The 1,153,433-nt window shown below is 36.7% G+C and overlaps 2 protein-coding genes, 5 long non-coding RNA genes, 1 other non-coding gene and 7 pseudogenes across 22 annotated transcripts in view, besides 9 other annotated features; 7 read left to right on the top strand and 8 right to left on the bottom strand.

Moving 5' to 3' along the window:
* The window catches only part of PLXDC2 (plexin domain containing 2), a 473,425-nt gene extending 299,576 nt beyond the window's left edge, over positions 1-173,849 (bottom strand). For all 3 annotated transcript variants that reach the window (NM_032812.9, NM_001282736.2, XM_011519750.3), the window contains exon 1: positions 173,090-173,849. In NM_032812.9, coding sequence (NP_116201.7) covers positions 173,090-173,201 — 112 coding nt within the window. In that variant the 5' untranslated portion in view covers positions 173,202-173,849. The remainder of the gene's footprint in view (positions 1-173,089) is intronic.
* Positions 69,790-70,291: an enhancer, noted in NCBI's record as "H3K27ac hESC enhancer chr10:20208919-20209420 (GRCh37/hg19 assembly coordinates)". NCBI's record gives its function as "activates a minimal SCP1, AML or CMV promoter by ChIP-STARR-seq in primed H9 embryonic stem cells {active_cell/tissue: H9 hESC(primed)}" and the evidence as "EXISTENCE:reporter gene assay evidence [ECO:0000049][PMID:30033119]".
* A 203-nt stretch (positions 173,850-174,052) lies between the features above and the next one.
* On the top strand, positions 174,053-177,909 carry LOC124902388 (uncharacterized). The gene is made up of 2 exons (XR_007062078.1): positions 174,053-175,879; positions 177,438-177,909. It is a non-coding gene; the product is annotated as an uncharacterized LOC124902388 (long non-coding RNA).
* Positions 174,160-174,925: an enhancer, noted in NCBI's record as "H3K27ac hESC enhancer chr10:20104285-20105050 (GRCh37/hg19 assembly coordinates)". NCBI's record gives its function as "activates a minimal SCP1, AML or CMV promoter by ChIP-STARR-seq in naive and primed H9 embryonic stem cells {active_cell/tissue: H9 hESC(naive and primed)}" and the evidence as "EXISTENCE:reporter gene assay evidence [ECO:0000049][PMID:30033119]".
* Positions 197,180-197,283, top strand: RNU6-1212P (RNA, U6 small nuclear 1212, pseudogene; annotated as a pseudogene).
* Positions 241,492-242,459, bottom strand: MTND2P16 (MT-ND2 pseudogene 16; annotated as a pseudogene).
* On the top strand, positions 242,528-242,602 carry NMTRQ-CTG1-1 (nuclear-encoded mitochondrial tRNA-Gln (CTG) 1-1; annotated as a pseudogene).
* On the top strand, positions 242,846-243,109 carry MTND1P37 (MT-ND1 pseudogene 37; annotated as a pseudogene).
* MALRD1 (MAM and LDL receptor class A domain containing 1) lies at positions 255,803-943,354 on the bottom strand. 11 transcript variants are annotated; one of them, XM_011519453.3, is made up of 41 exons: positions 942,518-943,354; positions 941,144-941,322; positions 923,422-923,562; positions 902,347-902,441; positions 902,096-902,257; positions 886,206-886,302; positions 866,688-866,789; positions 865,611-865,757; positions 861,894-862,060; positions 856,333-856,425; positions 853,500-853,707; positions 843,937-844,083; positions 835,109-835,206; positions 824,471-824,644; positions 814,953-815,073; positions 786,401-786,553; positions 785,868-785,973; positions 785,016-785,383; positions 780,601-781,013; positions 732,510-732,597; positions 710,058-710,234; positions 707,100-707,262; positions 666,176-666,332; positions 662,608-662,718; positions 658,699-658,912; positions 642,263-642,510; positions 637,984-638,275; positions 602,508-602,753; positions 600,672-600,829; positions 539,791-539,974; positions 498,636-498,764; positions 491,635-491,796; positions 458,930-459,087; positions 422,578-422,779; positions 394,824-395,087; positions 382,379-382,504; positions 374,358-374,424; positions 297,920-297,999; positions 297,727-297,823; positions 259,500-259,575; positions 255,803-256,124 (listed from the first exon to the last, which is right to left on the bottom strand). In XM_011519453.3, exons 1-41 carry the CDS (start codon positions 942,595-942,597, stop codon positions 256,044-256,046), a joined length of 6,531 nt encoding a protein of 2,176 aa, XP_011517755.1. In that variant the 5' UTR covers positions 942,598-943,354; the 3' UTR covers positions 255,803-256,043. The 11 variants fall into 11 exon arrangements, with proteins under 11 accessions (XP_011517755.1, XP_011517756.1, XP_011517757.1 ...); XM_011519454.2 differs by having other exon boundaries at positions 943,299-943,354; XM_011519455.3 differs by lacking the exon at positions 824,471-824,644.
* Positions 261,731-279,946, top strand: MALRD1-AS1 (MALRD1 antisense RNA 1). The gene is made up of 5 exons (NR_120646.1): positions 261,731-261,876; positions 267,859-267,951; positions 268,056-268,167; positions 273,391-273,482; positions 278,993-279,946. It is a non-coding gene; the product is annotated as an MALRD1 antisense RNA 1 (long non-coding RNA).
* Positions 265,654-265,854: a silencer, noted in NCBI's record as "peak895 fragment used in MPRA reporter construct". NCBI's record gives its function as "represses an SCP1 promoter by STARR-seq MPRAs in K562 erythroleukemia cells {active_cell/tissue: K562}" and the evidence as "EXISTENCE:reporter gene assay evidence [ECO:0000049][PMID:32103011]".
* Positions 276,147-276,441: a silencer, noted in NCBI's record as "tiled region #1632; K562 Repressive non-DNase unmatched - State 13:Ctcf". NCBI's record gives its function as "represses a minimal TATA promoter and a strong SV40 promoter by Sharpr-MPRA in K562 cells {active_cell/tissue: K562}" and the evidence as "EXISTENCE:reporter gene assay evidence [ECO:0000049][PMID:27701403]".
* On the top strand, positions 356,469-356,598 carry RNA5SP303 (RNA, 5S ribosomal pseudogene 303; annotated as a pseudogene).
* On the bottom strand, positions 391,818-392,034 carry LOC124902595 (small nucleolar RNA U3). Its single transcript, XR_007062424.1, has one exon. It is a non-coding gene; the product is annotated as a small nucleolar RNA U3 (small nucleolar RNA).
* Positions 479,465-480,032: an enhancer, noted in NCBI's record as "OCT4-NANOG-H3K27ac-H3K4me1 hESC enhancer chr10:19799178-19799745 (GRCh37/hg19 assembly coordinates)". NCBI's record gives its function as "activates a minimal SCP1, AML or CMV promoter by ChIP-STARR-seq in primed H9 embryonic stem cells {active_cell/tissue: H9 hESC(primed)}" and the evidence as "EXISTENCE:reporter gene assay evidence [ECO:0000049][PMID:30033119]".
* Positions 500,584-501,283, bottom strand: HMGN1P20 (high mobility group nucleosome binding domain 1 pseudogene 20; annotated as a pseudogene).
* On the top strand, positions 530,989-550,788 carry LOC102724082 (uncharacterized). Of its 3 annotated transcripts, none has more exons than XR_007062079.1 (3): positions 530,989-531,070; positions 533,622-533,706; positions 550,751-550,788. It is a non-coding gene; the product is annotated as an uncharacterized LOC102724082 (long non-coding RNA). The 3 variants fall into 3 exon arrangements; XR_930726.3 differs by lacking the exon at positions 530,989-531,070 and adding an exon at positions 532,807-532,895; XR_001747682.2 differs by lacking the exons at positions 530,989-531,070; positions 550,751-550,788 and adding exons at positions 532,807-532,895; positions 550,161-550,236.
* Positions 573,644-574,393: an enhancer, noted in NCBI's record as "OCT4-NANOG hESC enhancer chr10:19704817-19705566 (GRCh37/hg19 assembly coordinates)". NCBI's record gives its function as "activates a minimal SCP1, AML or CMV promoter by ChIP-STARR-seq in primed H9 embryonic stem cells {active_cell/tissue: H9 hESC(primed)}" and the evidence as "EXISTENCE:reporter gene assay evidence [ECO:0000049][PMID:30033119]".
* On the bottom strand, positions 830,038-835,101 carry LOC105376441 (uncharacterized). Its single transcript, XR_930727.2, has 3 exons — positions 833,557-835,101; positions 831,991-832,043; positions 830,038-830,880 (listed from the first exon to the last, which is right to left on the bottom strand). It is a non-coding gene; the product is annotated as an uncharacterized LOC105376441 (long non-coding RNA).
* Positions 844,829-845,024: a silencer, noted in NCBI's record as "fragment chr10:19434186-19434381 (GRCh37/hg19 assembly coordinates)". NCBI's record gives its function as "represses an EF-1alpha promoter that drives an FKBP-Casp9 reporter gene in an ReSE screen in K562 erythroleukemia cells {active_cell/tissue: K562}" and the evidence as "EXISTENCE:reporter gene assay evidence [ECO:0000049][PMID:32094911]".
* Positions 870,592-871,233: an enhancer, noted in NCBI's record as "OCT4-NANOG hESC enhancer chr10:19407977-19408618 (GRCh37/hg19 assembly coordinates)". NCBI's record gives its function as "activates a minimal SCP1, AML or CMV promoter by ChIP-STARR-seq in naive and primed H9 embryonic stem cells {active_cell/tissue: H9 hESC(naive and primed)}" and the evidence as "EXISTENCE:reporter gene assay evidence [ECO:0000049][PMID:30033119]".
* Positions 896,014-896,593: an enhancer, noted in NCBI's record as "H3K27ac-H3K4me1 hESC enhancer chr10:19382617-19383196 (GRCh37/hg19 assembly coordinates)". NCBI's record gives its function as "activates a minimal SCP1, AML or CMV promoter by ChIP-STARR-seq in naive H9 embryonic stem cells {active_cell/tissue: H9 hESC(naive)}" and the evidence as "EXISTENCE:reporter gene assay evidence [ECO:0000049][PMID:30033119]".
* Positions 938,109-938,826, bottom strand: UBE2V2P1 (ubiquitin conjugating enzyme E2 V2 pseudogene 1; annotated as a pseudogene).
* Positions 943,355-1,059,579: 116,225 nt separating the features above from the next.
* LOC107984180 (uncharacterized) lies at positions 1,059,580-1,061,143 on the bottom strand. Its single transcript, XR_001747279.2, has 3 exons — positions 1,061,106-1,061,143; positions 1,060,046-1,060,103; positions 1,059,580-1,059,838 (listed from the first exon to the last, which is right to left on the bottom strand). It is a non-coding gene; the product is annotated as an uncharacterized LOC107984180 (long non-coding RNA).
* Between the last annotated feature and the right edge of the window lie 92,290 nt (positions 1,061,144-1,153,433).

The following is a 1,153,433-nucleotide window of genomic DNA, read 5'->3' as shown; positions in this document are numbered from 1 at the left end:
AAATTCTTGCCAGGATTTTGCTAAAAATTATGTTTGATATATAGTCACTAATGCTCAGGACAAAGTACTAAGACAGAAATCATGGTCTTTATTTTATAAATAAGCAACACCTGAAGAATATGGACTTAACGTGGTCCAGTTCAAAAAGTCATTAAGTGATGAATTTCATTGTATAAATAAAAAAAAAATCCTGGTGGTAAAGTAAGCATGACCTCATTCTAATTAAAAACACTGGCCAGGTGCGGTGGCTCACACCTGTAATCCCAGCACTTTGGGAGACTGAGTCGGGCGGATCAGGAGGTCAGGAGTTTGAGAACAGCCTGTCCAACATGGCAAAACCTCCTCACTACTAAAGATACAAAAATTAGCCGGGCATGGTGGCGAATGCTTGCAATCACAGCTACTCGTGAGGCTGAGGCAGGAGAATTGCTTAAACCCAGGGGATGGAGGTTGCAGTGAGTCAAGATCACACCACTGCACTCCAACCTGGGTGACAGAGCAAGACTCCATCTCAAAAAAAAAAAAAAAATTCACATAAGTAAAAAAATTGAAGGACTCTATAAAATTATTAAATTAAAATACTTTTTTAAAAATATAAAAAATAAATCATTAAAAAGGAAATAAGAAAACAATTAAAATATTATTCCATCCTGGGTGCAGGGCTCAGTTATCACCTTAATGAATATGCTTCCAGAATATTTCTCTGAAAGCCTGCACATGTCTTCAAATATACAGGTATGCATGTGTGTACATAAATATGTGTCCACATATGCGTATAACTTGATTTCAGCACCACATAATAAATATCTTTCCATGTTATTGGCTATATATTATATTTAATGGACAATTTGTGTCTACCATAAACTATTACTGAATTGTTAACATTTTAATTTGATACTAGAGGCTATATTTTTGTGAACAACTGCAATCATTTGCTCAGAAAAAATTTATGAGTAGAATCTGTATGCTAATGCACTCAGCCTGTATCAGTTTACACACTCACCAGCAGGTCATGATAGCATACCACATTTTATAAGGTAAGCTCCAAAACGTACTTTACAAACTTTTGCTTGTAAAAAACCATTTACATTTTGTTAAGCATCTCCCAGGTATTTTCTTCTTACTCAGGCTAAACCATAGAAAACTGGATTTGTATTGTTAGTCACCTAAATGTGGTATTAGGCCAGGTGCGGTGGCTCATGCCTGTAATCCCAGCACTTTGGGAGGCCAAGCCTGGTGGATCACCTGAGGTCAGGAGTTTGAGACCAGCCACACTGGGCAATATGGTGAAATTTCATCTCTACTAAAAGTACAAAATTTAGCCAGGTGTGGTGGCAGACACCTGTAATCCCAGCTACTTGGGAGGCTAAGGCAAGAGAATCTCCTGAACGGGGGAGGCGGAGGTTGCAGTGAGCAGAGATGGCGCCATTGCACTCCAGCCTGAGCAACCAAGTGAGACTCCATCTCAAAAAAAAAAAAAAAAAAAAAAAAAAAAAAAAAAAAAGTGGCATTATTAACTTAACCCTAACTTGAAATTTTGCCAATATAAATATTTTAGACCTTATCAAATGATGGAAAAATCTTGACCAGAAAATAACAATACTGAAAGCACTACAACATTTGATTTTATCCCTGTACAGTGAGAATATGAATATGTTTTATCTTTGCTAAACCATACAATTTTGGAGATAATATCATAACTAAATACTTCATTTTTAATATGTCTGTGGTATAGGTTGAAGTATGCTAGTCCTTGAATCCACTATTAAGTAAATATATATTTTTGAAACTTGAGACCTAATCTTAAATATTATCTATTTTCAGTCACTTCTCACAAATTATAGATAGTGATATTAAGAGGATTACTTAATTTTGAGAGTGAAGGTAAGATATAATTTCTCTAACCTACAAATGGTTAAGGAAAAAAAAGTATGAACTATAGCACAAAAAAATAGTAGGAAGTTGTCAGTTAACCCAAAAGAGGTTCCCAATTTTGAAATATTATTAGAATATCTTAATCTTTCCTGGAAGCTACACATATCAGGTATTTTCCAATTCTGTATTTCCTTAGTTATCAGTTAGGCTTGCAAAGGCTTTCAAAATCATTGAGCTTCTAAAATTCTAACGAAAGGATAGTAAGCTCATGTGACATTACCCCAACAATGGTGATTATGTAAATGATGAACCTCCAGCCAAACCAAGGACAAAAGCATTACATTTATTCATGACTAACAAAGGCTGGGAGAAGAAAAAGTGTAATTATTTGGTGGTAAGAGTCTAAATTTTAAACAAGATGGGTAGGGGAAAGGGAATAGGGTATGAAATGTAAGTTATATATAAAATGTAAGTTAGATTATGAACTTTTCCTCCTCTTTTCTGTTAACAAAAATGTAAAATAAAAACAAATAACATCGGCTGGGCGCGGTAGCTCACGCCTGTAATCCCAGCACTTTGGGAGGTCAAGGCGGGAGGATCACAAGGTCGGGAGATCGATCGAGACCATCCTGGCCAACAAGGTGAAACCCCATCTCTACTAAAAATACAAAAAAAAAATAGCCGGGGGTGGTGGCGGGCGCCTATAGTCCCAGCTACCGGGGAGGCTGAGGCAGGAGAATGGCGTGAACCCTGGAGGCTGAGCTTGCAGTGAGCCGAGATCGCGCCACTGCACTCCAGCCTGGGTGACAGAACGAGATTCCGCCGCAAAAAAAGAAAAAAAAACAAAACAAAACCAAATAACATCAACACTCAAAGAATCAACCTAGAGTAAAAAAAGGATGGCAAGTGTACCTTAATATTTAAATTTCAATCCATTTACATCCAGATTTGCATGCATGACACTCTGGACTAAAGAAAGAGTATTAAATCGGTAAAAAATTATGTTCTGGGACGGCGGGATGCACGTGACCATGAAAATCTAGACAAACTTTTAACAAACTAGGAAAAGGAAAAAAGAAAGCGACATTGTTTAGGTATTTAGAATGGTGGCAAAGTCACATAATAATAATTTTGGTAGTTGGTTAAAGCAGAGGGAACCTCTCTGGAAAAGGCTGATCGAACATGTGGTTATTCTATGAAGGCATCAACTGCTCCTAGCCTGGGTCAGGGGTCATCTCTCTAGGCTCTCCAGCCAAATGGGATTAACCTCACTTGTCTTTTCACTAAACGCTGAAACGTGGGTAATGGCTTTGCTCCATTTATGTTTCAATTAATACAAACAGTGGTAGTACTTGAGAAAATTGAGAAAGGGAGATATCAGTGAAATACATATCTTCCTTTCCCAATTAAATATATATCCCACAACCACTTCCCACTTCAAACATCTGTGATAACTAGCCTTGAGCACTTCCAGTGTTCATGCACAGAAATCACTATTTGCCTTGAACTCCAGTCCCACTCAAAAGTAATAATCCTGCATCTCTTCTAGAATAAATTAATGCACATTAACATGTTCCCATTCTACACAGATAATTTTCTTTCGCATTTCCCCAGAGGAAAAGCAAAATGCTCTGAGACACACTTTCAAGTATACTGCTTATAAGGAATGGCATGTGGATAAAGAGAGGAAAAGACATCACCGTGTTCTCACTTTAACTTTACATAATGTCTCACAACTCCCAAAACACTGCTCTGGAGTGAAGTGTTTTAACCTGCCTTTTGTTATGAATTACTTGGCTGGGTAACAGACAGGCAGCCTGGGATCATTTCTTTTTGTATGTCTTTTTCTTTTTCTTTGTTTTTTTTTTAAGCCATCAACATCTTTCAGTGCTATTTGGAATGCTGAGAGAATGCTTTGTTCCATTCCCATTTATCAATCGAATACTTCATGAAGTTTAATTAAAATTAAGTCAAAAATATTCTCTGTATTTGTATAAACCTTAAATTTGTTAACCTGTTATTGGATTTTCAAAAATACCTGTTTAGAAAACTGATTTAATTTTCTATTTATATGTAAATTCCAGTTTCTAAGCTTGGATTCAGGTCTGTTCTGAGAATGCTAATCCTAACTCGACTGTATTTAAACTCATTGTAAATACACTTAGAAAGACCTCTCACTAGTTCATAATACGTTTATCAATCACTGACATTTAAAACATTTCAGAGTGCTCTGCAAAATGCCTAAGTTCCTGTTTGTGAAAAAAAAAGAAGTGCTTTCTCCTCAATTCGATGTAAATTCATCCATTCATTCATTCATTCATTTCTTCTTAATCAAATCATGCCAGCTTCAAGCTTTCCAAAGGCTTCCCAGTGGTTTGCAGAAGCCCCAGCCAAAACATGGTGCCAGCAAGAATTAGCCTTCTACTGGAGGACTGGAAGGAGGACCAGTGTGACTGGAGTGGAGGAAGCATAGGCAAAGTGGTCTGACACAAGGAGGGAAGGTGAGAAGAAACCGTATCCCCCAGGGCCTTGCAGAAAGCAAGGAAGTTGGATTTTACTCTAAGGAGGTGGAAAGTCACTGGAAGGGTTTTAGCAAGAAAAGGCTTGATCCAACACATGACTTAACATGATCACCTCCGCTATTATTGACTTCAAAATAGATTGCTTGAGTATATGTTTTCACCACGTCAGGCTCACTTGATAAAAGCAAACAATGCTTTTATTCTGAAGATATCCGGCTATCACACATAAAGTCAGTAAAGGATTGACTAATTTGATGAGTTACTTGTTAGCATAAAGAGTGGACTCAGAGAAGAAAAGTAAGTACTTAATTAGGCTGACAGGTGAGTAAAAATTTTAATATCTAGGATTGTTAATTCCCCATTTCATGTATTTAATAAGACATATGAAATACCTGAGTTTTCCACATCATCAGCAACTTCTCTAAGTGGAAATAAGAAAACAACTGAACACTACTAAAATCCACTACAATAATCTCTACTATAGAAAAAGTGGATTTAAACTTCCTGCATCAAGGTGTGGCATGGAAGAGCAAAAATAACCTGATTTGTTCTATCCCCATTTTCCTCTGTTTAATATTTCAACAGGTAGAAAGGACAGCAGTTAATTTTAACAAATAAAATCAAAGACAGGAGAAGGGGAGGAGTCACCCTAAAATTTATGGTGGCTTATTGGCCATAAACAGAGACTGTGTCTGAGGTCCATATCTTACCAGAAATCTGACCAAAGCATCTCAGTTTGCAATGCATGTATCGCCCTGATAATGCAGGAATGCAAAGAGTAATGAAATTGGTTTCCTAAACAGAAAATAAGCCTTCGCAGCTGTAGAAGATGCTCAAGAAATCTTTGTTGAATGAATGAACAAATAACATTTCAGAAGAAAGAAAACAGAAATGCAATTTCCTTTTACAAGAGTAAGAATTAAAGAAAAAATTAGGGACAGCTGTTATACAACCGAAATTCCTACACGTTGAACATCAATAAAATCTCTACATTCTTCCTATCATTGATAATAAAAGTACACATAAACTAGTTTCTCAAACTTCAGAATGCACTAAAATCACATGGTGTTCCTGAAGATTCCTCAAACCTACACGCTTCACAAAGACCCCTGGGGATACTGAGGCAGCTAGATCAGAGAACTACACTTGAAGAAACACTGTTGTCAGTAAAACACTGAATAATTCTATTTCTCCTGTGTCTCTGAAGTTCAGGGTCATAAACTTATACTGTCTGAGGTCCCACCATCAGTCATGCGCAGAAATCACTATTTGCCTTGAACTCTAGTCCCACTCAAAAGTAATAATCCTGCATCCCTTCTAGAATAAATTAATGCACAATTAACATGTTTCTACCCTACACATGTAATTTTCTCTTACATTTCCCCAGAGGAAAAGCAAAATGCTCTGAGACAAATTTTCAAGTGTACTGTTTACAGAGAATGGCATGTGAATAAAGAAAGGAAAACACATCACCATGTCCTCACTTTGACTTTACACAATGTCTCACATCTCAGGCTGACACCTGAGCCTGGGTCTTCAGACCTCAGGTTCAGTTTCAGCTCCCACACAAAGTCCACCTGGGATGTTCAGTGGCATTATCCTGCCTCTTCCCCCCTTGCTTTCACTAGGACACACCTGCCCCAACACCAGACCTCTTACTGGAGTGGCCATCCAGAAATGGGGAACCCTGAGATAGGGGTACACGATGGAAGTGAGGGATACAGGGGACCTGAATTCTTTCTGGAACTTGAATTATACCCATATAGGAAATACATATGTGAAACTCAAAGTGGTAGCTTCTGCTTTTTCTTGCCTGACACTTCGACGACCCATGGGAATATGTCATCATATGGAAAACCGCTGGACCAAGTCTCAGTAACACATTTAAACTGACGTATCACCCTATAGTTTGGGCCTGCCTTTTATATTGTAAATATCAGGATTAATTATTGGAGTGATGAGCTGGGCAGGCCAGGTACTAAGGAAAATCTAGGAAAAGCTCCCACATGCCCAGGACTCACCTGAGGGAAGGTGAGGGACTGTTAAGAGTTAAAATGCAGATCTGACTCGGGAGGTCCAAGGTGGGCCTGCAGTCCTGCATTTCGGACGAGCCTCCTGGTGTTGCTGCTGCCACCCCTGGTCCATGGACCGTACTTTGAGCAGCAAGGTTATAGGAGGGACCTATTAAACCTGGGATTCCAGAAAATAATAGGAACAAAAGAAGAACCCAGATAGAGGAGGGAGGCAGAAGGAAATAAAGCTACATACATATTCTTATCTCACTGGGGCGTTAGTTTCTTTGGAGTTACCTAAAATTACTAAGTAAGAGCAGCTATTACACCAGAAGACTTAATGTCCTCACCCCCTCAGCAGTACATTGTTCTAGTCCAGCAGATAATTCCTCCACCTGACTTGACTTCCAAAAAAGTTAAGTAGGCATTTATCCTCCAAGAACAAAACAAACAATACAAAACCTTAGGAAGCCACATATATCAATGTAAGAACGCTTAGAAAAATGCTTAGTAAAGAAAAGTGTTTCTTTCCTTTCTTTTTCTTTTTCGCAAGATTAACAGTATGTCCTCTTTCCCAGTTTGGCTGGGTTAATTCAGAAAAAAGAATTAATTATAAAATAGAATTCACCAGTTACTCACTGCAGACCTGATTGCTATCAAATCTACTACCGATAATTAGAAGTATCAAGTGATTCGTTCAGTAAATACTAAAGATTTAGAATTTTCTCTTTAGTGATTAAGTGGAGGTTACCTACAGAGATATGCTGCTTAGAAGAGGATTTATATCATCAAATGTGATATAAGTAATTTTAGATTAAAAACAGTCTAAAGAACATATAAATGGTGTAAAAAGTATGTTAACATTGATAATAGATGATTATTTGGAGACTATGATGAAGTACTAAAATGAAATTTTAAAAATAATATACCTAAATTTTAGCAGATGTACTGTTTATAGAAATAAATGGACTTTCAGATCTACTGTTCTTTGTTCAATAAAGAGGCAATTGCATAATGATTCAATGTCCCCTCAGTAATACGAATGACCACCTGTGAAGAATGAAGGTTATTTAGTTTATTTCCTTATAATCCTATATTGTGTATCCACCAAAACTAATAAATAAGCTGATTTTTACAGATCATTTATTTTTAAAGATATAAAGGCATGTTTACTAGATGCTGGGTAGACATCTCAAAAAAGAACAACAAAAAAACTTACTGTCGTTGCTGTTGGGCATCAAAAATTTAGCTAGTGAGCATGTTTTCTATTTTTAAACGATGTAACAATCATATCACCTACCGATCCTGTATAAAAACATATATGTTAATTAATTTTACTGTCCTAACATTGAATTGAAGAAAACAAATAAGATTGTTAATATTATTGCTGGTATTTCTGGATTAGGCTGCAAAGAGCAGCCTGTACCACAACTGAAATAAACCTAGGAGTCTATGATATCCTAGAAGAAAGACTGTGAAGGTGTTTGACGGAGGATACTGCAATACTAGACTTGCAAATAGACAAAGACTCACAGAACGGAGGGATGGTTCTGAATGTATCTACCACCAATCAGTCACACGGGACCATTCAGGGACTCTAGGATTAAAATTAGTCATGTGACATGTTGTCGTTTCTTCCTCAAGGAAAAAGATTTTGAAATATTATTTCAAATGACTCCTTCATTGTCATAAGATTTTACAAAAATTCAGTTTTAGAAAAATGAATGCATTTACTCTTTGGGGAAAGTTTCTTGTCATTTGTACCAAAATGTGGAATTGCAGCAATCTGCAGAGGCAGGCATCATGAATACTATATATTCTGGACTAATGATAAGAGCACTGGAGATTCTCGTTTTACTCTGTCAAAGGGCTGTGGGTGTTTTCACATGCATTGCCTCACTGGACTGACCAGCTCAAAGAAAAGGGAGGTCAGGAGTTTCTGGATGGTTAGGGTTCACAAGAAAGCTTTACAATGAATCGGGACTAGCACTTCATCTTCAGAAAGGCCTGAAGGGCAATTTTGCTCGAACTCCACAGTGGGTCCTTACGATCAGTGCCATACTAATTTGAAATAATCCATTATTGTATGAAGTACATAATTTCAACTTTTTGTGTTTATATTGATCGATAAGATTTACAAAGAGTTGGCTGCAACCTAACAAAAAGGCGCATGCTGAATTAGCCACCACTAAAAAATAAGATTGTCACCCACCAGCCTGACTTTCAATCATTCCGTGAAACTCCATCTTGACCCATCATTTTGTGCAGAGATGCTTCCATGTTCTGAGTAAGCTTACTAAGAAAAGACAGGTCAGATGTCTGGGTGAGTCCCAGAGATCTCCTTCTGCTAAGATTCTGCTGCATCAGGTATAGAATAAATTCACCCATCATCTCCAACGGAATGAGGTTCAAGTCTCAATTGCACTTCAAACTACGTAAACTGACGAAAGACAAAAGCATGTACAACAAACCCATGTATCAAGACTTTAGTATCACTTCCCTCTGGGCCTCAGTTTCTTCATCTGTAAAAGTCTATGAAAACTATTTCATTTTCAAGGTCTAGGATGTGAAACAGAGATTGAGAGAGGCAAACACTAAATTGTTCAAATTGCTTTGTCTCTTCAATAAACTCAAAGAATTTCAAAGTAAATTTAAAACACAGAAACAGAGAGCAACTATTGAAATTCTTGAAGATTCAACTATCAAAGATTCAACTATTGAAGATTCAATGGCTGTCAGTAATTGTCAGTAACTACTCTTAATAATGGTTCAGCAAATGTCAAACAGCTGAGAAACAAAAATAACACAAGATTTTTTAAAAATCTTATACTTGTCACAAAAATCATTAAGCACCAATTCTCCCTATTGAAATAAAGAGGTAAAACTGATTTGGCATTTTTCTTGACAACTTTAAATGTAAACCTTAATGAATTAATCAAGACCAACTCAAAGTGAAAAATACAACAAAAGTTATAAAACCAGATGTTATGGACTGAATGTTTGCATCTCCCTAAGATTTGCATTTTGAAGCACTGACACCCAGTTTGGCTATATTTGGGGATGGGGCATCTATGGAATTAAGTAAAGTTAAATGAGGTTAGAAATTTGACACCCTGATCTCTGATCCTATAAGGTTAGTGCCTTTAGGAGAAGAAATACCAGATCGCACGTGTTCTCTCTCCCTGCTTATAATCTTGACTAACATTATTTACAAGTATTTTCTTATACGTATGTGTGTATACACATAGATGACTTGACTATGTTCTTGCTGTATCATTTCCATAGATGTCTGGCCCAAACCAAGGAAATGCCATGTGAGAACATAGCAAACAGAAGGCCAGCTACAAACCAGGAAGAGGTCCCTCACCAGAATCCAGATCTGCTGCCACCTTGATAATGGACTTGTTGCCTTCAGAACTGTACTGAAATACACGTCTGTTGTTTATGCCACCCAGTCTATGGTATTTTGTTAGAGCAGCCCTAACAGGCTGACACAAGACATCACAAACATAACTGATCCTTGACTATGTGTTTAGCAGTTAATTAGTTTCTGGGAGGGATACTGAAGAGTATAAGGTTCCTTCCTAAGTACAACTTGCAAAAATCTGTCAGTATACTGAACCCTTCAACTAGATATACCCACTACAAAGATCCATTCATTTAAGCATAAAAGAAATGTCAAACAAACAAGAACATCTTGCTATTAAAAAATGCAGTCACACCATCAAATAGACATTCACTCTCATCTTTTATATGTCTTGTATGTCAACAGTTTAGTAAAATATAATTGAAACACGAAGTCAGAGGCTCTATGAAAATCAAAGAGAATTTGAGTATCTCTTAAGATGCTTTTATATTACTTCAAATGGTACCCAGGATATACGACACTAACTAAGAAAAGGAAATTGTTTTTTAAGGAGACCTTTTCAATGATACACATTCAATTAGGAAAATGAACAGAATGCCAGGCTCCCAGATCAGTCTGAATTATCTGGGCTTAGTCATTTCTCCACTGTGGAAATGCCGAGGGGCAAGTTTATTTTAGGAAGTGGGAAGATGAAGCTCACATTACCACGTTTAGTCATGTAACTAACCCCTCATAGTAAGGCAAACTGGTCAAGTGGTACCTTTAGAGAGTCTAAAGCAGGAAGGAAAACAAAACCCCAAACAACTCAGGTGATAATTTGAAAAAGTTCCTTTAAAAAGGTGCGGGAGCTCACGCCTGTAATCCCAGCGCTTTGAGAGGCTGAGGCAGGTGGATTACTTGAGTTCAGGAGTTCAAGACCAGCCTGGCCAAAATGGCAAAACCCCACCTTGGCTAAAAATACAAAATTAGCCAGGCATGGTCGTGGGTGCCTGCAATCAATTGAGAGGGTGAGGCAGGAGAACCACTTGAACCTGGGAGGTGGAGCTTGCAGTGAGCAGAAATTGCACCACTGCACTCCAGCTTGGGCCACAAAGCAAGACTCAGTCTAAAAAAAAAAAAAAAATCTATCTATCTATCTATTGATAGACAGATGAAAGGAAGAAGTAAAGCTTATCTAAATTGGCTCAGATTATTTTGAAACTATTTATTGAATATTGTGCCAAGTACTGAACTAGGCTCAGGAGGCACAAAGTTAGTATCACGCAGAGGTATCACAAAATTGGCTTTAATCTCCCCCTTCCTTTTTTCTATGGGAGCATTTAAAGTCTTATGCAGAAGTGGGAGAAAAAGGTCCCATAGCAAATGAAGTTTATGAATGTTTGGTTAAAACAAGTTAAATATATTTTAAGGCTAAAGAACTACTGTGTCAACATGGACTGAGAATCTTCAACCTGGAGATCTTTTATCAAGAAACGTTTATTTTGTTTCCTGCTCCACAACATACACACTTTATATATACATGCATACATATAAGAAAATACTTGTAGGTAATAATAGTCAAGATTACTTTGTTCTTGTTCCATCATTTCCACAGATGTAAGAAATAATAATTATGAGAACTTACTCTTATCTTGTAATCAATACTTTGCAGAGTAATCAATAAACTATCATTGTAATAATGAGTTATTTGCCTCTCATGCCTCCAATTTACTAATCATCAAATAGCAGGTCCAATTGTAATCAAAACTAAAGTGCTGAGTTTTACGTGGAATTATGAATGATTGTTAGCACACTATTTAAAATCCAATTCAAATGCCAACTAATTACTGAGGGGTGAATCTAGAAATAAAACACACCTGCTATTGCTATATTTCTGAAACTCTAACAACCATTAGTAACACTGAATTCTGCTGGCCATAAGTTACTTTGACATCAGAACTGGGGTGAAATTAAATCTGAACATGAAAACTTTCTTCTCTACACCTGAAGATCTTCTTTTTCAAAAAAGATTGTATAGAATATTTCTATACAAGTAAATCCTTTTTAACACAACACTCTTTACTGCACATATGAATCAAGTATGAATGAAAGAGCTCAGGGTTTTATAAACAGTGGAATAAAAATAAACTATAAAGAAAAAAGTAAGAAAAAAATCCAAGTAACAAGATATATTTAGTCTATAGAGATAATAGAGAAATTGACATGTACAATTTGAGAGTCAGAAGAATCTTAAAGATTAATTAATCTACTTCAGGTTAAAGACTGTAAGCTGAATCTATGCATTTGTTTCTGCTATTACTATAAAACTCACTAAAATCCAGGTATAGGGACCTTTAAAAACCATAAACCCATAAAACAAATAAAATGGAAAAGAACAGAAGAGATACAAAGTCTAGCCTCCAGAAAAATAGAATGCTGATTTGCTCACAGGTTGGATATACCAGAAACATAGGGAAGGTAGGGTAGGAAATTTAGGAGGATTAAGAAGCAGCTAGACTACCAGATGATCTGCTCAATTTAGCAGAAAACTGGAGGCATATTATCTGGAAAGGGTAAAACAGAGAGACACCAGGTGCTATTAACTAAATGTTTACATTTTTCAAGATTTATATATTGAAGCCTAATCCCCAACTGGGTGATATTTGGAGGTGTGGCCTTTGGGAGGTGATTAGGCTCAGATTAGGTCGTAAGGGTGGGCCTCCCATGATGGAATTAGTGCCCTTATAAAAAAAAGAAAGACACATGAGATTTCCCCACCCCACCCCCTCTGCCATGTGAGGTTACAGCAAGAAGGCAGCCATCTGCAAACCCCGGAAAGAGTCCTCACCAGACATCAAATCTGCTGGCACCTGGATCTCGAATTTCCCAGCCTACAGAACTATGAGAAATAAATGTATATTGTTTAAGCCACCAATCATATGATACATCGTCACAGCTTCCTGGACTAACATACTGTGCAATGGTGAAAGCAGCCACACTGCCCTTATAATCAGGAGATTAGCTGAAAGATTATCATCAGAATGTGGAAACATTTGCCCTCTGCCCCCTCCCCCAGTGGCCTCCTAGAATGCTAATATCCAGGCTTAGGCCCTCCAAGCAGATGGATAGAAGATTGTTCTCCAGGGCAATGTTCCTATCCTGGGGATCTTGTGAAAGATTTTATCAGTAAGTTTGAGGTTAGGCCAGAGATTCTGCATCTAACAATCTTCTGGGTGATGTGGATACTGTTGGTCAGAGTCCATACATTTAGTGGGAGGTCCCAGAATCTCCCCAGCACAAAAGACCGATAAAAAGACCTGGTTGGATCCATCTAGAGTGAATGCCAATCGGCTTTCTAGCATCCCATTTCACAATACGAGCAAACAGCCAAGGACTTCACAACATCTGAAGAATGCCTCTAATATAAACAAGTGAGACTCAACTGACACAGGCAATTTGAAGGGAACAGATATTATGCCATGAGATGGACACTATCATTAATATCCTCAGAAAGATCAGAGAATACCTTTCATTCATGAAATAAGAACAGAATTTTATTTAAATAAAAAATAGGAGGAAATAACTCCTAGAAATTGAAATTTCAATATTAGGAATAAAAGAAGGATTAAAAGAGGACACTGAAAGAAAAAAATAAGGGGAAGAAACGGAAAAAATAAGGACAAGAAAATGAAAAAAAAAATAAAAGAGAGTCAGAAAATATTATTCCAGAAGGCCTCAGAACTCAATAATAGACCACCCACACACACACAAAAGGGAGAGAACAAGTAAAATATAGAGGGGGAGAAAATTAAAGAAATAATCCAAGTAAGTTTCCCAGCAATGATGAGTTTCCAGACTGATAGAACACATTGGGTGCTCTGCAATGAAAGAATTATACCCACATCTGGGCACATCATCATGAAATTTTTGTACGCTGATGGCAGCTAAAAATAGTTAAGAGACTGAGAAAGAGAGAAAGAAGAGATCTCACACCAAAGATTAAAATGACTTAGGGCCAGGCACAGTGGCTCACGCCTGTAATCCCAGCACTTTGGGAGGCCAAGGAGGGTGGATCACGCGGTCAGGAGTTCAAGACCAGCCTGGCCAACAGAGTGAAACCCTATCTCTACTAAAACTACAAAAAATTAGCCGGGTGTGGTGGCAGGCACCTGTAATTCCAGCTACTCGGGAGGCTGAGGCATGAGAATCACTTGAACCTCGGAGGCAGAGGTTGCAGTGAGCCAAGATCGCACCACTGTACTCCAGCCTGGGTGACAGAGTGAGACTCTGTCTCAAAAAAACAAAACAAAACAAAAAAACAAACAACAAAAAAATTACTTAGGATTTCTCAACAATAACACAGGAAAACTAGAAGACAAAAGAGCAATGCCTTCAAAATTGTGTGGAGAAACGAATTTCAACTTAAAATTCAATGTACAGCCAACTTTGCATGGGGATAGGCCACTTAGGGATGCAAAGGCTGAGATACTTATCTCCAACGTATTCTTTTTTATTTTTATTTTTAGAAGGAGTCTCGCTCTGTCATCAGGCTGGAGTGCAGTGGCATGATCTCAGCTCATTACAATCTCCCCCTCCCAGGTTCAAGCCATTCTCCTGCCTCAGCCTCCCAAGTAGCTGGGATTACAGGCGCATGCCACCATGCCCAGCTAATTTTTGTATTTTTAGTGGAGATGGGGTTTTACCATGTTGGCCAGGCTGGTCTCAAACTCCTGACCTCAAGTAATCCACCCATCTCAGTCCAAAATATTCTTTTCCAGGAAACTATTAGAGGACATATTATACCAAAATCAGACAGTAAATCAAGGAAAAGTAAAGACAAGAAATTTATGAAATAGGGAATCCAACTCAAAAGAGAGATGCAGGAATTCATAATATCTGAAACTTCTCAGCTCTAAATAGTGCTCTTATTAGTAAGATAGCTAACAATGTTAATATCGGAAAGTTGGGGGGATGGTGTGTGACAGGGGCTGGATTAAATTTAAAGAACTAAAATCTCATCTTCCTTTGTGTTTTATTTATTTATTTTTAATTATTTATTTATTTATTTGAGATGGAGTCTCGCTCTGTCTCCCAGGCTGGAGGGCAGAGGCGCGATCTCTGCTCACTGCAAGCTCTGCCTCCTGGGTTCACGTCATTCTCCTGCCTCGGCCTCCCGAGTAGCTGGGACTACAGGCACCTGCCACCATGCCCAGCTAATTTTTTGTATTTTTTTTTAGTAGAGACGGGGTTTCACCGTGTTAGCCAGGATGGTCTCAATCTCCTGACCTCGTGATCCGCCCGCCTCAGCCTCCCAAAGTGCTGGGATTACAGGCGTGAGCCACTGCGCCAGGCCTTCTGCTGTGTTTTAAGAGATAATTATTAAAGGTGAAAAACCAGAGCTAGCACTATTACCATATTATTTAGATATAAGTAGAAAAATACCATGAGAAAATAGCTAAAAAGAAGTGAAAACAGTTGCCTCTGGGAAGTGGGACATGACAGAGCCGATGATGGTTTACAACTCTTTAAACTATGTGTTCATATGATTTTTATGAAAATGGAATAATGATAACTTGTCTAACACACTCATTTTCATTATGAAGGTCAGAAGATGACCTTTTCCTGGGTCCTTCAACAAGCTGCCTTTGAGAATCAAGACCAGAGTGTTTCATTGTTTCAATATTTAAACTGGAATGATTCTGTTACTAAACAAAATTACAGTCCAAGTTTAGATATTTGTTCACTTATTTATTTAACTGAAATCTATTGAATGCCAACTAGGTTCTCCATGGGTATAGTGGTAAGCAAACCAGACCCGGTCCCTGCCCTTACAGCGTTTATAAGTGGCTAAGAGATAGTATAGGGCATTTACAGCTAACTGTGAGAAGACCACAGGATTTGGAAATTAAGTCCCCTAATTGTATACTCATCTGTTTCTTTCCTTCATTCCCCATGAAAGTTTTTCTCCCCACATACAAGATAATTCTTGACTTCACTTCCAGACACAGTAAACACCAGAGCAATTTATTTTTCCCTTCTTCCTCTGAGCTAAGAGTCCAGCCATCAGCCAGTGAAGTATGGCCTTTGAACGACTTCATATTTCCATGTTAATGTTGCTTTGTCACCAACATTTCAGCCCATAGACTGGCTGACAGCCCTCTCTGGGCCACAGAAACCACCAGCTGGTTGTGGAACTAACAATTTACATCTCATGGTCCAATGAGGATCCAGCAATAAGTTGATTTTGTTGAAGATTGTGGAACTACATGAGAAATTGGCCACTTACCTACTTCCTGATGCAAACATGACATAAGTAATCCTACTTAAAGGAACAGCCACATAATCTAGATAATTTGAGTCTTTCTCTAGCTTTTCAAAAAGAGCTTCAAAAGGCAAACTATTGATGATCTCTATCAAAGTTGCTTTCCACCCTTTTAGGCTCTCAAAAGTTGAGTATTGAAAATGTTTGGCACTTAAAACATGGTATACATAAAATATCCCAAGTCTTACTTTTTAGCGTAATCAAAGTAATTATCATGATTCTAGTTTCACCTATAAAACTCTCTTGAAAAAATGAGATGTTCTAATTTTAGCTCCTTATTCTTTACTCCAAATGAAGACTTTTTCAGTCTGTTTCAGGAAGAGTTTATACACTTCCATTCATTCTCTTACTGACAATTCTGAATGTCAAATGGAGGCAGAATGGCGCTCTCCCAGGGAGCTCAGTCCCCATAATGATGGGTGTTCAACCAAAGAGTGCTTATTAATGGTTGTTCTTGGGGGCTTTCAGGCTGGTGGGCCACCATTCCCCAACCACTTCCTCTCAGACTGGCAATTCATCATCACAGGGAAAATTCCAGTATTATAACTTTTTCCTGTACTGGCAAAACTGCTGTTTCTCTAAAGGTAAACCTAAAACGTATGTCTTTTGATTCTGTAGGGTCTACCAAAGCAATTTTTTGTGTGTGTTTCTACTTACAGATTTTAACTTCTAAATAGAAAGTAGAAATTCCAATTAGAAGTGGAAAGCCTAAAGTATCTTTGAACAAATATCCTTCTTTTCCTACCAAATTCCTTGACAATAATGAAGACAATAAAGTAATTAGTGCATTGCAAGAAGCACAATAGCAATGAGTATATATATTCACATATATATGTATACATATATATGTGAGTATACATATATACACATATATATGTATACATATATATGTGAGTATATATATATACATATATATGTATGTGTATACATATATCTGTGAGTATATATATACATATATATGTGTGTATATACATATATATACGCAGATCTTGAAGAAAGTTAATCAAAACACCTTCATCAATTGAAAATGACAACATTTTCACAAAGATATAGAAATTAACCATAGGCACAGCTTATTAAGAAAAAATATAATTAAAATTCAAAGCCAAAAACTCTTTTTAAATCTCATTAAGGACTCTAAGTTAAAAATCTGAATTTTAATCTGTGGATTGAAAGAATTATTGTATTGCTTCCACCATAGAAAAGTTATTAAAATCTTAATAGGTTTTTCCTTTAGCAAAAATACAAGTTAACATACAATTTTAGATATTTTTCTTAATTCTGATTATTCACTACATGTAGATAGGAAGTAGTGAGGTTTTAAATACATTTGTTTCATCAGTGCAGTAAAAAGCACCCTAAGGACACTAATTAGCTCAATTTTCTCCAACTGGTCAATTAAGTACCACTTCCTTCTTATTTCAAAATTACATAAAAGTTTAGGCTTTTTAAAAATAACTCTTCCCTATTTTAACAGCTCAACTGTGCCCCTGTATCCATTCTCTCCTTAATCAAGTCTCCCTTGGTCATGATTGCCAGATACATCATTTTTTTTCTTCCAACTTTTATCGTGGGAGATGTGTGTGCAGGTTTGTTTTTTTCTTCCAACTTTTATCGTGGGAGATGTGTGTGCACGTTTGTTACATGGGCAAATTGCATGTTGCTTGGATTTGCTGTACAAATTATTTCTTCACCCAGGTAGTGAACACAGTACTCGATACATAGGTTTCAATCTTCATTCTCCTCCCACCCTTCACCCTCAAGTAGACTCTGGTGTCTATTGTTTCTCTCTCAATGTCCACAAGTCCTCAGTGTTTAGCTCCCACTTTTGAGTGATAACGTGGGGTATTTGGTTTTCTGTTTCTGCATTAATTTGCTTAGGATAACAGTCTCCAGCTGCATTCATGTTGCTGCAAAGGACATGATTTCATTCTTTTTATGGCTACACGGAATTCCACAGTATAGATGTACCACATTTCCTTTATCCAGTCCAACACTGATAAGCAGCCAGATATATCTTGATAGTATCAGAAGTCCTGCTCAAAAATGTATACTGGCTCTAAATTGTCCACAGGATAAAGGCTGGGCATCTTAGTCTGATCTTCAAGTCCATTTCAAATGATATCTCAACTCACCCTTCAAAGCCTGTAGCTATAATGAACTGCTCTCCCATTCCCCAGGTAATTACTGGACCTTCCTCCCTCTATGCACAACGCATGCCACTCCCTGTTCCTAGGATCTCTCCCTCCATCTGCCCTGTGCTTTAGCCGCCCCTGCCCAATCAGATCCCCAGCGAGATTACACATTCACAAGAACTTTCTTCCTCTCGGCATGGCAATGAACATATGCTGACTTATATCACATGTAAACACATCTTCCATTCCTTCTTGGATGGGCTGAGTCGACTTGTTATAATCCCAGCTTGTTATGATCATAACAAGTTATGATCAGACACATTGCTTCATAAAAAAGGAGTTTAATAAATGTTTGTCGAGAGATGAATAAATGGAAAAAACACATGATAAGCAGAAAAGTCTAGAACAACACAGTTTCCTAATAAATATTAGAATGTAGAAAAGCCCAAAAGTATTTCTTTTGCCCAGAAGCTGCTCATTTGTCTTTATCCAAGAATTTCAAACCCCAACCTTTACATCCGGCCCCTATCCAGCCTTCTTACTCACCAGGGTACACAATGTACATCTCAGCCCTCTCATTTCAGCACTCTTATTGAATTCTTACCTCTGATTTCCGGTATAACAACTTCGATTGTTAAGGGGAAACAATAACTAGCCTGTAGTAATTTTTTGCTTACCCATGTTCATAAGGAACTGAGCTATGTGATAAACCCAAATATACAGTGAACTGGGAAGTTTAGTTTTGGCCAATGATTTTCACCTCTTGAAATAACTCACTCGTCATGTTATGATTAGTATATAAAAAACACAGGCACATTCACTCCTCTCATTCTCAAGAGCTTCTTGAAAAACAGAAATAACTAAAAGGTAAGCAACAAAATGTGAAGAGGAACAATGAGTCAGTAAGTCAGCTTCTTTAAAGTCTAAACAATAATCACCAACGGGCTGTATTATCAATTAACCATATATTATATTAAATCATATCTAAAATCAAAAGTCTTACTAAGACAAAGAGAATCAGGAGCAGAACTTGAAGTTTCTAGGAACAGCTGCGTGGTTTCATCTTTACCTACCCATGGGATTTTATGCTTTTTAGATCCAAGCCAACTTCAGCAAATCCTTCTGTGAGATTGGAACGAAGCTCAGAGAGAGACTCCCACGGAAGAACATGTTTAGTCTAGATTTCTTGGGACTGTTTTAGGACTACTCAGGGGCATCAGTGCAACACCAGGCTTGTTCTCTATTGCTTTTTCACTGCCCTAGTTCTTGAACCAATGGAGGTGCTGCCCGGATGTTGCATCCCACTCCCCAGAAATTCCTTCCTGAACCATGGCAGTATACCTGGGAGCTACAAAACCACAATTGAGGATTTGAGAATTTCATAGTCAAAAGCATCTAAAATATGTCTTTATGTTTACACAATGACATCAATAGGAAAATGCCATATCTATCTTCTCAATGAAAAAAATCGGAAGCCAAGATAATGTCTTCATTGGCTATAGAGGAGGCTACTACTTGTGCTTTGCAGTTAGCAACAGCTATGAAATCTGAAGGGTGATGTGTGTAATCCAACAGGGCTTTCATCATATATAGAAGGCTTAAGTTCACATGACAGTTATACACAGGAAGGCATTCACTGTCTATTGCTTGATTCCATTTCCCTCATATGAACTGTCTTGGAAATGTCATTGTAATCTGTCAAGGGGCTAACTGTTTTTAAACTTTAAAAACATTCAGCCTCCTGATTATGATGATGATGAGGCAGTTGATGCATACAAAGTACGAAGGCCATGATGACCAGAAAGTTTTTGTCAAACAATAAATCAGTCATTCATGACCGGAATAAACTAATAAAATACAAACCAAAGCCTTGACCAAAGCCAATAATGCAAAATGCTTTCTTCATTTTAGAGAAGAGAATAATGCCTAGTAGAAAACAATGCAGCAGATAAAGGTAAAATTTCTCCTGGTATAGGGAAGAGGCTGGGGGACAGAGGCAAGTTCAAGAACGTAGGCATGAGATTAAACTTCTTCCAATGCCCTCTATTGCTTCTTCATTTAGACTAAAAATGTAGCCACTTTATGTGGCTGACTTCCGCCTTAGAGTTCTCTGTGTCACTATGGAGAAAACGGAAAATGTGGAGGTGAGTGAACCTCTGGATTGTATGCAGTATGTTTTATTTGATTTCACATAGCATTTATTTTCCAAAAACAGGGCATTTTAAATCATTCTGCTGTTTTCTGTTACATTTCTATTCTGTTTTATGACCTGTCTCAATTGTTATAGATGCAGAAACTTACTGCTTCCATAAAGCAAATGCTTTTCTGACAAATTACTGAGTATAGTCAGAATAAGAATTATCTTACCATATTAACTGAAATACTGGCCAATAGCATTCATGAATATTCAGAGATCTTCCCATGGTATGTCCAAAGGACTCTAAGCTATTCGTTTTTCCCCAAATGGAGTAGCCTGGCTTTTCTACTAAATTCTCACTTTCCATCATACTTTCCAATGAAGCTTTGAAGTAGAAGACCCAAAGCTTTGAAAATATCGATTTTGGACAATGTTAGCAATTTATGTCTTTATCCATTGTCTTATATGTCAATTTCCCTATGAATAAACTTTAATTTACTTCCATCTCCATTGGGGAGGGGGAGGTTGGTGGAATATCATGTCAGAAAGGTTGGTAACATACTTTAAAAATGACTATTTTCAGTTCAAATCACAGTTTGGTTTTCGTGGGATTTAATTTCCACTGAACAGAAACCGAGTACATATGTATTTGATTTCCCCTTAAGGGTCGGTTATGGATGAATGGAGGAACGAGAGAAAATGCAACAGAGAAACCTTCTAGCAGTATAGACAGACAAGTCCATCTTGCCTTCCATCACATGTTTCTGATCTTTTGGTGTCGCCGAAATAAAATGTCTGGCTAGCATATTGTAACTTAGGCTAAAAAAGTAGAAGAGAATCAAACAATTGTCAAAGGTGATCAACTGCATGTATATTGTATATTAAAATTCTAATTAAATAAAGCTGTGAGGTTCTTCAGCTATTAAAAATGTCATCAGCAAAGAAGCTAATTTGTGTCTGACCAGGGCTTTTACAGTAACTGATTACTTACAGATGCCAGGTCCCCCAGGGAACTTTTGCCACCTGTTTTCAATTTGTGGATTGGAGGCCTTACCCTGATGAAACTTACTGGTCTGACACTGGGTTATGCCATCTGTTGCAATGATGTTGGTACTTAATCAATAGTTTTACAGGATACCATCTACATCACTGAAAGACATTTTATTTGAGTATTTCCTCTATATCCTGCTACTATTTACAATATATGAAAATAAAATGGCTTGGATGAATAGCACTGCTCAAATATCACAACCCTGCACAGTTGCTGAATAAGTTCAAAATGACACTCCGCCCCAAAACCAAACAGATTTTTAGAAATGGGCCGGGTGCGGTGGCTCATGCCTATATTCCCAGCACTTTGGGCGGCCAAGGCAGGTGTATCACTTGAGTCCAGGAGTTCGAGACCAGCTGGCCAACAAGGTGAGACCCCCATCTCTACTAAAAACAAAAAAATTAGCCAGGCATAGTGGTGTGCGCCTGTAGTCCCAGCGACTCAGGAGGCTGAGGCTGGAGAATCAGTTGAACCTGGGAGGCGGAGGTTGCAGGGAGCGGAGATCGTGCCACTGCACTCCAGCCTGGGAGACAGAGTGAGACCCTGTCTCAACAACAACAAAAAAGCAATGAAGGAGATCAGTGAGGTCATCGTATTTAATCACTCATCTAATACAAGAATTCCTTCCACCATAAACCTGAACAATTGACTTCACTTTCCATTTGAACAGGGTTCACTGTCTCAGAGCAGTTCATTTCCACTTTAATTAAACAGCTGGCAATTGTACAAAACCCATCTTAACGCTGAGTGGAGACCTGTTTACTTGTAACTTCAACTTACTGATTGTTCTATTGTCCAATGCAATGACATAAATGAAGCCTAAATCTGACAGCCTTTCAAATATTTGAACTAACTTATCTTTCTCCTCAAGTCTTTTCTAGGTTAAAATATTCCAAGTCCTTTCAGCTAATGCACATAATATTTGTTCCCTTTTCTTCATAATTTTAGTTGATAGAAATCAGATCTGTTTCATCAACATTAATGTAAGCCATGTTCTCTGAAAACACAATACCAAATAATAGTCTTAATTAGGATGCATCTTTGATTTTTCTGGAAAGCAAACTTCGGTCAATATAGCCTAATGCTACATTCACTTTTGATGCAGGATGATCTGATTTTTTACTGTTTTCTCTGCTTTAAAATGAGAAAGAAAGCAAGTCGTGCTGCTAAGGTGGACATGACATAGTATCTGCAATGTTTTTTCAGTATGCTGTAACATCGCTCATTTGTACCTGGAATCTTCAGCTGATTTTAAGTGGTAAGGTCTGATTTTAACATATTTTCACATATTTAATCTCCTCTTATGTTTATTATTATACTTATTATTATAATTGTTTTCTCTTAGTATGTTTATTCTATTTTTTCTAGTTCGAAGATTAGGTTTCATTACAGTAAGAAATGAAATAGTGTTTTTTCTGGGTTTAAGCCCAAATAACTAAATAATACTGTGTTTTGAGGCCATTTTGTTACTTTCTTTTGATTTGTCTTTTTCAATTCCCATTTCATCCAGATACAGTGCAGTTCCTATCCTTTCTTTTTACTTGTCTTTGATACTGTTACCATCTTTCTGTGTTCTAGGCATATCTTATAAAAATCTAGCCCAATATGAGAATGCTAATGAACTCACATTGGTTCCCTAAATTACTATTTTTTGCTAAACAAGTCCATTGGTGATTTTCTACACCCAAAAATTTAGATTGATGCAGCTAATACACTGTACCAAAGCATGTATGTTACACATTTTTGCTTTCTAGATAGAGATGGGGAATGTGATGGTGTCATTATAGTCACATTTTATACAAGGTTGGCTGCTCCAACTGAGTATAAAATCTGTGCCATAAAACAAGTCTCGCCATGAGGTTGCCATCTGTTAGCACTGACAGAGAGGGGCTGGGATTTACGTCTGGGCAGACCTTTCACAGCTCCGGAATGTGGCTGTGGAAACAGCGACCCAGCACCAGCTGTGATAATCACACTGCTAGGTCCTGGGAGCCCTCTCCCCAGTGTTTCCCCCTGGCCTCTGCATTGCAGGCCAGGATATGTGAGGGAAGCATGCTGGGGGAAAAAAAAAATGGTAACGCGAACCGTTCTCTTCCCAGGAGGCCTGTTCTCAAATTATGGGTCTCTCAGCACAGTGGGAATGTCTCAGGCCTAGTGTGGTGGGACTACAGTCTTGCTTAATGTTCAGTGGTATTAAGGAAGGTGAAGGGAAGGAAAAGGAAGAGAAAGACTAGTTCAATCACAAAATGCAAAACTGTGTGTTAAATTCATGAGACAAAATAATTTAATAAAATAAGCTCCTTTAATGACATTTCACTTGCTGCTTTACCCCATTTAAAAATGTGACCCAAATTATGATATGGATCTATTTCTATATCTATATCATACAGCTGCATTGGTCTACTCATCTATGTGTGTACATATACACACATGTTTTATATATATGTGCACATATATATTTTTTATATATGTGCACATATATATTTTATATATGTGCACATATATATTTTTTATATATGTGTATACATACATTTATTATATATGTGTACATATACATATATAAAATAAAATGGCTGATACACATATATGTGTATATATACACATATATGTGTACTTACACATACTATATACACATATCTAATTTTAAGTGTGTATATATGTATACGTAGTATATATATGTGCATGAGTACATATATACTATATATACACATGTATATGTGTGCGTGTTTATATATATACTATATATATAAAGAGAAAGAAAGAAATATGACTTTACTGTGTGTTTTTTAGTACCTGCAGTTCTATAGTTATATATTTCTCTAATTTGTAATACTGATGATTACAATGTGATTATAATAGCACTTCCTAGTCTTCCCTAATTCAGGAAAATTGCTGAAGGTCTACTTGTCCCACTTTACTGATACCTAAAAGAAGCATCTTCTAGAATTGAGACTGAGATCTTGTTAATAAGAAGGGCACTGTCAATCCATTGAGGACTACTGAGATATAATTAAATTAGGAACTTCATTCTAAAACCAGGGCATACAAGCCCAGTGTTAATAATGGCTGTTTGAGGCCATGCCAGAGTCTGAAGTTAATCATCTTGATTTCTGAGATTCATACATTAAGACACTTTCATTGAATTATGTAACCCCCCCCCCCAAAAAAAACTGTTTTCCAGAGAAATCTGCTGTGCTCCTGCAGACCGGGATGGTTCAAGTACATGCAACAATAAGCTTCCTGACTCACAGAAGCCAAGGTATGTGCTAGCACCACAAACACAGCTTTATTATTCCAGAAGCAGATGTCTGATTGTATTGGCAATGTGACACACAGAACAAGTGGGAATTGTTGGTACCCAGGAATCCCAGATGACATACTAAGGAATTCAGGTGATGTGAAAGTAAGTTATATTAAAAGGTGATTTCTTTGGCAAAAGCATAGCATTTGCCTTGGGACCAAAGGCACATATCCACCTGTTCAATGGCAGTACCTACCGCCACCAAAAAATGGCCAATAGTCCATGGCAATTATTCAAAATTATCCAGGATAAGACTTTATGATTATGGTAGAACTCCTTCTCAAAGTGTTTGCAGTCTGCCTTGAAACTCTGTCAATCACATTAATCACAGCTAAGTCAGCTGATTTCAGTGCCCAGTGATAGAAACATTTTTAGGAAGTCAAAGATTCTAATGGATCATCTAGTTTAATAGCACCCTCAAGCAAAGGGCCATTGGTTTCATGTGATACTCAATTTTGAATAATGCAAATTATTTCATGCTGTGAAATGCATTACTGTAGAAAAGTGGCCAAACGAATTTCCAAATTTCTCTGTGCAATATTCAAAATGTCATAAATTAAATATTGTCTCTGAAATGGGGACTTGCAAGCAGGATAACTGTTATGGAGCACTCTCAGGAACAATTCCTACCTACAAAGGCGTGAGGGAAGCTGGATTAAGCAAAGAGAAAATTTAATTGCAAAGTGGTTGCAACAGAAGCCTGGGTTGCTCCCAGAGGGAGATCTGGAGCTGGAAAGGCTCTTAGAGTTGCCCCCTATGGAGGCATAGAATGCAGGGAAAGAGCCTGTTATTAACCAGGCACTCTGCTAAGGTTAGGAGATAGTGAAGAAAAAAAAAACAAAAACAAATGGTGCCTGCCCTCAAGGAGCTCAGGCTCTGTCTACTGGGGCAGAGAGACACGAAAACAAATAAAAACACAGCAAGGGGACAAGTGCTGTGACAATAGTGTGTGATCCTGTGCCAGAGAAACTGCATAAGCAACCCACACCCAAGGCTCAGAGGCATTACTACATGAATATAGCTAGGATGATGTGTGCTTATTATATTTCCTATAGGGATTGTTTTTAACTCCTTTCAGTGTATTGCTCTTTTGAGTTTCTGAGTTATTTCTTCTGCAGTGATGAAAAATGGAAAGCTATTTAGTATATTATGCAGGAATGGGAAGCTGGAGATTGGAAAAGGGCCAATCCTGAAACTCCATTTTGCTCTCATAAAGGACTGAGGAACATCAGCCCAACCTCCCTTCCTTCTTATTGTTGTGCTTACCCAGTTGAAAACCAACCAACCGACAAAAGATAAAGTTGTAAGCCTCTAAGGGTAAGTTGGAGCCGGCTCCCCAGAATCAATGGTCTGCATCTCTCACCAAATCCATTTCAGTGTGGTCTGGCCAGTAACTTGACTTCAGTCTTCAGCCATGGTGGGAATAGCCAAAGAAATTGGCAGAGGCTACAAATCAGGGGCTTTTTCTTTCCTCAGAGAGTCTGTTGTTAAATGTTCACTGGCAGAACATTGCTTATAACCGATGATGCTGTTTTGGCAAAGTGTTCCTAGTTGCCATATTCTTTATATTTTTCCCAATAATGAATTTGCCATTATTGCACTTACACATTTTAGAATCACTGCATGTAGAAGGTGAAAAACTAATGCTACCTTCCCCAAGAAGCAGACTGCAAGCTCAATTTCTGACTTCAGGCAGGACCTAAAGCCTAAAGAAACAAAAGCTTGTTTTTTGTTTTTTTTTTTATTATACTTCAAGTTCTAGGGTACATGTGCACAATGTGCAGGTTTGTTACATATGTATACATGTGCCATGTTGGTGTGCTCCACCCATTAACTCGTCATTTAAATTAGGCATATCTCCTAATGCTGTCCCTCCCCTCTCGCCCCACCCCACAACAGGCCCCGGTGTGTGATGTTCCCCTTCCTGTGTCCATGTGTTCTCATTGTTCAATTCCCACCTATGAGTGAGAACATGCGGTGTTTGGTTTTTTGGCCTTGCGATAGTTTGCTGAGAATGATGGTTTCCAGTTTCATCCATGCCCCTACAAAGGACATGAATTCATCATTTTTTATGGCTGCATAGTATCCCATGGTATATATGTGACATGCACACATATGTTTATTGTGGCACTATTCACAATAGCAAAGACTTGGAACCAACCCAAATGTCCAACAATGATAGACTGGATTAAGAAAACAAACAGAAGCTTGGTTCTAATCAGTGCTCTCAGTGGACATTTTCTCTCTCTTTGGACATTTTCCATCATGCCCTCCCCAAAATCTGTACTCTTGGTTCAAATACATCAGATGTCAGATGAAAATAAAAGTAATGGAAAGTGTTCATACTCTAGTAGGAATTCAATGGAGTGTGTTACTTCTGATTTCAAGGGAAATGAATGTGTGAGGGATTCCCCTTCCTTTAATGTCTACTTCTGAAATATTGTAAACCTGATGTATAAAGTGAGCTACCAACAGAAAGAATCCAGACAAAGGAGTCTCTCCATAGATAGGGAAGGGAGGGCTCTGAGCTACAGCCTATTACACAATCAAGAAAGAGAAAAAAATAAACTTTTTTTTTTTTTTTTTTTTTGAGACGTAGTCTCGCTCTGTCGCCCAGGCTGGAGTACAGTTTCACGATCTCGGCTCACTGCAAGCTCTGCCTCCCAGGTTCACGCCATTCTCCCGCCTCAGCCTCCCGAGCAGCTGGGACTACAGGCACCAGCCACCAAGCCCGGCTAATTTTGTTTTTGTATTTTTAGTGGAGACGGGGTTTCACCGTGTTAGCCAGGATGGTCTCGATCTCCTGACCTCGTGATCCGCCCAGCCTCGGCCTCCCAAAGTGCTGGGATTACAGGCATGAGCCACTGCAATTTATAAGTAAAGATGGCTGAGCCGGGCGCGGTGGCTCTCGCCCCTAATCCCAGCACTTCGGGAGGCCGAGGCAGGCGGATCACGACGTCAGGAGATCGAGACCATATTGGCTAACACGGTGAAACACGTCTCTACTAAAAATACAAAAAAATTAGCCGGGCGTGGAGGCATGCGCCTGTAGTCCCACCTGCTGGGGAGGCTGAGGCGGGAGAATGGCGTGAAACCTCGAGGCGGAGCGTGCAGTGAGCCGAGATCGTGCCACTGCACTGCAGCCTGGTTCACAGAGCAAGACTCCATCTCAAAAAAAAAAAAAAAAAAAAAAAAGTAAAGATGGGTGCATGAGACTCCATCTCAAAAAAAAAAAAAAAAAAAAGAACCTCCTTTTCATCACATTTTATCATATTACTGTTGTAAGATAGAATCCTAGTTTCAAACAGAGGATCTGGGATGTATTTTCACTGTAAGCTCTCCTGGGAAAAATGACAAGACATAAAATCATCTAAGTGCTCTAAACTCAGTAAGATTTAACTTGCAACATTCATCCCTTTATTTCCTGAAACAAGTATCTCATATATAAGACTTTTTCCTAAATTTTAGCTTTATGGCAAGAAAAATCCCTGATTTATTTCTTTCCACATTTGAAACACAAATAAATATCGTCACTAAAAACACCTCATTTCCGCATGATAAAAGGCAATACATTCAGTATCATTTTCTTTCAAAAAAGGCATAGGAGATGTTATAATTGGAGCAAGCTCTCTGCTCACTTGGTATACTCCAATTGCCACAACAGAAAATGGATCCTTCAGATTTGTAAGCAAGTGCATGACACAGTAGAAAATGTGTCATCATTTTGAGGGCCCTCCTAGTATGGCAAAAGCATCACCCATGCAAAGCAATCAAGCTTCAATTCAGAAGTTGAGGCAAACCCTGATGAGGCTGAGCAAATTGACTCCTCTCATAGGTCACTGCGATGCTTCCTCAGAGCAAACATTTTTCCAAGACCTTTGTGCAATGTACCACCCAGTCATCAATGGCTGATGTGGGTATCAGTGCCATTTGACCCATTTAGGTGAACTACACACATTAACAGGATCAGCTTTGTCTCCCCTAACTTCCTGGAAAGTTAACCTAGCTCACTGCATGAATTCTAGAACTGATCATGTCATAAGACAACGATTCCTGCTGAACCCTCCTTACGCAATTTTTGTCACTTCTAGTGTATGAGATTTTGCTAACAATTTTTCTTTTCTTACAAGCTTTCTTTAATGTGACACTTGTGTCAGAAACTTAGTAGAATGCTAGGAACAAAAGGTTTTCAAGTTACACATACTCAGATGTGCTTAGAGCTCCACAGCGATCCAACTGTGGCCTCACATTGATCATCAGAGTACCACTATCTCATTTGGTTGGATTGTCATGATGCATGTTGATATATGCAGGGAGAATCAATGACTTCTATTTTGATCTTGAAAACAATGAGTTTGCACAGCGTACATCTCTGCCATGGGGTTACATCCATCTCCAGGAGAACAATGCAATAATTATTTCATTTGGGGTATTTTACCAGTAAGAAATCACAGAAGTACTGCCCCAAAACACCACAGAATTTTGTTATAAAAACACACAGGAAGCATCCTGCTAACAACAGCTAAGTAAATTCAAACAGCCCATGCCGTATGGTCTAACTAGTAGCTTTCAGAACTACCTAGCAACACAGAAATACAAGTCAAGGAAAGTAACTTACTGCTGCTCAGCTTCCTGAGGCGCTAAAACAACTGCTACACTTAAGCCTCCATTGATTTTATATTCTTAGTTTCCAGGGACAGCAAGCTATGTACACTGATGATTTGTATGCCAATTGATTATGCAAATAGCAACTGATTATGCAAATAGCAATATTGCTCAAGGTCTGTGTCGCTTTCATGTTTTAATATGAAATGTTTATTGTAATATGGAAGGAAAAAAATATGTAATCAGGCACCACAATTCCTTGGTCAAGGGATAAACAGGAACTGTCTTTGCTTGGAAAGATATTTTAATATGTGTTTGAACAGATGGTATGAGTGCAAGGTCATAGGACATTTGAAAAATTCAACTTTAGAGTATCTGGAGAGAAGTGTTCTACTTTCATAGAGGATAGAAGAATAAAAGAGGGTAGAGGACAGAATAGGAAGGAAAAAGAGAGGAGCTAGCAAAATCAAGAGGCCCCATCCTCACAAATGTAACAGGTTGGACTGCCCAAAAGACACTGCAAAGAGATAACCTCTGTTTCATTTGGCCAGTTTTTGTTTCTGTCATTTATTTTATTTTATTTTATTCTTCTTATTCATTTATTTATCTTACAGACAGGGTCTCACTCAGTCACCCAAGCTGGAGTGCAGTGGTGAGATCACAGTTTACTGTGACCTGGAACTCCAGGACTCAAGCAATACTCTCATCTTAGCCTCCCCAGTAGCTGGGAATACACGTGTGCACTACCACCCTGGCTAATTTTTTTTTTTTTTTTTTTTTTTTTGAGACGAGCTCTAGATATGTTGCCAGTCTGGTATCAAACTTTGAGGCTCAAGCAATCCTTCTACCTCAGCCCCCCAAAGCACTGAGATGTCAGGCATGAGCCGTCTTGCCTGGCCTTGTTACTGCAATTTAAACCCCTTCTCCAGATTTCCCTTTCCATAACAAGTATTTATGAAGTCATTACATTTTGTGTGAGTGATTGGGGAGGGACTCAAAGATGCTGTGGATTTTCACATCTGTGCCACATAGTACAGCACAGAAAAAATAGGTAGGTGACAGAACTCTGAAATAATAGACACAGAAAATGTCCTTAGAATTTTCAGAAATCCTGGCTGTGGCTCTGTATTTCTATAGGTCATAGAATTGGGGGTGAAAGTGTTGAACAAACTCTTCATAGAAGATCTTCAAAATCTGTGGGTCCCTAGGGTTTCATTTGGGTTCCTGGATGTTTTACATTCTAAATACATCTGGCACTCCCAGGAGAGGAGTTTATAAGTGATACATAGACCCCAGGTTTTAAATTGCTGATTTAAATAAAGACCTAAGCTATTTACTCTACACTGTGATATATCTCAGATACGAATATTTCTAAATTTAATTTAAGTAAGTATCAAGGAGACAAGCCATTTCAGGATTCTTAAATTAAGATATGAACTCTTAACACACAGTCAGCATACATTTAATAAAAACTTGGACAATGTCCTTGCTAAGAAAGGCACCAAATAAACTCACTGCTACAAAGACATCATTTTAATACTTGCTGTTTTCTTTTCAGTGATGAATTATTTTTTAGTAGCTTTTTATCAAAAGGTAAAGTTGGATGAGGCTTTGACCCCTTTATTTCTAGTAATAAGCTCTTTGATTTCATCTTCCTTTTTGGTTAGAAATGTGTTTCTCAGAAACACCAAGACAATCATTCCAGGTATCTTTATTATCCTTTCCTTAAAAATCATTCAACAGTTTTGTAAGATTTTAAGAAAAAGGGCTTATCAGATGGACAGTGGGATTTTTATGGAAGGGATGATAATCCTGGGTAAACTGCTCAACATCTCAGGATTAATGTCTTCATTTGTAAAATGAACATTTAAGGAAATGACAGTCCAAATTTAGCTTGATTTCTCCCTTCTATTCAGAAATCACAAAGAAGAGTAACAACTATGTTGCTTTCTGTTTCAACTTCTAATCAGAAGGCTGTCTGCCATAGGCCACAAAACCTGGTTAATGATCTGTTAGTGGCTGATCACTCAAGATTTCCTGTTAGCTACAAAATAATGTGCCTAGACAGCATTGGCAAACTGCTCCTCTTACTTCTCTGGAAACAAGGTCTAGTTGAGTTTCAGAACTTAATTTGAAAAACAAAACAAAACAAAACAAAAACTTACATACACTTTCTGATATATTTATTTGTATAGATTTAAACACAATTATTTGTGATGATCTGACCTTCCTTATACCTAATTTAAGATAAAATTTAAACAAAATCCCTTCCCCAGACAAATTCCGAACTGAGGGGGATAAAAGGCAGATAGCTTTGGAAGTAACTTCAAGTACTGAACTACGTTACAACCTCTGAGGTATTAATTCTAAATGCCCTGGAAAATCATATTTTACATGCAGTTCCAATTAAATGTAGAACAAGAGGAGATCTGGTTACAGAGATACTTGGCTTTATCAGACATTTCATTCATGGCCAAAGGGGATACGTCAGTTTTCCAGTTCAGATTTACATGTTTAGATGTCAAAGAACAGTAGAGCAAATAGGTTATAATTTATTTTAGGTCTGTAGGTTTTATTACATATTTACTCAAGCATATAGTGAGTGCTCAAGAAATTTCTCTCAGTTCAGAAAGGAATCTAAACGTTCACTTTCCACAATAGCATGAGACAGGTGTGAACAAAGCCATGGAATTAGTTATTTGTGTCTCTCTTAGAGAGTATACTGTATAACAGGTACCTCACTGCTATACAATCAGGCTTGATTTTGCCCTGAGGTGATAAAGAAGTAGGTTGTTATCCTCGTCTGCTCTTCTCTACGTGAAACACCAGCAATATACATAGAAACAACAATTTTCATTTAAGAAGAACAGGTGTTAATCCAAGAAGATACTAGATGCAATGAACAACAAGTTAAACTTGTAGCTGAAAGCTGAACTTAACAAGAATATGCAGATCTAAGTCAGACAATCTCAAAAGAATAATTTAACTATTTCACCTTGAGGAGATCACAATCAGAACAGTATTTATAGTTGTTAATCTTTCTGGTAGCACCTAATATATAGACTGCATAAAACTGAAACTCTAAAGAATAAATGTTACTGTCCCAGTAACTTTCATTGCAAAAACTAGATTTGTATTGCTAAGGAATGTGGAAGCAGAATGTAAATTGGTACAACTTCTTTGAAGACAGTTTAGCAACATGTATTAATAACTGCATAACCTTGACCCAGCAAGAACATATGGTCGAATTTTTACTAAAGGGCCCATCAAATCAGTGAACAAAAATGAATGCATGAGTCACTTCATCGCAGTGTTATTTGTATCAAAAACTGGAAAAGACTGACATGCCCATCATGAGGAGCCAGGTGACATATATTATGATGCATTAATTTAATGCAACATTATCCTGGCATAAACGTGGTAATTTCATGTGTTGATATGAGAAGAAGATATTTCCAGCGTATTATTAAGTTAAAAACCTTACAAAATTGACCTAATTTTTGTAAAATTCTATACATGTAATCCAAATGTGTGCATGACTAAAATGTTATCTGGAACTTTGTGTGTGAAAATACTTTAAGGGCTACTTTCGGGTATCAGAAACTCAGATCTTTTTATTTATATTAAACTTTCTGTATTTCACATATTCTTACAATGAGCATTTACAGTAAATCATTTATAGAGTCAACAAAGAACTACAAAGAGAGCAATATCCTTCTTAAAATGTGACACACATCAATAGTATACTCTCTGCTCAAAAACTAATTTCCACACAGTACCAGTTCAAAGACTAGAATGAGAGATGGAAGTAAGTTGGTACTAGTTTGCTTGTGAACTCTAAAAGCCCCAGTTTTCAAATAAAGCATATAAATCTTTTTTATGATTTATAAAATTTCCAAATTGTTGAATTTCATAAATTGAGTTGCCCTATATGAAGACAGGAACATTTGTGCTGATATTTCACAAATTATGCCAGTGCCCACAGAGTAGATACCTAAAACTGCCCTTTTATAATTAAACAGAATTGTTCCCAGTAGCACTTCTTAATTGCTAAGTTGTCTTAAGTTTTTACTATCTGCTCTATAAAATAGAAATGGTCATGTAACCTATGGGTGTAAAGCAAGGCATTAGTCATACACATTCCCGTATTGACATAGTTCAATACACTTGGACTAAGCCAATCAAAAGTTTTAGACAACGCTAGTATGTAAGACATGCATATAAGCACTTAACAGACACAGAATGTTCTAAATTCTAGGGACACATAAATATGTGAGACAGATACAGTCTGTGCCTTCATTGATCTTTTATTCCATCTCTCCTTTTGTCCTTCCATGTGTACATTTGCTCATTTATTCATTTACCTATTAATCTACATAATAAATCAGCTAGTGTCTATTATCAATCAGAGATTTGTAAATTCACAAGTCCAAAGGTTTCTTTGAGAGCTGATGTTTTTGCTGAGGAATGTTAATACTAAGATTCCAGAGCTGTACAATAGAAACGGAATGGGAGACACACATGTAATTGTACATTTTCTGAAAGGTAAATTTAAAGGTAAAATTAAGTTTAGTAATATATTCCAGTAAACCTGTCAGATCCAAAATGTTTTCATTTTAACATGCAGTCAATATAAAAAATGATTACTGAGATATGTTACATTGTTTTAAAAAATTTATTCAAGTGCTGAGACACCCCCCTGCACCTGAGAGTAGTTGCCATTCTTTCACTAATATTTCCAGTCAATTAAGACTCGTTTTCATGTAAAAGGGATTGTTTCAAAGCTGTGGAGATTACAGAAACAAATAAAGTATTTATAGTTTCAAGAATTTACAGCCTAATAGAGATGATATGTCCAATATCTACTCTAATAGAAAATTACGAGAATTTTTTTTTTAATGGAGTTTCACTCTTGTCACCCAAGCTGGAGTGCAATGCCGCAGTCTTGGCTCACTGCAATCTCAGCCTCTTGGATTCAAGCGATTCTCCTGTCTCAGCCTCCCAAGTAGCTGGGATTACAGGTGTCCGCCACCATGCCTGGCTAATTTTTGTATTTTTTGTAGAGATGGGGTTTCACCACGTTGACCAGGCTGGTCTCGAACTCCTGACTCAGGTGATCCACCCACCTCAGCCTCCCAAAGTGCTGAAATTACAGGCGTGAGCCACCACGCCCAGCCAAGAATGTTTCAAAATTTTAAATGAAGTGCCATGACAGGTCAAAGGAGGAGAGCTTCTTTCCAGTGTGGGAACAGAAAACAGTTATGAACAACTTCTTTTTTTTTTAAGCTGGGAATTTATTTTATTACAGAGCACCCAACGTATTCCAGGTATTGTGTATGTGTTTTACGTATTTTATCTTATTTGGTCCCTAAAACCATTGTATATTAAAAGTGCTGTATTACATTTACAGATAAGGAAACTCTGGCTAATAAAGCCACTTAACCTGAATGAAGGCAGCCCTTGGACCTGGGACCATGAGCTTTCTCTGCCTGACCTTGGATAGCACTGGTTAGAGAATATGGGTGCCATGTAGAAAGGTGATGAAAAGGGGAATCAAGACGAGGGTGCATTTCCCGGAAATGGGTTGGGGGATGTCATTTTTCTAGGAACATAGTTCAGTTTGGTACAAAATCCAGGAAAGAGGCTGGGTGCAGTGGCTCACATCTGTCATCTCAGCAGTTTGGGAGGCTATGCAGGAGGATCCCTTGAGGCCAGGAGTTTGAGGCCAGCTTGGGAAACACAGCAAGACCTTGTTTCTAAAAAAAAAAAAAAAATTGAAAAATGAGCTGGGCATAGTGGTGCATGCCGATAGTCCCAGCTACTCAGAAGACTGAGCAAGCACTCCAGCCTGGGCAACAGAACAAGACCCTGTCTCAGGAAAAAAAAAAAAAAAAAAAAAATCAGTGAAAGGCAGAAGGAGAAACAACTATAGGCAACAAGGAAGGCCCAACTAGAGCCCAATCTGGACTTCATTTAGTTGATAACAGAGAGTTAGGAATTTGTGAGAAAGAAGGTAATATAATCACCCATTTGCTTTAGGAAAAGGGTCCTGAAAGAAGTGTACAGATAGATACGACAGGGATGGGGGGGCAAGAGTGCCAGTTAAGGAATCACTTATGTGACCTCTCCTGTAAGTAGACCAAAAGGTGTTCTGATTATTTGCTGACTGCTTAAATTGTGACAGAAATATGTTTTTCCAACTTACATCCAATTCCATCTAACCAGTTTGAAACAATTTCATCATGCCTATTTGTTCTCTATATGAGCAATCTGTATTAAACATCAGTCTAAGTTAAAAATATCAATAAATGGAAATAGAACCCCAATATAATAGTTTTTTAGTCAGTCCGAAATAATTCATTTAAATTAAATTTAAAATAAGATACATGTAAATGAAGTGGTATTGTGAAAACAAAATTAACGCTCATGCCATGTTTTTGTTCTAAGTCCTATATAGACAATATAGACTACAAATGGATCATCAAAAATCAGATATCATGTGCAAATAATAAATTACTCCATTTTACAAAATGCAGATCATCTGCAATATCTGAATAAGCTGTAAGATGTTAGATGCTTACTCCTGGGTTTCTTCTCAAATAGCATTTACCAATTACGTTAGCTGCCAATTACACAAAATTGGCTTAGAGAGTAATTTTATTCAAAATGTCCATAAGGATAATAAAAGATTAATATACACCAAATTTTGTTTTCAGTAGATAATGTTAAATGGGCTGATAGAGAAAATCAGTCAATATACCAAAAGCTTATTATAGTTTTCATCAACTATCTACAAAGAAATTGCTTTAAAAGATAAGCCCACACATTTTGCTTAACTGAATCTACTGTTCTTTGATTATTATTCTCATAATCTCTGCCTATTCCAGTGTCTACCTCCTGAGTCCTCCTTCCATCAGATTCAGCTGGATTTATATCACTGCTGTAAATTACTAAGCTTCCAAAGACTCAAGCCAAGTTTTTAACATGATTTAAATGCACGATTTTATCACCCCGCCCACACTTCCAAAAATTATCAGCTGTCACTTTCATTTCCAGACTCTTTGAAATTAAAACAATCACCAAGGCTTGGAAGAACATCATTTCATCAAAACAGTACATTTGCTGTCATATTTAAAAGAAAAAAAAAACAGGCTGGTTTCTTTTCATTTCACATTAAGGAAACTTTGTAATAAAAATTTTAAAATCACTCTTAGAGATCACTTTGAGTATGATGATCATAAACTCCTTTCAGAAAAATAATTTTAGAGTTCAAGAAAGATAGAAGATTGGCAGCTCTGAAATTGAAAGTTGAAATGTCTTTTGACTTCTGATCTTTCCAGTCTTAGACAAATCCAGAAGAATGGATTTTAATGCTAATACTACTTCTAGACCTACTGGAAATTTGAACTTTTGATCAAACTGAAAACAGGATTGGTATTTTTGCTAGACCTGTTTCTGTTTTATTGTTCAAAACAAAAAGGTGTTACCCCGGATTTCTCCTACTGCTTCACCTCCCATTTCTGGGCACACTTTTTACCCTTAACAAACAAGCACGTGTGAACTTACACACTCACAGGTATATACATCCAGTGTTTCTGCAAGTTCTAATGGCTCTACCCCAAATACTTAAATCAAATGTCACTACTTCCCTTCCCCTTCATTCCACGTCCCTATTCTGAATCACAACCACCTAGCATGGTCACTCTGTTCTCACTGCGATCTCCCCACACTTCATTTGCTACACAGCAGTCTATACTAACTAGTTGTATAAATAAGGTCTGAAAACGATGGCTATAATATCAGAAATTTGTTTCTAAAAAAATGTACAGAAACTATAGAATTCCAAGTTTACACACCTAGGTGGGTGGGTCACCTGAGGTCAGGAGTTCGAGACCAGCCTGGCCAACATGGTCAAACCCTGTCTCTACTAATAAATACAAAAATTAGCTGGGCGTGGTGGCACATGCCTGTAATCCCAGCTACTTAGGAGGCTGAGGCAGGAGAATCGCCTGAATCCAGGATGTGGAAGTTGCAGTGAGCTGAGATCATCAAAACAAAAAAAAAGAAGAAAAAAATTAAAATTAAAATTACTTTTCCTTAGGTTGACTCCCTTCTGGCCAGACAAAAACAGGTAAACCTGTTTAAAATGTGCCCCTCATGACTAAGTCTTATTTCCTTCTGGAAAATCCGAAGCAAGTAACAACTAGCCTATTCTTCTACAGATCTCACTTACAGCTCAACGTATTTCCAAGATAAATGCTTTTTAAATAGGTACATATCCAAGCAGGTCCTCTTTACCCAAGCAATCATTTTAGAAATTCAGATACTCAACATTTCTCTGTATATTCTCTGAACAAAAGATGGAGGCAATGCTCTGAATAAGTCTGGCATGCTCTGGGGTTTTTGACTGCTAAATGGAATTTCCTGCATTTCAACTCCCATTAGTTTTATACAGCCAAAGATTGTTTAATTTCAGCTGAACAATTTTTGGTTTGCTTTTGAGATCCTGTGGGAGAATCCATACGGTATTTATTCAATTAAGGTTGAATGAATTTAGACGGTTGATTTTCATTACTTATTTGAGGATCTTAAGAAATCAATGTCATTTTTCAGAAAGTCAGCAGCCAGTCAGCTGGCAAAAAGGCTGACTTAATGAATAATTCACTTTATGGTTCAAACAACAGCTGCTGTTAAGTAGCCAAGCGGACGGAGAGATATCTCTTGGATACTCAAGGGAGGAAGGAAGAAAGGGAGAAGGGGAAGAAAATACCACTTTGTTTTTCTTTTTACATTTTAAAAAATGTATTTTTTAAAATAATTCCAACTTTTATTTTAGATTCAGGGAGTACATGTGCAGGATTGCTACAAGGGTATATGGCATGATGCTGCCATTTGGGGTATGACTGATTTTGTCACCCAAGTACTGAGCATAGTACCCAGTAGTTTGTCACCTCTGGCTCCCCTTCCTTCCCCCCTCACCGTGTAGTCTCCTGTGTCTACTGTTGCCATCTTTATGTCCGTGAGTACCCAATATTTAGCTTCCACTTATAAGTGAAAACATGTAGTATTTGGTTATCTGTTCCTGTATTCACTGGCTTAGGATTAGGGTCTCTAGCTGCATCCATGTTGCTGCAAAGGACATAATTTTGTTCTTTTTTATGGCTATGTAGTAGTCCATGGTGTTTATGTCTCACATTTTCTTTATCCAATCCCCCACTGATGGGCACCTGAATTGATTCCACATCTTTGCTATGAATAGTGCTGCAACGAACATACAAGTACAAGTGTCTCTTTGGTAGAACAATTTGTTTTCTTTTGGATATATACCCAGTAATGGGATTGCTGGGTAGAATGATAGTTCTGTTTTAAGTTCAAGAAATCTCTAAACTGCTTCCCACAATAGCTGAACTAACTTATATTCCCACCAACAGCGTATAAGCATTCCCTTTTCTCCACAGCCTTGCCACGACCTGTTGTTTTTTTGACTTTTAAATAATGTCCATTGTGAAAACTGGTGTGAGATAGTTAGTATCTTATTGCATTTCTCTAATGATTAGTGATAATGAGCATTTTTTTTCATATGTTTGTTGGCTACCTATGTGTGTGTATGTGTTTGTTTCTTTGTTTTGAGAAGTGTCTGCTTATGCCTTTTGCCTACTTTTTAATGGGGTTGCTTTGTTTGTTGAATTGTTTAAGTTTCTTATAGATTTTTGGATATTAGACATTTGTCAGATCATAGTTTATGAGTATTTTCTCCAATTTTGTAGGTTGTCTGGGTATTCTGTTGATAGCTTCTTTTCTTTGCCATGCAGAAGCTCTTTAATTAAGCCTAACTTATTGATTTTTTTGTTGCAATTGCTTCTGAGGACTTAGTCATAAATTCTTTCCCAAGGCTGATGTCCAGAATGGTGTTTCCTAGGTTTTCTTCTAGGATTCTTACAGTTTGAGGACTCACATTTAAATCTTTAATCCATCTTCAGTTAATTTTTATATATGGCAAAAAGTAGAGGTCCAGTTTCATTCTTCTGCATATGCCTAGCCAGTTGTCCCAGTACCATTTATTGAACAGTCCTTCTCCCCTTGCTTATTTCTGTCAACTCTGTCAACAATTAGATGGTTGTAGGTATGTGGCTTTATTTCTGAGTTCTCTAGTCTGTTGTATAGGTCTATGTGTCTGTTCTTGTACCAGTACCATGCTGTTTTGTTTACTGTAGCCGTATACTATGTTTGAAGTCAAGTAATGTGATGTTTCCAACTTTGTTCTTTTTGCTGAGGGTTGCTTTGGCTATTTGGGCTACTTTTTGGTTCCATATGAATTTTTGCATAGTTTTGTTCTAATTCTGTCAAAAATGTCATTGGTAGTTTCATAGGAATAGAGTTGAATCTGTAGATTGTTTGGGCAGTATTTGAAAATACTATTTATTCAAATCTATGAGCATGTAATGTTTCTCCCTTTGTCTGTGTTATCTGTGATTTCTTTCTGCAATATTTTTTAGTTCTCCTTGTAGAGATCTTTCACCTCCTTGGTTAGATGTATTCCTAGGGATACTGTATGTGTGGCTATTGTAGGTGAGATTTTGTTCTTGATTTGGCTCTCAGCTTGAACACATTGGTGTATAGAAATGCTAATGATTTTTGTACCTTGATTTTGTACCCCGAAACTTTACTGAAGTCATTTATCAGTTCTGGAACCTTTTGGTAGAGTCTTTAGGGTTTTCTAGGAATAGAATCATATTGTCAGTGAAGAAAAATAGTTTGACTTCTTTTTCTACTTGGATGCCTTTTATTTCTTTCTCTTGCCTGATTTCTCAGACTAGGACAATTAGTAATATCTTGAATATGAGTGCAGAGAGTGGGCATCCTTGTCTTGTTCCAGTTCTCAAGGGGAATGCTTCCAGCTTTTTCCCATTCAGTATGATATTAGGTGTGGATTTGTCATAAGTGGCTTTTATTATTTTAAAGCATGTTCCTTTGCTGTCTACTTTATTAAGGGAAAGTATCACTTTGAAAGACAGTCTTCCCATCAATAATTCACTTTGATCTCCAAAAGTTGGGCTATAATAATGTATCTGCCTATCATATATTGAGCATGGATAAAATGATCAGTACATCTTCTGTGACTCAATTAACATTCTTTAAACAATACTATTGTGTTATGGCCAACAGGACACACACATTACTAACTACACTTTCACTTAAGAAGTATCATGTAACTGGAGCAAGAAAATTCCTCTATTATCACATTGCTATTTTCTAGTCCCAGTGTACATGTAGACCCACTTACAGAAGTCTCTAATATCAAGATGAATTAACATTTTGTATTACATATTCACACAGCAAATCAGTATATATTAAGGAATGAATATTTCTTATACACTCTAACATAAGCTGCATTTACCAAGCACCATTCTTGTTATAATAGTACTCTAAAATGTTAATCTTGTTTATCACATTTCATTTGGGGTTAAAGGTGCATCTCTGATCTATCCCCTCCTATTCCTATTAGTAGTTTTAGTTTTTCACTGCATCCAGCCTCATGTATTCTCAGAAGATATTCAGAGCCCTCTGCTCTGACAAGCCTTGAAAAATGATCATGTCAGAGCAGCTGTTAATAAATTTCTGCACATCAGAATTTTTTTCCCAGTAGACTACTAATGGTCAAGTATTCAACTAGCCTTAGCCTTCAAACACCCAAGAATGAGTATTTTGATGTGTAGAATGCTTTGTCACAAATTTAGACCCTAGACTCTTCCAGAATGAATATCAGAGCATATGTTTTATACATTAAAATAGCTTTAAAATGTAAATATATAACGTATGTCTATTCTTTTTTTTTTTTTTTTTTTTTTTTGACAAAGTCTCGCTCTGTTGCCAGACTGGAGTGCAGTGGTGCAATCTTGGTTCACTGCAACCTCTGCCTCCTGGGTTCAAGCAATTCTGCCTCAGTCTCTCAAGTAGCTGGGACAACAGGTGCCCACTACCATGCCCAGATAATTTTTGTATTTTTAGTAAAGACAGGGTTTCACCATGTTGGCTAGGACGATCTCGATCGCTTGACCTCGTGATTTGCCCAAAGTGCTGGGATTACAGACGTGAGCCACCGCGCCCGGCCAATGTATGTCTATTCTAATGCACTTATTAAATAATAATGCAATGCTTTATTATTTAATGAAACATAATATGGGCAGCAGAGCGTCTGAAATAAAGTAACTACAATTTTTAAAGTCAAGTTCTTTTATTATCAACACCTTTCCACAAAGAAAAGAGAGGGTTGGAGAGGTTAACCATGGCTCAAAGGCATAGGAGCGCTAAATGACAAAACTGGAATCACATTAAGGTCTCTCTTCCTTCAGAGCTCAGAGCATTAAACGCCACACAGTCACACATTTTTCTGATCCCAGACATAGTTTTCCATTGAAACAATAAAGCATCATTTATAGAAAAAAACCATCCACCATCAATAGAGATGTGGAACTAGCAAACTGTTGGTCATTCTACTCTGAGTAAGAGTAGAATGGAAGATCAAAATCATTCTTAACTGAGAGCACTACACTCTTTCCATTATACCAAAAAAAAAAAAAAAAGAAAGAAAGAAAGAAAATCATTCTGCAAAACCATTCTCTACTTGCTTGCTGTTAATAGTCTTGTTTATTTTCCCCATTTCCCTTCATTGAAATTTGAGAAATGGCATCCTTAGAGAACTAGGCAATAGGAAGGAGAACACAGCTCTATTCATTTTTACCTTCTTCTGAGGCCCTAATAATAATATGCTGAATGTCTGGAGCCTCTACTACATAACACATGCCAAGGATACCTTTGGGTATTAATTTAATGAAGAATTGTAGTAGAAATGACAGTTGTGAATTTAAAAATCCATTTCACAGGAAGTCCTTAAAAAAGATTATTTAAGCATTTCATCCTTTAACTTTTCTAAAGTGCTTACTCACTGTACATGATGCCATTTAGTTATTAAAGTGAGTAACACAGTCTCAAACATAAAATATCTTATTGGACCCTTAATTTCACAAGACTCATGTCAATAGTTAAGTTCAATTTCAGAAGCTTTGAGGGACATCTGCAATAAGAAAGGGACTTTCCTAGACCCTGGAGGGAAGGAGGGACTCAAACACGAACGAAACCTATCCATCTCTTCAAGGAGTTATTAATATTAGTCATGACAGTAAAGCAAATATAATAATTAACTATAGTAAAAGTTATAACTTGTTAAACAGCAAAACACTAGAACTGTGCAAAAAAAAAAAAAAAAGAAAGAAAGAAAAGAAAAAAGGAGAGAGAGAAAGAGAGAGAGAGACATAAATCACCCTGAGGTGTATTACAGAATTTTTAGGGAAGATGTAATATTACTGCCAAATTCAATGAGACAGGTCAATTTTTTCCAAAAAGAAATGTGGATCTAATAATATTAGCAAACATGGGAGCAGTAAAGCACAAGATGTTTTTGGAGAAAGGAAATATTTTGTTATCAGAACATCAGTGAGCAGGAAAAGGAATCCAAGTCCTAGAAAATGTCAAGTAACTTGCCAGGGACACAGAGCTAGCATCGGGGTCAGGATTCAAACCTGATAGCCTGGGCTCTGAGTCTGTTTTTACAACTACTGCACTCAACAGTGGCGTGTTTCCCATTGCTGCTATAACAAGTTACCACTAACGCAGAGGCTGAAACAACTCTAGTCTCTTACCATACAGTTTTGGAGGTCAGAGGTTCAAAACTGGTCTCACTGAAATAAAATCAAAGTTTCCATAGGGCTGCATTTTTCTACAGGCTCTAGGGAATAATTCAATTTTTTGTTGTTGCTGTCTTTGCTTTTTTTAGCTTCTATAGGTCATTTGCATTCCTTGGCTTCCCCTATCTTCATCTCCAAAGCCAGCTGTCTAGAATCTTCAAATCTTTCTTTATTCTCTCTCTCAGTTCCGCTTTTTACTTATAAGGACCCTTGAGATCAGAGGCCCCCAACCCCAGGGCCATGGACCCGACAAGTATAGGTCCGTGGTTTGTTAGGGACCAGGCTGCACAGCAGGAGGTGAGTGGCAGGTGAGCTCCATCTGTATCTGCAGCTACTCCTCGTCACTCGTATTACCGCCTGAGCTCCACCTCCTGTCGGATCAGCGATGGCACTTGATTCTCACAGGAGCACAAAGCCTATTGTAAACTGCACATGGAGGGATCTAGGCTGCATGCTCCTTAGGAGAATCTAATGCCTGATGATCTGCCTCTGTCTCCCATCACCCACCGATGGGACTGTCTAGTTGAGATAAAGTGCACAATAAATGCAATGTGTTTGAATCATCCCCAAACCATCCCTCCCTCGCCCCGTCCACGGAAAAACTGTCTTTCACAAAATCGGTCTCTGGTGCCATAAAGGTTAGGGACCACTGCTGGAGATTACAGCAGGCCCACTAGATCAATCCAGGATAAACTGTCCATCTTAAAGGAACTGATAAGAAAATTTAATTCCTTCTGCAAACTTCCTTCCCCTTAGCCATGTAAGTAACAGAGTCACAGGTTCTGGGAAATAGGATGTGGACATCATCGGTCAGGGGGTCAGGGGAGGGAAAGGTTTCATTCTTCCTACTACAAACAACATATTTAATTTGGTTGGAGTGAAGAGATAGAGTGGAAGCTGAAGCCAGAAAGAAAAGTTATAGAGAGTATTGAATATTAATGTTTTTTTAATTTAAACAATGAGAGGCTTCCCCATCCCCTATTATTAAATCTACATTTTCGAAGATTACTCACTCAGGCAGTGACATCTAGAATTAGGTAGAGGAGGAGATGATTGGAGGCAGGGGATTCCATGAGGAATCAGCAGATTCAACTGAGCTGCTTTGAGAAAATTCTCTGTTATGCCACAACCAATTCATAATGATGTTAACAGTGATTTCAATATTGGAAGCATTCTGCTTGATCCATTGCTATCCTTAATCAACGGGCAAAGGGAATTTGAGCAGGATGCAGCATTGGGTCCAATTTGAATCCATGTTGTCTTGCATGGTCTTGTCCAAAATTATAACAGGGGATTTGGAAGCGGGTGTGAAAATATATTTCCAGTCCTCTGGAAACCTTTTTCAACTTAACAGAGAACAGCATAATATAAATCCTTCATATCTGATTGGAGTGAACTGGGGGCTTTGTCACACTGAATGAAAGTAGTTTGTTGGAGTTAGATACGGGCTCTTCTCACTCCACAAGACTCAGTTAATTCGCTGCTATCCAGAGGCAATTGAACTGACTCTAAGCATATGAGTGTACTTGGGAAGCACAGACAAGATAACATGGAAACACTGTGGAGTCCTCTGTGGATCTGATGAGCCCACAGACAATTCAGGTCACATAACAAACCACTCTCAGCCAAGGATTTCACTAGAACCACAAGGCTAAAAGCCATCCTCCATTCCATCTGGGCTGTACAAGGAAGAATAAAAAACCAAGGCCAAGAGAACTGAATTCAGGCCAGCCCGGCCTTGGCAAAGCAGATCCTCAGTGAGTGTTGCCAGGATGGTATCCAATTCCAAACAAATTGAAGGTTTGCAGGACAGGAAGAATACCTAATCACCAGCAGGACTGCATGACTTTGGTCTGCTACAAGCACGTCAAGATTTTTTAAATTGTCTCAAGGGACTCCCTTGTTAAACCACCTGAGACACTGACAAAAAGACAGACTCCTCAATGAGGAGCCACATTACAGTTACTAGGTCAGCAAAAGAAGCCTTTAAAGGGCCAAGAAATCTACAAGTGCTCTTGTATTTATCTGGGCAGAAATATGAACATGTTAAATTAAGTTTGGCATAAAGCTGACTCTTTACATATTTTAAAGGTTTCTTCATACATAATGAACTGTAACCTAACTGGATGTTTAAACAGACTGTAAGCTACTCTTGGGCCGGTCACTGAGTTTTGGCCAATCAAAGGTGGCCAACTGTTCAAACCAGCTTCAAACAAGGCAAACGGAAAGCAGTAACCAATGCTTCTGTTTCTTTTTTTGTTTTGTTTTGTTTTGTTTGAGATGGAGTTTCGCTCTTGTTGCCCCGGCTGGAGTGCAGTGGCGCAATTTCAGCTCACTGCAACCTCCGCCTTCCGGGTTCAAACACTTCTCCTGCCTCAGCCTCCCGAGTGGCTGGGATTACAGGTGCCCACCACCACACCTGGCTATTTTTTTGTATTTTTAGTAGAAACGGGGTTTCATCATGTTGGCCAGGCTGGTCTCGAACTCCTGACCTCAGGTGATCTGCCCTCCTTGGCCTCCCAAAGTGCTGGGATTACAGGCGTGAGCCACCATACCCGGCCACCAATGCTTCTATTTCTTTACCTTACTTCCGTTTTCTGTACGTCACTTTCCTTTCTCTGCCCATTAGTCTTCTTCAGTCACATGGTAGCCCTGGAGTTTCTGAAACCTATTCATTTTCAGGGACTGCCCAATTCACCAGTGGTTCTTTGTTCAATTAAACTCTGTCAATTTAATTTGCCTGAGGTTTTTCTTTTAACAAACATGAACTTCACTAAACCCTACAACAATATGAATGCAGACATCTTTTTTTTTTTTTGAAAAGTTACCAACCACACGAGTTAACAGACAAGGAAACATACATTCCAAATATATAATATCTGGCATATCCATGTGAATTCATATATACTCTGAAGATTTTCATGTCAGAAGTTGGAGGGAAAAAAAAGCAGATTCTTAATCTGCACCTTATTTGCATTTTTTAAATACAGAAGCCGATGGGATGGCTTCTCAGTGGGATTATACCTTTCACTTCTCTATTCTTCGGGAGAATATTTACTACCATCAGACTGCAAGAAAACTCGAGAAATTCTGCACCTACCGGAAAGCATACCAAAGTGATTTCAGGTTCATGAGAACATTGCAGTTATAATCTAAAATTCTTCAAATCGTTATGAAATTTGTGGCCGTTTCTGCATCATCGCTACGGGAAAGTAAAAATTAGCCCACGAGTTTTTAGAGGAAAGTAGTAAGAATTAATACCAAGCCATTTTAATGGTGCAAAGGCGACATTCTATCAAATATGGCAAGTGATGTTCCCAACAAACAATGCATAGCAAAAGTCCATTTCCTCCAAAATGAAACACAAATCACCTTTATTATTACCTGCTCATTCAAGTAGACAAGTCACTGAAATAGCCCATTTTCTTAGGATGGGTCAGTTTGATTTAATAGATCTAAAAGGACAAGATGAGACTGTTCCTACTTGAAGTATTTCTTTAGAAGGCTGTTCCTACTTCTTTAGAGACTGTTCCTACTTGAAGTATTTCTTTAGGGTACAAGGGAAAAGGGAAAAATATTCAGCAAAGTGTGTGAAGAAAGCCAGTGGCCCAGGGAGCTTCGTGTGGTCTAATGTTTTACAACGCACAGCAATTTTGTGCTTCAACAGGTCTTGACCAATAAATTAAAGCCATGCCATTAGTATATGGTTATGCTTATGTGCTAAAGCACTTTATGGGATGAATTTTACATAATGTCTTCTCAATTAAAGAATTTTCACTCTGCAAAGGTGTGGTCTTGTTTCTGGGAGAAATATAGTGAAGACATAAAACTCCTTACATTAGAAGCATAGAATATTCACCCAATACCTAAAGTAGATTATACAGAACATTACAGAAATGCTTAAATTTAGCATCTATTACTGTAAAGATACATGTGTATACTGAAAAAATCCTAATGTTACAGAACACTTATAAGAAAAAAAAAAAGTTCTATCAAATCAGCAAACAGCAAAAGTTGGCTAAATCTGGATTATTCAATAATCGTGGGTTAACTCCATACTTCAGCTCCAGAATCCTCCTCTGTGAAAATGTTCAGCCTACGTTTGATCTTCAGCCACTCTAATGGCAAGTGTATAAGGATGGAGAGGAAGCTGAACAAAATTATTATAACTTCTCTAAGTAAGTGCATGACAAAGAGACTTTTTAAAGTGGTGAGATTACAATTAGTGGCTAAAATGCTGCTTTTGAATTAACTGGAGGCATAATTATTCATAATATACATCTCCTTGTTATTACAAATAGCTGCTTGATTTTCCCCTACAAATATTTAAATGAACATTTCGTCAACTAAGGATAAAACGATATAATATACACCAGAAAGTAGATTTGACTTTTCTTTCGAGTATTTTTTGAAGAACCCAATTATTTGTTTCGGTTTTTTGGTTTTGTTTTCTTTTTTGTTTTGAGACAGGGTCTTGCTCTATCACTCAGGTTGGAGTACAGTGGTGCCATCTCCGCTCACTGCAACTACCTCCGCCTCCCAGGTTCAAGGGATTCTCCTGCTTCAGCCACCTGAATAGCTGGAATTACAGGCACACGCCACCATGCCCGGCTAATTATTTTGTATTTTTGGTCGAGACGGGTTTCACCGTGTTGGCCAAGGTGGTCTTGAACTCCTGACCTCAAGTGATCCACTTGCCTTGACCTCCCAAAGTGCTGGGATTATAGGAATGAGCCACCATGCCTGGCCCAATTAGATTTAATGAGAAATGTTTTGAGTCATGTAAGATAGTACATAGTAACTACAGAACTTGCCTATCATAAGAGAAATGTATGAAATTATTAAATGCAACCTCCATAAGATAGTGTACTTAAAATTATTAGGGGAAACAATAACCACAAAATACCAGACAGATAAATATCCTGTCTTTTTAGTATAGTAGAAGGGATTATGTTGCACTATTTAGCACACTATATGGTAGTCAACAGCTTTTACCATCTGGACAATCTTTTCTTTTCAACTGCATCTCTAATATTTTAGTTTAAGTCCATTTAATCTTACTGTGGTCTTTGGAAAAGATAGAGAATGACTGCAAAATTACCACTATCTTTACAAAATAGTCACTGTAGATAGTTAAATAAATCTTCCCCTTAGTTCAAGATAAATAATACTTGGGCTTTCTGCTTCTGTGTCCAACTCTTCAGTCATGTTAAAAAGCTCCACTCCAAAACCAAAGTTCTTTTTTTTTTTTTTTTCTCTAAATGTCAAAGGCTGGAAACAAACACAATACAAAACGGGTTTGATTAGGAAATAGGTGTACCTCATCTTATGAAAAAAATTAAAAAATACTGAATAGCTCGCTGAGATAAAATGAGAAGAGCTATGTGAAACAATCCACAGTACATAATGAGAACTCAACACGTTAGCAGAGTCAAAAGGTATGAAGTGAAGGGGGAGAAAAGAGAAAGAAGGAAAAGAAAACCTATGGCCATGTTCATTTCCATGAGTGAAGGGTAGTTCTTTGTACTTTCAGTAGTCACAAAAGGCATTCTTCTCCCTTCTGTAAAGATCTTCAAAAGGATAAACACGGATTAGGCATTATTTAAAGTGACAGACCCCCTTTGAACTGGCTTAAGAGAGAAAGAGAACAAAATGATGAATTCCTAAAAAAGGTTCAGTGGTGTGCTAAATAGTCAATACTGCTGGTTCCTGCAAGTGACTGCACCCAGACCTTGGAAGCCAGCAATGTGCCAACAAAATGCTCTGCCCATCATATCTTGCTGTGAAACGACCAGCTGCATCTCCTCCAAGAGCTACAGGATGCCACCAAGGACACCTGCATTCAGTGGGAAAGGACAGTCATATGACACTAACTTTCTGTCACAATTCCCAGGTCCAAGAGAGAGGGCTCTGATTGGCCCGTCTTGGTTCAGGGATCCATGTGTGGGAGGGTAGCATCATGATAAGAACACATTATCTCTACAAAGTGAAAATACATAGCAGACTCACACGGTACTGCCTTTTGCACATCCAGTTACTTGAAAATGTCTATTCTCTGGGAAGTGTCTTTGGAAGTTTCCATGACTAGGAATCAGAAGCATTTATCCTTGAGATAAAATGAAACAGAGGCATGGGAAATTCCACTAGGGATGAAGAATTCTTTCATGGCATAGCTGTGTAAATTTAATCAAATCCTATTTGAATTCTGCTTTTATTAGTTTATTTACTTACAAAATTAAAGAACTAATCTCTTCTCACCCTGAAATTCTTTAGGTCTGCAAGTAAATGATTCTAGCAGTCTACTTCCTGTGTGATGGCAGCTTCAGAAACCAAACAAGATAATTATTTAAATGTTAAACACACCCCACAGCTCAGAGATAGCTCAAATTAGGAATATCCAACATTTACAAGTACAATTAGAAGAATTATTAATAACTACTCTGACAGAATTCCTTCTCATGAAATATTTAATTCTACTGCTTCTCTGTCTCATAAATTCTTTTCAAATATCAAAAGTACCAAAATGTCTCAAATTCTTCTACTAAGAATTTGATAATAATAGGTGGTTGGCATGTATTCTTTTATTTCTTGTTATTCAAGGAGACAATGATGATTTATTTTCAGAAAGTTGTTTTAGAAATGGTTGAACATCCAAGAAAAATTGTTTGTTTTTTTTTTTTTGCACAATCAAATAAGCTTTAATAAGTAATGAGATGTGCTCAGACCTACCCAAGTAAAACATACAATGAAGGAATGACCTGTCTTAGGAAATTCAAATAATTCAAAAAAATACTTATTCCATTACTCTTCAATTAATTGTAGCCAAATTCAGATTTATTTTAAAGGTATAAATCATGCAAATGGTTTCTTTGATTCTATATATCATTCTGAATGTTAACGTGCATTTAAAACTTCCTAGCAGATTTAAAAAATTTTTTTTATTAGAGTATATATTTCCATGTTCTAGGCATCTTCGTACAAATCACATGACTATGTTCAAGGTTCTTCACTATATTTTAAATAAAGTAAATTCTCCCAGAATGTAGAATTAGTATGACATTAAATCACGTTATTTCTCTACCTTCCATTTCCAGCACATGAATTTGCCCAATGATAAGACCCTCTAGTCTTGAGATTCTTTCGCATGACTATATTAAATCACCTAAACTCTTTGAAATTACTAAAAATTTGAATTTATTCAAGCAACCAGCTTAAACATCCATGTAAATAGACATATTATATAAAAAGCCAACCATACCAATGGAATTCGTTCCCTTCTTTGACATCTCAACTCCAAATATAAACAACTTTCAGATTTTATAAGCTATATAGGTGGAAAATTAGAATTCTCTTCTGCTCATAATTCAAAAACATCCCTATTTTCTGTTATTTATGCCATATTTGTCACATGTCATCCAACAAAAGTCTGGAGTAGAACCCTACAAATAATGGCTCTTTTTCAGCCACTGTGTTCCATTTTCCTTTCCACACATCATTATATGAAGGAAGTTCTTTCCTTTAATGTATGCTTTCTTTGGATAGGTACAAATACATCATCACATGACATTTTTCCAAAGGGAGAAAAAGGAAGAGGGAAAAATTTTCAGCCCTTTTAAATCCTACTTTCTGTGAGCTTTCAGTTACAAAATCTTGCATATAACTTGGAAATGGAAGTTTAAACGTGTAGCTAGATAAATCCTAGAGCTGCTATACAGTTCTCTTTTTTTTTGGCATCTTGGAGAAATCATGTCCCTAAACCCTAATTTGATGTAATTTAACTATCATTGAGAAAACCCTAACCAGGGTTGTCCCTTATTGGCAGATATAACTCCCTGAGATTCTTTCTTTTAAAGCAATATTTTCTTTAGATTTTTCTCCATTTCCAGAGGGGGTGTAATCTGTTCCCCCAACTCAATCTGTAGCCAAGATCACTGCTAATGTTGCTTTACATTGTTAAAGTCCTATTGCATCTTAGCCTAGAAATGGCTGTTTCATTAATTTATGAAGCACAACACAGATATCCCAGAGGGGACATTCAGATGTGTTAATCGATTACTTTGTATTATTCAACAAATTTGCACCTGTTTATCCCTTATTTATCTTTATTTCATTTGAGCCTTCTCAGCCACTGGTGCATAAAACCTTGAAATATTTTTGGATTCCACTCTTTGATTACAGGATATTACTCCCTCATCGTTATATACAACTGGCTCTGAAGTTCAGAAAATTCTATCTCAGTTTTTTTTCATGCCCACTCTATCCTTGTCATCCATTCATTCTTACTGCCAGTTCTTCAGTTAGGAACATCATTACATTTTTTTCTGGACTACTGCAACAGACTACTTACAGATTGTTTGGTTTCTGTTTCTTCCTGCTCCAATTAATTTTGCACACAACTGCCAGTTTAATCTTCCTCTGACCCAACTCTAATTACAACACTGTTGATAATCAGCCTTCATGTACTGCTGATTGCTTACCCAGGAGAGCCCATCTCTGAAGTTACATTTCAAGACTATCCACAACTTGATCTCACTATCTGATATGGTTTGGATCTGTGCCTCTGCCCAAATCTCAAGTCAAATTGTAATACCCACATTGGAGGTAGGACCTGGTGGGAGGTGATTGGATCACAGGGACTGATTTCCCTGTTGGTGCTGTTCTCATGATGGTGAGTGAGTTCTAGTGAGATCTGGCTGTTCAAATTGTATAGCCCCCCGCCAAACTCTCTCTCAGTCCTGCTCCTGCCGTGTAAGATGTCTGCTCCCACTTTGCCTTCCACCATCAGTAAACCTCCCTGAGGCCTACCCAGAAACAAATACTGCCATGCTTCCTGTACAGCGTGGAGAACCATGAGTCAATGAAACCTCTTTTCTTTATAAATTAGCCAGTCTTAGGTATTTATAACAATATGAGAATGGCCTAATACACTACCTTTCCAATTTTATCTTCCTATGGTACCAGGTCACTGAAACTCTTGCTTGTGAGAGATCAGACTCCTGCCATGGTAACCACTGAATGCTTATGCTTGAGTTAGAGCCTCAAGCCTCCCCACTGTGCTAGGGGATTATGCAAATTATGCCAAGGTAAGATAACCAACATTTCCTGTATGTAATGTATACAATCTTGTGCCTATGGACATAGTGCTTGAAAATCAAGAGGGCTAGCGATGCCACCAAGCAAATAGAGGTTATGAGTTTTTATAACCACTGAGAAGTCAAATGCAGAAGCATCCAGGGCTGAAGGAAAATGTGTTAGCTATTGTTACCCTGTGCCTAAAGCCATGATTACCACTGATATCAGACAAAGTCAACACCAAGCCAACTAAGTGGGGTACGAGTTCTCCTAAAGGTGTTCTGAAGACAGGATAGTGACCAAGGACTGGACGTTGCCTCCTTCTCTGCCTCTTTCTCATATGTCCATCTGACCAGGAACCCTTCCTCATCTAGAAAGAAATTCTGTTTAGATGAACCTGCCCAGAGATGGCCCACCCTGCCACAGAGTGTGGCAAGAAACCTCCATTATCCCTGTCCTTGTGTTTCCTTGTTTTTCTGAGTTACATTCCAGCCATCTATTGGCACGCCAGAAAAGTTATGTTGGGACAATATTCTGATGAAAAATACAGCCTCTGTCCTCATAGAAGTTGCAAATATATATATATATATATATATATATATATATATATATACATTGACTATAATGTGATATGTATTCCAGTAACATTAAGTTCCTATAACCATGGGAACACAGATGAGGGAACAATTCATTCTGCTGTGGATGAAGTTGCCAGCAGGGGTTAGGAAAGAAGGAAGTGAAGAATGAAGAGGTATCTTGTAAACCAGCCCTTAAAATTGAGTACAGGTGACCCAGGAAGATGCTCTGCAGAGACCAAAACCCTGGCATATTCCGATTGAGGGCAGACCAAGCAAAGGTCTGGAAATGATCACAAAGATGTGGGACTAAGACCATCCATGACATGCGAAAGATGACTACATTTAATTTCTGGGCATCAGGAGCCATTAATTTGTCCCACATGCAGATTAATGTAACACTTTGAAAAACATAATCCTGGAGATCATTGTGGAGGATGAACTGAAGGAATGGAGGATCAAAGGAAATCAGGATAGTTTTAGGTAAGAAATGTTGAGGGTCGGGTCTAAGTCTCAATGTCATTGGAGAGCAAGGAACACATGCAAGAGACATTTACAAAGTCAATAGGAACATCAAACATCTAAATTGAAAAGATAAAAAGTGCTGAGATGAGCTCTCGATATCTGCCAATATCTGGAATATTTTAGAAGACCATCATTGTATCAGAATAGGATATTATGTAACAGCCATCTTGCTAAGCAGTTCATATATGAAGTATCTCTGGATGTTTCCATATCCTCAATGCAGATGAGGAAACAGAGGCTTGGAGATATCAAGTTAATTGCCATTGAGATCCAACCCTGTCACATTCTAAGGCAAATGATCGTGGTGGGAGGCACATAATTTGTGACATTTGACAATTTCCTTGGCGTAAATACTCCACCATGGACTATTTCAAGTTACCAACAATACATCACGGCATGAATAGTTGGGATGATATGTGCACAATGAGATCAGTTCTCATAAGCTGGTGTGAGCCCGCCCCAGTGCACCAGTAGATAAAGCTCACAAACATGTTGTCAGGCATTATATAAAGCAGAGGCTGGCAAATTATGATCCATGAGCCAACTCCAGCCATCACCTGTTTTTGTAAATAAAGCTTTATTGGAACACAGCCATGCCCATTTATTTTGCTATGGTCTGGTGCTACTTTTGCAGTGCAGTGTCAGATTTGACTAGTAGCAACAGAGTCTCTATAGCCTCTAAAGCCTAAAATATTTACCATCTGTCTCTTTACAGAAAACATTTGCCAACCCCTGACATAAAGCATAAAGCAGACAAAACCAATCTATCCTATTGGAATTCATGGTGATAGAGACCCTGAGAGAGGTGAGATGAGTGGGGAGTTTCCAGAGCAGAGTACACAGGACTTCTGGAGTCCCATTAAAATCCTGCTTCTTAAATCTGGGTTCTGGTTACCCAGTGAAAATATATCAAGCTTACAATTGGAATTTGTAATTTTTCTATATGCAAATTAGACTTCAATAAAAATTTTGTTAAAAAGAAATCAAGACACCCCATGAGCAAATTTATACATTTTGTTTCTCAACGATTTCAAATTTTTGTTTTAATATCAAAATAGCACTAAGAACTAAGACATGTTTGTCTGTTGGATTTACAACAGATGCTGATGAATTCTTTAGATATCTACTAGGAATAGCAGTAACAGGATCTAGCTATTGGATGGATGAGATTCTGGCCCACACTTTTCTTCTGATGGTTGTACTAGAATGTTCACTTCTTTAGTCTGCCGGCAAAGTTGTCATGGTTATAACTTCACTGTCCTAAAATGTGCTTTTGAATACTAATTCCTTTCAGTGGCATTTATGACTCTGTTTATGGGTTTGCTGCACTTCCTTGGGGAGGTGACACTTCATTGTCATTATTGTGAACAGGACTTTAAAACATAGGAGGCAGGTCAATGCATCAGTGTTAACATTCTCTTGGGTGACTGAGTTCTCTTGGATGCTGAGCCAAGCATCTCTTTGCCTCTTGCTAACCACTGATGGGAATAGCCAGATGTGTGCATTGCAGCCAAAGAGGAAGTGGTGGCACGTCCAGCCTGAGCTCCCAGGTGTGCTTCCTGGACATATGCACCTCCTCTGGCCAACTCTCACAGCCCATATTTCTCTCTAAGATGAAAGGTGAGGAGCTGGAGCTCATGCATCCTTGGGTTCTTCCATGGGCCAGGTTGCAGTATGGCAAATTTCCAGAGTGCAGATTATTTCCCTCACTCCAGGCCCACACCACCTGTCAGCTGTCAGGGCAATGCCTGGCTGTGCCTCTCTTGCAGCTGGCCAGCCTGTTACTCAAAGCCAGGCGCAGAAGCACGTGGCTGATGGTGGAGCATCTGAGGAGACTACTGGTCTTATCAAAGAGCATTAGGTCCCCACTGTCAGCCTCCACCACCCGTGAACTCCAAGGAAGGGCCAGACCAGGTTGTGTGTGCAGTAGTTGCAAAGAGGCTAAAAGCCCCCACAGATAAATGATCAATGATTTGATGAGCAGAACAATGAATTTCTGACTCTTCTACGAAATTTTCAAGGGGAGCATATGTCCTTTTTCTGGAAAAGGGGCAGCCCTGGGGCATTATCAAGGCCGGCATTGATGCTGAAATACTGTGGACCCTACAAGTCAACACATCTCCTGAGATACATGAGAGATATTTCTTTGAATATTTTTTTACTAAAAAGCCAGTGAAAGGGTCTGTTTCACCTTAGTGAAAGAAACACAAAAGGAACAGGTCTTGATGAAGACCCTATCATTATAGATGATTAGATGGCTCTTATACAAGCTCAGGGAACCCCTGAAGAAACAGTCTAGAACGCAAACTAGTTAGGCACTGCATTGGATAGGAAGCACTGCTAAACTAGAACACTGTGTTTATTTTAATCAACTATACCACAATATGGAAAAAGAAGTAGAAGCTATGCCCATAATCTTTCTTTCGCCACCAAAACACCTCAGCAAATTATAGGCGAATTTGATTAGGAGATTGAATGGAGTCGGGCCAAGACTATTAACAAGACTTACCATTGCTTGCCATCAAGGTGACCAATGTAATGATCGCAATAGGAAACCTCACACTGGTGCACTTACGTTGGGTCTGAAACTATCAACCTTATGCAGAAGGTGGCATCTCTCTTGTTGTTCTATTGTTCAAAGGTATGAATGTGGTCATTACACGGAAGTACCAAGATCTTGTTTTATATTAGCTTCTTCCTTTCCTTTGGTCTAAAAAAGGACCTGAGAAATCCTCAAAGTAATTTTAACTTTTCAACTCTTTACTTATCATTTCTTTCTCAAGAATGGTCATGAGCATTATGGAAGATTGCAATTTGCTAAATTAATAAAGGTATTAGAAATACAGATTCTAAATAACTTTAGGACCCATTGTGTAATGCAAGTAAATCAATGGAATATCTACCACGACAGACTACAGTGATTGTATAAGGTAATGAAGTGGTATCCCAATGATCACGCATTTTATCTAGCTCTTCTTTTCAGACTTAAAATTGGAAGAAAAAGTAAGGAATGAGAGAGATTAATAGGACTTTGCAATTATTATTTAATATTCTACAAAACAAGAAGAATTGACAAAAAGGAAAAAATGATTGCTCAAAGTAATTTCATTTGATATCTTCCTTCCTTCTGTCCTTCCTTCCTTTCTCTTTCCTTTCTTTCTCTTTCCTTCCTTTTTTCCCTCCCTCCCACCCTCCCTTTCCTTCCTTCCTTCCTCCCCTCCTTCCTTCCTTCCCTCCTTCCTTTTTTCCCTCCCTCCTGCCCTCCCTCTCCCCGCTTCCTTCCTTCCATACTTTATCTTCCTTTTCAGTGGAAAATGAAAGAACTTATCTTTTCCTTTCAAACATAATCCTCACCTTTGTGTGTGTGTGTGTGCACGCGTGTGTGTTTGTGTGTGTTTTGTTTGTTGTTTTTGTTTTTGTTTTTTGAGACTGAGTCTCACTCTGTCACCCAGACTGGAGGTCAGTGGCTCAATCTCGGCTCACTGCAACCTCTACCTCCAGGGTTCAAGCAATTCTCTGCCTCAGCCTGCCGAGTAGCTGGGATGATAGGTGCCCACCATCATGCCCAGCTAATTTTTGTATTTTTACGAGAGATGGGGTTTCACCATCTTGGCCAGGCTGGTCTCGAACTCCTGACCTCGTGATCCACCCACCTCAGCCTCCCAACGTGCTGGAATTACAGGCATGAGCCACCATGTGTATATGTGTTTTAACTGCTCTAATTGGTGATTTGGGTAGACCTAAAATAAAAAGCTGTAGTTGAAATTAACTTTTCTATTTCCACAGTAAATGATCTAGGCCAAAATTTAATATTACAAAAGATACTATAAAATGTCTTTAAGAAAAAGAGGAAACAGAAAAGAATAACGAATAATTTTGCTGACGTAGAACCTTTGCTTGACAGGAGTTAAGTAGTTTCCCAAAGATCTCCAAGTACCAAGTGAGTTACCCAGAAGTCTAACCCAGGCCTAACTAACAACACTTGCATGCTTGGTACCGTGCTTGTTTGTTTGACACTGATTTTCTTCTGTTGTCAAAATATTACCTAACCTCTCTTTGGCAAAGGGAAATTTTATGTGTGGCAGCAAGAGTGTCCTAGATAAAAGGACTAATACAAAAGGTAACTGAACATGCCAAATCCCGTCCCCTGTTCTCCAGATCCCTTTCTACTTGACCCAAAGTCATGAACTTCATTCTGTATATCTCAAAGGCGACATACTACCTAAATGGAGCACAACAAATTCAGAAGAACATTTGGTTTGGAAAGTGTCGTGTTCAAACATGCTCAGAAAGAATGTGGTTTTTTTAATTCCCATAACATTCTGACTTTAGCTTCTGCAACTAAAACCTCCAATATGAGATATGAGGATAATCGATCCAAAGATTATGATTTACTTAAAAGTCATTTTGCATGGAGAGCTATCTTTTGCTCTCCTTCCATTGCCAGTACATATGGTTGGTGTCTTGCTTTGCAGAAGAAAACATAATCCCAAAGTGAGAAAATCAAAAATAAAGAGAAATCATAAAACGCTGTATAGTGTGTGAAACAAATAAACATAAATGAAGGATGCTGAAGGCAGGTCTATGAAAGTGCATGTTTATTTTAATACGTGCTGAAAGATATTTCAAGCCTTGTCACCCTGATAACTCCAGTGGGCTGACTGAATGGTCCTGGTATATAGAAAGGAAAGGCTGGAAGGGAAGATAAGTTCAAGATCAGAAAAGCCACATGTGTGCCAAGAGAAAAGAAAGTGGAGGGATTGTGGAGAAGGATGAGAAAAAAATAAATAGAGGAGTGAAAAAAATAGACCCTTTGGAAGAATTGATAAATAAATTAGGAGTAGGAATAACACCAGCAATTGAGCTGGTTTCTGGTACTTTGTCAACATTTCGACAAAAATAGCGAACACTATGTCATCATGACTGCAACAATGCAGGAAGGGATGTTGACCTAGGACCTACTGGGACTGACAGGTTATTTGAACAGCATGTGATACACAGTATCAAAAAGCTGTTTATACAGTCATGCAAGTTCTTCAGGCAGGAAGTTTTTATAAGATTTCATTATTTAGCTTAAACACACACACACACACACACACACACACTTCCCAAATTAGAAGATATTTCCTGTTTTGAAATTCAACTTCATTAAGTATATTTCCTGAATTTTTCATCCTTGAAGCTCCAATAATATTTTTTATGTGACCATGTGATTCTTCATTCACAGAAAGAGGGAATGTGGAGACAAGCCTGAAACTGCTCTGTATGGCAGGGAGGGTGAGTCAGATAGAGGCACAGATGATCTGCCTTTTCCTCCTGCCAAACCAGCTGATGCTCCTGTGGGGCAGGAAGGCAGTGACAACATTGATAAACAAGCTGGTGAAGTTCAATCTGGAACTCTGCAGAGCGTAGCGGCCTGAAAATATATCTCACCCCACTTTAAATCTATCAAATATACATAAGGCCAAACCTAGGGGGCGGTGATCATTACTGGCATTAGAAGGAGAGTCTTCCCTTTCAAAAAAGATTTGCTGAAGGATTCCTTTAAATAGCGAGCCCACTGGAGCATTTAAAATACCTTTTCAAATGATTTACATGCACCTTTTAAATCATACACTCACAGTGAGCTAGTTGCTGAATCATGTGCACCTGTAAAACAGCTGTTGGGCTGAAGCTTAAGGACGGTCATTAAAAACAGCTTGGCTCACAGCCTGGGTCTTAGGCAGATCAGCGCCTCCACACAGCATTCAGAGGTGAGAGTGGAAAGAAGGAGTGCACACTGGAAGCTGAAAAGGAGAAAACTTGCCAAGCTGGCCCGTCCTCAGGACTTCTGAAGAGTCCAAGTTCAGCTCACAAAGGAAAACCGATCATGCCTTGAAAACCTTTTTCCTGCCATGCATTTGTACTCTTCATCTATCCAAAGTCATCTAACTAACCAGACAAGCTCTCCTTCCCATGGGTGTTTGCGGGTTGCAGAAGACAACACTGGCTGCTCTGAATCCCATCATTCAGCAAACAAAAGCACACCGTCTTTTCTTTCTTTCCATCTTTCTTTCTCTCCACTTTCTTTCTCTCTCTCTCTCTTTCTTTCTTTTCAGCGGAGTCTCTCTCTGTCGCCCAGGCTGGAGTGCAGTGGTGTGATCTTGGTTCACTGCAACCTCTGCCTTCTGGGTTCAAGTGATTCTCATGTCTCCAGCCTCCCGAGTAGCTGGGATTGCAAGCACCTGCAACCAGGCCTGGCTAATTTTTGTAGTTTTAGTAGAGATGGGATTTCACCTTGTTGGTCAGGCTGGCCTTGAACTCCCAACCTCAGGTGACCCACCCACCTCGGCCTCCCAAAGTGCTGGGATTTACAGGTGTGAGCCACCGTGCCAGCCTTTTTTTTATTTTTTATTTATTTATTTTTTAAACAGGCTCTGTTTTAGGTGGTTTAGCAATCTTCCAAATTGAGCTGACATATTTTCCAAAATCAGTATACCCTTCTGTTTATCACAGAGCAAGTATTATTGTTCTGGTCTTCCTATGTATGTAGAACAGGCCCAGTATGCCTGAAATAAAAATTCTGAGTACAAATATCAGCTTCATTGCATTTCATTGATAAGAGTCAACATATCCTTTAAGTCAGCAAATATTTCTCTTGACAACCATGAATTATGCTAAGATCACAAAGCTAAAGACCTTATTAGCGGTTTGCAGAGAGCTCAAGTGGAAAAAACCAACCCGGCTGTTTCTGGAAAAAAGGAAGTTTCTATCCTTCTATAAATCAATAAATGTTTGCTACTGAAGTTCTACTGTTTCCAACTGAGACATATCATCCTCATTTTTAAATTGATTTCGGTCAGTTTCTTAATGAAATAATCTCCTAAAATGGAATTTTAGAATTTGGGCCTAAGAAGAGTATAATGCCTGCTGTGTAAATGACATTAAGGGAATTTGGGCAACTTAAAATTTATCTGAAAACAGAAAAAAAGAAAAAATGTGGGCTGGAGCAATGAAATTCTAGGGAGGAAAAAAAAATGAATAAATGAGCATCTATGCTCTTCTGAGAGCACTAAAAGATGTTCAAATGACACATCCTCCAGGACGGAGGAGAAATTTTCCTTCTGGATTGTGCAAGCAGACCAAGGAAACTTAGCACCACAGTGCTTTCAGAATAACAGGCACTACCACAGTTCCACCTACAAAGTGATTTTCTGGAACTGAATATGGACAGTGTGAAATGAATGTGGGGAGCATTAACATAAAATTACAACAGAAACTATTCTCTTGTCCTTTACCTTGGGACATGCAACCAACAGGCAGTTTTTTTGTATCAGTGGTTATATTTCAGAGTGCCTGGATGGAAACGCAGCTTTGTTTTATTTTTTTCTTCCTGACTCATAGCTTTGTGCTAGTCATTGCTTAGACTCTGATCCTGTACAAGAGAGAAAAAATTGATCTCAATCCTGTGTGTGTTGGCACGTGTACAAATAGCTTCCAAGTCAGAAGGAAAGAGATCCAAGGGCACTTTAGAACATGATTTTTAAAAGATTTACTGTTAAAACATTTATTTGTCAGTCAGTTGTTAAAAGGTGTGGACAAATTTCCACAAAGAAATGGAGATTCTCTTGACAATCTATTTAACCTTTCACGTTGCTGAAACAGAACCTAATTACTCCACGTGCAGAAAGGAAATTTTGAAACCACTGGGGGCTTAGGCTGACTCTCCAAGATAGAAATCTGAGGGTTGGGTATGAATCAAGGGGTCTCTCTGGTCCCATTTGAGTTCCCCAGTAAAAAACTGCTACCCTCTAGAGAGTGGGTTCTTTTCGTTGTTGTTGTTATTTATTTTTTTTTTCTTTTAGTAGAGCAGGGTTTCACCACATTGGCCAGGCTGGTGTTGAACTCCTGACCTCATGCAATCCGCCCACCTCAGCCTCCCAAAGTGCTGGGATTAGAGGCGTGAGCCAACCACCATGCCCAGCCAAGAATGGGTTCTTTTTAGAATGATAAAAAGCCCTATCGTCTGGGCATGGTGGCTCACATCTGTAATCTCAGCACTTTGGGAGGCCGAAGTGGGCGAATCAGCTGAGGTCAGGAGTTCGAGACAAGCCTGGTCAACATGGTGAAACTCCATCTCTACTAAAAACACAAAAATTAGCTGGACATGGTGGCACACGCCTGTAATCCAAGCTATTTGGGAGGCTGAGGCAATAGAATCACTTGAACCCAGGAGGCCGAGGTTACAGTGAGCCAAGATTGGGCCACTGTACTCCAGCCTGAGCAACAGAGCAAGTCTCTGTTTCAAAAAAAAAAAAAAAAAAAAAAAGTCCTATCTTCCCTTCCATCACCGAAGACTCTCAATCTAGCACAGACAAGATCTCTACGATAAAATTAGTGAAACTCCAGTCTACTCTCCTTTCTCTCAAATGCAGCAAGGTCCTGAGAATTAAGCCCCGCCAAGGGGTGGCCTGGATCTCTGGCACACTTCATCACGGGATGGTCTCCCAAGTGCCCCCATATTATTAAAAGGATATAGGTCTCTTAATTTATTCTGCTTACTTACCCATTTTTCCAAATTTTGCAATAAACACAGATTATTTGCACTACAAAAAGGTATATTTGTAAAAGCCTTAATTAAATGAAGGCACTCAATTTACCCTAGTATCTAAAGCTAAAAACTCATAAAATGGTATATTGTGTCCATCATTAGTTTGTCCCAACTTTCTCCCCCAGACCTAAAGTCTTTCACAACCTACTACAAACTTAAGATTTGGTGGCATTGGAAAAGAAGTCACTATATCATAAAGACACTGGCACATGTATGTTTATTGCAGCACAATTCACAATTGCAAAGATATGGAATCAACCTAAGTGCCCATCAACCAATGAGTGGACAAAGAATATGTCATATATATACACTATGGAATACTATTCAGCCATAAAAAGGATAGAAATAATGTCTTTTGCAGCAAGTTGGATGGAACTGGAGGCCATTGTTCTAAATGAACTAACTTAGAAACTGAAAACCCAATATTGCATCTTCTCATAAATGGGAGCTAAGCTATGGGTGCACAAAAGCATACAGAGTGATATCATGGACCTGGAGACTCAGAATGGAGGAAGGTAGGGGAGGTGAGGGATGAAAAACTACCTATTGGGTACAATTTACACTACTCCACTTGACAGGTGCACTTTACCACTGTACGATTAATCTGTGAAACCAAAAACCACTTGTACCCCTAAAGCTATTGAAATAAAAAATGTATATAAAAGAAGTTAGTGACATTGAACTTCTCATTTTTCAAGGAGGATATTATACCCACCCATGATTCCTTGCTTTTTTTTTTTTTTTTTTTTTTTTTGCTTTTTTTCCTTGAGATGGAGTCTCACTCTGTCACCCAGGCTGGCGTGCAGTGGGCAATCTCGGCTCACTGCACCCTCCACCTCTCAGGTTCAAGCGATTCTCCTGCCTCAGCCTCCCGAGTAGCTGGGACTATAGCCATGCGCCACCACGCCCAGCTAATTTTTGTATTTTTTTAGTAGAGACGGGGTTTCACCATGTTGGCCAGGATGGTCTCCATCTCTTGACTTCTTGATCCGCCTGACTTGGCCTCCAAAAGTGCTGGGATTACAGGCATGAGCCACCGCGCCCAGCCAATTCCTTGCTTTTATAAATTTGTCTCTCTACCTGGATTTCCTTCATTCCTAATTCATAAGAAAAAATAATCTTATCCTTCAGAGTCCAAGTGAAATGTCAGCTTCCTCCGGGATCTCCTAGGTGTTGTCACTCCCTCTCCTGTGCTCCCAATGCCCGTGACTCATAACCTACCCTGTTTTACTGCAGTTCAGTGTCTTGTGTGTTACTTTCACAAGGTGGGGTTGATTTTTCTGCCCAATCTTTTTATTCCCAGAATTCTAACAGAGCACCTTGAATGTTTTAGCCACTCCAAACAAACTGAATGACTACTGAATAAATAAATGACTGAATGAATAAGTCAATTTTGTCAGCAACAACGACACCATAGTAAATCAGAGAGCAGATGGATAAGGTCAGCAAGAAGGGAGGCTGATGACTCTGGGGCTCAAACATTAGAAATGAAGATGAGGAAAGAGACAGAAAGACTTAGGACAACAATCATGATTCACATTGAGGAAAACTCCTAGGTTAGGAGCTACCTGTGAACTTCTAAAGTCTATCTTAATAAAAGATGCAATGATCAAAATGTCAAGGGCTCTCATTGGTCTTTACAGATACTCAAATAATTATCCCATCTCATTGCTACACCACATAGAGTGTCTTATTTCAGTAACTGAAACTACGTGCTTTCTCATTTCACAGTGAAGTCTTCTATACATTTCTCCAAGGCACCGTTGAAACTGGGGGAAGTGCATGCTTTTAACAAAACTGACACTGAGTCTACTCTCACAGCCAATGTCTCCCCACAATATGAGAACAATGGGAAAAAATGGAAAGGAATTCTGCATTTGGCCATTTTTTTTTCCACCTGAGATTCTTGAGAAAGTGATTCAATCAGCCCTTTCCGATAACTGGCTATTACATTTCTCAGGCAAGATGAACATAGTGCAGCAAGCCCGTGAATTTCCGCCTGCTGACGCCTCTATTAAGCAAATCAGCCCTTTCTCTTCTACTCCTTTAGGTGATTTTCTGACAATATAATACTGCAATACTGCAAACAATAAACACCTGCCACCCACCCTATGGCAGAACTGTAATTTCCATAAAACTAAGCTGCAACAGAGGCCCTGTCCATTCCAATGAGGATGTAATCTCACCTGGATCATTGGCCAAGCATGAATAAAAGTCATTATTTCTTGCCTTTATTTTATACCATGGGATGATAGAAAGTCACAGATTCATAACAGGCAGAGATTGCTGTGTGAGTAACTGGCAATTCTGCTTCTCTAAATTCATTTCTAGTTAAACCAGACCAGGTAGAACTGTATTTTGTGTCACCTCTTTTACTCTCCAAATTTTTTGTTTACTCCTATTTGTCCTATATTTAAAAAATAAAGAAAAATGTCAACTTCAGCTCCCCGAGGTTGCTGCCTAATGCCTCCATGTGGATACATTGAGCGTTCATATGTGGGAGCTCTCTAATGCCAGCGGATCAATATAATGAGCATAGAGTTTAGACGATCAACCCCGGTACAAAACAGCAACTGAGAAAAGCTCATCAGACTGCACGCATTCTCAGATTACTGTGTGGAAAACAGCAGGTAACCTCAACTCGGTGAATGCTATTCCTCACCTAAGTATTGTCCTACAGAGGCTGATAAAAGCCCGCCTTGGCATGGGCAGATTCTAAACAGAAAAGTCAACTCATCACTCTGTGACTTCAACTACTCTCTGTCACCCCATAGCAGTCCCTTACTCAAAGTCTGTGCAAAGCCCATGTTTGAGTCTACTCTCACAACCAATGTCTCCCCACAATATGAGAACAATAGGAAAAAATGGAAAGGAATTCTGCATTTGCCCATTTTATTTTCCATCTGAGATTCTTGAGAAAGTGATTCAATCAGCACAAAACTTAATGATTAAATACATAATCAGATAGTGGCCTTATTTTCAAAGATATGAATGCAAATGTTAATTGCTAAAAACATAAATTTTTAAAAAGCAGATCAAAAGCCTCTCCATGCTCTTCTGTCATTAACTATTCTGAAATGAGGGATTGCTCAACTCCCTCCTGACTATTCTCAGGTCTGTCATATGTCTTTCAAAACTGTCCACACAAGGCCCACTTACAGCAGAATTGCTTGGCTGCTACAGTGCATGCCAGGTGATAAATTCACTGGTGTGCAGAGGCCATGCAGGCTCTCCATGCCTTCTGCTGCCTCCTGGTTCCAGCTGAGCTGCAATAAGTTCGACGGACTTTCCTGCAGGACCTAGGTGACCTTCTCCGGCACTTTGATGTTAAATACAGTTCACTGGTGTCACGGCTGGAACTTAAGTGGGTTAACTGTGCTGTCTCAAGCAGGTTCACAAATTTATATTCTATACAGTCACAGTTTGCAGACCTTTAACTTCACCCCAATTTTGAATCCATTTACTGTCAACCTCCCAAAAAGCATGGCGAGGTAACCGATAAGAAATACAACTTCATTGAGATGTGGGACAGGCCATTATGATCTCTATAGATGGTAATAAAATGGGCACCAGGAAATTCCATTTTCCATCTGGGGAGTGAAGTACATTTTTCTAGCACTAACCTGTCACCTTTATTACAGGTGAACACACAGACACCAATATCTATTTTATAAATGTGGAAACTGCACCATCAAGAAGTTGAATGTCTTTACCAAAACCTGTTACTTACTAGAGACGAAGAAACATGGACACAAGGTATCTGTCATCTTTTCAGATCTCCTCCAAATGATTTACACAGACTGCCTAAGAGTTAAATACAGATCTGGGGATTTTATATCTATTTTTTAACTCTATCTGGAACCACACTACTCATGTTGTGGCTGGGAAAGATTGTTTTCCATTTAGGTTTCAATGTTTTCATCTGTGAATACATAAGGACATTTATTGGCCACTATTATATAACCTTGCCAAGGAATCAAGGCCTTCGCTCATCAGAAATGTCAATGTAATTGCTAGCCGTACATAAAATTCAAAGGAAATCGGTAAATTATATACATAACACACGGGGTATATATATAAAGGAGAGTGGGCTGTGAAGGTGCAAAGAAGGGTGGTAGAGGGGGTTGGGAATGGGAGGCTGCGAGAGACAACCTCTCTGCCAAGAAGCCTAGAGCCTGGTCCCAGGTTTTGGCACCAAATGTTAGGAAAACGTAAAGGAAGAGAGTGAGAGATGGGAGGCAACTCAATGGCCAAACAGGTTAATTCACAGGAATAAGCCCGTGAGGGGTCCCAGTCAGGAGTCTGACTGAGACCCTGATTGCTTACAAGCTGAGGCTTTTATAAGAAAGTTTTTTATTTGGGAGGAGAGGTTGGGTAAATGCTGGCCGGTTGGGACTTCCGGGAACTGTACAGACACAGAGTCTCATTCTGCTGCCCAAGCTGGAGTGAAGATCATGGCTCACTGCAACCTCCACCTCCCAGCTCAAGCAATCCTTCCCCTTCAGCCTCCCAAGGAGTGGGGACTACAGGCATGCACTCCAAATGAAGCTAATTTTTGTATTTTTTTGTAGCCACAGGGTCTCGCTATGATGCCCAAGCTGGTCTTGAACTCGTGGGCTCAAGCAATCCACCAGCCTTGGCCTCCCAAAGTGCTGGGATTACAGGCATGAGCCACTGACTGGCCAAATTATATACTGATAAATAGTAATGGAGGGAATCAGTTATAGATTATTAACTTTATTTTATACAAAATTTGGGCAGGATTTATATCCCTGTTTTTGCTAGAAAAACCAAATCAATCTTTTCACATGAAATCAAAGATAAGACTTGTTAGTTCCTTTTTCTCCCTCATTTTCTATTGACTGTCTTGAATTTTTTAAATTATCCTTAATTGCCTCAGTGTAGCAATTGGATAAAGCAATTTTTTCTGCCCATATCAAATGAAAAGTATTCAGTTTAATAAATATGTATAACAATGCCAAGCCCTCAGAATGACATTTTATTAGCATGAATAAAAATTATATAAATCCTTTGATTTTTACTCTTACATAACTCTTTGATAAACCCTGTGTTAATTCTAAATGTGCTTATGTTTCATCAAAATAATTTGGATTGTCATTGTTCTAACTAGGCAATACTTTATGTCTTTTGTTGTTGTTCTTTGTTTTTGTTTTGTTTTTCTTCAGGCGAGACTTTTCTAACAGTATATCTAAGAGAAATGATATTTTGGGGTGGATTGTCAATAAAGCAAATCTCAAAAATACATAAAACCTCATTCTTTTTCAATAAAACTAGCACTCAACAACACACCTTCTGCTTAATGCTGGCAATTTACAACTTCCTGGTCTAAAGAAATAAAGCCCTGAACAGCTTATAAAATGACTTAAGAGATTTTTTTTTTAAACATAAGCCAATCTTGGCCAAATAGCACTTGGATGAGTTAAGAATAAACAACATATAAAGAGATAGATAGATCAGATTTCCTTTGAAATCACAAAAGTCTCAAAATTAAGAATTTTAAAAAGCTTTGCATTTGAGAGGCTCAAAGGTTTTGGACAACAGTTCAGTTATTTTTTCAACCCTCAAAAATGCTTGGTACTATGTTATTAATAAGGAAATAGTTCAATGAGTCAGTGTCTGAGCTTTCATTGCCTTGAAGCCAGTCCAAAATGGGAATTTCTGGCACTGGAGACCAACTTTATAAGCTTTCAAAACATGTTTTAGTTTTTGAAACACTGAGCTGGATTTTGCCACTGAAATCACTAAGCTGAGTCTCATATATACTCTCCAAGGTGACAAGCGTTTATCCCTTCTTCTTGAGTTCCATACAACTAAGCCGTAAAGTAAATGTGGTAGCATCTATTCAAAACTGTACTGAGTGAAAACACACACAGTACTGGTCACAAATGAAGCCTCCAACAAACCCAACCCCAGGGACACTCCAAAAGGCTAAAGTCAAGTAAGTGGAATCATGACTCATAGAAGGAAGCCTCACCTCCAACACCATCTCCTTCCTCCTGATCCCAGAACCTGTGCTTTAAAAAAATAGCAAGTAAACAAAGCTTTCACTGATGTGTGTCTCACTGCCTCTCTACACCAACACACACACATAACCCTACCCTCCAGGGACAGCCCCATAAAGTACAAGTTACGATAAGCTTTTAACCACACTGGAACACTATCTCTCAATTCACAATGGGTAGGCAGAGGCATATGTCTAGCTCCAGAGCCTCTGCCAGCCTGTAGAGCATTTCTGTGGACATCAGAATTGGGTGTCCTCTGGGTAAAACATTTAGACACAGTTGTCCTGGCTGAGAACGGTGGCTCACGCCTGTAATCCCAGCACTTTGGGAGGCTGCGGCAGGCAGATCACTTGAGGTCAGGAGTTCGAGACCAGCCTTGCCAACAAGGTGAAACCTCGTCTCTACTAAAAATACAAAAATTAGTCGGGCATGGTGGTGCATGACTGTTAGTCCCACCTACTCGGGAGGCTGAGTCAGGAGAATCACTTGAACTCGGGAGACGGAGGTTACAATGAGCCAAGATCATGCCACTGCATTCCAGACTGAGACAGAGTGAGACGCTGTCTCAAAAAAATAAAAAAATTAAAAAAAATTGAACAATTAAAAAAAAGATAGACACAGTTGTCCCAACTGGCCCTAATACACTGGGCTTGGCACATGGAATGCAGGCTCTATTTCAGCCCCTTGCCTCACTAGGCCAGGGCCTATGTGCAGAGCACAGACCACACAACACAATTGTCCTGTAGCCCTGTGTAGCCTCACTGGCTCCATGAAAGCTAAAGCTGCAACCTTAAGGAAGAGGGAAATTGTAATCATAACAGAGTTTTCGATGGGGAAAAATGCAGCTAAGAGTAAAATTAACTTAGCATGCTTTGTTTTTGTCTGGTTACGTAATGATGCATGGTCTAAGTCAGTTAATCATCTGAGAGTCTGTGCTCTGTGAAAGCAAGAATCAAGTCTTCTTAGAATACTTGCCAAATCCCTAAGTGAATGTCATAGCTTTCCAGAAGAAGGGAGGTTCTCATTATTAGTTACGAGGAAGACGGCCAACAGGGATGAAACTGTCCCTCTGAAACATCTACAAAATCATATATCCTCTATGCTTTTGATTAATTGTCTCTTATTGATGTCCTGTGAACATACTTTCTCAAATTTAACACATAAAAATCAAGATGATTTTGTAGGTCACATTCTAAGTGATACTTTTAAAATTATGAAACCAAAGTCCTGCTTTTAAAATTCATATGCCCAGTGTTTTGGGAGGCCAAAGTGGGAGGATCACTTGATGTCAGAAGTTTGAGGCCACCCTGGGCGACAAAAAAAAAAAAAAAAGAAGAAGAAAAGAAAAAGAAAGCCAGACATGGTGGTGCACACCTATAGTCCTAGCTGCTTGGGAGGCTGAGGTGGGAAGACTGTTTGAGCCCAGGAGTTCAAGGCTTCAGTGAGCTATGATCATGCCACTGAACTCCAGCCTGGGAAACAGAGCTAGACCCTCTCTCTATAAAAAATAAAATAAAATAAAGTAATAAAAATAATAAAAATCATACAAACTGAAGTTAATTTAAATGTTCACTTAAACAGAATAAAGGCTGGGCATGGTAGCTCATGCCTATAATCTCAGCACTTAGGGAGGATTAGGCCAGCAGGTTGCTTGAGGCCAGGAGTTCAAAAACAGCCTGGGCAACAAGGCGAAACCCTGTCTCTACAAAAAATACAAAAATTATCTAGGTGTGATGGTGCATGCCTGTGGTCTCAGCTACTTTGGAGGCTGAGGTGGGAGGATTGTTTGAGTGGAGGTAGCTCTGAGCAGATGGGGGCAGCCAAAAGGGGGAATGGAGTGGGAGGGTTTTCCCCTGGAGTAGGGCCACTCAGTGGCCTGGCCTCTCCTCTGACTGCCCCAGCCAAACTCCCCCTCCTTCCACCAGTTCATGGCCTGGTGGCATGCCACATATGCCTGTGCATTCCTCTTGACATCCAGCCACCATCCATCCTCAGTGGAGGAACACATGCTCCTCTGGATGTCCAGCCATCTTTGTGTCTGCCTGCTATGGTCTCTGGGGTTTTTATAGGCACAGGATGGGGGTGTGGCAGGCCAGGTTGGTCTTGGGAAATGCAACATTTAGGGAGGAAATGCCTGTCCTCACCTAGGTCTGTGGGGGTGGAGCCCTAGCCAGGGACCACACCCTCCTCTGCTCAGCAGTTCCTTTCCCCCTACCCCACCACCCGTTATGTATCATTTAAAGGGACCATGCTCTTCCCTTCCCAGCACTGCCGTATCACACGCAACCATGACAGCCACAGGAGCTTGGCCTCACGGTTGGGAATTAGCAGGGGCAGAGGCAACAAGATATATTGCCCCATCTAAAAGTGGTAAAGTGATAGCAAATACCACCTCCAGCCACTGACTGCTGTGTGAGAATGTTGTTGTTATAAAATTACTTGAGTGTGTGTTTGGGGGTGGGTAAAGTTGTCATTTGTTTTCTTTTCTACTCCATTCCTCCTAAATCAACAACTCTGCAGTATCATAAATGTCTGACTTTTCAAACAGCCTTTCACACACTAGAAGGTAGTTCACACCTAGTGTTCGCCTAGCATTTTCTTCTGCAGACTAAACATAGTAACTTTTACAATCACCTTGTTGTGTTGTGTCTAGAATGGAATCGTCTAGATAGAGTTTGAACACACCATGACCAAAGGGCAAGATTTAATAATAAAAGGCACAAGAGAAAGGCAAAATAAACCAAAGGTCTGATGGGCCAAGAATTACCACTATCAGCTGCAGGTATATATCAAAAAGAAAATGTATTATATAATACCAAACATGTCCATAAGAAATAACTGTGAGGACAATACATATTGCTGTCTTTCTCTGAATTCATTTTGCTTCTTGTTTTTTAACTGGGTAGACTATCAGCTCAATTTGTTAATTTCTTTCCTTAAAACAATTAACTATTAATTATAGTCACTGTTATTAGCCATCTCCAATTCTTCCAAGCTGCAGATATTTTTACAGCAGGCTCCCAACAAGCTTGGCAGTTTAGAATATTCTCTGGCAGCAAGCTGCATTCCTGTTAGCAAGTGCCTACATGCAAGATAATGTCCTTTTTTAATAAGGTTTTTGTGCAAACCAAAATAAGAACAACACTGTAAAAGCACACCTAATATCGATTAAAACCAAAGTGTTTATAAGATGGATTTTTATTTTCACCCTTTTGGATAAGAATATGACATACTGTATTAATTGAAAAGCAGTTTTCAAAGAGCACACTATTAGGAATAATCAGACGCTATTTACAGAGTTAGACCCTGTATTTACATTTCTCCCTAGTTTATAGCCACAGTGCAATACAGGAAATACCCTATATTTACAATTGTACAAAATCCAAGTTTACATAATCAACACTGCGCTTCTCACAATCTGCCCTGACCCATCCCATGTGTCATTAACTATCCAGATTGTTTCCTGGGAGACAGACCTCACAGGATCCTCAGATGCAGGAATGCAGATTTATACTTAATACAGTCATGCTTATATGCCCTGCAACTCAACTTGCACTCCATACATGATGAAATAACTTCTTAACGATTGAGAAATGCTTAGCAATCTATTACTTGATACCGAAAGGGAAGCCATTCTCATCCATGTCCTTTTAAGAAAGTTTATTTGTTGTTTGAGGTAAGAAAATCTTCCATAATCAAGCTACTTATGTTCGTCAAGAGTCTCGATATTAAAGTATGGGAAAGTACTGCCTGTGTTAATATTTTACTTTTCTTTAATATGTTCTCTCACACAATTTCTAAGCCTCCCAAATCCAAAGTTAGAGGCCAGACCAAGCTTCTATTTTTGTTGTTTTAAAATACATCATAGTTGAACACTTTATTTCATTACAAAATAGTTGCATCGATTTGCTCAACTTGTGTTTAATGTACTTGATGTCAGAAAAGATCGGTCAGCTCATGATCCTCCATGCCCCTATGTGCTTTTCAATGTTTCCAAGGCCTTCCTTTCACAGCTTCCCTTAATGTAGAGAATGGACTGACTTTGAACTCTACCTGCCCTGTTCTTCTCGTCACTTAGGCTTATAGGAAGCTCCACCTGCTTTGCAAAGCATTTTCTCAACTACTGCAACCCAGGTTAATTACATTCTTTTGAAAAGAATGGGTGGAATTTCCTGACTCTTTCATGAACCAGCTACACATCTTAAACCACAGATCTCTTGGTCTCTCTCAAACAGTGGAGGACTAGATGAAATTGGCATGCCTGGGGTAACTCATCTAAACTAGGATATCTGACCTGCTCAGCTCTTCTGGCAAGAAGATAGTATCTATAGGGCTACCATACACAAATTATCCAATGGCTGAAATGGAGTGTGGGAACTTAGATCTCAGTCCAAAACTGCTGAATGCAGTGATGGGACACCAGCATAGAAAGGGTAAAAATATTCCAGTAGTTCATTCAAACCCGAGGAGAAATACAGTGGGTTCTTTTGGCATAACTCACCAGGAGAGTGTGTGCTGTGAACTTTGCAAATAGGTTCACTGCCTTAACATGAGGAAAAACTGATCATGATTGTGTGTTTTCTTTGTTGTCCAGTCCCCCAGTTTATGAGTTATTCACAGGCAGCTGAAGCAGAATATAGGCATTTAATTTATTTTATCGTAATGCATTCAGATGAGTAGGTTTTAAATACCCACTAAAAAGTTTACTCAGCTATTGACACATATCATGGACTTTTGGAGAATTAAAGGTCTCTAAGAGACCCATATTGTCTGAATCCCTTTCTTACTAATGTGAGAAAATACAAACAGCCTAAACTTAAAAGGACAGTTATTGAAATTCAGACTGAACATATGTGCTTAAAATCCAGAAACTGCATTCCCTTTCATTGCTGAAAAGGATTGAGGCTGAACTGAATCAGATATTTTCAAGAATTTCAAAACCATTTATGAGAATTTATGTCCACAATTCAAAGGAAAGTCATAGAATTTGAAGAGTATGAAGCATGCTTTAAGTTTTTGTGATACTTTTGATGCTCAATTTCAGGATGGATTTGAAGTATCATGGAAAATATATTTTTGTTTATAAGGTAGCCTGGCTGAGCTTAAAGCGAACTGTAGCCCACCAAGAACATAAAATATCCTTAATGTTGTTATAGCAGTACCAAAAAATTGAACACAGTTCTATCCTGCCTCTGTGCCCAGCCTTGGAGCAATGCTCAAGTCACCATGAAAATGTTCTTTCTCACACCGCACTGCCAGACTCAATGCTTATGACACTCTTAGCAACATAAAGCAAGAGTCAGACTCAAGAAAAGCCCTGACTAAATAAACTTCACAATTTTCTAGAAGAGTTGAGATATTGTCAATAGTGACTTTCCAACTTAGATGATGAAAATCAGTCAAAAGCCACACCTACCAGTGAGCCTTTTATAAAGAATGGTCTTCAAACTCTTTTCATAATACTTTCATTATTTTTAATCATCCCTCTTTTTGAATGACTAAAAAGTTATATTTAACCACTGTTGCTACAAAAATCTCTGCTCTGCATACACATGGAATTTTGCTCTAGAGACTCAATGTTGGGAAATCATGAGTATACCTGGATGACATGATTATTTAAATTACAGAAAATTATAACTATGACGATTACTCCAGTTTTCAAGCACTGAATAGGTGCCAGGTATTGTACATATTTATTTCTAATCCACAGATCTATGGGGAAAAGTTTGAGTTCACTGCAGCTCTACCACTGTGTAGCTCAGTGAGATTTGTCTCTGGACTTGAGTTGCTTGGTATGTTAAATGGTGATAATAATAATAATAAATAATCATTTCCTAAAGTGTGACAATTGTTTTATATAGTACATAGCTTAGCATAGTGCCTATAAATAATTGTTGGCTACCATTACCATTGTAATTTTTATTTGAGTATTTTTGAGACTTTGATTGCTTATGTATCCATATGTATTTTGAAAAAAGAAAAAAAGTCCCCTTCCAGGTTGGGCACGATGGCTCACACCTGTAATTCCAGCACTTTTGGAGGCTAAGGTGGGCGGATCACCTGAGGTCAGGAGTTCAAGACCAGTTTGGCCAACGTGGCGAAACCCCATCTCTACTAAAAAAAATACAAAAATGAGCCAGGCGTGGTGAGGTGCCCCTGTAATCCCAGCTACTCAGGAGGCTGAGGCAGGAGAATTGCTTGAATCTGGAGGCAGAAGTTGCAGTGAGCCATGATCCTGTCATGAGCCATGATCCTGTCACTGTACTCCAGCCTAGGTGACAGAGTGAGACTCCATTAAAAAAAAAAAACAAAACAAAACACAACTCCCTCCACATAATTTCCCCGTAAATATTTTATCTACGTTGATGCGGCTCACATTCTTACCCACAGAGCATTTCCAAGTCAGATGTACTTTGTACTTTCTAGGATGCAAGAGAGGTACACATGAAAGCACCACCTGGCTGTTAGGCTTGAGCTGAGATAGAGGGAAGGGAAAAATAAGCTCTCTATTCCTAAACAAGCTCTCAGCAAGTTGCAGAGGCTACAGCAGCTGTTTTTTTTCTTCTTCTTCTTCTTCTTCTTTTTTTTTGGTTTAACATGAATAAATTTTTAAAAGTATAGGGAGGACTTCCAGTTCCAGAAGGATGGGGCAAGCATATTTTGCCTTAGTCCACCCTCTTATCATACCTAAAACCTTGGATAAATCAAATGAACCAAGCAGCAGAAGATTCCAAAAGGTAGAGACGGAGAAGACAGAGTTTCTAGGGACCTCAAGATGGAAGAAACGACTTAGTGACCTGATTAAAAGAACTGTTAAAGGAAGTTCTTCAGAGAGAGAAAATTACAACAAAAGGAACTTGGAACATCAGTGCAAAGGAAGAACAATAGAGCAGGAAAATCTATGGGTAAAATACACTACTCATTTTCTCATGATTTTTTAAAATTAAATCTGATAATTGAAAGCAAAATTATATATTGTAATGTAGTTCTCAATGTATGTAAAGAAGACATTTAGGACAATGTGAGATGGCTAAAACATCTTAAATGACAGTAAGAGTCATACATTTCATTTGAAGTGCCAAAATATTGATATTAGTAGACTTTGATAAGTTTCAGATGTATTGCATCATCTCTAGAGTAACCACTAAAAATATACAAAAAGATATTCTCAGAAACACTATAGGTAGAGCAAAATGGAACACTAAAAATGTTCAAATCACTCACAGGAAAGCAGAAAGGGGAAGCAGATAAACAACAATAAAGGAAAACAAACAGAAAACAAATATTAAAATGGCAGAGTTGAGCCTTAACAAATTACCAATAATTTTATTAAGTGTAAATGTTCTAAATATACCAGTTAAAGGACAGAGATTGGTAGAGTAAATTTAAAAAAAATGACTCATCAATACAGTGTCTATGAGAAACTAACTTTAATTTTATTGATAGAGGTAGTATGAAAGTAAAGATGTGTCATACAAACACCAATCAAAAGAAATCTAGAGAGGCTACATTAGTAGCTAGAGTGGCTACATTAATACCACATAAAGTAGACTTCAGACCAATGAAAATTACCAGAGACAGAAAGGGATTGTCTTGATAAAACTGTCAATCCATCAAGAAGACATACAATTTTAATTCATGGTTTCAGGTCATAAAGGTGTGGGACTAGACTTTGACTATTGTACTTGTGTGACCCTGGGCTTCAGTTTTCTAAAAGTTTCTCTCAGATTCTGTCTTCCCATCCTAAAATAATGGGACTGATGGAGTCTATGCTATAGAATTGTTCAAAGGTATAAATTAGGTCATTACATGAAAGTACCAAGATCTTGTTTTATGTTCGCTTTTCTCTTTACTATGCTATAAATGCTTTGGCCTGAAAAAGAACCTAAGAAATCCTTGAAGTAACTTTAACGTTTCAACTCTTTACTTATCATTTATTTCTCGTGAATGGTCATGAGCATTATGGAAGATTGCAATTTGGTGAATTAATTAAGATATTAGAAATGCAGATTCTAAGTAACTTTAAAACCCACTCTGTAATGCAAGTAAATCAATGGAATATCTACTGAGACAGAATATAGTGATTGCATATGGTAATGAAGTGGAATCCCAATGATTACATACTTTACCTAGCTCTTCTTTTCAGAATTAAAATTGAAAGGAAAAGTAAGGAATGACAGAGATTAATAAGACCATGCAATTATAATTTAATATTCTACATAAAAGAAGAAATGAAAAAAAGAAAAATGATTCTCAAAGTAATTTCACTTGATGTATTCCTTCTTTCCTTCCTTCCTTCCTTCCTTCTTTCCTTCCTCCCTACCTCCCTACCTCCCTCCCTTCTTCCCTCCCTTCTTTCCTCCTTCCCTTCTCTCCCTCCCTCCTGCTCTCCCTCTGCCTGCTTCCTTCCTTCCCTTCTTTATTGTCATTTTCAGTAGAAAATGGAGGATCTTATCTTTTCCTTTCAAGCATAATACTTACCATTGTATGTGCTTGTGTCTGTGTGTTTGTCTGTGTGTGTGTCTGTGTTTTAACTACTCTGATGATTCGGGTAGAACTAAAATAAAAAGCTGTAGTTGAAATTAACTTTTCTATTTCCACAGTAAATGGTCTAGGTCAAAATGTAATATTACAAAAGATACAATAAACACTTTCTAAGAAAAAGAAACAGAAAATAATAATGAAAGTAATTCCCCACTCCCAGCATACTCTTTTATCACCTGCTATTGATAGCTGATGACACAGCCTCCTAAAGCTGGCAGGCACTATTATTTTCATCCATCATAATTGATCAAAACACTACAGTGAAGCGAGAGATTTACACATTCACCCTACATTTCGACTTAATTTTAAGAAACGACTTAAGTTACCAAATGAGTTACTAAACGAATAATTGTAAATAAAAGAGTTGAAATTTGAAACATCTAAGTTTGAAATCAGCAATGCACTAATAGGAATAAAACTGAGGGTATTAGTCCGGTATTACACTGCTATAAAAAATACCTAATACTGGGTAATTTATAAAGAAAAGAGGTTTAATTGGGTCATGGTTCCACAGGCTGTACAGGAAGCATAGCTGGGGAGGTCTCAGGAAACTTACAATCACGGTGGAAGGAAAGGGAGAGCAGGAGGAAAAGAGAGAAAGGGGAGGTGCTACACACCTTTAAACACCCGGATCTCTTGACACCTCTATCACAAGAACAGCAGCAAAGGGAGAAATCCACCCCCACGATCCAATCACCTCCCACCAGGCCCCACTTCCAACACTGAGGATTACAAATCGACTTGAGATTTGGGCAGGAACACAAATCCAAACCATGTCACTGATGTTCCTAGATTTCTTCTGGGGATTCAATTCATTGTGTATAGCTGCATTCAAAAACATTCAGATACTTTGACAACTTGTGAGATCTAGGACACTAGAACCTACTAAAGTCATGCTCTCGAGTCAAAGCTTAAGAAAACAGTCTTTCAGCTGTATTTTTCATAATTAAACTGCCTTAGGAAAGAGGTGCAGATTAACACAGCTCCAGTAGCTCCTGGTTTTCTGCACTATACAGTTAGGATAGCCAGTAATTTAAAAAATATAATGAGATCTTTGGATGATAATCAGAAGAAAAATCCACTGTCTAGCTAGAGAAAGAGCTAGTGAGGTCATAAATTTATTTTATCATATTTAATTGTTGTCATTTATCAATTTTTATGTTCATAGGCTTTATATAGTACTAACTTCTAAAAGGATTTGTGGCAGTTTTCAAAGTTATTCCTAATGTTAATTATTACCGTTTTTAAAGTAAGTAAAATAAGGATCTTTAAGGAAGAGTAAAGAAAATAGATGGCACCAATATCTCGTATCAACAGATGTTACCAATATCATTACTCCTGTTGTCCAGGACCGATAAATTTGATTCTGAAAAAAGTGATATCAAAGTCATATGTATCATAAGGTAATTAAGGCAGGATTTGCTAGCCTACATAAGAGATGTTTGATAACTAGCTTGTATATTCACCTCCCAAAGTCCCATTCTCTTCATGTTATAGCTAAGTTCTAGCTCATTTTGTTAAACAGTTTACCAGAATGTTCAAATGGGAAAGCTCAGATTGATTCCTCTTCATTTGATGAATTTTATTTCAAGATAAGCTTATAAAAGTCTGCATTCATAGACAAAGAATAAAACAAGTTTTTGTATTTCTTTTTAAAATATCAACTGGCTTATAGAAAAACAGGCAAAAAAAACCCACTAAGATAAAGCATTCAGCAGCTCAGCTCTAATAGCTCTGTACACTCAGACTAAATTCCCTTTAGAATACCAAAGAAGCAAAATGCTTCAGGGCTGTTCGTCCAAAGTCTTGAGATGCTGTGATTGAAAGTAACATGTGGAATCAGTTTGAGAAAAATAAACTAAGTCGAAAGAAAATGGCACAAGTAATAAGCCAAGATAGAGTGGAGCCTATATAGAGAAAAGAAATAGCTTCAGGGAAATATTTTGAGACACAGCAGACAGACATTTCAGAGAAAGAGAAACAATTTGCTTACATAGAACATACACTCTTAAATATGTATCGATCTATTCACTATCCATATTTGCACAGAATTAAATACTGATCTGTAACACAGAAAAATTGTAATATATTTTCATTGATAAAATAATTTTCTTTTTTAATGAACTAAAAATAGAAAAGACTGTATGTGTCTTGGCATGGTAGAAAAAGCTCTCAACTAGAGACAAGAGTACTGGGTTCTACCTGGCTCACTCACCAAAGGCTCTGGCTTCAATGGGGAGGTTATTTCATTTCTCTGGGTCTTCAGTTTTCACAACTATAAGGTGAAACGAGATGACTTCAAAGATCCCTTAAGTTCTGTCTGTGAATCCATAAGCCTAGCACCTCTCATGGCTTGGATGTTTGACAAAGGCTCTACTGAAGCTGATACCTACTTTTTTACCATCACAAGCAAATATAATGTAAGGTATATGGGAAATTTTATATGGCAAAACAGTAACCTTAGAGAACTTGAATGAGACAACTAAGGAGGTTTTATTTAAAATTATGCTAGAGCAAATTGGAACATGTTTACAGGAGGCATTCAGTATTTAAAGTTATGTGTAGGTAAAATATACCTAGAAGGGTAAACTTTAGATTTTTATCCCCTTCCACAGACACATTTCAGTTTTTAGCACTATCTCAGAATGATCAACACGCTCAATGATTCCTTTCATGTTTCTGGCCTAGTTTTTGAGCATACACACTAGATAATCTGTACTCACACTTTCAAATATTATATGGTCTTGGATCAAGGAAGGTTAACACCAGGTAATACCTGCAGCCCATTTCCTGGTGAGCAAGTCACACCCCCGAGAAGGTCCAAACTTTTGAGAACGAGATGAGGCATAAACTAAGCTATTCTTTTTTGTTTTGTTTTGTTTTTTGTTTTCTGAGACTCAGTCTCACACTGTCCCCTCAGCTGGAGTGCAGTGGCATGATCTCAGCTCACTGCAACCTTTGCCTCCCAGGTTCAAGCGATTCTCTGCCTCAGCCTCCCAAGTAACTGGGATTACAGGCACCTGCCACCACACCAGGCTAATTTTTTGTATTTTTAGTGAAGACAGGGTTTCACTATGTTCACTAGGCTGGTCCCGGATGCCTGACCTCATGATTCACCTGCCTCGGCCTCCCAAAGTGCTGGGATTACAGGTGTGAGCCACTGCACCCGGCCTGAACTAGGCTATTCTTAGATAGTGGCAGCTGGTGGGGATAGGCATGGAATGTTCTATCTTCCACCTTTGAAGCAGCTCTTCAACATTCCTGTGCCTCTTCTAATAAGAACTTCAAAAAAAAAAAAAAAAAAAAAAAGCAACCACTTAAAAAGTGATGTCTCTCCAAGTCTCAGGTGACCAAAAGGGAAAGGGTAGTTATCAGAGCTCTAGTGGAAGGACCCAGTCCTTTATTATTTCACAGAAGGCACCAGATCCGTAATCCCACAGTCTCTCAGTGACTCATTTTCCCCGCCCGGATAGTGATTATAATAGTAGTATCAACTTTATTGAGTTGTGAAGATTAAATGAGATAATCCATTTAAACTCCTTAGAAAAATGCGAGAAACACATACTACATGTCACAAAAATGTTGTTGTTCTTCTGATTATCATTATTATCGTACAGCAGCAGCATCCTGACTCCCTGGACAATGAACATTTAATTTCCAAAGATGAAAGAGGTTTACAAGTACAAATCCACTGAACTTGCAGACATATATATATATATATATATATATATAAAAGTGTACAATTTACTAGTCACTGTTACGTCCTGTCCCTGGGGTTCGTGGATGTCAATGATATTGCTGTTACACAATGGTGACTTCAAAAATTATAACATCACCCTGGACCACTCAGGCTTTGTAAAATGTATGTGAAAGATTAACACAGGCAAAACACGGATTTTTGATTTTATGTTCTGAACTAAATATTTCCCAAAATACGTGCAAGTAGAATTTTGGGGTCCCAAGTATGAACAGCACTAAAGATGACATCCTAATGAGTTCTCTAGAAATACATTGAACATACACTCATTTTATAGTACCTACAGCATTTGACATCTAGGGGCTCTTAGAACAGTGCCTGGCTTATAGTAAGTGTTACGAAAGCATCTGTTGCTGTTGTCATGATCATCATCATCATTTGTGTAATGACCTATGTACCTGTGTCTATTCTGTATAGGCATTAGACAACAAGCTTCTCCAAAGTAGGGATCATGTTTTATTCTTCTTGATATCCCTACTACACTGAATACTGCTTTAACCTCAAAAGCATTCACTAATAAATGAATCATTCAATACATAAATGAATGCAAGAATGAACAGTAAAATAATTGAGAGAGTAAATAAGAGCAAATAGATTGGTTGGTCCTTTTCTCTTCTGCTGTGGTCATCCGATCATTTCCTTAATCTCTTGCCAAGCTGTTGTCAAGTTTGATTTGTGACTTTGGTGAAATATATGCTGGCTTTTAAAAGCCTTATTAATCTCTTTCTTCTTGCTAACTTGCATTTGGATAATGCAATGCTGAGGTGGTATGTCTCCGGGATAAATTCTGGTTTTTCTACAAAATGAAAATAAAGTCTAGTTTGGGCTAGATAAATGTGAATCTAAACAAAGAAATGAGATTAGCTTCACGATCTCATCTGTGTGTGAGTGTGTGGTGTAAAATTGTCACACAATATTTACCAACATCCCTGAGGTTTTGATTCAGGGATTCTCAGCTTTTATGAGACTAGTCACCTTCTTTACAAGTCCACAGCTGCAGTTCTTACCCATAGAAACTTGGTTTCTGAGTAGTAACTCACACTATCTAAATTCATGAGAGGTTGATATACACACCAGAATGCTGACATTTTCATGAACACACATCATAGGAAACAGTCATAAGGACCACTTTGCTAGTGTATAAGTTCCTTGGACGGAACTTTATTTTGGTGGTCAAATTATAATCAAAGTTGTTTGGTGATCAAAAACTCAAAACTAAGGATAATTAGGTGGTCTTAATATAGCAATGCTCAGCAAAGAAAAGCAAGGTCGCCTTCTCATTGTAGGGACAGAGCTTTCTGGGGCCTCTCTTTAGAAACTCCCTTCCCTGGAAATACACAAAGACCCATGGACAGTATCCTGATGTAGTCTCAAGAACTGCTGTGTGATGTAGTCTCAAGAACTGCTGTGTGGAATAAATGAGGTAATATACATAGGGTATATTGTCAGGTAAGCCATAGCACCACTGAGAAATACAAACACAATCTTGATCCTAAACTTACATTCACTATGTCTTCTAACTGATCCCTGAGAATACCTTTGACTCGTCAGAATCTTAATATGTGCATTTTTTAGGAGTGTTAACATCTCCTGGGCTCCAAGCAAAGGACAATTCAACTCCTATGTTAGAAGAATGTTCTTAATCAGTGACCCTAACTTCCACCCCCATCCCTCTCTTTTAGATATAAACTTTCAGCAGTACATTATCTTTTATGTTTAATAACTGCTTATCAGAAAACAGAAAATACTTGTGATATTTTGATCAATTAGGTACTTCTAACAATTGTAATCCCAACTCACTCAATGTAGAGAAATAGATCAAAATATTGCAGATTACCGCCATAGAAAACTTCTTAAAATGTCCTATTTCAATTTATAAACATGTGTTTTATTTCAAAGAATGATAAGAAATTGATTAGTGAAAGATTTTTAAACTTAAAATAAATTATGTTGACAGAAATTTTGTGGTATAATAACAATGAAAACATAATTTTAATGATAAAAACATCCATCTAAAAATTCTTAAGATCTTTTTTACATATATATATTTAGTAAATAGTTGTGAATTATAAACTATTTTTTAATTGTTTCATTTTAAAGAGTGACATCCCGCTTTTATAGTCAGAAATTACTCTTTTGTAACACAGCGATTAAATCTTATAATGAAAGATTTTGAAGCATGAGATTCAGTAGCTGGTGCCCATGTGGTACCAGTGAGGGTCTGAAAACTGGTCAGATTCTGGGTCTGTTTTGCCGACAGACTTTCTGAAGATGAGAGGTGTGTGCGTGAGGTTCATGGCAATAAAGTTAGAGCCAAGGAGGGAACAGTCTGTTATTAGCCAGTCCGATACCCCTTTTATGTCAACTGTAAAATAACCGAGGAAATAGACAGGTTTCCACAATCTTTTAAGTGATGTACAAGAAAAGCATTTGAAGAGCACTGGAGTAAGTTGATTTCCTGTTTTCTGTTGAAGCATTTTCTACTAAAAATGTCAATGTTGCTGATTTAGCCACAGATTTAGGAAAGCTAATATAATAAGGTATGGTATGTTGCCATTGCTTTCATGTTCCATGACCTCCTTAATCATATTTAATGCTATTGCTTAGGTGTGGTTATTTTGCTGTTCTGCTTTGTTTTGCAGATCATGGACTGAGTCTGTCTTCAGTTTGCCTTTTCATAATGTTGATCCCAGAACACTATCCTTCGCTGTGTTCCTGTGCTAACTTGTTGATTTTCCTACATACTGTGAAGGTGGGGAGAGGGTGAGGACATCATAAACAAGGATGGAAACATCTTGGGACAAACAACAGAATAGTCAATGTTACTTCTGGATAATAAGACACAAGTGGTTAAACCTTAAGCTTTTTTAAAAGTGTTTATTGGAACGAGAAACAGCAAGATCCTTAAAGGAAATGATCATGGAGAGTCACCACTATCATCTTAAGGCTAGAATTTCAGGCTCTTAGCGCTCAAGAAAATAAAATTCTACTTCCTGAAAATCAAAGGGAAATTTAATGAACACATTTCCATGGAAAAAAATGATTACCATGCCACAATAAATCTTCCTAGGAGTTACACTGCCATCTCTTTGAAGCTGACCAACTTTAATTATTGATCAGTTGCATGCATGCTTCCTTGCTTGGGAAAAAAAATAGAAAAGAAAATATCAGAACCCTCTAATAGGTGACAGACAGGCTATCACACATGACTGTGCAGTCTGTTCACTGTCAAACATAGGGTGAAGAATGAGAGGCATAGACATTCGGGCTCCAGGCAGACAGAAGAGTAACGCTTAGGATTTTAGGGGAACAATAATGCCCAAATGTCATTTTATATGTGAAAATCTTCTCTGACCACCTCATTTAAAAGGGCAGCAACACACACACGTACACAGCATTAAGTATGTCTTTATTATCTGTATTTTTGGTGCTGGGGCCTTCTGACTCAGGAGAAACTGCCCCTTCCTGGATTAGTCCCTTCCTAGAGATAGTAAAAACCCCTGGCCTATGAGCACACCTGTGATATGCAAACCAACCAATCCATGACCCACACCCCTAACCACCTCCCCTATGGGGCTCTCACACAATCACTGTCCACCTGCCCTAATCTCCCCAGAGTCATGTAACAGGCAACTAAGGACAGTCCCTATGCCACAGAATCCACTAAAAGTATTCACACTAGCCAATCCAGAATCTGTTTCCCCTGCCTCACCTGTTTATTTCTGCATAAACCATAATACAAGCTCTTGTCCACATTTTCCTTTTGCTCATCTTCCTCCTGACTGACCCTGGTGCTTCCCCACGTGGCCCTGCGTACTGTGGCATGATATGTCTCCTTCTCCTGGGATCTGTGAGTAACAAACTATCACTCAGTGCCAATTGTTTCCTAATCCACTGGCCACCCTGTGCCTGAATAATAATAACACACATCTTACAACACACACGCATGTGCACATACACATGCACACACACACGTGAACACATATACACATGCACTCACACTTTAGTCCCTCTCTCTTCTTTATTTTGCTCCATACCACTCATTACTGTCTAACATGCCCTATCATTCACTTTAGTTTGTGTCTGTTTCACATCACTAGAATGTAAGGCCCATCAAGGCAGAGATTTGAGTTGTTTTTTTTTTTCCACTATTGTATCTCTTCAACACTAGAACAGGGCCCAGATATATAACAGATTCACAGTAAATCTTTGTTGTAAAAATGAATGAACTAGAAATAGCCTCAATAAATGGTTATTCCAACTTACCAACTACTGTCAGAAAGACTGTCTTAAAATCTTCTACTCAAAAACTAAAATCATGGTATTTTGCAGAGATGCCCTAAATTAATTTGGCTTATATCCAACGACACCAGGAAAAAAGTCTAATATTTTGTAACTTCAGGGTACCTTTTGCAATTAAAGAATTCATTCTAGGGTATTCAAAAGGAGCTAATTATTCTAAATCATAATATAATTGGGAGTGCAATTGAGAATTTTCTATGGCTGACTGGTTGAATTAGAAAAGCAAATCCAAAAAGCACTCAGTATAGGGACCCTCAATGTTTGCAAAATATCACCAGTCCTGCCACCTTTCCCCACACTCCATTGATTTTTAAGTATGTGAGTCTTCCCAAGATCACTTACTCAGAATGCCTCCTTTGGGTCTCTTACAAGAGAACCCCAAAACAACCTTTAATTGCTTATTTCCCAGAGTCTATCAAAAACCCAGTTAGGAGAAATAATATTTACAAAGAATGGCTTAAAAATATCAGTTTTGCCAAAAGTTTTACATCTCAGTAAACCCAGACCATCAGAGAGCTGGATGTTTGGACCATGTTTCTTTTGGCCTCTAGTTAAATTATGTCCACTGACTATCGTTTTGGATTCATGGCTATGGCTATGCCAAAATCATCCAAGAACCCATTCATACACCAATTAAAATAAACAAAGAGAAAAGTAAACTGTGCTCATCTATCAACAAGGAAAAAATTACAGTGAACCAATCAGAGCACACGAGGTTCTGTTTCCCATTAAGATTTAGGGTGTTACCTATGCCTACACCTTAAAATCAACCTGAAAGTGGTGAGCAGCACAGAGTATTTCTGTGCATATGCGGTGGGTCAAAGAGCACTCTGCAGGAATGATGTCCAATGACATAAAAGGCTAGCACACATTGTGGAGGGAGGGTGTTCCTATTCTACATGACACTAGGTGAAGTGGAGATTAAAGAGGGTCTCACTTCCCAAGAAGTAGTAGTTTATAGCTTTCAAAGATGGCATCTCAAATTTAGGATTCTTACTTATTAAAATCTTTTTCCTAATAACATACATCCTTGGCTTATGCTAAGAAACCCTAACACAGGAAGATGGAGGATAGAAGGCAGGACCACTTGCAGCTCCTGCTTGGACAGACAGAGCAGCATGTCAAAACTCATATCATGAACTTTTGCTCTAAGAACTACCACAGGAACATACCAAGAAATCCAAGAGAATCCTCAGACCCTTTGAAGGAACTGGATCACTGCTACAGCCTTCATGAGACACTGAAAAACTATGAGTCTGCTTGCTTTCTCAGCAGGGAGGCTTGTGGTCTGGGGAAGTTCTCAGCCCTGGTCACCAGTTGCCTGGAAACAGACTCAATGCTGTTGCTGGGGGTGGGCAGGGGTTGGGGCATGGTGGGAGTGAGACCAGCTTTTGGGACTGTGGGCTGTGTGGGAGTGGGGTGAGGCCTGAGACTGCTGGGGTTCCCTCACTTCCCTGGTGACCTGTATGACTCAGCAGAGGCAACCATAATCTAGTAGTAATTACTACTAGACCTGAGAAATGAGATAGACAGCAACACAATAATAGTGGGGGACGTAATGCTCCACTGACTGCACTAGACAGGTCATCAAGACAGAAAGTCAACAAAGAAACAAGGGACTTAAACTATACACTACAACAAATGGACTTAACAAATATTTACAGAACATTCTACCCGACAACTGCAGAATATGCATTAGATTCATCAGCACATGGAACATTCTCCAAGACAGACCATATGATAGGACACAAAACAAGCCTCAGTAAATTTAAGAAAATCAAAATTATATCAGGTACTCTCCCAGATCGTAGTGGAATAAAATTGGAAATCATCTCCAAAAGGAACCCTCAAAACCACACAAATAGATGGAAATTAAATAAACTGATCCTGAATGATCATTGGGTCAACAATGAAATTAAGACAAAAATTAAAAAAATATTTGAACTGAACGATAATAGTGACACATCCTATCAAAACCTCTGAGATACAGAAAAAGCAGTGCTAAAAGGAAAGTTCATAGCATTCATGCCTACATCAAAAAGTCTGAAAGAGCACAAATAGACAATCTTAAGCTCAAACCTCATGGAGCTGGAGAAACAAGAACAATCCAAACCTAAACCCACCAGAAAAAAAAAAAAAATAATGAAGATGAGAGCAGAACTAAATGAAAGTGAAACAAACAAACAAAAATATAAAAGATAAATGAAACAAAAGAAACTGGTTCATTGAAAAGATGAATAAAATTGATAGACCATTAGCAAGATTAACCAGCAAAAGAAAAAAAATCCAAATAAGCTCAATTAGAAACGAAATGGGGGATATTACAACTGATACCACAGAAATACAAAAGATTATTCAAGGGTACTGTGAGCACCTTTACGCACATAAACTAGAAAAACCTAGAGGAGATGGATAAATTCCTGGAAATATACAACCCTCCCAGATTAAACCAGGAAGATGTAGAAACTCTGAACAGACCAGTAACAAGTGAGATTGAAATGGTAATTAAAAAAAAAAAAGCCAACAAAAAAAGTCCAGGACCACACAGATTCACAGCTGAATTCTATGAGACATTCAAAGAAGAATTGGTACCAATGCTATTGACACTATTCCACAGGATAAAGAAAGAGGGAATCCTCCCTAAATCATTCGATGAAGCCAGTATCACCCTAATACCAAAACCAGAAAAGGACTTAACAAAAAAAAAGAACCTACAGACGAATATCCCTGATGAACACAGATGCAAAAATCCTCAACAAAATATTAGCTAACTCAATCCCACAGCATATCAAAAAGATAATCTGACATGATCAAGTGGGTTTCCTACCAGGGATGCAGGGATGGTTTAACATATGTAAGTCAATAAATGTGATACAGCACATAAACAGAATTAAAAATGATGTGATCATCTCAATAGATGTAGAAAAAAGCATTTGACAAAATCCAGCATTCTTTTATGATTAAAACCCTCAGCAAAATCAGCATAGAAGGGACATACCTTAAGGGAATAAAAAATATCTATGACAAATCCACAGCAAACATTGTACTGAACAGGGAAAAGTTGAAAGCATTCTCCCTGAGAACTAGAACAGACAAGGATGCCAACTTTCACCACTTCTTTTCAACACAGTACTAGAAGTCCTAGCCAGACAATCAGACAAGAGAAAGAAATCAAGGGCATCCCAATTGGTAAAGAGGAAGTCAAACTGTTGCTGTTTGCTGGTGATATGATCGTATACCTAGAAAACCCTAAAAGCTCTTCCAAAAAGCTCCTAGAACTGGTAAACGAATTCAGCAAAGTTTCAGGACACAAAATTAATGTATACAAATCAGTAGCTCTGCTATAAACCAACAGCAACCAAGCTGAGAATCAAATCAAGAACTCATTCCCTTTTACAATAGCTGCAATAAAATAAAATAAAATAAAATACTTAGGAATGTACCTTACCAAGGAGGTCAAAGACCTCTACAAGGAAAACTACAAAACACTGCAGAAAGAAATCATAGATGACACAAACAAATGCAAACACATCCCATGCTCATGGATGGTTAGAAACAATATTGTGAAAATGACCATACTGCCAAAAGCAATCTACAAATTTAATGCAATTCCCATCAAAATACTGCTATGATTTTTCACAGAACTAGAAAAAAAAATCCTAAAATTCATATAGAACCAGAAAAGAGACTGCATAGCCAAAGCAAGACTGAGCAAAAAGAACAAATCTGGAGGCATCACATTACTGAACTTCAAACTATAATATAAGGCCATAGTCTCCCAAACAGCATGGTACTGGTGTAAAAATAGGATAGGCCAATGGAACAGAATAGAGAACTCAGAAATAAAGCCAAATACTTATAGCCAACTGACTTCAACAAAGCAAACAAAAACATAAAGTGGGGAAAGGACAACCTATTCAACAAATGGTGCTGGGATAATTGGAAAGCCACATGTAGAAGAATGAAACTGGATCCTCATCTCTCACCTTATACAAAAATCAACTCAACGTGGATCAAAGACTTAAATCTAAGACGTGAAACTATAAAAATTCTAGATGATAACATCGAAAAACCCTTCAGACATTGGCTTAGGCAAAGACTTCACGACCAAGAACTCAAAAGCAAATGCAACAAAAACAAAATAAATAGGTGGGACTTAAATAAACTAAAAAGCTTCTGCACAGCAAAAGAAATAATCAGCAGAGTTAACCGACAACCCACAGAGTGAGAGAAAATCTTCACAATCTATACATCCGACAAAGGATTAATATCCAGAATCTACAAAGAACTCAAACAAATCAGCAAGAAAAAAACAAATGATCCCATCAAAAAGTAGGCTAAGGACACGAATAGACAATTCTCAAAAGAAGATATACAAATGGCAAACAAGCTTATGGAAAAATGCTCAACATCACCAATTATCAGGGAAATGCAAATCAAAACCACAAGGCAATACCACCTCACTCCTGCAAGAATGGCCATAATCAAAAAACCAAAAAATAAAAGATGTTGGCAGGGAGGTGGTAAAAAGGGAACACTTTTACACTGCTGGTGGGAATGTAAACTAGTATAACCACTATGGAAAACAGTGTAGAGATTCCTTGAAGAAATAAAAGTAGATCTACCATTTGATCCAGCAATCCCATTACTAGGTGTCTACCCAGAGGAAAAGAAGTCTTTATATGAAAAAGATACTGGCACACACATGTTTATAGCAGCACAATTTGCAATTGCAAAAATATAGAGCCAGCCCAAATGTCCATCAATTAATGAGTATATAAATAAATTGTTTTATATATATATGTGTATATATATATGTATGAATACACACACACACACACACACACACACACACACACATCACACATATATACCATGGGATACTACTCAGCCATAAAAAGGAATGAAATAATGGCATTTGCAGCAACCTGGATGGGATTGGAGACTATTATTCTAAATGAAGTAACTCAGGAATGGAAAACCAAACACCGTAGGCTCCCACTCATAAGTGGGAGCTAAGCTATGAGGAAACAAACGCATAAAAAGGATACAACGGACTTTGGGGGCTCTGGGCAAAGGGTAGGCGGGGGTGAGAGATAAAAACCTACACATTGGGTACAATGTACACTGCTTGGGTGATGGGTACACCAAAATCTCAGAAATCACCACTAAAGAACTTATGCATGTAACCAAATACCACCTACTCCCCCAAAACCTATTGAATAATAAATAAATAAATAAAAAAGAAACCTGAACACAGAAAACCATAAGGCACCCATTATTTCCAAAACTATGTGGATGTTGATAAAAACTTTGACCACTACACTTCATCCTGAAGAAATACTGCACAGTGTTTGCTTTTTTTCCTCACCTAAAGTTGAGGAAAAATTTTGTTCCTTTTAAAGAAATGGCATACATTTTCATAATGGACATTGAGAATCCTGTAACTGTTGGTTTCTCTTTTGCTTTAGTCTTCAAGAAGTTCAGAACCAAAATCTCAACTTGACTAACTGATTGTTTAAAAGAGGTGGCTCATAAGTTGTCATTCCAAATGCCACTTCCCACCATTCATCTCCCAGGCCCTCCTTGATCTTCTGTTCTCCATATTTTCTCTAATTCTCATATTGCATCTATTTGTACTTCAATCTTATTGTGTGCTTTTCAAAATCCTTTGTGGATTGATGAAAATAATCAGATAATTAAGTAGGCACATGAAATCTCACTGGCTATGTGCCTTTGGAAATAATCATTAAAGTTCCTTTAAGTGGGACATAGAAAAATAATGTGGCCAAATTGAAATTCCAAGAAGTGTGATAAATTTCCTATTTTTACGTCTATATCTTTTCTCATTTGTGATGTATCTTGAAGACTTTAAACATAATAATTCTCTAACCATCTAGGAAAATGTGGCAAAAAGTTAAATAACCAGATGCTCTTGACCCAAGAAATATCAAGATTTGAAGTTAACATAAAATTAGAACAGGTGAGCCAGATTAATAAAAAATACTCAAATTAACCCATTTCATATCATGAACACATAAAGGTGTTAAAGAAATCTAAAATACTTAACTAGTATTTATTGTATTAATATATACTGCTAATTTAGTATCCTATCATCTTTTCATATTTGGCTACTATATGAAGTTGAATGATTTATAGATTTTTACAACTTCACTTTTTCCCCATAAGAATTTAGTGATACTTTCAGACCAAATATATACTTAAAATTTACAATTACTAGCAAACTATTGATCCTTTTTATACTTGGTGGTGACTCAAGCTTCAAAGGTCCTTTCTGAGGCGTGATAAGATTCATGAGTATTTATTCTCATATAATACGTGCAATCAAAAAATCCTGCATTAATTTTGTAGAAATGATGTCTTAATTAGGCAACAGTTGGTAATTTAAATGCCAAAATGTTTAATTATCAGAACATCACCAGCTCTAGTAGCAGAAGAAGGGCAAGCAGGTTGTTTGATCTTCATAAACTACCTGGTTGGGAAAGAAATCGGACCTTATGATAACTTATTCTTATTCCTTAAGTGAATAGCATATCAATGAAGTGTGCACATTTTACATAAGTGTAATGCAAAATTATGAGAAGCAGCTTTAAGGGCAAAAGTCAGATAAACAACTGGTCTGAGAGGCCTCAATGGGACTGGAGGTGATTCTCTCAGATGAAAACGAAAACCACATGAGCCAGGGTGGAAGAGGAGGAGCAGGAGACAGGCAAAGAAAATGGTTACCTTCCCCTTCGCAAATCCTGAGTGAATTCTACATGTGGTTAATGGGTCATCTTTTGAGTTTCTGGGTTGTTTTTATTTTATAATGTATTCATTTCTATTTCTCTTTTTGTATTCTAGCATAGACAAAGTGTTAAGCAGTTGTAAAACTCCCAAGGGCAAGAACTCTGTATATGAAATCCAGCCCAGTGGCTATAAAGTAGCTTCCAAGTAAATATTTGTTTAATTCACCCACTGTAGCTTCCAAGTAAATATTTATTTAATTCACCCTTCAAGCTTTATTTTAATATATATTTCATGAATATCTGTTGCGTATAAGAAATTTTTCTAGGTCAAACACGTCTATGGGCAAGGAGTAACTAAGTACGCTGGATTTTGACAATTCCAATTATTTGACAGTGGGACAGGTCTCAACTTCCACTGATCCAGAAACTTCCTCATTTTCTGCTTCCCCGACAAATAGATATATAAGCCATAGGCATTAATCTCTAAATTAATGTCAGTTTTTTCATTGTGGTTAAAGTTTGCTGTTGCTGTTAATTTTCTACCAGCTAGGCTCACCAGACTAGATGAAAATTAGTTTTCGTTGTTGTAAAGTTAATTTTTGTTGTCACTGTTCATTTTCCACCAGTTGTGCTTGCAAGACATATGTGTACAATAAGACCTGTTTTAACGTTTCCAGACACTATATAGTGTAAAATTCGTAAGTGCAGCGCGAGAAAGAGAATTTACCTATATATAACCAAAACAAACCTGATGATTATTATATCTAAATTCCTTGATGTCAAGTTTAAACTGTCTTTCCTGGGATCATTTGCACTCTAAACCTTAACATCACACAATATACTCTAGTAACAAGCCTGCACATGTGCCACCTGAATCTAAAATAAAAGTTGAAACAAAACAAACCAAAAAATACAAATAAAAAATAAACTAGCTTCCCTCTTCTTTGTATTTATTGAGCGAATGATTCAAGGTTAAGCTTTAAATTGTCTGTCTACTTGGAAATAATATTATTTATTTTTCTTTTCAAAAAATCAATAATAAATAAACTTTCAAGTATGTGGTACTCAAGATAAAATAATTTCTTAATGAGTTTGATGTTACAGGGGAAACAGGTATTTTTTTCAGTTTCATTGATTACAGAAGAAGATAAACATGATAGAACTTTCATTTTCGCAAAAACAAATCTTGCAGCTAGTCCTTCTACTTAAAAATTTTTTAATTATATTACTAATAATGAATGTTATTACATCTGAAAATTATCATATATAATCCCACATATTCTCAAATTAGGGAGATGCAACATCTATTGCTAGCCCTGTAACTAACTGGCTCCAAGGTCTTGGACAAATCATTTAATTTCTCATGGTGTCAGCTTTTCACATGTAAAAGTGTTTATTTCACATGTGTAAGTGTTCATTTAAAAAAACCATATTTTATATATAGTCTTAAAAAAGCTTAAAAATTTAAACACAACACAGAAGCATGTACTTATGTTTTCTGTTCCCTAAACTGCTTTCCTAATTCCCTCTTGACTAAAGAAGGGAATTGGCCCGGCGTGGTGGCTCATGCCTGTAATCCCAGCACTTTGGGAGGCCGAGGCAGGTGGATCACCTGAGGTTGGGAGTTCGAGACCAGCCTGACTAACGTGGAGAAACCCCCTCTCTACTAAAAAAAACAATACAAAACTAGCCAGGCATGGTGGCATATGCCTATAATCCCAGCTACTGGGGAGGCTGAGGCAGGAGAATTGCTTGAACCTGGGAGGCGGAGGTTGCGGTGAGCCGAGATCGTGCCATTACACTCCAGCCTGGGCGACAAGAGCAAAACTCCGTCTCAAGAAAACAAAAAAAAACAAAAAAAAAAAGAGAAGGGAATCATGGAAGAGACATGGAGACATGGAGAAAAGAAACAGACTCATATCATTCTGAAATACAGAGGCTCTTTAAACAAGATGAGTCGTGTACTCACAGACAAAAAGAGCTTTGCTGATAAGAAAAGAGTGTAAAACTCCTGAGGGCAGAAACTTACGTGCAAGAAACTGTTCTAGGTGACAGGGGACTGCAGTAAAGAAATGGGTAAAATTTCCCATTTTTAGGGAAGTTATGTTTTAATAGGGAGTAAGACAATAATCAAGTAAATATGAAGAACCTCAGGTGGTACTAAGAGCTATGCAAAAAATTAAGCAGACAGATGGATACATTTTGGGATTTGTGAGACAGAGAGGCTACCATGTAACAAAATGCTCAGGAAAGACTTCACTGATAAATTGAGACTTGACCAAAGACCCAAATAAGTTGAGAGTCTGAGCCATGCAGACACCTTAAGGAAGAGTGTTCCTGATGCCATTTTATTTTACTGTAATGGCACTTGTAAATTTCTGCCCAAAATTATCTCTCTTCCTCAATCATAAGTGTTATTTACCAAAAGCCCACCATTGTGCAGAACTGCCATCCACGAAGCTCAAATATAAAAAAATCAAAGGTAGAAATCTGCCTAGCAAAGTGAGTGACAGGAGTTTCCATGTCACTTGTTATGACGATATTAATAACAAGCATTTATTGAGGACTTATTAATAACAAGCATTTATTGAGGACTTATTTATGTCTGGTACTTTATACTCATTCCTTCATTCAATCCCAAAAATAACCACGGTATCCAGAAAACCTAGTTAACAAACTGGTGTAAGGTTATACAGCTAGCAAAGCATCCAGCCAAAATGCAACCTAGCTCTGTGTTAGTATTCAAGCTCTGAACTGCAATTCTTGCAATTCTCTGCCTCTCTCTGGTGCCAGACTGAGCACCATGGTTTGCCAGAATGTGCCTTCCCTTCCATGTGTGTGCAAAGCTAAGGTTGTGTGTACAAAGCCAAGGCTGTGTTTGCAAGCTTAGGTTATACAGTCAGCTCATGGGCTGCTTTCTTGGACTCAGCCTGATTGGTGGCTGAGTCAGCTCTCAATGGCTGTGGAAGAACTAAGCCAAGATCATGGCAGATCAAGAGAAGAGGAGTTGGATACCTTTTGAACTGAAAGCCTGGAGTGAAGGAAAGTGAAAGACTGCAGGGTCAGCTAGGGCCCCCCGACCTTGACCTGCTCCAGGACCTTCCTGGAGTGGTACCATGATTCCAAAGTGGGCTTCCTTCTCAGACCTACTTTTCCTTTTTAAAATTTTTTTAGAGACAGAGTCTTGCTCTGTCACCCAGGCTGAAGTGCAATGTTATGATCATAGCTCACTGCACCCTCAAACTCCTGGCCTCAATCAATCCACCAGCCTCAGCCTCCTACAGTGCTGGGATTACAGGCACGAGCCACCATGCCCAGCCCTTAGCATGATTTTTCAAGGGCAGAAGATGATCTCACATGGTGGCTGGAAAGCTTCCTTCAGGGGCCTGACAAAAGGGAATTTCAGAACTGAGCTGTCTAAGGCGGTGGCCACTAGCCACGTGTGACTACTGAGTGGGTAAAATGGGGCAAGTCCAAAATGAGATGTGCTGTAAGTGCAAAATACACACTAGATTTCAGTGATTTCAAATGAAGAATCATGGAAAATGAATACCACACAAGTAATTTTTATATTTGTTACCCAAGGAAATGATAACATTTTTGATAGGTATAATGCCATATATTAAAATAAAATATATTTAAATTAAATCCATCCATTGCTTGGCTTTAAAAAAATATACGGCTACTGGGAAATTTAGAATTGCACAGGAAGCTCACTTTTGCGGTTTTCATCAAATTTCTATTGGACCATTTTGCTGGAGAATGTGGAAACATTTTGATACTGTTCACTTCTGTCCTCTTTACCTGTCTTGAAGGTGCCCAGCTCTACCATGCTGGGCTGGTTTGTCCCCTGGCCCCTGTGACACCTCCAGACCCATCATCATCCTCTTAGATACAATTATGACTTCCCTGTTTCAAGGCTTCCCCTAGTTGTTAAGAAAAGTAGTTCAGTTTCATCCATGTCCCTGCAAAGGACATGAACTCATCCTTTTTTATGGCTGCATAGTATTCCATGTTGTATATGTGCCACATTTTCTTTATCCAGTCTATCATTGATGGGCATTTGGGTTGGTTCCAAGACTTTACTACTGTGAACAGTGCCGCAATAAACATATGTGTGCATGTGTCTTTATAGTAGAACGATTTATAATCCTTTGGGTATACACCCAATAATGGGATGGCTGGGTCAAATGGTATTTCTAGTTCTAGATCTTTGAAGAATCGCCACACTATCTTCCACAATGGTTGAACTAATTTACACTCCCACCAACAGTGTAAAAGCGTTCCTATTTCTCCATATCCTCTCCATCATCTGTTTCCTGACTTTTTAATGATCTCCATTCTAACTGGCGTGAGATGGGATCTCATTGTGGTTTCGATTTGCATTTCTCTAATTACCAGTGATAATGTGCATTTGTATGCCAGAACTTTAAGTATAATAATAAAAAAACCTGATAGTGCTGATGTAACATTGTAGATAAAAATAAAAATACTTATGCCAGTTAAATTAGAAAATATTTGGGTATCCACTGTTTATAACTTAAAATTTCAAAATAAATATTTAAAAATTCAAGTAAAAAAGAAAAGTAGTTCAAATAAAAGGATCTACAAATAGATATGGCCAAATAAATGTCCTCCAACCTACTTTTGTCCCCTCAGGAATATATAAATTCCAATTGAAATTGAAAGTGGTTAAAATTCAAATGAATCTCTGATTCATGGCACCAGGGCATATAGGAGAATTTTACGGTATGTCATAGAAAAGTTTGGGAAACAAATTAAGTTCCTAGGATTGTGCTAATAAAAAAAAAAAAAGGAAAACATCAGTTTTTTGTTTTTGTTTTTGTTTGTTTTGTTTTGTTTTACGTTTCCAAGGGATTTCTGGGATCTTGAAGACTTCAGGGACACTGCAGAAATTTCTTTTCTCATTAAGGTGTACCTTTCTTTTTCCTTGGATGATTCAGAAGGTTTCTCACAGTTCTGCACTATAGCCTGTGGTGCTGTGTCCAGGCTAATTTCTCTTTCTACAGATTGGGCATTGACTTCCTCCTCTGGGTGCTTCTCTGAATTTACTCCATTCGTGGGAAGAGAATCACACCAAATCCAACTCTAGGGCAGTGAAGAGGGTTCAAGGGATTTGAGCTGTTAGCATGGTTGACCCCCTAACTGGTGAAGTCATTTACTAAACTCTACTCATGAATATACAGATTCCTTCTTCAAAGTTCACTTGTGAGGTTTCCAGAAAGGAAACAGTGCTGGGAAGAGCTGTGTAACTAGTTGAGGAGACATGAGTTGTCATTTCTGACATGACATGCTGATGAGAAAGTAAAAAGGCTGTAAAGGATTGTTTCACTTATGACAGAATTTCACTTACAATAACTTCTGCCTCCAAAATTATTTTCAATTATTTATTACATACACATCTAATGCATTCCCCTTAATTTCAGAAGTATTGCTTCTTGCAAAAGGAGCCATTATTATATTGGTCACATATCCATCTTTTTGCACAGAGCTTCCACCTGATTTAAATCAAGCCCCAAAGTTATCAGGTGGAGTTTATGACCAGGCTTATGCTAGGAAAACTTCTCTCAATGTATTTGTGTTAGATGACTTTCTAAAGACATTTACGACTGAGAATGACCATTACAAAAATGCACACACAGGAATTCACTACAAAATTTAAGCAGTCCACAGACTACTTTATTATAAGCGGTCAGCTATTTCAACCAATGAAATAACTGGATATGGTGCTTTTTTCTTCCAAATATTATTTAATGCTTCCTACAACAAACATCAAGAATATTAGACACTTCGAATGTGTATTCAGCCTTGGAAGTAAGTATACAGTGGGGCTTACAATTCAGCATTATGTTTTTATTCACACTAGACTCCTAGCTAAATGTGTGCTTGTCACAGCCACATCTGAATGAAAGCAATCCCCACACCTAGGCGTCCCCCAACCATAGCGTGCATAAGCCGATAAGATTACCTATGCTAACCCCCTTGAAACAGGATTATTACCCTTCTTTGATGAAGGTCAGAGCCACGCCCTAAGGATGTAATATAAAGTAAATCTAGATCTCTAAATATCTATGGAATTGAACTGCCTTGAGTGAATCTGATTGTGATGACAATGGCAAATTGTAACAGTGGCAAAAAAAAAAAAAAAAAGACCATTTCAACTAGGCCAACAGTAAGAAAGCCAGGCTCCTCCTGCTGTCTGATTGGGTCTTAGCTCGTACTGTATACTAAGGGTTTTATTTATAGATAAACAAAATCCTTATTGAGACTTATTGTTGTGCCGGCCCAGCAGAGAACATCAAAACATATTGCTGCAGAAAGTGACCATCAAATACGGGAATGGTTTGCAGGAGAAAGCAGAAGAAATCCGAAACTATAAGAAGTCTACCTTTATTTATAAAAGCTATCTTTCCTTTAAATACAATTCTACTATAGGATTGGGCTTTTATAGCCAAATATGAACTCATAGGAACTATCTGAGTTAAGAATTTACAGCAATCAATATGCCTAGACATGACTATGTACATAGCATTAAGCAATTTCAGCTGGAGTCCTAGTCGTAACTTTACATCTGAAGTCTTCCTGCATAGAATTATTTCAACAAGCATTTTTGGCATGTGATCCACAAGCAAGTTATTTATTTATCAGCACTGGGCGGGTAGTGTGGCATAGTGGTTAAGAGCGGATCTTGGAAGCCAGGCTGCTTGGGTTTGAATCCCAAGTCAACTTCTTACTAGCTGAATGACTTTGGACAAATTAGGTCCTTCAAGTCCACCATGCCACAGACATTCGCCTCTAACACAGAGATAATAATAGCACAGACCTCCTTAAGTGGTTGTAAGAATTCACTAAGAGCCCTTAGACAGTGGCTGGCACTTAGTCAAAGAAATATTTAAGTATTTATTAAGTATTATTGTTATATGTAAACATTTATTAAGTAGCTACTGAGTACCAGGTATATATGATTTTTACAGTAAATATTAATGTAACTTGACTATTTCTCCACACTGTCAATATTAATATTCTGTCATTCTAAAGTCCCTTGTTTTACTTTAATGAAAAGTAGTGTCTCTTTGCATAAGTTCTTTTTTCTATAAATAAGCAAATTAAGAGGGAATGATCTAATATGAGAATAAAGCTAGGCTATTCTTTGTTTCAGTAAGGATCCTTTAACCTATTCTGTAAAAACAAAAATCCAATTTTTTCAATCAAAGAAGCAATTTCACATGTAATATTATTTGGCTTTGGCTTTGTTGAGAATTTGAAGGTGAAACCAATTCTTTGGTTTATTAGACTTGGGTTTTACTTCAAAAACTAAGTTATAACAGCTAAACGAAATTAATCTACAAGCGAAAGAGAAGTTTCCTCAATCATGCCTAGCTTTATAATCGCTCCAGAGGTTACCGACCTCCCAAGGGCAGCTGGTCTAAAATTAGGCCTAATCTCTTTGTAGGGAAGACACAGGAAGCTTTTAAGGAGGAGGCAGAGGTGGAGACCCATGGCTTTCTTTTTCCAACGCCTGCAGTAGGTGCTTGAGGAGTTAAGGAGCACAGCTCAGAAAATAATATTTCCCATGTTAGACTCTGGGATAATGTCATTCAAAACTCTATAGCACAATCTAATAGATGTGAATGGTAATTACGGAAGATTGTGGAAGAAAAAAGGGAGAAAATAGAAAGAGGCAAAGGAAAGTGCAGGCGAAAGAAGGTAAAAAACCAGCTGTGTGTGGTACTTTAAATTGGGACACAGAAAAATGGAAAGCCAAGAAATCGTGTGCTTTTACCCACATGGAGTGACACACAAACCACTATAATATTGCATTTTGGTATTACTATCCAGAGAATAGAAATACTAAGTACCCAATACTTTTTTGTTGTTTTTAAGGACAATGCAGCATATTTTGCTTTATTCTAACTCCTCAACTGGGTACTTATATTTTTCAGGGGTGGGAGCGCTGGACAGAGAAAGACATAAAAGAGAAGCAATCACAGATGTCTTGCCATTGCATAGGAAGAAGACTGCATGGCAGATCAGCAAGAAAGAAATGAGGTCAGAAGTTAGACCCTACATGGGAAAGTCAGAAATGATGGAATCTCAAGGAAAGCAGCAAGGAGTGGGACAAGAATTTCCTGGAGCTGAATAGTTTCAAGTGGCTTTTATGTATTCTAGGCTTCTACAAGCAGGGAGCATATATATGCTGGGAATTATCAGTATCACTGAGAGAAATACATTAGTTATATACAGATGCATACACATCTAACTATATTGCACAAGTACAAGAAGTCTAAATGGTATTAAATAATTAAATAATTATTCTATGTACACATAGTTCAGTTTAAAATGTGGGGTTTAGCCGTTCTTGATTTAAAAAAAAAAAAAAAAAAAAAAAAAAAAAGCAGCCGGGCGCGGTGGCTCACGCCTGTAATCCCAGCACTTTGGGATGCTGAGGCGGGTGGATCACGAGGTCAGGAGATTGAGACCATCCTGGCTAACGCGGTGAAACCCTGTCTCTGCTCAAAAAAAAAAAAACCCCGTCTCAGAAAAAAAAAAGCAGTTCTCAGAAAACCAAATACTGCATATTATCACTTATAAATAGGAGCTAAACATCAGGAACTCATGGAAATACAGATGGCAACAATAGGCACTGAGGACCACTAGGGAGCGGAGGGAAGAAGAGGGGCAAGGGCTGAAAAACTAACTAGTGGGTACTATGCTCAGTACCTGGGTGATGGGATGATTCATACCCGAAACCTCAGCATCACACACAGTACATCCACATAACAAACCTGCACATATACCCACTGAATCTAAAATAGAAATTTAAAACAAAATTAAAATTTTTAAAAAATTAATTAACAAAATGAAAAAAGCAGTTCTCTATCATGACTATGGAGTTTAAAGGAATTAGAGGAAGCCCAGGGCTATCCCCCAAAGTTGACACAGTAGACTACCTGTCCTTCACTCACAGCAGGCTATCAAATTTGTCACAGAGCGGGCATTAATAATTGAAACTGGAATAAATACATGAACAAATGAATGAAGGAGAAAGGGCCCTGAAACGCGAGACTGCCTCTGTTAGGATCCCAGTTCTGCTACTTATTCTACCTGTCACTACTCTACGCCTCAGTGGCTTCCTCTGTAACATCCAGGCTAATCTATAAACCAACAACCCCGTAGTATTTTTGTGAGAACTCAGTGAGAAAATTCAGAGAAAGACTTAACCCAGTGCCTACACGATTAGCCCTCATTTTAATTATATGGGTTACCTGCTGGCACTATTTGGAGTTCATCTCAGAGTACAAAATGTCAAGGCCTCCCTTGATCTATGTTTTTCCTGCCTGTGGATGTCTAAAATTAAGGCCAAGAAACACACTATCTCTTAAAGTTGCAATATTCCAAGGTTTTTGTACTATTTTTACATATTTGTAGTTGGTGCCTCAGTAAGACATGTTGGAAAGGCCACAGATAGGGAAAGGAAAAGAAAGCAAATAAGAAAATAACACTCCATTTTATAACCCTAGCATACTTGTGGTCACTTAATAAGTTTTCTCTTTAAGAGTGCCTGAGTCATTAAACAGGGATACATTTTGAGGGCACTAGGACACTATTTAATTAAATGGCTCCAGCAAGTTATTAAATGAGACCCTAGTGGTTTGAAAACAATTAATGAGTCATTTAATGATTTGCATTCCAGTGTAGTTGGAGGGGCCCAAGTGGCTTGAATGAGTTAATTCACGGTCCCAAGAGCATGATTAATAGCAGGAGTGACATGGTCATTAAGAGAAATAAAAATAACCGGCAATGAAAAGAAGAGACAGAGCTTGTCATATGAATTTGAAGAAAAATAATTTTATATATATATATAAAATGGGATGTTGGGATGTACCGTGTCCCAAAATGATCAAGCACTTTAAGTCATAAACAAGGAGGAAATGAATACTAGTCCTGGATGATCTTTCCAACAAAGCAATGGGTCAAAATTTGGGCTCTATTATATTATCATAAAAAATGTTTCCCAGAGATAATGGTATTTTTTTTCTACTACCCTCTGCAAGATTAAGCCATGGGCTAAACTTGAAAAAAAATGTCTATCAAATTACTCCAAAGTATTTAATTAATGTTCATAAGAGTTGAAATTCCTTTGGAGGTAGTCACCAAAGAATACTGGTTGGCATTGTCAAAACTGTGACATTTCTGTTCTATATACTCAGATAATACATCTTGCCTGATTTCCAGCTCATCTCCCTTTTTAATGACATTTTTTAGTAACCGTGCTTTCCTTGATTTTACCAGCCTCACCCTACCCCTCTGCACATCTCATAGGGATGGCCAATCCCACCTCAAACCTCATCATTTGACAAACTTCTCGGATGTATGTCACTTGGTCACCTAGATCTGTGCAAGTACCATTTCTTCCAATGTTGTCCTTGTCTCTGTTTCATCTGCCTAACTTAAAATGTATCCCTCGCCTGCAAGTGAGCTTCCCTGATAATGACTGCTTCTCTGTGCCCTACAGCCATATTCTGGTTACAGTATTGTCCACTGACTTGCTTTTCTTCCCAACTCCTCAGGCCACCCCTCTCTCAACCTCTCTTAGAAAGTGATCTCATTGTAGGTCTAACTCTCTCTAGGCCACTGCACCCCGCTCTTGGTAATCCATTCCTGTTGAAATGGTTGCCAAAGAGTCTGTTGGAGATCAATAGCCAGAAGAAAAACTACTTGGCCTGAAAAATAAAATCTGGAATTTATGCCAAATCCTAGATACATTTGAATCATTTCCCAGTTGTTCTGTACACTCCAAGAATCAGGGAGTGAAATTTCTATCACCTTTGATCCACCCAGTTCAATAAATATTTGTTAAACAATAATTTCTTATCATTCTTTTGGCAAAGCAATAGCCCGGTCTGCTAGTTTGTTTTTTAAAATTAAAGGTAGGAAAGGAAAGCTCTTCAAAAAGGGAGTGCTTTAATTATAGCAAATTCATTAACAATTTCTCACAGCTGAACACCAAAGCATCTTGCATGTCAGAAGTGGAGTGATAGGCGTGTTCCTCCACAAGACCACACAGCAAACTGCAATTAAAAAATTATACATGACAGAATGTAGGCTGTGCAGAAGTAATTCAAAGTTGTGTTTTCTTCCTTCTTTTGGTTGGCTCAGCATTAATGTCATTTGTAAGTGACTTACATCCTGCTACAGTTGTCTATGTAATTATAAAAAGCTCTCTATTACTATTTCTAGAAAAAATCTATTTTACTCTTACTTATGTGTCAAGTGACCTGAATAAGTTTTAGCACTTTTACACCCAAGACAGAAGGAAATACTGTCTATGCCACTATCGATATTTTGAGTGATTTCTATTATTTCATTCTCTGTTGATCAACAGGAAATACATTTAGATTTTACATGTGTGACATACACTTGTGAACATGCATGCACTCACACTTTTTATTTATCCCAGGTACTCTTGAGGCAACATTTCACTCATATAAATTATTTTCCAAGTCTTCGGGGTTTTTTTTGTTTTTTGTTTGTTTTGTTTTTGTTTTTGAGATAAAGTCTCACTCTGTCGCCCAGGCTGGAGAGCAGTGGCGCGATCTCAGCTCACTGCAACCTCTGCCTCCTGGGTTCAAGCGATTCTCCTGCCTCAGCTTCCCAAGTAACTGAAGACTACAGGCACCTGCCACCACACCTCGCTAATTTTTGTATTTTTAGTAGAGACAGGGTTTTGCCATATTGGCCAGGATGGTCTCGAACTCCTAACCTCAAGTGATCCACCTGCCTCGGCCTCCCAAAGTGCTGAGATTACAGGCATGAGCCACTGTGCCTGGCCTATTTTCCAAGTTTCAGTCACTAGCTTCTCTACTATTATGTTTTAATGAATAACTGATCCATACTCTAGTGTACAGAAAATGTTATTGGCAACTACAAAAGACATAATTAGAAGATTTAAAAACACATACCAATATCCTAACTAGTGGTTTTCAAAGTAGGGTGTTCTGGGAACCTGTAGGTGTCCCTGAGATCCTTTCAGGGGAGCTATGAAGTCAAAAACTCTTTTCATAATAATACTGAGACACTATGTTTTTCATTCTCATTCTATCACAAGTATACAGTGAAATTGTCCAGAGGTTATATGACTTAGGATAGCATAAGAGACTGAATACAGAGGGAGATATGCAAATCTAGTCATTTTCTGTTGAGTTGAACGCTAACATAAATACATATTGTGACTCTTCTAAGTTTTTTCTTTTCAGAATTACAGAATTTTTTCTCATAAAAATCTTATTTATTGCCCTGGCCAGAACTTCCAACACTATGTTGAATAGGAGTGGTGAGAGAGGGCATCCCTGTCTTGTGCCAGTTTTCAAAGGGAATGCTTCCAGTTTTTGCCCATTCAGTATGATATTGGCTGTGGGTTTGTCATAGATAGCTCCTATTATTTTGAGATATGTCCCATCAATTCCTAATTTATTGAGAGTTTTTAGCATGAAGGTTGTTGAATTTTGTCAAAGGCCTTTTCTGCATCTATTGAAAAAATCATGTGGTTTTTGTCTTTGGTTCTGTTTATATGCTGGATTACATTTATTGACTTGTGTATATTGAATCAGCTTTGCATCCCAGGGATGAAGCCCACTTGATCATGGTGGATAAGCTTTTTGATGTGCTGCTGGATTTGGTTTGCCAGTATTTTATTGAGGATTTTTGCATCAATGTTCATGAAGGATAAAGGGTATTCAATCAGGAAAAGAGGAAGTCAAATTGTCCCTGTTTGCAGACGACATGATTGTATATCTAGAAAACCCCATTGTCTCAGCCCAAAATCTCCTTAAGCTGATAAGCAACTTCAGCGAAGTCTCAGGATACAAAATCAATGTACAAAAATCACAAGCATTCCTATACACCAATAACAGACACACAGAGAGCCAAATCATGAGTGAAATCCCATTCACAATTGCTTCAAAGAGAATAAAATACCTAGGAATCCACCTTACAAGGGATGTGAAGGACCTCTTCAAGGAGAGCTACAAACCAATCCTCAATGAAATAAAACAGGATACAAACAAATGGAAGAACATTCCATGCTCATGGGTAGGAAGAATCAATATCATGAAAATGGCCATACTGCCCAAGGTAATTTATAGATTCAATGCCATCCCCATCAAGCTACCAATGACTTTCTTCACAGAATTGGAAAAAACTACTTTAAAGTTCATATGGAACCAAAAAAGAGCCTGCATCGCCAAGTCAATCCTAAGCCAAAAGAACAAAGCTGGAGGCATCATGCTACCTGACTTCAAACTGTACTACAAGGCTACAGTAACCAAAACAGCATGGTACTGGTACCAAAACAGAGATATAGATCAATGGAACAGAACAGAGCCCTCAGAAATAACGCCGCATATCTACAACTATCTGATCTTTGACAAACCTGAGAAAAACAAGAAATGGGGAAAGGATTCCCTATTTAATAAACGGTGCTGGGAAAACTGGCTAGCCATATGTAGAAAGCTGAAACTGGATCCCTTCCTTACACCTTACACAAAAATCAATTCAAGATGGATTAAAGACTTAAACGTTAGACCTAAAACCATAAAAACCCTAGAAGAAAACTTAGGCATTATCATTCAGGACATAGGCACGGGCAAGGACTTCATGTCTAAAACACCAAAAGCAATGGCAACAAAAGCCAAAATTGACAAATGGGATCTAATTAAACTAAAGAGCTTCTGCACAGCAAAAGAAACTACCATCAGAGTGAACAGGCAACCTACAAAATGGGAGAAAATTTTCGCAACCTACTCATCTGACAAAGGGCTAATATCCAGAATCTACAATGAACTCCAACAAATTTACAAGAAAAAAACAAACAACCCCATCAAAAAGTGGGCAAAGGACATGAACAGGCACTTCTCAAAAGAAGACATTTATGCAGCCAAAAAACACATGAAAAAATGCTCATCATCACTGGCCATCAGAGAAATGCAAATCAAAACCACAATGAGATATCATCTCACACCAGTTACAATGGCAATCATTAAAAAGTCAGGAAACAACAGGTGCTGGAGAGGATGTGGAGAAATAGGAACACTTCTACACTGTTGGTGGGACTGTCAACTAGTTCAACCCTTGTGGAAGTCAGTGTGGCGACTCCTCAGGGATCTAGAACTAGAAATACCATTTGACCCAGCCATCCCATTACTGGGTATATACCCAAAGGACTATAAATCATGCTGCTATAAAGACACATGCACACATATATTTACTGCGGCACTATTCACAATAGCAAAGACTTGGAACCAACCCAAATGTCCAACAACGATAGACTTGATTAAGAAAATGTGGCACATATACACCATGGAATACTATGCAGCCATAAAAATGATGAGTTCATGTCCTTCGTAGGGACATGGATGAAATTGGAAATCATCATTCTCAGTAAACTATCGCAAGAACAAAAAACCAAACACTGTATATTCTCACTCATAGGTGGGAATTGAACAATGAGAACACATGGACACAGGAAGGGGAACATCACACTCTGGGGAATGTTGTGGGGTAGGGGGAGGGGGGAGGGATAGCATTGGGAGATATACCTAATGCTAGGTGACGAGTTAGTGGGTGCAGCGCACCAGCATGTCACATGTATACATATGTAACTAACCTGCACATTGTGCACATGCACCCTAAAACTCAAAGTATTATAAAAAAAAATCTCATTTATGTAAAGATGTAGAGGTTTATATTTTTAAAGAAGTTCTTGGGCAATTTTTTAAACTCTCATCTTTAATTTCTGACATAGCAAATATCAAGAGATATAACTCACAATAAACAAATTATTATTAATAAGTCCTCAATACTTTTGAAAAGTTTAGGCCGGGCACAGTGGTTCACACCTGTAATTCCAGCACTTTGGGAGGCTGAGTTGGGTGGATCACTTGAGCTCAGGAGTTTGAAACCAGCCTGGCCAACATGGCAAAACCCCATCTCTACAAAAAAAAAAATACAAAAATTAGCCAGGTGTGGTGGTGCACACCTGTAGCCCTGGCTACATGGAGGCTGAGAGGATCACCTGAGCCCAGGAAGTTGAGGCTGCAGTGAGCCGAGATCAATCACGCCACCACACTCCAGCCAGGGCAGGAGTCAGATCCTGTCTGCTAAAAAAAAAAAAAAAAAAAAAAAAAAAGTTTAAAGGGATCTGGAGACAGTAATATTTGCACATCACTGATCTAAACAGAGATGCCCTTCCGTAGCACTAACAAGTACGGAGGTGGGGGAACACTGGACGACTGAAAGGCACATAGAATTTAATACAAAATGCTTAAACTGAATTTTTCTTTTTATTACCCATTCTTCTCTCTGAATTTTTTTTTCAAGTCTGAAGAAAGCAGAAAGAAACAGCATGAAAAGAGCAGCCAAAAGATTGATCCTAGGAGACACTATTCAAACTATTTCAACATTCTAGAAAAGAAAAGGGGACGTAAGTTCTCAGGATTTTTTTGTGTGTGTTCCTTGTGACCAACCACTCATTTGAGGTCAACCATTATAAACTCATGTAGGAAGTAGAGCAACCTATACAGACATAAAATAGAGAGAGAATGATGATTTTCAGTTTTGAATTTCATGCTATGAATATTAAATCTGGACAAAATAATCTGCATAGTGAAAAGAAGAGGGTGGAGTTTTGATGGCAACTATCATGGCCACCAAGGCTACCTTATAGCTAACTAAACACCTCTCATGCTTTTCACTATTCCATATAAAATACGCACTTTTAACTTGCAATTTTGTTTCTTAAGAAATTTTAGTGGCCAGGCGGGGTGGCTCACGCCTGTAATCCCAGCACTTTGGGAGGCCAAGGCGGGCGGATCATGAGGTCAGGAGATCGAGACCATCCTGGCTAACACAGTGAAACCCCATCTCTACTAAAAATACAAAAACAAAAAATTAGCCGGGCGTGGTGGCGGGCGCCTGTAGTCCCAGCTACTCGGGAGGCTGAGGCAGGAGAACGGCGTGAACCCGGGAGGCGGAGCTTGTAGTGAGCCGAGATCGAGCCACTGCACTCCAGCCTGGGCGACAAAGTGAGACTCTGTCTCAAAAAAAAAAAAAGAAAGAAAGGAAAAAAAAAAAAAAAATTTTAATTGCCAAATTTTCCTTGGTAGTGTAGGAAAAACAAAAGCAAAAACAAAACCAAGACTCAAGCACAAGCAACCACTATATAATGGTGGTTTCATTTTATTTGTTCTTGATACTGTTCTGCTTTTAACATTGTTCAAGGCATAATCTTCGCTGGCCTTGTCAGAATGTTGGGCAATATTGAACTTACATTTAACAAATCTTTCTGACATATGCTACTGTTTATCTACATCTCATCTATTCGTTCAGAGTTGTTTCTTTGAATCCAAGTTCAGAACTTAACATTTGTCCCTCGAAACCTTTCATACTATTATATTTGATTCATCGATTTAGCTCTACCACATAGCTTCGTGACATCCATTTATGGAAGCAGGGCAGCAAGGCTGAAAAAGAAGTACCTGACTTTGGACTTAGACAGAACTGGATTTAAGTCCTGGGTCTACCAGTTGTTGGCCCGATTTTTTTCAAACTTCACTAACCTCTTCCTTTGCTTTTCCATTATTAACCTAAACATTTCCTCGGCTTCCTGATGATGTTGACCCTCTTCTGGGCTTCTTGTTTTCCTTAATTAGAGAATGGAAATTCCCTGACCCCTTTGTCTTTATTGGCATACTCAGGTTAACGTTGCTGCTCTAGAATAATGGATAATAATGCATTGATGTTTATTGTGTGGAGTAGTGGCAGAAATAAACATAAGTGAAATGTTTAAGATCTTAGGAGGAAAAACAAGCAGCTTTAACTTTGCATGAACCTGAATCTTATTTTAAACAGTCAAATTATTTCAGTATCAGCTGGAGTTCCATCATTTAGGAATCCATCATGAGAAACATCTACTAGTCACTTAACTAGGCACTTAGTAAGCACTCAATGTCAACATTACCAGAAACATGTCAAGTATTAACACATGAACTTGAGCTGGAACCAGCAGTCAAAACCTTTCCAAAATATCTAACAACGTAAGATGACTGCATGAAGAAGTAACTAGAAATTAAGATAAGCTAGGCATTCTTTCAGTTAGTTGAGAAGGACACTGAGAATTAGTACACTGTCAATATGGGCTTTGCATAGTAACAAGATGTATAAAATATATGAACTGTCATGACCCAATCATTTAAAATTGCTAATAAATTACCATGCCTTCTACAACAGGAAACTGGAGAAGTTATCAGAACTTTTTGGCAGTTTCAATAATTAGGAAATACATAAGCAAATTTTATTTAGTACTGTCATTATTGAAATTCTTTGACCCTTTTCATTTTCTCAATAATGTAACAAATCTTTAACATTTTTATTGTCACATCTTGTCCAAAAGTAGGAACTTTCCGTTAAAAATTCTGTTATCTGGCATCATATATATGATGTCCATCAGTAAATCTAGTAGATATTCCATTGAATTAGAAAGTGCTCACAGTTACTAATTAAGTCTTTGTAACTAGTCTTGCGTTAAGCATTGAAAGAGTCTCGGTGTAAAGGAGTCAATGGGGGAAAGTGAAAGGCTCCATTCTTAAAAGAAATTGGCGGCCAGGCGCAGTGGCTCATGCCTGTAATCTCAGCACTTTGGGAAGCCAAGGCAGGTGGATCACTTGAGGTCAGGAGTTCAAGACCAGCCAGACCAACATGGTGAAACCCTGTGTCTACCAAAAATACACAGATTAGCCAGGCATGGTGGCACATGTCTGTAATCCCAGCTACTCAGGAGGCTGAGGCAGGGGAATCTATTGAACCTGGGAGGCAGAGGTTGCAGTAGGTTGGGATCATGCCACTGCACACCAGCCTGGGTGACAGAGCAAGATTCCGTCTCAAAAAAAAGAAAAAAAAATCGCATCTTACACATAAATTTCAGAAACTGGAGAAATGGGAGGTAACTGGGATATTGGAAAAAACCCTCAACTCGTTCAAAGATGTAGGCAGGCTCAGAGCTCATTTGAGCACAACCTAATTTTAAATTACTCTTGTGTAATAATTGGAAAATAACATTCTGGATCTCAAAAGATTGTTAAGAAAATTAAAATGAGATAATTGATAAGAAAGGTTTTGCAAACTCCTAAGAATTAAAAACATGCAAAGTTATTTTTATGAATCATCTTTGCTGATTCCTATAGTATGTTAAATGGTTCTTGAAGATGCAGAAATTGAAATTAAACATTCTGGGGGTAATAACAGCATGATGTAAGGTAGAGGCCCTAAAAGAATAAGAAAATGGAAAAAGAATAATGAAAGTGAAGACAGATGATGTTGGGAGAATATAGGTAACTCATGGAAAGTACTGAATACTTTATTTCATAGAAAATTCCAAAATATCACTTCAGCAACATTTCTAACTTTAATACAGTAATCCCTTTTATCTCGAGTTTTGCTTTCCAAAGTCTCAGTTACCCACATTCAAACTCCTGTCTGAAAATAGATGAGGTCAGTACAATAAAATATCTTGAGAGAGAGAGAAAGAGAGAGATTGCACATTTATATAACTTTTACTACACTGTCCTGTTACAATTGCTCTATTTTATTATTAGTTATTGTTGTTAATCTCTTACAGTGCATAATTTATTTAAACTTCATCATAGGCATGTATGTACAGAAAAATTATAGTGCATATAGGATTTGGTTCTATCTGAGCTTTCAGGGATCCCCTGGGAGTCTTGGTACATATGCCCCATGGATTAGGGAGGACTACTGCAAGTATGTTTTTTAAGAAAAGTATAATAGGGTTTTTGTCTCACTGATTCTAAATAGAAAATGATTTTTAAGTATCACTATTCAACTCTGCCATGTAACAGATACCATCATATACCAAAAAAATTATTAGTAAATACACGTCAAAGAGTAGTCACCCAAGCATTAAAGGACTGATTATCATACATTGTGTTTTCAATGTTTTGAAATCCTCAAGTCATGGTCTAAAATGTTGTCTCATGTTGCAGTTTCTTACATGGAATGGTTTTGCTACTTCAAAATAACGTCAATCCACATGAGTCAAAACAACTAAAAGTCTGTTTCAAAACTCACCATAATATTTTTTCTCCTCCAATAACATAACAGAAGGAAAGAAAAGTCCCTAGATTAGGGGTTTCCAAACATTCAGAATGGCCAAGAGAACCCAATCAACTCACTGACCACAAAAATCAGATTGACCAGCCACAATCTTACACTACCTACTTGCCTCCTGAATTACCCACTGAGTTCCAAACTGGGGTCCCATCTTTACTTCCTTCACAGTTTCATTTGTCCTATAGGACACACCTAAATTAATCCTTCTAAAACATACTTTTACTGCATTTTCTTGTTCATGTGTGTGCAATGAATTCCCACTACCTGCCAAGTCAATACAACCGTCTCAGTCTGCAATGCAAGGCCTTCTTTTATGTACCTATGTCTAATATATAAATCACTAAACAAGGGTATTTGTCGAAATACAAGCACTTGGCAAAGTGTCTAGTACACAATGAGCGTTTAAAATTGAATAAATAATGGCACAATTTGATTTGCACCGTCACACATAGAGATATAAAGCTCACTGACTGCCAGAATTTAAATAAAACAGCATCCACATCATTCTAGATGAATAATATTTACCAAGAAATCAGCAAACCTTGGCTGAGTACATTCTATGTGCCCAGCACTCTGATACTCTCATAGTATTTTATAAATCATCAAATCTAACCAGAGCCTAAATATTTCTAATGTAATCAGGCTTACACTTCACATTTTCTTCTTTAGGGTATTTTGGAAGTTGTCGTTTTCAGGGTCTTAATTACCTATCCTATCATTGCTTTAGTCCCCTAAATGAAGGGATGTTATTTTTCCTCTAAATGCATGCTTAAGAAATTTTAATCCCTAGATTCTGCAATGATTCACTGGCTAATGATACAGGCAGAGACAAGACCACTTACTTAAAGACCAACCTGTGTAAGGCAGTGGCATCAATACAAACTAAGGAAGCTTGGGATTAGACTAAGCTAAAAAGGAAATATTCTATACCTTTGTGGAGGAGAAACCCTCTGCTTCTTCTTAATTCCCCATGGTATGACTCAAGTTTACTGCTGAAAATCAAAATGGCTAACGAAAGCCATTTTAAAATACTATGACACCCAGAAAAAGCCACAGTTCGTTTTATATATCTTCTCTAATATGTGGGAGATGACAGGGCAATTTGAAGCTGAAAAGTGTTAGTGGAAAAAAGACACAAAATGATTTATTTTGGCAATAAAAACAAATTAAGTTGTGAAAACTATGCAATGCAACCAATACAACAGAAATACCTTAAACCATATGAGCTTCAATTAACTGTCGGGGGTAAGGATAGCTTATTGATGGATTAAATAATCCAAATGCCAATGAGCACATTATACATTAAAGGAGTTTGCCTAGAATTGACTACTATAGTTATCCAAAGACTTTCTTTGGGAATTCTATCATTCACAGAAAAAAATTATTTTACTTCAGCTAGACTCAAGATCGTATTTACTAATGGAATTTGCAACCTTAATGTTTCTTTAAATGTTTATGCTCTTTTCCAAGAAAATACATTTTTTAAATCCACGAGATGGCAATAAGCTTTTATTTTATTTTATTTTTGTATACTGGTACATGGTTGTAGTTCAGATACTTAGGAGGCTGAGACAGGAGGATCACTTGGGCCCAGGAGTTTGAGGCTGCAATGAGCTACAATGGCATAATCTCATGCCAGCCTGGGTGACAGAGTGAGACTCTATCTCTTTAAAAAAAAAAATCAAGAGTCTGATAAAAAAAAATATGTGATGCCCATATGATATTTTCCAAATATTTATATTCCACATATGTTATAGCCAATAATTTGTAAAAAGTACATTTATAGCTTATAGAACAGTCATTCTTACTTATTTTCAATGACTTGACAAATTCTTTCTTGCTCAAGCCCAGTCTAAATGTCTTTACTATGCATATTCTCAAAATTCATCAGGGTTGATCATTATGGGACATATTGTGGCAATGCTGCTGGAAGCTGCTTAAAGCCTCACCAAGGCACTTACTTTCTGGCATTTTGTTAAGTAGGACATGCTACTCCATTGATGCAAAACCCATGTTGAGGACCAAATAAGAGGGAAGGAAAACTCATTAAAGCTTTAAAGAATATACTTCAAGCACTGAAATAATTAAGGGACAGACTAAGCTATTATAAAAAGGCCCCGAATAGTGGCTCAATGAAGTTACAAGTTTATTTTTCTCTCCAGAGGCAGGCAGGCGGCCAGGCCGAGAGAGTAGTTTTGCTCCATTAGGTCATTCGGGAACGCCGGTGCCATCTACTTCATCGATCCACTAGGGCATGGCCCTTGGATACATACTTGAGGCTGGGTTATCAGGTCCACATTCCAGCCCACACGGAAAGGAAGCAATCTTTTACTTTTTAAAGTAAAAGTAAGAGAGATTTTGCACACATCATTTCTACTCATAATGGGCAAAAACTTAGTCACATAGTCATATCTAGATGCATGGGTGTATGAGAAAATACTTCATAAGCTAATAAGCCATGTGCCCAACTAAGAATTGTATTACCCTGGAAGAAAGGGAGACTGAGTTATGGGGGCGAAGAACAATCTATGGAGTTGGATTTGAATACAAACTAATAGAAATAATGTTGACCTAGAAAAACTTTGTCAAGTCCCAGTTTGCTACAGTTATATCATCTAATTCTCTCTCTCCCTCTCTCCCCTCCCTCTCTCTCTTTCTCATTCTATCTCCCTTCAACTCCCCTCCCTCTCTCTCCTCATTCTATCTCACTTCACTTTCCCTCCCTTATTTTACTGATCTAAAAAATAAATAGCTTTTATCAGAATATCACTAGTGTTATTTTACCACCACAGAATTCAGTGATCAATTTATATTCGGTGAAATGCAAACAACTTATTGAGGTCATCTTCAAATCTTTAATTGAATTTTCATTTTAGATAGAATCACATATTTTCTAACCTTCTTTCAATGTGGGCAATCTATGGCTAATATTAATTACCAGAAGATCAGATACGTTTTTGTACGAGTTTTTTTAAGTACCTGCAATGTAATTTGTAATAACACCTATGAAACATCTGAGTTTAACAACTTTAAGCTAGCCAAAAGATAATATTTAACCTGACAACAGTTACAGTTGTTAGAAACAGAAATGCTTTTATCTGCTATGCAACATTGTCATAACTCAAAAATCTATGAAACACTGTGAAATTAAATTGAAAAACACTGATATACAGAGTTCCTATCACTAGACACATACAGGAGTGATTCTGTCATAACTACTCAGATGTAGTGATACTTTGTTTCTCTCTCTCTCTCTCTCTCTTTTTTTTTTTTTTTTTTTTTTTTGAGATGGAATCTCACTCTGTTGTCCAGGCTGGAATGCAGTGGCACAATCTCAGCTCACTGTAACCTCTGCCTCCAGGGTTCAAGTGATTCTCCTGCCTCAGCCTCCTGAGTAGCTGGGACTACAGGCATGCACCACCACGCCCGGCTAATTGCTTTGTTTCCTCTCTAAAAATTGGCTTTTAAAATCTTTTCCTTTCTTAGAGGAAGATATACATGCAGCATAATGTGGGTTGAGAAACCAAAATCACATCTTTGTATACATTTCACCACAATCAAGCTGAGAAAAAGATCCAGTTTCTGCAAAGGTTTTGAAATGTTGAAGCATAATTTTCTCTTACTGGTTTCAAATCAATTTCAAAGATAGCAAAACTCATTTTACCACAATAGAAACGATCTCTTACTCTGCAATCCCAAATCCTTCCTCCTGACCTATTTTTTTTCCTTCTGGTTCCTTTATTACTCTCCCAGACCCATAGTGTAAACAGGACTTGAAAATAAGAAATGGGGAAGGATAAACTAGGAACCAGTGTTTGAACTCATAATCCCCACCACTGATTGTCCTCAAATTTTGTGGAGTCCGTCTGAAGAAAATGCTCCAGAAAAATGCTGCTAAGGTTATTTTTTTTCAAGAAAAATGTTACAAAAATTTCAGAAATAAATTTGCATAGACTGCTTTTGCACACATCAAAAAAATCAACATGTCAAGCTATTCTCTCTTAATCAAAATGTCCCATATTTTACATGACATTGAACTAGAGAGAGAGGACAAAAATCTCTCATCTCTCTGATTCTCAAATGCTCGTATTTTATTTTATTTTGAAAGGAAAATAGACAGTTGAAGGAAACAAATTTTGCTGTTGATGTCTTAGAAAATTTGAATTAATCACATTTTGGATTTCCATTTCTGCTATAAAACAGAAATTCACAATAAGAACTCTAAATCCTATTTATGTTCAGCTGAGCATTCTGGGAAGAGATTGAACATTGACTAGTGCACACGTGTGCACACACACACCATACAGCACCTTTATTTCCATCTTACTTATCTTTTATTTTCTAGCTAAGTTTTGGACCTTTTACTACCTCTATGACTGTTAATTATCAAGGTCGTTAGCTGGCATAATCCTAACTAGGTTATTCAAAAATTCTACTTAAAAATATTTCTAAAAATGAACTTTATTCCATTTTATCTTTTTAACCTCTTGGATTGTTATTCTTGAATAAAAACCATAGCATTCTATTACATCCATGATGCTCATTACAACCTTCAGTTACCTACTTTTTGTGACACAGTCAATGAGTAAAACTGAGAAAGAGCCGCTAACTCCATCCAGCATTTCTTTCCTGTTTATTTTCTACTGCTGCCATATTATTGAACATTAACCGAAAAACTAAATGGCATACAATTCTGCCTTCTGCACCACTTCCTACATCGGATCCTAAGTAAGCATTATAAGGCTAACCACATACTATGGAGCACCTACGAACTGCTTTGCATGCATGATTTAATTTTTGCACCTTCATTCTGAGAAAAATATGATTGGCTTAAGGAGTGATGCTGTTAGAGGGTGCCAGAGAAGTCATTTCGATGAATCATCTGCCCCATGACGAGGTTTCCTCTACAACAATTCTGACAGTTGCTTCTCCCAGGTCATAAGTAGGTTACATTCCTTAGCCTTGCACAAGAACCTCGAAGAACAGGTGCCAATGAACCTTCCCATCCTCGTCTCTGAAAAATCCCCCAACTTCCCTGACAGTCGGGCCAGATATCCCCCGGGTCCCCTAGACAAGCACTCAGCTTTTCCGGCCTTCTGATCCCTTTAACTGAAATGCTTTCTGCCTCTAACTGTACCTACTAACATCACATATACTCTTTAAAGTTCAATTCAAATGTTATTTCTTTCAAGAAGCCTTGTCTAATAATACCCCAGCTCCTAGAAAGAAAATTCGCTTGTCTGCATCCAACGCATTCAGTCCTTTAGCAATATGATCCTGTTCTCAAGCATATGACACCTTATATTCTAAGTGCTTTTGTGTTTTACTTATTCTTCTCTTAGACCTACAGTCCACTGAGGGCAGGGATCCTACTTTTGCAATTCCTACACATTACAATGTCTTTTACAACGAACAAGATTGAGAGTCAATGACCAGCCGAGGTTGAGCAAAGTAGGAAAGAGCAGCTGATGTGCCCTATGGAACTTAGGAAGACTCTATTTCTAGAAAGTGAGTTGCTCCCCTCAGTACTAACCAGTAAGAGGAGATCCATGGTTTAAAAGAAAATTGTTCCATGTCTGCCTAATAGAAATTGTTTCCAAACAGAAAAAAGGCTTTATCTCAAATGCTCTGCAGGTCTACTGCATGTCGTTTTCCTGAAGTTAGACCTGCACTCTAAATTAAATCATAAATACAAGCTCATTAATAGTCCTACACTTGCTGCTGATTTCATTGGCAGGAGTAACAGAGACAATCCACTGTGATCGTAAGTGTTGCTGAACTTTGCTAGAAAACTGTGTATTGGGTTAAGCCTAATTTAGTGAGAAGAGTTTCATACATCTATTGACAACCTTGCTGAACTGGCTCTGTCCTTCTCTGCCTTCTTTGGCCACCCAGATCCACACCTGAAGTTTTAAGAGTATGGAAATCTGGCCTCAACATAAAGAAAAAAACCTCACAAATCATTTATGGTAAGTCCTCACAAGAACTAAAAAATTGGTTCCCAGAAGTTACTCTCAAACCTCATTTTGATGCCAGACCATTTTAGGGAGTACCAAATACTGCATGCCACCAAACACCCCTAATCTTACTTTGCAGTGGAAATAGATCTTTGTGATACCAAATAAATGAAATGGAATTTCTTATCATGTACATTTTCTAGTAAAAAGTAAACTTTATATAACGTTTTATAAGATATTTTACAAATGTTTTTGTCAAGTCCAGATTTGCTAAAACTACACTTCTGGTTCAATGTGCAAAGGATCATACTTTGACAAACACTGGATTAAAGAAATGGTAACTCTAGCTGGGAACTGTGGTGCACACCTGTAGTCCCAGCTACTCCAAAGGTAGAGGAGAGAGAATGGAGAGAATGGCTTGAACCCAGGAGTTTGAGGCTGCATTGAGCCATGATTGTGCCACTGCACTACAGCCTGGGTAAGGGAGCAAGGTCTCAGTTCAAAAAAAAAAAAAAAAAAAAAAGACGAAGAAGAATGTTAATCCCAACATTCCAGTAGTGGAAAGCTGGATTAGATACACACTCCCTTTAAATCTAAAACCATAATCCACAAAACAAAACAAACAGACCCACAAACTACTCTGTTGAGTGTGCCATCCAATAAGCATGGAATCAGCCAGCATCCCATAGAAGAGTTTTGTTTTGTTTTGTTTCTTTATCATTTCTAAGGCATCTCTAGGCTCCCTCCACCCGAAATCTCTGCCACAAAGCACTCTGGGAACTCCATGGACAAACATCGGTCGTGAACTTCAGTGCACTTTGGAGCACATGATAAAAACACAGCATGAACACCCTTGTTTTGAACCTGTACCGACCGTTTTGCTGTATTAGGAGATTTCCTGTCAAAACAATTCTTTGGTGCCAATAGTCAAACTGTTCTGTTAGGAGTTTTGTAATCATTTGAATCAGCATAAAGATTAGATATGTGGAAAACGGGAGTGAACCAAACAGTCCAGACTCTTTCCCGCACACTGGTGACCTTCAAGGAGACCCAGAGAAAATTTAAAAGCGTGTCCCAGGGTGCAACAAATGGTGTGTTTTTTTTACATTTGGGTTGACTTGTCCCAGGGAACAAGTATGTCCCATGATCATAGCCCTCTTTGCCAGAGAACAGCCTGGAGGGAACTCATGGATGCCGACCCAAGCCCAATCACCCCCACCCTGTCTCTAACTCTGCCCAGTTCCCCTGAGCCCCACCCGGTTTCTTAACTCCACAGCTAACACCCCTCTCCCTCTGGAACATCCCAAACTCCGAACCACATTTGTCTAGGTGTGGCTGAAATGCTTTTACCCTTAGTTAAGCTAAGCCAAAGTCAAAATTATTCAGGGAACTTTACTAAGCACTTAAGGGTAAAACTACAGAAACATTTCAAGTACATAGTGACCTTAGGACAAAATAATTAATGACTGACACCAGCTCTGCTGGGCTGATTCTCCTTATGAGGCCACTGACTTCCAGTCCCGATTTTCATTCTTGCTACATTTGCCAATTTTGACCTATCATGGCTTCTAATAGAGCTGTCACCACTGTCAAGGTGAGTGAGATTTCCTTGACTTTTCAATCCTGCTTTGAGGTGCTCGCCATTATGGGGCTGAACGTCACCTCAGGGATGAAATGGCCTGGGCTGTCTTCTACAATTTCTCTCCTACTTGACCTGCGTTGCCTTTGCAGATGTCTTCGTTCATGTCCTGGACTATTTCATGGCTAATGGTCCCTGAAATTTCTTCTTTAACCTGTTGGATTTTCTGAAGAAAAGTAACTCACCCATTGCTCCAAACCAGCATTGCAGCCTACTCACCCTGAAAAGGTGCCTTTCATTCATTCAATAATGACTTATTAAGTGCCTAACATGCCAGGTACCCATCCAGGTTCTGGAAAGATAAAAGTAAATAAAAAAGACAGAAATGCTTGCCTTTATAGGGTTACACTTAAGGAAATGGGCATATGGTAAACAATGTAAGTTTTTTGTGTTTTTTTTTTTTTTTTTGACAGTTTCACTCTTGTTGCCCAGGCTGGAGTGCGGTGGCGTGATCTTGGCTCACTGCAACCTCCGCCTCCCGGGTTCAAGTGATTCTCCTGCCTCAGCCTTCAGAGTAGCTGGGATTACAGGCACCCACCACCACACCAGGCGGATTTTTTGTATTTTTAGTAGAGACAGGGTTTCACCAGTAGAGACTGGCCAGGCTAGTCTCGTACTCCTGACCTCACGTGATCCACTTGCCTCAGCCTCCCAAAGTGCTGGGATTATGCATCTGGCCCAATATAAGTCATTTCTATGATACACTAGAGGAAAAGACTCATGGGAGCCAAATAGACAAGAAACGGATATTGGATGATCAATCTGCACAATTAAATGGGAAATATCAGGATGGTCCTCACTGATAAGATTATATTTGGAAAGGACTTTTAGCTCAAAGAATTTAAAAAAGGAAACCTTATAATAAAATTTCTCACTGTGATACAATTTGGCACTAACATGATGCTATGGTCTGTCTTCTATGTTTTGACAGCTCTTTTATTTATCTTCTAATTATTAAAGGGTTCATGACGGAATGTCCCCAAGTCAACACAATGTGGTTAAAAGAATGACAAGGTCCTCATCAATTCCTTTGCCGTATATGTGAACAGTTCTCTTCATGAGGTCCTAATTCTTTAGGAAGAAAAAATGGTGCTGTTCTTTAGGAAGAAAAATGGTGTTACCTCTTGCTTTGCTGTTCTTCTCTTCTTGGGACACTAAATACTATAATGTTCCAGCTTCCAAGAGGATCTAGACCTGCCTTCTGTCCCTGACAATCCCTTGTGATGAGAAAGCATTAAATCAGTTCCTAATGGCTCCTAGCAACCAAACTGTCCAGAGGTCAAATCCCAGCTCTGGTCTTGGACAATTCATTCAATCTAAATCTCAGCTTATTCATCTGTATAAAGGAGATAATCGCAGAATCTACCTGATGGAACCTGCTTTGCTGTATGTATTACATGAGATCATGCATGTAAGCACATAACACAGAATCCAGTGCACAGCAAGCAGTAATTAAGTTACATATGACAGATTTTCTCTCCTCATCTGAGCCTGACACCAAACAGGTGTTACATAGAAACAAATGTAACATAATAGTAATAGTTGAAGTACAAATAGTAGTAGTAGGCTGGGTGTGCTGGCTCACACCTGTAATCCCAGCACTTTGGGAGGCCAAGGCAGGCAGATCACTTCAGGTCAGGAGTTCAAGACCAGCCTGGCCAACATGGTGAAACCCCATCTCTACTAAAAATACAAAAATTAGCCAGGTGTGGTGGCAGGCACCTGTAATCCTAGCTACTTGGGAGGCTGAGGCAGGAAAATCACTTGAACCCGGGAGGCAGAGATTGCAGTGAGGTGAGATTGTGCCACTGAACTCCAACCTGGACAACAGAGCAAGACTCTGTCTCAAAAAATAAAAAAAAAAGTAATAGTAATTATAGCTAAGCTTCATTTAGTACTTACTAATGCCTGGAAACGATAAAAGCATTTGCATTTTTCATACATTATTTCAGTTAATTCATCACCTTTAACTATATTCAGAGGTGAAGAACAGATGTCACATTTTCCACTTTGAATTTTGCTGAACTACCCTAGTTGATTTGACCTTTTCCCTTTGATGTGCATTTCTCCTCCTCCCTGTCTATCTTTACTTAATTTGGGTTTTACGCTGCAGTATCTCTTCATTTCAATCATTTTATAATAGTCACTTGAATAAGACCCCAAGTTTGTTCCCTTTGTCGCATTTGTGCAAAACATTACAAAGAAATCCTTACTTTCTCTTAGGGATCATCCTGCTTTCCTCTCCAAGACTATGTGAGTCTCACCAGAAATTACCTTTATCTTGTTCCTTCAAGAGAATGTCCAAACCCCCATAGAGTGCTTTTATAAAACAACATCAAAGGATAAGCTCATAATGACTTATTAAAGGCTTTAATGACCATTGCATTATTGCATATTCCTCCATAATGAATCCTAAATTATATTTGCACTTGTTTTCTAACCAATAACGTAAGGCGAGCTGGCAGTGGCGGGGGAGTGGGTGGTGGGGGAGTTAAAAAAAATTAAAAAGATAATAATAACTAACAAAGCTATAGCTATGGTTCTAGCATTGTTATTACGTTAAATAAGATAAAAATAAAACACTTCAGATAATTAAATACAAATAAATACTATTCAATATATTAAATATTAATTAAATGTTTAAATGTAACATTAAAAGTAATATAATAACTAACCACATTGTGCTTATTCTTTAATTTAATCCTCACAAGATTCCTATGATATAGTTATTAATATGTTGTACAAATGAGAAAAAATGTTGGCTTAGAGAAATTTAATGTACTGGTCTCCCTCCCTCCCTCCCACCCTCTCCCCCCCCCCCCTTTCTCTCTCTCTCTTTCTCTCTTTCTCTCTTTCTTTCTTTCTTTCTGGTAGAGTCTTGCTCTGTTGCCCAGGCTGGAGTGCAGTGGCAGCATTTCAGCTCATTGCAACCTCTGCCTCCCAGGCTCCAGCCATCCTCCCACCTCAGCCTCCCAAGTAGCTGGGACCACAGGTGCACGCCACCACACCTGGTTAATTTTTGTACTTTTTGTTGAGATGGCGTATTTTCATACTTTTTGTGAGACGAGGTTTCTCCATGTGGCCCAAGCTGGTCTCAAACTCCTGAGCTCAAGTGATCCACCCACCTTGGCCTCCCAAAGTGCTGGGATTACAGTCATGAGCCACCGCACAAAGCCCCTTTTCACAGTTATTAAAGGTTGAAAAGTATAGAGCCAAATCTTGAACCCTGAGTTCTCTAACTCTAAAGCCTATGACAAGTCACTCTAATATGCCCATAATAATCTGTGGGATAGGGCAGAAGGTGCTAGCATATTTTTAACAAAAAAATTATCACCGAGGGTATAATCAAATGTCAACAAAAAACTTACAAGAAATAAAAATATCTTACATATTTTAACTTAAGGTTTGCAGTTTCTCATTAAAAGTTTTGAATTAACCACAAATATGCTTCATCTTGGTAATTTCTATATACTTGGTATGTTTTGAAATAATATTTAAAGAAGAATAAAGTGTCAAGGTCAAAAAGTATATGCTGATAGAGTAAATACACTAAAACAGTTTTCAAGGAAAACAAATGTATTTTATTAAACAGAGGGTAAATTTTTTGAAAATAAATCAACAGAATATACACTAGTAGTGGTCTCTACCTACTGACTGGGTAATTATGTAACTAAATATGAATTTAAAAATAAGGGTCATATTTTTTGTTTCAATGGCATAGAGTTAACATTTTCTTTTCAAGCTAATTTTATAGAGTCAGAAAATGAATAAACTACATTACATTTTGATCAGGTGCAGACATTGCAAGACATTGGTTGCTATTTCCGAGAATGTGCCAATAGTTTGCTAAACGTTGGCAGAACTCCTGGGCACATGGACTCCCTTATTTTAATGCACATGAAGATGACTAGACTAAGCTTCCAAATCTCATATAAAACTACCTATTAAGCTAAATATTGAGAAGAAATGGTCACAAAGAAGGGAATGACAGACACTGGAGACTATTGAGGGTGGCGGGTGGGAGGAGAGAGAGGATCAAAAAAACTACCTATCGGGTATTATGCCTATTACCTCGGTGACAAAATAATCTCTACACAAATTCCCCGTGAAACACAATCTGTCTATGTAACAAACCTCCACATGTACCCCCAAACCCAAAATAAAGGTTAAAAAAGAGCTTTTTCAATTCAATTCAAAAAATATAAAATAAATAAAAACATTACAAAGCCACGTATCACATTGAAACGGGTTCTACAGCCCCCAGATAACAGTTTTAATTTCTAAATAGGCATTGACAAATGACTTGTTTAAACCTAGTTGAAACTTTCTAATATTTTTAATGCTGATATTTTACAGACATTTTATTACAATGTATTTATTAATGTTGACAACAAATAACCAAATTTCAGAGAGGCTCTCCTTCTGATTTTTCAAGGGTACATTTATACATACACACTATATTTTTTTCTGCAGTTTCCAAGGATGAAACTTTACCTCCACCAGATCTTTCTTCGCACATTGAGAATACCCCGAGACTGGTGAGTGAGAGAGGAATTTGAAGATGTGATGCTGTTGGTCTGAATATGGAAGAAGGCCATGAGCCCCAGTTTGTGAGTGGCCTCTAGAAGCCTGCCACACGCCTCCCCACAAGCATGGAAATAAAGGAAAAATTGTGAGTCCCTTCAAGAGAAATTGCAGGTACTTAGTTAGCCTTGAGGAGTCAGGGAGCAACCTGAGAAGTAAGAAGGTAATAATAGCTTAAAAAATAGCCCCCAAGTAAGTTAAAGTTACCCGATGTTTGGCTCCTTATAGAAACTGAACATACCCCTTGACCTATGTCCCTGAGACGTTCTACAGAAATACAGATCTCCACCAGTTGGAAAATGCTGAGCCCTGTCACATAGGCCTCAGACAAGAGGGAACGGAGGCCAGGAGTGGTGGCTTATGCCTATAATCCCAGCACTTTGGGAGGCTGAGGCTGGTGGATCACCTGAGGTCAGGAGTTTGAAACCAGGCTGACCAACAGAGTAAAACCCCATCTCCACCAAAAATACAAAATTAGCTGGGCGTGGTGGTGGATACCTATAATCCCAGATACTCAAGAGGCTGAGGCAGGAGAATTGCTTGTACTCAGGAGGTGGATATTGCAGTGAGCCAAGATCGCAACATTGCACTCCAGCCTGGGCAACAAGATGGAAACTCTGTCAAAAAAAAAAAAAAAAAAAAGAGGGAAAGGAGGACCGAATTCCAATTGTCATTCTTCTTTGTTCTAAATTTCTTCCTGAGGGTCACCTGGATAGAGGAAAACCCACAGGCCAAACTATCATATTCTTTTCTGCTGACCCCAACTTTTTAGACAAAGCCTTGCTTCCTTGACCAATTGCAAATCAAAGAATCTCTAAACTTACCAATGACCTGTAAGACCCCACTTGAAGATATCCCACCCTGCTGGGCCAAACCAATGTATAACCTCCATGTATTGATGTACAATTTTGCCTGTAAGTTCTTCTTTTCTAAAATGTACCCCTGCCTTTCAATTCTTTGCCTCTTGGCCATCTGGAAGTTCAGGTCTTAAGCAGTAGCAGCCTATTCTCCTTGCTTGGGACCATGCAATAATTAGTTCACTTTCTCTTGCTGCAAATCCTGGTGTCAGTATTGTCTTGTTCTGTGCACTGGGTGAATGAACCCCGTATCAGTTTGGGAACAGAATGGGAAATTCTAGGTGGAAATTGCAGATGGAATTAAAGTTACTCATCAATTGACTTTAAGATAGGGAGACTATCCTCAATTATCCATGTGGGCCTAGTGTAATCACAAGGTTCCTTTTAAGTGTGAGAAAGAGGCAGAACAGGAGATTTAGCCAGCGGTGTCCCACGGAAGAAAGATCAGAGAAATGCAACTTTGCCGGCTTAGAATAAGGAAGATGGGGCCACAGGCCAAGGGATGTAGATGAGCTCTAGAAGCTGCAAAAGGGAAGGAAACAAATTCTTTCCTAGAGCTTCCAGAAGGAATACAGCATTTCAACAACTTGATTTGAGGACTTGTGACCTCCAGAAATGCAGGACAATAAATTTGTGTTGTTTAAGCCACTAAACAAATAAAGAATACCCTAAGACTACATAAATCAATTATATTGCTATTCAGTTCCACCTCCCAAAAAATACATCTAATTTCCTTTGTTTTCAATCATTCTAAAGAGCCAAGAAAACTACAAATTACCTACAAGATAATTTTTTTGCAATGTATCCATTCCAGTAATTTATTTTTTTCATTGGCAATGAAGTATAAATGAGGGGGGAAAGTGTGAATTTGTGAAGCCAGCAGAAGCATATAAGAATCTTTGAGATGGCTGAAATAATAATCAGGAATGTGGCAATGGTAGCCATGTGCTTGTTAGGAAATTGAGGGAGGATTTAAGGGCATCATATTGTAGGTGTTCATCATGTGTCAGGCAGCTGGAAGTTAAGACTGTGTATTTCCAGAAAGAGAGCTTACAGAAATCTGTTACACAACTGTGAAAACCAACTTTATGCTTACTACTACATTAATGGTTTGTTCTTTCTAAATTTTCCATTTTTAAGGTCTCAGTTCTTTATGAAGCTTCCAAAGATGATCAAGGGCTGAAACAGAAAGTAACAACCTTCAATTAGAACTTTCACAGGAATATTCAGATGCTTGGAGGTACTTTCGACGTTTTTTTACTACCCATTATACCCTGAGAGGCTAAATGGCAGAGAAGTAGCAAAGTAGATGATAATGACGTAGGAAAGACATAAAAACACAAAACCAAAGAGGCTATCTTTGCATCCATTCATACCAGTAATGAGAGGGCAGAACCTCGAGTACAGTAAAGCTTTTTCACTGTTTGCAAAATGAAGCACAGCCCAACTCTACCATTGTCATGTAGAAAAATACATTTCTGAAAAATAACAAAGAGCCAAGTTTTTTCCATCAGTGTTCTGAACTCTTAAGCTCAATATGAAAGCAAAAGATTTTAACCCAAAGTGAAACAGCAGATCACCCAGGAGAGAAGCCACTTGTGCAGGTTTAACTTTGGCTACAGGTGAAGAGTCACTGAGATGTCCCAGCTTTCAGAAAATCCGTGGTCTTACACAAATCTACTTTCCTCCTCCACTGCCTTCATCACTGGGTCTATGCAGAGACAACCTAACAACTACAACTTTGCTGTTAAAACAACTAAAGAAGAACAATGTCCACTTGTCTTTTCTCTCTCCTGTAACCTCCTCCAGCCACATTGAACTGTGGTCCTTTTCCTAAGACATCATCCTCTCTGTCTTCTGTGAACACTGATGAAGTTCACCCTTAAAGGCAAGAATGCCTCTCTTCCTGGCTTTCTCTGGCTTTTCCAACTCTCACTTACCCTCCCAAACTCAGGGGAGGAAGCCCCGTTTGACTCACCCTTTAAACTTACAGTAGGTGTCTCTCAATTCCAACTACAGCCCGACGTGAATTCCTTCCTGAGTTGTTTTCCTACTCCCCTGAGAAAGTCTCTTTACTTGTTTGCCCAGTCCACTTACCTGTGCTCTCTTTGAAGGATCTGCCTCTTATTCATCATTGCATCTTCATTGCCTAGCACAACGCTTATCATAGCTGCTTCATGAATAACAGTAGCACATATAATAAAATGAATTAGCAAATTCTCATCTAGGGTCCATCTTCTCCCATTTTGCCAAATATCAGCATCTCATCAGCACTTCCCCTGAAGCTTTAGTATTAGCAGAAAGATAATATTTTTGATAAAAAAAATTTAAATTGTTCCATTTTTGATTTTCAAATTGTTTAGACTTTATATATTTTCACAAAGAATTTGAGACGAAAATCAAAATCAGGAGACAAAATAGGCTTTCCAAGTGATAGTTTCAGAATTCATCTAAGAAGTGTGCCAGATAGATGCCTATTTTAGCCTAACATAAATATGATTAATCAGCTGAAATCATTCTTTCTTATATTCAAATTTCAAAATCTTGGCAGGGCAAGGTGATTCATTCATAATCCCAGCTCTTTGGGAGGCCAAGGCTGGAGGATTGCTGGAGGCCAAGAGTTCCAGATCAGCCTGGATGACATAGTGAGAACCCTATCTCTACAAAAAAATTAAAAAGTTAATTAACTACATGTGGTGCACCTGCCTGTAGTGCCAGCTACTCAGGAGGCAGAGGTGGGAGAAACATTTGAGGTTACAGCAAGCCATGATCACATCACTGCACTCCAGCCTGAGCAACAGAGTGAGACCCTGTCTCAAAAAAACTTTTTTTAATCTTCCCAGGTTTAATAAAAATAGCGTTTTGCTTCAATTTATGCATTTTGCTCCCTCACCTAAGAAAACAGTATGTTGTATTATACATAGATAATTAGCTTTAATTAGAGACCAACATATATTTCATTAATTATTGTATCTAAATCACACACTTATCAAGTCTAATACTCTTTCCCTCTGATATTAAAAAATTTTTGAATAGTATCTTTGGACTACAACTTCCAAGAAAAAAAGAAAACGGTTTTTACTCTCTCTCATCCAACATACAGCTTATTTATTACTTTGAACTGACATAAAAAAATGCTTGTTAATTTTTAATAAACAAGCTACAAAATATATTAAAATGATATGAAATTAAGCCACGGCATGCATGTCATGTTTCTTTCGGGTACTAAGTCATTAACTTATTCAAGCAAAAATTCCATCCTTGGAGTTATGTGTACAACAAAGCTTACACATGAGGAAGTGCTGCGTGTCACACTTGCCTTTCTGCAGGGCTGTTTGAAGTGGGCAGTGATGCTCCCTGTATTCTAGGATGTTCTGTCTAATATACAATATCTCACAACATCAAATATAATTTCTTTGCAGCCCAGCTATCAGTTTATAAGAGTCAAATGCAAAATGCTCTGTGCAACGTACCAGCCCTGCAAGCACTTCTAGAACATAATGTCAGCCGGCAGCTGTTTCTGAACAATTCCCAGAACTAAATATTGTTTTGAACTGGGATCTGCACAGATGTCTTTGTCAATACAACTTTTGCACAAACATCTACCCAAGATCCAAGATTCATCTAAACAAAACCCGGAGGGAAAAGGGCCCCAAAACATAATAGCACAATATTCACATCCTTAGTTTCTCCGATGCCATTAAAAATTGAAATATGACATGAAGATTCAACGATGAGTGAGGTGGTTCATTTTACATGGTAAAGATTAAAATCACCTCCTCTTACCCTCTAAAAATAATAGCACAAAAGGAAGGTCCCCATATGTTCTTGTCATTTAAAAAGAAAACCAGAACAGGGTTGATAAAAGACAGACACACGCTACTTCCATGTATTATACGAAGCTCTTCACAACCTGCTTCTGCTATTCCTCAGAGCAGATTTACATAGAGTTGCAGCCCCACAGAACTCACCTCCACACTTCTATATTCTGAAAGAATAAGAGATCAGGGCTCTGGGGACTCACGGCAATGAAAAGAAACATATGCAAAACTACAATAAGTTTAAGAAGGCTGGGTATCTGTTGGCAGGGTGTAAATAGATCCTACACCATTTACTTCCATTTTTCCGTGATTGGGAAGTTTCATGTTGAAAAGAAAAGAAAAATGAGTAGCTGTTGCATACTTGTTGTGTAGTGTAGGTAATATAAATGTCTTTACTAGCTATACATAAACCCAGTAAACTTTCTCATTTATGATTCATGAGCTGATTCAAATTCTTAAACTTGAAGAAAACACAAATTAAGAGAAGAGAACCTTCACCCTCTTTGTTCTTCCTTTCCACAATTCTGTTATCTTATTGTAACGCTTCGCTATCTTTACTGCAAATCTTTAGATAACTACTGAAATTCCACTGCCTGAAAGAGTGCCTTGAAAATAGTGAGCACTTAATAAATTTTTTAATGAATAAACAAGTATTGGCTACATAAAATTGTTACTCCTTGGTTCAATGGGACTAATTCCATCACATTTTACATAAAAACACCGTATCTGAGGAACTGGGCACATAAGTGATTGATATAAACCTAGTCACAAGAACCATAAGCTTTTTAGAGAATGTAACTGATTCAAGATGCTAGTTGGATTGCAACACTTTAGTTTAAATAATTTTGGCGGGTTATGCATCAATTACGGCTATACATATAATTCATAATTTTTAATTATTATATTCTTTTGATATATAACTTGCCACTATAAGTTCTACCAAAAAAGTAGATGTTAAGAACATCTTTCCTTATCTCCTATGTGAAGAATTGTTTATCTTTAAATATCACCATTCAACATATCTCCTATATTTAGAGTTTAGGAAAATGAGCTGGCTTTTCCCTAGGTGGTTGAAATCAATCCTACTTGTTAATCAATGTGAGTAGCCCACAAATAACACCTTCTCCGAGTGAAAGACCAGGATCTTGATGTAGCTGCAGGTTACTAAGGAAGAGTTCCAGCCATCAACTTCAGAGTCCAATGGAGATATTAGCATGAAGCCAATTATCTTAGCATTCAGAGGGTTATAAAAGATGTGCTCCAACTCTAGCTGAGGTGGAGCTAGAGGTCAGAGGAGCTGCAGAAAAGGTCAAAAAGACTGGACATTTGAATTGAGGTTTGAAAGATGAGAAAGAAATTGCAAGGCAAAGAATCAGGGTCAGAAGGGAACCATGAATGAAAAGAATAGGAATATATATGAGAGAGGATAGTACCTTAGGTGAACTCAACTCATTTAGGGGAAGCTGAGAATGGAGAGGCATAAATTGAGGCTGAAAAGGTTACTGGAATGTTGTGCTAATTAAAGGGTTCAGACAATCTCATGGTGGCTAGGGAGACATTAAACTTTTAAGCAAGGAGGGTGGCAAAGTGAGGTTTTATTTTTGGAAAGACCAATCAGGCAAGAAGAGGAAGGAAGGAGACACTGACTGGAAGTGTCTGGCCAAGAGGTTACTGCAAAAGAAAAGTATCCAGCACGCTGGGCTCGGTGGCTCATGCCCGTAATCCCAGCACTTTGGGAGGCAGAGGTGGGCGGGTCACCTGAGGTCAGGAGTCCTAGACCAGCCTGGCCAACATGGTGAAACCCCATCTCTACAAAAAATACAAAAATTAGCCAGGCGTGGTGGTGGGTGTCCATAACCTCAGCTACTTGGGAGGCTGAGGCAGGAGAATCACTTGAACCCGGGAGGCAGAGGTTGCAGTGAGCCGAGATCATGCCACTGTACTCCAGCCTGAGAGACAGAGCAAGACTCCACCTCAAAAAAAAGAAAAGACAGAAAGTAAAAAGAAAAAAAAAAAAAATCACCCAGCAAAGCAATACAAGAGTCCTGCAGTAATTAAGTGTCTTGGGGCTAGGAAGATGGGACAAATTTAAGAGATGTTGAGAAAGTAAAATTACCAGACCTTGACAAGCCTTTAGTTGCACAGAGTAGGAGTAAAGAAGATTAGATAAACCTGGCTCCCAGATTTTCTCTGGTACTGAAGACTATGTACATACCTTTAACCAAATGCTTGCAACGCAAAAGAGAATGAGCTTAGTTCCACCTGCTGAGTTGAGAGTTGTACAGATGGAAAGATCCATAAACAGTACATTCAACACATATTTAGTGAGGATCTGGTCTGTTCAGGTGGTGCTGGGCCCTGGGTATAGTAGATATTTATTGATGATGAACAAAACAGACATGTCTTCTATTCTCATGGAAGTTTAGATTTCTCACAGTGCAAAGGCAGATCTCGAGTAGAGAAAAGGGTGCCTTCAGAGAATGAATTCATTCTCCATTGGTTCATTTCCCCCAAAACTATTTTCCAAAACAGCCAGAACATTGCACACTTAGATACTCTTGTGATGTCTAGTTCAGTGTTCTTTCATTGATTTCTTTCGCTCATTCATCAACAGGTATTTATGAAGTGCACTAGGCACAATATTGGACCCTATGCCAGGCATTCTTGCTGCTGGAAAATCTTAGTACCATGGCAAGCACACTGGACTGGGGAGCAGACTTTGTTTGCTCTTAACTCATTCTGCCAAGCTTGCAAAAGTCACTGGATTTACTTTACCAGTGAACAAACATAATTGTTCAGATCAATGATTGCAAACTGCACCCTGCATGACAAAGCCAAGGTCTAATTAGAGGCCAGACCCCCTTGGGGAAAAAAGAGAGAAGAGGGAAAGAGGGTCCTGTTAGTAGTGTGATTATACTCACCCTCAGATAAGCTTTGCTTTTATCTGTATGACACATTTCACCTAAAGTAGGATTTTCTTTGAATACAAATAGGTTTCTGGCAGGGCACAGTGGCTCACGTCTGTAATCCCAGCACTTTGGGAAGCTGAGGTGGGTGGATCACTTGAGATCAGGAGTTTGAGCAGCCTGCACAACATGGTGAAACCTCGTTTCCACTAAAAATACAAAAATTAGCTGGGCACGGTGGAGCGCACCTGTAATCCCAGCTACTTGGGAGACTGAGGCACGAGAATCGCTTGAACCCAGGAGAGGAAGTTTGCAGTAAGCTGAGATCGCACCACTGCACTCTAGCTTGGGCGATGCAGAGAGACTCCATCTCAAATAAAATAAAATATAATAAGTAAAAATAAAAGTAGGACTCTGAATCTTAAAAAGTTAAAAATCCATTGAGTTGGATGATTTCTAAGATTCCTTAAAATTCTAAAATGCTATACTGTGCATTTTCCACATGGAAAGGCTTTAACAAATGGGGATAGGTCCCCAGGTCAACACACTACAGCTTACTTGACCTATAATATGTCTGAAATTAATATGTAATTTCAATTACATATTATTTGCATATTACATATTAATTGCATATTACATATCAATATGCAATTTCAATATGTAATATGAAAATAATATGTAGCACCAAAAGGTACAGTCTGAAAAAAGAGTGTTGGAAACAAGAAAAATTGTAGCAAGGAAAGGATGTAAAGCATTTAATGCCGTCTCTGGGGCATTAGAGAGTTTGTGGTTTTACAGCGTTGCTTTGGCATCTGCTATTGTGTGAATATGGTTTGTTTTTTGTTTTTTGTTATTTTTGTCTGTTTGTTTGTTTGTTTTTTGCCCTGTGGAATCTCATGGTGAAATCTGGTCCCCAATGTTGGAGGTGGGGCCTGGTGGGAGGTGTTTGGATCCTGAGGTCAGATCCCTCATGGATGCCTTAGTGCCATTCTCATGGGAGTAAGTGAATTATCACTCTTGTTCCCTGAGAACTTTTTGTTGAAGAAAGCCTGGCACCTCCTCCTCTCTCCCTCGCTCTCTCTCTCTCTCTCTCTCTCTCTCTCGCTGCTTTTCTCATCATGGGTTCCCTGCTTCCCTTCACCTTCCACCATGAGTGGAAGCTTCCTGAAGCCTTCATCAGATGTAGATGTTGGCGCCATGCTTTTTTGATAGCCTGCAGAATCATGAACCAAATAAGCCTCTTTTCTGTATAAATTACCCAGCCTTAAGTATTTCTTTATAGCAACAGAAATGGACTAAGACAGCATTTTCAGCCTTCTCTTTACCAGTCTCTCTTACCTTCCTAATGACTTCTAGTGCCATTATGAAACCTTTTACCTCCCGTCTTCCTGCCCACTGGACCACTCTACAATGCAAATACTCACTATCCCCAACACTGCTTACTTTCTTCTCCCAGACTCTCCCCTGCACCTTGCACCCTCAATTAAACTTATGTTTCTTCAATGCAGCTAATTTCATTTAGATGTTAAGAAGACAGAAATCTAAACTAATTCATTTCTATTAACCTGAGAGTTTCTGACTCTACTGAAGGTACTTATATTTTTACAAAGTAATATTAGCTAATTCAATGAATGCCTAATTTGGTGTAAGTTCACTGCAATCTTTAAGCAAAAGGGAGAATGATTTCAAGAATTCTTCCCTTCATTTATTCAACAAGTATTCGTTGAACACTACTTTGTTCTTGAAACTGCACCAAACACTGCAGATTTCGGTTTGAAAAAGGAGTAGATAGTACACCTCAGGAGCCCACAGTTAAGCGGGAGACAGCAGGTTAGCTGCATGGTGCAGGTTCCTGGCAGATAAATGAGCATAGAAAGAATGAGTGATGAAGGAGGGTAATTTGGGGGACTACAGCCACCCGAGGGAGATTTTTGCTTGAAAATTTGTCCCCAGAAATCAGCAACTCTAAACTGTTCTTGCTATTCATATCTTCTGTCCTTTTTCCACTGCTGGTTCTGTTCCTCCAAGAGGCCAGATGAGCGTTTGGCCAACCTAGCTGCATGTTGCTCCCAAACAACAGTAATAAAAGCAAACAGATGAACGGGAAGTCATTTATAATTTCAAGAACATATTTATGTAAGTCAAACAACAGGCAAGTCCAATTTTTAAAAGTCTCCCAACAAATATATTTAAAATGCCAAAACCACCAATTCTTAGAGAAAATAAATAGTATTTTAAATATTTTGATGATGAATCAATTGCCCATGGATTTGTTGATTCATTATAAATTGGGTAAATAAGATTTCTTTACATCTACTCCTATGGATATTATTCTACTCCCACAAATAATACTTCAGAACCCAAGCGTGTCCAGCCACTGAAGGGAATGGAGAACAGGCATATATTTTAGCACATCTCTAATGTCTTTGTTAGTTTCCTATTTGAACTCTGCGCCATGATGCAATTTGCTTCTTCAAACTGTGCAGCCCATACCAATACATGGATACAAACTTTACAAATTGGAAAAAGAAAGGTCTGACAATGAACCCTTCAGACAATTGCCACTAACTAGAAAAATTGTTCATCTATACCTTTTCTAGATATCTTCTAAATTGATGAGAAGAATATTTAAGTATATGAATAATTCTTGGTTAAAAAAGTACACAAATATAAATGATTCATTTCTATCTGAAGTTCTAATTAGGAGTACAAATGATCTTATCCCTCAGTTGATTGGGTTCAGTTTGCAATTTTAATATTAATACAGCTTTAAGAAGTGTGTCGGTTGCAGATGTAGAGGACAGCGAGAGAGGATTTAGTTCTAGGCCATTTTGGTTTTCTCCTGTCATTGAAATCTAAAAAGTGAATAGTGTTAATTATATTGTGGGAAGCTGAAATAAATAATAAAATGACTTCCTATTTAGTGAGGGTCTTGACTAGCTCTGTAACTTGCTAGCTGTAGAACTTTAGGCAAGTAACTTAATTTTGTACACCTTAGCTCCCTCAGTTGTAAACTAGGTAACTTGTTGCTTCTTGTGAAAGTTTAATAAAATAGTCTACTTAAAGGGCATGGCTGAACATCTGCCATACAAGTGTTTAATAAATTATGACTATTATTATTTGTCACTTTAAAAATAAAAGAGCCACAGCAGAAACTCAGTTTGCATGATTCTAATTATTTTGTACATATCTATCTTCCCTGATGATTTCCAGTAAGGAAATGATTTCAGCAATGATTGATTTCTTTATCCCTGTAACCACGGTATGATGTATCTTCAAGGATGCAATTAAAAAAGATATTTAAGAACGCTTGTGAAATAAGAAGTAATGGAAAATAAATAAAAAGTCTTCAGAACTCTCAAATTTTTAGTACAAGTTGTTTTGATTTCCCCCATTTATTCATGTCTGGAAACAGTTTATTTTCGGTATGGAGAAAGCAGATGAAATGTGTGAAATGCCAGTGTTGAGCTGTCAGGGCCAGGAAAGACAGGGATGTAAAAAGACGAAATGAGCATCAAAACTCTGAACAAAGCCTGAATCCTTGCTGCGCTTACAGTGATTGACTAATGCTTCTCAAACTCAACGTGAACTTTTTGGAGAAAGTTCTCAATGCCCATCTCTGGGTCCAAGTTCATCACAGACCATCAAACTGGCAGATGATGATGTCTGGCAAACCAAGTTTATTATAAGGAGAGCTGACATTGTGTGAGTGTGTGTGTGTGTGTGTGTGTGTGTGTGTGTGTCTGTGTGTGTGTGTTTGTGTGTGTATAAAGCTTCCACTGTGAGTTATCTTTAATAAAAATCACTTTTATTAGTATAATGTTATCATGCCAAAGCCTAAAAGCAAAAAAATAGAAAAAGACAAAGATCGAGAAAAGCATATATATGTAAACAATAAATAGTTCACAAAACATTCTACACTATTAGTAAATATATGAATTGACAAAATACCTCTGATTTATAAAATCTGACATACCCAGTTTTTAAATAGCACCCAATTTATTTTTGTTTTTGTTTTTTTATTTTTGGAGACAGAGTCTTACTCTATCACCCAGCCTGGAGTGCAGTGGCACGATCTTGGCTCACTGCAACCTCCACCTCCCAGGTTCAAGCAATTCTCCTGCCTCAGCCTCCCAAGTAGCTGGGATTACAGGCACCTGCCACCAGGCCTGGCTAATTTTTTATATATGTATATTTTTTTAGTACAGATGGGATTTCACCATGTTAGCCAGGATGGTCTTGATCTCCTGACTTCATGATCTGCCTGCCTTGGCCTCCCAAAGTGCTGGGATTACAGGCGTGAGCCACCGAGCCCGGCCTAATGGCACACAATTTTTGAATACTTGCTTTGTTGTAGGCACTAAACTATGCCCATTATATTAGTTTATTTAATATAGATTGAGCATTCCAAATTTGAAAATCCCAAATCCAAAATACTCCAAAATCCAAAACTTTCTGAGGGCTGACATGATGCTCAAAGGAAATGTCCATTGGAGAATTTTAGATTTCAGATATTTAGGTTAGGGATGCTGAACCTCTAAGTATAATGCAAATATTCCAAAATCTGAAAAATATGAAACCAGAAACACTTCTACTCCCAAGAATTTCAGATAAAGAACATTCAATCTGTACTAAAAGTTTTACAAAAGAAGAAGTGAAGGTTTAGACAGTTCAAATAAATTGCCTGAAGGTACACAGAAATAAGAGGTAGACCTAGGACTCAAATCCAGTTCTGTTTGATTCCATAAATAAAAATATCTAAGGGGGGAAAAGTGAAAAAACCTCCATTTCAAGGACTTCAAAAGCCAACCATTGACGATAATTTGAAATGACACCAGCCTTTGATGGGCCTGGTACCTCTGATATATTAACACAGAACAACAACAACAACAACAAAATCGTATTTGAGTTTTAATTACTTGTGTATTTATACAGTTCTCTCATAAAAACTCATTTCTACTACTAAGTCTCCAAAATTATATTCAACAAACATGTGTTGTATGAACCAGGCACAATTCTAGGCTTGTTGGATATATTTATAAATAAAACAAAGATCCCTGCCCTGAAGTAATTTACATTTTAGTCCCATCACAGTTGAATCTATTCATAGTAATAACAAAAGTGATTTTAAGAACTGTGGGAGATTTCTTCAAATTGAGATATATAAAAATATTTTAAATGAATGCTGAGCTGATTCTAACAACTGTACACATGTTTCCAATATAACACATTTTTCTCGCAGTGGAAAACTGTTATAAAAATGGTGGCCAGGCTCACAGATGTGTGTCTACTCCATAAACTATCAGGACTGGGGTGACTATGTGAAATTTGCCCCTGGCACTCTCCAACACCTCCCCTGGAGTTCCTGGGACTCCTCTTTCCCAGGGGCACCAATTACCCAAAGACACTGGCGTTTCTGGAAGGCCAGGCTAGGCTGGAATTGCAACTAAAAGACAGGAACTGAGGTTTTTTTTAACTTCGCTTGCCAAATAAAATATTAAATTAACCTTATAATGTAAAAAAAAATCTAGGTCTTGCGTCTACATGAACATTTCTCAACCAAGATATTTTGGGTTGGATAATTGTTGTAGGGCACTGTCCTGTGTATAGCAGCTGGTCTAGTAGAATCTCTGGCCTCTACTCACTAGACACCAGTAGCACCCCTCAAGTTGTGACCACCTCAAATGTCTCCAGCCATTGCCATATGGCCCCTGGGAGGCAAAATTGCCTTGGGTTGATAGCCACTGATTTATATTAAAAACAACATATCTAGGACTTTTGTCTGCTATAGTTTAGGCTAGTCTGGTTGTTGTGGAAAGACAAATGGGTGTTTTCTTTTAAGATGCTATCATTTCAGGCAATTATGTAGAGACTGTCCTAAACACAGTTTATATGATGTCCCGATCTGCTCAGGCCACTTGCCTCCCAGGCCTCATCCACTCGCCCTGCTGCAGGGGAGAGCAGCCCCCAGAAATTCCAGCCAGTCTGATAGCACATGTAAGACACCCAGTTGTGGCTGTGATAGCCTTGTCTCCTGTCACTACGGTAAATGCAGTCTCCCCGGGGGGTCAAGGGCCAGCATTCTGTGCTGATTCCATGGCACCCACCACAGTGGGAGTCACAACACCTCCGGTGCCCAGGTCTGACTCAACCAGAATCAGGGAAATGCTGGTTTCTGCAGAGCCTGTGCAGAGGGCCAGAGTAAATAAAGGGGAGTCAAAGCCTTCTGGGGTAAATTTGGACCAAAGAGACACAAAAGATGGGAGAAGCCAGAAAAGAAATTGATCCACATAAAGATATATTCCAAGATTTGTTCATTTCCAACAACCTGGCAGGAGACACAACCTGTGGAACCAAGCACCCAGCTATATTTCCTTATGAAACCGTGGCCTTTCATTTACTGTGTCTCTTCACCCCTCATTTTCACTCTGTCTTCACTCTAGTTTTCGAGAAATTGCAACCCCCCCCCCACCCAAAGCAGCATTGGAAAGTTAACTCAAGTTCAGTGTTCTAGAGATCCTGAATGAGATAGAAACTCGAAGGGGAAAGAGAAGAGGAATAAGGAGAGGCTGGGGGTGGTGCCCCACACTTGTAATCCCAACACTTTGAGAGGGCGAGGCAGGCAGATCCCTTGAGACCAGGAGTTCAATATCAGCCTTGGCAACATAGCGAGACCTCATCTATACAAAAATAAATAAATAAATAAAAATTAAAATTAAAAAATAAAAATAAAGGAGGAGAAACAGAAGGAAGAAATTTGTTATAGCAAAGTGGTAAAATCTAATTACAACACATGCACTCTTCAGCAAAGAGAAAATAATGTTCACATTCTTTGCAGTTCTTATTCAATAAGCAATATAAGAATAATCAGTATTGCTTCTAATGAACTGTGATACTTAATGTAAGAACAAAACAAAGGCATTACTCACTTTAAGTCCTACAGTTTCAGATAATAAATGGTTCCACATTAGATACCTTGTCCCTTCCTTCAGCCTTTTAAAACTGTACTCTATTTTCTGTATTATCTTTATCTGTAACCTTTATTGAGCAACTGAAAGAATGAATCTCAAAGTAGTTAAATAAATGGCTTTCTTGAATTGTGTCCAAGATTCAAATTACCTTGATTAGTTTGTGTCTGCAAAATTAGTAAAAAGTATTTTCACTTAGCCTGGTGATGATTATATTGCCTATTTTATTGTGCCAGACTAAGAACATGATTGAGTTAGAACTATCAGTACAATTTGAAGAGATCAAAAAATATTTTTACACAATCAGATTCCTTTACTTAATAATTGACTTGTGGTAACGTTCTCACCTCAGAAGCGTCTTGCAATGGGCACTATTCTGTAGACTAGACAAAATAATAAACTCCATCATAAAAACACAGATTTTTTATTAACTAAATGGCACAAAGTCCACGATATCATCCATTTGGCTGAATATGTGTTTTGATGTGATTATCCATCATTTGCATATTATATAATTATCTATAGTCAACAAACTTTGTGGAATATGAGGTGGAACAGTATCACCATGGCTGAAAAACTTTGTTTTCTAGAATCCATTTGTATTTCTCATTTTTCAGTGATTTGAAATCTTTTCCACTGAACTTAGAACAATCCTCAAGGTTTAATATGCAAAGGAGCCTATTGAAAACTTTTTTTTTTTTTTTTTTTTTTTTTTTTTTTTTTTTTTTTGAGACAGGGTCTTGCTCTGTCACCCAGACTGGAGTGCAGTGATGCAATGTGGGCTCACTGCAGCCTCAATCTCCTGGGCTTAAGGGATCCTCCTACCTGGTACCACAACCTCCTAGGCTCAAGGGATCCTCCTAGCTGGCACCACAGGCATGAGCCAGCATGCCTGGCTAATTTTTTAATTTGTTGTAGAGATGGGGTCTCACCGTGTAGCCCAGGCTGGTCTCGAAATCCTGGTCTCAAGTATCCTCTTGCCTCAGGCTCCCAAAATGCTGGGATTACATGTGTGAGCCACCATGCCCAGCCTTGATAAATGGTTTACAATGCAGATCCTCGTTCAGTAGGTCTGCAGAGATTCTGCCTTTCTCAGTAACTCCCAAGTGAAACTGATGTTGCTATGGACCACACTTTGAACAAGATCCTAGATTACCTTTCTGTGGCCTGATCCAGTATTTTCTCTTATCCCTGAATGTCAATGTCAGGCTCTTTATTGATTAAAATCACTGCTCCTTACTATCACCATCTGCTGGTTTTCACTCAGGTCTGACTACCTTGGCTTCTTCAAAGAATAAGAGAAAAGATGCCAGGTGCAGTGGCTCATGCCTGTAATCCCAGCACTTTGGGAGGCCAAGGAGGGTGGATTGCTTGAGGCCAGGAGTTTGTGACCAGCCTGGCCAACACCGTCAAACCAGGTTTTTACCAAAAATACAAAAAAATTAGCTGGGTATGGTGGTGCATGCCTGTAATTCCAGCTACTGGGGAGGCTGAGACATGAGAATCACTTGAACCCAGGAGGTGGAGGTTGCAGTGAGCCAAGATTGTGCCACTGCACTCCAGCCTGGGTAACAGAGCGAGACTCTGTCTCAAAAACATAAAAATAAAAATAAATGAGAGAAAAGAGCTGAAGGAAAGTGTGGGTTACCCCAGCTCTCTTGATTGGTCATATGCCCCGTCAAAGACAGCTTCTCAGAGTCATAAATGGTTACTGACAAGAGAGGTACTAAAACATGTGAGGAGGGGTAAGTTGCAGGCAAGAAATCTTTGTCAAATCTACGAATTGTTAAGTGTAACTACTGCTTAAAAAACAACAACAACAAAAACCCTAAATATTTTAAGAACTAGAAATGCTACAATTCAGGTCAAATGAACAAATATGTCTTGAGAGGTTATTATAGGAAAGGCCCTAATCTATGTTACTTTATTCCTTTGGATGATGACAATGGAGCAAGAGAAAAGCAATCTTCCTGAGATTTGACCTTCCTTGGAAAGAATAATTGTTCCCCATCTATGTCCAAAACCATAGCACTGTGAAGACATCACTATTTATTACCCTTATCAATGTCATAAAATACTTTGTTTTTATATCTAGTTTTGCCCATTTATCATAAAATCCTTTATTTTGAACACTTCAAAAGCAAGAAGTAGGTCTTGTGATTCCTTAAATCTTCTGGGGTTACATACCTGAATGCTTGGCATGTTGTAAGCATTCAACAAAATGTTTGTGAAAGCAAATTGAATGACATGCAGAGTCTGCTATTTTTGAAGCAGAGAGCCCTCTGAGTTCCAACAGCACAGGACTCTGGGCTTTATGGCTGAATCCATTTTTTACTTAGCTCCAGGTCTGGGGTTGCCATTTGAGAACACTGAGTAAGCCCTGATTTGCTTTCTTATCTGCTACTTGGAAATGCATTAAAATTCATGTCTTTCCTAAAGTGCAGTGTACAGGATATTTTATTTAAAATGCATATTTTGGTGGCGCTTATAAAGAATTTAACAGATAGTAATTTAAATGCAGGTTGTTTGCTTTAGAGTCTCTTAGTATGGGTGTGTAAGTGGTGGACATGGAGGAACCAATTAGACGATTAGTTGGGTCTCTCGTGATGAAACGTTCATGAGATACTAATCTTTTTAGCAAATTTGCTTTGCATTTTGCCTTTTAATTATAATGCCCAATAAAAGGAGTACAGGTTCAAAAGTTTTAAGAACATCGTCTATAAACAACTCAGCTAACTTCTCGCTGAATATTATGAAGTACGGAGACTTTTACTAAAGGAAGTATTATTATTAGGTACTGAAAATTACTGCTGGGGAAAATACATATTTAATTTTTCCTTATTCAAAATGTGTGTGTATCTAAAAAAAAAAAAAAACCTATCAGTTAGGCAGGTGCAGTTTTCTCCTAGGTTAGATAAGGGATATTTCTAATTTAACTACACAGGACAAGGAAATTGACATGTAAAGCAATTATGTCAGTGAAGTCAGGCAGTGTGGTTAGCATTAAATAGCATCACCCACCCTCCTGACCATTGCTCTCTTTAGAGGGTGCAAAGTATATTGATGAATGTTGCTAAGGTGAGTGACAGTTACTGACTACCACCTTAGGTCAATCAAATTACCTTAATATAATTTAGGGAGTAAGGAAATGTAACATAGAGAACTACATTTAATGCTGCTAGAGATGGCCGTACTTGGACCATCCTCAAAGCCCACACCACAGGTGAAGCAGACCTCCCTTTAGGAAGAACTTTGGAAAATCTCTACTGCAATTTATTTTCTCCTACACTTTCTCCTACCACTAAGTGCCTATGTCTTTTTATAGTCCTTTAACTTCAAAATAACCCATCCCATCCATTCAAATAGGATAACAGATATAATATGTACTGTATTAGTCTGTTCTCACACTGCTATAAGAACATAATGGAGACTGAGTAATTTATCAAAGAAAGAGGTTTAATTGACTCATGGTTGTGCAGGGTTAGGGAGGCCTCAGGAAACTTACAATCATGGTGGAAGGGGAAGCAAACATGTCCTTCTTCACACGGCAGTGGCAAGGAGAAGCGCCAAGCAAAAGGGGGAAAGGCCCACTATAAAGCCATCAGATCACTATCATGGGATAGTGAATGAGTTCACATGAAGAACTGCCCCCATAATCTAATATCCTCTGACAAGGTCCCTCCCAAGACACGTGGGGATTATGGGAACTACGATTCAAGATGAGATTCGGGTGGGGCCACAGCCAAACTATATCATGTATCATATTATATTAGATTTCATTTTGTAGAATTAAGTTTTCATTAAAAAATTTGGTGACTTGTGTGTGTATGTGTGAGAGAGAGAGCGAGACAGAATACTTGTCTACATATACAGATCGTAGTTTATAATATACATCAATAAATTCACCACATGGAAAAGAAACATGCATTTGAATTATGTTATTGTTATTTATTTTTTATTTCCATTATCTACAATAAACTTGTTTCTTTTGTAATAAAAATACTATTCTTCACTTTTAAAACTATGTACATGTGTGGGTTGCAAAACTACTTGTATAAATTCCACAAATCCCTATGATTAAATAAAAAACAAGGGCATTGAAGGGTCATAAAGGAATTTAAAATTTCCTAAATATATGTGACACAAAATATTAATAGGATATTAATAGGACATTAACAGGGATTCCTTCGTCACATAATCAAATCTTCTCACTTAAAGTGAAAAACTTTTTTGTATCATTGCTCAATGTTGTAGCAATGAAGTGAAATCGTCTTTTCTGAAAGCTTCTTTTCATGAGATGAAGAGTGAGTTCATTAAAAAAACCTGCCATCCTCCCCTTCCAAAACCCTTACAGGCAAACAGCATCACTTCATGAAATTCAAGTGCAGCCAAAAAGAACAGCCTGTGGGTACAACACAGCCACAGGAAGGAGGATTGAAATCCTAGTGGGTACTTCGTGGAAATATTTGAAATTCTCTACTAACCTACATGGAAGATGTTTGGAAATTCAAGTTAACAACAATGACAACAGTTATTTCTTCTTTTGGTACTTTTGGTAAGTATTTTGAATGTATTTTAGCCATTTCCCTCCAATGCTTCAGGTGGTTCCCTCCCTCACCTAACCTGGATTTGTATTCGCATGGAAGAGGTTTTACAAACATCCTTAAGATTCAAGAACCCTCACTGGATGCCTCCTGCGTCAAGAAACCTGCTGGGGAACTGGTAGAAGTCACCAACAGATAGAGTCCCTCTCTTTTAAGAATTTGCAATGCATCTGCAGGGAGTAGAGGTAAGAGACACACACAGTGAAAACCACCAAACTGCAGAAACAGATGACAACAAAAACTGAGGCAAAGTGTCTAAAGAAAGGATCCATTCCATAAGGAAAAGCAGAGAACGCTTCCAGAAATAGGTACGTCTTGTGTCTCATTTTCATAGCGGCCATCTTCTAGGTGAAATGGCTTGCACTGAAAAAGCCAGGGAACACAACTGTTTCTTTTTTTTAATTAAAAAGAAATTTTATAGAGATGGGGTCTCAAAGTCCTGGGCTCAAGTGATCCTCCTGCCTCAGCCTCCTAAAATACTGGGATTACAGGCATGAGCCACCGCACCAGACTTCAATTTCTAATGTATGAAAATGGGATTCCATTGGGTAGGGGACTATTTTGTTCTAACACTGGCATCTAACTGCCTAGCAATCGGTAGGTATATACAATGAATAGTTCTATGGTTAGGCACACAGATTTAGGAGTTAAACACTGTGGATCCCAGTCCTTGCTGTTTACTAATTGTGTAATCCCAGTACAGTATATCACTGTAACCATCAGTTACCCATCTTTAAAATAAAGCCAAAATATAGACTCTATGTGATAGTGGTGTTACAAGAACATAATCATGCACGTAAATTGCCTAGAATAGTCCACAACACCATTTAGAACAGAATGTATGTTAGCTATGACAAGTATTGGGCTGAAATACATTGAGGTTGGGATTATTAGAAAATGAGAGCGGGGGCAGTAAAGTGATCTTCAAACTTAAATGTGTATGGAATTTCCCGGAGGCTTGTTAAGGTTCAGTTTGCTGGGCTCCACCCCCAGAGTTTGTGACTTAGCAAATCTGACTTGAAGCCCAGAGTTCTTCTTATACATTCCTAGGTAATGCTGAATCTCCACACTTGGGCAACCGCTGAGTTAACAGCTACATGCCAGGCAGCCTTTTCCACCACAGATAATGACTTATGCCAGTAGTTCTTAAAACGTGCTCTGCAGACCTGCACAAACCAAAGTGACTCCTTCTGAGTTCCCAGAAGCAGTTCTCAGATCATTCATTTTGCCACACATGAAAATCCACTGTTTGGAATCATCTGGACTTTTCTCTACCCTCTAAACAAATATAGAAAGCATGCACATTCAAACACTTTATACAAAAGCCTATGAAATGCTGTATTATCTTCAGGAAGAACTTCAAGTAAAATAGAACACAATGACCAATAAATTCTTTTTTGGGGGAAGTGTTGTGGTTTGACTCTGTGTCCCCTCCCAAATCTCAGCTTGAATTGTAATAATACCCAAGTGTTGTGGGAGGGACCCGGGGGGAGGTAACTGAAGCATGGGGGCGAGTTTTTCCCATGCTGTTCTCTGACAGTGAATAAGTCTCAAAAGATCTGCTGGTTTTATTAAGGGAACTCCACCTGCACACGCTCTCTCTTGCCCGCTGCCGTGTAAGACGTGCCTTTTCCCTTCTGCCATGATTGTGACACCTCCTCAGCCATATGGAACTGTGAGTCCATTAAACCTCTGTTTCTTTATAAATTACCCAGTCTCTGGTGTATCTCTCTTAGCAGTGTGAAAACAGACAAATACAGGAAGCTTGTCACACGTCTGAGATGGCCACTTGATGCCAGATCAACTATGTGACTTGTGGTCTTGGCCCACGAGACTGTCCTTCCATGTTTCCCTCTTCCCACACTGCATATCTTGACATTGGCTCCCAAAGGAGTTACTGATATCAGACCCCCCAAAAAAGTTTGGTGAGGTAAAGTAAGTCTTCCATGCAGGGTTTATTATGGACAAATCTAAAAACCAATTTTATTGTAATGGACCAAAAAAGTTTATAGTAGGAGTTATTCTTTATAATGAAAGAGAGGTATGATATATGAAAAAAGATAAATGGAAGGTATCACATCAATAACGCAGTCCCTTTGAAAACCAAAGGGTCATTCATTCATAACCCATCAGTAAGACTTGACTTTCTTTTTCCCTCCTCGAGATTTAATCACTTCATAAAGCCCCCATTTTCTCTTTCCAATCTTATCTTCTGTGGTAAAAATATCAAATCACAGGGGATTAATGGAGAAAAATAATGCTCTTTTCCTTTTATTTTATTTTATCCTCCTTCTCCTCCCCTAAAAACAGCTTTCCTGCCACTAACAGATCCAAATTACTCACCTTTGGCACAGGCATCAGGTTTATATTTATTCTTTAGGGTGGTTGCCATGACTACACTTGAGTTACCAAAGGAAGAAGTGAAAGGTTGGACTCAAGCAATCTTTGAGTGCAGCTTTGTAAATTTTTGACCTGGGCAGGCTATTCTGGAAATAAAGAGGATTGACCTGAAGGAATTAAATAAATAGCCTCCATAGATAGAGACCTACTGAGGTAGGAGGTGGGATTCAACTCCAGGGCCAGGGCTCAGACACTGGACCAGATTGAAGACTAACTAAAACGGGACCAAGGAGGAAACAGCTTTAAATCAGGCCCACTAGTATGGCATGCCAATTTACCATTACTATGGTAACACCTGGGAGTTACTGCCCCTTTTCCATGGCAATGACCCAATGACCCAAAAGCTACTACCCCTTCTTAGGAAATTTCTGCATGAACTGCCTCCTGATTTGCATGTAATTAAAAGTGGTATAAATAGAACTGCAAAACTGCCCTGAGCTGCTTCTCTCTGCTGAGGGGTTGGCCCTACTCTGCAGGAGCAGTCAAGGAGCTGCAACATCACCAGGGCTATAACACTGCCTCTTTCATAAAGCTGTTTTCTTCTACCTCTAGCTTGCCCTTGAATTATTTTCTGGGGAAAGCTAAGAACTCTCATGGGGTAAGCTCCACTTTGGGGGTCACCTGCCCTGCATCACTACTAATTTGGTCACTCCTGACATGGCATGACTTACTGGGGAGAAGGGTTTCCCGCTAGGGCCTTGCTCTATCATTAACACTCAGAAGAAGAGTTTTCAAAGATCCCAAGGAACACCTCATGGCACAGGCTTAACGTGACACTTCCCCTCCTGCTTGCGATAAATTACCCTTACTCTCTACAGTTCAGTTTAACATTTCATCTGGCAAGAAGTCACCATAATTGTCTCTCCAAAGCTGCAGCAAAAAACAAATCCTACACGTTTATTACAATTTATGAGCACACTGGTGGAACCTTTGTGTTATGGCACACGTGGTGAGAATTTCAGACTTGGTGCAAGGGCCTTCTTCTATAGACAGGGAACGTGGAGAGCAGAGAAGGGAAGTGACCTGCCCCACAGGTTGGGGGTGGGCAACTCCCTATGAAAACCACATCTGGAAGCAGACAGCCTGCTAAGGAAGAACCTGTGTCATGTCCCAGTGGGTTCCTACCACACATAACAAGTGAATAACCAAAGCAAGATATTTTCTTGTACAATTAGATCCTGAACCAAAACTGGGGCTATATTCCTGGTTCCAATGTCCAGTACCCTGTGAATTTTGGCCATCATAAGTGACATTTTTGGACAGGTGTATTGGCTCTTGCCTGTAATCCCAGCACTTTGGGAGGCCAAGGCCAGAGCTCAGGAGTTCAAGACCAGCCTGGACAACATAGCAAGACCTCACCTCTACAAAAAGTTAAAAAAATGAAAATATTAGCCAGGTGTAGTGATGCGCGCCTGTAGTCCCAGCTACTCAGGAGGCTGAGGTGGGAGGATCACTTGAGCCCAGAAGGCAGAGGTTGCAGTGAGACATGGTCACACCACTGCACTCCAGCCCAGACGACAGAGCCCTACCTCAAAAAGAAAAAAGAAAAAAAAATATTGAAAAATAAAAATAAAAATAAACGGAGGAAAGAAAAGAAAAGACAGTGACCTTTTATAGGACCTCAACATCGCATTAGAAAATCCCTCATTCCTGTAGCCTTTGAAAAGCAAGACCCTCCTCTATTTGTGAGTGTCCGGTGGTTTGTAATACATCACTTTTGACTAAGTCACTACATTTCTACCCATTCAGGCACAGACTTCAGTGAGCATCCAGGAAAATGTCCAGCTTCATTCAGCTTTTTGGTTACTTAGTCATTTTGACTGAAACTCTGTACCCGCTGGGATAGGAACCATTCGTTCAAAAACAAATTTACAAAATAAACTATGATCCTAATCCAGTTTCTCCACTAAAAATCCGACTAATTTTTCAACAAATCATACTTTCGCTCTTCACAGTCACGTCAAAAAACGTTCTGCAAGAGAGAAATTGAGGTAATTGACGTTGAGAACACCGCTCACTACAGATACAATTTTCCTGTGTGTCTGTCTTATCTGTTCTTTAATTTTTTTCCATTTTTATTTATTTAGATACATAATATTTTACGTATTTGCAGAATACATGCCATATTTTGTCACATGTGTAGAATATATAACCATCAGTCAGGGCATTTGGGGCACCCATCACCTTCACTGTTTATCATTTTTATGTATTGGGAACACTTCAAGTCCTCTCTTCCAGCTATTTGAAATACACAATACAGTTTTGCTAACTACAGTCACCCTCCTCTGCTACAGAATGTCGGGGCTTATTTGTTCTATCAAACTGTATGTTTATACCCACTAACCAACCTCTCTTTATCCCCCTTTACCACCCACACACTCTTCCCAGGCTCTGATATCAGTCATTCTATTCTTTAGCTCCAGGAGATCACATTTTTTTAGCTCCCACATATGAATGAGAAACATGTGGGATCTTTCTTTCTGTTCCTGCCTTATTTCCCCTAATATAATGACCTCCAGTTCTATTCATGTTGTTGCAAATGACAGGATTTCATTCTTTCAGATAACTATTGTGTATATACACCACATTTAGTTATTTACTTATTTTTCCTGTACATTTCTCACTTCTCTTATTTTCTAATGTTTATTTTTCTGTCTCTGATTTTCTTCTTCACTAGAAAATATCTTAATGCAGCCAGAAGCTCTCAGTGGTACCCGTGGATGGTGTCCTTATGGAGGAATCCTACGATAACAGGGGTAGACTCTTTGGAAACCCAGAAAAACTTTACAAATAAAGAACATGAGAATAAATCGATATTGGATAAATTGACATTGAATAATTATCAAATTAATACCTTAGCTTTAAATTGTGAAACAAAAAAATAAGTATTCCATTGCATTTATCTTTTAAAATGCAGCAATGAAAAGCATGTTTACCACATAAACACTGTTTTCAAACAGTATTCATAAATAAGTCAATTGAGCTAAATGTGATTTAAAACTACCTTGGTGGGAAACCAAAATGCTGTAGATACAGTGGCAGATCGTTGTAAAGACATTAGGGGTCCGGTAAATTTTATAGAAAAAAAAATATGACATAAGTTAAAAGCATTACTAAGAAGGAGGATATGTAATAAAGGATAAAAATATATTTTTAAATTGAAGCTATGTGGGGAAAACATATCAGCCAATAAACACTGAATACATTTAGCTGTGCACTGCTTTTTTTAGTTACTCCTGTCAGATTTGTTTACATCATATCAGATAATATAAACATGACGTCAAAAGATAAGAAGGCTTTATAGAGCAAAAAAGAAAGCTCCATTTATGGCCTATATTAATAAGAATTCACAAGAGAGAGAAGGATATTCATTAACCCATATACGAGGAAAAGTCTATCCACAAGTTAAGACCTACATCCTTCTTCTAAATTTGCAATGTGTTTAGCTGCCTTCAAATTCACCTTCTCCGAGCAAGATAAAAGCTTCTTACTGGCTTAGGTTTTGCAGATAATCTTCTGGCCTATGAGTTGAAGTCAGCATGAGTGTTACTTATAAAGATGTTCATTATGCTGTGACTCAAACCAGTGGGAAAATAAGGTGGTTAAATGATCAAGGTTTCAGTGGGTAATACATGGGAGAAATCAACAGAGAGCAAGGACATTGGGAGCTGCAGTTGTCAGGACACTTCTTATGAAAGGACAGGGGTGGGAAATGTATACATTTAGCTGAACCCTAAAAAGTAATCCCAGCATTGAAGCCCATTACTGTACACCGGTGAGTATTATATGCCTCAACGCATGCTAAGAGGTCCTGGAATCATATCTCCATTCAGTGAAGAGACATAGATAACACTAGAGTACCAGGTTATCAAAATGACTCCAGTATCCTACTCCAAATCTGAAACCTCAATGTAAATACAGGGATCTGAAGCTACCTGTAAATATTATCATTTATTCTCCTTGTCAATTCTCAGCCTCCAGAGTAGCTGAGATCACAGGCATGCACCACCATGCCTGGCTAGTTTTTTAAATTTTTTGTAGAGATGAGGATTTTGGGATGTTGCTCTACCTGGTCTTGAACTCCTGGCCTCAAATGATCCTCCCACCTTGGCCTCCCTAAATGCTAGTATTATAGGCACCGGCCACTGTGCCTGGCCTCAAGTGGTTTTTAATGTGGGGCATGACAGACTATCCATTGGGGTGTTTGTTTCTTTTCATTTCTATTTTTTTGTATGTTATAATGTACATAATACTACTTACATTATAAACATACTGCTATGTACGTATATACTACTATGTTTGCTATAAAATACAAACAGAAATGAAAAGATGTACAGGCACATTAGATATAAATGAGCAATGCTGAATAAAAATCATCAGCACTTACTGAAAGTTTCCTATGTCTGGCATTCTGTTAGTCACTTTACCTGAATTAACTAATTTAATCCTCAAAGTCACGAATGAGGTAGAGGTTCTTATTATTCTCATTTTACAAATGAAGAAAGAAAGGCACAGAAGTCTATCTGTCTAAGGTCACAGCTAGTGACCAAAATAGATGGGGAAAAGATGATAGATAGACAGATAGGCAACACTTAAAAAAAAAAAAAAAAAAACCCTGAAACACACCATATTCTAACAATGGTCATTTATGATCACTAGATGATAAACAAGATTTTTCTTCTATATACTGTTTTGTATCTTCTAAAATATCTATAATGAACAGAATTGCCTTCATAACTTGAAAGAAATATGAAATAAGGAAAAGCATTAAGTTTTAAAATGGAAACACTGAAATTTAGTGAAAAAGGTAGAAAACCAAAAGACACACTGAAGAACAAGGTAGAAACTTACATTACTTGAGAAATAAAGAATGGGCATGGGCTGATTTTTTAATCATAATGTGCACATTTCAAAGTGTGATGATGGTCAAATGAATAAAAACAAATCTAAGAAACAAGCCTCCATCTGTGAAAATAAGCTTCAACAAGAAATGAAATCACTTTGAAAACGATGTAAGATTTGAAGAGAAGGATTCGAACACTGATGTTCCATGGTTCGGCTAATCAAAAATGCTCAAATGTTTTAGATTGTGATGGGTAAAGGACACAGAGCAATGCCTATTCTAGACAGCTGAGGAAAATTACTTGCTTCATAAGGATTCTAGGCAGGTTTCTGGAATTAAATTGGTGGCAGTAATCATGTTGTTATTAGTGTAATTGCTTTCTGACATCTGTTTCACTGTCATAATCAGTTCTCTGATAATAGCAAATGACATGAATAGTATATATCTAATCAGTAATATTCAATGCTTCACCAAAATAAAATTGAAATTATATACCAATTATATACACTCCTTACCAAATTCTCTTCAATCACGTAATATCACACATATGATATTTACTGCAATAATGAGGATAGGCCAGTCCTTACTGTCCTTTCCTAGTAATTTGTTTTCAATAATTTTTATGAGGTCATATAAATTAGAAGTTCCTTGATGAAATAAGAATGTATACATTGTGGCTGAAGGCATGAGGATGTGTAATTTTTAAACAAAATGTGTTTTTATTACATTTTTATTACCAAAGCTTACTATTCAATGTACTCTGTCTTGGAACTGTGAGCTTACTTAGTTTTTAATGATAAATTTAATATTAATAACAGTAAGATTGAAAGAGTATTTTAAGGCTGAGCCTGCCACCACAACTATGGTTATGACCTTCAAAAATAATATAAACTTCCTGGGTTATATTTGTAAAATGAAGAGATTGGACCAGATAGCCCCTAAATCCTCCATCTAGGAAAGTTTTGTAATCTTATTTGAAAGCTGCATACTTATCTAAAGCTTAAACACTTGAGTTTTTAGTTAATGTTAATCTTCTCCCTTCTCTGTAGCCAAATGAATAAAACTTTTATTTTAGTTTTAATCCTAAGAGATTCCTTTCCTGAAAAAAAAATAGCATTTCACAACTATATATAGATATTAACTGTCAATCCAAAACACATTGCTGACCACTGGCATTTCCAAGATAGATTTTAGTGAAGAAAAAGAATCTACAGGACATCAGTGCATCAGAAAATGACAGGAGAGTGGTGAACAAACCCTTTGGGTTCCAGTAACATTACACAGGAAATTAGTTAACATTTAGTTTTTGTCTTCAATTATTCCTCCTTATCAAGAAGTGATTTAAAAAATTCTACTGCCAACCTATTCAAACGATGAAATTTTAGATTGTTTGAAGATCTAAATGGCTATTTAGAATGAAAGCAAGTTAATTTTCCTTCAACCTTTGTTATCATAAGATGTTAATACATATGTAACCTTAACAGGAAGCAAGAAAGTAAATGGATGTATGCCCAAAATCTACATTCTAAAGAGTCTGCCGTTACACATTAATCTCTGTCGAGTATCTCTAGTATCTGTTTAACAAAAAAGTAACAGTTACCATTGGTGAACGCCCCAGATCAGGTACTAAGAATTCTCTGTTTCATATTTTAATCATCACAAAAAAAAAAAACACCAACATGTGAGGTGGGCATTATCATTTGATTTTACAGAAGACAAAACCAAAGAATTAAGGGTGAAGCAATTTCCCAAGTACACAGAATTAATAATTCATGAAACTTGGAATCAAACCCAGGCCAGTTCTTTAAGGCCCCTGTGAGCTGAGTCTAGTTCAGTGGTGTCCAATCTTTTGGCTTCCCTGGGCCACATTGGAAGAATTGTCCTGGGACACACGTAAAGCTCACTAACACTGAAGATAGCTGATAAGCTTAAAAAGAAATTGCAAAAAAATCTCATAATGTTTTAAGAATGTTTACGAATTTGTGTTGGGCTGCATTCAAAGCTGTCCTGGGCCACATGCCCAGGGCACATGGGCCATGGGTTGGACAAGCTTTCTAGACCTTTCTCTGTTGTTTCTTAGCTGAAGGTAGCAGAGCAGTAACTTTTTTTTTTTTTTTTTTTGAGACTGAGTTTCGCTCTTGTCTCTCAGGCTGGAGTGCAATGGTGGGATCTCTGCTCACTGCAGCCCCTGCTTCCCAAGTTCAAGGGATTCTCCTGCCTCAGTGTCCTGAGTAGCTGGCATTACAGGCACCCACCACCGTGCCTGGAAGATTTTTGTATTTTTATTACAGACGGGGTTTCACCATGTTGGCCAGGCTGGTCTTGAACTCCTGGCCTTAGGTGATCCACTGGCCTCGGCCTCACAAAATGCTGGAATTATAGGCATGAGCCACCACACCTGGCCCCAGAGCAGTAATCTTAAGCGATGCTTATAAGGAGCCGAAGCTTAAACTTGTAACACCTAGAGTCATCAGAATTCACTGGTGAGCACCACAATCCAGTTTGCATGTGTCACCACTTTTCTAATCAACCAGCACATTGTTAAAATTAGCAATTATATCACACTTATTTATCTTTATTCCCAATTATGAAATAACCATGAAAATAAATTCAATTAAGCATAATTCAGATGGAACTGTTTGAACAGGCTGCGGTTGTGTACACTGTCACACTCAATTTCCAAAACAGGCTTTTATAGCAAACATTTCTATCTTTGTTCTATAAGACTGAATAATTGACTTCAGTTCATCTGAGCTCACACTTTTCAAAAGCATTTCAACACCTTCATAAATTTAAGGAGACTATAGCAAAGTGACTTGTCTGTTTTACTTGGACTTAAATTGCTCTGATTACAGATTTCCAATGTTGTATTTATTATCATGGGCTAGGAAACAACAGAGTAAAGTTAACAAATAGTATAGAAAATACTAAAAGCTTGAGTTGTTTTCAGTCTTTTATACGTAAATGAATAATTCCATAATCTATTCTAGCAATACAAGTGAATATTTAGAAACTGGAAGTTTAAATTTTTTAAAGTTATATATTAGCCGGGCATGGTGGTTCACACCTGTAATCCAAGCACTTTGGGAGGCCTAGGTGAGAGGACTGCTAGAGCCCAAAAGTTTGAGACCAGCCTGGGCAACATAGCAAGACCCTGTCTTTACAAAAAAACTTAAAAATATTGGGAGTCTGGGGTGGAAAGACGGTTTGAGCCCCAGGAGTTGGAGCCTGCAGTGAGTCATGATCGTACCACTGCACTCCAGTCTGGGCAATAGAATGAGACCCTGTCTCAAAAATAAATAAATCAATAAATATATAAATTTATTGAATTGTAACTATTTTTTCCTTCTTGTTTCACCAAAATGCAAGTAATGGACAGAGGAAATGGTTTTACGTTAGTCACTTTTTGCTAATATCTTGTCAGGTTAAGAGTCTTACATGAACAAGAAATAAACTAAACCAAAACAAAAAGGACAGGCCTCGGTTGCTGATTTATGTGGAAGCATGTGACAAAGCAATTTACATAGGCAAACAATGATAAATGACCTAACAAGTTCAGTTACAAACTGAACGATCACTGCAGACTGATGCACATTTATATTCTATGTTTGCATTTCTGCATGTCTTATAAAACAAATTGCAAAATCCATTAATTTTGCATTTTGGTGTTTTTGTGTTTGCAACTCATTACAAAGTTAAACTAGGTCGGATCATTTCAGCAAGCACAAACTATGTAACCACCTTAGCATTCACCCATAAATATTGTAAAATTATCAGAACCTGACCTAAGCCACCCATTTATCATCTTTTACTTTCTTTCCAACTCATTTATTTGTCTCTGCCTGCCCACCAACACACACATACACACACACACACACACACACACACACACACACACTCTCTCTCTCTCTCTCTCTCTCTCACTTACTCAATGAGAAAACAGAGCAATGTTGCAATTACTAAGAGAAACAACCGTATGATCTATCCTGAAAGATAACCTACTGATAAGAAGGGCTTATGTGTTTTAACTTTTGTTCTTGTTTGTAATTTCAAACTTGCATAAGCTTGATATTTCACTTCATTTCTTTTTTTTACTTCAACCTGGTGAGGAATGTCTTGCTGGGTAACATGTTACAGGTGATTACAATCAGCCCTTTTAGTCCTCAAACAATCTTATAAAACAACTGTTGATAAAAAAAAAACCTTCAATTCACCTCGCAAGCAATACTTGGAGAAAATAAATAATGTCTCTTTTATAAGACTTTACAGTTTCTTAGTGAGAAGAGAGTTCCAAAAATTTCTTGAAAGGCAATTTTGAACTTATTCCCTGATTCCTTAAACACAAATAAAGGCTAGAAAGTCCCTATTTCACAAATGCTTACTGAGTACCTAATATGTGCAAGGGACTATTTTAATCACCACAAAAATTCATCTTCGCAAGAGCCATAAAATTAATTACAGTGAGGAAAAACAACATTCTTTCTTCTATTTATTATTGTAATTCCCGATCTCCTTATTGGCGAAAGAACAATGGAGTCAGGATTGCCTTTCTTTCAGGGTGTAAAATTGACTTTAAAAAGTGGCTGAAACTAAACAAATTATTTTACATATCCTGGTCTTGAATGCAGCTGTTATTTCTTTATGCTGTTAGAACCATTTCGTAGCCCCAGACTTCACTGATAAAATAAAATGGAACTTACTCATTTTTCCTGCTGCCACTTCTTAAGATGAGATTCTCTTTCCAACAAACTTGATTCTATTTGAGTGATTTCATGGATTTAAGGACTTCAGGTTACATAAAACGTGATATCATCTAAGCCTTAATTAAATTTTTATTAGGTGTCACAGCAATATTCTTGCAAGTGATAAAAGAAAGCCTTTTTAAAGTCAAGTTGCATTTTTGGAAGGCTGTGATCATTTTTGTTGAGACAGTGATCCTAACATGGTTTCCTGTATTGCTAGTATAGATTCTCAACTCACTTATGCACCTACTGATTGTCTTCCCCCATGCCTATAAATGAGCTCAAATCTCCTTTGCCGGCAAAAAACCCTCTCTTCTCTTATGTTCCCCTCTGGCCACTCCCTCTCTGTCATTTACTTCCCAACCATACTCTTTTTTTTGTTTTCTTTTCAGACAGGGTCTCACTCTGTTGCCCAGGCTGGAGTGCGGTGGACCAATCTTGGCTCACTGCAGCCTCAACCTCTTGGGCTCAAGAAATCCTTCCACCTCAGCTTCCAGTGTAGCTGGGACCACAGATGTGCACCACCACATCCTGCTAATTTTTTTATTTTTATTTTTGTAGAGATGGGGTCTCACTTTGTTGCCCAGGCTGGTCTCAAACTGCTGGGCTCAAGCGATCCTCCCATGTCAGCCCCCCAAAGTGCTGAAATTATGGCTGTGAGCCACCACACCCAGATCCCAGCCATGCTTTTTAAAAGGCTGGCACGTCATCCACCTTACTGCATCCTTCTCTGATCTTCATCACTACCCTACCACAATCTGCCACCAGCTAGCCACCATTCCTCCACCAAAACCACTCTTATTGAATTCCCTGATCTGTCCTAGTGATGCTTTTCCTAATCTGCCTCTCACTCTAGGTGGCTCCTCCTATATCTCCCGCCTGGGGGCCCATTCCTCAGTTTCCCCTTCCCAGACCAGCTCTCTAGGACTCTGACCTTGACCCTCTGCTCTTCTCTGATTATTCCTGCTCACTGGCTGGTTCCCATCACCACCAGATACACCTCGATGATTTGACATCCTGAACTCATCTGAGCCCTCCCTGCTGAGCCCCAGTCCTGGGAGAGTTGCTGTCTTCACTGGTATGTCCCATGAGCACCTCAGTACTCGCCAAGTCTAAGGTTGAGCTCATGTTTCTATTCCCTAAAGCACCTGGAAAACATGAGAATTATCTTAGCTATCCTCCTCTTATCTGAAGCCTGCATCACATTCCATCTTTATTGATCCAGTAGTGCTGAATTTGGTCTATCTCTAGACCTGCCCTTCCTAGCTGCTCTCCACACTAGAGAGACCCTTTGAAGAGCCCATCTGAGTTTGTCACTCAGCTGATAAAAAACCTGTCTGGGTGCGGTGGCTCAAGTCTGAAATTTCAGCACTTTGGGCCAACTGTCAACTTCATGGGAGAATTCAACACCCGGCTAGGTGTGCAAGGCCCTTCCTAATCTTGTGCCTGCTCTTGCCCAACAGGCAAGGGCAGTTCCCTGAAGATTTCACAGTTCTCTGCCCCAGGATTGTTCTCTCTGTTCAGGATGCCTTTCCATCATCTCTGCCCTCCTGCCACTCACACTTCAAATGCAGACCCAGACATACCTCCCTAGGAAGCCTTCCCTGACTCTCTAGGCTAAGACCTATGCTCCCATTTCTCAATGCCATAGTGAATGCACCCACTCTCTCTCTCACACACATATATACACACATCACATTTTCTTACAATTGTCCTTTTTACTTCATGGTAACCTCTACCTGGCAAAGGCTGTATTTTGTATCCCTTCACATCACAATGCTAGGCGCATAGGATACATCTAGCAAATGTTTGTATAGTGAATAAATAATTCTTCTCAGAGCTAAACCTCACTATCAACCCCAACCTAACAGCATATTAATGTCACTTTAATTCAGTCATCTCAGTCCTTTCGAAACAATTACATCTTGAGCCAATTTTGTTTAGTTTATAGGCTAATCCAATTAGATAATTTGGGAAGCTTGAAAAGTTACTAATGTCTGATAATATTAACAAACAGTCTATTGCCAGATGTGTATTGAAATGGTGGCATAGGTGGTATACAGATAGTGTAGCAAATGGGATATTGATTCGGTCCTCAGAGACCCCAACCTCTTTCTTGAGCAGTTTTCTCTCAGCCCCTTTTTGGTATATCTGTCCCTTTGCCTTTGTTAACCCCTGTCTCTTCACAGACACACACAGACACACACACACTCTCTCTCTCTCTCTCTCTCTCTCTACCTCTCTCTTTCTCTGTGATTTTGTGCTGTTCTTGATCTAACCAGGGGCCTTGCCAAAGGCTTCCTTTCCCAGTCCATTGAAACCTGGACACTATACCTGTCTTTTTAGCACACCTGTTCTAGGTTTCAAATGCAGAAGATATGGATGACCATTCCTCCTCCTTGCAATATTTCACATTTTCCAAGATATATTAACTAAACCCAAATAAATGACTCTGTAAGTTAATGACAACCTGCAAGTTCATGCAGGAACAAGGACTGGTTCCATTGCTTTCAAATAACACCATGAAGACGTCCACTTCTATTGCCCATATGTTTAGGGCTAGACTCAACCAAAACACTAAAGGCCTCCATACAGTTCTGGAGAAAAAAAAAAAAAAAGCAAAATATGAAATGCCCAGGAAACTCTGAACTCTGAATGCTTTTTAAAGATTTGTATGCATTTTTTATTTTGACATTTCTTATCTTCTATTCATTGATGCAATCTTAGAACAGGTGTCTTTTTCTTACACATAGATTGCTTACCTTTTCGATTAATTCACTAACACACAGGTAGCATTTTGGATTCCTTTATACACAGAGCATCATTATCCAAAAAAAGTTAACTTATCATCCAAGGGAATTGTGTAATCTCCTAAGGTGGTTTATTTATCCCTAGAAACAAGTACATTAATAAGGTCAAAGTATTTTCTTGCTTCAAAGTAGATGACGCGGCAGAATTTCGCTTAGTGTCCTCAGCCCATGCCAAGAAAAGAAAACTGTTTCTGAGACCCTCATCTCATTTTACACAACATGAGTTTGTTAAAAAATAAACTCCTTGAGTGTTCTTTTAACGCACCTTTTATTGGAATAATGTTTTCCACATCCAGATCTGGCCCTAGGCTATCAATGAGTGAGTGGGAGGGTTGTGAATAAGAGAAAAGCTTTGCATTCCAGCAGGCAGCCATGCAAGTCTGAGCCTGCTGGAGGTGCAGTCGGCACTTCTAGTTAATTGCAGCACTGCTGCAATTTACTGTTCCCACGGCCATCAAAGGCTCTCATTGGCCTGAATTTTTCCCAGACCTGCAACAGTAGCACTGCACTTGACTATCATTAGACCGAAGGTGATATGGTTTTATGTCTGGTACTTTGAAATATAGATTCATCAATAACCAACACTTAATGAGATTAAGTAAAGTTTTCAGAGAAAATTCCATGCCTTGCCCTGCCCTTTTTTGTCTCTGCCTCTGACATCCTTAACTTCCCACTTCCAACTTCCTTATTTTTTCTACTGAAACCCACCAAACATTCAGAGAACAGACATTTTTGACAACAGTTATTATGACTAGAGAGATGAGTAATTTTACTGCTGTGTTACAGATGAAGAAATGGAGGTTCGAGAGTTAATATTTTTTCCCAAGGTCAAAATGGCAACGAGGAAATTTCAGAGCCAAGATTTGGACTCAAGCCCATCTGGCGTCAAAAGCGTCCTTTTAGCAACCACAAGACAATCGAATGTTGTCTTCCCTGGAGAACTTTCCCACCACACACACCTCCGCGGGACTCTTCCCCGGCTCCCTTGTGCAACCACAAGTATTGGTTTGTCCCTCGCACTGTATCCATGTTATACACATGCACATAGCCTCTTGTAAATCACACCCCTTATATATAGAAACCATGTCTTTTTCTATCTCACACAGTGAATTAAAAAATTCGATTGACAGTAGAAACATCTTCCAACTGAAGTTACCCTGGTGGAGGAAAAGGTTAACTAATATAAAAATTATGCAAATTGAACTTTACAAAGATATTTCAAATTATATCATGAAATGTCATATGTTTTAAGCACACATCACACAGACATGTGTAACATGTATCATCTCCAACTTATGTATAAAGAATATGAGATATAATGGCTAGGTTTTCAATTAACCTACAACAGTCTATTTTATTTCTAATAAGTGCATTCATGCATTCCTCCGTGTTTCTTTTTAATTACTGATGAGTTATTGAGTAAATGAATGGAAAGATAAATGAGTCAATGCATTTATTAGATGCAAGATAGACCTTTGTGGGCTATTCAATAAGTCAGTCAACAATTTTTAAATTAAGAGCCTACTACATGCTAGGTGCTATGTCTGAAGCATAGTTATACTATTTTTGTTTTGTTTTTAAATTTTTTAAATTCTGGAGAACCCCAATAAACAAAAGTATTAAATAAACAACATCAATAAGCATTGGCTATGGAGCACTTATGAATAAATGAAAAATAATAAATGAATAAACGAAAAACCCATTTGTTTGATGGGTTTTTGCCTCTTATTTCTGGGTGCAGATTATTGGACTAACAAAAACTATGATATGTCATCCATGAAAGAGTTAAAGCTCTGGGTGTATATGCAGTAAAGGGATTGCTGGGTCAAAAACATAAATCATTCTACCATAAAGACACATGCATGCAGACATGCATTGCAGTACTATTTACAATAGCAAAGATGTGGAATCAACCTAAATGTACATCAGTGATGGACTGAATGAAGAAAATATGATACCTATACACTAGGGAATATTATGCAGCCACAAAAAAGAATGAGATCATATCCTTTGCAGGAAAAGGGATGGAGGACATTATCCTTAGCAAAGTAATGCACGAACAGAAAACCAAATATCACATGTTCTTACTTATAAGTGGGAGCTAAACGATGAGAACACATGGGCACAAAGAGAACAACAGACACTGGGGTCTATCTGAGGGCGGAGAGTGGGAGGAGTGAGAGGAGCAGAAAAAATAACTATTGGGTACTAAGCTTACTACCTGGGTGACAAAATAATCTGTACAGCAAACCCCTGTGGCACAAGCTTACCTAAATAACAAACCTTCACATGTACCCCTCAGCCTAAAATAAAAGTTAAAAAAACAAAAAAGAGTTAAAGCCTTCCCTTTCATGGTTTCCCACTGCCTAGAAAGTTCATCTATACCCATAGGAAAAATAAAATGAGGACAGGAACTGCTAGCCAAATAAAGGAAGACAGTAAGTGAAACACCAAGAAAGATGAGAAAAATAAGACCCAGGTACAAGAATTGAATATGTAATATCAGAATGGGATAAAAAAATCACCCAAGAAAACCAACAGAGAAGAAAGAATATATCACAGTCACAGCTTATGACTTATCTGATGAATGCCACTGGACATCTGAGATTTGAATCATTTTAATGGTCATTGATAATATGCCCTATCAAATGAAAATTATGCAGAAAAGTTCATTAAGTATTTATTAATTGCCTTCTATATACCAAGCACTATGAAAGGTGCCAAGAAAACAAACAAGCAAAAAAACAAACAAAAAAAAAAAGGAAACAAACCTGGTTCCTACCCTCATAGAGCTTACAATTTAGTGGGAAGAAGAGTCCTCAATTGAATACTTACACAAATAGCAATATAATTAAACACTTTGATGGATTTCTCAAGACTCTTTCAGCAGCAAGTAACAAATCCCAGCTCAAAATCAGAATTTCCTGCTTTATCACATTGGGCAGTCCAAGATTGCCTATGGATGGCTCTAGACTTTTATCTTCCCAATGCAACAACTCCCAGGAAAAAAAAAAACCTTCTCTTTTCCGGAGCATAGTTAGAGAAAGACCAGTTAGCCTGAGGTCCAGGGGTGAAGATACACTCTGCATGGCCACTTTTGAGACACAAGCTGATCACAGGAAATATGCCACTATTAAAAGAAACCCAGGAGAACAACATAGAGTGGGGAGAGGACATTCCTAAATAATGGGAGGGTGCTGTTACCAAAGGATGGGGGAAAGAGATACTGAGGAGATAGAAATATCAGATGTTCACACCATACCATGAGTATGGAAGAGAGGAAGAACTCTGGAGAATGTTTCAAGAAAAACAGTAAAAGCCAAGGTAAGAAAAAAATGTGCTCTGAGTATAAGAGAAACAAACTGTTGATTACATGGTAGATGCTGACCTGAACGGATTAAAACGTCAGCAAGTGGATCACATTAAGACTGTGAAAAGAGTTAACTCAAGTCCCTGAGTGTGGTACTAAGAGATTGTATTGATTCTTTTGTTGAAAAATATTTAAAAGGCTACCAAGTGATCTGTATCTGAAAAATCTCTTAAATATCTATTTCCCAGGGGGTGTTTCCCAGTTGGACTCCTTTGCCTTGAGATAGGTGGAAAGCTATTTATGCAAATTTCATGGCTCTATCTCTAATTTCTATTTCACTCATTGTTTACCCATATATCATTTTTAACTATGGAATTCTCTCCAGAGAAGCAAATTAACAGATTTTAATATTTTATCAGACAATTCAAGTTGTGGGTTACAAATTAGAGAGGATTAAAATCTTGTCCTTTCACAGCCTTTGAAATGTTATTCAGATTTACAAAGCTCAGAAATTTAAAACTACTCTTGATAACACCGATTAAAGTATCCCTTTCTCTGTTCTTGCTAGCTTAGTATATGACTGGACAATTTGTAAATCATCCTTTGTAAATGAGTTCTCAGTTCTTCACAAATATATATGACAAATTATCTTACTTTGCAGTCACTCCATCTCTACCTTCTCTGTACATTTTGACTTTTTTTTTAAATTTTTACTTTTGATATGGAGTCTCACTCTGTTGCCTAGGCTGGAGTGCAGTGGCATGATCTCGGCTCACTGCAACCTCCACCTTTTGGGTTCCAGTGATTCTCATGCCACAGCCTCCGAGTAGCTGGGACTACAGGTGCCCGCCACCACGTCTGGCTAATTTTTTGTATTTTTAGTAGAGGCCTTCCAAAGTGCTGAGATTATAGGCATGAGCCCCCGTGCCTGGCCTGTCGTTGATACTTTAACCCAGGACATCACATTACAGAAATTGTAACTTAGAAATTTTGCTCAAAGAAACATGTGGTAAGAAAGTATCAACAAAACTCTTTGCATGAGTGATAAACCTGAACAAACACAGCACCATTTATAAAAGTGGAACGCTAACAAGCATCCTACAGCAAATTTTCAGAGAGCTTCCTATGCTTGGAGCTAGGGAGGCACTGGAGAATGAGTCACAGAAGGCAGTTTATAGTCAAATGCAGGCACAAGTAATTACTATTGATGATCAGTGAAACGATAAAGACATCAAGGCTAAGTGGAGATCTGAAGGACAAAAAGCCAAAAAAAAAAAAAAAAAAAAAAAAAGAGGAAAGCGTGCACCAAAAAGAGGTAAAAGCACGTGCACAATTTCAGAACAGAGACAATGTACGGGGATCCTGGGGAAGGACAGAAAGTGCTGAACTTGAACCTGAAGAGGTCAAACAGGACCAGATACCTTCAGCATGAGAGCAACGGAAAGGCACAGGAGTGGTTCCAACAGAGGAGGGACACAGTCAGATTTGCATTTTAGAAAGATCTTTCTGGCTGTGGAATGAAGAATGGGTTCCAGCAGGGCAACTTTGGAGGTAAGGTGGGAAGCCTTTGCAGTCAGCCAGGCTAGAAAGGCCAGGCCTGTTGAAGACAGAACAATAGAACTGGGGGCTGGAGAAAAGCCATCTGAAGTCAAACAAAAGTCCTTGGCTTAAAAAAAAAATCAGCTTCTTATTGGCCATGCCTATTTTCAAACACCTCTTCTAAAAACAGCTTGACAAAACTGAGATTGCACCAATCTGGCTTCCTGCATGGAGCTGTTTTGCAATGTCCAGACAATGAGACTGTCATGTGCAGAATGACTTTAAATCTTGCTTGTTTTTAAAAATATCTGAAATGAACAACAGATGTTAAAAAGATAAAGAAGGCTAAACAACCAAGAAATAAAACAAGCTGCCTGGCTTTTCCATGTACTCCTGATTAAAAAATACTCAGATCACCAAGCCTGACTTCAGAGCCGTAGCCAGTCATGGACTGTGCTGAGCTGGAGGTGGAGTTCACATTTTCAAATCAAACAACAAAATTGTACCCCTCTCCTTTGCAAATGCCTGTAGTCTAAATAAAATAATAAATTCTATTGTCTATGGAGGGGTAGCAACTTGCAAACTGTACTCTCATTCAAAGTAAATCTCCAATGGGATCGAAATGAATCAGCTAGTGAGCCATTGTTAAGGAGGATCCTAAAGCTTGGAGATTTTACCTTTCTTTCCAAAGCTGTTTCTTAGGATGCAGCAAACTTAAGACAAAGTCTTGATTGGAGCGTTGCTGGTCCAGAGATAAGATGCGAAGAGGCACATTGCGAAAATATCATCATGTCCATGTGTTATTTGAGTTGAGCTCACTCCTCCATCGTGATAGTTCCTAAGAAGCCAGGTATTAACATTTCCTTCCCTTAACTGAGTTGTTCATTTTAATTAAACTATCATTCCCCATTTGTTTCCTAGGAAACAATTAGATGTATGGTTAGTCTGATGATGTGATAAGAAAACCTCCCCAGCTCTCCATCTGGAAATTTCATTTCAACTAAAAAAGGTCACAGTCAAATAGTCACTATTAACAATTTGTTATGATGGCTGGGCGCGGTGGCTCATGTCTGTAATCCCAGCACTTTGGGAGGCCAAAATGGGTGGATCACTTGAGGTCAGGAGTTGGAGACCAGCTTGGCCAACATGGTGAAACCCCATCTCTACTAAAAATACACAAATTAGCCGGGTGTGGTGGCGCGCCTGTAGTTGCAGCTATTTGGGAGACTGAGGCAGGAAAATCACTTGAACCCGGGAGGTGGAGGTTGCAGTGAGCCAAGATCGTGCCACTGCACTCCAGCCTGGGCAACAAAGTGAGACTCTGTCTTAAAAAAAAAAAAAAGAAAAAGAAAAAGAAAATTGTTATGAAGCCCTGTGGTACTTGTTCTGGCCATTGGATGTTGTAGAAAAGAAATTACGTAGTCTCCCAGTTGTTTAGAAATTGAATTATTTACAAAATGACCCAGAGACTTCATAAGATTGCAATCAAAAGCCCAAGAGTTTGTAGCAAAATCTGAAATGTTTATTCTAAAATGGCTCTGGAAAAGGAAAGAACCTCCTGAAATAGCCAGCTTCTGAAGAGCAAGAACAAGGAGGACCGGTTTGTCCCATCAGATATAAAGACTTATTATAAAGCTACAGTAATTAAGACTGTGTATCAGTACAAGGATAATTATGGGTTCCCCCACCCCCTTTATCTTCAAAGTGGATTATCTCAGCAGGGCTTATTTCAGGATTTATCTTTTTGGAGTAGCCCTTTCACAAACCCAATAACCCAGAAATTCTAGCTCTAAATATAAGCCAAGCATCTCCTGCATGTAAACAGGAAAAGACGTTTGCAAGGATGTTCCTACCCTCACATTCACAAGAGCACTAATTATCCATGGATGGAAAACTGAATAAATCAGTTGTGGACCAGCAGATTACAATTAAGACCAACACAAGTAGATGCAGTTGCTAAAAACAAAACAGCAAGTGATGTGATTTATTACACAACTCAGTCTCCACCAAAATTGTTTCACAACATACCCATCAGTATTTTGCAAGTCTTTCCATATTAACAAACGCGACCACAAGATTCTGATACAGGAGCTATATTTACTCACACTTCACGTAAAACAAAAGGTTTTCATAAAATTCATTCAGTTTGAACAAAAAAACCACCTTTTTTAAAGCTACATAAAAACTTTAAAGCCAAGTTATGAATCAAAGTAGGTACAACTGTACATTATACAAGATATATAATATCCTATGCTAGTTTAACAAAACCAGCATATGAAAATAAAGCACTGAGCAATATCTTTGTAATATAGCAAGAATGCTCTCAAACTAAAATGTGAAATAAAATTTGTTTTAACCTCACAAGTCAACTTGATTTTCACAGGGCATCCACAGTTTTCAAAGTATTAAAATATTCTTCAAATTTTTCTTGTATGACAAAAAAACTAAAATGACCCTCCTGTTTCTGCTCCAAACAAGCACCAAGAAAAAAAGTGCAAAGACACAGTGGTATGTCTCTTAGTTCAATTTTTGTTTCCTGGAATTAGCAAATTAAAGGGCTAAATGACAACAACAAAAAATTCAAAGGTGTATATTCCCAGGACCTATATAAATAGTAAATAGAATTAAAATGGCTAATATCAGAAGCAATAATTCTTGAAAGAATTATGGACAGGCAGTACATTTTGGGCAATCTTAAACATAAAACTACGGACTGGCAAAATAATTAGGAGGTTGAATGTTTTTAAATTAAAAGTTCAGGACAGCATTCCTTGAAATCACAGGAACCCATATCCACTAAGAACATGACTCAGTTTGCCAAAAATTATTTCATATATACTTTTCATTGGGATATTTTGCAATGCAGATTGCATTTATGTAATTTATATATAGACATTTTTCAATGAATTGAAGAGAAAAGATAGCAAAAGGAGAAGGAGAAGAGAAAGCCAAAAGGAGAAGTCAGCTGAAATACCAGACTTGCTCCCGCCAGCTATGCCCACAGGAAGGTGAGTGGGCCCTTTTGACCAGACAAATGAACAAAAAGACAGCATATAAATAACCAGGTTCATTAGGTCAGCGGTAGCTACAGTCTAAGTTTGTATGTTGGAAAGAATTCAGCAAATAGATATAATAGATTCAGCATGAGCAGTACCTGAAATGTACCTTAAATACTTTCCCATCTTAAAACTCATCATTATTGGTACATTTCATGCTCTAAATGATAAATTCTGCCTGTCCTACTTCCCTTTTAGGCTTTAGGGAAATAAATATTTTATTGGATGTTCATATAATGGTTTCAGACAGAAAATGGTAGGAGTTACTACTGTAAGCAGTTGCTACTGTAAGCAGATATCTGTAACTACTACCCAAAAAACATTATCGAATGTTCAATGTTCCATATTCCAGCTGGACCCAAGAATACAGTATCCTAAGCAAAATGAACCAGAGTGTACTTACCAAGCATCATACTCAAAGAGAATATATCAGTTTTATTTAGACTTTTTGTATCACTGAACACTCCAAGGAATACATAGAGAATTGACTTTCAAATATTCGGATTCCTATGCAGTTTTTCCATAGGGCAAACTCTTAACATTCTCTCCATATTCTCAAAGCCTCAATGAGCTACACACCTTACCTACAGGACGAGACCTCGAACAACATGGATTCTAAGGAAAATGTCCAATTATTGAGTAAAAAATAATTGAGGAACTGAGTAATAAGATTCCAGACAAGTAAAAAGGAAGTCAGTCTGCATCTTGGCCTGTGACCCTCTCTTGACAAAATTCACAGACCACTAACTATGATAAGGCCTCAAGCAGAAAGAGTGAGGACAGCCTATTTTAATTTGAAGGGTAAGGTAAAGGTACCAGCGCTTAGATCTGGTTTGATGGCCTCTGACAGAAGAGATTTAAAAGTCTGGATATCCAGTAACGTCACTTAGTGTCTGACCCCATGTTCAGATCTGTAATCCTTAACAGGCTAATTCCAAACAGGCCCCTGACAAGACCTCTAATTCTATTTAAATATACAAATCTATACCATCATTCCACAGCTTACCACCTTTTTAATTAAAAAGAGGAAAATAAAACCAAACAATAAATATGAAATGAGTTCACTGTCTGGTTATAAACACATGTGGAATATTTTATATTCTCATCTTTTGTCAGCTATTATCCTGTTAATGTATAACACAATAAATAGTGGAAGAAACTTTCTTAATAAAAGCATCACTACTTAGCCTGTCATTCTCTAGTAACTTCCTCAGCTTAACAGAATCATTGTGTGGGAGGCAGTGAGGGAAGATATCCTGTGTGAACTCAGTGAAGAAAGACCTCTCAGAATGGAGTACTCTACAGAGATAATTACAGCTTTGGGAAAATGTGCTCAGAATAAAGCCAAAGGGCTGGAATTCATCAGATTAAGAGAAAGTGGAAAGCAACTTAGTGATACACAACCTTATGTATTATGGCGATTCAATTTTATTTGCTTTTTTCCCATCTCCAAAACAAATACCAAACAAGATTTTAAGTGAGAAAAGGTAGAAAAGGTAAGATGAAGACATAGGTAAGCTAGCACACAAATGTAGGCCAGAAGGTTTATATGCTTGTTGGAGGTGGGCCACAAATCTTGCACTGAGATTTCAAGAAACCAAAAGTTAAATGGTAAAACTCCTAGGTACTATTTATAATGTCCAGAAGACACAAACAAGTTCAAAAGAACTATGTCTGTTATTGAAACATAAGGTCTCTCACCCTGTCTCTGTCTCTTTCTCTTTCTCATTTTCTCATGGCATAATATCTTGGGGAGCAGACACCGTGAAATGTATTGCAGAATATCCTCATCTGCTTCCCTGTAACAGCTCCCACAGCAAGATTTTTTATTATTTTACTTTTTGAGACAGGGTCACACTCTGTTGGCCAGGCTGGAATGCAGTGGTGTAATCACAGCTCATTGCAGCCCTGACCTCCTGGGTTCAAGTGATCCTCCCACCTCAGCCTACCAAGTAGCTGGGACTACAGGTGTGCACCACCATGAACAGCTAATTAAAAACAAAACAAAACAAAACAAAAAAACTGTAGAGATGAGGTCTCTTCCCTATGTTGCCCAGGCTGGTCTCCAAATCGTGGACTCAAGCAATCCCCCTGTCTCGGCCTCCCAAAGTGTTGGGATTACAGGTGTGAGCCACTGAACCTCACCTCAAAACAAGTTTTATGAGAATTTTTTTTTTTTTGAGATGAAGTCTTGCTCTGTCGCCCAGCTGGAGTGCAGTGGCGCAATCTCAACCTCCACCTCCCGGGTCAAGCGATTCTCCTGCCTCAGCCTCCTGAGTAGCTGGGACTACAGGTGCATGCCACCATGCCTGGCTAATTTTTTTTATTTTTAGGGAAGACGGGGTTTCACCATGTTGGCCAGGATGGTCTTGATCTCCTGACCTCTTGATCTACCCACCTCCACCTCCCAAAAAAGTGCTGGGATCACAGGTGTGAGCCACCACGCCCAGCCGAGACAATATTTTTACAGCCTCCTTCATTATAGTTTAGTGACATGAGGCCTAAAACAGTTTAATTCAAAAAGAATCCCACAAAGAACCAAAATTATTTAATAGTCTTCATCTTCAGTGAAATGAAACACCACCACCACCATATATGTATGCATATGTACATATATATGTATATCATATTTTAAGATATTAAATTAAAAGCATAAGTAAACATCCCAGCACTTTGGGAGGCTGAGGTGGGTTGATCACGAGGTCAGGAGATCGAGACCATCCTGGCTAACACAGTGAAACCCCGTCTCTACTAAAAAATACAAAAAATTAGCTGGGCGTGGTGGCGGGTGCCTGTAGTCCCAGCTACTTGGGAAGCTGAGGCAGGAGAATGGCGTGAACCTGGGAGGCGGTGCTTGCAGTGAGCTGAGATCGCGCCACTGCACTCCAGACTGGGAGAAACAGCGAGACTCTGTCTCAAAAAAAAAAAGTAAGTAAACATCCAGAAAGAAACTAGCAGTATAGGAAAATAGTGGAATAAACTTTTTGAAAGTCCTATCTATCAACAGAAGGCTTAATGTAAATAACTGATATTAAAATAGGCAAAGTGCCTAAAAAAGACATTTCTCCAAAGAAGACAAAAAAAATGGCCAACAGGCATATGACATGGTCCTCAACATCACTAATCATTAGGGAAATACAAATCAAAATCACAATAAGGTATCATCTCACACCTACTAATATTAAGATGGCTATTGTCAAAAAGACAATAGATAGTAAGTGTGGGTGAGGATGTGGAGAAAAGGCAACCCTTATACACTGTTGGTGGGAATGTAAATTGGTAGAGCCATAAAAAGAACAATATGAAGTTGCTTCAAAAAATCAAAAATAAAACCACCATATGAGCTAGCAACCTCTCTTCTGTATATATACCTGAAGAAAATAAAACCAGAGCCTTTAAGAGGTATCTTCACTCCCATGTTAATTGAAGCATTATTCACAATAGCCAAGATATGACAACAACCTGAGTGTCCATTGATGAATAACTGGATATATATTCCACATACATTGCATATGTAGTGCATATACATTCCATATATAGTGCATATATATTATATATATTGCATATATAGTGCATATATTATATATATTGCATATATAGGGCATTTATATTATATATTGCATATGTAGTGCATATATATTATATATAGTGCATATATACTATATAGTGCATATATAGTGTATATACATTATATATTGCATATATAGTGCATATATATGCACAATGGAATATTATTTAGCTTTAAAAAAGAAGATCTTGCTATTTGTGATAGCATGGATGAATCTGGGGGACATTGTGCTAAGTAAAATAATTCAGACACGGAAATACAAATGCAATTTGCTTTCTCTTATACATAGAATAAGAAAATAAACAAGCATCATGTTGCACAGCTTAAATACATATTATTAAAAATGAAAACAAAGAATTTTTTTTAAAGGAATGTATAAAAGAAAAAAGATATGAGATTAAGAACATGAGTGAACATTCACTCAGAAACCAGCAGGATAGAAGAATGGTCGAATGAATTTTTTGAAAGTCCCACCTAATAGTAGAAGGATAGTTTAGCAGACTTCTGGATCTTATGCTTTGGTTTCAACAGTTACTCTCCAAAGTTCGTTTTAAATTTATTTCTATCCTAGGGATGGACAAAGTCTTAGCATGGGAATTATTTAAAAAGTCTCCCAACGTGGCATTCAAATTAATAATTCAGCTTGAACTATAGTTCTAGTCAGTTCAGTTCAGTCCAACAACCATTTATTGCAACTATTTATTGGTTGTTGCCACAGCAGATTCAGAAATAAATGACAACAGACCCTGACCTCAGGAATGTATGGTCTAGTCTAATAGAATACATGAGAGAGAGGTAGAAATGGAAAGAAAAGGAAACCCTACAATATCAAGCAAGTGCCTTTGAAGAAGGCATAAAGTGCACTGAGAATTCTAAGACAACACGTCCTTTTGTGGAGAGTGTCACTTGAGATAAATCTGCAGGAAAAATTGGAAAATGGATGGATGGAGACGCACTTAGAGAAGGAAGAGCAGGAGGAATGGCAGAAGTGGTAATGCATGGTACACACTCAGGGAACTTCAGCAGCTCATCTGGTGAGAGCTTTCAAGAACAGGCAGGGGAGAGAGGGTGGGAAAGTGCTTGAGGCCACAGGCAATGGCCTTGAAGACCATGGAGAAGAGACTGTATTAATGTGAGGAGAAAGTAGCTGAAGACTTCATTTATTTATTTGTTTGTTTACTTATTTTTATTTTTATTTTGAGGCAGGGTCTCCCTTTGTCGCCCATCCAGGCTGGAGTGCAATGGTGCAATCTCGGCTCGCTGCTATCTCCGCCTCCTGGGTTCAAGTGATTCTCCTGCCTCATCCTCCCAAGTATAGCCAGGATTATAGGGGTCTACCACCACACACGGCTAATTTTTGTATTTTTAGTAGAGGCGGGGTTTCACCATGCTGGCCAGGCTGGTCTGGAACTCCTCACCTCAGGTGATCCGCCCACCTCGGCCTCCCAAAGTGCTGGGATTACAGGCATGAGCTGCCGTGCCCAGCCTGCAGCTGAAGACTTTAGATCCCATGATCAAGGCTGTTGATCAACTCATTCCTCTTTAAAAACATAATGTTTCTGCAATAGGAGATAGCTTTTAGGAAAAAATGACAAAACTAATTGATAAGGACACATATTTTCTTTTCTTTTTTTTTTTTTTTGAGACGGAGTCTCGCTCTGTCGCCCAGGCCGGACTGCGGACTGCAGTGGCGCAATCTCGGCTCACTGCAAGCTCCGCTTCCCGGGTTCCCGCCATTCTCCTGCCTCAGCCTCCCGAGTAGCTGGGACTACAGGCGCCCGCCACCGCGCCCGGCTAATTTTTTTTTGTATTTTTAGTAGAGACGGGGTCTCACCTTGTTAGCCAGGATGGTCTCGATCTCCTGACCTCATGATCCACCCGCCTCGGCCTCCCAAAGTGCTGGGATTACAGGCGTGAGCCACCGCGCCCGGCCGGACACATATTTTCTACATACTCTGTGAGTATCTGATGCTTACAGTGAAGAAACCTGTCTGGAGCAAAATTATTATCTTTCATTATTAAGTTTTATTCAAATACATTCTCCCTGACAAGAGTTTATTTCTGAAGATCACACTGAAATGTGCAAATTCTCCTGATTATAATAATTCCAAACCTCTAGGCAGACATCCATGAACAACAACAACAAAAATTACCTTTGATATAAATGTTCTACACTACAATTATGTCTCAGTCCAAACTTACCCAACCTCAAGCTCCAAAACTTGTATCTGTTCTCTAAAGGAAAAAGAAACTCATATTTCATATTTTTAAAATTTTGCAGGTAGCCTCAAGTCATTGATTGATAAAATAATCAACCTGTCTTTTGTCCAACAATATGACAGATGTCCATTTTACAATAAATGTTCACTTGAATTAACCCCTCTATTATATCACTGTGCTCTAGGTTTATATGTAAACAGAAACTTTAGTGATTATGTCTCAACAGCAACACTCTCATAACAAACTCTACAAATGAGTAATATTTCAAAGTAAATTGTTTAACTCCAACAAAAGCAGGAAATAACAGAAAAATATTCAACCAGAGAAGAACAACTAAAATAAGTGTAAATTATATGATAAACATAAACTACTTCCCTCTAAAACAGAAAAGGGAATAATAGAGGAAATTAGCAGTTTATCTGCCCTCTGGTGGCAATGAAATCAACTGCAGCATTTACTAAAGTAACGCATAATAAAATGTCCCTGTTATGAAATCAGATGTTGTTCCTGTGCCAACATGTCTGTAATAAAGATCCTGATTGTTGCATGACAAACGTCAAGACTGCTGGACTTTTCCCCCCATACTGAATTTTTATATAGACTATTTTACAAATAAAGTTGTATACTTTTTTCTGTTTCACCTTGCTTTTTTTATATATTCAGTAAGCTAACCATTTAATTACAATATTTTTTTCATAAAACTACATGTAAATGATGTCCAGGAAAGAAGCTACTTCTGTTTATAAAAGTCTTCGAAAATTTGGCAAGGAATTTAAAACCATTCTTTTAAAAATCAATCCTATCAATATATGGGTTTCTAGAGTATATTTCCCATCAGAAATATTCAACTAGCTTAAAATACCAGTACACTGATGTTGAACATTTTAAGTATTTTATATTTCCCACAGCAAGGGCTTTTAATTATATGGCCAATCTTACTTTGGGATGAATTTCATCCTCAATTTCTGAACTTCTTGGCATAGCAAATGTGTGTGTATTGTGTGTGTGTGTGTGTGTGTGTGTGTGTGTGTATACATATATTCTTTTTTCAGTAACGTTACTGGAACAGGTTTATAAAAAGATAAACATTTGCTGGCATTTATTTTTTTTTCCTTTACTGCAAATGCATTATTTATTCCTAGTGCCAAAGAAGTTTTTAAATAAACAACTTGGGATGCACATTGGCACACACATCCTTTTAACCTCGTTTGTGGTGGAGTTAATTGTTTTTATTAAGCATCTATTCATACCGTGAATAAGTACATGAAAATTACTGTTGCAATTTTTAAATAACTGTGTCCTTTCCTGGAAGGCTAAAAGTGTTATTTTTTCGGACCAATGAAACGTATCAGAGAAATAAACAAAAGGCATAGTCTACTGTCATAAATCATACACAGTCAAGAACAACCTATGTCCATTAATGCAGAACAATTAAATGTGACAAAGACAAGTCAACACCCAAGAAATCTGCATTTTGTTCTCAGCTTTAAAAGTGTTGTCATCCTATTGCCTCCCTGCACATACACCCCAACACACACACCCCTTCAACCATAAATAAGAGCGCAGAGTCAGTATCTGTGCTTTATCTAGAACAGTTTACACCAGGGACAGGCGAAGTGTTGTGACTGTCTTCTAAGTCGCGGCTTGGTAAATTTCACTCAAGGGTTTCCTTCAAGATCTTCAAGATTCACCTTGCCTGGAATCCCCAGGTGTCCCCCAACCTTCCATCTGTGACTCTCTAGTTGACTGTTGAGGACGCATGCATACTTTCCGGGCAATCATTTAAATTACACACACACACACACACACACACACACACACACACACACACACACCAGAAAAGAACAAATTGACAAATTGATTATCCTAGGGAGAAAGTTTTCGTTTTCTTTTCTTTTCCCTCCAAGTTTTTTCTTTTTTCTTTTTCTCTCGTTTCACCTCCTCTCGAAGTCCACCCTAGTTCACCAATTTCTGCCAAGATCTCTTTCTGCCTGTGTCTTCACTTTCTTCACTGAAAGGCAGAAATGGGGAGTAGGCACCCAGTTCGCGGTGGGCAGGGTTCCAGGAGGCAGCTCCCGCTCGGCGATAGCCCCCGGGGCGCAACTCCCCGCAGGACGCGCACCTGCCAGGACAGCCACTAAGAGGATGCGGAGGTTGGGGGCCCTCTCGGGGACAAAATCAGGGCACTCCAAGGAACTCTCTGCGCGTTCAGGCCTGTCTGTGAAGCTGGCAGGCGGAGGACAATGGGAGCAGGGGTAGGTCTCCAGAGGCGAGCCCGCCTCCACCTTTCCCACCTGCTCCCCACCTCTGCGCCGGCCGCATTTACCCCGCCCCCCTTCCAGCGCCCGCTTGGCCCAGGTCACTAGACGGAGCTAGTGGGGATCGCCAGGGGAAGGAAGGTGCTGCCACAGGGAATTTTCTCGTGCAGAGGGGAGACCTGCAATCCCTGGCTTTCACAACGTCCCCCACCCACCCCATACCACACACGCTTAGTTTAACCAGCAGCGAGGAAGGAGGAGGAGCCGGAGAGCACACAGCCTGGAGATGCCAGGTCCTAGGAGATGTATCCACGGAAGAAGCTTTGCTCTCACACTGAAGCCCTCCCTGGGCTACTTTGGGGAGACAGTACCACCCCCTGCCGCCCAGGTGAAGTAAGCCCGAAAGCCTCAAGAAAACCCCTAGTCCCCGGCGTCCTTCTCTTGATAACCCTCTTTCCCCATTTGGGAAGCCTAAGTTTAGCCGAAAAGCAACTGCAATAAGTTTCCCAAGGGCAGATAGGTGATGTTGGGGGGAGAGGGTAGGGAGCACGAGAGTGCCAGAGAGGTCTTCAGCTGCGCACAAAATCAGCAAGCTAAAGTGCATCTTACTTACCAAGGATTTGGTCTCCGGGTTTCCCATCGGCGAACTGAAACTGGTCCGTGAAGAAGTGGCAAAGTAACATAACTCCTGCAGCGGCCAGGTCGGCCTTCGGGAACCTCGCCATGCCGCCGCCGCCACCTCCCTACCCCACCCGCCAGTCCTTCGCCGGTGCTCGGGGGCTCCCGATGCAATAGGCACGACCGGGCCAAACGCTGCGGATCGGTCTCGGTAGGACCCGGAGGCCTTTGTAAATGTCGCTGCGATTTCACAGTAGGGAACCGAGAAGAGGAAGAAGCGAACGCGAGTAGGAGCGCAGCGCTCTTCGGACCTCTGAGGCTCTCTTTGCAACTTGCCACACTCGCAGCCCTCACCCGACACTGAACAACAACCGCGGGGAGGAGAGGCCACTTGCAGCCGAGGCTCGCAAACTGTCGGTTCCACTCGGGCAGCGCCAACCCGGTGCCCGCGGACGGTGACTTCCGAGCCCCAGCGATGCGCTCCACTGGGTTCAAAACAGATCTAATTCCACAGCCAGCGCCGCTGCCTGCCCCAGATCCACTAGGGCTGGTCGGCTCTGCAGGAACTTTCCTCTGTCTAGGGATGGCCCCGGCAGGAGGTTTAGGTTTGCGGGAAGGAGGTTGATGACGAAACCCTCCCGACAAGTTTTGCTTCTTTTCTTCGCCCGACGCAGGGCGCGCGTCCTTTCTCGCAGCCGGAGGAATGGGCAGCTCCAAAGAGCTGAGCCCTGGGAAGGTTAGGGCTGCAGCAGTCTGAGGTCCGAAGCCAGGAAAAAAATGTGTTTAAAAAAAAAAAAAAAAAAGAGGAAGAAGAAAGGAAAAGGGTGGAGTGGGAGGGAGTCACGCTGGAACCTATCGGGAGAGGGTTCCTCCGGGCTCAGGAGGAGGTGGCCCCAAGCCCCCGCGGAGCCCCAGGAGTTTGGTGGCGGAGGAGGCGCTGCCGTCGCCACGCTCCCCCGCGCTCCTTCTCCACACTTTGAGGAGGGAAGGCAGCTCGCAATTTGCCAGATCTGCCGCCGCACCCTCCTCCCTCCTCCCTCCGCCCTCCCCTTCGCTCCTCCAGGCTTCTCCCACCTTCCTCCCTGAAACCGGCAGCCCGCACAGACCTGTCCAATGGCTGCACTTTCCTCGGGGCTGGCTGAGGAGTCGCGGCCAACAGATTAAGCCGGGGGAGCCTAGCGAAGGGGAGGGAGAGGGCCACTCCAGCCCCGTGCGCCCCAGGCAGCCGGCTGCCCCAGAGCGCGGGGAGAGGGGACAGGCCGGGGAGCTATCGGGGGAGCGCGGGGCGGTACCTCCGCGCCGCCGGGGCGCCATCCTCGCAGCCTGCTCGCACGCCCTGGGCAGCTCCGCCAACTGCGCCCCACACCCACCTGGCTCCCGGGCCGCCTTCGCGCCCGACTGCGGGGGGCGATCGCGCCCCGCCCCGACCCTGGCGGGGTCTCCCTGGGCACGAAAGGGTTAACCACAGCTCGCCCCTTCGCGGAGGCTGGTTCTGGTAGTGGCTAGGGAGTGGAGAAAGCAAACCAGAGCCGGTTCGGTTACCGACTCTGCGAAGCCCCCTCGACCCCAGCCCAGCGCGGGAGGGTGGCGGAAGGTGGTGCACCGCAGCGTGGTCCCCGCCGCTGCCGCCGCGGCTTTGCAAAGTGTCAGCGGGGGCGAAAGCGAGAGTTTAAAGGAACAGGAGGCCCATTGAATTTCCTACCGGAGCTTTCAGGGGCTCTGGCTCCCCAGTTTGTTTTTGTTTTTTCAGCTCGGGGATCTGTTTCCGCGTTAACCCTTGCCGGCCCTCTCGTTAGTTGATATCTTATTTTGCATACAGTTAATCATTTTTGAAAGGGATAAATACAAGGAAAAGAAGCAAAGCGCTATTGGTTAAAAGTACAGGATCTAGAGCCCGGACAGCCTGGGCTGGAATTTCACCTCCCCCGCAATGAGCAGTTTATCTCCTAGCCTCAGTTATCCATCCATCAAATGGAGAGAATTAGAGTAACGCCCTTATAAGGTGGTTGCAATGGATTGGATGAGTTAACTGTATATTTAATAAATATAGAACATTGCCTACCGCAAAGTACATGGCTTTGTTTAAGTGTTTACTGAAGCAAAAGTGAGAGAAGACGACTTCAATCACATAATAAATGTGCATGTGTTCTAAGTTCAAGGTCCTTTCCACTCCAAGCTCTGAAGAGTCTATGGATGCTGTCAATAGATGTCTCGGCTTGCCACAAAACCCACTGGAAGTGGATCCGGATAATCAATCTACCTTTGCAAATGTGATGCTCAAAGGACGGCTCTCTCATGGGAAACAAGAAAGGTTTCCCTTAATCCAATACTCAATTTGCTCTTTATTTCCAAACAACAGATATACACGTATAAACACAAACATATATCATGCCTATACTCTTTATTATGCCAGGACCCTGGCTCTTTCCTGAGCTTTCCTCCCATAGGTTGATTTCTACTTAGGTAACTGGGTTTTTCTATTTCTGCTTAACTAGGAGTGTTTAAGTTCTATGTAATATTACATCCGAATTTGAGTACCCGGATATATACCTGCTTAAAATCAAGTTTGAAAACTGAGTCTTCTCATCAAAACCTGATTGTGCGGTTGACCCTTGAACAACAGGGGTTTGAACTGCGAGGATCCGCTTTTGCATGGATTTTCTTCCTCCTCTGCCACCCCTAACAGAGCAAGACTAACCCCTCCTCTTCCTCCGCTTCAGCCCACTCAATGTGAAGACGATGAGGATGAAAGCCTTTCTGATGATCCACTTCCACTTAATAAACAGTAAGTATATTTATCTTCCTTATGATTTTCTTAACATTTTCTTTTCTCTAGCTTACTTTATTTTAAGAATACAGTATGTAATATGTAGAACATACCAAATATGTGTTAATCAACTGTTTTTATATTATCAGTAATGCTTCTAATCAACAGTAGGGTATTAGCAGTTAAGTTTATGAGGAGTCGAAATTATACATTAATTTTCTACTGTGTGGGGGTCCGTCCCCCTGACCCCCATACTGTTCAAGGGTCAACTATAGTTTAATTGATGCCGATTCTTTTTGAGGATCATAAATCCATGCGGAAAGCGTCCCAAAATATTCTGCACAACTCCAGCTCCCATCATATCTAAAATAATGGGGAATCCAGCGGAAACCATTTCAAGAAAGCACCTCTTTTTTCAGACCGAGTTATTTCTCCTTCTTTCACAGTAGAAAAATAGGTGTTTCCTCCTCTGAGAACAAGCAAATCTCCACCTCTCCTTGCTATCATTTTCTTTCTTTTTTCCTTTATTATTTTATGTGCGTATTCGCAGGGTTCATTTTTCTTGTTACTTGCGGTCATCAATGCTTTGACCACCTGATTGAAACTATATACTTTTTGTAAGTAGAAATTTGATGTCAAAATTTGAAAGGGGGTAAATGGTCATTCAGGGTCAGTCAGGAAGGACTTTTATATGTTTGGTTATGTCACTGATGCTGCTGAATTGTATTGGTTTACTCCTATCTTAATTTTATTCTGAAGAGCTATACACATAGTAAATGCGGAAGTAAGGGAGAAGATACAAGTAAGCAAAACTCAATCATGCTTGATGAGATTTGCTGTTCAGAAATAAAGAAGAAAGAGCAACATTGTATAACAATAAACTCAAGCTCTGATCATTTGCCTTAAATGTTGATGAATGATTATTTTTTTAAAGTATATTCTGCCTTTACACTGTAGCAAGGAACGAATAAATAAAATGTATGTAGGACAGTATGTTCAGAGTGAAATGGAAAAAGTAGATTACTCATAATTCTGGCTAAACTAGGGTATTTTGTGGCCTAAATTATTTGGGTTTGCCATACACATTTCACCACAGTAGAAGTGTCTCTTTCCATTTTGTAGTAACAAAGTAAGTATTTGTGGAAGATGTTACATCTTCCATCTGACATGAGGGAGAGACGTAGTAACGGCTGTTTGTATTCACTATAGACATAGGAAAGGAATTGGTGGTTCTTTCACCTACTCTTAATTTTAGCTAATCTCTCAAGGAACAAATGAATCAGGAACCACAAATGAATAGCACTTAGATTCTTTGTCCATGACAAAGATCTGGAATTCATACGACACTCTCTCCTTTAAAATAATATATCAGAATCATTCTCAACAACATAGAACTTTGGGCAAAGATTAGCATGTGAGCTATCACTGTGTGGATTTCAAACCTGTTTACAACCCTTATCTCTACCAATCTTCAGAGAGATTTTTACACACTCCAAGTGCAATACTATCTATAGAAATGTACTTACAATTAATCACCTCGTATCATCTCTGTCTTTAACAATGTTGTGTTTCCTAGGACCTGTCCAAAATTGGAACTTGGCTAACAGGATGCTGAAGAAAACAGCATGCTCACTTGGAAATGAGATTCTATACATGCTGTAGAATACTTGGCATTTATTATAATCTTTTCTTAACTATTCAGGAAATAGTTTTTGTCCATTTTAACAGGATTTGTTAAAACTTTCTACAATTGCTGTCAGATAAAGGGAAATTGCTATTAGTGAAATGCTTTTATTCAGTCCAAATATTATGACCTTTCCTCTAGGTCTCAGCATTTCCTCTCCCTCCTCATTTGGTAAGGCTAATTTTTTGACCTCTGGTATGCAATTACAAGACTCATTTGTTCGTCTTGGCTGATCTGCTCTCAGAATAAACTGTAATTCTATTGTACTGTTGATGGATATTCCAGCTTTTTGTTCTTTATAGTTTTAAGGTGAAAATTTTATCAATTATGTGTTTGAATTGAATAAACATCTTTTTAAAACTCACTTAACAGCTAACATAACTCTTTTTAACTGGAGCATTTAACATACAAGAATACTTTATGCCTTTTAGCCTCATATCAATACTACATGTACTATCTAGATGAAATTAACAATATAGGCACATTCATAATGAAACAATATCCTGCATTAAAATGGCATACATCTTTATAGCCTCCTTTCTGAATCTTAATGAGCTAAAGTGGTTTTGACCAGTAAATAGCAAAGCATAAAAATGTGTAACTCAAAATGTAGAAAAGATATTAATAAGATGGAACACTATATTATCAAAAGGGGGTAGGAGCATTATGTTACATTTATTTTTAAATGGCAACATTGTATCATAGAAACTTAGACCATATTCCTAAATTGTACTCAAAGATAGGTTAAATTCCTGCATTTTGCAAATAAAGGAAAATGGGCAAGTGCTCAGCAAGCACTTAGTGAATTGAAAAATGAAATAAATGTGTTAAAGAATATGCTGTACAATGCAGAGTGATGGGGCACATGGAAAAGTTCTCAAGCGATTATTGCTTTGGACACAGTTGTCAGCCTTATAGCCTATCCACATTTTGCTGGTGGAAATATCTAAACTGCAGGAAATTTGACTCTCAAATATCAGCCCCAGGAGAAATTGTGTTTCTGCAGAGCCCCTAGTGGAGGCTGTTACTCCTGGCACAGGCTTCTTGTGTTGGAGGCAGGACTGCTCTGATTCACATAGGCACCACCACTGCCAGTGTCCACCAAAATGACTTGTACTGAATTTCCTTTCCTCATCTTGCATTCATCCTGTTTTCATTTGCCCTAAATTTCCAGTCTTTTTATTTCCATCTCTACAAAATTTTTATTGAGATATAATTTATGTAGCTTAAGATTCACCTTTTTAAAGTGTACATAATTCAGTGGTTTTTAATATGCCCACAAGATGGTAAAATCAAGACTACCATCTAATTCCAGAACATGTCATCACTCCAAAAAGAAACCCCATACCCATTAACAATCACTGCCCATTCCCCTTTCTCCTCAGCCCCTGGCAAACACTAATCTACTTTCTGTCTCTGGGAATTTGTTCCTCCTGGAGAGCTCACATAAATGGAATCATACAGTATACGGCCTTTTGTGGCTGATTTCTTTTGCTTAGCATAATGTTTTCAAATTCACCCATGCTGTTGACTGTATCTGTACTTCGTTCCTTTTTATTTCCAATATTCCATTGAATTATATTATGGATAAAAGATTAAGTCCATCAGTTATTGGACATTTGGGTTGTTCCCACTTTTTGCCTATTATGAATAACGTGACTTTAAAAATCTATGCACAATTTGTGTGAACATATGAGCAGTATGGTGACACTATAATTAACTTTGTGAGAAAATGACAAACTGTTTTCCACAGTGGTTGCACCTTTTTACTTTCCTAACAATGCATGAGGGTTCAAATTTCTCCTCATCTTTGCAAATACTTGTTTTTCATTGAAAAAAAAACTACAGTGATCCCAGTTGGTGTGAAGTGGTATGACATTCTGGTTTTTATTTGCATTTCCCTGACGACTATTGATGGTAAGCATCTTTTCTTGGGCTTATTGAGCATTCATGTATCTTCTCTGGAAAAGATTCTCTCTAAACCCTTTCTCATTTTTAATTCGACTGTGTTTTTATTGTTGAGTTGTATGAATTCTCAACATAGTCTGGATGTTGGGCTCTTAAAGTATGTAGGATTTGCAAACATTTTCTGAAAGAAATGACATAATATGGGTTGTCTTTTCGCTTTCTTGATAGTGTTCTTTGATGCACGTTGTTTTTTATTTTGATAAAGCAAGATGTATATATTTTTCTTTGGTTACTTCTACTATAGGTGTCATGTATAAGAAACTCATGCCTAATCCAAGGTTGATTTATGCCTATATTTTCTCCTAAGAATTTTATAGTTTCATTTTCATATTTAGTTCTTTGGTCCATTTATGTAAATTTTTGTATAAAATGTGAGGAAGGGGACAAAAATTATTCTTTTGCATATGGACATACAATTGTCTCAGCCACTTGTTGAAAAGATTGTTACTGCATTGAATGATCTTGACATCATTGTTGAAAATCAGTTGGCCATAGACATATAGGTTTATTTCTGGACTCCCAATTCTATCCCATTAATATATATGTCTCTCCTTATACTACACTGTTTTGGTTACTGTAGCTTTTTGGTAAGAGTTGAAATAAGGAAGTGTGAGTCCTCTTGCTATGTTCTGTTTATCAAGATTGATTTAGCTAGTCTGAATCCTTTGCATTTTCATATAAAGTTTAGAATTCGCTTGTCCATTTCTCCAAAAGAGGCTGTTGGAATTTTGATTGGGATTTAATTGAACCTCTAGATTAATTTTGGGACTGTTGCCATCTTGACAATATGAAGTCTTCCAATCCATGAATGTGAGATGTCTTTCTATTAATTTTCCTCTTCTTTAATTTATTTCAATATTGTTATGTAGTTTTGTAGCTTCAATGTACTAGCATTGCACTTGTTTTGTTATATTTATTTCTAAGTATTTTATTCTTTTTGATGCTGTTATAAATGAAATCGTTTTCTTAATTACATTTGTAGATTTCGAATGGTTCTCATATTAGTTTGCTAGGGCTGCCACGACAAAACACCACTGACTGAGTGGTGTAAACACTCACATTTCTGGAGGCTAAGAGTCCCAGATCAGGGTGCCAGCAGTTTTGGTTTCTTCAGAGGCCTTACTTCTTGGCTTGTAAATGCTCATGTTCTCACATGATCATTTCTCTGTGTACACATCTTCCTTTTTATTCAAATTTTCTTTTACCATAAGGTCAGCAGTGAGATTGGATTAGGAACCACCATAATGGCCTCATTTTAACTTGAACACCTCTTTTAATGCTCAATTCCCAATTACAGGCACATTTTCGGGTTCTGAGAGTTAGGCCTTTAACATATGAGTTTGGAGGGGCACAAAATCCAGCATATACCAGTTAATAGATAGGAGTACAACTTATTTTTTGTTTATTAATCTTGCAAACTTGCCAATTGATTGGGATTTAATTGAACCTCTAGATTAATTTTGGGACTGTTGCCATCTTGACAATATGAAGTCTTCCAATCCATGAATGTGAGATATCCCCACATTCCCAATGCATTTATTATATCTAATAGTTTTTTACAGGTGTGAGAATTTCTTAGGGGTTTTTTTTAGGTATAAGATCTTCAAATATCTTTTTCTTTTGTCTTCCTTTCCCATATAGATAGATGCCTTTTGTTATATTTTCTTACCAAATTACCCTGGTTAGAACCTCTGGTACAATGTTAAATGGAAGTGTTGACAGTAGTTGTCTTGTTCTTGATGCTATAGGGAAAGCTTTAACTCTTTCACCATTAAACATGACATTAGCTGTGGAGTTTTCACTGATGCCCTTTATCAGGTTGAGCAAGATTCCTCCCATTCCTAGTTTATGAGTATATTTATCATGAGTGGGTGTTGGATTTTGCCAATTTTTTTTTCTGCATCAACTAATAAGATTGTGCATTTGTTTCTTTTATTCTATTGGTATGGCATATTACTTGGATAGATTTTGATGTGTTGAACCAATCTTATATACTCAAGAGAAATTCTACTTGGTCATGGGATATGGTCCTTTTTCTCAGATACTAAATTCAGCTTTCTAGCATTTTAAAAAAATTCTGCATCCATATATGTAAGGGGCATTAGTTTTTATTTGTCTTTTCTTGTGAGGTCTTTGCCAGGTTTTGGTATCAGGGTAATACTACCCTCATTAGAATGAGTTAGGAAGTGTTCCTTCTTCTTTACCTTTTGGAAACATTTGGAAAATATGTGTTAATTTATCTTTAATCTTTTAGTAGAATTCACCAGTGAAGCCATCTGGGTATGATTTTTTGTGTGTGTGGAAATTTTTTCTTTATTAATCTACTGTTTCTCTTTTTTATCAGTCTTGTCAGATTTTCTATTACTGTTTGAGCCTGTTTCGATATTTTCTTTGTCAGGAATTTTCCATTTGTTATCTAATTTATTAGTATACAATTGTGTATAATATTCTCATATAACAATTTTTATTTCTGTATGGTTGGTAGTAATGTCCACTTTTTCGTTTCTGATAACTTGGGTGTTCTGTCTTTTTTCTTGGTAAATTGAAGTAAAGCTTTGTCAATGTTGTTGATCAAAAACGAAGAGTTTTGTTGACATTCTTGATTGTTTTTCTATTCTCATTCTCTATTTCTTTTATTTCCACAATAATCTTTCTTGTTTACCGCCTATTTGCTTTAGGTTAGCTTACGTTTTTTTCTAGTTTCTTAAGGTGGAAAGTCAGGTCATTAATTTTAGATCTATTCTTTTTAAATGTAGGCATTTGTAGCTATAATTTTCTCTCTGAATACTGTTTTTGCTGCATCCCAAGTTTTGATATATTGTGTTTTTATTTCACTAATCTCAAAATATTTTCTAATTTCCCTTGTGATTTCTTCTTTTATCCATCAGTCATTTAGGAATGTGTTGTTTAATATCTATGCATCAGAGAATATCCCAAATTTTCTATATTATTGATTTCTAACTTTATTTCATTTTGGTCTGAGAACATATTTTGTAAGATGTCAAACCTTTTACATTTATTGAGACTTGCTGTATTGACTAATACATAGTCTCTTTTGGAGAACATTCAGTGAGCACTTGAGAAGAATATATTCTGTTGTTTCACAGATGTTCTACAGAAGTCCACAGACATAGAGAATGTTCTGCAGATGTCTCTGGTCTAGACGGTTTATAGGTTTGCACAAGTCTTCAGCAGTATGTTTAATTTTGTGTTTACTTGTTCTAACCACTATTTAATGTCTTCAACTATTATTTTTAACTGTCTTTTTATCTTTTCAATTCTTTCAGTTTGTCTTTATGTCTTTTATGCTCCATTGTTAACTGCATATATGTTTATAATTGTTATATCTTCTCAGAAGATTGACTCATAATTATAAAAAGTTCTTTTGATCTCTGGTAACAAGTTTTGTTTTAAAATCTTTTATTGTCAAATATTAGTATGGACTCTCCAGCTCTCTTGGTTACTCTTTAGATGGTATATGTTTTCCTATTCTTTTAATTTTTTTTGTGTGTCATTGAATCTAAATTTTGTCTCTTAGAGTTAGCATATAGATAAACTTTGTTTTAAAAAAATATATTATGCAATATCTTCCTGTTAATTGGAAAGTTTAATCCATTTAAATGTAATATAATTACTGATAAGGTAAGTATCATATTTGCAATTTTGTTATTGTTTTCTTTTTTTGTTGTTGTTTTTTGATGGAGTCTTTCACTCTATCACCCAGGCTGGAGTGCAGTGGCACCATCTTGGCTCACTGCAACCTCCATCTTCCAGGTTCAAGTGATCTCCTGCCTCTGCCTCCCAAGTAGCTGTGATTACAGATGTATGCCACCACACCCAGATGATTTTTGTGTTTTTAGTAGAGACAGGGTTTCACCATGTTGGCCAGGCTGGTCTTGAACTCCTGAACTCAGGTGATCCACCCGCCTCAGCGTCCCAAAGTGCTGGGATTACAGGTGTGAGCCATCATGCCCGACCAATTTTCTGTATGTATTTTTCCCCATTATTTCTGACTTATTTTGTGTTTAACAGATATATCTTCTAGCATACCATTTTAATTCTTGTGTTATTTCTTTTCTTTTATATTTTATTTTCCTAGCAGTTGTCCTGTGGATTATAATTAGTATCTTAATTTATAATGATCTAATTTTAATTAATACAAAATTAATTTCAATAGCATACAAAAATGTTGCTCCTATGTAGCTTTGTTATCCCCCCCATACTGTTTTTAGCATAAATTACATGTTTATACATTGTGCACCCATCAACATAGATTTATAATATTGCTTTACACAGTTGTCTTTTAAAGTCAGCAGAAAAAATTACAAAAAAATAAACTTATACTGTCTTTTATGTTTATGTATGTAGTTGTTTTTACTGGTGCTTTTTAGAAAAAAAAAGAAAATTCATGTGAATTAGCATTACTATCTAGTATTCTTTCATTTTAGCCTGAGAACTTCTTTTAGTATTTCTTGTTGGGCAGGTTTTCCAATGATGAACTCCTTTGGTTTTTGTTTCTCTGGGAATGTTTTATCTTCACCTTTATTTTTGAAAAGTAGTTTTGCCTGCTATAGAATTCTTGGTTGATGAAGTTTTGTTTCGTTTCGTTTTCTAGCACTTTGAAAATATCATTTCAATGCCTTCTGGTCTCCAAGATTTCTGATGAGAAATTAAATATCAGTCTTATCGAGAATTCTGTTTATGTGATGAACCATTTCTCTCTTGGTACTTTCAAGATTCTTTCTTTTCCTTCAACAGCTTATTATGATATATCTAGATGTGGATTTCTTTGATTTTTTTTCGTGGTTGGAGTTTGTTGAGTTTCTTGGATATGTAACTTAATCATTTTCATCAAATATAATAAATTTTTCCAACTACTCCCTCAGATTTTTTTTCTGCCTCTTCTTTTGTCCTCTCATTCTGGAATTCTATTTTGCATCCATCGGTGCACTCAATGTCGTCCCACCATTCTCTGACAGCTGTTCATTTTTCCTTAATTTTTTCTTCTTTTTATCTCTCAGACAAAATAATCTCAGTTGACTGTATTGAAGTTTACTGATTCTTTCTTCTGACTGTTCAGATATTCTGGTGAACCCCTCTAGTAAATTTTTCATTTCAGTTATTATATTTTTCAACCCAGAATTTCTTTTTGGTTCATTTTTATAATTCCATTTATGAGCATGAATTCTCATGCTTTAAAAAAACTTATTTATGCATGGTTTATTGCAGGTTTTTGAAAATATTTGAAATAGTTTGTTTAAATTTTTGTCTAGTGAAACCAACATGAGCTTCTTCAGAGATAGTCTCTATTGACTGAATTTTTCCCTGTGCATGAGCCAAATATTCTTACTTTTTTTTTTGCATGTCTCATAATTTTTTGTTGGAAACTGGACATTTTAAACAATACAGTGTGACAACTTTATAAATCAGATTCTCTCCCCTCACCAGGTTTCATTGTTATGGCTGCTTGATATGGCCACTGTTGTTTACCTAGTAAATTTTCTGAACCAGTTTCATGAAGTCTGTATTCTTTGTTACATGTGGTCTCCTAAGTCTCTATTTGGTTAGCCAAGGGGTCAGCTAATGGTTACACAGAAGTTTCCACACACACACAAAAAAAATGGATTGAAAAATTATTTCAGTCTATTGCAAAGGGCTCTGTGTGCTTGTTGGGGTTAGCCTTTAACACTCAGCCTGGCAGTCCACAAATCTGCTTTAAGCCTTCACTTTCTGTTGACAGTCAGCCAGAAGTGAGTCCTTACAGCCTTATAAGGTCTTTCTGTAGCCTTATGCATGCATGTGGCCTTCTACAGTCCAGAAATACATTGTAGCTTCTCAAAACTCACCTAGGTATCTCATTCTTCAGTTTCTCCTTTTAAGCTTTTTGGTTAGTCTATTATTTGCCCCATCAATTATCAATCTCCATAGGCAGCCACAAAGGTAAAACTCTTGCTTATAATTGTTTCTGACAAATGCCCCCACACTCACCTGCCATATGGCTTTTAGTACTGGGAACGTGCCAAGTTACCTTGTAAGTGGGTCTTTCTGGAATCCTTCAGGCAGGTCAAATAAGGACAGATATTCAGGAATGACTCTTTGAAATGGCTCCAGCTCTGTTTGCTAATTCCAATAGCTACCAAGGTGCACCAGGAATGCAGACTGTTATTTTTTATGGTTGCCACTGAGCTGAAGAGTAAGACATAGAACTAGAGCATGATAAAATTCCACAAAACTCCCAGGTTTTTGTTGAGTATCTATTTTTTCTTGAATAAACACTTTCTGGGTTCTTTCAAGCATTTGGTTAATTTCTAGAATCCTGAAAAGGATGATTCTGTTACCTTTGCCAGTTGCTTTTCCAGAGGAGAAAATTTTTGAGATCCTTATTCTAACATTTTTACTGATGTCACTCCTGCACCGTTTTAAATAGTCTGAAAACTTTAGAGATTAAGGACATTTATAAAAAAATAAATTTGAAATAATTAAAGTATAACAAGAAGAAGATACAGTACGTGAAGTTATAATATCTAGTTTAACTTTAACATTAAAGTAAGTTAAGTCCTTCAAAATATGTGGGGATAGAATAGCATCACATTTGTACATTCTTTTGATTTAAGAATATTTGTTAAGAGATTTAAAAAATACACTAGTTCCCCCCTACCTTTTTATGCATTTTGGTTTGAAAATGTTAACATATGTCATAATAGAAAATATTTATATCTTTAAACTCATTAACCTATACTGCCTGCTCCTACACAATGCAGCACTGCAAACTACTGCTCGGCATCCCTTTGAATAATTTTTAACTAAATAAGTATTAACTTTTAATCTGTAAGATAAAAATGAGTTACATCAGGCCAGGCACAGTGACTCATGCCTGTGATCCCATCACTTTGGGAGGCAGGTGGGAGGATCACTGAGTCCAAGAGGTCTAGACCAGCCTGAGCAACATGGCAAGACCCCGCCTCTACAAAAGTAAAAGAATTAGCCAGGCTAATTCTCTGTGTGGTGGCACATACTTTAAGTCCAGCTTGAGCATGGGAGGCTGAGGCTGCAGTGAGCCATGATTGTGCCACTGCATTCCAGCCTGAGTGGCAGAGTGAGATCCTGTCTCAAAAAAAAAAAAAAAAAAGAAAAGAAAAGAGTTGCATAGATGAAAGTTGACTTCTGAGTTATTAGAAATCTTAGCAAATAGTTCAAAATAGTTCAAATAAATATATTGATTTATTTTCTCACTTGACTTCTTATCGATGTATTCTTGTAAAACATTAAAATCTTTTATTAATCAGTCCAGTCTCAACAAGTAAACAGATGTAGAGCATGTTATCATATTTTGAACATTTCTTAAAAGAGGTAGATTCACCTTAAACACATTTCTTTATACATAGATGTTCACTAAAATGAATCATTAAAGTGATTTATTTTAATAGCTCTTTTATCACTAATGGATGTTGACCTCAGCCCATTATTTTGTGCTTCTCCATACTCTTTCTGGTTGGATTTTAGCATGTTTCCGAAGTGATCCTAAGATCTTAAATGGGCTAAAGATGTTTCAAGTTCTCTAACATCCTTTTATTGTGATAAAATATGCATAACATAACATTTAGCATCCTAACCATTTTTAAGTGTAGAATTTAAGTGGCAATAAGAACTTTCGCATTGGGCCAGGTGCAGTGGCTCACACCTGTAATCCCAGCAATTTGGGAGGCCAAGATGGGCAGATCGCTTGAGGTCAGGAGTTCGAGACCAGCCTGGCCAACATGGTAAGACCCTGTCCCTGCTAAAAATAGAAAAGTTAGCCAGTTGTGCTGGTGTGCACCTGTAGTCGCAGCTACTCAGGAGGCTGAGGCAAGAGAATAGCTTGAGCCTGGGAGATGGAGGTTGCAGTGAGCCAAGATCATGCCACTGCATTGCAGCCTGAGTGAAAGAGCAAGACTCCATCTCAGAAAAAAAGGACTTTCTCAGCGTTGTGCAACCAACATCATCCTCTGACTTCAAAACTTTTTCATTATCCCAAAGTGAAATTCTGTGTTCATTACACAATAATTCCCCATTCCACATTCCCCCATCCCTTAATAACCACTATTACTTTTCTTCTTTATGAATTTGACTAGTCTAGGTACCTCATATAAATGGACTCATATAATATTTGTTCTTTGGGGTCTGGCTTATTTCACTTAGTATAATGTCCTCAACATTCACCCATGTTGTGCCATGTATCAAATTTCATTCCTTTTTAAGACTGAATAATATTCCATTGTATGTACATAACACATTTTGTTTATCCATTCATCCATCGAAAGACATTTGTCTAACCTCCTTTCTTGATATGATTTTAACAAAACAATGGCATACAATTAGTCCATATGTTCAATCCAAAACTAACTTGGAAAAGAAAATTATGCTAGCAAGTGAAGAATAAAACGCATTCCGTATAAATCCCTTAGGCCACATTCATATTTCAAGATACCATATCTACATGACTAGAATGCAGATACACTTGAGATTTTGTTTACCTGCATATGAACCATTCAATACTGACTGCTGGCTGAAAATTAACTTTTACTTGCTCTTTTATTTCATGTAATAAACTTGGTGTAAAAATCTCTATTCTCAATATTAAGATTTGTAAAACATATACACCAAAAGTCTTAAATACTACTTAATAATATATTCTTTATAGCAATGGTTTTGCAATATACCAATTTTAATTTTTTAAAAGACTAATTAATCCTGTTTGTTTGCTTTTTAGTCTCGTTACTCTGGTTTCATTCTTGCTCTAACCTACTCTTCTACTGTCACTTTCTTCAGAATTTTCCTGGCAATCTGTTTTTTCCCCTAAAGCTCTCCTTTGCATCCTCAAATATTACTACTTTGTTTCTTAAGATATTGCACTTCCATTTCTATTCTATTTTTCTTTTATCCTCAACTAAGACAATACCACAGAATTAGTTTGCTATAAACATATTACTGCAAGGAAGGAAATTTAATATCAATGTGATTGCAGATATGAACCATTTCAATGTGAGAAATGTTACTGGATTATCACAACATATCCACTTTTATTAAGGAATGAAGGCTAAATGTCACATGGGACATGGATAATTAAAATCAACATATACAAGAGTCAAGATTGCTCATGTAATGTGATGTGAAAGCTTCAGAAGGCAAGAAAAGGCTGTGGTGAAAACTCTTTCTGCTGTGTATGCAGCCAATTGAAACTCGATGGCTTCAGCAAGTTCCTGCACAGTCACATCAACAGGCTAATATCAACCCAATCATCTCAGGGATTCTTCACTGTGCCTCTTTTATGGCCGGGATGAAAAGAAAAACCTATTTTTTTTTTTTTTTTTTTTTTGAGGCAGGGTCTCACTCTGTCGCCCAGCCTGGAAAGCAGTGGCGTGATCTTGGTTCACTGCTGCCTTGACCTTCTGGGCTCAAGCAATCCTCCCACCTCAGCCCCTAGGTAGCTGGGACCACAGCACACACCACTACACCCAGCAAATTTTTGTATTTGTTGTAGAGACAGGGTTTCACTATGTTGCCCAGGCTCGTAAACCCAGAATTTTATAGGAAATCATATTTACTTCACATGTGATGCTTAGCAGATCTGAACGTATATTTCTAAATTTAAAAACAATATAATGTTCCTCCTTGTTCTGATAAATAAATAAATAATTTAATGTATTAAATAATTAGATAAACAGTGTTATACTAGGAGAGAATTCGTAGACAAATATTTGGGAGATCAGCTTAGAATAAGCTAATAAACAACCCCTCATTTTAATGGAACAAGTTGAAAATATCTTTCAGATTGAGTTGATGCAGATGGCACAGGCAAGTCAGGCAGAAGACTTCTTTTCACAGTTTATGAAACCAAATAGAACTAAGTAGCATCTTTCAAAAGAGAAATATACAAAATCTTGGCTCAGAAGGCATTATGCTCCAAAGGTCCATGTCTGTCATTTTTAATTTTTAACCTGCAACCTATATTCCCATTAGCAAATATGTTGTGATAAATGTTATGAAGTATGTCAACACCAAAGTAAGTTGCCAGGACAGTCTAAAATATGTTTTTGGCTCATAATAGTACTGAAATTGTACTTATAGCAGAAAAAAATTGACAAAACTAAAACATATAACCATTAGTTATATACATGGTTATATATGTATAACGATATAACATACATACTTAATAATATCCTACAAGTTAACTACAAAAAAAAGGATGGGAGATATTTCAGAGAAATACATATGATAATATTACATTGATCTAATAATAATATGATGAAAAGCCATGAGAGCAAAAAAGTAATATGTAACTTTCAAGTAATATGTTATTGTACACTTTGAACTTTCCTATAGCTTCGTATTGAGTTTGTCAGGGCCAAGTACTTAAGAAGTCACGGAATTTGGCCACCAATGCATTTTTCCAGTAGAAATAAGTATTATTTAATCATGACTAATTCACTGAAATATGTATGCACTATTTATTGAAATCCTGCAAAAGATGAAGGAACAGTGAAACTCAGGTATTCTCTGATCTACTTAAAATGACAGACAAATCACAGCGTAATTTGTGTATTAAAAGGCAAATGAAAGCTTTAGAATCTCTTAAGAGCATCCGAAAAATTTTAATGAATGCTAATGTGCTATTGTTAATGAATGTCTTTTGCACATAACTGGAAAAGTCTATTAGTTTCTTTTAATACTTGGAGGATTCCATTTATTATTAAAGAATTCAATACTCCCATTTTTTTCTAGTTCTACAGAATGTGGTCTGACATATTTCACTACCTGTGTGTGTTCTCTCTTTCTGGTTTAATTTTAGTTGCCCTGACTAAATCATCCATCATTTTTAGGATGATTTTTCTCCTTATTGGTTTTTGGGACTGCCTCACTAGCTTTAGCTATTTGCAAGTTTCTTTTTCTGATATGTCACTTTGAAAATAGTTCAGTGACTTTCTTACCGAAAATTTTTCTAATAGCATTTTAGTTTCAGTTCATTTTTCTATTTATTATTCTTTATGCTTTTCCTGTCTTTTCATTAGTCAGTATGACTTAGGTTTTGAAATTTTGAATTTCTATCTCGATTTGGGGGCTTCAATAAAATAAACAGATCCCCCAAATAAAAAACATTATCTCTATATTTTCATTGTACATCTTGTAAATATTCCATAACCTCTAAATCCTGTGGTAATGAGAGGGAAGAGCTTTTTAATGTATTGGATTAAGATGATCATGTTAGTTACTTACTTTATTTTAGGGACTGGAGAGTTGATATGGTTTGGCTCTGTGTCCCCACTCAAATCTCATCTCTAACTGTAACCCCCACGTGTCAGAGGAGGGCCCTGGTGGGAGGTGATTGGTTCATGGGATCAGATTTCCTCCTTGCTGTTTTTGTGATAGTGAGTGAGTTCTCATGAGATCTCATGGTTTAAAAGTGTGGCACTTCCCCCTTCACTCTCTCTTTCCTGATGCCATGTAAAACATGCTTCCTCTTTGTCTTCTGCCATGATTGTAAGTTTCCTAAAATCTTTCCAGCCATGCAGAACTGTGAATCAATTAAACCCCTTTTTTTCCTAAATCAACCAGTCTCAGGTTGTTCTTTAACAGCAGTGTGAAAATGGACTACTACAAGAGTGTTTTGTATTAATCCCCTTAGACCATTCAAACTTTCTATTTTGTGTGGAAGGGAAAGCAAACAGATATATTGCTTAGGGACCTGAGAATTCACTTTTAAATTTACTTGATGAAGGCCAACCAAGATCAAAGTCTAGACAAGAAATGCTTGCACTACAGTACAGAGTGCATACACTATCCTTGGTAGTATCTGAACATGAAGATAGAGGATGTGTAAGAGGAGTAGGAGCAAACAACTCCATGCTTGAGTGGGAGGAAGTTCATTGAAAGATAAAAATCAAGAGGTAACATTTCAAAGACTCTGAAGATCTATGAGAAGCTATAACAACTGAGCATACTCTGGATAGATATATATATTAGCAAAAGATGGATCAGAGATAACTGACGTGTAGTTCTGGAGACAGCACCAAAGAATGATTCCAGATACAGGACAGGGAGAGATACAGACATAATATGATCAGAGGATAGACATAGAGTTACAACCACATAATGATCCCTCTCTTGGTTTCAAGTGATACCCAAGAGTCCTCACATCATTAACTAACCTCAAGACTTGTGTAGCCAATTTTATAAACTCTAAAATTAGATCCAAGATTAATAATGGCCACTTGACTCGGTATCTGCATTTTTATTTGATGCACATTGGTATCTGAATTTTATTTACTTATTTTTGAGATAGGGTGTCACTCTGTCACCCCGGCTGGATTACAATGGCACTATCATGGTTCACTGCAACCTTGACCTCCCAGGCTCAAGCGATCTTCCCACCTTAGCCTCCCAAGTAGTTGGGACCACAAGTGTGTGCCACCATGCCTGGCTAATTTTTGTTTATTTTTATTTTTTGTAGAGGCAGGATTTCACTATGTTGCCCAGGCTAGTCTTGAACTCCTGGGCTCAAGTGATCCTCTTCCCTCAGCCTCCCAAAGTGCTGGGATTATAGGTGTGAGCCACCATGCCTGGCCCTGAGGTTTTTACATAAATGTGATTCTCAACAGGATGAACTTGTCATTATTTCCTGCAAATCTGAGGATATTTTAGGAAAAGCACTCTGATCATCTGAGTGTTCTTCCTGCCCACTGCACAAATGAAAAGCATCCACTGAGACCACAGCATTACAGTAGAGAAAGAGTTTAACTGATGTGAGGCTGGCCCCTGAGGGAGAACTGGAGTTACCACTCAAATCAGTCTCCCCAAAGGCTTAGAGGTTAGAGTTTTTATGGATAATTTGGTGGGTAGGGAGCTAGGGAATAGGTGCTGCTGATTGGTTGGGGATGGATTCATAGGGGTGTGGAAAACAGTCCTTGTGCACTGAGTCTGCCTCTGGGTGGGACCACAGGATCAGTCCAGTCATGAGTCAGGAGTCCTGGTGGGGTCAGTCTGAAAGATATCTCTGAAAACCAATCTTAGGTTCTACAATAGTGATGTTCTCTATATGACCAACTGGGAAACTCACATATCTTGTGACCTTTGGCCACAGAAGCCCTGAGCAATAAAAGATTATAGAAACTATGTATATCTTATCATAATTCAGGTACCTCTCATAATCCTATTCTTGTGGCCTTTTATTAGTCTTCCAAAGGTGGTTTTGGGCCCCTGAACAAGGAGGGGATTAGTTTTAGGGAGGGACCATTATCATCTTTGCTTTCAAGTTAAACTATAAACTAGATTTCTCCCAAAGTTAGCTTGGCCCATGCCCAGGAATGACCAAGGACAGCTTGGAGGTCAGAAGCAAGATGGAGTCAACCATGTCAGATTTCTCTGTCATAATTTTGCAAAGGTAGTTTCAATTATATGTAGATAGAAAAAGAAATGATGTTATAGTTTTGCTTTTGGGAAACAAAAGAAGTCTATTTTTAAAAACACAAACTCCAAAATAAAATCTCAATTAATGGGAATATTAAAAAGATAGTTATTCCTTTTTGTTTGTTTTGTTTTGAGGCCATGTCTTACTCTGGAGACCAGGCTGGAGTGCAGTGGCACAATCATAGCTCACTGCAACTTTGACCTCCTGGACTCAAGCAATTCTCCCTCCTCAGTCTCCCAAGTAGCTGGACTATGGGTGTGGACCAACACACTTGGCTTTTATATATATATATATATATATATATGTATGTATGTATATATACACACACACACACACATATATATATATTTATTTTTTATTTATTTATTTTTTTGGGAAGTTGGGAGTCTTACCCAACTATCATGGCTCATGGCAACCTTGACCTCCCAGGCTCAAGTGATCTTCCCACCTTAGCCTCCCAAGTAGTTAGGACCACAAGCGTGTGCCAGCATGCCTGGCTAATTTTTATTTATCTTTATTTTTTGTAGAGCCAAGATTTCACTATGTTGCCCAGGCTGGTCTCGAACTCCTGGACTCAAGTGATCCTCCTTCCCTGGCCTCCCAAAGTGCTAGGATTACAGGCATGAGCCACCATGCCTTGCCAAAAAAGATAGTTATTCTTAATGGGGCTGTGGTGTAGCTGCCATACCCTGGAAGTGGGGTGTATGAGAAAGGAATTAGATTTTTATGCTTATTAAAAGAGAACATTAAATAGCACACAAAATATCAATCATGTATAATGGCTAATCAGTGCTGTTACACAACTGCTTGCAGGAGTCAGCATTTAAGTAGCTTTGAATGGCTTAGTATCAAATTGGGGATAGGACTAATTTAGTGACTCCATAAGGACTGCCACTGTGGGCAGTTCCATTCCTTGTCAATCATTATTTTAAAAAGAAGCCTCATGGACCAGGCACAGTGGCTCACCCCTGTAATCCCAGCACTTTGGGAGGCCGAGGCGGGTGGATCGCCTGAGGTCAGGAGTTCAGGACCAGCTTGGCCAACATAGTGAAACCCCGTCTCTACTAAAAATACAAAAAATTAGCTGGGCGTGGCGGGGAGCGCCTGTAATCCCAGCTACTGGGAGGCTGAGGCAGTAGAATCGCTTGAACTCAGGAGGCAGAGATTGCAGAGAGCTGAGATTGTGCCATTGCACTCCAGCCTAGGCAATAAGAGCGAAACTCCATCAAAACAAAACAAAACAAAAAAACCTTACAAAATACACAATAGAGATCCTCTGGTATTACACTGAAATGTACTATAAGGGAGCTTTATAGAGCAAACCTTAGATAAATCTGACATCAGCCCCTAAAGCAATGCTGCTTGGAGGTCCCTCCTTCCACTGCCTCTACCAGTATCACCAGATAGTCTTGTTTCAGATGCAGACTTCTGAACCACACCCGGCCTGGTGATTCTGATTCTGATTCAGTGAGTCTGACTCTGGGCGGAACGTGGGTAAGTACTTTTTTAACAAGCGTTTTAGGTGATTAAATGATGCAAGTCATCCTAACACAACACATCCAAAACAACCCTAGGTTAAAGACATCACAATAAATTTCCATTATACACGTGTATCTGAATGAATTTTTTATACTCTCTCCCGAATGTTAATGATGAATGAGGATAACCTTAAAAGAAAATGTACCTCTATAAAATAATAATGCACAATATTTATTATTTTTATTGTTTGTAGAGATGGGATTGCCCAGGCTGGTCTTGAAGTCCTGGCCTCAAGTTTTCTTTCTACCTCAACCTCTCCAGTAGCTAGGATTATAGGAGCAAACCACCGTGTCTAGCTAATGAATGATTTTTTTTTTTTTTTACACTTCTCTAGTGTCTACATTTTTTGTTTTGTTTTGTTTTGTTTTGAGACAGAGTCTCGCTCTGTTGCCCAGGCTGGAGTGCAGTGGTGTGATCTCGGCTTACTGCAACCTCTGCTTCCTGGGTTCAAGCCATTTTCCTGCCTCAGTCTCCCAAGTAGCTGGGACTACAGGCGTGCACCACCACACTCGGCTAATTTTTTGTATTTTTAGTAGTGACAGGGTTTCACCATGTTGGCCAGCCTTGTCTTGAACTCCTGACCTCAGGTGATCTGCTGGCCTCGGCCTCCCAAAGTGCTGGGATTACAGGCATGAGCCACTGCGCCTGGCATCAGTGTCTATATTTCTGAAGTGTGTTTTATTTGGATTAGAAAGTAAGAAGCATACATTAAAAATTAAATATGAAGCACATTCCTCTAAGATGAAATCCGTTTATATAATGAGTTGTTACTCAGAATTTAGGAAGGACAGTAACAGGTAAGTTGAAGACCAGCCCATCTTATTAAATGGCTCCTCCTTGATTATGTTTATATGTTACCAGTCAAAGCTTAAATCCTTTTGATTCTAAAACAATAGTTTCTCCTATAGGATTTTTTAGAGGTATTTAGGGAAACTTTCTTCTTCCTTGCTTCATTTATCAGAATAAGTAAAACATACCTACAGAAGGCGGTGCATTATTCATATTGTAACTATTTTAAACAGGGATATAATTGGTGTCTTGGAAAACTAGCCCTTTAATTACACATAAAATCTCTCATTGCTTATACATACATATAATGACATCTATTATTTGATTATTTATTTTAGCTTTAAACAACTTTTTAAATTATTGAAAGCAATGAAAAAACACATTATTCATGGCTTTATCTGAGAAAATAGTACAGACTGTAAGAAATAAATACTTTGTGTTTTAAGGGTTCACTGTTACCCAAATACTAATTTTTAGCTTTGTGATGTATGCTTTTGGTTATGTAAAATACTTCATAGGAATTAATTCAAATGCATCATTTAAATAGCAGTAAATTTATATCTTGTTTTTATATAAACTACATTATCTAAAACTTGTGTTAGAATATGTATTTATTTATTTATTTATTTATTTTGAGATGGAGTCTTGGTCTGTTACCCAGGCTAGAGTGCAGTGGTACAATCTCAGCTCACTGCAATCTCTACCTCCCGGGTTCAAGCAATTCTGCCTCAGCCTCCTAAGTAGCTGGGATTACAGCTGCGTGCCACCATGTCTGGCAAAAAAATTTTTTTTTTTTTTTAGTAGAGGCGGGGTTTCACCATGCTGGCTAGGCTGGTCTCGAACTCCTGAACTCAGGATCCACGTGCCTCGGCCTCCCAAAGTGCTGGGATTACAGGAGTGAGCCACCACGCCCAGCCTATTTATTTATTTTTTGAGGCAGGGTCTCATTCTGTCACCCAGGCAGGAGTGCAGTGCCATGATCTTGGCTCACTGCAACTTCCACCCCTTGGGCTCCAGTGATCCCCCAACCTCAGCCTCCCTAGTAGCTTCGACTACAGGTGCACACCACACACCTGGCTAATTTTTGTATTTTTTTTGTTGTTGTCGTTGTTGTTTTAGTAGAGACAGGGTTTCACCATGTTGCCAAGGCTGGAGAATATTTAGATCGACGAGGGTCTGATACTTGTTCTTCCAAATGAATCAAAGTAGTTGTTCAATAGAAACTGATACTGTCATATACACAGTTTGGAATGTAAAACTTATTAAAAAGTTACAGACCTTGAGAATATCTTATATTTTAGATGTTCTTTAATTTGGGGATTCCGATAGGTCACCCTCTAGTTTTGTGATATTCTACAGCTGGAATGAATCCTGATCCTCATAACAGAGCTGGGTTCTGCATAAGTAGAGAGTTCATCCAAATTATGATCAAGCTTGACAGAACCTCTTCTCAAATCAGATTGTGAAGTGGCCACAATGACACTTGAATAAAACAGTGGAGTTACAGTAAAGGGAACAATATCCTTTTTATTGCCTTTTCTTCACAGCTCAGAACAGAGACCAGTCTGGCTAATTTGGGAACGGTGACAAAATTAGTAACGGTTTGTAAATGCATAATTAGATGATTTTTAAAATTTTAACTTTTCATACTTTAAATGTAAGGTAAAATCAACAGTGAAAATGAAATGCCTATCTAGAAAAAATAGCTCCAATTAGCTCATTATTCAATTCTGCCCTTCTCTTTCTCATTCTTCCTTCTTTTAATGCCTGCATTTGCCTTTTCTTGTCTATGAAGATATTTTGGAGTCTAAAAGATTATTGTCATAAAGAAGCTATAATGTATAACCTTGGCTAGTTTCTTCAAGGGTGTTTTTAAGAATAAAATGAAACCTTGGTGCTTGCTTCATTAATATATATACTAAAACTGGAACAGCACAGAGATCAATATCGTCCATGTGCAAGGGTGGTTCACACATTTGTGAATCATTCCACATTTTTCAATCTTTGTGTTGGAAGAGACGAGAGTATGGAGGGAGGATGGAAAAGGGGATTAAAGGGTACTTCATCTCTATCACTAATATTTTACTTCTTATATTAATAAAAGTTCATCTTCACGTATGAATCTAAGTGTTAGTTGTATCTTTACTGATTTTTGTGTTTAAATATTTTTTAAAATATTACAGCAGTCATTTCATTTCCAAGTTCTTATTTCTTCCAATTTTATTTATTTTTTTATCTATTTAGAGACAGGGTCTCAGTCTGTTGCCCAGGCTGGAGTGCAGTGGCCCGATTACAACTCACCACAGCCTTAGCTTCCCAGGCTCAAGTGATCATCCCACCTCAGCCTCCTGAGAAGCTGGACCACAGATGTGTGCCACCACACACAGCTAATTTTTGTAATTTTGGTAGAGACGGGGTTTCACCGTGTTGCCTAGGCTGGTCTCAAACTCCTGGGCTCAAGCAAGTCTGCCTGCCTCATCCTCCCAAAGTCCTGGGATTACAGGTGTGAGCCACTGCTCCAAGCCATTTCCAGTTTTTTAATCTAAAGAAAATAAATCAGAAGTGTATGCCAAGATTTATACATAAGGATATTCACTTCAGCACTATTTATAATAGAAAAAAATGGAAACAAGCTAAAAGTTGAACAATACAGAAATGGTTAAGATAATTATAGCAAAGTTATGTGATTATTATACATTTATTTGGAAATCTTACTTTCAGTATGTTTCCTATTGCTGCTGTAATATATTACCACAGGTCTGGCAGGGTGGCTCACACCTGTATTCCCAGTTCTTTGGGAGGCCGAGGCAGAAGGATTGCTTGAAGCTGGGGAACTGGAGTCCGGCCTGAGTAACATAGCAAAAGCCTATCTCTACGATAATAATAATAATAATAATAATAATAATAGTAATAATAATAATAACACAAATAAAAAGCTAGCTGGGCATGGTGGCATGAGCCTGTAGTCCTAGCTACTAGAAAGCCTAACGTAGGAAGATGGCTTGAGCCCAGGAGTTCGAGATTGCAATGAGCTATGAGTGTGCTACCGCACTCCAACGTGCAGGACAGAGCGAGAGCCTGTCTCTAAAATAAATAAATAAACACAAACTTTGTGTCTTAAAACAACATGAATTTATTACCTTACTAGTCTGGTGGGAGGTCAGAAGTCCAAAATGGGTCTCCAGGGAAAAAGCAAGATATTGGCAGGGCTGCATTTCTTCTCTGGGGGAATACATTTTCCTTACTTTTCTCAGCTTCTGGAGGCTTCCTGCATCCATTGGCTCGTGGCCTGAACCTTGCATAGCTCCAGGCTTTTGCTCTCATTGTTACACTTTCTTCTACTGACTCTGATTCTCCTCCCTCTCTCTTGTGATTATATCATGCCTATCCAAATAATCCAGAATCATCCATCTCAAGGTGCTTAAATTAATGTCTACAAAGTCCCTTCTACCATGTAAAGTAAGATATTCATAGGTTCTGGGAATAAAGATGTGGTCAACAAACCAGTGGGAAATTAGGATATCTCTTCAACTTTTATAACATTTATAAACACATATATAAACTATTATGTACATATTTGGATGGAATTGACTACAAAGCAAATTAGCCCTTCTCAAAAGTTGTTTTCTTATTAACTATTATTTTTAAGCTGTGTAAAGTATAAGCCTGTGTTTGAAGTGCATCCTTCAGTGTGTAACATGAATTCTTGACCCAGTTATCAGGTGACTTCAGTCTCACATGTACATATCATGCAGGCTGGGATTTTTCCATTCATTTTGTTGGACAACACCCAGATACCTACTTTTAGAAATTAAGCAAGCACGGAAATGAATCATTTGTAAGTAAAGGTCTTAATCTGCCTGATTGGCACTTTCTTCTCTTTTCTATGTATCAAGGACACTTAAGTGTTAGAAGGAACAATCCGATGCTGTATCATTCCAGATATCTTTTAAGTCAGAGTATATGTAGTACACACCAAATGACTGACATGCAACTTTCTGGTCTCAACCATGAGATTAACAAAGACTGGATGAGATGAACAGAGACTGGAGAATTTATCATTTACTCTTCCATTTCACTTGATTTTCTTTTTTTTTCTTTAGTTATGCTACATGTTTATTCTTCTTCTATTACAGAAAATAGTCTATTGAAATTAACAAGTGTAACTATTAACACTATAATTTAAAGATTCATTAAAAAGCAAAATTTAGAGAAATTCAACCACATGAGTATAATAATCAATCATGCCCTTTTGGTGGTTTAAAATGCTATTAGAGTCTTTCCCTTCACATTTTGTGAGAAAATACAAGTCCTAATTTCTCCTCAAATACTAATGAGATATATGAAAACAATGTAATCTTTCAAAAGGCAGCCATTATTTTATGTATTTGTGCTCTGTGAGAACCTATTAATCTTTTAAAAAATTATTTGGTGGACATTTTAAAAATAAAATTTGGAAAGCCATCTGAATTTTGGAAAGGTGGGTAAAGACTGTCTCATTCTATCATCAACTATAATTTTATTACTTTCAGATATAATTTCCAATTATAATCCCAAGCCAATAACATGAGAATTATTAAAGCACAATTAACGATACATCAGATAAATTATCTTTTATTTTTTACTTACTCTATAGTGTCATATGGAAGCTGTGTATTGACTTTGAAACCAGAAATGTTAAATTCCATATTTTTAAATCCCAAATCACTGACACCTCTAAATAACTGTTAAATTGTTGTGACTTCTGTTGTTGTTTCCTATGTTTCTAGTTTCAATTGAAAGACCCGAGATCTAGATTTTACTTATTACCTGTGTCCTGGAGCTTGTCAGCCACACCCTCTGAGCATCACATTTCTCCTCTGTAAAGCAAAAATAACAATTCCTTCCTTAGTTCAGAAGGTGGTTGTAAAAATGAAATAATATAGAACCACATGGTAAACTCTACTGCAACTAGAAATGCAGTATTATTTTATATCAGAAATACTAAGTGCTTAGATAAGCATCCCAAATTTATTATTTCAGGCACTTGAAATCTCAGGCTTGGAATGTTACAATGAGTAAGTTATACCTCTTCCTACCATCCTTTCTCCATTTTGTCGCCAAAATTATTTTCTCCGAGATGTTATGCTCTTCACTAGAGTTCAGCCTCCTTAGACTGTCTTTCAAAGCAGGTTTCGGTACTGCCCACATTTCGTGGATCTTCTCCAGTAGCCCTGAAACTTGATGACCTGCCTTTAACCCAAGTCATCAAGTTTAAACCTGTATTCTTTCTGTCTCTGTTAACTTGCTCATGTAATTCACTTTAATGGAAATATACAGTCAACCCCTTCTGGTGTCTTCACTTCTTGCTCTATCCATTACTGAATATGTAACCCTATCGCCTTTGAGAGAAACCCTAGTACAGAATGTGCTCTTTCCTCTATATATGCCCACTGCTTTTTAAAATACCAACAGTTTTCAGGTCCATAATTTGTTTTCCAGAGCTCATATTTTTATCTATTTAATAAAGTTGGTACTCAGCTCAAGATGTTCTCAAATTGCCCTTATATCTTAGAGTGTGGAATCAAAAGATGAATCATAAATGAAAACTATCATGAAAGAGGATGAAAAAAAAAAGAGGGGAGGCAAAGTTTTGAGATGTTGGGAAAAGAAATCGCTATCCAGGATAGAGAAGAAAAAAAACTGGGGGGGGAGAAAAAATATATATACATATATAAACAATAAACAAAGAAATGAAACAATTCAATTATTCCCTCGGCTGTTGATTTTTGTTTGTTTTAATGGTTCCCCTGTGTTTTCTCCCGAGGATTTAAATAAGGCCTTTTTAAAGCTGGATCAGTGGGAAGAAGCAGACATTCAGCAGTTCTTGCTGCTTAATTTTGAGATGTAAATTCTTTGAATTCCACTGTTACTGAACATTTTCTCCTTTCAGTTAGTAAGGATAAGGAGAGTGGTCATGATTCAGTACCATTTTGGTGTCTCAGAGTTATGAGAAAATCTAGAAACATTTTGTTCATTGTCTTATTTTTAAGGAAGAGATCTTCTTTCACAGTTAATTTATCCACTGTCTTAATTATTTGAGCTTTTGTCACTGACACCCAAGGCACCACTGTTAAACATTTAGGAATTTATTAACACTTTCTTAAAAATCAGATAAAAATATGAAGTGATAGTCAATTTTGCTTTCAATTTTCAAGGTTTTCTTGAGGGAGCAATCTTCAATTTCATTTAATTTTACCCATGTTTTAAATGTAAAAATAATTTAATCCAGTGTAATAGAAAATATGAACATTATAATTCACATCATGATAATAACCCATTTATTTAGCATCTACTATATTTCAGGTGCTTCATATACATATATCTGATTCTCACAAAAATTTTAAGTGATCAGTATCTTAATACACAATTTATAAATGTGGAACCCAACTTTTTAAGTGAATATGTTGCTCAAAGTTATGCAGCTGATCAATGACAGAGCCACGTTTTTAATCCAGTGCAAACACACACACACATTTTCCACTATGCCATGCTGAATGAGCCAAGCATTTTAAAAATTATCAAATGTCTTCAAACTCTCTGTAGCATTTGTAAAAATGGGACAAAAGAGAACATATAGGTTCCAAAACCTCTCATTATTTAAAATTCATAGTAGAGATCAACCAACTCTTCTAACCTGTGGTATGTCATGCCTGCAGATACCTCTAGGTGTCACTAGCAAGCCTAACGCATAAGTAGAGAAAACGCAGAAAAACAAGGAGATAGAAGAAAAGAAAAACAAAGAGAGAAATAAAACAGAGCATACCACCACTAATTGGCTACCAGAGACCCCTGTTGGATAGATCTACTTTCATATCAAATGCATTTTTGAAAATGTGTGTGAAAGTCTCATTCACATTAATCAGATAATAGTCAAATATGGGAAGAGTTTCTCTTCCCAGAGAGTTTAAAGAAAAAATAAAAAAAAGGCAACCTCTTTTTGTTACATTTAATCTTCCATGATAAAATTCCAACATTTTATACATATTAAAGTTGGTTTTTTTTTTGTTTTAATTTAACAACCAAATACAGGGTAGACCTACTTAAATCTAATCAGAATCTGGTTAAGATATATATATATATATTTAAAACTTTAAAAATTTTCCACTGCTATTTAAAATGTATTAGGTTTATGAGAGCTATAGTTCTTGTCAGCCAAGTCAGCATGTTTTGTTTTTCAGTTTTCATATTTTTTGTCAAGCAATAAGGACAAAATGCAATAAGATTAAAATAAGTATAAAAACTCTGGTGCACATAAATGGTAATGTCATTAAAAGGGAATAGCCAAAGAAGAGTTCTTTTTTGTGATAGCTTAAAATGTGCGTCCGCTGCTTATGAAAGTCTGAAATCAGAATTCTGAAGGTCATTTAAAGGACATAGATGTATAATTTGTGAAAATTAAACTTCTATGGAAGATGAACACATTTAGAAAAAGGTAACTGCCTATAATTATCTACATTTTGTCTCCTTGGTTCAATCTCTCTGAGGCCACCTGGTGTTCCTTTAAGTATAATTTATCAAAAACAGGACTGCATTTTAAAATCTGAAGTAGTGAAAAGTTCACTTCATTAATTCAGGGTTTTTTTTGTTGGTTTTTTTTTTGTCTAAAAGGCAAATGCCCTCTTCCAGACACCATGGAAAAATGTAAGAATGGATCAGACTGAGTCTTATCTCAAGGAACTACAAACCCTAAATCCATGAGAAGGCAAAGACTTTTTTGATATTGCTGAATTACACTGGAAGACTGGGTGGTAAGCCTTCAACAAATAATGGTTAAGTGGATGACTATGGTCTAAGAAGGGGAATGTATGCTATATAGACGTAGAAAGGAAGGAAAGAGAAAAAAAGAAAAAGAAAGGAAAGAAAAGGAAGGAAGGGAGGGAGGGAGGGAAGGGAAGGAAAGAGAAGGAGAGACAATACTAAAACTAAAGTACTTAGAGCCAGGGGGAACTTTAGCAGTTACATAATCTATGAAAAACCAGTCCAAGGTATTCCATTTAATAAGTGTTAATAAGTGATTGAATTGAGAATTAGTGTTTCATTTATAGTTCTCAATACAATGTTTTCCCAACAATGTAGTAAAATAAACAAATATGTACTAAATACCCAAGGTGAACTGAGGCAGGATCAGGCTTTATAAAGGATATAGGAAAAATGTGACTAGATTTCTTTGCACATTACTGTGTTTGCACAATAAATGGTAACTATCATTTATTAAGTAGTTCATGTGTAGAATTCTGAGGATGCCTCTTATTAATAAAACTATAACTACAAATACTTCTCAAGAAGTAAATAGGAAAATAAGAGCAAAAGGAGTCAACATATTTTTATTTTCTTTATTTTATGTATTTATTTAACTTTTATTTTAGGTTCAGAGGTACATGTGCAGGTGCGTAACATAGGTAAATTGGTGTTATGGGGGTTTGGTATACATATTATTTTGTCACCTAGGTACTAAGCATAGTACTGGATGGTTACTTTTTTCAGGTCCTTTCCTTCCTCTCACCCTCCTCCCTCAAGTAGGACCCAGTGTGTGTTGTTCCCCTCTATGTGTCCACGTGTTCTCATTATTTAGCTCCCACTTGTAAGTGAGGATGTACAGTATTTGCTTTTCTATTCTTGCATTAGTTTGCTAAGGATAATGGCCTCCAGCTCCATCCATGTTACTGCAAAGGACATGATCTCATTCCTTTTTATCGCTGCATAGCATTCCATTGTGTATATGTACTATGTTTTCTTTTTCCAGTCTACCATTGATGGAAACTTAGATTTATTCCATGTCTTTGCTATTGTGAATAGCACTGCATTGAACATACAAGTGCATGTGTCTTTATGGTAGAACAATTTATATTCCTTTGGTTATACACCCAGTAATGGAATTGCCAGGTAATATGGTAATTCTGTTTCTAGCTCTTTGAGGAATCTCCACACTGCTGTCCACAATGGCTGAATGAATTTATACGTTCACAAACAATGTATAAGGGTTTCCTTTCGTCCACAACCTCACCAGCATCTTTGACTTTTTAATAATAGCCACTCTGACTGATGTAAGACAGTATCTCATTGTGGTTTGATTTGTATTTCTCTGATGATCAGTGATAATGAGCTTTCCTTTTATATGCTTATTGGCCATTTGTATGTCTTCTTTTGAGAAGTGTCTGTTCATGTTCTTTGCCCACATTTTAATGGGGTTGCTTTTGCTTGTAAATTTGTGTAAGTTCCTTGTAGATTCGGGATATTAGACCTTTGTCAGAAGCACAGTTTGCAAAAATTTGTTTACCATTCTGTAGGCTTCCTGTTTACTCTGTTGGTAGTTTCTTTTGCTGTGTGGAAGCTCTTTGGTTTAATTAGATTCCATTAGTCATTTTTTGCTTTTGTTGCAATCGTTTTTGGCATCTTCGTCAGGAAATCTTTGCTCATTCCTACATCCTGAATGGTATTGCCTAGGCTATTTACAAGGGGTTTTTATAGTTTTGGGTTTCACACTTAAGTCTTTAATCTATCTTGAGTTGACTTTTGTATATGGTATAATAAAGGGGTCCAGTTTCAGTCTTCTGCATCTGGCTAGCCAATTATCCCCAGCACCATTTGTTAAATAGGAATTCATTTTCCCATTGCTTGTTTTTGTCAGTTTTGTCAAAGATCAGATGGTCATAGGTGTGCAGTTTTATTTCTGGGCCATCTCTTCTGTTCCATTGGTCAATGTGTCTGTTTTTCTCCCAGTACCATGATGTTTTGGTTACTGTAGCCCTGTAGTACAGTTTGAAGTCAGGTAATGTAATGCCTCCAGCTTTGTTCATTTTGCTTAGTATTGTCTTGGCTATTCAGGCTCATATGAATTTTTAAATAGTTTTTTCATATGAATTTTTGGTTTCATATGAATTTTTAAATAGTTTTTTCTTGTTTTGAGAAGAAATGCCATTGGTAGTCTGATGGGAGTAGCATTGAATCTCTTCATTCCCTTGGACAATATGGCCATTTTTAACATTATTGATTCTTCCTACCCATGAGCATTTGTTTGTGTCATCTCTGTTTTCTTTGAGCAGTGTTGTATATTTTTCATTTTAGGGATGTTTCACTTCCCTGGTTAGCTGTATTCCTAGGTATTTTATTCTTTTTGTAGCAACTGTGAATGAGATTTCATTCCTGATTTGCCTCTGGGCTTGGATGTTGGTGTATTGGAATTTTATTGATTTTTGTACATTGATTTTGTATTCTGAAACTTTGCTGAAGTTGTTTATCAGCTAAAGGAGCTTTTAGACAGATACTATGGGGTTTTCCAGATATAGAATTAGGTCCTCTGCAAACACAGATAGTTTGTCTTCCTCTTTTCCCATTTGGATGCCTATCAAAGTAATTTTAAATAGCACCATAACATTTATAGACTTTGTCACACTATACATAATATTTATCTTGGTTCTTTTCAATAAACAGCTTACTAAACATCTTTCAATGTCATGAGGCATTTATTTTTTAAGATAAACTAAGGCTATTAAATGTTTCTTTTTAACTTCAGTTATACCGTATCTCTAGTGTTCTTTGGAAGTCTTAAAGTTTTTCAGCTTTGATTTCTGAATGGTGCCTTTCCCTGAGGATGTTATCCTGTAGAAAAGGCAGATTAATCCAGCATATATCAAATAAGCTGCTCATTTTCCCTGAAGTAAGCTGAACAGCATTGCGGAGTCAGACCAAGTGCTGGAAAATACCTTCCTAGTATCTAGACAGCAATTGCAGGCATACTTGGGAACTTGCTTCAGAGAGTGGTGTTTTTCTTTGTTATTTGTTTTTATGTTTTTTTTTTTAATTCTTTTCTTATTTTTATGTTAGATTTGCTTTTAGGGTAAATAATGACAAAACATGAAATAAGATGGAGAAATATTTGCTGTAAGATCAAGCAACAATTTGAATTTTTGCTTTTGCTGAGATAATTTTTGGCATCTTCATCAGGAAATCTTTGCTTATTCCTATGTACTGAATGGTATCGCCTTGAATACCTGAATGGTATTAACATTCCAATACCTGAATGGAATTGTTATGTTACTTTACATAACAGCTGCACAAGGGACGCTCACTAGCACAAGAACGGCAAGGAGGAAATCCACCTCCATGATCCAGTCACCTCCCACCAGGCCCCTCCTCCAATTCCACAGGAGATTTGGGCAGGGACACAAATCCAAACCATATTGTGTGGCTAAATGAAATTATCCGTAACACCTGCCATCACAGTCTTAATAAGTGGTACAAGAATAGTCTCAGAACTCTTTGTTTCAATTGGCCATTTAAGTTTAATAGTAAAAAACTGGGTAATGATAACAACGCACCATAAAACCTTTAGAAGAAAAGAAGAATGTTTTGTGGACTATTTTGGCCTTTTCTGCATGGGGCAGTTTTAAGTTATTAGCTTTTAAAGTGAGTAATTTTTAATGGAAACAACTTGATCAAAAATCTGCCACAGAATTTTGAGACCCATTATAACAACATTTAATGAGAAAAAATTATATAGTAATCACTCACGTTTAACTTATGTACCTTTTCTAGAACTTAAAAAGTCTGGATTAGAATATAGATAGCTATGTTTATTTCTTAGCTCTCATTTCAGAATCACAAGTTCCTCGAAGTTATAATGTGGGTTGATTTGTTTGTTACCTGATGTTCCTACACTATATATTAAGTATTCTAGGTGCTGCTGCAAAATATTAGTTGACATTACTAATTAATTAACTTCAGACTTAAAAATTATACACGGCAAATTATTTAACGTAGTCACTAAATTAAACCTTTTTAACATTCAAGAGCAATCCATGTTTGCTAAAGAATATTGAGAATATTTAGAATAGAGTATAAGCCATAATAAGAAATCAAAATTGTTCATAGGTTCACAAATAAGAGATGCATTTGTTCATTCAACATTGTTCACCACCACAAGGGTTTAGGCTGGTCCCTTTGGGTACAGAGCTCAGACAAGCCCTACATTCACAATGCCTACGTTCCCATGGTGGGAGACAAACTGCAAACAAAATGAGCAAACAAAACCATAAAACTTGGAAGCAGTATGTTCTGGGGCAAAGATCACGAAGTGGGAAAGAATTTGATGTATGTGAAGCTTTTGTAGCTGAAGCAGAGGATGAGAATGGAATGAACATGTAGATGTTCACGAGGGCCAGTGTTAGGAAGTTGAATTTTTACTGTTAAGTACAAAAGGAAGCCATTGAAAGCTTTTAGATAGGGAACTAATGTCGCGTTATTGGAAGGAAATAAACCCCCCAAACAGGAAGGCAAAACCAAACCAAACCACACTGATTGCTATAAGGATGGTGGGGGAGCAAAACTGGATCAAAAGAGCTCCAACAGGAAGCAGCTGCAATAGTGCGTCTATCTAAGAGATGATGTGGCTTATGTTAAGGGGATAGCAGAGGAGGAGAGAAGATGATACAGTCAAGATGTATTTGGGAAATAGAACTAAGAAGACTTGCTGATAGACTGGAAGGGGGTAGGAGGAGAGAAGAATGATCCTGGGATATTTTACTGGAACACAAAGTGGACAAGAGTTCTGTTTCCTGAGATGGCAAGGGCTGACGGAGAGTTAGTGTGGCAGAGACCTGTGCTTTTCATGCATTACCAATACTCCCTTTCTTTCTTGGTGTCAGAATTCAGATTTTATTAAGGATGGGAATGGATCCAGCCAAAATCCATTGCTGCCTTCCCTTTCTTGAAGCTAGGTATGTGGCCTTCAGCTGGGTTATGGACAATGAGATACACATACTCAGAAGTATCATGTGAGATTTCTATAAAGGTGTTTGAGACTACATGATGTGACCCTTTTGTATTAAAGCTAAGCATACGTTCATCTGAAAACGTAGCACTTCTTTTCTTAGATAAATATCTAGCAAAAAATGCATACATATGTTTACCACAAGGCAAGTCCAAGAATATTTAAAACAGCACTCTTTCTATAACTTCAAATTAGAAACAGGCCAAAATGCCCATGAACAAATAGAATGGATAAGTAATTTTTGGCATATTCATTCACAATGAAAACTGCTGCAAAATGCCACAAGATGAATGAATTTCACAAATATAATGTTAAACAAAAAGCAAGATACAAAAGAATACATATTATTTCATTTACAAAGGACAGTAACTAACATATGATGTAGGAAGTCAAAGAGTAGATAGCAATGGGAAGGCGGTGGGGTTGATGATTGGGAGAAGCCATTGGGGGAGGTTTTAGGGGTACTGGTGATGGTCCATGTTTTTATATGAGTGCTGTTTTCATAAGTCGTCATTCACTTGGCAGAGTGTCAAATATAATAGGCATTCATTAAAGACATGTGTTGAATAAACTTGTTGAATTTAAGGTGAGAAGGAGTTTTACCAGTGAGAAAATAGCTGTTGTATTATTGCAGTACTCCATAATAATTTATACTCCTACTGAAACAAAAATAACAAACGTGGTTAGGTTGTGCTTCACATATTCTTTTTAAAGCAAGAAAATATTTGTCAACCATATATATTTTCCACATTTTGAATATTTAAATTTGCAAATTCCTAATTTCTGGAAAATTTCTTATTCAGATTATTTCTTCCCTGATTATTCTAGATTAATGAGGTAGTGGGGGTGAAAACATGTACATTGGTCACTAAATGTGTTTCTTGTGGTAATATCCAAGACAAAATGGTTTTCATTAAATTTCAGAAATGCAATGTTAAAGTTAACTCTAGAAGTTTTAGAAAGTGCCAGGAGAGAAAAATAGGAAAGCTTAAAAATGTCCCTAAAATGATAAGGCTTTCAACTCCACACTAATAGATTCTGAAGAATAAATTGGAATGCTTGGGAACTGTTACATGACAAATGAGAGTACAAATATTTTCTTTTTCTAAATGTGCTAAGAAAAACAAACAAACAGAAAGATAAATACTTCCTGAAGAACAACTAAGCCATAGAAATTCAGAACATTTCAAATTTATGAGATATTAAAGCCAGGAAGTATTGCACATGAAATAAATTCTAATAATCTTAGAAAAAAATTATAATAATCTTTTGTCTCCATGGTAAAGGAAGGTGATGGATTTCAAAGGGAAAGGAAAAAAAAAAAAACACATTTGCACTTTCATGTTCTTCTTTCCTATAACTAAATTTCAGATTTTCTACTTGCAGAAATGGAGTGAATTCCCTTTTGTATTATAAGGTTAAGGAAGAAGGAAATCATTTGAACTCTCGATTATACTTTGAAGTGGACTCTGATTGTAATAATACTTTATAAACATTCAAACATCCCCAAAAGGCTATTAATAAATAGTTATCTTAGATTTAACAACAAACAAGAACCCCCTAATGTTTCCTAACTACAGATTACATTTCCAGTTCCATTTAGCCAGCCCCGCAAGGGTGCTCCTATTTAGAGGAACCAGGGGAGAGAGCAAATAATTTAATTCAGTGCAACCCATTCAACTCATTGAAAAACTACTCAAAGCATGGGACTTACCAATGGGTATCTATAGTGTCATTGATTGTTTGTTATTATTACTATGGAATGTACATTATGAGAGGCCACTGGAACTCATAGTTCAGAATACAAATTCTAGAGGCAGATAGAGTTTGAATGCTGCCTTCACCACTTTTAAGCTGTGAATTTGGGTAAATTGCTCAACTACTGAGGGCCTCAAAGTCATTAACTGAGAAATGGGAATAACAGAGTCATATGTCACTTCTTGATGGGAATACATTCTGAGATATGCATCGATAGGTGATTTCGTTGTTGACAAACATCCTTGGGTGTACTTACACAAACCTAGATGGTAGAGCCTCCTACACATCCAGGTTATATGGAATGAATAGTCTGTTGCTCCTAGGCTACAATATCGCACAGCATGTTATTGGACCGAATGCTATACGCAATTGTAACACAATGAAAGTATTCATGTGTCTGAACATAGGAAAGGTACAGTAAAAGTATAGTATATAAGAAATAGTACACCTATATAGGGCAGTGACCATGAAAGGAGGTTGCGGAATTGGAAGTTGCACTGGGTGAGTCCATGAGTGGGTGGTGAGCAATGGCCTAAGACATTAATGTACACTACTGTAGCCCTTATAAACACTGTATACCCAGACTACGTTATTCAAAAATATTTTTCTTTCCTCATTAATAAATTAACCTTAGCTCACTGTAATGATTTACTATATAAATGTTTGATTTCTAAATTTTTGTCTCCTTTGCAATAACACTTAGCTTTAAAACACAAATACATTGTACGACTGTCCAAAAATGTTTTCTTTTATTATATCCTTATTCTACAAGCTTTTTTTTTCTTTTTAAAATTTTTCATTTTTAAATTTTTTACTTTTGAATTGCTTTTGTTGAAAATTAAGACACAAACACACATATTGATCTAGGCCAATACAGGGTCAGAATCACCAATTTCACTGTCTTCCACCTCCACATCCTGTCCCACCTGGAAGGTCCTTGGGGGTAATAATATGTATAGAAGTGTCATCTCCTGCATAAACAGTGCCTTCTCCTGGAATACTCCCTGAAATATATGCCTGAGGCTGTTTTATAGTTAACGTTTTTTAAGTAGAAAGAGTACACTCTATAATAATAATAAATAGTATGGTAAATGCATAAACCAGTAATAACATTGTTTGTTATCACTAGCAAGTATTATGTATTATACATAGATATGCTATATGTGCTGTATTTTTACATTACTGTCAGCACAATAGGCTTGTTTACACCAGCATCACCACAAACATGTGAGTAATGTGTTTCACAATGACATTAGGATAGCTACAGTGTCCCTAAGCCATAGGAAGTTTTCAGCTGCATTATAATATTATGAGACCACTTTTATTTATGCAGTCTGTCTTCCACCAAAACATTGATGGGAAGCACATGACTGTCTATTTACCTCATGGAACTACGAAGATTAATGAGTTACATGTAAAACATGTGCTTATTATCTAGCACCTAGTAAGTTCTAACAAATGTTAATTATCATCATTGTCACTTTTCTTGCTATTAGTCTGTAACCCAGAGAATAGGAAAGGTCAGAGACTTACAAACTTTGTCCTAAGAAAGAGGGATGCACGAGTCATAATTACATTGATCCAAGTAATCACAGCATCCCCTAGGGCTGCTGTGGGAGCAGAGCGTGGAAGAAAGAATCAGTCGCCAAAATTGCTTTCTCCATCACTTCCTGGTCTAAGCGGGAGTCTTCCACTACCACTGGGGCAGTTACAGCTCTTCCTATGGATGATGGGAAAAGACATGGGAAGCCCCACTACCTGCTGGACCAATCACTGTGAGGCTGAGAGATAAGACCTTGAGGCTAGGTGATGTGAGATGCATGATAATGACTGAGCAATGGGCAGAGAACCCAAGTGAGGACAGTGAGGGGAAAATGAGACTCCTGCTGAGTCTGCCATACCTCCAACAACTTTAAGGAGCTCTTTTTTTTTTTTTGATTGTGTGTTTGTTTTTGATACAGAGTCTCACTCTGTCACCCAGGCTGGAGTGCAATGGCACCATCTCAGCTCACTGCAACCTCCACCTCTTGGGTTCAAGTGATTCTCCTGCCTCAGCTTCCTGAGTAGCTAGGATTACCTTCCAAAGACTCTACCTCCAAATATTATCACACTGAGAAGTAGGTTTTCAACATATGAATTGTGAAGCAAAACAAACATTTAGTCCATTCTATGTATGTATGTGTGTGTGTGTGTGTGCACACACGCGCATATGTGTGTGTGTATATCTGGTTTCTTTTGCTAGGTAGGGTAGTGAGGGAGGAATAAGTAAACATAATGTGTCCTTATGCTTTTGATAAGGGTAAATTAATTCAACTTTCTAAGCTTCTCCCCTCTTTTTTATTTGTCTAAACATAGAATTTGTTTTGCCCAATGAGTCAGTTATGACGGGCCTGTCAAACACAGGAATAGACTGTTGCCAAATAGCCTCCAAAAAGCAAGTGCTGCTTTACAATATGAATGCATGCCAGCACAAATGCTCCTATATCGAAGCACTGAGCCAATATTTCTTAAAACCTATAGTAGACTATATGTTTTACATCAAGTTTAAAACAAAACAACAGTAATGAAGAACCCCAAATGCATTCTATGTAAGGCAGCATACTTAGCCTTGTTGTGGATAGAAAGACATGCAAAGACCCTACTCTCTAGGTACACAGAAAGAAAGTAAAAACACTGAGGAATGAGAGATATATTCATTCCTGCCATGCAAACCTGTGAATGTGAGCCATTCGTTTACCCCCTCTTGGTGAGCCCCAGTTTCCCATACATTCTCAAGTCCCAGGGTTGATCTGAGATAACGTGGTGGTTTTTCTTACTCTTGAAATTCTTGAAATCAATCTGACTAGAATGTATGCACAAGAAACGTAGGCAATAATGGCAAAACATAAGGGAGGTTAAGTGTGCAATGAGTGTTATCGCTACCGTGAGAATCCAGGGCAAAGAGTTCACTGCAGGCTGAGAGGTGGAGGAGAGGCTTCCTGGAGAAGGGAGGACTTCACTGGAAACTTCAAGACAGAGTACGAGATGGATAAACAGTGAAGACAGGATAGGGAGGTTCATTTGGTTGATGTGGCAGTAGGATTGTAGGTGATAAAGATGGAGGGTAATGACATGAGAAGAAAGTTTTGTTGAAAATTAAAAACCACAAGATAAGTTTGGGAAAATACGCTGCAACTTGTCTATGATTCACTCATTCCCCACTTTTCTGTGAAAAATCTCAAACAAAGAAGCATGATGCCTTGTGAGATGAACTCATTCTGGCAAGGTTATTAATTACTTATTTTCATAATTTTCTAATTGTGTTATATATTTAATAAATTATGAAACAGAATAATATTTTATAACATTTTCTAGTTTATTTTCTTACAGCAAATAAACAATAAATTTGTATAAAAAACCCTTTATAGTAACAAATAATGTTAAATATCCCATGAAAAATAACAAATAATACTTTAATAATTTTGTAATATATATAATTGGTCTAGATGTCAATAAATATTTATTTGGCACCTGCTATGTGTCAGGCTCTGTGGCAGGTGCTGGGACAGATACAAATCAAAATGCTCTCTGATTGGAGTAAGAAATAATTTTTCAAACCAAGAGTGAATGGAATAAGGAAGAAGTTATGAAACCAACAAAACTCAGTCAATAATATAATGCAAATAGGTCTTTCTAATAAATGAACAGTGTTTCGATTTATATGTACTTTATTCCAAAGAAACCTGACAAATATTTTTTGCCTTGATTTATTAACGTTGATCGATCCTGATACATAACTATTAATTTCATTCAACAAATATGTTTTTACAATATCACTGCAGAATATTTAAATTAGATTGATTATTCTTAGCTTGTAGAGGTGATCAAATTTATCATATAATTATTTCAAAATATCCATTTATTAGAAAGAAGGAAATAGAAACTTTGGAAGTCCCAAAAATGCCTACGAGCTCTGTTTCCTTAACTACAAAATAAAAAGGTGGTGACAGAATGATGACATTACTTCCTGGAAGAAAATTTTACAATGCCATGAATTTGGCAGGGCATATCCTTATCTATCAATTTTCAGACTTAATATGGTTTGGATGTGTGTCTACTCCAAATCTCAGGCAGAAATGTGACCCTAGTGTTGGAGGTGGGGCCTCGTGGGAGGCACTGGAACACGGGAGCAGATCCCTTATGAATGGCTTGGTGCCATCCCCCTGGTAATGAGTGAGCTCATGCTCTGAGTCCACGCAGGATCTGATTGTTTAAAAGTGTGGCCAGGCGCAGTGGCTCACGCCTGTAATCCCAGCACTTTGGGAGGCTGAGGCGGTCGGATCACATGATGTCAGGAGTTCGAGACCAGCCTGACCAACATGGAGAAACCCGGTCTCTACTAAAAATACAAAAAGTAGCCAGATGTGGTGGCACACGCCTGCAATCCCAACTACACGGGAGGCTGAGGCAGGAGAATCACTTGAACCCCGGAGGCAGAGGTTGTGGTGAGCCGAGATTGTGCCATTGCACTCCAGCCTGGGCAACAAGAGTGAAACTCCGTCTCAAAAAGTAAATAAATAAATAAATAAAGTGTATGGGACCTCCTGCTTCTCTCTCTTGCCATGTGATGTGCATGTTCTCCTTTGCCTCCTGCCATGATTGTAAGCTTCCAGAGTACCTCATCAGAAGCAGACGCTGGCACTGTACTTTGTGTATAGTCTGCAGAACCATGAACCAAAATAAAACCTCTTTTCTTTATAAATTAACCAGCCTCAAGTATTCCTAGATAGCAACGAGAAAACAGACTAACACAGAGTGTTTTGGATTTTCCTTGAAGAAACAGAAGCTATAGCAGCAGGCACACACAAGGTTAACTGCATAGCTGCTTTTCAGGGAAGAATTTGTTAGAGCAGATAGACTCAGACAGTGACATGAACAATGACACAGCCTTTTCACTTGTTATCTAAGTCCCTTTCCTTCCTCAATTCTCTGAGATTTCGCTTCTGTAATTTCTCTGAGTCTACAAAATACCCATCAGTTTCCTCCTACAAATGACTAAACAGTCACATTTTAATTTTTTAAGCAAAGTGTTTAATGTTAGCATTAACAATGGTGATTATTTGTGGGGTGTGGCTAAAATGGGATTAAGAAGATGGAAGAGAGGGGTGAAGACTTGGAAGCAGGGGACAGAGACAGGAGAGAGATGTCTCACTGTATATCTTTTAATGCTTTCTGGTATCTGAAGCACATAATTGTAGCCCCTTGACAAAAACACAAGTAAATGCCTAACAACAACAACAAAAAAACAAATACCTACCCCCAGCAACAATAACACATCTGCAAAGAACAAAATTTACCCTTCAATATGTATGGAGATTGTTAGTGTTAAATTATAATAACCAGAAGTTGCTAGTGATATATAAGTAAATTAGGTAAGATATTTCAACTGTGAACTTTTCCTGAAAAATATACAACCTACACAACATTTTAAATATTTCTAACGGCTGGGTGCAGTGGCTCATGCCTGTAATTCCAGCACTTTGGGAGGCCGAGGCGGGTGGATCGCTTGAGTTTAGGAGTTCAAGACCAGCCTGAGCAACATGACAATACCACATCTCTACTGAAATACCAAAATTTGCTGGGTATGATGGTGCACACCTGTAATCCCAGCTACTCAAGAGACTGAGGCACAAGAATTGCTTGAACCCAGGAGGCAAAGGTTGTAGTGAGCAAAGATCATGCCACTGCACTCCAGCCTGAGCAACAGAGCCAGACCTTGTCAAAAAAAAAAAAAAAAGAAAAAGAAAAAATCTGCTTATGTTTTAAAATATTTACTTAATTGACATGTTTACACCATTAGCTATCTTCCCAAGCCCCAAATGCCTCAGATCATATTACTGTCACTCTACATTTGTGGGAAGGATATCAGTCTAATTCCTGACAGCTTGAGCTAAGGTTAAATATTGCATGCTATTAGTCAAGTATGATTTTACATATGATAATTCACAAAGAAAGCCAACATTTCTCAAGTATTTTCTATTAAAAGAAAAGCTCTCTTTCAATTCTTTCTAAAAGTAAAGAAGAGAGGAGTTTTACTCATTTTCTTATTACATGCTGTTTTTCTAGTACAGAAAACATTTTAAGTACTTTTGCCATTCCTGGGATCTAAAAAGAGTGGTAAATAAAAAACACTGAATGATTGTGGCTGCTCTAATGCCTTACATCTCTAGAAAGTCTTCCATAGGCAACTTCAAATACATTGCATTTAGAGTACTACAGTACTATCCTTATTTTACACACAAGTCAACAAAGACTTAAGAGGCTAAGTAGTTATCCACAATTACAGAGTTAGTGGGGAAGTATGTTCTCAGAGAAATCCTCATTCAGGCACTTTGCTGATGACATCTGACTACAGGATGGAAAGAATGACAATGACAATGTGGAACTCTATATGCCTACACAGGGTTAATCAGTGATATTATGATTTGAGAGGCTTTATGCTACAGACTGTATGCTTGGATCCCCCCAAATTTATATGTCTAAACCTGACCCTGAATGCAATGATATTTGGACATGGGGCTTCGGGGAGATGATTAGGTAATGAGGGTAAAGCCCTCATGAATGGGATTAGTGCCTTTACGAAAGCAACCCCAAAGAGCTGCCTCACCCCTTCCACCATATGAGGACACAGCAAGAAGAAGGTCATCTGTGAACCAGAAACAGGCCCTCAATATCTACCAAATATGCCAGAGCCTTGATCTTGGACTTCACAGCCTCCAGAACTGTGAGAAATACATTTCTGTTGTTTATAAGCTACTCATTCTAAGATATTGTATTATAGCAGCCTAAATGGGCCAAAAAACTTTTCTACTTAAATATACATCTTCCCAGAGCTTGGATTCAAGCTGGACCTTGTGGCTGGAATGCCTTCTCCTCAGCCATTGTTTTCCATTAGGCACCGTGGGAATATTGCAGAAAGAACATGAGTTCTCCAAGAGTGTAAGGAAGTGTTGGAAAGTGGAGAAACTATTGTAATAAATATATTTTTAAATCACAAAATTGAGTTGATGAGCATTTAATGTCTACAAAGTGCACATTGTAGTATCTTGTCAAATGTAATTCAACTCATATGATTATGCATAAATGGGCACATTTTAAATATGTTTCATGTCATTAAGTACTTCAAAGAGTGTCAGAGGCTCTGAGGGACTTAAAAGAACCCCACCTCTTACCCTGGCCTGCCTGGAGACAACTCTACATTGGTCAAATGCCAGCTCAAGTTCACTTCCTCTGAGAGGCTGTTTACTAATCTGCATTCCTGTTTCCTCTAGGCTAAAAAGTTAAGCATGTATTTCTCTGTGTTGTGATGATAACTTATTCGTATTATGACTTCAGTCGTTTATTGTGGTTTTGTTGTTTGCTTGTTTTTGGGTGTGCTCTAAAATACTGCCTGGATTTTTAGTTTATCCAGAACAGGGACCAGGTATTACTCATCTTTTTATTTCCAGCAGTAGAAACAGTACAGGTAAGATAGTAGGTGCCCCAAAGTCATTTACTGGATTAAATTCCATTTCTGTTCAGATGCCAGAGCACCTGAAATTATACCTATATAATTATACTTTTTTGGAGTTTACCAATATTATCATAAAATGCACATAATCTTGAGAATTATATTGGAGGGTTTTTCCTGGATCTTTTGCATACCTTACTGTTTTACCTAGGAGTGCACAGGTACAGAATATTAGAATCATATTTGATCATTTAACTTTTACTCAAAGGATGATGGCTAAACTGAAATTTCCTCTCTCCCCCATTTACTTTTTTGATTTCTTCTTTTTTTTTTTTTTTTTTTGAGACGGAGTCTCGCTCTGTCGCCCAGGTCGGACTGCGGACTGCAGTGGCGCAATCTCGGCTCACTGCAAGCTCCGCTTCCCGGGTTCACGCCATTCTCCTGCCTCAGCCTCCCGAGTAGCTGGGACTACAGGCGCCCGCCACCGCGCCTGGCTAATTTTTTTTTGTATTTTTAGTAGAGACGGGGTTTCACCTTGTTAGCCAGGATGGTCTCGATCTCCTGACCTCATGATCCACCCGCCTCGGCCTCCCAAAGTGCTGGGATTACAGGCGTGAGCCACCGCGCCCGGCCTTGATTTCTTCTCTTTATTATTATAAAATGTTTTCTCCTCATTCCTTCCAATTTGGACCTATCATAAAGGTTTTTATCAAGAATCAGTTTCCTTTAGGGTTATTTATCTCAAAACTTTGAAGATTCAAGATTTTCTTTCAAATAAACCTTTTCATAATTTACTCTTAATTCTAAGATATTCATTTTCTCTTTTAGTGAATAGGAAAAAAACAAGGGACAGAGAATGCTTATCCTCATATGTAATATTTTTACATTTACTGGTTCTTGATTAATTACAGCTATATGCTACAGATGTCCAGCATAAACTGGATCATTTAATGCATAATTGCTCTTTTTAGATGAACTCAAGATCTATTGCTCTTATTTTCCATGGACTGCAGCAATTATGTACCTGAACAGAATTAAGTTCCCATCTTCTCATGTCATGGGACATTGTTTCATGGAATATAAGTAATAGAAACTAACTTGAGGAGAAAGTGTTCTTATAATAGCCAAAGTGATACTTTTATGAATGCTTTCAGGTTCCTGAAAGGAGGAAAACTGCAGATATCACCATTAACTCATGTAAAAAACAAATTTCATTTTGCAGAAACTGATTGTTCACATGATAGTAATATTGTCACTAGAGGAGTAAGTTTTCAAGAAATGCATCATGGACTTGGTGACAAAATATTGTTCATATGCTTTAACTCTTCAATTAACAAGAAAAACCTAAGAAAAAATTTAGATTATTGAAGAGATGAAAGAGTCGAAGGAAGAAAAGTCTATAGCATATATTTTTGCTTCGTTTTGAATTTTATTTTTCATATTGACTTATAGCTAACAAAATGTGTTAGTTTTTCCATAAGGATAACTATTATTTATGACAGCACTGAGTGTGTGGGGGCTGAATTTTTGGTGAGAACAGTAACCTTTTTACAATTTGATTGGTTTAATGTCATAACAGCATTAGAATTCCAACACAGACTTTTGAAAAAAACAATATCACCTATATTTCCAAATTATTTAATTGAATCGTGCACCTAACACCTTAATTTACTTGTTGGTTTTGATCTCTTGTCTCCTTCTTGAAGGCATTTTTCAAATGGGAATAACAAACTACTAATGTGCTTTTGAGCCAAAAAGGTTACACGTCAGAGCTGCCATGCAAAGGCCCTCTTTCATAGAGCTTTTTTATTGAGGTCTAAGATCAGTTACAGAATAGGACGATGAATGTGGAGCCCGCTGAGTGGCAGGTTTGATATGGCAGAGTTGTAGGCTACAAGCCAGAAGCCAGACTTAAGCGTTCAGTTCCATAACTACACTTTGTGATTGACTTTAGGCAGGCAAGTCATAAATTGTATAAAATTGGGGTGAACATACCTCATTCAAAGAATGGCTTTGAGAATGTGATGATATGATACATAAAAAATCACTCAAAAAGCACAAAAGGCAAAACAAATCTCAAACTCTATTTAGATTTTCTCCTGGTCTGCTACCTTAAAGCATCAAGCTTGACCTAAGGTTGAAGTATTCTGTTAAACCACAAAACGGTACCAAGAAGCACTTCTTTGGATTTAACTTCAGACACGTTACAGGTTGAGTGTTCCTGAACTGAAAATCCAAAATTGGAAATGCTCCCAAATCTGAAACATTTTTAGTGTTGACATGATGCTCAACCTTAATTTGATATCCAGATTACAGATGCTCAACTTATAAGTATAAATCAAATACTCTCAAATCAGAAAAAAACCTGAAATCTGAAACATTTCTGGTAACCAGCATTTCAAATAAGTGATACTCAACCTGTATGTACTCTTTTTGGTTGATTTAATTCATCTCTGTTAATACAAATCAGACTTCATTAATAAATAGCATCAATACTTAGATGGGGAGAATAAGTACCGCTGTTCTATTACATAGTATGGTGACTATAGCTAAGAACAACGTATTGTTATGTTTCAAGATAGGTAGAAAAGAGGATCTTGAAAGTATCATCACAAAGAAATGATAAAGGTTTCAAGTGGTGGACATCCTAACTACCCTGATTTGATCACTATACATTGTAGTCATGTATTGAAACACCAGCCTGTACCCTATAAACATGAACAATTATCAGATATCAATTACAAACAAAATAAATAGCATCATAGCTGTCATTTATTGAAGCACTGTCCACTTCTAATTTAATCGCCCACTAAAAGCTCTGTGAAGTAGCTCATATTACTTGTACTTTAAAAATGAAATTAAAAGAACTTGTTTAAGAAAACCAGAATGTAGGCCGGGTGCAGTGGCTCATGCCTGTAATTCCAGCACTTTGGGAGGCCAATGCAGGCAGGTCACCTGAGGTCAGTAGTTCAAGACCAGCCTGGCCAACATGGTGAAACTCTGTCTTTACTGAAAATACAAAAATTAGCCTGGCATGGTGGCACATGCCTGTAATTCCAGCTACTCGGAAGGCTGAGGCAGGAGAATTGCTTGAACTCAGGAGGCAGAGGTTGCAGTGAGCTGAGATCATGCCACTGCATTCCAGCCTGGGTGAGAGAGTGAGACTGTCAAAAAAAAAAGAAAGGAAGAAAGGAAAAGAAAGAAGAAAGAAAGAAAGAGAAAGAAGAAAGAAAGCAAGCAAGAAAGAAAGAAAGAAAGAGAAAGCAAGCAAGCAAGAAAGAAAGCAAGAAAGCAAGCAAGCAAGAAAGCAAGCAAGCAAGCAAGAAAGAGAAAGAAAAGAAAGAAAAGAAAAAGCAAGCAAGCAAGAAAGAAAGCAAGAAAGCAAGCAAGCAAGAAAGCAAGCAAGCAAGCAAGAAAGAGAAAGAAAAGAAAGAAAAGAAAAGAAAAAAAGAAAGAAAGAAAGAAAGAAAGAAAGAAAGAAAGAAAGAAAGAAAGAAAGAAAGAAAGAAAACCAGAATGTAAATCCAGGTCTGCCTGTTGTCACTTTCACACTTTCACATTGGTCTAGAACCATAGATCCATGTCACCTACAGTGTATTACAATCTTCACTGGAATATCTAGGTTACTCAAATTTAACATGTTTAATTCTGAATTCATTATTTTCCTTCCAAGATGAGATTCTCTGCCTTGCATTAATAATTTAGTTAATTACAACAATATCTACTTAGATTTGCAAGCCAGAAACCTACATTGGTTTTACGTTCTCTTTCTCTAAACCACCGTGGCCAAATAGTCAAAAAAATAGCCACTTCTACTATAAAAGTAGGTTTCACCATCTTCTACCCACACAGCCACATTTTTAGTCCAAATTCAAATAATTGTTGGTTGATATGATAGCCTTTACATTGGTCTCCTTGTTACCAATTATTCTCTATCCAAAAGCACCTATCATGTTGTAACTCCTTATCAAGACACAGCATCCTTTATTAACGTGCCTTGACCTATATTTCTGGTTTCATTTTCGGCATACTTTGTATCCAATCCTTGGACACATGAAACTTGTCTAGAAAGTGTTTATTCTAGCTTCTACTTCAGTGGGCTTCCCCAATATTTCTTGCCTTTAAAACTCTCTTCCATTCTTCAGACTTAGCTTTTCCTAGCTCCTTTATTAAGTCTTTCTTTAGTTATCTGTCTGCATGCATGTGTCTCCTGGTAAACTGACATCTCCTGGAAGGTAAGACTCAGGATTTAGCCCCCTATCCCTGAAAACTACCGTATTATCATATATAGAAGTGCTTAATAATTTTTTTGTGAAATAAATGATTGAATTAATAGTCTACATCTGAATACACAAGAAATTCAAAAGCTTATCAAAACCATATTTTATTTTAATAAGGTCTGGACATATTTATACTCAGTAATATTGTATAGACATAGAAAATGTTAACCTTAAATAATGAGATTCAGAAAATATAATTAGTTATAGAGTATATTCTAGCTCAAAGCTTGAGAATAGCCACCTAGTAACACAGATTCCAGTTTCCCTAAATATATACTCCAATTAGCAGCAGTTCCAAAGTAGATTTTTAAAGAAAAAAGAAGAAGCCATTCCTAAGTTGTTTTCCAATAACTTACCTTAAAATAACATAAGCTCTTGATTGGCTGTAGATTGTTTTTTGCGTCACAAATTCCAGGAACATGAAGGTAATGGAGGAGGAAGCTAGTCAGGAACAAAATGCCCTTTAACAATTGCCCTGGCATGAGTGTGGGAGATGTGGAGTGGAACGTGACTGCAATAATGAGTAATGCCCAACCAGGAAAGGAACGCTGATTCAAAGTCTTGTTGCCATTGGCCAGACCACCAGGTGGCCCATTACTCAAGATAACCATCACAACCAGATAAGCGACCTGCAGGCCCTACCCCTCACCCGCTTTGCCTAGCAGAGCCTGCATACCCTATCCCTGTTGTTGTCGCCAGAAAAAGAGGTCCTGATCCAGACTCCAAGATAGGAAGTTTGGATCTTCTGCAGGAAGGAATGCAAGGCGAGTTATAGAGTGCAGTGAGAAGAGAGAGTTTATTGAAAGCTACTCAGTTACAGAGTAGGGTGTTCTCAGAAAGCAAGAGGAGGAATGCAACATCAGGGTTTTTAAGTTTTTCTTATATAGGGGTCTTATCTATGTAAAAGCTAAGCTAAATTATGTCTGCATGTGGGTGGGCTCACAGAATGACAGAATTTATTACTTTGTTGATTTAAAGAAGGTTATCCTTGGCATTTTAGTGCATAAGCACAAAGCATAAGTATTATCACTTAAAAAATGCATATTGTTAAATAATATTGGGACATCTGGGTGTTTAGTTGTCCCAGGTGTTTATCCTTGCAGGCATTATTAAGCTGCTTCCTCAGTCTTAAACATCATATGACCGTGGGTCGTGACTGGCAAGGAATGTGCCTTGCTAGTTTTAAGATGGAGTTGATTTTTAAAAAGGTGTCACTCGGCCGTGACACTGCGGTGGCCCATGCCTGTAATCCCAGCACTTCGGCAGGCCAAGGCAGGTGGATCACGAGGTCCAGAGATAGAAACTATCCGAGCTAATACGATGAAACTCCGTCTCTACTAAAAATACAAAAAATTATCTGGGCATGGTGGCGCGTGCCTGTAGTCCCAGCTACTCGCGAGGCCGAGGCAGGAGAAACGCTTGAACCCGGGAAGTGGATGTTGCAGTGAGCTGAGATCACGCCACTGAACTCCGCACTCCAGCCTGGGCGACAGAGCTAGATTCCATCTCAAAAAAAAAGAAAGATGTCACTCTGGCTCTCCTATGCTCCCGTTTTCCTAGCAAAGTCAATTCCTCACTTTGCCTAATTAAAAAAATCCCTAGTGGCTTTTTTTTTTTTTTTTTTTTTTTTTCTTGACAGAGTCTCGCTCTATCACCAGGCTGTAGCGCAGTGGCATGATCTCCGCTGACTGCAACCTCTGCCTCCCAGGTTCAAGCGATTCTCCTGCCTCAGCCTCCTGAGCAGATGGGATTACAGGCACGCGCCACCACGCCCAGCTAATTTTTGTATGTTTAGTAGAGACAGGGTTTCCCCATATTGGGCTGGTCTCAATCTTCTGACCTCGTGATCCGCCCGCCTCAGCCTCCCAAAGTGCTGGGATTACAGATGTGAGCCACTGTGCCCGGCCCCTACTGGCTTTTTAAGGAGCCAACCAGAGGATCCTTGTACCTCTGCTGTTTCCCTTGCACTGAAGCACAAGCCCTGAAATAAAGCCTTATCTGAGAAATCCGCTTGGCCCATGTAAATTTCCATTACATAAGGCCCCAAGAGCCTGTGGTCTGTAACAAAAGTAGGTAAGAAAGTAGGTGATAGACTTCCAGCGTGGCAGCATGAAGAACCATGCTCCCCTGTTCCTACTGAAATGGCTGAAAACTACAAGAAATAACAACCGTGTAAAACCTCTAGAGATCATCCCAAGGACAAAGAGCAAATGAACAAACATCTATTCAAGAACACCTCTGAAAATTCAGTAATAAAGGCAAGAATTTATAGTACTTGAGCCAAGACCAGTTCCTCCCGACTCCCTGTCATCTCAGTGAGGCAGACTCCACGCTGCTGCCTCCAAGAACACAGGGCTGCCTTTCCTCCCAGTTCACAGTTGGAGGGCTTTCCTCCCAGGAGGAGCAGGACATCCTTGCTTTCCATTCTTGATCCCAACCACCTGCTACTGAGGCAAAGTTCTGCCTGAGTGCAGTGGAGGAGTGGGGATACTCTTCTGCCTAACCATCACTCTTTGGTCAGAACTCTACCATGGGTGTGTTCTGCTGAAATACTGGGGCCATGCTCACTCTTGCTCTCACTCACTGAGTACTGGGGTCCTAGAGCAGGGATGTCACTCACAGAGACTGCCATCATCTCCGCCCATAATTCCAGAACCTTAGTTCAGAGATTTTGCCTGAGTGAAAACAGGCCAAAAAATAGTTAACACCTGATTGATTGATTGAGACAGAGTCTTGCTCTGTCGCCCAGGCTGGAATGCAGTGGTATGTTCTGGGCTCACCGCCTCCCAGATTCCAGTGATTCTCCTGCTTCAGCCTCTGGAGTAGACTAACTGGGATTACAGGTGCGTGCCACCATGCCGTGCTAATTATTGAATTTTTAGGAGAGACGGGGTTTCACCATGTTGGCCAGGCTGGTCTCGAACTCCTTACCTCAGGTGATCCACCCTCCTCAGCCTCCCAAAGTGCTGGGATTACAGGTGTGAGCCACCGTGCTCGGTCCACCTGATTTATTTTTAAGGAACTGACTTCATTTGCAACAGAGAAGAAATTCAATTCTAGAGGCACTGTCAAGAATAATGGCAGTTGTGGCTGGGCACGGTGGCTCACACCTGTAATCTCAGACCTTTGGGAGGCCGAGGCGGGCAGATCACCCGAGGTCAGGAGTTTGAGACCAGCCTGCCCAACATGACGAAACCCCATCTCTACTAAAAATACAAAAAATTACCTGAACATGGTGGCGGGCACCTGTAATCCCAGCTACTCAAGAGGCTGAGGCAGGAGAATTGTTTGAACCCGGGAGGCAGAGGTTGCAGGGAGCCGAGATCAGGCCACTGCACTCCAGCCTGGGCAACAGAGCAAGACTCTGTCTCAAAAAAAAAAAAAAAAAGAATAATGGCAGTTGGAGTGAAAGGCAATTGAAAGGAGATTCAGAGATTCAAGATCTCCTTATAAAGTAAGGCTAGGCTAGGCTCATGCCTGTACTGTAATCCCGGCACTTTGGGAGGCCCAGGCAGGAGGACTGCTTGAGTCCAGAAGTTCAAAGCCAGTGAGACCCCATCTCTACAAAAAACAATTTTAGAAAATTAACCAGGTGTGATGGTGCACACCCATAGGCTGAGCTACTCAGGATTCTGAGGCAGGAGGATTGCTTGCGCTCAAGATTTTGAGGTTGCAGTGAGTTGTGATTGTGCCCTTGTGCTCCAGATTAGGTGACAGAGTGAGATCCTGGCTCTAAAATAAATAAATAAATAAAAAAGATACAGTCTAAACTGTAGCTCAGCAAGTTTGAAGGAGGGGACCAGGGAATCTAGAAAGAGTCTTCCTGGAGTCTGCCTGAGGTCTGAGCAAAAATCAGTCACTTCAGTAACTATTCTGTCAAAGAAGCTACAATTTGATTGGGTTAGTTCATGGGACAGTTTATGTCACAGGGCATTGTTAAAGACAATAGAACAATCTGCCGGCAACTGGTGGAATTTAATAGCTAAGAATGGTCAGTGAAAGAGATGAAAATAGTCCTACTAGTACCACTGTCATTCTAGGGTGTCTATGGGCACACCTGAAGCTATACCTCCCAGAGGAAAAACATCAAAAGCTAACACCAGAGATGAAGAGAAATAGATTTTGCTGAAATAATCCACTCAGGCAAATAATAACAAGCTCTCCCTGGGGTTGGCTAGTACTCAGAATTTCTGAGTAGTCTTATAAATTAATTAAGATACACATTAAATATATTTGTAATTATATATACTATATAAAATTTTCAACAAAGAAATTGTGAGGCATACAAAAAAAAAGGAAAGTATGACCCGAACAGTTAAAAAAAAAGTAAATAAAGCAATAGAAACTGCATGTGAGAGAGACCAGATGTTAGGTTTTTCAGAAAAAGACTTTGAAGTAGCCATTATAAGCATGTTCACAGAGCTAATGCAACAAAAAATAAAGAAGTAAAGAAAGAATAAGAACAACATTGAATCAAATATACAATATCAATAGAGATAGAAATTTTAGAAAACAAATGAAAATTCTAACTAATTACTAAAATTTAAAAAATTATCAGAAGGGCTCAAAGAAGGGCACAACATTAGATTTGATCTCACAGAAGAAACAATAAGGAAGTAGAAGACAGATCAATAAAAATTGTGTAAGCTGAAAAACATAAATAAAAAGAATGAATATAAAGTATGAAGAAAAGTGACAAATGGTTCAGAGAAATGTGGGACATCATTAAGCATAACAATATATGTGTAATGGGAGTACCAAAGGAAAGGAGAGAAAGGAACAGAAAAAGAGTAGGCAAAAAATCAATAGTTGAAAGCTTCCCAAATTTATTGAAAAACAGTATTGTACCCATCCGGAAAGCTCAATGCATTTTACATAGGATAAACTCAGAAAGAATCACCAATGTACAAATCATAGTAAAAATGTTGAAAGGTGAAGACAAGGAAAACATCTTGTGGGCAGTAAGAAAAAAATTACTCAGTATTTAAAAGGGAACCCCAATAATATTGCTAAGCCATAAAACAAGCCTCAATAACTTTAAAAGGATAGAAATAGTGCAAAATATGTTCTCTGACTACAATGAAATGAAATTAGAAATCAATAGCATTCAAAAAATTGGTAACTCATAAATATGTGGAAATTAAACACACTCCTGAATCCTCAGTGGGTCGAAGAAGAAATCAAAAGAAAAATCAGGAAATACTTTGCGATAAATGAAAATGAACACACACCATATCAAAACTTATTAGATGCAATTGAAGCAGTGCCTAGAGGCCATTTTCTTGCAGTAAATGTCTACCACGTAAAGGAAGAAAATATCTTAAATCAATAACCTAACCTTCTACCTTTTGATGCTGGAAAAGGAAGTGCAAACTAAACATAAAGCAAGCAGAATGGAGAATATAATGAATATTAGAAAAAAATTAATGAATTAATGGATAGGAAAATAATAGAGAAAACTCAATGAAACCAAAAGCTGGTTCTTTAAAAAGAATAACAAAATTAGCAAGTCTTTAGCTAGATTTACCACAGAAAAGAGAGAGGACTCGAGTCACCTGAATCAGAAATTTAAAAAGGAACATTACTATGGACCCTACAGGAATAAAAAGGATTTTAAATGAATAATATATACAATTGTATGCCAACAAATCAGGCAGCTTAGGAAAAAATGGACTAATTCCTGAAAATGTATAAATGACTAAAACTGACTCCAGACAAAAATAGACAGTCTGACTAGACATGTGATAAGTGGCTAGAACGAAGGAGTAATAATGATAATAATAAATTACCCATAAAGAAAAGTCCAGGCCTAGGGGGCTTCACCACTAAATCTTACCCAATATTATATTTAAAGAATAATTAAAACCAATTATTTATGGACCTTTTCAAAAAAATGGAAGAGAAGGGAATATTTCCCAACTCTTTTTATGAGACTTCTATTACGTTGATACCAAAATTAGACAAAGACATCATAAGAAAAGTACAGCTTAATATATCTTATAAAGATAGGCACAAATTTCCTTAACCAAGAAAACATAAGAATAAATCTTTATGACCTTGCATTTGGCAATGGATTCTTAGGCATGGTGCCAAAAACATGAACAACAAAACAAAAAATAGATAAATTAGACTTCAACAAAGTTAAAAAAAAAACTTTTGCGCTTCCAAGGACACCATCTAAAAAGTAAAAAGACAACCCTCAGAATGGCAGAAAATATTTGCAAATCATATATCTGATAAAGGACTTCCATCCAGACTACATAAAAACTCTTAGAATTCAAAAATTTTAAAAAAATTAAAAATGGACAAAGGATCTGAATAGACACTTTTGTAAGGAAGGCATACAAGTGCCTAATAAGCACATGAAAAGATTCTTGACATAATTAGTCATCAGGAAAATGCAAATAAATATCACAAGTTACCACTTCCTAACCACTAGGATGGCTAGAATCCTACGTCTGATACTATCACATGTTGGTGAGAAACACCAACACTGGATAAATCAGTACCTTCATACACTACTGGTAAGAATGTATGATCATGCAGCTGCTTTGGAAAACAGTCTAGCAGTTTCTCAAATAATTAAATATGGTGTTATCAAATAACTCAGCAATTCCACTGCTAGATTTCACCCCAAATAAATAAAAACTTATGTCTACATAGCAACTTGTATAAGGATATTTACAGAAACACTATTTGTAACAGCCAAAAGGTGGAAACAAACTAAATGTGCATCAACTGATGAACAGATAAACAAAAGGTTGTATAGCAATACAATGAAATACTACTCAGCCATAAAAAGGAATATAGTACTGATATGTTCTACAACACAGATGAACCGTAAAAATAGCATGCTAAGTGCCAGAAGCCAGTCACAACATACCACCTATTATACAATTGTATTTATATGAAAGTCCAAAACAAGGAAATCTGTAGAGACAAAGTAGATTGGTAGATGCCTTGGGCTGGGGTGACAGCTTGGGTGAGGATGATAGCTTGAAAACTATGAGGTTTTTGAGATGAAAAAATGTTCTAACATTGACTACAGTGATGATTATACACAAATCTGTGAATATATTAAAAACCATTGAATAATTGTACACTTAAGTGAACTGGTATGGTATGTGAATTATATCTCAATAAAGTTTTGGGTTTTTTTGTTTTGTTTTGTTTTGTTTTGAGACGGAGTTTCACTCACTGCAACCTCCGCCTCCCGGGTTCAAGCGATTCTCCTGCCTCAGCTTCCAGAGTAGCAGCGATTACAGGCGACTGCCACCACGCCCTGCTAATTTTTGTATTTTTAGTAGAGACGGGGTTTCACTACGTTGGACAGGCTGGTCTGGAACTCCTGACCTCAGGTGATCTACCTGCCTCGGCCTCCCAAAGTGGCCGGATTACAGGCATGAGCCACCACACCCAGCCAACAAAGTTGTTTTAAAAAAGAAGAAATCAGGCAAAACTTTAACATTTTTCAAAAGGCCAAGCATGAGCTAGCATGTCAATTGGTGGAAGGTGGAAGCCTCAGGCAAAAGCTGCATTCACAATTATTTTTCCATAGGCTTCTATCACTTCTTCTCACGAAGAAGTCTGGAGGCAGAGCAAGAAACTGGAGATTTCCCTTTGACGGCAACGAAGGCAACTGGCTGGTCGTGGGGGACAAGCCTGGAGTACTATCACTTGGATGGTCTCTGCTGCGATGTAGAAGACTTAATTAAATCACTGGAATAGGGGCAGCAATTCAGCTCCTTGTCCATATACCGGGAGCTCAGCTGAAAATCCATGTCCTCTGGGGAAGAGTAGAAACAAAATCCATCTGCCTGTAGAAGGGTAGGTAAACCTCTTGTATCTCAGGACACAGACAAAGGTTTATTGCTGCTAGGGAAGGCGGGGACAAAGGGAATGTACTGGTTTGCTAAGGTTGTCGTAACAAACTACTAGAGACTGGGTGGCTTAAATAACAGAAATTTATGCTTTCAGAGTTCTGGAGGAGGTCCAAGATCAATTGGCAGGTTTGATTTCTTCTGAGGTCTCTCTCCTTGGCCTGAAAACAGCCACCTTCTGTGTTCTCACATGGCCAACATCTGCCCAGGTGCACATCCCTGGGGTCTCTATGAGTACAAATTTCATTTCCTTATAAGGACACCTGTCACATTGCATTAAGGCCCATCCTAACAACCTCATTTTAAGTTAATGTCCTCTTCAAAGGCTCTGTCTGCAAATACAGCAGCATTCTGAAGTACTGAGGGTTAGGGCTTTGACATACTGATTTTGAGGAAGACAAAATTCAATTCTTAACAGGATAGAAAATATAACTCCCAATCCTTAGAAAGAGCAGAAAATTGTCTTGTCTGGGATCCTAAATCAATACCCAGAAGAGATCTATTAATGCTGGGTTAGGTCAGAGAACTCTCTCCTCCTTAAGACCAATGCCACAGTGAGGATACCTGGGAGTGGTGAAGTACCACCCCCGAGGGCCAGTCACACACATAGGCCAGAAGGAGACCCAGCCCCGAGGGCCAGTCACACACACAGGCCAGAAGAAGACCGACCTACCCCCGAGGGCCAGTCACACACACAGGCCAGAAGGAGACCCAGCCCCGAGGGCCAAGAAGGAGACCACAGAACTCCCTCCATTGCTGCTCCCACCCTAAATCTAGCACCTTGTGGGGATAGAAAGTGAAGAGAGACTTAGTTTTTTAGCTTAGACATGCAGGTGTTGCTGAACATGAGGGTGGAGCATGAGCACAGAAAAAAACCTCTAGTGCCTTAGTCTGTACTCAAAGCTCAAGATAACAATAGCCAATTGCTCGAAGATTTGAAGTCTGGTAAACTAAAGAGCATGAGAACAGAAACAAACACGTAAGCTTCTGATTAAAATATCTCAAACCCACGCACTAAAACCATGACTAAAGAAGAGGTATATGCTCATTTGTACACATAAATACTATTTACTTCAGCCTCTGCTGTTCTATGTATGATATCCAGCATTCAATAAAAATCTACCAGGGCCAGGTGCTATGGTGGCATGCACCTGTAATCCAAGCACTTTGGGAGGCTGAGTTGGGAGGATCACTTGAGCCCAGGAGTTGGAGGCTGCAGCAAGTCATCATTGTGCCACTGCACTCCTGTCTAGATGACAGAATGAGACCCAGTCTCTTAGAATGAATGAATGAATAAATAAATAAATAAATAAATAAAGCTATTTATCAGACAGATTAAAAAACAAGGAAAACAATCCATCATGAGGAGACAAAGTAATCAAAAGGTCCAGTTTTGAAGTGACTGAGATGTTGAAATTATCTGATAGAGAATTTTAAATAACTATAATTCACAAGAAGCTTGTGGAAAAGTAAACACGCATGAGAAGAACGGGAATTTTAGCAGATAAGAAGAAATCATTTCTAAAAAGTCCAATGAAGACATTAAAAATAAAATGTAGGATATCAGAGGTGAAAAAGTCCTGCAATGGGCTCATCAGCCGGCTAAGCGTAGCTGAGAAAATAATAAATAAACTTGAATATGGGTCAGTAGAAATGATCCAGACTGAAGTTCAAAGATAAAAACTGTAAAAACAAACCCAAAACAGACTGAGCTCCCAGGAGCTTCAGGACAATATCAAATGGTCTAACATATATGAAACTGGAGTCCCAAAAGAAGAAGAAGACAGAGAATGGAACAGAATAAAAATATGCAGAGAAAACAGCCAGACAATTTTTTCTTTTTTTTCTAGACACCGGAAAAGGCAAGGATTGTTTTTTGAAATTTTTCAAAATTAATGGAAAAAATATAAGCCACAGATCTATGAAGCTCAAAGAGCCCTAAGCAGGGTAAATTTCTGAAAACACACCTATACACATCATCATCTACCAGCTAAAAACGAATGACAAACAGAAAAATATAGAAAGCAACCAGAAAAAATATAAATATTACAGAGAGAAACAAAGATAATAATTTCATTAGACTTCTTAGAAACTCTGTAACTCCTCCAAAAATTAGTGATATCTTTAAAGTAATGCAAGAAATCTTTCAACATGACTTTTATACTAAGCAAAAAATATCTTTAAAAAGTTAATATGAAATAAAAAGTTGATTAGGCAAATAAATAAAGGCTTAGAGGATTTATTGGCATTAGCCCTTTGTTTATTAAAGAAGCTCTTTATTCTTTAGACAGAGGAATATGACATCAGATTGAAAATTAGAAACTATCCAAAGAAACATTGTGCCTGGAAGGGTAAAAATAATGGTAAAATATAAAAGACGTGTTTCCATGTTTTGAATTGCTTTAAAAGATAATAATGTAGAAATATTAGCAATGTATTGTGGAGTTTTGACATACACAGATGCAAAAGTATACAAAAAACAGCATATAGGAAAAGAGGGAGAAGACAGAAAAATACTGTTGTAAGGCCCTTACACTATACGTGAAATGACATTTGAAAGTTTACTGTGATAAGTTACTGATGTATGGTAAAAACATCTACATCAATCACTTAAAAATAATATAACATTTTACCTATAGTGGAGTATAAGAAATCCTTAAAATAAAAATATAACAGTTTAAACCAATCTTGACAATAATTAGTGATCTGATGCTCTCATAAAACCTTTGCTATCAGTTGAAAATGCAAATATGTTTTAATATGTCTTTAATTCTAAAACCAATACATTTATCTTTTTACATGCTGTAGTCTTTCTGCAAATTCAAACATAAAATAACTAAGATTAGCTGGGCATGGTGGTCATGCCTGTAGTCTCAGCTACTTAGGAGGCTGAGGCAGCAGGATCACTGGAGCCCAGCCCAGGAGTAAGTTCAGCCTGGGAAACTTAGCAAGAGGCTGTCTCAAAAACAAACAAACAAACAAAAACCACATAAACAAACATAAAAATCCCCTAATATTTATATAGTAAAGAATCTCGTGGAGCAAGTGAACAATATTTTGTTAGCAAGTAATAAGATGAAATCTTCTCCTTTCCACTCCTTACCATGGTAGAAAAAATAATGAACATGCATTATAAAATCACTTTCCAAGGCATTATATTTCTAAATATACCATTGCAAATACATAGACAGTGTAAAAAGCTTTAGCACAAAGAGGAATTATATTTATGGAGCTTTTAATGGGAAGAAAGGACATGGTTTATTTGGTCCTAATGCGTTTTACTCCACTTTAATTCATACTGATATTTTAGATCCAAAAGACATCAATAAAATATAATATTTATCTTTTTAGTTCCCATCAAACACATTTAGTTCCAATAAAACATAAAAGTTGAGCTTTTAATTGTAATATCAGCTTTGATAATTTTTCAACTTCCAAATTACAGATATTGCTGTAATATGATTCATAGAAGCCCATCAAACACTGGCTCCTTTCTTGCACTAATTGATCTACATTCATTCTGATCTTTGGCTTGGTAGTGGTTTTATGCTTTGCGTAGAAATAAATACTGGCCAGGCTGGTTTTCAGAAATCCTTTTCCATCATTCTTCCTTTCTTTTCAGTTCTGCCTCTAGATGCTGCAGTAGATCAAAGCATCTCAAAAGCAGCAATGTGCTCATTGTCTTTTGAGTCATGGTATGATAGAGAGTGACGAAGAGGAACAAGAATATTTGGAACAGCTACAATAGTATCTATTATGCATCAATCATAGAAGGGCGAGCTGAACTGTGCAGAATTGATATGTGCCTATTGTAGAAGCTTTTTCTGTAACCTCAGATAGAAATAATCATTTTGAACTAGGATTTTTGGGGGGAAGATAGCCTCTGTTGGACGAGCATTTTCAGTGCTGTAGGTGGTTCTGCAATTAATGTAAGACACATCAAATGAGCAATTCAATTTCAAAGAATTGGTTTTAATTACTTTGGCAACATGAAATGACCAAGCATTGAAATGTATAATACCAAGCACTGGTTGGCAGTCTTTTGACTCAGAAATAGTCTATTTTCATATTTGTGTCTTGCAAGCATCGTAAGTGTGGAAAAATGCAAATGTTTCGGGAGACTGCAAGTGGGCATCTGCCAAATAGGTATCCATTAGGAGAAAAATTTCTAGTGCTCTCAAAAATTTTAAAATTTGCTTTCAGAAATTTCTAGATCACAGAAATCCTGTTTGGCACGCGCATAATGTGCCTTGTCTCTATATGTAGGGCACAGGTGACTCTGCATTGTTTTCCTCTGTTAACATTTACAATTTTAAATAAAATGTTCCATATTTTATTCTATTTATTATATGATACAGTATCTCTGAATCTGATATACTCCATCAAATGTTCTTCAAAAAGTGAAATTCCAAGATCCTTTTGTAATCAAAATTTTCTAGAGGAATTTATTTTGTAGAAAAATGTACAAATTTAAGAAAAACTGGTGGATTTCTTTCTGATACTACTAAAAAATACATTTTCTAATAGGCACATTATTAGAATGAAAACTGACCAATTTTAGCAACTTAAAAGGTGATTAAAAAGAAAAAAAAGTCTCATGTGAGAAGTTGATCTTAACTTACAGATTAAGGAATCTATAAGTTCCTTACTATTTTTTACATGTAAGGGAAAGATCTGCCTCCAGACTATCACACGGGATTCTTCCCAAGAAACAGAGCTCCCGGGACCCAAGAACTGTGCAGGCATAGAGAGGGCGTGACCTAAGAATTTCCTACCAGGCGCACTGAGACACTTGGCTTGCCTGGGCAGGTGCAGAGACGTGACTTCTTTCCATCATGGCCACAATTAGACTGGAGTAGACTAAAGAGGGTAGCAAAAGAAAGGACTTAAGCCTCAATTTCATGATTTGACACAGACCGGAACCAATCTCTCTCTCTCTCTCTCTCTCTCTCTCTCGCTCCTCTCGCTATATATATATACATACACATAGACATGTATCTCTATCTCTATTTCTATCTCTCTATATTGTTCTTGAGAATGCTATGCTTTTATCAGTACTTTGTTCTACCATCACTACAAAGTTCTCTGTTAAACTGCACATTTTCTGGACAAAAAGAGTTTTCCTTTTGCGGCCTGTAATGTAACACTGGTGTACAGACATGGGATAGAACTATATATGGGTTTGAATGTGCTACTTATATACCTGGACAGATTTAATGCCATTTAAATGAATAGATTTCCTTCTTTCTTTAGCTGAGAAATCATTACTATTTTTCAGGCACACTGACATCAATTATTATCATTTTTGATATTAATGTGATTATAGTGTCGAGTTCTATCACAAGTCTGCTTTAATTTGACATTAAATACCCTCTACTTCCTGAAATTTGTTTCCATGAGCAGATTAATAATGAACAGTATTGTGACATGTATTTTAATGTGTTTCAAGATTTGTACAGTTCAGTACTTTACACATTTGCATCTGCAGCAAAAGTAAGGTCCTATACATTGATTTGTGAGGAATAACATATCACCTCCTCAGAATGTCTCACCATAGAATGTTCACTAGGAAAGTCAAAGTAAAGTGGAATTGTGCTTATTGGAGTCTACTAGACCAAATGAATGCAAAATTTGCCAAGTAAATATTTATTGTGATCCTTCCTGATTTATTTTAAAAGCAATTTTAATAACTTTGCTAATTCAGTGATAACCTTTCATGAGTTTTATTTTTAAGGTATTTTTATCGTTCTGCTCTTACAGTCTGTTCTCAAAGCACGTAATGCCTTCTGTATTAGTCAGGGGTTTTCTAGAGGAACGGAACTAGTAGTATATATGTATGCATGAAAGGGCATTTATTAAGGAGAATTAACTCACAGGATCACAAGGTAAAGTCTCACAAGAGGCCATCTGCAAGTTGAGGAGCAAGGAAGTCGTGGGTCAGTACAAGTTCCAAAACTTCAAAAGTAGGAAAGCCAACAGTGCAGGCTTCAGTCTGTGGCCAAAGGCCTGAGAGCCCCTGGCAAACCACTGGTGTAAGTTTAAGAGTCCAAAAGCTGAAGAACTTGGGTCTGATGTTCGAGGGCAGGAAGCACCCAGCACAGGAGAAAGATGAAGACTCAATAAGTCTCCCTCATTCCACTTTCTTCTGCCTGCTTTATTCTAGCCATACTGATAGCTGGTAAGTTGGTGCCCACCCAGACTGAGGGTGGATCTGCCTCTCCCAGTCCAATGACTCAAATGATAATCTCCTTTGGCAATATCTTCACAGACATATCCAGGAACAATACTTTGTATCCTTCAATCCAATCAAGTTGACACTCAATATTAACCATTACACCTTCTGAAAATCTATCAATATAATATTTTGACTGGGCATGGTAGCTCATACCTATAATCCCAGCACTTTGGGGGGCTGAGGCTGGAGAATCACTTGAGCTCAGGAGTTTGAGACCACCCTGCACAATGTAGTGAGATGTTGTATCTACAAAAAAATTTTAAAAATAGCTGGGTGTGGTGGCATATGCCTGAAGTCCCAGACTCTTGGGAAACTGGGGTGGGAGGATCACTTGAGCCTACGAGGTTAAGGTTGCAGTGACCCGTGATGATGCCACCGCACTTCGGCCTGGGTGAAAGAGTGAGACCATCTCAAAAAATAGAAAAAAAAAAATCAAATTTTTTTTTTGTTATTTTAATAATTTTTTTTCTGAAAAACTTAACTTGTGATTGATTATGATTAATCCTGAATAACAGGCAATATGCAAAAGTATCTGTAAAGAAGACGTGGAAGAATTATTGGAAACCTGAAGGGATACATTTTTCTAACACATTCCTTGTCTGCATTCCCAGGTCCCCATCTGCATCTGAAGTTGCATTGTTATTCTCTTGTATTCTCAGCCAATTCATAATATATTTCCCACGCATATTATCTATGAACTAATAATGGCAAAAATGGTAGGTTCTTATAACGGTAGTATTATGAAACGAAAGTTTGTGTACACCCAAAATTCAAATGTTGAGGCCCTAACCTCAATGGGATGGTATTTGATATGAGGCCTTTAGGAGATTAATTAATATTAAATGAGGCTATGAAGGTCGAACCCTCATGATGGGATTAGTGCACTTATAAGAAGAGAAACCAGACCGGGCATGGTGGCTAGTCTGTAATCCCAGAACTTTGGGAGGCCAAGGTGGGTGGATCATCTGAGGTCGGGAGTTCAAGACCAGCCTTGTCAACATGATGAAACCCCATCTCTACTAAAAATACAAAAATGAGCTGGGTGTGGTAGTGCACGCCTGTAATCCCAGCTACTTGGGAGGCTGAGGCAGGAGAGTCTCTTGAACCCAGGAGGCAGAGGTTGCAGTGAGCCCAGATTGCGCCACTGCACTCCAGCCTGGGCAGCAGACCAAGACTCCATCTCAAAAATAAATAAATAAATAAAGAAGAGACACCAGCGAGGTTGCTTGAGTGTACACAAAAAAGAGGTCATATAAGGACAAATGGAGATTGCATCCACCTCCAAGCCATGAGGCCTCAGAAACTTGCCTTGTTGGCCCCTTGATTTTGGACTTCCCAGCCTCGAGACGTTTGAGAAATAAATGTCTGTTTTTTAAGCAACCCAGTTGAGGATACATTGTTATAGCAGCCAGAACTAAGAAAAGCACCAACTTATGTTGCTTAAGTTGGTATTCTTTGGTTGTTTAGCAACAGAAACTAACCTTAATAACTTAAGCAAGAAAAAAAAGACACACTGGAAGGATACCAGGGAGCTCTCAGAATTAAAGAGAAAAGCAGAACAACCAGAATCCATGAAGAATATGATGTAGGTTTGCTTTGCGAATGGCCATATCAGGAGTAAGGTCATCATGTTTCCAGGCATTTCTCTCAGGTGCTTCAGCCTTGTTCACTTCATAACCACTTTCCATTCTATGTCTTTGTTTAAGATGCAAATTCCCACTAGAGAGAACTTCATTGACATACCTGGGATTGGTAACATTTATTTCATAATTTTATATCAATCTATATAAGTAACATCTGTCAAAATTATATTTTCTTTGCTGTATTCCAGTTTTTTGACATAGTAAGGCAGGTATCACAATTGAAAAAGGAGAACAATGGTATAGAATTGCTTAAATCGCATGTAAATATCCTTTTTTTTTTTTTTTTTTTGAGACAGAGTCTCACCCTGTTCCCCAGGCTGGAGTGCAGTGGCACAATCTGGGTTCACTGCAACCTCCACCTCCTGGGTTCAAGTGATTCTCATGCCTCAGCCTCCCAAGTAGCTGGGACTACAGGTGCGTACCAACATGCCCAGCTAATTTTTGTATTTTTAGTAGAGACTGGGTTTCACCATATTGGCCAGGCTGGTCTCGAACTGCTGGCCTCAAGTGATCCACCCACCTCAGCCTCCCAAAGTGCTGGGATAACAGGCATGAGCCACCTTGCCTGGCCAAATCACATGTAAATATTTTTCTAGAAGATCTGAAATAATTTCCTTTGAAATCATCTTTGCTTTTGGATTTCTGAATGTCTGCTATAGTTATTACTCCATGATTTCTGTTATCTGTTGCCTCAATTTTTTATTGACATTTCCCTAGAAAATCATAAATTTTACCTAGGTTTTCAAATTGATTAGCCTTCATTAGTACAAATAACTTTTTAAAGTTTCAAAATCTGGCCAGTAGTTGTAAAGCTTTTCCTTATCTCGTTTCTCTTCGTGATTTTCATATTTTCTTTACTTTATTGAACAAGCTGGTAGCTTATCTCTTTTATTACCGTTGAAGTGCATGGGTCTCATAATCAGTTTTAACATATGCCCGTGTGCTATAATTTGTCAAATTTCCCATTTGATCTTTATTAGTCAGTTTTTAATGTAGTCCATAGGTTTGTTATTCTTTTGCCATTTTTAATTGAATTAAATACATAATTAAATTATCCTTATATCTACTGGCAAAATAAGTAAAGTGACAAATCTTCATGTGCATACATCTTTGGTGACATCTCATAAAAGATAACTCTTTGTCACCAATCCTCAAATATATTACACAATCAAACCGTTCTTTTATCTCTTCTTATTAACAGTTGCATCTGAGACAGATTTTAATTTTCCGTCAGGTAAATAAGTTTCAGTTTGGTTTCTACTTAGGCCATAATGATTTCCATTGCTTTTTGAAAAGAGAACATAATCAATTCAGGTGATGTTAATGTATTGATTTTTTTAGGATTCTTTTAATGATCAATTTTTATAAATATTTCATGGAGCTTGGAAAGATGTTTTTGACAGGGTATAGATTTTTATGTGTTTCTAGACTAGCCTTATTATTTATACCTTATACACTTAAGTTTTTGATGTATTTGATTTGCTAATGACAGGGACAATTATGTTTAAATCTCTCCCTAGTATTGTTTTCTACTCAGAGGATTTTTTTCTTTATATATTTAAATATTATGTGATTTGGTAAAGAGGATTCGTGGCAGTTATGCTATCATATTCTTATCATATTCTTTATAAGCATAATAAGAGCTCCCAGTAACACTTAATGATATTTCCTTGGCTTCAGCTTTTTCAAATATTAATTTTCTTAATCAGAATTTGATTTTGCTGACATTTAAAAAAATATGACTTAGTTCACCACTCTACTTTCAACTTCACTTTACATTAGGTGTATGTTTTGTATACAGTAAGTGTTTTTGTGTTTTTAACCAATAAATATTTTTTGCTTTTACTAAAATATCTATGGTATTTATAAATTTTGTTTCCTTTACTGTCATTTTTAAGAGCTGAAAGCATAAAAATTTAGAAAGCATAAAAATTAGGTCTCACCAAATACAGAATATCAACAAATATATTGAAATTATAAAAAAGAACTAAACTAAAATTATGCAGATGAAAAATACAATAACTGAAATTTTAAAAAGATTACTAGAGGGTCTCAAAAGCAGATTCCAGCATGCAGAAGAAAGAAGCCATACATTTAAAGATCATACAATTCTCTAGTATGAGAAACAGAAAGAAAAATAAATGAAGGAAAATGAACAGACTTCAGAGATCTGTGGGAACTATGAAGTACACCAACAACCACTCATGGGAGGCCCATAAGAAGGAGGAAAAGTAAAATGGCCAGAAAGAACATATGAAGAAATATGGGCAAATATTTCTCAAATTTGATTTCAAAGAACTATACACATGCAAGAATCTCAAGAAAAACTCTAGAAGAGAACAGTATAAATCTTCTTGACCTTGTAATTGGCAAGAGTTTCTTAGATATAACATCTAACACACAACCAAGGGCAAAACATAAAGAAATCATACATCATAAAAATAAAAACAAATTGTACATCAAAGGACACGATTAAGGAAGCAAAAAGACAACCCACAGAATGGCAGAAAGTGTTTGCAAATCATCTGTCTGATAAGGGTCTAGTATCCACAATATATAAAGAACACTTACAACTCAACAATTTAAAAATAAGTCCATGAAAAATGGCCAAAGTATTTGAGTAGACAGTTTGTTTTTGGAGCTCCCAGCTAAACTGAGGTTCTAGTACTAGAGAAGCTAGCAACCCGCCCCTAACACAATACAACGAAGAACTAGATGTGGGTGTTTACTCTGTGCTTTTCATGTGATACTTCTTTTACCTGGCAGGTGACCTGAAGCCTTGTTGTCCAACCTGTGACTAGGGGATTGTCTCTCACATGGGAAACGTGTTTACACTGGCAGATGCCCTTGTGGCTCTTCTGCAATGTGTCAAGTTTATGATTCTCTGACTAAGGCTCTGGGGCTAGGAACCTGACCTTGTGTTCTCTTCTGGTGTCCCAAGCAAAGCTCAACCTGGAGCAACCCTTGGTGCTTTAGGTAGAAAGCGCAAATTTAATACACCACCACAATAGGGAACAAGTTCAAAGGTTTTTACTTACAGATCCTGGTCAAGGAGGGTGCAATGAGTCAGAAGGGTGGTCCTTTATCCTTGTATCATGTAGGCAGGAATGAAGAGTCAGGCAGAAAGAGAATGAGCTCATGAAAGTATATATAAGGAAATAGGGTGTGGATCACTTTAAGTTTTTGGGCAAATGCTTGAATAGTGCATTTAAAGGAAGTGGCAGGAAAGAGGGAATCCCAGTCTCCTAGACAGAAAAGGAGTTCCTGAGTTCTCATCTCTGGCCACCAGCTTGAGTAATCTGGGTGTGGTCTAGACTGGACACTGTGTCAAGGGTAAATTAGTGCTGATTCTGGTGTGAGAAAGTTAAACTTGTATTGAAAATGGATACAGATGCAACAAAAAATTTTAAGAATTCATTACACAGATCTCCAAAGAAGATATACAAATGGCTAACAAGCACATGAAAAGATTCCCAACATTATTAGTCATTAGAGAAATCCAACTTAAAACCACAAAACACCACTTTATCACCACTAGGGTGGCTACAATAAAAAACATGGATATTAACAAATCTTTGTGACAATATGGAGAAACTGGAAACCTCATGCATTGCTGGTAAGAATGTAAATGATGCAATCAGTGTGGAAAATAGTTTGGTGATATCTGAAGAAGTTAAAAAATATAACCCAGTAATCTTACTCCTTGATACCTACACAAGATAATTGAAACTACTTGTCACACAAAAACTTATACATGAATGTGCACAGCAGACCTATTCATAATAGCTGAAAAGTGGAAATAATTCATTTTATCAACTGATGAATGTACAAACAAAATATGACATATCTATACCATATAAATATATCCATATATCTATATATTATTCAACAATACATAGTATTAAAGTAGTAGAACACCCTACAACATTGACAATCTTGAAAACATTAGCTAAGTGAAAGAAGCCAGACATAAAAAGTTACATATTATATAAGTTCCCTATTTTTCTGTGAATTCTGCAGAGAAGTAGATAATTTTGTCTATATTAAGTATCTAGAATAGGGAAATCTACAAAGACAGAAAGCGCATTACTGATTGTCAGGTAATGTGGGAAAGGGAGAATTGGGAATAAGGGCTCACAGATATGGAATATGTTTTTGAGGTGACAGAAACATTCTGGGATTAGACTGTGGTAATAGATGCACAAGATGAGAATATATATAAAAATCACTGAATTTTATAATTTATATAGGGGTAATAAGGCTATTGCTCTTTGTAAGTTCTTGGATGATGATGCGTTTAGGCAGGAACCCTGTTAATGGGGGTAAACCTCCTAGGGATAGTAGAATTAGTGGAATTACAGGTGTCAGCCATGCTCATTTGTTTCAGGCGTGAGATAGTGACAGGGTTGTGGTGCTTACACTCAGGTTGAGTGCTAGAAATGCGGCTGTTGTTAAGATAAGGTAAATAATCAGGTTTAGGGTGGTAATATTTGGGTTATAAATTAGTACTGCTGTTATTCAACCTATGTGAGTGATTGAGGAGTAGGCCAGGATTTTACACAGTTGGGTTTCATTAAGTCTCCCTCAACTGCCCACTCTAATGGATAGGATTCTGATAGATAAGGGGATGTTCATGTTTGTTGATGGGAAAATTTGAAACATAATCGAGATAGGGGCTAGTTTTTGTCATATCAGAAGTATACCAGACATTACAGAGATTCCTTGGGTTACCTCTGAGACTCAGAAGTGAAAGGGGGCTATTCCTAGTTTTATTACTAGGGCCACTATTATTAAGAATGAGAATTGATTGATAGTGTTTATAATTTTTCATTGTCTGGAAGCCAGGTTATTGGGAGGGATGTCTATTATAAGAATTATAGATGTGCTTGCTTGTGTAAGGAAATATTTGGTGGCTGCTTCTGTAGAGCAGGGATTTATTTTTTAAATTAAGATTGGAGTAAGGCTAGTTTGTTTATTTCTAGGCCTGTTCAGGTGAGAAATCAGTGTGAGCCTAGCATTGTGATAAGAGTTCCTGTGAAAATAGTAAGAGAAATACTAAGTTGAGCTAAGGGATTAATTAGTACGGGAAGGGTGTAACCTACATTTGTGAGGTATGGGCCCGATAGCTTATTTAGCTGACCTTGCTCTAGGACGTGGTGTAATAGGTAGCACAGAGAATTCTGGATTCTCAGGGGTAGGTTCAATTCCTATAGAACCTAGGAATTATTTCAAATCCTAGAAATAAGAGCATTTTAACCTCTATTGTTTACTCTATCAAAGTAATTCTTTTGTCAGACATATTTCATATGTTTGGTGTGGGATGCTGGAAATTAAGACAGGCATTGAGATATGTCATATGCAAAAATGCTAGTGTAAGTGCTAAGTTTGTTAAGATGGCAGAGCCCAGCAATTGCATAAAACCTAAAACTTTATAATCAGAATTTCAACTCCTCTTCTTAACAATATGCCTATAATTAACCTTCTCCTTATCCCCACTCTTACCGTTATAGCGTTCCTTGCACTCATCAAAAGAAAAAGTTTAGGCTATATACAACCACACAAAGGACCCAACATTGTAGGTCCCTATGGCCTGCTTCAACCATTCATTGATGCAATAAAACTTTTCACCAAAGAACCTTTACCGCCCTCAACATCTACTATTACCCTTTATATTATTGCTCCAAACCTGACCCTTTCTATCGCTCTCCTCTTACAAAGTCCCCTCCCTACGGAGGTTGAATTATGCTCTGAGGTCACCCCAACCACATTTTTTAATGCAGGGATAGTAGGCTAGGGCCTCTAGGCTTGTTTGAGTTTTTATTTGCATTAATGAATTAAAGCTCCATAGGGTCTTCTTGTCTTATTTGTTTATATCCGCCTCTTCATGGATACGTCGATTTCATTGATTAAAAGAGACAGCTGAACCCTTGTGTGGCCATTCATACAAGCCCCTGTCGAGGGAACAAGTGATTATGCTACCTTTGCACAGTCAGGATACCACAGCCATTGAACATATATCACTGGGAAGGCAGTGCCTTTAATACTGGTAATGCTAGAGGTGATGTTTTTGGTAAACAGGCGGGGTAAGATTGGCTGAATTCCTTTTACTTTTTGTAATCTTTCCTTAGAGCATGGCTGTGTTGGGTTAACAGTGTAAATAATAGGGTGCTTATTATATTGTTTATTAATACTAGGCTGTTAACTATCAGTGGGTTATTCCGGTCTGATGTAAGCTTATGCAATGGAGAATGTCTTCGTGATACCTGTATAATAGGCTAAATGGTAAATGTTATGGTATATGAATTATCTCAACTTAAAAAAATCAAAATACAGTTTCATGAATTATCACATAAATCATGGTTGTGTGATAGCTTCTAAGTCAAAAAGTAGGTAATTGTCAAGATCTCCTTTTCATATTTTCTTTCATAATTTCACCACCTAGACTTGCACACCTAAATACTATATTACTAATATATATGTTTTTGCATCTATCCTCTTTCCTGGACGTTGTGTTTGTGAGATTCGACACTGTTGCATATACTATAGTTTGTTCATTCTATTGTTCTATTTTATTACTATGCTACACTTTACTTAATGTATTATACAGACACACACACGATTGACAGATATTTGGCTTTTTTCCTATTTATCATAATGTGGTGATCATTATTCTTATATATGTCTCTCAATCCACATATGTATGCAATTTCGTATACTGGTTGCACATTTTATTGGAGACATATATATATATATATATATATATATATAATTCCTGGATTGACATATATATGGAATTCCTGAAGGGGGTGAATGGTGGGTTATGAGGCAACCATATGCTCAGCTTTAGAAGATAATGACACATTTACACTCTTAGCAGTAGGTATGAAAGTCTAGTTGCTTCATTTCCTAGGCATTGTCAACAGTTTCTTGGCAGCATCCTTGGTATTTGCCAGTTGTCTTAGTGAACTTGGGCTACTGTAACAAAACACCATAGTCTGGTGGCTCAGACAACAGAAACATATTTCTCACAGTTATGGAAGCTGGGACGTCTAAGGTCAACGTGCTGACAGGGTAGGTTTCATTTTGAAAACTCCTCTTGGCCTTAGGCAGCTGCCATCTCATTGTGTGCTCACATGATCTATTTTTTTCGCATGCAAGGCATAATGGAGAGCGAGACAGAGAAATAGAGAGAGACAGAGAAAGAGAGAGACAGGCAGAGGCAGGGAGAAAGAGAAAGAGAGAAAGAGACAGAGAGGGACACAGAGAGAGGTTTCTCTGGGTGTCTTTCATAAGGCCACTAATCCCATCATGGTGGTCCCACTCTCATGACCTCAGCTAACATTAGTTACCTCACAAACGCCCCATTTCCAAATGCTATCACATTGGGGGTTAGGACTGAACATATGAATCTGGGGAGACACAGTCAGTCTATAACACTAACATTTAGTATTGTCAGTCTTCTCAAATTTTAGCCATTCTGCTTGGCAAGTGGTAGTATGTATGAACCAATTATCTAGTGCTACCTAGTTGTACATTTAATTTGGATTTGCCAGATAATTTACAAGGTTAGGATGTATTCATATGATTACTTGCTCATTTTGTTTTGTGAATTTCATGTTCAAGTGTCTTGCTAATTTTTCTGTTGCTTTTTTCTTATGGATTTAGAGTTAAAAAAAAATATGTTCTGGCCAGGCATGGTGGGTCATGCCTGTAATCCTAGCACTTTGAGAGGCCAAGGCAGGAGAATCACTTGAGATCAGGAGTTTGAGACCAGCCTGAACTACATCCTGAAGTACTGTCTCTCCAAAAATAAAAATAAAAAAATAAAAAGCACACACCAGTAGTCCCAGCTACTCTGGAGGCTGAGGCAGGAGGATTGTTTAATCCCAGGAGATTGAGGCTGCAGTAAGCCATGATTGCACCATTGTCCTCAAGCCTGGGTGATAGAGTAATAAAAATATATTCTTTGTATATGTATCTTATTAGTTGTATGTAGTTCACTCTTTTTCATCTCTTAATGGCATCTTGTTGAACAGAAGTGTCTAAATTTAGTATCATCCAATTTATTAATCTTTTATGGTTAATTTTGTGCTCATTTAAGAAGTCTTCCTCTTATGGAGATAACAATCATATTTTTGTATAGATCATATTCTAGGTCATTCTAGGAGGTTTAGTGTTATGTCTTTCACATTTAGACGGACAGATGCTCCTCCACTTATGATGGGGTTACATCCTGATAAACGCATTGCAAATTGAAAATATCATAAGCCAAAAATGCATTCAACACATTCAACTTAACAAACTTCATAGCTTGGCCTAGTCTACTCAAGACATGCTCAGAACACTTACATTAGCCTACAGTTGGACAAAAGCACGTAACAAAAAGCTTGTTTTATAATAAATTGTTGAATATTTCATGTAATTTATTGAACACCATACAGAAAGTGAAAAACAATGGTTGTGTGGGTACTCAAAGTACAGTTTCTACTGAATATTCCTTTCATAGCATTGTAAAGTCAAAAAATCCTAAATGAAACCATCATAAATTGGGGAACATTTGTTCAATAAAACCCACCTGGAACTGATATTCACATAAAGTAGGTGGGGGATGTCAGGTTTCACTAATTTTTCTGCATGGAAACAAAGCTTTAGCCCATCATTGAAAATGCCCTTTCTGCACTATTTTGCAGTGCCCCATCTGTTGGAAATCAGATATCCCTCTGTGTGGGTGTCTATTTCTGGGATATGTATTCTTTCCCTTTGGTTTGTCTATCTTTATAGACAATATCACAATGCGAAAATTATGCTAACTTTATATATGATCTTCAATAAAGAATTCCTCACACCACATTCTTCAAGACTTTCTTGGCTAATTTTAGGTCACTGCATTTCCTTATACATTTTAGAATCAGTTCCTCAGGTCTTTAATATCTGGCAGAAATTTGGTAAGAATTTAACTGAATCTTTAAAGATCAATTTGAAAAAAATACATAGTATGTGTCTCTATATGTCTTCTTTAATATCGCTCATTAAAATTTTTAAGTTATATGTGTCTTTTGTAAAATTTATTCTAATGTATTTATTTTTAACTTATGATTTTACTTAATTATTTTATATTTGTTTCAAGATCTATAGAAATTAAACATTATATATTAATTGTATAACTAACAAACCTAATAAAGTCAATAATTAATTTATTAACCTTGAAATTGTTCTAAACTTTCTGTGTAACCAATCATACTAGCTGTAAATAATTACAGCAGTTTTTTCCTTTTCAGTCCTTATAACTTATATTTCTTTTTCATGTCTTATTTTCTCACTAAGATACCCAGTAAGCAGTTAAAATATCTTGAAAGAAGTGGCAATAGTGGGTATACTTGGCTTATTCCTCATATCAAAGTGAAAGTTTTCAACATTTTACCATTAAATATGCTGTGAGGTTTTTTTGCAGATGCCTTTTATTATATTAATAATGTTAACTTTCCTTCATTTCCTAGTTTTCTAAAAATTTTTATTATGAACAGATGTATTTTACCAAATGTTTTCTATGCACCTATTATAATTATCATGTACTTGTTTCTCATTCCGCTAATGTGTTGAGTTACACTGAGGTTTTAAGTTAAACCAAACTTGCATTCATAGAGTAACTATAAAAACAGATATATATATATATATAATATATAATTTATAATATATATATACACACATACATATTTGGTTATTCACATATATCATGTATTTATATTATATCACACATTTATATTATATATATTTATTACTTCACATCATATATGACATAATATATATTATATGCATACAACGCTTCACATTTGTGTTTATATGTAACATTGGTCTAAAATTTTTCTTTCTTACAATGTCTTTGTCAGGGTTTGTATCAAAACTATGCTGTGCTCATGACATGTATTGGGAAGTATTACATCTTTTCCTGTTCTTTGAAAGTACTTGTAGAAGTTGGTCAATTCTTAAATGAAATGAAATTAAATTAATTAAATGTGATTAATTTTTTTTTTTTTTTTTGAGGTGGAGTCTCACTCTGTCACCCAGGCTGGAGGGCAGTGGCGTGATCTCAGCTCACTCCAAGCTCCGCCTCCCAGGTTCACGCCATTCTCCTGCCTCAGCCTCCCAAGTAGCTGGGACTACAGGCTCCCACCACCATGCCTGGCTAATTTTTTTGTATTTTTAGTAGAGGCGGGGTTTCACCATGTTAGCCAGGATGGTCTCCATCTCCTGACCTCATGATCCACCCATCTCGGCCTCCCAAAGTGCTGGGATTACAGGTGTGAGCCACTGTGCCTGGCCAAATGTGATTAATTCTTAAAAGTTGCTAGTGACAGAACAGGAATTAAAAGAAATTAAAGAATGTGTAAGCAAATACTCAGTTGTATGTAAGAAAATCCAATTCCTCCTGAAGAAGAGAAAGAGCTGGAGTCCTTTAAAATTAACTGCCTGTTTTTCTGTGGCTAGTGAGCCTTATCTCTCCCTTTCCCAGGCATTGTGAAGACCCTGTTTCTCTAGCAGTGCAGCTGCAAGGTCACTAGGCAGATAAACTCAAGTCGTAAAACATGTTGTTCCTTGAAAAGTAAGAAATGATGTAATGCATGTCTTAATTGAATAACTGTCTTTGTTTCTCGCTTCTGTAATATGCTTCCCCCTGCACAGATCTCCCCCTGCCCCACAAAATGCTTAAAAGGTAACCGGACTCTTTGTTCGGGGCTCAGTCCTTTGGATGTTAATCCGACTGGGTGGGTGCACCTAAATAATTAAATAATTCCTCCTCAACCCCTCGGTCTCTCTGATTCCTTAATTATGCTGCTGCAGTGAAACTTACGAACTTAGAATTTGTTGAAGGAAGATTATTTAACATGAATCAACTACTTTGTTATAGGACTACTTAGCTCTTATATTTCTTATGTTTGTTTTAGAAAACTTGCATTTTTCAGAAATTTATTTCCACTGAATTTTGATTATTTTTGTCATAAAGCTTTTCAATAAACATTTTACTTATCCTCTTAATGTTTGTAAGATCTGGGGTGATTATATCATTTTTATTTCTGACATTGGCTATTTGTGCATTGTCTTTTTTCTCTGATTTTTAAGTGTTTATTATTCATTTTGTAATTTGTTTTTGCCAGAGGTTTATCAATTTTTGTCTCATCAAGGATTTATCACTGTTTTCATAAAAGCAATATTTAGTTTTGTTTACCGACTTTATTTTATATGTGTTTCTATTTCATTAATTTCTTACCTTGTATGCTTGAAAAAACTCCAGTACTGATGAGAGAATAATTATGAGGCTGGCATCTAGAAGGTAGATGTCCTAGGAGGATAGATGGGCAATGGCCACATTATACACATTGTTTGTTACTCAGCTGTCATCTCACTTCCTTATTGCCTTCTCTTACTTCTTTCACTATAAAAATTCTTTAAAAAGATTTGTCGAGGCCGGGCGCGGTGGCTCACGCCTGTAATCCCAGCACTTTGGGAGGCCGAGGCAGGCGGATCACGAGGTCAGGAGATCGAGACCATCCTGGCTAACACGGTGAAACCCCGTCTCTACTGAAAATACAAAAAATTAGCCGGGCGTGGTGGCGGGCACCTGTAATCCCAGCTACTTGGGAGGCTGAGGCAGGAGAATGGCGTGAACCCGGGAGGCGGAGCTTGCAGTGAGCAGAGATCGCGCCACTGCACTCCAGCCTGGGCGAAAGAGCGAGACTCTGTCTCAAAAAAAAAAAAAAAAAAAAAAAAGATTTGTCGAACAAATTAATAGCAAGTCAAGTTTTGTCACAGTGACTAAATCTTTTCTTTAACCATTAGTTTATGGTTATTAATAGATTAAATATTTATGTAATAGTTTTAGTAAGAAACTGGATAAAAAAACTAGATTTGTCATTGCTGATCTATTAGGATGGCATTTCTTTTATTAGCCCTAAATTATATTACACTGACTGCAGATAATTATGCTAATTTAATGAGCAGATTTCTCAGTAACAAAACTCTGGATAGATATTATGAAGTTTCAAGGAAGCTACCTCTAAAAGAGCCAGACCACGCCTAAATAAATAAGCAAAAATTTAAATAATTAGAAAAACAAAAACTCTTTATTATTGCTTCTCCATTCTAGAGAAGAAAACGTGCTTTTTAGAGCACTTTACTTTCTCAGAATGTTTAATGACATGTATCACTGTGAACTTTTAAGTAGGTCCTTAAATATTATAATCATTTATTTTTTGTTCACGCATACTCAAATTGATTCACAGATATAGAGTCCTTTAATTCAAGATATAGCTTGTACCTAGTTTCATTAAAATTTCACAAGTGGATGCGTGTAGAAAGTGGTGCCTTTCCACTCGTAATTAATTATTTAAAGAGTAGGTTCTTGAGTTTGATGATTACTTGCTTTAGGTACTAACCCTTGCATTGGTTTTATAGACATATTAACAATGAAATGCAAAGCATTTTGCAAGTTGACACAAAGAAAAGCAAAATCACATTAGGAATTGCAAAGCTGTCATTGGTTTGACATTGAAACATACACTTATGTTTGATTTTTTTTTTTAAAGGCCATTAGGGAAAAAAAAAGTCCAGTCTTTTTATGTTTCATGATGAATTTTCCCTGGTTTTTATTTATAGGAATGAAATTTAAGACTACTTATAGCAAAAAACATTCCCCTGGATATAGTAATTCGTTTATCTAAAGGTATACCCTTAAAGCCAAACACAATGCAGTTAGTATTTCAAGGAGAACGTGAATCTTCAGTTCTTTGTGTGATAAATATGAAAAATGATTGAAGAACAGGAAGCTAAAAAGGGAAAAGCAAACTCTTACATAGTTTTTTCAATGTTCCATCTAAATATAAAAAGGAATATTCAAAGATGATATGGATATAATAGAATGACATAACACATTTATATTGTGAGAAAACATTAAAATGAACTTCACATACATTTGCTTTCAGCTCAATATCCTTTGTATTATTTTTAATTTATTATCATGTGAAAACTGGCTGTTTCTGGTTAAAATACACATACTGGGAAATAATCAGAGCACCAATTAGGTGGATAAAGACTACTCTACTATTTTTTTTTTTTTTTTTTTTTTTTTTTTGAGATGGAGTCTTACTCTGTTACCCAGGCTGGAGTGCAGTGGCGCGATCTCAGCTCACTGCAAGCTCCGCCTCCCGGGTTCACGTCATTCTCCTGCCTCAGCCTCCTGAGTAGCTGGGACTACAGGTGCCCGCCACCACACCCGGCGAATTTTTTTGTATTTGTGGTAGAGATGGGGTTTCACCGTGTTAGCAAGGATGGTCTCGATCTCCTGACCTTGTGATCTGCCTGTCTCAGCCTCCCAAAGTGTTGGGATTACAAGCGTGAGCCACTGCACCTGGCCTACTGTACTATTTATAGTACATTATTTCAACATTGTTCTAAGCTAATGCTCACCAAAATAACTTATTGGGATGATGGCAACGTTCTCTAGTTGCCCAATATAGTAGCTACTGGCACATTTAGCTACTGAGCACTTGGAATGTAGCTAGTGCGTCTGAGGAACTACATTTTAGATTTCATTTAATTTTATTGACAGATGGAATCTAATTAAACTAAAGAGCTTCTGCACAGCAAAAGAAACTATCAACAGAGTAAAAAGACAACCTGCAAATGGAGAAAATTTTTATAAACTATGCATCTGACAAAGGTCTATTATCCAGAATCTATAAGAAACTTAAACAAATTTATAAGAGAAAAACAAACCCCATTAAAATGTAGGTGAAGGACATGAACAGACTCTTCTCAAAAGAAGACATACATGCAGCCAACAAGCATATTAAAAAAAAAGCTCAACATTACTGATCATTAGAGAGATGCAAATCAAAACCACAGTAAGATACTATCTCACAACAGTCAGAATGGCCATTATCGAAAAGTCAGAAAATAACTGGCAAGATGTTGACGAGGTTGCAGAGAAAAAGGAATGCTTATGCACTCTTCATAGAAGTGTAAATCAGTTCAACCATTGTGGAAAGCAGTGTGGTGATTCCTCAAAGAACTAAAAACAGAACAACCACTTGCCCCAGAAATCCCATTATGAGAGATATACCCAAAGGAATATAAATTGTTCTATTATGAAAACACATGCACACATATGTTCATTGCAGCACTTTTCACAATAGCAAAGACATAGAATCAACCTAAAGGCTTGTCAATGGTAGACTGGATAAAGAAAATGTGGTACATATACACCATAGAATAGTATGCAGCCCTAAAAAAGAATGAGATCATGTCCTTTACAGGAACATGGGTGGAGCTAGAAGCCATTAACCTTAGCAAACTAACATGGGAACAGAAAACAATATGCTTAAGGGTATGCATATTATCACTTGCAAGTGGGAGCTAAATGATGAGAACACATAGTGGGGAACAACAGACACTGGCGCCTATTGAAGGGTAGAGGATAGAGGGAGGGAGAGGATCAAGAAAAATGGGTCCTAGGCTTAATACCTGTGTGACAAAATAATCTGTACAACAAACTCCCATGACACAAGTTTACCTACATAACAACCCTGCACATGTACCCCCAAACATAAAAGTTTAAAAATATATATGTAATTTTAAGTAATTTAAATTTCAAATTAAATAGCCACATATGGCTAGTTACTACAGTAGTATATGGTATGTTATTTACATTTACATGAGTTAAAATACATAAAATACTTAGAACAGTATTTGGCAGATAATCCATACTTACTTGTGTTTCTTGTTGCTGTTGTTATATAATTGTATGCTTAAAGTATGTTTTGAAAAATAGGTTGTATAATTCTGGGCACTGTACACTGCTGGTTTTCCCTCCTTACACCTTTGCCTATTTTTGCAAACACAATGGTGCAAATTTGGACTTATGCCAAAATGTTCTCCAAAGAAAAATGATGCAAAGAAAACTACATTCTTCATTTCTGAATCTCATATCAAATAAAGAAAACTGAACAAGGGCACTGAAACTATTTTACATATTGAATAAGAAAAATCAGTTTTATTTTTTTGGTTCACAGAATTGCAATCTGTATTTATAACACCTTATTAACTACTTGCTTTAAGCAGTTTAGGGTGCATATAACTTGCACCTGAAGAAAAATTTAAATACCCTTAAGAGTACTCTCCTTTGGGTGTATACCCAGTAATGGGATTGCTGGGTCAAATGGTATTCCTGGTTCTAGATCTTTGAGGAATTGCCACACTGTCTTCCGCAATGGTTGAACTAATTTGCACTCCCAACAACAGGGTAAAAGCATTCCTATTTCTCCACATCCTCTCCAGGATCTGCTGTTTCCTGAATTTTTAATGATCACCATTCCAACTGGCGTGAGATGGTATCTCATTGTGGTTTTAATTTGCATTTCTCTGATGACCAGTGATGATGAGCTTTTTTTCATATGTTTGTTGGCTGCATAAATGTCTTCTTTTGAGAAGTGTCTGTTCGTATCCTTTGCCCACTTTTTGATGGTTTTTTTTTTCTTGTAAATTTGTTTAAGTTCCTTGTAGATTCTGGATATTAGTCCTTTGTCAGATGGATAGATTGCAAAAATTTTCTCCCATTCTGTAGGCTGTCTGTTCACTCTGATGATAGTTTCTTTTGCTGTGCAGAAGGTCTTTAGTTTAATTAGATCCCATTTGTCAATTATGGCTTTTGTTGCCATTGCTTTTGGTATTTTAGTCATGAAGTCTTTGCCCATGCCTATGTCCTGAATGGTATTGCCTAGGTTTTCTTCTAGGGTTTTTATGGTTTTAGGTCTAACATGTAAGTTTTTAATCCATCTTGAGTTAATTTTTGTATAAGGTGTAAGGAAAGGGTCCCGTTTCAGTTTTCTGCATATTGCTAGCCCATTTTCCCAACAGCATTTATTAAATAGGGAATCCTTCCCCTATTGCTTGTTTTTGTCAGGTTTCTCAAAGATCAGATGGTTGTAGATGTGTGGTGTTATTTCTGAGGCCTCTGTTCTGTTCCATTGGTCTATATGTCTGTTTTGGTATAAGTACCATGCTGTTTTGGTTACTATAGCCTTGTAGCATAGTTTGAAGTCAGGTAGCATGATGCCTCTAGCTTTATTCTTTTTGCTTAGGATTGTCTTGGCTATACAGACTCTTTTTTGGTTCCATATGAAATTTAAAGTAGTTTTTTTCTTATTCTGTGAAGAAAGTCAATGGTAGCCAGATGGGGATAGCATTTAATCTATAAATTACTTTGGGCAGTAAACCATTCTACTATAAAGACACATGCACACATATGTTTATTGCAGCACTATTCACAATAACAAAGACTTGGAACCAACCCAAATGCCCTTAATTGACAGACTGGATAAAGAAAATGAGGCACATATACACCATGGTATACTATGCAGCCATAAAAAAGAATGAGTTCATGCCCTTTGCAGGGACATGGATGAAGCTGGAAACCATCATTCTCAGCAAACTAATACAGGAACAGAAAACCAAACACCACATGTTCTCACTGATAAGTGGATGCTGAACAGTAAGAACACACGAGCACAGGGAGAGAACATCACACACCGGGGCCTGTTGGGGGGCGAGCGGCTAGGGGAAGGAGAGCATTAGAGCAAATACTTAAGGTAGATGAGTGGTTGACGGGTGCAGCCAATCACCATGGCACATGTATACCTATGTAACAAACCTGCACGTTCTGCACATGTAGCCCAGAACTTAAAGTAGATTTAATTAAAAAAAAAAAAAAAAGAGTACTCTCATTTCTGTTCTTTGTTGATTTTCTGTCACTAACCTGTATTTGGGGCTCCTTGTATGTCATGAATTCTCTCAATATCCCTGTGAAGCAGGCCAGTTGATGTTGTACAATAATCTTTATTATCTTTTGTGTAAGGAATTGCATTTTCCTACATTTTTCATGTAGTAGCCTCAAGTTCTTTACTGAGACCACAGCTGAATTTTAATTCTATTCTTTTTAAAAGAATACTGTATGCTTAAGCAAAGATTCTGAATCTATGTGGATAACATTAGTAGTTTTAAGCTAAAACAAATGCAGCTTTCAAAAGTGCATATGTCCCACAATGCCAAGATTCAGACTGAGTCAAGGACAGGAACAACACCTGCTACTACTACTGATCTTTCCTTGTGTTAATATTTCTCAAATCAAAAACGTTGGTGTCAATATGAAAGCAGCAATTAGAAAAAGATAATACAGAGCAAAAGAATAATGCATTCAAAAAATTAATTTAGATAAAATTTGAGATCAATTTACTGCAACATTGATGAGAAATAATATTTCCCTGCCAGACTATACTTTTACAAAAGACACTAATAGAATAATGAAACTTACATGGTATACAACTGACTTTCTATTCGGCTTAGAAATATCCCAGATTATCACGTGGTAGTGACTCCGTCTTCAACGCCTTTTCTCCTCTTCAACACCTTCAGGGCAAAGCCTGGGCAGATTGTTAATCCATTCTATCTAAATCCACTGAAATGATTGCAGGACACATTACTAGAGAGAGGAACATTTCTCTCCTTTAGATGCTGATTGCTGCCTAATAGATATAATCCCCTTCAACTTTCCTAACTTCAACTTCGTTTAAGAACCTACCGTCATCTGCTTCACAAGGTGCTTCACAGCTACTCTCAGCGGCAGGGGGTATAAGTGAAGAGTTCCAGCCAATCATGGTGGCCTCATTGCCTTTGAAGAGATTGGCTTAGCCTGAGCTCCACGTTTATGCTGGCCAATAAGAAGAATGCTGTGGAGGGAAGTGCGTGGGGGAAGGGATTTTTTTGCTGGTAAAACATGAAAAGCAGAAAGAAATGGGCCTTTCTCTGCCTCTGAACTTTACTGCGAACACAACGATGCTGCAGCTCATGGAGCCCTCATCTAACCTGTAGGAAAGCTAACCTGAGAGCACAGGCTGGGAAGTGAAACTCATCAACCAATGAGGTCCTTACTGGGGTCATGGAAGTGTTGCAACGACCATCGTTAAGAGGGGCTCCATCTCCTAATTTCCTGGTTTGGGGGGTAATTATTGCCACATGATTCAAGACATTCGCTTGGGGAGTTTTCAGTTTCTTGTAGCTACAAGCTTCTTAACTCATAGGTTTAGCATTATTTTTACGTCTATAGAAAAGCATTAAGTAATTATTTGAAAAAGGCAAGAATAGGAGGATAATTTATCACATTTTTTTACAAAGTGCTGAAACAACTTATGATTATGTTGCCTTGGATTTCTTTGATTTGTTCATTTCTGCCCGTGTGTACACCAAGTCAGTTCACCTGTGTTTCTAAGCTATACGGCAAAGAAAGAGCATTTTAAAACTTCTTTATATTCAGAATCTGAAACAAATTCATTCATCATTTAAAAAAAGATAAAATCAAAGAAAAACAAGAAACTTGATTAAATAGAAATTTTATTAAAATATTCAGATGTTCAGTGAAGATAAGGTACTGATTCTGATTCCATATAAACATTCTCTATATTCTGCAAGAAAATTCATTCATAAATGTTATAATTACACTGGCATTTACAATCCTTTCTCTTTTTACCATTGTAGAAGATGAGTTTCTATCAGATTGTGGAGACTTCAATTTTCTAGAAACTACACATGTTGGATCAGACTTGGTCTCGATGCTGCTATTTGAGATGATGTGACAGGGTCTCCAGGCTTCCTGATGTTGTGCCATATAATGGGTTTGAGAAGGAATAGACAGAACTCTGACGAAGAAAAACACATTTGAAAGGGTGGAATTTTAGGCATTAAGATAAGAAAACTCTTTAAAGATCACGCAGAATGCAGCAAAGGTCCCAATGGATTTTCACTGGAGTAATAACTAGAACATCCCTGACTCTTCTTCCAGCACCTACAGCCCACACTGCTTGAGTTTCTGACACAAGCCTAGATTCCATGTATCCTGGGGTCCTCAGGACTTAGGCACCACTGCCTCACCTCTGGTCGGGTGGGGAAATGCAATGACCAATATTTCGACTACTGCTTTCTCTGGTGCTGGTTTCACTAAGCCTTCTGTATTGAATATAGTTAGGTTAGACAAAACAAAACAAAACCAATGCCTTTAAGTAAATAAAAGCATTTTATATAAGTTTAAATGCCATTTCATTTAAGTTTCCTGTAAACTATAATTATATATATTATATATATATATAATATAAAACGTGGGAAATTCTATAGGACAAGCAATCTGGTTTCTTCAACAAATAATGTGCAAGAAAAAAAAATAAGACAGAATGGAACCTAGAGATGAAAAGAGATTTAAGAGCCATATCTACCCATTTGGATGCATATACCTTCTAAAATTTCTGATTTTTAAAATATAGCAACAACACAAAACCCCAAAAGAAAACCTTTTAGGTTTTAATGAGACAATTGGGGTAGGATGAATACTGAATGTTTGATGGCCTCAAGACATTCTTGTTAAATGTTTAGGGATGATCCTGCAGTTACATTTTTAAAAGTCCTTGTCCTTTAAAAACACAACTGAAGTCTTTACAGTTGAAATTAAATGATATTTGAAATTTGTTTGAAAACCTTCTGGAGGGTGAGGAAATGGAGGGCAGTAGAGGTGAAACAACAATGACCATGGGTTGACAGTCCTTGAAGCTGGCTGATGGGCACGTGGCAGTTGCTTACAATGAATATTGCCATGAATATTGGCATGAATTGCCAACGAATGTTGCCATGAATATTCTCTCCATTTCTGTATCAGAATGTGAGAGTTTTCTCCAATAATTTAAAACATAGTTTGAAAGATAGACTTAGAGAAGTCTATCTTTCTGATGATGGGGAAAGTAGACCTAGTTTAATCAATACAAAGTCATTTGTTTCTGAAACAATAGAAATCAAAATAGCCACAAAGGTCAGGAGATGTGCCAGGATTTCTTCTTTAGCCATTCATAATGAAAGGAAAACAGAAAATGAAAAAGGAATTTTTCTTTTATCGAAATAGAAAATAAACATAAATCACTTCTGAGGTGCTCTCAAGTCATCCATTACACCACCACACTCACACACAGTGGAAACCATTTTGAAAGCAGGTTGAAAGGTGGGTCTTTGATGGAGGCCCCTTCCTGTACTTGCTGAGAAGTACAAATCTGAATGCAACAGAATCCATCTCAGTAGAAAGTAAAGAATCCATAATACCTATCGAGCCACTTTTTAGTTACTACAAGTTTATGAGGCACTAATACAAAAAACATAAAATTGAAAAGATCTCACTTTAATTCCTTATCTCATGTGTACCTTTCAGACACTAAAAGTTAAACTAAGCTGAGGATAAAAAATATTAAATGTTCTGGCCAGGTACAGTGGCTCACGCCTGTAATGCCAGCACTTTGGGAGGCCAAGGAAGGCGGATCACCTAAGGTCAGGAGTTTGAGATCAGCCTGGCCAACATGATGAAACCCTGTCTCTACTAAAAATACAAAAATTAGCTGGGCATGGTGGCAGGCGCCTCTAATCCCAGCTACTCAGGAGGCTGAGGCAGGAGAATCACTTGAACCCAGGAGGTGGAGGTTGCAGTGAGTCGAGATCACACCATTGCACTCCAGCCTGGGTGGCAAGAGTGAAACTCCGTCTCAAAAAATAAATAAATAATAGATTTTCTTTCTCCAGTAAAAATGAAAATATATTTATATTACACCATCCTATTTTGTCAAAAAGATATATTACATTTGTTTTCTTAAATGTGTATGTGTTTTTTTATCCATGAAGTAGGTCTCCCTTTTCATTTTTACTCTGTCTTGATTTACTTGTCGAATCATCTAAATTCATTTTCTCTGTGCTTTAGGAAATCATTTACTTCCCGTTTTCATTCCTACCAAAACAATACTAAAAGTGTGTATCATATCATTATTGATTAAAACACAAAAATTAAAAAGTCAAGTGCTTTGTTAGGCTTCGGCCACAGCACTCAAGGCTCTTAAACTACCAGAAACCACCTGACCTGATACCTTGCTACTCATTTTCATAACCAGGAACAAGATAAAAAACTGTGACCTATTTTCATAAAGAAAGAGAATAATTAAAACTTTAGCTTTCTATAATACTCATTTTATAAGGAGTGAATTTTATATAGCTCTAAACTCAGATGTAATAAAACTTTTACAGTTCGGAAGTGGTGTGTCATAACTAAACTTACTTTATATCCAGATGAATTCTCATAACACTTACTTAAGAAAGGAATGGGAAAATAAAAAGAAAGGAATGAGATATTGATCAAAGAGTGCAAAGTTTTTGTGCAGGATGTATAAATTCTGGGGATCTAATGTATAGCATGTGACTATAATAATGTGTGATATACTCAAAATTTGCTAAGAGAGATCCTAAATGTTTTCAGCACACACACACACACACACACACACACAAAGTAAACTATGTGAGGTGATAGATATTTTAAATAGTTTCATTGTAGTAATCACTTCACAATGTATACCTATAGTAAAATATAATGTATACCTTAAACATATAAAAGTTTTGTCAACTATACCTAAAAATGACTTAAAATATAAAAAATCTAAAAAAGGAACAAGAAAGGTTTTCCTTGCCATTTTCTCCCTGCTTATAAAAATAAGGGGTAGCCCCAAAAAGGGCCAAGGAAGATGTAATACATTCTCATTTGTTTTTTCTCTTCTAAGTTATCAGGTAATGGCCCTCACTAGTCACCCTAAATTTAAACAGAACATAGAATGCTATCCTCTCTTTTGTTTTTGAAAATAAAATATGAAAGACATTCAATGAATAGTTACTGTAAGCAGCTGACTAATACTCTGTGGGTTAAACTGATATTTCCCAGATTTTTCAGCTCTTTTTGAGTATAAATAGTGACCACAACACCATTTAACAGTGAAGTGATCTTACAAGCAGACTGAAACTGTCCTGAAATGGACAATTCTCACAGCATATTTATAGAGATGGAAACTCCTTTCTATCCCCAATTGAAATAACTCCACTAAAACATTTCTTTTAGTTATGATGTAGAAACATGATCAAGCAACACTGGTTCAGCCTGTGTGTGTGTGTGTGTTTGTATGTGTGTGCATATGTGTGAAAAGATATAGTTCACCCTTGCCACTTACCTCTGTTTTCTCTGGGTTGCTCCAGTTCCCGTAAACTGGATTGACAAAGGCACAGTTACCACTTCCCTCGGTTTTCCTTAAAGCACACAGGGCCATCAAAAATAAAAAACTATTGACATTTACCATAGTACATTTTCAGGTTATTGTTTGTTAGAAACTTTTGAGAGACATGTTGTCTAGCCAGCACACTTATTTTCATGAATGTATTACCATAAGTAAAGTTTGTTTTTTATTTTTTATTTTTTGCAGGACACCAAGGCAACCACATTCAGGAAAGCAAATGTAATTTGAACTCTGAGTGTTTAGATCCAAATAAACTCAGGCAAATAAAAGAAATTGCAAAAGTTAGTCTTAATGTTGATTTCTTAAAATATTACTCAGTGCAAAGTGTCCAACATTAGAAAGAACAATGTAATATGAAGCTGTACTAGTGATAAAGAAAGGCCATCTTGAAGTCCTTTACACTGCACAGTGCCAAACCACTACATCCTGAAGACTGTTTTCCATGACAGTATCTGTCATAAAGATCTGTAGCACATGAGTCATAGTCTTTAACATTTTAATCAGCAAATTTAAATACAACTGTTTTGAAAAGTTCTTTAGGGTAGTGTTTCATGAAACTCAAAAACAGCAAGCCCTTGGTAATATCACATATTGGACTACATGTGCATAATTCACTATAATTAACTGGGCTCCATATGATTATTTTCCTTTTATACTTTACTTAAGAATTAATAGACTTATAGGCCGGGCGTGGTGGCTCACGCCTGTAATCCCAGCACTTCGGGAGGCCGAGGCGGGCGGATCACGAGGTCAGGAGATCGAGACCATCCTGGCTAACACGGTGAAACCCCGTCTCTACTGAAAATACAAAAAAATTAGCCGGGCGTGGTGGCGGGCGCCTGTAGTCCCAGCTACTTGGGAGGCTGAGGCAGGAGAATGGCGTGAACCCGGGAGGCGGAGCTTGCAGTGAGCCGAGATCGCGCCACTGCACTCCAGCCTGGGCCACAGAGCGAGACTCCGTCTCAAAAAAAAAAAAAAAAAAAAAAAAAAAAAAAAAGAATTAATAGACTTATTAGAAGACACGCAGCCCTGGACTACTTGGTGACAACTGATGAAGAAAAAATGTCCATCGTAGGAACAAAAAAAAGTAACCAAGAACTAAATACACACACACACACACACACACGAAAGGATCCTATACACACATGTGTACACACACACACACATAAGAAAGGATCCTATACATGCATGTGTACACACACACACACACACAATGGAGAATGGAAGACCAATTCCAGGATGATTGTTTTAAGAGCTTAATGACACGAGTAACAAATATATAATGTATGATAATTGTATAACACAATGTATAATGTATGTATAATGTATATTTTTTGCCTATTCAGGATACAGTGAAAATTAATGTTTGTCAGTAATATAATTCTAAATCCCAAAATAAAATGTAGCAAGAAGGGGGCTCTTACTGATTTGATTTCTGAAAACAAATTGCCATAGGCATAACTGCCTATTGTCATCTACCAAACCACATGGTCCTTTTCAAAGAAACTGCAGCATCAGTGAGCCTAACAGTCTAATCTAGCTAATTATGTTTGGCTGGCAATACATTGTCCCTGTGGATTCAGTGTCTTTTAAGCTTCCTGATCTCCACTGGCTTAAATATACAATAGATTAAATGTTTCACCCTCACCGCGGGTACATTTTGCTTATTGATGAATAGGGCCATATGCATCTATTTTGTGGGTTATTATTGAAAAAAGTCTGAATTGAGTCAACAAATATCTGTTAATTCCTTAAGCACTAATTGAATGCTTATTAGTTGCTCTGATTAATTTGAGTAAGTTGTGTTTGACTCTTTGCCTTTACTTTATTCAAGACTAGTCTATGTTAAATTCTCGGAGTAGTAATCTCAGTACATAGCATGGTTAGTGCATGAACTGAGCCAGGGATGATCTTGGAGTTGAGATTGGGTAGGGAGTGAAGTGTAGTTTTGAAATGCATCAAAATACCAAAGCAGGAAAAATTGGACATGGAAGTAGGGATGATCAAAACATAATAGAAATTAGGAACTAAGTAAAGATAAGACAGACACTGACACCAAGAGCTCAGAAAAATTAAGAGGCTGAAATCAGGCATGAAATCAGGAAGCAGGAGGAAACCCAAACCACAGGGCTAGACAGGACAGATGGTCAAAGCCTGAGCATACAACCAGGAGCTGAAGGGACCAGCTTGGCCGTCAGTTGCAAGGGTGTGAGGCAGAAGCAACACAAAAGATCTTGATATGAAGCAATTATTTTTGGTCTTAAACTGCTGGGACTCCAGATGACCCAGACCACGGTCAGCAGGCAGAAGCCAGGTAAATTTATATAATTCTCAGCTCTGTTAATTCAATTATTGAAGCTACTTGTCTTCTGAAAGGGTTTTAAGTCTGAAATAATTTTCTATTAAAATGAAAAAACATTTGAAGGTGTCTGGCCTTCAAGATTTGGGTAACTACAAAGAAGGAAGATGATATTTAAGAGTAAGGATGTGGAGTTGTAATAAAAGAAGAAAGGGTTTCAGTGTGAGTATTGGAAGGTGAGGAATGGCAAATCCTTCCTACTTCAACTTTTGTTTTTTAGTAGTCTCAAATTGCTTTTATTTTTCCTAGATTAAAGATATATCTCCCATTCTTGAAAATCCCTGGACTATTAGACTTAAATTTTAATGTCTTTCCTATTTATTTATAAGGTAAACTATTACACCGTCCACAGATTCTTCCATGAAGGAAATTGCTAGTGTCACTCTATACATTTAGTATTTCAAGTTCAATATTATGATTTTCCATTTTCATCAACTATGTCAATTTGACATTCAAACACAGGCAATTTTACTTAAAATGGTGGATCCTTACATGAGGGAAATAAAATGTTTGTTTCATTATAAAGTTTCCTGCCAGTTCTGAAACTCAATGGTGTAATGATGAGTCTTCATCAGGCCAAAAAAAAAAAAATGCAATGTTTGACTTACTGTATTTGTCAATATGCCGGTAGCTCTTAAGCAGTTGATTTTTTTTCCCCCAATGAATAAGTGAGTTGTAAGAATTGAGGTTCTAAAGAATATAACCACCTCTAGGAATAATGATGATAAAGGAACTGACTTAGAAATTTTGAGTAGAGGAAAGGAAGTTGCATGGATCATATAAGTTTTTCTCCCTTATCATGCATTCATATAAATTATTATTAAGTTTATCTTATATCCATTACGTGCAGATACTGTGCGAAGTGGCATTCTGAATGTGTGACAAGAGACCTAGATCAATGCAGAACTAAGATAATTCTGATGGCAGTTTCCAATTTTAATTTAGCGAGCATATTTATACTTCTAATGGAATTCACTTATTAACTGACAACATTGTTTTAGTGTTGATAAAAGCATGGAAGTGTTTATAATAGTCTGAAACTATTACAAATGGGAAAGGAGAAAAAAAGAATAAAACAAAAACCAATCTATGTTACATCCAGTAAACATGACTTCGAGGTGAATATTTTGTATTTTTATTTTTAACAGCTTTATGGAGCTATAAATCACATGCCATACAATTCACAAACTTAAAGTACACAATTCAATGGTTTTCAGTAATGTTACTTTTATTAATTTTTAATTTTTAAAACAGTGGTATATATCACATAAAATTTGCCATTTTAACCATTTCAAGTATACAATTCAATGCCATTAATTCCACTCACAGTGTTGTGCTACCATTACCACTATTTCCAAAATGTTTTTATAACTCTGAACTGAAGCTCCATGGCCAGTGAGCATTAACACCCCATTCCCCTCCAACCAATCCCAGGTAAATTCTGATTTACCTTCTGTCTTTATGAGACTCGAGGTACCTCACCTAAGTGGAATCATACAGTATTTGTCCTTTTGTGTTTGGCTTATTTCACTTAGCATAATGTTTTCAAGATTCATCCATATTGTAGTATGTATCAGAAGTTTAATCATTTTTATTGCTGAATAATATTCCCTTGCATGTATATGTCACATTTTGTTTATTCATTCACCTGTTGATGGAAATTTGGGTAGTTTCCATCTTTTCACTATTGTGAATACTGCTATGGGGAACATTGCTGCATGAATATCTGTTTAAGTCTCTATTTTGATTCTTCGAGGTATATAACTAGGAGTTGAATTGATAGAACACACGGTAACTCTTTTTTAACTTTTGAGGAACTGCCAAACTGTTTTTGATAGTGCTGCACCATCTTACATTCCCACCAACAATGTGTGAGGGTTTCTATTTCTCCTCATCCTCATCAACACTTGTTATTTTCAGTTTTTAAATTATTATTATTATTGCTATCTCAGTGGATGTGAATTGGTATGTAATTGTGGTACTGATTTTCATTTCCCTAATGACTAGTGATGTTGAACATCTTTTTATGTTCAACTATATGTAATCTTCTTTGAAGAAATGACTATTCTAGTCCTTTGCCCATTTTGAAATTGGGTTGTCTTTTTGTTCTTAAGTTGTATGGATTTTTATATATTCTGGATATTAAACTTTTATCAGATACGTACTTTTGAATATTTTCTACCATTTTGTAGATTGTCTTTTCACTTTCTTGATAATGTCTTTTGTTGCACAAAAGTTTTTGATTTTGATAAAGTCCAATTTACTTATTTATTTTTTGTTGTTGCTTGTGCTTTTGGTGTCATATTTAAGAAAGAATCAATTTCCAAATCCAAGATCATGAAGATTTACCACTATGTTTTCTTTTAAATGCATTATGGCTTTTGCTCTTACATGTAGCTCCTTGATCCATTTTGAGCTAATTTCTGTATGTGGTGTGAAGTAGGGGGTCCATCTGCATTCTTTTGCATTGCAAAATCCAGTTGTCCCAATATCATCTACTGAAGAGACTATTTGATCCCCATTGGATGGACTTGGCATTGTTGTCAAGCATCAATTCATGACAGATGTATAGGATTATATTTGAATTTTCAATTCAGTTCAATTCAATTGATCTATATGTCTGTTCTCATGCCTCATGCCGATACCACACTGTTTTGTTTACTGTACTTTTGTAGTAAATTCTGAAATTTGGAAGTTTGAGTTCTCCAACATTGTTTTGGCTATTTGGTACCCTTGCAATTTATAAATTTGAGAAGAGGTTTTTCACTTTTGCAAAAATGGCTGTTGGAATTTTCGATAGAGATTGCCTTGAATCTGCAGGTTGCTGTATTAGTCTGTTCTCATGCTGCTGTGAAGAAATACCTGAGCCTGGGTAATTTATAAAGGAAAGAGGTTTAATTGACTCACAGTTCCACAGGCCTGGGGAGGCCTCAGGTAACTTACAATCATGGCAGAAGGGGAAGCAAATATGCCCTTCTTCACACAGTGGCAGCCAGAAGTGCAGAGCAAAAGCCGGAAAAGCCCCGTCTAAAGCCATCAGACCTTGTGAGAACTTACTCACTATCCTGAGAATAGCAGCATGAGGGTAACCACCCCCATGCTTAGATTACCTCCCACTAGGTCCCTCCCACGGCTTGTGGGGATTATGGAAACTAGAATTCAAGATGAGATTTGGGTGGGGACATGGAGCCAAACCATATGAGTTGCTTTAGTTAGTATTAACGTCTCGACAATATTGTCCTCCTTTCCATGAACTTAGTGTGTCATTCCATTTAGTTAGGTCTTATTTAATTTCTTTCAATAATGCTTTGTGATTTTAAGTGTATAAATCTTTCACCTCATTGGTTAAATTTATTCCCAGGTATTTTATTCTTTTAGATGCTATTGTCAACAGAATTGCCTTCAAGATTCCTTTTCTGATTGTTCATTGCTGGTATGTAGTAATACAACTGATTTTTAAGTGTTGCTCTTATACCTTGTAACTTCTCTGAATTTGTTTATTTGCTCTAGTAGCTTTCTTGTGGATTCTTTGAGATTGCTTATATATAGTATCATGCCATTTATGAATACTGAAGTTTATGTCTTCTTTTCCAATTTGAATGCGTTTTACTTCCTTTTTTCCCATTTCCTCTGGCAAAAGTTTATTTTTGATAACTACATTTATCCCTAGCTTAGTGGGGCTATAAAACTTCCTTAATGTAAACAATTTAAAGCTAGTGTATAGGAAAATTATGATGGCAATGTTGGACAGTTTCAGGGTGTAGTCTCATTGCCACTTAAAGTGAACATCTTTGGACTAGATAAGTGAATAAACCTTTATCTGGGTTGAAAGGAAACAAAGGTGACAGTGAGACTAGCTGTCACTCCGAATGCTGAAGTGTCTAGGACAGAGTGACAGCACAATGTTCCTGCTGAGAGGCCTGTCCTTCAAAATGAACATCTTTTTACACACATTGCAAGTTTGTTAATTTTTAAAATACACTTTTATAATTTGTTTCAGTGAGTGTTTTCTATTAACTTTATTTACTAAATTGATTGCCATTTTTGGTGATAAATGGGTGATTTAATTTCTTTATGTTAACTACAGATGTGTGCTTCCCCCTCCCGCCAATTTACCAGTAAGTCACTTGGTGTGTCTGTAAAACTGCTCAGGCTGCTTAGTGAAACTCACCGGACACCTAGTTTCCATTACCATCTCATGGGAGTAACACTGTTACAATAGTTCATATTTAAAATTAGGTTTAGAAAATATTCAAAGAAAAATGAGCTCAAAAGCTTAAATTTTTTTATTTTTTATTTTTAGAGACAGAGTCTCACTCTGTTGTCCAGGCTTGTATACAGTGGTGTGATCATAGCTCACTGCAGCCTTGAACTCCTGGGCCCAAGCGATCCTCCTGCCTCAGCCCCCTGAGTTGCTGGGACTATAGGTGCATGCCAACACACCTGGCTAATTTTAAAACTGCTCAAGCTGCTTAGTGAAATTCACCAAACACCTAGTTTCTACTACTATCTCACGGGAGTAATACTCTTGCAACATGTTCATATTTAAAAGTAGACTTAGAAAATACTCAAAGAAAACTTAGCTCAAAAGTTCAAATTTTTTTATTTTTTATTTTTAGAGACACATTCTCACTCTGTTGCCTAGGCTGGTTTACAGTGGTGTGATCATAGCTCACTGCAGCCTTGAACTCCTGGGCCCAAGCGATCCTCCTGCCTTGGTCTCCTGAGTTGCTGGGACTATAGGTGCATGCCAACACACCCGGCTAATTTTTTTAATTTTTTGTAGAGATGGGGTCTTGCTATATTGTCCAGTCTGGTCTTGAACTCAAAACTCCTGACCTCAAGCAATCCTCTCATCTTGGTCTCCTAAAGCACTGGGATTATGGGTGTGAGCCACTTTGCCTGACCTGAGCTCAAAACTTTAGCACAGATTTTTTTAAGTGAAAGGGAATACCATTTGTGAGGGTCATGGATGATTATTTCTGTCGTATTTTGGTGGATTGTGTTATAAAACTTCAGTGTCAAAACCTGTCCACTCGAAAGTATGAAGAATCATACTGTCTGAAATTAGGATAATTACAATGCAGCTGTCAAATGATGTTAATGGATAAACATAATAATTTATCTATCAAAAGATATTTTCCCTGTATTTCGTGTGTGGAGGCATTGGTTCTCATGCTTCCATGAGTGAAATGATTTCTAAACACTGTTTCTAAGATGTCAGACAATATCCTAAAATCCGAGAAACAGTCATCATGAGTTAAGTGCCTGAAAGGAATTGATGCTCTCCAATGTGGTAACTCACCCCTTAAGATGGTGGAAAGAGAATTTTTAAACGTTACTTATCATTTTTCTTACTTATTGACATTCACCCAACATGTCTAGGACACATACTACGTACTAAACATTGCACTGGGTCCTAGACTTACTAAGTTGATTAGTATATGGCTCCTACCTCTAGAGCTTTTCAGAGGGTGGCAACTGTTGGTTTCTGTCTCTTAGATGAAATGACATGTTTATAAAAATGCTTATCACAAGTAGGTGCCCACCGATAGTTGAGTGCTATTCTCTTCACCTCCTTTCCTTATGCTTTCCTCCTTTTGTCATTTACATCTTCTTTTAGACTTCCTGCTTCTTTCTCCTGACCCCCAAATTTGTGAAATGAAAGGACATTGGTATAAAGAACAATAAGGAGGTGTCAAAATTAATAATCACTGTAGTATTTTAAATTTTTTCCACCTTTTTTTTTTTTTTTTTTTTTTTTTTTTTAGAGACATGGTCTTGCTCTGTCACCTAGGCCGTAATACAGTGGCGTGATCCTAGCTCACAGCAGCCTCCAACTCCTGGGCTCAAGAGATCCTCCTGCCTCAGCCTTCTGACTAGCTGGGACTACAGGAATGTGCTACCACACCCAGCTAATTTTTTAATTTTTTGCAGAGATGACATCTCACTATATTGCCCAGGCTGGTCTTGAACTTCTAGCCTCAAGCAATCCTCCCACCTCAGCCTCTGAACGTACTGGAATTACAGGTATGAGCCACCATGCCTAGCATTACTTTTGATTTAAAAAAATAGATTAATTTAGAGCCTAGCAGGAACCCTTGCAATCATCTTGTCTCTGTCTTCTATTACAGATGGAGCAACTGAGATTCTTCCCCAACTAGACTATAAGTTCTCTGAGGGATAAGGAACATGTCTGGTTTCCTCATCTCTCTGTCACAGCACCCTGTGAATGCCTAGAAGACAGTAAGAATCAACTGAATGTTTGTAGAAAGAATAACGATACTTACCTATAGTCTAAAGGTTTAGTGATGAAATGAAGTCCACTAACTTCTCTCTGCTTACTTCCACCCTCAATAACATATTTCCTCAAACCCCACAGAGGAAAGACAATTCATTTTTTACTATTGTTTAATAGAGCCATGTTTGTATGTAGCTTCCTGTTCCGCTTAGCCCAAGACATTAAGTGGGTCAGGAGTAAACTCTGCCCTCTGTTTTTTTCCATTCCTTTGTCACCTGCTCAAGTGGCAGCCCAGAGCCGCTTGGCGGCTTCCCTGAAGATGAGCAGAGTGCAGTAGATTAGGCATGGCCTTTCTATCTATTTCTACTATGGAGAAGCTGAAAAAGCTATATGGCTGGAAAAAAATCACCTTGGTACTAATTTGCTATTTTACAATATTTGAAAATAAAGACCTGTGGTCTTCCTATGTATTTCTTTTTAAACAATGAGGGGTATGGAACATCTATGAATAAACATCAAGGTCTTCAAGTGAATTTTCAGGTTGTGAAGTATGTGATTTGTTACTACTAGGGAGAGATGTTTCCTAACCATAAAAATGAATGTGACTTTTTTTTTTTAAAGGATGCAACTAAATTATAAAAGACAATCATTTCACTGGTGGGAATAGAATTCACTTATTCTGAGTCATGCCTATTGCATTACATTTTGTTTAGCATAATTAATGGTGAATCTGAGTTGTCCCACAGAAGTAAACCCTAATTCTCCTCTCCCTACTTCTACCTCTCTCATTTTAAAGTCTTCAATTAGTTTTTCCCAAATGTTTCCAGTCTTAAGATTTACGGAATTTGAAGCCTTTCCCAAAGATCCAATCTTCCAGATAAAAGGAAAATATAATATAGCATTCCAATAAAAATAAGATATTCTGGGGTTTCCATTTTTAATTATACCAATTTTTAATGTTCATTAAATATATTTCCCTCTGCCAAGAAGAGATCTTTTTAGAAATGTTTGTTTCTTAACCAGTGTACTGTTTTCTTTTTTTTTAACTTCATCTCATCCTAAAAATCAATGAGCAATGTTCTTTTATTTTTTTTTCTTCCCTGGCTTTATAACCTAAGGAAATAGGTTTTCTGGTATGTTTACTTGTTCATTTTTAACTTGCAGTAATCATGAGAGATTGGTGCCCTGTGTTTCCTATGTAACTCACAGTCTCAAATGATTCACATGTATCATCTTTCTTTTCTCAAAACCTTAAAGTGTTATTTTATACCTGGTCTCTGATCATTTACCGTCCATTTTTTAGCCTGTTTGAACAGACTGTTTTTTCAAGGAAAGTAATCATAAATTTTAATTTTAGGCAATATTTTGTCCTTTTTGTAATAAAGACAGATTTATAGCATTTTATAAAAAAAATAGCACAGTAAAAGAACATAAAACAAATACGAAGTAGGAAGTTGGAGAAGGGGAATCTGAGAACAGGAAAATAGAATTGAGGCAAAGGTAACAAGACGGAGAGTTCGTGAAATGGATATCATCGGAGTATGTATATTTATTAGAGGCAGGATGGAACTTAGACTTTAAGATTCTAGAAATCAAATTTAAGCAGGACAATCAATTACACAGGCTATAATTTCAAAAAGAAACAAACAAACCAGATGCTTAGAAGCACTTCTCTAACTCAGGAGATAAAGCATTTATTTTGTGGATCCTGTTACTGTAATCTAATGTAACAAAGTAACAAGTCCCTAACCACATTATTTTAGAAAATCAGCAAAGGGTTACACTAGGTTGTTTCAACTAATACTTTTCAAACACCAGGCTGAAACGATGCCAAGATGTGCTTCAGTAAAAGGTACCCAGAAAGTGTTGGCAAGGAGGGAGGAGAGATTTTATGGAGATCTTGAAGCACAACAACGCCTTAGAGAATTTGATTTTGGGGGCATTTTCATATGTTCATGTTTATCATAAAAAAGTCAACACCAAGCTTATAATTTATAGTCAACACCAAGCTTATAATTTACATCATTGCAGTGTAACACATTAGATCTGTTATAAAAGTCTACAGGTAGAAAAAAATTGCACAGAGTCATAAGGTAATAGAAGAAATAAGTTGAGTCTATGAAGTCAACCTATTCTCATTGAGTGTACACTCCCATAAAATACCATGTTATCTGACAACTGCTAATAAAAAGAGAGAGAGAGAGAAATTATAAGAGAATGTAAATAGTAAACTATCTAATGGTCTCTATTCCTGTCAAGATGATTTTTTTTTTTTAAATAAACAATCTGGAGGAAAAGGAAGAAAGAAAAGAAGCCAATTTGAAAAAGCAAGGATACATTAACGAGAAATGTCCATGAACTCACATTTTCATTTTCAAGTCCTTAAGGAACAAACTGAACCAAATGTTTGGGTGAAAAAGTTCAGAAAGAACTGCATTTGCAAACACAACCAGAAATGCCACAAAACGCAGAGGAAAAGATTCATCACCCAGGGTCATAAAACCAAACAATTGGAACACCAAATTTTGCCAAACTCATTCACATGATACAGCAGCTGCTTTATTTTTCTTCCACTCTTTTCAGGCAGGAAGTAAATATGCTGACCACAAAAGCCGTCACTGTTTAAGCACTCTTGCTGTGGCAGAGCATTTTAATGGGAACATGCCCAGGAATATGGAGGCAATTAGTAGGAATAAAACTGACCCAGGTTTCTGTAACTTAATCTTAAAGAAAACCCAGGCTGCCAATGGGAGCTCCGTCTTCACTCCACTTCACAAGTGCAGTGTTAGCAAATTCACAACCACCTAATAGAAACCAGATGCCTAGCAGGAAAGTCCCTTTAGAAATATATTTGATAGCATATATATATATATATATATATATATATATATATATGTATGTATGTGTATATATATATATATATGTATGTATATATATATATATGTATGTATATATATATATATAATTTGGACAGTGTCTTGCTCTGCTGCCCAGGTTGGAGTGCAGTCGTGGGATCATAGTTTGACCTCCTGGACTCACGCAATCCTCCCTACTCAGCCTCTTGGGTATCTAGCCCTACAGCCACGTACCGCCATGACCAGCTAATTTTTTTTTTAAATTGTTCTGCCGAGATGAGCTCTTGCTGTGTTGCCTCGAGCTCCAAGACTCAAGCAATCCTCCTGCCTTGGCCTCACAAAGCACTGGGATTAAAGGCATGAGCCACCATGCCTGGCCTAACAGCACATTTTAAAAACCCATCTCGGCCTAGTAAAATTACTGGAGTCAGTCTTTAGGTAATAATTAGAGAGAAAGACAAAAATATATATAGAAAAAGGTTCATCACAAATTAGAAAAATTAGATGCAAGCTCAATGTCTAATAATAGGAGAATGGTTAAATGACGATGCATGTACTTGACACAGCATTATTCAACCTTTTCAAGTCATGCTTTAAAGAATGTTTAGTGGTACAGGGCTGTGATATGGTTTGGATGTCTGTCCCCTTCAAATCTCATGATGAAATGCGATCCCTAATATTGGAGGTAGAGCCTGGTGGGACCTGACTGGATCATGGGGGCAGATCCCCAGGAAAGGCTTAGCGCCACATCGCCTAGGTGATGAGTGAGTTCTTGCGTTGAGTTCATGTGATTTGGTTGTTTAAAAGTGTGTGGGACCTCCTTCCGGTCTCTTTTGCTCTTGCTCTTGCTACGTGATGTGCTTGCTCCTGCTTTGCCTTCTGCCATTAGTAAAAGCTCCCTGATTCCTCCACAGGAGCTGAGTAGATGCTGGCACCAAGCTTCTTACGCAGCTTGCAGAATTGTGAGCCAACTAAGCCCCTTTTCTTTATAAATTATCCAGCCTCAGCCTCAGGTATTGCTGCTGCTGCTGCTGCTGTTGCTTCTTCTTCTTCTTCTTCCTCTTCTTCTTCGTCTTCTTTTTCCTTTCTTCCTCTTCCTCTTTTCCTCTTCCTCTTCTTCCTCTTCCTCTTCTTCCTCTTCTTCTTCTTCTTCTTCCTCTTCCTCTTCTTCTTCTTCTACTTATTCCTCTCCTTCTTCTTCTTCCTCTTCTTCTTCCTCTTCTTCTTCCTCTTTATTTATTTATTTATTTATTTATTTATTTAGGTAGAATCTCTCTGGAGTGCAGTGGCGCAATATTGGCTCACTGCAGCCTCCACCTCCTGGGTCCAAATGATTCTCATGTCTCAGCCTCCCAAGTAGCTGAAATTACAAGTGTGCACCACCATGCCTGACTAATTTTTGTATTTTTAGTAGAAACAGGGTTTTGCCATGTAGGCCAGGCTGGTCTTAAACTCCTGACCTCAAGTGTTTCACCAGTCTTGGCCTACCAAAGTGCTGAGATTGTAGGTGTGAGCCACTGCACCCAGCCCCAGCCTCAGGTATTTCTTTATAGCAACCCAAAAATGGCCTAACACAGGCTGTGGTTTTCAAAGTGTGGGCTCTGGACTTCTGGAGGTTCTAAGACACCTTCCAAGGATCTACAAATTCAAAACTAATTTTCGCATTAATAATAAAACACATGGGTAAAATATTCACTGAAATTTCAAGCTAAATTAATGAATTTTTATTATAACAGACTTTTTACTGGGATGACATTTACACTGATGGCCCAGATGTTATGGAGGGGAAAACTGCTGGTATCTTAGCACTAGTTCTTAGCACCAGTTAAAGCCATGGTGCCAAATTATACACTGTCTTCTTCATCACCATCTGCTGCCAGTAAAGTCAGTTATACCTCAAAATGACTTTGATAAATCCTCAAAAATTATTAATCATATTAACTTTCAAGTCATTAGTACAAGTCATTTTTATATTCTGTGAAATATGCATATAAAGCATCTTTGTGGAATACTGAAGCACGTGTTGTCTTATGGAAAAGCACTGAGATTGAGTTGCATGCTAAATGAGCCACTTTTTCATCTCGGAGCAGAACTTGTATTTGAAAGAATTACTGACAGAAAAACTATGGTTCTTTACACTAGGGCATTTGGCAGACATTTTCATAAAAACAAGTGAAGCAAGGCTCTTAAATCAAATAAAACACCTGATAGTATCTATTGCTGATGAGAAACTTGAAACATCCAAAGAAAAATGAGAATTTTGAAAAATCAGTATTGTCCACCATGAGTAGGACAAGTTCCCCATACTTTAAATACTTGATTGATGAGGGGTTTCTTTTTTGTTTTGTTTTTTGTTTTTTTGCTATATTGCAGAATGAAATGGGTCAGCATCTGACATACTGCATAAATCACTGAACCAATATTTTCTAAATGTAACATGCATGATGGTACAAAATCACACATAGGTAAGTGATCCATTCAAAGTGAAAAATAGACCAGTGAATTTTTAATGTAACAGTTCAAAAATTCTATGGATGTGGTTTCAGATTCTGCATTACAACTGCATTTTAAGAAACTACCTCACGTAAAGCTTTGGTGTAAAAGAAAAGTATCAATAATTATCTCAAAAGCTAGTAAAATACACCTTCTGTATTTTTCCATTCTTGCATTGCTATGATGAAATACCTGAGACTGGGTAATTTATAAAGAAAAGAGGTTTGATTGGCTCACAGTTCCGCAGGCTATACAGGAAGCATAGTGGCTTCTGTTTCTGGGGATGCCTGAGGAAATATACAGTCAGGTGGAAGCAGGCATGTCTTCCATGGCTGGGGCAGGAGCAAGAGAGAGTTGGGGCAGGTGCCACACAGTTTTAAACAACCAGATCTCACAATAACTCACTCACTATCAGTAGAACAGCACTGGGGGGGATGGTGCTAATCCATTAATGAAAACTCCACCCCCATGATTCAATCACCTCCCAGCAGGCTCCACCTCCAACAATGGGGATTACAATTTGAGCTGAAGTTTGGTGGGGACACAGATCCAAACCATACCACCTCCTTTTAAAAAATACGTATCTGTGTGAGGTTGAATGTGTTTAATATATTTCAACAAATCAAGATAATGGCTTTAATGAAGAAGTAGACATAAGAATCCCACACTAGCCCTCACTAAAGGTTTGTTTTAGTTTGAGTAGCGATATGATTTGGATGTTTTGTCCCCTTCAAGTCTCATGTTGAAATGTGACCTCCAATGTTGGAAAGTGGGCCTACTGTTGAAATGTGACCTCCAATGTTGGAAAGTGGGCCTACTGGGAGGTGTTTGGGCCATGGGGGCAGATCCCCCATGAAGGGCTTAGTGCTGCCCTTGCAGTAATGAGTGAGTTCTCACTCTAGGAATCCATGAGAGGTCTAGTTGTTTACAAGAGCATGGCACCTCCTCCCTCTCTCTCTCAATCACTCTTGTCATGTGATGCACCAGTTTCCCCTTTGCCTTCCGCCATGATTGTAAGTTGCCTGAGGCCTCACCATAAGCAGATGCCGACATCATGCTGTTTGTACAGCCTGCAGAACCGCCAGCCAAACAAATCTCTTTTCTTTATAAATTACCCACCCTCAGGTATTTCTTTATAGCAGTCCAAATGGAGTAATACAAGTAGCTTTGTTCTACTAAGCACTGGGGGTTCAAATATGAGTAAATACTTATTTACTTGGCTAACATATACTTTTCTCCAATAAATTTTTGCTAGTCACCTATTCTGGAAATATTTTTTCACTCACTTTCTTCAACAAATGTGATACCTCAAAGCCCCACAGTTGGTAAAGGTCATTTTTAAACAGAATGTTACATTTTATATATAGATAAATATTATATATATACTTTAAATATACAAATATGTTTTCATAATAAGTTATAATGGATATCTTGTCATTTTAAAATATATTAATAAATATAATTGTAAATATTTCTTAGTTTAGTTTCTTATATGGTAAGTCTTGATAGGTATAACCCACCTTAAGAAAAGTCTTTGGGGTCTTCAATAAGTTTTAAAGGTGTGATGGTATGTTGAGACCAAAATGTTTGAGAATGGTCAGTATAGGGAAATAAGGAGCAATAAATTTCGTAGCAATTTCAATTTTAAGAATGGTCAGTATAGGGAAATAAGGAGCAATAAATTTCGTAGCAATTTCAATTTTAAGAGGAAAAGAGTGCACGTACATATTTATACAGTGATAAAAGTTCAAAAGAAGATACATCAAAATGTTAACAGTATGTAACTCTGGGTGATGAGATTAACTAACATTTTAAATTATTTTAAACCCATGTAGTTGGATTTCCCAAGTTCTATTTATGGGCCTGTTGTGCACTGGAATCTCAGGGTAGGGGTGATAGTTTCACAATTTGGAAAGGTCACAAGCTGTGTCCCCACCTTGAGCTCCCCATCTCCACCCTGCCCACACACCTTGTAGGCCATTTGCCTAAATAAAAGATGCGATCCGCATGCCTCATGATCTTCACGTTCCCTGTTTTGCTGATTCCCGTCTTTTATCATCTCTTCTCCTAGCCCTGCAGCACTACTCAACACTTTTATGGATGTGTCACATTGATACGGGGAGGGGGACAGGGAAGTGCTGGGTAGAAAAGGCAGGTCCCTGGTGAGGGCTCTACCCCCAGGACTGTGCCCACGGACGTAGGTGAGGACAAGCATTTTTGTTTTCTTGCCCAAATGTTGCATTTCCCAGACCATCCTGGCCTGTCAAGCCCCCATCCTGTGCGTATAAAAACCCCGAGACCCTAGCAGACAGACATGCAGGCAGCTGGACGTCGAGAGGAACACTCTGGTGGAAGAACACCCAAACAGACATCAGCAGAAGCCGGTAGACGCTGGCAGGCTGACCAGCTGAACGATGCGGAGTTTGGCCAGGGTGGTTGGAGGGGAGCCCAGCCACTGGGCAGCCCTACTCCGGAGGAAAACCACTTTCCCAATCCATTCCCTTCTGGCTCCCCCGTCTTCTGAGAGCTACCACCACTCAATAAAAACCCTTGCAGCCATCCTCCAAGCCCACGTGTGATCCAATTTTTCCAGTACACCAAGGCAAGAATCCAGGAAACAGAAAGCCCTCTGTCTTTGCCATGAGGCAGAGGGTCTAATGGAGCTGAATAACACAAGCTGCCTACAGACAGCTAAACTGAAAGAGCACACTATAACACACGCCCACTGAGACGCTGTAAAAACTCAACCCTAGACACTGCCATGGGGTCGGATCCCCACAACTTGCCTGTCTGCGTGCTCCCCCTAGAGGTTTGGGCAGCGGGGCATCGACGGAGCAAGCCCCACACACCCATTGCATGCTCTGCAAGAGCAATAAAGGGACTTTTCCCATTTCAACATTTTTCTTAACTCTTGGATTTGCTTTTGAATCCCTTTCTCATTGACCAGAACCTTTGCTAACTCCAGAACCAGACTGACCACTTCTCTGCACGTCACTGTGCATTGTGCATTTTACCATGAGGGTGTCTAGTACTTTCTCTCCTTGCAATAAAATATTTTTCCAACTAGATTGCTCTATATGCAAACTCACTCTACTTTCCTTATTAAATTCTCTCAGACATATAATCTCTTGGGTTGAAAATGAATTGCAGTACTGCTGTCTTTGTGATTGCCCTTAGCAACCACCTAGCAACTTGCTTCTTAAATATTTTTCAGACAATTAAAAGTTGACAACCTATGTAAGAATCTGTCCAGAAAAATGGACTTAGTGGCATCTATTTATTTACATTCATGTCTCTTGAAGATTAACTTCCCATGGGCAGAGCCAAAGTCTTTTATTTTCCAACTTGCTTAGGAAACATTATTTGAGCTCCAACTATATGCCTTATCCCCTACCACAGAGCTACTCAGAGTGTGGTTTATGTATGGTTTTGGTCTTATCTGGATATGGTTCCAGGATCAGATAAGTATAAGAACAGAGAATAAATGCTTAGAAACATTCATAGCAATTTGACAGAGTAATTTTATGTCTGTTGATGATAAGAATAAGAAAGTTGGACTAATATTTTATGTGTCTTTTTATTTCCTGTTTCTTTTTTTAATGTGTGGCTTTAAGGAGTAGAGAGTTTAATAGGCAAGAAAGAAGGAAGAAGGTAGAAGAAAGAAGCTCCCCTGTACAGAGACAGAGGGAGGGGGTCTCCTCCAAAGCTGAAAGAGGAACCCCCCCCTTCATTTCTGGTTTCTAAGAATTATTTTTATTATATTTTACAAAACATTGGAGTATAATGGATTGGAAACAAAACAAAAAACAAAAAAACAAAAACAGAGATATTCCTTCAACACACAGCATTTGAGTGGCTCTGTTCTATTGACAGGGATATGAGTAAATATTGACTTACATGGTTGACTTCTATTTTTCATTCAACATGCTTTTGCTGGCTATCTCTTCTAAAAATAGTCTTTTCTCTTCCTTTCCCCTTATGAATGTGATATCTCCGAGTTTCCACAGTTGGAAAGGTCCAGGTACTGTCTAACCTTCTCTGATCATAAGGAAATATTTTTTCCCTACAAATGGCTCTATATGAAAACTCACCATAATTTTTTATTGGGTTCTTTGAGACACATAATCTGTTTGATTGAAAACTAATTCAATGTTGAAGTTAATTATCAGCTTTCATGATTTCCCTTAGCAATCACCTAGCAGCTTCCTTTTTCCTATTTTTTAGACAATTTAAACTTAACAGCCTTATGTTAAGAATCTGTCTAGAAAAATGGTCTTATTTCATTATGACTCCTGCATATCCACAAATTCCTTTACATATATCTCATTTTGGGTTTATTAATACATTTAGTTAAACTGTTCTGAATCTATGAACAATTTCAGCTTTTAGAACAATGGAAACATTGCAAAAAGCAATAAAACTGCATTTTCTTGTAGTTATTTTAAAATAACCTATTTAAAAACAAATTCTAGGCATACAAAGATACAATTAGGATTTTATTCGATTTCTTAAAAGTGATCTTTCTCTATTAAATTCCTAGTCAATTGCTCACCGTTTTTTCATCCCTGACCTGTGTTCTATTCACAGTAACCATGCAATTCTGAAGCTGACCCAAGTGTTCCATAGAGCTGATGTTTATAGTTTCTTTGACTAAACATAGAAATTGATATTTGTCTTATCTGAGTTCCTTTCTTGGGAAACCAACCATCAGGCCTCCAAGATAGTATCAAGGACCTGAAACTCATCAGACCACTGGATCTGGAAAATGAGATGTCAGACCCCTCACCCATTACAATTTTCCAACTGACCACCTGCCCCCTTTTGACCAGCTCCTCTTCCTTACCCCTCTCTAATTCCTGTTTTCCCACAGATGGTTATATTTCTTCCCTGCTACTCCCTGATTTTAATTGGTCAGGGAGATGGATTTGAGACTGATCTCCCATCTCCTTGGCTACAGAACCCCATTAAAACCTTCTTCCCTGGCAATACTTGTTGTCTCAGTGATTGGCTTTCTGTGTGGCAAGCAGCAGGGCCTAGACCAAACCCCTGGTGTTTCAGAAACAATTCCCTGTCACAGTCTGTGCCACACACATATACACAGGCTGTTCTATTTTTTGGGGTGCTCTTCTTTGACACTTGGTGGATTTCAATCCATGAGTCTAGGTTGGAGTGATACAGCACCTCTGCACCAACCCTTTCTCAACCTTCCATATTATCATTACCTTCAAACCAAAGACTGTCTCTCCTTTTCCAGTGCTTTCTATGAAGTGATTGTATATGTTTGATATATGCTTATTGCAGTATTGAGATTATTTGCTTTTATATATACCTCCTCCATTAGAGCATAAACTATTATTTATTCTTATATTCCTAGCCCCTAACACAGTGACTAGCAAATAATAGGTGCTTAACAGATGTTTGTCAAAAAATATAAGAATGAATTGCTAAGAGTTTCTGACTTATGTGTTTCTTTTTTGAAAAGATGAAAATCAACTGGTCTTTGAAGAACTTTGATTCATTAGTGAGCTTGAAAACCCAACACAATAAACAGATAGTGGAAGTGGAAGGAGTATCCCTAAGGATGCATTTAAGGAGAAATGATGTGACAGAAGATTTGAAAGCAAAAAAGAATCTATCAGGAAGATAAGAAAGCAATTATTAAACAAAAATTAAGAAGCCAATCGCCCTCCCAAGTTTCTACCCCTTGGTAACATTACTGATTCACACTAGTCAAAAGTGCTGAATAATTTGCTACATGCCATTGGAAAACTATATAACTTACTACTAATAAAACACCTCACTTCTTTTTACTGTCTTTCTTCATTTACCCAAGTCACCTCTTTTAAGAGCCATCTTTGATTTGCCTACAACACATTCATCTACACTGATTGCTTGTACAAGAAAACAATGCAACCCAGCAATGTCAGAGACTGAAAGGTTGTCTTCTTGCTGTGTAAGATTTACTGTGAATAGAGGGAGGATGTGGAAAAACGCTACAACCATTGCTCCAGGGACTATCTCTGCCAAACAGAGATATTATACTGACGAAATGATAATGGTGAAATAGCTGTCAGACCAAATAATTAGAATATGGAGCCGTAATACAGTAAAGTAGTCTTCATATATTTTATACAGTTTGTATTGTTCTATAGGTTGCTTGGAGTTTGTGTCCAGTGAAAATGGATTTAGAACAACCTGGGATACTTAGTAATAACAACGCACAAACATGTGTATACACACCAAAGAAGTGTGCATTATTCAATAAATGTGTTCCTGATATGTTGCATGTAAACTGATTTTGTATGGTCAAATAATATCTTAAATGATCAAGGAATTGATTAAAGAAATATGAGATATTAGTTACAAAAGGAAATCATTTTGAAATACACGTGAAATTTTAAATCATGTTTCATCAATAAATATGATTATTACTTTTTTAAAAAGGGTTCATCATGCACTCATTTCTCTAAAAAAAAAAATGCAAGAGTGATATCCTTGTTAGTAACATTGGTAAATACATTTTCAGCTGCCAGACACTGCTTTTCAGGAACTTAGGGGCAGAATCTGTCACAAATATAGACATCCAAATTAAATAGTCTAAAGTGAGGGCAATATTGGAATGACTGAGCACAGTCCCTCTGCTTGTTTTGTTTGGTTTGGTTTGGTTATTCAGATAGGGTTTTGCTTTGTTGCCCAGGCTGGAGTGCAGTGGTGTGATCATTGGCTCACTATAGTCTCCAACTCCTGGGCTCAAGTGATCTTCTCCCTCAGGTTCTGATTTTGCACCTGCCCAACACGTTATTTATAAAATTCCCACAATGTGTTAGGGAAGATGCAAGACGCACAATACTGTCCCTACTTTCCAGAGGTTTTTCAGCAAATACAATTACAACAAATGAGCCCCAGACTTTGTTGTTTTAACCATCAGTCAGTTGTGTAGTTAAGACCAGCACACAGATAAAGTTGCCGAGTGTCTCATCTAATCATGAATTGTAAATTAGGCATCTTTTTAATTTTTAAAATGAGCATTAACTCTTTCAGGGAGTTGTAATGCAAAGATAAGTGTAGAGCACTACTCAGTCAAATTACAGACACCCTAAGAACTGAAAGATTTAATGCCAAGTTACACTGCAACTAGGGAATACTTAGGACCCAAAAGAACTAAGCTCAATATTCTATTTAAATCATAGAATTTCAGACCTGGGAAAGGATCTTAAAATAATTTATTATTTCCCATTATGTTGTGGGTGTGAATGGCTCATAAAAGAGATTAACTTTGGGCAACACAAAGATTATAATTTCATAGTTAAATTTCATATTAAAGGTATAATGAAAAATAATACGTATTTAGACAGAATCTTGCTCTATCACCCAGGCTAGAGTGCAGTGGCCAATCTCCAATCTTAGCTCACTACAACCTTTGCCTCCTGGGTTCAAGCGATTCCCCTGCCTCAGGCCCCCAAGTAGCTGGTGCATGCCACCATGCCTGGCTAATTTTTGTATTTTTTTTTTTTTTTTTTTTTTTTTAGTACAGACGGGGTTTCACCATGTTAGCCAAGCTGGTCTTGAACTTCTGGCCTAAAGTGGTCTTCCCACCTTGGCCTCCCAAAGCACTGGGATTACAGGCATGAGCCACAGCACCCAGTCATAATGGAAATATTTTTAAATGGCACATCAAACCCATGACTTCATGAATATTTTTGCTTAGGAAAGAGCAAAGTAAAAAGACAATTTCAAAAAATGAAAAAAAAAAAAGGCTTATCCATGTTTCTGTGATACACTGTTTCCATTTCAAAATAAATGTGGCCCGCCAGATGTGGTGGCTCATGCCTGTAATCCCAGCACTTTGGGAGGCCGAGGCGGGCAGATCACCTGAAGTCAGGAGTTCCAAGACCATCTTGGCCAACATGGTTAAACCCCATCTCTACTAAAAACACAAAAATTAGCTGGGTGTGGTGGCGTGCGCCTGTAGTCCCAGGTACTCGGGAGGCTGAGGCAGGAGAATCGCTTGAACCTGGGAGGCGGAGGTTGTGGTGAGCCGAGATCGTGCCTCTGCACTCCAGCCTGGGTGACAATGCGAGGCTCTGTCTCAAAAAATAAATAAATAAAAATAAAAAATAAATGTGGCCAGGCACGGCGGCTCAGGCACATGATTCCAGTACTTTGGGAGGCCCCGGCAGGAGAATCACTTGAGCCCAGGAGTTTGAATCCAGTCTCAACAATACAGCAAGACCATGTCTGTACAAAAAAAAAAAAAAAAAAAAAATAGCTGGGAGTGTTGGGTACATGCCTCTGGTTGCAGCTATTAAGGAGGCTAAGATGGGAGAATTACTTGAGCCTGGGAGCTTGAGGCTGCAGTGAACCATGATTGTGCCCTTGCACTTTAGCATGGGCAGCAGAACAAGACCCTGTCTCAAAAAAAAAAAAAAAGAAAAAGAAAAAGAAAAAGAAGGTTAAAAAAAAAAACACATAACATCATATGTAGTCATGGTGTAAATTGTGGGGGTAGCCTATAAATGATAGAAGTTTGGATAAAACTGATTTATGCCAACTTCCTCATTTTATACATAAGAAAATATATATTATCAACATTATTTCCTTCCCTACTGCCCAAATAAGCTTTCCTCTTAAGTTTTCAGATCTCAGCATTATCAACTGTGCAGTCACCTAAGTATAATACTCTGGGATCATCTTTGATGCTTGCTTTTTTTTTTATTTTCTCACTTTCTGTATTAAATGAGAAAATATAAAAATTTAATTTTATAATTAAATTTTATATTAAAGGTATAATGAAAAATAATACATATTTAGACAGAATCTTGCTCTAACACCCAGGCTAGAGTGCAGTGGCCAATCTCCAATCTTAGCTCACTACAACATTTGCCTCCTGGGTTCAAGCGATTCTCCTGCCTCAGGCCCCCAAGTAGCTGGTGCATGCCACCATGCCTGGCCAATTTTTGTATTTTTTTTTTTTTTTTTTTTTTAGTACAGATGGGGTTTCACCATGTTAGCCAGGCTGGTCTTGAACTCCAGGCCTAAAGTGGTCTTCCCACCTTGGCCTCCCAAAGCACTGGGATTACAGGCATGAGCCACAGCACCCAGTCATAATGGAAATATTTTTAAATGGCACATCAAACCCATGACTTCAAACCCATGACTTGTATTAAGCAATCACTGCTGCTCAGGTTCAAGTCCTCATCATCTCTCATCTAACTCGTCTGAACAGGCTTATGCCCTCTAGACTGAAAATCTCTTTCTCAATCTTTTAAAATCTATTCTCACACTCTGCATTCTTCTCTTAAACACAGACATGCTCTTGTCTTCTTCTGTTTAGAGCACTTGCCTTGTTCGTATCAGTTAGGGCCCTAGCAGGAACCAGCTGACATACTTAAATTGGAAAATTTGAGTTTTTGATAAAGTGGCAATTTACGAAGGTGTGGTCAGAATAAAGTGAAATCATAAGTGATGTGCATTGGGCTGGGCTAAAAATATAAGGCCTGTTACCACCTTAAGCTGGAGGAAAGAAGAAGGAGAAGGAGGAGAAGGAGAAGAAGAAGGAGGAGAAGGAGGAAGAGAAGGAGGAGGAGGCAGAGGAGGAGGACGAAGAAGAAGAAAGGAGGATGAGGAGGAGAAGGAAGAAGAAGAAAGGAGGAGGAAAAGGAAGAAGAAGGGAGGAAGAGGAGGAGGAGAAGGGAGAAGTAGAAGAAAGGAGGAGGAGGAAGAAGAAGAAAGGAAGAGAAGGAGAAGGAGGAAGAGAAGAAGGAGGAGGAGGAGAAGGATGAGGAGGAAGAGGAGGAGGAAGGGTTACTGGAAGTTGTCAGTGTAAAGGTATGCTGACAGACCTGTCACTCCAAGTAGCCAGGTGGAATTAGGTTGCAGGAAGGAATCCAGGATTATGAATATCCAGTTCTCCCTATTTTTCCTGTCTCAAGGTGCTCCAGTGTGGTCAAACATAATGCAAATTCAGATGACAGGGAGCCCATTAATGAAATCCATAAAAGCCAGCTCCTAGATCCAACTGCTATCCTTCTCTGTCTAGTTGGTGGACAATGGGTGGAGGGTGGATCTGAGAGGGAGACAGGAGACAACACTCGGCCCTTTTTTTCCTTTTTAAACATAAATTACAGGTGGTGGCTCATACCTGTAATCCTAGCACTTTAGGAGGCCGAGGTGGGCAGATCACCTGAGGTCAGGAGTTTGAGACTAGCCTGGCCCATGTGGCAAAAATCCTGTCTCTACTAAAAATACAAAAATTAGCCAGGCGTGGTGGCAGGCACCTGTAATCCCACCTACAAGGGAGGCTGGGGAGACTGAGGCAGGAGAATCACTTGAACCCGGGGCCAAGGGGGGCGGGGGCAGAGGTTGCAGTGAGCTGAGATCACACCACTTCACTTCAATCCAGCCTCTAGCCTGGGCGAAAGAGCAAAAGTCCATCTCAAATAAAATAAAATAAATGAAAATAAAATAAATGAAAATCTCTTTTGTTAGCTTTCAAAGACCTTAACCACGTCTCTACAACACACTTTTCTAAGTGTAATCTGTTTCCCTTCCCAGAGTCTCTAGCTGTGTTCATCGTTTTTGAAACCACAAGTTTCTGCATTTTCTTTTATTTTCTTGAACTCCCTTTCCGCATCTCTACCAGATTTCTCCATCCTTCAGATCTCAATCCAAATGCTATCTCCTTTTACAGCCCTGTGAATTCATCCATCCAAATTGCTGGCTTTCCAGTATCTTTCAATACTGGAAGCTCTTCAATACTGCTGGCTCTTCAGTATCCAGTATGACCTTCAAGTCATATATCAAGGTGCACCTCTCATTTGACTCTGAACAAGGAGGTCTAACTTCATGAAATCTCTGGAAAAAGGGTAAGGGGTAGAATGTTTTCTGGGTGGAATAAATAATGACTGGCTTGAAAAAAATGCTTTCTTTCCTTTGAAGCCTCTCTTGTGGGCTTTTTTTTTTTTTTACTATTGCAGGACATGAGAACAAGGTTAGGGATTAAGGAAAAAATCAGAGATCAGGCTGTTTAGGCTTCTCTTTTAAAATAGAAAAGAAGAAAAAAGGAGGAGGAGGAGGAGGAATAGGTGGCGCAGGAGGAATAGAAAGAGGAGGAGGAGGAGGAGGAGGAATCATGCTGGTGGCCTAACCCTGTTTTTAAGGGTAAGATTTCAAAACCCTGTACTCAATTTCCCTTTTCTTGCTCAAAGTTAACATTTAGCAGGATTGTCAGAGCGTGGCCAATACATGCACAAGGGACTGGGATTTGGGAGTGAGGTTTGTGGATCTCAAACTGTGAGAACAGCTTTACTTCTTGTAGGCGAAGGCACATGTGGACACGTGGAGAGAGTAACGGTTTTGCCAGCATTATGAGATGACCTCGGTCACTGTGCTAGTGAAATTCCAGTTTGCTAAGGCTAAGTATTTCTGGGACCAGGACATGCTCACTCGTGACACTCTAGCTGCAAAAGCAGCTGTATGCCTTGAGGTATAGAGTAAGCAAGATTTTGATTTTTGCTAAGGATAAATATTCATCGGTGGGCGCAGACTAGGCCTATCTAGGGATGTCAGGCTTGGATAGCAGCTAAACTTCTGCCTTCAAGGATTCACATTATCATACAAATGTTTGCAGTGAGAAAGGGTCTGATAGAGAGAATATAATATTACAGGAACAGATATTTCATTTGGGGCCAGGGCCAACCATTCAAGAATCTCAAACAATATTCTGTACCTCTCACGGGGTTAGCTAGTCCAAGATTTGGGATCCTAATCACCTTTCTTTCTTTTTTTGTAGAGACAGGGTTTTGTCATGTTGCTGTAGCTAGTCTTGAACTCCTGGGTTCAAGTCACCTGCCTGCCTCGTTCTCCCAAAGTGCTGGGATTACAGGCATGAGCACCCACTCCTGGCCTCTTTCTTTCCTTATCAGAAATATAAACAAGCATCATTCTCTTGATCATTCTTTCCTTCCATTTTACCACCAAAGTATTTTGGTTTACATTTCTATCATAGCATTCATCAGAGTCAAACATATATTATAACTGAACATATTCAGATGAACCAGAAAGTGAGGGTATTATTTGCTGACACAAAGGAAGTCTTAATAAACGTTTGTGGAAGGGAATTATGAGACTTGCTCCACATCACTTTCACATCTTATAATTTCCTACTCAACCATCTTTCTACTATTGCATACTTACTGTGATGAACTGAACATTTGTGTCCCCCCAAATGTATATCTTGAAGCCCTATTAAAGCGACGGCATTAGGAGGTGGGGCCCTTGGAAGTAATTTGGCTTACATGAGGCCACGATGATGGCCCCCTCATGCCCTTATAAGAAGGCAAAGAGGCTCCAGATCTTTCTCTCTTTGCCATGTAATAATACAAAGGAAGGTGGCTGCCTGCAAGCCAGAGAGAGGGTCCTCACCAGAAACTGAATCTGCCAGTTCCTGGATCTTAGACTTTTTAGCCTCCAGAACTGTGAGACTTAAATGCTTGTTTATACCACCGAGTTTATGGTATTTTGTTGCAATAGCCCAAACTGACTTACGATTCTATGAAATTACTTAGAATACTTCCAGATCTAAACTTTTCAAACAACTTTTCACATGAATATATGTTATTTCTCAGCATAGCTAAAAAAAAATTCTGATTTTTAACTTTTGTTAGTTTATTTACTAAATTAGTACAATGCTTCAAGAGGATATGCCCCAATGCTGAATAGTAAACATTTATTGCAAATGTTTCCCCAGTCAAAGATACAGTCTAAAAAGGAAAGCAATGGGCATAGTCAGGCTGCTGGTAAGGTAAGAATAAACGGCTTACTGTTTATTTTTACCCTTTATTTTGCAATTTTTATTTTATTTATTTATTTGTTTTTGAGTCAGAGACTTGCTCTGTCACCTAGACTGGAGTGCAGTGGCACAATCTCAGCTCACTGCAACCTCCGCTTCCTGGGTTCAAGTGGTTCTCCTGCCTCAGCCCTCTGAGTAGCTGGGATTACAGGGACCTGCCACCACCCCTGGCTAATTTTTGTATTTTTAGTAGAGATAGGGTTTTGCCATGTTGGCCAGGCTGGTTTTGAACTCCTGACCTCAAGTGATCCACCCGCCTTGGCCTCCCAAAATGCTGGGATTACCAATGTGAGCCACTGCACCAGACCTATTTGTACCCTTTAATCTTGATTTACAGATATAGATTTGATGATTACATCTCTCTTCTTTTACTATGAACTCTTGAAGGCTGCTGTATTTCCTGCTTCCTTGAAGGTGTCATGAATGAGAATCTGGAGTATTTTAAGCCATGAGGATAGATGTAGAAGACAGCTTTCAGAGATCTTTCATGATGACTTCTTTTTTGGCCCATCCCTGCCACGAGAGTGCCTTGGTATATTTCCCTGTAGCTATGGTGTGCTGTGGCCCTCGCCCCATATACAATCAACCTCTAGGTAACACTACTTTGTTACAGGGACAGGAAGCAGAGGAAATACACCTGCAGAGAGAGAATCAAAACAGACGAGCAAAAAGAAACAGAGATGAGAGGCAGATGAAGAATTCCTCTGGCTCAGGCCTTTCTGAGGCCCCACTCATTCATTCCCACCCTTGAGCTCTGTGAGACATCCTGTGTCTTTACCCTAAATTCTTTATTTTGATCAAATCATCTTGAGTTGCTTTTTTTCCCCTGTAATCAAAGTGTCCACACTAAGAGATTAGGTGGCAAGTAGCTAAAAGAAGAGTCACAGAATGTATAATAAAATCCAGGAAATCAAATCTCTAACAACAACTTTAAGAGGCTTGTTCCTGTGCTTAGCTTTCTCTGAGCACACCATGCTCCATTCCATGTTTTTAAAAAGCAATACAAAAGTTTACTTCAAGTTATTGAAGTCCTCTTACGCCACAGATTCTTTGTACAAAATTTAATGAAAAATCTTAAGGTTAAGGTTAATTTCGAGAGGGTGATGGTTTTCTGCTTACATGAAGTTCTGTGTATCTCAAGGTTTTGGCATTATTTTCAAGGTGAGCCACGTTATTTCATTTAGCCATCTCTTGCCCAAACATTTTAACTTACTTTAGGGCTTAAATGATTTCATGCAAAAAGACTGATTTTGAAGTTTAACTTGTAATATCATTATGTGGATGTAATCAATGGATATAAGCAATGGTTTTGGTGATGCTTTCAATTAGATAATCTTAAATAAATTCTAGATAATCTTCGGCAATCATATATTGGATACAAATTATGCATACAATCCCAGATACCAGAAATATAAAAATAAGGATTAATATGGAAATAGCTGTTACAACATGATGTCATCATTGCTATAACATTGTTGCTGAGGAAAGCATTACTGAGTGACTCACCCTGACAGGATGGCAGGAAATATTTGCCTGGTATCCAATATATGTGCGGTTGAATAGCTCTGCCAGGCAGAGGGCATGAATAGTCATATGCTTTTTGGGAATAGTGAGACTTTTCCCAAGAGTAGGGTGTGGAAGAATGGGAACAGTGAAAAATTAAACTTGCTGTAGTGGTTTTTGAACATTATCACTTGAATATTTCCTAAAATAATTTTGAAAAGCTATGCATCTCCTTTTGCATCTTTAAGTTCATATCTAAGACATTTACTATAAATTTACATTTCTAACATATTCTATGTTGTAGACGTGCTTTAAATATAATAGCACGAAATTCTGAATATTTAAGTTGAGCTCCTTAAAACTAGATGAATTGACTTTCATTTAATCTAAAGGACAAAGCCAGTCGGGCTGTCTGTCCAGTCAATGAAATAAGAATTTTCTTTTGAGAAGTTTAAGTTTATTGTCCAACTCAATTAGAAATGTTAAAATATGTCCTAGCACAATCATCTCTATTGACTGCGATTTCTAATTCTAAGGGGTGAGAAGAGAAAGGAAGAAGAGAGAGAAGGGAGGAGGGAGAAGGGAGAAGGTGAGGGATGGAGAAGAGAAAGAGAAAAGAAGAAGGAGGAAAAGGGGGAGGGAGAAGAAGAGAAGGGGAAGGGAGAGGAAGGGAGGGGAGGGGAAGGGGAAAGGGAGGGGGAGGGTAGGGGAGGGGAAGAGGAAGGGGAGGGGAGGAAAGGGAAGGGAAGGGAAGAGAAATACAGAAACTTGGTAAAGGTTTATCTCCTGCTCCTTTTTCCATATTGCTTGTCTCAAATCTCATCTTTTGCTACTTAAGTTTCTTTTTTGGGTGCTTCAGTACCTGACTGTCCCTCTGCTCCCTTCGTCCAGGGTGTATTCCTCCATCGCCCCAACCCAGTTTTGAGATAAAGAAAAGGACATATGAGAAAGAGGAAATGACAAAGAAGGCACAGCAGGCTGGTACACCTTCCTCAATCAGATACCTTTCAGAAGAGAATATATGACATTTGAGCATCTGCAAAATGATTCCCCAGAACTATCCGGGCCGCATCCACTTATGAGGTCACTGAGGCCTGAGAGTAAGGATCTGAGGATCTGAAGACCTGAGAGTAAGGATCTGAGGATCTGAAGACCTTGAGTAGGCTGAACCTTTGGGTCTGCCTAGCCATCTGCTAGGCTGGTCTGCTTCCTTTAAGGGACTCCTCTCTCTCTTTCTCTCTTTTTAATTTATTTTATGTTATTTTTAGAGAGACAGGGTCTTGCTTTGTCACCCAGGCTGGAGTACAGTGGCACAATCACAGCTCATTGCAGCCTTGACCTCCCAGGCTCAAGCAATCCACTCAACTCTGCCTCCGGAATAGCTGGGACTACAGGCACGTACCACCATGCCTGGCTAATTTTTGTATTTTTTTGTAGAGGTGGGGTTTTGCTATGTTGCCCAGGGTAGTCTTGAGCTAAAGATCCCTCACCTTGGCCTCCCAAAGTGTTGGGATTACAGGTATGAGCCACTGCACCCAGCCTGAGGGAATCCTTCTCTCTTGAGTGCAACTTGTAAGAACTTCATTATCTTGGTCCTAAGAGCAGGTGTGGATCAAATGACTCAAAAGATCACTAAGACTGACAAAAGTCTTGGGTGATAATTGTTTTTGGCAGTCATAGGGAAAAAAGCCTTTTGTTTGGAGATTACGGAAATCAGAAGAGAAGGTATGAAGGAAAGGGAAAATGACAACAGGAAAATAATCAGAGGGTTAGAGACAGATATTATCTTGGACCTAACCCACTTCTATTAGGTAGCAGAGACCAAGACTTGAGTCACTCATGGATCGAGTATCACAACAAGGTAGTTTAAAAATATGAAAGTGCTCCTATTTTTTGCAATTATTCATTTCTTTCATATTTTATCAACCTCCTTCCTTCCTGGTCCAGTTCGTCTATCTTGGGCAAATTTCATAAATTTATGGTCACTTTTAATGATTAAAACTTAGTCCAGTCCCCTTTAAAGTTGTCAAATAAAACCAAATTCCAACCTCTATTTGCCTCCTACCCTTTCCTCATGGCAGGTTGCAGATTTGTAGAAGGCTGCTGCCTCGAGCAAGGAAAAGGGGGAAGGTTATGTTCTGGCTCTGAAGCATGCCCCTCTCTTTTGTCAAGGCTTAGCTGTAAGGTGTAGTAGAGACAGAGAAGAGATGGAAACAGAGGGTGGAAACTTCTTCGGTAACTTGTTACTTGTCAACAGTAGGGAGGTGTCTTCTATTGCAGTGGGTTAATGTAGTTCTGACTTTTTGGCTTGACTTTTCTGTTGTTGTGGCCTTCATGGTGACAGTGTAATGATTTCGTGTGTGTGTGTGTGTGTGTGTGTGTGTGTGTGTGTGTGTCTAAATCAATTTCACTTGGGACCCTTCTATCATTGGATGTCTTTTGATATACTATGATATATTAATAGTTTGGTTATTTGTTGCCACCCAAATCTCATGTTGAATTGTAATCCCCAGTGTTGGAGGTGGGGCCTGGTGGGAGGTGTTTGTGTCATGGGAGCAGATCCCTCATGACTTGGTGCTGTTCTTACTGTAGTGAGTGAGGTCTCACCAGATCTGGTCGTTTAAAAGTGTGTGGCACTTCCCCCCTACTCTCTCTCTCCTGCTCCTGTTTTCACCATGTGACGTGCAAGCTCCTGCCTTGCCTTCTGCCATGAGTAAAAGCCTCCTGAAGCCTACCCAGAAGCAGATGCTGGTGCTATGCTTCCTATATAGCCTGCAGAACTATGAGCCAATTAAACATCTTTTTAAATAAATGACCCAGTTTCAGGTATGTCTTTGTAGCAATGCAACAATAGCCCAATACACCTTTTAAAGGAAAGGTAGCTGTGTCTACCTTCAGCTCAACCCTGCCCCTATTGCCCTCTCCAGGAAGGGCATCACCTCACCCGAATGAGCACTGCCTGAACAACCCTACAGTTCCAATTTATCTCTATTTTCCATGTTTCCTCAAATGGACTGAAAGTAAACTCCAGCTTTCACGTCTTCCGTGGATCTGCATAACTGAGACATAGTACAATTTCCTCCCTCCTACCTTTCCCTCCTTTCCCTCCTTTCCCTCCTTTCCCTCCTTTCCCTCCTTTCTCCACAGTACAATTTTCTCCCTTCCCAGGTACATATTACACCATGGTCTTTATTATTATTATTATTATTATTATACTTTAAGTTCTGGGATACATCTGCAGAACGTGCAGGTTTTTTACACAGGTATACATGTGCCATGGTGGTTTGCTGCACCCATCAACCCGTCATCTAGGTTTTAAGCCTTGCAGGCATTAGGTATTTGTCCTAATGCTCTCCCTCCCCTTGTCCCTCACCCCCCAACAGGCCCCGGTGTGTGATATCCCCTCCCTGTGTCCATGTGTTCTCATTGTTCAACTCTCACTTATGGTAAGAACATGCGGTGTTTGGTTTTCTGTTCCTGTGTTAGTTTGCTAAGAATAATGGTTCCCAGCTTCACCCATGTCCCTGCAAAGGGCATGAACTCATTCATTTTTTATGGCTACATAGTATTCCATACCACAGTCTTTTTAAGACTTGCTGGGACAGAATACTCCAGTGGCCATCTACTTTCAAAACATTAAGCCAAAAATTGTCTTTACACTCCTAGCAACGTTTTCTTTACTCTCTACTCTGATGCAGCTCCGGGGAGATTTTTGTAGATTTTGCACCTGTTTTCTAGGCATCATCAATCTAAACTATTGTTCTTTTGGAGTCTTTCCATCATTGGTTTTGGGTAGTGCTGGTGATGGTATCTTCCTCTCCTTCCCCATTTCTTCTCCCAGGAAAGAGGAAAAACTTCTCACCAAAGATACCGCACTATTCAAAAGACAATAACTTCAAAAACTCTCATCCTCCTTTCTTTCCAGTTGCCTCCTAGTATAGACTGGGAAGAGGAAAGAGATGGTTCAACAGAGATGGTTCTGCTTCCCTTTGTGAGCCTCAGGGATTTGTGCCTGACCCCAATTATTAGTAGTCTTTGGCAGTTCAAAGAACATGTGTTACTTGGACCTCTTATTTGAGGGGTGTAGCCACTTTTACTCAATTCCTTGTGATACTTGTGTATGAGGGATTGATACTATTAGAGTTCTGATGTGTTTGGTAAGACAATAAAAACAGCTATATCTGAGCTTTACACCTCAAATGATCATGGTACCCTTTATTCCTCAGGCTTCAAAGGTAGATTCCAGGATATAGAAATTATAAGCACTAATATCTCATATGTTAAGGTCAAAGTAGTTAGAGAAATATTCAGCTGGAAAGTCTAACAAATGGTTGAAAGCACGGTATGGATCTGGAGCTTGGAAAAATATTTCAGTAACAGAGAGATCTGACTTGAAGGCATTTACATCTAGATGTCACTTAAAACCTTGGAAATGAATGACATCTATGGAGAATGTGTAGAGGAGGAAGAAAAGTGGATGGAGAGGCAAACCCTGGGGAATCTAAATAAGTTACTGGAAGAAAATACTTTTAAAAACAGGGAGACAGAAGAAAAATTGAGGTTAAGAGAAGATGGACAAAGAAATAGGGAAAGGGTAAATAGGAGTAGAGCCTGGCAAAGAAAGAAGGTAAGAAGCAAAGAGAAAGGAACATGTAAAATTAAAGAAAATGAGAGAAATAGAAGAGAGCAAGAGAGGTGGCTCTGCTGGGCTGTGGCATAATGCCACCAATATTTGCCCGAGGGTCCTCTCAATAACTTCCATATGATAGGCTGTTCAACATGAATCTGGAGAAACTGTGAAATTTAGAATTATTTTGGAACGCTCTTGCTGGGGGTGTGAAAATGACAGCTTGCTTCTATATTATGAAAGTAAACTTTTTGTGTTAACTTGGCTAGGCTATGATGCCCGATTGTTTGGTCAGACACTAGTCTAGAGGTTGCTGTGGAGGTAGTTTTCAGACATGATTAACCTTTATAATCAGTTGACTTTAATTAAGGCACATGGCCCTCCATAATGGGGGCGGGGGCGGGGGCTCAAGCGCAGACTGGGATTTCCTTATGAAGAAAGGGTTCTGCCTCAAGACTGAGATGCAAAACTCTGTCAGAGTTTCCTGCCTGGTGGTTTGCCCTGTAGATTTTAGACTCAAGACTGGACCATCAACTCTTACTTGGATTTCTAGTCTGCTGGTCTGCCTTACAGGTTTCAAGCTTGCCAGTCCCCACAATTGCATGAGACAACTCCTTAAATCTCTCTCTCTCTTTCTCTTTCTCTCTCTGTCTCTATCTCTGTATCCTATTTTTATGTGTGTTTTTCTGGAGAAGCCAGACAAATACACTAGTATTTCACCTAGTGGTTTATGTATCTGCTTCTTTCCCTAGATTACAAACTTCTTAAAGTCTAGACTGCTTCTCATTCATGTTTGTGTTCATGTTGTCTAGCATATTGTAGGCTCATAAAAAATAATTAAAGAATTACTAATGAATAAGATAGTCTTTTTTTGTTTTCTGGAGTCTCACTTTGTCACCCAGGTTGGAGTGTGGTGGCGTGACCTCAGCTCACTGCAACCTCTGCCTCCCAGGTTCAAATGATTCTCCTGTCTCACTCTCCCAAGCAGCTGGGATTACAGGCATATGCCAACACACCAGGCTAATTTTTTTTTTTTTTTAATTTTGGGCAGAGATGGGGTTTCCTCATGTTGGCCAGGCTGGTCTTGAACTCCTGACCTCAAGTGATCTGCCCATCTTGGCCTCCCAAAGTGCTGGGATTACAGTTATGAGCCACTGTGCCTGGACCAAGATAGTCTTAATGGATTAAAAATATCATTTTTTTTCTAATGAACACCATAATTCTATAATAACCTTGCTATAATTGCTGTTATCAAGATAGCTGTCTGCTTATTCACATGACTGCAGGCTGAAGATCTGAAGAGAATTCATCAGGCGGTTGTATAATTTGACATCAAGGAAAACAGTGAATTATCCTTTGCTCTGTGACATATTTGGTGTTGCAGCAGATCTGAATTTCTGACCACAAACTCAGGTGTTCAAGATATGATGTATATCTTTAATTTCTAAAAATGTTATTAAATCTTTTAGTGAGCCCTTATCTTGCTGAGTTCATAAAAGCCAGTCACATTTGTTACTTGGTTTACTTGGAACCCATACTAGGAATGAGAAAATGGGTAATGGGTTGAAAAGATCCAGGACCCTTAGTGGCACTGTTGATTGGCAGGGTCTCTGAGTCTTGCATGAGCCCAGCCTGCAGAGTTCCTTCATGCAGATGCAGCAGCTCTTGGCCCCTGTTTTGCACATGCTCAGTACATGGGATGCTTGGGCTAAAACATTAGTGCCACGAGTCCTGCCTCCCTATGTGATATGGTTCAGCTGTGTCTCCACCCAAATCTCACCTTAAATTGTAATAATTCTCATGTGTCATTGGAGTGACTTGGCGGAAGGTAATTGAATCATGGGAGTGAGTTTTTCCCATGCTGTTCTTATGATAGTGATTACGTCTCACAAGATCCAATGGTTTTATAAAGGGGAGTTCCCCTACACAAGCTCTCTTGCCTGCTGCCATGAAAGACATGCCTTTGGCGCCGGGCACGGTGACTCATGCCTGTAATCCCAGCACTTTGGGAGGCTGAGGCAGGTGGATTACGAGGTCAGGAGTTTGAGACCAACCTGGTCAAGATGGTGAAACCCTGTGTCTACTAAAAATAAAAAATAAAAAATTAGCCGGGCATGGTGGCAGGTACCTGTAATCCCAGCTACTCAGGAGGCTGAGGCAGAAGAATCATTTGAACTCAGGTGGTGGAGGTGGCAGTGAGCTGAGATTGTGCCACTGCACTCCAGCCTGGGCAACAGAGTGAGACTCCATCTCAAAAAAAAAAAAAAAAAAGAAAGAAAAACATGCCTTTGCTTCTCTTTTGCCTTCTACCATGATTGTGAGGCCTCCCCAGCCATATGAAACTGTGAGTCCATTAAACTTCTTTCCTTTATAAATTATGCAGTCTTGGTATGTCTTTATTAGCAGTGTGAGAAAAGGCTAATACACTGCGTAAGCAAAGAAATAATTTCCTTTGCCGTTCTGCTATCTTCCCCAGGCACCACCAGTAATGGCAAATCTAGCCCCTCATCTCTTTTTAGTCGGTGGATAATGTCATATATAAATATTTCATATATATTTATATAGTTTTTATTATACTTTAAGTTCTAGGGTACATGTGCATGACGTGCAGTTTTTTACATATGTATACATGCACCATGTTGGTGTGCTGCACCCATTAACTCATCATTTACATTGGGTATATCTCCTAATGCTATGCCTCCCCACTAGCCCCACCCCATGACAGGCCCCGGTGTGTGATGTCACCCTTCCTCTGTCCAAGTGTTCTCATTGTTCAGTTCCCACCTGTGAGTGAGAACATGTGGTGTTTGGTTTTTTGTCCTTGTGGTAGTTTGCTGAGAATGATGGTTCCCAGCTTCATCCATGTCCCTGCAAAGGACATGAACTCATCATTTTTTATGGCTGCATAGTATTCCATGGTGTATGTGTGCCACATTTTCTTAATCCAGTCTATCATTGTTGGACATTTGGCTTGGTTCCAAGTCTTTGCTATTGTGAATAGTGCCGCAATAAACGTACATGTGCATGTGTCTTTATAGCAGCATGATTTATATCCCTTTGGGTATATACCCAGTAATGGATGGCTGGGTCAAATGGTATTTCTAGTTCTAGATCCTTCAGGAATTGCCACACTGTCTTCCACAATGGTTGAACTAGTTTACAGTCCCACCAACAGTGTAAAACTGTTCCTATTTCTCCAGATCCTCTCTAGCACCTGCTGTTTCCTGACTTTTTAATGATCGCCATTCTAACTGGTGTGAGATGATATCTCATTCTGGTTTTGATTTACATTTCTCTGATGGCCAGTGATGATGAGCATTTTTTCATGTGTCTGTTGGCTGCATAAATGTCTTCTTTTGAGAAGTGTCTGTTCATATCCTTCGCCCACTTGTTGATGGGGTTGTTTTTTTCTTGTGAATTTGTTTGAGTTCTTTGTAGATTCTGGATATTAGCCCTTTGTCAGATGAGTAGATTGCAAAAATTTTCTCCCATTCTGTAGGTTGCCTGTTCACTCTGATGGCGGTTTCTTTTGCTGTGCAGAAGCTCTTTAGTTTAATTAGATCCCATTTGTCAATTTTGGCTTTTGTTGCCATTGCTTTTGGTGTTTTGGACATGAAGTCCTTGCCCATGCCTATGTCCTGAATGGTATTGCCTAGGTTTTCTTCTAGGGTTTTTATGGTTTTAGGTCTAACATTTACGTCTTTAATCCATCTTGAATTAATTTTTGTATAAGGTGTAAGGAAGGGATCCAGTTTCAGCTTTCTACATATGGCTAGCCAGTTTTCCCAGCACCATTTATTAAATAGGGAATCCTTTCCCCATTGCTTGTTTTTGTCAGGTTTGTCAAAGATCAGATGGTTGTAGATGTGTGGTATTATTTCTGAGGGCTCTGTTCTGTTCCATTCGTCTATATCTCTGTTTTGGTACCAGTACCATGCTGTTTTGGTCACTATAGCCTTGTAATATAGTTTGAAGTCAGGTAGCGTGATGCCTCCAGCTTTGTTCTTTTGCCTTAGGATTGACTTGGCAATGCGGGCTCTTTTTTGGTTCCATATGAACTTTAAAGTAGTTTTTTCCAATTCTGTGAAGAAAGTCATTGGTTGCTTGATGGGGATGGCATTGAATCTATAAATTACCTTGGGCAGCATGGCCATTTTCACAATATTGATTTTTCCTATCCACGAGCATGGAAGGTTCTTCCATTTGTTTGTGTCCTCTTTTATTTCCTTGAGCAGTGGTTTGTAGTTCTCTTTGAAGAGGTCCTTCACATCCCTTGTAAGTTGGATTCCTAGGCATTTTATTCTCTTTGAAGTAATTGTGAATGGGAGTTCACTCATGATTTGGCTCTCTGTTTTTCTGTTATTGGTGTATAAGAATGCTTGTGATTTTTGCACATTGATTTTGTATCCTGAGACTTTGCTGAAGTTGCCTATCAGCTTAAGGAGATTTTGGGCTGAGACGATGGGGTTTTCTAGATATACAATCATGTCGTCTGCAAACAGGGACAATTTGACTTCCTCTTTTCCTAATTGAATACCCTTTCTTTCTTTCTCCTGCCTGATTGCCCTGGCCAGAACTTCCAACACTATGTTGAATAGGAGTGGTGAGAGAGGGCATCCCTGTCCTGTGCCAGTTTTCAAAGGGAATGCTTCCAGCTTTTGCCCATTCAGTATGATATTGGCTGTGGGTTTGTCATAAATAGCTCTTATAATTTTGAGATATGTCCCATCCATACCTAATTTATTGAGAGTTTTTAGCATGAAGGGCTGTTGAATTTTGTCGAAGGCCTTTTCTGTATCTATTGAGATAATCATGTGGTTTTTGTCTTTGGTTCTGTTTATATGCTGGATTACATTTATTGATTTGTGTATGTTGAACCAGCCTTGCATTCCAGGGATGAAATTATATATATATATATATATAATTTCATCTATATATAAATTTCATATATATATAATTTCATATATATATAAATTTCATATATATATATATACGCCCTCAAAAAGGCTCCTAATATAATCTGAAAAGTAAACTTCAGGCTTTATACTAAAAAAAGAAGAGAAATTCTTGTTAGGTAGCTCCTCTTTTCTGCCCAGAAAAATAAATCCATAAAGCAGCAAAACACTAAAGTTTCCTGCATGTAATATGGAGTGAAAGAAAAAAATAGCAAAGGAAATGTTGAAGAAAATTTTTCTGCTACGGTATATTTCATTTAGCAACTAAAGGCATCACTTACCTTATTGGTACCTTTCTGTTTGCAAGAAAACACAAGACTGCAACTGTGATGTGAGTCATCAGGAATGCTAATCCAATACCCAGGAGAGTCCATGTATCTGGAATTTTAAACCAAAGAAAAAGATAAATATGCAGTGAAATATATTAGAGACCACCCCAAACCAAGCCATTTATTTAGTCATAATGTCACCTACTATTCTGAGCGTATGTGAAGTCTGTAGCAGGAGGATTAAACTTGATATGGCATCGATTTCCTTTCCAGCCTTGTCTACATCTGGAAAGGAGATAAAATAAAATAGTTGGAAAAAAGAAAAGTGAAAAGATATTTGAACACAACTGGCATGGGATAAAATCATGAATGTCAATAAATAACGAGATACTAGGAACATGGATAACTTTGATAAAAAACCAAAAACTTTAAGCCAAAGCAAAACCAAAATTAAATTGTATTATTTTCATATCATTGTGTAAGATAATTTTCTTCAATATTCATCTTCTTGACTTTATAAGGTAGAAACATGGTTTCCACATCGTTCTTTGTTTTTAAAAATTGACTCATTTTTCACCAGTGTCCAATATTACTTTACTTTATCCATCATTTGCCTCAAATCCAAAAGGCAGCACATTTTTCTATAGTGAAGAGATTCAAGTCATTTCAGAAAACCAACAGAGCAGATTCAAATTTTACATTACCATAAATACAAACCAAAGAACACATTTATTTCTCATTACAAAGGGATAATCCTTCAAGTGTTTAGATTTGGAAACAGGTTAATAATCTCATTTGATGTACTAGTAAATTCTCAGACACTTACAAGGGTTCCATCACCTTTGTTTTATTTAGGGATGTACATGATGAAACTTTTAACACTGGTACGGATGGTCTTGAGAAAGTTACGAATGAAAGAGTACCTTCTGCCTCTAAGGGATAAGGTTTATTGCTAAGCAGTAAATGTATTGAAATTTTTCTGGTAGTATCTGAAAGTTCATGTATACACACTTGTTTAACATCAGTAACAGGATACAAATTACGAAGGGTTTGGTCAAATTTCCTGCCACCTTCACAGTACATGCTACAAAATAGGATGAAAACGTAGCTTTTGAATATGAGTGTATAAAAACTGAGTGTTAGAAGCAATGCTTCTTCAGTACAATGTATTGAATTTTCACTTAATCACTTTTAAATTTGAAAATTTGTATGCTCAAAAGTAATTCCTTCACAAAAGCAATCAGCTTCTTTAAATATAAAAAGCGTGGAGGTTCATGGAGGCCTATCAGAATGCCTTTCTTTCTTTAGCAAATATTATTTTAAAAGTAGAAATGAAGATAATTTCATTGTTTTAACGTTTCTGCAATTCAAGTTAAAATAAATTAGAATTGTGAGAGATTGGGGTATTTGTTTTTTTCCCTCACAATCCTTAAGATGCATTCCTTGTCAGTCCTCATTTGACCTTGTGAATCCTACTTGTCAATCTTTCACACGTGCACACACTGGTATGATCTAGAGATGGGGACACATTTTCACTCTGAGTTAATTCAATTCCTTTAAATGTTGATAGTGCCACTTTCCTGGCATCAGGGCTACAGTAATCATCTTAGACAAATAGTACACTTTTGAATGTGCCTATTGATAAATTTTAGTGGAAAACTGTCTTGGATTACCAGTTAAAAAAATAATGGAGAAACCTAAGACATATGGAGAAAGAATATGAATGCTGTCTGTCTGTCTATCTATCTACCTACCTATCATTCTTTCATTCTATCTTCTATCCATCTATCTATTATCTACACTGCCTATTTATCTAAATGTATATATATTTATATTTATATATAGAACCTGGTGATGAACAAATAGAGTACTGGTGGCCTTTTGACAGTTGTATGGAGAGTTAAACTAGACTGAAATAATTCTTATGTTAATTTTACAGAAAATACACATAGAATGAGGGATAAAACAAAAAATAAAGATAGAAAATTTTCTCTTATTGACAGAAGTTTGCCTATAAAAATAAAAATAACAGAAAGATTTGGTGAGAAATAAACCTCGTCACCCATTTAGAGGCCCAGGATATTCTCCAATTCTGAACTTTGTAAAGTCCTGCCCATTCTAGTGTTAGAAGTTTTATTATGTATGTTTCTAAATAAAACAAAGGAATTGGAATCTTCATAGGGATCTTCCTTCCGATAGCTATGGAAATATATACTACTAATTGATTGATTGATTTTCCACAGAGCAGTTATGCTATAGAACAAATTAAAGTAATATCATCCTATCGGTTAACATGAGAAAATAATAGGAAATAAACTACTGTAAGGGTCAAAAGCAGTTTCAAAATATGTTGAATTTTAGTTATTTTTGGCCAAGGAAAACTTCAATTTAATAAGTATGATTTATCCGTATCTTTATTTGTTGTGTATTTGCATAACAAACTGTTACAAAAAAAGATTTTAGAGAAAAATGAATACACTACCCCCCAAAAATTTCCACTTCAGTTTTTCTTGTGTATCAGCCTGCCATCTTGAAACAAAATGATTTCTATACATGTTTTCGAGATAATTTACCTTCTATAAATTTTAATAGATTTCAGTAAATTTTCAAATGGGAGTAGAGATTACTGAGATTTTAAACTTATATGGTGAAATCTATGATTCCAAAAATTTTAGTCAGTAAGTCTGATTATAAATGGATATGGTGCTGCTTGAAGAAAAAACTGCAATCTCCACACTAAAATTCTCAAATTATCCCCTCCTGCATAACAATTTTCCTTGTAAAATCACAAAACTGTCATGGGATAAAATGATGAATGTCAATAAATAATGACATACCAGGAACATGGATAACTTTGAGAAGAAACCAAAAACGTTAAGCCAAAGCAAAACCAAAATAAAATTGTATTATTTTCATATCGTTGTATAAGATAATTTTTTCAATATTCATCTTGTTGACTTTGTAAGGTAGAAACATGGTTTTCACATCTTTCTTTGCTTTTAAAAATTGACTCATTTTTCACCAGTATCCAATATTACTTTACTTTATCCATCATTTGCCTCAAATCCAAAAGGGAGTGCATTTTTCTATAGTGAAGAAAAATGTTCTATAGTGAAGAAAATTTTCCTTGTAAAATGGTCACGTGATGTTTATTACATTAATAACAATATATGCTTGAAGTGTCAAGGAAATTACCCACAAATGTATGTTAAAACACAAACCTTCATGCCTATATGCAATTCTATCCTCCCGAGGTAACTAAGGTATGTCTCCTCCTACTACTTTTACCTTCTCATAGAACACACACACGTACAGATACACACACACACACACAGAGGTATCTATATATCAGTTTTGTATGTGTGTTTCCTGCAATAGAAGCATATTCTTCCCTCTGCACCTAGATTTTTCTCTCAGCGATGTATCATGAACTTTCTTAAGGTCAGATGTCTGTACAAATAACTGTCACAGACATTTATTTTTAGAAATTATCTCCTTGTATGTGTACACATAAATATATATTTTTAGTGCAAACTTTTTGTTGCTGTTGCTTTTCTTTCCTCTTCTTCTTTCCTCTTCACCCCAGTGTATAAAGGTGGAGGGGGAGGAGAAGGGAGAGACATTTGCTTGGTTGCAGAAAGAAGCAAGTGAGAATATTTAACATGCATTTTCATCTTTGTCAAACTAAACCTTCTCCATGGAATATCCAGTGTTCAAAGTAATTGTGGCAGTCTGATCCCTGGATTTCTTTAAAATCTCCCTGAAAGGGGTGAGTTTCCAACCCTTCTAATGGCACGCTGAGAACAGCGTTAATCACATGCTAGAACGGTGTGTTGAAGTTCCACCCATTCTTTGAGCAACAGCAGTGAAAGAAATTTCTCTCCTGCCATCCCCCTGAGTACTGTGGGCTGGAAGCGAAAACAGAAAATCCTGTCTGCACTAACTAGAGCTTGGTGGACTCCCTTATCTTCCAAGCTGACCATAACTACCTATTAAGAATCATTAGGGCTGGGCATGCTGGCTCATGCCTGTAATTCCAGCACTTTGGGAGACCGAGGTGGGAGGATTACTTGAGGCCAGGAGTTTGAGATCAGTCTGGGCAACAGGGAGAGACCTTCTTTACAAAAATTCTAAAAATTAGCCATGCAAGGTGGTGTGCCCCTGTAGTCCTAATTACCAAGGAGACTAAGGTGAGAGAACTGCTTAAGCCCAAGAGTTGGAGGCTGCCGGGAGCTATGCACTGCATTCCAACATGGGTGACAGAGCAAGACCCTGTCTCAGATAATAATAATAATAGGCCGGGCACAGTGGCTCATGCCTGTAATCCCAGCACTTTGGGAGGCCAAGGCGGGCACATCGTCTGAGATCAGAAGTTCCAAGACCAGCCTGGCCAACATGGCAAAACCCCTTCTCTACTAAAAATACAAAAATTAGCTGGGTGTGGTGGCGGGTGCCTGTAATCCCAGCGACGTGGGAGGCTGAGGCAGGAGAACTGCTTGAACCTGGGAGGCGGAGTTTGCAGTGACTCGAGATCACTCCACTGCGCTCCAGCCTGGGCAACACAGTGAGACTCCTTCTCCAAAAATAACATAACATAACATAACATAACATAACATAACATAACATAACATAACATAACATAACATAACATAACATTAAAAAAATAAATAATAATAATTAAGGTGTTTTACAAAGAAAATGTTACAGTGATTTTCTCCATTATTTTTCACATGGAATCTGGGTAGGGAAGCTTAGCTATCTTCCTCATCTATTTATTAGATTGGTGCAAAAGTTATTTCAGTCATTGTCTCTAAAAGGAATGGCCAAAAGCGAAATTAGTTTTGTACCAACTTTCTCAATAGTAAATCAGTAAGATTTGTATAACAAATGAAAAACGAGAAAATGTCTAATCCTGAAGGGATAAAGCAAGTATTTGTTTTTAAGTGGTGTGTTGGGTATTTTTATAGTTGGTTGGGGTAAAGGGTGAAGGCTCCTATAGAGAGAAATAGGACAAGGAAAGTGGATAAGCTCTGTGAAGGTAATTCAGTGGGTTTAGGCTAGGCTGACACCAACCAGAGAAAACCAGTGCAAGTGGGGATATTTTAGGCACAGCTGTGGGAAGCTGAGTGGCTAAGTGGGTTGGTGGGTGGGTATGGGAAATGCTGAACCATTGTCTGAGTCCAGAAAGAAGGATCTTAAAGGAATAGCACAATGAGATTCACCTTATGAGCTTGACAATTACTTAAGGACTAGAAGAGCCCTTTGCAGGTAATCTCTTTGCTATTTCATGACTACACAAGGCTGAATGCAAATATGATTCTGCCCCTTGTGTAATCCAAAAAGATCCATAAAGACCATAAATATTAAATAATACTTGTACTAAGACACATCAGTCTAAATTAGAATGCTTGTTTGTTTTAACGTCAAGAAGAAAAAAAATGTTAGATACGATGTAATTACTTTGGCCATCTTATTATAGGAAATTATTAGAATCAGTTTTACTCATAAAATTAACAATTAAGCTTAATAGGAGGGAAAAAAATCCACTCGTTATTATTTTTTTTTTTTCAAAGAGCACTCACAAGTAAAAAGCATCCCAGGAGGACCTGATGTATTTTGAGCTTTTATGGGGCTCTACATTTTACCACTTCTTTTGTGTGTCTAGTAAGTGTGACTGTAACACTGCGGCATTTCAGCCTTATTTTTTGAACTCTGGAAGTTTAAACTATTACCCAATGTATGTTGCACATGCTGTGGTTGCCGCCTTCAAATTCATTTAGGCTTCCATCCTCACTCCCTACCCTCCACAAATTGTATAGCATTTCCACGATTTGGTTGGGATTGTCACAGTAGGTCGCTAGTCAGATATTAACAGGGCAGGAGAAGGCACCCCTCCACCAGAAATGCCAGGTGACCATCAGGTGATGGTTAGGCAGTTGTTAAGCTGCCTCTCTAAAATAATAATTGGCCACAGCCGGAGCAAGAGAAAGGCAGTCTCCCATTGGATAGAAACACCTGAAACTGGAGATCAGCAGCTTCCTAATAAGATCTCAGGAGTTGAGCAAATGGGCTCACACGTGCACACTAAGAAGCAAAACGGCAGAGTTTAACTGGTATATGACCTTCCTCTAGGGATGTTGGACTGGTAAGGGAAGAACGCCTCGAGTGAGCATGCGCACAACTGCAGCAAACACGCCACGCACGGCCACTCCCAAGCATCAGTGGGCCCCCACACATGCAGACAGCCCACCCCAAGGGAAGAATCAGGGGAGAAGGGATGCAAGACCCTGGAAGTATGCCAACATGTAAAACTCCAAGTCAAACGTCAAAATGTGCTCTTGATCGCTCAAGTTTCCCTCTTGGCCCTCTTCCAGTGTACTTTACTCCTTTTTCATTCCTGTTCTAAAGCTTTTTAATAAATTTTCACTCCTGCTCTAAAACTTGCCTGTGTCTTTCCTCTGTCTTATGCCCCTCGGTGGAACTCTTTCTTCTGAGAAGGCAAGAATGGAGGTTGCTGCAGACCCATAAGAATTCACTGCCTACAGTAACATACTTAGGTGCTGCATGACTCAGATACTCTCCATTGCTAACAGAATTGGACCCTCAACCCAATTCCTAGGGCCATGCCATTTTTCTTGCTGTAATTGGGCTCAGAACCACACCTATCACCGCACGGCATTGCTAATCCATGAGATTGGTTCACAGATAGACATGGATGTAAGTTTGTCCAGTAAGAATTCTGTCACAAAAGGGTACATTTCAATGGATAATTGTGGTAAGAGACCTATTCTCCCCAACTCTGATGTAAAACAGGAAGCATCCAGCTTTCTTAAGGTCAGGTACTCATCTGCTAGGCTGCTACAATAAGCAGCCTAGGGATAAAATCAATTGATAGGAAGACAGAGCCTTCAAAGTCATTGAGAAACAGCAAAATAACTTTGATGGCATTGCAAACTTTTCCATCAGTTCATGTTCCAAGCCTGCTCTGCATGTAGACTTTCAGTTGTATAAGTCAATAAATTCCTGTATCATTTGAGCCAGTTTGAATTGGGTCTTCGATTACTAGCACACACACACATCTACACACAAACTTTAATGCTTCTACTTCTCCATTTTTCTCCCTACAGCTGTTCTCATTAAATCAATAATCCTGTGTTCATAAAATATTTATTGAACATCTACTATGTACAAGATACTCTACCAGATATGTTGAGGATATAAAGATGGACAAGCCACGGCTGGGGAATTTGTAGAAGTATGAACTTAGAAAGAAAATGAAAAATACATGTAAAAATAACTAAGATGCAAAATAGAAAATAAAATAGAAGAAAGATAAAGAAAAGTTCTTAAAGAGAGCATGAAAAAATTGCTTCATGAATCTTTATTTTTCCAGACCTAGAAAGTAAAAAATGTGCAATCTCACCTGGGCATTTATGGACCATGTGATATATTAAATTATATTTATTCCAGGGAAGGAAGTGTTTATATATGTATACTGTATCTGTGCTTTGAAAAAATTGGTTATCCAAGTATATAGAAATCCTATAACTGATTTTTTCTGGAGAGATATATCCAAATATGAGTTGTTAATAGGATCCTACACTAACCTGCAGATTTACTAATTCTGTATCATAGTATACTGATTCCATACCATGCTCAGTCTCTAATTTTGTAGTTTTAAAGGATGTGGAAGAAAAATTCCTTCAGAAGCAGTATGTTTGGAATATATTCCAGATTCGATTTATAATTTTGTTTCACAGTACATAGGCTTGTTTTTCTTTTTAGCAGGTTATATTTATTTATTTATTTGTTTTTGAGTTAGAGTCTTGCTCTGTCACCCAGGCTGGAGTGCAATGGCACAATCTTGGCTCACTGCAACCTCCATCTCCCAGGTTCAACAGATTCTCCTGCCTCAGCCTTCTGAGCAGCTGAGACTACAGGCATGTGCCAGCATGCCTAATTTTTGTATTTTTAGTAGAGACGGGGTTTCGCCATGTTGACCAGGCTGGTCTCAAAATCCTGGCCTCAAGTGGTTCATCTGCCCCAGCCTCCCCAAGTGCTGGAATTACAGGCATGAGCCACCATGCCCAGCCATTAGCAGGTATTTTTTGTAGCAACTCATGTCTATCATGTTGAAAGGTGATGGTGTCGCTCTCCATTTATATTACATGCTTTAGAAATTATATAAAGCCCACCCAATAAGAAATATTTATTGAGCACTTGTTATGTGCTAGACAAGATTCTAAATGCTTTCTCGATTTTTTAATAATATGATAATGTTACAAAGTCAGAATTATTTCCTCATTTCACAGTGGAGAAGATGAAGTCACAGAGAGATGGCGCTGTAAATCACCAAAGGGTGCAATCTGATGGAGATTTTCAACTTTGGCTCTGTTGACCATACGGTTTTGCTTCACTAAAGTTAAAATATGCAGACATAAAAAAGAATGAGTTCATGTCCTTTTCAGGAACGTGGATGAAGCCGGAAACCATCATCCTCAGCAAACTAACACAGGAACACAGGAACAGAAAACCAAACATTGCATGTTCTCACTCATAAGTGGGAGCTGAACAATGAGAACACATGGACACAGGGAGGGGAACATCACACACCGGGGCCTGCTGGGGGGTGAGGGACAAGGGGAGGGAGAGCATTAGGACAAATACCTAATGCATGCTGGGCTTGAAACCCAGATGATGGGTTGATATGTGCAGCAAACCACCACAGCACATGTATACCTATGTAGCAATCCTGCACGTTCTGCACGTGTATCCCAGAACTTAAAGTAAAATAAATAAATAAATAAAAGAATGTATAAAAAATCATTTGTAATGCTAATTAACTTTACAATTTTTATCTGTTATGAGAGCAACACTCTCATAACATAATAAATTTCTGGCTGTAAAGGTCTGAAAATGTCCGTTTATCACATTAAGCCTCATCCTGCAAACATCTCAAGATATAGACAGGCAGCTGTGATGCTGGAAAGAGAAAGGAATGCAGGACTCAGGGCACCTGGAGTTCAAGCTAGACTCTGCTGCTTTCTAGCTATGTGGCTTTGGGAGAGTCAGGCAGATTCAGTTTCCTATTTACGAACTGCAGTAAGTGTCACTCTCAGAATGTGTATGAGAATTAAATATTACGATGCACATGAAAATACATTGTAGACTGTAAAGTGCTATGCCAAGCTATTTGCTACACAATCTTCAGCTTTCTGCTATAAATTCTGGTTGTGGCTTTTCCCCGCTGACCTTAGGACCACATTCCCTAACAGCTTGGCCTGCCAGGGAGCTGGATCTAACAAAGGCAGGCTCCGATCCCATTGTGAGCATTTGGTTAAGACTTAGAAAGAGTAAAAAGTGACTGCCATAGTTTCTGTTTTCATGGCTTACCAATTCTGCCATTTTGAAAACTTCTTTCTTTTTTTTTTTCCGGTAGAGATGGGGTTTCCCCATATTGGCCAGGCTGGTCTTGAACTACGTGGCCTCAAGTGATCTGCCTGCCTCGGCCTCCCAAAGTGCTGAGATTACAGGAGTCAGCCACTGTGCCCAGCCTCAACCCATTTTGATGTCTCAGTAGGCTGGAGGCTTTTGATCCTGTTACACAGGAAAGGGAAGAATCAGCAGGTGCTGAAGATGCTCAGGGCCTGCCATGTACATGACTTTTCCCCATGCCCAGATGAGGTTTCTATCCCATCAGAAGGGCTCCAGGCGGGAGAAAGTACTGCTCTTCCAACTTAACTTGAAAGCTGCAGCTCAGATCGAGTGTTTTCTGGGCCATATGCTGAGCCTCTGTCAGCAGAAGGGGAAATTGAGGTAATCCTCAGCAAGCTATTCTCATTGTCATGGGTGAATTATATCGCAACAAAATGAGAAAGCAAGAGAAGCCACTAAATAATCTCTGAGCCACAAAGCGCTAAAATTCCACATTGAGTAGCAGCGATTAATTTGCTTGGACTAATTTCTTCCACATCTAATTAGCTCTGGCATCTTTCATAATATTTATAAATATTAGGCAGAGCCCACCTGAAAGAGAGAGATAAACATCCCGCTCCATTCATGCATAAGAGCCTGTTTTCTTAACATGAAGAGGAGAAAGGAAAAAATAAAATATAATTGGACGCTTTCAGCCACAGCCAACCTAATCAAATCTTTCTTAAATTCTAACAGGTCTTTTGCTATTAGTAGGTTATAACGAAGGAGTTTTTGAAATAACTTATTTCTGAGTGTGCCTGGTAACACCCATTCATTACTCACTAACACCTGGAACAAAAACTCCTCCCACCCTTATTGTCATTGTGTGCCCATCTCAGCTCATTTGTCTCATTGTCAGAGAAAACAAATGAGGAACCTCACGTTTTCTAAGCATGGGTTCACGATTAATTTGGTAGGAACTGGCAGAGGGTTTACTCAAGTTGATTACTTTTAATCAACTTGAATTGTCCTAATAAGTCTAAAGTAAAAAACAAAAAGTTTTATTTATTTATAATTGTTCTAATAAGTCTGAAGTAAAATAAAGTACTAACACAGAGATATAGTTATTCCATAAAATGTTGGTATCCCAGAAATTAGCTGGGTGTGGTGGTGCATGCCTGTAGTCTCAGCTACAGCTAATGTGGGGAGACAGAGGTAGCAGTGAGCTGAGACTGTGCCATTGCAATCCAGCCTGGAAACAGCAAGACTCTGTCTCAAAAAAAAAAAAAAAAAAGTGACATTCCCCCACAAAAACCCCATCCAAAGGTCAGTAGCCTTAAAGACAAAAGATAGAGAAAGTCATGAAGATGAGAAAGAATCAACGAAAAAATGCAGAAAACTCAAAAACCCAGAGTGCCTCTTTTCCTCCAAATGATCACAACACCTCTCTAGCAAGGGCACAGAACTGGGCTGAGGCTGAGATGGATGAACTGACAGAAGTCGGTTTCAGAAGGTGGGTAATAATGGACTTTGTTGAGCTAAAGGAGCATGTTCTAACCCAATGCAAAGAAGCTAAGAACCATGATAAAACATTACAGGAGGCGTTAACCAGAATAACCAGGTTTGAGGCAAGCATAAATAACCTGATGGTGCAGAAAAAACACAACACAAGAATGTCACAATGCAATCGCAAATATCAATAGCCAAACTGACCAAGCAGAGTAAAGAATTTCAGAGCGTAAAGACTATCTTGCTGAAATAAGACAGGCAGACATGATGAGAGAAAAAAGAATAAAAAGGAATGAACAAAACCTCAGAGAACTATGTGATTATGCAAAAAGACCGAACCCATGACTGATTGGGGTACCTGAAAGAGATGAGGAAAATGGAACCAGGTTGGAAAACATACTTCACGATATCATCCAGGAGAACTTCCCGAACCTAGCAAGACAGACCAACATTCAAATTCAACATTCAAATTCAGGAAATCAAGAGAACCTCAGTAAGATACTCCAGAAGAAGACCAACCCCAAGACACATAATCAGATTCTCCAAGGTCAAAATGAAGGAAAAAAATGTTAAGGGCAGTCAGAGAGAAAGGCCAGGTCATCTACAAAGAGAAGCCCATCAGACTAACAGCAGACCTCTCAGCAGAAACCCTGCAAGCCAAAAGATATCGGGAGGCCAATATTTAACATTCTTAAAGACAATAATTTCCAACCCAGAATTTCATATCTGGCCAAATTAAGCTTCATAAGCAAAAGAGAAATATTAATAAAATCCTTTTCAGGCAAGCAAATGCTGAGGGAATTCATCACCACCAGGCCTGCCTTCCAAGTGCTCCTGAAGGAAGAACTAAATATGGAAAGGAAAAACTGTTACCAGCCACTACAAAAACACACTGAAGTACAAAGACCAATGACACTATGAAGCAACTACATCAACAAGTCTGCAAAAGAACCAGCTAGCATCATGATGACAGGATCACATTCACATATAACAATATTAACTTTAAATATAAATCAGCTAAATGCCCCAGTTAAAAGACACAGAATGGCAAGATGGATACAGAGTCAAGACCCATCGGTGTGCTGCATTCAAGAGATCCATCTCACATCGAAAGATACACATAGCCTCAAAATAAAGTATGGAGGGAAATTTACCAAGCAAATGGAAGGCAGACAAAAGCAGGGGTTGCAATCCTAGTTTCTGGCAAAACACACTTTAAACCAACAAAGATCAAAAAAGACAAAGAAGGGCATTACATAATGGTAAAGGGGTCAATTCAACAAGAAGAGCTAACTTTCTAAATATATATGTACCCAATACAGGAGCTCCCAGATTCATAAAACAAGTTCTTAGAGACCTACAAAGAGACTTTTACTTCCACACAATAATAGTGGAAGACTTTAACACCCAACTGTCAATATTACACAGATCATTGAGACAGAAAATAAACAAGGATATTCAGGACTTGAACTTAGCTCTGGATCAACTGGACCTGATAGATATCTGTAGAACTGTACGCTGCAAAACAAAAGAATATACATTCTTCTTGGCACCACATGGTACTAACTCTAAAATTGATCACATAATTGGAAGTAAAACACTCTTCAGCAAATGCAAAAGAAACAAACAGTCTCTCAGACAACAGCACAATCAAACTAGAACTCAAGATTAAGAAACTTACTCAAAACCACACAACTACATGGAAATTGAACAACCTGCTTCTGAATGATTCCTGGGTAAATAATTAAATTAAGGTAGAAATGAAGTTATTTGAAACCAATGAGAACAAAGGGACAATGTACCAGAATCTCTGGGACACAGCTAAAGCAGTGTTAAGAGGGAAATTTGTAGCACTAAATCCCCACATCGAAAAGCTCAAAAGATCTCAAATTGACATCCTAACATCAAACTAAAAGAACTAGAGAACCAAGAGGAAAAAAAACCCAAAGCTAGCAGAAGACAAGAAATAACCAAGATCAAGGTGGAATTGAAGGAGACAGAGGCACGAAAAACTCTTCAAAAGATCAACGAATCCAGCAGGTGTTTTTTGAAAAAAATAATAAAATAGACCACTAGCTAGACTAATAAAGAAGAAAAGAGAGAAGAATTAAATAGACACAATAAAAATGATGAAGGGGATATCACAACTGAACCCACAGAAATACAAACAATCATCAGAGAATAGTGTAAATACCTCTATGCAAATAAACTAGAAAATCTAGAAGAAATAGATAAATTCCTGGACACATACACCCTGCCAAGACGGAACCAGAAAGAAGTTGAATCCCTGAATAGACCAATAACAAGTTCTGAAATTGAGGCAGTAATAAATAGTCTACCAACAAATAAAAGCCCACGACCAGTTGAATTTACTACTGAATTCTACCAGAGGTACAAAGAGAAGCTGGTACCATTCCTTCTGAAATTATTCCAAACAATTAACAAGGCAGGACTCCTCCCTAACTCATTTAATGGGGCCAGCATCATCCTGATACCAAAACCTGGTAGAGATACAACAACAAAAAAGAAAACATCAGACAAATATCCCTGATGAACATTAGTGTAAAAATTCTCAACAAAATACTGGCAAACTGAATCCAGCAGCATATCAAAAAGCTTATCTACCATGATCAAGGTGGCTTCAACCCCGGGATGCAAGGCTGGTTCAACATATGCAAATCAATAAGCATAATTCATCACATAAACAGAACTAAAGACAAAAATCACATAATCATGGATTGTCTCAATAGATGCAGAAAAGGCCTTCAATAAAATACCACATCCCTTCCTGTTAAAACCTCTCAATAAACTAGGTATTGATGGAACGTATCTCAAAATAATAAAAGCCATTTATGACAAACTCACAGCCAATATCATACTGAATGGGCAAAAGCTGGAAGCATTCCCTTTGAAAACCAGCATAAGACAAGGATGTCCTCTTTCATCACTCCTATTCAACATAGAATTGGAAGTTCTGGCCAGGGCAATCAGAGAAGAGAAAGAAATAAAGGGTATCCAAATAGCAAGAATTACAGATTACATAATCCTATATCTATAAAACCCTATCATCTCAGCCCAAAAGCTTCTTAAGCTGAAATGCAACTTTAGCAAAGTCTCAGGATACAAAATCAATGTACAAAAATCACAAGCATTCCTATACAACAACAATATACGAGCAGAGAGCCAAATCATGAATGGACTCCCATTCACAATTGCTACAAAGAGAATACAATACCTAGGGATACAGCTAACAAGGGAAATGAAGGCCCTCTTCAAGGAGAACTACAAACCTCTCCTCAAGGAAAGCAGAGAGGACACAAACAAATGGTAAGACATTCCAGGCTCATGGATAGGAAGAATCAATATTGTGAAAATGGCCATACTGCGCAAAGTAATTTATAAATTCACTGCTATTCCCATTAAATGACTACTGACATTCTTCACAGAATTAGAAAAAACTACCTTAAAATTCATATGGAAACAAAAAAGAGCCAATATACCCAAGACAATCCTAAGATAAAAGCACAAAACTGGAAGCATCATGCTACCTGGCTTCAAACTGTACTACAAGGCTACAGTAACCAAAACAGCATGGTACTAGTACAAAAACAGAAACATAGACCAATGGAACAGAATCTAGAACTCAGAAGTAAGACCACAGATCTACAACCAATTGATCTTTGACAAACCTGACAAAAAACTAGCAATGAGGAAAGGATTCCCTATTTAATAAATGGTGCTGGGATAACTGGCTAGCATATGCAGAAAAATTGAAACTGGACCCCTTTTATACACATTACATAAAAATTAATTCAAGATGGATTAAAGACTTAAATGTAAAACCCAAAACTATAAAAACCCTAGAAGAAAATTTAGGCAATACTATTCAGGATATAGGCATGGGCAAAGATTTCATGATGAAAATGTCAACAGCAGTTGCCACAAAAGCAAACATTGACAAATGGGATCTAATTATACTAAAGAGCTTCTGCACAGCAAAAGAAAGTATCATCAGAGTGGACCGACAACCTACAGAATGGGAGAAAATTTTTGCAACTATTCATCTGACAAATGTCTAACATCCAGAATGTACAAGGGACTTAAACAAATTTACAAAAATAAACCCCAAACAACCCCATTAAAAAGTGGGCAAAGGACATGAACAAACACTTCTCGAAAGAAGATACTTATGCAGCCAACAAACATATACTTTTAAAAAGCTCAACATCACTGATCATTAGAAAAATGCAAATCAAAACCACAATGAGATACCATCTCACAGCAGTCAGAATGGAGATTATTAAAAAGTCAAGAAACTACAGATGCTGTGAGACTGGAGAAACGGGAATGCTTTTACACTGCTGGTGGGAATGTAAATTAGTTCAACCATTATGGAAGACAGTGTGATGATTCCTCGAAGACCTAGAACCAGAAATACCATTTTACCCAGCAATCCCATTACTGGGTATATACCCAAAGGAATATAAATCATTCTATTATAAAGATACGGGCTCACATATGTTCATTGCAGCACTATTCACAATAGCAAAGATATGGAGTCAACCCAAATGCCTATCAATGATAGACTAGAAAAAAAAATGTGGTACATATACACCATGGGATACTATGCAGCCACAAAACAGAATGAGATCATGTTCTTGGCAGGGACATGGATGGAGCTGGAAGCCATTATCCTTAGCAAACTAACTCAAGAACAGAAAACCAAACACTGAATGTTCTCACTTATAAGTGGAAGCTGAACAATGAGAACACATGAACTCAGGGAGGGGAACAACACACACTGGGTCCTGTCAGGGGAGAGGGAGAGCATCAGGAAAAACAGCTAACGCATGCCAGGCTTAATACGCAGGTGATGGGTTGATAGGTGCAGCAAACCACTATAGCACATGTTTACCTATGTAACAAACCTGCATATCCTGCACATGTACCCCGGAACTAAAATAAAATAATACAATAAAACAGTGACATTTGTATGTTCCAGTTTAGAAGACATTATAAATGTAAACAAGATAACAGGATCCAATACTTTTCCCTGATTCAAGATAATGGGGAGAACACATTTGGCTGCATTATTCAAACTTAAAGGAATCATTAAGTCAATTTCAAATCATGTCATTCCAGGCATCAGAAAGATAAGAATTTTATATTAAAAAACTTGTAGGTTAAAAAATATGTCCAAATTCTCATATTCACTCCATCGCTTTATCTTAGTCATGACTGTCCCATCAATTTCGCCTAAATATCTCTAGGCTACTTTGTCCTGCCCATCCTGAATCTGCCATGTGGCAAAGGCCCTCATCACTCTAGTACTGTACCAGGCTCTGAACTGCATTTCCTGACTCCAGACTGATGTCACGTGGTATAAGTTGCCTGACTCAAAACCTTTACTACTTTCCCACAGCTTTTAGAATCTTGTCCCTATGAGGTGGTTTTACATACAGGCATCTTGTTATCTGGCTTCTCGCTGGCACAGCTAGTTTCATCTCAATTCCTCCTTGACTCACAAACCCTCTACTCTTATTCAAAGCCCCTTCCCCCAAGAAACATACTCTCATACTTCAAGGGCTTTCCACGACATCTGTTTTCATTGGCTGGAAGATGGCTTCACTTCTTATCAATCTTGCTAACTCATCTTTACTTTTAAGGATACAGACCAATTATCATTTATCTCTGGAAGCCTTTCTTTGTACCTGTGCTTTAGACATGCCATCTTTGGTCTCATGGAACCCAGCAAACTCTTATGACAGTGCTTAATAACATAGTACTGCCCTTGCCAGTTTCTTTATCAATCTTTGCAAGCTATATGCTTTTAGAAGATAGGATCTATACCTGTTTACTCTTGTACACTGCAATTAGCACAAGCTTGTCCATCAATATTTACTGAAAATATGCATTACCATCACAGTAACAGTAGTTAACATTTGGACAACATGTTACGGTTAACAAAGCACTTTTTTGGAGTACATATATTATCTCATTTAATAATTAAAATAATCACTTACAATTTTAGCATGCATCAGAATCATCTGGAAAGTTTGTTAAAACACAGATTATTTATTCTTCTCCCCAGAGTTTCTGATTCATTAAGTCTGGGGTGGCCCAATAATTTCATTTCTAACACTCTCAAGTAATGCTGCCTCCGCTGGTCTGGGGTACACACTTTGAGAACCACTGCCTTAGAACATCCCTGTGAAAGGTTAAATGTTATTCCCAATTTACAGAGGAAATTGAAGCTCAGAGAGCAATGGCTTTGTAAGTAGTAAATTCACGGCCTCTGAACTGCTTGTCTGCTTGTCATTGTACAATGTGAATATTAGTGAAATGGTAAATTTATTTCAGTTCTTCATAAAAGGCAGTTTATATATTATCAAATTCTGTCCTTAGGAGATTATAATATGAAAACACAAATCATGTGCTCTTGTGTGGTTTTTATTGAAATTTTCATTTGAATTGGTAGTCAAGTTGCATAGAATTGCAAATGTAGGAAGGAAGCACATTTCAACATTATTTCAAAATTATTACAGTACAGTAGAAATAGCTTTAATTACTTGAGTAGAAATGCAGCAGATAAAAAGTGTTCTTCTTTTCCCTCTTTGTTCAAACAGGTTGATGGCATGATGTTATGGCTGAGATGATACTAAAAAAAAGTTTTTTTAAAAAAATGTCCTGAAGTTGGTGTTTTGAGCTTCTATTTCTCCTGCCTTTCCTTTTTTTCAAGCTGTTATGAAGTAATATTTCCCTGGAGCTGGATAGAAAAAAAAAAGGAAGAAGAAATAGAGAGGAAACTAAATAATTCAGAAACTGGGCAATTGAAAATGGCTGCAAGTCAATAGAAACCAGTCTTGTTTTAAGGTGAAGAAGGTGAAGGCATTAAATTTTTGCTGTGGAGTGTAGTCCTTCCAAGAAACAGGTTTTTGAAATTTTTCTCCTCTTTTCATAGGAAGTCTGAAAAATTTTTCCTTTCAAATGTATATTCTGGCCTCTTATTTCCAGTAAGATCTTATTCATGTTTTCTCTTTATCACTTGAAATATACATAAAAGCACACAAATAAACAAAAATGGGAATGTTGAAATTAGAAAGAATGAGCAATGAATTGCTGGGCTCTGGAAGGAAGGAATTTCTACCAACTGCAGAATCTGTGAGGGGCCAGGCTGAGAATCTATGAGGCTCTAAGACTCTCTTTGACCTCTTGGGAAAACAAGGAGGTTCTCTACTTGCTCAACTAAAACAGGAAATTTTTCAATGGCTTTCCATCAGATGGAGATAAAAAGTGTAAACTCTGAACATGTTGGCTACCGAGTAATCATTGAGTACCTTCTATTTGCTAGGCTTTGCACTAGGTTGTAGGCATCATATCCTATCAAACCATGTGTTTTCTGGCCTCTGAACTTACTCACTGGAGATGAGGTTACGCCATTCCCTAAATATACTAAGCTTATCCTTTTCTTAGTGACTTCATGTTTGCTCTTTCCGGTGACAGATATACTCTATCCAAATCTTAGACTATCTTGCGCTTTCATGGAATTGAGGTCTTAACTCAAATTATACCCTCTCAGAGATGTCTTAGTCAACAAGTCTAAGATAGGCCACTGCCATCATCTCTTCCCCATCTCTTTCGGACATATGCTTGCCCTAATTCTCTTTATTGCATTTTTTACTACCCAAACCTTATGCACACACACATGCACCCAGATACATACATGCACACGCATATAAATTATGTATATATATTTAAAATATATTTGTAAGTATAATAAAAGTACTTAAATATTATGTACATATATTAAAATAGATATATCAATAGAAATCTGAAAACCTGACCAAAATGAATGATTTTAAAGAGACATTATAAATCATAAAAAAGTAACAGAAACTGTGGAAATCCATGATAGTTCAATAATATTTATGATACTGAAAAATTCTTACCACATGCTTCAATCTAGGCTATTTGGCTGTTTGTTCTTTCCAAGTTTCAGGAAAAGGTAATCTTCATGCTATACATTTGGAAAATAAGCCAATATTTGCCTAGTAATAGAAGCTCAAAAAATCTTATGCACAGAAGAAAATCTGAAAACAGTGTCATTTATAGATGTGAACATCTTAACTAAATTACTGGCAATCTGAATATAAGAGTATATGGTGCTGCAGCATTTAGTGAACACTGCCTCTTCCCTCACTATACAGTTCTAATCATATAAGGAAAAGGCAAAAAATTTTATTTATTTATTTATTTTGAGACGGAGTCCCACTCTGTCACCCAGGCTGGAGTGCAGTGGCGCGATCTCGGCTCACTGCAAGCTCTACCTCCCGGGTTTACCCCATTCTCCTGCCTCAGCCTCCTGAGAAGCTGGGACTACAGGCGCCCGCCACCATGCCCGGTTAATTTTTTTGTATTGTTTTTTAGTAGAGATGGGGTTTCACCATGTTAGCCAGGATGGTCTCGATCTCCTGACCTCGGGATCTGCCCTCCTCAGCCTCCCAAAGTGCTGGGATTACAGGTGTGAGCCACTGCGCCCGACCAAAGGCAAATAAATTTGTATAAAAAGCAGAGGACCTTGTGGGAGAGAAGTAAAAATATAGCAGAAAATCGAATGTCCTAAGTTATCAACAGACTACCTCCAATAATATTTCCACCAAAGAGCACTGTACTTAAGAATTTCCTCAAACTCTTAGTGAATAAATAATCCTCATGTTATATAAGCTCTTCTAAACATATAAAATGAGTAAAATCAAAACTGTTTTCCTATTAATGAAGAGTCTCTTAAGATATTTTCTGGCCTCCATCAATTTACTGGTGAATTATCTCAAAAATGTTTAATAAACAGGTAATTCTCAGGTTATATGTACTCTTTTAAAAAGATGAAGGCTAACTGATAGGTTTCAAAAAGATATATATTGGTCGGCTCCAGTGGCTCACACCTGTAATCCCAGCACTTTGGGAGGCCGAGGCAGACAGATCACCTGAGGTCAGGAGTTCGACTTCAGCCCGGCCAACATGGCAAAACCCCTTCTCTACTAAAAATACAAAAATTAGCCGGGCATGGTGGTGTGCACCTGTAATACCAGCTACTCGGGAAGCTGAGGCAGGAGAATTGCTTGAACCCAGGAGGCAGAGGTTGCAGTGAGCTGAGATGTTGCCACTGCACTCCAGCCTAGGTGAGAGAGAGAGACTGCCTCAAAAAACAAAATACAAAAAAAAAAAAAAAAAAGCTATATATCTCTGTTGCATCAATCAAATATAACACATCTAGAAAGTCATAGATCAACCTGAAAGTTGATCTATGCAGTAGATAATCTCCTATAAAAGAGTCTAAAGAGCTGGTAGTAATATAATATTATATATATAGAGAGAGAGATTTAAGAGCAATTCCACTGTTTATGTATCTTTGTTGTTAGATGATTTAATGATCTCTGAAATCTTCACACCCTTGGACAAAATGAAAAATGATGGTCTTTAATGTGTAACACCTGTGAAGATGCGGCTGGAGGTGACAGAGATGTGGACTCTCTGGAATAAGAATAGGGTGGCATGGCTAACAATGGAAGAAAAATGAGTCTCCTAGGAACTATTTCATGTTGTAATAGTCTCATAAGTTTTAAGGACAATAGGACATTTACCACCTGGCCTGTGGACACTCTAGTTGGTTAGGGCAAGAGAAAAATTGGAAAAAAGAAAAAATGAAAAAAAAAGAAAAGAGCAAGAGATGATTGCTGATTGCTACCAAAGAAAGGTTGCCTTATCTTCTGCTTAGGGTTCAGCAGTTTCTGTCACAATAAATCCTGGTACCAAGTGATTTTGCCCCATCCCATCTACAGAGCAACAGGAATTTTCTGTTAAATTAAAAATGTATAGAATTTTCATTATTTCCTGTGCATTCTAACCACATTTTCCAGGAAACAAATGGACACTAAAATTCTAATTTTTAGGCAATGGATACGTAGCATGTATTGGTGGTGTTTGTAGCGATAAATATTTATTTATTATTTATTTTTTTGAGACGGAGTCTCGCTGTGTCACCGAGACTGGAGTGCTGGAGTGCAGTGGTGCCATCTCAGCTCACTCTATCCTCCGCCTCCTCGGTTCAAGTGGTTCTCTTGCCTCAACCTCCTGAGCTACTGGGACTACAGGTGCATGCCACCACACTTGACTAATTTTTATATTTTTAGTAGAGATGAGGTTTTGCCATGTTGGTCGGGCTGGTCTCGAACTTCTAACCTCAGGTGATCCACCCACCTTGGCCTCTCAAAGTGTTGGGATTACAGGTGTGAGTCACCGTGCCTGGCCAATATTTAGCTATTTTTGTAGCATGTTATATTTACATATGTAACATACACACAGATTGGTGCAAAATAATAAATGTATATCAGCATGGGATTTACATTCCATATTTATACTAAATAGAAGGGGTTTTAAAGTTTAGATTTTAAAATTTATTCAAGTAGTCCTCATATTGTACATTCCACAGTGTGTACTAGACATTTTATGCTAAAATATCTTTTAGAAAATCATTGTCTTATCCTGGCTAACATGGTGAAACCCTGTCTCTACTAAAAATAAAAATAAAAATAAAAAAATTAGCCAGGCGTGGTGGCGGGTGCCTGTAGTCCCAGCTACTTGGGAGGCTGAGGCAGGAGAATGGCGTGAACCCGGGAGGCGGAGCTTGCAGTGAGCCGAGATGGTGCCACTGCACTCCAGCCCGGGCAACAGAGCAAGACTCCATCTCAAAAAAAAAAAAAAAAATGATTGTTTTGTTGAGAAATAAAGATATTATAGTGACCAAAAATATTTATTGAAAGCTAGGTGCTATGTATTAAGAATCAGGATAGCAGCACAAAAGATAAACTCCCTGACTTCACGAAGTTTACATTTTATTGAAGGGAGTGTGTGTATGTGTTGAGAAAGACAATATGCAAAGATATAAGTAACTAGGTTGTTGGTGGAGTCAGGGGTGTTGTAGTGCCAGTGTGAGGACCAAGTTGGAAACAGCAGTGTGGTCAACTCTTTCAAGAAGTTTTATCATGAAATGAATAAGACGAATCTGTTGGAAGCTGGAATAGGAGTAGGGACAAGTGAGGGTTGTTTTGTGTTTTTCTTGTTTTAGGGTGGCCATGTGAATCTGCTTGTTGATAATTCAGCAGACAACTCAGTAGAGTGACTAGTGTCTGAAAAAGAGAGCAAGACCACAAAGAAAATTCTTGGGAAGAGAAGGAGGAATGGGTTTCCGAGTGTTGGAGGCAAAGGGTCTTTTCTGAGGGAAGACATGGATCACCACAACAGGTGAAGGCTGGCTGATGGGTTTGCTGATGGAACAACTTGGGAATTCTTTGACAATGAATCCCTTAAGAAAATTCATGGGTAAATAATTCGCAGAAATGTGGAGTGGGAGGATTGAGGGGATGAGAAGAAAGCATACATTTGGAGTAATTTTTAACTTCCAGAAAGCATTCAAACTAGAAACATGTAGTGAAACTTTAAGGCAGTGCTGAATGCCTATTTAAGGTTATAACTATGTGTGTGTGTGTGTGTTTGTGTGTGTGTGTGTGTGTGTGTGTGCACGTGCGAGGGAAGAGGGCATTATACTTTATTTTAATTATTTTATGCATATTGTTCAAAAATTCAAGTTGCACTAGAAGTCTTGAGCTCTGATGACGAAGAATTTGGATTTCTTTGTTTCTTCTAGTGTGAGCCTCCATTTTGATAAATAATAAACATGCGTGAGGTTCTTTATTTTATTGTTATAACCAAAAATTTTTCTGTATTATATAATCAGCAGTTTCTTATTCACTCACTGCCTCCAAGCAGCCTCTCTCTACCACCTGATATTATTAAATTCATATTCAGAAGTTATAACATTATTACTACATAAATAGTATGGTTTACTTCTGAGCCAATAGCGTTATGAGGATTAATGATCACTTATTTTTTAATTTTTTTCTGGAGTTAATTATCTAATTTATTTTCATTTGCTCAGTTCTCTAGGCTTTATGGCTAATTCCTAAACTCTCCAACAACTTCTCAACACAATTTTGTACTAAATTAAATTATTAGATAAACTATGAGTACCCTTTTCCTTTAGGAAAGGGAAACTTACAAATGTTTTAGAAGAAGACTTCCAAAACTCCCTGTCCCTTTGCTCCAACCTGAAAGGCTTGCTCTCAGGGTCTTCCCCTTAACAACCTGTAGGCTTTCTCTCGAACATCAGCCCTGGGTCCCAGATCCCAGGTCTTCCTCTTCCTCAGTTTCCTCCCTCATTTTGCTAGAGTACAGGATGCATGGGAGGTTAATTTCTAAAGATTGTTTGTTTCAAATACTATGTTCATAGTCCATTTTTAGTTTGGTTGGCTTTGGAACTCAGGTTCAAAAATTATTTAATCTAATGAACACAAATCTTCTAGCTTCTAGATAGCTTCTCCATTAACTTCTAGCTTCTAGAGAGCTTCTCCATTATCTTCCAGCTTCTAGATAACTCTATCATCTTCCAGTTTCTAAGAAGATCACTCCAGTATCTTCCAGCTTCCGGTGATTCTTTCAGTATTCATGAATCTTTTTATGTGGACAGTTACATTCACAGATAATCTTTATGGATAGTGCTGCCATCTCAGTTTCCCTGAAATTTCCCTGTGGAGGGCCTTGGAATAAATCTTTCCTAATTTATTGTACCTGGAAGTTAGAGGCCTTCACCAATCTGGGGAAATTTTTCATTATTTATTTTACCATTTTCTCCCTGGTCCATTTTCTCTGTTCTCTCTTCCTGGAATTTCTACTATTTGGATATTGAACCCTCTGAATTGACCCTTAAATTTTCTTTTTTTTCCATATTTTCCTTTCCTTTATACTCTTTTTTTGGAGGAGAAGGGGTTGAATTTATATTCCAGTATTTTTGTCAATGTCTAAAATTTTTGAGTGTTGTATTATAATTTCCTAAATCCCTTTTTTCCTCTAGTCATTACTTTTTCACAGACTCCAGGTATATATTCTAACTCTGCACATATTAAATAGAATTAAATGTTTCTCTTCAGCTCTCTATGTCACTTCTGTTTCATCAGGGTTATATTTTTCTATCAGAATCTGTTGATTTACTAGTTTTATCTGACTTTCTTATTAGTGGCGTTCTCCCACATTTGGTTATCCTCGGCTTTCTGGGTGCATTGATGACTAAAGCCCTGAAAAAATGATCACTGGATGTCTAGCGTGGGCTGGATTGGGTGACTGAAGGGCTATGTTTTAGGTCACCAACCTCCCTTTCTTGGTGCATGCCCTATTATAGAATTTTCGAGGCTTCATTCTGGTGTCATTTTGCCTCCCCATTGAGAAATACTTCCATCTTTCACTCTGTGGTGACAGTGGGAGTTTGGCATGGGGAAGATCTAAGAGTGACTGCTGGTGTCCCAGGAACCAGGGAGGAAATGAAACAGGTTTCTCTCCAATAAATATGAAAATGGGAAATTCTTGGGTGCTATGGTCTGAACGTTTGTATCTCCCTAAATTTATTTCTTGAGAACCTAATTACCAATTGGATGATATTCAGAGGTGGGGTCTTTGGGAGGTGTTGAAAGCATGAGGGTGGAGCCCTCATTAATGGGATTAATGCCCTTGTAAAAGAGGCCCCAGAGGATTGCCTTGCACCTTCCATCATGTGAAGACACAGCAAAAAGGCACCATCTATGAACCAGAGATTGCTCACAACAGACACTGAATCTGCCAGCAACTTGTCCTTGGACTTCTCAGCCTCCAGAACCATGAAAAAAGAATTTGTGTTGTTTATAAGTTACCCCTTCTATGGTGTATCAGGCCATCATTACATTACCATAAAGAAATACCCTGGGTAATTTATAAAGAGAGGAGGTTTGATTGGCTCACAGTTTTGCAGACTGTACAGAAAGCATGGTGCTGCATCTGCTCAGCTTCTGGTGAAGCCTCAGGGAGCTTTCAATCATAGCAGAAAGCAAAGGGGAAGCCCGCACATTACATGGTGAAAGCAGGGGTAAGCAAGCAGTGGTAAGCAAGAGAGAGAGAGAGAGAGAGTGGCAGGGAGGTGCCACACACTTTTAAATAACCAACTCTCATGAGAACTCACTATTGTGAAGACAGCACCAAGCCACAAAGAATCTGTCCCCATGACCCAAACACCTCCCACCAGGCCCCAACTCTAGCATTGGAGATTACAGTTCAACATGAGATTTGGGCAGGGACACAGATCCAAAGTATATCATGTGGTATTTTGTTACAGCAGCCCCAAAGGACTAAAACACTGGAACAGTACCTCATAGCTGGCCCCTGCTAAGTAAGCTGTTACTGAGTCCAGATATTTTTTTTTCCTTTTTTAAATAGAGACGAGATCTCCATATGTTGCCCAGGCTGGTCTCAAACTCCTGGCTTCAAGCAATCCTTCGCCTCAGCCTCCTAAAGCACTAGGATTATAGGTGTGAGCCACAGAACCTGGCCTCAGTCCAAAGTTTTTGGCACAATTTTTCTAGAGAATGAATCTCCTTAATTGAGAGGCAGTGCTGGGGGTGGGGCCTTCTGGGGTGCAGCTGGAGTTTGGATATCAAAGAATCCTTACAGGGTAGCAAGCAATTTCTGTCCCATTTAGTGTTTCATCCAGCAGTGTGAGGTGTAGGTTACCTCTAATTCCTGGGCCTCCTAGGGTGTCTGTAAAGTGAATGCATTTGCTCCTCATTGATAGCTTCTTCTGCAGGTACACAAGTTCTAGCTCTTCCACTCAGATAAGTCACTCCACCATCTTCTAAAATGTTATTAACTTTTTTTGTTCATTCTTCACTGCCCTGCCCTTGTGGATTTATATGGCTTTATTCTTTTTTGATATTGTTTTGGTGAGTCTGGAAAGGGAGAAATGATGAAGGCTTATGCTACCAGCTACCTACCAGCATTTAAAATTTTCTCCATCTACTTTAGCTGCTCTAATGCAGTTATAGAAAAGATAGGTAGTTGGGTTCATTTCGAAGTAAAGTTTTTCCCAATAAACATGATTCAGGGAGAAAAGTAAAAAGAAATTGGCAATATTCCCAAGAGAATACTCGCAATAATGGATCATGGAATTTAAGTTTGGTAAGAATGGAGGTAAAGGAAGATGAGGAAAATTATGAAATATGTAAAAATGGGTTTGAGGTCAGTAGTTTGAGAATCTGAATAAGAACAGGGAATACTGCAGTGAAAGTACTAGACTGATTCCATAGCCTAGTAGTATACAGCATTATAGTCAGAAACAGTGATATCTGAAATGGAAATACTATAGCTGTAGGTGATGACAACGTCCAGAATGTGACAAAAAGAATGAAAAGATCTGAAAGTATAGAAGACAAGCTAATTAAGGAGAGGTCAGAGAATTGAAAGGACCAAGAGCATTTGGAAGATAAACTCATGGATGGTTAGGTGACTAAGAATGATTACAGGAATGGAAATAAATACAGGTAAAAGATACAAATCAATAAATGTGAGGAGGCTGATGCCAGGAACTATGAGGAGTAGCAAACAGGGTAGCCAGATGGCACATGCCTCAAAGAAGCTTGTGGCTTTGAAAGAGGAGGGAGGACGAAAGTTTTGGGGGAAGCAAGGAGGGATGAAGAGGACACCTATCTCCCTCCTGCGTTTGAATTCCGACCATTTGACTTGTGAACATATAACCAGCTTGCACTGAGAGGGCCACAGCGAAAGCACTGTCCTCCAGGGACAGCCTGTTTTCTGTTACGGCAAGGAATTAAAAAAAAAAAAAAATCATTAGAAAAGATCTCAAGGCTACAGGACAGTTAGTTAACCACAGAGCCGGAGATCCAAGGGACACAAAGAAAGAGTTTGGGAAAATGGAGAGAGGACAGGATTAATTTAGATGAGCAAATGTATTCTGCAAAATGGAATCAGAAATCCTGAGTGGTAATTGACGGCTTTGAGAGCAAAAGCATAGAGAAGTTAATGTTTAAGTTAAAGCCCTGAATGCCCACGTTTTAGTAGAATTTCAGGGAAGCTGCTGTATCAGTAGTGTGAAATGGTGCGATGTCTTGGGGGAGGAAGGTGAAGGGGATCTGAGTTATGTCACCCTAAAATGTGCCACTTTGGAAAAAGGATCACTTTGAGGCAATTGAGAAAAAAACCACAGAGAATGAACTCTACCATTCCCTTTATCTGCCTGAAAACAGAACATAAATTCCCCTTAGGAAGGTCCTACCCCTGCTCTGCTTCTGGTACGAGAAATGGGAAAACGACCTTATCACCGGAAGAAAGATGGCACTGAGATGCTACGCAAAGAAACTTTATTAGCTAGCCCTCATCTACCATTAGTTTCCCTCTATATTTGTCCCACAACTTTCCACCACAGAAGCTCAAAATCCGTTTTGTTTGTTTGTTTGTTTGTTTTGTTTTGTCTTGTCACTTCTCTGTAAATGTATTATTCTTTTGTTAGGATGCTATGTAAGCCTAAATTCTAACCACCTCTGAGTTACTCATCACGGAGCTCTCCTACATGTATACATGCGTTAATAAACTTCTGTTTGTTTTTTGTCTTGTTAATCTATATTTTGTCAGTCTAATTTGCAGAGCCCTAGTTAATGAACCTAAGATGGGTAGAGGACAAAGTTATTTTCTTCTCTTACAAAGGTTATAAATATAATCAATCTTAATAAGTGTCTCTTGATCTGCTAAGATTCAAGGTAATTGGCCTTTGGTTTAAACCTAAATTTTTGATGATAGGTGAATGATTAATATTATTTGACGATAATATTTCTAATGAAATGCAAAAAAATGGTCATGATAAAAAGTACAAAAATAAGCATTCCAATGGTTAACAAACTGTATGATCCCACTTTTAAAGGTAAAGATACACAAACATATTAATTTTGGTTATTTCTGAGGTTTTCGGTTTAAACTGGATAAGCTTCTGAATTTTTAAATTATTTATAATAAATATATTAAAACACATTTTTTCAATATAGAAACAATACAAATTTAAAAACTGTATCAGTAATACAGGAGTTACATCTTTTTCCTTCCTTAGACGTGGGGCTCCATTTATTTAAAGAAAGATGTTATTCTGTGAAGCCTTTAACTTAATAAACAAGCTTGCTTTTGACATATACAAAGGCCATTAAATTGAATTAACACTTGAAGCCAGCAATTTACAACTACACTCATCATCAGAATTACTAGGAAAGCAATTAAAAACAGAAGGAGGAAAAAAAAGAGATCTCCTGAGCCTGCCCGAGAATTACTGAATCAAAAATCCCTGGAGTGCATGATTATTCTGATGATTAGATAATATATAAAATTTTGAAACCACTGTCACAAGAAAGGTACAAAGCAAAAGAAATTAAATTAGATCTAATTAATCATTAAATTAACAATCTAAATTAGCAAGTAGATGGAACTAGTCACCATGTTTCTTTATTTTATTTTATTTTATACTATGACATTAGAGTCTTAGATGGTGTAAAGGCATTTCATTTTATTCTTGCAGCTGATCACAAGAAAAAAAAAACCCTGGAAAAAATATGAAAGTCACCTATGGAAGACTCTGAAGGTAGAGAAGAGAAGGCAAATTGTTCAGGGACTTCAGGAATCAATGAACCACTTAGGGATGAATTCCCTCTTGTTTTTGCTTGTTTGTTTGCCTTTTCCTTGTTTCTTGTATGTCCCTGCCTGGCAAGTAGAAAAGGCCACAACCCAGAAATGTGTATGGGTGTGGCCAATAAAAGTTCCCCAAAAGGCCTGTTCTGTCTAGCCGAAAAAACACTGGTCAAAGCTAGCCCAGCAGGACAGAACATTTTAACCATATCCACCTGTTGTCCAGAACAATATCTGGGAAAAAAAAAACTCCCATTTCTCCACCCTAACAAGTGAATTATTCTGAAATGGTCTGAAAGCAGTTCACCTGTTTCCCAGATGAAGGGTTTGAGAGCCGGATGCTGTCTGTCTGAGGGTTGTGGGAGCTCTGTGGAAGCTGAGTGCAGCCCCTATCATGCAACCTGGGTTCTGCTCTATCTTCTGACAACCCATTAAAAATCATGCTCCAATTTCTCAAAGAACTAAAACTAGAACCACTAATTGATTCTGCACTCCCTCTACTGGCTATCTACCCAAAGGAAAAGAAGCCATTACATTAAAAAAAGACACCTGCATTTGTATGTTCACTGCAGCACTATTCACAATAGCAGAGTCATGGAATCAACTTAAGTGTCTTTCAGTGGAGGACTGGATAAGGAAAATGTCACACATATATACCATGGAATACTACTCATCCATAAGAAAAAATGAAATCATGTCTTTTGCAGCAACATGGATGAACCTGGAGGCCATTATACTAAGTGAAATGACTGAGAAAAAGAAAGTCAAATACCACATGATCTCACTTATAAGTGGGAGCTAAATAATTTGTACACATGGGCATAGAGACTGGAATAATAGGCACTGGAGACTCAAAAATATGAAAGGGTGGAAGAGGGGTGAGGGATGGAAAATTACCAATTGGGTGCAATGTCCATTATATGGGTGACGGTTAAACTAAAAGCCTAGACTTTGCCATTATGCAGTATATCCATGAAACAAAACTGCACTTGTACTCCCTAAATCTATAAAAATAAATAAAATAAAATATAGAAATCTAGCAATTACAAAAAATCCCACTACAGGGCCACTCAAGCCATCCATGGATATGGTATACTCCTTTTCTGAGGGTCAACATTCTATGATTAATGAAAAATGGACTCTTCTCTTGAAGCTTTTTACCTTGGCTTTTTCTAGAACAAATTCTTGGCCTCCACATCCCACTTACCTGGGTGATCTCTGAGTTTTCAGATTTTTGATTCATTTTTCTTGCTCTTACTGCTTTTGTTATGGAATTGGCATGGGTGATAGGCCAAGTCACCCTGATGAATCATAATCAGGATCATGTTTTCCAAAGTTATATACAGAAATGCACAAAATGGTGCAAAAACATGAGCAGTTGAAAATTTAAAAACCTGACTTTTCTCTTTCCTTGAATAATTGGATGACCTTGAGTAAATCACTAAAACTCTTAATACCTTGGTCTGCACACACTGCTTTATATTCTTTACATCTTAGAAATGCTACAAATACATAACGTTTTAAGAGTGGGAGAGTCCTTTGGATTCCTCAAAAAGAATGACGGTATATTAAACTCGAAAATAGTATTTAATTTTGTTAAATAACAAATGGTGAATAAAAGAATGAGTTATCTTTCTGCTTTTTGCTTCTGCAACCTGCTGTTCTGTAATGAAATTACTGTGCTTCCTAATCTCCCTTAAAGATCAGGTGAAGGAGAGCCTCAGTGGAGACTTTCATCTTAAAGGTCCTTTAACTTCCATTCAAGCTTTGATTTTGCTGTATGCATTTTGTTCAAATAACAAGTTAATTTATGTGTATTCAATTATAAATACGAAATAGTGTTAGTATTGAACAGTACCTAGTAAATAGCAAGAATATATGAAAACAGTCTTATTCAATTATTTTTTTTCTTCCTAGGACTTAGAATAGTACATAATAATTATACTCTTTCATATTAAAATACTCTGTGATTACATTAACAGATGCTACTTGTTTGGATATTTAAAAAATAAAAATGAAGGAGTATGTGTCATATTGAATCCATTTATATATTGGAAAATGAATTTAGAATCTCAGTTTTTGAACCTGAAGTACTTATTTTGTTCATCTAGGTGTTAGCCATGGTGTTTAATAGATGTATCGTTTCTGACAATAGCAGTTAAGGCTGTTTTCCTTGGTTTGTTCTCTGTAATTATATTCTTGTTAATTTTCATCTGTCACTTGTTTTCCTTTTTACCAAACAAAAATTCTTTTTTTTTAAAATTATACTTTAAGTTTTAGGGTACATGTGCACAACGTGCAGGTTTGTTACATATGTATACAGGTGTCATGTTGGTGTGCTGCACCCATTAACTCGTCATTTAACATTAGGTGTATCTCCTAATGCTATCCTTCCCCCCGCCCCTATCCCTCAACAGGCCCCAGTGTGTGATGCTTCCCTTCCTGTGTCCATGTGTTCTCATTGCTCAGTTCCCACCTATGAGTGAGAACATGCAGCGTTTGGTTTTTTGTCCTTGTGACAGTTTTCTGAGAATGATGGTTTCCAGCTTCATCCATGTCCCTACAAAGGACATGAACTCATCTTTTTTTATGGCTGCATAGTATTCCACGGTGTATATGTGCCACATTTTCTTAATCCAGTCTATCATTGTTGGACATTTGGGTTGGTTCCAAGTCTTTGCTATTGTGAATAGTGCTGCAATAAACATACGTGTGCATGTGTCTTTATAGCAGTATGATTTATAATCCTTTGGGTATATACCCAGTAATGGGATGGCTGGAACAAATGGTATTTCTAGTTCTAGATCCCTGAGGAATCGCCACACTGACTTCCACAATGGTTGAACTAGTTTACAGTCCCACCAACAGTGTAAAAGCGTTCCTATTTCTCCACATCCTCTCCAGCACCTGTTGTTTCCTGACTTTTTAATGATTGCCATTCTAACTGGTGTGAGATGGTACCTCATTGTGGTTTTGATTTGCATTTCTCTGATGGCCACTGATGATGAGCATTTTTTCATGTGTCTGTTGGCTGCATAAATGTCTTCTTTCAAGAAGTGTCTGTTCATATCCTTCGCCCACTTTTTGATGGGGTTGTTACAAAACAAAAATTCTTAAGTGTGTTAGGAAGAATGATGTTGAAGTAACTGAAGTATCTACTACCTCTTTCTGCATGCAAAAATAACAGGCTGAACTTAGGGAAAACATAATTAAACAAGGAAATCCAATTGTAAAATAGTTATTTGAGGAACGATGAGAACTATGGCTAACTAGGTTTCTCTTTTATGAAAATGTAAGGAAGTGGAAAAGCCTGCTAGAATTAACGCCACTGGTATTTTGACACATGCTATTTTATTAGATTGGATACTTATGGGAGAAAATATTCCATGCTTTCAAGTGATGACAATCGCTCTTTACTCTCAAAAGCAAGTCAAGTCAAAATAAAACAAAACTACTTTTCACATGGAGAAAGGTGAAGGTAGTGCATAAGGTACTCTGGGCATTTTAACATGGTGCCTGATGACTGTAAACATGCCTAGGATGCTGTTCTTCTACTCCCATTAAACTCATCATGCATACAGAGTGACTCATTAAATGTGTATTTCTCCTCTCACCCTCTAAGGTCCAGGAAGGCAGTAGTACCATCTACCTTGGTCACTGCTTTGTCTACAGGTTTGAATAGGTTTGGTTTTTGGTCATAAAATTTACACATTTTCAATTAAATTGTGCTGATGTGGCTGTATAACCCAGAATGTCACAGAGAAAAAGAAGAAAACTTAAAATCAATATTGTCTGGGAGAAATTTCTCCAAATCATAAATCTGGCAGATTAAGACAAACATACCCGAGCTCTGACATATTGTCTGTATAACCAGACTTTAGTCACAAGTTCAGAGTCAGTGCCTAGCAGAGAACAAAAAAGTCATTTTGTTACTACAAGGGTGTACTTTTCTCTCTATGTCCTTTCAGTGGAATAAACCCCCAGAGAGAAACACGGCCCAAAGGTACTGACTGGGGCATATGACGACTGTCTGATTTAGTTCTTACAGCTAAAGGCACTGTAAAGGGGGATGCAGTTAGGGAGAAATTCTCCTAATAGCTCAGGCTGTGCTCTGTATCTTAGAAAATTCAATACCTGTTATTTACCAGTTCAGCAAATCAGGGGACAAAATAGCATGGATAGGAAATTTTCTACCTCAGTAGAGTGTGGAGCTGAAAATGGAACACTCATCATTGGATTTGAGACGGGGCTTCAAATTACCCAGGAAGAAATGCAACAGGGGCATGAGTACCTTATATATTTTATTTATTGACTTTATATAAAAAAATGAGAAAATTAAATATGCAATCTATATGTAATCTTACAATTATGTTAGAAAAAGTTGAAAAGTTGAAAGGAACATTATCCTGAAGATCCAGACAATGCGTTATTCTAAGCAGAAATGGCTTTTATGAGGCAGACAACTGGTGAAGAGAATGAAATTGATATGAACAGGAAAAATATATGGAATCCCATATTAAAATTTAAAATAAAATTTAAGGTTATCTATATATCAGTGGTAATGAATATAGAAATAGGTATTTCAAAAAATAGTTGATTGATGAGGAGTAACTTAAGAATCTCATCATGTAAGTAAGAAGATAAAGACAATGATTTAATCCCTTTGTGTTTCTGTTTGCTTATTTGTGAAATACACAAACATAATAGTACCCATCTCCCAGGACTATTGTAAGTCTTACCTCATTAAACACATGAAAGTGCCTAGAACTGTACATATTACACACTCTATGAATATTTGCTATTATTACCATAAACGATCATTTTATTAAGCTCCTAATATATGCAGTGTATAGTGCTAATTATTAGAAGTATAAAGGCTAAAGCAACTGACATATTGACAAAAGTTGTTCTGATAACTAGCAGAAGACTGAAATAGGAAGAGCTCTCTGTCCTAAAATAACCCTGATGGCTAAAGAGCAAAAAGTAGGAAAATACACAGACTAGTCATTTTTTTGGTCCGTTTGGTAAACAGGCAGCTTTCTGCCTTGCCAATTAAAACACTTACAGATAACAAACCATTTGTTTTCCAAAGTAAACGTCTGGCTCAATTGATTTTTCATTTCTTTCTTAAAAAAAATCAAGATTGTTTTTAATGGCATTCTTCTAGGAAAATTCAAGCAGCAATGACTATTGTCTGAGGTAAACCATCAAGAGAGACCGAGCGTGGTTTTCAACTGTGGCCAATGGTACAGTGGAAAAGAAATAGTATGAAATTGGAGGTCATACCAACTACCATGGTAGGTAAATAGGAGAGAGTAATAGAAATTCAAGTTGGCAGGGACCTTAATTGTTCTTCTTGTTCAAGTCCCTGCCTCTGTTTTGATTTACACATAAGAAAGTTGGAGATCAGAGAAGTGAATTAACTGGAGAGAAATAGCCCAGCTTTTGACAGAGCAGTTATTAGGCCAATAACTCTTGACCCTTACTTAATATAAAGATCTCTCTAATATTCCAAACTGGGGTGTGTGTTTGTGTGTATGTGTGTGTGTGTGGTGTGTTTTCCTAACCACTAGACTACCAGGGATAAACTGTTTAGCTCTCCTGCTCTCTTTCAAAAGCTAAAATATCTTTGATGCTTGATATCTACAGAACAGAAGCTTCAAATAACTTCTATATGCATTATTTTTTTCAGATCTCAGAATAGCCCTATGAATCACCCAAGGCAAACATTGTTACCACATTTTACAGACGAAGATATCAACGTTTAAAGAGGTCTCAAAAGCAAAAATAGCAGAAAGCAAGATGTGTAGACTTAATGAATGTATAATGGAGATTCTTAATGTTTTATGACTTGTACATTTTGAAATTAGTGGGTTTTTTTTTGTTTGCTTTGTTTTGAGATTGAGTTTCGCTCTTGTTGCCCAGGCTGGAGTGCAATGGCATGATCTCGGCTCACAGCAACCTCTGCCTCCTGGGTTCAAGAGATTCTCCTGCCTCAACCTCCTGAGTAGCTGGGATTACAGGCATGCACCACCATGTCTGGCTAATTTTTGTATTTTTAGTAGAGACAGGGTTTCTCCATGTTGGTCAGGCTGGTCTCAAACTCCCAACCTCAGGTGATCCACCCGCCTCAGCCTCCCAAAGTGCTGGGATTACAGGCATGAGCTGTTGTACCTGGCCAAAATTAGTCGTGTATTTAACTAATTATTAAATGCATGTGTATATAATCTATATTGTTTGATTCTTCTTTCTTCATTCCTTTATTTTTGAAATAACAAAAAAACCCTGTGAGGCTATAGTCAATAATAATTAACTGTTTAATTTAAAATAGCTAACAGAGTATAATTGGTTGTTTATCTCAAAACATAAATGCTTGAGGTGATGGATACCCAATTCTCCATGATGTGATTATTATTCATAAATGCTTTACCAAAATATTTCATGTGTCCCATTATATATATGCCTAATATTTAACAACAAAAATTAAAACTAAAAAAAAATGTTAAGAAAAAAAATCTCAATTCTGTAATTTACTGTCTTTGTAGTCATTTCTCAGTATGTAGGGAGGGCTCCTTCTTGACTGGGTTTCCTGACCCCAGATACAGATGCCCCTGATGTGGACCCCTGGGCTGGAGTGTGTTCTTCCTGGGTTCTTCTGGAAAGCCACTCTGAGCTCTGAGTTTTTAAGAAACAGAAAGCAAAGACCTGAAGATTGAGTATGGAAGAATGTACACAGTTAGGATGTGGGAAAGGGGAGCTTATTCAACAAAGAATAAAAATTCAATTAGTGTAAAGGCCAGATTAGTCCACAAAGCAAAAGCTGAAGATAGGTCAGAGAGAGAAAAGACTGAATTAGCTAATTAGGGAGTGGGCGAAGGGTCGGAACACCTTTGCCAGTGCACCACAGTATCAAGGGTAAAGGAATGAAAAGACTGTGAGAGAATGAGGATAGCAGCTGTGATCTATAGATTTGAAAAATTTGGTGGATGGAGGGAAGGATACAAAACCATCACTTACCATTTTGGCAAAATATTATTCGATCCGTATCTACATTGGTGCAATACATTGATTTAGTAGCAACTATGCTCTTAGATCCTCTAAATTAAAAATAAAAACAAACCAGATCGATAGATAGCTCACAACAAAACTGCAAGTGCTTGTAAGCAGAGTGAATAAAGGTATTACAGCAAATGACACTGTGTGTGTCATAATGAAAAGAGTCCCAAAATAAAATGCTTCAAGAAGACAAGGTCAAGGTCACTACTGGACAAGCTGATAGACACCCTAATGAATAAATGGTTGTCTGCTCTAAAATCATCATACCACTCATAAAGCAGGTATACAGCTGAGAAATGTTCCCAGAATGCCAAATTTGTATCTATTGGGAAAGTTTTTGCAAGATTACATGGAGGCTGCAGATAAATATACAGGGCAAAGGTTAATTTGAGTCAGACAGAAAAAAAAAATGTTTGCTGTGTGAAATACTGCCAGGGTTGCTTGGGCCACAGTAGCAAAAGGAATACTGAGAATGAATGGTGGCCCTTCAGCAAGAAGTAATTGGCCCTTATTATTATTCTAAATCATATTTAATAAAGAAAAACACTTATTTATAGAATTAGTAAATTGGAAAGTTTAGGTGAATGTATCTGATTATTGTTCTCACAAAACACTAATTATAAGAGGAATATATAGGCTATTGTAAATAACAGCAAATAAAGCACTCTAAAATAATTGAACTTTCATAGATATTTTTCAAATATGAGTTTATAAGTGGTTAGCATAAATAAATCCAAGAATGGCTTGGAGTCTCTAAACACCTCAAGTAGTATTAGGACTCTTCTATTTGGGTTAAGATATCAGATACTCTGCTTTTTGATAAGTTCTGAAAAATGGTAGAGTTTTCCTTAGTGCAAATCCACTGAAATAATTATAAATCATTTCAAGAATTGAGCACTTACTATATACTGGCATTGTTTTACCAATATTCACTCATTTAATCCTTACACTTAAACTCTGAGATGGGTTCCATTACTATCTACAATTTATATATGAGAATATTGAAGAGAATGTGATTAACATGTCCAAGCTCCTGCAGCTAGACAGCATCAGAGCCAGGTACCAACTGAGACACTCTGTCCTCAAATTCTATACACTTAATCAGCTAGATGGCATCAGACCCAGATACTTACTCAGACACTCTGTCCCCAAATTCCATACACTCTACTGCCTGAAATCAATGAAGGTAAGTGTGTGGCCCTTTAGCAGAATAGAAATATGTAGAAATTGGCAGAAGGTAAATCAGAGATGTGGTAATAATGAGTCTTTCTATTTCAATCACTACCTACTCTAAAAGAAAATCTTTATCCTAGTGGTATTTTTTTTCGACAATGAGTATGTCGTATGTCTAGATATATCTCACAAAGCAATTATGTTATATTTCATGTATAATTAGAATTGTGAATAAAATTATCTCCATATATATATATATATATATATATATATATATATATATATACACTCACACATATATATGTACACACACACATATATATGTACACATACACATGTATATAACTTCCTGGGATCTCTAGGCTCTTTGATGTCAAGAATATCTTCAAATCAACAATAATTACATTGAAGAAAGTAAGATCTGGAGGGCCAAATCATATGGAGAAATTGGGGCCAGAAATGGTTTATAAAATTACTTGTCTCTTCCTGTCATTCAGGCATACTAAGGACAAACTTCTAGAAACAGACCCTTTTTCTCAAGTCTTACTGCAGAAATTTAAAAAGTCTCCAATTTGCATTTCATTTTCAAAATTAATTTGACCAAAAGACTGTGGGAGAACAACAACAACAACAACAACAAGAACAAAAAACAACATATGCATGTTTCTTTTTGATCTCAAATGCAGTTTCTATAACCTTTGCAGCTTTATTCTGTCTACAGATTCCTATTCTTCATGATTCTTATTCCATAGAACAGGGCAAAGTATTGACAAATTGCATCGTGTTTGTTTCTAAAATGCATATTTAGTTTCATATAATTCTGATTTATTTAAACTTATTATTAATAGGAAATAATGTGGCACTTCTTTAATCCCTACTGAACTCAAATAGCTCATCTTCATAAGATTTTTATGCAGCAGGTGGGGTAGGAAGCTGAAACAGTCCATAAATATGTAAGCGTCCAGCCCCAGCACACACAGATGTGTCTATCTTTTACATTCCTTTCTTGTGTCTAATTCTCTTGGTAGCCACTTCCTGATTTCCCTTCTGTGCCTGGATATTTTCAGCTTCAATTTTCGTTCTGTCTCATTTGTATTTTACTGTACTCAACAACAAAGGTAGTTTCTTTCAGGAACTTTGTTTCCTAAGCTCTTTTTACTTTAAGAACATTGGATTTTAGATTCAACTGAAAGTTATTTGTTAGCAATTGAGAGTAAGCGAAAGCAAAGAAAAGACAGTCATTTACTACCAGCAAAGGTTTCCTTTCTCAAATATAGTCAGAACAAGCAACTTCACTATTTAATATGACTCTCCTTTTGGATTCATCTATGTAGAGATATTGATAATGGTCATTTGTCCCAGCTGAAGTCAGCCTTTATATTTGTTTCCATTGATGCTTGCACTATAAATCATCAAAACACTGAAAAAATTAAACAGACATTTACATACAGGCTTGAATGATGACTGTGTTTGGTTAAACGTGTTCTGCTACACATCTTGTTAATAAGACATGCTAAAAAAAACCCCACTTTTTTGATAAAATTGTTTTCTTTCCCTTTTCTTAATCGTGGCTTAGTCTTTTATCCATCAAATGTGTTTGTTCCCACTGGATGGAGGATGCTAGGGGATGTATCATTCCTGCCAGGTAGATGGCAGTGCTTATGGGAGGTGATAAATCATTTTGTCATTTCAAAAAAATCACAAATTCATCTGCTCCCACAGGAGACAATATTATGCTTTAAATAGCTATGGCTGCCTATTTTTAATGTGGCACATGTCAGGAAGCTACTCACTGTATTAATGATAACTCTGCTCATTGTTAACAAAGAGTTTAATTAAAAAGTTAACGCTTGTGATTAGTGGCACTTGGATTTCACCCATCTGGATGACTCTGGGTTGAGATGTAGAATCATTTCTCAGCAGCAAAGGAGTGCCCAAATTAGCTCTCCATCATAGTCTCAAAAAAATAGAGGAGAAAGACAAGACCTGATAGTGGAAAAATTACTGAAATGGATCACCATGGACCACCAAAGAATAACTTTGATATTACTCTGAAATTTACGTAGACTATTTGGATGTTGCCTTTGAGTTACCTGCTTACAGAAGAAGTTTGAAATTACTCTGAAATTTACATAGACTATTCGGACATTGCCTTTAAGTTACCTGCTTAGAGGTAAGAAACAAAGTCTCCCAGAGGCAAGAAGAAAAAATTAAAAATGAACAAATGAAAACTTCAACACAAGAGGACATAGAAACTTTAAGCTCCTTCCCAAGGATTTCTTTCTGCTACTATTTCTGTTTCACTTTTAAACCTATGGAACAACAATTTAGATCTGAGGAAACAAAAAATCTTGCTTTGGGAGGCTGAAGTGGGTGGACTGCTTAAGACCAGGAGTTTGAGACCAGCCTGGGTAACACAGTGAGACCTCCCTCTTTCTAAAGAAATTCAAAAATTGGCTGAGTGTGGTGGTGCATGTCTGTAGTCCCAGCTACTCAGGAGGCTAAGGTGCGATGATCACCTGAGCCCAGGATTTTGAGGCTGTAGTGAGCTATGATTGTGCCACTGCACTCCAGCCTGGGTGACAGAGTGAAACTCTGTCTCAAAAAAAAATAATAATAATAAAATATAAAAGAGAAATCAGCAAGAGATGGAAACTGATCAGATGTTTCCAGCTGCTCAGGGATGAAAGAAAATGAATGGCTTCCCAAAACACTCAAGACTGCTGATTTGTACAATAGACTGCTAGGAATAATGGCCTCTGAATAAGAGAGGCAGATACATTAGAAGGTTTTGCAAGATGATGTTGAATTCAATCTTAGACATACTGATATGTAAATTATGCCCATGGTGATTCCTCCTGGAGAGTTCTAAATGAATGTCTGGCACTTAGACAGATTGTTGAGAAAGAAGCAACGTTGCATGGTGGCAGGAGCCAAAGCTTTTTGTCAGACTGTCTTTGGTTTGAGTCTCTGCTCTACAACTTACAAGCTATATGATCTTGATAAGTTATTTAAATCTGTAAACCTCAGTTTCTTCAACTATAAAATGGGAACAATCTCTAACCCTAATGTTTATATAAAGAGTTAGGTAATGTATGACAATCACAGGGTATACAATTTCCTGGTAAGCTGGTAGTTCTTAGGTGTTGGGGTTACAGGTGTGAGACACTGCACCCAGCCAGTTTAATCACCTCTGGACAAATCCTCCTTGCTTCAGTTCAGTACTGACCCACACTTGGTTCACAGAGCATCTCCCACAGCACACAGTGAATTTCATAAAACTCAAATCCCAGAATATCTCTTCCCATTTCTCCAAGGATAAAGCTTATACTCTTTACAGTATCATACGCAAACTTTCATGATCTTGGTACTATCTACCTTTGAAATTTCACCTTCCATGCCTCTCTCATATGGGCCACATACTCGAGCACTACTAAACTACTTGCAGTTTGAAAATTATGCTTTGGCACATTTGGCTCTTTCTTCTCAGAACATGTAATTGCTTGCCTATTTAGTAAGCACGTATTTATTGTTCAATATTCACCTCAAGAGTGCTTTAAAAATGAAGTGGGAGGACAAACCAACCTTGTATGATAAAATTGGACACACCTGACACTTGCTTTTTTGGTTTCCACATCAGCCAGGGTGTTGGCACGTGACACAGGCTGTGCCAAGAACAGGCTCTCATCCTGGACTTTGAATTTGGATCCAGTGATGCTTCATGGTCACCCTCGCTGGCCCTGTTGGCAGTTTCATCAGTTGTCAGCTTCTGAGACAGTATCGCCCCAAGGCTAGCCCTAGGTTCAAGTCGCAACCACACTGGTGCCCCTTCTCCATCAGCTCTGTGGCATCAATTTGGCCCTTGTGCCTGGCTTCATAGACCCCAAGCCTTGTTCTCCAGACCTCCAAGTGTTTCTGTGGGTCATGCAACATTAAGAAAAACAAAATTCTTCCTCTGTATTTAAATTCGTCAGAGTCATTTCTGTTGCTTGTAACTAAGAGCCCTGACATCATGCCCAGACAGAATGAATCAAGCCCCACTCTCTGATCTCATGGCATTCTTTCTACAGTGCTTACATGTCTTTTACAGTGAGATGTTGTGCAATATCTCATTATATTGTGGCTCTGTTGCTCATCTGTCTCTCCCATTATATTAACCATCTGAGAGCTTGGATAATTGCCTTCTTTATGTTTTTATCCACATCTGATCCCAGGTCCTTGTACATAATAATGCTCAATAAGTGTTGTTTGTTTGTTTGTTTTGTATGAGGGAACTATTTAATGAATAACTGAATAATTGTGGTTTCGAAGTAGTCTGCTTTTTCACGTTATGCTTTTTTTCCCTTCAAATAATGGCCTTCTTTTAAAATAAGAATAATATGTAAGTAGGATGCATTGGCCTACCTTAAATCATTATTTATATTGTTTTCTAAAGACACATAGTTGAGGGATGAAACAATCCCTTGTTTTTAATTTAGAAAGAAACATTAACTTTTCTGAAGTTAGATAAGAACTAGATCACCATAGCACATCCCAACATATTCAAGGATGCTCCAGTCCCAATCAGTTTTACTAACTAATCTTCAGTTAACTAGAAATATCAACTTCCTAACCACGATAGTTAATTAAAATATTACTGTAACTAAGATAGTAACTAAATTCTTTGGACTTGTGGCCATTTAACAATTTTTTAAACAGAGAAAAAGAAGAGAAATGGTATTGTGTAAAATATGCCATTATTGACTTTAAGTATTCCATTTGGGTCAAGAACAGAGACCATCTTTTGATATGGACAAGGGATTCTAGAGATAGTGGGGAGACTGGCTTTCTATTATCCACTCAGTGGGTTTGGAAACCACTCCTGATGCATTCTCTAATTTGCAGTACACTCTCCTGCTGTCAGGATTGACTGTCAGGCCAAAAGGACACCTGTTCTCACTCTTAGTAGAAACTGCTGCTAAACCGCTGATACTAAACCTAATAGGAGACAAAGGAGGCAGCTCGGAGAGCCTGAGCTGAATTGAAAGGTGCTTGAGAACTGGTTGGAAATCTGGAATGTTAAGACGTATTAAAATGCGATTACAGAGACATTAGTTCAGGCTGCAATCTACTTTTATTGACTTTACACCTCCCTATAATTGAGAAACTCCCTATCTCCTACTTTACAAATGTAATAAATTCACAACAATATAATTCCATTTCCCCACCTCATCATTATTTTGCTATTATTATGTCTCTTACTCTACATATTTCCTATTTCCTACCTAACGAAGTTACAGAAAACTTATTACAGATTTTCTATAAGGTGTTAGTTGTCTTTTAAGGAAAAATAAGGAAAAACAGCATAGTCTTCTACATTTATTTCTTAATTGCTATTCTTGATGCCTTTGTTTTTCTCTATAGATGCACGTTTCCATTTTGTATTATTTCTCTTCAGCCTGAATGTTATTTTTATGCATTTCTTATAGTAGACAGCTGCTGATGACAAATTTTCACAGTTTTTGTCTATCTGAAGTTGTGTTGTATTTCATGTTCGCTTTCAGTGATATTTTTATTGGACAATTCCTTTTTGCTTCATCACTGTAGACTTTTTCAGATAGGATAATTTCTGTCTTCAAAGCCACTGAATCTTTATTCTGCCATCTGTAATCTGCTAATCCTACTCAGGAAAATTTTCAGTCCAATTATTGACTTTTCAGTTCTAGAGTTTCCATTTTGTTCTTTTTTTATAATTTCCATTTCTCTGCTAAGATTCCATATCTGCTTAAAAATTAAGATCATACTTTCCTTTAATTCTTTGAGCATATGACAAAAACAAGCAATGGGGAAAAGACTCCCTGTTCAATAAATGATGCTGGGATAACTGGCTAGTCATATGCAGAAGATTGAAGCTGGAAACCTTCCTCACACCATATATAAAAATCAACTCAAGATGGATTAAAGGCTTAAATGTAAAACAGAAAACTATAAAAACCCTGGAAGACAAGCTAGGCAATACCATCCTGGACATAGGAATGGGCAGAAATTTTATGACAAAGACACCAAAAGCAATCACAACAAAGGCAAAAATTGACCAATGGTATCTAAACTAAAGAGCTTCTGCACAGCAAAAGAAACTATTAACAGAGTAAACAGACAACCCACAAAATGGGAGAAAATATTTGCAAACTATGCATCTGACAAAGGTTTAATATCCAGAATCTATAAGGAACTTAAACAAAGTTACAAGAGAAAAACAACTCCATTAAAAAGTGGACAAAGGACATGAACAGACACTTCTGAAAAGACATACATGTGGCCAAGAAGCATATGAAAAGAAGCTCAATATCACTGATCATTAGAGAAAGACAATCAAAACCATATGAGATACCATCTCACACCTGTCCAAATGGTTATTATTAAAAAGTCAAAAAATAACAGATGCTGGTGAAGTTGCAGAGAAAAGGGAACACTTATACACTATTGGTGGGAGTATAAATTAGTTCAATTATTCTGGAAAGCACTGTGGTGATTCCTCAAGGAGCTAAAAGCAGAACTACCATTCAACCCAGCAATCTCATTACTGGGTGTATACCCAGAGGAATATAAAGCATTCTACCATAAAGACACATAAACATGAATGTTCATTGCAGCAGTGTTCACAATAGCAAAGACATGGAATCCACCTAAATGCCCATCAATGACAGACTGGATAAAGAAAATGTGGAAGACATCCCATGGAATATTATGCAGCCATAAAAAGAACAAGATCATATCTTTTGTGGGATCGTGGATGGAGCTGGAGGCTATCATCCTTAGCAAACTAACGCAGGAACAGGAAACCAAATACTGCATGTTCTCACTTATAAGTGGGGGCTCAATGATAAGAACTTATGAACCCAAAGAAGGAAACAACGGGCACCAGGGTCTACTTGAGGTGGGTGAGAGGAGGGAGGGGAGCAGGAAAGATAACTATTGGGTACTGGTCTTTATACCTGGGTGATGAAATATTATGTACAACAAATCCCCATGACACACATTTACCTATATAACAAACTTTCACATTTACTCCCAAAACTATAAGTTTAAAAAATTGTTTTAGCATATATACAAAATAGATGGTAACTGCAATAATCAGATATTTTGGAGTTGGTTTGTATTGGCTGCTTTTTTCTTTGACTAAGGGTTACCTTTTTCTGAATCTCTGTAAGTTTGTATTCACTTGATCTGTAGGTTATATACTGGAGATACTTTGGTCATCTTCCTCTGAAAAGTGTTGATGTTTTTCTCTAGCAGACCTCAGTTGTTCATTTATTGGTTGATTATCTTGAAACTTGTGAAAGCATGGTTTTAAGCTATGATAGGGCTGATCTGTGAAAGCCTAAGGGGTTTTCCAAGCTCCTCTAACTTGGTGGACTCAACCTCCAAACTTTCCCTGGTGCATCTGTCAAGGTTTGATTTTAGTCTTTGTTGTAATGATCTATGGAATAGGCCTTATTCTGGGGTGTGATTCTTAATCTAAAGTAAGGCTTTATCTTGTCACAGATTTTATGTGTCTTGAATGAATACCAGTGATGCTAAGAAATGTGTTAATAAGATCTTTCTATTTGGTCATGTTGGACTTCCAACACCTGTCAGAACTGCTTGATCTCTAGTATTTCTCTTTCATTTCTTGCCCCACAGCAGTTTCTCTCTGGTAACCCTTGAGGAGTTTTGCACTGTGCATGTGGAACACAGCCTTCACATTCTTCTAGGCCTCTCTTCTGCAGAGGTTCCTCCTCCCTGAGTCCTGCTTTGCAAATTCCAGTAGCTCCAGCTTCCCTAGTCATCATACTCTGCTTGGACACTTACATTCTGTGCCACAATTGGGAAATTATCCCCAGGCAGAGAGTCTGCAAAATCATGGGACTTACCTCCTGAGTTTCTCTTCTCACAGGGACTGCTGTGTGGTGCAGCCCTCTTGTCCAGTGTTGGAAAAAAGTTGTGTCATGTATTTTGCCTAGTTTTATGGTTGTTGAAAACAAGATGGTTAAGTCTTATGTGAGTTATTCCACAATAGCTGGAAACAAAAGTTCTAATATTTCATATTATTGACGTAATGACTTCATTTAGTCTATCTCTTGCCAATCTTTTTGACACATAAGATGTCAATATCCCAGGTTAAACCAGTTGGACAGTTCTTGCTCTATCAGTTGCACAACTTACTTAGGTTCTCCCTATATAAATTAGATTACCATATGTCCTGGTTTACTTGGGACAGTGTTGCTTAATTTGTCCTGGCTAAATTGTGACCCTTTCAGATCCAAGTATGTTCCACTTTCCACCTTAGAAAATAAATCACTGGTCACTTTACTCATCTATTCCTATTCCTCTTCAAGTGCAGCCCATTTGTAACAGTCACTTTCCTATGGAAGGCCTACTTGCTATGTACTCCCAAGGAGACTGGGCGTGGTAAGCTCCTCTACCTTGGTTTCCCTCTAACAGGCTGGTCTAATAGTGGTGTGCTAGGAATAAGCAAAACACAGTAGAAATGGCATACTTAATTGTGAGACATCAATTAGATTCAATGAGTTTGGAAAAACATTGCTATCTAAAGATACATGCAGATAAAATAGGGCGTACATTGCAAATTTGCGTGACTTTTTCCAGATAAAACAGGGCACTTTGATGAAATGTCACATTTGCAAGGAGCTGCTTCAAGCTGTACCCTCAGATTTCTCCAGGGAAGTGCATTCGTTTCTTCCTGATGCTAGGGCTCTGTTGTTGAAACATATTAAGAAACACTTCTAGGTCACCTGAGGACATTTTTCAAGTTTCATCCAGCTTTTTAAAGTGATCTCTGTTCCTTTCTCCTGTCTGCTCAATTACCTCTCATAGGTCTTTGATCACTCAGTGCTCAGCAGAGCTCAGTTAGGAGTTTTCAGTTAAGGATTACACCTCCAGCACATTTCATATCTTAAACTACAATGCAATGCCTTCTGTCCCTTTCTTCTGTCACAAATGAGAGTGAAACATGTGTTATCTCTCATTCAACACATAAAACAACTTTATAAAAATGAGGATTATCATTAGCATTATATATATTTTTTTAAAGCACACATTTGCCAGACACTGTTTTGAGTGTCAGGGATACAGAGATAAACAGTACTTACCTCCTATTGTTGATAAACTAATAGAGCCTAACAGAAGAAACTTCAATACCTACTTTAAACTTATTATTTTTTTTTTTTCTTGAGACACAGTCTCGCTCTGTCACCCAGACTGGAGTGCAGTGGTGCGATTTCAGCTCACTGCAACCTCCGCCTCCCAGGTTCAGGCAGTTCTCCTGCCTCAGCCTCCCAAGTAGCTGGTATTACATGTGCGTGCCACTACACCCAGCTAATTTTTTGTATTTTTAGTAGAGATGGGGTTTTGCCATGTTGGCCAGGCTGGTCTTGAATTCCTGGCCTCAGGTGATCTGCCCCCCTCGGCCTCCCGAAGTGCTGCCATTATAGGCATGAGCCACTGGGCCGAGCCCTAAAATATTTTATGATCTACAACTATTTTGGTCATTGGTTAACCAAAAGCTGGAAATGATGTAGTAGATCAGACAGTGTAGAGAGTTTTCCTATTAGTAACCCCAGCCAGCAGCCCCTACATGCCAACACTCTTCCTAATGAACTGCTGCAAAGGAAATGCTAACCTTTGGGTAGTCTCAGAGAAAATAAACAAAAGAAGAAACAGTCTCATGTTTTAAAAAGAAAAGAAAAATTTTTGAAAAAACTTTATCCATGTTTATTATAAAAATAATTTGCTTTTTCTATTTCTACAAGCTACAAAACTTACATTTAGTTCACAAGAACAAAAACAAAGGCAAACCAGAATTTGTTTTCGTAGGAAAACAGACAAGTTGTTGTTTAATTTACTATTTAAAAATAAAAAAAAATAATTTGACTCCTATCCATTTCTTTTTTTTTATTATTATACTTTAAGTTTTAGGGTACATGTGCACAACGTGCAGGTTTGTTACATATGTATATATGTGCCATGTTGGTGTGCTGCACCCATTAACTCGTCATTTAGCATTAGGTATATCTCCAAATGCTATCCCTCCCCCCTCCTCCCACCCCACAACAGTCCCTGGAGTGTGATGTTCCCCTTCCTGTGTCCATGTGTTCTCATTGTTCAATTCCCACCTATGAGTGAGAATATGTGGTGTTTGGTTTTTAGTCCTTGGGATAGTTTGCTGAGAATGATGGTTTCCAGCTTCACCCATGTCCCTACAAAGGACATGAACTCATCATTTTTTATGGCTGCATAGTATTCCACAGTGTGTATGTGTGACATTTTCTTAATCCAGTCTATCACTGTTGGACATTTGGCTTGGTTCCAAGTCTTTGCTATTGTGAATAGCGCCACAATAAACGTATGTGTGCATGTGTCTTTATAGCAGCATGATTTATAATCCTTTGGGTATATACCCAGTAATGGGATCGCTGGTTCAAATGGTATTTCTAGTTCTAGACCCCTGAGGAATCACCACACTGACTTCCACAATGGTTGAACTAGTTGACAGTCCCACCAACAGTGTAAAAGTGTTCCTATTTCTCCACATCCTCTCCAGCACCTGTTGTTCCTGACTTTTTAATGATCGCCATTCTAATTGGTGTGAGATGGTATCTCATTGCGGTTTTGATTTGCATTTCTCTGATGTCCTATCCATTTCTTATATACTGAATTCAGAGGTCACATCTAAGATTTTACAAGATATAATGACACTATGAAAATGAGAAAATAAGAAAAATGATCTGATAATGTCTTTGAATTTGAATTAATGTGATTTATTCCAAGTTTTAATCAGTACTAGATAATTGCTTCATTCTATTATCAAAACAATATTAATTTTTACAGGATCTGTTACTTACTCCACATGGACAATAGATTTATGAACTATTGCTTTCTTATCTGCACTAAGAATCTAGTTTTGAGGGTTAAGAGTTATAGGAATATTACTTACAAGTAGACAAATTTGGTTTACATTCCAATTTTGCTGCTTGTTAGCTGCATGACTTTAGGAATGTATGTCTAATCCTCAAATTCACCATCTGAAAGTAACACCCTCATTATTTTTCTTAGAATTAAATGAGACAATGGTGCCTGACTCATAATATTAAAAAATGGTGACCATTTATATTATTATATGTTATATTATCTACTAACACATTTTTTGGGGTCTTGTCATAGGATAAGATCTTGGAAAGTGCTTATCTTTAAGATGGTCCTGATTTAAATCCATTTCATGGCTTAGAATCAGATGCTGTCTTGTATGGAAGGATAAAGTCATATAACCTTTACTTACAGAAGCACAAACTGGCCCCCATGTCTGATGACCGTAACCAAAGCATTTGGGGGCATAAGTTTCTTCTAGCAAAGTAGACTGATAAGGCAGTTGCAGTAAGAACCTTCTGAGCCTCCAGGCAACGTTAATGTCTCTTTCAAATGAATGATGATGGGATTTCCTCACCAGATCAGGTATCTAAAATGAGCTCAGGAAGAGAGTATCCCACAGAATTTCTGGTTCCTGTAGTTAGGGAACCTACAAACCTATAAAGCATTGCCTTTGAATCTTCTCCCTTCTTAACATCAAGAGTTTGAAGATGAGGAGTTTATCAGGGTTCCAGCAGAACACAGAGGACATAGTCAAGTTGGGTTTTTAAGGAGAGTCCATTGAAGGGAATTTTACAAAACACTGGAAAGTTTTAGGTAATGCAACAAAAGATGGAGCAGTATGTTAGGTCAAGTAGCAGTAAAAAGCCGAAGAGGCAAGAGGAGAGAGCTCTTTGAACAAACAGATCTGTAGCAGAGAGCTGCTTGCCAGAAGCTGGCTCTCATTAAAGGACAGTCTACAGTGGTGCAGAAGGAAGGGAGCTGGGGAAGATACTCTCATTCTCCCTCTACCCTCTGACCTTTGCCAGTGCATCCCACTGGCTAATTCAGTTAGAAGCCAGAGGATAAGGGAGCCTCTTGACGCAGCCCAGGATGGCCAGCATTCCAGGCACCGAGTATGGGAGAAGAAAGGGAGAGAATAGATAGAAAACGGGAAACGCAATGCATGCTTCAAGGAAGGGGACAGAATAGGCAGTGTTTCTGGACTTGATACTGTATACTAATAAATATGATTCTACTTAAAACATACTGGTGTCTACACTTTAATTTCATCTGTTATTGGAGTAGTATGGGGGCTCAAGTCAGAATTAGTGCTGATTTTTCTACTCTAATGTCTTAATATGAGCGTCTATTATAAAATTATGTCGAAACTATTGGGCATTTTAGTCAATTAATCAATTAACTTTGGTTAATTGAATAAATAATAAACACAGTCTTATTCATGAATGCTTAAACATTTTTTTTTGAGACGGAGTTTCTTTCTTGTTGCCCACACTGAAGTGCGTTGGCACAGTCTCGGCTCACTGAAACCTCCGCCTCCCAGGTTCAAGCGATTCTACTGCTTCAGCCTCCTGAGTAGTTGGGATTACAGGCACCTGCCACCACGTCCGCCTAATTTTTTTTTTCTTTTTTCTGTATTTTTATTAGAGACGGGGTTTCACCATGTTGGCCAGGCTGGTCACGAACTCCCGACCTGAGGTGATCCACCCACTTCCGCCTCCCAAAGTGCTGGGATTACAGGCGTGAGCCACCGCTCCGGGCTTAAACAATTTTTATTTTACCCACATTACTACTAATTACCACATTACTACTAATTCTACAACAGAGAGAATATAAAAAAAGAGATATGAAGACAACTGGACTTGATCACTAGCCACAAGGATGTGATAAGATGGCAACGTTCAAACTAACTACAAAATTACTACAATAATTAAGTCATAGTGTGAATAAAGTCCAATGAGAACCTGAAGAAGGAATTTCTGGAGCCAGTGGTAATAATCCCTTTGTTTGCTCATGCCTATCAGCATCTACTCCCTGAAACCTATTAGAAATATTCTCTCCCACGCCCTCCCTCTTCCCTAACAAATTTATACCCCCTATTAGTAATACATAGATGCAATAATCTTTGACTCTTTCCCTCTAGGCTCTCAAACTTGAGACATTTAATCAAGGACTTCAAATTTCAGAAGCCTCAGATCTTCTCCTAGGAATGTTACCCACACTGAACTTGAGGATTTCTATGCAGAATGTGATTTTTGTTGTTGCTTTCAGATCTTTCTAATTTGTTCCTAGCTTTAGAAGTAGGTTTGTCCAGATAGATGGTAGATATAGTTACTGTACTGCTAATTTTGATATTTTTCCCCCTGTGATTCTATTCAATACATTCTAGCTTGTTTTGTATTATTTTGCTTTTCCTTTATCTTCCACTTTTACTGAGAATGGGAGGTAGCAATGTAAGAGGGTCAACTATGCAGGCAGACTGAGTTTCAAGTAAAGAAATTTGTCATTCTTGTTTGCTTTGGTTAGCTCTTCGTAAGTATTTTCTGTACCTCTGAATGGGTTTCAAAAGCATGAGTACAGTCTCATTAAAAAAAGAAAAATTTTAAAATTACCCATTTGCTAATTCTTGAGATCACAGAGTTCAATATACCTTCACAGAAGAGTGACAGAATTAACTACCAAGATTCATTAGATTTTCTGGAATAGTCTGTCATCTGGTTTCTACAATTCAAGCCAATATGAGAAGATGCATAAACTAACAAGCAAAATATATGTTCTGCTGATATAACCCTTTGAAACTAAGCATGTTATGAACTTTTAATAAATTTAGTTTGGGGTTGAGTTTGTAATGTATCATTTGAAGATATTTCTTAGAAATATTCTCCAAATGATCAAGATTAGTTTTAATTTTGAGGCAGATTATGCATTAATCTTTTTTTTCACTCAAAGACAATCTTTTGACTCCTATTATTCTGAACTACTTGTTATTGCCAATAATAAAAGGACAGAGTTTAGATCTGTGGGTTGTAACACCACTTGGGTCATTTAACATACATGGGCATTAAATTTACAATTTCACTCTGGGGAAGCCATGTCTAGTGACTGGGAAATATTTTGTAAAATACACTTGTAATTAAATTTATGCTGCTTGTACCAGCCATGAAAAATCAACTAATGAGCTTGCATAAGGGAGAGGCAAGCTCACATTATATTATAAATTGAGAAACATAGCCACAATGCTAATTCTTTCCTAACAAAGGTTCTTGACTCCAAGAATATAACAAACGGTTTCTGAAGGTCCTGTTTTTTCCATAATTTATATGTTGCCTCCCATGATATGCAAAGAAGAACTAGAGTCTAACAAAGGGTTCTAAATGATGACCAATATGGTACTGGGGAGAAGACATTTGTTCAATAAGTAAAACAAAATTATACATCTTTCTTAGTGCAGGTGTCTTTTGCTCGTCTCAACCGTATTTTTAAAATAAAGTATTACCCACTACCTTGTTTCCTTTTTGTATTTCAGAGTGCATTCTTTTCTTTTGCATGTAAAGCCTCTGTTTAGTGATCAAAGGGCAATGAGTGGTGTACATATAACTATTGCTTTACACTCTGACATGGACAGTTTATCTATAATATCTTCAGTGTTGCATTATTCGATTATTTTATCTGAGAATGAGGTTTTCAATGCTAACTCTAGAATGTCACTATGTATCTAGCTGTTTGTCACATTCATCCTACCATATTTGCTGTCCTAAAAAAATTACCCGCCATCATAGAGACTGTATTACATTAAATATACCTTTAGGGATGTTTTAATCTGATAAATGCATGCCAAAGGTCTTTTTCACTCATTTAAGCCTATCTTTTTCTGCCAAGGGACCATTAGTAAAAGTGAATATCCAAGATAAATAAATGTACATGGCATTAAAATGATAATATGGGTAGAAAACAATTATTAGATGATTTCCTATTGGATACAAAAACTATTTTTTTCATATACAAAACTCCATTATTCTAACAAATTATTTTATTTGCCTTTTAAACAATTTTCATTAGAAAAACAAGAACTTACTATATCATTTCCACATTTCAGCTATTTTGCTGTGTAATACCACAAATACAGTTATTTCTGGATTGGGTAGAAAGGGGAAAGGAGGAAACTAGATAAGTTCAAAAAATGAAATTTTAAAAGAAACCTTTTTAACCACAGGGTAACAGTGACCTAGAAAGATACAAATTAGAATTAGATGCTGTTGGATACCACATTTTCCAAAATAGTCTAGTGCTAGGAGACTCCATAAAATATCTTATATAGAACAGGGTTAGAGTAGAAAGGAACACGAATAAATGTTATCTCAATTAGCAACTTTTTTGAAATTCCCCACAGACATTTATTTATTTGAAAAAAAAAATTAAAACATACTTTCTTCTCCTGTCTCTTCTTTTCCAGGAATGAAACTGCCTTTGGATGTTGCAATGGGACCCTAAGGAATGTCAGCCAGTGAGTAGAAGACAATGAAGTCCGGGTGCGGTGGCTCATGCCTGTAATCACAGCATTTTGGGAGGCCGAGGTGGGTGGACCACCTGAGGTCAAGAGTTTGAGACCAGCCTGGCCAAAATGGTGAAACCCCACCTCTACCAAAATACAAAAATTAGCTGGGTGTGGTGGTGCACACCTGTAATCCCTGCTACTTGGGAGGCTGAGGCAGGAGAATAGCTTGAACCTGGGAGGTGGAGGTTGCAATGAGCCGAGACAGGGCCACTGCACTCCAGCCTGGGTGACAAGAGCGAAACTCTTTCTCAAGAAAAAAATAAAATTAAAAAAGAAGACAATGAAGCATCCCTTCCCCCATGGTGGGCCTCACAGTCAATGGGGAGTAACTGCATTTACTCCCTATGCATTGGGGGGAAAGAAAGTGACTTGACCCATTTCAGTGGAACCTGCACAGCTTTGCTGTGGACTTAACCTCCATCTCCATTCTTACCACTCCCCACAAAATCCCATATTTTCTAATATATGTAAAATATAGATACAAAGCCACACATCGACTCTTTAGGGCAATGGTAACTCTAGGTTTAATTAATGGTGACTGAAACTACATCTTGCCCTGTTGTGTTAAAAACATTCACATTATCTGTATTCTGAAAATGATACTGTGCTTAGCTTCCCACCAGAGGCATATATGTTGGAAATAGGATCAGAGAGCATACTAACTTTCAACTGCTATACATTTATACTCTTTTAATTTCCTCTCTCAATAAAATCATTTGTATCTGTCATTTCTCACACTAACATGGTGGAAGGCTTGAGATGCACACTAATGGTTCCCATGAGCTACAGGAATGGACCACTGAGATTTAAGTGACTCCTTCAGGGATACTGTGCAGAGTGAAACTCCGATTTTGAAGTGTTATTTTTGTTGCTGATGTCTCAAAATGTATGGTGTGAACTGAGGAAATGTTGCCTTAAAGGGTATGGCATCTCCACGTGTGGTAGGCAGAGAATTATTTTATAGGATTCTTGTGGCGATCGAAGAGATGTGTCTATTTCATTTTAACTCCATCTCAGCCACTTGCCTAATCAAGATCCCTTAGAGAAGACTATATCCTGGAGTGTTCTAGAGACAAATAATAAACTCATTTAAGTTTCACCCATCTGTGTACAGCTGAGTCTTCCTTGATGATATAATGGATACTTTTTCTGAAACAAAAGTTCTGGATCAAGACTATTTTATTTTTCTTTGCTACACAATCACTTTTTGAAGGAGAAAAATATTGCTCATTTTTAAACCCATATGTGTTTCTACATCTGAACTTTTGGACCATGCCATACTTCCATTTCCTAATTTTTACTTTCGGTTTGGTTTTCTTTCTTAGGGAGCTCTGGTTGATTTATTCCCCAACCTTCACCCCGCTCCCACCCCCAAACAACCCCGAGATAAAGCAAATTTTGAGAACTTAGTATTCATGAGGCTTCAATTGCAAAAATAAAACATAAAATAAAATAAAGACAAGCTTCCTATTACGATGGTCACCCACATGACAAAAAGGAAGTTAAACTGTTTGCTGACATGTCTCTTATGGTTTGAGTCTGAGCTCCCTTCTTAGGAGTCTTGCCAAATACTCAGCTTCCACAGACAATCTTCTGTGGGTGGTGACCTCACTGGAATCTGAGGGCAAAGGCTAAAATACATGCCATAATCATTGCAAACAAACCCTAGCTCTGGTGCAGGATTGCTTGACTCACATTCCTGAAGTAGCTGGAAATATGCTTTTTGGACAGTTTAATAGAACAGTAGGTCTCTTCTCTTAAAAACAACACTTCTTCTAGACATTCCACTTCCTGCTTGCAGTACTACCATTTTCCAAGTGATTAAGAAGGCTCAACATACTTTGATTTTTCTTTCTTCTTGATCATCCCTCACTCATACTCAATTAGTAATTCTAAAATCTCTTTTCTAAAATAAACCTTCTGCTACTCCCTTAATGCAGTATCACTTTACTTTTAGATGACTAATAGAGTGTCTGTCACTTTTATTATTTTCAGTCTCTGTAAACAATCTCTCTACTTTCATCCCCACCTCCTTTTGTTTTCCCTGTGTCTGTAACATACTTGACATGTTTATATAATTCATGGAAAATAACAAAAAGGGAAAAAAAGTAGCCTTTGGCATGTGACCTTATTCACAGGCTTTGCTTAGATACTTACCTTATAAAACCTTGGCTGTCCTTTTGTTGACAAATTAGCATGGATAGTTTTGCCATGGGTACCGAATTCTATTTTTTTTTTTTTTTTTTTTTTTTTTTGAGAGTGAGTTTCTCTCTTGTTGCCCAGGCTACAGTGCAGTGGCACAATCTCTGCTCACTGCAACCCCTGCCTCCTGGGTTCAAGCAATTCTCCTGCCTCAGCCTCCCGAGTAGCTGGGATTACAGGCACCTGCCACCACACCTGGCTAATTTTTGTATTTTTAGTAGAGATGGGGTTTCACCATATTGGCCAGGCTGGTCTCGAACTCCTGACCTCAGGTGATCCACCTGCCTCGGCCTCCCAAAGTGCTGGGCTTACAGACATGAACCACCGTATCTGGCTTACCGAATTCTTATATGTGCCACATGATGCTCTCTCCCTAGGATCACCTGGCTGCTTTTCAAGGAAGTGATCTCAAACTGGTTTTGGGAACTACATGTACTTTCACTACTGCATACCAGTGCCCTGACTTAGCCCCAGGTGCCCACCAAGTCATGTGGCTGGATGTTGGCTAAGGCATTTCTTTTTTCTACAAAGTGAATACGACAATAACCTCTCCAAAAATAATTTTAATCATATGGCTTATGTAGTTACACAGCATCAGCAACTCCTCTCTCAACTGGAATTCTGGAGCCGGGTCAACATGGTATCCAGTTTTATCGTGAGCACAAGGGAAAGCTTCTGAACCTCTCTATGACTAAGTCACTTTACCTGGTGACAATTAATCAACTTGATTTTCTAATAATTTACTTTGATTTAAGATTAATCTATACTTCCTTTCTACTGTCCTTAATCATTGTTGATACCATCATTATCTCAAGTCTTATCAAATAAGTAGGATAGTTTTCTACCTCTTTTTTTGTTTGTTTGTTTCTGAAATAGGTGGCATGAAACTGACATTATTGTTCCATGAAAATATGGTAAAGTTTTAAAACCATCAGATATGGGAGTTTGCTTTGCAATTATTTGTTAGGTTGACATATGTATTCTCTTCAATTTTCTAAATGTATATTTCACATTAAAAGGTGAAGGAAAAAGTAAACTTATCAAGTCTTATTGGCCATTTAATAGGATGACTTTTTGGTTATCAATTTAATTTATTTAGGGTGACAAGTTTACTTTTATTTCATCCTAAGTCATTTCTGGTAATTTAAAATTTCCAGATAATTACCAATTTTGTATAGTTTTAAAATTTATTGACAAAATAATATAGTAATGTCATATTTTTTAAAAAAATCTACTCTGCGTTTTTTTTTTTTTTTGAGACAGAGTCTCACTCTGTCACCCAGGCTGGAGTGCAATGGCACAGTCTTGGCTCACTGCAACTTCTGCCTCCCAGGCTCAAGTGATTCTCCTGCCTCAGCCTCCTGAGTAGCTGGGATTACAGGCACATGCCACCGCGCCTGGCTAAGTTTTGTATTTTTAGTAGAGACGGGGTTTCACCATGTTGCTTTGGCTGGTCTTGAACTCCTGACCTCAGGTGATCCACTCGCCACGGCCTTCCAAAGTGCTGGGATTACAGACGTGAGCCACTGTACTGGGCCACTGTACTGGTTGAAATACATTTCAACCCTAGAAATGTATTTTTCTTGTAATTTGGTCAATTTTTACTATACATATTTATTTTGAGGCTGTGTTTTGTGTATTTAAGTTCATGAGGAATTTTTTTTAATCCACTTTTATTCATAAGAAAGATTGGTCTATACTTCTTTTGTTCTGTCCCTAAGCATTGTTGATACCAACATTATATCCCAATTGTTTTGTTTATCTTCATGTTCTCTTTGGGGATAAACTTCTCTTTTTGCTTAAATACTTACCAAGGAATTATTTGCTTTATTGGAAAGTCAATGGGTAGTAAATGTTCCTAACTCTGTTTGGCTGACAATGTCTTTATTTCACCCTCCTGTCTTAATAGAACTAGTTTACTTGGGTATGAAATTCTAGTTTGACAATTTGCCTTAGTATTTTCTTTCTGTTGTCTTCTGATACCTATTGTCCTGAGAGAATTCCATGGTCAATGTAGTTGTTAAAACTATATAGGTAATTTGTATTACTTCTGTGAAGGCTTTTAAAATATTTTATTTTCCAAAAAATTAGCCAGGCGTGGTGGTGCGTGTCTGTAATCCCAGCTACTGGGAAGGCTGAGGCAGGAGAATTGCTTGAACCCAGGAAGAGGAGGTTGCAGTGAGCCAAGATTGTGCCATTGCACTCCAGCCTGGGTGACAGAGTGACGCTGCGTTTCAAAAAAAAAAATTAACAATAAATAAATAACTACAATAAAAAATTAAATATTTTATTTTCCTTGTTTTCCTGCAATTTTACAATATGACAAGGTGTGCATTTTTAGTTTATTTCAGTGTATGTTTTGCATGCATGTGTGTGAGAGCATTTTGTGTGTTAATTTTGAGGTTATTTTATGCAAATTTATGCAAATATGAAATATTCTCAGATATTTTATTCTTTCACTATGTTTAAAAAATATTTTAGCTAAGACTTCTAGAAATCCTAGCAGCCATACATTGTAGCTTTTCCATCTATTCATCCATATATCACATATATCATCACTGTTCTTCTGTATTTTTTAATCTTTTTTTCTTTCCGTGTTGCATTCTGAGTGAATTCCTTAATAATATCCTTCACTTTATTACTTCTGTCTTCTACTGTATTTAACTTAGAATTGGATTTGATTTTAAATTTCCAGGGACTAGTTTTTATGCCTAATTTTTCTTTAATCAGCTGCTTTTGAACTTTTTAACTCTTTTTGTTTCTTATGAACTATATTTCTTCAAGTTTTTGAGGATCATAAACACACTTACATAAACACATTTTCAGTTGACTTATTATTTTTATTTTATCAGGAGCATATTTTCCAATTGCTGATTTCACTTTCTGTCTCTGTTACCATGAGAGTTTACTATCTTGGAGTTTTATTTTTGGGCTTCTCTTGAATTGAAGTTTTCTCCCTTATGATGTTTTTCTATGAAGTGATTTTAGGGTTACTTTCCTTAGGTTTTCTTCCATTCTCCAGTTAAGTCTTTTGCTGTTTCAAGGTCCCTGTGCTGCCATCACCTTAGGGATTATTCCTATAAAAGGTTTGATCCAAGTACTAGTTGCAAGGCAGTCTGTGATCCTTGCCATGACAAATATTCAGTTCTGGAAAAGCTACAGATCAAGGCAAAATTTTACCATTTCTTCATTCTAATTTCAGGGGTACAGGATGTTGCTTGCACATCCAGTTTCATCTGGTGAACCTCTATTTCACCAACCTGGAAGCACTTTTTGTTGATTCTCTTAGTGGAGTGAGATGTCCAGCCAATTTAGCTTTGTTGTTGTTGTTGTTGTTTTTCAAATAGGTCTGTGGCATCTAACTCTTCTTGCTAAGTTTTTATAGCGTTCTGACTTCTTACAGCCTATGATTATTTTTTAGCTGTGCAACCACGTTGAGGTCCCTGGTCTAGTTCACTCTGCTTGCTTTCCAGATGAGTATTACGGAAAAGAGTGCTGTGAGCTTAGCCCATGTGTATTTTTTCCTTTCTTACCAACAGAATCCAGAACAATGCCGAGCTGAAGATCTAAGTCTCCATATTCCGCAAGCATGACTTTTCGAATACAATTTAAAATAGAAATCCATTTTGTCTTCCATGATCTTTAAACCTGCTACACTTGAATAACATTTCTACTAGATCTCATGACTTCCTTGATCACTCTTGGGTAAACCAATAATGTGATGGGCACTCTAAGTCACAAAAATGGGCCTAATTTTGGTGATTTAAATGCTCAGTCTTGCGTAACAACAAAAGCCTCAAATTTAGCAGCATTTCTTCCCCTCCAGAAGGTTGATCATCGACTAAGTAGGTGAGCTGACATTTTCGTTCTTCTTCAGCTACTCCAGTCCCAGTGTCTTCTGCTCATCTGGCATTGGAGTCTGGGAAAGCAGCAGGAAATGAGAGGAATAACTTTTTGATTTCAGTGTGCTTCCGGTTCTCTGGGCCTGGCAGGTATTTTAAGAAGAAACTGTGTAGCCGGGTGGGGTGGCTCATGTCTGTAATCCCAGCACTTTGGAAGGCCGAAGTGGGAGGATCACTTGAGGTCAGGAGTTCAAGACCAGCCTAGCCAACATGGCAAAACACCATTTCTACTAAAAATACAACAAAACTAGCTGGGCCTGGTGGCATCCCCCTGTAGTCCCAGCTACTTGGGAGGCTAAGGCAGGAGAATTGCTTGAACCCCAGAGGTGGAGGTTGCAGTGAGCTAAAATCTTCCCACTGCACTACAGCCTGGGTGACAGAGTGAGACTCTGTCAAAAAAAAAAAAAAAAAAGAAAGAAAAGAAAAAGAAAGAAACTGTGGCTTATAATCATACTATCCTGAATGTGTTTGAATGTCTGATCTCATCTGGTCTTGTCAAAGCTAAGCCAGGGTTGGGCCTGGTTACTACCTGAATGGGAAGCTTCCTGGGAATACCGTGTGCTGTAGGCTTAAAAAAAAAATCTGTAAGTGTTTTTTCACAAGGCTTTTTGGAGTTTCTTTACTTTGGGGTCTCCTCAACTTCTGACAAAACTATTTGGGGAAATCTTTTTGAAGCCACCAGGCTGGCATTACTAATATGGGTAGGATATTCTGTCTGTAGGATTTGTATATTTTTGACCCACTTCTAAGGGGAGAAGTGGAGTTTCCAATGTTCCAGCTACTCTCACTCTGCTTTGACATGATGGGCCAACAGCCACAGCAAATGTCTTTAGATATCTTATGTGCTTGACAAACGTTCCTACGAGCTTTTACTACTGTAAGAAACATATCAATGCTCTCTGGGAAGTCCCCTCGAAGTTAATTACACCGTGCTTCTCCAATGAGGGGGCGTGAAACTCACAACATGGCCAAGAAATCTTGAAAAGTCGTCTCTCTCTCTCTGTCTCTCTTTTTTTTTCTTTGAGACAGAATCTTGCTCTGTTGCCAAGGCTGCAGTGCAGTGTCACGATCTTGGCTCACTGTAACCTCCACCTCCCAGATTCAAGTGATCTCCAGCCTCAACCTCCAGAATAGCTGTGATTACAGGTGCACACCACCACACTCAGCTAATTTTTGTATCTTTAGTAGAGACAGGGTTTCACCATATTGGCCAGGCTGATCTTGAACTCCTGACCTCAAGTGATCCACCTGCCTCAGCCTCCCAAAGTGTTGGGATTTCAGGCATGAGCCACCGTGCCTGGCCCAGAAGTCCACTCTCTTCACATTTCTCTCTCAACACTTTTCATAGCCTCAATGGAGCACAAAAGTTCTAAAAAATCACACTCATAATCTGGATAATCTCTTATTTATTGGTCATTCTACCTTAATCTAAACATTCACTTAACATTTTTTCAGCATATTTCTTAGGAAAATGAGACATATGTAAAAATTGTTGGGTGAGTCCTCTGGTTGAGCTCTTTTTGTTTTTCTGCCCTGTCTTTTTTGGGGTTTGTCTGGAAAGGGGTTAGGGTGGAGCTCTGGGCCCAGCATGTAAGGTTGGGAGAAACATAGATTTGTTTCTGACATCCTTGAATAAGTGAAACAATGTTGGTAATCATTTACCACTAGAATTTTTGTTATCAAAAAAATCATTATTCCTTAGGTTTTTAAGCCAGATTTTTATTTCTAGAAACTGAATGATCTTTATAACTTTTACATATACTAAGATAGAGATGAAAAGATTCACCAGCATCACTATGCTGGCTCAGAGCCTCTTCTATGCCCTATTCAGAGCTCTGGGAGAAAGGAATCTATGGACTGCTTTCCTATCCATGTTGCCTGGTTGGCTGGCTTCCTGCTGTTCTTGGCCTACGGAAGATAGCAACTGGAGATTGGAAGGTGGAAGGACAGAGGATGTGGAATACATTTTGCCTGCTTGCTCCAACTTCTTCACGATGGCAGTAACCAGGTTGTCCTCCAACTACAGATTTTTCTTTGAAGCTCTACCACAGTGCCAGTTCTCATTAGAAGCTAGTTAACCAAGGTCTACTCCTTGTCTCTTTAGATTTAGGCTTTCTACTGCTGCTAGTTTTCTGGAGCCTCAATGTGTTGTTCTTTCAACCTTGCTCATACCTTCATTAAACTAAGAGGCCACTTCATGAAAATTTTGTTATTTGGGCCATCTGGCTTGAATTCTCTTTCTACCAGGTTCCTGACTGATACTGCTATACAATTATTAAGTGCAGCAGCAGAAGAAACTATCAACAGAGTAAACAAACATCCTACAGAATGGGAGAAAATCTTTGCAAACTAGGCATCTGACAAAGGTCTAATATCCAGCATCTATAAGGAACTTGAACAAATTTACAAGAAAAAGCAACCCCACTAAGAAGTGGGCAAATGACATGAACACACTTTTCAAAAGAAGACATACATGCAGGCAACATGCATATGAAGAAAAGCTCAATCACTGATCATTAGAGAAATGTAAATCAAAACCACAATGACATAGCATCTCACACCAATCAGAATGGCTATTATTAAAAAGTCAAAAAATAACAGATGCTGGTGAGGTTATGGAGAAAAATGAACCTTATACACTGTTGATGAGAGTGTAAATTAGTTCAACCATTGTGGAAAGCAGTGTGATGATTCCTCAAAGAACTAAAACAGAGCTACCATTGGATCCAGCAATCCCATTACTGGATATGTACCCAAAGGAATATAAATTGTCCTACCATAAAGACACATGCATGCGTATGTTCATTATAGCACTATTCACAATATCAAAGATATGGGATCAACTTACATGCCAATCAATGGCAGACTGGACAAAAGAAATATGATACATATACATCATGAAATACTATGCAGCCATAAAAAACAAAGAGATTATGTCCTTTACAAGAACATGGATGGAGCTGGAGGCCATCATCCTTAGTAAACTAATGCAGGAACAAAAAACTACATTCCACCTGTTCTCACTTATAAGTGGGAGCTAAATGATGAGAACACATGGACACATAGAGGGGAACAACAGACACTGGGGCCTACTTGAAGGTGCAGGTTGGGAGGAGGAAAAGGATCAGAAAAAAATAACTATTGGTTATTAGACTTAGTACTGGGTGATGAATAATCTGTCCAACAAACCTCCATGACATGAGTTTGCCTATATTACAAACCTCCACATGTACCTCTGAATCTAAAATAAAAGTTTTTCAAAGGGCAGTCAAGACAGGTCTTTTAATTCCAAGGCCAGTCTTCCTTCCCTTGTACATCACAATGTTTCATATACTTTATAGCCAATGAATGACTAATTTAGTTTTATATATTATGATGTTTTGCCATAAAAACAAACCAAAAAATATAGGCAAATACTTGTCAATATAAATATATATTTGTTTGCTAGGGCAATTTATCCTAGTTAAATATATGCTTATAAATACATATTTATATCTATAAAATACCTTTCACTTATTCTTTTTATGTACATAATTTGTGTTCTCTTGACACCATAAAATCCATAAACAATAGCAAAAGACAATACATCATAACTTACATTGCTATGGAGAAAATTCTTATAATATCATTTTTAATTTCAACAAATGGAAAAGAATAATATATGCAAAGCCTTATTCTCATTACTAAAGTCTTTATTCAAACTAAACACACTCTCATTCTAACACTCTAACAGGAAAATATTGCTTTTTGGTTTTTATCTACAGAATGAAAAATGTAATTCTTAGAAAATGTTCTTATTCCAAACTTAGAATTCCCCCTATATATTTAGAAAGCATGCTACCTTAGTCCTCAAAATTGTTAGATGGTGGTAGCACTAAAACGAAAAGACTTACTATGAAGTGATATTATATGTTTTCATTCTGGATGCCCAAACAATAAATTTGAAAGAGATGTATTTTTGAATTCAATACCAACGTGTATGTTTATATAACCATATATAAAAACTCTAACCACTGATCATGAATAGTCATAATTTAACCTTAAACTTAGGAACATAAACCAGTTTCATTATCTCCTTCTTTTCCCTGATGGACATAAGGAAAATAAGTCTTTTTCTGAAAAATACAAAGGGATTTCCTACATGGCAGAATTACAGACAGCAGATTAGGGCAACAGCAAACATAAACTAGTTCTTTCAGAGGATAAGAAAAGTCCCAAGGGGGTTTCAAAATTAAAATGCATTGAACTACTTAGATCTGTCAACATTTCTCTACTAAGAGGGATAAGTTCAAAAAGTTCTACCTCATTTGCTAGATTCTGCTTCTGTAAGGCAGAGATCAGCCACCTAGCAACAGCACAAAAGCTTCTACTCTGACATAGTTAAACTCATGCTGGCTGAGCAGGAAGAAAAGCTGTGTAGGATCAGAGCAGAGCTGGATGGCCAGCCGTTCCAGGGCCACTGGGGAGGCCTGATTGGGGAAATTGTGAAATTCAGTCTGAGGAATAACTTTTTTGTCAGCATTCTTAGAAGCTCCAGTCTCTCGAGCGCCACCACTGAGCTGTGTCTCTTGCTTCCATTCAGTAGAGTGCGTTGGCCACATGCACACACATCACACACAGCAAAGAAAGAAGAGGTGTCATTTTCAACCAACGGCTACCCCATGAAGCTTGGCCGTGCACATACTAGGAAAACTGATAAAGTGAAAACTGTGTAGAAACATTTTCCTATGCAGCTACTTTAGGATGGGTGATGGAGTGAGCTTTTTGAATCTCCTGATTCTTACACTCTAGACAGCTATTTCTTGTTCTCTCTTTTAAAGCAAGTCCTCTGGCATTAGATACTGCCTCACAAATAACCCACCACTCCTCTCGGAGGACAGAAATATCTACTTAACAGTCAGGTCATACCAGAGATCTTGGAAAATATCTGGATCACAAATCCCTGTCAGCAATGACCAGCGAACAGAATCTGGGCCATGCCTTTCCTTAGAGGATGCCCTCCCTGGATGAGTCAACAGGTCATTCATTTGGAAGGCACCAACTGTGAATGCTTACAGCTATCATCAGGAGCCTAAAAACCATTTAATAGCTAAGTGTACAAACATATCACGAGGCTTGCTTTTTGGGAAGGGGTGCAGACAGGGGAAATTAGGTATCACTGTGCTTTTCATTTTTGTGACTCTGTTAGCATATGTGATTGGAGTACAATCCAGCTCTGCAAATTAGGCAGGGAAGAAGGCTTGGTGAGCTGGGCGAGAGCAGTTTGTTGCTTCACCTTCAATCACATTCCTGGTCTGTCTTGCTTACTTGGCTCTGCAGGAGGCAGAAAGTGTGTAATGCTTTCTGACAACACGGAAAGAAAAACTGAGGGACGGGCACATTCATCCGCAGGACACTTTGTTAGAAGCAGCCAACTGACTCTGCCTTTTACTGTAACATATGTTAGTATTTTTAAAAATATAAAAACTCTTTTTTCCTTTGTTTCTTACCTGAAAAATTAGCAACATATGTTTTCAAAAATCTTTTTAATGCTTTTTTAAGTTATAAAAAGCAGTACCTGGTAAAATAAAAATGCAAAAATTCAAGTATGAAATCTCTCTTTCCCCCAAGCCAATCTTCTACAGAGCTCACTAACTATTCTTAACAGTTTGATGTGTAACTCACCAGTTTCCTTTTTTTCTTTTTCATACACAGTTACACATTTTCTCCCTCTCCAAATAGGATCTTAATATACATATTATTCTGGCATTTGCATTTTCACCTAACAATATGGATACTTTTCTATGTCAGGATTTATATCTTCTATTTTAAAAAAGTGTTACATACTATTCCATGACACTATTTGGAACATTTAACTGTGTTTTCAATATGGTGCTATTGCAAAATGCTGAGGCCAATATGTTTGTGTTTATATTTCTTGTTAATATGTTAGTAGGCTACATTCCTAGGATTGGGATTGTTGAATTAAGGAACGTGTATATTAAAACATTGAATGAATATTGCCACTTTATTTTTCCAAAAGTTGTATTTTTCTCCATGTTGTATATTTAGAAAAGCTATAGTCCCACAAGCTATATATAAAAGGGACAGTGTTTCTATAGTCTCATAAATAATGGATATTACCAAAAAATGTTTTGTCACTTTAATAGGTAAAAACAGGATATCAACGACTTACTTTGCACTTATTTATTCATTAGTGCATTTATGCATTAGTGCAATGTGTGTTGACCATTTATTTTCCTTTTTCTGTAAATAATGTTTGTCTAGTTTATCTGTTACATAATTTTGTTTTGAATTTTTTTCAGATGTGTGTTGACCATTTATTTTCCTTTTTCTGTAAATAATGTGTGTCTAGTTTATCTGTTACATAATTTTTATTGTTTGAGTATATATTATGACTAATCCCTAGCTGTTGTGTATCCTGTATATTTTCCTCCTGGCCTGGCCTATTATTGTTTTTTCTTCCTTTTTTCCTTTTTTTTTTTTTTTTTTTAGACAGTCTTGCTCTGTCGCCCAGGCTGGAGTGCAGTGGTGGAATATCGGCTCACTGCGAAACCTCTGCCCACCGTGTTCAAGTGATTCTCCTACTCCAGCTTCCCGTGTAGCTGGGATTACAGGAACCTGCCACCACGCCTGGTTAATTTTTTGTATTTTTTTGTAATTGTATTTTTATATTTTTAGAAGAGATGGGGTTTCATCATGTTGGCCAGGCTAGTCTTGCACCTGACCTCAGGTAATCCACTCTACCTGGCCTCCCAAAGTGCTGGGATTACAGGTGTGAGCCACCGCACGTGGCCCTGTTATTGTTTTTTTGTTGCTTTTTTGTTTGTTTGTTGTTTTTTTCTTAATTTTGTTTATGGTGTCTTTTACCACACTGAATACTTTTAAGCATCATCCATGTGATCAAGTTTTCGAATCTGTTTATCTTTTATTTTACAGCTGCTTACTAAGCTTAGAAAAGACCCTCATACTTCAAGATTTTAAACTATTCTTGTATGCTATTTTCCCAAAGAAATTTTATGCTTTTCCCCTATATATATTTTTAATAATTCTGAAGTTAATTCCTGTGTGTTATGTCAATAATAATTTACATTTTAAATTAATGGCTAACCAATTATCTTAATATCAATTATTACATATTCCAACTCATCCATTCTCATTAACTTGAAAACCACCTATTTTATACTAATTTTAGGTAACCACGTTAAGCTATTTGTAGACTTTTTATTCTTTTCCAAGTGTCTATTTGTCTATTCCTGTTCCAGCTTCATAATATTTATTACAATGACTTTATAGCAAGCTGTATTGTCAAGTATTGTAAATACCATTTCATAATTTTGGCTTTAAGTTTTATTTATTTTTCCAACTGAACATTAAAATCCAACTGCCTATTTCAAAATCAAACAAAAATCTAAATTATTAACTAGATTTAATTAGCCAATGTAATTAATTGGCTAATGGTCATTTGTGCAATATTGAAAATCACTAACTCTAGAAAGTGGTTTGTTCATTTTTTTTTTTTCTATCCATTTATTTAGGTCTTCTGTGAGGGTCCTTCATTTGTGCTTTTCAGCACTCTTTATGTGGGTGATGTGCATGTACTATTCAGTATAGGCCTCTATATATTATAATAATTGCTGCTGTTTCAGAATGGAGCCCTTTTCCAATTATCTAGTTTAATTATTGTTACTACTGGTGAAAAGGAAATTCATCTAGTCTTTTATATTTATCTTATGTCCATCTATCTCGCTGAACCCTGTTTTCAATCTAATAGTATTGCAGTACATTTGTGTGGATTTCCTAGGCTGTCAATATCTGCAAAAATATTTGTTTCTTCTTTTTCAATATGTTTAGCTTCTACTTATTTTGGCTTGTACCTTTGGCTAAAACCCCGTGAGCAAATAGAATAATCCAAGGCCTGGCAGACCTCCCTGACTTAAAAAAAAAAAAAAAAAAAATCTTGATTTTAAGGGAAAATGCCTTCAGTTTTTTGACAGAAAAAATATTGAAATTTTTTGAAGGGAGAGACTACAGTTTTGACTTTTAGATTTCTCCTATGTCCACCAACGTATTCAACTTTTATGCCTATTCTTGGGCCAATTTTAGTAATTTATGTTTCTCTACAAAATTGTCTTTTCCATAAGTTAGATTTGAAAATAATGCACCACCCTGCATGGTCTCTTAAGCTTATTACCTAAAAGATATCTAAATATTCTCCACTTTAAATTGACTTTTTGAAACTTTGGAATGATTTTTCTTTGCAAAACAGTCCAGTGTTATTATGAGGATTTTTGTTAGTCCTTAGCACTTGAGTACTATGTTATATTTGAAAAAAATAACAGCAGAGGCCATGGTCTTAAATTTTGATAATTTGTTCTGTATTCCACCTAGTAAAGAATGATTGTTGGTTGCTACGGAGATGATTTAGCTGATGTTAAATATGCAATTGGCAAACAGATTACTAGTGGCTCCCACTTAGATACACAATTTTTAAAAAACATTCTTCAGTAAAGAAAACAACTATTAATGATATATTTCAGCAAGTGCAGTACCCCCTTTTAATTCACAGCTTCATCATGGCAGAGAAGGTGAGTTTTAAACAAATGTACATTTTCATCTTCGGCCTTAGAGAGAGCTTAGGTCATTTTTTTAAGTCATGGAGTTAGTTAGCAGTGGAGCTCATATCCAAACCCGGGTCTGCCTGTTTTTAGAATCATATCTCTTTCCTTTTTCGTACACTGCACTGCACACAGGATATGATCTGTATGCTTATGGGTTCAGGGAATGTTCTAGAGAGGATATTCTACATTAACTGGGAAGTAAAGGATAAATCTGGAGTTTTTCAGTTAGTCAAGGTGGGGAAGCGTAAAATAGGCAAAAGCAACCATATGAATTTTCATAGGAACAAAACTGCACAGTGTGTTAAAAAAAAGGAAACAGCCAAATGCAAATAAAGTTAAGTTTTAGATTTCCTTTAAGGCATTTTATTCAAATTTGTCCTCATAGTATCATGGAACTCTAGAATCATAAGCCGTCTAGTCAGATCTTCAAAGAGGCAACATCCACAAGGGTTGAGCATAGATCGTGGCCAAAGAACTAGGTTTGAATCTGGACTCTAGCTCTGTTTTATTTTTTGTCTCTGGGAAAAGTACTTAATTTCACCATGTCTCATGTCTCTCTCTCTCTCTCTCTTTTTAAAATAGGCTCTCGTTCAGTCACACAAGCTAAAGTGCAGTATTGCGATCATAGCTCACTACAGCCTGGGCTCAAGCAATCCTCCCACTTCTGCCTCTGAAGTGCTAGGATTACAGGTGTGAGCCACTGTGCTCAGCCTCATCTAAATGTTCCCGATCTTTTTTTTTTTTTTTTTTTTTCCTTTTTTGAGATAGTCTCCCTCTGTCACCCAGGCTGGAGTGTGGAGTGCAGTGGTGCGATCTCAGCTCACTTCAACCTCCACCTCCCAGGTTCAGGTGATTCTCCTGCCTTAGCCTCCAGGGCAGCTAAAATTACAGGCATGTGCCATCACCCCCGGCTAATTTTTGTATTTTTAGTAGAGATGGGGTTTCACTATGTTGGCCAGGCTGGTCTTGAACTCCTGATCTCAAGTGATCCACCTGCCCTGACCTCCCAAAGTGCTGGGATTATAGGTGTGAGCCACCATGCCTGGCCTAAATGCTCCTCATCTTAACTGCTAAATTACACATACTATTATCTGCTCCACAGGTTTATGTCATGACCATAGGCATGTCAAACACATGACATGTAATTATCAACAATAACACACTTTTTAGGTTATTTTAAAATTTGAGTCAAATGAAAGAAAGCTACAGAACAGTTTCAGTGATAACTATATATTTTTTCATTTTACTTTAGCTTTCCCCAGAAAATAACTTTTCTATACCTGGCCCAAGGAATGCTTCTTAACTGTTCTATGTTCCTTTGCATTCCATTGTATGGTTGTATCATATAACAGATTATTCATCCATGGGCATTTAGGATGTTTCCAATATTTTGAAATTATAAAAGCAACAGAGTGAGTAGCCTTATGGACATGTATTTTCACAGTGTTAGAACGGTGCCTACAGAATAAATTCTATAAATGGAATTGTTAGGTCCCAAAGTGAATGAATATGTAGTTTTGTGAGAGATTACCAAATTCACCTCCATGAGAATTACACCAATTCGCATTAGCAATTAGCAAAGTGTGTGTTTCTTCATATCTTTCCTATCAGAATATGTTGCTTATTCAAGAGGTGAGAAATGACATCTTAACATTGTTTTAATTTGCTTTTTTAAATAAATGAATCTTTTTTTCATATATTTATGCATTGTGATGGTTAATTTTATGTTTTAACTGAGCTAAGGGATGCCCAGATAGCTGGTAAAATATTATTTCTGAGTGTCTGTGAGGATGTTTCCAGAAGAGATTAGCATTTTAATCAGTAGACTGGGTAAAAAAGATTCACCTTCACTAATGAGGGGAGGCTTCATGCAACCTACTGAGAGCCCAAATAGAATAAAAAGGTGAAGGGAGAGGGAAGTGGTTCCTTCTTGAGATGGGACAACCATCTTGCTGCTGTTAGACATCAGAGGTCTTGGTTGTCAGTCTTGGGAGTTTGGATGTACACCAGCCATCCCCAGTTCTCAGGCCTACAGCCTTGGACTGGGAGTTAAAGCACTGGCTTCTCTGGTTCTTAGTTCTTCAAACTGGGATTGAATTACATCACTGTATTTCCTGGTTCTTCAATTTGCAGATGGCATGTTGTGGGATTTCCCAGCCTCCATAACTACAGGAACCAATTCTCATCATAAATCTTTGCTTATATATCTATACATATCCTATTGGTTCTGGTTCTCTGGAGAACACTGATAAATAGCAGCATCATTCTCTATATTTTAAAATGAATTTTTTATCTCTTTCTTCTCTGTGACATTCGGGCTTTCCCTGTATATTAAAATAGTTCTTTGTGTATTAGGGATATTTGTACTTTTTCTGATACATGCAACATAAGTATTTTCTCTCAGATTGCCATTTATCTTTTGATATTGCTTTTGGTGGTATTTTTTGTCATTAAAAAACGTTGTTAAAAATAAATTTTTATGTAATTAACTTTATCTGTCTTCAAATGCAATTGCATTTGAGTCATTGAAAAAAAGCTTTTTCCTACATTCATAATATAGAGAAATTTACTGCTTATTTCTATAGTGTGTATGGTTTCACTTCGAACTCTGATTTAAGTGAAGATTATCTTTGTGTATATATAGTGTGAGGTATGGTTCTAATTTTACCCTTTTCCAAATACTTACTAGTTGCCCCAATACTCCCTTTTAAAAAGTTCATCTTTGTCCAGAAATTTGAGATGCCATCTTTTATCATTTACTAAATTTTCATATGTACTTGGATACATTTTTTAACTTTCTACTCTGCTAGTCTGAAATGTCAAATTTTCTATTCAGATGCCTGTATAATACAGTTTAATAATAAGAGCTTTATTCTATTGATATTGGTAGGTTCAGTACTACTGAGCTACAAAGCTCAGTAGTACTCATATTCTCATAGCTTCTCATAGCTACTCAGATTCTCATAGTTTGTTTTTTTTTTTTTCAGTGTTTTACTAGCTATTGTTCCACTCATTTCTCCATACGAATGCAATATCTAATTGTTTACCCCTATGAAAACCTTGTAGGTCTTTTTGTTGAGATTGTGTTAAACTTATAGAATTATCTAGGGAGAAGTAACACCTTTACGATGTTGAGTCAACTATCCAGGAAAGGAAATGTTTTTCCACTTGTTTAAGTTCTTCTGGATTGTTTTTATTATACAGATTTGCTTTTATTTTATTAAATGTATTTCTAATATTTTCTCTTTTTGTTGTCAATGTGAATAGAGTTTTTTCATTTTTTCCTTTTAATAGTTTTGTCTATGTATGTAGACTATTAATCTAAGAATACTAATTTTATATCCTCCAAACCTACTTAGTAAATTGTTTTTATTGTTTGAATTAACTTTTATCAATTCTCTAGGGTTTTTCATGTATACCATCATGATAACTTCTTTTCTGATTCTTAATAATTTTTTTTTCTTATTGGTGACTACCTCCAGTACAATATGAAATATCAGTGAAACTAGTGGTTATACTTGCTTTGTTTCTAATTTTAATGGAAGTGCTTTTTATGGTTTTCTCTTAAGGAAGGTGCTAAATTTAGGAATAGGGAATATAGACTTTACCATACTTAAAAAAATCCATCAATTTACATTTTCCATAGTGCCTCTTTTTAAAATATAAAGAATAGATGTTAAATTTTTTCAAAGACTTTTTCACAACTCTGGAGACAATCACGAGTTTTCTTTGTTTCTTTGTTTTCAGAAGTCTAATGCCAACCAAATTCTTTGTCCTCTTGTGTTATTTGGTTCTTTTCCTAGAGGCCATGAAAAATTTTTTTCCGTTTCTTAAAGTTTAATATTTTTACCACGATATACATTAGAGTTTTTGGTTTTGTGTTAAAAATTTCAGGTACTTGCTGACTTTTTCAGTATGTAAATTCAGGTCTCTTTTCATTTTTTGAAAAAAGTTTACTTGAATTATAGTTTAAATGTTAGTTCTGTTCTACTATTTCATTTTCCTCTTTAGGGACTCCAATCATATGCATGTTCTTTTTCTTCCACTTGAACTACTTTCTCTTTGATTCTCCTTATTTTATCTCATTTCCATTTCCTTACTTTTGCACCTTTGTTAAAAATTTCTGAATACATTTACATTTGAATATATCATCCTTTGAAAATGATAATTTAATCTTTACTTTTTCAATTTCATTTTTTCCTGGGTTCAACCAATTCAGTTAATCCAGCCAATTCATTTCCTTGGGTTCAATTGATTCTTACTTTTTTTTTTTTTTTTTTACATATTTTTACACTTAGACTTTAAAATTTTAAATTAAAGTGTTGCATGTATTTGTTTTCAAATATCCCCAATTATATGTTTTATAAATAATATTTAATTTAACTTGGAATTGGAGTTCAAGGTCTTGATGTATTTTATTTTTTACACCATGTTTCTTTGTTGTTTTTTGGGTGGGGAGGGGAAGTGTTCTAACTGAATTTTATTTTTAACAAAGGCCTTGTATGAATGAAAATTTCATTTGTCTCTTCATTTGATGAAATTTGAGATAGTTTACAAGATTTCTAATTTAAGAGCACCCTCTTCTGTCATTGTAGTAAAATGGAATTACTTTAATAGATGACTTTTTTTTTTTTTGGTAGTTGCTCTATCCTATAAACTGGAGAGAAATTTCTTTTTAGTATGATGAACACATCATATGCTTACTCAATAGTTCTTGTTGCACACATAGAAAATCCCCCACTAATTCTTTTTTGAATGGTAGTTTGGGTTATGGTGAGGTCATTTTCTCATATTTCAATACATTTCAAGAATATATTTCAATGTATTGATGCTTTTCTTTGAAATTTCAGGACTTTACATTCACTCATCATTTATTTTGTGAGCACATATTGAAATAACTCTTGCAATCTCAGTTATACATTAGGGATGGGTCATGAAAATGTATTGAAGACATGATCTTTATTTTCTTGGCCCACGGTCTTCAAAATTTTTGCCCATGAACTCTCCAAAGGAGTTTTTGAAAAATTTCATAGTCCCTTTAATTTTAAGTCAAAATTAATGTTTTTCAGGTTAACATTAATCAATTGCAAAAGATACAATTTCCAGGTTACTGTAAATGAAACTGACATCACTCTCTTAAATGTAGACATCGAAAATGTAATTACAATGGTGACTGAATATGCGTCATCTTTCAATACAAAATACCTAAAAGTTTTTAACGGTTAGACGTTTGAATTGGGAGCTAAACATCAAATATACTTGGACACAAAGAAGGGAACAACAAACACTGAGGCCTACTTGAGAGTGGAGGGTGGGAGGACGGTGAGGATAAAACTACTACCTATTGGGTACTATGCTTATTATCTGGGTGATGAAATAATCTGTACACCACACCTCTGAGACAACAAACCTACACATGTACCTGTGAGCCTAAAATAAAAGTTAATAAATAAGTAAAAAAAATTTTAAATGTACCTCTCCTCCTTAAACTAACACTTTGATTTCTCTTCTTGACATATTTTATCCTAATCTATTTCATACTTTAAGGTCTTTGATTATATTATTAATCTTTTTCTGCCACAAAATATAAACAATATATTATTATTATTATTTATTATTATTATTGAGACAGGAACTTACTCTGTCACTCAGTCTGGCACGATCACGACTCATTGCAGCCTCTACCTCCCAGGCTCAATCAATCCTCCTGCCTCAGTCTCCCAAAGTACTGAGACTATGAGGGTGAGGGTGAGCCACTGAACCTGGCCTTTATTTCGATGAAATGCTTTTTATTAACCATGACATTTTTAAGTTGTCACATTTGTCAGATAGTAATTTAGTTTTGATATCTTGAACAAATTATCAGATCAGAAATATAAATTCTTGCAAAAGATAAATAAGAATTAATAGCTAGAAAAACTTGCAATGCAATGATGTCAGTATATAATGTTACACTTTACAATAGATGTTTCTTTCAGAAAAGCAACTGATCTGTTGTGCTATTATTTATTCCTTTCTTTCCTCTTTTGTGTTAGTTTTAAACATTTTTCATTCCTGTTTCATTAATTTATATCATGTGTAATTTGTAAGAAGTCAGCATATTTTATGTTTTTTCAATGACCATAATTGTTGGAGGTATCCTTAAAAATAAAAACTAGTAAAAAGTTGGGCAAAACAAATTCTGATCATCATAAATAACAGAATTTTACTGGAAATGCATTTTTTAGATAGCTAGGGCTGATTTTCAACAGGTCGTTTTGTAAAACTAACACTTACAAAATATTGTGGAAAGGGAAGCAAAAGAGGAGAGGAGCCAGAAGGAGGAAAAAGCGACCCTCCCTGGCTGGGCTGGAATCGGCTTCCCAGAAAAAAACATCACCTATGTTGGATCTAAAGGATGAAAAGGCATCCTCTGGGCAAATAGGTTAACAAACAGAAAGTTCTAGACAGAAGGATCAGTTTATCCAAAGCTTGGAGAAATAGAAGAACATGAGCTGTCCAGAAAACTGGTCTTTTAGAACACGTGAAATTCGTGATGGCTAGGAGATAACCAAATAAAATCTGAATGAGATCTGGCGTCGTGTCAGTGGTTAAATCTAAGAATGCGGAGTCTGGTCTGCTGGTAAGCTGTATTCGAAGTCTACAGATTTTATTCACAGGTCCAAGGCTAGGCAAGATTAGAGAGTGAGCGAGTGTAGACAAACAGAAGAGAAACTGCAAGCATCGTCTAACGTCCCAATATTTAGACAACAGGAAAGAAAAAGAATGGGTGAAGGAGAGTGACAGGCATGGGCAGTGATATCCCAGAAATCAGGTAATGAGAAAGAGCAATCCACTGTAAACACTGCCAAGACGAAAAGGTGAAAAGTAAAGATTATCACTTTATTGTAAATTACAGGTTAAAGTGCCTTTTTAATACAAGGGGTTTCAAATTTACAAGAAGAAAACAAACAACCCCATTGAAAAGTGAGCAAAAGACATGAAAAGACATTTTTTGAAAGAAGACACACATGCTGCCAATAAGCATATGAAAAAAAGCCCAACATCACTGATCATTAGAGGAATGGAAGTCAAAACCATAGTGACATACCATCTCACACCAGTCAAAATGGCTATTATTGAAAAGTCAAAAAATATCAGATGCTAGCAAGGTTGTGGAGAAAAAGGAACACTTATATACTGTTGGTGAAAGTGTAAATTACTTCAACCATTGTCAAAGCAGTGCGGTGATTCCTCAAAGAGCTAAAAACAGAACTACCATTGGACCCAGCAATCCCATTACTGGGTATATACCCAAAGGAATATAAGTTTTACTGTCATAAAGGCACCTCCATACGTATGTTCACTGCAGCACTATTCACAATAGCAATGACGTAGAATCAATCTAAACACCCATCGATGGTAGACTGGATAAAGGAAATGTGGTACATATATACCATGGAATACTATGCAGCCTTAAAAAAAAGAATTAGATTCATGTCCTTTGCAGGAACATGGATGGAGCCAGAGGCCATTATCTTTAGCAAACTAACGCAGGAACAGAAAACCAAACACCACATGTTCTCACTTATAAGTGTGAGCTAAATGATGAGAACACATGGATGCACAAAGGGAAACAACAGACACTGGGGACTACTGAAGCATGGAGGGTGGAAGAAAAGAGAGGATCAGGCAAAATAAAAAATGAGTACTAGGCTTAGTACCTGGGTGATGGAATAATCTGTACAAAATCCCCCATGATGAGCTTACTTAATAAATATTTAACTCAATAAATTTTGGATAAATAAAACTACATGTGTAGGTTTGTTACATAAGTAAACTTGTCATGGGAGATTTTGAACCTAAAATAAACCCTGAACCTAAAATAAATGTTAAAAGAATATATAAGGGATCTAGGAATTTAAAATTGTGTGTGTATGTGTGCTTGTGTAAAGAAAAATATATCTAAAGGGATACAAACCTTACTACTACAGTGTAGGATTTGAGTGTCAAGAGTTCTACTTTTTGCCTGATATACTACTGTATATTTTAAAAAGACTCATGACAACCCACATATATTACTTTTTTAGTACGTAATTTTAAAGAAAGAAAAACTTGAATGAAATGGCTAAGCTATTACAATATGGACAAAGTTTCAAAAGTTATTTTTTCATACCTACATTCTAGACAGCACTAATTCCAACATTTGTTTGCATTGATGTTCATTATAGTTATTTCACTATTTGTAAAGTATTATTTGCTATCAAAAATAATACTTTAGGATATTTGATTGACTTTCTTAGCAGTGAATTCCTTTCTACATTTTTCTCCATTGACTTCCTTTCTTCTCTCAATTCTCTGTCTCATCTCCCTCACCTTAGAGTTCTCCCATTTGAGAGAAGTTTAAGACTTCACCATCTGGATTTTAATTTTTCAAGTTTATTTAAGACTACGAGAGTGTTGCCAAGAATGTAAAGCTCTTTTCTTGCTCTTTCTGGGAGTTTTCTGGCTTAACTGTCAGGATTAAAGCGGACAAAAATCAACCTCTTTACTGTAAGCAGTTGACATTAAATAATATTATCTACTCAGCTGATATTTAATAAACTTTTTGGCATCATTCAAACTTCTTTCAGGAGATTTTAGAAATTAATATTATGTATCCTGTCTTTCCATCAAGTAATAGTTTCTGATAAATTAATTTCCACGGAAACTGATATGGGGAAAGTATAATTTTGTTGACATGTTGAGAAATAAATTATGTAAAGTATTGAAAGAGAAAAGAGTTCCAAGAAACTCATTAGTAATTACATTTCAACAATGTTAAACTAAAGCAGTGTCTAAATATGGTCCATCATAAAATTTTTGTTATTGTTTTAATTGGTAGAATTTTTTTAGGAATAAATTACTTTTTCTAAACTATGTGTGTTGATTAAGACAGGAATAACGACTCAAACAACTATTAATCATTGTTTTTCAGATACCTTTGTGTGTTTTGTAATGACTTGAATAGCAACCTTCAATGAGTTTTCTAATAAGGAAAGTGATATATCCATTGGTCTGCTAAATTATAAAGGCATAAACACAATTATAATGAAATATGCATCATTTCCTTTGGAGTTTTTGAAACTGTTTTGCACAATTCCCCAAAGGGTGAGAGAAGAAATCAAGCCATCTTTGATATGCAATATAAATATTTCCCCAAAGAAATCACAACGCCTATTTTTGTTTACTCTTGCTTTGAGTATGCAAATGTATTTCTTATCTAAACCTTAACTTTACTTATAAATACCCACTGCATAAACCAGCAAATGATTTTATTTATAAATTAATTTCATCCTTTGTTAAAGAGAAATAAGAACATTGAAATGAAAAGAGAAAATACAGACACAAAGTTTATCTGAAATAGAAAGATATTCATATCAGAAAAATATCTTTTAAAAACCTGATAGAAATAATAAATGCAAGGAATAGTGAGTATTATTAAAATTATATATTACACATATAAAATGTTGAAAAACATGCACAATCATAATAAAGAGATATTTCTCTAAAATGCACTCACATATTCCTTTACCTTATTCAGACAGATAAATGTAAATAGTACCATTATCCACTATTTTTACCTTACTAACCACAAACTGATTGATGCTCTATTATATCAGCCTATAGAAAAATAAGTAAGCCAACTCCAAAAAATCTTAAAAAAAAAAATTAAACAATGCTTCTTACCGACACATAGGACCATTTTTCTCCACTACACAAGTCCCACCATTTCTGCAGTAATTTAATGGACATTCTAAAAAGAAGCATCACAAAGACACCAGTTAATTATAAATAGTATTAGGAGGAAGAAGAAGATATCACTATTTGTCATTACATTAAATCTAATCTCTAAGAGTAAATTCCTTTCCAGTTGCAAAAAGCAAAAGAATTCCCATAGGCTACTTTCCTGTACTCTCTTCAAATTTGTTCTCTGGCCCCTGCTGCCCTGAATGTGTTCATGCCCTTCGCATGCTTGAATAATCCGCAAAAACAGAAGACTTTTTAAAAAATTATTTACTTGTTTAATTTTTTAATTTTTATTTATTTTTTGCTATTTTTTCTTTCTCTCTTCCTCTTTTTTTTTTTTTTTTTTTGAGGCAGGGTCTTGCTCTGTCATTCAGGCTTGGAATAGAGTGGCATAAACACAGCTCACTGCAGCCTCAACCTCCTGGGCTCAAGCAATCCTCCCACCTCAGCCTTGAATAGCTGGGGCCACAGGGGCACACTACTACACTTGCCTAATTTTTAGATTATTGTAAAGATGGGATCTTGCCATTGTTGTCCAGTCTGGTCTTAAACTCTTAGCCTCAAGCAATCCTCCCACCTTGACCTCCCAAAATGCTAGGATTACAGGTGTGAACCATCGCATCAGACCTCTTTTTATTAATTGACATATAATAATTTTTCATATTTATGGAGTACAAAGTTATATGTATATAGATAGTGTATAGTGACCAGATCAGGGAAATTAGCATATCCATCATCTCAAAAATTTATCATTTCTTTGTGTTGAGAACATTCAATATCCTCCTTGGAACTATTTGAAACTGTACGATATATTATTGTTAACTATAGTCATCTCACAGTGCTTTAGAACACTAGAACTTCTCCCCTGGATTGGGTATCATCTACTTATTTAGAATGTGTCTGCATGACATATTTGTGATAACAATAAAGTGCTTTGTTTACTGAAATATTTCTCTAGTTCTACACAACAGTCCTCATGTCATGGCAGGCAAAAGCCTTTTTTGATAAGTCACTCACTTATGAGCATGCAGATGTCCTACCTCTGCATCCACGATCAATGTCAGTATAACTCAAGTTCGTCCCTGGTCCTCCTATTTCACTGCTTGTGTCACTCTCTAGTTCCAGTTTAACAAGAGCATTTATTTTCAAAGGTGGTTTACTTATAGGTTAAAAAGAAGCTAAATATCTTCATAGAGTAACTACCGTGAGAGTGGTTAGCACAGTTAGCTCCTGATGTTGTGTTCATATGAACTGCCTCCTTATTTCCTCATGAGACATCTTGACCTACTAAGGCCTGTCAATTCCCCTATTCAGTTAAGACCCAAGTTGCTCCTAGGCCTTTTGTTTTTACTTAACACACTGCAATTGTACATATTTATGGGGTATAATTCAACACCTTTCTTGCAGGATACCACTGCTCCCTTGTTGGGTTACTTTAACTCTAACACTTGATTAAAATTTCCTCTGTCTTTAATTTTAATCGAACAAATTTATTCTGAGTCCCTATAAAATGTCTGCCACTGGGCTGGGCACTGGAAATATAATGATAACATAGACATCTTAGTATAGTTGTTCACACTGAGGGCACAGGAGCCCAGTTGCTCTTCTCAGCTCAATTTATTAGCTGAGTAGTATTGGGTAAGGTAGTTAATCTCTCTGTGCCTCTGTTTGCTTTCTGTAAACAAGGTTAACAAACAATAAGTATCTCATAGGGTTGTGAGACTGTTAGAAGAACAACCAGTTCATAGTATGAGTTTAATAAATGTTGACTTTAAAAGATATACAGCCATGGTTCCTGCTCCTACTGTCCTTCCAGATGAAAAAAAAATGTGAGTGTGGCATTAAAATGCAGAATGAAATTACTCTATTGGGATGGATGTTCTAAGGGTGATGGGAACACCAAGAAGAGCACTTCGGTCACGTTTGGGGAGTAAGAAAAAGCTTTCCAGAGAGAATCAGCAGCCATTTATTTGGGCAGTAGTGGTAGTGTGTGTGTAAAGGTGAACATAAAGATCCAGAGGCCAGAGAAGAGGGTGTTGCATGTTTGAGGAACTGAAGACAGCCCAGACTGGTTGAATTGCTCATAATACAAAGATAGTGCAGAAAAAATTCAGAGACACACAGCTTCTGGGTTACATCGGCCCAGCAGGGCCAAGATTTTAAAAAGGAAAGTGTCATGTTTCATGTGTTAGAATTCTGGCTGCAGTGTGTCAAGTCAACAGAAAGACCAAGACTAAAATTTGGGAGCCCCGTTAAAGAGGTTTTTGTTGGTAATAAACTAGCAAAAATATAATGGTTGCCTGAACTAAAGGATTAGGGTGGGGTTGGGGGTAGAAAGTTGTTGAATTTTTAAGAGATATTTAAATATTAGGATTGAAACATCTTGGTGACTATTTGCAAGAGTCGAGGATAATGGCCACACTTCTGGCTGGGTCATTGGCTAGTTGGTGGTTTCTTTCACTGAGGGGGATTTATGGAGAATTAAGATTTTTAAAGGAAAAGATAATGTTATATTTTAAGTGCATAAGGGGCATCGAAGTAGAAGTGACCCGACCTGTGGGCACTGGAATTTGCAGGTCTGAACCTCAGATGAAATATTTAATATGAAGTAGAGATAAAGATTTGTGGTCTTTCTTCAGATTTTTTTCTCTGCCTTTTAGATAGCACCACTGTTCAGGGTTTTTCCTCAAGTCATTTTGACATCATTGCTTCTGGTACATAGATATGCTCCTTGTCTTTGATAAGCCCAATCTTAGCAGAGACAGGGAAAACATTTACTAGAACAGATAAATGATGATAATCATGAAGGATAGTGAGAAAATAGAGAACTAGAAATTTTATGTAAGCAATACGTATTGAAGTAAAACATACAAGGAAAGGGTGGCATGAGAGAGTAGCCTGTTAAGCAGTGATAAGGTTTGGTTCTGTGTCCCTATCCAAATCTTATGTCAAACTGTGATCCCCAGTGTTAGAGGTGGGGCCTAGTGGGAGGTGACTGGATCATGGGAGTGGTTTCTAATAGGTCACCACCATCCCCCTAGTGCTGTCTCATAATAGAGTTCTCATGAGATCTGGTTTTTTGAAAGTGTTTAGCACTTCCCGTTCTCTCTCTCTCTCCTGCCGGCCAAGTGAATATGTGCTTGCTTGGTCTTCCATCATGATTGTAAGTTTCCTGAAGCCAGCTTAGAAGCAGAATCCTGTCTAACCTGCAGAACCATGAGCCAATGAAACCTATTTTTTTTTTAAATAAACTACCCAGTCTCAGGTATGTCTTTATAGCAGTGTGAGAATGGGCTAATAAAGGCAGTCATTGCACACTAGAGAAGGGATAGCAGGCATTAAGAAAGAGGAAAGCAAGGAAGGAGGGAAGTTGCAGTATAGGATCAAAACTGAAATATACCTTGAGTCTGGCATCATTTTTGGTTTCAAAAAAATCAGCAATTTGTTTTCCCGGGGATGTATTTCCCATCTTGCCCTCCCTTAGTCCTCCTTATTTAACTAATTACATAAAACAGGGGAGTAAGGTGCCAAAGATGAGAGTAAGGAGCTCCATACCTCAGGACTGGGGGGCATGCTCCTCTGAACAGAACAAACATAAGCTCTCCTTTACAAATAAGGAATTTGCTGGTTTGACTGAAGAATAGCCACCAAGATGATAAAGCACATATTGGTATAAACCTTGTTAGATAAGCTGTTTTATGGTTATTTTTGATCTTAGGTACAATTTCAGTCTTCCTCAAATATGTATTTTGTTTTATTGAAACATGAGAAGAGTGTCTGAGACTGCAGAGTATCAGAAAACAAACAGTACAGGAGTGCTGACCATTTTTGGGTGGGTCATTCATATTTAAATTTACTACAGAAAATGAAACATAAGCTTGCTTTACATCAGAATAATTCTGTGTGAATCTAAATATGCATTTTTATGCTCTATAGTGGAGCACAGTGCAAAGAACACAGATGTTCACTGGAACCAGAGGTGAATCCTGTTGTTTAGCAGGGCAGAAAACTCACAGTTCATCTCTGTGATAAGATTTTATAAGTTTCTACTTTAGACCCAGGTTCTTTATCCATAATACAGAAAGACACGGCACAAAGTATTTTCAGCTTTGATTTACTCAAAACAATTTTAAGGAGAGAGCAAATGAAATGGGGAAGGAGACGGATATGGCTAATTAGCCATGAAGAGGCTGAGTATTTCCAGGAGATAAGTAGATATAATTCCCAATATGGGAACTGGGAATCTATGGGATAATATTACCATTAGCAGAGGTTCCCAATCTTTAGCCACAGCAATGTCTCTCTGGTTTGTACCCCTTTGTGTTGGTTATTATGAATATGTGTATGGAGGCCAATACAATTCACAACTGATTACACAGAAATATCATTCTGAGTATTTCACATTGAATCCCATTCTGATACATCTCATTGGAAAAGCAGGAACATGCATATAAAAACAATAGTAACTTTTAAACGTAAATAGAAATAATTTGCAAGTAAGCCTTCATTTTTCCCCCTTAATGTACGCAGAGACTAGGGAAGTGACAGGTGCTATATACTAGTTTGCTGGGAAGATTGATAACCACCTAAGTCCTGGTGTTCCCTGATGATACCTGGCTCAGTCATTTAAGACTTATGGGACTTTGAGCTAGGTACTCTAAGTATAAGATTCTTCATGTAGAAATATGTATGATAGCACTTTCTTATAGGACTGCTAGGAAGGTGAAATTAAATTTGTTAGAATTTTTATACTAGTGAATGGTGTGTATAAGGTATTAAATAATTGTTCTCAATCATCTTTCTATACTGGGGGGAGTATTTGCATTGCCTATGAAACCTAGTTTCCTCGATCTTGTTCTCTCCATCTTCTCCTTCTTCTCTTCCTTTTCTTCCTTTGTGGTTATAATTACCATCACCATCACCACTACCATTTACGTAAGGCCTGCTATGTGTCAGGGACTGGCCTAAGAGTTTTACATGTGTTATCTCACTTAGTCCTTCATAACATTGTGTCTTATATACCATAATTATCCTCATTTTGCAGAGGAGGAAAGTGAGGCCTTTCATATAACTTACTTGAGTTAATAGCAAAGAAGCATCTGAACTAGAACTAAACCCTTGTCTTCTGACTCCAAAGCCTGTTAGAGTAAAAATGTCAAATGATTAGCTATTCATCTCAGAATTTCTACAACTGCTTGCAGTTTTTGATGCTGTGGGCATACAAACCCCTTTGAATCATGTGGCATTTATGTACTGTCCCAGATAAGTATGCATATACACAATTATCTGCACATAGTTTGAAGAGATATATACACCTAGGAGTCCACCCGAAGATTTTGTGCAACAAACCAAGTCTCAGAGGGAAGAGATTATTCTCTTTATCTTGAAATCCTGGCACAGGGACTGCAGGAAAATCTATCAAACCTCAAAAGTTGATATCATAGAAGCAGAGAACAGAACAGTGCTTACCAGTGACTGGAGAGAGGAGAAAAAGGACAGGCAGAGGTTGGCCAATGGGTACAAAGTTACTATTAGATAGAAGGAATAAGTTTTGGTGTTCTACTGCACAGTAGGGTAATGGGTGAATATTAAGATATTGTATATTACAAAACTGCTAGGAGAGAGGCTCTTCAACGTTCGTACCACAAAGAAATAATTAATGCATGAGGTGATGGATAAGCTAACTACCCTGATTTGATTATTATACAAACTGTATGCACTGAAATGTCAAATTGTACCTCATAAATACGTATAATTATGATGTGTTAATTAACAAATAAAAATAATAATAATAAACAAACTTGAAGTAGCTCCATAGTACTTGCCTGAGAAGTGTTTGTGTTTGTTTTGGTTTGTTTTTTAAATACTTCTGAGACTTTATTAAGCTGTATCATCATCATCATCATAATCACCACCATTATCAATATTTATTATGTATAGTATTATATTTATAATGTCCCATCCTACAATTTTACATTTTTAGTGACCTTTCCTAATTCTCCTTCAAATGAATGATTATCATAATTATAGTTTCACCTTAGCATAAGCTTTATTAACCTCTACTACTGCAAATGACTAGAAAAACACTTTCAGTTTAGATTTAGCCAGACAAATGCTGGCCAATAATTTCTGGTTGCAAAGCAACAAAAACTTGAAAATAATATACTTGCATAATATAAGTTAGGCATGAACAGGATTCATTGAAATATATGTAGCCTGCAACATCTATACAGTGCCGGAGATTAATGTTCTTGTTTATGACTTAAACCTCAAGGTAGGTGAGGCCAGATAGTGACCATGGTGAGACCACTATGGGAATTACTGGATGCTGTAAGGATTGGGTTTACAAAAGCCTATTAAATGCTGACCTTAAAAGAATATAATGTTGGAAAGAAAGAGTAATGTGTAATGTACATTGACAAATCTTTAGTGTGGGTCAGGCTTAAAGATATCTTAAAAACAGAAGCTTGGCTTTAATATATTTGATTGACAAGCCAAAAAGCATACAACATGTAAATAGATAAAACATAATATAATAGGGATTTTATTTCTGAAAACTGTATTTCACCAGTTCTTTATTTTACTCTAACCCAATATCTGTGTCAACATGACCTACACTTTCTAAGTGAACTGTAAACATGACTGGTGAGTGATGAAAAGAGACAGACAACAAAAATGTGTTCTATAGCACTACCTACAGATTGTCTATGGCTGGGTATGAATGACAAGTCTTCTGTTTTTCTGATCCTATTTTTAAAAGTAGATTATATCAAAGAAGATAACAGATTATAACATATTATATTTGTGCTCCTATAGGACCATGCTGAAGATAATCTTGTCTTTATGTAAATAAGTTTGGGTCTGGCATAAATACTGTCTTAATAGTGTCAAAGAATAGAGCTACTCAGTAACGGCTTTCCTACTCTCTGGAAAGAAAATAATACTGGTATCTCATCTGAAGTACATGCATTCTGAGTGCAGAGAAAGTGACAGAGTATCCATCTTTGCACATTTTATGGGGCCAGATCTGGTCACTTTTTCATTTGCTTTTGTACTCATAAAATGCAGTGGTCTGTGAGTACTCACTTCTAGCAGTATAAAAAAATAAGACTTTTTCACAATGTGATTTGATTACAATTATCATTCTTACAACATATATCTCATAATATTTTCCTCTCTTGAAAGATACAGAGTATTTTCTTAACTAGTTTTGATATAAAATATTTCCAACTTATTTAGGAAATTTCACTGAATATATCTCTATCATTAATTTATATTATCCTTTAGTTAGGACAAAATTATATTACCTTTAATGATCTGTTATTTTATATATCATCCATGTGAAATAAAAAAAATCATCTACTCAGGAGAGATGTTAACAAAGGGCTACAATAAATTAGAAAATTTTAAAGCAGTTTTGATAAAAGTATAATGACAGATATATACTGTCAGTTCCTATGCTGTATACATGTTCCAAGGTCAGAAGAAAGAAAAATGTTTAGAAGTCAAGCTAAGGTTTAATAGATTTGCTATTAAATATGTAACTAGATTATGCAAATAGAAAACTCTTATAAAGAAGTGGACAAAGGAAGACCACAATTTAAAAATAAAATAATAGTACTAGATTGTATAGGGTTTCCTTATTATAGAAACCAAGCAATTTTCAGAGGAGAGATTATTAAATGCTAATAATCTTAAATTACATTGTGTTAAAATTACATATTTGATTTTTCTTTTCTTATCAAACATTGTGTAGAACTAGCATGAGCCCATTATATGTTTATAATACTTTAGACATGTGGCAATTAATGTCAACATTCTTTCTGCCCCCAAACCAAGAATAGAAATTCAATTATTCCATGCTTGCCATTGTTTAGAACCTCAAGTTTTAATATTTTCATTGTGTTGCAGGTTAAGTTGCTGGTTCATATCACAAGAATATCTGAATGGAAATGGGGTACCGGAGCAGCTGGACTCATCAAGCTGGAAATCCATGCAGTCGGCAAAACCATCACAGCGCTGGTGGGCTGGGATACAGCTGTTGGAGGAGGCACACACCAGAGCTCCATTAGAACAGCTTTTGTTGGCTGCAAAAAAAAAAGAATAATGATCAGGGATGCCAGCATGATTTTTTTTTGTCCCAATGAATTCTCACAACAAAATAACATAAAACAGTTTATTATATTACTCTTGATTTTTTCTAGTCTGATATTTTAGAACACAGTTCTTTTTGAAGAATATTTCAAATGGATTAACTTAAAAATGTCTGAAAGAAAAACCACATTTGCCTGAAAAATCACTTCGCAGATGTGCATTCTTAGGGACTGAATTGTGTCCTCACCTCAACATTCATATCTTGAAACCCTAACCCGCAACAGGACTGTATTTACAGATAGGAGCTTTAAGAAGGTAACAAAGGTTATAAGAAGAGAGAGACATCAGGGATGCAATGACATACAGGAAAGGCTACGTGAAGACACAGCAAGAAGGCAGCCATCTGTAAGCCAAGGAGAGAGGCCTTAGGAGACACCAAACCTGCCTACACGTTGATCTTGGACTTTTAGCCTCCAGAAGTGGGAGAAAATAAATTCCTGTTGTTTTAGCTATCCAGTGGGTGTTATTTTCTTACGGCAGCCTGTGCTGACTAATACATGCATTATGTAGTATTACACATATCATCAAATGCATTGCATGAAATGCAAGCAGACACTGATCTGACTTCAATAGGCAAACATTTCAATAGCATAGAGATGCTAATACTCATAAGACTTTGGTTGTTTCGAAAAGTGTCCTTATTGATGTCCATCAAGAGCACTGATGCCTGTTCAATGGCTACCTAGTCTTGCAAAGCACTTTACCTTTCTGTATACAACGTGATTAATTTAATTATATCTGATTTGTCTATTAGGAAGCTCAGTTTTCCTAAAATAATTATCCTAAAATTGTATTATGTTCTTCCTTTCTTTAGGATTACAACTTCCTAGAAAGAAGAGGCTATGGTTGGCATTGGTTTTATGTGTTAGAGTTAAATGGGAACTTCTCATTTCAGGCTGCCACCCAGTGTGAAATATGGTTCCTCTGTTATCCTGCTTGCTTCAGGACCTGGAAGCCAAGAAGCCGGGGTTGCAGGCCTGATCCCTTTTCTGGTTCTCCTCTGGTTCTGGTCTGTGCCAGTGGTGATGTTCATCTTGTTTCTCAGAGTGTTTAATGGGATAACTCTACTGTCTAGCACTGTGATGTGTGTGGAGCAGAGGGAATGTGTCAAAGCATGAACCTACTGCACCATTTTGTCAGAAAGTCTGGATAGATTTCAAAAGCACTAAATAATAATGGTATTGATCTATACTTGTTTTCTAACCCTGCTCCTCTGAGTACCAGGGTTCAGCAGAAATATGTCAAAGGCAGCAGTAGATAGTCAGAACTGTCTTGCACTTAACCCAGGTTCAACAAGAACAGCTTTGTTTTCCTCTGATTTACTTAACGGTATCATATACAACTTCTCATTGAACATTTTACTCCAAACCTGCTACTAAAAGTTTAAAGAGGATTAGTCTGAAAAATTCCTTGCACATGAATAAAGACAATGAAGTTACAACCTTTTCAAAGTAAATTATTTAAATGACCCAAGAATAAATGTCCCCATGTATGGTTCTTATACAGATATTGCCAGTTCTTTCATAAATTATTTTTTTCTTCAAGTATAATTATGAGTTAGAACAAATAATTTATTTTACTTATCATAGGTAATTGACACAATTAACTCTGAAAATGGCCCATTAAAATATATTTTAAAGTTGGACGTAAAAAAAATAGTGTTTTTAAGAATATGTATCTCCATTGACTGAAAACGCTGACTCTGAAAAATTTAGGCAGTACTCTTTATTGAGCAATTCTTCCTAAGGTGCTAGAATATCAATTCACAAAAAAAATATTGAGCTTCCACCACATGTAACACAGTGTCTTAGAACTGAGAATGTAGAGTTCAGGGGAGAAATTTAAAAATGAATGACCAGAATCATACATGGTGATGACAAGAGAACAACAATACAGGAGTGATAAACAGCTGAAAATAATAACAAAAGAAATTCCATAAGGTCAAACTTAGTAGGCAAAGCATTGTTGTAGATAAGCATTTATAAAAACGAGAATTCCTTTAGCATACGGAGATCTATAAAGGCTGAAGGTCAAGACCAGAATATTGAAATATATTTAAAATTTTAATATTTCTAGAGAAAAGCCATATAGTAAAGTAGGAATAAAGTCTACAGATGGAAAATCAATAAGTTTTCTATTGGTTCAGTGAGTACAGCAGGTCGCTTTTGACTAGGGAGGTTGGATAAGGAAGTAGCACAGATAAACCAAAAAAAAAAAAAAAAAAGAAAGAAAAACAAAGCTGGTCCAGGCGCAGTGGCTCACGCCTGTAATCCCAGCACTTTGGAATGCCGAGGTGGGCAGATCACATGAGGTCAGGAGTTTGAGACCAGCCTGGCCAACATGGTGAACTCCCTTCCCTACTAACATAATAATAATAATAAAATAAAAATAGCCAGGATTGGTGGCTCATGCCTGTAGTGCCAGCTACTTGGGAGACTGAGGAAGGAGAATCACTTGAACCTGGGAGGTGGAGGTTACAGTGAGCCAAGATCGTGCCACTGCACTCCAGCCAGGGAATGGAGCAAGATTCTGTAAAAAAAAAAAAATAATAATAAAAAAATAAATAAATCTGTAATCAAATGGTAGAAATTGTCTAGGGTTTCAGGAGAAGACTGATCTTCAGCTTTCCCAAATGTTTAAATCATTTTAGGATATACATAGACAAGATAAATTACATTGCAAACCAAGTAAACTAGGAAATAATAATCTTCAAACTCTTATAAGATAAACTCTTAAAGCAAAATCTTAAAGATAATGTTTATTAAAAATGAAGAAGTATGCACAGGTATATCTCAGCAATATGGCAGGCTCAGTTCCAGATAACCATAATAAAGCTAATGTTGCATTAATGCAAGTCACATAAAATTGTTTTGTTTCCCAGTGCATATAAATGTTATGTCTGCACTATACCTTAGTCAATTAAATGTGCAACAGCCTAATGCCTAAAAAAATAATAACTAGAAAATATTTAGTTTTTAGTTAAGCCAGGCATTGACTTCTCCTCTCTAGCTGTGGAAGTCCTATGTGGCATCTTCTTCCAATAGAAGGCTCTTTCATTGACACTGAAAATCCGTTGTTCAGTGCAGCCACATTCATCAATGATTTTAGCTAGATCTAGATAACTTGGTACAGCTTCTCCATCTCAGCATTTGCTGATTCATCCTGTACTTTCATGTTATGGTGATAGTTTCTTTCCTTCAACTTCATAAACCAACCTCTGCTATCTTCTAGCTTTTCTTCCAAAGCTTCCTCACCTCTCTCAGACTTCACAGAATTAAAGATAGTTAGAACTTTGCCATAGATTAGGCTGGAGCAGAGGGAATGTGTCAAATAATGAACCCATTGCACCATTTTGACAGAAAGTCTGGATAGATTTCAAAAGCACTAAATAATAGTGGTATCAATCTATTCTTGTCTTCTAACCCTGCTCCTCTGAGTTCCAGGGTTCAGCAGACATATGTCAAAACTTTCTCCATATCCACAATAAGGCTGTTTTGCTTTCCTATCATTTGTGTATTCACTGGAGTAGTGTTTTAATTGCCTTCAAGAATTTTTCCTTCACATTCACAACTTGGCTGTTTGGAGCAAGAGGCCCAGCTTTCAGCCTATCTTGGTGTTCAACATGACTTACTCATTAATAATCATTTCTAGCTTTTGATTTAAAGTCAGAGATCTGCATTTCCTCCTTTCACTTGAATACGTAGAAGCTATTGTAGTTGGCCAAACTGCAATATTGTTCAGCCTCAGGGAATGGGGAGACCCAAGGAGAGGAAAAGACAAACAGGGGAATGGCTGGTTGGTGGAGCAGTCAGAACATACACAACATTTATCAATTAAATTTACCATCTTATATGGGCATGGTTCATGGCACCACAGAACAATTACAGTAGTAACATCAAAGATCACTGATCACAGATCACCATAACAGACATGATAGTCATGAAGAAGTTTGAAATATTGTGAGAAACATTAAAATGGGATACAGACACGAAGTGAGCATATACTGTTAGAAAATATGAAACCAAAAAAGGGCCCGCATTGCCAAGACAATCCTAAGCCAAAACAACAAAGCCGGAGGCATCACACTACCTGACTTCAAACTATACTACAAGGCTATAGTAACCAAAACAGCATAGTACTGGTACCAAAACAGAGATATAGACCAATGGAACAGAACAGAGCCCTCAGAAATAATACCACACATCTACAACCATCTGATCTTTGACAAACCTGACAAAAACAAGAAATGAGGAAAGGAGTCCCTATTTAATAAATGGTGCTGGGAAAACTGGCTAGCCATATGGAGAAAGCTGAAACTGGATCCCTTCCTTACACCTTATACAAAAATTAATTCAAGATGGACTAAAGACGTAAATGTTAGACCTAAAATCATAAAAACCCTAGAAGAAAACCTAGGCAATTCCATTCAGAACATAGGCATGGGCAAGGACTTCATGTCTAAAACACCAAAAGCAATGACAACAAAAGCCAAAATTGACAAATGAGATCTAATTAAACTAAAGAGCTTCTGCACAGCAAAAGAAATTACCATCAGAGTGAACAGGCAACCTACAGAATGGGAGAAAATTTTTGCAATCTACTCATCTGACAAAGGGCTAATATCCAGAATCTACAATGAACTCAAACAAATTTACAAGAAAAAAAACAACCCCATCAACAGGTGGGCAAAGGATATGAATGGACACTTCTCAAAAGAAGGCATTTATGCAGCCAACAGACACATGAAAAAATGCTCATCATCACTGGCCATCAGAGAAATGCAAATCAAAACCACAATGAGATACCATCTCACACCAGTTAGAATGGCGATCATTAAAAAGTCAGGAAACAACAGGTGCTGGAGAGGATGTGGAGAAATAGGAACACTTTTACACTGTTGGTGGGACTGTCAACTAGTTCAACCATTGTGGAAGACAGTGTGGTGATTCCTCAAGGATCTAGAACAAGAAATACCATTTGACCCAGCCATCCCATTACTGTGTATATACCCAAAGGATTATAAATCATGCTGCTATAGAGACACAAGCACACGTATGTTTATTGTGGCACTATTCACAATAGCAAAGACTTGGAACCAACCCAAATGTCCAACAATGATAGACTGGATTAAGAAAATGTGACACATATACACCATGGAACACTATGCAGCCGTAAAAAATGATGAGTTCATGTCCTTTGCAGGGACATGGATGAAGCTGGAAATCATCATTCTCAGCAAACTATCGCAAGGAAAAAAAAACAAACACCGCGTGTTCTCACTCATAGATGGGAATTGAACAATGAGAACACTTGGACACAGGAAGGGTAACATCACACACCGGGGCCTGTCATAGGGTGGGGGGAGGGGGGAGGGATAGCATTAGGAGATATACCTAATGTAAATGATGAGTTAATGGGTGCAGCACACCAGCATGGCGCATGTATACATATGTAACAAACCTGCACGTTGTGCACGTGCACCCCAGAACTTAAAGTATAAAAAAAAAAAAAAAGACTATGCTACCTGCAAAGACGGACAAAAAAAAAAAAAAAAAGAAAATTGGCACTGATAGACTTGCAGGATGCAAGGATGAAGACCTCCAATTTGTAAAAAATGTGACATCCGTGAAGCGCAATAAAGCAATACACAGTAAAACAAGGTATGCCTGTTTTATTTATTTTATTTTGTATGCACACAAAAATATGTGTCTATATATGTATCTATGATATATATTTGTGTATATATACACAAATTTTTGTGTGCATACATATTTTTATCATTATTTTTCATTGCAAAAAGCTGAGAGATCAGATAAGATCATAGTTTCAAGGTTTTAAACAATATAACTTAACATTTTTATACAAATATGGCAGATACTACTCATCTTCTTGAAAACATATATTTTGAACCCTTCCTCTATTGGAGATAGGAATTTATCCATATTTCTTCATCCAATTTCTACTGTGACTGGTAACTTATTTTCAAGTTGACTGTTCAATAAAGAGCTCTAATTTATAAGTGTTATAAGTTCACAACTTTGGCACAAATACAGTTAAAACACATTAAAAAATCAGAAAATAAATGGTTTCAATATAAAAAGCTTTACTTTTTTCTTAGAAAGTTAACCGTTTAGATAGTTAAAAACTGACTTTGGCTTTATGAAATTTGTAAACAAAAATATTAGTTTCTGTTGCATTTTAAATAGCATTAATGTTATATTTAATATTTATAAATTTTCTTTTAAGAGTAGGTAGCAAATAAATTATGAATGCATCTAATATTTATTGGCATCCATGAAGCAAATAACATTGTACTGAATATAGGAAAATAATCTGAGCCATTTACTTTATATTTTTCCTTCTTTATTAATATAAGTACAACATAGAATAATTCCAAAATTAAGCCAAAAAATTCACACATAAAATTCATGGAAAACTTAGGTTTCAAAATGTTTCCATGAATAATATCTATTTTTTGGTACATTCTCTTTCAGACATTATATTTTAATATCTATAAAATATTTATTTGGCTGAGCACAGTGGCTCACACCTGTAAGCCCAAAACTTTGAGAGACCAAGGCGGCAGGATCATTTGAGCCCAGAAGCTTGAAACCAGCCTGAGCCACCTAGCAAGACCCTACCTCTACAAATTTTGTTTTAAAAAATTAGCCAGACATGGTGGAGCATGCCTGTGCTGCTTGGGAGACTAAGGTGGGGGGATTGCTTGAGCCTGGGAGGGCAAGGCTGCAGTGATTTACAACTGTGCCACTGTACTCCAACCTGGGCAAAAGAGTGAGACTCTGTCTCAAAAACAAACAAAGAAACAAACAAAAATAGTTATTTCATCTATCATCCTAGAAATTGGTATTCTTTCTTAACAAAATAGGCTAAGTAACACAGGGCATTTTGTGCCACATAGCTCATTCACTCAGGTTGATGATACTTTAAACAATTCATGAATGGTTCATTGGCGCTACTTCCTGAAAGCAAAATTTCTTAATCGATTATCGTTGCTGCATGGAAAATATATTCAAACGTAGAATATGTAAGACTATGGATGTATACCCATTTTCTACTAAAATAAAATCTATATGCAGCAGGTCAATATTTCTAATGGCAGAGAAACTATGGTCTTGGGCTATGAGAATGAAGGCTACAAGCCCTTCAGGGCGCACACACCTAACATACAGCAGGATGGGTATTTATTTTATTCTTGATTTAAATTCAACCAGTACTCTTATTAAAATACCTTAGCAGTTTAAATAATTTTCAATGAAACTATAAGATAATTTAATGGGGAAAGGATAATAATTTATTGTGTGTATTATGCACTCTACCATATTGATTTCACTTAGTCCTCCAATATCTCCCTGAAACAGATTAATTACCATGATTTTTAATGTCAAAGAAACTGAGGAACACTGTTGTAAGAAATGAAGCTGGTAAATGCAGAGGAATAATCTTTACACTGTTGTTCAAAATCACTATCGGATGTTGGGATCATAGCTTTCATATTTAAAGGCCAATAGTAAAAATATTGATGATAAGGTTGGATCTACAAGTCTTAGGAATGTGGACCATTCTAAACCACCAGAAGTGGCATGCACTTCACAGGACACATCCACCGCTACTGGAAAGGAGGTAAGCTACCCACTTCTTCCCATTGTTTTTCACAGTTGTTCTGTCACTGATGGATAGTTTCCATGTACTTCTCCTGATCTATTCTCCACCTTCTCTCCCCATCTGGGCCCTGGAAGGCTGGATGATAAGGATACATTAATAAGCCTTTTAGTCTTCTGGTGTACGATTGGATTTGGTCAATGGGTATCACCACCAGCAGATTAATACAGAGCGAAGAGACTCTTTGAGATCAGCATGGACTAACCGCTTGCCTTAACTAAATGTCATGCCTCTTACCAAGTACTCCCTTCTCACTCTAGGCTCAGGCAACTGAACCTCCTCTCACACTCTTTGGTCTACAGGTGATAAAACCCCCCACTCTTACTATCCCTTATGGCTTTGCTATGCATACTATTTCTCTAATAAACAATCCCCTTATTAATATTTTTTCAACCTATGCGATATCAATAACTATTTCTTGCCAGGATATTGACTGACACAACAGCTGATGAAATCTTGAAACCCTCCTGGTGAACAGAAGATGGCTATCAGAGGAATATCAGTGAAAAGAGTGTTTCTAGTTTTGTGCTGTTCTTCCATATAATTAACTATGCTTCTTTTTTCTTTTTCTTTTTCTTTTCTTTTATATTTTTACGAAAAGGGGATATGTTTGATAAAAACTATATTGCTTCAGTCCATGAAAAATTAATGTTTCCAGTGGAAAGACAATATTCAATACGAAGTGTTCTTAAACGTTGAACTCACAGGTTTATCTAAACACTTCCAATGCTAGAAAAATTATTTCTGCAAAAATAAAGGCCTGTAAATATCAATTATTATCGATTTCCCTGTCTAAAATTGTAAACGTCTCCAAATCCTTAGTCCTACAACATTTAAACATGAGAAAGCCACTGAAAACAAAGAAACCAATTCTTTTTTCCTGCATTCCACTCCAATTGCAACTTCTTGAAAGAGTTATCTACAATTGATTTCCCTCTTCGACATTTCCCATTTGCTCTTAAAAAAGAATGGCTTCAGAATTCTGCCCTCCTACTCCGTAAAAAGTTCTCTCTCCAAAATCCCAAAAACCACTTTTTTGGCTTTTTCCAATTTATATTTTTTAGGCCCTCTCTTATTTGATCTCTCAGAAACATTTCAACCTGTGAATATTTTGATACTAAAGGATTTTTGCCTTTAAGATCCTCAGTCTCTTGTGACCCCGCTATGTCTAGGACCACATCTTCTCAGTGTCTTCAATGTCTGCTTTTTCTAAACAGTCTTTTAGCTGTTCTTTCAGGTTCTGCCTGCCACTTTATCTCTATCCTCTCTCTTTGATCTCATCTACACCCACAGCTTCAATAATCATACGCTGATGGCCATGTAACCTTATGTTATTTTAGCTCTCTCCTGAGCTTTATATATACACTTCCAAACACATTCTGAACCTTTTCATGTGCATGGGTCTCAGGTATCATAAATACAACACATCTAAAACTGAAGCCACATCTTCCCCCAACATGTTCTTCTCCTCTTACTTTCCCTAGCTCAAGCAATGGCACATGAGCTGACCTGATGTCCAAATTAGAAACTTGGAAGTCCTTCTTTTTTTTTTTTTTAATTAAAAAAACCACTCAGACTGCATTCTCTCCCTTTTACTTTCTGGAAGGAAGAGAAGGACATAATCAATGGCAAATGGTAGCTGGAACAAAGCAAGACCAAGAGCCAGATTCATGCTCAGGAGAGAAGGCTGTGCCTCTTCCTTGTGCTTCTGGTGCCCTACTACATGTTCAAAAAAACTTCTCTAGTGGCAAACTATAGACATGATCCCTGAAAGCACAGTCTTGGAAGTCACTGTTGATTCCTTTCTCTTCCTCATCACCTGACCATCCCTTAAGTCTATTAATAATATTTACCTTACACTGTTACCTAATCAATTGCTTTGTACTTGAACTGTGACATCTCCTAACCATTCCCTCTTCCTCACTCCAATCCATCCCATATCCAAGTTAAGTACCGTTATATAGCACTGGCATGGTGGCAGGGTGGTGAGGATTCTGCAAGATCTGGGTCCTGCTTCTCTCTCCAGGATTCTTTCTACATTTCCAACCACAGGCTCTGCTCTAGCAACACAAAATATGCTTCACTCTAACGACCTGTTCTCTGCTCCTGCAACAATCTTCACTTCACTTGAATCCAGATCTCTGCTTTATTCGTCCAATGACTATTTGTCTTTCCAAGTTTGGCTGTGTAATCACTACTCTTGTGAAAATGTAAAGAATCCCTAGCACCATAGAGAGTTCCCTATGTGCCTTCTAACACGAGGTGCTTGTCTCTGTCACAGGATTGCTCATATAGTATTCCTCACTTTCACTGACTAGCCTCCTTCACTAATGTATAGCACATCTTCAGCCTGAGCTCTGACAGTGTCATATCCATCTGTCTCATCAATGTGTAACATAATATGTGGCATCAGTTAGGATCTTAATGAGGTTTGTGAATAAATGAATGAATGAATGTGAGTTTACAAAATGACATTCTAAACCAATAGGAAAGCCCTCAAAGTCTGTTATATCTTCAAATGTTTGGTGAATTGTGGCCACTGAATTCTCTTATTCTATAATTTTGCTCTAGAATTTTGTCCCCAGTCTATTTCTAACGTGGCCTTATTTCCCTTTTGGAACAGAACTTCGCAGGACTAGGCAAACTCCAATTTTCCAATGAATGCTTAGCATTATAAGGACACAGTACCTTCCTAAGCTTCTCTTTAAATAGCAGTCTTATTTGAAGCCAAATATCATATGGCTATATTGAACTTAATATGATTTCTATCAGCCAAATTACATTAGAGCTCTGATGGGAACAGGGATAAGTAATTTGGCAGGCTTTCTCTTTTCTATTCACCTCCATTTGCTTACCTTGTTTCTAAGAAAAGATTAGAAGACCTGACAGGTTGGCTTTATCTCAGAGAGAATATATAGGTAGGAAATAACAGGGAGTTGGAAAACCAATTTGTCAGCCCGAACCAGGAAAAGAGTTTCACTGATTTAAGGCTAAAGCCTTTAAACATCCCAAGGTCATCTCTCTTTTCTTTCATTCATCTTTACTCTTCTTCCAATTGTTCCAGATTTCTAGAGGTCCCATATTACACAGGACCCTAAAATAGCCCTTGCTTTCTTCCTTCCATCTTTCCATCTTTCCTTCCTTCCTTTCCTTCCTTCCTTCCTTCCTCCTCTCTGTCCCTCCCTCCTTCCCCCACTTCCTCCTTTCCTCCTTTCCTCCTTTCCTCCCTTCCCCTCTTCCTTCCTTCTCTCTTTCTCTCTTTCTTTCGTTCTTTTCTTTTCTTTTCTTTTTGAGACAGAGTCTCACTTTGTCACCCAGGCTGGGGTGCAGTGGTACAGTGGCACAATCATAGTTCACTGCAGCCTCAAACTCCTGGGCCCAAGCAATCCTTCCACCTCAGCCTCCAGAGGAGCTGGAACTACAGTCATGCACCACCACACCTGGTTATTACTATTGCTATTTTTGTATAGATGGGTTCTCACTATGTTGCCCAGGCTGGCTTAAACTCCTGGGCCCAAGGGATCCTCCGATCTCGGCCTTTCAAAGTGCTGGGATAATAGGCCTGAGCCACTGCACCCAGCCTCATTCAATGTTCCCCTCTTATAGTTACATTTCAAACTGCCTTTTACTATACCAAAAAGTATAGTCATTAACATGTAGTTTATGGAATACTATCACTGCAGCACTCATCCAAAAATATAATATGGTATATGGTATATAATAAAATATAAAATATAAAATAAGTAAGGAAGCAAACAAATAATAAAATGTTAGGGGTGTTTGGACACCACAGTGATATGTACTCACTTTAAGATGTGTGTAATTACTTCTTACCTAACATTTTTCCTTCCCTACCTGACACTGGCTAATTATACTAAAAATCAAAGGTACTGAATACACAGCCTGGAATTTTACATGCATTTGCTCAAATCATCACAGCCTTGTAAGTTAGGTATTATTGAATTCAACACCTGGATGACAAAATGAAATTGGCAGCACTTAAATAACTTCTGCCAAGACTGCACACATAGTAAGTAACAGGGATGAAATTCAAACCCACATCTCTAGGATGCATTATCCCATGAACTCTTAATGACATGACATTTACTCAGGTAATTATCCAGATCCAATCCTTAACTATACATACCCATTAAAATCAATATTTGTCACTTGATCAAAAAGGAAATCTCTATCAATATGCCCTTTACTTGAGCCATTTTCATGAACCTTTATGGTAGGAAGAAATTCTAACTGAACTTCTCACACCACTTCCATAAACACGTTAATGAGATAAGAACACATAACGGCATCTCCCATATGAATGACTCAGATATAAATGGAAAAGGAAAAAGATAGGTTTAACAAAAATTAGCATGACCACAAACGGGGTGTTGCTGGAAACACTAAGCAAAGGACAGATGCCTTGTTTTGCAACATAACACTGAAAGCTGTGTTATTAATGATACAATCACGGTAAGGCTCTAGAGAACTTCATTTTATCTGTCGAGCTTTCTTTCTCATTTTAAAGCAGCATGCCTTCCCTTACACATTGAGTTAGTGAAAATAACTCACAGCAGATGAGCTCATCTTCATTAAAGTGGCAGTCGGGCACTCCATCGCATAGCAGGAGGGAAGGTATACACTCGTCTGTAGAGCACGGGAACTCCATGTTACTACAGAGTGGAGGGGTGGGGCTGAGAGGACAATCCATTTCATCAGATCCATCTATGCAGTCTTCATGTCCATCACATTTCCCTGAGAGAGGGACACATTGGAGTGTGTAGATACAAGAAAACTGATCAGCTTCACAGGGTGATGGCTGCACTGGGACAGGACCTAAAAAAGAGAGCAAGTCAAGTTATTTTGGCATTAGGGAGTTTCCCTCCATCCAGTGTTGGGACATTACAGGTTGCATTTCTTATTGTATAAAATGAATTTTATTAATTGAAGTAAATTAATTTCTAATTAGGATTAATATGATGCCTACAAACCTGATTCAAGAATATACCTTATCATAATGTCAGGAACATAAAAAATTATTTTAATTTCAATAATTTGGGGGGAACAGGTGGTTTTTGGTTATATTAATAAGTTCTTTAGTGGTGATTTCTGAGATTTTTGTGCACCCATCACCTGAGCAGTGTACACTGTACCCGATATATAGTCTTTTATTTCTCACCACATGCCCAATCTTTCCCCTTGAGTCCCCACAGTCCATTATATCATTATTATGCATTTGCATCCTCACAGCTTAGCTCCCATTTATACATGAGAATATACAATATTTAGTTTTCCATTCCTGGTTTACTTCATTTAGAATAATGGCCTCCAGCTCCATCCTAGTTGCTGCAAAAGACATTTTTTCATTCCTTTTTATGGCTGAGTAGCATTCCATGAAGTATATGTACTACATTTTCTTTATCAACTTGTTGATTGATGGGCATTTGGGTTGGTTCCATATCTTTGCAACTGTGAATTGTGCTGCTATAAACATGCATAAGGATGTGTCTTTTTCATATAATAACTTTTTTGTGGGGTAGATACCCAGTAGTGAGATTGCTGAATCAAATGGTAGTTCAACTTTTAGTTCTTTAAGGCATCTCCATACTATTTTCCATAGTGATTGTACTAATTTACATTCCCACCAGCAGTGTAAAAGTGTTCCATTTCACCACATCCGCACCAACTTCTACTGTTTTCTGACTTTTTAATTATGGCCATTCTTATCAGTACAATATTTCTTAAAAAGCATCATTGACATGAAAACTGACACCTTCAAATTAAAGAAGAAATTTTTATTTCTATGCCTTCAATTGGACTATTAAATCAGATTGTGCTCGAGTGAAAAGATACTTTCATGCAGTAAATTGAAAACTTTGGAAAGATGCACTCCCAGTTTAAGAATTTAAGGGAACTGTTACAATATCAGATATCATTTATTTACTGTCTCTTAGTGGCCTCCACCCAGGGAATCTGGCTCTTGAGACCCTGGCCAGGGTTGGGCCACAGAAATAGAGATCCGCTATGGTTTTGTCACACTGCACTCTGTCCTTGAATCTTGGTTACAGGTCAAAGGCCATGTGCTGTCATATCCAAAGCTAGATAAAATCACAGTGTAATCTAAGACGTTGCATTAGGAATCCTGAAGATAACCTGCTTCAAACCCAACCAACTCATTTTACAAACGAAGACACTGAAGCCCACAAATTTTAAATATCCAAAGACTCAATGCTAGTGTAATAAACTTTTGTTACATGAAACGTTTCTGCAGCAAAGGTTTGGGTCTACATTAAGTCAAACTTAAAGCAGAGGCTGACTGTTGAGTGTTGACTATCTCATGTTTCTAAAGGTCAGAGAATGTATGTGAACATATAGAACGGAACTAATTGGTGATTAGTGGGATGCTTCTTACACTTTGTATTGTCTCTGTGCTAGTTAACGAGGGACTCATCAATATATTAAGGGAAAATATAGAGCCAAGTAGCAATGGAGGCCAGTACAGGAATGGTTTGTTTTCTTGACATTTTAAACTACTTTTATTTATGGGTTGTATGAGAATAATTTGTGTTATATGTAAAGATGATATAGCAAATTCATTTAAAAAATGAGATGTGAAAGTCCCTCTCCCTCCTCACTAAACCAATAGTGAAGATGTATCTAGAAGGTATTTAGACTCTGACCCTATGACCAAAGCCATGTATCTGAGATATATGTGGCTGTGCTTAGGGAGCCTATGTTTGTAGAAATAAGTATATTTAAGTAGGAGAGAGATAAATGTATGACTTGGAGACATCGCTATCATGTTTTAATCTAACTGCCTGAGATCACAGCAGCATATAAAATTGCAATGTTCCAATGTACAAATTATAAATTCAAACCTTGAAAGCAAATTGGATTTAAATCTTTATACTTTTATATGTAGCTCTTCTGGTACTGGACCATGGTCAAATAAATAGTTTCTCTGTAATCTTTCCATTAGATTAATCTCACACTTAAAGTACAGAAATTCTTTTTTTTTTTTTTTAAGTATTTTATGCATAAAACTTTCATCTTTATGAGCTCACCAAAGGTTGAAAAGATTTAGCAAATTCTTTGCATATAACGAGAATCTAGAACCAACTTTAGTAATACATCTATGACTTAGCTAAGTATTAACCTTTTCTTTTTAAAAAATGAGGAAAATAATGTTCTCTATTCAAAAACAAAGACTTTTATGTTTCCCAGTTCCTATTCAGAATGGTGTGTGTGTGTGTGTGTGTGTGCGTGCGTGTGTGTGTGTGTGTGTGTGTGTGTGTGTGTGTCTTTATATTTTTCCTTATAGTGGATATGCAAAAATAAAATTTTCTCCTTTCGGAGGTAGGCATTGCATTAAAAGCAGAAATTTTTTTTACTGAATGGCACTCAGAACTCACTTGTTCTAGGCCCTTCTTTTCAAGGTCGCCATTGGGCTTGTCCTGCGTATAACAGATACTGGCTTGTACTGCCCAGCTTTCTCCATCCACATCAAGGTGTTCATTCCCCCAGCTCCTGGGAGGTTGCCAGATGACAGCTCATGGTTGAGTCAGGCCCCAGGAATTGCCCTCCAGAGTTACACCTCCTCCTGGGAACAGCTCCATTCATTGACTGGTGAGTTGGAGATAAGATGGCCCAGGCCCTATGCCTCAATGTAGGGCATCTACGAAGAGCCATGGCAGCTCCAGAGCTCCCCGTGGTATCGGCTGAGCCTCTTATTGCACCTGCATCACAGCTAAACCCCACCTGCCACCAGGCAGATGTCCAGTTCTGTTTCCTCCCCTCCTTTGCAGGGATGTTCCTGAGAGAATTTCTAAGAAATCTCTGATTTGGAGTCTGCCTTAAAGTCAGCTTCCCAGGGAACCTGACTTATAACACTCCCCAAACATAAAAATGAATCTAGTTTAAATTAAATCTCCTCTGAATTGCCCCTCAGATTTTCTAATGAAATATTTCTGATGTAGGGTGAACATGACTTTGCTTCCTACAGAGAGTCTAGGTAGTCTCTTAGCCAAGAGGCAGTCCTTCATTCACTCCGTATTTCTTTTATCTCTTGTTTTAACCTAATGAAAATTCTGTATTCTACTATAAATCTATACTTTTTGATATAAGTGGTTTCCTTTCAGTAATCAAATAAAACTAATACTCCTGGAAGATGTACTATCTTTATCTTTTGACTTGGATGCAAGTTGCCACATATATGCTTCAAGAAGTGTGGCCGGATGGGCATAGCGGCTCATGCCTGTAATCCCAACAGTTTGGGAGGCTGAGGTGGGCAGATCATCTGAGGTGAGGAGTTCAAGACCAGCCTGGTCAACACGGTGAATCCCTGTCTTTTCTAAAAATACAAAAATTAGCCTGCGTGGTGGCACACGCCCGTAATCCCAGCAACTCAGTAGGCTAAGGCAAGATTATCGCTTGAACCGAGGAGGCGAAGGTTGCAGTGAGCCAAGATAGTGCAACTGCACTCCAGCCTGGACAACAAGAGCAAAACTTGGTCAAAAAAAAAAAAAAAAAAAACTAAAATAAAAGGAAGGAAGGAAAGAAAGAAGTAAGTGTGGCCACCGTTAAGAAAGTTAATGTTAATGGATTTATTCTTGGGTTTCACCCATGGATTTACCTAATTATCATAGGAGGATCGCAAATTTCAAGTGTGTTGGAATCAACCATAAAGTTTATCTCATTTTGCAGTTTGCAGTTGATTTATTCTTTAGATATTGGAGCTGATAATAATATACAATTCCTTTAACTCTGTAAAATAAGAACAACATTCATTGTTCTCTTTTTAATACTCTGAAAAACCTCAGCACTACCTTAAATGTAGGTTACTAAGTGAAAGAAGCCAATGTGAAAAGGCTACATGCTGTCTGATTTTGACTATATGACATTCTAGAAAAGGCAAAATTATGGAGACAGGAAAAGTATCTGCCAGGAATTATGGGGTGGGAGGTAGGGCAAGGAGGAATGAATAGGTAGAGCACAGGAGATTTTTAGGGCGGTGAAACTAACTGTATGTGTCATATTATAATGGTGGATACATGTCATTATATGTTTGTCAAAGTTCACAGAACTTTCAACACAAAGAGTGAAACTTAATGTATACTATGGACTTTGGGTGACAACAATGTGCCAAAGTAGGCTCATCTCACTGATTGTAACAAATGTTCCACTCTGGTGCAGAATGTTAATAGCAGGGAAGACTATGAGGGTGGGGGCAGGGAGTATATGGGAAATTTTCTTCTCAATTCTGCTGTGAACCTAAAACTGCTGTAGAATATAAAGTATCCACATACACACACACAGACACACACACACAATGTATATATACACGTATTAATTTTGCTATATAAAATAAAATACCGGTGGTGAGATATCTAACTATTTATTGATCTGTCTTATGAAAATCTGAGGAGCAGTTCAGAGCAGATTTAATTTAAACTAGATTCATTTTTATGTTTGGAGAGTGTTATAAGCCAGGTTCCCTGGGAAGCTGACTTTAAGGCACACTCTAAATCAGAGATTTCTTAGAAATTCTCTCAGGAACATCCCTGCAAAGGCATAGGACAGATCTATAGATAGATCTATAGATAGATATCTAACCACCTATATATGTTATATAAAATATATACATATATAAAATATGTATATAGACATATACATATATTATATAAAATATGTACATATATAAAATATGTATATATACATATATAACATATATAATATATACATGTATATAAAATATGTATATATACATATATTATATATATATCACCACCAATATTCCTTAGAACCTACATTGTAACCAACACCTCATGTTTGATGATTTTCTCTTAAAATTTCTATGTTCTAATTTCTCCAAATTTATTTGAGAATGTAGCAATTCAGCAAGTAAATGCATAACATTTTGATAAATGTACTGTGTCTTGATAAAGCACATTGGTCCATTTCTTACTATGCCCAGTGAGCTGCTTGGTCAGGCTGCTTAAAACCAATGGCATTGAGGTGTAAGGCCAGTGACCGTGCAAGGGAAATGTTATAAGGTCGGTCCTGACAGTAGTTAGCTTCCTTGGGAATTCATGTTGTTGTTCATTATGCGAGACAATTACTGTGTAGAAGAGCCAAACACGCTCAGAGCAAAAATAAAACTTAGATCAGGAAAGCAAACGAAAATAGCACATTCTGTGTTGATAGTGTCATTCGCATATACCCCAAAGAGTACCATCAGAAAGGATGAAGGGATGTACAAAAGAAATGTAGATGGGCACTCAGAAACGTTGATGACTGTGATGGAGGGAAAGAGATGAGAAAATAAAAACATTCCAAAAAACTGTTGATTAATTTTGACAAGATGACTCATTATATATCTTAGGGTTGTTTGTTTCTTTATGTTAAGTCAACAGTTTTCAAGCTACATCTGATTAGGGGTATTATACAGACCTAATGCTGGGGTGAGAAGAACAAAGAGACTTATATGAAAGCTTAGTTTATGTGCTTTAGGGAGTGTTTCTCAAAAGAAGGATCCCAAGTTTCAAGTGTGTTGGAATCAGCAATAAAGCGTATCTCATGCCATTGTTTGCAACTGATTTATTCTTTGTATATTGGAGATGATTCAAGGCTGTACCAGCAATAAAGTTACTCTCATTCACTTGCATGCCACCAAATATGCTTCCTTCAGTAAGGAACAAGGGTGTGGAGTCACAGCTATATATACAGCTATATATATATATAGACATACTTTATTTATACACACTAATACTGGTATACATAAATACCAATGTTGGTATTGAGCTATCTATCTTCTATCTATCTATCTATCCACCCATCTATCTATCTATCTATCTTGGACCAATATCCCTTAGAACCTATGTTTCAGTCTGTACATTGTATGTGATACTTTTCTCTTAGACTTTTAATTTTTTAATTTCTCCAAATCCCTTTTAATATTCAGTAATCCAACGCTTAAAATGTACAATAAAATGTTTACCCTTGTCTTTATTGTGCAAGTAATGTGACAAGCACATAAACATCAGCTAGCATGGGTTTCAGCAGAAAACAGGTTAAGAAATGTTGCTTTAGACTGGGCGCGGTGGCTCATGCCTGTAATCCTGGCACTTTGGAAGGCCAAGGCGGTCGGATGACTTGAGGTCAACAGTTCAAGATCAGCCTGGCCAGCGTGGTGAAACCCTATCTCTACTAAAAATACAAAAATTAGACAGGCATGGTAGTGGGTGGCTGTAATCCCAGCTACTTGGAAGGCTGAGGTGACAGAATCACTGTAACCCAGGAGGTGGAGGTTGCAGTGAGCAGAGGTTGCGCCATTGCATTCCAGCCTGGGCGACAGAGCAAGACTCCGTCTCTACATACATGAGTAAATAAGAAATGTTGCTTTAGAATTTAGGGAATCAGTGTACAAATTAGTTTTGAGAAAAAGGATTCTGAAACAACAGAAAATCCCACAATCAAAGCTATACTTGTGCTTTGTCAGGAAATTGTAATTGCATCACTACAACAGCAACTTCACCAGGTCTTTACTCAGGTTTTCCTCAAAATTGTGACTTCAAATAGAGCTTGGACACTCCAAATCATATTGGACAGGTTTTAACCTCTCTTTGAGAATACACTGACATCCTAATGCCCAAAAGAGTAAATGGCATGAGATGTGTGTTCAATCAATATTTCTGACATTGATGAATAATAAATCAGTGGTTTAAATAGTAATTTTACTTTTCTTGATAATTAATATGGAGTTACATAATCAAAATGGACGAACTGAAGAATGCTTTCATTGACTATTTCCATGGAATAAATCATAAATAGTAAAAGCATAGATCAACAATATAGAAATTGGAAAGGTCTTTAAAAAAAAATTTTCGAATATATTTGAATATAAACTTATAATTAAGTAAAGAACTCTGTCATTCATTTCATATGCATCCTACAGGTCTTTACCAATTGCTTCAGAAGTTTTATGTGATTTTACATAAAGGACTTTTGCAGATGATGTTGTATATACATGTATATATATTTAAAAGAATAAATCTGCCATTTTTGTTTTCTACTAGATCTTAAAAGAGAGGAAAGGAAAATATTTAAGAAAAAAAAAAAACACCTAGGATAAGGAATTTAGGAACTGGCATTTCGGAACTTTGACATTCCTAGTAACCAAGACATCTCTCTGATTACCATACTCCACTTCACTTTGTGCTATGCAGACAGTTCCAATTCCTGGCATTTAGGAACTTCGACATTCCCAGTAACCAAGACATCTCTCTGATTACCATACTCCACTTCACTTTGTGCTATGCAGACAGTTCCAGTTCCTGATATTGTAGGTGTTTCTTTGCCCTCCCACAAGACGTTAAGTTTCATTGTTCATTTAATGTTTGCACAGCAGTAGAAACATATTTCTTATAGGAATAAAAATTACATCACACTGATAATTTGCAATGAAATTCAATGAAATGTGCTCAAGAATTTCATACAAGTTCCATAAAAGCCTAAAGTGCCCAAGGATAATCTGATGGATTTTTACCTTTATGATTAATATGTTTAGAGAAAAGGAAAATTGTCTGTTTTGAAGGAAAAAATGATATGCAAGTAGAACTTCAGTTTTAAAGTGCAGAAATTATGTTGTTGCCAAACATTGTCATACGCAGTGATATAGACAGTAAAAATGCTCATTGTAAAATATAATGCACCTGTTACAAATGGGTAACTGTCTCTGGCAGGCATTTTAGTAACAGCATTCAAAAAGATTACAAAAGAGGGGAGGAGCCAAGATGGCCAAATAGGAACAGCTCCGGTCTACAGCTCCTAGCGTGAGTGACGCAGAAGATGGGTGATTTCTGCATTTCCATCTGAGGTACCGGGTTCATCTCACTAGGGAGTGCCAGACAGTGGACGCAGGTCAGTGGGTGCATGCACCGTGCGCGAGCCGAAGCAGGGCGAGGCATTGCCTCACTCGGGAAGAGCAAGGGGTCAGGGAGTTCCCTTTCCTAGTCAAAGAAAGTGGTGACAGACGGCACCTGGAAAATCGGGTCACTCCCACCCAAATACTGCGCTTTTCCGACGGGCCTAAAAAACGGAGCACCAGGAGATTATATCCCACACCTGGCTCGGAGTGTCCTAGGCCCACGGAGTCTCGCTGATTGCTAACGCAGCAGTCTGAGATCAAACTGCAAGGCGGCAGCGAGGCTGGGGGAGGGGCACCTGCCATTGCCCAGGCTTGCTTAGGTAAACAAAGCAGCCAGGAAGCTGGAACTGGGTGGAGCCCACCACAGCTCAAGGAGGCCTGCGGGCCTCTGTAGGCTCCACCTCTGGGGGCAGGGCACAGACAAACAAAAAGACAGCAGTAACCTCTGCAAACTTAAATGTCCCTGTCTGACAGCTTTGAAGAGAGCAGTGGTTCTCCCAGTACACAGCTAGAGATCTGAGAACGGGCAGACTGCTTCCTCAAGTGGGTCCCTGACCCCTGACCCCTGAGCAGCCTAACTGGGAGGGACCCACCAGCAAGGGCAGATTGACACCTCACACGGCCGGGTACTCCAACAGACCTGCAGCTGAGGGTCCTGTCCGTTAGAAGGAAAACTAACAAACAGAAAGGACATCCACACCAAAAACCCATCTGTACATCACCATCATCAAAGACCAAAAGTAGATAAAACCACAAAAATGGGGAAAAAACAGAGCAGAAAAACTGGAAACTCTAAAAAGCAGAGCACCTCTCCTCCTCCAAAGGAACACAGTTCCTCACCAGCAACAGAACAAAGCTGGATGGAGAATGACTTTGACGAGCTGAGAGAAGAAGGCTTCAGACGATCAAATTATTCCGAGCTATGGGAGGACATTCACACCAAAGGCAAAGAAGTTGAAAACTTTGAAAAAAATTTAGAAGAATGTATAACTAGAATAACCAATACAGAGAAGTGCTTAAAGGAGCTGATGGAGCTGAAAACCAAGGCTCGAAAACTACGTGAAGAATGCAGAAGCCTCAGGAGCCGATGCGATCAACTGGAAGAAAGGGTATCAGCGATGGAAGATGAAATGAATGAAATGAAGCGAGAAGGGAAGTTTAGAGGAAAAAGAATAAAAAGAAACGAGCAAAGCCTCCAAGAAATATGGGACTATGTGAAAAGACCAAATCTACGTCTGATTGGTGTACCTGAAAGTGACAGGGAGAATGGAACCAAGTTGGAAAACACTCTGCAGGATATTATCCAGGAGAACTTCCCCAATCTAGCAAGGCAGGCGAACATTCAGATTCAGGAAATACAGAGAACGCCACAAAGATACTCCTCGAGAAGAGCAACACCAAGACACATAATTGTCAGATTCACCAAAGTTGAAATGAAGGAAAAAATGTTAAGGGCAGCCAGAAAGAAAGGTCGGGTTACCTACAAAGGGAAGCCCATCAGAATAACAGCAGATCTCTCAGCAGAAACTCTACAAGCCAGAAGAGAGTGGGGGCCAATATTCAACATTCTTAAAGAAAAGAATTTTCAACCCAGAATTTCATATCCAGCCAAACTAAGCTTCATAAATGAAGGAGAAATAAAATACTTTACAGACAAGCAAATGTTGAGAGATTTTGTCACCACCAGGCCTGCCCTAAAAGAGCTCCTGAAGGAAGCGCTAAACACAGAAAGGAACAACCGGTACCAGCCACTGCAAAATCATGCCAAAATGTAAAGACCATCGAGACTAGAAAGAAACTACATCAACTAACGAACAAAATAACCAGCTAACATCATAATGACAGGATCAAATTCACACATAACAATATTAACTTTAAATGTAAATGGACTAAATGCTCCAATTAAAAGACACAGACCGGCAAATTGGATAAAGAGCCAAGACCCATCAGTGTGCTGTATTCAGGAAACGCATCTCACGAGCAGAGACACACATAGGCACAAAATAAAAGGATGGAGGAAGATCTACCAAACAAATGGAAAACAAAAAAAGGCAGGGGTTGCAATCCTAGTCTCTGATAAAACAGACTTTAAACCAACAGAGATCAAAAGAGACAAGGAAGGCCATTACATAATGGTAAAGGGATCAATTCAACAAGAAGAGCTAACTATCCTAAATATATATGCACCCAATACAGGAGCACCCAGATTCATAAAGCAAGTCCTGAGTGACCTACAAAGAGACTTAGACTCCCACACATTAATAATGGGAGACTTTAACACCCCACTGTCAACATTAGACAGATCAACAAGACAGAAAGTCAACAACAATACCCAGGAATTGAACTCAGCTCTGCACCAAGTGGACCTAATAGACATCTACAGAACTCTCCACCCCAAATCAACAGAATATACATTTTTTTCAGCACCACACCACACCTATTCCAAAATTGACCACATAATTGGAAGTAAAGCTCTCCTCAGCAAATGTAAAAGAACAGAAATTATAACAAACTATCTCTCAGACCACAGTGCAATCAAACTAGAACTCAGGATTAAGAAACTCACTCAAAACCGCTCAACTACATGGAAACTGACCAACCTGCTCCTGAATGACTACTGGGTACATAACGAAATGAAGGCAGAAATAAAGATGTTCTTTGAAACCTACGAGAACAAAGACACAACATACCAGAATCTCTGGGACGCATTCAAAGCAGTGTGTAGAGGGAAATTTATAGCACTAAATGCCCACAAGAGAAAGCAGAAAAGATCCAAAATTGACATCCTAACATCACAATTAAAAGAACTAGAAAAGCAAGAGCAAACACATTCAAAAGCTAACAGAAGGCAAGAAATAACCAAAATCAGAGCAGAACTGAAGGAAATAGAGACACAAAAAACCCTTCAAAAAATCAATGAATCCAGGAGCTGGTTTTTTGAAAGGATCAACAAAATTGATAGACCGCTAGCAAGACTAATAAAGAAAAAAAGAGAGAAGAATCAAATAGACGCAATAAAAAATGATAAAGGGGATATCACCACCGATCCCACAGATATAAAAACTACCATCAGAGAATACTACAAACGCCTCTACACAAATAAACTAGAAAATCTAGAAGAAATGCATAAATTCCTCGACACACACACTCTCCCAAGACTAAACCAGGAAGAAGTTGAATCTCTGAATAGACCAATAACAGGAGCTGAAATTGTGGCAATAATCAATAGCTTACCAACCAAAAAGAGTCCAGGACTAGATGGATTCACAGCCAAATTCTACCAGAGGTACAAGGAGGAACTGGTACCATTCCTTCTGAAACTATTCCAATCAATAGAAAAAGAGGGAATCCTCCCTAACTCATTTTATGAGGCCAGCATCATCCTGATACCAAAGCCGGGCAGAGACACAACCAAAAAAGAGAATTTTAGACCAATACCCTTGATGAACATTGATGCAAAAATCCTCAATAAAATACTGGCAAACCGAATCCAGCAGCACATCGAAAAGCTTATCCACCATGATCAAGTGGGCTTCATCCCTGGGATGCAAGGCTGGTTCAATATACGCAAATCAATAAATGTAATCCAGCATATAAACAGAACCAAAGACAAAAACCACATGATTATCTCAATAGATGCAGAAAAGGCCTTTGACAAAATTCAACAACCCTTCATGCTAAAAACTCTCAATAAATTAGGTATTGATGGGACGTATCTCAAAATAATAAGAGCTATCTACGACAAACCCACAGCCAATATCATACTGAATGGGCAAAAACTGGAAGCATTCCCTTTGAAAACTGGCACAAGACAGGGATGCCCTCTCTCACCACTCCTATTCAACATAGTGTTGGAAGTTCTGGCCAGGGCAATTAGGAAGGAGAAGGAAATAAAGGGTATTCAATTAGGAAAGGAGGAAGTCAAATTGTCCCTGTTTGCAGATGACATGATTGTATATCTAGAAAACCCCATCGTCTCAGCCCAAAATCTCCTTAAGCTGATAAGCAACTTCAGCAAAGTCTCAGGATACAAAATCAATGTACAAAAATCACAAGCATTCTTATACACCAACAACAGACAAACAGAGAGCCAAATCATGAGTGAACTCCCATTCACAATTGCTTCAAAGAGAATAAAATACCTAGGAATCCAACTTACAAGGGATGTGAAGGACCTCTTCAAGGAGAACTACAAACCACTGCTCAAGGAAATAAAAGAGGATACAAACAAATGGAAGAACATTCCATGCTCATGGGTAGGAAGAATCAATATCGTGAAAATGGCCATACTGCCCAAGGTAATTTACAGATTCAATGCCATCCCCATCAAGCTACCAATGACTTTCTTCACAGAATTGGAAAAAACTACTTTAAAGTTCATATGGAACCAAAAAAGAGCCCGCATCGCCAAGTCAATCCTGAGCCAAAAGAACAAAGCTGGAGGCATCACACTACCTGACTTCAAACTATACTACAAGGCTACAGTAACCAAAACAGCGTGGTACTGGTACCAAAACAGAGATATAGATCAATGGAACAGAACAGAGCCCTCAGAAATAATGCCGCATATCTACAACTATCTGATCTTTGACAAACCTGACAAAAACAAGCAATGGGGAAAGGATTCCCTAGTTAATAAATGGTGCTGGGAAAACTGGCTAGCCATATGTAGAAAGCTGAAACTGGATCCCTTCCTTACACCTTATACAAAAATCAATTCAAGATGGATTAAAGACTTAAACGTTAGACCTAAAACCATAAAAACCCTAGAAGAAAACCTAGGCAATACCATTCAGGACATAGGCATGGGCAAGGACTTCATGTCTAAAACACCAAAAGCAATGGCAACAAAAGACAAAATTGGCAAATGGGATCTAATTAAACTAAAGAGCTTCTGCACAGCAAAAGAAACTACCATCAGAGTGAACAGGCAACCTACAGAATGGGAGAAAATTTTTGCAACCTACTCATCTGACAAAGGGCTAATATCCAGGATCTACAATGAACTCAAACAAATTTACAAGAAAAAAACAAACAACCCCATCAAAAAGTGGGCAAAGGACATGAACAGACACTTCTCAAAAGAAGGCATTTATGCAGCCAAAAAACACATGAAAAAAATGCTCACCATCACTGGCCATCAGAGAAATGCAAATCAAAACCACAATGAGATACCATTTCACACCAGTTAGAATGGGAATCATTAAAAAAGTCAGGAAACAACAGGTGCTGGAGAGGATGTGGAGAAATAGGAACACTTTTACACTGTTGGTGGGACTGTCAACTAGTTCAACCATTGTGGAAGTCAGTGTGGCGATTCCTCAGGGATCTAGAACTAGAAATACCATTTGACCCAGCCATCCCATTACTGGGTATATACCCAAAGGACTATAAATCATGCTGCTATAAAGACACATGCACACGTATGTTTACTGCGGCATTATTCACAATAGCAAAGACTTGGAACCAACCCAAATGTCCAACAATGATAGACTGGATTAAGAAAATGTGGCACATATACACCATGGAATACTATGCAGCCATAAAAAATGATGAGTTCATGTCCTTTGTAGGGACATGGATGAAATTGGAAATCATCATTCTCAGTAAACTGTCACAAGAACAAAATACCAAACACCACATATTCTCATTCATAGGTGGGAATTGAACAATGAGAACACATGGACACAGGAAGGGGAACGTCACACTCTGGGGACTGTTGTGGGGTGGGGGGAGGGGGGAGGGATAGCATTGGGAGATATACCTAATGCTAGATGACGAGTTAGTGGGTGCAGCGCACCAGCATGTCACATGTATACATATGTAACTAACCTGCACATTGTGCACATGTACCCTAAAACTTAAAGTATAATAATAAATAAATAAATAAATAAATAAAGATTACAAGAAAACTATGAGGGAGGAAACTTATAATTTAGTAGCTGCAATTATAAGTACTCTTGTTTTGAGGTTATTGTGAATTATAACTTTGTGCTTATGTCTCCATAAGAGCCCTTCATAAAGTATACAAATATTAATTTCTTTTTTACTTTAAAAAATCATCCTCTGTAATAGGGAAAGAGAAAAGAATAATTTGATCTTATTTCATTTCCATATATTTAACAGCTTAAATATTCCTAGAAAGATGGAACATGACCTCTATTTGACCTCTATTTGACTAAAGACTCAGAGAGTCCTGGCATGCGTGGGAAAGTACACAGAGTGTGTGTAGTATAAGGAATCAGGAAGGCTTGTTTGGCCATGACCAAATGTCAAAAGCCAGACAGAGAGACAAGAGTGAAGAAAATGGAGAATTTTCCAGAACTTATGTCCAATATGGAAGCTAACAAGTACCTGAGAAGAGATGCCAAGCACAAAATGATAACTATTTTCAAAGTGATTAACTGCAGCTAGTCGAGGCCAAAGCTAAATAAAATTAACATAAGAGGGAGCTGGAAAAAATTCAGACTTAACACAACATAAATGCACTTATGTATGTATACGTGATTTGTATAAATATGTGTGCATGCATGTACACACATCCAGAGGCAGGTTACCTGAAAGCAGGAAGCTACTCACTAATAAAAGAGGAGTTTTGGAGAAGATAGCTGGGCAGTGGATGATGGGCGATGTCATTCAGAGGAAACATGAGATTGAGGTGGAAAAGTGAAAACCCTATTATCAGAGTTCTTCCTTTCCTCCAGCACATACAGAGGCTGCAGACTTGAAAGAAAATAAGATCTGAAGAAACAGAACGTCTTAAGAGGCCCCAAAAGAGTTATCGCTTTTACCCAATATCAATATTTGCCAGGATTATAAAGAATTCCTCCATAACCAAAAATAGTGATACCACTGCAAATGGCTGAAATTGCATACATGATGAATTTGCTGCCTTCGTATAACCCCCAATAATCTAAAACATAGGTAAAAGTGATAGAATATATTAAAAATATAAAAAAGGAGTGTGGTTGCTGGCCATTTTTTTCCTGCCATAAGGCCTGCAACCCAGAAGGTCCCCTGTGGATTACAGATTCATTCCTGTTTAATCATTTCCATACGGTGCTATAGTTCCCAGTCTGACATATCAGTGTTAGTGTGGCCACAATTATATGCAATGTTGGACGAGGTTGTGTACTTGGCCTAATTTAACGCTGTTGCTCACTGATAGCTCTAGCTCATATTGACTGCAAAGTTTATTTAATAGCTAAAGCATTCCCCAAATCCTCAACTCCTGACTTCTAACTTTAGGCCCAGTATTATTAAATACATTCCTCTTTTAATTCAATGTTCACATTTCTTCCAGCACACATTTCCCAAAGGAAGAACTCTGCTCAAAAATGGTTCTCCAACGCCTTACAGGGTTAAGTCTACCGTTTTTGGTTGGTATTCAACAAACTGACACCTGATTCAGACTCACCTATACTCACGTTCTTCCCCATAAAACCCTAAAATTACAGAGGAAATAATGAATATATCAGATGATAGGATATGCATTATATTCTTGGCTAGCTGATATAGGGCTGAGAAAGAGAAAATCATCATCGGTCCTATGAGTGGAAAGCTGTTACTCACAGAAATTATGAGCAGGTGCTTTGGTACCAAAACATAATCAGATCTTTCTCTTAGTATAAAAGGCTGAGAATGGTAAGTTAGAAGCCATCTCTCATCACATACCGTAAATATATACAATAAAAAAATTCTAGGAGTTTTAGACAATCTATCAGTGAAGGAAGTGTCAAATTTCACATGCACTTTGGGAACAACAGTTTTATCTGTCTTAGAAAGGTCAAATGAGAGACAAATCATTTAGTGACATGGGCATTAGAGAAGACCACTCAAGACTCAGATATTATTCTACAATTGTCTATTAGAGACCTTCCAGGTGCAATATCTCAACTACTTTATGATGCAATCAAATAGAACAAGTGGCTGTGATACCATAACTTCCAGTTAACAGTGATCAGCACTGAAGACAAAGACAAACATAGCTATGTTTAACGGAAGAGTAACTTTTGAGGAATGTGAATGAGTAGCTTAACCTAAACTTTAGAGTATTGTATACGACTGTATCATTATTTTATAAAAGAAAGAGGTTTACATGAATTTCTGCCTTCCTAATAGAAACAACTAAATGTGATTAGATTAAGTTGTGTTGGGTTATCTCGTCCCATTATATAACACGTGTTCTTGGAGATTGTTGGTCAGAACTGGATGGCTCAAGTACGAAGATGTAAGCTAAAAGATGTATATATGGAAACCGACAGGGCGCACATGTCACCAGCATAACATGAGTTACATTACCATCAGAAGAGGAAGGAAGGGCAAAACACAAGGTTTTGATATTTTGCTTCTTGGACTGGTCTTTAAATTGCTTAGTCATGTGTACTGTGAAAAAAAAAAAACCCAGCCATGAGCTTGTCAACTCTTTTCTGTCCCCCAGGCTGGAGTGCAGTGACATGATCTCAGCTCACTGCAACCTCCGCCTCCTGGGTTCAAGCAATTCTTCTGCCTCATCTTCCCAAGTAGTTGAGATTACAGGCATGCGCCACCACATTTAGCTAATTTTTGTATTTTTAGTAGAGACGGGACTTCACCATGTTGGCCAGGGTGGTCTCAAACACCTGACCTCAGGTGTTACATCTGCCTCAGCCTTCCAAAGTGCTGGAATTACAGGCATGAGCCACTGTACCTGGAAGCTGGTTATTTCTCTAATCCCATGCTTTCTATTTTGAGCAACTTTACATTGGTGAAAAATGAAAACTCATATATGTATACACAGTCACTGTTTGTTGAACCATGAATCCCACCCAGGCCCTCATTTTCAGCTATTTCTACAAATAGCAACTGGTCCTTTCTGGGTGAAATATTCTTACACATCAATAAGATGCTACTGCAAAACAAACAAAACAAAAACTGGTCATTCTGGGAAAGTCTCTTGTTTTTCTATTTGAAAAAAAATCTTTTCTTAAAACTTAGACTATTAAGTAAAACAGTGTTGCATTCTCCTATTTCTTAGGCAACAAATGAACTTGTTTTTATAAAGTCTGGACGCTTTCCAGCAAACAACATATGTGTTCCAGGGAATCAGAAAAATCTTAATAAATGTAGCCTCTCATAGCCCAAGAGAACAAAACAGGGCCAGACTGACCCTGGCTGTGAAAAGCCCACAGAACCTCTCTGACATACTTGGCCTGGTAAAACATTTGGATGCTGAGCTTTTCTGAGTGAAAATAAGAGTCAGCAAAGGTTATAATTTCCAAAAGTGACCAGGAATTTAGGAATTGATTATTGTTTCCATATGGTTGTGAAATGACTAAGTTACCATGTTATGTTTTATTATATATATATATATGTTATGTTACATATATATTAATGCATATGTGTTTATGTGGCCAACGTCATCATTCACGTAAAAGGCTTCATCTTTAAGACAGAGTGTTGGGACAGTGATTTGTGTTTTATCTTTGAGTTCTGGATGAGACACTTGTGAAATTCAAGCTAATGGAATATAGTTCACACTGAGAGTGATTTTTCCATGGTTGTCATTTGGAGTTCCTCCTCCTAATTCAACAAAATTCCTTCCAGCCTGATGATCAGCAGGCAACCAAGTAAGAACCAGCTCCTAGTATAACAGGCAGACTCCTCCAAAGGCTGACAAGCAGGGAATCCAGGTTTTACTCCCTTAAGCCTGCCTGGTATTAGCATTTAATGGCATTTTCTGGCTCTAATGTTTTTGCCTTCAAATCTAATATCCCTTCTAGGAGCAAAAAGGAATTAACCCATCTTTTGACAAACAGTAAGGACTTCATGACCCACAATAATAGATTTAAAATCTAATAATATTCTATAATCCAATAAGTGAATCAGGATTGCCTGATAATCATTTCCTTTCGGCTTTTATACATTTATCACTATTCATTTTAAAACGAGGCCTTATGAATCACTAACTGAACCAAAATCATAAAAATGACACTTGTATTAAAACCAAGTTTTAAATAATTTATCTACAATTGTTATATTACATACAATACATACCTACTCTATGTTATATATTGACTTGAAATTTATTTTACATTTTTCTCAATCAACTTTGAAGTTAAAGATCACTCATTCTTGCCAAATCAAAAAAAAAAAAAAAAACGACAATGTGGATTTTTCAATGAGGAGGAACTAAAAATGACAGAGAAAAAGCTACAGATATCAACAATACCTTATAAGATATACTATAGAAGAACTGCAAAGTTAAGACTAAGACAATCTCAGAGCGTGGTTTCCTGTGGGGAGGATTAAGGATAAATTCATGAAGAAAGCAGCTTTCGCTCTGCCCCTGAAATTGGAGGAGGATTTACACAAGAGGAGATAAAGGGCTGTGCTTTCTCAGCCAGAGAAGTGGTAGGACTAAAATCATGGAGATGAGGGGATAAGGGTAATGACTTGAGAAAGACAAATGATCCTGTTTGATGGGATCATTTTATAGACAGAGACAGACAAGTCAGTAGGTGTACTAAAGAATAAGAAACTTATTTAGTAGGCAATTAACCACTTAGCATTTTTCTCCTCTTTATAACTTGTATGAATTTATGTATTTTGATTAATTTCCCTTCCATTTGCTCTATATTATACAACACGAAAGTATACATGGAGGGTTTATTGTTGCTGGTTAATATTATAATTTGGCACAAATGTTGCAGAATTTTCAAGCTTAATTCTGATACAATGAGAATAAGAATTGCTATCATCCAGAGATGCATGTTGTGTAAATAAAGATGATAGAGTAACTTAATGTGACTTTGAAGTGTGGAAATACGACTTGGGATTGGAAGTGGTATGCTCCAACCAGCACTTTCAATTTCAGAGGAATGGCATAGGGAGTATTCGAGATTATTCATAGTGATGTCAGAGGGGTAGATAGCTCAGCTTCCAAAGCTATTACTTGAAGGCAGTGGTATTAGCCAGTCTTACCCTTGAATGTTGTCAACCTCACTTGCTTCCTGCTCATGTCCTTGGTTTGGGTTCTTAGCCTTACTTCTGAATTTTGGAGCAATCCAATATCCTTTCAGTAAACTTACTTTTTGCTTAAGTTAGCCCAACTGCAATTCTGTTGCTTGCAATAACATATTCTTTGGGCTATTACGGTAAGATAGGGGAGTGGTCTATCTTTCTGGAAATGACAACATAATTGGTACTAGAGGACTAATTTGGGAGTTGTATATGTGTGAGTAAATTAGATATATCAGTTATGTGGCCGTTACAGAGATTCTGATGAACAATCATAAGGTCTCAAATGAGAACTTGGGCAGTAAAAAGAAACTGGGAGAAGAAAAGGTTGCAACATTTATAGAACTTGCTGACTGAGCTGTACTGAGAGTAAGGATATGGAGCAGTGGACAATAACTGGTTTCAAAGTGGATATTTAGAAGGGTATGCACAGGCACTGAAGACATTAATGGCATTTTCTTATTATTCATAACCAAGAGATTTTTGAGGCCTTCTTTACCAACTGAAACAAAAGGTACAAATATCCTTATTATGAAAAAAATTATTGCTCGTTGGCAATAATCTCTATTAGTAATGCTGAGTAAGTGTGTGTTTGTGTGTGTGTGTGTGTGTGTGTGTGTGTGAACCATGGCCTTTACTTTCATTCCACTGTCTAGCTGGGAGGGAGGTGGTGCTGTTGAACCTGGGGCTCACTCCTCTGACACTATGTGTAGCAGACTGCTTGTACTGTGCTGAGCATTTATTTTTAATATCACCTTCAGTGATGTCACATGCACAGCTTGAAATCAACCATGCTGGGAGTATTTACACCAAAGAAATAGGCAAATGCCACAAACTGGGGGTTTGTTTAGCCCTACTGGGTCTTGCTTATACCAATAGTTGGTCCTCTGTATATGTGGGTTTTGCATCCCATGAGTATTGCATTTGCCATCTGCATTTGGTTGAAGAAAATCCATAAATAAGTGAAACGGGGCAATTCAAACCCATGTTGTTTAAGGACAAACTGTACTTTAAACTTTCAAGTATGCATCATTATAGCAGTATTTTCTTAGATTGTAAACTCCTTGAGAGCTGTAGACACTACTACATTCCTACCTGTCTTTCCAATCCAACTCAAGGGCACCACATAGATTTTCAACAAGTATTGACTGAATGAATGGCAAACTTAAATTCAAAGACACGCCCAGTAGTGAGAAGTCTTCTGCATCTAACTGCAATGACATTTCTACTTTTACCTCGCTGCCCTAATTCTCAGATCTCCTTTAACTCCCTCCTCATTCTCTCTGAACTTTCTCCTCTCCCATGTCATGCCCTGTGCCTTCTGTTTCCCTAATCCTCTCCTCCAAATCCAGTATCATATAATCATAAAATGGCAGAGTTAGAAGGGATTTAAGCAATCATCTATTTCACTTCCCCGGTGACATAACATGGTCTAGAGAGTTTAAATGATTTGCTCAAAATTGTACAAGTATGGTACAGCCATAGTTTAGACCAAGCTCTCCAAAATTTCATTCCAGTGGTTCTCTTTCTATCACTTGATACACCACACAGAGCCTGCTAGACTATTCACAAAATTCATTCTCTCTCTTTCTCTCTGCCTGTCTCTTGTTCGCGATCTCTCTTTTCCCCACACATGAAATTGAGAACAACTTTGGAGGCTGAGGTCACTGGTGAGTATGAAGAGAGAGGTGCCATATAACATATAAATTCATCTGATAGTGACTTTTACTTAATCATCTCTTCATTCAACATATTTCTCTAGTCATACAACATACTTATTGAATGCTTACTGCATAACAGGAACTCATCCAGGCATATAGAATACACCATTGAACACAACTGACAAAGATCTCTGCCTTTAAATAATTTATGCTTAAGAGATTACATCTGAAAATAGTTACTTGGACTTGCTATTCAAGCCTAGAGATACCAGAGAAGAATGGGAGTCTCTATTCATTAACGAAGTGAGAGCTATTATTTTTCAGCAGTGAAGCAGAATTTGTACTATTCCCCTTGACTTTCTTAAGAATTTTATTCTTTATTTTGTTTGGCACCTTGCTATTTGCCAATAACTTATATTTATCAAGTCAAGACAAAAAGGATGCCCTATGATGACATTTCTTTTCTTTACAATATGCATTCACTCTCCGAAGGTCTATTTTCTTTCAATTCAATAACAACAAAACCTAGTCAGGGTGGGTGGGGAATAAGTGCCCATAATGTTAATCTCCCAAACTGGAGTTTTCTCAGGGTTTGAACATGTTGTAGCACCTCATTATTTATTGTATTTATTTAAGGGAGTTTCAGATGCAGCATGTTTCAATGGAGAATATTAAGTGACATATTAGGTCACTTAAGAATTATTCTTAGGTTTCTCAAAATGATTCCTCATTTGCGTGAAGTGGTTAATGCAACTCTTAGGAAAGGCATATTCCTAAATCCTGACAATAATCATTTCATGAATGAGAAAAATCAGGTCCAATGAGTAGTAAGCGTAAGGAAAATTTTTTCTTTTTTAGGGGGAAAGGGGTGGCTGAGCATGGGAAAAGTTTAATGATTGTTCTGGGAAGAGAAAGAAAATGAGGGAGGCGGCGAATCCCTGCTTTTCCTGCCTAAAGTTGGATGAAATGTGATTTATTTCCTCATGTCTCTGCTCCACTGGGCTTCCATGAGACCACTTCCTTGCTGTCTCTTCTGCCCAGGGCTGCTGCCACCACCTGGCTCAGAGGAAGGGGCACCAGAGGCTGGCTGAGCTGGGTAGGTGCCCTGATCCACCATGCCTGCCATGCAGAGCCATGCCAGCCTTGAGTCCCTCCTAGGAGAGGGCCATGGTGATGTGAGTCTGAGCCTTAATGGCTTCCAGGGCCAGGGAGAGTTTCCAACCACCTTGACCTGGGGCAGGATCCAGAAGGAACACGTGCCATGGTCCATGTCATCTGCCCACTGTACAGAATCCAGAGCTCATGGCTCAGTGGGGTCCCTTCCCAGACAGCAAACAAGAGAGACAGAAAGCAAATCAGGAAGCAGTGTGTAATGAACATCTGCACCCAGTTCTTGACTATAAAATAGAGTTCAATGTTCCCAATTGTATTAGTTTTCTAAGGTCGCAGTAACAAAGTATCCCAAGCTGGATGGCTGAAAACACCAGACATTTATGCTTCCATAGTTGTGGAGGCCAGAAGTCTGAATTCAAAGTATTGCTAGAGCCCTGCTCTCTCTGAAGACTCTGGGGAGAAGCTGCTCCACTCCTTTCTCTTAGCTTCTTTTTAGCTGACCATGTTGGGCATTCCCTGGCTTGTAGATGAGTTACTCCAATCTCTGCCCCCTTCATTACATGGTACTCTCTGTGTGTTTTCTCCTCTTCTTCTTCTAAGGACATTGGTCATATTGGATTAGGGCCCACCGTACTTCAAAATGCCGTTAATTTACATCTTAATTACATCTACAAAGGCCCTATTTCTAAATGGGATCACATTCTGAGGTCTTGCAAAGGACATGGATTTTTGAGGAGATACTATTCTACCCAGTATACCAGCCAACTTCTCTATGGAAATAATCCACTTCCTAGCTATGGTGCAATCTCCATAGGGTTGTGTCTATTGGTATTTGCCACCTTATTAAACTCCTGACAAAACTGTGTAGAAATGCACAGTATTTTCAAGCCGTTGTTGTTTCAAATATTTTACAACCTCGCATATAGTTTTAAAAGTATCAATGTCCTAACAGTGCTGTCAAATGTTTCTTCCTCATGGAGACAGATGAGATCCTCCTTGTTTCAAATGATAGAAGTAAAACAGAAAACACATTTCTCTCTTGGAAACTCACATGGCTAAGGAAAACAGATGCAATACAAATAAACACACTCTTCTGCTGACTCAGAATTTCTGGAGACGCTCTATTTCATCAAGTTTGTCTCATTTACAAAATGTTGCCCTGGGAAACCTAAAGGAATTAAGGTAGGACAGAGAAGTAATAATGCGGAAGGTAAAGGTTGGTGGGGGATAGGACTGCTGTTTTTAGTGGAATCTTCTACATGGAAAGAAAACTGCAGGTAACTTGGGGTGACAAATGTTGTTCTATATTCCTTCTGATTATGGGAGTTTGTGGTGGTGGTAAAAACGACAACAAAACACCTAATACGAGGTTGAAATGAAGTTGAGAGTTTGCCATTTTTCATCGTAGGATGTTAATCTGGACCTGAGCAGAAAGCTGGCAGGTTCAACATACAAATCTGGATGTTTTGTTATAAGATCTTAAGAAAATTATCTGTTAATTCAGGCGCCTTGGTTCATTTGTGTCTCATCTGAGTTAACTAAGGAAAGACAAACAAAGCTAGTAGTTTTAATGGTATAGACTTTTTCACATTTCCTAAGGGCTGAAGTATGAACACATAAATGAATACTGAAAAAAATCTATTTAATTTCTGTTTCTTGCTTTATTCAGTAAACATTCATTGTGGTAGGTCCTGTACTATCAGAATTCTTGCATTTTTTAACAACTATATTTCATTGGAAAACTGCAACATATTCTGTAGATTTTTAGCCTACAAAATAAAAACTTTAAAGAGGAATGTCTCAAAATTTGACCTATTTTAAATTTTACGTGAAAAAGAATGCTTCCTTTATCCAGCATTTCTGGGAAATGAAGTTTTCCTTGCTAAGTACTAACACTTCAAAGATAATTTTTACCAAATGTCTCTGAGGCATATATATAATTGTTATTTTTTTTTTCCTTCTTGAACATCTAAAAATTCTGTCTGACTTCGTTGGCTGCTATTTGGAAAGTTAAGGCAACTGGAAGAAAAACTGCTAAGGCAAAACTAATTCTAGATTACTCTTTCTTACACAGGATAAACATTTGCTCCAGAACAGTGAAACATCAGATCCCTGAACTACTAGCAGAACAGCTCACTCATAATGTTTATTCTGCCTGATGTTCCTTAACTTTGGCAAGTAAGAAGAGCTAATTATAATCTGTTCTCACATTTCACAAAGTTTCACAGATATGAGTTATTATTAGCAGGAATAACTATTGGAAAAACACAAGACTCAAAGTAATAGAAATAAATCCATCTATGCAATAGTTCCCTATAATAATTCCAACAAATAACTTCATTTAGGGCAAGATTAAAACAACAATTAACCCAAAATATGTGGTTCTAATAATTATATGTATCATGACTTTATACTTTTACTTGATAAAGTAACATCATTATTTTTTCCCAATTACAAACAACACAGTTTTAAGAAGACATTTAAAAATATGGAAGAAAAATACCATGAAGAAAAGAAAAATAATTCATATTTCTATTTTTCAGAGACAGATATTATATTTTGTATATCTTTCAGGATTTATACATAGATATCTTTTGTGATGGATATCTTATTAAAATTGGTTTCACACTTTTCTTTACCATTTTCTACACTTAACAACAGACTCTTGTATTATTTAGATCTTGCATTGGTTATAACTTTCACATTCACCAATATATTACGCATATTGGCTATTATATGACATAGGTGTTCAATGCCTAAATTATGTATTAGGCACCTCTCAAAATTTTCCACCATAGTGCCACAAACCACAGGGAAGAGGATATTAGTAATAGTGCTAAAGGATCACATTTCTTTAAAGCTTTCTGTTTTCTCTTTGACATTCCCCTCTATAGTAGATTTGAGTTTACTTCAAATGTCACATAATAAATTACTTAACCTTTCTTGCCAAATCTTCAAATAAACCCAATGAATTACATCAGATTTATTTCACGGTATTGCATAATCCCTAAGACATTGCTGTGGATATCTGTATACCCCAGTCTGAGGAGTACTGATTTAATTTATGATTTTCTAAAAGCATCTGCCTGAATCAATAATGAAGTCGTGCTGTAGAAGCTATGCCTTAAGACTCTGGATTTTGGAGGAGAGAATGGGGCTTGGGAGAGGTACGTTTATTACACAAAATGACAAAGTTCAAGGTTTAATACCAAAGGTCTTAGTGTTTTGTTTTGTTTTTAAATCGTCCTTGACAGGAAAGTCTGTTCTATAACACACTGGGAAAGATGAACCTTTATACTTTAGTGAATGTTAGGTTGTTGTTCACACAATCAGTTTTCATTGTTAGTATGTTATTTTGAAAAACAGTAATTTCTTAGGCTACATTTCCTAGGCCCTATGTTAGAATTTGGAGATGAAATACAAGCTCTCAAGCTTCTCTGGCTCTTGAGGAGCTCAAAATTAGTAAAATACATATAATTATGTATTATTCCATTATATACATATGGAATAATATATATAAGAAATATATATAAATATATATTCCAGTATATATATAATTATATATAATGATAAATATGGAATTCTATATATGGACTGCATGTTAATATATAAGTTACTAATATATAATATAATAATATTAACAATATATAATAATATAATATATAATAATACATTTTATAATATATATACATATTATGGAATATATATATAAAAGACAGAGCAAAGAATGACTGGAAGAAGAGGTATTGAAGACATGAGCTGCAGAAGACTTTTATGGAGCAATGGCTGAAAGAAGTTGAGAAAGCAAATGTTCTAAAAATATATATTCATGCTTGGGAAGATGGAGATTTTTTTTTCCTGAGATAAATGGTGAGAAAAAGAGTTTGGAGACAGGTGAAGGCCCATTTGGAGGTGAAAATGAGAAAATTAAAGGAATTTATCACAAAATGGCTTTATTCTATTCAAAGGACACAAAAATACCAGCAAAGTAAAGAACATGCCAGGGAGAAATGGGAGAATTTGAGAATTGCTGGAGAAAATTGGTGCCAGGAAATGAGAAACTCATGCATCTGGGACCCTAAAAGGCCTAGCTAAGGTGATAAACCAGCATATTTAGTGGTCCCCATTAGCATGACCAGCAGCAGTTTTGGAAAATTCAGATGGTTATATGACCTCAATTGCAAAGATGATTAAAGCCATTATGGCAGAATATGGGATGAATAATCTATTCTTATTACTATATGAATATCGATCTAGAATATATTTACAATAATAGATTTACTTACTGTAAATAAATCATAATTTATTGTAAATAAGTTTATTTATCATAAAGCCATTATGGCAGAATTTGAGCTGAATAATCTGTTCATATTATTATGTGAATATGTATCTAGAATCTACAGAGGTGTGCCGATAAATAAATGTACTAACATGTGCAAAATGCTTAGCCCATCGCCTGGCACATACTATTCAAATTCGTGTGAAAAAATTAAGAAATAGAACATAATAGAATTCAAAATTCTGAATGCGAATGGATTTGGATAAGGTGTTATCATTAAATCTATAATTATTGGGGGAAAAAGTAAGAGGCTGCTTATGGAACCCCAAAAACCAGGAGGCCTTGATGATCTAGAATATATATTTTTTTCTTATTAATGTTACTAGAAAATGGGTTTAGGAGGAGTAATGAAGATGAGAAAGTGGTGATTATATGAGATTTTTAATCTTAAGATTTCAAAGGGGATGCTCAGGCCCTGAATGTTAACCATGGGAGTGACTTCCTGAGGAAGCAGGCTCACACTGGTTATTAGACTCAAAGAAGTTGATGTTTTAGATAGGGTGTGTCACCTGAAGTTGAAATTGCCCAGGATTTTGAATCCAGAGAAAAACTATGAGAAGAACAAAAATTCAGATGTGTGGCCTTAAAAGAAAAGAAACTTTGAGTAGGAGTGTTAGGAAAAAACAACAACAACAACAACAACAACAACAAAACCACTTTTAAAGAGGCATTGAGTAGCTAGAAAGACAATGACCCTACTATTTAATATTTTAAATGGAAGACTCAGTAAGGGAACAAACAGCCCCACTTAGGGGGGGAACATCTTAAACAGTAGAAATTCAGATTTCAGTTAAAGGGGTGACTTTTTTAGAAAAGGTGTTTAGAATAGAACTTTTTTTTTCTTTTTGAAATAGAATGAGCATTCTAGCTTGTACAATAGAAACGGTTAGGAGAAGGAACGTGGCCTGGGGAAGGGAAAAGCTTAATACAGATGGAGAAGACAGTCTGGAAGATAATAGGTAGCCACAGGGGCCTTTGCCTTGTGCAGTTCTTGTGAACCTTTGGGAATAAGGAAAGCAGAAAATAAAGCTACATTCACCGAACAAAATTTCCTCAGGGTTTCTAAAACAACTTTAGTGCAAAGTTATTTTGTTGCCTACAAGACATGAAAATTTCATGGCGAAGTTCATAGGCAGAGAAACTTTACTTCTTAGTATATGTGACTCTTTTCCATGTGTAAATAGAACTGGACCCAGAAATAAATGTAATTCCTCAGAAATTCCCAAATCTTTAGTATATTTAGATACTAAAAACAAATACTTATTCCCATTTTCTGAAAGAATCACTTACCTCCAGTCACACACTCTGGGGTAAAAGAGATGTCATCAAGAGCAATAAAGATGTCCTCATTTCCATCCAAATCAGCTTCAAATGCCACCTTAAACGGACTGTTACTGGAGAGAGGCACAGAGCCATATGTCCATCCCGTTCTTTTATTTCCAATCACTGACCACACCAGGATGTTTAGCCCCGATTCTTCAATGGTATACACCTTTAAAAATCATTAAAAAATAACTTTTTATGATTGGATATTAGAAGTATCAGGACATCCAGATGATTGATGAAAGAATGAAATCTCTGGCTATGTAACAGCTCAATACATTGACTATTGTATTTTCTATCTGTAGAAATTGTGGGTTATAAAGTGAGCCAATGGATGTTATATTTTCCTGGGTTAGTAGGACCTTTATTTGCTTCTGTCATCAACTTCTGTACGTCAAACTGGACATAATTAAAAAAAACCGTAACTGTCTTAAGCATTTAAAAAGCTGGAGGAGATATAAACACAAATTTTTTTATTGCTAAAGAACTTTGTCTATGTTAGACTAAGGTTGTGTGACTGCAGAAAAAGAGGACCCTCATGATACATGAATATGATAAATGAATATGAGATTATAGAAGTCATTTTAAAAACCACAGTAATGTGCAGAAAATATTTTAACATTTTGAAGACAGAAAATCTTCCTGGATGAACTAACATTGATATTCACCACTTTTTTTAATAGTTCAGTGACTAACAAATGCAAGAAATAAGGAAACAGAAAGAGTTAGCTTTGAAACCAACAAACATACATGCTAGATTCTAGTACTTTTGCTTATCAGTACAAATAATTTAAAAAAATAACATATGGCATTTTCTAGTGCTGTTTAAAACATTCTATAATTGAGAAAAAAGTTAAGATTAAAGAGTTATATTTCTATATTCTCTTTTTGCACCTAAATTTTATAGTTATCAGATACCAACGTTATATATAATTTGGTAATATAGCAATATTTAAACATCATACCATATACAGATATATATATATAAAATACTATCTATATATCTCTATATATTTATATTTGGCTTATGGTATACTTCAGCATCAGTTATACAACCCTTTTTTTCACATGGGAAAAATAAGACCCAGAGAAAAGAAAACACATGGATATTAATTTTCTTCTATTGCAATAGTACATTTTTCCAGTGACCTCCCTCTTACTAAAAAATCTTACTGTGTCACTGTTTTCTTAGTGTCAAAATTTAGCTACAGTTAACTTATCCTATAAAATATGGCCTGGCGTGGTGGCTCACGCCTGTAATCCCAGCACTTTGGGAGGCCAAGGCGGGCAGATCACGAGGTCAGGAGATTGAGACCATCCTGGCTAACACGTCTCTACTAAAAATACAAAAAAAAAAAAAAAAAAAAAAAAATTAGCCAGGCATGGTGGCAGGTGCCCGTAGTCCCAGCTACTACTCAGGAGGCTGAGGCAGAAGAATGGCGTGAACCCGGGAAGTGGAGTTTGCAGTGAGAGGAGATCATGCCACTGCATTCCAGCCTGGGCAACAGAGGGAGACTGTGTCTCAAAAAATAAATAAAAAATATATATCCAAAATTTATTCTATAAAAAGGAAAGAATAACAGTCATCTTATTTTATGATATTAAATTGTCATTGCAGAAATACTAGCAAGAATCACCAAATATTCCAGAGACAGAAGATAAGAATGCTGCTAGTGTCCCCAAGTACAAAAGAAATCTAAGATCAATTTCAGAAATCGAGATGTTAATGGAAATTAAACAAAACAAAAATAAATCAAGATGATTATAAACTAAAGAAAAATTTAAAACTTGCCCAAAGTTTGGAAACCTGAAATGTGAGACTTTAACCCTAATATCAAGTTGGACATTTTGGAAAAGAAGCTTCTCAAGACATTTCTCAAGCAAAAAATTACTTTTAATGTTGATCCTTTAATTAACAAAAGCAGCTAAGATTCAATCAGAAGGGAATTTGGATCCATTGACTACTTCCAGTCTGACACGTAAGCACTCATCCCAAAGAATCTTCAGCTCCAGGATCTGGTGGATACTTGGTTTACAAGTTTATGTAATTACTTTTCCATTTCTTAAAAATTAAAAATAAAAAGATGTGAAGTTTCTAATTCAACTTGTTGATAATAGAGCATACTATACAGAACCTAATTAAAGTGAACTCTGATTTTTACACAAATCTTGGTTTACATCCCAATAACTTAAAAAGAAATGGCTTTATTATATTTATTTTGTAATTTCTTCCTGGCAAAATTAGTTTACAAATTACATGAAAATGTAACTGTAACACTTTGTTTTTCCCCAAACCTCAGCATATATTTATTTATTAATGTGTCTATTTTTATTGGTTTTACAGTTTATTTTTCTCTCTGCATTCAGTCTTTTTAATCTTCAATCCTACATGCTCTTGTCAAATTCATTTTCGTTCCATTCTCTTCCTACTCTACTTCTCAAAACCACACCATGACTTTCCCTCCCCAATGTCATGAACATTAAACTCTCCAATACATGTCAACACATCTTACCCCATTATTTGACCCTACCACTAATCCCAATTAATTCTGGTCAACTTTACTAACTCACTATTTATTTCAATGAAATTTCTGGCCAGTTTGTAGGTTATTTCATTAGTAACATGTTATTTATAATACCTCCAGTATATTAAGTTGAATAATTACATGTTACGTCAAGTGTTTTCATAGCCACTGTGGCCAATGAGAAAACTAGGAGTATTACTTAGGAACTCATAACATTGCTTATTCATTATGTCTAATGAGAAGCCCACTAACAACTAAAATTATAGCATATATTTCTGTCCTTCAATAGAAATGATATTATTGTATTCTGAGGGTGTCTTTGTGATAACTCTCAGCAAAGTAATTTTAATAACTTTTAAATGTTGATAATTTTGAAAAACCACAATGGCTAACTTCCTTGAAAAATAATTAATTCTAATGTCATTTGTTTCTAATTTTACATTTATTAAACATACTTAACTAAAACGGCAACTCATATCACAGTAATAATTATTTGAAATAGCTTTCTAAAAATTAACTGCTGGATGAATTTGCCTATTTCTATTTTAATATTTTTTAAACTTTAGTCAAACACAGACCCAGTAATATATTAACTGTCAACATTTTATAATGTAAAGTAATAATTTTAGCATAACTTTTGTCATAAAATATGGATTCCAAGAATATACAAAAATATTAAATTATAGTAGAGTTTATGTTATCATCAAGGTTATATACAAAGGTTATATTATGATCAAAGCTACTGCTTATAATGTAGAACATTAAAAACTTAAAGAGAACTTGCTAAATTTAAACATAGATAGACCAAAATCAGGTCATTTAAATATAACTATTATAATATTATCAAATTAAGTCTATGTTAAATTTTTTGATGAAGAAACTCCTCAGCATTTATTTTTAATGAAGACTCCTTTGAAGGAAAACATTCAACAACAGATATGAAGAGGTAATACAAAATATGAGTGTTAAGTTCCAGAATAGATGGTGTATTAAGCCATGCATGCATTTCTATAAAGGAATACCTGAGACTGGGTAAAACTTAAGAAAAGAGGTTTAACTGTCTCATGGTTCTGCAGGCTCTCCAGGAAGCACAGCACCAGCAACTGCTTCTGGGGAGGCTTCAAGAATCTTTTTCTCATGGCAGAAGGCCAACTGGGAGCAGGCACATTACATGGGGAAAGCAGGAAAAAGAGAGACAGTGCCGGAGGCGGGCGGTGTGCCACACTTTACAACAACCAGATTTTGTGAGAACTCACTATCAGCCATAAGAGATCCACACCCAAGACCCCACCAGGCCCCACCTCCAACATTGGGAATTACACCTCAATATGATTTGGAGGGGACATCCAACCTATATCAGATGTGTATTAGAGACCATCTACTTCAACAATGTCCATGTATCTAGGTTGGCCAGATAAGGCCTTGAAAGACAATGATTAGGAGTTTTTCCTGAAGTTCCTCTCCTGCAGTTTCCAAACACTCCTGGTGCCTGCAATGTTGAAGGCAGGTCACTGGCACTGACTTGAAGTCTCTGAGTGAAATCCTTTGGCTAAGAAAAACACCGCATGCATTTCACTAGGTATGTAGCTTATTAAAACCAGTGTGTGAAATGCATCAGTGAGAGGACAATATGACATTTCTTGGCCCCAGCTACACTCAGCTGTTCTAAAAGGGGTCTGCTCTTTAATTACCACTGATGAGGCAAAGCAATGAAGTGAGTTACTGCTTAATCATTAGAAGTGCATAGTTGCCTATGGGTTAGTTTGAAAACACTCAAATCATATATAAGAAGAAAGAAAAAAATCTAAAGTAATAGGAAAATTTCCCTTGAAGAGAAGAGGTTACAGGTTTTAAGGTAAGTTGATACAGGATGGACATAACAACAATGCTACTGATATTAATGAAAATTTAGCTCATTCCCATATTTTCTGTCATGTCTCCTAAGTGATGTATGATTGTAGGGTAAGACCAAATAACTGCCCTCTATAGCTTCAGAATTACAGATATATAGAGAGATCAAACAATCCATTAACTGTACACAGCACAGACTTGCAGTCTCTGGTTCAGCATATAAGGAACTGGAAATCATTGATCCAGTCTTCACACACAAAAAAAAGCTGAATAAACTGAAAATCAACAACTATTTTTAGATCCATTAGAGCAGTGATCCCCAGTCTTTTTGGCACCAGGGACCCTTTCATGGAAGACAATTTTTTCCACGGATGGGGTGCCAGGGGAAGTGACTTTGCAATGAAACTGCTCCACCTCAGATCATCAGGCATTAGTTAGATCCTCATGAGGAGCACACAATCTAGGTCCCTCACATGCACAGGTCACAGTAGGGTTCATGCTTCTATGGGAATCTAACGCCACTGCCACCAATCTGACAGGAGGTGGAGCTCAGAAGTTAATGCTCGCTCACCTGCCCCTCACCTTCTGCTGTGCAAACTGGTTCCTAACAGGCCATGGGCCCAGAGCTTGGATACCCCTGCATTAGAGAATTGAGGTCATAGGACAAACTGCTGCCTCTAAAACTGAAGAAAGAAAGAGGGGGACACATGGAACCACAATGTACTAGAACAGAAGACCAGGGAAAGGTACTCCTGCAGGAACTAAGACAAGGGTAGAAAATCCTAAACTGTAATTGATCAACTGCTGGAGGCTCAGGGTGAATAAGTTTGAAAGTTAAATACTCTGAAGGTTGAGGGGAGGAACTCTTTTGAGGACACCCAGAGTTTCATGAGTTTTACTTCCAGAAGTCTCATCAAGTTCTCTATCTATCTAGATATCTATCTATCTAACTATCTATCTATCTATCTATCTATCTATCTATCTATCTATCTATCTACCTAAGACAGCATCTCGCTCTGTTGCCCAGGCTGGAGTACAGTGGCGCGATCTTGGCTCACTGCAAACTCCGCCTTCTGGGTTCAAGCAATTCTCTGCCTCAGCCTCCTGAGTAGCTGGGATTACAGGCACCCGCCACCACGCCTGGCTAATTTTTGTATTTTTAGTAGAGACAGGGTTTCACCATCTTGGCCAGGCTGGTCTTGAACTCCTGACCTTGTGATCCACCCACCTTGGCCTGCCAAAGTGCTGGGATTAAGGGGTAAGCCACTGCGCCTGGCCCCATCAAGTTCTTATAATGAAGATCAGAGGAACATTCCCTTCTGTTTCTGGTAGGAGAGGGGAAATAGCTATTTTGAAACATACCAAGAACATTCTGTTCTTGTCAGTGAGGCCTGCCCTTAAGGCAAACTATTTAAAGAGAGCTTAACTGACTGCAGCGTACCACAGCCTAACAAAAGTATAGGAGGGAAAATATAAAACCCCATCCCCTCTAGTTCTCCATGGGGGAGAAGGGAAATAACCAGTTCCAGGCATTCCAGCCTTCTTGTTTCATCCAAGAAGGAGAAAAAAGAAAAAAAAAATGCTGAGAGGCAATTGTAAAGGACACAACTCAGGGCACAGTCTCGCTAAAAGACTGAGACCTAATCATAACCCCATTTAAAAATTTCTTCTATTCACAAATTACCCTGTCAAAGGCATTGTTATAGCAGCCCAAATGGCCTGGTATAGCATTATATAATGTTCAAGAGACGTAGCAATCATTTATGTGTATGCACCTAACAACAGAGCATCATTTGAGGCAAAAGCTCACAGAATTGCAAAGGGAAATACTTGCCAATTTACTAATGAATTTACTATTATAGTTAAAGATGCCAAGATTCCTCTCTCAGTAATTGGCAGATCAGAGGGCAGCAAACCAGTCAGGCAGTAGTTGAACTTAACAGCATCAATCAACTGGGTCTAATTTACATTTATAAAGTACTTCACCCAGAAACAGCAGAATACACACTCTTCTCAAGCTCACACAGAATATTTATGAAGATTGACAACATTCTGAGCTATTAAACAAACTGTAGCAAATTTAAAAGAATAGAAATCATACAATGTATGCTCTTAGAACACAATGGAATTAAACTAGAAGTCAATAACAGGGAGATAGCTGAAAAATCCTGTTTGATATTATACTACACAATTTTCTTTTTATTATAAATTATTTTATTTTTATTTCTCAAATGCCCAATTCCCAAATTGTCATTAGATATATTAGATAGATTTTTAATTATGCATAGTCAGGAAATTATTTTTATTTTTTCCTTTAGTATGATTATCATTTTTTTATTATACTTTAAGTTTTGGGATACATGTGCAGAACCTGCAGGTTTGTTACATAGGTATACACGTGCCATGGTGGTTTTCTGTACCCATCAACCCGTTATCTACATTAGGTATTTCTCTTAATGCTATCCCTCCCCTATCCCCCACCCCAACAGGCCCCAGTGTGTGATGTTCCACTCCCTGTGTCCATATGTTCTCATTGTTCAACTCCCACTTATAAGTGAGAACATGTGCTGTTTGGTTTTCTGTTCCTGTGTTAGTTTGCTGAGAATGATGGTTTCCAGCTTCATCCATGTCCCGGCAAAAGACATGAACTCATCCTTTTTTATGGCTACATAGTATTCTATGGTGTATATGTGCCACATTTTCTTTATCTAGTCTATCATTGATGGGCATTTGGGTTGGTTCCAAGTCTTTGCTATTGGGAATAGTGCTGCAATAAACATACATGTGCATGTGTCTTTATTTATTTTTTATTTTATTTTATTTTTTCAGATGGAGTCTCACTCTGTCGCCAGGCTGGAGAGTGCAGTGGTGCAGACTTGGCTCACTGCAACCTCTGCCTCCTGGGTTCAAGTGATTCTCCTGCCTCAGCCTCCCAAGTAGCTGGGACTACAGGTGCCTGACACCACGCCCAGCTAATTTTTTGTATTTTTAGTAGAGACAGTGTTTCACCATGTTTGCCAGGATGGCCTTGAGCTCTTGACCTTGTGATCCACCCACCTCAGCCTCCCAAAGTGCTGGGATTATAGGCGTGAGCCACCACACCCGGCCATGCATGTGTCTTTAAAGTAGAATGATTTATAATCCTTTGGGTATATACCCAGTAATGGGATGACTGGGTCAAATAGTATTTCTGGTTCTAGATCCTTGAAGAATCACCACACTGTCTTCCACAATGGTTGAACTAATTTACACTCCTAACAACAGTGTGAAAGCATTCCTATTTCTCCAAATCCTCTCCAGCATCTGTTGTTTCCTGACTTTTTAATGATCACCATTCTGGTGTGAGATAGTATATATAATTGTGGTTTTGATTTGCATTTCTCTAATGACCAGTGATGATGAGCTTTTTTTCATATGTTTGTTGGCCTCATAAATGTCTTCTTTTCAGAAGTGTCTGTTCACATCCTTTGTCCATGGTTCGATGGGGTTGTTTCTCTTTTTTCTTGTAAATTTGTTTAACTTTCTTGTAGATTCTGGATATTAGCCCTTTGTCAGATGGATAGATTGCAAAAATTTTCTCCCATTCTCTAGGTTGCCTTCACTCTGATAATAGTTTCTTTTGCTTTGCAGAAGTCCTTTAGTTTAATTAGAACCCATTTGTCAATTTTGGTCTTTGTTGCCATTGCTTTTGGTGTTTTAGTCATGAAGTCTTTGACCAGGTGGATTCACACACGAATTCTACACAATTTCCAATAACACAAAGGTCAACGAAGTTCCAAGAGAAATTTTAAAATATTCTATTTCAATTAAAAATTAAAAATAAAATATGCTTAATCAAAGTATATGGGATGAAGTGAAGCAGTGCTTAGAGGAAAATTTTACAGCATTGAATGCATATAGTTTAAAGTAAGAAAAACTGGAAATCAATAAAAAGTTGATTCTTTGAAAAGACTAATAAAATTGCTAAACCTCTAGCCAAGTTACCTGAGAAAAAAAGAGAGAAGACCCAAAGCATTAATATTGAAAATGACAAAAGAACCATCACTACTGATCCCATGAATTTTAAAAGGGTAATGAAAAATATTATTATCATCATTATTATTATTATTATTGAGACAGAGTCTTGTTCTGTCACCCAGGCTGGAGTGCAGTGGTACTATCTCGGCTCACTGCAACTTTTGCCTCCCAGGTTCAAGCGATTCTCCCACCTCAGCCTCCTGAGTAACTGGGATCACAGGTGCCCACCATCATGCCTGGCTAATTTTTGCGTTTTTAGTAGAGACAGGTTTCACCATGTTGGCCAGGCTGGTCTCGAATCCCTAACCTCAAGTGATCTGCCCACCTCAGCCTCCCAAAGTGCTGGGATTACAGGTGTGAGCCACCGCACCCAGCCAAAAAATATTATTAACAATATATACCATATATTTGATAATCTAGATGTAATTGACCAATTCCTTGAAAGGCACATCTACTGAAATTTACACAAGAAAAAACAGATAATCTGACTACACCTATATCTATTAAAGAAATTCAATCAATTATTAATAACCTTTCAAAACAAAACCATAATACAAAACCAGACAAAAACATTACTAGAAAGGAAAACTACAGACCAACATTTCTCATGAAGATAGATGCAAAAATTCTCAAAAAGTATTAGCAAATTAAATTCAGCAATGGAAGAAAAGAATAATATACCATGATCTGGTAGGATTTATTCCAAGTATGCTAGGCCAGTAAACATTGGAAAATCAATTAATGTAATCCATCATATCAACAAGCTACAGAATAAACATTAAATAATTATATCAATACATGCAGAAAAGAATATGATGAAAAGCAATACCCATTCATGATGACAACTGTTAGGGAACTAGGAATAGAAGGGAACTTCATATTGATAAAGAATATTGACGAAGAACCTATAGCTAATATCATCCTTAATAGTGAAAAACTAGCCATTTTCCTACTAAAATCATGAACAAGCAAGGATGTGTGCTCTCACAACTCCTATTTAACATCATACTGGAAGTCCTTGGTAGCATAATAATAGAAAAAAGGGGGGAAAAAAGCATACTAATTGAGAAAGAAATAAAACTGTTCATAGATGACATGATTGTCTCTGTAGAAAATCAACCAATAATCAACCAAAAAACTTCCTGGAAGTGAGAAGCAATTAGAGAAAAGTTGCAGGATGCAAGAATAATATGCAAATTTAGTTATTTTTTATATAGCAGGAATGAACAATTGAAATTCAAAATTTAAAACAATAAAATTTATATTAGCACCAAAAAAGAAATATATATTTATAAATCTAACAAAAAAGTACATGATATCTATGAAGAACACTACAAAACTGATGAAAAATCTCAAATATAGATAAATAGATGTTATTTCATGAGGAAGACTCAATATTTTCAAGATGTAAGTTCTTCCCAACTTAATTTATAGATTCAATCAATCATAGTCAAAGTCCTAGCAAGTTATTTTGAGGATACTGAGAGGCTCACTTGGAAGTTTAAAAGGAAAGTCAAAGACTCCGAATAACCAACACAAGGTTAAAGGAGAAGAACAAAGCCAGACAACTGACACTACCAGACTTTAGACATCATATAAGGCTATAGTAATCAAGACAATGTAGTATTTGTGAAAGAATAGACACACTGATAATGGAATAGAATAGAGAGCCCAGAAACAGACTCACACAAATAGAAGTAACTGATATTTGACAAGGAATCAAAGGCAATCCAATGCAGAAAGGATAATGCAGAACAACTACACCCACAAACAAGCAAACAAAAAAAAAAGAATCTAGACACAGAGTATACATGTGTTACCAAAATTAACTCAAAATTATTCATTGAATTAAAAGTCAACTGCAAACTATAAAACTTGTAGAAGATAACATAGGGGAAAATCTAGTGGCTTTGGGTGTTGCACTGAGTTTTTACATATATTGCCAAAACCAGGAACCATAAATGGGAAATTGGTAAGTTGGACTTTGTTAAATTAAAAACTTCTATGTAAATGACACTGTTAGGAGAATGAAAAGACAAGCTAGAGACCAAAGAAAATATTCTAAAACACATATCTGATAAGGCCTGGTATTCAAAATATATAAAGAACTTTAAAAACTCAAAAATAAGAAAATAAACAACCTGATGAGAAAAATGGATGAAACATCTAAATAGAAACCTCCCTAAAGAATCTATTCAAATGGCTAATGGCATATAGAAAATACTCAAACTCATTTGTTATCAGGGATTTTCAAATTAAAACAAAAATGGGATGACACTAAACATCTTTTAAAATGGCTATTTCCAAATCACTGACATTATCAAACACTCCCGAGGATATAGAGCCACAGGAACTCTCATTCACTATGAAACATTAGAAGATAACAGAGGAGGTTATCTTCTGGTGGGAATGCAAACTGGTATAGCCACTTTGTCAGACAGTTTGGCAGTTTCTTACAAAACTGAACATACTCTTACCATGTGAACCAGCAACTGTACTACTTGATATTCACCCAGATGTGCTGAATGTTTATGTCTACACTAAATGTGCACGTGATTGTTTATAGCAACTTTATTTATAATTGCCAAAACTTGGAAGCAACTAACATGTCTTTGAACTGGTGAATAAACGAACTCTGGCACATCCATAGTATGGAATCTTATTCTGCAATAAGTAAATGAGGTATCAAGCCATGAAAAGACAGAGAGGGGACTTACATGTATATTTTTAAGTGAAATAAGTCAATCTGAAAAGCGTAGTTACTGTATGATTCCAACTATGTGAATTCATGGAAAAGGTAAAACTATGGAGACAGTAAAAAAAAGGGTTTTGGGGGAGAAAGGGATAAATAGGTGGAGCAAAGGGGAATTTTAGGGCAGTGAAACTACTCTGCATGATACTATGGATATAGGTCATACATTTGTCAAAATCCATGAAATGTGCAACCCAGAGTAAGCCCTAGTGTAAACTATAAACTTTAATGATAATGCCTCCATATTGGCTCATCAATTGTAACTAATGTTCCATACTAATGGAAGATGTTAATGATGGATGAAAACTGGGTAGGACAAGGGTAAGTTGAGAGGGATTATATTATACGAAAACTGTTTGTTCTTTCCACTCAGTTTTCCTATAAACCTAAAACTGCTCCAATAATAAAGCTGTTTAATGTTTAAAAGTAAATTTTAAAAATACACAGTACAGAAATGATAGCGCTGGTGAGAGAATTTTCCTTATTTCCTTTGGTTTACTGAGTTGCCTTAGTTGGAAAAACACAAATGTCTCATCAATTTCAATGCCAATTAAAGAAATTATTAAAATAATCACTTGTTCCGTTAATACATTTAGTCACCCTCCTTTTCTCTCCCTCTCTGTCATGCTTTCTATCTCTAATTTTGGACTTTAAAATAAAATCAGTAGCATACCATCATTAACCTTGCTAACATCAACTACTTTCCCCAACTCAATCTTTAGAGACCAAACATCTTTGCCTAATTAGAGGCAAGAATGATCAAAGTACCAGGTACATTAATCTATCAAAGGGGGCACTTTAGAATTAATTTAGTAATAGTTTTCTAGAACTGGGTGCCACAAACACATTGTAAGAATGTCTTTACAATGGTGTAGACGTTTTCTCAAGCTCTGTCTCCCCTACACATTTCCTCTGTATCTTCTCACTACTCTTTGCCTCCTTATGCTCTAGCATAAGGTTACATTGCCAACCCCCTTAAATGCTAGAAACACTCCTGACTTACAGCTTCACATGACTTTTTCTGTTTGAAATGTTTTCCCTCTGACACCTGTATTTGCATGGCCCACCTCCCCACTTCCTTCAAATGTTTGCTCAAAGTTACATTCTTAATGAGGCCCACTCTGACCTCCATGGTTGTAAAAATGAAGTCCTACCCAGCTTTCCCAATCCTCCTACGCTACTTTACTTTTGATGGGGTTTAGATGTTTGTCCCCTCCAAATCTCATGTTGAAATGTGATCCCCAATGTTAAAGGTGAGCCTGGTAGGAGGTGTTTGGGTCATGGGGGCAAATCCCTCATGAATGGTTTGATACCCTCTTCTGAGTAATAAGTGAGTTCTTGCTGGTTGTTTAAAGAAGCCTGGCCACATGAGCTCAACATCACTGATCATTAAAGAAATTCAAATCAAAAACACAATGAGATATCATCTCATGCCAGTCAGAATGGCGATTATTAAAATGTCGAGAAACAACAGATGCTGGAGAGGCTGGAGAAATAGGAATGCTTTTACACTGTTGGTAGGAATGTAAACTAGTTCAGCCATTGTGTAAGACAGTATGGCGATTCCTCAAAGATCCAGAACCAGAAATACCATCTGACCCAGCAATCCCATTAGTGGGTATATACCCAAAGGAATATAAATCATTCTATTACAAAGATACATGCATGCATATGTGCATACAGTAGCAAAGAAATGGAATCAACCCAAATGCCCGTCAATGGTAGACTGGATAAAGAAAATGTGGTACAAAAAATGTGGTGCATATACACCATAGAATGCTATGCAGCCATAAAAAGGAACAAGATCATGTCCTTTGCAGGGACATAAATGGAGCTGGAAGCCATTATCCTCAGCATGCTAACACAGGAACAGAAAACCAAACACTGCATGTTCTCACTCATAAGTGGGAGCTGAACAATGAGAACACATGGACACAAAGAATGGGACAACACACACTGGGGCCTGTGGGGAGTGGGGTTGGGGAGGGAGAGCATTAGAAAAAATGGCTAATGCATGCTGGGCTTGATACTTAGGTTATAGGTTGATAGGTGCAGCAAACTACCATGGTACACATTTACCTATGTAACAAAGCTGCACATCCTGCGCATGTACCCTGGAACTTAAAATAAAAATTTAAATTAATATAAAAAGAAAGAGCAAGCTTGGCACCTCCTCCTCCCTCCACCTCTTGCTCCTGCTCTCAGCACGTGACATTGCCTGCTACCCGTTCGCCTTCTACAATGATTGGAAACTTCCTGAGTCCTCACCAGAAGCAGATGCTGGAACCCAGCTTCCTGTAGAACCTACAGAACTGTGAGCCAAAACAAACCTCCTTACTTTATAAACTACTCAACTTCAGGTATTTCTTCTTAGCAACACAAGTGGACTAATACAACTTTGTTCCATAATCCTTAAAGATACTACCCAACCTACTTATTACATCTTCTGCTTACTGCCTGTTTCTTTCACTGTAATATAAATGCTATAAAAGCAGGGGATTTTGTATGTTTTGCTTATTTATGTACCCTAAATGCCTAGAGCACTGCCAGGCACATAATAGGAGCTCAACAAATATTTGCTAAAGAATGAAAGAATGGGAAAGTTAAGGATTTAAGAACTTTAGAGTTAGAAAGGACCTTGGAGATCTTCTAGTCTCAAACTTCCTAGGAGACGAGAGAGAATAAGGGACGTGCCTATGTTACTCACCATCAGTAATGGAAGTAGAGTAGAATCTCACGTGTATCACTGGGTAATTGCTGCCACATCACAACATCATGTATGCTACCTCCATCTAGTTTAGAATATTTTCATCATCTATTTATTACAGGGAGAATAATTTAAATACATATGCTCAGAGCTGAGATATATTACTGATAAATCAGGTAATAAAATTTATTTGATCAATGGAATTTTGAAGTAGATTTGATTTTATTCATCAGTTTCTGAATAACAAAAAGCCCCAGGTTTCAATTTAAATAGGGGATTTAAACACTAGAAATCAGAGAATTTAGTTATGAAAAGTATAAAATTTTTTAAAACACAGTACAAGCTGTTGAAATGATAAATGGATTTTTTTAATGATGTAACAAAATATTTTTATATTCTGACATATTGGTTATTAGCCAGAAAAACAGCACAACCAAATGTCTTGACTTAAAATGTATTGATAACATGAGATATATGAAGAATTCAATATATACATATATCCATACATATATACAGAAAACTATTTTTTAATATTTTCCTACTGATATGAAATTTTAAATTGGAAATTTTGTGAGTGTTTTCCTTGTCCAACCATAGAGCCCAATTGTTTATTTTTTTAGTTATTTAACAGTTTCTTGAGGGCTGCACCTTTAAATTCCCAGATTGTCAATAACCACATACATTATATGGAATAAGGTGAACACGAGTGCATATATAAATAAAATAGTCCTCTTAGGACTTTTAAACATTCATTTCTAGTAGGAGAGTATCTAGAAATTATCATCTACAAGTCATAATTAGGATGTATGGCTACTATAGCTTTTTCCGTTTATGTATTATATAAATAAACACTTGCATATTAAAATTTGTTTTCTTCCAGGGACAAGTACAATATAATGTAACCACACTTAGATCAAACTGTTATATTTATCAGAAAATAATGTTGTGGACTATAGCTTGAACATGTGGACTGGAAGCATCATGGAGAAGGAGGGCAGGAGAGCAGAACTTGATGTTTATTGTGTATAAGTTATTACAGTGTAACTACTAATGCTTTGCAAAAGCAAACACTGAAAAAAAGAAAAACAAAATAATTTTTTTCTTTTGAAATTAAAAAATATTTCTACGATAATCAATTCATCAACTTATATAAAAGACAAATCCATCTACTTACAAAAACCAGGATTATTCACGTACTGTTGTGAGAGATAGTAGTGTTCTTAGTATGTTTACAAATAAGGATACAGACACACACACACACACACAAAAATTCAAAACATCAACAAATCCAGGCGCTGGCACTCTGAAAAAAATTAATAAAGTAGGTAGACTGCTAGCTAGACTAATAAAGAAGAAAAGAGAGAAGATTCAAATAAACACAACCTGAAATGATAAGGGTAATATTACCACTGACTCCACAGAAATACAAACAACCATCAGAGAATATTATAAATACCTCTATGCACATGAACTAGGAAATCTAGAAGAAACTGATAAATTTCTGGACATATACACCCTGAAATTGAATCCCTGAACAGGCCAATAACGAGTTCTGAAATTGAAGCAGTAATAAATAGCCTACCAACCAAAAAATCCTAGGACCAGATTAATTCACAGCTGAATTTTACCAGATGTACAAAGAATAGCTGGTACCATTCCTAGAGAAACTATACAAAAAAATTGAAAAGGAGGGACTCCTCTCTAACTCATTCTATGAGGCCAGCATCATCCTGATACCAAAACCTGGCAGAGATACAAGGAAAAAAAGAAAATTTCAGGCCAATATCTTTGATGAACATGAATGCAGAAATCCTCAAAAAAAATACTGGCAAACTAATCTAGCAGCACATCAAAAAGTGTATTTACCACAATCAAGTAGCCTTCATCCCTAGGATGCAAGGTTCGTTCAACATACAGAAATCAATAAATGTGATTCATCGCATAAACAAAACTAAAGACAAAAACCACATGATTATCTCAATAGATGCAAAAAGGCTTTCATTGAAATTCAGCATCTGTTCAGGTTAAAAACTCTCAATAAACTAGATATTGAAGGAATATACCTCAAAATAAGAGCCATACAAGACAAACCCACAGCCAATATTATACTCAATGGGCAAAAGCTAGAAGCATTCCGCTTTCAAGACAAGGATGCACTCTCTCACCACTCCTATTCAACACAGTACTCAAAGTCCAGGCCAGGGCAATTGGGAAAGATAAAGAAATAAAGGGCTTCCAAAAAGGAAGACAGAAAGTTAAATTACCCCTCTTTGCAGGCGACATGATCCTATATCTAGAAAACCCCACTGTCTCAGTGCAAAAGCTTCTTAAGCTGATAAGCAACTTCAGTAAAGTCTAAAGATACAAAATCAGCATACAAAAATCAGTAGCGTTCCTATATACCAGCAACAGCCAAGCCAAGAGCTGAGCCTGGAATAAAATCCCATTCACAATAGCAACAAATGAATAAAATATCTAGGAATACAGTGAACAGGGGAGGTGAAAGATCTCTACAATGAAAATTACAAGACAGTGCTGAAAAATATGGGAGATGACAAAAATATCAGAGACGATGGGAGGAAATATTTGCATACTGTGCATCTTATAAAGGTCTAATATCCAGCATCTGTAAAGAACTTAAGTTTATAGGAACAAAAACAACCTTATTAAAAATGTGCAAAGGATATGAACAGACACTTTTCAAAAGAAGACCTACATGCAGCCAACAATCATATGAAAAAGAAGCTCAATCAGTGATCTTTACAGAAATGCAAATCAAAACCACAATGAGATATCATCTCACACCAGTCAGAATGGCTATTATTAAAAAGGCAAAAAATAACAGATGCTGGCAAGGTTGTGGAGAAAAAGGAACACTTATATTGTGGAAGACAGTGTGGTGATTCCTCAAAAACCTAGAAACAGAACTAGCATTTTAACCAGCAATCCCATTATGGGGTATATACCGCCCAAAATATAAATCATTCTATTATAAAGACATACACATAGGTATGTATGTTCATTGCAGCACTATTAATGGTAGCAAAGACATGGAATCAACCTAAACCCCTATTAGTGATAAGGGATAAGGAAAATGTGGTACATACACACCATGGAATACTATGCAGCCATTAAAAAGAATGAGATCACATCCCGTGCAGGGACATGGATGGAGCTAGAAGCCATTATCCTCAGGAAACTAATGCTGGAACAGAAAACCAAATACCGCATGTTCTCACACTTAAGTGGGAGCTAAATGACGAGAACATGTGGACACATAGAGGGGAACCCACACACACTGGGGCCTATTGGAGGGTGGAGGTTGGAAGGAGGTAGAGGGTCAGGAAAAATAATTAATTGGTACTAGTTATTTGGCTTAATACAGGTGATGAAATAATAAAGAAAAAACCAAGACACATGTTTATCTATGTAACAAAACTGCACAGGTACCCCTGAACTTACAATTAAAAAGTTTAAAAAACATAATTACTTTGTTACACTAAAACTTCACCACAATTTCTGGGTTTGGATGTCACTGAATTATAAATAATCTAGGACATGTTGTAAAGAATGTATCATAGGCAAGTAGGGGAGCGGGTAATTATAAAAAACAAATCTTAGAACAATCAGAATTAGGATGAAATAACAATCTACAATTCAGCTGGGTCATTAAGGACTGAGGAAATAGATCACTGTTGTCTTTTTTTCACCTTTCTTACTTAAGATGAAGACCAAGAATCCCCCAGTTTTCTTTCTAACACCTCAAAGCAAATTAAATGGGTTTATATATATGAAATACTTTTTCAAACTATAAAGGAGTGTCCAAAATTGGTTGGTGATTATTTGTGATATAGAGAGGCATTGCTCTCTATTATATTCCAGAAGCATAAAACTTTCCCCCAATGTTTAACCTATTAGCCAGAAGGCTGAGCAATGTAATAGTTAGGAATTAGGAACCAGATTCCAATCCTGTCTCTGCCCAGATTAATTGAATGTTTTAGGCCAAGTTACTTAATGTCTTTAAATTTCAGTTTCCACTGCTATTAAATGAAAGACATTAATCAGCAGAGCTCAAAGATATTGCAGGTTCAGTTCCAGACTACTGCAATAAACCAAATATTGCAATAACATGAGTCATAAAAATCTTTCGGTTTCCCAGAGCATATAAAACTCATGTTTACACTATACTGTAGTCGGTTAAGTGTGCAACAGCATTATGCCTACAAAAAGCAATGTATATACCTTAACTTAAAAATATATTATTGCTAAAATATGCTAATGACCATCTCAGCCTTCAAGTCATAATCTTGCTGGTGAAGGGTCTTACTTTATTGGGCTGCTCACTGATTAGGGTGGTGATTGCTGAAGGGTGGAGTGGTTGTGGTAATTTCTTAAAACAAGACAATAAGTTTGCTGCACGATCGACTTTCTTGCTCAAAAGATTTCTCTGTAGCAAATGATGCTATTTGATAGCGTTTTACCCACAGTAGAACTTCTTTCAAAACTGAAGTCAATCCTCCTCCAACCTGCTGCGGCTTTATCAAGCACTCTGTCAGCACTTTCTGCTTCACTTTGCACTTTTATGTTAAGCAGGTGGCTTCTTTCCTTAAACCTCATGAACTAACCATCCTCTACTAGCTTCCAACTTTTCTTCCACAGCTTCCTCACCTCTCTCAGCCAAACTGAAGAGAGTTGGGTCTTGCTCTGGATTAGGCTTTGGCTTAAGGGAATGTCGAAGCTGGTTTGGTCTTCTATCCAGACCATTTAAACCTTCTCCATATTAGCACTAAGGCTGTTTTGCTTCATTATCATGTGTGTGTTCACTGGAGTAGCACTTTTAACTTCCTTCACGAACTTTTCCCTTGCATCCCCAACTTGACTAGCTGTTTGGAGCAAGACGTCTAGCTTTCAGCCTATCTCACCTTTCGACATGCTTTCCTCACTAAGCTTAATCATTTCTAGCTTTTGATTTAAAGTAGGAGAAGTGCTGTTCTTCCTTTCGCTTGAACACTTAAAGACCATTGGCCTTGAAGGGTTGGCCTAATTTGGATGTGGTCTTGTCTCAGGAAATAGGGAGGCCCGAAGAGAGGGAGTGACACAAGGGATCCACAGGTCAATCTAGCAGTCAGAACACACACAGTATTTATCAATTATATTCACCATTTTATATTACAGTTCATAACACCCCAGAAAAAAATACAATAGTAGCATCAAAGATCACTGATCACAGATCACCATAAGAAATATAATGAGGCCGGGCACGGTGACAATTTTAATAAGTCATAGAGTTGTTAGGGAGGATGATTCAGGCCAGTCACATCTTGCCAAAGATCTACTTTTACTTGGGTGATGGGTAAGTTAGAAGCGTGCAATTAATTTTCATTCAAAATAGATAACTAATTTAATAGGCAAAAATATTATGTCCACTTTAGAAAAAAAGGCACAGCAATTAAAACTTATAAACACTGGGAATAAGAAAGAAAAAAGAAAATCTAATCAACCCATCGAATGACTCAAGTAGGCCAGGCGTGGTGGTTCACGCCTGTAATCCCAGAACTTTGGGCGGCAGAGGGGGGCAAATCACCTGAGGTCAGGAGTTCGAGATCAGTCTGACCAACATGGTGAAACCCCATCTTTAGTAAAAATACAAAATTAGCCAGGGGTGGTGGTGCATGCTTGTAATCCCAGCTACTTGGCAGGCTGAGGCAGGAGAATTGCCTGAACTGGGAGGTGGAGGTTGCAGTGATCTGAGATTGTGCCATTGCACTCCAGCCCGGCCAACAAGAGGGAAACTTTGTCTCAAAAAAAAAAAAAAAAAAAAAAAAGTATAGTGATAAGAGAAAAGCTTGAAATGCTGGGAGAATTATCAAAATGTGACACAGAAACACAAAGCGAGCACAAGTTGTTGGGAAAATAGCAGCCATACATACACTTGCTGAATGCAATGTTGTTACAAACCTTCAATTTGTAAAAAAAAAAAAAAAAAAAAAAAAAAAAAAATATATATATATATATATATATATATATATATATGTATCTGTGAAGTTCAGTAAAATGGAGTACAATAAAATGAAGTGTGCTGTAGCTCCCTGATAGATCTGTTATTAGGTTTAAATTTAAGTGAAGTATGTCAATTCATTACCAACACCGAGCACATTTTATTACTATTGCTATTACACATCATATATATCTTATGGTGGAAAAAAGGAGCTAATATAGAAGGATAAGTCATGTCATGTTAATGAGAGTGGTAACTGGGGAATTTCATTATGAGAAGCTGGCATTCTTTTGTGGGATTAAAAAAATAATAATTTCAGATGTGGTTTTAGGTTTTTCAGATTTTTTTTTAAAGCATTGCTAAGGTCCTTGCAAATAAGAAGGATCAGAAGCAGAGAGCTTTAGAAATTTCGGAGTTTCTAATCCCTAGTGACTGGGTGTTGGACATAGGTTTCCTGTGTTCCAGTCGGGCAGTCGTTCTTCCACCTCACTTGGTTTGTAATAAACATCACTGAATGTCTCACAGGAGGAAGAACTGAAAAAACGTATAGCTACTATGCATGTGGAAATTGAAATGGCTGATTTGTATTTAGCTCTTCAACGTTGACCCCACATTATTTGAAAGAGACCAAGTAATTAGAAATAGGAGTAATCAGAAATAAAGCACCAAGAAAATGTCTCTTCATAGCAAAATGACCCATGTAGCATTTAATGTTAGTTAGCCCGACACTTAGAGGCTTTTCTCTCAATGAACAGTATCACTGCACAGACCACCTTCAGAATGCCTTCAAAACACCTTCCCTCAAATTGAAAGAAAATTTATACTGCAAGACAGCAAACAGGAAAAAAAATGAATTTCTAAGCTGAATTACTGTTCTTTTAGTAGGTTCTTCAAAAGTTGTAAATATTTAGAAAACTCATTTCTGGTTCTGATGGCTAACTGAAAACACACACTTACCTATACTCTCCAAAAATGTTCCACTGGAAAGACAGGAAAAACACTGACATAAATCAACAGAAGCAATGGAAAATCAGGATCACAGGTACTAGCTTACAGAAATAGTTAGGACTTTTTGGAGGTTTTAAATCAAATGGAAACTTTTTGATGAAAATACATAAACAGAACTGAGGCATTTGCAAACACCTACAGGTAAAAGAAAAGATCAGTACCAATGACAAAAATGTGAACTGTTCTAGCCAAATTCTGGAATAACTCAAAGGGACAAAGACCAAAGAGAAGAAGCTGTGCATATGTCACCATCTGGTAATTAATCCAAGGACTCCAGAAGAGCCAGGTTGATTCCTTGGGTTAGGAGTTGCTGATTCCAGCATTTGTACCCAGAACAGACAAGATGAGTAAATATTGCTGAAATGGAGCTCTGACACAGGAGTTTCCAAGAGTTTGTACTGAGACCAGAGAAATGATGCAATGTCCCTTACGACTGCCATAAAAATACGTGTACCTCCTTCAACACATAAACAAGCTAACAATACATCGTAAACATAAACACACTAGAAAACAGCTAGTGCTTTACATCAAAGAAATATGAAACCAGAGATGCTGAATCAGAATGCATATTCACTGTTAGGGGAAGGGAATTTCTTACTTGGTCTGAGAAGATAAAGCACACATAGTAATATTATTCAACCTAGACTCATCCATCTATAGAAATAGAACACTAAGTAACCAGACAGTTGTGAAAAACTGTAAAACAGAGACACTACATTAAACAGAATACTGAACACCATGGGAAAGACAGTTAACAGAACCAATGGGAAAATAAAGAAAGAAATATAATTAACTCTCTTGAGAGATTTGGGTGTCAGTCATACCTAACAGGCAAATATGAAAGGGGGAAGCATTCACAGTTCTTGGAAATTAACAGTATGATTGTAAAAATAAAAGCCTCACAGATAGACTGAATAGCAAAACTGACCCAGATTAAAGACCAAAAGGTGAATAGGAAAACTGAAAGAAGTGATCCTCTAAGACCACAGTGCCAGAGGACTAAAAGCTGAAAACGTCGTGAATTTACGTGAGGGGTTGGTGGGGAAAGGTCCAGAAGTTTGCAGATCTGTCTAATAATTTTCCTTGAAGGAGATAACCAAGCAAATTACAGCTGAAAATCTCCCTAAGGTGACGAATGATGAGGGCTCATTAAATTTCCAGGAAAATTTATGGATTCCAGGGAATAAAAAGAACATTTTATTCACATACGGGGAAAAGTAGGTAGTGTAAAAGTCCTGAAGGAGAAATAATCAGACAGACATCAGTCTTCTAAAAGGTAGGCAGGTACTGGATATTAGCATGCAATGCAGCCACATCTTCAATTACGTAAGGAAAAATAATTTTCAACCTAGAAATCTATACCCAACCAATCTTTCCAATATAGACACGATTGCTTTTTTCAATCAAGAACTCAAAAGGTTAGCATTTTGCACTTATCTGAAATGCATATGAGCAAAACATACTGTTACAGGATGAATGTATTCCCCTAAAGTTCATATGTTGCAGCCCTAAACCACAGAACCTCAGAATGTGACTGTATTTTGAAACAGGGCCTCATTAAGTTATAATGAGGCTGTTAGGGTAGGCTCTAATCCAATGTGAATGATGCCCTTATAAAATGAAAAAATTTAGACATAAGAAGAAACATGAGGGATAGATATGCCTGCATAGAGGGAAGACCTTGTGAGGACAGTGGAAAGGTGACCAGTGACCAGTCAAGGAAGAAGCCTCAGAAGAACCCACACCTGCTGACACCTTGATCTTGGACCTCCAGCCTCCATGATTATAAGGAAATACATTTCTATTGTTGAAGCCACCCAGTCATGGTATCTTGTTATGGCAACTCTAGCAAGCTAATATGCATATCAAACAAAAAGAATCCAATATAGTAGACTGCATAGGCATTAATAAAGAGTGGTGAGCAAAGATAACTTGCCCACTGCTTGATATTATCATCAAGTAAAATGCATAGTTTTACTTGATGATAACATACTGTGAATTGAAAAACTGAAGAGAGGTCATGGTCATTTTTATGAATATGATTGCCAAGAAGGTAGAGAAATGATTTGCACTTTAGTTCCAGACAATTTTAATAAGTCATAGAGCTGTTAGAGAGGATGATTCAGGCCAATCAAATCTGACCAAAGATCTACTTTTAGTGGGTGGTGGGTAGATTATTAATTTTCATTCATAATAAATACTTTAATAGACAATAAAAATTCGTCCACTTTAGAAAAAAAAAAAGGCACAGCAATTAAAACTTATAAACACTGGGAATAAGCAAGAACAACAGAAATCTAGCCAACCCATCTAAAGACTCAAGTAGGCCTGGTGTGGTGACTCACGTCTGCAATCCCAACACTTTGGGAGGCCTAGGTGGGCGAATCACTTGAGGTCAGGAGTTCGAGACCAGCCTGGCCAACACGGTGAAATCCATTCTCTACTAAAAATACAAAAATTAGTCAGGTATGGTGGCAGGCACCTGTATTCCCAGCTAATTGGGAGGCTGAGGCAGGAGAATCGCCTGAGCCCAGGAGGCAGAAGTTGCAGTGCCAAGATCACACCATCGCATTTCGGCCTGGGTGACAAGAGCGAGACTGCATCTAAAAAAAAAAACCAAAAACACCCAAAACAAAGCAAAAAAGACTCAAGTAGAGGGGAAAAATAAAAAATACCAGTAGAAAACACACAACCAAAAGATCTATATGACAATGAAACTGTAACCACAACACATATAAAAAGACTGGATTTATTTAAAAAACTAGAAGCTCAGATTGTGTGAAAAAAAACACAATTCAGCCATATAGTGTTTATAATAGGCATAACTAAAGCCAAGTAGCATGGAATAATAAAAATAAAGATAAGATATATATTGATTTAACAAGAAGAAGGTGAGGAGAAATTAACGTTAAGTAGAGAGTTTATTTGGGCCAGGCTTGAGGATGGAAACCCAGGAGCATAGACTCCAGTTGCCCTGAATATACACTTCATTTAGCAGCATTTACAAGTTGATTTGTAAAGGCAAAAACAGGGATAGGGAGTAAGTTGATACAAAGTTGTTTGCCAAGAATTCTCCATTGGTTTGCAGAAATAACGTGGATTAGTGATTGGCTATGCATTGTTAAGCTACAGAGTTTGGGTTACAGTGTCTGGTGTGGCATTATTAGGTTAATTTATAGATGGTTGGGACAATCACAAGCAGTTTGAAGAGATAACTACATAACTCAAAAAGCGGAGTAAGCCTAGTATGGTGGCTCAGACCTGTAATCTCAGCACTTTGGGATTCTGAGGCAGGAGGACAGCATGAGTCCAGCAGTTGGAGACCAGCCTAGGAAACACAGTGAGACCCCATTTCTCTCTCAAAAAAAAAAAAAAAAAAGAAATCAGCTGGGCATGATTTTTACATCTGTAGTCCCAGCTACTTGAGAGGCTGAGGCCAGAGAATTGCTTGAGCCTGGGAAGCCAAGGCTGCAGTGAGCTGTGATTGCACCACTATACTCCAGCCTGACTGACAGTACAAGGCCCTGTCTCAAAAAAAGATAAATAAAACAAAAACGAAAAATCAGCTGGGCATGATTTTTACATCTGTAGTCCCAGCTACTTGAGAGGCTGAGGCCAGAGAATTGCTTGAGCCTGGGAAGGCAAGGCTGCAGTGAGCTGTGAAAAATCCAGGGGAGTAGGGTGTGATTGCTGTCTCAGTTTAATGTCTCCCTGGATGTAATAATTAATAGTACTCTTGCAGGGCTCAGATAAAAGTTCCTTTATTTTCTTATATGAATCCAACAAAAAATGAAGACAGTAGAACATCCATATTATTAACAAATAATACAGGATTTCCATGGAAACTACAAAGAGGGCTATTTACTGTTGATAAAAGTTGTAATTCCCCAAACAGACATAACTGTCTTGAATCTTTAGGCATTCAACAACATAACTTCAACACATAAAAATCTAAGACAGGTAAAACAAAAAGACAAATAGACACTTTTATAATTGTACTGGAGGCTTTTAAAATACCTTTTTCCTACATGGACAAATTAAGCCAAAAACAATAAGGATAGAGAAGATTATGGTTTCTCTCTGTATTTCTAACATCTATTTATCTACCTATCTTTGTATCCAACTGAGAAGCTATCATTCTTTCACACATTTCAAGAAAATTTACATCTATATATATAAATTTAACATGTGATAGTGGAGGCATGTCCAATCCACAGGAGAGGACAAAGAATTATATCAATGATATTGGAACTACTATACTGCAATTTGGAAAAAAAACATCAGGAGATTCTAACCTCTCACGACTCATAAACAAAAATGAATTATAACTAGATTAAGTAGTTAAAACTAGAAATCAGGATTATATAATTATTAAAACTATAAATTATATAATTATTAAAACAAATGAAAATATTTTGTTATTTTATGACAGAAAATGGCTTTCTAAATGAGGCATTAAACCCAGACTCTGTAAGGAAAATAAAGATGGGTGGCTTTCATGAAATAAAAATGTAAAAGAAAAGTTACTTGAGCTTCAAGTATATTAAATGGTTTTTATAAAGAAATAATATTCAGCTTCAGACCGAGACTTCCAAGTGAAGCTGATTTAGGTTCTTTCTCAAGGTGACTTTGCACCTAGTCTGTTTGTAGTCAGGTGTAAGAAAGACCTTCTTTTGCAAATTCCCATGCCTCTGTCTTAAAACTGTGACTTGATTTTAATTTTTAGTTGCATAACTCTTCAAGTTGAGTTTACTTTTATTTTTCTACTTTTATTATATTGTGAAAAGAAAGTCTATTTTGAAGGTCATATTAGATTAGCTCTTTCTCTTGAGTGTCGACCTTTTCATTTTGTGCAAAGGACCTTCCCATCCTGCCTAATTTATATTTTAATAGCAAACTTAATACCAGTGTTTTTTGCCATCCTATGGTTTATATTTTCTATTATTCACAATGGAAGATACATAGCACATTTTAGCAAGGTTTACTCTGGCGCAGCTCTCAAAGTGTCTCATTGCTATCAAGACCTATTCACCCATCTTTGCTAAAGTGTTAATATGAGCCAGTGATTCTTATTATGTGATAGATTATGTTTGTATGCTTGACACACTCCTAAGTGTACCTTGTCGCAGGATCCTAAGTGTCTCTGGCACACCAGACCAAACCTTGCCTTTTTCTGTTATTCAGTAAAACATATTAGATTAAAATATAAGACATTGATACCATAGAAGGAGAAACTTGAATCTATTCTTACAAAGAGAAAAAAAATACTTTGCTTCATTTTAACTACTGCTATAACACATTACTCGTGTCATATTGTACAAATGATTTCAATGTGCCAGGATGAGTGACACATTAAGAGCTATTGCCCTAGAATATTACTTTTCATGTTTCTGCTGAAAATAGTAAGACATGCTCAGATTTAAGGTATAATCTAGGTTTTATAAATTTGTTAAATATGCTTAAAAACTTCTACACACATCTCCCTACGTTTTATGCATGGGGATAATTGCATATGTCTCTTAAATACTATCTAATATTTTTCTCCAAAGCTACCATTGATAAGCAGTTTAACACCACTTGTAAAAACAATGGCCATGAAGTTCAGCATAAACAGAAATGAAAGAGAACCGGTTAGTCTAGAAAATTAGTTAAAATATACTTTGAAAATGAATAAATTTAGAGACAGAATACTGATAGTGCCACTCAATAACTTTCATAATAAGATTGCATTTTTACAATGTCAATAATAAAAGAAATACAATAAAAAGGCCTGATGTTTCTATTGCCTTAAGCATATGTTATACAAACTAGTACCCACTTAATTAGTTTCATTTTTTTACCCTGAATATATTTTTATTTTTAAAGACACAAGGTCTTGCCATGTTGCCCAGGCTGGTCTCAAATTCCTGGCATCAAGCAATCCTCCTGCTTTGGCCTCCCAAAGTGCTGGGATTACAGCCGTGAGCCACTGTGCTTGGACTTCCATTTTTAATTTCTGAAAATATATATATTTTTGTAAATTTAAGTGAATATTCAACTTTGCATATTTTTTGCTATTGAAACGTCAAGGTTTTTTTTCCACTTCTCTTTTCACTCAACATATGCCTGGAGAAATTTCTGCAACACAAGTGATAACTATGAGATGGGCTGGGTCCTCGTCTATATAGTAACATCTCATGAGAATAACCAGAGCCTTTTTAGCAGCTCATTAACAAGGGTTATCATTTTCTAAATGATTACTTCACGGCAATAAATGATAACCTAGTACCTGATTAAGTGAATATAAGTATCAACGCATTTCCTCTATTATTAGAAACTCTTTATGCACCATATTTCATTGGTTCCTTATTCATATTGCTGTGTTATCTTATTATGGGTTGTGAGAATCATTGTTGAGTGATGTATCAAAAGCCTTACTACCTCAAAATACCTCCCACTGTGGGTGCCACGTGTCTTTGCAACCACATCCCAGAGGGCCCACAGTCATTCTGCATTTAAGAGAGGCTGAGTTGGGGTAAGACTCTTTTTCTTCCCTGCCAAACTTCCTATTCTGACGATTATATGTCTGCTATCATCACAGGGAATAGAATATCCTCTTGCACTAGCCTAAAGAAGGGGTTCCGGAAACATCTGCCTATTCTAACAGGACAACTGTAGATCTAATGACAGATTCTAGGTGATTACAAAATCGACCAGAAGGGCCCTCAGTGAGTTTGACAAAGAAGATACAGTCTTGGTGGCCCTCGTCCTTGAGCAGCTCATTCAAAAGTTAATCATCTTAAGCAGCAGAACACACTGGGCATGTGGCATGGGAGGCCGAGGTGGGCAGATCACTTGAGCTCAGGAGTTCAAGACCAGCCTGGGCAACATGGCAAAACCCCATCACTGCGCGTGTGTGCGCGCACGCGCGCGCGCACACACACACACACACACACACACACACACACACACACACGCACAAAGCTGGGTGTGGTGGCGCATGCTGGTAGTCCCAGCTATTAGGGAGGCTGACGTGGGAGGATAACTTGAGCACAGGAGGTTGAGACTGCAGTGAGTGGAGACTGCACCACTGCACTCCAGCCTGGGTGACAGAGTGAGACCCTGTCTCAAAAATACAAAAAAATAAAAAAACAAAGCAGCAGAACAAAAGGATTGCGTGGCATGTCTCACAGGCAACTATTGGTAAGACAAATACTTATAGCATCCCCCATATCGGCTCACACACACTAAGCATTTGGGGACACATCTAACTATTTAAGTAACCATGATGCCATTTTGTAAAATTTAAAATTCAAACCAAATGTATACTGAAAAATATAATATGCAGAACACAAAATATGCAAAATACCTTTTAAAGAATTAGATTTTATCAACTACTGGTAGAAAATATAAGACAATATTGAGTAATGAAAATGCAAACCCTCAATACGTCATAAATAGCCCTCTAGTTCTGAAAGGCAGAAAAGCATAGTAGTTATAAGGATAGAGTAGAGATAGGCCATGTGGAAAAACCTGCCCAGCTCTATGACCTTGGACAAATTCCTGAAGCTTTGTCTATCTCATTTGCCTTACCTGTTAAAATGTAGATAACGTCAGTACTTGCCTCATTTGGAGGGTGTGAGAATCAGACTAATTAATTTATGATAAAGGACTCTGAATGGTGTATGGCATATCGTAACCATCTGATCTTATTAAGTCTGACTCTGATATTATTCTCCATTTTTTTCTCTGCTTTTACTATCTTCCTAAATATTACATTGAAACAAAACAAAACAAAACTCAATAGCACCAGCTCATAACAATAATGGTTTTCTGAACTGGAGCATATACATGCTAAATGTCTTATCCTATGGGTTTTACTGAAACTCATTTAGGCCTAAGAATGCCTCAAATCTAAGATAGAGACCATTTCAACACCATAGGCTACTTGTTCTGAAATACGAACTATCGGTTTCCGGAATCCCATATATATATAAACTTATCTGTGATCACGGAAGTTTTAGAAAGTAGCTTTTTTTTTTCATGAGCAATTAGAAATTTATATAAATTACAAAAATATTACGAAAAGTATAAATTGTGAGTTACCTATTCATTTTCCTTTTATTTCTTTAAGTTTGGAGTAATAAAATATGTTAGTTATTTTTAGAGAAATCATCTTGTTCAGTGCCAAGTTAACTGCTATTTGTAGACCAAATCAATTGAGATAGCATTAAACATCAAAACAAGACAGAAGCTAGGAAGCTGAATAGCTGTAATTAAATAATATAATGGGAAATTAATTTGGTTTCATTTAGGGCTCTTTTGGCAGTATGGATCAAAAAGTGACCACCATCATTTTAAAGAGTGCATTAATTTGACATGTAAGTAGGTAACTGAAAGACAGAAAGAAACTGATCTTTGTAAGTTCTTCTGGTTTGGCATTACTAGAAAATAAAGCATTTATTAAGTAAGTACAAATTAGCATTGTTCTCTAATTCCTTCAGCCTTTAATTGAAGGATATTGATGCCCATGTGAACATTTTATTATTCTGATTATCAGTCATTTATGATGAAAAGATATTGAAGTCTTCCTAATTTCTATAAAATATTTTCTTTATGCAGCCCTCTACTTTGAAGGCTGAGATAAATCAGCATAGTTTGGCTTTTTATCCTAAAACATAATAGGAAAATCATAATTGAATTTCACTTTGATCTCACGACTATACTAGTTGTTGACTGCTTTCACTTTATATGATACACTTCATTAATATGCTAATAAAATTTAGATATGCTTTATTTAGAAAATTATCTTAAATGTCAGTGAAGATCTAAGTCCTGTGCATTATTTACAGACATTGGTTTTCAGTTTATCTTTATATTCCATTTTAAATCAAGCCACATCTTTGTTGCCCTGGACTTCTGAAATCATCTTCACTTTTCTCCCTGTGCAATGGACTGAATATTACTCCCCAAGATTCACATGTTGAAATCCTAACCCCGAAGGTGATGGTATTAGAAGGTAGGGCCTACAGGAGGGACAAGATCATGAAGGGGGAGACCTCATGAATGGGATTAGTGCCCTTATAAAGAGACTGAAGTCAAGTAAGAGAAATGACAGAAAACAAACAACACAGGTAGCTATGAAACTTTCCATCTGTGATATAGTTCTTTGGAAAAATAAAATAAGTTTCCCATGATAAGTAATTACTCATCTTCTGCTGAGAGAGGTATTTTATATCAAATGATAAGGAAGGCCCTCTGAGAAAGATGATGTTTGAATACAAGAAGCCAGCCTTGTGAATATCTGGAGAAAGAGGAGGGAGAAGAAAAAGGAGAGAGAGAAGAGCGCTCTCCTGCCTTTTCCATCATGTGAAGTCACAAAAAAGGTCTGGTAAGACACCAAACTTGCCAGCCCCTTGATCTTGGACTTCGCAGCCTCCAGAACTATAAGAAATAAATTTATGTTGTTTATAAGTCATGCAGTCAATGGTATTTGGTAATAGCAACCTGAAAGAACTAAGATATCAAGTTTCATTTTCACTTTGGCCTCCTCCTACCCACCAGATTCCAGCCCTTTTCCATATAGCAGCCAAACAGCCCTTTTACATATTTTTAATTACTCTTCATGTTAATACTCTCCGATAGCTTCCCATGGTTTTTAGAATAAAACTGAGTCTCCTTATCATGTACAAGGTCATAAATGACCTGATCTCTTCCTCCATCTTCAATCTTATTTATCCTCTTGTCTATGTTGTTCCAGCTATGCCAGCCCTCGAAATTTCTACATGGGAGGTTTTTCATTAACTTGCAACCTCTGCTTAGAGCAGTTTTTCTCCAGATAGTCGCAAGGCTGGCTCCTTCTTGCTCTTCAACTCTAAATCCAAATACCATCTTTCTGAGAGGGGCTTTCTTACCATTAATATCAAATGCCTCTCTCAGCAGGTGATGAGTAATTATCACAGGAAACTTTCTTATTTGCTCCAGTGCTGTATGACAAATGGAAGGTCTCATAGTTATCTGTTTTGTTTGTTTACCTGTTTTCTGTTATCACTACTAGAACCTTATTCAGAAATAAGTTAATGTAATGTAATTAATGTAATTAATGTTCAGGACAAATTGAAGCTGACTGTCACTCAATTTTTTTTTTATTATTTTGTAAGGTCATAGCACCAAAAGATTTCTGTTTTCTTTACAGTGCACACTTATATCAGACAAATTCAAGTTTAGAGTAGCTAAACTAACATATTTCAAATAAAGGAAGTTTAATATAGAGAGATAGGGGACTGATTACAAGGGCTACGAAAGAGATGAGAAATCAGCAAGGAAATTATGACGCAACCTACCATATGTAGAATGTTTCCATCCCTAAAACGAGAGGGACGAAGGAAGAATGTCACCAAAGTCAAGCTGCTGGAAGAATGAAACAAACCTGCACGTTGTGCACATGTACCCTAAAACTTAAAGTATAATTAAAAAAAAAAAAGAAAAGAAAAAAAATTTTTCTGGCATGTTCTATGGGAGCTGGAACTAAGGAAGCATGGCCTAATTGCGGGAAGCTGAGTCACAGATAAGGTACAGTTAGAGACTCAATCCAAAATAGGAAGATAGAGGAGGAAGGCTTGTCTTCTCTTCCTGTCCTCACGTCTTTTGTGGGTACCTTCCATTGACCAAACCTACCTAGGAAGGTAGAAAGTAAAGCAGCTAGGGAAGTGTAGTTCTCTGGAATACAGAGCAGATCCTGGAAGGGCAGGGAATGCATAACCTTTAGTGAGATTTCAGAAAATTTACGCTGACAAGGAGACATACTCCCACAGTCTACAATTTGGAATCTCTTTTGAGAATGCATTCCTATTTTTATTGCCTCATAAACCCTTGCCTCTGAAAATTCATCTTAGGTATTTTCTTTGCCACATCCCCTCTGAAGGGTTTCTATAATCAACTTAAGAAATACTTTCAGACAATTGTAATCTACCATGTACTCTGGAGCCACATTTGCTATTATTAACTCAAGAGGTCATGTGTTTATGGCACATTCTGGGGCAGTGTCTCTCAACCCTTCCAAATATGAGGACCCTTTAGAAATACGTAATTTTTATTAGAAAGCTAATACAAGTTTCATGTAGAAAAATTATAAAATACGTAAGACTGCAAAATATTAAAATAAACTTTTTCATCTCAAAAAGTACAAATAATTATTTTAACCATTGTAGTGTATATTTCTCCATTTCTTTCTTTTCCCTGTCATATATATATATACGTATATACATATATGTACATATGTGTATATATATGTATATGTATATACATATACACATGTATATATGTGTATATATATGTGTATATGTATATGCATATACACATATATACATATATTTATGAGGGAAATATCTATAGCCATATACACATTTTCACACAAAATCTGATTTTTTTAAAAAATTGCATACTAGTACACATATTCCTTAACAATCTGCTTAGGTCATTAAAGAATCATAAACATTTCTTTTTATCACTAATTATTCATTCACAGAATTAATTGTTCTACAGTGTTTCCGTATGACCGAATGTACTATATTTGAGTAATTCCTACTATTTGATGCTCACGTGGTTTCCAATATTTACTAGGGTAAACATTGAGATAAAAAAAAACTTTGGTCGGGCGCAGTGGCTCACGCCTGTAATCCCAGCACTTTGGGAGGCCTAGGTGGGCGAATCACTAGGTCAGGAGATTAAGACCAGCCTGGCCAACATGGTGAAACGCCATCTCTACTAAAAATACGAAAGTTAGCTGGGTGTGGTGGCACCTGCCTGTAATCCCAGCTACTCCGGAAGCTGAGGCAGGAGAATCGCTTGAACCAGGGAGGCGGAGGTTGCAGCGAGCCAAGATCGCGCCACTGCACTCCAGTCTGGCAACAGAGCGAGACTTCATCTCAAAAAACAAAAACAACAACAACAACAACAACAAAAACTTTATAAATAAAATAGCATATATATATCTATCTTTATTTCATTACAATAAATTTCTAGATATAAAATATTTTAGTAAGTAATATAAAAATTATAAATTTTTTAATTGTCAAAATATTCTTCATAATTGCAAACTGATAGTCCAGCTAGCAATGAATATCTGTTTCTTTACATCCACACCAACAGCAGATATGATCATTTATTTTATTCTTTTAAGATTTGTTTTATGGTGTCAACATTATTAGAGAAGGGGGAAAAAGGACTTGTTTTTTACTTAGAAAAAGAAGTTTTTTTCCCACCACAAGTTCAGATTATATTAATTGGACTTTTGGCATCAATTATTTGTAAAAAATAGAGCCACAAACATGGGTCCACATCTCCTTTATAAGGAGTGGTCCTGCAGTACTGTAATACCGAAATTAGAGATTGTAAAAAAGCACAAACTTGCAGGTGAAAGAAAAGCATGCTAATGGAAAGCCTCAATCCGAAGAACACGGAGAATGGGTTTCCACTTCACTGGTTCCTCCACATGTAAAATTACTGCATGCTTAGGAAGGTTTTCATCTGTGAATAACTCAAGATTTTCCACAGCAATAGTTGAGAAAATAAGATTTGCCCCAGCTGCTATGATCCATCAGTGATGTAAGGCCACATTATGAAAATAGTTTTTGCTGAGTTTCTGTAATGGCGAGGGCTTTTTCAGTAGCAAGTAACAAAAGGAGAATTCTACTGGTGCAGAAAAACTGGGATTGAGGGTTTAAACAGAGCAGGTACCTTTCTGTTTCTTCCCCTTTCTTTAGCTCTGTGTCCCCATGTGTTAGCTTCTTTGTCAAACAATCTCTCTCCCTTTGTGGGGAAAGATGGCTACCAACAGCCCCAAGCCTAGTCTATGTTCCTACAACTTGTAATCCAAAAGAAAAAGAAATACCTCTCTTCCTCTGCATTAAATGCTTAGAGGACCCTATGATTGGCCCTACTGAGGTCACCCACGGACGTGGTAAAAGCAAGTCACTGTGGCAGTCAACTCCGCTGATACAGTTTGGATATTTGACCCCGTCCAAATCTCATGTTGAATTGTAATCCCCAATGCTGGAGGTTGGGACTGGTGGGAGCTGTTGGGTCATGGGGGCAGATCTGTCATGGCTGGATGCTGTCTTCATGATAATGAGTGAGTTCTCATGATATCTGGTCATTTAAAAGTGTTAGCACCTCCCTCTTTTGCCTCTGCTTTCACCCTGTGACAGCTCCCACTTTGCATTCCGCCATACTTGAATGCTTCTTGAACCCTCATCAGAAGCTGAGCAGATGCCCAGTGCCATGCTTCCTGTACAGCCTGTAGAACTATGAGCCAATTAAACCCATTTCCTTTATAAATTACCAGTCTCAGGTATTTCTTTACAGCAACACAAGAATGATCTAATACACCCACCAAGACTGTTGCTACAGAAAAATCAATATCATGCTGATTATCAATTTCCTGCCACCATTCTTTCTAGTAGACCTCTCTGAAAACTTCCCAGAGTAGAAAAGCATCGTTATACTTAACTGCTGCCTTCTGGTTAGAAAAACCAGTAAGCACCAAAGTCAGGTATCAGAAATCAAGACGTGAGGTCACTATTTCTATTTCAAAGGCTATTTACAGAAACATGGCTAAACACAGAGGGCCACTTAACTGGGTAACTAAGGAACTGAAGGCCCAGCTGGTGAGTAGCTAAAGAACACAGGGGTGGTCTTTTTGAATTGAGGAAGCAACAATTTCTTAGAAAGTGACCGAAATCTGCCTACATTATATGGAAAGGTCTGGTGGCCTTTCCACTGATGCTTGCTTTGATGAGGAACTGTAGACTAGTGTCCTCTTCAATTGCAGGAATCTGTGTTTAATAATGTCAGTAGAAATAAGGTGTTGTGGAGTTTCTTGAAGCTCAGTGGTTATAAATTACACTGGATAAAATTTAGCATAAGCAATAGGCTAATCTATTGAATATTCATCGATTAGATGTAAAAACTATGAAAAATAATTTAAAATTTTTACATGCTTTTGCATTTATTCGTGTGCTCTCAAACTGTTAAAAATGAACCTCTTTCTCTGTTGTTTTACTGGCTTCCTTTGAAAAAACAGACACAGAGTCAGGATAAATTCTCAACTTTCTTTGCATGTTTAGATTTTTACTTAAGAGTTTCAATTTCTGTCGCTGTCTAGAATTGATAAGGCCTTTTTTCGTTCTCTCATTTTCCCATGTTTCTCTTCTGACTTCTTTGGTTGACCACAGAGAATCTGAGAAACAAAACTGTGTAATAGATATCATATTTTTGAGAAGGGGGGCATGGTGGCTCAGGCCTGTAATCCCAGCACCCTGGGAGGCTGAGGTGGGTGGATCATGAGGTCAGGAATTTGAGACCAGCCTGGCCAACATGATGAAACCCCATCTCTACTAAAAGTACAAAAAATTAGCTGGACGTGGTGATGCATGCCTGTGATCCCAGCTACTCAGGATGCTGAGGCAGGAGAATCACTTGAACCTGGGAGGCGGAGGTTCCAGTGAACTGAGATCGCACCACTGCACTTCAGTCGGGGCGACAGAGCAAGACTCTGTCTCTCCCTGCCCCCCACCAAAAAAAAGATATCAGATTTTTGAAATCATAATTTTGACTGTGAAATGTTGAAAAAGTTACTAAGCCTCTTTGAGTCTGTTTCTTTGTTGCAAAATTGGGAAAAAATATACTTACCTCATCAGGTGAAGGTGAGAATTAAAATTGATACCATAGAGTGTTTATAATACATGTAAATATAAGGCAGAACTTAATAAGAGCTGCTATTATTTACAGAGGACCATATTTGATATAAAGACAAAAATCCCAATTGTATTTATTCAAAAAACAGGATTGGATAATTGTAAGTTAATAACACTAGGTGTGGTGTGCTGATATGTAACCATTTAATTAGAAACCAAGATCTTAAAATTGGTTCATGATGATTGAAAAACTCATTGATACAATGAAAAGTATAAGTGCAGCAACTTATTTCATTAAAGGTATCTGCATTTGGTACAGATTATTGCTTTAAACTAGTTAAAAATAGAGCGCGCATGTTGATTTTACTGTGAGCTGATATATACTTAAAGTCTCAAATTTGCTTTTCCTTAACTGAATTTTGGGTAGAAAATTATCTTCCTCACCATTATGCATCACATCACATTTCTTTACTGTCCCTAGCTAAGCTGCTAATAGAAGATACATGTCGAATCTGCCCAAACTCTTTTATCTCCAGATAATCTTTTAAATACCATACAACATAATTGAGTTCAGGTGGCAGCCGTCAGTGAGATAAATCTTGAATGAGATTAAGATGAATGACAGCACAGCTTGCCAAAGTCCCACTGCCCCAGAAAGAAATGAGAAATTAATGGCATCAGCACTGGCGGTGTGACCAACAAAAATACAAATAAGACAAGGGAAGACAATGTTTAAACATGTCATGCATATTTCAGTGATCATAAATCTCTGGCTTCCTTTTGTACCTTTAATATTCCCATACTCCTGGGATCAATCATGTAGAACCAGAACCGAACAGTACACATTCCAAGGCTTGCTGGGAAGGATTTGGAAGTAGTAATTCTGGCAACGGATCCTTCCTTGGAGCCAGATGAGTTGACGTACAGGAAGTGCTGACCACTACCTTGAAATAGATTAACAAAATTTTTTTCAGTGTAATGATAATATCGCATGAGTCGGAATGTGTTTAAACTATTAACAGATATCTTTTTATCCTTATACATACACACAATCAAACAGAACTCATTTTGATTTTGGGAGTCATATATCAATAACATTTCATTCTTCTGAGCCTAAAAAGTGTCACTATGATCATGTGATTCACAAAATTCCCTTGAGCCAGTGACTAATAAAGTAATCAAATATTGGTTTTGAATATGAAGGTGTATTCCTATTCTCCTAATTTGCTTAAACCTGTCAGATTCCAGCAATAAAATACTTTGTATGCTGTGCATACAGCAAATACAGAGTAGGTACTGGGGACTGACTGGTATTGTATCTTATTTTCAGTTGCTCTGATTCCCACACTGGCCAGGGTAGTAGTGAATGGCTATAACTGCAAAGTGAAATGTGATTCTAAGAGTCATTACAATAGCTTTTTCTGGGTAATACACTATTTCTTTTCTTCTCAAATGCATTAGTATGTGAAAGATTTCTGCATTTAAACACAATTGGATTTTTTTCTGTTGCCATTGTCAGAAATTCATCATAGCTATCATTCCCCTTTGTGGGTAGGTAAATATGAAATATATATATGTGTGTGTGTATTTTTTCCTTAAGTTAAATATTTGTAGTCCCATTCAAGACTATTAATATATTTATATTTATTTATATAAATATTATATAATTATTTATTATTATATATTATATATTATATATTATATATATTATATATTTATTATTATATAAATATATAATATTTATATAAATATATAATATTTATATAAATATTTATATAAATATTATATATTTATATAAATATTATATATTTATATAAATTTCAACATTTCAACAATGTCCTTCAAAATATAGATGACAAAAATGAATACACAATTTTTTAGAGCAATTTTAGGTTTAAAGGAAGTTGAGAGGACAGTAAGAGAGTTTCCTGTGTCCTCATACCTCTCCCACAGACCATTTGTGTATTATTAACCTTTTTTGCATTAGTGTGTTACATTAGTTACAATTAATGAGCCAATATTGACACACTCTTATTAATTAAATATTGTTTTGGCTATTCTGAGTCTTTTGCTTTTCCATGCAATCTTTAGAATCGGTTTGTTAATATCTACAAAATAACTTGGGATTGGAATTGCATTGAATTTATACATCATGTTGGGAAGAACTGATGTCTACAAAATATTGTCTTCCTATGCATGTACATAGAACATATTCTATGTTTTGTCTTCTTGGAGTAATGATCTAATTATTACTACATAATGTTATGTAATGTTTCTTTTTATTCCTGTAATCTTCCTTTCTCCAAAGTCATCTTTATCTAAATTTCTACATTCTTTTGATTAATGTTAGCATGGTATATGTTTCTCCATGCCTTTATTTTTAATCTGTGTGTTTATATTAAATGTAGGTTTCTTACTGACAATATATAGTTGGGTCTTGTGTTTGCATCTATTTTGACAAATAGGTGAATTTAGATGATTAGCACTTAATTATTCATATAGTTGGACTAATATTTATAACATTTACCATATTTGTCTTCATTTTGTATTCAATACTCTAATATCCTTAATCTTTGTTTTCTCCCCCCCCCTCCTGTTTTTTTCTGTCTTCTCTGGTTTTTTAATTGAACTTTTCACGATTCTGTTTTTATCCTCTCTTAACATATCAATTTTATATCTTCTGTTTTTACATTCTTTTTCTAGGGACTGACTTTGAATTTGCAATATACATTATAACTACCAAGCCAAATCCTCTGTCAAATATCATCATACCATTTTATAAGCAACTTATGTAACAACATAACTAACCCATTTCATGGGTAGTACAAGTACTGTAAAACAGAGTATTTTCAATTATTCCCTCCCACTTCTTATAATATAATTGGGCATTTCTATTCCCCTAGGTTGGTTAGGTTCTGGTAAAATAGTTTTTCTTGAAGGCAGGCCTTGTTAAGAATAGAATGCTCTAGGAATATTTCAAAATGGCTACTTTCCCCCTTTCCCCTGCTGAAAACTGAGGGGATTTTTCTTTCATCTTTGCTGTGAGAATGTGGGAGGGCTCCTGAAGGGAACATTCACCAAAGTGTGTGGGCTGCCAAGGGCTGGGTCCTCATGACACTGTTATCTCTCAAACTTGTCCACCTTGAGGCTGCAGCAATCTGTCGGTTTCAGTGAGGATTCCTACACCAGTACTTGTCCCTGAAGAGTTCCCGTTCATGGGCTACTTGCCCAGGTAAGTTACGATACTCTGTGTCTGTCTGGCTGGCTGTCCAATGTTGGGGGTAGTGGTTTGACTGTGACTTCAGTTCTCTAATGAATCTAAAAAGAATTGTTGATTTTCAGTTGGTTCACCTTTCCTTCTACGATGATAGGAATGATGCCTTCCAAGCTCCTTACATGCTGGACTGGAAGATGCAAATAACTTGCATCTATTTTTTTAAAAAAGCTATTTTACTGAAAATTTCTCTTTTCAACAACACCCCTTTATAAAGGCTGCCAAAATAAGAAAATTTCAATAAAATTTATTTTTATTTCTTTATTTATTTAGAGACGGAGTCTTGCTCTGTCGCCAGGCTGGAGTGCAACGGCACGATATTGGCTCACTGCAACCTCTGCCTCCCGGGTTCAAGCGGTTCTCCTGCCTCAGCCTCCCAAGTAGATGGGACTATAGGTGTGTGCCACCAAGCCCAGCTAATTTTTGTATTTTTGGTAGAGATGGGGTTTCACCATGTTGCCCAGGATGGTCTCGATCTCCTGACCTTGTGATCCGCCCGCCTCGGCTTCCCAAAGTGCTGGGATTACAGGCTTGAGTCACTGTGCCCGGCCTAATTTTATTTGAGTAAGATAAGCAGGGAACTTTGTCTGAGAATTATTGCAGCAAAATTTTCAGTACAAAAGATTACACATGAAAGCAACTTGGACTGTTCCTGTAGCATTGGTAAGCTGTTTTCTATCCTCATTGTTCTTTGAAATACATTGTATGTACCACCAAATATTGAGTTAGGAAAATTGAACACAGTACTTAATGCCACAGAAAAAAAAGTTTTCTAAGTTTCACATTTTGTTCCAAAAATACGGCTTGTTTTCTTATTTGGAAAATCACAACATAGGTGGAATGCAAAGCCAATATACCTAGACTGCACCTGTCAAACCTACTATGAACGGTGGCTTATTCATTAAAAACGTACTTTCTTTAAATCCAAGGTATTTTTAATTAAATAAGAATATCTGGATTTCTCCACATTCTGTTGCCTTTTACACACTTGAGAATTTCTAATGCATTTAGACTGCACTTTATCAGACCAACTTTAAAACATTATCTTCAGTAAGAAAAATATGGTATAATCCAATGAGCTATAATAACTTTTCATGTACAGTAAGGCTTAATTGAAAGTATGGAATATATTCATCCTATATTGGATGTGAATAAATAGCCTTGACTTTGTCCCAAATAGTTAAATAACTAATATGTTTGTATAAGTTATTTCTATTTTATAGTTCAGTTCTCAAATACTATAACATGTATAATGATAACTAATGTACTTCCATCTCAGAAGCAGATTCTATTTAATTCAGACTTTAAATATTTCTTTTTCCATGTTGTAGTGTCAACCTGATGTTGAAAGCCAAATATTTAAAGCAGTAGGTAAATTAGTAATTAGGTTCACTGACACAAATTTAACCAATTTTGCAAAGTTAGGAATTGAATTCCGATTTAAAATCTTGTATTTATGTAAATGTATTCCTCCAATTGCATACATACATTGAAACTCCACTAATTCAGATATTTCTTTTCAATACTTTTACTCCAATATCTAACTATAAAAGGCCAATTTTAAGTTTCCACAGCAACCTGAATTAAGTCTAACCAAATGCTCCATCCTTTGTAATAACTTACAGGCTCCTGAAGTAACTCAAGTCACAACATCTTTAGAGTTCTCAGTAATTTACTAATAAAGAGAAGTAAAAAACAAAATTGAGATATTTCTTCCAGCCTGGTACCTAACAACATTTCAAGTACTTGAAAAATATTCTAACAACATCGCAGGTACTTGGAAAATTACTGCACACAGATGGAAACAGTAATATATGTATTATTGCTTTCTTAAATAGCCATAGTTATTTTCTAATGGGGTGTGTGTCTTTTGGGCCCTACACAAATTCCCAAACCTTGAAATCAGACTGAACATCACCTTCTTTCCTATTCTACATTTTCCCCAGTAAATGTCACTTTTGTGACAGCAACTACTAAAACCAGCTTAGCAAAGATATGACTTCGTAGAAAGAAATGTTATACAATCTAATGTTTGCATTTTAGGGCTATGTCATGAAACACAATGTAAAGAAATTTAATTCACTGGGAATGATAATCCACTATTTCGCTGCAGCATATTTATTTTGGCACAGGACAATCAATGTCATGTAAGGCCCAATATCAAAGCTAACCATTCCAATTATTAATTAAGGGACTCTGGGCTGAGTTATCAAAGTATATCGCCACTTAACATCTTCAAATTTGCATACTCAATTTTGGTCTTACAAAATTGTGCAGTCTAACACAAAAGTCAGAAAACTGAATCTTGGCCAAAGTATTAATGCATGCCAAGGTATCCATTTTAAAATTTAAGAAAGCAAAAATGTACCTGGAAATTTAAAAGACACCATTGCAAATTTAATCTTTGGCAATTTTTAATTCTGAAACTCTAGCATATCTAAGTTTGACCTTATAAGAGGGATGAACTTTTGTGATGACATATATATATATATATGTATTTTTTTTTTGGAGAATCATAAAGATGAAAGTTGCTTAGCCTCTTGAAATTATTAATAGAAATTCATGAATTATCCAGAAACTATGTACTGTATCTCAATGTTATAACACCTTACATTGAATTATACTTTCAGAAATAGACTCATTCTTTATCTAGCAAGCTCAGACTAGACCCACTTTCAAACATTTATAAACTTTCAGTTGCTTCATTGAGACCTACCTATTTATATCTAGCAAAATCCTTGGGGAAGGTCAATGTAGCCTCTTGCACAAAGTTCAGAATATATTAAAGCAGATAATAAAGCTGAAATGTCTGAACTGCCACAGCATATTTAGAATTTAATGGTAAATCATTAAACCAACTCGCTTTATTTATATGACTCTATGAAAAGATCAACAACATTCACAGAACAGCTATTTATAGAAGCAGAATTTTCGTTTATTTGTTTGATTTTGGACTGTTTTACAGCTTACTACTTGCCATTTCAAAAGCTACTTAACCCTCATATATTCAGATCAGAATGCATTCAATTAATTTTGTAAAATCGATTACACTTTAATTAAATACTACCAGGTGTAGTGTTCTGGAATATTGTATTCATTAAATATATCTGAATTTTGCCTCTCCCAAACTGACACCAAATATTTTCTGGACACTTTTCATTTAATACTTCACTTTTGCTTGTGTAAGTTTATGATTATAAGTTCTTAAGATTCCTGGGGCACAGATTTTACATTTTGCATCTTAATTAGCTACAATTAGGCAATGAATAGAGATTTCCAATTAATATTCAACTTTTACCTTAAAATCTCTTTAAAAGAGTTGCACACATTTTTGAAAATTGTAGCTGCTTAATGTCAAATACAATAGTATAAATTCAGCATCAAAGTGTACTATCCTCAAATCACAACAGTTACTTAATATCAGAGTGCCAAATATATACTAGACAAATTCAGAATCAATCACTATGCTTCATGGACATTTTTTCACATTGATGTCAGCAGAGGGTTAAAAATTCTAATTTGTCTTTTAGATGTGATTAGCTACACTCTCGAGATTTTAAAACTGTTTCATTGAGTCATTCTACTATAAGGTAATCAATTTTACATTTTTCTGTTAAAAAAAAAAAGTTGATACTTTTAAAGGAAAGCTAGCTGGGCTCGGTGGCTCACGCCTGTAATCTCAGCACTTTGGGAGGCCCAGGCGGGCAGATCACCTAGGGGCAGGAGCTCGAGACCAGCCTGACCAACATAGGGAAACCCCGTCTCTACTGAAAATACAAAAAAAAAAAAAAATTAGCTGGGCATGGTGGTACATGCCTGTAATCCCAGCTACTTGGGAGGCTGAGGCAGGAAAATCGCTTGAACCTAGGAGGCGGGAGGTTGCAGTAAGCCGAGATTATGCCATTGCACTTCAGCCTGGATAACAAGAGCAAAACTCCATCTCAAAATAATAATAATAATAGTAATAAAATTTAAAAAATAAAATAAAGGAAAGGTATGCTTTGACAGCTTCAGTGCCCTAAGAAGAATCATACTTACTGCACTAAGGAAAAATAATAAAAGACAATTTCTCACTTCAAGTGATCTGAATTCAATCCCTGCTTTAAATTAAGACTCAGTTTTAGACTTTTTTTTTCTCATTTTCCTGTTCATAAAATAAAGCTGGCTAATAGTTTTTAAAAATGCTGTGCATTATGCCTCTTTCAAAATAGCAAAAGCTCCATTCTTCAGAGTCAGATTTATTCAGTCTGCCTCTGCATCCTCCATAATTTCTGCCTGTCTCTCACTCTCAATAGAAGGGTGTCTAATGACTATCAGGTGAAACGCTCTCAATCTCTTTTTGTGCTTTCATTTTCTTCCCGCAGATTTCCAACGTGCATCTGCAATTTTTTTTTTTTCTTACTCTGTCTCCCAGGCTGCAGTGCAGTGGCACAATCTTGGCTCACTGCAACCTCCGCCTCTTGGGTTCAAGTGATTCTCGTGCCTCAGCCTCCCAAGTAGCTGGGACTACAGGCACGCACCACCACGCCCAGCTAATTTTTTGTATTTTTAGTAGAGACAGGGTTTCACCACATTGGCCAGGCTGATCTCGAACTCCTGACCTCAGGTGATCCACCACCTTGGCCTCCCAAAGTGCTGGAATTACAGGCGTGAGTCACTGCACCCAGCTCACATCTGCAATTTTTAAAGGCTGTGAAATGTAAATATGGCCAGCGAGAGAAAAAGTTTCCTCAAAGTTGTCAGAATGGAAAACACAGATGCAGTGTTTCTGGAGACGAATGAATTTTTCTCATAGCATTTGATAAAAATGTCTGTCATTACATTATTCTGATTTGCTTTTTAAAGAGTGATACAATGACTATTTCTTTTAAATGTCATAAATTATATTTTGTTCCAATAAGTAATGCTTTAGGCATTAATCTCTTTTGAGACTAATTATTGCCTCTTAAATAAAAACACTTTTTTACCAGAATGTCTCATTTTAATGCTATTAACTGTCATCAAAGTCAATATTATAAACTCCCCCCATGCGCCCCCCGCAGTATGCATTAATCTGATACAAAAATGAAGCTTCTGGTTGTGGCATGCCAACACAAGGTAGAGTCATCTTATTTTTAAAGAACCTAATATGCTCAGCAGCAAGAATACCTCAATCACAGGAAGATGATATATAAGTGAAATTCGTTGCCATTTCCTATAAGTTACAGCTAGAGACAAGAGATTCTGAATCTCTGCATCCTCATATTCAAAGAACCCTGAAAAACCTCTTTATGAGTCATTTATTTGTCAAGATGCCTTTGGAAACATGAATTAACTTAATAACATTTCTGTAACTTTGTTTTCCAAATGAGATTACAAGTAAAACTTGTTTCATGGTCATGCGAGAAGGCAAAACTAATAAATGGTAGATGCTTTTATTTAGGTAAAATGATAAGTGGTCACTATTATAAAAGAGCTTTGACTTCATTTAAATTTCAGATCTATTTTACCTGGAGGAGTGTGGAAAGCAAGTAAGAACAGAAGAATAGTTATTTTCATTGAAACAGAAATATATTATCACATTATTTTAATGCATATGTAATGGGCAGAACTGTAGGCAGGATTGTCCACTGGTTAAGTCTGAAGGCACTGGAGCTGTAGACTTTGATTTGCATCCTGACTCTACCACTTATTAGGTATGTGACCTTGGGCAACCTACTTAAATTCTCTAGGACTCAGAAGCAATAAGAGATAATTATAGTACATACTTCAGCCTCATGGGGTTGTGGTAAAAATTAAATGATCTACTACATGTAAAGTACTTAGAACATAGTTGCAAATTAGTGCTACTCTCCTGGGAAATTTAGAGAATAGATATAAAGATGATTCTACCAGTGGAAATAAGACAATTAATTGCAAGTTATTGATTGAATAACTACTATAGAGAAGGTAGCATGTCTTTCATTTGGATGTAGAATGATGTGCAAGGTAAGACTGGTAAAATACAAAACAAATCCAAAATAATCTTACAAGCTAATAATATGTATTGTTTTAAAGACCAGCTCTGAGTCAAACTGCCTGAGTTAAAAGCCAAATACTGATTCTTATAAGCTTTGTGACTTTGGGAAAATTTCTTAATCCCTACTATGTCTCATATTTATCATCTATCAAATGGGGATAATAATAATTTACAGCTCATTTGGATTATTGGGAGCATATAATATCAAATATTGATGTAGATCATAAATGCTACTTAGTTCAACAAATAAAAGATGGCTTAAATTTGGTGAAGGAGGAAAAACTTCATAAAAGGTGTGTCCTAATGGGGTACTACCACTGAAAGACAGGCCATCCTACAGTCCTTATTTAAGAAGAAGCTTCTAAGGAAACTCAACTATCATGAGGAAGACAAAGACAAGGATACCAGAGGAAATGTTACCTTCTGACACCTACAGCTATAACAAACAGTAAATACAATCTTAGTCCTAGTCAGGTAAACATTAAAAACCTCACACTAATGGCCTTTTAATCTCAGTTCCTTTTACCCAGTATATAGTGTCTACTATCAGCCAAAAATTACAAATCATACCAAAACAATGGTACAATGAAGTATTGATATTAATAAAACCCAAAGTACTTCTGAGGTACAAGAACTCAGTTTGTAGAAGAAGAACATAAGAATTAAAATGAAAAATACAATCTGTAGAAGAATGCAGACAGTCCTTGATGCTAAACTGAAAGGCAATGAAGAGCCTCTGATTATTTGGCGGACCAGGAGTCACCAATTATAAATATTAATCTTGCGTCAGTGTGAAGAGTGGCCTCATTCAGAAGAATAGTTGCGTTGTAAATGAGTGGCCTTATCTACAATAGCCCAGAAGTGAGTATGGATGACAGATGTGAAAATGCAAAGATTATGAAAACATATAATCAGCTGAGAAAGAGAGCTGACAGAATTTGAAATTGAGAGAGAATTAACAGTGTTAACAATGATGATGACAATAACAGAGATACTAGAGTCATGAGAAGAAGATGCTTTCTGCAAGGAAGGCAAGTTTACATTTGAATATGTGACTTGGAGATACTAACAATTACCTAGTGGGCAAATGATAGTATGGAACTCAAATGTGGAAATAAGTGATTGATCAGTAGTATTAAATACATATAATAGCAAGAATCAGGTTGTTACAATTTTAAAAATCATAAAAGTCCTGGAAGAGAACTAGAATATATTCAAGAGGACAGAGACTGAATCTTCTAAAATATTATCTTTACACTATCTAGATCAATGGCCAAGAATGAGTGACCAATAATTACTAGTTGCAGAAATAATATTTTGCAGAAGACAGATTGAAGGGCACCAAGGAAGGTGTGGATAGTGAGGGGGAGGACACAAAGTGCATGAGGAATGGTTATTTAATATATATTTATAACGAAAACAATAATCATTAGAAGAGAATCTAGACTAAGTTTATTTCATTTTGTCTTTTTTTGGTTAAGATCAGAGAGAACTGTGATGCTTGAAGACAAAAAGTATGATGTGGTGACAGAGTGACAGTTTAAGGACACTCAAGGAAATAAATTAAAGGAAGCAAGATTATGGAAAGATAGAAATGGTTAAGTAGTTCATTATTTTACCAGGAAATAGAGTCTGTAAATAAATACATATTTAGAAGATTCTTTTTAGAGAAATTACGGTGTCTAGATGCTTATAAAACGATGAGATAATTCATCTGAAAAGTTTTCAGATTACATATTCAGAGTCTAATCATGCCCTCCAAGATTCCAAATGAACTGATTCATTCACATGTTTTTCACTCAGTATCATCTCACAGATAATACCTTTGACACAAACAAAAAACGCAAGCAAGCAAGCATCATTTGGGTCGTGCTTGAAACATTTGTTAAGTATTCTTGGAAATATTTTAAATAAATGTAGACAAATATACCAAAGTAAAGGAAGGAATATTTGATTGGGTATCTGATTCAGATGGTACATGTGGATGAATAGAAGGGGTTCATATTTTCAGACCAGCATTGCTTTTTGGCAGCAAAATGAAAATTACTGTTTGTTTGATGGGGTGAATAGCTGAAGAAATATAGAGCAGCTGTAGATAATCAGGGTTTGTTTTTGTTGTCGAAACATCACTAAGGTAAAAAACCTGTCTCAGAAAAAAAATAAAAGAAACAGGAAGGACCCTAACCTAAACACTCACTATGGTTTCATAGAGAAACACTTTTATTCTAATTGTGGTTAACAAGCAAACAATGGCTATCATTTATTCCTTTTCACAGAAAACTTTTAAGAAAACTAAATCTGCAAGACACATTCTGAGGCTTATCAGCCAACAAAGTCACCTGGATTTCTTTTTTGATGGTATTGTATGTTTGGAGTAGAATACTTGTATTTCTAAAAAGTTAAATGAGACAAGGAGAAAGTAGAAATATACTGATATGTAGGAAGAAAACAGCAACTAGAGTAACTAAGAAGGACAGAAAAAACATACTTGTTTTGAGCCATTGGTAGACAAAATGCAATGACAAAGATGATACCAATTGCAGCTTTTTTTTTTTTAGAAAACAAACCATCGATTACCATTTTTATGTCATCAGTTTTATACATTTTGGGATGTTTTGAGAAATCCACATTAAAGGACAGTGGTTACAAATACAGGCTTTTGCTTTAGATACACACGAGTTTCAATGCTAAGTTCAACAAGTGCCTTCTGTGTAGTTGGGGGAAAGTTAGTAACCCTCTCTGTGCATCAATTTCCTCTTCCGTGAACGACTCAAGGTTGTTGTGAGGATTAAATGAAAAAGCCTGTTCAGAGTCAGGTGCACGGTGATTGACACTCAGTGAATAGTAGCTACAAAGGGTCACATCAGTTTTGACAACAAGACATGTTCTATTTAGGTGGACATAACAATGATCTACCTTTAGTTATATGTTATTCCTTTAAAAAGAGGTAAACAATAGCAACTGTAAGAACCCCTCTTCATTTGCTTTGTATGAAAGTAGACCGTTTAATAGTCTTTTGTTCCAAACTAAAGTATTTACTTAATCATTGAACAAATATAATAATTAGAAAATATCAGAACCAGTTTTTTGTTATTGTTGTTTGAGAAGGCACCTAGCTCTGTTGCCCTGGCTACATTGCAGTGGCGTGATAACAGTTCATTGCAGCTTCAACCTCCTGTGCTCAAGCAATCTTCTCACTTCAGCTTCCCGAGTAACTAGGACTACAGGCACACACCTGGCTACCTTATAAAAAAAAAATTGTAGCAACAGGGTCTCACTATGTCTCCCAGGCTGGTCTCAAATTCCTGGGCTCAAGTAGTCCTCCTGCCTCCTGCGACGGCCTGCCAAAGTGCTAGGATTACAGGTGTAAGCCTCTGTGCCCAGTCTAGAACCAAATTATTTTTAAAAGATGATACTAAAGATTTTTCAAAGTATATAATGAGTATATGAAATATTAGTAATATTAATAACTGTTCATTTTATACTAATAGTTTGTCATTCTCCTTGATAAAAATCTCCTTTCACTTCATGCTTATATGTTTTGGTGGCATAATAGGAGAAAAGTCAAAGGAAAAGTAAAAGTAGGAGGCAACAATAGAAGAAAATGAGAAAAAAACTGATATTCATAGTGTAAATAAATGCTATTATGCAAAACTTGACTATGCTGATGAAAAATTTTGACAATGAAAGAAAATTAGAATAAGTATATACTGATGAAAAATTTTGACAATGAAAGAAAATTAGAACAAGTATATACATTTTTTTAAGTAATGGTAAACATGAAGAGGATATTTCTAGGGCAAGTCAAAGAAAAGACAGAAAAAGAGAGAAAGCTTTTAAAATAACCCGAGATACATTCATATATCATTAAAAAGTGAGATCCTGCATTACATACACCAAACAGCATTATAGGGATAATGCTGTCTAATTCATTGTAAAAGCAAAACATCTAAAGCAAATCAACTTTATGACTAGTGTTGCACTGGCAGTGCTGATGGTCATAATTTTCACTGTGGTTGTGAGTGATTCATGAATGGCAATTGCCACTAAAATTGAAACCAATTATGTAGTAAGCCAAAGTTTGTTCTATTTAGGAAGTTTCAGAACATGACTGTTAGTGAAACAACTAAACATTTTATTAAGAAAAGTACCTTTCTGCTGACAAAGATAATTGTATTTTAGTATTTATGAAAAAAAAAAATGTTCACACCATTACCTGAAAATGCAAAGCCTGTAACAATTAATACAAAATTTGGAAATAGAGATCTGGATGATTTTGTAGAGTGAATTATGAAGGCAACGTATGTCATTATAGAGATGTTATCACACTATCATAAATACTATCTCACAGGTCAGTAGAGACTCTGTAATTTCAAAAAATAATAAAATATCAACTTTGACATTATATAAGAAAAAGAAAATCATAAAAGATAAAGAAAATATAAAATTAAGAATGTCATTGGTTTTTCTCTATGGAAATTATAAAACAGAAATGATAATATCTGCACAATAATTCAGAAGACAGTTATTTATGGACACTGAAATTGCTGATATATTCAGATTGCCATGTTAATGTTGTTAAATTAAATTAGCAGGAGGCCATTAGTCTGAGGTTGTCTCTTTGAGTTTCTGCAAAACAAACTACAACCTAACTTAGTATGTACACAAACTATAATAAAACTTAGGAGTATAACAAACAACAGAGCTTCAGCTAATCATAAGCAGCTGTGTTTCAGCCAGTCACAGGCAGGCAACTAATGACAATATTCCGAAATAAGGCAGATGCCTAGCAGTATAGCCAATCAGGGGATTCCCTAAAGTGCTTCTGTGTTTGGCTCATAAAAACTTGCTCAAACTCAGGCAGAGCTCTCTGAACCTTTTCTGGTTCTGAGTGCTACCTGATTTATAAGTCATATCTGCAAAAATAAACTCTGCTAAATTTAATTTGTCTGAATTAACAGTTTGGTGTCAGAAGTGGGATGTGGAGGAAACCTCCCATGACCCTCAGAAGCACCAAGTGACCAAGCATTAAGTCCATTGCTCTCTTGCAACAAGTGAAGGCTGTGGGTGAGTTCTCTCTTAAATTTGAGCTCCTCAAATTTGTGTTTTGAGCTTCCTGATTTTATTCGAACAATTACTGGATATGACTGTGCCCAGGCTCATACTGAACTTCATAACAAAACTGGACTGGATCCAATAGGTAAGGTTACTACATAAAATTGTAGGTCATCTGTAACCAAGGTATCTAGAACTCCCCCATCTGGAACACCAGCTGATTTCATATATAAGAACTATGGACCTAGAATCTGTGTTTTTCTACAGAAATGGGTGAACTTTATCAAAGGTGACTTAGAGTTACATTGGCTACAGCGAGAAAACTCTTTAGAAAAGGCATGATGCATGTCTTTGTATCTATGGGACTAACAGGTCCTCCTTGTGTGTATTTTAAAACCCAAACTGAGAGATTTCAAACTAGAACCTCGTGCCCTGAGATTTTTGCCTTTATTGTAAACAGCCAGGCTATTGGAAAAGAAATTGCCCATGTTTTCACCAGCCATCTGATGAATGCACTCACATTGGCCTGGAATGTTTCCCTACTGGAGAAAGTACTTAAGGGCTTGACTCCCAGGACAATAACCAACCAGTCCCTCAGATAAAAAAGCATATTTCCAGGGTGGGAATTTCAAGTCAAGCCCCCAAAAGTCTACAGTCTTAATCTATCCAATTGATATTAGGATCATTTTCAGAAAAACGTTTGTTAGAATTAGTTCTGTTTTTCCTATTCAATCCTGCTTCAACCAGAGGAATTACTCGGTCAACTAAAACCCCTCGTCTCAAACCCCTGATGACATGAAAAGCCTTACTTTTGTTTTAAGTGCTTGTCATGGCCATCTTGTCTTAACTGGGCTTTTAGCTATGCCGTTCTTTCTTGGTTTAGGCAGACTACAGTATTTAAGCCTAAAGTTTAAGCTCTGTGACTTTAAGATGTAAAAATTTAACACTGTCTTCTGTAGGACCTCATAGATATCATTTTAAAATGCAAGTATAGAGAAAATGATAATGATGAAGGAGAAGGAGGAGAAGAGGGAGGAGAAGAAGGTGAAGGGGAAGAGAAAGAACAAGGAAGAAGGAAGAGGGAGGGAGGGAGGTAAGCAAGGGAGGGAGGGAGGAAGGGAGGGAGGAGATGAGGAGGAGGAAGAAGAGTAGGAAGAGGAAGAGGAGGAGGAGGAAGAGGAGGAGCAGGAGGAGGAGAAGATATTTGAAAATTGAACAAATGAAAAAATCTTAAAAGTTTCCCCACAAATATTAGTAGAATATTTAGTCATCTAGGAAAGCAATCTTGTTCCACGGACAAGAAAAAGAATTTGACTCTAAATCTTTAATAAATTAGTGAGTTTCATATTATTGTACTTGAAACACGGTTTAAATTTTCAAATAAAAGCTATAAGAAATGTTTCTCTGTATATATTTTTGTCTAATTGTCTATATGTTATGTATGTGTGGTATTTTTCTACCAGCTTACAGGATTGCCAAAATTAAATTGTAAAAGAGTTCTCTTACATTGGCTGAAAAAAATGAGCACTTGCATAAATTAGATATTCCTTAAACTCTAAGATAGAAACTAACACAAATTATTTTCAAATTTACATGATCTGGGATAGTCTTTGGTAAATAAAAGCTAATTAAAGTGTGTGAGTTTGATTAAAGCAGGTACATCTCCAGATTTCTCAACATTAGACATAATTCAGATGCACAACTTTTTCTACCTAGGTTTATTAGTAAAACAAGCTTATGTTATCTCTATATTAAAAAATTTGTCAGCAATGAAAATAACTTAAGACGATAGCTAGTTGTTTAACGTCTCATCTTCATAAGTAATCCAAGCATAATCATAAAAACAAGTGAATTAAATAGGTGTAAGTAATCTAAAATTCCCATGTGAATGATGTCCTTATACTAGCTGGTTCTAACGTTCTTATCAGCAAGAAGAGAAAGTTGGCCATGCACGGTGGCTCACGCCTGTAATCCGAGCTCTTTGGGAGGCCAAGGCAGGCAGATCACGAGGTCAAGAGATTGAGACCATCCTGGCTAACATGGTGAAACCCCATCTCTACTAAAAATACAAAAAAGAAAAAAAATTAGCCAGGCGTTGTAGCGGGTGCCTGTAGTCCCAGCTACTCGGGAGGCTGAGGCAGGAGAATGGCGTGAACCCGGGAGGCAGAGCTTGCAGTGAGCTAAGATCGGGCCACTGTGCTCCAGCCTGGGCAACAGAGCGAGACTCTGTCTCAAAAAAAATAAATAAATAAAAATTAAAAAAAAGAGAAAGTTGAGGCTACGGGAAATCTGTACAAACAACAAGTTAAAGTGACCTACTAAAAGAAAACCTTGAAAGGACAGAGATAAAATTTTGCCTCTTCTACAGTTTCTCATTACAGGACTAAAGATGGTTTAAACTGTTAGTACACATGTTCTGTGTCATACCAAAAAAAGTGTACTATGAAAAAGTACATATTTCTAGAAATTATGATTCATAGATTTGCCAATCTACAGGAAGCTGGTGTGATATAGCTCAGTTGTTTGCTTCCTAGTGTTCCCTGTAAATTAAGGTCACTAAGAGTTCATTATTTGAATTCATACATGTAACTAAAATTACTAGAAATAATTAGAAAAACCATTCTAAATCCAAGTATATAAAGATGGTAAGCTATGCTTTTGGTAAGAAAAGCTATAAAGTATAAAGTTGTGTTTTTGTTGTTTGTTAAGTAAAAAAGATTTTTTTTTTTGTCCTAAAGCATAAGAAATGGCTGTTTCAAAATGGGAAAAAGAAAAAAGTATAAAACAAACACTGAATGGACATAAGGGTATTGTAGATGGAATGGACAGATATTTTATGTGTGATCAAACTGGCTGCAATTAGAAGGGAATTATTTTTAAGTCTTCCAAAAAAATAAGCATTTATATCAAAAGTACACTGATACAAAACAAGAATTTGATCCTCTATGTTAAAACAACAAGGTTTTCTTGGAGTATTGGTCTGCCTTTAGTAGAAAATTGTAAAAGGCTTTCCTTTTAGATAATTGACCTAGGAAACAAATATTCTGTGTTTTATCAAGATAATTTCCTACACTTCATGCAGTCTGTATGGGATCTTTCATTTCTTAAGAAAAGTGAGTTCTGTTTATTAAATGAACTAAGGTTTTTCTTTCCTATAACTATGTACCTTTCTGTATTTGTCTTTAAATATTTTAATTATCACTCTAGTTAAATGAGTAAGCATTGTTTCACATTGCCCTGTAATCCTATTTTAATCAAGTATTCAAAACCTCTTATTTTTCAAGACTTCCCAAAATCAAAGTCTAAATTAGGATCTTTTGACGTTGAACTAACTTAGGGAGTTTTCCTACAGGCCATAGAAATATCTCAAAAGAATTTTTTTCTTTCTCTTGATTAAAAGAGAGGTGTAAAACTAATTAGGCTTATCTAACATGTTAAATGGCATGGGAAACATTGTCAAATAATAAGTGATACTAAACCTTATTTCAATTATATTGTATGATATGTTATTAATATGTGTTTGAGAAATTATATAAAATTCCAAGGAAACTGATGGTTGTAGTATAATGCTGTCAGTCATAATTCTAGTTATTACCTTAAATTATTTTATGTTGCAAAAACAAAATTTTCTTGCCAGTTGCACTATAATAAACTGTAATAAGATCTTTAAGCCATGGCCATTTTAAGTCTTGTCATCTGTAGATAGTTCATTGTTTTATTCTGTTAGGTTCCTGAAAGCTATTACAAACAGCTGTAAGCCTAAAATATTTTATCTTTCAGGGGATTCACGGAAAGGACTCTAACAAGTACAGGTTTCTGGTAACTTTAAGATCCCATCATTTGACTAGGTAAGAATTCTCAGAATTTTAATGAAGAAACTGATTGGCACCTAAATTGCTAACCCAATATCTAGTAGAACAAGAATTAATTAATTGAATGCCAAGAAAATGCTGTTGCAGATTCTCGTGGTTAAGTCAGCCAATACTGAAATTGTTAAGATACTGTGTTAGTTAATTCTGCATTGCTATAAAGGAGTACCTTAGGTTGGATAATTTTTTTTTTCTTTTCTTTTGAGATGGAGTCTTGCTCTTTCACCCAGGTTGGAGTACAGTGGCCCAATCTCAGCTCACTGCAACCGCCGCCTCCCGGGTTCACACCATTCTCCTGCCTCAGCCTCCCGAGTAGCTGGGGCTACAGGCACCCGCTACCACGCCTGGCTAATTTTTTGTATTTTTAGTAGAGACGGGGTTTCCCTGTGTTAGCCAGGATGGTCTCAATCTCCTGACCTCGTGATCCGCCCGCCTCGGCCTCCCAAAGTGCTGAGATTACAGGCGTGAGCCACCACGCCCGGCCAGGTTGGATAATTTTCAAAAAAAAAAAAAAAAGAGATTTATTTGGCTCATGGTTCTGCAAGCTGTATAAGCATGGCACCAGTATCTGCTTGGCTTCTGGTGAGGCCTCAGGAAGCTTATGGTCATGAAAGAAGGAAAAAGGGAACCTGTTAGATCACGTAGTGAGAAAGGAAGCAAGAGAGTGAAGGGGGAGGTCTACACACATTTTAACAATGAGTTCTCATGTGGACTCATTACCAGAGATGGAGCACCATGCCGTTCATGAGGAATCCATCCTCATGACCCAAGCACCTCTCACTAGGTCCCATCTCCAACACTGGGGATTACCTTTTAACATGAGATTTGGAGGGGACAAATATACAAACCATATCATATATGCAATTTAAGTGAACACAGTAAGATTGACCCAACTCAAATTATCTATGACAACCTATTTAATAAACAGTGCTACACACCTGAAATGAAGAAACAAATGTGTTATTTAAAATTAAGTAAATTCGATGTTAATTGTACACCCATGGAGGACCCAGATGACCACTTCGTCCTTCCTGAGTCCTTAAATCTTCCATTATTTAAAACTATGCACTCCATGAATCATTATGGAAATTTCAAAATGACTTAAATTATGAAAAAAAAATCTTGGAGTGACTAGTCTAAAATTGCTAAAATGGTTTGTAAGCATTTTTTGGTTTGTCAAATCCATAATTCTGGGAAGACAACCAAGTCTTTAGGCGCTGCATTTCTACCTATAAATCATTTAAAATTTTACAAATGGATTTAACTCAATTGCCACCTTCAATGGGATATCAATGTGTTCTTGTAGTTTGTATGTTTCCTGGTTAGACAGAAGCTTTCCTGTATAGGAAAGCCAATGCTATGACAGTAACTAAGAGGTTATTATAAATGTTTTTCTTTTATGGGGTATTCTTGAAGAAATTTCCAGTGATGGAGGCACTCATTTCACTGGGCAAATCATCAAACAGTTAAATAAGATATTACAAACACAATGGCATTATGCAAAACTAACTGAATAGACTGGATTGCCTTGGGCAAATGTATTACTGCTGTCCTTGATGGCAATAATATCTATTCTCCCTGGAAAGCACCAATTATGAAATCTTATCAAATAGTCACTGAGGCCTTTGCCCATAACAATAGAGCTGCCTGTATCTCCTGTTCTTATAAATGATGAAATATTGCCAAGCTTTAATGTATTATGCCAGAGTATATGTTTACCATGTAAAAAAAGCCCTTTGTTACCCACCAACTGATGATAACCACATTTTTCATGATCTAGGGCACAGAATGGCTCTTTTGGAAGTGACACTAGAGAAAGACTGCCCCTGAGCCCCACTGGAGAGAATGATACCAAGCTCTTTTAAGCAATCATACTGCAGCAAAACTTTATAACCTTCAGTCTTGGCTCCCTATCTCTCAACTCAAGAGGACTCCTCCAAGACTGCACATCTTTTGGAGACCTCAAGGCAAAACTGACCAAGGAGATTTCTCTTCAGAAGAAGATGACATCCTAGATGTGGCCAACTTTCCCCAAAACAAGGATCAAAACTTCTCCCCTCTCTCATTATGAAAACTTTGTCTTTTTTATTTTTTCTCTGTGTTTCTTTTCTGTTTACAAATGGTGAGATAATGCCAAAATCAAGATTTCATAGTTGATAACTTCTGCAGAAAACCTAACTGAATGTTGACTATGTCATGTTAAACCAATATCCCTACATGATCTTAGAGATCCTCTAGTTCACCCTGAAACAAAAGTTACTGATATTCCAAATGTGACCATTTTCTCATATTGCAGGTTTGATTCTTCTATAGGGTTAGACTTTTAGATTCACATATTCATATTCCTTGTTTAAAGCTAACAGTAGGCAAAACATATAATGAGGGTTTTGCAGTTAATTATGCCAGAAATTGAATAAGAACAACAAAAAATAGTTTGGCATTTTGTAGACAAATATATAACCCTAATTGTTGATGGGCTCTAACCATGCTATGATTTGATAATAAAGCCTTGGATAAATTTTAGTGCTTTCCTACTAGTGACCCTTAAATCACAAGACATCTTAAAGGGAACTGTCTGTTGTGGCTCTTGAAGATATATTTTTATTTGTAGAGAATTTAAAGATCAGCCGTGTGCTGATCTTTTTGACTCCATGTCTCAAAAAGAGGCCAATGTGGGTTAGGCATTTTAACGGCACCACTCACTCCATAATCAACTGGAAACTGATCATTGATCTATACAATTCAATTTTCAATGTAAAATAAATAAGATTTTTTCTAGCTGTAAATGAGCATCTTTGGGTAGAACACTCCTTTCCTGGCTTGGCATAAATATAATAAAGTTATGGTTAGAAATCAGTCTCAAATACTAACTGATATAGCTGACTATATTGCAAAGGCTATGGCTGCCCAGTACATTTCTTTAAATTCTCTTGATAAGGTTGTTTTAGATAGCAAGATTGTTTTGGACTACCTGTTGGCTGAACAGCGGGGAGTGTCTACAGTAGCTAACACCTCTTGCTGCACACGGATAAATACATCTGGTATAGAAACTAATCTGCAAGAATTCAGCAAACAAGCTATTTGGTTAAAACAAGTAGATTCCACTTCTGGTTTATTTTTTGATTTATTTGATTTTAATTCATATGATTCTTAGGGCTCCTGCTATGGAGTAAACAATATGGGGAAAAGAAAGAGAGATCAGACTGTTACTGTGTCTATGTAGAAAGAAGTAGACATAAGAGACTCCATTTTGTTCTGTACTAAGAAAAATTCTTCTGCCTTGAGATGCTGTTAATCTGTAACCCTACCCTCAACCCTGTGCTCGCAGAAACATGTGCTGTGTCGACTCAAGGTTTAATGGATTTAGGGCTATGCAGGATGTGCTTTGTTAAACAAATGCTTGAAGGCAGCATGCTTGTTAAAAGTCATCACCACTCCCTACTCTCAAGTACCCAGGGACATAAAACACTGCGGAAGGCTGCAGGGAACTCTGCCTAGGAAAGCCAGGTATTGTCCAAGGTTTCTCCCCATGTGATAGTCTGAAATATGGCCTTGTGGGAAGGGAAAGACCTGACCATCCCCCAGCCCGACACCTGTAAAGGGTCTGTGCTGAGGAGGATTAGTAAAAGAGGAAAGCCTCTTTGCAGTTGAGGTAAGAGGAAGGCATCTGTCTCCTGCTCCTCCCTTGGCAATGGAATGTCTCAGTGTAAAACTCGATTGTATATTCCATCTACTGAGATAGCAGAAAACTGCCTTAGGGCTGGAGGTGAGACATGCTGGCTCTTTAAGGCATTGAGATGTTTACGTACGTGCACATCAAAAGCACAGCACCTTTTCCTTTACCTTGTTTATGATGCAGAGACATTTGTTCACGTTTTCCTGCTGACCCTCTCTCCACTATTACCCTATTGTCCTGCCACATCCCCCTCTCCAAGATGGTAGAGATAATGATCAATAAATACTGAGGGAACTCAGAGACTGGTGCTGGAGCGGATCCTCTGTATGCTGAGCGCCGGTCCCCTGGGCCCACTTTTCTTTCTCTATACTTTGTCTCTGTGTCTCTTTCTTTTCTCAAGTGTCTCCTTCCACCTGACGAGAAACACCCACAGGTGTGCAGGGGCAACCCACCCTTTCATCCTTCAGTGTCTTGGTATTATCCTTCTGATAGTCATCATAGTAGTCTGCCTGGTACACTGTATTCTCTCAAGGGTCTTAAATGCTTGTGCGTAGCCATTCACTGTGTATCAAATGGTCTCACTTTGGTTTGAACAACAAAAACACAAAGAGAACAAATCATTCAGCTGACTCGATACTGTACCTTGTGAGTTCCATACTGAGACCAAATATATCCACTATGATGGTGACAAACCTTAGCATCAATGCCCAAGGTTTGCATCAACCTCTCAAGATTGAGAGGCTGACCAGAAAAGGGAATTGTCAAAGTAAATAACCAAGAGGCCATTACCCTGAAGTCTTCTTTGTACTTTGAGTTCCTAGATAACCAACTGCAACCTAACTTAGTACAGAAATAAACCAAAACCAAATTTAGGAGTATAAAAGACAAATTTCAGCCAGTCACAGGCAGCCAACTCATCACACCATACCCAAATGAGGCAGATGCCTAGCTATAGTCAATCAGATAATTTCTCTAACTTGCTTGTTTTTGGCTCATAAACGCTTGTTGCTCACACTGAAGGGTGGAGCTCTCTGAACCACTTTTGGTTCTGAGTATTGCCCAATTCATGAATTATTTATTGTGCAAATAAACTCTGCTAAACGTAATTTGTCTAACATTCTTCTTTTAATAATGTTTAATTATTAGGATATACTTTGTTAATATATATAATGTAATATAAAGATAATAGATTAGGCTAAATTGTTAAAATTATACCACTTTGCTTTTCATTGTTCTCTTTTTCTCCAAAGTACTTTTTGCTTAAAGTGGATTGGATGTCAAATAGACCATCTTTGCCACTTCTTGCTGCAAGTGTGTAAATTTATAAGTAAAAGACTACTCATCTTCAAAGTTATACAGGGATGGCTTTTTTCAATATTTCTTCAGTCAATTCCAGTGTTTTATTCACTTGGTAGACAAGAAAGCCTTCTTTACCTATGCAGTGTAATATTAAACAGGGTTGTCCAATTAAAACATAACGTGAGCCACATATGTAGTTTTAGAATATTTAGTAGCCACATTTTAAGAAGTAAACAAGTTTTTAGTAATTTATTTAATCTAATATATCCAAAATGTTATAATTTCAACATATAATCAATATACAACCTCCTAGTATAATATTTTATATTCTTTGCTTGTTACTACATATTTGAAATCCAGTTCGTAATTTACACATAGAGCACATGTCAATTTTGACTAGCCACATTTCAAGGGCTCAATAGTTCCATGTGGCTAGTTGCTAACACATTGGACAGTATAGGTTCAGGAGAAAGTGTTTTGAGTCAGAAAATTTGGTATTCCAATCTACCTGCTCAGTCATCCATGTGACATGGTAAAGCTTTTTAACCTTTCTAAAAACATCATGTTTTACATCACAGTGTTTTAAAAATATTAAATGAGACAACATACATAAATTCTTTTTTTCACAGTTTCTGACTCTTAGGAAACATTTAATAAGTGTCAGATCTCTTCCTCTAAATCATTCTGAAATTTCACATTGTGTTTGAAAAAAGCTTTTTTGTCTATTCAGTATACATCACACATCCATCCATCCATCCACAACTCTTTGAAAAAGTAAAAACACTAATGAAAGCATCTTTATTGCAGTAGTTACATGTAACATTTTATTTAACTCACTCTTCTTCCCCCACCCCCACCATCCAGAAACTCCTTTTTTTCCTATAGCACTTATCAACAACAACACACTATACAAATTTGTGATTAATAATGCTTCATATTGACTTTCTTTCCCCCTTTGCTACAATGTCAGCCACATGATGGCAGAGATCCTTCTCTGATTTATTCAACAGATATTCCAAGCACCTAGAATAGTGCCTCAAAAAAATGGGCTTCAAAAAAATATTTCCTGATGAATGAATTATTGAAGAAACATTTTTTTCATCATGCCAATGTACATTATTTTACTTTTGTGTCACCCACCTGTGAAAACACCTCCATTTATTCACATACATTTTCAATGTGGTGATTGAAGCATCACAGAAATCCCAAATGTTTCACTTTAATACTCTCAGGATTTAATTTTATTATTATCATGACTATTGGTAGTAATTAACTCCTTTTGAGTATCCAAACACTAACCAATATTAAACAGAAATTTGTTCTGAATTGGCATCACAATAAATTCCAATGTATTGTTTAAAATTCATATTAAAGAAGAATTTATGTATCATATTCTTTGTTATGTTTCAGTATAACTTGAAAACCTAGTGAAGAGATATTATTATTATTATTATGTATTGTCTTCACTTCTATCTGGTGTACAACTCCCTTGGTATTTTCTAAATAATCAGTTCTAATTCCACACTAGATTTCATATTGTTAGGTTTTTTCACTAGATTTGATCACGTTCATACTTTGTGGGAACGATTTTTCTAAACGCCTTTATTTTGAAAATTTTTACATTTATACCAAAGCGGAAATAATAGACTAATGAACTCCTACCTACCCAAAACCCAGCTTTAACCATTTCAACCCATGGTGATATAGTTTGGATATTGGTTCCTGCCTAAATCTCATGCTTAACTGAAATCCCCGTTGCTGGAGTTGGGGCCTGGTGAGAGGTGACTGGATCATGGCGGAAGATCCCTCCCTTATGGCTCGGTGCTCTCTTTGTGAGAGTGAGTTCTCTGGAGACCTGGTCAGTTAAAAGTGTGTGGCACCTCCTCTCCCTGCCACTTTCTCTCTTGTTCCTGCTTTCACCATGCGTTGTGCCTGCTCCCCCTTCACCATCTGTCATAATAGCAAGCTTCCTGAGGCCTTCCCAGAAGCCAAGCAGATGTTGGCACTATTCTTCCTGTAAAGGCTGTAGAACTGTGAGTCAACTAAATTTCTTTATCACTTACCCAGTCTCAGGTATTTCTTTATAGCAATGCAAGGATGGCCTAATACACATGGTCCATCTTGCTTTGTCTATATTTCCACCCACATTTTCAATACTACAGAATTATTTGAAAGCAAGCCTGGTATCAAATTGCACCATCTTTAAATACTTCAGTATATATTTTTATCAGATAATGACTTCTTTTTTATTACTGGCATATTACATTTAACCACACTTATTATCATATCTAACCAATAGAAAATATATTTTATGTAAATATTTACTTATATATGCACATTTGAATTAGAATATATACATGTATATGGAAATATATATATATATCTCAACAATATTTTTAGTATCATGACAAAAATGGTTGCACTTGTATGATACACAAGTGTCAATAGATATGAATAATTGATGCTCACTTCCAAATCAATGCCTCCTACAGGTGCATCTGATTGATAGCTTTCATTCTAAGTACATGAGAATTTGAATGAGATTGGGCTCATATAGCTGGATAATAAACCCAGTCACAGTTCTCTAAAGAGCAATGAGAAATCTGATTTTTGTCCATTATGCTGAGTTCTGTTTCTTCCAGGGATAACTGTTCTTTTCCTCTACTTTCTCTTTCATGACATTGGTTGTCTTCAAATGTGTGGTGATTCTTGGTTATTCATTTAAACTCATGAATGAAAGCCTCTGTTGCTTAGCACACAATAAAGAATTTCAATAGTCAACAGAAAGAACTGTTTTCCCAACAGACTTCTGTGATTGGGAGGATGAATAGCAGGTGCTTTGGATGTAGGTTGAGCATGCAGGCAAATACACTTCCCCATAGGGCAGGCATTCTCATCCTTGACCACGCACTGGAATCCCACGCAGAATTCTTAAAAATCTTCATGCCCAGGCTACAGCAAAGACCAATTAAATAAGAATCTTTGTGGGTGGGACCCAGCTATTAGTACTTTTATTAAGTCCCTAGATGATTCTAATATGCAGCCAAGGTTCAAAACCACTCCCTATTGTGATGATCCTGTGTAACCCCAACTATGACACTGACTCATTTTCAGGCTGTAATTATCTCATGATTATCTTTCCCCAGGCAGATGTCCAAATTTCTTTAGACTGCCCTTCCCTGACTTTATCCTGAGAGAGAAAGCCATTTATGCGAGCAGTTGTGTTTGGAAGCAGTGATCATTGGTTGAAATGTGAGAAGCAGGGCCAATTTCCCTATTCCTCCAAGTGGTCTGAGTGAGTTCCCCTGAAGAGTTCTTCACAACCTTTCTTAGAATTTGTATTAGTCTGCTAGCACTGCCACAACAAAATACCAGAGGCTGAATGACTTAAACGACAGAAATTTATTTCTTCACAGTTCTGAAGGCTGGAAGTCCAAGACCAAGGTGCCAGGAGATCTGATTTCTCCTGAGGCCTCTTTCCTTGGCTTGCAATGACTGTCTTCTCTCTGTGTCCTTACGTGGCCTTTCCTCTGTACTTGAAGATTCCTGGTGTTTCTCCTTCATTTTATGAGGACAACAGTCCTATTGAACTAAGACTCTTATGACCCCATTTAACATTAATCACCTACTTAAAGACCGTATCTCCAAATAGTCACACTAGGATTAGCACTTCAACCTAGGAATTCTGGAGGAAGGGGGCACAATTCAGTCCTTACCAGTACTTTTTACTTGGATCTTAGGATATCTGTATATATGTGTAGCTTCTTTGGGAAGACCTATAGTGAACTATTTTTCCTTAACTTAGGATTTCTGATCCCATTTGCCTTTTTCCTCTTCCTCCTACTCTACCTCTCCCTCTTCCTCCTCCTCTGCCTCTTTCTCCTTCTTTTTCTGCCCCAGCTCCTCCCTCATCTTCTCCTTCTTTTTCTTGGAATGCCTCAAAAATTTCTTGTCAAACAGTTTAATCTTTAAAAAATGTGTTACAGGCCGGGCGCGGTGGCTCACGCCTGTAATCCCAGCACTTTGGGAGGCCGAGGCGGGTGGATCATGAGGTCAGGAGATCGAGACCATCCTGGCTAACAAGGTGAAACCCCGTCTCTACTAAAAATACAAAAACTTAGCCGGGCGCGGTGGCGGGCGCCTGTAGTCCCAGCTACTCGGGAGGCTGAGGCAGGAGAATGGCGTGAACCCGGGAAGCGGAGCTTGCAGTGAGCCGAGATTGCGCCACTGCAGTCCGCAGTCCGGCCTGGGCGACAGAGCGAGACTCCGTCTCAAAAAAAAAAAAAAAAAAAAAAAAAAAAATGTGTTACAATATAGTCATTATATGTTTTTGTATATGTGTGTGTGTGTCTGTGTATGAGTGTGTGTGCAAGTATGTCTTTAAGTGTATGTGTATGTTTGAGTGCATATGAGTAAGATCAAAGTGGGTCCAGGAATAATGGTCTGGGAATCATGTGAGGGAGTGCTGGCTTTTCTATATCTAACCCCATATCCCTGTCCAACCTTCTCAAGCAAATGAATTAGTAGAAGTAGGGGAGTCTCTCTCTACTCTATCAGAGACCAGGGTGATACAAATCAAGAGTGAAATTGAGGTTTAGTGGCCCTGAATACGAAGGTTAAGGGGATCCAGGCAGAGCTGTTTATAAGGAAAGAACACACTACAGTGATGTCCTGGAAAAGGGCTTGGATTCGGATCCATACGCCAGGGTTTCCACTCCGGCTTTGCTACTCATTTTACGGGTTGAGAAAAACCATAATATCTGTGTTCCTCATCTCTGATATCAGAATAATATCCATCCTGTCTGCCCATAGGAAGTACAGTTATCATCTGCATAACCTGCAGGACACTATCAACCAAATATCAAATTGAGTTGTATTTATTGAATACTATATGTCTTAAATTGCTATTATACATAGGAGAGCATTAGCTTGCTAAGATTATTTGGGGGTGTTTTCTGACCTTGAGTGGTGAGTATAGAAATGCATGATAGTAAGCTTGTATGCTCTTGTCAGTCAGCATATTTGATTCCATAGTTATTTACCAAACATTTAGTTAATTCATATTCTGTTCCCAGCACAATGAATGGTATTTAGTAAGCACTCAGGAAATGCTTAATGCATTAAGTAATCCAAAATACTTCACTGTCAATAAATATAGTAGGGGATAGTTCCAAGTAACCTACAGAAGTATTTATCAGGTGCAATTCAAACTTATTTAAATGCTAGAGGAGACGTAACAATAGCAAAAGATGTGACAGTTGTCTTACTGGAGTTGATAGTCTAATTGTGGAGATGGCCGATTATATCATTTAAAAGAACATAAAGTTATGAAGGAAGGGAAAAAGAGAGACAGCAGCAGCTTTGTGCCTTATGCCTTCATTAATTCAAGCTACATAAATGTCACCCTTGCCATTCAATCTTGTATACATTAAGTCTAAACAGTATTCATGTGTAGACCAGAGAGTCGACTGATGTTTGTTGTTTCTCTCCCCAACTTCGTCAATGTCTCCAAAAAGGCTCATAAATAGCCCTGTGATGGGCAGTGAAAATGGCCCTCTTATGTATCTAATTCTTCATCTTGATAACAATAAGTGCAAAGGTCCATAAATACAATTTTAATTAACAGCTCTGCTGTGATGCTTAGAAATAGACCATAGGCTCACTGAATTTGTTGGCCTTCTCATAAAGAATTTTGTTTTTCCCAGAGGGTCAAAATTAATTAATGTCCTTACAATTTATTCAGCATCCCATTATTTCAGAGATGCCTAAATAGTCTCACTCAGCCGTATTAGTGTATCAAGAATGATATAATCAGGCTGCTTTGAAGAGAGCACTCTGTAAAATATACTGTCTCAAGTAGTGATTAACAAGGAGGATAATAAAGTATTCTGTCAGAATTACTGCTTTTTTTTAAATCTGCAGACAACATTGCTTGTATATAACATTACATAAATAACCAGATTCAAAACTTTTCATGTGATCTTTGATGAACATACACAAGCTCTAAAAGTTCAAAAAAGAAAAATTAATACTCTTAATAATCTTTAATGTTTCCATTAAAAGGTATCAATTGAACACTCGTGTTTTCTTTCTGAACAACAGATGTAAACTTTCTCATATCTATTGACTATACTTTAATCTTGTTCTCAACTGAGCCTGCAGTTTTTGTATCATTAGTATTATTATAGCAGAAGACATGCTCTGTAGTTTTCAAATACCGTCCTAGGATAAGGGAAGATTATGGCAGATAATATCTAACGAGCTCACAGGCATTTGTGTCCACACGTTATTGTCCAGATCTTAGCAGAATAAATGAAAATTGGCTTGTTTCTCATATTTTCTCAAAAAATCCCATATATTCATCTTTGGGAATTATAGAAGTAAAAAAGTTCCATCTAAATGTCAATTTGTTGTTGTGATATTTATCATAATGGAGAAAATAATATGTTTATAATAAGATTTTATAAATTTTGATATTTTCAAAAAGTAAAATACTATAAAACTATGCTGTGCAAGATACTTCACTACATATAAACTTATTTACACTACATTTTTAGAATTACAGAATCAAATAGAAACCTATTTCTCTCTGAAAATGCATAACATTAAGAAAGAATGGGAGTATGAACATACATAAGGCTTATCGATGGCTTTAACATTACTCTGAGTTTACTAGAAAAGTTTTTTCTGCTTATTTATATTTTAAAAATTTTAGAAAAGTTTATTATTTAGTAATGTAAAATTGATAAATAGAAATATTGAAGAAAAAGTAAATATTAAAAGGACAAGAACAGTTCAGACCTTTCAAGTGGCAAACCTTAATATATTCACCACGCTTTTCACAAACACACAAATGTGCTACCACCATGTATACTGGATTTTCTTTTCAGGTACAGTTCCTGTTACTTGCTTCTTCTTTTCTTTTCTTTTCTTTTCTTTTCTTTTTTTTTTTTTGAGACAGAATCTTGCTGGAGTGCAATGGAGTAAACACGACACTGCAGCCTCAATCTCATGGGCTCAAGCCATTCTCCTGCCTCAGCCTCCCGAGTAGTGGGGACAACAGGCACTCTACCACACCTGGCTAATTTTTTATTTTTTGTAGAGATGGGGTTTCACTATGTTGCCCAGGCTGGTCTCGAACTGCTGGGTTCAAGCAATCCTCCTGCCTCAGCCTCCCAAAGGGCTGGGATTACAGGCATGAGCCACCCTGCCCAGCCTTGTTTCTTTTTCTACTGAGTTTATTTCCTCCTCTACTTTAACCCTGTCACCCATTCAGGTAATCTATGTTAATAAACAAGTATGTATCCTTTTATCCTATCCTCCATGCTCACAGTCATTCATAGAAATATCTATGTACAGATTTATACATATGCACAATAAGGGGGTACTAGTTGTTGTCTGCTTTAGAAAAACTAGATCACACTATCTTAACATTTTGCATATTGCTTTACTCCTTCAACACTGTCATTTGGAAATCCTTTCAAATCAACTATACATGACTAAACTCTTTTTAGTGACTGCATAATATTGCACATTGTGGATTTTACAAGTTACCTTGGCTTCCAGGCTGTTTCTCTGGGTTCTCAACAGGGGCAATTTCTAAAGATATTTTGGCTTTATTATAATTAGAAAGAGGAGTGCTTCCGACATCTAGTTGGCAGAGGCCTCAAGTGCTGCTAAACATCTTACAAATGCACAGGTCAAACCCCTAATTAATTAGACTGACCCAAATGTCATTAGCAACCAGGTTGAGACACCTTCCAAAAACAGGCTGATCTAGCTCTGGAACATTCTTTCCTTAGGTAACCACAGGTCACTTCCTCACAGCTCCTTCAGGTCTCTTGTTGAATGGCATTTCTGTGCAGGGTCTAATTTGACCAGCCTATTTACAGGCCATCCTCCCAACTCCAAGGCACATACCTATCTACTGGCTGTCACACTCCTATGTACTCCATTCCTTTCTTTTTGTCCCCTTAACTTCTAATAAGCCATCTAATTTATTTATTTATTATGTTTACCCATTATCTTTTCCCTCCTTCTGTAATGTAAGCTCCACCGTGACAGGGATTTATGCCTGTTTCATTCACTGATGCATCCACAGGACCTGGCCAAGTGCCTGGCATTTGAGAAATAGTTAAGTGAATGAAGGAAGGAACATATAAATGATCACATAATAGGCATTCATTTATTTCCCATTATTTCTGCTAAAAGCAATGCTGACATAAATATCCTCATATAAGTCATTATGTGTTGGCCCTTCTATGTCCAAGAGGCCAAAATGCTTTCTAAATTGGGTTTAGAAGCTGACTTCAGGTTTTAAAAGTTGACTTCTATGTCAAAGAGGCCAAAATGCTTTGTAAATTGGGTTTAGGAGGTTTTAAAATATTCTGCTCTAAATTACACACAGTTTACTCTCTGTTTTCTTGCAAAGATTTTCTTATTTTTATTTGTTACATTTAAGTCTTTATCTAGATTGTATTGCTGTATATGATATAAAACTTGGATTTAATTTTAAGTCCTTCCAGGTGGATAACCAGATATGCCAGCACCATACTGTATAGTCCATCTTTTGCCCACTATTTTAAATATCTACCTTTGTTATACACTAAATCCTTCTAATTACTGACCTTAGTTTCTTGATTCTCTGTCCTGTTCATCTTATAGTATACACTAACTTCATGTTTTTAAGGGAAACAAAAGCTTGTGAAAGGGAGCTACAACGTGGCAAGTCAAAAGGAGTTAGAATATTCAATTTAAAGGTTAATTCTACCAGACATAAAAAGAAGAGCTGGTGACAATTCCAAAAATTCAAGGAGGAGGGACTCTTCCCTAACTCATTCTATGAAGCCAGCATTACCCTGATACTAAAATCTGGCAAAGCCACAGTGAAAAAAGTAAACTACAGGCCAATATCCCTGATAAACACAGACACAAAAATCCTCAACAAAATACTTGAAAACCAAATCCACCATCATATCAAAGAGTTAATTCACCACAATCCAGTAGGGTTCATTCCTAAGATGCAAGGTTGGTTCGACATACGCAAATCAGTACATGTGATTCACCATATAGAAGGAATTAGGGAAAAATCTTTAAAACAAGAATGAATGTCCATACTGTAATTGAATAGCATGATACATTCAATCTGCCTGGAATATATAAATAATAAAATTAATGTGCTCTTTTCACTAGTCATATAATGGCTAGGACAATCTTTTGAAAGTTACTTAAATTCCATGTAATCTCGTTCTTTTTTACTGTGCATATGCTTCAACTGTTTTGAAGAATATTGTATTGGTTAGGGTTCTCCTGAGAAACAGAATCAACAGGATGTGTGTATATACAGAAGGAGATTTATTATAAGGAATTGGCTCATGACATTATGAAGGCTGCCAAGTCCAATATCTGCAGGGTGGACTGTCAGGCTGGAGAACCATAAAAGCCCATGGTGCAGATGAAATCTGAAGACATTCCCTTGGGGATCCTTCTTGCTGCATAGGCTGGTTTTTTTTTTTTTTTTTCTATTCAGGCCTTCAGTTGATTGGAGGAGGCCACATTATGAAGGGCAATCCACTTTACTCAAAGTTCATCAATTTAAATGTTGATCTCATCCAAAACATCTCCAATTTGACACATAAAATTAGCATCACAAATATCTTAGATATTTTTTTATCCCTAATAAAAGCTAGATTTCTAAGATAAATTCTGAGTCAGTAGGACTTTTTTGTAAGAGTAAATAAGATTACAAGCTTACTCCTACTTTGAGTCTATTAACTGTAAAGCCATTAAAGATTGCATAATCTGAAATCACAGGGCAGAAAGCAACACTTGTGAAGATTATGCTGATACTCACTCATTCCATCACCACTTACCATTTTACACTTTGGCTCCTGTACTTCAAAATGATGGGAAGGAAATTGGTGGTCAGCCATTTCATTGTTGTGACTGGCCATTGTCACAACAGGATAACTTTTAGCATTGCCAGTTGTATATCTTTGCATATTGCAATCATTAATCTGAATGCCACCCACCTACCCTCCTCCAATTAGGGAATTTAATGGCACCCTTAGGGTAGAGTGAGTAAAATCTGTGAGTCTCTTAAAATATGAGTCATGAGTTGCTTTGTTGTAGCAGTGTCAGCTCTGGGTCTATTTAGTAATTCAGAGTTTGCAATAGAAGAGACTAGCCCTCTTTCCATAAAACCTACTGAGCTCTGTCCCCACATACACATAAGAAATGCACACTGAAATTCACACAAATTGTTAAAGCAGACTTTAAGATGAGTGGGTTTCTTGGTCTGGGGATGGCTACTAGATTTACCTGGCGTGTGATCAGAGTCTGGAATTAATGCTTTGGCAGGAATTCTGCTGCCAATGGCCCAGTCCAAGTCATCCTCAGAGTCTTGAGTAAGACTGCAGGCTGTGGTCCAGTTTCCTGAACTTGTTTCAAAATTGCAGCTTCCTGTTGTGCTTGTATAATGTGCTGGGGAAGCAAAAACATTAATGGAATTTCTGGAAATGTCTATCACATTTGCTACTACCCTATATTTGGGATCATTTAAAATTAGTATCTGCATATTCTAATTCTTTATAAATACACTTACAGCATCAAGACATTTGTACTCATTGTTAATATTTTAATTGAAGGATCTAGAAGCAGTGTATGAATGTTGTCACTTATTCATTAAGGAGTTATATGCATTGACGAATAATATTTATAGATGATAGTTAAAACTGTGTCTACACATGAACAATAAACATAACATTATGCTAATACAAGATTATTCAGGTCAAATAAATAAACAGCTTCAGTTGTCTGGATGTTTAATTCACTTCCGTCCCTTATTCTGATGTTTGAATAGCATAGCCTATTAGCGACGCAAAGTCATTTACTCAAGAAAAGGCACTTTGGGAGAAGTAGTAAACTGTATAGGACACAAATTATCTTGGACACCATACCAATCACTGCAGCATCAAATATCAGAGCTAGTCACTAAATTAAAGAAAGAAATTCTCTTCTAAAAGTGTTGATTGATAACTCATTAAAAATTAAATTATTCACAGTGAGAAAAATTAATAGATAATAACTGTATCTATTTCTAGTCACCTGTGAAAAGTGCCATCATGATACCCTGATCTAGGCTTTCATTTTTCTTTTTTTTGTACATCAGTTATTACTTTTGAAGCACTCACTGTAAAACCAGACTGCGTTGTACAGACAGAATGAATGACTGGGTGATTTAATTGGTATGAATCAATTGAGATTGTCATTGACTTTTCCTTTCTTTTTAGAAAGAAAGTTTGTGTTATTTTTAAACTTCCTTCTCGTTCACAACTTTTCCTTAACATACAACCAATGTTAGCATATAGAAATGTAATCAGAAAAAAGCCTTGCTGTAAGAATAGATACTAAATATATAGCAAGCAAAGCTTTAATATTTCCACACAAAACTTTCTGGATCCCTGAGATTATTTAAATAAAATATTAGCATTTTACTTCTCAAGCATTATTGTATCTTATCCCTACAAATTACAACCACTTGTATTCATGTACATTCCTTTCGTTCATTCTATATGACTATATATAATCTATTGCTTCTTGTATGCTTATTTATGGGCTCTGTGTGCCTTTTTTGTGTTTGTCATGCCAGTGTTATATAATATAGAATAGGTTTTTATTATGTGATATGGATAAAAAATGAGACATTCCGTTCTGCTGGTGTTTAGCCAACACATCTGTAAAAATTCAGAATCTTGCAATGGACATAAAAGACAGTCATCATGTGTTCTTTAGAATGATGTCACCTGCACATTCTTTACTAGTTTTCTATGTAAGTGACTCCCTGATATACAGCCCTACAATATTTATTCCGCATCCTTTTCTATTCTCTGTGATCATCCTTGTACCTCCTGTCCCGCTTTGCTTAATATATGACTTTATTTTTGATGCTAAAGATATTTATCCAATCAGGATAAATTCTCTTACATTTCATTCACTCAATCTCAAAATATGCCACTTTTCTCTTTCTTAAGGCTAATCTCTGTTTATGATCTCAACTCCTTATGAAAACACTGCTATTGACTTTCCACAGCTTCATTTTCTGCAAAGTTACACATTTTTCCACGTCCTTCAATTTCACATCCTCTTCTAATTCCTTTCTTCTAATTTGCAGCCACACAGCCAGGCTGACCCTATTAATTTAAAAATATTCACATATATTTGCTTGCTTATATTTCTCACTCTGTATTGGCCTTAGTCATCCCTTTCCATGGCCTTTCACACTTTTATGCAGATGTCCCACCAATCAATAACTGCAATGGTTAATTTGAGATTATTTGAGGTTGTTAACTTGAGATCTTTCCAACTTTTTGATGTGGGCATTTGGTGCTATAAATTTCCCTCTTAACAGTGTCTTAGCTGTGTCCCAGAGATTCTGATATGTTGTATGCCTGTTCTCATTAGTTTCAAAAAATGTCTTGATTTCTACTTTAGTGTCATTATTTACCCAAAAGTCATTCAGAAGCAGGCTGTTTAATTTCTGTGTAAATGTGTTGTTTTGAGAGATCTTCTTGGTATAGATTTCTATTTTTATTGTGCTGTGATGGTTGGTATAATTTTGTTTTTTTGGAATTTGCTGAGGATTGTTTTATGTACAACTGTGTGGTCAATTTTAAAGTATGTGCCATCTGGCAATAAGAATGTATATTCTGTGGTTTGGGGGTAGGGTGTTCTGCAGATGTCTATTAGGTCCATTGGTCAAGTGTTGAGTTCAGGTCCTGAATATCTTTGTTAATTTTCTGCCTCAATTATCTGTCTAATACTGTCAGTGGGGTGTTGAAGTCTTCCACTATTATTGTTTGGGAGTCTAAGTCTCTTCATAGGTCTCTAGAAACTGGCTTTATGAATATGGGTACTCCTGTGTTGGGTGCCTATATATTTAGGATAGTTAGGTCTTCTTGTTGAATTGAATCCTTTACCATATCTACAGTCATTGTCTTTCTTGATCTTTATTGGTTTAAAGTCTATTTTGTCTGAAATGAGGTTTGCAATCTCTGCTTTTTACTGATTTCCATTTGCTTGGTAGGTTTTTCTCCTTCCCTTTATTTTGAGCCTACGGGTGTCACTGAGTGTGAGATGGGTCTCTTGAAGACAGCCAACCACTTGGTCTTGCTTTTTTATATAGCTTGCCACTCTGTGCCTTTTAATTGGGGCATTTTGCCTATTTACATTCAAGGTTAACATGACAATGCATGGATTTAATCCTGTCATCATGTCATTAGCTGGTTGTCATGCAGATTTGTTTGTCTGGTTGCTTACAGTGTCACTGGTCTGTGTACTTAGGTGTGTTTTTGTAGTGGCTGGTGATGGTCTTCAGAAGCTCTTTTAAGGCAGGTTTGCTGATAATGAATTATCTCAGCATTTGCTTGTCTGAAAAGGATGTTATTTCTCCTTCATTTATGAAGTTTAGTTTGCCTGTATGTGAAATTCTTGGTTGTAGGTTTTCTTTTTTTTTTTTTTTAGAATGTTGAATATAGGCCCCCAATTTTTCTGGCTTGGAAGGTAAAAGATTCACTGCTGAAAGATTCACTATTAGTCTGATGAGGTTCCCTTTGTAGGTGACCTGTCCTTCCTTTTTAGCTATCTTTAACCTTTTTTCTTTCATTTTGACCTTGGGAAATGTGATTATTATGGCCAGGTGTGGTGGCTCATACCTGTAATCCCGGCACTCTGGGAGGCCGAGGCAGGCAGATCACTTGAGATCAGGAGTTTGAAACCAGCCTGGCCAACATGGCAACACCCCATCTCTACTAAAAATAGAAAAATTAGCTGGGTGTGGTGGTAGACACTTGTAATCCAAGCTGCTAATGAGGCTGAGGCGGGAGAATTGCTTGAACCTGGGAGACGGAGGTTGCAGTGAGCTGAGATTATGCCACTTCACTCCAACCTGGGTGACAAAGCAAGACTCTGTCTTACAAAAAAAAAAAAAAGTGATGATTATGTGTCTTGTGGATAATCTTCATGTGTAATATCTTGCAGGGGTTCTCTTCATTTCCTGAATTTGAATGTTGGCCTCTTTAGTGAGGTTGGCAAAGTTTTTATTAACAATATCCTGAAAGCAATTTTTCAAGTTGCTTGCTTTCTCCCTGTCTCTTTCAAGGATACCAGTGATTCATAGATTTGGCCTCTTAACATAATCCCATATTTCTGAGAGAATTTTTTCATTCCTTTTTATTCTTTTTTCTTTATTTTTGTCTATGTTTTTTCAGTAATCCAGTCTTCAAGCTCTTGATTCTTTCCTGAATTTGTTCTATTCTGGTGCTAATACTTGCTATTACATTGTAAAATTCTTGTAGTGTGTTTTTTAGCTCCATTAGGTGAATTACGTTATTTTTTTATACTGGATATTTCATCCGTCAGCTCCTGCATAATTGTTATTCTTAGCTTCTTTGGATTGGGTTTCAATGTCCTCCTGAATCTCAATAGTATTTGTTCCTACCCATATTCTGAATTCTATGTGTGCCATTTCAGCCATCTCACCTGATTAAGAACCCTTGCTGGAGAACTAGCACAGTCCTTTGGAGAACAGAAGACACTCTGGCCATTTGAGTTGCCAGAGTTCTTTCACTGGTTCTTTCTTATTTCTGTGTGCAAATGTTCCTTTAACTTCAGTGTAGATTGAGTACAGTCATTAGAATTATTTTCTGCATGTTTCCAGAGGGCTGAGGCTTTGCTCAGGGTCTTCATTTGTAGCTGACTTCTTGCCTTTGGTTTGATGGAGGGTATGCTAGCAAAGTACTTTGGTGTTGACGATTTGGGGTGTAATCCAGCCAGCATGTGGCGCTAAGTGCAGTGGTCAGCAGGTAGGCTCTTAATCATGTGGCTCCTCTATATTTCCTCACAGTTGCAGCTGTGCTCCCTCTTAATGCCCTGAATGTGTGGGCTCCTCTTCCACCTGAGTGCTGGCTGCAGTTTACAGGCTTGAATTTGTCCAAGTTTTTACTGTGTCGTGGGTGACTATTAAATGCCCTACTTAGTACATCTTGTGGGGAAAATGGTGATTTCACACGTTTTAGAGTCTTCCATTGAAATTAATTCCTTACACTCAGTATTTTTAAAAATACACTTTTGTCGTGTTTTTTGTTTTTTTGTTTTTTGAGACGAGTCTCACTCTGTCGCCCAGGCTGGAGTGCAGTGGTACAATCTCAGCTCACTGCAACCTCCACCTCCCAGGTTCAAGCAATTCTCTGCCTCAGCCTCCCAAGTGGCTGGGATTACAGGCATCCACCACCAGGAACGGCTAATTTTTTTTTTTTTTTTTTTAGTAGAGACGGGGTTTCACCATGTTGGCCAGGCTGGTCTTGAACTCCTGACCTTGTGATCCACCCGCATCGGCCTCCCAAAGTGCTGGGACTACAGGTGTGAGCCACTGCGCCTGGCCGGTGAATTTAAAAGAAGCTAGAAATAACACTAGAAAGTGTTACTCAGTGAACTATAAGTTTTATTTGAGAATGTACATACTATGAAAGAAATACATGATATTTTATAAAATTAATACTATAATTCTATGGTATTAGTAATAAAGTCTTAAGATGTGTTGATTGTTTTGACTTTTTAAAAATACTTTCATTTAAAATTAAAATATGAAACGAACCTTGAAGACATTAGGGTAAGTGACACAAGCCAGTCACAGAAAAGAAAAATACTATATGACTCCACTGATATGAGGTACCTAGAATAGAAATGAAAGATCTTTTATAGAGATGGAGAGGAGAAGGGTGGTTACCATGGTCTAGGGGAAGGGGTAAATGGAGTGTTATTCTTTAATTAATACGGTTTTGTTTTTCTTGGATGAAAATAGTTCTAGAGGTGGATGGTGGCAGTGGTTGCACAACAATACAAATGTACTTAATGCCATTAAATTATACATTTTAAATGGTTGAAATGGTAAATTTTTTATTATGTGTTTTTTACCACAGCTTTTTAAAGTTTAAAAATATATTAAAAATTTTAAATAGAAAATGAGCCCATTGGAAGCATCAGTATAAGATCCTAAGAAATAAAAAATTAAATTGAGCTATACAATAAAAATGTAAATATGCTTGTGTGGTAGTTTGTCTCCAAAAAGGTCACCCTACAACCTTCTCTACATTTGATGTATTTTCCCATTGAAAGTCTAGTCTAGACTTTGTTTTCTCATTGAAAGTCTAGTCTAGACTTTGTTATTTGCTTGGCCATTAGCAGGAATCAGGTATGGTATTATGCAACATCTGAGGCTAAATCAAAGTAACTGTTGCTATTTTTCCTGAGGATCGGGGGACACTTTCTAGTAGAAGCCAGCCCTGTGTACAATGGCTTACCACCCTGTGGCTACCATGTTATGTAAAGCCCAAGCCACATGGAGTACTCTGGAGGATGAGACACCATCTCTAGTAAGACAGAGAGACCAAAGAGTATCAAGAGAAGAAGTCATCTTGGATGTGATTATCTAGTTCCACCCTATCAGTTCGACTCAGGCCATCAGAGACAAACTGCCCAGAAGAGCCCTTCCTGAATTACTGACCCAAAAAATTGTGAGCAAAATGTAACAGTGGCCTAGACCACTAACTTCTGGGGTAGCTTGTTAGGCAGCAAATGGTAACTGCAACAGGTAGCTGGTATGGTATCAATATTCTCTAGGAAAGATAAGATAAATGGAAAAAATATCCTTTTTTTCCAGTACAATATATGGAAAAAAGATCCTTTGAATTTAAATATCTGCTCATATTTTAAAATTATATACTTAGTTTTATATATGTTTTTAAACATTGCTTGAATTAAAGCTTGAATAAAAATACAATGGAGCCCAACCAGTCCTCTTTCTCCAGTGCAATGTAATTGATAAAATTAATTACTAAACTGGTATTTATTAAAAGTGATCATTTTCAGCTGCATATACAAAATCAACAATTTTTTGGAAAAAAAAATAGAAAAAAAAAAACAACCAATAAAGAAAGGCAGATTGCTACTGCAGTTCCTAGAAACTTTAATTCTAACCCTACACACAGTGTGCCTAATTACAGAATGGGATTATTTTTTGGTAAAATGATTTTCTATAGACTTGTTACTGTTCTCAGTATGGGGTAAAGAATATGAAAGTACTGTCATTTGTATTTGTATTTGATACTTGTATACAAATTTGGGGAAATATTTGGGCTATTCTAAATCTACTCTAGTGCATGAAAATAATATTTCTTCTCCATCATCAACACCAATATCTAACTCTACTTATGAAGGAAAATATCTGCTGAACTGGCTGCCATACAGCAGATAGATAAACTTACCACAGTGAGCTTCATCAGACCTATCAGAGCAGTCTGGCTTATAGTCACAAAGAAGGTGGGATGCAATGCACTTCTTGTCCCGGCACAAAAAATCAGTGATTTCCGGACAAAGCTCAGAGATCTCTCCCACTAGGGAAAAACAAAAAAACAAAAGCAGTATTCCATCAATATTTTCATTAGACTTGAAGATTCCTGTTAGGTATTTTATAGATTTCACACTAGTAAGCAAGTTAAGGATTTCAACAGTTGCCTAAGATGGACTTCCCCAACTTCCTCTTTCTCAGTCCCACCTTCAATGGTTCAGCAAGTTATATAGACTCTACTTCTGAAATATCTTTTATGCACTTTGATGGTGCTGAAAATCTCCTTGCCTGTGATTCTCATGGATGAGACACTCAAATTTGTGGCCCACAACTACCTGGAACCTGGTAAAGGGTATGTGCAGCCTGCCACCAAATCCTGCTCATTGTCAGCATGCACTGATGAGATTTCCTGGCCATTTGTGCTGCTCGTAATGCTCCTGGTGATCTGAGTCTATAGCAAAGACACTAATTTTAATGATATGTTCCTGTCTTGACTGAAAATTTTACATAAAGAAGATGTTAACTTTATTGGTTAAAGCAACTGTCTATTTCTGCTGAATTTTCACATAAACATACTGGCTGGTGGAGGTTTCATACTCTAAATTTTATTTTGCTTTTCCTGACTCCCATGGGGCAAAATTTTCCTTTTTTATACACATAATTAAAGTGTCCATTGACAAGTACAGAGAACTAACACTATTTTATGCAAATTTTTTGTAGATGAAAAAGTATGGACAGTGTTTAATACTCATCCTCGTATAAAAAAATAGTCAAGCCAGCAGACATTGTCAGAAAATTAATTGGCAGCAGACTTCAGGAAATGAATGTGTGTTTTTTTCTAAAACTAAATAGCATGTATTGTGTCTTTTGCGTGATGATCTGAATTTAATTTGATATCACAGTCTAATTTTTATTCATAAGCCAATTTTTCTGCACTGAGCAGAGTCCTGCTACCTCAGTTAGTGTTGTTTTGGTTTGCCATTTCCCCCACCCACCTCAGCCTCCCTTCACCGTACCCCCACTCTACCCTCACCCCCATAACCCTGCCCCCCCCCCGCCCCACTTGGCTTCTTCTGTTTACATCAGTTTTAAACAGAGGTATGACTGTTTACATCAGTTTTAACGAGAGGTATGCCTGTACTCGCTTGTGCAGAAAACATTGTTCCAGATTTAATCGACCGGGTTTATGTCCCTTCACATGGTTTTTAAGATTATTTAAATGTCTAATGTATTTTATTGTAACAGACATTGTGTTGCCAACATTGCCTATTTCAGTGGCACATCACAACCTAATTTAGATAGAAAAATCAAACATTTTAAATGGACAAAGGAAAAAAAGATAAAAAGATATTTTTTCTTTCATAACTGACATTGTATTGGTTGAGGATCAGTACAGACATTTCAATATGTACACAATTCCTAAGACATGTACCAAAAATCTAAAAACCTATATATTGTAATTCTTTTTTAAAGTGATTCCAGTGACTTTCCAGCTTAAAATTTGGAAGCAAATTTTCCTTAAGAGGCTATCAAGTACCAGTATCTTCACATGTTGATAAGCTGTTACCTACATCCCACCAATTCACAACTGAATAGCATGTATGCTACATATGCAAATTTTTGACCTTTCACAGCACAGTAACAAAGTTATTAGGAAAATAGGACTATCACAACCAAAGAGGCTACACAGTGCCCACAATTCTGACAGCAGAGCCACGATCAAGGAGTAGTTTTCTTTAGGAAACAATTCTACTACAAAACAACATGGGAATAGAAGTAATTTAAAATGCTAAAGACGTTAGATGCAAGATTGTGACTCCATATTGCCATTGAATATGCTTTGTATTATAGGATATAAAAACTAACCCCCACCGATGCAATGTTAAGCTGACAACCAAGACAGTGAAAGCATCCCATAATTCAATATCCCACACTATTCTCTGGTTGTACCAAAAAATAAACAACCAGCGAATGATTTCACCTCTTAAAAAAAAGCATTTACACTTAAAAAATAGGATGAGATGGGATTCCCTCCTTCTTAAAAATGTTTCTGGAGCTGCTACTAAACAACTTGCATTTACAAAATGGTTGATAAAAATATTCCCCTGGATTGTACAAGAAGGGAGACAGGGACCACTGATAAGACATGGTACATAGTATTAATCAGACTTGGCTACTTTCTCTCCTGCTTCATCAGAGGCTGGACTCTCCTCAGTTTTCCTTTCCCCGTTTTCTGCAGTTAACTCTTCTTTACTTTCGTGGTTAGCCACTTAGGCCTGTTTTCCCTTTGCTCTCCTTTTCCCTTTTGTTTGTGCTTTTTTGTCTTAAGATGTATCCTTCGCTGCTGCCTTTTTCGGCTTCGCCTGCACTTTTGCAGGAGCAGGTTTACCTGACAACAGCGCTGACCTCCTGTTAGGCTTTTCCTGTGGCGGCCCCTTCAGCAGAGCTGACCTTCCTCTTGGGCATTCTGGCTCCGGAAAGGCGCGTGCGCGGTGCCTGGCGCTGCCGCCCCTCCACCCTCCGAGCTGCTGAGACCCCTGGCGGGGGATGGTGGGAGAACCGGATAGAACCGGATTGGGAGCCCGCCTTCTCCTCCGCCCCCGCTAAATTTTTTCAGTACACGGGATCTTAATAACCCATGTAATAACCCAAACTACTTCTTAGAAAATGCAAAGTATTCTTAACAAAAATCCTAACTCTGCAGGAAGGTCATTCATGACATTTGACTTCTTTGCATGGCCACACACCTTTCCATCGTTGTACAGGTGGGGACCGAGGCTGATCATTACCTAGTACATAAATCCAAACCCCCTAATAAAGACATTAAAAATCCTTTGTCCTTGGTTCCAGCTTAGTTTTCCAGTCTCATTTTCTGTGACTCTCAAGTACCTGCAATTGTTCTATATCCTATGACTGAAGGTTTCACAAATCTGTCCCTTGCTCTTCGTTTTTTCATGCATTCACAGATGCTACTTCCTGTCTGCCCTGACTATTCCCTCCAGAGCCCCAGGTGCCCGCTGCCCAAACTTATGATTCAATGAAATGACTTCTCTCTCTCTACTTTTGTCTTGCCTTTCTCACTGCCATCTTTGCCCCAGGTGAGACACTTCTGTTTCATGCCACCTAAGTACCCTTTTATTCCTATACTACAATGAGTATCATCACATATAAGAGCTATTTATACATGGCTGGCTGTCCCCCCAGACTCCAAGCTCCTTAGAACCAGAAGTTCTTATCGTGTTCTCTTGGGCCTCACATAGAACCTGATATATAGTTGGCTCTTTATAAACCTTGGTTATCATAATTTCAGAAACAATGTTTTCATCTAAAGGGGGCTTAGAAAAGTGAATTGACATAGAATTTTTAGAGCAATTCTTATATTTAAATATTATTTCATCAGATATGTAGTCAAATGACAATACTTCACAGATTCATAGTGACTTATATTAAAGGTTTACAATTTTTTTTATCAACTTCAACAAATTAAATAAAATTCAGCAGTTCCTTTGTTACATAGGTGATTATAGGTTCAGAGGTGATGTACCCGAGGTGGAGGTAATTTACTGACAATTAGGCAGTACTTCCACAAATAAAAAGAACACAACTCTACAGACTTGACTAAAAGTGCATATCCAGAGTCTTTGGATTATGCCCATAATACAATAGCTAAAACCTGTATGATATCCAAAAATAATTTACCAGTAAAATTTGGTATATACAAATATGAAGACTGAAGAAAGAACATCTAAGACAACAGCAAATGGTCCAATTATGGGCATTAACAAGACAAAGACTTAAAGGTCATATTTACCAAGTAGTTTAGGAACTTTGCCACAAAATTTTAATTAACACTAGCGAGAATTTACAGTTAACCCTAGGGCAGTATGTGGACATTTTTTCCATATGCAAGTCTATGCATTTGAGATTATTTTATTTTTCCATGCCATAGGATGTAAAGCCATATAATTACTCCACAGGGGAAATGTGCTTTGATGTCACTCTAAATAGTTGGTTCTTTGGCTTTTATAAAAAAAAAAAAAAAAAAGTTAAAATAGGCTACATCTCTAAATAAGGGTTATTTTCTTTCAAAATATAGAATAGCAAAGCCATGAAGAGAAATAAAGTGATGCTCTGAACTGCAGTAAACTGAACAATGACTAGAATATCTATGAAATATTAGGTGTCCAAAGAAAAATAAACAAATAAAAAACAGCCTCACGTATATTTTTTAAGAATACAGCAAATTGAAAAGATAGATTTTTTTAATGAAAGACTGTTTTGCATGTGTTTAGCCATTTTATATTTTTTATTCAGCCAAAATGGTAATGATAAAGGCAAAAACTATTCACCTGGTTGTCAAATACATGAAATGAAAGATATCTCACATATTCTATATTTGATGATAAAAGAATGGATGGAACATTGGTGCTCACAATAAAAGTTGAAAATAACCTGGCCAGCAGATTATGGCATATGAAAAAACTAGAATATTTATTTTGCTAGTAAAAGACTGACAAACAGAGATGTAAAGACCTAACTAAAGCATGAGAAACTGAAAGATCCTATGAAGGCCGTGGAAAATAATGCAGCCATAAGAAAAGAAAATTTAATCCAGTAAGAACATAAGGTTTATATAGGACTAATCTACTGTAGATTTAAACAAACTCTCACCAACATGAAAGTGACATCAATTGAAAACTAGTTTCATTTTACTTTGAAACAGAGCTTACAAATCCTCGATCCTATAAATTTCAATTTGGATTAAAATCGTTTTGTACACAGAGTTCATTACACTGAACCAGATATAATCATTATATAGATAATATTTATGAAGAAACACTTGTTGTTTTATTACTTTCTTAAGCTGATGACATTCAATATGCTCTGAGATTCCAGACGGCAAGTTTCATATGGACATGCATTTCTAAGTACCTTTGTTTTTCATGTAACCACATGAAGAATATTAAAACGGGCGTAATCCCTGCTTTTGAAGACCATGGTATTTAGTTGACAAAACCACATATTCAGCTTTGGAATCAACTGAAAAGAAACAATTAGGGTTTCTAAGGCTGCTATATATGTATGGAAGACCTAGTGAAATTCCAAGTACAAGAGAACTTTCCCATGGAATACAGTGAGTCAGGAAACATATCTAAGAAAAGTCCTAAGCAAGTAAACATCTAGATGCATTGAAGGCATGAAAGGAGCTTAGACCACAACAAAGAATTTTAACTATCAAAGACTCAAAGATGTTCATGAGTGAGCAGGAGTTAAAAAAAACTGATCAGACTTACAAAGGTATGTTGGTCTGTGAAGTATTGGAGAAACTACGTCTTTTGGTTCTGAAAATGCAGATTGACATTTGATTTAATGTGATAAGTAAATGGAAACCTCTGAGCTTTTAAAACATATTTTATTATAGTAAGAGTTTAAATACATAATAATGTAGAAAAAAACAATCTCTCCTTCTTTACACAATGTCTTTAACATTTTGTCGCATTTTTCTTTTTAAATTTTTTTGTAACTAGGTTAAATACTTGTAATCATAACATATACACAATATTTTCTCTACCTTTATATTTATCATATCATAAATATTTTGTCTGATTTTCACAGTAATCACTAATATCTATAAAATATAATGAAAACTGAATATACCCCTAATTTAGTTAATAATTCCATTATTATTCATCATAGAGTTGTTTCAGTATTTTACATTTAAACAAAACTATGTTTAGCTTCTTCATAATTGGAAGTAGTTATGTAAGACAGACTCCTAACATGCCATTATTGGGTATAAAAATGTATCGATGGATTTGTCTCTTTTAGGGCTTTTGATATCTATCAATAAAATTAATTGCTTTTTTAAAAAGCTACACTGATCTATTTTATTATTATTACTATTTTTTTTTTTTTAATTGAGACGGAGTCTTGCTCTGTCGCCCAGGCTGGAGTGCAGTGGCGCGATCTGGGCTCACTGCAAGGTCCGCCTCCTTGGTTCATGCCATTCTCCTGCCTCAGCCTCCCCAGTAGCTGGGACTACAGGTGCCCGCCACCACGCCCGGCTAATTTTTTGTATTTTTAGTAGAGACGGGGTTTCACCCTATTAGCCAGAATGGTCTCGATCTCCTGACCTTGTGATCTGCCTGCCTTGGCCTCCCAAAGTGCTGGGATTACAGGCGTGAGCCACCGTGCCCGGCCTTCTTTATTATTTTAAAAATATTTTTAATTTTCATAAGTTTAGGGGTGGAAATGGTTTTGGTTATATGATGAATTGTACAGCGATAAAGTCTAGGCTTTTACTGCAACTATAATACAAATAGAGTACATACATTACACTCATCAGATAGTTTTTCATCCCTCGAACTACTCTCTCAGCCTCCCTCTTTCTGAGTTTCCAATGTTCTTTATGCCACTCTGTATGCCACTCCATATATCCATAGCTTAGCTCCAACTTTTAAGTGAGAACATGCAGTATTTGGTTTTCCATTCCTGAGTTACTTCACTTAGGACAGTGGCTTTCAGTTCCATCCAAGTTGCTGCAAAAGACCTTATTTCATTATTTTGTATGGCTGAGTAGTATTTCATGGTGTATATATACCACATTTTCCTTATCCACTCATGGGTTGCTGAGCTCTTAGGTTGATTCCATATCTTTGCAATTGTGAATTGTGCTGTTGATAAACATACACATGGAGGTACCTTTTGTAAATAATGCCTACTTTTCCTTTGGGTAGATACCCAGTAATGGGATTGCTGGATCAAATGGTACATCTACCTTTAGTACTTTAAGAAATCTCCACATTGTTTTCCATAGAGGTTGTATTAGTTTACATTTCCATCAGTGGTGTATAAATGTTCCCTTTTAACAATATCTGTGCCAACATATATTATTATGCTTTTAAAAAGTATTTTCAAATGTTTCCAGTGAGTGGGAAGCATATTATATGGTTTCATTAATTTTTCTGTAGTCCAATTTGTAATATAAAATTAATCTTTTAAAAAACTGTTGCTATTTTGTTATGAATTATAAAAATAACAAGAAAACCCCATAAATCAATTTTCTGCAAATAATACTCCTTATTTAAGATGAGCTTTATGCTAATTGCATATTGTCTAATAGTAAATTTATTCTTTAAAAAAACTGAAAACTGACACATGCACTCTCTTTTTCATGTTCACATACAAGTAAATATGTATGAACATCTGGGTGCATTAATTAAAACAGAAATATTAAAATGCATTTTAGTAGCTAGAAAACTTTTCTTATTTTTATAATTTCAATTTTATTTTAGATTCACAGGGCACATGGCACAGGTTTGTCTCATGGATATATTGTGTGATGCTGAGATTTGAGATACAAATAATCCTGTCACCTAGGTAGTGAGCTTGTCACAAAAGTTAGCATGTCAATCTTTGCCCTCCTCCCTCTCTTCTCTTGTCAGTAGTTCCCAGTGTTTATTGTTGCCATCTTTATGTCCATGAGCACCCAAGGTTTAGGCCTCATGTTAAGTGAGAAGATGTGGTATTTGGTTTTCTGTTCCTGTGTTAATTCACTTAGAATAATGGCCTTCAGCTACATCCATGTTGCTGCAAAGGATATATCATTCCTTTTTATGGCTGTGTAGTATTCCATAGTGTATAATATGTACATTTTCTTTATTCAATCCACTGTTGATGGGCACCTAGGTTGATTCCATGTCCTTGCTATTGAGAATGGTGCTATGAAGAGCATATGCATTCATGCATCTTTTTTTTAGTAGAAATATTTCTTTTCTTTTGAATATATATCCAGTAATGGGATTGCTGAGTTGAATGTTAGTTCTAAGTTCTTTGAGAAATCTCCAAACTGCTTTCTACAGTGGCTGAGCAAATTTATATTTCCACCAGCAGTGTATAAGCATTACCTCACCAGCATCTGTTATTTTTTGGCTTTCTAATAGTAACCATTCTGACTGATGTGAAATGGTATCTCATTGTGGCTTTAATTTGCATTTCTCTGAAGACTGGTGATGTGGAACATTTTTCATGTTCGTTGACCATATGTATGTCTTCTTTTGAGAAGTGTCTGTTCACGTCCTTTGCCCACTTTTTAATGGGTTTTTTTGCTTATCAACTTCAGTTGCTTATAGATTCTGAATATTAGACCTTTGTTGCATGCACAGTATGAATGTTTTCTGTCATTCTGTAAATTGTCCGTTGACTCTGTTGATAGTTTCTTTTGCTGTGCAGAAGCTCTTTAATTAGGCTCCATTTGTCAATTTCTGTTTTTGTTGCAATTGCTTTTGAGGACTTAGTCATAAATTATTTCCCAAGGTCAGTGTCAAAAATGGTGTTTCCTAGGTTTTTTTTTTTTCTAGGATTCTTATAGTTTCAGGTCTTCCATTAAATCTTTAATCCATTTTGAGTTAATTTTTGTAAAATGTGTGTGGCCTTATTTTTGGGTTCTGTTCCATTGGTCTATGTGTCTATTTTTTGTACCAGTACCATGCTGTTTTGGTTAATGTAGCCTTATAATACAGTTTGAAGTCATGTAATGTGATGACTCTAGCTTTGTTCTTTGTGCTCAGGATTACTCTGGCTATTTGGGCTCTTTTATGGTTCCATATGGATTTTAGGATAGTGTTTTCTAATTTTGTGAAAAATGATATTAATTTTTTGATAGGAATAGCATTGAATCTGCTGACTGATTTGGGCAGTATGGCCATTTTAATGATACTGATTCTTCCAACCCATGAACATGGAATGTTTTTACATTTTTTGTGTTATGTTATTTATAATTACTTTCAGAAGGATTTTATAGTTCTTCTTGCAGATATCTTTCACCTCCTTGGTTAGATGTATTCCTAAGTATTTTTTGCTTTGTGTGTATGTGTGTGTGTGTGTGTGTGTGTGTGTGTGTGTGTGTGTAGCTATTGTAAATGGGATTGTGCTCTTTACTTAGGTCTCAGCTTGAACCTTATTAGTGTATAGAAATGCTACTATTTTTTGCACATTGTTGTGGATCAGTTACAGGGGCCTTCTGGAAGAGTCTTTTGGGCTTTCTCAGTATAGAATCCTATCATAAGCGAAGAGAGATAGTTTGACTTCTTACCCTATTTGGATGCCTTTTATTTCTTTCTCTTCCCTCATTGCTCTGGCTAGGACTCCCAGAAAATTTTCTAATAAAACTGGTTTTTTGTTTGACTTTTTTTTAGCTTTTTAATACATGAATTTTCCTTGTCATCTATCTTTTTTAACTTGTTGATAAATTATCTTTGGACAGTTTTTATGGTAGGCATGTTTCAAAAGTTTTTAATTTGCAAGCAAAAGTTAACCCCTAGTTAGACCTGGTAATTCTGGAGAGTAAACACTGATTGCTATTGAGCAGTGCAAATATGTAGACCAAGATAATGATTTGAACCCCAGTTCTTATAAAAGTTGTAATCTTTGATAAGTCATTTAATGTGATTTCTAAACGAGAATAATAAGAATAATCACTTTCTCATACAAAGTACAGTGTGTTTACATCTAGTGATGCCAACAATTTAGAACCTTCCATTTATTCATGCCAGAAACATGTATTGAGCAACTATCAGACACGATGGAAAATATTGAGATAGCTCTCACCTTCGAGGAATTTATGATCCAGTGATGAAAAGTTATTAGTAAAACAGTATATTTAGTGCTATAATTGAATATATTTATGAATTGCTATCAGAAGACAATAAAAGCAGCCCCAGCTTGTACTGGCGTGTTAATATAAATTGTTGATGACCTTTCGAATTACCTACCATGCTAGCTGGTCATTTAACCAAGTAGAATAATAGGCCAGACACTCAATAGAAAGGGATCAATTCCTTTTTGAGTTTCCTTATTTATAAAATTCCATTCTTCTCAGTTTCCTTATCAAGCAAGTTTGGCAACCTATTACAAATAAATATGACTAGAAGATTCATATTTACATAAAGGAAGAACAACATCTGAGAAAATAAAGGGGACATATAATTTGGGAAGATTATGCACCCAAATGTCTCTTCACAGATGAACTACTTATTTCACTTGGTTGCTCTCTTATTCTAGAAGGAACTATCAGAGGCAAGTTTGCAAATAAAAGGACATCTCAGCACTGCCAATGATTTGATATTACATGACCAGTATTTTCAAATATCTAGAACATACACATAATAGAATATTTTCGATTCACCATGATAATTTAAGTCTATCTTAAGTTCAAAAGAATTAGGTTTAAAGGTCAATGCACATATCAGGCAATTAATAGCAACACGTCTGAAACTGTAACCTTAGTGATCTCAGTGACAGCAAACTTCAGTTTGCATCAAAATTATCAGAGGTGTTATCAGAGTTACTGGACCATGTATTAGTGCACAGAAACAGTTTAGAAAAATATTTTAAAATGTGATTTCACTGGCAATACACAGAGGCAAGGTGCATGCTGAAAGGAGTATTTCCTGAAGTTTGAATTTTCATATTTTAAATAAAAAGATGACTTCATAAACTGTATGTATACTTGGTTGAAAGAAAAGTATATATATATACCAAGCTCTCTTTTCTGACATGAAACTCATTTTATCTTTAATATTTTGTGCATGGATATATTTTAAATATTCAGTTTTTTAAAATGAATTCTTCATATAATTTTAGAACAATTGATTGCTGAACCCTAGGTTATGCCTACTTCAAATCACTGGTTTACAGTTTCAGACCCAATCCCCCCCAACCGCCAAAAAAAAGCCTGTTTAGAAGGCCTAGAAAGAAGGAAGAAGAGATAACAAGAAATTAAAGCAACACAAGAACAAAAACTCAGAACTGGTACACCCGACAAGGACCACTATGGTCTCATGCAACAAGAAGCATTTTCAGTGCTTCAGTGATTCAGAAGTCATCACTCACTCCTTGCCTCTTAGCAATTTCTACTACTGCACTAAAAGAACCCTTGCATAGATATCTAATGATGTCCTAATTACCATTTTAAAATAAATGTCAACCCCTCCCATTCTGGATTTACTGCTACTGCTGATATGCCGAAAATGCCTTCCACTTTGAAACGTCAATTCCTTAAGCTCTTTGGCATGATATTCCTGGCACCCTGTCAATGTCTCAACCTTCCTTCTCCTCTCTTGGTTCCTTTTCCAGTCCAGACTTTCAACTGCTAGAAAAACAAACTGTGACTCCAACTCATTTTCCTTGGTAGTCCCACTTGATTTTAACTGCTATCTGGAGGCTGATGGCCCCATGTCTACAACCACAACCTGTTCCTTTTGCTGAGATCTAAACACTTATTGTACATTTTCTGTGAGATTTCTCCGCAACATATCAGACACACTAAACAGGATTAAAAATTCACACACTAGCTTCTTTCTTTGCCTCCTAGTTTATCATTCTCTACTCCTGACTCATGAGCAATCTCACGATAAGCATCCATGTGTGGTCCGGAGATGCACACCATCTTCTTTCACGCACTTGTCCCTCCTCAGCCACATGGTGGAGAAGGATGGCTATTTTGGGTCCTGTGGTCACGTTTCTATAGCACATGCTTGTTTCTGGGCTGTGGCTGCTCACACAGGCACTTTATCAGCTCCTTTTGCTACTAGGTAAGATCATGAGGCTGAGTTCTAACCCATGGAATGTGAGTAGAAGTAATGTGCACACATCCAGGTGAGTCCATACAGACTTCCCCACACTTTCCCCCATGTTCTGTACCTCTCCACGTGGATGGAAAAGTCATGATCAGTGGGATAGACCTTGAAGGCCAGGGATTGAAGGCCTGGGTCCCTGAGTAAATTCAATAGAAAAGCCGCCCCACCAATCTGTTTACATGACAGCTGCTGTAAAATGGATAGGAGATAAACTTCCTGGATTATGTTTTTTTGGGATCTATTTTGTTATAGCAGTAGCCTGATATGAAAAGGATGTGATGATGATGATGGTGACACTAGCACTTATGGCGAATTTATACGTGCCTCATTCAATTTAAGCACATTACATATTAATATATTAACTCATGTAATTCTCAAAACAGCTTCGTGAAGCAGGTACTACAATTCTTATGTCACTTACCTAATTTCATGTAGTTACTTAATAGCCAAGCCAGAATACATGCTTTGGCACCACAGTCTTTACCCTTAGCCAACAAAATCCATACGTTCTCTCATCCGACTCAAATATGGATTCCTATAACTCACACCTTAGGTGCTGTTCCTTCCACGAAGAATTATCTGACGTGCCTCAGACCCATCTATCCATCTGGCTCTCCTGGGGCTCCAGATATCCTAATTATAGCACACGATATTGAAATGCTATACAATGGTGCATTTCCTATTTGATTTCTTTACTCTGTAACAGATAAACTAAACTTGCCCATTCTGAAAGAAAATGAAGAATCCTTAAAGGAAGAAACTGTATTATAATCATCACTATATACTCAATACTAGCACAAAACCTAGATATCTTTTGAGTGATCAAATAGTATTTCATGGAACTGTGTTTAAATTTGGTAAAATTGCTTGGGCTGGCTTCACCATTGCAGTGAGAATAGGTGGCTATTTGAAACACCAAATACATTCTAAACATGCTATTTGTACTAGGCTAATTCCTACATTCAATGAATTTAAAATACTTTGGGTAAAATGATTCTTAGAATATTTTACAGTTAAGAATGGTTGCTAAAAAGGCTCTCAACCATTGAAAATCATTCAGAGGATAAATAGCCTGTGTGATAATTATTGTCATTGCCCAAGATAATTTCTGAAATGTGATGTGTTTGGTGACTTTGATACTCTATATAAACACAGCTAACAAAGTAATTTACTGGTTGTTACATAGACAAGGAGGCCCATGGTACGTGATGAAATGAGGCAGAAAGCAAAGGTAAACAAACCAGAATTGGGTCAAAGCAATAAGGAGTATTGAAATAATAAATGCTCTTTTTGAGAAAGGTGAACTTAGTACGAGATATAAAATTGCAAGGAAAGAAAAGAAATTAGACTAGGAAACTGTAATCCTCATTAAAAAGGGACCCTTCTTTAAGGGTACCTTTTCACGTGCTGAATTTTAACTCTAACTTGAAGAAACCATGATTGATGAGATACGTTGTGTGTTTAGTCTTAATTAATATTTTCTAATTGCTATATTGAGAGGGGAGTGCACAGATTGCTCCTAGCTCATCTCCACTCTACTGAAGGTGAGGTGTAAAATGAAATTTTTACAATAAAGCATCGACGTCATATACATCTGATAGGGAATGGCAAAAGGAAGCAGGTTCAACTGAGCATCTTACTTTTGTCTTGGGAGATGATTATTTCCTTTGTTCAGATAGCTTTTGCTTAGGATTTGCATTGAAGCATTCGCTTATCTGTTCAAAACAATAATGCGCAGTAAGGATATGTGTTTAATTGGCTATACTGTGTGATAGAGTTGATTTATTTTGATGGAGTTTGAAAATGTTAGGGCCAGAGAGTCCTTGGTAAGATTTCCCTTTTAATAAAAGCAGCCCCCGAATCATTTCTTTTCCAACAAAGAGCAGCCTGTAAAATTCAGCTGCAGACACAGAAAGGGAAACTAGAAGCTTGCACAGGCGAATGCCGGCAACTGTGCCAGTAGAAAAGGGTTACTTGGGAGCCAGGCATGTTCAACATGGCAGCTCCAACTTCCCTTTTGTCAACCATGTGTACAATAATGAACAGACAACATGGTGAAGGCCAGTTAGAGACTCCATCTGCATAATAAAAGATTACGGTGGGATGACCAGCTTCTTCATGTGCTATGCAAATGTCACACCTGGTCCGACCAATCTCTTGGGCCCTGTGTAAATCAGACACTGCCTCCTCAAGCTTATCTATGAAATCTGGTGCATTTCATCACAAAACTAGAAGTCCCACTTGGGAGCCCCTCTCTCTCTGCAAGAAAGAGCGCTATTCTTTTTTCTCCTTCTTTCGCCTATTAAACCTCCACCCTTAAACTCACTTCTTGTGTGTCTGCATCCACAATTTCTCTGGCATGAGACAATGAACCCCAGGTGTTTGCCCCAGACAATGATGCCACTTCATGACCAAGCAAGTCAACAATTATTGTGTTTATTTATTTATTTATTTATTTATTTATTTCCAACTACTCTAGAGTAGCAGAATAGTCACTCAACTGAGAGCTAACAGGCCTTATTTCTATTTTCCCATTTGTAAAATCCCCCAAGTAACTTTGAATGATATCATTCAATTACTTTGGATCTTTAAAATGTTATGGAGTTTTGAATATTATCTTGAAGATACTTAGTTAATTCATTGACAATTTTCTTGTTGCCTTTAAAATATATAAATACAAGTATAAAAATTTCTATAACAAGTCATATAAAAGTATCATTTTCAGCTGTGCAATAATATATTCCTTTTATGAGGTAAAATATAAGATTAAAATTCTATTAATATTGTTGAGCACTAAGAGGTTAAAACGTATTCTTGTAGTGCATTTCAAGCCGCAGGCATTCCCATCTCTGAATGTATGTTTCCACTGGAATGAAAAAATCAAGAATTATATAGAGCTAAGAGTTTACTACCATTGATCCTAAAAAATGAGATGTTGGAATACCTGGAAAAAATGAAAACATTAGTGTTTTTCAGTAGAAAATATTTTTTTTAATTTGACAAAGAAGTTAGGTTAATGAGATGGAGAGTTTGGAAGCGTATGTTGAAATATAGAGATGTATTTCTGAAGTGTACATACCTCCACGAAAGACTCACGAATCTTCTATGTTCATTGTGTGAGAACATGTCATATGAATAAAAAACATAATTAGAGTGTTGTAAAATAAGTGCTATTATGTGCAGCCTGGAATGGTGTCCAAAGTAAACACAAAATGAATGTATATCCTGGTTCGAGATGACCGCTCAGGCTATGGTTGTAGATCCACCTCTAACCTATTCACATACAAATACCTCAAATCCATAGTCATTGCTTAGCCACCCCACCAGCCTGGGGTAAGCACACCAGCAAGGCAGTTCATCTGAAAGAGGACAGAGCTGGGGAAGAGGCCTACAAAGACCTCTGAAGTAGATTATGGACCACAGAAACCTGAGATCCTGGATCTGGAACAGGGAGTATGTCTCTCAGTGGGCATGTCTTCTTAGCTGGACACACCCCTTGCCAAGTGAGGAAGGGTGTAGCTCAGAGAGGGACAGAAAAGAGCCCTCAAATACTCATTATTCTGGGTCTCAAGATGGTATTATATGGCTTATTGACCTAAGGATAGACAACTGATCAAAGACAGAATAACAGGACTATTCCATTTGGGACTGAATGCTGTACTAAAACACGTAGAGATGCCAAGTTTGGTGTGGACAGGCATCTAGTGGGCAGCTCATTGGAGCACATTTCCGTAAACACCTACTGCTGAGATCCTTGGACCTTACTCTCCCCAAGGATGGCTTCCACAATTGTTTCTTCACTTTTCCGACCCATCATCCCCCAATCTTTGGCAAAAATGCCCTTGATTTATTTAAGGTATGTGCACTAAAAAGAATATTAACTATTAATTGCATCTATTATTGCTCTTTTTAGGTCCCACTGTAAAAGTGAGGAGAGGAGCGGCAACAATAATCACTGATGTGTGTAATAAAAGGAAAACAATCCCACGTTCAAGGAAATATAACTTTCCCAAACATGAGGTTTTAGAATCTCTTTGATTTTGATAACATTAATGTGCTTTAATGAAGAATAAGAGATTTTGAGAAGCTGAGCAATCAGATTGAGACCTTTTAATTAGCCTTTCTTGTCTATTATTGACATAGAAAGGTCACTGCAGAACACAGTTACATAATGTTCAATTTATGTGCAAATTTCAGGGTCAATGAACAAGTTATGTTTTTCTGCATAAAATGAATACAAACAAGTCTAATCACAGCCTAATATTGTCTTTGACCCTTTCCATTGAACTTGCTTAGATTTAGGGAATGTATAACAATTTAATCTCTACTATATTTTTGACATAGTATTTCAATCATGCCTTCAGAATTCAATAGGTTTGCTGTGAACTGAGGATTATTATTGACACTGGGACTCAAGATTAATATTTTTACCTTATATTCTTTATTTTGTAATTGTTAACAAAGCTACAAAAAAGAAAATTTAAAGAAAGTTTATTATTATTATTTTTTGAGACGGAGTCTTACTCTGTCGCCCAGGCTGGAATGCAGTGATGCAATCTCAGCTCACTGCAAGCTCCGCCTCCTGGGTTCACACCATTCTCCTGCCTCAGCCTCCAGAGTAGCTGGGACTACAGGCGCCCACCACCACGCCTGGCTAATTTTTTGTATTTTTAGTAGAGACGGGGTTTCGCTGTGTTAGCCAGCATGGTCTCGATCTCCTGACCTCGTGATCCGCCCGCCTCGGCCTCCCAAAGTGCTGGGATTACAGGCGTGAGCCACTGCGCCCGGCCAGAAAGTTTAAAATGTTTTTAAATGAAATCTTAAAATCCTTCAGCAAAATCTGCCACAACTGTGTGATTTGGTTAAATTTAACAAATCTTTCTGAGCCTCATATTTCTCATGTGATAAATAGGGATATTGAACTTCCTATATGAAGCGGTACGTAAACATTTAATGAACTAATGAATGCAAAATTTTCAGTACTTGTTTGGCATTTAATAAATGTTATATAACATTCATTTTTCTAGGTTTTTTTTCCTCCTTGATTCTTAATTTCCTGCCCTGTTACACCCTTAGTTCTATAAAATGGGTTCTAGTAAGATTTTGCCAAGATAAAATAAAATATATAAAGTTGACAAAACAGTTCTTGATTTATAGGAAATGTTGAAAGTTCTAATTTTTTTTGTTGTTGTTTTCATCCTTGGCCAGCATTCTTTTAAGAACAAAATGCTTCTTTGAGAAAACATAAATAATACTTTATATTATCATTTACTTTCTAAATAAAGTTATAAAATAATATTAGCAGATGTTATTAAAATTGATAACTTACAATGGGCTTATTCCTTGTAATGACACCAGGGAACAACATTAGTTGGTGAATGAAAAGGATGGCAGAAGACATTGTTCAACAGACTGTGTCGAAATGTATAGTAGATTAAAAAGAAAAGCTATGCCTTAGAGCAAAGAATATTTTGTTACTAATGAGATTATAGCAAACAAAGACTTGACTATTTGATAAAGAGATTTTTAAAACTTGGACACTTTTACTCAAATCTCTTTGGATGTACATTGGAAATAGGATAAATTTACAAATGTTTCTATATTTATAACTGTATATGTACTTATATTTTCTTATTAGCTGCTCAATGACAAAGCAGAAGAGTGATCCTACTCTTCACATTCATCTCTTTACTCATTTAAAAAAAATGACTGCTTAAAACTTGACAAAAGCAATAATAAAAAAATAACCTGACTAATGAATGGGCAAAGGACTTAAGTAGGTATTTCTCCAAAGAACATACACAAATGTCCAATAAGCACATGAAACGATGTTCAACATCATTAATCATTAGGGAAATACAAATGAAAACCAAAACTAGATACCATCTTACACTCATGGGAATGACTACTACGAAAAAAACAAAACAAAACAGAAAATATGTGTGTTGGTGAAGATGTGGAGAAAATGGAACCCTCGTGTACTTTTGGTGGGATTGTAAAATGATAGAGCTGCTATGGAAAAGAATGTGGTGGTTCTTACAAAAATTACAAATAGAATTACCATATAATCAAACTGTTCCACTTCTGGCTTATATTGAAAGGAACTGAAAGCAGGGACTTGAGCAGGTATTTGTGCACTAATGTCATAGCAGCATTTTTCACAATAGTCAAAAGGCAAAAGTAATCCAAGTGTCCATTAACAGATAAACAAAATGTGGTATATGCATACAATAGAACATTATTCTGCCTGAAAAAAACAAGTTTTCATGGAAGTTTTGACACAGGCTACAACAGAATAAGCTTTGAGGACATTATGCTAAATGAAATAAACCAGTCACAAATGGGCAAATACTGTATGATTCCACTCATGTGTGGCACCCAGAGTAGAAAAATTCACAGAGACAGAAAGTAAAATGGTAGACATCAGGGGCTGGGGAAGGAGAAAATGATGCGTTATTGTCAACAGGTACAGAATTTCAGTTTTGCAAGATGGAAATTCTGGAGATGGATGATGGTGATGGTTGAACAATGTAAATGTACTTAAGGCTACTGAACTGTAGGCCTAACAATGATTAAGATGGTAGTTTTATGTTCTATATATTTTACCACAATTTTTAAATACTTTTTTAAAAATTACCTATTTATTTGCTTGTTGTCTGTAGTATGCCAGGCACTGTTATAGGAGCAGGGTATACGTCATAACCTCACTTTATCCTCAAAATTTAAGTTGAAAAATTTCACATTTAAGAAATGTGAAAGCTTGTTCATAACCTCAATTTATCCTCAAAATTTAAGTTGAGGATAAAGTGAGGTTATGAACAAGCTTTCACATTTCTTATATATGAACAAGCTTTGGATGCCAAAAATGTTTAGCTTCAGTTTCCGTTGAGTGTGGAATATTGTCATTGGAATGGCAAATATTATTGTCTAGGATATTAAAATTGCATATTTAAAAAATATATGCGAAGGATATGAGATAAATTCATATTTATCAATGATTATATTTAGAAGTCAGAAAATCATGATTAGAACAGAAATAAATGATACAGGGAATGAGACAAAAATTAAAAAGATAAAAAAACTACAAGTTTGTTTTTTGAAAAAACATAAAAAATTGATAAACCTTTAGCTAGACTTAGAAAGGCCAGATAACAACATAAATAATATTATAAATGACATTACCACTGTTACCACAGAGATACAAAGGATCATATGATACTACTATTAACAATTGTATTCTAACAACTTTGATAACTTAAAAGAAATAGATAAATTCCTAGTAACATACCTTCTACCAAGACTGAATCATGAAGAAAGAGAAAACCTGAACAGACCAATAATGAGTAAAGAGATTGAATCAGTCATCAAAAACTCTCAACAAAGAAAAGCCCAGGACTGGATTGCTTGACTGGTGAATTTTACCAAATTCTTCTTTTAAAAAAGATTGATGACAATCCTTCTCAAACTTTCACAAATAACTGAAGAGGAGGAAATACTTCCAAGTTCATTTACGAGACCTCCATCACTCTGATATCAAAGCCAGACAAAAACACTACAAGAAAAGAAAATACAGGCAAATATTCCTGATAAACATCCATGCAAAATCCTCAGCAAAGCTCTAGCAAACAGAACTCAACAGCACACTGAAAGGATCATATACCCTGATCAAGTGTGATTTATTCATGAGATTCAAAGTTGGTTCAACGTAGGTAAATCAAGAAATGTGGTACACCACATTAACTGATGAAGGATAAAAATCATACAGTCATTTCAATAGATGGAGAAAAAGCATTTGACAAATTTCAACATCTTATGATGAAACTTGTCAACAAATTTAGGTATAGAAGGAATTAACTCAACATAATAAAAGCCATATGTGAAAGCTCAATGGTGAAAAAGAAAAATGTTTTTCCTCTAAGATCAGGAACAAAGCAAGAATGCCCACTCTTACCACTTTTATTTAAAACAGTACTGCAAGTCCTTGCCAGGGAAAATAGATAAGAAAAGGAAATAAAAGTCATCCAAATTTGAAAGAAAAAGTAAAGTTGTCTCTGTTTGTAGATGACATGATCTTATATATAGAAAACTCTGAAGAATCCACAAAGAAAACCCTGTTAGAATTATTAAACAAATTTTGTAAAGTTGCAGGATGCAAAAATCAACTTGCAAAAATCAGTAGTGTTTCTTCATGATAAAAATAAACTATATGAAAAAGAAATTAGGCAAACAAACCCATCTATGAAAGAATCAAAAAAAAAAATTAAGCAGAGGTGAAATATATGCATACTGAAAAGTAAAAAAAAAAAAAAAATCCTGAGAAAAATAGGAAAAGGGACAAATAACTGGGAAGAAATCCCATGTTCATGAATTGAAACATTAATATTGTTAAAATGTCTATACTACCCAAAGTGATCCACACATTCAGTGCAATCCACATCCAAATTCTAAGTCGTTTTCCACAGAAATAGAAAAAAAAGTCCTAAAATTCATATCGAATTACAAAATACCCTGATTAGACAAAGCAACCTCAAGCAAGAAAAATAAAGCCAAAGGCATCATATTTCCTGATTTCAAAACATATTACAAAGCCACAGTAATGAAAACAGTGTGGATACTGGCATTAAAACCAGACCCATAGACCAATGGAACATAATCAAGAGCCCAGAAATAAGCCCATACATGTAGGACTAACTAATTTTGGACAAGGGTGCCAAGAATACATAATGAAAAAAGAATAATCTCTCCAGCAAATGGTACTGGGAAAACTGAATACCCACATGCACAAGAATGCAACTGAACATTTATCTTACAAACAAAAAAATCAACTCAAATGGATTAAAATGAAATAAGACCCCAAATGGCAAAACTCCTAAAAAAAAGATAGGGGAAAATTTCCTTGACATTGATCTTGGCAATAAATTTTTGGATGTCAACCCCTAACGTAAGGCAACAAAAACAAAAATAAACAAGTAAGACTACATCAAACTGAAAAGCTTCTGCATAGTAAAGGAAGCAATCAACACAGTGAAAAGGCAGCCTACGCGACCCAAGAAAGTATTAGGAGAAAATATTTGTGAATCATATATCTGATAAGGGACTAATATCCAAAATATATAAGTAGCTCATACAACAGAAAAAAAATAATAATTAACTTGCAAAAATTGCCAAAGACCCTGAATGGACATTTTCCCAAAAAAGACATAACAAATGGACAACAGGTATATGAAAACATGGACAATATCACTAATCATTAGAGAAATACAAATCAAAACCTCCATGAGCTATCTCCACACACCTCTTGGGATGGCTATTGTTTTGAAAAATAAAAGGGGAGAATGTGGAGAAAAGGAAACCATTGCACACTGTTGGTGAAAATGTAAGTTGGTACAACCATACAGAAAACAGTAGAGAGTTTCCTTAAAAAATTAAAAATAAAACTATCATAATAAACTGACAATTCTACTTCTGGGTATATATCCCAAAGGAATTGAAATTAATATCTCAAAGAGATATTTACACCTGGTATCGTAATTGCAGCATTATAACCAAGATATGGAAACAACCTAAATGTCCATGGATGGATGAATGCATAAAGAAAATGTGGTATACACACGCAATGGAATATTATTCAACCTTGAAAAATGAAGGGAATCCTGACATTTGGGACAACATGGGTGACTCTGGAAGGTATTAGCTAAGTGAAATATGCCAGACACAGAAAGATAAATATGACATGACTTTAGTTATATGTGGAATCTTCTTTTAGATTCACAGAAGCATAGAATGGTGATTGCCAGAGTCTGGTGGAAGGGGGAAATGTGGAGGTAATGTTTAAGGGGTACAAAGGTTCAGTTATGCAAGATAAATAAGTTCTGGAGTTGCCCTATATTGTATAGTGCCTCCAGATAACAACACTATATTGAATATTTAAAATTTGCTAAGAAGGTAGACCTTATGTTTAGTGTTTTTACCATAAAAAGTCCAATAAAGGGGATGGGAGGAAACTTTGGGATGTGTGGTATATGTCTATGGCCTTGACAATGGTGACTTTTTTCATGAGTGTATACTTATCCCCAAACACATTGAGTTGTATACACTAAATAGAGCTTTTTATATGGCAATCACACTTGAATAAAGTTTTCTGGAAAGAAAGCGAATAACAATTTTTGATTATGCAACACTGATTTTTGGCATGTAACTTACTTTTGGCATGTAACCCAGTTCAAACACCTGCAGGACAATGCAATAGCAAAACTCCAATCTTAGCAAACATCCCAATTCTGTGTGGATGAGGTTTCTTATTACTTACTTCCATAAAAGCAAAAATTAGAAACAAAATGGAATTCTTACTTATTTTAGGAATATTCATCCATGATTACATAAAGTAATTGATAAAATGAATGAGTCACAGCTCTGTGCTTAGTGAAGAATCTCAAACACACATCGCTCAGAAAAGAGCAAGCATACAATTTTGTTGTGTGACTATCTACATAAAGGACAAAAAGTGGCAAAATTAAATAGCATTATTTAGCAATACAATCAGCTGTGCTAAAACTAAAAAAGTCAAGAAGATCATTATCATAAAAGACATGGTAGTGACTTCCTCTAGCAGAAGAGAAAAGTATGTAATTCGACAAGAACACATAAAAAATTTCCCAAAGACAGGTAATATGCTTACTTTGTGTGGAGTAACTAAGGGGAACATCTTATTTTATTATTAAGCTGAAAGCGTATATTAAAAATACTCTTTTATGTGTATAATAAGGGTTCACATTACTGTCTTCACCTTAGAATAATTTGAAGCTTTAAAAAGTATGGCTTCCAGGACCCCATACCCAGAGAGAATGATTTAATTGGTCTGCTGTGGGGCCCAGGCAGAAATAGTATTTTATGTTCCTCAAAAGATTTTTATATGTAGCCAAGTTTGAGAACCACAATCACTGATGCATTTCACGATAGGAAATAAATATTATTTATTAAAAAAATTAAGAGGAGGGAGAGAAGAGAGAGACATAAAGAAAACTGAAAGGAAAACAAAGTTTTACCTTTTCATAGAAATACATTTGTCATGGAGGGCTGTGGGTAACATTAGTATCAGAACCAAAAAGAACAAAGGGCAAAAAATTAAACAAGGAGTGTATTTCTGGAAATGGGTTTTCTGGGATCTTGTAAAGACTAGAGATACAGAGTCTTTCAGATTATATAAACACTGAGGCTTTGGTGGTGTAGGGCCCCCAGCTAACCTCACAGAGGCTGTGTTCTTACAGTCTGTTTCAGATATTCCCTAGCTTACTGGAAAATTTTATCTCGTTGCCAAAGAAAGCTCTATTCTACTCAACTTTATTTCAATGTGCTTATGATATTTAATATATTCCCAGATAACTTTCAGTCAGTGACTCAACTCATGAAAATGTATCTAGGAAAAAATAACTCACACTAAAGAAGATCTAGAAATATATTAACAAGAGTAAAACATTAATGAGTGATAAAATTATTAATTTCTAAGTATGTTCATTTCTTTTTTGTTTTCTTTCTAAAATTAATTCAACTAACAAATTTTAACTTAGTATAGATTAAAAGAACCTTTTAATATTATGGACTATGCTTATATTTAAAGCAATTAAGAAAATAAAAGCATCACCCAGTCAAATGAATTCCTGTGAGTCTGTGATAATCAGGATAATCACCTAATTCCATAGTTTAGTTTCCACCAGAGTGGGACAATTAAGGGAATTCTAATTAACCATTAAGGAATAAACAACTAAAATGAATACAGGATGTTCTCTTGGTGCAAAGCACAATAGATTTTTTTTTTGTTTTAAAGTATCTAGGCCAGGTGTGGTAGCTCACATATGTAATCCCAGCACTTTGGGAGGCTGAGGCAGGTGAATCACTTGAGGTCAGGACTTTGAGACCAGTCTGGCCAACATGGAGAAACCCAGTCTCTACTAAACATACAAAAATTAGCTGGGCATGGTGGCACATGCCTGTAATCTCAGCTGCTCGGGAGGCTGAAGCAGGAGAATTACGTGAACCCAAGAGGCAGAGGTTGCAGTGAGCCGAGATCGTGCCACTGCACTCCAGCCTGGGCAACAGAGTGAAACTCCACCTCAAAAAAAAAATTATTTTAATTAAAAAAAAATTTAAAAAGTATGTAGATTAGGCAACCAGGGAAATAATACATACTAGCATTTTGTAAAGGGAAAAAACGTTGTTAGACAAAAAAAAGCCAAAAAAGCCTTATGGTACATTATTTTGGTAGGGAACTTTGGAATAAGGTATGGTTCAAGGGCATTTACATATGAGGACTGCAGCATTATTGTGGGGTGAATTACATCCTTTCCCCCAAAATTCCTAAGTTGAAGTCCCAGCCAACCCCTGGTATCTCAAATGAAGTCATATTTGGAAACAAGGCATTTAAAGAGATAATTAAGGTTAAATGAGAGAATATGGGTAAGCTATAATCCATGTTAGTATATTTGGAGATAGCGCTGTAAGAAAGGTCTTTTTCTTTTTTTTTTTTTTTTTTTTGAGACGGAGTCTCGCTGTGTTGCCCAGGCTGGAGTGCAGTGGCGGAGTCTCACTCTGTCGCCCAGGCTGGAGTGCAGTGGCGCGATCTCGGCTCACTGCAAGCTCCGCCTCCCGGGTTCACGCCATTCTCCTGCCTCAGCCTCCTGAGTAGCTGAGACTACAGGCGCCCACCACCACACCCGGCTAATTTTTTTGTATTTTTAGTAGAGATGGGATTTCACCAAGTTAGCCACAATGGTCTTGATTTCCTGACCTCATGATTCACCTGCCTCAGCCTCCCAAAGTGCTGGGATTACAGGCGTGAGCCACCACACCTGGCCAAGAAAGGTCCTTAAATTGAACTGAAGCCCTAAGGGTGGAGCAGTAATCCAATGCGACTTCTGTCCTTAGAAAGCGAGAGACAGACGCCAGGCATGAACATGTTAAACATCCCTAATCTGAAAATCCAAAATTGGTAATGCTTCAAAAGTCAAAATTTTTTCAGCACGGAGTTATGACGTCAGTGAAAAATTCCACACCTGGTTTCATGTGATGGGTCATATATATTATTTAAAATATTGTATAAAATTACCTTCAGGCTATGTGCATAGATGTATATGAAACATAAGTGAATTTTGTGTTTGGATCTGGACCCCATTCCCAAGATATTTCATGTAAATGCAAATACTCCAAATTCTGAAAAAATAAAAAATTCAAGACACTTCTGGTCCCAAGGATTTCCAATAAGGAATACTCAACAGCTACATGCACAGAGGAAAGAACTTGTAATAACACAAGTAGAAGAAAATCATCTTCAAGCCGTGGAGAGAGGCCTCAGAAGAAACCAAGCCTGCTAACACTTTGATCCTGGACTTCCAGCCTCCAGAACTGTGAGAAAGTTAACTTCTCTTGTTTAAGATGCCTAGTCTGTGGTATTTTATTATGACAGCTCAAGCAAACTAAAATAGGCAATAAAATGTAAAGATAGAAAATATAGAAACACATGAATAATATTTATTTAATTTTAGGGGGCTTCTTTAGCCTAATGACAAAGGCAAAAGCAATAAAAGAAAATCCAGACTAAATTAAACAAATTGGAAAAAAAATTTTCATCAAAATTACTAGGAACAATATGCGAAGACAATGAAAATCAAGAAAAACATATTTACATTATCTTATAAAAAAGGTTAATATAGTTAATGAAGACAGACCACTTCTGAATAAATACAAGAAAGCAAGCAGCTCAGTAGAAATTCTTGGCAAGAAAATAAATGGGTAATTCTCAAAAGAAGAAAAATAAATGTTTAATAATTAGCTCATGAATCTTTAAAAAACATTCAACCCCATTATTAATCATAGATGTAAATTAAAACAATCTACAATTTCATCTGCTTGATTAGGAAATTTTTCTATTTAAAAAACTGAAATTTCTTTTTAAAAAGTTTGGTGAGAATTTAAAGAAATTGACAAATTATTTCACCTAAATTGAAAAAGGAAAGGAACCTGATGGGAGTGGTGGGATTATAAGAAAGGTTTAGGTTTTTGAATTACAGAGACAGGGAAAGATATCCACAGACTCTGGAGAGGCCAAGCATGGTGGCTCAGTTATCGCAGCACTTTGGGAGGCCAAAGCAGGTAGATTGCTTGAGCTCAGGAGTTTGAGACTAGCATGGGCAGCATGGCTAAATCCTGTCTGTATTAAAAATACAAAAAATTAGCTGGATGTGCTGGCACATGCACCTGTGGTCATGGCTACTTGAGAGGCTGAGGTGGGAGGATTGCTGGAGCCTGTGAAGTTTAGGCTGCAGTGAGCTGTGATCGTGCTATTATACTTCAGCCTGGGTGACAGAGTGAGACTATGACTCAAAAAAAATTTTTTAAAAAGACTCCAGAGAATCAAACAACAAGCAACCTCAACAGAGAGTATGTGAAGAAACAGCCCTAAGAACATGGGGTTAGGTGAAAATTTACATTTGATACAAATTCTTAACTGACAATATATGTTAAAGTCATACTTTTACATATGTTTAAGCTCAGAAATTACCTTATAAAAAACCGTTTATGACAAACTGACAACCAACAGAATACTGAAAGGGGAAAAGTTGAAAGCATTCCCTTTGAGAACCGTAACAAGACAAGGATGCCCACTCTCACCACTTCTATTCAACAGAGTACTGGAAGCCCTAGCTAGAGCATTCAGACAAGAGAAAGAAATAAAGGGCATTTAAATTGGTAAGGAGGAAGTCAAACTGTCACTGTTTGCTGATGATATGATCATATACCTAGAGAACCCTAAAGACTCCTCCAAAAAGCTCCTAAAACTGATAAATTCAGCAAAGTTTCCGGCTACAAAATTAATATACATAATTCAGTAGCCCTGCTATACAACAACAGTGACAAAGCTGAGAATCAAATCAAGAACTCAACCACTTTTACAAGAGCTGCAAAAAAAAAAAAAAAAAAAATTGGAATTATACCTAACCAAGGAGGTGAAAGACCTCTACAAGGAAAACTATAAAACACTGCTGAAAGCAATTACAGGCAACACAAACAAATGGAAACACGTCCCATGTTCGGGGATGGGTAGAATCAATATTGTGAAAATGACCATCCTGCCAAAAGCAATCTACAAATTCAATGTAGTTCCCATGAAAATACCACCATCATTTTCACAGAACTAGAGAAAACAATCCTAAAATTCATATGGAACAGAAAAGAGCCCACATAGCCAAAGCAAGACTAACCAAAAAGAACAAATCTGAAGGCATCACATTACTTGACTTCAAACTTTACTATATGGCCATAGTCACCAAAACAGCATGGTAGTGGTATAAAAATAGGAACATAGACCAATGGAACAGAATAGAGAACCAATAAATAAACCCCAAATACTTACAGCCAACTGATCTTTGACAAAGCAAGCAAAAACATAAATTAGAGAAAGGACACCCTATTCAAAAAATGGTGCTGGGATAATTGGCAAGCCACATGTAGGAGAATGCAACTGGGTCCTCATCTCTCACCTTATACAAAAATCAACTCAAGATGGATCAAGGACTTAAATCTAAGACCTGAAGCTATAAAAATTCTAGAAGGTAACATCGGAAAAACCCTTCTAGCCATTGGCTTAGGCAAAGACTTCACGACCAAGAACCCAAAAGCAAATGCAACAAAAACAAAGATAAACAGGTGGGACTAAATTAAAGAGCTGCTGCATAGCAAAAGGAACAGTGAGCAGAGTAAACAGACAACCTACAGAATGGGAGAAAAATCTTCACAATATATACCTCTGACAAAGGACTAATATCCAGAATCTACAATGAACTCAAATAAACTAGCAAGAAAAAAGCAATCCCATCAAAAAGTAGGCTAAGGACATAAACAGACAATTGTCCAAAGAAGATATACAAATGGTCAACAAACATATGAAAAAATGTTCAACATCACTAATGATCAGGGAAATGAAAATCAAAACCACAATGTGATACCACCTTACTACTGCAAGAATGGCCATAATCAAAAAATCAAAAAATAATAGATGTTGGTGCGGATGTGGCACAAAGGGAACACTTTTACACTGCTGGTGGGAATGTAAACTAGTACAACCACTATGGAAAACAGTGTGAATAGTCCTTAAAGAACCAAGAGTAGAAATACCATTTGATCCAGCAATCCCACTACTGGGTATCTACCCAGAGGAAAAGAAGTAATTATACGAAAAAAGATACTTGCACACGCATGTTTATAGCAGCACAGTTGACAGTTTCAAAAATATGTAACCAAATGCCCACCAGTCAATGAGTAGATAAAGAAAGAGTATATACACACACACACACACACACACACACACACACACACACTACTCAGCCACGAAAGGGAACGAATTAGTGGCATTTGGCATTTGCAGCAACCTGGATGGAACTAGAGACTGTTATTCTAAGTAAACTAACTTGGGAATGGAAACCAAACATCCTATGCTCTTACTCGTAAGTGGGAGCTAAGCTATGAGGATGCAGAGGATGCAGAGGATGCATTGTATCATAAGAATGATACAATGGACTTTGAGGACTCGGGAAAGGGTGGGAGGTGGAAGAGAGATGAGGGATTAAAAAACTACAAATTGGGTTCACTGTGTACTGTTCACGTGATGGGTGCACCAAAATCTCTCAAATCACCACTAAAGAACGTACTCATGTAACCAAACACCACCTATTCCCCGAAAACCTATGGAAATAATAAATAAAATTAAAATTAAATTTAAAAATAAAAGAAATTACCTTATAAGAAATTGTGGTAGGCTATTGGTTCTCTATACAAATATATATTCCCTTCCTCTTTCCTAGTAATACAACTTAGTTTTGAATAAACACATTTCGTAGATTTCCTTATGATTTAACCACGCAACTAAATTTTGGTTAATTCATTGTAAGTATAATTAATACACAAAAGCTTCAAGAAAACAATTTTAAAAGACACCAGGTATGTGTCCTTCCTTTGCCTCTTTCCCTGCCTTATTTTTTCTTGCCAGCCAGATGAAAGCTATAATAACCAGAGCTAAAGCAAACTCTTGAATTATCATTCCTCTCACAATATTTCAGGCAGCCCCCTCTCCGTCTCCACTCTCACTGTACTGCTCTAGTGCAGTTCATTACTTTTTATCCTCACTATTGGACTAGCCATCTATTAGAATAATCAACTTATCTGTGTAATATCCTTCTATACTTGCTAGTAGGAGGTACTGTATTAATATTTATTGAATGCAAAATATCATGTTCTAAGAATAGATTTTCAATGAGCTTATAGTGGATTTGTGTTTTCATTTAGGTTTTAGTAATATTTAGGCATGGTGAGGCCCACAGATCAGGAAATGACTGCCATGGAAAAGATAGGTTTTTATACTCACAGAACCTGAGTGAAGGGAGAACACTTCACTGTAGGGAGGCTGCACAGGCAAACACTCGGATTGATCCGGAGGCAGAAGGAGATGCAAAATTGTGGGCAAGCGCCTTTATTGCAGTTTCTATGAGAAGCAGATTTACAATTGGCTAGTTTGAATAATTTCAGTAAACTCGGGGGCATGGTGGCTCTTCCTAGTCTCTGGTAATTAAACCTAGGATGATTAGGGCAGGTAGATAGTGGCTCTGAGTGTGACGGCTTCATAAAGGAAGTAGGTGGAGATGTGGGCTCTAGAGTGGTTGGTTTGCATTTGAAAAATGCACTCAAGAGGAAGTGCTTTACTATTGCTAGGAAGCATCAGAATACAGAAAATAAGACATAGTGAATATGATTTGTATACCCAGCTCCCCTATTCTGGTGACACTCCTTCATCAATAAGGTCACCAAGGTGGAGTTCCAGTAGGCATGTTTGTCTAATGTATCCTGCCGTCTCTCTACAATAACTAGTCTGAGGGTGACCATTTGACCCAAGATAGGTCAGAGAATTTAGAAATAAAACTAAAGGATGCCTGCAACAATGTGTCCAGGCTCGTGTATTCCCCGGAGTCATGTTTTCTTTATGTACGGTAAAGTAGAGATGGACGTTCCACAGAAAGGGAAATTAAATAGATGAGCTGAAACACACAGTTTCTGTCACCCAGGTTGGGGTGCAGTGGTGAGATCATGACTCACTGCAGCCTCAACCTCCCAGGCTCAAGTGATCTTCTTGCCTCGGCTTTCTAAGTAGCTGGGACCACAGGTGTACACCACCACACCAGCCAATTTTTAAAATTTTTTGTAGAGATGGGGTCTCACTATGTTGCCCAAGCTGAACTTCTGAGCTCAAGTGATCTTCCTGCCTCAGCCTCCCCCCACAGTGTAGGATTACAGATGTGAGCCACTGCCCCTACCCCCTCTCACTTTTTAATCTTTGATTTCCATATCTTCCTGACGTTGTACCATATTCTTGATTGATGTGATTCCTTGTACCTTTACATGAACTCCTTTTACGTTTGACAGTGTTGGCAGTTAGAGTAAATCTAGTTAACATAGAGATTTCCAAGAAATTATCATTAGAATGTACAAAGACTAAAAGACCAAAAAGTAACCTAGTGGAAAAAACTCCAAGCACACTTGGTTTCTTTCTCTGAACTCCTTCCTGACCTTTTAATCAACGATTTTAAACTCTTCATTTCCCAGTTCCTCTGAGACAACTTTCCAGACAATTTGTGTGAGTCATTTGACTCAAATCCTTCAAGAATCCATTCCATACTAAACATTCTTATTCCCCTCTTAAATGAGATTGTGTATATGCTGGGTCTAGTATGATCTTGTCGCCCATTGATTTTTCAATATCTATTCATTTCCTTCCATTGTCTTGATTGTCACTTATTCAATGCATGCTTCTGTAAAACAATTAAACAAGTAGGCATGTATGCAACGGATCAGTGGAGGAATTAGGTTACTATAACCAGAAGTTGTTTTGATTGGTCCATGATTTTGACCACTACAATAATTCTTGTAGCACCAACATACAGCAGATGAAACCAAAGAGTACTTGCACAGCTGAGCTCAGCAAGTCATACAGGAATTCCCGGACTGCGCAGAGTGTGCTTCAACCAACGTTTTCAGATGAGTTATCCATGTGCTTTCTTTTGAAAGTGCTTCTTTATTGCCTAGTTCTCCTGGTCTTCGGGTAATTTGCTCTTGCCTTCAAAATTCAACAGCCTTAAACATTTTATACTATGTTTACCTCAAGGGTCCTTGCCTCCCATCCACCCCCACTGTTTTAGGTAGAGTCATACATTTACTCAAAAGTTCCTCTATTTACTAGGAATTCAGATACTTTAAACTGTACTAGCAGCTTGAATATGATTGCTAGTGTTTATATTAGTGCTGGGTAACTAGATTACCTATGATTTCAGTGGCTTGCTCCAATACTATTTTTCCAAAGGCTTTCTTCTTTTCATATTATTCAAAACATGAGGTTTTTCAGAAACTTATATGTTACAGTAAAAAAAAAAAAATCTGTGTGTGCGTATGTGCATTTGTGTGTGCGTTCCATTAAGTGGAATAGACAAGAAAATTGGTTTCTAGTCCTGGCTTAATATTTGTGCATGTATAAATATCTGTAGATTTGGTTGTTAACTGTTTCTTTATGTTTGGCTCAACTAGATGTAATTTTCATGTGTTCCACATCTACTCAAGTTCAACTGTAGCTTATACATCTTATATACTAGTATATATCTGTACCGATATTTCAGGACTAAATGACATATACTTCAATTATGTAGTGGAAAAATTATATATGAGTATAAAGTAGGAGCCTTCTTGATAAACATCAATATTCATTTTGAGTGAAAATAAGTAAAATATAGTTCAGTAAAAATGGAAACACCATATCATCACAAAAACTCTATGCAATGGTCCTACTGACCTAGATCCTAAATATGAAAATTTTCATTGTCATTGAAACAAATTCTAATTAGAAATTACATGAACTGAGGATAATGTTAACATTCAGATTTACAGTTGCCTCTATTTGAACCTAGGGATATTTCAAGGGCTATTTAAGCCTTACTAAAATGTCTGGTCAAATAATTATTTTTTCTTAATAATGTAAATGAACCAAGTTATATCATTGTGCTTGGATTATAATTAAATATAATTATATTAATAGTAATATTTATCATTATAATATGATTTAAATTACATTTTTAAATATAGACCTTTTTAACATTCAGATGCTAATTCTCTTAATTTTATTGAGAGATAAAGCAGTATTTGATGATTTCAAGGTACGTAACAAATGGTTTACTTGAATACAATGTTAAAGTAATTAGATTCATCCATGGCTTTGACTTTTTTAATTTAAAATCACTGATTAAAAGTATAATAAACTCAATCACATAGTTCTTTTGTTTAAAGAATGGCCTTGGACCAGAAAAAAAGAACTAGTCCCTGATTTTATAAGAAACAAGTAATTGGGCTCTAAGGCTTAATGAAGAACAATGCAGTTAGTTGATCATGGCAATGAAGTCTCTCTTCTGAAGCCTGTCTCAAATCAATTCAAGCAATAAAAGAAAGTTAGATTTATAACTGGCAATGACTGAATGTAGAGGGTTGATGTCACAAAGACTATCTCCACCTCTTCGTTAAGAATTTTGTTTAGTGTCAACTTTATTCACTGAGGGTACTTCCTCAAAAGGCTGAACCCAGGAATGCTGGGAGCTTTTGGTTAACACCTTTAGACTATTAGAATCTGAAGGTAAGTATACTTCTCTCTTACATCTTCAGGTTGAATAAACCTGCAAAGGATTGATAGCTTGGTTGTGATTTCTTTTTGTTTATTAATTAAGCAACCATAATCCTGAGACTGTGACCTTAAATACAGCAAATGTATTTGCTTCCAAGGTAGAGAAACTGGAAAACTCAATGTTAAATAATGTCTCTTTATGTAATATTGCATTGTGTGTTAGGTAGTAGATTGCACTGTGTGTTAGGATGGGCTTGATGATATACTTTTAAAATACCACTTAAATCTTAAAAAATACTATATATATACGCACATATATATATATATATAACTCAACTATACATATCTAAAAAACAAGTTGGCTAAGAGATTCTCATCTACAGATTCAGGAAGATGAGGCAGATGTAGATATACTATCTGGGATATAAGGCCCCTTTTAACATGCAAGGGAGACCTGATGAGACTTACTTTTGAATTCAAAATAAATCTGTAACGATGAAAATTGTACACTACATTTTAAATATTTCAACTGGAAATGACACATGCTACTTCCTCACAGCACATTGGCCAATTCTGATTCTTATTGACCCGTTTAACTAAAAGGGAAACATGCGGGAAAGAAACTGATGTCATTCAAAGAGTAAATATCTCTACCACATGCGGTGATACATTTTCAAAAAGACAGCATCTGTTTATAAATCAATGACAAAGATGTCACCATTCTTACCTTTTGATAATCAAAATTCTTCAATCAATAAAAACCAGTTACCTTTCACTGAAAAGTCAAAATTAATCTTTGTATCCATATATGATATATAGTTAGTAAAATATCAATTTATGTATGGACATGTTATTAATATTGATAAGTAAGTTGGAAGAGAACATATAATCAGGAGATAAACTAATTATAACAAGCTATTTTTAAACATGACTTTGACACTTTTTGTTAATCAATATTTGCAGGGATTTAGTTACTTCAAATAAGCCTATTTTGTCATTTGAGAAGCATTGCGTACTTCATCCTGCCAATAAGTAAAGTTTCATTTAAAGTGCAGGCTTAAATGTATGGATTCTTCTATAAAGAGTATATTTAACAAATTATATCAAGTGTTGGCAGAAAATTTTAGCTCTAGGTACAAAAGGTGCATTGCAGTGTATAAAGAAACCTAGTATAAAAATAGTCATATATAATCAGGTAAAGAAAGAAACTGCTATGACCTGGGTCTGGTTCAAGTTAAATAATATTTGTAGTTAACAAATATTCTTTTCCCGCCCTTTCCTTACTGAAAAGATTTTGAATCCAAAATAAAACAAGCCTGTAACAATAAGGATTATTTGAATATTAAAAAATTTTAAAACATCACTTAACAATGTTTTAAAATACTTAAACTAGTACTATTAAAACATTCTACTATTAGAAACACTAATGATATGTCTGATATCACTTATTTTTTTTCAAGACCATTTGAAATCATTGGCAAACTAGATAATGCCAAACATTTCTCCCTGTGGCCTTGGACCAACCCAGTTCTCCCTAGTTTCTTGCTTGCAGTTCTCAAGAAGAAACTCAGAATGTGCTAGGAATGCAACATTCTGAGATAAGAAGGGACGTTCTAGAACAGCCCGGTCTTAGTTCAAATTTCTTTTAGAAACAGAACATCCTTTCATGCTTTCACCTAAGTTATAAAACCCAGGGCGGGCTTTGCCAGATCATCAGCTGTGGTGCAACAGGGTCTTGCACAGATGAGATTACATCCACCCTGGGCAGCTTTCTTGAGCCTTGGGGGACCAGCTTAATGATGAACCCTAATTTTCTGTTGTCCCTTGCTGCCTATCTGTACGTAATAAACCCGCTTTATGTAATTAGTTTATGAGGATTCTGTCTCACCAGACTCAGGCAAGTTGGTAACCAGTAGACAGTGAACCTGCTTGACAGATATGTCAAGTGCTGTGTGACTGCTTTTACCTCCAAGTTGTTTATCACTGTTTTAGTAGTATTCTATGATGTTATGGCTACATATGGCTGTTTCCATGCCATTAAGCATCAGGAGGGAAATCAACTCAGCTGATATTTGGTGTAACATCTAGCTATTTCAATTTTTCAGAGTCTTAAGGATTCAATTAAATATGATGGTGTTGATGAGTGATGGCAATCATATCAAACATTGCTTGAGTAGTTACCATGAAGAATTATTGTATAAAGCACTTGGCATATAGTAACTTTTAAATCCACACTATCATTCTAATAATATAAGGCAGGTTCTTTTGTTTTGTTTTGTTTTTTTAGCTGGGCATGGTGGTGCATGCCTGTAATCCCGGCTACTCACGAGGCTGAGGCATGAGAATCGCTTGAACCCAGGAGGTGGAGGTTGCAGTGAGCTGAGATCGTGCCATTGCACTCCAGCCTGGCGACAGAGCGAGACTCTGTCTCAAAATAAATAAATAAATAAATAAATAAATAAATAAATAAATGTCACTTTTAATTATTTCATTAGGGCGAGATGTGCATTACTTTTCTACTCATTGCCTTCTTCTTTTTCTTGTCTGACATTTACTTTAAAAGAAGACTGCGAGCGATCTGAATGCAACACTCGGAGCACTCAAATGTGAGCAGAAATACAGCTTTTCATGTAAACTAAGTGAAGAAGGTAAGTTCTGAAGTTAAACTCTATGGAGTTATCTTTATAGATTTATTTGTGTGTGAACTTTATATAAAGCAATCACTGTTTTGTGATCTCCCAAGTTCAATTTGAATCCAGAGTGATGCTGCATTGAGATCATTATCATCATGCCACTATTTTTCACTCCAGATAAAATCACTGTTTAAAGGACACTCAGGAGTCATACATACAGTTTTTAACAGGAAAAAAATGAAAGATGCAAAAGTGGCTATAATAAAAAAGAATGTCTTTTTACATTATCTTTGAAGACAACACCTAAGACATCTGAAATTATAAAAATGCCAGCTTCTTTTATTTTACCCTCAAGGTATTTTTTTTCTTTTCATAATTAAGATTATTCGGGGGGTGTGAGTGTTTTGCTATGTATGAATGTAGGGAAAGATTGAGTAGCTACTGTCAAAAGATTCTGGAAACATTCTCTGTTCCCTAAATTATCTCTTCCTTTTCCTTGAACTGAAAACTGGTCATCATTCAATTGAATTTTCTAGATATTCAGTTGAAAAGGCAACATCTTATACCATTATTGGATTCTACCCTGAGGTCCTGGGTTTACCAGTGTCTCTGAGCAGTTCACAGAGGGGTCCTGTAAGTAGAAAACATGGAGGGGAACACACTGGGGAAGGAGACAAATGCCAGGAATTAAGAAAGAGGCACTGAAAAGGGAAAAAGAAAAATCCACAAAACTGAACACTCTGGAATGCACACATTTCAGCCCAGCTCTCCGTAGATGTGTGCAGTGCATTGCACAAAGCTTTCTGCAGACTAGAAAATCCATGTTTGTGGAACATGTGAAAATGAAGGAACAAAACAGAATAGAATTCTAAATGTGATGTAAAAAGTGTTGTCCCTAAAACAATTAAGAAGGCTTGCAGTGTAGTTCATTTATATTTATTGGCCAGTGAATATTCAGATGCTTGCTATATCTCATGTGTTTTTCAAAGTACCTTGTATAGAGTTAATAATTTAATCCTCATAAGAACTTTATGAGATGGAAGCATTATTACTACTATTTTATAGATGAAAAACATAAGGCAAAAGAAGATCATGTCATTTGCCTAAAATCATACAGCAGATAGCAAATGGGTAAGCTAGGACTAACACCTAGTGGTCTTATTGCTGATCTGGGATATTAACAGCTGACATAAATACTATTTAGTATTAATAGTAAGCTCCCTGAGTATCAGGTGAATGACTGTACTTAAGAAATGATTGTACTTTAAGTAACGTTCTGAAATTTCAGAAGTCATTTAAATTTCGAACTTTAGAATTACAATGATACGATAACCCTTTCTTTACAATATGAATTGTCTTCCTACTTCTTTGTTCTGTGGAATGGTTGCTACATTTTATAAGATTTCTGTACAAACCATTTTTAAACCAACTTGAATAAAAAGGAGAGACATCAAATTTATAATCTGTCACTTATTTTTCTATGAATAAGCTACTTGCTTCCTTGCTTCCTTATTAACTTGTCCAAAAAGGAGAGAGCCTTCTTATTGTGTTCCTGGACAGACTACAGAATATGCCAATTATTTTGCTTTATTTTTCTTTTTAGAAAAATATATTTGATAGTAAGTTGAAGATAGCACCATAATGTATTCAGAATGCAAATAAATAAAAAAGAATATATCTAGCTTTATGTTGGCTATTTTCTAAATATTATCTAATAAATTGAGTTGTAAGTTTTTGCATAGAAAGTAAGAAAGAAATATGAAACTTAAATAGCTTTCCTATTTGCAGCTAAAGTAGATAACTACCAAATATATACCATACATATTACGGTACATATAATGTGTGTGTGTGTGTGTGTGTGTGTGTGTGTGTGTGTACGTGTGCACGGACAGTCCTCGATTTACAACGGTTTGATTTATAATCCTTCAACTTTACAGTGGGTTTATCAGGACATAACCTCATCACAAATCCAGGAGCTTCTGCATTTACAATGATTTGACTTACAATTTTTTGACTTTATAATGGGTTTATTGGGTATGGAATGCATTTTCAACTTATATGGGTTTATCCATATATAACACCATCATAAGTCCAGGAATATCTGTATTACCATTATATATAGATATATATATAATTTATATGTATGTATCATATAATTATATATATATATATATATATATATATCATATGCATAATCTACCTTTCCTCATTTCTACTCACAACCAATTCTCAAACCTGGCTGCATTTTCCAGGGAATATCTGTTGACTCTTTTGTGATTTTCCTGCCTTCCCCCTTATAGAAATAAATAATACACAAGTCTTGTCACTGTTTGTGGTTTGTCCTATTAGTTTGTACTTTTGGATTTTGTAGGGATGTATTTTCATTTAATTTTGTTGCATATGTTTTTCATGACTTGCTGACTTTGCTAATTAGGTTCTCTGACTGTTTTGTGTGAGGACTTAGGAAAATCCAAAAGCTATTATGCCACTACAATTGCCATCTTTCCAGAATTCTTCATCTTTTTTCTTTGAGACAGGGTCTGACTCTGTTACCCAGGCTGGAGTGCAGTGGCATGATCATGGCTCATTGAAACCTCCAACTCCTGGGCTTAGCCTCTTGCAATTCTCCTGCCTCAGCCTCCTGAGTAGCTGGGACTACAGGCGCAAGCCACAATGCTTGGCTTATGTTTTAATTTTCAATTTTTTTTTTTTTCAGACGGAGTCTTGCTCCATCACCCTAGCTGGAACGCAGTGGTGCGATCTCGGCTCACTGCAAACCTCTGCCTCCCTGGTTCAGGCAATTCTCATGCCTCAGCCTGCTGAGTAGCTGGGATTACAAGCATGTGCCACAACGCCCAGCTAATTTTTCTATTTTTAGTAGAGTTGGAGTTTCACCATGTTGGCCAGGCTGGTCTCGAACTCCTGGCCTTAATTAATCCACCTGCCTCAGCCTCCCAAAGTGCTGGACTGCAGGAATGAGCCACAGTGCCCGGCCTAAAATTTTTATAGAGATGGGAGTTTCACTATGTTGCCCAGATTAGTCATTCCTTTCATTTAAAAAGTTTTATTGATTTATAATTTACATGCCATAAGTTTAGCCATATAACATTTAATGTTTCTAATATGTTTATGAAGTTGTACAATGATCACTATAAACAACATTAGAATATTTTTATCACTCCATGAAGAAACCCAATATCAATTAGCAGCCATTCCCCTCTCCCCATTCCCTCACACCTAAGTAACCACTCACCTCCTCTCTGTCTCTATACATTTGTCTGTTCTGTACATTTCATATCAATGGTAGCATACAATATGTGGGGATGTTTTATGATCAGTAAAATGTGACAGAAATAAACATTCAGTCATTTTTTAAGTTATTTCACATGCAGAACATCAACAACTTCATGATAAATTGTGTGGTGACCTGGTAGTTTATGATCTGAAGTTGGTTTCCTAATACAGGGCAATAAAGCATCATTTGAGAATATGGCATGTTAATAATAATGATGACCACTGTAATAATAAAATGTAACATTAATTTTTCTATGTGCCAAGACTGTTCAAAGAACTTCACATATTTTAACGTATTTAATATTCATGTAAACGTATGATGAAAATACTATTTTCATCTTCTCAATTTTATTGATGAGGAAACCGACGCAAAGCGAAATGAAGAAACTTACCTGAGCCAGATGACACAGCCAGATGCCATGCCCACATAGTTTGACTCAAGGCTCCTTGTTCTTAACCACTATGATAAAGTGCCTTTCTGACTTTGACGTGTTTTGCTAAATACCATTCTCACCATCTGAAGTGGCAACTGCAGAAAGCAACTTAGTGTAACTTACACTCTAAGCTCCTTCTGATCATCCATGTTACACAGACCTGATATTTCACCTGCATAAAGCTAAACACTAAGATGATTAAAAAGAATGTTGTTTAGTTCCATTCATAGTCTTTCAAACTTTCTCATAATTTTTTCATGTTTTCTATCTTAACTGAAAAACAATTTGAAAATCCTTGTTAATTGTAGATGGCTGGGCTGTTAAAAACCAATGGCTACTTTTTCTGAAAATGTATTAAATGTGTAATTTACTATATTCAACTATAATTGACAACATGATGCCTCTTTACTTAATGAAAAAGAAAGAACTATAGGCCTAAAAGCAGTTGATCACTAAACGTAAGATATTAAAGTATAACTTAGTAAGCCAAGTGTTGGCTTCAATTGAACAAAATTAATTGTAATCACGTAAACTCTCACAGAACTCTATTACGAAAAAGGGAAGAAAGAGTGCAGACTTCTACATGAGACTAGCAAAGCTAGAATAATAACTCTCAGTTTCCTTCTGTCCTGAATCAACCCATCTAGGAATCATTCTGCTTCCCTTGAGAGGAAAGGAATTTCTCTTATTGAATAAAGCTTTCTTTCTAAAATCTTAGAGAAAGTTTTGAAGAATTTTTCCTTTTCAAGTTGCCAGAATCATTTCTAGATTGAGTTACTAACCATAATAGAATTTCAACATATTACTTGGAAAGTTACTAGGAGAGAGTTCAAGAAGCATATTCTCATGTCTAAGATTCCCTTTACACAAATACATGTGCAAAACCTCATCTTCTTTCATTAAGACACTCTCTCCAGCATCTTGAAGCCCAAATCCTGTCTCCTGCATGACATAGATACCTGGAGCTACATGCTCCTTACATGGTATGAAACACATAATTTCTGATTTTATTTAACATAAGGTAGCTGAGTAACAACCACCTTTTCTGGAAACATAGGTTGGAGGAGAGGGAATTCGAAGTTTAAAGAATGTATTTCTAAGTAGAATCTTTTGAAACAGTACCACTCATAAAAAGAGCAGATGCTGTAACACTACAAAAAAACCAAAGTCACATTTTTGAACTGCCTCAGTGAAATGATATTTTAATATGAGAGCAACAATAAAATTAAACAGCATTCAGGTTTAGCTCTTTTAGTCGCGGGGACTTGCTGCCAAGTGAATCAGTATAGAAAACCACAGAAGGCATATCTTTCACTGGCAGTATATCTCACACAGGATTATTTTGGAAACCAAATGGAATAATTCCTCTGAAAGAACCTTGCAAACTGTGAAATTGTACAAATGTATTTATAATTATTTTTGACATTTTCTGGGTAGTTTTGTAAAGAGAATCTAAGTGTAGTTATACTTCTCATTTAGAAACATGATAAATGGCGGTACTTTTTTTTCAAGTTACTGTTCACAGGCTGGAGTAGCATCTTTAAATCTCCCAAGCACAGCTCTCAGCTCAATTTCTGCTTCAATTTTGCCTGATTGAATTTATTTCTTATAGATGCACTTACTACCAGATTTCTAACCTGTTTTTACTGGTTCATTTATAATTAGTTTAAATTAGGTAAATACATGTAAATATTAGGCTCACATTTAAAATTGTGTTGAAAAACAAATTCAGAAGGGAAAAATTATCCATGTTAGAAAGCGGATGGTACGGAAGGAAGAGAGGTGTTACTTGTGCAACTGAAAGATGAAGAAGATATCGCTATGGTCTGACTGTTTATTCTCCTCCCTTCATTCATATGTTGAAATCCTAAACCCAAAGGTGATAGTGTCCAGAGATGGGGTCTTCAGGAAGATGACTAGGTCATGAGGGCAGAGCCCTCATGAATGGGATTAGTGCCCTTATAAAATAGGCCCAAGGGAGCTCATTTTATAAGGGCTCCACTTGGACTCCACCAAGTGAAGACACAGCAAGAAGGTGCCATCTATTAACCAGCAAATGAGCCTTCACCAGATACCAAATCTGCCTGTCTTGATCTTGGACTTCCCAGCCTCCAGAACCACAGGGAAAAAAATTTCTGTTGTTTATATGCTACCCAGCTTATGGCATTTTGTAACAGCAGCCCAAACAGACTAAGATAGGTATTATCTCAACATACAGTTTTAAGTTCACAATTATAAAATTATACCTTTCCATTGATTTGTGTATGTGTACAAAATACATAACAGTAAAGCATTGTAAACTTGTGTAACAAAAATAAAATGGCTAGATTAAAAATGTGCTTCCAAATGGAAGTGCTTTCTGGAAACTTACCAGTTGTGCAGTTTTTAAATTCAATATCATCAATTGCAGCTCCTCCTCCCAGGTCCCTTGTTCTGATACCTTGAAATATGACTTCAAAATTCCTTAACTTTCCTAGCAGGATGTCAGCCTTTTGCCAATGATTACCAGGGTTCTGCTTACTTTCTTGCCATACTTTTGATAGTCCTTTCTCTGTCTGAAAGTAAAGAAGTTTGTATGAGGGAAATAATCAAACACAAAAGAAGATGATGCAGTGTGGGGCAAAACCCAGTTATTTATCTCAGAAGCATTTGACCAATAAAAACTGAAAAAACAAAGAAGCACTGAATCTGTGAAAGGTGATCTTACAAATTGAGTCATTCTTGTCAAACCCAACTCAAAAAGACTCAAGAGGTCAGGGGTCGGGGAAAGCACTAAGGGCTCGTAATACTGCTCCAAAAATATAATTCTCTACAAACCTGGCTCCTGAAACTGACAGCTGTAACCTGAAATTAGTTGTATCTGACAGATACTGAAACAATCTGCTGAGACTCTAAAACTAGTTTTACCCATCATGCACCAGTTAGAGCTTTCCAGCTCTGCACAACTTTACTAGTGCCAATGAATTTTCTTTCACAATAATATGGAACATTTCTTTTTTCTTCCCCCTCCCCTCAAAAACTTTTATTTTAGGTTCAGGGGTACGTGTGCAGGTTTGCTATACAGGCAAACTCCTGTCATGGAGGTTTGATGTACAGATTATTTTGTCAACCAGGTACTAAGCATAGTACCAAATAGTTATTTTTACATTTCTCTTTTATAAAACCTCCAATCTTCTCTTTGTTCTTCAGATATACTGAAGACCACCGGGTCTGTATATATGCCCCAAATTGCAATTCTTGCTTCCCTCAAAAAAATTTTTAGAGATTTTTATCTATATTTTATTTGACTTCAACATCTCTGATGATAACTATGACATAGTTTATCTCACCAAAACAGAGGCATATTAATCTACTAAAATATTTCCCAAAATAAAAACTAGCAGAATTCGCAACACACGTATTTTGGAATTTTTAGAGACACCATTATTATAAATTGCTCTACTCGGATCACAAGATCAAGAGATTGAGACCATCTTGGCCAATATGGTGAAACCCCATCTCTACTAAAAATACAAACATTAGCCGGGCGTGGTGGCACACGCCAGTAGTCCCAGCTACTTGGGAGACTGAGGCAGGAGAATCACTTGAACCCAGGAGGCAGGCGTTGCAGTGAGCTGAGATCGCGCCACTGCACTCCAGCCTGGCAACAGAGTGAGACTCTGCCTCAAAATAAATAAATAAATAAACTAAACTAAAATAAAACAAATTGCCCTACTCAGTAAAATCTACCTTTCCTTGCATTTACACAAATTATTTATATTTGATGAAAACTGAACAATTTACTGAGGCCTTGGGTTTCTAGTTCCAGATGTAATTAGCTATCCAAACTTCTACTCATATTGTGTAATTATTCAGGTTGTAGCTTCTTACAAAAAGCTTAAATCACTGACAGAGGAAAAGAGAAAAGGAGAAACATGTTGGAGAAATCACTTATCCCTGATGGATGTAATAAAGGATTTATGAAGTGAATTCAGTTAGGAGGAAAAGTGATAATTTTAACAACAGATTCCAAAAATTATATTATTATATAATCATATTATTTTGATTTTCATAAATTCTGTTATAATGTAATTATTATATAAGTAACAACTATGATTGTTTTTACATAAAATTTTTTAATTGAAAAGATAAAATTAATTTTCTAAAAATCTTATGTAAACATGGATAGCTGAGGGTGGTTAACTAGTAATACAATATTCTAATACATGAACAGTCCCAGTACAAGGTAACATGACATAAAATGACATATAATCCCAATGACCGAATAAAAATGACAACTTCATTAAAACAGCATATTAACCAGTTGAGCACAGGACAAGGCTGAGATTGTATACACTATTCTTTGTTATTCTAGGTCTAGCCCTTTCTGGGAACTAGATGATTTAACAAATCATAATGATGGATATTTGGCAAAGAAAAAAATATACATATATACACACTATTATGTTTATGGTTAGTTCCCAGTTAATATTCCTTGGTCCTGGGTCATTGCATTTTCATGATGATTCACAAGAAAAACTTTGTCTCTAAAGCTTGTAATCAAAAAAGTAGACTAGAGAAGATTTAGGGAAATGACATACAGAAGGGAAGCAAAATGTTCCAATAGATTTATAGCATATAGGTATGAAATGTGTAATTTACACATAATTTAAAGAATAAAAGCTAAAGAGGAAAAAAAAGGAATGTCTGAAGAGGGGCTACCAAGGAGCTGGACATTCATAACTTCGTGTTTTCAGGGAACTAATGCTAATAAATATGTCTGATGTCTTGTTCTGCTGAGGTAGATGAAGATGTTTGATCAAGTGGTTCTTCCTCTCCATGGTTACCGAGAGCACAACTATGCATCAGTTAATCTAAAATTAACTTTGCAAAACAACTAACAGTTTATAGATAGATCATTAACATCCTTGACAAAACAACAACAAATCTGACACCCACAGATTCATGTAACTTCTGTATTGAAAGGGGTGGAGAATTCACACCTAATTAATGGAATTTCGTATCTTTTTGATGACTAAAGAAGATAAGTCCTTCTCAAGGTTAGTCTTTGACTCTCAGTGATGTCTTAGTGATTTGAAATCAAAGGGATGGTTAATTAAATTAAAAATTAAAGGAAAGGGTGGTCTATCTGACTCCTAGCAATATTACAGGCTGGATATTGACAAAAGCCTGTCTTGATTTACAAACTTAATTCACTTTACTAACTTTTCCTATTTATCTGCCTCTGCAGTTTATAAAGCCACTCATTAGGTATGGCAAATCCCCAAAGAATTTTCAACAAATACCATCAAAGAAGAGCATACGATCACGCTAATCAAAAAATGCGAATCATTTCTTAAATCTTACAACTTGTCTTCTAGTAAAAAAAGAGACAAATAATGCATTCACTGTCATTTTATGTGTTAGAAAAAAAAATGGGTAAATTATTTTGCAAACGAATCATGGATCAACCTAATGGTGATGTACTATAAGACATCATTCTACTATACTAGCTGTTGTTTCATAATATCAAATGTTATCCCTATAACTAACAAAAATACTCATCTAAATGTGGAATGGAGGTTTATTTCCTTATCCATTCATTCATTCCTTTATTCAGCAAACTTTCTGTGCTCACACAGTGCCAGGTACTATGTTAGATGCCAGGGACAAAAAGGTGAAAAGACATGGAGCCTACCTGGAGACGTACTAATTTAATACAGGAGAAAAAGTCATAAAAATAAACTACTGTAAAAGCACTCTCAGTCTTGCTCATGCTCTGTGTGTGTGTGTGTGTGTGTGTGTGTGTGTGTCTGTGTATGTGTGTGTGTGTGTGTGTGTTCCTAACAGAGAAACTTTTTAAAAAGTGATTATGTAGTCAATTCCCAAATTTTTATTCCACATATGTCGTTACTTCACCTATTTACTTAATATCCTGATTTAAATTCATTCTAAATTGTGAAAGTGAAAAACTGCTCACTCCTAACTCATAATTTTGCCACTGCTGAGGGACTTTTCCCTTGTATATATACAGATTTTAATCTCAATACCCAGAGGATATAAGCATGTGAAAAGTGATTAACCACATTAATAAGAGTAAAAAATAGACACTAATACAAAAATGGTTAGAGATATTGAAGAATTATTTTCTTCTCATAATTTAACCTTTTTCCAAATTTTGAATTGATTCCTCACATATAGTATATGCATGGAACTTTTGTCTTGCAAATTGCATATTTATTTTATAGTGTGTTTGTCTTCATACTTTATGCCAGTCTTTCCTTTATGGGCTGTGCAAAGAAAGGCAATAAGAAACACTACAAAGACAGAACCACTTCAAATTGTACAAACATATTAATAGACAGATCTCCTTGGAAGTTCCATTTCATATGTTTGAAGTGAATATACAACTTTTTCCCAAATAACTAGCCATTTTTTTAAACCATTTAAATAATACCTCTCTTTTTTCCAATTGACATCTTTATCTATTTCTAGAGTTTTTAGTATTTAATAAGGGTAAATAAATACAAGAATGTATTTTTCTGCATTTCCAACTGAGGTACTGGGTTCAACTCACTGGGGCTTGTTGGACAGTGGGTGCAGCCCACAGAGTGTAAGCTGAAGCAGGGTGGGGCATCACCTCACACGGGAACCACAAGCGACTGGGGAATTCCATTTCCTAGCCAAGGGAAGCCATGACAGACGGTACATGGAAAATCAGGACACTCCCATGCTAATACTGCACTTTTCCAATGGTCTTAGCAAATGGCACACCAGGAAATTATATCCCACGCCTGGCTCGGAGGGTCCCACGCCCACAGAGCCTCACTCATGGCTAGCACAGCAGTCTGAGATTGAACTGAGAGGCTGAAGGAGGGGCATCCACCACCGCTGAGGCTTGAGTAGGTAAACAAAGCGACCAGGAAGCTCAATCTGGGTGGAGCCCACCACAGCTCAAGGAGGCCTACCTGCCTCTGTAGACTCCACCTCTAGGGGCAGGGCATAGCTGAACAAAAGGCAGCAGAAACTTTTGCAGACTTAAACGTCCCTGTCTGACAGCTTTGAAGACAGTAGTGGTTCTCCCAGCACGGAGTTTGAGATCTGAGAACAGACAGACTGCCTCCTCAAGTGGGTCTCTGAGCCCAAGTAGCCTAAGTGGGAGACACCTCCCAGTAGGGTGACACCTCACACAGCTGGGTGCCCCTCTGAGACAAAGATTCCAGAGGAACGATCAGGCAGCACCATTTGCCATTCTGCAATATTTGCTGTTCTGCAGCCTCCACTGGTGATACCCAGGTAAACAGGGTCTGGAGTAGACCTCCAGCAAACCTGCAGCTGAGGGTCCTGACTGTTAGAAGGAAAACTAACAAACAGAAAGGACATCCACACCAAAACCCCATCTGTATGTCACCATCATCAAAGACCAAAGGTAGATAAAACCACAAAGATGGGGAGAAACCAGAGCAGAAAAGCTGAAAATTCTAAAAATCAGAGTGTCTCTTCTCCTCCAAAGGAACGCAGCTCCTAGTCAGCAACGGAACAAAGGTGGATGGAGAATAACTTTGACAAATTGACAGAAGTAAGCTTCAGACGATTGGTAACAACAAACTTCTCCGGGCTAAAGGAGGATGTTCGAACGCATTGCAAAGAAGCTAAAAACCTTGAAAAAAGATTAGATGAAAGGCTAACTAGAAAAAACAGCATAAATAAGACCTTAAATGACCTGGTGGAGCTGAAAATCATGGCACGAGAGCTATGTGATACATGCACAAGCTTCAGTAGCCGATTCAATCAACTGGAAGAAAGGGTATCAGTGACTGAAGATCAAATGAATGCAATGAAGCAAGAAAACAAGGTTAGAGAAAAAAGAGTAAAAAGAAATGAACAAAGCCTCCAAGAAATATGGGACTATGTGAAAAGACCAAATCTACATCTGATTGGTGTACCTGAAAGTGATGGGGAGAATGGAACCAAGTTGGAAAATACTCTGCAGGATATTATCCAGAACTTCCCCAACCTAGCAAGGCAGGCCAACATTCAAATTCAGGAGATACAGAGAATGCCACAAAGATACTCCTTGAGAAGAGCAACTCCAAGACACATAATTGTCAGATACACCAAAGTTGAAATGAAGGAAAAAATGTTAAGGGCAGCCAGAGAGAAAGGTTGGGTTACCCACGAAAGGGATGCCCATCAGATTAACAATGGATCTTTCCACAGAAAGTCTACAAGCCAGAAGAGAGTGAGGGCCAATATTCAACATTCTTAAAGAAAATAATTTTCAACCCAGAATTTCATATCCAGCCAAACTAAGCTTCATAAGTGAAAGAGAAATAAAATCCTTTACAGACAAGCAAATGCGGAGAGATTTTGTCACCACCAAGCCTGCCTTACAATAGCTCCTGAAGGAAGCAATAAACATGGAAAGAACGACTGGTACCAGGCACTGCAAAAACATGCCAAATTGTAAAGACCATCGATGCTAGGAAGAAACTGCATCAACTAACGAGCAAAATAACCAGCTAACATCATAATGACAGGATCAAATTCACACATAACAATATTAACCTTAAATGTAAATGGGCTCAATGTTCCAATTAAAAGACACAGACTGGCAAATTGGATAAAGAGTCAAGACCCATCAGTGTGCTGTATTGAGGAGACCCATCTTATGTGCAGAGACACACATAGGCTCAAAATAAAGGGATGGAGGAAGATCTACCAAGCAAATGGAAAATAAAAAAAAGCAGGGGTTGCAATCCTAGTCTCTGATAAAACAGAATTTAAACCAACAGAGATCAAAAGAGACAAAGAGGGCCATTACATAACGATAAAGGGATCAGTTCAACAAGAAGGGCTAACTATTCTAAATATATATGCACCCAATACAGGAGCACCCAGATTCATAAAGCAAGTCCTTAGAGACCTACAAAGAGACTTAGACTCCCACACAATAATAACATCCCACTGTCAACATTAGACAGATCCACGAGACAGAAAGTTAACAAGGATATCCAGGACTTGAACTCAGCTGTGCACCAAGTGGATGTAATAGACATGTACAGAACTCTCCATCCCAAATCAACAGAATATACATTCTTCTCAGCACCACATCACACTTATTCCAAAACTGACCACATAGTTGGAAGTAAAGAACTCCTCAGCAAATGTAAAAGAACAGAAATTATAACAAACTGTCTCACAGACCACAGTGCAATCAAACTAGAACTCAGGATTAAGAAACTCACTCAAAACCGCTCAACTACATGGAAACTGAACAACCTGCTCCTGAATGACTACTGAGTACATAACAAAATGAAAGCAGAAATAAAGATGTTCTTTGAAACCAATGAGAGCAAAGACAACACATAGCAGAATCTCTGGGACACATTTAAAGCAGTGTGTAGAGGGAAATTTATAGCACTAAATGCCCACAAGAGAAAGCAGGAAAGATCTAAAATTGACACCCTAACATTGCAATTAAAAGAACTAAAGAAGCAAGAGCAAACACATTCAAAAGCTAGCAGAAGGCAAGAAATAACTATGATCAGAGCAGAACTGAAGGAGATAGAAACACAATAAAACCCTTCAAAAAATCAATGAATCCAGGAGCTGATTTTTTGAAAAGATCAACAAAGTTGATAGACCACTAGCAAGACTAATAAAGAAGAAAAGAGAGAAGAATCAAATAGATGCAATAAAAAAATGATAAAGGGGATATCACCACCGATCCCACAGAAATACAAACTACCATCAGAGAATACTATAAACACCTCTATGCAAATAAACTAGAAAATCTAGAAGAAATGGATAAATTCCTCGACACATACACTCTCCCAGACTAAACCAGGAAGAAGTTGAATCCCTGAATAGGTCAATATCAGGCTCTGAAATTGAGGCAATAATTAATAGCTTACCAACCAAAAAAAGTCCAGGACGAGATGGATTCACAGCCTAATTCTACCAGAGGTACAAAGAGGAGCTGGTATCATTCCTTCTGAAACTATTCCAATCAAGAGAGAAAGAGGGAATCCTCCCTAACTCATTGTATGAGGCCAGCATCATCCTGATACCAAAGCCTGGCAGAGACACAGCAAAAAAAGAGAATTTTAGAAAAATATCTCTGATGAACCTCGATGCAAAAATCCTCAATAAAATACTGGCAAAACGAACCCAGCGGCACATCAAAAAGCTTATCCACCATGATCAAGTGGGCTTCATCCCTGGGATGCAAGGCTGGTCCAACATACAAAAATCAATAAACATAATCCAGCATATAAACAGAACCAAAGACAAAAACCACATGATTATCTCAATAGATGCAAAAAAGGCCTTTGACAAAATTCAACAGCCCTTCCTGCTAAAAACTCTCAATAAATTAGGTATTGATGGGATGTATCTCAAAATAATAAGAGCTGTTTATAACAAACCCACAGCCAATATCATACTGAATGAGCAAACACTGGAAGCATTCCCTTTGAAAACTGGCACAAGACAGGGATGCCCTCTCTCACCACTCCTATTCAACATGATGCTGGCAATCAGACAGGAGAAAGAAATAAAGGGTATTCAATTAGGAAAAAAGGAAGTCAAATTGTCCCTGTTTGCAGATGACATGATTGTATATTTAGAAAACCCCATCGTCTCAGCCCCAAATCTCCTTAAGCTGATAAGCAACTTCAGCAAAATCTCAGGGTACAAAATCAATGTGCAAAAATCACAACCATTCCTATACACCAATAACAGACTAACAGAGAGCCAAATCATGAGTGAACTCCCATTCACAATTGCTTCAAAGAGAATAAAATACCTAGGAATCCAACTTACAAGGTTTGTGAAGGACTTCTTCACGGAGAACTACAAACCAATGCTCAATGAAATAAAAGAGGACACAAACAAATGGAAGAACATTCCATGCTCATGGATAGGAAGAATCAATATTGTGAAAATGGCCATACTGCCCAAGGTAATTTATAGATTCAATGTTATCCCCACCAAGCTACCAATGACTTTCTTCACAGAATTGGAAAAAAACTACTTTAAAGTTCATATGGAACCAAAAAAGAGCCCACATTGTCAAGACAATCCTAAGCCGAAAGAACAAAGCTGGAGGCATCATGCTACCTGACTTCAAACTATACTACAAGGCTACAGTAACCCAAATAGCATGGAACTGGTACCAAAAAACAGATATAGACCAATGGAACAGAACAGAAACCTTAGAAATAATACCACACATCTACAACCATCTGATCTTTGACAAACCTGACAAAAACTAGAAGGATTCCCTATTTAATAAATGGTGCTGGGGAAACTGGCTAGCCATATGTAGAAAGCTGAAAGTGGAGCCCTTCCTCACACCTTATACGAAAATTAATTCAAGATGGATTAAAGACGTAAATGTTAGACCTATAACCATAAAAATCCTAGAAGAAAACCTAGGCAATACCATTCAGGACATAGGCATGGGAAAGGACTTCATGACTAAAACACCAAAAACAATGGCAACAAAAGCCAAAATTGACAAATGGGATCTAATTAAATGAAAGAGCTTCTGCACAGCAAAAGAAACTACCATCAGAGTGAACAGGCAATCTACAGAATGGGAGAAAATTTTTACAATCTACCCATCTTACAAAGGACTAATATCCAGAATCTACAAAGAACTTAAATTTACAAGAAAAAATCAAACAACCCCATCAAAAAGTGGGCAAAGGATATGAACAGACACTTCTCAAAAGAAGACATTTATGCAGCCAACAGACATATGAAAAAATGCTCATCATCACTGGCCATCAGAGAAATGCAAATCAAAACCACAATGGGATACCATCTCACACCAGTTAGAATGGAGATCATTAAAAAGTCAGGAAACAACAGGTGCTGGAGAGGATCTAGAGAAAAAGGAACACTTTTACACTGTTGGTGGGACTGTAAACTAGTTCAACCATTGTGGAAGTCAGTGTGGTGATTCCTCAAGGATCTAGAACTAGAAATACCATTTGACCCAGCCATCCTATTACTGGGTATGTACCCAAAGAATTATAAATCATGCTGCTATAAAGACACATGCACACGTATGTTTATTGCGGCACTATTCACAATAGCAAAGACCTGGAACCAACCCAAATGTCCATCAATGATAGACTGGATTAAGAAAATGTGGCACATATACACCATGGAATACTATGCAGTGATAAAAAAGGATGAGTCCATGTCCTTTGTAGGGACATGGATGAAGCTGGAAACCATCATTCTCAGAAAACTATCGCAAGAATAGAAAACCAAACACCGCATGTTCCCACTCATAGGTGGGAATTGAACAATGAGAACACTTGGACACAGGGTGGGGAACATCACACATCGGGTCCTGTTGTGGGGTTGTTGCGGGGGGAGGGATAGTATTAGGAGAAATACCTAATGTAAATGATGAGTTAATGAGTGCAGCACACCAACATGACACATGTATACATATGTAACACACCTGTATGTTGTGCACATGTACCCTAGAACTTAAAGTGTAATATAAAAAAAAAGAATGGGTTTTAAGCTATAGATAAAAACCCTCATAAGAACAAAAATAAAATGCAAAACTTGAAAAAATATGAAACAGAATAGCAATAAGCTTTACCATAATACAAATTGAAACATAAGTAGACTATGGACTAAAAACTAGTATATAAACAGAACTCTCCCGAAGTCAATGCGAAAATGACAGAAAAACAGAAAAATGTGAAAGAGATCTTTTTAAACAATTTACAGGAGACAACAGCTCAACAAGCATAAAGGGAGATGCTCAGGCTTGTTGGCAATCAGACAGTGGTAAGATGGACACCTAAAGTGTGATGAGTACGCCCCAGGAAATGTTTTGCAGCAGGGAGAAGCAATGGACTGGATGTATACATCAAAGCCAAGATGGATCTTTAAGACATAGAAAGAAGGGGAAAATGTAATAAACAAAATGTAAGTTTTGACACACTCGAAGTAATAGCACACGTATTATAAAATGTATACGACCAAAGAATATACATTAGAAAGGTTGCCTATGGAGTAAAAGGGAAATGGAGTGGGGAAGGAGGATAAAAAGTAAAATAAAATACACACAATACAAAGTGAAAAATATGACACATTCAAAACAATAGTCCACATATTATATACTTATTATTTATATCTATATATACACACACTAAATACATTAAAATAAAGAAATAAAACTGTATTTTCAGCTAATTAGTATAGTTGTATAGCTAATGTACTGCACTCTAAATACTTTGACTTTTAATTATATTGTTCCTGCACCGGTTTTATTTACTCCTTGCTAATATTTATCCCCCACTTTTTTTTTGAGACAGGGTCTTGCTTTGTTGCCCAGCCTAGCGTGCAGTGGTGTGACTCTAGCTCACTACAGCCTCTGACCTCCCAGGCATAAGTGATCCTCCTGCCTCAGCCTCCCACCATCAGGACTGCAGGGATGCGCCACTACAATCAGTGAATATTTTTAAAATTTATTTTTGTGCAGAGACCGGGCCTTACTATGTTGCCCAGGCTGGTTTTAAACTAATGGGCTCAAGCTATCCTCCTGCCTTGGCTTCCCAAAGTGCTGGAACTGCAGGCAAGAGCCACCATGCCCAGCTTCTTCTCTCTTTTAACTTTATTTGTACATTGCCTTAATCTTTCAGAACAATGTTTAACAATGAACATAATAATGGCTATTTTATGTAATTTTTAAATTAAATTTTAATTAAAATTATAATTTTTAAAAAACAATTACAAATTAAAATGCAACAGATTGGTAGTTTTCAAGTATAATCTGTGAGAATTTTGAGGAAATTAGCATCTTGTAAACATATCTATGACCTCATCATGCTCCTAGTTCCCTGATGGAGACACATAACTATGATAGTAAACAGCCAGCGGATTCAAGAAAAAGCATCGGTTGCCAGTGAATCTTGGATGAACGGTACCCATGCTGCAGGCAATGAGTTCAGAAGAGCCTGGGATAGATCCTGTGGAAAACATTTTTACTGAACATTATTCACACTGCAGTCTACAAAGAAGAAGGCTTGTCTGTCTGAGCTGTGGGGTCTGGTGGGCACAAGAAAAAAAGTCACTCACCACTCAAGAGAACCCAATAGCTTGTATGAACACTAAAGTAAACCATCAAAATCACACCAAGTCTATTTCACACACACTGACATGGCTACTATAAAACAAAATAACAAGTGTTGGTGAAGAGGCAAAGAAATAGGAATTCTTGTGCACGTTGGTAAGAATGTAGAATGGTACAGTCACTGTAGAAAACAGTATGGAGGTTCTATAGGAAACTAAAAATGGAATTACTATGTGATCCATCAATTACGTTTCTGGGTAAGTAATTGAAGGCAGAGACTTGAAGAGATATAGTTGTAAGCCCATGTTAATAACAACATTATTTGCAATAGCAAAATATGGAAGCAATCTACATGTGTATCCATGAATGAATGGATATGTGGTACATATAATCCATTATGTAATGTGGTATATACATAAAATGGAATATTATTCAGCCTTAAAAAGCCAATTCTGACACATGTTACAACATGTGTGTACTTTGAGGACATTTTTATATTTGAGGACATATTTATATTTCTATTGTGCAGAGTAGGGTAGTGACGAAAAGACAAATACTCCATGATTCCACTTATATAAGACACCTAGAGTAAAAAAAGAAACACAGAGACAGAAAGTGAAATGGTGGTTTTTAAGGGTTGGGGGAGGGAAGAAAGAAGAGTTAGAGTGTAATGGGTACAGAATTTCAGTTTTGCAAGATGAAAAGAGCTCTTAAATAGACTTTACCACAATTTAAAATAAAAAAATCTAAAACTCACGGCAGGGACTTCTACCAAGGCATATTTAATAGCAGAGAAAGACACGTTCTCAAAAAGAAACTACCAAAAATTGTAAGGAAGGACTTGGAATGGGGCAATTTGAGGATGTAAAGAACTGGGTCTATTAAGACAAAATTATTTCAGAAAAAAAGCTTAAATGAATAATAGAATTGAGATTTCTAGAAGCCAAATATGTGATCTGAAATAAGTGAGGTTATCTCAAAATACAGCATGTATTACTGTATCGATGGGCCTCTAGGCTCTGAAGGTAGACTGCCAGGTCTAAAATTAAGCTCAGCCCTTATCAGCAGCTAGCATTAGTATATAACATTAGTTGTTGATGTTATATTCAAATAAAATTTATTATTAACACTAGTAAGCAAAATGCAAAAAATGAATATTGTGAGTGAAAAGACAAGCAATGTGAATGGATTCAGGAAATCTAGATCCAAAGGTGAGTTCCAGAGAGAAACAGATTGAGGAGAAACAATAACAAAAAATAATAATAATAATAAAAGACAATTTCTGGGCTGAAGAACAATTCAAAATGTTAAGATTGAAACACGTCCTGGTGACATTTCTAAACTCCAAGTTTAAGAGAAAATGTCACAAGCTTCCAGAAATTGGAAGTTATTTACTTACAAAGAAAGAAAATCATATCAGTGTCAGGGCCCTCGCAACTGAAACATTAAATATACAAAGCAGTGGAACAAACAAACAAAAACAAAGAAAACATAAATAAATAAAAAGAAGAAACAAAATAAAACGAAGAACAAAGAGACAAAACAGGTGATCTTAGGACCAATACCCAAGCCATCATATCATTTATCTGTTAACTACAAAGATTTAAGCTCTGTATTGTGGCCTTGTCCTTTTGGAGTGTTTGTCATTTTCTTCTGCTACAGAATCCTGTCTACAAAAAAATCACACTCGTTTTGCTAATATTTGTTGCACTTTCAGTGTTTGAAGAATCATTATATTCCCCCTCAAATACTCCTCCTAAATGTAATTGTCATAATATTCTAGAAAACCCAAAAGTATAGAGATGATAAAGCTATCAGTGACTGTCAGTGGTCCAGGAGTATGGGAAGATAACTGAATAGGTGAGCAACAGGGGATTTCTTTAGAGCAGTGACACTTTTCTGTATAATACTGTAATGCTAAGCTCAAGATACTAAGCATTTGTCAAAACTCATACAACTTAACAGCATGTTATGCCATTAAAAGTAAGCCATTTAAAAAGATCATTTAGGAGTTTTGAAGTATGCCAGGAAGAAATGCAGAATCTGACCAATCAATGCAAATGTATTACAAATGTATGAAAAAACCTCATAGACGGATGAGTGGAAATAAGATATTGACCTAGGAAAATGGGGAAATGAGATGGAGTCTGTAAAACTAAAGGGAAAAGGAACTGCACGTAAGCACTGTACTCTGGTTACTAAAGCTGTTTTCTACAGGGGTATAGGTCTACAATTCTGAAAGCACTATCCATGTCTACAAAAATTAAATGACTAATTAAATGGTTAGGGGATGGAACCATTTTAATGGAATGTTATATAGAAACCAGGTTTCTCACTGTTGGAGTGAAAGATTACAGTTAAGCTAATGGAGAAGACTGGAATGATCCCTGTGGTAATAGACTGTAGTTGGAAATAATATAAAATTGTATTTAGATCAATTTAGATACAGATGATTGCATATACAAATATTTATAGATATGTGTATATTCACGGATCTCTACATAGACTCAGGTCTCTTAGCTCTGTCAGCTGAGAAGCCCAGCAAGCAACACAGTGCTCAGTTGTCGCTTCTAGTATTATTCTCCAACAAAAGCACCAGTGGTCTTTGGAGAAATGGCTGATTCTAGGACTTGGTCTTGCAATCTACAAGAGCCTGGGACATCTTGTAGGGCTGAAGTCAGAAAGTGGTTAAATAAATAAATTCCCACAATAACGGGGATACATCAGGTGATACAGGTGCTGAGAGCTGTGCCCAAAGCTGGAACAACTTGAGCAACAAAACAAATAGAGTACTATTGAATTATAACCCACATTACAAGATAAATATGAATGAGCCCATACTAATATAAATAAATGGTTGAATAAAGAAATAAATGGGAGAATAGATAAATATCCCATGCTAAAGAATTCTAAATGATTTACATAGATACTCCACCCTTACGGAGGTGGACCATGATTTCTCACTCCTTGAGCGTGGGCTGCACACAGTGGATTTCTTCTGAAAAGCACAGTAAGGAAATAAGGGACAGCAACTTTCCAGGGATATGGGAAGGAACTTGACAACTTTATCAAGTCTGGTGATTAAAGTTACTATCAACCATGACCTTGCATTTTGATACTACGGACTCTTGACATGATGTGATAACAATGGGACTTCTGTGGTCTTATTCTCCAACATATTACCCCAATCTATTCATTTTAAAAAAAGCATCAGATTAAATACCAATTAATGGGCATTCTAAAAAATACCTGATCAGTATGCCTTAAAACTCTCATGATCACCAAAAACAGGAAAAGACTGGGAAACTGTCACAACCAGCAGGAGGCTAGGAAGGCCTGAGTACTACAACAGAAAATGACATTAGTCTAAAACCAAGGAAATCTGGATAAGGTATGGACTCAGTTACTAACAGCGGACAATATTGGTTCATCAATTGTGACAAATGTACTATTCTAATGTAAGATGTTAATAACAGGGGAAAATGAGTGTGAGGTATACAGGAACTCCCTGTACTATCTTTGCAATAATTACCTCAATCTGAAACTGTTCTAAAATAAGGCAGTTAATTAAATAAATTTGTAAAAGCTGCAAAGCTGCTCTCTCTATATATAAATAGGATATTATAAAATAAAATATATATTATAAAATATATTATGTATATTTTTGTATAATTCCCACATGTAATGAGAATTTATCAAATTGCATCTGACAAAGTCAGAACAATTAATAACTGTAAGAACTGTCTGACCTTTATTCATTTTTAATATAATAGAGCATAGCTTTCAATATTTTAATTAAATAAAACTTTCTTTTTGTGTCTGGTATGTCCAATAATTATTTTGTTGTTAATTTTTTTCATATTTTATCAATTAAACCTTAAGCTATGTTTAAGGCAGACCATGCAAATAATAAATAAAAAGATTCAGGACCATATAGGAATCCTTTTGAATCTAATCAACAACAAAAGAAAAATCATTTTATACATGTGTGGCCCTAATCACTGCCATGAAGACCCAGATTTATCTTTTGCCTCAGAAAAAGACTAGAACATAAAAATATTTCAAGCTACGTAGATGGTTTTCTGGTATTAAAATCCTCCATAGTTACAATAAAATATTTTTAAATATCTTTAAAAAAATGGAAAGGAGTGGCTTGAATGTAGAATAATATGTGAATCTAGATTAATATATATAATTCTTTAAATCATGTAAAATATTAAAATTTGGAAAAAATTGAGTAATAGAAAAGTTATATTCTTTAAACTGCAAACATTTTGAAATGTTTAAAGTTTATATATATGTTAATTATATTTTGAATTTTTAAAAATAAAATGAAATCATTGTAGACTATTTTAAATTTACATAAAATCTCATCTACAGAAATATCTTGCAAACAGCTATTATTCTTGGAGAAATACCTGTGTCAGTGGCTCTTGCATTTACAGAAAATTTTCTTCCCTGAGAGAATAATTATGAAGGTTAGATCAATATACACATTGGATAGATATGTGTAATTTTAGACATACATTTTATAAAATCGTTTTAAACAGACAGAATGTCCTCCCATTCTTTGCTAGAATAGTGTTCTTTAAATCTGAAATATTTATTTACTGACATTTTTCTTTGAAGATTTGGGGCAATATGTGACTCAAAGGTGAAGGAGGAATTTTAATGCAAATTATGAAGATCAAAGGAGCTGAAGAGGTAGAAAGCATACTTAGTAATCATTTTCGTTTTTACCATACCAGTCTTTCTCTGTTTTCCAGGGTTTCCAATTACAGAACCATAAACTCATTTATATTATATATGATAGACAGTGTAGTTTCTCTTTCATTCCCACAAACACATAAATATGATATAAATATCCCTGTGTGTGTGTGCGCGTGTGTGTGTGTGTGTGTTTGCCATATAACTGCTGGCAAAGGTCCTTCAAGGGTCTTCCTATGGACATAGAAAACACATTCTCACCCTGGCCATTATTTGCCCCTGTCTGTCTACACAGTGGTCACAGTTCCCATGCATGACTTTCACTGAGCCTTTGTATTCTCCACACAGGTGTTCATTTTTTTTTCTCCATGTTCAAATGATCATTTTCTGCTATGCTCATGATTGGAAGTTAATAAAGCAACATCTGACAGCTGCCTCTAGATCTTCAATATAGTTAATGGAGTTAAAAACTTTTCACAATGTCCTAAAGCATGTCCAATAAGCCATCTAACTGACATGACTGTTGACCAAAATTTGACTTATCAAGTGATCTTATGAAATTGATACCAAAATATGACACTAAGAGGCTGTCATGTTAGAAGGGCTCAGAGGCCCTCTGCCCAACTTCATTTCCTGTCATGCTTCTCCTCACTCCTGCTCCAGTCACACATTCCCTTTCAAAGAGTCTTCCAATTACCCAAGATCCCTCCCATCTCAGGACATTTACAGGAAATACTCTTTGTCTTTCCCCATTTCAACCTCCTTGATTTCTACACATTTCAGCGGAATCACGTCCTCATGGGAGCCTTCACTGACCCCCTCAACAAAGGCATGCCTCCCTGCCATACACTCTGCGAGCAGGATATACTTCTCCTTCTTAGCACTTACTATACTTATATACAGTTTTCCCTGGTATGATAACCTGATAAATATCTGTCTCTTTGATTAGATAAAAATAATATAATGATAGGCAAAATCTGATAAGGAGTACCTAACACAGTGCCCTGCACATAGTAAGTGTTCAATAAATAACTGCAAGTGGAATAGCTGTATCTATATATACATATATGTGTGCAGACGCATTACAAGTGTATTACGTAAGAGATAATGAGTGTGCATGGAATGTAAAGAATGTAATTTTAAAATGTGTTTATTATAAAGCATCCAAAGTTATTCAGTTTCCTCTTTGAAATGTTCACAGTAGCCTTTGGATATTGCAAGTTTGGGGGAGAAAGAGAAAACATATCAGGAATGCAATCATTGGAATTACAGAAAAGCAATATTTAGTGATTGGCTTTTTCTCTTCAAATATCACTTTGGAGAAGCCTTTTCAGAACTTTCAAAATGGGCTCCATTCTTATTCATGTTGAATCAACTTGCTTTTTTATAGCACCTTTCACTTCTCTTATCAAAATCATATTTGTTCATTGTCTGTCTTCCTATCACAATTTAAGATTCATGAGGACAAGCCCTTTCTCCACTTCATTCATTTCTGGATTTCCCATGCCTAAAACAGAGCATTGTGAAGGCACTAAATAAGTGTTTATTTAATCAATTAATTTCAACTGAATGAATTAAGGCATTTCATGGAACTGTAACCACTGGCTAAAAGTTGACTCAAAACTTCCCTATCCAACTAATAGATTTCAGATTCTTTCTCTGATATAGGTAAAAAATAATCTTAATTAGTTTAAATTGCATAACTAAATTGCACAAATGTAAAATAAACATTTCAAAATTCACCAAAGGGTGTTTTTCCTAAACAGTGAATTGTTTCATTTACATAGGTGATATTCCTGAGGCATACTATCATTGTTCTCAATCTTACGTAACACAAAAAAGAGTAAGCATTGTCTATAACAGACAATAGCCAATGTTGCTCATTGCTCTAACAAAGTTATATTCAGAATGACTCATGCCAGGTCCTTACTATACTCTCTGTATAGAAAAGGCTCACTAACCTAATTAAAACCCCAATCCATGACATTCAAGATGATTTCCCACTTAGTGGTTGATGGCTGATTTTCACTGTCTTTCACACTATATTTGGTTCCTGAAGGAGAAAAAAAAATTCATATGGTAGAACGTAGAAGAACACTGGGAAAAAAATAAAAAATGAAAAGGCCTTAGGAAGCACCTGACAGGAGGAGTAATAAGTAAAGGCAGCAAGGTCAAAAGCAACGTGTCAGTTATGAATGATTGTATCTGTCCCGTGGCACATTGTCGTTCATGAAGGTTGATAACCATTCAATGCAAACAGAAGAACAGTACTTTATGGCAAAATTATTGGACATAACTCAGCTCACTTGTCTTCCCTGAGGGGTGGGGAATAATGAGAGAGAAAATAAAACAAATGTATGCATGTGAAACAGCAACTGTGTATAAAGGAACAACAAATTCCAAGCCAAGATGCTTGTACCAATTTCTCTTCCCAGAGAACACTTGCATACATTGGGTATAAATGAATAAAAGTCTTTTGAGGAGTGCTAAAAGCAAAATGTTCAACGTGAAATTTTCTGAAAACCAATACTATCTAACAGTACATAAAAATAAAATATAGAAATATGTTACTACTCATAAAAGTCTATACTGTATACATATAAGGGAATCGGATAATTTTCTGCTTGAATAAATTGCTGGATTCTCCAAAATAGAAAAGCTATTTTGTATTTCCTTAACAATATACAAGTCAAAATACCCAAACTTTTACTCTCAAACTATACTAATGAATTAGAAAGATATACTGAAAAAAAAGAAGTATAAACCTAAAAAATGAACCTTACGCTAAAACAACAAAGCATTAAATGAAGAATTAAGTCTATAACAGAAGAGAGAAGTCTAGCCATCAATTCATGCAGGATGGGAATTAAGTGGGATAAAAATTGGTTTACTGTTCATGGGGTCAGGGGAGGGAGAGAGTTAGGAAAAATAGCTAATATATGATGGGCTTAATACATACGTGATGGGTTGATAGGCACAGCAAACTACCATGGCACACATTTATCTATGTAACAAACCTTCACATCCTGCACATGTACACCAGAACTTGAAATAAAAATTAAAATTAAAAAATGGCTTATTAACTAAAGATTAGAATCCCAACATGATAAATTTATTTTTTTCTTACTTACTCAACTCATATATGGCGCATCAAGTCTACATTAGGCACCCTTCTATTTGCTGGTAAAATGTTAAAATAATAGAAACACAACTTAAATTTATGCTTGTTTTACACAAATTCGAACAAGGCATATTTAACTTGCTCAATACATTTTAATACTCCTTAGCGCAGGTGAGGACACATAATGAAACCTGCACAGATACAATCCACATTAAGGTCAAATTTTCATTCAAATCCAATTAATATTAAGTGTCTTTTATGTGCCAATAGAGCTGGGTGTCACATGGGAACATAAGAATACATGATTTAAGGAGCTCACAGATAAAAGGCAAGGAAAACATGTAATGATTATACTTGTGTGTGAGCAAATTTTATTATATTATAGCAAAAAGGGAGAGTACTTTAGTGGGCTATCAGTGAAATGAAGGACCTGTATGAAATTAGCAAGGTGTAATATAAAGTGTGTAGCACTTGAAATGGGCCTCGGAAGGTGAACAGGATACCAGCAAGAGCATAAAGAAAATGAGGAGGCCGGGGCATGGTGGCTCATGCCTGTAATCCCAGCGCTTTGGGAGGCCGAGGTGGGTGGATCACGAGGTCAAATCAAGACCATCCTGGCTAACACAGTGAAGCCCCATGTCTACTAAAAATACAAAAACAAAATTAGCCGGGCATGGTGGTGGGTGCCTGTAGTCCCAGCTACTTGGGAGGCTCAGGCAGAAGAATGGCATGAACCCAGGAGGCAAAGCTTGCAGTGAGCCAAGACTGTGCCACTGCACTCCAGCCTGGGCAACAGAGTGAGCCTCCATCTCAAAAAAAAAAAAAAAAAAAAAGGAAAATGGAGAAATTCCAAGCAAAGAAACCAAGAAGCGGCATGATTGAAGGCACTGGAGTATGGAAGTGTCTGAATATTATGGGAATCTCGAATAGTCTGAGATGTTGAGAACATCAATAGTGAGTTAAAGACCTTAAGAAGTAATGACTGGGTACATTGGCCATATTCTGAAAGCGTCTATGACAAGGATTTGTGGGATGAGTCAGGGCAGGAATCTTAAAGATGGTAGGGAATTTGGGGAGGTGAAGCTCAGAAGCCTGAGAGTAGGCATGGCCTTGGAATAAGCGGGAGAATTGAAGGGTCACATTGAAGATCAAGTTGACATTAGATATCATAAATTCATTAATGGAACTGATCAATATGAGATCAATATCAAGAACTAGAAATTAGATGAAGATAATTGAACGTATGGGGGTAAAATATCTAGGATAGGGCTGAGAATATTGGGGGCTATAGCAGGTATCAAAAATACCCACAGGCTTAGCAGCAACTGGACACAGGCTCTGAGTACCAAGTGACTCTATTTGTTTTGTTTTGTTTTATTTTGAGATGGAATCTCACTCTGTTGCCCAGGCTGGGGTACAATGGCATGGCCTCGGCTCACCGCAACCTCCACCTCCCGGGTTCACGTGATCCTCCAGCTTCAGCCTTCTGAGTAGCTGGGATCACAGGTGTGCACCACCACGCCCGGCTCATTTTTGTATTTTTAGTAGAGATGGGGTTTCACCACCAGGCTGGTCTTAAACTCCTGACCTCAGGCAATCCACCTGTCTCGGCCTCCTGAAGTGCTGGGATTACAGGTGTGAGCCACCACGCCCGGCCTAAGTGACTCTATTTGACTCCCAGTCACATTACACATTACACATTACATTAGTATGTGACTTTGGACAAGTCACTCAATTTATTCTGGCTTTGTTTTCCTCAGTTGTAACGTGAAGATAACAGTAATACATATTTACAGTCCCTTAATGCAAGCCTTTGTCGTCAAGTGTGTTTTTAAATTTAGAATTGCTTAAACTTTAGAAAGTTCTTATAGTACACATACCATATACTAGGTGTAATAGCCCAGTAAGTTTGTAATAGCAGTTCCATAATAACATACAGGAATACTTCCAAAGTAAAATATATGGCTATTTATGTTCAATGGAATAAATTCAGACTACAGATAGGCTCATGTCAGTTTTTGTCAAATTTGATGGCAAGTGAGTTACAATTTTTTTAAAGAGCTTCAGAGCTTTTTAGACTTTGAATTTATGGTTATTTCTCTGGAATAGATTTTATGCAAATCTAAAAGAGTCTACAGCTAATTTCATCTTATTCTGAAAATACAAAATGGGATTAACTTATACGTAAACTTTAAACATTTCAGTATGCTTGCGGTTTAAATAATGTAACTTTTCTATTACCTGATTTTTTTTTCAAATTTTTGACATTTCAAATGATTGAAAGAGTTTCTGGATAGGGGTGTGTGAACTTTAGCACCTAAACCATAAGGTTGTGATCATTAAAAGAGATAATATATGTGAAGGATTTTGGAGAGCATCTGGACCTGGAAGCACTCAGTAGTTCCTGTGGTGGTGAGGATGGTGGTGTTTATGAAGGAAAAGAAGAGGCAGAGATTAGGAGAATAAGGGGAATTTGGGGTTACCATGAGATAGAAAAGTCATTTGAGAAATAAAATGGCAGAAGATCGTATTCAGGGATTAAAATTTCAGAGTTAAAGATTTCAGAATCAGATCAGAACAATTTCAGGTGAAGAAGACTTTTCTGAAGCAGTTTCCAAGGTTCAGGTCTAAGAAAAGAAAAAAGAGAAGTCAGATAAACCTATGCATGAGCTTCATAAAGAAGGAAAACCTTTGATGAAATTAATTAAACGTGGAGCTTGCCGTGAAATCTCGGTGAAACGCTTGGAGATCATCCACCCATCTCCTAATTGCCAACGCCTCACCTCCCAAAGCCTCCCTGCCCACCCCAAGGAGAAACTAAGGCAGCAGAGGAAAGTGACGCTGGGTCAAACTGTTCTTTATTCTGTCCACAAGGTGGGAACGTTGATGCTGATCACAGATTCTGGACAGGTAAGAAAGGCAAAGTATTTACAGCTCTTGATGCTTCTAGCTCAGGAAATTAGTGTATGCAATTTGAGATTTAGGCTGCACTCATGTGTATACAGTGATATGCAACATACATAAGCTTCTCACTGGGATTGCATTCAAGGCAAATTCCATGTCTTAAATCTCTGTGTTCCTCTATCAAAGATGCATCCTACACAGAAGATGCTCAGTAAACTGCAAAATGATTGGGACTCTTTTAGCCCTCATGTAGGTATGTTCTATATATAAATTATAATAATATTAACCCCAAAATAGATGTAACTATACTAGGATCTTACACACAGTCTATATAACGCCAATAATAACCCCTAGAAGCCCTATTATTTATCCATTTTACAAATAAGGAAATTGAGGATCAGACTACTTAGGGGATGAAGCCAAAAATACATTGCAGGAAATTTAAGAGATTGAACCCAGATTTGTTTGAATTTGATGTCCGTGCTACCATCCACTACTAGGAACTAGAGAGCTAAATTAACAAGAGGCCATCTGCGAGACATGGTTTAAGCCAGTGTTAGGCAATTGTCATATTTCTCTTTAAAATGGCAATAACAATACTCACTCTATAATCTATTATCTGGACATTTTAACTGCTGAAACACCAGGGTGAGAATTAAAAATAAAATTTTGATTTGGTTTAGCCTCTCAATTTATTACGTATATAAAAATATGATAGCCATGCTCATTAAGGTTTAATATTATGAAAGAGCTGTGTATGTCCCTTAAAGCCTTGGGCAAGAGGACTGAGACCCAAATGCCCATGAATAGTGGATTAATTACTCAGCAATAAATGGTAAGACATTTACAAAGAACAAGGATGCCATATAGAAAGAAAAAATATTGCTTTTATTAATTCATATCCTTGTTCTAAGGATTAAAAATGGAGGAACTAGAATATAAAATATAAAACTAAGCGATAAAACTGGTTAAGAGAAAATTCATGTAAAAATTAAGCAAATTGTAGTGCACTGACTTAGGTGTCAGCATCGACATTCTTCATAGCGACAGTCATTACGGAAAAGAAACTGCAAATATAGACATGCACATACAACACACATTTATATAATCGAAAAGAGGAAGCTAATTAGAAAAGTGTTATGAGACCACATTTAAAAGGAAAAAAATATATATAAAATCCTACCCATAGACTTAAGATGCCAGAATTTATTTTCATTTATCAAAGCCTGAATGTTTTTGTTTGTTTGTTTTGAGATGGAGCCCAGGCTGGAGTGCAGTGGCACGATCTCGGCTCACTGCAACCTCTACCTCCCAGGTTCAAGTGATTCTCTTGCCTCAGCCTCCCAAGAAGCTGGGACTACAGGCATGCCCCACCATGCCCAGCTAATTTTTTGTGTTTTTAGTAGAGACAGGGTTTTACCATGTTGGCCAGGTTGGTCTCAAACTCCTGACCTCAAATGATTCACCCACCTCAACCTCCCAAAGTGCTGGGATTACAAGCGTGAGCCACCGTGCCCAGCCAAAGCTTGAAAATTTTAAAACTGCATGTGGCTAGTAGGAAAAATTACATATATATATCATGACTGATTAGTGATGTCTTTCATAAGTGCTGAATGGGAAAAAAATTCATGCTTTCTGCAGGTATTTTCCATCCCTTAAACTTCATGGTAAGTGACAAATGAACTGAACTCTTTCACTATTCTCAAACTCCATTCATCTATATTTACTTTATTTTGAACTCAATGGAGTGTAACAGAAATAATCCAGCTCTCTATTTATTTGACATGTTTTAACCACTAAGTACCCCATTTTCCTCATTCTGAAACATGAAAACTGTCACATTTACCAAGCAGGCTATTGTGAGGATTGGAAATCAAGGATTTAAAGCTTCTAACATGATGCTTGGCATATGGAAGACATTAACATTTTGCTGATATATATTCATATGTCAACACTCATTAATAAGACTGTTAAAAATATTTTTCTAAAATATAAATAATAATTGTTTAAACAATAGCATCCCTCATCTTATTTTCTTTCCAGTGAAATGTTTTGGGAGAGAGATGAAGAAAAATAAAACTAAGGAAAAATATACATGTATGCTTTAATTTGTCATGGATTAGATTAGTGCTCTGGGATTTGGGCAGGAGGCAAGACTAATGAATGAGCTGGTAGCCTGTGGTTCGAAGGAGACTCTAAGGACAAATAATCACCCTTATTTTAATTTTTAACAATTCAATCGTCCTCCTCCACAACTCCCAGGACCACAGACGTTTCCATGCTAAAACTATTTGTTCTATCAAGAAATGGAGTCAAACGCGGGCTGGAATTCTTTTCCCTCTTACTTCCCTCTCCGGTTTTAAACATCTCAGGAGAATGCACTGAACTCCCTTAATGCAACAGAGAACAGGTACACTGTCCCTCACTTCGCTCTGCCCTTGCAGTTCTCTGCAGCCCATCGAGAACAGTTACATCCTCCCTGTAATGCACACTTGTCAGCCTTTGGTTTAAAAGGAAGAAAAGAAAAGGAAAGAAAAGAAAAGACAGTCACAGACAGATGTGTGGGTATGGATCCATGTATACATACACACACACACGTATATACTTCCACACACACTTACACCCTTCTACCAGAACATATTCAATGCTACTATTCCTTAATAGTCACTGGAGACCATTTTTTCCACAGGGCTGACTCACTGATGATGAATAAAGGGAAGAAGGGGAAATCACAAATAATACATTAAGACCAAACTAAGGTAAAATGTCAAAAGCAATAGCCAAAACTCTATTATTAAGGCTAATAAGGAAAAGACGAATTTTTAAAGCCTAATAAAAAGGGCTTGGGTTTACTTCACATTGTCATTTAATAGCTGCTAAAGGGCAGATTGTCACTCTCTTGGAAAGCCACTCTGGAAGACAAAAAGAGAAAAAATGGCCCCCAAGCACTTTTTAATGATCTGATTAAATATAAAACTATCATATTTTAAAAGGCAAATCCAAAAATAATTCATGTCAACCATGAATATGATTTTTGGAAAGTGTTCTCCCTGTTGTAATCCTATCCTTTTCTCCTTTGTTGCCTTTATTTTTTATTTTTTTTTTCCATTTCACTCTTTGGTTCTTTTGACATTCAGTTTTAAAGAGCCACCCTTTTGTCAGCTAGAGACTCAGAATTTTCTAGTGCCTGATATTAATCCAGTTACTGGTATCTGCTCCCAAGCAAATTCAGGTCAGGATTCTACTGCTTTTGGATAAAAGCTGTATCAAGACTTAGAGAAAAAAAACAAATGTGATTTTTAAAGAAAATATTATTTCTTACCACCAAACACAATTGGAGGAGTTTCTGAAAACCAAATCAGGCAATGCTGAATTGTCCATGTCACAAAAGCAATGAACACATTTATGTAATATTTTAATTGTAACACTGAAAATTACTTTAGTTCTGATTTTTGAAATATCTCTGCAAAAAAGCAGATCTCATATTAGTGTATGTTTTTGTGTAGAAAAGTGAGTATTTTTATTTTTAAATATTGTTTTAGAACTGAACTTAGTTAAGGTTACATTTAAGAATAATTAGCAGCTGGGCATGGTGGCTCATGCCTGTGATCCCAGAACTTTGGGAGGCTGAGGCAGGTGGATCACTTGAAGTCAGGAGATCGAGACCAGACTGGCCAACATGGCGAAACCCCATCTCTACTAAAAATACAAAAATGAGCTAAGCGTGGTGGTGGGTGCCTGTAATCCCAGCTACTCGAGAGGCTGAGGCAGGAGAATCGCTTGAACCTGGAAGGTGCAGGTTGCAGTAAGCTGAGATTGTGCCACTGCACTCCACCCTGGCTGGGCAACAGAGCAAGACTCTATCTAAAAAACAAAAGAAAAAAAAATAAAGAAAAACAAAGAACAAGTGGCATAATTGCAGAAACACACATGAGCTAGATTTCCAAACTCTTGGCTCAATTTTTTTCATTAAACTGATACTCAAAACAAATTGAGTCTTTTTTTCTGTTTTATTTTCGACTATAGATGCTATGTCCATCTCTAAGGTTGCATTGATATTTGTACATGTCATCTCTGTAAGATTAACATCCAACATAAATGATCCATATGAAATAATCACCTCCATTTAGTCTTGTGACATTTGAGTCAGCCTCTTCCTATGTCAAACTGTGTTCATTGTTAGGATGGCCGCCCGTATGCAGATTGAAATCAGCCTCCCTGCTGCATCCTGGCTGTTCTTGAACAGCAGAAGGAAGTGCTTCAGGGTGACATGAATCTGCCAATTTTACACGTCTCTTTTCAGTTTTAGGGAAGGAACACATGACCTCCCTCCTAGGGACTCAATCCCCTAATTTCTCCTCTCCCATTCCTGGAAGCTGAATGGGTGCTCTCATCATTTGACATACATGATGACCTGCCACGGGAACCTCTCCATGTGCCTACATTCTTCTATAGACACTCAGAGCATCACCTGTACTACATAGCTTGCAGACAGAGTGACTCACGGCTTAATGTATTTTGTTTAAACTTTGCCATCACCATTCACTTAGAGCACTTCATTGTAGGTTTATGTTTTTCTGGGGGGTGGGAGGGCATTTTTGTACCAGATTAATCTACCTATCATTTAATATATTATTTAATATTTATTTAATAATAAGCTTCTTAATTATTGGGGAAATAGTCTACCTTAAAAATAGTAGAAATCATCATTATAATATTTGTTCATAGATTGGTAATAACTTCAGGTCCACAGAGAGCAAATTTAGAGTCAAACTGAGCAAACAGGATTGCATTTTGCCATGGAGTGGTAGGTGTGTACAATATCCTAGATCTGTTTGTTGGAACAATATAAATTGCAATCTGACAAAATCTTCTACATAAGATTTAGATGATCCTCAAACAGCCATTGCTAGGCTTCCCAAAACTTGCTAAATTGGAATTAGCACATTTTTTGGTTAATATCAGACTTTCAATTCTAAAGGCATCCTCCAACCTGACAGCATAGGACAGGAAGCCATAAATCTATGGTGAGCACTGCAAGGGCTTAAGAATCTCGCTTCGTAGGAGAACAGTAGATATGAGCAGTACAAGAGATACCAGAGCCTACTTACTGATGGGATTGCCCTGAAGTGAGATAGAAACAGAGTGCAGGCCCAAACTGCTTCTCTTGGAGGCATACTTGAAACAGAAGAGCCAAAAATGAAAATGCTATCATTATTTAGCACTTTTTGTCATTGAAATTTCCAGCCTAATTAGTGAGGCTTCAAAAACTTTCCCCATTGAGGGGGAAATGAAAACTCAGACAAAATAAACTTCAGGAAAAAATTCTAGACAGAAGGTGAAATCTGGCTTAGAAAATGATATAATATAGTAATTACTTTACATAGTTCCAGCAAACCATAGGTCGAGGGTATTCTACATCTAATCATGAAGTATAAAAATGCAATTCTCATTTGTTCAATTTCACTCTAAATCTGTATCTCTGGGGCCAGAAAGCGATTACTACTCTATGCACAAACAATACAGAGTAATAATTATCTTTACTATCCTTATATCCTCTCTTACATTTTGTCTAACTAGCCTTCAGGTTTTATACCATGACTGATGCAAATGTTGTAAGTCTTCTGGTTACTCTATGTTTTTCTGTGTTTACTCTCTATATGTGACATTTTTAACATCTAAAAGATATTTTCTCACCAATAGCTTTGTTATTGTTTTGTTTGAAATGTATTTCTCATACATTGATTACTGTGTTCTGACACAAAGGTATTTTATTGATCATAAAATTGCAAAGGTACTGCAAAGTGGCATTCCATCTCAGGGCTTCACAGAAAATTTTACTAACTACTAGTAATGCCAACATGAGGTTAGAAAAGAGCATGATTTAAATGGAAACTAATAAAAGCAGTAAGACTTTCTAAAGGTTAAATCAATGTGGTTTCCTTTTGAAAATGTCTTCCTGGAAAAAATGCTGTTTTTCTGCACTAGCATCTTTATCAGTCTTCCAGAGGATTCTGCTCATTACTGGGATCATTCATTATTCTTTGTTGTGTTTTAATTATTTTTTGTTGCATCATCAAAGGCAATTTGCTACAGATGGGTCCAGTCATATGCTCCTTCCATCCTTCTTGGCACAAACACACTCACTTTGGCTCTGATCTTCAAAATCTCTGCATCTAAGCCAAACTCTCAACATGTCTTTCAAGTAGAGGGTTTAACCCTTTACTGGCCAGGGGAAAAAAGGCAATAGCAATCTGCCTCTGAAAAGTGGAGAGAAAGACGATTAATTGTAAAAATCACCTTTATGAGCTGCTGACAATCCAATACTATGATAGTGGGAAAAACACAAATGATGTTTTTAACCTTATTAACATGACTAGAAGATATGGGATACGTTGACTAGTGCAGCCATTAATTATTGATGCATTTAGCAAAATTTGCAATAATGAAATGTGTTTCTCATACTCTTTAGTGTGTAAAGCTTTTAAACATTCTCTAACTGGGGCATAATTATCTAGGGGCACAGTAATTACAGGACTTGGTATCTGTAATGCCTCATACTTACTTCACTGCAGCCTCTAACCAGAAATTATAAATAATCCCTTTTAAGATTGCCCATCTTTTCCCACAGTTACTTGTTATTCCCTACTTAAGTTAGTGACTTTCTCCATTCATCTCCAAAGCTAGCATTGGAATGTCAGTGCTTAGAATCAGAGCGCATTGGAAAGCCAGGGTTCAAATCCTGGTGTCACTGGCAGAGTTTCTAAAACATAGCATTTAACAAATTCTAGGATGAAAGTGTGCACAAACATGCACACATACACATACACACACAAACAGATGCATCAAAAGCATCTTCAGAGACAGGAAAAGACATCAGGTATTGTTGTTTTGGCTGATTTGAAGGGGGCACTAACCCTTTAAGGTGGCTGATTACAGAGCAAGATCTCTCCCATTACCCCACACTCTGTGCCCCACATATCCTTGGGAATATTCATCTTTATCATTCAAATCCCATGATCAACCAAGGGTAGAGTCATTTTGCAAGTGTAAGAGAGGGTACTCAGGGAAGTCTATGTGAACAAAGTCAAAATGAATGGCAACTCAAAAGAGACAAGTAGCCCTGTTTCCATAAAAAATGAAATGCACCCTTCTGATTCCAGTGGTGAGGATGGTTTCACAGCCTTCCCCACTTTGGAGTTGCCCATTTGAGGGAGGCTGTGAGCCTCTGATGACGTTGCTACCCCTGTGCACTGCATTTATTGTGTATCTATCCCTGGAAGTTTCTGTAAGTCAAATGCATTTTTTAAATTTTACAATATTGCTTTGCAGCATGGGAGACAAAGCTCTGATCCAGGCAGAGGGTATGTGCACAAAAGACTCTAAAAGACACAATAATAAGGATTTAAAAATAACATGTTCCTTATCTAGTTGCAACTTGATTAAATGGCTTGTTACCCAGAGCATGAATCACTGATGAGCATTAGTTAAATATAGACATGACTTTAAGATAAAACTTATTCCTCTGTTTTTCATATTAGATGTAGGGAATAGTGATTCCATGGAAACAAATACATGATTGTTTTTCCTTATGAAGATAACTTTTGTTAGATATAAGTTCTAAATTTCTTTTCAAAGAATCAATATGTCAGTATGTTCAATTCTTTGCCTTCTACTTTTAAACTTAACTTCTTCATACAGCAACGTTTTTCGATTACCGGCTCCACCCTGACTCATTCCGATTACCTACTCCACCCTGACTCATTCCGATTACCTGCTCTGTCATAAACATTTTTCCTGCCAAACCACTCACCCCGTCATTCTCTTTAAATGAGCCAATCATAATTAGTTTAGCCTGCTCAGTCTAACCCTAGCCGACAGGGGAACGACAGAGCAGCAGGGGCCACGAGTGTCAGGCATAAGAACCCCTTCCCCTCCCTTGTCCAAGTGTGCGCTCCACTGCTCCCTCTGTAAGGGTGCAACCTTCTATAGAAGTATCTTGCCTTGCTGAGAATTAAAAAGAAAATTTTATATTCCAGTGCCATTTATTTTGCGGCACCAAAACTTTACATATAACACTTTGATCTTTCTATTTAATAGAGGACAGTGAGTGACACTTTATGTCTTCTTTTTATTTTTTTCCTTTCCTAATAGTAGGATAGTATTTAGTTTATTGATCCATTCAATAAACATTTATCATGCCTGGTTCTAAGCTTTACGAATAAGAAAAGTTGACGACTATTCAGGAGTTCAGAGTCTATTGGAAAAGATAGCTGTAAAATACAATACTACAACTACTACAATTAAAGTATGAATATATTGCAGTGATCACTGTTTTGGGCTGGAATGTTTCAGAGAAGCGGTAATACTGAATGGGATTTGACGAGTAAAAGGATTTTTCCATTTGAAAGAAGGAAAATCAGCCGGGCATGGTGGCTCACATCTGTAATCCCAGCACTTTGGGAGGCAGAGGCCAGCAGACTACCTGAGGCCAGGAGTTTGAGACCAGCCTGGCCAACTACTCTTTTTAGTAGAGACAGTGCAACCCCATCTCTAATAACAACAACAAAAAAATTAAATTTGCTGGGCATGGTGGCATGCACCTGTAGTCATGGCTACTCAGGGGGCTGATACAGGAGAATCACTTGAACCCGGGAGGTGGAGGTTACAGTGAGCTGAGATCGTGCCACTGCACTCCAGCCTGGGTGACAGAATGAGACTCAGTCTCAAACAAACAAACAAAACAAACAAAACAAAGAAAGAAAGAAAGAAGATGAAGAAGAAGGAGGAGAAGGAGAATGAGAATAAGGAAAATCATTTTAAGAGGACCATGTTTTAAACCAGGAAAGTGTAAAGGATCATGAGTTAAGGGAAATGAAGGTATTAAAAGACAAGGGTATATAGATCACGTGGGAGTCAGGTGGCAAAGGATGGAGATGTGGAAAGGAAGGCGGTTAGCTGGAGAAGGGTGTGCATACTGAAATGGTTGAGTTCATCCTCTGTGGTTATGGGAAACCACCAAATGATTTTGAATAGTGAAATGATCACGTATGTGCTCCACCATACTACTATTTTTGTGGCAGGATAGACAGAATAGCTTTCAAGGAGGCAATGTGGATAAAGGGCACTGTCCCAGGCACTAAGAGAGATGTGAAGTTAGAATGAAAGGAGGCCAATCCCAAAACTGCTATGTGATAACCTGAGCTAAGATGTTGGTTATAAGGATAGAAAAAATTATGAAAGGCTTAAGGGTTTAACTGAGAGACAATCACAATTTATTGACCTTAAGATTTGAAATATATATTTTTTCCATTGGCAGATAAAGAGATATCTCTTCTATGTGGCTTTGAAAATAAGCTTTCATATCACATTTCATGATTAAAATATGATGTCTTAATTTTGCAATTATTTTAGTAATCAGAAATGTATCTAAGGAAAATCATATGATCATAACAGTGTAGCATCCACCCTGAAATTATTCTCTGTTATTGTAAACAATTTAGACATCATGGAAGGCACTAAAAACAAACATTCCTTAAAATGTTACTACATGTCAGGCATAGCAGTGGCTGTTGGAGTTCATTTAAAGATGAATAAAACCTTAATCTCAATCTCCAAAAAACGTATGCTGAAATCCCAAGAAAAATATAAAACATACCTAAAAAGAGATTAGCTTGAAAAACATAATCTTTTTTTAAAATTATTTTTAGTTTAAAATCTTAATCATGGTGCTTATGTTTGAAAGCAATGTGTATTTGTTGGGGGCGTGGGGGGGAATGGTGCATATTTGATCTATTATCTAGCTAGTTTACTGAATATATCTCTTTCCTAGGCACAGATAATCTATAATGATAATTTATCAACATATCTATATCTATAGATAGATAGATAGAGACAGGTCAATTGATCTACATTCATCCTAAGGCTTTACTTTATGATGAAAATATTCATATGGGATCATCGATATTAAAAAAATTTGTCAAGACTTTTCTTAGATAAATTTGTTTTCCTTTAGAGAAATTAATCCAGAGGGCAGGTGTGTGTATGTGTGTGTGTGTGCGTGTGTATGTGTGGTTTGCTGTTGTAACCCCAGTGCACCGTAGGCACTCATTAACTCAGTAAAGCTTTGTTGAACAATAAGGAAATGATGGTTTCACTATACCATACATTTATATGATGTGACACATAGTGTAATCCATACCATGTTACATGCATTCAGCTCACTGAGAATTGAGATCTTTACATTGTATTGAATTAGTGAGTTAAAACTACGCTCAATTAACTGCTGCTCAAGGTGTACCTAAAAATGAATGATCTCAGTCTAAGGAAAGCATTCTGGAATGCTGATGTGACCCTCAATATCATATTCATTTAAAACTATTACATACGCTGACTTAAGATATAGCTTTAGAGATCTCTGCTTATGTAAATTAGTAAAGCTAATTAAAACTTTACTTAAGAGTAAATTTGTTTCACTGCCTAAAGCTGTGCAACAAATTTATTTCACAGGGTTTGTCTTGCCATATTGATATGTTAATGGAATTCAATGAGTATTAAGTACCAAATAGTCCCCTCTCCTGGTATATGTCATAACAAGTTGAAAAATACAAAATGCTATTTCAAAAACTCTTAAGTATTTACAACTAATTTGGGGAAGATAAGTCACATACACATGAAAGTATTATAAAATAGGGAAACTTAAAAATGTCCACCAAAATCAAAGTTCAATTTGGTATGCTAAATTTATTGTAAATCCAATTGATTAGGCAGTTTGATAGGAGTTAAAGAAAAAAACAGTGGACATTTATAGCTATATGAAAGGATACAATGACCCAGAGAGACCATGTGAAGAGAAAAATTAAGGAGGCAAAGACCCAGTCCTCAGGTAATCCAGTATTTAGAAACTGGAAGAGACACAGATGGAAAAAGAGATAAGAATAAAAAGCTGGGAAAGTGGGAGGAAAACCAAGGAGGTATGGTATCCCATAAGCTAAAAAGAGAAAGGGCTTCCAAGAAGGGCTGGCCATAGTTGTTGAATGTGACTGAACAGTCAAGCAATTTGGTGACAGGTAGCGAAGTGTTCATCACCTGTTGGTGAGATGAAACTGATGACCTTCCCAAGAGCAGATTCTACGGAGTTTTAGGGATTGGTCAGTGAATACAAATTAAAGAAGAAAGAGCAAGAATGGCAAGTTTTTGAAAAGTTTTCCTGTGCAGGGAAGCAGAGTAAAGAAATGATAACTCAAGCAAGGAATATGATAGATGAAAACCTTTTTAAGATGTTTGTAGGCTCATTTGCTGATGCAGTGAGAGGGTGAGACTTGAAATAGAAGAGCATCAAGTAAACAAGGTCCTTCAGCAGAAGAGCAGGAATAAAATCCAGAACATAGCTGGATAGTAAATAGAGAGGTACTGTATGAGATATAGCTGTAAAAGTTGACTTTTGTTGCCAAACTGTTGAGAGTGATACACAAGAATTACAGGTTTGGACTTTTTTTTTTTCCACCTGGCAATGAGGAGCTGCTGAATATATTTGAGCAGATGAGAAGGGTTAGAACTCACATCAATGAAGATTAAGCTGCTAGTTGTTATCAGGATGTCCCTGGGGCAATCAGCCTCCAAGATGGACCTTAATCTCTGCCTCTCAATATTCATTTATTCTGGCCTGTGGTGCTCTTCGGTAGTCCCTTCCCACATTGAATAGTGCTGGCTGATAACAACAAATCACATATTGTGGAAATGCTGATTTGTGGCTTCTCTGATTCTCTCAACTGGGTTACTTTCAGATAATTTGTGGAACAGATCTCTTCCTTGTAACTCTCATTTAGTTTAATTGGCACAACCACTACCTTGCTTTGTCTTTTAAATCTAACCTACTTCAAACACAATTAAGTAGAACTCCAGATCCTAAAAACCTAACACAAACTACATCCATGATAATAGGAACTTCAGTTTATCCTGGAAGTTAGGCAAATTAGTTAACAAGCAACCTGCACTTTCTTACTAACATATAAGCAGTTTGTTTATAGCCACAGACAAATCCGAAAACTTTCCTCACTCAGTTTCTACTTTTTTCTTTAAAAGCCCACTTCATTAAGTAAAAGGTTGAGTTTTACCAAATTTATCAAGCCGTATTCTTAATATTTGGAATTCACGTGTGAACAACACAGAAAACTGATGGCTGCTGTTTACAAAGATTTACTGTCTAGAGATTTTATAAAGACCATGAGAACACCCCTTTCTATTGGCAGTATTACAAAGCAGGGTTTTTCACTTAATACAATTTTGGTATTGTCTCTCTTTGATATGAAAGCTGTCCTAGGGTCTTTTAAAAAATAATGATCTTTTAGAAGTCTATAGAAATCATCTATTCTCTAGACCCATTTCTTAAAAGAGCACATTTATGAATTTTTAAAAAATTAGTCAACTTTAAAATAATCTGATAATTTGAATATATCTTATTTTTTTAAGTCTTGCTTTCCTGCTTGATCTACATGCAGAAATAGTACATTGGTTGTCATTTACCAAGTTTAAATATGTGAATTAACTTAATTAGCCTTAAGCTAGTACAATAACACATTATTTATGAAGATAAATCATCTTAACAACAAATAAAAAATTAGAGGGATTATGTCTTTAAAGTATTGATTTTGTCTAATAATTCACAAGGGGGAATCACAGTATCATTAACTATTTTTAGGAAAAGTTTATGCAACCACCTTTATTGAAATGAATACAAGTCTTATACTAATCTCGATAAGGTATGGTCAACGCCCAAATAAATAAATCCTTTGTATGGATGTGTTTTATTAGTATGCTCTAGTTTTCTCTAGTTTAACACATTTAAAAATTATTGTATCTACTAAAGATTATTTTGTCTGTCCTATGTATTGAATTATAGTTTTGGTGTTTAAACAACAACAAAAAAGATGTTTTCTATACCTATTGTTTTAATTTCAAAAGTAGAGCTAAATTATGGTTTAAATAGGGCTTCATAGCCTAATAGGTGAAACAAACCGTGGTTGACAATATTATTTCTACAGAAAAAAAGTGTTATGAGTTCAAGTAGAAGGTATGCAGATGATTTTATGGAAAATAAGATCATTTGGTCCTGTCTGTAATCAGTATGAAACCTGTAGTCTTTGGCCTGTAGTAAAGGGTTGCACAATATGACTCTCTTTTATATTTATATAGAAAGTTATGCCATTTATAAATTTTGCAAGAAACTCCATGAAATTGCTAGCCTGGTGTCCAGGAAATTTCTAGCCTGTAGAGTTCTTGGGGGAATCAGTGCCTCAGACGATGCCGACTACAGTGCTGATTATCAACAGCTTTCACAAAGCCCTCCTTTCCCTTCCCCTACACTCCGTGAAGTCACTATTACATCCTTTCCCAACTTTCACTAATACATTTCTGAGAATAACTACCAAATTTTCACCTCTAACTTTAACATCTTTCTGGACACAGCTGTACAATTCATATTAAATGCTAGATGTCATACAAGCACTAAAATTACATGGCAATCTAAAACCAATTCATCATTTTCTTCTCCAAAACTAGGTTGATCATCTTCCTGAGTTTCCTAAGTTTTACCCCAATAACTCAAATAAAAAACTTAGGATCTTTATGCCTCTCTTTCCTTGGTTTCCCAATTCTGAGTCACAAACCACTTACTTAACAATATATTTTTTAAAATTTATCACATAGGTTGTATCTTATTCGTGACAAAATGACTTATCAGTTATTGCTCTGTAATAATTTTAAGTTGCACCTGAATGGATTTTACTTCTTGTCCCCCCTCTAGTGTGTTCCATGTGCTACCACTACGACAACGTTCTGGAAAATATGTAGGAATTATTTATCCATAATTTTAATTATTAAACAGAGTACATAATTATATAAAGTTCTGTAGAGTCTATAACTAAGAGAACCTTACTGATAAAACTACTAAATGATCTACTACATTTAAGAGGAAATTGAACTTTTTTTTTTTGTTTTTTGGAAACTGATCTTAGAAGGAAGGAGAATCAATTATGAGGAATGCAATTGGTAAAAATCATTGTTTTTTTTTTTTTGGTTTTTGTTTTTTTGAGACAGAGTCTCACTCTGTCACCCAGGCTGGAGTGCAGTAGTGCGATCTCGGCTCACTGCAACCTCTGCTTCCTCGGTTCAAGCGATTCTCCAGCCTCAGCCCCCCAAGTGGCTGGGACTACAGGTACCCGCCAGAGATGGTGTTTCACCATATTGGCCAGGCTGGTCTCAAACTCCTGACCTTGTGATCCACTCGCCTCGGCCTCCCAAAGCACTGGGATTACAGGTGTAAGCCACCACACACAGCCTAAAATCATTTAAAAAAAACCTCACTGGCTATGTGGCAGTGCAGAAAAACAAGGAGAAACTAGAGAATAATAATCTGGTAAATGGGTGGAAAAGATTGGGAGGTAATAAATTAAATTGTCCTAAAATCCTTTTTTTTTCATGATTAAAAGAGAAGTAATCTAAATTATTTCTATTAAAATAATTAAAATTGGAAACATAGTTTTCAAAGCATAAATCAAAAATTGTAAATAAAGGAAATCTCTCAAATTCAATCTAGTATAAAGCAGAAAATTGGTGCAAGAAGCACAGGAAAAGTATACTAAACTGAGTATTACTGTTGAAGGGTTAGGGCGCTTTTTCTGAGAACATAAATCTACCAATATCTCAGACCTAAATTTGAAATAATGTTGCAAGATGATAAAAAGTTAAAGACACTTTACACAATATAATCATGGTCAAATCATTAATAGTGCCTCAATCTCAAAACTATTTAGTAGTTTTTCGTTATCAAGGGCTATGAAGTCAGAGACTGAAAATCTTTGAGTCTCAGTTTTTCATTTGTAAAATGCGAGGATAACTGTTTCAAAATATTTTTAAGAGAACTGGGTTACATCATGTATGTGATGGTAACCTTACACATAGGAGGTATTCCACAATTGATGTTAACTATTATTTTTTTTCTAAGATTTCCATCTCTTTACATAAAGAGATTCAATTTTTAAGAATAAAGTTATGTTATAAAATACATCATATAGGAATAATTTTCTTTCTTTCTTTGTAAAATAAAATGTTTGATCTACATAGTAATAACTTTTAATTTATTAAACACATGAAATGTCTACACTTAACATTACTATGAGAGAAAACAGTGATAGGTAAATCATAGAATTAATCCCCTTGACAGATGAGCAGGATTTTCATGGAAAAAGATGGCAAGACACAAGCTCAGGAGCAGTAGTGAAATGATGATTCTTCTGTTTTATGGTTGGCAGACTCTGCCTCCTGGTGGCTTATCTCTTACATTGGTTTGTCATTTTTCACCATGAGTTCATCATGTGCAGGAGGCTGTGTGTTTAAGTTATCAATTCTTCACTATAGGGCTACAGGTTCCACCTGAAAGATTCCAGGGTCCTACATTTGTTTTAATACTAATTTCTTAGCTCATCATGTCTTCATTATGCAACAGTATACATTTGGATTCCCCACTGAATCACTTGTACAAATTTGGGTTTTCTAGTTATATCAGAGACGTTTCAGCCCCCATACAAGATTCCTGACAGGTGACAAACTTCTTTATTCTTTTCCTTTCTGGTTGATGGGGTTTTTCCAGTACCCCTTCAATTGATTAAGTAGTTTAATTGATGGAGGTTAAAAGCTCATTGCTGTCATTTAAGAGAGTACATAATATTATAAACTTGTATTTATGTATTTGAGACCGAGTTTCGCTCTTTCACCCAGACTGGAGTGCAATGGCGTGATTTCGGCTCACTGCAACCTCCACCTCCCGAGTTCAAGTGATTCTCCCACCTCAGCCTCCCGAGTAGCTGGGATTACAGGCCCATGCCTGGCTAATTTTTGTATTTTTAGTAGAGACAGGGTTTCACCATGTTGGCCAGGCTGGTCTTGAACTCCTGAATTCAGGTGATCCACCCACCTTGGCCTCCCAAAGTGCTGGGATTGCAGGTGTGAGTCACTGCACCCAGCCATAAACTTCTTAATACCATTACATGTTATACAATTTACTTAAGTAATGATCAATGTAAAGATATGAAAAACCATGAGTGAACAGTCAGTTGTCCCACAAGGCTTATACTTTAATTTTTTAACAGCTTACACATTTAATCAGAAAGTTTTGGCAGTTGCAACATTTTTTCCATCCATGAACTTAATATAGCTCTATAATTAAAATTTTCTCTTACCAAGCTCCAAATCACTGCTATGCTTAAAGAATTCTAGGAAAATACTAGTGTCCCTTGGTTGTTTGCCTGCTAAATGTTGGGTAAAGGCTGTGTGTGGAATTAGTAAACCTTTGAGTCCTAAACCTTGACAGGTAGTCTGGGGTGATAGTTAAGCGCTCGGATCCTGGAACTGGACTGTCTGGAGTTGTACTCCAGCTCAACCACTTACTAACATTAAAAAGTTAATGAGTTCTCTGTAACTTAGTTATCTGATCTGCATAAAGTATGATCATGGTAGCTTTTTTGCACTTATTATGCACATTAAATAAGATCATGTAGTTAGAAGAGTGCTTAGTTCATAGGAAGAGATGAATAAGACTTAGGTACCATTAATTGTTCCATTAAGCAAACATTTATTAATTGCCCATTACGAGCCAGGCTGTGTTTGGATAATACTGGTATTAGAGAGCACCAGGGAAATGCTAGCTGCTGCTGCTGCTGCTAGTGGTAGTTTTTGGAACTAAGCATATGTATTCACAAACCCAACTATTTTAGTTTGTGTTCTTCATATCTTTACCTAGCTGACCTAAAAAAGGCAACCTCATGGAGTCTGAACAATATCTTCTCGAAAGCTTGAATTTTATATTTTCAGGATTGGGTCACACATCATTGTGGACAATTGCTACATAATATTTTAAAACCACTCTTTCACTTACTGCTGCCTAAGAGAATGGCCTGATATTTAAAGTCTTCTCATTCAAAAAGTCGCAGATTTCATATTATAATAATCCTGCATTTGGTGAAAATATTTTTCTGAAAAAGAAATTATAGCACATTTACCAAAAATGCCCAATTAAGAGTGAATAAAATGGAAAAAATCCACATGGTCATATAGCTTATCAAGATGAACTATATTACTAGGCAACATTTATGTCAAAAAGATTCATTTATGTTCTTGTACACAAATTCAGTTTTTGACATAGTAGATGTCTAAATCTGTATATTCTGCACTATCCAATAAGCTAAATGGAATTTCTAGAATATTAGTTAATCATGTATTTGCTACTACCTTGCAACATTTATTCTTGACTCTTCCTAAAGTAGGTCCTCACTAAACACTTGATAAAGATAAAAAAAAAAAAAAGGAAGGAAGGAAGAATGGATGGAGGGGAGGGGAGGAGGGGAGGGAGGGAGGAAGGAAGTTGTTCACTAGCTTCTGTCTACCTCTACTTTCCTAGCGTCCATTATCAAGGTTATTCCCTGAAGTGCACAATGTTCACACTTAGCTGAGAGATTTAATTTAGATTTTCAGAGGTCAAGACCTAGGCTTGTACTATCCAAGTTTTTTGGTTTGAAATGCCTGACTACAGCTTCATTCCAGAGTACAAATTATTTCATCTATACGTTTTAAGTAGTGAGAAAAATGACTGTTTTCTAGACTTGAGGTTCATGAAGACCGCCTTGAGGTTCATTCAGAGTGGTTTGCAATGAGGTGAATAAAAAATCTATACTAAACTTGGGCGTGAGATATCAAAAACTATTTATCATACTAAATCTAGCTTAAATCTACAACTTGACATTGGATAATATAGGCAATATGAAAAGCATAAAGTACAAAAATAATACATTTGGAAAATGTTTAAGAATTGCTTAAATGAGGGTAAAACTGACAAAAAACTATAAGCAGTCATGGACGTTATCCATGTAGTAATTACGTGACATGGCTTGGAACAGACACAGAGCAAGCTACTAATTAACTAAAACCTGAAATGTCAATGACTAAGATTATTTTCTTGTCCATTTTGTGATGATATTGTGGACTACAGATTTTACAGATCTAAACATATGTCATGATCACCACATATTATATGTATCAAAATATCACTATGCACCCCATGAATATGCATATTATTTTTCAACTAAAATTAAGTTAAATTAAAAATAAAAAAGAAGATGGAGATGCTTTTACATTGTACAAATTGGAAGTAAATTTTGGCTATATAAAAGCTAAATGAAACTAAATCACTACTAGAATGTAAATTTAACATAATTATTTTTATTTAAAGTTCTTATTGTGAGATAACTATGAATTCACATGAAGTTTTAAGAAATAATATGGAGCAATCTCAAAATATCTTTTATCCAGTTCCCCCAATGGTAATGTCTTTCAAAACTAGAGTACAATATCATAACTAGGATATTGACACAAATACAGTCAAGATACAAAACATTTCAATTACCACAAGGATTGATAATATTCTTCATGTTACTCTCTAATAGCTGTACCTGCTTTTCTCCTATCCCATTTCCCTCCTTAACTTTTTGCAATCCCTAATATGTTATCTATTTATTTTCATTTATTTTTTTTAAAGATGGGGTCTCACTCTGTTGCCGAGGCTAGAGTGCATTGGCATGATCATAGCTCACTGCAGCCTTGATATCCTGAGCCCAAGTGGTCTTCCTGCTCCAGCTTCCCAAAGCACTGAGAGTACAGGTGTAAGCCACTGCACTCACCCAGCCTGTTATCTATTTCTGAAGGAATTCGGTCATTTCAAAAATGTCATATGAATGGAATCAAAAAATTAGTCACTTTTTGGAATCCTCATCTTTCAGTCAATCTGATTTTTTAGTGATTCATCCAGGTTGTTGCATGCAATAGTTTGCTCTTTTTCATTGCTGAGTGGTATTCTATGGTATGGATGTACCACAATTTATTTAACCATTCACTCACTGAAGGCCATCTGGGTTGTTTCTAGATATTGGCTGTTACAAAGAATGTTGTTGCTAGATAATGGCTAGTACAGTTAACAGAATGCTGTTATAAACATCTGTGTACAGGTATTCATGTGAACATAAGTCTTCATTTCTCTGGGATAAACAACTATCAGTGCAACTGCTGGATTATATGGTATTGCATGTTTAGTTTTTGGTTTATTTGTTTTTGAGAAACTGCCAAACCCTTTGTTACAGAGTTTCTATACCATTTTATATTCTCAGGAGCAATGTATAATGATTCAGTATCTCTATATCCTCCCAAGCACTTGGTATTGACGTTATTATCATTTAAATTTTTTTCACTATTCTGGTCGGCGTGTAGTGATATCTCACTGTGGATTTACCTTGTATTCCTCTAATGTCTACTGATGTTGAAAACCTTTTCATGTTTTTGTTTTGCCAACTGTATATTCTTTTCAGTGAAATGTCTCTTTATATCTTTTGCCCATTTTCTAATTGGATTGTTTAATTTTTTTGTTAATGCATTTCACTAATGTATGATTTTCTTTGTTTGAATATATCACCGATTATTTAATGGAGTTTATCTATTCATTGCAAGGATAGAATATATGACTCCTTTAAAAAACTCAAAGGAGAGTCAAATCTGAAGTCAAGGATCAAGGCTGGGAACTAGAATGTGCTTATGAAGAGAAACCACGTGTGAAGTTTGATACTTGTCTCTCCTTTTGTGTTGAAACTGGCCCAATTTTCCAACAAGCCAGATGCCCATAGAACTGAAGATTGAGAAACCTACAGTTTCACCTACAGATGCACCTGTCGCCTGCTGACCAATTCCTATTCCTTACCCTTCCCTAATTCCTGTTTTCCTTCATGTGGTTACCATGAGACACTAGACCCTTCATTCAAGCACCTGCTGCCTGTTGACCAACTTCTCTTCCTTTCCCTTCCTGTTTTCCTTCCCATCTATATAAATCCTTTACTTGGGGAGGAGGAATGGAGCTGAGGTTTGACTATCATCTCTCTGGCTGATGTTACCCATAATATAATAAAGCCTGGCAATACTCATTGTTTCAGTGATTGGCTTTCCGTGAGGTAAGCAAGGGAACCTAGACTGAATCCATGGTGTTTGGTAACAGTGTTATGGAAACACCCATTTTCAGGGTGTTTCAAAACTCTCTGCTTTGAACATTTTTGCTTATACCTCTTGGACACACAGATAAGCATTTCTTCTAAAGAACATACAAAGGAGGAACATAGCTATGTAACAGGATAATATGTGCAGCTTCAATATCACTTACTACTGCCAAATTGTTATTGTTTTACCAATTTATACTACTGCCAAAAGTATACTAAATTTTTAATTGTTTGTTCCACATCCATAGGAATCCTTGGTATTAGCTTTTTAACTTTTGCTCAACATTTGGGTATTTAGAGTTTATTTGCATTATCCTGATCACTATAGTGGTAGGGCATCTTTTTATAGGTTTATTAGTTGCCTTTTCTATTTCCTCTTAGGTGTGATACCTATGTATGTCTTTTGTCAATTTGTCTATGCTTTAGCAATTAGAAGTTCTTTATTTTTTATTTTTATTTTTATTATTTTTTAAGAAACAGGGCTTGCTCTGTTGCCCAGACTGGAGTGCAGTGGCACAATCACAGCTCACTGCAGCCTTGAACTCCTGCGCTCCAGTGAGCCTCCCACCTCAGCGTCCTGAGTTGTTGGGACTACAGGTGCACACCACCACATCTGGCTATTGATTTTTATTTTATGTTATTTTTTTGTAGTGATAGGGTCTGCCTATGTTTCCCAAAGTGGTCTTGAACTCCTGGCTTAAAGGAATCCTTCTGCCTCAGCTTCCCAAAATGCTGGGATTACAGCTGTGAGCCACCATGCCTGGCCAGGGGTTATTTATAGAGGCAGTAGTATATGGTGGTTACAAGCACAGGTACTGAGGCTTAAATCTTGGGATTTGATCCATGCTCATAGAAGCCAGATTCCAGAATTGGGGCGTGGGGAGTAGAGTCAAGACTAAAGGTAGAAGAGTTGGAATTCATCAGGAAGACAGTCCTCTCCTCATTTAAGACAGGAAGCAGCACATGTGTTTGGTGGTGGAAGGTATACACGAGGGTTCTATATGAAAAACTAAAAAAAATCTGATATATTAATCATCAGATTATCCTCCTATTTTGTGTTTTTATGGAGAAGTTGGCACTCCAATAACAAGTGAGGGTGTTGTATTTTTTCTCACTAAAGAGCTAATAAGCGAGTTGTGTATGGCACTATGTCATCTTAATGCTCTTCTGTGAGATAGGGTCATTATTTGAACATTCACCATGTGTGAGAACGGCAGAATGTTATTTATTTATTTATTTATTTATTTTTAAAGAATACGTCAACAGATCTCAATGCCCTTTATTTGCTTTAAAAACAAACATTTTCGTTTTCCTTGGATATTTATTCGTCATGAATAACTCACCCGCTGACAACATTCACCCTTTCTAACATTATCTCCTAAATGACAGACACCCTTAGCCAGGTTACCGGAGGCAAACAATAACAGCTTGTGCTCTAAGCTTAACACCTGACGGGATCTCATCGAGGCCCAGCTATCACTGAACACAGGCATGAAGTTTAATGAACACCCATCCAAACAGACAATGTGTGAGAATAAACACATAGAACGAATTCTGGCATTAAGTGAAAGGGCATTTAAATGGAAATACAATGAAAACTCCTGTTCAGAAAAGTAATAGATCGCACAGTTTTAGATGATACAGATACTAATGCAGTCTATTTTAAGAACACAACTAAACAAATATTCTGAATTTTACTTTTTCTCCCTTTCCTATGCTTACATTTCATGAAGGATTAATTTTAGAAAACTTTACCTAAAGTGTGTTAAATGCTTTATAGTTTCCAAAGCACTCTCTCTTCCACTGGTATAGCATTTGGTGGCCCTGAAAACAATTTGCAACTCATGTTATAATCATCATTTTACATATGTAAAGAAAGTGGCTTATGGATTCTAAATAATTTGCCCAAGATAATGAGTAGTAAGCGGCAGAGTTGACATTCAAATCCAAGTCTGTCTCCAGCTACATGACCAGTGATCTTTTGTCACATCTAGGAGCCCACTGTGACATTCTGTGGCTAAACACCTCATACTTCAGGAAATAAACTCTATAGGTCAAACGGTCTTCATCGCTCCAGCAAAAAGGAAAAAAAAAAATGCATCCTAACGCAAAAGTAATCCCTATGTTTAGTGAGTGGTGTTATCTGAAAATGGAGTCTATGTATGCATTGGAAGAATAGAACATGTGGCTCCTTTAAAAGATTCAAAGGAATGAGTCTAGGAACTAGGATATGTGTATGGAGAGAATCTATGTGTGAAAGTTTGATATCTGATTTTCCTTTTGTACTCTGAGTACAGCCATATTCTGGGTTCTAAGATTCTAATTAGGATCAACACTTCTGTGAAATCTATAACATGTAAATAAGCCTTGTGTTGGTGTTTTTGTTTTGAACTGATGGATGGGACCAAAGAGAGATGTGGTTTTCCTCCCATTGAATCTTTGTTGAAAACAGTATGTTGATTATAGCAGATGATCAAGTCAGGGGTCTCAGACTCTCAGGCAGCAACTAGAACAGAATAATCGATGGCCAAAACTATTGTTGGAAGTTGCAGGGAAAAGTACACAATGCTGAGAAGCAGTGCACAGTAAACAACTCTGTGGTAGATATAAAAATAATCTCAAAAATACAAGAGAATGGTGGGACTTCAAAGAGGGAGAGGAGGTGACCCTTCTTGTTGAACATAAATTTCCAGAAAAGGTAATAATTTTGTTCATATTTCTCCTTCTACATTCTACCAGTAGTTCTAACTTCCTTCATGCAAAATAACAAATAAGATGTTGACGCATTCTTACCAAATTAAGAAATATTTAGAAAGTTGAGGTAACGTGTATATATGCAAAACACCACTTCATTTCAATGCCTCATTTCTAAGTTTGATTATTTTCACAAATTCTGCCTTTCACAGGTTTTTTTGTTGTCATGAAAAACCTACTAAATAAAGTGCTACTTCTCTTCATGAATATACAAAGGACATGCATTTTCATGGATGCATTTATAAGAAGTTACAAGGAAAAGCAACTAGTACATTTGCTTTCTCTTCTCTGTGCATAGAATTTCGTATATTTTCAGAGCTCACCATATATGAGAAGATGCAAATGGATATATCCAGTACTCTGTTATGTATAATGATTCTGATCCAGGTGTTCACATTGAAGTTATTAAATTTAACAGAAATTTTCTGGAGTGCTATTTTTTAAACAAATTATTTCAGAAACAGAATTTTAAGTAATGTGCAGTATGTGTGTGCAAAATGAGTGAAGTGATATAAAACAATCACTTCCCCAGAGGTCTAGGAAAACAAAGTGACTCTATTATGGATATGTCACTTATTTGCCACCATTGATTGTTTTCCTACTCAATGATCTGGCTATATTTACATTAATAAAATTTTCTAAAATATTTAACAGTGCTGAAGCTACTTAGAAAAAAACACATATATTTGTGGCTTGGAAGTTTACAGGAAAATAAGTGGAAGATTTTCAAGGGAGCAACATACATCAGAAACTTCTAATATGAAATAGAATATACTACATCTTAGTCAAAGATAAATTATCTGTAGTTCCAGGTCAACACTCTGCCCTTAATCATTCTACAAGGCATAAAAAAATTTTAAGTACGGAGATATCTGCTTAAAATTATTGTACGAGATTTTTTCCTAATGATGTTTATTACTACATGGATAAAGTAATAATAAAAAAAGCATAAGTGCATTCTGAAATCACTGCAAACCATCTATCTATAAAAATAAAACTGTTCACAATCTCCCTACATCTAAGGAAACATAGTAAATTGTAAAAGTTTTACTTATATGCTCCCATTGTATTTTGTGTTCAAATGGAAAAACAAAATAAAAAGTATTTTTTTCTCTAAGCTTTACTATATTTTTAGTTTATCTTCTGCTTAGACATTTTTTAAAAACCTCACAAGAAACAAAATTGCTTAGTAAAAAGCTTAACGTGTTTAATGCCATTTGAAGTATTATTTTCTGCTTTTCACAATACATGTTTTCTTATGTTTTATATTCTTTTGACTACCAAGAAAATTCAGCTCCGATTCTAATGAAGCCACCAAAGTAATTAATTTCAATGTTCTGCCTTATAATTTGGGGATTTTCTGAAAAATAACTTAGAAACAAACGCTAAAAAGACTAAAGAATATTCTCACCATTCTTTCATCATTCAGGAGCCATATGCAGCTCTAACTTTGGTACGATTTTATTTGCTGAATGACCCCCAGTGAAGTCAAAAAGAGTCAAGATAACTCATTAAAAATATGACCTGTAAAATCCTTAGGGCTCATGAATGCTGATGAAAAGAAAGCCATGAATTCACATAAAAATATTATTTTACCCTTCTTTTTAACCTTAAGTCTCTAAGTCACTTCAATTGCTAGCACTCAGAATAATGATCCCTCAGCTCATAAGTCTGAAAAACTAAGTCTGCTTTCTTGTCACCAACACGTTAGCATAAAAGAGGGCAAAGCAATGCTCAATGATTATATGTGGATATATTAAATGCCACATTGTGAATGGAAAATAAAATGTATCAGCATTTGTAACCTATAACAAAGTCCTCAATGAGTCATTCATGGAATTTTTAATGGCAAAACCCTAATACATATGGTCTAATTCATAAAGTAAATTCATAACCAGATGGTCTAATTTATAAAAATAATAGTAATTCATCCAAGTCCACTTTTATGGCTTCTATTTTTTATTCATGGAGGCATAATATTCACAATATGATGTAAGGGTTTTAAATCAGGACTACAAAACTAGACTTTTTTTTTGGAAAACATAAATTCTTTTTAGACTGCATAGATAATTCCATCATCAGCTTCCAATTTCCCCTAAATCTTCCACTTTGTAAATTATTATTATAGGTTCACATATTTTTCTCCTTGTTTATAGTTAAGCTTCTTTAAGCACTATAAATGTCTTATTTTTTTCTAACATTATATGAGTCTACAATGAGCCATTTATTACGGAGGACACAAAACTAAATTGTGCCTACATCTGACTTTCAAGGTAGTGGTAGTAAGTGACAAGACGCAGAAGGGAAAATATTCAATCTGGATCTAGGAAGATGTTCAGGATTTGGTTATGTCAAAATCTACATGTGTGTGTTTGGTGGGGGAAGGATGGAGGGAGACAAGCATTCCAAATGTAGAAAAAGATATGGATTTAACAAAGGCATGGATAAGAAAAAGGCACAAATAAGAGCATGGAAGACACATGTGTATTAATAATATGTGGTTACCCTGGCTTATTAAGAAAGATTTTAAGGGAATAACTATTTTATTTTATTCATTTTTTTGGAGATAGGGTATATTAGTCTGTTCTCATGCTGCTAATAAAGACATACCCAAGAGTGGGTAATTTATAAAGGAAAGAAGTTTAATTGACTCACAGTTCCACATGGCTGGGGAGGCCTCACAGTCATGGCTGAAGGTAAGTGAGGAGCAAAGTCATGTTTTACATGGTGGCAGGCAGGAGAGCTTGTGCTCCGATTTATAAAACCACTGGATCTCCTGAGAGTTACTCACTACCAAGAGAACAGTACAGGGGAAATCACCCCCGTGATTCAATGATCTCCACCTGGCCCCGTTATTGACACATGGGGATTATTACAATTCAAGGTGAGATTTGGGTGGGGAAACAGCCAAACCATATCATGGGGTCTTGCTACGTTGCCCATGATGGTCTCAATCTCTGGGACTCAAGTTTGGTGATTGTGTTAAGTTTGACAACTTGCTCTCTCAAAAGATAAAGAACGATGGCCTTCCCAGAAGAAAGAGCATTCTCAGAGACTGACAGGTGGGACTTGGAGAAAAAGTAGAGGGTATAACATGCATTGTTAAGAGGGGCCAATATTGCCCCCAAGGGGACAAAAATTGGTTTTGAGGGAGCAGAATTTTAGATATCACGTAGTTTTTGGCTTTCCAAAGCTCAGTGTTACATGTAAGTCTCATTCTTCAATATTTAATTATTCTTGTTGGGTTTATGTAAGTATCATGTTTTCTTAAGTATCAACATGAGTGGTATTAGAGTTCTTCAAAATTACATAAAAAGTACACAAGACAAATGCTACAAAATGTTGGCAAATAGATTGTTTTGATTAAATAACTCTCTTTTGATTGTTTGATCAATCTTAAAGTCGTATCACTAGAGGTGGCCAGTGTGTGCCTGTTGGCTGCCACTGACTGTTGTGTTAATGCTTTTTATGCTTTATTCTCTGTGATCTTGTGTGAACTTGAGCCACGAGAATTAAATTAAAAATTTATATTTTGTTAATTCTACAAAAGTTATTTTACCTATCCTTATGTCCATTGCTGCAAAGAAAATAATGTCAATGTCTGAATGAATATCTAGCAACTAAGTTGAAATTTGTTTTCTCATATCAAGAAAAAATTAAAAGTTAAGGTCATTCAAATAATATTTAAGGATTTCATTTTTCAATTGTTTTCCTTCTGCCATTCAAAAAGCAGTTTTGGATTAGTTTTCAATTCGATTACTTCCTATTATTTGTGTTTATACAAACTGCTAATTTCCATATATAATTTGGTACATAACATTTAATTTAAATACATTATGTTAGAAGTTACCCAAAAGAAATGATTACGAAGTTAAATTAAAGCTAAATATGTTAATAAGTCAGAAATAATTGAAAATTATAGAAACAATGAAAGCAGTGCTATGTTAAATAACACAAATAGAATCACAGTATCAGATATGCAAATGTATGACATAGACTGTAGAGGGTAGAATAAATGCTTATTTTTTATTGTCATTAATATCATATCCTTAATTACTATCCAATAATTGGTGAATTCAGGGGCCACTCAATACATCCCAGGCTTCTCTTCCTTTGTGTATTCTCTCATTTGAAATAATGTTCTCCTTTCTTTCTTCTTCTTCTTTTTTTATTTTTTTATTTCTGAGACATAGTCTCCCTCTGTCATCCAGGCTAGAGTGCAGTGGCACAATCTTGGCTCACTGCAACCTCCACCTTTTGGGTTCAAGCGATTCTCCTGCCTCAGCCTCCCGAGTAATTAGGATTACAGGAACGTGCCACCACGCCTGGCTAATTTTTGTATTTTTACTAGAGGTAGGGTTTCACCATATTGACCAGGCTGGTCTCAAACTTCTCACCTCAAGTGATCTGCCTGCCTTGGCCTCCAAAAGTGCTGGGATTATAGGCGTGAGCTACCACACCTGGCCTCTTTCTTCTATTTTTCCAAATTCTACTTGTCTTTCAAAATCCAATTTAATTTTTTTATTTCTTCTAAACACTTTCAGTCTATAAATATTTCAGTAGCTTTTTAATTCTTATAATATTGAATTATTCTGTAGAGTTGGCATTTATGTACTGCTTGTACATTCAATCTTTCATTCAATTAAAAAATATGTGTTTAATACCTACTATGTGCTAGGCACTAAGCTACTTGCTACAGACAGGACAGTAAACAAGGCAGATGAGGTCTGCGTCATGAAGCCTCCCTTGTCGCTGGAGAACAGAACTTTTCACATACTCAGTCATCATGCAGCATAGCAGTGCCAGGAGACAAAGACTTAATCATATGGGAACACACCGCCACTGAATTCAAACTCATTCCATGAACCTCAGAGAGGTTCCAGTGCCAAGAATGTAGCACATGAAGTTATAAACTACCTTTTCAGGAAAAGGACGACTTCAGAATGAGGAGAATTAAATATTGAAGGACATTCACTTTCTAATGAGAAGCTCTTACAACTTCTGATAGAAAGAATCCATGCCATACCGTTGCTTTTTGCCAGCAGTTAAGCCCACTTTAAACTCACAAGCTCCATGATAGTAGACAGTGTATTAAGGAAAAGCTCACTAAATATATGTTTAAATCGCAATGAATGAAAGCAAGGGTGAAAAGAATTGGGAAGGAGCTGGAAACTCAGTATTTGCAGAAGAAAGTTGTAATCCTAAATTAAAGGAATTGTTAGTTAGAAATAGTCTAAGTTGGGCATAGTATATCCCAAACTGCTCAGTTTTTTTTGTTTATATCTTTCACATAATACTATCCACAGTGGGAGAACAGTAGCAGAATTTACCAAGGAGCTTTATTGTCACAACAGATTATCAGAAAATATTCCTGACTTCTTTAGAAGATGTAAAGAAATACACTAATCTAGAAAATGTAAGTCTAAATATTTCTTTATTTGTTAAAAAAAGTTTAAAACATTTATTTTAATTAAAATTCCCTCAAAGATTACAAATGGTATTGTTTTGTATATTCATTTCTTACAGAGATAAGATATCTAAGATTATTGCCATTTTAATTGCTTATTTTATCAATGCATACAAGAGTGAATCACAAGGGTTTTCTCTCTACTCCAACTCTGTAATCTGTAATTGGTAAAAACGGACTGCCAAACTTATAGCAGCATCCGAGTCAGAAATGTGATTCAGTTAGAACAATCAGCCCACTGATAAGCAATTCTACCCTACTTTGGTTGGAGCATGTATTGCAAACTCCACAGAAAATGAAGAGTATGCATTAAAAATTAATTAAGAACTTAAACGAGTTCTACAAACAGTTACTATCATGTGCTGAAAACTGTTACAATTTTTCAAGCAATGCCCTAGAAAAATGAGAAGAGTAAAAAAGAAATGTTTCACCATGAAAAATGTCTTTGAAATAATCAAAATTCAAATATTTTCAGTAAATAAGCAGAAGTTAAATTGAAATTTACTGGCTCTCAGGATTCCTACACAGACTAGTTGTGTGCACAGCAGTTGAACCTACAAAATTTCCGTGGGCAAATGGACAGCAACCATGTGAAGCCACACTTTAAACTAGACAAGCCACAATATTGCTTTTATTCTCTTCCTTCTCTCAGATCTTATAATACCTAAGATGACAATGTCTATGACTACTTATGACATTTGAAGAGACACTCTTGAGTCTGGGTGACAAATCTCTCACTATATTAATTCACGAGCAGCCAGTATGGAAGTTGCTGACTCTACCTGGCTGCAGGCCTGATGTCTAGTTGGCTGAAATAGCTCTTTGCTGTGGCAGCATTTAAACCTATTTATACTTAGTCTGCTCTAAACTTGTCTCAGATAGAATGCTATCTTCAGTGACTTAATGTATCTCAAATTTTAGAAACTGGAATTGCTTTTTTATATAAGAAATTCCTGTGCAGACAAGGCACACTAATATTTCTTAATAAATAATGTAAACATTGAGCACATAAGATAGATGTCCTCATAAAATTAAAAATTCTTCAGCCTCCTTATAAATAGAATATTAATTTTCAAGAGAGTTATAACATGGATGGAGGAAATACATCTTTATTTTCACAAACTTCAACTAAAGTTCTGGTATTTTCTTCAAATTGTGAATACAGGCAACAGATCACAGGTATTAGTAGTACCTGTGACTTCCTCACCAATAGTAATGGTAGATATTTTAATATCCCATTATAATACTTTGGCTGTCTCAAAAGTATCATTTATGTTCATCACGCCTTTAAAATAATGGTAGTTACTTCATCCTCCATAAGTCTTCTTGTTTAACATATATTTTTCAAAGTCACTATTACAGATTTTTAAAAATATTTTAATAATTGGTATTAATTTGTTTCTAATTCATTCTTTCCTAACCAACATTAAATGCAGCTATTGCTATAAAACTACCAGAAGAAAATATTGAAGAAATGCTTCATGACATCAGAATGCACAAGGATTTTTTTGGATAAGACCTCAAATTCACAGACAACAAAAGCAAAAATAGACAAATGAGATTGCACCAAACTATAAAGCTTCTGCACAGCAAAGGAAACAATCAACAGAATGAAGAGACAATCTACAGAATGGTATAAAATATTTGCAAACTCTACATCTGACAAAGGGATAATATCCAGAATATATAAGGAACTCAAAAAATTCAATAGTCAAAAAAGCAAATAATCTGATTAGACAATGGGAAAAAGACCTTAATATACATGAGTCTTAAATGAGAGCATATACATGGCCAAGAGATATATGAAAAAAAAAAATGCTCGGCATCACTAATCATCAGGGAAATACAAATCAAAACCATGATGGATATCACCTCATGCCTGTTAGAATGGCTATTATCAAAAAGACAAAAGATAAAGAAGTGTTAGCAACGTTGTGGAACTAGGATAAGACCTCAAATTCACAGACAACAAAAGCAAAAATAGTATAACAAGTGTTATACACCCAGTAACACTGTCCCCTTGCAGACTGTTAGTGGGATTATAAATTAGTACAGCCATTATGAAAACAGTATGTCGGTTCCTCAAAAAAAAATTTAAACAGAGCTACCGTATAATCTACCAAATCCACTACTGGGTATATATTCAAAGGAAATGAAATCAATAGGTTGAGATATCTGTCCTCTCATGTTTATTGTAGCACTATTCACAATAGCCAAGATATGCAATCAACTTAAGTGTCCAAAAATGAATAAATGGATAAAGAAAATGGGGTCTATATACACAATGGAATATTACTCATCCATTAAAAAAATGAAATCCTGTTATTTGCAATAACATTGATAAGGCTGGAGGAAATTATGTTAAGTGAAATATACCAGGTACAGAAAGACACCTCATGATCTCATTCATATGCAGGACCTAAAAACATGTATCTCATAGAAGCAGGGAGTAGAACAGTAGTTACTAGAGAATGTGGAGGGGACAGGGGAGGTGAAGATAGGGAGAGATTGGTGGAGTATGAAGTTACAGTTAGTAGGAATAAGTCCTGGTGTTTCTTTGCACAGTGAGGTGAATATAATTAAAAATAATATGTATTTCAAAATAGCTAGCAGAGAGGATTTTCACTGATCTTACCACAAAGAAATGACAGATATTTGAGGTTATAGATGAGCTAATTACCCTGATTTGATCATTACACAATGTATACATGTATCAAAACATCACATTGTACCCCACAAATATGTGGAATTATTATGTCAGTTAAAAATAATTTAAAAAATAAAATGCAGCTATATTAAGCATGATTTTAAAATGTCTGAGTTATATTAAATACGATAAGGAATAATTTAGATAAATGCAGTAACTGTTACTAGATGCTGGCAAGCTAAGTTAGAAAAACAAAACTGCTGAAGTTGATGAACACAAAGTAGTCACCTCTCCTCTGTAACATGTGTGGAATACATCTATAGATTTATTAATATGTAGAGATGGAAATTTCTGATTTTTATGACTTCAGAGACACTGGAAAACTTTGAGGGACAATAACCTCTCTGACTCCTGAGTATTAGAATATTTTAAATTCTAATAGCAGAAGTTGAGTATAGTGGTTAAGAGTATGAATATAGAAGCTAGAATTGTTTTTTAATCCTGATTATTCAACATAATTTTTATGTGACATGGGTCTTCATTTTGTGGTCTGTAAAATTAGAAAACAAAGTATCTTCCTTGCCATCTTATTTTGAAGATTAAATGGATTCATATAGTTGGAAGACTTAGCACATGACATAGAAATAAACGAGGCCAGCACAGTGGCTCATGAATGTAATCCAGCTCTTTGGAAGGCCGAGACAGGAGAATCACGAGGCCAGGAGTTCAACACCAGCCTGAGCAACATGGTGAAACCCCCGTCTTTACTAAAAATACAAAAATTAGCCAGGCGTGGTGGCGTGCACCTGTGTTCCCAGCTACCCAGGAGGCTGAGGCAGGAGAATCGCTTGAACCAGGAGGTGGAGGTTGCAGTGAGCTGAGATTGCATCACTGCACCTCAGCCAGGGTGACAGAACGAGACTCCATCAAAAAAAAAAAAAAAAGAAAAAAAAAAAGAAACGAAGGAATGAATGAATGAATTAGTTAATATTTGGACTGGACACAAGAGTAGCAGTGCTAGTGGGAGTAGAAACAGAAATAGAATGGCAACAATAATAGTGATAATGTCATTCTTTAGAGCCGACTATATGCTTCTCTGTAAAGCAAAAACTCCTGGGCTCCTGGGATAAATTAAACTAAGGTGTTAGCATCCTAACGGAAATCTTTTCTTCAAGACAGAAGAGATTCCAGTGGAACTAGCTTAGTAGGACTCCTACTTGGAAATAGTAGAGACACTGAAAGAGGTAAAGAACATGGGAACAGAAGAAGTTTAAAAGAAAAATCTCACATATTCAAAAATATGCCTGGAATAATTATTGCCATGTTCTCCAAGATGATATAAAGAAATATTTATTTTATATAACTAGAGCATTGTGATGTTGTCGCAACTAACTGAATTAAACTCTGGGTGTGTTGATATCTTGTGTGGTTACACCTTTGTGAAAAGAAAATAAATCTTGGGGCCCCAGAATCACTTAGCTAAAGGGAAAAGTCAAGCTGGGAACTGCTTAGGGAAAACCTGCCTCCCATTCTATCCAGTCATCCCTTTGCTCACTGAGATACATGCATAACTGATTGCCTCCCTTGGAAAGGCTAATCAGAAACTCAAAGGAATGCAACCATTTGTCTCTTATCTACGTATGACCTGGAAGCCCTCTCCCCAGTTCGAGTAGTTCCCCCTTTGCTTCAAGTTGTCCCACCTTTCTGGAACAAACCAATGTTTATCTTACATATGTTGATTGATGTCTCATGTCTACCTAAAAATGTATAAAACCAAGCTGTGCTCGGACCACCTTGGGCACATGTCATCACGACCTCTGGAGGCTGTGTCATGGGCACACGTCCTTAACTCTGGGAAAATAAACTTCCTAAATTGACTGAGATCTGTCTCAGATATTTGGTGGTTCACAACTTGAAATGAAAGGATCAACTTTTCTTCAATTATTTGGCCAAGTACACTAGTACAATATAACAAAACTATGCAGATTACACTGCTAAGATACTGAAACGATTCTGAAAAAGCACTAAAAATGTGGTTTAATTGATTTACATTCCAAAATCCACATGATAGTCTTGGAGAAGTCAAATTCCCTATCTAGATTCTATGAATCACCTATATTATCTATACTCTTTTTCTGAAATAATGAATAAAATGCAAACAGTATACTCAAAATAACATTAGATATTCAGTAGCTTGTCAATATCAAAATAAACCTAACTTTGAAAACCTGTCTGATTACTACTCTAGTATAAGCAATTACAGGATGAGTATCCCTAACCCCGCAATCCAAAATCTGAAATGCTCTAAAATCCAAAACTTTTAGAAGGTCGACATGATGCTCAAAGCAAAGGCTCACTGGAACATTTCAAATTTTGGATTTTTGGATAAGGAATACTCAATCTGTGTTGTAAATCTTTTCAGATTATGGCAGTGGTGAATATGCGTGCAGAGGATGGGGTGGAGGTGGGTTTGGATGGATGCAGAGAGCTTACCATGAATTCAGTTGACCCTTGTCTACAACCAAGGCTCATTGCTCCCTAGACTCAAGTTAAAAGTGGACCCAGAATGACCACAGTCTTTTACGTAATCAAAGGAAGCTAGCTTCTTTTTATCTGACATTTTCCACAGCCTCTTGAACAAAATATTTATTTCCCTATTACATAGCAAAATTGTTAGATAAAATTTCTAGGAAGACATGTAGAAGAGCCTTAAGTTAGAATTCAGAAAAACTGAATTCATATCCTGACTTTTTTCTTAAAATACCATGTGAGCTGAGGCAAGAAATATAACCTCTTACTCTTACTTCCTTCATCTGTAAAATGAATAGCTGAGAGTAAGACCCCACCAACTCTAAAGTTATCTGAACCACTAAGCAAGATAAAGCAATGAACTAATTTAATTGTGGTCTTTCAGCATAACTAGGTTGCTATATCAGGAGGGCTCTCCTGAAACACATTATTTTTCTCCACTTCTGGCTTGAATACATTATGTTTTCTATCATGACTGCATAATGGATAGTCCTGAACACCTTCAATTAAATATATTCAAATTCCCTAAAGCATGCAGTAATCTTGATTAAAACATCAACAGTTTATTACAGATGGAAGAGTTCCAAAAGAAGATAATGCTCTTCAGGTAGCAGGTGTTCCTGCATTTTATTCAAAAGGCTGGTTGAAAAGATGCAAAGGTCTTTTGTTTCTTGTAGAGGCTAGACAGATTTTACCCAATGAAAACAAATTGTGGAAAACAAAGTCCATTTCAAAATTTCCCTGAAATTACTTTTAGTGTATTCATGTATACATATTACTCATCATTAATTAACCCCATCAGGGCCGGGCGCGGTGGCTCACGCCTGTAATCCAGCACTTTGGGAGGCCAAGGTGGGCAGATCACGAGGTCAGGCGATGGAGACCATCCTGGCTAACATGGTGAAACTCTGTCTCTACTAAAAATACAAAAAAAAAAAAAAAAATTAGCCAGGCGTGGTGGCCGGCGCCTGTAGTCCCAGCTACTTGGGAGGCTGAGGCAGGAGAATGGCATGAACCCGGGAGACGGAGCTTGCAGTGAGCCGAGATCACACCACTGCACTCCAGCCTGGGTGACAGAGCGAGACTCGGTCTCAAAAAAAAAAAAAAAAAAAAATTAACCTCATCAGGAAACAAGTGACTAGAAAATAGGTAAAATAGTGGGAGTAAAATTTGTGAAAAAAGTTAATTTCATGTTGTAAAACCCATTTTCTACTCTTGAGTACTTGTTTTATTTTTTGTTTTAAATCTTAGGTGGTCTGGAAGGTAATGCATTTAAATTTAATGAGAAATTTAATACTGAATATAAATCAGTTAAAAATGAAAAATGAGAAATATTAGCAAAAATAAGGATGCCATTTTAAAAATGAACTATTATAAAATTCAGAAAAAGATAGGGCCCAGTTATTTTAACTTAGATTAACAGCCAAACCTACTCCTTAGAAAGACATACACCCAACCAATTATGCAGACTTTCTAAACTTAATTTCAGAATACCTGAGTTCAAGTCATAGTCAATCCACTTACTGGTGACCTTGAGTTTATAACTTAGCTCATCTGAGCCTCTCTTGACTCACTCATAAAATGAAGGAGTGGAGTAACAGAGATTCTCATTGCTTCCCACAGGCTGAATCTCATGCACACAGTGTTTGGCTTGGTTGAAGCAGAGAGTGAGAGCCAATCATCCTACCTAGTAAACCCTCTGATCGCATACCAAACAAACTGTATTTAAAAAATTGTTATTCGTTCAAAAAACTTTAACTACATCCTTTTAAAGGTTATTTTTTCTCATTTATAACTAAAGCAAACTTCAAGAAAATGAAAAAATTAACATCAATTTCTCAATTTTTTTGATCCTCTTATTATTCACCCATTGCTTGACTGAAGACACAAAACTTACATTTGTTTCAGTTACATCTCTCTAATGAAAAGCAATTCTCATGTAACCAAAGGCAAAAAATACAGAAATAGGTAATATGGTACTGCTCTTTACCAAATGTTCTCAAAAGCAATAGCTTTGCTTTGTTGAGGTTTCTCTGAATTTACTTTTTTATTACAGGAGTCATTTAAGAATCATATATGGCCATTCTAAGAACCATGATTCATTTTGTTTTTTTCTAAAAAATATTCTATGCAATGTGTATAGATCTCGATAAAGGGGGATCTTCATTTCAATATTAAAGTCAGTGTGGAACACTTGGGGCTCAGGGTTGGGAGTAAACAAATGAGTTTTGGACCCAGACATACTTGGATTCAGGTTCCCACTCTGTCACTGACTGGGTATTTAGCTATAGGGTGGTAAAGTTATTTCTGTGACTCCTCTACCCCTTTAGTAAAATAAGGCTCCCATTATTTAACTCAGAGGGGTGTGTTAAGAATTCCATGAAATAATATAAGTGATGGTGTTCTATAAATGACATATTTATGGATGCATTGTTGTAGCGATCTATAATCAGTATTACCCCATATAAATGAGGCTACCAATTAATTATTGTTCAATGGCACATGCTTTTAAATCCGATTCCATGTATATGTTTCTGATTTAGATGACAGATGCTTCTTCAGGCTAGACTTGAACGTCATGCATGTAATGCACAATGGCCATCCCTTCGCAAGGGTTGTCCTAAATAAGGGTTGGCTCCAGCCCAGCCACAACCTCTGGGAGGCCACCACTTTTTTGCTTCATCCAGCAGTCCCTTTTCTGAAGATCTGAGAGTGACACTTGAAGCCTAAAACTTCAGTGCCTTGCTCTCAAGACTTTACAATCAGTTGGTTGAACTAGAATAATTTCTAATGAACAGCCAGTTAGCAGGAATCTTTCTGGAACTGCAAGACACTCAGAAAAGGAATCATTGTGGGAGGCTAGGCAAATGTGGCCAAGGAAAGTTCTGCAAAAGGTCGAGTCTTCCCGATTGGGTGCGACTCGGTGTGGAGGGAAAAGCCAGAAAACACAGAAGGGGGCCTAACTAAGAATAGACAGGGAGTGCCAAGCCAGAGGGAGCGAATGTGTATACTGGAACATCTTAAAAGACGAAGAGTAAAGAAAGAATTTGGAGGCAGAATCCTTGCCTTTATTGGGCTTACCATCTAGCTAGGATGCTTTCAAGCTAATGAGCAAGGTAAAATCTAGCATGATTCCACATGGAGACAGCCAAATAACTACTCTGTAAGGCTGGTTGAAAATACATATCTTATTAATCACCAAGATGAAATGATTGCCCTAATATTCATGAATATAGAATCCAAATATATTATGAGAGATTTCTTCACAATCAACGTGACTAAGTACAGGCATATACTTTTTAAGTGTGTGTGTGTGTATGTTTGTGTGTGTGCACAGTAGGAAGACAGGCTTTTTAAAATGCTGTTAAATTTCCCTAAGAATCAATTAGAGGAACCACAGGAATTCTATGCCATTGGTAGGAAGACTAATATCGCAAAATGGTTTAGTATTACACTTTCTAGAAATAAAAAGTTTGTTACTGTAACATAATTGAAATGTAAATACGACTGAAGCAAATAATCAAAGCAAACCCCAGAGAACAGTACAAAATCTCTAACATGGTGCACACCATAGAATCAAGTATCACATTTCAAGGGTGTTGGTGAAGTCCTCTTATGAGAACTTTAAGTGCTATATTTTTGTAAGTTTCCATCTTTAAATATAAGAATGATTTGCTGTGGTTCTTGCAACATGTATTTTATTAGGCAGAGTTTTCTGCATCATTATAGAAGAGTTCTAAGTTATAAAGTCAATTCTGGTTTCCAATAAAACATAGACTCTGCAGACATAAGCTGTTCATAGGTATAAGCTCTTTGGTATTCAGCTCAGGCATTTTCTATCAGTGCCAGGGCACTTAACCAAAGCTCATGTGTCATTAAAAAAAAAAGCAATGGTCTCCACAGCATGCTTTAAAGTAAGCTTTCTTGGAATTCTACCTAGATTCTTCAAATAAATACACACATACCTGCACGTGCACATATACATCTCCTTTCGGCTACTGTTTTAACTCAGTAAAGAGTAAAGGTGTTTGACCAAGTCTCATTAATATTAATATTTACTATGTTATTTTGTTCCCTGAACACTGTCACTTTGTTATACTAAATTAAAGCTCTGACAGAAACATCCAATTAATCCTTACTAAGAAAATGCATTACTGTGTCAGTTAATAAGCAGTTTCATGTAATCATACCTTGATGATTCTCCTGAGTAGTTCAGTCCTTTGCACAGTGTGCTTAGAACCAGAATGTCTATTATTACTTCCCTTAATGATTGCTCATCTGTGAGGAAAAATGGATAGCCGGTCTTCTTTCAGATGCACAAATAATTTATTTTCTTTTATTGGAAAGGAAAGGGAAGGAAACAACTAAATAGGAAGAAGAAATGTATGTGTCCTAGATTAATTACTATTATATAATGAGTCTCTGGGATTCAGTCATAATCACAGGATATGATGTTGAACTCAAAGCTGGTTCTCATGTCTCAGCTTACCAAACCCCATAGATCATTTCAGCCACAGGAGATGGCACCTTTGAAAAACAGGGGGCCTTCTCTAGCCAAGTCAACTCCCTCAGGCCACATGCCACCTATAGAGAGGGGCCAGGTGTGGTGGCTCATGCATGTAGTCCCAGCACTTTGAGAGGTTGAAGTGGGAGGATTGCTTGAGCCCAGGAATTTGAGATAAGCCTGGGCAACAAAGAATATAAAATCTCTACAAAAAATATAAAATTATTCTCTACAAAGAATATAAAATTAGCCAGGCATGATGGTGCATGCCTGTAGTCCCAGTTATTCGGGAGGCAGAGGCAGGAGGATCGCTTGAGTCCAGGAGTTGGAGGCTGCAGTAAGCCATGACTGCACCACTGCACTGCAGCCTGAGTGACAGAGCAAGACCCTGTCTCTAAAACAGAACAAAACAAGCTCAGAGGCATCACAGGCCATGTTCCTACCTTGATGAGAATCTGAATGGATCCTGTGGCCTTTGCAGATACGAAATACCAGAAGCTCATGGTGCAGGCTGCACTGGATTCTCGCCACATGGTACTCCTGAAGTGTGCTTTGTCACCCCGAAGGCCCACTGCAGTAGCTTCCAGATACATGAAGTGCCCTAGGAACAAGGACAGAATTCAGAGAAGAACGAAATAACAATGATGGGATTATTTTTGCATTTCCATCATAGTTAGGGTCTTTAATTACAATTCGTATGATCTGAGCTGCCAAAAGTATTTTCATTTGGAACAGAAAGAAAATCTAATAGCCTCGCCTCTAGCTTGCTGACAGAACAATTTCCAACTGTCTGTGCTTTTAGCACGTGCTTCACAGTATGCAGATTAACTGATCTGATGGGATATTTATGCCGTCGCATCAACAAGATAGCTACAAAAATTATTTTATAGATTTCCCAAACTACCAAGTGATTGTAAAATAATGTAAAGACTACCAATGAAATCTAAAAAAAAGAGTGATATGGTCTGCTTTTAAAAATTTAGTCATCTCTTGAGTGTGTAAATATAACACTAAGAAATTTAGTAAGTAACATGGGAAGAAAGGTATTCAGTTTTGTTCTTGCACATTGACATATCCATAACATTTCATGTATGTAGAGCTGAGTGTTTGAATGAGACTTTTGTCTTGCTTTCCCTGCCTTGGTCAGTTTTTCTTTTTTTTTTTTTTTTTTCAGTAGACCTATGGAATTTCAATATTTAGACTTCTTTGCCTATGACGTAGCATCCAGGGATTCAGGGTCACTTCTTCATTCTGCTACTGCCCTTTATTCCTTCACCAAGGAAAAAAGTTCCTTCACCAAGGAATAAAGTAACAAGCTTTATTCTGCTACTGTCCTTTATTCCTTCATCAAGTCTCAGCCACTCACTACAAAAATGAGCCATGCCCAACACCCTTAACATATGTGGCTTTAAAGTTAAATTTTCATGGCATCTCTATAGGTTTCAAACTCTTTTCTCTTCATATACATCATCTCCACAATCTCTGTGAGGCACACAGGTCAAATTTTATCATCTCAAAATGACAGATGAGGAATTTGAAAATCTGAAATTTAAATGACTTGCTAATGATCACATGAGTGGCAGAATTCAGGGTTATTGATTACAAGTGTGTACCATTTAGGAAAGATGTCTGATGGCAGCATACATTATCATCTAACTTCAATTGCTGAATTAATGATTAATATTGGATTTTGGCTAAAAACTGTTATGGTTTGAATTGTGTTTTCTCCTTCCCAAAAATATGCCAGAGTTCTAACCCCAGTTCTTATGAATGTGACCTTATTTGGAAATAGGGTTTTTGCTGATGATCAGGTTAAAATGAGGCTGTTAGGATGGACACTAATCCAATATGACTGGGTCCTAATGAAACAGGGAATATGGGCCTAAAAACAGACATGCTTACAGAGAAGATGATGTGAAGAATTAGGGAAAACCACCATACACAAGCCAAGGAACTAATGAAACTACCAGAATCTAAGAGGGGACATGGAAGAGATCATGCTCCCTCACAACCCTCAGAAGGAATCACCATTGCCAATATCTTGATCTTGAACTTCCAGCATGCAGAATTTGAGAAATAAATGTCTGTTGTCTAAGTCATCCACTCTGTGGCCCTTTCTTACAGCAGCCCTAAGAAAAAAAACACTCACTAAATGTTTGATCGCCTTGCAATACCATCGTGGTGGTCTCTTCAGAGCTCCCCAGTTGCTATCAGAAAAGACATTTTGATGTACATTGTGAAAATCATGTGAAAGCAATTACAACAATCTAATAACCTACCATTTTCATTTCCAAGTGTGTGGTCTTTGGGAGGTCTTAAGCTTTGATGAGAGCCAACCCCTAAAACCCAATCAAAGTTGTCAGCCTGGGAGTTTTGCCAGCCACACCAGCCTTTTTCAAAAGTACAGGAGCTACCACACTCATTTTCATCAGTATTATCTCCACAGTTATCTACGAAGTTACAGCTTTGTTCCAGCCTATAGCATTTTCCATTATGACATTCCCTATAGCCAAGTGGGCAGAAACCTAAAACAAAACAAAAGAAAACAAGAATGAGCGAACACTCCTAACACATTCAGTGAGGTCAAAAAGCAGTAAGAGTGGATTCATTTTAATCTATAAAGGAACATATTGTTCTTAGGAATTTGAGGTACCTGAACCCCATCTCTCTCTCTCCCACTCTGCTCCAGAGCTCTAACCTATAGAGGCTTATTCATGACTATGATTATTCACAAATGCTAAAAAAAAAAAAAAAGCATCACTTTATTGATCTAGGAAAGTACCCCTCCATCTCCCCAAATGCAACATTCCTTGTAAACTGTGTTCAAGGATGTAAATTATATCTGAGAGCCAATGTGAGGCCTTCTATTTTTTCATCCTGAAACAAAATCTTTAAGCAGCTAAGAGATCATGTATTATGTGGCATTTGGAAATACATTCCATTAGCATCCGTCCACTCTAATATTTTTCAGAAGCCACGATATGTAAGATACCTCCTTAGAAGCACGGCTATGCATATATAACTAATAACTGACACTACAACAGATTTTTCTCTAAAATGCATATTTATTTGTCTATAATTTGGACTTTTAGAAGCAATTTTTCTGCAATGCAATGCCAACCATAGAGATTTGTTTACAAAACATGAGAAAAAGCAATGCTTTTGAAGACCTGAGTTTGACCTCTAGTGCTAATATTTATTAGTAACATGACTTGGATCATACCAACATTTGATACATTTTAGTTTCCTTAGCTCAAAAGAGAAAAAAAGAGCAAAATCCTAGAGAAGTTAAGCTAATTTAAAAGAGTATTGTGTGTGTGTGTGTGTGTGTATATGTATATGTATTTGTGTGTGTATATATATCTATCTCACCAGTGCCTACAACAGTGCCTGGTCCTTACTATGTGATTAGTAAATATTAGTCAAATACATGAATGAGGGAAATAAAGTGCTTTGGAATGAGGTTATTTAGAATGTATATTGAAGGCATAATTATTATACTACTCCAATATTACAACAGAATTTAACTGTCATGGGTAACAATATTTCAATAGAAAAAGTTGTTTAGAAATCCAGCTTGGGATATCAGCTTCACATTTTTTTCTCTGACACTACAGGATCTGACATTTTTTTTTTCTTGTCTTCTCCTTCTTCCAGGTAGAGGAGCTGATAACATCACTCCTTGCTTTACTTCAAAGGTGGTAGCCCCACCCTGCCACATGAACCTCTGGAGGCAAGTTACCTGGTAGATGAGGGTTGATGTGGGTCAGAGGTAGGGGATGAAGTTCAGGTATTTATTATAAGGTTTTCTGGGAGCTGGAAACGGCTGGTGATACAACCTCATATAGAAGCTTGTACCTCCTGGATAAGTCTCACATTTTAGACAATAGATGGTCAAGAGGGAAGAGAGTAGAAGATGAAGATGAATGGAATGCCACATTGAAGCCACTGGAGAGGAAACGTATTATGAAGGCTTCTGGCAATTTTGAGTGTTATGCTGTTCCTGAACTGTTTGAGGTTGCCTAATTAGGTGGACTTTGTATTATGAAGCCATTGAAAATAAGCTTCAACCATGGACTCTGTCTATGACAAAATTTTTTTGGTTAATTATTAATATTTTATGAAATGAAAACACAACAGAGCAAAACTTGTGAGATGCAGCAAAAGCAGTACTAACAGGGAAGTGTATAGTGATAAATACCTACGTTAAAAAAGAAAGATCTTAAATAAACATCCTAACTTTATTTGACAGAAAACTAGAAGAAAAAGAACTAAGGCCGAAGTTAGCAGAACAAAAATAATTATAAAGATTAGAACATAAATAAATAATATAGAGAATAAACCATAGAGAATGTCAATAAAATACATGGTTCATTTTTTGAAAAGATAAAACTGACAGACACTTAGCTAGATGAACAAAGAATAAAGAAGACTCAGATAAATAAACTTAGAAATTAAAGGAGGAGTTAATACAACTGATTCCATAGACACATAAAGGATCATTGAGACTTCTATGAACAATTATACACCAAGAATTGAATAACTTGGATAAATGGATACATTCCTAGAAATTCCTACAGCCTACTAAGACTGAATCATAAGAAACAGAAAATCTGAACAGATCAATAATGAGTAATGAGATTGAAGTGGTAACAACCCTCCCATTAAAGGAAAGCCCAGAACCAGATGGCTTCAAGGGTGAATTCTACTAAATATTCAGAGAAGAATTGCCATTAATCCTTCTCAAACTCTTCCAAAAAATTGAAGAGAACATTTCCTAATTCATTTTATTACCTCAATACCAAAGCCATGCACAAACACTACAAAAGGAGAAAACTACAGCCAATATCCCTAATAAATATGGATGCAAAAATCCTCAACAAAATAATGGAAAACCAAATTCAACAGCACTTTAAGAGGATCATACATCATTACCACATAAGATTACACCTGACATGCAAGAATAGTTTAACATCAGCAAATTAATAATGTGATACCCCACATTAACAGAATGAAGAATAAAAATCTTATGATCATTTCAATAGATGCAGAAAAAGCATTTGACAAAATTCAACACCATTTCATAATAAAATCTCTTAAACTATACATAGAAGGAATTTACATCAACATAATAAAGGTCATATATAAAAAGCTCAAATAAAACATCACACTCAACAGTAAAAAATTTTCAGTTCTTTCTCTAGCATAAGGAGCAAAGAATTAATGCCCAGTCTTGGCACTTCTATTCAAACTAGTACTAGTAGTCCTAGCCTGAGCAATTAGGTAAGAAAAAGAAAAAAATGAAGCATTCAAATATAAAAAGAATAAATGAAATTATATATATTATATAGTATAATTTTATCTATACTATATATTATATAATATATAGTAAATATTATATTATATATACTATATATTATATTATAGTAAATATTATATTATATATACTATATATTATATAATATATAGTAAATATTATATTATATACACTATATAATATATAATATATAGTAAATATATTATATACACTATATAATATATAATATATAGTAAATATTATATTACATACACTATATAATATATAGTATATATTATATTATATATACTATATAATATATAATATATGGTAAATATTATATTATATATACTATATAATATATAATATATAGTAAATATTATATTATATACTATATAATATATATTATATAGTAATTATATTATATATACTATAATATATATTTATATAATACATATATAATACATATATTATATATAAGATATGTATTATGTTTTTTAACATATATATATAAACTCTTACAACTCTATAGGACAAAACTCAGGTAACCTGATTTAAAAATTGGCAGAAGACATTTCTCCAAAGAAGACATACAAGTGGACAATATATGTATATATGAAAGGATGCTCAACATCACGAATCATCAGAGGAATGCAAATGCAAACCACAATATCATCTCACACCATGCTCTCTCTTACCTGGAATACTTATCTTCCAATACCAGAATTATCATTCAGACCTTAAGTCTTTTTTCTTAGGATTCCCTTCTTTTACCATTTGGTCTAAGTTAGGTTCTACAAACTTAAATGCTATACATTTCCATAACACCTCACACTTCCCATATCATAGCACTCACCGCACTTTAATTCCTTGCTTAAATTATCTGCCTCTCTCAAAGTCCTGGAGAATGTACTATTTCCATTTTGCTGCAGACCCAGGGCTTAGCATCTAGTATCTATTTAATACTGAATAAGAAACAGACTTAAAATAGGCAGCCCATAAAGTTTTTGTTATTGGAAGAGATATTTTGATCATCACATGTAAATATGATTTACCTAAGTAATGGAAATAATAATAACACTTGTCTACCTTTCAGAGTTACAAGGATTAAAATTAGTTAACATGTAATAGACTAAGCAGCATGAACCATATAAGGTATGTACTTAGTAACTCTCAATTCATATTCATTATCAAAAAGTTATCAAAGGAATATAAATCATTCTACCATAAAGACACATACACATTCATGATCATCACAGCACTATCCAGAATAGCAAAGACATGGAATGACCCATATGCCCATAACTGTAGACTGGATAAGGAAAATGTGGTATGTATTTACCAGAGAATTCTATGCAACTATAAAATAGAATGAGATTATATCATTTGCAGAAACATGGGTGGAGCTGGAGGCCATTATCCTAAGTAAAATAACACAGGAACAGAAAGCCAATACCGTATGTTCTCACTTATCAATGGGAGTGAAACTTTGAGGACATACGGACACTAAGAAAGGAACAACAGACACCAGGGCTTACTTGAGGGTGGAGGATGGGAGAGGACTGCAGATCAAAAAGCTACCTATCAGGTACTATGTTGATTACCTGGGTGACAAAATAATCAGTACACCAAACCCCCATGATATGCAAGTTACCTATATAACAAACATTTCATCTAGATTAGTAAACTGTGAACATAGAGTTGTTCATACTATTCTTTTATTATCCTTTTAATGTCCATGGTATCTGTAGTGGTGTTCCCTACTTCATTTCTGATATTAATAATTTGCATAAAACATTTAATAAATTGTAGTAAGTCATATAAAGAATTTTGGTACTGAAGGTTATAAGAATCTACTAAAGAAAGAGTATACATCCTTTTAACATTTGCAGAAACACTGAGTAGCAGGAGTGGTACAGGATGAAAATCTTCTACCTGAAATAATTTTATCACTTAAGTATCTATGTTGTTAAACATTCTAGTATACTAACAGCTCCTACTCAGTGAGCCTTCTGATGAGTGGAGGTTGAGGGTTCCATATATTTATAATGACTCCCAGAGCAGACCAGGAAAATTAATGGAAAGAACAAAGTACATAAAGAAGAAAGCCCGGATCAAGACCTTTATCTGAATTAAACAGCAGGTGTAAATCCCAAGTATTTACTTCTACAGTCCTATATTACATAAACTCAAACATGAAAAATAAAACTTCTATTATAAAAATCACAGAGTTACTAAAATTAACTGACACAACTATGCCTTCTAGTTTGTGATTACATAATAGCAGATAAGCAAAGAATAAAACCATTCAGATATTCTAACTTTTATGCCAACGTTCCTTTTACTATGTCCATTTCTCTCCATTTCTCTAAGACACACATGCACACACACACTCACACATACACACACACACACGCTTCCATCTATCAAATAATATCAGATGTCATCCCATGCATCACACTACACTACAAGTAGATCAGGCCTGTTGTGAATGTCAAAATTCTATTTATTTTTACAGGTATTCAGGAAAAGACATCAAAACAACATACTGTGAGGATGATCTAGAGTTTTGGAATTTCTTAGCACAATGAAGTCTGAGACTCTTATATTATTAAAACAATCCTTAATTGTTAAAGCCAGGCAGCGTTTAAGAGAACAGACACATTCTTGACATTAAGGGTATAGACTGGAGTAACGTTTTGAAGTTCAATTATCTATAAGCTATTTCTCAAGTATACACACCTGAATATATACACATACAAATTTCGTAGTACCATTGGTCAAAATAATGTTTTAATACATACCACAGAATCTGTTAAAATTTTACTCAGTTGGAAATACCATTTATTCCCTGAACTCTCATGTTGCTTTTTGTTCTATAATATTAATGATAATCATTTTTATTGTATTTTATTTTTGAGACAGAGTCTTACTCTGTCACCCAGGCTGGAGTGCAGTGGCGTAATCTCGGCTCACTGCAAACTCCACCTCCCAGATTCAAGCAATTCTCCTGCCTCAGCCTCCTAAGTAGCTGGGATTACAGGTGCCCGGAACCAGGCCCGGCTAATTTTTTTTTTTTTTTTGTATTTTTAGTAGAGAAAGAGTTTCACCATGTAGGCCAGGCTGGTCCGGAACTCCTGACCTCAAGTGATCCACCCACCTTGGCCTCCCGTTGTGCTGGGATTACAAGCGTGAGCCACCGTGCCTGGCCATAACCCATTTTTCAATGAGGTTATAATGAAAATAATAGAGAATGCAATACATGATATATCTGAAAGGAGAGCTATTTAGAGACAAGACATTTGGCTAACGTGCCTTCAGCAGATCTTGTGAAAGACTTTGTCACCAAAAGACTCTATTAAGAACTATAAAGACACATGCACACGTATGTTTATTGCGGCATTATTCACAATAGCAAAGACTTGGAACCAACCCAAATGTCCAACAATGATAGACTGGATTAAGAAAATGTGGCACATATACACCATGGAATACTATGCAGCCATAAAAATTGATGAGTTCATGTCCTTTGTAGGGACATGGATGAAATTGGAAATCATCATTCTCAGTAAACTATTGCAAGAACAAAAAACCGAACACCGCATATTCTCACTCACAGGTGGGAATTGAACAATGAGATCACATGGACACAAGAAGGGGAATATCACACTCTGGGGACTGTGGTGGGGTGGGGGGAGGGGGGAGGGATAGCACTGGGAGATATACCTAATGCTAGATGACGATTTAGTGGGTGCAGCCCACCAGCATGGCACATGTGTACATATGTAACTAACCTGCACATTGTGCACATGTACCCTAAAACCTAAAGTATAAAAAAAAAAAGAAAAGAAATTGCTACAGAACGTTCTTTAGAAAGAAATCAAGTGATCCTAGAAGAAAAACCTAAGATGTTACAAAAAATTTCCAGTAAAGAAAGCAGTACACTTGACGGTAAATATTAAAAACGATGACAACAATAATGCCAAATTTTTATGTAATGTATCAAAATGTGGCATAACAACGAACCACAAGTAAATGGATAGAGAGGAAATGATTAAAACATTTTTAAATTCTATATAATGTTCAAAAGGATGATAAATATATTAAATTACTTTAAACCTTATAATATTATGTATGGACATTAAACTTCTATGGTAAAGACTATATAAAAATGTAAGAGGAAGAGAAAATTGGGAATTAAGAGAAACAGTAAATTGGGATTTTACTTAAGAGAGAAAAAGTGTGTAAAGTAAAATTCCAAACACTTTTAAAAGAAATAAGAACGTAAGCAAAAAATGAAACAAAAGAACTACTGAACAGCTGAGGGGAATAATTCATACAAATCACTTAGGGCCAATAGGTGTTGGAATTCCATCAGAATAGAGAGAATAAGCGGAACTCATGGTGTGGAATACTTCCAAGAACAAAGAGGACCATTTTGCAGTAATAAAGGGTCATTCAATCAAAAAAAAAAAAAAAGAAGGCTGGCCGCAGTGGCTCACACCTGTAATCCTAGCACTTTGGGAGGCCAAGGCAGGTGGATCACCTGAGGTCAGGTGTTCGAGACGAGCCTGGCCAACATGGTGAAACCCCGTCTCTACTAAAAATACAAAAATTAGCCAGGCATGGTGGTGCATGTCTGTAATCCCAGCTACTTGGGAGGCTAAGGCAGGAGAATTCCTGGAACCTGGGAGGCAGAGGCTGCAGTGAGCCAAGATCCTGCCACTGCACTCCAGCCTGGGTGATAGAGTGACACTCTGTCTCAAAAAAAAAAAAAAAAAAATTAAATAAAAATAAAACTTCAGTGTTTATCCATGTAATTACAACAAACACACACTGACAGAATCAAAAGGAGAAATAACCAAAACTGCAAGGTTATTTGGAAGTATCACCACCCTTCTTTCAGTTACTGATAAAACAGAAAGTAAATGTATGGAAGAAATGAACCCATGATCAAGCATACTGGTCTAGTTAACATTTACATAACACTACACCAAACAAGAACAGAATATACATTGTTTTCAAGGACGTGTGAAATAGTCACTAGCTGGACCATATAAAAGGCCATAAAACAGGTTTCAATAAATTTAGAAGAATTAAAATCATGCAGAGTATGCTATCTAAGCACAACAGAATTAAAATAGAAATCAGTATCAAATTAGGTATCTGAAAAATCACACAAATATTTGACAACATATTTGTAAGTAACCATTGAGTCAAAGAAGAAATAACAACAGTAGTTATAGTTTGAACCCTATGAAAATGAAAACTCAGCATATCAAAATTTATGGGCTCCAGGTAAAGCAGTTCAGGTAACATACAGCTATAAGTGCTTACATTTAACAAAACAAGATCCAAAATCAATTAACTAAGTTTCTATCATAAGAAGCTAGAAAAATAAAAGCAAATTTATCACAAAATAAGTAGAAGGAGGAAAATAATAAAGAGGAAATATCCATTAAAGACAAAATGAACAATTGTGAAAAACAGCAGTTCAACCAAAAGCTGTTTAGTTGCACATATCAGTAAAACTGATAAAACATCATCTGCACTGATGAATAAATAAATAAAAATAAGACAAAGATTACCAATGTGAAAAAGGAAAGACAAGATATCACTACATGTTGTATACAGTTTAAAAAGATAATAAAGGATTATTATGAGCAAGTTTATAACAATAAACTTGACAACTTTGGTGAAATACATCAATTCCTTCAAAAACAAATTACCAAATCCAACTAGAGGAAAAAAAAGGTGAACAGCCCTACAACTATTACATGGATAGAAGCCATAATTAACAGTCTTGTCACAAAGAAGACTCTAGGGCAAAATTTGGCTGATGAATTCTACAACACATGTAAACAGAAAGAATAGTAACCCAACATGTACTCTTCCATAAAATAGAGGAAGAGGGAGCACTCTCACGTGTATTTTATGATGTCAATATTACTCTAATACCAAAAACAGAAAAATACATGACAAGATGATAGACCAATATGTCTCATGAACATAGGCACAAAATTTTGTACTAAATTAGCCAATAAAGTTCTGCACATAAGACAGTACGTCATGATCATGTTCATGTCAGAGTGCAAGGAATTCACTTGAATATCAAGTAATATAAATAACCATAAACAAAATGAAGGGAAAATCACAAGATATTTTTAAATCAGAAAAAGACATAAACAAAAAATATTTGTCTTCTGAAATATCTGGCACACATCAGATCAAGAGGTAGACCATATACTGATTGATCACAGGCCCTGTGTTCTTTCAACTATGCATGTCTTAAGACTTTGCTGGTGCAGATTAATACTTCTTTCCATGGCCACCAAAAAGATGCTGACTGAATCTGGAAAATATTTGTTGATACAGTGGTATAGAAGGGGTTTTGACAACATATTCATTCAACCAAATCCACTTCTACCATGGATTTCATTTCATCATTATCATCACAAGTGCATGTGATAAATTACAGTGGAGAATTTATTTTCAATAATGCTTTTGGAAATGCAAAACGAATTCCCTTCTTCATTAATTGAATACATATTGTTTAAGCTTTGGTATGGTTCTAGTTCAAGATAGAGAGGTAGCTTTCATATAGCATAAAATCTAATACTGGCCCTCTAGAAGTGTCAAGTTTAGAGTAAAAAAACTGTATATATTTGAAAAGCTAAATGCATAATGTTTCTAATAAAGTAGGGACAGAAAAATGTCAATTAATCCAATTATGTTTTAAAATCTGTGCGTCCAGCTTACTTTAATCACAGAATTCTTGATTGACAAAAATGGTGAAAATTGTGAATGAAAGGGATTGGGATTTTATTGCTGGCAGTTATCATTGGTATTTCATAGAACTGGGCAAAGCTTTGTGCATAGAGTATTTTAAAATCCACTGAAAGGAAATTATATTTCATTATTTATAAAGTTTAGGTTTATTAATTTGCTTATAGAATACTGGCAATGCAAACAAAATACTCAGAAATAATAATCTATTAATTCCTGAAATCACCTCGTTTTACACCTGATATTTTCCTTTAATGTGTATGTTCATTGTAACAAATTTGTTCTTAATTCATTAATGGTTATAGGATTTGTATCAAAAATGAAAAAAAAATAATTATGACTGAGACTTATACTTTTCAGTTGTTAGTCATGCTTATAAGAATTTTATGTATCTTATTCAATCTTCACAACAATCTTATGAAGTAGTTCTGTTTAATAACCTCATTTTACAGATGAAAAAACTAACAAGCAGAGAATAAAACATCCTCCTCAATGTTACACAATTGAATAGGGAGCAGACCTGAGATCTGAATCTAGATAATTTAGTTCCAGAATCCATTCTCAATAACTTTGCATATTACCAATAGCTTAAGGGCATGAAATGTATTTTAGTAAGAAAATGTTAGTTTCTTTAGTAATAAAATGTTATATTATTTTTTACTTAATATATAAAAATAACCCATGCATTATTCCTTTCCTTTTTTAAAAACACAACAAAATAACAACCCATCTTTTCATTTTTGAAGTGATGTTACTATTCTCTCCACTTTGCAAAAGTTAACCAACAAATTATCTAGCAATGGAATTAAGGTGCTTGAACATCAGTTTTGAGCCCAACAGTTATGCATAGTTTTATTTATGCCTCAGCATGATATGTGGTAATAATATGTTATAGTTTGCATTGACTATTTTGAATGGAATAGAATCCTGTTCTAAGAATTGTACCACATAGTGTTTATTTTACCTTAATCATTCTCCTTTTACTTAATATAATTTGAAAAATAAAAGAGTCCTCCTTGCTATTCCTGTATAGTTTTTCCCAATAAATCAACTTAGTGCAACAGTCTTTTTACAAAAGAGGGAGTTCCTTGCTTGGATATTAAGGTGAACTAGAATAATGTATCAGCACTCAGGGAGGCCGAGGTGGTCAGATCATTTACTGTCAGGAGTTTGAGACCAGCCTGACCAACAGACTGAAACCCCGTCTCTAATAAAGATGGGGAAACCCCGTCTCTAATAAAATACAAAATTAGCAGGTGTGGTGTTGGGCACCTGTAATCTCAGCTACTCGGGAGGCTGAGGCAGGAGAATCACTTGAACCCAGGAGGCAGAGGTTGCAGTGAGCCAAGATCATGCCACTGCACTCCAGCCTGGGCAATAGGAGCAAGGCTCCCTCTTACAAAAAAAAAAAAAAAAAAAAAAAAAAAAGAATGTATCAACTCCTTGACTTTCAAACATTTTTTCCTCCATTGTTTGTTCAAATGGTACACAGTATCAAAATACATCTACCCAGCTACTGTGAGGGAAGCAATTTTTGATGTCTGGAGACCTCCCCCTCCTGTCTGTCCCACGTTAACAGCATTTTGCCCCTACACATGTAATTGGTTCTTAAGAGGCTCCTCAGAGAAGCAGGAACTCAAGTGCAACACAACTTAACCATCTTATTAACCACAGATTCATAAGCCCAGATTAAATAAAGGTAGAAATCTGAGGAAATGAAATATGAGACAGTTATAATTTGAAGACGCTGAGGGCAAGGAAAGGAAGAAAGATCTTCTTTAAATAGTGAAATCAACAGAGCTCGAAGTTTTTTTTGTTTTTGTTTTTGCTTTGTTTTGTTTTGTTTTTTGAGACGAAGTCTCGCTCTGTCACCCAGGCTGGAGTACAGTGGTGCAATCTTGGCTCACTGCAACCTCCATCTCCTGGGTTCAACCAATTCCCCTGCCTCAGCCTCCTGAGTAGCTGGGACTACAGGTGTGCATCACCACGCCCAGCAAATTTTTGTATTTTTAGTAGAGACATGGTTTCACCACACTGGCCAGGATGGTCTCGATCTGTTGACCTTGTGATCCACCTGCTTCGGCCTCCCAAAGTGCTGGGATTACAGGCATGAGCCAATGTGTCTGGCCGCCTGGAGATTTTTCTTTTTGGAAACTTTTTAATTGTAAATTCAAGTTCCTTCTAGTTTACAGGATTAACTAGTCTGTTTTTGTTATTGTTTTAATTTCATCGTGGTTGAGTTTTGTTAGCGTGTGGCTTTCAAGGAAGTAATTGGTCTCTCTCCTTATAACAAGGAACCAATTACTCTCACATCTTATAACAATGGTTCTCAACCAGTTATGTATCAAAATAATCAGTGTATCTTTAGAAAAATACAGATTATAAGGTCATACCTTCCAACTTAGTAGGAGAGCATGGCGGGTGACAGTATGGTGAGGATGTGTGTCCTTATCCAGGGCCTTGCAGGTGATTTTGGTATATCAACAAGATTAAGATCTATTACCTTAAAGCCCAATATATTGTTCTATAATTAAAGTTTTCTCCCAACTCTTTCTCACCACCAGAGAAAAACCCTTTCTCTATAATAAACACAACACTAGATCAAGCTACACTATCTTATATCTGGGTATACATTAGCTGTCTAACTTTGCATTCCTCTATTGTTGCAATTAGTGAATTTCACCTTGGCATGTATTGAGAAACATTATTTTAAAAAATGAAATATTAAAATTACCTATTGTACCTACTTTGGGGAATATTGAAAGTATATCAAAAGAAAATTTTATCAGATTCTCAACTAGAATAAGTTGTGTTTCTACTGACCTGGTTATTGGTTATGGTGATGAGAGTTCAATCTCATCATAATTTTTTCTTTTCCCTCCGGTCAATAAAAAGCTTTTATTTTCAGTCTATATCTAGAAAAAGTGCAGGGCCATAGCATCCCATGGCCCATTTCACTTTGTGACCATTCTTTCACAATGTATTATCATTGCACGTGGTAGGGACTAATGTTTGCCCCCTATATCTGTCCTTTGCTTCTGATTTACAATTCTTAGATGGTTACATGACTGCCCAGAATGAAATCCATTTCCCAGAAAAATGTAGTGTGATCACACTACTAGTTTCTGGCTAATATCATATAATCCCCCAGGTCCTGTGATGGTCTCCAGATACTTTTCTTAAAGGACAGCTGGCATGCACCTGTTGGCCAGTTTCTTTATTTCTTCATCCACCTTGCTACCTGGAAGGTGCATACCACCATTGTGGATCCTGAAGAGTGAAAACTGAAAAGGGCTGCCCAGGACACTGAGTTGCTTGAATCTTGATTCCATAAACCTTCAGTATATATGCATGTGTATGTATATGTGTGTGTGCACATGGGCGAAACTATACGCATGTCATTTAAGTGATACTTCAAATCACTTATGAAATAAGATGTGATACTAAATAAAATCACAAAACTGTTTCAAAAATTTGCATAGAACTTCAGGAAATAAACTAAGTAGGTTTGTTATAGCTTGCAGAAAGCAGCCTATAGTAATTATGCTACTGGGCTTTATATCAACCATCAGATTTTTAATGTGAACATTTATCATGTAAACTATTACACTGAAAATTTTAATTTATCTGAAACAGGCTATAGCATCAATAGGAATTGAAATCTGAGCTGCATACTGCAGCAAGATTATACAGTATAATTTCTAGAATATTAAAATGTTCTATGTATCACAAGAAAATGGATTTCTACATTAGTACTTCATTGTACTATGCATGCAGTCTAAATTACTAAGGCATTTAAAAAACAGTAATGTGTATTTATATATGCAGACTAAGTCATTGAAAACGTTAAAAAAGTAGCTAATGTATGCACATATTTAAATGAACTTTCTTTGGAAAGACAATAAAGATGCCAAACTTAAAGTCCCCTCACAAATAGCCGCTTAAACAATTTCCCAGCGCAAACAATAATTTATGCTAAGAGAGCAGTAAAGAACTGTATTTCATTTAGTTCTATTGGTTTTGCACTATTCAGGGTGAGAGAGAAACAGACCAGTCACAAATTGTTTTGAATTGATAAATGTGCGTTCTTGTATATCTAGTGAAAATCTAACCAAGAGAAAATTTCAGTTTTTCAGTTTCCAAGTTAAAGCCTGAGTTATACACACAAAACAGTGTGAAAACTGTCAAAGCTTCTTGGTTAATTGACCTTCATAATTTTTAGAAAAACACTGTTATGTCTTGCCTATGGATTCAAGGACAATGTAAAGTGAAGAATAGCACATATACAAGTATACACGTGTGAGAAACTTAATGACAAGACACATCCTTAGAAGGTTATATAGAAATGTTTTCTCTAGTATTTTATGTTGTCATTTTTTTCTTCTTCCATCCCTCCCTCTCTCCCTTCTTCCCTTTCCTCTTCCTTCCTTCCTTTTCTTTCTTTCTTTTTTTTGACAGAGTTTTGCTTTTGTCACCCAGGCTGGAGTGCAGTGGCATGATCTCGGCTCACTGCAACCTCCGCCCTCTGGTTTCAAGCGATTCTCCTGCCTCAGCCTCCAGAGTAGCTGGAATTACAGGCACCCGCCACCACCACATCTGGCTACATTTTTTTGTTGTTGTTTCTGTATTTTTAGTAGAGACGGGGTTTCACCATGTTGGCCAGGCTGGTCTTGAACTCCTGACCTCGTGATCCGTCCGCCCTCCCAAAGTGCTGGGATTACACGCATGAGCCACCGTGCCCGGCCCCTTATTTTTTTTTTTTTTTTTGTATTTAGCGTTTGCTGAAATGCAAGGAGGAAACATTCTGGAAAAAAAAATGAGAGCAACTTTTATTTTTCTGCTTTGTCTACTGAAATTTCATCAATGAATTATTTTTTCTCCAAAAGTGTAAATTCACACTTTCGCAGACTTTTCATCTTTAAAATTCACTTGAGAATAAGCATGGCCAGGGAACTTTCATTCACATGAACATCCATATTTATGTAATTATCTTCACAAAGATTATTTATGAGGAATATAATGATAGCGAAAAATATATGAGCTGATTAGTAATCTTGTAGTCTTGAGAAACCTGCTGAGCTTTTAAAAACTACACCAGTCTTACGTATTTGTTATACATAAGCTCTCTTATCCAGTTAAATTTACCTTTAATTTAAATTTTTATTAAAGTAATACATAAATGGAGTTTAAAAAATTGAATACTGGCTGGGCACTGTGGCTCACACCTGTAATCCCAGCACTTAGGGAGGCCGAGGCAGGTGGAACACTTGAGTTCAGGAGTTTGAAACCATCCTGGCCAACATGGTGAAACCCCATCTCTACTAAAAATACAAAAATTAGCCAGGCGTGATAATGAGCACCTGTAATCCCAGCTACTCGGGAGGCTAAGGCAGGAGAATCACTTGAACTGGGAGGTGGAGGTTGCAGTGAGCCGAGATTGCACCACTACACTCCAGCCTGGGTGACAGAGTGAAACTCCATTTGCAAAAAAAAAAAAATTAAATATTATTTCAAGAGGCCTATGTCTCATCCTACACTAACTCTATGGTACACTTTGGATAAAATCATTTTTAACACCTTTCTATTTTTCTGATATTTTCTGCATGTGTCTAAATATTTATAACGCTAATTTTTGATTTTTCAATTTTACCTTTGCCCTATGAGAGATAAGGATATAGGTCTTATGCTATTTCTTTCCCCAAGATGTATTCTCCCCTCAACAATCCAAGAGTTGTTATAATTTTTGTTTAAATGTATATCCATTGTTCATATTACTATAACTATATAAATATTGCAATTAAGTCATATAGTATGTTATATTTAAGTTCTCATACAACTATTATTTGTCTTGAATTTAATTATTTCCTATTTTTATTTAACGTAATTGTATAACTGAGTTACAGAACTCCTCTAAATATAATCAATTCAATGATGTAATTGTTCACTTGTATGTGTTCTGGAATATATTGCTTCAGTTTAGGGCTCCAGACCCAGTCTGGATGAGCTACCCTTTAGACCTTCTGTATACTCATATCTGTGGGAATTCCCTTTACCTTTCTCATTCATTTATTTCAGAAGTATTTACTGAGCTCCAACTATGACCCAGGTAGTAAACAAAGCAATTAACCAATTATCCCTAGTGCTATGAAGCTGAAATTATAGTGATAGAAAATACAAAACAATTATACAAATGTTTCATATACACCTTTATATATGCACATAATACATACTATGAGTGAATATAATTGTAAGCAACAAACTTTAAAAAGACAATTATAGAACAATGCCTTTCAGAAATAATATTTGCAAAAATTTCAACAAACTATGATTAGCTAAAATCTAGCAATATATAGAAGGGATAATAGATTCTGACCAAGTAGGGTTAATTCTAAGACTGTAGGCCTGGGCCAAGATTTGAAAATTGGTTAGTGTAATACCCACAGCTAGATATAAAAGTAAAAAAGAAAAAAACAAAAAACAAAACAAAACAAAACAAAAAAACATAATTTTCTGTATAGATTCAAAAGGTGATTTGACAAAATGTCATGTTCAATGATGATAAAATCTCTTAGGATATTGAGAATGGAAGGAAACTTCCTCATACTGATAAAGGATACTACATAAAAAATGTACAGCTAATATGCTCCATGGAGAAAGGTGGCTTTCCTCTAAAATCAGAAGCAATGCCAATTCTGTTTTTCTTCTTTTCTTTTGTTTTTTAAGAGACAGGGTCTCACTGGGTTGCCCAGGCTAAAGTGCAGTAGGGCCATCATAGCTCCCTGCAGCCTCCAACTCCTGGGCTCAAGTGATCCTCCTGAGAGCTGGGACGACAGGTGCATGCCACCACACCTGGCTTTTTCTTTTTTTTTTTTTTTTTTAATTTCGTAGAGAGAGGGCCTCACTATGTTGTCCAGCCTGGTCTAAAACTCCTACCACCTCTTAAAAATATGGTCTTGGATATCCTATCCAACAATACCAAAAAAAAAAGCCCTAAATTTTGAAAAGGAAGAAAAACACTTTTTTAAAAATCACAGCTTTTATAATTTTAAATTATAAAGAATTTATGAAAAGGTGACTATTAAAACTAATATGTGGGCCTGGTGCAGTGGCTCATGCCTGTTATCCCAGCACTTTGGGAGGCCAAGGCAGGCAGATTACTTGAGGTCAGGAGTTTGAGTCCAGCCAGACCAATGGGGCAAAATCGAGTCTCTACAAAATAAACAAAAATTAGCCAGGATGGTGGTGTGTCCCTGTAGTTTCAGGTACCCAGGAGGTTGAGACACAAGAATCACTTGAACCCAGGAGGCAGAGGTTGAAGTGAACTGAGTTTACACCACTGCAGTAAACCCTGGGCAACAGAGCCAGTGAGACTGTCTCAAAAACAAAACAAAACAAAACAATATGTGAATTTAGCAAAGCTGTAAAATACAAAAGTATCATATAAAAATTAATTGTACTTTTAATACAGCAAAAAAACCAGTATGACTTAACGATAACATTAAAAAATAAAGTAGAGACAATTTTTTTAAAAATATAGACAAGATCTATACAATCAAACTAAAAAGCAGCACTGAGACAAATGAAAGAATACTTGAACAATTGAAGAGATATATCATGCCCATGGATAGGAAAAGTCAATATAATTCATACACCAATCCTCCCAGATTAACAGATTTAATAATATGATAATCAATATCCCAGTAGGGTCTCACATTTATATAAAAATATATAGGTCACAAAATCGGTAGTAAAATAAGGCAAACAGATTGATGAAAGAGAACAAAGTACCAGTTGTAGATCTACAGGTATATAATTAATTTTCAACCAAATCTTCCAGGCAATCAATAGGTAAATGAGCGTCATTTCAACAAATGACGCTGGAACACCATACATGACATTAATTCATGATGAATCAGAGGCCTATATGTAAAAGCTAAAACTCAAAAACATCCAAGAAAATATAGTAGAATATCTCTGTGACCAGGGTGGACAAAAATTCTTTGCAGAAGCATAGAAAGCAGCAACCATTATAGAAAAAGGTTAATAAATTGTATGTCATCAAAACTAAACATTTCCAATCATCAGAAGACACAATTAAGAAAATAAATAGGACACTTAATGAAGAAAGTAATATATCAGTAATATATATAATGATACTGGCATCTAGAGTATATAAAAAATATCTATAACTCAATGTTAATCAGACAAATAGATACTTTAACAGATACTCCATAGAGGAATATGTGTGTGTGTGTGTGTACTTATATATATTTAAATATATGTGTGTATTTGTGTACTTATGCATATTTGAAAATATGTATTTTTTTTAAATATATCTGTATACTTATGTATATTTAAATATATTTATGCGGCTATATTTATATGGATATATTCACATATTTGCATATTATATGTAAATATATTTAAATATTTGTGTATTTACATATATTTAAATTTATATATAAACGCACACAATGATACTTCCATCCAGAGTATATAAAAAAACTATATCTCAATGTTAAGCAAATAGATACTTCAGCAGCTACTCCATAGAAGAATGTGTGTGTGCATTTATATATAAATATATTTCAATATGTTGTATATTTAATATACAGATATACAATATATACATATTTTATATTTATATATTTTATTATGTATTATATTTATATCACATAATATATATTATATACACCATAAATGTATACAACATAAGTGTATATTTAAATATAAATATATTTATATACAAGAATTAATATTCAAATTTAAATATTAGCTTATATATAATATATTAGTTTATATATAAATATTAGTTTATATATAATATTAAATTTAAATAATTAATATTTAAATGTTATATATAAATATATTTAAATATATATTAACACATACACAGAGGAATAATAAATATATTCCTCTGGAGTATCTGCTAAAGTATCTATTTGTCTGTTTAACATTGAGTTACAGATATCTGTTATATATACTTGATGCAAGTATCATTATATATATTACTGATATATTATTTAAAGAAATATATTTAAATTACATACACACACACACACACACACACACACACACAAACACACACACACACACACATACACAAATCACCAAAAAGCACAAGCAAAAAGCTATCAGGAAAAAGCGAATTGAAGTCTACGAGGAAAACACCAAAACACTGAGGAAAGAAATTGAAGAGGATACAAAGGAATGGAAAAACATCCCATGATCACTGAGCAGAATTAATATTGTTAAAATAAGCATACTACATAAGAAATCTATAGATTCAATACAATTTCTATAAAAATATCAATGACGTTCTTCACAGATATAAAAAAACCTTAATACTGATATGGCATTACAAAAGACCCCAAATAGTCAAAGCAATCCTCAATCAAAAGAACAAAGCTGCAGGCATCACACTACCAAACTTCAAAATACATTACAAAGCTGTAGTAACCAAAACAACATGGTATTGGCATAAAAACAGAAACATAGACCAATGGAACAGAATACAGAACCCCAAAATGAATCCACAATTCTACAGTCAATTGATTTTTGACAAAGGCACCAAGAATAGACACTGGAGAAAGGACAGTGTCTTCAAATAAATGGTGCTAGGGAAACCTAGATATCCACATGCAGAAGAAGGAAACTAGGCCCCCGCCTCTCAGCCTATACAAAATTAAAATTGATCAAAGACCTAATTTAAGACACAAAACTATAAGCCTACTAGAAGAAAACATAAGGGAAATGCTTCAGGAGTTTTGGCTGGGAACTCAATTCATGAGTAAGACCAAAAAAGCACAGGCAAAAAACAAACAAACAAAAATAAAACAAAGTAAATACATGGGATTATATAAAAATAAAAAGTTTTAGCATAGCAAAGAAAACAATCAACCGGGTAAAAAGACAGCCTGTTGAATTGAAAATGTTGCAAACTATCCATCCAACCAAGCACTAATATCCAGAATATATGAGGAAAACATATATCTCAACAGCAAAATAATAATAATAATACTCCAATTTAAAAATAGGCAAATGATCTGAACAAACATTTCTCAAAACACACAGAAATGGCCAACAATTGTATGAAAAAAATGATCAACATCACTAATCACCAGGGAAATGCAAATCAAAATCACAATGAGGTATCACATCACCCTTGTAGGATGGCTATTATACAATAAGACAAAAAATAAATACTGGTGAGAATGCAGAGAAAAGAGAACTCTTATACACTCTTCTTGAGAATGAAAACTAGTGCAGCCACTACGAAGAACAGTATGGAGGTTTCTCAAAAAACTTCAAATAGAACTGCCATACAATTCCCCCATGGGCATTTATCCGAAGGAGGAAAAATAGTTAGTACATCAAAGAGATATATGCACTCTTATGTCTACTGCAGCACTATTCACAATAGCCAAGATAAGAAATCAGCCTAGGTGTCCAATAACAAGTGAATGGATAAAGAAAATGTGGTAAAAATATGCAATGCAATCTTATTCAGCCATAAAAAGGCAAGAAATCCCATCGTGAGCAGCAACATGGATGGAACTGAAGACATTATGTTAAGTGAAATAAGCCAGGAATAGAAAGTTAAACAACACATGTTCTCACTCATATGTAGAAGCTAAAATAAAGTTGATCGCCTAGAAGTAAACAGTAGAACAGAGGATACTAGAGGCTTGGAAGGGTAGAAGGAAGAGGAGGATAGGGAGAGTTTGCTAAAGGTATAAAATTACAGCTAGAGAGAAGGAGTAAGATCTAGTGTATTACAGCACACTAGGATGACTATAGCTAACAATAATATATTACAGTTTCAAATAGCTAGAAGGAGGATACTGAATGTTTCCAATACAAATAAATAATACACATTTGAAATGGATATGCAAATTACCCTGATCTGATCACTATACATTGCATGTATTACAGTATCACTATGTACCCCATAAATAAGTACAATTATGATGTGGCAATTTAAAAAAATTTTAAATGCAAATTGGAAGCACAATGCAAGACTTCATGCCCACTAGAATTGCTAAACTTAAAGACACTGACAAACCAAATACTGGTGAAGATGTGGGGCAACTACAAATTTCATACACTGAAATTTGCCAGTGAGATTATAAAGTGATATACATATTTTAAAATTGTTTAGTTATTTCTTATAAAGTAAGACATGCTTCTGGACCCAGCAACCAAAGTTCCAGGTACTTACAAGGAGATGTGTATATACATTTTCACAGCAGCCTAATGCACAAGGTCTAATGGTTTGAACCAACCCATATGTTCATCACCAGAATGCATAAGCACATTATGAAATAGTCATACAATAAAATGCTATTCATTAATTTAAAATAAACAAGTAAACAATAGAACAATATGGATATGTTACAAAAATATTATGTTGAGATAAAGGAGTCAGACATGCTAGAAAAGGGGTCTCCAAACCCTGGGCCACAGACTGGTACCAGTCCATAGCCTGTTAGGAACTGGCCAAATAGCAGGAGGTGAGCAGCGGGCAAGTGAGCTAAGCTTCATCTGTATTTACAGCTGCTCCCCACCACTCACATTACCACCTGAGCTCCGCCTCCTGTCAGATCATCAGCAGCGCTAGCTTCTCATAGGAGCGCAAACCCTATTATTTGCTGTGCATGCAAGGGATCTAGGTTGTGTGCTCCTTATGAGAACCTAATGCCTGATGATCTGTCACTGCCTCCCATCACCCCCGGATGGGACCATCTAGTTGCAGGAAAATAAACTCAGGGCTCCCATTGATTCTACATTATGGTAAGTTGCATGTTTATTTCATTACATATTACAGTGTAGTAATAATAATAGAAATAAAGTATACAATAAATGTAATATACTTGAATCATCCCTAAACCACCCCTTCCCCCTACTCCCCAGTATGTGGAAAAATTGTCTTCCATGAAACCGGTCCCTGGTGCCAAAAAGGTTGTGGATCGCTACTCTAAAATTCACACAATTGATAGGAAGCTCATGACAAACAAATCTAATGTATGGTAATAGACATCAAAATACTGGTTGCCTCTGAGTGCTGGGGTGGAGGGCAGTATTACCGGGAAGGAGAACAGGAAAGTTTCTGGGTTGATGTAGATGTTCTCTATTTTGGTGGAGTTGAATTTATACTGGTCTGTATTTGTCAGAATTCATCGTATTGTATACCAGAATGAAAGGATAAGGTGAGAAGATCCAAGTAAGTCTCAACAGAGATTCGAATGAGAGAAAGCAATATTCAAAAAACATAGTAGCTTGTTTTTTTTTTTTTTTTTTTTTTTTTTTTTAGAATTTATAAAACATGTCAATTATCAGACTGAGAAATCTTAATGAATCTCAAACAGGACGAATAAGAAACCCATTCTAATACACATCATAGTATTGAGTGGAATACCAGAGACAAAGAGAAAATCACAAAAGCTTAAAAGGAAAAAAAAAGACTTTGCTTAAAAGGTGTGACAATTAGATTCAGAGCTGATTTCTTGATCACAAAATTAGAAACCAAGAGACAGTGATAAAATGTCTGTCGAAAATATCTAATAGAAAATAACTTCCAACCTAAACCTGCAGTATGTCCAGTTCAACTATTTTCAAACACTCTGCTGAAGTAAAAGCATTTAAGTTAATTACAGGTAACCACAAAAAAAATCATCACTAAAAGCATTTCTTAGAGTTAGCATATTTAAGGAATGAAGAAAATAATCTGAGAAGGCAGAACAGAGATGTAAATAGAGACAAATGAGTAGGAAAACTAGATCTAAAAATTTTAAGCATTTTCCTTTTCATTTTATTTCATTTTAAATTAAATATATTTCATAGAGAAAACATGTATGTGTTTTCATTTTTATGGTTTGACACAAAATTTTATATAAACAATTTTAAAATTTTAAATGACATTCTTTTTAGAAATGTTATTTTTGTAATCTATTCATGTATCTGTGAAAGCAGATGATGTGGTGGCAGGTTGGGAAGACCAAATATCAGTTGAAATAATAGCACTCAGATAATATGCTAATCCCCAATATTCTTTCCAAAGAAATCAAAGAAATGGCTTATGTGGAAAGAATCCTCAATTGAATTAAGGACATTTTCTTGGAACAATGATAGAGTTAAAAATTAAATTATTTTAAACTGCACATCTCACCCCTATTACATAAGTAGAGTACAGCCAATTGGCATTTCAAGTGAAGCTGAAGTTTTCTAACAAATTCAGTTCATTGGGATATGTAATATATTCAGTTTCACACAATAATATTTTTCTTCCAAGAGAAATGTAATGTGTTGTTTCACTTACACTCAACTATTCAAAATAGATTATCATATGACCATTTTTGGTTTTCATTTAACTAGAACATATTTTAGGAGCTCACACGGTAAAAAATAGTTTAGTTTTAGCTTGATAACCAAGATAATGCCAATAATTCTGTAATTTCAAACTTGCCTTATATTTCAGTAAAGATTAAGTTTATCAGAAACACAAACACATATATTACTTAGGACATTAAAAATGTAGTCTTTTGGTTTTTAGAGCTCCTAAGAAACAACCAAATTGTGAGTGCTAAGGAACATATTTGTGATACAGGAGCATATTTTTGGGAATTATGCAATGATTTCATTCCTACCAATCACTTATAGGAAATGAGGTATTCATTTTAAGTTAGCATATCAAGTAATAAATTTAAATCATGTCAGTTGTTATTAAACAATTATATTGCTAGGTGCTACCTTTGCAAGATCCACAGAGCATCACCCTCAGTTAATTTCATCCTTGACACTGATCATTATGATCCTTATATTTTTATTCTAGAAAAGTGACTTCCAGTTATTTCTTGTCCTCTAATGTAAAAACTGGTTTTCCCTTCCTCCTCCCATGCTGATATTTTTTAACTTTTTTGGCCCCTTCACAATCCTTTCCATCATGCCCTAGGATTCTGTGTTTGTAAACAAACTCCTTCATATTCTCAGGGCCTTCACAAAACACTACTCTGTCTCTTTTTTACTGCAATGCAATGCAATATTTTCCACCCTGGTTGCATATTAGAATCACCTGATGATCAGTCCTCAACCACAGAAATACTGACTTATGGGACACTGGAAGTGGGATGTCTTGGGAGTTAGAATTTTTAAAGAAATTATTGATGATTCTTTGGAAGCCAGGGTACTATATTCTGGCTCTTCTCACAGGACTAACCCTCCTTCTGTAACTCCTAGTCTCATCAAGACTCATTCATCCTTTAAGACCCATGTCTCCCACTTATGAAACTTCCAGTTGCTTCTTATTTATTGCCTTCTCTCAATCTCCTGGTCAACTCTGGCATTCTCTAAGAATTTGGGCCATTTCTTATAGTCTCATTTCACTACAAGTTTTGTCATTAGACAAGGGATTTCAAGGTTGAGGAGGAAGACACACACAGTGCAAAATTGCTCTCATAAAATTCACCACTGCCTTGCACATTGCTAAATACAATGGCCAGTTTCAGACCTCATTTTGTTTAACCCAGCAGCAACATCTGACGTAGTCACTCCTGGGTAATACTCATTTTCTTTTGGCTTCCAGAACACTGTTCACCTGATCGTCTTCCTTTCACTCTGGTCTCTCTATGTCTGTTTTCTTTGTTACCTTTTCTTTATCTCTTGACCTCATAATGTTGAATGTCCCAGGGCTTAGTTCCTGGTTCTTTATTTTTCTCTGGATCTTCTCTTATCCTTTATTATTCATTCTTCAAGGAATAAATGTCTATTCATTCTTTGATGATTTTATATGCATATGACTTTAATTCTGACAACTCCTAGATTAATGTCTGCCTCTCAGGCCTCCCTCAAAGCTTAGATTTGTATTCAAATGCTGAGTTGACATCTGTACGTGCCTAGACGATGGACATTTAAACTGAGCATGTCCAAATTGAATGCCTGAACTCTCCCCCATGAAATCTGCTCCTCCCACAGTCTCCCTCACTTCCTCTGATGGCAAATTCATCCTTCAAGGGCCTCAAATCAAAAATCTCTCTTAATTCCTCTTTTTACCTCTCACCTCACATCTAGTCTTTCACTTAACCACCTCTTGCTATCTTCTTTGCCACCATACTAGTCTATGGTATTATCATTTCTTGCTTGCATAACTTCAACGTCCTCCTAAGTAGTCCTGCTGCTCTTACCTGGTTATTCTGAAATCTCTCTACATTACAGCCAAAAAGATTCTTTCTAAATATAAGTCAGATCCCATCACTTGCAGGGTTTTATCCATTTTGCTCAAAATTAAAACCAAAGCCCTTGTAGTAACCTACAAAACCTGCCTCCCCATCTCCTCTCTGACCTCCTATCCCACTACCTTCTTCCAGCTTTAGTTTCTCAGCTACATTGGCCTCTTCTTTGTCAGGCATGCCCTGTCTTGGTACCATCACCTGGGATGCTTCCTATGTGTGGGATTCTCTCTTCTCTGATGTCTGCTTAGCTAATTTCCATATCTCCTTCAAGTCTGCTCAAATAACCTCCCATGAAATTACTTTTTGTCTTTGCTTATCTGTATTGTTTACATGACCTGATTAGATTTGGAGGGAGTGAGGGTATGTTACCATTAGAGGAACATTACTAGTAATACATGGCACAAAATAATACTTTCAATATTATCTACAGTTACCAGGAAAGAAGTATCCATTAAAGGCAAAGTATTAGAATACCAAATGGTGGTTTCCATAGCAGAGTGAGCGGTATAAGAAATTCAAGTATTATAGGAGTAAATTGGATACACTGAAGTTGATAACCAGAGAGTTTATAAAAAGAAATAATTGGCTCTTAAATTCTTGACTCACGGGCTGGTCAGAAATTCAGAGTATTGCTATGATAGCCCTAAAAGAATTTCTTCTTGCTTGTAGGCACAAAGCTGACGCAGGCAAAAATCAGACACAGGATTTGACTCATCAGATTGCAGAATTAGAATAAAGATTAAAACCAAGCCTGGAAGGGTCCTATAAGTAAAATTTGGGGCACTTTCTTGGGAAAAAAATTTGAATCTTTAGAATCAGAATGTCACATCTAGAAAATTTATACAACCACAAGTGATTCAAACAATAAAACCGAACTTTTGATAAGAAATACTGGGGTTAGTCAGGGTTTAAATGCAGATGATCTAAATCACCATAAATATTTTAAGCAGAATGTAATTTTATGGAGAGAATTTTACATAGATAAAATGTTGAAATGGTTAGAGGAGTGAGCTCTATTGAGGTCTTCCAGAAATGGCTCCCAGAATTGGCTCTCCATGAAACCGACTACCAATACAGAAGTCACAGAACATCTTTCTTGATGACTTCTGGGAAATTAGAGATCTTCTGAGTTTAACTAGGGATAAGCCAACATTCAGTTAAATATCCTAGTTACGTAGCACATAATAATGAAAAATAGTAAGTTCCTTTATTAAGATGTAGGCTTAGCTGCTATGCCAAACCACAAGATAGCAGTGAAAAGGTGAGAGATTATTCTCTTTTTCACAGAACAATATGAGCTAAGAAATCGTAGGCTGATATGGCAGCTCTTTAGTGTCTGGGGGATGGGAACCAGACCCCTTCTACCATGTTCTTTGCTGAAGAGGCAATTCTTCAAACTCATGAACTGAGATCAAAGCTTGAGCTCCTGCCCTCACATTCACATGCTGGCCAGTGGGAAGGAGAGAAGGGAAATGGAGGGAATGCCTCTTCTGTTTAATTGCACAAACTACAGATTGTGTATAGTATATGTTCACATTCCATTGGCAAAATATATTCACATGTTCCACACTGGTGATAACAGAGACTGGGAAATAGAGTCGTTACTCTGTTTGGCTATGTATCTATATAAGTATTGGGAGTTTTATTACTACAAGAAACAGAAGAGAATGGCTGTTGAGGAGCAAATAGCAGACTACCACACCTCCAGTCTTGGGTGATTTGATAAAACAATGACAACTTGTTTAGGCAATGGTGCTTACTTTTATGTAGTTAATTCGTGTAATAATGAGACCATAGTAAAGCTATATGAAAGAATGAATTTCAAAAAAAAAACTTCACTGGTTACCTTAACCAGAGATTTTAAAATAACACTATGCTACTATGAACAAATATTGCAGTACAATAATATGCAACTTAACATTATTACTATTTTCTACTAAATCATTCTATAATTTTCATACATAATGATGTCATGCATTTTTAAATTGATGCACTGGGTAAATAATGTGGGAGAAGCTGCTGTGTCAATATTTATAAGGCTGTTTACTATGTGTTGTTATATTCAAAAGCAATTTAAGTATATTAAAAATATTAGCTAGTATTTCCAGGAGTGTTTTCTATGCAGGCCATACAGAATTGTATACAATTTCTGTACTATAACATCTGAAATTGGAAGAAAGAGGATAGGTAAAATATAGTTATCACCAGCAATAGAGGAATTTGGGAATGAGAGTGAGCAGGGATGGGTAGACAATCTAGCTGCCATAATGAAGAAATTTTAGTCCTTAGGACAAATATACAAAAAAGCAGGTTTCCAGGAAAATATCTTATATTTAAAGGAGAGAGAGGCTGTGGAGCTATTTAGGCTACTTATCATTAGATCCACGAACAGAAGATAAGTATTTTTAAATAGACCTAGGTAGCAGAAAATAAACAGAGCTTTCAGACATTAAAAGGCCCAGTTCATCCCTGGCCATTCAGAGATATGAAGTTTCACAAGTCCAAGTGCTGACTGAATATATACACCATCATGCCCCATGGAGAATTTAAACAAAGTATACCCCCTACTCATATACTTTTAGTAATGTATTCCTGAAAGTCAGATGTCCTGCTTATATAAATGAAATGCTAGATCCTAGAGGCAATTTCCCATTATAATTATAATAATTATTTTAATTTTTCTCTTTTTAAATTTCCCATTATGTAAATGGGGATAATTATAAGGTATTCCATATCTACCATCATTCTAAGTTCTTAAAATGCAGATGAAATCCAGTGAAACTAATAAAGGTGTAATGTTTATCATGGCATTTGCAAGGGCCATAAATTCTTTGAAACCAGTGATGTCTATCCGTGTGATGAGCTGGTTTGTTGGGTCTTCACTGCTGTCTTCTTTAGACTAACATTACATGTTTATATAAATAAACTTGGTAGTGAATCCCTCAGTTACATTTTCCAAGAGTTCTTTAATTATTTTTTTTTTCATCTACTTCATCAAAGCCAGCTCTCCTGGGTCAAAATCCTGTATTCTTTTTATGTTCTCCTACCTCGTGATGTCTTTTTTTTTCACTTGCTTTGCTTTCCTCTCCACAATTTTCTCCAACACTTTCTCAACTTCTAGGGCCATTTATAGCTCAAGTTAGACAAAAACATGACTACACAGGAAAGACAATAGTGAAATTTATTTGGAAGAAGTGCGCAGTGGAGTATTGGCCCACAGTGCATCTAATGCTGTGCTGTTTCTCCCAGTTCCAGCAACACCCATGATGAACAGCCTCCCTTGCTACTCCACAAAATCTTCAAAACGTCTTTGTCTACCAGTTTGGAATGGAACTTGTATTTGGAATGGAACTTGTGATTTTTCTTGCACAACATACTGTATGAACAGTAGTCTAGTGTGTTTGGGGTGATGTCAATATGTATTTCCAATACAGATATTAGTCAAAAACCAAAAGCAAAAAGAGGCATTCTGTGAAATTTGGATATTAAAAACCAAGAAGTGTTTTATTGGGAAAACATTAATTTGGAAAATATTCGGTGGAATATGCCAATATTTTTAAAAATGAACTTTTCTCTCCCTCACACACATCATATCCAGCCAACTCATCAACTTCTCTGAATCTCAGTTCTGTTTTGTAAGGTTTTCTACGTTCAAAACTATAATTTCTTCTTTGTCCCCTTTGTCCATCAGTAGCCGTCATGTCACTTCTATCTCTGGATCTTTATTGTGACTGTTCTTTCTTCTCCATTTCTTATTATGTATAATCAGTTAAACCACCACATTTAGCAATTAGAAATTTTAGAGACTTTTTGAAAGCAATTTTTTTTTCTGAAGAGAAAGTGAAGGCAAAGGAGAACTGAACCCTTGCTTTCAGCAGTGAATAGAACATGAGGAAGAAAGAACAGCAAGTATAAAATATCCTTTTAAGAAATGTCACCATGTGTACAGTTTAATTTCATAGTCTCCTTAGCAGGAATAAAGAGAGGCAAAAAAAGTAACACACAACACCGACTGTATTCCATACATTGTTCCAAAAGTGCTATATGTTACTATCTGATTTATTTTTCAAATCGCTCAGAAGTAGATTCCGACAGTCCCCATGGTACAGAACGTAAAGATAGGAATTAGAGAGGTTGAAGTAGATTAGCTGACATCACACAGTTAGTAAGCAGTGTCAAGATCCAAGTTTATGTCTTTAAATCTCAGCATGTAACACGTACTTTGCACTAAACAGCATATGTAGGTTTCACGAAATTATTTAGCCACACACAACCAGTCAGATATTCCTATTTCAGGACTCTGACTGAGTTGCTACACCAGCATTCTCATCACTAGGCACTAGTTTTAAAGCACTGCTAAATATTGCAGAGAAATGAGTGACCTGAAAGATGAGCTATTCAGTCCTCATTGTTTTACATACGTTTTTTAAAGAAACTGATTTCCATGTTATATCCCAAAACAGATGTATTGAATAACTCCTGTTTGGAAGTAGCTGTGGTGATTAAACTCATACACACACACACACACACACACACACACACACACACTTGACTCCTGCCCTGATTGCATATATATAGGTTTTATTAAATATATGTCAATAAGTAGAGAATATGACCGTGATTGAATTTGCATATGGACATTTAGAAGAGGAAAGTTGGTTGTCTTTTTCTTATTAAAATTCATAAAACAATTATTTTTATCCTTCATCATTTAGCAATTAACAAAATTGCCATCCAGATAAGCTCTTAAATGTGACTCCTAGGGACTTAATAATAATTTAATATTACTTTTGCTAATAAAGCCCTGGGTCTATTTTGATTAATCAGAATTACTGATTCCAGATTCTGCTCAATTGCATCTTCCTAAATATATACATTTTTCCCCTCTTGTCTTTTCTATTTTAAGCTATCCTTGATGGAATTGTTAGCCTACACACATGAATACAGATGAAAAGTCTGTGTGAACTAGAGTCATTTCCAAAAGTTTAATGGATGTTGTTACTGTTGCTAGAACATAATGCCATTTATCCCAGTTTACATTGTGCAAATTCCAAGTTAAGTGTTTTTGCAGTAATGAGAAATTAAGAATCATTAAACATTCTAAAGATACACACACATACACTACTCATGAGACATCAAAAATAAGAGATGTTTTCAATAAATAATAAGATTTTATAGTTATAAAGTAATATAAAATAAGGATATGCTTGTGATATGTGCAAGAAATATAATTTTGCCAAAGCAAATAAAAGAAACGTGCTTAATAAAATGCAAATAAACAAGGTTTACTGTCAAATGTTTACACCACCTAAAGAATACAGGTAGAGATATAAAAAATACAGGATAATGTAAAATGAGACTTTTTTTTTTGAAAAATTCCTACCATATGCCAGACATTAAGTAAATTACATGGGCAGTTACCTCTTTTAATTCTTAAGAATCTTAGAACCTAAGAAACATGTGGAAATTATCTCTGCTTTATAGAAGAGGAAACTGTGTTTCAGATACATTGGGTAAAAATAGCTAATAAGAGGAGAGTCTGATATTAATATCTAATCCACTAGAACATGGTGCCTGTGCTTTCACATTTGACCTTGAGGTGCATTTTTTGTTTTGTTTTTTATTTTTTTTTTTCAGACAGAGTCTCACTCTGTCGCCCAGGCTGGAGTGCAGTGGCAAGATCTCAGCTCACTGCAACCTCCGCCTCCCAGGTTCAAGCAATTCTCCCTGCCTCAGCCTCCCAGGTAGCTGGAATTACAGGCACCCACCACCATGCCTGGCTAATTTTTGTATTTTTAGTAGAGATGGGGTTTTGCCATGTTGGTCAGGCTGGTCTTGAACTCCTGACCTCAGATGATCTGCCCACCTCAGGCTCCCAAAGTGCTGGGATTACAGGTGTGAGCCACCGTGCCTGGCAAGGTACATTTTTATACTTCTATTAAATAGGAAAATAGCTGAAATTATTGGAAATTTACAAATATCACATCAACTAATGGAGCTCTTTTGTCAGAGACAGGCCCAAAAGTGCCCTAGAGTGCTGATTTTATCTCCTTTGCTGTCCACTGGGGTAACCAATAGCCATGAGTACCTACTGGGTAATTGAAATGTGACTAATTCAAATTGAGATGTGCTGTGAGTATACAATACACACTGGATTTAAAAACTTAGTATGTAAACAAGAATGCAAAATATCTCATTAATACTTTATACTGATTTTGTGTTAAGCTGCTAAAATTTGGGTAGATCGAATTAAAATATATTATTAAAATTAATTTCGTTTTTAAAAATGTGACTATTAGAAAATGTAAAAGTAAATATGTGGCTTACACATTGTGACTCTATTGGAAATTCATGGTATTCCTTAACTCGCTTGCACCAACTTCCATAAACATCAAAAGAAACATGCTGGCTTTTCATTTGTTCAAGATACCACTATTCCCACTTCTGGCTTTATCCTCCCTTCCATATAGATACAGACAGATGTTAGATATAGTTACAGATTTACATATAGATATACCTCTCCAAGAAAGATGTTCTGTAACTTCATATATATACAAATGATATAGATATACATATAGACATAAATATATCTCACCAAGAAAGATGTCCTGTAACTACTGTAGTGGTAGTTGGTCTTACGGAGAGCCAATTCTGGGAGCCATTTCTAGAAGACCTCATTAGAGCTCATTCATCCAACCAATTCAACAATTTACACATATAAAATTGTCTCCACCGAATTACACTCTGCTTAAAATATTTAGAGTGACTTATATTGTCTGCATTCCAACCCTAACCCTAGCATATATATATTATATATGATATATAACCTCAGCATATATATATATTCAACATATATATATGCTTAGCTAATATATATCATATATAATATATATATATATAATATATGTTCTTCCCTAAAAATATCAGACTCCTGCAGAGTCTTCTAAACTCACAGTGAAGTTAAGGTGTTTCAGAATCATTTCGCAGCTTGAGTCTCTAAACCAAGTTTAGCATATCACTTTTACCAAGAAATGAGTATATACTTTTAGTTTCTGAAGGCACAATTAAAGGTACATCAAGTAGCTTATAGGAAAGTGAACTCCACATGCATTTTTATTTGTTATCTGCTTGAATGTAAGAGTTACAGCTGAGATAGCTATACAAATATTGCAGTATCTCGTCTCAATTTTCAGAATGCTCCTAAATCAGAGAAATAAAGGCATTCAGTTGTTTTTCTTGGAGTCTTTCTACTGCAGACATTCCCACAAGTTATCATACTTTATATGAATGAATACTCTTTTTTATTTTAATGTAATAAATTATATTAATGTTTAATATAATTAACCTTTTATATTAACTTTTCATATTCTTATATTAAATTCTTGTTTATTCTTTGCTTTCTAAGACCATTTAATATCTTTTCAATGTAGGTTCATTTTGAGAAAAAATTAAACTGATACTCAAGGTGGTCCACAATTTGGCTCTATTTCCTTTGTAATATCTCAGATAGCTACATAAGGTGCCCACCTCAGCCAAATCATCACCCACAGCCCACCTTGCAGTGTGCATGAACCATCCCTGTTCTTTCTTATGCCATTCAGCCTGCCTACAGCACTCTCACAACCATATCCTTTATCTGGTCCTCCAGGGCTCAAATTCCACTGCCCCTGCCCTACAAACTGAAGGGATCTTTCCCTCCTATGAGCTCTAAGTGTGGTTCCAAATTCTTGAGCATCCTATAAATACATTTCAAATTAGATATCCTCAGCTGAATGTTTTATTTTTCACTACAACCTCATAAACGTTTTTCTGCTTACTTTTCTCCAAATTTCTTTTTTATTTTTAATATTTATGGATACACAATAGCTGTACATACTTATAGGGGGCATGTAATATTTTGATACAAGCATGTGATGTGTAATGATCAAATCAGGGTAATTGGGATAACCATCACCTCAAACATTTATCATTTTTTTAAATGTTGGGAACATTCCAAATTCATTCCTCTAGTTATTTGGAAATACACAGTAAATTATTGTTAATTACATTCATCCTATTTGCAACATGGATGGAACTGGAGGATATTATGTTAAGTGAAATAAGCCAGGCAGAGAGACAAATATCACGTGTTCTCACTCACATGCGAGAACAAAAAAAAATGATCCCACAAAGGTAGAGAGTAGAATGGTAGTTACCAGAGGCTGGAAAGGGTAGTGGGGATGGGGAGATAAAGAGAGGTTGGTTAATGGGTACAAAAATACAGTTAGATTGAAGGAATACAATCTAGTGTTCAGCACTGCATAATGTTTAAATATTTCTCCTGGTATTTAGTTACATCCTACTCAATATTAAAGTTATTCAAGGCATTTTTTTCCTACCCACTTGCCATCTTGTATTATTTTTAAGAGCAATTTTTTAAAACAAATTATATTCATTAAAAATTTTAATACACACCCTCAAATATTATCATATTCAAAGAGCTCTGGTATGATTCATCTGTGCCCTTAATTTGTATTTAGTGTATAATCAATACTATTTTGTACATACTTTAAAACTTTCCTGTTGCAGATTTCCTAAAATATGACCTCATTCAAGATTTTACAAGTTTAAAGTCTTAAAATCCCCAACAAGATTGGTTTGTTCCTTTAGTATCCCACTCAATAGTTGTTTATTAAATTTTAAAGTGGTTTAACTTTTTTTTTTAATGTTGCTTCCTTGAGTCGGGCATGTGGCTCATGCCTGAAATCCTAGGACTTTGGGAGGCTGAGGCAGGTGGATTGCTTTGAGCTCAAGAGTTTCAGACCAGCCTGGCCAACATAACGAAAACTCATCTCTACCAAAAAACAAAAAACAAACAAACAAACAAACAAACAAAACCACCAGAAAACTCTTGCTCCCCCACCAACTGGATGCTACAAGATTATTTTTTATTACGATCAAATAATTACTCTTCAAAGGACCAGACTTATATAAGACCTATATCTGCCATCAAACATCCCACACAGAATGAAAGGCAAAGCTTTTCTTGGAGAAGTAGAGTATCTTGGGCAGGTCAATTACCTTTGCATTAAATCCACCTATGTATATTTCCCTTTCATTACAGTCTTAAAATGTTTATTTGCTTTCCTCTATACTATTCCATATAGTGTTAGAAGCCTGTCAGGCAAAGAGCCTGTTTAACTAATTGTCAACTGGGAAACATTTATCTAGAAACTTCTTTGTAACCAAATGAAAATACTTGCTTTGAAATAAACGGGGAAGGCAGAAGTGGCAACACTGCCCATTCCACCTACTATGTTATAAGCCAGAGCAAACAAATTAGTTTGCTCTTAATAAACCATTTTTATATTCATCAATTATAATAAATATAATTTAAATATCAATGAAACTGCACTTCTGTTTTCTACACTAAACTCATGGTTTAAAAAATTAATATCTGCTGGGCATGGTGGTTCATGCCTATAATCCCAGTACTTCGGGAGGCCAAGGCAGGTGGATCTCTTGAGCCCCAGAGTCTGAGACCAACCTAGGCAATACAGTGAGACCCCATCTCTGCAAAAAACACAAAAACTTGCCAGGTGTGGTGGAGCATGCCTGTAAACCCAGCTATTCAGGAGGCTGAGGCGGGAGGATCAATTGAGCCCAGGAGGAAGAGGTTGCAGTGAACTTAGATTGTACCACTGCACTCCAGTGTGGGTGACTGAGCTACATCCTGTCTCAAAAAAAGAAAAAAAGAAAAAAAAAGTAGTATCTATCATATCACTGGCTAAGAAAATTTACTCCTTTGTCTCGTTAATAATATTTATTGCATTTATTTTCATCTCAGACCTTTAATATTATATGGGTTAATGGTGCTTGCTAATTCTACTACTTACAACATTGTATCTGTAGGAATTATACTGAACATCTGCCAACTCAACATTTGAGTAAAATTCTTTCAACAAATTATCAAAAGTTATTTTAGGTTAAAAGGACATATGGACACATTTAATCATCTGCTTTGTTTCAATATCAAATTGGCATGCTCATGGTCCATGAAGAAGGTGGCAAATATCATAACCACAAAAATGTCTAATTAAAATTGAATAACTCTGTCCTCAATTTACCTATGTTTTATTGGAAGTGAATAGATGTTTGCTTAGGATTAAATTCTGAAGCAGACTGCAAACAAAGGAGTCTTCTCTTATTTTATTGATCTAAGAGGAAGGTGACTAAACAGAGAAGCCAGGAACTGATAAACAGACCAAAACACTTGGAGAAAATGTGGAAGACATTTTTATGAATAAAGGCTTGAGAAATATTTTTTTGAGTTTAAAAAGATCTTATATTTTCTTTATGAAAGTGATAAATTACTAGGTGTTTATGCTATTTCTTTTGCATTTTCTTTCTTCCTTTTCACCTTTCACCATGCAAAAATACCACACACACACACAGATTAGAATGTACCTGTTGGAAGAGGCACTGCCAGTTCTTCTTGCACGGAATCATGGAGTGATAGACAATTTTCTGTAAGCACAATGTCATCAAGTGCAATGTCTCCACGCTGACCTTTCCCAACTCTACCTTCAAATTTGAGTTGGAAGTCTTCATCACCAAACAGTGACAGTTCTTCTCTCCGCCAGAAATTGCCTTGTTCTACAGTGAGGTTAAGTAGAACCTTCGTTTGGTTTGTGACTGACACCTGCATTAAGGTGAGTGCCCCAATGCCATTTCCATACATGTGATAATGAAAAATAATCTGTAATCAAGAATAGGAATATTACATACGATATGATTAGTATAATTAATATGATATTATTTTCAATTCTATCACATTGCCCTCTTCTTTATTAACAGATTTCTGGAGGAAAATTACACCTGTTTATTCTCTTGCTCTGTCTGCACTTTAACACTGAGTGAAGTTAGACCAGCCTTGAGTCATATGTTGCAATGTATGGGAGACAGCAGAGGAAGAATCAAATAGAAATTTAGTAGGAATTAAAGGGCTGAGTTTACTTTCTTTCTGTGACTTCTGAAAGCAAGATTCCTTCATAAACTCTTAGAGCCCATTGTCAAAGGAATACAAGATCATTAAATTGCTATGCATTATACAAAAAGACTTTTCATGATTAAGAAATAACAGGAACAAAAGAAGATTATTTTTAATCTCATGAAACTTAAATTATTTTATTTTCTTCTTTTGCTTATTCCACTGCCATTCTTGTACTTGAAACACTTTTTCAGTTCTGTAAGATTCTCTGGGCTCCATTTAAATACAACAAAACCCCAGAACAGTAATTATCCAAATTTTACTTGAAATGCTACAAATGGGCCTTCACAGAGCAACCCACGGAGCTTTTCTTTGAGTAAAAATTAATAAAAAGTATTTTCAGGGATTAATATTTCAATGTTGCATAGATGAAATTTACTAGATTTTGAGTGATTGTCACACAGTGAAAAAAGTCTGGAAAAATTCTGGGAAAAGAACAGGACAGGTTAGGAGCAGTAGGAATTCAAAGCCTTTAAAGCTTTTGTCTTGTCATTTGTGTGAATGAGGGAAAACAGTGATGAAATTGTTCTGCACATAGGAAAAAAACATGTTTGAAACACTAGCAGTCACATATATCATACTCTACAAGAAGAAAAATGAACACCGTTAAATCATATATGCAGTGCATTAATTCAAAAAGGATCAACCAAGAATGGGTGAGCCATGCAGTGACTCTACCCATCTCCCAACTGATGAAATCTTTAATTATTATTCTATGACCCCAAAATACTTGTTCTATGGACTAACTTTCCCAACATGAGCTCTGTGATCATTATGGATTGTCCTGGTACCGGTGAAACTTGGGTACCATGACTCATTTGAGTGAGAAACAAAGTGGCCAGGGGCCAACCTCTCAGACAGCATCCCAGGACCACCTCTGTGGCACACTTCTGCAAGGACCCCTTGCAGCTACAAACAGGGACTTCTCCTTTTGTTTGTCTTATTTGTGCAACAAATATGAGGCATATGTTTTATGTCTCAGTAAATACGTTTATATCTTCTTCAGGTCATTTGCTGAATGATGCCATCAGGTTAACATGCAAACAGATGCACCAACACCCCTATTTCCAAGGGGAACATCTGGTGACGACAAAGCCTAACACAGGGTAGTGAGAGTGAATAAAAATCTTCTAAGCATTGGCAGGCACGGTGGCTCACACCTGTAATCCCCTCACTTTGGGAGGCCAAGGTAGGTGGATCACCTGAGGTCAGGAGTTCGAGACCAGCCTTGCCAACTTGGTGAAACCCTGTCTTTACTAAAAATACAACAACAAAAAACAGCTAGGAGTGGTGGTGTGCGACTGCAGTCCCAGCTACTCAGGAGGCTGAGGCAGGAGAATTGCTTGAACCTGGGAGGCAGAGGTTGCAGTGAGCAGAGATCACACTACTGCACTCCAGCCCGGGCAACAAAGTGAGACTCCATCTCAAAAAAAAAAAAAAAAAGAAAAAAAGAAAAAATCATTAAGGTCTCATCTCTTCTCTCATCACCCTCTACATGGATCCTTCCTATATACCAACCCCTACAAAGAAAAAAAAATTGATTATCTCTGCTTGAAAGGTATTCCACAAGATGAAGGGGCAGAGGTGATTCTCATAAAAATCTGGGAGGTCAATCTGCTTACCCGATGAATATATTTTTAATATAGAAGACCCAATATTTCCTAGCACAATCTTTCCTTACTTGCTTTTATTCAATCTGTATCATAAATATTCATAAAATGAACCATTCATCATTAATTTTTTGACATTTCTTCTAGGCATACTTCATTATTCTCACACAGATGTTTAAAACATTGGGGACTCTAGTTCTGGGACCAGGGGAATATAGCAATGGATGAAATCTTAGTTACTACAGTATGAAAAAATAATCCACTGGACATTTTTAGAAGTGTTTAAATAGAAAAGCTGAGAGGTCAACCTGGAATTTTCGTATTTTGTATTTAATATTTAATTAGGTTTATAAGACTAAAATGAATTTGTGATTTTCAGAATATCTATAGATGTATAAAGCTAAATTTATAGATATATACCCAACATAGAGAAAATCTGGTGTGCTTGGGTTTTATTCCTGAGAAAGTACTAAGTTATCTGGAAGACAGCAAAAACAGATAAAAACTATACTTGATAAAAACTCAATTTTTGCCAAAATAGATTTGTATGATTTACTTTCATTCTAGACTGCTGACCAAGTTCTGTCACTGAAACTCTCACCTGATCATGTCACTTTCCTTACAGAAAAATCTTCACTGTCTATGTGATAGATGAAATTGCTCTATGAGAGTTAAACTATAAAGTCAACTCATGATGAGACAGAAAAACTCTTAAGACAAAGTAAAAGTTTAACATGTATTAATACTATGGCAGTGGTAAGGTGTTGAAGGCTGTTTGATATGTTTCTCTCCCATGGTTAGGGCTCTGTCAGTTGTGGACACAGGCACAGAGAAGTGTAAGTTGGGCTGGGCGCAGGGGCTCACGCCTGTAATCCCGACACTTTGGGAGGTCAAGGTGGGCAGATCACCTGAGGTCAGGAGTTCGAGACCAGCCTGGGCAACATAGTGAAACCTCATCGCTACTAAAAATACAGAAATTAGCTGGGATGGTTGTGCACGCCTGTAATCCCAGCTCCTTAGGCATCTGAGGCAGGAGAACCACTTGAACCTGGCAGGTGGATGTTACAGTGAGCTGAAATCACGCCACTGCACTCCAGCCTGGGCGACAGAGTGAGACTGTTGAAGGGAAGGGGAAGGGAAGGGAAGAAAGTTTCTGGATGTAATTTGTTTGCTTTTTGGAGGTCAAACATTGGGGAACACTCTAGTCAGAATACATGTGTTCAGAAATTACAGACTGCATTTCTTATTGTAAATGTATTTATTTCTGTATCCATCTCTTGTAAGCAAGAGATCTCTGAGTGCTTGTGATCTCTGAACACTTAATTTGGACTATATGTAAAGGTAAATTTAGTTCCTAGCCTAGCTAACTCAAGTCTTTTATGGAATATAAACAAACAAGCAAACAATAAACAAAGGAAGGTGGAAAACCCTGTAAATACATAGTTATCGTATGAGGCTGCTGCTTTTCCCAAAGAACCATACAACCTTATTTATACTTTTAAATCTCCATAGATGTTTTCATGATTTTTTCACAGGCTAATGACCAAGTCATGTTTTCTTCCTGCTTATAGAAATTATTCTACTTCTTTTAGGAATAAGTTCAGGGTCCTTTTTGTTTTGTTTTTCATGAAGACTTACTCAACAATTTTTTTTTGTGGCTCTAACTATCTCTAATATTCATTCTTGGAGATATTTAATTATATTCTGACTGTTGTTTAATTCTATTTCTGTTTGTAAAATTTCCATAGTTTTAATAAGTACTAAGCTTCTTAAGAGAAAACAACTGATATCTTACTTCTTCTGTATTATACATGGTTGTGAATAACAACCATGGAATTTTCCAACAGTTTCCCAAACTTCAGTATCTATGGAATTTATCCATAGGAGAAATTCTTCCAACAGTTATAGCAATCCTTCCCCTTCATTCTGAACTTCATTTTTTCCCCCCTTCACATATCCAAAGTTGAATAAATTCAAACTCATCTTTTCTCTGGCCCCAGCCACTCTGTTTTCCGTATGTCAATTTATAAACTTGCTCACAATAATTCTGTGTTTGTTTGGTTGGTTGGTTCGATTTTCCCCATACCTTGCAGTTTTTGCTTCTCTTACTTATAACTGGACTTGAAATTCTGGCAGCTCTCATGGGCTGCTGAGGAAACAAACTCTTTATAAAGATGTAATGACCAGATGAATTTCCCAAAGTGTGATCTGCTGCTGGCTCTGTGCCTGCTGCAGGGATGCTGCTAGCTTTCAGGTTCCAGTCAAAGTCCTCATCTTTCTCCTGCTTCCAGGAACAAAGATCAAATTCGAAATCACAGCGCCCACTGGAGGTACCTGGAAAATATTTCCAAATATATGTTACAGAAAATGGAAATTTGCCTACTTTAAAACATGCAATTCAAAACTGCAGTGATCTTGCTGTATCATGTAATATTTGAAACCTTCATAATGCTATCCTGATAGCAACATATAAAGAGACTATTTTGGTTTGCGATACACACAGCTATTTCCGTGGCTTCTGTAAGTTCATTTCTCTACAAATCTGGTCCCAGTTTCAAAACTGATAAACTGTTTTAGCATTACACACATTTCCTTCTCTAAATACCTATTTGGTCAATATAATTTATTTATTCTGTCTTCTCATCTATGCTTCTCAGGTCTTGGTAAGAAATTTATTAAGTTTATTATTCTGCAATACATTTTAGGTTGGGTAATGCTGCCCCAAGCAAAAGTTATCATTTATCATAGTAGTTATTTTTTTAGAACAGTTCTTTATTTTAGAGAAAATTGTGAAACAGAAAAGTGAGGTAAAAAGGTGTGATAATTTGAATGAGCTTATTGAAATAAGTTGCAGAAATTAAATAGGTTAAGTTGCATTAAATACCACACTATCTCCCAGGTACTTTTTGAAGTATTTTATTACTGTCATTGCTTAAGTTGTTTTATTTTCCCATTTCCATGACAGTAGTAATTACACAGGCATCTTTTTATCGTGCGGCAAGTAAATTATAAAGCTGAAAATGGTAGTGAAGATGTTATAAAACTGAGCATTGTTGTATGAAGGTGTCATACCTTATACATTTATATATTTAGGACTTTTGATACTTTTCATTTTTAAGTCAATATTCATGATTCTGCATAAAACCAATGAGGGAGGCTGGGCATGGTGGCTCACACCTGTAATCCTAGCATGTTGAGAGGCTGAGGCAGGTGGATCACGTAAGGTCAGGAGTTCAAGACCAGCCTGGCCAACACGGTAAAACCCCATCTCTACTAAAAATACAAAATTAGCTGGGCATGGTGGCAGGCATCTGTGGTCCCAGCTACTTGGGAGGCTGAGGCAGAAGAATTGCTTGAACCCAGGAGGTAGAGGGTGCAGTGAGCGAGACTGTGCCATTGCAATCCAGCCTGGGTGATAGAGCGAGACTCCATCTCAAAAACAAAAAACAAAAAACCAATGAGTGAGTAATTTGATAAGTAACAAAATGTACTGTTTAGAATTCTTTAACGACAATAATTCTTTATGAAGTTCTTCTTGAATATTACAACTGAAATAAAAGTCTGTAAAATCATAAGTGAAATAAGTGTCCAAATATTAAAAATACTTGAAAAGAACCTAGGGTAGCATGTTGATATGTCTTCAGATAAATGTTTCTCTCTTAAATAAGCCTCATTTACACAATTGTTCAAAATTTTTAAGGCAAATGAGGGCAAAAATGATTCTGTCATCAAAACACTCAGGGATTTGCTCTCCAATGCACAAGCCAAAGAAACGCAGATAACCCCACAGATGCTATGGTAATTCCTGGACAAATCATGTACTCTATTTTATTACATATGACTCTTTAAGAATGTCCAAGTTCTATTGCACTTGGCATCAAATCAGTGAGGTTTTTGTTTGTTTGTTTCTGTATAGATACATTCTTATAGTTATCCCAAGTCAGATAAAATTATCTCAAGGTGCAAAATAAACCAATTACTCTTTGTAGTTTATAAGGTGGAGAATATGAAAGCATATGAGGCTGGGTGGAGTGCTTCACCCCTGTAATCACAACATTTTAGGAGGCTAAGGTGGGAGGATCACATGATGCTAGGAGTTCAAGACCATCCTGGCCAACAAAGTGAGACTTTGTCTCTACAAATAATTAAATTAAATTTTAAAAATTAAAAAAGAAAACATACGAGTTTTACCATCGTTTCTATGTCATTTGGGGATATATAAGAAAATACTAACATAAAATGTAAGCTAACTTTATTACACCTCTGAGCAAGAAACTTGTACAATAAAGAAAAAGGGCTTAAAATAATCATTTTTAGCTGTTGAAAGAACTAAAAAAAAAAAGATTACTTCAAGAAAACATCAAGACTAATAATTTGTTTTTCTAAATTGTTTAACAGCCAATACAAATTTGTAATGTCTTCAAGGATAGAGATACATTTTCTGTCATAATTTATGTCATCAAATGGAGAGAATGCCTTTTAAAAATCGAATTGCTAATTCAGTTTTCAAATGTCATTTGAAATGTATTTTGTAATTTTTTTTTTCCTAGAATAGACTATAATACTTATAACCTCTTGTAGTATAGAATACTGAAGTTCTAAGTATCCTTTCAAAGGACTGGGGAGTAGATGTCAGGAAAATAATAATGAACCCCAACTCAGCATCTAGTTTAGAATATGAACCGCTGTCTTAGTTAAGAACTATAAAATGAATAAAATAATTCAGTTGCCTTGTGCTGGAAAATTTAGCAGCCTGTGAGAAATATATTAGCATATAGAGCAGCATCTAGAGAGGCCATTTGTACAAGAAAATAATGTGTGCTGCTGAAAAACAGATTTGATATTTTCATTCATGTAAACACTGCTAAATCTTTATAATGTAAATCATATTTTTCTTTTGATCTTTTCCCTTGTTTTGAAGTTATGTTTCCTTGGAAAGTTTATTTCTAATATACCAGTGGGGAAAATAAAATAAGCAAAAATAAGTAGTTTGAATTTCACGTCACTGTGATGAGGGGGAACAACTTATAATTTCATATCCTATTATTTCCTATAGGCACCAGGTAATAAAAGGAGCACATAGTCTTGGGAACTGATGCCAATTCCTGGCATTTGTGGTGCAATTAATGCCAATATCAGACACCTGTGCCATCAGGAAGACAATGATCACCTTTGTCTAAAGCTGTGTCATCAATCAAACTATTTTCTACCTTTCCAAATCCTATAATTTGTCCATTGATCAATGTCTCTTACAGGTACAAAATTTGTAGGCTGAAAACCACGAAATGCTGATGAGAGAAATCAAAGATCTAAATAATGGGGAGAAACCTACTATGCTCATGATTGGAAAACTCAATATATTAAAAATATGACTCCCCCCCCCCAATTGACATGGTATTAAATGCAATTTTTATCAAAGTTCCATAACTTGTAGATATATATTTTTATAAAATATATATAGAACGTCAAAGGGACTAGAATAACTAAAACAATTTTGTATAAGAAGAATGAATTAGGAGGAATTAATCTAACTGATTTCAAGATTTATGATACAGCTTTAGTTAACCAGACTGTCTTGTACTGGTGGAGGAATAGATACCTAGATCAATAGAACAGAAAAGAACCCAGAAATAGCTCCATGTAAGTACAACTAATTTTTGACAAAGGTACAAAAACAATTAAATAAAAGTAGGACAGTCTTGTCAATGATGCTGGAGTAGTTGGTTATAGGCAAACATAAAAATAAAGAAACTGTGACCAAATTTGACACTTTAGACTAAAATTAACTAAATGATTCATACTCTTAAATGTAAAATGTAATATCATACAACTTTTTAAAGAACACAAAGGAGAAAATCAGGGACCTAGGACTTGGTGAAGTATTCTTAGATGTGATATCAAAGCATGATCTGGAAGAGGAAAGATCAATACATTGAACTTCATCAACATTAAATATGTTTGCTCTGCAAATGATCCTGTTAAAAGAACAAAAAAGACAACCCAAAGCCGGGGAGAAAATATCTGCCATTCACATATCTGTTAAAAGACTTATACCCATAATGTGTAAAGAACTCTCAAAACTCAACAGTTAAAAAGAAGTCTAATTAGAGAATGGGCAAAAGAGATATTTCAGCCAAGGGGATATATGGATTATAAACAAGCACAGGAAATAATATTCAACATTACAAGCTATTGGGAAAGTGCAAATTAAGACCATGGTGAGATATTACTCCTCAGTTATAAGAAGGGTAATATAAAAATAAAATAGTAACACCACCAAATCATCACAAGGACGTGGAAACACTTGTTCTTGTGTACATTATTGGTGGTAGTGTGACACGATGCAATCGCTCTGGAAAATAGCACCAGGGTATGGTTACCTCAATAGCATGAAACATGACTAAGCAATACAAAGGAAAACGTGATTTATACACACAACAATTTTGATGGATCTCAAGAGGATGATGCTGAGAGAAAGAAGATCTTTAAGACCTATTCTCAAAGGTCACATCCTGTAGAGTTCCATTTATATAACTTTCTCAACATGATAAAGCAAAGAGATATAAAACAAAGTAGTGGCTTCCTGAGGTTAGGGATGATGGGAATGAGTTTGACTATAAAGAAGTAGCTCAAGGAAGATCTTTGTAAAGATGGAGTATCTTGATTGTGGCAATGATGCTTTACACAAATTTATGCATGTAATGAAATGCTGCAGACTTTCAAACATTGAGACAATATTAGTTTCTGGGTTTTAATACTGGACCATAGTTAGGTAACCACTGAGGGAAAAATGCATGAAGGGTACATAGTATTTTTCTGCACTCTCTTTGAAGTTTCTATGAATTCATAATTATTTCAAAATTGAAGGCTAAAAATATTAATATCACTTGCTGATTATCATTAGGAATTTATGATAGAGTGGTTTCCAGTGTATTTTGTTATTCTGTGAAGTAATAATCATAAATACATTAAACAAAATTTTTCACACTGTGATATACAGAATGACCGTCCTATAAAGGGCATATTTGTGTTCCTACAAAGAAAAAGGCAGTTTTGAGGGTAAATAATTTAGAAAAACTCTATGTGCATCAACCTTTTGAAAATTCATAAGGCATATTATATATCAAACATTTGGAAAATATGGATTATCTCATGAGTGATTCAGAGAGGTCCTTCATATATAATTTTTCCTTCTCTGTCAACGACCTGATTTTATAATCTGGAAAATATTATCCTAAGACTTGCCACTTAAGACACTGCCACAGAGAGAGGAGGGACCACTGCTGGTAATTTTGGAAAGACAATGAATGTGGTCTTAGCTCCTGTCACTCAGCTGCAGTCAGGACAGCTGATCCTTCCCAGAAAGCCTGCCTTAATAACATCATGATACCTGACCTACTTTCTAACATAATTTCTCAAAGAAAACAAAAGCTATTCTCAGTCCATGCTTAATAACATCTCTGAAAACACACTGGTTGTTTTCAAAGCAATGTGTTACTTTCATGAAAGCCCACGTTGGGATTAGTATTTATATATGACTAAATTATCTTCATTTAGCCCCTCCAAAAGTACTTGGCACTTTCTCTAACTCTCAAGAAATGCAAATGTTTATTTACATATCTCTTTTACTAGACAAGAAGCTCCACAATTATTCAGGTCATATCTTGTTTTCTTTGTTTTTGCTCTAGGGCCACTTCTATTGGGGGTGCCTAATGTTTACCAAATAAACAAATGAAAAGGAAATCTGGTAGTAATATGTCAGATAATGTGAGTGTTAATTATAAGATGCTTCCTTAGATTTTAAATGGTTATTGACTAAGAACAAAGTAATGACGCAGGTCAGTCGTTTTCAGTACCCAGGATAATGCACACTGGTGTACTACTCCCTAGCCCAGAGGCAGTGTACACTGTGAAATTAATTTTTACCACAGCGGAGCACTAATTACGAAATGATAAAAAGTTTCAGATGGAACGTCGACCTTACTATAATAAATAAATAATATACGTAATATAAACTTACTGCAAAAAGTAACAATTATACCTTCAAACCACAGTCCCTTCTCCCCCAGAATTCATCAGTTTACTTGGAAATTAGAGAACGCTATATAGTTATATGCCATAACAATTAAAAGAGGGCAGTCAAGATGTGAACACATCAACTCAAAAAACTCAGTAAATAAAAACATCCTGAGGGATAAAGTGGGTGGTGAAATTCTCCTTATGCATTTATAGAACCCAAACGACACTGTTACTGACATGGTGATGAAATAAAAGGGGCTGGGTTTTAATTATTCTTGGCTTTTAAAAATGTCTTTGTTTTTTTAACTCCTTCAGTTACATCGCATATCGTTTGGCTTGATTCATCATTTTTCATTCTTTAGTCAAATATTAATTTCTCAATGAGAATTTCTATGACTACCCTATTTAAAATTATAAGCCACGACTGCAAGCATTTTGCTTTACTTTTCCTTACTTTTTGCTGGAACACTAATCACTGTAATATCTGTGTGTGTGTGAGTGTTTTATATACATGTATGTATAAAATACGTGTGTGTGTATATATATGTGTGTATATATATACATATATACACACATATATATACATATATACATATATATACACATATATATACATATATACATATATATACACATATATATATATACATATAGTGTTATTTTACTTATTTTGTTTGATATTTGTGTCCCACCCACCACCAACAGTCAGAATGGAAACTCCACAACAGGACATGTGTATGTATTGTTCACTTCATTATCCCAAGAAACTAGAAAAAATGCCAGACATATCATAATAAACACTTGCTGAATGAATGCTCATTTTTACAAGTTTCTCAAAACCTTCAATAAGTTATATTAGTAGGCAAATACATGCATATGAACTATGTGTTGACTTGAATATATTTTAGTCTATTCAATTCATAAAAACAGAGAGAAAGTTGTAAAAAATATAGAAAGATATACAAAATAAAACACAAATTATTGCTAATGGTTAAAAAATTAATATCGAATATTAAAACCAATAAATATTTGCTTATGTTGACAAGGAACTAAAGAGTGCAATACTAGCTCCCCCTTCCACCAGAAAGCTTTGTAAAATTTTTTGTATTATTGAGAGCAATGCTTTTCAAATTTTAATACACATATGAATCACCTGAGGAACTTGCTAACATGAAGTTTATGATTTAGTGAGTCTCAGATGGGGTCTCAATGCTGGCAAAGATGCTGATGCTCTCTAGACCAAAATTTAAGTAGAGGTGAGTTTAATTATTTAACAATGCTAAATTTTGCACTGCTATGACATAAAAAGTAATGATATTTTGAAGCACATTTCATCCAGTGGGAAATAACCTGTGTTTAAACATATCTGTAATAATTGTGAAAGACTGCTATTAAGTGATTGAGTATAAGAGTTTGGTTGATTTTTTTATTAAATGTTCTTTCCCCTCATCCTCCCAGTCTATGCAGAGTACACTTTTCTATCCCACTGATTTTGGAAATGGATTTGTGACTTTGTATGGCCAATGAAATATTTAGACGCATGACACAGGCAGAGAATAAACATTTACTTTCATGTCTGGATTTGTGCCCTTTTCCTCCTATTTTTTGCTCAAAGAACATGCCTTAGGTAGCTGCTGGCTCAAGCCTGGACTCCACCCACACCTTACAAGTAAGCCCTGCTAAGCTCAACCCGAATCACAGAACCTTGTGGGGATGTTAATGGGTACAAAAAAAAAAAAGTTAGCACATCAAATTGACTACAGTCAGTGATAAATTAATTTTACATTTTAAAATAACTAAAAGAGTGTAAATAGATTGTAACACATGGGATAAATGTTTGAGAGGGTAGATATCCCATTCTCTGTGATGTGATTATTTCTCAAGGCATGTCTGTATCAAAACATCTTATGTAACCCGTAAACATAGACATCTACTATGAAATGGTTTGGCTCTTTGTCCGTACCCAAATGTCATCTCAAATTGTAATCTCCAAGTGTCAGAGAGGGACCTGGTAGGAGGTAATTAGATCATGAGGACGGTTTCCCTCATGCTGTTCTTATGACAGTGAGTGAGTTCTCAGGAGATCTGATGGTTTAAAAGTATGGCACTCACTCCTTCGTTCTCTCTCTTCTGCTTCCATGGAAGACATTCCTTGCTTCCTCTACACCTTCCACTGTGATTGTAAGTTTCCTGAGGCCTCCCCAGCCATGTGGAACTGTAAGTCAGTTAAACCTCTTTTATTTTTAAATTACCCAGTCTCAAATATGTCTTTATAGCAGCGTGAGAATGAACTAATATAACACATACTATGTACCTACAAAATTTAGAAATTTAAAAATTAAGAAAACACATCACAGAACCTCATCACATACAGGGTGAAAATAAGAAATGGTTTTTAAATGGCAATGAATTTTGCTGTAGTTTGTTACACAGCATTATCATGATACAGATGACTTATGCAGAAGTTAGTACTTGTAATGGAGTGCTGACATAAAAATTACCTAAAATTTGTAGCAATGGCCAGGATGGCAAGCAATAAAGGAACTGTTATAGGAGACTGAAAATTTTGAGATTTATGTTATGTAACATCAAAACATTTGAGAAACCTGGTGCCCAAGATATTGTGGAAAGCTGAATATGTATATAACTATATTACAAATTTGTGTGAGGAGCTTTTTGGGCAAAATGTTGAAAACGTGAATTGGCTACTACTTGACGTATTTGATAAGATGCCACGAGAAAAATATAAGCTCAGGAAAGAACTGAGCAGCTAGTAAACACATTTAAGAAGGCAAGGAGAGAGGTCAGAAATTCTGAGATTTTAAACCTCAGAAATAGAAACTTTAATTGATCATTTAAATAGTGGACTGCTAAAATACATCTTCCAGAAAAGACCAAACCCAGGGCTCCACCATGAAGGCATGGCCTTGGGATAAAGTCCAAACTAAGTGTAGAGCTGCAGACTGTTTTTCAGACTTTTGACAGGAAAAGCATCCTCCTAGGGATGTGTGTGTGTGTATGTGTATTTATGTGTGTGTGTGTGTGTGTATAGTCACCCTGACGTGCTAATAGTAGGACTTATTAATTCAATCTAACTATATATATACACATAGTTGTATATATAGTATATAACTAGTATATGTATATACTAGCATATAGTATATATGTAGTTTTATATATATAATATATGTATATATGTGCGTGTGTGTGTGTATATATATATACATATAGTTAGAAATAATTAATAATACATACTGTTTGACAGCACATCAGGGTGACTATAATCAATAATATCTTAGTTTTACTTAAAATAACTTAAAGAGTATAATTGAATTGTTCGTAATTCAAAGGATAAATGCTTGAGGAGATGGATACCCCATTCTCCATGATATGCTTATTTTACGTTGCATGCCTGTATTCAAACATCTCATGTACCCCATAAATATATACACCTACTATTATATGGTTTGGCTCTTTGTCCCCACCCAAATCTCTTCTCAAATTGTAATCCCCACATGTCAGGGAGGGACCTGGTGGGAGGTGATATTTTTTATGGTTTATTTTGTTATGGTTTTACAAAAGTCTGAGACATCCAGCTTTAAAAATAATTGAGCTATCACATCCATTATTAATTGAAAAAAGGAAATTTGAAAAGGCTACATGTTGTATGATTCCAAATACATGATATTCTGGAAAAGACAAAACTATGGAGACAGGATCAAAATCAGTTGCCAGCTGTTTAAGGGTAGAGAGGAATAAACAAGCGGAGCATAGAGGATTTTTAGGGCAATGAAACGACTCTGTAAGGATACTATGGTAGTCGATACATGTTATTATACATTTGTTAAACCCACAGAACATACAGCACCAAGAGTGAGACCTAATGTAAACTATGGAGTTTGAGTGTTAATGATGTGTCATTGTAGGTTTATCGATTATAGAAAATGTACCACTCTTGTATGGGGAAGGCTATGGGTATATGGAAAGAAGGAGTATATGTACTTTCTTTCTTTTTTTTTTTTTTTGAGACAGAATCTTGCTCTGTCACCAGGCTGGAGTGCAGTGGCGTGATCTTGGCTCACTACAACCTCTGCCTCCTGGGTTCAAGCAATTCCCCTGCCCCAGCCTCCCGAGTAGCTGGGACTACAAGTGTGTGTCACCACGCCCAGCTAATTTTTTGTATTTTTAGTGGAGATGGGGTTTCACAATGTTGGCTAGGATGGTCTTGATCTCCTGACCTCATGATCCACCCACCTTGGCCTCCCAAAGTGCTGGGATTACAGTCGTGAACCACCGCACCCAGTTGATAACTGTACTTTCTACTCAGTTTGTTGTAAACCTAAAATTGCTATAAAACTAAAGGTATTAAAGATAAACATGAAAAAAGACAACCTACAAAATGATGATAAATATTTGTAAATTGCATATTTGATAATGATTTAAGATTTAGAATTCTAAAGAACTTCTGTAACTCAACAAAAGATAAACAATTCTGTAAAAAAATGGACAAAATACTTCAATAGACATTTCTCCAAAAAGAGATACACAAATGGCCAATAAGATCAAGAAAAGATGTTCAACATCATTCATCATTAGGAAAATACAAATCAAAACCACCATGAGATTACACTTCATACTCCCTAGGATGGCTATAACTAAAAAGCTTAAAAAGGAAAGCAGCGGGTCCCAGACCTCCTTCAAAAATTTGCTTGAATACCTTCTCACCTAGGCCTGTCCTTACTGTGCTACTTAATATTTTAATTTGCCATCCTTCCATTTCATGATTTCTTATGTTTTATCTTTTTCTCATAGCACTGATCACCTCTTAACAAGCTGTGTAATTTTACATACACATATGTAAGTATGTACCTATTACTTAACAAATTGTCTAGCTTACTTATATACACATATGTTAAGTATGTACATATACACATACACACATATGTATATGAAAGTTTACTTACATATACATATGTGTAAGTTTACTTGTGTATAATATATACACAAATATATACACACAATATATTTTGTGTAATACATATACACACACAATATATATTTTCTGTTTAACAAAGAAGTACATGCTCAAGAAGAACAGGATATTTTTTCTGTTTCATTTAATGATATATACTAGGTGTCTCAAAAATTGCTTGCCATATAACAACTGCCCAATAAATATATATTAATTAAATAGTTTTGTCTTTATTTTTCTTTATTCTTGGCAGGGTTTTGAAAATTTTATTGGTCTTCTGAAGTCCTCCATCTTAGATTTGTGTTCTATTTCATTAATTTGTGCTATTACCTAATTGGTTTCTAATATAATTTTTTAAGGCAAAACATTTTTCTCTATCTACTGGCTTAGCAAATGCCCACAGTTTATGTTATGCAATATTCTTGTTATTTCTGTTTCAAAATATTTTTAATTTAATGTGATTTAGGAGGGGGGCATGGGCTATTAAAAGTGTCTTTTTCCTAAACAACAGGAGTTTCCTAGACATTGTCTTGTCATTGATCTCAAGCCTAATTCAGAAGGTATACCCTAGGTGACTTTAACCCATCAAAAATTACTACTTAAAATTATAACCCTTTTTTGTTCTTTGCTAAATGTTCTGTGTGTGCTTGAAAATGATACATATCTGAAGCTGTGAAACTGTGTTACATATGCCCTTAGGTGCAGATCACTGACTGTGTTGGTCAACTCTATTGCATCCTTACCACAGCACAAAGTTAAAACATTTGGAGAATGCTTGAGATACTCTGAATTGTGTCTCATCCGTAAATAAGCTAATTAGAATGTATTTGAAAGCTAATAAAATGGTTGTTTCCCATAGAAGTCTCTGTATCAATGGCATGATTATGTTCAAATAAGATTTTAGAGTTCCTAGATACACAAATCACTTTTGACTACATCCTGTATTGTAGAAGTGTTATTCAGATTATTTTTTAAAATTACTTTTTTATAGATTCTTGCTTTCAGAGTCTACACTGATATACAGATAATTAAAGCAGGATGTACATGTTTATATTACAAAGGATTTCTAAGTATTTTATTCTCTTTGTAGCAGTTGTGAATGGGAGTTCACTCATGATTTGGCTCTCTGTCTGTTATTGGCTGTCGGCGGGTGGGGGGCTAGGGGAGGGACAGCATTAGGAGAAATGCCTAATGTAGATGACGGGTTGATGGGTGCAGCAAACCACCATGGCACGTGTATATCTATGTAACAAATCTGCATGTTCTGCACATATACCCCAGAACTTAAAGTATAATAATAAAAAAAAATTTTTTCTCCATGAAATGTTTTATATCTTTAGAAAGAGTTGATTTCTTTCATTCTTTCTGCTATTCCTAGATGGTATATTTCTACCTAATCACATTTTCAAAGCCTTCTCAGAGTTGTGATATGTGTTCAAGCTTTACTTAGAATTCTCAAAACAAAACAAAGAAAGGAGACTGTGGAATTTAAACCCAAATACATGGTTGGTTGCCAGCCAAACTTTTGAAATCATTTTCTATGGTGATTCTTTTAATATTGTCTTTCTCTTCTTCTGGGTCAAATTAGGGCATCAAAGTTCATAGCATATAAATATAATAACACCACTTATAATTCATATGGCAGATTCCAGCCACTTTATAACTAAAACGTAACATTTAAGACCAGTAGACTGGAAACACAGTTGAACTTTTAAAAAAAAATTAGCAATGCTATGTTAAAAGAAATAATTCTCATGTAATGGCAACCAACGCCAAAATCAGGTTTATTCTGATTTGTTTGTTTGTCCTAGGAGCTGAAAAAGTTTTACTTTTCCTATGCATTATTTGGAACTAATTCAGCTTTGTTGCTCTAATATTACCGGTATGAATATGCCCACTCAAATCTAAAAAAAAAAAAAAACAAAAAAAAACAGAACAAGAGGTTTTGCAATCATTCACCAAAAAGCACCTTCTGATACAACTTATCCTCCAAAGGTTCATGATTACTTTTGCCTTTAGGTTTGAAATAAAAGAACTAACAAGACAGTATGTTTTTAATATGTTTCCGATTCCCTTGGTAAATCAGCATACGTTCCCTAATACAGAGAGAAATTCCTAGAAATACGCACAACTTTAGAGCCTAAATACAAAGAGTTCAAGAAATATTTAGCCAGAAATAAAATGATACCTTGAATTCTGAAAAATTACACTAAACTATATCTCTAGGAAAGAGATACACTGGAAACATTACAAATAAAATTCAAAAGCATTATATGTGCTCTATTTAACTGTTAACCTTATTTGTGTAATATTTAAGGGAAAATGACAATGAAGAAAATCTACAAGCACTTGATACAAAAATAACTAATAGCAGAAAATATTCATAAGGTAAAGATAAATAGTAATAAATACAGAATTCCAGAGTAGCAAAGTATTTTCCCTTTTTCACATAATAATGGATATAATAAATAATCCAAAATTGAAGGAATATATAGTCAAGTGATTTTAAAAGGACATCTATATCTATAACTGTAAAGAATAAGTTTTGTTTTCAACTGATACAGTAATTATCATATTTATGGGGTACAGTGTAATGTTTTCATATACGTATGTATTATAGTACTGATCGAACCAAAGTTAACACTTATCATCTCTCAAACACTTGTCATCTCTTGGTGGTAAAAACATTAAGTTTTTTTTTTTAAGATTCAGTTATACACAAAAGTGATAGGGTATATGCAGGAGAATGAAGCTGGAACTCTACCTTTTATCATACACAAATATAAACTCAGGACAGATTAAAGACTTAAAGGCAAGACCTAAAACTATAAAAATTCAAGAAGAAAACCAAGGAAACTGAATTTTTCACAATAGCCTTGGCAAGGAATTTATGACTAAATCATCAAAAGCAATTGAAATGAAACCAAAACTTGAGAAGTGGGACCTAATTAAACTAAAGAGCTCTGCACAGAAAAAAAAAAAAAAAAAAAAAAACCTACCAACAGAGTAAACAGACAACCTACAAGACAGCAGAAAATAGTCACAGACTACGCATACATACAACAAAGGTCTACTTTCCTGAATCCATAAAGAATTTAGTCAATTCAGCAATCAAAAAACAACCCCATTAAAAAGTGGGCAAAGGACATGAACAGACACTTTTCAAAAGAAGACAAACAAGGGGCAACAAACATATGAAAGAAATGCTCTGTATCACTAATCATCAGAGAAATGCAAATCAAAACCACAGTGAGATACCATCTTACACTAGTCAAAATGCCTTTATTAAAAAGCCAAAAAAGAACAGATGTTGGCGAGGTTACCGAGAAAAGGCAAAGCTTACACACTGCTGGTGGGAATGTAAATTAGTTCAGCCACTGTGGAAAGGAGTTTGAAGACTTCTGAAAGAACTCAAAGCAGAATTACCATTTGACCCAGCAATTCCATTATTGGATATATAACCAAAGGAAAATAGATCTTTTTCCCAAAAAGATACACGCATTCCTATGTTCATCGGAGCACGATTCACAATAGCAAAGACATGGAATCGATCCAGGTGCCCATCAATGGTGGATTGAATAAAGAAAATCTGTTACATATACACCACGGAATAATACACAGTCATAAAAAAGAATGAAATCAAGTCCTTTGCATCAACATGGACACAGGTGGAGGCCATAATTCTAAGTGAATTAATGCAGGAACAGAAAACCAAACACTGCATATTCTCACTTATAAGTGGATGCTCAACAATGGGTAAATGTGGACATAAACATGGGAACAATAAGAGCTGGGGACTACTAGAGTGAAGAGAAGGAGAGGAGGAAAAGGGCTAAAAATCTATTGTGTCCTATGCTCACTATCTGGCTGACAAGACTAACCATACCCCAAATCTCCCCATCACACAACATACAAGAAACCTGCAAATGTACCACTGATTCTAAAATAAAAGTTGAAATAATTTTTTTTTTTTAAAAAGAAGTGGTGTGGTAGCTTGGGCAAAACATTGGATCATAAATCAAAATACTTGAGTTCTAATGAGAACACATGGACAAAGGGAGGGGAACATCATACACCAGGGCCTGTCAGAGGGTAGGGGGCTAGGGGAGGGATAGCATTAGGAGAAACACCTAATGTTGATGGGTGCAGCAAACAACCATGGCATGTGTATACCTATGTAACAAACCTGCACGTTGTGCACATGTACCCGAGAACTTAAAGTATAATAATAAATAAAATACTTGTGTTCTAGGACCAACTCTGTCAGTACAAGTTTTATGAACTTTGACAAAACCTAAGGCACTCTTGTTGACAGCTTCATCTGTTGACTGCACTAATAATATCTTTCCCATGTACCTCTCAAGACTTCTGAAGTTCAAATGAAGATTAATAAATAAAAAGGCTTTGAACATTAAAAGTTCTATATATATGTAAGCTCTATATACTGAAGTTGTTCATGATATTCCAGGTTTGGTTCCAAGAAGCAAATAATATCAAACTGCAATATTCTAGCTCAGAAATTATTAAAGGTAATGGTGACATAATTTGTCAACCTTCATTTTGACAATTTATATACAACTCACTTGCAGTTAAATGAAGCAACAATTGGACTATGTTGCACAATCTTACAGGCTTAGCAGATTGAGTACATATGGTGCATTTAGCTAAGGATATTTTAATATATGGTGTTCATTATGAGTTGATCTCCTTTAACCATATCACACAGCTGATATGTATCTCCTTGAGAGATCACTTTGTCTATTTTATATACAGGTATTTATCAGGGTGTTGATTTTTTTTAACAACCTATCACATCTGACAATATACACAGAGAAATGACAATCCTCTGAAATGCATCAGAGGCTGCAGGCTCACCAGTCCTGCATGAATTGTCTTTAATGAAAATTTTGCCTGTCATTTTTCAAAAAAAAAAAAACAACATTTATTTCAGGCCAGGCACAGTAACTCATGCCTGCAATCCCAGCACTCTGGGCAGCCAAGGCAGGCAGATCATGAGGTCCAGAGATCAAGACCATCCTGGCCAACATGGTGAAACCCCACCTCTACTAAAAATACAAAAAATAGCTGGGCGTGGTGGCAGGCGCCTGTAGTCCCAGCTATTCGGGAGACTGAGGCAGGACAATCACTTGAACCTGGGAGGCGGAGTTTGCAGTGAACCGAGATCACGCCACTGCACTCCATCCTGCAACAGAGTGAGATTCCGTCTCAAAAAAACCACTTTCATATGAAAAATACTTGTTTCCATTCTGTTTTTCTTTGAAGACACCTGTTTTCCAATTTATCTCCAATTAATACACACATACACACACACAGCCATCAATTGGTTGTAAATGAATTATGATTATAAATGAATTATTCAGAGAAAGGAGGGAATGTGTCAAGTTAAATCACCTTACCTTCCCCTGGTGTTGAGATACACACACTCTGCATGTTTCAACAATAAACACAGATATTGAGTAAGGCTGTGGGAGTTGAAGGCAAAAGTAAGAAAACAGAACCCTTTTACTTACGGCAAATGAAAGTAGTCTCATCTGAATTATCAGCACAATCATTCACAAAATCACACAGCTTGTCTTTGGCAATGCAGTGCTTATTAGCACACATGAATTCATGATCAGTACACTTTCTCTCTGGGCTAAGCAAAGGGGAGCAATCTTGGAAGGAAATATCATCCACTGCTACATCTCCTATGTAACTGATACCACGTTTGGCTCTGAAGACAATCTAAAAAAAAAAGCCAGTTACAGTTAAACTGTCAATCAAGAAGTTCAAAACCTGGGCAAACACTAAGTATCAAGCACATCAATCGTGAATCTGTTTTTTGTTGTTTGTTTTTTTGTTTTTGTTTTTGTTTTTTATGTCCCTATGTTGAAAGTGACCCAGGAAATTTAAGGACCATTTAAGACCTAGGTCATCCTCAACACCTAAGAATGTGGGAGTGGCAACACCACTGGCTTATGTCTAGATTTTTAGGATATGGGTCTAGAAAATTTGCAGGAGACACCAATCCACTACTGCCTTTGCCAGCTCTCAGATCTCCAACAAGACCTACTCCTGTTTTAGAGCATCACTGCACAGGAAAGCAGTAGATCAGATGACATAAAGTACCAAGAGTGAAAAGATACAAGTAGATTCTTTATTTTGCTCAATTCTTGTCATTCATCAGATCTCTTCATTCCTACTATTTGAAAGCTAAAAGATAAGTCCTCAATACCATGAGTTTTTTTTTTTTAAATTGTACACATCTTTGGAATTGAAATGATTTTGATTTGCTTTTGATTCATGTATGTGATGAGCAGAATCTTCATGTGTCCTATTGTTTGACAATGATTTCCCACGTGTGTGGACTTCAGTAGAATCAGGAAGAATGAAGAATAGTAACAGGAATCATTAATGCTTTTACAAATTCCATCTTCAATTTATCAACAATACCATTGCTTGGAATAAAAATGAATGTTGTTTCACAGGTACATAAAACATCACATATTCTGTAGTTTAGGATTTTTCAGAGAAAGGAATTCAGTCTTTTTATTAAGTTTTTCTGTAAGCTAAGTATGTATATGTTAACATAAGAAATATTGAGATATTTCAAAATAAATTTAGAACAATTGGAGGCGAGTTAACAAGGACAGTTTTACTTTAGTGATTTTGTACAAAATATTTACTGTTACCATATTTAGAAATATATTTTGACCAATTCTGGACAATTATTTTTCTTAAAAGAAATAATTATAGTTTTTTTTTTCCTTCAGATGCGGTAAGTCTTTATACTATTGTGTGAACCTAGGTGTTCTCCTCTTAACATGAGAGGTTGGAATAATTGAAATCATGCCTCTCACATTATCAAAAAAAAAATATAACTGTGTTCATATATTGACTTCATGTAAAAGGAATAGACTGCTCTTCATAGTAGGTGAGCTTGGAAAGAAAAAAAATATTAGTAAGATAGATGAAGAGCTTGAAAGTGATTAAAAAGAGATGAAACCAGAAAGTATAATAAGGACTATGACTTTCTTAAAAGGGAAATTGAGCCATGGAAAAATATTGATATGCAAAATATAAAAGATACTCTATTATCTGGATAGTCTAAAATTTCAACATATGCTGCAATGCTCTGTGAATAAGAAATCAGATAATGCAATGAGTGTTGCACTGTTAACTGGCTTATCTTCTGCCATATAGGTACAATCTCAGATACTTGCCTTGTTCAAATAATCAAATCATCACTTATATCTCAATGCTTCATATAAGGTTGGTTGGGATTCCCTAGACTTTAATACCGAATGTGATTAACTGTTATTAAAAAAGAGAGAAACTACAATGTATCTTTCTTCAGACAGAATATAGTCAGGGTTAATTATTTTCTAAAATTTGGTAGACAATGTAGCATGGCAGTTGCACTGTGGACTGGTGGAAGGCCTGACCTTGTCTACAGTCAGCCTCTGCCATTTGTAGTTACATAACTAGAACAAAAGACCTAACATCTGGGTATTTCTGTATTCTAATTTATAATATGGAGATAATAATACTATGTAATTCATAAGGTTATTGTGAAAGCAAAATGAGTAAATATTTTAAAAATTCATAAATAGTATGTAGCACTCAGTAACTGCTACATATGCAATTGCTCAAATAGTAAAAATTATTGTAATTAAATATTTTGTTTAAATTGGGGGGGGGTCCCAAATAAAATTATACAAGCTTCCCAGTGATGCTTCAGCATACCATTTCTAAAAATATTTTATATGTTTCCCCAAGGGCTAGAGGCAGTCTTCTTTGTGAGACTAAAGAGAACGATCTTGTAAAAAATGGCAGAATCACGAAGAGTGTGCCTAACTAACCACTGTCTCTCTCGTGCATGGTGCATAGCAATGTGCTTTGCACGTAGTAAGTGCTTAATATGGAAGAAATCACACATAAAACAGCAAATATTCACAAGCCATTAATATTTACTTTTAAGAGTCAAAAAAATCAGGGGTATACTCTTTTTTAATCTCAATATGTGAAAAACTAGAAATTCAGAATGGCTAAATTAATAATTGATTGTATGTGCTGAAATTCCCCTTAATATTACTTCAAACACGATTTTACTATACAAATATTTTACATGCACAGAACTAGTTAAGACTTCATCTCCTGGGGTGGAAGCCCAAGTGTGGCAGAGTAGAATCTTCTACATGTTCTTGCTGAGATTTCTTCTCGCCTCAGTTTAAAGACCTGAGAGGCTGAACAGTTGGGATCCCTCTAATAAAAAGTTTCATGTTGCGCAAGGCTATGAAACTGATATTCAGTCTTTACTGCTTCAGGTTGAACTTCCTTCTTATGCATATCCTAAATTATCTAAAAGTGATTCATAAGAAAACTGGATTCCAGAGAGAGGCAAAAGATACATGGGATTTACTACACCTATCATTCCAAGAAATTGGCTGTAACACTTTTCAGTGCTTTTATACAATGGAAGCCTGTATACTCCCACTGGAGTTGAGAGGAGCTGATCTATCAGAGAAAGCACATGATTGTAGATGTATTTATCTGAACATTCACAGCCAACTTGGCTACCCCAGCTGCACATGGAAGAGTGAAAATGCAATATTTAACAAGAATTTTATCCCTTCTATCTGGAGATAAACGGCTCTAAATTCATGGAATTAAGACCCAGGCAGTTAAGACTAAGAAGAAAATGTTGTACATAAATGGCTCTGTGTTCTCACTCTGCTTATTCAAATTTTAACAAATCTTCAGAGCTAAGCCTCATCTTCTGAGAAAATTCCCAAGAAAACAACAGCCAATGGAGGTCTTGCTTTCTTGGTAATCCATAAGAAATATGCTTTGTGCCAAACATTTCAGCACATGCTTATTTCCAGTTTAAACATTTTCATCTTCGTACTAGTACTTTTCTTTAGTTATTAATATGTATAGGTCTGATCCTCTTACTACTATCACAAATTCCATGAAGACAAATACAGCATTACACAATACTGTGCCCCCCAAAAATATTTTTAAATTAGGTGAATCTATTCCCTATAATAATGTTTAATAATATAATATGTTTTCCAAAGACTATCTTTTAAATTAGGGTTGAAAGAATTAATTGCTGTACAAGCTCTGAGAATATATTTGCAAAACAGAGGTAAATGTTCCTTATACGTGTGAGGCTGACTGGGGAGTGAAGGAGGGTTTTTATTCAAATTAAATGTTCCTAGAGGTACGAATATCTACTTGGAAGAAATTAGAGCATTCTGAAGTTGTCAATCCCTTATGTAAAATGCTCCATGGAGTGTTAAGCATGGTGTCCACGCATCCACAGAACACATCAAAAAGGGAATGGGGGCAAGAAGACTGTGAGTAGAGAAGGAAATAAATGAGGATGAAAAAAATCAGCAGAACTCACTCACCCCATAACTACCTGTATTACACACCTGTGTATGTGAACGAATGCCTAAAAACACTTCTGCTCTCTTCCACTGTGCACCTTGCTGTCCAGTTTGAGCCCACAATTTAGAAGTAACGTTATCTTTCTTGATGAGCACCTATAGAGATAAATCAAGTAAAAGGCACTGAAGTATTTTATCTTGAGAAATTGCAAACATGTAGAATTCTTCCAGTGATTTTTTTTTTTTTAGTTGCAATATCAACATGAAGTCCTGGAGAGAAGAGCTAAGATATTTTTTATTAGATATCTTTGTTTTCTACAGCATTGTGCCCCTAGCGTACCTCACAAGCTTTCTACAATAAAGATGTGCATGAATATCTGTCAGTCAAGTCCTAAGGTATCTGGGCACCATTTAATTAAGAACTCAACTACATTAACTTTTTAAAAATCTGGCAGCAGTAACAATTGCTGTTTTATATATTAAATAATATTCATGTGGTCAAATGAGAAAGTATGGAATTGCTTACTAAAACACTCTTTTGAGAATGATCTTTCTCATTAGATGGTTCCAGAGAGGCAGTAATGTTACAATGTCAGCTCATTTCATTGTAAGCGCACAGATGGGTAAGATGAGTGAGCATCTATTTATGCTGCGCCAGTAAGAGCTTCCTGCCCAACAGCCATGAAACAAACATATTCTCATCAGTACTGTACCCCCAATGTAAAGCAGAATCCAGATTACTCTCAGAAAACTATTATGGCTCTTCTTTTAGAATGATACAAAATGAGCCATGAAGAGAGTAACTAAGGCTCAAAGGAGAGTGGAACAACTTCTGATTTTAAAATAACTGACTTACACAGTGTATTAAATGATTTCACAACATTACTTTTTAAAAATAGAATTCATACAACCAAACAATTATTCAGATAAAAGATTTGTGAAAGTCCTGACTTTTAAAAGTGAAGATGAATTTTAATGATTACATTATCTGTTTTTTTAATTAAATTCACATTTTTAAAATATAATTGGAGTTTCCAGAGTCATAGAAAAAATAATGTGTTACTAGCAAAACTATCATGAAATGATCAGTCTATAAAATTCAAATTAATTTGGAACATTATCAAGGTCAAGAAAACATCATTTCTAACCAATCAGTAAAAATCAATTTTGAAAGGCATTGAAAAAAATGTATAGCAAATGAGTCTTCTTTATATTAATACCACACTATATACAAATCACTGAGAAAAAATATGTTCAAGAAACTTACTAATGCAACATTTAATGTTATTTTATTTATCCATGCACAAAAATAAGGCATTGATATCATTTTATTCATTTGATAATTCCATACTTACAAAATTTTAATCCTTTTAAAAAAGTTCATCTACCAATACCAAGTTTTATACTGAAAAAATGAAAGCATATTTCACATCATCAATCTTAACCCCACAATATTCCAGGCAAATAATTCTCATTTTACTGACGAAAATCTTACAGTAAGTTGTAGTAATTGTTTTGCCTGAAAACATTTTTAAAAAGTCAATTTACAACAATAAGTTTTAACGTCAACCCAGAAGCCCATTTGGATGTCTTTAGATTATTAAACATAACCATGCGTGTATACACACAAATATACTTTTTAACTGTTTTCAGAACGAAGTCTCACATTATAAAAAAAATTCTAAAATTGATATGAAATTTAATATGTTTTTTGAAAGAAACTATGTTTATCTCAAGTTTCTTTAGAAAAATGAATAACAATAGCCAGGAAAATCCTAGAATAAAACAAAATAGGAGTCAGGGTAGCACCTACTACTAATATTGCAATCAACCTTTCGGAAAACGTATGACCTAGCAGTTAGTCACAGTCTGTATCTCTCTACTGGGGAAAAAGAAAGCAGGAAACTCACGTCTAATCTTGTTGCAAATATGCTAGAGATTTCTTGGCAAGCTAATAGTATTTAAAAGGGGGAGAGTCCTTATCAATAGATTGCTTCCAGCAAGATAGCCCTACTCTAAAACTGCTCATAGTACATACAATTCTGGAATTTGTGGATTTATTTCAGACAGGGCTTCCCGGAAAGAAACACATAAGCTATGAAACACAATAAACAGAGATGCTCCAAAATTGAGTTGGCTTCTTCAATATAACTGAGGTGTCTACGCATATTACTCACGAACTTTATGCATTATTCTCCACCAGGGCATATACAGTATGGGAAGACAGGACTTGGGAATCTGAATTAATATTCCAGAACTCTTCTCTGGCCTGTATATGTTGGATGCCCCAGAAAAAAAAAAAAAATACAGGACTTTCTGAAAGAATAGTTAATTCCAGAGACAGGACAGGATAAAAATAAGGTGAAGTTTGTAACATCTTGGCCAAATAGAAAGAATATGCTCAAAGAATAATGGGCCTTTTTAGAGAGACATGGAGGTTCGTTAAGAGGGACTCTTATTTCCAAATCTGAGACAGTTTGAGGAGCAAATAAATAATAATACTAATAGATTATAATACATTGACTAAAATAGAAACTTATGAGTCCACATTGATATAAAACAGTAAATGAGCAAACAAATAGAGGGATGAGAATTTTTTTTTTCCAACATGAATCAAACCTACAAATGTGGACAGAATAATTGAGTTAGAACATCACAATTAGGCAATCAGCATTGTAAAATTAGTTCAAGCAAAAAAAAAAAAAAAAAAAAGCAACTACTGAAGGCAAAAATTTGTGGGTAAAATGGAGATGAAATAAATATTTTACACATCCTTAAAATATCTCTTGGCAAAATATTTATTGATAACAAAAAAAAACAAAAGTAATGGGGCTTATAAGGATCACTAACAGGATGCAATAGAAATAACACCATATTGGTTATATAATAGGAAAAAAGGGCTTAACACAATAAAATTTAACTAAGAGACATTTTACAAAATGACTTGGCTATGGGCTTTTAAAATATCAAGTTTATAAAAACCTAGGGAAGATAAGGAATTATTCCTGTTTGAAAGACAGTAGAAAGAAATAACTTGGTATAATATATTATCCTATACTGGATTTTTTTTTTCTATAGGGGACATTACCAGGACAACTCGTTTTTTTTTAAAAAAAAAATAAGATCTCTGAGTGAAGTGTATATTGGAGTTGTCTGTGCTGTTCGTGAAACATTTATGAGTTTAAAACAGCTTAACGTTTTTAACAGAGAAACATTTTGAAAAAGACTATTACAGAATGTAGCACTACTACCATCAAAGGCAACAAGAAGACACATCCAGATATTACCCAAGTGTATATATTTATTTGATTGTGGTTATACTCAGAACACTGATACTGATACCTGCATATGTTTCAAGTGTAAAATAGTATTACCCAGAAGCTGTAACCTCAGCATAGAGACAACATTCATAATTAAATAGAATAAAAATTACTTATTAGCTATTCATGTCCAATTCTGCTAAAGCTTTTACTCCATATACCACTATAAATCTAGTGAAGTGTTGGTAATTGTCCATTTTCACTTATTAACAGAATATATTTTAATGATACCAAATTATGCACTGTGAACTTTTAGAGAGAAAATTCAGAAAATGTGATTGCCTAAGCAGTACCTGGAGAGAACCAACGGTGGCCCCATTCATATGTGTCCAGAACACCAAGGTACATTTTGGTCCCGTGAGTGAAATGATAGGAGTGAGAATGTCAGCCGTGTCACCAAATTTCCCATTAGAACTGTCAGCATACAGGTACCAGCCATCAGTGGTATTTCTGGAAAAGGAATTTATCATATTATAAAAGGAATAAGAGGCCGGGCACGGTGGCTCACGCCTGTAATCCCAGGAATTTGGGAGGCTGAGGCAGGTGGATCACCTGCAGTCAGGAGTTCGAGACCAGCCTGGCTACCATGATGAAACACCGTCTCTACTAAAAATACGAAAAAATAAGCTGGGAGTGGTGGCGTGTGCCTGTAATCCCAGCTATTCAGGAGGCTGAGGCAGGAGAATCACTTGAACCCAGGAAGTGCAGGTTGCAGTGAGCTGAGATCGCGCCATTGCACTCCCGTCTGGGCAACTAGAGCGAAACTCCGTCTCAAAAAGAAGAAGAATACTGTGAAACATAGTACAGTTTGTCACTAACCATATTTTATTGCTTTATATTTTTTCCTAAAAGTATAATGTGTTATATAGCTTAATTATGGTCCATTATCTTCATCAGAAATAATACTTCTGCCACTTTGATTTTGAACCCATAGTCCTTGTAATGATATCAATTGGTACAATGTGTATAAAATTATGACAAAGACTGAAACTACCAAATCTGTAATAACTTGGTTGATATTTTTGCAATAATACCACTAATACTCTAATCAGCTTTTTAGAGCTCATTTTAATGTGAATAAAATGAGGCCCTAAAGCACTGATTGCCTTTAGAAGAAACATAAAAGGAAGGGGAAAACATGAATAAGTAGGAGATGAAAAACAGGAAACCGGTCTGGGCTTCAACTTATCAGTCTCAAAGGGTTTCCATTCAAATTTACTCTCTCTATATTGATTTAGCTCAGTTTCACTTCAACACATTTTAGTAACCTTGTATATAATTTTAAAGAATATCCTTTCTTTCCTAGGCTTAAATTAAAAAGGAAAAATAATGATGGAAACAATTAAATACGATTTTTTTTTGCCATAAAAGAAAGAATTTATGACCCTACTTGGACAATTAATTCAAAAAAGAGAATAAAACATTAAAGTCATTCTAGGTTATATACAGCTTTTTGAAGCATAAAGAAGTGATCCGCACAGTTTGGGTATTCTGGCACTCTGTTTTGGATTAACTTGATTTCTTGCCACTTTCTAAATTAAATATAGATGCTAGAAACTACAGAGTTTAAATTTGCTTCTTATTAAAGCTATTTTATTTTGAAATTTTTTATCATTTTGGGGGAATTATGAAGAGCAAACAGATGGAAAGAGAGGTGGAAGTAGTCATTCAGTCACCATGTATTTACTGAGTGCTCAGTCTTGCAGGTCTTGCCAGTGGCTGTCCAAGTTTCTACGAATATAATTGTCTGCAAAAGACACAGCAGGGTTTGGCCTCAGGCCTCCTCATTTACTAGATGGTCAATTTAAGGCAGATTATTTAACTTCTCTAAACATCTTAGTTTCTTCATTTCAGAAAATGAGACAGTTCCATGTATGGTGTTAATAAGAATCATAAATAAAATATGTGTAATATCTAACACAGTACCTGGCCCATTTATATATTTAAAAAATGGTAGTTGTAATTTGTGGTTATATATATATCATTCATTCTTCCTAATGAAATAAGTAGTGTCATGCAAACCACAGAGTTATGAGTTAATTTTTAAGACGCAGAATTATCATTTATATTTATCTGAATTATGTCTCAATGAAAAAGCATTTCCAGTTCTCTTATATATCATACGTTAAATATCCCAGTATAACAGGGATACGCAGAACAAAGATGTATATACTTATACATCCAGATACATAGAGGCAACAGTCAAGAAAAAACTGCATGCACATATCTATATGTATATGATTTATTTAACCTGTAAATCTTTCTTTAAGCATATGTCAGGATTATTATAATTTTATACTTCATTGAAAATTATTTCAATGTGCTACATCTAAATGTCCACCAGGAAATTGAGTTCTACTTATGAGATATAGCTTGAATTGTCCATGCCTCTCCAATTTTAATGCTACCACCTCATTAAATTTTTACTACCTCTTGCTTAGAATAATAAATCTCCTCATTGGTCTTTCACATCTACCGTTGATTCACTCTATTCATTCTTCACACATCACTTAGAATAATTTTTTTAATGGAGATTGGATTAAATCATGTCCCCCAATCCACTTCTTAAAACCTGCTAAAGTCTTTTTAATTGACATAGGATACCAGGAAGTGGGAGCAAGAAGGAAAAAAGTGAAGTTGATTAATGGGTGCAAACATACAGTTTAATGGAAGAAAAAGATCTAGTGTTTGATAAATCAGTAGAGTGACTATAGTTTACAATAATCTACTGTACACTTCTAAGTGGCTAGAAGGGAATAGTTCAGATGTTTCTAACAAAAAGAAAAGACAAATATTTAAGGTGATGAATATCCCAGGTATGCTGATTAGATCTTTATGATTTAGTTAAATGTATTAAATTATCACATGTACTCTGGAGCTATTTACATCTATCATGCATCAATTAAAACATAGTTTTGAAATAATTAAAAATATATATTTAATATGGCTTACAAATCTCTACATAACTTATCTCTGTCTCCCAGTAGGAATGGGAGTTGGGAAGAGATGATTCCCATCATCCTTCCTGAGCCAATACAATCTGACTCCAGTACAACACTGCATGTGTGAATTATCAAACAAATTGATTTAAAGATTAAATGAAATCCCAACACATTCCCAACAGACTTTATTTTTCAGAAATTGGAAAACTAATGTTAATGAAATACAAGAAGACAGGAATAGCCAATTTTATCATGAGAAGAACAGAGGTGCAGGACTTAATCAGACATCAAGACTCCTTCAGGACACAAGCATGGGCAAAGACTTCATGACAAGAACACCAAAAGCAACTGCAACTAAAGCCAAAATAGACAAATGGGATCTAATTAAACTAAAGAGCTTCTGGTCAGCAAAAGAAACTATCAGAGTGAACAGGCAACCTACAGAATGGGAGAAAATTTTTGCAATATAACCATCTGACAAAGTTCTAATATCCAGAAGCTACAAGGAACTTACAGAAATTTATAAGAAAAAAAACAACCCCATCAAAAAGTAGGCACAGGATATGAATAGACACTTCTCAAAAGAAGACATTTATGCAGCCAACAAACTTGAAAAAAAGCTCATCATCACAGGTCATTAGCGAAATGCAAATCAAAACCACAATGAGATACCATCTCATGCCAGTTAAAATGGTGATAATTAAAAAGACAGGAAACAACAGATGCTGGAGAGGATGTGGAGAAATAGGAATGCTTTTACATTGTTGGTAGGAGTGTAAATTAAATTAGTTCAACCATTGTAGAAGACAGTGTAGCAATTCCTCAAGGATCTAGAACTAGAAATACCATTTGACCCAGCAATCCCATTACTGGGTATTTACCCAAAGGAATATAAATCATTCTACTATAAAGACACATGCACATGTATGTTTATTGCAGCACTACTTATAATAGCAAAGATTTGGAACCAACCCAAATTCCCATCAATGATAGACTGGATAAAGAAAATTTGGCACATATACACCATGGAATACTGTGCAGCCATAAAAAAGAATGAGTTCATGTCCTTTGCAGGGACATGGATGAAGGTGGAAACCATCATCCTCAGCAAAGTAACACAGGAACAGAAAACCAAACGCTGCATGTTCTCCCTTATAAGTGGGAGCTGAACAATGAGAACACATGGACACAGGAAGGGGAACATCACACACTGGGGCCTGTCGCGGGGTAGGGGTAAGGGGAGGGAGAGCATCACGACAAACACCTAATGCATGCAGGGCTTAAAACCTAGAGGATGGGTTGATAGGTGCAGCTAACCACCATGGCACATGTATACCTATGTAACAAACCTGCACATTCAGCACATATATCCCAGAACCTAAAGTAAAATTTGAAAAAAAAAAAAAAAAAAAAAAGCAGTTTTATAAAACTCAGGTTAGCAGTTTACCAATTCCATTTCATATGTGGCTACAAAAGAAAATAACTCTAAAAATTAAGATGTTTTTGTCTACAAATGCATTAAATGTTTTAAATGCAATAAATGCTTTAAGTTTAAAAAAAAAGACTCATTATAAAGGTATAGTTATCAGGTGCTATGGTGTGAACATTTGTGTTCCCCCCAAATTCACATGTTGAACTCCTAAATACAAAGGTGATCATCTTATTACGCAGGGCCTTTGGGGAGTCGATTAAGTGACCTTAATGAGATTAGTGCTCTTACAAAGGAGACCCCAGAGAGCTAGCAAGTCCCTTCTACCGCGTGAGGAAACAGCAAGCAGGCACCATCCATGAAGGAGGAAATAGGCCCTCACCAGATACCAATTCCGCCAGCACCATGATCCAAGCCTCCAGAACTGTGATAAATAAATGTGTTTTATTTATAAGTCTCTTTGTTTATGAGATTTTTTGTTACAGCAGCCTGAATGGGCTAAAACATTAAGACAGAGTGGAATTAGAACAAGAACAAACAAACAATCCAGAGAACTATAAGAAATAGTCCTGAAACAGATCCACATGTATTTGGACATCTGATTTATGAAAAGTGTGGCTCTTGTGAAGTACTGATGGAAAGAATAACGTTTTTTATAAATGAACTGAATAAGTTAGTTAGCCATGAGGGGAAAAATGAACCTTGACTGGTATTTCACAGCATTCGAAAATAATAAATTCCAGGTAGATTATACTTGGAATGAAAGCTTATATAACATAACAATACCTTCCTGATGTGGGAGTAAGAAAGTTTGTTTTCAACAGTATATAAAAATCACTAACCGTAAAGGAAAATACTGAAAAAAAGAGACTGCATTCAAAATAAGGATTTCTGTTTATCATAAAAATCAATATGATGTAAAGGCCAACCAGTCAATGGGAGAGAACATTTGTATCACGTTAAATGAATATAACATTTATTGATTGCTTTCTTTGTAGCATGCACTACGCCAGATGTTCAACTGTGTGTGTGTGTGTGTGTGTGTGTGTGTGTATGTCTGTGTACGTTATTATATGTACATATTTATTTAACTATATACCTGCCAGCTAGAACTGGATAAAATATCCCAAAATGTTGATATATTTATTGCTTTACTTAGGGACCATATCCATTTTGTTGTCTACACAGGGTCTAGCAGACCTACAAAATAGGCAAAATAACCAAGTGAATTTAAAATTAATAAAGCACATGTGTAATAAAAATATAAGGGTATGACAGAAATTGTAGACTCAGATGAAATTATACATAAAAAGTTGATCACTGTTTCAGGCTGGGGAAAAAATAAAACGTAAGAAGAGACAGAACAAGGCTAATAGATCTGGAGACCATGGAGAAATTACGTGACTAGAGGTCACAATTCTAGAAATGATAAAAGCATATGTCACTGGTTCTTCAAGTAGAGGTCCCTGTATTAATTTCCCAGAAACTACACAAATAATAAAAAAAAAAAACCCTAAGGTAACCAAGGTATAATTTCCCCAATCCAACAGAATTCTAGAAAATGCAATCATAAGGACAAATATAAAATAAACTATGGAAACAATTCTCTAATATTATATATCTCTGAAATACCCCTTTCACCTGCAGGGAAAAGAAAAAAAAAAGGAGATATGTCAGGAGATCAATTTGAAAAATGCAAACAACAAAACTGCATTTGTGTTTTTATCAAACTGTGAACAGTACAATGTAGCAATATATCATTTGGTTGCCAGTCTTATAGGTATTAATTAGGGGCACATGATGTATGTATGATTCCTAATGGAAAAATGAAGAATTGCATAAACACTTGCCTATGTCTGCAATGAGATTATTCAAGCATAAACCTGCAGAGGAAATCAGCTCCTCTCCTGGAATGAGTACACCAGTAATGACCACAGCTAACAGTACTGTCACTCATAAAATATCAGCATCCCTCTACCAACCTTCAAATTATCTTTTCTCATACAGAGCGGGAAGTAGGACATTTTATAGAAGCATATCTTTTTCTAATAAAACATATCATAAACCACACAGTAGTAAAGGTTTAAGAAAATCGTGCTTTACTTTCAGGTGTTGCAAAAGTAAGGATCCAAGGTGATAATGTACAAGTCATTTTAAAAGTCATTACATAAAAAGAGATCTGATTTATAGTCCATGCTATTTTCACAAAAGTTGCCTAGGTCTTACAGGATAATCAGTTTCTAAACTCTTACTATCACACAGATTAAGTAATTAAAACACTGACTATGTTTTCCTTTGTTGAGAATCTCCTGAGTAGTTACTCTAATTCAATAAGTAGGAAAAAATACCCATTCTTGAGCAAATCAAGATATTTTTCAGTAAGGCCCATCAATCTGTGGGCCTGGACACACACAGTATGAGAGACATATTCTCCAGAATCAGATGGAATTTGTCCTTTGATTCACTGTGCTAACTTAGGCTGTTTTAGCATATCTGACAAGACATAATCCACCAAAAAAGCTGTTGTGAACAATACTTTGAGCTGCAGAAAATACAAAAAACTTGCTATGGTCTGAATGTTTAGAGTCCATACCCCAAAATTTGTATGTTGAAATCCTACTCTCCAAGGTAATGTTATTAAGGAGTGGGGCCACTGGGAGGTGGTTGGGTTTTTAGGGTAAAACTGTCATGATTGGGATTACTTTCCTTAGAAAAGAGACCCTAGAACTATCTCAGCTTTTCCACCATGGGAAAACACAGCTAGAAGTCTCTATCTGCAAATAAGAAACCTCTCAGCAAATATGTCAGTGCCTTGATCATAGCCTTATTAGCCTTCAGAACTGTGAGAAATATATGTTTGTTGTTTATAAGCAACCCAGTTTATAGCATTTAGAAACAGGGGCCCAAATGAGCCAAGCCAGTGTTCAATAGTACTAGCATTCTTTAAAAAAATTTTTTAAGTTTTGATTTTTGTGTGTATCTAGTAGGTGTGTGTATCTTTACGGGCACATGAGATATTTTGGTACAGGCATGCATGCGTAACAATTACATCATGGAAAAATTGGTATCTATCTCCTCAAGCATTTATCCTTTCTGTTACAATCTAATCATATTCCTTTAGTTATTTTAAGGTGCACAATTAAATTATTGACTATAGTCTCCCAGTGTGCTAGCAAATAGTAAGTCTTAATCATTCTATTTTTTTGTACCCATTAACTATCCCCACCTCTGCCTTGCTCCCCATACTACCCTTCTCAGACTCTGATAACCACCATTCTATTCTGTATCTCCATGAGTTCAACTGTTTTATGTCCAGATCCCACAAATAGGTGACAGCACTAGACTTCTCATAGTTTCCACAGCATCACCCTGGTATCTGCAGCAGATCATTCCTCGTTGTGCGGAACTGCTCCCCATTCCCACTACCAACCCCATTGTGTGATGATAAAAGTCCCTGACCCACCAACTGCTGGAGTAAGTGGGCTTCGTAAACATGTCAGACCAATCAGAGTTCTGGTGTGGGATTTTAGAATGTAAATTAATGAAAAAAAGAACATTCTGTATTGTTTGCCCAGTCTTCTTACTGGCTGACTCCCCAGAGTTTGGAAACAGCTCTGGCCAACCCCATAGCTCCACACATGCCCTCTCCACTCTGCTGCAGTATTCCAGAAGAAACCAAGAAAGTCTTGTTTTTGACTTTATTGGTCCTTTCCAAAATACACATCTGATCCTAATATCCTGCATAGAAATGTTCACTACATCTTTACTGATTCAAGGTGAAGTCTTTAACTAAACTGTATGGCATTGCTCTGGAAGTAAATACACAGTGTTAATAGAACATGTATATTTACCTGCAGAGCAATTGTCCTTAGTAAATTATGTAAATTTACTAAGGAGTTTCCTTAGTAAATTACTTAAATTTACTAAGGAGTTTCCTTAGTAAATTACGTAAATTTACTAAGGAGTTTAATAGTACCAATATAAAGGAGGCACAGAGAAATAAAAGTGCATGATTTATTTAAGTAAAGGCATGAACCCATGAAATGGGTATATGTGGATGTCTGAGTAAATTCATAGGTATATGAATTTAGTATAACAGTATACTACTATACTATTTTAGTAAAATTGTACCATTTTAGTAAAATAATATAACTATTTATAAGTAAACATTATAAATAATAAAATAATTTAAAAATTTCAGCTAATATGGACTGTGTGCCTAGTAAATTATATAAATTATATAATACATACATATTATATACATATATATTACATATTAGATATATATTATATAACATTATAATATGCAATATATAATTAAATATGTATTATATATAATTATATATAATATATAACTATAGTCATATAAATAATATTTATATATTTATATAAATAATATTTATAATTTATATAAATATTTATAATTTATATAAATATTTATAATTTATAATTTATATATTTATATAAATAATATTTATATTTTTATATATTTATATAAATTATAGTTATATATTTATATAAATTATAGTTATATATTTATATAAATTATAGTTATATATTTATATAAATTATAGTCATATATTTATATAAATTATATTTCTATAAATTATATTTATATATTTATATAAATTATATTTCTATAAATTATATTTATATATTTATATAAATTATATTTCTATAAATTATATTTATATATTTATATAAATTATATTTCTATAAATTATATTTATATATTTATATAAATTATATTTCTATAAATTATATTTATATATTTATATAAATTATATTTCTATAAATTATATTTATATATTTATATAAATTATATTTCTATAAATTATATTTATATATTTATATAAATTATATTTACATATTTCTATAAATTATATTTACATATTTCTATAAATTATATTTACATATTTCTATAAATTATATTTACATATTTCTATAAATTATATTTACATATTTATATAAATTATATTTACATATTTATATAAATTATATTTATATATTTATATAAATTATATAAATTTACTAAGCACACATTCCAGATCAGCTGGAATTATTTTTTCCATAGCAAGATTTTCTTGATAAAGTGAATTAATTTGCATTCTATGAAACCTCTTTATCTGGTCATATATAACACTTATACCTAACGATCAAGAGACCGGCACTTCACGTTGCGCTGGTCTACAACTGGGGTCAGAAATTTTTTTGGTAAAGATCTAGATAGAAAATATTTCAGACTTTGAAGGCTATATGGTCTCTGTTATAACTATTCAACTCTACCTTTGCAGTAAGAAAGCAGCCATAGATACTACTTAAAAGAGTGGTATGGCTATGTTCCAATAAAACCATATTTACAAAAACAGGCATCAGATTGGATTTTGCTTACAGGCTATAGTTTGCTCACTGCTGTTCTACAGATAAAGATTCAGCCTGTTAGGCTCTGAGGAATAACTTTCTATTGCAATTTCTACCTTCAAATTTACATAAGTATTCGGACACCCAGATATGCCCATTTCATGGATTCATGCAATTACTTAAATACATCATGCCTTTTCATTTCTCTATGCCTCCTTTATGTTGGTCTTTCTTCTGGGCACACTTATAACTTCTGGTATTGGTCCTCCTTCCATAATACTTACTAATCTTCCACAGTATATTTCAAATGTACCCTCATTTTCAAGCCTTTTTAGATTCCTAGACTCAAGTTTCTAAACTCAAGATTTCTTGATTCACCTAAGAATTCTACAGCACCTTCCATGTAATTTTTTCAATGCATTCAACATTATAGATATCAATTCATTGACTACATAGCTGGATGCCCAGTAAGTTATAAGTTATACATACCAATGCACACATTTTTAACTTCTTTATTATAATATCTAGAATCTCTTGAAAAGTAGCTTGAACTCAAGTGGCACTCAGCAAATATTCGCTGAATCTGTTGCTAAATAAAACTGACAGAGGATTCTTGCTTTTCTATATGAAATTCTCCTTTATGAAGTAAGGCATCTTGATTTTGAAAATACACTTACAATTTTATCAGAGTGCTTTTAGATTTCTCTTTCCTAGTCTCATGAAATAAAAATGATGTGATGACAACATTTGTTGAAATGTTACAGAACCACCTAGGGTTTAACCAACTAAAAAATTCAATAACAAAGGTATCAGAGCCAACTATTCTCATTAGGGGCAACCACAGTTCCTGTTTCAATATTGTATGACATTCACTGGAGAATAACACTTTATGGGGCAAGTATAAACACATGAATAAAAAAGTCTAAGAAATTACATGATGTAATATATTTTATTTAAGACCTAATTTCAAATAGGACTCTAAGAGTCTCAGTAAATACGTATTAGACCTTTATAAAACATTTTAATTGATTCATAATAGATGTACATAGTTTGAGGTATGTGTGATCATTTAATACCTTCATATAATTTGTAAAGATCAAATTGGGGTACTTGGGATATCAATTACCCTAAATTTTTGTCTTTCCTTCATACTAGAAACATTCAAATTATTCTATTCTAGCTATTTTGGGGAAAAAAGTCTCACAAAAGTAAATATCATCTTTGTAAATTAGATTTTAGGCCAAAAAACATTCACATCTGAGATGTATGAAAATTTTAAATTACAGATTTTAGATCAGTCTTTAAGTTAGGAGGCGGCTTTTAAGTTAATTGCTTAATATTTTCAATATTCATTTAATATTAATAATATTTATTGAAAATTGTTTAATATTTTCAATAAATCTGAGAAGTAAGGATTATAATCATGACTATTTCCTAGATGAGTTAACTAAAATTAAATAATCTGCCAGTGGTAATTTGCATGGTGAGTGCTGAAGCCAGGATTTGAAACAGATTGATGTGCAAATGTTATAGACTGTAAACCACATGTTCTCTTAGTGTAGCACCTGATTTGGCAACATCAGCATCACCATGTTGCTTGTTAAAATGCCATTTCTTGGGACCTATCTTACACCTGCTGAATCAGTAACTCTGGAGTGAGGGTTCAGTAATCTAACAAAATCTCTAGTTTGTTTTGCTGCATACTAAATTCTTGACCTCTTGGAAGATGTTCCGTTTTTACAATGATCACTGTGGCTTTCCTTTTCAGCCACTGATCGTTTCCCTGCCCTTCATTTCTACTCATGTCTAACACTAATTCACCTGCAGTAGCATTTCCCAGATTCTTCTGAAAGGAAATTTAAAATCTAATTTCATCTAAATGTCATCTAAATTTCATCTAATGTCATCTAAAATCAGCATACAGCCTAAGAGTCTATAGGAGGAAAGCAGTGTAGAAGTAGTTGATGGGGTGGTAGGCATGTCAGATGTAAATGATGATCACCATTTTGCAAATGAGTCAAAGTTTTCCAGTCTCATTCTTACACCCTTCAATATTATCAGGGTCTGAAAAAAACTGGAAAAGTATCTTGTGTTTAAAATTTAAATGGCTCCTATATATGTGTATTCACATATTGAAACACTTTTCTAGATGTTAAAGACTACGATGCTTTCAAATTTTAATCCCTTATACCTCTGTGCCATTATACATATACATATACACAAACTCTCTCTCTCTCTCACACACACACACACACACATATACACATATATATATATATATATATATACACATTCCTCTGTGCCCTGTACTGAACCAGAGGTTAATTAATAGAGCATAAAAATAGCTATAAGGTCTAAAACTATCCACTGTAATGTGTTATACAGAAAAAGCCGACCCTTGGATATAAACATTCAATGGAAAAACAGATAAGTTTGTTCTAGTTCTTAACCTCCTCACAGTCACATTTACATGAGGGAATTCACGTGGTGCCATTTCTTTCCTGTGTTTTGCCACCAGAGTTCAGTTTCTGTATTTTAATGCGTGGTATATGTACTTTGTTAAGATGATCATGAATTATCATTCTTTGACCTTTACATTGCCCTACAGCTTTGCTCATCAGCAACTGCCTTTATCGGTTATTTATAGCATCATGGCCTGTGATGGAAAGGCCAATCTAAATTCTGAATATATAAAAGATGCAGATAATGCTGGAAGTATTTCAGAAGGTAAACAAATATCACCACAGTGTTTTGTGGCCTATCACTGTTTTTATAATAACATGAGTACAAAATGTCACAACTGGAATTTATTCTAAGGCAATGCTAGCAGTGAGATGGAAATTTTACAAGCTTTAACAGTTTAAATACTGTTGAAAGGAAACTTTGATTTGAACATGAATAGTGAAAGGGTCTAATCCAAATGAGTCAAATTCAGGATAATTTAAGAGCATATTTTCCCACTTCATAAAATTATATCATTGCATTTCATTTCTACCCTGAGCTTTGAAACAGTGTTGATTATATTGACAGACATATAGATTGTTCATAATTTACATATTTTAGAATTTTATTGATAAAAATATTAAAATCTTGAACTTAATGACTTAATTTTAAAAAATATATTAAGTAAAAATTGTTTACTTTTAAAAATCTTTATTTTCTCATTAAGTCACTAGAATACTTTCAGTTCATCACATCCTAGCAAATGTTCAGTTAGAAAATTTTGTATTTAATTTAAAAGGGAATAAAAGGTAAACACCAGCAGGAAATTTAGATATTTACTTTAAAGTAGATATGAGAAAATGTAATTTTAAACCTAGGAATTTCCCCAAATTCTAGCTCAAGACATTTTTCTGTGTCTTTCTTCTTTTTTTATAAGAAACTTCCTACATACTCATGAAAAATATAACCAAGGTTAATAAAAGTAACATATCTGTGCATGAGTTAAGAATATAACTCATAAGGGAATAATCCACAGAAGTATTAAAACTGTATCTAAGCAGCTTAGAAAAGAGAACTAATTTTATCTGAAAGATGTTATTATTGTTACTGTATCTCTTTTGCCCTTGTCTTCAGCATCTCCTTAACATAAATGAACTATTCTCTTTTGTCCAAATATTATGTGTTTCAACTTTTTCTTTTTATCATTCAAGGTATCCTTCTCTTCTCATGGCCTAATCTGAGACGAGCACTAAAATAGATGTTGACTAAAAAGTAAATTAGTCAGTGTCGTTTCCCTTGAGATGCTTACAGACTCATGCGGGAGTTAAGTGAATTAATACTGATGGTATTCTGGGACATGCACTGTAATATAGATAATACCCGGAGAAGGGACTGTGGGATCAGACTAGAGAGAGCCATCAAGGAAAGTTGATCTTGAACTCAGTTTGGAAAGATGATTACGAGATCGTTTAAAGAAGGCACAGTGGCACAAAATAGAGTCATATTGGAAGAACAGATGGATTAATTGCATGGATAAGAGAAGTAGGCTGCTGACTGAGTCCAAAACAAGAAGCCTGGGCCACACAATGAAAGATCTTAAGACCAAATTTAGGAGATGAAGAACAGCTATTTGGATGTCTTCTGGTTTTCTTAAACTAAAGAATTCAAAACTAAGATGGATTATCTCCTGTGTTCACAGAACATTCCTAATTGGACTTCTGACAATCCAGGTTTGCAAGTTTAAAGCTAATGGTCCTCTTTATCTAGCTGCTTTTTGTTTTTCAACATGCATTTCCAATTAATCATCATACTGTATTGCCTTTACACCACGAATGTATCACAATTCAGCGTTTAAATATAGTTATCCCTTCAATTGTCCTTTCTAACACTGCTCCTTATTCATCACTTACTCAGAAGATTTCAACAATGAAGCGGCTCCCGTGCATAAAATCATGCCCTACTTAAATCAGTCTCTGTTACCAATAACGTCAGTAAAAAAGCAAATCTAAGCACATCCTTTCCTTCATTTCCTGTCTCTTTTATGACCCTACTCTTTGCAAAATAGTCCCAACTGTGAGGACCTTTACTCAGTAAAGGTTCCATTAGCCTTCTGACCTTGAATTAGATTTGGCCTGTGTGAGACACTGACAAGAGATTGGAAAGTGAGAGGAAAGAGTTCACAGTATTTATTTCCACAACTCCAATCCCTTTCCTCCCTGACTCACTGTGGGAGCTGGTCTCTTTTAAAGCCTTTTCTTTTGGATGGGGCAATCTGGTCTCCTTCCCTTGTCCCTTTGGATTTAGGTGTTGCTGGTCTTTCAGTGCATCACTCAATCCTTTGTAGTCTTTGCAGTAAAGTCTCTGATTAAATTCTTTGTGCCAGCTGTTTCCCGCCTGGGCCCTAATTAATATAGCCCCCATCCTAGCCTTTACCTATCTCATTTTTCCCCATGGAGCCTACCATTCTGTCACAGGTTACTTAACACCACTGTACAGTTAACCTAGGACTCTTCATTGATCCCTGTTTTTACAAAATCTGTCAACTCTTTTTAGAATACTTTTAACCAGCTAGTTCATGCCATACATTTCTCAGTATTAAACACCAACACCACCTTTTCACCTGTTCACACAGTCTCTACTTACTTTCAATCTGTCTTTGACTATCTCACCTAAGCAAATACTTTTTTGTCATTTCCCCCAGCACCTGGAACGGTGCCTGTTCAGTATAGTACCTTTTAACAATAGTGGCCCATAACACTACTACAGATATACTGTAGAGAACCCTATATATAATAAATTTCAGTTACAGAGGTATAAATATGGTCTGGTAAGTAGATATATTTTGGTAAAAATTCCCTCCCATCTTTTATAAAAATGAAGTAAGCAGAGAAAATAAAAGAGATACTATAAATTCTTAAATATTGGTGAGTGTTGTTATTTAAAGACTCTGAATAAAAGGTAAAGGCACCACATTGAAGGAGCCCAAGTTTCTACTCTGGTTGCCATCTCTTCACTAAAAAAAATTATGCTCCATGAATCACCTCTGTGAGAATCAATCTCCACTGAATTCAACAGGCAAGCATAAAAACAAAAGAAACTCTGGTTCATTTAACAATGACAGAACAATGTTAAATTTAGATTTATGGTAATAGAACAAACCTTAAATCCTGTAATTTCCAATGCATTTGTTTTTCTTAATTCTGATTTGCAATACAAGCCCAAAACCCAGATTACAAAATATATCTTCATTTTTAAAAAATCTAAAACAAACAGAAACATACTCAATATAATATTAGTCTCTCATACTACCTTGTCAGTTCAGCTGTCTTTGATTTATTACATTCTTAGTACAAAATAATTGTTTTTAAGATTAAACTGCATTTCTTTCTCTGAATTTGGAAATTTACATTAGGCAAGCTCTTTTGTTCCAAACACTGGACTAAAGCTCGGAGGGCCTGAGATAGGAAAGGCACACTTTTTCTCTAATGGGCTCACAACGTAATAGGAGAAATGTGTTCTTAAGCCAGTAATTACAGTAGGACAAGTACGGCCAGGTATACTGTCTGACTCTGTAAAGTCATGCTAAACTCTACCTGGGGACAAGATATGGTAGCATCTCAAGTAAGTATAAAATAGAGAATTATGATATCTTCTTAGAAGAAGAACAAAACAGCCTGCAGAAACTATTATCTGGACTAGACTAAGCTTAAGACTCCCCCTAGGCCAAGTTTATCCTCCTCACTCTGTCCACTTCTGCTAATCTTTCCCTAGTCTATTACTTCTTTTTCTATTTCTGGATATAAAGAAGGTCCTAGTATTTTACATCACTGTAGAATGAGTATAGATAACAATAATATACCATATAGTTTACATAGGAGGAGGATATTGAATGTTCCCAATGCAAAGCCGTGATAAATGCTTGAGATGGTGAACACCCTAATTACCCTGTTCTGATCATTACACACCATATAAAATCAAAACAATTGAACACACAGACATGCAGAATAGAAGGATGGTGTTACCAGAGGCTGGAAAAGGTAGTGGGAGTCTAGACGAAATGTAGGGATAGTTAATGAGTATAAAAAAAATAGAAAGAAACAATAATACCTACTACTTGACAGCACACTGGGGTGACTACAGCCGATAATAACTTAATTGTACATTTTAAAATAACTAAAAGAATGTAATTGGACTGTTTTTAACACAAAGGATAAATTCTTGAAGGAATGGATACCCCATTCTCTATGACGTGATTTCTCATTTCATGCCTGTATCAAAACATCATATGTAACTCATAAATATATACACCTACTATGGACCCACAAAATTTTTAAAAAAGATAAAAGCATTACCATGTACCCCATAAATATGTGCAATTATTATTTGTCAATTAAAAATTAAATTTAATTAAATATTCAAGAAAGAAACAACTTTAGCGTAAGGTCAGCAGTAGGTTGGTAGGTAGCAAAATTCTAATTCAATTTTTTTCATTCCAAACCCAATTCTCTATCCAATATTTTTCCTCCCCACTATAAAACTATGGAGGATAACTATGTCTCTGGCATTAGCTTCAGCATGTTGTTTTCACTACCAATTTGCCTCAAAGAGCCATGCCATGCAGTTTGCAAGTAAAAATGTGCCTCAGTCTGTTTCCTTAAGAAATGATCATCCTTTGAACTAATAATATCTCATCCACACCCCGAGTTATATATCACTGAAACTGTATTTTATGACTGAATGTGTCAAATTCTCAATTTTTCACATCTCTCAAGCTAAAAAGTTAGAATTACTAGCTGTATTCAGCTCAGCTCTTCCAAATCTGATGGAGAGACTGCCTCCTGACAGTTGAGGGCTCATAGAAATCGGGTCCCAGCAGAATCACAGCATATGGTACAGATAAGGCAGTAGTGTCAGGCAGAACTAATTCATCAAGTATCCCCCTTAGACAAATTAATGGAATACAGATGAAAATCCTTCGGTTCAGGTGAGAGAGTTTGATGTTTCTGTAGCTGAGAATAGTTATGTCCGACCAAAGTATATAATGGGTACCCACTTTTGCACAATAAATGTGCAATGCATCCCAACTAAAGAAACAATAATATTGTTTATGTCATAACTGCAGACCCCATGAAGCATAATTTTTAAAATGTTGTTCCCTTACAATTCCAAGGTCTCTGTCATATACCCTCTGTTCAGCATGATTTGATGGTTCTCCTTCTGATATGTTTTGGCTGTATCCCCACCAATATCTCATCTTGAATTGTAGTTCCCATAATCCCCACATGCTTTGGGAGGGACCTGGTGGGAGGCGACTGAATCATGGGGACAGTTACTCCCATGCTACTGTTCTCTTGATAGTGAATGAGATCTCACGAGATCCAGTGGCTTTATAAGGGGCATTTCCCCCTTTTGCTTGGCACTTCTCCTTGCTGCCATGTGAAAAGGAAACGTTTGCTTCCCCTTCTGCCATGATTGTAAGTTTCCTGAGGCCTCTCAAGCCATGCTGAACTGTGAGTCAATTAAACCTCTTTTATGTATAAATTACTGAGTCCTGGGTATGTCTTTATCAGCAGCATGAGAACAGACTAATATACCTTCATTTAAGTACATATATATATACACAATTAAGTATATATACAGTATATATAAGGTATATATATACTACCATACTATATATATACTATACACAGTATATATACGACACTATATATACTATACACAGTACATATACGACACTATATATACTATACACGGTACATATACGACACTATATATACTATACACGGTACATATACGACACTATATATACTATACACGGTACATATACGACACTATATATACTATACACGGTATATATACGACACTATATATACTATATATGGTATATATACGACACTATATATACTATATACGGTATATATACGACACTATATATACTATATACGGTATATATAGTATATATACTATACTATAGTATAGTATATATAGTATAGTATATATAGTATGTGTGTGTATATATATACTATATATGTAAATTAGCATTCAACCAATTCTGTATAGTATGTGTGTATATATAGTATATATATACTATACTATATATACTAGATAGTATATATATACTATCTAGTATATAGTATATATAGTATATAGTATATATAGTATAGTATAATAAATTGTATACTATATAATATATAGTATAGTATATATAATATATAGTATAATATATAATATATAGTATATATAATATATAGCATAGTATATATAGTATATATAATATATAGTATAGTTTACATAGTACATATAATATATAATATAGTATATAGTATATATAATATATATTATATATATTATATAATATATAGTATAGTATATAGTATATACATAATATATAGTATATATAGTATATACATAATAGATAGTATATATATGGTATATATATAATATATAGTATAGTGTATATATATACTATACTCTCTGTATATAGAATTGGTTGAATGCTAATTTACCCAGCAGTATGCTGAGGACAGATAATATCAGGATTAAGTTACTTTAAGAAGTAGGTATTATCCTCTAACAGGGTAAATACAGAAACAATGAAATGAAGACATAGGCTGGAAAAGAAATGAAAGATCATCAGTCAAGCTGCCCAATAATTGCCCATAGAATATAAGATCTTTCTCACAACAACAAATTGGTTCAAAATTGAAAACTTGCAATACTTTTATTTAGCTTTATATTGATTTATGCTCTAAGAATAACTCCCCAGTGCCTCGTATTAGAGCATATTAGGTCTCAAATTACATCAAAATGCACAGAAACAAAAAAAAGTTGTCAAGTCATAACCTGAAAACCTTACTTGGGGCATATTTCTTATTCGTATAATTTTCAAAGAAGAATTTCAGCTAGATTTTTGAAAAGTATTTTCTATTACAACAAAAGTAGTACTGCACATTAATGTTAGATTGCGATTAGATTCCTTGGAATTTTTAAACAAAAGATCGATGTTTTTCTTATTGCCTCATTCCACTGCGTGATATGTTAAAATAGATACGATTTGCTTTCTGAACAAGACTCCGTATACTGGCAAAAACCACAATTACTTTTGCACCAACCTAATAGAAAGTTTCATGGATTCAGTTGATAAAGTCATTCAGGATTTGCATAGTAATGCTATGAATCAACTCCAGCTCAAGGAACCACTGAAAGAAGCAGAAGGCAATGACTTCAATGATTGGGGATGCTTTGTCAATACTTTTTGGTTGATGAGGGAAGGGTTCTATGAACATCTACTGTACTATTAACTCCAATTCAAGCTTTTCTTGACAAAAAGGAATGCTTGCCAAATAGACAATAATCAGTGAAAACAAAACAGGCATTGTGATTTGTAGTTTCTCACTGATATCACAATGTGATGAACAAGCTAAATATGAAGCTTCAAGAAATAAAGAAAAGTTTATTTATGACCTTGGTCACAAAGGTGACAAGTACTAAAATCTATTTTGAAATGGAAACTTTTCATAATACAAATCAATAATAATGATGAAACATTTTTCAAACACAAATCAACATGCAGGTTAATTTAAATCCAATTGATAAGATTATGTAATTGGCTGCAGATCTACAAGAAAAATGTGAAGAATGTTTTGTTGACATTGATAAATTTAGAGTTGCTTTTCAATTTATGATGTATCCCTTTGAAATTGATGTCAATAATACCAACTTAATGCAAGCGCTAAGGAATATATTTGACTTGTACAAATGTAATTTTGAAACGGATATGCTATATTAGTCAAGAATCTCCAGAGAAACAGTAACAATAGGATATAGATAGATGATGATGATGACTAATAGATAGATGATACAGAGAGGCAGAGAGAGAGAGAGAGATGAGGGATAGACAGACAGACATTGTGGGAATCGGCTCACATAATTATGGAGGCTGAGAAGTTCCACGATATGCCATGTGTAACCTGGAGAACATGAGAAGCTGATGGCATAATTTAGTCCAAGTCCACAGGCCAGGGAATCTGAGTGGCTGCTCGTTCAAGCCAAATTCACCTTCCCGCTGTCTTTTTGTTCCTCAACGAATTGAATGGTGCCTGCTCACTTGGTGAGGACAGATCTTCCCTTTTTAGTCCAATGATTCAAATATCATTCTCTTCCAGAAACACCCTCACATACCCAGACATAACACTTGACCAGCTACCCCAGTATCCCTTAACCCAGTCAAGTTGAAACTTAAAATTAAGGATCATGTATGCTTTTGTTTCAAGGTAAAAATGATTCTTCTAAAAAGATGACCCAGTTTTTCATTTTTGGTACTGGACTTTTAAGTATATTTGAAATAACCTGAGTATATGAATCCACTTTTTCAAATGTAAATTTTAGGAAGTCCAGAGAACAACTAATTCCAATGGGATTTTAGTTTTTAAATTACAATGTAGTATGTAATATTCACACTGGATTTTGAAGATTATTTTAAAAAAGACATAAATATCTCAACTTTATATTGATTACACGTTGAAAAGATTTGTATATATTAATGAAAATAAGTTAATGTATTATAGAAATCATCTCACCCATTTATTTTTGTTTTTGTATGTTGTGGCTACTAGAAAATTTAAAATTACACACATGGCTTGCCTTATATTTCCATTGGATAGCACCAGTATAGAGTACAAGAGATATGCATTAGTTCAAGTTTGCTAATCGCATTAATTCTATGTATTTACTGTTTTGTCTATTCATTTTCTCCTCTGCAAAGTGTCTTAACATCTCCCATTTCCATTGTGAGTTTTTCTATTTATATCTGTGATTTCTGATCACTGCCAAATATTTATTTATATATTAAATAAGTTATAAGAGATACCCAAACTTGGTACTATCGTACTTGGTGTAATGACTATTTTATTTATCATTATAAAATGAATTGTTGTCTCTGTAGTAATTTTGACCTAATGTCTATTTTCTCAGATATTTATATTGTTATGCCAGCTTGCTTGTTTTGGTCTTGGGATAGTATATTATCTTTTTACCATACTATTTTCAAACTTGTTGAATCCTTTTATTTAACATGTTTATTTTTTAAGTACCATACAGTTGGGTTTTGGGGTGTGTATGTATAACTTTTCATCCAGTCTATCTTTGTCTTTCAATTGCGTATTTAGCCCAAACATATTTAATCTTTTGTTACTTTAGGGTTCAATTTTACCACCTTACCATTTTATACTCTTTGTTTCAACTTTTTGCATTTCTTCTTTCATTTCCTTCCCTAACTAACCTGAGTTAAAGATATTTTTGCTTTACTTTTCTATTTTATTAGTTGTTAGTTAAAAAATCTTATAATTTTCACATCATCTGAGAAATTAAACATATCTTTAATAGTTTTAAAAAATTCATCCCTCACCTATTGAATATTTACCTCCTTTTTATTTTTCAAAAAATTAGCCTTGAGTTGTAATTCACATACCATAAAGTTCACACTTCACGTAATTTTTGAAGTATACAACGTAGAGAATTTTAGTATATTCAGAGTTGTCAATCTCTATTAAATTCCAGGACATTTTGATCATCCCAAAAAGTAACCCCTTATCCATTCTACCTTTCTCTATCCTTTGGAAGACTTTCTCTTTCTGTAGATTTGCCCAATCTGGAAATTTCATATCAATGCAATAAAAATACATGTGGCCTTGCATTTGGCTTCTTTCACTTAGTATAATGTTCTCAACGTTCATCCATGTTGTAGCACACAACGGTCCGTCATTCCATTTTACAGCTGAATAGCATTTCCTTATACGGATATAACATTTTTGTTTGTCCATTCATAGGATGATGGTCACTGAGTAGTGGCCACATTTTATCTATTATGAATAATGCTGTTATGAATACTCATGTATAAGGTTTTTTGTGGGTATATGTTTTCACTTCTTCAGGTATACACCTATGAATCATATGGTGACTCATTCAATTGGTTGAGAAACTGCTGAGTCATATAATTCTGTTTGACTTTTTAAGAAACTGCCAGACAATGTTCACAGTTGCCTGTATAATTTTACATTACCATTAGCAAGTATGAGGACTTGAATTTCTGCACATTCTCATCAACACCTGTTATTGTCTAATTCTCCTCATTCTTATTGCCATCCTAGTGGATGTGAAGTGGTATCTCACTCTGGTTTTGATTTGAATTTTCTATTGACTACTGATGTTTAGCTTCTTTTATTTGACTTTTAGCTGTTTGTATAACTTCTTTGGAAAAACACCTACTCAAATGCTTTTCCTATTTTAAAGTAGGTTATCTGTCTTTTTATGGCTTAGTTATAAGAGTTATTTACATATTCTTTTTTTCCTTTTAAGTTTTATTTTAGGTTCAATGGGTCCATGGGCAGGTTTGTTAAATGGGTAAATTCTGTGTCACTGAGGTTTGATGTACAAATTATTTTGTCATCAGATAATGAGCATAGTACCCAACAGGTAGCATTTCAATCCTCGCCCTCCTCCCACCTCCACCCTCAAGAAGGTCCCGGTGACTGTTGTTCCCTTCTTTGTGTCCATGTGTACTCAATGTTTAGTTCCCACTTCTGAAGAAGAATATATGGTATTTGCTTTTCTGTTCCTGTGTTAATTTCCTTAAGATGATGACCTCCAGCTTCAACCCTGTCACTGCAAAGGGCATGATCTCATTCTTCTCTATGGCTGCATAGTGTTCTATGCTGTATATATGTACATTTTCTCTATCCTGTCTGCTGTTGATGGGAATTTAGGTTGATTCCATGTCTTTGTTATTGTGAACAGCGCTGCCATGAACACACATGTAGTGCATGTGTCTTTATGGTAGAATGATTTATATTGCTTTGGATATATACTCAATAATGGGATTGCTGGATTGAATGGTAATTCTGCTTTGAGCTCTTTGAGAAATCACCACACTGCTTTCCACAACAGCTGAACAGATTTACATTGCCACCAGCAGGGTATAAGCATTTACTTTTCTCCCTAACCTCGTCAGCCTGTGTTAATTTTTGACTTTTTAGTAATAGCCATTTTGACAGGTTTGAGATGGTATCTCACTGTGATTTTGATTTGCAATTCTCTAATGATTAGTGATGAACATTTCTTCATCTGCTGGTTGGGCTCCTATATGTGTAACTTTGACAAGTGTCTGCTCATGTCCTTTGCACATTTTCTAACGGGATTATTTGGTTTTGTGTGTTTGATTGATTTCTTTAAGTTCCTTATAGATTCTGGAAGTTAGGCCTTTGCCAATGCAGAGTTTGCAAATATTTTCTCCCATTCTATAGATTTTCTGTTTACTCTGTTGATAGCTTCTTTTGCTGTGCATAAGGTCTTTAGTTTAATTAGGTCTCACTTGTCAATTTTTGTTTTTGTTACCATTGCTTTGGCATCTGCTTATGAAATCTTTGCCAGGGTATATGTCCAGAATAGTATTTCCTAGGATTTCTTCTAAGGATTCTATAGTTTTAGGTTTTACATTTAAGTGTTTTAATCCACATTGAGTTGGTTTTTGAATATGGAGTAAGGAAGGGGTCCAGTTTCAATCTTCTGTGTATATCTAGCCAGTTATCCCAGCATTGTTTATTGACTAGGGGAGTCCTTTCCCCATTGCTTTTTATTGTCAATTTTGTCAAAGATCAGGTGGTTGGAGGTGTGCAGCTTTATTTCTGGGTTCTTTAACCTCTTCTATTGGTCTATGTGTCTATTTTTGTCACAGCACTATTCTATTTTAGTTACTGTAGCTTTGTAATATAGTTTATTGGGTAGTATGATTTCTCCTGCTTTATTTTTGCTTAGGATTGCTCTTGCTATTCAGGCTCTTTTTTGATTGCATATTAATTTTAGAATAGTTTTTTGAATTCTGTGAAAAATGTCATTGACAATTTGATAGAAATAGCATTAAATCTATAATTGCTTTGGGCAGTATAGCCATTTTAACATTGATTCTTCCTATCCATGAGCATGAATTTCTTTTCCGTTTGCTTGTGTCATCTCTGTTTTATTTCAGAAGTGTTTCGTAATTCTTGTTATAAAGATCTTTCACCTGCCTGGTGAGCTGCATCCCTAGGTATCTTGTTCATTTTGTGGCTGTTGTGAATGGAACTGTGTCCTTGATTTGACTCTCAGCTTGGATGTTGTTGGCATATAGAAATGTTACTGACTTTTGTACATTGATTTTGTATCCTGAAATTTTGCTAAAATTGTTTCTTCAATCCAGGAGCCTCTGGGCAGAACCTCCGGGGTTTTCCAGTTATAGAATCACATTGTTTGTAAAGAGGATAGTATGGCTTCCTCTCTTCTTATTCAGATGCCTTTTTTATTTGTTTCTCTTGATTGATTGCCCTGGCTAAGGCTCCAGAGCTATGTTGAATAGGAGTGACGAGAGTGGGCATCCTTGTCTTGTTCTGGTTCTCAGGAGGAATGCTTCCAGCTTTTGTCCTCTCATTATGTTGTCTGTGCGTCTGCCATAGATGACTTTTGTTATTTTGAGGTATGTTCCTTCAGTGCCTAGTTTGTTGAGGGTTTAACATGAAGAGATGTTGAATTTTATGGAAAGCCTTTTCTGCATCTATTGAGATAATCATGTAGGTTTTGGTTTTAGTTCTGTTTATATGCTGAATCACATCACATTTATTGATTTGTGTATACTGTGTATAAGTCTATTTGTAGGTCTCTAAGAATTTGTTTTATGAATTCAGGTGCTCCAGTATTGGATGCATATATAATTAGGATAGTTATAGATTCTTGTTGAGTTGTACCCTTTATTATCTAATGCGCTTCTTTGTCCTTTTTGATCATTGCTGGCTCAAAATCTGTTTTGTCTGAAATTAGACTAGCAACACTTGCTCCCTATTGTTTTCTATTTGATAGATCTTTCTCCACCCCTTTACTTTGTATTTGATAGCTTTTGCCAGTTTTTATGGAGAAGCAGAATTCCCAAGGCACTTATCATGTGAAGCGCCCCCTTATACTGCTTTTTATACTATTAATTTTGTGTATCTTAATCAATATATGATTTACATATTATAAGTCCATCAATATTATTTCATATAGCCTATATTCATTTAAATTAATTTGTACATTTATCTGTCAGCTTTTCATTCAATAATGCATTCCTTATTTCTATCTAGGATTGTTTTCCTTCCGGTTGTAGACATCTCTTTTGTAGAAGCCTGCTGATGACAAATTTTCTTGGTTTCATTTGTTTGAAAAAGTCTTTGTCTTAAGTTTTGAAGAATATTTTTACCAGGTATAGAATTCTAGTTTTGATTTTTTTTTCTCTGATACATTGTGCCTGGAACTACGCAAAGGATTTGAGGGTCTGGATGATGTTATCTCCTCCCTAAGAAGATAAACGTTGACTTCTGGCCAGCAAAATGTCTCCCAGCAAAACATCTTAAATATGGAGTGAACTGATTAAAGTTGTGCTTTGAGGTTTTCTATTCCTGTGAGCCAAAACTCTGCACTCTTAACTTCTCACCCGCTCATGCTGCTGAGCATCTTAAGGTGCTGAGTACCTCTCCGCCAAGACACATTCTTGTGTCTCTTTTCTAGTCCTGCTGATGCTTTTTAAAAAGGCACTCTCCAAGGTTCCACAGTCATTCTCTTCTCTTACAGTTCAGTCGTGACGTTACCCATTTGACATTAATAATTTCCTATAGTCTCTCTCTCATGTTCCCCTTAGATTTCCCTTTCCCTTTTCCCCTTGCTTCCCTTCCCTTTCTTTCCCTTTGTTTCCCCTTGTTTCCTTTCCTATCCTTCTTGTCTTTCCTATCAGTTCTCTTGTAAATCACATCCTTTGTCCCATTCCAACCAAATATCATGTTGAAATTTGATCTCCAGTGTGGCAGTGCTGGGAGGTGAAGCAGGAGATATTTGGGTCATGGGCGCTGATTATCTATGAATGGCTTGTGCTTTTCTAGCAGTAGTGAGTTCCCACTCTCAGGAGACTGGATTGATTCTTGTGGGGAAGGGATTAGTGGGTCGTTATGAAGCAAGGAAGCCTCTTAGGCTTGGTCCTTCTTCCCATGTGCCCATTTCCCCTTTGGCCTTTTCTGCTATGTTTTGATGTAGCACAAATTCCTCACCAGAAACTGAGCAGATGCGGGCACCATGCTTCTTGTGCAGTCTGCAGACCATGAGCTAAATAAACCTGTTTCATTTATATATTATTCAGTCTCAGGTATTCCTTTAGAGCAACACAAAATGGATGAAGACAACTCCCAAGCCGTTGCTCTTAGACACTAAGATTTTATATAATAAAATAATCATTTATTATTTCCCCATGTTGGGTGTAGCCATCGCTTTGCTTGATGAAATTCTATGCAATGCTTTACAGCCAACTCAAAAATTACCTTTCCCATAATGCCTTTTTTTTCCCTTTCTGGATATGAAGCCTCTCTCTTCAGTTCCCATAGAATACTTTGTATCTTCTTTCGGGTCCTTACTTTGTTTTAAATGACACAGTTTTTTAAATCTAAATTTAAAGATCTTTGCATCCCCTGTTACTTGCATAAAATATTTCTCATATCTTGTATGCAAAATAGCTATAAAATTGCATTTTAACATGCCTTCGAAAGTAATATTTCATAGGGCATACAAATAATGCTATAAATATAGTTTATACATTTATGAGGCAGGGTATGCAGCCACTACATTCTTATAAAAGTGTAACTATATATATAAAGAAAAGTCTTAAAAATAGCCATGATGATCTATACTCTTACCCCAAACTTTATTATTCCACAAACTGCACTACTCTTACCGTCGTGCCACTAATAAAATGTCTAAATATTTTTTTAGTTACCTAAAGAAAACCCAATCTATATATACTCCCTCTTTTAATCTTATGATTATAGAATTAACTGTTTTAAATTATTTTACAGTGAATGAGAAAATTAGTTCATAAAGTGAAAACAATTATAAGTAAATAATTATTTCAATTAAAACAAAGTTCACAGAACTTGTATATTTCTAATGAGATCATTAATAATGCTTATACTTTTAAAATTTAATTTTATTGTTTACTTAAAACTCATCTTATTCTCAAAAACACATGAAATACAGTACAATATAATAAACTAAAAGATACACTCACACAAATATATATATATTTATATATAAATAAAGATAATACCAAGAGAAAAGAGTTGAGGCACTAAATGGAATCAAGGATAAAAGTAGATCACAAAAGGCATTATAGAAATTTCACAGACTTACTAACAACATATGAAAAATTTGGTTCTAAGCTTTCTATGAGCCAATCTGAGGAAGAAAACATAATTAGTAATAATCATGAGAGCCTTATGAAAACACAAAAACAAACTGATTCTTCACTAAAATTACATCATGTGCTCATAAAAGACTGCAAACTAATTTCTCACAAATGTCTTTTCAAAGAGAACAAGTATAACATAATTAACAATTGCTTCAATCACATTTGTACAATGCATAATGAAGGACTTCCAACAGACTATTTTATATAACAAATACTCATATATGTCAATTCAATAAATCAATACATGAATAGCCAATAAGATATTTAAATGTGTCCTTCATAAACCAGTCCCAACTTATCTTGAAATGATAGTGCAGTTCTTTATAGTAAGCATATGCCTTAAATCCATTTCCTTTTAACACTTAAGTGCTGAGGAAAAGTTGATAAAACCTCCAGAAAATATTTTGATATATAACAATTATTTAAGAATAATTTATCATTCCTGAAATTTTCCCCACAAAATGATGAAGACAGCAATATTTTTCCAAACTGGAAAAATCATGCCAAAGCCTGCTTGCTCCTCTTATAAAACACATAGCTAGGAAAGTCAGACTATCAACTTGCCAAATAAGAAACTGTCAGCCAAAAAAATAATATTAATAAATAAAAACACTAGAATGTAAAGGACTGTAATTCTGGCAGAGGAAATAATTACATTTGAGGAAAAAGTGTAACAAAAGTACAGTCAGGTGAGCACATATCCAAAAAGGTAACAGGTGAAAAAGTTATGAAGAAACTATATTTTGGAGCATGAAATATTCCCTGGAACTGTGTTTAAAGTTATCTGCCTAGTATAGATGGCTGTTTCCCAAGAGTTGGCGGCCCACCCTTGCAGTGCTTTATAAAATACAACCATGTCCACCATCAAGATTCTGATTTCATTGAATGAAACAGGGCCTGGGTATCAGTATGTTTCAACACTGCCTCCAAGTAATTCCACTGTGCTGCCAATTTCAAGAACCAGATCTTGACTAAGTGGTCCTCAAAGTGAGGTTCCCACATCTGTAGCATCAGCATCACCTGGGAATTTGTTTAAAATGTAAATTCTTAGGGTCTACCCCAGACCTACTAAATCAGAAACTCTGGAATGAGCCCAAGATTCCTGTGTTTTAACAAATCTCCAGGCAATTCTGATGTGCTTGAGAATACAGCACAGGTGGAATGTGCTTTGCTAGGTACTAGGGCTACAGTGTTGAACAAAATAGCCTCCTTTCTACCTTCCTGGAGCTTGAGGTCTAGGAGACACATGAAAGATCCTTCCTTTGCAAAACTATTCTTTCTGTCTGGTTTATGCCAATAAAACCTGTTCAATTACTTCAATTAATTTTTTAACTTCCAGCTTTTTTCTCTCAAACCTGTCTACATACAAATATCACAATAAATATTTAATAAACATCTATTATCTTCTGACTGCACACTTCAAACCAAGCCAAGGGCACAAACAGGACACACACACACACACACACACACCCAAAACATACTTGGGCAAGGCATAAAAAATGGTGAACTTCATTAGTACCAAAGACATAAAAATATATATACAATTGGATACTATTTTAACTTGTCAAATTAGAAAATATGAAAAAATACTTACATATTCAGTGTTGGCAAGCACATAGAAAGACAGACATCTCATAAACTGATTGCAAAAGTGGTACATTTTTGAGGAGTAATTGAGACTTATCAAATGTCTAAATTACGAATAATAATTTGTAATAATTTATAATAATAATAATTAACACAAAATTCTACTGTGTATGGTTTCATTTTCCTTTCAGTACATGATGTGACATGTGGCAAAGCTATACATTGTTCAACGAAGATTGATTAAAATTGTTTATCACCAAAAGCAACTAATAACAGTGATGACTTGAATTAGTAAATTTTGGTACATTCACTTAATGGAATACTCTTGACTCATAAAAATATTAATAAATAGATGATTACAGATTGCAAACAAAATTAAAACCATAGTCAAAAACAGTATGGTCAATATAAATGCATATTTATTAAAAATATATATGCTTATATGCATAATGTCCATATCATGATAGTAGGATTATGGTTAATGTATTGTCTTTCTTATCTATATCTAAACACTTTTCTAAAATAAAACTGTATTTTTCTTTCCATAGTGAAAAAAAGAAATTTTGTAGCAATAAAAAAGCTAAGAAATTCTTAACAGTGTATGGTTTTTACCCATTGTATTATTTTAGTTAACTTATATTATCCAACAAAATCCAAAGATAGAGAATGCCTTGGGTATCTTTAAAGACAGACATACAACCAAGCACACAGTCCTGACAGGTCGTTACCTGAGTGGACCACTCTTTCAGTAAGTAAAACTTTCTGCTGGGTTTTATACATCTACTTACAGTTTTCTGTTCTCACAGAGTAGGGCTCAGGAAACATATGACTAATGTTAAGGATAAATGGTATGCCTAGTCAATACAATCTATGAATCTTTTAGGCAATAAAAATGTTTGATTTGAGTAATTGATATATCTGCATAAATCACTATGTCACAAGAGCATACTGATGTCATAAAAATGATTCATATTTCATATGGCATATTCATTTGTTCAAGTTCTTGCCTCACTACAGGGAATCAAGTCTAATTTACCTTCACTTAGTTTGGGAAACGTTTTTCCTACAAATTTTGGGGGCAATTATAACAATTCTTCACAGGAGTTAGAATGTAAGTACAATTATTTCTTTTTAATGTGGTTAAAGGAAAAGCATATTTAAAGATTATATAATGAAAATGAATTTTTAATTTTTGAATGCAATTGTAAACGAGATATAAAAGTTATTATTTTATTATTAGTCAAAAATGCTGTGATCTTTGGTAACATAATTTTATAGACCTTTTTATGACTACCTTCTTAAAACTTTACCTTGTACAGCAAGTATGCTACCTAACCACTCACTCTCTGTGTCATTTTAGATATGGTTCGTATATTTTCAGCACAAATTTCTCTTAAATCCCATGTACCTCAAGCGACTGCATTTCGTTTTTTTGTAAACATTTAGGTTCAGGGGTACATGTGCAGGTTTGTCACATAGGTAAAATTCATGTAACGGGGATTTGTTGTAAAGATTATTTCATCCTCCAGGTAATAACGCTGGTACCCAAGTTATTTTTTCTGGTTCTCTTCCTCCTCCCACCCTCCACCCTCAAATAGGTCACAGTGTTTGTTGTTCCCTTCTTTGCGTCCAAGAGTTCTTATCATTTAGCTCCCACTTATAAGTGAGAGCATACAGTATTTGGTTTTCTGTTCCTGCATTATAGTTCGCTAAATATGATGGCCTTCAAATCCATCCATGTTCCCACAAAAGACATGATCTCGTTCTTTTCTAGTTAATTTTTAAAAATTATCCAGATAAAATATCTTTGAATAAAATCAAAATTAAAGTGATTTAATTTACTTGCGCACAACAAATTACTGATATATATGAAAATGCAAATAATAGATCCTTAACTCAAGGACAATCTAAAATAAGGACATTGTTTTGTGTGTTTAGAGGGATAATTGTGCTTTATATTCAGTCCTATGGCAATACTGCCAGAATGCTGCTTGACAACAAGTATCAAAACAGTTAAAAGAAAATAACTACATACTTGCATTTGGTGTCTTGGCAAAAAAATATATGTATATATAACTACAGTTGATTTAAATTTCAGCTGTTTGCACCACTTGCTTTTTATTGCACTAAAACTGTTTCTAAGGACTGGTATTTAACCATTATTTTAGTTAAAAGTCTTGATCTGTTAGAAATTATGCTGGGAGAATGTTATGGCTTCTAAACTGGCCTATAAAATATTGGCTTATCTTCTTACCAGAGAAGGCAATAATTCTGGTATTTACTGTCTAAGGGACTAAAGCTTTGAAAATTATTATCGTTACAGAAAAAAATTATAATATTTTCTCTTCACTGAAGCTTTTATCCACATTCATATCCAGCACTAGATATAGAAGGATACACAGAGTTAGTGTCACAGGGACATAGTTTGCATTTTTTTTTTTTTTTTTTTTTTTGAGGCAGAGTCTCGCTCTGTTGCCCAGGCTGGAGTGCAATGGCGTGATCTCGGCTCACTGCAAGCTCCGCCTCCCAGGTTCACACCATTCTCCTGCCTCAGCCTCCCGAGTAGCTGGGACTACAGGCGCCCGCCACCATGCCCGGCTAATTTTTTTGTATTTTTAGTAGAGACGGGGTTTCACCGTGTTAGCCAGGGTGGTCTCGATCTCCTGACCTCGTGATCCGCCCGCCTCAGCCTCCCAAAGTGATGGGATTACAGGCGTGAACCACCCCGCCCGGCCTGCATTATTTATGTGGCTTTTAGTTTATCATGATGTCAAATCTGCACAAATGTATAATACAGATAGGAAAGCAGGTGCATGAGCAGCAGTGGGGACCATAACTCATTTCCAACTGAAAGATAACGATCAGTGTTTTTTTTTAAATCTGGGTACTTCTACTTTTCAAGATAGTGTATATTCAAACAAATAGCTTCTCAACCACCTGTAAGCAAGTTCTAACATTTTAAGCAAATCCACAACATTTTAAAATATCCATCACTTCCAGGTAATCATGAGATTGGTATGTGTGTTTTTGTTTTGATCCAACAGAAAGACAAAGGTAATTTTGATTAGACCGAGAAGAGATCATGTATGCAAAAACGACAGAAAAAAACATTGTGTATTGTACAATAAATGAAGCAAGCCAAAGGGGGCCTTGAAATGATGTTTTTTAGACTGACTCAGGGTAGAGTTTTCCCTCAAAACTATTTTACAATTATAATAGTTCCTTTAGGACACACAAATTTGATTTTTTTTTTTTTTTTTTTTTTGAGACGGTCTTGCTCTGTCATCCAGGCTGGAGTGCAGTGGCACCATCTCGGCTTACTGCAAACTCCGCCTTCCAGGTTGTAGCTATTCTGACTCAGCCTCCTGAGTAACTGGGATTACAGGCACGCACCACCACGTATGACTAATTTTTTGCATTTTTAATAGAGATGGGGTTTCACCAAGTTGACCAAGCTGGTCTTGACCTCCTGACATCAAGTGATCCACCCGCCTCAGCCTCCCAAAGTGCTGGGATTACAGGTTGAAGCACTGCACCTGGCCCACAAATTTTATTTTTTTTAATGGAAGGACCTTAGAGCAATTTTTCTTTCTTATTTTGTTTTTTTAAATTAGTTATTACATTTAGAGAAAAATGAATCTTCTCTGATCAAAATTGGAATTAGGTGAGAAAGCGACCCTCTTTTAGCAATATCTTCCCCACTTCTTGCCTTGAAAGCCCCTAACAGTGAGATTCTAGAAGCATCTAGAATTTGTAAAAATACAAATTCCCAACTCCATTCCATGAATTTTTTTTTCTTTTTAGAGATAAAGTGTCATTCTGTCACCCAGGCTGGAGTGCAATGGCATGATCGTAGTGTACTACAACCTCAATTTCCTGGGCTCAAGTGATCCAACCACCTTTCCCCTCTCAATGGGATTACAGGTTTGAGTGACTGCACCTGGCCTCATTCCCAGAGATTTTAATCCAAGGTTTTAGAACCTGCATTTAAAAATGTATAAGCAAATTTATATATAAATTTTCAGTGGTCTTTAATCTCCATTTTGAGAATTTCCCCCAAGGGTTCTATGAGCAGAGTTAGAAACCAATGACCTAGAATACACATAGGTATTCTACCAGACATCATTTCACATGAATGAAGTGTGAGGAACTTTATTTTGCTTAAGGGAATAATTTTATACTAAAAAAAGTGTTAATATTAAACATTATTTAACCAATAGATTGGCATTTAGTGAAATAAAATGTATTTGAGGACCAAGAACTTAAAACTTTGCTCTCTAGATTCCAGCAATAAAAATGAATTGGATCAAATAAAGGCTTTTCTTATGAGATAAAAATGATCATAAAACTTACGGTGCTTGGCTATGAGCCAGTTTACATACTATAGAAACACTGCCTGGGCTAAGAGACTTGACCAATTAAACTAATTGTGTAGGTCAGAGTACAGGACTCTGAGATCATATAAAATCACAAACTGAGAGGAATCATTACACAAGACCTGCAAATATACAGTATTCTAAGTATATTTAAATGTGAACTATAAGGCTCAGATTCTAGGTGATCCAAGTATCTTGATTCAATGATAAGCAAATAATAATTTTTTAAAAAATTTCTCAGCTGAAGAGAACTCACAATTTTGCCAACTGCCTTAGTAGTTGTTGGAGCATGAATGGGTACAAACTCATTTTATTTAATACTAGATTATGATTCTTTTCTCAAAATACTAGGAAAAATACTTTTCTACTAAATATTCTCCTTCCCTACATAATTTAAAGGAAATGGAAATCTTATTCAACCCCAATCTCAAAAAAACATGTAAATTGCAACTGATGATATTGTCATTGAATGATTTTTACTTTATCTTTCCATTGCATTATAGTTGAGAGCAATATTTCCATATACCTTGATTACAACCCTAGAAAAATCACACCAGGTAACCTCAGTTGAGCCCTGCTGAGCAGGAGAAAGGGAGAATCCACTCACCGAACTCTGTGCTGAAAATGCCTCCATCTACAAGAAGAGATGCGTTTTTCTAATTCATGTAAAAATTAATAAACTAGCTGTATGGAATGGTGTTACTCTCCCACAAACATATAAAAAATAAAGATGCAATCTTAAATTTATATCACAGAGTTCACTTCTGATGTACCAAGGATAGTCCATTAAATTGTGGATGCAAAAAAAAGTAGAATATCAGGTAGTCATGTCATTTTCATGGTAAAAAATATGCATTTTAAGACCTTGCCTAAGACTCAACTACACAGTGAAAATTTCCCTACATATTCCTACCATACTGTGGCTTCTTTAGACTTTTTATTGTTTCATTAAGTGCATAAAGCGAGAGAATATTTTGAAATATATTATTGTGGGTTTTTTTCTCTTATACTTGCTTATAAATAATCCTTACTTTACTGAGCCAGAAGCAATCTTTGTCTCCAAGACAGCCGGGATCAGAGAAAGAGACAAGAAAGAATTGACAGAAAGCCTTCCAATTTTTAAAACTAATCTTGAGAACTATTTCCAAAACAACATCCTTAAAAACCTGGCTTTAAATTTCTATAGCAAGATGCCTGAGAGAGAAAAGCCAATTTAAAATTAGAAAAGTTTTCCTTCAAACACAAAAAACAAAATTTGGAAAACTGAACTTAGAATCTTACTATGAGCTATAGAGTAGGATATCTGATGCATAAGAACTGTTTTTTAAGAAAAGAAATAATCTCAAGCCTTCCTTGGCTGAGGAATGAGCCTAGAGAGAAAAGAAGAAAAGGAGAGGAGATATAAGGTTAGAGGCTGTTCCCTTCTCCACGATTTATTGTCATGTAGAGCACATATGTTAAATATTATCTGACCATTAAGCATTCCGATTTAAAAGTTAATTTTGTGTTCTGTAGCCTATAATTATAAAACACAAATATATTGATGCTAATTAGCAACTAATTCATTCAACAAATAATTATTGAGGCCTATTATGCACCAGACACTTGAAAATAATGCAACACATTGGGAAATCACAGCTCCTGGGATTCCTTAGGAAATTTCCAGTCTATTGAAAGTGGTAGGGTGAGAGGAAATACGGAAATACAAATTATTGCTTTTGACACATTGCTACTTCTACCTTTACCACTTATATGTGAAATTCTAGTCCACCTTTTCTTAATGGACTTATAGATTATTCATAAGATGTAGTTTATTGATATAAGCCACAAAAACTTTCTGTAAGTGTCCTTTGCTTTTTTTGTGAGTCAGAAGCAGCCCAAGGAAAAAAATTAAAGAAAAAAATTTTGAATAAAAAACTTTAAAAATTAAAACATATTAAATAAAAAACTGGAGCCATCTTAATAGAACAAAAACAATGACAAAAGAGAGATCCAAAAGCAGGGAGGGGGGAAATCAGCCTGAAGAAAATAACTGGATGTTAAAGATATTGTGAATCTCTTTAGTATAAGGCCCATCTGCAGAAGGAGGTCCCACACAGAGCAGCAGAGACACCATTAGTTTTCTTTGAAGCAGCAGCTACAGAGTCTGGGGGTTGTGAAGTTTTAACTGTGGAGAGGGCTGTAAGGGCATAAAGATTTTGAAAAGATTCTTTAATATAAGAGCATCTGCAATAACATTTCCCTGGAATCATCAGAATGAGAGGAGGAAGGATGGGATCTCGCAGGACTTGGGCACACAACAGAACTGTGGACTACAAAACAGGGGAAAGATACTAGTTACGGAACCTCAGAAAAAGAGAAGATACCAAAATAAATAACAAAGAACAAAATGAGGTCAGAAAATCCCTACTTAAAATAATTATTACCATGTATATGTGAGGAGCAAATGAACAAGGAAAAATGTAAAGAAAATGACACATGAAAAAGAAGCCAGAGAAGGATGAATACTTTGCTGGGAAGGGTAGCAGGAGGCTGGGAGGGAGGTGGGGATGATTAATGGATATAAAAAATAGAAAGAATGAATAGGACCTATTTAATAACACAACAGGGTTGTTATCATCGATAATAATGGTACATTTTAAAATAAAGAGAGTAACTGGATTGTTTGTAACTCAAAGGATAAATGCTTAGGGGATGGGTACCCTGCTCTCCATGATGTGATTATTATACATTGCATGCCTGTATCAAAACACCTTATGCAGTCCATAAATATATACACCTACCATGTACCCACAAAAATTAAAACTAGAGGTTTCAGTGAGCTGAGATTGAGCCACTGCACTCCAGCCTGTGTGGCAGAGTGAGACTCCAAAAAAGAAAAATAATTAAAACTAATAAAAAAAAGACACGGCCTTGAAAGATGGGTACTTGAAAAAACCCATTAAATTACTTTGCATGTCATGTTGCTTAATTTTTTTAAATTCATAAATTCATCTGAGTCAGTACCAACACATTCTTTCTCCCTGCTTGTTTACAGCAAGGAATATCCTTCTTCCAAGGTAAAATTAATAATTCCACCTATGTCTTAGATTCTGCTCCCTATAAACAAGTCCTAATAAAAAACAAGCTGAACAACTATATAACTATACACAGTCATGTGTCACTTAATGACGGGAATGAGTTCTGAGAAATGCATTGTTAGGTGAGTTGTCTTCACCTCAACATCATAGAACACAGTTACACAAAACTATATGGTATAGTTTTTAAATTTATGTATGCAATTTTATATGAAAAATCAAATATCCCAGCACCATTACCAAATATCAATCATTTTCCCTACTTGGTGTGTGGGAATGCAAATTGATTTTGCAACTGATATTGAGGAAAAGAACATTAAGATCATAAAACATCTACAGAAAAAAAGATAAGAAAACTATTAATTTTCACATAAAAATATAAACAAAGGAAACAATCATCATGCAATATCTAGCTCAGAAATTTAAAGAATCAGAATACTGCTAAGCTAATAACTTAAACAGAACTGTGTATAAATATACACAGTCGGAACGATGGGAGGGAGAGAAATAGGAATTTGGGGAGAGAAATAGAGGTTTTATTCCTCTTAATAGGATGTCAATAGAGGAAGCCAAAATTTTTGAATCAAGAAACGACTATATATTCTTTTATAAATATGGACTAGCACCTATAACCAATCCCTAATAAAAGTGAGAAAAGTATAGAGGAATGATCTTAGGACATAATAGGATATCTCCAGGGAATTGGATTGATATTACTGAAGGAATGACAGCTGTCATTATGACTGTCAATTCTCTTTGACACTTTTAGACTAGATGCATGCAGTCACTGTGATAAAAATTTGTTACATGTGGTACATAAAGATGAAAGAGGTAGACATAAAAAGTTGGTATGTATTACATTTATTGATTTGCGTATATTGAACCAGCCTTGCATCCCAGGGATGAAGCCCACTTGATCATGGTGGATAAGCTTTTTGATGTGCTGCTGGATTCGGTTTGCCAGTATTTTATTGAGGATTTTTGCATCAATGTTCATCAAGGATATTGGTCTAAAATTCTCTTTTTTGGTTGTGTCTCTGCCCGGCTTTGGTATCAGAATGATGCTGGCCTCATAAAATGAGTTAGGGAGGATTCCCTCCTTTTCTATTGATTGGAATAGTTTCAGAAGGAATGGTACCAGTTCCTCCTTGTACCTCTGGTAGAATTCGGCTGTGAATCCATCTGGTCCTGGACTCTTTTTGGTTGGTAAACTATTGATTATTGTCACAATTTCAGCTCCTGTTATTGGTCTATTCAGAGATTCAACTTCTTCCTGGTTTAGTCTTGGGAGAGTGTATGTGTCGAGGAATGTATCCATTTCTTCTAGATTTTCTAGTTTATTTGTGTAGCATATAAACAGAGCCAAAGACAAAAACCACATGATTATCTCAATAGATGCAGAAAAAGCCTTTGACAAAATTCAACAACCTTCATGCTAAAACCTCTCAATAAATTAGGTATTGATGGGACGTATTTCAAAATAATAAGAGCTATCTATGACAAACCCACAGCCAATATCATACTGAATGGGCAAAAACTGGAAGCATTCCCTTTGAAAACTGGCACAAGACAGGGATGCCCTCTCTCACTGCTCCTATTCAACATAGTGTTGGAAGTTCTGGCCAGGGCAATCAGGCAGGAGAAGGAAATAAAAGGTATTCAATTAGGAAAAGAGGAAGTCAAATTGTCCCTGTTTGCAGATGACATGATTGTTTATCTAGAAAACCCCATCGTCTCAGCCCAAAATCTCCTTAAGCTGATAAGCAACTTCAGCAAAGTCTCAGGATACAAAATCAATGTACAAAAATCACAAGCATTCTTATACACCAACAACAGACAAACAGAGAGCCAAATCACGAGTGAACTCCCATTCACAATTGCTTCAAAGAGAATAAAATACCTAGGAATCCAACTTACAAGGGATGTGAAGGACCTCTTCAAGGAGAACTACAAACCACTGCTCAAGGAAATAAAAGAGGATACAAACAAATGGAAGAACATTCCATGCTCATGGGTAGGAAGAATCAATATTGTGAAAATGGCCATACTGCCCAAGGTAATTTACAGATTCAATGCCATCCCCATCAAGCTACCAATGACTTTCTTCACAGAATTGGAAAAAACTACTTTAAAGTTCATATGGAACCAAAAAAGAGCCCGCATCGCCAAGTCAATCCTGAGCCAAAAGAACAAAGCTGGAGGCATCACACTACCTGACTTCAAACTATACTACAAGGCTACAGTAACCAAAACAGCACGGTACTGGTACCAAAACAGAGATATAGACCAATGGAACAGAACAGAGCCCTCAGAAATAACGCCGCATATCTACAACTATGTGATCTTTGACGAACCTGAGAAAAACAAGCAATGGGGAAAGGATTCCCTAGTTAATAAATGGTGCTGGGAAAACTGGCTAGCCATATGTAGAAAGCTGAAACTGGATCCCTTCCTTATACCTTATACAAAAATCAATTCAAGATGGATTAAAGATTTAAACGTTAGACCTAAAACCATAAAAACCCTAGAAGAAAACCTAGGCATTACCATTCAGGATATAGGCGTGGGCAAGGACTTCATGTCCAAAACACCAAAAGCAATGGCAACAAAAGCCAAAATTGACAAATGGGATCTAATTAAACTAAAGAGCTTCTGCACAGCAAAAGAAACTACCATCAGAGTGAACAGGAAACCTACAAAATGGGAGAAAATTTTCGCAACCTACTCATCTGACAAAGGGCTAATATCCAGAATCTACAATGAACTCAAACAAATTTACAAGAAAAAAACAAACAACCCCAACAAAAAGTGGGCGAAGGACATGAACAGACACTTCTCAAAAGAAGACATTTATGCAGCCAAAAAACACATGAAAAAATGCTCATCATCACTGGCCATCAGAGAAATGCAAATCAAAACCACTATGAGATATCATCTCACACCAGTTAGAATGGCAATCATTAAAAAGTCAGGAAACAACAGGTGCTCGAGAGGATGTGGAGAAATAGGAACACTTTTACACTGTTGGTGGGACTGTAAACTAGTTCAACCATTGTGGAAGTCAGTGTGGCGATTCCTCAGGGATCTAGAACTAGAAATACCATTTGACCCAGCCATCCCATTACTGGGTATATACCCAAATGACTATAAATCATGCTGCTATAAAGACACATGCACACGTATGTTTATTGCGGCATTATTCACAATAGCAAAGACTTGGAACCAACCCAAATGTCCAACAATGATAGACTGGATTAAGAAAATGTGGCACATATACACCATGGAATACTACGCAGCCATCAAAAATGATGAGTTCATGTCCTTTGTAGGGACATGGATGAAACTGGAAACCATCATTCTCAGTAAACTATCGCAAGAACAAAAAACCAAACACCGCATATTCTCACTCATAGGTGGGAATTGAACAATGAGATCACATGGACACAGGAAGGGGAACATCACACTCTGGGGACTGTGGTGGGGTGGGGGGAGGGGGGAGGGATAGCATTGGGAGATATACCTAATGCTAGATGACGAGTTAGTGGGTGCAGCGCACCAGCGTGGCACATGTATACATATGTAACGAACCTGCACAATGTGCACATGTACCCTAAAACTTAAAGTATAATGAAAAAAAAAAAAAGTTGGTATGTAAAATACAAACATGCTTACAACACTAGAAAATATTCATGCATTTCACAAAAGTGAAAAAAGTTCAAAATGGACAAAAGCCTTAATAGTCAATAAAGAAAAATATTACATTTGTTATGTAGTCTGCTCTTCTTATCCCACCCCAGCCATGCTGGTCTTCCTGTATGGTCCTGGCTCAGGGCCTTTCCCTTTGTGTTCCATTCAGAAAGAAATGCTCCATCACTAACAAACCCTTTCCTTGTTTCCCTTCTGCTGTGTAGCAGTTAACACCATCTGCAGCGCTTTCTATTTATTGACTTGCTGCCTGTCTCCCTAATGAGAGCAAGGATCATCTGTTTCAGTCACTCGTTTATTTCTAGTGCCTACCGCAGCGTTCTCACACAGTAGGCACTCTATTTCTTCTTTGAAGCAACTTTATAATATTGAGATAACGTGAAATTAACTGGGAAATCCACTAGTTGAGAAAGTTGAGAACAGATTAGTAAATTGTTGAAAGTCATTACAGTGAAATGCAAATAATGATGAATATTTAATGGCATGATTTATTGAGAAGTGGAAAAATCTTTTCACCTATGTTGAAAATCTGCACATTTACCTGTGTTCATACATGTATGACAAATACACATCGGAGTGAGAAAAAGTAGGAAGACAGAAAGGGGAAAGGGGAGGGGAAAAAAGGGAGGCTGAAGAAGAGGAAATGGGAGGAGGAGGTGGTGGAAGAGATGGAAAAGGGAAGGAGAAAAGACATTTGGGGAGGCAAGACATCCATAGATCATTTTAAAAACAATATACTAACAGGGCTTTTCAAAGAGTGATAATATTAAATTATTTTGTTCACTTATTCATGTTCTTCTCCGGTTTCTATGAAATTCACAAGAGCATTCATTGCTTTTTTAATTGATAATTTTTCCATTTTGTATGAAAGAAAACAGCCTCCTTTTCAACTTAACATTTGTCTTTACAGTAGCATTGGCCTAGGATAAGGTGGTGGGGGCAGAAATTTGGGAGATGCTTAATAAATATTTCCCAAGAGAGATATTCAAAATACATGGTCACTTACTGTGTATGATCCACTGATGGCCTGTGGTTTTCTTCCCCATGATGAATGCTGATCCCGTTCCCAAGCCCCCACCTGAATGTGTTTGAATCTTGAAGCAAATGTACTGGGATTGGTTGATACCATTTACACAGGCTTCTTTTCTCAAAGCTGCAAACTTCCATAACTTGGATGGGGTAGAACAAAGAAAAGGTGAGCTAGTAAGTGGCAGTTTCTATCTGTACAATCTTAATCAGCACTTTCTTACTCTTGTTTTTAATTCTAATGTAACTTTTAAACATTATTAAAATAATTAGGCAAATGGTTTGTAAAATCACTGGAAGAGTTTCAAAGAAATCTAGGTTTATTCTAGTCAAATATTTATAGGAAAAAATATAGGAAAAAATACATATACTAATGATCTGGTTTCATGAGGAGGTGAGATTTTAATTAGCTTCTAAAGCAGCAATTTAAGCACTTCCATTAAGCAATTTCATTGCTTGCATGATCTCCAAGTTCTGACAAGTCTGTTCTTTTCTCAGTCTCTGAAGGGGTTATTGCTAATTCCCAACTTCAGTTTAAGCAACGAGGTTTCCAATAACTTTTATATTGGACCTGTTTCCTATAAAGTTTTACAGATTCTTGTAATAATTTTATTCTAATATCACAGGAAATTACAGGTCCAGCGATTTTTTAAAATGTACAGGTTATGTGTAAAACTGTTATCTGAATTCTCTCTCCGAATGTGTTCATGTGTCTAAAATCTTCCACTGCTGAATAAAAAAGAAATATTCATTCAATGAAATTCTTGTGTATACTATAGAAAACCTGGTGTGCACTCTAGCTTTTAAGTGACATTAATAGTGGCAGCATACCACTATGACCATTTAGAAATTTGGGTATATGAGTTAATGTGAAATCTGAAAAGGAAACATTTAAAAAAGTGTTTTCAGTCATGACATTCAGGCGTATTAGTTAATCTAAACAAACATTAATTGTTTATCTTGTGAAGGGATTTAGGATCCAATATATCTCTGTTCTTCATATCATTTAAAATATATAATTTGTAGGCTTTTAATAGAACTATCGGAAAATATAACATGTCAAGCAAGATGAATAGGTTCTAGGGATCTGCTGTACAATATTACAGTAGAGTCAACCATAATGTATTGTACCCTTAGCATTTTGTTAAGATGGTAGATCTCATGTTATGTGTTCATTTTTTTTTTTTTTTTTTTTTTTGGAGACATCGTCTCACTTTGTCATCCAGGCCAGAGTGCATTGGCACGATCTCGGCTCCCCCTCCCAGGCTCAAGCAATTGTCCTGCTTCAGCCTCCTAAGTAGCTGGGATTACAGGCACACGCCACCACACCCAGCTAATTTGTGTATTCTTTTTGTAGAGATGGGGTTTTGCCATGTTGGCCAAGCTGGTCTCAAACTCCTGGGCTCAACTGATCTGCTCACCTTGGCCTCCCAAAGTGCTATGATTACAGGCGTGAGCCACTGCACCTGGCCATGTTATGTGTTTTTATCACAATTTTCAAAATCAGTTAGAAAATCTGTATAGTTTACAAGCAGATTTGTCATACTATTTTATCTTACAAAAGGGTGGAAGAGACAATATCTCAGTTTATTCATAAATAAAATGGTAATAATTCATTTATATTTGTTCAAAATTATAAAAACTATTTGACTAAGAATAACTTAATAGTAGGCACTCATTTAGGACACTTAAAGAATTTATCAAAACTTCCCCTCTAATCATAAACGACATCACTAAAACGGCAAAGTTGAACTTAGAGGAAATTCGGTATTCCCTAAAGATACTCATTTTGTGTAATTAATTAGGTTTTGTATAAACTCTTACAAACACTACAACTTATATAAGATCATAAGGGGATTCGAATGCCTTCCGATGAGCAAGTCTGAACACCACCACACCTTCCATTGTATTATTTTCCATCTGTGATGCATGATATAAATCCCTGGCTAGCTTGAGTTAATTACTGTCTCATCTTATGCATGAAGTGAGTCAGCTTTGATTTTATGACTTTTTTAGTCTAGATTAGATAGTTAATTGGTGGTGTATTTGTACATTAAAAAACATTTTTTTCTAGATTAAAAGAATAAATATGAACCTCACTGGATTTCTTAAGTCCTAGAATTTCTTCACAAGGTTGACATAAAACAAGGGTTTCACTACTCTCTCTGTGTTATCTGTCTGTTCTAAGCCCTTAATATTATCAAGACACTTGAGAAATATGATGGTACAGTCAATTCACAGGCTACTCCATGAAGAACAGGGAAGGGAAAGATATTTCAAAGTGTTTACCCTTCTGATCTTATGCTTTGCTCATTAAGACACAGATTAATTTTTCTCCTCTTAGACTGTATCTTTGGCTGAGAAGCCCATTTTTAAACTAAATAGTTTGTCTTTGATCCATTTAGGAAAAGCCATTGAATTGGCAGGTACCATTGAATTGGCAGGTAAAAACCAGGACACAGGGGATAAAGGTCTCATTTGCATTAAGATAGGTTTTCTCATGAACTCTGCATATTTTAATAGTACTAATGTTGTATGTGCATTTTGGCAATGGCAAAATTTGAATAAATTAATTTGACAGTACTATAAAGCTACCTCCCTAAACATTCCCTATTTTATAGTGTGAGGAGTACAGATCAAAGGGAATGGATGGAAAGAGCTACTAAATGCTACTCCCAGAGTCAAGTAAAGTTTGTGAAAACGATAGTTTTGAATCCAAAACGTTAATCTAAAGACACTTACCACTTACGGGGCCTGGCAGAAAATGCATTCTGATTCTTCCATTACAATTTTCTGTATGAATAACTGTTACATTTAGAAGTTGCTCTAACTCATGTTGAATATATCTAACTATGATGCTAGGCTGTGCTACTTAGAGATTACACTTGCATTTTCTATTTTGTAGCAGTATTTAAACAAATTTTAAGAATCCACCTACCACAGGATGCTTCATCTGATTTGTCAGGGCAGTCATATTTAAAATCACATTTCTGCATTTTTTCAATGCAGTGACCATCAGACCTGCAGATAAATTCATTGTCTGTGCAGTTGTGTGGAGGTAATGTTACAGGAACTGACGTTTCTGGTGGAGTTGGGAGGTCTGCTGGCAAATTACCTTGATAAGAAATAATATACAGGCATCATTTAGCAGGTTTTCTGGTTTTCTACTGCTTTAGAGATTTTACACAATGAAGCTTTCTAAATATGCCCCACAATATCATAGAGAACAGTGGGTAGTATCAGCTACTCTGCTAAAATAAAATCGAGGTTCTTGTTTTTAGTAACAGTAAATAACTAAACATCTTTGATCATGACAAATGATGATGGTACAGATGGAAATTACTGGAAAGCTATTCAGAGCTCACCAAATCAATGGGAGGCCCAAGGCCAGGGCTTAGAGAATCAGCAGGAACCAAGGGAGTTTCAGATTCTGGAATTAAGAGCCAGAGTAAAGATCTAAATAACTTTCTAATTTACTAGGTAAATAACCTTTGTTCTTCCACTGCTACAATAAATCTAACATCTCCTCATCTTTGTTTAACATATTTTCACTTATTTAAAATTCAAGGTTTCAGGAAAGAGTCAAACCAGAAATCCTCATCTAGAAATTTTGTACAAGATTACAATTTCTGAAATTACTGAGGATGGAAGACATTTATAGATGTTGACTGATTTATTAGTTATTCAATAAACATGTATTGATAACATGTCTGTGCCATACACGTGGTAGATGCAGGGAATCCAAGCTGTGGAGAAAAAGTTAAATATTAAACCTGAACTAAATTGAACATGGACACAAAGAATGATCACCAAGTCCCAGAACGGGTTGTGTGAGCCCCTTCAGGCTTTCATCCAGTGTTGTTTAGAAGAAATCTCTATTTCAATGTATTCCTATATGTTAGTTATTGAAAAACAACAACAATCACAAAAACAAGTCAACCTTTTTGTGTTCCTTGGGCCCAGTCACAAAGGACCCTTGTGACTGGACCTCATGCCAAACAACTCATTACAAAAAGAGCTAGGGTCCCAGGCTGCTCCGAAGCTTCATGAGACCTCTCCTCCTCTGTGCATGGACGACTGGCCAACTCTGGAGCCTAGGCCGCTGCTTCTGGGCCTAGTGGTGAATCCTCCATTGTCTGGTGAGTGCAGTGTCCAACTCTGGAGCCCAGGCTGTTGCTTCCCAGTTTGGTGGTGAATCGTCCATAGTCTGGTGAGTGTAAATATGTATATATTTTTCCCTTCTCCCCTTCCCATTGCAATTTACTTATTATATCATTTGCTTATTATATCAATTTGCTTATGTTAATTTGCTTATTATATCATTTGCTTATTATATCTGCATTGCTATTTATGTGGGATAAAGCTTGTTTACCCTTAAAGGTATTGTGTGTGTGTCTTTCCTTCTCTCCTCGTGCATTTTTTGCACAGAACACAAGTCAAATATGCCATCTCTGCCATTAAATAGTTTACATCTAGTGGGCAAGGCAGTCAGATGTATCTTTCATTACAGGTATTTGGGATAAATTTATGGTAAAGATATAACCCCAGGGAAGCAAGAATGGCATCTTTCATCCCTGCATCCATAGCACAATTCATGGACCATGGCATATGGTAGGTATACTAACATTGACAAGTGAATAAATGGATGGATAGATGGACAGATGGATGGATGGATAGATGGATGGATGGATGGATGGATGGATGGATGGATGGATGGACAGATGAATGAATACCAGAGTGGATGAATGAATAAAATAACAAATGGAAGATTTCACAGTGTATTGAAAGAAAACAGAGGAAAACCATATATCAGATGGGAGTCAAATAAGATGCCGTGGCAAGCTGATGCTTAAACTTTCAAAGGTTGATGAGCTCATCTTGCCAGGTGAAAAAGAATACAAGGTCTTTATGGGCAATGAGAAAAAACTTGTGTGAATGCATGGAAATACATTAAACTGTTTTTTTTATTTTAAATACTGTGAGAATTTAACATGATAATATCTTGTGATATGATAAGCATGTGTCTGATTGACTCATTAGATATGGAACTGGAGAGCAGACAGTTACCATAAAGAGCCAGCTGAAATCAACCTGGGAGTCTGAAATAAACACACAAAAATATGGAGAAATAACAAGATATAAAATGTCTATTTCAAGATGCACTTTTTGGCATCAGTGTGAAGCATGAATTGTAGGTTGCTCTAACATTGGAAAAAAAATAATAGTTAGAATAGTTAACCTCTTTCTTTAATCCAGTCAACTAATAAACCAAAACAGAGATGGTTTAAAGGAAAGAGCAAAAATCTGAGCAATATTAAATGTCCAGTATCTGGAGGACTGGGGATTTACATGCTGTTGGGAATCTGGGGAAAGTCCAATAACTAGTAGTTTATTTCTTAGCTCAAATGCAGAGGCAATTAAGACCTAAGATTGAAGATAGATCAAAATATCAACTTTTTATTGATATAGCTAAAGAAGAAAATTTCCTATTTCTGTAGACAAGTGGTCTTCTAAAATGTGAAACCCAGAAATAAGACCCCGAACTATGTCTTCCAGGCTACCCTGTGTGAAACTATAGCAAGGAGAGTTGACCAGATTTCATATTTCCTCAGCTAGTAAACATTAAAAAGAAAAGAGGAGGTGAGGGACCAGGCATGCATACTCAGATTCTTCTTGAAAACTCACCAATCCATTGTTGCTCTTCCTTCCTCTGGGAAGGAATGAATAAGAGGATGAAGAGAGACCAGGAATATTAGGCTACCAGGTAGAGCTCAGTCTACATGAGAGATTAAGACCAAGGAAATAGTATTCTGATCCCTTAGGGGTGAGTTTGAAATGATTAATAGATTGTTAAGTAAATGAGCATTCTATTCCCCAAGATCAGATATATAAAATATAGAAGAGGAGTCAGTTTTTAGGGATAAGAAATATTTTCTCACCAGGTGTGGTGGCTCACACCTATAATCCCAGCACTTTGGGAGGCTAAGGCAGGTGGATCACTTGAACTCAGGATTTTGAGACTAGCCTGGGCAACATGGTGAAACCTCATCTCTACAAAAATAAAAACTACAGAAATTAGCTGGGCATGGTGGCCCACACCTGTAGTTCCAACTACTTGGGAGGCTAAGGTGGGAAAATCACTTGAGTTGGGGAGGTTGAGGCTGCAGTGAGCCGATATCACACCACTGCACTCTGGTCTGGGTGACAGAGTAAGACCCCACCTTCCCACCCCCCAACCCAAACAAAAAATAAAAAATTAAACAATCAAAATAAAATAAATGTAAAAAGAAATATTTTCTATCCTAAAATAGAAAGCCAATGACAACACCACAAAAAAAAAGGAGATCCTAACAGGTTGGAAACTTTATCTCACATCCAGTTGGATATACTCACGTCTAACTCATTGAACAAACATAAGAACTCAATTAGAGGTCAAAGTTATTACCTTCCATAGAAATCTGACGGATCCAACGTTATAATAAAACGTGAAAAAAAATTAAAAAGGGAATCATTTTATCATTTTTGAATGCTGATGACTTTGAAGATCTTGAAGGACAGAGTCTGAATCAGAGAAAGAAAAATTCGCTAGCCTTGATGAAAAATTATTTTCAAATAAATCTATAATGAGATTATAAAAATCACTTCTGAGGGAATTTGCTGAGGACTGCAAAACATTCAATGGCCAGGTTGATGGATATTTTATATGTCTCAGTGGAATATATGGAACAAATTTCTTTGAAAATCATCCTTTTAAAATGTTTAAATACAAGGTCTTAAAAATAATCTAATTTGATCGCTAAATTTGTTGTGCCATTTCAGAGCATAATTTACTTACATAATTTTACTGAAAATATATATATATATAATTAAAATGCATTAGAAGATGCATGTAAACTTTTTATTTGTATGTCCTATATCAAAAATGGCATCTGGAAAGTGACGTATTTTGTCAAAGTTTCAATGAAAGTTTGCCTTTAACCAAAGCAGGATGTCAAGCTCTTTCACTTCAGCACATGCTCATCCAAGCTGGTCTGTTCCATATTTAGATAATAAAGTTTTAGTTTAAGACAAAGATTTTAATTCCACAGAGATGACTGTCATTTGCACTGAGAAAAATGTTCTATGCTCCAATTTAGGCAGCCATTTTGAAATGCGTTAATTTCAAGAGAGAATGGGTAAATTTGTGTTCCAAGCTCAGGGTAAATACACATTACTAGAACAGTAAAAGTCTTAAAAAACAGTGGATCACACATGTTTTCCTATTCTTCACATTGCTGTATATTATGTATATTTATGGAAATAGACATTTACAATTAATCATCTTACCTTAATACACAGAAACTTCAATAAACAGCTAAATGGAAACACATATATGATGTTCTTCACTGACTGTACTACTTTAAACTTGCTCGATAATACACTTCTAGTCACAAATACCTAGGATTTACTGATTTCTGATTTTATTTATTATTTTATTTTTATTTTTATTTTTTGAGACAGAGTCTCGCTCTGTCGCCCAGGCTGGAGTGCAGTGTCGCGATCTCCACTCACTGCAAGCTCCGCCTCCCGGGTTCACACCATTCTCCTGCCTCAGCCACCTGAGTAGTGGGGACTACAGGCGCCCGCCACCACGCCAGGCTAATTTTTTTGTATTTTTAGTAGAGACGGGGTTTCACTGTGTTAACCAGGATGGTCTTGATCTCCTGACCTCGTGATCTGCCCGCCTTGGCCTCCCAAAGTGCTGGGATTACAGGCGTGAGCCACCGCACCCGGCCGATTTCTGATTTTATTATTCTTCCTTCAAGAGAAGAACATTTCAGGGCAGGACAGAAGCCCAGCGAATTGAGTGTCAATAACTTTGCATTTGAGACAAAGAAGACATCGACTGAACTGCTTCAGATTCAATTACATCTTTTCTTTAAAAAAATGACTTTAATTATGAATAACTTTAAACATTCATATAAATTAAGAAAATTATATAATAGATACATGACTCCACCACTAAGACTAAATAAATTGTTATTATAGCATTGTTTCAGATCCTTATATTAACAAATAAATGAGGAAGAAAGAATAGAAAGAAAGAAAACCTTTCTATAAAGCTCAGACCTCATTCTTCCTCTTTCTACCCCTTCACTAATGCCTTCAGAGGGACCCTTATCCGAATACTAGTTTGTACCAATTTGTATTTTCTCATGTTTGTTTTCTAATTGTTTTTATTGTGGTAAATAGTATTAAGGCTATTCACAAGGTTGTACAACAGATCTTTAGAGCTTTTTTTAATCTCAAAAACCAGAAACTATATCCATTAAACACTTGTTCCCCTTCCTTCCTGCCTCCCCCCAGCTCTCGGCAAGCACCTTTCTACATTTGTTTCTACGATATTGACTACCTTAAATAATTCATATGAGTTGAGTCCTACAATGGTTGTACTTTCCTGACTGGCTTATTTAGCTTAGCATGATGTCCTCGAGGTTAATCCATTGTCTTAGTCAGTTCAGGCTGCTATAACACATTACACACTGAGTGTCTTAAACAGCCATTTATTTATCTTAGTTCTGAAGGCTGGGAAGTGTAAGCTCAAGGTGCCAGCAGAAGTGGTGTCTGGCCCACTTCCTGGTTTGCTGATGGCCATTTTCTCCTTGTATCCTCACATGGTAGAGAATAGGGAGAGAAAAAGCAAGCTCTCTCCTGTCTTTTTATAAAGGCATTGATTCCATCCATGAAAGCTTTACTCTCCTGACCTAATTATCCCACATACAAATACCATCACGTTGGGGGTTGGAATGTCAACATATAAATTTTGGGAAAATACGTTCAGTCCACAGCATCTATGTGGCAGCATGTGATGGGATTTCCTTCCCCCTTAAGGCTGCATGATATTCCATTGTATGTATATACCACATTTTCTTTATCCAATCATCTGTTAATAGACATTTGGGTTATTCTACCTCTTAGCTATTGTGAATAATGTGGCAATGACACAAGGGGAGGCAAAAATCTCAAGATTCTGCTTGAATTATTTTGGATATGTATCTGAAAGTAGCATTGCTACATCATAGGATAATTCTATTTTTAATTTTTTGAGGAATGGTCATACTGCTTTCCATAATGGCTAAACCACTTTACAGTCCCACCAGGAATGCACAAGAATTTTGATCTCTCTATAGTCTCATAATGCTATTTTTCATTATTTGGATAGTGGCCATCCTAATGGGTATGAGGTGATGTCTCATTGTGGTTTTGATTTCCATTTTCCTTATTTGATCATGTTGAGCATGTTTTCCTATGCTTGTTGGACACTGGCATATCTTTTTGTTTTCATCAACCCCAAATCTGACACCCTATTCCTGTCAGCACTTAGATCAGCAATTACAGTATCATGCAGACTAGTTTTACTGCTCTAAAAATCCTCCATCTATGCATCCTACCCTCTCCCCTAAACAATGGCAAACACTAATGTTTTTACTATCTCCATAGTTTTGCTTTTTTCCAGAACGTCATATTGTCAGAATCATAGGGTATGTAGCCTTTTCATATTGGCTTCTTCTGCTTAGTAACAGGCAGGTAAATTTCCTTCATATCTCAGCTTGACAGCTCATTTATTTAGCATTGAATAATATTTTTATCTGGATGTGATCCAGTTTATTACCTATTTATCTACTGAAGGACATCCTGGTTGCTTCCAAGTTTTAGCAATTGTGAATAAAGCTGCTATAAACACCTATCTGTATCTAGGTTTTTTGTGTGAATATACTCATTTGGGTAAATACTAAAGCACTTGATTGCTGGATGACATGGTAAGACTATGTTTAATTCTAAAAGAAAATATCAAACCTTTTTCAAAGCGGCTATATAACTTGGTATTTCTACCAGCAATGAACGTGAATTCCTGTTGCTCCACATCCTTGCATTTCACATTTGACATTTTAATTTGTATTTTCCCAATTATGGAAATTATGAAAATTATTGAGATTGTAAAAATTATATAATTTTTACATCAAGAAATATTTTGGGTGGGAGTGTAAATTAGTTTAACCATTGTGGAAGACAGTGTGGCAATTCCTCAAGGATTTAGAACCAGAAATACCATTTGACCCAGGAATCCCATTACTGGATATATACCCAAAGGATTATAAATTATTCTACTATAAAGATACATGCACACATATGTTTATTGCAGCACTATTTACAATAGCAAACATTTGGAACCAACCCAAATGTCCATCAATGATAGACTGGATAAAGAAAATGTGGCACATATACACCATGGAATACTATGCAGCCATAAAAAAGAATGAGTTCATGTCCTTTGCAGGGACGTGGATGAAGCTGGAAACCATCATTCTCAGCAAACTAACACAGGAACGGAAAACCAAACACCACATGTTCTCACTCACAGTGGGAGTTGAACAACAAGAACACATGGACACAAGGAGGGGAATATTACACACCGGAGCCTGTGGTGGGTGGAGGGCAAGGGGAGGGATAGCATTAGGACAAATACCTAATGCATGCACGGCTTAAAACCTAGATGAAAGGTTGATGGGTGCAGCAAACCACCATGGCACATGTATACCTATGTAACAAACCTGCACGTTCTACACATGTATCCCGGAACTTAAAATATAATAAAAATAAATAAAAGATAAAATTTAAAACGAAATATTTTTAAATACTTTTAAAGGGCCACTTTGGTATTTTGCTCTGGCTTATAACTGATGGTTCATATCTCCTATTCTTTTTCCAATTGGATTATAGTTTTCTTATTTACAGGTTTATATTCCACAAACTCCACTCTAATCCTCTTATTTATCTGTATGACAAATATATTCTCCTAGTCTGTGAAATGTCTTTTTGTTTTGTATGGTGTCCTTCAAAATAAAAAAAAATTTAATGACCTTTAATTTATCAATCACTACTTCTATGATTAATGCCTTAAAGTTTCTCTAATTTTTTTCTCTAATATTCGAGATGTTTCTATAATTTTTAAATTTTGATAGTTGTGGTTTGCACATTTAAGTCTTTACTTTAGACTTTATTGTATATTATCTATGATTATAATCTAATTTATATAAATAGCCAGTTTTGATCTATTAGTCTATTGAGCAGCACAAACTTTTCTCACTTGTTTACATTTTATTATGAAATGTATAAATTTTTATTACACATGAATAAAATGAAATGTCAATTTCCTGATAGTTTTGAAGCCTCCAGTGTTTTTCTTGCTGATTCTAACCCCTCATTGCTCATCTCTCAAGGTGAGTAGTATACTGAATTATTTTTCATTTATTTGCTTTTATGATTTTTTTCATTTGCAAGTACACCAAATATCCTCTCACAGTTTCTATTTCATTAGGTTGTTATGTGATTAAATGAGTTAACTTTTATATTTTTTTGAGACAGAATCTCGCTCTGTTGCCCAGGATGGAGTGCAGTGGTGAGATCTCGGCTCACTGCAACCTCCACCTCCCGGGTTCAAGTGATTCTCCTGCCTCAGCCTCCCAAGTAGCTGGGACTACAGGTGTGTGCCACCACACCTGGCTAGTTTTTTGTGTTTTTGGTAGAGACGGGGTTTCACCGTGTTAGCCAGGATGGTCTCGATCTCTGACCTCGTGATCTGCCCGCCTCGGCCTCCCAAAGTGCTGGGATTACAGGCATGAGCCACCGTACCCGGCCTAACATTTTAAAATTCTAATAATAGTGACAGAATATAGTAAACATCAGGGAGGTCCTTTTTAAATAAAATGGTATTTGGGTTTTTAACTTTAGATGAATGGAAGCTTTCTCTGTATCAGCAACAGAGATTATAACGATTAGAGATTTTAACCAATGCCATGTGGTATTTTCCTCAAGATAGTACTTTAATTCATTAGTGTTAATGTGTATATTGTAATTCAGTAATTCTGAATGCTGTCTAGTATTTTATTATATGAAAATATATTGTAGTTAGCCATTCTACCGTTAATGATTTTGGGGTTGATTCTTCTAAGGTATTGTTTTCTCATTTTGTACATTTCTCCTTATGTATCTAGAAACGGAATTGCTTGGTTACGGGGTATGTACAATTTCAACTTTAGGAGATAATGCCAAACCAGTTTTCAAAGTAATTCTATACTTCCCAGCAGTATATAAACATTCAACATGCATTATGTACTTGCCATTCATTCGTATATTTAGGTTTATCCATGTGTTTCCCATTTTTCATCACATCCCTGGTTGAGCTCATTTTGTGTCTTTCTGAGATTCACATTTACATAGTTCATTTGTCTGAACTGCAGAATCTGGTGCAGTGAAATAATATTATTTTGTGTGTGCGTGTGTGTGTGTGTGTGTGTGTGTGTGTGTGTGTGTTATCCTTTGAATGCCATCTTAACCCTCTTTCCTGAAAAAGTTTTGCTTTGCTTTAGGCTAACAATTAATAGTTTTTAGAACTCTGAAAATTATATCTGTCCTCTGACTTCTGTTCTTGCTGTTAAGCAGTCAGTCATCAGCCTAATTGTGCTTCTTTTGCAATTCAGTCACTTCTGGCTCTCCTCTCCCCTTTCTCTCCATCTTGTCCATCCCATATGCTCTTACTTCCTAACTCTGGCATTTGCTTTGTCTTTCTGTTCTATTTCTCAATACTCTCTCTTTTTTTCTCTCACCTGGAGATTTCCCCTTTTTAAGCTCAGCTTGACATTTAAATCAATGCACGCTATGTTATAGTTAACATTTCTAGGAATAAATAGTGTCACAGTTTTTAGGTCATCTGGTCTTCCATACTACTAAAATCAGCAGTCTGGTGTGTGTGTGTGTGTGTGTGTGTGTGTGTGTGTGTGTGTGAGAGAGAGAGAGAGAGAGAAGAGAGAGAGACAGTCTCACTGTGGCCCAGGCTGGAGTGCAGTGGCGCGATCTCAAATCACTGCAACTTCTGCCTCCCAGTTCAAGCGATTCTTGTGCCTCAGCGTCCTGAGTAGCTGGGATTACAGGCACCTACCACCATGCCCATCTAAGTTTTTGTATTTTCAGTAGAGACCGGGTTTCACCGTGTTGGCCAGGCTGGTCTCAAACTCCTGACCTCAGGTGATCCACTCGCCTCGGCCTCCCAAAGTCCTGGGATTACAGGCATGAGCCACCACACTCAGCAAAACCAGCAGTCTGAACTGCATCTTTAGTTCTGATTTCAACTTAACTAGAGAATAATCATTAGAGAGAAATCATGGACATGAGTTGGATGACTTGAAAGAGAGACCGATGAGTTCATACTGAGGAAAAGTAGAGACAATTCATTTTTATCTTAAAAAGGTTTCAGAGAATAAGTAAAAGGACAACTACTCTAAGCAAAAACATTTTAAGAGTTCATAATTCTTAGTCCTATTCTCATTACTTCCTTATTACTCCACCAGAATGAGGAAATTTTACAAACCAAGTAAGTCCAATGTCTTGCATTGAAGAGAAGAGCACTAAAAGAGCTAAATGAGAAAAGCGTTTCTTCTTCTGGAGCTGAACTTTGCAATTGGTGGTGGTTGTAACTGGGAAGATGGAGTTGCAGCTGATTTCACAGACTCTGTGATGTGGAAGTAAAATAGAATCCAGAAACATGGTCAGGCCGGTTCTTCATGTGTGACTGAGGCATGACAAGGACTGCAGGATTCCTGACGGACTCTCTGGTCCTCACACATTGTTTAGACTTTCCTCTAAGGGACATGAGGTCAACTCATTTAACTTTGCAAATACTTAGAAGAGTATTTTCTAAAGTATCACACTCTTAACTCAGGTGATGCTAGAAATGACTATGCAGTATATAGAAAGAGAGAGCAAGAGAGCGAGAGAGCGCGTGAGAGCTCCTGTCTCATCCTCTTTTTGTAAGAGCACTAATCCCATTATAAGAACCTCATCCTCATGACCTAATCTACTCCAAATTACCTCTCAAAGGCCCCACTTCCAAATACCATCTCAATGGGGATTAAGGTTTCAAGATATGAATTGTGGAGTGGGGAAAATATTCAACTTATTACAAAGCTTATAGGGTTTTGTTGGCCTATAATTGCTTAGAATAAGGCTAAAGTTGGTAGCAATGATAGATTTAAGTCTCTTTAAACAAAGAACACTAAAATCTTTGCCGATGAAACAAAAATTGAAAAGATGAAATGCATATGACTGAAGTTTGCACTCACTAAGAAGCAGAGATTAGTCTGGTTTGATCTGATCTTCTTCCACATCTCTGAGCCACAGGGGAACCAAACTACCTGTACATCTGTCATGTGGAAGATTTCATAAGTAGATGTCTCAGGCTCCAAATGGACTCAGTGATCTAACTCCTCACTCTGTAAGTTCACTGTAACACATATGACAAACTTCAGGCTACATTAATATATTCTCTCTGGTAAAATAGATTTTCCAACTTGTTTTATACTAGACTTCCCTCCCTACAGCCATTCCCACATTGATAATTAAGCAAATAAAACCAACATTTTAACATCTCTAGTCCTTGATAAATTATTACCAACTTTAGACATATGATTACTGAATGAATTTCTTGACTAATATGAATCATTGTACTTTATATCTACCTGTAGCTAACAACGTATACGTTTTCCCTGTGACTTTTTGAGTTAAGAAATATATTTAATATAAAAATCTAAAAGCGTATTTGAAGCTTAAACAGTCTCTTTAGAATATTTAAAATGTTTAAATATCTATAGCTTTGGGGGAATATCATCCATTTCTTCTATTTCACTTACTACAATAACTTGGAGTTATACTCACAAGCTGAAAGAACTATGTTTAGTATGATTTTATTGAAGTGTCTGTGTTAGATATACTTTCTAGGTGAAAAGGTTTTATGAAAGCATAGCTATTCTTTGGATACTATTATTATAACAACTGTGTTATAGCTGTTTGCCACAAACTATGCAGTGCTTTTTTTTTTCTGTCTCTGGTAGCCAATCAGCAATTTTTGAAATACTTTTGCTTTATAACAAAGATTCAATGACATTTTCCATCTTTACAGGCATTCTACTATATTTGAATGTGACTACAAATGACTGAAGTAGCAGATGGAAAATTTCCAAGCTGTGAACTAACCATTTAGACAACCTTCTCCATGTTTAACATTTAGCATTTCTCTCAATTAAGAGAGAATGTGAAACAATGTAAAAGTTTTAACTTTAAAATAAGTGAATAATTTGTTCAATTTTATTTTCTAAGAACACAATAAAACTGTTAATTGAACATATCGCAGACTTTGGTCAAATTTTTCTTCCCTATATATATGCTAAATCAATTTACAGACTACACCAAAGAAGCTAAAACCAGAATATTTAAGATTGCAATCACCAAGGCTCAAATTTCTTTATTTTTCCCCTGAAATCTTACTTTAAACTGCAAAACTTTCCAATAATCTGGTATTTTCTTCTGAGTCTACACCTCCTTTAGAAAAATACAAAAGAAAGGCATATTTCAAAACACAGTGCTTTCATGTAATTTATTATTCTGAGACAAGTATAATGAATACGCCAAACAGCGTATTAGAAGATGAAAAGCTGCAGGTGATATCTTAAAAGTAAAGCCAATAGTATTGACACTGTTCCCCTTGCTTTTTGATTCACACTGAAATAAACATTCATCTCTGCAGAATAAAGGAAGACTTAAACACCATTTGTAAATAAAGCTGGTGAGACACTGAGGCTAACGAGAAGGGATGCCAAAAATGTAATCAACCCAGTTCAACAACAACAAAACAACACATTTAATGTGTGAGGGGTGGGGGAGGACATCATAAAAATTATGTTAAGCATCCTTAAAATAGTCATCATATTTTATCAATTTGAAGGCATCATCAGTTGTACAATGTGCCACTGCTTTAGTAACAGTTATCCTGGGGAAAATAAAATATTACTAATAATGTAAACATGGATATTCATATAATACTTAAATTGTAATAACTAATAATTTTAGTAACAATTCTAATGTGCATGCTGATATCTGAAAATTTAAAAGAGAATAAAGAGCACATAAATTATTTTTCAATTTGCAGACAGTATTTTGTGATGTAGTCAGTGTTTTATTTTTCTAAATAAACTAGCTATCTCACTATTAATCCTTGGTGCAAGAAAGAAAATTCCTGTCATATATGTTCAGCTGAAGAAAATATAATTCTGGCCTTTCTAATGAAGGACAGAAAGAATAATGAAAAGCAAATACTTCCTTTGAGATACACACTTTTTAATATAAATGTCTCAGAGCAATTCCTAATCTAATCTGAAGATCTGATTCAAGATATAAGGAATCATCATTCCTATATCTAATGATAACTTTGTCATCATTCCTCACCGCGGTCTCCTCAGGTAATAGACAACATCATTTTACAGCTATGCAAAGAACTGTAGAAATGTATTACATGGCTAAGTTCCTACTAGAAATGTAATTAATTTTGCCTAATGGATTAGATTAAAAATAAGAATTTATTTACATATTGCATATCCATTAACAAATTACTGATGCTATAGTTATTTTTAATAACATTTATCTTTTAGTATTTAGAGTTATAAGTGATTTACATATTATCATTACAGTACTAGTGTGTATTCTGTATCCTGAATTTAGAATTATTTTTAAATATTATAAATATAAAAAGATGTAAATTGTGAAATTAAAAACATAAATGTTGGGGTGGGAAGACGTGTAGGATTTTTGTATGGAATTAAAATTAAGTTTTTATCAGCTTAAAATGAATCGTTGTAACTATAAGCTGGTTTTTATAAGCCTTATGTTAAACACATAGCAAAAACCTATAGTAAATACACAAAAGGTAAAGAGAAAGCAATCAAAGCATACCACTACAGAAAAATCATCAAATCACAATGGAAGATAGCAAGAGAGAAAGAAACAAAAGATCTACGAAACAGCTAGGAAGGAATTTTTTAAATGGCAATAGTAAGTCCTTACCTATTAATAATTACTTTAAATGTAAGTGAATTACATTCTACAACAAAAAGACATAGAATGTCTTAACAGATAAAAAAAAAACAATATCCAATAATGTGCTGCATACAAGAGTCTCACTTCCACTTTGAGGACACAGATATACTAAAACTGAAAGAACAAAAAACACATTCCATGCAAATGCAAACCAGAAAAGAGCACAGGAAGCTATACTTACATAAGACAAAATATACTTTAAGCAAAAAATGGTAAAAAGAGACAAAAAGTCATTATATAAATATATAGCAATTAATCAAGAGAATATAATAATTATAAATATATATGTACTCAATATGAGAGAACCCAAATGTATAGCAAATATTAATAAATCTGAGGGGAGAAAGAGACAGCAAAACAATAATAGTAAAGGACTTCAATATCCCACTTCCAACAATGGATAGATCATATAGACAGAAAATCAATTAAGAAACATTGAACTTAAATGAAACTTTAGAGGAAATTGACCTAACAGTCATATACAAAACATTTCATTCAACAGCAGCAGAATACACCTTCTCAAGAGCACACAGAACATTCCCCAGGATAGATAATATGTTAGTCCACAAAACAAGCATTAACAAATTAGGAAGTTTGAAGTCATATCCAGCATCTTTTCTAACCACAATGGTATGAAACTGGAAATCATTGAGAGGGGAAAAGTTGGAAAATTCACAAACATGGCAATTAAAACAACATACTCCTTAAAAACCAGTAGGTCAAAGAACAAATCAAAATGAAATAAAAAATCTGAGATAAATGAAAATGGAAACACAACATACCAAAACTTACGGGATACAGCAATAGCAGTTCTAAGAGGAAAGTTTATAGTACCGAATACCTAAAAAATAAAAAAAATTCAGAAATAAAAAAAACTCAAATAAGCAATCTATCTTTATACCTCAAGGAACTTGAAAAAGAACAAACTAAGCTCCAAATTAATAGAAAGAAGGAACTAATAAAGATTAGAGCAAAAATAATTACAATGAAGAAAAAAATAAAAAGATCAATGAAACTCAAAATTAATTTTTTGAAAAGATAAAATTAACAACCATTTAGATAAGAAAAACAGAAGACCCAAATAAATAAAATCAGAAACAGACATTACAACTGATGCCACAGAAATACAAAGGATCATATGAGACTGCTATGAACAATTATACTCCAAGAAATTGAACAGCATTAAAGAAATAGATAAATTCCTACAAACATACAACCTACCAAGATGGAATCAACGAGAAATAAAAAAATCTAAACAGATGAATTATGAGTAATGAGATTGAATAATTAACCAAAATCTCCCACCAAAGAAAAGTCCAGGGCCTTATGGATTCACTGCTAAATTCCACCAAACATTTAAAGAATTCATACCAATCCTTATCAAACTCCTCCAAAAACTGAAGAGGAAGAAACACTTTCAAACTCATTTTTTAAGATCAGCCTGGGCTGGGCGTGGTGGCTCACGCCTGTAATCCCAGCACTTTGAGAGGCCGAGGCAGGCGGATAACGAGGCCAGGAGATCGAGACCATCCTGGCTAACACAGTGAAACCCCGGATCTACGAAAAGTACAAAAAATTAGCTGGGCATGGTGGTGGGCGCCTGTACTCCCAGCTACTTGGGAGGGTGAGGCTGGAGAATGGCGTGAACCTGGGAGGCGGAGCTTGCAGTGAGCAGGGATCATGCCACTGCACTCTAGCCTGGGCGACAGAGCAAGACTCCGTCTCAAAAAAAAAAAAAAAGAAAAAGAAAAAAGGAAAAAAAAATTCAGCCTGATTCCAAGCCAGAAAAGGAGACTACAAGGAAAGAAAATTACAGGCCAATATGACTGATGAATATAGATGCAAATCCTCAACAAAATACTAGCAAGCTGATTTCAATAACAGTGTAAAAGGATCATATATTATGACCAAGTGGAATTTATCCCTGGGACATAAAGGTGGTTCAACATATGAAAATTAATAAATGTGATACATAACATTAACAGAATGAAGGCTTAAAATCTTATGATCACGTCAAAAAATGTAGAAAAGGCATTTGACAATATTTAACATCCTTTCATGATAAAAACTCCAAACAAATTAGGAATAGAAGAAATGCTCCCTAATACAGTAACAGTCTTAAAACTTTTAACAAGTATTGGGAGGATGTGGGTAAAAGCGAACCCCTGTACAAGCCCAAAGTTAACATCACACTCAATGGTAAAAAGTTAAAAGCTTTTCCTCTAAGATCCTCAAATCTTTGTCTCTAAGACAAAAATTCATAGAGAACTACAAAAGATTCCAAATAGCTAAAGCAATTTTGAACAAGAAGAAAAAAACTGATGGCATCATACTTCCCAATTTCAAATTATATTACAATGCTGTAGTAATCACAACATCATGGTACTTGCATAAAAGCAGAAACATGGACCAATGGAGCATAATAGAAAGCACAGAAATAAGCCCACACATATAAAGTCAAGTAATCAATAAAAAAAGTGACAAGAATATACAATGGGAAAAAATAATCTCTTCAATAAGTGGTATTAAAGAAATGGATATCTACATGCAAAGCAAAATGAAATTGGGCTCTTATCTTACATCATGTACAAAAATCACAACAAGAGAAAGTATTTCCAAACCATATAACCAATAAGGAGTTAATATCAAACTACGTAAGAAACTTATACAACTCAACAGCAAAAACAAACAAAACAAAAAAAAACAACAAATAATCCAATTTTAAGAGGGGCAAAATACCTGAATAGACATTTTTTTCCAAAGAAGACATAGACAACAGGTATATGAAAAGGCACTCATTATCAGTAATGATCAGGAAAATGCAAATCAAAACTACAATGAGATATTAACTCTCATCTGTTAGGATGTCTATTATCAAAAGTTAAAAGATAGCTAGTGTTGGTGAAGATGTGGAGAAAGGGGAACACTTATACCCGTTGGTAGGAATGTAAATTGATACAGCCATTATGAAAAACAGTATGGAGGTTGCTCAAAAAATTTAAAATGTAACTATCCACATGATCCAGCAATCCCAGTTCTGGGTGTATATCCAGGGGCAATAAAATCACTATTTCAAAGAGACATCTGGACTCCAATGAACTCCCATGTTCATTGCAGCATGATTCACAATAGCCACAATAGGGAAACAACTTACATGTATGGAGATAGATGAATGGATAAAGAAAATCTAATATATATGTACATTGGAACATTATGCAGCTTTAAAAAAATCAAGAAATCCTGTCTTTATGAAATTAGAATAATGCCATGTCCATTACACTAAGTGAAATAAGACAGACACAGAAAGCAAATACTGCATGATTGCACATGTAAGAGGAATCTAAAAGTTGAACTCACAGAACAGAGTACAGAGGTAGTTAGCAGAGGTCGAGGGATGAAAGAAATGGAGATATGTTGGTAAGATGGTACAAATTTTCAGTTATCCGAAGAATAAGTTCTGTTGACTATAGTCAGCAGCAAGATATTGTACAGTTGAATATTGCTGAGAGTAGATCTTAAGTGCTTTTTTTTTTTTTTTTTTGAGACAGACTCTTGCTCTGTCGCGCAGGCTGGAGTGCAGTAGCATGATCTTGGCTCACTGCAACTTCCACCTCCCAGTTTCAAGCAATTCTCCTGCCTCAGCCTCCTAAGTAGCTGGGATTACAAGTGTGTGCCACCATGCCCAGCTAACTTTTGTATTTTTAGTATAGACCACGTTTCACCATGTTGACCAGGCTGGTGTTGAACTCCTGACCTTAGGTGATCTGCCCACCTCAGCTTCCCAAAGTGCTAGGATTACATGCATGAGCCACCGGGCCCGGCCAAGTTCTCTTACCACACACACACACAGAGGAGGGGTAACTACACGAGGTTAGAGATGTGTCAATTACTAATAGTTTGATTGTGCTAACTATTTCATAATATATAGACATGTCAAAACATCATATTGTACACCTTGACTATATACCATTTTGCCAATTATATCTTAATAAAGTAGGAAAAATAAATTAACAATATTATAAAAGTATTGAAACAAATCAGGTATAATTCATAATTGAGAATGATTTGAAAATTAAATTAGAAAAAAGCCATAGCTCAGAATATGAGAGAGACGACTTGGAAGAGCAAATGATGACATTTTAAGACAAAGTAAAAATAAACTAATTTAAGGGCATAAAAACTATTGGGGAATATTAATAACATTTTTGGTCTAATATTTGTTTTTCATTCAAGTCAACACTGACTTGAATTAGAGTAATGGAAAAAACAGCAGGTCCGAGAAATATCTTGCAGTTGTAGTCAGTGGAATTTACAACCGAAGAAGTTTAAGAAGAAAGTCAAAGACGACTGTGGAAATTCAAGCCCAGGTTGCTGGAGAACACTGCTTTCATTAAAATTACAAGGCAGGCACGAGGGGAAAAGGTTGATTTTGAAGTACCAAAGAAAAGTAAAATAATCTACTGCTCAGTCATTTTCTATAAAATAAAAGTTGTAGGTAAGATAGAAACCCACATCTTGGGGATTAGGTCAACATTTTGGTTTGTGTGTATGTGACTTTGAGTTTTTATTTATTTTGCTTTGTTTTATTGGCCAAAGAAGAAAAATGCTATAAACAAATAATCAGTTAATATTAAAAGGAAATCAATGCCCCTTAGTGAAGTTACAAGCATGATTCTTACTTCAGATAACATGATGCTATGAAAAAAAAAATGACTGGAAAGCATCAAGAGTAACATTTTTTTTTTTTTTTACGTAGAGCTCAATTTTTATTTTTGTTTCATTTTATGGTAAGATTCCTTTATCAAATTCCTTTATAAAACCTATGGATTCAACAAGCCTTGTGGTTTTGACCCATAGTTTATTTTGTTATGCCATTGCAAAAAAACACAGCTCCTACAGTTTTTCAAGTTTTTTTTATTTTTCTTCCAAAACTCGAAACAGAAAATTGGGACCAACACTCAGTAACTGACATTTCGCATCTCTGCCTATGCTTCTAGTAGCTGTTTTACCTCCCCTTGGAACTGTGAGCCATGGAATGGATTTAGCCAGATAATTAGGGCAACAATAGTTTCAATGGTGACTTGTGTTTCTTTTCTGTGTTCTTTTTTTGTTCTCTTCTGACTCTGAGGTCACAGTGATTCTCTCTAATCTCAGATTTGGGGGCAATGTGGGGAAAGCCCTGGCCACTGAAATCAGACCAGCTTAGGTAAAATCACAGTCCGATCCTTAATTTTGTATTCTCATCCACACTACTTATATCTTTAATTTTTCATATCTGTAAACTGGAGATTGTAGCCTCTTCCTTTCAGGTTTAGTGTGTTTGATGAGCCCTATAACACTAGTGGTGAACATTATGGTTCCAAGAAGAAGTGACTGTGTTCTGCCACTTTACAGCTAGGTACCCTTGAGCAGGTTATCTCCTTTTCAATTTCCTCCATAAAACTGGTATAATAAAGGCATTAATCCTGCCCCACATACAACATCTATTCACCTATGATGGACCAGGCACTCTTCTAGACTCTTAAAACATTGTAAGATTAAGTAAAATAAAATACGTAAGAATGGCCGGTTATAATATTGTCCCTACACATCACCTCTCTTTCTTGTAAAGATTTTCTATCTCCCCTACCCCTGCTGAGCTCCCTGTAGGTGGAAAATACTTCTCTGCCCCATTGTTAGGATCTGATCAATGGCTAATGAACATGAACAGACACAGTAAGATGTATACCATGTCCCAGTTGAAATTTCAAATATGCTTTTTTTTCCATCCTCTATGAAATGTGTCAAATAGGGACTTGGTCTTTTAGCCATGGTCTCAGAGAGATAGGACCACGTGAAACAGAGACACATAGCTTAGAGCTACATGAAATTACACAGAGCTATGATTAAGATCTATCTGTCTGTCTATCTATCTGTCTGTCTGTCTATGTCTTTGCTCTTATTCTCTATGCCAACCTACACGCTTGAGAGCAAGAAATAAATGTAGTCATAAGCTACTGAGACTTGGCTTTCAACAAAAGCTGACTGACATATACTATAGTATCTGGCACATAGAATTACTTAATATTTTAGCAATAATACTAAAACTAAACTAAAATATATAACGAGAGTATATAAAACACCTAAAATTATTGACATTCCTCTACCTACTTATCCATCCAACAACTATTTGTTGAGTACTAGTATGTGTCAAATACTGTTGTAGGAATTGGAGATTAAACAGTGAAGAGGTGATATACCTGCTCTCATGCAACTAACATCATTATGGGGGAAAATAGAAATTTAACCATAAGGGTGATAGGTGATGTGGAGAAAAATAACACCAGGAATAGAAATAGAAAATGCCAGATAAGAAAGAAACTGTGTTGTGTTGTGTTCAGAGGAGGCTTCCCTGAAGAAGAAACTCTGGCAGAGACCAGAAGGAAGTAAGGGAGAGAGTCAGATAGACATCTGTGGGAAACCTGTTCCAGGAACAGGGGAAAGCAGATGGAAAAGCCCTAACCATATGACATGGTTTGGCTGTGTCCCTACCCAAATCTCATCTTGAATTATGGCTCCTATAATTCCCAAATGTCATGGAAGGGACCCATTGAGAGGTAATTGAATCACGGGGGCGGGTCTTTCCTACACTGTTCTTGTGAAAGTGAATAAGTCTTACAAGATTTGATAGTTTTATAAAGGGGAGTTACCCTGTACACACTCTCTTTGCCTATAACTTGTAAGACTTGACTTTGCTCCTCCTTCACCTTCTGCCATGATTGTGAGGCCCTCACAGCCATGTAGAACTGTGAGTCAGTTAAATCACCTTTCTTTATAAATTACCCAGGCTCGGGTATGTCTTTATTAGCAGTGTGAGAATGGACTAATACACCATAAATTGGCTGAAGTGCTCAAGTATTAGCTAAGAGGCCTTTGTAGTAGGGAAAAGTGAATGAGATATACACTGGTGAAAGGTGAATTCAAGAGGTATAAGGGGTTAGTCATTTATTCCTTGGAAGCTATCATTAGTTTGAGGTTTGCTCTGAATGAGATAGAAAGTCATAGGAAGATTCTGACAATAGAATGACCTAACCTTATCTAAGTTTGAAAAGAAACATGTGGGCTGCTGTTTTCAGAATATAGCTCTCAAGGGTAGGAGCAGATAGATCATTTAAAAAGCAATTGCAATAATCCATGCATAGACACTGGTTGCTTGGACCATGGGGAAAGTGGTGAGGGCAATGAGGGTGGGTACTAAATCAAATTTGTTAATATAAACCAGATTTGTTAATATGGAATAAGCAGCTAGATAGAAACTGTCATTTGCTGAGATAGGGAGGTATACAGGAGTGGCAGGATTGAGAGGCAACTGGTAATCAGGAATTCACTTTTAGGCATTGAGAGGTAAGGGTAAATTTGTTCAATTCTGCCTCTTGTTTTACTAGCCTTCGAGAGAGGGATTCAGCTGTCTCCAGAGTTCTATGAAAACCATGACACACAGTGGTAACACCAATCGATCCTGTTAGGATGCTGAGTGGTGGGTAGGATCAGAGCTGTGTCACATAGCTACAACTGAAAAGACTGGAATCAGCCCCATCACCTGACTCTGCATGGGATGGAGCTGGTGCTCCGCAGACCAGTGAGGCTAAGATGATAGAGCAGGGATGAATGTTACGTTTTCGGCAATTGAGAATGTTGTTGGGCCCCAGCCTCTGATCACTCCAGGGAGGAGATCATGTTCCCTCTTGTCGTGCACTTTAAGAGCTCTCAGTCTGAGTGCCAAACTCCAGTCTTCTTAGATCACTATGCACTTCTCAGAATGGGTTTCTCCTCATAACACTATTCAAGGCCTGGGTTGTGTTTATTTTAGGTTATTTTCTATCATTATCTTTAAGATGCCTTCTAGACATCCAGGTTAAGCTGTTGAGTAGGTAGTGAGTATATGAGTCTGGAGTTAGGGGAAAGTTTGAAAATTGATATATATCTGGAAAATATGTCATTTATGTCATTTTAATAGACATAAAACCATAAAACAGTGAGGAAATGGTTGACAACAATTGTTAGAAATATTTAAAGTGCCTCCCGAGAGTAATCCGAGAGGTTAATAAAGTATCCAATGCGATGTAATTATAAGGCAAATGGTTTGGTTATTGTAACTCCTTAAATATAATGGAATTACATTTTAACTTCAGACATGATTTTCTAGTATTTTGCATGTGATAAGTCATAGACATAAGTGATTCAAACATCTTGACTATGTTTGACACTTGAAAACTAATTACTAGCAAGGATCTAAAAAAATCTTTTCCAGAGTTAATAGTTTTGAGAAAAAGAATAAAAGCAAGGTCATATTGGAAATTTTGTAGAAATGAAATATTGATTTCCTTGCAAGTTTTCCAAGTAAACAGATTTAGAAATAACCCCAAATTGAAATGTTCTCTCTTACCAGGGTAGAGGGTGCAGTCCATAAATGACAGATCATCAATCGCAATATCTCCAGTGAAGCCATCTCCCACTGAAGCCTCCACCAATATCTAAAAAAATAAAATAAAAAATAAAAATAAGAAATGTGTTTATGTGGTAAAGGAAATTAAGTTATGGAATGGATGAAGAGGAATTTAAAATGTACCCAAATATAACCTTCTGTGCCATTAAAAAACTGCTTTGCAGTAGTCTCCAGAAGTGGTCATCTTGCCTTGAATACTTCTAGTAACAGAAACCTCCATACTACATTGAGCCTATTAGACCCATGGAACTCATTGCATTTCTTATGAGTTTCCATTTTTGAAATTTCAGTATATTAGATTGATATCCACTGCCCTATAACTTTCAGCCATTAGTTCTAGATTTGTGTTGTTCCCTTCTGGTCCTTTAAGTATTTGAAGGCAAATAATTGTTCCCTCATCCTCCTGGGTCATCTGTTTCCCAAATTAAACCTCCTCATCCTCCTAGATTTTCTACCAGAGTTACTTGCTAGGATATACAGTTTTAAGGGCTTTAAAATGTTTCTCACATGACACTGATTCTGTAACACTTTATGAAATTGGCTAATCGTGATTAGATCTCCTTCAGGGCCACATTAATCACAGTGAACTCAGATGACATTTGTGCTGCTGCAGGAGCGGCAGTTCCACCAGAACTTAGTAAAATATGAAATACCACATATAGACGAACCACTGTAGTATATGGTAGATTGTGATTAGGGTTGAGATTTACTGTAACAGAATTGATCATGATGAATTATTTTAATACTTATGCAAATGTCTTGCATGCTTACTAGGAATCCCAGCATAATTTAATAATAAAGAACTTCTAGCAAACTCAAACTTAGAAAAATACATTATGTTTTCCCATTATTATATGAACATATGTTTTCATTTCATTTTCCTCACAAATGTTATATGTGGGAGTTGAAGTTTTACTTTTCAAGCTCTAGCCTTCATTGAAAATTACCACAAACATTATTTGTTGACATTCTCCTTATGAAAGAAAGTTTTAAAAGGTCAAATTGCTGACCTCAAACCTCTTAACACTTTTCTCCAACTTTCTACCCTTTCTTGAGGTCTACCAGGATTTTCTCCCTGATTTGTCACTGAGAAAATTAATTAATTTGGGAAATGTTTCTGCATAGAACTAGTGGGCAAATATAGTCCCCCTGACATTGTTTGAACAACATTTAATGGTGTTATACAGGAAGTGTCCCGCTGTTTTACAATGAGTCTCTCCAAACATAAAAATGCATCCTTTTTCCCACCACCATCATGAGTGAAAGGCATTATAGGCAGAGAAAACAAAAATGTATAAAGAATGTTTAGTCCAAACTCATACAATTATTTTCAATAAACCTAAACTAGCAGACAGAATTTGAAAGAACATACTACAGAAAAACGTATTCTGTTTTATTTTTAAAAATAGAGTTGGGTGAACAGTTGGGGAAAAGGCACAAATATGAATTAATCACCAGTTAATGTCCTGTACCCATACATGTAAATCCCACTGCAATAAAACACAGAACATGCTAACAAATTGCTTAGAAGAAACTAGGGTAAATAAAAATAAATACTATTGACTTGGCCTCACTCCTCATGATTATCATTATCTTATTAATGAGAAGGAATAGAAAATTGATAGTAACATCCCACTTCATAGAGAGTGAAGCTGTTGTACATATAAGTAGCTGGAAACCAGCTTTAGGGATATATACACATTCATAGCTCCATTCTGGTGTTTGGAGTCAATTGTTCCAAGACTTTTTATTGTCTTTATATAGTCACAAATTAAAGAATTGGCTATTTATGAAAATTTAAGACAAAATTCTGTAACCCAGAGAGGGCCATAACAGGTTAGAGAATGTGATTTGCTCAAGGCATTTTTCCTTTGGAGTTTCCTTCATGTTGCATGAGAAGTATTTTAATATTGTTTCTATCTGCATTCAAGGCCAACGGAAAGACAGAAACAATCCAAGACAGAAGACAGTTGGGTTTGCTCTAATACATAATTTAATCATAATTTTTACCAAAATATCTTCAATTTGCTAACCTCTAAATGTTAGCATTCTTGAGAATTAATGAACAATAATTACAATTTGAGAAACTAAAATTGTCCATTTGTATGATAGTCTCAATCTCTTTTGAATATTTAAGAAAAGCATTTTTAAAAGACTTTTTGATAATAATCACACTTCAGCAACAAAGTTATGACTGTTAAGGTTTAACCCTACTTTAACCCTATATTTTAGTCTTGCAAAAAAGCTTGGTAAATTATTCTAAAATAGTAGTCCTGAGAAAATGACCACAAAAAGAATAAACCCAAATGCCTCTATTATGAAAATGTCACTTTCATTTATGGTGTTTTTCCCCGAGAACGAATAGAAGATTATCAAAACACAAGCATTATACATTGTATATAAGACAGTATTGATTCCGGAAATTAGGGAAGTCGAATTTTACTCCTAAGTCCCATTGCTACCTTACGGAGTGCCTCAAAGGGCAACTGAAAATCCAGTTTAGTTTAAATGACCTGCCTTATCTGTACAGGTCAATTCTACTTATATTAGAACTATCATCGTCTTGGAAATGTTATGAAGTAAACCAGCTCATCCAAGCTGTTCTTTGCATGGGCTGCCACCTGCTCCACGTAAAGACAGACTGGCCTTGGTAACCACGTTGGAACTTTGAGGCTTAAACATTAATGGGGCTCTAGCAACTTTCCTGAACTCATCCTTCTATGTATTTAGGAAACTGAATGACTGACCAAAATTTTAAATGATATAAAAACGATTGTCCTCACATACAAACACATGTTTTAGCCTCAGTTAACTCATAAGAGAAATGGAATTAATTCAACCTGCTGCTTACTTTCACTTTAGCCATCATGTATTTGTAAAATATTACACAATTCCAATATAACATATCAGTTTTTAATATAATGTATCCTCAGATACATTATATTAAAAATTGGTATGTTTTATAACTATAATGTATTTTCAGATATATTATAAATTTATAAACTTTAAATAAGAATTTCTGTCTCAAATATAATGTATTTTATATGAAGATACATTATATCTGAGGCAGAAATTTTAGTTTAAAATTTATAAAAAGCACATATTCTATGTGGAGCAACTGGGACTCCAATGCATTCCTGATGAGAATCCTAAATGGCACAGCCATATTAATACAACTAATTTGGCAGGTTCTTATAAAATTAAACATACACTTTTATATGACATGGCAATGCACATGTAGGTATTTGTTTATTCAAGACAAATGAAGATGTGTCTAAACAAGAATCCATTAACAAGGTTTATACAGGCTTTGTTAATAATCTCCAAAAGCTCAAATCAACCCAAATATCTCCCAACTGGTAAGCAGATAAGCAAATTGCAGTATATTCATACAATAGAATACCACTCAGCAACAAAAAGGAACAATGATGTAGGCAACAACAGCTGTGAACCTCAAAAGCATTAAAGTGAAAGAAGCCAGACTCAAAAGCCTGTATCATTTATCAGCTCCTTTTATGCCATTTTAGAAAAGTCAGAATTTTTGGTGTATTAGAATACTCTCATGCTGCTATAAAGAACTGCCTAAGACTGGGTAATTTGCAAAGAAAAGAGGCTTAATTGACTCACAGTTCCGTAGGGCTGGGGAGGCCTCAAGAAACTTACAATTGTGGCAGAAGGAGAAGATAACATGTCCTTCTTCACATGGTGACAGGAGAGAGAATGAGACACGAGCAAAGGGTGAAACCCCTTATAAAACCATCAGATTTTGTGAGAACAGTATGGGGGAAACCACCCCCATATATCCACCTGGTCCCACCCTTGACCCATGGTGAGTATTACAATTCAAGGTGAGATGTGGGTGAGGACACAGAGCCAAACCATATCAATTGGGAAAGAAATCAGATTTGTGTTGACAGGAGCTGGGGGTGTAAAAGGAGGAGATTGACTATATCAGGAAATGGAAGATTTGGGGGAATGGTGGGGATATACTCTATTTTGGTTGTAGTGGTTGCTTACACAACTGTATACAGTTGGCTCTTAAACAACATGAGTTTGAACTGCCTTGGTCCACTTATGTGTGGCTTATTTTAAATAAAACACAATAAAAAATACTTGTGGCTGTGAAAGATGTGTATACAGAGGGCCAACACTTTGTTTCCAGTGCAGGACTTGAGTATGTGCTGATTTAGTTACATGGGGGCAGTCCTGGAGCTGATCCTCTGAATCCCAAAAGACAACTGTACATTTGTTGAAATTCATAGAACTGCTCACCTAAACAGGATAAAATCGACATATAAATTATACCTCAATAAACAAATACAAAGCATTTATTCTATACTTATTGCCATAAGTCATCAATGTGTCTATTACTTTCATGTCTTTTTCTCAATTGCTAATTTAATGTGTGGCATTTTATAACCAGCATATAGTAATCTCAAGAATCTCAATCTATTCTTCAATTCAGCTATGAACAATTTTCTGTTGCTATCCACTTATAATTTCCTAGAGGACAAATACTTACGCTCTCTCTTATACTTCTTAATGACACCCACTTATTTTTCATTGGATTTTCCAATAATCAAAAATGCACAAACAGAATGAAAGGCATTACATGAAGCTCTCTTTTAGCCCATTTTAACACCTAAGGTGTTAAGTAAATTCTTATAAACGCATTCAGACAACGATCTAATATTTAACCACATAACCTACAATTCTTGGGAGCTTTTAGAAAATCAGCTTAGAATTCCAAACTTTTTAGGCCAATACTGAGGGAACTATTTGCTGGATACAATATAAAAGGGTTTTTAAATCATCTTTGCAATTGTTTACACAACCCTGAAACCAATCTCTATGAAATAAAACTCAGATTTGGCCTGACAAATTTTATGATTCTAACTCTGTGGCTGACTCTATCACATACACAAAGCTGCAGAATAATTGGAGTTTTTCAATTACTATAGTAGACATATGAAAACCATTTATCATGAAACAAGGGTCATAAGTGCCATATTAAAACTGTGTGAGAAACTGGGCAAAGGAATGGATAATAATAACATTGTGGTAATAGTAGAGACAAAATAAAATGCTGGGATATATAAGTAGTCAAGAACTATAAGATGATTACTGACAAAAAAATATGATGTCTACCAAATCTGTTTTCTTATTTTGGGAAACAAAATCATAACAAAATTTATGTTGATCTTTTGGCATTATATTGTATTTCTTCTTAGCTAATGTCTGGCTTATAGCTTGCTGAGAACTTTTGATTAAAAAAAGAAAAATGAGTGTCTACTTAGGCATTGCGCCAAGTGATTCCACAGTTAACAGGAAGAAATAAATTCATCCCCATCCTTGACTATCTCACCATTTACGATAGAGAAGACTAAATGGTGGCCCTTGGGCTGGACCCAGTCCATAACAGTTTCGTTTAACTCCATGAGTGCTCTTGAGTCAGATTGGTTGCCAATATTTCAAAAGTAGGATATCTCACAAGAAGACATTGCTCCTCAGCTGCCGCAGACACTAGTCCTCCCTATTATGCACCCACACCAAGGTTGTCAGCTGCCATTCATTATTTTAAACTTCACCTACTTTATTAGTTCGTTTTCACATTGCTGTAAAGAACTATGTGAGACTGGGTAATCTATAAAGAAAAGAGGTTTCATTGACTCACAGTTCCACAGCCTGTACAGTAAGCATGGCTTGGGAGGCCTCAGGAAACTTACAATCATGGCAGAAGGCAAAGGGAAGCCAGCATTTCCTACATGGCTGGAGTAGGAGGAAGAGAATGAAGGGGAAAGGGGGAAAGTGCAACACACTTTTAAACAACCAGATCTCATGAGAACTCCCTCATCATCATGAAAACAGCAAGGGGAAATTCGCCCCTATGATCCAATCACTTTCACCAGTCCTGCCCCCAACACTGGGGATTACAAATCAACAAGAGATTTAAGTGGGGGACATAGAGTCAAACCATATCACCTACTTCTTTCAATTCATGTCCCATGTCTGGTTCCCATAGTTATTTGGGTTTGCCATTCCTTGCACAGTTCAAATCAGAAAGCATGAAGGGCCTGATATTTTACCCTACTTGGAAGCTAATGAGTAAATTTGCCACTATTTCATATATATACACTGATATAAAACACTAGATCCCTGATACAGAAAGACAGGAAAAAGCAACAGCCAGAGAAGTACCTTCCATTTCCACAGGGCAATATGAGGAGGCAGGGATGTTTACCTGCATGTCAGACAGTCACACCATAGGAGAGGAATACAAAATGAGGAGACTCTAGCTGGAATAGGCTGCTGGCATGTCTGCCCATTCTCCCCTCCAGAGAAAGAGAGGTGGCAAGAAGAGCTTATTTTTACTCTGGAATGTAAGCAAATGTCTCAAGGTAAAGACCATTTAAATACGCCCTTTGCTCAAAGGCTGAACTGTGCCTAACAGAAGAAATCCATGGAGAATTATCTCCAAACAGGGCACTTGGATGGTGCTACATGGTTGAAATATTTCATTTGTGGAAGCATTACGATCCCTTAATTCTTTTCTAATGTATCTGCACACTGGAATGGTTAAATCAACTCAGCCTCCCCTCCCTTTATAAAATGTCTCATTTCATACTCTTCTGAAGGAAGGAGTCTCATTTGTTAGAGTCCTCCAGATTCAACTACCCACCTGCCGCTTGCCCACAAAGCCTTTTCCCATCAAGGCCTCTGCTGTGTTGAGGGCAGAGAGTAAATAATAATAATAATATTAAAAGAGAAATCAAAAAAGATGTAAGAAATTGGGCCATTCAAAACCTCAGACATGTTTTTTTACTTACAGAGAATTCTTTCTGCTAATCTTGTTGAGTGAAAGAGAATACACACATTGAGAGAGAGAGAGAGGCAGAGAGACGGAGGATGTGGGGAGCTGATCTTTACTTTGGAATCTAAACAAATGTCTTACACATATCATCACACACATCATCTCTAAGTACTCAACTCATATGAGATTAACTTGCTTTTTGCGGTTTTTAAAGGATTCACAAACCACAAAGTTCATTTCAGTTCCATTTTCCTCTGTATGTTTTTAGATGCACAAAAAAAGGGCCAAAATTGGGGCACATTTGTGTTTTTGCCTCTGATATATAACAATACCTTCCTGAAACCTGCCTAAGTAAATTTTAAAAAGAATCAGTGTTGATCATCTTGAAATTAGTTTGCTACTTGAAACTCTGCACACTCACATGCTATTTTAAAATACCCTCTGAGAACCCATATACCCTGTAACCCACTTCGCATCTCATATATTATGTGAATGAGGAGAAATTATTCCCAGTTTTTCCAAATCCTAAAAATTATATGGAACCTATTTTACTAAAGGTTACAATGAATGATTTAATTGAAAAAAGTCTGGTTGATATTTTAGAAAAAAGTGAAGAAGGTTCAGAGCTATTGATTAAAATTTTCAGTAAATTGTGTTTTTATTATTTAAAAATGAGATAATAAGGTATAATAAGATTTTAACAGAACACAATGCACTACTGTCCGATCAATAGGCTCACACATGCCAAAATTAAATTCTTATTTAGGAAGCATAGTTTTAAAATTCTTAAATGTCATTTTTTTTCCCATCAGACTAATTTTATCTTCCATACCATTAAAGGTAATATTTAAGGAAAGGAGTTGAACTCTAATTTATTATTTTAATATACAAGTCTTTCTACAAAAAATCATCATATGCCTTTCATTCTCTTTGTAAAAGGAGACACCAAATCCCAAATTTCCCCCATTTTTATGTTTCTATGTAGCAACTTAACACTGATGTAGACCTAAAGCAGAAATAAAAAAAAATGATCGATTTAAACTCGACTTAAACCTTAACTAACCCATATTTGTCTTTTGTTCTAGCTCAATGTCCCACATACCCACCCATTAGTTATTGTGAATTAGAAATTGTATCTGAAGTTCCAGGTTAGATGTTACTTTCTCAGAGAAGCCTTCCTTGACCACTCAAGCTAAGGCTATTTTCTTTTTATTTTTACAAACTTCTTATTGTTTAGAATCATATAAGTATTTGTGCATTTAATGTTCGTCTTCTCTATGAGACTTTAAGGACAACCTCCAGGAGGGACACTGAAGGACACAAGCGCTGCAAACACAGCATCCAGCACAGTAACTAGCACATTATAAGCTCTTAATGTATTTTAAGAAAAAATGAAACTTCCCCTTTCAACTAAAACTGTTGGTGTTACACTTGGTGCCATGCTATATCCCATCTGTTTTACATGACATATAATTATCAAAAAAAAAACATGTGCCAAAGATACTGATTACGCTAATATTTCACACTACTATCTAAACTGCTGACAAATCCTGCATCCTTTTACTTTGAAACCGTGTCTTTCTCTTCCTTACATGGCCTAGTTCCTGGATTCCAATTCGATTTCTACCTACATTTATACAGTTTTGCCATGACTGTCCTCCTTTTTCCATTCCCCAACTTATGCCTGCATTTCCAAGTCCTTTCCTTCAATCTTCGGTTATTTATCAAGCATCACTTTCTATCTGGAGTAATATCAATTTCATTTGTTAGATGAATTAAAAGAAATATATAAACACACATACACACATATATGTGTATGTGCATATATATATGTGCACAGAGACATATACACACATATGTGTATGTTTTAATTTATATTATATATCATATAAATATATTTAATATAAATATATAACATATATTTATATTACAAAATATATAATATATAATTTATATTATAAATATATAATATAAATTAAAACATATACACATATGATATACACGTATATCATATATGTTATATATCTGTATAATAGCTATTAGTTGTGGCCAGTCTTACAACATATTTTTTAAAATCTATCATTTTAATACTAAATGGGTCCATAGAGAACATTTAGAATCTAAAATTCTTAGTTTAGATTTGAATAAATGAGACCCACACAATTTAAATAACTCATCCATAGGCCCATAGAAAGACCATTGGTTAAATGATGTCCAAACAGTCAAAGAGTCTAATTCCTGACTGGTTTAAAAAGTCCAAATGCTTCAAATTTTTACTTTCACCTTCTCTTTTACTAGGCTTCTTGCTTTTTTTGACTGATCACGTAGTCACTAATAGGTGTCAAATGACAGAGGAAGCTATACAAATAATACAAAACCAATTTAAACAGTTATTTATATTTAAAAAACTATTAATTCTTACTATAAAATTGTAACATCTACCAAGTGGTTAGCACTATACTAATAATATAACATTTTCTACATGTGTCACACTTTATTTTTTTTTTTTCATGGCACCTTAATATTCATTATGTAACTGACTTTGGACCCTTACAAGAGGAACAAGTTCTGTAATAATAAATGTTTTCCCAAAATAAACACTTTTTTCAATTTAGATTTTAAAATCTCATTTTAGTGAAAATAATACCTGCTTTTGAAACTGTTAGATTAAATTAAATTTGGCCTAAAGCTTCCTCCATAGTTATTATGTAGTACTTTGAATCCCTACATAGCAAACAGCAACCTTAGTATGTAAACAACCTGCAATCTAAGAGTATACTCTTGTAACCGACTGTCTGCCAATCACAGCAGCCAAACTTCAGCACAAATGATTAAACCATGTTCATTTAAAGCAAAGGCCTTAGCACACCATGCTCAAATAAGGCAAATGCTGAGCTCTAACCAATCAAGCTGTTTCTGTATGTCACTTCCTTTTTCTGTCTACAAATACTGCCTGCCCATGTTACTGGGTGGAGCTCTCTGAACTTCTCCTGGTTCTGAGTGCTGCCCAATTCGTGAATCTTTCCTTGCTCAATTAAATTATGTTAAATTTAACGTCGGTTAAGTTTTTATTTTAACAAAATTAATGCTGTTAATAACATTTTGTTCTTTAAAAGTTATAGTATTTCATTTGAAATGTAACTTTAAAGTTTTTATTGTCAAGTTCCTGTCCACTTTGTAATTGCTCTTCAAATTTGACTTCCTTGAAAATAAAAATATAATGTTAATGTTATCTTTTTTATTATTTACATGTGGAAATGCTTTGGTGTCACTTAAGCCTCTGATTCCCAAAATGGTATTTGAGGGTATGTTGAACATTAAATGTGACATAATGTGCACATTATAATGTAGTTCGGGGGTGGGGGAATTTAGTTCATCAAAATCTATAATTTAACATACGTTTCTCCTTACAATAAGGCATTAGCCTTATTGTAAACAGACCTTAAGGTCTGTTTTACTCTAGAAATCTAGAGTAAAATCTCTTTGGTGGTTTATACCTTCAGAAGCCCTTGCAACCCAAGTTATCCTTGAATATTTAAGAGATATTTCATTACTTATGTGATTTCTTAATGTGATGAATGTTGAGAATATTTTTAATGAAGTAATTTAATTTTTGAACATGTTGAGGGTCATTAATTTCTTAAGGCTTTTTGTTTTTGTATTTCTTTTTCAGTTTGTGAAGATGTGGCAGTAGTACAACCAACAAGCCCTTTGGCTTTTCTATTTAAAAAAACTCCATTTGCAAGAACTTTCTGGATCTTCAGTTCATGAGATCCTAGGCACTATGTAGACTAGCTGTGCAAATCAACTATTTTTGATTATATGTTTCGTCAAAGTTTTGCTAAACATCTTTCATCATAATTTCACTAAACCAGGTGGCAGCCTTTCTCATTATACACATTTGTATAATGGGATTTTTGATGGCAGTAAGTCATACAACTAAAGAAAAAAGAAACACACTCTTGTATAGAGCCACACATTCATATTAAGCTAAGTGATAGAGAGCATCCCTTTATATCAAACTGATGAAATTGTCCATTAATGCTTTTCCCAAACTCATCAAGCATCATATTTTTGTACATATAGAAATAAAAATTAAGTATTCAATTCTGACAAATTAGTATACTACTTTCCCTGAAAACTGGGAATTACTTATCAAAACCATTCTCACTGCATTATCTGGCAGCTCAACAGGATGGACTTTTATCTCAGTTATGCCTGGGGTAAATATTCAAGCAATCACCTCAGCTTCATCTGTCACAAGATAAGCCTGAGTTCTATTTTTTGTTCTTGTACTCTGATGTCCAGCCACTGCCCCAGGCTCCTATTTAAGAGGATGAGTTTGTCTCAAGCAGTGCCTCAAATCAGAAATCCCTTTAAAGCATTAGGTCAGAAATTCCAGATCAAATTACATCCAGGCTTTTTCCCCTTCATGCCCAGGCATTTTACAGCAGAAGAAAATAAGCACTAGCGCCTCATGCCAGCCTCTTATGGTGTCTCCCCCTCTGGGTATATTCAGCTTGTGTCTGGTCTTCAGTGACCTGGACAGTATCCCCAGAAAGTAACCATAAAACAAAATGCCAGTTACTTAATACAAAATGAAAATATAACTCTACATGTGTCTGAATATTTATGCTAGCTGGTTATCAAAATATGGTTATCAGGAAAGGAAATCTACTTGAACAAAATGAAGGATAGAAGTGTTTGCTAAGCAGATAAAGTAGAGGGAGAGAGGTCTGGAATATTCTATTGAGATAGTATCAGCAAACTAATATAGTCAGTTGTCTACCAACTAGAAAGGGATACTGTATTGACACCACAGAACTAAAAGCACAGATAAAATCTTCACCATTAACAAAAGCTCTTATTAACTGTTTAACACATCATCGTTTTTTATAATTCAGCTACCTTCCACTGACTGCATTTAAGTTAGCATCTTTGTAATGAAATTTAAAGAGAGAATATAGGGTCCTTGATGCTATTTAGGAGATAAGCTAGAATGAATTGTCACATTTACAACTCATCTCAAGAAATTTTTAAAATATATTGTGACATTCAATAGCATGGCACTTACTTTACATATCATTTAATCTAATGTTTCCCCAATTTGTCTTTCTTACCATCAGAATCACTAACAGCTTTTGCTAAAAATACAGATTCCTAGGATTCTCCTCTGGAGCTTTTGATATTGGTGTTTGTAGGGAAGACTTTAGGTTTTTCTGATAATTAGGAAAATTTAAGAGCTACTAATCTAATCTAAGTTCTGTGTTAAAAAGGACAAGTGGATTCCCAGGGATATCAAGTCCTTTGCCTGATAACTGAGATATTTTATAATTTTTCACATACATGCAAATAAAAGTCCTAGGAATATAAATTACTTGACCTGGTAACTGAGATAAGAATGAATTATCAATTCCTCTTAAATCAAATTTCTATTCAACCATGCAATGTGGAGAGAATACAGTATGCATACATTTATTTATTTTATTGCTCAAAAGAAAATTTTTGCTATGTTTTCCCTAGTCTATTGAGGATTCAGTTTGTACCTTGTAGTCTCCTATAAAACCAGCTAAAGACTACACAAAAAAATCATTTGTAATTCAGATGAGCTCTCTATTTATTTCTACTACCTAAGAATCTATTCTGCTTTCTCCAGTAACTCACGTTACCTAGATTATAGTTAAAAATAATGCTGCATCTCATTGTGAACTCTCAGTGCATAAGCTCATGCGGAATCTAGGACTTCTTCAATGACAACATTTCAACATTGAAACAAAATTAATTCTAGTGCAGTCTGAAAGCCACTTAATACACAATTTATTTGTACCTGCTTTTCATCCCTTGGATTCTAAGAGGTATGCTCCAGCAATGATGCAAGCTCACTGACAGAGTTCATGAGTTACTGTAACGTAATTTAACGTCATCTAAGATACTATTGTGACTTCTCCTCTCTTGATGGTCTTAGTTCACTGGCCACCTACGGGAGGTGCAGAGAAGCAACCACCTGACAAGGACATCTGTATTTGCTCTTAATTTATACCCAAGGCTGGGATGTTTCATATGATAAAGAGACCAAATACAGAATTAGTCTATATTTGGTCTGGCAATTGATCTCTGCAATAATCAAACCTCAAAGACAATCAAACCTGAAATCTAAGCTACGTATTAAATAGCTTGGTTTTTAGGTTGCACGTTGCACGTTGCTGTGTATGCTGGCTTCATAGAAAATGCAAGTAGCAATGGCCATTTTTTAAAAGTCATTAGCCTTGGAGCTCTCCTAGTTTTGAATCACATAGAAATAGAAATCAAATCTCACTAGATTTTTTTTGTTTTTTTGAAACAGGGTCTGACTTCGTTGCCCAGGCTGAAGAGCAGGGCGTGATCATGGCTCACACCTCTGCCTCTCGGACTCAAGCCATCCTCCCACCTCAGCCTTGGAGTAGCTGGGACCACAGGCATGTGCCACCATATCCAGCTAATATTTTTATTTTTGTACAAATGGGGTTTGTCATCTTTCCCAGGCAGGTCTCAAACTCCAAGACTCAAGCAATCCACCTGCCTTGAATTCCCAAAGTACTGAGTTTACAGGTGACAGCCACTACGCCCAGCAACTAAACTTCTAAACATCAATTTTACATAAAATTATCTAAGCGTGCAAGGAAAGATAAGAAGCCTAAGGAACCAGTGAGTTGAAGAATAAATGCAGTTTAAATCATACATGTAAACAACATGATGTGATGTGGTAGGAATCATCTAACATGCTTTAAAGCATGAGTAAAAGGTCTTTTCTTAGAAAACTGGATCTTAGTTTCGGATATCTTTAGATAAGAGTATGAAAAGTCATATCATATTGATAATTAAAGTGCTTCCTTTGGCTAATTTCAAGGATAGGACATTTACTTTCATATAATTCATAGGAATCTTAGAGTTAAAAATAAAATTTCCCTTCTCAAATCCTTACTTTCATACTTTTTTTGCATTTCTTTCTCTTTTGTGTTAATGGCCTATGTCTCAACATATTCTATTAAGCCTTCTGGAAACACATACTTTGTTTTCAGCCTCTTCAGAGAACCATCACTCCACTTCCTAGGCTTCTGAAGAAGCAGACCCAAGCTTATGGTTATTACATATTTCTAAATCTAGGTGACCAAGAAAAATTGATACTTTTCCCATCATAACTTTAAGTTAATAATCAGGTGTATGCTGAGAGGTAAAGACCCAAGAGTGTTGGTTGTCTAATTGTGCAGCTGTATAAACAAATCTTAATGCTTGAAAATATTCAAAGGTTATTCTCACATTGATTGTTGGTAACTATGTGTAACAACATGAAAAGAAAAAAAAATCAAAGAATTACGTCTGAGGATAATACACAATCTCTAAGGGTAAGAAGAGCAACAAAAATTCTGCTTCAATTACTACTGAAATAATATATTTATCCTGTAAAATCTATGGTGGATGGTTGTAAAAATTAGGCATTAGCAAACTGATAAAGACTTTTTAATGAAAACATTATGAAACATAGTTTTTAAAAAGTTAAATACACCGACACCAGTTTTTCACATTCTTTGGGCTGCTTTAATGCTGCCATTAAATAATTGATTTAGTTGTGACATAGAACCTATGTTCCATGGAGTCTACCATTCATAAAGATGTAATGTAAGGTAACAAAAATATAAATTGTGTGTGTGGCGGGGGAGAAGTCAAGAGTATTTTTATGTGACAGAAGTTAAGTTGTTATCAGTTTAAAATAGTCTGTTACAAATACAGGACTCTGTATGTTAGTTTCACTAACCAGAAAGAAATAAATTACAGCGGATACACACACAAAAAAAAAAAAGGGAAAAGAAACAAAGCTTAGCACCACAGAAAACCACCAAACTAGAAAGATAAACAATAAGAAAGGAAGAAGTGAACAAGTAATCTAAAAAACAACTAATGAAATGGTAGAAGGAAGTCCTAATTTATCAATAATAAACTTGAATAGAAGTGGATTAAACTCTAATTAAAAGATATAAAGTGGATGAATGGATTCAGATAGCAAAACCCACCTATATGCTGCCTACATGATACTTACCTCACTATTAAAGACAAATAGACTGAAAGTGAAGAGATGGAAAAATATATTTTATGCAAACAAATGAAAAGCAAGCAGGAGTAGCCACAGTCATGTCATATTTTAAAAGGCTTTAAATAAAAAAACTATATAAAAAAAGAATGTCACTGTATAATGACAAAAGGCCCAATTCAATAAGAGGACATAACATATATATTACTTAGGTGTAACTATATACGTACCCAACACCAGAACAACCAGATATATAAAGCAAATATTAGATTTAAAGGTAGAGATAGACTGCAATACAATATTAGTAGGAAATTTCAACACTCCACTTTAAAAATGGACAGATTATCTGAAGAGAAAATCAACCAAAAAATGACAGACTCAAACTATACCATAGACCAAATGGACCTAGCAGGTAAAGAAGATCTCACCTGATATGGTTTGGCTGTATATCCCCACCCAAATCTCATCTTGATTATAGCTCCCATAATTCATACATGTTGTGGGAGGGAACCAGTGGGAGATAATTGAATCATGGGGGCGGTTTCCCCCATACTGTTCTTGTGGTAGTGAATACGTCTAACAAGATCTGATGGTTTTATAAGGGGGAACCCTTTCACTTGGTTCTCATTTCTATTTTGTTTGCTACCATGTAAGATGTGCCTTTCGCCTTCCATCACGATTGGGAGACCTCCCCAGCCAAGTGGAACTATGAGTCCACTAAACCTCTTTTTCTCTGTAAATTACCCAGTCTCAGGTATGTCTTTATCAGCAGTATGAAAACAGACTAATACATCATCCAACAGCTGCAGAATACAAATTATTCTCAACTGTACACCAAACATTCTCTAGGACCAATCATACATTATGACACATAATAAGTCTTAACAAACTTAAGAAGACAGATATCATATGAAGTATCTTTTCTGATTACAGTGACATAAAGCCAGAAATCAACAACAGGAAAGCCCTTGGAAATTTTATAAAAACATGGAAATTAAATAGCATGCACCCAAGAAATCAATGGGTCTCATTAAGATATTAACAGGAAAATTACAAAAGTCACTGAGACAAGTAAGAATGAAAATCCAACATACCCAAACCTATGGAACGTAGCAAAAGCAGTTCTAAGAGGGAAATTTATAGCAATAAAAGCCTACACCAAAAAAGAAGAAAGATTTTCAAATCACAAAGCAAAATTATACACTTCAAGTAACTAGAACATCAAAAACAAACTAATCCCAAAATTGGTAGAAGGAAGGAAATAATAAAGCTCACAGCAGATATAAATGAAACAGACACTAAAAAATATTTCAAAAGATAAATAAAACAAAGTGTAAAGGTAAAACTGACAAACCTTTAGCTAAACTAAGACAAAAAGAGAGAAAATTCAAATAAATAAAAGATGAAAAAGGAGACATTACAACTGATACACCACAGAAATATAAGGGATTGTAAGACATTACTCGTAACTATATGCCAACAAATTTGATAATGTAGAATAAAATGAATAAATTTCTGCACACATACAACTACCAAGATTAAATTGTGAGGAAATATAACATCTGAACACATCAATAATGAGTTTGGAAATTGAATCAATAATAAAACATCTTCCATCAAAACAACAACAACAACAACCAACACCCAGGACCTGATGTCTTCACTGCTGAATTCTACCAAACAGTTAAAGAATAACTACCAATTCTCCACAAACTTTTCCACAAAAGTAATGAGGAAGGAAGACTTCCATACTCATCTTATGAGGCTCGCAATATCTTGATTCTAAAACCAGACAAAGACACGCACAAAATGAAAATAACAGGCCAATATTCCTGAAGAACATAGATAAAAAAATTCTCAACAAGATACAAGTGAACTGACTTCGACAGCACACTAAAAAGATTATTCACTATAATCAAGTGGGATTCATCCCAGGGATGAAAGGATGGCTTAACATGCACAAATCAGTAAATATGATACACCACCACAATAGAAAGAAAAACAAAAACCATGTGATCATTTCAACAGATGCAAAAAGAACACTTGACAAAAGTCAACATTCCTTTATGATAAAAACTGTCAAGAAAGTAGGTATAGGAGTGTACCTCAATGCAGTAAAGGCCATATGTGACAAACCCACAGCTAACATCTTATTTATGGTGAATAGTTAAATGCTTTTCCTCTATGATATGGAGGAAGACAAGGATGTCAACTTCTACCACTTCTATTTAGCATAGTACTGGAGGTCAGAGCCAGAGCAATTAGACAAAAGAAATAAATAAGAGGGATCCAAACTGGAAAGAAGGAGGTCAGATTGTTTCTGTTTGTAGAAAATGTGATCTCACATACATATGTATACATCTATATATATGATCATATAGATATATATGATCTCTCTCTCTTTAAGGTTCTTTCTAGATATACTTATATAGAGTGAGAACCCTAAAGACTTGACCAAAAACTACTAGAAATAATAAATAAATTCAGTAAAGTTGTAGTATACAAAATCAACACAGAAAATTCAGTGGTGTTTCTATACACTAATAGTGAACTATCTGAAAAAGTCATCAAGAAAGGAATTCCATTTACAATAGCTACCAAGAAATCTGCAGATAAATTTAATCAAGGCCGTGAAAGATCTCTACAATGAAAACTATAACACACTGATGGAAAAATTTACGATACACAAAAAATGGACATTATATACTCATGGATTGGAAGAACTGATACTATTGAAATGACCATACTAACAAAATGTCCTACAGATTCAATGCAATCCCTATCAAAATACCAATGAAATTCTTCACAGAAACAGAAAAAAGTACCCTACAATTTGTATGAAACCAGAAAAGGCCCCAAATAACCAAAGCAATCCTGTGCAAAAATAACAAAGCTGGAGGCACCACACTACCTGACTTCAAAATATACTACAAAGCCATAGTAAGCAAAACAGCATGGCACTGCCATAAAGCAAACACATAGACCAATGGAACAGAATATACAGCTCAGAAATAAATTCTCATACCTAAAGTCAATTGATTTTCAAAAAAGGAGTCAAGAGCACACACAGGGGTAAAGACAGTCTCTTCATTAAATGGTACTGAGAAGATTGGATATCTACATGTGGGATAATGAAATTAGACCCCTATCTTTTACCTTATACAAAAATCAACTCAAATGTGATTAAAGACCTAAAGGTAAGATTGAAAACTACGAAAAACTACTAGGAGATAACATGTGGGAAATTCTCTATAACTTTGGGTTGTAAAAGAATTTTTTAAATGAGACGTCAAAAGCACAGGCAACAAAAGCAAAAATAGATAAATGGGGTTTCATCAAACTAAAATGCTTTTGCACAGCAAAGGAAACTTAACAGAGTGAAAAGACAACTTACAGAATGGGATACAATATTTGCAAACTATACATCTGCTAAGGAGTTAATGCCCACATTATATAAGAAACTTAAACAACTCAACAGCAAAAACACAAATAACTTATTTAAAAATGGGCAAAACTGGGAGGCTGAGGCGGGTGGATTGCCTGAGGTCAGGAGTTTGAGAACAGCCTGACCAATATGGTGAAATCATTTCTCTACTAAAAATACAAAAATTTAGCCAAACATGATGGCGTGTGCCTGTAACCCCAGCTACTCAGCAGGCTGAGGCAGGGGAATTGCTTGAACCAGGGAGATGGAGGTTGCCGTGAGCCCCGACTGCACCACTGCACTCCAGCTTGGGCAACAGAGCAAGACTCCTTCTCAAAAAAAAAAAAAGAAAAGGACAAAATAAACTAAAAGACATGCCACAAGAGAAAATATAGAAATGGTCAAGACGAATATATAATAAAATCATGTTCAACATCACTAACCATCAGGGAAATGCAAATCAAAACCACAATAAGATACCAGTTCACCCATTAGAATGGCTATTACCAAAAAGGTAAAAGACAACAAGAGTTGGCAAGGAAGTGGAGAAAAGGGAACACTTACACACTGTTGATGGGATTGTAAACTAGTACAACCATTAAGCAAAACTTTATGGAAGTTCGTTAAAAAATTTAAAAAAAAACAAAAAAAACAATCATTCGATCACATAACCCAGCAATCCCACTACTGGGTATATATCCATAGGAAATGAAATCATTGTGTTTGAAAAATATCTGCACTCTTATGTTTACTGTAGCACTATTTCTAATAATCAGATATGGAATCAACCTGTGTGTCTAAAAACAAACAAGTGAATTATATATATATAATATACATTATGTATATTATATATAATATACATTATATATTATATATAATGTATATTATATATAATATACATTATATATTATATTATATATTATATATAATGTATATTATATATTATATTATATATTATATATAATGTATATTATATATTATATATAATGTATATTATATATTATACATAATATATAACATATATAATATATTATGTATAATATATATTATGTATTATATATTATGTATAATATATTATGTATAATATACATTATGTATATTACATATTATATATAATATATATTATGTATATTACATATTATATATAATATATATTATGTATATTACATATTATATATAATATATATTATGTATATTACATATATATAATATATATTATGTATATTACATATTATATATAATATATATTATGTATTATTATGTATATTATATATTATATACATAATATATATTATGTATGTTATATATATTATATATATTATATATAATATATATAATATATAATATGTAACTATATAAAATTACATAGAATTATATATAACTGTATAAAATTACATATAATTATATATAACTGTATAAAATTACATATAATTATATATAACTGTATAAAATTACATATAATTTATATAACTGTATAAAATTACATATAATTATATATAACTATATAAAATTATTTATAATGTATATAACTATATAAAATTCTATATAATTATATATAACTATATAATTATATATAATTATAATTACATATAAAATTCTATATAATTATAATTATATATAAAATTATAAATAATTATGTTTTTATATATAATTATGGTTTTATATATAAATTATATATAATTATATATTTATATATAAATATATATATAATTATGTATTTATATATAAATTATATATAATTATATAATTTATATATAATTATAATAATTTATATATAATTATAATTATATAATTATATAATTATAATTATAATTATATAATTATATAATTATAATTATATATAATTTTATGTGTAATTATAATTATACATAAAATTATATATATATATATATATATATGGACACACACACAATGAAATACTATTCAGCCATAAAAAAAGAATGAAATTCTGCCAGTTGCAACAACATGGATGACCCTGTAGGATACAATGTTAAGTGAAATAAGCCAGACACAGAAAGCAAATACCGCATGATCTCTCTCATATGTGGAATCTTAAAAAAAAAATGTTAATAGAGAAGTAGAGTAGAATAGTGGTTACCAAACAGTGAGGAAGAAGTGGGGAGGGCAAAATGGAGGGAGACTGGTTAACAGTTATGAAATCACAATTATATAGGAAGAATAAGTTTTAGTGTTCTTTGCAAAGCAGGGTGACTATAGTTAAAAGTAAAGTATTGTATATTACAAAGTGTCTAGAAGAAAGGATTTTGAAATTTCTTATTAAAAAGAAATGATAAATGCATGAGGTAATTAATACACTAACTATCCTTATTGGATCATTATACAACATACATATTCATTGAAACATCAAATTGTATCCTATAAATCTATATAATTACAATGTGAAAATTTTTAAAAAATAAATTAATGAATTAAATAACAATTTTAAAATGTTCTCAACCACCAATGCAAAGTTTAGGAGCTTTGTTCTTGACTCAGCCTTAAGACTGAAAACTAATGTGTTAGAAATATTTGTAGATCCTCTCAATTTTGAAAGAATCCTAGCTATACTACTGAAATATAAAATATATTTTATGTAATATGCTCTTAGGTATATTCTTAGGTGAACTCTGCTTTTAGATGAAGCTTATAAAAATGAAAAACGTATCTGAAATAAAATTTTAAAGTATTTGGAAAATTACAGCTGAATCTATTAAAGACAAATTTTCTATACAGTAACCTTCCTTTTTATGTGCTTTTGAAATGGGATATACAATTATTTTCCCTGATGTGAAGCAAAATATAGAAAGTTGGCATTTTATCTAAGAAGTTAACTTAGGAAGTAAGAGTGAGAGGCAGAGGAATGAGGGAAGAAAGGAAGGCTGATAATGGGATACCTTATCAAGTTGCCTAATGCTGTATTGGAACCTAATAGGCCTTCTAAGGAGTTTTATTACATAATGCAAGACTCCTCAATCTGGGAGGAGGAAAGGGCTTTATTTTTGAGTGGTCACAGGTTGCCCCATGGGCATAAACTCTACCAAGCTTCTAGGTTACACCTACATGAGCATCCCACCTGCTTAAGTGAGAGCAGCCACAAACTGTGGGCCATTCCAGGTAAGTGTCATATCACACCTGCACCAACTAGTCAAAGCCTGGGTCAAAGCCTGTGCAGAACTGATTGCTACAGCAGAGGCTAAAATAAGAAATGGGGCTAAGAGAGTGAAAAGCAGTGCCCACATGTATCCAAAAACAGGTTGAAGATATCTTTAGGAAGGAACAGATAATTTTTTTTATTCATAAAATAACAGATGCATATGAACTCCTCGAGTAGTCACCCATTCCTGTCAGCCCTTGGGCTTCATAACTAAATCATTCTTCCTTTGTAATCCAGTCCCACATTTTCAGCTATCTCTATATGTTTATTATCTTAAATATTTCTTTGCTCTATACTCTTCCCCTAGTCTTCAACCAATTTCTTTCTTTATTGTCCCAACCCACAGACTGTTATTTCCACTTCGATGTCCCATAGAAGCTTCAAGGGTTTGAAATACCTTAAAAACAACTCATCTTTCCCCCTAAAACTCCCTCTCCTTCTCCCACTTCAAAATTTCAACTAATGGCTCCTCCTGTTATTCCCACCAGAATCCTGAATGATCCCTGTTTCTCCTCATTCACTCCATACATGTAAATCTCATTAACGTTACTTTCTAGATATTTCATGAATCCTTTCCATTCATTCTGTACTAGAAAGTGTTCCCAGTTTAGACCCTGGTGGTTGGTGGCCTCTTACCTAGGCGCTCTCTCTCTCTCTCTCTCTCTCTCTCTCTCTCTCTGTGGGTGTGGGTGTGGGTGTGTGTGTCCTGAGTATTTATTTACTTCTGGTTTTTGTTTGTTTTTTAGTATCCAGAATCTACAGGGAACTTAAATCAATTAGAAAAAAAAAATAACCCGATTAAAAAATGGGCAAAGGACATGAACAAACACTTCTCAAGAGAACACATACAAATGGCTAACAAATACACGAAAAAAAAATGCTTAGAATTACTAATCATCAGAAAAATGCAAATCAAAACACAATGAGATACCATTTCATACCGGTTGGAATGGCTATTATTAAAAAGTCAAAATACAACAGATGCCAGCAGGGCTGTAGACAAGAGGAAGTGTCTGTATATTTTTAGCTATAGCCCTACTTCAAACGTGTCCCCCTTACAGCCAAAAGAGCGGCCTATCTAAAGGACTGTTCTGATCAGCTCACTTACCTGACTGAAACCTTCAGTGACTCCCATGGCCTGCAGGTCAATGCACTAATTCATGACTATAACATCTGAGATATCCTTGATCTGGCTACTGGTCTAGCCCTCTCTGACTCACGCTTTATAAACCATGCATTCTGGAACTTTTTAGTTGTTTCCCACATCAGCATGCTACTTCCCATCCATGTAGATTTGCAGAGACCTCCTCATCTTTTTAATTCCCAGTTCCCACTCTCAACATGGGCCATCTCCTACCCACACTTCAAAACCTAAGCAAAACAACACCTTCCGTGACACCTCCATGCTGAGTCAGATGCCATCCCCTTTGTATTGTAGTTCTTTGCTTGTGTGCCTTTGTCTCACTTTGTTCTCTTTAAAATAAACTCCATGAGGACAATGATCACCTGCTATTTGTGTTAATATCTCCACCAAGTGGCATAGTGTCTGGAGTATAGTAGGATCTATTTTCAAGGAACAAAAGATTATATCTATACCAATAGACATGAATTAGCGCTTTTTTTTTAAAGATAAGCTCCCTTTGAACTAAGTCAATGTTTACAAGAAGAGTTATACTAAAAAGTTCACTTTTGCTGCTTAAGTTTCATTTATTTCAGGCAATTAATTCATTGTTATTGGTAAATCGATACTTTTTATTGATACTGAAAAGAGAGAAATAAACTAATGACTATCTCTATTAGAGTAGATTTGTTCATATCTATCAGGAAAATGTTAATTATCTGAAAGTCAATAATAAAACATAAACTGTGATCTTAAATGTTTTTTAGGGGCTCAAAAATAATTAGAATTCATGTCAGCATATAAAAAAAGATGAGAGTATTTTTAAGATATGATAAAATTTTATTTTAGTTTCTTAATAGGGATTTTTGTGACCTTATAGAGTTCAACTAATTATAATTTTTAAAATAGGATTTATAGAGTTTTAGAATTAGAAACAATTTATAGATTATTTTATTTTTCTTTTGAGGAATCAGGTCATCAGAAGATCAAGGAACACCTATAATGTCACTAGATCCTAATTTAATTTAAATTTTAGAATCCAGGTATTCTAACTCCTGTCTTGATACTATTTCTATTTTATTATGTTGCTTCCCAGGGCTTTAAAAAATAAAAGCTGGGAAATTACATTTGCTTTTCATATACAGCACCAATTATCAAATTCAGCATAAAAGCATAACATGTATATATCAAAAACAAAACATAAAAACTTCATATTAAAAGCATCTCAAAACAATTGAATATAATAGGGAAACCTTATACAAATGCAACACTCCCCCATTAAAAAAAAAGAAACCAATTGGAGAAAAAAGAAATTCAATATAAACATGTTGGAATATAACCTAATTCATTTTAATCCAGTGCTTCAAATTGAAACAAATTAGCACTAATGTTATTTTCCTTTATCATTACAATCTTGCTTTTCATTACATTATGCTATGCTTTGTATTAAACATAAAATCAATTTTTCACCTTAACACATGCTAGAAATACAGAGTCACCATGTTGGAAATCAGTAGAAAGTGTCTTTGTTTCTACTTTTTTTTTTCTTTGAAAAAGCTTTGGGAAAAAAAATCATTTACAATGTTTAATTTTAGTAACTTAAAGAATGTAATTGATTTTTGTTTGTTTGTTTTTGACATGGAGTTTCACTCTTGTCACTCAGGCTGGAGTACAATGGCATGATCTCGGCTCACTGTAACCCCCACCTCCCAGGTTCAAATGATTCTCCTGTCTCAGCCTCCCGAGTAGCTGGGATGACAGGCACTCGCCACCACACCTGGCTAATTTTTGTATTTTTAGTAGAGATGGGGTTTCATCATGTTGGCCAGGCTGTTCTCAAACTCCTGACCTCAGGCGATCCGCCCACCTCGGCCTCCCAAAGAGCTGGGACTACAGGCGTGAGCCACCGCGCCCAGCCAATTGAATAGTTTTTAACTCAGAGGATAAATGCTTGAGGGGATGGAAAGCCCATTCCTCATGACGTGATTATTTCACACTGCACGCCTGTAACAAAACATCTCATGTACCCCACAAATATATACACCTCCTATGTACCCACAAAAATTTTATAAAATAATGAAAATATTTTAAAACTAAAAAAAATTGTTTTTTAATTAAGCAACCTTATTTAAATAAAATCATTCTTCCTCATCCTCAGTCCTGGGATCTAGCAGAAAGAATTAGAAACATCTTAAAGATGACAAAGTGTTAAAGATAAGCTGCTATTAAGTAAAAGTGTGAAGTGTGGAGGGGACAAGCTGGATGCCTGAACCATTTTGTTCTATCTTTTAGGACAGTGAAAGAGCAAGAAGCAGGGTTGGGGTGGGGGACACATATTCTGTTGAGCATTGTCACCACTGTATTCACCGAAATTCATCTGCATGCTTGTATGTATACTTTTGATTTGCCTGATACACTGAAAATTATATGAAATTGTTCTCTATTCTTTAGGTAATTATAATCTAAGTGCTAATATGAATCTTAGAATTTATATGAAATATTTATGCCCACAACAAGACATTTCAGCTATTTCCTAGATAACAATCTCACTTCACCCTGCACAAAACAGGCACATGATCATGTCACTCTGACCTGGTTTGAGTCCAAGGAGACTTTTGCTTTTAAAATAATTTAGGTTAGTAGTTAAAATATGAACTTTGGGCCAGGAGTGGTGGCTCATGCCTATAATCCCAGCACTTCGGGAGGCTGAGGCGGGCGGATGACTTGAAGTCAGGAATTGGAGACTGGCCTTGCCCACATGCTGAAACCCCATCTCTACTAAAAAAAAAAAAAAAATACAAAAATTAGCTGGGTGTCGTGGCGGGCACCTATAATCCCAGCTACTTGGGAGACTGAGGCAGGAGAATTGCTTGAGCCTGGGAAGTGGAGGTTGCAGTGAGCAGAGATCTTACCACTACACTCCAAAACAAACAACAAACAAAAAAATTCTAGAGTCACACTGAAAATCTTAACAACCTGCTTCTACTACTCATTTTTTTTAATTTTTATTTTGACCTGATTTTAGACTGATAGTAAAATGCACAAATAACACAAAGTGCCCCCTATGTCCCTCACCCTACTTCCCCTAATACTAACGTTTTCAGAGCCATCCTTATTTTCTCTATAAAAGAGCAGAATTCTCCTTTTAGAGATTTGGAAAGATTATTAAAAGATAAGTTACAAAATACAGTACCTGACATGTATAAAATATTAAATAAATATTAGCCATGCTTAATTATTTTGTTTTAAGTCTATATGAGTCAAGTTTTAGTAGAAATATAGGCTAGAAAAAAAACAAAAACAGAAAGCGGGACTCGGTGATCCGACTTGGGCTTACAGAACAGACTGTACTAGTTTGTTCTCATGCTGCTAATAAAGTCATACCCAAGACTGGGTAATTTATAAAGGAAAGAGGTTTAATGAACTCACAGTTCCACATGGCTGGGGAGGCCTCACAGTCACGGCAGAAGGCAAAAAAGAAGCAAAGGCACATCTTAAATGGTAGCAGAGAAGAAAGCTTGTGTAGGGAAACTCCCATTTTAAAACCATCAGATCTCATGAGACTTATTCACTACCACGAGAACAGCAGGGGGAAACCGCCCCTATGATTCAATTATCTCCACCTGACTCCGTCCTTGACATGTGGGGATAATTACAATCAAGGTGAGATTCAGGCAGAGACACAGCCGAATCACATCAATGGCTAATGAGGGTTATGTCCAGAACCTAATGAAAACCTGTCTGAGGCCAGATTCCCTGTAAAGCAGATTTGAGATAGAGATTTGTGTAGAGAACATTTAACTGGGTAAAATCCTAGGAACCAACAACTGTGGGGAAAAAGCTGAATTGGATAAAGGGAGTTGAGATGTGAGGCAGTCACAACAAATACCTCAGCTAATCTCAAGGGGGAGCTGAGAAGCTGGGGTGACCCTTCAGAGTTGGCCTAAATTGAGGCAGGAGTATGGAGTTTTAATACCTTTCACTGGCCATTCTTCAGATACGAGTTGTCCCCAAGGATGGACATCAGCTTGACAAGTTATTAATTAGATCTCCTGAGAATAAATTCTAGAGAGAATCAGCTGAGAGGCATGATTTGCCAACACTCCCAATAGCTAGGCAAACTTCAGTTTTGAGGGAGGATTTGGGTCACACATAAAAGTCTCCACAACCAATTATTCATGGGAAATTCTATGTAGGCAGAGCTATTTCATGGCCAGTTAATCAAAACTACATAATCTATTTGGTTAAGCAAAAGAAATTAAAAAGATAAAATAAAATCTATATATTAACACTCAAAAGTTTTTAATGCATTTGCCTTGCATTTCATGTGTTTTGCCTTGCATTTGTTTATTTGCTTTTAAGAACCTTTAGAGAACGATAATTACTAATATAATATGGAGTAGCACAGCATAGAGGAGGGAAGCTAACTCTCTCCCTTTTCCCAGAACCTGGAACAGCTAAAGATCCTAAGCATTGTCAGCTTTGGTATCTGATATAGTTTGGATGTTTGTCCCCTTCAAATCTCATGTTAAAATGTGATCCCCAATGTTGGAGACAGATGCCTCCTGAATGGCTTGGTGCTGTCCTCTTGGTAATGAATGAGTTCTTACCCTGTGAGTTCATGTGATATCTGGTTGTTTAAAAGAGACTGACACCTCCTCCCTGTCTCTCTTGCTTCCTCTCTCACCATGTGATATGCTGGTTTCCCTTCACCTTCCACCATGATTGGAAGCTTCCTGAGGCCCCCCCTGGAAGCAGGTGCCAGTACTATGCTTCATGTACAGCCTGCAGAACAAGGAGCCAAATAAACCTCATTTCTTTATAAATTACCCAGCCTCAGGTATTTCTTTATAACAATGCAAATGGGCTAACAGAGTATCATTCATGGACAGTGTATTAGTTGATTTTCATGCTGCTGATGAAGACATACCCAAGACTGGGTAATTTATAAAGAAAAAGAGGTTTAATGAATTCACAGTTCCACATGGCTGAGGAGGCCTCACAATTATAGCAGAAGGCGAAAGGCACGTCTTACATGGCAGCAGGCAAACAGCAAATGAGAACCAAGTGAAAGGCGAAAGGGGTTTCGCCTTATAAAACCATCAGATCTCATGAGACTTATTCACTACCACTAGAACAGTATGGGGAAAACTGCCCCCATGATCCACTTACCTCTCACGAGGTCCCTCCCACAACATGTGAATTATGGGAGCTATAGTGCAAGATGAGATTTGGGTGGGGACACAGCCAAGCCATATCAGACAGTAATAACTTTCAATTAAATATAGCTAGGCTTTCTGTCAGTGGGTCACAGCAGTCTAGAGAATACATCAAAAAACTCTGGGAACAGCAGATATAGAGGTTACATCTAGAGATTTTGAACAAAGTTTAGTGCTACAATGCATTGGTGACCACAGACAAAAGGTGCCTGTTGTTGTTATAGTTTGTTTTCTGTCTTGTTTTTCATCATGGGAGGACAAAAAGAAAAAATGGGGGCAATGGTGAAGGGGAAATGAAAAAGACCTGCTTTTCTATGGGTGGAAGCGACTAAACGAGAGAATAAATTTGGATTACACAACAAATGCAAATCAAGTTAGAAGCATGAAAGGCATGATTAAGGCCATGGTTCTAATAGAGATCAGCCAGCGGAACCAGGAGCATGCCACACCCAGAGAGGCTGCAGAGCCATTGCCTTCTCTCCTGTCAATGCTAAATTAACGAAATGGAACTCACAGAAGCCTACGTAATCAAATATTGGTGGGACACAAGCAAATTCTGAAAAAGTTTCATTGATCAGTGATAATTTCTTTTGGTGTAAATATCTCCTCAAAACATTTCAGGAAAAAAAAATAAAGCTATAATTTTCCTCTAGAAATATTTAACTTCGTTATACTAGTTTACTTATTTTTTACCTAATACATTCTGATATATTGTTACGTAGGTTAAAGATGCTCGATTCATGCCACTGTGGAAACCACACATAATTTAGGCAATAATGCAAATTCTTTTCAAATTCTTTTATCAGTGTGTTCACTTTATTTTTATTTCAAACACAATACAAAATTACAGGATGCTATCAAAGTGATGCTACAAAACCCCAATAAAATTTTTTCAATTCTTCAAATCACACACTTACACACACACACACACACACACCACATGCATTCCCCATACAGGCCTTTTTTTGGGGGGGCTGAGTAAATAATTGCATTTTATTTTCAATTTTTCATTTTGAAATAATTAAAGACTTACCAAAAATGTTGCAAAACTACGTGCCTTTTTGAAGTAAAGTCTTCAAAAAGTTGTTTGGTATATCCTTTATAGTAAAAAAAGAAAACACGTGTATATTCTGTTGATTAAAAGCATGCTGAGATTTTTAGACATGTGATTTCATCAGAGACTCCAATATAGAGCATAGCTGTAACGACATCCTAAGAGTGTTCTAATTGAAATGTGTTGGAAGAAGGTTCTAATTTTTTTCAACCCTTCTCAAGTTGGCACTCAGCAGATTTCCACTCTATAAAAATAACTCCTGCTCTGCAACTAATGTTCACAGATAAGCTCCAAACATATTTACAGCTCCATTTAAGTATAATGTACACACAGTAAAATTCACCCTTTTAAATGTGCAATTTAATGGGTTATGGCAGATGAATATCATCATTTGACCACAATCATGATCAAGATACAGAAAATCTGCATCATCACAAAATGTTTTCTTTTGCTGTTTTGCATTTGATCTTTTCTCCATTCCTGAACACAGGCAACCACTAATCTGCTTCTGTTTCTACAGTTTGCATTTTCTAGAGTATCCTATTAGTGGAATGATACATTGGTGTCTTTCATGTCTAGCTTCTTTCACTGAGCATAATGCTTTTGATATTCACTTATATTGCTGTTGTATCAGTTTGCTCCTTTTTATTGTTGAGTGGTACTCCATATACAACTGGTTTATCCATTTACAAGTTGATGGACACATCTGCTATGAACTTCAAGGATGAGGCTTGGTACGGATATGTTTTTAATTATTCTGAGTCGCAGTGGAATTACTTGGCTATATGATCAGTACTAAGTTTAACATTAAAAGAAACTTCCAAACTGCTTTCCAAAATGTCTGTACCATTTTGAAGTCCCACTAGCCAGGTGTGAATAGCAATTCTTCACATCATGTGGTATGGTCAGTTCTGCCCGTGTCAGCCACTCCAGTGGGTGTACAGTGGTATCTCAATGTGGTTTTAACTTGCATTTCCCTGATGACATGTAATGTCAAGTATCTTTTCATTTGTGTATTAGATATCATCTCTTTTTAAATTAAAACATCTGTACAAATATTTGGCCCATTTAGGTCAAAATGTTATATTAAATGAGTTATCTGTGTTTTGTTATTTAGTTTTTTAGTTATGTGTACATTCTAGATGAAAGTTCTTTATCAGACATATTTAAAATTATTCTGTCCCAATCTGTGGTTTGCCTTTTCATTTTTTGATTCTGTGTTTTAAATTGCAAACGTTTTAATTTCATGAAGTCCAATTTACTATTTTTTCCATTTTCATCCATCCTTTTCTTATCTAAAAAATTTTTAGCTATAGTAAGATTATTAAAAATTTTTCCTATTCAGTAAGCTTTATACTTTTTATATTTACATTATCTATAAAATACATGTTGAGTTAATTTGAGGATATGGTGTGAGGTAATTCTGAAGTTCATATTCTCCATTTAATATCCAATTTTAATAGTACCATCTTTATAAAGACATTGATTTCCTTATTGAATTATTTCGGCAACTTTGGCCATGTAAGGCTGGATATATTTCTAAATTATTTACTCTGTTTCACTGATATATATGTCTTCTTCATGCCAGTAAGTTCACTGTACTGGTTAGTGTAGCTTTACAATATGTCTTGAAATTTGGAAAGTTTTCCAACTTTATTCTTTCTAAAACATGCTCTGGCTATTCTTGGACTTCCGCATTAAAAAAAAAAATTAGAATCAGCTTTGTAATTTCTCCAAAAAGGCCTATAGGTTTGATTGGGATTGTGCCAAATCTGGAGATCAGTTTCAGGGGAATTATCATCTAATAAGTATTACATATATATTTACCAATGAACTTCATACATATTTCTACCTATTCAATTTCTCGTATTAGTGATTTAGAAATTTTGGATTGGCATACCTTTTATTAAATTTATTCTGAATTATTTTATTATTTTTGAGGCTATTATAAGTTAAATTGCTTACATAATTTTATTTTCTAATTGGTGTTGATTGTGTATAGAAACACAATTGATTTTATTTATTGATCTTTCATCCTACAACTTTGTTAAATTCACTTCATACCTCTAGCACACTTCTGCAGATGCCTAAGGATTTTCTATGTATATGTTTACATCACATGAGAATATTATTTTTCTTTCTTCCCAACTTGGGTGTCACTTATTTCTTATTTTCTTTTCTTTTCTCTTTATTTCTTTCTTCTTTCTGTCCATTCCTCCTTCCCTCCCTTCTTTCTTTCTCCCTGTTTTAGAATCAGTTTTGTAATTTATCCAAAAGGACCTATAAGGTTTCATGGGAATTCCACTGAATCTAGAGATCAATATCAGGAGAATTATCATCTCATAAGTATTAAACACTTATCAATGAACTTGGTATATATTTCCACTTATTTAATATTGAATGCAATACTTTAAAGAACTAGGGAGAGAGGACATCATTGCATTTTTCATAATCTTATGTAGAAAGTATTAAGGCTTTCACCATTTTAAGTAAGATGTTTGCTATAGATTTTTTGTAAACACATAATCAGTTTGAAAATGTACTTTTCTATCCTCAGTTTGCTGGGAGTTTTTAATTTAAAAAATTTGCTACATTTTGTAAATTCCTTTTTTGCATCTATCGAGAGTGTCACGTGATTTTTCTTTTTTCTGTCAGCATGGTAGATTGTCAGTTGTTGAAACCAACTTGAGATAAATCCCACTTGGTTAAAACACATTATCATTTTTAAATATTCCTAGACTCAATTTGCTAATATTGTATTAAGAATGTTGCATCTAAGTTCATAATGGTTATCAGTCTGTCATTTTTGAGTTGTGATATCTGTATTTGTTTCTGATATTGAGAGAATCCACGTAAAACATCTACTTCTGTCATCAGTAATAATCTGACCAGGGATAACACCAACGGTTACAGAGGAAGCTGTCATTACCTGTGGCAGCAGAGATATCAGAGATTCCAAAAAGAAAAGCAAGGTTAAATTTTCAAATATAATCACATGAAATATCAGAAAGCCAGAGGATAGAAATATAGGAGAGCAAAATCTTAGAGGTCAAAACAAGTAGTTAAGTACTGCACATGATAATAAAAAGTAAAGTCTTTTCCTAAGGCAGAGCCTGGCTGCTGCCTAGCTTCTTTGACAATTCTTGGTAGGCTTTCATGGCTTTAGAAGGGCTTATACTTTAGGTGAAGTTATAGTCAGGGAAACGGTGGGTGTAGGTTGGCTCTGTAGAAATGAAGCATTACAGGAGCACTGCAGTTAGAAAGAAAATGATACTGATGATACTTCGGTCACACTAATAATACATGCTAATGATAATCATAGCAATATTGGTAATGACAGAAAAAATATATATATAACATTAACATGTTTCTATTTGCACATATACATATGTGAATAGAAACGTTGATTTAAAGACATGAAAGTATAGAAATAGCCTACACCTGATAAAGATATGCTCATACACAATAACAAACATCAGTATAAACAGAGGTTTTGATGTATCACAGAATTCTCCAATAGACCACAATTCTGACACTATGGGAAGTGTCATTTTCAGAACTTTTCTTTATCTCCATTATCTCCATTCTCTATTTCCAACATTCCTGGAGACTGAACTCAAGGATCAGTAAATATTCTCAACCTTAACCATAGCAGACTTCATTCATCCCATATACGCTTGTTGTTTTTCCCCATTGACAGAAGGCATTGTACCATAAAATATACAACATATCTCTGACACACCTGATGAAAACAAACAATGGGGAAAGATTTACTATTTAATAAATGGTGATGGGAAAACTGGCTAGCCATATGAAGAAAGCTGAAACTGGACCCCTTCCTTACACCTTATAAAATAATTAACTCAAGATGGATTAAAGACTTAAACATAAGATCTAAAACCATAAAAACTCTAGAAGAAAACCTAGCCAATACCATTCAGAACATAGGCAAAGGCAAAGACTTCATGACTAAAACACCAAAAGCAGTGGCAACAAAAGCCAAAATTGAGAAATGGGATCTAATTAAACTAAAGATAGCTTCTGCACAGCAAAAGACACTATCATCGGAGTGAACACACAACCTACAGAGTGGGAGAAAATTTTTGCAATCTATCCATCTAACAAAGGGCTAATATCCAGAATCTACAAGGAACTTAAACAAATTTACAAGAAAAAAACAACCCCATCAAAAAGTGGGAAAAGGATATGAACAGACACTTCTCAAAAGAAGACATTTATGCGGCCAATAAACATATGAAAAAAAGCTCATCATAGGCTGGGCGTGGTGGCTCACGCCTGTAATCCCATCACTTTGGGAGGCCAAGGCGAGTGGATCACAAGGTCAGGAGTTTGAGACTTGCCTGGCCAATATGGTGAAACTCTGTCTCTACCAAAAACACACAAAAAAACTTTAGCCAGGCGTGGTGGCATATACCTGTAATCCCAGCTACTCAAGAGGCTAAGGCAGGAGAATTGCTTGAACCCATTAGGTGGAGGTTGCAGTGAGCCGAAATTGTGCCACTGCACTCCACCCTGGGTGACAGAGTGAGGCTGTCTCGAAGAAAAAAAAAAAAAAAAAAGCTCATCATCCCTGGTCCAATGAGATACCATCTCGCGCCAGTTAGAATGGCAATCATTAAAAAGTCAGGAAACAACAGGTGCTAGAGAGGATGTGGAGAAATAGGAATGCTTTTACACTGTTGGTGGGAGTGTAAATAGTTCAACCATTGTGGAAGACAGTGTAGCAATTCCTCAAGGATCCAGAACTAGAAATACCATTTGACCTAACAATCTCATTACTAGGTACACATCCAAAGGATTATAAATCATTCTACTATAAAGACACATTCACACATATGTTTACTGCAGCACTATTCACAATAGAAAAGACTAGGAACCAACCCAAATGCCCATCAATGATAGACTGGATAAAGAATATGTGGCACATATACACCGTGGAATACTATGCAGCTATAAAAAAGGATGGATTCATGTCCTTTGCAGAGACATGGATGAAGCTGGAAACCATCATTCTCAGCAAACTAACACAAGAACAGAAAACCAAACACCACATGTTCTCACTCATAAGTGGGAGTTGAACAATGAGAACACATAGACACAGGGAGGGGAACATCACACACTGGGGCCTGTCAGTGGGTAGGAAGGAAAGAGGAGGGATAGCATTAGGAGAAATACTTAATGTGGATGACGGGTTGATGGGTGCAGCAAACCACGACAGCACATGTATACCTATTTCACAAAACTGCAAGTTCTGCATATGTATCCCAGAACTTAAAGTGTATGTATGTGCGTATATATATACACACAAATGTAAATGTAAATGTAAATAAATTGAAAATGGTAAAAATAGAAATATGTTTCCTACACAAATAGTGACATAATAAAGCAAGATAGAATGTATGTTTGAGTTAAAAAAAAAAATTGCTTAGAAGACTCCTTGAATTCCATTCCAAGGAACTAGTTTTCAAAAGTTTACAATCAGATTTCAGTTTGGAAAAAGGCAACAATGCTGTTTTGAAAATAATTTCTGAAAAGAGCTTCCCCAGCAGTTCCAAATGGCAGTCCTGATACAAGGAAGTAGGGGCAATTTTGTTACCACCAGGAACATTGAATTTCTTTTCAGACCTTGAAATTCTGGGAGGCCCTCGAATAATAATCAACTACAATATTTTATTTTACATAGAAATATCGTTTTAATGTTAATATAAAAGCTTGTATATGAACTAAAATTGTCAATATGCCACTTTTAAGAAAGAAGAATCCATTATGTCCCTAATCTATAGTGAGTTGATATGTTCCATAAGCAGTTCTGGAAGGAGGCTACACTTAGAGCATAAATAGGTATAGATCGCTTTGCTCTCACAGATAGCGACACAATATTTTCTGCTGAATGGGAAAAAGTTTGAAGGCATAAATCAAGATACAGCAATCATCTGACAAAGAATTACAAAGAGGCCCCACACCTTTTTCTTAGTGAACGCCATGTGACACATTGATTTTCCACTGAAGATAAAAGCCAAAATCATGTGTCATCAATATAAAGCAAGCAAAACTATTTGGTTCAATATGTTATGGTACTTAACAAAAAAAAACTTGCAGAGAAAAGACAAATCTAAAATGTTGCACATGATTCAAACAAGTCTGGATCAGAAGAGACATTTCAGAGGTCACTGCTAGAGAGTCAAGGACACATTAGAGAGAAATAAACTCCTGCTTTTTTGTTTATCTACTTACATACACAGATACTGTCTGATGAAGATGATTGATATCAGGTATGGTATTTGATGGTATAGTTATTTACAAAATAATTCATCCCTTATGATCTAATGCAATTTTCTTCGTATTACACGTGTATATTTAAATACTTCCTTGTGAAGTGGAGGCTAGCCAGGCTGCTGTTAGCATATCCAGTACATTTCTGCAAATTCCAAAATGGCAAATCCCACAGTTGAAATTTCAACCTCTCTAGCGTCCCTCGGCTGGAGAGCATAATCACGGCAAAAATCTGCAACATCAGAGGTGGCCGCCCCAGACACAAAGTCTATGTTTCTCATTCAATTCTACCAAATCTAGTCAACAGTCTGGGTGAGGGGGCTTGGCAGTATCTATGAGCAGAAAGCATTCAAATGGCTGGTATATGTGCTTCCAGGGGAACTAAGGGAAGAAAAGAGAGAGGGAGGGAGGGAACAAGAAGGAAACTCAAGGAGAGAGGAAGGGAAGGAGGCTGGCAAGAAGGGATGGAGGGAGCAAGGGAGGGAGGAATAAAGGAAGGAAGTTACACCAAGTTTCAAAACTGGCCACGGACTGAGAAGGATTCAGAGACAAACTGAATTGAAAGCATTTATGTTCACACTCGGTATTTTTCTTACCCATTCTTGCAAATTAGTAATTTAAAAAATTTCATTTCCACAAATCCACGTGTTTTCTTGTTCCTCTCTCTCCGCTCTTTTTCCTTCTTTCCTTCCTGCCTTTCTTCTTTCTTTTCAACGTAGGTTATATAAATGTGTGAGAGCTATCACTAGTCCACATTAATCATCAGGATTTTCCTGTATATTTCCAATTAAGATGACCCATAATAATATTCTACTGTAATTTTGGAGGGTCCAAAATACTAGATGGCATTTAGTGTTTTGGAAATCATGACAAGTCTAACAGGACTTTAATAAACCTATCAAGACATCTGATGTGTTTTCTTGCCCATACACTCTTTAATGAGGTCTGCTTGACCCTTTCTTCTTCCCTTCTCTAGTCATGGGTTCTTCACACTGAAAACTAAGCTTTGCATCAGTGTTTGACGAACAGGTGACATAATAAACTGCCGTTACATTTTAAATTCAGCTCAAGATGGTAGATGAGAAATCTAAGATTGTGAAGTGAGATTTAGCATGCTGTTCAGTATGCAACAAATCTGAGTGTTGCTCACACAGGATTCATACCAACAGGCTCCTTCCAAAACCTTTCAATGCAAATTCTAGCAAATGCACACTTGGAAGAAAAATGTTCCATGAAGTTGTATATGTAATTTATACTTTCAGCATTTATGTATATAATTTCAGGGGAAGTGGGATCAACTTAACATTATTAAACATAGTCCTACGATATTTACAACATAACTTCAGAAACATTTTATTACTAGAAGTATTAAAAAAATGATGTACCATTTAGGATTTAAGACACACCCCACAAATGAAAAAACAAATTAGATTATAAACAACATTTTTTAAAAAAATTATGCCATCTCTTTCACTACAAAATCCTCCTGGGGGAAAAATATCTTTTCCTTCATTATTAAAAGATGTTATCAGAGCACAGTGGAATTCTTTCAGATTTAGTCAGAAGGTTCTCTGGAGTTGAGAGATCTACTGGAGAATATTTTATTTGAAAGTCCATGTCCTTTCCTCAGGCCTACATCATATATAAATAAACATTTCAGAAAAGGGGCCATGTTAGGAGAAAGTGGGTTGAAGATTGTAAGACCTGTTTCCTGGGTGCCAAATAATTCACAAGTTGGAATAAGCTGGGTTTTTGTAACACTTCTCTATGACTGCCATTGATACTGAACTATGCCAAGGAACTAAGTCCTACCAAGGAAAAGCAGGAGGAAAACAGGTGTAAGAAAACATTTCCTGTCAGTGTGTCCAGAGATAGCATGAGTCAACAGCTGCTCCTCATGAAGCCATCGATTCGTTAACACTGGAGTATCTAGAACGCATCTGGGTCGAATTATTAAAAAGAAAGTTCTTCTCAAGCTAGTTGTAATGGTAGCTAATTTAAAAAATCAATGTTCTGCGATTCTGATAAAAACCTATGTGGTGAACCAACAATAAAGGCGGCTGAAGATATTGGTATGAAATAGTTATTTTTCTTTATATACCTGGACGTTCATGTAAGAAATTATACTTTTGGAAGGTCTGTAATATGCTCAGTGTATGAATCATTTTTAGAAGTTATTGTCAGAATTTTGCTTTAATAGTGCAATAAAGTGTGCATTCTCTCTCTCTCATTTTCATTCAACAGCCTCTACAAGTTGAGCCTGGCTCAAAGGTCTTTCCCTCTTGGAATATGACTCCTCCCCTGTCCCTCTACATAGGCTATTCTATAACAAATTATTTTGCTGTCTTGATTTTTCAGAGACCTCATGCTAGTAGTAGAGAGCCAGGAGAAAGTGAGATGTCCTATATAAAAGGCCTGCTAGAAAAAGAAATCAGCACTGAGTTCTAAGGATACTGAACAACTTTTTAAAAAATAAAGCAAGCCATATTAAACACATTAGTTACAACCAAATTAGATAAAACAATGAAAATTATCCAAGAAGAAAAAGTACATCAACTGTCTAGGTTTAAAATTGTTTAAGGCTGCCATCCAAGGACCATCTATGATAACAAATACAGTAGTCTGTATTGACACAAAGTTTTAGTGATAGATGTAATTACATTCTTCTGCTGGTGGTGTTCTAGAATAAATGGAATATCTGCTGATCAAATCTGAATGCATCCCATAATATTAGCATGTAGGATCCCAGATCTGCAGGCACTATCTCTTTCTCAGATCTACACTTTCAATATTATGTTAGTTAAAATGAGAAGTATGTTAGAAAATGTCTTTTAGAAAAGAAATATTGGCTGAGTATGGTGGCTCATGCCTGTAATCCCAACACTCTGGGAGGCCAAGGTGAGAAGATCTCTTGAGCTCAAGAATTTGAGACCAGCTTGGGCAACATATGTATAAAAAAATTTAAAAATTAGCCGGTGTGGTGGTGCACGCCTATAGGCGCAGCTACTTGGGAGGCTGAATCAAGAGCATCACTTGAGCTTGGGAGTTTGAGGTTGCAGTGAACTATGAACATGGCGCTGAACTCCAGTCTGGGCAACAGAGTGAGAACTTGTCTTCAAAAAAATAAAAAAGAAGAAAAAAATAGGAAATATTGTGTTCACATATGCTATGGTACTCTTTCTTATATAAACTATTTCTTTGCAGTATTCTAGAGGATTTAAGACAAATTTACCATTTAATAATTTAATATGGTATATTATTGCATTAGTATAGTATGTTTTTATATAATTAGTATAAGTGACCAGTGCTGCAACAACCACATTCCAGAAAGTATTGTGATCCTCCAAAATTACAATGTCTAAATGACATTATTCTCCTTCATGAGACCATTATACCTTAATTTTTCAGCACCATGAAAATCTACAAATGCCCTCTAAAATATATTTAGAAAACGTGGGAAAAAAATAGATACAGTTTCAGAAGATACATATATTTTGAAAATTAGCCTTTTTGGAATAAATTATTCTTTATGACATATAAATAAACACATTTTTCAGACTGGCGGGGTAACATTTGCATCAGTCAAAATAATTAGATTACTAAAACTTGTAATCTTATTAGAAAAATGGTTTATTCAGAGAATCATTGGAATTATTAGCCTTCAAGCTGCTATATAATGAATCTGATCAAAATAATTAAGATAATATGATTTCATTTTTCAGTATAATATCTCCTTAGTATTTTTGTTTCTTATTTAATATGTGATTATATTTACTTCTGTGAATAATATGGATGAAGATCATTACAGTGTCAAGATCACTGTGTTCAGAACACGGAAATCTCAAGTCTATTCTTTTTTCTTAAATACCTGTAAGACTTTAAAGAAGACAGAGTTTCTGGACTCTAATTTCTCTACCTGTAGAATAAATGGGTTAGACCAAATAACTCCTTTCTGCTTATAAATTTTCTAATTATATGACTGAGCTTACACCTGGAAAACAGTCTATCTCCTGTATAAATTAATGATAGAAATGAAAACCACCATGTTTCATGAAATTAACCACATAAATATTAACATCAACTGCTCAGAAGGACTTAAGTGCAAGTATCACAGGAATTCTGAAGCACAGAGAACTAAATATAAGAGATATAACACTCTTCGTATTTTCAAAGAAGATTTTAATAATATATGTAAACAGAGTAGCCTGTTCATAAGAAAAAAGAAAAGTGACGTCTTAGCATATTCAGGGTTCCACCAAAACTACTACTGGAATGTAAATCAAAGTAATATTCACCTGTCATAATTGGCGTGAATAACTTTAAGTAAAACACTTTTATTAGATACTAAATGTGAACAATAAGCCAAAACAGAGAAAATTAATAAATTGATCATTTATTGAAACTGAAATAAAAATATATAATTATTGAAGCCTCTTATATACATAAACCAATCATTGCTTAAATGAGCCGACATACTAGCTCCATAGTTTCATGTCACTAAGGAACTCTTTTGAACACAATAAAGAAACCAGAATTGAGCACAAAGAATGATGAACTGGGAAGTTCATGGCTTTCTATCTACTAATTAGGAGTACAATCATTCAGTCAAACAGCCACTCAACAAACATTTAGCATGCAGCTTCTGGATACCAGGTACTGGTGTAGGTGCTAGAGCAACAAGGAAATAGTCCCTGCATTCAGTGATCTCACAGGCAAGTAAACAAGTAAGTATAAAGACCGCATGATTGATTGGGAGCGGTGGCTCATGCCTGTAATCCCAGCACTTTGGGAGGCCAACGTGGGCAGATCACAAGGTCAAGAGATCGAGACCATCCTGGCCAACATAGCGAAATCCGTCTCTACTAAAAATACAAAAATTAGCTGGGCACGATGGTGCACGCCTGTAGTTACTTGGGAGGCTGAGGCAAGAGAATCAGTTGAACCTGGGAGGTGAAGGTTGCAGTGAGCTGAGATCGCACCACTGCACTCCAGCCTGGTGACAGAGTGAGACTCTGTCTCAAAAAAAAAAAAAAAAAAAGACTGCATGATAAATGTATATCTACAAAGGGCACAAAGGAATGAGCAGCTAATCCCCAAAGGCATATGGAGCAGTGAGTATAAGCTTCAGGAAAAGAAAGTGAAGTAAAAAACTAACCTGAATCTGAAAAAAATGAGTAGGTATTTTCCAAGCATGTTTCAGGGGAAAAGTGGCAGGATGCAGAAGTCTTCCCAAGTACAAAAAGAGAATGAACTCTGGACTACTGGCAATTTATGGCACACAGGAATCAGTAAATGTAGGGATGAGAGGCACACAGAAACATGGGCAAAAACAGGAATTTTGACTTTATTCCATAAATCATGGAAAGCCACCAATGGGTTTTAAGTAATAAAATACTAAGACCAGGTTTGCATTTTAGAAAGATCAATTTGATTTCAGTGAGGAGGTCCAAAAATGAGAGCAGCAAGGCCAGACAGAGGGTCCTACTGCAACTAGCTATGGTTGGAGATGCAGACCAAAACTAAGGTGAAATCATTTAGAAGAAAGAACGTGTATATAAGAGCCATTGGTTTGGCCTCTCCACATCATTTTTTTTAATTTTATTTTATTTTTATTTTTTTTTTTTTGAGACGGAGTCTCGCTCTGTCACCCAGGCTGGAGTGCAGTGGCGTGATCTTGGCTCACTGCAAGCTCTGCCTCCCGGGTTCACACTATTCTCCTGCCTCAGCCTCCCGAGTAGCTGGGACTACAGGCACGCACCACCACGCCCAGCTAATTTTTTCCATTTTTTAGTAGAGATGGGGTTTCACCGTGTTAGCCAGGATGGTCTCGATCTCCTGACCTCGTGATCCACCCACCTCGGCCTCCCAAAGTGCTGGGATTACAGGCGTGAGCCACCGCACCCAGCTGGCCTCTCCACATCTTTACTGTTATACTGATAACATGGGGATGAAAATAAATATTATTTGTATTTAAACTATTATTGTTATGTGAAAATTAAACAAATAACACACTATGATAACATCTGAGGTTCAAGAAATATTAAGTCTTGAAAATAGGAAAGATGAAAGGAAGGAAACAGGGAGTGGGGAGGAAAGTAGGAGAAAGGAGAGAATATGGGAATGAGAGAGGAGGAAAATAATAAGAAAGAAGTAGAAAGCTAGGTATAGTGGCTCATGCCTTAATCCCAGCGCTTTGGGAGGCCGAGTCAGGCAGATCACAAGGTCAGGAGTTCAAGACCAGCCTGGCCAATATGGTGAAACCTTGTCTCCACTAAAAATACAAAAATTAGCTGGGTGTGGTGGCAGGCACCTATAGTCCCAGCTACTCAGGAGGCTGAGGCAGGAGAATCACTTGACCTTGGGAGGCAGAGGTTGCAGTGAGCTGAGATCACACCACTGCACTCCAGCCTGGGTGACAGAGAAAGACGCTGTCTCAAAAAAAAAAAAAAAAGAAAGAAAGAAAGAAAGAAAGAAGTAGAAAAAGATATAGTATTACTTAATCAGCAGAAGCTACTCTTATTTTTCAATACTCTACCTTTCTAATGTATCACTGACAAGGAAAGGTCTTGAATAATTGACTGAAGTCAGAATAGGTAAGGCACTCTACCTGTGGATACATGAGAGGCCTTAAAAAGTTCATGGAAAATGTATATTATGAAAAAAAACTATGCAAAGGTTTCAATTTTGGCAGCAAAATAAAGTCATACTAATTTATGAGTTTTATTATTTATACTAAATTATGTATTTATACTAATTATTTATATAAATAAATATACTATTTATTTATACTAATTATACTAAATTATTTGTTTATACTAATTATTATTTATACTAAATTATTTATACTAATTTATTATAGCACGTCTGCACAGGATCTAGTTTGAGACAGTAAGAAGGAGTAGACATTAGTTTGAAAAGAGCCCCTAGCAGAGCAATGTAAATTCTGCTAAAATTGAAGCAAGAACAAACATTAGATTATGATGAAGCTTGGGTGAAAGAACGGTGAAATCACTGATGCTTTACAAGAAGTTTGGGGGGACAATGCACCAAAGAAATCAGTAGTTCACAAGTGGACAGCTTTTTTAAAGAAGAAACGAGATGATGTGGAAGATGACGTCCACAGGGACAGACCATCCATATCAATTTGCAAGGAAAAAAATTAACCTTGTTTGTGCCCTAATTGAAGAGGACTGATAATCAACAGCACAAACAATAGCCAACATCATAGACATCTTAATTGGTTCAGCTTACACAGTTCTGACTAAAAAATTAAAGTTGAACCAACTTTCCACTGCATGGGTGCCAGAAGTGTTGTGCCCAGATCAGCTGCAGACAAGAGGAGAGCTCTCAATGGAAATTTTAAAGAACTAGGGTCAAGATCCTGAAGGATTTCTTTGAAGAATTGTAACAGAAGATAAAACATGGCTTTCCCAGTATGATCCTGAGGGCAAAACACAATCAAAGCAATGGCTACCAAAAGGTGGAAGTGGTCCAGTCAAAGCAAAAGGGGATCACTCAAGAGCAAAGGTCATGGCAACAGTTTTTTGGGGACATTCCAGGCATTTTGCTTGTTGACTTTGTGGAAGGTCAAAGAACAATAATATCTGCATATCATGAGAGTGTTTTGAATAAGTTAGCCAAAGTTTTAGTGCAAAATACCTGGGAAAGCTTTAGCAGAGAGTCCTCTAACACCACAATGTTTCTGCTCATTCCTCTCATCAAGCAAAGGCAATTTTGTGAAAGTCTCAATGGGAAATTGTCAGGCATCCACCTTACAGCTCTGATTTGGCTCCTTCTGACTTCTTTTTGTTTCCCAATCTCAACAAGTGTGGAAAGGGCACCCATTTTTCTTAAGTTAATAATGTATAAGAGACTGCATTGACATTGTTAAGTTCCCAGGATCATCAGTTCTTTAGAGATGAAAACCGAAGATCACATTTTCAATGTTTACCCTTTAACTTCATTTTCCACAAACTTTCTGAAGTTTCTCCATACAAATGAGCACTTGCAAAATAAGCAGAGAGTCTCATTCAATGGACAGAAAGTTCTGTGCCATCTGAAAATTATCTTAAGCAAGTTCAATGTGTAGCAACAGACTGTATTGATAAATATCAGTTAGGTTGACTTCTGCAATGACCATGATGGAGTAACAAGAACTAGACTTTCTCTCCCTCCTGAAACAACCAAAAAAATGGCCAAAATGTATGCCACAAAAGTTTGCAAGACGCTGTAAAGTCAGTCTCAAACAAGGTGAGCCTATCAACTGCCCTAATTTATGCCTGGAGAAAGTTTTCCAGCCCAGTACTCCAGGAGAAGAGCCCAAGAGGAGCCCATTGTTCTCCCTGAGCTGAGGGGAAAGAGCTGAGAGTCCACAGAAACCATGTTGACATGAGCTCTCAGGACAAGGTTTCCGAGAAGAAGGAGCTGCACAGAAAGAGAACTCCAGAGCTCTGCAAAGGGTCCCCCTAAAGTACATAGCTAAGTAATTGTTAGGACAGGCATAGAGAAAAGTACCTATGGTTGGGGAAAGAACACCCAGATAAGATGAAAAGTAACAGTACACATGCTCACCAAGGTCCAGTAATAGTGCTTATTTTATCAGCCAAACCAGAAACACCTCAAGATTCCCAGGGATACCCAGAAGGATCTTGCCTCACTAATTGGGAGTGATTAGCTCTAAAATGAGAACTGGTCTGATCCCACCTAATGAATTTTTAAAGCAAGACCAAAAAGAGTCAAACTCTTTCCAACTAAACTTAAATACATACCAACACAAAGATCAAGAATATTTATATATACTTCCAGCACTCAATAAGATAAAAGTCACCATATCTGACATCCAGACACAATTTAGCAGAGACGCAACAGTAACAACAAAAGACAGAAGAACGTGGCTCATAATAAGGAGAAAAATCACTCAGTCAGAACCGATCCAGAGTAAATCAAGATGCCAGAGTTATCAGTTAAGAACATTAAAATGCTTATTGAAACAGTATTCTATATGTTCTAAAATACAGACATGCAAGATACACTAAAGGAGGCTGGGCGCAGTGGCTCACGCCTGTAATCTCAGCATTTTGCGAGGCCGAGGCAGGTGGATCACGAAGTCAGGAGTTCAAGACCAGCCTGACCAATATGGTGAAACCCCATCTCTACTAAAAATACAAAAATTAGCGGGGCATAGTAGCATGCGGCTGTAGTCCCAGCTACATGGTAGGCTGATAGCACATTAGTCATTAAAGAAGAAAAGATAGACACCTCTCAAAATAAAATATAGAGAGACAATAAATTTTTAAAAACATGAACAGAGCAATAGTAGACAGTAAATTTCAAGTAACTGAATTTATGTGTAATCTCAGTTCCCAAAGGAGAGGAGAGGGAAGATGTGAAAACATTTGGAACTCTGAGTAAGGCAAAGCTTTCTTTGATATGACCCCACAGCATGATTTATAAAATAATATATTGATAAGAAGAACTCATCAAATTTAAAAAAAAGAATCTGCTCTTCAAAAGAATCTATTAAGAGACTGAAAAGGCAAGCTGCAGGCTGGGAGAAAATATTTGCAATTCATATATCTGATAAAAGGCTTGCATCAAAAATATATTTTAAAAGCTCAAAATTTAATAATGAAAAACAAACAACCCCATTTAAAACTTGGGTGAAAGACTGGAACAGACATTTCAAAGTAGACATTTGTTTGGTAAATAAGCACATACGCTCAACATAATTAATGCTTAGGGCAATGCAAATTAAAACCAAAACGAGACGCCACTATCTATTTTTAAATAGCTAAGATTAGCGTGACTGATAATAGCCAAGCACTGGCTTGGATGTGGAGAAGCTGAAACTCTCATACACTGCTGATGGGAATAAAAAAATAGTGTAAACTTTGAAAAACAGTTTAAGAGTCCCTTAAAAAGTTAAACATACTTCTGCCGTAAGACTCAGCCATTGCACTCCTGGGTATTTACCCAAGAGAGATAAAAGTAGGTGTTCATATAATGATATCAACACAAATGTTCATAGCACATGTATTCATAATAGCCCAAACTAGAAACAGTCTAAATATCAATCAATACATTAATGAATTAACTTGCTTTATCCGAATTAATTATGGATACATACTATAACATGAATGAATCTCAAAATAATTATACTAAATGAAACAAGGCAGACTCTAGAGGTAAAACATGCAGAGAAAAAAACATAAAATGTCAGACAAAAAAGTGCATAGTGTAAAATTTTATTTATATACATTTTTTGACTGTATAAATTACCGTCCAGTGACAGAAAGCAGTTCGGTGGTTGTTAAGGGCCAGGAATGAGGGGCCAAAGAAATGTATTATAAAGAGGCATCAGGAAACTGGAGGTGAAGTATATTTCCATCACCTCGGTTGTGTGCTGATGGTTTCTAAACTTTCAATATTTTTAGTTTATTATATGTTATACAAAATAAAGCTTGTAATAAAAATCAAAAGATTGAACTGAAGTTTCATGTGTAATGATTTCCTGAGCCTTTACTGACCAAGGCACACATGAAAGCATTGGCTGATTATTTCAACTGACATTAACAAGTAAACTGGTTCCTGTATACTTACATGTACAATTTGTTCCTATCCTATTTCTTTCATTTTACATGAGTGATCGTGAAAAATCCCTGCATTTTTCTTTATGCAAACACAGAATGAGTACCTCCTATCTGCTGGTAATTCCATCTACCATATCACAGTTAATTAAAATGCTGGTTGTTATTGCTGCTGTTTCTCAGTAGAACAGAAACTATGTCCATCCATCATTTAATGGAGAAAAAAATATCCTGTTCCTTAAATCAGCATCTCACCCTGCCCAACCTTTTTTTTTTTTTTTTTTTTTTTTTTTTTTTTTTGTGAGGAGTCATGCTTTGTTGCCCAGGCTGGAGTACAGTAGCGCATCTCGGCTCACTGCAACTTCAGCCTCCTGGGTTCAAGCGATTATCCTGCCTCACCCTCCCAAGTAGCTGGGATTACAGGTGCGTGCCTGGCTAATTGTTTTCTATTTTTAGTAGAGATGAGGTTTTGCCTTGTTGCCCAGGCTGGTCTTGATCTCCTGACCTCAAGTAATCCTCCCGCCTCGGCCTCCCAGTCTTGGGATTACAGGTGTGAGCCCCCTTTCAGGCCCCATTTTTTACTCACTAGAATGACAAATCCACACAGCATGGAGGATCTCTGATTTCATCTTTTCGGGCCTGAATCTTATTATTATTATTTTTTTAGACTAAAAGGAGCCTTAGATAAAAATCAATCAGAACACTGCATTTGTAACCCAACATGGGTCTCAAACCTCAAGTTTCATGTTTGAGGTTCATGACGAAAGTGTTCCTTGGTTAGTCCCACGTCGATCTGGCTATGAAGCTGCTTCCCTGCAAAGTTGATTTTCTCCTGGAAACCAATCCTTGAGTAAATATCATAAGAAGGGCTTATCCACTACATACTAGCTTGAGGCAAATCATAATTGACCCAATGAGACGTTAAGAATTAATTTGAAGTGGATAAGCCATTATTACATAAAAGTCAAAGGACTTCCTTTCCATTTCATTCCATATGATTACATGTATCTTATGTTTGTGGGAGACCAGAACGATGCCACACTGATGGGGGATTCATTCTCACGCTTACACATACTTTACACTGTGGCGGAGCCAAACGATGCCACACTATAAATGGGGGATTCATTCTCATCCTTACATGTACCTTACGCTGTGGGAGAGCTGAACGATGCCACACTATAGATGGGGGATTCGTTCTCATGCTTTCGGTTTATATCTATCTGGACAAATCTCCCATTCCAATGTGTTCTTCACTGTACAATCTACATCTATGACTTAGAAGATTTCAAAAGGTGGCCTGGAGCTAAGTTTTTGGTTACAAAACTGTTAACTAGATTTAGACATTTAGATAGATATAGTGCTTTAAATTTGGGTAACTAAAGAAGTTGAGTACATGCAAAAAAAGTTTAGCCAGGGACAGGTAAGAAGTTTTTTTCCAGTATATTATGTGTAGATTAATTTGACTACAGGATGAAAGAACAAATATTCAAGCCCCCTGCATGTTATAGGCTCTATGATATGCTGGAAAGTAAATAAATGTTCATTAATCACAAACTGTGAGTTCTGGTCCAAATCCCAGTTCTGCTGCCCATAAGCTGTTTGGCCAGGGATAAACAGTCAGCACTCCAAGCTTTTTTCTTTGAATCTACAAAATTGGCTGAAAGGACTTCTGGCTTACCAAAATCAGGAAATTGCTGAGAGAATCAGATAGATAATATATAAAATTCCTTTACAAAACTGTTAACAGCCACATACGCATTTGAGCTTGCTAGAATAAGACTGACTTTTAGAAAACAGCAGGTGAAATCTGAAGTAAAGAATATTCCCCCAGGAGTAAGGAGAACTATATTCAAACTCTAGCTCTTCCTCAGAGGAACTGATTGTTGAATAAAGCCTGGATTTCTGTTACTTACCTATAAAATAATAAAAATAAAATGAAATAAGCAAAATCACAGATTTCAGTGTCTGTGCTCTTTGCAAAATATCAGAGATTGTGCAAAACTCTTCCCTCCACTTCCAGGTTGTTCATTTCAGTAAAGCAATTACTTGAAATTGGAAGGACCTGCAGCTGTTTCCAATGGCCACATGTTCATCTTCAGAAATTCTAATCTTACATCATTGGGGGTAGTCAAGGAGGAAACAATGTAAAGAGCTTTGATACACCCTCAAATAAATGATAAATGTGTCTCAATGTAACTTTGATCAAATTCCACTTGCTTTTAATTAGAGAATACAGCGATCTTTCATATTCCTTAGACATTCAGATGCATTTCAAATGTACATTATAAAATCTATTATCCATACCTGAAAGGGCTGCCTGCTGGAAATGTTGAGGTGTTTCCTAATCCATCTGTTGCCTTGATTCCCAAATATCTGCCACAGCAGCTGTCCCCTTGAGTCACTCCAGATTCGTTGGTAGATTGCCAACCTATAAATGCGCTTTCCAAACATGTGGTAATAGAAGCGGAAGGTGCAGCCTTTTGTATCAGTGGCATTAAGGATTGGGCTGAGTAAGGCAGCACTGTCTTGAAAAGCCTGTGGCTCTGAAGATTCTATGTAGAGATAGTGTCCTTTAGCTGTGCCCAGAGTGTTATCTTTCATTGGCCCTGTGTTAAGTGTTGGAGTTGGACCCTGGCTCCTGGTCCAATCAAAGTCATCTTTTGCATCTTGTTCCCAGTTACAGATTCCAGTTTCAAAGTTACACTGCAGCTCAGGTGCTGAAATTCACATGAAATAAAAGCAAAAGATAATTAGGGACAAAAATACATGCAACCACATTCTATTTATTAATATTTAAAGAATGCTAGTTGATACTTTGCTCATGCCAAGGTAAGCCATTTTATTTTTAAAATCCAACACTGAAGTGTTTTTTTTAAAAAAAGAGTTTTTGTTTCTAAATGATATATCAATTAATAATATTTTATGAACTAAAGATGGAATTGCTTTGGACACTTTTTTCCAAATATTTTTTATGCACATCTCTTCTCCATTTCTATGACCATAACTCCAGGCACATGATCAAGACCCCATGCCTGGCTCACTGTGAGAAACTTCTGGCTCAGTAGATTTCAACCTCAACTGAATGTTCCAATCACCAGGGAACATTAAAAAACAAACAAACACTGAAGCCCAGAATTCATCTCCAGAGGTGTTGATTTAATTGCTCCTAGTGGTAAAGCCACGCATCAGGATTTTTTCGAAGCTCCCTTGGTGATTCTAACAGGCAGGGCTGGGAACAATCATGTGTTAAGAATCACCTGGGGCTCACGGTAAAATTGCTGACTTCATAGCAAAACACTGAAACAGATACTAGCTTATTAGATATAGGGTGAAGCCCAGAAATCCACATTTTTAACAAGCACCCTGATGTAGATGTTTTCCTGACCTCATTCCCAAAATCTCTTGTCTTTGGTTCCATCCCGTCCCAGATCCTAGAGTCCCTACGCATCAGTGCCAAGGTAACAATCCTTCAATGGCAGTATTACCACTTCCTTCTCGAATCCAGATTCTTTCATGTATGCTCATAGAATCTATACCTAAATAAAAACTCCTCTTTCAAACTCCACTTCTCCCAAATTAAAATGACTGCCTCATCCCTACTATTCTTCCCCATAGCCTGCACCATCTTCCCCACATATTCTAAACACCCCACCACTTCCTCCACCTCTGTTTACCCTAATGTTAGGTATGTGCCTTGCCACTTTTTTTGCTGTGATTCATCAGTATGGGTCTTTTCTTCTCACTGGATTGTAGCTCCTTTGAGCTGCAACTTCCAACTTGCTTCAGTCCCTAGACCAATTCAGACTTAGGAAGAGTCTTACAGCAGTCTCGCCTTATCTGATGTTTTGCTTTTAGCAGTTACACTAACCCACAACCAACTGTGGTAAAAAAAAAAAAAAATGTGAAATGGAGAATTCCTGAAATAAGCAATTCATACATTTTGAGTTGCAGTTCATTCTGAGCAGCCTGATGAAATCTTGTACCATCACAAATAGTAGCTATCTCAGTTATCAGATCGATTGTAACAGGATCACAGTGCCTGTGTTTAAGTGTCACCCTTATTTTACTTAATAATGGCACCAAAGTGCAAGAGTTACGGTGCAGGCATATTGTTATAATTGTTCTATTTTGTTAGTAGTTGTTAATCTCTTACAATGCCTAATTTATAAATTAAACATTATCAGGCTGGGCGCAGTGGCTCACTCCTGTAATCCTAGCACTTTGGGAGGCCAAGGCGGGCAGATCACTCGAGGTCAGGAGTTCAAGACCAGCCCAACCAACATGCTGAAACCCATCTCTACTAAAAATACAAACAAATTATCCGGGAGTGGTGGCGGGCGCCTGCAATCTCAGCTACTCAGGAGGCTGAGGCAGGAGAATCGCTTGAACCCGGGAGGCAGAGGTTGCAGTGAGCAGAGATCCTGCCACTGTACTCCAGCCTAAGCAACAGAGGGAGACTCTTTCTAAAAAAATCAAACAAACAAACAAAAATCTTTATCATAGGTATGTATGTATAGGAAAAAACATAGTATATATAGGACTAGGTACTATTCTCAGTTTCAGGAATCCACTGGTGATCTCTGAAGCCCCCAGGTAAGGGGGAAGCCTACCATAGTCAATAATTGAAAACTCTATCTAAATTTCTAGGGTAATATAGGAACGTGTCAATTTTTCAAATGATATTCACTGTAGAATAAATGGTATAAAATGGGCATTTGACAGTCTTTGGAGGAAGGGGACAGATTTTAGAATTAACAAGTAGTTCTACATTTTAGCTTCATTTACATGTTAGTTTTTTTTAAATAAATGTCAACTGTCCTTTATTCATGTTAGTAATGACACTTGATGCCAAAAGTGAACAAATACTCTGAAACAATAAATAAAAGGGTATGTGAATAAATGCAGCCAGGCGAGAATAAATCATCTGTCTTGGAAAATCACAGAAGAGGAGCTTAGACCTAATGAAGGGAACCAAGTGAGTAAATGTCAAGTGGGAGATGAGCTTTCTTTTGATATTTCCTCACTTGTGACTAATCAAGACCAGCTGTGATGTGAACTTGGGGGGACACAGGGTACCCTCCAGATGTCAGTCTTTGGCTGTAGGGCAGAAGGTGAATGGCAAGTTGCTGCGTTTCTGACATAAAACTGACGCTAAAGCAAACACGTTTTTCTATTGTCTGTCTTGGTGCTGACTGCACACTCAAACTTCATTTCCAAAGGGAATACGCCTAGCTCCACCTTTCCATAAAAGACCGCATCTCTCAATATATTTCAGGAAATCCAACATGGATTTGTGGATCTGTAATGTACACTGTGTCATGAAGTAATATGCCTTGATGGAAAGCCGTGTGAGAAACCGACATTCTTTCACTAATCCATAATCGCAAGAAGTATTTTGATACTATAGTTGTACTCGCATTATCACATCCTACTAAGTGAACACAGGGAAGTCTGAGGGGCAATTTGCTTATTTTTAGCAGCACATTGACATTTTTTAATGAGTGGGATTCAGAGAGCTTGAAAAGATGAAAAGGCTTTCGAAATTTGCAAAAATGAATTGGCCTTAGGAAAAGTTACACTTCATAGGATAGTCATTGTCAAAATCACCATTTTAATTATACCCACTCAAATATTGGTGTGTAAATTTCATGAGATGCATGGTAATTCTGAGTTTAATAGGCCTGACTTTGATATGCCTTTGATAATATGTGTACCAAAGATTACACATAGGCAAAACTCTCTACGATGATGTATATGGAAATTTCTTAATGTTTTCTATGATGTAGTAAGCATTTTACATTTCTACTTTGGTCTGTAATTAGCATCTGTATTTCATGAACATAAATTTAATACATAAAAGAAATAATTTACTTATTAAATAAATTTAATAAATTGCATAATTTATAAAATAATTTTCATATATAAAATATAAATAATTTATAAAATAAATATAATATTCAACTATCTTCAATTTTAAAAATCATTGCTATTTCTGGATGAGGAATCTGAGTCCAAGGAAAGATGCAAACTTTTTCTTTTCTTGACAGGGTTTTGTAACTCAAAAAAAAAAAAAATCCTATTAACTTCTAACTTATTTTCCGCACTGTACCACTAAGTGCAGAGGGCAATTCTGGAGCTAGGTTCAAATTGTACTACTATGTACTACAAAGGCCTGCGAATCTGGCCTTCCCCACACCTTCATCCTTATTATATTTTGGGCCCTCTTTCCCCTTCATTCCTTGCTCCAGCCACACTGGCTATTTTCCATCTGCCTTGCAGCCACATCTCAGGGTTTTTAGATACATGGTTTGACTTGTGATTTTTTTAGATCTGATCTAAGTCCCAATGTCTAGAAAGTCCAATGCCACTATTATATAAGGTCACAGCACTCTTCTTCATCGCTCCTATCAAAGCTACCATTTCATTTTTCTTTATTAAATATTTAGATATTTGTCTTTCAGTAAGATTGTAAGCTCCGCAAGGGCAGGGACTCTGTAGTTGTATTTATCATTGTATCTCTAGTATTTGGTATCTAGTATCTAGTATCTAATAAATCCTCTTAAAAATACTGATGGCTTGACTAATTAACCACACATAACATTCATCAGCTTTGGAGCTATGCTTACTGTTATCGGTTTGATTGGCAAGACAAAAGTGAATTCATCAAGGTCAACACTTTCAAAATGAGAAAGAGAATCCCCCAACCAAAAAGAACTTACCACAGTTGACTTCATCAGTACGATCACCACAGTCATCCACCAGATCACATAACCGAAGCTTTTCTATGCAAGCCCTGGTGTGGCGACACCAGAAATGATCCAGCCCTTCACAGCTCTCAGCAGGAAGAGGGAGAGTACAATTTTCAAATCGGATGTCATCAATAGCTGAGACCCCATCATAAATGCCCAGACTGACTTTATCTAGTGACAAATGGAAGGGCTGCGAAAGGCGCCCTAGCTGAATGGTTGCCTCCAACCATTGTTTGCCCTGATTGTATAATACTCTCCAAATCACTGTTGAGTCATGAGAATTTTCCATATGTAGCTGCAGCTCAGCTGCTCCCACTGACAGGCCATAGTTATAGAACCTAAAAAAGAGTAAACGTAAGAAATGGAAGTGATTTATAGAATAGACTACATATTTAACCTTTAGATTTTTCTACTCAGTCAACAGTCAATTTTAATGAGTTATCATAAGACGCTTTTCTTTCCCGCAATAACTGTGGCTGTCCATTTGCAAGAGCTTATCTACTGAGGCACACACTCTGTGGTTCTCACAACACTGGGAACTTGTCTCAAGGAGCTCAGTACATAACAAGAGGAAGAAATCTTAATTAAATTATAATCCATGGTTGGGGGGAAAGAGCCCCTTTCATCTTAAGAAAGAAAACAACATATACTGAGAACACGCTCCTAGGTAAAATTAAAATCATATGAATTTAATGCAATACTATTTTTAGAGTAAAACCAGCAGTAAACCACAGAAATGAATAAGTGCAGAGGTATGCCTGCAAACACTTCACCACCAGGGTGAACTGTTTAATATTGTTTAAATATTTGTTTAATATTTACCAGAAGGAAAGTATGCATCCAGGTCCTGTCTGGCTGAAAGTTGGGCTCTGAAGCTTAGCAACTTGCCACAAGCTGCTGCTTTTCTTCAGAATGAACATAAAATGCCCTGTTGAGATAAAAAAAAAAAAAAAACGCTTCATTAACCTATTGGATTCTAAAATGAGACATCTGTCTCTTAACCCTACACTGAGCAAGATCATTGTCTAACTGAAATTAAAATTATACAATAATCAATCAGTGACTCTTAGTCAAATTTGTTCTGATAAATATTGAACCACTATCTACATCTCATGCTAAATGATACCAAAGACCATTGGTAATTTCAGCTAGTTCAGCCAAAAATATATCTATATGCTATCTGTACCACCCATAAAGGAATCAGTCCATGCAGACAGCATAACTGTAATTGACAATATTCAACTATCTGACTGTTTGTTGTAGTTATCACAGAACCGTACTAGCTTTCCTTTCTCTTCTGAAGTCTAACTAAACAGTAAATAGCAGTGGTTGTAGAGTCCCTGTTTGCTTCTTACCTTGAGATGCGTTGAGACTATGATCCCGAGGTGGAGCCTGGTGCTCAAAATCAGCAGAAAGTTCACTCTGAGAGCTCCGTATCCAGTCAAAATGGTCACCACTAATTGCTTCAAACCAATCACAGCTGTTTGCTTCAAAGTCACACTTGGAAACTGAAGAACAAAAATGTGGCTCTTATGTTGGCTCTCCAAACTGCTCCCACACTTTGAAAAGGCAGAGCTCAAATAGAATTCACCTTATTATGCTTCTGTATGCACATGAAGGGCAATGAGGGACACATTTCAGAAAATAAAAAAGATCCTTTCTCATTTGCAAAAATGGAGCTATGCTTTCCATACTGGAGATCGAGAAGGCAGAATTCTCAATTTAAGAAATACAATTTTTTTCCGAATATTCTGAGAAACAGCATCATTCAGCCTGATTGCTTATAGAATTGCCAAGGTATGCCTAATTCATTCTGATACTCATGTTAGTTTCCCTGCTACTGTTACATCAGCTGGGAGGCATCATTGTTCCTGCAGGGTATTTTATGTTAAATCATGAAAAGCTACTACTTCTAAACAATTTAATATGTGAAGAATCCCAGATACACTATATTTAATACAATGTGTACCCCAGATTTTCATAGAGCTTAATATTTCACAAAGTGTTATATGCATTGCCTAATTGGTGCAGAAAATAATTTGAACTATTTTTCAGATAAATACGCAGATAAATCAGTTAAATTCCACAGAGATATTTTGGAAGATGAAGAGGAAAAAAGGAAGAAGAGAAAGAAAAAGAAAGGGAAATCATAATGTTAGTAATGTAATAATACAGCTGATAGTTATAGAACACTTTATGTAATAGACCCTGTGTGGAATATATATATCTAACTTTCACAAACAGCCATATAGGAAGGTATTATTGTTGTTGTTATTTTACAAAAGAAGACAGAGAGGTTGAGAGAAGTTATTAATGTAACCAAGGTCAAATATTTAGGAAGTTGTAGGGTGGGAACGTAATCCAAATATTGTGACTCCTAGGCTAAGATTCTTTCCGCAACTGTTGACAATAAGTGTTAACTGTCATTAGATTGAAAAAAAAAGTAAAGCAAAAAGGTATAATCTGAATTTGCTTGGTGTGAACATTCAGCTGTTACTACACAGACCAACGCAAAATGAAGTTCATTTTCACTGATGATGATTACACTGAAATTCTTAGCCATTGGCTATTTTTATCAAGGAATATAGCAATAAAACGCATAGACACACCCTTGTAAAATAAATTAGGAAGTAAACAATGAGTTTAGGGAAAAAAGTGTAAACTAAATCACTAAATGAGATTACAAAATTTAAAATTATAAGGGCATTTTAATGTAATAATAAAATTATAGGGAATTTAACCTAATTGTAAGAGCATTTTAACCCAATGATAAAAATATCATTTTGAATCCTGAAAATGCCTCTTCTACAGGGAGAAGAATGTGAGGTAATAATATTACAAACAACTTATAAGTTTTTTATACTTTCTATGAAATATCTAATTTCAAAACCATATTTGCTTTCTATCAAATTTCCTGGCCCAAATTTGGCCAGCAGAGTAGTTCTGAATCTTATCAGAATCAGAGGGAATGTATAAATACATCTATATATCTAAAAATAAATACTTTAAAAATGTCACATCTACACTTAATATGCAAGAGATAGCTATACTTCAGTATATAAAGACAATTAGAAACAAGCGAAATGAAAGAAGCTTTACTATATTTAGAGTAAAGTTTTCTCAGTCGGGCGCCGTGGCTCACACCTGTAATTCCAATACTTTGGGAGGCCTAGGCAGTCTGATCACAAGGTCAAGAGATCGAGACCATCCTGGCCAATATGGTGAAACCCCGTCTCTACTAAAAATACAAAAATTAGCTGGGCAGGGTGGCATGCATCTGCAGTCCCAGCTACTCGGGAGGCTGAGGCAGGAGAATCGCTTGAATCTGGGAGGCTGAGGTTGCAGTGAGCTGAGATCCTGCCACTGCACTCCAGCCTGGGTGACAGAGTGAGACTCTGTCTCAAAAAAAAGATTTATCAAGTAAAGTTTAGAAATCTTCGGTAAAGCAAAATTATATACTGCTCAAAAATTAAAGATAATAACAGTAAATAATACAAGTTAGAAATAAAATGCAAAGGATATTTGTCTTCACAGGATTAAAAGCTATCTCCATAAGTACATAATATGCAAACAACACATAAATATACATAGAGTCCAGGGTTTTCAAAGTGTCTAGATGTCATTTCAATACCTGGGAAGCAAATGCTTTTGATTCTTATTTCAGACAATTCAGGGAACTGGATCTAGGAGTTATTGTTATGTAAATACGGGGAGAAAGCAGGTTATTATTAATGTATAATATCTATCTCCCATAGCTACCTGGAAGGGGAACCTTATTATCTGCTATCCAGGGAGATATTGCTATAGAAATAAGTGAATATTCGAATGGTAGTAAAATTTAAGAAATCATTGCAGTGACTTTGTAGTCCTCTTAGATAAGACTCTTCAAAGATAATGATTTTCAACAGATAATTATGCTGTTAAAATTCAGATGTGCTTTTCTAGTATTCTTTATTCCTATAGATTTAAAAACTCCCCTTGATTGATCATAAATGTAATAATCAATTAAATTAGTCTTCTAGTTAGCCATTAATTGAATATATAAATATATATGTGTATATGTCAACACACATGTATACATATATAAAATTTCTAAGTTAGAAAAGGAGAAATAGCCTGGATATGTTTTAAAAATTGAGATCCTAGGATTTTTCACTGTTTCTGAAGCATTATTGACTTTCTCAGTTATCATCAACGGAATCCTCATTTTTGCAATAATAATTGCAATTAGCATTTACTCTGGGTTTAGTGTATAGCAAGCTTTGTGCTAGGGGCTGTTACAGGCATAACAGGATGCCCATTGACACAAAATTTCTATTTAATAAAAATTATGCCTGTCTGTACTATGGCTATAGATTAAAAAGCTAATGATTCTACAGCAGCTTTTAGTTGCTGTGAGAAAAATTACCTAAATGGCTTCTATTAATTATGTAAATATCATCACAGCAGTTGCCCCTGGAGAAAAGGCGTCAGGGGATACTTGCTGGGTTGGCTCACAGGTCCATCCCTGTCATTTTTTTGAGCTCTTCATTGAGATAAAAGAAGACGAATTTATGTAGAAGCCAAAAAAAAAAAAAAAAAAAAAAAAAACCTCAAGCAGGGAGGGAGAAAAAAAAAGCCCAGAATCAGATTCTTTCTTATTTCAGATTCACTGTCTTAGAACTTCTCTGATGGTTCAGTATGATTCTACCGAGGTTTGTTGGTAAGGAATAAACATGAAGTGTACAAAAAAGAAGTCTGAAGTCTGAGCTGGTAATTTGGGCCTCACATAAGGATTTAAACATTCATAGGAGGAAATACCTCCTAACGCATCATGTGGTTGAACTTTGAACAGTTGAACTCCTTCTGGTATTAGCCACAGAGGCAAGATGCACATGTTGAGTGAGAAAAACAAAATAAAACAAAAACATAACAAAGGCTGAGCATGTGAGTAGTAATTTTAAAAAGTTAAAACCTAGAGCTGCCATTGTGACTTACAGAAAGACATGAACCAGAAAGAACATAAATGTAGAGTGAAAAACATCTGTTAATACATACATCATCTTATTTATTCCTCATGAAATATCAAAGAAAATATTATTGTCCCTGTTTTATTTTATTATTCTTTTTTGAGACAGTCTCACTCAGTCACCCAGGCTGGAGTGCAGTGACATGACCTCAGCTCATGGCAGCCTCAACCTCCCAGGCTCAGGCCGTTCTCCGACTCAGCCTCCTGAGTAGCTGGGAACACAGGTGCATGCCACCACAACTGGATAATTTTTTTAAAAAATTTTGTTGAGATGGGGTCTCCTCATGTTGCCCACGCTGGTCTGAGGCCTCAAGGGTCCTCCTGCCTTGGCCTCCCAAAGTTCAGGGATTACAAGTGGTAAGCCACAGTGCTTGGCCATGTCCCTATTTTATTTTATTTTATTTTATTTTATTTATTTATTTATTTGGAGACAGAGTCTTGCTCTATACCCCAGAATGGAGTGCAGTGGTGCGATCTCAGCTCACTGCAACCTCCACCTCCCGGGTTCAAGCAATTCTCATGCCTCAGCTTACTGAGTAGCTGGGATTACAGGTGCCTGCCACCATACCCAGCTACTGTTTGTATTTTTAGTAGAGATGGGGTTTTGCCATGTTGGCCAGGCTGGTTTTGAACTCCTGACCTCAAGTGATCCACCCGCCTGGGCCTCTCAAAGTACTGAGATTACAGGCGTGAGCCACTGCACCTGGCCCGTGTCCTTATTTTAGATATGAGAAATATGAGGTTGAAAGAGGAGTGACATGTAATTTTTCAGTGCTCATTATTATTGTCATGATTCTAACCCAAACCTGATGGCAAAGGCTATCCTCTTAAAAATTATACAGCTTCTATTAAGTTAAATCATTAATAATTGTAACAATTTTTAAACAGCTATTCTATACCAAGCATTATGCTATGTGTTTTTAATGGAAGATGATACAAAATCAAAACATGTATGACCACGGGACACATTCCGGAAATAGGTGTTACACCATACAATAATAATCGCTGTTAAGTCCACCACATTGACTCTTCTTGTTCCTTTAAAGATTTTTTTTTCCTCTAGATTTTGTGCCCCTGCTGAAAGTTGCATGAAGGAGGACAAAAGTTAATTGAGTATTCTAGTATGTTGGCTTAGGTTCATAGAGGTTGTCCTTTATTTGATTAAGCATTTGCTATAAACTCCAAATGCATGAATACTCTATTCTCTATTTTGGAACAGGTTCTGTAACGTTGTAATTCTTTTGAGTTTCAGGCTTTTCCATGCATTCTAATGGTTATGTGTTTGAAGTTATCATAAGGTTGAAGCAATTAAACTCTAGACTTCATCAATAGTTAATAGTCATTAATTATTTAAAATAAAATATACAATAGTAAGGGAATGTTTGCAAAAGTACCATAAAATTATTTTAAAGCTGTCTATATAAATGAATAGAAATAATTAACTCTTTTAAAAATGCCAATACATAAATAATGAAATCATTATTGTCTTTGGAATAAGAATAATTAATTACACTATTCTACCCATGGCTTAAAGGGTCTCCTGAGATCTAGACAATGTAGAGTTATTATTGGTAGACAATTCCTCATGGGTCTCTTATGCTTCTGCACAGGTTATGAGCAGGGCCGTTAACTGCCCCTTTGTTCCAGGCTATCCTTTCAAGGATATTTAAATAGTAGAGCTATGAAAGACAGATAGTGACTCCCTCTACAACAGAAGGCAAGTTATTATCCTGTAGAATAAAGATAATGTCTCCTTCTAAAGAAAAGGTCAGACAAGTTTATTTGCAGCCCATCATAAAAGATTTTAGTTCCATAAGTTTAGGCCTCTTTAGCGGTGATACAAGCCTGCTTCATGTGTACATCTATCTACCTGGGCACCTCTCTGTTGGTCCCTTTCTCAGGGGACATGGAGAGCAAGAAGAACCAATGCAAATATGTTGCTCACAACATTTGCTATACCATTAGTAATAAAGTCATCTGTCTGTGACACAGGAATCTCACCTCTTGTGTCAGCATCCATGAAACAATGGCAGGCTAACTTGTTTCCTTATCAGTCAGGTAAAATTTTAGATCCTTCACAATACTTGACGCTATATTAAATATCTATGTATACTACCACTTTGCAGTGAGCCGAGATCATGCCACTGCACTACAGCCTGGGCGACAGAGACTCCGTCTCAAAAAAAGAAAAAAAGAAAGCTTAGACTCTAGTGTGGGAAATTCATAAGCAAGTAAGCAATCATGAGAGTAAAAACCACTATGTGCTCATTCATTCATTATTCATTCATTCGACAAAAACTTAGCAAATACATGCTATATGTCTGCACAAGTATAAAGTCTAAGAGCACAGCAGGGAAAAGAAAGAAAACCTCTGTCCTCATGGATTTTACATATGAAAGCCAGGGGGGTGTGGACATTAGTGGAGATAACAATAAAAACACAAGATAAATAAGTAATGGTAAAAGGGCTAATAAAAAATAAAATAAGGAAGAATATTGAAAATGTTAGAGCAAAGGGCTGTAATTTTATCAATGATCAAGGAAGACTTTATAGAAAAGTTGGCAACTGGGTAAATGGCTGAAGGAGGTAGGTGAGGAAGCAAGTTGTGGAGCTATGCCGGTAAAGGACACCCACCACTGAGGGAATCACAGGGACAAAGCCTTGAGGCCATAGCATGCTTCTCATGTTTCAGATGTATTCAGAGACCAGGGTGTCACAAGGACAATGAGTGAGGGTAGAATAAGAAGATATTATATTAGACAGTCACTTCAATTTTTTTGGCTATGATTTTGAATGAGATGGGAACCAACTGGGATGTTTTAAGCAGAGATGTGACAACATCTGACTTTACTGAAGAGAGTGGAGGACAAAAAAGGAAGGGGAAGAATACTGCAAAAATCCAGACAAGAAATGAGAATTCGAGGTCAAGGTGTGATATGGTTTGGCTCTGTGTTCCCACCAAAATCTCATCTTGAATTGTAATTCTCACGTGTTGAGGGAGGGACCTGGGGGGACAAGATTGGATCATGGGGGTGATTTCCCCCATGCTGTTCTCGTTATAGTGAGTGAATTCTCATGAGAGCTGATGGTTTAAAAGTTGTGCTTCTCCTTTCATTCTCTCTCTCTCCTGCCACCATATAAGACGTGCCTTGCTTCCCCTTCACCTTCTGCCATGATTGTGAGTTTCCTGAGGCCTCCCAAGCCATGCAGAGCCGTGAGTCAATTAAACTTCTTTCCTTTATAAATTACCCAGCCTCAGGCCGTTCTTTAGAGCAGTGTGAAAACAGACTAATTCAGGGTGGTAGCAATGAAGAAAAAAATTAGCCATTGTGGAGATACTTTGAAAGCAGACATGACAGGATTAATTGATATCAAAGGTGTAGTATGAGAAAAACAGAAGTTAATGATTTCAAAGTCTTTAACCTAAGCATTTGGAACCATGGAGGTACCATTTATGAAGTGGGGAAGACTGTGGGGAGGCAGGTTTGGAGGTGGTTGAGGGAAACAGAATCTCAATTTTGGACATGTTGCACTTGCTGTTCCTATTAGGTATTCAAGTGATCATGTCAGGTCAAGAGCTGTATGTATGAATCCAGAGTTCACATGAGGAGGTTAGGCTGGAGATATAAATTAGAAAATTATCTAAGTGACAAAAAGAAGGCATAAAAATAGGAGAAAAAAAAAAAAAAAACAAAGAGTGGTGCCCCATGCCATGAGAGCCAAGTCAAGTTTAAGTATTTGAAGGAGGAGGGTGATACCATCTGTGTCAAATGAAGATTGAGAATAGGTCACTGGATCTAGGTCACTGGTAGCTTGGATAAGAACAGTTTCTGTTGAATGGTGACAGCCAGAGCCTCACTGGACTGAGTTAAAAAGAGATTCAGAAGAGAAAGTTTAAAGAAAGTGAATACAGTGAATTCTTTTGAGTAATATAAAAGAAAGGAGGAAAATGTAAAGGAAATGAGAGAAAAATGGTATGTTAGCAGGAAGGAGAAATTAGATCAAGAGAAGATATTTTTAAGATGTGAGAGGTAAAAACTTTTTTTTCTTTCTTATAGAAAAGACTGGTAGACAGAAGAACTTTCAGGAGTAATGCTGTTGAACAGGCAAATAGAGAGGGGTTCTACATAAAAGAAACACGGACAGTTTACTTCGGGTACAGGAGAAAAGACTGACTTTACAAGTGGGTAGAAGTGGTGCTGGAACTTCTAAAAGTTCTTTTCTGGTTGTTTCTATTTTTTCAGTGAAATAGTATGTCAGATCATCAGTTGAGGCTAGGAATAGGGAAGTGGAAGACAGATGTCAAAGAAGACGGAAGAAAAATGTGTTATTCATTGAGGAGGGCGGGGGAAGGAATGGACTGGGGAAATTGCATGTGCTTGCTGGGTAGCACCGAGAACACACTTTAGGGCAGCAATCCCCAATGTAAAGTGAGAACAGGTGTCACTGGGTTTTTGCTTGTTTGTTTGTTTTTGTTTTTCCATCTCTAGCCACATTCAGCTATGCTTTGTGGACTGGATGTGGAGTATAAGGAAAAGGGTGGAGTTAAAGATGAGTACAAAGTTTTTACCTGTAGCAACTGAAGAATGGTGTTGTCATTTCTAACCCCGGACATACTCTAAGACTGTGTTTGGAGGAAAGTCTCAGAAGCTTGCAGGTGGGTATGAAAAATTTAAGATCCCAATTAAACATCCAGGGGAAGATGTCTAATAGAGAGTTAGATCTGAGTCTGGAGTTCAAGGAAGAGGTTTAAACTAGAGATATAAATTTGGGAGACACGATCATATCAACGGCATTTAAAGCTGGAGACTAGATGAGTTTTCTACAGTAGTGAAGATAAAAGATCTAAGGTCTAGACGTCAGAGCCAGAAAGAAAAAGAAGCAAAGATGAGAAGGAACAATCAAGGAAGCTGAGGAAAACCTAGGGAATTTGCCATCTTGAAAGCCAAGTGAATAAAATGTTTTCAGGAAATGGAAAATGTGGTTACCTGCAAATATTGCTTTTAGTAATCCCCATTTATTTACAAGAGATATTTTCCAAGACCCCCTAGTAGATGGCTGAAGCTCTGGATTATCCTGAACACTATGTACGCTGCTTTTCTATCTGATAATCAAGTTGGCTAACAGGCAGTGGGGTCACAGACCGCCTGAATACACTGGACAAAAGGATGATTCCACATCCTGGGCAGGACAGATAAGGACAGCGTGAGATTTCATCACACTACTCAGAATGGAGTGCAATTTAAAACTTGTGAATGTATTTCTGGAATTTTCCATTTTATATTTTCAGACTGAGATTGACTGTGGAAGGCAAAACTGCAGATAAGGGTGGACTACTGTATAAATCAGGATGAGGGCTAAGAATTGACTTTTAGATGTAACAATATAAGGCCCTTGTGGGTCCTGATTACAGGGGAAAAAGCCTGAATGGAGAGAATTTAAGTAAATTTTGGAGGAGAGAATAACTTTTGACAACATCTTTCTAAGACTTTATCAAGGAAAACTGAGAAATGAGGTGGAAAGCTGTCATATAAAATGGGGTCAAGAGAATTGAACAGCATGTTTATTTAGGCTCATGGGGAAGACACAGCAGACAAGGAAAAAGTGGTGGGCTTTGCTGGAGAGACACCATTGAATAGTAAAGAAAGGATGGGATCTAGTTCACAAGCAGAAAGTATAGAAGTGTCCAGACAGCTCGTGTATGGTAATAGACTGACAGTGTCATTATGGAAATTGTATTTTAGAAACTGGGAATAATGAAGAAATCAAGGCTGCCTGAGTAGCACTAAAGACTGACAGTGAAAAAGAAGAGAACGTTTTGTTGTTACTGGATAAATGAGTCTCACCAGGAACTCTTGTAACTCGAGAGTCCTTAAAGAGGACTCAATAGGCTATGAAAAATATTACAAAAATACAATCAATAACTGTGTATTAATTCATACTAAATTTTTACAGTCTTACAAATAACCTACGTTTATTTTCTTTATGTTTATGTTTAAAAGTAAATATAACTTAGGCACATCAGGGTGTCTAAGGAGCACCCACAATTGCGTTTGAAACGTGAAATTGTATTAGTCAGCTCATGTTAATAACAGTACCCACTACTATGCTTATATTTATGAGAAGATTGTTAGTACTATGGTGATATGAGGTGGGTTGTTATTAGACAAATAATATAATTTTTTTAGATAATCACATTAACAGTATACTATAGTAATGTAGATGAACAAAATGTATGATTCGTAAAAGACCCTACTATTTTTTCTCTGGGGGTAGGCAGAAATCAGTGATGTATTTTTAAAATAATGTGATTTTTTTCTGTCATGTTAAATGTTTATTTATATTGTCTTTGCATTATATATATGTGTGTGTATATATATATATATTTTTTTTCCCCCAGACTAAGCTAATGATCTCAAATGTTTTATACTTCTTGACAAAAGCTCAATTACCTAAAGAGCCAAAATATGAATATTTTAAGCTAAAACTCAAGTTGCTTGCTTAAAATTCACAGGGAACTCTTATTACCCAAGATAACCTGCTCTCCAGGATATAAGGAATTATTTATATTAACGCTACTCATTTTTACAACCCAAATCAAGTGCAATTGCATTAATATTCCCATGTCTTGTAGCACAATTTAATAATTCCATTTTTCTTTTCTTTGTTTTTTTGAGATGGGGTCTCGCTGTGTTGCCCAGGCTGGATGCAGTGGCATGATCACGGCTCAATGCAGCCTCAACCTCCCAGGCTCAAGAGATCCTTTCATCTCAGCCTCTGAGTAGCTGGGACTACAGGCATGTGCCACCATGCCCAGCTAATTTTTGTATTTTTTGTAGAGATGAGGTTTTGCCATGTTGCCCAGACTGGTCTGGAACTCCTGGGCTTAAGCGATCCTCCTGCCTCAGCCTCTCAAAGTGCTGAGATTACAGGTGTGAGCCACTGAGCCTGGCTTGATAGTTCCATCTTATTTCATGACTATGTATGCCTGATGTTGTAAGTTATTTTATCACTACTTCCCATTCCCTCTTACAATTATATTGTTGATCGTTTGTTGAAATAATGTTGGCCTTCTTTCAGAACTCATTGTGGGGCATACAGTATTTCCAGGAACTGAAGAAATATTTGAAAAATCTGTCTAATAAATTTCAAAACTGAAAAGAATATAAAGCTATATTTCAAGGATCCCTGTGAGCACAAAAGAACAAATACAAAGAAAACCCACATAGGCACACCCTAGCCAAACTGCCAAAAATCTGTGCCAGAGAGAAAAATGTTAAAAGCAGCTGGAAAAAAAAAGCATAAATCACCTTCAAAGAATAATTATTAGACCTCTTTAATAGATGCAATAGAAACCAGAAGGAAAAGGAATGTTATCTTTAGAGTCTTGAAAGAAAGTAACTGCCAGTGCATTTGTTTTCTATTGATACCCAGGGCATTTGTTTTATTTTAGTTTCTATTAGTTTTCTCTTGCTATGTAACAAACAACCACAAACCTAGGGACTTGCAACACTCATTTATTATCTCTTAGTTTCTGTAGGTCAGATGTCTAGGATGACATGGCATGGCTGTCTGCTTAGGGTCTCATAAGGTAGTAATAAAAGTACAAGGTACGATGGCTCTATCTGGAGGCTGTGGGGGGAAATCTTCCTGGCTTATTCTCATTTAGATGGTTGGCAGAATTCAGTTTCTTGTGGCTGCAAGACTGAGATCCTTGTTTTATTTGCTGCCTGTCTGCTGAGGATTTCTTTCATCTCCTTAAGCCCACCTGTCATATCTTTTCATGTGGCTCCTTACATCTTTAAACCAGCAGTGGTATATCAAGCCCTCTTCTTATTTGCTTTTCCCCCTACTTTTTCTTTATTGTGATAAAATACACATAACATAAAATGTATTATTATCTAAACCATTTTAAGTGCACAACTTAGGAGTATTAAGTGCTTTCATATTGTTGCACAACCATCACCAACATCCATGTCCAAAACTCTTTTCATCTCGCAAAACTGACATCTGTACCCATTACACAAGAATTATCCACTCCTTTCTTCCCTCAGGCCCAGGAATCTACCATTCTACTTTCTGTCTCTAAGATTTAGGCTATTCACTATACCTCGGATAAGTCTAATCATATCATTACTTCTTTTTGTGACTGGCTTATTTCACTGAGCAGTATGTCCTCAAGTTTTTTTTTTATTTTATTTATTTTCATTTATTTACTTATCCCTTTGGACAGAGTTTTGCTCTATTGCCCAGGCTGGAGTGCAGTGGCACGAGCGATTTCAGCTCACTACAACCTCCGCTTCCCAGGTTCAAGCAATTCTCCTGCCTCAGCCTCCTGAGTAGCTGGGATTACAGATGCACACCACCACTCCCAGCTAATTTTTGTATTTTTAGTAGAGATGGGATTTCACCATGTTGGCCATGCTGGTCTCAAACTCCTGACCTCAGGTGATCCACCTACCTCAGCCTCCCAAAGTGCTAGGATTACAGGTGTGAGTAACCGCACCCGGCCATGTCCTCAAGTTTTATTCACTTTGTAGTGTATGTCAGAATTTCTTTCCTTGTTATGACTAAATAACATTCCATTGTATGCATTCACCACATTTTTCTGATCCACTCATCAGTCAATGAATAATTGGGTTACTTTCAGGTTTTAGCTATTGTGAATAATGCTTCTATGAACATGAGTGTGCAAATATCTCTTTGAGATCTTGCTTTTAATTATTTTGAGTATATACCCAAAACTGGAATTGCCGAAGCATATGGTAATTATATTTTTAATTTTTTTGAAGAATTGCTTTCCTCTTCCACAGTAGCTATGCCATTTTACATTCCCTAACAGTGCACAAGAGTTCTGATTCCCACATCCTCACCAACACTTGTTAACTTCTGGATTGGTTTTTTGTTTGGTTTTGTTTTTGGTTTTTATTATTTTTGGGTAGTAATCTAATGGATGCAAGGTGGTATCTCATTGTTTTGATTTGCATTTCCCTAATGTTGGTGATGTTGGACATCTTTTCACATGCTTATTGGAGAAATGTCCATTAAAATATTTTGTCTTCTTTGGAGAAATGTCCATTAAAATATTTTGTCTATTTTTGAATTGAGCTGTTGGTTTATTATTGAGTTTTAGAAGTTCTCTCCTATATTGTGGATATCAATCCCTTATCAGATATACAATTTGCAAAAAGTTTCTCCCCTTCTTGGGGTTGCCTTTTTACTCTGTTGATAGTGTTTTAGGATGCAAAAAATTTTAAAGCTCTCATAAAGTCCAATTTGTCTATTTTTTATTTTGTTGCCTGTGCCTTTGGTGTCATCCATTAAATCATTGACAGACACAGCATCATAAGGTTTCTGTCCTATATTTTCTTCTAAGAGTTTTATAGTTTTAGGTCTTATATTTAGTTTATGGATTGATTTTGAGTTACTTTTTGAATATGAAGTTAGGTAAGGGTCCAACTTCATACTTTCGCAAGTTGATATCTAGTTTTCCCAGCAGCATGTATTGAAAATACTGGATTTTACCAATTGAATGGTGTTGGTACCTTTGCCAAAAAAAAAAAAAAAAATCACTTGTTCATATATGTGAGGGTTTATTTCTGGACTCTGTAATCTATTCCACTGATCTATACATTGGTCTTTTTGGCAGTACCATACTGTTTTGTTTACTGTAGTTTTGTAATAAGTTTTGAAATCAGGGTGTGTGTGTCCTCCAACTTTGTTCCTCTTTTTCAGAATTATTTTGTCTATTTGGGGTTCTTTGAGATTCAATATGAACTTACTTTCTATTTCAGCTAAAAAATGTGATTGGTATTTTAACAGGGATTATATCGAATCTGTAGATCACTTTGAGTGATACTGACATCTTAAGAATATTACGTCTTCTGATCTATGAACATGGAATGTCTTTTCATTATCTATATTTTTAAAAATTTATTTCAGAAATGTTTTTTATTTTTTATTGTACAAGTCTTTCACCATCTTGATTAATTCCTAAAGACTTTTATTCTTTTTTCTGTTATTGCAAGAGAATTGGGTTTTTAATTTCCTTTTTGGATGGTTCATTGCTAATGTAAAGAAATGCAACCAATTTTTGTATTTTAACTTTACATTTTGTTGAATTCATGTTTTAGTTCTAACAGGGTTTTTTGTAGAACTTAAAGGGATATTTACATATAAAAATTCTTTGTTTCCAATTTGTATGACTTTTATTTCATTTTCTTTATTCCTATTATTTTCTTTTTTGTTATGTTTTAAATTAATTGCTTTTGCTAGTACTACGAATAGAAGTGGCAAACATGGATATGGATGGACATCCTTTCCTTATTCCTGATCTTAGAAGAAAAGCTTTTAGTCTTTCACCAATGAGTATAATGTAGCTGTGAGTTTTTCATACATGGCTTTTATTATGTTGAGGTGGTTTCCTTTTATTCCTGGTTTGTTGAGTATTTTTATCCTGAATTAAATATTGAATTGTATCAAATGTTTTTTTCTGCATCAATTGAGGTGATCACGTGTTTTTTTCTTTCCTTCGTTCTGTTAATGTGGTGCATTACATAGACAGATATTCCTAGGTTGAACCATTCCTGCATTCCAGGAAAAAAATCCCACTTGGTCATGTTGTATAATCTTTTTAATATGCTTCTGAAATAACTTTGCTAATATTTTGTTGAGGATTTTGCATAAACGATCATAAAGCATATAGGTTCATAGTTTTTTTTGCAGTCTCTTTGTCTGGCTTGAGTCTCAGGGTAATGCTGGCCTCATTGAATAAGTTAGAAAATATTCCTTGTCTTCAATTTTTTGGAAAAATTTGAGAGGATTGTTGTTAGTTCTTTTTTACATACTTGGCAAACTTCACCACTGACACTAATGGGACAGTTCCAGGGCTTTACTTTGTTAGCAGATCTTTTATTATTCATCAAATCTCTTTGCTAGTTGTAGGTCCATTCAGATTTTCTGTTTCTTTGTGCTTTAATCTTGGTAGGTTTTACATTTCTAGGAATCTGTTTATTATACTTAAGTTATCCAATTTTGTGGCATGTATTTGTATATGGTACTCTAATCTTATAATCTTTTTTATTTATGTAGAATTGAAAGCAATGTCCCCACTTTTATTTCTGATTATAGTAATTTGAATCTTCTCTCTCTCTTTGTCTCTCCCTCTCTCTGTCTCTCTCCCTTTCTCTCTCTCCCTAGGTCCATTTCGTTAAAGGTTTGTCAATTTTACCAATCTTTTTGAAGAACCAATGTTTGATTTCTTTGATTTGCTTTATTATCTTTATATTATTTATTCATTTCTATCAAAGCTTTTCACTTCTACCTGCCTTCAAAATAGATCCAGAATCTGCCCACTTCTGACCATCTCTACTGCTCTCACCCTACCTAGCTCAAGTCACCATCATTTCCTTATTCAGTCCTTGGAATACTCCCCAACTGCTCTTTCTGCTTCCATTTCTGACACTGGCCAACAGTTGGCAGTTTGCTGGTGATGTCTTCTAGACTTTGGTGTTGCTAGTACCTGAACTGACAATAACAGCTGAGCTGTAGTGATCTTCCGTTGAACATAAAGATTTGCACATATCAACAACATTAAACAAGGTAGCTCCGTAGACTGAGAAATAAAACCAGACAAAAAGAAGGCCACTCTATTCATTTCTGAACACAGACAAAAAAAGATCACAGTGTAAACTCGAAAGTCCTCAAATATTCATTCCCCTTTCCTGACTGACATGAGTATTGTATTTTAACCAATTATAACTTTAGTTCAATTTATCTCACCTCCTAAATAAAATTTGTTCAGATATACAATCACAGAATTATCCTATTTCTTGAAAACATCCAATCAAAAGAAAATTCTTGCTTCCTTGAGCCCTTCTCTAAATGACCCAACACAAGTCCAAATCCTAGAACAAGTTCCTCTTGTTAAGCCACGTCCCAGTTTCTCCTAGTAGGCTATTTTCCTTGCTTAGCAACTATCAATAAACCCAATCTTGTTACAGGTGGTCATTGACGATGGGCATCAATAACCCCCTTCTATCTCTTTTCAATGTAGCAAACACAGTGATTGTGGCAAGTCAGATCTTGCAAGTCTTCTGTTCAAAATGCTCCCAGTCTCATTTAAAAGCTAGTGTCCTTACAATCACCCATAAGGCCTCGGCTGAAATGGTCCTCAACCTTGGATGCACATAATTTAAAAACTGTGAATGACAGGATTCTACCCTAGAGATTGTGATTTAATTAGCCCTGCCTCAAGACTTTTTATTTCGACTTTTATTTTAGATATAGTGAATACATGTGCATATTTGTTACATGGCAATGTTGCACGATGCTGAGGTTTGGAGTACAGATCCCATAACCCAGGTAGTGAGCACAGTACCCAATAGGTAGTTTTGAAACCTACCCACCTCTCCACCCTCCTGTAGTCCATTGTCTATTGTCTCCATATTTATGTCCATGTGAACTCAATGTTTTAGTTCCCACTTACGAGTGAGAACATGTGGTATTTGGTTTCCGTTTCTGTTAATTTGCTTAGGATTCCGGCCTCCAACTCAATCCATGTTGCTGCAAAGAACTCTGAGTGTCTCTCACACACAGCCAGTGTTGGGAACCATTGCTCTAGGTGGGCTGCTCTTCCTCAGCCTTATTATCCTATAATTGTTCTCTATAATCAACCTCTTCCAGCCACATTGGTCCCCTTGCTATTGTTCAAATTCACCAGATGTGTTCCTGTCCCAATCCCTTAGTTCCTTCTTTCTGCTTAGAACACTCTTTCTTTTCTTTTGAGATATCTCAAAGCTTGTTTCCTCACCTTCTCAAGTCTTTGTTACAATACCACCTTGTAACTGAGATGTACTATGACCACTCTCTTGGAAATTGCAAAGCTCCCTTGCCTTCCCCCATTGCCCTTTCCTTGCCTCATTTTTTTTTCTACAGCACACATCCCTTCTAAAAATAGTACATAATTTATTCACTCATTATAAGGGTCAGTCTGTCCCCAGCTAGGAAGCAGGGCCCTAATATTAATCCTCTTTATGCCTTATTTTACAGAGCTATAAATTAGTTTGTGCATGCAAATTTACTTCAAACACTGTCAGCTATAAAGTAAGTGCTTAAAAGTAAGCATGTGAGTATTTATACTACATAAATTAACTAAATTATTATGTGGTCTTTTAGGTGTCTCTAAACCTATAACCCAAAGAGATAATTGTATCACATCAGAAGCAGTGTACATTTCACTCCCTACAGTGGTGTGTTTCTGCAAGGCAGGGAGACGTCGATTGCTTGGATGCTTGGAACACTTAGTGTTAGGTGGGGAAGGCTCTTTACGCCCCTTTTTTACCTATCACACACATTGCTAACCTGAAAATGGAAACAAAATGAACAAGAGTAGTGGCATGTGAGAAAAGAGAAGAACTGAATAGTTTCAGCAGATAAGCAACAAAAAGAAAAGGAAAGCCAGTAATACTTCTAACACAATTTTAAGAGTGAAGAAGAACAACGATCTTGTCAAAAAAATAATATCCCAGTCGAGCTCAAAGTATGACACGGAAAAAAAAATCCACTCTCTCCACAGTCACCATTAATAATCTAATGTATTGAAACTTAATCTTAAATAATTATAGAAAAAGGCTTTCTTGTTAAATGCCTGCTTTTATTCTCAATAGAATTTTCAACGGCGGAAGAAGAATCACGTATTTTCACTACTATCCTGAATTCTCCTAATTTAACAACATGATTATCTGCAGCAAAGACTGATCAAAATAGCATGGGTTATTTATCAGATTTTACCTGACTATAGAAATAGTTTTCACTTTTCTTTATCGGAGATCAGTGACTTCCATAAATGAGGGTGAATGGACGTTTTCTCCACTTCTTGATTTCATGCCACAGAAATGATGAGCCTTCACCAGAAACAACCTCCCATTAGGGTCTTTCACAATGACATCTGTCTAGAGCGGTTTGTCTGAATAGAAAATAGTTGTCTAGATTTTAAACTTGAGGACAATGAGAAGAGAATGGAAATCCAGTTTACTAAGGAAAAATAACTAGATAGCCTTTTTTCCCTACAGAGACTTATTTACCAATATGCATTTAATAAAAGGGGAAGATAATAATTAGCAAGTGTAGGTATATTTTCAGACTTTTTTTCCTTGTATTCAGGGCTATGGAAAAAGAACATAAGATAGAACACAGAAAACAGCAGCTCATTTTTCCAGACCTTACAAAATTAAAAGTAATTTGTAATTATACAGAGAGACACATCATAGAAATCCTTTAATATTATAATTAAGATGAAGTATCTCCAATCTAGCCAAAAAGGCCTACTCAGAAACATTTTTCAGAAAATACACTGAAAAAAGTAGTCCTAATTCAAAGACTAACACACACACACACACACACACACACACACTATCTCAAAACATATAGAGCAGAGAGTTGCTATAGGAAATTCAAGCCTTCTCTTAATGCATTTATGTAATAAAAGAAAACATAAGTCTCAGTGCAGAGTAATGCAATTATTCTTGGTCAATACTGAGTACATAAGATACATGGCTTGCAAAGTATCAACACACATAAAATGACTTTGTCTCTATTATGCATCTCTGCTGTGGAAATGCCAGTGTCTAATGCACATATTTCTGTATTTAGCAGATATACTAGTTTGAGGAAAATATATAACCAGCATCTAAGATTGAATAAATAAATAAATAAATAATAAATCACTCCTTTTCCTTGTACTATTCAACCTTGGCTAAGGTTTCATTGAATTCAACTACTCAGTAGAGACTTACATGTTTTTTTTTTCTCATGAGTAGACAGAAAAGTAGAATATAGGAAATTGTTTAGAATTTTTTCATAAAATTAGTACATGCACTTTGGACTAAATAGGTTTTAGACAGAAATAAATTATAGTGCTCACTAAATGTTGTTTGGAAATATTAAAATGTCTTTACAACTTACAGAGCTGCTTAAGTAAATTTTGGCTTTCTTGCCTACATTACATAGCACAGCCAGTACAAAATAGTTTATATATGTCCTGTTAATACAATGTAGGCGTGAGAAAATGTACCATTTATACTATTTGACACATAATATCTTCATTTTCCAGTATACACATTATCTCTTGGAACGAAAGAAAGCACTACATAAAGTAGCATTATTTATTTTAGTCTTGAGGAAACAAAGTATTTGTTCACAAAAATAGGAACTTATAAATAGTATTTGCATAATCATGAAAAGTGAAAGTAAATTTCAAAATGGACTTCAAACACAGGGACACTGCCACAGTTTTACTTTGTTGATATGATTGTTTATTAGCATAATGTTTTGGGGAAACATTTGGCAAAATGTGTTGAATGTCATTAAATGACAATTTAGGCCAGGCATGGCAGCTCATGCCTGTAATCTCAGCACTTCGGGAGGCCAAGGCGAGTGGATCACCTGAGGTCAGGAGTTCAAGACCAGCCTGGCCAACATGGCAAAACCCCATCTCCACTAAAAATACAAAAATTAGCTGGGCACGGTGGTGCTCACCTGTAGTCTAGCCACTAGGGAGGCTGAGGCAGGAGAATCACTTGAATCCGGGAAGCAGAGGTTGCAGTGAGCCAAGATCGCACCACTGCACCCCAGCCTGGGCAACAGACCAAGACCCTGTTTCAAAAACAAAACAAAACAAAACAACAACAACTACAAAAAACTTAAACCCCAAATTTCCCTTTTTATGATCTATCCTAAAGAAACAATTCAGAGTAACAATTTTGATCTAAGAAAAATAAAGATAAGCTTTCAAAAATGATGAGGTAGCATTTTGATTGGCCTCAACATCAAATAACCCGTCCAGGAGAAATGGACTTTTCAGAACACTGGAACTATGGGAAGACACCTAGGTACTGGCTCTGCTCTCTGGAGCTCACTCCTCATCTGCCTTCTTTTAGGGTTTGTCCTGATGCCAAGTTTGACTTGAGAGCTAAGATGTGCAGATCATGTTAAACATTCCCTTAAATGAAAACATACAGAGTATTTGTCTAGTTCCTCATAAATGGCAACATGATCCCAGGCCTAAAATCCACCCTGGCATTGAACTTTTCTGATACACTGTAATTTCGCTATGTCCAGGCAAAAATTACATCCAACAGTGATTCACCCTGCAGCCTGTCCCTTAGAGTTTCTGAAGGTCCAGAGAAGTTTTGTTGAGATATGTTGTATCTGTCATGCTATGTAGGTTTTTCAGCCCTTCAGTTATCATAAATAAAAATCAGAGATAATTTAACATCATCATCAGTGTGTGGTGTTTTAACTGGCAGAGAGAGAGAGACTCCTTGAAAACCTGTACACCTGGGTTACATTTTAAGTAACTGCACTTTTATATCATAATATAAATAAGTATGGAAACATTTGATTAAATCATCCAAGGCTATCAAAATTCTGCAAAACTTCCTAACCTTTATGTATCCCAAACAGTTCTTGAGCAAATCCAATAACTTGTTCTCTCATTTACCAAAATTGGTTGCAATTTATGTTTGCTATTTTTTTCTACAAAATCTGAAAATATTTCAAGGCACTGAAGACCTAAATTTTTAGCAAACTTAATAACCCGTTTGAAGTAGGCCATAATCAGTCTCATGTAAAAAAGAAAGTAAATTGTGTTAAAGATGGTTGTGAAAGTGAGAAAAATTAAAATAAATAGCATTAAAATATTAAATGTTTGAAATTCAAGAATAGCAATGGTCCTTTTTAGGAGGATTTAAGTTCATAAATAGAAATCCTGAGGGTGGCATTGCCTTTTCCTCCTTATAAGAAACCCCTGTTTTTTCAAGCAATTAAGGTCTCTGTAAGAGAAGTGATATGCTCATTTGTTCAACATTAGAATCGCAGCCTAAATTTTGCATGCTTCCTTCAAACCTTTTTGCTGCAAAGAAGACAAGAAAAAAAAAGACTCCTACTTCTCTGTATTCTTCACTGTGTCTTTACCTCACCTCCACTCATTGCCAGAATCTTTAATGAAAGGATTCACAAAAATGGGATGAAGAATTAGCATTTCTATGAATAAACAGATTCACAGTATAAAAATTAGTTTTTTCAAAAAAGCAGGCAAAAAAAAAAAAAAAACCCTCAAAATAAGACTTTAGAGAACTGGAGGTCGTTTGCTAATTTTCTAATTCAATTCCCTATGAGGGTGGGTCCATTATCCAAATAGTGATCTTTTATTTTCCTTTTATGTCTAAAAAATTATCTTTTAAGTCCCCGAAAAGCACTATAGGAATTAAAAGCAATTTAATACATTTCAGATTATAAAATGTACTGTGATTAAAGAAATAATTACTAAGGAGAAAGTATTAAGTATTATTTTTTAAAGACATTCACTCCTTAAACTTCTCGACAGCATTTACTAAGTGACCATTTGACATATTAGAGACTAAGGGCATCGTTTCTCCTCCAAAAGTGAAGTTTTGATCATTGGCTTCAAAATTCCCATTGCTTAAACTGCTCACGTAGGGAACTTTTCACATTTTCTAAAAACATCATTCTCAATATAATGATGACCTTAAAAGGATAGAAAGGCTATACGATTTGCAGTTAAGAACGTAGGTTTTGGGCCGGGTGCAGTGGCTCACACCTGTAATCCCAGCACTTTGGGAGGCTGAGGCGGACGGATTACGAGGTCAGGAGATCGAGACCATCCTGGCTAACACGGTGAAACCCCGTCTCTACTAAAAAAATACAAAAAAAAAATTAGCCGGGCGTGATGGCGGGCGCCTGCTGTCCCAGATACTCGGGAGGCTGAGGCAGGAGAATGGCGTGAACCCGGGAGGCAGAGCTGGCAGTAAGCCCATATCGCACCACTGCACTCCAGCCTGGGCAACAGACTCCGTCTCAAAAAAAAAAAAAAAAAAAAAAAATGTAGGTTTTGGAGGCAGACTGTGTTTAAAATGGAATTCTAACTGATAAGAAACTAAATGACAAGAAAGTTCGTAAAATGAGGAAAATAGTACCTCTTATATTTGTTTTGCTGATTAAAAGACTATATAGGTAAGGTTCTTAAACCATGTACATTTGGTAACAGTCTTAATGTATATCAGAGACAGGCCTAGAACTGTTAATCCCTGGCAGAACTTGCAATAGACACTCTTCTTACACAGCAAGAAAACTAGAAAACATCTTAAGAAATTCCTAAAGTATAATAATAATAAAATAAAAAAAATTGCTGCTGAGGACTTACCTACTTTCTATTGAATATATTTTCCAACTTCCTAGAGTTAAAATAGCTACTTGTTTACATCTCTATTCCAGTTATCATTACAACACTATTAAATCGATACATTTCTTACCTAATAGACTAAGCTTCTTTTCTTAATTTTTAAAACAAATTTTATTATGTATATTAAAGATATACAGCATAAGGTTATGGGATACATATAGATAGTAAAATGGTTATTACAGTGAGGCAAATTATCCATTATCTCACATAATTGCCCTTTTTTTTCTTTTTTTGTGGCAAGAGTAGCTAAAACTTACTCATTTATCAAATCTCAAATCTCAAATCTGTTATTAACTGTAGTCCTCAAGTGTTATTAACTGTAGTCCTCACGTTGTACATTACATCTCTAGACACATTTCTCCTCCATATCTGTTACATCGTATCCTCCGATCTACATATCTCCATTTCCTTCCCTTGGCCCCTGCCTCTGGTAACCACTGTTTCATTCTCTATATCTGTATATAATTTTTAGATGCCACCCATAATTGAGATCATGCAATATTTTCCTTCTTGTGTTTGGCTTATTTCATAGCATAATTTCCTCCAGATTCACCTAGGATGTGAAAAATGGCAGAATCTCTTTTTTTAAGGCTGAATAATATTCCACTGTTTCTTTAGATACCACAGTTTATCTATCTGTACATCAACAGACACTTAGGTTGTTTTCATATCTTGGCTATCAAGAATAATCCTGCAGCGAACATGGGAGTGCAGATAGCTTTATGAAGTGGTAATTTCATTTTTTCTGGGTATATACCCAAAAGAGAGATTGCTAAATCATAGGGTAGTTTTATTGCTAATTTCTTTAGAAACCTCCATACCATATTCCATAATGGCTGCACAATTCACATTTGCACCAACAGTATGAGTACTCTTTTCTCCACACTCTTACTAAAATGTGTTACGCTTTTTTTTAATTATAGCTATCCTAATTGATATGAGGAGGTATCTAAAAGAGTTTTGGATTTGTATTTCCCTGATGATTAATGCCAATGAAATGTGGAATATCTGTTCATATACCAGTTGATTATTTTTATGTCTTCTGTGGAGAAATGTCTATTCAGGGCCTTTGCCCATTTTTTATCTATTTATCTATTTCTGAGTTGTATAAAATCTTCATAAATTTTGAATATTAACCCCTTATCAGATATATGGTTTGCAAATATTTTTCCCGATATGCAGGTTGCTATTTTATTTTGCTGAGTGTTTCCTTTACTGTGCAGAAGCCTTTTAGTTTGAGGTAATCCCATTATTTATTTCTGCTTTTGTAGCCAGAGCATTTGGTGTGATATTAAAAAATCATTGCCAACTCTAATGTCAAGGAGTTTTTCCCCTATGTTCTCTTCTAGGAGTTTAATGATTTCAGGTCTTAAATTTAGGACTTTCTTACATTTTGAATTTATTTAAGTGTACGGTGTAAGACAAAGGTCCAATTTCATTCTTTCGCATGAGAACGTCCAGATTTTCCGGCACCATTTACTGACGAGACTATTTTTTCCCTACTGTGTCCTCTTGGTGCCTTTGTCAAAACTTATTTGGTCTTTTATGTTTAGATTTATTTCTGAGCTCTCTGTAATAGATTATGTTTCTCGAGGGAAATGATCACACTTTCTTCTTACCAAATCTCTTGGTATAGAAAAGATGCTCATAAAGTTTTTTGTGGGTCACAGCATGGCTGCTTGCCAATGTATTAGCACTCAGCAATGGCCCTGATTTTTCTCATCATTCTCATGTATGTTTTGAATGCAGAGGAAAGAGTCTCTCCAACTCTTTGCGCCACCACACTTCTGGAAAATGTCTGTGTTCCTCCACTGTCTTGACTCAAAACCACCTTGGTTTTCACCTCGGGTATAGGTAATCAATAAAATGGGATGCTTCTCTTGCCTTTCCTCTTGCCTCTTTTTAATTGTGTTCAATAGTACAGTTATTAAAATACTTTTGGAAAAGCTTATCCACCAACAGACAACCTTCTTTTTTTTTCTTCTTCTGTATTACTTTTTCAGGGATGCTAGGATAGTTTTAGAATCATTTAAGTAGAAAGCAGAAAGAATGGAGGCATTGCCCTGGAAAAGGACGAACTGAAAGGAGACTCTTAAAGGTGGAAAAATATATAGAACTAGGCAGGATCTATAGTTTTATGACCATAGAACTATTTATTGATACACTATCATTTGAAATAACATTTGTAAGCAGTATAAAGTCTTCTACTGCTAGTTGTACTGAAATAGCAACTGCTTACGATAATAAGAATATTATGATGTTAAAAATAATTTAATAAAGAAATGTTTATAATACATATATTGTGATAAGAAAATATAAGATCTACCCTCTTTTTTATGGGGGGGTGGCAGACAGGGTCTCTCTCTGTCACCCAGGCTGTAATGCAGTGGTGTGATCTCAGCTCACTGCAACCTGCACCTCCTGAGTAGCTGGGATTACAGGTGTGTGCCACCATGCCCTGATAATTTTTATATTTTTAGTAGAGATGGGGTTTTGTGATGTTGGCCAGGCTGGTCTTGAACTCCTGGCCTCAAGTGATCAACATGCCTCAGCCTCCCAAAGTGCTGGGATTACAGGCTTGAGCCACTGCACCCAGCCAGATCTACCCCCACAACACATTTTTAAGTGTACAATACATTGTCATTGACTTTAGATACCATGTTATACAGCAGATGTCTAGAGCTTATTCATCTTGTTTGACTGAAAATGTATGCCTGTTGATTAGTAATTTTCCACTTCCTCTCCTCCCAGAACCTGGTTACCACAATTTTACTCTTTGATTCTACAAATATGACTACATAGATACCTCATATAAGTGATGTCATGTGTTACTTATTTTTCTATGACTGGCTAGATACATCCTTGCTCTTGTGTTTTGAGCGCTATCCTGCATATATTTCAAATATTATTCTCCAACAGGGCAAAACTGAAAGTTAGCAGGACGTTTTCATTCATCGCCTCTAGTTTAAAGCGAATCTGGTTTGTTCTCACCGGCAAGTCATTTCCATCATGCAGAGGTCTCTGTTCTGACTGTCTTCATCATACAATGCTCACTTGAGTAGTGTGCACTTTACGTTCAGAGAGTAAATATGTACATATAAATATTTGCCGAAGGAGTCAGTAATGCACTCACAGCAATTAGTTTCATGTGCTCCCTTTGGGCACTCAGTTGGAAAATCGCGTATCTTCCTGGATGAAATACAACCTGCATCCTCACCAGGCACAAATCTGGCTTCAAAATTGAGATTAAGAGCATACAACAGGCTCTCTCCCTTTAACAAATAAACAGAATGCAAAATTATTTCATCAACACTAGCTTTTAAATATTCTGAAGGAGAAGAAGCTTGATTAAAGGCCAAATCAAAGTAGCACTTGCGATTTTCATCACGCGGACTGTGAGCAGAAAACTACAGCTCTAAGATTGCTTTGAAGTGGTGCAGCCATTTGTATGCCTGTTAAAGATTTCAAAACTTCAAGTCCTGTACAGGGTCTGGGTAGTCTGGGTAAACCTTTGGCCATTCTGCTCCATACATATAACAATTTACTGTCAATGGAGCATGGCACGTTTTTAAATATTCCTTTCAGTTTCTCTCCATAAACTTCTGCTCACTACTAATACTGAACTCCACAAATGAGATCCTATAATTGTCTACTGGACATATTTGCAAAAACAATAAGAAATGCCTTTTTTTCCTTTGTGTACATCCATTGATCTTTCAGGAATCATTCATGTAATCTGTCCTAATTAGATATATTATCTATCCAACTGATTTGGTGTTCAGATGGATGCACATATCCATGAATCCTGAGTGAATTTAAGAAAAGAATTCTCCATAAGCAAGATCAAGTGTCTCAAAAACTTTTGCTAAGGTTAACTTTAGTAATGATTTAAAACCTTTAACCACACTTTTGCCTCGGTAAGAGCTCAGGAAAGGCTGCCCCAAAGTACTTTGAACTGAAGGAGATTGGGAGGTACCCCAGGAGCAAGGTCACTCTGAACTTCCCTGACCTTTCTTTGTGAGCGCTGGTCATAAACAAATTATCTGGCTTATCTTGCCTGAAATTAGGTCACAAGATCCTCATTCTAGAGGGGTCCTTTCCTGTTCCCAGGGGGGAAGAAATTCTACACAAAGGAGTCAAGGAGACTCTGAACACAGAGGCTTTGCTAAGTTTCCCTGCTCAGTCTGTTACCATTGGATCATACCCTTTTGTCCGATCACATTTCAAAATGGCTGTTTGCTCTTCACCAAAACTAAGCAGAAAAATACACAGTTTTCTAAATAGGAAAAGGGGCTGAAAAACAAATAAAAACGAAAAAATAAAATAAAGCACATGCTTTTCCCTGGGACTTTGCATCTTCATTTCTGAAGGCTCCTGTGTCAAGTAAAACTTTGATAAACAAATTTGTTATGCTTTTCTCTCATTAAACTGTCTTTCATTCTCGGAGTGTCAGCTGTGACCTTTATGATGGGTGAAGAAAGGTTTTTGTCACACCTTTCTGCCCCTATACCTCCAAATACTACATTACAAGACAGTGCTCTTCAATGTCAACTTTAATGCTTTTCAGCTATTATGATTCCGGTGATGTGGTATTTAATTAAGAGAAAGAAAATCTTTAATTAAACAACAAAAATAAGGTAATCCTGTTTAACCCTTAAAAACTCGTGAATCTTTTTTTTTTTTTTTTGAGAGGAATCTTGCTCTGTCACCCAGGCTTGAGTGCAGTGGCGCGATCTCGGCTCACTACAAGCTCCGCCTCTTCGGTTCACGCCATTCTCCTGCCTCAGCCTCCCTAGTAGCTGGGACTACAGGTGCCCGCCACCATGCCCTGGCTAATTTTTTTGTATTTTTAGTAGAGATGGGGTTTCACCATGTTGGCCAGGCAGGTCTTGAACTCCTGACCTCAACTGATCCGCCCGGCTCAGCCTCCCAAAGTGCTAGGATTGCAGGTGTGAGCCACCGTGCCTGGCCAAACTCATGAATCTTTAAATGAATCCTTAAATCTGCTGCTCTGCACTCCTCGGTGTCTATCAGAATCATACACACATGTGCACAGACACGCATGCACACACCCATGCACACACACACACACACATGCACACATGCACGCACACACACAGACACACAGGCATGCACACACACACAGACACACAGGCAGACACGCGCACACATGCACACACACACACACTTGCATGAACACATGCGCAGAGCTTAGAATGGTCTATTATGCATGCAGGATACACATTCTGAATAAAGTAAATACACGTTAACCCAATATAAATTAGCACCCAGGGCCGGGCGCGGTGGCTCACGCCTGTAATCCCAGCACTTTGGGAGGCCGAGGCGGGTGGATCATGAGGTCAGGAGATCGAGACCATCCTGGCTAACAAGGTGAAACCCCGTCTCTACTAAAAATACAAAAAATTAGCCGGGCGCGGTGGCGGGCGCCTGTAGTCCCAGCTACTCGGGAGGCTGAGGCAGGAGAATGGCTTGAACCCGGGAAGCGGAGCTTGCAGTGAGCCGAGATTGCGCCACTGCAGTCCGCAGTCCGGCCTGGGCGACAGAGCGAGACTCCGTCTCAAAAAAAAAAAAAAAAAAAGCACCCAGAAATATACACTCTCTCGAATGAAAAATGTCTTTAATAAAGGACCTTTAATTAAAAGTTCTTTAATCGCCTCAATCCAGAATCATGTGACCCAAATTTTTCTTGATTAGTCCATTCAGCTCCTGTAAGAATACAACTGTTGCACTCACTAAATATGTTGTTTAAGTATATATAACTTAGGAATATACAGTATGTCTGATTTTCATATGCAAATCTTTTCCATAGATACAGATTAAGAAAAATAAAGTGTGACACTTTTCAGAAAACATTTTTAATATTGTCAGATTCATTGAGATCTGAGGGTAGGAGTGGTCAGAGAGAAACATCAATTAGTACTAGAAAGAGAAAGTAACTGAAGGTATAGTGTACATTCTTTCAATGTGTACATGATCCCAGAATCTAAATAATGATTAGGTTTTAAAATACATAGTTGACTATATGAGATCCATTTTTATGGCAACATTTCTGGCCTGTAATTGATATTCTCTCCAAAAAATTTAGTCAAAGAATTAGACAAACTCCATCTGTGATCTGAAAATATTAAATTTTGAATAGAAACACAGAATTTTAAGGTCCAGTTTTAAATTTTGGTTGGCCTTACATCATTTTCCCAAACACAACCTTTTTGCTTTTTTTGAACTCCTGGGTGATCCTGAAATATGAATATTATTACATGCTCATTTGAAGTTCTGAATAAAATTAATGGAGAAGTGAATATTTATAAAAGTGTATTTAAAATATGCAAGATAATTATAATTTTTTCATAATATTTATAATTAAAATATTTGGATGCAATAATTTCAGCTGCAAGCATAGAATATTTTCCATATTACTGGAAGAGAGGCCTAAGGACTAGACCAGATGTTTACCTTTTAAAATATATATATATATATATATTTTAGGTTTCAAGAACAGGTGATATAATCCACACCCTGTATTAGGTATTCGTGACTCTAATACATTTTATATTTTGATACTGAGAAGAGCTTAATTCAATGTTTAAAACAGCAACAACGACAAGGAAAAACTTACACTTGCTTTGTGTACTGGTCCTTGGTAGTGATTTATAGGAAATTTCACATTCCTGGGACACACTGATGTCATCTAGAGCAACGGTAGCATTTGACGACAAAACAGTAGCTTCCAAAATTAACTATAATTACAGAAAGATAAAACTGTTAAAAACACATCACAAAAGTAATGTCTTACAATCATATTTCTTTGTGTAGAGGAACCCTATTTACATCTGTCCCATTCTCCAATCTAATTTTAGAAAACTGTTCTGACCAGAACATCCTAATTTAAATTTATAAAACCATAACTGCTTTGACAGCATCTTATGTACCTTAATGCCAAAGGTAACCTTGTTTCAATTAAAAGTGGTAACATTCATCACGAGTGAAGGGCTCTCTTCTCATTGGAGCCATTAAGAGTCATATGCATTTATAATGAGCTCTTTGGGGTAATCAACTGTGTGACTTACAACTCAATTTAACTGAGATATGAATTGATTTGTAATCAGTGTGCTGAAGGCAATGATTTATTTCCATATTAAAATATTTAAATATTATATACATTCATACAAACATAATATATATTATATACATACACAGAAACATACTCACTGTAGTAAAGCACACATCAATAACCACATACAGTGGTTGATAATATTCATATGCTGAAGCACTCAGAGACATCTATTTAATTTTAGTTTATTCTAACGCTGAATAATGACTGATATAATTTGTTTTCTTTCTTGTTAATTACTCATATTATGTTGTTATTCCAAGAAGAAAAAAAGAGAGAGAGAGAGAGAGAAAGGAGGGAAAGGAAGAAGTAATTTATGCCAGGAATCTTATGAACCTGCATAGTGGACCACCAGTCCAGGACACAGACAGAAGGTACATTTCTATCCTGTCAAGGAGGGTCTCCAATCTCAAGGATCATTAAATTTACTTGTGCCAGGGCTCAGAACATGCTATCTCAAAATACAACACCTTGGAGTCAGAACATGCTATCCCAAAATACAGCACCTTGGAGTCCCTCTCTGCCTTCCCCTCTCTTTCCTTTGTGAGAGCCAGCCATAAAGGAATTATCCGGCTTACTTCTCCTCAAAATAGGTCATAAGAACCTCATTTAACTGGTGTCCTACCCTATCTATACCTGGATGAAAGAAACACTACACAGAGAGGCCCATAAAGATCTTTGCTGAGTTCTCTCCAAGTTTTTACAATGAGATCATATTCTTTCTGTCCATTTGTATTTCTTCATGATTGTCCATTCATTGTTGAACTTAAGCATAAACATAGAGAGTTTTCCCTGGTCTTCAGGCCTTTGTTTTTGAAGGCCCCTATGTCACATAAAATGTTAATAAATTTGTTATTTTTTTTCTTTTTAACCTCTCTTTTGTTATAGGGCTTCCAGCCATGTCCCTTGTGATGAGTGAGGAAACGGTATTACTTTTCCTCTCCTACACTTCGTATGATACATTCACTACCCTACATCATAAATGCTGTATAAGAAATAAGTATAAGATACTAGGAGACTCAAAGAAGACACTTCATTATTTCTGCCAATAATGAGAGTTTGGGAAAAGATTTGGTGGAGAAGTAATAGTAAGCCTCCATGATACCAAATTTTGTTGGGCAAAACATTTTACCTCGAGAAACTGAGGCAGCAATCGCAGCAAAAACACAGAGATGAGAAAGTGTATTGTGTGTTTAGAAAATGTTGATGGGTGTTAACGGAGTATAAGATTTTAAGAGAACAACAAATTAATCAGATAATAGATGGAGAGGAAAATTCCATGAGTTGGTACAGCTCAACTGGAGAGAAACTAGACAGCATTTGTTAAAAAGAAAAATTGCATAGACTATAAAAATTGAGTTAATTTCTTGGCATTTATCCTAGAGAGACACTCAAAGGTATACACATGAAGGCTTGTGCAGGAATGTTTATTTCAGTGCTGGTTTTGATGACAAATGACAGGAAAGAACTTACATGTGAATGAATCAATCAATAGTGAGAAATACTATACCAGTTAAAAATAATATCTATCGCCATGTGTCATTATGGAAAGAAATTCAACATGTGTTTTGGAGTAAAAAAAATAAGTTACAGAAAAATATTATAGTATAATATTACTTAGGCTGAAAACATACAATGGTTTAGATTTCCAAGTATATGTGGTACATTTATACATATTAAGTAAATAGAAAATGGACTGGAAGTAAAAATAAACTGGTATCTAAAGATACTCAAGATAAAATCTATGGTGGGTGATAAGGGTGGTCAGCAGGGACTGTTGCTTTATTTGCAATTTTTGATATTTTAATGTGATGTACATAATAATTTTTAAGATTCTGATTAGAGATGATTTCTGTAGAATCTTAAACTAAGAAATTTAGCCTTCATTCCAGAGGCAGAAAATAACATAGGTTTTGAAGAAGGATCTTGGTAAAATATACACAAGTATTGTACTTTAGAAATATATTGTGTTTAATACCATTAAGTGACTGTGATTTTTTTGGACAGCTTAACTTTTGAAAGAGTTTTTCTATATTCATGATTATAATACATCTTGCATTGATGTCAATTAAAATAGATGTTTAATTCTTCAGACTCATTAGACAAGCATTTGTTGACCATCATATTTGAAGGTCTGTGCTACTCAGAGAAAACTGGAGGAAAAAAAACGACAGTTTGAGGCACTTCTCTATGCTCCTAAAGAGGTACACGCTCACATTATTTGAATGGAATGGGTGGGCCCTGGGATGAGGTGAAGTAAAATCCTGAGGTAGTCTTTAAAATGTGGTTACATTACTTTACCTGAAGGGACCCACCAGGTTCCTTTAGATATTCATATTAAAATGGAAGGATAAATCCAACTTCAAAAGCCAAATAAAAATAATATTAGGTCATCTATATTTTGCTTGCTTTCTTCTACATAGTTAAATTCATAATTATACAATTAGAAATTGTAATTCTACCATTAATTAAAATCATACGAATTTTAAAATACAAGCAATTACTTCCTTCAAAAAATGTCTGTTACACCTGTAAATAATGACCATCTCATGGTTTCAAAATCACCTTGGCTGTTCCTATTTTTTATTGCTGGTTTTAACCAAACTGATATATACATATACATATACATATATATATGTGTATATATGTATATATATGTATGTGTATATATGTGTATATATGTATATATGTATGTGTATATATGTGTATATATGTATATACATAACCAAACTGATACATATACACATATGTGATATATGATATATATCACATATATGTGATATATGATATATATCACATATATGTGATATATGATATATATCACATATATGTGATATATACATATATTATATGATATATATCACATATATGTGATATATACATATATTATATGATATATATATCACATATATGTATATATCATATATTATGTGATATATATCATATATATACGTATATACGTGTATATATGTATATATATGTATGTGTATATATGTGTATATATGTATATATATAACCAAACTGATATATATACACATATATGTATATATGATATATATATCAATATATGTGTATATATATCGTATATTATATGATATATATACGTATATACGTGTATATACGTATATATACACACACATACACACATATATGTGTGTATTTATATACACACATAGACATATATATGTGTGTGTGTATTTATATACACACATAGACATATATGTGTGTGTGTATTTATATACACACATAGACATATATATGTGTGTGTGTATTTATATACACACATAGACATATATATGTGTGTGTGTATTTATATACACACATAGACACATATATATGTGTGTGTATATATGTGTGTGTGTATATACATGTGTGTATATATATATATATATATATATATATATGTATATAAAATATAAAATGTTGTGACCAATTCCCTTTCGGAACTACAGTCAGCATCAATTGGTAATCAGTAAGTGAGAAAGAGGTCACTCAGAAGAGCTGTTTCAACCACAGATGGAGGAAGAGTGAAAACCTCATTTGATAAGATTCTCAAGGTAATTGAATAATTTACATTTTAAATTGAATTAGATGACTCACTCTTCTAAAACTATTTTTTGGGATCTTGTTGATTTTTGTTTTATTCAATTATATTATTCCTTCTATGAAAAAAATAATTTCTTGCTTTTAGGAACCACAAAAATTCATAAATGTTCATAATCAAGTGATTACTTTTTACAAGTGCAAAACTCAGGTGCTTTTCCAGACAAATACGCAATTAACATAGAAATCTTGTTTTCAAAAAAAATAACGGGAGCAAAAAATGAATATGAATCCAAGAGAAAATAGAGATATAGTAAGAAGGAGTAGAGAGTAGTAGGAATATATTAATTTTTGAAGAATGATGATGGTATCAATAATAAGAGCAGCAGCCACCTTTTATTTAGCACTTACTATATGCCAGTCACATTCACTTGTTTTAATCCTGTGAAGATGATGCTATTTTCATCTTATTTTAAGGTGAAAGAAACAGAAGATTAGAGAATAGAAGTAATTGGTTGAATGTCACATGTCAAGTAAGAAAAATATGTAAGCTGAGCCATTAATGATTATACTATCCTGCATCTCTCTAATGAAATAAAGAGATAACTGGGCTTTAGTGGATGCTGCAGAATAGGGCTGTCTGGAGAAACAAGATTTCATGCAGCTCTAGATTAAGCAGGCCAAGGACCCAGCAACTTTACGGAGACTCGATCACCTTTTACTTTTGTGTTATGAATCTTACCCTTCACTGAATCGTCAAATAATGTCAGGAAATTGTTATTGATTTATATCATTGACTCCGATAAAGACAGAACATGGTATCCATCATTGTGTGAAATTTCACAAAAGGTTCATTTCAAAATGAAATCTAAAATATGATACAATTACATTTTAATGGGAAGCTCGAAGAAAGTAGAGCAACTTGAAATCAATGGACTACTCAGAAAAAGTGCCACCTTGAGATACTAAAACAGCACAATAGTTAGGGGGAAAAGAAATATTAAAAGAATCTATTAGTGTGAAAAGCTGAACATAGCAAGTGAGCAGGCCAAGTTAAAACAGATTTGAAAAATGCTATTAACTCTTTGACCTAAATTTTTCCAATAAACTCTCACAAGAAATAGAGGGAATATTGAAATGTCATTAATTTGCTGTTCTTACAGAGAAAACAGTAAACCTAATTCTTTGCCAGCAGGAAGAGCAAATGCCCTACCTAACTAGGGGTGCTTATTTGCTATGAAACCCAAAGCAATTTGTATTCTGTTATATTGTCTACAATTGACATCAAAAGAACCACACTGAATCAGAATTTCATGGCTAAAAGGGAACACAGAGGTCACATGATTTGATGTCTTTCTTCTTTCCAATATTTGGACTGGATTACACTGTACTGTATAAATATGTTCAGAGCTTAGACACGTGGAACTGAAAGCTAGACAATGACTAAGGTCACCCTTAAATGACTCAGGCTACTAATCTTAAATCCTAGCCTATTTCCAAGAAGACAAACTTTAAATATTTGAATATTTAAAAAGCTAGATTAACTATTTGTAGGTAGAATATCTTTTTCATTTGTTGTCGATAAAAGAACAAAGTAGAACTGTACCTAGCTAGAATCCTCATGTATATTTTCATATCTTTAAAAATACACTCAGAGAAATCAGGTTAAAGCCAGCATAATATTAGCATCTTTTTTTTTCTGCAGAGGATAAGAAATGGGATGGAGAGAGATACAAGGAAGACAAAAGTTGCATCTTCATAAGCAAACAAACTTTAACATTATAAGCAAACAAAATGTTAACATTAGTTAATCCTGAGCTGTATTTAGGTATTTGTTTCTCTCTGTTTTAACTACTAGTTAGAAATATTTAATAGTAAATATATGCAATACTCATGTATTAAATATTACCATGTATGTATCTGTGCAAGTGTATCTATTTTTATATATTGTGTATGTATAAAATCCAGACTGATTCACAGCAGAACATCATTGCAAGTCCACAGTTCCTTATCTAAAGTCTTTGGGGTCAGATGAGTTTTGAAATGTGAATAGCTCAGAGCTGAGAATGGTAACATAACACCGAGAGTGTTTATTACACGACACCCTCTGGGAGATTGGGGGCAGCACTGTTTAATCAAACCTATCATGAAATCAGCTGCCTAAAGGCCTCACAGTGGTTCAGGGCAGCTTGGGTTTTGCCTCTAAACTCATTTTTTAAAAGCTTATTGCTTTCCAAATTTAATTTTCTAAATTGCTGATTGGATATTATAGGGCTGTCTTGGCCTTCTTGAGAGTGAAATGTGAGGGAATTTTTTTTTCTTATTTTTCTTTTACTCATCTGTAGTTTCCCAAATAAATGTGTGCTGTAGCCAACTCATAGGCAGATTAAGTGGGGAGGCACAGAGGAAAAGTCTTAGCTTCTCTGGGGTGAATTCAATGTGACCGAGGCCTCGAAAGAACTCAGCATTGAGGCTGATTGGAGAGAAAAAGCAACACAAGGTGCTGAGCCACCAGCAGGGGGATGAAGGGAGAGGGAGGAGCAGGGCTGGGTTAGAAACCCTCACACATCCATTGCAGCCAAATCACAGAATCTAACCAAACCACTGCCCATCTACAAACTAGTTAATATGCCCCCAGATAATAAGGGATAGTCTCCATTTGCACTGCAAAGCAAAACCATTACTATATCCAAAAAGGAGAACATTAAAGAGAAAACAAAAATTGCATTCACTGAAACTCTTCAGTAATGTTGATGGGTCCATGAGAGCTTCCAGCTGTAGACAGAAATGGCATGTGTTTCAACTCATATTTCTAAATTACTTACTGCTAGAAAGGACATTCTATTTTCTTCTCAATATGTCAATTAATGACAAACTCTGAACGATCTTCTTGGTGAGTTTCATTCTAACTAAAAGCAAACCGAATGAAAACAATTTTCTATAGAATATAAATGCAGGAGGCAAAAGATCAAATTGTTCTGATTTCATTGCCCTGCTCCTTGCAATGGAGATTGACACCAAAATGATTCCATGACCAGCCTTTGTGTCAAATGCTTCCCAATTAAGAGCTGCTAGTATTCATGACGTCTTTGTCCATTAAATATGAGAATAGAATAAATTGATCTTTGAGAAGGGACGTTGGGGACCTTCACTGAGTAAAGAAGCCTTTAATGATCGAGCCTAGAGTTCTGATCAAGCGGGAATTCCCTTTTTAAAACAGAGAACACTAACATTTATTGAGTGTCTACTATTTCCAGACAATATCCAAGGAATAACTACAGCAATAAAAACAGCGGAATTCTGTGTTTGTGCCAGATTTGCTTCCATGTGCTTTACAAGTACACACCATATAATCCTCACAATAACTGTATAAAGTAGAGAACAGTAATTGATTACAGTTGATGCTTATGCCCTAGTCTTCCTGCTTTCATGGGGAGGTGGTTCACTGTAGTAACATTGCTGTTACTTACCCCTCACTCCATGGGAGGAGGAAGATTTATCTGACTGTGAAGTTAGAAGAGTAACCTGGGGGAGCTCGATTCATCCTCTTCTCCCATTCAACACCCACTATTGGGAGCCAGCCTGTCCTCAGGAGGCATGCACACTGATATTATCTCTGGCTAAAGGTAAGAGACTTCGCCTAGAGTATGAGCTCTATATTTCTCCAGCACAGTCAATTGTCCCCTGGGTAATTCTATTTATTCTAAGATCAAGCATTATTTTAAATAAGTGACTCTACATCCTAAAGCCATCTGCTCCAAAATATGTATTCTCTACCTGTTTAACCTCTATATTTATCTCAATTTGTTCAGAAATGAGGATGAGATGACCTTAAATCCCCAACTATTATCCTCACACCCCACTAATGAAAGAGGCATAGAGGGCTTCGGTAACTTCCCTATAATCATACACTTTTTTGTTTTTGTTTTTTTAAGATGGAGTCTCACTCTGTTGCCCAGGCTGCAGTGCAGTGGCGCCATGTCAGCTCACTGCAACTTCCACCTCCCAGGTTCAAGTGCTTCTCCTGCCTCAGCCTCCAGAGTAGCTGGGACTACAGGCACGTGCCACCATGCCCGGCTAATTTTTTGTATTTTTTGTAGAGGTGGGGTTTCACTGTGTTACTCAGGATGGTCTCGATCTCCTGATCTCGTGATCCACCCGCCTCAGCCTCCCAAAGCGCTGGGATTACAGGCATGAGCCACCACCCCCAACCCTTTAACTTGAACCCAAGTTTCCAGAGCCCATGTTCATGGCTGCCATTTTAGCTATATTATCTTTAATATTCAGACTCCCCTGGAGTATTGCTTTTATCATCACTGGTTTTCACACATTAGGAAATTTGATGCACAAAGACAATATTTACACAGTCACTTAGCAACCAATGAGCAGAGCAGAGACTAAAACTCAGACCACTGACTCCAAAACAGTGTGCTTTCCACCATATTCCACTCCATCCAATCTAGTTTCCAAAATAGCTCTTTTCAAATGTCATCCAGAAGACTTATATACAGGAAGGTAGAAATTAGAACACCCATTTGACAAGACACAATTGCCTTCTTTTATTATTATATTTTATTAATACATAGTAGTTGTACATATTTATGGGGTAAATGTGATATTTTGATACATGCATATAATGTGTCACTATCAAATAAAGGTAATTGGGATACCATCTCCTCACACACTTCTCATTTCTTTGTGTTGGGAACACTCCAAATCTTATCCCCTAAATATTTTGAAATACACAATAACTTGTTATAATTGCCCTACTGTGCTATCAAACACTACAGCTTATTTCTTCTATCTAACTAACTACATTTTTTAACCATTAACAAAACTCCCTTCCTAACCTCCTCCTCCCCACCTTTCTCAGCCTCTAGTAACCACCATTCTCCTCTCTACCTCCATGAGATCAACTTTTTAGTTCCCACACATGAGTGAGAACCTGCCATATTTGTCTCTCTGTGCCTGGCTTATTTCACTTTGTATAATGTCCTCCAGTTCCCAAAGGTGGATAACATTCTCAATGTTACCAGGCAGCAGAAAGTGAGGCAATAGGATTAAAATATTACAGCCCACGTCAGACTTTTTCACTACATCATATAATCCAACGTCTTCACTTAGAAATGATTTTAAGTTACTCTTCTCTCTGCCATCTTATTCATTTCTTATCTCCATTTTTGCTACTATTCTACACATGTCTTAAGTGCATAGTCAAAACAACCTCTCTACTCATCACAGATCATGTGTTTGATCTCTGAATGTGTTTGCTTCATTAATGTTGAATAAATTCATGAGCTATGGTGTTATTTTGTTATCTGAAAGGATTAGCATTAAATAAGTGTCTTCTGTTGCATTGTATTAATTTCATATGTGCTCACCTGAAAAGGTATGAGCTATGTGTGTTATATTGTTATCTGAAAGGTTTAGCATTAAATAAGTGTCTTCTGTTGAGTTGTATTAATTTCGTATGTGCTTACCTGAAAAGGTAGAGTAGATTCTCCCGCTTCTGCAATGAGATCAATTTTTGCGTGGCTCCACTGAGATTCGGAGAATCTGATTATTTTGCCCTGCTTTTGCAAGTTTCCATCTAGAGACGTTCTTGTAAAAACTGAGAGATTTGAATGTTGAGACAAATGATACCAAAACTGCACCTGTTGAAAACATGTTTTCAATGATATAAATATTCCATTGACCTGTCTCTGGTAGTTTTTCCTATAATTTGAAATATTCCTGACCTCAGGTGATCTGCCTGCCTCGGCCTCCCAAAGTGCTGGGATTACAGGCATGAAACACCATCTCTACTAATAATACAAAAAAATTAGCCGGGTGTGGTGGTGCATGCGTGTAATCCCAGCTATTCGGAAGGCTGAGGTAGAAGAATCACTTGAACCCAGAAGGCGGGGAGGTTGCAGTGAGCTGAGATCACGCCATTGCACTCCAGCCTGGGCAACAAGAGTGAGACTCCATCTCAAAAAACAAAACAAAACAAAACAAAACAAAACAAAAACAAAACAAAACAAAATATATATATATATATATATATATTCCAAACAACTTCTGTGTTAAATATAATCTTCTCAATTCTCCTTTCTCCCAGATGTGTAACCCAGTCATGGGCAGTACCACTGTTTCCATGGAAGTTTCCAGAATCCTTCTCTCTGGCTTCTTACAAATATGAGAGGTACACATTGAGACTCAACGTTACAAAATCAAGTATTACTATACATACTTGATGTTTCAAACAAGAAAAAGTTTCCTTAAAAATCATTTTCTTAGGTTAATTTTAAAAACTGTAATTAATACTTTATATCAATTTAGTCTCTGTGGTAGCATTAACAAATAACGTGGAAGCTCACAGGATACTGTTCATCAATAATTGAGCCAAGTAAGACAACATTCTTTGAGGGTAGGGAGGCTTAATCATTTCACTTCCTATTCACCATCAATAATGACACAATCTAAAGGTTTGATGGCTTAACTACATAGTGAAGAGAATAGAGAGGATTATGCCAGGTGCTGATAGCAGTAGCCCTAACATGAAATTGCGTACTGTTATTGATTCAACCAATATTTACTGAGCACTTTCTAAGTACCTGGAGCTGTATGAGGCAAAAATTAATTCCCTCAATGTTGTTTGGATGATTCATTCTGTAAAATATGCCCACAAAACCTCCATTAAAACAAGTTCAGATATGCTGCAGTCAAATGTTTTTGCCTCTTCTCATTATCATATAACAGGTCCTAAGGCTGTATGTTTTAAAGAAAAACCCAACATTTAAAGATGAGGTCCCACAAAAGTGGAATACTTCTCTTTAGATTCAGTGACATTTTTTCAGGTTCATTATATTTTAAATTCTTTTTAAAAAATGTTTTCCCATTCATCATTGTGCTTTTATACTGATAAATGGACAGATTCTAGTGTATATATAGGCAAGCCATGTATTTCACTGTTGGGACCCAATTCCAGTGATGAATGTTGACCAAAAAAAATGTTTTAAATGCTTTTTTAAAAAAATTGTTCATTTTAAAACACCAAGCATTCTATTTGGTACACATTTTTATCAATGTCTACTTAATTGTGACCACCTGATTTAAAAATTCTGATTGTTTATTTCATTTCAGATTTTATTACTGTGCTTACCTTAATTCACACCTTGACAGGTGAGTTAGAAACAAAAATAATGGAAATGTTTAATTAAATTCCATGGAAAGAGAGGATTCATGTTTCTCAACTGCAATTACATTTTAGATCCCTGCTGTAAGTTTCACTATGTCCCAAGCTTGTAAATATGCAAAACAGAGCTTTAAACCTAGTTGTACAAGAGATGTGCATGTCCCATCAGAATTCTGAGCTGTCAAACTGTCACTCAGTACATCACCAGTGTGAAGTTATTTTAATAGTGTATTAAGTATAAATGCCAATGGGATCCATAGTCAATGGGATAAGAGCTCAGAACTTATATTTAACTTACTTTTTCTATAGAATTTGCATTATGGAGACTTAAATTCTTAAGTTATTAAATACCAAGGAATGTTCCATTATCTTTTGAATTTTTGAGGGTGAAATCACTGAACAAAAGTTATTGATACAGCCCACAATTGTTTTCAACTCATTGTTTTTCCTTTTTACTTCTATTTTAGGTTCAGGGGTACATGTGAAGATTTGTTACATAGGCAAACACGTGTCACGGGGACTTGTTGTACAGATTATTTTGTCACCCAGGCACTAAGCATTGTACCCAATAGTTATCTTTTCTGCTCCTCTCCCTCCTCCACCCTCCCCCCTAAAGTAGACCCCCGTGTCTGTTGTTTCCTTCTTTGTGTTCATTGTTCTTATTATTTAGCTCCCAACTTGCAAGTGAGAACGTGCGGTATTTGGTTTCCTTTTCCTGTGTTAGTTTGCTAAGGATAATGGCCTCCAGCTCCATCCACGTTCCCACAAAAGACATGATCTTGTTCTTTTTTTATGGCTGCATATTCCGCAGTACATATGTACCACTCTTTCTTTAACCAATCTGTCATTGCTGGGCATCTAGGTGGATTCCATATCCTTGCTATTGTAAATAGCGCTGCAATGACCATTCACATACATGTGAATGTATCTTTATGATAGAATGATGTCTTTTTTTTTTTTTTTTTTTTTTTTTTTTAGACAGGGTTTCACTCCAGTTGTTCAGGCTGGAGTGCAGTGGCATGATCACGGCTCACTGCAGCCTCAAACTCCTGAGCTCAGGTAATTCTCCCAACTCAGCCTTCTCAGTAATTGGGACTACAGGCTTGCACCACCACACCCAGCTAATTTTTTTTTAACTTTTTAGTAGAGATGAAGGTTTCACCATGTTACCCAGACTGGTCTTAAACTCCTGGACTCAAGCACTCCACCCACCCTCAGCTGCCCAAAGTACTGGGATTACAGGCGTGAGCCACTGCACCTGACCTATAGTAGAAAAATTTCTAGTACTGTGGGTATATGTACCAAGTAATGGGATTGCTGGGTGGAATAGTAGCTCTGCTTTTAGCTCTTTGTGGAGTTGCCATACTGCTTTCTGCAATGGTTGAACTAATCTACACTCCTATCAACAGTGTATAAGCATACTTTTTTCTCCACAACCTTGCCGGCATGTTATTTTTTGACATTTTAATAATGGCCATTCTGACTGGTGTGAGATGATATCTCATTGTGGTTTTGATTTGAATTTCTCTAATGATCAATTTTAAGTTATTGATACAAGCTGTAACTTCACATAAGCAGTACTCAAGTATGGAAACTCTGTGCCTCTCAACCTGGTACATGCCAGTAGCAGAACACTAAACCTTAAACTCCAAATCATGAAACGTGTCATAAATTCCTCACAGAACTTATTATAGTAATTTGTATTTTCTAAGTATTCAGTTAATTGCATTAAAGAAAAGAAGAAAGAAATGAGTAGACTGTCAGTAAATGCTTATAAACATTCAGAAATATATAGAGAGAAAGTAACAGAGAGAGAGAGAGAGGAAAGAGAGGAAGAAAGATAATCTATTCTACGTCAAAAAAATGTATAAGGCATTACAGGTCCTTAGGGACCTTTGAGTCTTTTGGAGGAAGAGTGGCAAAAGAAAATGAACATTTAATTATAATGAGCATAACTACAAAATCGTGAAAATAGTGTGGCTGTTTTATTTAAATTAATTAAAATTAAACAAAGTGAAAAATTCATTTCCTCAGTTATGGTTTTGTTTTTGTTGTTGTTGTTGTTGTTGCTGTTGTTGTTGTTCTTGAGACAGAGTTTCACTCTGTTGCCCAGGCTGGAGTGCAGTGGCGTGATCACGGCTCACTGCAGCCTCCACTTCCTGGGTTCAAGTGATTCTCCTGCCTCAGCCTCCAGAGTAGCTGGGACTACAGGCACGTGCTACCACGCCCAGCTAATTTTTGTATTTTTAGTAGCAATGGGGTTTTACCATGTTGGCCAGGATGATCTCGATCTCCTGACCTCGTGATCCACCTGCCTCAGCCTTCCAAAGTGCTGGGATTACAGGCCAGAGCCACTGCGCCTGGCCTCTCAGTTGTTTTAAATGCTCAATAGCTCTATGTAGCTAGTAGCTACTATACTTAACATAGGGAACATTGTCCATCATCCCAGAATGTTGCATTAAACAGGTCTGCAAAGCATGTAAGTGAAAATTACAACAAACATTCAAATTTTATTTACTACTTGATCATTTTTAAAGGAAATTTTCTTTTTTTTTTTTTTTTTGCTTTTTTTTTCTTTATTTTTATTATATTTATTTATTTATTTTTTTTATTATACTCTAAGTTTTAGGGTACATGTGCACAATGTGCAGGTTAGTTACATATGTATACATGTGCCACGCTGGTGCGCTGCACCCACTACTGTGTCATCTAGCATTAGGTATATCTCCCAATGCTATCCCTCCCCCCTCCCCCGACCCCACCACAGTCCCCAGAGTGTGATATTCCCCTTCCTGTGTCCATGTGATCTCATTGTTCAATTCCCACCTATGAGTGAGAATATGTGGTGTTTGGTTTTTTGTTCTTGCGATAGTTTACTGAGAATGATGGTTTCCAATTTCATCCATGTCCCTACAAAGGATATGAACTCATCATTTTTTATGGCTGCATAGTATTCCATGGTGTATATGTGCCACATTTTCTTAATCCAGTCTATCATTGTTGGACATTTGGGTTGGTTCCAAGTCTTTGCTATTGTGAATAGTGCCGCAATAAACATACGTGTGCATGTGTCTTTATAGCAGCATGATTTATACTCATTTGGGTATATACCCAGTAATGGGATGGCTGGGTCAAATCAGAGCAGAACTGAAGGAAATAGAGACACAAAAAACCCTTCAAAAAATCAATGAATCCAGGAGCTGGTTTTTTGAAAGGATCAACAAAATTGATAGACCGCTAGCAAGACTAATAAAGAAAAAAAGAGAGAAGAATCAAATAGACACAATAAAAAATGATAAAGGGGATATCACCACCGATCCCACAGAAATACAAACTACCATCAGAGAATACTACAAACACCTCTACGCAAATAAACTAGAAAATCTAGAAGAAATGGATACATTCCTCGACACATACACTCTCCCAAGACTAAACCAGGAAGAAGTTGAATCTCTGAATAGACCAATAACAGGCTCTGAAATTGTGGCAATAATCAATAGTTTACCAACCAAAAAGAGTCCAGGACCAGATGGATTCACAGCCGAATTCTACCAGAGGTACAAGGAGGAACTGGTACCATTCCTTCTGAAACTATTCCAATCAATAGAAAAAGAGGGAATCCTCCCTAACTCATTTTATGAGGCCAGCATCATTCTGATACCAAAGCCGGGCAGAGACACAACCAAAAAAGAGAATTTTAGACCAATATCCTTGATGAACATTGATGCAAAAATCCTCAATAAAATACTGGCAAACCGAATCCAGCAGCACATCAAAAAGCTTATCCACCATGATCAAGTGGGCTTCATCCCTGGGATGCAAGGCTGGTTCAATATACGCAAATCAATAAATGTAATCCAGCATATAAACAGAGCCAAAGACAAAAACCACATGATTATCTCAATAGATGCAGAAAAAGCCTTTGACAAAATTCAAGGAAATTTTCTTGACGCATGCCTGCTTCATTCAAAACAAGTTAAGTAAAATGTTAATAAAAAGGGCTTGCTTTTATTTTTCTTGGGTCTCCACTAAGGCAGATTTTATATATAGTATGACTATTCATGACTTTGAATCACTGCATTCAAGAGAATTTCATGTGGTTAAAAAAGTTTCCAACAAACAGTTCTTTTTGAATATTGAAGATAAAAATGGAAGCTCCAATTATTTCATTTTTAATTGTATTCTTATGATTTTAAATTATTTCTATTTTTAAAAAATATATATGTATACATTAAATCATATATTTTACTACCAAAGGAAATAACATCTGGTGATTTACACCAGTTACTGCATATGGATGAGTACCTAAGCTGGAGAGGGGGTGACAGTCTTAGTTCCATTGGCTCTCGTGTCTGTACAGTGCCTCTGGGACCTTGGGCTCTCTGATACTTCAGTCTGGGACACCCAAGGTCATGATTCAGAAGTTCAAAATGAATTCTTCCTTATTTTTCTGTTTTCTTTCTTTCTTTTTTTTTTAATTTTGATCATCTCCTGTTGAAACCCTCCTCTTCAAATTTTCTGCCAATTTTCTCAACTTCCCTGTGGACTTCGTTCTAATTCCTTCTCAATCTCAGAGCTCCTTGGTCAAATCTTCATGGCCATTCTCGATTTTACTCCAAACCCTCAGCCACCTCTGCCTTCTCTGCTTCACATCAGACCCTTTATGCCTTCCTCAGTCTGCTTATTGCCACACTTGCTGCACCTTTATAAGATCTAGAATACGAAGATACAGAAGGATAAGAATAGCCAAAAAAACAAAATAAATAAATGGGAGAAAAGAAAAAAAACAAGCTAAGATATCTATAGCTCCTCAAAATTCAGCTGGGAATAAGTATATATTGAAAGAGGGGATCATTCATCACATACATAAACACACAGACACACACACACATCCCTCACCATTACCATAGTGATTTTTATGGCTCCTAGTCAGTTATGCTTTTTCCTGGGCATTCTTTTCCTGAACAAGCTTATGCTGAGGGTTAGAATCTTCAATAAAACCGAATCTGTTTTTCCGGTTTAAATGATTAATCTTTATGTGCTTTGATATACAGATTGGAGAGAGCACCTGCTCGCCCTTTCCTCTGTAGACTGTTGCTTCCTCTAGAATCCATCAGCTATTCTAACATTGATCTTTGGATTAAACACAATGACCAGGGAATAGAGCACAACTGCACCATTGCAGGACATGATCCAAAATTACTTTTTTTCTAAATTGTTCTTTGACTCCAGTTCATTGTCCTACTTTGGGGACATTGTAAGACATGGCCTTTTAAAACTCTTTGAGAGAGATTTGTAGAGTGTTATTATTATACTGGACTCACCCTCTTGTAGCTTGCAGCATTTTACACTGAATTGCTGTCAGTATCCCCCACTAAACAACATTTTGTTAGAGCAAGCATGTGTTTAGGTTGTTGTCATTATATTCCCTGCATCGAGGACTGTGATCAACACACAGTAGATAAGCAATATATATGTGTTGCATCGTAGGTATAATGTTTACTTTGGTAATATAGCAAGCACTTGGGAGAAGTCTCAGAAGAACTATTTTCAGTTTTGTTTATTTCTCTTTACTTCCTTGAATCTGAACCACATGTGGCCCTCTCTGCATTGGCAGACTCAAATATGTAGGCTGGCCCTCATAAACTTTACTTTGGGATCCAACCTATCTCTGGTTTCAACTACCTTTGTCCTGACCTTCTCATTCATATTTGTAAAACAATCTATGAATTATCTTTTACTGAAGGAATATTAATGTAATTGCAAAACAAGTTGGAGAATTAAAAACAAAAGAAAGATCAATAGATGAACATACAAACTAACTTTGAAAGCAAAAGCTTCATATTATCCATCTTCCTGTATTTAATTGTGAAGTCCTAAAAGTAAGAGATTGTGTTACTTACACAGTAACTCAAATATGAAAACTCAGAAAATATTAGTACCCACATTAATCCCCTTCATACTTTACATTTCCTAGTTAATTGTAAACAGTAACAGCATTTCAACAGCAGTAAGATAGAATAGCTTTGGGCTCCCTCGTGTTCTGTTTGTCCTATCTTGTATTTCAAAGAAAAATGCCAATTTTCCACTAGTGGCTGAAAGGACTTTTGAAGCATAAATTAAAGTCTGCATCTTGAACAATGATTAGCTGCAGGAACAATTGTCCATGCTGATGCCATGTGTTGGCCACATATAAAGTACAAGGTAATCCATGCAAAATGGCCCTAAAATCGTGCTGTTAGAAATGGCAACTCACGAGAAAGCTCAAGTTGCTTTAAAGTCCTTTCAAAAAAACAAAAACTTCTTAACTGTATTAGTCTGCTAGGATTATGTAGGAAAAAAAAACCATATAATTTCAGAAAATGAAGGCTTTAATCATATCAAAGTACCCCACACTGGTTATCTCACTGCTTGACTCTACTACCTTATAATGAAGAACATTGGTTCCATGAAAGCACTATTATCAATACGTTCCAATTCGGAGGATTGGCTAGATTTTCCAGTTACCCAAGAAGGTAAGAATTCGTTCTGTTTGCTTATTCTGTAACTTTTATGTAAGAAAATATCGACTGGGTGCGGTGGCTCACGCCTGTAATCCCAGCACTTTGGGAGGCCAAGGTGGGTGAATCACGAGGTCAGGAGATCGAGACCATCCTGGATAACATGGTGAAACCCCGACTCCACTAAAAATACAAAAAAATTAGCCGGGAGTGGTGTGGGCACCTGTAGTCCCAGCTACTCAGGAGGCTGAGGCAGGAGCTTGCAGTGAGCCCAGATTGCGCCACTGCACTCCAGCCTGGGCGACAGAGTGAGATTCTGTCTCAGGAAAAAAAAAAAAAAAGGAAAGAAAGAAAAAGAAAATATCACATATTGCCACAAACTTATTAAAAAAATTCATATTATAGTCTTAGAAAAATCCTGAGAACCTTAGCTATGTGTATCTCAGACTATCAATAACATTCTCCTACAGTCTACTCCTACTTCCTAAACTGGAAAGCATTACAAAGTAACTCAAATATCCTTCCTGCTAACTCAAAGACTCCTAAAATAGAGAAAAGCGTGAAAAACAAATATCTCTTCTGGCAGTCTGCAGTGGCTCCTTGAAACAGTCTCAGTTTTTCAAAAACCAAGGCAAACCATTAAGTCAGTATCCATAGCCTTTAGAGATCGAAGCCTTGGTTTTGAGATAAACTACCAAGCACCCAAAATGTCCATGACAGCATTTTCACTGAGACCCCACCTAAATAACACCCCAACCCCAACTAAGTTACCAATTTAAGCAAAAATTAAGTGTCCTCAAGTGGAAACAATGATAAACTGAAACTCAATCCCAGTGACCACAAATCAATGGCTATCAGGAAGCATACAATGATGGGAAAGGTAGATTACCTTTTAAAATCATATACATGCATATGATTTCTCAGTGACTCTAGGTGAGTCATAGGAATTTCTAATACACTCTTAATATCTTCAAATTTCTGTAAAGCAGACAGAATTAACACATCATATTCCTTTACATTCAATTTTTTCTATATATCTAACATTTGTGATCTCATCACTTTAATGTATGACCTTGAATTAAATCTAAGTTAGCTTGTACTTTCAAAGAATAAGTGCTTCTGGAGTTTCCCCTCAAAAAAAAAAAAAAAAACGCTCTATATCTATCTTTCTCTTTTTCTGTCTATCTTATAGGATTTAATGAAAATAAAGAGGTGGGAATGGGTAAAAGGCATTTGGATAAAATGGAAATGGAGACCAGGCATTTGCTTTAATTCTTATTCTCACAAAGAAATGGGAAGAAAAAAAAAAACAAAAGAAAGGAAAAGAAAGTATCTTTAGGACTTTAAAAGAAAGTATCTATGGACACCATTATTAAGAACTCAGGGCACTCCCACTTAGACTTATACCAAACTGAAAGTATAATTAGGTTTATACCTCGGAATAATATGTCATTTATCACCAGGAATGCCCGAGTAAACTGCTCTAACACTACACTTACAGGCAATGAATTTACTGTGTGGCACTACTGATCTCTTCATTATTTTCTGATAAGTAAAGACGAAAAATTAGCTGAAATCCTAAGGGCCGAGAGGCATGTTGGAGCTCTCAAAAGGACTGAAAATAAGACAAGCTGAATACAGACCTCTGATTTAGGTGTTACTTTTATGGAAAGCAAAGGAATTATGTTTACTGAATTAACATTATATTTGGTACATATATACCAATGTTTGATACAAACATTGTTTACCTACTATGTACCAAATATTTTGCCAGGTGCTTTATTTAATCACATTTTAATCCTTGACATTATTCCATATAATCGTGTATGCTTCCAATGTAAATGCTGACATTTAATGCATACAATCATGTATGTTTCTGGTGTAGACACTGCGTCTCAAAAGGAATATACAATTTGTCTGAGCCACAGTTAGAAAGTGGCAAAAGAGACTTGAACCAAGTCTAACTAGTCCGTCCTCTCTAATATGCTGCTGAAATAAAATGGGTATTTCACTCCTTAGTTTGTGTTTGCCTGGCACCAGAGGACTCATTTAAAAAACTCAAATTTCAGTAAATATAATCATTTCCATTTGTCTTTCTTTCAACAAACACTTATTTAACTGACTTTATTTTTCTCAATGTACACTGTTGGCCAAAAATTTTGGCAACACGTATCCACAGCTTTAGATTATTGAAATGACTGTGTGAAAAGAATATAAAACAACAGAAAGCTTTAATAGCCCTCAAAAGAATGGTGCCAGTTATGTGTTACAAATGGTATTCTAGAAGGACGTAGCATTTTGTGTTGAAATAGCGCATGTAAATCTCTTAATTCATCATTAAAGTGCTAGTAAAACATGGCGGGCAATTACTAGCAGAGTAACCCAAGCTCAGCGATTTACAACCGCAGAATGGCCAGTGGAAATTCAGAACAGTTGATTACCTGACATGGGGTAGAGGCAGTGAGCAATTTTGTAAGAACAGGACTTCCAAGCTTGGCCACCCCGGGGGAGCGCTGTGCCTCCAAATAAATAAACGATCCTGAAAAAACAAAGGGAAAGTCATAGGGATGCAAGTTCTCTTACACACTTAGCTGTTCTTTGCTCCACAATCTTATCCTTGCACATGCTAAACTATCAATTAAAGAAAAGTACATTTTTTACATGTTTACTATTATGGTTTGTAGATAACAAATAGCATTTATACCGGTATAACATTAAATACCTAAAATAACATTTAATCAATTAAAACAAGCTCTTGATCCAAATCACCTAAACAAACATTTCTGTTGGCTTCATTTATGTCATAGAGTTTGACATCAAATTAAATGAAGCTTCTAAGCTGACAATTAGATATTCAACAGGCCCTTATGAAATACCCACAAGAGCTTTACTTTTTAGTTTCTTCACAAAGTACCGAAGGATATGAGCTTATGGAATGAATTTTAGTTTCTCCTGGGTCTTACATGTTTGACATTGTTGTCTGTGCTAGAGGGGATTAAAGCTTAATTAAAGATCTAATCTGAACATTAACAAAATCACCGCTTTTAGATTTTAACTACGACGGATGTGCTCATGGCAAATGTGCAGGGGATAACATCTCTCAGCAGCTTAAAAGATCACAGGTTCAGAGCTGCTGTCTGGGGTAGTTTCACTGAATATTGAAGACTTACAAGGAAGGCTATACCCAACAATGTCAAGGTCTGATACTGCCCTTTGATAGTCACAGTGATAGGCAATTTGGAAAACCAACTATTTTCATTGGAAAATACCGTATTCAGAGAGTGATTTTCCTAGATACAAGTCAATGCCGACTGCACACAAAGGAAAGGATTTAGAATTAGAATGTATTATTTTATAGACTCCATCACATGTTTAACCAAACAACCAAGGATGTGAGGCAGCAGTGTCATCTTTGAGTGGGAAAAATAGAACCCAGTTTATATTGTTTTTAAATCTCAAAACCAACTTGGAAAGATAAAGATTACTGTCCCCAAATTCCAAACTACAGGTAATGGAAACAGTGCATGCGAGCAAGTTCATTAAATTCTCTATGCTTCACCTAAAAAGGAAAAGAATGGGAAAAGGTGATTTTGAAAAATTCTTCCACCTAAAAATGCTCAGGTTTAGGTAAAATTCAAATGAATATTTTTAAAAAGATGATCAAAATTCTAAAAACAAATGAACCGATATTCAAAGACCTTACTCCTCCAGTCATTCAAAAGAATATACAAATTTCAAACAAGAGGTTAACGAAGGTGAGAACATGTACACATTAAGACGCCAAAATCTAAATGAAGCAAAAGGCCTGAATAAATCGTTTAGACAACAAAAGTAACTGAAAAAGTAATGAAAAGAAAATCTAGCGAGATATGTACGGTCCCACATCTGAGTTAAATTTAATTTTCTTTTCTTTTTTTTTTTTCCTGAGACAGGGTCTGGCTCTGTCACCTAGGCTAGAGTGCAGTAGCATGATTATGGCTCACTGCTGCCTGGAACTCCTGGGTTCAAACAATCCTCCAACTTCAGCCTCCCACTGGGAGTACAGGAGCACACTACCACATACAGCAAATTTTTAAATTTTTTTGTAGGAGCAGAGTCTCAAACTCCTGGCCTCAAGCAATCCTCCTGCCTTGGCCCTTCAAAGTGCTGGGATTTCAGGCATGAGCCACTGCACCTGGCTCCCTATTTAATTTTTAAAAAACAAATATTTGCAACATTATTTGAGAAACCTCAGATCTTAGAAAAATATGGAGAGCTCCCTGATTCATATTAGGTTGCCAGAATATCTTTAATTTTTAATAAAATGGATGAAAATAGGACAAAATTTAAAACTCTAGAGAGCAATCTCACTTGTGAGCATAGGAACAAATATTCTAATTAAAATGATGTCGAATAAATTTGAAATTGTTATCCAAAAATAGTGTGTCTTGATTAATCTGAGCCTTCCAAGAATGTAGGTTTGGTTTAATTTAGGAGCTCGGTCTCCATATTCAGTTACAACAACAAATGAAAGTGTCAAGTCATAGAATCCTATCTAAATGTTGAAAAGACTATGAAAAACCAGTGAACAATTTCAAGTCACAAATCTTAATAAAATAAAAGGAAATAATTAAATAAAGACTAGTGAACAACCTCAAAATAAATAGCATTCTAAATGGCAAATGATAAAACAATATTAATTAAAATGGGAAATGACATATTTCTGTCACAACTATCAATTAGAGATAATATTAGGCAATATTTATAATCTTAGACTAATATTATCTTAAAGGTCTGGTGAGTGTAGAAGTCAAGGAAATAAAATATCTAGTAGACATTATAGAAAAAGAGAAGTAAATTTCCCATGTTTTACCAATAATATAATTGTAAAAATAGAAAGCCAAAGTATTCCATTTTTTATAATTATAGTATCATTTAGAAAATTTGGTAAGCTAAATGGAAACAGATATATTACACAATTACTTATCTTATCTTAGCAGTAAGTTTCCAGATACATAAACAGCAAGAAATGTCCAACTCCTGATAGCAAAATTAATTTTTTTAATGTAGGAATAAATTTAACAGAAAAGGGACATGATTTATATGAAGAACATTATAAACTTTGTGAAAGACTGCAAACTCTCTGGTTAGATGAAAAGAGATAACATGTTTCTAGATGGAAAGATAATAGAATTAAAATATGAAGTTACTGACCATTGATTTGGAAGCTAAATGCTATCCTATGATAATTTTAACCAAATATTTAGAAAGTTGACAATATTGTGTTAAAATTAATATGTGCAGGTAAGGGGTATAGAGAGTCTAAACTCTGACCACAGGCCCAGGGACTTCTAGGAACACGTCCCTTGATTTATCTTCCTATCAGCCTGCTCTAAACAATGAGCCAAGTTAGAGAAATGTGGAATTTACCAGTTTTATTCCTGGTCATGGCAAGGAGTTTACTTCTGGTAATCAGATTTGTTTATTGTAAAACTCTCACACACCCACATACCCCAGAGTGGCTATGTGACCAGCACAATATAAAAATTAAAGGACAGAGTGAATAGTCTCCCTGGGTTAAAGTGTTCACATCTGGCTCGACCTCACCTTCTGCAAAACAGGTACCTTGTTAATGCACTGGCCTAGAAGTAACACCTTACGTGTCTTAGGAACGTTAGAGGCCAGTCTCTATAACTTTCACAAATGCAAAAGTTATAAACAAGCATTACCATATAGAATAAAGAAATGAATAATAAATAAAATTACTCCAGTTAGGTTTGGTTCAGGAGTGCAAGAGGGGTTTAATATTTAAAAAATCAATTTACCTTATAGACAAAAAAGATAATCTGACAATCATATCATAATAGATGCTGAAAAATACTGAAAACTTTTAACATACATTCAATTTCTTAATTTTTTTAAAAAGCACACTCTTGAATAGAAGGGAACATTTTTATCTGATAAAGAATACAATTTTTCAGTAAGCATGGCACTTAAGGTTCAACTATTGACAGCTTTTCCTCTGAGAGAGAAATAAGACAAGTCTAGCAGCTACCACCAGTTCTATTCAACACATTCTAGAAATTCTGTCCAGTACATAAAACAACAAAAGGAAGATAGAACTGTTAATATTTAGAAAAAAGGAAATAAAATTGCCATTATTTGCAGACAAAATAATTGTGATCCTAGAAAATAAAATATATATGTATAAGTTCCTAGCTATGATAAATAAAATTAGCAAGGCCACTGGATACAAGGTCAATATTTTCTATAAAAATGCACTTCTATATGTCAGCAATAATCAAAATCAGAAGTTCTTTAAAAGTAACACAAAAACCTAGGAAAATATTAGCAAAAGATTTTCAAAATCTCTACCCCGAAAGCTGTAAAATATTACTTAGTAAAATTAAAGAACCCAAATAAATTGAGACATTGGAAACACTTGAAAAAAATATTTTTCAGTGAAATGCAAATAAATATTACATATGAGAAATCATTGTACACCCATTAATTGGAAATTTTTATAGAGAATTATAATGCCTCTTGCTGGTAGGAAAATAGGAAAAAGTAGTCCCATTTTGTCACTAAAAATTGAAGTACTAAAGTTTTAGGGTAAATGAATCTATAAATGTTTATTGAAAATATAAATACATATCTTGCTTAAAAAATATAGAAGTCTCACTCCTAGTTATTATCTATTGCATAAAATCGAAAGTATCCTACAGGAGGAAATGTGTACAAGAATAAATTTGAAACATCGTCATGATATTGATGTCACTGGATAGGGGAACAGCTAGATACATTATGGTATATCCAAATCAAATATATTTAGCTAAATAAACAAACATGAATCCAGTATCACAGACTAGATTTTATCTTCTGTCTTAAACGAGCAAAAGAAAAATATTAGAAAAAAAGCATATTTAGCATGGACTGTCAAATATAGGACAATGGGAATGTAAGATAGTGATAGATCACAGGATAGTGATCTCTGAGAGAGGGGAAACAAATGAGTTAAGTCCTGTAATTCCCACAGCTTACTGCCTAGACAGAGTTTCCAGGTGCCTGTGCAGAGGGGAAACACAGGAGTGTGGTAGTCTCCTCAAGTTGAAACAGATAGAGTCGGTGCTTTGGGGAGACCCACATGGGTAGAATTCATAAGACAGAGTGCCAGCTGCCCCTTTCAGGTACTGGAGCTTTGAAAAGACAGCAAGCTCCCGAAATCTGCAGACAGTCCCCCCTAAATTGCCATGTAAGGACCGATCGTGTGCATGGATTGGAGAAAACTACCTGAGTCTGGGGGTAAAAACACCTGAAATGAATAGCTGGAACATTTCCCGAAGGTCGCAGAAAGTCAGGAATGGTAGAGTTCTATCACCAACCAGAGTGCAAAAAAAACAAAAACAAAAACAAAAACAGACATAGGCATTGGATAGAGAACTCAAACCAAATAAACACTTATGTCCAGACAAAAACACGTATGCAAATTTAATGGTGTTTTTACTCATATTTGACAATATTTGGAAACAATCTAAGTGTCCTTCAGCTGGTTAGTGGATAAATGAAGTGTGGCTCATCCACACAATGGACCCAACTATTCAGCAGTGAAAAAGGAAGGAATTGTGGCTGAAGCCAGCGACATGGATGAGTCTCAAGTCCTTTATGCTAATTGAAAGAAGGCAGAATCAAAATGCTACATATGATATGATTCCATTTTCAAGACATTCTGGAACAGGCATACACTAGGGCTAGAAATCAGATCATTGATGTCAGTGGTGGGAGGTGGGAGAATTATTGAGTACATAATGGCACAGAAAAATGTGTTGGGCAGGAATAGAATTGTTTTATATCTTCATTTTTGTGATGGTTACACAATTGTGTATGTATGTCAGAACTCAGTGAACTGTACACTAAAATGGTTGAATTTTACATTTAACCAATACTTTATCATAAAAAATGAAAAAAATAGATAGTATTTGATGACTTGGAGCAACTGCCATAAGCTATCTTTAGTAAGAAGATAGGGACAATAGTTACAAGATAATATATTTCTTAAAAAACAAACAACCACAGAAACACATATAATTTTGAATATGTATGTATCTACTATATATATATCTGTGTGTGACTATATGAACATAGATAAAAGTGGAACATAATTAACATGAGTTGCCTATTTCGATGGAAATTTAACAGAGTAGGAATAGGAAGGTAGAAACGAAGCAAAAAAGGCAGGAAGGAAATTCGAGGCTTAATTACACACATACACACAAAAACTAGATAATATCAACATATCCAGCCTGGTCAACACGGTGAAACCTCCGGCTCTACTAAAAATACAAAAACAAAAAACCAGCTGGGCGTGGTGGTGTGCACCTGTAGTCCCAGCTACTTGGGAGGAAAAGGCAGGAGAATTGCTTGAACCTGGGAGGTGGAGTTTGCAGTGAGCATGGATCACACCACTGCACTCCAGCCTGAGCAACTAAGTGAGACTCTGTCTCAGCTAGTTAGATAGATAGATAGATAGATAGATAGATAGATAGATAGATAGATAGATGGACAGATAGACAGATTTAAAAGCTGCAATCTATATGTTTAAGGCTCTAAGAACAAAATGAACTAGAACTCCACTTTCTTAGATATCGGAATTATTAGGCTGCCTCTGACTCTACCAGAAATTTCCATTTCACTTTCCTTTCCCTTCCTGGTCCTTTTTCATTTTTTTAAATTCTCCTCCTCACTTGCAATTTAAAACCACTACTGATTCTCTTTAAGGTTTGATCATGGCAATCATGGGTAAAGAGATGTTGACTCCGTGATCCAGATATATATATATATATATATATTTTTTTTTTTTTTTTAATTGGCCCTTTCTAAAATGAGAAAGACTGCGTTTTTGTCCCTCACACTCTGGGTGAGACCAGCTGCCCCTAGTTTTATCAGTCATATTGTTATCTTTCACTATTCTTCATCTCACCGGAAAAGAATGGGTCTTTCAACATCTAACACAGGGGCTCTATTAGAATCTTTTTAATGCAAATCATAGTTATGTAGTAATTATAAGATGGCAAAAGACTAAAGGTGAATTACAAACATATTTTCTAATTGTCTTATCTGGTGTTTTTCCTAGTCTTCTTATTAGAATGGACAACAAATATCTATTAATGTTTATGGAGATCTTACTACATGGAAAAACCTTCACAGGTGTTATTTCATTTAATCCTCATGACAACTCCACAGGGAAGCTACTTTTCTTTTCTCTATTTTCTATCTAATAAAACTGAAGCACCCTAATATTTAGACATGGGTGCAGTGTCAACATCGTGTCGGAACCCTGGGCAGCCCGTGCTCTTCCCTAACTGGTTATGGTATGCTCACATCAGACCACCGTGACACACTGCCCGCACAGCTTCCCTTTGAGAATCACTGCCTTGGCTTAGGCCTTCATCATCTCTCACTGATATTTCTTCAGCACATCCATGTTTTTTTGACTCCAGCCTTTCACCCTCTCCATTCTCCTCATCTCAGACACAACAGCCCTTTAGAGCAAATTTGATTGGTCACATGCTTTAACATGACTACCTGGGTCACCATCATCCTGCAGACACATTTCCAATTCCTCAGCACTCTCTAGAGTCCCCTTCCTTCCTCTCCTGTTTCATCAGTTCTCTTCTCCCTGTCCAATCACACACGTCTTTCATCCCTAACTACTCCCATCTTTCTGCCCTCTTTGGGGATTCTTCCCTCCAATTAGGACATGATCCCTCCCACCTCTCTTTGGTTCCGTCTTCTCTCAGTAATTCCTTACTTCTGGCTTCCTGACTACTTTTCATTTCCCTTCACTGCTCATTTCAGGAGTCATCTCCTTCAACAAGGCATCTCGAATCCATCTGAATCACCTTCCATCCCTCTTAAAGCATCCTTCATAACCGATTGCAATTCCTTGCTTATCTACTTAAGCTACCAGACTGAGACCACCTCAAAGGCAGGGATCGTGGCATCCATCTTTGTGCATCCAGGTATCGTCTATGCTATGTATTTAATAATTGGCTTGAACAGAGAAAAAGAAGTAAAATATTATATGAGTTTAGAGAAAATGTGTTGTTAATACATAGTTACAATGATTTATAGTCCCCTTTCTATTTTAAACTTTAAACTTAACTTTGTCTGCCACAAAATGTTAAAGAAATGAGTCATGGCACAAAAGCAAAAATTAAGAACTTACCACACTGTTAAACAATTAACTAGATTTATGGCTGTAGCCAACAGATGGATGGTTGAATTTTCCCACCCCATCCCCTAGCACTCTCACCCACTACCACCAACCCCAATTTCCAATGGCTGTAATTAAAAATATGATCAATACTTATTTTTGGTATAATTCTTTGGAAGTCTGAAAGAAGAAACAAATAGGATAATGTTCAATGAGGTTGAAAGATGATCTACAGTACAAGTACAATTGTGCTATTGTAAGGTTTGCCAGGTGTGGTGGCTCCCTCTTGTAATCCCAGCACTTTTGGGAGGCTGAGATGAGAGGATTGCTTGAGGCCAGGAGTTTGAGATCAACCTGGGCAACATGGCGAGACACTCTTTACTTAAAATATATACATTTAAAAAGTAAAGTTAAGACGATGCTAACGTATATGGGGAATGACATCCGATGACAAATGTGAACAAAACAAAAGAAAAAAGAGAACAAACCCTTTCTGTTTTATTGGAGTTTCACAGACACTTATTGGAAAACCACAGGTAGTTATGGTTCCTCTATTTTAAGATGATATGTAAACACTGGAATGATGGTTAAAAATATATATGTGGAAGAATAAGACTGTTTATTATAAAGAAGCCCGAAGACTGATTAAATTGCATTCAAGTATTTGTAAATTTATTTCACAGATAGTGCTAAATCTCTGTTCTCAGTTCCCAGAAACAAGATTAGACTATTTTTCTTCCTGTTTTGAAAAAATTGGATTGCTCTAAAAAGAAGGCAAGCCTACTGTACTTGATTCTGGGCAACTTGAGAAAATGATCAGAAAACTTTTCCACCTCTTTATGCCTTTAACCCAACTCATAAAAAGTGCAACAACAAACATGTTGGTGATTAAAACAATGCTCCTTTCAGGGAACTCAATTACCCGCCAATTATTAACTTGGTCAGGAGGTTTTAAAGCAAGACAAACCAGAGTTCCATGTATACAGTCTACAGAATAGAAATGAAAATACACAGTATCATCATTCCACAACATGCAAGAAAGAAAACTATTTTTTTTTAAAGAGGAAAATGTCCTACCATGATTTATGTTTGCTGTGTGATCAGCTGCAGGAAAGTGGTGCTCTCCATTATTCAATCCTTTCATCAGCTTCCAGTGTGAATCTTCTGTGAGAAATGGCTCCCAACCGCAGAAACCCGACTCAAAGTCACAGGTGAGATGCTTTGCTGTTACACGTAGAAGAGAAAACAGGTGAGGAGAAATGAAGAGCATGCAGGCAAACACTGCTCTACGCTAGCTAATCATCTTAGGAGGCCTGCAAAATTATTCTGCTTGGTAGTGAATATTCTCTAATGATCGGAATAGCTTTCCTTTATCTAGTCACACACAATATCTCAGGTGCTGTGTGAGGCATGACCCTTCCACATGCTTCCATCTGTAAGTCTGGTACATTTCATTCTGGTTGGCCATCTCCATTTTATTTAATGATGCAAGGTGGAACTCCAAAGCTTCTCAGGGAGTAACTAATTTGCTTGCCCAGTATAAACCTGCTGAGATGGTAGTTTAAATGAAAAAAATCCACTGGGAAGGGGGAAGTTTAAATTAATTCTGGACACACAAATAACTTGAGATCAGCATCTCAGTATGCATTTTATTATTCTATCCTAACACTTTCTCAAAAAAAAAATACCTAGCCATTTTGGAATTGCAGGTAAATTAGATATTCGGAACTGAGCTGGTGTTATCTTTTGTCTTTTTTTTTTTTTTTTTAAGGCAGAGTCTCGCTCTGTCACCCAGGCTGGAGTGCAGTGGCGCAGTCTCAGTTCAATGTCTGAATGCAATCTCCACCTCCTGGGTTCAAGCAATTCTCCTGCCTCAGCCTCCCAAATAGCTGGGATTACAGGCACATGCAACGATGCTCGGATATTTTTTTTTTATTTTTAGGAGAGACAGTGTTTCACTACGTTGGCCAGGCTGGTCTCGAACTCCTGACCTCAAATGATCTGCTCATTTTGGCCTGCCAAAGTGCTGGGTTTACAGGCATGAGCCACTGTGCCCAGCCTGAGCCTGTCTTCTCTTAATACATAACTCAAAAGTTGCCAAGCACTTAATTTCCTCCATTTATCATAAAAGAACTGGTTCTAGAGAAAGTCGGGGTTTGGAGCATACTTTATAGGCACCTTTCACAGCTTTGACACCAAATTTATGAGAGAAAAATAGATGGTTTCATAAGACTGGGCATTCAACTAGAAAGTCTAAGAGCTTGATTTCTGCTTTCGAGAAATTCATTATTATGTGCTTAAATTTCGTTTTCCTAAAATAAGAATCATAGTATCAGACTATCTTAGTACTTTTGGGAATAAATTAATACAATTAATTTAAAAGCTTATTCCTAAATATTCCTCTTTATGCTGAGGCAGTTTTCAAACAGTGGGGAAGAAAAGGAGAATTAAGTTGTCAGAAAACACCCATAGTTTTGACAGGATTCCTAAGATCTTCATGCTATCATCTTTAATAACAATAAAAACAGCCAAACTACCACTGAGTTCCAAGTATGTAGCAGGCATTTTACATATATTAACCTTAATTCTTAACACTCTACATAGTAAATACCATTTCCTAAAAGAGAAAATTGGAACTCAGAACATGAAGCAACTTGCTTGTGGTACATTTTAGTAAATGGAACATCTAGACTTTGAACCTGTCTGACACCAAAAGCTCATATTCCGAAGCCTCCTTAAACCAGGAACTCTGTTTCATAATTAAAAAGACTCCATCACCATGGGTTTGCTTCTGACCATTGTGTTCAACTTGTAAATTTTAATACGGCCAATTTAACCAGCATATCAAATAAGCTCACTATATCTTAATAATCAAAGCATCTTCAAGTCTCTGTAATAGGGACACCTGATTTTATGACCACATATTTTATCACTGACATGTCAACTCTTAAAACATTGAAGTGCGGTATGCAAATGACAATGCCACTTCCGATTTCTCTACATGCAAACTGAACCTTTAGATCTGAAAGCCGTGCTTGTTAGACAGTCATAGAATAGACAGTGGGTCTTCCATATCTGTGGGTTCCTTGTTGCAGATTCAACCAATAGTGGTTCAAAAATATAGTATTAGCAGGATGTGCAACCTGCAGATACAAGAGCTGACTTTTCCCCAGGGCTCAAGTTCTCCAGGGACTTGAGCATCCATAGATTTTGGTACAGCATTTCTTTCATTACAAATGAATATTATTTTTCCCTCTAAATGGATTTCCCTACAAATAAAAAACAAGAAAGTTGACTACAGCATAATAATAAAAACATGTTGCACATCGCCTAATGGTGCACTGCTATGACAGGGAAGTGCAGTTTGCCCATATACCTAGCTGGAAATCTATTGCTCTTGGCTATGTTTTTCTTTTCTTAGGTGTGTCTACATAATTTATAGGATATGGCTCTTGATAAAACATTACTCCCCAGGGGAGAGTGTCTTCTGTTTTCTGACACAATCTTGAGCACTTACAACCTAGCTGTGACTTTCTCCCTGGGCATTTACAGAACCCTCTGGTCTAATCCCTCGGTTCTCTGTGAGCTCTGCCACCTTCTATGCCACCTCCAAAATGTTCTGTCAGTTGGTGGAGTATAGAAATATTTAAGACTCAAAGTACATATTTGGCCTCTGAAATGTGCTTCAAAGTTCCAAATTCTTGGCTGTGGATTTGACGAAGGAATCCTTCCACCTCTCTACAAGGTTACCTCCAATTCCTAGAACACACTTCCCTGGAATACAAAATCTTTCATGAGTAGAGTGACCACATGTCTTGCCTGGCCCAGGGTTGCCTCAATGCATGCCTGTTGTCCTAGTATAATAATTAATACTTCATCTCTTCTTTTCCCTCTCTCAGTCCCTGTTTGGGTAATAAACTCAATATTGCACTGTTAGGGCAGCAAATTATGCATTGCTATACAAGTCCATGCAAACAGCAATGTTCTTCATTCAGATATCTGCTGAAGGCACCATTCTAATTTCCCCAACAAGGCAATGGTGTGAAATGGCAATGAGATCGATGAGTGTGAAAATGGAAAGTACCATATGACTGATGCATCCCACACCCTCACCCAGACTCTTCATAATTGAGCTAGTCGCTCAACCGCAAAGACATAAAGAAAGAAGCTCTCAAGATAAAAGCCACTTTTGATTGTATAAATGTTGAAATTTGGCTTTAGGACAAAAGTTCAAACCATTTCTTTCATTACCTAGATGTTTTATTGGTTAAAAAATGTCAATCATTGTGCTTTTTACAGAATGCTAAACACCACCATCCTTTGAAAAATGAAAATTAGCTTTCAAAATCCGTCACCATAAAGATGTGTGAAAGCAACATGGTGACATGGTGCAACCACCTCTGTAAGAACCTTGGTGAATTGATTGGCTGTTTTTACTAATGTGTTCCTGTACACGTAAAAGAATATTTTTTAAAGCTAAAAGTTCAAGAACTTCACTGTACTGTAAAATATAAATCAAATTCCGGTAACTAAATTGAAGTTCTTCCATTAATATCTCCCCTGTGTAATTCAAAAACTTTAAAGTGAACTTATAAATATCTGAAGAAAGCCGGGAGAGTCAAATGCATTCTGGCAATTATTAAATGTCTTATCATACTATATGTGTTAAATGTAAACATTTGCAAAATCTAAAAAAATCTATTCATGTTATAAATAAAGTACTTTCATTAAAACAATGATTTTGATTACTTAGTTGCCTTTATTTTAACTTTCTGTGATTACAGAATACGCTTCACCATCTCTAAGCGCAGTATGAGATATGGCGCTGTTCACAGTTTTAGAGAAATTTTACTCAGAGTTCATCAGTTAAAGTAATATTTTAAGATTATGACAAAGCTTTCTCTTGCATATTTAACCACTGCAGCATATGGGCAGACAAGAAAGAATTTCATTGTTCAGCTGAGAAAAAATCTGGATCATGAAAAGTAAAATATTTTATGAATCCTCTAGAAGTTAATCAGCTCTCTGTGAAATAAGAAACAAAAAGCTATGTATGGGAAATGAATGGGGAATATTTCATTTAATGAGAATATATTAGATTTTAACAGGATTACATTATAAATATTTTGTTAATATGTATTGGAAACCCACACAGATCATTGCTACACTAAATATTTTTATATTGGTATTTCCTTTCCCTTCATGAAGTGTTTTAGCATTCCACTTTTTTTTTTTTTTTTTTTTTTTTTTGAGTTAGAGTCTCGCTCTGTCGCCCAGGCTGGAGTGCAGTGGTGCAATCTTGGCTCACTGCAAGCTCCGCCTCCCGGGTTCACGCCATTCTCCTGCCTCAGCCTCCCGAGTAGCTGGGACTACAGGCGCCCACCACAACGCCCGGCTAATTTTTTATATTTTTAGTAGAGATGGGGTTTCACTGTGTTAGCAAGGATGGTCTGGATCTCCTGACCTCGTGATCCACCCGCCTCGGCCTCCCAAAATGCTGGGATTACAGGCGTGAGCCACCGCACCCGGCCCAACATTTTTTTTTACATGAAAGACATCTAGAGACAATATCACAGTAAAAATTAATGAATCATACAAGATCCTTGGTTTAAATTTCTTTCATTTGACTATTATACCAACGTCCCCTGTGAAGGTACACAATTCATATTAGCATTTAAAATTGTTTTTAAAGTCCTATAATTTAAAAAACCCCTTTTTCATGGAATTTCCTGAACTATTTTGATTTGAAGATGTATCTATCATGCCAACTTTTCTGGAACACAGTGAAGTAGATTCTATATATATATATATTTTTCCTATATGAGTTATTGAAAATTGTATATATAAATACAAATGTGTATTTTATTGTGGTAAAATATACATGACATAAATGTAACATTTTAACAATTTTTAATGTAAGCTTCTATGGTATTAGGTACATTCCCATTGTCGTACAACCATTACCACCATCCATCTCCAGAACTTTTTCATTCCCAAACTGAATCTCCACCCCCATTAAGCAATAATTTCCATCTCCCCTCCCCTCAAACCCTGGGAACCACCGTTTTACTATCTGTCTCTATGAGTTTGCCTACTTTAGGTACTTCATATAACTGGGACCAAACAATATGTGTCCTTTTGTCTCTGGCTTATTTCACTTAACGTCTTCAAGGTTCATCCATGTTGTAGCGTGTGTCTGAAAATTAGATCTATTTCATGTATAAACTGTTCAGGGATCCAACGTGTATCTTTGGACATGTTTGGCATGTTGTATTTTAATTATTTTGATAGAGATTTTTAAAACATATTGCATATATATGTATTAATTTTTTAAGCTTTATTGATGTATAAGTGACAAATAAAATTGTAACTAAGGTACGCAATGTAATGTTTTGATATACATATACGTAGTGAAAGGATTACTACAGTAAAGCTAATTAGCATCATTTCATCATATAGTTACCTTTTGTGTGTGTGATCAGAACATTTCAGATCTACTCTCAGCAAATTTCAAGTATACAATACAGTGTTACTAACTATAGTCACCAGGCTGTACACTAGACTCCCAGAACTTATTCATCTTGTAAGTGAAAATTTGTATCTTTTGACCAATACCTCCCCATTTCGGCCAGGCCTCAGCCCTGGACAACTGCCATTCTACTCTCTGTTTCTACAAATTCAACTTTTTTAGATTCCATGTATAAGTGAGATCGTGCTGTATTTATCTTTCTCTGTCTGGGTTATTTCACTTTGCATAATCCCCTCCACGCTCATCATTGTCACAAATAGGAAGTTTTTTTCTTCATTATTGCTGAATAATATTCCATTGTGAACACATATACATTTTATACACACACACACACACACACACACACACATACACACACACACACACCCCACTTGTTTGATCCATTCTCAGAGACTTCAGTTGTTTTGGCTGGATATTTTGAATAATGCTGCAGTGAACATGAGGGTGCAGATATATTTTAATCTTAACTGCCCTCATTTAATACAGGATTATGTTAATAAACATCAAAAATCTATTGTTTGGTTTTAGAGAAATTTTACTCACAGTTCATCAGTTAAAGTAATATTTTAAGATCATGACAAAGCTTTCTCTTGCATATTTAACCACTACAGCATATGAGCAGACAAGAAAGAATTTCATTGTGCAGCTGGGAAAAATTCTGGATCATGAAAAGCAAAATATTTTATGAATCCTCCAGAAGTTAATCAGCTCTCTGTGAAATAAGAAAGAAAGCTATGTATGGGAAATGAATGGGGAATATTTCATTTAATGAGAATATATTAGATTCTAACAGGATTATATTATAAATATTGTGTTAATATACATTACAAATACACATTATAAATATTTTATTAATATTGATGCTCTTAAGGACTAGCAAAGTAAACAGAGTTTTTGCTTCTACCCTGAGAGAACTCTGACTTGTTTGCCTTTAGTTTTTATCAATTTTTTTAGATGCCATCTGTTTCTTCCCCTAGCTGTCTTCCTTCCTCAAGCCTCTTTGGTACAGTGGTTCTCAAAGTTTCATATGCAGACAAGTCACCTGGGACCTTGTTCCATGTAGCTTTTGGTTCTGTAAGGCTGGGCCAGGGCCTGAGGTTCTGCATTTCCACTAAGTTCCCAGGTAATGCTGATGCTCTGGTCCATGGAGTCTGCTGCTGCAGCAAAACCCACAGGCCGTTTTTATTAACTGATTTTGAAGAGCCACCGGTCTGGAGGCTATGTTATGCCATATATTAAAATAATACCGAAAAGTAAGGGCAACTTGACAATGACAGAAGACCTGAGTGAGTCTGCCTTTGGGGAAAAGCACACTGGCTGTGGAATACCAACTGACAATCCTCACGAGTTCATATTTACTCATTCTCCAGAATTTGGTAAGTATTCCTGGTGCTATTCAAACTGCCTGCACAAGCTATACCCTTCTAGAGATTCATTCTAAAGTGCAAGAAAAAAAAGATATAAAGGTATTTTTCTTGTGCTTCATGAACATGGAAGAATCGTTTATGAAAAAAACTTGATATTACAAATTCAAATTTGTAAGATACAAATGTTTTCATATGTGTAAAATGTTTCAATATGGTTTTAAATTTCAAAGGAAAGCCTCTTTTATTTTGTAAGAATATACATATGCACGTGTCTATATGCACAAATATATTAAATACTTTAGTGCAGCAAATAGTGTAAATTTATATCAATTCTAATAATCCAAATCTATATAATTTCACAGCATACATAATTGTATATATATTTACATGAAACACTCATTTTGGTATCAAAATACATGAATACACATATATACTGTATGCAATATGGCTACATTTTTATGACATATTCCCTATATCAAGTCCATCTCAATCATGCAAACATGACAGGTTTTCTTTGGACAAATGAGGTTACACTATTTAAAAACTTAAAAGACTAATAAGTAACACTGTTTTTGTTGAGAAACACAATTACCCATTCCTGCATTCACCCAAAGAAAATAGCAGAATATGGCATCAAGATCTACTGAATTGGAAAAATGTCATATACATAATCAATGAAACTTCAATAAATGAGAAAATATGTCGAAAATCAAATGCTAAACAATTTTTTAAAGGTGAACATAAAGTATGATTTACTACGGGGAATACAATGGAGGGGAAAAAGCTAAGCTTCCAAATATACAAGTGCCCAGGTGCAGTGGCTCATGTCTGTAATCCCAGCACTTTGGGAGGCTGAGGCAGGTGGATCACCTGAGATCAGGAGTTCAAGACCAGCCTGGCCAACATGATGAAACCTGTCACTACTAAAAATACAAAAATTATCTGGGTATGGTGGCACATGCTTGTAATCCCAGCTACTCTGGAGGCCGAGACAGGAGAATCACTTGAACCCGGGAAGTGGAGGTTGTAGTGAGCCGAGATCATGCCATTGCACTCCAGCCTGGGTGACAGAGCAAGACTCTGTCCCCAAAAAAAAAAAAAAATTAAATACGTGGAAAGAAAGGAAATATATTTTCCTTCAGTTATTGACATTAAGAATTATAGAAACTGTTAGAAAGAAATATTTCCCCAACAGAAATGAAGCAAATTGTCTGTAAAAAATTTAAATAAAACATAGAAAGAAACTTCACATACATTGGAGTAAATAAATTGCTCTTACATCGTTTGTTTTGAACAAAAGAAGAGAGCAGCCCAAAAGCTCCGTTGAGCTCACACTGGTTAGCCGATTACTTGGTTTAAAGCTGAAGTATTAACTGGATTGCTGTTGATGAACATGGCAGAAGGGGATTTTAGCCTTACTTTCTCATCTCCTCTCTCCTGTGTCCCTCCGCGTTGCTCTTAATAAAATCCAAGCTTCCCAAGAGAAACCAATTATACAGAGCTTTTCACTTAAAAGGTGGCATTTATCTTATTATAATATTTTCACCTCTGCTCAACAAAATATCTCACTAAAATAAGACACTGCAGTAAAATAAACGTCAAATTTTTAATATCTTTTAAAAACCACCTGTTTGTGATACAGAAATTGGATTCATATCCTTGGAATTCATGTTTTCTAAAGAGACACAGGGATCTCAGTTGCTAAGTTACCTCATATGAGAATCATCCTGTGGATTGTAAATTAAATTATATTTTTGTTGAACTATGACTATGCTTGAATAGTAATGGGATCTCTTGTCATCACTTCTATCAAAGACTCTTCAGAAAAGGCCTGAAAGAAAGGTGTTGGGGCACTTTGGCCCTCCCAAACGCCAGTCATGGCTGAAGTGATTTCTTTTTTTTTTTTTTTTTTTTTTTTCAGACGGAGTCTCACGCTGTCGCCTGGGCTGGAGAGTGCAATGGCATGATCTCAGCTCACGGCAACCTCCACCTCCCATGTTCAGGCAGTTCTCCTACCTCAGCCTCCCAAGTAGCTGTGATTACAGGTGCCCACCACCACGCCTGGCTAATTTTTTGTATTTTTAGTAGAGACGGGGGTTTCACTATGTTGGCCAGGCTGGTCTTGAACTCCTGACCTTGTGATCTGCCTGCCTCAGCCTCCCAAAGTGCTGGGATTACAGGTGTGAGCCATTGCACCCGGCTGGCTGAAGTGTTTTCTAGGCAAGTAAGAGGAGAGCGGCCCTTCCTCCAGGGCAGCCATGATGGCTGAAGTGATTTCTACAATCATGGTAGCTGCCCTGGAGGAAGGGCCACCCTCCTCCTACTCATCCCTCCCAGCTACAGCTTCCAAGATGATTGACTAGAGAGGAAAAAAGCATACACAATAAAAGTTAGCAACCCATACTATATGCCTCCAAGGCAAAGGTACAAAAAGTTTCCTTCTACCACCCATCTTCTCTTTAATCAAAGCACACACATTCGCACACCCAGCCAACAATAATCACAACTATTCATTTGTAGAATAAATTGAGAGATGTTGCAGACTTTGCAACAAGCACCAAAACATTAAGTTAAAATAGAGATCCCTGAAGGCATAGTACTAATAGTTTCAGAGCGATAATGCATATTTATCACATTTCATACATATGACTTACCTTTGCCTTGATAGAAACAAAGACTGTTTTAAATCCAACTAACAGTCTTGAATTAGAGCATGTAAACTAGTAAGCCATTCACTCACTTACAGCAAGTTGCTGGGTCTTCATCACTCTCATCGGAGCAGTCCTGCCGAGAGTCACAGACAGATTCTTTGGCGATGCACTGGCCACTAGTGCAAGGGAATTCGTCTGCAGAGCAAAGCTTTCTGGATTGGGTCTGTCCACAGGCATAGACCCAGAGGTGATCAAGGGCAATAAAACTTCTCTGGCTCAAAAGAGTCCCTTCAAAAATAATCTTTAGGAAGGAAAAGATTAATTTATGAGTTTGCAATCTCCTTAATAAGACAAAAAACTAAAGAAGGTTGATAAAGACAAAGTAGTTATTGAGAAAAAGTGTTTAAAGCAACCAAGGCAATATATAACAAAGTTCCTGTTTGATAACCTCAACCCATGCTCATACGACTGACATAACAAACCTGCAGGTTGTGCACATGTTCCCTAAAACTTAAAGTATTAAAAAAAAAAAAAACTGATGGAAACATTTGCTCCACTAAAGGCTCAGAGAAACCTCCCAGGATCAGGCAAAAAACAAGCATCCCACCTAACTATAAAAAATGTCCCTGACTGCAAACTTGTTACTTGGTCATCATCTTTACAGCTCTCTTTCTTTCATTTTCAAGGAAAATAAGAAGTGTTGTCATTACTTATAGAACAAGAGCTGTAACTGCATCTGACTTATTTTTTAACTAGTGAAATTAGTATTTGAATACATGAAGAAAAATATCAGGCAAACAGAAACAGACACAATATAGGAATAAAAAAATGTAAGGGAATAAACATAAAACTCTATTCAACTTACATAAAAGAGTAATTTCTTTAATGAGAAAAGAAGTGTCAATTAAAGTAAATAAATTTTGTTGTCACCAATTGAATTGCTAGCTTTTCTGGAGATAAGCAATATTAGCAAATGAAATAACCACACATTGCTGGTCAAGTGTAAGATAATGTCAAAGTATTAGCATTCCTTGAGTTTCTACCAAGAGCAATTATTACTTAACACCAAAAGTGCAGAAGTATAAATAGCTGACTGTATCACAGATAACCAATTATTTGCTGTCCAAAACATTAGCCATGAGCTACAGAGGACTATTTCAATTCAAATTAATGAAAATAAAATAAAATTTAGTTCCCTCAGTCATAGTAGCCAAATTTCAATTGTTCAATAGCCTCATGTGATCAGTGGCTACCATACTGGACATCAGATATAAAGCATTTCCATTAGGCAGAAAGTTCTATTAAACAGCACTAAATGTGGTTAAAATTCCAGCCAGATACTAAGAATTAAAATTGACTTCCTTCAGTTTCATCCAGCTTAAAGTTTCTGAATAGATTTTCTTTTCAAAACATGAGGGATAGGTCAGGTGCAGTGACCCACACCTGTAATCCCAGCACTTTGTGAGGCCAAGGAGGTGGATCACTTGAGGTCAGGAGTTCGAGACCAGCCTGGCCAATATGATAAAACCCATCTCTACTAAAAATACAAAAAATTAGCTGGGCATGGTGGCACATGCCTGTAGTCCCAGCTGCTTGGGAGGCTAACGCAAGAGAATTGCTTGAGCCCAGGAGGTGGAAGCTGCAGTGAGACAAAATCCCATCACTGCACTCCAGCCTGGGTGACAGAGCAAGACTCCATTTCAAACAAACAAAATACGAGGGATATATATTTGTTTGTTCATTAATAATTACTTAAGGTCAGATTTTCAGTTTGCAAATATGTCTAATAATTTGGTTTAGAAAATAATATTAAATTTAAATCATATCCAACAATAAGAAAACTTTGTATGCTGCTACATACTTTTCCCATAATGAATATCATACATGTAAAAATTATTAATGTATAGCTGTATATTTTCATAGCAGCAAGAGATCAGAAATGCAGAAATGATATCAATTTGAGGTTCAAAAATTGATGGTTTTAAACTTAGATCTCAAAGGCCTATAATTATTGAACAGCTAATTACATTACATATCCACTTGAGAACCTGGAATAACTCTCAAATTCATTTTCTTTACATTTTACTTTGTTTTATCTTTGAGTTAAAACAAAATTTAATCTTCAGTTTATAAAAAAAGAAACTTGTTTAGTACCTGAGAAGTTATAAAAACAGATATCAGCCTATGAAAATTAAATAGTGTCAAAATGTTAACTCAATAGGCTGTGATAGGATGTATAAATGGAATATCACTATAAAGAAATGAAGTTGCCTTCATAACCCACACATATAATCAGTATCATCATTTTATACTCACACTCCAGCATAAATAAACTTACACATTCCATATATCATGTTGGTGCAAAAATAATTGAGGTTTTGGCCATTAAAAGCAATGGCAAAAGCCACAATGGCAAAAGCTGCAATTACATTTGCACCAACCTAATACAACACAAAATATCAATTTAATTTTTTAAGAGACAGCATTCCTATTGAGCCTATGTATGTTTCATATGTTTCTTGGTGTACATAGAGCTTTCCATGTGTTATAAAGATATGAATTATTGCATTCAAAACATTTGCCTATACTCTACTAAGTTTCAATACCAGTTTACTATTTACCTACTTCATAATGCAATTTGTTTCCCTGGGGCACAGCATGGTGCTGGGGAGCAAGAAAGGAAGGCTGCGGAGAGTGAGGAAGCTGTGAACGAGAGTGGAGACACTCAATTTCCCCCGCCATGGGAAATTTGGTCTCAGAAGGAAAAGGTACAATTTAAAAAGTAAGCAATCACTCTCCCCAAATATACAAGCACGCATCCCTAACTTAACTGCTAATTTAACTTTAGCAGTGCATGGTCAATTTATTACTGCAAAGCTAAAACTTAAACCATGATAAAAAAATACTTTTTTTTTTTCTTTCATACCTTAAATGTCTTCAGATCTTCTGGTATTAACACATCTGCTTTCACCCATTGGCTGTGAGTTGATATGTTGTATGTCCAAAATATTTCTTCTTCCTTTGATTTGAAGAGAAAGACATCACTCATTACCCGTATTCTAATCTTCACATTTACATACATGCTCTTTTAATTACACTGTAGTAGGTATTACCTTACCTGTATGATATAAAGTACTAGGAAATCTAAAGTCTTGGTAGTAAAATTGAAAAAGCTGAATATCATTAAAAAATAAGAAAATGAAGCATGTTTATGTAGTAAAGCTGCTTTTTGCAGATAAACAGTATTAGGATGGAACAAAAATTTGGATGAAATCTTTTAAAAAAACAGTACTGCGTTTCAAAAATAAAATTCTAAATAACAGTTAATAAGATCAGCAATTAAAATGTTGAACTCAATAACATTATTACATTTTGTAATACTGCCATGATACTAGAAAAGAAAACGTTTACAGGCAAACAATATAAAGGTTAAAAATGTTGTCAGATGCATTTTCTGCACAATTTCAATTTATACTAAATATTTTTTCCTGTGGAAACATTTGGTCCAAATTCCAAACAATACAGATACATTCTGAAAATTATATTCTTAATTTGGTCATTCTATCAAAGGCCTATTTACATCTTTTAGAGAAATCTATGTTATGTACCTGTACAATGATCATTTTTCAGATTGCAAAATCTATGTAAAATTGTTACTACATGCTATGAGTGTAGTAACAAGCCTTTACTGCATTCAAAACATGTATTGAATGTAAGAAACTCAATAAAAGTCTATGGTGAAACTCCATCTCTACTAAAAATACAAAAATTAGCCAGGCGTGGTGGTGGGTGCCTGTAATCCCAGCTACTCAGGAGGCTGAGGCAGGAGAATAACTTGAACCTGGGAGGCGCAGGTTGCAGTGAGCCAAGATGCCACCAGTACTACATTCCAGCCTGGGCGACAGAGCATGAATTCGTCTCAAAAAAACTAAATAAAATAAAAAAGTCTATAAGGTACTCAAAATTTTGTCTACGGCATGTATGGCATTGGTCTTTATGATTTATGTTGATGCTTTTATGCTCTGAAATCTTATTTTTATTTACATTTTATTAGACATTCAAATTCACATTTCTTCCCAAAAATAGAACAAATTGTTCATAATGTTTACATATAGAATGCATGAATTTTTAGGTAACAATATGGTAAAAATGTGAAGATTGACATAATTATGTCTCAGGTTGAGCTCTGAGCCTGGCTCTGTCCCACTTTCTAGCATGAGATAGAAAACGGCCCTGAAAGGCAACATCTTGTTTTAATCCAAATGATACTTGATATCAATATTTGTGTCCTCACTCAGCCTCACATAATTTATGCATGCCCAAGATTTTCTAAAAATGAATCTACTTTCAACTTAGTCCTGCACCCTCAAATGCTTACTCCAAATTTCGAAGACCTAAATATTTCAGAAGATAGTCTAAATCCATTACAATTTACTTCATTACTTATTCATATCAACTGTGAAGATTTCCACAAGACAGTGAAGCACACGGGGTGGACATATTTTCGGCTGATAGCTTTCATGGCGGATCAGGATGAACTGGAGTTATAAAAAGTTGAGACAAGCAACTAATTTTTCTTCTGCTTATTTCTTACACAACTTCAGTTATTTAGCATCACCCTACACAGATGCTTTTAGTGACACCTCTTGGCAAATTGCATTCACCACTTTCCCCGTTTTCATTTTATGAAAATAATTTAGAGCTATTGTGCTCTTATTTCACAGTGACTGATTCCCCTCTGCTCCCCCTGAAGATGGGTGCACTTACATTTTTGAAAAGTGAGCAGTGTTCTTTCCAAACTTAAATGGTTTTTCATAAGCCAAGTTCATAGTACACAGTGAATGAGATCTAGATTTTTCTATACATTTTCCAGTCTGATGGCACTAGCAATGTTTTGTAAAAAGAATTTATTCTAAGTGAAATCAGGTTTCATTTTATTTCTGTTCTTACTCTTCCACTTTCTAGTTACTTTTCACAGGTGTTAATGTAAAAAAGAAATCTCCAACTCAGCAAAGCTTTTCAAGTGATGTTCTACTTTTATCTTAAAATCAGTAAATAATTTTTTAAAAAATATATCTTTGCTCCACCGGTCCAGGATCAATAATGCCGATTTACCTTTCAAGAAAAATATTTAACATATTTATTAACACTCTATCTCTTAGAGATGCCAGTCTATGCTTTTCTCTTCCAGTGAAGAAATCAAGGGTACCAAAGTCAATGTTGTTGAGTTTCACTACTTTTGATCGCATCTAGGAATAAGACCATGTAATTTGGTAAAGAATTACAAGTAAATTTGGTTGTAAAGAAAAATTACATGTAAATTTATTGGTAAATAATTACATGGAAACCCTACACAGAACAAAAGTAGGCTGTTGCTATGAGTATTATTTTATAGATCATGGACGCAGATCTAACCCAATAATGGTTAGATGGTACAAACTATAATTGCTACACACTTGAGCTGATTCTAAAGAGTGAACTTTTTATTTAACAACTTGCCTTCACCTGAGTTTTTCACTTCTCAAGTTCTAATGTCCTCTGGAAATAAAGAAAACAACCTTCAGCATTCTTGCTAGATATTTCTTGGCTTATCTCCTCACATTTATAGAGTAATAGATATTCACAACACAAAACAGCATTCTATTCATGGAAAGATGTAAATCATCATTTTCATCAAGAGCCACTTTTTTAAATGATAGGTTTGGAGTCCTTTTAAGTGTGTGATAAAACATTGACTTGGGACTTAAATGTACTTTGATGCAGATTTTGCATCAGCGAGCAACATATGTATAGAGGATAGCAAATAGTGTCAGAAAAGACAGGACACCTCACAGGATACTAACAAATCAAACATCAGTCAACAATCTCTAAGATGTACATCCATTTGGTTCTGGTTAATACACTAGATCATTTCCCTATGATTAACTTCTTTTCTTATAATATGAGAGACAGAATCTTGATAACTGTATTACTGATTAATAGAGTTAATGATGTGTGGTATCTAACGTCATTTTTATATGATGTAACACTTGAAGCCAATTTGTTTTCACTCTTTTCTTGTATGGTTCTAAAGCCACCAGAAGAATGGCATGGCTCATTTTCAGTAATTCCAATCTATATACATTCATAATTACATACATACTAAATACATACATTCATAATTACAAAATACATATACACATTCATAATTACATACACAATACATACATTCATAATTAAATACACAATTCCATTCTACATGTATTGAAACTTTTAAAATACATCACTCATTTTCAGAGCAGATTAAAATAATCCTCAGGATTAGACCATATTATAATACAAATTTCCACTTAAATTTAGGCTAAAAATTCATTCAATTTTCATGAAATAATTAATTATCTGTCATCTGAAAAGCATTACCATAGGTCCACATATATAATTTAACCATTTGAACTGTAATTTAAACTCATCGAAATTATTCTAGAATTTCTCTACTATGCCTTTATTGAAGAAGGAGTTGGAAATTATAGAATGTTGTAGATTGCATGGAGGCTTGCTGGGATTGGTTCAAACAGCACAGGTGACAGCAACTGAAATATTGAGGCATGAATGGTGGAACATACGTGGATACAGTTAAATTTTTTCTCTCTTCCTTTTTGGTAAAATTGATCCCACGTATCTGGACAGTTTGTAATGCTGCAGGAAGGATAGGGAGATGTTGTCCCCTTTTCTTCCTCCCCCCACACGTTACCAAATGGAATGAAATATATTAAATAGATTGCAGGGCAGTGACTACAAAGTACTATTGCAAGAAACACAAAAACATAACAAGTTCCAGAATGCCAGGAAAATTATATCTCATCCAATTAAAAAAGAATTTATATACATATGTATATTACTTTATATATCTATATGTGTGTATATGGATGTGTGGGGAGATAGAGATATATATATATATCACATCCACATATCTACAGATATGTGATATATATATGACATCCATATTTATCTATATATTTATATCTATATGGATGTGTAGAGATATATATCTATAGTCATCTCACATACATATAGATGTAATTATGTGAATCATATAAATCTGGATACATAAAATAATAAATATATTATTTGTTATATATTATATTACATATAATTATACATTATATATTATTTATTATGAATATATTTATTCATCTCCAGTTTCTGGCAGATAGTTCCCAAAAACCTGTTAATTTCCTAATCAATAGGGATGTTAATGGAATCTTATGGGACTCATCACCAGAAAGATCAAGCTATGATTAGAAGCTTGGAACTTTCAGCCCCACCTCTTTGGGGAAGAAGAGAGGGGCTGGAGATTGAGCTAATAAATGATCATACCTATGTGACAAATCCTCTATACAAATTCCTGAAGTACAGGTTTCAGAGAGCTTCTAGATTGCTGAACGCATTTTGGTTCCTAGAGGGTGCACACCTGGGAATGCATGGAAGAGAAGCACCACCCCTCTTCCCACATACTTTGCCCTATTCATCTCTTCCATATGGTTGTTCAACTACATTTTTAATACTAAATGGGTAACATGAGTAAAGTGTTTTCCTGAATTCTGTGAGCCATCCTAGCAAATTATCAAACCTAAGAAGGGGGTCATGGGAACTCCAATTTATAGCTGGTAGGTAAGAGGCACAATAGGAAGCTTGTGATTGACATCTGAAGTAGGGGTAGTCTTGCGGGCCTGAGACCTCAACCTGTGGAATCTGTACTATCTTCATGTAGCAGTGTCAGAATTGAGGCAAATCAAAGGACACTCAGTTGGTGTCCACTAGAGAACTGAATTGCTGTGTTGGAAAAAAAACATGCATCTGGTGTCAGAAGTGAGATATTGGGAGTGCTGAGTGCGTAAGAGTAGAAAAAGCAGGGTGTTTTCCTATACTATGGAATCAGCTGTCAGTTTGTTTTTATCTGTTATACTAATTGGAGTACTCACCCAGCTTTACACTTTAGAACTCATCGAGCATATTGGACAAGGAGAGAGAGAAGAAGAATGGACTCACTCTACCCAGTGTGCCATTGTTCAATATTTAATCAATAATTACCAGTCTTAAAAATTATGTCTACTGCTACCCAAACAAGTAAGTTTTAACCATTATATTTATAGTTCTAATGATATACAGATGTAATGTCCAAAACAGATCACATCAGAGCTTCAATACAGAGCTCATAATACAGAATCTCAGCTATCCCATTTTTATTAGATCTATAGTTTCTTTAATATACTTCCATGAATTTTGAAAACTTTATGAAATAATATTGGGCAAGTTATCACATTAACTTTTGTACATGAGAGTGTCCCCTATCCTAGTTTCTTAATCATTCTTTTTAAAAGTATACCAAGTAAAGTCAAGTTAAAGAATAAAAGCCTATGCGCAACTGAGAAATCGAAACACAAGTTGCCAAGAGTTAGAAACTTCATTGATTCAATGAATTTGAAATAAATGCAACTTTCTTCTTACCTTATTATTATACAGTCTTACTCTCAGGACACTGCTTTCCATTGCATAATAGAATTGAAGATGACAGCTCTTGCCCAGGCAATGACACACAGAGCTATTTAGGTAAGCCCTGCTGTCTAAATGGTTAAGAGTGAAACCATGCTTAGCGCCTACCCATACATAATAACCTGAAAGATAAAAGAAAAAAGAAGCAATTTAGGAAAACATTAGCTTCTTTCTGTCTGACTAAAACTATTACATTTCTGAAGTTTTCAAAACTAGACTTAAAACACAAATATTTTACTTAAAAGGATAGAGCGTTTTCAAATGATTACATCAACTACAAATAACAGGTTTTCATTTTTATATATTATTTCCAATATGTAGAGAAATCTCCTAATTTCTATAATCAAAATTTGATAACACCCTTTTGTAAAAATTCAAGATTCCTATAAAAGAAACCTACATATACAAATTGCTATACCACCAAATTATTGCCATTTTCTTTTAAATATCACAATTCAATCCTTTTTTTAATCAAGAATTTCTCTTCATCCTTCCAGAATTCTTGCCCCTCTGGATGATTTTTTGATTTACTTTTTGTAGAAAATCCTTTATAGTTTTAGGAAATACAACTTAAAATGTCTTCTTTCTTACCAAGCCACATAGAGGTATGAGATATCTACAGTCCTTTTAAACGTCACCTATGGATTTTGTTTTACATAAATATATTGTAAATAAATTTTTCCCCATCTGATATTTAAAACCAATTTGAGCTGTTCTTGAACTTAATAACAATGACAACACAGATTTATAAAGAGATTTCTATAATTTTACAACTTCATTTTCAAAAATAAAGTCTGAATTGCTTCTTCATGCTACTGAAACTGCTGCACGTCTCTGATGTTTATTTAAAAAGAAGTCTCTAAGGAAACCCAAATACAACAAGAAAGACAAAAACAAGAACATGAGAGCAAATTTTAGCCTCAGATATTTACAGCTACAGCAAATACTAAGCATAATATGATCCTTAACTGCATAAACGTAATGTAAAAGCTTACACTATTTACATTAATGTCTTTTGCACAGTAAATCATGCCTGACTTTCAACAAAAAATTACAAGGCACCTGCAAGGCAAAAAGCAGTTTGAAAAGAGTAATTCTAAAAAGTAAAGTCTATTAATCTTTTTAAAAATAGTCTGTACACTATTCACAATAGCAAAGACATGGAATCAACCCAAATGCCCATCAATGATAGACTGGATAAAGGAAATGTGGTACATATACACCATGGAATACTATGCATCCATAAAAAGGAATGAGATCATGTCCTTTGCAGGAGCATGGATGGAGCTGGAAGCCATTATCCTGAGCAAACTAATGCTGGAACAGAAAGCCAAGTACCACATGTTCTCACTTATATGTGGGAGCTGAACAACTTGAACACAGACACAGGGAAGGGGAACAACACACACTGGGGACTGTTGAGGGGTGAGGGGAGGGAGATCATTGGGATAAATAGCTAATGCACGCTGGTCTTAATACCTAGGTAATGGGTTGACAGGTGCAGCCAACCACCACAGCACATGTTTACTTATGTAACAAACCTGCACATCCTGCACATGTAGCCTGGAACTTAAATAAAATAAATAACCATAATAATAATATTACTGCTACCCCCAAAAAATAAAAAAAAATAAAAAATAATAATCTGCACAGTAAAATATATAAATATAATGCTAAAGACAGCAAAAACGAATTACATTTATAAATTGTAGAAAAAAGAAATTAAATTTCATGCAATTCTAATACATTCTATTAAAAACATATTAAGATACACTAGGAAATAAATAAGAAAATATTAGCAAGTATACACTTAAAACAAAAATAAATTAAGACTTTAAATTAAATGCCCAATAGGCAGAATATAACCTAGACTGGCCATAGTGTCAAAGAGAAAATTCATGTACCAGAAGCCCTGAAATGTAACTCAAAATAGAGTAAATTATATAGAAAATAAAAAGGAGGAGTCAGGTTATGGAGTGTGAACATTAGTTGTGTTTAATAGAAACTCAAGATGAAAAGATTAGAGGGAGTAAGAGAGAATTACTTGAATAGAATAACATAATTTCTGCAAGTGATGATATATGTGCATTCTGAGCATTAAAAATTAAACGTATACTCATTCCTGCACTCATCATACTGAAATTTTCAAATAACAAAGATAAAGAAACATTTTTAAAATCTGCATTAAACTAAAAACCATTACATGCACTCAGACTTCTCTGTCACTACAGCACATATCAGGAGCTAAAGAGGGAAAATCACCCTGTACTTAGAAATTAAAAAAAAAAAATTCTAAAATTGTATGACCAGATAAATTATTATTTCGAAGTGAGAACAATTTTAAAACATTTTAAGTTTACAGGTACTATGGGAGCTCATCACCACAGATCTTTTCTAAATAAAAGAAAAATTGATTAAAGAGTCAACCTTTGCAAGGGGATAAGGGAACCAAGAAGGAAAGCATAAAATCTAAAAAACAATGGTGAGTAAGAAAAATAATGAAATATATAAACTTAATAATTACAAGTATCATAACAAGATATTGACTTTAAAACTCTTTAAAATGTTCAACTGTAACTCAGGACCAAAAAATAATTAAATGATAGTTTGGTCTTTCTCATGTTCAAGAAGGCAGAAATAGTAGAGCACTTTAGGTTTTGTTAAAGAAATTTCATATAAAGAATATACCCTAAAAATTAAGAATAGTCATAACAATAGGCTATATAAATTAAAGCTTCCAGATCAGTGAAAAAAATAAAAATAAAAATGTAACAATACTCACCCCTCCAAGAAAAGGAAGAAAGAAAAAAAAGCAAAAAGAATAAAAGTAAACAGAAAATACAAATTAATATGTTAGCAAGAGGAAGAAACTCATTGACAACAGAGCAGTGTTGAAAGAGAGAAAGAAAGAAAGAAAGAAGGAAGGAAGGAAGCATGGATGGAAGGAAGGAAGGAAGGAAGGAAAGAAAGAAAGAAAGAAAGAAAGAAAGAAAGAAAGAAAGAAAGAAAGAAAGAAAGAAGGAAGGAAGGAAGGAAGGAAGGAAGGAAGGAAAGAAAGAAAGAAAGAAAGAAAGAGAAAGAAAGAGCTGGCCGACTTGGCCGGGCATGATGGCTCAAACCTGTAATCTCAGCACTTCAGGAGGCTAAGGTGGGTGGATCACTTGAGGTCAGGAGTTTGATACCAGCCTGGCCAACATGGTGAATTCCTGTCTCCACTAAAAATTCAAAAATTAGCCAGGCATGGTAGCACGTGCCTGTAGTCCCAGCTGCTTGGGAGGCTGAGACAGGAGAATCACTTGAACCCAGGAGGCGGGGGTTGCAGTGGGCCGAGATCTCACCACTGCATTCCAGCCTGGGTGACAGATTGAGACTCTGTCTCAAAAAAAAAAAAAAAAAAAAAAAAAAAAGCCTTTTAATACTTTTTGTTCACACGATAATAAATCCTGAAGGAAATAATAAAACTTAAAAAATATTGTTAACCTAGTATAATTCTTGTTTTACACTGTTGGAAACATAATTGTTATTTTCACCTTCAGCTCCTTTGGCAGAATGTATTTTCAATAAAATATACTCAGTATATTCACCAAGGCCTCCTATGTAATGTCTTATAACTAGTCACCATAAAGCAGAATTCTGAAAGTAATACATAAAAGATATTATTTTTTTTTCTACCTTCATCATCACCTCCTTGATCCTGCTGAGGTGTGGATTCGAATGCAGGGATCTCTCTCGCTTTTGTGCGCATCCAGGAAATTTGGCCAGCAGATGCTTCTGACGTCCACTCACACATGTCAAATTCAAACCCACAGGCCTGACACACTAAACGGGAGAAAAAGATCTTGGTGGACTATTAGTCTGCTAGAGTGGCTGCTTAACCAAGTTATGTGTTGTAATCAACCAAAAAGCTTATATACACACATACACATCAGCACACACTAATTTATATCTGCAAGTTTGGATTCAATAAGCCTTCGAGTGTACCAGCAACTCCATTTTGCAAAAATTTCTCAGTTGATCCACATGTACAATATCCTCTCAAATGTGACCCATTGCCATAGAAAAAGGAGATTCCTAGTTTTTGTTGTATGTGTCACCACTTCAGTCACAATATGTTTTAATTTTTTTAAGAGACAGGGTCTTGTTCTGCCACCCAGGCCAAATGCAGTGGTGCAATCATAGCCCACTGTAGCCTTAAACTCCTGGGCTCAAGCAATCTTCCAGCCTCAGCCTCCCAAGTAGCTAGGACCACAGGTGCATGCCACCATGCTCAGGTGATTCTTTTTTTTTTTTTTTTTTTTTGGTAGAGATGACATCTTGCTATATTGCCCAGGCTAATTTTGAGCTCTTGGCCTCAAGCAATCCTCTCATCCCGGCCTCCCAAAGTGCTGGGATTACAGGCATGAGCCACCATACCCAGTCAACGATTTTTAAAATGGCTTTATATTTTACCTTATCTACTTTATGGGATTAGATTAGTTAGTTTAAATTATTTACTATTCATAATCACACTGAAATTTTATAGAAGAAACATTGCATATCATTCCACAGTGGCTTTAGTTTGTTTCACAAAATGACATCGCCTTAAATTGATATATTTAGTATAAACCACCACAGCCTCCCAAAAACACTCCAGCTAAAACTAGGACATTAATGTCAACAAAGGTTGGCGCGTGCACTTTCCTGTGAGTGGTCTGAGTCTCACATATTGCATATATACCAGAAAAGTGAATATCTCAATTTAACACTTACATCTCAACTCTTCATCTGTAGCATCAAATCTGCAGAGATCTGTATCTGGATGGCATAGCTCCCGCTCAGCATTCAATGCTTCTTGACACAGTAAAATTCCATCTGTTAAATTTAAAGATTGGCAAGAAGTGAAATGCAGGTGCAACTGGAAAGACTCAAGTATTTTGCTTTAATGTTAATATTCATTCTACAAAGCACTCTGTAACCAATTTCTCTTTATGGTATCATCACCCTTTAGGTAACCCTATCTCTTTCTCTCTCTCTCTCTCACACACACACACACACACATACACACCACTCAAATAGAGACAGAGAAAAACAGAACAAAACAACTATGCCAATGTTTCAGAATTTTAATCATATCTCCATAATGACAGGCAAGCCCCAAAGCCAATCCTTCATAGGAGTAAAAAAATTGCCCTAATGTTGGAACTCAGAGTCTACTATTTGAAGGACAGTTGTACATGTGTCCAATACAAGATATGGCGCCCCTTAAACCTGGAAGGTGGATCTTCCCTGGAACTGCTTTCTCTGGAGCTTTCTCAAATTGTGCCTGTTGGCCGGCCATGGTGGCTCACACCTGTAATCCCAGGCATGGGCTGGCCTTTGGGAGGCCAAGGAGGGTGGATCACCTGAGGTCAGGAGTTCAAGATGAGCCTGGCCAACATGGTGAAACCCCGTCTCTATTAAAAATACAAAAATTATCTGGGCGTGGTGGCAGGCATCCATAATCCCAGCTACTAGGGAGGCTGAGGCAGGAGAATTGCTTGAACTCAGGAGGTGGAGGTTGCAGTGAGCAAAGATCACGCCACTTCACTCCACCCTGGGTGACAGAGTGAGACTCCATCTCAAAAAAAAAATTGTGCCTGTGTTTTTGTTTTCTTTTCCCCAAGCCCCCCAATATAAGACTTGAAGGTAGACTAGGAGTCCTTTCTGCCCATACCACTTGCAGACAATTCTCCCTCTGATCTTCCTAAATACCCAAGCTTTGACTCTCATGTCAAATGGCACCCCTCACTGTTCCAGCTTGTTACAATCACCTACAGACACTGTAGGTGAGCCCTGAGGATGCCCTGCCCCTCAACACCTGAACATTCTAGCTCTGAGCTCACTGTCATTCTCTGTCATGTAAATATTCACTTTTATTTGCTTCTCAGTTTCTTGATCTCTTCTTATTGATGACTTTGAAGGAGAACTTTGATGAAAAACAACCTTTGCCACCACTCTTCAAAAGGAGTATTACCATTACTAATGATGATAACGTTTCCTTGTCTTCATTTCAAGTGGTCCACTCCCCAACCATCAGCCCTATCTGTCCAGCTCACTTCTTTTCATATCTCTACTCTAACAATATTTCAGCTGCGCCAGGTTCTACAAGCCCAGGATCCTAAATTATTTTCAGTTATTTCCCTCACCTATCTTGTCTTCATTTCCTTTATTAGAGATGTCAGACAAGCAATCACTCCCTGGCCATGCTCATACTTCTCCATACTCTCATGGCAAAAACTCTAGAAAATACATCCCTTCACTTACTCTAGCCTGTATCTGTGCAGCTGAATGAGTGAAGAAATCATGCAGATTTCACTTTGTTCACAATCATGCAGACTGAAATGACTTCGTATTCATGACTACTCACTCCATTGGCATCAGGGTGACCCTCATTCTTTCCTTTTCCGCTTTCCTAGACAACTATTCAAAGCTTTCTATTCCCTCTTTTAACTTCCAGCTCTTCCTTCCCTATTGTCATTCTCAGCTCACCACCTTGCTTCACATTTCATTGGGAAAATGAGAGAAATCAGAAGAAAACTTTACAAGTCCCATCATCAATCTCACTGGCCAGCTGTCCACATGCTTTGCCCCCTGTAGGAGCGGGTCAACTCTCCATGCCCTTCTCTGGATGACGTCTTCCATTTAGACAGAAATTTCATCTCTGCTCGGCTATTTAAGGAATCATACTGCCAATTTCCTCTCCTCTCATTTACAACGATGTGTTCTCTTTCTCTACAAGATCATTTCCTTCAGGACCTAAATGGCCAAAACTTCATCCATCTTAGAAAAACATTCTCCTGATCCGACAACCTTCTCCAACTAACTTCTCAAAGTTCTGCCTATTCTCACACTGACTCAAACACCAGTTCTTTCCCCTCCTATTCTCTCTTGAACCTATGTCAATAACAGTTTTTTTAATTGAGATAAACTTCACAAAACATATCATTAACCATTTCCATTTTATCTATTTTAAAGTGTACAAGTAGGCTGGGCACAGTGGCTCACAACTGTAATCCCAGCACTTGGGAGGCCGAAGCAGGTGGATCACTTGAGTTCAGGAGTTCGAGACCAGCCTGGCCAACATGGTGAAACCCCATCTCTACTAAAAATACAAAAATTAGCAAGGCATGGTGGCACACGCCTGTAATCCCAGCCAGGAAATCTGAGGCAGGAGAATTGCTTGAACCCAGGAGGCGGAGGTTGCAGTGAGCCGAGATCGCACCACTGCACTTTAGCCTGGGCAACAGAGTGAGAGTCCAACTCAAAAAAAAAAAAAAAAAAGGCCGGGCACAGTGGCTCACGCCTGTAATCCCAGCATTTTGGGAGGCTGAGGCAGGTAGATCACCTGAGGTCAGGAGTTCAAGATCAGCCTGGCCAACATGGCGAAACTCCGTATCTACTAAAAATACAAAAATTAGCCAGGTGTGGTGTTGCATGCCTGTAGTCCCAGCTACTCAGGAGGCTGAGACAGGAGAATCAGTTGAACCCGGGAGGCAGGGTTGCAGTGAACTGAGATCGTGCCACTGCACTCCAGCTTGGGCAACAAGAGCGAAACTCTGCTTCAACAACAACAACAAAAAAGTGTACAAGTCAGTGGCTTTTATTAAATTTGAAATGTTGTGCAATCATCAAACTACCTAATTCCAAGACATTTTCATCACCTGTACCCATCAGTCACTTCACCATTCTCTCTTCTCCCCCTACCCTGGCAGCCACTACATCTGCTTTCTATCTCTATGGATTTGCCGACTCTGCTATTTCACATAAATGGAATCATGCAGGCTGTAGCCTTTGTGCTTGGTTCCTTTCACTCAGCAAAATGTTTTTGAGGTTCATCCATGTTGTAGCATGGATCAGTATATTATTCCTTATTTGTTTGTTTGTTTTTTCGTCACCTTTACCACTCCCCTGAAACTGCATATATCAAGATTGACCTCTATATTGCTAAATCTCATATTTAATTTTTTTCATCAACATATTTGACATATCAGTAATATTGGACAGAGCTGATCCCTCCCTTTTTCTTGAAATATTTTCTTCACCAGGCTTTTGCATAAAACTCTTTTCTGGTTTTCTGATTGTGTTACCACCTATTTTTTTTCTCAGTCTCTCTTGTGGTTTTCCCTCATCTGCTCAACATGAGACTGCCTGGAAGCTCAGTCCCTCCATCTCTTCTCCTCTCTACACACCCACAACCTTGTTAATATCAGCTAGTCACATGCTATTAAACCCTTTCCTAAATGCTGGTGACTCATAAAATTATACCTCAGGCCCAAAATTTTTGTGGACTCCAACTCTACACTCCAGCAGTATCCTGCTACTGACTTAAGCCTCTTCCCTCGGGTCACAGAAATAGGTCTAAATCTTGAAACCGCCTTTGCAAAAGTATGACTGAGACAGTGAAAGAGATCTAATTTAATCGACTCCATCTTGCTTCTAACTTCCAAGCTGTCCTTGCTCATTCCTGGGTGGAGACTGGACTAACTTTGGGAGGAACTTAGTTTATAGTTTAAACAAGGATGGTAACAGCCCTTTCCCAAAGCAGACCTCTTTCTTGTCTGGGGACTAGACTGCCTTTGTAGGACTAACATTAGTCACAAGAATAGAAATTATAGTTTAGGAGTCATGCAGCTGGAGGCTACAAGATTCTGACCCTCCCTAAACTGCTTCTAAGATCAGTGCTTGACATATTTCACAGAACCGGCACTTGATGGATCAACTGGCACCATCCAGGTCAATAAATTGGCTCATCTGATCTTGTGGCCTCAACCCAGGAACCGACTGAGCACAAGAAGACAGCTCCGACTTCCTGTGATTTCATCTCTGACCAGTCAGCACTCCTGGCTCACTGGCTTCCCCCAACCCACCAAGTTATCCTTAAAAACTCTGATCCCTGAATGCTCAGCGAGACTGATTTGCATGATAATATAACTCCAGTCTCCCACATAGCCGGCTCTGCGTGAATTACTCTTTCTCTATTGCAATTCCCATCTTGATGAATTGGCTCTGCCCAGGCAGCTGGCAAGGTGAACCCCTTGGGCGGTTACTACCTCAATAAACCTCTGATTTTTCTCAACATAAACTTTCTCTTCCCACAGCCTTTCTTATCCCAGTTAATGAAACTCCATCCTTCTAGTTAAGGCGAGAAATTTGGGGTCTTCCATGACTCATCTCTTTCTCTCTCTCTCACCAAACATGCAATCCATCAGCAAATTTCTGCATTATCAATAAAACACATCCAGAATCCAACTACATCTTATGACCTCCACTACTACTACCAACTCTGGCTCAGGAAACATCATCTCTTTCCTGATCATCTTAGTAACTTCTTAATTTGTCTTTCTGTCCTTGTCCCTGCTCCACTATAATCTTGAGGGTCAGATCATGTCTCCTCTGCTTAAAGCCCTTCCATGGGTTTTCATCCTATATGAAGTAAACATCAATGCCTTACTATGACCTTCCTCATATAAACCAAGGCCTCTTTCCTCAAGGCCTCTGCATTTATAGCTGGATATATAAATAAAAAAATTAAATCCTAAGCCCCAACCATCTGAATGGACTCCTCCTCTCATCTACAGACATTCCGAAGTTAACCTGTAAAACTAGTTCAGGCCATGATGGGAAAGTGAAGCCAGACATGCCTCATTATACCCTCCTCCCTTTTGCAATTACTGGTAGAACAAACTAAGTATGATAAGAAACATCTACAGTCTATTTTCTCTGAAGCTTGCTATCTGGAGGCTTCATCTACATGATAAAACCTTGGTCTCTACGAGCTCTTATTGTAACTTACACATTACTTTCTATTGATTCCAGGTCTTCAGATAATAACTCAACCAATGGTCAACCAGAAAATCTATGAATCCACCTATGACCTGGAAGCCCCCTCTTCCAGTTGTTCTGCCTTTCTAAACTCAACCAATGTACATCTTGCATTCATTGATTGATATTTTATGTCTCCCCAAATTGTGTAAAACCAACTTGTAGCCCAACCACCTTGGGCACCTGTTCTCAGGATCTCCTGAGGACTGTGTCATGAGCCATCGATCACTCATGTTTGGCTCAGAATAAATCTCTTTTAATATTTTACAGAGCTTGACTCTTTTTGTCAACATATCTAATATTCACATGGCTTATTTCCTCTACTGTTTGGCTATTTTTCTCAGGTGATATGTTTTAATGTGACCATACTGACTATTTAAACATCACCATCTCATCCTCATTTCTAGAACTTCTTATCACAGTTTTTTGCTTTACTGTTCTCCATAGCAAATATCACCACTTGACATAAACTATATTTTTTATTTATTTGCTTAGTGCCATTTTTCTCCCTGACTAAATTGTAAGCTTGGTGAACGCAATGATTACTATTTGCTTTTTCACCGCTATCACACGACTATCTAAAAAACTTATTGGCATAATAGGTGCTCAATGTATACTTGTTTGATAAATGAATAAATGGCCTAAGAACAACCTGATGAAAAATTTTAAAACATTGTAGACTCAATATACATCATGTTCACTTTTATTTGTGATAAAACTGAAGCAATTGGTTATGGAAATGATTTATGAATGCATCCACAATCTGGTTTCTCATAATGGGAGTTTACAAATGATGAATATGCAAATCCTCTTGAATGTAAGATGCACTGAAAACAAAGCTGCATATGCAACTAAGGGAATGTTGGCAATAAATGAAGCTAAGATTGCACAATAACGATTACCATGAAACAATTAAAACTGTAATTTTTGTAGATTCATATAATAGCTACAAATCTTCTGTCCCTAGAGCTACATAACTAAATATTGGTCATAGTTCAGTTAAATGTTGTATATTATCTCTAATTCATCACTATTTACACAAGACAAAAAAAAAAACCCAGAAGTACTATAAACAAAAATAGCAAAACAGTTGAGTACAAATTGCATGGAATTAAAAACGTAGCTCTTGTCAAATGTATTACATTTCTTTCACCAGTGTCTACCACTTTAACTACCTTTGGCCTGAAAACTGGAATTTACAACCATAAAACCAGTGGTATATGAGTAAGTATTTTGGCCTGGTATGCATAAATTGTCAATTAATAAATCTGGACAGCTCTTTTTATTTTAGTGCATTCAATCCCAGAGCTCAAAGCTATTTAAAGATGTCAGTTATTTATACTCATATTAATTCTCCCTTCTTCCCTCTCTCCTCTCACTCTTTCTTTCTTCTTTTTTTTTTTTTTTTGAGACAGAGTCTCACTCTGTTGCCCAGGCTGGAGTGCAGTGGCACAATCTCGGCTCACTGCAACCTCTGCCTCTCAGGTTCAAGCGATTCTCCTGCCTCAGCCTCCCCAGTAGCTGGGACTACAGGGGCCCGCCACCACGCCTGGCTAATTTTTGTATTTTTAGTAGAGATAGGGTTTCGTCATGTTGGCCAGGTTGAGGCTGGTCTCGAACTCCTGACCTCAGGTGATCTGCCCACCTCAGCCTCCCAAAGTGCTGAGACTACAGGTGTGAGCCACTGTGCCCAACTCTTTTTCTCTTATTCTTACTTTGTACCACAATCTGGCAGTACAATATTATTTTAGGGGTTTTCAAATCCTCCATCAGTGATACATGATTAGTGGAATAAGGCTTTGCCAACCATTTCAAGGTGTCTGTACCACTGAAGTCACATGTCTAGGGCCTGCCATCCTTCAAATCTTATCTTGCACAAACAGATTAAATGAAATTGTCCCGACTCTCTCAGAGGGTAGAAAATGAAGTCCAAGTCTCAAGGCCATTGTGGTAAAAGTTATAATTGACATCCAGTTTTTACTCCAGAGGTTTTAGACAATGTGTCAGTTATCCTTATTTGTAGTGGATTTCAAGGAAGGAACAGTTACTGTCTCTTAAAAGAAAACTGGAAGCTACTAAAATAAAAAAGGTCCTTAGTTATTTAACTGGATAATATATATGCATCATTCAGATTCTAATAAAGGGATGATTGGTATATTTGAGGGCTTTACAAATGAGACTTAGGCAAAGTCCTGAAAAACCAATCTAAAAATATTCACAGAATATTCAAAATATTCTGATTGTGAGCCACAGCATGAAATCGTTATACAAAATTATAATCAGCTGTTTCTTTAAGAATCAGTGTTATTCAAGAATCAGTGATTAAACATGTTCTTATTTAATCACAATAGCAAGGCTTGATTTTTTTTTCATACTAGCTACTTTGGTAAAATCTAAAGTGATCCTCTTTTCAATAAATGTACAATAAAATTTCATATCTTGGAAGGGGCAGAGGTTAGAACGGTATTGTTTGAAAATCTGGAAATAGGCTAAACAATTTCTTTCATATTAAAAATTAGTTTTATTGTCCAACTTGCAAAGTGTTCAGAAACTGTGAAAATACCTAATACTAAGCAGTTTTATAAATAAAATAGCTTATATGTATTTTTTTCTTTTTTCTTTTGTTTGAGATGGGATCTCACCCTGTCACCCAGGCTGGAGTGCAGTGCCGTGATCTCAGCTCACTGCAACCTCTGCCTCCTGGGTTCAAGCGATTCTCCCGTCTCAGCCTCCCCAGTAGCTGGGATTACAGGTATGTGCCACCACACCTGGCTAATTTTTATATTTTTAGTAGATACAGGGTTTCACCATGTTGCCCAGGTTGGTCTCGAACTCCTGACCTCATGATATATTTTTATAGTAAAGAGAAACATATATGGTAAAATAATAGTTTCATTTTCATAAATAAGAGTATAATAAATAAGCCATATATTATAAACTTCCTCATCTCAGAATTATTCAACTTTAAAAGTTGGTCATTTCATTTTCAAATTTATTTATAAATTTACATATGGTAAAGTTCCTATTTTCCAGTATTCAGCTCTATGAGTTGTTTTTTACTTTTAAAAAAAAAAGCTTTTATTTTAACTTCGGGGTACATATGTGGGTTTGTTATATAGGTAAATTCGTGTCATGGGGGTCTGTTATACAGATTATTTGGTCACCCAGAGTATAGACCTCCTCTTGGGTGTCTCTAGACACCTCCTCTCCAAGAAGAGGGAGCACGTGGGAAAGTCCCAGCGTCAGTCAGGAGGCAGAGGAAGAGGAGTGAATTGTGGGTAAGAAACTTTCTTCTGGTTTCTAGGAGAAGAAGCAGGGGAGGCAGGGTAAGCAAGCCTAGGACTGGCTAGTTTTAATGATGTCAGCAGGCCCTAGAACATAGAAGCTGTTTCTAGTTGTCTGGAACTTGGTTATTATGGGCTAAATCATGCCTCCCAAAATTCCTATGTTGAACTGTTAACCCAAAGTACTACTGAAAGTGACTGTATTTGGAAATACAGCCTTTATAGAGCTAACTAAGGTAAAATGAGGTAACCAGGGTGGCCCTAATCCAATATGGCTGGTGTACTTAAACTAGAGTTTAGGTCATAGTCAGGTATAGAATGACCATGTGAAGACACAGGGAGAAAACAGCCATCTATAAGCCAAGAAGAAAGGACACAAAACTCAATCAATCCTGCTGACATTTTGAACTTGGATGTCTGGCCTCAATAATCAAGAAAAAATAAATTTCTATTGTTTGAGTAACACAGTCTGAGGTACTTTGTTATGGCAGCCATAATAGACTAATATACTAGCCCTGAGGTGTGTAGGGCAGGTGCATAGTGGTCCACATATGTGAAAAGAAGTCTTTTTAGGAAATCTAAATATCATTTTTTTTTCCAGGACAGAGTCTTTTTTTGTCACCTAGGCTGGAGTGCAGTGGTGCCGTCTCAGCTCACTGCAACCTCCACCTCCCAGGTTCAACCCTCTGGAGTAGCTGGGATTACAGCTGCACGCCATCATGCCCAGCTAATTTTTGTATTTTTAGTAGAGATGGGGTTTCACCATGTTGGCCAGGCTGGTCTCGAACTCCTGACCTCAAGTGATCTGCCCACCTCAGCCTCCTAAACAATCATTTCTATAAACCAAAAAGACTTACCACAAGACGGCTATGTTAGAACTTAAGTCCACTCATTTTCTTTAAGTCCACTCATTTCTAAATACAATATTTCTGTTATAATATGGCAAAAGTACCTGTATGTCTATTAAAATATGGGAAATGCTTGGCCCAGATTAATTCTTCTTCAATAAAGCCTCATTATATAGTTTGAGGACTTAGCTTCATTTTTCATACTAAAACAAAAACCTAGAAATAATATAATATTCTTAGCACAAATGTAAGTACTGTTAAAAACATCTTCCCCTGATATTTTATTTAAATCTGCTTTTTTATGGAATAGAGCATATGTATCTCACAAGGAAGAAGAAATAATCCAAAATCTCAAATATTTGGCATTTGAATAACTGCACATGTTCTTTGTTCAATCATTTGGTCAATCTGTATTTATTAAGTGCTTGTTCTGTTCTAGGGTCCACAAATGAATTAGACAGGGTAGGAACTATGCCTCAAGGCACTTAGAATTTAGTCATGGAGATAAATCAATACACATGTGTCTGTGTGTGTGTGTCTGTGTGTGTGTGTGTGTGTGTGTGTGTGTGTGTGTGTGTAGGGGGTGGTAGTGGCAATGTGGAGGGATAGTCTACAAGGGAAAATTCCCTGCACAAGAAACCTCAACTCACAAGAAACTTTTGCTCAGAAACCTGAGCATAAATGGTGGAAGGACATATCAAAAACAAAGAAAAAAAAGAAAGAAAGAAAGAAAAGGAAGGAACAAAGAAGGCAGAAGGGAGAAGAAGGAAGAAAAAGGAAAGGAGAGGAAGAAGGCAAGGGAGGTGGAGGAAGGAGGGAGGAGAAATGTAGGAGGAGGACAGAGGGGAGAGGAATGGGGAGAAAAGAGGGAAGAGAAGGTGGGGAGTATAGGGAGAGGATGAAGGAGAGGAAAAATGAGAAGAAGAAGAAAAAGAAAAGTCATGGAATGAGGCTTTCGGGCAGAGGAAAAGAGGTTTGCATAATACCCAGGAATTAGAGGACACTGCGTTGCTGAACTCACAAGTAATTTGTTTTGACCAGAGTATGGGATTCTTGGGGGAATTGTGAAGGAGGACATTGGACTACTGAAAAAGAGCAGTATCGTGAGGAGCTAATATCATGATAAAATATTTGAATTCTGTCCTGGAGGCAGTAAGACTTATTGATGGATTTATGAGAAGTGGAGACCTGGCCATAGGTGTCTGTTATAAAGTATAATCTGTTGGAAGTAGATTGTTGAGTAGAATACATTAAAATTGGAAGAAAAAAAATATCCCATAGGGGAAAAAAAATGTGGGCTGGAACAAAGTCAGGGTTGGATAAATAATAGTAATAAATAAGAGGAGAAAATTTAAGAAATAAGGTAGGACATTCCCTCAATAATATTTTTTAGCCAAATTGATATAAAGGTGAAAAAAAGAGAAGAATATGTAAAAATTACTCTTAACTTTTTGAGTGAGAAAAAACAACTGCCAATGACTAAAACAGGGAATGAATGAGAGGGAACAGATTTTGAAAGAAAATTGGAGTTTACTTCTAAACATTGTTGATTTTCAGTTTCTGTAGCAAATATATTTGCTTATTCCACTCATAAATCTGTTCTCCTTACTTACCTCTATTCCAAAGGCTAAAAGCTAAATATTCAGTTTTGTTAGCCTGCCTAGCAACTAAAGTTATCCAGATAAAATAGTCAAGCCAATGATATGGCCAAAAACATTGCCCCTTCTTATTTCTACCTTCTTCCTGCCCAAAATTTGAGATGTACAGGCCTTTAACGGTCATCTTATAGCCATAAAGTGACAAGCGTAAGGTAGTAAGGCAGATACAAAAAAATAAATTCCTTGGTCCCCGACTCTAACAGTACTGGGGGTGATGAACCTTTTCCATAATTATCTCCTCCATTTCCTTAAGTGATTTAAGCAAACTTGCCTGTTTTCTTGCATCCAAATCCAAGAAGCCCTATCCCTATCCTCCATAGGTATAGGATTTTCTGATGACGATGTCCAGAAGATGCTGAACGGCATGTCTCCGATGCTCCCTCCACCCCTGCCCCAACCACCACCACCAGGATTGCATGAGACTAAAACTACTCATTCTAGTTAGCTGGGACTCTGCCCCAAGTACAATCATCAGCAGGATACCAGACCTTGTGGTTCCCAAATGCTAGTCCTGTTTTTAAGCCTGAGCTCTACTGGCTTCATAAAAAAAAAAAAAAAAAAATCCTGAGAATCTTATTTAAAATTCAGGCTCCATTTACAGTGATTCCCATCTATCACTGGAGTGAAGCCCAGAATCAATCACTCCCTGATGTGATTCTGATGATTAACTAGGTTTAGTCTGTTATGACAGTGCCTGAACTTGGCTAGAGAGTCCCATTTGGCAATTTAATGCTACTTAATTTTACAATCTCTCACATTTCTGCCATTTACAAAGTGCAGCCCCAGCCAAGTGCCAATCTCATCCCATAATGCTTTATGTTTTTCCTCTATTATTAATCTTCATGCTGCTGTGTTTTCCTCCCAAAAATGTAAATATGCCCTCAATCCTTATTTTACTTGAAAAACAAAAACAGAAACAACTCTCTGTGTCCTCATCTTCAAAGAACATACCAGGTGACCTCATCTGAATCCTGGCTTTCTCCATAAGAAAACTACTTCCTTTGCAGCATTCCCAGGAGATGACATTGTTTGCAATGCCCCATAAAAGGCAAAGCCTAAAAATAGGGTTGCAGTTCATCTAAATCCCCAATGTTGCTTCAGCACAAGTATTTATCTTTGAAAGTGTGCAAACATCTTGGTTCATGATATTCAGCTTATTGCCCTCTGTCATACGTGTAGGTCTACTTTCCATATGCATTGATAACTTCAGTCTTAGATTTCAAAGTCCTCCTCTCCAGTCCCAAAGCTTGTCATGTTATATAAATGTCATATTCACGTGAAAGGCTCAGACAATAAATGAGTCTTAACATTTATTGATGCCTCTTCTTTAGTAAATTTCTTCTCCACACCACCTCAAATACATTATGGTTATAATGATGTCTAGAACAATTACCTTAAAAATTGAAAATGCTCATGTTTTTCTACTGGATCACAATTTTCCTTTGAATATTCATCTTTCTGAAATCTCACTTGTACTATGATTGCTTTTGTACTTCTGTAGTGATTTTATAGAGTCTTTTTAAATACTTACTACACATCTGACATTTGTCTTCTGAATATATATGATGGCCCATCTACTTGGTCTTTGTCCCAGTATATAGTTCATGGGTAAGTAGGGAAATGGCTTTGGTTCCCAGAGACAAAGATAGAGAGAAATTTATATCTAAAATGATAGCAAAATCTTATTACAGGCCATCTCAATTCCCAAGCATCACCCAAGCATGTGTGTTTGTAAATTTGTAATGCAAATACAGTTTCAATGGCAGCAACCAATTCCTAACTTCCCTACAGTAGGAAAGTCCAGCCAATAGGTGATTTCCTTGCCTTTTTCTCCTTTGAATGTGATTAGCCAGACCAGCCAATGAATAACACTAGTACAAAATGATCAGGGATCATTTTCTTTGCCAGACCCTGACCTCTGCAGAAACTATAAAATTGAGATATATAAAGACATTGCTGAAGGGATCAGGGTCAAGAACCAGATGTCTCATTAAAACTAAGCTGGCTTTGCTCTGGACCCAGGAATACCATGGAAAGTAACAGAAGAGGGGGTATTAGAGAAGATTTTAAATAACAAAGCAGTCAGCAGTAGAGGCTGCATTGCCTTCAGTTAGCCATATATTCTCTATTGATAAATTGCATCCCTTTTGATAAGTCCAATAAATGTTATTTTCTAATAGTGAAACAGCATTGAGGACGACACTTTAATTATTTACTTCTAGGTTTGAGGCAGGGGTGTTATAATCTGGTCCCTTAAAGTTCTCTATTTCAATTGATATACTTTTAAATGTAGCATATAGTGATTTCTCGCCTGATAAATGCTGAGCACTAAAAATACAAAAGCAAACGAGAACTTTACATGTTCCAGTGTTAGAAGCAGCTGTCACCAGCTTCTACAAAACCCAGGCTTGGTCTATGTGGCAAGAAACATCTATCCATAAGCTCTTATGCTAACAGAAGGGATGTTAAAAACCCAAGCACGGACTGGAGTGATGTTAGCAAGACAACTGACTAGAGACGCTTAATGTATTTTCCCTCCATGAAAAAGGACTAAAACAATGAATAAACAAGCACATTTTGACAACAGCAGCTGAGGGAAAGCACCAGAGTGTTGCAGGGGAATAGCAGTGACCCTGTAGAGCATGGGGACTCAGACTGGATTCATAGAAAATGGAAGAAAATACCCTATCTTTACTGCCCTGTCTCCCCAGTTGGGAGAGGTTCAGAATCAGAAGTAATTACCATTGCAAAGAAAAGGTAAGCAGGAGGCCCCCAGCATCCCCCATCAAAGATCAGTTGCCACAGTTTTTGATGCTACAGAACTCTGCAGTCATCACAGGCCCTAAGCCCAGTCTAAGGTCACTGCCAGAAGTTGACATGGTTATGCTGCTCCAAAGAAGGAGCGCACATTGTGCCTTCTCTTCCCATATCTACATTGCTGCTATAAAGTGCTATCTTGGGACTGGAGCCATGACTAGAGTGCATCTTTCTCTGGGATCCAGTAGCCACTGCATCTCCCCATCCATGAGGATCTGCTGGCACTACACTGTGCTCCCACTTGGTAGTGTGCCATTCTCCATCCAAGAAGCTATAGCTATCTACTTCTGTGAATAAATTGCCAGGAGGCATTCCAGTCTTCAAATTCAAGTGGCTGCAGCACACCATCCCAGCTATTTGAAGCCTATACCTAGTGGTACTGCTGCAACCCCGGTGGCCAAGCTTATGAGATGTCTTTACCCCCAAATTATAGGCAATCTTGCCAACCAGGGAGGTCATGACTGACCCGGAGATAGAGCAGTCCTCATGCATCCTTGTGTGTGAAACAGTCTGGCACCATGAACATCAGCAAAGAAGCCACACCCAACCCGGTAGTGGAGCAGCCCTGACAAACCCTCAATACACGAAACAGCCCAACACTTCTGTCCCCGACAGGGAGGTAACGCTTGACCCAGTAATAGAACAGCTCTCATGCACACTTGGCATTCAGAACAGCCCAGCATCCCCACCCCCAGTGGGGAAGCTTGTCCAAGGAGCTGCACAAACTCCTATAACCTGAGCCAATGAGACACCTTCAGGTATTACTGATGTTGACTACAGCTGAAGAAATTACTCTGAGACTACACTACTGTGCCCAAATGGAACCAAAGTCAGTGTACCCTACCTAACCAATACTCTAAAGCACAGGTGTAGTAAAGGTACCCTATCTAACCAATACTCTAAAACACAGGTGAAAATATTTCCCCCTGAAAGCCATTCTATAAAATTGGAAGGAGCAATTATTCCACCAGTTGCACAGATATCAACATAGGGAAACAAGAAATACAGAAAAGCAAAGAAACATGATACGACCAAAGAAACACAATAACTCTCCAGTACCTGACCCCCACCCAAAATGGAAATTTATATATTGCCCAAAAAGGAATTCAAAATAATAATTTTAAGGTAACTCAATGAGATAAAAGAGAATATACACAATTCAATAAAATTAGAAAAAACGGCCGGGCGCGGTGGCTCACGCCTGTAATCCCAGCACTTTGGGAGGCCGAGGCGGGTGGATCATGAGGTCAGGAGATCGAGACCATCCTGGCTAACAAGGTGAAACCCCGTCTCTACTAAAAAAAATACAAAAAATTAGCCGGGCGCGGTGGCGGGCACCTGTAGTCCCAGCTACTCGGGAGGCTGAGGCAGGAGAATGGCGTGAACCCGGGAAGCGGAGCTTGCAGTGAGCCGAGATTGCGCCACTGCAGTCCGCAGTCCGGCCTGGGCGACAGAGCGAGACTCCGTCTTAAAAAAAAAAAAAAAAAAAAAAAAAAAAAAAAAAAAAAGAAAAAACAATTCATGAGCTCAATAATTATTTGAACAAAGAGATATCATTTATAAGACAGAAATCTTGTAGCTGAGGATATCAACAAATGAAACAAAAAATACAATTGAGGATGTCAGTAACACACTAGTAGAACAAGGATGTTCTGAACTTGAAGACAAGTCTTTGAAATAGCTTAGGAGGGAAAAAAAGAAGAAAGAATGAAAAACAGCAAGCAAAGCCTATGTGACCTATGGGAAACCATTAAGCAGACAAAGTTTTGCATTATACAATTTCCAGAGGGAGAAAAGATGAAGAAAGGCACAGCAATCTTACTTATTAAAATAATAGTTAAAAACCTCCCAAGCCTTGGGACAAATATGAACATCCATATCCACAAAGCCCAAAGTCTGCCTTAGATTCAATGTAAAGATGTCCTCTTTAAGACACATTATAATCATATTACCAAAAGTCAAAGACAAATTGTGGGAGGACAGTAAAATTCTAGAATATTTGCATGCAACCAAATTTAAGTTGTTATCAGTTTAAAATAGTCTTCTATAAGATTTTTTAAATGTAAGCCCCATGGTAACCACAGAGAAAAAAATTACAGCAGATAAACAAATGAGAAATAGAAAAGAATCAAAGCTTACCACTATAGAAAACCACCAAACCACAAAGATAAACAACAAGAGAAGAAAGAAACAAATTTCTACAAAATAACCAGAAAATAACGACTAAAATGAAAGGAGTAGGGCCTTATCTGTTAATAATAACATTAAATGTAAATGGATTAAATTTTCAAAATATATAGAGTGGATGAGTAGATTAAAAAAAAAAAAAAGACCAAATTATATGCTGCCTAGAAGAGACTCACATCACCTGTAAAATACCCATAGACTGAGAAACTAAAGGAATGGAATAAAAATATTTCATGCAAATAGAAACCAAAAGAGACCAGCAGTAGCTATAACTATATCAGATAACATAGACTTTAATTTGAAAACTGAAAAAATGGATAATGATGGTTGTAATATAATGATAAAGGGATCCATTTAGAAAAAGGATAAAATACTTGTAAATATATATTCACCCAAAACTAGACCTCCCAATATATAAAGCAAACATTATTAGATGTATAGAAATAGATAGACTGCAATACAATAATAGCAAGGGATTTTAACTCCCTACTTTCAGCAATGGACGGATAATTCAGACAGAAAATGAACAAAGAAACATGATATTTAAACCGAACTCTAGATCAAATAAACCTAAAATATATTTGCAGAACATTCTGCTCGATAATTACAAAATACACATTTTCCCATCAGCACATGGAATTTTCTCCAGGATATATCAAATGTTAGGCCACAAAACAAGTCTCAACCATTTTTTAAAAGTCAGAATCATAGTAATTATCTTTTCCAGCCAAAACGGAATAAAACTAGAATTCAACAATGAAATGAACTTTGGAAACTATACAAATACATGAAAATTAATCGTACCCCTGAAAAACAAAATAAGCCAATGATGAAATTAAATAGAACATTTAAATATTCCTTGAGACAAATAAAGATGGAGAAACAACCTACCAAAACTTAAGGAACACAGCAAAACCAATTCTAAGAGAGGAGTTTATACCAATAAATGCTTACATCAAAATATTAGAAAGAGCTCAAACAACCTAATGTGTACTTCAAGGAATTAGAAAACACAGGAAGAAACTAAACCCCAAATTAGTAGAAGGAAATAAATAATAAAGATCAGAGCAGACCTAAATGAAATAGAAACTAAACAAAGCAATACCAAAGACAACAAAGCAAAAAGTTGTTTTTTTAAAAAAGATAAACAAAATTGACAAACAATAGCTGGATTAAGGGAAAAAAGATAGAAGATTCAAATAAAATGAGAGATGAAAATGGAGCTATTATGACTGGTTGCACAGAAATACAAAGGATAAAAGACCATTATGAACAACCATAAACTGGAAAACCTAGAAGAAATAGATAAATTCCTGGACACATAAAACCTACTAAAGTTGAAGAAAGAGAAAATCTGAACAGATAGAATCAGTAACAAAATGTCTCCCACCAAAGAACAACCCAGAACCTGATGGCTTCACTACTAAATTCTAGCAAACATTTAATAAATAACTAACAACCTCTCACTCATATGTGAGAGTTAAAAACAAATTGATCTCATGGAAATAGAGAATAGAATGATAGATACTAGAAGCTGTGAAGGGTGAGTGGGTGGGAAGAGAATATAAAGGGAGACTGAATACATTCTATGCATGTAACAAACTCACATGTACCCCATAAATATGTAAAATATTTCACTCATAGAATAAATAAACAAATAAAACCAGTCCTTTTAAAAAAATGAGATTACATCAAACTAAAAATCTTCTGTACAACAAAGGAAACAAATGAGTGAAGAGACAACCTACAGGATCAGAGGCAATGTTTGCAAACTGTGCATCTAATAAGGGGTCAATTCTCAGAATATATAAGAAACTCAAAACAACTCATTTTCAAATAATCAAATTTGAAAGTGGACACAAAACCTCAATAGCTATTTCTCAGAAAAATGACCAATAAATAGAATATGAAAAAAATTATCAGCATCATTCATCCTCAGGGAAATGCAAATTAAAACCACAATGTGATATCATCTCATACTTGTCAGAATGGCTACTATCAAAAAGTCAAAGTTAATAAATGCTGGTTCGGATGTGGATAAATGGGAATACTTATATACTGTTGGTAGAAATGTAGATTAGTACACTCATATAGAACATTATGGAGGTTCCTCAAAAAGTTGAAAATAGAAGTACCAAATGACTCAGCAATCCCACTTCTGAGTATTTATCCAAAGAAAATGAAATCAAAGAGATACGAATTCAATCTCTGTCAAAGAGATTTTTGCATTCCCATGTTTACTGCAGAACTACTTACAATAGCCAAGATATGAAATCAACCTAAGTGTCCATCAATGGACAAATGGATAAAGAAAATGTGGTAACATACATGCAATAGGATTCTTTTTTATTTAACTATAAAAGGAATAAAAGCCTATCATTTGTGACAATATGGATGAATCTGGAATATATTAAACAAAATAAGACAGACACAGGAAAACAAATACCACATTATCTTACTCATCTGCAAAATTTTCAAAAGCCTATCTTATAGAAGTACAGTGTAGAATAGTGGTTACCAGAGGCTGGGGAGGATAGCATGGACGGTGTGTGTATAGAAACTGGTCAATGGGTATGAAATTACCGAGAGATTGGAGGAATAAATTCTGGTTTTCTATTACACAGTATAGTTAACGATATTATATTATTTCAAAATAACTAATAGAGAGAATTTCAAATGTTCTTACTACAAAGAGAAGATAAATTTTTGGAATAACCAATAAGTTAAATACCCTGATTTAATCATTACACAATGGATACATGTATTTAACATCACATGGTATCCCATAAATATATACAATTATGTGTCAATTAAAAATAAAATAAAACTTTTCAAAAACCAAGCACAATATCAAGATCCTATGGTCTTTCTTAAGTAGATGAAGACATCTCTTCTTGTCTTGAAATATCATTTACCACAACAACTATATCTTTGTACCAAACTGAACTCAGAAGCTTTATCTACAAAATACCTTCTTTATTCTGTTATATCATGCCACAATATAACAAAATTCTTAAAACCCTGAAATATATGGGTTTCAATATGACTGACTCTTTTTTATTATTGGATTAAGCCTGGTATTTTATGCTATTCTAATTTTAATATTGAATTGTTTTTGGAATAATATAAATGAAGAATAGAATATTAGTTAATATAATCAAAGGAACAATATAAATAAAAATTTATATCTGATATATGTAGTTTATTGATGTGTCAAAATAGAAAATAGATTATAACTAATACCTCTATTTTGTATCTTTCAGCAGAATAATCAAACCAATTGTCCAAGAAGACAATTTCAAGTCTATGGAGGCTAGTTTTCTCCCAGTCTCCTAGAAGGCACAGAGTTCTCTTGTTAAGATTTAACTTTAGCCGTTGTAAACATTGCTACAAGATTTCAAGTTTGAGACTAAATTATCCCATTCAGTTCTTTACAGCATCAGTCAGTGAAAAACAGCCAAACTTCACTCCCAGTATAGATCCAGTCACTGTTATACAATGTATTAGAACGAAAAATATCCCACATGAAAACATCAGACAAAAATAAACAGCAGATTAAAGTCATCACAATGTTTAAATTGCACTGAAATCTTTAAACACAGTAAAGATCAAAATGAGAGAAAAAGTTCTTACCATTGGCAGGCAAGCAGCCTGAACTGAAAGATATATCATCAATAGCAATGACTTCATCCTGTTCATACGTTGAAGCCATTTGACCTTCAAAAACAACCTGCACCAGAAAAACAAAACAAAACAAAACAAAAACATAAAGCAAGGAACATCACTGTCTCACAGTGTTATAAAAGAGAGCCTGCAATAGGAAGCATGTCACTCTCTAGAAGCACTTGGGTGACCATGCCAATTCCAGGTGCAAAGAAATCAAAGCAAACATTCTCAAAAACAAAGAAATGCAGGGTCATCACTGTATCTCAAATGTCTGGCATAGGATAGGTAACATGATAGTGAAATGCAGCAATACTCACCTAGATTTTTCCCTACAACCATCTCCTATTTTCAGTTCCTATGTGTTCACACTGTTTCGCATTTACCTGCTTTTGGATCCATGCTCCATCCTGAGCTCCAGTTCTTGGCATTTTGCAATTGTGTCCCATCTTCCCCTTTGGTTCTCTAAATCTTTATTTATTTTTTTTTTTTTTGAGACGGAGTCTCGCTTTTTCACCCAGGCCGGAGTGCAGTGGCACGATCTACAAGCTCCGCCTCCCACATTCATGCCATTCTCCTGCCTCAGCCTCCCGAGTAGCTGGGACTACAGGCGCCCACCACCGCGCCCGGCTAATTTTTTGTATTTTTAGTAGAGACAGGGTTTCACCGTGTTAGCTAGGATGGTCTCGATCTCCTGACCTTGTGATTTGCCCGCCTCGGCCTCCCAAAGTGTTGGGATTACAGGCTTGAGCCACCGCACCTGGCCGGTTCTCTAAATCTTATCGACTCTTGCCTTAGATGTCATCCTCATGCTAACCTATTGCACATTTTCTGCCATTATCTAAACATCGACTGGAAATGATTGTTCTGTGACTTATTGTTAAAATGACTGAACGTGGCCTGTCACAGTGCCTCACGCCTGTAATCCCAGCACTTTGGGAGGCTGAGGCAGGTGAATCACTTGAGGTCAGGAGTTCTAGACCAGCCGGGCAAACATGGTGAAACCCCGTCTCTACTAAAAATACAAAAAATTAGCTGGGAGTGGTGGCGGGCACCTATAATCCCATATACTCAGGAGGCTAAGACAGGAGAATTGCTTGAACCGGGAGGCGCAGGTTGCAGTGAGCAGAGATCGCACCACTACACTCCAGCCCAGGTGACAGAGTAAGACTTGTTCTCAAAAAAAAAGAAGAAATGACTGAACGTGACATTAGGATGTGGAGCCCGCCCAAGACACCGCTAAGAAAAGATACTCTGGTATGATTGATCTGAGAAACTTAAAAAGAAGCCAGTCTCCGATTTTCTAATTAACTAAATCGATAGAAAATTGGCATGTTGATGGCAGACATTATCCCACCCTTATTAATGAGTATCACTGATGTTAGAGGCTTTGTTCATGGATGTGATGAACACATGTGCATTATTCAACCTTGTTTACAACATAAACATTTTATTTTTCAAGAAGTCAGCCCAGATTTTTAGGTTTACAATTGATCTGGATGCAGCAAAACACAACAGATCATTTTTCTATGGGAAATTCTTTCATCCCTGTACAATATGCTGTACCAATATATTTCCTTTCAAGCCATATGCTACCTATCACTCTATTAAAAGTCCACTGAGAAACATCCACAACCTATAGAAAAATCTGTCAATAGGTAGTCCTAAGAAAGTCGTATTTTCTTTATACAAAAATAAGTGTAACTACTTAGAAAATAGAACCATTTTGCAAAGGCCTGGCAAAGATTATTGTGTAGAGATAGTTTTATACAAAGGCAGTATAACACAGTGATTAAAAGTATGGCTAGAATCTGAATCCAAGATATAGCTAGGATCTGAAACCAAGTAGTTTGATTCAAAAGATATTTTTTCAAAAAATATATTTTTATATCATATACATAGTTATATAATATATATTATATAATTTATATCATATATCATATATGATATAATAATATGTTATACCATATATATGTTATAATTATATTATAATATAGATTATAATTAAATATAGTTTATAATTAAAACATTATAATATAGATATATGTTATAATTATATTATAACATATATAAATTAACATATATTATATAGATACAGATATTTTTAATCAAACTACTTGGAGATTATATATAATATATATTATATATTAATATATATTAATAAATTTGTAATATATACAAATACGTTATAGATATATCTCCAAGTAGAGATATAACATATTTATATATTATAAATTTATTCTATATGTATCCCAGTTGGATATATAATAATATAATATACATATTATAATATATATTATATATGTGATATAATGTATATATTATAGAATATATATTATATATACATATATGTATAATATACCTATATCTTATATACATAGATGTACCTATAGTATATGTATTGTATATATTTTGCATATGTATATATGTATATATACATAAAATTATGTATTATATATACAGATTATATATAATACAATATACATATTATATATTTTATATGTTATAATATCAATATTATATATTATATAATGATATACATATGCTATATATTTTATATAATATACAAGTATTAATTATATTATATAAATTATATAATATGTAATTATTATATTATATATTATTATAATATATAATATATGAATAATACAATATACATACCCAAGTTGGTTATATATAATATATAATTACATATATTATATATATCCAAGTAGTTTGATTCAAAATATCTATTTATAATATAGATATATGTTATATATTTATTACATATTATATATATTTTGAATATATATATATGTATTTCAAATCAAACTATTTGGATTCAGTTCCTTGGTATAACACTTAATAGCAACAGGACCTTGGAGAACTTATTTAACATCTCTGTACCTCAGTTTTCTTCTTTGTACAATGTAATGATAAAATGATAGCTTACATGATAAGGAAAAATGAGTTGCGAACATGTAAAACAGCACCTGGTATATAGTTAGCATTAAATAATGTTCACTACTGCTATTGTAACATAGTTATTAAAATATTTAAGCTGTTATATGAATTGTGTGTTTGTAGGTAAAAATCTATTCTTTACAAATTAACATTTTATTCTTTCTGAAAGCTTTTTCATAGAGATAGTCCCTAGCTGTTGCTGAGTTAAGGATACGCCTGCAGTCACCATAGTTTAAAAAAGAAGTAGAAGTAAGTGTTAACTATATCACATGTCTCTGGTTTTTTTTCTCCACACTCCTCACCAAAAAAAAACACCATTCCTCTTCAGGGTTGATAAATCAGAAACTTACATAACAAATGTTCATCTCTCTCCTGAACTCTCCTTCCCAGTTTCCACAGCCTGCTGGACATTTTCACTCAGATGACACAAGTCATTTATAATTCAAAACACTTTGTCCTTTCTCCTCGGATTGGAGCTCTCATCTCACTCTCATTTCCTGACAGTGGTACCAGAAGAAAGCTGCTCTCCAATGCTCAAAACTCCAAAATGACCTTGAGAGTTCCTTTCTCTTCCATTCTCATTTCCAATGAGATAAGCTCCATTAATCCCTATTTTCCTTTCATTCTTATTTCCTCTCCCATCTCCTCACCCTGGACTACTGAAGCAGCTTTTAAATTACTTTCTTGCTGTAATCCTCTCCTTATTAGAGTTTGCCATAGATATTATATGTTTATTTGATTCTGTTAAATTACATGTTAACTTGGTATAACTGATGAAACGTTATTTTGAAAATTCGCTGCCATTTGAGTCCCCTAGCCTAGCAGGAAGGAACATTTTTCTTAGGGAAATAAATATTTCTCGAAGTGGAGGGAAATTTACCAATGTGTCTATGTGGCTGTAAAACACAAGACACATCAGGCATAATTAAATAGTCTAGCTAGACAGATTTAAATGAAAAGAGTTGACAAGGATTTGGGTTACAATCTGGAAAATTAGCTAAAGAAAGTGGAACCCCAGGATGATTAAAAAAAAGAAAAAAATTTATTATTATGGTGGTTCACACCTATAATCCCAATACTTTGGGAGGCCAAGGCAGGCGGATCACCTGAGGTCAGGAGTTCGAGACTAACCTGGCCAACATGGCGAAACCCCATCTCAATTAAAAATACAAAAATTAGCCAGGTGTGGTGGTACACACCTGTAATCCCAGCCTCGGGAGGCTGAGGCAGGAGAATCGCTTGAACCCGGGAGGCAGAGGTTGCAATCTGAGATGGTGCCACTGTATGCCAACCTGGGTGACAGAGTGAGATTCCATCTGGCAAAAAAAATTAAAAAAAATATATATATATATAGGTTCTATGGAGGGTCCTGGTCAGAGCTGTGTTGGTGTATGGTAGTTTTATTTTTAGGAAAAGTAGTATCTAACATTCTTTGTTTTCTCCAAAACATCAGCAAGATTATTTCCCAAACACCCACCTCATTTTAATAATGTTGGAGAATAATATATATACATATAAAGGAGCAAAGCAGCAAAATAAAAGTGGATCATAGGAGAGATCATGGAGTTCCTATACCACAGAAGTCAGGCACAGCCTGCACTAATCCAACAGTGAACATGAAACAAATTCCTTTCACCCCAAACATTTTAAGAGAAGATAGATGACCTCTGAATAGACGTAAGTGGTCAGCACTCAAGCCACTTGATTTAAATGTCAGAGGAAATGGTGATGACCGATGGATAATACTATCTGGATGGCATTGATACAGGAGCTAGAAAGAAATTATTTAGGCAGATAGTGAGGGTAAAAGAGTCCTTGGCAAGGCTTCCCTTCTACCAAAAAGCAGCCCAATAAATTACTTTTTATAACAAATAGCAGCCTGAAAAATCGAGCTGTAAACATAGATAAGCAAACTGGAAGCTTGCACGGGTGAATGCCGGCAGTTGTGCCAATAAAAAAAGGCTACCTGGGGGCCAGGCATAACCAATATAGAAGCTCCGTCTTCCCTTTTATTACCACATGCACAGTAAAGAAACGGGCAACATGGCACCAGCCAGTTAGAGAACCCATTTGCATAATAAAATATTAGTGTGGGAAAGGCCAGCTTTTTGTGCCCTATGCAAACGGCACACCTACCCCAATCAGTTTTTTGTGCCTTATGCAAATAACACACCTAGTCTGACCAATCTTTAGTGCCCTATGTAAATCAGACACCGCTTCCTCAAGCTCATCTATAAAACCCCCTGCATTTCGCCATGGACTGGAAACCCATTCAGGACCCCTCTCTCTGCAGGAGAGAGCTCTTCTCTTTCTTTCACCTATTAAACCTCCATTCTTAACCTCACTCCTTGTATGTTCACGTCTTTGATTTCCTTGGCATGAAACAATGAACCTCAGGTATAGCCCCAGACAACGAGGCTGCTTCAGAGTGAGTATAAACATTAAAAACACTTACGGTTATATGTATTATGTAAGAGTTTTCTTAATTAGTAGTATACATTCCATTTATTTCCCAAGCAAACATTTGAGACACAAAATGATGAGAGTAATTATTTCCTCATCATATGTTATCATAAATATTATTGAATTAAAAGGGAAAATACCTCGGATAATGATTTTGAAGAGTGAGGGTAGAATTTTAAGAGTTAAGATTAAAATTTACATTTTTTAATGCAAAGCTCATCTTTTGTCTTTATTAATAAATTCTATTCTTTCTAAATAGGAGGCTGCTGAGAACTCTTCAGCATTTCTCGATGAAATATCAAAGAAATGAAAAGTAAATAATAGCATGTTAAAAATGCTTCAGTATCTTTTTATACTTAAGGCACTGATTGTTCATTTAGTTTAACAATCCAGACATTCAACGTGAAAATTATAGTCAGTGATATACTTAGTAGTAAGCTATAGTATTCATTCCTTCTTACCCATAAAACCGTTACATGAGCGTCCTTCAAGAACAACAACAAAAAGGAGTGAAAGTGTTACCGAAAAGAAGTCCCGATCCAGACCCCAAGAGAGGGTCTTGGATCTTGTGCAAGAAAGAATTGAGAGAATGTCCATAAAGTGAAAGCAAGTTTCTTAAGAAAGTAGAGGGATAAAAGAATGGCCACTCAATAGACAGAGCAGGGTGTTCCCGAAAGTAAGAGGAGGAACGCGTCCACCCTAGGTACAATACATGTTTATACACAGGATAAAAAAAGATCATGGGGAGATGTGCTCTGCTACAATCTTTTGTGATAAAGGATTAATTTTCTTAATTACTATGTTTTGCAAGAATCGACATTATTATCTTTAAAGCAAAATTAGGAATGATTTTGTTCTCAATGTATCGGGATACCAGGACACTCCCAAGTCCAGGTCTGTTTAGTAAATGTTATCAATCTGGTCCCTTAACAGTAAACATCTAGAGGCTAGGAATACCTAGCTTTCTGGAAATGCAACACAGAAAGCTCATTTTCCTAGCCCTCACTCAAGATGGGGTCACTCTGGTACTAATGCCTCTGACAAAAGAAGGTTTCACCTGAATTGGGGACTACATTTCTACTGTATGTTTAGTTCGTTTTATTCTTTGTCTCCTTGAACATTTTAGGACAACAGTAAAATTAATTGCTTCTGTCTGCAATTTTTTAAAAATGTGATTGCGATTAATCAGCAGCATGCAATGCCTAAAATTGTTGTTTTACCCAGCACAGCAGACAAAAGAATATTTAATGAGTCATACACTTCAGATTTGACCAAACTAGAGGTTGGGCTTTTTTTTCCGCTATGTATTCTAAACCCCTGTAATGCTTTAACATAATAAAAACATTATTATGGCTCAGTGACTCAGTAATTGAGATCTGAAATCAAACTACCCTAGAGTCTAAGCTGGTATGGGATTTAGTAGGTTATTTAACTCTCTAAAGCTTGTAATTCTCAGTGAATTATGAAGTAAATCATCTTTCTACCTTAGAGGATTTTTGTGAAGGGTCAATAAAATTATGTATCCAAAGAAGTAAACATAGTGCCTTACACATAGTAAGTGCTAAAGAAATTTTAGTTGTTATTATTCCTTAAATATCTTCAGAAACTCTCTGAAATGCTTCCGTCTTTGCTAAGTAGATAAATAGCAATCCTTGTGTATGCAGCAGCATTCCCTCAGAAGTTAACCTGCTTCAATTTCATTAAAGGAGAGACCTAGTCCTTCACAGATGGAGGTGATAAAGCCCCCAGGTGAGAGTCAGCTGCAGAGGCTTTCTCCAAAGCCCGTGCTAAGCTGGGATCCAGCTGGGACCGAAATCGCCTATTTGGACATTTTTAAAGGAAGGATGCATGGCTTTTAAGCTATTAGAAGCCAGCATGGAAAGGAAATGGCAGACAATGAAATAATTCTGAGAGGCTTGTAAGTTCTTGAGGCAGCAGATGCTGTCTGGAGACTCTGATTACAGAATTCCCTTGAATAAGCCCCTCACAAAATCTTTTCAGGAGTGAGTTATTAGATGGTGGCAGGCTGTTTTACAAGCACAGCACTTCTCTGTGGCCCACCAAACAAAAGCAAATGAACATCTGCTCACTTGCTGACAGGATAGAACTAAAGCATACCTGCAATCCGAAAAGGCTGGTGTAGCCGAAGGATCCCGAGAGAGTCGTATGGTTTCCTAATTTTTGCAAAGCCTTTAAGGTAAACACACTGTTTTCACATCAGCAATAACGTATTTTGGGATATAAAATTAATATATTGCACACGTATCTGCTTTAGTTGAAGCCACTGGTACATTTAAAGCACTCAAGTGAATAACCTTGCTGTCTCAGCTACAGCCGAATCACCCTGGATATTACATATTCTGGAGTTTTACGTTTTTTTATTGATCTACTGCACATATTTAATCATCAGAACTCAGGATGTATCACTTGAGAATAGGAAGCTGAGCAAAACAAGGACGTTATTTTGAAAGGTTTGACCTACAAGATATAGCAAGTTCCAGCTCTACTCAACACTCTAATATCTTATGCTTCTTATAGAGACCTTGATCAAAAAACATAGACACGTCTAAAAAGGCACAAAGCTTGGCAAAAGTAATTTAAGACTCCCATACCATCAGCTCTGTTTCAAAGTTGAAAAAGATGTGTAAATGATGATGGAGTGGACCCATAGATAAGATTCTCATCTCACTTATTAAATATCTGCAAGAACGGAGAGAGATGGAACTTCAGCAAGATCATCCTTCAGCGTCTACTCAATGTGACTCAATCCCCATAAACACAATCTTGGCCTGGTTTTGTTGCTTTTGTTGTCGTTGTTGAGACAACAAGCAGACACAGGGAATTGAGAAGTTTAAGAAATAAAATAACTTCTCCAGCGGTTAATAACACTTGAGCATCCACAGCAAATTAAATACATTATTGGTGCTCGGGGGTACTCATTCTGCATACCACAACCCTTGAAAGTCACAGACGTCTTCAGGGCCCAGGGACACATAGTATCCCCTCCCCATACCTATCAATCATCTTCCCTTAACATGGTGTAGGGAACCTTCCCTTCATTGTACCTACCACATCCAAGAGCCCCAAATTAATCTTTCTTAAGTGAATGAATGAATTGTTGATAGAAAGACTTAAGTGCCTGATGGCTTAAGATGATTTTCTAACCACCCACACTCCCAACACTGATATTTGACTTCAACAGAGTACAGTCTCAGTCTCTGGTTAGTGTTTCCAATGGGAGTTTCTCTGAAGTCGTGCCATACGGGTGTCATTTAACCATCTGTTAAGGGATTTTTTGTAGCCTTCTTTTGACCCTCATTAAGTTTATTGAAGCCTGAAAATTCCAAATTATAGTGATTTACAACCAATCAATTAAGAAACTATGCCATTCCTATATCTTATAATTCAACTTTTACAATGAATATCCTGTTCATTTAGCCATTCTTTTCCTCTTAGGCACTCAAAAGAATCGAACGTAAAATTGAATCCAATTTAATCTCTATATTTAAGCAAGTGCTAAATCTACCATATAACAAATGATATGATTTATATCAAATTTATGAAATTATTATATCATTCTAATAACAGATGATAAAAAAACCAACTTGGGTTAAATTGACTCACAGAGCAAGATTAGAAAGTTTTAAGGAATAAAATGCTTTAAAATCTCATGTTTAACAGGAAAATTTTGTTTGATTGTCCCAAATGTTAAAATAGGCAATAATTCTTCAAGAACTGGTAATAATCATTAGATTATCATTTCGACCATGCATAAGTTTTATTAGGCTGCATAAATAAGTTTGTGTTTTATAGGCTTGCATTGGCTTTAATTCTCTAAATTACTTTAGAAAATAAAGACTGTGTTAAGTTTATCTATGAAATGAATATGACAATTATTCTACTTCAACAGCATTTGGAATAAGTATTTAAACAGTCTCCTTCCTCATTACCCAGCATTCCCTTTTCTCAAAAGCATGAGAAAAGTCTGGAAGGAAAAAGAAATGAAAGGAAAGAGGAAGTTGGGGGAGGAGCCAAGATGGCCAAATAGGAACAGCTCCGGTCTACAGCTCCCAGCGTGAGCGACGCAGAAGACGGGTGATTTCTGCATTTCCATCTGAGGTACCGGGTTCATCTCACTAGGGAGTGCCAGACAGTGGGCGCAGGCCAGTGTGTGTGCACACCGTGCGCGAGCCGAAGCAGGGCGAGGCATTGCCTCACCTGGGAAGCGCAAGGGGTCAGGGAGTTCCCTTTCCGAGTCAAAGAAAGGGGTGACGGACGCACCTGGAAAATCGGGTCACTCCCACCCGAATATTGCGCTTTTCAGATCGGCTTAAAAAACGGCGCACCACGAGACTATATCCCACACCTGGCTCAGAGGGTCCTATGCCCACGGAATCTCGCTGATTGCTAGCACAGCAGTCTGAGATCAAACTGAAAGGCAGCAACGAGGCTGGGGGAGGGGCGCCCGCCATTGCCCAGGCTTGCTTAGGTAAACAAAGCAGCCGGGAAGCTCCAACTGGGTGGAGCCCACCACAGCTCAAGGAGGCCTGCCTGCCTCTGTAGGCTCCACCTCTGGGGGCAGGGCACAGACAAACAAAAAGACAGCAGTAACCTCTGCAGACTTAAATGTCCCTGTCTGACAGCTTTGAAGACAGCAGTGGTTCTCCCAGCACACAGCTGGAGATCTGAGAACGGGCAGACTGCCTCCTCAAGTGGGTCCCTGACCCCTGACCCCCGAGCAGCCTAACTGGGAGGCACCCCCCCAGCAGGGGCACACTGACACCTCACACGGCAGGGTATTCCAACAGACCTGCAGCTGAGGGTCCTGTCTGTTAGAAGGAAAACTAACAACCAGAAAGGACATCTACACCGAAAACCCATCTGTACATCACCATCATCAAAGACCAAAAGTAGATAAAACCACAAAGATGGGGAAAAAACAGAACAGAAAAACTGGAAACTCTAAAACACAGAGCGCCTCTCCTCCTCCAAAGGAACGCAGTTCCTCACCAGCAACGGAACAAAGCTGGATGGAGAATGATTTTGACGAGCTGAGAGAAGAAGGCTTCAGACGATCAAATTACTCTGAGCTACGGGAGGACATTCAAACCAAAGGCAAAGAAGTTGAAAACTTTGAAAAAAATTTAGAAGAATGTATAACTAGAATAACCAATACAGAGAAGTGCTTAAAGGAGCTGATGGAGCTGAAAACCAAGGCTCGAGAACTACGTGAAGAATGCAGAAGCCTCAGGAGCCGATGCGATCAACTGGAAGAAAGGGTATCAGCAATGGAAGATGAAATGAATGAAATGAAGCGAGAAGGGAAGTTTAGAGAAAAAAGAATAAAAAGAAATGAGCAAAGCCTCCAAGAAATATGGGACTATGTGAAAAGACCAAATCTACGTCTGATTGGTGTACCTGAAAGTGATGTGGAGAATGGAACCAAGTTGGAAAACACTCTGCAGGATATTATCCAGGAGAACTTCCCCAATCTAGCAAGGCAGGCCAACGTTCAGATTCAGGAAATACAGAGAACACCACAAAGATACTCCTCGAGAAGAGCAACTCCAAGACACATAATTATCAGATTCACCAAAGTTGAAATGAAGGAAAAAATGTTAAGGGCAGCCAGAGAGAAAGGTCGGGTTACCCTCAAAGGAAAGCCCATCAGACTAACAGCGGATCTCTCGGCAGAAACCCTACAAGCCAGAAGAGAGTGGGGGCCAATATTCAACATTCTTAAAGAAAAGAATTTTCAACCCAGAATTTCATATCCAGCCAAACTAAGCTTCATAAGTGAAGGAGAAATAAAATACTTTATAGACAAGCAAATGCTGAGAGATTTTGTCACCACCAGGCCTGCCCTAAAAGAGCTCCTGAAGGAAGCGCTAAATATGGAAAGGAACAACCGGTACCAGCCACTGCAAAATCATGCCAAAATGTAAAGACCATCAAGACTAGGAAGAAACTGCATCAACTAATGAGCAAAATCACCAGCTAACATCATAATGACAGGATCAAATTCACACATAACAATATTAACTTTAAATATAAATGGACTAAATTCTGCAATTAAAAGACACAGACTGGCAAGTTGGATAAAGAGTCAAGACCCATCAGTGTGCTGTATTCAGGAAACCCATCTCACGTGCAGAGACACACATAGGCTCAAAATAAAAGGATGGAGGAAGATCTACCAAGCCAATGGAAAACAAAAAAAGGCAGGGGTTGCAATCCTAGTCTCTGATAAAACAGACTTTAAACCAACAAAGATCAAAAGAGACAAAGAAGGCCATTACATAATGGTAAAGGGATCAATTCAACAAGAGGAGCTAACTATCCTAAATATTTATGCACCCAATACAGGAGCACCCAGATTCATAAAGCAAGTCCTGAGTGACCTACAAAGAGACTTAGACTCCCACACATTAATAATGGGAGACTTTAACACCCCACTGTCAACATTAGACAGATCAATGAGACAGAAAGTCAACAAGGATACCCAGGAATTGAACTCAGCTCTGCACCAAGCGGACCTAATAGACATCTACAGAACTCTCCACCCCAAATCAACAGAATATACATTTTTTTCAGCACCACACCACACCTATTCCAAAATTGACCACATAGTTGGAAGTAAAGCTCTCCTCAGCAAATGTAAAAGAACAGAAATTATAACAAACTATCTCTCAGACCACACTGCAATCAAACTAGAACTCAGGATTAAGAATCTCACTCAAAGCCGCTCAACTACATGGAAACTGAACAAACTGCTCCTGAATGACTACTGGGTACATAATGAAATGAAGGCAGAAATAAAGATGTTCTTTGAAACCAACGAGAACAAAGACACCACATACCAGAATCTCTGGGACACATTCAAAGCAGTGTGTACAGGGAAATTTATAGCACTAAATGCCTACAAGAGAAAGCAGGAAAGATCCAAAATTGACACCCTAACATCACAATTAAAAGAACTAGAAAAGCAAGAGCAAACTCATTCAAAAGCTAGCAGAAGGCAAGAAATAACTAAAATCAGAGCAGAACTGAAGGAAATAGAGACACAAAAAACCCTTCAAAAAATCAATGAATCCAGGAGCTGGTTTTTTGAAAGGATCAACAAAATTGATAGACCGCTAGCAAGACTAATAAAGAAAAAAAGAGAGAAGAATCAAATAGACACAATAAAAAATGATAAAGGGGATATCACCATCGATCCCACAGAAATACAAACTACCATCAGAGAATACTACAAACACCTCTACGCAAATAAACTAGAAAATCTAGAAGAAATGGATACATTCCTCGACACATACACTCTCCCAAGACTAAACCAGGAAGAAGTTGAATCTCTGAATAGACCAATAACAGGCTCTGAAATTGTGGCAATAATCAATAGTTTACCAACCAAAAAGAGTCCAGGACCAGATGGATTCACAGCCGAATTCTACCAGAGGTACAAGGAGGAACTGGTACCATTCCTTCTGAAACTATTCCAATCAATAGAAAAAGAGGGAATCCTCCCTAACTCATTTTATGAGGCCAGCATCATCCTGATACCAAAGCCGGGCAGAGACACAACCAAAAAAGAGAATTTTAGACCAATATCCTTGATGAACATTGATGCAAAAATCCTCAATAAAATACTGGCAAACCGAATCCAGCAGCACATCAAAAAGCTTATCCACCATGATCAAGTGGGCTTCATCCCTGGGATGCAAGGCTGGTTCAATATACGCAAATCAATAAATGTAATCCAGCATATAAACAGAGCCAAAGACAAAAACCACATGATTATCTCAATAGATGCAGAAAAAGCCTTTGACAAAATTCAACAACCCTTCATGCTAAAAACTCTCAATAAATTAGGTATTGATGGGACGTATTTCAAAATAATAAGAGCTATCTATGACAAACCCACAGCCAATATCATATTGAATGGGCAAAAACTGGAAGCATTCCCTTTGAAAACTGGCACAAGACAGGGATGCCCTCTCTCACCACTCCTATTCAACATAGTGTTGGAAGTTCTGGCCAGGGCAATCAGGCAGGAGAAGGAAATAAAGGGTATTCAATTAGGAAAAGAGGAAGTCAAATTGTCCCTGTTTGCAGACGACATGATTGTTTATCTAGAAAACCCCATCGTCTCAACCCAAAATCTCCTTAAGCTGATAAGCAACTTCAGCAAAGTCTCAGGATACAAAATCAATGTACAAAAATCACAAGCATTCTTATACACCAACAACAGACAAACAGAGAGCCAAATCATGAGTGAACTCCCATTCACAATTGCTTCAAAGAGAATAAAATACCTAGGAATCCAACTTACAAGGGATGTGAAGGACCTCTTCAAGGAGAACTACAAACCACTGCTCAAGGAAATAAAAGAGGACACAAACAAATGGAAGAACATTCCATGCTCATGGGTAGGAAGAATCAATATTGTGAAAATGGCCATACTGCCCAAGGTAATTTACAGATTCAATGCCATCCCCATCAAGCTACCAATGACTTTCTTCACAGAATTGGAAAAAACTACTTTAAAGTTCATATGGAACCAAAAAAGAGCCGGCATCGCCAAGTCAATCCTAAGCCAAAAGAACAAAGCTGGAGGCATCACACTACCTGACTTCAAACTATACTACAAGGCTACAGTAACCAAAACAGCATGGTACTGGTACCAAAACAGAGATATAGATCAATGGAACAGAACAGAGCCCTCAGAAATAATGCCGCATATCTACAACTATGTGATCTTTGACAAACCTGAGAAAAACAAGCAATGGGGAAAGGATTCCCTATTTAATAAATGGTGCTGGGAAAACTGGCTAGCCATATGTAGAAAGCTGAAACTGGATCCCTTCCTTACACCTTATACAAAAATCAATTCAAGATGGATTAAAGATTTAAACGTTAGACCTAAAACCATAAAAACCCTAGAAGAAAACCTAGGCATTACCATTCAGGACATAGGCGTGGGCAAGGACTTCATGTCCAAAACACCAAAAGCAATGGCAACAAAAGACAAAATTGACAAATGGGATCTAATTCAACTAAAGAGCTTCTGCACAGCAAAAGAAACTACCATCAGAGTGAACAGGCAATCTACAACATGGGAGAAAATTTTCACAACCTACTCATCTGACAAAGGGCTAATATCCAGAATCTACAATGAACTCAAACAAATTTACAAGAAAAAAACAAACAACCCCATCAAAAAGTGGGTGAAGGACATGAACAGACACTTCTCAAAAGAAGACATTTATGCAGCCAAAAAACACATGAAGAAATGCTCATCATCACTGGCCATCAGAGAAATGCAAATCAAAACCACAATGAGATACCATCTCACACCAGTTAGAATGGCAATCATTAAAAAGTCAGGAAACAACAGGTGCTGGAGAGGATGTGGAGAAATAGGAACACTTTTACACTGTTGGTGGGACTGTAAACTAGTTCAACCATTGTGGAAGTCAGTGTGGCGATTCCTCAGGGATCTAGAACTAGAAATACCATTTGGCCCAGCCATCCCATTACTGGGTATATACCCAAAGGACTATAAATCATGCTGCTATAAAGACACATGCACACGTATGTTTATTGCGGCACTATTCACAATAGCAAAGACTTGGAACCAACCCAAATGTCCAACAATGATAGACTGGATTAAGAAAATGTGGCACATATACACCATGGAATACTATGCAGCCATAAAAAATGATGAGTTCATGTCCTTTGTAGGGACATGGATGAAATTGGAAACCATCATTCTCAGTAAACTATCGCAAGAACAAAAAACCAAACACCGCATATTCTCACTCATAGGTGGGAATTGAACAATGAGATCACATGGACACAGGAAGGGGAATATCACACTCTGGGGACTGTGGTGGGGTTGGGGGAGGGGGGAGGGATAGCATTGGGAGATATACCTAATGCTAGATGACACGTTAGTGGGTGCAGCGCACCAGCATGGCACATGTATACATATGTAACTAACCTGCACAATGTGCACATGTACCCTAAAACTTAGAGTATAATAAAAAAAAATAAATAAATAAATAAATAAAAAAAAACTTTATAAAATAAAAAAAAAAAAAAAAGAAAGAAAGAGGAAGTTGGAGCAGTAAGAAAAGTAGAGAGGAAAATGGAGGGGGTTCAAGAAATTAGGAGAAAATTAAAAGGTTATATTTTACTGATATATTAGTATGCCTTAAAATACACCAACTTTAGTTTTAATACATAAAATTCAAAACCTTATTGTAAAAGTGTCTTTTAGGGTGACTAGCCATCCCAAATTGCCTGAGATGTCCACTTTCAGCATTTGAAAGTCCTGGGAAATCCCTCAGTCCCTGGCAAACTGGGACAGTTGCCTTACTTTTAGTTCACCTGGTGTTAAAGATCTGTATCTTATTTTTCTTCAAGGCCATAGTTAGAAAATAGAACACACATACCTGAAATCTCTGTGAACTCTGGATTTTGATGACATTTCTCTCCCACTGATTTGGGAGTGCAGCTGTGTTTTGCCATAAATGCTGAATAGGACCTCCACATGCAGTTTGAAGCCCAACCATTAATTTGCCACTCACTTGGCAGGAGAAGTAATAAAATGTAATCTGTGAAAGACAATTAGTACCCAAACAATTATGATAAAGAAGTCCCCAAATGTGACAAAATATTTAAAATGCTGTGTGCTTTCAAATACCTGGCAGTCATGTTGATCATTTGTTGGAAGGAAAACTCTGCTTCTTAAACTTGAGGAAATAGAATCCACTCTGGAAACCAGTGAGAGGAAGTGAGCTATCAGAAAGAAGAGACAGGGTACAAAAAAAAACCAGAAAGAATGAATAAGACCTACTATTTGATAGCAAAATGGGATGACTATAGTCAATAATAATTTCACTGTACATTCAAAAATAACTAAAAGAGCGTGATTGGATTGTTTGTAACATAAAAGATCAATGCTTAGGGGATGGATACCCCATTCTCCATGATGTGATTATTACGCATTGGATACCTGTATCAAAACATCTCATGTACCCCATAGATATACACATCTACTGTGTACCTACAAAACTTAAAAAAAAAAAAAAGAAACGAGACAACGTGTTAGATTCAGAGTGATCACTGGTGAATTTAAGGCGCCAAGTGATAATTCAGGCCCACATCCTCACTAGATTAATAATTTTTTTTGTTTAAAGAACAAATAATTTAACCACATCATTTACTTTTGCAAACCATCTGATATTTTTACTTCCTTATGTTGCCCAGTGACATAGCTAATTGCAATTATATACTCCCTATAATATGATTATGGGCTACAGTTCGCAACCCAATTTATCACATTTAACAGACAAAGGTACATCCCTGCAAAGATGCTATCTAGCGAAAACATTATACTATTAGGACTGCCTACCAAAATAAGCAATTCGATGAAGACTTTTGACAGAGCAGGAGCACCATCATCTTGGACAAACACCACCATTTTAAGTTCCAGCTCCCTTTCTAACCTTATGCATTTCAAAGAAATCACTTCTAACAACAAGCAGCTAGAAAGAGCAGACAGTAAAATACAGATAAGATAGCTGTATGGTGTAAAGACCAAACTTCACACTCATACAATGGGCCCAAGTACAACAGTGGGCCCTAATAAGCACATTCCTTTCTCTTTAAGTTCACTAACATAGGGAAGCTAAAAGCAGACTTGGGGGGTATGCCTGCAGCTGCAGAAAGATGTATGGGAACAGACACAAAACTCTCCCTCTCAGATAAGCAAGACAAAGAGACACAGAAACATTCTGAGCCTGTGATAAGCTCGCCCATCCTGAACCCTAAAATACTCTTAGTCTGTAAGAGAGAGGGCTCTTGACCTAACTCGGCCAGAGGCCCCTCTCAGGTTCATTCTTTAAAATAAACCTGTTTCTGACTGATGAGCCACTTTTCATGTTTCTTTCTTCCTTCTTCAACTCGTACAGCTTTAGAAGAGATCATTGCTCACTGTGCTTTTGTTCAGAAAGAGTTGGATCAGATAGTCCCAGCTTTTCCTAGGATTAAGGAAAACAACTCTGAGCCCAGATGCTTTCAAATGCACTGCAGTACGGATAAAACCAGTGGACTCTCATGGTTTAGAAGCCTGTAAAATAAATGTTGAGCATTCCCTGGGCTCTCATAGATTTCCTGTGATGCTTTATTGTGAGTTCTAGCATATAATCTGAGAACCATTGTTTTCTGCCACTCTATTTCATGTGCTTCTCTTTGTCAAAAGGAATGAGAAATATGATGATGATGTCTATGATGACATAGCTACCTAAGTTATTCAGTGGTATTTTAAAGCCAGATTGGAAATAAAATCTAATTGTCACATCATTAAAAGAATCAATAGTAAAATTATGAGACCTAAGGAAGAAACCTCTCTTCCCTACTCCTATTCCAAAATTGCATCCTAATTAAGCAGCAAACAGTGATATTAACGATTGCTTATGAATATAGTCAGAGACATAACTGAAGTAACTGTAATAACACAATTATTCTAAGAATATACTTACTGGAATTATTATGTAAACACAATTTAGATGAAGAGCGGGTATCATGGTGATGCAAGTGGACTATCATTAGTTGGCTCTTGCAGCAGGTAAACAAATGTTAAGCAAGTGACTAATCAAATACGCATAATCAGCCATATGCATATATTATTTTAGGTTTAAATAATACTATTAGCAATACAAATGGTAATAGCATTCAGTCGGCTCTAAATTATTGTTTATAAATATTCAACTACTAAAAAGAATCCCTGAGATAAACAGAAAAATTATTTTTATTTGTCAACGATATTACCTAAATTATTCATATATATTTTTAAAAGCTTGATATTAAAAATCAGATTTGACACATTAAGTTATTAAATAATAAAAGTAGCATTTTTCAGTGATATTTTTCAACTCACACATGAGTAAATTATTTAATATTTAAACAGTGTTTTATAAATAAAAACTTTGTCATTTGGTATGTGTTATGGCACTATAAATTATTCTGTATTTTATCAAATATTCAATAAAGGTTAATCTTCAGGTTATAGTAGAAAGTAAAGGTTTAAATTCAGAAACAGCTTGATATCTTTTGACATTTTTTCTAGTAATAAACTTTTTTCTTTGTATGGGGAAAAAATTGTTCAAAATGCACCCAGTGGCAATATCTGTTTTCTATGTTTAATTTTAACTTAGTGACAATCACAATTTTTTTTAGTGTGTACTTCATTTTACCTTGCTCCTTTAGTATGAGTATAGAATTTCTTTAATTCACAGATGGAGATGTTCCCTAGAGAAAAATGTCACTTCATAGAAAGTTCCCTGGCTTTCCAGAGAACATTTTTCATCATGGCTGTTTATGAGTTTAAGAGAAAAAGGCAAATCTTTGACAGCATAACTTTTCTCCACATGACCATTCCCTCATTTAACACTCCCCTTTACTACAGCTCTAACCAGCCAGAATAGACTGCATGAAGCTCTTGAACAACAAAGTTTATATTGAATATTCTCTCTATAAACCTCTTGTACTTCCTTTAGCAGCCTAGTAATACACATACCACATGCAAACACATAATCACCATTATCATCATATATCTCTATTAATCTCTACACCATCCTCATTATAGCTTGTTTACATGATACTTAAATTCCCACGTTGTGCCTGCATTCATGAAAGTCAATGCATAATGTCTTTGAAACACATATGTAACATAATCTTGTGACAAATAGTTAATTATTAAAATGACAAAATAACATAAATAGCATAATTTCATTTATAGTCTTAAATGTTTACGTTAGAGGACTTTTAAAAATACTTTTTCTCAGTTACTGGTTAAGTTTTGGAATGAAATCCCAAGTTTGATGACAAAAAAGGAGGTATATAAAATATGAAAGCAACAAAAACCATGAATCAAGGATTGAGAGCTAAATCCAATAACTTTGGCAGTGAATCCCATCAACCTTGATCTTCAGGAAAGATAAGGTAGAATTTTCGGTCTCACTTTCCTCAACCATTGATGGGCAGCCTTGTACTTCCTCCATTTCCCACGTTCTGAGAGATTAATGGACCTGAATGTGAGCAGGAGAAACATAAATCCTGTTGCATGCTACAGAGTAACCAATTGGCTCAAAGGAATTCAAAAAAGGAGCATTTTAATAGTGAGATAATATCAGTTCTCAAGAACATTAAAAAAAAATCAGGCTGTAGGAATGGATCATCAAAACAAGATCCAAGGCTTGAAGCAAATGTTAACATGTCAAAACTTATAGAAATATGAAAGTGCACTAATTTCTGACAAACACATAGTTTAGTTCGGATAATAGAGAGCAAATAGTAGTCTTAGATACAAACCTCTTCAAGTTGATAATTTCTGTCTATTTATTAAATTCTGTTTCCTTTGAATCATACGTTTTGACTCATACCAATTTATTAAGCTAGCAAGCTCAACAGAACCAGGTAATATTTGCTAAAATGGTATCACTTAAAGAATACCCTAAAATAGTAATCCCTTATCATTACTACAAGTTGTACATGGATGCTGCCATATCAACTTATGTCTGACTTCAGTGACAAAGGGCTATGTGAGTCGCTTTAGGAGATCATAAAATATGTAATAAACCACAAGAGTATTGTTAATGAAAACACCAGAATAGAGATCTCTGAAACTTTTTCCCCCACAAAATGAATTTTAAAACTGGCAAAAATGTCAGAATCAACTTGTCTGGAACTCTGGAAATTAGCCAAAGCTTTTTGGTAATTTGGAGGGCTTTTATTCAACAAATGGCTAAATCTCAGTTTTAAAAAATGGTGAGTTTTATGGGCTTTAACTTGCCCTAGTCTCATTGCCCACTCTCCAGTTTCACATTTAACTTTGAAAAATAGCAGCTTGCATTCATGTGAAGCCTGGCAGCCACAAGAATGAGTAAAATGGTGCTAGACCTTTTTCAAAGCCTCATTCTCAAACAATTGTATTATTTGACCTGTCTTTTGGTTCTCTGAAAGACCACAATTAAAATGCCATCTGAAATTGACATAATAATAGCTTGCTCAGTATAAAATGCTTTTTCTACATAAGGGGTTTGTTGAAAACAATTACCAGCAAGTGTTATAACTTCATAGTCACCTGAGGCAGTGTGTAACAGTTAGTGAAAATAATAAACTAATAGAATGAGACATCGATAGGGAGTTTAAAAAGTTCCAACATATTCCTGCAAATCTAGCCAGACATGTGCATGTGTAGGGCTGTGCACATGCTCTGGAAATACCTGAAAAGACCCTAAGCCCTAACATCTGGCTGATATTGAGGCTCTATGAAAGCAGGAAATGGAAACTAATGCAGAGTTATCAGCTGCCTGGATGAGCATGGAAAGTGCACCCCAACATACACACAGAATCCCTCAGCAAAACATAGAGATTTATTGGTCCCAGGCTGCTTTTGTCTGAAAGTTTGTGCCCCTGCACACACACACATTCATATGTGGAAACATAATCTTTGAAGATGAGACTTTTGGGAGGTGAGTAGACTCTGAAGGTAGAGTCCTCATGGATGGATTTAACTCCTTTATAAAAGAAGGCCTCGAGATTTGCTTTGCCCCTTCCACCATGTGAGAACACAGCAGGATAGTACTGTCTTATGAACCAGGAAGTCGTCCTTCATCAGACACTTGAATCTGCCAGTGCCTTGATCTTGGACTTCCCAGCCTATAGAACTGTGAGAAATAAATTTCCATTGTTTATAATCTACTCAGTTTATGGCATTTTGTTCTAGCAGCCAAAATTGACTAAGACAGTGACATCTAAGAGACTCTCAGTAAAGTCACTAAATTAACAACAAACAAAACAACTATAACTACAACAAACAGTAACAGAAGCAAATGTGTGGGAGTTTTTGGGAGAGTGAGCATCTGATTTCCAGAGGTCCAAGAGTATATTGTTTTAAATGTCCAGGTTTTTTTTTAAAGTGAGAAATGCAAAGAAACAAGAAGATATCTCCCATGCAGAGAGAAAAAAAGCAAAGCAATCAATACACAATGTCTCTGAGAAAGACCAGACTTATTAGACAAAGACTTTAAATCAGCTATGTCAAATGTTTTCAAAGAGCTAAGGAAAACCATATATAAAGAACTACAGAAATCATAAGAATAATGTGTCATAAAATAGAGGACATCAATAAACAGGTAGATATTATATAATCAATAATTATTATAATCAATTATATAACTGATAAAAATCAATAATAATAACTTAGGCTATGGGCACAATATGTAATGATGTAATTTGTGGCAATAACAGCATAAAGAAGAAGTGAACAGAACTATATAAGATCAAATTTTTTGTATATTATTAAAATTACATTGGCATTAATCCAACCTAAGTTGTTGTAAATTAAAATGTTAAATGTAATCCCTAGGGCAACAACTAATAAAATAATTCAAAAATATATAGTAAAAAAAGAAAAGGATATTAATATAATACACTAGAAAACATCTATTTAACAAAATAAGGTAGTAATGGAGGAATAGAGTAATAAGAAAAAAATAAGTCATACAGAAAACAAGTAGCAAAATGGCAACAAACAACATATCGCTCTGATGATAGGTATAATCATAATTATATAATATGCAAATAGATTAAATTCTTAAATCAAAAGTAAGAAGTTGGCATATTGTATAAAAACATGATCTAACCATATGCTGTCTACAAGAGACACATTTTAGGTTCAACTACAGAAAAAGGTTAAAAGTAAAAGGGTATAAAAGACATACTATAAAAACAATAACCAAAAGAAAGCTGAAATCGCTATATGAAATTCAGAAGGATGATTTTCTTTCTTTTCAACTTTTATTTTAAGTTCTGGGGTACACATGCAGGATGTGCAGGTTTGTTACACAGGTAAACGTGTGCCACGGTGGTTTGCTGCACAGATCAATCCATCACCCAGGTATTAAGCCCAGCATCCATTAGGTATTCTTCCTGATGCTCTACCTCCCCTCTCCCCTCCTGACAGGTCCCAGTGTCTGTTGTTCCCTGCCATGTGTCCCTGTGTTCTCATCATTCAGTTCCCACTTATAAGTGAGAACATGTGGTATTTGGTTTTCTGTTCCAGCACTAGTTTGCTGAGGATAACAGTTTCCAGCTTTATCCGTGTCCCTGCAAAGGACATGATCTCATTCCTTTTTATGGCTGCATAAAATTCCATGGTGTATATGTACCACATTTGCTTTATCCGGTCTATCATTGATGGGCATTTGGGTTAGTTCCATGTCTTTGCTATTGTGAACAGTGCTCCAATGAACATACGCATGTATGTGTCTTTATAATAGAATCGTTTATATTTATTTGGTTATATACCCAGTAATGGGATTGCTGAATCAAATGGTATTTCCAGTTCTAGATCTTTGAGGAATTGCCACACTGTCTTCCACAATGGTTGAACTAATTTACATTCTCACCCACTATGTAAAGCATTCCTTTTTCTCTGCATCCTGGCTAGCATCTGTTGTTTCCTGACTTTTTAATAATCGCTATTCTGACTGGTGTGAGATGGTAATCTCATTGTGGTTTTGATTTGCATTTCTCTACTAATCAATGATGTTGAGGTTTTTTTCATATGTTTGTGGGCCACACGAATGTTTTCTTTGAGAAGTGTCTGTTCATGTCCTTTGCCCACTTTTTAATGGGGTTGTTTGTTTTTTTCCTGAAAATTTAAGTTTCTGGCAGACTCTGGATATTTGACCTTTGCTGGATAAATAGACTGAAAACATTTTCTCCCATTCTGTAGGTTTTCTGTTCACTCTGATGATAGTTTCTTTTGCTGTGCAGAATCTCTTTAGTTTAATTAGATCCTATTTGTCATTTTTTGCTTTTGGTGCTATTGCTTTCAGTGCTTTCATCATGAAATCTCTGCTTGTGTCTATGTCATGAATGTTATTGCCTGGATTTCCTTCTAGAATGTTTATAGTTTTAGGTTTTACATGTAAGTCTTTAGTCCATCTTGAATTAATTTTTGTATAAGGTGTAAGGAAGGGGTCCAGTTTCAATTTTTTGCATATGGGTAGCCAGTTCTCCCAGCACCATTTGTTAAATAGGGAATCCTTTCCCCATAGCTTGTTTTTGTCAGGTTTGTCAAAGTTCAGATGGTTGTAGATGTGGGGTCTTAATTCTGAGTTCTCTATTATGTTCCATTTGTCTATGTGTCTGTTTCTGAACCAGTACCATGCTGTTTGGGTTACTGTAGCCTTGTAGTATAGTTTGAAGTTGGGTAGCATGATGCCTCCAGTTTTGTTCTTTTTGTTTAGGAGTGTCTTGGCTATGAGACCTCTTTTGGGTTATATACTAATTTTAAAATAGTTCCTTCCAATTTTGTGAAGAATGCCAATGGTAGTTTAATGGGAATAGCATTAAATCTATAAATTACTTTGGTCAGTATGGCCATTTTTACAATACTGCATCCTCCTACCCATGAGCATGGAATGTTTTTCCATTTCTTTGTGTCTTCTCTGATTTCTTTCAGCAGTAGTTTGTAGCTCTCCTTGAAGAGGTCCTTCATTTCCCTTGTTAACTATATTCTTCAGTGTTTTATTCTCTTTGTAGCAACTGTGAATGGAAGTTCATTCATAATTTGGTTCTCTACTTGCCAGATGTTGGCATATAGGAGTGCTAGCAATTTTTGCACACTGATTTTGCATCCTGAGATTGCTGAAGTTGCTTATCAGCTTAAGGAGCTTTTGGGCTGAGACAATGGGGTTTTCTAGATATAGGATCATGTCCGCTGCAAACAAAGATAATTTGACTTCCTCTCTTCCTAGACTAATATGCTTTCTTTCTTTCTCTTGCCTGATTACCCTGGACAGAAGACAGAATTCTTATTGGAGACAAAGCAGGGCATTTTATAATGACAAATGGGTCAACCAATCAAGAATATATAAAAACTATAAACATCTCTGCACGTAAAAACAGAGCCCTGAAATATGTGAAGCAAAAGCTAAAATAATTGAAATGTAGACCATTTAACAATAATAGTTGGAGACTCTAATATTCTACCTTCAAAAATAAATAGAACTATTTGATAGAAGATCAGCAAGAAAATAGAAAACTTGAGCAATTCTATAAACCAACTAGACCTAACAGATACATATGGCACACTTGCTCCACCCAACAACAAAAGAATGCACATGCTTCTAAACTACACACAGAACATTCTCCAAGAGAGATAATATTTTAGGTCAGAAAACAAATCTGAATATATTTAAGAGCATACAAATCATACAAGTATGTTCTCCAGGTATAACAGAATGATTTAAATTAATAACAGAATGAAATCAGAAAAATTCACAAATACGTAGAATTAAATAATAGTCTCCTAAATAACCAATAGGCTAAAGAAGAAATCACAAGAGATGTTAGAAAATACCTTAAATAAATGAAAATAAAAATTCAACATATAAAAATGGTTGGGATGCAGTTATTTCAGTGCTTGGTAAGAAATGTATAGCTGTAAATGCCTAAATTTAAACAAGGAAAGATCTCAACATTAATAATAAGAAGCTAAAGGAAGAGAAAACTAAACCCAAAGCAAGCAGAGGAGGAAAATTAGAGAAGAAATAAATAAAATAGAAAATACAAAAACAATAAAAAAATTAAGAAACAAAAGTTCCTGGAAAGATCAATAAAACTGACAAACTTTTCACTAGATGAACCAAGAAAAAATAAAATTAAAAACTCAATTTACTAAAATGAAGAGTGAACAAGGTTCAGAACTTCTAACCTTACATAAATAAAAAGAATTACAAGGGAATACTATGAATAATTTCATACTACCAAATTAGATAACCTAGAAGAGATGGACAAATATCCAGAAAGACACAAACTACCAAAGCCAATTCAAGAAGAAATAAAAAATCCAAATAGATTGTAACAAGAGAGTAAATCAGTAATCAAAAATCTTTCCACAAACAAATGCTCCAGCACAAAAGGCTTACTAGTAAATTATACGAAACATTTAAATGATTAACACTAATACTTCACAAACTCTTATAAAAAACAAAAGAGGAAGAAACACTTCCCAACTCATTCTATAAGGCCACGATTACCTTAATAAACCAAAACCAGACAAAGACATCACAAGAAAAGCAAACAAGAGAACAACATAACTGATGAATATACATCAAGCAACACATTTTAAAAATTTTTCGCCATGGTCAAGCGGAATTTATCCTAGGAATGCAAAATTGGTTCAACACATAAAAATCAATCAATACAAACACCATATTGATCAAGTAAAGAACAAAAAACAAACGACCATGTCAATAGATGCAAAAAAAGATATGACAAAGTCTTAACACTCTCTTATAATAAAAGTGAATGGGTGCAGCACACCAACATGGCACATGTATACATATGTAACAAACCTGCACGTTGTGCACATGTACCCTAGAACTTAAAGTATAATAAAAAATGAATAAATAAATAAAATGTAAAATTCAAAAAAAATAAAAAAAATTTAAATCCTAATGATAATAGCTGACGTTTATTAACGATTTACTATGCACCATTTTTTTTGCTAGCAACTTTTATGAATTATCTCATTAAATCTTCATAATAATAGCATCAAGAACTACAAATATGTTTTCATGTAAGAAGGGAAATAAAATTACTTTATGAGTTTTGCTTTGAGGTTTGAAGAATGAAAACAATGCACGACTTAGAAAATAGTATAATTAAGTGAATTTTATTATCATTGTCATCATCTCTCAGTTTATAAATGAAAAAACTAAGACTTAACTAATGTAAAAATCAGTTAACAAGGTTAAACAACTGGTAGGTGGTAGAGGAGCTGGGAAGAAATCTGTACCTGTCTGAATCTGGAGCGGGAACCCTTAACTGATGTGTCACTCCAGCAGGTCATCAGTTACTCTACAATACCTATTAAGTATACTATATTTAGTGTATTTAGATTTATAGTAGATTTAGAGTCTACTGTAAAAACAAGCACTTCAGACACCTGTTAGAAAGTATCCATATCATCTTGTTTGAAAATTGTCCCTCTCTAGTGTTCTTTTCTAAACATGATGATTCAGAACTCCAAACTCTTGAATCAGGGCACCCTTTAGGGTCAGCATTAATAATTTCTCAATACTTAAAATAGTTTCCTCCTGACTGTCTCTATTATTGAGATTTCTCAAATGCCTTGGCCTGAAATGGGTGTGCACTATGAAAAAAATGGCAGACATTTCTTTTTGTTAACCTAAAGGAATTTTAAAAACACATATAAACACACTGGTTTGTGACAGATTACCAGGCTTTATGTTTAGCAGGGTTTCCTAAGCAAAACACAAATTCTGTAAACCTACAGAATTAGATAAAACATTGACTCAGTCCTTAGATGAGAGTATAATGGATTGTCACTTAATAACTTTTGTCACTGAAAATAAATGATGTAAAAAGTAAAAGTTGGTAAGTATATAGGATATAAAATCAATATACAAAAACCAGTTTCATTTCTATACACTGGCAAGGAACAATCTAAAATAAAATCAAGAAAAAATCTCATTTAAAGTTGCCTCAAAAACAATAAAAGACTTAGGAATAACTTTAATGAGTAAAAATCAAGATTTGTACAATAAAAATTTAAAAATACAATGTTGAAAGAAATCAAAGAAGACCTAAGTAAATGGAAAGACATGATGCATGATAGCCTGGAAAACTTAATATTGTTCAGATGACAGTAGTTACCAAATTGATCTACCAATTCAATGCAATTCCTCTCAAAATTCCAACCACCATTTTTGCAGAAATTTGCAAATTAATACTAAAATACATATGGAAATGGAAGAAACACAGAATAGACAAAAAACTCCTGAAAGAAAATAACAAAATTATAAGACTTACTCTTCCCTAGTAACTTCCTTTCAAACTACAGTACAAGGCTGCAGTAATCAAGAAGATAGTGTGGTACTGTCATAAGCACAGGCAGAAAGATCAATGCAATCGCATTGAGAGTTCAAAAGTAAACCAACGCATCTATGAATTTTGACCGTGTTAAGATAATTCAGTGAGGAAAGTGTAGACTTTTCAATATATGGTGCTCAGACAACTGGATAGGTACATGCAAAAGTGGATACCTCATAACATATTAAAATTAACTAAAGATGGATTAAAGACCTAAGTATAAGATATAAACTCTTACAGGGAACTGTAAGTGTAAGTCTATGACCTTGGATTAGGCAATGGTTTCTTAAATGTAACACCTAAAACAAGAGCATCCATATGAAGAAGTAAATAAATAAATAAGTAAGTACATAGATAGATGGAAGATAGGTAGATAGATAGATGATAGATAGATAGATAGATGATGGCTATATAGATAATTAAATTTGACTTTATCAAAATTACACAGGCTAGGACAGTAGGGGCAAGTGGCATTAATGGAAGACAGATCCTTAATTTTTGGCATGATCTAAAGGGAAGCAATGAAAATCGGGGTAAGAATAAAAAAGTTAAACACATAAATGAAAAACTGGAGGAACTGGAACCATGTAAAAGAGAAAAAGGAAAGCCCAGGGATTTTCCCCCAAATCATACCATTAATTAGTGTTTAAGGGGAATCCAGGTCTCCAGACGACTTTTAGAATTGTTCCTCTTTACCTAGTAAAACGGAGATTTTACTCACTGCAAATGTTCGTTATTAGCAAGAATAGACAATCAAGAAAATATAAACCTTTCTTCCCCTAAAAACTTTGAAAATTAGTGAACTCATTTTCTATTGCTTCCATAACAAGTTACTACACACCTAGTGGCTTAAAACAACACAAATGTATTATCTCACAGCTTCTGTAAGTCAGAAGTCCCAGCACGGTGTGGCTTAGCTGGTTCTTTGCTTAGACGCATAAAAGGCTGAAATGGAAGTGAGGGTTGTCTGTACTCCTTTCTGAAGGCCCTGAGGATGAATAGGCTTTCAAGCTCATTGAAGTGGTTGGCAGAATTCAATTCCATGCATCCCTAAGAATTCAATTCCACACAGCCCTAAGACTGAGATCCCTGCGTCTTTGCTGGCTGTTAACCAGTGATTGTTCTCCACTTTTAGAGGCCCCTGTATTACTTTCTTGTGATCCCCTTTCTTCATTTCCAAAGCCAGCAATGAGGTCAAGTCCTCAAACTTTAAATCTCTCTAATCTTGCCTTCTGCCTTAGCTCTCCTGCCTTCCACTTCTGCTTTTAAGGGCTCATGTGATTACACTGAGCCCACTTGAACAGTCCAAGATAATCTTGCGATTTTGAAGTCAGTTGATTAGTAACCCATTTACAAAATCTCTTCATAGCTGTGGCCAGATTAGTCTTTGATTGAATAACCAGAGGATAGGAAATTGGGGACGGGGGCAGATTTTATCATCTGCCTGCCACAATTAGGTAGACAATAATTTGATTCTCTTTTTCCATTTGCAATATTCCACGGTATTGATCAAAATCTGTAAAGCCTAAAGTAGTTTGAGTCTCTTTAAACTTCCTGGATTAATTCACTTGAAAGATACTTAAAATCAAAGTGAGCGTTCATCATAGTTCCCAGAGTTCATATGCAGAAAATTGACATCTACTGGGTATGTTCAAACCAATTTCATTAGTAAAATATCATGGTCACCCTCATTTGACAGAATCTCAGTCAAATGATCATGGTTCAAAAGATGTATCTTTTGAAATTTGTATATTTATTTTAATACACTATTATAGGATTTTTATGTACTTCTGTTGAGCGTGAATTTTTTCAATTGTGTCTAAATTAATTTGAAGAATATATCCATCTATAAATTTAACAAATAATCAAGCCATCTGCCTATAAAAATAAATTTGCTGCCAAATGAAAAGCAAATGATGCATAGAAAAATATTTCTATTTTTCAATAGAGAAATTAGAGAATGTATCATTTTTAGCTCTCATCAATACTCTAAGATATCTGACAGCTTGACTATTAATATTCCATTGCAAAATTTTGTTGATATCTATCAGTTAATTCAAATAAGTATCTAAGTTGTCAACTATGATTCCATCACTGACATATAACTCTGAATTTGAAATAAATGGAAAAATAGAACAAATATATTATCCAATACACAAAAGATGTCAAGATTGTTGAGTGACTATGAAAATCTCATATAGTTCACCCATTTCAAATTCATGCACACACACAAACACACAGACATCAAGGACCTTGGCATTATTAGCTTAACAATGAAAGAATTTGTGCAAGAAACTAAAGCTCTCTGGAAAATACTGCTTGAGACATAAGGAATCATTAAGCACCAAATATGCATGCCCTTGAAATTCCTTACACTATTCCTCAACCACTGCCATAACATCCATCAATGTCTCTCATTTCTGCTGCCTGGTTGGACAGTGGCAGAAATAGGATTGTCAACTGTGAAGGAGTTTGGGTATAGGAAGAAAAAGAAGGCAAGGAAACAGTTCAGGTGAGAAAAATTAGTAACCTTTGGAGGACATAATTCTTGACATTCACAACATACACTGTTAGCCTATCTTCTTTGTTTCCAGTCATTTCTAGTCATAGTAGACTTCTGTGTCATCGCCTGAGCACAGCAACTATCTCCACCTGGTCCTTATGTGGTTCTTTCCATTTGAAATACCATTTCTCTCATCTCTCCATCCATTGAAATACTGCTCATCTTTCAACTATTTTCTCAAATGCTCTTTCGCTTTCTGGAGTCAGAGTTTGTCTCTAGTCTCAGAGAAATTTATTCAAACCCAAATTTTGTACCCTTTTCTTTCTTCCAATAAGTAATTGTTTTATTCCCAAACATGTGTCTCAAAGAGATCACAAACACCTTGATATATAGCCTGTAACTTAATACAGGTTCAGTATCTCTTACCTAAAATGCTTGGGACCAGAAGTGTTTTGGATTTCAGATTTTTTCACATTTTGAAATATTTGCACATGCATTAGAGATGGGACACAAGTCTAAACATAAAATTCATTTATGTTTCATATACACCTTATTCACATAACCTGAAGGTAATTTTGTACAAGGTTTTAAAATAATTTTGTGCATAAAACAAAGTCTCTGCACATTAAACCATCAGAAACCAAAGGCGTCAGGTGTGGAATTTTCCATTTGTGGCATCATATTTGCCCTCAAAAAGTTTCCAATTTCGGAGCACTTTGGATTTCAGATTTTTGGATAAGGGATGATAAACCTGCAGTCTTTATTATCTTAACAACATTATCATGATGTCTTACACACTGGAATTAATAAAAGCTTTTGCATTAAAATTAACAATAATAATCAGCATATATAAATCTAACAACATAAATATACATTTATAATACATTTTTATTTTAATATTTTTACTTTTAAAATAACACAACTACCATATTAAAAATGGGTTAAGAGGCCTGGTGTGGTGGCTCACGCCTGTAATTCCAGCACTTCGGGAGGCCAAGGTGGGCAGATCACTTGAGGTCAGGAGTTCAAGACCAGTCTGGCCAACATGGTGAAATCCCATCTCTAATAAAAATATAAGGATTAGCCGGGCATGGTGGCACATGCCTGTAATCCCAGCTACTCAAGGGCCTGAGGCAGGAGAATTGCTTGAATCCAGGAGGGGGAGGTTGCAGTAAGATGAGATCATGCCACTGCACTCCATCCTGAGTGACAGAGTGAGACTCTGTCTAACCAGAAAAAAAAGGGGGGGAAGGTAAGTGAAAAAAAGACACTGTAATTCCATTTCGTTAACACATCTTGTTTGTACTCTCAGTACAAATAAGTACTAAAAGTATTTATTTTAAAGAAAGAGGATTGACTACTATAAAAAAATTTCCCCCTTAATTGAAAGTTCAGATACATGTTTAAATAATAGCATAATAAAGCTGATTCTGATACAGAAATAAAGTTTGCTTCACTTTTGTTTGCTATAAATGTGAACACTGGGCACTAAAATTAAGATTATAATGTATCTGTGTTCTTAGAGGAAGAATTATATTCTTTATTCATTTATGTCCAATATTGAATAGTGTCAGATATAAAATGCTCAATTAATGTTTATATTGAACAGACACGGGGGCAGCAAACTGTAACCCACAGACAAATCCACCTGCCACCTAATTTTGCATATCCTATGAGTTAAGAAGGGTTTTTACCTGTTTAAATCATTAAAAAATTCAAAAAAATAAATATTTTTAAACATGTAACAATGATATTAATTATACATTTCCATGTTCATAAATAAAAGGTTAACATAACACAGCCATGCTTTATGTATTTTGTATATATGACTGTTTTTATAGTGTAGACGGCAGAGTTGAGTTTTTGGGACATGGACCATATGGCCCAAAAAGCCTAAAATATTTGCTATCAGCCCTTTCAATGAAGAGCATGCAGATGCCTGGAATAGATGAGTTGTTCGATGGAAATTTCTCAGATTACAAACAGTATAGATGCTCCCAAGCAACATCTGGAAAACACACACATCGTATCCTTGTCACGTTGTGAGCTTTGAAATGTGTACGTGCAGATAAGAAAATGGTTGCTGGTTACTTTTTTCTAACTTTTAATATGTAATCATAAGTACGTGTATACGGTTGATGTCTCTATCACCAGATTGCAAGTTCACCACAGACAAGAGCTGCATTCTTGTTCACTTTTATATCTTCAGGTCCTGGAAGAGCATGCGGAGCAATACAGATGTTCAGTAAAGAGTTTTCAAAGTAAATATAGAAAGGAATAAATGGACATTAAATTTTCACTGATTTAAAAATAAACAGATATTCAGACAGAGGCTGCAGAAACGTAATCTAGAGAGTGAGAATGTGGGATTCTTGTCTCCATGTTTGGTCTTTCACAGTTTCTTCTTAATAAAAGAACCCAACTCACCCTGTATGTAGCAGAGCCTACCTATTACTTAGGAATGGATTATGGCTCAGTTTCCCTTCAGAAAGGGCAACATAGAGCAGCTTAGGAGATGCTGGTGTTCACTCAGCTGGGAAACTCAGTGATGAACATAATGATTACGTTAGAAAAACAAGAAAAATCTATAAGCTGGTACCACAAGAGGACTTTGAGATAAAGAGAGGAGGCATTATTTTTAAGGGATAGGGAACTTAAGTGAAGGGATCACAGCAAATTCAATTCTGTCAGCCTTTGACATAGGGTCCAGCTGCAGCTGCAGATGGAGTGCAAGGCAAAAACTCTGAGAGAAGGACTGCTCTCTCCTGGGCCTGAGAAACCACGAAGGGCAGCCTGGAATAGCTAGGTATGATAGAAAAAAAGAAATTCTATAAAGAAGAGAGCCAGAAAAAAAAAAAATGAGTGCCCCCTGTTCTATGAATAATCTCTGTCCAAGTCTCTGGCCAAAATGGAAACATGCATGTGTAGGGAGCCCTTCTAGCAGCTAAGCCTAGAGGAATTGAATTGATATTTTGACTGCTGCCCACAGCATGCAAAAGTTTGTCATTTGAGGTTGGACCTGGTGACTCACGCCTATAATCCCACCACTTTGGGATGCTGAGGCGGGGAGATCACCTGAGGCCAGGAGTTTGAGACCAACCTGGCCAACATGGAGAACCTCATCTCTACTAAAAGTACAAAAATTAGCCAGGAGTGGTGGCACATGCCTGTAATCCCAGCTACTCAGGAGACTGACACAGGAGAATTGCTTGAACCTGGGAGGCAGAGGCTGTAGTGAGCTGAGATCACACCACTACACTCCAGCTTGGGCAACAGAGCCAGACTGTGTCTCCGGAAAAAAAAAAAAAAAAAAAAAAAAAAAAAAGTTTGTCATTTGAGTCTATGCAACTTAATCATCTGCTTAAACAAATTATCACCATGCTTTGAAAAAATATATATAATGCATCCCAGAGCCTCCATTCACACATCCAGGATAAAATTCAAAATTATACGACAAAGAACTAGGACAACATAATCATACACGGGAAAATTTAATCAGCAGCAGGTAAATCTGAGATGATGCACGCAAGGATTTTAAAACTCCCATTGTAATTATGCACAATGAAGTAAGGGAAAATATTCTTAAAATGGATGAAAAGGTAACAGAGAACTTTTTTAAACTAAAACAACCTATTAAAAATTTTAGAATTGAAAAATACAATGCAGGCAATCCCTGACTTACAATGGTTCCACTTAGGATTTTTCTGCTTTATGATGGTGAAAAAGTGATATATCTTTAGAGGGACACAACCACTCTATTTTTCACTTTCAGTACAATATGCAATAAATTACAGGAGGTATTCAATACTTACTATGAAATAGGCTTTGTGTTAGATGATTTGACCCAACCGTAGGCTAATGTGTATGTTCTTGGCAAGTTTCAGGTAGGCTAGGCTAAGCTATGGTTCTCAGTAGGTTGGGTGTATTAAATGCATTTTCAATTTATGATGGATTTATTGAGACATAATCCTATTATAATTTGAGGAGCATCTGTACTTGATTTCTTTTTAAATCACTGGATAGGATTATCAGTAGAATGAAGGTAACAAGGGAAAAAAATCACAGAACTTGAAGATAGATCGATTGAAATTATGCACGCTGAAAACCAGAAAACAAAATCAAAATATATGCGGAGATTTCATCTAACAGCATGTTAGACTTACAGACTAACACACTGATGATTGAAATACAAAAGGGAAATGAAAGGGAGAATGGGACAGAAGAAATACCTGAATAAACAAGAGCAAAATACTTTTCAAAATTGGCAGACGGCGTACATTTCAGATTCAAGAAGTTTAGTTAACATAAGTACGATAAAATTTAAAATGTTCGTGCTGAAATCCAAAAATAAAGACCGAATTTTGAAAGCATCAAAACAACAAAGATATATTAAACACAGAAAAAAAAAAGAAATTGTGGATATCACAGTAGAAACTAGGTGAAGACAGCAAAATAATGTCTTTAAAGCACTAAAAGAAAAAAAAAGACCATGAAAAAATATATATCCAGTAGGAAAACATTTCAAGAATGAAGGCAAAATAAAAACATTTTCAGGGGGAAAAACTAACATAATTTATCACCAGCAGAACTGCACTACAAGAAATACTAAAGGAATTTCTTCAAGCTGAAGAGAAATGATACCAGAGACAAACTCAGATAGGTAGAAGAAATAAAGAGTGCTGCAAATAATAAATATGATAAAAGAATATCTTCTTTTAAATCTATTTTTAATGCTGTCTAAAGCAAATATTATAACATTGATTTGTAGGGCTTATAATATATAAAGATTATAGAACCAATATATGTGAACGCTATAGAACAAAATAAAAATATCGGATGGTGTTTAATAGCGTACATGTTTCATAATATATGAATTTTAGATCTAACAATTGATCAGAATAACAAAAGCTCTAATATCCTCATTTAAAACTGATTTTAAATGCCCAAATTAGGAAATAATAATCTGTGGCATAATGGGAAATATTTTTCAAATAAATTGTTTTTTAATCTTTGATAGACTTAAAGTGAATTATACATTTAAAAACCCCTTTTTCACCTTTAATATCAACTGAACTCCAGAATTACTTAAAACTTTCATATTTGCATTCCCATCTTTAAAGGCAGTTTCACCATCCTTACAAAGATGTATTTGATTTTGTTGTAGTACTACTATTTTATCTATATGCAATGTTACATTCTTTTAAAAATCAGTACTACATTTTAATCCTTCTTTCCCTGAGCTTTACTAGACTTCAAATATTGACAACAGTGATGTTTTTAATGTTCTAATGGATTCTCAAACTTGCCACTCAAGGCATTGGTTACATAATGAAAAATATAATTTTGGAGCACTGGCAAATCATTTCAAGAGTAAGTTAATCAAAAATTTGGTTAATACTTATGAAATGAGAATTTTTGAGTAAAGACAGGATTCAGACCATTTTTCTATAAATATGTTCCAACAGCTAATATCTACAGCCAGAACACTTGCTTACTTAAAATTATTGCTAGAGACTACTTACATGTTAACATTCAATTGTATTTGTAAGAGATGCATGACTATTACCAAAGTTACCAGCCTTCAATTAGTTATGCAGGCAATATTTTGTCTCTTTTTCCTATGCAGCTTGCATTATTATTATCTCTGTTTTACAGATAAGGAAACTGAGACTACAAAACCAGCTGACTGGCAGGGCTAGGATTCAAACCCATCTAGTCTGACTCCAGAGATTTTAAGTCAACCCAGATGACATCGTTCTATGGTATCTGCCTATACAACATCTCAGTTTTGGTGTGAATTGCCCCATTTTACCTCTTGACTAGGCAATTAAAAATATGCATAAAAAAAACGAGGGAAAATGGCAGAAAGGAAAGAGAGAGAGAAGAAAATTGGGAAGCACAGTGTCTTCTGAAGCTATTTAACTCCACAGTAAGGAGGCAAGCAAGAGGAATTCAGTAAGAGCCACCGACAAACAAAAGTCTACAGTAAATAAATATGTGCTGTAAAAAGCCTTCTGAGTAAAAATAAAGAAACAAAGGAGAGACATATGGAATCAGCAATCTGTAAGACTGCAATGGCCGTTAGGTTGGGAGCAAGATTCAATATCACCATCTAACATAACTAAATCTGTAATAAAAGTTTCCTATATTGCAGTTAGTGCTTGTTATATTTGTGAAGCTGGACCCTTTTTGGTAATAAAACTGGCTGATTCCTAAAAATGGTTAAGAATTCTAAACAAAAGTAATTTTTGACATTAAAGCCAAACAAATTAAGAAACTCCATCTTATCAATATAGAAGTAACATTAGCAACACCAAAATTATTCAGAAATGGACTAAACATCAATTTTTGAGTGCCAGGTTTTCTATAAGCTCCATCAACAATTTTTCATTTAGTTCTTAAAATAACCATCCTAAAAATTTAGCATCATTATTTCCCCTCTTAAAATTGTGAAAACTAAGGCTCAAAACTTAATTTAAAATTTTACAGCTAGGGAGGGACAGACCAGGGAGTCTAATCTGCATGTGTAATATTTATGAAAACACTGCCAAACTAACATCCAATGCCTGAACATTTGCTTGTTTCAAATTACCTCCAGGGCAAAAACCATATTTTAACATTTAATTGAATTTGTTTGAGGGAAGTATCACTTATAAAAATAACTAGCTTTTAGTTATGCAAGGAAATGTGTTACCTCTTTTTCTACCACGTGTAAACCTATCAGATGAGGGCAGGCATGGAATCCGTTTTTGCTCCCTAATACATCTTAAACACCCGGTACGCAATGTTGAATGAATGGAGTTTATTAGTTAATAAATGAAGAAATTTCTGGCTCCAGAGCTACCTCAAAGTCTAGAGAGCAGTTCAGCAGAGCTTTCTAGTCAACTTGATTAAACAAGTGGTACCAGACAGAGCTGAAATCAGTCCAAGCAAAATAAAAGTAATTTGACTAATTAATCTAGGTATATTGTCCCATTTATGTTTTACAATTTCCATAAAGAATAAGAAAAACTGGAAAATCCCAATTATTCTCTAAGCAGACCTATTGGAATCCAAGGAACCCAATTATGAGAATCTGATGTGATATTTTAAAATCATAAATATTTTGAAACTGGTTAAAGAATGCATAAAATTAGACATTTTAACTACAAATATGTAAATATCAGACAAGATTCTGCTTCCCTAATTAAACATGTGGTGGGGAACGGAAGAAAGGGAGGTGGGAAAGAACGAAGAAGGAAGGGAGGGAAGGAAGGAAAGGAGGAAGGGAGAGAGGGGAGAAAATAAATTTAAAGCATTTACCAGACACATCACCATTGTGATCATAAAATGGAGGTGATAGACCAATCATCCCACTTCTCTTTGTCCAACTAGGTTGCAGACTCTGATCTTGAGTCATATGACAGAGACCATCCTCAAAATCACATCTTTCATAATTCAAACCTAATGAGAAAGAAGAAAAGTTGGTTTTCACAACTGTGTTTAGCTTTTTAAAAAATAAGACAATAGCAGAAAAATAAAGTTTAGCAACAAATGACATAAGTCAACATAAAGATTATTCCTTATAAGTCTAAGTCTACTTTATTCATGCAAAGCTTTTTATACATCCAATATTCTAATAAGTTACCACAACGAAAACAGTGTGTTCTAATAGAAAAAATGCCACACGACATAGGATCAGAAGACTGAGGACCTAATCCTGATTTTGATTCTTATTAACTAACTGTCTTAGCTTAACTATTCAACCATAGCAAGCCTTTTCTTTACTTGCAAAATTAGAACAATAACATCCTGTCCTGTGTCTCTCAAGCAATTGCTATGAAGATCTATAATACAATACATACAAAAATGCAGTTGGCCCTCTGCATCTATGGATTCCTCATCTTTGGATTCAATCAATGGCAGATAAAAAATATTTGAGAAAAAAATTGCATCTGGACTTAACGCGTAAAGATTTTTTCTTGTTATTGCCTAAAGAATACCAACTATTTACACAGTATTAATATTTACATTGTCTGAGGTATTGTAAATTGTCTAAAGATGATTTAAAGTATACAGGAGGATACGTATAGGTTATATGCAAATACATCATTTTATATCACAGACTTGCTATCCATGGATAGCAAGAGACCATTGTACCTTACAACTCTTAGGTACCATAACATATAAGGAATTATTATTAAGGTTACATCTTAAAACTCAGCTTCCATCTTCGTGCCATGCAGGCATATCAGAATTTCAGGTTTGGGCAGATCAGATCACAGAGACCCCTCTGATGGAAACTCAACCATCAGTGGCTGAGACGTACTCCTGAAATTAAATACAGCGCCTCATCATTGAATCTGTGTTTGAGGAAAGTTTAGTGTTTTCAATCACAATAAAGACATTTCTGACTCTTTCTCTGGGTGATCCAAGATCCAAGAGACTAGGGAGAAACAGAAGACCTGGAGCACATGGTTGTTCACAATACCTACCCATGTAATGTCTATGAATGTCACATTCTAAAAATAGATGATCTCAACCACAAATGGTCCCTCCCCAGGTTGTGTTCCTCAGCAACTGTAAAGATGGTCCTTTTGAGGTAGGGGAATGATAGGACTTGTTCTCTGGTCACAACTCTGCTGACCAAAATAGGATCTGGTCCAGTCGGGATGAAGTGAAGAAGCCGGCAGAAACCAGCAGATAGCTACAAAAACAATTCCTAGCTGCTCTCATTGATCATTAGCATAAGACACTCCCACTAGTGCCATGACAGTTTCCAAATGCCATAGCAATGACCCAAAAGTTACCACTCCCTTTCTAGAGATTTCTTTCTTTCTTTCTCGCTTGCTTTCTTTCTCTTTCTTTCTTCCTTTTTTTTTTTTTTTTTTTTTTGAGACAGCGTTTTGCTCTTGTTGCCCAGGCTGGAGTCCAATGGCACGATCTTGGCTCACCACAACCTCTGCCTTCTGGGTTCCAGCAATTCTCCTGCCTCAGCCTCCCAAGTAGCTGGGATTACAGGCATGCACCAACATGCCTGGCTAATTTTGTATTTTTAGTAGAGACGGGGTTTCTCCATGTTGGTCAGGCTGGTCTCGAACTCCTGACCTCAGGTGATCCACCTGCCTCGGCCTCCCAAAGTGCTGGGATTACAGGCATGAGCAACCGCACCCGGCCCTTTTCTAGGGATTTCTAAATAGTCTGCCCCTCAATTTGCATTAATCTGCTCCTTAATTTGCACGTAAATAACAATGGGTATAACTGCAGTTGCCAACACCCCACAAGCATGGCTCCAGGTGCACTACCTATGAGTTGGTCCTGCTCCGCATGAAGCAGCTACAATTCAATAAAATAAAAGATGGATGTTTAACAGCACCAGCTCACCTCTCAATTTTTTTTTTTTTTTTTTTTTTGAGACAGAGTTTCTTTCTGTCGCCCAGGCTGAAGTGCAGTGGTGCAATCTTGGCTTGCCACAGCCTCCACCTCCTGGTTAAAGTGATTCTCCTACCTCAGCCTCCAGAGTAGCTGGGATTACAGGTGTGTGCTGCCACGCCCAACTAAAAATAGCTAAATAAAACATTTTTTCATCTAAATAGTCTCAACAGGGGTTCTTTTTGTTATAAAATGAATCTAATGAGCACAGGTTTTCAATTAATTCTTACCAAAAAAAAAAAGCAATCCTGAACTTCTAATAACTGCCAGATGACTCAAAAATACATCAGAAAATTTTCCAAATACTCATTTTCCTCAATAGAGAATTGCACATTTTAAACAATTTGAATAATTTTCCTTGAATTGTAGCTGGTTTACCTTTTAACTCCATATGCCACACATCCACATTCAAGTCTGAAACTATCCGCTGTAATAAAATCTGTCACAATGTAGATTACAGCCATCACTAAATAGTTTGAATTAATAACGCCACAGTTGGACAATATAATGAACAATTAGGAGTGCTATACAGGAACTTATCAGTGGAATCCAAGTTCCTGGACTTTTTGAACTTGTGCAACGTATCACTTTGTTTTCAATTTTATAATCCCAAAGGTCAGATGTACTGCAGTCAGAGGGAGGATTGGAAGGTTGCTTGGAAGCCGCAATTATCTCCTGAGTTGGGTTCCACGTTGTCAGATTCTCTCATTATAGAACCCCTAAAGAATTCCTCATAGTTTTGATCTTTAACACGATAATGGAAAGAAAAATATTTTTAATTATTATTATTATTTTTTATTTTATTATATGATACTTTAAGTTTTAGGGTACATGTGCACAATGTGCAGGTTAGTTACATATGTATACATGTGCCATGCTGGTGTGCTGCACCCATTAACTCGTCATTTAGCATTAGGTATATCTCCTAATGCTATCCCTCCCGCCTCCCCCCACCCCACAACAGTCCCCAGAATGTGATGTTCCCCTTCCTGTGTCCATGTGTTCTCATTCTTCAATTCCCACCTATGAGTGAGAACACTTGGAACCAACCCAAATGTCCAACAATGATAGACTGGATTAAGAAAATGTGGCATGTATACACCATGGAATACTATGTAGCCATAAAAAATGATGAGTTCATGTCCTTTGTAGGGACATGGATGAAATTGGAAATCATCATTCTCAGTAAACTATCACAAGGAAAGAAAAATATTAAATAATATGCCAAAGTGACAATCAGCTTGAGGCATGATTTTGAAAAAGTGGGAATGAGTAGGATACGTTTTCATTGTAGTAATGGTGAAGAAACTCAGATAATCCAGAACTCAGGATTAACTCTGGAAAGTATGGTCTGGGTAAAGCAACACAACATAATGTTCTTAGAAGACAGAACACAATGTAAGAATTATGAAAAATCTAGCAAGGGAAGAGATGAGATAGAAACCACACTTATTTCAAAATTTTCCCTGGGTCAATATTAATGATGTACATTTTTCTTCCTCTTACAGGTTCTATAAGGCACAGTTGTAGTCTTCCCATCAGAGTCCTACCCTTGTTTCATTACTGTAGTAAAATATACATTACATAAACTTTTTTTTTGGGGGGGGGACAGGGTCTTGCTCTGTCACCTAGGCTGGAGTGTGATGGTGCAATCATGGCTCATTGTGGTCTTGACCTCCCCAGGCTCAAGTGATCCTCCCATCTCAGCCTCTCAAGTAGCTGGAACTACAGGTGCACAAGACCACACCTGGCTAATTTTTTGCATTTTGTAGAGATGGTGTTTTGCCATGTTACTCAGGCTAATCTTGAACTTCTGGGTTCAAGCATTCCACCAGCCTCGGCCTCCCAAAGTGTTGGAATTACAGGCATGTAATTTTAACCATTCTTAAGTGTGTAGTTCTGTGGTATTCAGTATATTCACATTGTTAAGCAACCATCACCATCGTCTATCCCCAGAAGCCATTCCATCTTGCAAAACTGAAATTTGTACCCATTAAACACCACCTTTCCATTTCTCCCTACTCAAACCCTGGCAACCACAATTCTACCTTCTGTCTCTATGAATTAGAGTATTGTAGGTAACTCACATAAGAGGAATCATATAGTGTATGTTTTTCTGTGTGTATGTGAGTTGCTTATTTCACTTAGCATAACGTCTTCAAGGTTGATCTATGTCATATCATATAAAATTTGGTTTATCCATTCATCTGTCAATGGACACTTGAGTGGTTTTTAGCTTTGGGCTATTGTGAACAACACTGCTGTGAACATGGGTGTACAAATACTTGTTCGAGTCCCTACTTTGGTTTCCTTGGGGTATATATCAAGAAGTGAAAATGCTATATCATATGGTAATTCTATTTCTAATATTTTGAGGAATTGCCATCTGTTTTCAAAAGTGGCTACAACATTTTACATTCCCACCAGAAAAGCATGAGTGTTCCAATTTCTGCAAATCTTCCTAAATACATTATTTTCTAGGAGATTTTTTGGATGGTTATAATAGCCATCACAATGGGTGTGAAGTGGTATCTCATTGTGGTTTTTATTTGTATTTCCCTAATGATGAACAATGTTGAGTATTTTTTCATGTGCTTATTGGACATTTATGTATTTTTTTGAGAAATGTCTATTCAAGGTCTTTGTTCATTTTTTAATTAGGTTATTTTGTTGTTGTTGTTGTTGAGCTGTCGTTCTTTTTACATTCTGATATCAATCTTTTATCAGATGTATGATTTGCAAATATTTTCTACTACTCTGTGGATTGCCTTTTCACTCTGTTGATACTGTCCTTTGATGAATAGAAGTTTTTAATTTCAATGAAGTCAATGTATCTGTTTTGTTGCCTGTGCTGTTGGTGTCATATTGAATAAATCTTTACCACATCTAATATTATGAAGCTTTTCTCCTGTTACTAAGTTTTACAGTTTTAGCTCTTACAGTTAGGTCTTCAATCCATTTTGAGGTACCTTGTTGTATATGGTATAAGGTAAGGGTCCAACTCCAATTATTTTGCTTGTGGCTACCCAATTTTCCCACCACCTTTGTTGAAAAGACTGTCCTTTCCCCATTGGTCTTGGGTCCCTTCTCAAAACTCACTTGACCATATATTTGAAGGTTTATTTCTGGGCTCTCTATTCTATTCCATGGTCTAGATGGCTGTCTTTATGTCAATACCACACTCAGGTACTGTAGCTTTTTAATAAGTTTTGAAATCAGGAAGTGTTAGACCTCTTACTTTCTTCTTTTCCCAGGTATTTATTTATTTATTTATTTATTGGTTATTTGAGGTTCCTTGAGATTCTACATGAATTTCAGGATAAAGTTTACTACTTTTACAGAAGAAAAATTATTGAAATTTTGACTGAGATTGCACTGAATCTGTAGATTGCTTTCGGTAGTACTGAAATGTTAGCAATATTAAATCTTCCAATCTATGGACACAGAATATCTTTTCCATTTATATCTTTGTAAATGTCTTTCAACAATGACATAGTTTTCAATATAAAAGATTTCTGTCTCTTTAGTCTCGTGCTGGTTTGCTGCACAGATCATCCCATCACCTAGGTATTAAGCCCAGCATCCATTAGCTATTCTTCCTGATGCTCTCCCTCCTGATGACCCGCCACCCTCTGACAGGCCCCAGTGTGTGTTGTTCCCCTCCCTGTATCCATGTGATCTCATTGCTCAGGTCACACTTATAAGTGAGAACATGTGGTGTTTGGTTTTCTGTTACTGTGTTAGTTTGCTGAGGATAATGGCTTCCAGCTCCATCCATGTCCCTGAAAAGGACATGATCACATTCCTTTTTATGGCTACATAGTATTTCACATTTTCTTAATCCAGTCTGTCATTGATGGGCATTTAGGCTGATTCCATGTCTTCGCTGTTGTGAATAGTGCTGCTGCACATGATATAAGGCTGCTTTGACACTCTAGAATCTTCAAGGTAGATAACTTTGCTGACAAACCTTGAAATCTTAAAAACAGTGTTTTTCTTTTTTCTTCACCTTCTACTCTGTGACCTCTCTCTGGTCATTGCCTCTAGGAAAGTTAGAACCATTATAAATGAAACACAAGGAAAAACAGACTATCCAATTTTGACTAAGAATTGGTCCTTGAATAGTTAATATGTCTGAATAACAGAGGGCATAGGCTTAACTCCATAGAATTAGAATTGGAAAACCACAATGGGAGAGTGAGAAGATCCCATCCCTGGGAGGCCAGGCAAGGGTAAGGGGTCTGAGAAGAGGGCAGGAAAGATAGGCATGACTTTGCAGGAGGTAGATTGGGGGAAGGGACCAGAGAGAGAAAAAAGGACCTGATTTCCGGAAAATAGATCAAAAAGGAACTGTGTTCACCTTGTGTCGATGGTTAAGCAACTTCTAGGCCAGCATCAGGGAGCAGCAGGGAAGCTGAGCTCAAACCTGCAGACAAGTTGCTGCCTTCAAAGAAACACCGGCACAGAGGAACCACAATGAGCTCCTCTTACTGCTGTAAGATAACGTACATAAAACAACTGCATGGGGCAGAAGGCTCAACACCAGAAACATCGGTGGATACTGGTGGGTACACACACAAGCACATGCACACAAACACACAAAAGAGAGCCCAGACACTATGCTCCAAAACAAAATAAAAAGATTGACACCCAGATGGGCAGTTGTGATGGGGAAGAAAAAGTGCCAGACTCTGAACTCAAATAGGACTAGACAATGCACGATTTAACCCTGCTACATAACACTTTTCTTGCCGATATTGACTGCCTTTGCTAATATAACTTTGACAAATTACTTTACTTGCAAATTCTCAATTTCCTTACTCTGATTAAAAAATAACATCTGCAAAAACAACAACAACAACAGAAAACCTTTTTCATTGGTTTGGGAAAAAACATAGAAATGAGAAAGAAAGAAAATGAATCCGCTTACATCGCATATATGCCTAATATTATCTTGCTTTCATTTCTAAAATAAGCACAATTGCTAATAGGAAGGCTGTTTATTAGATCATTTTAAAATATAATTTTATCTTCATTATAAAAAAAAAATAGATGCAGAGGGCCAGCGCAGTGGCTCATGCCTATAACCCCAGCACTTTGGGAGGCCACAGTGGGCGGATCACTTGAGGTCAGGAGTTCAAGACCAGCCTGGCCAACACAGTGAAACTCCATCTCTACTAAGAAAAATACAAAAAAATTAGATGCGTATAGTGACATGCATCTGTAGTCCCAGCTACTCGGGAGGTTGAGGCAGGAGAATCGCTTGAACCGGGAGGCAGAGGTTGCAGTGAGCCGAGATCATGCCACTGCACTCCAGCCTGGGCAACAGAGCAAGAATCCATCTCAAAAAACAAAACAAAACCCCAAAAACAATAGATGCTATTTTAGAAAAGTTGAAATCATAAAGATATACAAAAAAGAAAAGTGATATAGAAGCCCAACACACAGAGATAATTCCAGCTCATATTTTATGTGCAGTGCCATACTATATTTTTAAGTACAATGCATATATTGATGGGTAATCATGGTTTTTCTCATAACAATATTTCATGAGCACTTTCTCATTTCTAAATAGCATCAAAAATTATGACAGATGGCTGCACAAATGTCCACATTATCCATGCATCATAATTTATTTAAACATTAACCTAATATCATAAAATTAAATGACTTCCTATTTCTACCATATGAAATGGTATTGTAAGGAGACTTTTTGCATGAACTCATTTTGTTTCTTAGAATAAATTTCTAAAAGTAAAATTACCAGTTAGAGGGCATGAACACTTTTTAAATCCTCTTTCATATTATAAAAATACTAAACAAAGAAAGGTAGAGTTTATAATTCTCTTGCCTGAAATAGTATCCATCTTCTTATGCCCTTCCCAAGAGTGCACATACTTTTTTTATTTTTCATATTTATTTTATTTTAAAAATATTGGCAGCTTTTTGTTTTCAATTGGGATTTACAATTAATAGTGAAGTTGATAACTTCATCATACATGGTCATTTCTCTTTTTGTGTGTTTGAGTTGTTTTCAAGAATTTTACCTACCTTTGTATGAAAGAAAAATGTATCTTTGATTTATTGACCTGGAAAAGAATTATTGGTGTGCTATATTGCAGATGTTTTTCCTCTTTCATTTTACTTGCAATGTTTTGATATACTGAAACTTTTAATTTATATATTCTAATTTACTGACTTTTAAAGTTTTCTTCTTTCATTTAACACTTACAAAGGTCTTCCCCACCCCAATACTTACTCAATATCAATATTCAACAAACATATTTTGAAAATCTATTACACATCAAAGAAAAAGAGAAACTTTCCTTGACTTTTCTGATTATTAGAGGCAATAAAGATTATGGCTTCGTTGTTAATATTTAACATTTTATCTTTAGAAATTTTTGGTGTCTGGAGCAAATAAGAAATGTATTTCATGAAATTGCCTCATATTCATTTGTTGTATGTAATAAAAACAGCATGGTATGGTGGTTGGTATTGATGTTTCAGGATCAGACAGAATTGTTTGTGAATTCCAGCTGCTCCATGGAACAGCTCTGTGTCCTCTGGCGTTTTCTTTTACCTAGTCTAAGCCTCATTTCCTCAAACCGTAAAATAGGAACAACAATAAAACTACTATTCCTACAATGTTTGTGTTTGGTAAAAATTAAACGAGACACTGGATGGAGATTATTTAACAGTGCTTGGCATACAGTAAGTACTGTATACAAATCAGCTGAAATTACTATCAGCTATTTTTTTTCCCAACTAATTTGGAAGGCCAACTTTATTTGTTAAATATATTACACATATGCTTAATATTTTTAACAATCACATTCTTTTCTAATTATAAACTTTCATAATGTTGGTGTAGTTTACATGCTACACTATCATACCTAATAATGAAAATTCTTTCTCTTTTTCTTCTCCCTCTTGCTAGCTATTTATCTCTCATTTTCCTAGATAAACTTCGAAGACACTTTATCAGATTCCAAAGTTTATCCTTGCTAGATTTTGTACTAGAATGTAATTAAATTGATTCCATGAAAATGGACCTATTCACACCATTGAAACATCCCATTAAGAAGCATAGTCTTGTCATGAGTCTTTTTTCTGCACATCTGTGTTTTTTCTGACTTTCTTCCAATAGGCTCTACATATTTATTTTTAGATTTCTTGCATACATAATTCTGTGGTACTATAAGCTGAATGTGTGTGTCCCCTCAAATTCATATTTAAAACCCTAATTCCCAATGTGATAGTATTGGAAGGTGGGGCCTTGGGGAAGTTATGAGATCATGAGGATGGTGCCTTCAGGACTGGATGACTGCCCTCTCAAGAACAGCCACGGGAGAGGTGATCTGTCTCTGTGCTATGTGAGGTCTCAATAAGAAGGCAGCCGTCTGCAGACCAAGCAGAGGGCACCAGACACTGAATCTGCTGGCACCTTGATGGTGCCAGCAACTAATAAATGTAATTAGTTACCTATCAATCATTTCCTTGAAGGTAAATGTACTGAATTCATCAAAAGACAAAGAGTGGCTGAATAGGTAAAAAGTCATTTTATGAGACCAGCGTTACCTTGATAATAAAGCCAGATGGGGGCACTTAAAGGATAAAAGCTGCAAGCCAATATTCCTGATGAACACAGATGCAAACATTTTCAACAAAATATTTGCAAACTGAGTTCAACAACACATTGAAAGAAGCATTTGGCATGATCAAGTGGGATTTAGCTCAGGACTGTAAGTATGGTTCAACTTATGCAAATCAATTAATGTGATACACCACATTAACAGAATGAAGGATAAAAACCATATAATCATCTCAATAGATTCGGAGAAAGCATTTGAAAAATTCAAAATCCTTTCATAATAAAATCTTTCAACAGATTACTTATAGACAGAATACGGTAAAAGCCATATGACCAACAGGGAGCAAACATCATACTTAACAGTGAAATGTTAAAAACTTTTCTTGCTAAGATCAGGGACAAAACAAAAATACCTATTCTCACCACCAATTTTCAGCATAGAACTGGAAGTCCTAGCCAGAATATTTAGGCAAGAGAAAGAAATAAAAGGAATTCAGGTCAGAAAGAAAGAAGTAAAAGTGTACCTGTTTGCAGATGACATAATCTTATATGTAGAAACCCAAAAGACTTAACAAAAAACTGTTAAAACTAATAAAAAATTCAGTAACATTGAAGGATACAAAAGCAACATACAAAAATCAATCGTTTTTCTATATACTAATAAGAAACCATCCAAAAAAATTTAGAAAACTATCCCATTTACAATAGCAACACATAAAGTATAATACTTAGATATAAATTTAATTAACAAGGTGAAATATCTGCAAACTGAAAACTATAAAACACCGAGAATTAAACTTAAGGAAACACAATTACATGAAAATGTATTCCATATTCATGGACTTAAAAAATTAATATTGTCAAAATGCCCATAGCACTCAAAGCGATCTACAGATTTAATGCAATCCCTATCAAAATTCCAATGTAATTTTCACAGAAATAGAAAAAAAAACTTAAATCCATATGAAATCACAAAAGATTCCAAGTAGCCAAAACAATCTGGAGCAAAAAGAACAAAGCTGGAGGCATTACACTATCTGGTTTCAAAATATACTATAAAGCAACTATAATCAAAACATAAAAATAGACCAGCAAAAACAGACACATACACCAACAGAACAAGCTAGAAAGCCCAGAAATAAAGCAACACTTTTTTAACTCTAATTTTAGGTTCAAGGGTACATGTGCAAGTTTGTTACATAGGTAAGTTGTGTGTCATGAGGGTTTGTGTAGATTATTTTGCTACCCAGGTAATAAGAATAGTACGCAATAGGTGGTTTTTCGATCCTCACCCACCTCCCTCTTCCCTTCAGTAGTCCCCAGTGTCTGTTGTTCCTCTCTTTGTGTCCATATGTATTCCATGTTTAGCTCCCACTTATAAGTGAGAACATGCAGCATTTGGTTTTCTGTTCCTGTATTAAGTGTCTATCAACCCACACATTGATGGTCAATTGACTTTGGCAAAAGTGACAGGAACACACAAGGGAGAAAGGAGGGTCTCCTCAGTAAACGATGTTAGAAAAACTGGACATCCATATGCAGATGAAGGAAACTGGACCCTTAAATCACACCATGTAAAATAATCAACTTGAAATGGATTAAAGACTTAAATATAAGACCTTAAACTATAAAACTTCTACCTGTAAAAGCAAAGATGGAGAAAAGCTCCATGACATTGGTACAGGCAACTGTTTTTGGCTATGTCCCCAAAAGCCCAGGCAACAAAAGCAAAAATATACAAATAGGACCGCATCAAACTAAAAAGCTTCTGCACAGCAAAGATGACAATTAACAAAGTAAAGACAAAATCCACAGAATGGTAAAACAATATTTGTAAAGCACACATCTGATAATGGTTGATATTCAGAATATATAAGGAGCTCAAGCAACTTCATAGCAAGAAAATAATATCCTGATTTAAAAGTGGGCAAAGGACCTTAGCAGATATTACTCAAAAGAAGACATACAAATGTTCAATAGGTACATTAAAAAATTTTTCAGTATTACTAATCTTAGGAAAATGCAAATTACAACCACAATGAGATATAATCTCATATCTGTTAGAATGGCTTTTATCAAAAATAGATGAAAGACAACAAGTGCTGGCAGAATACAGAAATAAGGGATCTCTTGTACATTGTTGGTGTGAATGTAAATTAGTATTGTCATTATGGAAAAATATACAGAGCTTTCTCAAATATTAAAAATTAAGCTACCATATGATCCATCAATCCCAATTCTAGGTATATTTCTGAAGAAGAGAAAATCAGTTTATTGAAGGGATATCTGCACTCCTATGTTTATTGCAGTACTATTCACAATCGCCAAGATGTAGAATCAATTTAAGTGTACATCAATGGATACATAAAGAAAATGTGGTATGTACACACAGTGAAACACTATCAGTCATAAAAAGAAGGAAATCCTGTCATTCGTGACAACACGAATGAACCTGAAGGACATTATGCTAAGTGAAACAAGCCAGGCACCAAAAGACAAATACCACACAATCTCACTACATGTGGAAACTAAAATCACTGAACTTAGAGAAGCAGAAAATGAAATGATGATTACCAGACACTGGGGTATAGGCGGCAATAATGGGAAGATAATAAAAGTCACAAAGTTTCGGATAGATAAGCAGAGTAAATTCTGAGATCTATTGCACAACAGGGTGACTACAGTCAATATTAATGTATTGTATATTTCAAAATAACTAAGAGTAAATTTCAATGTCTTGTCACAAAAAAAATTGATAAGTGAGGCAATGGACTTGCAAATGGATTTCCAATGCTTTGCAAAGCAATGGATTACTTTGCTTGATTTAATCATTCCACATTATATACTTATATTATGACTGTGTACCCCATAATTGTATACAATTATAACTTGTCAATTAAAAGTAATATTGATAAAAAGTAAAAATAAAAATAATAAAAGAGAATGAAGACTAGCCAATGTGAGTCAGCACAGAAGCAATGTAACACTTACACTTTTTTAAAAATATGACTTAAAAGCTATTTTTAAATCATTTAAAAATTTTTTTAAAAAAATTACACAGACCAGTACCACAACTTATATTTCCCTTGATAAGCATGTTAATAGGTCCTAAAAGAGGGATTCTCATCAACACTAGACCCAAACAGTTATTAGACCTACAAATTACTTTTTTAGTTCACTATAGGTTAAGTGCTTAATATCATGTGAAAATGGAATTTATTTAATCTTGAGGACTCAGTTTTTTTTCTGATTTCTTAAAACAATACTGAGTAAAAATAAAAGGTTTACATATTCTAAAAAAGAAGTTCATGTAAAATAAGAACTTATTTTCTTTTTTTTAATGCACAGGTTTTTTTTTATTATATTGAAGTCAGGCAATGGTCTGACAATAAAAAGACTGCGTGTGGAATACTGTTATGTTAAACTTCACTTACAGGATGTCAAATCCTTAGAACTAAGGTTTTCCCCAAGAAAAAGATTAATGGAAACATCAATTGCTTTTCAGACTTGATAGTTGCTGCTTCAAAAAGTGGTTTTACACAAATACTAAAAAAACAAAAAAAACTTTGGTACACAATGAACTGCTTTTAATTCTGTATACACCCACATTTCATCATTTAGTGGTCCTGAACAGAAAGTGGAAAGACGAAGCAATTTGCCAGGAGGTCAAGCCCGCCAATTTCGGGGATCTGCTGTCCACACCAGCTTCTTTCTTAATTCCTGCCGAGGATCTTGAGAAGCAGCAGCAGCACCAAAACCAAGGCATGCACCGGATTCAAGTTTCTTTTTGTTCCAGTTGTCAGATTCCAAACTAGACCCCAATGGATTGCAAGGATGAGCAAATGAAAGCCCTGTTTAAAACTTCTTCGATTTTTAAAAACAAAAGCAATTACAGGCAAGTAAAACAATTCAGAGATCACGTGTGCTTACAAGTGTCTTCATGTGGCCTTTCTCCACGTTCAACCACCAAAGACTCCAAGAGCTGGCTGACCTAAGTAACCCTGGTGACTATTCTTTTCACCTTATCAAAACCTGAGCTAAAAACAATGCATCAGCTGATGAGAGCAGAGGGTGGCAGGGCTGAGGACCCAATCTTCATTTACCAGGCTGGTGAAGAGTGAGTAAGTACGGTCCCAGAACTAATCAAGGGAGGTCAGAGATTCTTTCCAACCTTGCCTGACGGCTTCTGGCCTAAGCAAGGAAGTATCATAGAAGGTGTTGGGTGGTGATAGTGCAAAAAGGAACTTGAGGAGGGAAGAAAAAGCATCACCCCTCGATAAAGGTGGAGGAGAGAAGATATGCCAAAAGCCCTGAATTCCTTACCAAAGGCCAATCTCAGAGGGGAGTAGAGGGGTTACAACCTATGCTTCAGCCAAGGGCAGGAGTAGAGGAGCACGGGAACAGGATGATGGCTTGGAAGGGGCATCATTTAAGAGTTAAAGAAACCAGGGGTGCAGGCAAAGCACCCCACACACCCAGCTGCAGTCCTACAGGCTGCAACCTGAAACCTTCACATCTACTCTATCAAGCCCCCTGGGCTAGAGGGCTGTTGTTGCACGGAAGGTGGGAGGCAGGAGGGTAAGGGAAGAAGGCAGAGACCCCAGGCCGTGTAATCAGCAGCAAGGTGATTGTGTGATGTGTCTTTTCACAGTTGAGTTAGATGTGCCCCACCAGTTATGATGGGAATCAATTTAAATACACTTTCTTGATCCCAGAAGTTCAACTACATGGACAGTGGTTACACTTGACAGGATGATTTATTATAGCACAACTTATATATTTCAAATGGACAAAAAAAAGTAACATTTACAGTATGTTAAGATAAATTTCCTTTGAATGGGAGCTTCCTTTCCAGTACTTTGAGGTCTACAAGACGTATCTAGAAAATTTACTACTGTGGAAAATGAAGACTACTTAAATTGAATGGGGGGAAAGGGGAAGGGCCTGTGGTTTTTCTTTTTGATTAATTGCTGTAATACTGTTTATTTTCTTTAGACATCATTAGGCACCAAAGCTCTTGCAAGACAACTTTGATGCTATATGAATTCTGCCATTTTGCTAGCCCTGACATGGCTCTTGAATCCACCATGCCATCAAAGCTATTAACTCCATTCATATTAATTTTTCTTACAAATCTCACAATGGGCGGTGCTTCTGAGTATTTAGGTCCACATTCTATTTTAAGGCTGTATATTTGGCTTTCCTTTTTTTTTTTTTTTTTTTTTTTTTTTTTTTGAGACGGAGTCTCGCTCTGTCGCCCAGGCTGGAGTGCAGTGGCACAATCTTGGCTCACTGCAAGGTCCGCATCCCGGGTTCACACCATTCTCCTGCCTCAGCCTCCCAAGTAGCTGGGACTACAGGCACCTGCCACCACACCCTGATAATTTTTTGTATTTTTAATAGAGACGGGGTTTCACCGTGAGCCAGGATGGTCTCCATCTCCTGACCTCGTGATCCACCCACCTCGGCTTCCCAAAGTGCTGGGATTACAGGCGTGAGCCACCGCGCCCAGCCTATATTCGGTTTTCATAAATTGTTCTTGGAGGTCCAATTATCATTCCTGTCCGTCTTGTAAATGTCAAATCTTCATCATCTTCTAGATCCTAGCTAACCGTGCCATCTACTCCTTTCTGGCCTTCAAGTTTTTCCAACAGTCGGAAATTGAGAGGGACTTTTACTCCCAAGCCTGTGGTGGCTGCCATCTTGCATCCCTGTCCAAGAACTTATTTTCAAAAATGTATTAATAGCACCTGAGGCATCAGAAATTTAACTTCAGCTATGTCAATTTTATTCAGAAAAGTTGACACATTAATCTATTTCTTTAAATGTCACACAAGTTGGATGTTAAAGGGGACTTTTTTTTTTAATGTGGCTACTGTAAATCCTTATAAAGCTAGTTTTAAAAAAATCTAATCTATAAGTTTAGCCATCACAAGTTTCCATGAGTGAAACTGCTTGGCCATTGCTATTTCTTCACAATAGTTTCTTCCAGTGTGATATACAAAAGAAATTCATGCTTTAAAGTGATTCTCAATTTTTATCTGCAGATTCTCACCCACATTTTAAATAAAATGCCAAAGTGGAAACTTCTCAGAAATGAAAATGAAAAGCAAGAAGTCCAAAAGGTGACCTCTCCATGTAACATTTAAAATGAAATCTGTTTATTCGACAGATCTATGCCTTCACTTCCTTCCAAGGCTGTATGTTATTAGAATTTTTCATGCAGCCAAGACCTTTCCTATTCAGCAGCTTTCCATTTCTTCACGTTAACCTTTTCTCTGAAGCAGGACCATGCACGTTATCACAGCCAGGGTACTGAAGGAAGCTTCATAGAGATTTATAATGGAAGGGACTTGGCACTGCTTGTCAAACCAGCCAAGTCGTTCCTCTTTGCTGCTCATCAAGGAACAGTAAGGGCTCTTCCAGACAGTCCAGAGCAAGGTGCAACAAGCCCACAGTTAGCGTCTCTGGGGAAATTGGACAAATACAAATGAATCTTTGCCCTTGGCTGAACTTGGTATTGAATGGTTACTGAGTAGTAACAGCATGACAGCCATCCCAAACTAAGAGAAAAATATTATTAGCCTGTTTCATTCTACAGAGAAAAAAGTTCTTCAGTAATCACTCTTCTGGTTTTAATGTAATAGCAACTGAATATATAAATGGAAGGTAAACAATGGCAAAATCAAATATGTAGAAACTTATTTTAGCAGAAAAGAATGAATTCTGTAAACATGAATTGATATTTTATCTGAATAAAAAAAAAAGAAGGCCGGGCGCGGTGGCTCACGCCTGTAATCCCAGCACTTTGGGAGGCCGAGGCGGGCGGATCACGAGGTCAGGAGATCGAGACCATCCCGGCTAAAACGGTGAAACCCCGTCTCTACTAAAAATACAAAAAATTAGCCGGGCGTAGTGGCGGGCGCCTGTAGTCCCAGCTACTTGGGAGGCTGAGGCAGGAGAATGGCGTGAACCCGGGAGGCGGAGCTTGCAGTGAGCCGAGATCCCGCCACTGCACTCCAGCCTGGGCGACAGAGCGAGACTCCGTCTCAAAAAAAAAAAAAAAAAAAAAAGAAGACATATGTTTGAGTTAAGTGACCTACAATAATAGAATTCGTGCCTCTGGATAATTAACCGCACCAATAGCTACTATGAACTCTCAATGAGCCCCTGGTAATTTTATGAAAATGTGGTTTATGAAGGGTGAATGTGTGTAAGAATGACACTAGTCTCCATTGCTGAAATATGGTGAACCCTGAAGATTGCATATTGCAATAGAAATGACAGGAACGTACATGTCATTACACACGTCTTCCCTTGGTAAGCTTCTTCCTGTTCCTTAGTGTTCTCCCAGTATGCCATGGGGCATTTTCCCACCTGTGAGAGTTGCTTTATCTCATCTCATGACCTCTTATAATAAAATAAAGTTCAAAATCACAGGAGATTTGGGTCCTGGATGACTCATCCAGGACATAAATCTAGGTCTTGCATTCTCTGAAGCTTGTGCCCTTCTACTACTCTGAAATCAAAGGACAAAAGCCAGAGTTGTATCCCACATGCAATTGGTACCAACCCACTTGATAGCAGTGTTCTGTAAATGAAAATAAAATCTACCCAACCAATCTAAAATTCATTTCAAATATCTCCACATTAAATTCACACGTAAGCTATTGATCTCCATCATAGCATTTTACAGCTGCATTAATGAGTTCTTTTAAATTTTGTTTCACTCACGTAACATTAAAGCTATATCTTTGTTTAGCACTCCTTCTTCATAATCAGTAAAAACTGACTGAAAAATATATTCCATCAGGTGAATATCTTCATGATTTGATAATTTTTTTATATGGACTCATCTCTTTAGTAAACAATATATCTTAGTTTCTGATCTACACTAAAGGTATACAAGATACAATGCATACAGAGCCAAGTATCTAGCCAAATCTCCCAGACTGCTCAGAGGCCCTCGTTTCAGGCTGTACGGGGAATTGAAATTGGAGAAAGGAGAATGTCACTTACAGTGCCGTTCATCACTGCTATCCCCACACTGATCTGTGAAGTCACAAATGCTGTCAGGAGGCAAGGAGACTCCATTGTCACACTGAAAGCTTTCTGTCCCTTGCTGAGCCAGTGTAGAATTGAAAACACAGGCAATCCAAAGGCAACAAAAAGTTTCATTCATGGGGAATGCCAACATTCTGTCCAGGAAGAAGAGCATTACTTGGTATTGTCTATTAGAGATCAAGCAGTTGTAATAAGTAAGTCCATCATTGGAAACATTCTTTTATTTCTCTATTCTTCCTTTCCCAGATTTGCTTCTTATAACTGGATACTATTGGTAACTATCTGCAACTCTAACAAATTACTCCCCAGGCAGTTAATTTGCTCTTTCAAAGGAGTGACTTTAGAAAATATTTAACTTGAGTAATTACGCTGGTTCTTTATCTAGCTAACTATAGATGATTATTGCCCCCTGTATGCCATATTTACACAATTTAAGCCTTTATGGTCTTGCTATCTCCTGAAAGACATTTGTAAAAAATAAAGGCCAGCTAAATAAACAGCAGGGGAGAGGCAACCACAATAAAGCTATAAATTACATAAAAATGGTCTGTCTTAATTCCTATACTCAATCACATTTGTGTAATTTAGAACATTATTGTGGACACTAAAACATATTCAAAATTTCAGGCCCAATTATTAGAATTGCTCTATGAAAATAAAATGCTTTTCCATTATTATGAAATAGAAAACTCACCTTGCTTGTTTTTGTCTTCTTTTGTTTGTTTGTCTGTCTATAGCCCATGGGTGCTAGTAAGTGCTTCTTGAGATAAATTAAGAACCATAGATTTTTAAAAGTTGAGGGGACATTGGATGTTATTATTTTATAAATCATATAACTTCAACCCAAGGAAGTTATGAGATATATGTGAGAAAATACAATAAGTTGGTATAAGAAATTAGAGCTCAAATATCCTGCTGCTAAGAACAGTGTTCCCTCTTCTATAGCACAAGAATTCACCTGTCAATTCATCACGATTTACTTTTACAAGTGAAACACCTGATTTCAGGATGCATATTCAGAATGAACAATATATTGAAGTTGAGATCACACAGACATAATAATTACATAATCTTATGAGCGTGAATATTATAGAAATTATGTGATGTTGAATGTTCTATACATTGCTTTATATTTGATTTCTTAAGGGGATGTTAAAGTTCTTTTTCAACTATTTTATTTTAATTTCTGCAGTGTAACCGCAAGAGGCAAAAATAACCGGAGAATGTAGAGTGGAAAGGAGCATAGACCAGGGGCAGAAAAGGCATCTGAGCATTTTTTTAAATGTTCTAAGAATTACCCATATTGTAGGGGAAAAAGTATATACATACATTTTGTGTAGACATTCTGGATTCTGGGGGGCAGGGGGACAGGAATCCACAATTCTGCCTTTCCTCTGAGCACTCCACATAATCTAACATTTTGTTGCACTGTGCTTCAGCCCTGTTTCATATATTTATTCTTCTTACCCCTCTGTTTTGCAAACAAATACTAATAAATCCTTCATCTACCTCTTTTTCTTTGCTTGTCCCTTAAATGCTGACTATCCTTATAGTTCCATTTTAAGTTCTCCTTTCTCCTAAGATTATATTAATAAATTTTTTCTAGGCTCTCTCTTCACTCTCATGATTTCAAGTAAGATCTCTTTATTTTTGTTTCCTCAATCTCTTCTACAATCCTGATATGCACTTCTTCCTGAGAACACGCAGACACACACACACACACACACACACACACACCTAATTAACACATCTACTTTTATAGAAAACTAAACTCATTTTCCTTTCCCCCACCGCCAACCAGCTCTTACTCCCATGTTCCATATTTCAATGAATGGTACCTTCTTCTGTCCAATTACCCAAGTAAGGAACCTGTAGATTGTTCCTGGACTACTCTCACCTATCCTACCTATTAATCACCCTGTCTGGTATTTTCCATATTTCCGTTGAAGACTCTATCCATTCTCATCTCAGCATGTTTCTGGTACTCACAACTCATTTCCTAGTCTTAGAGTAGAGTGATCATTCTAAAGCACAAATCCACTCCTATCTATTTCCCTCTGAAATCAGTAGAACTGTCATACTCTGAATGTAGCTTACAAACACAGCTTACCCTGCAAGGCTCAATGCTTCCCTATGCTCTCCAGCACAGCCTTACTGAGTGACTGTGCTGGCAGTTTTCTAAACATGCCATCTCTCAACTCCAGATCTGAAATCCCTTCCCCACCCCAATCACCAGGTTAATCATTATTCTTTATTTTTCATCTTAGGAGACTTCCTCTAAGATATCTTGGCTGATTTACCCAGGCTGAGTTACGTTTCATTCCTAGGTTCTCTTGTAGCCCTCAATACTCATTCTTAGCACCTGAAGGTCCAGTATGGTCAGTGTCTCCTCATGTGATTTCTTCACTATCCTATGAGAATGCAGCAGACTGTGCATTAGATCTCTAGACTTGTTCATTCTACATACATGCTACGTTGTATCCTATGAGCTACATTTCCCCATTTTCTTCCCCTGATCCCGATAAACACTGATTTGTTTTCTACATCTGTATATTTGATTTTTAGACTCCACATATAAATGAGATTATGCAATATTTTCTCTGTGTGTCTGGCTTATTTAACTTAGCATTGTGTCCTCCAGCCAGGCTCATTTACATTGTGGCAAATGCCAAAATCTTGCTCTTTTCAAGGGCCAAATAATATTTCATTGTATATATCTACCACAATTTCTTTATCCATTCATGTCTCAATGGACACTTAGGTTGTTTCCATATCTTGGCTTGTGAGCAAGTGCAAAGATCTAATGTACATATAATCCCAGCACTTTGGGAGGCCGAGGCGGGTGGATCGTGGGGGCAGAAGTTCAAGACCAGCCTGATCAACATGGTGAAACCCCATCTCTACTAAAAATACAAAATCAGCCGGACGTGGTGGTGTGCACCTGTAATCCCAGCTACTCAGGAGGCTGAGGAAGGAGAATCACTTGAACCTGGGAGGCGGAGGTTGCAGTGAGCAGAGATCATGCCACTGCACACCAGCCTGGCAACAGAGCAAGACTCTATCTCAAAAAAAAAAAAAAAAAAATCTAATGTACAGCATGAGTACTATAGGTAATACAATTATACTGTATATGGGGTTCATGCTGAATGAGAAGATTTTAGCTGATGTTTCCATACCCATACACACAAGAGTAACGGTGAGATGCTGAATATGTCTATTTGCCTCACTATAGTAACCTTCTTATGTTCTATATGTATTCCATAACATCATATTGTGCATCTTAACCACACATAGTAAAATTTTATAAGATGGCAAAATATTACAATAAATATATCTGACTTTGAAAAAATCAGATATTTGCTTGTTTTTTTCCCCTTAAATATACGATTGTTAACCTATTAAATTTCTTCTGTTTCAGTGTGAAAATTAAAAAAAAAAAAAGATGCAGCAGGATTTTGACTTTTTCACTATTGAATCCCCAGGTGCCAGCATAGTAGCACAGTATCCTGGCAGACAGCAGTTACTCAAACAATTCAATTCAATTGTTAATTAAATGAAATTAATGAGGGATTACCATCATATCAACTTTGCTAGGCACATGTAAATAATGCAATAAAGATGTGAAAATTTTAAATGTCACTAGGTAAAAGATATACAATTCTTATGTTCAGTGTTGCTTTTCCATGTCTAACTCTTTTTAAAGACCCTTTAGGTTTTGAAACTGCAATTTTGTATTACAGTGGCAATACACCCCATCACCCCTCAACACTAAACAAGTCAGCGATTATATCAGGAGAAAAGTCATGTCAAGTTTTCCTCTTTAAGAAAGAAAGGAAGGAAAGGAGGAAGAAAGAGAAAAAGAAAGAAATAAAAAAGAATAAAGAGGGAAGAAGAGAGAAAAGAAACAAAAGAATGTAAGGAAGCATGTGAAGAAATAGAAACATTTCAATTTTACATCCTTATTCTAAATTCAGGTCTCATAACATTTTTCATTTGGAAAAAAAATTCACGTATTTTGTTGGTGTCATAGCTGTTTATTGCCTAGTTTCAGCCAGTAAACTGCTTTATTAACTGTTACTACCTACTAAAAATTACATTTCTCTATGGTGTTTCAAGTGTCATTCATCATTTAGACAAGAAATGAACTGGAATGTGGCTCCCAAAGTAACTCAGTATCATCCAGTAGTATAATATTTTATAACACAAATTTATATTTTGTTTCCAAAAGATAAAATTATTTTCCACTGATAAATCTTTATTACTTTTTCTCTAAATGTATCAGAAGGGGCAAGGAATAAAGAAATACTGATAGCACCTAGGGTTGTTTTGATGCAGTTTATTGAGGAAGAGGAAAAAAGCCTGATTGGATTCTAGGGCCCTAACACTGTGCTGGCTGCTTCATAAACATTGTCATTATGTCTGATGTTTCCTCCTTTATTGTTCCCTTTTTTACTTTAAAAACTAATGTTCAGGCCGGGTGCGGTGGCTTACGTCTGTAATTCCAGCACTTTAGGAGGCTGAGGCAGGCAGATCACTTGAGGTCAGGAGTTCGAGACCACCCTGGCCAGTATGGCCAAACCCCGTCTCTACTAAAAATACAAAAATGAGACAGGTAAGGTGGCGCACACCTGTAATCCCAGCTACTCAGGAGGCTGAGGCAGGAGAATAGCTTGAACCTGGGAGGCAGAAGTTGCAGTGAGCTAAGACTGCGACACTTCACTCCAGCCTGGGTGACAGAGCAAAACTTCATCTCAAAAAGAAAAGAAAATGAGCAACTATTTTATGCTAAATATTGGAGATAGGTAAAAGGAAGACAGAAGAGATACAATGAATAATAAAGCCATGTCCCTGACATTAAAAAATTTCAAACATAGGGAAGGATGTATAAAGGCACTTACAAAATGTGTACACACATTACTTCTAGTTTTGGCAAGAATGGTTGATTACATTTTCTATTTTTAAAAAACCCAACTATCTAACTACAGAAAATCTATATGTTGGATGGAATGGGATATAAAATGCTCTTAAATATATAACCAAGTTCTGAGCTTGCAAAATATAAAGCCAATTTCCAAAGCTGAAAAGGAGATTGGAGGATATAGAGGCGACACAAAAGAGAGTTTATTACTAAAACATCATGTTCAAGAATATTTTAAAGAAAATTCCAGGATTAATGTAAAATAAGCATTGAATAAAGGTTTGAGATGCAAGAAGAAATGATGACTAAAGCCTGAAGACACATTTGCAGATAAAAGAAATCCAGACCCCTAAATCTTAAAAGATGAACTGGGAACTGTGATAAAAGGACTTGAACCCGCATAAATGAAGAATTAGAATGAATATCTTTGCATAAAGCCAGAGGAAGAATTTGCTATGGAAAAATTCCTGGCACCTTCAACAAGGCCCTTCAGAACTCCTATAAATTATGATCATCTAAATAAGAGCTCAAGTGAAAAATTAACTGGTATACAGGAAGGAAGCCTCTATGACTCAGAGGCAAAACAATCAAACGAGCAGAGGCAGAAGTAGACACTCAAAGTTGTCCACTGGCATTGTGAGATAGAGAATATAAAATAACTATCAAATATTCTAAAAGATTAAATTGTAAAATTATGCACAATGAACAATAAACTAACAAAATAACCAACCGCAATTTTGTTAAAGAATAATTAAAAATATAACTATAGAAAAGAAAAATAACAAAGAAAAAATAGAAGTGAATACAGAAAAAAATCGACGTGAATATAGCATTTAATGAATTGCAAGGTAGATACAAATAAATTACATGAAAGGCAATAGAGATGTATAGAAAATATTAAGCATATATAGTTTAAGAAACCTGGGACCTAAGCCTGGCACTGTGCCTCGTGCCTGTAATCTCAACACTTTGGGAGGCCAGGGCGGGTGGATCACCTGAGGTCAGGAGTTTGAGATCAGCCTGGCCAACATGGTGAACCCCATCTGTACTAAAAAATACGAAAAATTAGCTGGGCATGGTGGCAGATGCCTGTATTCCCAGCTACTTGGGGGTTGAGGTAGAATCGCTTGAACCTGGGAGGCAGAGGATGCAGTGAGCCAAGATCTCACCATTGTACTCCAGCCTGGGCAACAAGAGCGAAGCTCCGTCTCAAAAAAAAAAGAGAAAGAAACCTGGAACATAGAATGACAGGTCTAACATATGACTACATGACTACATAAAGTTGACGGGGGAGATTAAGGAGAAAATAGGGAGGGGCAATATATATTAATTATATATATAAATATATATATTAATTATAAATCATATGATCATCAATATATTGATTGATATATAAATAATATATGACTTATATGAATAATATATATGTGAATATATAATATGAATATATTATTAATAAATGATACTCTATTAATATATAAATGGAATTAATGAAAATATAAATTTTTCAGAAATTAAGAAAACATGCACTCTAAGAATCAGAGTACAGAAGAAATTGAAAACATATGCAGCTAGATATTTTGTAGTTAAACAGAAAAATTACCAAGAAAATAAAAATTCTTAAAATCAATTAGGGAGACAAAACATATTACCTACAAAAAAATATTATTTAGACCAGCAATTAACTTCTCAACAAGAACAATGCAAGCAAGCAGATGGTGGAATTATGTTTCCATAGGGATGATTAAAAAATTACACTTGGACTTAAACTGAGCAGCAAACTAAGTGTTTAGTCATAATAGGGAACAAAATTAAGAAATTTGGGGACAATTAAAAACTGAGAATGTTATTCACAATACCAAAGACATGGAATCAACTGAAATTCCCATCAATGACAGACTGGATAAAGAAAATGTGGTACATATACACCATGGAATCCTATGCAGCCATAAAAAGGAATGAGATCATGTCCTTTGCAGGACCCGAGCAGATCTGGAAGCCATTAACCTCAGCAAACTAACCCGGGAACAGAAAAACAAACACTGCATGTTCTCACTTATAAGTGGGAGCTGAATGATGAAAATACACGGACACAGGGAAGGGAACAACACACACTGTGGCCTGTTGGAGTGGATGGGGGAGGAAAAGCATCAGCATAAATAATTAATGCAAATGGAGCTTAATACTTAGGTGATGGGTTGACAAGTGCAACAAACCACCATGGCACACGTTTACCTACATAACAAACCTGCATATCCTGCACATGTACCCCAGAACTTAAAACAAATAAAATTAAATAAATTAAATTTTTTAGAAATCTGAGAGTGTTTTTTCCCAACAGCCCCTAATGAATATGTTTTAAATTCTGCATCAAACAAGAATGCATGCAAATAAAATACTAGTTTCTAAAACTAGATTCGAAATATCTCAAAGACCCAGTATTACACAGATGACATTTCTCTGATAGCCATGCCATTCAGTGCAAAACCAGAAAATAAAAAAAGAAATTTAAAAAAACATAAAAGTGAAAAATTTAGAAAGCAAAAAAATATGTAAGTGATAAGGCATTTTGTACAGACCTCCTGGGAGTGTGAGCTATCTGCTTTTGGAATTTATTTGAGACTTCATGGCCTGTTTAAGACTGGTATATACTGTTTTACTGAACCTTGTATCACTCCATTGATGATGGAGTGCTGCTTGGCACACTCAAATTTATAGCTTGGTGTATCTTATTACATTCCATTTATTTTGAGCAGCTCAAGTTGCAAGATCATTAGTGCCTCGTGGTGAGGAGTTTAGTCGCTATCTGAACCCAATAGCTATTTCTCAAGAGAACAACTATTTGCTGGCCTTGCTCCAAAACTTGAATGGGTCTTGAAAAATAATGGAGGATTATTAAAAGCATAATCAGATTGTGACTCTGAAAACAGGTGCTCTCCCAATCATAGTTTCTTTACTGAATACATTGGCAAAGGCCCCGTACAGCTATCAATATGGAAGATGTATTGACTTATTTATTCCAATAAGGAGAGAACTCTAGAAATTTTTTTTCAGTCAAGAAGACATCAATATATCTTCACTATCTTAATTCAGAGCACTAGCAGCTCGCCTCCACTGAGTCACATGTAGTGTGCAGTTCTTTCAGTGCCTCACCTGCGGGACAGGGCATTTGCTCCTCCTCTATAGACACAGAATTTTTATGACAGCTTCTAGTAAGCATGGATTAGCAGGTTCTCTAAATACCTAAGCATGGATTAGCAGATTCTCTAAATTGGTGGAAGCCATATATAAGAGGGGTATATAAACCCTGTGGATATATAGGGTTCTGACACTTTCATGAATTTACTGGGAATGAAGATAACTCTCAAAGTAAGATGATTTGCTGTATCATATACTCCTGGGAATGTCAGCAGCGTACGCTGGGCTTCTGCTTCCCCAACTGTTCAACTATGGCTTGATTCTAACCCTTCCCAAAGCTTCTCTGACCCCTCTCTAGTTGTCAGGAGCTTTCAGTTTTAGTTTTTTGTTTTGTTTTGTTTCTTGTTTTTGCGTTTTTTTTGTTTTTTTTTTTTTGTTTTTTGAGACAGAGTCTCACTCTGTCACCCAGGCTGGAGTGCAGTGGCGTGATCTCGGCTCACTGCAACCTCCACCTCCCAGGTTCAAGCGATTCTACTGCCTCAGCCTCCGAAGTAGCTGGGACTACAGGTGCGTGCCACCATGCTGGCTAATTTTTGTATTTTTAGTAGAGACAGCGTTTCACCATATTGGCCAGGCTGGTCTCAAATTCCTGACCTTGTGATCTGCCCACCTCTGCCTCCCTAGATTTTTTTTTTAATTCACTCCATCCCTATATTGATTAACCAAAATGTTAACAATGGAATGGCCCAGGAATGGCCCAGTTCTTCTTTCACCAAGCACCAAAATGTAATGAATCAGGCCAGTATATGAATAAATCAGTGCCTCATTTGGCATGCCAGCCCCATGAGCTCTGTCACTGGCTATCCCATACAGGGATGGATCTGGTGTGAGGGTTCCTCTGTGGCCCTCTGTTGAGCAGTCTCAAGAGACAAATCCTTCTCTAGTCAAAAGCATGGCCTTTGTGAGAGCAGAGGCTATCATCAAAGCAGAAGGGGTCAGAATACCCCTTATTTTGGCTCCAAGTTCACCTTTCAACTTATCCCTTTTTTATCCATTTATTTATTGAGGTCACTGGAAAGAAAAAAATTGGAGGGGCTTATGAAGCTGAACACCTTCTTTTAAAAACAGCGCAAATATCTTCAGAAATACCCATAAATAATTTGAATATTGAATTAGCACTGAGTTACCATTGACATAAAGCAAAAGGAAGTTGCATTGGGCCAATATCACAATAATTACTATGAAACTTCCCAGGAGTCATTAATCGAAGCGTTTTAACATTAGGGAGGCTGCTTGCATTGCCTTCTATACCTTCTTCTAAGTTATCTGCCTGAATAACTCCCGCTCATTCCTCAAGGCTCAACTATCATAACATCCTCAGAAAACCATTCCTGACTTCTGCTACCTCCCACTTTGTTTGTTTGTTCCCATAATAGCCAGCTTACCTTTCTGCTATAGACTGCATCTTGGTGGTTGGCTTCAGTGTCCAGTTCCTACTTCAAAACTGTGACCTCTTTAGAGCTTTATTTATTGTATTTTTTATAATTTCCGTTTTTATTTTAGGCTTGGGAGTGCATGTGCAGATTTGTTACATGGGTATATTGTATGACACTAAGATTTGGGGTATGAATGATTTTACCACCCAGGTAATAAGCATAATACCTAATAGTTTTTTAACCCTGCCGCCTCCCTCCCTCCTATGGTAGTCTCCAGTGTCTACTGTTGTCATCTTTATGTCCACGAATACCCAATGTTTAGCTCCCACTAATAAGTGAGAACATGCAGTATTTGATTTTCTGTTTCTGCCTTAATTTGCTTAGGGATAATGGCCTCCAGCTGCATTCATATTGTTACAAAGGACATGAATTCCTTCTTTTTACTGGCTGCATACTATTCCATGGTGTATATGTACATTTTCTTTAACCAATCTGCTGTTGATGAGCACACAGGGTGATTCCCTGTCTTTGCTTTTGTCAATAGTGCTGTGAGGAACCTATAAGGGCTTTATATTATGTTTTATCTTTTTATCTCCACTGCTAAGTATATATTATTCACCACATATTGGTGCCCAATAAATATTCATTAAATGTACACACAAATGAATAAATGTTATATTATAAAAATGATTGCCTCTAATTATCAGTGGCATTTTTTATTTGTTTATTTGAGTACCTCTGCAGCGCATATTTCTCCTTTTGGCAATAACATACTGATGTTTTTCTTTGAGAAACCACCCAAGCTGGTTTTAAGCCCCTAGGTGGTTTCACAGGAGTTGGAGGTGTTAGCACAAGTCTTAGTCAAGAGCAGTCAGGTCTATGCATCTTCCTGGCCTTGGTGATTGGTTCAGAGATAAGCATGTGACCCAAGGCAGGCAAAGGAGGAGCAGTTCCCGGGTGTCAGAAACTATCATAGAAGAGGTGCTCTCCCCTGCTGACCTGGCTAAACTAAGACAATGTGGCCAGATCTTCCAGTGGCCCTCTTGGGCACCATTTGGGAAGACTCTGAGAGTGAGGCAAACACAGATGCTAGCTGAGTCAGGAGTCGAAGATGAATAAATTCCTATTGACCCTGCATAAGCCTCTAAATACAGCTATGCCTAAAGCTGAATTTATACCCGAGATTCTTCACTTACACAAGCTGATTTTGTGACTGATTTTCTCTTCCTGTCAACCAAAAATATCTGAACTAATACATACAGTTTATTTTGTTTTAATATATTTGATGTTTATTTTGAATTTAATAAAGTATAAATTTTGAACTTAAGGGGGAAAATGTATATTTTAACACAGATCTTTTCTAACGTCTACTCTTTCTCTACTCAATTTGTTTTAAGAAAGCTTTATTCTATAATTATTAAATTTAAAGACATATTTTCTAAAAATTATCATTAAACCACCAACTACCTCATGATTTTTGATATAAAGCTACTTAAAAGAATGTTTTATGTAAGATAAATTTTCAGCAAACTAAAATGAGAATGCTGACAGCAGCCTGACGGTATTGTTGGAAAGTCATAGGAAATCCTAGTCTGATTGTTGGAAATAAAATGTCTCTGTTGGAATTTAAAAGTGGTTCTTTAATAGAATAAGGTGGTAGAGAACCTAAGAAATATAACAAATGCAAGATGGAAGAAATAGGTTCTTCTCCATTTAGGGTGTAGTCTATGTAATAGTTGTTCTCATTATGAACAGGGTGGGGGCAAGAATGGGTGGGGAATCACACAGTTGAGGCTGAGCAACCAGCCAGTGTTCATCGACCCATAGATCATAGAAGAAGAGAAATTAGCATACATGACGTTCAAGTGTAAGCATTGGGATCTCATGCCAAAACAGCAAGCAGACTTAAATGAAAGACACCCCAGAGTTCCCACAATCTGAGACTGCACACCTATATAACCGCTGGGATGGGAAAGAGGAGAAAGCAGCCACCTACAAGATTACTTTATCTGAGTTTACCTCACTTATTTAATTCTGTATCAAATTATGAATGGTACACAGGGGAAGAACACTCTCTGATTTAGTATGATAGATATTCCCAGGTAAAACTCTACACCAAACAAAGCTGGCAGTTTAGGAAATCTTTAACACTGGCAATGACTGTTGCCTTGTTTAGAAAAGGAATCCTACTTAAAGTGAAATTCACGCAAGTGTATGAAATGTTGAAAAAGCGTTCTAAATAATTGAAAAGAATCTCACCCTGGTCTTCTTGCAATTGTTTCATTTTTATAGCTAAATCACATATGCAGCTCTAATACAGCTCCATTGTTCCAAATAAGGGTTGTTAAATATATATTATTTATCAGGCATTCAGGGGTGCTGGGCATACAGACCTAATTACAATCTTGCCCCTACTTCATGGAATTAACAGTAAACTTTAAAGAACTACATATGAGTTAGTTCTATAAAATACGTGCTTTAATAGGTTCAACCCATACTAAAAACTTATCTGAAACTCTGTTGAAGATACAGAGAATACTTTATTTAGAAAAAATCAACAACACTATAAAAACCTGTCACCTCTGCAGGTGCAATTCCAGAAGCAGAAGATGCTCTCATTACTATCTTCCAAAATTTCCCCCAAATTGTAGGCTTACAGATAATTTTCAGGTAACATGTATGATTTTTTATTTTATCAAATATTAACAAATATAATTTCAATTAAAATATAAAGAAAATGTTTAAAATTTTATATTACAAGATAGCACAGTATAAAATCTAATTTCACATAGTAACAAGGAAAGTCAGAGTTAGTAGTAAGAATGTGGCTTCTGGCTCAGGGGAGACACTTAGATGGCACCAGACTTATTTTCAAGTGATGAAATACAGTCTCAAAGGCTGAAATAGATCACAGGAAGAAAGTTTGATTTCATCCCATCACAGCTCCTACAATACCCGTCTGTTTAAGACCAGAACTCATTTTGTCTCTTTGATATGGAAGGTGACATATTCAGTGACAACAACACACCTAGAGCAATATTTTCAAAAACTTCTGAAAGATTTATCTCCACTGAGTGACATGTTACTCTGTACACAAAATGCAGCCAGCCCTTGAAACCAGAAATTCACCAAGCCGAAAGAACAGAATCATAGAGTTTTTTGTTTTTTTGTTTTCACACAGAGTCTCCCTCTCTTGCCAGGGTGGAGTGCAGTGGCATGATCTCGGCTCACTGCAACCTCCTCCTCCCTGGTTTAAGCAATTCTCCTGCCTCAGCCTCCCAAGTAGCTGGGATTACAAGCAGGTGCCACCATGCCCAGCTAATTTTTGTATTTTCAGTAGAGACAGGGTTTCACCATGTTGGCCACGATGGTCTCCATCTCCTGACCTCGTGATCAACCCGCCTTGGCCTCCCAAAGTGTTGGGATTACGGGCGTGAGCCACCGCGCCTGGCCATCATAGAGTTTCTTAAGATAATGATGCTTTCACAATGTTCTTGAAATATCACTTTTGAAAATTTCTCTCAATATCAAAATATGCTGATTTTGTTTATCCTTCCCATTCATTTTAACTGTTAAACAGAAAATTCATACTCTGGTCTCAGAATTCAGAGCCACTATTGCTGGGAGCTTACTTAATTGAAATGGATCCGTCTACATTTTTAGTTTTCTGTTCAATCCATATAAGTCTAAGACTTTCATTTATCCATAAAGTTAGCTCTGTCTGCATCCATTGGGTAGATGGCAGTGTCATAATTAGTGCCTCCCAATCAGTTCAGACCTTCCAGGGCATTAAGATAACCTAAAGAGTTCGGTTAGGCATCTTTGCAGAATCTTGAAGCTGATAGGGGCTTGAATATGTTTGCCATACAAATAAAGTCTTGGCTTGTATGAATCTCCTGCTAATTATCAGAATGCGTTATATTGACCTGCTTGGCTGCTCCCCACTAGAACTGAGGACAAGGGTGAGATCTTCTTCATCAATGTATCCCCAGGGCATGACAGGGTAGACCCAAAGAGGAAGTACTCCCAGCAAACAAACAATGGGGTCTCCACAAACTGCAGACCAGGAAAATATTTCACAATAGTTCAAAGAATGTGTGTGAGTAGTTAAAAAAGAAAATTTTTTAATACATTAATAAATTTACGACTCATTGCAGCTCATCTTTTGATGATCTCTGACATTATTAGGATTTACTTTTTTTTTTTTTTTTTTTTTTTTTTGAGATGGAGTCTCGCTCTGTCGCCCAGGCTGGAGTGCAGTGGCGCGATCTCGGCTCTCTGCAAGCTCCACCTCTTGGGTTCACGCCATTCTCCTGTTTCAGCCTCCCGAGTAGCTGGGACTACAAGCGCCCGCCACCACGCCCGGGTAATTTTTTTGTATTTTCAGTAGAGACGGGGTTTCACCGTGTTAGCCAGGATAGTCTCGAGCTCCTGATCTCATGATCGCCCGCCACGGCCTCCCAAAGTGCTAGGATTACAGGCGTGAGCCACCACGCCCGGCCAGGATTTAGATTTTTTAAATGTATGTTTGCTGTAACTACAGTTATTTAGAATTCAGTACTTGTTTAAAAAGTTTCAAACAATTCTGAAATACATGCTGTCGAAGTAAAAGTGGACACTATTCTGCTGCCCTCACAAAAAGATTAGATGTAGAACTTCTGAAGACATTCTCCAATAACTAGAAGCTACAGACAACGAATAATAATTTAGATGACAGAATCAGGCTCTTACTTTAATGTATTATATACCTAGCTTCAAAGATAGTTTCAATATGTATCAAAATTTAATCCAGTAATTCCACTTCTAAAATTTTCTCTAAGGAGAGAGCAAAATTTTTCAAAAAATCATATAAAATTTTTATCCCAGAGTTTCTTAAAATAGGGAAAATGTAAATAGTTGAAAAGTTTATGAATATGATATATGTATCCAATGTAGTTATTGAAAAATCATAATATAGATGAGGGATTGCCATGCTATGGGCTGCAGGCCAAATTTGGCCTGTGTCCTGTTTCTATATAGCATGCAAGCTAAGAAATAGTTTTTATATATTTAAAGTACCATAAAACAAACAAGAACAACAAAACAAAAGGACTATATGCAATATAGGCTGCATGTGGCTCACAAGGCTAAATAAAGTATTTGTTATCTATGCTATTAGAAAAAAGGTACTGACTTCTGTGACCAGTAAAAATTGACGTGAAAGGTATTCATACAATAAATAGTATGCAAGACATCATGTGTAGTATTTACTTTTATAAAATTTTGCAAATGTATGTGTGTAGACACGCAGAAATGTCTGAAACAGGATGAGCACAATTCTGAGAGTGGTAATCTCCGGGGAATAAAATTTTACGTTTTCTTTATTCTTTTTATTATAGATTGATGTTTAAAGTAACTTACTTTTATCATTTTTATAATAAAAGGCTATTTTCATTTTGAAAAATAGAGCTACCTAAAATATAATAAATGCTAATACTTTTATCAGGCTTCTGTTCTGTGCCAGGCACTGGTCTCAGGACTTATCATGCATGAATCCTCACAATATCCAAAGAAATAGGTAGATTTTTCATTTTATTTTCAAATTTCAAAAACTAAGGGTCAAAGACTTAATTAGTTGTCTAGACTTGCACAACTGGTAGTGAATAGAGCCAAGGTCCAAATCTTAACAATCCTAAGACTGTGTTTAACCCCTAGACTGTATTACCGCATATGAAACACATGTGGCCTCACAGCAACACTTGGGCAAAACTCCTGGGTCTTTTTTGATATTAACATTAGATGATTTAATGTGTGATATGGCATCTAGGAAAAAGCAAATTATTTTTTTCATTTTTTGAGATGGAGTCTCACTCTGTCACCCAGGCTGGAGTGCAGTGGCACGATCTCAACTCATTGCAATCTCCACCTCCCAGGTTCAAGCAATTCTCCTGCCTCAGCCTCCGAAGTAGCTGAGTGGTATGCGCCACCATGCCTGGCTAATTTTTGTATTTTTAGTAGAGACTGGGTTTCACCATATTCGCCAGGCTGGTCTCAAACTCCTGGCCTCAACTGATCCACCCATCTCGGCCTCCCAATGTGCTGGGATTGCAGGTGTGAGCCACCATGCCAACCTGTAAATCAATCTTTTGTTTCACAAATAGTACCCAGGACCAAGGAAGCTGTAGTTCTGCTCCTCATGGAAAGTGACCAGGAATACTTTGAGAATTGTGTTTAGTTCTGAGTATTCTGCTTAGGGAGAAACATTGACATTGTGAAGCATTTCAAAGAGAGAACAAGAGAACAATCAAGATGGCAAAGTGACCCAAATGTTTGTTCTAAGATAAAAAAAAAAAAAGTTCAGCAGAAGAAGAGATGAATTAAGGAAAATCACACAGTTATAAAGGACGGCTGAGCCTTGTTCTCTGTTGTTCCAAAGAGCAGAAATAGAACCATTAGGTATAAGTCATATGGAAGGACCTCTCACCATTGCACATGTAAGAATGTATTTTTTAATGCCTATAGCACAAGAAAGGAACTATTCACTTAACTAGTGTGAAACTTCCCCAAAGCATAAAAATGAAGACTCAGTTACTTTGCTGAGAATGATGGTTTCCAGCTTCATCCATGTCCCTGCAAAGGATATGATCTCATCCTTTTTTGTGGCTGCATAGTATTCCATGGTGTATATGTGCTCCATTTTCTTTATCCAGTCTATCACTGATGGGCATTTGGGTTGGTTCCAAGTGTTTGCCATTGTAAATAGTGCTGCAATAAACATACATGTGCATGTGTCTTTATAGTAGAATGATTTATAATCCTTCGGGAACAGAAGAGCAAACACCACATATTCTCACTCATAAGTGGGAGGTGAACAATGAAAATACATGGACACAGGGAGGGGAACATCACACATCAGGGCCTGTTGGGAGGTGGGGGGCAGTGGGAGGGAGAGCATTAGAACAAAAACCTAATGCATGCAGAGGTCAAAACCTAGATGATGGGTTGATAGATGCAGCAAACCACCATGGCACAAGTATACCTATATAACGAACCTGCACATTCTGTACATGTATCCCAGAAATTAAAGTAAAATTAAAATTAAAAATGAAGACTGGGACACTAATTCAAGGGTATTGCGTGTGCAAACTTTTGGATGGCAGCCATAAATGGCATTGTAAAAATGGCAATAGGCTAGAAGGTAAAATTGTTTCATATATTAGGGATATCTTGACAACACAACAAAATCAAAGAGACCAGTGTTTTGAAATTCCACACTAGGAAATACCCATCAGTGGAAAGAAAATTATGATCTCCATGTTCATGATAAGAATGCCAAAAAATGCACATTTTTAGACATTTAAGTTCTTCAAGAATGTGCATAAAGTAGACGGTGAGAACAAGATTGTCACCTTCAACATCCATCCTAGATATTGAAACCAAAGCCACAGATTACGTCTTCATTAGCATTTCCTTACTCTTCCAGGACTGTCCTTGAATTTTCATTCTAAAATACTTCGAATTTTTGCCTCAAAATCCTCATCTGGCTGTTTCTATCAATTCTGAACTGTTACATCAGTTCCAATTCTACTCAAGTCCTTGCACTGAAAGACCTGCCTTAACTCAAATGTCTAATTCTCGATATAACTGACCTTATCTTTCCTCCTGTGACACACTGCCAAAGCTTCATGACTTAGCATTCTCCCTTTCCATAATAAGCATACAATCAGCTTAGCCTTATCATTAGGTTTTGTTGGTAATGTTTGGAGAGTCCATTTTTGACAAAGGCATCTAGGGAAAAGTGGCACCAAAAAATAATAATTACACAGAGAAAGAAAAAAAATTGGCATATAAGGAAATATGAAAGTTGTAAGGTCTGAACAACTTGGCAACATCAGAAGAGTGACACTCTAATGTTAAGGTGATTCATTCAAGAAATATGTGAGGATGAATAAATGAAATAAATTGCGCATCCATGTAGGTGTGTGTTTAGAAAAAAAGAGAAGTGGAATTACACGTCTTTTGTTATCTAACAAATGGCGAAAACTCTTATCCCTCCACACGACATATGGAGGACCTGGCACAGTAGGCTTAAAGATAGAAGCTAGACAAACAAATCAGATATGGAATATGCCAAATGTTGTGATTAAATCTTGGTGATGTGCAATGCCTTGACATTTGCTTTTGTACTTGGCCTTTAACCTTCGTCCTCCAGCAGAAGTGAAGAGACAGGAGTGAGGGGAAGGGAGAACAGGATAATCTGCTTATTGTTATTGCAAAACTTCATAGAATTGAGTTTCAAAAGCTTGAAAGAGAACAGGAAGATCTTCAAATAAATAAAAAATGATTTTTTTTTATTTTGCCCTTTAGTGATAAACAAAGACATGTCTGGTCTTTCTCAGTCTATTCACCATTCCATTTTCCCCTAAGCTACTTTTGCTTCCATCATTTAAAGGCCCAGATCTGTTTGGAGTTCTCAGAGTTACAGATGAATAAAATCTAAAGTCAGAGAATATATGATGTCTGTGCCATGAGGTTGAGATGACAAAGCGTGGGTCAGAGACACTCGCAAGCCATTGAAAGGTAAGTTTAAGGCAGATAATTCACAAAAACAAGCAGAAATGGAAGAAAGACCAGAAAGATTCAATATGTAAAGATAAATCACCAAAAGAAGTTGGAATTGCACCTATATTAAAGACACTATATGTGTAAGAGTTGAGAAAGAAGAAAGTGGAGTTAGAAAGAAAAAAATATCATCATTTATTATGTGTGGACATGTTATAGAAACATGCTTATGAAGAGAAGATGCTTATGAAACAATACAAAAGTGTACAGTTCATGGGATGTAACACAAAAGATATTTAGAGAGAGCATCTAACCAGAATATGATTGTTGTTGACAATTCTGGAATCTAATAATAAGATATGTAATATTTTCCTTAAAGCTGTATTTGGTGTATTTCACAGGAACATGGGAATGGCCTTCTTTGCTCACTGCCATTCTTAGAACAATTGTGAAGGAGTAAAAAACACGAAGCACCAGGGTATGGAATGGTGAAAATGCCTGTCGTGGGAGAGACAAAACGTGAGAAAAAGGAATTTATCCACCAGGTTTCACCTTCTATTAGTGTTAACGTCTCTGCTGGGCTGCACAAGTGTGGCTGCGTGGCATAATCAGAAACGTTCCCAGGTGACATAAATAGAGACAGGAGGCAAAGCAAGCAAACAATACGCACAGAGCTGGAACAAAAAGGCAGTGAGGATCTGAAATGGTACACAGAAAAAGGGGATACACAAGAGGTACACAAGGACAGTGGATACCAACAGAATTGAAAGCCATGATACAGGATTAAGAGCACCAAGGCAGTGAGAGGAGATAGAAACCGAATTCATGAGTTACTCCAGTGTTTAGAGGCCAGAAAGACAAAAAGCAAAAGTGGTGGAGAGGTTGGGGAAGCAGGATGAAAGCCAGGAGAGTATGGGGTTCTAGAAACTAAATTAAGAAAGGAATTCAGCTGGGCAAGATGGCTCATGCCTGTTACCCCAGCACTTTGGGAGGCCAAGGCAGGAGGATCACTTGAGGCCAGGAATTTGAGACCAGTCTGGGCAACACAGTGAGATCCTGTCTTTACAAAAAAAAAAAAGAAAAAATAGTTTTTAATTAGCCAGGCATGGTGCCGCATGCCTGTAGTCTCAGCTACTGGAGAGGCTGAAGCAGGAGGATCATTTGAGCTCAGGAGTTCAAGGCTGTAGTGAGCAATGATCACACCACTGCACTTCAGCCTGGATAACAGAGTGAGAAAAGAACTCTGTACAAGAAAAGGAAAGAAAGAAAGACAGAGAGAGACAGAAAGGAAAGAGAACGGAAAGGGGGAAGGGAGAAGGGAAGTGAAGGGGGAAGGGAAGGGAAGCAGAGGGGAGGGGAGGGAAGAAAGACAGTGATCAACTATGTCATGACAAATGCAGCCAAGAGATTAAGAAACTAACCAGCCATTGCGTATAGCAATGATGTGAAGGTTATTAGTGACTTTGTCAAGAGCAGCCAAAAAAGCCTACTTGGAGTAGATTAAATGGGAGGAGAGGAATTTGGGGAAATTATTATAGGTCACTCTTTCCAAACAGTTTTTTTATTGCTATGATAATATTTTTAATCACTATGATAATATTTTTAATGTACATATTTATGGAATAAAATGTGATATTTCAATACATGTATACAATGTGTAATGATCAAATGTGTAATGATCAAATCAGGGTAATTAGCATATCCATCAGCTCTAACAACTTTTTTGTTGAAAACATTCAAAATTCGCTCTTCTAGCTATTTGAAAATAGACAATAGATTGTTGTAAATTATAGTCACCCTATAGTGCTATAGAACACTAGGACTTTCTCCTATCTAGCTGTACTTCTGTATCCCTTCACCAGCCTCTGGCTATTCCCCTTTCCCCAATCAATCCCCACCTCTAGTAACCACTACTCTATACTACCTTTATGAAATCAACTGTTTTAGCTTCCACATATGAGTGAGAACATGTGGAATGTATCTTTCTGTGCCTGGCTTATTTCACTCAACAACTCAAGAGTTTCATCACAGTAGGAGAAAAAAGTGGAAGAGTAGCTGAAAAGAGGACATGGGTTGAAGATGCTGCTTCTTTTAAGAGGAAAGTAATTACTACATGGCTATGGGAATAACCCAGAAGAATGGTAAAAATTGAGAATGCGAAACAGGAGAAAACTGCTGAAGGATTATCCTTGAGTGGGTGAAAGCAGATGTACTCTAGTGCCCACAGGGAGGAGGTACAGGGCAGTTTATCTATATTCACTGAAGATGAGGCAAAGCATAGAAACACAGATTTAGGCAGGTGGGTAGGTAATAGTGGTGGTGATTACGGACATTCTCTCCCTCTCTCGCTCTCTCTCTCTTTTTTTTTTTTCTTATGGAGTCATGCTCTGTGGCCCAAGCTGGAGTGCATTGGCGCAATCTTGTCTCGCTACAACCTCCACCTCGCAGGTTCAAGCAATTCTCCTGCCTCAGCCTCCCAAGCAGCTGGGATTATAAGCATGCACCACCATGCCCAGCTAATTTTTGTATTTTTAGTAGAGACAGGGTTTCACCATGTTGGCCAGGATGGTCTCGAACTCCTGACCTTAAGTGATCTGCCTGCCCCGGCCTCCCAAAGTGCTGCGATTACAGGTGTGAGCCACCGTGCCCAGCCTGCATTCCCTCAATTTGCTTAGAGATATAGAAAGCAAAGTCATAAGCTGAGCGTGAGTACTGGAGAGAAGGTACTAGAGGTTCGAGGAGAAAGGATATGTATAAAATGTGTCTATAGAAGATGAGGGGGAGTAATAGGGAAAACTGGATAATAATAAGACAACATTAAGAGCCCCCAGAGGAATGATGCAGGGCTGACAGAACTGACTCTGGAGCAGACAGACAGCCTGATCATGAACCTTCCACCAGCTTTTAGCTAAGTAAACTGCGGAAGTGAATGAACCTCTCTGATCTGCCCTTTCCTGCTCCATAATAATACATTCCATATTGAGTATTTGGAGAATATATAAAATATATGTACAGTTCGTATATATTTATATATATGTTGTTCGTATATATTTATATATGTATACTATATATTGTTAGTATATATTAATATAAATATAATATATAGTTAGAATATATATTTATATACATATACAATGTATATTTTAGTATAGATATTTATATATTATGATGTTTACATATTATATGAGCATATATTATCTATTGTTTATATATAAGTATATATAATATATTGTTTGTATATTTAACTTTATATTATATTGTTTATATATTGTAAGTATATTATACATATTATATATAAGTATATATATAAGCATACATAATGTATAATAATATATGAAGTATATATATTTATATACTTATATACTAGTATATATAATATACAAGTATATATATTGTTTATATATTTGTATACATACGTAATGTATATTGTTCATATATACATACATATATATAGAATTGTGCCTGAAACAAAGATTCATATGTGATGACTGTTGTCTATATTAACATTAGTTACCATGAAGTCTAATTCAAGAGAAGCACCAAAGATCAACATTTATCAAAATCACTTAGCTCTTTCTTCTTTTGCCACTAATAAGTTATCAAGTCCTGTTAATTCTAATTTTAAAAAATTCAAATGTCACATTGAACGATATAAAATTGCTGATATTCAATTGCTTGTTTTCTACAAAAACTATATACAAGTGAACCTATTAATTGCCCTAATTTGTGTCAGGTCAACTCTTACGGAGGGACCCAAGCCCTAGAAGACTCCAAGATTTACGCAGTGCTTTACAGGCAAGTTGTTTTAGCTAAGATACAACCGTCTTTGCAACCTTTCCATATGTTTTTCTATGTCTATTCCTATTTGATTCTAGAACTTAAAGACATTTACACACACCACCAAAAAAAATTTCTAAAAACTTTCTTTAAAAAACAAATCACGGCAAAAACTATTTTTCTAAATTGAAGAAAGAGGCATCTAAGTTATGAGAAAAATGAGCGATGAGCTCTCGGAAGCCGACAGGAAGGTAATGGATCCAGAGTGAAAATCAATTGAGCCCCGGAGGGAGGAAAGGAAGCTTCAGCAGGGACCACCCCAGGCCCAGGCCTGAGATTTCCCTGAAAAATATCACGAAGATGAACAATGAACCACGGGAGAGGCAAAGGGCTGAAAACGAACAAACAAACAAAAACCTCTAAAACACTCAACGCTCATCAAAAAAAAAAAAAAAAGAAAGAAACTGAGACAAAATGACTTGCATTGTTTTTCCTGAAGTACATAATGCAATGGATTCTACCCAAACATTCACTCCATCCTGCAAACTTCCAAATGATATTGCAGTTACTCCAGTTCCCACCAAAGGAGTCCATTAAAAATGAACCTAAATTCTTCTCAACAGCCTTAGGTACTTGATGGATGATAATTTACCTTTTAAAAAATGTAGTTACAGTTTCTGAAGAGTGAAAACAGCATTTCAGTTCCAACTGCTGCTTCATTGGTAAGGGAGACTGTGTTTGCTGTGTCTCTGTGCTTGTGTTCCATCTAACTGGAGAGCACACCAGAGTCGACGTGCAGGCTGCAAAGTCTGCCTGGGCTCCATGCTTAAGGGCAGCATTCCACAAACATAATCAGTTTTTAAATATGCAAGCTTCTGCCTGTGTTTACACAGGGACCATTTTATTTTTGAATTTAAACTAGCAAAAATAAGTTTTATTTCCAGAAGAATTCACTATCAAACTTCTTCATTTCGCAGCTGCGGTGCCAAGATGCATAATGCATATGTAATTTATGGAATTCCTACACATTTTAATTGCCAAATTCAAATTAAATAAATGATACTAATGAAAACCCAAGCAATTGCAGGAACCCTTGGCAGAATCTATATTTAACAAGTATTGACAGGCACTTTTTTATTAAGAAGGCAATAATCACGCACCATCTGCTGCCAGTTAAATGAAACTAACTCAATTGTTAAATTACAAATGAAAGGACTGAGTTATAAATATGTTTGATTAAAATGGACCTTGGGCAGATTTTTTTTTTTGAAGCATCTGGTGCAGCAAATTCTCAATCATTTAAGGATGGGTAATTCGGACGCTTTGCTTCTTTCTCCTTCATCTTTGTGCTTTTAGTGTATTAGCAACTTTTGCCAGAGAAAGAGCAAAATAAGAGGTAAGGAACCTACATACATTCCCGCCAATGATTGACTCCAATGTTAAAAACAATAACACTACACATTGTTTGAGCTTCTTTTCAAATAACAAGAAAATGACCAAAATTGTATATAATAATAAGTCCTCTATATGATAACTACAAAACAGTATTTTTCATTGTACCATACAGTTTTCAGATTAGTGACTTTCTACTTAAATACATATTTTGTGATGAAATTGTTATTAATCATTGTTTCTTAATTTATTCAATTCTCTCTAAGTCAATTTATAAAATTTACATTCTCCCCGGATGACTTATAAAAATGCCTAGGAATTTTAGTTAAATAGAAGATACTCTCTTTGATTCCTAAGCGTCTGAGGATAAGAGACAAAAAAGATATAAATGAAAAGTACAGAGATTAGGAAAGAAGATAGCATAAAATAGATCCCAGTGAAATTTTGAAACATAGAAAGTTGATGGAAAAATTGTAAATAGCTTAGCAGAGAAGAGGAGGATAAAAAGATATTTGTCTCATGGGAATCCTGAGCATTCCAGTAATTGGAGGCAGCGGTACCTTGGAAAGCAGAGTTGAGTTGCAGGAATAAAAATCTGGACTTTAGGTTAGGCACAGTGGCTCACGCCTATAATCCCACCATGTTGGGAGGTCAAGTTGGGAGAATTGCTTGAGGCCAGGAGTTTGAGGCCAGCCTGGGCAACATGCAAGACCCCATCTCTACCAAAAAAAATTTAATTAGTTAGGTATGCTGGCACATGCTTGTAATCCCAGCTACTCAGGGGGCTGAGGCAAGAGGATCACTTGAGACCAGGAGTTAAAGGTTGCAGTGAGCTGTGGTTGTACCACTTCACTCTAGTCTGGGCAACAGAGAAATGCCTGGTCTCTAAAATAAAATAAAAATGTAAGAAGTAGGATGTTATAAAAAGTCTATATACAAATATTAGATTCTCTCAGACCTCTTCCTAACTCAGCACACTCAGGCCAATGTACTTGATTCTAACCCTTTCTCCCTCTATTCTCCCAAAGATTGGCCTCCAAGAAATCCTAGACTCTCCAATTAGCTTTTAATTGCATCATTCACACATGAGTAGCTAGCCAAAGATGATTACTATTTGAAGAAGGCTTTGTGCTGGATACTCTCTATGTGTCTCTCCAGAGCACCCTCACTTCCTTCTCTACCCTGAACCGTGACCCAGGAGGCTGAGCCCTAGAGAATGCAGGAGCCAGGCCCTGGAGTTCTGGTTCCCAGGTAGATTACGTTAAGGAGAGACCCCAGCCAGGGACTGCAAGAGAAGAGTGAAGTCTCTCTCCTTGCTAAGCCAGTTTGGCTATAGTTATATTCTTTTATTAAACAATATAGTAGTATTGTTTAAAAATAACTGTAGCTATTTTCAGGCAGCTTTCTTCTCCAGTGGCAACCATACTGTTCTAAGTCCCATTAATTTCTCCCTCCTCTTACCATTTAGGCCTACAGCAGTAAGAGGGCCTCACTACTGCTAACTTCTGTTTTTTTTGTTTGTTTGTTTTGTTTTACCATCTATGGGTTGTTTACCCTAAACCCTGCAAACAGACCCTTTAAAGAAGCCTTTCCATCACCTTGCCTGAGAATGACAACTATTACCCACCAGGATCCTGATAGAGCCTCTGACTTGAAACATACAGACCAAATCAAACCAGCAGAAAAAGGGACTTTTTAAAAAAATAGCTACAGCTTGCAAGAAGAGATATAAAAAAATCAGAGAAAAAAGAGAAGATATTAAGATATTACATCTAACAAACATTAGCAAGAACAGACTGCTGGAGAAAAGAAGCAATCAGAAAAAGAAGAAAACTCTCTTGGAAATTAAAAATTCAATCAACTGAAATTTTAAAAAATAGAGATGATAGAAGATAGAACAAAGAGAATCTACCAGAACCTAGAAGAAAAAGACCAAAACAAAAAATGGAGAGAGAAATAAGAAAATTTGAGCATCAGATCAGAACATCCAACATCCCACTAATAGATGTTCCAGAAAGAGAGAGAGCAGAGCAAACAAAGGCAGAGAAATTAAGAAAATAATTTTTGAAATTTAATTTAAGAAAAAAAAAAACTCCAACTGAAGAGCACAAATCTTCAAAACAAAAGGGCCCACAGATTGTCCAGCACATTATTGTGAAATTTCAGCTCATGGAACTTTTCTAGACTAAACAAACGGGAGTAAAGAAAACTGATGCTGAATGCTGGGTACGAAGCAATAATGCTGTGTCTCATCCTGGACACGTCCTGGATCAGGGAATTTTTTTTTTTTTTGCTACAAAATAAAGAATCTGTAGATTAGATAAGAGTATTATATCAAAATTTGTTTCCTCATCTAGAAAATGCAACTGTGGTAAAAGAATGCCCTTGATTTTAGAAAATACAAACTGAAGCATTTAAGAGAAAAGGGGCATCATATCTGCAACTTACTCTCAAATTGTTCAAAATGAATAATAATATGCATGTCAGTAGAAAGAGACATTGACAAATAGACTAATTACAAATATATTTTTTAAGTTGGTAACATTCAGAGAATCCGGGTGACGTATGTGGAAAAATTATTTTTACTATTTTGGCATCTTTTTCGTAAGCTTACATTATTTCAAAATGAAAAGTTTACATATATGATATATATGTGCATACATATATATACAAATTTATTTTGATATATGTATTTTAGTTAGAACAAACACTATCTGCAAAGATCAGAGTGGCCCTAGACAGAATTCTCAACAGAAGCAATGGATCAATAATGTCAAAATTTTGAGGGAAAATTATTTTCAACCTAGAATTTTGAACCCACTCCACTGTCAATCAAGTTTCAAGTGTAAAATGAAGACATTTTGAGGCATGCAATGATGAAAAGAAATGTATCATCGATGATCCCTTCCTCATGAAGCTACAATAAGATGTACTATAGCAAAAGGAGGTAGAAAACCAAGAGAGGACACCCTGGGATTTAAGTCCAAGGATTTCGAACACTGGGGCTAGAGAGTGGGAAGTCCCAGAACAATAGCTGTGCAGCAACATCAGGAGCAAGCATCCCAGGCAGGAGATGGGGAGAGGCCCACAGCAGGAGGTTTCCAGGGAAAACAAAAGATTGTGGGTTAATGGGTTTGTTTGAATACTTGGAAAATTATTGGCCTGTTAAGTATTTGGTGGCTAAAAGAGAGAGATAAAAAGAAAACTAAGCAAATGAGAAGAGAGAGAGAAAGCCATTGATTTCAGAAAACAACAAAAGGCTGTGCCAGAAAGAAACCTATCAATGGTATTCACGTAATAATGATCATGTGAAATTGACTAATGGTGTAAATGAAAACTGTAATACAGATACATCAAGACAATGAGGAGGGAGTTGGTAAAGGAATGAGGTGGTATACGAGAGGCATATCATTGGCCACCATAACTGGAAGCAAATAAAATCTAAAATCGATAATCAAGAAATAATAACATTTACATGTTGTTTAATATGAATGTAAATATCAGAAGCAACAGCAAGAAAGTTGAAAGTTTTTGCCTTTGTAAAAAGAGATCAAGGGTTGTGGGAGGGAGGTGTTATTTCGAGTAAGCTTGGTGTTTTAATATTAAGTATTATGTTATCTTGAGAAAACTAAAAATTTAAAAATTAAAATATGGCCGGGCACGGTGGCTCACACCTGTAATTCCAGCACTTTGGGAGGCCGAGGCGGGCGGATCACGAGGTCAGGAATTCGAGACCATCCTGACTAACACGATGAAACCCCGTCTCTACTAAAAATACAAAAATTAGCAGGGCATGGTGGCGGTCGCCTGTAGTCCCAGCTACTCGGGAGGCTAGAGGCAGGAGAATGGCGCGAACCCAGGAGGCAGAGCTTGCAGTGAGCAGAGATCCTGCCACTGCACTCCAGCCTGGGAGACACAGCAAGACTCCGTCTCAAAAAAAAAAAAAAATTAAAATATAATGACCAAGTACTCCATATATATCCCATTATTTAATAGTAAAACATATTTATACATACATTTGTATTTACAGATATATTGCATTTTCTTCAAGGAGCTTGGTAAAATAAATAAATAAATGTGGAATGGAAATAATGATGAACCTCGAAATCCCCTAGATTCATGCTCACCTATTCATACCACTTAAGATTTTCTGGAATAGTCGTATTTTCAAAGATTATATCCAACTATCCCAATAAATACGCTTATGCTTGTCAGACAATGTGATCTGGTTTTCTGATTGAAAATTATTGTTACTCTAACCATATATTTAACCTTTTGCTAATTCAACTTAGGCATAACAAATAATTTAATGTTAGTGCAGTTATAAACTTTTACACAGGATGTGGAAAAATCTATTGCCTCTATCTTTAGTGTGATAAAAGGTCATCTTCAGACAAAAAAAAATCACTGTCCTGTTTTAACCTTGGCATTTAAAGAATTCCAGCTATGTTCTAGAAAGACAGATCCATTTTGAAATCACCTGCCACAGTTTACTTAACCCTTTTAGGTAGCTAAATCATAAGGTGTGTTGAAAGTAAGGTAAAGAACTTCAAAAGAGAATAAATAAATGGTGGATGATGAACAAGTGGGAAAAAGGAAACAACAGTACACACATATCTATCAGTTCACTGAACTTTCTTAACTGCGTGAAGTTAATTATTCACAGGTTACAGATGAGGAAACTGAAGTTCAGAGAGCAGGTAACTTGCCACGGATCATCTATCAATTTAATATAACAATTATTAAACAATTACTATGTGCCAAATACTGCACCACCACACATTAGTAATGTGATGGTGATGGTTTTCAGGGAGCTTACAAACTCAGGGGGAGAAAAAGATAAGAAATTGGATAAGAAGTAAATATACAGTGTGCTATGGAAGCACCTGAGAGGGGCAGTGAACCCAGGGCTTCCTGGAAAGCTGACAGCTAAGCCGAAACCTGAAAGCTAAGTGGGAATTAGCTAGACAAAATGGGTTAGCTTAAGGGTGATCCAGAAGAGAAAACAAAAATGGAATATATTTAAAGCCAGGATTTAACTGACTTCAAGATGTAGGTCTGTATTTGAATGAAATTGGCATCATTTGTTCATTCAAGTAGCATTGCTTCAGCATTGGTTGATAAGTATTTTAGGGAATATCCAATATATACAATGTGTGGTTCCTATCCATTATGGACTGACTGTGTCTCCCCAAAATTCTTGAAGCCCTTTCCCCAATGTGATGATATTTGGAGGAGGAGTATTTGGAAGGTAATTAGGTTTAGATGAGGACAGGAGGGTAGCGCCCTTATGGTGGGATTAGTGAGCATATGAGAAGAGGAACAGATCAGAGCTCTCCCTCTTTCTCCACCATGTGAGGACACAGCAAAAAGGCAGCCATCAACAAGCCAGAAAGAGGATCATCACCAGGAACCAAATGGACCTGCACCTTGACCTTGGACTTCTCAGGCTCCAGAACCGTGAGAAATAAATTCTCGTCATTTAAGTCCCCCAGTTTATGGTATTTTGTTATGGCTGATAAATATACCATCTTTTATAAAACTCAGAATATACCTAGAAGGCAAGATAGAACCACAAAACACATCAGTAAGTCAAAAATGGGCTGAAGTGGATCCAGTATAGACTATCATCTGCTATCAAAAGGACTTGGTTTGGGATCCAAATCCCTCAGTAAAGTGACTGAACCTCTCCACATTACACATCTCTAAATTAGTAAGTATACGTATCTTGCAGAGTTGCTGTGAGGATTGAATGAGGTAATGGAGTCCTTGTAAAGGCTTGAGAAATGATAACCATCACCATCCCAATCAATGACTAGTTAGTATTTTAATAACATGCTTGTTTTTGTCTTCAGCACCTTTGTTCTTCCTTCTCTCTGGAGCAGGCTCCCACTATCTCTTCCCAGGTCCAACCTCTTCTCATCTTTCAGATTTTTATTTTATTATCACCTCCTATGAGAACACTTCCTGTCTTTCATGGTACTACCCTCTCCTTAATGGTACTATCTCAGCCCTATATTCTTTAAAGACTTGTAACTACATCAAACTACCTGTTTTAATTGTGTTATTTATCTGCTCCTAACAAGGTAAATTCCATGAAACTAGAGACATTTTCTTATCTAATGCCCCATCCCACCATCTAGAACGAGTATCTAGCACAAAGTAGTGACTCAACAAACATTTTTAATAAATAAATAAATGCCATTAGACTTGAAATTATAAATCAGATATAGAGAATTTAATGGTTTCATGGGGAAATTGGCATCTATGTGAAATCTTGATAGTATCTGTGGGGTTCACCTCAAGGAGAATAATATTCTGTCCAGCAAGCCAGTGCCCACAAGTTCAGTAGCTAGCTGTTCCCATATAACATTAGAATTTACCTTGATCTTGACACACAGTCCATCAACTTGACATCTTTTCATCTCACCTATAGTTCTTGACCAGGGACAATATTACCCCCTTATGGCATATTGTCTCATTTTATTTTGTTTTGGCTGAGAGGTATTTTTTTGATAAATACATGCAGTGAATACTACCTGGGGAGCTCTGCTGGCACAGAGGGCCTGAGAATGAGGAATGCCATGTGCCCTGCAGTGCATTAGACAATCTCTCACAATGAATAATTGCCCTGAACAAAATTCCCTTTAGAGTAGAGACAGTGCAGAGCTAAGCTTCAGAGTTTCTCAGCTGTTGAGGCTGGGAACCCGAGAATGTGGGGTTTCCTTTTTGAACAACTGTACCTGCTTGCTCCCTAGCTAATGGATACTCTTCTCTCTGCTCCCACATTTACCCTTATCCCAGAAACAATTTCTGAACTGTCTTGTCCTAGAATTCCTAGCTTCTGGTTAAGGTAAATCTCTCAGTTGTCTATCTCATGCTTTAAGACTGCAATATTTTAGTGAATATCTGAAAATCCAATTTTCCCACAATCTATAGTCCCAAAAGTAGTTTAACTGACAGCAGTACAGCAGGTAAATTTTTTAAAAAACAAGTTTTTATAATATACTAAATTGGTATTAATCTATATTAATAGGATTTGAGAAGATGCAGACATAGGAATAGGTAATTTATCAGGCCTCTCATTTACTCAATATGTATTGTATTGCTCCCCTAATCATATAGGCATTGGACTAGGGACCCGGGTGGTATAAGCATATATAGGCCTCGATTCTTTCATTAAAGATATTGGGAGACAATTTTCCACAGCTTGTTCATGATTCTGTATATTGTGCTAACAGAAGCAGTAACCACCTTTTCGTCTCAGACTATCTTTTCAAGGATGTTTGTAGAGCGAACGACAATTGGAAGATGCAGAGACCAGAGGTCAAGTTTGCTGATTGTCCAGTATAATAAATATATCGTCTCCCTCTGGAGCAAAACAAGCTGAAAGGCTTATTTACAAAACCTTATATGAGATTCAGATCTCCTACATTTGGGGCTTGTCAGCTGTAACACAAAGCCCCAGAGTGCACAATATCCAACTGGGCCTCTCTTTTTTAATCCCACTGGACTTGAGGAACAAGAAGAATCAACAAAACATGAAGTCCATGTTGTCTGCAATGCCGTATGTATTAAGGCCATTCGTCTCTGACCCAGCAGTCTCATGTCTCCTGGGTCCATGGAGTTGCAGAACAGTGTCCATGAAACAGTAACTTGTTAGCTTGTTATTAATAGCTTGTAATTAGTAGAAATTCACAGGCTGTTCATAGTACTTGCCAACAAACAAGCAGTAATTACAGTAAATTAACAAACAACATACAGCTTGAAACATATAATAGATAAAATTGAATCAGAAATGAGAGGAAGAAAAAATGACTGTGGTAGCATTTGATTGAGATCTCAAAAAATAAATGTCTCAGTGATAAAGGAAATACATTTCAAACAGGAAGAAGTGTCATGTGCAGAAGTACAAAACTGGAAAATACGATACAAGTTTAGGAAGTGACAAATAATTATTTTAGCTGGACTATGGAATTGATTAAAATAAAGCTAAATATAAAGGCATTGCTTTCTGGCATGCAATATTTATTCTGGGGACTTAGATTGGAGTCAATGATCTATTGCATCAGAGACCACTGAATAGCCTAGAATTTGTTCCTTTTGCTTTTGGAAATCTTTTAGGCTGTTTTCAAGACGAAGACTAGCTGCATAACCGGCTCTCAGATCACATCAGCACTCATTGGCATGCCTGCAATGTCCTTCTAGCTCATCTCCCCACCCCAGTGTCTATGTTTGTCCCACCAGCTACACTGCATTCCTGTCCACAAACTGGTCAGAAGAATCCTTTTTCCTAAACTGAAAAATAATGATTGTATATATTAGATATAATGTAATTTTTCAATATATATAGTAGAATAATTAAATCAACCTAATTAACATGTTCGTCACCTCAATTGTCATATTTTTGTGATGAGAAGATTTAAAATCTACTCTTTCAGCAATTTTGCAATGCACATTGCTGTTAACTATAGTCACTGTGCTATGCAATAATAGATCATAAAACTTACTAACCAAATCATAAAACTTTATCATAAAACTGTCTAACCAAAACTTTGTACCCCTTGACCAATATCCCCTCTTTCCTCATTCCCCTGACATAACCACTAGCCTCTGGAAATCACCATTCTAACTCTCTGTTTTTATGAGTTCAGCTTTCTAGACGAACCTGAACGACATTATGCTCAATGAAATAAGCCAAACACAGAAAGACAGATCCTGCATGTTCGCACCTACGGAATCTTAAAAAGAATAATCTGTTTTTAAAATTTTTTATTATACTTTAATTTCTGGGATACATGTGCAGAACATGCAAGTTTGTTACATAGGTATACACATGCCATGGTGGCTGGCTGCACCCATCAACCCGTCACCTACATTAGGTATTTCTCCTAATGCTATCCCTCCCCTAGCCCCCAATCCTCCAAAAGGCCCCATTGTGTGATGTTCCCCTCCCTGTGTCCATGTGTCTTCATTGTTCAACTCCCACTTATGAGTGAGAATATGCGGTATTTGGTTTTCTGTTCTTATATTAGTTTGCTGAGAATGATGGTTTCCAGCTTCATCCATGTCCCGGCAAAGGACGTGAACTCATCCTTTTTTGTGGCTGCATAGTATTCTACAGTGTATATTCAATGCTATCCCCATCATGCTACCGTTGACTTTCTTCACAGAATTAGAAAAAAACTACTTTAAATTTCATATGGAACCAAAAAAGAGCCTGAAAAGCCAAGACAATCCTAAGCAAAAAAAAGAACCTTTTAAAATTACAAATCAGATTCAATAACTTTTGCATTAAGCCTTCAAAGGGCTTTTAATCATACTTGGAATAAAATCTAAATTCTTACATAATCTAGTCCTGGTGTAGATTCCCTTCATTCACTCATTCCATTTCAGCCACAATGAAAATTTGTACCAGATTTCCTAATTCTGTATAGTCTATTCTCATTAAGCTTTGCAAAGCTAGCTCCCTCATCTCATTAAAGCTACAGAATAACGTTACCATTCAAAGCCATCTTCTCTGACCACACAGTAGAAAGTGGCCACCCAGCTAAAGCTGCTGCATTGCACAACTGTGGGGTGCCTCTGACACCAAAGCCTATGTGGACAATATCCTGGGGTTCCCCAACACACACCCATTCAGACACAAATTAAATCCCCACAATCACTCTCTTGCACATTCTCTTGTTTTATTATGGTCACATCACTTATTACAACATGATTTTTTTGTTTTTATTTCTTATTTGTTATTGTCTATCTCCCTGCCTTAGTCTGCTCTTGCTGGTATAACAGAGTACCACAAACTGGGTCATTAATGTAGAACAGAAATTTATCTCTTACAGCTCTGGACACTGTGAAGCTCAAGAGCAAGGTGCCATCATTCAGAAAGGGCGGCTCTCTGCTTCCAAGATCGTACCTTGAAATGCTACATCCTCCAGAAGACAGGAAGGCTGTGTCTTCACATGGGGGAAAGGACAGAAGAGTCAAAAGGGGGCTAAATTCCCTCCATATGTCCTTTCATAATGTCATCAATCTGTTCATGAGAGTGGAGCCCTCATGACCTAAACAGCTTCCAAAAGGCCACACTTCTCAATAGTGTTAAACTAAGGATCAAGTTTCAACATGCATCTTTGGAGGTGACAAAAACATTCAAATCATAGCACACTCCCCCTACTTGGATATAACCTCATAATACTATTATTTTTCCCAGAACTGTGACATCATGTTATACATGTTATTTAATGTTACTCAGATGAATCAAGAAATACAAGATATGAACATTGGTTCATATCATTTGTCTCCATTTTATTATTTGATGTATATTCACAATCTATCAGACAAAATTCGTTCTTAGTAAAAGGCAAATAGATATTTTGCCAATTGGAAATCAATACGAAATAATGAGAGGGTGAGTTTGCTTCAAGTTTTCTTAACCAACTGGGAATGTCACAATTTGATGAGACATGTACTTGCTCCCAAGGTCACCACAGAGTAATAAACTTCTAAGGTTCTGATACAAGCAGCAGTACAATCTATGTTTCTAATACAGATTATAAATACTAGGATTCTATTAGAAAGTAATATGGTAACTGAAAGCTTACTTCAAATAACCATGGGATAGTGGAGAATAAATTGGTCAGATTAACCTTCCTGTATATTTTAGAATCTGGAAAAAAGCTTACATATATTTATGCAGTATAACTATGCATCTGTGTATGTTTGTGTATGTGTGTGTATGTTTGTGTATGTGTTTATGTGTATGTGCATGTGTATGTGTGTGTGCATGTGTGTGCGTGTGTATAAATGTCCCAGGGATGTTTTAACAATGTGCCACAAACTGCATGGCTTAAGTGACAGAAATGTATTATCTCACCATTCTGGAGGCTAGAAGTTCAAAATCAAGGTGTTGGCAGGGCTATGCTCCCTCCAAAGCCTCTAGAACGGGAGCATTCTCTGCCTCTTCCCACTGATGATAGCCCCAGGCATTCCCTAGATTGTGGCTGTGTAACTCTAATCTCTCCCTCTGTCTTCACATGGCCTTCTTCCCTCTGTGTCTGTGTCTACATTTTCCTCTTCTTTGAGTAAGAATTCTGTCTTCTTGGATTGGATTTCCCTCATATTGGATTAAGGTCCAACCCCACCTTACTCCAGTATGACCTCATCTGAGGGACTACTGTAGTAGTCCCTCCCATCCATGAGGGATACATTCCAAGACCTCTACTGGATGCCTGAAAACACAAATAGTACTAAACCCTACATATACTATGGCTTTGCCTATACATACATACTTATGATAAGGTTTAATTTATAAATTAAGTACAGTAAGATTAACAACAATAACATAGAACAATCATAATATACAGTAACAAAAGTTATGTGGATGTGGTCTCTCTCTTTCTGAAAATATTTTATTGTATCACTCTTCTTTGTGTGACAGTGTGAGATAAAATGTCTGTGTGATGAGATGAAGTGAGGCAAATGACATAGGCATTGTGATGTATTTATTAGGTTACTGCTAATTTTCTGACAATACATTGGAAGGATCATCCACTTCAGGAAGTCCTGGAACAGCAAGCCATGATGATGTCAATGGCTGGATGTCAGAAGCAGACATGTCAATGACTAACATGTAAGTAGTGTATACAGTGTGGACACTCTGCCCAAAGGGATGATTCACATCCCAGGGAGGACATAGTAGAATGGCATGAGATTTCATCATGCTACTCAGAACAGCATGCAATTTAAAATGTGTGAATGGTTTATTTCTGGAATTTTTCATTCAATATTTTCAGACTGAGGCTGACTGTAAGTAACTGAAACCACAGAAAGCAAAATCCTGGGTAAAGAGGGACTACTGTGTGTGTATGTATATATGAAGGCACCAGAGAAACCAGGTAGAAACTGAAAAAGAGTCTGTCCTCAAAAGCTGAAGAGTAAGGGTAAGATTCGTAATTTTCCAATCTTTTTCTTGAATGAACTTCTCAGACTGTCCACTGCTCAGATGTACCACAGATTTGTACCACAGACTTATTGGCTTGAGGTGTCAAAGAAGAGTCAGGGGCTGACAAAACAACCATAAATTTGGGGTGAGGATTAAATCCAGAAAAGGAGGAAGAGGAGCCACTGAGGTGCTGAGCCCCAAAGATAAAATTCATTTTAATCCTTGGCTAACTTTTAATCTATATATGCTTAAGAAGAGGGTAGGGAGGATCCAGGAAACTTAGCAATAAATAAAACAAAACAACAAAAACAATAACAGCAGCTTGGAGCTGAAACAACAGAGCTAGTTCCCAAGACAAAAGAGACAGAATTGAGAGTAGAGTCCAGCCTAATTAACTGACTCGATAACAACAGCAACGGCAACAACAAAAACATGCCTCAGGAGAAAATAATAATAGAATCTAGAGTACCTACACTGTATCGTTTATGTTAAATCCAATTAAAAATTACTTCACATGCAAAAAAAAATTAGAAAAGTTACCCATACTCAAGGGAAAAACCAGTCAACAGAAACTACCCTAAGATGAACCAGAAACTGGAATTAGCAAAGACTTTAAAGCAACCGTTTTAAACACATTCAAGAAAGATTTGTTTCTGGTGAGTGAGCAATCATTTGGAACAATCACATGGGCTAGTTCAGCAAAGAAACTGAAACTATAAAACACAACCAAATTTAAAAAATTCTAGAACCAGAAGTTGTAATAACTATTAACAGAATAAAACATTCCCTGGGTGGGCTAAACATAAGATCCATGGCAGCTGAAGATCAGTGAAATTGAGAATATATCAATAATAATTATCCAATCTCCAGAATAGAAAAAAGAAAGATTGAGAAAAAAAAGATGGACAGAAAACTAAGAGACATGTAGACAATACAAAGTGATCCAACCTATGTGCAGCTGCAGTCCTAAAAAGCCAGGAAAGAGAATGAGACAAAAAAAAGTATTTGAAAAATAATGGCAACTTCTAATTTCCAGTCTAATGTGTAAGGATTTTAGAAGTCATCAGTCCATCCTAACAATGAGTAAAAAAACTGAATGAGCTGAAAAATCGGCAGTTCTTCTTCAATTCATCAGAGAAATGAAGTCGTAGGACAAACTGCGTGGAGAGACAGGTGGATACAGAGAATCCCAAGGCCTGTCATCAAGATAAACTATTTTACCACAATCTGGAAGACGAGGGTGTGACTAAAACCTAACTGACTTGGGTGAAGGAAAATACCCAACTTCAGCCTCCTGTAGCCATCCTGTTCCACCAAAGGGGGTGAAGAAAATAAGAATTGAGAAGCACCTGTGAAGCTCACAGCCGGAGGGCATAGGCACACAAAAAGATTGAGACCTAACCATAGGACTGTAGGACACTTCTTACCCAACACCTTACAATTACATTGCAAAAGGCCTACTCCTGCAGTTCCTTTTATCCCATACATTAATAGCAAGTGTTATAACAGTCAATGGGCTTGCTGCCCAATGCACACAGAGGCCAAAACCATGGCATTGTCTGCCTGTCCAAACAAAAATTCAAGGCCTGCTTAAAGTAATAAATAAATAAATAAATAAATAAATAAATAAATAAATAAATAAATAAATAAAAAGTTTGAAGCAACAGAACAAGCATCAGAACCAAATGGAAATTTTTGTACTACTCCTTGGTAATCGCCAAAACTATTAGACTATCAACCACATTGAAATTGTTAACATTTATAGGCACTATATTCTCAAACTGTAGAATACATTGCTTTTCAAGTGCATGCCTACATTCAGCTAAATAGACCATACGTTGAGCCATAAAACAATATTAATCATAATCCCAGTGAGAAATTTTTATAGAAATTAATAAGGTATTTCCAAAATTTATATGGAAATACAAAGGACCTAGAATACCCAAAACAATCTTTCAAAAGAAAAACAAAGCCAAAAAACATATACCGTTTGACTACAAGATTTATTATAAAGCTATACAAATCCATCTGGGCTTGGAATACAAATAGACAAATAGGTTACTGGAATACAATACAGAGCCCAGAAATAGACCCACACTTACCACAGTTAATTGATATTTTACAACGATTCCAAAGCAATTCAAACCAGAAAGGAAAATCTTTTCAACAAACGGTGTTGGGACAACTGGACATCCAAATAAAAAAATCAATAAATAACCCCCATCCTTATTTCACACCATATACAAAAATCATGCTGCAGTGAAGCAGAGTTCTAAATGTTAAAGACAACATCATCATAACACTTTTAAAAGGAAACAGAAAAATGTCCTTGTAGTCAAAACTTCTTATACAGAAAGCAGAAAAAAAAACACAGAAAAATAAATGATAAATTACACTTTCTCAAAATTAAAAATTGCTTATCAAGAGACATCATTTAAAAAATTAACAGCAAACCACAGACTAGGAGGAAATAACCACAAAACATATAGCTGACGAAGGCCTTATATCTAGAATATATAAAAACCTCTTACAATAGACACTTATCAAATAAATAACTAGTGGCACATAAAAAAATGTTCAATATCATTTGCCATTGGAGAAATGCAAATTAAAAGCATAAAACATTACTAATAAAAAAGTAGAGTGCTACAACTACTTTGTAGATATATTTGGCATTTGTTGTAGAGTTAATCATACACCAACACCTTGGTCTAACAATGCTACTCCTAATTATTTATCTAAGAGAAATAAAAACATATGTTCAAAAAAAGAGACTTGTACAATAATATATATGTAGCAACTTTTGATCAACAGCCAAAAACATTATTTCAATTGCCCATGAAGCATTCAGCTAGATAGACCCTGTGCTGGGCCATAAAACAATGACAAATAACTATCACTGGGAGAATGGAATGACAAATTGCCATATACTCGTAAGACTGAATGCGGCAGAGCACGGCGGCTCACGCCTGTAATCCCAGCACTTTGGGAGGCCGAGGTGGGCGGATCACGAAGTCAGGAGATTGAGACCATCCTGGCTAACACGGTGAAACCCCGTCTCTACTAAAAATACAAAAAATTAGCTGGGCGTGGTGGCGGGCGCCTGTAGTCCCAGCTACTAGGGATGCTAAGGCAGGAGAATGGCGTGAACCCAGGGGGTGGAGCTTGCAGTGAGCAGAGATCGCGCCACTGCACTCCAGCCTGGGCGACAGAGCGAGACTCTGTCTCAAAAAAAAAAAAAGATTGAATGCTACCCAGCAATGAAAAGGAACTGATTACTAATACATACAAAACATGAATGAATGTCATAGATACTATTCTTAGTGAAAGATAGCAGAAAGAAACTAAGGGTCCCTAAATTCAAAGCTAGACCGGGAGAAAAAAATTAGAGACTATTGTATGATTCAATTCACGTGAAGCTCTAAAACAGGTAAAACCAAGTTATGGTGAGCAAAAAATCAGAATGGTCATTACCTGCCTACGAGGCATGGTGGTGATGGCAGGAAGAGATTGCCTTGGTGATACAGGAGGGGGCCAGGGAAGTGCTTGGTAGAGAAAGTCTCCTGGTGAGGGCTCTACTCTTGGGCCTGTGCTCACAAACCTAGGTGAGGACAGGCACTTCTCTTTTCACACCCAAATGTTGCATTTTCCAAGACCACCCTGGCCTGCCATGCCCCCCATCCTGTGCCTATAAAAACCCCGAGACCCTATCAGGCAGAGACACAAACAGCTGGACATTGAGAGGCACACAGCAGCAGAACATACAGACGCTGGCAGGCCATCCATAGGGGAACGATGTGGACACTTTGGGAAATTTGACTGAGGGTGGTCGGAGGAAAGCCTGACAGCTGAGCGGCCCAACTCCAGGGGAAGACCACCTTCCCACTCCATACCTCTTCTGGCTCCCCATCCATCTCCTCAGAGCTACCTTCACCATTTACTAAACTTTGCACTCATTCTCCAAGCTCATGTGTGATCCGATTTTTCCAGTACACTAAGGCAAGAACCTCCGATACAGAAAGCCCTCTGTCCTTGTGATAAGGCAGAGGGTCTAATTGAGCTGATGAACACAAGCCACCTGTGGACAGCTAAACTCAAAGAGTACACTGTAACACATGCCCACTGGGGCTTCAGAAGCTGTAAACACTCAACCCTAGACGTTGCTGTGGGGTCGGAGCCCACGCTCCCCACAACCTGCCCATCTGCATGCTCCCCCTAGGAGTTTGAGCTGCAGGGCACTGAAGAAGTGAGCCAGACCCCCATCGCACGCCCTGCAAGGGCGATAAGGGAACTTTTCCCATTTCATTGGAAGGGACATCAGTGAACTTTCTAGGCAGATGAAAATGTATTATAATCATGATAGAGGTATAGTTTCCCTAAGTATAGACATTTGTCAAAAATTGTACTGATAACATTTATGCATTTCCATATATGTAATTTTACCTGAAAAAAGCTTTAAAAAATAAATAACAATTGAGTCTCCACTCAGTTATTAAGTGATAGGGAGACTGGATGACATGAGAATGACAGAATGATGATCATTATTGAATCTGAATCATTGGTATAAGAGGTTCATAATACTATATTCTTTATTTTGCATGTGCTTGGTATCTCTTGTGAATTTTAAATTGTTGTATAATGATTCCTTCATTCAACAAATTTTTCTTTGTGGTTTTGATGTGGTAAGTACTATTTTCAGTTCTGATGAGAAGAGCAAACAATACAAAAAAATGACTATTGTCATAGAACTCACATCCTGGTGAAGGAGGACAAACAAGAAATAAAATATTGAGTAAATAAATAATAAATAGGTAAAAGATACAATATAATGAATGGTTCAAGTGCTGTAAAGGAAAAGCAGACAGGGAGGGGAAATAGCAAGTGTTATACCAAGCAATCAATGAGCTTGCTGCCCAATGCACATAGAGGTTGATACCATGGGATTGGCATTTCAGAAAAGAAAAGCTTTATTTGGAGTCTACTGGCAAGGAGAAAGGAGGAAATGCTCAAATACATCTCCATGTGCTGGGGGTTGGGTCAGGGTTTATAAGCATAACAAAATGAGGTCTGATCCAATTGGATCTTTCAATGAGGTGATACCAGCAGGCATGATCTAATTGGATCCTGCCATGGGGTGGTGCCATGGCTCAATGTGATTGGATGCCAGATCCTGCTATGCGGTGTCCACTTCTCAATTCAGACCCTGCTCCTCAGTCTGAGCACTTAGGATCCCCCTGTGGTTGCACACTTTCTTCATCTGGGCATGCTCAGGTTGCATGACCCGAGAGTCCATGGCAACTGAGAAACACCTCACAACACTAATACATAAAAGTTGAACCAGATTGCTCTGGTGCAGTTACATGAGGAACAGGGGCAGAGGATATCATTTTAAACAGAGTGACAAAGGGCCCACCGAGAAGCAGACATTTGAGGCAAGGCCTGAAGAAAGATCATGGGTGCCTGCGATAAAGGAAGAACAAATGCCCCAATATGCAGCACCCCAGTGTGTTCAAGGAGCAGCAATGCAGGACTGAGGGCTGATCGTTTATTAATGTCCTAGGACAGGGCAGCAACTTTGGCTCTTAATTGTAGTACAGTGTGGAACCACTAAAGGATTTTAAAGAGTAGGGGCTTGATCTTACTTTTTAATAGAATCGCTCTGGCTCCTGATGGGAATAAATTTAAGAAGACCAAGGTGAGGACAAGAAGAACATGCAGATAAGAGAAGGTAGGCTTGGACTAGTGTTGTATTTATGAAAGGTGTGAGAAATGGTCAGATTCAGGGCGTATTCTGAAGTCGAAACTGCCAAGTTCTGCTAAAGAATCACTTCTGGTGTGCAAGAGAAAGAGAAGAATAGAAAATAACTCCCAGATATTGGCCTGACAACTTAGAGATGGAGTTATATGTTTTATGGAAATAAGACTGTAGGAAGAGTAGATTTGGAGACATACTCTATTCTAGGAGGGCAGAGTGAAATCCTCGGAGTTCTAAACACTGGTACCCCTATAGACTCAACATCTGATCTGGCAAACTTTGGGGCTTTCCAGTTTTTGAGAGTTAAACTCTGCAAGGCAAACTAAGATTTTATTATATCTTGTCTGAAAGCTTCTTCCCCATAAGGGTAAAGAGGTGAATTTAGGATGACAGGAAGGAGAAAGGAAATCCAGCTCTGCTCCATAGGAAGCAAGGAAAAGGCATGTGACTCTCAAAATCGGAACTGCAATTATTTACTGTCTCAAATGTAATTTAAAATTCCTAGTGGGTGGGAAGAAGGAAGTTAGATGAAAGCAGTTAGTATTAAGAGGTGGTGGAAACAAGAGTACATTATGGAGAGGAAGAAGGGGAGGGAGGGAGAGTGGGGAGGGGAGGGGGGAGGAAGGGGAAGGGAGGGGAGCAGAGGGGGTGAGATGGTTAATACTGAGTGTCAACTTGATTGGATTGAAGGATGCAAAGTATTGTTCCTGGGTGTGTCTGTGAAGGTGTTGCCAAAGGAGATAAGCATTTGAGTCAGTGGATGGGAAGAGGCAGACCCATGCTCAATTTGGGTAGGCACTATCTAATCAGCTGTCAGCACAGTTAGAATAAAGTGGGCAGAAGTTGGAAGGACTTGATTGAGTCTTCTGGTCTTCATCTTTCTCCCACGCTGGATGCCTCCAGCCCTCAAACATCAGACTCCAAGTTCTTCAGCTTTTGGACTCTTGAGTTTATACCAGCGGTTTGCCCTGGGGCTCTCAGGCCTTTGTCCACAGACTAAAGGCTGCACTGTCGGCTTCCTCACTTTGAAGTTTTGGGACTTGGACTGGCTTCCTTGCTCCTCAGCTTGCAGACAGCCTATCGTGGGACTTTACCTTGTGATCACGTGAGTCAATTCTCCTAATAAACTCTCCTTCATATATATATCTATCCTATTATTTCTGTCCCTCTAGAGAACCCTAATACAGGGAGGGAAGGAAGAAAGGAAGGAAGGGAGGGAGGGAAAACATAAGCAATCAATGCCTTTGTGCTGTGGAACCTTGTGGAAAACAAAAGCCAGAGGACCTTTTTCTAACATTATTGACAAGGTTGCCTCTGATGGTTGTTGGTTACCCGTCAGCATCATTCCAATCCTTTCCCTTCTTCCTTTTTGTCTAAGAGTGTTCGGCCAGTAGAGATCAAAAAGATCTCCTATCCTTCCATTTGTCTGCTTCTGAACGCTGTTGTGTTGGTACCTAATGCTTGGAGCTGCTGCAGTCATCCAGTGATATGTAGATGCCATATCCAGGGATATGAAGAAGTCATAACCAACACAGTGAGGACGTCACAAAAAGTAGAAAGAGTGGCACCTACTGTGCCACTGAACCAACTCTGAGACTTACTACTTCTGGATTTATTATGTGAGATAATTTTTTTTAGTTTAAGCCACTTGAGTTAGGAGTTATAGTACATGTCACATAATGGAAACCATCTGAATCACTTCCTCCGTAGCACAGCAGCAGTTCTCGAAGTGTGATCCCTGTACCAGCAGCATCACCCTCACCTGGAAGCTCTACAGAAATACACATTTCTACACCTCCCCGCCGATTCTGTTTTAACAAGCCCTCGAGAGGATGCTGATGCACTTGCGGTTTGAGAATCATGGCTCTGTACCTAAATGATCGGGACGGGATGGACAGGAAAATCTTCATTGGTTGCCCCTAAACTGAATCTAAAAAGCAGGTTCTATCAGGGCAGCAATGAAAACCTACTTTAATTTAAAAGATCTATGCTTCTACTTCAGAAACTTCAAACAGTAAGTCTAAGATTAAAATGGGCATAATCATGAAAAGTTTGCAGCAAGTCTGTAGTATTTGCCACAGGTTTATTCTCCTAGGAATAATTATTCATGAGAGATATTGAAAACTTAGCTATTAGGAGGAGAAGAAGGTATTAAGTCCAATACAGGCTCTAGAACAGCCCTGTCCCTGAACACCCACATCATAGCCAAAGCTAATTTCACAGCCGTCACTAAAACCCTTTCTATATTCACATTTTAACTACCTCACCTGTAATCCCCAAACTTAGTCCCCACTGCTAAATTTATATATCCGTTGCTGGCAGCAGCCAAGTTTTTTAAGCATTGCCAATCATATTCCATATATTCTGAATTTAAATCACTTGAAGCTAATTTAATGGTTATGTTGAACATTAGATACTTGAAGTGCAGCAATAAACTCTTACTGCTTTCCTGACCGAACATGTAATACAATAGCCACCGTGTATTTTGACTGTTAAGATGATTCATGATATCCCATACACAATTTTTCTCAAAAAGAGAGAGCAGGTTATATCAAATATTTAGAATAAACATTTAAACCCAAGGTCATCAAAGTGCTTGAGACAACTTTTAAATTAATTGAAATGCAGGTATGCTCACTGAAATGATTTGAAGTCTCTTCCCAAATATACAAGTCGTCTGAAAGCAACAACTTACCACCATGCTAAATGGGCTGTTAAACAATTATCAATGACAGCTGTAGCTTAGGGATATGCCAAGCAAGATTTGCACACAGCCAACTCTAATTATTTCAGCTGACAGCTACTGAACTAAAGTTTGACACAGTTCTCCTTTATTTGTGATAATGGGTCCCCAAGATGCAAAATCTTGTGATATCCTATTAAGTGCAGAGGTCTGCAGTGTATACATTTACACACCTCTCCTCACACCACTTCACTAAAAAGAAACCAGAACTCAAAGAAGACAAATAGTTTTCCCAGGACTCTGAAACTATTGATATTCTGATGTCTCTGATTCCAAAGTGCTTCTTCCCCCTATAGCATGCCAGGGTTTTGGGTACAATAATTTCCCTAATTCTTTATTATTATTATTATTATTATTATTATTATTATTATTATACTTTAAGTTCTAGGATACATGTGCACAATGTGCAGGTTTGTTACATATGTATACATGTGCCATGTTGGTGTGCTGCACCCATTAACTCATCATTTACATTAGGTATATCTCCTAATGCTATCCCTTCCCCCTCCCCCCACCCCACAACAGGCCCTGGTGTGTGATGTTCCCCATCCTGCGTCCAAGTGTTCTCATTGTTCAATTCCCACCTATGAGTGAGAATATGCGGTGTTTGGTTTTCTGTCCTTGCAATAGTTTGCTCAGGATGATGGTTTCCAGCTTCATCCATGTCCCTACAAAGGACATGAACTCATCCTTTTTTATGGCTACATAGTATTCCATGGTGTATATGTGCCATATTTTCTTAATCCAGTCTATCATTGATGGACATTTGGGTTGGTTCCAAGTCTTTGCTATTGTGAATAGTGCCACAGTAAACATACGTGTGCATGTGTCTTTATAGCAGCATGATTTATGTTCCTTTGGGTATATACCCAGTAATGGGATGGCTGGGTCAAATGGTATTTCTCGTTCTAGATCCTTGAGGAATCACCACACTGTCTTCCACAATGGTTGAGCTAGTTCACAGTCCCACCCACAGTGTAAAAGTGTTCCTATTTCTCCACATCCTCTCCAGCACCTAATTCTTAAAGCCATTTCATAATGTGAGATGCCTACATTGTAATGTGTAAGAAATCAGATATCTTTCACGTTTCACTGTAAATTTTAAGAGTTGTCCCATTACAAGCCAGTTCTTTGAGTGGGGGGTGGAAGGGGATAGAGGAAGGTAGAGGATGTACAGAAGGAAGGCAAGGACGCAACCACTCACCAAGTCCCTACCATATGGCGGATATGGTGCTGAATAATTTTTGCACATGTGAACTCACTTGATATCATTATCCCCACTATCCTGTGATGTTGATTTTCTTTTTTTCGGGATGGAGTCTTGCTCTGTAACCCAGGCTGGAGTGCAGTGGTGCAATCTCGGCTCACTTCAACCTCTGCCTCCCAGGTTCAAGCAATTCTCCTGCCTCGGCCTCCCAAGTAGCTGGGATTACAGACGTGCACCACCATAGCCAGCTAATTTTTGTACTTTTAGTAAAGATGGGGTTTCACCATGTTGGCCAGGCTGGTCTTGAACTCCTCACCTCAAGTGATCCACCCACCTTGGCCTCCCAAACTGCTGGGATTACAGGCATGAGCCACTGTGCCCCGTCGATGTTCATTCTTATGGTGAAGTTGAGTCTTAAAATGGTGAAATGAATTTTCCCACAGATTACAAAACTACTCACAGGTGCAATTAGGATTAAAATTTAGTTCTGCATGATGAAAACCAATTGCTTTTTCCATTACACTTTAAGATATATGCACTACATCCCTCCCCCACTACTATTACTGGAATAAAACTCTAACAATAGAATTTCAGACAATAGGGTAACTTCCTATTGCCCTGCTGTAGACAAATGCCTCCTTCGGCCACCCTGGCTTCAGTCCCAACTAATACTGAAAAATATATGACTGCATCACTCAAAAACTTCATGTTTAGCCAAACACTTTAACTGGTATTCTTCCTGTTTCCTCGCTGCTGAGCTCTGTAGCTGAGTTTCACTACCGTTGATTTCCCCTGGGCATCCTTCTGATGGATGCACTGTGAACTGACTATGAGCTGAAAAAAAGAAAACAACCAACTGAAGAAGTTCCTAGCATTGTTACTGGAAAATTAAATGCAACTCCCTTACAACACATTTTATTTTTAAATGAAATATTAATTACAGATTGACGTATCTTAAATGTTGCGTAGGCGTTTTCACTAAGGAACTGCTAGCTTCTAATCCATTCATTCACTTACCAAACAGAAACTTTTCAAAATCTAGCATGCATTAAAGAACCTACTTTATAAAATGGACTGAAACATTTTTCATGGTAATATTTTCCCTCATTTTAATGACTTTCTCAGCAGTTCTCAGCACTGTATTTATCAGTGCACATTTATCCAAATAAAAAAGGTTTAGACCTCCACATACAGTTAATCTGCAATGATTGTCAAATGTATTCTAATTGATTTAATGCCCATTAAAATTCTATTTTGAAACATAAAAAACCCAGACATGTGATAGATAAATGATCAGTCATCTAGCACAACCAAAAAAACCCCACATTGAATACAAATTATTCAAACTGAAGTGGTATCTCAACAAAATCTTTAGACCATCTCTGTCTGTGAATTAGATAAGAAGAAAAATCAAGATTTTAAAATGTATTTTCATAGTCAAATTGGTAATATGCTTCAAAAGCCTATTACTAGTTACTGGAAAATAATATTAAGACAAGCCCAAGTATTTATATTACTTTTGCAATACTTAAATTAAGAAAAAAACACAAAAAGTGTCCATTAAACTTGTGAAAATTATTTACTTCAAGGTTATATGTTAGACCAACTATTTTTCCAGGAATCTAATATGCTATGAAATTAATCTTGAAAAGCCTGGAGATATTTCCAAGAAAAACAAGATAAATTTCATCCTTATTAAAAAAAGGAAAGGAAGCAGATACCAAAGCTCAACATATTTTCAGCATTGAACTCTTTGAAATCTCACTCTTTCTCTAGATAAATGAAGATATAGATAGATAGATTTTAAAAACACATATGGACAGATAGATATTTTAACTCTCTCTTGTATATATATATGATATATATCTTATCTATCTTATATGTGGCTATCTAGAGAGAGAAAATATCTCTCTAGACATATAGCTATCTAGAAATATCAATATATAAATATATACAGAGATATATCTAGATAACATATATAGATATCTCTATAAATCTACATAGAGAGAAATATATGTATTGATATCTCCAGATATATAGATATCTAGAGAGATAGATATCTAGAGAGATATAGATATAGGTCTCCATCTATCTATCTAAATATCAATATAGATTTATTTTACTTTTTATTTTTAATAAAGATAGGGACACACTGTGTTGCCCAGGCTGGTCTCGAACCCCTGGACTCAAGAGATCCTCCTACCTTGGACTCCCAAACCACTGGGCTTATATAGATATATTGAAATATCTAGATAGACAAATAGATACATAGATAGATAGATAGATAGATAGATACATACATACATACATACATACATGCATACATACATAGATGATAGATATGGACAGCATGAGAGAGTAAGATCTGGAAACACAGCAAAGATTGGACATATTTGACCATGTTATATCTCGTGAAAAATTGGTCAGATAATTCACAAAACCAGATGGGATGAATCCAGTAACCATGTGCAATGGGATATGTGCTCGCCAGATCATAACTTCTTTTATTTCTACTTCTCCTGGGTTATTCTAAATGCACAGGTTTATTCAGTGAACATCAGAAATACAAATCATTTGACACAATGTATCACAGTTCATGTACACAGATCGATGAAAAAGTCATATTAATAGTTAATGCACTGCAATTGTGCCTAGCACATCTAAGTATTCATTGCTATTTCTTTGGGCAAACTCACTTCCCTACTTCATTTAGGGGTGGCTTAATCCTCCCTGGCTCAAGGGGTTCAATCTGTGTCTGAGGTCCAGTTTAATGGCTACTATTATAGGTCCAGAAATGTGTGGATGACTCATTTCCTGCCAATAAAATACGAGAAGTTTATTCTGGCTTCTAAGAAAGATGTTCACCTACTCTTCTAAAGAGCTTCTAGAAGGACCCTTATCTCTTCCTAGTATCGACAAGAAAACATAGTTCTGGTAATGGCTGGCAGCATCATTACTTATAAAAGGAAAAATAAGAATAAAGCCCACACTGTCAAAGGTAAATTGGAGAAACATAAATAAACTTAGTTCTCGATGAACTGAATGAGCCACTGTATCAAACCAGGCTCAAAGACCTTTGTATTTTCCAGATCCTTGAGTCAATGAACTTCCGTCATTCTTTATTGCCAGTTGGAGATGGTTTTCTCTTCCTAAGAATCAAACTCATTCAAAATGACATACTCACTTTAAAAACTGCTAATTCAATCAAATATATTTATTTAGCTTCTGCTTTTAAAGAGGAACTAAAATTTGTGAAAAATAAAAAGGTCATATTTCTAGACTATTCCCAGGCAGCAAAATAACAGGAACCTTGTATCACTTACCTTTTATTAAGTTACACGATGGTAACAACCCCAAATTCCATGGCTTACAATAATGCAGGATTATTCCTCACCAAAATTACATGTCCCTTTTTTGGTCTTCCATATAATGTCTTAATTCTAAGTGTGTATTATTGTTGTGGGAAAACTAAACACACACACACACACACACACACACCTGCTCGTAAAGTGTTTATATGGAAGTAGCATGGGTGCATTCCACCTATATTTGATTGGCCAAGGCAAAGAATGTCGGCAAACATGATGTCACATGAATAACAGAGGGAAGGCACGAGAATAACTGAGAACAATAATAGACAAGATCATATCTCCTGCAAGATGTTTTTATTTTTTAATGTAAAATTTTACTTTACTAAAGACATATGTAACACAAAAATGCTATTTACAAACCAAAATGGCTGGGTAAGGTGGCTGGTGCCTATAATCCCAGGACTTTGGGAGGTCCAGGCAGATGCAACACTTGAGCCCAGGAGTTTGAGACCTGCATGGGCAACACAGTGAGATGCAGGCTCTTCAAAAAATTTTAAAAGTAGCTGGGCATGGTGGTGCACACCTGTAGTCCCAGCTACTTGGAAGGCTGAAATAAGAGGATTGCTTGAGACCAGAAAGTGGAGGTTGCAGTGAGCTGAGATCGCGCCACCACACTCCAGCTTGGGCAACAAAGAGAGAGCTTGTCTCAAAAACAATTAAATTAAAAAATTATAAACAAAAATAATGAAAACCAGGAGAAAATGGAATGGCATCTTCCCACTGCTGAGAAAAAATAACTGACAAACTAGAATGCTGATGCAAATGAAAACATCCATTTATGTCTGGCTTATTTCACTTTAGCAGAGTCTTTCAGGTTTCACATTGTCATAAACAACAGGATTTGCTTCCTTTTTTTAAGGCTGAATAGGATTTTGCTATATGTATATATCACATTTTCTTTATCCATACATCTGTTAATAAAAATTTGGGTTGCTTCTCACATCTTGGCTATTGAAAATAATAATGCAATGAACATGGGTGTGCAGATATCTCTTCAGGATCCTGACTTCAATTTTTGGAATATATAAATACTACATGATCCCATTTTTATAAGGAATCTAAAATGGTCAAACTCATAGAATTACAGAGTAGAATTGTGGTTGCCAGGAGCTAGAGAAGGGGGAAATGGGGAGGTATTGACTAAGGGTAAAAGTTTCCATTATGCAAGATGTGGGGGAATTCCACCTACATTTAATTGGCCAAAGCGAAGAATGTCGGCTTATCCTGAATGTCTCCTATCCCATATGGGATTTACTGCACTATATAACATAGTATAGTAGCACGTGGTAGATCGTTATACAACATAGTGCTATCGTTAACAATAGTCAAAAATCTTCTAAGAGGACAGATCTTACGTTAAGTGTTTTGTTTTGTTTCTTTCTTTCTTTGTTTTTGAGATGGAGTTTCACTCTTGTTGCCCAGGCTGGAGGGCAATGGCACAATCTCAGCTCACCACAACCTCCACCTCCCAGTTCAAACAGTTCTCCTGCCTCAGCCTCCCGAGTAGCTGAGATTACAGGTGTGTGCCACCACACCCAGCTAATTTTGTAATTTTAGTAGAGATGGGGTTTCTCCATGTTGGTCGGGCTGGTCTCAAACTCCCAACCTCAGGTGATCTGCCTGCCTCGGCCTCCCAAAGTGCTGAGATCCTACAAGCATGAGCCACCATGCCTGGCCATGTTAAGTGTTTTTATCATGCACAGAAAATATCTTATCACAAAAATAAAATGAAGAGGGTGGGAGGAAACTTTTGGATATTCTGGATATATGTTTATGGCATTGGATGTGGTGATGTTTTCATAGGTGTCCTCTTGTCTCCAAAATCATCAAGGCATATGCATTAAATATGTATAACTTTTTTAATGTCAATAATACCCCAATGAAATCATTTAAAAAATTCATCAAAAATAAAGTGGACGAATTCCATTTCAGAATGCTGACATAGCTTCTTGTTGACCAACCTTTTCACAGATTGCAACAATAAACTCTAGACAAAATATAAACACAAATTAACTGAAGTCAGGCTAAGGTTGCAGATCTTAAACCAACAGAAGCAGCCAGCTTCTTAGCCCTGAACTTCAGAGCAGATCTTGTTGTGCTGTATGTGGACATTTATGGATTTCCCACTTAAAAACATGTACAAGTAAGTCCGGAAAATATTAAGGCAAGCAAAGTTTATCATGGGTCTTTTCAGTTTTATTATGCCAAATTTCCTCTGTGCATTTCTAAAAGAATAGTATATTATAGTTCATTTTCTATTTTTTATTTTTATTTTTTTTAATTTATTATTATTATACTTCAAGTTTTAGGGTACATGTGCACAATGGGCAGGTTAGTTACATACGTATACATGTGTCATGCTGCTGCGCTGCACCCACTAACTCGTCATCCAGCATTAGGCATATCTCCCAATGCTATCCCTCCCCCCTCCCCCACCCCACAATAGTCCCCAGAGTGTGATGTTCCCCTTCCTGTGTCCATGTGATCTCATTGTTCAGTTCCCACCTATGAGTGAGAATATGCAGTGTTTGGTTTTTTGTTCTTGCGATAGTTTACTGAGAATGATGATTTCCAATTTCATCCATGTCCCTACAAAGGACGTGAACTCATCATTTTTTATGGCTGCATAGTATTTCATGGTGTATATGTGCCACATTTTCTTAATCCAGTCTATCATTGTTGGACAGTTGGGTTGGTTCCAAATCTTTGCTATTGTGAATAATGCCGCAATAAACATACGTGTGCATGTGTCTTTATAGCAGCATGATTTATAGTCCTTTGGGTATATACCCAGTAATGGGATGGCTGGGTCAAATGGTATTTCTAGTTCTAGATCCCTGAGGAATCGCCACACTGACTTCCACAATGGTTGAACTAGTTTACAGTCCCACCAACCGTGTAAAAGTGTTCCTATTTCTCCACATACTCTCCAGCACCTGTTGTTTCATGACTTTTTAATGATCAACGTTCTAACTGGTGTGAGATGGTATCTCATTGTGGTTTTGATTTGCATTTCTCTGATGGCCAGTGATGGTGAGCATTTTTTCATTTGTTTTTTGGCGGCATAAATGTCTTCTTTTGAGAAGTGTCTGTTCATGTCCTTCACCCACTTTTTGATGGCATTGTTTGTTTTTTTTCTTGTAAATTTGTTTGAGTTCATTGTAGATTCTGGATATTAGCCCTTTGTCAGATGAGTAGGTTGCGAAAATTTTCTCCCATTTTGTAGGTTGCCTGTTCACTCTGATGGTAGTTTCTTTTGCTGTGCAGAAGCTCTTTAGTTTAATTAGATCCCATTTGTCAATTTTGGCTTTGGTTGCCATTGCTTTTGGTGTTTTAGACATGAAGTCCTTGCCCATGCCTAAGTCCTGAATGGTAATGCCTAGGTTTTCTTCTAGGGTTTTTATGGTTTTAGGTCTAACGTTTAAGTCTTTAATCCATCTTGAATTGATTTTTGTATAAGGTGTAAGGAAGGGATCCAGTTTCAGCTTTCTACATATGGCTAGCCAGTTTTCCCAGCACCATTTATTAAATAAGGAATCCTTTCCCCATTGCTTGTTTTTCTCTGGTTTTTCAAAGATCAGATAGATGTAGATATGCGGCGTTATTTCTGAGGGCTCTATTCTGTTCCATTGATCTATATGTCTGTTTTGGTACCAGTACCATGCTGTTTTGGTTACTGTAGCCTTGTAACGTAGTTTGAAGTCAGGTAATGTGATGCCTCCAGCTTTGTTCTTTTCACTTAGGATTGACTTGGCGATGCAGGCTCTTTTTTGGTTCCATATGAACTTTAAAGTAGTTTTTTCCAATTCTGTGAAGAAAGTCATTGGTAGCTTGATGAGGATGGCATTGAATCTGTAAATTACCTTGGGCAGTATGGCCATTTTCATGATATTGATTCTTCCTACCCATTAGCATGGAATGTTCTTCCATTTGTTTGTGTCCTCTTTTATTTCCTTGAGCAGTGGTTTGTAGTTCTCCTTGAAGAGGTCCTTCACATCCCTTGTAAGTTGGATTCCTAGGTATTTTATTCTCTTTGAAGCAATTGTGAGTGGGAGTTCACTCATGATTTGGCTGTTTGTCTGTTGTTGGTGTATAAGAATGCTTGTGATTTTTGTACATTGATTTTGTATCCTGAGACTTTGCTGAAGTTGCTTATCAGCTTAAGGAGATTTTGGGCTGACACAATGGGGTTTTCTAGATATACAATCATGTCATCTGCAAACAGGGACAATTTGACTTCCTCTTTTCCTAATTGAATACACTTTATTTCCTTCTCCTGCCTAATTGCCCTGGCCAGAACTTCCAACACTATGTTGAATAGGAGTGGTGAGAGAGGGCATCCCTGTCTTGTGCCCGTTTTCAAAGGGAATGCTTCCAGTTTTTGTCCATTCAGTATGATATTGGCTGTGGGTTTGTCATAGATAGGTCTTATTATTTTGAGATACGTCCCATCAACACCTAATTTATTGAGAGTTTTTAGCATGAAGGTTTGTTGAATTTTGTCAAAGGCCTTTTCTGCATCTATTGAGATAATCATGTGGTTTTTGTCTTTGGTTCTGTTTATATGCTGGATTACATTTATTGATTTGCATATATTGAACCAGCCTTGCATCCCAGGGATGAAGCCCACTTGATCATGGTGGATAAGATTTTGATGTGCTGCTGGATTCGGTTTGCCAGTATTTTATTGAGGATTTTTGCATCAATGTTCATCAAGGATATTGGTCTAAAATTCTCTTTTTTGGTTGTGTCTCTGCCCGGCTTTGGTATCAGGATGATGCTGGCCTCATAAAATGAGTTAGAGAGGATTCCCTCTTTTTCTATTGATTGGAGTAGTTTCAGAAGGAATGGTACCAGTTCCTCCTTGTACCTCTGGTAGAATTCGGCTGTGAATCCATCTGGTCCTGGACTCTTTTTGGTGGGTAAGCTATTGATTATTGCCACAATTTCAGCTCCGGTTATTGGTCTATTCAGAGATTCAACTTCTTCCTGGTTTAGTCTTGGGAGAGTGTATGTGTCGAGGAATTTATCCATTTCTTCTAGATTTTCTAGTTTATTTGCGTAGAGGTGTTTGTAGTATTCTCTGATGGTAGTTTGTATTTCTGTGGGATCGGTGGTCATATCCCCTTTATCATTTTTTATTGCGTCTATTTGATTCTTCTCTCTTTTTTTCTTTATTAGTCTTGCTAGCGGTCTATCAATTTTGTTGATCCTTTCAAAAAACCAGCTCCTGGATTCATTGATTTTTTGAAGGGTTTTTTGTGTTTCTATTTCCTTCAGTTCTGCTCTGATTTTAGTTATTTCTTGCCTTCTGCTAGCTTTTGAATGTGTTTGCTCTTGCTTTCCTAATTCTTTTAATTGTGATGCTAGGGTGTCAATTTTGGATCTTTCCTGCTTTCTCTTGTGGGCATTTAGTGCTATAAATTTCCCTCTACACACTGCTTTGAATGCGTCCCAGAGATTCTGGTATGTTGCGTCTTTGTTCTTGTTGGTTTCAAAGAACATCTTTATTTCTGCCTTCATTTCGTTATGTACCCAGTAGTCATTCAGGAGCAGGTTGTTCAGTTTCCATGTAGTTGAGCAGTTTTGAGTGAGATTCTTAATCCTGAGTTCTAGTTTGATTGCACTGTGGTCTGAGAGATAGTTTGTTATAATTTCTGTTCTTTTACATTTGCTGAGGAGAGCTTTACTTCCAAGTATGTGGTCAATTTTGAAATAGCTGTGGTGTGGTGCTGAACACAATGTATATTCTGTTGATTTGGGGTGGAGAGTTCTGTAGATGTCTATTAGGTCCGCTTGGTGCAGAGCTGAGTTCAATTCCTGGGTATCCTTGTTGACTTTCTGTCTCGTTGATCTGTCTAATGTTGACAGTGGGGTGTTAAAGTCTCCCATTATTAATGTGTGGGAGTCTAAGTCTCTTTGGAGGTCGCTCAGGACTTGCTTTATGAATCTGGGTGCTCCTGTATTGGGTGCACATATATTTAGGATAGTTAGCTTGTTGAATTGATCCCTTTACCATTATGTAATGGCCTTCTTTGTCTCTTTTCATCTTTGTTAGTTTAAAGTCTGTTTTATCAGAGACTAGGATTGCAACCCCTGCCTTTTTTTGTTTTCCATTTGCTTGGTAGATCTTCCTCCATCCTTTTATTTTGAGCCTATGTGTGTCTCTGCATGTGAGATGGGTTTTCTGAATATAGCACACTGATGGGTCTTGACTCTTTATCCAATTTGCCAGTCTGTGTCTTTTAATTGGAGCATTTAGTCCATTTACATTGAAGGTTAATATTGTTATGTGTGAATTTGATCCTGTCATTATGATGTTAGCTGGTTATTTTGCTCATTAGTTCATGCAGTTTCTTCCTAGTCTCGATGGTCTTTACATTTTGGCATGGTTTTGCAGTGGCTGGTATCGGTTTTTCCTTTCCATGTTTAGTGCTTCCTTCAGGAGCTCTTTTAGGGCAGGCCTGATGTGACAAAATCTCTCACATTTGCTTGTCTGTAAAGGATTTTATTTCTCCCTCACTTATGAAGCTTAGTTTGGCTGGATATGAAATTCTGGGTTGAAAATTCTTTTCTTTAAGAATGTCGAATATTGGCCCCCACTCTCTTCTGGCTTGTACAGTTTCTGCCGAGAGATCCGCTGTTAGTCTGATGGGCTTTCCTTTGTGGGTTACCCGACCTTTCTCTCCGGCTGCCCTTAACATTTTTTCCTTCATTTCAACTTTGGTGAATCTGACAATTATGTGTCTTGGAGTTGCTCTTCTCCAGGAGTATCTCTGTGGCCTTCTCTGTATTTCCTGAATCTGAATGTTGCCCTGCCTTGCTAGATTGGGGAAGTTCTCCTGGATGATATCCTGCAGAGTGTTTTCCAACTTGGTTCCATTCTCCCCGTCACTTTCAGGTACACCAATCGACGTAGATTTGGTCTTTTCACATAGTCCCATATTTCTTGGAGGCTTTGCTTGTTTGTTTTTATTCTTTTTTCTCTAAACTTCCCTTCTCGCTTCATTTCATTCACTTCATCTTCCGTTGCTGACACCCTTTCTTCCAGTTGATTGCATCGGCTCCTAAGGCTTCTACATTCTTCACGTAGTTCTCGAGCCTTGGTTTTCAGCTCCATCAGCTCCTTTAAGCACTTCTCTGTATTGGTTATTCTAGTTATACATTCTTCTAAACTTTTTTCAAAGTTTTCAACTTCTTTGCCTTTGGTTTGAATTTCCTCCCGTAGCTCGGAGTAATTTGATCGTCTGAAGCCTTCTTCTCTCAGCTCGTCAATGTCATTCTTCGTTCAGCTTTGTTCTGTTGCTGGTGAGGAACTGTGTTCCTTTGGAGGAGGAGAGGCACTCTGCTTTTTAGAGTTTCCAGTTTTTCTGCTCTGTTTTTTCCCCATCTTTGTGGTTTTATCTACTTTTGGTCTTTGATGATGGTGATGTACAGATGGGTTTTTGGTGTGGATGTCCTTTCTGTTTGTTAGTTTTCCTTCTAACAGACAGGACCCTCAGCTGCAGGTCTGTTGGAGTACCCGACCGTGTGAGGTGTCAGTCTGCCCCTGCTGGGGGGTGCCTCCCAGTTAGGCTGCTCAGGGGTCAGGGGTCAGGGACCCACTTGAGGAGGCAGTCTGCCCGTTCTCAGATCTCCAGGTGCGTGCTGGGAGAACCACTGCTCTCTTCAAAGCTGTCAGACAGGGACATTTAAGTCTGCAGAGGTTACTGCTGTCTTTTTGTTTGTCTGTCTAGTTCATTTTCTAAACTTATTTGAACAGGTATAGCTTTTCATCAAGTGCCTCTTAACATCTCAAAAAAACAAATTAGTGTTTCAAAAAAACAAAATTTGGAATGTTTTTGATCTAAAGTTTACACAGTATATTTTAAAATACAGATATATTAAAATTTATTACCAAGAATAACTCAAAAATATTATATTGAATATGCTTTTTTCAAACTATGTAAATATAACCCCCTTTCTCCCTAGGAAATACCATCCTCCCATCCCTAATTGAGAGGCATTGTCTCAGATACTCCAGAAATATGGGAGAGAGCAAAAGTTATAAGAAAACCTGAGCAGGAATATGACTTACAAATAATAAGAGAAACAAACATATTTAGGATGCAGAAAATCCATAAAATATACACCAGTCATTTTTTAATTGAGTTCTTGCTATAGGGGCTGTGTCTGTATTAATTATAGACTACATAACAGATGGCATTAATTGTTTCTTTTTGTTATATAGCATACCTTTTTAAATGTTTAAATTTTTAAATTTTTGTGAGTACATAGTATGTGTATATATTTATGGGGTACATAAGATGTTTGGATACAGGCATGAAATGTGAAATAAGCATATCATGGAAGATGGGGTGTCTATCCCCTCAAGCATTTATCCTTTGAGCTATAAACAATCCAGTTACATTCTTTAAGTTATTTTAAAATATACAATTATTATTGACTATAAAATCACCCTATTGTGCTATCAAATAGTAGGTCTTATTCATTTTTTATATTTTTTTCTACCCATTAACCATCCCCACTTCTCCCCCACTAATACAAGAATTAGGAAAAGCCACAGGCTCTCAAGTTCTTGGTTACTTTATTTACCAGTCAAGTAATTTAACTTCTACGACCAGTATTGCTTCCATTCTGTAAGACATTATGATCCTGTCCTATGTTTGTAATGATTAATCTTTTCCTTTTCGGGTAAAAGCTAGTGAGAAAGAACTTGGGTTCTGGAACCTAAGTTCAAGTCATTGCCCTTCCACTTGCTGTCTAGAGCATCTTCAACAAATTGCCTTACCCTTCTTTGCCTGTTTCTTCAACTGTAAATGAGAATAATAATAGTACTTACATCAAAGGGATTTTGTGGGAATTAATGTAATACATATATAACATTTAGAACAGCACCTAGCAATCAGCTCTGATAAATGTTAACTTTTATTAAAGTGGCACTATTGAATAAGGATGTATCTGAAGTGTAAATATCTCCTAATTTTTGGTGTTAAAAAATTCAGATTACTTAATCCAGTGCCCTCTTGTGATAATTATCCAAATGTCAGTCTCTCTCTTCAGGGAAAGTTTCTGGATGCTCTCTTCTTTTCATTATATTAATAGCTAATATTATTTTGGAGCAGTTTTATTACACGCCAGCCCTTCACTAGACACTTCCAGTTTATTTCCCGTTTCATCTCTGAAATGCCCTTGTGATAGGATTTGGCTGTGTCCCCACTCAAATCTCATCTTGAATTGTAGCTCCCATAATTCCCAAGTGTCATGAGAGAGACCCGGTGGGAGGTAATCGAATCACAGGGGTGGGTCTTTCCTGTGCTGTTCTTGTGATGGTGAATAAGTCTCATGAGATCTGATGGTTTTATAAAGGGGAGTTCCTCTGCACATGCTGTCTTGCCTGCCACCATGTAAAACGTGCTTTTGTTCCTCCTTTGCCTTCATCATTGATTGTGAGTCTTCCCAGCCGTGTAGAACTGTGAGTCTATTAAATTTCTCTTTCTTCATAAATTACCCACTCTCGGGTGTGTCTTTATTAGCAGCATGAGAACAGACGAACACAGTAAATTGGTACCAGTAGAGTGGGGTGCTGCTCTAAAGATACCCAAAAATGTGTAAGCAATTTTAGAACTGGGTAACAGGCAAAGGTTGGAACAGTATGGAAGGCTCAGAAGAAGAAAAAAAGATGTGGGATTTTGTTGCCATTGTTTTTGGTGTTTTAGACATGAAGTCCTTGCCCATGCCTATTTCCTGAATGGTATTGCCTAAGTTTTCTTCTAGGGTTTTTATGGTTTTAGGTCTAACATTTAAGTCCTTAGTCCATCTTGAATTAATTTTTGTATAAGGTGTAAGGAAGGGATCATAATGAGTAAGGAAGGCATCTAGTTTCAGCTTTCTACATATGGCTAGCCAGTTTTCCCAGCACCATTTGTTAAATAGGGAATCCATTCCCCATTTCTTATTTTTGTCAGGTTTGTCAAAGATCAGATGGTTGTAGATGTGTGGTATTATTTCTGAGGGCTCTGTTCTATTCCATTGGTCTATATCTTTGTTTTGGTACCAATACCATGCTGTTTTGGTTACTATAGCCTTGTAGTATAATTTGAAGTCAGGTACCGTGATGCCTCCAGCTTTGTTCTTTTGGCTCAGGATTGTCTTGACAATGCACACCCTTTTTTGGTTCCATATGAACTTTAAAGTAGTTTTTTCCAATTCTGTGAAGAAAGGCCTTGGTAGCTTGATGGGGATGGCATTGAATCTATAAATTATCTTGGGCAGTATGGCCATGTTCACGATAATAATTCTTTCTATCCATGAGCATGGAATGCTCTTCCAATTGTTTGTGTCCTCTTTTATTTCGTTGAGCAGTGGTTTGTAGTTTTTCTTGAAGAGGTCCTTCACAAAATTGACAAATGGGGTCTAATTAGACTAAAGAGCTTCTGCACAGCAAAAGAAACCACCATCAGAGTGAACAGGCAATCTACAGAATGGGAGAAAATTTTTGCAATCTACTCATCTGACAAAGGGCTAATATTCAGAATCTACAAAGAACTCAAACAAATTTACAAGAAAAAAACAAACAACCCCATCAACAAGTGGGTGAAGGATATGAACAGACACTTCTCAAAAGAAGATATTTTTGCAGTCAACAGACACATGAAAAAATGGTCATCATCACTGGCCAACAGAGAAATGCAAATCAAAACCACAATGAGATACCATCTGACACCAGTTAGAATGGTGATCATTAAAGGCAGGAAACAACAGGTGCTGGAGGGGATGTGGAGAAATAGGAACACTTTTTACACTGTTGGTGGGACTGTAAACTAGTTCAACCATTGTGGAAGACAGTGTCGCAATTCCTCAAGGATCTAGAACGAGAAATACCATTTGACCCAGCCATCCCATTACTGGGTATATACCCAAAGGATTATAAATCATGCTGCTGTAAAGACACATGCACACATATGTTTATTGTGGCACTATTCACAATAGCAAAGACTTGGAACCAACCCAAATGTCCATCAGTGATAGACTGGATTAAGAAAATGTGGCACATGGCCGGGCGCCATGGCTCACACCTGTAATCCCTGCACTTTCGGAGGCTGAGGCGGGCAGATCACCAGGTCAGGAGATCCATACCATCCTGGCTAACATGGTGAAACCCCATCTCTACTAAAAATACAAAAAATTAGCCGGGCGTGGTGGCAGGCACCTGTAGTCCCAGCTACTCGGGAGGCTGAGGCAGGAGAATGACATGAACCCAGGAGTCGGAGCTTGCAGTGAGCAGAGATCATGCCACTGCACTCCAGCCTGGGTGACAGAGCAAGACTCCGTCTCAAAAAAAAAAAAAAAGAAAAAAAAAGAAAATGTGGCACATATACACCATGGAATACTATGCAGCCATAAAAAAGGATGATTTCATGTCCTTTGTAGGACATGGATGAAGCTGGAAACCATCACTCTCAGCAAACTATCGCAAGGACAAAACACCACATACCGCATGTTCTCACTCATAGGTGGGAATTGAACAATGAGAACACTTGGACACAGGAAGGGGAACATCACACAATGAGGCCTGTCATGGGGTGGGGGAAGAGGGGAGGGATAGCATTAGGAGATATACCTAATGTAAATGATGAGGTAATGGGTGCAGCACACCAACATGGCACATGTATACATATGTAACAAACTTGCACATTGTGCACATGTACCCTAGTACTTAAAGTATATATAAAAAAAAAAGATGTGGGAAATTTTAGAACTTCCTAGAGACTTGTTGAATGTCTTTGACCAAAATGCTGATAGTAATATGGACATTAAAGTCCGGCCTGAGGTGGTCTCAGATCGAGATGAGAAACTTGTTGGGAATTGGATCAAAGGTGACTCTTGCTATGTTTTAGCAAAGAGACTGGCAGCATTTTGCCCTTGCCCTAGAGATTTGTGGAATTTTGAATTTGAGAGAGATGATTTTCAGCATCTGGCAGAAGAAATTTCTAAGCAACAAAGTATTCAAGAGGTGACTTGGGTACTGTTAAAAGAATTCAGTTTTATTCATTCACCAATATATGGTTTGGAATAGGAACTTATGTTTAAAGGGGAAGCAGAGCAAAAAAGTTTGGAAAATTTGAAGCCTGACAATGTGACAGAAAAGAAAAACCCATTTTCCGAAGAGAACTTCAAGCCAGCTGCAGATATTTGCATAATTAATGAGGAGCCAAATGTTAATCAATGGCAAGACAATGGGGAAAATATCTCCAGGGCATGTCAGAGGTCTTCATGACAGCCTCTCCCATCACAGGTCCAGAGGCCAAGGAGGAAAAAATGGTTTTGTGTGCCAGGCCCAGGGCCTTGCTGCTTTGTGCAGTCTTGGGACTTGGTGCCCTCCATCCCAGCCATGGCTAAAAGGGGCCAACAAAGAGCTCAGGCCATTCATTGCTTCAGAGGGTGCGAGCCACAAGACTTGGTGGCTTACACATGATGTTAGGACTGCAAGTGCACAGAAGTCAAGGAGTGAGGTTTGGGAACCTCTACCTAGATTTCAGACAATGTATGGAAATGTCTGGAAGTCCAGGCACAGGAGGTGTGCTGCAGGGGTGAAGCCCTCATGGAGAACCTCTCCTAGAGCAGTGAGGAACGGAAATGTGGGGTGCAAGTCCCCACAAAGAGTCCCCACTGGGGCACTGCCTAGTGGAGCTATGAGAAGAGGGCCACCATCCTTTAGGCCTCAGAATAGTAGATCCACCAACAGCTTACACCATGCACCTGGAAAAGCCACAGACACTCAATGCCAGCCCGTTAAAGCAGCTGGTGTGGGAGTGGGCTGTACCCTGCAAAGCCACAGGGGTGGAGCTGCCCAAGACCATGGGAACCCACCTCTTGCATGACCTGGATGTGAGACATGGAGTCAAAGCAGCTCATTTTGGAACTTTAAGATTTGACTGCCCCACTGGATTTCAGATTTGCATGGGGCTTATAGCCCCTTCATTGGGGCCAATCTCTTCCATTTGGAATGGATATATTTACCCAATAACTGTCCCCATATTGGATCTAGAAAATAACTAAATTGCTTTTGATTTTACAGGCTCACAGGCAGAAAGGACTTGCCTTGTCTAAGATGAGACTTTGGACTGCGGACTTTTGAGTTAATGCTGAAATGAGTTAAGACTTTGGGGACTGTTGGGAAGGCATTCATCTTGAATTGTAGGTCCCATGATTCCCACATGTCATGGGAGGACCTGGTGGGAGTTAATTGAATCATGGGAGCAGGTCTTTCCTGTGCTTTTCTCGTAATAATGAATAAGTCTCACGACTGATGGTTTTATAAATGGGAGCTCCCCTGCACACACTCTCTTTTCTGCTGCCATGTAAGATGTGAATTTGCTCCTCATTTGACTTCCTCCACGATTGTGAGGCTTCCCTAGCCATGTGGAACTGTGAGTCCATTAAGCCTCTTTACTTTATAAATTATCCAGTCTCAGGTATGTCTTTATTAGCAGCATAAGAATAGACTTTTGTTACATTAATAATATTAGCTATTATTTTGGAGCAGTTTTATTATATGCCCGCTCTTCACTAGACACTTCCAGTTTATTTCCCACTTGATCTCTGAAATGCCCTTGTTATTTACCCTCAGGTTGCATATAATAAAATTAAGACCCAAAAAGATTCATTAAAATACCCAAAGTCAAAAGGTTAATCAGGTAAGTAAGTAAAGCCAGGAATCTCTTAGCACATTGTGATGGGTTATATTTTCCAAAATTGACAGCAATAATATCTCTTGTCCCTCCTGCTCTTCAAAAATGTGCTTCCATGGTCTTCCCATTTGCACTTGAATCCGGATTTGCCATGTGGTTAAACTGGAACCAAAAGAATGTGGCAAAACTGATGCCATGTGACATCTGATGCTACTTTAGACAAGGCCATGCAGAGGCTGAATCGTTCTCTTGACACACCTACTGGGGAAAGTCAGCTATCATGTAAGATTTTAGAATACCCTGAAGTCTCCCTGCTGGAGAGGCCACATATAGGTACATTTGCTGACATTTCCAGCTAAGCCCACTCTGCCAGCCATCCCTCCCAAGGCCCCAGACATATGAGTGAAGCCGAGTTTGGTCCTCTATACCAGTCCACCTACCAGTTGAGTACCACTTAGAGACTCAGTTGACTGCATACATTACAGAGGAATTACCTAGCTGAACTCTACATGAATTTCTAACCTACAGAATCCTGAGATATAATAAAAGGGTAGGTGCTTTAAGTTGCTACATTTTGAGAATGTTTGCAACACAGCCACAGTAACTGGAGCACACATCCATTGATTTCAATGTAAATTGATTTTACTTTCCTGTCAATCAATGCATGGGTTTGCTTTTGTGACAGTACTCAGGCCATTGTTCACATATGTATTCCAGTCTCTTCCAACTAAAATAAAATCTGAACCATTTCTTTAAAACTTAACATTCTGCTCTCTGGCTGGATAACTAATTCATTTCAAATCTCTTGTGCTTTTAAATTATTCTACCAAAATAGAAAAAGTTTAGCTCTGAAGTAATCAAAAGTTCACAAAAGATAGCAATCAACTTCTAAATGCAAATAAGAATACTGTGTTTGCTCTAACAGTTAACTATCATCTTGGTGAAAGATAGTTCTCTTGCTTTCCTGAATAAGTTTGCCACCTAAATTTACTGTATTGACCCTGTTAGACTGTTAATGAAAGAAACAGATATCTACAACTGATTCTGAATGATTGACTTTTGCTGGCAAGTTTCATCAGAAATATTAGGAGATGTACAGGAGAGACTGAGAAATTTGTAGTCTGATCCTGTATTATTTGCTCTCTACTATAAAGGTAACTATTTAAAGTCCCTTTCCTTCTCTAGGTCTGAATTTCTTAGTGTAAAAAGAAATAAGTGATTATTACTGAAATATCTTTTATTTCACCGAGGAGCTTGGAGAATGAATAATTATTTAGCACTTGGATGAAGATGAAAAGCAAAGACTAGTTAAGGTCAAAGCAATTTTTGAATCAATTATCAGTTGAGGAAAAAAACATAGTAAATTGCCAATAAAGAAATATGTTAAACGTGTTAAAATCAGAAATAATTTTACAGTAAATGTTTTTTTACCTTGTTTTAATGTAAGTATATATAGTTATATAAGATTTTGAATAAAATTACCTTAAAATACTAAAAGCTAAGAGAATATACCATATTCTTTATTTGGGACATATGTAGTTAAACCTCTTAGTTTTAAGGCTTGTTTAGATACAAGGAGGAAAAACAGCTGTTTGTATCTAGATTCCTATCTAAATTTGAATTGAAAAGACTCCAAGACCCAGTGCATGCATTTTTAATATCTTGATGAATAATGAAACCCACAGCACTGTGGACAGCTTAAAGAGAACACTCTATAATACCATTGCTAGCCTATTACACGACCATTAGTTATAAACTCAGTCTATAACCACTTGTTGAAGGATTTGAGGAGCTGAAATTGCTTCCTAAAGACTTCACGGGTTTAGTTTTTGGAGGAACACGTGCAAAGAACACACAAGTTTCTTTCTGCATTTTTAAAATAACACCTTCTTGGCTGGGTGCAGTGGCTCACATCTGTAATCTCAGCACTTTGGGAGGCCGAGGCGGGTGGATCACCTGAGGTCAGGCCAACAGGGCGAAACCCCATCTCTACTAAAAATACAAAAATTAGCTGGGCATGGTGGTATGCGCTTGTAGTCCCAGCTACTCCGGAGTCTGAGGCAGGAGAATTGCTTGAAATTCGGAGGCGGAGGTTGCAGTGAGCCAAGATCGTGTCACTGCACTCCAACCTGGGTGACAGAGTGAGACTCCGTCTCAAAATAATAATAATAATAATAATATAAAATAAAATAACACCTTCTTTAAATAAGGAGGAGGAAAGGAAATTCTCAATTAAACACAGATTGCATTTAAGTGTTAACCTCTGCCCTAAACCAAAATCAATGTTAACATGAAGTTAAAGGACTTTCAGAAAGGAAATTCACAATTTACAAGAACAGAAGAGGGAATTATAACAGGTAAGACACATCAAACGAACATTGGAGACAGAAAAGAGACAAGCAGTAACTGACTCAGCATTTAGCAGAATGATGAAACCCAACAGCTTACAAAAGAGTACAGTAAAAAGGAAACCAATTTCCACCACGACTCAGAGCAGTACAAGAGGTGAAGAGACCAGCTAACATACCACTGAAAGCTGAACTTTGGGTGGGGTTTAAATAGAGACCCGTTGAAGAAAACAGTCCAGACTTTGAGCTCATGCAGACAGAAGGCTGCCCTGACCCAAAACAAAGAAAGGGTGCCCTTAAGAGGTGTTGAATCTGAGACTCTCGGGACTCAGGAAACCAGGAACAACTGAAGGCAGGAGTAAGGGGTATTTAAATTTTAAAATTGAAATTATAACTAGCTTATGTAATTATGGTGCCTGACTAGGCGAATCTGAAATCTATGGGGCAGGCCATTAGGGAAGGCAGGCTAGAATTCTTGAACACAAGGTGAAGCTGCTATCCATAGGCAGAATTTCTTCTTCTTCAGGGAAACCTGAGTTCTGCTCCTAATTTCTTGCAACTGATTGAATCAGGCCCACCCAGATTATATTGGGATATTCTCCCTTATAGATCAACTGATTGTGGACTTTAATCAGAGCTACAAAGTACCTTTCCAGCAATATCAGAATTACTATTCATTGAATAACTTAGGACTGCAACTTAGCAAAGGTTACAGGTAAAACTGACCATCATACTAACATTAGGAGGATGCTCCTATGAAATGACCAGAACGCCATCCTAAGGCCTTCATTTGATAAGCACCACTCATGTACACAGATCATCTGATCAGATTAATAGGGTCCCAATGGTTTATAATAAAAATAAGAATAAGGATAGTAATAAATATTTAAAGAAAATGTGAAACAAGAAACTAGGAATCAAAGTAAAGAAAGAAAAACTTCAATGAACAGAAAAAGTTTAGAGAGCAATTTTAAAAACATAAAAGACTAATGTGTATCTTCATACAGATGAGAAAATAAATTTTATTGTGATATAAAAATAGAAAGCCATTTTACAAGAATATGCAAAGAATTAAAAGGGAATATGGCATTTTAAAATTTAATAACGTAAGTTAAAAATTCAATAGAAGACCCAGAAGAAAAATTTGAGAAGCCATGGGGAAAAATCACTCAGGGTACAAAATATTGCTCCAAGAAAGTACTTCTCTGCAAGCCTGACTGTTTAAACTATTGCAACCTGAAACCAGTTTTACCTATAGCTTTTGAGATAACTTGCTGCAAATTCAGGAATAATTTTGCCCACCACCATTGCTTACCAGTTGAAGCTAGCTACCTCCTCAATCCCTAATTAATGCCAATGAACTTTCTTCGAGAGTGATACATAACATTTCTATTTTTGTAAAACCTCTAATCTTCTCTCTGTTCTTTGGACAAACCTGAGACCACTTGGTCTGTGTGTATGCCCTGAAATGCAATTCTTTCTTCCAAACTAAAACATTAAATTTCAAGATTTGTTTCCACATTTTTATTTTGGCTTTGACAAGTACTTTGGAATTACGAACTGAAAATAATTTTTAACCTGGAATTCTGTGCAACATTAGCAAGGAAGTTTAAAGGGAGGAGAATAATATTTTCAGACAAATAAGGTCGCAAAAACTTTACTTTCAAAGCAACACTTCTCAAGAAGCAAATAGACTATATGCTTTACAGAAAGCAAGAAGAAAACGAAGAAAGAAGACATGGGATCCAGGAAGGTGAATTCTACACAGAAAAGAAGCAAAAATCATTTATAGATAATAAATGACAACTGTGGAACAGTCCTGGAGAATGCATCAGCAGAGAGTAGCCCCTACTGCAATTAGATTGTATCTCTCATCTCTGGGAGTTATGTCCCCAAAGGGAACTTGGGAGTAGGAGGAACCCAGTGTATTCAATTATGTTGAGAACAGTTTTACAGTTCTGTCAGAGAAAACTAAGAAAAATTGTGGTGAAGGGGGAGGAACGCAAGTATTGTCCAAGAGAATCTGTACATCGAAGCAAATATTATCATGGAATGCAATGTAGTTCACTTTCCCAAAATACTTATTTTATCATTATTGTCCTATCAGCAATATTATCAAAGAGTTGGGACAGAGGACTGCTTTTTAAAATTATAATCCCTATGGTACTATTGACTTTTTAAATTATGTACAGTTATTTCTTTCATCAAAAAAATAAATTTTAGGCCAGATGCAGTGACTCACACCTGTAATCCCAGCACTTTGGGAGGCCAAGGCAGGTGGATCACCTGAGGTCAGGAGTTCAAGACTGGCCTGGCCAACATGATGAAACACAATGTCTACTAAAAAATACAAAAAATTAGCCAGGCACAGTGGCAAGCGCCTGTAATCCCAGCTACTCAGGAGGCTGAGGCAAGAGAATTGCTTGAATCCGGGAGGTGGAGGTTGCAGTGAGCCAAGATTGCGCCACTGCACTTCACCCTGGGTGACAGAGCAAGACTATCTCAGAAAAACAAAAATAAAAATAAATAAATTTTAAATGTAAACTAAAAAAATAAAACAACTTGAATTCTTAAATTTATTTTTTCATTCTATTTGTAATGTGTTTAATTTTCTATCTAAAATGAGAGGTTTGGCCAAATTATTTCTATGTTCTCCCTCATTTCTATTATTTATTCTATGAATCTATGTGTCTATAGATATGATTTATCATTCCACTAGTAAAGAAGAATTATAAATCTGTAAAAAGAAAAAGCCCATTGAATTCATTTTTGAGCTTTTTTCTAGGGTTCACCTTTGCTGAGTTAATAAGCTATTTTCAAGACCCATTTAGGCATTATCTTTAGATTAGAATTGGTGTAATACAGTCAGTTTTCGTCCCTGCATTCTAACCTTTAAGAAGCAGTATATCTTTAAAAGCTGATGAATGCCCAGTGAATTTCATGATTGAGTTATCTTTCAGGAAGGAGATGGCTCCCTGGAATACCCAGTAGTTGCCAAGAACTTGCAGTCTCTGAACTTGCCCATAGTCTCCCTAAATGACTTTTAAGTTATTAATATATTTTTCTTTTTCTGAATTTATTAGAGAGTTATATTTTTGAAAATGAATTCTGTGCTGAAATTAATGAAATAGTATAAGAGGCCCTGACTAGTTTATGACTAGGTGAAATCAAAAATCAAAGAAGCACAATTTGCTTTTTCATGTTAAAGGTCAAATTTATAAGATGACTCTCGAAGGCACAAGTCTGCTTGCTGACTTTATCAAATATGATCTAGATGTATTGATTCAATCATTTTGATTGGCAACCCAACTGTACAGAATATGCCCTACCAGGAAGATTACCTAATTCTATATTTCATTCTTGCAGCAGATACTCAAGCTAAAAAAACAAAACTGATTTGGCATAGTTGTGCATAAAATCTTTTATGACGCAGAAGCTTCAACTTTTTCATATAAATCATCTTAGAAACTAAGAGCAATTATATCTGAACCTTCCCACTGGCACAACTAAAGCAAAATTATAGAGATTATAACTGGAATTTTGTCCAAATATTTTACAACTGAGTCCATCAACCTATTTTAACTTAATGAATGGAGATGTCTGTACATTTTTCCTTAAAATAGAAAAGAATTTTCATAACACAATGGACATGCCACTGACGGATATTTGTAGTCAAAATATCCTAAGACAAGTTGAGAAGTACTAAATTTAAAATATTTTCAGCCTTACACAAAAATTCAAGCAAGCAGAAAAAAATAATAATTATTATTATTATATTAAAGAAGTATTTAGGTCCAGGCATGGTGGCTCACACCTGTAATCTCAGAACTTTGGGAGGCCAAGGCAGGCAGATCACTTGAGACCAGGAGTTCAAGACCAGCCTGGCCAACACGGTAAAACCTTGTCTCTACTAAAATTACAAAAATTAACCAGGTGTGGTGGTACACACCTGTAGTCCAAGCTATGTGGGAAGCTGAGGCAGAAGAATTGCTTGAACCCAGGAGGCGGTGGTTTGTGGTGAGCTGAGATCGTGTCTCTGCACTCCAGCCTGGGCAACAGAGCAAGAGTTTCACCCAAAAAACAAAGTATTTGGATATCTCCTTGATGTATTCTGTTTAGTCAGCCTCTATAGAGCCAAGGTTAAATTCTCTACAATGTCAGGAAGAAATCCCATATATTCGTTCTTCAAAAATACAATAAATTATTACTCACTTGCTTCTATATCACGCTTAGAAAGGTAAGATGTGAGATTTGATACTAAAGCAGTTATCAGTTCTGAAATTCAGGACTTAGAAGAGTTAAGTATCTGTAACTTAGGACACGTTTAATTGTAAGGGTAAACAACCTGAATCAAATTGGCATTTAAAGCAAAACAGGAAATAAGAGGAAATTATTGCTGATGTAGCTGAAAAGTCCCATTCAGAGTGTGAAGCAGTCGCAGGAATCAATTTCCTTCCCTTAGCCCTGTCTTCCTCTGTGTTGGCTTTATTATCAGATTTTGTCAGTAGCTCTGAGAAGAGCCAGTTAACCATCCCCCTTGGTGGCAGAGGCCCAACGCTGCAATGAAAACACACATTTCCCTTTCCCAACAGGCCCAGCAGATGTGCCCTTGACTCTGGTTGGTTTTAAGTCCATCATTAAACCAATCCTTGTGGCTGGTACAAGGCAGTGTTTGGAAAGGTCTAGACTGAGTTCCAGGTCTGCCACCCCAGCACATGGACTAAGAATAAGAGAAAGGTGTGGTTCACCAGAAGAAAACTGGAGTACTCTTCCTAGAGAAAAATTAATGGAGACTGATGGCAAAACCAAAAGTCATCAATCACAGTCCCCATCTGCTCTTTCATTCATGGTTTCCCTAACCTGTAACTTGCAATTTGCTCCGTAAGTCAAGGAAAGACATTGTTCAGTGTTAGGCTCTTCTTTGCCAGTGCCAGGCCAGAGAAAACTGATCATCACCTTGATTCAGTTTCATCTAAAGCATAATTCTGTTCACTGCTCCCCTTCCCCACACTATCATAATCTTAAAAGGCATAAAGGAAGTTCTTTGTTATGGTAATGATATAGCAATAATGTACTATATTCTAGTGTGCTAGAATTCCTGGAACAGATACATATGTTTTAAAGCTCTAATTCTTAAACCTAGGAACTTATTATGCATTCCTTTTTTTTTATCAGCTTTATAGGTTATAGTAAATTCATTTTCAAATCAAATATTAATGACACACTAGTTAAGAGAATATTTCCACTTTTTAAAAAGTTAATAGCTTTCTGTTCCAGAGTTTGAAAGCACTTTATATTATATCCCTATGTTCTTCGATTTTATTCAAAAAAGGAATTGCGGCCGGGCATGGTGGCTCACGCCTATAATCCCAGCACTTTGAGAGGCCGAGGCGGGTGGATCACCTGAGGTCAGGAGTTCAAGACCAGACTGGCCAACATGGTGAAACTCCATCTCTACTAAAAATACAAAAATTAGCCAGTGGTGCATGCCTATAATCCCAGCTACTCGGGAGGCTGAGGTAGGAGAATCACAAGCATCACTTGAACCCAGGAGGCGGAGGTTGCAGTGAGCCGAGATTCCACCACTGTACTCCAGCCTGGGAGACAGAGCGAGACTCTGTCTAAAAAAAAAAAAAAAAAAAAAAAGTAATCACAAATATTAATATTAACTCAATTTTTACAGTGGGACATGGTCAGATTTCTTATAAGATTCTGTAGTAATTAAAACATAGGACCACTTTCCAGGAAAAGATAAATAAATCCCACCATCTCAGTCTAATCAATAATAATTCAGGAGACAAATGGTACTCATAAGTTGTTATCAGATCCTTAGACAAAGAAGTGGATGCCAAAGCTCTTTCCAATTTTATGATCCACACCCTCACCCTTACACACAATTTCCATGGATTACCATTATTCAAATAAGGCACTAGGTTGGTTTTTTTTTTTTTTTGCCACTTCTTTCAAAATAATCAGTTGAAAACAAAAAGACTTTACCTACTGCATCAGACTAGTTGGACTCAGTCTAGTTTTTGCTTCTGACTGATTCAAAGCAGTTTTCATGTAACACACCACACTGAACAACCTTAAAATGTTGTGGACGCATCTTTCAAACACCCTAAGCTTCCTTTTTTAGCACATTATATATGGTTAATTCTCATTATTCCCAGCAGTTATAGTCTATGAAGTCTCTAAAAACACTGAATTCCTAAGGGATAGACACAGTTAGATTCCTGTGAGTTTCTGGTCACATTTTCCTCAGCCAGTGAATAGAAAACCTTGTTTTTAATGTGTGTTTCTGTTTAAAGACCCTCCTAGTTCTTGTTGATTCATTATGTATGTTGTTGTTATATATATAATAGATTCATTAACGTTGAACTCACAGCCATCAGCACTGTAACTCACACCTGAACTACGCTTACCAAGTATCTGTATTTTCTCTGTGAGGCACATCACAGCCTTCTTGTGCTTAAGAACATTAGACGGCACTTCAGCACTATGCCTGCAGGCCATTAACAGTGAAGTCACAAAAAAAAAGCAAAAAAAAAAAAAAAAGAATTCAAAAAATATGGCACTAAATTAGGTCTCAAAAAAGACACTTGTTGACAGTCCAAGAGGTGAAAAAAGAAACCAAAGCATTGCCCATTTGCACCTCAGCTGGAAACATGCATGTTAGTGACTCAAATTTTTTACTGCTCTGCATGTCTGTGAATGACAAGGCATTGAGAGTATGGGGGTCACATACACATTGGACCAAATAGATGAATTTGCAACTATGGTACCCATGAATAACCAGGACGGACTATATCTCCCATCCACGACTTTTTAAAATACTTTTTTGATATTTTATAATGTCCTTCTTTGGCTACCCACCATGTAAACCAATATTTTATTTGTTCTAAATTTATTTATCTCAAAGCTTTCATAGACATCTTTCAGTTACTCCTTTCCATGATTTTTTTTCAGATTCAAACAAAGTGTGTTTGATTTATTGTTGTTTATGTTCCAACTCCATTTTGGAGAAACTAGAAAAATATATATAATCCTATTTATTAATACATGGTATTCTGTCTTACCCCCAGCCTTTTAGATTTCATTTGCTCTGTCTTTGTATTAATAGTTCATTTTCAAACTGCATATTGTACATTGATTAGTTGACATTTTTAGGCTTCTTTAAAGAGGCAGCTTCTTGGTGTCTGAGGCCAAAATGAGATTTGCACAGTCTTGCATTTAAAGATTAGAAGTTAAGCTGGAATTGAAAGCTTGATTGTGAGCAGCTCCTGCATTGCTGACTTTCATCTAATGCCAAATTGAAGACAGAATCAACAGATACCTGAAATTTAAAAATATGAGTCTACATACCAACTTTGAAAGGTTTCAATTCTCTCCATAATGAAGAGAATTTATTTTCATAACTGTAGATTTTAGGACTAGGCATAGCCACAACACCATTAGAACCTTTAAATTAGATCTCAAAACCATCTTAACACCTGTTATAACTCTCCTCCAACTGCCTGGGCTACTTAGGTACAGAAAAAAAGTGAGAACATACTGACTACCCTAACTTTTCAGTAAAAGATAAGCTAAAATTTCAAGGATTCTACCTTTCCTACTTAACCAAACTATCTATTTCTAAAGGATTAAAATAGATACTTCGTGTATAGTCTAGATTTTACTCTGAAATATTGGCATTAAGAGATATGAAGAGAGAATCTTTCCTTTGAAAGGATGTTGACAGATTTCTTGAATTTTCTTCATAGCTTGTGATGGTTTAATAGCTTTCTTTTATTCCTTTTCCCTCCCACTGACACATGAGTTTTCTGCCTGGTGTCATTTCACTTGCCACTCAGTGAAACTAAATTTCTATCACAGAGAAGCAGCAGCATTTCAAAGTTCAAATTTACGTTGCTTTATCTTTGTTTCTTGCGTCTGAACTTTGGCCTAATAGTCCACAACACTAACTATAATCACAGAGAAGATCAAGATGGGGACAAGGGTTGAGTTAGTGCTATAAAAGATAAAAGAATCAAAAACAACCGTGATAGTGACTTTCATTTTAAGTAATCCCTCTGTAGATGGTTCTTATCTAAGTTGCAGTTGATTGGTTATTAAACTTGGATTTTCTGGTTTTATATGATTCACTCTTTGAGGGAACTAATTGTCCTCCTTGTTGTTGAAAATTCAATCTTGGGAATCACTACGCAAATTTTCATTTTAGATTTTAATAGTGTCGGTAAAGAAGTCAAGCAAATTTGAAATAGGTATGTATACTAGTTTATATTATCTATTCCATCATACTCTCAAAGTTGAGGGTATGGTATCATAAAGACAGAAAATCTAAAGAGGTCATCTCACTTCTTTTTCAGCCTCACTCACATCTGCCCTTCTGTTCTGACAGGCAAATAACAACAAAGACATTAGTGTCCTGGGGCTGGCTCACACTGGCTCACCTGAGACCATTTCTTCCCAAACTCACTTTCAGTGAGGCACAGTGATAGCCTGAAATTGACCATGGTGGAGTAATTTTTACCTTGGAAATCAGAAAATGCTACAAATGCAAGCTTTTTTTCCCCTGGGAAGTTCAGTTGTTAAACATTTATCATCACGCCACTGAAGTAGAGAAGCCCTTCCTTATCTGTGGGGAATTAATCCCAAGACCCCTAGTAGATGTCTGAAACTGCAGGCAGTACTGAACCTTATATATACTATTTTTTCCTCCATAGGAAATATAGTGTATATATACACATACCTATATATATACATAAATGTATACACTAATGTATGCATATACATATTGGGAAGTTTAATTTGTAAATTAGGCATAGTAAGAGAGTAACAACAGCTAGTAATAAAATAGAATTATAACAATATATTGTAATAAATGTAATGTGAATGTGCTCACTCTCTCTATGTCTCTGTCTTTCAAAATATCTTATTGTACTGTGTTCACCTATGTACATACCATGGTTGATTGCAGGTTAACTGAAATCATGCAAGCAAACCACCAGTAAGGATTGACTACTGTAATGTATTCCAGGACTGGTAAATGGAAGAAATGTCCACCTTCCAGAGCAGCTGGTTTCAGAAAATAGTGAGACCATGGCTCTGCAGGAACATTCCTTAGGTGTTAATACCCCTAATTTTTCCCTTTAGTATATGCAATGTAAAAATCACAAATTGGCCCACAGGCTATTGAGTATTTAGTCATCTGTGACCAGAAATTACTACACAGGCATTGCTCCAGAGTATAAAAGACTCAGGCTCTGAGAATGGCATTGACCTGCTATTTCCTGGAAAGGTCCCAGAAGATTATAATCTGTTACCCATAATTTAGACATACTAATCTGCAAAGAGACATTTCATAAAAATCAGATTTCATTTCCAGTTGTATGTCTTGCTGTTTGGTGTCTTGGGAGAATTTTGTACTTATTTTTCTTTTTTTTTATTATATTTTAAGTTCTAGGGTACATGTGCACAATGTGCAGGTTTGTTACATATGTATACATGTGCCATGTTGGTGTGCTGCACCCATTAACTCATCATTTACATTAGGTATATCTCCTAATGCTATCCCTCCTCCCCCGCGACCCCACAACAGGTCCTGGTGTGTGGTGTTCCCCACCCTGCGTCCAAGAGTTCTCATTATTCAATTCCCACCTATGAGTGAGAACATGTGGTGTTTGGTTTTCTGTCCTTGTAATAGTTTGCTGAGAATTATCGTTTCCAGCTTCATCCATGTCCCTACAAAGGACATGAACTCACCCTTTTTATGGCTTCATAATACTCCATGGTGTATATGTGTCACATTTTCTTAATCCAGTCTATCATTGATGGACATTTGGGTTGGTTCCAAGTCTTTGCTATTGTGAATAGTGCCACAATAAACATACACGTGCATGTGTCTTTATAGCAGCATGATTTATAATCCTTTGGGTATAAACCCAGTAATGGGATGGGTGGATCAAATGGTATTTCTAGTTCTAGATCCTTGAGGAATCACCGCACTGTCTTCCACAATGGTTGAACTAGTTTACAGTCCCACCAACAGTGTAAAATTGTTCCTATTTCTCCACATCCTCTCCAGCACCTGTTGTTTCCTGACTTTTTAATGATCGCCATTCTAACTGGTGTGAGATGGTATCTCGTTGTGGGTTTGATTTGCATTTCTTTGATGGCCAGTGATGATGAGCATTTTTTCATGTGTCTTTTGGCTGCAAAAATGTCTTCTTTTGAGAAGTGTCTGTTCATATCCTTCGCCCACTTGTTGATAGGGTTGTTTTTTTCTTGTAAATTTGTTTGAGTTCTTTGTAGATTCTGGATATTAGCCCTTTGTCAGATGAGTAGATTGCAAAAATTTTCTCCCATTCTGTAGATTGCCTGTTCACTCTGATGGTAGTTTCTTTTGCTGTGCAGAAGCTCTTTAGTTTAATTAGATCCCATTTGTCAATTTTGGCTTTTGTTGCCATTGCTTTTGGTGTTTTAGACATGAAGTCCTTGCCCATGCCTAAGTCCTGAATGGTAATGCCTAAGTTTTCTTCTAGGGTTTTTATGGTTTGAGGTCTGACATTTAAGTCTTTAATCCATCTTGAATTAATTTTTGTATAAGGTGTAAGGAAGGGATCCAGTTTCAGCTTTTTACATACGGCTAGCCAGTTTTCCTAGCACCACTTATTAAATAGGGAATCCTTTCCCCATTTCTTGTCCTTGTCAAGTTTGTCAAAGATCAGATGGATATAGATGTGTGGTATTATTTCTGAGGGCTCTGTCCTGTTCCATTGATCTATATCTCTATTTTGTTACCAGTACCATGCTGTTTTGGTTATTGTAGCCTTGTAGTATAGTTTGAAGTCAGGTAGTGTGATGCCTCCAGCTTTGTTCTTTTGGCTTAGGATTGTCTTGGAAATGTGGGTTCTTTTTTGGTTCCATATGAATTTTAAAGTAGTTTTTTCCAATTCTGTGAAGAAAGTCATTGGTAGCTTGATAGGGATGGCACTGAGTCTATAAATTACCTTGGGCAGTATGGTCATTTTTACAATATTGATTGTTCCTATCCATGAGCATGGAATGTCTTTCCATTTGTTTGTGTCCTCTTTTATTTCATTGAGCAGTGGTTTGCAATTCTACTTGAAGAGGTCCTTCACATCCCTTGTAAGTTGGATTCCTAGGTATTTTATTCTCTTTGAAGCAATTGTGAATGGGAGTTCACTCATGATTTGGCTCTCTGTTTGTCCGTTATTGGTGTATAGGAATGCTTGTGATTTTTGCACATTGATTTTGTATCCTGAGACTTTGCCTAAGTTGCTTATCAGCTTAAGGAGATTTTGGGCTGAGATGATGGGGTTTTCTAGACATACAATCATGTCATCTGCAAACAGGGACAATTTGATTTCCTCTTTTCCTAATTGAATACCCTTTATTTCTTTCTCCTGCCTGATTGCCCTGGCCAGAACTTCCAACACTATGTTGAATAGGAGTGATGAGAGTGGGCATCCCTGTCTTGTGCCAGTTTTCAAAGGGAACGCTTCCAGTTTTTGCCCATTCAGTATGATATTGGCTGTGGGTTTGTCATAAATAGTTCTTATTATTTTGTGATACGTCCCATCAATACCTAATTTATTGAGAGCTTTTAGCATGAAGGGCTGTTGAATTTTGTCAAAGGCCTTTTCTGCATCTATTGAGATAATCATGTGGTTTTTGTCTTTGGTTCTGTTTATATGCTGGATTATGTTTATTGATTTGCATATGTTGAGCCAGCCTTGCATCCCAGGGATGAAGCCCACTTGATCATAGTGGATCAGCTTTTTGATGTGCTGCTGGATTCGATCTGCCAGTATTTTATTGAGGATTTTTGCATCAATGTCCATCAGGGATATTGGTCTAAAATTCTCTTTTTTTGCTGTGTCTCTGCCAGGCTTTGCTATCAGGATGATGCTGGCCTCATAAAATGAGTTAGGGAGGATTCCCTCTTTTTCTATTGGTTGGAATAGTTTCAGAAGGAATGGTACCAGCTCCTCCTTGTACCTCTCGTAGAATTCAGCTGTGAATCCGTCTGGTCCTGGACTTTTTTTGGTTGATAGGCTATTAATTACTGCCTCAATTTCAGAGCCTGTTATTGGTCTATTCAGGGATTCAACTTCTTCCTGGTTTAGTCTTGGGAGGGTGTATGTGTCCAGGAATTTATCCATTTCTTCTAGATTTTCGAGTTTATTTGCATAGAGGTGTTTATAGTATTCTCTGACGGTAGTTTTTATCTCTGTGGGATCAGTGGTGATACCTCCTTTATCATTTTTTATTTCATCTATTTGATTCTTCTCTCTTTTCTTCTTTATTAGTCTTGCTAGCAGTCTATCAATTTTGTTGATCTTTTCAGAAAACCAGCTCCTGGATTCATTAATTTTTTGAAGGGTTTTCTGTGTCTCTATCTCCTTCAGTTCTGTTCTGATCTTAGTTATTTCTTGCCTTCTGCTAGCTTTTGAATGTGTTTGCGCTTGCTTCTCCAGTTCTTTTAATTGTGATGTTAGGGTGTCGATTTTAGATCTTTCCTGCTTTCTCTTGTGGGCATTTAGTGCTATAAATTTCCCTCTACACACTGCTTAATTGTGTCCCAGAGATTCTGGTATGTTGTGTCTTTGTTCTCGTTGGTTTCAAAGAACATCTTTATTTCTGCCTTCATTTCGTTATGTACCCAGTAGTCATTCAGGAGCAGGTTGTTCAGTTTCCATGTATTTGGGCGGTTTTGAGTGAGTTTCTTAATCCTTAGTTCTAGTTTGATTGCATTGTGGTCTGAGAGACAGTTTGTTTTTATTTCTGTTCTTTTACATTTGCTGAGGAGTGCTTTACTTCCAACTATGTGGTCAATCTTGGAATAAGTACTATGTGGTGCTGAGAAGAATGTATATTCTGTTGATTTGGGGTAGAGAGTTCTGTAGATGTCTGTTAGGTTCGCTTAGTGCAGAGCTGAGTTCAAGTCCTGGGTATCCTTGTTAACTTTCTGTCTCGTGGATCTGTCTAATGTTGACAGTGGGGTGTTAAAGTCTCCCATTATTATTGTGTGGGAGTCTAAGTCTCTTTGGAGGTCTCTAAAGACTTGCTTTATGAATCTGGGTGCTCCTGTATTGGGTGCATATATATTTAGGATAGTTAGCTCTTCTCATTGAATTGATCCCTTTACCATTATATAATGGCCTTCTTTGTCTCTTCTGATCTTTGTTGGTTTAAAGTCTCTTTTATCAGAGACTAGGATTCCAACCACTGCTCTTTTTTTGTTTTCCATTTGCTTGGTAGATCTTCCTCCATCCCTTTGTTTTGAGCCTATGTGTGTCTTTGCAAGTGAGATGGGTCTCCTGAATACAGCACACTGATGGGTCTTGACTCTTTATCCAATTTGCCAGTCTGTGTCTTTTAATTGGAGCATTTAGCCCATTTACATTTAAGGTTAGTATTGTTATGTGTGAATTTGATCCTGTCATTGTGATGTTAGCTGGTTATTTTGCTCATTAGTTCATGCAGTTTCTCCCTAGCATCGATAGTTTTTACAATTTGGCATGTTTGTGCAGTGGCTGGTACCAGTTGTTCCTTTCCAGGTTTAGTGCTTCCTTCAGGAGCTCTTGTAAGGCAGGCCTGGTGGTGACAAAATCTCTCAGCATTTGCTTGTCTGTAAAGGATTTTATTTCTCCTTTACTTATGAAGCTAGTTTGGCTGGATATGAAATTCTGGGTTGAAAATTCTTTTCTTTAAGAATGTTGAATATTGGCCCCCACTCTCTTCTGGCTTGTAGAGTTTCTGCTGAGAGATCCGCTGTTAGTCTGATGGGCTTCCCTTGGTGGATAACCCGACCTTTCTCTCTAGCTGCCCTTAACATTTTTTCTTGTTAATCTGACAATTATGTGTCTTGGAGTTGCTCTTCTCGAGGAGTATCTTTGTCGCATTCTCTGTATTTCCTTAATTTGAATGTTGGCCTGCCTTGCTAGATTGGGGACGTCCTCCTGGATAATATCCTGAAGAGTGTTCTCCAACTTGGTTCCATTCTCCCTGCCACTTTCAGGTACACCAATCAGATGTAGATTTGGTCTTTTCACAGAGTCCCTTATTTCCTGGAGGCTTTGTTCATTTCTTTTTACTCTTTTTTCTCTAAACTTCTCTTCTTGCTTCATTTCATTCATTTGATCTTCAATCACTGATACCCTTTCTTCCAGTTGATCAAATCGGCTATTCAAGCTTGTGCATCCAGCACGTGGTTCTCGTGCCATGGTTTTCAGCTCCTTCAGGTCATTTAAGGTCTTGTCTTCTCTATGCTGTTTATTCTAGTTAGCCATTCGTCCAATCTTTTTTCAAGGTTTTTAGCTTCTTTGCAATGGGTTCGAACATCCTCCTTTAGAGTTTGAGCTATTGCTGCTTCTCCATGTTCCTTAATTTTTCTAGTACACTTCACAGATGGAAGCTCTCTGAAGATCTCAACTTTATGCAAAATATTGGTTGCAGATCCTCACTCAGCACAGGAAATAGATCAAAAGCCCTGTCCTCATATTCTAGTTAAAACTAGAGCCTCCTTCCCTATATCTACTACCCTGAGGATTGTCTTATCATCAACTATAATTTACAACTATTCCTTTGATTTTTGTATTCCTATCTGGGCATTTCTCCCATATTTTTTTCTCTTGAGCTTGGTAATATTTAAAAATTATTTTATGTTACTTAATCCAGCATTTCTATGTATTTATACCAGTAGAATAGGTACGTATCAATTCAGACCATCCTGTTTCCTCAACACAGAGTTCCTCTTTCATTAAAAAATTTCAGCCCGGTCGCAGTGGCTCATGCCTATAATCCCATTATTTTGGGGGGCCAAGGCAGGTGGATCACTTGAGGTCAGCAGTTTGAGACCAGCCTGACCAACATGGTGAAACCCTGTCTCTACTAAAAATACAAAAATTAGCTGGACGTGGTGGCACACACCTGTAGTCCCAGCTACTTGGGAGGCTGAAGCAGGAGAATCGCTTGAACTCAGGAGGCGGAGGTTGCAGTGAGCTGAGATCACACCACTGCACTCCAGCCTGGGTGATGGAGTGAGACTCTGTCTCAAAAAAAAAAAAAAAAAAAATTAGATTCTTTATTCCTAAAATACATTTGTAAATCAGTGGATGGAAATTCAATTAATGACATCATGTTATATATTTTTTATATCATCCACCCATGACAATAGCCTCTAATATATAACTGAGTCAAGCTTCTGAGTCAAGTTTCTCTGCCTAACTCACGTTTCCTTTTACAGCGGGTCTTCTTGAGGAAACACCAAAGTCCTCCCAATAAGTAGGATCTTGACAAGCATTCCCTGTCAGTATTCAGACATATCTGAATGCAATTTGTAGAATAAGCCATGTGCAATCTGAGACTTCCTTCTATGCACAGAAATCATCTCACAAATAAAATATGTATGAACAAAGTAAGTAATACAGATCTGAATCAAATAATGGACATCAAATACAGAGGAAGAGAGAAAAGAATGTGGACCCCAAAGGAACAAAATAAAAATAATACTGCTAAAATATTTACCTTCATTTCTCTGGTTAAGTGATACCACGACGGTTTCCCTAGTAAGAAGGAACTGAAGACATCAATTCGATATAGGTGTTTTCTTTCCCTTTCTTTTAAGTTTTAGATTCAGAGGGTATATGTGCTTGTTTGTTACACGGATATATTGTGTAATAATGGGGGTTGGGCTTCTAGTATACCCAACACACCAAAATTGGACATTGTACCCAATAGGTAATTTTTCAACTCTAACCCTCCTTCTTCCCTTCCTGATTTTAAAGTCCCCAGAGTCTACTTACATCATCTTTATGTCCACGCATACCTATGTTTAGCTCCCACTTATAAGTGAGAACATGTAATATTTGATTTTCTGTGTTAGTTCACTTAGGATAATAACCTCAAGCTCCATCCACGTTGCCTCGAAGAACATGATTTCATTATTTTTATGGCTGCACACTACTCCACAGTGTATATATACTATCTTTGTCCAATTAATCTTTGGTGGATACTTAGGTTGGTTCCCTTACTTTGCTATTGTAAGTAGTACTGCAATATATGTATGAGTGCAGGTACCTCTTTTCATATAATGGTTTCTTTTCCTTGAGATAGATACAGTAGTAAGATTGCTGGGTAAAATGGTAGTTCTATTTTTAGTTCTTTGAGAAACTGCCACACTTTTTTCCATAGAGGTTGAATTATTTTACATTCCCACCAACAGTGTATGAATACACTGAACTTTTTATTAAAAGTCTTGGTTTATTAAAACACTATGAGTGTTCCCTTTTCTCCACATTCACACCATCTGTTGTTTTTTGACTTTTTAATAAAAGCCATTCTGACTGGTGTAAGATGATGTCTCACTGTGGTTTTAATTTACACTTCTCCAGTGATTCATGATGTTGAGCATTTTTTCATGTGTTTGTTGGCTTCTCGTATTTCTTCTTTTGAGAGATATCTTGGTCTGCTTTCAGGTTTTCCTGTAAATGACTTTACTATTTTTCCAGTTGTGCAACTTAAGTCCAACACTTGACTGAATTAGTCAGTTCTTGAATATTGATCATTAACAATCTATACCAGGCCTTATTTTATTTGGTCAATTTAAAATAATATAATGGTCAATTTTAATCTATTACTCAAACCAATGAATGATCATAACAATAACTTAAACCTACAAGCTCATGTCCTCTCTTATCCCATTTCCCTTCCCCCTTTTCAAACATTTTCCAGTGATAACAACTAATCTCACTTTATGCTAACAATTCCCTTCTATATATGCCAAGGCAGCATAGTATTTAGTATTTGTTAGTTTTGAACTTTATACCCAGTATATAGTCTCCTGAGACTTGACTTTTTCTTTCAAAATTATATGAAAAAATACTATCAGTGCTGCAATTTATAGCTAAAGTATTCCACAGTGGAAACATGCCACAATTTATCAGTATTTGATGAATATTTATGTTTTTTCTAATTTTTTGCTTTTGAACAGGAACATTACTTTTCATTTCTCCTGTTGCATCCGGGTAGAATTTTCTCTTGACTATATAGCTAGGATTGAAATTGCTTCATTATAAGATAGACAATTAAAATATTAATGGCCAATGTTTCAAGTACTAGCATATAACCTATCAGTAATATGTAAAGGATCCAGATAATCCATATCTCTTATGCTGGCAATTGTCAAACTTCTTAATTATTGCCAGCATGAGTTTCTCCATCTTTGAAATGCCTCTTCATATATTTTACCCATTTTTATATCATGCTGTTTGTATTTTTGTATTGACTTGTAGCAATTCTATGAATAATCTGGTTACTAGTACTTTGTCAGGTATTTGTAATAGAATTATCTTTTCCTAGGCTGTAAACTCTCTTTTTAGGTTCTTTAAGGTGTGTTTGGTAGGCAGAAATTCTTTATTTTAATGTAAAAAAATGTACTTGTAGTTTCCCTTAGGTGTAACACATTTTGTATCTTAAAAAATCCTCTTGGACTGGGCATGATGGCTCACACCTGTAATCCTAGCACTTTGGGAGGCCAAGGTGGACGGATCACTAGAGGTCAGGAGTTCAAGACCAGCCTGGCCAACATGATGAAACCCTGACTCTACTAAAACTACAAAAAAAAATTAGCTAGGTGTGGTGGCAAGCACCTGTAATCCTAGCTACTTGGGAGGCTGAGGCAGGAGAATTGCTTGAACCCAGGAGGCAGAGGTTGTGGTGAGCCGAGATCGCGCCACTATACTCCAGCCTGGGTGACAGAGCGAGACTCCATCTCAAAACAAACAAAAAAAATCCTCTCCAATCCTAAAGTTAGCAGAACATTTCTTTATGTTCTAGACATTTTAAAGCTTTGTTTTTGATATTTATGTCTTTAATCCATTTTAGCTTTTAGTTTGGTGAAATGTAAGAACCCAGTGTCATTTTATGTTTTCATATGGTCAACCAGTCCTTCCAACTCCCTGTAGGGAATGGTGTCTGTTCTACTATGGATCTGCTTTTTCACCTCTGTCAGATATCAAGTTCAAAATCTGCATGGTCTATTGTCATCTTTCTGTTCTCTTTCATTGTTCAATGTGTCCTCTGTACTAACATCACACTGTCTTCATTACTATAGCTACATAAGAGTCTTGATATATAGCAAGGCAAGTCCTCTTTCATGCTTCTTTTTTTGGTGGTTTTGACTTTTCTTGACCATTTGTACACTCCTATAAAATGTGAAAATTGATTTTTCAAGTTCTGTGAATAACTGTTGGAATTTTTATTGACCCCACATGGACCTTATAGACAGATTGAGGTAAACTTAATTATGAATGATGTTGTCTGCTTACACATGAATTTGGCATAACTCTCCATTTTCTGAGTTTTTTTAATGCCTTTAATAAAATTTTATTATTATGTATCTTGTTCATCTTTTGTTAGATATATTTACATGTATTTTTCAGTTTTTGTTGCTACTATAGGGAGTGCTAAAAAGACTTTTTTGCTGGTCAATGGAGATACAATTGATTTGTTTATATTGATGTTATTATATCTTGTCATCTTACTAACCTTCCTTTTAGATCGAACAATTTTTAATGATTTGTCAGTAGATTATTTTAAATTTTTATGCAGATGACTATATTAAGCAAAACCATCAATAGCTGTATTTATCCCTTTCTAATCTTTATGTTTTTAATTTCTATTTTTTGACTTTATTTATAACCTAAACCTCTAGTAAGTTGTTTAATACAGATAATAACAGTCTGTGTATCTGTCTTTTTGGTGACTTTTAAAGTTATGTTGCTAATATTTCTGCATTTAGGAAGATGATTGTTATGTACATATAATAAATGCTACATATATGTTAGCAATATTATTTCCATTTTATTTTAGCTATTTTCACCATTTTGACTTGATTTATAGAATTCTGTTCCTTTTCTTCAAATCAATAATTTCTGTATTTCTAGTAGTATTTATGGTGACTCTCATGTATTTTTGCCGGCCTATCATCTCTTCCTGCTTCTTCTAACACATAAACACTCTTTCTAAGCCACATTGTATGTGGCTTAAGGGAAGGTGCAGTTTCATACTTCCACCACAGACTTGAATAATCAGCCCACTTCTTCTAAATCATAGTGATTACTAGTTCAAGAAGAAGTCGTCCTAGCTGGACCAACAGAGAAAGGAGAATCTGTCTTCTTCTGGGATCACAGATGCGAAGGCTTGTGTAAAGCAGAAGCTACTATGGGCTATGTGGCTAGAATGTGGAGAAAGCCTGCCTGAGAATGAGCTACTGAAGAGCAAAACCAGCCCAGGAAACACAGAGTGACGGTCCCCTCGTCCAACCATGCCAAATAAATAACCTCCACTTTTCAGTTTTATGTGCCAAAAATTCTTACTTACATCGACTACTTTGGTCTCTACTATGTTGATTTTTGTTTCTTTTGTTTACAATCAATCAAATCTTAAATATCACACTGTTAGTATTTAGTCTTTATATCCCAGTAGTTCTAAAACATGAAAACAAAAATCATATCTGTTTTGACTCGCCACTATATCCCTAGCACCCATTATAATGGCTAGCACAGAGTAGACAGTTTACTTTTAGCAAGTCAATGAATAGGATAAATACATATATAAAAACCATATGTTTCCATAGAGTGTAAGATGATCTTTTTTTAACATCAGTCTACATTTTTTGACAATTTAATCTTTTATGCACAACAAAATAATGATAAAGAATACATTTTTATAAATCTTTTTCTCTCTTTTTATCATGGTCACTCCTGTATTTTTGCTTTCATTTTTAAGCATGTAAACCCTTATTTCTGGTCTTGTTCTCCTCTCCTTTGAGCATTCATTCAACAAGAATGTACCACTTGCCTCTATAACACCATGCTAGATGCTCCAGGGCACTCAAAATTGAATAAGGCATGATTGTAACCTTGAAAAATCATCCCCATGATCTTGCCCATGAATTCCAAATGTCTTCTGTGCATATAATAGAAATAAAGTACAAAGAGGGAAGAGAATAGTGATTTCTAGATGGCATTCTAGTAAGCCAAATAATAAAGTGCTGTAGGTATGTGATTTTTCCTTAGGCAAGCATGAAAATAAGCAGAAAAAACAGCCAAAAAAAAAAAATAGCTAAACGTAGTATGATGATGAGGAGGTAAAAAATAAAGAGAAATGATGAAAGCCAGAAGCATATAATTAGGACTGAAACAGATGCTTAATCACCAGAATCATTTTTAAAGTCACGTTTTACAAACAGCCAATCATTTCCAAAGTCATAACCTATGAGCGTCCTTTTTCATATAAATCGCCTACTTTTACCTAGGGCTGCAAGTCTCTGTATTTCTTCCAGGAGACTCAAGGAAGTAATGCCTTTACACAACATTTAAGCTTTTGTTGCTGCTGCTGTTGGTATTAATCTGGCCATTTATATTGCCGAGGCTAAATACAGCCTGCACCTCAATTTCCTCATCTGTAAAAAGTAAAACATATTTCTAACATTCTAACTCACATTGATATTGGACAAATTAAGTAAAATGCTGCACTTGAAAGTACACCATACACACCATGGACTTGACGTAATTTAACAGAGAAAACTAAGAGGTCACTACATCAAGAGAAACATTTTCCATTAAAACAAAAGAAATGCTCTAAGTTTTATATACCGAAAATGATGCCATTTTTTTTCAACTTTTAAGTTCAGGGGTACATGTGCACGATGTCCAGGTATGTTGCATAAGTAAATGTGTGCCATGGTGGTTTACTGCATAGATCATATCATCACCCAGGTATTAAGCTCAGCATCCATTAACTATTCTCCAAAAATGACTCTCTTCAGATTATTGTCAATCCCAGAAATTGTTCTTTTCCTCTCCAAATCCTACAGTCTCTTCTCATGGGCATGGCATAGATCAAAGTTTACAGAGAAAAGTTTCAGACAGAAATCGATAGTGGATAGAAAACTCATTCCTAGGATAACAGGCTTCAGATGCATCCCAGGAACTTTAATAAAGGAGAAAGAATCTTCCTATGTGTCATCTTTGCTCAGATATTCACAGGAGTCATCAGAACAAAGAAGACATGTTTAGATGAAGCTCAGCAACCTCCTAAGCCCCTTGCCTAGATCAGTACTATGATCCCTGATGGGGCCACACCGCTCGACTGCCACAGGTGGCCAGACATGTTTGAATCCCAGCAGCTGAGATTAAGCTAAAGCTGCACTTGTCTATATGTATATTTAGAGGAGACTAAAACAAGGAACACTATGGTAATATTAAAAATGGGTTCAGAGGATGGTGACACAGGATCAGGTCAGCAAAAGTAGGACCAAGGCAGAGATAATATGGAGTTACCCACTGGTTATATCTGTTAGATATTTGTTTTACATATACACTTATATGATTATATATGTATGCATTGTGTATACATATATGTGTGAACGTGTGTGTGTATATATATATATATATACTCACATATATTCATGTTTTAGCTAATTGATAACAATAAATAAATAAGCTTAATTTACAAGTAAAAATAAAGCCTATTTCCTTGTGTGGGCTCAGTCATTTAAACTAATTATAAGGTTACCTTTAAAATTTCTACATGAAAATGCTCCTATTTTGGGCCAGGTGTGGTGGTTCACATCTGTAATCCCAGCACTTTGGGAGGCTGAGGCAGGCAGATCACGAGGTCAGGAGTTCGAGACCAGCCTGACCAACATGGTGAAACCACGTCTCTAGTATAAATACAAAAATTAGCCAGGTGTGGTGGCAGGCACCTGTAATCCCAGCTACTCAGGAGGCTGAGGCAGGAGAATCGCTTGAACCCAGGAGGCAGAGGTTGCAGCAAGCCAAGATCACGCCACTGCACTTGCCTGGCAACAGAGTGAGACTCCATCTCAAAAAAAAAAAAAAAGCTTCTATTTTTTTCTTGTCCTATACACAGTGCTGAGATTAAAAATTATATGTAAGCATTAACTCTTTGATTATCAGATCTGAGTGATGAGAAAATCTAGACAGCTTGAGAGGGGAGAAGGGAGGTGATATGGTTTGGCTGTGTCCCCACCCAAATCTCATCTTGAATTCGGACATGTTGTGGGAGGGACCTGGTGGGAGATAATGGAATCATGAGGGCAGGTCTTTCCCATGCTGTTCTAATGATAGTGAATAAGTGCCACGAGATCTGATGGCTTTATAAGGGGGTGTCACCCTGCACAAACTCTGTCTTTGCCTGTTGTCATCCATGTAAGTTGTGCCTTTGCTCTTCCTTTGCTTTCCACGATGATTGTGAGGCTTTCCCAATCACATGGAACTATAAGTCCATTAAACCTCTTTCTTTTGTAAATTGTCCAGTCTTGGGTATGTCTTAATCAGCAGTGTGAAAATGGACTAATACAGGAGGGGAGAAAGAATAGTTAGGAGTATCAAGGAAGCAGCCTTTTAGCAACCAGTTCAGAAATATTTCAATATTTTAGCAACTGGTATGACTGGGTCATGTTATGTACCCTCTATGCATCCCTAATGACAACTGCAGTTAAGACTGTAGCACCCAAAATAAACAAGCCAAATAAACAGCCCCTCTTATAGCCTGGTGACAATGAAGCCTGTGCTGTCTGAGTGAGCTATATTATATAAGAGAGCATATTATATGACTCAGGAGGAAAACAAGAAATTATTCACCATGTTAAAAAAAAAAGAGAGAGAGAGCATTAAAGTAGGGTTAAGTAGACTGCAGTGTTTAAGTAAAGATTAGGAGACAGGAGAAGTATTTCATGTTAGTCAACTTGCTGAAAAAGGCTGAGTTTCATTGAAATTTAAGACTTTCCACAGCATACTGCAAATTAAGTGCTTCACCCTAAAACCAATTCAGATGAAGCATCTACCAACTTAGCTGCTGCTGCTACTGCTACTAAGCAACTGGGATATGCCCTAGCTTCTAGGTTTAGTTGCTGGCTATACCATGCAATGGACCTATGTTTCCCCCTCTGTTCTTCAGTAAGAACTGCTAATGCTTGATTTGTTATGTTCATGAACAAACAAGGTAATAGGTTTAGTGTAATTTGGAAGTCCTAAATCTGAGGGCTGTTGTCAAGCCTATTTTATTTGGTTAAAAGCCTGATCATGACTGTCTTCCCAAGGAAAAGGCACTCTTTCAAGTGTACTTTACTTCACTTCATTCCTGCTCTAAACATTTTTAATAAACTTTCATTCCTGCTCTAAAACTTGCCTCAGTCTCTCCCTCTGCCTTATGTCTGTTGGCCAAATTCTTTCTTCCAAGGAGGAAAGAATTCAGGTTGCTGCAGACCACATGAATTTGCCACTGTTAACACCTATAAATCTTGATCAAATGTCTAACCTCATTTGTTTGTTTGTTTAAAAAAAAAAGAAACAAAGAAAAAAAGAAAAAAACTGGAAGGATTGGAGTGTTAGAAGGATGAAAACATGGAATTATAAGTCCTTGTTTAATTAAATATTCTATAATTGGTGACAGCCCTTGAATTTCTTTGGGTTTTCGTGGACAATGGGGTAACTTAGGCAAAGGTTATGAATGGTCTATTTGGACTTTTATAGGTTCCACACATTTAATTCTTCCTGTATCAGTTGAGGAAGAAGTCCATAAACATTTAGGTATTTTAGAAAGGTCAGAGGTATCACAGGCCTGAGTTTTGATCTTATCAATTTCTGCCACACAGAGCATAACAGTTCTGGTTCAGGAGAGACAGGAAACTCTAACATTATTTCTCCCTCTGAGGAGAATTGTATGTGCCCTTTTAGTTTTAGAAGTAAGTCTTGGGATGCAGTCCGGGTCCCCAGAGGTGGCAGAGGTGGAGGCCTGAAGCAGGGCCAGGGAGGGCCTGAGGAGATGTCTGGGCTGCAGCAGGCCATAACCAGAGGCCACAGGCCACCCACCCACCTCAGGCCCATCGGCTGCCCCTCCCCTCACTATGCCTAGTCCCTGGCAGGGCCAGAGAGACCACCATTGCCACCCGGGCAAAGGAAAACCAAAAAACAGGTCATTGGGGAAGAGCTCATGGTGACAAGATGGCAACTCCAACGGGGAGACAGAAGCTGAGTCACTCTGCTTGTCACTGGTGGCCAGGACGCTGCCTAACGCAACTACCCTGCTCTCAGCCCTCACCATCAGGGCGACTCTCACCACTTCGGGCTTGCTGCCCACATAGACTGCAGAGTCCAAAAAAGTGGCGTCCTGGCGGTCCCATGGCGTATATTCTTGGAAAAACAAGGACTGGATCATGTTGTAGCTGTGACTGTGGGGAGCAGGATTCCAGGGCAGAAACCTCTGTAGGTCTCAAAAAAAGAAAGTCTCAAAAAAAGAAAGCAAAAAAACCACAAAGCCACCCACACTAAATATCATCTTGGGTCTAATTTGAAAACTAGGGTCAAATTCTGCAGAGGCATTCAAGTGGCCAGGTATCACCCTATAGCCAGATCTTTAGGGTTTATCCATCATGCCAGGAAAACTGCTGCCTTTAGCATTCCTTAGCTCCTGGTTCTGGTTTCAGAACCAGAAACCCTCTCTATATTGGAGAGGTTTTAAAGATAGAGGGGACTTTACCCACTTACTCTTATTCACAGATCTGAATATGGAGTCAACAGAGGAAAGTGATATGTACTAAGTGAGAGTAGAGTCGAGTCAACAAAAACACAAGACAAACGACAACTGAGCCCCTAGTGTATACTGGATACTGGTGAGCTATTGGGGATACAAAGATTAAGAAAACGCAGTCCCTTCAAGAAGCTCAATCCAGCAAGGCAGACAGCCTCTTTGTAGGTGGGACCAGGCTTCCTCGCAGCAGAAGGAAACTTGAAATCGGGGTAATGAGCCCCACCAGGGACTGGCCACCACGTTGTCCTGAGAGGATCTTGTGTGGACACAGGGCTGTGGCACAGCCTGCTTTGACCCTCTAGCTGTGCTGTAGAGCCAAGTGGTGCCTGGAGAGGCTTGATCTAGGGACTGCCATGAACTCTTTCCACTCCCCTAATTAACTGCATAAGTAATGTCACCTTCTATTGGCACAGCAAAATCAGGGACACAGTTTTCTAGCGCACGGGATGCCTCCCCTCGCCTCAGCTCAACGGATGGCCTACCCTGGTTGGTGGGCCCTTGTTCATGTTAGAGGTGGACTATCCCACAGCGTAGTGAGTGGTGAGCTGTGGCTCACAGGTTAGTGACAAGTGAAGGCTAAGCTGCAGAGCCCTTGGGAGCCACAGAGGGCCTGCTGCCTACCACGAAATGCCTACTCAGCTGCTGCTGGCCCACCTGTGGACAGTAGTACTAATATAGAATCCTGGGACTAGTGCCAGGAACCTTATGGATACCCGGTGATCCAAGCGTGCACTGCTGTGTTGGCCTTTATGGTCAGGGGATGACATGTGGTGAGCCGGCCCAAAGGGATTTGGCCCAGCATGAAATCAACGGAAAGGCCAGAGACAAGATGTGACTAGCACCTGAGGCCAATGGTGGCTTCATGTTGTCCATGTCGGAGGCTAGTTCTTGATTGCCCCAAACCCTCTACGTGAGGATTCCAAATGAAATGAGCAGGTCTTCCCTTTGGGACTCAGGTGAGCTTCTGAAAACAGCAAAAGAAAGCAGGCCTCCTGAACTTCCCCAAGTGACTGATGCAAAGCACGTTCTGCACCCTTCATAGCACAGCGGAGAGGATCTTCAGGGGCAAACCATGGACAACCTGAATGACATCTTGGACTGTCAGCAACTTGCAGAGCTACCCGACCAAGAAATTACAAGATGGAAGCAACCTTTGCAGGCAAAGAAGAAAAGGCCAGAAGAGGCCAAGGCAGGAATGGACCAGGCTGCAAATGTTGGAGTGGCTTCCCTGGCCCACACCTCACCAGGCATCCTGCATCTACTTGAGGGTGGGAGAGACCACGCAGTGGAGGTGAACAGGGAAGCAGGACATGGTTGTCCCTCAGCATTCTGGCCACAAGTCCCTGTGAAGACTGTGGGTGATGATGGTGACTCAGGTGTGTCCTTCGAATGTCCTGAGGGGGAGATTGAAGAAGCAGGCATGCCATTGTGAGAAGAAATCTAAAGAAGCACAGAACTCACAGCACAAATCCAAGATCTGCTCAGGAGGCAGGACTCTCTGCAGGATGCAAGTCCAGAGCTGGAGAGAGAGCTCAGATAGCTGCTGCTGATGCTTCCTACTCTGCCTGAACTGCACCAAGAACACATGACGGGGCCTCAGCAGGAGTCTTTCGTCAAGGTCCAGGCAGTATGTGTCCTCCTCCTACCTGAACCTTGACCAGAGACTTCGCAAGCTGTATGAAAACTTGAACCGTGAGCGTCAGACCGGCAACCACTACAAGAAAAATGGCCCAAGACCTGGCACACGAATTGAAGAAAGACACTTCCAATTTTCAGAGGGAGATTTTTTTTTTTTTTTTGATATGGAGTCTCACTGTGTCGTCAGGCTGGAATGTGGTGGTGTGATCTTGACTCACTGCAGTCTCCACCAGGGAGGTCATCTTCTATGAGAAAATGGTCCAGGAAGGTTGGATGGCCACTGCGTCCACTGAGAGAGTGCTCCAGGCACTCCGGAAAGAACATGACCACGATAGGCAGAAGCCGACTGACTGCACAGCCAAGTTCTAGCCTTTTCCGAGTGGCCCCTTGGCTCCTAGGGCTCCACCCACATCCCACGGGGGCCTGGAAGTGCCAAGGGGACAAGGGGCTGCCAGGGACCACAGGAGGAAAGCAAGCCACAATGTGAGAGCTTGGGTCCAGAGCACCTGCTGGTTTGATTCTGCTTTCCCTATAGCCAGGTCCTGAATGGCCAGAAACTTGGCAGAATATTAGCCAGGACTGCTCCCTTTAAAGCACTTTTGATGCATCTTTTCTTAGTTTTGCTACTGTTCATTAGTTGATGCTAAAATTGCTTTTACTGAAGTTTGATAGATAGCATTAGGATTTTAAGGTACTATCTTTCAAATAGTACCCTTCAATTTAGGTAAGTACCAAAGTAAGACCTTCTGATCCATTGTGCGGTACTATTAAATACAATTTAGGTTAGTACCACTAATCTTTTTGCTAAATTATCTTTTCACAATGAAGATGATGAGACAAGAAAAATTAAACAAGATGCCTTACAAAGTAAGACCTTCTGAACAAAGTCAGGCCTTCCTGCTGCAACCATCTACACTTCATGGTCTGAAACTGAGCTTAGAGCCATTATAAAGGACTTCCCTGATTCAAGGGAAAATCCTCAAAAATTTACTGAGGAATTTAGAATTCTCCTAGGAGGTTATGACCCAGGATTCCCTGACATTTACCAATTTATTCACTTGACCTTGGGGCTTGGCAACACCTGAAAATGAATGGCAACAGTGGAACTGGACAAACCTGAGGAGGATATTAAAGACCTTTCGAAAACCTCTTCATGAGAAGGGCCAAAAGGAGCTAGAAAAAAATTGCTAAAACCTTTAGATTCAATTCCTAAGATTTTTCCACAAAAAAATTGATTGGCCCATCATACAATCTCGTAGAAAAAAAAAAAAAAGGAATCAACACACAGCAAAGAGCATTTCCTGCGGGGATTGGAATGACATTAACTGCTCTATTTATAAATGGACTCTGTCTTGAGCTTAGCAGTTTAATTAAAAAATATAAACTGAGACAGGAAGTTACAGATATGACTGAATGGGTGACTTTAGCTGAACATTTTGTGAGGACTCCAGGGCAAGAACAAACCCAAAAGGCTAACAAGCTTATGTCTCTCCAATTACAACAGTTATAAGGGACAAAGCCAAAGAGACCTTCTCATCCTCACTTTAAGTTCCAACCAAGAGGTCCTAGAACAAGAAATTCTTTACCCCAAGTTGTCTGCCTTTATTGCAAACAACTAGGGCACTAGAAAAAAAACATTGTCTGCTTTTATAATAGTACCTGACAATAGGTCAGAAGGTCTTACTTTGTACAACAAATACGGCGCAGTGTATACTGCTCGGGTAATGGGTGCACCATGATCTCACAAATCACCACTAAAGAACTTACTCATGTAACCAAATAACACCTGTACCCCAATAACTTATGGAAAAATAAAATTAAAAAAATAAGAATAAAATAAAAATAAAAAGATTTTTATGCCTTACTTTGTAAGGCATATCTTGTTTAATTTTTCTGTTTTCATCATCTTCATTGTGACAGGGTAATTTAGGAATGGGCTCAGAGTATATATGTAGAAATGGATAGAAAAGGGATAGTTGGGGTTGGTTAGGTCACTGTATAGCCCTTTTTGGTCATGTTCTTGGTCTGTTACTTAAGCTTCCCATTTGCTTTTTTGCAAAAAATAAATATATTTTAAGGCAGAAATTTTTGATTTGTATAGTCTTTTAGATGTCTCCATATACCAATTAAAGAATACATTCCATTGTGTTTGCAGGATTTTTTAATCCTTTTTTCTTATATGCCTCACAAATAAAGCATTTTATCCAATTTAAAACTTCTCCATTGTGGCCATATTAATTCTAAGTTTTCTCTAGTAAGGTTAACCCGTTTTTCTAAAAATGCATACATTCTGGGCTCATAATTTCTATACATAAAATGAACTAGAATCCCAGAAGGTGGAGACCCAGACAATTTGGATTGAGACAAACCTATTATCAAAAATGCACCTGCCTGAGGGCCAAGGCCTCTAAGTAAATCCAATCCAAATCTAATCTAATCCTGGATCCAATGCATCTAAATATTGCTCAAATAAATTCAAAGAGCTCAGAATACACATTAATGGACTTCAGAATCTCAGAGAAAACTCACCCATGACCTATAGTTTACAAACAAGAGAGCAGTGAGAAAAATTGGCTCTGTGGGCACATCACCTGGTCCCCTGCTGTTCCTGGGTGCTACCAAAGTTTTACTTCAAATTTCACTTCTGATACCAGATGTGTTTAAATAAAAACTTTAGAGAAATTACATTTAACAGAGTTTAATTGAGCAAGACAAAAAACATGATTCATGAATCAGGCAGTCCCAAAAATTAGAACAGATTCAGAGAGACTCTGAGGCTGCCACATGGTCAGAGGAGATTTACAGGCAGAAAAAAAGGAATATGATGCATGAAAACCAGAAGTGAGGCACAGAGGCCAGGCACAGTGGCTCACACCTGTAATCCCAGCACTTTGGGAGGCCAAGGCAGGTGGATCACTTGAGGTCAGGAGTTCAAGACCAGCCTGGCTAGCATGGCAAAACCCTGTCTGTACTAAAAATACAAAAATTAACCAGGGGTGTTGGTGGGTGCCTGTAATCCCAGCTACTCAGGAGGCTGAGGAAGGAGAATCACTTGTACCTGGGGGGCGGAGGTTGCAGCGAGCCGAGATCATGCCACTGCACTCCAGCCTCTGCAACAGAGAGAGATTCTGCCTCAAAGGAAAAAAAAGAAAAAAAAAAAAAAAGAAGTGAGGCCCGGAAACAGCTGGATTGGTTATAGCTTGGCATTTGCCTTACTTGAAAACAATTTGAACAACTGGCTGCCTGTGCATGGTTGAAGTAGAGCTGCTGTGTTTGCTGAGACTTAGCTCTTCTTACAGAAGCACATTCCTGAATTAGGTTTTCTGTTTTTTTACTTACTAAGTCAGGTTGCAGTTCATATGCAATAATTCAAGTGTATGAGTACAGAGGCTTTTGCAGATGAGATTTTAGTTTGATTTAACAATTGTAAAAATAAACATACATTCAATGCAAACATGCATGTGTTGCCTGAGTGTTTGAGGTAGGAGAGAAACACTGTTATGTACCAGGATTAAAGCTGCACTTCAATCTGTTTCCAGCATTGCTAACACACTAGTGACATTTCCAGACCCCTGCAATTTCCCCCCTGCAATTGGCTATATCCTATCACATAAACAAGATGCCTTACAAAGTAAGACCTTCAGCGTTGTCTTGTGTTCCAACAAGCCAGACCCTGAGCAAAAATCAAGTGCTGGTAGTTTATCTGAGAGACACAGGAAACCTCTCTCAGGGAATAAGGATGTGACCACAAAGAGAAAGCAGCCCCAAAAGGCTGTGTCATGAAGCCAGGTGCCAACGGGTGTGATAAACAATTCAGAATACACCCCTAGAGTTCTTTTCCAGAATCCAGGAGTCAAATGCTACAGCCAGTAGTTGAGAGCTGCTGCGGGTGGAGAATGCATTGGTGAGTTTCTTGACACTTTCAAGACCTCAAGCTGAGTTGCCTTTGGTTTCAGAGAAAGTCCTCAAACAACAAGTTAGAGACACTGGCCATTGGAAGATGACCTTCAGCCACGGATGTGGTACCCTAACACTTAGTCAGGCTGCTGTAACAAAACAGCATAGACTGGGTGGCTTAAACAATAGAAATTTGTTTGTTGTTTGTTTGTTTTTCATGGTTCTGGAGGCTGGAATTTGAAAATCAGGATGCCAGCATGATCATTGGTTCCTGTTAAGGAATCTCTTCCTGGCTCATAGACGGCCACCTTCTTGCTTGGTCCTCTCTTGGCTGGGAGAGAAAGAGGAGGTAAGCACTTTGGAGTTTCTTCTAATAAGGATATTAATCCCATCATGAGGGCTCAACTTCATGACTTTATCTAAATCTAATTATCTCTCAAAGGACCCATCTCCAAAGACCATCACATTGGGGGTCAGGGCTTCAACATATACATTTTAGGGGACACAATTTAGCCCATAGCATTAGTAAGATCAACAACATATAAGCAGGGCACAGAGTACGAGCACATTTCCAAACCTAACTTGGCCACACAGAAACAGCCAATGATCTTGATCCACTAGCTTTCTGGTCCAACCATACACAGTCATAGGATACCAATCTTTGCATCAAGGACAGACTTGAAAATTGACCCTTTCTAAAACGTTACAGTCATATTGTATCCAGAATAGTTTACTCACGATTATTCAGAAGATAAACTGAATTGAGATGTTCCCAATTCCCTATACAAATGTAAACTTCAGAAGAATTAAGTGAAATTTTTGTAAAAATGTAATTAGTGGTGATCATTAAGTCTTATCCTAGAGTATTTTTATAACAAAGCAAAACTAAATAAAATATGAATGAATGTGGTTTAAATTGGAAAATCAGTCACTGTTTAATAGAAGCACCAAATGGATTTGTAGATGGAAACTAAATGAGCTGGAAATGACGGAGTAATGCACTAGGGATGCTATTCTTCATGTAATATGTTTCCTGTGTCTGATGGACTCTGAATTGACCATCCTGTCAATATCTCAGAAGATAGAAATGCCAGCATAGAAGAAAAACGTTGGAACTGAAATTCTTATTGTCCATGGTATTCCTTCAACTCTGATGACAGAAATCCTAGGGCATCAGTTATTTTTCCATGCAAAACTGTACTTACTATCTCCCTGCAATTATGTTATAAGCCAAGCTCTTTAAGTATTAAGGTTATATCTCAACATATCATACCCTTCATTGAACTATATAACTGTTTCAACATTTAAGCAATTAAGAAGAAATATTGATCACCCTTATTTCAACCAGGCTAGTACTATGTACATTTTTCCTGTCTTCCTTGACTATTCTCCTCCATTCTCAAACAGTTTTATAGTTATCACAATAGCTTAAATATCATGGTAGGTGGCCAAGTTGCTAGAGTATCTTCAAATATTTCATCAAGTTAATTTAACAATTTATATAACCATTTCCTTTTGCCCCTAACATTTTTAGTCTTTTCAAAATTTTTATATCACAAATAAATTGTCAAAAAGCTACTCCATGCTTTTATTTTATTTTAAATTATGTCCACATGGTAAACTTTCTGAGTGGGATGCATTTTCTATACTAACATCAGAGTATGAAACTACTTTGTACACAGTAAGCACACAATAAATGTTTGCTGGTAGCAGTGGAAAAATGATGACAAATATAAAAGTAGGCCAAACTAAGTTGGTGAGCAAAATAAGACTGTGTTTACCCAGGTAAACTGAGTTTAAAATCATGGCAATCACTTTGGGAAGCCGAGGCGGGCGGGTCATGAGATCAAGAGACTGAGACCATCTTGGCTAACACGGTGAAACCCCGTCTCTACTAAAAATACAAAAAGTTTGCCGGGCTTGGTGGCATGTGCCTGTAGTCCCAGCTACTTGGGAGACTGAGGCAGGAGAATCGCTTAAACCCAGGAGGCAGAAGCTGCAGTAAGCCAAGATTGTGCCACTGCACTCCAGCCTGGGTGACAGAGCGAGACTCGGTCTCAAAAAAAAAACAAAAACAAAAACCATAGCAATTATTCAGATACTTTGATAAATGCAATGTTATAAATAAGGAAAAGGTAGTATGGTGGGCCTAAATTATTTATATTATTATAATTTATTTAGTTGGGTTGTGAAAAGACTCCACCTCTTGTTACCTAAGCCTCTACTTCACCTTGCTAGAAGGAAACATGCAGTTTCCAAATCAGCTAACTGAAATAATTTTTTTCTCAAAGTGAAATACCACTTCAACGTGTTAGTACTTAACATTATTTAATTACACCATTCTGACTCTAAAAGCAATAAAGTTTTATTTGAATTTCACACATAATTTCTTTCCTTAATTTATTTAGTTAAGCATGTATTCAGACCAACCATGTACAAGGTTCTTTACTAGGCATGCAAGATTCAAAATGAATACGACATATGGTTCTTGCCTGCAAGAACCATACTTGCTTTACAGTATATCTAACAGGCATAGAACAAATGTAACACTATTTGTTAATTGTTGTTCTTAAAAATTATGTATGTATGTATAGTGCTATCTTATGCCCAAGAATGGGGCAGCTTATGGACGTTTATTCTTAGTTTGATTCCTTAGAAGTATTCAGTCTAAATGTAGTTGTCTGTCACCTGTTTTTAATGACCTTACTTAGTTCACAACAGGACTCATATCACCCCACCAAACACTGTTGCATCCAAAATCTTTTCCAAAGACCTGCTTTTATCTGTAATATACCTGATTTCTAGTAGTGAGAGGTGACAGCGTGCTGGCAGTCCTCAGAGCCCGCGCTTGCTCTCGGCACCTCCCCTGCCTGGGTTCCCACTTTGGTGGCATTTGAGGAGCCCTTCAGCCCGCCCACTGCACTGTGGGAGCCCTTTTCTGGGCTGGCCAAGGCTGCAGCCCACTCCTTCAGCTTGCAGGGAGGTGTGGAGGGACAGGCGTGAACGGGAACCGGGGCTGCGTGCGGCGCTTGCGGGCCAGCTGGAGTTCCGGGTGGGCGTGGGCTTGGCGGCCCCGCGCTCGGAGCAGCCAGGCAGCCCTGCTGGCCCCAGGCAATAAGGGACTTAGCACCAGGGCCAGTGGCTGCGGAGGGTGTATGGGTCCCCCAGCAGTGCCAGCCCACCCGCACTGCACTCGATTTCTCACCGAGCCTTAGCTGCCTTCCCGCGGGGCAGGGCTGGGGACCTGCAGCCCGCCATGCCTGAGCCTCCCACCCACTCCATGGGCTCCTGTGCAGCCTGAGCCTCCCCAACGAGCACCACCCCCTGCTCCACGACACCCAGTCCCATCGACCACCCAAGGGCTGAGGAATGCGAGCGCACGGCGCGGGACTGGCTGGCAGCTCCACCTGCAGCCCTGGTGTGGGATCCACTACGTGAAGCCAGCTGGGCTCCTGAGTCTGGTGGAGATGTGGAGAGTCTTTATATCTAGCTCAGGGATTGTAAATACACCAGTCAGCGCCCTGACAAAACAGGCCACTCGGCTCTACCAATCAGCAGGATGTGGGTGGGGCCAGATAAGAGAATAAAAGCAGACTGCCCCAGCCAGCATTGGCAACCCACTCGGGTCCCCTTTTACACCGTGGGAGCTTTGTTCTTTCGCTCTTTGCAATAAATCTTGCTACTGCTCACTCTTTGGGTCCACACTGCTTTTATGAGCTGTAACACTCACCGCGAAGATCTGCGCTTCACTCCTGAGCCCAGCGAGATCACGAGCCCACTGGGAGGAACGAACAACTCCAGACGCGCTGCCTTAAGAGCTGTAACACTCACCGCAAAGGTCTGCAGCTTCACTCGTGAGCCAGCGAGACCACGAACCCACCAGAAGGAAGAAACTCCGAACACATCTGAACATCAGAAGGGACAGACTCCAGACACACCACCTTAAGAGCTGTAACACACACCGTGAGGGTCCAGGGCTTCATTCTTGAAGTCAGTGAGACCAAGAACCCACCAATTCCAGACACAGTAGTACCAATAACAAGAGGAAAATGAAGATGCGATTCGAAGTAATTTGTACTATTAAATGAAAAGCCAATGTTGCTGTATATCTTATAGACATCTGTCTAGAATTGGAATTAAAAGCTTATTATCTTAGACCTCTGGAAATGAAAGGGATAATGATGAGTTTTGGCCATCAGTAAATTGACAATCTGAAAACAGCATAAAAATTGGCAGAAAAGAGAAAAAAAGCCTTTGAAAGGATGAAATATGAGATAGTGGGCTGAGTTGAAACTGGAGTTTAGGGCTGTCTATGCCAGGAAAGTCCCTAAGAATGATTTCATGTCCATTTCCCATTAATATAAGCAAAGGCAATAGATGATTCTTCACTGTTTTCTAATTCTCCATGAGCCACAGGGATATGCTTCCTGGGTAAGTTAATCTTGGCAAGTAACATAAGCTAACCAAACACATTTTTGCTAAGAGTAGTTTGTATCAGAAAAATACAACAAATATGATTGTAACCATGAAAATATTTTTCTTGCATGCATTATACCCTCAAATTCCCCCATTTCAAGAAGAGTTAACAAGACAAGCTAATCTAAGAGTACTTTAATAATGTCTGATCACTTTGTTATTTCAGACTCTGATTATTAGAATAATAGACCAGACAGGGTACCAGGCAATAAGAAGGCCAGCAAGAAAACTATGTTTTGATGGGTAAATAGGTCCTCATGGAATCCTTCCACACATAACTAGTAGGTGACTGCATCGTTCACCCAATTTTATCTTTTAAAAATCCTGTTTTGGCCAGGCATGGTGGCTCATGTCTATAATTCCAGCACTTTGGAAGGCTGAGGTGGGAAGATCACTTGAGGCCAGGAATTTGAGACCAGCCTGGGCAACAGAGCAAGACCCTGTCTCCATAAAAAATAAAATAACAAAAATCTTTTCTTTGTTTGGGTTCTATTTGGTATCTGATAAAAAAGAAATTCTGAAAGATATCAGAGGAAACAAATACCTTATCTACCAAGGAGCAAAGACAAGAATAACATCTGACTCATCCTCAGAAACCACACAAGCAATAGGAGAGTGGAGTGAAATATTTAGATTATTGAGGGCAAAATAACTACCAAACTAGAATTCAGTACCCTGAAAAATTTGCTTTCAAAAGTGAAGGAGAAATAAAGACTTTTCAGACAAACAAAACTTGAGGAAATCTGTTGCCAGTAGACTTGCCCAGCAAAAAAAAACATTGAAAGAAGTTATTTAAAGAGAAGAAAAATAATATATGTCAGAAACTTGGAACAACATAAAAAAAGAAGAACACTGGAGAAAGAAGAAGGTAAAATATAAACTTTTATTTTTCTTATTTTTAATTGAGTGAACAGACACTAGATTATTCAAAATAATAATGGAAACAATGTGTTCAATTACATGTGTTTTTATGTGTGTTTTATAAATTAAAATATATAACTATATTATATATAATTATATGCAAATTATATATAATGACATATGTGCAATATAGTTATACATACATAATACGTACTCCTACATAATTTATATATACTAATATATTATTTATAAGTTATAATAACCATAATTACATATATGTGTATATACTTATGTATCCTTATGCATAAATAAAATGTATAAGTGAAATGAAAACAGTGATGATACAAGGGATGGAAGGGAGGAATTCGAATTATTTTGTTATTATAAGGCACTTACACTACCCACAAAGAAGTATATTTGGATTAGTTGTAAATGCATACTGTGAACTCACGGGCAACAACAAAATATAAGTATATATATATATATATATATATATATATATATATATATTTATAATGAGAAAGAAAAAATGGAATCATGTGAAATACTCAATTAAAGCCAAAATAAGCATAAAAACAGAAGAAGACAAAAATAGGAACAAAGAATAATGGCAGCAAATATAAAACAGTAATGAAGACAGTAGATATTAATCTAGCTATATCAATAATCACTGAACACTAATAATTGAAATATACCAATTAAAAGACAGAGATTGTCAGAGTGGATCAGAAAACAATAACCAACTATATGCTACCCATTTTAAATATAAAGACATATATTGATTAAAAATAAGTGGATGTGGAAAGATAAACCATGCTAACACTAATGAAAAAAAAGTAGAAGTAGCTATATTAATTTCAGATACAGCAGATTTCAGAGCAAGGAAAGTTATCAGAGATAAGCGGGGCATTGGCAAATCAAACTCAAAATGTATTTGAAAAATTACATACCAGGACCAAGTGGGATTTATCCCAGTTATGCAAGGTTGATGGAACATTTGAAAATCAATTAATATAATCCAATATCTCAACAGACTGAAGAAGAAAAGTTACATGACTATATCAATAGATACAGAAAAAGCATTTGACAAAACCTAACACTCATTCATGAAAAAACCTCTCAGTAAACTAGGACTTATCTACAAAAAAATATACAGCTAACATCCTATTTAATGATGACAAAGTAGAAGCTACTGATAACAGTATAGACTGAGGTCTTGCTAAGATCAGGAACAAGGCAAGAATGCTACATTTCGCCACTGCTTTTCCACATTGTACTGGAAATCCTAGCTAATGCAATAAGACAAGTAAAAGAAATAAAATCTATACAGTTGGGAAGATAGAATTCAAACTGTCTTTTTTGATAGAGGACATGATTATGTAGAAAAGCAAAACAAAAACAAAAACAACAAAACCTTCTGGAACTAAAAAGTAATGATAACAAGTTTGCAGAATACAAGGTTAACATACAGAAGTCAATTGCTTTCCTATATGCCAACAATGAACAAGTAGGATTTGACATTAAAAACACACTACCATTTACATTAGCCTCAAAAGATACAATACTTAATTATAAATCTAACAAAATATGTACAAGACCTATATGAGGAAAACTATAAAATTCTGATAAAAGACATCAAAGAACTAAAAATGGATAGGAAGACAATATTGTCAAGATGAGTTCTTCCCAACGTGATCTAGAGATTCAATGCAACTTCAATAAAAATCCCATCAAGTCGTTTTGTGGATATTGACAAACTGATTCTAAAGTTTATACAGAGGCAAAAGACCAGAATAGCTAACAAAATATTGAAAAACGAGAATAAAGTCAGACAAGTGACAGTATCAGAATTCAAGACTTACTATAAAACTACATTAAGCAAGACCATGTGGCATGGACAAAACAACAGACAAACTGGTCAATGGAACAAAATAGAAGCACCCAGAAATAGACCTACATAAATATGGTCAACTGATCTTTGATAAAGAGTCAAAGGCAATACCATGGAGAAAATACAGGGTTTTGTTTTTTTTCCTCCAGCAAATGATGCCAGATGAACCAGACATGCACATGTTAAAAAAAAAAAAAAAAGACCTAGACACACAATTTCCACACTTCACAAAAATTAACTCAAAATAGATTATAAACAGAAGTGTAAGATGTGAAACTACCAAACACCTAGAAGATAGCATATGGGAAAATATAGATGACCTTGGGTTTGGCAATGACTTTTTAGAGACAATACAAAAGGCACAATCCATGAAAGAAAGAATTGCTAAGCTGAACTTCATTAAAATTAAAATTTTCTGTCCTGCAAAAGAAATTTTCAAGAGAATGAGAAGACAAGTCACAGACTGAGAGAAAATATTTGCAAAACAAAACATATCTGCTAAAGGACTAATACCAAAATGTACAAAGGATGCTTAAAACTCAACAAAAAGAAAACAAGCAACCTGATTATTAACTGGGCCAAAGACTTAACAGACACATTATCAAAGAAAATAGATGATTAATAAGTATATTAAAAGATTTTCTGTATCATATGTCATCAAGGAAATGCAAATTAAAACAACAAGGTGATATCACTACATGTCTATTAGAATGGCCAAAATCCAGATACTGAGACCACCAATGCTGTCAAGGATGTGGAGCAACAGGAAAACTCCTTCATTGCTAGTGGGAATGAAAATGGGTGCAGCAATTTCAGAATACAGTTTGGCAATTTTCTACAAAAATAAACATACTATTACATATGATCCATAGTTGAAAATTTATGTTCACACAAAAACATACACATGGATATTTATAGCAATTTTGTTCATAATTGCCAAAACTTGGAAACCACCAAGTTGTACTTCAGTAGAATGAGTAAATAAACTGTAGTATATCCAGACAATGGAACTTTATTCCGCACTAAAAAGCAATGAGTTTCCAAGCCATGAAGAGACATGGAGGATCTATAAGTGCACATTACTAAGTGAAAGAAGACAATCGAAAAGACTACATTCTATATGATTCCAAGTATATGATATTCTGGATAATACAAAACTAAGGCAGTGAAAACATCAGTGGTGTTTAGGCATTTGCAGGATTAATAGAACACAAACTATTTTTATAGCAATGAAACTACTCTGTCTAATACCATAATGGTGGATGTACGTCATTATAGATTTATCCAAACCCATGGAATATATAACACCAAGAGTGAAGCCTAATGGGAACTATGGACGCTGGGTGATAATGACATTGTCAATGTAGGTTCATCAGTACAATAAATGTACTACCCTAGTGGGGGATGTTGATATTGGAGGAGGCTGTAGCTGTGTCAGAGATGAGAGTTTATGGGAACTCTTTATGCCTTCTGCTCAGTTTTGCTGTAAATCTAAAACTCCTCTAAAGAATAAAGTTTGACTTTAAAAAGTGCTGACAGGAAAAAAATAGAAAATGTTAACAGAAAGTAGAGTTGGTGCTTGAGTGGTGGCTCACAGCATGGTGGACAGAGAATTCTTCAACGAAATAGTATCAAGGTGCATCAGTAACAATACAGACTGAGATGACCTGAATTACTCTTTTCACTATAAGCAACTAGGAATTCTGGACAATTTACAAAAATGGTCTAAAGGACTAATAAAAAATACTAGTCAAGCCTGTAATCGCAGCACTTTGGGAGGCCGAGGCAGATGGATCACTAGGTCAGGAGATCGAAACCATCCTGGCTAACACAGTGAAGCCCTGTCTCTACTAAAAATACAAAAAATTAGCCAGGCGTGGTGGTGGATGCCTGTAGTCCCAGCTACTCAGGAGGCTGAGGCAGGAGAATGGCGTAACCCGGGAGGCGGAGCTTGCAGTGTGCCGAGATCGTGCCACTGCACTCCAACCTGGGTGACAGAGGGAGACTCTGTCTCAAAAAAGCAAAAAATTACTAGTCAAATTCAAGATATAGAAAGGAAACTCTCAAGACTGTATCAAGTTAATGTATTTAATTTACACCACTATCACGTGAGATGGGTTGCTATTACTATCCTCATTTTACATGTGAATAAACTGGGGCACAGAAAAATTGAATAAATATCCCAAGGTGACCCTAATGGGTCTGCTGGTTATCAGAGCCAGGATTTGAACCCTGATATATTGGCTCAGAAGACTATACTTTTGAATGCTGAACAGTAAACCTCTCTCTTGCTAACTGGTAAAGCACAGCACTCCAGCCTGGGTGACAGAGTGAGACCCTGTCTCAAAAAAATAAATGAATAATTTTTCGAGTATAGGACATTACCCTACTTTTATTCTTTGGATAAGTGACTCTCAATAGTCATGATTTTCTACCTTTCTTTTCTAAGCAATTATGATGAATTTAATGTATAATCATTTTTCTGATCACATTTTCTTGTAGCCCCAAAAGAAAGACTGAATAAATAGAAAACATATAGAACTGGGCCGGGCGCGGTGGCTCACACCTGTAATCCCAGCACTTTGGGAGGCCGAGGCGGACGGATCACGAGGTCAGGAGATCGAGACACGGTGAAACCCTGTCTGTACTAAAAATACAACAAAACAAATTAGCCGGGTGTGGTGGCGGGCGCCTATAGTCCCAGCTGCTCGGGAGGCTGAGGCAGGAGAACGGCGTGAACCCGGGAGATGGAGCTTGCAGTGAGCCGAGATCACGCCACTGCACTCCAGCCTGGGCGACAGGGCGAGACTCCGTCTCAAAAAAAAAAAAAAAAAAAAAAAAAAAAAAAAAAAAATATATATATATATATATATATATATATAGAACTGTATTATTTCTAAGAAGAGTATAAAACTCTAGAAATTTCTCTTAAAATAACATCATTTTCTATTAATACATTCTTGGCAATTTTGATTATCAGCATTTATAACTAAAAGTACTATAATCCTTTATTTAAAATAGAGGATTAAAAAATATTTTGTATAAAAACTACACCCACCTAAATTTAATTATTTTGAACACTTCCAAATGTGTAAAAGTGAAAAAAATCATGTAATTATAAAATCAGTAACATTAGGTAAGTTCTAAAACCTGTCCAGAGTGCCAAAGTCACAATTTAGAAGAAAGTTAAAAAACTTTTAAACTATTATGATTTTTCAAGTACAGATATTGTACTGCATATTTATTGGGTTCTAGCTACTCACAGTCATTTCACTTTCTTTGATAATAACAACTGAATTTCCTTTTGTGGAGTTATTTCTTCTGTATTTTGATATTGTCAGAAGGAATTTTAATCAATGTATCTTGCCACCCCTTAGACAAAGGGTGGGAATTTAAATCCACAACATGATACTCTATCCCTGTATTTTGAATCTTGAGAAGTGTTAAGAAAAGACTGGAGCTGGTCAAAACTTATTTATTACAGCTGTGGTGACCAGGGCATACTGTTCCTACCTGGTCTAATTTATAGTTGCTGCTACTAGCTCTTCTAGTCTCCATACATTGCCAGACCCAGTTCTTCAAACTTTCCATCAATTTGTCAGCTTTGAGATTTTCTTTATTCTGCTCTTAAGTTTCTTTCTTTCTTTTTTTTTTTTTTTAGGTTTGCCAAGTTTGTTTCTGTTGCTTGCAACTGGAACAGTCCTGTTTGAACCAACACTTGAAAATAGATATTTCAGTGGATTATAATGATAATAATGAAATCATCATTTACTAAGAGGAAACACAGAAATTACTCAAAAAATAATATTACATCCATACCATGATCAAAGTATGATATTGGTTAGGAAACCCAGAGTGACTACAGAAGTCAGAGGCAGCTTATAAAGGAAGAACAAAGTCCTAGATAGTGAGAAAGAAGCGACTCAAGTCATAGACTGCAGGATGAGGATGACCAGGCAGCCACATGAAATCAATAGGGCTTAAGGAACTCGAAATTGACTGTAGGAGCAATACTCTGGAAAAGTATTACAGCTCAATCATTTCTAAACTCCAACACACCTAAAGGATGTTAAAAGAGATTCAGTTTCAAAAATCTAATGTCAATATCATTTTACTTTTCAAGTCTAAAATTTGTCAGACTGTCTGTAAACTTCATAAAAGTAGCAATGTGATTTTGAATTCATTGTAAGGAAAAACAGAAATATACATATGCCAAATTCATCTTTGTCATAATACATTTGCTCCTTAGGTACGTATAGGAAACTTACAGTCAATTATTGATAACCTTTACATTTGCAGTAGCATAGACAGTCACAGTGGTCACAGTAATCGAGGTCAATATTCTGTTTTTCTTGCAAGAGTTTTTTTTTTTAAGATAGCAATTAATGTGATTTGATTTTCCTGATTTTTGATGATCGACTTTTACTAAAGGGAGCAAGGGACATGCAAGGAAGGAACGACAAAATGGAAGAAGCATGAAAAATTCACAAACTGTACAACCATCTGCTGCAAATTGAGAGTTGCCTGTAAAATGGCACTCAGTTGTAGAGGAAGAAAAATTAAACGGAAAAGGGAATTATTCAAATAATCATGTAGTTGCTATGGCCACATAGCTGTGATGACCATATGGCATTGTCTCCTACTCATACGGAAGTCTCTGAACAAACAATACAACCAAATGTTTAGTCCTGGTTGAAGATTAAGTCCTTAGTATGGCATGACAGAAATGTCACGATTCCTCTTGTTGGTTTTATGAGTCTGGCTTTGTAAAGTTAAAGATTCTGAAAACTATTTTTATTGTTTTGCAGACCCAATTCAGTTAGAACAGAAGTTCAATTGTCATCCTATCTCAATCTTATAGTCTTAAAGAAAATTTCTTCAAAAATATTATATCAGCTGCTTTCTGCAATTGAAACATATTTTCTTAAGAGACAACATAATCTTGAAAAGGTAATGAGAGGGCACTTCTACCCAAGCAGAAGAACAGATGAGGACTATTTACTCCCTACATCTACATGGATGACATTTAGACAATGTGTTGAAAAGTAATTGAACAAAAATGGAAACAAATAGGCCTTTTATTTCAGAACCTTTCCCTCAAAAATGGTCAGGAGAAGGAAGTAAGATAGAAAAGCCAATAGTCATTCAAAGACATTGATGCATAACCAAACTGTGAAATATTTTTATTCACAGAAGCATCTAGTTTTTTTCTCCTAAATTGAAAATCATAATTCTGAACCTTATGTAGATATCTATGGCACAGATTTTTTTAATATTTCAGTTGAGAAATTATTCTAGCAAAACTCACATTCTTCTGATTTCTGCCTTTCAACACATCCCAAAAGGTATAATGTTATCTTACAGTGTCTTAGATGTTCCCTCCAGATTGAAATTCTAAGGTCCTTTCTTTTTATTAACAAGAAACTCCCAACCAACAGAGAAAACTACATTTATTCTTATATTCTAGAGTTTGGTGGGGAAAAGCTTCCAAGTTCGATTAAGTTGAACATTTCCTTTGAAGATATCCAAATCAATGCAATCCTGCAGAAAAGAAATTCCTCACTGATTTCATTATTCTAGAGCAGAGATCACCAAGCTCTTACTGTACATGGTTAGAGAGGAAGTATTTCAGACATCGTGAGCCACCCAGTCTCAGTCATAGCTACACAATTCTGCTGTTTTCATATGAAAGCAGCCATGGATTTGACTCCCAAGGCACAGCGTGTCAATCCCTGTCCTAGAGTATTATGGTGTTACAACATCCATCAAACCACGTTGAACTGGATATTTGCCGTTTAAATAAGTTGAGCAGAATATTTCCACAAGAAGAACCAATAGAATTTAAGAGTCAATAATTTCACCTGTTTTTTTCTGATAAGGAGGTCACCTATATTATTTCAATAAAGGGGTAAACTCTTACTTTTTAGGCGGGCTAGTTCCAAGTTATCTTTGTTAGGATATATTATTTCTTTCAGGTGGACTAAGGCAAGATTTCTGCCCTTAAAATTAAGTCTGATGGATAAAGTATTATATATTATATATACACTAAATGTAAATATATATAATATATAATATTCCATTGCATATATATATAGTCTGATGGATAAATTTTTATATATCACAATATATAAATATATGTATAATATTCCATTGTGTGTATGTGTATATATATACATATATATACATATATATACACATATATATTTTTAACAGATTTTTCTCTTTTTAATAAGAGAAAATAAAAGAAATTTTTATAAATCACAATATATAAATATATGTATAATATTCCATTGTGTGTATGTATATGTATATATATATATATATATATATATATATATACATACACACATATATTTTTAACAGATTTTTTTTCTCTTTTTAATATTCTTTCCAAAAGTGACCAGTGTTGCTGAGTGACTCAAGTAACTGGTGGCTTTTCCTGTGCAGCTGGCTTCTGGGGACTGTTCAGGTAAAGTTGGAAGATGATGCAGAAACAGCATTATTGGTCTGTTCACGGTCTCCAGCACTAGCATCGGTGGCTGCTGTGGCATTTGTGGGGATTGAAACAGCTGCTTGAATCCAAGCATGAGGAGGCATAAGGATGGTAGCCAGAGGTAGATTAGTTGGCAGTTCTTGAGTGGTGAAGTTGAACAGTGGAGGTGTGTCTCACCCATTTGGTAGTTTGACATTTGGATCCTGTAATTCATGAAAAAACGAATGTGCACAAACTTCCAGTGGTGCCAGTCGAGAGTTGATGTATACTCCAGCAGACGGCTACACAGTGCAATTGCTTCCAGTGGAGTTCAGGGTCAGAAGACTATAGTCCAAGGATGTGTCTTAATTTGAGGGAATTTAAATTCTGTGTAGTTTGGGTTCACTTCTCTAATTTGCTCCCTTGTTGGAGTTCCCAGGTCCTTGATTATTACATATATGTATACAGAACACACACACAATGGAATACTATTTGGCAATAAAAAGAAATGAAGCATTGAAACATATTACAAGTTGTCTGATCCTCAAAAACATTATACTAAGTAAATGAAGCCAGATGCAAAAGACATATATTGCATGAATCTTATTATATGAAATATCCAAAACAGGCACATCTATAGAAAAAGAAAGCAGATCAGTGGTTGTCATATTATGGGTCAAAGGGGATAATGGGTAAGAATAACATAATGGAAAAAAAAAAGAATAACATAATGGGTATGAGGTGTTCTTGGGAGGTGATGAAATAATTTTGGAACTAGACAGTGATGGTGGTTGCACAACATTGTGAGTGCAGTCCCTGAAATTGTACACTTTAAATGGAATTTGAAGTGTACAATTGGAATTTAAAGTATACAATTGCCCTAGAATTGTACAATTTAAATGGCTAATTGTATGTTATGTGAATTTCACCTCAATTATTTTTAAAATGTCTGTTGCCTAAGTCTGCCTTTTAGCTTAAAAACTTCGAGCCTATGCAATGCAAATATTCCTTGTAGCATTGCTCTTATAATTTATTTATAGTGTCATTCTTTAAATAAATGTATACTGTGTTCTCTCACAGACTTGGCACTGGAGACACAGTGGTAACAGACAGTACCTTTGCCCTCATGAAAGTGACAAACTAGAGGTAATAGACATCATATAAGTAAGTAGAGTTCTATAAAGTATATTATATATTCTATGGATAGAGGAACATATAAAAAATTGATAACACAGACTTATTCTCATGTGGGAAGAAGACCATTGAGGTGTAGGTAAAGTTAGGGTAACGTTTCCCAAATACACTAAAGGATTTGTAAGAGCTCACCAGACCAATGGGCTAGGAGCAGCCTATGGAAAGGTGTGCAGCAAAACAGATGCAAGTGGGCCCGTAGTTTGCCAAGGAGAACATGGACCTCTCAACACCAGGCTGGAGAAGAGACAGGAGCCAGTTCATGCAGCACGTGTGTGATGCTTTAATGATTTCTGTCTATATACTAACATCAACAGGAAGACACTCCAGGATACAGGCTGCTTTTTAAATGATCTCTGTGACTGTGTGTTCTGGACTGGGGAAGAACAAGAGATGATGTGAAAAGACACATGAGGAAACTATTGCAAAGAAGTTACGGGAAGGTAAAATGTTCATAACCAAATGAATGATATATACCTCCATTGGCAATAAAGGACCAAATACTTCATTTCTATTGTCCAAAAGGATCTTTCATGGCCCAAAAGGCTGTTATATAATATGACCTGCAAATTGTAGCATCAACTAAATTAAGCTTCTGTATACATTGAATTAAAATGCAATGCTTTCAGTTCTTCTGTACTTTCATGGTGGCTTAATCTTGATCATATTCCATGTCAGAATTTCCCTACCCAAAGTAAACTTCCAGAAAACAAAGATTAATTTTAAGAGTTCAGGTGAAGAAGTTGACAGCTCCTTAAAACTCTTTAATTCTGAAAATAAATGAAAATAATTAATTTTTCAAAAAGAGATTATTACAAGAAACAGGTAGAGATCTTGCTGATTCCAACTAGAATGGAAGAAATAGTATGTACTGGTGTAAAATATTTAAAAATATTTAGCAGGAGAAATTACCAGGTCTTAGTCAGTGTTGGTGTATGATTATGGAACAGGATAATAAATGGGACCTTTTCTCTTTTCTGGTTCTACCTTCTCCCCCACATTGATTAGACTCTAATCAATATGGCTTTCACCAGAAATTCCCAACTCCAGCCCCCTCTATCTGTCAAGGTCAGCAATGGAAAACTCCCAACCCCAGCCCCTTCTACTCTTCCTAACTCTCCTAAAAGGGGAAGACGTGTAGAAGGCTGAGAAGCACTTGTGAAGGTCACAGCATAGAGAAACAGGCTTACCAAAAGACTGAGACCTAATCGTAGAATTATAGAATGTTCTTTCTGCCCCCACACCTTGCCAACACATCAATCAGGTTCCTGTATGATAACTGAGATTATAGCTAAAAGAACTGGAAACCTCAAATCCTATTTAAGAAGCAGTTTCTAGGGAAACCCAAAGACAAAAAAGGACACAATAATAAAGACAACAGAGGAAATTTTACTTTCTCCGACCTACAACTACAGCAAACAGTAGACACAGCTCAACTTCTAGCTAGATAAATATAAAAGCTTAGGCTAAAAGCCTATTGACCTCAGATCAATTTAATGAAATAAAGTGTGAAGACAAGATTAGAGAAAAAAGAAAGAAAAGGAATGAACAAAGCCTCTAAGAAATATGGGACTATGGGAAAAGACCAAACCTACGTTTGATTGGTGTACCTGAATGTGACGGGAAGAATGGAACCAAGTTGGAAAACACACTCCAGGATATTATCCAAGAGAACTTCCCCTACCTAGCAAGACAGGCTAACATCCAAATTGAGGAAATACAGAGAATACGACAAAAATACTCCTCGAGAAGAGCAACCCCAAGACACATAATCGTCAGATTCACCAAGGTTGAAATAAAGGAAAAAATGTTAAGGGCAGTCAGAGAGAAATGTCAGGTTACCCTCAAAGGGAAGCCCATCAGACTAACAGCGGATCTCTCTGCAGAAACCCTACAAGCCAGAAGGGAGTGGGGGCCAACATTCAACATTCTTAAAGAAAAGAATTTTCAACCCAGAATTTCATATACAGCCAAACTAAGCTTCACAAGTGAAGGAGAAATAAAATCCTTTACAGAAAAGCAAATGTTGAGGGATTTCATCACCACCAGCCCTCCCTTACAAGAGCTCCTAAAGGAAGCACTAAATATGGATAAGAAAAACTGGTACCAGCCACTGCAAAAACAAACCAAAATGTAAAGACCATCGACATTATGAAGAAACTGCATCAACTAATGGGCAAAATAACCAGCTAGCATCATGATGACAGGATCAAATTCACACATAACAATATTAACCTTAAATGTAAAAGGCACAGACTGGCCAATTGGATAAAGAGTAAAGACCCATCGATGTGCTGTATTCAGGAGACTTGTTTCACATGCAAAGACACAGGCTAAAAATAAAGGGATAAAGAAAGATTTACTAAGCAAATGGAAAGCAAAAAAAAAAAAAAAAAAAAGCAGGGGTTGCAATCCTACTCTCTGATAAAACAGACTTTAAACTTTAAACCCACAAAGATCAAAAAAGACAAAGAAGGTCATCACATAATGGTAAAGGGATCAATGCAACAAGAAGAGCTAACTATCCTAAATATATATGCACCAAATACAGGAGCACCCAGATTCATAAAGCAAGTTTTGAGAGACATACAAAGAGATTTAGACTCCCACACAATAATAGTGGGAGACTTTAACACCCCACTGTCAATATTAGATAAAGCAATAAGACAGAAAATTAACAAGAATATTCAGGACTTGAACTCAGCTCTGCACCAAGCAGACCTAATAGACATCTATAGAACACTCCATCCCAAATCAACGGAATATACATTCTTCTCAGTACCACATAGCACTTATTCTAAAATCGACCACATAATTGCAAGTAAAACACTCCTCAGCACAAGCAAAAGAAAAGAAATCATAACAAACAGTTTCTCAGACCACAGTGCAATCAAATTAGACTTCAGGATTAACAAACTCACTCAAAACCGCACAACTACATGGAAACTGAACAACCTGCTCCTGAATGACTACTGGGTAAATAACAAAATGAAGGCAGAAATGAATAAGTTCTTTAAAACCAATGAGAACAAAGACACAACGTACCAGAATCTCTGGGACACAGCTAAAGCAGTGTTTAGAGGGAAATTTATAGCACTAAATGCCCAGGGAAAGATCTAAAATCGACGCCCTAACATTACTATTAAAAGCACTAGAGAAACAAGAGCAAACAAATTCAAAACCTAGCAGAAGATAAGAAATAACTAAGATCAGAGCAGAACTGAAGGAGACAGGGACACGAAAAACACTTCGAAAAATCAGTAAATCCAGGAGCTAGTTTTTTTTAAAAGGTTAACAAAATAGATAGACCGCTAGCCAGACTATAAAGAAGAAAAGATAGAAGAATCAAATAGATACAATAAAAAATGATAAAGGGGTATTACCACTGATCCCACAAAAATACAAATGACCATCAGAGAATACTATAAACACCCCTACACAATTAAACTAGAAAATCTAGAAGAAATTTATAAATTCATGGACACATACACCCTCCCAAGACTAAACCAGGAAGAAGTCAAATCCCTGAATAGACCAATAATAAGTTCTGAAATTGAGGCAGTAATTAATAGCCTACCAACCAAAAAAGCCCAGGACCAGATGGATTCACAGCCGAATTCTACCAGAGATATAAACAGGAGCTGGTACCATTCCTTCTGAAACTATTCCAAACAATAGAAAGAGAGGGAATCCTCCATAATTCATTTTATGAGGCCAGCATCATTCTGATACCAAAACCTAGCAGAGACACAACAACAAAAAAAGAAAATTTCAGGCCAATATCTCTGAAGAATATTGATGCGAAAATCCTCAATAAAATACTGCTAAACCAAATCCAGCACTTAATCAAAACGCTTGTCCACCACGACCAAGTCGGCTTCATCCCTGGGATGCAAGGCTGGCTCATCATATGCAAATCAATAAACATAATCCATCACATAAACAGAACCAATGACAAAAACCACATGATTATCTCAATAGATGCAGAAAAGGGCTTCAATAAAATTCAACACCCCTTCATGCTAAAAAACACTCAATAAGGTAGGTATGGATGCAACATATCTCAAAATAATAAGAGCTATTTATGACAAACCCATGGCCAATATCATACTGAATGGGCAAAAGCTGGAAGCATTCCCTTTGAAAACTGGCAAAAGACAAGGATGCCCTCTCTCACCACTCCTATTCAACATAGTATTGGAAGTTGTGGCCAGGGCAATCATGCAAGAGAAAGAAATAAAGCGTATTCAAATAGAAAGAGAGAAAGTCAAATTATCTCTATTTGCAGATGACAAGATTGTGTATCTAGAAAACCCCATCATTTCAGCCAAAAATTCCTTAATCTGATAAGCAACTTCAACAAAGTCTCAGGATACAAAATCAATGTGCAAAAATCACAAGCATTCCTATACACCAGTAATAGACAAACAGAGAGCCAAATCATGAGCAAACTCCCATTCACAATTGCTACAAAGAGAATAAAATACTTAGGAATCCAACTTACAAGGGATATGAAGGACCTCTTCAAGGAGAACTACAAACCACTCCTCAAGGAAACAAGAGAGGACACAAACAGATGGGAAAACATTCCATGCTCATGGACAGGAAGAATCAGTATCGTGAAAATGGCCATACTGCCCAAAGTAATTTATAGGTTCAATGCTATTCCCATCAAGCTACCATTGACTTTCTTTTAAATTTCATATGAAACCAAAAAAGAGCTTGTATAGACAAGACAATCCTAAGCAAAAAGAACAAAGCTGGAGGCATCATGCTGCCTGACTTCAAACTATGCTACAAGGCTACAGTAACCAAAACAGCATGCTACTGGTACCAAAACAGATATATAGACCAATGGAACAGCACAGAGGCCTCAGAAATCACACCACACATCTACAACCATCTATTCTTTGACAAACTTGACAAACACAAGCAATGGAGAAAGGATTCCCTATTTAATAAATGGTGTTGGGAAAACCAGCTAGCCATAGGCAGAAAACTGAAATTGGACCCCTTCCTTACACCTTATACAAAAATTAAGTCAAGATGGATTAAAGACTTAAATGTAAGACCTAAAACCATAAAAACCCTGGAAGAAAACCTAGGCAATACCATTCAGGACATAGGCATGGGCAAAGACTTCATAACTAAAACACCAAAAGTAATTGCAACAAAATCCAAAATTGACAAATAAGATTTAATTAAACTAAAGACCTTCTGCACAGCAAAAGGAACCATCATCAGAGTGAATAGGCACCCTACAGAATGGGAGATAATTTTTGCAATCTATCCATCTGACAAAGGACTAATATCCAGAATCTACAAGGAACTTAAATTTACAGGAAAAAAGCAACCCCATCAAAAAGTGGGCAAAGGATATGAACAAACAGTTTCCAAAGGAAGACATTTATCTGGCCAACAAACACATGAAAAAATGCTCATCATCACTGGCCATCAGAGAAATGCAAATCAAAACCATAATGAGATGCCATCTCACGCCAGTTACAAGGGTGATCATTAAAAAGACAGGAAATAACAGATGCTGGAGCGGATGTGAAGAAATAGGAACGCCTTTACACTGTTTATGGGAGTGTAAATTAGTTCAACCATTGTGGAAGACAGTGTGGGGATTCCTCCAGGATCTACAACTAGAAATACCATTTGACCCAGCAATCCCATTACTGGGTATAGACCCAAAGGATTATAAATCATTCTATTATAAAGACACATGCACACGTATGTTTATTGCAACACTATTCACAATAGCAAAGACTTGGAACCAACCCAAATGACCATCAATGTTAGACTGGTTAAATAAAATGCGGCACATATACACCATGGAATACTCTGCAGCCATAAAAAAGAATGAATTCATGTCTTTTGGAGGGACACAGATGAAGCTGGAAACCATCATTCTCAGCAAACTAACACAGGAAACAGTAAACCAAACAACCACATGTTCTCATTCATAAGTGGAAGTTGAACAATGATAACACATGGACACAGGGAGGGGAACGTCACACACCAGGGCCTGTCAGGGGGTGGAGGGCAAGGGGAGGGATAGCACTAGGAGAAATACCTAATGTAGATGACAAGTTGATGGGTGCAGCAAACCACCATGGCACATGTATACCTATATAACAAACTTGCACGTTCTGCACAGGTATCCTAGAACTTAAAGTATAATAATAAAAAAACAAGATGCAAAACAAAACAAAAACTAAAATATATTTTAATAAATGTGATGCTTAAAAAAATTAACTGGTGATGACTTTTTAGATAGAATAACAAAAACATGGTTCATGAAAAAAATTGATGTTGAAATTTATTAAAATTAAAAATAATCTACTTTTTATTAATTTTACTAATTCATGAAAATTTGAAACTCTTTGATCACTCCAAATATAATTTTAATGCCACATTGCTCATACAAATGTAAATGCATAGTTTATAGAAATAAATGTGTATAAAGAAATAAATGTGATCGGGAGCAAATGACAAAAGAGATTAAACTTTCAAAAAAATCTAAAATTACAAAGTGCCTGGATATTTTTATTCCAGAAGCTGTCCAAATGCCTGTCATTGAACATCTTGGTCACATTTTCAATTCAGTATCTCCAATTATAACAATCACCGGAGTAAAGTTTGTAAAAAAATTTCTATTAAAATTTCCTATTTTCACTAGCATATGACTCCTTTCAACAATCTCTGTTAATTTTTACACTTTAGCTTCTCTGGTTATAGCTGAATGAGAAATTTGAGAACTGTGGTGAAAATACTTTTAGCTATGATTAGTTTTACTTAATAGATCTACTATAAAATTAGCAGACTGAAAATGAGATTTTTATTTTATTTTCCCACTTTTTTTCAAATTTCCTGATATCAGTAATACAATAAAGTATTGAAAGTTTGAGGAAGAAAATAAATAGGGAAGATTATGAAAATGTATTAGGTATGGACAGGGGTGCTATTAATTTTTAAAGATGGCAATATATATCATATGACTTTCCAACTGGAATCAATAATGTCAGAAAAATCCATCCCATTTGTTCATTGTACAGTGAATGCTTGCTACTCACACAGCACTATGCCAAGCGTCAGTCATTTATGTGAAAACACTGGTAAAAAGCTACCATAGCCTTTAAATAGGACATATTATGTCCTGATGCAGTCATTGAAATGTAAAGCAACTTTCAAAGTTGTAATCATCCCACCTTCTCAGATGAAAACACCAATGCCTACAGAGACCAAGTGACTTGCTCAAGACATATTCAGCTACTTAACAGATGTGAACATTAACCTCAGGACATCGAGAATGAGGTTTCCTGTTGATTTCAAATAATTTACCCTCTCCCACCCAACTCCCATCTTGAGATCACTGGGTTTTAACTTTTATTCATTTGCATCAGACGTGTTTGAAAGGAAGAAATTAAAAGAACTAGTTAGGGTTTCAACCAAATACACAAGACATAGAAACAGCAAAATCCATTGTATGACAGTCATTTTAAAACAGACTTACCACAGGAAATCAAAAAACTGGGTTCAGTTATATAGAAGCACTTCCGCTTTATATTTAAGGAAACCTGGGCTCAAGGCAGAAGACTCAGGAGGAGGAAATATTGGGGAAAATTGCAACACTGAAAAAAAGGAGCAGGTCCCATGTCTGCTAACCTCTAGCAGGCGTGGAGGGGTGGGGGGAAATCTGTGGATTTTCCTCGTTGTAAAAAAAACAATAGGAAATATCTATCTTTGTCAGTATTAAACTATCTTTTTATGTTTTTCTTCAGAGTTCACTACAGCATATAGATTGATTAGTCAATAACAAGGGACCTTTATAAATACATGAATGTTTTCCCATTGCATAAATGTGCCTTCATAAATGTCACCAATCTTGCTGGTTTCAGCATTCTTCCCTTGCCTTATCAGTGCCAAGGTTCTGATAATTTTGCACAATCAGTTTCCAGAGGACAGTCTGTCTCCTTTATCAGTATGTGAATCAAGCCCAGCCTCATCATTCAATTTTTTATCTCTGGGACTGAACCTTTCAGATAAATCAGGTAAAAATAAACGCAGAAGTCTTGGGTGTCATTAGGCCCTTGTTCCTAGTTCCTAGGACAGCCCTAACACTCATTTCTACCTCTGAGTCTTTTCTTTAGCTTGCCTTTTCTGAAGCTACCTACCTGCTACCCAGCCTAATAGGCTGATCCGCCAAGTAAAGACATGATTCCTAATTATATCCACCCCACGCTACCCAAGTACACAACATTTTACAATTTAATAGAATTTCTTACCCTCACAATGAAATTATTTATCTTATTTTGCTTTTCTGAGTGTCTAGTATGGCAGCAGACAATTAAGTAATCTTATTTGATGGGTCTGATCTCAAAGTCATTCTTTTCTGCAGCCATTTTGTTTCCCGTGTGCATGTCCAGATAAATGGTGACCTTATTTTATTAAACAGGAAGAATCAAATTTTGCCCTTCTTTCTAATAAATATACATTTTTAAATCTTTATGTCAACATGTTGTTAAATAAAGAAATTGCCATTCTACTTCTCTTCAGAACTATTTGAAGCTCTCCTGCTGTTTTTTTATTGCTAGAAAGTGTAAGTTGGACAAATCTAGCCCTCGTATTTTTTCCTCTTTACTTCACTACTTACTCTATTTCTCATTTAGGTAAAAGTGTGGGCTAGCCATCAAGGTAGCTCAAGTGGTCTGTGTGTATGCATATGTGTATGTATACTAATTGAGAAGGAAATAAGTAAAATATAAATTCTGTATTATCCTTAAGTTATCCTTTTTACTGGTGTACATTCCATGCAGATACAGAATAACCTACAAAGACATTTAGAGTATAGGTATTGAATGATTTATTTTGAACTGATGTTTTGGAGGAAAAAAAACCCTTTATAGGCCTAGACCTAGCTATACATTTTATTATGCTATTTATGTCTTGATTATGAATAGAATTTGCTAATTTGTTAGAAGTAGTCTGTGAAAGTATCTTTGGTTGCTACCTCTAATAATTCCAATAACTCTGAAAATATCTTTAAAAGCATATTAGAAACAGTAGAAAATTCCAACTTTTAATATCACAGTAAATTGTAGCCATTTCAATTAATATTATTACAGTCAGTTGAGCAGAACGAAATTATAAGTTTCACAATGCCCTTGCCCCCATTTGACAAACAAAAAAGTAAGACACATAGCAGCCTATTACTTAGAAGGATACTGAAGCTTGAAGCACACGTATTAAATTTGGGCAGTCTTGGTGAAAATGAGAACTGGTTTCCTCATTATACAATCTGACATCCTTCATCTAAAACCAAATGAGATAATAAAGCAAGAGAAACGAGATATATTTTCTGCATAAAGAACCATATAATCCTTTACCTCATTTAAATAATAGATTCATAATTTTATTCCCACTAAACTCTTCTGTGAAACATTAACATGCTTACTAAGACCACATGCTCAAAAACATACTTGATATTTCTGTATAAATGTTATGTGCATAAGTACTCACGTGTTTAGATTTCTGTCTAGTGATTTTTGTGGAGTTTTTCACATCCATTTACTCTAAACTGTAAGAATATAAGGAAAGAGTTTTCTAAAAATAGGGTGACAAGCAACTTTTAATATAAAACTGAGAGTGACGCTGAACTAATAATATTTAGTGTACATGTGAAAATGATGTGTACCATTCTTAGAATATCCAGTTTAGAAATAAGATTTTTAATTCCTGGAGATAGAGCTAATTTAAAGAATCAGCTCAAATTTGTCCTGATTGTATTTAAAATAAAAATCACTTATTTTGCTTTACTCTTATGTTTAACATCTTTTCCAAATTCTGAAGCAAATTGAGTGGTAGACACAACTGTTTACATTTTCATTGAACAAGTGGCAACGAAATCTCTGAAACTTAGACAATGATTATACGTCCACGTTCCAATATGTAATACAAAAAGCAAATATAAATTTCACATAACCTAGAATATTATGCCTAGTACAACATTATCCTTTCCTGTATGCATAAGCAGACACATCCCAACCCCACCAGTCCCAACAAATGGTACCTAAAGTCTGTAAAAGCAGATAAAAGCTCTAAAAATGAATCTGCTTTCCGAGATTATTGAGTGAAAAGACTGCTACATTTTTTATTCCCTAGCTTTTTTCTCTCTTGGAAATCTTTTCTGAAGTCACAAACTATCGATTCCATAATTCAGTTCCATAAAGAACACTGAATAAATATAGGTACCTTCCTTTTAGGAATTCAGAATCTAGTGGGGCCATCATAATATTATATCAATGGACCCTCATGGAAGTGTTTTTATTAACAACATTTTATACTCAATAACTCATTAGAGTTCATTGTTATTGTCCTATGAACAAATATCTATCTCCAAATCCAAAATAAAGAGTAAAGTGGGGCTGGGCACAGTGGCTCATGCCTGTAATATCAGTACTTTGGGAGGTCAAGGAGGGCAGATCATTTGAGGTCAGGAGTTCAAGACCAGCCAGGCCAACATGGTGAAACCCCGTCTCTACTAAAAATACAAAAATTAGCTGGGCATGGTGGCACTCACCTGTAGTCCCAGCTACACGGGAGTCTGAGGCAGAAGAATTGCTTGAACCTGGGAGGTGGAGGTTGCAGTGAGCTAAGATCGTGCCATTGCACTCCAGCCTGGGTGACAGAGCAAGACCCTGTCTCAAAAAAAAAAAAAAGAAAGAAAGAAAGAAAGAAAAAAAGAGTGAAGTGGTTCCAAAACAGCCTTGGAGTTCCCAGTAACTTAGCTGTGAGAGCAGGGGATTTTGAGCCCAAGCAGAGGGAGAGTAACACTCACGATCCCATTTCTCTCTCCAGCCCGATCAGCCTATTGTAATGATCTCAACGTTAGATCCCTCTCTACTCAATATATCCAGAGTAGTGCCTTTTCTCAAAATGGAGACTCCCGACTGGATAATACTAGTATGAAATAGATCCACCTATTTTATTTTCAATTTAGCTGGGTAATTTGTACATGTGAAAGAATGCAGAAAAATACCAACTGCCTGTTACAATTATAGATTAGTCTTACTGTAATTATTTTATGGAAGCTGCCTGAATATAAACAGAGGAATGCAAGGTCAAAAAAATAAGTCAAGTCTGGAATAAAAGGCAATTGTACAGTATGCTATGCTCCACACAAGTTATCTTCCTTTTCATAAATTACAGTCCTCCATCTATTAAGTGAATGAAGACAATGACTACTGGGTGAGTCTTTTTTTCAAATGAATCTTGAGTGACTATTCAATGATGAGCGGACCTTCAAACAGAATCATCATCAGTCAGAATAAATACAGAATGTTCAGCTCCTCAAGCTGCTTAACGGCTGTCAGGATCAGTAAACAAAACAGAAAATCTAAACATGCAAATATACATGTAATAAAATACCATCATGAAAGTAGGAAAAAAGTGAATGTATTTCGGTAGATCACTGAAAGTTAATGCCACGTTGGAAAATTCCAATGAAATGTAGAAAACACTGAATGGATTGCTGTTAACCTATGAATTTTTCTGACTGGCAGTTGATTTGCTAAGAAACATTAGAATCACATTTATTATCTTAACATATTTTAATAAATGTAGCATTCACTCTTTACTGATTGAATTCAATATTTATTGATTTCCTACTATATGCTAGGAATTCCAAATATAAAGGCAGCCAGAACAATACACTGCCCTCACCTTAAGAATCTCAAAGTCTAATCATTTTCCCCTTAAACAATGGTCACCCTAAGCTATGTTTAAAATTCTAAATTGTGAAAATGTAACACTCATTTCTCAAGCAAAAAAAAACTTTACTTCAGAATTTGTTTTCCAAAATAATACTTTACATGAAGAATAGAATTTTTACTTGCCTGAGATATAGATTATACTTTAAAATAGAAAGGAAATTTATCTGACATTGAAGTTTTTATATTAAAACTATAGATCATTAACACAATGTGTAAAGTGATGGAAATGATGAAAATCCAATAATCTATGTCTCACTTCTTAAAAAATATATTTGTAGTAAAAAAAAAACTATTTGGAAAACAAATATTTCTTGTCTTTTTACTGTGTACCAGGTATTGTGCTAGACACAGAGTACAAAGAAATGTGATGCAGCTCTGTCCCCAAGATATTCACAGTTTTATATGCAAAACTAGTCACTTTAGAGCACTTCAGAAAGGAAAATGCAATGCTCTTATTAAAAATGGTAATAATTGACTATTATCATTTCCTACACAAAGCCAGTACCAGATATGCCTAAAACATTGCTATTCTTGCGTCTTTTCAAAATCATATGAAAGCATATTTTCCATTTAAGAAGAAAAGTATATAATGACTCTTTACTTGGCTCAGCCTACTTTTTAAACAAATATCTATTATAAAACTTATTGTACAAAAATTACAGGCTTTTTGGCAGGAAAGGCAAAGAGGGAAAAATTGTGATTTAAAGGAGAACAAAATGTCACCCTGAACTCATCCTGGGTCTCCAATGTTGCCAAACTTTAACTGGCTTCAGTGACAAAGGAAAGGAAATATCTGGTCATTTTAACCAATGTTTTCAGTAACTTTTAACCCATACTCATAGCCAGGTTTCATACAAGTAAGTAAATAATTTTTTATAAAACAAACCAAAACATTTATACACAGCTAATCCTGAGCTGCCATAGGATATGATTCCCTTGACACTTCTTTTATGCACATTTTTTAACTTTAACTTTTTTTAATTTCAATAGGTTTTTGCAGAACAAGTGGTGTTTCATTACATGAATAAGTTCTTTAGTGGTGATTTCTGAGATTCTGGTGCACCCATCACCTGAGCAGTGTACACTGTACCTAACGTGTAGTCTTTTATCCCTCAACACCCCCCTACCCTTTCTCCCAGTCCCCAAAGTCCAACCTATCATTCTATGCTTTTGCTTATGTATTCAATTGCATCCTCATAGCTTGGCTACCACATGTGAGGAAGAACATACAAAGTTTGGTTTTCCATTCTTGAGTTACTTCACTTAGAACAATAGCCTCTGATTACACCCAGGTTGCTGTGCATGCCATTTTTTATTGATCAATAAACTTTCATATAAACATACATATAAATGTAAAGCTTTACATATAAATGTAAGCCATACAAGCTTATGAAAGCCATATAATGGCTACATTGATAAAGTATACACACAAGGGTCAACATTTCTATGAATTAGTTTATCAGCCTTTTTTGAACAACTATTATGTGTTCAGAAGAAATTACTTTGGCAACTAGCTAGAAAACATTTATTGTTTGATTATTCATTAATCATTGACTTCATTTTAATTATTCATTAAAAATCATTGACTTCCTTCTTGACTTTTCCTTCCCAAGAGATTGTTAACAGAAATTCCATAATTGATGGTTGTTTTAGCTTATCAGAATTGTGGACAGATTCTTATTTCAATACAGGCATATGTTGTTTTATTACAATTTGCTTTACTGTGCTTTGTGGATATTGTGTTTTTTTACAAATTGAAGGTTTGCAGCAAACCTCTGTTGAGCAAGTCTATTAGCACCATTTTTCAAGCAGCGTGTGATTACTTCATATCTCTGTGTCACATTTTGGTAATTCTCATAATAGTTCAAACTTTTCCTTATTATTATATCTATTATGATGATCTGTGATCAGTGACCTTTTTATTTATTTATTTTTATTTATGTATTTATTTTGATACAGTGAGATACGGAGTTTGATACAGAGGTTGCTCACTACAACCTCAAATTCCTGGGCTCAAGTGATCCTCCCACCTCAGTCTCCTGAGTGGCTAGAACTACAGGCACAAACCACCAGGCCCAGGTAAAAAAAAAAAAAAAAAATTATAGAGATGGGGTTGCTCAGGCTGGTCTCAAACTCCTGGAATATCTTTGATATTACTATTGTAATATTTTGGGGGAACAGCCATGCCTATATAATATGGAAAACTTTTTTTGTGTGTATGCGATAGAGTCTTGCTCTGTCTCCTGGGCTGGAGCACAGTGGCATGATCACAGGTCATTGCAGCCTCAACATCCTGGACTCAAATGATCCTTGCTTAATTGATAACTGTTGTGTGTGTTCTGACTGTTTCACCAACCAGCCATTCCACTGCCTCTGTCCTCTTCTTGGGCCTCCCTTTTTTCTGAGGTCAACAATAGTGAAACTAGGACACTTAATAACCCTCCTGTGGTGCTAAGCATGCAAATGAAAGGCAAAGTTACACTTCTCTCACTTTAAAATCAAATCTAGAAATTATTAAGCTTAGTGAAGAAGGCATATCAAAAGCCAACCTTGGATGAAAGCTAGGCTTCTTGAGCCAGCTAACCAAGCTGTGAATGCAAAGGAAAGGCTCTTGAAGGAAATTAAAAGTGTTACTCCAGTAAACACACAAATAATAAAAAAGTGAAACAGCCTTGTTGCAGATATAGAGGACATTTTAGTGGTCTGGATAGATCAAACCAGTCACAACATTCCCTTAAGCCAGAGGCTAATCCAGAGCAAGGCCATAATGAAGGCTGAGAAAGTTGAGGAAGCTGCAGAAGAAAAGTTCAAAGCTAGCAGAGGTTGGTTCATAGTTGAATAAAAGAAGCCATCTCTGTAACATAGAAATGTAAGGTGAAGCACCAAGTGCTGATGAAGAAGCTGCAGCAAGTTATCAAGAAGATCTAGCTAAGATTATTGATGAAAATGGATATACTAAACAACATATTTTCAATGGAGATGAATACAGCCTTCTATTAGAAGAAGATGTCATCTAGGACTTGCACACCTAGAAAGGAGAAGTCAATGCCTGGCTTCAAAGCTTCAAAGGACAGGCTGACTCTCCTGTTAGGGGCTAATGGAGCTGATGACTTTAAGCTGAAGATAATGCTCACTTGCCATTCCAAAAATCCTAAGGCCCTGAAGAATGTTGCTAAATCTACTCTACTTGTGCCCTAGAAATTGAATAACAAAGCCTGGATGATAGTCCATCTGTTTATAGCATGATTTACTGACTATGGAAAGCCCACTGTTGAGACCTACTGCTCAGAAAACAAAGATTCCTTTCAAAATATGAATGCTCATTGGCAATGCACCTAGTCATCCAATAACTCTGATGGAGATACATATGGAGATTAATCTTCATTTTATGCTGTTAACACAACATCCATCCTGCAGCTCATGGATCAAAAAGTAATTCTGACTTTCATCAATTATTATTTAAGAAATCTATTTCATAAAGGCTATAGCTGCCATAAAAATTGATTCCTCTGATGAATCTGGGAAAAGAAAGTTGAAAACCTTATGCAAAGGATACACCAGTCTAGATGCCATTAACAACATTCATGATTCATGGAAGGTAAAAATATCAACATTAACAAGAGTTTGGAAAAAGTTTATTCTAAATCTCATGGATGACTTTGAGGAGTTCAAGACTTCAGTGGAGGAAACAACTGCAGATGTGGTCAAAATACGAGAGAACTAAAATTGGAAATAGAGACTGAAAATCTGACTGAATTGCTGCAATCTCATGACAAAACTTCAACGAATGAGTAGTTGCCCCTTACGAATAAGCAAAGAAAGTAGTTTCTTGAGATGGAATCTACTCCTAGTGAAGATGCTGTGAACATTATTGAAATGACAACAAAGGGTTTAGAGTATTACATCAACTTAGTTGATAAAGCAATGGCATGGTATGAGAAGATTGACTCCAATTTTAAAGGACGTTCTCCTGTGGGTAAAATGCTATGAGACAACATTACACGCTATAGATAAATCTTTCATAAAGTGAAGAATCAATCAATGTGGTGAACCTCAATGTTGTCTTAAGAAATTTCCAGAGCCACTCCAATCTTCAGCAACCACCACCCTGATCAGTCAGCAGCCATCAACATCAAGGCAAGACCCTCCGTCGGCAAAAGGAGTACAATTCACTGAAGACTCCGATGATTATTAGCAGTTTTTAGCAATAAAGTATTTTTTAATTAAGGTATTTATATTTTTTAGACATAATATTATTGTGCACTTAATAGACTATGATATAGTGTAAATATAACTTTTGTAGGTACTGGGAAACCAAAAAATTATTTTAACTCACTTAATTATGATATCCACCTTATTATGGTGGTCTGGAACTGAATCCACAATATCTCTATGGTTTACCTATAATAGTAGAGTGGTCGAATCTCCCATAGACAATACTTATAAACTCTTGACAAAATATGAATAAAAACAACCTTTTTAAGGCATTGGAGAATGAGCGAAGCTTACATAACTTAGGGGAAAACATCCTTGTAAGAGAATTAATGCCCTGGGCAAAATTTGTTTTTGCAGCTTCTTCTGTGAGGGTATGTCCCAGTCTGAATAGATGAGGGCATTCTGAATGCGTAGGATGGCGTTTAGGTCTGACAGAGAAAATCCCCAATGAGGACAGCTATAAAGGAGAAGGGCTAAATCTGTTTATAAACTCTACCCAAATCCTTGGTTAATCCCTGAACTATATATACTCCAGAGGTTCAAGTGAAGGAAATAGTGGAGGCCCAAGAAATTGAGGGGAAATTTCAATTGCTTGTTCACCAAAGGAGTGACAGAATTAGGAGTTACAGTTTAGCTAAATTAATTGTTGGGTAGGACAAAAGCCAAATTTTGAGATTTTTCATTGAAATATAACAAAATTCAGAATGCCTACAATATAACAACTAAAATGTACATTACACGACAAAAATTACTAGACATTATTTTAAAAAGAAAGCAAAACAAAAACAAAATTCCCATATCAAGAGAAAAAAGTCAATAAAACCAACCCCACAATTACCCAGATGTGATAGTGTAGATTTCAGAACACCTACTATAAACATGTTCAAAAGTGTAAATAAAAATATTACTGAATGAATGAACAGAAAGAAAATGTTAACAGAAATTTGGAAGCTATAACTGTGAACTAAATGGAAATTTTAGAACTGAAAATTACAATGTTAAAATTAGAATTTTGCTTAATAGGCTTAACAGCAGAATTGAGATTCCAAGAAAAGCACAATAAATGAAGAGAGATAAATAGAAATGTTCCAATCTAAAAAACAGAGAAAGAAAGATTGAAAAAATGATTAGAACACAGCTTCAGTGATAGATATATGAAACAATATTAAGTCATCTAACAGTTGGAATCAGAGCCTAAAAAAAGAGCAGAGAGAGGAAGAAAAATATTTTAAAGAAATAGTAGTTGAAATTATCATAACTTTGGTGAAAATTACAACCTTGAAATGGAAAGGAAAAACAATAGCAAATGCCAAGCAGGATAATAAAACAAACAAACAAATATCTAGGCACATTACAGCCAAATGGCTGAAAATAAAGAGTTGAGAGAAAATCTTAAAATCAACCAGAGGAAAATGAGTATTACATTTGGAAAAGGGGAGCAACAATAACCAAAAAACAAAAACAAAAAACTTATTAAGGGCCAGAAAACAATACAACAACATCTTTAAAGTACTGGAAGAAAAATCTCAACCCAGAATTCTAACCTCCTGCAAATATTCCTTGAAAAATTACAGCAATAACTTAACAAAAATAGCTAACTTTGGATGAACTTTGAAGATATTATGCTAAGGGAAATAAGCCAGTCACAAAAGGACAAATCCTGTATTACTCTATGCAGATGAAATAACTAAAGGGTCAAAAATCATAAAAACAGTAAGTAGAAATCTGATTAGAGGAAAGAGAGAGTATTTATATCTAATGGTATAGAGTTTCAGTGTTGCAAGCTGAGAAAGTTGTAGAGATCTGTTGCACAAAAATACTTAACACTACTAAACTATATACTTGAAAATGGTTAAGATGGCAAATTTAATGTTAAGTGTTTTTATCATAATAAAATAAAGTTTAAAAAGCTATAAAAATAAAGACATTTTTAGATATATGAAAATTAAATTTGTCAGCAGCAGACATGCATTACAAGAAATGTTAAGGAAAGTACCTGAAGCTGAAACAACACCAGATGAAAACCTGGATACAAGTAAAACCGGGTAATAACTCAGGTAAATAAGAGCTGCATAAATGGAATTAAACTGATGCCAAATTGCTATTTTTGCTGGAATTAAGTCAGTATTAACTTGAAGTAGATGAAATATATAATATGCATCATTTTCATGGGTATATGATACATTCTGCAGACAATATTGTAGGCCATAATACAAGTTTCAAGAATCTTTGAAGTATTTAAATAAAACAAAATGTATTCTCTGACCACAATGGAACTAAATTAGCAATCAGTGGAAAGAAATATGAGAAACCCCTAAATATTTGGAAATTAAATGATACATATTTAAATAACACAAGTCAAAGAAATCACAAAGCAAATTAGAAAATTTCTTGAACTAAGTGAAAAAAAAACAAACTCCACAACATATCAACATTTAAGTAATGCAGTGAAAGCAGTGTCACTTGGCCCTTGTCACATGACTCTGAAGGAATTAGGGCTCAGGGAATCTAGAAAATTTTGGAATGATTCCTATTGCTATTGCTGTGAGTTGCATACTGTCCTTTGCCTCTGACCCAAGAGTCTTGTATCTTTTTCCAGGATCCAAAATCTGTGGCAGGCTACCTTGTTAACTCAGAAGTAGAATAAAATCTCAGATCCTTCACAGTTCTTGACAAAGATCTATAAATCATAATCCAGGAACAGATCTAGTATATTTAAGAAGTTAATGTTTAACAAAGGAGGAATTTTAATTCAGTGGAAAACTGTGAAGTTCAACAAATGGTATTGAAACAACTGGCTTTCCAACTGGAATAAAATTAAAGCAGACTCATTATTTCACCATGTACATCAATAAATTTCAGAAGAACAAAACACTTAAGTGTAAAACATAAAACAATAAAATTCACACACAGTTTATAATCTCAGGGGATCGTCTTTACCATAGAGAGAAATCCAGTAGGTATAAAAAGAAACTTATTTAAGTTACAAAAGTTTCAAAAAATTGTACGACATTAGGTACCAAAATGTAACAGATAAACAAGAGACACTGATAATATTGCAATGCAAACAAAAAAGATTAACATATAATATGATGAATTATGCCATGAGCTTTTAAAAATAGGCAAGGCGGAGATAAACTAACCTGTAGAAAACTACACAAGGATATGAAAAGGCAATTCATGAACTCCTGATCTCAGGTAATCCTCTGGCCTCGGCCTCCCAATGTGCTGGGATTATAGGTGTGAACCCTGTCTCTACTAAAAACACAAAAATTAGCCAGGCGTGGTGGCGTTTGCCTATAGTCCCAGGCTACTTGGGAGGCTGAGACGCAAGAATTGCTTGAACCCAGGAGACAGAGGTTGCAGTGAGCTGAGACTGTGCCCGCGCCACTGGGCAACAGAACGAGGCTCCATCTCAAGAAAAAAAAAAAAAAAAGAAAAGAAAAATGAAAAGGCAATGCACAGATCTTACCCAAATGACAAAAAATATATATATTAGAAAAAGATGTCCAATTATAGTAGCAATAAGAGTGCAAATGAAATTTGCTGTGATATAATATGCTATCCTCATAGGCAAAAATTAAAAATTATCATCTCTTACAGATGGAGCATAAGAGAACATAAGATTATATTCTTATATACTTCCTACGGAAATGTAGCTTGCTAGAAACTTTTGGAAAATGATCGATCAACAACTATTAAAATTAAGAATATTGAATGTGTACTCCTTCAAAATAGCAACCAGACATATGTACAAGAATATTAATTGCAACACCGTTCATAATGACTGAAAGTGCAAACACACTGAATGCCCATTGTCAAAAGAATACTGGACAACTTATAGGATACACGACCATGACATATTATATAGCCAATCAAAAGAATAAATAAGAAGTAAACCATTGAATTTGAAAAGATTTCCAACTGCATTAAATGAGAAAAGCAAAACTCAGGAAACTGTATATTACTTAATTATTATTCATATCCATATATGTATATTTTATGTGATTATATAAGCATGAAAAAAATAGGAAAATCATGTTGTTAACATGGTATCTCTGTGTAGAGATGGTCAGTTTGATTTGATGGGAGAGGAAAGAAAAAAAAGAGTTCAGCAAAATGTAGAAGTGGATTCATAATATCATAAATTCATGAAATGTGTTCATTTCCATGGCTGTGTGTCTGTAAAATTTAACCATCAAACAACAAAGGAGTGTTTGAATACATAATAAGAAAATAATAGAATCTCTAAGTTATTGTGGTAAAAGGTGGAAAAGTACTCATTTTGATTAAGTAATCTGGCCTTAAATTTTGCCTTTGCCAATTACTAGCCTTGAAACTTTGGGCAAATTCAATAATCTCCCTGAGCCTCAGTTTCCTCATTTGCAAAATTTTATTAGACATATCCTAAATTATTTAGTTTCACAGGGTTGTTACAAAGGTTACATTCTATAATGTATGTTACATTTATAATAAATTGTAAAATTTGTACTGCATGACTGTTATTATTGTATTATAATTAGAATTATATAAACTATAGATTGCATCCTAACCTTTCCATAAGCTGCTAAAGTTATCACTATGCAGAAATTATCCAGTCTTACTTCCAAAGTAAGGCAATGTTGGCACCGAAATGGAAAAGAATGATAAAAATCTTAAGCATATAAGTGGAGACTAATTTACTATAAGCTTTCCTTACAGCAACCATAACTTACCCTCCAAAATTTTTGGTTAAATCTAGGGCAACCTGAGTATCTTTCATCAGAAATATTGGACGTGCACAATTTGTATTTGACCTTGTTCACAGTAACGCAAAATACTGAACAGGTGTTATTTTTCTGATTCTGCCTTACTGTTTCCTCACTTACCCATGTAACCATGAGGAAATCCAGAGTGAACATTAGAGATAAAGGAATCAGCTGCAGATTACTATAGAACCCAAGAGTCACCCCCATACTGGCCAATTACTGGTAGAGCAAAATTCTCAGTTGCATTCTCAGCCTTGCTACTCATAGTGTGGTTCATGCCCCCAGCAACGTCAGCATCAGCTGACAGTTTATTAACGTGAATCATCTTAGGTCCCACCTCAGGTCAGATGAATACTCTGCATTTCAACAAGATTCCCTGGGTGATTTATTTGTACATTACAGTCTAACAAGCAAAGTCCTAAGCTATGTCTATCATGGAAAGTTATATACGGCTGCATAGATGCACGAACTGTTAGAAAAGGACATCAGAAGTCATTCTGGCCAGTGATTTTTCTGGCCATTGTGGTGGCTCACGTCTGTAATCCCAGTGCTTTGGGAAGGTAAGCTGGGAGGATGGCTTGAGGCCAGGAGTTCAAGACCAGCCTGGGAAACATAGCAAGCCCATCTCTACAAAAAATAAAAAGCCTTAGCTGGGTGTGGTGGTGCATGCCTGTAGTCCCAGCTACTCAGGAGGCTGAGGTGGGAGGCTCACTTGAGCCCAGGAGGTTGAGGCTACAGTGAGCTCTGATGTTGCCACTGCACTTCAGCCTGGGAGACAAAGCCAGACATTGTCTCTAAAAGCATATTTTTAAAAAGGTGGATTTCGTGAGCCAGCTTGAAGGAGAGTTGTTGGTGGATGGAGTTTGTAGGAGTTGTGTGTCTATGTGAGGCAAGGGGTGGAGGTGGGTATAGGTAGGGAAAGACAGTGAAAGTGGTATAGCGGAGGGCTTGCCATCTGCTGGTTACAACTTGCCTAGCCCTGAAGATGCCTATCTCAGCGCTATAGAAAGGAACGTCAGGCCAGCCAGGCGCGGTGGCTCACGCCTGTAATCCCAGCACTTTGGGAGGCCGAGGCAGGCGGATCACGAAGTCAGGAGATCGAGACCATCATGGCTAATATGGTGAAACCCCATCTCTACCAAAAAATACAAAAAAAATTAGCCGGGCGTGGTGGCGGGTGCCTGTAGTCCCAGCTACTTGGAAGGCTGAGGCAGGAGAATGGCGTGAACCCGGTAGGTGGAGCTTGCAGTGAGCCCAGATCACGCCCCTGCACTCCAGCCTCAGCAACAGAGCAAGACTCTGTGAAAGAAAGGAAGGAAGGAAGGAAGGAAGGAAGGAAGGAAGGAAGGAAGGAAGGGAGGGAGGGAGGGAGGGAGGGAGGGAGGGAGGGAGGGAGGGAGGAACGGACGGAGCGGGAGGGAGGAACGGACGGAGGGGGAGGGAGGGAGGAAGGAACAAACGAATGTCAGACCAAAACTGAAGGTCTACCCCTCTGGAACCCTGGGAGACTTCTGCTCACAAGTTGTGCTGCTTTGGTTCCAGGTAGCAAAATGTCACAAAATGGAAAAAGAGACTGTCTTCACACTTCAACCTGGGACAAGAACACGATGATGGTCAGCAGAGGACTTCAGGAAAAGCTTACTTAGAATTTCTCCCAATGCTGGAAAGCAATCATCGGGAAGAGAGGAAGCATAGACCCCCACATATTCTCCTGATGGCCACTGGTACCTCTGACTGCACTGAAGCAGCCCCAAGCAGCATCCTGGGACTCAGCATCGAGGGAGAACTGGCGTAGTAGAGAAGAACAGAATGAGCTTTCTCACCGCAGAGGAGTGAAAAAGCCTTGCTTTCGAGACACTTCTGGAGACATCCTAAAGTAACAGAGGCAGGGCTCTGGATGCTCTGCATAGGGAGGTGGTGAGGAGAAAGGTTGGTTTTGTTTCTTCATTTTACTTTTTTTTTTTCAAGAGACAGGATCTCACTCTGTCACCTAGGCTGGAGTGCAGTGGCAGGATCATAGCTCACTGCATCTCCAACTCCTGGGCTGAAGCAATCCTCCTGCCTCAGCCTCCCCAGTAGCTGGGACTACAAATACAAGCCATCGTATTCAGGTAAAATTTTTTATTTTATTTTATGTAGAGATAGAGTCTCACTACATTGTCCAGGCTGGCCTTGAACTTCTGGCCTCAAGAGATTCTCCACCTCAGCCTCCCAAAGTACAGGGACTACAGGTGTGAGCTACCACTTCCAGCTAAAGATTGTCATTTTTTAATGTGATTCCATTTGTCCTCCCATGCTAACTCATGTACCTTCATGTCACTTGGGGAAATACAGGTGACATTATGCAACATTTCTGTTTTCTTCTTTCTAAAACAGCAGCTAAATGTGGTTAAGCCATTCTTAGCGACTTCTAAGTTTCTAGGACCAAAGAGTTTCTATGTATTCAACGTATTTACCCACTTGGAAGCACAAATATAGCCGATTGATTTATATATTCCTAGTGGTAATATTTATAGTTAATGAAAGCATCAGACTTCATTCTTTAAAGCTATTTTTCCAGGATGGTAAAAAATGATTGCTAATACGTTATCTTGTTTTAGACTACATTTTTTCTTGTCATTGACAATGAAAATGTGCCTGTTTTTTATAGAGAGCAAGTTTAAGAAGATGTTTTCTATATTCTTAATTTAATTTGGTGATTATATAATCATCTCTCCTCTAAGGGAAACCAATGGCACTGCGGGTTTTTTTTTTTTTTTCTTATTCTCTGAACTAAACTCCTACAATCAAACAAAGAGGAGGCAGGACAAAAGTGTCTATTCATTTATAAGTAAAATAAATTGAACCTTGACTTATTAGAAAATGCAATTTGAGAATGAAAAATTACTTTCTTCACATAATGGCTTGGCATTTCTCATCCTTGCATACATCTGTTTCTTTTAAACTCTTAGCTTTTAGGCCTTGGCTGTTTTCATTATATTTAGAAAAATTGTCTTCAATTACATGACCCCAAACCAGGCCCTGGGCTCTTTACAAATCCATTTCTAATGTGCTGATCTTTATGCTGTACCTCAAAGACTCTTATCACTACGACTGAATGATACTTCATAATGCTGGAGAATCACTATTCCCAGCATCTTGAACAGTAAATGAATAGTCAAGCAAAACAGAATCCTAGTGCTATGTACAACTGTCCTTGAGAAGCTAAAAACACGAGATGTTTCAGATCTCAAATTTCAGCCCACATTCTCCCATCAAATGGTCTCCATTACAAAGGACTTCTAGTGCAGGTGGTAACATTTTTGACATTTATTTAACAAAAATGTATTAAACACCTAATATGTGCTTGCACTGATCCTTGTACTTGGAACTAGACCATGACCAAGATATGTAGAATTGTTCATGACTGTATCTGTGTCAATGTGGCTTTTAGTTGATTCCATTTCTATCTGTAGATTCCAGAAGGAAATAATCACATATGAGAAATATTTAATCCATAAGACAAGGTACTAGTTATGATATCAACAACTTGCTAAAAAGAAATGGTAGATATAGAATAAAGTGCAGTATTCCCCTGGCATTATGTGCTATTCAAGTCCTTGGTTTCTACTTCTCTTTATTGGACCCCACTTCCCACCACTAAGAGGGACAAGAGAGACTTGAAAGAAGCATGTGCTTTGCTCTTTGCTGATTCAATAGCAAGTCAACATCTCAACTTGTGGGCAGAAAATGTTGCTTCCAATGGCAGAAATCAATTAATTTGAGGGAAGCATCCTTCTTCTTGATTTAAGTGTAGTCTTTTACTACACACACTTTCATTTCCTGTCAATGAGAAGCAAAAGTAAAGGTGTTCTTGGAATGCATTTCTATTTAAAAAAAATTAAATGGTCAGGCACGGTGGCTCACGCCTGTAATCCCAGCACTTTGGGCTGTAATCCCAGTTCTTTGGGAGGTTGAGGCAAACAGATCATAAAGTCAGGAGTTTGAGACTATCCTGACCAACATGGTGAAATCCCGTCTCTACTGAAAATACAAAAATTATCCAGGCTTGGTGGCGCACACCTGTAATCCCAGCTACTCAGGAGGCTGAGGCAGGAGAATCGCCTGAACCTGGGAGGCAGAGGTTGAAGTGATCCGAGATTGTGCCACTGCACTCCAGCCTGGGCGACAGAGTGAGACTCCTTCTCAAAAAAAAAAAAAAAAAAAAAAAAAATTAAATGTAGATATAAATATACATGCAAAAGGATATTCCTTGCAGCAATGTTTGTAACAGTAAAAACTAGAAGCATCCTCAGCGTCTATCACTGGGGTCAGATTAATGAATTTTAGTAAAATACTATGCAGAATCAAAATCATGCTGTTTTTGCATTGTGGTAGGCTATATTCATTACCCCAATTTTTCACAGCTCCTGGTATTCACATTCTTTGTTAGTATATGCCCACACTGATTCTGCACTTGACCTTGTGATGGGCTTCAGTCAATAGGGTAATGGCAAATTCAATGCAAATAGAGGTTTGATAAAACTCTCATTGCCTCTGCATCAGCTCTTGGATCCCTGCCTCTGTAATTATAACATGCCTGAGCTAGCCTGCTTAAGAGACGTGAGAGGTAAATGGTGAAAAGCCAAGCTTTCCAGCTGATACCATTATAGACCAGCCAGCTCCTAGCCCACTTACTAACAGATGCATAAAAAAAAATACAACTAAGATCAACCTATATTTGAAGAACTACCAGCTGAAGCTATAGACACATGAAAGGTAAAAAAGGGCTATTGTTTTAAGTCATTAAGCTTTGGGATATTTTCTTACACAGCATTACACTGGTAATAGATTAATGAAATGTACTAACTCAATTTCAAAAAAAATATACTATTGAGTCATGAAGGCAAGTCAGAAAAATGATTATAGGATGATTACATTATACAAAAAAGATGTCTGATTCATATATAGAAAAAAGATCTAGTACAGAGGGATATATACCAATATTTACAATATTTACCTCTAGGAAGAAAAATAGATTGGGGAGTATAAGGTAGATTCTTACTTTAAAATCTATATAATCTTTATTGATTTAAAAAAATTTTCCTAGTGAGCATATTTTCATGCATTACTTATATAATTTTTAAAAATCTTCAAGACAAACCACAGCTATAAATATCACCATCACAATATATATTTTCTCTTCACCTAGCTCATTTGTTAAAAGGACATAAAACTTTATGTGATGAATATTTTAGTGAAATTTCATGTGACTTGCAGAACACTTTGAAAATTGAAAATTGTTTAAAAACCTCTTCAAGGAAGATGTAAGATAAACAGGCAGACAGCAAGCATAAGAACAGATGTGTGGTTTACTAAGTTCTTCATACTATTTAAATATAGCCTTAATTAGGTTAGATGGGAAACAACAGAAAAAGAAACACTCAGAATCCTCTTGAACTATCTGGGAGGTTCAGCATTGTCAGTACAGTAGATATAAATACTATTTCCTTGAGCACAGAATTGTCCCAGTACTTCAGTTGTGAGAGATGTTATCATTTTAGAGCACCTAATTCTAAAGCATCTTTATTAAGGAAGTGTCTTAGTCTGTTTTCTTTGCTATAATGGAATACCACAGACTGGGTAATTTACAAAGAACAGAGGTTGATTTTGCTCACAGTTCTGGAGGCCAGGAAGTCCAAGCACATGGTCGCGGCATCTGGTGAGGGCCTTCTTGCTACATCATAACATGGCAAGAGGCCAAGAAAGTGCCAGTTCAGGTCTTTATCTTCTTATAAAGCCATCAGCTTCATCATGGGAAACCCTGCCTGATGACCTTAACTAACGCTAATTATCTCCCAAAGACCCCACCTCCACGTAACATCAACATATGAATTTGGGAATTAAGTTTCCAACACATACAATTTGGGGGACATACTCAAACCATAGCAGAAAGTTTCCATTAAGAATCATAAATTTTGAGTTTGATAATTTGGTATTTATATCCCAATTTAGTCACTTTTTCAATCTTTTGGAGTCGGAATTTTTAAATCTACATAAAAAGGTAAATCTATGTAGATTCTCACAAGATAATTGTGAGGGTTAAATAAGATACTTCCCTTCACTATATAAATAAATAATATTATTTAAATACCTTTTGAACCCACCAATAAAACACACAGAAGACAATCACTTATGGGGTAAGATTTTGAGAAAACCTGAATTTATTTTCCTGACCCTAAATATCATCCCCTCTCATTTATTCTGGATCATTGAAATTTTGCATTAGGAAATCCTTTACTTGGTTTAAAGAATGTTCCTTTTTTAGAATTTTACATCTAAAATCCCTAAGGGGAGAGTGAAACCTTAATGTAAGAATAGTGAGTCTGACCTTCACTAACTATGCAATGATGGCTACAATAAACAACTTATTTTGCAAAATTGTGAGAATCAAATAAGGTACTGAATATAATCATGCCTAGCACTAAGAATGGGTCATGTTAAGAAAGTAATAAACATTCTGTTGATCATTCTGACAAATCCAGTCCTGTTAAGTAGATTCCTAAAGCCTTCAAAATCCCTTTGAAAAAAAGCAGCTCAACAGAACTATAGATACCTAAAACATTACTATCAGATGGAGCTGTTAGACAAACTTTTATTGAGCTCCTGTCATCTGCCAGGTACTATAATAGACCTAACAATTGAAAGTCAAGTAAAATAAAAATAAAGGTCTCCACAAAATTCCCTATCTAGATTAGAAAAAAATGAAGGAAATAAGAATTCATTAAATAATGTGTTAAATGCAGTAACACAGTTGTGTTCGGGGTGCTATGGAACGAACCAACACAACAATGCTAGATTTCTAGTCCAGCTCTGTCCAAATATGTCAGCCACCAGCCATATGTGGATAGTGTGACTAAATAACTGAATTTTAAATTTTATTTAATTTTTATTAATTTAAACTAAAATGGTCACATAAGCTAGTAGTTACCATATTAAAGAGTGCAAATTTAAACATTTCCATCACTATGGAAATCTCTGTTGGAAAGTGCTGCTCTAGACAAGGAGTCAGTAAACATTTTCTGTAAAAGAGCAGATAATAAATTTCTTTTTTTTTGAGATGGAGTCTCACTTTGTTGCCAGGCTGGAGTGCAGTGGCGCGATCTCAGCTCACTGCAACCTCCACCTCCCGGGTTCAAGCGATTCTCCTGCCTCAGCCTTCTGAGTAGCTGGGATTACAGGCACACGCCACCGCACCCAGCTAACTTTTGTATTTTCAGTAGAGACAGGGTTTTACCATGTTGGCCAGGATGGTCTCAATCTCTTGACCTTGTAATCCGCCCACCTCAACCTCCCAAAGTGCTGGGATTACAGGCGTGAGCCACCGCGCCTGGCCTGATAATAAATATTTCAGTCTTTATGAGCCACATGTGCTCTCTCAAAACAACTGCACTTTGCCACTGTAGTCCAAAAGTAGCCCAAAACAATGTATTATACAAGTGAGTGTGGCTATGTTCCAATAAAACTTTATTTAGGAACACTAATATTTGATTTTCGTATAATTTTCCTATGTCACAATATTCTTTCTTCTTCCTCCTTTTTAACCATTTAAAAATGTAAAAATCATTCTGAACCATCAGGCCATCCAGAAAACAGGCCCTGATTTGTCCTGCAGGCCAGTGTCCCCTGCTGTAGACACTCAAGAAACACCTCAGACAGGTTTTATTTAGTTGAAATTTGAAAAACTGGCACTCACCAGGCTTATAATGTTCTACAGTAAAGTAGAAAGGGAGGAGGAGAAGAGGAAGGAGAGGAAAAGAAAGAGGGGGAGGAAGAGGAAGAAATGCGGAGAGAAATAAGGATAAAAGAAGACAACACATTCAGGGAACACAAGTAAAGCTGAGTATAGAATACATAAGGGTGACAGTGGCTGAAGATAAATTTGGGAAGCAGGGTCAGCAACTTGTAAGCCAGTGCAATGTCCCTTCTTGTAGGTCTATTTGAGTTCAGCTAAGTAGTCAAGCCCACAATACTAATAGGCTGCACTTGGCATGAAATTAATTAAAGGACTGCAACATGCCAGCAAGTCAGTGTCAGGCATGTTTCCTCAGCAGGAGTTCTCACTGCAACCCACAGCCCAATCCTCTTTATCCCCAACCCCAGCTAGCACTTGAGTACTAAGGAATGGTATCTGGATGTGGGAGCCACATCGATTTAGTAGCTCCACACCCCGAATAGGAACCAATGTATCTTATAACAGTCCTGTAGACACAGCTTTTAGGGATCCAAAGAGACATGCCCCAATGAAACCATCACCACACTGAAGGAGTCAATCCTGTGGTTTCCCACTTGCAATGCTCCTTGAGCAGGTGCAGTGTGTCAATAAGCAATTTTTGCCATTTGTAATATGGCCCAGTAACACAGCTGGACATTCCACTTTTATTGAGTCTTCAGGGGAAAAGAACTAGAAGCACTTATTCAAGATCAGTTTCTCATGTAGAAAGGAAAAGAGTTGTTGACCCTTTACTTACAACTATGCTAAGGAACTTGGTCTTCATCTTATAGGGAACAGAAATCAATACAATCAAAGTTGCATTTTAGGAAGATTACTATGATATCAACATGGAGGATGAAGGATGGAGGATGGAGAAAGTTGGCAGCAGCGAGTGGGTTAGACTCTGAGAAACTGAAAAGGAGTTGTTTCAATAATGCAGGAGACCACAATGGCGTGAACTAAGGCAGAAATCATGAAGAGAAAACTGAAAAGATTTGATGACTAATTCAATATGGGAGGTGACAAAAGAGGAAAAGAGGACTGTATCAAAGGTAGTTCCCACATTTCTGACTTAATGACTAAGACTTGAGCGGCCATCAGTCGTTGAAATAGAAAATGTAAGGAAAGGAAAGCTGCCAAAAGTTGTATTAACCTTACAAGAAAAAGTAAATAGCAATTCAGCACCATTTACAAAAGAAAAATACAAAACAATCTTGATTTGTGTTCTCTTATGTGATATCTTGACCCAGAAAAAAATGCATAGTTTTCAGTCTTAGAGCTATCTAAATACAGAGAGTAGTGCTGCCAAATGCACCCACCTATGTTAGAACACTTTACGTTAGAACTAAGAAAAAGTGATTTCCTTTATTCAACTGCTGACCAACAGAACAGATCACTATAAACCCAATTTATTTGATGTGGTGAGTTAGAGGCTCCCTCATTAACAAGGAAGCCAACAAAGGGACTGATGTTGAAGGGAGGATCATTCCTGGTGCTTAATTCATGTGCTTGTTCACATATCAAATCTTGGTATTGTTCCTTTTGAATGACACATATATTTTGCCCTTGAAAGGGTCATTACAACCTGGTCATACCCTTAAAGAGGCATGGGAAAGTATGAATACAAGAAACAGATGGTATTCTCCTTTTAGACCTCCTTAGATTAGCAATTTTCAACAATTTTCTGACTGTAGAATACATATGACATGATCATATTTAAAAAAAAAAAAAAAACAAAGCTAGAGTTAGTGAAAAAAGCCACTAGAAGCGCTGTGTGGCAACCCTAAAACCTGCTGGTTTAGGAACTCTGTGTTAGATTACACCTGTAATCTTTACTTTCTAGCATCTCCCTAGTTCCCATTGCATTAGTGATCTAAAGCCAACCACAGAGTCTGTTTGAAGGAAGATTCTTCAAGGCCTGATGAGCCTGGACTTTGGGAAACATTTCTAGACAATCATCAAATCCATACCTTTTCTGTTACTGCTGCATCTGTAATACACTGCAATGCCCTGAATATCAGAAAGGTGGAAGAGTGAAGTTCCATTCCAAAAATGAAGTCTTGTTAATTATTCCTCAATCCTTCATGCTTATGGAAGTCTAGAAGGATGTACAGAACAAGTCCTTACGTTCAATGAATCATCTACTGCTATCCACAGAGTCCACCTGAAATGGGTTCTCTACACTATTCAAAATGACACACCAAAACCTTAACAATCCAAGGAAAAATTCCATCTCACTTCTCAGAATCACCCCAAAAAATGGCACCCTCACCATGAACTTAATATCAGAATAAAAGAAAGGTACAACCCAAAACTTTTCCTCAAGCTTTGCTGATAGCAAACATATTACAATATTTGGGCCTGGACAGATGCAATAGAGCTATCTTTCACTACAGGTTTATGGCACACTGAGATTCATAAGTTGCCCTATTCAGCTCAACCTACCCGCCTCTTAGACACCCATCAGGCCTTCATTTTGAACTGCAAATATTTTCCAATTGTCTCTTTCCCACATTCGTTGTTAAGAGGAGGTTTTTATGTCTTGTAAGCAGTTACCCTCAGCTTCCTTTTTCTCCTCTGTCAATGAAAATAATCTGTCTCTATCACTTACTTTTTTATTACTTTTGGCTATTGGTGCAACATCCTAAAAAATACAGAGAATGAGAGTGAAAAAGGCAGAAAAAACATTGGAGGGACTCAGAAAGACTAGTTTCAATGAACAATATTTGTTTAAATCTGGAAAAGAATGGGAATCAAGACAAAAATCTACCCTTCGGGTTTGTGGCACATGTCATTCCCAGAGAGCTGTCAGTAGGACATGCAAATCAACACAGTCATGGTCCCTTCTCAGAAATCTCAAGGTTTCCTGGAGCTTTAATCTTCTGCTTTGGTGTTTACATTCATAACCTTACAGTAGAGGATTTCTGCGCATGTTAACAAATCTCACCGCTGAGCAGCAAACAAACGTTCATTAGATGGTTGTCTTTGCAACAATTGGTCAAACAAAGAGCACCTTCATGGCAGGTGGGCGTCTATAGACTAACAGGAAATGAATGGGCACTGTAAGAACACTTCTGTGCATTTCTGCCAAAAACAGATAAAAGTTGAGCACTAGAAGACAAATACTCAACTCAACTTCACGAACTCCGCTTTCTTTAATTGAAGCAAATTGGGCTATTATATTAACCACATTTCTAGTTCCTGGAAGCTTGATGCTTTAACATCTGCCCTACACATGTATGCTGGACATAACTTGTTCTAGACAACAGAATAATACATATGACTTGCTTTGCTTTGTTCTTTTGCCTCCCTCATCATCCTTTTTTCCTCAGAAGGAGTTCACCTCCCAGGGATGCACTTTTCAAACAAACCAATCAAACTAGAATCCACATCCCCAACCACTTTTCTTATTGGACTTATTTTCTTATTGAACTCTCACACTCCAGGCGATTATATACACACCAGAGCCAGATACTATACAACTAGGGACAGTCTCTATGCCTCAGAGCCTGCTGAAATTATTCAAACTAGCCAATCTGAAGCCTGTTCACCCTGACTCACTCATTCCTTCCTGCAGAAATACAATAAAAGCTCTTACCTACTGTTTGCCCCTCTCCCTCTGCCTCATGTCCAACTCCAGTGCCAGCCCATGTGGTGCCCCATGGTGTGACATGCCCTTTCTTTTGGGAACTGTGAGTAATAAACTATCCTTTTGATAGCAGTTATCTCTTGGTCTTTTGAACTTATTATGCCCCAAATTTTCCATTATACACTATATTTTAGAACACCTGCTGACTTTCACTATAATATAGAACTGAGGAGAGAGAAACCATAGTGATTAGAAGGGAGAATGTACTAAAGTCAACTAAAGTTAAAGTTAATTCCTAGTAACTCTCATTTGGGAAGAAAAATTGTTAGAGAGCTACCATCTCCCAAGGGGCCCCCTGTCGTGATGCCTTATCTCTTCCTTCAGAAGGACGGAATAAGGTACCAAGAGTCAAAGCACTCAAGTCCACAAGGCTAGTCTGGCTCCATTTCTTTCCTAAAGTATTAGACCCTTTGATCAAACCATAAGTAAAATATTGATTTCAAACCCACAGGGTGTGTGAGAATTAAAGAAGTAATTGATGTGAAGTGTCTGTTCCAGTGCTTGGCACACCATAGTTGCTAAATAAATGGTAAATATTATTACTGGCACTACTAATAATACCTCATTATTCTTTTTCATTTTTTGTTTTACATCTCACTTGATGCTGAAATGGTAGTTAAGAACCAACCAGGCCCAAAATTTATGAATTGCTTCAAAAGAGTTAAAAACCAATGATTCATTTGTCAATAGAAAAAAAAAACATAACATTTGTTATTTTATCACTCACAAGTATTGTGATTTATTTTCACAATAAGCAGCCAGCTTGTCATGTTCCAGCCAATATGACTTATAAATTAGTCATACTGAGAGGAAGAGAAATCATAAGTGTCTGTTCCAAGGCAAGAAACCATCAAGCATTCAGTAATAAAAAGGCATAAACATAACTATAAAATAAAACATTTAAACATCAATAAACCTCAATCAAAAATATCACAGAATCTAGGTTCTAGCAGTGCATAGTGTTGGTGACTTGTATGATAGTTGTTTCCATCATGGGGTAGAGGGTTCCCAGATAGTTAGTCAAACATTAATCTGAGTGTGCCTCTGAGGGTTTCCTTTTATGAGATTAACATTTAAATTGGTGAATTTAGTAAATCAGATCACCCTCCCTAGTGTGGATAGACCTCATCCAATCAGTTGAGGGCTGGAATAGAACAAAAAGTCTGATCCTTCCATGAATAAGAGAGGATTTCTCCTGCCTGAATGCCTTTCAACTGGGACGTCATCTTTTTCCTGCCTTCAGACTTGAACTGAAATGTCAAGGCTTTCTGGGTCTCAAGTCTGCCAACTTTAGTGCTGAAACTACACCATCATCTCTCCTGTGTCTCCAGCTTGACAACAAACACTGGAGAACTTGAAACTTGTCAGCCTTCATAATCACATGAGCCAATTCCTTTAGAAAATCTCTTCCTATATATTTGGGGACTTCAAAACATTTGTGGGAACATGGAATTAAAAGGTAAAGATAAAAAATATAAACTTTATTTTCCAACCAAGCTCAGTCAAGTTCAGGACACGTTTGATATTATATCAGCCATTTAGTCCGTCCCCAAAGAACTGTGGGTCCTGGGAATTCAACCATGTCAATTTAGTCATTTTTTTACATTGTTAACTGAAGAAAATGGGCACACTTCAAAGATTTTTTTAAGATTAGGAACCAAAAATAAGTCAGAAGGAGCCCAATCGGGACTGTCAGTGGATGCCGAATGACTTCCTATTGCAACTCACAAAATTGCCATTGTTTGATGAGAAAAATGAGCAGGAGTATTATTGCGATAGAGAAGGACCCTCTGGTGAAGTTTCCCTGGTTTCTTTTTTGCTGAAGCTTTGGCTAACTTTCTAAAAAAAAAAAAAAATCTCATAATAAGCAGATGTTATCATTCTTTGGTCCTCCAGAAAGTCAACAAGCAAAATTCCTTGGGCATCCCAGAAAACTGTTGCCATGACCTTTGGTCTTGAACAGTCCACTCCTTGGTAGCCATTGCTTTGATTGTGCTTTGTCTTCAGGATCACACTGATAAAGCCATGTTTCATCTCCTGTTACATTTATTTGAAGAAATGCTTCAGGGTCTTGATCCCACTTGTTTAATATTTGCATTGAAAGCTCTCTTCTTGTCTATAGCTAGTCTGGATGCAACAGTTTCGACATCTGAATGGAAAGTTTGCCCAATTTTAATTTTTCAGTCAGAATTATTTAAGCTGAACCAATTGAGATGTCTATGGTGTTGGGTATTTTTTGTACTATTAGTCATTGGTCCTCGTCAATTAGGGCACAAGCAAGACAAATTTTTTCCTCACAAATTGACATGGATGGTCTTCTGCTGCAGGCTGTATCTTCAGCATTGTCTTGTCCCTTCCTAAAATGAGTTATCCATTTGAAAACTACTGGTTTCTTTGGTGCATCGTCCCCATAAACTTGTCATAAAGCATCCATGATTTCACCATTCACCTACTCAAGGCTTACCATAAATTTGATGTTTGTTCTTGCTTCGATTTTTACAGAATTCGTGTTGCTCTGATAGGGGCTATTTTCAAACAGATATCTTATCCTAATTAGTGTCCCAAACTAGGTCCTGTTCAGATACGTTATAACAAGTTAGTATAAGTTTATTTAGGTGCAAAAACAATTGAAATGCATGAGTAGTTTATTCATAGTATGCATTTTCAATGAACTTTTTGAAGACCCTCTCCTATATACATCTTCTTGATTGTTTCTCTGGAAAACCCTAACATGCACGTCCAAGGACCTGTAATAATAATGAGAATAAATAATTGCAGTGTTTACTATGTGCCAAGCACTGCTTTAGGCCCTTTATAGATATTTCCCCATTCCTTATCTCATTTCCCATTTGCACCAAGAATACTGCATGGGCAGTGGACTGCACTTTTTTTTTCTAAATGGGAAATAGGTTAAAAAGCAACCCAATGAGGAAGTACCATTGATATTTACAGTAGAGAAAACAGAGGCATAGAGAGATGGAATAATTTGTATCAGATTATATAATCAGGATTTGACTCTACACACTGTGGCTCCAGAATCTATGCTTCTTTCCAAAGTGGTGCTCTGCCTCTTATTTTGAGGAACAAAATACCTAGGGTGACATAGATCATCACTGGAAACCTAGTTATACTGTGGACAACTCTGTGTGACCTCAGCCCCATATTCTCATCCTTTAGAAAATGACTTGTAGGAATTTTATATGAATTAAATATTCAACTCATAATATGTAAAGTGCCTACCATATTTTCCTAACACATCTGATACTCAATGGTTGCTACTTTCTTTCCCCATTGTGAATGAAATTTTCTTGATTCTATTACCATAATCCTAGATAATATTAACCTACCAGTATTTCTGCTCACTGGAAAGTAATAAGCTTCTGTGTTCTTTCATTTTTTGCTGTTTTGATGATTTATCTTTCATACACTTTCAAAATTAGCAGTAACATAAAATCAACTCAGTTTTAATATCCACATTTCCATCAAGTTACACCACGCTTGCCCATGTTGTAAAATATATTTGCATAATTTCATTATCATGATAAAGTGAAATATGAGTTGCATTATGACATTAAAATAATATACCTTCTCTAAGGTCTGTAACTCTAGTTTCACAAATGTGACAGATTATTTTCTTATCCTATTCATGCTTTATGTGGGGAATTAACTTCCAGTTGAATTATATATAATTTGCATTGTTCTTTATTATAAGACATAAACTACAAGAGCTCATAAATTTTATAAATTTAAATTGATATCAGTAGCAGTAATGTTTTGTATACTTTGCATTTCTTTACATAAAACTGACTGTATTAGCACCTTTAGTACATTTTCATCTAGAGAATAGTCGAGGACACATCCATAGGCTTGCTTCTTTACAGCTGAGAAAATACCAGTGTTTTTCCTTGCCTATTCTTGTTTGGTTTCAATTTGAATATGGATATATACACAAATACAATTCTTTCTTTCTTAACAGTGGTATTAAGGTATAATTGCCATACAATAAACTGTACATTTTAACTCTATAATGTTTTGACATATATATACATCCATGAAATAATCATTATAATCACCACAATCAAGAGAGTGAATATATCCATCACCCCCAGAAGTTTTCTTGTGCCCTTTTATAAGTCTATCCTTTTCTCCTCCATTTTGGTGCCTTCCCATTCCCAAGGTTACCTCAGAGACAAGGTAACTTCCTAGTATTTATGCCCTTGCATAATCTCCTTCCTGTAAGTGTGGGCTGAACCTGTGACATCCTGCTAACCAAAAGAATATGGCAAAAGTGATGTTCATATTTGTCTGGTTCTATTGCTTGACTCGACCTGTTATCACATTAGTCACATCAGTTTGCCTAACTTGGCCCTTTTTTGCTACAAACAACAACAACAAAAATGGTGCTTGTTCTTAACAATCTAACCTCCACCTACTTCTTCAAGCCTATCTCCCATTAAACCCATGCCAGGCCGGGCGCGGTGGCTCACGCCTGTAATCCCAGCACTTTGGGAGGCCGAGGCGGGCGGATCACGAGGTCAGGAGATCGAGACCATCCCGGCTAAAACGGTGAAACCCCGTCTCTACTAAAAATACAAAAAATTAGCCAGGCGTGGTGGCGGGCGCCTGTAGTCCCAGCTACTTGGGAGGCTGAGGCAGGAGAATGGCGTGAACCCGGGAGGCGGAGCTTGCAGTGAGCCGAGATCCCGCCACTGCACTCCAGCCTGGGCGACAGAGCGAGACTCCGTCTCAAAAAAAAAAAAAAAAAAAAAACCCATGCCAAAGCCTCTTATCTAATCAAAACAAACTACTCATCTCCAAACAGGTCACAATTCTGAGGATTTTATTAATAACTAAGCAAGGTATCTTCCTACTTTTATAAATCATGCCACCATTCAAATTGTATTTCTACCTTGAGATCTAATCACATGAGTCTTCAACAATGATGACTTACTCTGAATCTATGAAGCTTAACAGTAGTGTTTTCTATTTGTGCTTCACATACTCAATCAAGTACAGTGATTAGCTCATAAATTCTATGAAAGCAATGAAGGAAAGCAGTGATCACATCTACTTCTTCTACTCATTATTGTATCATAAGAACCTAAAGTAGTGCCTAACAAATAATAAGTGATCAATAAATATTTACCTCCAAAATGTAACCTCGTTGTATTTCTTTTTTTTTTTTTTTTTTTTTTTTTGAGACAGAGTCTCGCTCTCTCGCCCAGACTAGAGTGCAGTGGCGCTATCTCGGCCCACTGCAAGCTCCGCCTCCCGGGTTCACGCCATTCTCCTGCCTCAGCCTCCCGAGTAGCTGGGACTACAGGCGCCCGCCACCACGCCCGGCTAATTTTTTGTGTTTTTAGTAGAGACAGGGTTTCACCGTGGTCTCGATCTGCTGACCTCGTGATCCACCCGCCTCGCCTCTTTGTATTTCTAAAACTTAATGCCATATGGAGATCAAGTAATATAACTTATATATGATGATGATGATTAACAATAAAGAAAAATTAGAAGAAAGGAAGATATGCAGCAAAAGAAATGGGATTGGTAGAAAATACAGTGACTGCTTTTTTCCTGAAAACTTATACATTTTTTCTTTTACCTAGTGATCACTGTAATAATTTTGTATTGAATTAAACCCTGTTTCATACCAGATAATGCTATATAACTTGTACTTACAGTTGAACAAAATATTTAAACTCTCTTCTATTTACATTTATCTCTTCATACCCAAGAACCATGAGACCTAAACCATTAAAAAAAAACAATAACAACTTTAGAAAGCTTACTGATCTGAAATCCACAGCTTGTACTTCTCATCAGTTCAGATCAATAACCATCTATTGAGTGCTAACTATAGGACAGTCATGCTTAGGTGCTGGGGTTAGAAGATGAATAAGAATGGTCAATACTCTTGAGGAATATTTTTTGTACTGTGGACTTATTAATAGAAACTTAAATAGATTATTCTAATGCAATATATTAAAGAACAACGAGATAGAAGGCACAACTTCAAGGGCTTGGCACCGAATAGTAAGCACAAGGCTGTGTGGATAGGTTTGCTCTCCAGTTCTTATCAGAAATATTTTCACATCATCTTGGTATTAAAAATATTCCACCCTACCAATATAAGCCCCAGATAAAAATGTATAAACTTCAGGATAAGGGATTTTGAGAACAAATTCAGAAGGGAAAAAATTCACATAATTCTTCTTTTGTTACTGTTGTCATAGGAGGGAATCTCAACCCAAGTGCTTTTCCATGACCTTACTATCTGGCTTTAGTCTATTATAACATGCTAATTGAATTCTAAGAGGGAGCATCTCAAGGACAAACACACCAAGAGACAGGTAGAAGCTGAAATGCCTCTTGCGACCTTGCCTTTTTACTGATGCAGCATTATGTTTGCCCCATTCTACTGGCAAAAATGGAATTCTAGGGTAAGTCAGGCTCAAAGACAGGGGGATACACAATGCTGTAAATACTGGGACATATGATTCATTGAGGACGGTATCATTGGAGGTTATTTACTATCCAAGAACTTTTTGATCAAAGAAAAGCATTTACTCAGTTGACAGTCCCAGTTGATTTCTCAGCTGAAGACCAGCATCAACTGTCAACCACATGAGTAAACTATCAGGAATCTCCATCCTGGTTGGGGGATGGATGGAGAATGGGAAGATGTTAGACAAAAAGTAGGAAGTTTCAGTTAAATAGGATGAATAAGTTATGGACACCTATTGTACAGCATGGTGATTATCATTAATAACAATGTACTGTATACATGAAAATTGTTGAGAAAGATCTTAAATATTCTCACTAAAAAATAATAAGTATATGAAGTGATAGATATGCTAATTAGCTAGATTTAATCATTTTACAATGCATACATAAATCAAAACATCATGTTTTACATGATAAGTATATATAATTTTTATTGGTCAGTTATGCCTTAATAAAGCAGGAAAAAATAAAAAGCAATTCTCTCCAATAACTATCCTTCACAATCAGAATATACAAGATCATGTCAACATGCACATTAAAAAAATAGAAAACACATTAAAATATTAAGAGGATATAGCTGTTCTCCTTTAAAGAAAAAAAAACCCAGCCCAGTTAAGTTTTTAGTAGGCACTGGTCCTAGTCATCATCTAATTAGAACCATATAAAAAACCCAAATAAGAATTGTCCAGGTAAGCCCAGTCGCCACAGAAACAAGAGAAATAATTGTTGTCTTAAGGCAATAAGTTTCCTGGCAGTTTGTGTTATACAAAAATAGATAGTAGAAACATCTTGCATTTTCCAGACATAAGAATGTGTGCTATAATATTTAAAGTAACAACTAAAGGAATAGAAGAATGACTATATAAATAAAAAGCCAATAGGTAGGAAAAATATAAAATAATAAAAATAATCCATTCAAACTTTAATTTCTAAGTATAATGTACTATTTCATAGCAGGCCAATGCTCTTGAAACAACAACTAGAAAAAAAGATAAGTAAATTACCAAAATCATACTTTTAAAGGTACTAGAAATGTATGGAAACAAAAAGAGTTTTTTGAAATAAAATTCTAAAGAGAATTTTAAGAAGTATATAAGAGGGGAAACTTTCTGAGAGAAGCTAATCTAATAATATCCAGGGGTTTTATGGTTTTCTGATTTTGTTTTGTTTTGTTTTCTTGGAACATAAGCTAATTTCTGTTGTAGACTAATGATTTGGGTTGTGCAAGCTTCAGGCTTGCCTAAGCACAAAGCTTCTAATGAGAGAACTGTAAGCCAGAAAGACTTGTAGTAATCACAGAGGAAATAGCGTGGCAAATTAAAAACTTGAAGAAATTGAAACAATAGTTGATGTGTTTATAAGGCATTTTCTGCATTTTGATTTTGTAAAGAAATACGATACTACAGGTCAAATTCTTTTATAGGCAGACTGAAATTCTCTCTATTTTTTAATGCTAAGAAATATAAACTTGTTTCAAGCACACTGTCAAGTTTATCTTCAAGATATTTGCCACATTTTGAAGATAGGCAGGGTATGAGCCTAGAGATTTGGGCTCTGAAGTAAAGAACTGGAACTTCTGTAGTATTTTACACCTGAGAAAAATAAGACGATCCAAGCTCCACACATAAGGTCTGGGAAAGCCACATCCTCAAAGCAAAGGTGAACCAGAGGTTGACTGTGTGTTGCTGAAATTCAAACTCAGCTCCTACCCAGCTCAATTTTGAATTGGACTGCAGTAACAAGATTCTCATCTTACCTGATTAATAGAGGAAAAAATAAAGAACTCTCTCTGGTGGAAGTTTACAACATCAGGAACCTCCTTAATTCTTTATATGTCCAACATATATAAATGTTCAACATGTAATAAAAAACTATTATAATTGGAAAGAAGTCAGAAAATGTTACCTATTAAAAAAGAGAAATGGCAGACAATAGAAACAGACATACAGATAATCCAAGTTTAAGTTTAGCAGACAATGGTATTTTAAAACAACTGCAATATGTTTGAGAAATAAATGAAAATATGGATCAAATAAGTGAAAGGATGGAATATAATGGAAAATTGGAATCTATAAAAAGGTTAAAATTGACATTCTAGAACTGAAAATAGAAAAATAGAATGTACAAAATAAAGAATACTATTGATAAGTTTAATAACAGATTGAATACAGCAGAACACAAGACTAGTAGATTGAAACGTCAGTAAATAAAAATACTAAGTTAAGCACTGCAAAATAAAAAATATTGGGGTTGGGGGACAGAACAGGGAATAGCAGGTAAATGTAAAATGCTCAAAATATCTATCACATTTATAACTGATATCCCTAAATGAGAGAAAAGAATGGGGCAGAAACAATTTGAAGAGATAATGGATGAGATAATTTCAAAACTAATATGAGACATTAATGCACAGTTTCCAAGAAGCTCCATGAACCCAAAGCAGGATAAACCAAAGCTAAAGAATAAAGCTTCAAAGTAGACAAAGTGGGAAAACGTTGCCTTCAAAGAAACAATATTCAAAATGACAGCACGCTTCTTAACAAAAAATAATGTAAACAAGAAGGAAATTAAAAGGCATCTCCAAAGGGCTGACAAAATGACTGCTAACCTAGAATTCTATATCCAGTGAAAATAACATTCAAAAATCAAAGTCAGCATGAACAAATGTGTAGACAATAACTGAGCTCAGTTACTTCCCAGTCATAAATGAAAGAAAAGCTGAGAGCTCTTCAAGCAAAATAAAAATTATTCTAGAAGGAAATATAAAAATACAAAAGGAAGTGAAGATCACCAGTAAGAATATATATAAATAAATACTGGAGGTATATAAATATATACAAATGAAGGTGAACACTATACAAATAACATATGTGAATAATGGTATGAGTAGGCGTAAACAGGGTATTGCCTATAGATAGCAATAATTGTGATATTTTGTGAAATTTTAATTACATTTAGAAAAAAGTTTTAAAAAGAAGATAATGTAAAGGTAGAAAGTAAGTAAAAAGATTTTAGAGATTTGAAGTTTTTACCACTACTGGGGAAATATGAAAATTAATACTTTGCATTAGTCTATAATAAGGAGATGACACATATTATAATTTCTACAGTAACCAATAAAAGATAGTAAAACAATGTATAACTAAAATATTTAATTAGCATTAGAATAGTAAAAAGGTAACATAATAATAGAAAAGGAAAAAAGTAAAGATAAAAGAAACATTAAAAATATGAATAAAATAGAAAATAGTAATAGTATGATCATTTTAAGCCCAACTATTTCAAAGTTGCATTAAATACAAATGAATTAAATACCCCAAGGAAAAGCGTAATATTGTCAAACTGGATTTAAAAATAACAACTACAGTTTAATGTTGTATTATAAGAGACTGACTTTGAATAACAACAAATATGAGAAATGGTGCTTAGCATAATTCTTACCATCACTAGTCACTGGGAACATAAAAATTAAAACTACAATGAAATACAAAGACACCTACCCAAATGGCTAAATTTTAAAATGCTAATAGCATCAAATTTTGTTGATTAGGTGGAAAAATGGGAACTCTCATACAGTGCTAGGAAAAGTATAAATTGGTAAGGCCAAGAAGGACAACTATTTGGCACTGTCCACTAAAGTTAAGTATACGCTCTTTTTATGATTCAGCAAATCCACTTCTAGGTATATATCCAACAAAACTGTCTGTGTATGTGCACGAGAAGACATATATGAGAATGTTCATAATAGAATAATTCAAGATAGTAGAAATTAAATATAACCCAAATGTCCAAAAAAGTAGATTAAATTGTCTTACACTTGTATAACCAAATATATAAAATAAATTTACTACAGCTAGTCACAAAAATGTGATGGAATATCATAAACATAATATTAATCAGCAGAAACGAAACCCAAACAATATCTTTAAATGATTCCAATTATATAAGTATACCAAAGCTAATAATGGCGAAACTTAAACTGTACGCTAGAGGTCAAGGTCAAGATTGTGGTTATTTGTAGGGGAGAATGTAGAAAGATTGGGAAAGGACATTAAAGAGTCTTCTCTAGTATTGGCAATGTTCCCATTTTTTTTTTTACCTAAATAGCAGTTACATACTTCAGGGTAATTCATTAAGCTAAGTGATTATAATTTGTTCTTTTTTTAAAGATGAGTATGTCAATAGAGAAATTTCAAAAATTATAGAAATGGATCTGTGTTTGTGAGATAACACTGCTGGGCTTAATACATGAGCTGAAACATTAAGCAAAGATTTATGAAATAATTCTTCCAGTAGACATCTTTTTGGCAGACATGGAAATGCAACAAGACAATGTGGGCTGAAAACACAGAGGATGAAAGAGGGACAGTTGCAAGGGACGGTAGGCAGCACCAGAAGATGCTTGTTATTATAAAAGGAGCAAATCTATGAAATTCTCTCTATATCAAATCACAACATAGTAATATGAAAATAAATGGAGGCTTTTAACTTATCACTTAAGAAAAATGGTTTTTCTAGGTTGTTTTTCCATCTACAAAGCTGATTTGACTAAGCCTGTTGAAAATAATAGTCAGTTGCTATCTAGTGTACAGTCACAAAGTTTGGAGATGAAAATTATCTCTTTATTTGATCTATGCAAAAAGATATCACATTTAGAAAGTCATATAATTTTGATAATGTAAATGTTTAATTTTTAGGTAGTTATTTAAACAACTGTGTAGGGATTTGGCTTAATGAATGCTGAAGAGGCAGAAGAGAGAGAGAAATTCATAGTTGTTCAGTTGAAGTTCTGCATAACTTTTTAATGGAAGTCCTGACTGCACAAATCGGGACTACAGAACTTCGGGTCTCCAGGTTTCTAACTCAGATATGTCAGGAAAACTTCTTTCATTTGCCAAAATAGCAATAATCACAACACTTAATATTCCTGGCACTGTGCTGCAGTAGGGATACAAAACTGAAATACACTACAACATAACTTTATAAAGTATACCATTAGAAAATGGAGCTATAATCATCATATTACTCTCAGGAAAAATAAACTTGTGATATTCTAGGAAACATATGCAAAGCCGAACTATGATTAAAATTCCCCATTTTACTATTATAATGTTACTAGTATTTGTTTACTATTATTGTAAATTTATTTTATATTATTTATATAAATTTGCTTTATATTATGTATATCTGAATAATATAATTGTGTATTATTATATAATATGTAATATTTGTTTATAATTCATATATTTATTTCATAAATTTATTTCCTATGACTATAATATTCACAATTATTATAAAGTTCACTATTACTTACCCAATTCCAACTTCTCATTTGCATCCTACTTTTTAAAGAATTTCCATTTTTATCATTAAAACCTGGTTTATTACCAGCAAGCAGAATGTCTTTAATTGAATCCATTTATTCAAACTACAAAAATACAAGGTTCTTGGATATTAAGTCCAAAAATGTGTTCAGATTCAGTTTGCAGATTATTAAATCTTACTAAAGTCCATTAAAGGATACCAACATGAGGCAAATGTTTATACTATTATTTTAATCAATAAAGCCTTAATATCCAGAATGTATAAAGAATTCTGGCAAATCAATTAGGAAAAGACATATGAGCCAATGAAATATAAATACACAAAAAAATAAAATAGAGGCATTTCACAGAAAAGAAAATAAGAGGCCAGAGAAAGATTTTTGACGTAACTAGTAGTCCTGGAAATATAAATTAAAACCAAATCAAGATATCGTTTTATACTCACCAAAATGATTAAAAGATAAGAAGTCTAGCGATATTGCTTTGGCAACAATGTGTAATCCTGGAGATTTTTATATATCATTAGCAGGATGTAAATTACTGTAACTACATTAAAAAACAATTGAACACTTTAGCAATTTCTTATACAATTGAAGATGGGCATACTTTACCATTAATCAGTTCCACCCTCAGGCATATGGCTCATAGATGCACATGTGCACAGAGATATGAGTATTATGAACAAAGCAACATTGTTAGTAATGTTAGCAAAAAATAACAGCAGACAATCCAAATGTCCAAAAACAGAAAAATGAAAAACTACAGAATATTAATATTAAAAATATTTTATGAAAATGATTGACTTAATACCATAAATGACTCTCCCAAGTATAATTTGACTTTTTCTCTTATTTCTTTTTTTAAAAATTTTATTTTATTTTAAGTTCTGGGATACATGTGCAGGATGTGCCGGTTACACAGGTAAACATGTGCCATGGTGGTTTGCTGCACCTGTCAACCCATCACCTAGGTATTAAGCCCCACATACATTAGCTATTTATCTTAATGCTCTCCCTTCCCCTGCCACCCTCCCCAGCAGGCCCCAGTGTTTGTTCTTCCCCTCCCTGGGTCTGCATGTTCTCACTGTTCAGTTCCTACTTATAAGTGAGAACATGCGGTGTTTGGTTTTCTGTTCCTGTGTTAGTTTGCTGAGAACGATGGTTTCCTGCTTCATCCATGTCCCTACAAAGGACATGATCTCATTTCTTTTCATGGCTGCATAGTATTCCATGGTGTATATGTGCCACATATTCTTTATCCAGTCTATCATTGATGGGTATTTGGGTTGATTCCATGTCTTTGCTATTGTAAATAGTGCTGCAGTGAACATACACGTACATGTATCTTTATAATGGAATGATTTATATTCCTTTGGGTATATACCCAGTAATTGGACTGCTGGGACAAGTGGTATTTCTGGTTCTAGATCTTTAAGGAATCACCACACTGCCTTCCACAGTGGCTGAACTAATTTACATTCCCACCAACAGTGTAAAGGCATTCCTATTTCTCCACAGTCTTGCCAGCATCTGTTGTTTCTTGACTTTTTAATAATCACCATTCTGACTGGTGTGAGATGATATTTCACTGTGGTTTCGATTTGCATTTCTCTCATGGTCAGTGATATTAAGCTTTTTTTTTCATATGTTTATTGGCTGCATAAGTGTCTTCTTTTGAGAAGTGTCTGTTCATGTCCTTTGCCCACTTTTTGATGGGGTTGTTTGCTTCTTCTTGTAAATTTAAGTTCCTTGTAGATTCTGGATATTATTAGACCTTTGTCAGATGGGTAGATTGCAAGAATTGTCTTCCATTCTGACTTTTTTCTTTTAAAATGAATTTTAATAAAGCTCACAAACAAAATAAAATAATATAATGTTTAAGGAACAGAACAACATAAACATCAGAATAGTAGTTACTGCTCAGAGCAAGGGTACAGGAGAAGGGTATTTAAGATCTGCGCTGGCAATGTTCTAGATCAGGGCTCAGCAAACTATAGCCGTGGGTCACATCTGGCCTGATGCCTGTAAGGTTTTATTGGAACACATTCATTTACATATTGTGTATAGTGGCTTTCATGCTACAAAGGCAGACTTCAATGGTTGTAATAGAGATCCCATCTAGTCTACAAAACCCAAATATTTCCTATCTGGTCCTCCACAGAAAGTATTTACCAATCTCTATTCCAGTTCATAAATTCAATGATAGGCTCCTGGCTCATTATGCTTCATAACTTACATTTGTAACTTAGATATGTTACATATATTCTTTTGTATATGTTACATAATTGTTTCAAAACAGTGTTCTTATAGAAATACATTTTTACATTAGATTACTTGGATTGGCGATTCTTCTTCTCTTTTTTTTTTTTTTTTTGAAACAGATTCACTCTGTCGCCCAGGCTGGAGTGCAAGTGGCATGATCTCAGCTCACTGCAACCTCCACCTCCCGGGTTCCAGTGATTCTCCTGCCTCAGCCTACCGAATAGTTGAGATTACATGTGCCTGCCACCATGCCCAGCTAATGTTGGTATTTTTAGCAGAGACGGGGTTCCACCAAGTTGCCCAGGCTGGACTTAAACTCCTGACCTAAAATGAACTGCCCACCTCAGCCCCCCAAACTGATTACAGGCGTGAGCCACCGTGCCAGGGAATTGTCAAGTCTTTATATCAATGTGGCTGGGGGGAAACTTCATCACGCCAGCACCCTATCCTAAGGTCATCACTTTTCATTCGATCAGTAATGCAAATTATCTGCTCCCAGTCGTGGGGAGAATCAGCAAAATGGGCCTAACAAATAAGGAAGATAATAAGAATTACAATAACATCCCAACGCAAAAGGTAGTTGGTACATTGGTCTCCTGGGGCTACCATAACAAAATAGCTCAGACTGGGTGGCTTTAAACAACAGAAATTTATTCTCTTACACTTCTGGAAGCCAAACGTCTGAAATCAAGGTGTTGGAGGATGGGTTTCTTCTGGAAGCTCTGAAGAATCTGTTCCATGCCTCTCCTAGCTTCTAGTGGTTGCTGGCAATCCTTGATGGTCCTTGGCTTGTAGACACATCACTGTGATCTCTGCATCTGCCTGCACATGGCTTTTCTCTGTGTGTATCTTTGAGTCTTCACATGACCTTCTTACAAGGACTCTAGTCATTGGGTTAAGAGCCCACCCTAATTCAGTATGACCTCATTTTAACTAATTACTTCTACAAAGATTCTATCTCCAAATAAATTCATATACTGAGGTTTAGGCTGACATAAATTTTGGGGGTAAACTATTCAACCCAGTACCCCTATTATCCCCAAATGAATAGACTGCACTTCTGTGCTAAAGTATAGAAAATTCTTAAACTCCTTATCACATTCCTGGCAAGTATATTGTTCAGGAGTATTTAAGGAAGACAGAAACTACTCTAAACAGTTAAAATAGAAGGAATATAGTAAAAATAATTGGTTACAGTGGTGTTTGAAGAAGTCAAGCATGGGACAATGAGTCAACCTGGACATTATTAGCACAGAAGGAAGCCACTCTCACTCCTTGACTGGAGAGAGTGTGGAAGTGATGTTCTCAGCATCCAGGGATCAGGATAACACAACAGTAGCTAAAGCAGCAATGAACCTGTCAGGTGGAAATTGCAGCCACTGAGGATAGGAAGCAGCTAATTGAGATAAAATAGCGGGGTGGGAATAGGGAGGAGAGCAGGCTGGGGATAATCTGCCCCATTCTTCCGCTGCCCTTTAAATTCCCACCCAGCCTCCCATTCGCCACACCCAACTGGAAGCCAACATCTGGTGGATAAAGCAGGCTACAGGTGTTCACTTCACCTTCAAACAAAAGCCAAGCAAGGAAAGGCTACAGTGGGTCAGAGGTCAAACAGGCCATGACAAGCCCAGCAAACCGAAACAAAGGTTAAAAAAATTCCCAGACACTTATAATTAGAATGAAAGATTAAAATCAAACGTTTTAAGAGGTATGCTGGACCTCAAATGCTTCTACTCTGTTCAGGCTTCTCACTGATAGGAAATTTCACTGTATTAGCAATCCCAGCTACTCAGGAGGCTGAGGCAGGAGAATCACTTGAACCCAGGAGGCAGAGGTTGCAGTCAGCCCAGATCGTGCCACTGCACTCCAGCCTGGTGACAGAGCGAGACTCTATCTAAATAAATAAATAAATAAATAGAAAATTCTTAGAAGAGCATAGTACATTTTTTTAAATGTTGACTACCGTGTACAACTTAATATGTTAAGTATGGTATTAACCTAAGATTCCAAATACCTGTTTGCTCATTTGACCTCTTTTCTGGGCTTGTTTTGAGCTTATATAAAAGCATTCTCTGTATAAATGGCCACGTTAATAAAGCAAGAATAATGTATGTCTACTTTTCCCTTTTTCCTTCTTCCCATTAGAATTAAGGAAAGGAAAAAGCATGAAAACATACAAACGTACTCCTCCTTAAGAATAATCCACTTACACATTCTGACTCAAATTTTCTTTTTTTTTTTTTTTTTTTTTTGAGACAGAGTCTTACTCCGTTGCCCAGGCTGGAGTACAGTGGCGCGATCTCGGCTCACTGCAAGCTCCACCTCCTGGGTTCAGGCCCTTCTCCTGCCTCAGCCTCCCGAGTAGCTGGGACTACAGGCGCCCGCCACTACGCCCGGCTAATTTTTTGTATTTTTAGTAGAGACGGGGTTTCACCATGTTAGCCAGGATGGTCTCGATCTCCTGACGTCGTGATCCACCCGCCTCGGCCTCCCAAAGTGCTGGGATTACAGGCATGAGCCACCGTGCCCGGCCTCTGACTCAAATTTTCTAAACAATTTTAAAGTGTTTCAAAGCACTTTTAATTTCTTACAGAACTGCAAAAAGACTGTGTTCACCATTCATAGATTTGATAAATAGTATGGAAATGTTATCAACTTGATATTTTGTGAAATGTCAATAACCTGAGTGCAACTCACCACATCTATTAAGAAAAATCTAAAAAAAAAAAAAAAAAAAAAAAAAAAGCATTGATGAAATGGATTGGTTCGAAAGCTATTAAAACCCTCCACATTTTGGACAGATACCAATTCTTCATGTCATTTTAAATAAATGACATAATAATAAAATAAATACTCACTGATATTTGAATTGCTTTGATGCAAGCCCATTCCTGGAATGATGGAAGCACAAATTATTAGGATTCTGATAATTTTGTGCAACTTGAGTGATGACAATATCACATGCAGACAACTGAAGATGGCCAAGACATGGACTTTGCTGGAGAATCTGCAACCTAAAACATAATTTACAACATCCCTGGCAGATGGCACAGAGTTGTCCAGTCGTCTTTGGCAAATAGCAAGAGATCTATTTAAAGCTGTCCTTTAGATCTTTTTTTGTTTTTTGAGAAAGAGGCTTGCTGTCACCTAGGCTGGAGTGCAGTGGCACAGTCTCAGCTCACTGCAACCTCCACCTCCTGGGTCAAGTGATATCCTGCCTCAGACTCCTGAGTAGCTGGGACTACAGGCATGTGCCACCATGCCCAGCTAATATTTGTATTTTTAGTAAAGATGGAGTTTCACCATGTTGGCCAGGCTGGTCTCAAACTCCTGACCTCAGGTAATCCGCCCACCTCATCCTCCCAAAGTGCTGGGATTACAGACATGAGCCACAGTGCCCGGCTAGCTGCCCTTTAGATCTTAAAGACTTGATAAACAGCAAGAATTCACAGGTTTGGGGTTCTTTACTAGCTAAGCTTTTGCTGGTCATTTGCCTCCATCTCAGTAAAAGTACAAATAAATGGCCAATATATTCCTTAATGATGACATTTATAAAAAGCATTAATGAAATGATTTTTCAATGGAAATTATCTGGAAAAAATGTCATTTAGACAAATGCACTGTCAAGCAATCCTGATAATTTTCTTAAAATTTAAATAAAACACACAATTTGATACTTTTAGACCATAAAAGAGATATATTTATTTAAACATTGCTCTGTGATCTTCAAAGGTGTGATTGAAACACAAATTAATGGACTTTTAGGCCCAGTAAATTGCTTTCGTTCCCTTTTGTTTCATTCACATTTATTTTTTAAAAACGTACTTTGAGAGTAAAGCAAGCCAATAAAAGACCCATTTGAAGTATAATTATAATTTGTTGATCAAACAGTAAATTTTACTATGCAATTAAGCAACCTGGTTATATAAAAAACAAGCATAATTGAATTATGCCTCAGTTTGAATTTCCGATTGTTTTCAGGGATGGATAGGCGGGAATAGGCTTTGTAGAGGTTAGGAACCCAGGCTTTGGAGTCAAGTACATCTGGATTAAAAACCAAGCTCTGCCTTCTAATATCTGGGAAGTTACTTAAACTAAGCTTGGTTTCACTGTTTTTTAAATGGGCTGGTAATTGTACATTATACCTTTCTTTTCAGAAGTAAATGGCATGGTGTCTATAAAGTGCTCAGAACCTAATACTGAATAATTGCTCAGTAAATAACTTTACAATATTTTTTATATCATTATTGAGGCATGAAGTTATAAAATCCCTAATTACCTGGTTGTCCCAAACAGTAACTAAAACAAGCAACTTCAAATGTCAGTCAGGTCAATTCAGTTCAAAGTACATCCTTAAATTATCTGTAGAAAATCTTTTATGAAAGGAGAAAGCCCAATCAATTCTGTTCTAAGAATTATTTAGTGTTCAAATTCTCAGCAAGTTTTAGGAAACAGGTTATGCTAAGCACGAAGCAGGGAAGAGCCCCAGATATGAATGCATGGCTCAGCAGCTGTTGAATGGACAATTGGGGTTTAGCCAGAAGGGTGGGGAGAAATACCTGGGGGGCCAAAGTCTTGCAAACATCACATCGAAAAATGTTTAGTCTTTCAAGGCCTTCTATACATCTAACTTTACGTTGATGGCAAAACTGAATTTACACTACAGAATGAACTACAGGCTAAGTTAATGTATCTTAAATACACAGGTACTACAGTAAGGTCTAACTACACTGTAGTTATAGTTACGAGGGCTGTGCAGTTAAAGGTGGAATCAGGAAGAACGGCTAACATCTAATGGTGAGGAAAACAACTTCAGCCGAGTGTGTAAGTCTAGAAGGGAGGATGAAAGGGATGTTTTAAGGTGAGGAAATAGTTCCCTCGCGGGGTTAAGGGTAAACCAGGAATGGCTTGGATGTTCTCATTCAGGTTATCATCTAGCTTTATTTATTTGTCTCATCGGATTGAGAGCATAGGCTCTGGAGTCAAACATAGCAGTTTGCAGGCATTGGCTAACCCTCACAGCCTCAGTTTCTACACTTGCAAAGTGGGAATAATAATACCTGACTCAGAATTCTTTCAAAGCCTAAAGAAGACAATATATAAAAGCCGTAGTAAAACAGGAAATTTTCCCGGACCCCTTCACGGGGCTGGCAAAAGGGGTGGCTCGTTTACTCAGCCTGCAACTCTCAACCCCTCACAGGAGGAGGAGCACGCAGGTGAGCAGGTACAGGGGCCAGGACAAGTGCTTCTGGGCGCTGGCAGGAGCAGAACTCCCTGAGGCCCCATGGCAGCATCTAGGGGGGTACCTGTGACCCCCTGGAGCCCCAGAGGGTGTGTGTTACAGTGCACTCTTTCAGCTTTGCTGTCCACGGGGGGGGGCTTCAGTGTTTAACAGCTCAATGTGACAGCCGTCTGTATCCCAAGCTCTTGTTTGGCATCTGGGAATAATCAGGTTGTATGAACAAATTGAAGATGGTAAATGCAGGGAATTTTATTGCTGATGAAAGTGGTTTTCAGTGGGATGGAGAGCTGGGAAGGGGATGGAGCAGGAAGGTGATCTTCCCCTGGAGTTCAGCTGTCCCCAGCCAAACTTTTCTCCAAGATACCGCCATCAAGCCCCACCTCTGAAGTCAAGCTGCTTCTCACCAACGTCAAGCTCCTTCCTCTCTTCTCTCCTCTCTGCCACTCTGCTGTCAGAGTAACCCGAGGTTTTTACGGGTACAGGATGCAGGGCAGGGCAGGCCATGGGTGGGTTTAGAAAAGGCAACATTCAAGCAGGAAACAGGAATGCATGTTCTCACTTTGAGCCACAGTTCCAGGTTTGAGGGTAGGGCTTCACCAGGGACCCCGCCCTCTTCTACCCAGTATTTCCCTGCCTCCTGTCTGTATCACTAGAACCAAGTCATCAGCCATTCAAGTAATCACTATTATTTCATTCTGAGCCAGCCATTGACATGCTTTGATAATTCAGGTTCAACTTTTCATGTTTGCATTTGAAAGGAATAATGAAAGACTCTCCACCTCTTCAATTTCCTACATTCTCAAGAATAATGCAAAAACTATTAGGAACAAAAGTAACTGGAAATGGTCCATTCATTTCTCTTCTAGTAACATTTCCTAGGGGGATAATTTGAAATATCAGCAAAGGTTTATGTACAAAGACATGAATATGCTTAACAATTACGCTTACCAAGACTTTTTATGCCACCAAAAAATTCTAATAATGCCTGAGAAGAATCAGATTCAAAATTTTATCTGCAGCCTGAACTCAGCCATTTTAAAATGCATAGAGAATAAAGGACAGAAACAAAGATGTGCTTTGAAACTGACCTCTACCTTCTGAACAATGCCTCCTGCCATAAGCTTTCTTCTGTGTGAGGTTTCAGATCTTCCCAGCTTTAGGCAGGGACATAGTACCTTCTGGGCCAAAGGTTGCCTGGAAGACTCTCTTATATTATTTGGAATCTCTTTGCTTATAATTGCTTCCTATCATTTGTAATTACACATGGTAAACTCTTAATGGCTGATAGTAAAAACTGTTTGCTGCTACAATGGTGCATTGAAATATATGAAGTCATGTTTATCCCATGCAGTAGAACAATTTCTTCATTCTCTGAAATTCTTGAAACAACAACAAAAACCATTGCTTCTCTCCAATTCCTTCTGTTCCCACTCTTCTAGCAGCATCTCATACACAGACTATTGAAAGAGTTTCAGCACTACTGTTCCTGCTAATGAACTCCATCTCTCTCATCCGTTGTGTGACCACAAAGAAATCATCCCAAGCCAAGGTTTAAATTATATTATTCTCATAATAGATGCCTATTTCCTAATTAACAAAACCATACTTTTTGCAATTTTGCATTAGTCTCAATTTTTTAATCACTTCTTCCCCAGAACACAAGATCCCTGGTCAATCTAAATTCTGCTGCATTCCCCTGGAACATATGCTAGATAAAAATATTTCAAATGAAAAAACGAATACAACAGCCAAAATGCACCCATCATTCCTCCACAATCCCATATAATCTAGCATCTATCATGTGTGTAGACCCTATCAGACCACTTTGTAGTGTAACTACTTCTGCCCCCGTATTGTTCTCTAAGTATAAATTACTCGAATACAGGGAATGGTTTACACAGTTTTGTTTTCATAGTAATAACTCATGTTATCCTTGATCATGTCCATGATTATTCTGTGCATGTCAGTCTTATCTCTCACCAGGACTGTTCTCATTGCCGTTCTCTGTTAATTTATAGTGTGGCTGAGGGTGAGTCAGAGCTTCTCTTAACCATAGCTTCCCGGCCTGTAAAAGGAGACAGTTAGACTGTGTGATTCCTAAAGCCCTTTCTAACTCCAACAAGCTACGAATATTTTAGGGCCCGAAGGTAAAGGACCACGAAGTCAAAAATGGTCCAGGTTTCCAAATGACTTTCAGTTCAGTGTGCTCCATTAATATGTGAGTGAGCAAGTCAGTTGTTATGCATTGCAGGTAAAGCTTATTTATATTCAGAACATTGGGAAGTTTCCATGTAATACACAAGAAATGTCTAGCATGCCAATGAAGTTTCTGTCCTTTGAGGACTGTCCAACTTGAGAAACAGAACAACAAAATCAAAGAACTCCTAGAGGTAAAACGTGTCAATCTTTCATGTCTTCGGGTAAAGACACGAACAGGCTTCCTATCAGACATGAATAAAGTCCTTTAACGCAGATATAGTTTTACTGTCCTTGCCAATGATGCAATCCAAAATCCAAATTAGTATTAGAATTTCCAAGGCTTTTGTGTTTAAGGTTTTTAGTTTTTTAAAAAGGTATCTAATAATAATTTACTATGTCTTCAATCTATATTTTCTAAGTATCTATTGTATCCCAGCTCTGGATTCTACATACTAGCTACGTGAACTGGGGCAAGTTATTGAATTTACTTGTGCTTCAGATCCCTCATAAGTTGAATGAGGACAACAATTGTTCGCATTTCACCAGCTATGGTGTGAATTAGAATTAATATACATAAAACTCTAGAACACAGACTAGTACATAGTTAACCAGTGGTCTTTTTTTTTTTTTTTTTTTTTTTGAGATGGAGTCTTGTTCTGTTGTCTAGGCCTGAGTGCAGTGGTGGCATGATCTAGGCTCACTGCAACCTCCCCCTCCTGGGTTCAAGTGATTCTCCTGCCTCAGCCTCCCAAGTAGCTGGGATTATAGGTGTACACCACCATGCCCAGCTAATTTTTGTATTTTTAGTAGACAGGTTTCACCATATTGGCCAAAGTTAACCATTTTTAAGTGATTTATTTAATTATTGGCATTACTGTTATTCTGTTATTGTTATTTTTCCATGTAAGGCACTCCACTAAATGTGTTGAAGGATTAAAAATATATATATATCACAAAGCATACTATCTATATGTTGCTTCTCAAAAACTTTAATATCATAGAAGAGGTAAAGATACTAAAAGAAGAAAGTGATGATGCCACATAAGACATAAAGATAAAATGCCATGAAAATTAAGAAAATAATTACTTACTGAAACTTCCACTATAGACCTTAAAACAGCATGTGACTTTTTACAACATGCTTTTGGTTCCTCTCTGCCCCCACTCCGACTGCCCATGTTGGACTAAATGTCCCCTGGAAGGTAGGACGATGAGTAGTTCATCTTTGACTCACCTTGCCTTGCACAGAATACAATATAAAGGAAGGCATCAATAAATCTTGGTTTAATGGAATAAAAGTCTTGTAATCAAGCAGATAGCATTTGACTGTAAACTGAGCATCCAAATAGAAAAGTCTAAGAAGGAATTAGAAAAAGCAGAATTTTTAAAGTTTCTTAAGTAGAGAAAGGCCTGTATACTGAGATTTTTGCTTTCAGAAAAGAGTCTCATAGTTGTCTGCAGAATGAACTGGGAAAGAAAAAATAAGCCAGAAGGACATTTAGATTTTCCTGTGTTAACTCAAAATCTTCAATTTCCCAAGTTTTACATCTTTAATATGATTTATATAAAACACTTCAATCCATTATCGAAGTGGTATTACTTGGTTCATTATGAAAATGAAATTAGTACTTTCTACATGTGAGGCTGATGCCGAAGTTACATCAGTTATAAGATAAAATCAGCACTGTAGATACTGTCAGAAAGAAGGATCTTAGAACAGAAACTCAGCTGAGAAAATTTTATTAGGAATTCCATGATTGTGACTTTCTGTATATCTAGGGCTACCTACAAGAATTGGAATATAATCTACAGCCTTTTCAAAGTAATTTAGAGCAACAGCTTTACAGTAAGATAGAGAATGGAATTAATAAATTAGTCTCTTTTGTACTGCAGGCATTGCAGAAGCTTGGTTAAAGTAAAATGTCACCCCTTTGTGATACCTCACAAATCATCCCCTGCACCTGCCAAAATTTGGAGTCATTTGCAACATGCTTTCACACATCACAAGATAATCACTTATTTTCTTTTTCCCTGAAAGTTCAGAGTAATTGAAATGTTGGTTCCTTGTATCTCTGAAAATATGGTGAGAATTTTGTTTCTGGCCATTTGGGGACTAACATTCTAATCCCTCTACCCCAACCCATGACACACAAAAAAAGATACATTTTTTTAAAACCCACATACTTTTAAATGCATTGTTAAGCTAAAAACAAAGTCCAGAAAAATTCCCAAAGGCAAAAAAAATGATGATAATAATAATAAGCCACAAACACAGTGAGAAAGAGAATATGAAGTTGGAAAGGTCCTGGAGGCAAATGCCAATAAGAGGAGCCTCAAGCTTTGGGGACTGAGATCATGGCAGCTGGATAACTGAGGATTAGACTGTGGGTTTTTGCCAGAGTAACGACTGCTGGACATAAGCCCCCCATCAAAACAAACAACTCTATAAAGACACATGCACACGTATGTTTATAGCGGCACTATTCACAATAGCAAAGACTTGGAACCAACCCAAATGTCCAACAACAATAGACCGGATTAAGAAAATGTGGCACATATACACCATGGAATACTATGCAGCCATAAAAAATGAAGAGTTCATGTCCCTTGTAGGAACATGGATGAAACTGGAAATCATCATTCTCAGCAAACTATCGCAAGGACAAAAAACCAAACACCGCATGTTCTCACTCATAGGTGGGAACTGAACAATGAGAACACACGGACACAGGAAGGGGAACATGAGACTCCGGGGACTGTTGTGGGGTGGGGGAAGGGGGGAGGGATAGCATTAGGAGATATACCTAATGCTAAAGGACAAGTTAATGGGTGCAGCACACCAACATGGCACATGTATACATATGTAACAAACCTGCATATTGTGCACATGTACCCTAAAACTTAAAGTATAATAAAAAAAATAAAAATAAAAATAAAAATAAACCTCTAACGAGGTGGAAGAATGACCTGGGCAACTCAGGCCTGCAGCAGAGTTAAGAGAGCTAAGAAGAAAACTTGTCTGTCCCAGCTTCAGTTAAAGGAGAGAAATATATTAGAAGAATAAAAATAGTCTCATAAAAAATTCTAACCATAGAATGCCACCACATGTGGCTGGGGCTTGGTTTCATATCATGTGTATGATTTGGGGAAGCAGAAGCCAAAATATTAATTAAAGTAGACCGAGTATGACAACACAAATCCTCTTGGGAAGAAAGCATCTTCCACTGAGCCCCAGTGTGATTTTCTAAAGTGAAATATTAGACCAAAATAATTATCAATTACATAAGAAAACAAGATATCTTGAGAGTCAGTAAAAATAACAAAGAGATTCAGAGCCCCAATACACAGAATTTTATGTTAATAATAATTTAATATCATTTTATAATAGATATTTAACACAATTTAATACATTAATATAGCATAATGTTATATACTATTAATAATACATTAATATATTGATATTAATATAAATATGTAATATATCAATCTAATTAAAATTAATGTTATCATATTAATATTATATTATCATAATGATAATATATTCATTATATAATTATCATTATACAGTTATAATTTATTAATATGTTATTTTATAATAATCATAATGTAACTGTATAATTGCATTATGGTAATAATTTTTATTATCATAATTATATTATGATAATATGTTATTATAACATTTAATTATTTAAAATAATTATTGTAAGGTAATTATAAAATATAAAGTAAGGATATTTTTATATTATTAATATTAATACCATTTTATATTATAATATTCTAGTACTAATACATGGAAGTTTATATTAATACTAGAATACACAGAATAGAAAATAATCAAGGATTAAAATGTTTAAAGAATAAAACCATAGCCAAGGGTCAGGAGAATATTAAAAATTACCAAGCAGTTTTGACAAAGAACCAAGTAAAACTTCTAAAGATTAAAAAAAAAAATCATTGAAGTTCAACACTCAGGGGATGAGTTAACCAGCACATGAAACAAAACCAAAGGAAAAATTAATTAAGTATACCTGAAGAAATTAGCCAAATGCAGCCCAAAAAACAAGATAATTTAAGAGGTCTGGAGAATAGGATGAGAAGTTTTAACATATATCTAATCACAGTCAGAAAGAACAAAGAGGTTAGGGCATAGGCAATATCTAAAGAATAATGTCTAAGAATTTTCTAGAAATTATAAGCTTAGAAATACTCAAGCAAGGTTTCATTTAATAAAGAAAAAGAAACAGAAAAATCACAGCATAGCCACAGCATAGTAAAAATTCAGAAAGCCAAAGACAAGGAAAACATCCTTTAAAAAGTCATAAAAAGACAAAAGAATGAAAGAAAGATAAAGAAACAAAAGAATCAATAGCACGATTAAATGAAATGGAAGCCAAAAATAAAAGTACAGTATATTCCATTTATCCTTGTCACATCAGTGAGCATGAGCCTCACCACTTGGGACCCTCTGTAATTGCCTCAAAAAGAGACCCCCCCCATATACAAGAAAACATAATATATGATAAAATAGGCATTGCAAATCAGTAAAGATGAATTGGAGCTTAAATAATCATGTTGGAAAAGTGAATTTATAAAACAGTGAGGCTGGAATAATTGATTAAACACATTAAAATAAAAAGAAATGGGAACTCTATCTCACATCATACAAAAAAATCAATTCTAGATTAAAGATGTAAATGTGACAGGAGATTTTTCCATTTTAAAAAACATATAGGTTAGTATTCTGGGGACCCTGTGGTAAGGAAGACTTTCTTAAACAGGATACAAAGCATAAAACATGACTGAAAAATAAATAAACTTGACTCATTAAAATTGTGAAGGTTTCTTTTTATCAACAGATATTTTAAAAGAAAATGTAAAATCAAATATCAGCCTAGAAGATACTATTGCAATCGGTAGAGCATAAGCATAAACAATTCTCATAAATCAAGAAGGAAAAGACAAATGACTAACTGAAAAACACGTAAAAATTAGAAATATGGCCCAGTGCGATAGCTCATGCCTGTAATCCCGGCACTTTGGGAGGCCGAGGAGGGCGGATAACTTGAGGTCAGGAGTTAGAAACCAGTTTGGCCAATGTGGTGAAATCCCGTCTCCTTTTTGTAAAAAAACCCCGCCTTTTTTTTTGTAAAAAAATACAAAAATTAGTCTGGTGGCACGTGCCTGTAATCCCAGCTACTAGGGAGACTGAGGCAGGAGAATCACTTGAACCTGAGAGGCGGAGGTTGCAGTGAACCTGAACCCAGATCGCGCCACTGCACTCCAGCCTGGATGACACAGGGAGACTCTGTCAAAAGGGGAGGGAAAGGGAAAGGGCAGCTTTTTTACCCAGAGTCTCCCGCTGTCCTCCAGGCTGGAGTGCAGTGGCGCAATCTCAGCTCGCCGCAATCTCCGCCTCCCGGATTCTCGCAATCTCAGCTCACTGCAATCTCCGCCTCCCGCGATTCCCATGCCTGGACGACAGAGCGAGACTGCATGTAAAAAAAAAAGAAGAAGAAGAAGAGGAGGAGGAGGAGGAGGAAGAGGAGGAGGAGGAGGGGAGGAGGAGCAGCAGCAGCAGCAACCAAATGTTCATTGACAAGAGAATACATAAATAAATTCTTGTAGTTATACAGTGAATTACTACTTGTGAAGATTAATGAATTACTGCCCATACCAATAGCAAAGATGAACTTCCAAAGCTAATGATGAATAATGTAAGGGTAAATACAAATCAAAAAAAGAAAAAGGTTAACTTTCCCTGCCCCAAAAAGAGAGACACCCTTTTCCCCTTTTGCTTTCAGAGCATTTTCTTTAGAAAACTTGTTACGATAAATTCCTTCTATGTCCCTTTGAGATGTGTGTCAATCTTTTTAAAATCTAAATAAGCCTTTTGGCAACTTTACAAACTAGGAATCTCAAGGACCTGGGAGCCATCTCTTTGAAATGTAATTATAATGCAAGACAGTACCCTATCTCCCAGTTTCTGTCAGAGGCGTGGAGCCTCACTTAGGTGGGCACCTTACTCCAAGACTAACTACGTGCTGTCATAAAGGTATGAGAAGTTTAGTTTTTCCTTTGAATAACACCAATTATCCAAAGGATAATTGGAGAGGGTGACTGCAATGACCAGATGAATTTACCACAAGCTATGACAAATGATGCTGTCAAGTCCTTTTACTTGAAGAGTAGTCATTGCTTATCTTGAAAACATGTATGTGAGGGGTTGTATTTGTGTAGCTATATGGAAGAGTGAGATCTCTTTCTGTCTTTCCAATCTCTTTAGCAGATTGCCTGTGGTGTGCATCACATTGTGATTTAATGTTTATTCAATAATAAAACGGTCTTCCTCCTCTTCTACCTTTGTGGAGACGTTTGCTGGGTTGAAAGCTGTATTAGTCAGAGGTCTCCAGATAAACAGAACCAATTGTTCTGGCAAGTCCAAAATCTGCAAAGTGAGCTAGTAGGCTACAGATCCATGAAAGAACCAATGTTTCACTTCCAGTCTGAAGGCTTGCAAGCTGGATACCCAGGAAAGTCAATGTTCCAGTTCAAATCTGAAAGCCATTAGGCATGAACCCAGGGAGGATCTGATGTTGTAATTCAAGTCCAAAGGCCATCATCTGCTTGCAGAATTCATTTCCTCTTGGAGGAGGTCAATCTTTTGTTCCACTGAGAGCTTCAACTGATTGAATGAGGTACGCCACGTTATGCAGAGTAATCTGCTTTACCCAAAGTCTACCAGTTTAACCATCAATCTCATCCAAAAACATTTTTCACTGAAACATCCAGCATAATGTTTGACCACATATGTAGGCACCCTGTGGCCCAACCAAGTTAATACATAAAATTAACTATCACAAGTGCAAATCTTGTCAACTTCGCACCCATACACATCTTCTTAAGCCATATTAATCGCCAAATAACAACAATAATAAACCATATTAATCTCCAAATAACAATAATAAAATAATAAACTTCGCACCCATACACATCTTCTTAAACCATATTAATCTCCAAATAACAACAATAATAAACTCATACATGATAAAGTATTCTGCGTACAACAAAAAACATATTCTTTCCCCAGAAGAGGATACAAAGTTCTTGAGTGATGTTAACTCTTCTCCCTTATATTCTATAACTTAAATACTATGTTGTAAAATTAAAGAGTACTTAAGTACTATAAGTCAATATCTCCTACACTACATAATAACAGGATAACGGAGGGAAATAAAACAAAAATGCACAAATGCATTCACAACAAAATAAGGAAAAAATACTCATAACAATTACAGTCTTCACTTCTGTAACTGATCATGTGGTCATAGCCGATATTAATATGTATAGCTACCTTCTTCCGTTACCCATTCTGTATTCCTTTTGCCCTCAGCAAGTACCTCAGGTGGTCATGATTCTTTACGAGGTACAGTGATCCAAGCTTCCTTTCCTGAAGAGTCTGGGCCATTAGTAGTCCTGCCTGGATTGGGTTGTTGTCATTTTCTATTGACTATAATCACAGGGCATAACACTAAGACACACCCTAAGTGACTTCCTCTATTCCAGATATACTCTTTCTTGCTACCATTTTAGCAAAGCAGTCCAATTTCCCTTTGACAGTCGGGATCAGTTGTGCCAGCCAACACCATAACACCCTGCTTAGCCTGTTGACTTAGAGATATAAGGATCCCAAGGGGTCCAGGTGGCACTAAAGGTCACCCTTTAGTGAGCATTCACATAGTATACAAATATCTTCATGTTTTTTGCCCATTCAGAGAGGTCTGTCTATGTATCTCTCTCCCAGATTTCTTTATCACCAATTTTCCAATCCTGTTCCTTCCAAGCCCACGACTATGCAGCCAAACAATTGGCCATGGCTTATAAGTCAGTCTATAATTGCTCATCCAGCCAATTCTCCTTCCAAGCAAAATGAACAACCAGGTGCACTGCTGGAAGTTCTGCCCAGGGGGAAGATTTCCCTTCACCACTGTCCTTCAGAGGTGTCCCAGGAAAAGGCTGTATTGCGACAGTTGTCCAGTTTTGGATATTACATGCATATTATGCAAAACTATCTGTAAACCAGATTGAATTTATCCTTCCTCTGTTATTTGATCATATGGAACTCTCCATGAGGCTATAGGTTCATGCTGAAAGAGAAAAGAAAGTGGAGCAGGAGTGGGGACCATGGGCATTTGGGCCACTTCTTCATGTAACTTACTGTGCCTTCAGGGCCTACTTGGCCCTGATCACATGTACATCACCTCCATTTGATGATGGAGTGCTGCTATGTACATGTTATACATGCCCAACTTCAGGGCTTAGTATGAATTTTGGTGTACTATTTTTCTAGATCAGCTAAAACCCAGTACATAATGGACAGCTCAGCTTCCAAGGTAACTTGATGGCCCATAACTCTATTAAGGCCCAGAAGCAAGTTAAGAATTGTTTATGAAAAAGAGAGTAAAGGCCAGGGCAATGGCTTACGCATGTAATCTCAGCACTCTGGGAAGCCAAGGTGGGAAGATTGCTTGAACTCAGGAGTTCAAGACAAGCCTGGGTAACACTAAGAAAAAAAAAAAAAAAAAAAAAGCCAAAAAATATTAGCTAGGCACAGTGGTGTGTATCTGTAGTCCCAGCTACTCAGGCAGCTGAGGTGGGAGGATTGCTTGAGCTCAGTAGGTCAAGGTTGCAGTGAGCTGTGATTGCACCACTGCACTCCTGCCTGGGCCACAGAGCAAGACCTTGTCTCATTATAAAATTAAATTAAAATTTAAAAAGGAGAGTAGTTGTCATCTTTGATTCTCCCATAAGGGTCAGCCAAAGTCATCAAACAGCATTCCTACCTATGACTGATACCTCAGACTCCATTGGATCTACTGGATCATGTGGCCCAACTGGCAGAGCAGTTGGCAGAGCAGCCTGGACCTGTTGCAGAACCTTCTCTTTTTATGAGCCCGACTCAAAACTGTATGTATATGGCTGGAGTAACACATCCAAATGAGGAAGATGTGGCCTCTAAAACTTAAAGAGGCCCACTAGGCATTGAGCCTCTTTTTTTGTTGTAGGAAGAGCCAGAGGCAAACAATATATCCTTCACTTTAAAAGGAATATCTCAACATGTCCTATACCACTGGACCTCTAGAAATTTCACTGAACTAGAAGACTCCCAAATTTTAGACCGATTTATATCCCACCCTCTTACATGCAAATGTCTTACCAATAAGTCTAGTGTGATTTCTACTTCTTGCTCTCTAGGTCTAATCAGCAAAATGTCATCAATGTAATGGACCAGTGTAATATTTGGTGGAATGGCAAGTCTAACAAGATCCCTGCACTCTAAATTATGACACAAGGCTGAAGAGTTGATATACCACTGAGGTAGAACAGTGAAGATGTACTGGTAGCATTGACAGCTGAAAGTAAAATCTTTCTTATGGACCTTATGGGCAGGTATGGAGGAAAAGGCACATTTCAGATCAATAGCTACATATCAGGTGCCAGGTGTTAATTTGCTCAAATAATGAAATCACATTATCTAATACAGCAGCTGCAATTAGGGTCACCACCTGGTTAAGTTATAATAATCCACTGCCATTCTCCAAGATCCATCTGTCTTCTGCACAGGCAAAGTAAGTGAACTGAACAGGATTGTGGTGGGAATCACCACCCCTGTCTCTTTCAAGTCTTTGCTGGTGGCACTCATCTCTTGAAGCTCTCTAGGAACATGATACACATTTTAGTTTACTACTTTTGTAGATAAAGGCAATTCTAGTTGCTTACACTTATCTTTTCCCATCATGATAGCCCTGATTCCACACGTCAGAGAATCAATGTGGGAATTCTACCAGTTGCTGAGTATGTCTATTCCAATTATGAATTCCGGAACTGGGGTAACAACCAAGATGGCTTCGGGAATCCACTAGGCCCACAGACCTGAGCTAAAACTCCACTGATGACCTTCAGAAGTCCCTATTGGCTTACAGACCACAACAATGGTTTGAGTCTCTTGAAATCAGTACCACTTCAGTTAGTGTCCAGTAGTCCCCTAAAGTCTGATTAGTTCTTTTTCCCTTGTGCATAGCTACCATAGTAAAAAGCTGTAGTCCTTTGGGGGAAAGCTAGAAGAAAGGTTAACAGTATAAATTTTTAGCAGTGGACTAGGGTTCTTCCTCAAAGGGATTTAACTGCCCCTTCATTCAAGGGGCTCCGTGTCTATAAACTGGTTCAAATCTAATAATTGACATACGGGCCATGACTCTATGTTTTTGTGACTCAGGTTAGACTTTTTTTCTCTTGACCTAGAGCTTTCTTGCTTATATAGATCAAGAATGAATTTAATAGCCTTCCTATCTATTTCACCTCTGGGAACATAACATTTAACTAGCCAATCCCATAATCAGCATGAGTCAGACTAATGAATCACTGCTTTGCCTCTGCTGTTCATTACAGTAACTGTATCTACCTGCCTTAGGTTGTGAGTGCCACCACTTAGCCCCTACCACCCCAGGATGCAATTATTCCCATTGCATTTAGTTTTCCTAGTTCAGTGGCTGTAGCTCTCACTGTAAGTTCTGGCCTACAGGGAACAGGGATCACAGAGCTCTTCAAGAATATTGGGGCTCCTCTAACAAATTCATTTCCCATAGTTGTAGGGAAAGCTCCCAGGGCAGGTAAGTAGGTCTTAGATGACAAATTCACTCTGACGTTCCAAACTCCCTAACCCTTTGAATGGCTTCCTCTATGGTAAACCAAGGAAGATATGGCATTTCAGGTTCAATCAATATGGGCCTCCTTTTGCTCCATGTTTCAACCAACCAACCAACCAACCAACCTATCTGTGAGAATTCTTTCTAACTCCCTGAACTGTGACTTAAATGCAGAATGTCTGATTAGTGAACTCACGTCAATCAATTCAGCCTGATCCAACTTTATTGGTTCCTTCCACCATTATTCCACACCCTTAATATTCATTTCCACACATATCCACGGGTTTCTGTTTGTATAAATTAAAAAATCAATACGTTTTTCTGGACAGTAGCATACTTCTGCATGACTCACACTTTGTAATTCACCTTTGGGGACCTCTAAAACTTCAGTCTAGTTATAGGAGGAGAAGCAAAGATGGGTATTTAGCATGAGTCCTAAGGAGAATGAGCACTGTCTTGCTTGGCAACTGCCTCAAGGGAGGCTGTTGCAGTTTCTTTAGGCAATGCACGGTTAATCTCCTCAACGGTGGTGGCGAGACTGCTTCTATAGGCAAGGAAGATGCATTCAAATTTAGGGGTTCAATGTCCCCAGCTTTTCCATGGTTTTCACACACACACATTCTCCAACTTCCTGAATCCCATTCCTTTCTAATCAATGCCCTCACCTTAACAGTAGACACCCTGTGAGACTGAGAATTCAATTTGCTTTGTAATACAGTCACTTACAGGATGAGATGCTGGTTTGGTTTTCAGCAATCTCAGCCCCACAGCTGTAGAAGTTAAGTGTTGCATTCTGGGCAGACATAGAAGCTTTTGGTTCATTCATTCTATGCTTGAGTTAGGAACTTGTATCCCTGAGTTCATCCTTTTCTTCTCCCACTTTTACCAGCAACATTAGGAGCAACCAGCCAGTCTCATTACACTTAGTTTGACAAAAATGTTCAAAGACATCCTGTGCCTCATCACCCAGATCTTTGCCCTTTTCAGGTGTTTAAATTAGGAGTATCCAATGGTGATATTGTGCTTATTTCCATTGCCACATCATGCCAAGGATGGATAGACAATGGTATTGTATCTAGGTCAAATTTCTTAGGGTTTTGTTTTGTTTTTTTTGTTTTTGAGATGGAGTCTTGCTCTGTCACCCATGCTGGAGTGCAGTGGCACAATCTCTGCTCACTGCAACCTCCACCTTCCGGGTTTAAGCAATTCTCCTGCCTCAGCCTCCCAAGTAGCTGGGACAACAGACGCCCGCCACCACGCTTGACTAATTTCTGTATTTTAGTAGAGACAGGTTTCACCATGTTGGCCAGCCTGGCCTCAAACTCCTGACCTCAGGTGATCCACCTGCCTCGGCCTCCCAAAGTGCTGGGATTACAGGCATGAGCCACCACGCCCACCCAAATTTCTTAGTTTTGATCACTGTTCTATGGTTATGTAAGATATTCCCATGATTGTAAGCTGAGTTAAGGGCATCTGAGAATTCTCTTTACTATTTCTGGAATTCTTCTGAAAGTCTGAAATAATCTCATAATAAAGGGTTAAATATTAATTTTTAATTTGAGATTAAACCCAAAACCTCAACTTCCATAGTTCTTTGCCTGACCTATATGGTTATATGGTCACCAACAACACAAAAGAAAATTATTTTTAGTTTGTAGCTGGACCGTATAATGGAACTTTCAATATTCAAAGGATACATTTTTTACTTTCTGAATTAACAACAATTTAGTATACATTGGATTTTTGCCTGCATGAATTTTTTAACCAATATTTTGCAGCAATGCAACAGAAAACTTAAAAGCAAACACATCAACATTTTGTGTTAGCAAAATACTGAAAGTAAAATTCTAGAAAATGTTAAAGAACAATATGGAGTAATTCCTGGCTCCCACCCACCACCTGCTCTTTGCCTGGGAACTTTTCCCTTAACCAATTGCAGTCCCTCTTGCCATGGCTAACTGGGCCTGGAATACACACTTGAGCTTGAAGGCCACAGTCAGTTGGCTGAACCAATCAGGTTCTCTCCAGGAATTTACAGTCTGGACACCAGACACTCTAGTACTGTATTCTGTTGATGCTAAATACACTTTTCACATATTTTATTTCCAAAATCATAATGCATCTTACAATAGCTTGTCATTACATTTAACAGACAGCATTTTTTCCTTGGTAATACATTAAGCAATAGTGCATGTTAGCATATGTGAGATACGGAGTATGAATCTAGTATGTGCCTCCTGAGCATTTTGGTGGGAGACCACATATGTCTGTTGCTGCCACTTCTCTTTCTGCACACATAAGCAAAAAAGAAAATCCTATGAAGAGAAAAGAAAGAATGAACCAAAGATACAGAGGAAAAATGAAGAGGAGAGACTTGTAGCTATAGAGAGAGACAAAAAGATTTATATGGAAGAGTAAGATTTGCTGCTTTGGCTTCATACAATGTTTCATTTTGTTTATCTCATTTTTTGTGTGACCAAATGGTACTTTCATCCTTAGGCTCTCCAAATTGCTTTTGTATATTCATAATAAATCCTTCTTCACTAAAAATTATACACTAAAAGATACAGGGTACTCAAGGACACCACAAAGATCAGTAAATCAGCCAAGTTTTCCAGAATTTCAAAAGGAAATTTGTCATTTGTATTGAATGTGTTTAATATGAAAGGTGCTAGTGTTCCTTATACATTCTAGTAAAAAGGTGGTTTTTACTAGGCCAAAGGAACAAAGATTACAAAAGTATGTTTAAAGAGGAAGTCAAATCTCATTAGGAAAGGACAAAGGAAAAATAAAGAAGAAATTAAGAAGAAATGCAAGCACATAATCGTCTTATACACAAATTCAATTAAACTGCTAAAATGAAGAACACAGACATTATGTGTCCTCCTTTGCAAAAACATCCCTGGGATAGTATATTATTTGCCTCCTATATTTTCATCTTTTTTCATAACGTCGATGTTTCTAATTTATGTCATGATTTTAGTATTTCAATTCTATAGGCATGGAAAGTGAATTCCTTATAAGTTTGCCTAGTTGGTATCACCATTTTTATTGACTGACTTGTCTACTTGATGTTAGAATTTGGCAAAAGTATATATACAAATAGGACACAAGTCATTGATACTGGAGCCTAATTTTTATTACATATTTATATGCTCACTTGTAAATACCTACATGAGATCATTACCATAGAAACTGAGGAAGTGTTATGCTGCACATTGTTTTGCATCTAATGTATTTTGCATAACAAAATAAAAAGAGAACAGCATTTCAAAGGCAATGAGGGAGAGACAAGTGAGCTACCAAGGCTCTCCATGTTAGGGAGTACGGTGGTACTTGAGCCTTCCTGCTTTTGTCTTTTTTTCTGATATCTTGGCTCAGGTTGCCCCAAAGACAACAATTTGTATATAGGTAGTTTATTCTGGGAGGTGATCCTAAAACACAGGAATAGGGGACTGGAAAGAGTAAACAGAGAAGGAAAAGTGCATCACACTGTACATTTTTGAAATGTGGTACATATACACAATGGAGTACTATGCAGCCATAAAAAAGAATGAGATCCTGTCATTTGTAACAACATGGATGGAACTGGAGGTCATTATGACAAACGAAATAGGTCAGGCACAAAAAGACAAATTTCATATGTTCTCACTTATTGGTGGGAGCTAAAAATTAAAATAATGGAACTAATGGAGATAGAGAGTAAGAGAATGGCTATCACAGGCTGGGAAGAGTAGTGGGGATAGTTAATGGGTACAGAAACAGAATGAATAAGACCTAGTATTTGCTAGCATAACAGGGTGACTATAGTAAAAAATAATTGTACATTTTTAAATAACTAAAAGAGTACAAATGGATTGTTTGTAACAAAGGACAAATGCTTGAGGTGATGGATACCCCATTTACCCTGATATGATTATTATGTATTGTATGCCTGTATCAAAATATCTCATGTGCCTCATAAATATGTACACTATGATGTACCCACAAAACTATTTTTTAATGTGCATGTTTGACCTGAGCACCCCTGCGGGCAACTGGAGCTGGGTCCTGCTGCTCTTATTGGATGCACTTCATAATGTCTGCATGAAGGACTGAAGAAGAAAGTATTCACATACAGACTCCTGCACCATGGGTCAAGGGCTAGACCATGAAGTGGTCATTTTCTCACCCTTCCATTTTTATGCATAGCTTAAAAGGGTGTGATAGATTTCAGTGGACATCCTACAGAACAGCAGCAGAGAAGTCCTGGGGCAGAAATATGAGATCAGCTGAGGCAAAGTGTTACCAGGTTATGCCGGCATATAGCTGGTTGCCACAGCAACAACTGGAGTATAAAGGTCATGAGGGTATCAGGAGGAGAAGACAGATGTGAGCAACACTGCTGAGGTCCTATTCCTCTTGATATCATGTAAATTCTATATCCTGGCCAGGTGAAGTGGCTCACACCTATAATCTCAGCACTTTCAAAGGCCAAGGCAGAAGAATCACTTGAGCCAAGGAGTTTGGACAAGCCTGGGCAACATAGTGAGACCCCCATCTCTACAAAAAATAAAAAAGTAGCTGGACATGGTAGTGCACGCCTATAGTTCCAGCTATTCAGGAGGCTGAGGTGGGAGGATCCCTTGAGCCTCAGAGGTTGAGGCTGCAGTGAGCCGTGTTCGCACCGCTGCACACCAGCCTGGGCAACAGAGTGAGACCCTGTCTCAAAAGAAAATGTTTTAAATTTAAAAACCTGCATATATATATACTGTATTTATTTAATAAAGTTTCAAATTAATGATTTAAAAAGTGAATTGGTTATTTATCTTATTGTCCAATAACAAAAGCAAATATAAATAAGTAGATCTTTTTTCTTAGTGGGACAAATATCAAAGCATTTACTCTTAACATCATTGTGCGTGATGCTGTGGTTAGCAATGGGTTGAAAGAACAATCCTAAATTATTAGTAGATATAAGTCTGATTAAAGAAATCAATTTGTGATTCACATGGTCCTTTCAACAGATGATTATATAAGTAAATTTATTATGTTAAGATAAAAGGCAGACATAGACCTACTGTATTAGTCAGGGTTCTCTAGAGGAACATAACTAATAGAATAGATAGATAAAGGGGAGTTTATTAAGGAGTATTAGCTCACATGATAACAATGTGAAGACTCACAATAGGCCATCTGCAAGGTGAGGAGCAAGGACGCCAGGCCAAGTTCCAAAACTCAAAAGCATGGAAGCCGACAGTGCAGCCTTCATTCTATGGTCGGAGGTCCAAGAGTCTCAAAACTGAAGAACTTGGAGTCTGATGTTCGAGGGCAGAAAGCATCAAGCATGGGAGAAAGATGGAGGCCAGAAGACTAAGCCAGTCCAGTCCTTCTATGCTCCTCTGCCTGCTTTTATCCTATCCACACTGGCAGCTGATTAGATGATGTCCACCCAGATTGAGGGTAGGTCTACCTCTCCCCGTCCACTGACTCAAATGTTAATCTCCTTTGGTAACAACCTCACTGACACACCCAGGAACAATACTTTGCATCTTCAATCCAATCAAGTTGACACTCAATATTAACTTCTACCATGCAGAAGAACAAAAAGGTGATTTCATGCCAATAATGAAGAACAAGTAGATTTAACAACGTAGCGTGAAAAGCTCCATATTCATTCAGTCATTATGGTAAAAAGGTACATTAAGTGAAGGAGATGCACATGCAACCCAATAATCTGCAATAGACATAAAAGAGCCATCTGATGAAGGCTAATTGTCAGGACAGCAGAAAAGAGCACGAAGGTATTAGCACTTGGGGAAGCAGGAAGGTCCTCAGAGAAGGTGTCCGGGACACCAGCTATCTCACGTGGCCACCTCCTTCTTCCTCAGGACCCCTGGAAGAAGATGGCCAAAAAAGATGCTCTCGCTATTACAGGAGTCTCCAGATTTTGCTTTGGCTGGTATTTTCAATACCTAATGTTAATTTAACCTTCCCCTCTTTGACTCATATTTTCTCCTACAGAAAAAAACTCATCCCATTTTAGACTATTTCATATCAGATTTATCTATCTTCCAACCTTAACTGTTCTAAAGCTGTACTTGTGCTCAAGCTTCTGAAATTGTGCCCCAGTGAACGTTGTAAAAGGACTTGTGGCCATTCTATCCATTTAGTATCTCTACTCTATCTTAATATTCTGGAGCTATTTAGAAATCCTCCTACCTACCCAGAACTAATGTTCACAAAGCCTTCTTTACTTCATTGTGTGGAATGCTTTCGCAACCTAGATCGGAACTCCTACCCTTTCCTGCTGAGGATGTTTATCAGTGACATTGATTAAATGGAGAATGTTCTCATACAAAGTGTATTTATGTTATAATTTATCAGACTGACTGCCACTAGCTCTACTCTGACTTTTCCTTTTAATGATACATTGATGTCACTGATTGAGAGTTTCTCAATAAGATGTTTTATCTTTCTGAATTAAGTTGAGTGATAATTAATTTTAAATTAATTCTTCTGAATGAATTTATGAGTGTTTTAATACTCTTAGATGTAGGTAACAACAAATTTTTCTTCTGTCTTCTAGGTCTTTGTCCATTTGCTTCATTAGAAATTCATATATATATACACATATATGTAATAACTATGGTGAGGAAGTTTCAAATTCAGAGATGTAGGCTACCAAGGGAACATTCCTATTTTAAAGAAAAAAGTTAAACATAGGAAATGCTATTTACAAGGATGCATGATAAATTGTCAGTAGTTCAGAAACTGGGTGTGGTGGTTTTAAAAATGGCCTCCACTGAGGCGGGTGGATTGCCTGACGTCAGGAGTTCAAGAGCAGCCGGGCCAACATGGTGAAACCCCTGTCTCTACTAAAAATAGAAAAATCAGCTGAGCACGGTGGCACACGCCTGTAATCCCAGCTACTCAGGAGGCCGAGGCAGGAGAATTGCTTGAACCCGAGAGGCAGAGGTTGCAGTGAGCCAAGAACACGCCACTGCACACCAGCCTGGGTGACAGAATGAGACTCCATGTCAAAAATACATACATACATACATAAAAATTAAAAACTCAGATAAATGTATTTTAAAAATTTATTTTAAATGGCCTCCAAATTTTTTGACACACCTCTCACTGAAAGGTGGCCTCTAGGTTCTCTCCTCTTGAAATGGGGCTTTGTAAAAACTTCAAAAACAGAATATAGCAAAAGCAACACTGTACCTGTGTCTGACTCCAGGCTTTAGGAACTGGCGGCTTCCACTTTTCTCTTGGGGTACTTGCTCTTGCAACCTGACATCATGCTGTGAGGATCTACAAACAGGCCATGGAGAGGTCCAGCTGAATCAGAACCAGACCCCTAACCCACAGCACTGAGGTCCCTGCAAATGGCCTGCACCAATTTGCTAGCATCTTAAAAATGGATCTCCGCCAAGTACAGTGGCTCACGCCTGTAATGCCAGCACCTTTGGAGGCCAAGGCAGGAGGATCACTTGAGCCCAGGAGTTCAAGACTAGCCTGTGCAATGTATTGAGACCCCATCTCTACCAAAAAAAAATTTTTAATGAACCTGCTAGCCACCACCATGCAGCCCCAGCTGGTACCCAGCAGAGATGAGCTCCTTGCTGTCAAGCTCTGTCCAAATTTCAGATTCATAAGAAAAAAAAAGAAAAGATTACCATGCCAAGCCACTATGTTTCAGGATGATTTATTTTACACCAATACAAACTGGAACAAAGAATTTTATATAATATCTTAGTAAACTCTTAAATGTCACACAAAGTTAGAAGAAATAAAATTAACAAGTAATAAAAGAGGTTATATGCACCTATCAGTTTTAGAGATATTCAGGTGCTCTCATTGTAAATGGAAAGATGGTCACCAAAAGTTTAAGAGATTTGCCCAAAATTAAGAATTTAATGAGAAGAGGCATTAGGATTAAAACGCAATCCTTTGGCCTCCAACTTTGATATTTCAATGTCTTGCCAATAGCCTGTGCCCCTTTGCTGGCAGCCTGTGTTTGAAAGGAATTTGTTTTCTAGGGCAGGTTTGCACTTAACTGGCATTCTTGAAAAGATAACCCCAGAGCTAATCAAGTTAAAGGAAACTCATATTACATTGGAAGTCAAATGCTTCTCCCAGATGTAAACATTTATTTTAGAATCAAAGTCATTTCCTTAAGCCTCAAGTGATAGTATTTATTAATTATTGGCAACAAGACTGTCCAAACACCTGGGTAGTACACTCAATTATACCAACAAGCAAGCAACATAGAACAGTATAAGCTCCAGCAATAACAAAACCAATGGCCAAAGAAAATGTTAACTCTTAGCAAAATAAATATGTCACGTGACATGCTGTGTTTGGATGCCACTTGAGAATCTAACTGACCCATCACTGAAAATAAATTAAAAACAGAAATATCCACTTGCCATCTTTATTAGTCCATTCTCATGCTGCTAATAAAAACAAACGCAAGACCGGTAGTTTATAAAGAAAAGAGGTTTAACTGACTCACAGTTCAGCATGCCTGGGAAGGGCTCAGGAAACTTACAATCATGGTGGAAAGGGAAGCAAACATGTCCTTCTTCACATGTTGGCAGCAAAGAGAAGTGCTGCACAAAATAGGGAAAAGCCCCTTATAAAATCATCAGATCCGGTGAGAACTCACTAGCATGAGAAAAGCATGAGGGTAACCACCCCAAGATCAAATTACCTCCAACTGGGTCTCTCCCATGACATGTGGAGGTTATGGGAACTACGATTCAAGATGAGACTTGAGTGGGGACACAACCAAACCCTATCACCATCCCAGAAAATATCACTTGATGTTTCCATTTCTATCACAAATTTACTGAGAAGGGATCCTATGTAACTGGTATTTTCTACAGTGCTTGCATGTGATTAATGCCTAGTAAATTTATACCAGCAAAACCAAAGAAGAAAACGCCCAGTGGTAGAGATGAGACAAACCTGATAAAGCCAAGCACACAATGAGAAAATGTAAGGGGATGGTAAATCTCATGTGTATACTCAACCAAAATACCTAGAGCACTGTTCAGGACTCCCTTCTACACCAAGGCAATCACACAGGAAATTTTCTGCTCTTCTGACTTGCAAAATAAAATAAATTCCCCACTCTTGTCCCTGTTTTTTCTCCTGTTTTGGCAGATATGATCAAATGAATATATAAATCTGAATTATAGTTCACATTCGCTGGCTGTTATAAGCCAAACAATTCCGTTAGTTAACAGACAATGTCCATGCCCAGAGGGATGACAATTCCTTTTTTATATCAAATTTTTCTCTAAAAAAAACTGCTCTAAGGACAATGACAGATGTCTGTTTTCTAGGGATGTTCTCTACTTTGATTTCTCTGATGTTAACACAACTGTGTCTTTGTCTGTTTCCAAGAAATAGTTCAGAATTCATTTTGGAAATCTGTTGACTTCTATAAATTCTAACTACTAAATTGTGACTACTAAATATAAACACCTATTATTAATTATACCAGGTACTTTACATCTTTTTCATAATAAAGTAGTTAAGAATCAGGAATGGGTACCAGGCAGACTCGGGTTTCAGTCCTGATTCTCTTCTGTTAGCACTATGACATTGGGAGAGTTACCAAAGCTCTTTGATCTGATGTGTTTTTGTAAGGATTAAGTTGGATTCAACAAGGAAGCAATATTTTTGCTTTTTGTTTTTTTGAGACAGAGTCTCACTCTGTTGTCCAGGATGGAGCGCAGTGGTGTGATCTCGGCTCACTGCAACCTACGCCTCCCTGGTTCCAGTGATTCTCCTGCCTCAGCTTCCCAATTAGCTAGGATTACAGGCACCAACCACCATGCCCAGCTAATTTTTGTACTGTTAGTACAGATGAGGTTTCGCCATGTTGGCCAGGCTGGACTCGAACTCCTGACCTCAAGTGATCCGCCCACCTCTGCCTCTCAAACTGCTGAGATTACAGTCATGAGCCACCACACCCAGCCTAAGGAAGCAATTTTGAAGATTTTTTTTTTTTTTTTTTTGCCCATGGATGAAGAATTGGCCCAATTAGTGATAAAACTAAGTGTTTTCTGTCTCCAAAGCTCCTACTTTACCTACTACACAATACCATTTTGAGGACCATGTATGAATTATACATTGAAGTGCATGGCTTAGAGTTATTGCTCTATGCAATGATGTTGTAACAGCATTTAAATATATTTCACTGCAAAACTTTATACAAATCATCACATTTTCTGAAAAATATTACAACATCACCATATGTATTCTCATGAGGAAATAACCCCTCATAACAGTTGTTGGACAACAATTCTCCAGGAGTCCCTCTGAAACAGACAGCAGCCATGCTTACTGCCCATTAAAAGATTCAGGTTCCCTAAACTCAGCATCTTCCTCTCATAATGTAATCCATTCAGTGTGCAAATGTCATCTGATTCTCTTCACATCACCATGTGGGAAGTGGGGCTTGGGCAATGGATGCCAAAATGCTGGTATTTTGACTACTCCTATTGCTATGGGTAATAAACTCTTCTCCATCTTTGACTCAAGATGCATATTTGTTCTGCCAGCATTCATAAAACTGTGGTAGGCTAAAAAATAAACTCTTAGGAGAAACAGGCACTAAAACTACCAAAGAGTAATTGGGTCTACAAGGAATACCAGCAGGCTTCATCATTTCCGTCATCATTATGAGTTTAATTGTGTCCCCTAAAACAACATGTTGAAGCCCTGGTCCCCAATATTTAGAATGTGACCTTATTTGGAAAAGGGGTGGTTGTGAATGATTAAGATAAGATCATACTGGAGTAGGACGGGTCCCTAATCTAATATGATTGGTGCCCTTATAAGAAGAGGAGACGACAGGGATGCACAGGAAGATGACCATGTGAAAACAGAGGCAAACACTGGAGTGAGATATTAATATCTACAATCCCAGAAACACCAAGCGTTGCTGGCCACCATCAGAAGCTAAGAAGACAAGAGAGGATTCCACCCAAAGTCTCAGAGGAAGCATGACAATGGCAAAAGTGAATGAACAATCTGAGGCTTGGGGAATAGCTCATAAGAACAGTAAATATGAAGGCTGCAAAAAGCCCAAGATGAATTCTCCTCAACAGTCTCCTACCTCATACGCCCAGACACTCCATCCTACCACCACCCCAATGAGACAAAAAGGAAATAGAGTAAAATGTGTTGCTCTTCTGTAAATCAGAGAAGATAGCTCTTAGGTTGGTCTGTTTTTCTCACACGACACACCCAATCCATCATGAAATCCTACCACTAGCAATATATATACATATCTAGAATTCCTCATTCCTCACCAACTTCACCATTATCACCTCCCCGAAGTCCACCATTGTCTTTCAACTGAATTATTGTAGTAGTTTTTTAACTGACGTCTCTCTTACTTTCTTGTGTCCCTACATTCTATTTCCACACTGCAATCAGAGTAATCCTGGCTGGGCACGGTGGCTCACGTCTGTAATCCTAGCACTTTGGGAGGCCAAGGTAGACGGATCACTTGAGGTCAGGAGTTCGAGACCAGCCTGGCCAACATGGTGAAACCCCATCTCTACCAAAAAAATACAAAAATTAGCCAGCCATGGTGGCATGTGCCTACTGTGCCAGCTACTCAGGAGGCTGAGGTAGGAGAACCACTCGAACGCAGGAAGCAGATGGAGGTTGCGGTGAGCTGAGATCACGCCATTGCACTCTAGCTTGGGCAACAGAGTGAGATGAGTCTCAAATAAAAATAGAGTAATTCCTATTAATTGTAAATCAGATTACGTCTCTCTTTCAAAATCCTTCGATGGCTTCCCATTTTTCTCTATATCAAAACCTAAGTCCTTTGGGAGGCCAAAGCAAGAGGATTGCTTGAGGCCAGGAGTTTGAGACCAGCCTGGGCAACATAGTGAGATCCTGTCTCCACAGAAAAATTTAAAATATTAGCCAGGCACAGTGGCGCACACCTGTAGTCCTAGCTACTTGGGAGGCTAAGGTAGTAGGATTGCTTGAGCCCAGGAGTTCAAGGCTTCAGTGAGCTATGATTGTGCCACTGTACTCCAGGCTCGGCAACAGAGTGAGACCCAGTCTCTAACAAAAAAAAAGAATTAGAAAATTAGAAAATTTCTAATCTAAAATTCTTAGATTAGAACAAACAAAATCTCAGTCTTAAAATAACCACAAGGTTCTGTATAATCAGGATCCTGCTACTCTCTCCTATCCTTTCCTACTGCTCCTCCTCTACAGTGGCTTCCTGGATGATCCTTAAACATGTCAAGCCCACATGCATCATAGCATGTTCCTCTGCCTAGAACAGAATGGTTTGTTCTCTTGTATTTTACAGATCTCTGGTCCAAAAACACAAATCTCTTATTAGAGAGCCTCTCTTAACCACTCAAAAACACTACTACCCTACTTTATTTTCCTAATATATGTTTATCTATGTCCACCTAAGATATAGAAACTGGTTTATACATGATTATTGATCTGTTGTCTGTTCCCCTATTAGTTTGTAAACCCCTTAAGATAAAGGGCTTTGCCTATTGTTTTCACTGCTATATTCCCAATGCCTAGTTCTTGAAATACAATACCTACTGAACAAATATTTATTGTTAAATGGGTGAAGATGAGATCCATGAATTATCTCGTGGATATTTTTGTAAAAGTAACTGAAAAGTCTAGACAGACATGCCCTACATGAACTAAAATAAAATGTACTTCAGTTAAAAAAAATTTAAGGAAGTCTTAGGCTATAGTCCCCAAAAGAGAGATGACAAAAGAGAGAATATGTCTTATTTCTCTTCAAATCACAATTCTTACTTAACATATATCTGTTTAATTAACTTTGTTTTATCAGCATTGAAAATCTTTTTCTTTCCATTATAGCAATAGTCAAATCATTGGGCAATTCATATTTCCCCTTCCTGTGGTCTATATATGATGGTTAATTTTATGCATCACCTTGACTGGGCTAAGGGATGTCCAGAGAGCTGGTAAAAAATATTTCTGGATGTATGTATGAGGGTGTTCTGGAAGAGATCAGCATTTGAGTCAGCAGGCTGAATAAGGATCTGTCCTCACCCATGTGCGTAGGCCCCATCCAATTTGCTGAGGGCCTGAATAGACCAAATGGAGAAGAAAGGGCAAATTCTCTCCTCTCTTTGAATTGGGACACATCCATCTTCTCTTGCCCTCAGACATCAAAGCTCCTTGTTCTCAGGCCTTCAGACCTCCATCGCCAGCCCCAGGCTAGCCACCCCCAACATCCCCAACTCAATTCTCAGGCTTCAGCCTCAGACTGAGAGTTATATCATCTCCTCTCTAGTTCTCAGGCCTTTGAACTCAGTATTTCGAATCCTAGCGTTTCTGTTTCTCTGAAGAACCCTAATATACTATAATACAATTTTTCTTTCTCAGAAACAAACCAATATTTATAATAATTCAGTTATAATCCCATTCAGTCAGTGACCAATATGAAAAAACTAATCCTCTACAAAAACAGATTCTACTAATGTCACAAAAATAATCTCAATATCTAAAATCAATGCAAATTCAGCAAGTAGTTCTCTTGCAAATTTGATATTTAACTCAAACATAAAATATATTGAATGTTTTCATGATATTTATTAAAATCCCTAGTGGGTTAAGTCTCACCAATGGTACAATTCATTTTTCTCTCAAAGTCAAATTTACCTTTTTAAACTTTCATGCTCTTTAATAACTATACATATAGCAAAACACATGTTAATATTTCACCATCCTTCTCCTCATTTTCATTAGCCACATAATAATTCATGGTATTGCGCAACAATAATTTTGAGAGACATACACTCCAAACTTGTCGAATTGTACATTAATTATGTACAGCTTTTTATATGTTAAGCACACCTCAATAAAGTGATTTTTTTAAAAGAGGCATGCAAGTTAAGGAGTAGAATTTGCAATTATGTTCTTCAGATTCTGCAAATTTTTGAAGAGTAGAGCATCCTTCAAAATAGTGATTTCAAACCTTAAAATTATGCAAACTAACAAAATTCAAATGTTTCTCTAGCAATATATGACCAACAAGATGTAAGCAAAATTCCTATTGCCCAAAGTTAAAGTATAAACTTGTCAAACATAATAATGAGCTCTATACAACCATGTACATCACAAGCCTAGCAAGGCATTTACAAGTGTATAAACTGTTGGGATAAATTATTTCCTTCACTTCTTGGATTATAATATTATTGGAACTTGGCGTTTGGGGGAATTGGAACTTAGTGAACTTTAGATGAACTGGGATATGGGCGGTTGCCTCTAATGAATCATTGTGACAGAGGCTGCTTTCCTTCTTTCTTTTTGTTTTTTAATAGGAAAGTGAGCCTACTGAGTTACCGTCTCTTTCCATCAAAAGCTCAATGAGAATTTGGAAGGTGAGTGGGAGTGTAAGACTTTGTTTTGATGAATAACTAAAATGGTTTGCTTACTGAACACTACTCTCCAGCAGTTTGCCAAGCCTCTAGAAAATACAGCCTTCCATAGAGTTTTACAAAATAAACTTGGAAGCAATTTAGAGTACAACATTTCTTCAAGACAGTTCATCAGTCAGAAGCAACCTGACTTCCCACTGGCACACTCTGAATCAGCCAAGAAGACTGCCTTTCAGTTACCAGGATGAATAGAAGGCTTGGCTTGAATTTCTAAGAAAGGAATTTCAAGACAAAGTAAGATTGCAGCAATTGTACAATTCCCGATTTCAAGGCAGGAGATAAAAATTCTAACAACAACTGATTCCTCTAAGAAGAATTTCATTTGTAAGGGATCATTCTCATACACCCAATATCGTGATTCTTAACAAAGGAGAAAAATTGTATTCTACGACCTACTCCTTTCATTTCCTCTCTTGTCTTTTCTCCTTTCCCTCTTCATATCAGCACTGCGGCTATAAGTTTGCATCCCTATCCATTTGCCTTTGAATTGCAGGGTAACAGAGCTGCCATTTTAGTCACCAGAGCAGAGGCAAAAATCGCTACTAATCACATAAGCAATTAATCTGAGTGTATGTCACATAATAGCTGAATATCCATGGGGAGCTAAGAAAATAAATCAAGAGGAACGTCTTCTTCCTAACGCAATTTTTCTACTCTTCACTACTCCAGATAAAAGAACAATGCTTATTAATGACTGAGATATTATTTAATTTAAAGTAACATGATGATACGGTGAACAAGCTGCCAATAAAGCCCAGCTCATTGGAATTCAGCATGGCTGAAACAATGTGTAGCTGGCAGTTAAAAAGCAGTCCCAGTTTTATCCCCCTGAAGGCTTTTCAGAGGCCGGCCCTGCCAACTTATACTAAATGTGTTCAGTCATACACATCATTCAGTTAACACTTTCTGAAAAACCAAGCAGGCCAAAAAGTCTGTCATTAACTTCTGAATTTTCCCTACTTTCCCTTTGACTTGGCTGCAGAAACTACCAAAGAGATAGACCCAGCCAGGCCATGGTTCTAATGATGTCGTGGGTGCTGTCATACAAATTTTTGCTTACCTTGCAGGATTATATCTGGAGATGAAGATGAAAAAGGTAGCAGAGAAGGTTGCCAGCTGGCCAATGTCACCAAAAGGATGAACCTTCCAGATCCTTTCATCCTATCACTAATCATTCCAAATTCTTTTTAGTTTGCTCTCCCTACCTGACTGCACCAGTTCTGGAACCAGACCATCTGGGTCAGAATTCCAGCTTTCCCATTCTTGGGTGGGTCATTTTATCCTCTCTGTGACTCAGTTTCCACATCTGTAAGATGGGGTTAATACCAACCTTATGGGATCATGGTAATTATTAACTGAGTTAATTCTCATAGAAAAATGGCTAGCAAACCCTTGTTGCTGTTTGTGGTCGTACTGGAAGGGACCAGATATTCTGTCTATACCCTCAATTGCTCATTTAGTATTTAACCCATAGAAGATACTTAGAAAGCCTGTTGGTTGGGTGGCCTTGGGCAAGGCATTTAAATTCTCTAAGCTGGTGAGAAAGAGATATATCTGGGGGTGGCAGAGTAGGGTGAACAGAGCTGAAATAAGATGGGCAGATATCAGTAATTCTTGAATCTGGATTCCATAGGGGTTATTTACACTATTTTCCTTATTTTTCTATACATTCAAATATCTCTATGGTAAAATTTGAACCAAAAAAAGAATTAATTTGAGCTTTAGTTCTTTCACCTAGGAAATAATAATAGCCTGCTTGCAAAGTTACAGAAAGGATTAGAAATATGTGAAGTACAGCGTGTGCCACATGATAAGGGCTTGACAAACAGTAATTATTTTTATTCTTCTTATTAACTGAGGAACTAAACCGTTATACCAATTTGAACCAGTGATATTTAAATTCAGGCACCTTGTTCTTCAGTCTATACCTTAGTTTTTGAAGGTCTACAAACTCCATTATATCCATGTACCCAGAAAACTTCTCAAAACCCAATTAAAATTAACTCAACACATAAAAGATTAATAAATAAACCTTGGCATCAATTTATTAACTTGCGGTGGAGATGGTGGGGAGACTTAATTAGGAGTGAGAGAAGCCAAAACTCTGGAGTAGTATGATCCCAATAGGCATTTCTTTCATCTAGGAAATGCACAATAAACTGGAATTCCTTCTAACTTCAGCCTCTCTCGCTCTCTTTCTCTCTCTCCTTCTCTCTCTCTGCAGAATAAAAGTTGCCGGATTCTTAATATCAAATTCCCCTTTTCCCAGGCTACAGATCACCTCTCTTTCTTTAGATGACTTTATGCTACCAATTAAGCTATGATTATATTTCATTGCTCAATCTTTCCTAGGGCAAAAAATAGGAAACCAACAAACTAAAATCTCACCTCATCTCCCTTCCTCTTCCAGGTACAGACCTACCCTCTCTCAGGCTTTCCTTTCATGCTGTCTCTTCTTAAAAAATTGTCTGCATGTGCCTCCGTTCCCTCACCTCCAATTATTCCACCCATTCTAATTTGGCTTCCACAACTGATCAAAGTTACTCTCCACCTAAGGCAACCAGTGACCATGCTGTCTGTTTAATGTCAAGAATAAAATATTTTAGTCTTAGAGTTTTATCTTTGTGCTGTGAAGATACGAAATATCTTAGTTACGAAGCTATGAAAAAGTATCTTCACAGCATTCTACACTGGTACACTGATGACTCCTTCCCTCCACCATTTCTTCTTTTTTCCATTGATTGATTGATTGATTGATTGATTGATTGATTGATTTTTGAGACAAAGCCTCATTGTTGCCCAGACTGGAGTGCAGTGGTGTGATCATAGCTCACTGCAGCCTCAGCCTCCCTAGTAGCTGAGGCTACAGGCATGTGCTACCACACTTAGCTAATTTTTTATTTTTTGTAGAGATTAGGTCTTGCTATGTTATACAGGCTGGTCTCAAACTCCTGGCATCAAGCAATCCTCCTGTCTGGGCCTCCCAAAGTGCTGGGATTTACAGGTATATGGCACCATGCCTGCCCCCCATTTCTTTCTAAAGTCTTCTTTTCCCTGATCTCAAATTATTCTGGTGATTTATCTACTTTCTGGCCTAGCCTTTGCTGGCCCATCACCCCTTATTGCCTTTAGATGCTACAGGTTGTCTAGGTTCATTTCTGCCCCATTCTTTCACCATTATATTCTCTCTTCCTAGGTTTACCAGAATTTCCTAAATCAGGGTTTTTCACTCAGAGTTCTACTCTAAATTTTAAATCTATGTAATAAATTCATACTTAACATCTCCTCTAACATGTCACAAAGTCGCTTTAATTGCAAAATGTACAAAACTGAATTCATCCACCTTGCCTCGACCCAACTTGCCTTGTGTGTTCCTCATAAGACATCTGGGCCTATATGCCAGAAAAAGCAGGAGTTTCCCTGACATCTCCTTTTCTTTTATTTCTTCATTTCCTATCGATCTATCTATCTATGAATTACATGTATTTGTGCAGGTATGTGTATGTGCACTCATGCCTCCTGGGGGATTGTTGGGTACTTTTGAGTGCCTGTTTAGGGTTTACTGTAACTAATTTAAAGTGAAATCAGCCAATAAGGTTGTGTGATTTGCTCTAGAAACATGCAGCTGGTCAGAGCAGGTACAAAGGTCAGATCATAGAGTTTAATTAGGATTGAGTTTTTCCAGATTGTGGGAAAGAGAGTTTCTGGGGTGTCAATTGAGTTGGTCTCGCCTGTGTGAGACACCCATGGGGAGCCATGGGCAGCCTTTCAGGAGAAAAGTCTCCTTATTGCCTTCATGTCTTTATGCCTCGAGAGCATAACCGCTCAGCGGCATTCCACAGGTTGCTCAGGGAGATAACACTCCCTTGAAGTAGTGGAGTATAATCAAACATCTCAGCTCCTTCTGAAACCCACTCCCACCTGTTTCAGTCCCGGTTAAGTTAAAGATTTTAAGTAGTTTAGACACACGTCTTTGATCAAGGAAATTCACAGAAACCGCCACTGCTATACATCTTATTGAATGACTCATGAGTTCTCTTTCACTGATTAATCCTTTTCCTCATCCCTTCCTCTCCCTCCCATCTGCCCTAAGAACAAAGAGCTTGTAAACCAATTAATTGGGTGGAGCCCGAGAGCTCTGGACCTTGAGTAAGCCTCCAATGCTCTGGTCCCCTGGACCCACCTTTTAAACACTTATTCTGTCTCTTTCTAACTCCTTTGTCTCCGCCGGACTCGGGGTACCTGCTGGGTGATGAGGAGCTGGTTTCCCCAACACAGATGAGTATACAGAAGAGAAGGACAAGGAATTGGGGGATATTGCAAGACCGTGATTATAATTATGAATCATAAAATCTATGATGAGTATTAGAGAAGTTAATCTAAAAGGGAGTGGCGATTGATAAAAATAATAGTGGAATCAGTGGACGAAGGTCTCAAGAAAGTCAAAGAAAATGAATGGAACAGATTGGAGGTCAAGAATGAACTGCCAGGCTGGGCGCGGATGGCTCATGCTTCTAATGCTAGCATTTTGGGAGGCCAAAGTAGGCGGATCACCTGAGGTCAGGAGTTTGAGACCAGCCTGGCTAACATAGTAAAACCCCGTCTCTACAAAAAATCCAAAAATTAGCCAGGCATGGTGGTGGGCACCTGTAATCCCAGCTACTAGGGACGCTGAGGCAAGAGAACGGCTTGAACCCGGGAGGCAGAGGTTACAGTGAACCAAGATCGCACCATTGCACTCCAGCCTGGGAGACAGGAGACTCCGTCTCAAAAAAAAAAAAGAAAGAACTGCTAAAATCAAGGAATTGAGGGACAAGTTTTGAAGGAGGGGAAGAAATATGTTAAAATAGGGGAGAAAGACATCACCAAATTCTAACAATTTTACTTTCTAAATATCTCTTGGATCTATCCATTTGTTCCTGCCAACTCAACCCTACTCAATGTTACCATGTATGGGAATGTCCAATAATTCACCAATTTAATACAAGACATATAATAGTTTTAAATTTTATTTCTAAATTGCCTATAATTGAGAGTATTTTTCTAGAAAACAGAAAACAATAAAAGGTATATCCACTGAAAATATCAATGTTTACTAGAGTCTTATGTTTAAAAAAATCATAAGCATGCACATTACAGAACAGGCATAACCTATAATATGCACATTAGTTAAATTCTGTACTTATAAAAAGTCTAGGGGAAGTAACTGAAAATATAAATTTTAAAATATTTCTGTAGTCATAGATTAAAAGGTAAATGTGTATAAGCAATATAATTCTCACTATATTTTATTCTGCAGAAATACCTTAAACGACACTGCATTGTCAAAGAATAGTATGTCCTCTACAATTAAAAAAAATACAAGAATTTGCATTCTTAATAAACATGGCATTGTGGCATAAGAGGATGTAGCTTAGTGCCTCTTGCAAGGCAATGGAAATATCTGAGTTGACAAATGAATCTCGTAGTAGAAACTCTATTACAAAACAGGCCAAGACATTCTGGCATATTGTGAAGATATTTCAAAGGCTCATAACTATTATTTCTGGTAAACTGCTATAATTATATTTTTATATTTAAAAAGAATATTTTATAAATATACTTTGTTGTGTATAATCAACATATAAATATAAACACCTTTATTAATGATTACATAACAGTTTAACCATATGACTTGCAGACAGAATTATTAGTTTTACATGTTTGCAAAAATGCTTCTAAAGAAGGAGTTTTTTAGTTACCCTGCAAGCATATCCTTTTAAGTAATAGAATCATCCTTCCAAATGGCCAGAACTGGGTGATAAAATATGCCCTGCCAAATTCCACCTGTACAGATAAACTCTTCAAAATATAAATTTTGCACTGCTTTAAAATATTTTATTAATATAACAGTGACAGACAAAGAGCAGGTACAAAATCCAAAGATGTGAACACCGTATCTTATCACTGCTTCCCCTGAAGTTTCATCACAGGCATGGCTGTGAGAGCACACAGACTGATCTTTCTTATTTTTGAGACTGCATGAGGAAAACAGATTTTTCTAAGGCAACTAAAGCCCCGTGGTAACATATTTTATTTCAACTCAACAACTAGAATTGCAACCTGGAGGTGAATCACAAATCCTCCATAACACATATAAGCCTCATAATTCTCAGGGAAATTGACCAAAATTTCTATCTTAAAGGAAGGGTGCTTTAAAGGACACCTTATTCTACAGGTGTCATAAGGCCCTCGCTAAAATAGAAAGGAAAAAACCTGAAAATGCAGATGATACTTTCTGTGATGTTTTTAAGTACTAAAAAGGGAATTGAGAGAGGAAATTACAGAGATTATGGAAATGAGAAAATAAAGAATGAAGTAATAATACTAGGTTATTTATATGGTTCCTATCCTCAGATGATAGCTATCACTAATGTTACTGAAGATAGAGTATTAATCATTCAAGTAATTACTTTTAAAAAATATATTCTTAAATTTTTATATATAAAACTTAGAGAAAAATAGTGTTTCAAAGCAGAAATTACTGTTCTTTTACCTTTTGGTCATTCTGCTACTCGTTATCAGAGAATGGAGGGAGAAAAGTTGACTCCCAAACCAGATGCATTTTGCTACTTACTTCTAGTTCTCAAGAACATTTTGGTGGCCAGGGCCAGGTGCATCATGGAGGGGAGGTAATTTACAGCTGGAAGTTGACTGAATGAGTGTAAAGTAACTCAGGATTCTGGCCCACATCTTACTATAGAAATATCATAGAAATACTGTCTTGATTCTACTTACCTGATATTTAAGGAATGAAAACATGAATGTCCTACTAGATAGCACACATGTACTATGAAGCTAGTGGATGTTAACCACAAGGTATTACTATTGTGTAACTATCACCAAGTATTGTAATAAAAAGCTCTGACTCATTAATGATTTTAATAAAATTGACTCTAATTTTTTTTGAGACAGGGTCTCGCTATGTTGCCCAGGACTCGAACGCCCGGGCTCAAGCAATCCTTCTGCCTCAGCCTCCCAAATAACCAGGACTACAGGCACACCATCGCACCTGGCTCTCTTTAATTTTGTTACTCTGAGAGGTTCAAGCTAAATTCCCTAAAATAACATGGAACTAGGGAATGCACTAAAATATAAATAAAGCCTCCAAACACATTTGATTCAGATTCATGTCATATCCATGCTAATTCTCTAGGAATAGATTATTTTGACTCACTATGTCATTAAAATGTTTTCAAAATTTGTGTTCTGCTCTTATTTCTAATTATATAGATAACTGCATAGTGACATGAAAATGAATGTTTCACTGAGATCCTAAAAGTGTGGTTTCTTGGTAGAGACATAATTGGTATTTGAGGTAGAATAATTCTTCAAATCTGGTTCACCAAGTCCAGCTTTGACATCTCTGAACTGGAGCAGAAGCCATGACGATAAAATCCCAGAGGACTGGGCATTCAAGGGAAAGACATTTAACCAACACATCACTCCCTGCTCTATCTCAATCCTTCAAGTCCTCCACCACACCCCCCAGGCAACCACTGATCTGCTTACTGTCACGGTAGTTTGCATTTTTAAAAATTTCATATAAATGAAATCATATAGTGTATAATATTTTTATCTGGTTTGTTTCATCCAGCATAATTATTTTGAGATAAACTGACATTGTAGTATGTAACAATAATAGTTCATTCTATTTTATTGTTGAGTTGTGTTGTATGGATACACCACAATCTGTTTATCCATTCATGTGCTGGTGGACATTTGGGTTGTTTCCAGTTTTTGACTATTGCAAAAAAAAAAGCTGCTATGAACATTGGACACATGTTTTATTTTCTTGTGGTTATATGGCAGGTAATGTGTTAGGTTAGATGCTAGGTATATGTCTAACTTTTTAAGAAACTGACAGTTTTCCAAGGTGATTATCATATTTTTTATATTCTTACCAGCAGTATGTGAGGGCTCCACCACATCTTCATAAAATTTGCTTTCTAATTTTATTAATTCTATCAGGTAAAAGAGTGGCATCTCACTGAAATTTTACTTGCATTGCCCTAAGCACAAATTATGTTAAGTGTTTTTTATGTGCTTGTATGCCAAACATATCTTTTTGGGTGAACTGTCTGTTCTTATTCATATTCAATCTAAGAGACAATAGTTTATTCAAAACAATAATAGCAACAATGAATTTGGTGACTATAGCTTATGAATAAGTAAAATGAATGAGTCAAAATAAATAGTATTTTCTTCTTTGTGATCAAAATTAAGATGTTATCACATCAAAAAAAACCTGTTATGACGATAAGATGGTTTTTGTAAACTTCCTGGTAAAAACAAAGCAAAAATCTTTAATAACTACACTAAAAACAAAAATCAAGGAATCAAAACACTCTGAGAGAGAAAATAGCTTAACAACAAAGGAAGACAGTAAAAAGGAAAAAAAGGAAGAATGGAGCTACAAAACAACTAGAAAACAAATAATATGGTAGTACCAAGTCCTTAGCTGTCAATAATTACCTTGCATGTAAATGGATTAAATTTTCCAATTAGAAAATAGAGTGGCAGGGGCCAGGCACAGTGGCTCATGCCTGTAATCCCAGTACTTTGGGAGGCCGAGGTGGGCAGATCACAAGGTCAAGAGATCAAGACCATCCTGGCCAACATGGTGCAACACCATCTCTACTAAAAATACAAAAATTAGCTGGGCATAGTGGCGCATGCCTGTGGTCCCAGCTACTCAGGAGGCTGAGGCAGGAGAATCGCTTGAACCCAGGAGGCAGAGGTTGCAGTGAGCCGAGATCGTGCCACTGCACTCCACCCTGGCAACACAGCAAGACTCCGTCTCAAAAAAAAGAAAATGGAGTGGCTGAATGAATAAAAATCAAGACCCAACTATATGCCACCTACAAGAGACTCACTTTATTTGGAAGGACATGCTTAGGCTGAAAGAAAATGAATGAAAAATAGATATTCCTTGCAAATGCAAACCAAAAGAAAGCAGGAGTAGCTAGCTATATTTCTATCAGATAAAATAACTTAAAGTTTGTTTTTAAACTATAAAAAGAGACAAAAAAGACCATTATGTGATGATAAAGGGGTCAATATAAAAAGATATATAACAATAATAAAGATATATGCACCCAACATCAGCACACTCATATATAAAAAGCAAACATTAGTAGACCTAAAGAGAGAGATAGAAAGGAATATAATAATAGCTTACTTCAACATTCCACTTTCAGCAATGAACAGATCATCCAGACAGAAAGTCAACAAAGGCACATCAGATTTAAAATGTATTCTAGACCAAATGGACATAACAGATATTTACAAAACATTATATCAAACAGCTATAGAGTTCACATTCTTCACAAATGCACATGGAACATTCTCCGGGAGAGATCACATGTTCATTTACAAAATAAGCCTTAACAAATTTGAAAAATCAAAATCAAGTATCTTTTCTGACCATAATGGAATTAAACTAGAAATCAATATGAGGAAGAACATTGAAAACAGTATATATAGAAATTAAACAAAATGTTCCTAAACAACAAATGGGTCAATACAATTTTTTTAATTTTAAAATTTCTTGAAGCAAATAAAAATTGAAACACCAAAGCTTATGGGATACAACAAAAGCAGTCCTTAGAGGGAAGCCGATAGCAATACATGCCTACATCAAAATAGAGAAAGAATCTCAAATAAACAACCTTGCAACACATTTCAAGGAACTAGAAAAACAAAAACAAAGCCCAAAAGTAGTAGGACAAAAGAATAATAAATATCAGAACACACATAAAATAGAGCCTAAAAAAATACAAAAGACCAGCAAAACAAAAAGTCTTTTTATAATAGACAATCTCAGAATCAACAAACCTGTAGCCAGATTAACTAAAAGAGAAGACTATAAAAAATAAAATCATAAATAACAAAAAGAGACCTTACAACTGAGACCACAAAAATAAAAAAATATCATAAGATTCTGCTATGAACAATTATGTCAACAGTTGGAAAGCATAGAAGAAACCAAGATTGAAGCAGTAATAAAAAGTCCCCCATCAAGTTTGGCACCTAATAGCTTCACTGCTGAATTCTACAAAACATTTAAAGATGAACTAACACCAATTATTTACAAATTATTGCGAAAAAGTAAAAAGGAGGAAACTCTTCTAAACTTATTCTACAAGGCCAGCATTACCCTGACATCAAAGCCAGACAATAAAACAACCACAAAAATTACAGCCCAATATCACTGATGACTGTGGATGCAAAAGTCCTCAACAAAATACCAGCAATCAGAATTTAACAGCACATTATAAAGATCATCCACTATGATTAAGTATGATTTATCCCAGGCATGCAAGAATGGTTTAACATACACAAAACAATAAAGTGATGCATCATATTAACAGAATGAAGGGAAAAAACCATACGATCACTTTAATAGATGTAGAAAAAGCATTTGACAAAGTTCAACACCCTTTACCATGAAAACTCTCAACAAATTAGGTATAGAAGGAACATACAACATAAAAAGGTCAAGTATGATAAACCCACAGCCAACATCATACTAAATGGGAAAAAGTTAAAGGTTACAACAATGTGTAAAAATAATTATACACAACAACTTAGTGGACTTTAATTCAGGTAAGCAAAATGGGCTCAACATTCGAAAATCAATTAAAAATCAATTAAGGTAATCCATCATATCAATAGGCTAAAGAAGAAAAAAATCACATAATTATATAAAAAGAGGAAGAAAAAGCATTTGACAAAATCCAGCACCCATTAATGATATAAACTCTCAGCAAACTAGAGAGAGTAACTTCCTCAAACTGATGAAGACCATAAAATAAAAACCTACAGCTAACATCATACTGAAATCTGAGAAAATAGGTGCTTCCCATTAATATCAGGATGACAGCAAGGATGTCCACTTTTAGCACTCCTATTCAACATTGTACTAGAAGTCATAGCTAAGACAGTAAGACAAGAAAAGAAAAGAAAACATATACAGATAAAAAAAAAAGAGAAATCAAACTGTCTTTGTTTGCAGATAACATGATTGTTTATGTGGAAAAGCCCAAAGAGGCAACAACAATAACAAAAACTCCTGGAACTAATAAACAATTATAGCAAAGTTGCAAGACACAAGATTAATATTAAAAAGTCAGTTGCTTTCCTATACACCAGCAATTATCAATTGTGATTTGAAATTGAAAACATAATACAATTAACATTAGCACCTTAAAAAAAACTTATGTATAAATCTAAGAAAATATATACAAATTTTATATAAGGAAAACTACAAAACTTTGATGAAAGAAATCAAAGAATAAATAGAGAGTAATTCCATGTTTATGGATAGGAAGACAATATCATCAAGATGTCAGTTCTTCCCAGCTTGATCTACAGATGCAACACAATCCCAATCAAAATTCCAACAAGGTTGTTGTTTCTTTTTTTTACAATTGAGTTTTATACAGTTGGATGAGTTATAATAATTGTGTATGCTCATGTAACTACCACCCAATTGAAGACATGGAATATTTCCATCATATAATCCCAGAAATTGTTTCTGTGCTTCTTTCTAATAAATTCCCCTACCACCTCAAGTAATTAACTTCCAACTTTTACTACCATAAATTAGCTTTCTCTGTTCTTAGGTTTTTAAATTTTTATTTTATTTTAGATTCAGGGATAATGTGCGGATCTGTTACATAGATATACTGCAGAATGGTAGAGTCTGGGTTTCTAGAGTACCCATCACGCAAACAGTGAACATACAATTGATTTTTGCATATAGATATTGTGTCGGGAAACCTTGCTAAATTCACTTATTAGTCCTATTAGGTTTTGTTTGCTTGCTTGCTTGTTTTAACAGATTCCGTCAGATTTTCTAAATGGACAATCAGGTCATGTGTAAATAAAGATGTTTTATTTATTTATTTCCTTTATCATTTGCTTTTCTTTCATTTTCATGTTTTACTGCACTAGTAAAAAGTTCCTGCGTAATGCTGAATAGAAGTGGTGAGATCACACCTCAGGGAAAAACATTCTGCCTTTCACTATCAAGTATGATATTTGCAGATTTTCCTAATTGTCTTTATCAGTTTGAAGATGCTTGTTTTTAGTCCACTAACTGAGAGTATTTATAAGGAATGGATGCGGAATTTTGTTTCATGCTTTTCCTGCATCAATTGATATGATCATTTGGTTTTTCTCTTATAGTTTGTTGTGAATTACACTGACTAATTTTCTAAGGTAAACCAACCTTGTGTGGCTAACACCCACTTATCCATGCTGTATTATCCTTTTCACATATTGTTGAATTTGGTTTGCTAATATTTTGTTTAGGATTTTTACATGTATGTTCATAAGTGACATTTGTAGTTCTCTTTTAACGTCTTTCTAGTTTTCTGATAATTATATTCTTGATCTCATGGAAAAAGTTGGAAAACCTTCCTTGTTCTTTAATTTTTTGGAGATATTTACTTCCTTAAATGTTCGGTAGCATTCATCAGTGAAGCCATCTGAACTTGAGGTTTCTTTGTGAGAAGGTTTTTAACTACAAATTCAATTTCTTTAATAAACACAGGACAATTCTGGTTGTCTATTTCTTCTTTTATTTTTAACATGGCAAGATTTCATCATAAGTCTATTTCTTCTTGAATGATATTTGTAATTATGTACTTTTCCCATTCTTTCTAAATTGTTGAATATATGAGGATAAAGCTATTCAGAATATTTCCATATTATCCTTTTAGTGTCTATAAAATCAGCACTGATGCTCCCTATTTCATTCATTGTATTGGTAATTTATCTCTTTCTTCTTTTTGCCCCAGGTTCTCCAGTTAGAAATGTATTGATTTTATCAATGTTCTCAAAGAACCATGGATTTCTGCTCTGAACTTTATTTTCTTTCTTCTGCTTACTTTGAGTTTAGTTTGTTATTTTTCTAGTTTCTTAAGGGGGAATTGAAGTCACTGATCTAAGAAATTTCTTCTGTTATAACAAAGACATTTGGGGATATAAATTTTGATATGTTGTGCTTTTACACCTTTTTTTTTTCCTTTGAGATGGAATCTCACTTTGTTGCCCAGGTTGGAGTGCAGTGGCACCATCTTGGTTCACTGCAACCTCCGCCACCTGGGTGCAAGCAATTCTTGTACCTCAGCCTCCCGAGTAGGTGGGACTACAGGCACCCACCACCATGCCCAGCTAATTTTTGTATTTTTAGTAGACACAGGGTTTCACCATGTTGGTCCGGCTGGTCTGGAACACCTGACCTCAACTAATTTGCCCACTTCAGCCTCACAAAGTGCTGGGATTACAGGTGTGAGCCACAGTGACTGGTCCAGCTTTTATGCTTATTTAATTTAAAATATTTTCAAGAACTTTTTTAGTTAGTTATTTGACTTATGGGTTATTTGGAATTATGCTATTTAGTTTCCAAATATTTGAGAATATTCTAGACAAGTTTCTGTTAGATTTCTAGTTTTATTCTGTGTGGCCACAGAATATACCTTGTATGACTTGAATCATTATAAACTAATTTAAACATGTATTTTGAATCAAAATATGACATATCTTGACAAATGTTCCATATGACTTGAAAACATGCATTCAAGCCTTGTTGTGTGGTATGCTCTGTAACTGACAATTAGATCAAGTTGGTTGAGAATGTTTATCAAGTCTTTTATATCTTCGCTGATTTGTTTTATCAAGTTTTTTTTATCAATTATCCAGAGAGGTATTCAAATCTCTAATTTCAACTGTGAATTTGTCTATTTCTCCTGGTAGTTCTATAAGGTTTTGTTTTGTTTTGCTTTGCTTCATGTATTTTAATGTTCTGTTATTTGGTTAAAAAAAAACATTTCAGAATGGCATGCCTTTTTTACACAATGACCATTTATTCTTTTTTGGTAATATTCCTTTCTCTGAATTTTATTTTGTCTCTTATTAATAGAGACACTTTCTGTTGACCAGTGTTAGTACTGCATATATTTCTTATTCTTTTACTTTTAATCTATCTGTGTCTTTGTATTTAAAATTGATTTATTGAAGGCAACATATAAATGAGGTCTTGCTTTTTTATCCAAGCTATCAACCCTGTTTTTATTGGGCTGTTCATAACACTTACATTCAATATGGCTATTACTGTAACTAAGTCTATCATCATGCTATTTGTCTACTATTTGCTTCATCTGTTTTTTCTTTTTTTCACCTTTTTCTTGTTTAATTCAGATTTAGTGTTCTTATGAATTCATTTTCTCTCCTGGCATATTAGCTATAAACTTTTGTTTTGATATTTCAGTGGTTTTTTAGGGTTTATAGACTACGTTTTTAACTTACCACAACACACCTTCATCTATACTATGATATACAGTATAACAAATTTCCAGTAATGTACTTCAATTTCTCCCATCCTTGTTTTTATGCTATTTTTTACATTTTTACTTATATAGGTTATAAGCCCCATAATACAATTTTTGTTTTAATAGTCAATTATATCTACAAGAGAGATAAATAAGGAAAACATCTTATGCATTAACTGATGTAGTTACCATTTCCAGTGCTCTTTATTCCACTGTACGGAGTTTGAATTTCCTGGTTCCATGGATCTACAGTTTTCATCATATATGACAAATTTTCAGCCATTTTTTTTTTTTAGAATTTTTCTCCTCACCCACCTTAGGGGCAATAACAGGTACATTAGTATACTTGAAGTTGTCCCACAGCTCACTGATGTTCATGTTTTTACATTTCTTTTTCTCTGCATTTCAATTGAATAGTCTATTACAGTACCATGCCTTCAACTTTATTCATCTTTTCTGCCATGATATCAAAACTTACATCAGTCCAAGTCAGTGCAGTTTTCATCTTCCACATTGTAGTTTTGATCTAAAAGTCTGATTTAGATCTTTTTTATATCTTTCACATCTCTACTTACGTTTTTGAAAAACTGAATATTTAAAAGTGTTTAACTGCTGGGTTACCTATTCCACACTTTTGAGGGAAGACCCTTCTAAATAATCTACTCAATGCCCCATTAATTCTGAAGTTTTCCAGGCTGGCTAATAAGGAAAGGCACCCTTCCAACCTTGATCGATTGCCACAGACTGACCTGCTATTCCTTTCATATATTTATTTCCCTGGACTCAAGTCTATTTTTTGCTCACATGCATATGGTGATAAGCACTTGGTTAAATATCCTATGGAGTCCTCGTGCAGGTCTCAAGGGTTCTTTCTTTGTGTAAATCTCTCTTTTCCAGGACTCTGTCCTGTACACTACAGATGATTTGGTCATCTTGTACTCTCAGCTCCTTGTCTTCAATTCAGGATGTCTACTGGGCCCTGCCCGCATTCCTGCTTCCTGCACTGAAGCCTGGAAATTCTCTCAAGGCAACCTTATGTGTTTCCTGTCTTTCAGACATCACTGTCTTTCATTACCTGACATCCAACATCTTCAAAACTGTTGTTTCATATATTTTCGTCCAGTTTTTGTTTCAGGAGGGAATGTAAACCCAGTAGAGTCAAAACATTTCTAATTTCGGAAATGAAATTTTGCTTATGACTTAAGTGACAGTAGGACTTCCTATTTCCTAAGAGTTATCAGACAAGGACTGGTTTTCAGTCAGGGAAGAGGACAAATTATACCCATCAAATAAATGTAGAGACATTACTAGAGAAAAAAATAAAATTATCTTTTCATTACATCCCACAGGTTGTTCTTGTTCATTGTACCAGTTATTCAACTACTGAAAAAATTTTCATGACCAGGAGTATGGGGTTTACTCATCCACACCATCCTTTACTGCTGTTGCTATAACTATAACCTCTCTTTATTAAACAATAGTTGTAAAACATTCTCATGGAATGAGACATTTACTTTTCTCCTTGGGAAGTTTTCCAGTCAACATTTTCTGTCCATCAGCTATCATTGGAGCTTAAAGAAAACCTGCTAGACCCTGGTCATATTAACTGCTCTCACAAAAGAGCTTGATAATGGAATCGGGATTCACTCTGAAAGTTGTTTCTGCAGCGCCACAGATACTGGAATTTTTACAGTATTGCCAAATTGGATCTTAGCTCTCCAGACACTGTATTTGATAGTACTCTGACATAAACCTAACTGGTCTGTCTTAGACTACATGGAACTCCTGAATCAAAGGCTTTAATCAAGAACTTTTTTGTACTACAGCAATAAAAATGTTTCCAAAAGCAAGAAAAACATTTATTGTCATTGTATAAAAAAGGGCCTTTGAATATTTCCTTGTTTCTAGACTTTTGTCAAAATTTCCATGTACTTAAAGCAGCCTAAAAATGAGTAAACACTTGATGCTTCAGTTAAAATATCTATTAAGTACCTATTTAGTGATGGGTAGTACACTGTGCATTGGGAATATAGAAATGAAGTAAATCAGTTCTGTCTTTAGAATGCATCAAGGCTGGAATGGGTCCCAGGGTTATACAGACAGATAAAAAGCAATTAAAGAGGCCAGGCACGGTGGCTTATGCCTGTAATCCCAGCACTTTGGGAGGCTGAGGCAGGCGGATCACCTGAAGTCAGGAGTTTGAGACCAGCCTGGACAACATGGTGAAACCCCGTCTCTACTAAAAATACAAAAATTAGCCAGGCTTGGTGCCTGATGCCTGTAATCCCAGCTACTTGGGAGGCTGAGTCAGGAGAATTGCTTGAACCTGGGAGGTGGAAACTGCGGTGAGCCGACATCGCGCCACTGCACACTCCATTATGGGCAAGAAGAGAGAGACTCCTCAAAAAAAAAGCAATTAAAGATTTGTCTTGTTACCATAAAATGTCATACCCATAATAAGCTATTATAGAATTTTTAAAACTGTAGAATAATCAAGTTTAAGTCACAGAAATGATCACTTTTTATTTCATTTTCCTTAAACCCTATCAAGCAAATTTTCATGTTTCCTACAGGAAAGTAATCTCAACCAGGAGTCAGGAAACTACAGTCCAAGGGGCAAATCCCTTCTGCCTCATGTTTTTATAAATAAAGATTTATTGGAACATAGTCATGATCAGTCATTTACATATTGCTTATGGCTGTTTTCATCCTGCCATAGCAGAGATGAGTACTGCAACAGAGGTTACATGGCCCTGGAAACTGAACACATGGATTATCTGGCCCTTTACGGAAAGTTTGCTGACCTCTACATTAGAGGATTAACTTCCCAGCTCTGCATCTAAACAAAGAGCTCTACCTAAACTAAGATGAAAACTTGGCTGCTCTGAAATCTGCAATAAAGAAAATTAGACAACCCAATACACGATTTCATATTTAACAATTGGATAATTTTTTACATGTCACCCACATCATTTTTGTTTGCTTGTATGAAGCCAATTGCTTTTACTCCACCTACAGAGAAGGTAGAGATCACCGGACCATTAAATCCTTCATTATAGTCCTCCACGTATGTTTGTATATATCACTTCTTTCCTCAGAAACCAAAATATTTTGAGAGTCTTAGCATCATCATAATGTAAATGGCATACTGCAAACGCAAATTAACTCATTTTACCTGCACATGACGTCCCAAATACACAATTTTTGTTAAATCTTTTCTTTGTATTACCTTGATTTCGTGAATATTAAGTGTCAGCTATCTCTAGAACTAGTTCTTGAGAGGTTTTCTTGGAGTCTTTTTGTAACAAGAGAACTAGTTCCTCAAAATCAATTTCTCACATTCTGCTTTTTTACCTTTACCTTTTGCAAATAGCTATTTACAAATAATTTTTTAAGCTACCTAATAGTTTATCCACAACCTAGCACATTTCTTCAAGTCATTCCATTTGGAATTGCTTGCAGTATATAGAGACACATTAAAATGTTACCAATTACTCCCAAATAGATTATGAGGCAGCTAAAAAGACTATGATAACTTAAAATATCAAGAAATTTAGAGAATATATGTACAGGAGAAAATAATTTGGAGCCAGGCAAGGTGGCTCACACCTGTAATCCCAGCAAGGGATTACACCTGTAATCCCCTTGTGAGGCCAAGGCAGGCAGATCGCTAGAGCTCAGGAGTTTGAGACTAGCCTGGGCAAAATTAGCTGGGCATGGTGGCACATGACTGTGGTCCCAAATACTATGGAGGGTGAAGTAGGAGGATCGCGTAAGCCTAGGAGGAGGAGGTTGCAGTGAATGAGCCAAGATCACGTCACTGCACTCTAGCCTGGGTGACAGAACGAGACCTTGTCTCCCTGTATAAAAAAGTTATACAGGAATTTTCAGCCTCACAGGGGCACAGGGGTTGGTGTTCCTAACTTCAGCATAGTTTATGGGTCAACTGTATAAATACATTTCCTTAAAAATAATAAGCCATTGGCATTAACAGATGTATCGTTCATAAAACAATAGTGGAGAAAACATTTTTCTTTATTTCTATTAAGATAGATTCAAATTGGTAGTAATTAGCTGCTATGATGAAAATACATTTAGATAGGAAATATTCATCCCTATAGAGCCCATTATTATAGGTGAGCTTTATTTCTACTTCAATTAACCTACTCCCTCCCCCAAATCATTCTGGAGTCTCAAAGCCCACTTAAGGCAAAATGAAATTGCCTAAAGTTTCCTGAGCTGAAGTAATGACTTAGAAAGAGTCCAGATTTCTGTTCAGGAATTTGAGTGGGTCAGTGAGTGAGCTGACAAGCTCAGCAAGTCATTTCCCAGACCTCACCACTGAATTCCTTAAACATAATTAGAAACATTAAACACCTTTGTGATTTTTCAGGGACTTTTACGCAGTTGCCTCTGTGGTATTATACTTTAACCATTTTAAACAGCATTATGCTCTATTCCCTAAATTATTCATGTCACTTCTCAGAAAAGTCAAAAATCAATTCTGAAATATCCAGAATAAAAAGGCAGAGCTACTTTTCTAGTTTAGTATTTTTTCCTTATTTCAAGACCAAGTAATAAGATGCAGTTCAATTAGATTTTTTAATTTGTTTTATGTCTTTACACAGCAACATTTGCACGTATTAGATGTAATAATATGCAATAAGAAACTGAATGTCATTACTCCAACTCCATCCTAATTGAGAAAAAAAACTTATTCCTCCATGGTTTTACCCCTAAAGTACATTCTGCTTGTATGGCAATCAATTTAACTTTCATTATTGCTTCTCTTTTGAACTCTCATTTTAAAGTAAATATTTATCTTTTTTAGTTTAAGTAATAAAACTCCATTGCTTTGTCCTAGCTCTAGATTTATTTTAGAAATGACTGGATAAAGATCACCAGTGTTTTATATATATACATATATATATAATATATATGTATATATTCATTTCCTTGATTTGGCCTTCTGAGACCAGATATAGAATAGTAGATGGAAAATACGAGGCAGGAGCTGCTTTCTAACAGTTTCATATGCAAGGACATGGTATCCATGAGAAAGAAAATACCATATAGACCAGAGATCCCCAACTCCCTGAGCCATGGACTCGTACCACTCTGTAGCCTGTTAGGAACCAGGAGTACAGAGCAGGAGATGAGTGGCGGGTGAATGAGTGAAGCTTCATCTGTATTTACAGCTGCTCCCCATCGCTTGCATTACCACCGGAGCTCCACCTCCTGTCACATCAGTGGCAGCATTAGATTCTCATAGGAGCATGAACCCTATTGTGAACTGCACATGTGAGGGATCTAGGTTGTGTGCTCCTTATGAGAGTCTAATGCCTAATGATCTGTCACTGTCTCCCATCATCCCCAGATGGAACCATCCAGTTGCAGGAAAACAAGCTCGGGCCTCCCATTGGTTCTACATTATGGTGAGTTGCATTATTATTTTATTATATATTACAATGTAACAATAATAGAAATAAACTGCACAATAAATGTAATGTGCTTGAATTACCCCAAAACCTTCCCTCTCTTCTCTGGTCCATGGAAAAACTGTCTTCCACAAAACCGGTCCCTGGTGCCAAAAAGGTTGGGCACCACTGATGTAGAATACTTGAAATATCAGTGCGTCTTTGCAGTTCCTCCCTCTGAACACTGACCACTTTAGGCATCCCACGTACATGGCTTTTGACATTAACTGTTTCCCTCAAACTGACTTTTTAAGTGCATAGCCAATCCACTTATATAGGATTCATATTCTAAAAGACTTCTCCAAAAGGTTTTATTGAAAATATTAGCAAAATATATCCATATTGAAAAATATCAGCCTTTGTGTTTCTAGTATTTACCTATGCAACTCTGAAATCATAGCTTCTGTTTCAGAAATTATTGTTGTATCTAGAACAGATGAAATTGAATAACAACCATAGCTATAACTTAATAAGCACTAAAATGGGCCAAACCTATAATAGATTAATCATAATATATTTAATCTCTATAAAAATCCTAATAATAGTTTCTCTTGAGAAATCCAAGATTTTTTTTAACAAAGGATCAAAAACAAATAGCTGGCCAGGCACAGTGGCTCACACCTGTAATAATCCCAGCGCTTTGGGAAGCCATGCAGGTCAAGAGTTCAAGACCAGCCTGGCCAACATGCAGAAACCCGTCTCAACTAAAAATACAAAAATTAACTGGGTGTGGTGGCACATGCCTATAGTCCCAGCTACTTGGAAGTCTGAGGCAGGAGAATCACTTGAACCCAGGAGGCAGAGGCTGCAGTGAGCTGAGATCATGCCACTGTACTCCAGCCTGGGCAACACAGTGAGACTCAATCTAAAAAAAAAAAGAAGAAAAAATCTAATAAATCACTAAGCTAGACTATGCATGAACATCTGAGCCTCAAACCAAAACCTATGCTCACCACTATAGAATATGATCTCTCATTAACAATGAACTCACTTAGTTTTAGACTTTTAGTAGTTTCTATATGAATACCAAAATGTTCTGAATGTGAATCTCCCTAAAATTAGCACTTAATCCAAGAATAGGCTAAATATTTCTGAGCAGAATGTCTATTATTTAATGTCTTAAATTATATATTATTTAAAATAATACCAACTACTGTAGGAAGCTCAAATGACAAGTTTACCTTCAGAAGAACCACAGTCTACCATGAATGTCTCGCACTTAGTTTACAATACTGAATGTAAACATTTCTTAAGAAAAATTTAGGATGTTATGGCTGAATGTCTCTTATTTGGAGTTTTAGAAATTTCTTTAAACCACAGGACAATTAGCAGCCCCTCTGGACATATCTCCTGCCCTGAACTGTTTTGCTCAGCTTCTCTTCCAATTCTCTACAAAGTTATCTTCTAGATCATTTCCATTGAATCCTAAAAGGTAGCATAATAATCCATAGATTCACAAAGCACTAAGCATTGAATGTAGTGGAATAAATAATGTGTCTTACACATATACTTGTTATTACATTTCAAATTTATGCAGATTTTACTGATTAACAAATTACAAGTTATGTGAAAGTATTATTTTCATAGCATTTTTGTTATGTCAACCACCATGAAAAATACTATTAAGTAATAAAATGTGAATGTTTCTATTAATTTATTTGTTACTTTAAAAAGAATTCCGCACAGCTGAAAAAGCTGGAAACAACTACACTAATCCTTAAACAGTAAAATTTCCATTCTATTAGGTTTATTGTAATTTGACCAGGAAAAGTAGTGTAATATCTTCTTCATAATTGTTCAAGACTGTAATACTAGACAAAGAAAAAACCCACAAGCAAAAGATTAAAAGCCCCTAAAATAAAATACTTCATCACCTTCACCTAAGAACCTAAAAGAGCAAAAAGCTCTAATACTGATATTTAGGATACCCTTCCATTCTCTCTTCCAGCATAAATAATATCCATTTTTTGCAGTCTGTTAATACAAATAACTGAGATAAAAAGCCTGAAAAGAAATGTAGTGTGGTCTGTGTTTCTTCCCAGTTACTGGCATGTGTCTTTGGAAGAATTTAGCAGCATGAAAGGGATGCATGGATATTTTAAGAAAAATATGCAAGAATCACTCTTTAATTACCATCACCAAAGATACTCAAACACAATACAACAGTAATTAGAGTGTGGAGCTATTTGCTCTGTAGTATTAAAGAATGTCAAGACTTCCATTATTTACAAAGCTGTATTTTTTCGGCCTTTCGTTTCACTTGCTCAAATTGATTCTGAAAAGATTTAGCTCCACCGTAAAACAAAATCGTTTTAAGACCCCAATATGTTGTCATTGCTAGAAATTGCCTAGATATTTACTTTATAGTCAGAAGTGATTAACCTTGATGAACTCTGAATTAATGTCCTTCCAAAAGTGATTTGAGAAAAATAATTCTGGCTGTTGGCTAACCTTTGACCCACATAATTTCCCTTAGTTTTTTATCCTGAAACAGTAGAAAGAAGTTAACTTTGAATGTATACCTGTCAGACAATCCCAGCTTCATTTTCTACCACTATATTATCTAACGCAAGTTGTTTGACTTCTTTGAATGCCCGCCAATAGATTTCCTTCACTGCCTAATGAGAATTACATCAATACTGTTTCTTTACCCACAACTGACATACAGTAGGATTTCGAAAAACATCCTATACTCATCTTCCTATGGGCTTTTTATTCACATCTCCTCTTCAGCTCTTAGCACTTGGCTTTGACCTCTTAGCACATGGATTTGACCACATCCATGAAATCTGGGGCTTACCTAGTATCAGCAAGAAGGAGGAAGAGCCAGTGAAACCATGATCATGGATCTGGCCAGTCCGGTTTGCAGCAGTTACTCTTCATTTGCTTAATTCATCCTCAATGGCATATGTTTATTTTCAAGAAACTTGTAAGTAGTAGTTGCTAGTCATATGACAAGATGAAATTCACATTTGTTTCAAATCCAGTCAAAAAGCTAAAACATATATCTATAATATTTTTTCATCTGTAACATCATGGCTTAAATTTAAAAAACAAAATGGCTGCCATCAATAAATGTTGCTGGAGTTCATGGAATTTTAAAAGCTGAATGTTTGGATGCTGTGAATCAGCTACGCAAAAATCTTTCACAATTTTGTTTTCCCTGAATTTTCTCTGAAATGGAGCCTAGAGTGTTAAGAAATCCTTCCAGCATCCCCCACAGCTGAGTTTAGCCATGCAACTCACTTCCAGCCAGTGAAACATAAGCAGAAGTCATTAGACAGGCTTTCTAAAATGAAAAAAGGTATACATTTTGGCATTTAGCTTTTGCCATTTATTCCTTCCCTTTCTTCTACCTGGAATATGGATACAATGCCTAGAGGTACAACAGCCTTTTGGAACCATGGCCATAAAAGACACAGTTTAAGCACAAAAGGAACTGAGGTATGAAGCCATTATACTAATCAACCAGCCTAAGATATCCTACTTCCAAATTTCTTGTTGTATGATATAAATAAACCTCGTATTCATTTTACCACTATCAGTTGAGTTTTCTGCTATTTCTAATTAAAACTTATCCCAGTGGATGCAGCCTGAGCGGAGAATAGAATTTTGTTCAACAGAGAAGAATGAGAAGGAAATCCAGGTGGGAAAAAACTGGAGAAAACAGCCATATCCAAAAATGAACATCCTGTATTTGGGGGAAAAATGAACATAACAAATTCACTGAAGTCAAGGATATATAGGAGGTAGTAATAGAGAAAATGGGTTTGTATCTATGGGAAGGGGTCCAAATATAGTCTCTGAATATCCACAAAGAGTGGGAAATAGAGACTCATTGAAGGGTTGATGGGGCAAGAGAGGAGGGGATTTAAGACACGTATATAGTAGTCTGCAAGGAATTTTTCAGTTGCTTAGTCCTCATATACATAGGGCTGGTATATGTCATTTTTAAAGACCTGGAATGGCACATCTATTCAGCATCTATTTCTAGTAATTGTTCCATGTAATCTCTGAAGCAGCCCTGATACTTGATCCAGAGTAAAACTAGGAAGAGGACTCAAAATAAAAAAGCAAGGATGTATTTATCCCTTAGGCACTTTTCTTTTCTCTTTTGACACAGAGTCTCTCTCTGTCACCCAGGCTGGAGTACAGTGGCGCAATCTCAGCAATCTCATTGCAACCTCTGCCTCCTGGGTTCAGGAGATTCTCCTGTCT

Source organism: Homo sapiens, chromosome 10 (genome assembly GCF_000001405.40).
Source record: "Homo sapiens chromosome 10, GRCh38.p14 Primary Assembly".
In the NCBI taxonomy this organism is placed as follows: Eukaryota; Metazoa; Chordata; class Mammalia; order Primates; family Hominidae; genus Homo; species Homo sapiens.
This window is presented reverse-complemented; position numbering and strand designations above follow the sequence as displayed.

Coding starts and splice junctions, on each gene's coding strand:
- MALRD1 (XM_011519453.3), bottom strand. CDS start 942,597: ATGTGGAGTGCTCAGAGGAAAGGCAGAATTGTGGATTCCTGTCCCCCT. Junction 815,074..824,470: donor AATCTACTCTACCTTTTCAG/GTAAGCACATAC, acceptor CTGTAATTATAG/TTAATTTTGGAAGCTACTGT. Junction 666,333..707,099: donor CCATCAGTGGATCATACACA/GTAAGTGACCAT, acceptor TTCCTTTTCCAG/AAATACCACTGATGGCTGGT.